Source organism: Ambystoma mexicanum, chromosome 2q (assembly GCF_040938575.1).
Source record: "Ambystoma mexicanum isolate Mex_15411 chromosome 2q, UKY_AmexF1_1, whole genome shotgun sequence".
Lineage (NCBI taxonomy): Eukaryota > Metazoa > Chordata > Amphibia > Caudata > Ambystomatidae > Ambystoma > Ambystoma mexicanum.
Window position 1 is genome coordinate 1,115,493,265 of NC_090924.1, and position 1,153,433 is coordinate 1,116,646,697.

Consider the following 1,153,433-nt stretch of genomic DNA (forward strand, 5'->3'; position numbering starts at 1 on the left):
AACAGAAAGACAGTGTTCTGGCCACACAAGAAATAGGCGGTAAAGCCTTGTTCTGCTATGGTATGCTTTAAACAGTGGCCTGCTACCTGCCCTGTGAAAAAGAAATGGCAGCACTGATTGCCCTGTATTATCCCATTCCAAATACTTCGGCAGTGTTTGTTTTTTCCTCTCCAGACTTTGGCTCTATCGCGAAGGCGGGGGCAGTGCCTGTTTAATTCTTTGAACTTATTGCAACCTATCATCACCGGTATACCGAGCCGGAATCAAGCAGAAACCGAGACAGATCATTATTAAAGGGCAATTAATGAATGGAAAAGACCAGTCTTAAGGTTATAGGGTAAAGCTTGCCACCACCTGAGAGAAGGGATGAACACCAGGTGCGATGGGGGTGCGGCAAAGGAGGAGGCCAAACACAAAGCCTGGATCTCTGAATCCTGGCTTAGCTGGTTGCTTTGTGTGACCTTAGGTGAGCTCACTTTTAGCTTCCTATGAAGCGGGTCCCATATCTTCCAAGAAATGGGAGCGGTTTGAAAGTGTCCTGGTAATATTAGCAGTAAACCTGCCAATCTATTGCCCAATAAATCAAATTGAAACACAAACATGTCCTGCCTTCCAAGGTCAGCAAATGAGACCCCCTTTACTCATACAAGCATGTCTCTATTCCACAATTAAATCAACATAGCAGGCAATACCTTTCATTACCTGAACTCTCCCTATGCGGGAGGACATCGGAGTGTGTAAAACCACATAAAACTCCAATTTCGCCGAACATGATGAATGCCTACAGCATCCTGCAACACTGCTACCGCGACCCGGAACCCATTTGCCCAGGCCTGGAACCTATCCCGACCAACTAACCAAGTTGAAATACAGCCATGGTGCTGCGCCCATAAAATAGATAAAACTTTCACTACCATCAAGAAGAATAAGACTTATCGGCTTGTCCTCTGGAAGCATAAGGCTGCGCCTCGTGTGACGCGCCATCCGCCAACACTAGCAACACACCGCCCCGCGGGTATCTGCAAACCGCAGCTTGTTAGGCAGAATCATATGCAGTACCCTTTGGGAACACCATACACAATTAAGACTACAAGTGACAGTACAAATTCACCTTTGGTACAACCCTGTACTGCACAGTAAAGTGGTAGCGATGGCTGAGCAGCAAGACTTATCTCAAGAGTAGAGTGGGCAGTTTCAATAGTTACACAAAGGACAGCAGTTACTATGGTTCTAACAAACACTGACTCAAGGATTCTGAGTAAAAGAATATTCATTTATTTACGCATCAGTTGTAAAACAATTCACTAAAGTAAAGCAGTAGAAAAATCACACTCTTAATATACTACACACCACCCAATAGATTCTGGACAAGTTAAGCTCAATATGAAATGAGAGCAAAATGGCACTCCAGCAATTTAAAAGGGAGGGAAAGACACGGTAAGGCAAACATTGAGCAGCACCAACAAATAACTAAGCAGGAAAATCTAGAAAAGTCAACCATGGTGAGGAAATCAAATCAAGAGGCCTGTGCCAAAGTCAATGGACCAAAGTCTTTGCAGAGGATCACACAGTTCAGAGTAGTTTGCGGTTAAGTCTTTGCCAAAAGTTCAGAACGAAGTTGGTCAGATGAAAAGTTACTTTAAAGAATAGAGCAGGACAAGCCATCGGATTGGCAAAAGATTTCAAACACTTTCACTGCGGTCGGACGGAACGAACAACCGGGTTTGAACAGTACATTAAATGGAGAAGAAGGCTGTAGCTGAGGCAGACGTTCCTGGCAGGTCCTGCAGGCTCACGGTTCCTGAAGCGACTCTCAGACTGACTCTAAGTAGGAAGACTCGAGGGTCCTGCACTGCCCAGGGAAGAAACCAGCAGCAGAGCAATGCAACAAATAAAAGGTGCGCTACTTACTGTGCACAGCAAATTCGACCAGTCGAGGGAGGCCTGACTTGCAGTTTGGTGAACTGGTTGGTCCCACCAGCTCAAGGGGAGAAGATTCCTTGCAGATCTTCCCTGTCGTCGAAGTTTGGAGATTCGGACCCGCAGCAGGGCTTCACTGGAGGTTCAGTCAAGGTAGAGATCCTCTTTTGTCAGCTTCTCTTCGATTCTCTCGATCCAGTGGTGACTCTGCCTTCTCAGTCCCAGAGACCTGCTTTTTATGCAGTTTACCCCCATTCACACAGCCTGACTGTCAATCACACAGCAGGATGGCTGTCCCGCCGGGACAGTCACCACAGCTAATCATACCAGAGTGCGACATGGGTCTCCAAGGAGACCCTGTGCATGGAGTCTCAAACCCCTTGCTCCCACCAGAACCAAATAAAAGTAAATGGGGTACAGCGGATTTAAGTTTGAGGCTACTAACTTAGCCTAAAACAGTACCAATGCTATTTAAATAGACCGCGGTAGGAAAAGTAGGGTATATACCACTGCCTACCACTGCCACCAGCCAAATCTTAAAGAAAGGGGAACAAAATAATGTTTCATCAGAAAAAGACAAAAAGGGATAACTATCAACCCTTTCCAGAACTCTATGTAAGATAGTTTGCAATGGGTCTGTGAATTTAAAAAGACTAATAAAATCAATGGCAACTTTACATGTTCTGGGAGACAGTAGTCAGTCCCAGAAAATTGAGTTTAAAGTGGGAAGTCCGAAAAAGACAACCCTGTGTCACTGCACTAAAGGTGCTGTGTAACACACAGTAAAAAGATGATGCCTATGGAGTAGGTGAGGCTCCATAGTTTATGAACACAAAAATGTTAAACACACACAGGAAAACGCATGTAAGAGTGGGAAAAAAGGCTCACCAGGTGAAAAAAATAAATCCTAGAAATCCAGCAAAGCTGCTGAGGTACTCAGTAGGTAAGGGAAATTAGCCATTCTGGACAATTCTCCGTAACACAGCCCCTCCAATGTGCCAAAGCACACATACATGCCTCCAGAAAAACACCCGGAACCGCACACAAAGCCGGAGCAGTTACGGGCTCCAGGAATTATAAACACAGTTTATATGGCACAGGAGCCGTGCATCAGTGCAACAAAATCTACTGTCGGACTGGCAGGCTGAGGATTCGCCTTATGTCCCCTACGTTCCACCAGGGAAAATCAGTGTAAGTGGGTGCGTCTGGAAAATAAATCACTAAGTGTCTCCAGCGTAGAAAGTAACACATAACACGTGACATGTGACAGTACTCCTGTTTCGTGAAAACACATTAAAAAAGCCACTTCTGGATCATATCCACATAGTACTGCAGAAATGTACAATTTGTGCATTGGGAATGAGCGTGTGCGCTCCCTTATTTAGGAACTCATTAAAGCACATGGAAAGGCAGAAACACATGGATAAAAAAACAAAGCAAAGCAAATAGGAAAAAAAACAAGGCCAGCCTGGTGCTTCAGCGATTTCACCAGCAAGCATTGGCAAGTTGCCATGCCAACGCCATAGACTGCTGCCGAACTCCACTTCCCCCCTTCTCCTTTATGTTTTACAGTAGCAATGTTTTTTGTCGATTTGTGACAGTGTGCCTGTGCCTTTCTTTCTGACCCGGCCTCTCTGCATGTCCTGCCACAAGTAACAGATTGTGCCATAGAGACTGCACGGGGAATGATCATATAGCAAGGCCTAAAATCTCTAGAATTTCTGGAATCCTCCCCACCCCAACACTCCATTCAACCATACCTTTTTTCCAACAAATTAACAGTAGTCGGGGTATCTACTGTCAAATTGTAGTCTTACGTTTATGTTAGTTGCCTGTCTTTTTGTATTTTCAAAATCTGTTCACCCTAGTTTTTGTCTACTGTGCCTTACCAGAGCAGAAATGCCAATTTTCATACTAGCCTCATCTCACCCACAAGGAAAGTCCAGCACAGAAACAGAGCAGGATATTGGCCAGGTCATTCACAGGAGAGGGACTCCTACATTGTTGCCAAATATTTCACGCTATTCTAGAGTATTGAAATATTGCCTCTCTTATTAAACCAATCTGTTTTTATAAGGTATCGCCTAATGCACATTGAATATGCCAAGGCACCGATATTAAACACATTATAATACATTTTTTTAAAGTACTTACTTATTCTGCTTGTTCTAGGGCAGCTTGGTTCTTTGCAGCATGACCAGCCATTGCTTTTAATTTGATTGAATTTGCTCTAATTAGGAATGGTACACATCCCAAGACTGCTAGAGTTAGTTGCCAACAGTACACAAATGAAATTATAATGGCTGTCAGAAGGGTGCAGGAGGCCAGAGAATATATACTCAAACGGTTTACAGTAGCCTGACAAAAATATACATTGTTATTTAAATGTATGCACCAGATCTAATATTTATATGATGCAAGATTTGTATTTAATCATACCCCTTTGGCCTGAGATGCATCTGTGGCAAGGCGTGTAATCAAAATTACAACATCATTCCTGGGATCATCGAACCATGCAATTTCCTAGAAAATCAGCACACATGCATTTTATACTGAGGTACATTTGAGCAATGTGTTACCAAATCAACAAAAATGCGTGCATGAGCAAAGAAGAGGCTAGGTTTTCATAAATTTATTTTTACTATATTAAATGTTTATTTGTATAGCGCCTCTTCACAAAGCAAGTGTTTCAAAGCGATCAAGGGGGGGGAGGGAACAAGGGCAAAAAACAACAGTCGTTCAGAGCCCTTAAAACTCTGAGACAATGGCATATAAAACACGGAACAGTAAAGGTAACAGCAAATATGTCTGACGACAATTCTGCAGTTTTTCCAAGTGCTTTAAGGCATCACCATGCAGGGAGGGAAGACAGGGGGAAACTAGAGGATCTTCAGGCATGGTATGTTCGGATTCAACCAAGTGCACAGACGGTTAAATGGAGGCGGGGGGACAGGTGCAGGGTGGGTGGGGTACAAGTGCGCCCAGTCGGTAGTGACTAGGGTAAGTGAAGAGAGATGCGACTCTCTAGGTCATTTACCAAGTGCAGTGATGATGAGGCAAAGTGCTAGGCCCGGAGGCAAGTGTAAGAGGAACTTGGGGGGGTGCCAGGGACCTGTGAGACTCTGAGGTACACAAAGTGGCCAGTCAGCAAGCTGTACGCAAAAAAAGGAAGAGAAGGAAAGAGAAGAGCAGAGCAGAGAGATAGGTTAGCAGGGTAGAGGGAGAGAGACAGAAGAGGAGAAGAGGTATGCTTTAAAGAGTTTCCGGAACTTAAGGAGATCCGGCTCAAGACCGAGGGTGGCAGGGAGGCTGTTCCAGAGAGATGCCCCTGCAAAGGATAAAGATATCCCTCCAAATCTCTGCTTGGAGAACCGGCTCACTGAAGAAGGTTGGAGGTAGAGGAGCGGAGGGCTCGGGAAGGATAGTATTAGTTAGAGATTGTTGAAGGTAGGTTGTTCCCAGGCCGCAGAAAGCCTTGTGGACAATGCAGAGGGTCTTGAACTTGATCCTTGCTGCCACGGGGAGCCAGATGATGGATTTCCGTGCTGGAGAGATGCGGTCCCTGGCTTAAGGCCAAGGATAAGTCTTGCAGTTCTATTCTGGATTAGTTGCAGAAGGAGCAGGGCAGAGGCAGGAAAGGCAAGAAAGAGGCTGTTGCAGTAGTCCAGTCTTGAGAGAACCAGGGCTCTGGAGACAGTGAGACACTGGGGGAAAGTGAGAAAAGGAAGAGTACCTCTGAGGTGGTGCAGCTGATATTTTGACTTCTTAGAGATGTCTGAAATATGAGTGGAGTTGCAAAGAGTGGAGACGAAGATGACTCCAAGGTTTTTTGCCTCACAGCGGGTGCGGGCGCAGGGTCAAGGGAGGCCGGCCACAGAGAGAGTGGGAAAGGAGTCCCAAGGCACACAATCTCAGTCTTACTGTCGATGAGGCAGAGGTTGTTAGCAGCACACCAAGACTGAATTGTGGACAGACAGTCAGATATGAGCGAGGTAGAGGAGGTGGCTGAGGGCAGCCTGAAGGAGAGTTTGGTGTCATCCGCATAACACTGGACGTTAGAGATGAAAGTGGCAATCATACGTGTTAAGGCAGCCATGTAGACATTGAAAAACCAGGGGGATAGGATAGAGCCCTGGGGAACTCCACAGGATGAGAGAGTGATAGAGGAGAGAAAGGACCCAATGTCCAGCTGGGATGGGCAGTCGGAGAGGAGGGAGGTTAACCACGCCACGGCCTGACCTGTGATTCCCAGGGTGTCACAGAGACATGCAATCAGGATGTTGTGGTTTACCGTGTCAAAGGCAGAGGAGAGGTCGAGAAGAATGAGGACAGAGGGAGTGTTAGTGTCGAGATTTGGGAGCAGGTCTTCACAGGTGTTCAGGAGAGCAGTTTCCATGCCTCTGGATGCTCTAAAGCCAGACTGGTGATCATGGAGGCAACCAGAAGATTCAGTGTGGAGGGTGAGCTGAGAGATAGCCAGCTTCTCCAGGAGTTTTCCCATGAATGGCTCCAGAGGTGTCGGTGTGTGATGTGGTGTGGAGATGAGAGAGGAAAGGATGTCTTTAGTTTTTGCAGTGAAGTGTACAGCCAGGGCCGAGTCAAGGTCCTGGGTGGGTGTGACAGAGGAGTAGGCAGCAGCAGGATTTGCCAGTTCCTTAGAGACTTAGAAAAGTTTGGCCCTGTTGCTTGATGCCAGGGAGATGCAGGCTTGAATAAAGACTCTTTTCTTGGTGTGGATGCAGAGTCGATATTGCCTTTGAAGTAGGCAGCAGACCAGTTTGTCAGAGGGTACACCTGATGAATTCCATTTCCACTTAGCTGTCCTACACTTTTCAGTCTGACCCTCATGGCAGGGGCAAGAGTGTCAATGGTGTTAGTGCTAGAGAGATTGAAGGTAACGAGGTCTGTGTCAGGGTAAGAGTCAGCCACAGGAGAAGGAGGCAGCAAGTACGTGGAACAAAGGCAGCCAATATCACTCTTTTCATGGGTCTGGTGACTATGAAACCAGCCGGGCCGGGTGTGCTGGTTCAAGAGCAGAGGCGAACTTCACATGTGAAGAGAGAAGGGAGTGGTTTGTCCAAGAGAGAGAGAGGTAGTGAGGGGGTAGAGAGAGGGATGTCGGTGGAGATTGGAGCATCCAGGGTGTCGCCCACTGTGTGAGTAGAGCTAGATGCAAAGATAGAGAGGGCGAGAGTAGGATAGGTTGTGGAAGGGTCTTGAGGAGTCAGGAGAGTCTATGTGGATGTTGAGGTCGCCCAACAGGATGAGTTGAGAGGAGGAGGAGAGTAGAGAGGAGGCCAAGTCAGCCCATTCTGATAGGAAGAGAGTGGACGGTCCTGGTGGCTGATAGAAAGTGGCCATAAGGATTTAGGAGAGAGGAAGAGCTTGCTGACTAGGCACTCAGTGGAGGAGTACGCATGTGTGGAGATGATAGACACTGGTATCCATTCTGGGAAGATCAACGCCACTCCCCCCCCCCTGATTTCTTGGGCCTGGGAATGGAGAGGCTCTTGTAACCTTCAGGTAGGAGTGTGTCAATGCTTGTGACAGAGCTGTCCATGAACCATGTCTCTGTGATGGTGACCATATCAAGATCCATGCCATCAAGGAGATTGCAAAGGTCAGCCGAGTGTTTGACAGCAGAGCGAGTGTTAAGCGTGGCAATATGAAGCAGGTTGTCACCTTTGACGGTCTTCCATGGGGGCAGAGAGGATGGTGGTCCCCCCTGGGAGTGGCAAGAGAGCCAGAGATCCAGAGGGCTAGTAGTGGATGGTGGAGGGGCCAAGGCCAACGAGGGAGCCAGGACAGTGTGGCATGGCAAGGGCACCTGTGCAGAGGTGGAGGAAGACACAGTATGCAAGGGATCCTGAGCAGAGGAGGAGAAAGGCACAGTTGGCAAAGGAGCCTGTGCAGAGAATGAGGAAGGCACAGTAGGCAAGAGAGACTGTGCAGAGGAGGAGGAAGGCAAAGTAGGCAAGGGAGCCTGTGCGGAGGAGGAGGAAGGAACAGTAGGCAAGGGAGCCTGTTCGGAGGAAGATGTAAGGTTGGAGAGGCGACGGAGAATTCTGTATAAGAGAAGAAGGTTGGGTTGAGGACCCTGAACCAAGATGGTTCCATTGCAATAGACATTGATGATGACTCTGGAAATGATAAAGAGGTCAAGGAGAACCTCCCAGTGAGTGGCACCATTAAAGGGAGAAGTGGCAATAGGGTAGAAAAAGCTGACCATGTAGCTAGTCCATAGGTCAGGTGAGTTAACGAAAAAGAGGATGTTTGTGAGAGTCTCTCTGGCGGAAGCCGTGACATAGGTGACTGCAATAGGAAGGCCTTGGTTGGAGCCCAGTAGGTCCTTCTTAATTTTCTTCGGGCCAGTATTAGTGACAGGAGAGGGATAGGAGATAGAGAAGCATTTGGAGAAAATAGGAGAGATAGATAGTGACGTAGCTAGCTGCAGAGGGGAAGGTGAGACACTTACAAGACTGTTTTGCATTATAAACTCTTTTCTGGAAGTTGCAACGCCTTTTTGGATCATATACTTGGCGAACCAAAGAACATGTAACACTGCAAATATTTGCTGGTTACTCCCTTGCACACATCCATAAATGTAGGAACCTTGCACATATTCATGGGCCTCAGTTGGCTACTGAATCACAACACAAGCATTTTAGCATTTTAGGCCTCATTACCATACATTTTGCATTGTAATCTACTTTGTACTGCATGTACAGTAGCACTAATGCAAAGGCCCATGCACAGATGTCAATTTTACTTCTGAAGGTAAATGACAAAATATGCGCATAGGTGGCAATTAAGAGCACATCCAGAACTCACTTCCTTATGATGGATATAGTATTTTTTCTAGGTCTAGGATGGATTGAAGATGTGCCTGGGCTGATCTGTTCACATAATTTCAGCCAACAAAGTGATATTTCAGTTTGATTAGCATCAACCAGAAGTTCAGAGTTTCAATGAAAACATTGACTGAGGACTAGTAAGATGAGTACTATTATAGAACACTATGGGCAGTATGAACTACTATTGTTTCCATCATATTAATCAAGCCTATGCAAATATATTCCTCCCCAATTCCCAAACTGGCTTCTACCATATTTATACCTGCAGTAGATTCAGACATTTTAATTTAATTCAAACTTCTTTTCAAATAATTAATGTGGCTTTAACAATGCTTTGGCCTTCTCCTCTGTTACAAAATAGATTGTGGGGTGCTCAGTGCTTTGGCATTCTCCTCGGAAGTGCAAACACTAAGGTCTCTAAATCCCATTACTATAGTGCCTCATGTAGACATGCAAGCCTATTTGTCCAAAAACAGAGTAAGAAAAGAAGATGTGCATGCCATCCACAAGGAGGTGGTAGGAGTCCCCAAAGGAAGCAATTGGTTGAAACAGGTAGTAGGTGGAGATGGTGAATAGAACATGCCAGGGACAGTTCCTTGAGGTACTTCAATCATGAGAGAGGTTGGATCAGAGGTGCCTGTATTCCATTGGATGGAGAAGTAATGGTTGGAAAGGTAGGAGTTAACCCATTCAAGGGCAATGGCCTGGACTGCTAAGAGGGAGAGGGTTCTGAGAAGTGAGGAGTGGTCCACCATAAAAAAAGAAAGCAAATAGGTACAGTAGGCTTAGGAAAGAGTATTATTTGAAGTGATTAGTCATTCAGGAAGTTTGCAAAGTCATTGCGGGCCAATTCAATAGAACAACAGTTGCAAAATCCTGGAGGTTATTAGTGCCCAGGTAGCAGGAGATCCTATACAATATGTGAGCTTTGATGATTTTATAATAGTAGGGGATCACATATGCAGGCAGATAGTTTGCTAGATTGGGGCTGCCGAAAGCTTCATTTGAATTGGTAGAACAAATGATAACTTGAAACAGGCTGGGAAGATTCTAAGGACAATGTTAGTGGGAGATGTTGGGTGGAATGATTGCAGAAAGGATGTTGAAAAGATAGGGAATTAGGGGAACAACATTATGGGGAAAGAGGATAGGAGGGTTATGAGGGTTCCTTGTTTTTTTCAATTTTCGATCATCAGGGGGCAACAAAGCAAGCAGATAAAGAAGAGACCATGTGGAGCATGGAGAAGAGTTTGTGGTGGTGACATTTGAGAGTGGTAATTAGCTCTGAGACCGAAGATCATTTTGCAGAGTCACAAGCCATGATGAAGGGGAGGATGGTTCTTATAGGCAAGCAGACGATGTGAGGTTCAAGTCTTACATCCTTTCAACAGTTGGTGCTGCATGTCTTTTTTTGTGACAGTGGATTGATGTAATATTCCAGGGATTGGAAAGAGGGATGGAATGGGTAAAGACACAAGAGGATTGATTGATTGATTGATATTTTATTTCTATCGCATTCGTACACAAGTGTTTCAGAGCACGAGGAATAGTTGTGCTGAATGGAGAAGCAGAGAACCAGTTACATTCTGAGAAGGACTGTTCAATAGTAAATGAGGACCAGAGAGAAGGGGCAACCTAACTTTAGCTATGTAGAGAAGAAAGAGTTAGAAATTATGTTTGGAAATGGGTGGCTGGGATGGGTGGAGTGAATGAGTGTGTGGAAAGATAATGAAGTGGATGATGGATAGGTCAGAAGGGGAGTGGAAATAGGGAAATTACATTCAGGGAGTTAGTAGAGGAAGAAGGTCACAAGGGTTCTCTTAGGAATGAGTGGGAAGAGTGAAGTTTAGTGTGAAGTGAGATAATGGAGTGGTCAGGTACAAGTGAGTCAATTTCAATTTGGTGGTTGGGAGGCATATTGGCTAGATTGGCATCTCCTGTGAGTGTTCTTGGGGCTTAAGATGGAATGGACTCAATGACGAGGTCCAGGTCAAAGAAGAATGAGTTGACAGTTAGTATGTTAGATCATCTGGCAACACACTTTAAAGATATCAAATATAACTAAGTCTCCATATACTATTTAAGAACGCCTGGATTTTATCTCAAGCTTCTTTATAATAGCTTGGTACAGAATAGCTTAATGGGTCAGGGTGATTGCTTCTGTCAGCATCTGGTCTTCAGGCAAGCAAACTTAGAACATGCAGGACATGCAGGGTTTCCTTAGAAACATACATCTATCTTACACAAAAGAATGAAGAACAAATGCTTACATAAATGAATTGTGCTCACTGCTAGTAGAATTTCTATAAAGAACCAACAGAGCCCTATTTAATATAATATATCAACTACCCCATGCTTGGGGGCTAAGTGGGCTGGTAACGTTCTGCAATCATGAACCTAAGTAGACCTGAGCAAAGCAAAGGCCTCAGTGAGGTTGTTACCAACCCTGCACTTGTTTTTTATGACTCAAGAAGGACTGTGTGTGTATTGCATGAGCCCAAATCGCCTGTCAAACGAAAAGAAATAGTGAACAGTAAAGGGACCAATTGCTTGTTCATGATAGATGGCCAGGGGAAAAAAACATGCCTTACCCCAGTGTCCCCCAGCACCTCGCAATCACACAATCACATTCATCATTATTGTTATTAGGTCTAACTTCAAGGCACTGGCACACCATGGAGCAGACATGGCATTTTTTTGGTAAAGAAAGCATGATAAGTGTTATTATGAAACAAGACTGGCATTTATTATGCAACCAGTCTAGCCATTTCCTACGGAGGCATGCCATTTTGTATTGGCCATCTTTGACAAAGCAAGATCAGTGGTATTATTCTTACTGTGGCATGACATTTTGTATTAGGCATCTTTGGTAAAACAAGCACAAATGTTACTGTGTATCTAGAATGGCATTTCAATGCAGCCAGTTCAGTCATTTTGTATTGTGGTATGACATTTTTTACTGTGCATCGTTGGTGAAGCAAGCATGATAAGTGTTATTATGAAGCAAGACCATCACTTTTACACACTTACAGGCCGATTCATGGAATAATTAGCGCGGCGCAAGTGGGCAAAAACGTGCGAATCGCAGTGGAATAGCGAAAATCGCAGTGCAATTGCGAAAATCGCACGAAAAGCAGCGCACGTCGATTCATGGAAGGCCGTGCGCGAGAAAACCAGCGGATGTGCGATAAAAAAGTGCGCGGCGCACGTTGGCGCACAGGCCATCTAACAGCGTGCGCCAGGTCACAGCGAAAATCGCACAGGCCACAGCGAAATTCGCACATAGCGCGGCGCACGCAACAAAAGTAGGCGGAACACGGGCGTAACACTCGGAATGGGGAACAACTTGACAAAACGTGGGCGTCACGGGGGAAGTACAGGGCACAAGTGCGTGGAACGCCCACACGCTCGCCTACAACACGTATTCATGGAATAGAATAGGGCAAAAAAGCGCACGCTCAAACCAGCGCACAGGCACAAACACGACCGCCACAAGAAAGCAGGCGGTAGCGTCTCTGCGGCTGTAAGAAATGTGCGCCAAAAGGTGCGCCAACAAATAGCACCTATATACTGCCATGATGAATGTCCCATACTGTGGCCCTCCAGGAAAAATGACGTGCAAAGGGGTACCCACAAACACGGACACCTGCTGACAAAAAATATGTGTGCGTGTATACCGGGGTGCGCGGGAAGTCTAATACGCGATTTCAGCAGGGTACGTGCATCACAGGGGTTCGCGTGAAGTTATTCACGCGATCGGGCCTGGGGGAGCGGGCTACGTGTATTTCAGGGGTTCGCGTGAAGTTTCAAACGCGATCGGGTCTGGTGGAGCGGGCTACGTGTATTACAGGGGTTCGCGTGAAGTTCCTCACGCGATCGGGCCTGGGGGAGCGTGCTACGTGTATATCAGGGGTTCGCGTGAAGTTTCACACGCGAGCGGGCCTGGGGAAGCGGGCTACGTGTATTACAGGGGTTCGCGTGAAGTTCCTCACGCGATCGGCCCTGGGGTAGCGGGCTACGTGTATATCAGGGGTTCGCGTGAAGTTCCTCACGCGATCGGGCCTGGGGGAGCGTGCTACGTGTATATCAGGGGTTCGCGTGAAGTTTCACACGCGATCGGGCCTGGGGGAGCGGGCTACGTGTATTACAGGGGTTCGCGTGAAGTTCCTCACGCGATCGGGCCTGGGGGAGCGGGCTACGTGTATATCAGGGGTTCGCGTGAAGTTTAACACGCGATCGGGCCTGGGGGAGCGGGCTACGTGTATTACAGGGGTTCGCGTGAAGTTCCTCACGCAATCGGGCCTGGGGTAGCGGGCTACGTGTATTACAGGGGTTCGCGTGAAGTTCCTCACGCGATCGGGCCTGGGGGAGCGGGCTACGTGTATTCCAGGGGTGCGCGGGAAGTTCCACACGCGAATAGCCTGGGGGCGCGTGTATTCCAGGGGTGCGCGGGAAGTTCCACACGCGAATAGCCTGGGCGCGTGTATTCCAGGGGTGCGTGGGAAGTTCCACACGCGAATAGCCTGGGCGCGTGTATTTCAGGGGTGCGCGGGAAGTTCCACACGCGAATAGCCTGGGCGCGTGTATTTCAGGGGTGCGCGGGAAGTTCCACACGCGAATAGCCTGGGGGCGCGTGTATTTCAGGGGTGCGCGGGAAGTTCCACACGCGAATAGCCTGTGCGCGTGTATTTAAGGGGTGCGCGGGAAGTTCCACACGCGAATAGCCTGGGCGCGTGTATTTCAGGGGTGCGCGGGAAGTTCCACACGCGAATAGCCTTGGCGCGTGTATATCAGGGGTGCGCGGGAAGTTCCACATGTGATTTGACAGTGTGGGTCCTCCCAGGTGTACCCTGTACACCCTCCACAGCCCCTGCAGGCAGCCCACACCACAGGGGACTACCCTGCATCCCTGGTCATGTCCCGCAGGCAGCCCACCCACCATGGGCATGCCCCCCAGCAAAGGCACATGTCTCCTTGAACTAATGACCACCAACTCATGTCCCCTTGCACCCCCACCCCCCAGCACTGTGGGGCACCTGCCAGCAGGCCCCCACCCATGTCCAACTCATGTCCCCCACCCCCCCACCCCCCAACACTGTGGGGCACCTGCCAGCAGGCCCCCACCCATGTCCAACTCATGTCTCCCACCACCCCCACCCCCCAGCCACCAGGGTCACCCTCCACCAGGCCCCCACTCATGTCTCCCACCACCCCCACCCCCCAGCCACCAGGGGCACCCTCCATCAGGCCCCCACTCATGTCTCCCATCACCCCCACACCCCAGCAGTGCAGGGTGACCCTCCACCAGGCCCCCACTCATGTCTCCCACCACCCCCACCCCCCAGCCACCAGGGGCACCCTCCACCAGGCCCCCACTCATGTCTCCCATCACCCCCACACCCCAGCAGTGCAGGGTGACCCTCCACCAGGCCCCCACTCATGTCTCCCACCACCCCCACACCCCAGCCACCAGGGGCACCCTCCACCAGGCCCCGACTCATGTCTCCCATCACCCCCACACCCCAGCAGTGCAGGGGCACCCTCCACCAGGCCCCCACTCATGTCTCCCACCACCCCCACCCCCCAGCCACCAGGGGCACCCTCCACCAGGCCCCCACTCATGTCTCCCATCACCCCCACACCCCAGCAGTGCAGGGTGACCCTCCACCAGGCCCCCACTCATGTCTCCCACCACCCCCACCCCCCAGCCACCAGGGGCACCCTCCACCAGGCCCCCACTCATGTCTCCCATCACCCCCACACCCCAGCAGTGCAGGGGCACCCTCCACCAGGCCCCCACTCATGTCTCCCACCACCCCCACACCCCAGCCACCAGGGGCACCCTCCACCAGGCCCCCACTCATGTCTCCCATCACCCCACACCCCAGCAGTGCAGGGTGACCCTCCACCAGGCCCCCACTCATGTCTCCCACCACCCCCACCCCCCAGCCACCAGGGTCACCCTCCACCCGGCCCCCACTCATGTCCCCCACCACCCCCACCCCCCAGCCACCAGGGGCACCCTCCACCAGGCCCCCACTCATGTCACCCACCACCCCCACACCCCAGCAGTGCAGGGGCACCCTCCACCAGGCCCCGACTCATGTCTCCCACCACCCCCACACCCCAGCAGTGCAGGGTCACCCTCCACCAGGCCCCCACTCATGTCTCCCACCACCCCCACACCCCAGCAGTGCAGGGTCACCCTCCACCAGGCCCCCACTCATGTCTCCCACCACCCCCACACCCCAGCAGTGCAGGGTCACCCTCCACCAGGCCCCCACTCATGTCTCCCACCACCCCCACCCCCCAGCCACCAGGGGCACCCTCCACCAGGCCCCCACTCATGTCACCCACCACCCCCACCCCCCAGCAGTGCAGGGGCAGCCTCCACCAGGCCCCCACTCATGTCTCCCATCACCCCCACACCCCAGCCACCAGGGTCACCCTCCACCAGGCCCCCACTCATGTCACCCACCACCCCCACACCCCAGCAGTGCAGGGGCACCCTCCACCAGGCCCCCACTCATGTCTCCCACCACCCCCACACCCCAGCAGTGCAGGGTCACCCTCCACCAGGCCCCCACTCATGTCTCCCATCACCCCCACACCCCAGCAGTGCAGGGTCACCCTCCACCAGGCCCCCACTCATGTCTCCCACCACCCCCACCCCCCAGCAGTGCAGGGGCAGCCTCCACCAGGCCCCCACTCATGTCTCCCATCACCCCCACACCCCAGCCACCAGGGTCACCCTCCACCAGGCCCCCACTCATGTCACCCACCACCCCCACACCCCAGCAGTGCAGGGGCACCCTCCACCAGGCCCCCACTCATGTCTCCCACAACCCCCACACCCCAGCAGTGCAGGGTCACCCTCCACCAGGCCCCCACTCATGTCTCCCATCACCCCCACACCCCAGCAGTGCAGGGTCACCCTCCACCAGGCCCCCACTCATGTCTCCCACCACCCCCACACCCCAGCAGTGCAGGGTCACCCTCCACCAGGCCCCCACTCATGTCTCCCACCACCCCCACCCCCCAGCCACCAGGGGCACCCTCCACCAGGCCCCCACTCATGTCACCCACCACCCCCACCCCCCAGCAGTGCAGGGGCAGCCTCCACCAGGCCCCCACTCATGTCTCCCATCACCCCCACACCCCAGCCACCAGGGTCACCCTCCACCAGGCCCCCACTCATGTCTCCCACCACCCCCACCCCCCAGCCACCAGGGGCACCCTCCACCAGGCCCCCACTCATGTCACCCACCACCCCCACACCCCAGCAGTGCAGGGGCACCCTCCACCAGGCCCCGACTCATGTCTCCCACCACCCCCACACCCCAGCAGTGCAGGGTCACCCTCCACCAGGCCCCCACTCATGTCTCCCATCACCCCCACACCCCAGCAGTGCAGGGTGACCCTCCACCAGGCCCCCACTCATGTCTCCCACCACCCCCACCCCCCTAGCACTGTGGGGCACCTGCCAGCAGGCCCCCACCCATGTCCAATCCATGCCCCCCTGCACCTGGGTCCCAACATTCCCCAATCATGTCCGTAATGCCCATCCTCCCCTGCCAAAAGGCCCAACCAACTATCACACCCACCCACATATCAAAGGCAATTACATGTTACAACCCCAATTTAAATAATGCAATTCAACACATGTCTGTCACACACAATGGCTGCAAGTGAATGACAAAACACCCAACATGACATGCCTGAAAGCAATGAGATGATACGACACATTGAAGATTAAAATAATAATATGTATTGAACAGCAAGTAGAATGGAAATGAAATAAGAAAAAACACAAAGCAAATCAAACAAAACAAGATGAATTTCCAAGAAAATAATCTGAAAAATTAAAATAAGCCAATGAAGAACCATGAAGAAGATCATCCTGGGTCCATGGGCCCAACCAAATTAAACTTAACTATGACTACTAACTAAAAACTGAACTATATACAAAAAAGTGGTGCATTGTCCAATCGCAACCAAAAGAAAAATCAAAAAAACAAAGGAAACCTAACCCTAACTATACAACTATATACAAAGGCAGCGGGCTATTCGGACGGCTCACTGGTTGTTGTCATGGGCCAGGGCATCATCGAACTCCTGGTCAATGGCTTGGAGGCGGGCATGTTCCCTGGCCCCGAGGTCCCGCAGGGATAACGCAGTGTCAAGCTCAAACTCCCTGCGAAGACCCTCGAGGCACTCAGCCCGCCTCAGCGCCCTCCGCATGGAGTCCTCCGCCCTGACCATCGTGAGCCGTTCCTCCTCTGCCCGCTGCCGCTCCGCACCTATCCGCTGGCACAACCGCTCCCACACGGAAGCCACTCCCATTCCAGGGTTCTCCTGCCCTCCGGCCGATGCCTGCACCCCTGATGTTGATGGCCCCGAGCCATGATGCCTCCCACGTTGAGCCTGCTGCTGCCTCCGACGCAACTGCCTGTGCCAGCACGACGGCATCCAGGCTGATGGAAACCACCGACGCCGTCGTGCACGTGCCCTGCCCGATGATGCCGTCACATCCTCCATCTGCTGGGGTCCAGTTGCTCTGGTGTCCACCCCTGCTGGATCTCTGACTCCCGACTGTGGCAGGGATGGGATCCCCACCGAGCTGGCTGCATTGGTCGGGGCAGGTCCACAGGGGGCCCTGGTGGCATCTGGGCTGGAAGACGGCAAGGAGAACGACTGGTGGATAGCCTGCACAGAGGAGGAGAGGGCCGCCACATTGGCCAACACATGCAGGAAACCCCCGAACATGGCCGATCCCAATTGGGCCACGTCGGCACGGTGCACTTGGTGATGACGTGCGTGCTCCTCCCGGGAAGCACGCACGGCATCAGGAATCACAGCCGTGCGCATCGCGACCCCAATCAGGACCTTCTCCGCACGGCCAGGGGTTCCCACGTCCGCAGGTGGAGGGGAGTCAGGTGACATGGACATCCCCTCTACCTGCGGACAGGCCTGGGATGGGGCATCCCTGCTGGTGCATGGTGGTGCACTCACAGGGTCAGGGACAGCGACATGCACAGGCCCCTCCACGGTGACCTGTGCTGCCTCCTGCCCCTGGCCCTGGACTGCACCACTTGCACCAGCAGGGATGCCCCCACCAGGCCCCATGTGTGCCCCAGTGGCGGCCTCCTCCTCCTCTGTGCAAACCACCAACCTGGATGGCTCCTCACCGTCTCCCACCGTAGCAGACCCGTGTGGGGGCTCACCCACCCCTTCCGCTGCAGCCGTGGGGGCATCCCCGCCGCCTTGCTCCACAGCGCCGTCTCCGCCCTCTTCTTCACTAGCCGCTGCGTAGAGGGAGACAAAGAACACAAGCATCAGGGCACTGTACAATGGTCCCCTAGACAGGAAGCAATAGCAGATGAGCACCACTGTCAAAGTACACTTCCATCATGTCCCTCCACAACACATGGGTCAGTCCAGGCAAAACACACACAGTAACAGGCATGGTGCATGCCATGGACATTTCCATGCATGTCCAATGGACTCTTGAAACATTCAATGATATGTAACTCACATGCATCATGGCTCATGCCCATCACATGCACACACTTCACCTCAGTCACATCCATCTGGCCCCAAACACACCAAACACAGCAGATACAAGGGTAATTTGGCTGCTTTACTGAATCTGTGCATTGTCACACACATGTGTCATGCATCCATGGCATGCACAAGTCACAGACACGCAGGTCAGGCACACAGACATAGCTACCATATATGTACCTGGCATCAGCACCCATCCCTCACCCCCACCCATGTCCAGGTACAGAGACTGGCATGCTCTCATGTTCAAAATCTGCATAGGGCTCCCCATGCGGCATTTCAACACATGCAACAACCATGTGCATCACACATCACTGGTCGCACATGCATTACCATGATGTCCCTGCACACATACATGCATACATGGCCTATGGCACACATACAGGCAAGTATCATAGAACCAGCACACCGCAACATGCCCTGTCTCACACAGTAATGCATGGACACTTACCGCTCAACTCCAGACGGGCCTCCCTCTCAAGGATCTGGGCATGGAGCGCTGGGCGTACGCGTTCCAGGACCCTCATCTGGATGGAACTCATGCGGCCCCGGCCCCCCTCCAGGAGGCGCCGGGCCTTCACAAGGGTCCTGGACCTCAAGTCCTCCCAGCGCTTCTTGATCTTCAGGACGTCGCGGGTTGCCACCCCTTCCGCGTTGATGGCAACCACACAGTCGGCCCAGATCCTCTGCCGTCCTTCCTTGCTGGCGCGGGACGATCCAAAGAGGGCATCATACTGCCCCAGGACATGCTCCACCAGGACACCAACTTCGGTGACAGTGAAGCTGGTGCCCCTCTGCCCCTCTGGCCTGGGGTTGCCACTGGTGCCAGATGTGGAAGTGCCCGACATGGCAACCCCAGAGGCAGGTGTGGGTGGGCAACTGGGTCCTGGGGCTGGGCTGTGGAGCGATGTAATCCCAGTCGGGAGTCTTCAGTTCCAGCAGGGGTGGACACAGCAACTGGACCCCTGCAGATGGCTGATGTGCAGGCACCAAATGGCAGGGCACGGTGGCAGCAGGCAGGCAGGCAGGCAGGCAGCATCAGATGGCACGTGGGAGGCTGCTCGGGGCACTGGGGGGCAGTAACTCGGCCTTCTGGGCAGGAGCGTGGGCTTCCGTGTGTTTTCACGTGGCCAGCTTGATACGGAGTGATTTGGCACGTGAAAATCCTGCATGTCAGCGTGAAATCCGAGGAAAGGCCCTTAGCGCGTAAGCGCGTCAGCACGCATACGCGATTCTATTGGACCAGAGTCCCTCAGCGCGTAAGCGCGTCTGTGACGTGACCCGCACGGGTGTTCCCCACTCAGCACGTGATGACGGGGCACACGTGGAGATACTGCACGTCAGAGTGTCATCACGTGTAATTGGACAAAAGTGCGCGTACACGCGATTGGCCTATGTACGTGTATTTAATGGGTGCGCGGGCACTTACACACGCAAGTACGTCAGCGAACCTGTATCCCCTGGTGCGTGTGAATTTCCACACGCTATTGGACTGGGAACTGGATTCCAGGGGTGCGCGGGTCACACGCTGTATCCCGTGGTGCGTGTGAATTTCCACACGCTATTGGACTGGGAACTGGATTCCAGGGGTGCGCGGGTCACACGCTTGCCTAGAACACGCGCAAAGCACAAATTTGCAGACTTTAACAATAACAAGCTCAGACGGCAGGATGAACATACCGTTCCTAGCAGCAGTGGCAGTGGGCTACCAAAGGAGGAGGAGGAGGATAGTCAGGGCCAGAATATTCACACCCAGAACCAGCCTTTTCGGGATGCCTGATGACCAGGTGTATGGGAGGTACAGGTTTCCACCACACATCATACTGGACCTGGTGAGTGAGTGGGAGGATGACCTCACATCACCCACCCTGTGCTCCCAAGCACTCAGCCCCCTGGAGAAGGTCCTCAATGTACTGCACTTCTTAGCCACTGGATCATTTCAGCGGACAAGTGCCATAGTGGGTGGGGTGTCACAGGCCACCCAGTCATGCTGCCTACACCAGGTCTTGAACATCATCACTGCACGCCCATCAGTCCGCAGGCACATATACCTGCCCAGAACACCTGCAGAAAGGCATGCTGCCGCCCTGGATTTTTACGCTGTGGCACGATTCCCCAAAGTGCTAGGTGCCATCGACTGCACCCATGTGGCTCTACGTCCCCCCAGGGCATCTGAGCACATCTATAGGAACCGCAAACACTGGCATTCCATCAACGTGCAGGTAGCATGTAATGCCAAGGGAATCATCACCTCAGTATATGCCAACTATCCCGGCTCAACCCACGACAGCTTCATTTACCGAATGTCCACCCTAAGCCGGGACCTAGAAGCTGGGCGGCATGGCGATACATGGCTGCTTGGTGAGTATGTATGCCACTGCACATGCATGCATGTTGGATACTGAGCAAGGTCACAACCCCACCAATGATACCAATCACCACCTCCACAGGGGACAGTGCCTACCCTCTCAGCCCCCACATGATGACGCCAATTCGGAACCCCACCACGCCACCCCAGGTAAGATATAACACAGCCCACATTACAACCAGGGGCATAGTGGAGCGCACATTCGGAGTGCTAAAGTCACGCTTTCGCTCCCTTGACCGTTCTGGCGGGCAGCTGTTATACGCTCCCCCAGTAGTGTGCAGGATCATAGTGGCAGCATGTGTCCTGCACAACGTTGCAACACGCCGGGGCCTGGCCGTGGACATGGTGGTGGCCCCACATCCCCAACCACATGCACAGCCGCTGCGCATGGGAGGGGAAAGGGCACGGGGGGAGGCAGCCCGTACACAGCTAGTGGCTAATTACTTCACATAGAAATCACACCCCTGTGGAGTGCACACTGCCCTGGCACATTCCATCTGACAATCAATGATGACTCAACCTGACACTGATCCTGAATGTCTGGAGAATGAACCGGGAATACCATGTCAGCCTGAGATTGTTCACCTGGAAGTGTCACAATGTGTCACCTGGAAGTGTCACAATGTGTCACAATGTGTGCATCCCTACCCACACAGACACCACCAATGCAGTTTTGTGAAGTTACACATTGAAGCAGCTAAAATGAATACCCACTTGCAAATGCAACAAGAGGACAGTGCCATGTCAGTGCCATGTCAGCCAACCCAACCCCAGCACCGCCACACGACACACCGTGCCATGTCATGCTAATTGCAGGTAAACAAAGTAATCCCCACAACATGACATCAGTCCCACTATGTACAGTGGCACTATTAGAAACCTGCAACACCTGAACTGCTCACAGCAATGCCGGACCAACAACATACTTGAGCACGTAGTACCATTAACATGACATCACAAATGTTACATATTAGTAGTCTCACCACCTGGAAATGCCTGCACTCCCACCACTACCAACTGTGCAGTGTTGTCGCCATGTAGAGTTGTAGGTGCACTGCTGCCAACATGGTCCCCATCTCCAGACTAGAGGTCCTTGTGTGGACATGAGGAAGGGACCTGCAAATTGGGAGGCGGGCACCACACCTGTCTGGGGCAAGGCGAACTGCGCCTTGCTGTGCCGGCACTGCCTGAGGCTGCAGGACTGCATTCCCCCTCTGATCTGCTGGCCCAGGAACAGGATCAGATGTCGCGGTGTGTGACCCTGCATCCGTAACCACCGAAGGCGTAGCTGCCAACACTGACATCCCCATGGAGGGTCCTGACCCTGGTGCAGGTGGGTGAGACAGAACAGAATCCCTCCCTGGAACACTCACCTGCGACGGCACGTAGGTCTCATCCGAATCAACACCTGAGCACAGCTCGGGGGAGGTGCAGCCAGAGACACCCCTTGAGAGCACGACCTGCAGCACTTGTGGGTTCTCCCCCACCACCACACCACGTCCCTCACTGGTGGTTGGTCGGCCCTCGGACCCCTCCTGGGTCTGCACCATCTCCACAAACCCTGCAGTATCAGGTGCGTCTTCCCCTGCAAAGACATGAAAACAAAGAAATGGAAACAGGCATTAGCACCATGGCACACAATGAGGGCTGAGAAGCAAGAGAACCAGTACTTGATTGACACATGTCCCACATGACTAAAACCCTCCCATGCATGCACCCTCACTGCGTATGAAGTGCAGGCAAAAGGCACACACTGATGACACCAAGATGGAAGATGAACACATTTTCTGCATGCTGCCTGGCAGTGGCATCACACATTGGCCTGTGATTGCCAGGTGAAACACACATGCCATCACACAGATGGCATGTACCATTGCAATTGAGTGAAGATGGAGAGGAGGGCAGCACCTATTCATTCAGTCCAGTTCCCGTATGTAATTGCTTTTCTAATTCTAACAGGTCAGATTTTTCACCTGGAGCTGCCAGTCTGAAATGGTCCAATTGCACAGGGACATGTGTGTACAAATGATATCCAGGTAACAAAGTCACTCCACTTTACCATACCCATGTCAGACATGTGACTAGTGGACAGCGACATGCCTAGTGAAAGTGGTGGAATGCAAACAAACTGACTGAATGAACAGTGAAAAATAAGCAAATATGTTGTGGCAAGGTGACACTTCAAGGGCAACTGGCGTGCAGTTGGCCTAGATGTCTACTGTTGGCAGAAGGGATACTGCTATGGCCAAATGCAGCTGCGCAGGAAGGATTGCATGAAGCACATGGCTGACCCATACGACTCAGGCGCACACACTCTCACCTGGCACACAAACAGAAGCCCTCACACACACACCATGCACATGGATGACACACACATGCATGTGCACTCACCGGACAATGCCTCGTAATCAGCCAGATCTCCCACGCCTTGGATCTGTTCCTCCGTGACGTAGGTCCCAGCGACTGACTCATGTGGAGTGAGTTCCATGTCTACTACTGGAGACCCACCTCCAGTCACAGAGTTGCGGCATGACTTGAGGCCAGCTTACTCTTTGCCCTGCGCTTTAGGTCATTCCAGCGCTTATAGCAATCATTGGCTGTGCGCCTCAAAATTCCAAGGGCACTTACGATGTCCGCAACGGTCTGCCAGTGTGCCTGGCATTGTGCAGGTGTGGTCTTGGATCCTGCAACAATGACCATCTCGTTGTCATGTCCGGACACATACTCGACAAGTGCATTCAGTTCATCATCCGTGAAGCTGGGCTTCCTGGACGGACCGGACTGTGTAGCCGTGTCTGGGGCATCAGCCTGTGCCGGACGAGCACTCTTCCTCTTCCGCTTGGAAGGTGGTGGTGATCCTGAGTGTCCTGCGCCGCTCTGGACACTAGGGGCAGGAGCCCTGGTGGACTCTGTATCAGGAGTGTGGGATTGCACACTCAGCATGGGAGTTGGTGCAGGCATTGGGTCTAGTGTGATGGTGTCAGGGGGAATGTCAGCAGCATGGACTAGGACCAACACTGTCCTGGCTGGGTGTGTGAGGGCTGGGGTGGATGGAGCCGCAGCTGCCCCTGCAGCCTCTCCGCCCTGCCTCCTTGGTGCAGCAGATGACCTTGCTGCCCCAGATCCACGTGGCATGATGGCATCAACGTGCACCAGCGCACGTGTCGTAGCCCTGCTGACCTGGAAGTCAGCCATGGAGTCAGCCAGGTCTGGTGCCACAATGGGCTGGTCCAACAAGGGCTGAGCATGTATGGTGTCAGCCACATCAGCCTCAATGGGAGGGGGGAAGGGGGGGGATTATGGGTGCCCGTGACTGGTCCTCCACACATGGGGGGACAGGCTCACCCTGCAAGTTACGACCACGTCCCCTACCGGATCCACCACGGCCACCACTTGTGGCTCTTCCACCTTTGCCACCCTTACGGAATCCTCACCTCCCAGCCATGGCACTGATGTTAATGTGCGTATGGGAGTGGATGTAGACTATTGTCCTGGGCAATTGGGGGTCAAAGGGGTTGGGTACCAGATGGTAATTGTACCCTAGTGCTCTAGCAAGGCTGAATGTAACCCCTGGGGAAAGATGACGGGTCACGCAACGCACAGGAGGCCCAAAAAAGGGAGATGACGTGCACGCAACCCCTCCTAGACCACGTGTGCAGAAAGAAAAACCTGCACTACGCTGTGGCACCCAGAAACACAAGAATGAACGTATGCGTGTCACACGCAGCCTAGAATGACCTCTGAAGGGGTAGGCTACACACGGGGCAAGCACAGATGTTAGATACGTGCGTGACTCACCGTCTGCCTGGTAAACGAGCGTGTAAAAGGAGCACGTTTGGTTGGCAACACCCCCGCCAAAAGAAGATTTGTACGCTGTCTGAGGAGACAGGACAACAGTAGAAGGGAACACTGTTTGAGGGAACAGGCCCAGGTAAACCAGTAAAAGCAAAAGAAGAGAAAAATCTGTCAGAGGTAACAGGGAATACGAACTTGAAACGCCGTGAAGTAAATCGCGTGTGAAACGACAAGAAGTACAGAATTCACCCACTCGCTCTCCACGAAAAGCACGTACAAGGAAGTGGTGTTCTACGCGTACCTTTTATACAGGCCCACACGTCCAGCGTCACTTACGCGGCGTGTACACGCTAGGGCCATTTCCTCCAATTACACGCTTTACACTTCTGCGTGTACGGACATTTCCTCCAATTACACGCTTTGTCACTTCTGCGTGTAGGGACATTTCCTCCAATTACACGCTTTGTCACTTCTGCGTGTAGGGACATTTCCTCCTATTACACGCTTTGTCACTTCTGCGTGTAGGGCCATTTCCACCAATCACACGCGATGAGACTCTGATGTGCAGTCTTTCCACGTGTGCTCTGTCATCACGTGCTGTGTGGGAAACACCCGTGCGGGTCACGTCACAGACGCGCTTACGCGCTGAGGGCCTTTGGTCCAATAGAATCGCGTATGCGTGCTGACGCGCTTACGCGCTAAGGGCCTTTCCTCGATTTTCACGCTGACGTGCAGGATTTTCACGTGCCAAATCACTCCGTACCAAGCTGGCCACGCATAAGCACACGGAAGACCACGCTCCTGCCCAGAAGGCCGAACTACTGCCCCCCAGAGCCCCGAGCACGCTCCCACCTACCATCTGCTGCTGCCTGACTGCCTGCTGCCCACGTGCACTGCCATTTGCTGCCTGCACATCAGCCAGGGGTGCTGTTGCTGTGACCACCCCTGCTGGTACCGAAGACTCCCGACTGGAATTCCATCGCTCCACAGCCCAGCCCCAGGACCCAGTTGCCCACCCACTCCTGCCTCTGGGGTTGTCATGTCGGGGCAAACACCATCTGTGACCACTGACAACCCCCGGCCAGAGAGGCAGAGGGGCACCAGCTTCAGTGCACCGAAGTTGGTGTCCTGGTGGAGCAAGTCCTGGGGCAGTATGATGCCCTCTTCGGAAGTTCCCGCGCCGACAAGGAAGGACGGACTCGGATCTGGACTGACATCGTGACTGCCATCAACGCGGAGGGGGTGGCAGTCCGGGACTTACAACATGTCAGGAAGCGCTGGGAGGACTTCAGGTCCAGGACCCTGAACAAGGCCCGGCGCCTCTTGAAGGCAGCGGATGCCAAGGGGCACCGGGGCCACTTGTCGGAAGAACAGATGGGGTCCTGGAACGCATATCCCCAGCGCTCCACGTCCAGGTCCTGGAGAAGCAGACCCGTCTGGAGTCGAGCGGTGAGTGTACATGCATCCTGATTGTGAGCAGTGCGTGTGGTGATTATTCGGTATTGTGCAGGTTGCACATCTGTTTGTATGGGGTCGAGTATGGGTGGGGGTGTACATGGCCGTGGGGCTGACACATGCGAGGGCTGTAATGTGTGAGACATGGATGGTGCTTGTGTGTGTAGGCTTGCATGGCAAATGCAGTTATGCGTGCACACATGTTTGTATGTATGTGTATGTAAGTAGACATGTCTGTGATGTCACGCATGTATGTTGTATTGGGCTGCATGTATGAGCACTGTGTACATGTGCATGTGTGTGTATTTGACAAGGGTGCAACAGTGATGCAACATGGATGCATGTGACTGCGGTATGTGTAAGCCTGATTGGCAGATGTGACATGGATGCCCGTCTGAACAGTGCGACACTTGGCCGAGGTGTACACATGCATGCAAGTGTGGTGGTGTGTGTACATGTGTGGTGCACTTCCTGTGTTGCATGTGATGTCTGGGTCAACTTTGGCTGCTCATGCTGTTGTATGTGTATGGATGGTGGTGGCAGTTGCGATATGGCTGTGGTATGGCTCATGTGTGCGAGTTGCAATGACATGTGTGTTGGGGATTGTGATGACATGTCTGAGGTTTGGCAATGCCACTCATGTGCAACTGTCATGTGTGTATGTGTCCATTGTACAGTGCCCTGATGCCTGTGTTTTGTTTCTCCCTGTCTGCAGCGTCAACTGATGAAGAGGGCAGAGAAGGTGCTGTGGAGCACAGCGGCGGGGATCCGACCGCCAGCCGGAGACGCAAGGCCCGGCTCCCCTCCCGTGTTGTCATCTCGTCGGGGAGTGAGGAGTCCGGTGCCGCGTCCCAGGCCGCAGCTGCCGGGGGGAGGTCCAAGAGGCGGAGGTTGGAGTTGGACTCCTCGGCAGCAGAAGGGGCAGCTGGGACCCCACAGGGCCCAACAGGGGAAGATGGCACGGAGTCATCCAGGTTGGTGGGGGGTCTGGTGGAGGAGGAGGCCGTGCAAGCACCAGAGACGGGGTCTGGAGGTGGGAATCCCACTGGTGCTAGTGGTGCAGTCCAGGACCAGGGACAGGAGGCAGCACAGGCCGCCGCGGAGGTGCCTGTGTGCAATCCTGTCCCCGATCCTGTCCCTGCATCATCTTGCACCAGCAGGGATGCCTACGTCCAGACCCGTTTCCAGGCAGGGGATGAGCTGACATCAACTGGCCTTCCTCTGCCTGCGGACGTGGCTATCCAGGTCCGGGTTGAGCCTGTCCTGGCTGGTGTGGCGTTGCGTCAACGGGCCATGCGAGGTGACCTGCAGTCTTTTCATGGAGAGACTGCACGTCATCTCGAATGGCTCGTTGACCACGTCAGCCTGCTGGGACAGGTCACCCAGGCCGGATTCCTCCATCTGATGGGGCTTGCTCCGACCCCCTCCTCAACTGGACCCCCTACGCGCCAGTCGTCCTCTGTGCCATCTTCCCACCCATCAGTCACCTGGGTGCCCTGTGGAGCTGCCTCTGACGGTGCGGCCAGGCTGGTGGAGGAGGCATCCCTGCCACAGTCGGGAGTCGGTGGTCCAGCAGGGGTGGCCACATCAACAAGTGCACCCCAGCCGGCGGAGGATGTGCAGGCAGCAGGAGGCAGTGCACGGGCAGAGGCAGAGCAGCAGCAGCAGCAACATGGTGGGAGCCATGAAGGCTCGAGGCTTTCGACATCGGAGGGGCAGGCATCGGCCGGACGCAGGGGGACCCAGGACAGAGAGTGTCTTCCGTGTGGCAGCGGTTGGGCCACGCCATAGGTGCGGAGCGGCGGCGGGCGGAAGAGGCGCGGCTCACAATGGTCAGGGCGGAGAACTCCATGCGGAGGGCCCTGAGGCGGGCCGAGTGCCTCGAGGCAATCCGCAGGGGATTGGAGGAGGAAACAGCGTCGTCCCTGCGGACCCTCGGGGCCATGGAACTGGACCGCTTCCGGGACATCGAACAGGAGTTCGATGATGCCCTGGCCCGGGACACCACAGAGTGAGCCGCTGGACTTGCCCGCCGCCTTTGTATATAGTTCTTTAGTTTTAGGTTTCCTTTCTTTCGTATTATGATTTGGAGTCGACGGACACTGCTCCACTTTTTGTATATAGTTGATTTTTAGGTAGATTTTTTAGTAGGTTTCCTTTGTTCAGTTGGGCTCATGGACCCTTGTTATTTTTGTACATAGTTCTTTATTGCATGGAGATTTTTTTACATTTGACTTTGGACAAAATTTTTTTCTATTTGGATTTCAAGTTTCATTTTTTCATACGGACATGCAGCTTACTTTTTTCTCATTCACGTTGTAGTTAGTTTTCTTTCTTTAGCATTCTTATTTTTTTTCAATACAATTTTGTTTGCATACTTCACTGTGTGGTATCATCTCATTGGTTTCATGCATGTCATGTTGTGTGTTTTCCCATTCAATTGCAACCATTGTGTGTGACGGACATGGCTTCATTAGCTTCATGAACATTGGGGGTGTAACATGTGATTTCCATTTCCATGTGGGTGAATGGGTTACTTGGTAGGGCTTTTTGGCTGTGGAGGCTGACCATTACGCACATGATTGGGGATTGTGAGGACCTGGTGGGGGCTGCCCATGGTGGCAGGGCGGTGGGGGGTGGTGGGAGACATGATTGGGGGCCTGGTGGAGGATGCCCCTGGTGGCTGGGGAGTGGGGGTGGTGGGAGACATGAGTGGGGGCCTGGTGGAGGGTGCCCATGCACTGCTGGGGGGTGGTGGTGCAGGGGGACATGGGTGGGGGCCTGGTAGAGGCTGCCCCTGGTGGCTGGGGGGTGGGGGTGGTGGGAGACATGGGTGGGGGCCTGGTGGAGGGTGCCCCTGGTGGCTGGGGGGTGGGGGTGGTGGGAGACATTAGTGGGGGCCTGGTGGAGGATTCCCCTGGTGGCTGGGGGGTGGGGGTGGTGGGAGACATGAGTGGGGGTCTGGTGGAGGGTGCCCCTGGTGGCTGGGGGGTGGGGGTGGTGGGAGACATGAGTGGGGGCCTGGTGGAGGATGCCCCTGGTGGCTGGGGGGTGGGGGTGGTGGGAGACATGAGTGGGGGTCTGGTGGAGGGTGCCCCTGGTGGCTGGGGGGTGGGGGTGGTGGGAGACATGAGTGGGGGCCTGGTGGAGGGTGCCCCTGGTGGCTGGGGGGTGGGGGTGGTGGGAGACATGAGTGGGGGCCTGGTGGAGGCTGCCCCTGCACTGCTGGGGGGTGGGGGTGGTGGGAGACATGCATTGTTGATCAGTAGTGCAAGGTGACATGTGGGTTGGCTGGGGGGCATGCCCATGGTGGATGGGCTGCCTGCGGGACATGAGCAGGGGTGCAGGGTAGTCCCCCGTGGTGTGGGCTGCCTGCAGGGGCCGTGGAGGTTGTGGAGCATACACCTGGGAGGACCCACACGGCCAATTCACGTGTAGTACTCCCCAGAACCCCTGAAATACACATACCCTGCAGAAATCGCGTGTGGAACTTCCCGCGCACCCCTGGAATACACATACCCTGCTGAAATCGCGTGTGGAACTTCCCGCGCACCCCTGGAATACACGTACCCTGCTTGCACGGGGCCAATCACGTGAGAGACTTCACGCGAACCCCTGAAATACACGTAGCCCGCTCCCCCGGCCCGATCGCGTGAGAAAGTTCACGCGAACCCCTGTAATACACGTAGCCTGCTCCCCCAGGCCCGATCGCGTGAGAAAGTTCACGCGAACCCCTGTAATACACGTAGCCCGCTCCCCCAGGCCCGATCGCGTGTGGAACTTCCCGCGCACCCCTGAAATACACATCCCTTGCTCGCACTGGGCCAATCGCATGTGGAACTTCCCGCGCACCCCTGGAATACACGTACCCTGCTTGCACGGGGCCAATCACGTGAGAGACTTCACGCGAACCCCTGAAATACACGTAGCCCGCTCCCCCAGCCCGATCGCGTGAGAAAGTTCGCGCGAACCCCTGTAATACACGTAGCCCGCTCCCCCAGGCCCGATCGCGTGAGAAAGTTCACGCGAACCCCTGTAATACACGTAGCCCGCTCCCCCAGGCCCGATCGCGTGAGAAAGTTCACGCGAACCCCTGTAATACACGTAGCCCGCTCCCCCAGGCCCGATCGCGTGTGGAACTTCCCGCGCACCCCTGGAATACACGTACCCTGCTTGCACGGGGCCAATCACGTGAGAGACTTCACGCGAACCCCTGAAATACACGTAGCCCGCTCCCCCGGCCCGATCGCGTGAGAAAGTTCACGCGAACCCCTGTGATACACGTAGCCCGCTCCCCCAGGTCTGATCGCGTGAGAAACTTCACGCGAACCCCTGAAATACACGTAGCCCGCTCCCCCAGGCCCGATCGCGTGAGAAACTTCACGCGAACCCCTGAAATACACGTAGCCCGCTCCCCCAGGCCCGATCGCGTGAGAAAGTTCACGCGAACCCCTGTAATACACGTAGCCCGCTCCCCCAGGCCCGATCGCGTGTGGAACTTCCTGCGCACCCCTGAAATACACATACCTTGCTCGCACTGGGCCAATCGCGTGTGGAACTTCCCGCGCACCCCTGAAATACACGTTCCCCGCTTGGCGTTTGCTGTTTGCCAGCCCGGTGAACTGGTCCATTGTTAGCGCAGCCCTTTGCGATGATTTAGCGATTTTGATGGCTTTTCCTTGCGCGAGGGCGTTCTTGGGGGCGTAACTGGCGCTGCTGCAGGGTCGCTGCGATTCTCTGTGCCACGGCTGGTTTGGGAGCCTAAAATCCATGAATACGCTGTGCGCGGAAATCGGTTTTAGCGCACGTGCCTGGCGCAGTCAATCGCACGCGGACACTCTGCGCCAGCCGCTTGCGACACTTTTCTGCGAAATTCTATGAATTACCCTCTTAGTCTAGCCATTTCTGTTTGCGGTATGACATTTTGTATTGGGCATATTTGATAAAGCAAGCATGACAAGTGTTATCATGGAGCTTGATTGGCAGCCTATTTGGAGATGTTTTTATACTTTGCCATGCATTTTTAATGTTTAAGCCAACTGGAGCATGTAATTAATGTGGGGATACTGCCATATAGTGGCAGAACAAACATGGACATGTTTTCTTATAGTATCATTACTGTCATTATGCACAAAGCAAACATGAGTTTGTTCTTATCTGGGAATAATAGGGTATAATGTTGCAGTCAGCATGTAAATGTATGGGCACAGCCAGTGTGAACATGTTTTATACTGCCACATATTGTGGGAAAAGGAATCATGAACAGGTGTTGGAGAAATGCTCCTGTGCACTGTTGGTGACTTGCATCTATTGGATTTTTTTCATGAGTTACCCTACACAACCCAATTGCAATTTTTTTCGCTTTTTACCCACATTTTCTAAAAGGAGTGCTCTAAAATGCACCACTTTCATCCATTATTAAAACAAAGATTCTCAGGCGGAGAACCCCCTCCACCCCCCCGCGAACAGCCCGTGAGTGGAGTGGGCTCCCTGGCTACACTTGGTTGCTCGCCCATAAAAGGGACAAAACCTTCACCAGCCGCCACTGCTAAGCACTGGTTTGCATGCCTGGCTACATGCCTTAGCATTCGGACACTATTTGTTTTTAGTGCATTTGTTATCTGGATAAACAAATAAATAAAAGTAAAAGAAAATAAATCCACTGTTCACAGCAGTCTATTGCATGTTCACAACGATTGAATTAATGTCACGTATTTTACAAATCTCAAGTTGTCTCTCTACGAGTGTAAGCTGTTCAGCTGGTCTTGCTATCAAGTTCACATCACTTTACCATCTGGCAATTGTAGTCTTATTTATTTATGTTATTATAGCCTGCTAGAGCACCTTCCACACTTCCTTAATAAAGTATATTAAGATTACAGTAATTTCATAAAACAATATTTAAAACACAGCAATATTTCAAATACATTTACCATTTCCCATACAAAATTAAAAACATATACTATTACGAAAACAATTATCATAATGGGAGCATATTCAATTATATAATTTGTATTAATGTCTTATCTTTTGCCCAAATCTATCACACATTATAAGAACATCCTTAACAGACCTTCTATTTTAATCTGGAAATGTATTAATGCTATTACAGGAGAGATTTGATTGGCCGTCTTGCATCTCCTCTAGAAGTTCTCTATTTTAGTAGTTTGTCATTATGAGATAACGTCCCTAAATATACTCTATGCAAATGCTCTATACAGCACTGAGTTAGAAGTACGGTTTCCAGAAATGTGATATATGGTTGCGGTTTTACGCTGCCAGTAATTTAATCATTGTAATTGACAAATGATTTTTGTAATCTTAGAATACATGATCGGAACATAACACATAACACTCACGTGCATTGCAGGAATTGAAAATAATAATAAACCAGGATTTGCTGAACATCATTGTAGGCACTATTTTTTTTATTTAATAAAATTGTGAATAATCAATGAGTGACTTAAGGTAAGAAACATCGATACTATCTAGTCAACATTACCAGGACTGTTGGAACCTGTCTTTCCTCCTAAACAGTTACTCCGCAGCAGAAAAGAAAACGTGTTCTACCTCAAATCAAGTAACTGTATCAAAGGGGCCACGTAGACCCCTACTTATTGAAAGTGGATGGCATTTTCCTGCTGTGATGTCACGTCCTCTGACATCACTTCTTTGATGCCACGTCCTTTTGTAGACTAGTTACCCCCCCACTTATGTTAGTTGGGCCCTGTGCCCTGACCGTAAGAGAATATCTGGAAAAGATATGGGAAGAGTAAAAATAATGAGCATCTAGAGACATGTTTTATTTGAAAGAGGGTGAGGCCAGAGAGGGTACTTACTCAGACCTCTCTCTTTCACCAAGGACATTAATCATATTGCTGCCACTGATGCTTTGAATTTTGCCAAACGTTGCCCACAGCGTGGACCAGGTCCATCTGCTCTCTGGCCAACACATTAGCCTGTGTGTGGCAGGCAGACACGCAGTTACAAAAGAGGGCACAATTCAAATCACAATAAGTGCTTTAAATATCTGACAAACAACTGGAAATCTCTTTCCAGAAGAGTTACCTTATTACCTGCTTACACAATTAAAGAATAACGTTCAGGGAGCATGGTTGTTTTCTTAATAAGTCTCCCCCGGCCTCCCCAGTTTAACCTAAATACGTTCTTTGTTATTTGTTTTGAACGAAAGGCAGCTTTCATTTTGTGTTGTATATCCTTCATTGCAGCAGATCACACGAATACTGCCAATGCTTTTCAATCTCTCTCATCTCCAAAATTAGCGATCTGGATTCCATGTAAGAAATTACATATTTCAGTAAATAGAAAAGATATTCTTGTCTGTTCAGACATGTATGCGCATGTAGTCCGTCTGAAACATTCTCTCACAAAACGTATACTAGCTACAGAAATATAATTTCCATTCACGACTGCTACAACTAAAGGTACCTCACCATCAGAACATTCTCACATACGCCATGTGTTTTAGTCATTTAGGTGAATCACTAACTTGCTTCGGTTTGTCTTCTGGAATTTCTGATGTTTCAGCTGTGCTCAGTATACACTTTCCTTTCTTAATTACAGTATTTTATACACCCCTGGCGAAGTAGTGCTTTAAAGGACCAAGACCGCAATCTCGTTGTAAAGTTTTCTCCAGCCTTTCCAACCGTGTATCCCTGACAAATAAATATTATATCATTAATGTGAGAATATCCTTTGCAATTACAATATCTGTATTCAGTTAACTGACGTAAATTCTATGCAAACGTAAAACAAACACTACAGAAGTGTTGAACTAGACATAATTGTGTAAATAATGAATCAGGAGCTCATTTCAATTATGCAGCAAAGGAATAGATTAACCCAGGAGCCCACACAATTATACCTTGTGTATGGCCACCATTTGCTTGTAAGCCTATCCAAACTCTCCCCAAAAGCAGCCTGTGATTTCTTTTGGGTCTCTGAGTAAATGTTCAATTTCCCACAAATGTACTTCACAAGTGTGAATGTTGTTAGTGGTTGACTTGAAATAACTAGCTTGATAATATGTTTGGTGAATGATGCACTTGTTTATGAGTGGTAGTATACTTTTACTACATCCTTCAACATGGTGGCTCATTAGAAAGTGTGCATTTAATGTCCCAATGTAGACATCATTTCATACTTTTAATCTGACCTCCTCCCTCTTCACATCCTGCTCCCTTAGGACAGGCGATTGCAAATCCTGGGTATAATGTGGCTAGTGCCTGATGAAGAGATGGTGCCCACTGCATGCGATTAATGGAAATTGCTCCAAACATTTGAGAAGTATGGTCTTGGTGGTTTTAAATCTGTTTACTACAGAATGTATTCTTATGGGGTTTTCAGGTCATCAAAATTTAGTAACCGCAAAGTGGCATTGAGTACCTCATCATATGATGGTCTAAAAGGGAATATTGTGTAAATACCTGGATATGATGCAAATACGTGGTAAATTATGCTACTATATGGGCATTTGAGAGCACTAGTTGGCAAAAGGTGTGAATACCTGTGCAGATAAGGCAAACAATTATTGAACAATATGTGTATCTAGGCATAAAATGGCTATGCATGGCATATGGTGTGGACACTGTAGGGAAATCTATACAAAAGGGACGGATGCAAATGAAAGTTCCACATTAAAAAATAAATATCTGAACTGCATTCTGCCCAAAGCATTTAAAAGCAACACGTGTGATGAAATGTTGTGATGCCAACAGACCAGGCAATACAAAACTGCATTGTGCATGTCTCGGGAGGATAGCTCAACTGCAACGTGCTTATCTTGGAAACAAGATGACATGGAGCAACACAGTTTCGATTCCCGGGTCCGCGCTTAGAAACCTCTGGGTATTAAGCGTTTTATAAATATCCTATCATATCACAGTAAATGACAACGCAAACATGATTAGTTTCATGGAACTATACAGCAATCTACATCAAATGGAGAACAGTCATTCTAGGATGAAAAGGAACAGCATTTTATAGAAAAGTTAACATTTAATTGAGGCCTATATTATTTCTGCTTTGTTTTTTACAGAACTGAGAAACACATTTCTATAATGAAACCTTCAGAAACCTTGGCAAATAATTATTATGTGGAAAGGGGGAAAAGAAAAGGGACTTCATATGTTACATTTTTATATAAAACCAGCAAACGTGGTTAAAAAGCAAAATGGCACTTTCTCTGACCCCACATCAGTGCTGATGAGAGGTTTTCCCAAAAGAACTGAAACCAATGACTTTAGGCTGAACTATACACTTTATGACAGATTTCCTCCACCTAAGGATCACATGCTCTCTTTGTTTTGAGATGCAGGCCTTGGAAATAAAACTAATGATGCTCATTAACAGTTTCCATCTGTCACTTGGTCTACCCAAGAATTCCTTCAAAATACAGAAATATATTCTGAAACCTCTGTACACATTTGAATTGTCCAAAATATCTGCAACTTTCATCAAAGAGGCCTTCCATTAGGGATGCCATTCAAGCTTGCAGATACATTATGTCTGACGTGTGGCAGCCAGCCGGTATAATCAATTAGGAGGTTGAGGACTTTGTCAACATTTGGGGTCAGAGCAGCCTAATTCCCAATAACTGTCTGACAATAGTGCAGCTGACAATCAGGCTTCTTAGGTGTCATGAATGGCCCAGCACTGAGCCTCACAAGACTGGCACCACTTGGCATGCTGCCAGGCCAGGTAAAAGGAATGCTATTTCACATCATTTTAATAAACACATCAAATGAATAGGAACATATGTGCACATTTATATTTTGCATACGGGATCATATTTTGCTAGTATTCTTTTAATTAAGCAAATAATACGAATATAGAAAGTTGTTGACAGAAAACTTTCTCATCAGTGATTTAAAGATCCTAGTGTCTGTGCCTGCTAGGAATGGAACTAAAATATTTGTGTGTAAGTATCAGAGAATAAAAGCCAAATATCTGTCACAATCACATCACATGTCGCGCAGAAATGAGAGTAGCAACATTTGACTCACCTGAGTGAGATATGGCAAAGTAATTAGTAATTTAATCACATGTGAGGAACATCATGTTTTATACAATCATACTTCTTCAATGTAAAATGTCCAAGATTTGATGAAATGGGGAGGACACTGTTACTCCCATTGGGCCGCCATCTACATGAATATGCCCAATGATTACAAAGGGGATGGTTTAGTGTGATGCCACTTTTGGAACACTAACCAATCACATTGACTGACCAATTTCTATAGAAACATGATACACACTTCTAAAGGGATTGGCCTTCAACCTATATAGGTGCAACCAACAGATTTCAGGAGACTGACTGTCAGACTAATTGGAAGAAGGGAGAGAAAGAAGAACTGACAACAACAGAAAGGATAATATAATAGCTTGCTTTACTTTGGATTCATTTTGGATTGCTGGCAGACCACTGTGAGCGAAGCTTATATAGAGTTCAGATGCAGGCCTTCATCATTGGAAAAGGAACCAGACAGGTCCAATGCAGAAGGAGAAAAAAAACAGGCTGTGCAGGGAAACTGACCAATCTTGCTGGTTGATGCCACTTGTTACTGGAGGGAGAGAGTTGAATTAGTCCTTGCAAGGGTGCCCACCTGTCTGCAAGACAGACAAAAGAAATTCCCATGTGAACGTAATGCCATGGGGAAATATAATTTTGAGAAGAGGTGTACTCTGAAGGGGAATAGATCAAATCTCAGCCCTAATGTGTGATATTATTTAGATGGGGTATATTCATCGGCTGTTCATCCTGGGAAATTAGTAAATATTTCAGAAATGTAAGTGCTTCTGGAACTGTTGGATTGGATACAATAGACTCAATTGGTGTGTATATTGAGGATCCCTTAATCTTTTTCTATACAAATGGGCAAGTACAGACTGGGAGCCAAATAATATCTCACTTTGCACATGCCTGGGAAAAATGTAATTGAAGTCATTCCCTAGTTATTTCACGGAGCAGAGAAGCTACTGCTCTGAACTCAAGAAAAAGGTGAAAGGATTTTTAACTATCACCCATTTTTTCCATTTTAAATTGCCCATTTGAAGAATGACAAATGTGCAATTCCTATACATTAATACAATAGAACCACCATTAAGGGGGAATACAGCAAACATACACATTGAATATACAGTTTTCTTTTTGCAAGTGATTTCCATGCAAGAATGTCAAGTATTCTGTCTTTAAATTGAGTTTTCTAAAGTGCTGTTTGAAACACTGACATATCCATTGGGATAAAATTATGTATTTATTTTTAATAAAGAAAAAGAGGAGAGATTTAGATAGGCAGGGATGTTCTGATTTAATGTTGGTTTCTATAAAATGAAAGCTTTGTGCTGAACCCTCATTCACTTTTCAAACCATGATGAATGCATGCTAAACCAAATATGCATGTGGCGACATGTATGCTTTTAAAAAGACTACATTCAAAGTTAAAAGCAAATTGACAGTTGAATTGACTACTGTGTTTATCATTCGTCATGGTAGTAACCATTGATATTGGGATTTCATAGACAATGATGAAGAAGTATTTCCTGTCCTGAAAGGGGAGGAAGGCTGCAGACAATCAATATTGTAAAACTAGCATGCCCCTGATTCATAAAAACAAAACGTTATTAACTTTATTCAATAATTACAAATTGTCCATGCCTGTTTCAGCGGCGGTGTAAAATGTCCCCGAACTAGATGTCACCTGATTGAATCACCCTACAACACATAACAAAATGATGACAATAAATGGCAAATTGTGTACGTTCTGAGGGAAATGATGTTGAACTTGTGCAAAAGTTGCACATATCTTGCTATTTGATGCCATTATTAGAAAGATGATGGCACAACCTTGATGAACATATGATGGTAATACTTGGCAAACAGTCTCATTACATGGGCATGCAATGTTAACATCTATTAAAAGGTGTGAGCACCATGGCATATGATGGCAATACTTGTCTCATGGTGAATGTATCTAGGTAAATTATGATGGTACTGTGAAGAAGACCGGTGGGGGGTGTCTGTACTTCTGCTCTCTATATGGTAGAGGAGAGGCACAGAAGACCCCAGCCAAGATTCTCTATTACGGTAGCAATGGTCGAGCAATCAAGGCCTAGCGTCTCAGGAGGTGATGCAGGCTGGTTCTTAAGTACAGTGTAGTCCCCAAGCCCCCACAAAGGAATGTCCACGCACTGTATTGGTTAGAACACAGTCTTTATATAATCAATATTCCAGGTTATGTACACTTATCATAATAACTCACTTTGTACTCAGGAAAATCAACAATGGCAAATATATACAATTCTAAAGTGGTACCACCCTTTGTGTTAGATCTCATTAAAGTGCATGGACAATACTGTAACAATGTCACACAGATCAATAGAGTGAAACCAGCAATAGAGAGAGGAGAGAAAATAAGATGGTTGAGCAATAGGCAGAATACTGGCCCCTACCACTAGACACAGTTCTGTGTGGAGATCCCCCCACCTGGGCAACCTGTAAAATAAAGATATAGCACAAGCCCAGTCCATATATTGTTCTGCAAGTCTTATTCCCTCCTATAATGTTTTTACCCCCCCCAATGTACCTGGTGGAGTCGAGTTCTTCGAAGAGGCGTCGACAGATCCTTCTTGAGCGACCCCCTTTCAAGCGGGAGTCACGGATCGTCGAGAAACGTCGAGAAACTCGGCGTTCGGCGACGGGGAATCGACGGCCCTTCTTGAATGCCTTCCCTTTCAAGCGGGAGGCACGGGGCGTCGAACGTCCGTCGACAAACAGGGTAGAGCGGCGTCGATGCGGCAGCAGCTTCGTCCGAGCGGTGCTCGTTGGCGTCAGAGCGTCGGCGTCCTGCAAGGCAGAGGCGTGCGGGGCACCTCGGTGACAATAGTTCTGGACCGCAAAGATTGTGGAGACGGAGGCCCAGCAAGGGCGTCGAGTCGTTTGAGTCTTTGTGATCTTCGGGTGGCGGGAAACCCACCGGCAGGTTTCTCCTCGGCGCATTGGTCGTCCTCGACTTTCTCCGGCAGGATAAAGCGGTCGACGGTGCGGACGAGGGAGTCCTTCGATTTGAATGTTCTTAGGCAAAGGAGCGGACGGCTCCGGTCGGCGGCGGCACGGCGTCAAGTGGTTCCCACGGCGGGGCAACACAACTTCGACGGGCCTCCAGCGGTTACACAAACCTGCGGACTCTGGTCGACGACAATGGACTTCGACGGCGGCGATGTCCGGGTGCTTCACTTCGATCTCCTCGGCGGTCCCGTCTCGGGTCGACAGCCTTTTGAGGGTCTGTCTTCCAGGGCGCTTCGGCGAAGATGGAGCGGTGCTCGATGGTCCCTCGGAGCACGGGAAGAGGGCGCCTTACCAGGTCCTCTCTCGGGTCAGCCTTCGACGATTTCGGCAGCCTTCGGATCGGTCGAAGCAAATGCCACAGCAAGTCTTCTTCTTCCAGCTGGACGTCGAGGATCAGCAGTTCCAGTTACTCTTAGAGTGGAGACTCAGCTCCAGGATGCTTCTGAACGTTCCTGAACGTTCCTGCCCCCCCTACCAGTGGTGAGAGGTCCCCAGATATACTATTCTGCCTCCCATCCACACTGCTGGCACACACTCAGCAGCCAATCATACAGAAGGGCATTCATGCAGTCAGTCAGCCAATCAGGCACACAGTGCATTCAGGCCACACTCCTCCCTTTCAGACACTCACAACAAGGAATGTGGATTGGGACAAGTACCCAGCCATTCAACACTACACACTGCATTCAGGCCAGCTTCGGGCAGGGCTGTCTCAGTCTTTGTCTCTCATACCAGAAACCAGACAACCACAAAAAGGATTGTATATTGGTCACACACTCCATTCACCCAGGTCCCACCCACAGGAGGTACCCACAACATACAGTCACTGGGAAGGCTCCAGTCAGTCTAGCTGGGCCTTCACAACAACACCATATATGGAACTTCCACCCAACAGCCAGTCAGGGGGAAGGGACAGAGTCAGGGCTTCCCAGGACTTTGGGAAAACAAGATAACAGGCAATAGAAAGCAAGAGGCCACAGGGGCCATCTTGTTTTCTATCAGGAATCAACTGATCCCAATGGCAGGGTCTGGGTATCCCAAAATGGAGGACACCCAGAGCACCTGTCAAATTCAGCATGGAGCTGCCACCAGCCCATACCCTGCTCTGGGGCCACCCACAGGTGCCCAAAAACATACACTAGGGGCACAGGGTTGTACCCCTACCCATGGGTGCCATAAGGGTATCCCATGGGTCTGTTCACCAAACCAAAAGAGAGAGCTGCACTGCCAGGAGTCCCACATGGACTCCTGGGCAGAAAACATGACAGAACACACGATAAAAAGCAGTAAAGGACAAGGATTCAGAGGCCCTGTCCCTCTGATGCATTTCCAGCATCACAGTCGCCCCCCCCAGACTGAGGTGGAGGGTGTCTAATCTCCCACGGGATAGACACCCTCATCCAGACGGTCAACATACCTTCTGGAAAGGCCATCTGCATTATCGTGACTCTTCCCTGGTCTATGCTCTATGGTGAAGTCTAGCCCTTGCAGGCTAATGGACCACCTGAGCAATTTCGGATTCTCACCCTTCATCTGCATAAGCCACTTCAGGGGCTTATGATCTGTTTGGACCTTGAAGGTAGACTCCGTAAGGTAGGGCCTAAAACGCCTAAGGCTCCAGACTATGCTAAAACACTCCTTTTCAACAGTAGCCCACCTAAGTTCTCTACCCTTGAGTTGTCTACTGAAGAATATGATAGGATGTTCTCTCCCTTTGTCATCTAACTGGGACAAGACAGCTCCAATTCCGGTGTTGCAGGCATCCGTCTGGACGATAAAGGGTCGGCTGTAGTCAGGCGCACTCAACACAGGTGCCCTACACAGACTTTCTTTTAAGCCATCAAAGGCCCTCTGACAGTCTTCGTTCAAATTAACCTTCCTAGGCTGCTTGGGGGAGGTTAGAGCTGTCAGGGGTGCAGCTATGGTCCCATAGTCTGCCATGAAATTGCGATAGTACCCACTCAGGCCCAAAAAGGCCCTCACCTGGGTTTGAGTAGTGGGAGTCTCCCAGTTCTGTACATCCTGTACTTTACTGGAGAGAGGTTGGATTTGACCCCCTCCTACCTCATGACCAAGATAGGTAACTTTCCCCTGAGCTATCTGGCACTTGGTGGCCTTGATAGTGAGGTTAGCCCTTTTCAAGGCCTGCAACACCTTATCCAGATGTGTCAAATGCTCTTCCCAGGTGGAACTGTAGAGGGCAATGTCATCTAAGTAAGCCACACAAAAGACTTCCATCCCACTGAGCGCATGGTTGACCAATCTCTGGAAGGTGGCAGGGGCATTCTTCAACCCAAAAGGCATGACCCTAAACTGGTAGAGTCCCTCAGGTGTTGAGAAGGCCGTCTTTTCCTTGGCATGGTCCGTCAGAGATATTTGCCAATAGCCTGAGGTAAGGTCAAAGGTGCTCACAAATTTGGCAGCACCTATGGTGTCCACGAGCTCATCAGCCCTGGGCAATGGGTGCGCGTCAGTTTTGGTGACGGCATTGACTCCTCGGTAGTCCACACAGAACCTCCAATCCTTGGTACCCGCCTGGGAACTTGCCTTGGGGACAAGGACCACTGGACTGGACCAGGGGCTGGTTGAGGGCTCAATAACACCCAGATCCAACATCTTGGCGACCTCAGCCTGGATGTGGTTCTTGACGGTATCTGACATACGGTAGCACCTGCTTTTGACAGGCACACTGTCACCAGTGTAAATTTCATGCCTACACCACGGTGTAAGGCCTGGCGTCAGTGAAAACAGAGAGGCATACTGTTGGAGCAAAGCCCTGCAGGCCCTCTGTTGCTCTGTTGTCAAATCTGGAGAGAGTTGTACTCCCTCCACTGAGCCATCCTGAGGGTTGCTATGCAGCAAATCAGGAAGGGGCTCACTCTCATCCTCTTCTTGCCCGGAAGCTAGCAAGAGGCATGAGACTTCTGCTCGCCGGTGGAAAGGCTTGAGCCTGTTGACATGGAATATCTGAGGGGCTACCCCAGAGGCTCCCATGTCAACCAGATAATTGACTTCGCCCATCTTGGAGATGATCCTGAAGGGTCCAATCCACTTGTCTGCCAAAGCTCTAGGCTTGGTAGGCTCCATCATAAGGATTTCCTGTCCCGGAGTCCAATCCACTTGCGAGGCTTTAAGGTCATGCCAGTACTTATTCAATTCCTGGCTGGCCTTGAGATTTGCTGTTGCCTGACCCATCATCTGTGTCATCCTCCATCTGAGGCCTAACACATAGTCCCCCACTTGCTTGGCGGGACCTGGAGGGGTGGCTTCCAAGCCTTCTCTGATCAAGGCGAGGGGCCCCCTCACGGGATGTCCAAAGAGTAACTCAAAGGGGCTGAAACCAACACCCTCTTGAGGTACCTCCCTGTAAGCAAACAGCAGGCATGGCAGGAGGAGATCCCATTTCCTCCTTAGGGGTTCTTCCAAAGCCCCTAGCATGCCCTTGAGAGTTTTATTAAATCTCTCAACCAGCCCATTGGTCTGGGGTGGTAAGAGGTGGAGAACTTGTAGGTTACCCCGCACTCTTTCCACATGGTTTTCATGTAACTAGACATGAAGTTGGATCCTCTGTCAGAGACAACCTCCTTGGGGAATCCAACACGGGTGAAAATGCCCAGGAGAGCCCTGGCAACCACCTTGGCAGTAACAGTCCAAAGGGGTATTGCCTCAGGGTACCTGGTGGCATGATCTACCAAGACCAGGATGAACCGATGTCCACCTGAAGTGGGAGGGTCAAGGGGACCGACGATGTCGATGCCCACCCTCTCAAATCGTGTGCCAACCACTGGCAATGGCTGTAGTGGGGCAATGACCCTGCCTCCAGTCTTGCCAGACAACTGACAAGTGGGGCAGGTCCTGCAGTGGGACTCCACCTCTACTCCCATCCGTGGCCAGTAGAAATGGGCAGAGAGCCTCTGCTTAGTCTTCTTGGTCCCAAGATGACCAGCCAAGGGCACCTCATGCGCCAACTGCAGTAGGAAGGACCTGTAAACCTGGGGTACCACCAACCTCTTGAGGGCACCAGGTTCAGGCTTAGTGGGCTCACTAACAAGGAGGTCACCCTCCCAATAAATCCGGAATGTCCTAGGCACTTCTCCTTGTGCCTGGGACAGGGCCTGTTTCCTCAGTCCCTCGAGAGAGTGGCACTCTCTCTGTCCCTTACAGAAGTCTGCCCGGGAGGGTCCCCCTTCAGCTAACAAGCATTGAAGGTCGGGATGATCCTCCGGGTTGAGAACCTCTCCCACAGGAGAGTCTTCTGTCTCTTCTCCCACAGGAGTTGAGTTTGGGTTTTCCACTGGACCCAGCCCGTCCGGAGCATGGATCCCAATGGGTGCTGTCGGAACAGCAGGAAGAGAAGGTGTTCCCCCCACAGAGGTGGCCTTCTTGGTCTTCCTTCTTCTTGCCTTAGGCCTCGCCTTTGGCTCGGGTACCTGACTCACAGCCAGACCCGGTGTCACCTGTGACCTAGTGACTGCAGCAGCAGTCATGGGAAGACCATCCGAGATCAACCCCAACTCTACTAGATCATTTCCTAACAGAATGTTAGCAGGGACATTGTCCTGAACCAGGACAGGAAGCTTTGCTGTCTTGTCTCCAATCATGAGTGTGACTAAGGCTACAGGTGATAATTTGGGAGGCCCACCAGCTAACCTGGTGGTTCTCAGAGGAGCACCTACATAGTCCTCTGGCTTGAGCAGGGTCCTGTCCACCACTGTCATGCTTGCCCCAGTGTCTCACAAACCAGTAGAAGGCTGGCCATTCAAGAGGACACTTCTCAAGAACCTACGGGTGTTCTGTGGGATAGTCGCCAGTACTTCTGCATACTGGTCCCAGGCCCCAAGGGACACTAAGGAAATCTCTACCGGAGCACCAAATGTGATCCCGGCAGAGGAGGGGAGGACAGTGGCCTCCACCTCAGACACGGGGTAAGGGTAGGTCAGGCTGACAGCCTGTACTCCAAGTGCCTTACCTTTACACTTGGGGTCACCCCTTTTGTGATCCAGAGCCCCACAGTCCCAACAAGCGCCAGGAGTGCGGGGTACGGTACTGGAACCACTGGGAGCCTGCTTTGCAGCAGGTGGACCACTACTCTTATTCCCACCCCCAGATGACTTATCCCCACTAGATTTTTGGGTTTTAGGAGAGGAAGGTTTTGGTTTACCCGACTGGGACTGCTTGGGGGACTCCTCAGCTTTCTGAGAGGCCCCCTTTCTTTGTCCTTGTCCTTCCCACTGGAGTCCTTAGGGGACACCCGGTGGGAGACCCACTTGTCAGCCAACCTAGCCAGTTTAAAGGGGTCCAAAATGTTCTGGTCAGCCACATACTGACGCAGCTCTGGTGAACAGGCTTCAGAGAAATGCTCAAAAAACAAGAGGTGGGACAATTCAACAAAAGTCTTAACCTTGTATCCATCGATCCACCCCATCAAGTTCATGTGCGGAGCACTCACCCAGTCAACCCAAGACACATTCTCTCTTTTCTTAAAATCAATGAACCTTCTAAGGTATTGGGTAGGTGTCTTGCCAAACTTGGCAATCAAAGCAGACTTCATACACTCATACTGACCCCTTTCTTCCACACTCACCTTCAGAATACAGTCATATCCGGTTTGAGGCACTCGGCTTAACAAACACTTAGCCCAATCTCTTTTATCAACATCATGAATCGCACAAGCCATTTCAAACGCTTCGATCCATTGGAGGATATCTGAACCCTCCACGAATACACCAACCAAATCTTTCATAAACTTGGTGGCTGGGGACCTGCCACTCTCACTGGTTTTAGCTGAAGTCTCCACTCTAGCTTTCTCTAGCTGGATTCTCTGATATTCAGTGTCCTGGCTCTTGAGTTCAAGGTCCTTATTTCTGAGTTCAAGATCCCTATTCTTGAGCTCCACTTGTTGAGCCAACTCCTCTTTCTTAAGTTCAGCATCTATTTCCAACTTGCGGTATTCAAAGGCCAATTTCATCCTTAATAACTCAAGCTCCAAGGAATTGCTGGGGTTTGGAACAGAGGCAGCAGGAATGGCGGCATTCCCAGAAACAGATTCAGCAGAAACCCCAGTCCTCATTGGTTGCATTCCCCCCCTCATCAAGAGTTTCACTATCAGTCTGGTAGTCCACCAGGGCAGCTATCAGCTCAGCCCTAGACCACAAAGTGGCTTCACAAGCACTCTGGAGAGCCTCCAAGCTCATCCGAGTCAATTTGCCATTTGCAATAGACTCCATTGTTTGTAATGCAGTTATCTTGTATACAACTAAACCTTAATTTAATAAAGGGCAGATATCCTTTGTAAGTGGCACGGTTATACACTGATTCTTAAAACCATAAGCATCCCACCGCTGCCACCAGTGTGAAGAAGACCGGTGGGGGGTGTCTGTACTTCTGCTCTCTATATGGTAGAGGAGAGGCACAGAAGACCCCAGCCAAGATTCTCTATTACGGTAGCAATGGTCGAGCAATCAAGGCCTAGCTTCTCAGGAGGTGATGCAGGCTGGTTCTTAAGTACAGTGTAGTCCCCAAGCCCCCACAAAGGAATGTCCACGCACTGTATTGGTTAGAACACAGTCTTTATATAATCAGTATTCCAGGTTATGTACATTTATCATAATAACTCACTATGTACTCAGGAAAATCAACAATGGCAAATATATACAATTCTAAAGTGGTACCACCCTTTGTGTTAGATCTCATTAAAGTGCATGAACAATACTGTAACAATGTCACACAGATCAATAGAGTGAAACCAGCAATAGAGAGAGGAGAGAAAATAAGATGGTTGAGCAATAGGCAGAATACTGGCCCCTACCACTAGACACAGTTCTGTGTGGAGATCCCCCCACCTGGGCAACCTGTAAAATAAAGATATAGCACAAGCCCAGTCCATATATTGTTCTGCAAGTCTTATTCCCTCCTATAATGTTTTTACCCCCCCAATGTACCTGGTGGAGTCGAGTTCTTCGAAGAGGCGTCGACAGATCCTTCTTGAGCGACCCCCTTTCAAGCGGGAGTCACGGATCGTCGAGAAACGTCGAGAAACTCGGCGTTCGGCGACGGGGAATCGACGGCCCTTCTTGAATGCCTTCCCTTTCAAGCGGGAGGCACGGGGGGTCGAACGTCCGTCGACAAACAGGGTAGAGCGGCGTCGATGCGGCGGCAGCTTCGTCCGAGCGGTGCTCGTCGGCGTCGGAGCGTCGGCGTCCTGCAAGGCAGAGGCGTGCGGGGCACCTCGGTGACAATAGTTCTGGACCGCATAGATTGTGGAGACGGAGGCCCAGCAAGGGCGTCGAGTCGTTTGAGTCTTTGTGATCTTCGGGTGGCGGGAAACCCACCGGCAGGTTTCTCCTCGGCGCGTTGGTCGTCCTCGACTTTCTCCGGCAGGATAAAGCGGTCGACGGTGCGGACGAGGGAGTCCTTCGATTTGAATGTTCTTAGGCAAAGAAGGGACGGCTCCGGTCGTCGGCGGCACGGCGTCAAGTGGTTCCCACGGCGGGGCAACACAACTTCGACTGGCCTCCAGCGGTTACGCAAACCTGCGGACCCTGGTCGAGGACAATGGACTTCGACGGCGGCGATGTCCGGGTGCTTCACTTCGATCTCCTCGGCGGTCCCGTCTCGGGTCGACAGCCTTTTGAGGGTCTGTCTTCCAGGGCGCTTCCGCGAAGATGGAGCGGTGCTCGATGGTCCCTCGGAGCACGGGAAGAGGGCGCCTTACCAGGTCCTCTCTCGGGTCAGCCTTCGACGATTTCGGCAGCCTTCGGATCGGTCGAAGCAAATGCCACAGCAAGTCTTCTTCTTCCAGCTGGACGTCGAGGATCAGCAGTTCCAGTTACTCTTAGAGTGGAGACTCAGCTCCAGGATGCTTCTGAACGTTCCTGAACATTCCTGCCCCCCCTACCAGTGGTGAGAGGTCCCCAGATATACTATTCTGCCTCCCATCCACACTGCTGGCACACACTCAGCAGCCAATCATACAGAAGGGCATTCATGCAGTCAGTCAGCCAATCAGGCACACAGTGCATTCAGGCCACACTCCTCCCTTTCAGACACTCACAACAAGGAATGTGGATTGGGACAAGTACCCAGCCATTCAACACTACACACTGCATTCAGGCCAGTTTCGGGCAGGGCTGTCTCAGTCTTTGTCTCTCATGCCAGAAACCAGACAACCACAACAAGGAGTGAATATTGGTCACACACTCCATTCACCCAGGTCCCACCCACAGGAGGTACCCACAACATACAGTCACTGGGAAGGCTCCAGTCAGTCTAGCTGGGCCTTCACAACAACACCATATATGGAACTTCCACCCAACAGCCAGTCAGGGGGAAGGGACAGAGTCAGGGCTTCCCAGGACTTTGGGAAAACAATATAACAGGCAATAGAAAGCAAGAGGCCACAGGGGCCATCTTGTTTTCTATCAGGAATCAACTGATCCCAATGGCAGGGTCTGGGTATCCCAAAATGGAGGACACCCAGAGCACCTGTCAAATTCAACATGGAGCTGCCACCAGCCCATACCCTGCTCTGGGGCCACCCACAGGTGCCCAAAAACATACACTAGGGGCACAGGGTTGTACCCCTACCCATGGGTGCCATAAGGGTATCCCATGGGTCTGTTCACCAAACCAAAAGAGAGAGCTGCACTGCCAGGAGTCCCACATGGACTCCTGGGCAGAAAACATGACAGAACACACGATAAAAAGCAGTAAAGGACAAGGATTCAGAGGCCCTATCCCTCTGATGCATTTCCAGCATCACAGGTACCTGTATCATTTTAATCTGAGAGGAAAACCCAAGATCTATTAGATGACAATAGTGGGACACCAGGCGAGGCACTGGCCTAGTGAAGGTCATGAGGATACTATAAGGTGGAAGGTGGTGTGGGTGGTGCTTTTAGGGAGATATGATATATTTGTGTATGTCCACCTTTTCTATTCATGAAATTGAATATGTTATCTTTAATTAAATTATTTCTTCACTTGTGTTTCCATAGGATGTATTTCCTTTGATTTTGTTTTTATTGTGCCACTCAGAAAATAAACATGCTGCTAATGCCCACCACCCTTGATAACCATCTCCAACAATTTTTACAGTAGCAGAGATGTGTTTTCTTTTACCCCAATTCAATTCAACGTCTTATGTTGTGTATGAGAGTGCCTGTTCAATCAAGCTGGCAACATATTTGTTTCCTGTCCTACTGCTGAAGCATGTGGAGAAAACCTTCCGTATGGTCAGTTTCTAAGAATTAGACGGAATTGTACTGACATTGAAGATTTCTATGAGCATGCACAGGACCTAGACAGTAGACTGACTTTGAGAGGATATCCACATCACATAATTTCCAAATCTAAAAAACGAGCTAGATTCTACAATAGGGAGGCTTTACTATCACCTGAGATCAGAACACCTAGCTCTCGGGCTAGGACTAGCTGTGTTATCACACATGGCACCCACTCTCAAAGAATTCACAAACTCATCTCTAAATACTGGCCCCTGACCCGATTATGCCTCCAGGATGAGCCAGTCCCCAGATTTGCTTACAAACGTGGCAAGAACTTAAGAGATTATCTTGTCCATTCCAGATTTGTTAAGCCAGCACCCAGACTTGGCCTTTGGAACCTGAGGAGTACAGTGGGCCATTTTGCATGTGAGAACTGCACGGCCTGTAAATTCACGAGAAAAACTAAAGTCTTTGTGGTAAATGGAAGGCCATGGACTCTCCTCAACTGAACCAACTGCAAGAGTAAGCAAGTGGTGTATGTCATAGAGTTCCCTTGTGGCCTCAGATATGTGGGTCAGACGATGCATGCTGCTCATATCAGAATCTGTGAACAACGTTCCAGAATTTGGTGCAAAACCTTGACCACACCCCTGGTAAGCCACTATGTTGAATTCCACCATTCAGTTGATGACATCACTTGGTGGATTGTAGACATAGTTTGCAATTCCTCGAATGCACTCATGAGTCTTCTATCCAAAGAAGCCCAATGGATCCACCACCTTGACTCTTTTCGTAATGGCCTGAATGAGGAATTTGTACCTCCTATATGACTGTTCCGCTGATTTACCATGCACCTGGGGATACCATGACCAGCAACTCAGCCATGCCCTCAGCTCCATGTGCTCCAAGCCATCATCCCTTGGCCTCACCTGGCTTGTACACTTCAACAATGACATTGGGTATCATCACGTCTGGTATGTGTGTGTTTTTTACTCAATATTTACACCACTTGCTGTGCTCTTTGATATACTTTGCTGTGACCTGCCTTCACTGGCAGCTGCCAGCTCTAGCCACTACTCCCTTCTCCCCTTCTGCAGTCCTGACTGGCCCCCTCCCATTTTTTGGATTTATTTGCCCCTGCCGCTGCAGGGCGGACACGCCGCTTTCTGCAGTTCCGGCTTATTGACTCATCTTCACATTGTGGATTTTACTCCTGCCGTTGCTTTGTGGATATGTTGCTTTCCGCAGCTCCGGCTGGCCTCCACCTCCTCCATTCATTCCCACGATTCATTTCCACATGTACCATCAGCCACATATATTTTATACATGTTTTTACTTTTGCCTTTTTGTGCTGACACGTCGCTCTCGAACAGCTGCCACACGCTGCTCCCCCTACGAGTATTCCGTTGCAACTCCCATTAGTTTGGTTGCTAATTCTTTCCAGGCAGGCGACCAACCTTCTTTTACATTGGTCACTAGCCCCGTTAGATGCTCGAATGAGAGCTCTATGCCTGATCTCGATACCAGACACACCTCCGCTCCTTCTTTGCCCAGAGCCAGTTTGCCACAGCAACCCTCCCGTGACTGGACAGCTAGCGTAATCCCCTGCAGCTGCACTGCACGCTCCGCGCAGGCTTTCCCGGAACGTCTCTTCTAGTATGACGCGGCAGCTCTTCTCACGCTGACCACTCACCTTTTCCAGGATTCACTCAAGAAGAGCAGCCGTCGTCTTGAGCTTCCATATGTAAGCACATTTCTACACGTGCCTCTGCTCTCTTCTAACGATCTAGGGCCACTGTATTCCAGGTTCGGCCACCCACATGGCGAATCTTCTTAAATTTTTTTGCATGCTCGATCTGTGTCCCCTACAGGACCATGAATGCTGCTGTTTTTTGGCTCAAGTAAACTAGACCCATCCCTGACTGCCCCACATTGGTATCAGGTAATATTATCCCCATATATATGGTCGCCGTAAATAATATCGCCGGGAAAAGGTTGCAACGATATTATATGGGTGACCATATATATGGGGACAGGGGCAAAAAAATAAATAAATAAATAAATAAATATATATATTTATATATATATATATATACATATATATATATATATATATATATATATATATATATATATATATATATATATATATATATATATATATAAAAATAAAAGTTTGGGGGTTGCGGGGGTGTCCCCCGCATGTTCCATGCAATAATGTCGCCACAAAAAACGGCCATTTTTTGGCAATATTTTTGCATGCCGAGATTTTTGTGGCAACATTATTACATTGAACCCCCACATCCAGTGAAGTTGCATTTTCAAAACCTGCATTCAGGTATGATGTGCCTTTATTTATTAATTTGTTCATTACACCATTTGTAGGAGTGTGCAGCTTTGTCCAATTTCACTCCCACTAACAACCCTTCACCTCCACCTTTGATTGTGGGTGATGGACTTCCTAGGCCTGCCTCATTTCAGTAATTATGTCCACCGTTTCTCCTCTTTAATCTGATTTATTCATTTTGAATTTGGCCACACTCTTTTGTGTTAATTTTAATCTAGCACACTCACTCATGGCCTGCGCCCACCAGCATACTTACACCCAACATGTTGATGTTATTTTGTAGCACTTTTCTTTGCCGACCATCCTTTTGACCCATTACCTGTTCCTTGCTCCCTCAGTTGTTGCACTCTCTCTACAGCAAGATAGAGCACCGGCACAGGTCATTTGTTCGGCCAAAGAACTGTCCTTGAGACTATCCCTAGCCATCGCTAGAATCCTAATATTCCGGGAAGACAGCATCACGGATTCCCCTGTCCTCAATGTATATACAGGGTGAGTGATCTGTGCTCTTTTGACTTAGACCAGCAGTACTTTACTATACCTTAGAACTTGTCCAATAGAGTACTTTTTGTACAAACTATGTTCCACTCTTCTCTGCCCTCTTTAGGGAGAAGCTAACCCTACTACACCATTCCTGCCCGGAGGAAGGCTTCAACTACCGATGCCCATTTGGCACGCAGAAACGTGTTATCCATGTGTTTTGTTCCCCACTTGTCTAGGAACCTTTTGGGAACATATCTATGATCTCCCCTACATGTTAGCAGATAACTGTAACAATCATTTGATTGACTAATATCTCTCTGTACTTATCAGGGTAATTTTTCATACACCCTGGTATTCCCAACTCTGTAGGAACAATTTGCTTTCTACTGCGATTTTGTCTCACTTAAGTTGTTGAAATCTATCCAAACTGCTTTTAATGATACACTCCATTTTGTGAATTTATGTATATATTGTGAATGCTTTGTTTAATGTTGTTCTCTCTTTTTCAATATTTTCATGTAACTTATGTAAAAAGTGATTTGAATATAAAGTGTGTTTAGTTTATTAAATCTCTGTACTCTAAAGACTTGTTCTTTGGTTCCTTTCATGTGACTTTTGTTAAGCACATCACTTTTGCATTATTCTGGAGATATAACTAAAATAATCGACAGAAATAAGGACTGTCCTCAGCGTGGGTACCTTGTTTGGTTCTGCTTTAGAAGCATGTGGTGTGTTGCATCACACAGCCAATCCACGTATGCCCACTGCATGTGATTATATCCTGAAACAATTTGTGTAGACCACCCACATTCTTTTCTTTTCCACAAACCAATTCTCCAGCTTGTGATGTGTTTGAGTGCACCTGTTGAAGTGGGAAAATGGGAAAATACCCTCCCCCCATTCTCATCCAGACCATAGCCCAAGACATCAAGGCCCAAGTACCCCCCGTGAGAGGAATTCGACCCATTCACCTCATCACCAGACGACAAGACCCCATGTGTCCACGTCCCACACACCCGGGGAGCCTGCCCCCTACCACGTCCTGGTCAAGCCGACGTCAGCCTCATGGACCAACTCGATTAGACAACAGCCTCAAACACCATCATCATTAGAGATTCCATGACGACATAGCCAACAGACAGGAACAAATGTGCCACCATGCACACAGGTCACTCACACACCAACCCACACGAAGAACATACTCAGTGCTATGACGCAGCGGACTGATACACCCACAGATATGCATCATTGTTATTTTCCACATAGGCCTACTACAGCACCGCAGAAACGCAACATGCCTGAAGAGCTTGTGTATACATGCTTGCAGATGCTTTCTCGCTACCTATGCTTATGAAGACACCACATTACATATCCACTGCTGCTTGTGACACTCTGTCTCCCCCGTGACCCCCGTATTATGGATTATGTACCGCCACCCAGAAGCTAGGCCCAAGTAGGCCGCAAAGCAAGAGTTCCCAGGCAGGAGCCTCTCAGATGAAAAATCCTCTCAGACGGGAATGCAAGTGCTGACCGCGGAGAATGAGCCCCAACGAGAGCCCACATCCAAGGCCGCAATGTTGCAACCCATATGCCGCGCTCCCAGTGTCAAGGTTACACCTGCCATCACCAAGTGCCGAAATACAAATCAAATGCTCATAATTCTGCTACAGCCACGGTCTCCCCACATGTGACCAAGCCGAACTGACAAGATGGCAAGCTTACGAGACAGAAAGTCGCTAGAGTCCCACGTCTGGGACATGGGCTGCAACAATGAAGTGACAAATTGGACACCTACAGCGATGGGAAAGACATGCTCGTCAACCACTAGCTAGACCTGTCCATTGTCCGCCACTAACACATAGTTGCACATTGTTGCCAGCATCAGGTACACCGCGAGCTGGGAACGGCGATGGTCCCAGGCTTGGGGGCTCGCGAGGGAACCAATCAGAATACGGGGCTCACCACTGACGCCATTTTAGTTAGCCAATCACCAAGTGTCCCCTCGTAACAAATTCGGTGTAGCAACTGTTAGGGACAACCCAAGTGTACCACCTGACCCATTCTAATCCAATAATCTTTTCTGCTATAGGTAAGCATACTCACCCTACCACTCGGGGAGCCAACCGAAAGTGGCGTTAGGTTTTGTGACAATTTTCCCAGGTGACGCAAGTAGCGCATCATACTACGGTAAAAAGGGCCTACGAGCCCCACTGATGCTGAGAGTCTATCCGATGCATACTGACTGAGAATATCCCTGCTGTTACTATAATAAACAGCAGTTACTACCTTGCTCTTGTGTGTGTCTCATACTCCTTTTGGGGCGCGGGAGGAGTTGGGGCCTCCCCAGCTCCGAAGGTCCGCAGACGGCTCTGCTGGCCCCCGGGAAATCACCCCGACAAGTTGGAGGCACTGCTGAGATCTGTTAGAGGTCTACCTAACCTAAGGGCACCACTACAAGGCCTCTTGCAACGAGGCAACCCGGCAGCGCGGCCCCCTCTGCCGTTGCCCCCTTTTGAGGACTACAGGACCATCACGGAACTGCGAGATGACCGGACAGCGCAATCCGGATATTGGCCGTCGGGAGCCGACTTGAGAAGTATCCCGCCCACAGTTGGCGAGTGTCCAGATGTGGTCCAGATGAGGGGCGGTGGCCAGCAGCTTTGGAGGGGCGCTCGCGGTTAAGCGGCCCCGGCTCACGAGGTCTTGATGTGAGTATGACACACCCAACCAGCAAATTAATGTTGTGTGGGAGGCGGGAGGAATTGTAAAAAGGGATGGCGGGCGGTTGTAACAGGGTGTTCACAAGATTTTGATTAATAAGCAGCGATAGGTGTGTGAGGTGCAGCAGGGCAGGCACAAGGGCCATCCGCTGCAGCATCACAGAGTAAGTTGGGTGGGGCTTCAAGCACCCACGTATGACTGACAGATCGTGCTTTCTGGTCTAGATCACGGGCACCTGTGTAAGGGAGGTGTGGCTTTCCTATGAATTGACATTGTAGATCAATGATTAGATGAGGATCCCTACTAATTGAGCTTTGAAGCTTGCTAGGTAGATGATGTTTTCCTGCAGGAGGAAGCTAGATTGTTTCCCGAGTGCGGAAAATAATTGGCTGGTTAAGCTCCCCTAGGGAGGGGGCGTATCACATGCGAGGGGATGCAGCATGCGCAGTCCGATTGTATTAGGTAATTGATTGTTGTATACTCCACTCCAGACGTAGTGGGAAGACAGCTGTGGGGTTAACGGGGAATAATAGTGTCAGGGATAGCGCGCGTTCATCGGTTATGAAATTGTACGTACTTGTAATATATTGTAGAAGGTGCAGGGGGAGAGGTGGCTGTGCATGGAGAATGCCGGCAGCACTTGAACGGGGAGGGGCAAAGGGGGAGAGGTGGCCATGCACGGAGAACGCTGGCTGCGCTGGACATAGGGAGTTGAACCAGAAGAGGGAGGGGACTGAGCAGACAGTGGGGACAGGAAGGAGGAGGAACTAAGTTGAAGGTGTGCCAAGAATAGGCAGCACAGTAAGGTGGGGCAGCTCAAAGGCACACCACACTGGGCACGCAGATGCAGGGGGCTTCATGCATGCGCCACGGTCAAAGGGGGCCGTAATCCTGATATAGGGAAGGAAGAACATCAAAAGCAAAGCACTGTAAAAATTGAAATCGCCTTCCTTTTCAGCGGACAGTAGGAAGTCCCCAGTTTACAGGGCCAGGTAACAGGTTGACTTTGAGAAAAGTCAAATTGTAACATGGCCACGTACTATGGGTCGGGGGGCAGGCGCGGGGTTGGGGTTCAGAGGAAGCGCTTTAACTACACCACTCCAGCACATCTGTACGACACTGTCACCACACAAAGAGAAAATTATAAAATACAGTATTGAATGGACACAAGGATCAAACAACAAAATAAGGGTACCGTGGCCGGCCAACGGCAGCTTCGACACGTTTACCCAACACTACTTGCTGACATATGTGCATAACACATACAAAGGGAGAAAGTTAGCAAACCATTTAGAGGTTTTTGATCTCTGGAAGATGTTCCAGGGAGGTCCACCAGGAGCCCCGGGAATGTTCGCAGTACAGGGGGTAAAAGAGGAGAAGGGGGTAAGAGAAGAAAAGGAGGTAAAAGAGGAGAAGGTGAAAGGAGGGGCTGGGGGTACGGCGCAGAAAAACTCACCCAGCACTGAAGAAAGTGAGGAGGAGACAGAAGGATCATTTGCGGTAGCAGATGCAAAGGTTAAAAAAGAAGGAGCAGAGGACATGCCAATGGCTAAGGTAGTGAAGAAGGAGGAAGGGGGGTTGAATCCAATAACAGAACTAAGAGAAGCTGCCCGACAGCAACTAGCAGCTGTTGAGGGGTACTCAAACCCTGCAAACAGCCCTCCACCATACGCACCAACAGATAGCTGCCAAAAGGGGATAGGGCGACGGGCACGGCAGACTCAACCAAAACGCAGACAGGAACGGGCGAAAGGAGGTCACTGGGAAGATTTGCAAACATGGGGGCAGATGAATGGATAGCAGTGCAGGTGCTTCTGAAGCTCCGGGGGACACTAACAGGGGAAGAGGAGGAGGCAGTGAGGAAGGTAAGCAAGGAAGAGATGGATCAACACAGACAGGGCACGAGGTAAGTAAAGGGAGAGAAGGGCGACTGTCACAAGAAGAGGAAGAGATGCTGGAGGAGAGGTTGGCAGAAATGAGGGACGTATGAAGCGCACTGAACAGACAGTTCGAGCAGGAAACACGGGAAAGGAAGAAAGTAAAGTAGATAAAGAAGAGAAGGCGAGGATGAAAGAAATAACAGAAAGGGGGAAAAAGGAAGAAGTGCGCATTCGGGCAACTACAGAAAGAGCGACGCGCAGGAGGGAGATGAGAAGGAAGGAGGAGGAGCAGGAAGAAAATGACAGGGAAATGGGACTGTGGAAAAAGAAGATTATATCAGAAAGCACGCGGAAATATGAAGAGGGAAGGGTAATAGAGAGCATACTAAAAATGAAGGGGGAATATGGGGAAGGAAAGAAGAGGAGAGGATATTGGCAAAAGTGAGCGAGGAAGTAATGGAAGAACTTTGCAGGAAACTAGGAGAGTGGAACATGGAGCACCAGGATACGGAGGTGGCAACAACCTCAACACAGGGGGCTGCGGTTAAATGAGGTGAGTACACAGACGTGGACCTAATATATTTAAGGACAGTGACAGTGGGGGGAAATCGCACAGAGTGGGGATTGACATTTCTGATGGATTTTGCAGTGAGGAAGAGGAAGGGTCGTGCAAAAGTGGAAGAGATGGAAATAGGGAGAGTTTAGATAAATTATACATAATGCGCACTAACTGCGAGTCACCATGGGCATGCGAGAACCGGTGAGAAAAAAACACAATTGAAACAAAAAGCAGAGAAGCGAACAGGAAAACACCACGCCCACTAACACCAACACCTGTACACACTCCATATGTTGGCAGACTTAGGAACCTCCCAGGACGCAAGCAGGAAGAGCGAGCAAGCACACCCTTGATGAGGCAAGAGTTTAGCAGGAGGGGAAGGAAGAACATAGGAGGAGATAGAATAAACTATTGTAACATTGATAGCATTGAAGAGTTACCAAATATGGAGGAAGAGGAAGAATATACTAGCATAACCCCACACAAGCAGATGCCGGGGGAGGTGAGGGAATACCACTTAATGCCACTACTAGGGGAGGAGCTAGACCACAATATGTCCCCTGGAAGCATGCCGATAAGGAAAATACAAAATGCAGACTTCCATTTCTAAGTGGAGGAGCTGGGAAGTGGATATATGAGATGGAAAAACAAACTTCGGGGCAAAAATTTGCGGTGGGAGATGTGAAGGGGCTGCTAATTTCCATACTGGGGGATGCTGCTGATGACATTTGGAAGAGGGCAGGATTCCCAGGGGTAACAATAAGCAACATGTCACATGACGGAGCACCATTCGCCAACTGCAGGCATGCGCTCTGGCAGGCATTGAGGGTCCAATACCCAGACACATCAGACATAGAGATGCGTGAGAATGAAGATCCTGTTGATTACATCCAGGAGATTCAGGAGAAGTGGCGCTTGGAAACGCGAGAACCGTGGGACAAAAAACTAGCAATTTTCTACCACATGCTAATACAAGGGCTCCCGGAACAAGTACAGAGGCAGTTGAAGAAGTTAGTAGGGATGGAAGCAAAAGCATGGCTGGAAATACAACTGACAATAGTACACCACTGCAGGATGTGGCAGGAAAAGATGAAACAGAAGGAGGAAGATAGAAAGACAGAGGAAGCGAAATTGGTCCAAATGAAATTATCTAAATATGCCATGGAAGGAGCACTGATAACAGCACCCGCACACACGCGGGTCACAGTGACGCAAGACACAACACAACAACAGGTAGCACCATTATAGCAAGCACAGATAATGACACAACAGATGCCTCCACCCCCACCATAGACAGCGCACGCGGGAGGAGGTTATATGCAAATGGAAAATTGGTACTCAAATAACTACAGAGGGAGGAGTGGCCAAATGAGAGGGAGGGGCAATGGCCCACCGGCACAACAACAAGAGGGAGGGTTCTGGGGGTTACAATCAACAAGGACAGCAGGGGTACCAAGACAACACGGGGGGGTTCCCATGGCAAGCACGGGAACCACCGACATGCTGGATATGTGGGATGGTGGGACACATGTCACACACATGCAGAATGAGACCAGCACAGGCAGCTTGGAGAGAGCAAGGACAGCAAGGGCCTATGGGGGAACAACAAGTTTACCAACAACAGCAAGAGACACAGCAACCACTACCACTACAACAAGCACCAATGCTACAGCCCCAGCTACAACTACAAGCGTACACACAACAACCACAACAACAGGCACTGCAAACACAACAGCAACCGCAACTACACATATAACCATACACGCAACCACAGCAGCAGACAATTGCAAAACAACAACAACAGGTCCAAACAGTGCAGCAGCTCACACAAATACAGGACAATGCAATAACATTGACTGACACACCTGTGACACAGACACAGCTGACACAGCTGGGGAAGGTGACAATATTGGGTCACAACCCTTACACGGGGAATGGACAGTAACTATACCCACAATAGAACAGCCCACAGATGTCTTTGATGTGTCCCATCCTATCAGTAACACCTAACCCTGCGTTGGAACCACGCATACAGGTGGTGATAGGTGACAGCAAATGTTCCTTCCTAGTTGACACATGGGACACTAGGTCATGCATAAGGGAGGGAAAGTTTAAATTGTCAGGCAAAGCTATGAACACTCAAGGATTCTATGGGGCTCGAGGGTTGGTTCCCTTCACTGATAACATCTTCTCATGTGTAGGAGATCACGATATGTCTCTCTCACTGCTGTACTCAAAACAATCACCAGTAAATACCAGAGATATCATGAACAGACTGAATATGACCATCTCCTTTACTGAAAAGGAAATAATATGCTCCACACCAGGCATTAACATGCTCACAGCATGATAAATATTGCAGGCCTTTTGCGGCAAAACAGTGGCCAGGGCAGAACCAGTAGATGGAGAAATCTTCCAATATGGGACAGACATGGTAATAGCATGGCTACCAGGAATTGAAGGGAAAATTTGGAGGAGACCAGCAGCTTACCTTTTCAGACCCGAAACACCAGCTAGTGAGAAGGAAGGTCCAATGATCTCAGTGAGCATTGAGAGCATTGTGACAACACCAGACTACATTGCAGTACATGCCCAGGACCGGGAAGGGAGAGCATGGAGAGCAGTAATAGCACTAGCAGATGGGTGCCGACTAACACAGGTATCCGATGAGAAGCTCTTCTCTGATGATAGTGGAGAGGGGGAGATGGTGTTTGAAATGAGCATTCACATCTGGGTGACCGTGACATACAAAGAAGTAGCACAAAAGATGGCATTGGCGCTAGAGGCACCAGCCACTACAGCTGTGCCATTTTACAAGGAGGATCTGGCCGCAGTACCAGCATCTCTATGGAACACCAGTCCATATGACGTGGGCTGCATAAAAAGCATTGGAGGAGTGAAAATAAAATTGATAATAGGTGCAATGCTGCCAAGAGTAAAGCAATACCCACTATCAAAAGAAGCAGATGAGGGGATATAAGAAACAATAATAGCCCCCATAGAAATAGCCTTGGTGAAGTGTCAGGCCCATACAAACGGGGATGATCCCATTTCCAATGGCTATTGCTGCGTATTTTGGTGAGATCTGGACCCCCCATAAAAAGAAAAAGATAAGGGGATGGCGGGGCAAGACAGATGTTGATGAAGGATGGGTACACACACATCCCTGAAACTCAAATAATGGAATTACAGGCAGCAGCACCTATGGCAGAGAAGGAGTTATAGGTCAAAAGAGGATGCACAATGGCCCCCACAGACACATTATGGCGACAGAACAATACAGGCAAAATATTGATGCCCCTGGCTCTATTGAAAACAGCCTTAGCCCAACTACATCATCCCACACACACATGAAAAGAGGTGATTGCAGCACGAATAAAAGAGGCGTGGTTCTGTCCCGAGCTAAATTCACTCGTTGCAAACTTCATTAGCAATTGCCTCACTTGTCAACAATTCACGGCCGGTCACACGCTGCAAGTGATCAAAGGTACTATAAGGACTTCTTGCACCTACATATTGACTACGTTGACATGATCAATGTATGTCAAGGATACAGATACATGATTGTGGTAGCGTGCCCATTTTCATGGTGGGTCGAGGCCAGTCCATGCTCCCATGCAAATGCCTTCAGAGCAGCGAATTTCCAGGTGGTCAGGGAGGTGTTCCCGAGGTGGGGGGTATGCAAAGTGCTGAGATCTGATAATGGCCCACACTTTGCCAATGAAATGTTCCAACACATCACTGCCCTCCTTGGCATAAAACATACATTTGCATGTGCATACCACCCACAGGCAAATGGCATCTGTGAATGCCTCAATGGCCTCCTAAAAGAAGAGATAGCACAAATTCAGCCAACAACCAAGGAAAGTTGGCTCTACTGTCTCCCCTTAGCCCTATTCGAGTTAAGAAACAGGCCAGGGTTGAACCACCACCTCACACTCCAGGAGGTGGTGACCGGACGCCAAATGCACATTCCACTCACACCACCATCAAGATCTGTAACAGATTGCCATGCCTCGCAGAATATCTTTGGTGAAGAAATGTATGAATATGTCTCTTCCTTGGTTACTAGGGTCGCCTTTATCTCTCAACAGATCGAACGGACGTGGGCGGGTCGAAGAACACCCAACAAGAAGAAAAAACAAACAAAGAACAGGAACAAGCAGCACAGTGGACAGTAAAAGAGTGGGACCACGTCCTCCTGTGAAATTTCAACCGCCAGTGGAACAGCCCCCGGTTCACTGGGCCCCACCAGGTGGAGAAAACAGCTCCTAGAGCTGTGAAGCTCTGAGATAAACATGTCTGGACCCACCTGCATGACATCAAGCCCTGCAAAAATCAGACCCGCCCTTGTGTCAACGACAGGGCCAACGCATCAGCAACAACAACCAACAACAACAGCAACACAGCCCAAAACCCAAAACCCCCTAAGGACACACGTGAACAATCGTCCATAGCCCACCCCATGGTCACGAGATCCCAGAGTAAAACAAACGCTGCCCCAACAAGCCCCGCCCCAGCCACTACCTAAATAAAGAACATTGTCAAATTATCTGCAATTTTACACCACACTGTGTAGACACGTGCATGTTCTCTGCTCTCTTTGTCTCGCACATGCAGGTACCACGCAGTACTGTTTTATATAGAAGGAGTTGAATAAAGGTACTAACGAATAGTCATTGCCCAGAGGTAAAGGCTGCCCACGGATGACAACACCCCAGAAGCATTGTCACATCAATGTGTTTATGTTATAACGAGACCAAAACACTTAAAGAATAGAAGAATATGTGTATCTTATAACATTTTTTTTTTGATCATAGAGCAATCATTCCCACATATCCACAAACACTTACCAGTCTTAAGAGATAGGACAGTGAGGAAAGCGTGGGAACAGCTTTTCACCTGGGCATTGAACGACTATATGATAGGGAGAGATTGAATAAAGAAACTAACAAATTAATGATTATTTTTAGAAATTTTCAGGCAGGCATTTATATCGCCAAAAGTAAAGGTAAAAGCTGCAGGACCGCAGCACAGGTAAGAAGAACCATGCCAGTGATATTATCAATTGTAATAAAGACAATAGGCCTACTTTTTATCACTGGTTTACTGGCTGACACTGCCTGGCAGGGATACTATGCTTCCTATGTCATGGCTGCACCTTCTACTAACCAACCCCCCACCACGGCTGCAACAAGTATGGTGTCAGGTGGTACAAGTAATTCAAGAGAAAACGGGAAGAGGGTTAAGCGCAGTACCTCTATTGATAACAACGGGGTAGACACATATCTTAACGAATCTGCACACGTCTCAAATAACATGTGGTACCAGCACATGTCAAAAAATTGGTAAGGGAACAACTAAGGACAACTGCAATGTGTGCTCATTGATCCCATACGCCATGAGCGCATCCAGAACATTTGTGGCAACTGAGGTACCTGTAACATCAGTGGAGTGCCTACTGTACCTGGCCTTGTTCCAAACAAGAGGACGATTTCAGGGGAAAATCGCAACGCTGAGATGGAAATCAAGGGATACATACCCATATGAAAACAATTTCATCAAAACACTACCCATGTACGACAACTACTGGCTGCATACACAAGGGCTCCAATATGTGACGGATGGACCAGACAAAGGAGAAACAAAGGAAGTAACATTGGACTACCTACCATGTGAGTGGCGAGCAAGAGAAGGTGTCAGGTTACCAGGTTGCTGGGAAAAACCACTGATATTAATATATGTAAAAGTATATACAAAAGAAGGATGGGTGGACGGGGTTATAGGAAGCAATATTGTGATATTAACAAAGGCCACAGTGGTAACAGTAAATGAAGAGAACAATAAATGTTACAACGGATGGACAAGGAGCACAGCCCTAGTGACCTAACTAGAAAAGGACGAGGAACCGATAACCATACTTCCACTAACTGCACCTACACTATGTTATCAGCACGATGGGAATGTCAATGTTGGAAGGAACAGCAATTGCAAAAGAACAATAACCATTGCTGAGGGGGGTGCTGGTACAGCATTTCTGAATGACCACTATTGGACCTGCGGAGCAATGGCATACCACAGCTTGCCACCATCATGGAATGGAATATGCACTATGGTACACATCAGCATACAGTCCCTGGTAGTACCGCAGAAACATGTCAACCTGGGGAACTTCCCTAAGATGGACGAAGGGAACAGAAGAAAGAAAAGATCAGTAAGGATGGGAGGTGGAAGAGAAAAGAATGGGACAGCAATCTTGTCGAGAGTAAAACGACAAGGAGAACCACTGACGGGGAACTACCTGTGGGGAAGATCAGAAACAGCTCTTAGTGACATCCCACCAGAACACAGACTGTTCACCAGAGCGGCAATGTTTTTCTCCTCCATAATACATCCAGGGATTCAGGCATACGCAAATGCGAAGTGGCTCCAGATCACCAAATGGGAACTAATGATGACAATTAACTCCACCGTCAATGGATTCAACGGGAGAAAAGAAGAACTGAGGGCAGTACGAATGGTGGCACTAAAGAACAGATATGTGCTGGATCTCCTAACAGCAATGGAAGGAGGAGTTTGTGCAAAAATTGGGAGCTCATGTTGCACATTAATTCCTGCCAACGACGCAGACAATGGCACGCTTTCTGAGGCAGTATCACAACTTGCCAAGACGAACGCCAAGATAGAAGAAGAAGCAAAAGGAGTGAAGAGAGATGGTAGCTGGTTTTCCTACTTATGGTCATGGATGCCATCATGGCTGTCAGATGGTCTTAAAATCATAGCAGGATGCATAATATTGGGAATGGCCGCCCTTTTTGGAATGAGGTTATGGAAAGCAAGGACAGCTCATACTACTGATGAAATGATAGAAATGATCGGCACGCACGCCCTAATGCCTGCTGAAGACGACAAACACACAGACATCGTCATAAAGGAACAAGAACGATTACGTCAGCAGATAATAGAAGCCGACTTATATCCACCATCAGTGAAGGTAGAAAACCCAAGGAGCCCAAAGAGCTACGTTGGGAAGTGGGTTTATTGCAAGCCTGGCGGTGGATGCGTATACATGTACTGGTCATTTCAAGATCACGTGAACCAGTATGGACACCTGGCAGGAATAACCAAAGTATGGAGAGTACGAGGAGACAAGAGAGCGGATAATTTTGTGGTTGACAAGTCAACCAGAGGGGGGACTGAAGTAGGAAAATGGGAAAATACCCTCCCCCCATTCTCATCCAGACCATGGCCCAGGACATCAAGGCCCAAGCACCCCCCGCAAGAGGAATTTGACCCATTCACCTCATCACCAGATGACAAGACCCCATGTGTCCACGGCCCCCTACCACGTCCTGGTCAATCCGACGTCAGCCTCATGGTCCAACTCAATTAGACAACAGCCTCAAACACCATCATCGTTAGAGATTCCATGACGACATAGCAAACAGACAGGAACACATGTGCCACCATGCATACTGGTCACTCACACAGCAACCCACACGAAGAACATACTCAGTGCTATGACACAGCAGACTGTTACACAAACAGACACGCATTGTTGTTATTTTCCACATAGGCCTACTACATCACTGCAGAAACGCAAGACGCCTGAAGAGCTTGTGTATACATGCTTGCAGATGCTTTCTCGCTACCTATGCTTATTAAGACACCACATTATATATCCACTGCTGCTTGTGGCACTCTGTCGCCCCGGCGACCCCCATATTATGGATTATGTACCACCACCCAGAAGCTAGGCCCAAGTAGGCCGCAAAGCAATAGTCCCCAGGCAGGAGCCTCTCAGACAAAAAATCCTCTCAGACGGGAATGCAAGTGCTGACCACACAGAACGGACCCCAACGAGATCCCACAGCCAAGGCCGCGATGTTGCAACCCACATGCCGCGCTTCCAGTGCCAAGGTTACACCTGCCATCGCCAAGCGCTCCTCAGAGCCGAAATACAAATCAAATGCTCATAATTCTGCTCCAGCCACGGTCTCCCCACACGTGACCAAGCCGAACTGGCAAGATGCCAAGCTTACGAGACAGAAAGTCGCCGGAGTCCCACGTCTGGGACATGGGCTGCAACAATGAAGTGACAAATTGAACACCTACAGCGATGGGAAAGACATGCTCGTCAGCCACTAGCCAGACCTGTCCATTGTCCACCACTAACACATAGTTGCACATTGTTGCCCGCATCAGGTACACCGCGAACTGGGAACGGCGATGGTCCCAGGCTTGGTGGCTCGCGAGGGAACCAATCAGAATACGAGGGGCTCACCACTGCTGCCATTTTAGTTAGCCAATCACCAAGTGTCCCCTTGTAACAAATTCGGTGTAGCAACTGTTAGGGACAACCCAAGTGTACCACCTGACCCGTTCTTATCCAATAATCCTTTCTGCTATAGGTAACCATACTGACCCTACCACTCGGAGAGCCAACCCGAAGTGGCGTTAGGTTTTGTGACAATTTACCCAGGTGATGCAAGTAGTGCGTCATACCATGGTAAAAAGTGCCTGCGAACCCCACTGATGCTGAGAGTCTCTCCGGATGCATACGGGCTGAGAATATCCCTGCCGTTACTTTAATAAACAGCAGTTACTACATTGCTCTTGTGTATGTCTCATACTCCTTTTGGGACGCACGAGGAGTTGGGGCCTCCCCAGCCCCGGAGGTCCATGGACAGTTCTGCCGGCCCCCAGGGAATCACCCCGACACTGTTCAATCCAGCTAGCCAGGGAAAATGTCTCTTACGTTCTATTGCTGGAGCATGTGGTGTGTTGCATCACACAATCAATCAACCTACCCCTAATGGCCGCTGCCTGAGATCACCACCTCCAACAATGTAACAAGCACCCACAAACATGTTTCTTTCCCCCTCAGAATTTTGGCAAATAATACAACTCAAGTGTGTCTGTTTGAGTGTGTGTTCAATCAAGTTGTCCCAAAGTACAGTTAAGGTGCCTAGCAGAGAAAGTAACATTTCTCAGACAAATCCCAAAGGCTGTCCTGTCTTTATGTAAAATGCAGATTTACTTTAGATGGTGTTTGCTAAAATAGAAAATACAATGATATTCTTTTGTGCACTACCTAAAACCATCCAACCCAAGTTTGTGCAGCTAAACTAAAGTTTCATTTCCATTTCCATTTTAATCTCTCAAAAGATCAGGAAGTTTGGGAGATCCCGAATACAGTGAAAATGTGCAAGATACAGGATTACGATTAATAATTGGGCACAGGCTTAACGTACAACAGATGGGGGACCTCATGATTGACTCTTAGTATAACCACTGTTATAGTTCCAGGAATTTGTGTTGGTGGCAGGACCATCAGAAGCTACATAGGATCTTCTGGGAATGCAGGATGAATAAACTGGGGGTTAAAATATATATGACCTCCATTCAATCCATACATTGTTTAAATCAGAGTCAGGCCAATTTAAATAGACCTGATCAAGAGACAAGAGACAATGGAATGAGGAAACATAATTTGTGATTTTTTTGAACAGTTTTTAGGGCGTTGGCACTGCAGTTTGTAAGATGAACAATTTTACCATTAAGACTATCCGTTACAAAATTCTTACGAATGATTATGAATTTGATCAAGTACTCAAAATGCAGAGAGACCACATGGGCATCTATGAAATGAGATTCAACAAAGGTATGGCAAGTAAAATGCTTGTTAATGTTGTGTGCTAAAAGGTGTACTCTGCAGCTATCAAGTTCAAGTCAATTAAGCAGAGAGGTGTTTATATTATGTCAGATATTTTAGCTGCCATGAAATAAATGCTTGGAAGTAGGAACAGGGAAATGTAAATGCTCCTTTTAGCTGACTGGGTGCTATGGCACTGCTATCTGTAACAGTGAACAATAAACTCTACTTGTTTATTTATTTTGAATCCATAATAAAGTAGACAAATGACTACCTAGTGGTAAGTCATGCCATAACTTAGCAGCTGAAAAAACCAAGCACAGGACATAGAACATGGGAGATGTTGGAACTGTATCAGGGTGTGGACAAAGAATGTCACGTCTGGTATGTTTGATACAAATAACTTAACCAGAAAGAAAGATAAGCAGATGCAAGTTTGTGCAACCATTTGGATACCACCCAAAGACAATGATATTCGAATCTGTATGCAATGCGTAAGCCAATGCAAATGCACATAGTATGCTGACATAAGAATGAACTATATAGATTGTAAAATAAGAGGATCATATTTAGGCAGGCAGACATTCAAGGACCAACAATAATTTAGACAAGACAAAACCAATGTCAAAAGTAAGTTTTTAGTTTAGTTATCTCATGCAAAGTTGGACACTAATTATGCACATACGAATTTACATAAGAACCTCTTTAACACATCCTTCAAATTATGAGAGACGGACCAAGAACATAGTGCAAGATACAGAACAGATGAACAGGAGCAAACTCTAGTGGGAAAGTCCATGTGCCCTATCACAGCCCTCAATTTCAGTAATCAACGGGTGGAGCGCGGTGTGGCCAAAGCCCCAATGTCTTTACATCCACTTTAGTTTACAGAGGAGGCTCAGGCCTTTCTGCACTAACTAAAGGAGAAAAACATACTTTGACAGGCAATGAAAGGGGACACAAGAGGTGGGACAAGCAGGAGGCCAGGAGCAGTGATGTTTACATTGCATCCAAAGTAGAGATAGATTCCTCAGGGTAGGGTGTAAGGGTTGGTGAGGGTGGGTGTATGGTGGGAAGTGGATGGAGAAACAGCCAGACGATTCTAAGCGATCTAAGCAGGATACGAGTGTCAAGCATGTTTTTGGCAAATTAAATAAAGGTTATATTTTATGGCTTAGTGATAGAGTCAAAACGTGTAGGTAGGTCATTGATAGATGAAAAGTAAGAATGCTATGTTCGTTGTTAACAGTGTCTGGGGCAAAGATTTGCATTAAGTTAATAATGAACATTTTGGGATTGTTCCACTCCAACTAACCTATTTCATGCAAAAAGAAGTCATGGATTTTCTCTGTGGTTTTATCTCTGATACAGCGATTGTAACTATTCGGTTTTGCAATCTTGGTTAGGGGGTGAGCAACATAAGGTTTAAGAAGTAAATATTTTTATACAGCCGGACGGTGGACCATGGCTCAGATGACTAATGGTGTGGAGAGGTTTAGAGATGGGCCTATGCAGAGTGAAAAATACCATATACTATGAATTAAACAGGGCACTGTTCATTTAAATAGGCAACATCTACTAGTCAAGGAGTAAGCAACTGGCACAACATAAGAAAATATCTTTGAACAAGGTGAGTAATCAGGCATAGCCTTGCCCGAGACCTTGTAAACGCATGTGGTTAGACTGCATATCAACAGCATTGAGGATAATCAAAGCCATTTGCAAGATACAGAAGCAATGTTTGGCAACATGTATGCAGGTGAAGTACAGGCAGAAATATGGGATAGGATACTACTGGAGGAGGTTGAAAAAGCATTAATGAGGGAGAGCAACCTGTTTGGAACTTGCAGAGTCATGGCCTGATTGTCTTCCTATTGAGATTTACAAACATCTGGGGCCTGTTCTGTTGTCTTTCTTGGTGACCCTCTGCAACAGTATTGTCGATGGGAGTCAATGCCCTCATTCTTAGGTGAGGATAGTATATACTTAATAATGACGCCAGACAAGCTACCACTTGAATGTGGGTTATTCCATCCAATTTGTCCTATTCATTCAGATGCATATCGATTTGCATACATATTGGTGAATAGTTTACTTCAGGGGGCCAGGTACATCATACATTTGGATCAACAAAGCTTTATCAGGCAAGAGAATATATCTGCTTTACTGCTGCTTATGCCAATGGATTTATCAAAGTTCAAGCGGATCCTGACGGACAGTGAAAAAGCATTCAGAAGATTATTTTGAATTATTTTATACAATATCAGAGGCAATTGGATTGGGGCAGAGTATTGAATGGGTTACACATGTGTTATATTGAAGTTGGAACTTTAGCATTGAGATGTTCTCATCAACACCATTAAACATGTTTTTGGAACCCCTAAAGCAAACTCTAAGACTCTCAGAACCCCTCACCCCCATTTAATTATAGAGATTGATGTGTACATGTTAAGTTCTATGCATTTAATTTCACATTGCATTCTGGTGACATAATTTCTCATTTGGCAGTCTCTCAGAATATGAAGTTAAGGAGGGTAAAATATATATTCTATTCAATTTCATTCGCTTCTGCTCTGTTCTATTCTGGACCGTACAGATGCATGGGTAACTAGAGAGGCACTACGACCCAGAAGTTTCTCAGTGCTCTGAAAACCATCAACGATTCAAAAAGGATAGCAGTAGAAGTGTAACAGTAGAAACAAATATGTATTTAAGGCTGTGAATTGAAAGTGTTGTGCTCATTTATCAACCTCGCAAAGATGAAAAGGTGATTTTGGCCCTTTCGGCATTTGAACTTGCCTCAGCAAGCTATGCACGGGTATCAAAGTAAGTGCGCTACTCGCTGTGTTATCTGATAAGAGATAAGAAGTTTCTCTGATGGAATATGGGTAGCCTTTCCACAGTTTAGCACCCAAAACAGTGCTAGATCTTTATTTGCTTAGAGGATCTTAAGACTCTTGAGGGCTCCTACTAAACAAAGCATTTCTTTAAATAAGTCGGGGGAGAGCCACAGAATGTTTTATGGATTTAAAAGGAAGCCAGTGAAGACACTTGAAAACTGGGGAAATGTGGTCCTATATGGGGGTCTTAATAATTATATGAGCCACTGAGTTTTGAAGAACCTGAAGTCGTTGGATATCTCATTTAGTTGAGCCAATGTAAATAATATTCCAATAATCATTCTTAGATCCAATTATGACCCTGGCCAACATGGCACACTGTTTTTTTGACAATAATGACCTGTTTTCAAAGGACCATTAGATAATAATTAGTAAAAGTAATGAGGTTACTAATTTGACAGGTCATCAAAAAAGTTGCATCTAGAATCATGCCTAAAATATTAACTTTTTCTGAAACCTTGATAGGACATTTAGCCAACAATAATTCCAAGGCAGGTGAAATGTCTCTCCATCTCATACTCTTGGGTGCAGATCATGCAAAGGTCAGTTTTAGCATGGTTTTTATCTATTCAAAGCCATCCAGTTAAAGATCCTCTGGAAAGTATATTGAATTACCCTAATACTAATATGCGGTGAAATCCTATTTGAATATTATAGATGTGGTTTTGAAAATCCACACATGCATTCAGCTGGAGTTCGTGAAAGGGTTTGTCATAAATGTTGAATAACAGAGGAGAGACGCACAAACTCGGGTTACACCACAAGTCAAGGTCGCCAGATGTGAACTAAAGTCTTTAATCTTCACCATGGAAGTTCTATCCGTTAGGAAGGCTTCAAACCAGCAGCAGGCTGAGTCTGGGACAAAAGCAACCTCTTTTAAATATTTTAATAAGTTCTGATGATCTAGTATGTCAAATTCTGTGGACAAATCCAACAGCATCAACATTCCTACATCGCCCCTTCAGCAGTTCTCCCGGATGGAAACCAGATTGCTTATCTCCTAGTATAAGATGTAGGGCCTCATTACGACCCAGGCGGTAAGTTACCGCCTGGGCCGTGACTTTACCACCATGGCGTAAACTAAGTTTACGCCATGGTGGTTGGCGGACTTACCGCCCCATTCCGACCTTGGCGGGGCGGTAAGTCCCCAATCCCCATTTACCCTTCCCCATTCCCATTTTTGCCCCATAGGGCATAATGGGAGTGGGGAAGGCGTTAATTACGCCACCGTAAATTACGGTGGCGTAATTAACTCCATGGTCCCTTAGCGCCATGGATTTTAACACCTGCTAAAAGCAGGTGTTAAATCCGCCATGGCGCTAAGGGACCTCGTACTCAGGCGGTAAGGGTCGGCGCTGTTTACGCTGCCGTAAACCCCTTACCGCCTGGGTCGTAATGAGGCCCGTAGTCTAAATGTTCTTGGTGCTGTATTTTTGCAGTCATAGTCAGGATTATTAAAAGAAACGTTATATTTTGGAAGTGTATATCATTACTGAAAATGTTTTGGTCCAATTAGGGCTTCTTCTTGAGAGGTGTAATCCATGGGTGATTTAAGCATTTAGGAATAATGACCGCTCTGAAGGAAGCATTGATAATGTGAGGGACTATAATGGACATCAACTTTACACAGTCCTTCACTACTTGAGTGTAGCAACAATCCCACAAATAAATGGAGGGATTTTAACTCAACATTATATTTTGTTTGTATCTGACTGAGATAAATCTTTCAATACAAATTAAGGGAGCAAAGCTTTCTGTATATGCTTACAAGGAATATGTAAAAGGAGATCATGGCGTATCAGGTACTGATTCTTAGGCTGAGCGAGAAAGTCACAAAATTTCATTCTGTATGGTTTTTATTTTATTTATAAAGAAATATTGTAGATTAGTGTTTCTCTAATATTGTGACCAGAGATTTCAAAGAGTTTGTTGCTTGGTCAATTGTATCAACTAAGTATTTTTATTTCGCCCCTGATATTGGTCTTTTGTATTTAGCATATTCACATTTAAGAGAGAGAGGCAGTTATCCAGACAGGGGTTTTGCCTCCATCTATTCTGAAACCAAGACAAGGCATAGAGAAAATGTAGAACTATACAATGTACATGTACAATTATCTTCCCACCTATTTATTTATTTTTATGTATTTATTTATTTGTATAGCACACTTAACCCTGAGGTATCTGGGTGCATTAAATAGGGTTACACATTTAGTTGCATGACAGACAGATAAGATACAGTACAGAAGAAGATGAAAGGCTTAACCGATATATACACATACTTTACAGATACATACAACTAGCTAGGAGAAAAGAGATATTTTAAGTGCCTCCTGCATAAGGAGCCAGGCTTTGACATTTCTCCTGAAACAGTCATAGGATGGTTCAGCTATTAAAGCTACCGGCAAGGAGTTCCATGATTTCGCCGCCAGGACAGCGAAGCTACTACCCCCTGCTTTTACCAGTTTAAATCTGGGAACTTTAAGGCAGTGTGATTGTGTCAACCTAGTAGGTCTGTTGGACAGGTTTCTAGTGAATTTACAAGTCAGATATTTGGGAGCTGTGTTGGAGAGACATTTGTGAGTAAGTGCTAAAGTTTTAAATACAATTCTGTTTTCGACTGATAGCCAGTGGGCATTATGTCTAGTCGCTGAGATGTGATGGATCTCGGGATATTAAGTGCAGTTCTTAGGGCGTTATTGTGAAGTATTTGTAACTTTTTTAGGTTATGTTTGTTTGTTCCTTGATAGAGGGCATTACACTAATCTAATGTTGATAGTATGAGCGCCCTTGCCAAGGACCTGTTGACAGGAAGAGTCTGCATGCTTTAATCAGTTTGCAGGTATAAGCTGTGGCAGATGCTGTTGCATTGACTTGTCTAGTCAGGGTCAACGAGGAGTCGAGATATATGTCAAGTGTTTTCACTTCTTTGCACACATTTATATTAATGCCATCAATATTGAATACTTTGAACTGGCTTTCAAGTTTAATGAGTGTAGCCTGCGATCCAATGAGAAGAAGCTCCATCTTATAATCATTAAGACAGAGGCAGTGAGTGGCCATCCATTCTTGCATGATTAGATATATCTTGTTAAGCATGTTCATGTCAGTGTCGTAGTCCCCCATGATAGGGATGAGGATTTGGGTGCCATCTGCATAGCTAGTGACACCTAAATAGTCAAGTTTGTCGAAAAGAGGCTTTGTAAAGTGTAGAGTGTTGGGGTATACGCAAAAACCCTGTGGCACTCCCCAGGTGACCGGGGCAGGCTCTGCCGATGCGGTTGATGCAAATACCTTCATGGATCTATTGTCCAAGAAAGATTGTATCCATGCGGTAGCTTTAGGTGAGAAGTTGGCTGCTGTCGAAAGATGTTTGAACAAGACTTTATGATTGACTAGATCAAATCTAATAAGAGAAAGACAGCTAGATTACCTTTATCTTTTATGTCATCCATCTGAGTTTTTAGATCTAACAAGGCTGTCTCAGTGCCGTGTCTCGGTCTAACGCCTCATTGCTGCAAGCTAAGAAGATTGTTGTTTTCAAGATGTTGCTGTATCTACAAGTAGGTTGCTCTGTCTAAAATGGTTGGGACCATACTAGTTTCAAATAATGTTTTTTTTAGTGTGGTAATAAATGGGCCAAGGTCCCTCTCTGCCTCTTTGACAATCATTGCAGGGCAGATATCCCCCTGGCATCTTGATGGCTTGAGACTCTTCATTATGCCCTCAACCTCATTGATGGTTAAAGGGGAGAACTTGCATAGATTTCCAGGTTTTACAACAGTGATCTGGGAGGTAAGAGTCAGTTTTTTAGCAGCAATTGTTTCTTGAAGGAGAGCAATTTTGTCAATTAGCACTTTTTGCATGTTAGTACATCAGGTACTGTCTTTGATACAAGTTTCCACCGGAGGCGTGGGAGATTCCAATTCTCTAAGTATGGTAAATAATTCTCTGGTGGCTGAATTGGTTTTATTAATTCTCTCATTGTAGCTATCTCATTTAGTCTGGTGGATAGCCGTTTTGTAACTGTTTGAGACTTTAAGGAACACTTCTTTAAAAGGTGTGAAAGGGTCATTTTTTCATCTAGTTTGGGTACTTCTTTTCTTTTTGCAAAGGGTTTTAAGGTTTGGGGTGAACCAGGAGTTTAATTGAGCACGCAGTTTAGTTTTGCGCATTTTGTGTGGCGCGACTGTGTCAATGGCCTGGTGTAGCGTTTGGTTTTATAGCTAGACTAATGTCGAAGGGTCGTTGTTAGTGTTAGGGTAGTTGATAATCAGTTGAAGTAGAGGTAGTAATTTATCGACTGTGATATTGCATTTATTTCTAGTGAGTGCAGCTGGTGCTAGTGTGTTACAGTGGTTGAGGCAGATGCTAGCCTGAAAGGTAAAATAGATGATATGATGATCGGACCAGGTGCAGGGTATGATAGATAGTATGTTAGTGTGACAGTTAAGGTCCGCAAGCCAGTCTAAGGTTCTTCCTTTGTTTGTTTGTTTGTTTGTTTTATTCACTTTTTATGCGCGCCAGACCCTGGGGTAGCAGGGCGCAGCGATAAGAAAATGCGAAGCTTACATGGTTACAATAATGGCCTGAAATCACAAATAATTACATAATATACAATGTACAAGGAATGGTCAAATTGGAATTGCATAAAATATACAGTGGAGAAAGATACAAATGATTACAGTGGGATGTAGATGACAGTTCAGCTGAGGTCAGTAGAGGTTAGGAGCTGAATAACATTTTTTCTAAACGGAGGTAGGGCAAATCCACTCTTAAGTCTTGTGGCAGTGAATTCCAGGTTTTTGCAGCCTTTACAGAGAAGCTATTTCCTCCGATCGTGGTGAGTCTGAAGTAAGGTATTGTCAAGCAGTTGGCGTTGACAGCTCTGGTTGGTCTGATAGATGTTCGCCTATGGAATTTGTCAATCAAGTATCTTAGGGTGGAGTTGTTAAGGGCTTTGTGGGTCAGAGATAGCATCTTGAGTTGTATTTTATTGTCAGTGGTCAGCCATTTGTGATGGCGTCTAGCGGAGGAGATATGGGTTCTTTTATTTATACCTAGTGCTGCTCTCAGGGCATTATTTTGTAATATTTGTAATCTTTGAATTATTGTTTTATTAGCTCCTGAATATAGTGCATTGCAGTAATCAATTCTGGAGAGTATTAAGGCTCTGGCCAAGATTAAGCAGCTATTATTGGAAAGGAATGGTTTACCAGCTCTTATCAATTTGCAGGTGTAAGCCGTGAGGAGGCCAAGGATTTTACCTGTTTATCAAGTGATAAGGTGGAATCAAGATAGAATCCAAGGGTTTTTGCATCCTTGGACACTTGGATGATATTCCCGTCTATATTGAAGGAGCAGAATTCCTGGCCTAGTTTTTTGATATTGGCTTGGGAGCCCAGGATTATCAACTCAGTCTTATCATCGTTCAGACAGAGGCCATGAGTAGCCATCCATGCTTGGATGATAAGATATACTTTGTTCACCAATTCCGTGTCCTTTTCATGATCCCCAGAAAGCGGGAGGAGGATCTGTGTATCATCTGCATAGTTAGTGTAGGTGATACCGAGATGGTCCAGATCATCAAACAGGGGCTTGGTGAAGATGTTGTATAGAGTTGGGGAGACACAAGAGCCCTGGGGGACACCACATGAGATGGGGGTGGGATCTGCCGCTGCTGAGGGAGAGAAGACTCTCATGGTTTTTTCACTCAAGAATGACTCAATCCATTTAATGGCTTCCGGGGAAAAGTGGGCGTCAGAATCTGTAACGCTCACCTGATTCCCGTAGAGGCGCCGGTCTTGACTGGGCGTATACCGTATCTTCAAAGGTGATGTGTAACACACGGCTGGCTCTTTGGGCTGGACCTCTGTGCACTGTGTGTCTGACTCAAAGGGTAAGATGTCTGCAGATAGAAAATATGGGATTAAGGAACTGGGTTATTCTTCCCTTTCTCTTCTCCTGTAGAACCCCAAAGGTTAACGCTCTCACCTTAGGTAAGTGAACGCCGTGCTCTCCATCTGCCTCGGGGCAGGGTGCTGTAACCAGTTTCTTCACTGGATAAGGGGAGCAGGCCTCTTGACTTCAGAGGACTGCTCTCCATCGTTTACTGCACGAACGGTAAGTTTCGAGTAATTGTAATGTCTTTAAAGTCTTTAGTAATGATGTTTCTTGTTTTGCAGGGTTCCGGCGATGGTGGATGACGGGCTGAAGTGAGTTGAAGATGGAGCCCGTGTGATGAATAGAAGCGCCTGGAAGCACGTAAGTAAGCGCTTGTTGCCTGCTTCACGATGCGCTCTAACTGTCTTTTTATTTTGCAGGCACAAGTTCGGAGCGGCTGCAGGGTGCCGGAATACCCACTGGGTTAGATGTGGAAAGGAGTAATGGCACGTGAGTATTAAAGTTCCCCAATGTCTTTAAACGCACCTTGTTTTGTCTTTCAGATGCGGGATGCAGCGCCGAAGGCCTCCGGAGCGTGCGAAGAGTTGGTAAGCTTTTGTCTTTCAGATGCCGGAATGCAGTGTGAAGATCTCCGGAGCGCACGAAGAGTAGGTAAGCCTTTGTCTTTCAGATGCCGGAATGCAGCGCGAGGCGTTGGTGACAGCTGATGGACCAGGTAAGTGAAGAGCTGTCACTGAAGACCGTAATGCTAACCTGTTCTTTCTTGTCTTTATAGGTGTTGCTGAAGACTGGATTCAGGATGGTAAGCCTTTTTCCTTAGGCCCAGGATCAGATGCAGAAGACACGATGAGCGTTCTGCTGCAGAGGATGCAGAATAACGCAAAGCAAGATTCATCCATCGGGTGTGGTTTAAATAGCCTCCTGTAGTGCTTAGTTGTCTCCTTCCACAGCCACGCCTAGGTAAGAAAAGAGTTCCTGCTTTCCAGAAGAGTTCCAGTATTCTGAATCTAGGGAGTGGCTCCTGCCCCACCCAACAGGAAAAGTAGTTCCAAACAGAAGAGGATCAGAGGCTCAACTGGCAGGCAAGTAAGCAGCATGGTCTGCTGCAGGTAAGTCCACACAAGCATTATGAGCCCGGCGCTTCCAGCGCTGGGACTGGGCATATTTATGAGCCTGGTGCCACTGGCGCCAGGACTGGGTCCAAAAGGTCCCAATTGGGACTGGTTGGCACTCGGAACCTGGGTTATGGATCTGCTTCCAAGGGAGTTGGGAAAACCCTGACCTTTTGGAAGCAGAGATCATGACAGTACCCCCCCTCAAGGCCCCTCCCAAACCGGGCTTCTCCGGGGGTTTTGGCTTGTCAGGAAATGTTCGGTGAAATCTTTTGATTAGGCGAGGAGCGTGGACATATTCAGCAGGTTCCCAGGATCTCTCTTGGGGGCCGTAGCCTTTCCAGTCAATTAGGTAAAATAGTTTAGATTTGGAGATCTTAGAGTCCAGAATGCTTTTGACTTCAAACTCGAGTTCTCCATCAACTAGGATAGGTTTTGGAGATTTAGTTAGTCGGGTTTGAGGTTGCACGGGTTTTAATAGAGAGACGTGGAAGACCGGATGTATCTTCATGTGCGGGGACAAGTCCAACTTGACCGCTACTGGGTTTACTATGGTAGTGATGGAATAGGGACCAAGGTATCTTGGGTTGAATGTGCGTGGCCCTTTTAGAGGTAGATATTTGGTGGATAACCAGACTTGATCCCCTACTTGATATTGAGGGGCTTCCTTCCGATGTTGATCTGCTCCTTTCTTGTATTGTTCTTTAGCCCTTTGAAGGTGAGAAACAGCTTCCTTAAAGGCTTGGGTGATTGTAGAATGCAGGTAGTCTACTGCTGGTGTTTCAAGATCTTGGAGGGGATCCAACTCCGAGGTTCGAGGGTGACTGCCGTACAAAAGAAAAAACGGGGTTTTCCCAGTTCCCGAATGGACAGAGTTATTGTAGGCATATTCGGCTATCCAAAGGATGTCTTTCCAAGTTTTTTCAGTTTGTTGCAGCATGCAGCGTAAATACTGTTCCAGAGTTTGATTGGTCCTCTCGGTTTGTCCGTCGGTCTGAGGGTGGTGACTGGTCGATAGTCTCACATCAATTTGAGCCGACCGACAGCAACTTCGCCAAAAATTAGAAATAAATTGACTACCTCGATCCGAAATTAGAACCGAAGGAAAACCGTGCAGTCGGACGATGTTTTCGAGAAATTCTCGGGCCAGAGTTGCTGCTGTTGGCAAGCCTTTGAGCGGAATGAAATGCGCCATCTTGGAGAATAAGTCCACGATTACTAGAATCGTATTGTATCCGGAGCATGGAGGTAGATCGGTGATGAAGTCCATAGAAAGCGTATGCCAAGGGCGAGGTGGGATGTCAATAGGGCGTAAGAGGCCTGCTGGTCTTTCCTTTTGACTCTTGTTTTGGGCGCATACTCCACAGGACATTATAAAGTCTCTGATATCTTTTTTCCAAGACGGCCACCAGAAGTAGCGCTTGATCTTTTCTGAGGTCTTGGCCATACCGGGGTGTCCTTCCATTAAAGAATCGTGATAACAAGAGATTACTTTTTTCTGTAAATCTGTGCTGGGTAGGTATAATCGTTCTTGGAAATACAATAAGTTGTCCTTTACTGCAAAGTCCTTTCCCTGCAGATGCCAATTCTGTATGTCTGCTGGAGTTACAAGTTGCCTGGCTTTATCCTTAACTTCCTCTATGGATTCTGTGGCGATTACACCCAGAATTCTTTGTTCGGGAATGATTGGTACAGGTTTAGGGTTGATCAAGTGTTCTTCCACTCCCATCCGAGAAAGGGCATCAGCTTTACCGTTCTTTGTACCAGGTCGATAGGTAATTATGAAGTCAAACTCGGCAAAGAATAATGCCCAACGGAGTTGTCTAGAGGATTGGGCTTTTGCGGTTTTCAAATATTGCAGGTTTCGGTGATCCGTAATCACAGTAACGGTGTGTCGGGCCCCCAGCAGATAATGCCGCCAAGCCTTAAAGGCAGACTTGATAGCCAGAAGTTCCTTGTCAGTAATCGTGTAATTGATTTCAGGAGGCGAGAATTTGCGGGACCAAAATGCCACGGGATGCAACTGATTGGTTACCGGGTCCTTTTGTGATAGAACTGCCCCCATGGCAAGGCTTGAAGCATCAGTTTCCACGATATAGGGGAGTTCGGGGCGAGGGTGTTTTAAGATTGGTGCAGAGATAAATTTAGTCTTCAAATCCTGGAAAGCTTGTTCCGCCTCGGTAGACCATTCAAAACGTTTGTTTTTCTTTAACAAGGCAGTGATGGGCTGGACTATTCGAGAGAATTCGGGGATAAACCTGCGGTAAAAGTTAGCGAAGCCTAACATGCTTTGCACACCTTTTACGGAGGATGGTGATGGCCATTTGAGAACTGCATCGACCTTCTTTGAATCCATACGCACTCCGCCAGGTGACAATATGAATCCCAAGAATTCAACTTCAGTCACGTTGAAAACACATTTTTCCAACTTAGCGAAAAGTTTGTGTTGACGCAATCTTTCGAGGACCATTTTCACGTGTTTCCGATGTTCAGATTCCGATGAAGAATAAACGAGGATGTCGTCAATGTAAACAACAACACACACATCTATGAGCTCTCTGAGGACATCGTTCATAAAATATTGAAAGGCGGCCGGGGCATTGCAAAGTCCGAAGGGCATGACCTGATATTCAAATAGCCCATACTTGGTGCGGAAGGCCGTCTTCCATTCATCACCCTCTTTTACTCGTACCAAGTGGTAAGCTCCTCTAAGATCCAGCTTTGTATATATGCATGCTTTTCTGACTTGGTCCAGGAGTTCAGGGATCAAAGGTAACGGATATCTATTCTTAACGGTGATCTGGTTCAGGGAGCGATAATCTATACAAGTTCTAAGGTCTCCTTCCTTTTTTGGAACGAAGAACAAAGCTGAAGAAGCAGGGGACTTGGAAGGACGAATAAACCCATTTGCCAGGTATTGATCCAGGTATTGTCGAAGGTGAAGGTTCTCAGGCTCGGTGAGGGCATAAATTCTACTACAAGGAGGAGTAGATCCAGGTATCATGTCTATCTGGCAGTCATAAGACCTATGAGGAGGTAGAGAGTTAGCCTGATCCTTCCGGAAAACATCTTGGTATTCTAGGTATTCGGGAGGTAACTGGGGAGTCTCTGAAGAAATTGCTGCCAGTGCAACACCAGGTGGAGGGTGACAAGTAGAGACACATTCTGGAAACTGGACCGTTCTTGCTCGCCAATCGATCAGAGGATTGTGTTTCTCTAACCAAGGCATTCCTAGAATAATCTGAAACTGAGGGGCCTTGATCACATCGAACACGATCTTCTCATGGTGTCCATCTTGACTTACTAGCCTCACCTCTTGAGTGGTATGCGTTACTGGCCCGGAGGCTATCTCCGTACCATCCACCGTAGTAATGACGTCCTTTACAGCCTTGGGACAAAGAGTTAGATTCATCCTCAAAACCATTTCATGATCCACATAATTGCCGATGGCACCGCTGTCGACGTAAGCTTCAATTGCATGTAATCGATCCGGATTATCAGGGCTAATGAGGACCATAGGTATCACGAAATGCAAGGTCACGGAACTGGTTTTCACGCTCGGCAAGAGGACCTCTATTCTTGTCGGGCGAGGTTGTTTCCCTGCTCAGAGTTTGTAACTTTGGTAACTGCAGCTCCTACTGCCTTCTTGGCAGGTTTCACCGGACAGTCTCGAAGAAAGGGCCCTGAGTTTCCACAATAGAGGCATAATTGCAACTGTTTTCTCCTTTCCCGCTCCTTTTGTGTTAGAGGACCTTTCAGACCCCCTATTTGCATGGGTTCCCCAGAGTCTACTCCTTTGGAAGGAGTTGGCGGTTTGGAAAATACTCGAGCATCAAACTTGGAACGATCGGCCTTCCTGTTCTGCAGTCTGTGATCTATTTGAACGACTAAGTCTATATAGTCCGAACAATCTTGTGGGGGATTCACTACTTGGGCTAACACATCTTTGAGCTCTCCACGTAGACCTCTATAAAACAGCGTAATCCTTTTGTCCTCAGGCCATTGAGTTTCCACTATCAGTCTGTTGAAAGACGCAATATAAGCCAAAAGGTCTTGATTACCTTGTTGCAACGAAAGAAGCTCATTGTCCAAGGCCTGCCCCTGTGAATGTCTTGCGAACAGTTTTTCCATACTGAGCTGAAAAGCTTGAAAATCATGGAGGACCGGATCATCTTGATTTACTAGAGGGATCGACCAGTCTGCCGCATTGCCACTAAGGTACGAAAGCACGAAAGCTACTTTAGCTTGATCAGTTGGAAAGGCTGCTGGCCGGCATAAGAAATGCAACCGGCACTGATTGATAAATACTGCAAACCTCTTTGGGTCACCAGAAAATCGTTCGGGCGGAGCCAGAGGTACATTCCCAGGTAGGTTGATCTGCACTGGATTCATAGAGGATGTAGAAGGAAGATTTCCCCCAGATGCGGGTAACGGGGTCTGTCTGGCTTGTGACTGTAGCAATTGTCTAGCGAGATCATCTGTTCGCTCCTTGGAAATAATCAGTTCCCTTCTTAGAGCATTCGTTTCCTGACGGGCTGCATGCACTTCTGCCCTTAGTTCCCCAAGTAACTGGGCTAGCTGGTCGGTATCCGAGGTTTCCATAGCGCCTGGACGGGAGTTTTGTGGTAGGCTTTGCGTTCTGTAACGCTCACCTGATTCCCGTAGAGGCGCCGGTCTTGACTGGGCGTATACCGTATCTTCAAAGGTGATGTGTAACACACGGCTGGCTCTTTGGGCTGGACCTCTGTGCACTGTGTGTCTGACTCGAAGGGTAAGATGTCTGCAGATAGAAAATATGGGATTAAGGAACTGGGTTATTGAATGTCTCTCTCTTCTTCCCTTTCTCTTCTCCTGTAGAACCCCAAAGGTTAACGCTCTCACCTTAGGTAAGTGAACGCCGTGCTCTCCATCTGCCTCGGGGCAGGGTGCTGTAACCAGTTTCTTCACTGGATAAGGGGAGCAGGCCTCTTGACTTCAGAGGACTGCTGTCCGTCGTTTACTGCACGAACGGTAAGTTTCGAGTAATTCTAATGTCTTTAAAGTCTTTAGTAATGATGTTTCTTGTTTTGCAGGGTTCCGGCGATGGCGGATGACGGGCTGAAGTGAGTTGAAGATGGAGCCCGTGTGATGAATAGAAGCGCCTGGAAGCACGTAAGTAAGCGCTTGTTGCCTGCTTCACGATGCGCTCTAACTGTCTTTTTATTTTGCAGGTACAAGTTCGGAGCGGCTGCAGGGTGCCGGAATACCCACTGGGTTAGATGTGGAAAGGAGTAATGGCACGTGAGTATTAAAGTTCCCCAATGTCTTTAAACGCACCTTGTTTTGTCTTTCAGATGCGGGATGCAGCGCCGAAGGCCTCCGGAGCGTGCAAAGAGTTGGTAAGCTTTTGTCTTTCAGATGCCGGAATGCAGTGTGAAGACCTCCGGAGCGCACGAAGAGTAGGTAAGCCTTTGTCTTTCAGATGCCGGAATGCAGCGCGAGGCGTTGGTGACAGCCGATGGACCAGGTAAGTGAAGAGCTGTCACTGAAGACCGTAATGCTAACCTGTTCTTTCTTGTCTTTATAGGTGTTGCTGAAGACTGGATTCAGGATGGTAAGCCTTTTTCCTTAGGCCCAGGATCAGATGCAGAAGACACGATGAGCGTTCTGCTGCAGAGGATGCAGAATAACGCAAAGCAAGATTCATCCATCGGGTGTGGTTTAAATAGCCTCCTGTAGTGCTTAGTTGTCTCCTTCCACAGCCACGCCTAGGTAAGAAAAGAGTTCCTGCTTTCCAGAAGAGTTCCAGTGTTCTGAATCTAGGGAGTGGCTCCTGCCCCACCCAACAGGAAAAGTAGTTCCAAACAGAAGAGGATCAGAGGCTCAACTGGCAGGCAAGTAAGCAGCATGGTCTGCTGCAGGTGAATCCACCCAAGCATTATGAGCCCGGCGCTTCCAGCGCTGGGACTGCGCATATTTATGAGCCTGGTGCCACTGGCGCCAGGACTGGGTCCAAAAGGTCCCGATTGGGACTGGTTGGCACTCGGAACCTGGGTTATGGATCTGCTTCCAAGGGAGTTGGGAAAACCCTGACCTTTTGGAAGCAGAGATCATGACAGAATCCTGATCCACTAAATCGAAGGCGGCTGAGAGGTCCAGGAGTAGCAGGAGTACTGCCCTCCCTTTGTCCCTCAGCTCATCGATTTGGGATTTCAAATCAATTAGGGCAGTTTCTGTTCCATGTAATGGACGGAAGCTCGATTGTCTCACTCCTAAAAGGTTATGTAGTTCAAGATGTTTTTGAATTTGGTTATGTGCAGCTTTGTGAAGTATCTTGAGAAGAAACGGTACTGTAGTGATGGGGCGGTAATTAGTAGGGATGAGGGGGTCTAAGGTCTGCTTTTTAAGGAGGGGGAGCACCCAGGACTGTTTAAGGTTGGCCGGGATGGTGCCTGAGGCAAATGAGGAGTTAATCAATTTGGTGATAAAGGGAGATAGTTCTCTGGCAGCGTCCTTTATTAGTTGCGCTGGGCAGATGTCACCTTTACAATTGGAAGGTTTAAGTGAAAGGATAATTTTTTCTACTTCCAAGGTAGTCATTTTAGAGAAGTGGAAGGAATTGCCATGCACCAATAAATTATTGGTGTGAGGCATTTTAGGCGAGTCCTGAATTTTAAGCGTTTCTTTTTTTTGCTGAATTTTATTTTGGAGTGTGATAATTTTATTTGCTAGGGCTAGTTGGATATCTGTGCACCAGGATTTATCCTTGGTGCAGGTATATTGTGTGGCGATAGGGGACTCGAGTTCCTTTAGGATGGAAAAGAGCTCTCTCATGCTAGAATTAGATTTGGCTATACGATCGTCATACGAGTTGCGTTTTGCCTGGCAAACTTCTTTTTTGTATAACGAGGAGAGAGAGGTTAATTTGGCTTTGTTGTCAACTGAAGGGCAGAGCTTCCAAGTGGTTTCGCTTTTTCTTTTCAGGATACGTAGGTCTCTTAGCTGTGGTGTAAACCATTTGTTTAGATGAGCTTTGGGTTTGCTTGATCTAAGTTTAAGAGGTGCCAGTTTATCTAGAGTAGAGAGCACAATATTATTGAATTCTTGCACTAAGGTTCTAGGATCTAGATTTGCTGATAGTACGTTGAGGGTGGGTAATATACCTGGGATGACTTTCTCTGCAGTAATGCATTTTTTATTTCTGTTTAAGCAAGGGGCGCTAGTAGAGGGGCCATGGTGTTGGGTCTGGCGGTGGCTAAGTTAAAGGACACCAATGCGTGATCTGTCCAGGGTAAGGGCATTATGGAAGAAATAGTGACTGAGCAGTAGCAGTCTGCTATCCAATCTAACGTTCTCCCCTTCAGGTGTGTGGGCTTGTCAACTTTTTGAGTTAGGCCTAGTGCGTGAATCATGTTGGCTGTCACTAAGGCATTGGTATCCGTGCTGTCATAGAAACCTAAGTTAAAGCCCCCAAGATGGATTAGTTGAGAGCAAGGTTTGAGATTGTTGGTAAGTAGGTTATGGAGATCCTCTTCAAATGTGCCTAACGGGCCTGGAGGTCTGTCTAGTAGGTGAATAGTGAGTGATTGATTATTATTTATCTGGAATTTGGCAGATACGGTTTCACAAGATTGAAGCGATTGGGTGGGGACTACTCTGAGGGCGAGGCTCGTTTTAGCGATTATGGCGATACCACCACCTCTTGCACCTTCTTGGTCTTGTCTGACTATCGTATAACCATCAGGGATGGCTAACATAAGCGAGGGTCCTGCGGCATTATGTAGCCAGGTCTCAGTAATCGCAAGAAAATCAAGATTACCTTCAGTGATTAGGTCGGCTATGTCAAGGGCATGGGCGACGAGTGATCTCACATTAAGGAGTGCTCCTGCGATGGGAGGGATCTTAGTGATGTCTGTAGCTTGGCTAGATTGAGTGGTAGATGTGTTGGATGGCTTGGGTTTGTTATTATGAATTGGGCAGGCCTTGGAATTAGGTGTGGGAGGTTGCAAAGGTAGCCTAGTATGGCTCGGTTTGCTAGTCTGCTGATAGTTAGTTTTGATGTTGGTAGGGGGGAGAGACCTACGGAGAGGGTTGTGCAGTTTAGTTAGTCTGGCACGAAGTCTGAGGTTTCTGCTGAGTGTAGCACATGGTAGTGATGCCAAGGAGATTGTCTCGGGGGATCCGTAACTGGGATGTAAATATAGGCCAAGGGAATTGCAGTTGAGGCGTGTAGGTGACATCAAGGGAGACAGAGTGTGAGGTAGGTTAATGTCTAGCATGATGAGCAAGTATAGGATAGTCCTCAGTACGACTGTGTAAATAGCTGGCAGATACATAGTTGTATTAGAGTGGGCTATCTAGAAAACTATACTGGGCAGGCGGCGGGAACTGTTGGTGACCAGGTTAATCTAAGTTCAAGGAGTGCAGTGTGAACTAAAGGCACGATATGGAAAGTTGGAGTAATTTAGCAATAGGATTCACCTAAATACAGAACACAATGTATACTGGAAGCACCTAAGTATGAAACACAATGTATAATAAAGTCACCTAAGTGCAGGCACAGTGTATACTAGAGATATCAGCAAGTAGGAGCAGTTTAGCAGCAAAACATCACTTAAATGCAGAACACGATATATGCTAGAGACTGGTTACAAAGCATAATGTATGCTAGAAGTGGATAGGTATAGTCAACCTAGATGCATCTTTGCTTGAGCGAACCTAAATGCGAGTTTGCTAAGGCAATAGTAGGTGGGCATAGGTAAGCTGGTGGCTAGTGGGCAGATGCAAGCAATCTAAAATGCAGCTTTGATATAGCAAGTGACCTAAGTACAATTTTGCTAAGGCAGGCAAAAATAGCTAGGCATAGGTTGGTAGTTCATGGGCATTTGTGTTCAGCTTAAATGCATATTTGTTGAGGCATGCGGGTAGAAGCTAAACATTGGTAGGCATCTGTTAAGTATGCGCAGATGCGAGTTCACTAATGCAAGAATAAGTCGATAGTGCGGATATGCATGTTAGCAGAGTACAACTTAGCTGACTATGCGAGCCAAAGGATAGATCCGTATGATCCGTATGATCTATTGGGTGGCCTGGTTAGTTGCACATACGGTTTTACATATGATTAGGCATAGCAATATGGGCACACGTTATATTGTCAATATAAGATTTGCATACGCATGCGGGCTGAGCAATGCTTAGATACCTGAGGTCCGTAGCGCTATATGAGTGTCCAAACAGGTTGCATTCCTAGCAAAGGTCCGGGTCAAATATGCACAGCGGTGCGGGAATTTAGATGTAGACGTGCAAAGGGGGCTGGCCCCATGGGCGCCACAGTGCGCAAACAGGGGCAAAACAGGCACTTTTCATGCGGCGCTTCTCAGGAAGGCGCTGGCTTCCGCCTGCCGGCGGATGTACGTTGCTAGGCAACCGATATACAACAGCACGGAGCGGCCATTTTAGGCGGCGTGCAATCGTCGGGACTTTGTCGGTGGAGACAGCTGTGGGCCTGCAGTCTAGGCGAGGTGCAGGGTGCCTGAAATGGCACAGGTGCAGCAGCTCCAGGGGAGATCAGAGAGGGAGGGTTGATCGTGGCATGAGCATGAGCATCATATTGTGCTCACCTCTGGAGGAGATCCTTCTGTTGGTGCGCTAGCTGCTATGTGTAGGCATGTTGATACGATGAGTGAAGCCCAATTCTGTAATGGAGTTGAAAAGAGCTATGGCATTGTCATCCTTGGTATCAAAAAGGCCTAGATTGAGGTCTCCCAGCAGTTTAATTTGGGAGCCAGGTTTGGTGTTGGTAGTGAGAAGTAGTGTGATGTCTTCCTCGAAGGTAGATATTGGGTCCGCAGGTCTATACATGAGGTGAATTGTAACTGTTTGTGAAGGCGTAAGTGCTAATTTGATGGTCAGATGTTCACCTGAAGGGAAAGGTTGATTATTTAGGGCCCTTAGGCCAGTCTAGGTTTTGGCAATAAAGGAGACTCTGCCACCTCTAGAGGATTCTCTGTCATGTATAATGATTGTCTAGTTGTCTGATATGTCTAGTGAGAGCACTGGGCCTGCAGCGCCATGCAGCCAGGTCTCAGTTATAGCTAGGAAGTCGAGGTCATTTTGGGTTATGAGGTCGGAAATATCGAGAGCATGCGCTATCAAAGATCTTGCATTTATAAGTGCTCCCTTGATAATTGAAGATTGATTATTAGGAAGGTTTGTTTGGGGTGGTGGTGTTGGCTAGTACGGTGGGATCATTATTCTCTGTGTCGATGTCTAGTTTAGGTATATTTCTTTTTGTGGATAGAGGCTTAGTATTCATTTTATTAGTGCAATGAGTTGGCAGTAAGTAGACTTTTTAAAGTCTGGATATAGTCTAGAATTTCTGATTTTAGTAGGGCAAGGTTGGTTCGGTGTAGATCGAGTAGCATAAATTTGGATCCACTGGAGAGGTATGAGCGGGTATGTATTACTAGCTGAGGTTCTTTCGGTGGTATTATATTTAAAGGGCTGTAGAGGTGGCAGGAATTTAGTTGGTGTTATCTTCTCAGAAGGTGAAAGTGACGTGGGCATTGTTAGTAAGAGCATAGGTTTGCTCAACCTGGAGGCAGGAGACTTGGTATCCTGCTGGATACTGTGACTTTCAGTGTTGGCAGTGACTACTAGGGTATGAGAAATCATATCACTCATAGTGAGTGCACTGAGTGCTAGTAAGGTACATTCTGATATGAAGGTATGCAGGTGCATATCTTAGCAGGTATCGTTTAGACTACTAGTGTTAACAGATTACATCAGTTAATGCAGTGAACTAGGCTAAGTACGTGTGGTCAGTTTATGCTAATATAGGCATGACTGGTGTTAAAGGCTGCCATTTCTTTCAATTTAGGCTAAGTCTTGGCTATAGGGTCCCTAGAACCATTGAGTGGACGGATGGCCTATTGTGATGTCACTACAGGGTTCTGCCTTATTACCATGTTTGATTCATTGTGCAAGGCTGAGACAGAGTAGTGGTGAGTAATATATACTATATAACCCGGTACATATATTACCAGTAAACTAAAGGGCCTTATATATATGATCTTAGGGGATACTGTTGCATTGTTAATTAAATGGCCACATTGCCACTGACAGGAATAGGTAATAGTAATCTAAATGTTCATTAATATTTTCATATCTGCACCAACACACATATGAAAACATCACTTTATGGGTTTAATTAATTCTATGGCGAGACAGGAGGCGAGCATTATGCTTTCTTTCTTTATTACTGCCAATCAGCTTTTTTCAAACGTTTTTTTTTTTTAACAAACTGGTCAAACATTTTGTTCATGCCCCTTTCCTTGAACCAAAAGGGTTGCTAGTTTGTGCTTTCCAAGAAAAAATGTCACTTTATGGACTACAAAATCCCATGAGGCTGTGCTCTCCTGTAGTCCTGCTTGAACAACCTCTTACCCAATCAGACTCTGTCCTCTCTTATATGAGTCCCTTCCTTGAACCAATCCTCCTCTTTCTTTGTTGCTGCTAACGAGATAAGTACCATTTTGTCGCATTTCATTGTATAAATATTTCTGGATTGTTGTAATGATATATGTATTGGGGTGCGCTTTTATACCCGTGTAAACATTTAATCACGCGCGCGCGCAGGTAATAGCTTACACTAACAAAATTAAAAAAGATAATCTCACACAGCCGCGAGCTTTAGACTCGCGTATTTATTTCCTTAGGACTAATGTTAGGGAGCTGGGGCCGGAGCCACAGACGAACGCACCCGTGTTAGGCAGCCGGCCCCACCTCCTCCTCTCCCACAGGGGCCGACTCATTCTGCAGGGCACACTCTTGATGCTCTGATCTCTTCTGACCTTCCCCTCTCTGTCCCTCTCTCCACTCCTCTCTCCTGGAGTATTCACTTTCTCTTATCCTCCCACCTCACCTACCCTACCCCACAGGCAATGCCACCCTCATCACTGCCACCCTCCTTCTCGGTCATCCGACCCATGAAGTACGTGTCAGTTGAGGCTTTTGCTGCCACCTTCTTGGCCCCCCCCTCCTCCTTCGGCTGACTCCCAATCTGACACAGCCCTCTCCACTCTTCACTCTGCTATATATGATACTCTTGATATCCTTGCCCCTGTCATGAGAATCCGCCTGAAGCACAAAGCCAAATGTAACTCCTGGTATGACTCGTATCTCGTCACCCTAAAACGCAAGTGCAGGGTGGCAGAGAGGAAATGGCGTGCCTCATGTGCATCCTCTGACAAACTGGCCTGCCGCCTGCTCCAAAGGCAATACCAGCTCTCCGTTCTCACCAAGAAGAGAGCCCTTATCCAAGCCTGCATCTCTGCGGCATCTAACAATTCGGCCGAATCTGCAAGGAGCTGGCCAACCCTGCTGCAGTCTCTACCGCTCCTGTCCCCTCCCAGGCCCTCTGCACGGCACTGGCCTCTCACTTCATCTCAAAAACTCAGGACATCCTGACCTCACTCTCCTCCTATCACCTCCCCCCTCTATTCCCTGCTCTTCCTCTGGCCCTTCTGAAGCCACCCCTCCTCCCCCCTTCTCTGTCTTTCCCCTTTTTTCTGCTGACGAGGTTTCGAGACAAGTCCGATCTATGAAAGTCTCGTCAAAACAGGTCCACCCATGCTCCTCCAAAACTATCAAGGACGACATCGACTCCTTGGCTCCTGCCCTGGCTGATTTCTGCAATCGCTCCTTCACCTCTGGAGTCTTCCCATCCCCCCTCAAGCACTCCCTTGTGCACCCCCTTCTTAAGAAACCCTCTTCCGACCCCTCTCGCCCGGCTATCGCCCAATCTCTATCACTCCCTTCCTAGGCAAGCTCCTGGAGAAGCTGGCCATCTCCCAGCTTAATCTCCATGCAGAATGAGTTGGTAGTCTTCACGACCATCAGTCTGGCTTCAAAGCCGCCAGAAGCACGGAAACTGCTCTCCTGAACATCCGTGAGGACCTGCTCTCAAACCTTGACTCTAATACTCCATGTGTTCTCATTTTTACTTGATCTCTCTTCTGCCAATCATACCATCCTGCTCAACCGTCTCCGTGATAACCTGGGTATCACTGGTCAGGCTCTGGCGTGGCTGACCTCTTTCCTCTCCAATCGACCCTCCCAGGTCTAACTGGGGTACTTCCTCTCTGACATCTTTTTCTCTACCTGTGGTGTCCCCCAGGGATCTAACCTCTCTCCCTGACTGTTTAACCAGTACCTGGCACTTCTTGCCCACCGCATCGCCGCTCTCTGCCCCAATTTTCAGTGCTATGCGGATGACACCAAGCTCATTTTCAGGCTACCCTCGGCCTCCTCTTCTCCTTCCCTCATCTCTGACTGTCTTTCTGCTATCCAGGAATGGTGTGCCGCCAATGACCTCTGCCTTAATGCCAGTAAGACTGAGATTCTACTCATCGACACACCCAATCCCTCCTTCCCTGCAACTCTCTGGCCGGCCTCTCTTGGCCCTCTTCCTGCTCCTACCTGCAAGGCAAAAAACCTTGGGGTCATCTTCGACTCCACACTCTCCTTCTCTCCTCACATATCTGATGTCTCTAAGAAGTCACACTACCAGATACACCTCCTCAGAGGTATCCTTCCTTTCCTCTCCTTCCCCCAGAAGCTCACTGTCTCTAGAGCCTTGGTTCTCTCGAAGCTGAACTACTGTAACAGCCTCTATCTAAATCTGCCTGCCTCTACTCTCCGCCCTTTACAACTCATCCAGAACAGGACTGCGAGACTTGTCCTTGGCCTCAAGCCCAGGGACCGTATCTCTCCAGGACTGAAATCACTACACTGGCTCCCAGTGGCTGCGAGGATTAAGTTCAAAACCCTCTGCATTGTCCACAAGGCCTTCTGGGGCCTTGGGCCAAAATACCTTCAACTCTCTCTTCCAAAGTATCTTCCTTCTCGAGCTCTCCGCTCATCCGCCTCCAACTCCCTCAGGGTCAGCCGCTTCTCCAAGCAACGAGTTGGGGGTAGATCTCTCTCCGCAGCAGGGGCCTCCCTCTGGAACAGCCTTCCTGCCTCCCTGAAACTTGAGGAGAACCATCTCCGGTTCCGGAAGCACCTCAAAATCTTCCTCTTTGCCTCCGCTTTCTCTCCCCCTCTACCCTGCTAAATTTACTGAAACTACACTGAATCTGCTACTGGGCCACCCACCGAACTCGGTCCTTGGCCCAGCCACTCTCCCCCGCACTGCCTCCCTGGAAACCCCTGCACTGTGGGACTGTTTCTGTATCCCTACAGCCCCCCTTCCCAGCACTTGTCTGCACTTACCTTGCACTTGCCACCGGCTGGCCCTTATTATTTATTTTTTGCTGTTCTACTAACCATATACTGCATTTCCCCTCTCCCTTTCCCCCTTGCACTTTTCCCCTCCCCTCTACCCTTGCACTTGCGCGATATGAATGACACCTGGCCTAGTAGGATCGTTGTCTGTCTCCCCTTGACCCCCCCCCCCCTGCCTCGTCGCACCTTGAAACACTTGTGTGTAGGCACGTTATAAATGCCATATCATATCATATCATATCATCATATCACAGTCAGCATGGTGCGCGGAGGCCTCTAGGACCCCGCGGACACTGGAGCACAGGGAGGTTTTCCCCTCCCATCATGCTCAGTGCGAGGAAGCACCAGATTGGGAATTAGACACCGGTCGACTTCACGAACATCCAGTGGCAACAACCATAATAGATTAACAAAAAAACAAAAAAAAGGAACAATATAGCGTTATCGCTCCGTGTGGCTTTCTCATTGAAGTGAAGTCCCCTCCAACAAGCTACCAGTAGCTTTAAGAATACAATGGCACATTACCACTGCGACACAGCCCCCCAAAGCACTTCCCCTGAGTGGAGTGCTGAGGAATGGGGAGAGCAGCCAGCAGCTGAGGAGGAGGATCTCTCCCTCAGCTTTAAGAGAGTTCTGGGAGACTCTCTTTCTCAAGCAGTAGCAGAGGGCATGATGCCCCTAGCCCAGAGGCTAGATCATTTGCAAGCCATGCTGCATAAGCACAAGGCAGACAAAGAGTTTCCAAAAAGGAAAAGGGCGTTGAGCCCAGGGGAGGGGACATCAGCAAGACAACCGAGGAAGAGGTTGAGCAGGGCTGTAAGAAAGCTCGGAAGAGGACCACCTCTTTGACACCCCCGAGCACCACTGAAGGGGTGGGTTCAACACCCCAAGAGTCAGCCGACCCAGTACGTAGGCTGAAGAAAGCCTTTATGATGAGGGTGGCAGTGCCGGACTCTCGACCCCCTGCCCTGAAGGGGAAGAGGAGGACAAAGGATATTCGCCAGACGATGAGGGTGAGGGAGACATCATGACGAGGAAGAAGAAGGGCTACTAGAGATGTTTTACCCTTAGGCGATTTCACATCCGAGATCCTCTGAGTGGGTGCCTTTTCCCAGAGTGGCTCAATATATGGCACTACACTTACGGAAGCCACTAGATAAGGAACTCAGGGCGAAAATGAGAGCGGAGTGTCCCAGACCGCTTTTACCAGGGAAAGTCACCGAAACTCCAGAGTTGGATCCGAAAATGGGGACATTCGTCACAAAGGCGACAAAGGATATAAGGAAAGGAGTGGATAGAGCATGGCGGGGATGCCAGGACAGAGTGCTGGACATGGCAGGCCCGCTCGCTAAAATAATGGACCTGGCGGAAAAAGCCGCAGACACAGCCGAGCCAGTAGACATCGTGGCACTGGGAAACTGGGCTCAAAGATCAGTTTGTCTTTGGGTAACGCTAACTGCGCCCTCTCTGCAGCGAGGAGATGCAGAGTGTTGCTTAAAATAGATGGAAAGCTGAGTGACCTGGCTTCGTACGAGGCAGGCGGAGAAGCGAAAGGACTGCTATTTGGGGACACCTTTGCAAAAGAAATGTCCCAGTTTGTTGGGACATACTCAGCTCTCGAAAAAGCGCAAAGCTCCATCCGACGGATCTTCCCGTGGTGAATTTTTGCTGGGACCGGACGGCAAAGAGGTCGGGCGTCCGGTCGCTTCGGTCAATTCAGAATGCCTCAAGGACACAGGGCCCAATACTGGGACAACCGACAACTGGAAAATGTCTTTCCAACTAGAACATGGTTCCCCAGAAACCGCAGGAGAGGCTCTTACAGACAAGCGAACGCACCGAGCGGTGAGTACCCTGCGAACTGTTCTCCCTATGGGAGACAGAACTCTATGGTTCTTGAATGCATGGAAAGAATTGTCCAGCGATGCATGGGTATTGCAAGCAGTTTCAGGCATGCAGCTAGAATTTGTAGGCACCCCCACGCAAGCGTGAGAGCCAGCGCAGATACACAAGCCATTAGCAGAGCGGCAGTGGCTATGCAGCGAACTCCTCAGTCTAGCAGACAATAGAGCAATAGAAAGAGAGAGAACACAAGACAAGGGTTTCCTCAGCAACATGTTTTTGGTGCACAGAGGAGAGAAGGTGAGACCAGTCATCAATTTATAGAATTTGAACAAATGGGTATTGTACAGGCATTTCAAGATGGAGGGTATTCACCTCCTGCGAGACCTTCTCAGAACAGGAGACTGGTTAGTAAGGCTAGATCTGAAAGACACCTATCTCACCATTCCGATAGCGACACATCACCGCTGGTATCTCCGTTTCTGATGGGGAGAGGATATTTGGAGGTTCACTTGCCTGCCCTTCGGCCTAGCATCGGCTCCATGGGTGTTGACAAAGATCATGCACCCGGTAGCAGCAGCTATTCGGGAGAGGGGTATCAGGATGATCCTGTATCTGGACAACATCCTCAAACTAGGACAGTGCGCCACCAGCCTCCGAGAACAAGCGTCTTGGGTGTGCAAGCTCATGACATCTCTCGGCTTCGTCATAAACTAAGAAAAATCTGAGCTGGGCCCGTCCCAGAGGATGGACTTTCTAGGCTTCGTGGTGGACACCAAGAAGGTCACATTAGAGATGCCGGCAGCAAAGATAAAAGGAATAAAAAAGGAACTGAGAGCGATAGTAGCAAAGAAAGTAGTGTCTCTTCGCAGCCTAGCTCGAATAGTCGGACTGCTTGCTATAGCTTCCATTCAAGCTATTTTTCCCTGTCCGCTGCACTACAGAGCGCTCCAAAGGTTGAAGATAAGACACCTCAGAGGGGGGCTAGGTTACCATCAGTTAGTAAGTCTGGACCAGGAAGCCACCTCCGAACTTCACTGGTGGTTGCAAAACATGGAAGGCTGGAATGGCAGGGCATTTTCGGAGACACCCCGGACATCGTCATAGAATCAGACGCGAGCAGAGCAGGGTGGGGAGCGCGATTCAGCTCCTTGCAAACAGGAGGGAAATGGTCCTCACAAGAACTATTGCTCCACATAAACTGCCTAGAGCTTCTAGCGTAGCGGGCTCTTTTGCGGTGCAAGCCTTTACCAAAGACCGAGCCAGATGCTGCGTCCTTCTCAAAATGGACAATATATATCGGCAGTCTGATATATCAACAAACTGGGAGGGACCTCCTCCAGAATGTTGGCCGAGTTGGCGAAAGATTTTTGGCACTATTGCCTAGAGCAACAGATATCGGTTTCAGCAGAATACTTGCCAGGAGTTTAGAACACGATAGCGGACTGGAATTTGTGATATTTGGTAGACTCCAGCGACTGGAGTCTCCCAGTGGACGTTTTTCAATGTTTCCAGACCTTATGGGGTCCCCTGGACACTGACCTATTCGCATCCAGGCTGAAAGCTCAGATAACCACATTTTTCAGCTGGAGGTTAGACCCAGCTGCAGCGGCGACAAACGCATTTCTGCAGCACTGGAAGGGAGCAACTCACTATGCCTTTCCCCCGTTTGCAATGATAACAAGAGTTCTAGCGAAAGTGCGCAGAGAACAAGCAGAATTAGTGTTAGTGGTTCCGATCTGGAAATCGCAGCCGTGGTTTCCAGTAGTGATGGAACTTTCTACAGATTTTCCGAGAGTGATTCCTCCCAGAATGGACATCCTTCGGGATCCGAATGGGAAATTCCATCCACTAGTAGTGGGGGACACACTGCGCCTGATGGATTGCAGGGTTTCGGGCAGAGATGGCAACTGCCAGGAATTTCGCAATTTGCTTCCGAGTGTATCAGGGATTCATGGGCACCGTCTACCCTCAGAAGCTATGATGCCGCGTGGAAGCGTTGGAGCTCATTCTGCGCGGGAGTTAATACTAATCCCGTTTCAGCCCCTGTAGTACAGGAGCTGAACTTCCTAGCACAGCGCTTTGCGGAAGGAGTGCCATATAAGACAATTGGGTTGTATAGGTCGGCTATTTGGGCAGGCCACGACAAAGTAGAGGGAAAACTGATAGGAGAGCACCCAACGATTTTACGACTACTAAAGGGTATCAAGATACGCAAACCCCCAGGCTCCAAATACACAGCCCTCTGGGATGTCCAACAAATCTTTAAGTTTTTCCTGGCATGGCCACATAACAAACATCTGTCCCAATCACACCTTTCGGGGAAACTAGCTATGCTTCTCTGCCTCATAGCTTGCAGGAGGGTATCAGATGTGAAAGCCTTGGAAATAGACAGAAAGATATTTTACCCGGAAGGGGTGTCATTTAACATAGCAAATAGAATGAAGTCAGATTCATCGATTATATCATACCCGTATTTCCCCAGTAACAGCAAATTATGCGTAGCGCAATGCATTAAAGATTACAAAGCAGCTACCGCTCAGTGCAGGTCCAGAGGAGTTACCCAGCTTTTGATCGTGCGTAGGAAGCCATTTCAGCCAGTAGCAACAGCCACAATAGCCAGGTGGGACAGAGAGGTTATGCACTGGGCTGGCATTGATTTAGCACAGTTTGGAGCTCATTCTGTGAGGGGAGCGATGATTGGTCTAATGAATCCACATTCAAGACTTTTTATTTCAAGCCTTTCTCCCAGATAGCAAATGCAGTAATTACAGCTTTGAACAAGCATAATGCTCTCCTCCTGTCTTGCCATAGAATGAAGATTACCCATGCTGAGAGCGCTGGACAGTCTTGATTGTATTAAAGACAGGAGACGAGCATTATATCCCCCCGGATATATTTCATATGGAATACGTAATAATGATAAGTCTGGAACTAATTGTTGTTACATAAGGATCATTGAAGAAAGAGAACCCGCCCTTATGATTGTTTGTCTATTCGTTGCAGGAGAAGACCAGAAACAAACATGAGAGGTCTACATCTCCAAGAGCAGGAAGACAAGTCTAGTTCCATTGGAATGTTGTAAGTTCAGAGAATGACTACAGTTCAGTCAGTTGAAGTTGACAATTGGTGTTAAAGTTAATTAGACATTGGTCACCAAAGAAAGAGGAGGATTGGTACAAGGAAGGGACTCATATAAGAGAGGACAGAGCCTGATTGAGCAAGAGGTTGTTCAAGCAGGACTACAGGAGAGCACAGCCTCATGGGATTTTGTAGTCCATAAAGTGACATTTTTTCTTGGAAAGCACAAACGAGCAACCCTTTTGGTTCAAGGAAAGGGGCATGAACGAAATGTTTGACCAGTTTGTTAAAAATAAAATAATAATGTTTGAATTTGAAAATGCTGATTGGCAGTAATAAAGAAAGAAAGCATAATGCTCGTCTCCTTGGCTTTAATAGAATCAAGACTGTCCAGCGCTCTCAGCATGGGCAATCTTCATTATCTGACATTCCTTACATGCGGTTCCTGCAATCTCAGAATTGGCCTTGCACCATTGACCATTCAAATCAGTAAAGGAAAGCTGGGTGTTGCTGATCAATGGAAGTGCTGTTGGAGAATGCAACTTCTGTTATTTTGGAAAATTGTGCCAAGAGATGTGCCTCATTAACACAAGTAACTCTTAATTTATGTTTGATCATTTCCACATTAGAGCATTTGCTTTGAAGTGTGTTCATCCACAGTTCTTAAAAACATGCTACAATTCAAAGAGTCACTCACTATTTGTCACATTTGGTATGATATGTATTGTTCCTTTCATATACCTTTTATCAACTTTACGTTTCTCAGTTCATCCTACTGGAGATTCCCATTTAATTGGGAGTTAATTCATGATAATCTGTTAATTGAAGATGGCCCTTTAATGTCTAGAAAGGAAATCTCAGAGAGGGTTGAAGGGAAGTGTGATCATTTTAAATACACGCAGTTGAATAGTTTTGCAGCGAAGAACACTATTCCTTCACATTCTGAATCGAAGAGGAACCTGAAATTAAAAGTATGGAATGCTATTTACAATCAAAAGCATCCATCCACCTTCTCAGGCAATAGTGGAAGATCTGGGAAAAAGATGTAGATCATTCAGTGGATTAAATGTCTGTGGGATCAGTTTCTGTATTTATTGTATAACATTGTCTCTCCTACTAACCCGATAAAGCATTTTATTTTCACACTATGCACATGGATAGGGGAAATGTCCTCCTGACATGGCTCCCAGTTGCTGACTTTGCTCCCCTAAAAGCAGTACACCACACAGCAGCACGTCTTTTTACAGGTGCATGGAAATTTGACTGTCACCCTGTTCCACTCAAACTACATTGGCTTGCTCTCCAGGCCACGATACTGTTCTAGACTACTTGCATCATCTACAAAGCAGCCATGATTAGCACACCGGCGTACCCGCGGCTAAGCTCCACATATCTGGTAGCACACACTCGTCCGCAAAGAGACGACGCATAAACAGTCATTCTCTTGTTAAGAACCCACCCTCAGGTACTCGATCTCTGTGTCAGCTCGGAATGCCCAACCAATTCTCCATTTTCCCAAATCACTTCACGACAGTACCTGACCAAGGATTAATTCCAATGGACCCACATACTGATTCACAGACATCAACTCACTGTACTGCGCTACTATTAAAACATGCCAGCCCAAATTCTGGGTACCCACACTCTGCAAAGTGCTTTGCTGCTCTCCAGGTAGGTCTGTGCTTTAAACAATAAAAAATAAAAAATAGAAAATATAATAATCTGACTGGATGCCTTAGAGACATGGAGGAGTAGCTGTGGGGGGCTCTGAATTGTAGGGACTCTGAATATTATCATCCCAACAGCTCATCATTTTAGCATGCACATGTAGCTCGTTGTTTTAGCATGCACATGTTAGCATGGGTTTGAACTGCAATAGGAGTTCAGGGGGTGAAACTGATTTTTGACTCAAGAGTGTGAGTCTCAAACAGAATAAAATGGATGCCAATACACAAGGCACGTGATAGAAAATGCACAGAGAACATGCTTAAAATTGCATATTATTTCAGGATGATATTTCAATTGACTGAGCTGCATTGGACCTAATACTAATATACATTAGCAAACAGATCCAACCCCAGTTAACATATAACTGAATCCCTTACTAACTTCTATTGCAAATTAGTCTATGTTGAAATAGCCTGAAGGCATATTGCAAATGCATGAGGCTCTTTAAAATGGAAAGTAAACATGCAGGCTGAGTTTGTGTGGTAAACTGAAAAATGTGAAGATCCGCTCTAATAAAGCAAGTCATTGTTGAAGAAAGAAGCAAGGAGAGATGTATCTTTTGCCATCAAGCAATGAAATCACGTGGCATTTTCAGTGGAATGATCTGTGCAAGGGGAGGTATTTCCCTTGAGTGGCAGAGAGAGGTAATAAGGGTTTGAGAGAGAGTAGCTAGTCAGACACCTTCTGGGACTGGAGAGGACATCAGCAGACTGGCCAGAGACAGAGTTCATAGTGCTAACAGGCTGTATGGTGTTGTAGCAGTCCTTATCTGAGTGACCGCCCTTGGGTGAGGCAGACGGAACGATTGGTGAAGGTTTCTATGCCAAGCTGGAGCAGAAATATTGCCAACCTATCTGGGTAATTATCAGTTTAAGTGAGGAACTTCTGTTGAATGGGATCAGTTAGCTAAGGCTATTTAGAAAATTTTATTAGTAGGTCCTGTCTATTTTTAATTTGCATGTCATTTTACATTTGTGTTAAAAGCCATTGCAGTGTTTTTTTGTTCCTGTTTCTCAAAGTGTATTTCTCTTGCCAAGTTCACGCTACCAAGAACATTTGGTAAAACTGGGCAAAGATAAAAGTAGAAAACTAATGCAATGTATTCACACTGTGAAATTCAATGTGGACATAACTGTTACTCTTTGTAATGCGCACATTTTTACTCTATGCTAAAGAGACAGAAAATATTGCATACAGTTGCGTTTAGTCTTTTTCATTTGACATGCATAAAGAGACAGAAGTGTAACATAGATATCTAAAAATAAAGTAGCCATTGAGGCTAGAGAGTCTGAATGAATGTACAGTATTTCAATTTGCATGCTTTACAACTGTTGAAACTCAGCCACAAGGGCATAGTGTGTATTCTACATACAATACCACAAGGAGGGGGCATAAGCCATCCATCCAGTGTTTGAAGTCCAGTAATTTGTTTGTTAGTGGTAAAAATAATTATTAGTTATTATTCTGAAATTAGTCTCACCACTATAGAAATACCCCAACGAGTTATCACACTGTATTTATAAAAATACCACCCAATACCACCATAATAAAACAAATACCACAATGTTATAGGTATAACCCCAAAATATATCCAACAGACCCTATATATCGACTCTGGGGACTGGGCAAACTGAAGATGTGGAAGTCAGGAGGCTGACAACATGCACATTCTCTAAATGTTTTGCCTTGTAACAGCTGTGGTTGGAGGTGAGATCAGTGCTAACTCCATGGCTAGGCATAGCAGTGGTGGCGAGCCATGGACTGGTCATATTTGCTTTATTAAGAGAGGATGAAGTCACCTGGAAGGAGGATACGTTTATAATTTGTACAGTCCTTGCAGCCAGGATGATCATTGCATGAGAATTATCGAACAAAGAGTCTTTGAATACTATGGAAAAATGAGGTGTCTAGATTCATGATTGTGGGATTTAGCAATGGGGCCAAATGAAGTATTTGCAAGTATACAGAATGATGGCTACCACTTAAGTCTGACCTTTTGTTGTGGTCATATTTCATAGATTATTGCATGTTTTAATGCTTGCCAAACAATGGAGCGGGGGGATTCACCAGATAATCCAAATATAAATCCAGTGTGATAAGAAGTGAAACAGGCAGCCTTGATTGATTTTTCTTGGGCATCTAATGACACACTCTCCCACCTGCACAATTGAATTCTCAGGGTAAAAACGGACAAAATTAAATGTGAAAGATTTAAAACAACATTTTTATGGCAGAATTTTATTGAGGACGAATTAACCCTGCAAACCGTCCTGCAATGGCTGAGAATTTTGATTAACCATAAAGTAAATGTAACCCATTTTATAATCACCTCATTCCTAGCTACCAACAGTGTAATGGCCATACCATGCTTCAAGCATGTGAAAGCACTGCTTACAAATATCAATGCATGGCAGCACTTTAGGACAACCAATATTTTAACAACATTTATGGTGTCCCATATAAGAACCCAACTATGGCTCAATTCAAATGCAGTTATATCCTTCAACACAATACAGATTGTTTTGTGTACTGAGTGCTGAGCTTTAGAGGGAAAGTTTGAGACATGCATGAGTGAGGTCTCAGTGGAGTGTGGAAGTCAGATTGAATTGGAACTCCAAGGTCATTATCCTCATGATACTTAGTGATCTGGTTAAAGATTGAAGGACATTTGAATAATCTGTAGGAGAGGAACTAGACAATAGTTTGCTGGGATGCATGGTTTAGGGTTTACTCAATAGAGGTAAGACAGTTGCAGATTTCAAGGAGGCAGGGAATAGTCCAGCAAAGAGAGAGAGGTTAAAGAAATTAGAGAGCTAAGGGCAAGTGATTGAGACTAAGGGCCTGATTTACAAAAACTGTTTTCCATGGGGAAACCCTTTTGAAAAATGCATTGTAAATCAGGACCTAATTCTTTGACCGATTGGGGAAATGGGTCAATAGGAGTACAAATTGTGTTAGCACTGTGACGGTTGAGTGCTAATTCAACAGGAGAGGTGGGGGAGAAGCAGTTGAAAGTAGAATAGGTGGGGAAAGGTGTTGGGCAGAAGGCAGGTTGGGAAGGAAGAAAGAGGCAGGCTATGACAGTGCCATTAGCAGAAAGGGAGGAGGTGATGATATTGGTATGGGAGGTAAGAGCAACGATTGGAGGGTAGATACATGTTTGTAGGTGTGACAGCGAAGGGAAGAGATTAGGTTTGTGAAATTAGAGGATTTGGCAGAGTGCAGTGCAGAGGTTAGGGCAGCAACAACATTTGTGTAGGCTAGGAGTAGGGTTGACGTCCATAAACTGTGCCAGCATCATAGGTCACAGCACATGTTTGTTTTGGGGGTCTGAATTTCAGGGGCGATCCGAGGTGATCAAAGACTGAGGACAGGGACGAGACAGTGTGAATGTGCGAGCAGGTTAGTGTTGGTCAAATGGAGTCATAAGTGCATAGTGAAAGCCAGCTAAAGCATGACCAATCGAAGAGGCATGAATAGGAGAATGTGATAGGAGAGATGTCCTCACATCATCAAGGTAATGGGCAAGAGAGTCCTGTCTAAAGTTCCTCTTAACCCTGCACAACCTTACTCTGTGTACCTCAGCATGGTATTTGGCTGTGTTTTGGCAGCCATAGGCCACACTTCTTGAATTTGGTGGGCTATGACCATGCCCTGTTGGTAATGCCATAATCTATGGACTTCAAAAATACCTGGACTGTTCACAGGTAATACGCTTGTTCATGGCCTGTGACTCTGCTGCAGTAATGGCAAAATACGTTATAGGCAAAAGGCATGGCCACATGGCATTCTCCTGGGAAATTAGCCGTGGCTGCACTGACCATGTACTCTAGGCTCTGTATCACCCGCACTATCCATAGACCATTATCTGTAGGAACTGTACATCTGATCATATTCTGGGAACCATACTGTTAACAGATGCCTCAAGGTTAGGTGCGCTATACAAATGTCTAAATAAATAAATAAGTAAACTACCCTTCTATGTATGTCTTCTACTATGTACTGGCAGCTCTTCCCCTGTTTGCACTATATGCAGCCCAAAGCTAACTATTGACATATGACATATGCTTCTGTTTTCTTGTTCTATTTTTATTATTCCTTTTTCTTATTTTTCTGAATTTTTACTAAGATAAAACAAGGATTTACACAGAGACCAATGTCTAACCAAATGTCCATGTTTAGAAGGAAAGAGAAACTGTCATAAGCTTCACCTACACATTATTTCTTTTGTCTCCTAGACAGAACATCATGAGACTGTCCATAAAAATTCCAATTAGGTTGCATATTTATTTTGGATGTTTTGTAAAGATTAATCACACTCCAATATAAGTATTAGGAGTATTAGGAGAGCGGAGTGAGGAGAGAGTATTTTGCGTGTTCGTGGGGGCATGGGGGTTTGCGAGGAGAGGCAGAACCTTTACGCCTGGAAACCCTTTAGAAAAGAAGCCGCGGCTCTGGAGAACGCTCCCATAAGCTCAGGAAATCGAAGAATTACGGTATGCAAACTGATACCGACATACTGATACGTAAAAACTCTTTTTCCCCTCCCCTTTTTTCTTATTCCATCTTCCCGAGAACAATTCCAAACGGGACCTAGATTGCAGAACAAACAAAGGGGAGGGTACAAGAAACACGCTAAGAGACGCAACAAACAGAACAGTAAAAGTGAGAAACAAAGGAGTCCACCACGGCGCCTGAAGCCGTTAGGGAACGGAAAGGAGACCGGAGCTATACAAGAAGACAATTTACTCAGACGAGAGACCTAAGGGAAGGCCAATAGGTCCAATACCCCTAACCGTCCCACACGGAAGAAGATCAACGCAATCTTTAAGAGTGTGAAACTAAACATAATATATGACAGATTACAGACTACCAGACTTTGTAAATCATCAAGCCTAATAGAAACCACAAAACGAGAACAAAAACATCAGCCTCAGGTTAACGCAGCGGAATCTATAGTAAGAGGAGAGACAAAGAGGTGGAAAGAAGAGCAACAACAGAAGGATAAAAACTCCATCCTCAAATCAAGTCACTATCTGTCAATCCTCATACAAAATGAAACTGAGGAGTACTGCACATTTGGACTTGACAAGAGCACCAGAGTGGGACGGCTCATATCTGGAGCCAGTGGCATACTCCACCACATTAGGGTCACCTGCCGAAAGGGGGGTGCAGGAGACTACGCCGAATAACCAATTCTCAATTGAAGCCCAAATTCACAGACCAAATCGAATGGCGGAGGAAGAAGCCAATGGTAAAGAAAATCAGAGAGACTGTACAAATCAGTGGAAAAAAGGATTGGAATACACGGTCATTACAAGAACATCCAAAAAAAAATCAAAGAATACTTTGATAAAAGAAGAAGCAGAAGCTTGGATGAACTGGTTTAATACCCAAATAGCAGATAGATGAAAACAAAAGGAGGGTTAATATAAGAGAAGAACAACAGACCTCACAGAAATGTAACAAAAGAGAGATGAAAGTGGCGGGGGAGCTGAAAAGAGACATCACAGAGGCAAACAAAAGGAAAACTCCACCAGATCGCGACAATAATGACAATCCAGGGGAGGGAAGAAAAGAAAATCATGAACAAAGTCAAACCTCAAGTGGTGCAACACTGAGCGCTCTCAACTATGTCTTAAATTCTCTAGTGTCGGTTTTCGAACTATTAAAGGGTGAGGTTCAATCTCAAGCAGGAATAGTTTTGGAACTAACAAACAAAGTGGCAAGATGTGAGACCTCCTTGGTCGGCCTCAGTAACACAATTAATACCACAGTAACCCCACTAATAGAAGAGGTAAAAAATGAATCGTCAAACCACAGAAAAGAAACAGCCCTTCTTTGCATCCTCCTGACGGACATTGGGAAAGCATTAGAGATCGGGAGAGACCACATCTTGATGAATCTGCGAAAGTGGAGGGAAAAGCCAACTCAAAAAGAAGAAGAAAGTCAGACTGGGGAGCGGCAACCCAAAGACCAGGAGGACACCCCACTGTCAGAATCAACCATAGAAGAGCTCTTGAAGACAGCACAGCTGATAGAAGAACAAGAAGCCATTGAAGAAGAGGACAGAAACATACAAGAGGATGATATGGAAGATTCTAAGGATGACTCAATCACAAGTTGGACTGATGCAAGCAACCAAAACTCTAAGAGAAGAAGAAACGCAAAAAAAAGGTGAAAAGGGAAAAATAATGAAAAGGAAATATTTCCTCACCTGACAAAAATACAAGAAAAAAAGTTAAAAAAGAGAGGAAAGAAAACATGCAAGAAGTCCCGGAAAACACAAAGAAACAAAAGGGAAACTAAACCTTAGAAATGGAAAAAGAGAACAGTCCAGAAATAATAGAAGAACATATAGAAAATCAGGCCCAAACTCAGCAAGGCAAGAAAAACACAGACAAAGAAGCCTCAAAGAACGCACCAAAAATAATGGGAGTAAATACAGGCTCACAAACCGAGGCCCAAATCAATCCTGCGGAGGCCTCAATGACTGACAGTAATAAAAAATTTAATCTCGCACCAATTTTTATTAAAAAAAACAAAAATTCAACAGGAGCAGGCGGGCCAAAAACAAAAATAGCCCCTATATTTGAAAAAGTGAAGAAAAACGTGCTGAAATTAGCAAACTTGGATGAGCAGGAGCACCCTACACAAGTGATTATAAACCCTGGACATGGAAAATTTCAGACCATCCCAGAACCTGAGACAAAAGGAATCAGGGAGAAGAACTAATAAAGCCAAGAATGGAAGAAAACCTGTGGAGGAGAAATAGCGATCCGGGCATTCAAGATACATCGCCCACGGGTTTTGAAATTCCCTAACTATGGCTAAAGATGTCATCAAACCGTGTAAAGGCCAAATCTCTCAGCAGAATGGTGATATTGTCCGTATTTTAAAAAAGTGGGAGTCTCTATGTATTTTCTACAGAGGACATAGAATATGTGAAGTTCCCCGATCGATAAAATTTGTACCTGGTAGAAATCGGATTAAGTTCAATAAAATCACAAGTAGCAATCCTAAAGGCTGGCAAAGACCTGGAACAAGAAGGTTTAATAATATATACCTTGAACCCCAATCCACCTCGAACCCAGGCAAATGAACAGGAACAAGATAAGGAGGAGGTGAAGCGGGATGGCAGGGGACCTCGGGGGCCAAATGCAGAAAGAAAAGGAACATCTGCCCAGGAAACATCAACCCAAGAAACAACACTGGCGGCTCTCTCCAACATACTCATGCAAGTTCTGAAAAACATGGGCATAGGAACCCAGTGTCTTTAGGTAAAAAGAACTAAACATGGTCAGCTGGAACACAAGAGGCTCAAGCACGTTTAGGGCAAAATAAACAGAAGATTATCTATTCGGGAAGATGGACATTCTGGCATTCCAGGAAACCTGGTTGGAAAATCCAATAGAAATTGAGGGGTTCACAACCTTTTGTCTACCAGCAAGTCAAAAGGCAAAAAGGAGGCCGGCCAGGGGTCTAACAACAGCCATTAAAAATAGTACATTCAAACACGCCATCCAAATATGGAAAGATGACAGCGGTATCCTGGCATGTAAAGTCCACTCCACCAATGACCCAGAAGCAAACGCCCTAATCGTGATAAATATTTATTGGAACCCAGCATCCACTAAAATCCAGGGCCTCCAGGACAAGTTAGCAGAATTGATGGGAAAGATCAAGACAGAATGGTAAGAACCAAACAGCAGGAAACTTCAACACAGAATGTGTATACCACAAAAGGGGAACGGCAGGTGAAGATAAACATACACTGTCCACCAAAGGCAAGGCCTGCCTGGAATTTACTAAAGCATGGGACCTGAAAATGTTGAATAACGTAAATCAAGAAGACGAAGAGCCTTGCAAGACATGGCAAAGAGGCAAATCAACCTCAGTGCTAGATTACATCTTTGTTAGTGAGGGACTCTTCAACCGTAAATCACAACTAAGAATAAAACATGAAGGAGGTAGTGACCATTCGAGATTGGAACTATCCATCCCAGATGGTCTTGGCTCGACGACTCTAAATCATAACCAAGACATAACGGGAATAAAGGGAAAAATAAGACTGAGAAAATATGGGCAAGGGGGGAGAGATCTAAACAAGAAGCTGCAAAGCATGTCAGAGCAGATGACCCAAGAGCTAAGTCAACTATACAAGTTTGTGAACACACTATGGTCATTGGTTCCCAAAATCGCCATCAAGCAATACAAAACACATACATCTCCATAGTTTTGATGAAGATACGAGACAAAGGAAAAGAACCCTGAGAAAGTCCATCAGAGAATTAAAAAATCAAAATTCAGATCAAGAGCTATATAACCTGCAACTACAAATAATCAGGCAAAACTATAAAGCTTGGGTAAAGAACCATAAGGCCCTTCTCTACCAAAAAGACGGTGAAGAAATGCTAAAGCTAGTCTCGAGTTCATCTTCAAGAAGCTTCTGGTCAGTGATACGAGAGCTAAACTCTGACTCCAGCAGCACACTCTGCAACTTGGTTCCGGAAAACAACTGGGTAGAATACCTTGGAAACAGTTTTAGAAAAGTACTAAAGGAACCAACTTGCCTACCCTTAGATAAGGGATGGGTACTACAAATAGAGGAGAAATAAATTATAGAAATAATATCTAAAGCCTCATTATCAAGAGCTGCAGATCCCAATGGCCTCACATATCAGGTAATCAGGAAAAATCTGATTCTCTGGGCAAAACTGCTAAAGAGACTCTTCATGGAGATATCACAACAAAAGAGCTTCCCACCCTCATGGAAAACTGCATTGATAATACCATTCTTTAAGGAGGGCGATAGGTCAAACCCCTCTAACTATCGGCCTATTGCCCTCCGAGACATTGACCTCAAAATATTCCTGAGACTCCTGTTAAATAAGATCTTGTCCTGGACAGAACAGGAGGTGGTATTATCTAGATGCCAGATAGGGTTCAGAAAAGACCTATCAATGGCCCTAAATGGAGCTATGCTGAGTCTCCTCAGAGAAACATCAACGGTCAGGGGAGGGACACCACTGTATGGAACTTGGATTGACCTCTCCAAGGCCTTCGACCAAACCGATAGAAAAAGGTTGTGGCAAAAACTCAGAAAAAAGGGAATTCCAGAAACATTACTATCAATGCTAATGGAACTACACAGGGAAACAAGTGTAAGGGTGCGCCTAGACAACAGTGGCCACCTCTCTGAATCAGTCTCAGTGGAAGAGGGGTAAGGCAGGGGTGCCTCGGGGCACCAACATTTTTCAATCTCTTCCTGGCAGACAGGCTGAGTTCGTCTGCGTTGGCCAGTCCAGAAATTAACGGAAGAAAATATATTCTGGTTGGCCTACGCGGATGACATTGTTCTGCTTGATAGAACCGCCATTGGTCTGCAAAGACTACTGAACGGAATGAATGAATATGACAAGGAAAATGGACTGTTGATAAACCCCAAGAAATCCAGGATACTAATCTTCAAGCACCCAAGGAAAAAGGTGAATTATAAACACTGGATCCTGGAAGGACAAAGAATCCCCCAATCTCACAAACTTGGGTTATAAGATCTATGCCAGCCCAGCAAGCTACAAAATAGAGAAAGACACGCTCTCTAAAACCCTCTCGTTAATTCTTCACCTGATTAGAATCAGGAATAGATACTGTAAATTCTCAGTAGTCCCAATGATAAAATACTATCAGAGTAAGATTGTTCCAGTCCTGCTATATGGCCTAGAAGCCAAACCTCACCTATGAAACTTTAATTGGGCCAAAATAGAAGGCAGGATTTGGAAGAAAACCTTTACTCTACCCCGGAATACATCAATGGGCCAGCTGCGTTTCAAATTGGGTCTAAAATCTTTGAACTGTCTGGTGGAATAGAAACTGATGTCCTTCTACAGGGAAATTATAAATCCCCAAAAAGGTTCCTTTTATGAGGATATCAATGTACATCACATCAACCTGAAATCTGAAATCATATAGGGTCTTGAACAGAAAATAAAAAAGGCAGTTTCGAGAACAGGCTCAAGTTTGGAAACACTAGAGAACAACCCACTGAAAGTAAAACGGGAGCTGGAAGTATTGGATTGGATAAATACGACAGAAAATACAAGGCTATCAACTCCGAAAAAAACACCTTTCCGATAGTTGAAAAGAAACTGGGAACTCTCCCAAGGTACCTTGAAAAATTCCCAGATGCAAAAATCAGAAACAACTTCCTTAGAGCAAGACTGAATATATTACCAACGGGAGAAATACTAAATACTAGGAAACAATCGGAACGGACAGTGATCTATTGAGAGAGATGTGCAGTCCCAGGAAGTCAATACCTGAGACATCTACTAACAGAATGCATATGAACATGGAACCTACGACTGAAAAAACTAGGAAGATTTGTAGAAAGATCGGACTGGCTAGCATCAGAAAACACATGGCATAGAATAATCTCAGGTCACGAAATCCAATTTACAGCAGCAGTGGTGATATACTTCAATCCCTACACCTGGTATAGGGAAACACTCAAATTCACCTGATAACCCACCTGGATATGAGCTGGAGAAGAGAAAACAGATGGACTTGCTCCCTGTAAAGCTCTAGTCTTCTCTTCCCGACTTTTGAATGGCTGCACTCTCATTTGTTCCCTTTTCCTTCCTCTCCCCTCTTCCTCTCTTCTTTTCTCTTCTTATCTAACCTCCTAAATAATTACAATATCTCGCGCTTTTATTTCTGTTCTTGCTTCTTTCTTCCCTTTTTTCTCCCCTTATTGTCCTCTTCCCTCCCCTTACTATGTTAGAACTGATCTCTTTTCCCCTCCTTAAGAGAGGTAAGAAACTGTTCGTTTTATTAGTTTTATAGAATTAAGTTTTGTAGTTTTTTCTGTATTAAATTGTAAAGGTTTTTTTATTTGTAAAATTCTTCTCCTCGTTTGTGAAAGACAATTTAACCCTAACCACAGAGGCATGTTAGTGCATAGTACTAACAAACCACTTGGCTTAAAAAAGAACATCTACTATAAATGCCAAGATCATAAATCAATGTAGTATTTATTTATGTATGTATTTGCTAGAATTTTAGTTCAGCGCTGGCCCTGCCCAGAGGGACTCAGAGAGCCTTACAAGGTCCGAAGGTTGAAAAGTCGGAGGTGAAACAAAATGTCTTCAGGATAGGATCAGAAGATTAGGATAGACACCCGTTAGCGGGGCAGGGTTATGTGTGGATAAAAAGGCATATTTTGAGGCTCTTTCTGAAAGTGTTGATGGAGGGTGCAATGCAGATGGGAAAAGATATGGTGCACTATATCCTTAGTTTGCAGAGTGGAATATATAGGAGATGCTGTCTTGTCTGGTGGTTGTGGTAGTGATGGGTTTGAGTGTGTCATGAAGGTAAAATGGGGATTTGTGGTGAATGGCTTTGAAAACAATGCAGAGTCCTTTAAAGGCAGTTCTTTGGCATACAGGGAGCAAGTGGAGCTGGACGAAGTTGGGGGTGATGTGTGAATGTGTGGCTAAGTGGAGAATGATTCTGGCTTCTGTGCTTCATATGGCTTGCAGAGGGTCAAGGGTGATGCTGGAGACTCCAGTAAGGAGAGCATTTCAGTAGTTCACCTTGGAGAGATCTAGAGCATGGACAGTCGTGTGGAAGTCATCAAGAGCACGGATGTGTCTGATCTTACGTAGGAGGTGTAGTTGTAGAGTGCATGCATTGATGACAGCAGCTATGTGGTGTGTGAAGCAAAGGTAGGGTTTGATGATGAAGCCACGTTGGAAGTGACTTGTTATTTTCCAAACAGATATGTATGAACAACATGTTGAACAACTAGCGAGATAAACTGAAGGCCATTGAAGATGACAAATGTGTTTCAACAATGTGTTAAACTAGCAAGATAAACGGAGGGATTATGAATGTAAATAAATCACTTCTTATATACAACAGTGGTTGTTTTTGATTCAGAGAAATATTGGTACAGTAAATAGCTTATGAACAGCACTGTGCTAAGTTTTGTTATGTTAAGTTGATTTATAGCACACACCGTTACTATTTGCATGGTCTCCAAGGGCTCATGTGGCTCTGTAAGAAAGTGGGCACAGTATCTTAGTGAGTGAGTGAAGAGCTGCCCCATAAGGTTGTGTGATATATGTGTGAGGTGTGCTGGCTGGTACGGTCATGTGATGTGTGAGTGGGATATGCTGGAGAGGAGCGAGGAGCTGGTGTGGTTAGAAGTGTGGTTTTTTTATTGTTGTTTCTAGGATCTGTACTGTCCCTTGATAGTCTTGGGTCCAAGGTAATTGGTGTGGTAGCTGCTTGTCACAGTGAGTAGACCTGCCAGGTTTTCAGTCATTTACTGAAAGTGATTTGATCTTCCGTCATTCTTATATCCTTTGGGATTGAGTTCCATAGACAGCCTGTTAGACAGGACAACATGCTTCCTCTGAATTTCCTTTTTTCATAGTGTTTCATTTCAATTTGGAGGTTGTTCCTTGATCTAAGGTTTCTTTTTGGTTGGTAGCAGTTGATCTAGGCTTGGAGTAATTCAGCTATTTGTCCATGTAGTGATTTGTGAGCGATACAGAAGGCTTTGAAGTTAATGCATTTTCTTGGTAGCCAGTGTAGGCTTCTCAGGGCTTGTGTAATGTGGTCTCTTCTATTTAGTTTCAGGAGAATCTGTGCTGCATTATTTTGGATTTGTTGGAGTTTTTTAGTCAGTTCTGGCATTCTAAGGTAGAGACTGTTTGAATAGTCAATTCTTGATAATATTAAGGAGATGATAGTGAGGTTCTTGTGTGGGAAGGAGAGGCATGTGAGAATCCCACTAATTAATCATAGGAGGTCAGAGGAGGTCAGAGGAGGTAGAAGAATGTCTTTGCTATTGTTTTGATTTGTGGTTCTAGTGAGAGTGAGTTGTCCATGAGTATTCCCAAGTTTCTATCATGGTATATGCTTTCGGGTTGGGTTTCCATGTCTGGTGACCAGTTCACTTGTGTGTCTGTTGCGTTAACCTATGGGCGGGAGAATATTATTTCTGTTTTGGTCAGGTTTAAATTGAGATTGTTGGTAGTCTCCCAGGTATGTGTCTGTGAGGCTTTTCTGAGGGTGTTGTTGGGGTCTTGGGTTGAGGTTACCTTGAAGATAAGTTGGGCATCATCTGAATAGTTGTAGGAGGTCAGACCATGGGGCCAAATCAGTTTCATTAGGGGGGACAGATATATCTTGATAAGGAGTGGGGAGAGGATAGATACTTGTGGTACGCCACAGAACATGTTTTTGGTGTTAGAAGTAAATGGCAATAGGTAAGTTCTTTTGGTTCGGTTAGTGAGGAAGTGTTTTAGCCATTGTAGAGCAGAGTCTTTTACACCATATTCCTCCTGTCTCTGGATTAGAGTTGTGTGTCAGATTGTGTTGAATGCGGCTGATATGTCCAATAGTATTAGGGCTGATTGGATGCTGTTGTCTGCGTTTATTTCTAGGTAATCCCATATGGATAGAAGTGCTGATTCAGTTCCTCTCATGGGTCTTAAGCCGACTTGGAAGTGGTCGAGTATTCTGTTAGTTTCTACGTGGATGAATATGATTTTGTAGACATGGTTCTCTAATAGTTTTGCCGGGAAGGGTAGGTTCGATATCGGTATTTAGTTGGTAGGATATTCTGCATTTGCTGTTACACATTTTAGGAGGGGATTGATGAATGCTGATTTGAAGGTTTTAGATATTATTCCTGTGCTAAGAGATAGGTTCATCAGAAGACGGAGGTATGATTCTGGGGTTCTTTTGTTCAGGATTTCTTCAAAGATGCTTGGTGAGCATAAGGTGAGGTATGCATCCCCCCCCCATCTCAGCCAGGTGAAGTATGCATCCCCCCCCCATCTCAGCCAGGTGAAGTATACATCCCCCCATCTCAGCCAGGTGAAGTATGCATCTCTCCCCCCATCTCACCCAGGTGAGGTATGCATCTCTCCCCCCAATCACCTACCCACATCGCATTTCCATGAGCCTAACATGCAACTCACTGAGAAGCCAGGATCTCTGCCCTGTATGTCGCTCCATGTAGCGTGGTATCGTGGAGTTTTGCATGATCATTGAATCATGGGTTGATCCGGGGGAAATCGGGCACAACAATGTGTGATGATCTTGTTTGAGTCACATATCATTTGCATGCTGATGGAGTGGTATAACTTACGGTTGCTGTACACTACCTCCATGGCATGTGGGACCACCAATTCCACATGGGTGCAGTCGATGGCGCCAATGCAACCAGGGATGCCGGCCAGTGAATGGAAACCAACTTTGGTGTTGGAGATCTCCTGGGCTATCCGTGGTTGGAAAATGTGGTCGCCTGTGTGCTTCAGGAGGGCATCAAGCACTTGGTTCAGCGTACGTGAGAATAATGGTTGTGATATGCCATGCATGTGCCCCACTGTGTGCTGGTAGGTGCCTGTGGCCAGAAAGTGGAGCACAGACACTACCTTCAGTAGGGGTGGGATGGCGGTGCGTATTTCAATCAGGGTGATAATGTCGTCATGTATCATGTCCACAATGGTGGTGATGGTGTCCCGGTCCAGACGGTACAGGGTGTGGATCTGCTCAGGGGTTAGGTTGAATGGACTGGCTCTGATGCGAGGGATTGGGGGATGCCTGCGTGGTACCACTGGCTGCACTGGTGGGGCATGCTGACCCTGCCTAACACTCATTCTCCACATCAAAACATTCTCAGAATGCCTGTGGTGATAAGTAGCAGACTCAGGCATACAGTATAAAGAAAACACTAAAGGTTAGTGCTGCTACTCATAGAATTGCTTCCTCAGTAGGAGAACAACCTATTAATTATATTGGGGAGCCTATCTACTTAAACTCAAGGACTCAATCACAAAGTTAATTTTTCACAGTCTATTAATATGTTTCACATGTAAGTGTATATAAGGACATTTTAGTTTTTTTGTGTAAATACAGTTAAGCATATTCTAAGCAACAGCCCTCTCTGAGTATGAGTGTTTTTCTTCCTTGACAATTTCATGGGCAATTAACTTTGTGATTGATTCCTTGAGTTTAAGTAGAAACGCTCCCCAATATAATTAAAAGGCTGTTCTCCTACTGAGGAAGCAATTGGGTCGAGTCTACGAGCAGCAGCACTACACTTTAGTGTTTTCTTTAACCCTCATTGTCCTCCTGCGTCTCCTCTGTGCTGTCTGTTATTTGCATGTCCGCCTGACTTGTGATGTTGTCCTGTTTACGCCATGCCGGTATTGCCGGCATGAAGGGTCGCGTGCCCGCACCCAACCCGCTATTAGCGGCACCGTTAATTACGGTGCCGCTAATAGTGGGTTGGCGTGTCATAATCGTACATTACCGGCATCGTTTTTCCCTTACCTCCAACCTCGTAATGACCCCCAATGGGACGACATTAAGTGGTTCTTGGTTACAGTGAACCTTGACATGTTAGTTAGTGGATTGATTCATAGCTAGAAGCAAATTAATGTCTGGTGGTTCCAGGGTTACAGTGAACCTGTTAAATGACAGTTGATAATAGGTACATATTGAGCAAAGGTTACAGTCTCAATGGTCCCAAGGTTACAGGGGTGCCAGCGAAATGTGCGGGACCTTCATAGGGTGACAGTAGGTGTGAGCTCTTTGTGGTGATGTGGGCTATTTGAAGAGTTTGGTTTTGAGTGACTTGCAGAAGGAAAGGTGTGACGTCACATTTCTTAGGGCAGTAGGGAGGGCGTTCCTGTTATGAAGAGGCTGGCACAGACAGGTAAGTGATATTAACGTTTTAATTAGTATTTAATAAAGGAAGAAGACCCCCAACATGTAGAGACTCCTCTCCTTCAGCTCTTTCTCCAACTGACAACATTAGAACACTTAGATAACCCCAACCAGGAACACTGTCATCAACATTCCATGACGTCATACTTGGGATTCAGCACACAGGAGAAAACACCATGGAGGGCATTCTCCACTTACATCTTATGAGTCTACAACACATCTCCCCCTTTTTTTTTTAACTTCACTTATATAATCTAACATCCGATCACACTAAATAACTTAAGGGTGTCATGTAGACGACCACAATAACTCACATAAATTGGTCCAGTTCTCGACACACATACTATATATGCCCTCTCTTGACTGCAGCAATTCTATCTTTATTCCACACTTGCCCTCCAGACACACGTACGGCCCCTTTCATGACCGCTACAACTCTGACTGGATCCGAATAAAGAGACTCTCCTTTCCTCTTCACAATTCCCTTCTTGATCCTAACCCAATCTCCACACTCTACGCGCAACTCTTTCTTACCTCTCTTCAGGTTTTCACGCGCCACCCATTCAGACTTCTTCCTCACCAATGACTTTCTTACTTCATCAATAACCAGATCTGTTTCCCTACTCCTGCCCAGCCACGGTGGACACGCCATGGAATATGGCTTCCTGCCTCTCATAAGCTCAAACGGGCACAGACCTGTCGTAGAATGAGGCGCCATCCTTAGGGCCCATATCCTATTCTGTATCACAGCCAACTTATCCAATCCGCACTCTTCCCCCATGCGAATACTCTCCATCACACACCTATTCATCCTTTCAACTACACCGTTGGATTCGGGATGATATAATGAAGTCCTTTTGTGACGCACACCACATTTCCTTAAATAGCTGGTGAAGTTCCCCCCTACAAATTGGGGACCATTGTCCGTCAACAAACTCTCCGGCAGACCTTCATTGGAAAATATCTTTTGCAAAGTCTTTATCATGCTTTCTCCTGTTACATCTCTCACAATTTTAAAATTCACCCACCTGGAGAACAGATCCACCACCAGTACTATGAATTTTCCACGTCCATACCCCAATTCCACAGGACCAAGGATATCCATGGCGAGATCACTCCATATCCGGGACGGAAGGCCCACATCCACAAACGGTTGCTTCTTAGCTACAGATCCCTTCCCACTCCTGACACAAAATTGACAATTTTCTAAACAATTTTCTATTTCCCTGTCAAAACCCGGCCACCAATAGTCTTCCCTCATTACACCTTTGGTTTTGGTAACTCCTATATGACCACTGTGTGCCAACTCTATCACTCTCTTCCTCAGTCCAACTGGAACCACAGCCCTTCCCCATCTGAACAATACCCCATCGATGACCGACAATTCATCCTTCACTTCCCAATACGGCCTTGCGCCTTCCGCTATTTCCACTTTCTTTGGCCATGTGGCAGAAACAACATACAGAACTATTTTATTTATGTTCTCATCGCTCCTCATCCCTTCCAACCACTCCTGTTTGGACACTATACCATCTGTGTTGACAAACACTAATTCCATTTCTTCATCTTCCACAACACCAGAATCAATTACTCTCACCCTTGACAGATTGTCAGCCAATACGTTGTCCTTCCCGGGAATGACCTCCATCTTGAAACAATGTGTTTGCATTCTGGTGACCCATCCTGCCACCCTGCGGGAAATCTTATCAAGGCCCTTGTTCTCAAATATGGCTTTAAGCGGTTTGTGATCAGTCCGAATTACGAACTCTACACCCCACACGAAGTTTTTGAATCGTTCCACTGCCCAGAAACATGCCAACGCCTCCTTCTCGAGAACAGAATACCTCACTTCCGCTCCCTTGAGACCCCTTGATGCATGAGCTATCACCTCCTCAGACCCATCGTCTTGTTTCTGGGATAAAACCGCACCTAAGCCATATTCACTAGCATCCACTGTGATGATGGATGGCTTTCTTGTGTCAAAGCAACCTAAGGGTTGGGCTAAGTTTATCTCTTCTTTTATACCATTGAATTCCGCCTCGCACTGACTATTCCACACAAACTCAGCACCTTTCCTCAGAATCTTTCTCATCTCATGCACTTTGTCAGCATAATTTACCACAAATTTCTGATAAAACTCCGTCATTCCCAAAAAAGAGCGTAATTCACTCTTATCAATCGGTCTTTCTATCCTCTTTATGGCATTCACCATTTCTTCCTTGGGTCTGATACCATTTCCCGACACTTCATGTCCCAAATAGTCCACTTTTGTCACAGCAAATTTGCATTTCTCTTCCTTAAGTGTGATCCCTCTTTCCTCAAATATCTTCAACACCTTACACAAATTCCTGTCATGCTCCTCCAATGTCACTCCACACACCAACACATCATCCTGAAAACAGAAAACACCCTTCACCCCCTTCAACAAGCGATCCATAATTTTCTGGAACACTGAGGAAGCAGATGCTAACCCGAAGGGCATCCTCCTGAATTGAAACACACCTTCATGTGTCACAAACGCCGTGACTTTCCTACATCCCTCCTCCAACTCGACCTGATGATAGGCTGACGTCATATCCAGTTTGGAGAAGTACTTCCCTCCACCCACCATGGTTAACAATTCACCCATGTTGGGTAGTGGGTGCCTGTCCACCAATACACACTTATTCAACTCGAGCATATCAACGCACAGCCTCAGATCCCCTGAACTTTTCTTCACAACGACGACCGGGGAAACCCACTCGACCCCCCCTGCTCTTTCAATCACACCTGATTTAAGAAGTTTCTCCAACTCCTTCTTTACGCTGTCCCTTAACACAAAAGGGACGGGCCTGAGTTTCGCCACGGTGGGAACACTGCCTCTCTTCAACAATATCTGATGCTGAAATCCCTTCACTCTTCCCAATGTCTCGTCAAATACCTTCCCATGCTCTTTCACATACTTGCTATATGTCGAACACACTTCTGCTACTTGTAAAACTTGATCAGGATGGTTGGGATCTAATCTGATTCCCAAATTCTTTTGCTCTCTCCATCCTAGCAAAGATTGGCCCTTCTTTGTCACATACACTTTCCCTTCACAGCATCGTCCTTTAAATTCAAACTTACTCCAAACATACCCCAGCAAATCAATCTTTTCTTGGTTGTACCCCCCTGGACTTATGTCTGGCACCGATAATGTTGACACTGCCCCTTTCATTTCATCCTCAAATGCGCTTTTGGTTATCAAAGTGATCTTCGACCCTGAATCAGCCATCATCGACACTTTACATCCATTCACAGTCACAACAGTATATGGGCGCTCACAATCATCCGGGATATCATCCCTACCAACAACATTGACAGTGTTCACAATGACATTTTGCAAAGTCATTACGGTGTCATCTTCTGATGACCTCCCTTCTTCCTCCTCATTCACGTATAGGACTTTCCTTTGATTGATTTGGCTAAACTGATAGTTCTTGCAGCACGTCGCAAAGTGTCCTCTCCTCTTGCACTTATTGCAGATCGTCTTCCGCCCTGGACACACCACTGAAGAAGCAAAATGAGTCGCACTGGCGCACCTATAGCACAACCTCTCATCCTTTTTATCTTCTGTTTGCGTTGACTCTTGATTTCTTCTTTCTTCTACATTGCTCCTCTCCTTCTGTTTGTTTCTTCCCTTCCTCTTATACTTCCCTTCATTCACCTTCAATACTTCCGGCTTGGCTTCTTTAGAATCTCCTCCTTCAGCCTTCGATAGCTTGGCAACACATGCCAGCGAATGTTCTACACGTTTGGCTAAGTCCAATACCTCGTCCAAGTTCGGCTCGTCCTTCAGCCACAGTTCCTCGCGTATCTTATTTGACCGACAATGCGTCATGAATTGATCACGAATGTGCTCGTCAAAACCTCCTTGAAACTTACACGTTAGAGTCAGATGACGAAGGGCAGTTACATAGTCTTCAACAGACTCCCCATGGGCTTGTATGCGCATGCGGAAATTGTAACATTCCAAGATCGTGCTTCTTTTTGGGTTGAAATGTTTGTCTAGTCTCATCAAAGCTGACTCGAAATCATTCAATTCATCCCCGCTTCCATCACTTGCTAAATGAGGGAGAGTCTCAAAAATTCTTTGGCCTTCATAACCCAAAAAATGAAGCAATAACGCTAATTTCCTTTCGCTGGAATATGCCGTTCCCCCGGCTGCCTTCATATAATGCATAAAGCCCTTGCGCCATTGGGGCCAAGCAATTTTTGCCGCCCCTGGCGTGGGCATAAATATGGGTGGTCCAGATATGCCAGGTAAAGTTGCCATGTCTTCAAGTCACAATTCTATTTCAGAGATTGAGAGTGCTCTTGTTGGAAAAGAGAAAAAAAAACTCAAATCTGTTGAGTTGTCACTACAGGATTTTTCTTTTTGATGCTGGGATACCTTTGCAGTCACTGGAGCCCCTTTTTGCCGCTACAGTTCAGTTTCCACCCTCTCAAATGACTTGCAGTAGCACTGTACCCAAAACAGTGCTGTATCAGTTGTGATTGACTCTCTATTACATGTGCTACGGTAAAAGCCCCTCCTGATGCAACCTGTCCCTCTATTATGAGGAACACGGTAATTCGGCTCGAACAGTGTTCCTTCCTGCTTGAAGTAAAGAAAACCGTGGGGATGGCCGTGTGGGAATCCGCGGCGGCGTGACACAAAATGTACACTTACTTGGTAGCGGGGTATGATGGCCACTCAACGCCAGGGACCAGCGGAGCAACCTCCCCCCGCGCTGATGGCGCCTGTCCAGCACGTCTCCAGGCGACACTTATAAGGGTAGGCGGCCGCTCGACGGTCGTCTCGTCTTTCGCAATGGGGAAACCGCTCAACGCACGGAAGGTGCGGATCAGCCCACGGCGACCCACGGCTCCTCCTGGCTGGGCCGCTTCTATTCACACGGGCTCTGGGGCATTACCGATTGTGCCTCTGCGGGCCACTCCACGCCGATGGACCTCGACGGTCGTCCTGTCATTCGCACTAGGGGGCCGCTCAACGCACAGATGATGCGGAGCAGCCCACGGCGAACCGCGGCTCCTGCTGACTAGGGTGGGACCGCCGCTCCTCTTCGCCCGGGCTCTGGGGTCACTCAGCGGCCTTCAGGAGCAAAACAGTTACGGCTGGCTGTTGGAGGTCTCCTTTCGCCTGTCCGCTGTGGCCACCTCATCCCATCCTCGTCGCCATTGTTATGAAGAGGCTGGCACAGACAGGTAAGTGATATTAAAGTTTTAATTAGTATTTAATAAAGGAAGAAGACCCCCAACATGTAGAGACTCCTCTCCTTCAGCTCTTTCTCCAACTGACAACATTAGAACACTTAGATAACCCCAACCAGGAACACTGTCATCAACATTCCATGACATCATACTTGGGATTCAGCACACAGGAGAAAACACCATGGAGGGCATTCTCCACTTACATCTTATGAGTCTACAACAGTTCCACTATTTATGAACTACGAATATGAAGCTTGAGTCTCCAGCTTTGGTTCTCTTGTAGGTAGGGACATAGAGCTGATTTGCAAGATGCAAACGCCTGGGTCTGGAGGACATGGCCCAAACTGTTTTTTCTGATAGATAAGATGGGGCTGCAAGTGAGAGGCACTTGTGTGTTATGGCAAGGGTCTTGAATGGTATGCCTTCTTTTACCGGGAGCCAGTGGGCAAGACACCTTGCCTCTGAGATGTGTTCCCTTTTGAGGATGCTCAGAACTGCCGTAAGCGTATTATTCTCAATTGTTTGCAATCTGTTCAGATTTTTGGTTGAAGTGCCGGCAATTAGGACGTTGCAGTAGTCCAATTTGACCCCAATAGTGGCTCTGGCTATAGCGAGACAGTTCTGTGGGGATAGATAGGGTTTGACTGCATTTATTAGTTTGCTCGTGAATGCCGCAGCAGAGGCATTGGTGCTGACTTTGCGCGACATGGAGAGCATGGAGTCGATGTATACTCCTAAGGTTTTGCTTGATGGTGAGACCATGATCTGGGTGTTATCTATGTTAAAGGAACTGTACTGTTTGTCAATTTTATTAAGCCTTTCCTTAGGACATACTAGAAGGATCTCGGTTTTTTCATCATTGAGGCACAGCCCATTTGCTGCCATCCAAGCTTGGATGATGGCATATATTTTACTTAGTGTTTATGCGTCTTTTTCGTAGGAACCCCTGTGTCATCTGAATAGTTTGTGTAAGCAATGCTGAGATTGTCCCGTTTGTTGAAGAGAGGGAGGGTACAAATATTTTATAGCGTTGGTGATGTGCAGGAGCCTTGTGGAACTCCGAAGTGGATGGTGGTTGGCGCCGCGCAGGCCTGTTCTGAAAAAACATTTGTTGATCTCCCTTCCAAGAAGGAGGTGATCCAAGAGGTAGCTTCAGGTGTAAATGGGGCTGAGTTGATGAGTTGTCTGCGCAGACAGGTCGAGGAGGAGGAACAGCTCTGGCTTGCCTTTGTGCATTATTTCCCCTAGTTGATTTTTTAAATCCAGTAGGGCAGATTCTGTCTCATGGCCAGGGCAGAATCCAGATTACTTCTTGCCTAGGATGCTGTTATTTTCCAGGAATTGTTGGATCTGTGTGTAGGCAGCTTTGTCTAGAATTTTTAAGAGAAAAGGCACAGTTGTAATATGTCTGTAGTTATTGGGAGAAGCTGGGTCTAGTGATGGTTTTTTAAAGAGTGGGCGCACACAGGCTTCTTTCAAACACAGTGGGACAATGCCTGTGGCAAAAGAGGCTATGAGGGCTGTTAGGAAAGGTGCTAGGATGTCTGTGCAATCCTTAATGAGGCTGGCCGGGCATGTATCCCCTTTGCAATTGGATGGTTTTAAGTGTTGCAGGAGAGCTAGTACTTCAGTTTCTGACACTTCCCAAAAGGAGACGCGTGTCTTCTCCTTATAGTGGGAGTTTGTTGTGGGGGAGTTAGTGTGGTCAGTTTTAGGCAGGGCATCGAAGTGGGCTTTAATTTTGCTCCGCAGGATATCTATTGCCTTGAGCATGGCCATTTGGATTCTCGAGCACCACAATCGTCTTTCACAAGCTCTTGGGTGATCGGTGCTGGGGTAGCTAATTGTTTGAAAATGGCAAATATTTCTATTTGCATTTGATATTCTGGTGTTGTACGATGAGGATTTTGCTATAGTGATTTTTTTTTATATTGTGTGGAGCACATTTTTTGTAGGTTTCTAGAGTGGAGTGCAGGGGATCAGATTACCATTTGGAAAGCGCAGTCCTCTTGAGGGTGCATAGTTCCTGGAGTTCTTTTGTGTACCAATAGTTTATGTGTTTCTTCCCTTTAGAGTTCTTTTTTTCTAGAGGTGCAATGGAGTCGACTGCTTTCTTGATGGTGAGATTGTATAACTGTACCAAAACAAGGGGGTCTTTGGAGAGTGGTGGCTTGAGGGCTGGGACTTCAAGGAAGGGTAGGATCTTGTCTTTGGTAAGGTTGCGGGTACTTCTGGCTAGTGCTGGTGGTGAGGAATTAATAGGTTTGATGAGTTTCATGGCGGTGGGGATGGAAAAATGAATAAAATGGTGGTCTGTCGAAGGGCGTGGGGAGTTGGAGCTGATGTCAGCTGAGCAGTTGTGGTCTGCTACTCAATATTGAATACGACCTCTAGCATGAGTGGGGTTAGTAACTCTTTGTATGAATCCTAGGTCCAGAAGAGCTTTGGCAAGAGATTTTGCTTGCTTATCTGTAGGATCATTAAGGCCAAGGTTTAGGTTATCCAGCAGGATGGATAAGTTTGTACTTAGAAGATGGAGAAGGTTTTCCTGAAAGTTGAGTAAACGGCCTGGGGGCTGGTAGACAATGTGGATGGTAATGGTGCAGTTAGGGGATAGGGAGAATTTTACAGTCAGGGTGTATGCATTGCTACCTAGTGGCATGTTGATTTGCCTGAGTGATAGTGAATCCTTTATTATGAGTGCTACCCCCACCCCTTTGTTGAGCAATCTGTCTTGTCGGAAAAGGGTGTAGCCTGGTGGAAAGGCTAGGGAGATAGCTGGCCCAACTGCTTCATGCAACCAGGATTCTGTGATGTTGAGAATGGCAAGGTCCAATTTGGTGAGTAGGTCACAGATCTCCTTGGCATGGGCTGGGAGCAAACATGCATTTATGAGAGCACATTGAAGTGAGATGGGAGAAGTGTTTGCCTTTGCATAAGGTGTCCTGGGCTTTTGGTTCGGTTGAATACTGTTGGGCGCAGGCGATGCAGGGAGGGAATTATTACTAGGGAGAGAGGATGGTGTGTCAGGTTTTAGTTTAGATAGGGCTGCAGGGTGTGATGGGTGCATGCCTAGCATTTGATTTCCCTGAAGAGTTGGCCATGGACAGGTTTGGAGCTGTGGGGCTTAGTTTGATGCCTGAGCCTGGATAGTCTGAGAGCTAAGTAATCTCTCATGTGATCATTGGCAAGATGTTTGTGGCTTTGTGGATTGGAGTGGTGACTGAAAAATGGGGGTAGGAAGAGGGTGGGAGGAATGTCTTCAGATATGGGCAGTCCAGGGGCCATGGCTGAATCTAGCCAGTTGCTGGCCTTGTTTGGTTTTCTGCAGTGACATTGAAAGGCAGTAATGGTTGCTTTTGCTTTAGGCTGAAAAAGGCAGCAGAGTAACACTCCTAATGCACTTTCACACACAGATTAGACTGAGTAACCGCTCAGACTAGTGTGGAGGCAAGACTTTTGTTTGAAATCAGTAGGGCGAACTTTGGGCTAAGTCTTGATTCAGTGCAGTAGATAGGTTATGACTCGTGAAATAGAGCTGAAGATAAAAAGCATGCATTTCATAAGGTAACTAGAACTAATGTACGTGGATGGAGGCAGCGAGTTGATATGCATCAAGGGCAGGGGTAGTGAAGCGGCAGTAAACGGCAGGCCACAGAGAGTCAGGCAGTTTAGCGAAGTAAGGGCTCAGCAGGCAGTGTTGCAGTCATGGTAACCGGCATAACGGGAAGCAGGAGGAGTTAGTATTTAGTTATTATGCACTCTGGCTTGACGACCGGCAGTGAATGAGGTAGCCTAATGCAGTGCGAATTAGGGGCAAAAGCGCATGGATCAATGCAGGTATTGCAAAAACTGGCAGACAATAACCCGCAAGTGCATGTATCAGTGCAAATATTAGCAAACACTGGCAGCCAGCCTACAGTAACGTGAGGCATAGCAGTGCAGAATGAAACCAGGAAAGCAAGATGGGTAGGTTGTAGCACAATAGACAGTCTCGAGACAATAGGCAGAATACATGATAGAGTACGTTGTGACAAATATGGCTGAGCATATGGTAATAGCAGTGAAGGAAAAGGCCTTACTTTACGGAGGATAGTTCTGGTACAGTAGAACTGGGGTTGTGCTAACCACAGCGGTACACTCGAGTGGAAGTGTGGCAGCTTGTTGATCGATGTTGAAAGCAGTGTTGGTAGAGGGGGCTATGTGCCCTGGCGAGAAGTGGATAGACGTATATGGAGGAGGCCAGTCAAGCAGAGGAAGGGGACAGAGTGTTTAGGCCGAAGGCTGGCGGCATGGACAGGCACAGACAGGGGGACTTGGGCTAAAGGGCCTTAGGTATGGGGGCTGGCTTCCACCTCCGGTGTGTCCTGAGAGGCTAAAAATGCCTGGTACGGACAGGTTGCTAAGCAACCTGAATAAACAAAATTGCACATATCTTCGGTGCGACAGCCATCTTTTTTTGCGCAAACTCGCTCTAAAAGACCGCAGAGTGCTTGCTCCATGTGGTGTGGGCCAGCTGGTGGGAACACAGCGGCATATTTAGAGGGGGAAACCTGGGCAAGCATGGACAATCAGGCAGATAGTGGCAGCATCAGATTGCTTGTTGTGGTGGCTGAAGTACTGAGCAGAGGTAACGGTGCTCCTGCAGCTGAGGCGGTGATAGTGCTTCGGGATTATAGCTGCACATGCAGCTATTGTGACGGCGATCGGGCTCCTGCCATGGAAAGAGTATTTCGGGACTGAGGGCACAGACTTGTGGGCCTTGTCTAAGGGGCCTTAGGCGAGGGGGGCCGGCTTCCGCCTCTGGTGTGTCCTGATAGGCTAAAGAGGCCTAGTGTGGACAGGTTGCTAAGGACCTGAATAAACGAAATTGCACAGCTCTTCAGTGTGGCGGCCATCTTTTTTTGCACAAACTCGCTCTAAAAGACCACAGAGTGCTTGCTCCATGTGATGTGGGCTAGCTGGTGGGAACACAGCGGCATATTTAGAGGGGGAAACCTGGGCAAGCATGGACAATCAGGCAGATAGTGGCAGCATCAGATTGCTTGTTGTGGTGGCTGAAGTACTGAGCAGAGGTAACGGTGCTCCTGCAGCTGAGGCGGTGATAGTGCTTCGGGATTATAGCTGCACATGCAGCTATTGTGACGGCGATCGGGCTCCTGCCATGGAAAGAGTATTTCGGGACTGAGGGCACAGACTTGTGGGCCTTGTCTAAGGGGCCTTAGGCGAGGGGGGCCGGCTTCCGCCTCTGGTGTGTCCTGATAGGCTAAAGAGGCCTAGTGTGGACAGGTTGCTAAGGACCTGAATAAACGAAATTGCACAGCTCTTCAGTGTGGCGGCCATCTTTTTTTGCACAAACTCGCTCTAAAAGACCACAGAGTGCTTGCTCCATGTGATGTGGGCTAGCTGGTGGGAACGCAGCAGCATATTTGGAGGGGGAGACCTGGACAAGCATGGACAATCAGGCAGATAGTGGCTGCAGCAGATCACTTGTTGCAGTGGCTGAAGTACTGAGCAGAGAGCACGCTGCTCCTGAAGCTGAGGCATTGATTGTGCTCTGGGAGTATAGCTGATCCTGCAGCTATGGTGATGGCGGGGGGTCTCCTGCACTGAAAAGAGAATGTTGGGACTGAGGGCACAGACAGTGGGGCCTTGGGCTAAAGGGGCTTGGGTGTTGGGGCCGGCTTCCACCTCTGGTGTTTCCTGATAGGCTAAAAAGGCCTAGTGTGGACAGGTTGTTAAGCAACCTGAACAAACAAAATTGTACGGCTCTTCGGGGTGGCGGCCATCTTTTGTCACCAGACTTGCGCTGAAAGACCACAGAGTGCACTCTCCACGTGGTGTGGGCCAGCTGGTGGGAACGCAGCTGCAAATTTAGAGGGAGATACCAGGGCAAACACGGATAATCAGGCAGTTAGTGGCAGAAGCAGATTGCTCGTTGTGATGGCTGAAGTACTTAGCAGAGGTAACGCTGCTCTTGCAGCTGAGGCGATGATGGTGCTCCGGGAGTATAGCTGTTCCTGAGGCTATATTGATGGAGGCGGGGCTCCTGCCCTGGAAAGAGAATCTTTGTACTGAGGTAATAAGCATTTAAAGTTGATCTGGAATCAGGCACACAGAAGGCATTCAACTGAAATGAAGGATATGCACATCTCAACAAATGAGTTTTGAGGACCGCACAGAGCTCCATATTAGTTGTTGCAAAACAGAATGGAGGCGGGCATCCCATTCCAAGTACTGGGTTAGCCACGAAAGTGGCCCATGTTGAGAAGCATATAAACTTAAAATGGGGACTCATTCAAAAGGCAGAATTTCAGTACTCCTGGAAGAGCGACAGCCCACAGGAATGTTGATATGGCTTACCTGGAGATAAGCTGGTTTCCCCAACACTACTGCCTTTCTATTGATGCAGGAGTGATGTTTTTGCACTTACGTTCAGCAGACATCAAATGTGTGGCCAGATACAAAACATTCTTCAGAGCGGGAAAAGGTAGAAGAGGGAAGATCCATTAAGATGGCATTTCTGCCATTCAGGCAAGCAAGAACTAAGGTCTGAATGGTGGTGAGAAAGTTCAAAGGAGGAACATTTTCCTAAGAAGAGACAGCTGAACTAACAAGACTGGTCCAAGTGAGAAACATGCAACTTAAGCTAAGATTAAAGTCAAGAGTGAACACCAAAGATTTAGCAGAGGACAAAAGATGATACCAAGCTAAGGCAGTTTTCTTTTTCTTTTTTGTATTGTGTTTTTGGTTAAATGAACCAAAACCTTTCACAATTCCAAATTTCTAAAAATAGCAGGTCCTACATTCAGCATTTGATTACAATTTAACATTAACAAAACAATAATATAAGAATCATGTAATCTTTTCCATAAAAGAAGAAAGAAAAAAGAAAAGGAAAAATAAATCATTAGTATTTTTTAGCAAAGATTATTTTAATAATTCTGATCATTGTATTAGTTAATGAGGTTTCTGAGCCAGCCAGTGGCAAGAATGTCCAGACAATAGTAAGGAATTATCTTGAACACATTTAAATAAGCTATTCTTAGCTGGAATGTGCCGGCACAATTCCCAAGAGTGTTGCTGCCCCACTCAATTGCAGAATCTGCAGGAGTAGGACATGAAGGAGACACATAGCAAATCCCACAGATTTCACTGTTCCGGAGTACATTCAAGAAACATCAAGTATCATGATAAACTGAGCAGGGAAATCTTACTAAATATGTCAGAAGAGTTCCCCACTTCCTATGAATTGTGGATATTTTTATGTAACCTATAATTCAAATTAGAGTATATTGTCATAATCCAACCCGCATCTGGCTATTTATCTTTTGCCATATACAGATTGGCCTTAAAGAAAGAGAATCAAATTGTTCAATACATCAGTGCACTTACTCTCTACTTCATTTAGATGTGCACAAAGATGATTAAGCAGCCATGCATTGAGAACTTCAAACATGGGATTTGCAAGGTGAGATAGAATTTTAGTATACAAAGTAAGCATTTTCCATTGTATCCACTCTCCCAATTAAAAGAGAGCTAGCATGAATCTAATACAAGAAGTCGGAAGGGAATGGGTAGAGAGAGTGCCGTTTTCCTCAAAAGGCCTTCTAATGCAATAGGAGCAGCCTGATCATCCAAAGGCCAAAATTCCAAGCCATACAGAATTGCAGGAGAAGCGTTGGCTTTATATTATTAAATAAACAGAGAGAAGCAACAGAACATTGTTTTATTTTTCACTGTTTCATATGAGCATCATGGAACACAACCCTCTTTTTTGCTAGAAGAGTAAAATTCCTTTTATTAAAGATCTTCAATTTTAAATAACATAGATGGGAAGTTTCCTCCAATTTGGATCCAATGAGGCCTCAATTAAATCTGTGGATCTTTTTAGTTCCCCCGAAAAGTAAATTACCTTCGTTGTTAGCCTATTCATTTCCAATTCATGTATAGACAGGTACACATAAGAGCATGTAGGGCCCTCTGTAAACCAATGGGTGTCTGGTCAAGTAGGATGAGGAAATTTGCATATGCCAGCTAATGAACATGTGAGCAACTAAGGCAAAGAGGAACATAATTGATGTCTGTAAATCTACATCGGATAAATATTAAAATGACAGGAGAACTAATACATTACTGCCAAAGCTCAATGACCCTGTTGGTCAAATTTGGGCTAAAAAGAGCAATGTGTGACAAGTTAATATGCACTGAGGTCAAATTGTGGAGACACTCAAAAGACCAGCATTCAAACCCCACACAGCACACTTCAACCAAAGACAGGAGCAGTTGACATAGTCAAATGCTGCCCAGAGGTCTATGCTGGTCATTTATATATCAGTGTTTTCTTTAGACCAAGCTTGCTTCTGAAGGCAAGTTACTACATAGTCGTCAATTGACAGCTCACATTTTCTTGAACCCAGATTGCTGTCATACCAGTCTACCAGATGCTTTAGCCCAACTAAGTAATCTGTTAAGATTATAAATGTAAAGGTCTTACTAAAATTGTCTAGAAGAGTTATAGGCCAATCATTTAATGGCGATTTATGTTGTAAAGTGCATTCTCTTTATATTGACTTACAAGCAGGTTAATCCTTCCATTCCCGTTTGCCACAGTTGCATTCTTATTTGGAACATGCTTCCTTGGTAATAGATCTGTTATGATTGTAAGGTTGGAGCCTAAACAGAAGAAAGATAGAAAGCCTGGAGAGAAAATGCAGTTATTGTTTTAAGCTTGAGACCACAATAAAGAATTTGCAAGGGCCAGTATTGTCCTGACTGCAGTGGAGAGGTGATAGCCTCACAGAGGAACCAACATTTTGGATAATCCATTAACGGAGTAGCATAAGTTAAAGCTGCATTTGTTTGACTGCTGTGGAGGTACTGTGGAGTTGTGTCAGTTGTGGGAGTTGGATCCTTGGACACTCTATTAGCTCTTCTGTGTCCAATTGGCATTCAATGATGTGTGGTTGTGCCTGCGACGTCTCAAAGGACCCCAGGTGTCTTTGTATGCCCCGGTTGATGTCGGGATCACTTTGAGTTTGGGGCTCCGTGAGGATCTTGAATATTGTGGCATGTGAGGCACAAATTAAATGTATTTGAGGTAGACACACGGAGTACAAACAGACATTTTACATTGCATTTGTCACTGTGAGTTGGAAATTACAAGACAATTGCAAGACAACACCATTCCCATAGCGGATATTCCTGGACCAGCATTGTTTCTTTCACATGTCACTGACAATTAACAGGGCAGACCTTCCCGCCAATATATTTCTTCCAAAAATGTTATTACATTGTTATTAAATTGGTCGAAGTGATTTAATAAATAATTCCTACCTTGGGACACTTAGACAGCATGTCTATAGCAACAATTACGCACATGTCACTTGCTCCAGAAACATTTAGCAGACCTAGTTTATTCACTGCCAAAGCTTCAACTGCCATCTTGGGTGCCTCAGGAATGATTTTTAACACGTTATCACTATTCTGACAAAGCTCACAATCCTTCCTTGTTACTGAATGAAAACATTCATTTCTGGCCACCAAAAATCAGTTTTGATTATGGACTTGGTTCTGGATACACCCATGTGATCTTCATGACCTAACATGACCACCACCACTTTCATTTCCTTCCGTACCAATAAGCGCTCCCCTCTAAGTACATATCCAGATTGTATACTTAATTCTTATTTAACTCTTTTTCGATTCTCGGCTTTATGGGCAGTTATTGAAGAGATCTGCAAAGGAACCATATTGCTACAGCTTTAGAGTCTTTAAAAATAAGTCATATTGCTGTGTTCTGTGCTTTCTGAAGATGGGTCAATTGTCTATCACCGATACCTGCAAGGGGGCTGTTACCATAATCAATTCTGGAATTGATCAGTTCTCTGACCACAAGCGCATGATCTTTCTGGGTGACAAATGGGAGAATCAGCCACGGTAAATGGAGAGAATGGAACACCAATTGTACCTTGGCTCCGTTCTGTTGTTCACTGCCAAGATTAGCCTGCTATGTACACACCAGGTTTTGTATTAGGGGCAAAAACCAACTGGGCACCTAGGCTACAGAGTGTTGGGGCAATATGCCAAATAATTGAGAAAAATTATTATACCAAACGTCTCTGCTTTTGGGATGCATGGAACGCTGATGGACAGTCCTTATTTAGCAATGGGCAGAAATCACTGCCCTGCCTACACAGTAGGATTTCCAAAATAGGTTATAATTATTCAACATCTGATGACTATGATATTTCAGACAGTTTGTATACTGCAATTTAAGTCGAGAGACAGATTGCGTATGCTCTATCAGCCTGATAGTGAAGAACTACTCGAAGAGCCAGTGTTGGCTTGGAGCTCTTTTTTTTTCTCATCAACGAGGGGTTCATAGCAGTGCTTCTTAGTAACTGAAGTGGAAGCTGTTACAGATTTAGAAAAACAGCAGGTGCTTCCCAAATAAACCTATTACAGTTGTGTGTTGAAAATAGAACTAACAATTCACCAGTATCCAAAGCACAAAGGATCTCATTAAGATTTGAATTATAATGTTGTATGCTCTTTGGTTGTCACATTAAATGATTAGCACTAAATGTCACTGTGCATTCAAGGCTATCTTAGACTCTCTGTGGAGCTAATTCATTGATAAAGGAATCATTTAACCAGTTATGATCACTTTGGTCTGTGTAGATAACCTGAACGTCCTTACAACAATGATATACAGGATAAGACACTAAGGGCCTGTTTTACAAACATGGTTTAACATGGGAAGGTCCCATTGAAAGCATTTTTGCATATCAGGCCCTAAGATGTATCACAATAATAATTATAGAAGCCATTATGTGCATGGGCATGACAATTAGCTGAGGTAGCTGTGGTGTGTGATGAGTCCTGCAGTATCTAAGATTATTGCTTGATGTTCATTCAGACGGTGTGCAAGGCAGAAACCTGTGCAGTTCCCTTAGGGACCACTGCAAAAGATTTAAGACTACAGGTGTTGGCAGTAAACCCACTTGGTAGCAGTCTGCACCACCCAGATTTACCTGGTAGCTGTGGCTGAGCAGTCAGACTTCCCTCAAGAAGAGTTAGGCAGTATGCAAAGTATACTCAATAGGCACTCAGATACAATAATACAAGCAAACACTGACCAGAGCTTTGGTGTCAAAGTATATAATTATTTATTTAAAAACACACAGTTGAAACACTCCAGCACTCTTATTGTAAAATATTCTAAACACAGTTACTATTATGATATATACACCCCTTTTTCCCTATTAGAAAATCACAGTAAAACACCACTTATTGTCATACAGAGGTGAGTGCTTAACTAGATTGCACTCTAATAAGTTTGTGAAAAAGGGAGGGAAAAAAGACAGAATAAGCAGAGGTACACCACTCTACGATTCCAGAACACTGTTAGCAAGGCAGAGAGCAAAAAGTCACTGGTGAGCCAAAGTCCAAAGGCTGGGCCCACTCTTAGAGAGAGCAGAGCACAAATGCGCCCAAGATCACCAAGTTACACTAGGCTTAGAAAGTCTTGCAGAGGGTTCAGCAAAGCGTTTAGAGAGGCTTAGAAAAGTTTAGCCAAGGTGTCCCAGGCTAACCCAGGTTCGAAAGCCGGGGACTAAATCTACCCCGTACAGTCGGTAGCAAGGGAAGCCAGGCGGGAAACGGTACCTTAAGTGGGAAGGATCCTCCAGTGGTGGCAGTTGTTCCTGGTAGTGGGTGCAAGTTGCGTTGTTGTCCAGGGGAAGAGAAGATCTCGACTTGGTGGAAAGATGAAGGTCGTTGCACTACCATGGCAGAGACCAGCTGCAGAGTTTTCCGGTTAAAGGTGGTACCTTGGTTTCGCGGTCGTGGTAAAATGTGGTATCCCGGTTGCCGGGGTGCTTGGCACGGGCAAGGCGGCCACGAGATACGTCGGGAAAGCGAAAAGACGGTGAAACTGGTTATCCCCACCAGTTAAAGGAAGAAGACTCTCCGGCGGGAGATCTCCTCTGTCGTTGGGAAAAAGTGGTGAGACGGTCCAGCAGGGCTCCACTGGTCGTGGTGTCGTGGCATGTCGGCTCAGCTTCTCCCTCGTCGGATTCTTAGGTCCTGTGCCGACTTCTGAAGTTCCAGTCCCCAAAGCCCTGCTTTTATGCAGCAAACCCCCATTCACTCAGCCTAGCTGTCACTCAAACATGCTAAGTGGTGAGCCGGTCGGCTCACCACTTGGGCCAATCAGGATGGAGTGCGACTTGAGTTGCCTAGGCAACTCAGTCCAGGGTGCCTAAATTTCCCTCCACCCCTCCTAAGTACCCCAGACATAGTGGCACCACTTTGGAGGGCTTCTGTGGAGAAGCCCGCCAAAAAGTGGAACAAAGGGCTCGACTTGGGTTGGAGTCACAGAAGAGAACACAAACGCCATTTTAGAATCAAGTTTTGGCAAAAAATACCAACCGGAGAATTAATATTAATTAAATAAACTGGCGGTATGTTCGAGGCTACCGTAAATAATTAAATAAAGATAGTAGCCTAAAACAATGGGAAATCCCATAGGAAATATTCGCGATTGAATATAAAAAGTAGTATCCACTGCCACCAGCCAAAACTCGATATGGGGGGACGGAAACGTGCCCCCTCGACTAACAGACCCCGGGGCAATTGAATTGCCCCAGCCAGTACGTCCACAATATGATGGTTTGTACTGGTTCTGTTCAGAATTTAAGACTAGTAAAGTCAATGGTGACTTTACATGCCCTGGGAGACAGTAGTCAGTCCCAGGGTATGGAGTCTATACTGGGGGGTCACTATGACACCCCTGTGTCACTGCACTGAGGGTGCTGTGTAACACACATCACAAAAACACATGAAGCCCTATGGAGTAAAAAGACCCCATAGCCCATTAAACACATCTAGATTCAAAGAAACACACTCAAATCATGCCCAAGAGTGAGGGTAAAAGAGTCTCACTCTTGGCAGGAGAAAAAAATAAACCCCAAAAATCCAGCAAAGCTGCTGGGGGACTCACTAGGTTAGGAAATTCAGCCTAAACAGAGAATTCTCCCTAACACGGTGTAAGGACGCTGAAAAATACTGTCCCTCTGCTGTTTGTACAGTCTAAGAGTTTCTGTACTTCAGCACCACTTGAGCACTTCACTATTATGAGAGCCTACATTGTATTGGCCACCATATTAATTACTATAACACTGTCAAAGGGTTTTACCAAAGGCGGGGCACATTTTTCAACAAAGCCCATCACTACCTAAGTAGTGGTTAGACAACCATACTTTCGCTCCAACTTCATGCTCAAGGGCTGGTGTTTCTTTCCTTATTGGCACAATTCTTGATTGGAGCCATTATGCCACATAAAAGCTCAGAGACATCCCCCGGAAATTACAATTGAGTTTATTAACCAAATAAGCCCAACCAATGCCCCAGGACTCCTTACTAGATAGAGATCCTTTAAAACATCCTGACCAATGCTTGCCCTATTACTACAGTTCCTTTCTTACTTAAAAATCTCGATCGCACAGCCTATCTGCAGATCCAAAAACATTTGGAAGACAATCATCTACAAGGCTTAAGACAATCATGTTTCAGGCCAAGCCAAGGCACTGAAACAGCCTTACTCGACCTGAAAATGCAAATTGACCAATATAAAGACAAAGGAGAACTATGCATCCTCTTTCTGCTTGATCTTTCAGCAGCGTTCGATCTGGTCAAACATGACATACTATGCCAACACCTACAGACTGCTGCCCAATTCTCCCAAGAGTCTATCAAATTGATCAAATAATTTCTGTATAACAGGACCATGAGGGTCTTCTCGAACACAGCAGCAGCCAATCCTGTCACAGTGACCTGTTGTGTCCCGCAAAGCTTGTGTGTTTCACACACACTCTGTAATGTATTCACTAAGCTCTTGTTCGATAAACTTGATAATATGGGTATCTCGCATACAAATTATGCGGATGACACTCAAATATTAATACCTATCACTGGCTGCTATATTACAGACTCCAATAATCTCAACAAAATATACCATGCAGTCCAAACGTGGATGGCCATCAACAAACTATGCCTCAATGATGACAAGACCAAACTTAGCATCATTGGAAACAAAAAGAAACTTAGTAATCTCCCCCAGCTCTACAAATCTTTCATTATCAATGGCAATAGTATACTGGTGTTCAGCGAAAAAAATGACGTGATACCACCACATTAGATCTGGCGCTCTCAGTTGGCCCCAAATGGAGCTGTAATGATTAGTTGATCATTTAATTTTAGATACTCTATTCTTAATTAGAACACAATCCAATGAAGCTTATGAAAAGTGCAGGAACTGTTTAATGCACATTCCTGTGTTGATATTTCTTCAAATGGCAAGTAATGAGACAGATGTCCAATACAGGGGACTATCCAATGTACGTCAGTCAATCCATTTCGGTGCCTATTTGCACCATCTTCAGGGCTGTACAATTAACTGCATTACAATCATGAGTTATCAAAGTATATTCAATGAGTATTGATTCCAAATTTTGATTTCAAGATAGGTCCAACAAATGAACATCCATTTACAAAAAGAATGATAAAACATACCACTGCGCGCCAACAATATGCAAATTTGGTGTCATCAAAGTTGCACGATAGGAGAAAGAAAAGGAAATTATAATCATTCTCAATGTCCGGAAAATATAATTCTAGTATTTACGCACACTGATGTGTAAGCATCTATGGAAATCCTACCTCTGTCTGTTTGTTTGCCGTCATTTGCCACGTGGAGTGCGTGTCTTCGAATGCCGACAAGTGTCTTGCATTCATAATAGAAGCGGCACCTATATAACTAGATTTGTATTTCATGGATTATCTACTGCTAATCATGTGTCTGTGTGCGCTGCAATATCTTACCTTGCAAGTTCTCAACTGTACTTCTGTAAGTGAAGCTGCTGGGACGCGCAGCTTTGCTTTCTTTTTGAGCATTGTCATGGAGACACTACGGGCCGTCATGAACTGGAGAATGAACAAACAGAAAGAACAGATGACTCCGGCTTTAGAGAATTCAGAAGCAAAAGCAATTTCATTCCACCAATTACAGTTCCGTCAGTGGATATTTTTCAAAATCAGGTTACAAGGGATCTAGAGAAGATACAATTTAAGCAAACAGGACATTGAAACATGAAACCGCATGAACTGCAACTTATCAAGAATGTGTACAGCGATGGATCAGTTACAATAACATTGCTATTACTCAACAGTGTTGACTATGAGCAGGAATGTGAAAGACAATTTAACAACACTAACACGTATGCCAAACTGGACCTAGACCCAACGAGCCAGATTAAAACCAACCTTGAAGAAATATTGGAAAAAGCAGAAAATCTGAAATTGATTAATCATAATACAAGAAAGTTTCTGACAAACAACCATCCACGAATACCCCACTTCTACACACTCCCTAAAGTTCATAAAGACCTGTGCAGACCACCAGGAAGACCAATAGTGGCGGGCATTAACAGCATTCTTGAACCATTAGGAAAGTATATAGACTTCTTTCTTCAGCCTTTGATTAAAAAACAAGCACATATATAAAAGACTCAACGCACTTTCTGCAACTTCTAAGCAGAACGCAATCCGATGCCAACTACATCCTGTTTACGATAGATGTTAAAAGCCTCTATACATCAATCCCCCATAATTTGGGGAGAGAGGCAGTGGAATGAATACTGTTACAGGAAGCAGAGATACCAGCACAAAAAGAATGTATTCTAGCACTACTGGAATTCATAGAAGAAAATTCATACATACGCTTTAAAGAACAATATTTTCAACAAGTTGCAGGCACCGCCATGGGGGCAACCATGGCTCCTCCCTATGCAAATGCTTTCATGCATACATTTGAAACAGAACACGTCCTACAACACCCAATTTGGAAGCAAGATCTGGCTATTTGGATAAGATACATAGACAACATTTTCGGGGTCTGAATGAACACAGAAACTAAACTGCAATAATTTCTAGGATATCTCAATGAAGTAGATCCAAGGATACAATTCACACACGAATATTCACAGAAAACAATACATTTTTTGGATGTCAAAATCTTCACCACAGGGGGGTTGTGCGCTGAGCAAGATGCCCGCCTAGTCCCTGAGCTCAGTGGCTAGCAATATCCTGATCCAACAAATCCTGCGGAATACTGGTACTGTTGTGCACTATGAGAGTATAGAAAGCTGGCTGAACATTCCAGGAACAAGCAGTACAAATCCTGGGAAAAACGGGACCTCTGACCCCGGACAAGACCGTCTGCACTGCTGGGTCCCCTTCCCCAACGGCTGAGCAGCAGTGCGCCAAAACAACACCCTGAGAGGCGACCTCACATTGGAGTGGAGAACGAGTGTGACCGGCCCTGCTACCAACAACACACTGACGGTGTAGCTCTGCATTAACCCAAATGCCCACGTACTCACCAGTGGGACTGTGGGGAGTGGCAGAGGCTGCTGCTGGAGCAGAGGGCCCCCCGCCAGTTGCGAGAGCATGACACCTCCCAGATCGCCGGGGTGGGCTGTGCCGGACCTCCGGGGGCGGGCAGTAGATCTGGATTCTAACCCATGAGAGCCCATTGAATACAGCACTGATCTGGATAAGAGTGGAGGCGCAGCACAGGGGACCAAGAAGTATGCGCCCGCGCTGCCTCGTCCCCTGGCACTGGAGAACAGCCAGGGCACAGAACCACACCGCCAGGAGCAGTGGACAGAGGAGCACTCTGGAGGCCAACTGGTGGTGGCCTCCCCCACAGCACTGTCTTCTGTGCAAGGACAGGCGGGGGCAGCGGAGACACACCCCCCCACCATCAGGACATGGCTGCACCCCACGATCCGCCCTCCCCTGGCTGGCCCTCTGCTAAGGCCTAAGAACCGAGGTCCCTCTCTGGGTGGCTGCGGGGGCACGGCACAGTGAGGTGTGGATGCTGCCCCAGCGCTGACCTGCTCCCCGGCGGCAGTGAGAAGTCGAAGAAGACCGCAGGGCATGCCAGGCAATATCGAGGTACGTGTGGGGGAGGTGGGGGACAGGAGGCCACCGGTGTACTGCAGGGCTCACCCACTTAACATAACCCTATGGACTGTCACAGCAATGTGGACCCCACATACCACCTGCCTAACTGGTAGGCTAACCATCATCCAGGCAGGCACCAGGCTGTGGCCAGGAGAAAAAGGGGGGCACAATACAACCCCATGCATTAAGGGCTCCAATAACACCACACAGCCAATTACCTGAAACCGGCTGCGGAACACTAAGGTACAGCACCAGTAACCACTTACAGCCATCAGTGGTCACACACCCGGACATTTCCAACTGCTTCGCTGCCGAACTGACGAGACACAGACCATAGGTCCTTAGTGCCAACCAATCACTGGGAACACTCCTGGGCACGGGAACCTCAGGTCTCCACTGTAAGAAATCATTTCCATCCCGCTGGGCAGGATCGCCCCTCACACTGTCATCAATTGAAACACACACAGTGACAAAAACCTTAGATCCTCTACCTTGCGCTCCATAACCACTCCCCCCCCCCGTGGTACGGAGGACCAGAGGACCAGCACACAGGCATGATTGGAGGATCAATAAATAAGAAGTGGGGGCCCATGGACGCGTTCGCTAATACAACCAGATTCCGAAAGAGCACAGATTTTCTCCATAAAAATTTACCATACATTCAAATGCTATGGGTGAAAAGGATTGTGAGCGACACATCTAATTACCAAAACGAGGTTGCAGAGATGGGAAATAACACCACCGCTAGTATATGTATCAAAATATTCAAGACAAAGCAACAGAATAAAAGAAATCATCAAGAGAAAATGGAAGACAGTCACATGTGACCAGAGAGAAGAACATCTTTTCAAAGACCTTCCCACATTTGCGTACCAACATAGCCAGAATCTGTTACGCTCACCTGGCTACCACAGGGGCATCAGTCGGACCCGGACAGCTGCGGTCTCCACCCACGTGATGCGTAGTGCAGCGATGACTGACTGGATCTGCCCTCCTAATCTTGTCTGCTTAACCCGTAGAAATATTCTCCTGTAAGTGGAGAGATGGATTTAGCCACTTGTGGATTCAAGTCATGGCACCCCACAGTCCTCCCCAACTAATCACCTCCGAAATGCCATCACAGCAATCTCACTTTATATTCTTGAAAGATGAGCTCTCCATCCTGCATGGATTTGCAGGGGCGCGTCGATTCCAGTTACTTCACTGGTTTGAAGGCTCGGGAGAGTTCCGGAGTGTATTGACTCTGAGGTTCCTGGTGAGGACCAGTAAGTATTAAGTTCATAGAGTTCAATATGTCCGATGTTCACTCTTGTTCCCCCCTTTCTTTCTTGTCTTGCAGCTGGCTCGTGAAAAGATGCTCTTGTGGCAGCTGGTGGCGCTCAGGAAAGAGTCTGTATTACCCGGCGCTGTCCGGTAAATGTTGCACATGGAAAACGTGTTGTTTTGTCTCTCTTTACAGATGCGGAACGTGAAAATATGGAGAGTCACAAAAGGATGCCTCCGGTGGTAAATCAGGTAAGTCTATGGTGGTAAGAATTATATTTGTTGGTTCCCTCGGCTCACCTTGTGGTTTTCTTTTGTCTCCTAGGTGATGAAGTTCGGCGAAGAAATGATGGAGGCAGCGCCGACCCGAAGGATGCTGTGAAGACTGGTGAGTATGGCGCGACGCAGCAGCTGGAGGTGCGGCGCGTGCAGAAATGAAGTTCTTTACAGGTCCGGGGACGAGATGGATCCAGAATAAGGTGTGGAATAGAAATAAGTTCGTTTTCTAACCTTGTCCCTTTCTTTACTCTTTGTTTTAGGAGCTCCGGATTTGAGGCGGGCGTGGCAGAAGACTGGATGCAGGCTGCAGGCACGGTGAGCGTTAAAAAACACAACCTATCACAAATCAGATTTATAATTTTGGAAGTTGTAAAGAAAAGAGGTCCACATGAGAATATCCAGAAAGGACTGGACCCAAGGGAAACATTCTGGATAGACAGAATGAATTCACTGATCCCTAAAAGACTGAATGAGGAGATCAACTATATGTGCCATCTATAAAAAAAATCAATCGCCTTAAAACGGACTGTCATTGACCCAAAATAAACAGTGTGATGGAGGGCTTTTATATATATAATAAGAGAGTGTGAGACTGGAGTTGGAAGATAATTGGAAAGAGAATATTTGTAAGAGGTTAAATTTGCAGAATGCTAACTATGTAAGCAAAGAAATACTTAGGCCTTGCTCATCCTACACCGGACTGTAACACGTGAATGATACAATATGGAAATTGAAAAAATACAGAATGACTGAAGGCCCCTGAGCAGTTCACTAAGAATGAAGGCCCCTTAGCAGTTCCCGAGTGATCTGTTAACACCATGTAACATCTGTTCTATTGTCACTCACTGTTATTGTTATTTTCATTTTGAATTTCGGATGTATGTTCAATCTCCAACTTACTTAGTTTGTAGAATACTGTAAATATGAAATGCATGGACACATGACATTCTTTGGCAGATTGTTCGAGCGGATACATATTAATTACCATACGATTCTCTACACAGACATCAGCGCATGTCCATAACCCGTAGTCATTTCTATGCACAATCCTTAACACAGACGTTGCCAGGGGGACAATTCCCGCCCTCCAGTTTCCAAGGAGAGGCGGGACGTGAGGCGTACGTGCTCCTGCAGTTCAGTACGTACGTTGAGAACTTGCAAGGTAAGATATTGCAGCGCACTCGGACACATTGAATAGCAGTAGATAATCCATAGATTAACATACACATCTATTTATGTAAGTGCCGATTCTATTCTGAATGCAAGACACTTGTCGGCATTCAGAGACACAAACTCCACGTCGCAAATGATGGCAAACAAACAGACAGAGGTATGATTTCCATAGATGCTTACACATCAGTGTGTGTAAATACTGAGATTGATTATAATTTCCCTATCTTTCTCCTATCGTGCAACCTTGATGACACCAAATTTGCATATTGTTGGCAGCAGTGGTATGTTTTATCATTCTTTTTGTAAAGGGATGTTCATTTGTTGTACCTTTCTTGAAATCAAAACTTGGAATGAATACTCATTGAATATACTTTGATAACTCATGATTGTAATGCAGTTAATTGTACAGCCCTGAAGATGGTGCAAATAGGCACGAAATGCATTGGCTGACGTACATTGGATAGTCCCCTGTATTGGACATCTGTCTCATTACTTGCCATTTGAAGAAATATCAACACAGGAATGTGCAGTAAACAGTTACTGCACTTTTCATAAGCTTCATTGGATTTTGTTCTAATTAAGAATAGAGTATTTGTTTTTTTTAAAATGTTGTACAAAAGGAAAAAAAAACATGCAAAGGAATTCTAAAATTAAATGATCAACTAATTATTACAGCTCCATTTGGAGCCAACTGAGAGCGCAAGATCTATTGAGGTGGTTTCACGTCATTTTTTTCGCTGAACATTTATGTGGTCCTTGTGTCACAGGACCATTCTTTTTCTGACAGCTCCAGGCTAATACCGCAAACAAGAAGAAAAAATATCTGAATCAACCAATAGAATAAGAGAATTTGAATGATGCACGTTGTTCCCAGCCCTTCCTTGCCTTAATACTATACCGGTGGTCAACAAAACAAAAACCCTCTGGGTCTACATCGATGCTTATCTCACAATAAAAAGACAGGTTAATGCTGTCATCTCTTCAGCAGCCAACACTGCCAACTGATAAGAGCCTGCCGTACCTTGCTTACCACCGAAAATACTATCACCCCAGCCAGGGCATTAATACTGTCCAGGATTGACTATTGAAATTCTCTTTATGCCGGAACCAGTACTAGAAATATAAAACAAATTGCAAACAGTACAAAATAATGCTATAAGAGCGGCACTTAACATCCCAAGACACAACCATATTTCTACAGTCAGAAGAAACATCCATTGGCTCCCTGTCCGTGACAGGATCAGATTCAAAATGCTGATGATTATGCATAAATGCATTGTGAACAAGGCACCAAAATACCTCAGCGACCTCATCTACAAAGTCAAGGCCAATAGACCAGCTCGCTCTCCCTACACTAACTTACTCATCACCCCTAGGTTTACAAGGCAAAACGCCAGAGGCTTTAGCTTTCCTGGACTAGCTCCCAAATTGTGGAATGCTGTCCCTCATCAACTGAGAAACGATACATTCTTTTGGGCTTTCAGAAAAAATCTAAAAACCCTACTCTTTAGATCCGACCTCCTGCTCTAACCACCTAACCGTTAGTCCAGTGTACGGCAGATTGAGGAGTTGAAACAACATGTAAATAATATGTAAAATTGTGTGAGTCTTTTTGAAACTGATGTAAATATTTTTGTCAAGGTGTAATATGTAATGAAACGATTGTCTTCTATGTTTTGTAAATTCCAACCATATCCTTAAGTATTTCACATCGCCTAGCTGCCTCTGGGCTTTTGTGAAAACATAAAAATTGATATGAGGCTGGGAAGCCCGAAGGAAACACACCAACACAGGTTACAAAGGACATACAAGTGCTTCATTAAAAAGCTACAACAGTTACCAAAGTCAATTGACAAACGGATAGCTATTCGGCTCTCAGAGTAACGTAACAAACTTCAACGAGGGTTCGATGCATTAGTAGAGAGACCGTACATTGGAATACTTGGCCTTTATATCCTTTATCCAGCCCTTGGCCAACCCCCTCGCGGGTTAACCATTCTTGGGATCAGGCCTAAGGTTCCTTGCCAGGTCAATCCTATAATGTATGCATTTTTGATCAGTTCCGCTGATACAGTTGTTCATTTACACATAGGTCAGGGATAGGACAAGGTCTCAGTTCGCGACCTCGACAAGTGGCCTGCAGGCATATTAATTATTTGTGTGTGCGGAGGTCACAACGGCCAGAATCTCACTCAGAATGTCATTCGGCCTCCATTTTGATGTTCAGGGTGACTTCCACTTTACAAGAGAACCTAAAATGGCGGCTAAATCCAAGATGGCGACTTACATAACTTTTCGTTAAGGTCAAGAACTTGCCGCGGAGTCTATTTACATGATATTTTAGACAACTTGGCGTAGGCCAATACACATTCAAATACTGCGATAGGAGGCATAACATCATTTCAATTCCAACAGACCCTCCTTTTGGCCTATGCCAAGTGCTAATATCATTTCTAATACTTTTGCAAATAACTCCACGTGTTGTCATCCATACATCCCGAATCATTGTCTGTTATATCTATAGCCATTAGGTCGTTCATCAGAACCTCTTGTAACACAAACTCTTTAGATGCTGTATCTGGGGCATATATTCTATGCCCTATTGTGCTCACTGCTTGGGCACAACATTCCCCTAGCATTCCACATATACTCGGAAGACATTGAAAACAGCAACAAAGGAATAGCAGGATCCCCAAAATAACCAGAATGACAGAAAGCACCTTCCAACCTCAAGATCGTAAAGAATCCCAGAACCAGGTACTAAGATACCAATCTCCTACAGGGATATGTACTTCAGAACTAAGAGTATGCAAGTTCTGTATTGCTTTAAAAATTGTCGGCGAGGAATCTGGTACGAAAACACAGCAAGCGGACCCCACTAATTTGCATACTCCACCTCGTTCTGCCAGAATGACATCTAATGCCATCCGATTTTGGAGTGCTACCAATCTTATTGCTTTTTGTTCTAATGTCATATTGTACAGTATGTCCGTGGTCTGGTTGATCGTTCTCTCCAGTACCCTTGCTAATCCCCTAATGTTCTCAGAGTTTGTTATTTGTCCCCAAAATGGCACAACTGATTTTGCTATATCTCCCAATACTTGCCCAGGGGTATCTCCATTCTTGTCCCGCCGTGGGCGAGCCTTAGAAACCTCCAATGTACTAGCTACAAATACCCCGGGTAACAGGATTCCTAAATAACAGGTTCCCTGCCAATCCTTGGGCAACCAGGGAAATGCTAAACTACCACAAACAAAATAAACAGGCCCCCCTACATACAGAGGCTTGTTTTCTCCAGTCAAATTTACAATGTTCATACAACCTTCAAAATCTCCCATTGGCCGAGTGCCATTTCTTTGTACACAAAAGGGGACCGAGTCAGGGCTATGAAGAAGGAGGCACGGCGTCCTTATTGCCTATTGGAGCCATTTTAAAGGAAATTAAAGTTTGAAAAGGAAGAGACAGTTTATCAGACGGCCTAATAGAAGCGGCATTAGGTTTACTTCTATTTGCGAAAAGCGAGCATCCCAAGGGAGTTAATTCACGTTTCTCGAAATCATTCAAATTAGTTCCATCAAAGTTCCCTAAGATGCTATCATTCCAACGGCCAAAGAATAGTGCTCTAAGAAAGGCATAGCAAGCAGTCGTTAAAGGTAAAGGGTGAATATACCATCCCAGTCCCTTGTTCCCATGTTGCGGTAAATGAGTGCAAATCCAACAACTACTCTTATTAAAAATGGCATGCGTTGCATTCATTACTATCATTAGAGTGTTATTATGATACTTTTGTCTATGTTGGGAGTCTCTAGGGGACAGAGTGTGAAGGTGTACAGAGGGAGTCAAAGCAGTCGGTACAATTTCGGTCGGTAGTAAAGGTTTTAGAGGATAGATTTCTTCAAAGTACCCAAGTCCTACAGCAGTAATTTCAAAAATAACAATTATCATTATCAAAACACAGCCGTACGTTTTCGGGGCCCAGGCATATTGTTCATTGTCCAAGTTGGTCACCCCCTTATTCACAAGTCCAGTGGGGGGAACAGCAGTGGAGGTGGCAGGCATTGTAGTTCCTGATGCACGACCCCAATGTTCGTTGCTGGCGACGCTACGGTTGCGCGATTTCTTAGTCCTTCCCAACCCTAGCCAGCAGAATCCCTTTTTTTTCCTTTTGTTCAACAGAAACTTTCTTATACAAAGGAAATCTTTCGATCACTTCTCTTTTCTCAAATGCATGGAAAAACCTGTGCCGTAGTTCTATTTTCTTTGTCGAAGGTTGTACCTGGTGGTACCCAAGATTGTTTGGTCCGAAAATAAGGTGTCGTCACTTCATGAGGGAAGCGACGTATCGGAGGCGACGGAAGTCGCAGGGCTTGAAACAGTATTTTCCGGAAGTGATTTTTCAAGAGAGTGCAGAGACGAAATGGACTGTTCCCCAAGCTCCACGGGCTCAGAGAAATTCTCTGACGCACTCACAGCGCTGTTTGCTACTCCAAGATCAGAGACAGCGAGGGGTTCTGCTTCTTCTGTAACGTGTGGCGTCGGGTGAGGAAGTTTCTTGACATGCGTCGCGTGGATCCAGTGTTTTTTCCCAGCCACCCGTACTGCTGTCCGAGTGACCAACAGCACCTGGTAGGGTCCCTTCCAACGAGGAGCGTTTCTTAGGCCTTCACTAGGACCCAACTTCCAGGCTGTATATTGTGTCCTGGGCCCGTGAACCCTACAGGTAAAGCTGAATGCACCTGGTGATAAATGAAATACAGGTTTTTAGTTAACTGGTTACAGTAGTCTAGAAGCAATACATTTTCTACCTCTCTCAGGGCTTTAGGTTTTGGAAGACCCCAAACGTTAGCAGGTCTCCCCATCACTACCTCAAATGGAGAAAGCCCAGTCTTAGTTTGAGGTGTGGTACGCATAGCCAATAATACAATAGGTACGGCATCTGGCCATTTCAGTTTGGTATCGGCACATGTTTTTGCAAGCTTATTTTTTAAGATACCATTGTGTCTTTCCACCAACCCAGCACTCTGAGGATGTCTAGCTGAGTGAAATCGTTTCTCAATATGTAAAGCTGTGCATATCTGCAAAATTACTGCTGCAACAAAATGAGGACCATTGTCCGACCAAATTACCCTTGGGAGCCCAAATCGAGGAAAGAATTATTTTACCATAATCTTTGCAGTGGTCATGGCGGTAGCATCTTTAACGGGGAAAGCCTCGACCCATTTACTGAAGGCACACATAATTACAAGAACATATTTCAGATTGTTACACCGTTCCATCTCAATAAAATCAAAGTAAATGACCTCGAAGGGAACAGAAGGGGGCCCAAAGCTTCCCCTTGGAGTTACTGTCCCCTTATCCACATTGTGCTGTAAGCAGATCATGCAATTCCGAACATGGTGCTATGCAGTCTTCGGAATCTTATTATTCACCCAAACTTGTTTTAACATTTTCGTGATCTGCTGAGCACACACATGTGTAGGACCGTGTGCCATCGTAACCATTGCCAGTACATATGAATCAGGGAGCAACCATTTTCCTTCAGATGTATCCACGCAACACCCATCATCATCTAGTCTCCCCATTCCTTCGGCCCACCTTTTAGATTCTTCTACTGTAGCATCAGTTTGAATATCCCGCACAGACCCAATACCTTCATCCATTACATAGGCATCTTTTGTTTCCCTTAGCGCATACATGACTGTGCTAAGGTCTGTGGCCGTTTACCTGGCTATCAGGTCCGCAAAAGCGTTCCATTTTCCCACATCATCTATGACCTTACGATGTGCTGCACATTTCATGATCGCTAACTGCCTAGGGAGTGAGAGTGCCGAGAGCAATTGCACTATCAATGGGCCATGCTGAATCTTGGTCCCATGTGAGGTCAGGAACCCTCTTTCCGACCAGAGCCTCCCAATGTTGTGAGCCACCCCAAAGGCGTACTGGCTATCAGTATATATATTTACTATACGCCCTTCGGAGAGTTCACAAGTTCGGGTCAATGCTATAATCTCTGCGGCCTGTGCGGAGTTATGCGAAATTCTCTTAGTTTCAACAACTTTACTCAATGTAGTAACTGCGTAAGCAGCTGTAGATGTACCATCTGAGAGTTTGAAGCAGGAGCCATCACAAAACAGCTCCCCTTCTGCATTGTCCAAAGGAGTATCTGTAAGATCTATCCTGCCCTTCGTTTCTTGTTCAGTGGTATACAGGCAGTCGTGTAATTCTTCGTCACCGCAAACAGTGTTTTGCGGGAAAGGTAAGAGTTCAGCCGGATTAAGAACACAACACCTTTTAATTTGAATGTGCGGGGCAAACAGAATTAATTCATACCTTGTTAACCATGCAGAGGTGAGGTGTTGCGTTTGGGGTTTGTTCAATAGGATATCTACAGAGTGAGGTACCATCAAAATCAAATCATGGCCTAGGAACATTCCCTCACTCTGTTTTACAGACGCGGCAGCAGCAGCGACAGCTCGCAAACATCTTGGCAAAGCGCATGCGACAGGATCAAGGGCGGAGGAGTAGTAGCCGCACGGCCTATTCTTCCCTCCGTGTTCCTGTGTTAACACAGCCAAAGCACATCCATCACATTCATGCACAAACAACACAAAGGCCTTGTCATAATTTGGAGTACCCAGAACCGGTGCAGAGCATAATGTGGTTTTGAGAAGCTCAAATGATCGTTGATGTTCCGATTTCCATGGCAGTGGCAGAGAAATGCCCTTCTTCGTCAAAGCCAACATCGGTTTTATCACTAGCGAAAAGTTCGGGATCCACAACCTACAGTAAGAAGCCATACCTATTAAGGCTCTGACTTCCTTCTGTGTATTTGGAACAGACATGCCGGAAATGTGTTTTATTCTTTCAGGTGTCAATCTTCTCCCCTCATTTGACAGGAGGTAGCCTAAACAGGCGACCTCCTGACAACAATATTGAAATTTTTTGTGCAAAGCTTTATGACCATTTTTGGCTAGATGAACAAGCAACAGTATAGTGCCTTCTTTACAAGCACTTTCAGAGTCTGCAGCCAAAAGCAAATCATCGACATATTGAAGCAGTGTACAAGTAGGTGGCAATTCAAGGGTGTTGAGCTGCTCTTTCAAAGCTGTACTATAAATGCTTGGACTTTCAGTATACACTTGAGGTGCCCTAGTAAATATAAATGAGCGTCCCCCCAAGGTGAACGCAAACAAATATCTACTTTCCTTATGTATAGGGATGCTAAAGAAAGCATTTTTTAAATCCACAACGCTGAAGTGCGTAGCCGTAGCAGGGATCATTGTCAATATCGTCGTCACATCAGGCACAATTGGAAATTGTGGGCGACAACTCTGTTAATAGCACGAAGATCAATTATGAACCGGTATGGGATTGCATTGTCGCCTTTCTTATATACAGGCAAGATCGGACTATTACACAAACTACCTGTAATCTCCTCGATCACCCCACGATGCACAAAATCGGAGACAATGCATTTCAAAGCACGCTCGCCCTCAACCAATATTTTATACTGCGGAATGCGTGGTAGTTTCACTCCATGTTTCAAAACTATTTTAACGGGCTCAATCTGTAGTACCCCGACATCATTGTCGTCAACCGCCCATAAACATTCCGGGACAATGCTAAACTTGGGAGGTAAAGGTCGAATCAGAAACTGAGAATCAGGAAGTTGCTGTGGTGAAACCGTCAGCCGTACTCCATCAGAGGAACAATGGATTACTGCATTCAATTTCTTTAACAAGTTCAACCCCAGCAAATTCTCTCCACAGTTCGAAGTGAGAAGAAAAGGGCAATGGTCCGTAAAGGGACCCAAAGAAACAGACACCGGTGAAGAAACCGGACAGACAATTGGTATACCAGAAAACCCTACGGAAACATTGGTTTGCCCTGACAGTGGAATGTTTGGAACCCGAGAATGATCAGTGGAGCACTTCTGTGCTCCAGTGTCTATCAAAAACTGGTGTTTCCTATTCCCTACTAATAATTCAACGTAGGGGCCTTTCTGATTAACGGGAATAGGTGAAGTTTCCAAACCCTGCTTCGGGCAGTCCTAATGAAACAGAGTATCGTCAGAAGGAAGCTCTTCAGAGAGGTAGGCAGCAGAAGGGTGATCAAATATGTTCCTCGAGTCCACACTCGAGGTCTGATTTTCCCGTGAAAAAGGTTGCCGAGGATCTTGCAAAAACTGACCTCTATCAGGGCCCCCCGCTCCAGGGCGGCCCCTAGGTCGTCTACCCATACTCCCAAACGCGCTGTTTGGCCTTTGTCGAAGGATGGGGCACTGTGCTCGCCAATGACCTTCCTGGCGGCAATAAGCACATTGATTAATATTCACAGAACCCAAAGGAGCATTTCCTTTTGGGACATACTGACCTCTGGTCTGTGTCGTGCCTCCTCTGGGGTTTCTAACAATTTGTTGAAATAATACTTTGGTTTTCAAATCTCCTTTCCTCTTTTCTATTTTCTCCTTCTCATTATTAACACGGTTCTCATAATACTGAGCCATGTGCAAAACCTCAGATTGAGATTTTGCCTGCCAAGCGCTCTCAGAGGACATAATCTGTGACTGGATGTCGGGCAACAATCCACGTAAAAATTGTCCACAAACAACCTTTTCCCAGACTCTGTACCCAAATCCTACCCACTGAAGTCAGAAAATACCTGCTCGAATCTGTTAAAGAATTTGGTGGCGCCTTCAGTTTTCCCTTGAACACAGGCCGTAAGATTGTCCCAAATAATTCTTTTCTCTGGAATTATAGTTTTTAATTTTGCGACAATTCTATCAGGCAAAGTAAGTATTACCTGTGGTGGTTTCTCACCTGCTGGTCTTTCCCCATCAGTCCTAATCATATTATCCCACGTATCTCCCAATCCTGGCACATCGTCTATTGTCCGAACCTGCTTCCATACATCTACGTGTAGGAGTACAGGGAATAGCAAATCAATATCACTTAAGGTGAACACAGAGGACTGCAAGACGGACTCTATCTCTTTGTAAAACCCCGTCGGGTTTTTCCTGATATCGGGAACTGATTGTCTAATAGTGCTCACTTCCTGTCGTGAAAACGGGACGTGAACAAATTGTGATACATAATGTGCAGGGATATCCACAGCAGGGGCACCAGTCCCAGCGTTGGCGGGAATCTCAACTTTTGGGACAAACGTCGGAGGAACCTCTCTCATAGGCAACTGAGATATAGGTACCTCCGGCCGCTTACTAAGCAACAGAGCCAGGTCGGGCGCTAAGGCAGCCGAAGAAGTGTCGGGCGAAAAAGCCCTTTTACAAATCCCCAACAATTCTATGGGGCAAGTAACCTTCTTTCTTACACATTCTTCTTGCAGGTACTGTACCATTACCTGAATTACCTTTCTTTGCATTTCTACTGTATACTGACTATACGTGTCATATACTTCATCTGGCGGAATCGATGAATCCGAGATCCATCGAATCGCATCTTTGGTACAAATTCGTACTTCCTCAGGTGCCGATCTACGACACGGAAGGAACCGTTTCTGTACGTACATACTATCGTCTTTGTCATCCTCATCTCGTGACTTTTCAAAGTCCTTCCTATACTCAAGCAATTTTTCAACATGACCATATACTTTCTGCTCTGTGTCCCTCGAAAGTGCCAAAGCATTTAGATCTCTCACCCCTTGTGGAAGATCCGAATTTCGTAATCTACCCCACATCACACATAAATGAGTCCCCAAACCTTCGATAAAAACATTTTTCTTGGGAAAACTGTTCAAATTAGATAATGTGGAAAAAACATTAACTTCATCACCTTTCTCCATACAGTGCTTAGCCCATGCAAACAATTCATTTTTCTTATCTGCAGAAACAGTATTACGAGTGACGATCTTTGATCCTGCACCTTGATCAACTTTAGTCAATACGGGACCACTCGGGAGCGAAGGTGCAGGTAAATTTAATAAAGGTGCAACTATCGGCACAGAAGGAAGGGGCGGTGCGATAGGTGGAGGAACAACAACTAGAGGAATAGGAACAATAGGTTGTACAGGGGGAACAGGAATAACAGCAGGAGCAACAGTAGGAATGGGCAGAGCGCCCAAGAAAGAATCATACAGAGGTGGCGCAGAGGCACCAGGCCTGTGTTCGTTTAACAATTTTTCAATACATTCTTCAGAAACATGAAAATCTTTAGAGGGGTACATTTTCTGGATTCCAAGTGAAAAAGCCCTATCCATATTTTTAACTGATTCCGAATGTTTTTCTTTATCATATAACAACGCTTTTTCGGCATTTGTTTTATGACGGCGTGCATGTTTATCCCTACTTTTAAGCTGCTGTAACGCTTCTTTTTTCCAATTCTGTAAAACATCAAAGGCTGTAGGTCTAGCCTTCTTTTTTAGCAAGACTGATTCTAGGTAGGGATCTCAAAACTGCCATTGATTGGCCACTGAAATTCGGAGGCATGTTTGGTCTGTCTGTGCCAAATCTCATTAAATACTATACTACCAATGCCATACTTACAGTACATAGTACAAAACCTCCCTAGATCGTTGTCGCTCCCTCGCTACGCTCGGTCGCCCCCACTATTTCAGAGAAATATCAACACATACACAATGGAAGAAATCACAATAAACTAACCTTTGATCACTGCCCCTGACACCAAAAGCTATCTTTGAGAATGCATGGCGATGCCTGTGATGCTATTGTGTCAAAGGTCACACACCATCGCTTTTGAATATACTGCTTTGGGTGAGGGTGTTCACTTTTGGCTAGCCGGCCCACCGGGTGACGAAAAGTTAATGCTTCGGCCCCACATTCAAAAAGGTTGAACATGCCTGCTTTAAAAGATAAAACGGTGTATTGCTTGCAGACTTGCTTGCAGACTCCCGGTCAATTTATCCCACTGTTTACTGCCATAATCAGACATTGTGTCGCAATTGAATGCTCTTTTACCGTCTTCTCTTACTCATGCATGTCATTCTACTGATATAAAAGCGCACACACTTTAGTATGCCTGACATGCACACCATTCTATAACATTAGAATTACCTCTCTGATTAATGTCTTTAAAAGGTAAAATGATGAATCTCTGGTAGGCCCCCAGATGACTCTATGTCACACGTTCTGCCTAATCTCGCTCACCTGCATTCTCTAAACTGCTTACTTTGTATTCTGAATAGTTAATACTCATAATGCCCACCTAGCCATTGTTCTCCATAAATGTTTAAATACCAACTCATCAATCCCTAATCTGTTGATTCATTTCTTCCAAGACTGTTTCCTTTGTTACTCTTCAAGCCACTTGCTACTCCCTATTGCCCTCCTTTCTACCCAGACCCCCTGCCTATCAATTCACACTTTTCCACCTACCCTCCCACCGCTCACCCTACCAATGTCTTTGCCCACATCTCCAACCACCCACACTGCCAGCTCTTCCCTCTCCTCCCTTCACACTCTCTGCAACCATAATCTGCTATAATCCCCCCTCACTCTCTGTCATATTTTCCCTGCAGGCTACCTCCGCTTTTTCCTTTTTGCCCTCTCATACCCATTCACCTCACTACTTCCCTACACTATGCCCACTCCTCCTCTTACTCCCACAGGATCATTTAGTACACCCTGGCCAATCACACCTGCATTCCCTATCCTATTACTTCTGCCCAATAACCTGAATTTCTCTCTCTGGTAAAAAATTTGGCATCTAAAAATATGGCATCTCTATCAACAGTTCCTGGGAGAGACCCACATCAGCATGTGACTGGTAATTCATATTTATTTTCACACTTTAAAATAGGCTAATAGTTCCATATTAAGTGGTCATTAGAAATTCTACTCACCACATGCTTAGATATCAACCCTACCCGGCCACTCATTCTTCACCTCCCACCCTCCAAGAGACTATCCACTTCACACACTTCCCCATCATCAGCCTCCCTGACTGCTCTCACTCTCTTCTCTTTCAAATTTTTCCTCTTCCTAACCTTACTACCCATCACAACTTCTGCCCCACCTTCACTCTAAATAACCAGATCCCTTCCTACTTCACTCTTCTAACATTCACAGTATATCTCACATGTCATCTATGTTCCCCCTTGACACCCCTGCTAGCCAATTTCCACAGACACCCCTTCATACTCACACCATGTGCATTTCACCTCCCTTCCCTTTTCATCCCCGATCACTCCCACTCCTGCCCGTTCCATTCACTCAATCTACCATCATTCATTTACTTAACCCCTCCATGTATCTGCTTTTTACAAACCCTTTGCTCCGTTCTCATCTCGCCCTCAAAGTCAGGCCCCTCTCTCTGTTCTGCCTCACCTACTCCCTTTCCCCATTGTGTCAGACTGTTACAGTGGTGCCCCTCTAGATACATGCTCCATCCTTTCTCATTGTTGCCTTGTAACCCTCCCATACAATTGCCCCCCCTCTCTCATCATCCCAATCAATAATTAATGTTCCTGCCACTTTCTTTCCCGGCACTGCAGACTGACATTTCCAATACTTCAACCATGTAATTTGCATCCCACCTCATTTAACAGGACTCATCTTATTATCTTTACCGTGACCCATAGGCCCTCATCACGACTTGGGCGGTAACGGTAACGCTATTAGCGTGGGCGGTATTAGCCCTACCGCCGAACTCCCCGGCGCTAATAGCGCCGGATCACGAGTTCGGCGGTAATGTCAATCCCCATTCCCCATTGAGCCCATTCGGGAATGCCCCATTCCCCATTGGGCTCAATGGGGAAATTTCGCGCTAATACCGCCGGCGGATTTCCCGCCGGCGGTAATAGCGCGAATTTTCGGCGGGTTTCCCCCCAGCTCGGAGCTGGGGAGAAATCCGCCGAAGTCCTGCTTTGGCGGACCCTTAAATCCGGCGGTAATAGCGCTACCGCCGGATTTAAGGGTTACCGCCGAAGTCGTGATGAGGCCCATAGTCTTCAATTTCACCCCCCCAAATCTTGCTACCCTCTCTTCCATCCCATCACCCCTTCACACATTTTTAAAGATTTATCTCCATCCATTTCCATGTTCACCATTGTTTCCCCTAGTTGCCCACCCCATCTTTCTACTTTAACCCCCACTCACACCATCCCCATCCATACCTCTCTCCCTCATGTCTCACTCATCTGGCTTCAACACTCTAAACCATTGACATCACTGACCCATCTTACTGGCTGGTTTGCGCTGAGTAATAGCTTCAACCCCCAATACACCTACTGGCCCTCATATCCCCCTGTCACTCTCAAAAAGTATTGTCATACGACCCCTTTTCCTCTTGTCACCCATGAACGTTGCTGCCTCCCATTGAAAAGAAACCCTCTAACCACTCAACCAATACTCCTTCACTACAGCCCTCAAAACACTGAAGTCTTGAACAGCTCCTCCCCTCTTTATCTTCTGATCTCTCACGCCCACACAAAAAGATAACTCCTCCTTGGACTCGCTGAATTCCCTGTCAGCTTCAGAATCTTGAAATACCACCCTCAAACCTTCCATTATCTGTCCACGTGCCTCCCATTGGTGCACCAGTCTCTCCACAATTTGAGATCTGCCACCTACTCGTTATTACCTGCTCTATCAACTCTCCAACCCATCTTTGTTAAAGTTATCTTTCCCACTGTAGCCCCCTCCCTTCACACATGCAATGCTCCACTCTATGACCCTCTTCACCACCGAGCTATACCATCTACACAGCACCTCATAGTTAATTGCAACACCCACAACCTTCCAAAGCATAACAATATAGTCTTCAAATGCATACTCATCAAGGTCAGATGTCCTCCAAGAATCAGAATAATTTGCATGACCTAATCAACGTTGAGTGCCCTGACATGTTCTTCATCATTGAAACATGGTTTTCCAACAATTACTGTTGATCACACACAAAGTGTTCCCATGTGGATAAAAACTCATAATCTACAATCACGCTAAAAGTGCTGGAGGGACTGCCATACTACAGAATGTTCTCTCCAAATACCAGACTGTGACCCACTCCTGGTCATGTTCAAGCTCTCCTCTTCCACATGTCTCTCCTTCCTGCAGTGCTGCAGTACCCAGGACATGGGACATTTGAAGAGTCTTTCACTGACTCCATCGCCTCCATATTTGATATCCCCTGAGGTAACAGTCTTTACATAACCCTTCACTCCATAAACATCTCCTTATTGGCTAAAATCAAATCCATGCAACTTAATCAGCTAGTATTAGACGCCACTCATTCTGCTGGACATAACTTAGATGCAATCTCTGCATCATCTTGCAACTTCACGCCCTCCCTGCCACACCAACGTATAAGGTCAGCCCATTCTGCCATCTGTTTTGACACTCCTCAAGCAGCACACTCATCCACAGCACTCTTGACCAAAAACTTGATCTTGCAATTGGAAAAACATAAGAAGTGCTTCTTGACCTTTTAGAGTTAATATTAGATTTCCTGCCTTCCTTGCTTTCTCTACCCTTAACCAGATTCCTATCTTTAACGTCAATACCGGTCTCTCCAGAGCTTTCAGTGCCCTAGCTCCCCTTTGATCCTTGTCAAAGAGCAGGAAAAAACAAATTGGCCAGACAGTTCACTTCATTACTGAAAACCCCTAAACAAATTTCTGTTTGCAGGTTCCAGTCAAACCAACCAACATCTTATATAATTGCCTATGGAAGTCATCCTAAGCACTTCAGGTCTGAAGTCCGCAAAGACAACCAATCTTAATGCAGAGACAGAATCTCTAAAGCTCATCTTCCAACAAAAGACATTTCCAAATTCATCATCACTACTTCTTTTACTAATCACCACTTCACTCTCAATTCCTGTGCAATTTACTCTTGGAAAACCTCTACAACAAATCCATTTAGAGGTACATTTCCATCCTATCAAAGGCATTTGTCCACCCTCTCCCTCCTTTCTTGTTTCAACTTTGAAAACAGACCAAATTCCAACTCAACCTCTTTTCATCCTTCTCTCAGCTTTCCTCTACCACTGACCTCAGCATTCTAGCAACTCAATATCAGGCTACTACAGCATCCCCTCATCCCTGCTAAAAGAATGTATTTCTATTCAATTTGTGCTCATTTTCACATAAATACCTCACTCAACTCAAGACGTTTCCAGAAGAACTTTAGACCTCCAACATCAAGCCTTGATGTGGTCGACTGGTGACCTATTTCAAATAACCACTTCATAGCAAAACTGGCTGAATTCAAGAGATACTCACAACTATATCTCTTCTCAAATAAACAACAATCTAGCTTTCAGATCCCTACGAGAAACAGAATCAACCTTAACTCCTGCGGAATTAGGCGTAAAGAAAACAAAGCTAGGAGATAAGGAAACAAGAACTCCAATAGTTGTAAAGAAAAAAATATATATATGCAAGCAGTTAAAATTCATAGCCATAACTCCTGGAAGTACTGCAAGCACACTGTTAACTGTTGAGAACGTCGCTGGGAATGTTCAAGCTGCATTAAGGCCTGTTTTATGCTGGCAGACGTGGAGCTGACTCGCCGCGGAGCAAACATCAAAGGAGGAGGACATCTCACGCGGCAACACGGAGGTTGCCTGACCTAAGTAATTGCACCTTTTTTGTTATTCAGAACGAGTGTTCTGATTTGACTCTGCAAAGGCAGAGTCGCTCTATTGGCGTGTAAACGTTTGGACACCAGTATTGTACCCAACCTCAGGCTTACACTCCTCCTCTCTCTTACCTCCTAGAATCACTGTCATTGGATCTGACACCCAGCCCCTCACTCATATCCTCGCAAGGAAGCTATATTTACCCAGAGTGCAGCGCACCTGCGCGCGCACCTGGAAGTACCGCAAGTACACTGGTTTTTTTAGAATACTTCTTTTAACTGAATACATATATTGTCTGCCTAGTGTCTAGCTAATTTTAAAGCATGAAGAAAACAATGGAACTACGTTCCACTAAAAATTCCCACGAAAAATGGTATGACCCTGCGCACCACAAAATGAAGCAAGCAAATATTGGTAATCACAATAATATGTTAGAACCTAGAACTAACCGGGCATGTAAACGAAAGATAATTTCCCAACCTGGGCTGCTAACTAAGTGCAGATTAGCAAAAATGACTACGTTTTTTAGCAAAATTGAGTAACCTAAAGTGACCCAAGTTCCTATACCGTCGATGACATTTAAAGAAATTTAATGTATACAATGGAAATTATGAATTAATTAACTACGGCCTTCTCCTGTATCAGTAGTAAACTACTGTCACAAGTGATAAGCACTACTCCATCTAATCAAGAGCTGACTAATTATTCAACAGTCAGTTTAGGTACACCTGAGAGCATGAATCCTGTAACTCAACCTGAGTCCATATTTGAAGATACTGACTGTGAAAACACTGAATTCCTAAATCCTGGAGAACGGTTTGAAATAGACCCTAGTTCTGGGCTAATTGTTATTTGCAAAACACGTTTGTCCATTAACAACAAAACAATAGAGAAACAACAGGAAAGCCTTAAGGAAAAGAAAACCAATGACAGTAAAATAGAGATTTTAGATGAGACAAGTTTCATGAACATGAATACAGAAGAACTATTCCAAGCACTGGAAAATGTTTTAGCTATGCTTGTTGAAAAATGGGACTTAATAGAAAGTAAATTGGCAATACACTCCTTACTATTATATGATATTATTACAAGAAAGCAATATAAGGTCTGTGATCAAAGTACAAACACTACTGCTGAAATGGGAGAAGTTGAAGCAAATGTAGATACTGGTATCCGTGATTTGACCAAAACTAATATGTCTGATGGGTACAATGTTATTGTACCAAAAAAGAAAAGAAGAGCAAATAAAGAGAAATGTGAACATCAAAGTGCTAAAAGACAAGGTAAATTGAAGATTATGGACAAGCAGCCATGTGTGGTACTTCTAAAGTTAAACAGGTCAATAATGGATGTATAGTTGAGATAGATGAAAACACTGAAATTAATGAATATAGATAATACTGTGAATAATCAGAAGATCAAAAAGATTGAGCCGAAATCATTATCAATATATAAAGAAGCCAACTTTGTTGGTGAACATAAAGTTACTATACATGAACATCAGGTGAAAACTACCATCAAAGACAAAATTATAAAACCAAAAAAGGCAAATGATAGTGATATTAGGGAATTTTTTACCAACCCTCCTAAGATACAACAGAATAAGGCTGAAAGCGAGATGCCAGGCGTACCAAGAAGGTGGGACTTAAGAAGAATAAAAAACAAAAAAAGGTAGAAACTATGGATGAAATGATCACAGATGTCGATACATTATATGAGAATACAACATGTCCACAGGAGGAAGACAGAAGAACGAGAAATATGAAAAAGACAAGTTTTGATAAGAATAAGGTAGTAAATAATGGTAAATCTCAGCAATCTAAACAAGTTGCTGAAAAGATTAATAAAATAAATACACATGAAGGTGATGAGCTTAGTGAGACAACACGGGTACTGCAAGTAGAAAAAATGGACATATCTGAGTTTGTTGTCCTTAACAGACAGCAAATCTTGAAACTATGTTCTTTGATTGTCCACCTGCGGATGGTTGTGTCAGATGATTTTAAGATAGTAGATCAGTTGGTGAGCTCTAATCGAATTGTGACTAATGTGTGATGTAGGGAATGGTCAATTCATGATTTTATTCTGAGCCAAGCCAAATTGTTTGAGACATTAGGATATACTTGCATTGAAAGCTGTATGTCAAAAGTAAAATATGAAGAAATAACCAGTAAACATAAATATAACATGAATAACCAAGAGGGTAAAGAAAATAACGTAAATATTATAAAGCAAAAGATGTCAAGTGAAGAAACAACTACTAGACCGATTGACAAAACAATCCCTGATGGATATTGGCAGTGGCTTCCTGTAGCATTTAAAAGTCATTTTGATACGTGCCCCTGATGAATATGAAATTGTATTATCCTGGAACACTCGCAGAAATGCACATTATACAGAAGATGATGGGCTTTTAGACAACATAAATATGTTCAGAATTATTGCACTACAAGAGACATGGATTGTCAATGATTGCGAATTTGATGGACATAGTAATTTCACATGCAATGCCTCACAAGGCCCTAGAGGCCGACCCAAGGGAGGACTCATGATATCGATTAAACAGCCATGGAGTGGAATTAAACATAAAGAATCTACTAGCATGGTATTAATAGTAACAGTAGTCTGTACTTCTTCAGCTACTCATACAATTGTATTAGTCAACATATACAATCCACCTGGCGTAAAATATAACAAAGAGAACATATTAACAATCTCTAAAATTCTTGAAGAATTTAGCAATAAGACCCTACTTATGATAGTGGGTGATCTAAATACAACGCTTAATTGCGAATCTAAGGTTATAACTGAACAAAGTAATTGTGAACCTTTTGTAATACAAAATAACTCCAGAGAAAGTAAGGTATGGATATCCTTATTTAATAAATACCACCTGACTGTGTTAAATGGTAATACCCCTGGAGATTCTATGAAAAAAGTTACTCGGATATGTGGGAGAAGTATGAGTACTCTTGACTATATGATTGTGAATAGAAGTGCCCAGGAGTTAGTATGTGACATGGCTGTTGGATGTAGAGAAGAAAGTGATCACTTGCCTCTATATCTGCTGCTCAGAGAAAAAGTAAAAAACAGAAGTATATATCAAATGAATGGTGAGATTGGAATAAATACAGCAGGCAATCGTATTAAATGGAATCCAACGAACATTCAAAAAGGCAATGTAGTGGCTATTCAACTGATGGACACTTTTATTCTAAACCATGAACTGACTCCTATAAAAATCGGAGAGTAAGATCTTTGATGACTTTGAGGATGCAACTAACAAATTAAGGCAAAAATCATGGCTAAACGTAAATATAGATCAGTTAATGAAAAATGGAATCTGACCCACCATAAGAAATGTAACAACGATATACATTTAAGAAAAAAAAATTGCTAAGGTCAAATATTTGTGTATGTATTAATAAGAATAAAATAAGCGGAACTGGAAAGATACGTGAACTTAAAAGTCAGTATAAGAGTTGGAAAAAATCTCATCTGAAAAAGAAACAAGGTGATATTTGGCTTACCCTGGCAAATGCAGCAAAAAATAAAAATGATCGAGAAATGTAGGACTACACATGTTAAAAACACCCTGGGGAGTATGCTAGGTGACGTACCAAGCTACAACAAGGATGTGATGATCTGGAAGGGAACATATTCCGTAGCTTCTTTGATATTATTGATAAAATCACTGCCTAACTCAAGAGCTGCAGGACCTGATAGGTATCTGTAATGCTCTCCTGAATAAATCTCCACAACGGTGGGCTAAGGTCCTATATACCCTATATCAGTGGATCGGAAAATTTGGAAAGGTCCCGGATTCCTGGAAAAAGAGCATCATACTCCCTATATATAAAAACGGTGCACACAAAGATCCGTCAAACTATAGAATGCTAGCCATGCTAGACATCCCTGCTAAAATCTTCGTGAAAATATTACTAACAGAGCTTAATCAATGGATATCTAGATGCGCAATGCTACCAGAGAATCAATCTTGATTTAGAGCAAGGTCTTCCACTTCTCATAACCTAAGTATTCTAGTTAGTACAGGTGAATATTCATGGAAGACACGTAGATTGCCTGTCTACGTTGCTTATATCGACTTTGCAATGGCCTTTGATACGGTCTCTCGCACAAAATTATGGGCCAAACTGGAAAAAATGGGGGATTCTGCATGCATTGCTTAATATGATACAATTACTTTATCAGGATACTTCGGTTAGAGTGTGTTTAGAACTTGAAGGGAAGCTGTCAGATGATATACCCACAACACATGGTATTAAGCAAGGATGCACCTTAGCAGCAACGCTTTTCAATTTATATCTGACAGATTTCCTAAGAGAGGTAGGACAAGCCCAAATGAATGACATCAAATTGGGTATAGCGAGGCTTGGATGGCTGGGATACGCCGACGACCTGCTTCTGTTAGATTATACCCCAAAATGACTCCAAGGAAAACTGAATGAACTTAAAAGATTTGCCAAAGCGAATGATCTAGTTATTAATATTGATAAAACAAAAATTATGAAGTTTAAATGTAACAATGAGAAGACTAACACAAATCCAATATGGCAGATAGACAAGAGAAGGATTGAAGTCGTAAATGAATATAAATATCTGGGTATCATCATTGATAACAAACTTAAATGGGAAACACATTGGAATGAAACTAAAAGAAAGTGTATGATTGCTACTATGACTTTAAGCAAATGTATTGGCTGCCAAGGAAATATCTCCATATGTACTGTGTTGAAACTCTACTCTACAAAAATTGTTTCTTGTATGGTGCATGGTGCTGAAATATGGGGATGCTATTTTAAAAATGAATTTGAGAAATTTGAAGCAACATTTTTAAAAGTTTTACTGAGAATGCCTAAAAATGTGTCATATGAATATATACTTTTAGAATGCAAAGTGAATAGTGTTAATAGCCGAATTCAAGTTATGACTACGATGTTATATGCCAAATTGACAAGACTCAATAATGATACATTTGTATTGAAGTTAATGGAACAATTTAGATGTGGAGAGAACAATGTGAATTTTATAACATTATATAGATGGAGGGGGATGTATCATAAATGGTCAGAGAATTATACTTTTAGCTGGTTGATATTGAGTATTGCACAGATAAAAAGAAAATTGAAAAAGAAGATATACAAATTGGACTGTGATCAAAGGGTAGTCAATTTGGCGATTAAAGTAAATAGTAGGTTTTTTCTAAAGCATTTGACAATAAGAGACAGTAAACCCTCTTACCAGAATGCATACCCAGAAAGTAATGGTACCTGAAGTTTAAATTCAATATATGTAATGTAATGACTATACTTGGAGCTAAAATAGGTATCCTGAAAGATCGGAGATACTGTAGATTGTGTGGGATTAATATATTAGAAACTGCCTACCATATTTTATGTGAGTGCGAAAGTCGGACCTGGGTACGTAATCTGTATCTCTTGAAATATAATATTAAGCATATATGTAATGGTTTAGACATGTAGCAAAGACTACTTGGTGGACATGAAATGAATTTAATATTTTATATGATGATATTAGACATTTTAACTGACTATCAAATACAATTATGTGTTTTAGAACAAAATGTAGTTTATCTATGATTATTTGACGAATTCTACATGGCTATATGCAAAGCATTTTATGTTTTAAGCATATTATTAAATAAATAAATAAATAAATAGCCTACGTGACTTGTCTATGGAGAATGTGATCATTGATCTGAATACTTTGGGCAATGTGTTAGAAAATGGGAATGATGTGCAGAGCGTGTCTAGGGGGATATCTTCTGAGTCAAGGGTTTGCAGTTCTATTGAAAAACGATCTGGGAAAGAGGAGGAAAGTTCAACTGTGTGTTCTTTCACTTCAGGCGAGATTGTCTCGTCAACCAAACCCAAGGTCTTTCAAGCTGACTCAATGGTCCTGCCGTCTCAGTTTATTCATGTGGGCATGGGAACCAAAGAGAGTAAGTTGTCCACTTTTTTCCAATTATGGGTAAAAAAAGGAACAGGGTGCCATTAGAATTGGTTGTTTAACTACCACATCTACTATTGCTCATAAGCAGGAGAAAACTGCTAATGCTTTGGTGTCATCATCCGTGCCAAAGTTGTCCCCTGCAGCTGATCCCTTTGTTGGACCTCAAACTCAACCAACACATGAGAATTATTCTTCAAAGATCATGGGATCGACGAGTGATCCGAAATGAACGGTACATGTAGAATAAACAGATTGTGGTTGTTGGACATTTTCAAACAAATACCAGCAATAAGATCACTAACTTCATATGACATTGAGGGGGTAATTCATAGAATTTTGCACACAAGTGGTGCACGCGGCTGGCGCACAGTGTGCGCGTGCGAATCTCTGCGGCAGCCGCGTGTGCTAAAATCCATTTCCACGCACAGCGTATTCATGGATTTTAGCTACCAAAACCAGCCGTGGCGCACAGTGGCGCAGCGACCCTGCAGCAACGCCAGTTACACCCCCAAGAACGCCATCAAAATAATGAATCCAGCGCAAAGGGCTGTGCTAACCCTGTACCAGTATACATGGCCACCACACAGCACACGGCAAGCGGGGAATGTGTATTACTGGGGTTCGCGGGAAGTTTCACACGCGATTGGCCCTGTGCGAGTGGGGTACGTGTATTACTGGGGTTCGGGGAAGTTTCACATGTGATAGGCCCTGTGCGAGTGGGGTATGTATATTACTGGGGTTCACTGGAAGTTTCACACGCGATAGGCCCTGTGCGAGTGGTCTATGTGTATTTCTGGGGTTCGCAGGAAGTTTCACATGCAAAAGGGCCTGTGCGAGTGGGGTACGTGTATTACTGGGATTCGCAGGAAGTTTCACACGCGAAAGGGCCTGTGTGAGTGGGATACGTGTATTACTGGGGTTCGCGGGAAGTTTCACACGTGATTGGCCCTGTGCGAGTGGGGTACGCGTATTACTGGGGTTCGCGGGAAGTTTCACAGGCAATTGGCCCTGTGCGAGTGGGGTACGTGTATTACTGGGGTTCGCGGGAAGTTTCACACGTGATAGGCCCTGTGCGAGTGGGGTACTTGTATTACTGGGGTTCGTGGGAAGTTTCACACGCGATAGGCACTGTGCGAGTGGTGTACGTGTATTACTGGGGTTCACGGGAAGTTTAACACGCGAAAGGGCCTGTGCGAGGCGAGTGGGGCACATGTATTACTGGGGTTTGCGGGAAGTTTCACACGCGATTGGCCATGTGCGAGTGGCGTACGTGCATTACTGGGGTTCGCGGGAAGTTTCACACGCGATTGGCCTTGTGCGAGTGGTGTACGTGTATTACTGGGGTTCGCTGGAAGTTTCAAACGCGAAAGGGCCTGTGCGAGTGGGGTACATGTATTACTGGGATTTGCGGGAAGTTTCACACGCGATTGGCCCTGTGCGAGTGGGGTACGTGTATTACTGGGGTTCGCAGGAAGTTTCACACGCGACTGGCCCTGTGCGAGTGGGGTACGTGTATTACTGGGGTTCGCAGGAAGTTTCACACACGATTGGCCCTGTGCGAGTGGGGTATGTGTATTACTGGGGTTCGCGGGAAGTTTCACACGCGATTGGCCCTGTGCGAGTGGGGTACGTGTATTACTGGGGTTCGCGGGAAGTTTCACACGCGATTGGCCCTGTGTGAGTGGGGTACGTGTATTACTGGGGTTCGCAGGAAGTTTCACACGCAATTTCGCTGTCAGAGCGGGTGCGTGTATCTAGTGGGGTGCACGGGGAGTCCCACACGTGAATCGGCAGTGTGGGCCCTCACAGGTGTGCCCTCCACCCCATCCACGGCCCCTGCAGGGAACCCACAACACAGGGGACTACCCTGCACCCCTGGGCATGCCCCCCAGCCAGAACACATGTTACTTTCCACTAGTGATCACCAACTCATGTCCCCCAGCACCCCCACCCCCCAGCAGTGACAGGCACCTGCCAGCAGGCCCCCACTCATGTCCCCCTGCACGCCCACCCCCAGCAGTGACAGGCACCTGCCAGCAGGCCCCCACTCATGTCCCACTCATGTCCCCCGGCACCCCCAGCAGTGAGGAGCACCTGCCAGCATGCCCCCACTCATGTCCCCCTGCACCCCCACCCCCAGCAGTGAGGGGCACCTGCCAGCAGGCCCCCACTCATGTGCCCCTGCCCCCCGACCCCCCAGCAGTGAGGGGCACCTCCCAGCAAGCCCCCACTCATGTCCCCCCTACACAAAATAAAGAAGCACAATCATGGGCCACTTCTACACCAAAAAACCACATCACGCCACCCCATTCTTGAGACGCAATGATTTCCAAATCCACCCCACACTGACATGCCTATCTCAAGACACAAACCAAAAGTCAACTATGTACATCAACACATGTCCGTCACACAGATACACCGGTTGGCATTGATTGTGTAAACCCACATTTTCACATGCATCAACCCAATGAGCGAATCCCACACTGGAAATAAAATATGAATATGTATTATGTACAAAAATAAATAAATGAAATGAAATCACACAAAAATAGCAAACATGAAATGAAAAGCATGTGCAAAAGATGAGTGAGTGAAAATTATAACCAATCCAAAAAAATTTGAAAGAAAAACAGTCCAAACTCTCCCTCCACCAACGCAAATCCAAAGGAAAGGTAAAAAAAAAAATCCATTGCTTCATGTTCATAATGAAAAAAAAATATCAAATTATTCCATAGTCCAACTACTTAAAATACATTGTACCAAAAAAAAATCCATTACTCCATGTCCATAATGAAAAAAAATATTCTAATTAATCCATGATCAAACTATTCACAATCCATTGTCCAAAAGAAAAATCCATGAATCCATGTGCAAAATCCAAAAAATAAATATGTAAAGGGTCCATCAGCCCAAACAAACAAATGAAACCTACCTAAGAAACTACATAAAAATAAAACTATATACAAATGTGTGTGGCATTGTCCTTTGACCACAAATAAAAGGAAAAGGAAAAGGAAACCTATTTACAATGGCAGCGGGCTAGTCCGACGGCTCACTTCCTGATTTCCTGGGCCAGGGCATCATCGAACTCCTGCTCGATGTCCCAGAGGCGGTCCTCTTCCATGGCCCGAGGGTTCGCAGGGAAGATGACATGTGGACCTCCAGGTCCCTGCGAATTGCCTCGAGGCACTCGGCTCGCCTCAGAGCCCTACGCATGGAGTTCTCCGCCCTGACCATTGTGAGCCGTGCCTCTTCTGCCCGCTGCCGCTCTGCATCTATAGCATGGCCTAACCGCTGCCACATGGAAGAAACTTCCAGTCCTGGGTCCTCCTGCCCTCTGGCCGATGCCTGCCCCTCCGATGTTGAAGTCACGAGCCATCATGGCTCCCACCTTGTTGCTGGTGCTGCTGTGCCTCTGCCTGTGCCCTGGCTCTTGCTTCCTGCACATTCTCCTCCGGCTGGGGTGCAGTTGTTGAGGTGGCCACCCCTGCTGGATGTCCGACTCCCAACTGTGGCAGGGATGTGTCCTCCAACAGCCTGGCCGCAGGGTCAGAGGCAGCTCCACAGGGTACCCAGGTGATACATGGGTGGGAAGATGGCATGGAGGACGACTGGCGCATAGGGGGTTCAGGTGACGAGGGGGTCGGAACAAGGTCCAGCAAATGGAGGAATCCGGCCCTGGTGACCTGTCCCAGTAGGTCAACGCGGTCAACGAGCCATTCGAGATGACGTGCAGTCTCCTCATGAAAAGACTGCAAGTCACCTCGCATGGTCCGTTGACGCAACGCCACCCCACCCAGGACAGGCTCAACCTGGTCCTGGATAGCCACGTCCGCAGGGAGAGGAAGGCCAGTTGTTGCAAGCGGATCCCCTCCCTGCAAACGGGTTTGGACGTAGGCATCCCTGCTGGTGCGGGATGATGCAGTCACAGTATCAGGGACAGGATTACACACAGGCACCTCCGCGGTGAAGCATATTGGATACATATCTCGCTGAATGGGAGCTTTTACAATTGGAGATGTGTGAAGAGAATCACCTTCCTACCTATACTTGGCATAGAGGTGGCTCTTATTCAAGGATAGATTATTTATATGTGTCATCAAATATCAATATGAATATGTGGGTATGTGAATATTAAAGATCCTGGCTTGGGAGATTATATGATGTTGGAATTTGATTATCTAAAGTATACCCATGTGTTCAAAATAAGTCCATCACTTACGTTTCTTGATTTTGACAATTAGACCATGAATAAAATGTGTGTAACACGACATCCTTTTGGTCCACCATGAACCAAACCATTACAATTGTAGGGCCAATATGGAATCTCACATTTCAGAGAAAATGTAGGTCAAACTGTTTATGTACAAGTACAAATTGCTGCAGCCTTTTCTTGGTGTGAGGGATCCTTGTGAAGGTTTTTGTTTACAGGGCTCCTACACCTGGGATGAGGAAGACATTAATTGGGGCAATTAGCAAACTAAATACACCGAGAGCAGACAGCCCAGACAGTATTCTGTCATTTGTATTGAAAATAGACCATTTTCTTTGGGCATCCATACTAAAAATTAAACTTGCAATGCTATTTGTCACAAACTCTATTCCAAATTCGTGGTCTCAGTCTCGTGTAATTCCAATGTTCAAAAAAGGTGATCCCTCTGTTGCCTCAAAAGGCAGCCCTATAGCTCTTACTGATGCCAGGAGTCTAAGAAATAAAATTGTATTATGGATCATGGGCTGGAGGTTTTCCTGTTGGCCTCGTAAGGCTGGGTGCTGGGGAGAGAAACTGGATAGTTTTTCGGATTATCTTGTCTCAGAGAACATTTTGGTTTGTCTGGTGGTTGGACGCGTTAGCCAATTCTTGTGTTCAAACGGGTGATTATACCTATTATTATGGGTGTGTCATTTTGCTGAATTCTGTATTAGTGTATGTGTCAGTTAATATCATGCGTGCACTGGAATAATGTAGTCTGGAGCCCATTCTCGCTGTATCCTGTATCATTAAATTATATTTTCATCCTTTGTGCCTGGCAGTCTGACTGCGTGAGGTTAGTGCTATAGGGAGAGCTGCAGCATTTTCATCGGTGTGGCCCAATTATATAAACAATGATATATGTAAATAATTTTAAATAGGCACTCCCAGCCATGTGGTTGGTTCATTATGTCATTTGATAATGGGCAGTAGATATGAGAAAATGGGATCTATTGTGAAAGACTGATCGGTCTTATTTCAGGATACAAACCGCATGGTAAACTGATTGTGCCATGAGATTATGAGCAGTAGTTGTTACAAAAGGTGACAAATTGTAACAATTTGGTCAGTTCTGCAAATAATAAATCACAGTGCTTGATGAACATTTGAAGGGCAGTAGTTGTTACAAATTGTGAACAAAAGTAATACATAGCACTAACCTCTCGCACTCAGACTACCAGGCACAACTGATGCAAATATATTTTGATGATACAGGAAACAGCGAGAATGGGCCCCTGACAATATAGTCCAGTGCATGCATGACATTAACTGGCAAAGCTTCCAGCCCATGATCCATAAGACGGGCAATTTTATTACTAAGACTCTCGGTCAGAGCATATCAATACTATAAACCAGCACATACTCAAAACTGCTGGAATTAGCCCACCCCTAGACTACCAAGGAACTCACACCCTCACATGTCTCTCTTTTTCTCTCCTTGCTTCCTTTCCTTCCAATGGGGCTGTTTCAACTTGAATAACATTTCCTTGACAACAACTGATCAATGCATATGCTCACTATGTTTATATATTATGCTCAATATACGATTCATACACATGTCAAATACGTAACAAAAATGACTATGGGCCTCATTACGAGTTTGGCGGAAGCCATGGAGCTATTTGCTCCATGGCTGCCGCCAAACCGGGCTCCTTTACCGGGTTCCCTGAATGGTGAATTACCGGACCATTCCAAGTTCTGAGGGCCCGGTAATTCCTCCCTCAAGGAACCCGGTCCCGGACCTACCCATTCCCATTTGAGCCCCCATAGGGCTCAATGGGAATGGGAGAGGGAGCTAACAACGGGCCAATTACGACCAGCCTGTATTTAGCTCCCTTTTACCAGGCATCCTTACCGGGTCTCGCAAGGGCACCTCGTAATTTCGCGGAATGGGTTTAACGGGTCCGCCTCCATTAGTGGAGCCCGTTAACCCGTTACGCGAAGGTTAAAATGAGGCCCTATGTATCGAATGTATCACTTTAATAACCACTCATGTCACATTCACCTTATGTCACAACAATCAGTTATACACATGCATATAAATGTAACAGCCTTGTCTAACACCAATAAAATCACATTGGGTTTAAATAAGCTTTTATGGCCGTTTGTGGCTTGTGTGTTAGGCAGCGTGGGCATGAGAGGCTGAGCATTGGAATCCTTGGAGCAGCAGTCTTTCATCCATTTCCCTTGCCGGAGGAAGAGTTTTCCTACACACATAATCACTGTGACTGCACAGAGCACGGCGCAGTGTGTGGCTTATGTGTGGCTTGTGTGTTAGGTGTTTTGCGGATGGTGTCTGGAGTCGGGGGAAAGTAAGGTACTCTGCTGCGTTTGGCATGCTCCCCCCCTTCTTGGATATTGTTGCCCTATTATACGTTGGTCACTGCTACATTACAAAGTACACTTTCCTTGAGTGATTGTATTTCTCTGACTGGTTGTTGACATGTAGCAAAAAACTCTGCTACAGGCTCCATAGTGCAGTCTCCACTAGAGGGAAATGTGCACGCAGTGCTTCCCTTGGAAGAGAAACAACCTGTGACTAATACTGCAAACAAGGGGAAAAAAAGGGAAAAAAGGGCAAAGAGGTTTGGTGTTGCACAGTGCAAAGTGAAATCTCTCGCTTTTTTGCAAACCAGTGTCAAATGGCGTGATACATCCCTTGATCCAGGACAATCCTGCTTGTAATAGAATTCAAGGTGGTGGGAATACTGATCAAGCAGTTTGCCTTGGAACTTGTAACACTATTGACAATAACAAGTACGTTCTGAACCTCTGGCTCTCTCTAAAAAGAAACTCTTTGGAACGATCTTGTAATGTGGCAAGCTCTGATCTGCTTACTAATCTCTCGGCCTCTTCAGACTTGGATAAATATCTATCTTCCTCAGAATGCACTAAGACGGACAGTGAAGATGGAGAGCCTACCTCGCCCGTTGCTGCGGGGGGGCCACATGTCTTTACCCTCCAGTACAGCCGGCGTCATGCAGTACATAGAAGTTAAGATCGAATTCCTGCTGCAATTATGTTCTAGCTTAGCAATGGGACAGTCTGACATTAAAAACAGTGTGGGCCAGTTGACTGTGCATGTGATTAGGCACACCATGTGTGATGATCAATTAAATCAAGGGTTGCCTGAGCGAATCCATGGTGATCAGGGGGGGCGAACAAATGAAAAGATTGATCTTTCTCCTCAGGGTCAGCCTCTGAATCAGTTTGAATCAGTTTGATACTTCCACTGAGGACCAAGCTCTGGATGCATTGTGTGTGCAATTATCTATGTTGGATAGTCCCTTGTCTCTGTCTGAAGTGACTACAAAAGAACCCAGAGCGAACCAGACACTCCCACGAAATAAAGAAAATACGAGGCTAAGTTGAAAGAAACCTCTTAGGGTTAAGAGGAAAGAACTGCCCTCCAAACATAGAGAGCAGGTCATCCCCCATCTTCCCCTACCCCAGTAGGTCATTATACCATCACAAATAAGGTGGGAGATGGTACTGTACGGCAAATGCTTCTGCATGGCTGGGAATACATTCTACAAAGAAGGGCAAGCTAAAACACTTAGTGAGTCCAGAAGTGCCTGCCTCCAGTCAACATCAAAGATGCAGGGATTACGCAGTCTTACCTGTTGCTACCTCACAGAGGGATGAATGTGAAGAACAAATGGAATATTTGGCACCGGGACCTAAGATATTGGAGGATATTGAATCTATGGGGCGGCAATATAACACAGAGGTCCTTACTCACGCTAACTGGCTCGCCCATGTGAAGGCAGCAAGGGTTGCCAGATCAACATTTGTCACATCACTGCCAGACCCTGTGTGTTTTGTAGGGTTGAAATACATAAAACTCGTTGAAAGATTCCCTAAGGGCGACAGCCCTTTTCTAAATCAGACCTGGCTGCTTACGTTAATGTACCAAATCCCAGACCTTACCACCATTACTTCAAAGGAGATAGTGGGGCTGGAATTACCCACTTTTAATAGTGTGTCAAACTGGGTCTTAGCTGGGTTAGCTTCACCCTTGGTGGTGGAATCCATCTGCCAACACTCTAGGGCATTCTCTCATATGGGCTTTGATATTTATGTTTTTGCCCAAACCAGAATGTAGTCTCTGTGCCTGTTGGGTATTTTGTGGATATTTGGGGCTTTGCGGTATTTTCTTACCGCCAAAATACCTTTAGCAATAATCACTCTCTGTATTCATATTGGATCACACATAACAATAACACATTGCATTATTTCAGAATTCAGACCTGTTTAGATAATGTGCGCGATAATTTGCGTGGTTGGTTGGTATAGTGGTTGGTTTATTTGTGGCCCCAATATCCAACATCCCTTGTTTTTTATCTAGATTGTTCTTGATCACTAGAGAGACCTCAGGCCTACATTTTAGGGATACCACATTTTCAGTGTTAGTGTTGTGTGCCACCATGGGCTATTGTGGTATTTTTGTGGTAATTTCCACTACCTTATATACGGTATGGAACTATGTCCAGAGAGTCTCTCTTCCCGTTGGCTCATGTACCTCCAACAAGCTATGCTACAAACAGTCACTCACAACTGTCCATACTGAATATAATCATGCACACATCTGTTTTAAAATGACAATTGCACTGTTTAAAAATCTACCCACGTTTAAACCTTTTCCCATGCAAAATGAAAGAGAGAAATAATACACACTAGCTATCTGTTTTCAGATATTTTTGTATTATAGAAATTTCCTTTAAACACAGTTTAACCCTTTTTTACAGAAATAAATGAAATGGTACAACATTATTTGTGATAAAATGAACAGAGAACTGCGAGAATATATTCAATTGGTAACATTAAATATGCTGATAAGGGACTGGGACTCCCTCGAATACACTGACTGAACAGTTTCGCACACTTTCGCACAGCTCCCACACTTCTGTAATTACCTTATCTGTTCAGCATGAGTTTTCTCCGGCTATTCTCTTTCTGAATTTGGCTCCGTTGAATATTAACCCCAGTGAAAAAAAGCGTCTGCCGTTCTCAAACCGGGGTTATTGCCTGGAATTCTCAGCTTTTGCAGCAGGAATGCTTCAGCCAGGAAACAGGTCCTTCTCCCAGCTCTGCAAGATCTCGATTGTTCTCCCCCTCTCCTCAAGCTTCCCCAGCAAAACTCTAATCACAGCCTCTAGCATGATACTTGCTATGACGCTGCTCCAATCAGAATCAATCATGTCATATCCTCCCTCACTACACAATGGCTCATTTCTACAGTAAAAATTGTAACAAACTGATTTCCTGTTCCTTCGAGCTCTTTGCTTCCTGTAGTTATGTGGACAGGGCAGCAGAGAAAAAAAAATGAATGTGCGTTTAAAAGTTCACTTTCAGAGTAGGCCTAATTCTGCAGTGGAGACACATTTTTATTAGTGGGTTATGTTAAATGAAGTTTTATTAGTCAGGTTAGCTATTAATAAGGTTAGTTATTAATTTTCAAATGTGTCTCTTGCAACATAGGCATTTCAGGTGAAAAATAGTGTGCATTTTTGAATGTGCACATGTGTGCTTTTAACTGTAAAAATAGATTTGCATCTTATATGTAAAAATTGTTTTTGACTGAATAGCCTGTCTTTACTTATATGTCCATGTTACTCTGGCAACACATATAGCAATGCACCACACCCACGTGGTGGTGCTGCATCAAAAAAAAATTGCTACCTGTGCAGTAGTGCTGTACTCTGTGCTGTAACACGCCAAATATCCTTACATACCCTCCTTTTGTTTTTAGAACTTGGCTACGATCCAAGCCAATTCCTAAAAACAACTTGTTCTTTTTTTTCTTTTAAAATGCATGTGTATTGGGATATCTTTCTCTTCCTGACGTAGCTACTAAAATCAGTAACATTTTCATTTTTACTGATAGCACAATCAACCATCAACCCATGATTAGCACCAGGACAGCCAAACCCACTATTGAGCGTTCCCCCCAGGTTCCCCAATTAAATCTTTCCACTTCTATTATCCCCAGATTACTAATTGTAATATTGTTTTTTCTCAAATTCATTTTTATAACATGTCTTTCTTTGTGATTCAATAAATATTCCACATCCGGATCTATTGGAAAAGTATCCCTTTGAAAAAAATCGATATTTTCCACTTGGCTTTCCCAAACATCATTTGTTACATGAAACAATGTTAACCCCCCAATTGACACAATTGTATCCTTTGGAACCTGTAAATAAAAAACATTATATTTCACCTGTTTAACCACGTATGTTCCATGGTTTAAATGTACTACCGTCATGTTCTTTAAACAGGTGCTGACCAACCATTTACCTCTGACCATCTTAGCCTGTGCCAGTTCTTCACTCCCAATATTGCTAATAATCACTTCACATCCTTCTGATATACTTGGGTCAGATTTCAAACCACAAATAGCATCTGTGGCATCAGGGACAAACGGTTTACCTGGACACATATAATTTTGTTCTTTAAATTTGACACATGTTTCCAGGTTTGGTATTAAATAAACTTCAGGTTCCCATGACTGAAATGCCACCACTTCTGGAGTCTTAATCTTAATAAATGTGTCCTCTTGCCAAAATCCCACGTTGTGTACCCACTTCGTTTGATAAATAAGTTCAGGGGCTACATATGGGATGCATAGCAAAAATCCGATCTCTAGTCTTTCCAAGTCCACATATAACGGCATTGCATTACCCATTTCCAATGCAATTTTTACCTGTATTATATCAATTTCCCTCCTGGTCAATCTTTCTATCATTTGACGAATAATATCCTGCGAAACAAAATACAAGGGGATATATCCTTGAATCAATTGTGAAACTGCAGTTTGAACTTCTCTCATATAATTTGTTAATAGTCTATCAACAGCCCTCATTATGTTCAATATTTCATTTAAAGTTCTGTCATGCTTAAGTATTATTTTAGTCGCCCGTTGCATTACATCCGCTTGTTCGTTTAGAATGATTGCAGTTTCATTTATGAATCTTACTTGTTCATCCAGTCCCCCTCTAATTCCATCTAATGTTTTTTGTATTATTTCTAGCTCAATACTCAGTTGTTGCGCTTTAGCACTCAGTGTTCCTACCGAAATAGAATTAGCTGTTGATATTGTGGTACCTATTATGGCTCCAACTATAGACATTACCAATGATATCACGAGCATCACCGCACCTCTCTTTCCTCTCCTCTTCTTAATGTCTGCTGAATTCATGAATGTTTTTTCCAACTGCATTAATATATCTCTTATTGACTGCTTAGTGTCCTCTTTTCTTATTTACAGCCACTCTTTAGTCTGTTCAATCTTAATTCCGGTATTGTTCAAATGTTTTTCAATCAAAATCTCAGGATTCAATGGTATGTATATATTTTGGAAAATCATCCTTCTATCACTCATGATGAATCCTGGTGCCTCTTCCACCGCGATACCAGATGCTGGTCCAGGTTCAATGACAACCTGTGCTTCTGAATTCTTGAAGATCCCTCCAAATATCATCATCATTAACCATATCATCGGTATCATCTTCAATGCTGATCGCTTTGCAGCCTTGGTCTTCACCCCTCTTTGGGGCTTTCCCGGAATCCGTCCACGTGGGCTCCAGGACTCCATTGTCTCCCGTGGGCTCTGATCCCGGAACCTCCGACCAAATAATGTTAATTTTCTAAATCAAATAGAAAAGAAACAAATTAAGTACATAGCACAATACTAACTTCACCCTTTTGCCAAAAATAAAACATGCTTGGTAAAAACATTTCGTTTTTTTTTTTTTTTTTTTCTGAAATTAAACACAAGTTAAAAAGAAAACAAGCATATATAAAACAGCATTCAATATTTAATACATTTTCTCTCTGCACAAAAGCAAATGCATGTTGCAAATGCCTCCTCAGTTCATCAATATATTCATGAACTGTGGATGCACTCACAAGTGTCTGCTCATGTGTTCTGTATAGTAGGCGTTGTGGTAACACCATTTTCCTACCTGTCAAGACCTCATGGGGGCTAACACCTGTTGCTTTGGCAGGAGTTGATCTGATTGCTATCAAAACCAACGGTAAACGTAAATCCCAGCTGGAACCTGCTTCTGCCACAAATTTCTTTAAAATATCCACAACAGACCTATTGCTCCTCTCAACTGTACCTGAAGACGCTGCCCGATATGCGATATGTAGTTTCCTTGTCACACTTAGTATTTGCCATACCTTACTCATTAGAGTACTTGTGAAATGACTTCCTCTGTCTGACTGAATTCTTTGTGGCAACCCAAACCTTGAGAACACATGGTTCACCAGCAATGTGGCTGCTGTTTGCGCACTACAATCTGGTGCAGGAATGCATTCAATCCACTTCGACATCAAACATACCACACTTAAAATATAACGGTTTCCCCTGCTCGACCTTTTTAAAGGACCTACATAGTCTATTTGCAAATCTGACCATGGGAGAGTTAGGCCTCTTTTCATCAATGGTGCTCTATGCATTGGCGAAGCAGGTTTAAATTGGGCGCATACTAGACATCCTCTAGTATATAATTCCACATCTTGGGACATATGTGGCCAGTAAGCATAATCTTTTAGTATTTCTAATATTTTTTGTGAACCTCTATGGCCTGCAGTTATGGCATCATGTGCATGGTGTAGCATTAGCCCTCTGAATGAAAGGGGTACTACCCACTGTATTTGTCCTGTTATGGACTCTCTAATCATGAGTCCATCCTGTAATCTAATTCGTGTTTTGTTCTTTAATAGCACCCTCAACTCTTCTTTTCCCATAGAATCATTTTCTGTTAAAGAATGTTGTTCAGGATCTATCAAATGATTATAATAGATTCCCAAAATTCAATCATTCTTTTGTGCCTCAATCAAATCTTGGTCTGGCGTGTCATGACTCCACTGCACCACCGGTTGATCTACCTCCTTTGGTGCTTTAGAACGTGTCACTGCATCAATTTGTATTTCACCCATTAAATAATCAATAGGTAGCAATTCTCCCATCACAGCCCCAATCTTAGCCAGGTGGTCTGCCTTATCATTTCCCTCCTTATCCTCTCCTGGTGTTTTTAAATGCCCACACATTTTTCTCCAGTATATTGTTAAATTATTCTCTGACACCAATTTGTCTATGGCTTGTATCATTTTTCCATGTTTAAGTGGCTTTTTGTTGTATGTAACCATGCCTCTTGCTTTCCAACCAGGCAAATACTCCACAAAGCTATTCCGTGCATAGTCAGAATCAGTCACCAGGACAATTTCACTGAACTTTTTATCAACTGCAGTAGCAATTGCTTTATGAATGGCTGCCAATTCCGCCACCTGACTGCTCCTATCTCCAATCCTCATCCCTATACTGGGGACGCCTTCACATTTCAACCAGACATTTCCTATTCCTGCCACTAATTGTTTATTACTGTCATTTTCAATGTGAAAAGCACAACCATCCACATATACAGTTGGCAAATCCTTGCATGTTTTTTCATCAAAAGCTTTGTGTGGTGATTGTTCAAATTCCTGCAAACTAGTTTCCGCTTCCATTTCATTTGGTATTTGTTCAGCTGCGCAGTCATGTAAGTCAGCAAACCCTTGAGCAATTGGGTTCTTTTTATTTTGTCCATATCTCACTTCTACGGGAAAACCTTGTAATGCCAGCGTCCATGAAGTGATTCTGGACTGCGCTAGATTACCTGATCTAATTCTTTTACTCTCTAAAAATTGCAAAGGTTGATGATTTGTTTCAATAATCACCTTTTCTCCCTGAACAATGGGGCGGAAATGTTGTAGCGCCCACACAGTGGTTAATAGGGCCTTTTCACATTCATTAAATTTCATTTCAACTTGGGAAAATGCCTTACTTGCATAGGCAATGGTTTTGTGATTCAAATCGTGTTTTTGTGATAACACTGCTGACATACAATGTTCAGAAAAACCTATTTCTATAAAGAAATCCCTGTCCTTTATGGGGTATGCTAAACATGGTGCCTTTACAAGACATTCCTTTAATTTAGCCACTGCATCAGACTGCTCTTTTTCCCATTTCCAGGGAGTATTCAGTTTAAGCAGTTTAGTCAATGGTTGAGTGATTTCTGCATAATGAACTTTCTGTTATAGCCTGTCATCCCTAATAAAATGTTTACTCCTTTCACATTTTTAGGATCTTTTAATCTTTGTATGGCCTCTATTTTCTTCTTTTGTGGATTTAGCCCATGTTCAGTCACTTCATGCCCTAGAAAGTTCACTTTTTTCTTGCACCATTGTGCTTTTTGCAAAGATACTTTGGCGCCTGCTTTCTGCAATTGGCCAAGCACATGTCTTATTTCATCAAAATGGCTTTTCAGGCTTTCATTTTTTATTAGGACATCGTCCACGTAAACTATTGTTCCTCTTTCCGCTGCATCCGGCATGGCCTTTCTCAAAAATATGCCAAATTCACTCCCACTATTGGTGTACCCGAACGGAGCTCTAAGCCAGGCGTATTGAGTCCTGTCAAATGTAAAGGAAAATAAATGTTGTATCTCCTCTGCCAATGGCACGCACCAATATCCAGAGGTGAGATCTAATGTGGTAAATACATTTGAACCATGTACCTGAGCTAGGCCCTGATCAATGAATGGCAGTGGCCATCTAGATACTGGTACTCTTTTATTTAACTCTCTCAAGTCTGCACATAGCTGCCATTGACCATTTGGCTTTAACACACCTAAAATAGGTGTATTGAATGTGCTATGAATGGGCCTGATGATTCCCCGCAATTCCAAATTTTTAATAATCTCTGCCAATGATTCTAAACATGCCAGCGGTAGTCTATACTGGCGTACAAACACTGGATTTCTGCTACACCCTTCTGGTAGTGTGACCACATGTAAATCAGTTAAACCACAATCATAAGCATCTTTTGCAAATACATCCTTAAACTCCATAAATATCTCCCTCAGATTGTCCCTATCCTCATTGCTTTCACACGCATCCGCTAAGGAGATCTGCTCTTCTACCATTTTGGAAAATTCTGGAAAATCTTCTGGTAAGGGAATCTCGGCGCTTTCCTCTAACTGTGTGGCTGTGTCTTTTTGTAAAGCTGCCACTTTTAAATATTTTGGCATATCAGCTTCCACTTCAATGGGCTGATTTTCTGTTTCATTTTCATTTAAATTAAATATTATGCAATCCTCTTGATGGCAGCACACTGTCTCATTTGAATCATAAGGATACACAGAATTAATTTTAAATATTCCTTTGGGCTGAGAATCCAGGTGTTCTGGCAACTCACTCTTGGCATCTACATACTTTTCAGGGATATTTCCAATCACCATGTTATTTAAATCTGCCGTATAATGTGATTTTTGTATGGCCATTCCTAATGGGGAGTTTGCCTCTAAATGAATATCCTGACAACCCTTATTATTTACCATAATTTTTACAGATCCTTCACCAATGTCTACCAATGGAATGTATTCATAATACAGGCCTTGCTGTTTTATGGATTCATTCAGGCATACAAATGCATCAGAGCCTTTCATCTGCTGTCCATTTTTGCATTTCAGTGTTATTGCAAACTGTTTTGTAAATGCAGGAATAATAGTATCTTTCCTCATTTGTAATTCTATTGCATAAGGAACCAGTTGTGCACAATGATAAGCCCTTCTTTTGTCTTCAAATTCAGGTGCCGGACCACCTAGGCGTGACCATATTTTTTGATTAAGGAAATCTAACACCATACACATTCTGTGCATGATGTCATTGCCCATGTAAAATTCATTTTGTGCACCACTCACTATCCATACATTATGGTAAATTGTTTTCTGCCCAATGCTAATTTTAAGCATGCATCTGCCTGCAATTCGGTTTTCAAAGTCTGGACTGTCCAACCCAGAAACATATTGGTTTTTAATCCTAAATTTTGGGATTTCTTCCCTCTCCATTATTTTTTGCAACAATTTCTCAATAATGAAACTCCTTTCATGTCCAAGCACTAAAGTGGCTTTTATTGTTTTAAAATAGTCATTTATACCAACATGAACCCATGGTTGCTCATCTTCCATGTGTATTTCTGCCAGAGTGGTAATGTGTTTTTCTGAATCTGTTTTAGGAGCAATATTCTGTTTGCATGTTTTCTCTTTTAAATAAAAACGTAATGTGTGCTCATCTATGGCAGTCTGCCAATTTTTCCTTGGGTCCAAGTATATTTGTACAGGTAGTTTTTCATTGTCGCTCTGCATTTTGTCTTGACACATTAATATAACAGTGACACTAGGTATGCAGCTATTCTGGAGATATACCTCCACAGCATCATTTGTTTTGGCAACGGTCTGACATTCATTTATATTGCTGTTTTGTGATTTTAGTTTCTTAGGCCTCAATGGTTTTTTGGTTAAGGACCACAGCACTCCATTCACCCCATCTATGAGAGGAGACAATCTTTTCAGGCAATCTGTCCCCATCGGAAATGGAATTTCACAAATAGATGTGATCAATACCTCTTATTTCATTCTGTGCTTTCCTATTTTTATGTCAACCTCAGTTACACCTATGATGGGCACCTCCTCCCCATTAAGGTTATGCACTGGACCTTGATTTTCCTTCACTGTGATCTGACTCTGTGGGGGTCTCCCTTCATTGATACTCTTTACCAGCTCCTTGGACATAATTGTGGCCTGTGCGCCAGTGTCAATCATAGCAAAGGTGTGGCATTTTTCTTCTACAGTGATGGGTGCATAATATCTGTCCTCAACATCCTCTAATACACATAAGAAGTGTGAATTCTTACTGATTTCAGGGCTCACCTTTCTCAGGTCTTTTTCACTTTTGGCTAAGCACATTGGTAAATGGAAAGACATTTTTCCCTCCTTTTTACCCATTTCTGCGCGAGAGACTTTATTCATTTCTCCATGATCAGAGGTTTTTTGGAGTGTGGCCACTGTTCGCCCATCCATCTGGGTAACATCAGAGACCACATTACAACCTTCCAACTGAACATGTGTAACAACATCATTCAGCAATTTGTCATTTTTTAATTCTGTGCATTTGTGATCATTTAGTGTGATACCAACCCTTTCAGCCTCTTCAAAAATATGTGGCTCAAAGAATTCTTCAGGTGATTGACTTGTACCCTCCTTTTGAGTATTTCCTTTTTCTGTCTGTGTTTGGTCATTGTTTTGCTTGCCCAGGGAAGGAGCTATAGCATCCCCACTTACTCCCTGTTCACTGGTATTCCCCATGCATGAGTCATTTTTCTTAAATCTGTCCCTTTGTTCTTTTGGAATTCCTAATGTTTGTGCAAATCTTTACTGTTTTATTTAGCTCTAGGTTAAACCGTACCTCTTTTTTAGAAGTATTTGCACTTTCTGTCACAAGTTCATTTACTGGCACTTTCATTTTTAATCCATTAGGCATCTCAGAGTCGTTATGCAAAATTATATCAGAGCAATCTGTCATTTTGGCACTGCAGTTATCATGAGTACTTAGTCACTTTTCGGAAGCCCCCCGGTCATTGCTATGGCCATCAGCCCCCTCTTTGGAAGGTTGTTTTTGCGCTGTATAGAGCTTTCCTATTTGCTCAGCTAACATTTTCACTTGGGCCTGAAGGCACTGGAACCTTTCCATCTCTCTAGGATCCTCTTTCTGTGGCCTAGGTCGATATTGGTTGTTTTCCCCCTGATTGGATCTATTCTGATACCTCTCACGTGATTGATGTCGGTTGGGATGGTTTCTGAACTCTTGATTCATTTGTGGAGGGGAGCGGGTTGCACCCATCCTTTGATTATAGTCCCCTGGTGGGGAATCATTGTACTGACGTGGATTGTAGTTCACGTTTTGCCTCATGTCCTGTCTCTCAGATTGTGGGTACTGGCCCCTATGTTGATTTCCATTATCAGTAAATCGATCCACATATCGGGGTCTAACCTAATTACTATATATCATGTTGTTGGGATCAAATCTGCTCTGTGTCCCCAATGACTGGTAGGGACCATCATTTCTTTGATCTTGATTTTGTCTCTGGTTATTGTTCATACCTGCCATATCAGGCCGATATCCTACCCGGGGTCTGTCCCCTAAATACCTAGGGCTGATGTAGCTCTCTCTATTACTAGGATCATGTGATTGGAACATTGGTACAGGAAATGGCGATCTTTGTTGATTACCCCTTTGTTCATGTGTCACATTATTTTTACCTTGGCTTTGAGCAGACTCAAGGGACATTTTGGCTGACCTGATTTCCATTACTGTGGCTGAGGGTTCTTTAGATTTAGGTCTAGTATCTTTCATTTTATCACTTTCTCTACCCTGACAATAGAGTACCTCATATAGTTTTGTGCTTTGATGTACAATCCATTCAAGGGACTTGTCACGGTCAAATTCACGGACCAATTGGGATATGATGTCTTTCTGTAGCCCATAGAAGTATGCAGTTTTAAACTCATTGGAATTTGGGTCAAAAGATACATCAAAGCGAGAAAATGCTCTTTTTAAGTCTTGTAAAAATTGGCGAGGGGATGTATTAGGTCCAGCAGTAATTGTGTAAGCGACTTTCTTTGCCTCCTGCAATGACTGAAAAGGAGAAAAATGACGCCTAATTTCTTTTTCAAACTCCAACCAGGTCATATTCTGCTGTTCATTTAATCCCCTTATGATGCTGGCCATCGGGGCATCTAAAGTTAAATGAAAATATTGTCTGTACTGTTCCTTAGGTATCTGGAGTGCTTTAAAAATGTCATGCACCGCTTCTAAGTGATCCTCAATGCAGCATTCACCTCCCTTTTTAAATGGTTTGATCAGGGCTTTAATGGATTTCATTATTTTTATGGGGCTACTTGTTGCAATGCATGGAATTGCACTATTTTGTGATTCAATCCTGTTTTCAGGTGTATGAGATTGGTGGCTGCCCCCAATGGGAGTATCAAATCCCCCAAGGGCGCTGCAACCAAGTTCAGTCACCGGCCCAGTCACTGGAGAACTAGCTCTTTGGGCAGAGCTAGAATTCACCTCCACTCCATTGAATGTGGTACCCTGCCGCCTCACCTGGGACCTGGGAATGCACATTTGCTGTTCTAAGTCCTTACACTTTTTAAGGAGTCTGTTTGCTTCATTTTGCAAATAGTTGTTTTCATCACTCATCTTATTAATCACCTCCTGCATGTCGCACATTTGCATTTGGCGTTCATTGAACTCTTTATTTCTCTTGTCTCTTTCTTGAATCATTTTAATCATTTCTTGTTCTGCACTCTGGAGATCACATTCTTTTTCACAATGTTCTTTTTGTAAAATCTGCATTTCTGAAACAACCTCATCTTTATCCTGTCTAATGTGGTCCACTAAGGCTTTTAAGTGTACCAATTCTTGCTCACTATCCTCAAATTGTTTCTTGCTTTTGGATAACTGAGCATCAAAGTCTCTGCATTTTAATTGCATGTCTTTTTGGCATACATCCAATTCTGCTCTTAACATTTCCTGATTTTTACTTGCCGCATCTAATTCAGTCTTTAACCTGTTAATTAGCTGGGTATCATTCTCCTGCATTCGCAGGGACTTATTCAAAATAAACCATATTTTGCTGCATAGCCGTATTAAACAGTCTTTCTCTGCACTTTTATCGGCTGCATTCAATAATCTTGTAAGGCAGACCTGAATTATGCTGCCTTCTGCAAAAATATTGTCTAGTTTTTCTTTCTGCACCTCACCCTGAATGCGGTCACGCCATTCTAAGGTGCTGTTCGACGACCACGTCCCATGTGCAAACAACTTTGCCTCTAAATATTGCACTAGGTCTGAAAATGTGGTTGCCCTTTGTGACATTCTGAAATTCGTTTTTAGTGGCACACTGCTATTATAAAATGGGTTCCCTTTAATGTGCAAATGGCAGTGTGAGACACGCTTGCCACGCCCAGTAGGTACTCTATGATCACTTTCCCGGCCTGCAACGCACCATATATATGTTGGGTATTTTGTCGATATTTGGGGCTTTGCGTTATTTTCTTACCGCCAAAATACCTTTAGCAATAATCACTCTCTGTATTCATATTGGATCACACATAACAATAATACATTGCATTATTTCAGAATTCAGACCTATTTAGATAATGTGCGCGATAATTTGCGTGGTTGGTTGGTATAGTGGTTGGTTTATTTGTGGCCCCAATATCCAACATCCCTTGTTTTTTATCTAGATTGTTCTTGATCACTAGAGAGACCTCAGGCCTACATTTTAGGGATACCACATTTTCAGTGTTAGTGTTGTGTGCCACCATGGGCTATTGTGGTATTTTTGTGGTAATTTCCACTACCTTATATACGGTATGGAACTATGTCCAGAGAGTCTCTCTTCCCGTTGGCTCATGTACCTCCAACAAGCTATGCTACAAACAGTCACTCACAACTGTCCATACTGAATATAATCATGCACACATCTGTTTTAAAATGACAATTGCACTGTTTAAAAATCTACCCACGTTTAAACCTTTTCCCATGCAAAATGAAAGAGAGAAATAATACACACTAGCTATCTGTTTTCAGATATTTTTGTATTATAGAAATTTCCTTTAAACACAGTTTAACCCTTTTTTACAGAAATAAATGAAATGGTACAACATTATTTGTGATAAAATGAACAGAGAACTGCGAGAATATATTCAATTGGTAACATTAAATATGCTGATAAGGGACTGGGACTCCCTCGAATACACTGACTGAACAGTTTCGCACACTTTCGTTCAGCATGAGTTTTCTCCGGCTATTCTCTTTCTGAATTTGGCTCCCTTGAAGATTAACCCCAGTGAAAACAAGCGTCTGCCGTTCTCAAACCGGGGTTATTGCCTGGAATTCTCAGCTTTTGCAGCAGGAATGCTTCAGCCAGGAAACAGGTCCTTCTCCCAGCTCTGCAAGATCTCGATTGTTCTCCCCCTCTCCTCAAGCTTCCCCAGCAAAACTCTAATCACAGCCTCTAGCATGATACTTGCTATGACGCTGCTCCAATCAGAATCAATCATGTCATATCCTCCCTCACTACACAATGGCTCATTTCTACAGTAAAAATTGTAACAAACTGATTTCCTGTTCCTTCGAGCTCTTTGCTTCCTGTAGTTATGTGGACAGGGCAGCAGAGAAAAAAAAATGAATGTGCGTTTAAAAGTTCACTTTCAGAGTAGGCCTAATTCTGCAGTGGAGACACATTTTTATTAGTGGGTTATGTTAAATGAAGTTTTATTAGTCAGGTTAGCTATTAATAAGGTTAGTTATTAATTTTCAAATGTGTCTCTTGCAACATAGGCATTTCAGGTGAAAAATAGTGTGCATTTTTGAATGTGCACATGTGTGCTTTTAACTGTAAAAATAGATTTGCATCTTATATGTAAAAATCGTTTTTGACTGAATAGCCTGTCTTTACTTATATGTCCATGTTACTCTGGCAACACATATAGCAATGCACCACACCCATGTGGTGGTGCTGCATCAAAAAAAAATTGCTACCTGTGCAGTAGTGCTGTACTCTGTGCTGTAACACGCCAAATATCCTTACAGCCTGAAGTTTCCGGTAAGATACTTTGGGTCGGGGAGGGAGCACATGTACTGTACTCTGATTATGGGCATCTGGAGGAGAGGAAGGAGGGTATATGGTTTGCACCCCTTCAGATTCCACGATGAAATCTGGATACTGGTAGAAATGTTAGTTTTAAGGTCATGTCCTGGAACTCAAGGGGCCACTCGTCATTTATGAACACTACGGCTGTATTACAGTATATGGGGGCAAACTACATGTTTATATTACAAGAGACTTGGCTCACCTCCTGTTTTATAGGATTCTTTGTTCCCTCCCCAAAGCTAGGTGTCCGGTGGGAGGTTTATGTATGGGTTTTAAAAATTCTTATTCAGCTAAAGAGATTATTACGGATGGCCTTAAAGAATATTTACTTTGTGTGGACGTCACTGGGCTGTCTGTTGGGGGTGGGAACCTGTTGGTGATCACCTTGTATGATCCACCTGGAGGTACACAGACCACCAGGTCGAAGAAGACTCTCATTAATATCCCCCATCGCTGGAAATTGTTGCATTATAGGGAAGGTATTATGGTGGCAGGGGTTTTTAATGTGGATTGCTATGAGTATGGGTCGCCAACGCCCACAGGAAATGTATTAATCAAAATGCAACACCACCATCATGCTCGGAAATGGAGGGATCTCTTGGGCAAATTTGATTTACAGATACAACATCCTCAAATGAATGATCTAGCCTATACATGGACTAATGGCAGACATTATAGTTGCCTTGATTTTATGTTTGTAAATGGTCCTTTATGTAAACATTCCCCCTTGCTGAATATCATGCAAGTGCCAATAAGTGACCATGTCATTTTGAATCTGACTTTACAGGTCACAAATACCGACATTTCTCAGCAAATAGTATACAATCCAACAGTAAATGTCATGGGGGAATATACTCTGTTGGACGCTGGGACATATACAAGAATTAAATGTTATGGTGATTAGGACGGAAGCTAGGGGGGTCTCGACAGTACAGTCTTGCTGCTGGAAGTTAGATGCTGTGGTTGCTAGGTATGCACCACAATATGACCGACCTATCATTGCCAGGAGTGGGACTAAAAAGCTGGGAACTTACTATGATGCAATTATTGCTTGTAGGAAGAGAGAGCGGCCATTCGCTGGGTTAAAAGGCAGCATCATGCTAGCCTTGAAGTGAGAAACCAAGAAGTCTCTGCCCTCAGAGGCATATATAAACGCTGGCTTAAAAATCATCAGTCCAATAGCCGACAAAGTGGTCGCTACAAATGAAATTGAAATTTTTTTACAAAAAATGAAATAATTAACACGGACAGATCTACATGGTCAGTTCATGTTGCAGTATTTGAAGTCTGGCATTATTCAAGAGTGCCTGCAGGTCTAGAACATCCCGAGGATATTTGTTGACAACCCTAAATTCCAAAAGAATTTTAGTGGGGTTGGCAACAAGTGTTCTCGGGATTGGATTAAGGGGAGGAGTTGGAGACTTTGGAAAAGGCTTTCCTTGATAGAGCACCACGCTTAATGATGTAAAGAAACAACTTGAAGGATTAGAAGAGGAAATTAAAAAATTAAAAGATTTGAATTTAGAAAGAAAAATTAACAAGTTGAAAAAAGATATTGCAAACTATAATGAAGAAAGAACTTACCCCTACTTAAGAAAGGGATTCTTCACTGATCCCCCAATAGGGGGTTACAACTACCGTAAAAACAACCGCTACTCTAATTTCTCCAACACCTCAGGATCCTCCAGTGGATCAGACCCTACCCTCAATGTGCAAACCAGTACTAGCACAGGAACAGGTGGGAGGGGTCAAAACCAACAACAGGTTTTTTTCAGAGGGGGACAGCGAGGCAGGCCCAGACAGCGACAACCCCAGTATGGGCAGGGGCAAGGGATGAGAACCAGACAGTGGTACTCCAACCAATGACCCAGGGCACCCCTGATCAGATGCCTATCTTCAATCTATCTCAATACCATCTTGCGAAATCAGATCTAGATCTTCTATCGAAAGAGCTCTCCTATGTCCCTACTATGAGAGCGGATGTTTTTAACATGGAACTGGAATTGCACAGATTCTTTAGAAACATAAGGCTCAAACACTTTTTTGAGGTCTATCTCCCGGCCCATCCATATGAAAAAAGATCCCCCCCCGGACAAAGTACCCAACATTAGTGGGCTTAAAATAAAATCTAGCTTTATTCCACCCCCACACACCTGCACACCTGAAATTATGGCCTTCGAGAATATCGTTACTCAGGAACTACTCGAGGTCATAAAGTCTAAGAACCATAAGCCTGATAACCTGACAAAAGAAGAGAGGCAAAGTCTTATCAGACTGTGCAGTGAAGAATCTATTACTATAAAACCTGCCGATAAGGGGGGTGGTATTGTTGTACTAGATACAGCCATGTATGAAGCAGAATGTATGCGATTGCTGGGTGACAGAAAGTTTTATTAAAAGCTTGAGAGGGATCCTACAGCACGATTACAAGATGAAATAAAGAGTCTAACTGACCATGCAGTAAATGAACAGTGGATCAGTATTGAAGAAGGTCGTTTTCTGAATAAAACTGGATCTAAGAGAGCGGCCTTTTACATACTTCCGAAAATTCATAAGAATTCCATTTGTGCAGGAGATGCCGTCATATGTGAAAGATTCGACCCACATGATTAATATCATTAATGATATTGAAATTGAAGAAGGGGATATCCTTGTTACCATGGATGTCGAGTCGCTATACACGGCGATTCCACAGATGGAATTCCTGCATATGTTAGGTCATTATCTGAACAAGAGAACCAGACCACACTTACCCCCACTGAGCTTGTCCAAGAGTGCATAAGGTTAGCTATGACTGAACATTTATTTTTGTTTAAAAAACAACTTTATAAACAGGAGAAAGGGGTCAGTATGGGGGCCACTTTTACCCCAATGTCGCAAATTTATATGTGGCTGACTATGAAGATAAGTTTATCCTGGGACAACAGAACCTGCTTATGAACCATCCTAGTCTCAAGGCACATTTGAAACTTTGGCATCAGTATATCGATGACGTTTTCCTAATTTGGAGGGGATCTATTACATCTCTCACTGAATTCCATGAATGGCTAAATCAATGTGACACGAAAATAAAATTCACTATTGAATATAGTCACCGTCAGGTTAGCTTCCTTGATCTCTTGATTAAAAAGACTGCGAATTAATTAACAACTACTCTTTTCAAAAAACCAACCAATCAGAACTCCCTACTACATTTTAACAGCTTTCACCCTGCTAGCTCACGCCAGAACTTACCGTACGGTCAGTTCTTACGTATTAAGAGAAATTGTTCCGAGAAGGATGAGTTTAAGCTCCACGCAGAACAACTAAAGGAGAGATTGGTAAATAGGGGGTATCCAAGAAGGTTGGTAAAAGACCAAATGAAAAGAGCCGAAAACACTAGTCGTGAGACTTGTTTGACCACACGAGAAAGACACAAGAATGAACGTCTTGTATGTGTAACTACATTCAATCCAGTCAGCGGGGATGTAAAAAGAATCATTAACAAACATTGGAATTTAGTCAAACAACCTGGATCACTAATGAAAAAACCCATGTTTGCGTTTAAACGCAACCAAAATTCAAGACAAAGATTGGTCCATACTTATAGGGAGCCAACAAGGGAGCCTACTATCAATGACCAATGGGGTCTGCCGCCCATTGTCGGACACTTTAAATGTGACAAATGTGTTGCGTGCCCCCTAACTGAAACTAAACGAGAATTTCAATATGGTCAAAGAATCTGGAAGATGAACTGCCATACCAATTGTCTGACCAAAAATGTGGTGTACATTATCATTTGTCCCTGTCAACTTCTATATGTGGGGAAGACCACACGTGAAGTTAGACAGCGTATATCAGAGCATAGGAGCTGTATACGAAATAAAGTGGCGGATAAGCCGTTAGTTGAACATTTTGTTAGAATGCAGCATAAGGACACAGACATGAGGTGGTTTGTACTCCAACACATTAAGAGCAACACGAGAGGGGGCGATATCGGTACAACATTACATCGCACTGAACAGAAATGGATTCACACTCTTAATACAGTCCGGAAGGGACTGAATGTTTCAGTAGAATGGAACAACTTGGTTATAAAAAACTGATCTGGAACATGAGACGATGGGTCAGAATGGACACACAGCAATGGGGATACTGTGCAGTTAACAACTACTGTGATCGCTATATACCCATTATGTTATACACAACCTAGGCCCATTTTGCTTGTTATACAATTGGTTTTCTATCTATATGCATACTATTGGTTGACTCAAGTTTCAAGACAGTATTTATCTACATGATGTATATATAAATATACAATGAAGCCAGTAGTAGATATATGTCCATTCGAGCCTAATGATATAATCTATTGGCATTTTTATGTCTATATTTATGAAGGGTGCTATACGACATCTGGGTTCGTCCCATATTATCTGCAAAAGACCCTATTAACGATTACCAGATGTATCTAATCCCATTGCGATGTATAAAACAAATTGCTGTGTGTGTCCGTATTGTTATACTGGTCCGTGGATCCAGTTCCTTAAATCAGGGAGTAAAGCTAAACAGTTCTAATTTCAAGGCCCTTAATATGCAGCTTTTTGACAAGCGATTGTGTTTTTGGTCTTTCTTCCATTTATTCATCTCTCTGGCACCTTCAGTATGTTTTTTGAATGGCTGCGCATTAATTCATGTCCCAAGCTCCGGCTCATGTTATTTTATTCCATATGAACGACGCACGGGTGTTTGTCCCGCCTTGTGCCTTTAAGGCACTGTGTTTTCTGTTGATTCCATTGCTCTAGTTACTAGTCCTTTTTTGGTGTTTCCAGCACCTTTTAAAAGATAGTCCTTTGACTATGTTTAGTCCGCATTGACTTTTTGCTATGTTAGTGCTGGTGTCGAGTGAGTGAACACGGTACCGGCTGTGCATTTTTTCCACGAAGGGGGTTGCACATTTTCCATTCAAGATAAGCGTTCCCCCCCTGTGAGAGCGGGAACTAGAGACACGCTAGAGGTTTTTGTAGTGTGGCATAAGGATTGCTCTGAGGAGCGCCGCATATTACTTAGCGACGTTCCTTTTTTATAAAATGTATTTTGTTACATTTATTACTATTTTCTCTAATGCGGCACGATACTTGGATAAAGAGGCCGGTTGTTATACGCGCATATTTGCGTTACCTGCGTACATGGTGTAGTGGGCATCATGTGAGTGGTGCCTTCGGTATCACTGGTTTTATATATGTCATACATATAGTCTACACAATATGGGTGTTCATTTGGTGAAGAGTTGGCTATGGCGAGATTTTGCACTGCCTGATTAGTTTTACAGGTGTACATTTCCTAATGCGAAGGCATTTGCACACACGGCTTGAGTGGTCATGTGTTTTTTAATTGCCACATATGTGCTGTAATTGTGACATGAGGTGAAAAATCCTCACACAGTTGTTATTGTGTGTTTCTTTTGTAGCCTCGTGAATGGCCTAGTGACCAATAGACATTGGGAAGATCCAGCTAACATTACACGGGCCCTAGGGGGATCCTTTGGTGGCCGCATCCTTTGAAAGATCTCCAAGCTGTACCATGGGTGCCTGTAAGTGGTCTAAGCCCTATTTTTGTAGTATATTATGTATGGCTATAGATATGCACACTGATTATTCGGTTTTTCCAAGAATGCTAAGTGGTGTTTTTGTTGGTTCCACAGGTGTAGTGTACACACTGATGCCAGTGGAGGATTAATTTCCGCTGTCCCGTTCACCTTCCCTTAAGTTGAAATTTGGTGGTGAGTAGGGGCCTATGTGTTTATTGAATTTGAACACATTGTGACATTATGAGTCACCGACTCTAAGAAATAAGGATGACACTATGGTTTTTATCATTACTTTTTTAGATTTACTACTGGCCCATACACGTTGAGAACAGGGTGGAGCATTTACTCCAAGCCCTACGTCCTGAAGAAGGTCTCCGACCGAAACACGTGTCAACGCTTTTCTGTGAGAGATATCTGGTCAAATTTGGCATCAGATACACAACGACACCTGATATTATGGACTGGGTCACTGTTTGATGTGATAACTGAAAAGATTTGGTGTAACAATATTTTCAATGATTATTGATGTACTAAACACTTGGGTGTTTTTAGATTTGAATGTCTGAATGAGTCCTGTATGTGGTTATGATTGATGGTATGAATTGATTGCTCTTTTATCGATGTTTATGATATTAAGATGAATTTTCCTTGTGATGAGTTTACTGAATAAAATGTGATATGTATTGAAATTTAGTTAGTGTCATCCCATTATACTGATCCAATTTTGGATATCTGTATAGTATACCTGAAGGATCAGGGACTTGAGTGCAGGCCTACCCCTTTATTTACCCTTTAAAAATCATCGGTACAGCAACGCCAGCACTGCCTGGATGATTATGAATTGACTTGTTCAAGAAAGAGACTCTAAGAAATGTTGGTACTTTATTCAATCTAACCTGACAGAGGTTGGGACACGCAAAGTATGTGCAGTAGAAGGTTCCCATTGGGAAATCTACATCAGAAAAAAATACTGGGTGGAACAGGTTTCTCTCCCGACTTCACCTTCCAAGTCAGTGGTTAATACCAAGGTGGGAAGGTTGGTCGAGGAAGCTGAGCTGCACTTGACCATCGGTAAATTGGCAGCAACTTGGTCAGCTGGCCCAGATGGTCTTTGTAATATACATTTTAAGAGTGCACTTGAATATCGGCAGTGGCTTTGTGTCAACAATTCCTAAATATTTGTAAAACAGGTACTATTCCTAGTACCTGGCAATACTCAGTCTTAATCCCGATCTATAAGAAGGGTCCTCAGCATTTGCCTGAGAAATACAGATTACTGGAAATGCTGGACAGTGGATCCAAGATATTTGCTAAATTGTTATTAGAGACACTGTCAAATTGGGCCAAAAATGGTGCTCTTCTAAATCTCACCCAGACGGGATTTAGGAAAAATTGCTTAACGGGTCACCCTTTGTGGGTTTTACTCACTTTAATTTTGGATACTTTATTAACCCCGGATCAAGCACTGTATTATATTCTTTGTTGATTATAGCTCAGCATTTGACAGTTTTTATTGGGGGAAACTCTGGTTTAAACTGGAGAGTTGGGGTATAGACGACTCTGGCCTGTGGTTTTTGAAGCAGATATATACTGATACTGAGGTTCAGATTTGCCTTAGACAAGCAGGTAACCTGGGAAAACCTATTTCTACCAAAAGAGGGTTGAAGCAGGGCTGTGTGCTTGCCCCTACCCTGTATAATCTTTATGTATCCGATTTTGAATGATATTTAAGATCAGTGAACAATCATCCCCCCAAATGTGGCTCTGCGGCTATTCATTGTCTTACTTATGCCGATGATGCTGTCATCTTTGATCGAACAGCTATTGGGCTACAGGGTTCTTTTCATGCACTAACCGGCCATGTAAGGGAAAATTGCCTCATGGTAAATGTCACCAAGACAAAAACTATGACAATCGAGAAGCGAGCGTATGGTGCCCCGATTCTTGTCTGGAAAATAGATGGCCATCCCCTGGGACAAGTTGCTGAATATAAATACTTGGGCATGACAGTTAAGGCATTGAAAGACCAGTCCCATGTGGGAGAGAATGCTTGCTGCAAGGCTTGGTCCAAAAGGCTTGCTCTTAGAAGTATTGTCAACAGACTGGGCGGGGAGTCCATTGAGGCTAAACTGAATGTCTATACGTAGTCAATTATTCCTGGGATAATGTATGCCCTGGAGGTACACCCAGAAAGATCTGTGGGCTGACTGGAGTGGCTAGAGGGGAAAATACTTTGCTCTTTGTTGCACTTACCTTGTTCGGTCACAGTTCAGGCAGTAAGGCTTGAACTTGGACTACAGTCATTGACCTCTCTGTGGAAACTTGCTGTTTGCAGGCTGTGGGATATGATCACTCTGGAAGTTCCTCAAGAGCCAAACCTCTTAAACCTTACAATAAAACACGCACAGAGGGTGACCAGGAGTGTGTGGTTTTGTGTGATGGAAAAAACTGCATTGTCCCATTTTCTGTCCATTGGACTGAGTGTAGTCCCTAAGTCAATGATCAAATGTCATCTAGCTAAAATTAAGGACAAGAAACAACATTATGATTCTGCACTGGCAACTGATCAATTGGCCTTATGACCTAGCTACATGGAATATATCCACCAGGTCTCCCTGGGGATAGTCCTTGATAGACCTTACCAAGTATTATGCCCCTAGACTGACACACGTTTTACTTTACTTAAGGTTTGACATTCTACCAGTCCTGGCTTATACTGGGGCTTGATCAGGAATGCCTTGAGAGATGAGAATGTGTAGGTTATGTGAGGAAAACATTGAGACTGCTTGGCATGCCTTGACTCAAGGTTCTAGTTTGCAACCCAAGTACGAGCAGGGATATGCTAAATATTGAAAAATAAGATCTGGTCAATTCTGGAGCCTATTGTATGGGGCTGAATCCCTTGTGCTTACTGCTGGGTTGAACCATATTTGGAAAAAGGTAAAAACAAGATTATATGATTGAGCATTCATGCTATTGCCGACTCTCTTTTTACGTATAATGTATATGATGAATTTCTTTTTATGTAAAATGTACATTTTATATGTGGAATATGTACTTATAAGTTTCCTTATTTTAATGTGCATATGTAGTGTGAAGGGTTAATTAATTAACCATATGCACTTAAATAAAAAAAAATAAAAGAAAACGTTAAGTAGATAGCAATCAATCTAAATAATCAATGCACGGTATCCAAGTTCAGAATAGCTTCTGATTAAAAAAAAAAGAGGTGTGGGAAGTGCCTATCCTTTAACTAAAGCAAGTAAACAATGGAGTGAAGCGCAAGAGGAGTTTTAGACCTACTGCCCAATTGTTCTGCCTCATCTAAAGTGTTTGCATACTGGGTTCTCAGGGAGTTGGAACGTATCATGCAACAATCAGCAGTCCTACCACGCTTTCACATGGTTTTTCGCGAAAGGCTGGGGACTCCCCTGAATGTTATATTGGCACATCTTCTTGAGACCTGTAAGCAAAATAATTCTGGTTCCATTTTCTTGGCTTCATTAGATATGACATCTGCCTTTGACTGTGTAATAAGACCAATCTTATGGAATAATCTCTTGAGATGTGCAATTCCTATGAGTTTGGTACAGTTGGGGGTGTGCTGCATCGTGATACCACCTATAGAATTTAAGATTCACAGGAAAGTGCTCTGGCTTGAGCAATTCTAACCTACACAGGGGCTAGGCAGGGTTGTTGCGTGGCTTCTACTCTATTTAAACTTTATCTTAGTGATATCAATGACATTTGGAATAATGATAAAATAAATACCATGAGATTGGGCAGGTTAAGATCATTTTTGTTGATAGGATACCTATGGGGTTTCAAGCGAAACCAAAATGATTCACGCAATATGGCATAGTAAACAATCTTCAGGTTAATGACCTTAAATAGAATATTGTTGTTTTCAAATATCCCCGAAGTTAAGAACAATAGGGTGGACTATGGATTCAGAGAAAATAGAGCACGTTTTAAACAACGATATTTAGGGTATAATCTGTGCAACTCCTTCTATTTGTATGTGGAAGGAGTCTTTAGTAGCCAAACTACGACCCCTGCTGTCACAAATGAAATGTCTTTTTTCCAGGGTTTGCAAGTTCTCATTGTTGCCAATTATTTATTATTATGTGCTGAAGATTGAACAGATTTTACATTATGGTTTGGATATGTGCCTACTGGATTTATGTGAATAGTTGAACTCGTTTCAGGCATGGATATGAAAAGAGCTCTTAGTTTTTTCCAACTCCTTGACAAATGCAATCATGAGGCATGAGCTGGGTTTAGACTCCTTATCCTCAAGACACCACTGTAGTCAACTTTCAAAGAACTCAAAAATCTTAGATCCACCCTCAAATTCATTATATGAGGATCTAGGTTTAATGTTGAAGGAAACGACCTCTAAATCTGTGAATCTGTATGGGCATAGAATGCAATCTCTACTCTGTATTATTAATTCAAGTGAGGAGAAATTAGTTCACCGCCCAGTGACAGTTCAAAAGAAGCTCTATAACCATGATTGGTTGACTACTAATGAGTCTATGGGAACCTATCGCCTTCATAAAGAGTATGCTTGTTTTCCTAGGAAGAGGGGCCAGGTATGTGTATATATATGAAGCGATTTCCTTATAATAAAGCATGTGCACTTTAAATGTGCTTTTGGTTCAATCACTTCTTAACCAGGGAATGTAAAAGGCAATGGATTGCTTTTAAAACATTAAATCAGAACACGTGTTGCCGCTTGAACATTTCTGCAGACTTGGGAAGGCTAAAATGGACCCCACTTTGGTCCCCTTAGATCAAAGCTATTTGGCCTTGGCATGTCAATGAAAACTGAATGTTCTATTCATCTTTTTTAGTGAAGGCTTATGTGGGGTGCAAATTTTGTTCTTATTATAGCCCTAACTCAGTTCATAGCTGTTATGAAATATCAAGTGTAGGGTTGTGTATTTTAGAACAAATGAATAGGTTGTTTGATGGCTGTAAATCGTTTTTTATAAGATCTGTCACAATGTCAAATAGAAAAATAAAAAGTGAAATCCAATGATCTTAGTTCTGGCCATTGTTAAATTCTTGGGGGCCATTGAATGTTAGGCTGATTAGAGTTTAAATGAGAATGTTTTAGATGCTGAACAATGTGTAGCCTACGTGCTTTATTGTTGCTCTTTAATTTCCAGGATGAAGATTGAATACTGGTTTTTACTGTGTAATGAAATGTTCATGAAATGTTAATATTATGTAATTTGTGGTCCTAATTTATTTATTTATTTTTGTATTTATTTTTACATTTGTTTAGCGCACATACAGCCCAGGGGAATCGCGGCACTGTTACTTATGGGTAGCGTAGTTACAGATGGATAACATTTGCATGTAAGTCATATATACATAACATACAATTGAGCATAACATACATTTGAACATTTGAACATTCTAATCTTGCAGGACTCGATCTGAGGTTAGCTGGGGAATGGTCAGTGCTTATGGAAAGAGCATTGTTTTCACCGCTTTGTGGAATTCCAGATTAGACTTTTCTCCTCGAAGGGGTGGTTGGTAGGGCGTTCCATGCAGAGCTGCTATGTATGAGAAGCTGGCGCCTCCTGCTCGTGTCAGTCTAGAAATCTAATTTGAGACCGCAAACGCATTTTGGTGGCCGTGGGCCAACCTTCTCATGCACGATACGAAAGAATATAGGTTTTCGAGTTTTCTAATGAACAGCCACTTGATGTAACAAGAATCGCCATTTTGTTTTCTAACCATTGCTCATTGCTTTCTGTTCCTATTGCTTCGCAGTATATTTTCCGCTTACACTGCTTGACTGTGGAACGTTGTTGTCTGTATATGAAAAGGACAAGACCACAGGGCCGAGAGGATAACAAGACTTTCGCTGAAACACAAACGTAGGCAGCGCCAGGAAGAATGCCCGGCTCCCTCCTTAATGTAGCCTTGAAGTAGAGCCGCAGGGCATTAAATCATTTCACAGCTGCCAGCCAGTCTCGTTATATGGTAGAATATGTCAGAATAATACCGCTAAAGGCTTGAATTATGCTTTTCTAACGGCCCCCCTTTCCGAGCCTGCTATAGCATGTCGGCTCCCAGGACGTGAATAGCACCTGATAGATAGCAAGGTCCGGAATCCAACCCCCTCTGTATGTAGTTCGCTTCCAAGAATAGAAGCACCATGTTCTATTCAATAACCGAAAGATGCCTACGCACTCACAAATTGCAAATTGTTACTAGAATAGATGTTTGAAGGTGTCATAGTGGTCGGAGATGTCCATCATCACACCAAGTTCAAAGAAACCTAATGAAGAGGGGTGTTAACCATGTCATAGCTGATTGTTTTATATACATTTTGTATATATGTAACTGATGTACATAATTCTCTCTCTTGCGTCCCTCGAGGTCTAGAGATACACGTTGCGGGGCGTGAGACCGAGTTGGCCAACTGCGACTTTTGCTTTGCAATAAAACCCTAGCTTTGGGAATACAACCTCGTGTCTGGCGTCTCTATCGTGTGTGGTGACCCGCCTTCTTTCCATAGACGTCAGGGTCCCCTAGGGGCCCCTTTCACTCGGGCTCTCTTGATTTTAGGTACAGTAAGCATGTATTTATAGGCTGTTCTGGTCGGTCTTGTGGAGGAGGTGGGGTGAATTCTCTCGGAGAGGTAGGGAGGGGCAGTTTGGTGGATACACTTATGAGTGAGGGCAAAGGCTTTAAAAATAAATCTCTCTTTAACTGGGAGCCAGTGCACCTGTTTCCTGGTGGCTATGACGTGTTCTTTTTTTCGGAATACCGATGGCTGGGCGCAGAGCATTGTTTCGGATGACTTGTATTTTTGTCATGTTTTTTGTAGACGTACCCAGGAAGAGGGCATTGCAGTAATCCAGTCTCGATCATGTAATAGCTCTTACAATGGTAATGCAATTCTCCTATGGTGATATTACATATTTTTGTTAAGGTTGAATAATTCAGCGAGATACAATTGGGGTGACCATAAAAGACACAGAGATTTATAAGGAACAGTGACTTTCATACTGCTCAAGCACTTGGCAGCTTGAAATACCATATAACATTTCAAAATTACCAAACCACTATTGGTTCGACATTCTATAGCTAGCTCTGAACTTGATCTCGTCATTTCTCTCCAATAGATCACACGTTTCATAAATGCCTTTCTTCTCTTCAGCTCTAATCACTTCTGTTTTTCCTTCACTGCAGCACCTTAGCTCTCCTCACTTCTGTTTTTCCTTCACTTCAGCACCCCTACCTGTCCTAATATGCTAACAGGGGCTATTCTGCTACAATTACACTCAGCTTATTTTCACAATGTCAAATCATCAGTCCTCCGTCACATCTAACCTTCCTCTTTAAAATCAAATGCTCATTAAACCTTTCATCCCATGATGAAGGCTCTGTCTGTGGGCCCTCCACTTTCTATGTCTAGTAAAGTAAAAAATCTTGACCCCAACTTGTTCTGGACTCCACATATCAATTTGAGTGTAAACGTTTGATCCATCGCATCTGGAAACCACCAGCACATTTTTTCATTTCCTACCGAATGAGTTCAGCTATTGTTGCTATCCTATCAGGCCAAGTGATGTGCAAGAACAGCGAGAGCAGGAGACATGAAGGTAGGAATCACAGAATAGTAGCAAGCATTCATTTGCAGAGTGCAGCAGGTGTGTTTCTCAGTGTTGGTGTTGGCAGACTTTCTTCGCTGTTACCTGCGAGGGGAGGTGCTGACTGATAAAACCTCATCTCCCCCACAGAGTGCCGCAGAGTGCCGCAAGAGTGTTTCTCAGTGTTCCTCGCGGCTCAGAGGAGTACAGCGCCCTGCAACAAATCGCTATTTGTCACATCCAAAGTAGGTGGTCCTGCTAATTCCATCAAGGCACCAGTGCACACAAGTAAGGTAAAAACGTGCACTGTGATTGCCAGGTGGTTCAGGAGTGATTGTGGTCACAGGTAAGCTAACTATAAAAGTAATCTACTTACCACATTTTTTAAAAGTGAAATTCACATCATATCTTTTCATTAAGCCAGGCAAATTGGGCGCAACAATGAACAATTATAACATGAGGAACCCTTCCCCCCTATATAAAAAGGATCAGGCGTCCATCACCACACGCACACTATTAAAGGGAATACATCTAGCATGCATGTGAATAGCGCCACTCGGAAAGTTGGGGAAGAAAGGGGTCTGATACCATTACAGCCTACTTTACAATTGAACCTGCTGCCCAGCCTACAACTTCCTCTGGAGCGGATTGTTCGAATTTACCTCAGAAAATACCATAATTTACTTGTCAGACCCCTCGTTCTCAGCAACTGACAATAACAACTCACTGTTGGCTTATGTTACACCTTGCCTGCCACACGCACTGCAGAAAATAACTTGAATGAGGAGGTTTTAATAAATGTGCAAAGTATAACAGACAACGAATCTACAGAGCCTATAATAGTTCCCCCAGAGCCTGATGGTAGTGTGCAAAGATTATGTACCATGACTAATCTGTGCCCAGTGGAAGCTAATACTGGCTCACTGATTGGCGTGCCAGCCGCTGAGGTAACCTATGGGGAAATTCAAGCACAATTATCAGCGCTTCAATTCGCCATGAAAGTTCTTCTATAATTGAATGGAAAAATCCTGGACGAAGTAGTAGGAGGAACAAACATCAAAAGGACTACTATGCTTGAAAATGGTGATACAGCACTAGATGAACTCATTGCTGCGGCTGAACACATACTGAGAGCCCAGCACAGCAACAAGATAAATCACCTGAAATGAGTGTAATAAATGAGGCCACAAATGTGGAAATTTTGGAACACGTGGATGCAGGAGATGCAGTGAGAGAAACTTCTATAATTTATTTAACCAGGGGACAACCTAGGCAACAGAAAGGACAGAGAGCCCTTGCGCAAGTAAAACCACAGGCTCAAGACATGGGGCCTACTAAAAGGAAAGTACAACGGGTTGATATCGAGCAGCAAAAAAGGAAAAAGAAATAGGTAAATAAAAAAAGAAAATGAATGGAATATTAAAAGGTACTCTAACACGCTGGTTGGTGAGTGACCAAAGCCTAAACAAGAATGTGGATAGTGAGTCAATTGATAACAGTGTCTCTTCGGACTTTGACCAAGTGATGAACAGAGCGCAGGGTCCGCTGCAAGAGCCTGCTATTCTAGTTAACAGCGGTGAACAGTTGTATTTAAATGCCCCCGCTACTGCCAGTATTTAAAATCCTGCCCTTGAAGAAAAAGTGGCTAGCAATGATCCTGTGGTCATTATAAAGAGTATTAAGCAAAGCACTACTGGATCAAAACCGCACATTAACAGATGTGACTTTCTAAGTCTGACTCGAAAAATCTCGCCTTTAAGTATCTTGGACACAAAGGATTTTGATTATTTTGAAACAATCAAAAGTTCCGGTATTAATGTAGCAGAGTCCATTGTTCAACAATTGAAACAGCTAACTTGGTGAGATCTTACAAATCCCGATATTATGATCTCGGATATGAACTGGATGCTGCGGTGGAACTTACATCCCCTGCAGACTCCAAGTGCTCAACTGTGGTGAACCTATAAGATACTTCAAAGGCATCTAGTAACAACATCGGACCAAAAAGTAACATGACCTCAATACAAGAAAATATATTGAGTGTATTGAATTGGGTAGTACAGAGTAGCACCCAAAAAAAAGCATTAAACAATTGAAATTGATGGTCTTTTGGTACTTGGAACACACATGGTTTTGCACGCTTGTTCGACAAGGAAGGCTCCTTAAAACTGCTTATATAACAGTATATATTTCTTTTACAGGAATGTTGGTTTCTCTCCCAACTAAGCATGAACAGCTATCATTTTTTTTTTTAAAGGCAGAAAAGAGATCTAGAGGTCGCCTTTATGGCAGCCTTATTGGTGTAAGAAATTGTATACAGGCCACAAGAGTCAATATTAAGAAGTGTTGCCCCTATGTGATAGCTGTGAGAGTACACCTTCCAAACGCGTGTACTAATACCACTGATGTGAATATATATGACCCACCTGGTCTTTCAAATTTGACTACTATCATGGAATCGGTAGTGGAAATTATTTGCAAAATTACCTCGTTGCATGAACAAGATTTGTTTATACTGGGTGGAGAATTGAATGCACGCTTTTACTGTAAATCTGTGTTATTGGAAACTGATTTTATGAATTGTATTCCAGAAAAGGAAAATAACTCTATTACCCCAAAGGGGAATTTATGGTCTGGGACATTGTTGGACCGGGATTGCTTTATGCTAAATGGTCGAGTGACGGGAAACAGACCTGCCAAAAATACCTGGAAAATTGATCTAAATTTGCTAGGCTGAATTATTTCTTTTGTAATGTTGAGATTTTACATTTGGTTAGGAAGCTAGATGTGATTGAAAATAAGTTAAGTGATCATGCTATGATTACGCTCAGATTGGATGGCCGATCTCCAATGGAAGAAGCTGGCATTGTTGGTGATATAGCAATAAATAACGCTGGGAATAGAATTACCTGGTCTGAGAAAAACCTAGAGAAAGTCAATAAATTGCTAGTGCAAATCTAATCACAATGCCAGCTCAAATTAAATTCCTAAGAGAGGAAGAAATTGAGGCATGGCTAGGAGAAAATATGACAAAACTGACTTTCCAGAAAAGATATTTTCCTCTTCTATCCAGATCAGGAACTAGATAACATTATGATAAAGCCATACAATAAAGAAAAAAGGGAAATGAGAGCAGAAATTCAACGTAGAAGTAGGACAGCCTTGAGCCTATCTGATGTAGGGCAGGAAAGGCAAAAAGGCAGGCGAAAAACAAATATAGTAGTTGGGTGAGAGGTCGGCTGTCTGCTCATAGAAATATTTGCTTTCGGTGGTTAAGAATAAAAACACAAGAAAGACGTGGAAATTGTTAAGATCATTAAACTCACCTAAAGCGAAACAAGAGATTAGAAGGATACCAGTCAACTACAGGCTTTGACCTCGTTTTTGACCAGGAAGATATTGTAGCAAAAATTCATTGCTTAAAGGAATCTTGAGCACCGGGACCTAATGGTCTTTAAAATGCCGTACTGAAGGCGGAGCCAGAATTCTGAGCAAAACTCTTGAACATACTATATTTAAAAGTGTGTAAAGAAGGGGTAATCCATCCTCTTGGCACAACTCTATATTGATTCATATTTAAGCAATAAGCCCCAAGCAGGGAGGCCATTACCAATTCAGGTAATGCCTCGGGCCCAGGCCCGAGCGATGCCATGGGGCATTACCTGAAGTGGTAATATCCCCCTGCGAGAGGCTTATTGCTATTAGCAACCCAGCCTTCCAAAATGCTCCACACACAATTAGGACTACAGGTGTAAGCCAAACCAACCTTCGGTATAAGTCTGTACCACACAGTTTTTGGTAGCAAGCTGAGCAGCCAAGCCTATCTCAAGAGTGAAAGTAAGTCATTACATAGGGGACTGTCAATCACAGTGGTTCAAGTGCACACTTATACTCAAGGTGTCTTGGTAAAACACTTATTAATTTATTACAAAATCATTTAGAAAACATTTCACTAGGAGGAGGCAACTTAATATTATATACCAATACACTTCAATACCAACCTCTAAGATTTTGAAATAGGAGCCAAATGACAGTTCAGTTACTTAGAAGTGAGAAAAAAAGGCTTAAGGTTAGTAGAATAGATCACATATATGTGTTAGACAGTGAAAATAGTTTCAGTTCACCGGAAGAGTTAAATTTAAGTCAATGGGCCTAGGCCAAAGTCAATAGGCTACTGTTCTGGATAGGAAAGAGCAGTTGTGGTATCAAAAGGTAAAGTCTTTGCAAAAGTTCTCACAAGTAGTTTAGGCGAAAAGGAATCATTTTTTGCATCACAAGCTGATTAGGTCTACAAGTTGGGAAAGTTTCACAAATTTTCACTGCAAGAGGGGTGTTCTCTCAATCGGGTTGACACAGTACCTTAGTCTGAAGAAACAAATGCAGCTGAAGTTGTTGGTTCCTTGCAGTTCCTGAAGATCTCACTGTTACTGAGCCTCAGCTGGTGTCCTTCCCCCTGGTTAATCCTAACCAGCTTCGAGAATGGTATCCAGGTGGCTTACCAGCTGATTGGTCCCACCAACTCAAAGGAAGAAGTCGTCCTTGAAGGAGCTTCTCTGTTGAGATAAACTTGGCAATTCGGACCGTCAGCAGGGCTTCACTGGGCAAACCAACGGTCCAGGAGTTGTAGCAGCCACCCTCTTCCAGATCTTCTCGGTTCTTTCATTCCAGTGGTCGACTCTGCTCTCCAGTCGGAGAGACCCGTCTTTTAAACAGTTCTCTCCCTTTCATTCCAGCCTAGCTGTCATTTACCCAGCAGGGTGGCTGTCCTTGCCCGACAGTCAGCCATCCCATCATGCCAGAGTACATTTGGGTCTTCTAGGAGACTAAGCACAGGGAGTTTCGGGCACCTCCCTCACTTCCTGCCCACCCCAGACACTCAGACACCAGAGGCGATCTTCAGTCCTGAAGCCCGCCAAAGGCATACAAACAAAGGGAACAAACCTGGTTTAGTGCACAGGGACAAACACTAGAATGACCTTTCCAAAAAGAAACAGCAAAAAAAGAAGACCGGGACCTGTTTAAACAAAGGGGCTTAAGGCGCCTTCTTGAAAAACATGGCTTTGGTGATTTTTAGCTACCGGTGTTCGAAGTCGGGAAACATCATGGTAGTTTGTTGTAAAACCACTGCCACCAGCCTTTTCAATAGGAAAGGGTAGCATTTGACTGCTACATGACATGACTATTTAGACACAGGGGATACTATGTTACCCCTCCAGATCTCCATTGGAAGATGGTGTGTGCTGGGTCTAGGAATTTGGAAAGACAAGTAAAGTCAATTTCACTTTACATTCTCTGGGAAAAAGTAATTTATTCCAGAGAAGGTATTTAAACCTTTGGGAAGTCTAAAAAACATCCCTCTGTCACTGCATTGAGGGTGCTGTGTAACACACATGAAAAGATGATGCCTATGGAGTTATCTAAAATTCCATAATCAAAGAACACAAGTGTAAAACACACATCAAAATACATGAAAGAGTGGGAAAAAAGGCTCACCCTTTTTCCAGGTAAAAAATCAAGTTCTCAAAATCCAGCAAAGTTGCAGGGGTCTCTAAAGTGAAGGGAATTAGCACTTTTATGAGAATTCACCCTGACAATAAACAAAATAAAAAAATGAATGTAGGGGAAGGGAAAACTAAGTACGGCTGAAGGTTAAAGTCTTCCAGTGGTTAATGGTTTAAGTGACTCAAGGAGAAGGTCAGAGAAGAAGTAGTTTGGAGGAAAAAGGGTTGATATCGAGCCAGAATAGTGAGAGGAGTAGTACGGGGTAGGGAGCTTTGTTGGGGACCTTATTTATCAGGAATTACAATCCACCACCCTTCCTAACAGGTTGGGGAGAGGGAGAGAGGATAGCGGAGTCAGCATGATGAGCTGATAATGGAGCAGGTTCATGAGGGGAGATCCAGATTTCTGTGATAGCAACACGTGAAACGTGAGAATGATATGATAAGTATTGAAGGGGTCAGTGATGTAGGAAGACTTGTTGCAAATAGATTTGTATGCTTCTCAGAGGCCAAGTGAAAGAGTGCTAGAAGGAGGAGGAGAGGAGCAGGTGTTGTGTAGTGGTGGAGGCATAGATGAAGTTGGATATCCTGAGAGAAAGTAAGCATCAGCTTTGAGGGATGCAGGACTGTCGTCTATGACAGAAAACAGCTCATTAGACGGGTATACTGCACAATTGCGAAAAACATTGAATGATTCTTTTGTCCAATTGGCACCACTAAAAAGAGATGCTAAAAATCAGCCAGACAATTGAAAAGGTCAGCTGAGAGAGATTGGAGGACATCTCCGACAGATGATACTATGTCACTCTATAAGGAAGTAATTAAGTATTACAAAACCATCATCACCATCATTATTATTTTCTCGGCAAAAAAAGCCAAATTCGAGGAGCGTATTTTGGAGGCCAAATCGAGTACCAAGGAACTGTTCCACATCCTTGAAGAACTGAAGGGAGAAGCTAAGGAACTTCACCTTGATGTTGATGATGCTTGGTGCCAGTGGATTCATAATTGTTTTCAGCAAAAAGTTAAACAACATCAAGGCACTAGCCAGATTAACACAACTCGACGCCTCGAGGCTGCTTTGGAAATTAGTATGGTGGATAGGGAAGTTGAAAGTACTTGTGACACCTCGTTTCGGCAGGTCATAGTGAACAGACTATCTATTATCATAGAAATCATTAAACCTACTACCTGCAGTGGTGACATCTTTACTGCATACCTTTAAAAAAAAAAATTCTCCAGTATTTCCGCTCCTGTCACATAATTTACCCATCTTTATTTTCAGCAGGGAACCGTTCCTGAGTATATTAGAGAAACGTGGATTCCTCCTCTGTTAAAAAAGGACGGGCTGGATCTTCATGAGCCATTGATCTACCACCCCATTACTAATGTGCCCTTTCTCCTCAAGATCATCAACAAAGTAGCATGTATTCAATATGATGCCGTTGTTGAGGAGAAATGTTTATTGTTAGCTAAACAATCTGGTTTCAGGAAACATCATGGCACATAAACAGCACTGGCTGATGTAAAGTCCCTGCTATCTGGTATAGTCGACAAAGGGAAAGTGGCTATGATAATGTTATTAGACCTAATGGAAGTGGGAAGATGTTCTAGATCAGCTGTGCCCTGGTTTCGATCATTCCTGGGCCCCAGGATATGTAGGGTTGTTTGTGGGGATTTTAAGTCTAGGGAATCTATTATCGACTGTGAAGTCCCTCAGGTCTCCAGTACTTCCCCCTGCTCTACAACCTGTACTAAAAGCTCTGCTTTGATGTGCTGGACGATCTGGGTGTCAGTTTTGCTTACTACACGGATGACACCCAGATTGTCCTGGAATTTACGGGCTCATATGAGGCAGATGCACTCCTGGTCACTAAAGTTTTTGACTCCATAAAAATCTGGATGGAGGACAATTTCCAGGCCCTTAATGATAAAAAAAAATAGAGATCTTGCATGTTGGCAGCACAGTTAAACTTAAGGCTCTCTGGCCACAATATGAGTCCTTTGTAGTGGGGGGAGCCACTATTCTGGTTGCTAGCTCTGTTAAAACCGTGGGTGTGTTTTTTGACACGTATTTATACTTTGATAAACAGGTTGCCAGTATAAGTGCAAGTTGTAATTATAATACGCATCTCCTCTGGCAAATCCGTCCTTATCTTTCGGAAGAAAGCAGAGCTATGCTAGCGACAATGACCATCAGTTAAAAATTGACTATTGTAATAGTCTATTGGTTGGTACCACAGCAGCTAATATAAAAAAGCTCCAGACTGGTGCAGTTTGTGCAGTGTGCGGTCTGAGACACAGAGAGCTTGTTACGCTTGCATGGCAAAAGCTGCATTGGCTCCCCAACTGTGAGAGGATTGAGTTTAAGGCCTCATGCAGGTATTGCCCCAAGATACATTGCATCTCGAATTTTGAAACAACCACAAAGATGCACTCTACGATCTAAAAATAAGGAGCTGTTACATCAACCTTATTTCAAACTAAAGACATATGCCTTTGCCCATTCTGTCCTATGCTGTATGTCTAGCACTCTGAGGCCTGTGGGTTAGTTGGCGCTCTATAAAAATAAATTAGAATAGAATAGAGGGAGAAAAGAAAGAAGGGGATAGTGCCATTGAAGTTAGACAGAGTTGTGGCTGAAAGCTACAACAGAAGGAGATGGGAAAAGTGGACACACAGAAGAATGGAGTGAAGTTGAGGTGCATTGTGGAGGATAGAATAAATAAGCAAGTGAAGACAGTGAAGAAAGGGTGCAGACCAAGGGGGAGAGTGCAGTGGGTGAGCATAAAGGGAGTGACCAAATACTTGCTAGGTAGGATTAGATGTACATTCTGAGTTTAGCTAGAATAGGGCTATACATAACCAAAAGACAGTTACCAGAACCAAAACAGGATCTTAGAGGTAACAGCATCTCCCCGGTGAAGTAAGTGTCACTGAGTGACCACAATGAAAGCATGGCATGAGCAGGGACTCTATCCATGTTCCCTTTCTGGTCCTCACCTGCCCCAATAGACACATGATGCATATGGCAATAGCTTTAGATGCCCAATCTAGCAACACATGGCAGACCCAGCAACAAAGTGAGACAGTATGTCACATAACACACTTTAGTAACCCTGAGTGGGACCAGTATGCCCATACATGGGTCTTGAGACTGCTGGCCCTAAAGACACAAACTATTGCTCACTGAGTATTCCCAACAAGGAAAAAACATGCCTGGGGATGGTTGTGGTCTCGTGCAGAAGGGATGTGACCAAGCAGTTTGGGCCAGACTGCCTCATTTGGGATGGGTTCAAGCCGGACATGCATATGGTCATTCCACTTCTGTAATGGCTTGACAGGCTGAAAACAATGGGTTTGTGGGTTGTCCAGGGCTGTGGCTGTAGTTATGATTTATTCAAAATCTTCCAGCCATCAACATTTACTTTGCTTTAGTCACCTCATGGGGACGTGTATGCCCAGATGTGGCTCCCAAGCCTGCTAGGCCTAGAGACTCAAGCTACTCCTCACTGATGACACCCAAAAAGATTGAAACGTGTCTGGAGATGCTTGTAGTCTTGTGCAGAAGGAATGTGAACCATTAGTTCAGACTGGACTTCCCCTTTTCGATTGGGACCAAGTCTGATTTGCATATGGCCTTTCTTCTTCTGCAATGGCTTCAAAGGCTGAAAAAATAATGGTCTGGATGGTTTCACATTGGTTATGATCATGGTTGTGGTTATTATTTATGCGAAACCTTCCATACATCAACCTTTAGTTTCACATGACACACTCCAACCAGAGTGCTACAGGTAGCATTCAGACTTGCTGGCAGGATGCAGGCAGGTTTCTGGGTATGCCCAGGAAGAATCAACTTGGAGGTAGGGCCCTGAGATCACCTTCAGGATCCCCTGTGAATCAGGTTGTGGTCAATCAAATGACATTAAAAGCTAATTAAAGTCAAATGGTGTCATCACATGTTCCCCAGGGATCCAATCAGAGTGATAAATATGTCTTCCAGACTTGCAGTCAGGATCCTGGGTGTTATCAGCCGGGGTTTTATAGGCTTTCATTTCTGAAGCAGGGAACTCAGATGGTTCAAATAACACTCTGGGAATCAAGATTCTACTTGTGCTGCCATCCTGTGTAGATATTTCAATGGTATTCTGACTTCTGATATATGCCTAATTGTGACCAGGCTTAATGGTAGTAAAGATTGGTGTACCAGTGCCATGATGCATGTTCGTATGCTATTAGTAGGTACACTATGTTCTCTTTAAGGTGTGGCTAGTGTAAGTAATGATTGTTTTACTTAGTGTGCTGAAAGTGATAGGTGGTGGATGTGTGTAGTCTGGGCATGCTCTACAGTTTTAAGTGACTGAAACTGTTTGGTTAGAGTTCATAACCAACATGTTAACTACTCCCAGAGTGCAGAGCTAGGCAAAAAAGAAATGGCTACCATGCCGTGTATATACATTCCCAAAGCTCACTGAGGGCCCTTTCATTGTCATTCATGTTACAATATCATCTCCAAATAAAATGTGTGGTCGTTAACAGGTAATAGAATAGTGTGCAGCTTAGAGATTGCCTTGAGAGAAATGGCATGTCTTCACAAATGTCGTATTATAGACATACCGCGGGAGCCATGTGCATCATTGGTGTAGTTCGTTCTTGAAGAGTGGCAGGCACCAGTTACATAGGATCACTGAGCCATGAAATGACATTTGGAAGTATGCAGTGCAGACACGTGTGAAAAGCAGATCTTTGTTTTACATGCTAATATGGTTCTTTATGTGTATGCTACATGTGTCTGTTGTTGCCCCATGGCATAGCCATTTAGCATACTTGCTCCTGAAGTAGAAAAGGAGGATGTTTATGCTCTATCTCTGGTAACTTGGGGGGGGCAAGGACCATGTATGCATTACAGAGTCTTAAATGCATTAGGGGCACCCATCAATGATAGTAAATGTAGGTTTCATGTTACTTAGAGCAGGTCCTTGGGGAACATGCAGTGTTCTGTGTGCCATATCATGGTGCCTAGTACAAATGGAAGGGTCTGAGAAACAAGACTGTGCTATTTCAGGCAAGATTAATTGTATTGTGGACATGTCCAGCTGGTAGGCGGCAAGTCCCTGCTGGTTGCAAATCTAAGAGGGAACCAAACTGGGCCAATACAGTCTTGAAGTGTAGATACTCCCAGTCACCTCCTCCTCTTAGGTTGGTTCTGTTGCAGGGCTGACAGTTGTGGGGCTGTGTTCCTGCCGGGGGAAGCTAGACTGCGTATGGAGTATTGGTAAGACTGCCTTTGGAGAGCTGTTCCTCTTGCTGCTTCTAATCCACCGGTGGTTGCTACACATAGGGATATTTGCCTCAGCACAATGACATAGACTGCTGCTCCCTCCATGGTTCTCCATTATAGCAAATATGGAATATGGCATGATTTATATTGACCTCACCACTTTTTTAAAATGGTTTGTGGTTTCTGCCAGGGGTATTGCTAGGCCTGTAAAAGATCCGGGGCTACGCTAATGTTGGAACTGACGTGACTCATAGCTTGCAGGCCTTTCGGTTGTAGCCTCTGAGCTTCTATCTGGGGCTACAACCTAAAGACCCAGTGCTATTGCCCCTCAGCCCCTGCCTTCCCCCAGGAACACCTCTGGTTCCCGCTGTACAATGATCTGTAGGGACTTGACTCCGTTTCAGTAGTGTGGATTCGTGGCTCCCCGTCCCTTGTTAGCACTGAGTTTGAATTGGTGCTAAAGTGATATTTCACTGCAAAGCATGCTTTAGTCATGAATCACTTTTCTTATGTGTGGTTGTTCTTGTGGTATATCCATGTCTAAAACCTGACCTTTTCTAATTGAATAACCATTCCCAGTATCCGTAAATTTACATTGGCTCTGTTTAGTCTGATTTTCTCTATGGATATTTGGAAAAACCTGAAGAAACGAGTATTGTGTATATTTTTACCTCTTTTGCACAGGCCCACTGAGCTTGTAATTTTTCCAAACGATGCGTCTCCCATAATACAGACAATATAACTTTAATCCGGACGTAATTTACTTTCAAGAAGAGTACATATAAACAGGGCGATCCAGACGTGGACCCCTTGCTCACTGTTCTTAGAGAGGCAACAGTTTCACCTCACTGATGATGCCCAACAAGGCTGAAACACGTGTATGGGGTTACTGATGGTACTCTTGTTCAGAGGAGAATTGCCTAGCATTTCGGCGCTGGACTGCCCCTGGGCAGGACAAAGGCTGATATGCGGGGAAATTTCTTCTCTGTGAAAGGGACAGTGAGCTAAAGACTTGGTAGAGTCTCTCCCAGGGGTTATTCACCCAAGAACTAGGTCATTGGGCTGTGTTCGTGCTGGTAGAGAGATTCCCAGACCCCCCTTTGTTTTGCATAAATTAACTTTGGGTTTCACCCTAAGTTAACAGGGCGATCCAGACGTGGACCCCTTGCTCACTGTTCTTAGAGAGGCAATAGTTTCACCTCACTGTTGATGCCCAACAAGGCTGAAACACGTGTATGGGGTTACTGATGGTATTCTTGTTCAGAGGAGAATTGCCTAGCATTTCGGCGCTGGACTGCCCCTGGGCAGGACAAAGGCTGATATGCGGGGACATTTCTTCTCTGTGAAAGGGACAGTGAGCTAAAGACTTGGTAGAGTCTCTCCCAGGGGTTATTCACCCAAGAACAGGTCATTGGGCTGTGTTCGTGCTGGTAGAGAGATTCCCAGACCCCCCGTTGTTTTACATATAAATACTTCCCTCAACATCAAAATAATTGTATGCTGTAATTTTCATTGAGCAATTTAAGACCACAAATAAAGAAGGGACTTTATGTTAAGCATGAAAATAAACCACACCACTCGCAGATATCTTTTCCTGTGAAGTATGCAGTAAATAATATGGCTCTAACTTTGCAATAAGGAACAAAGCTTTGATGTTTTAAAATAAGTGTACACAGATTTTTTTTATTTTTAATATAAACTTTACTAGGAATAATTGAACATTCAGAGTGTGCAATAAGGCACTGACCTCTTTACACTTTAAGATTTAACCAACTTTAATTAACATATATATTCTACTGCAATAATACTCTGAGCAATGTCTACACAATACTCAAATCATAAACAACCCAGATAAAAAAATCAAGGCCTTCATGTATGTAACATTCCTTTTGAAATACAACTTTTTCTTATATCCCTTTGTGCCTGGAAGGATTCCACAGTTTGGAATATGCCACAGATAAGAAAATCTGTATGGGTAAAGACATTTTGATTTGCTACATTGGTAGATCACATCTGTTGTTTGCATCGCTATTTTCAAAGCATGAATCATGTTTGTTAATGAAAATAGGCCCACTTAGTGAAACCATTCCTTGAAAATAAACACTTCGTGTACTGGGACAAAATCACTTCATGGTCATCTGTAGTTCAAGGGAGAGTGAGGGCTTCTAATCACTATACTGCACTTTGTTTTATAGCGGAGTTAAGCAGATACCCAACCAGAAACATTCAACATGTAGACAATGACTTCTGCACTTCCTTCACTATTTTTGGTAATGTGGACTTGGGGAAGGCTATATTCTTCAAGAGATGTGTGAGCCAACTCAGAAGAAACCAAACAACAATAGGTGAACATTTTCCAAACAAGGTGATATAGGAATAGGTACTTTGCTTGAAAATATACAAATTCTCACATTAACAAGGCACCGCTGTAAAGCACATATATAGGCACTGCAGACTGACTCTGTATTAAATGACAAGAGGGAAAATGTTGTCAGGAATGGAAAACTATTAACTGCAATTTGATTTCTTTTAAATGCTTAGGTTAGATAGGAAAGGGTGTGTTAACCGTTTCTATGTCCCAATCTACAAGGCCAGGGTGATAGAACTTAGCACAGGCTTCTTAGAGGCATCTAGTCCATTACAACTCTACCTTATTCTTTTTTAGGATTGGTGAAAGCATCTAGACTGTCTTCTAGGTACCTTTCCAGTTAAGATTTATTGCAGTGAGCTGGCTGAACAGGAATCCAACACAAAAATGTAATTCAGATTATGGAGATGGTAGGAGGTCTCTACTGCATTCTCATACAGGTAGGTGATGTTCAAGTTGGCACAGCTTCATGGTTCAGTGAGTTTCTTAAATTGAAGGAAGTGGCCAATTTGCTTCCGAACCATGGAGGCCGCAAGCCAGTTTCAAAGTGCTCGAATCTCAAGGAATTCCTTTGACCAACTGTTTTGATTGGTATTCGGGGTGGCTTGATGTAGCAATTCAAGTTCAGGGCTGAGGGAGTGGATTGGTGCCGGAAGCCTCAATGCCTCAACATCAGTTTGGATCTGACTTGACATGGCTTGAAGGCATCTCAAATTAGAAGAATGCTGGTCCTGGCATACACATTCCTAAAGGCAGCATATTTGAATCTTCATGTCCTTTTTCTAGTCCCTTGAAAAAATGTAACCTCTTCTCGTTTATCCAGCTTGGGAAGTATGCTAAAGTCACTTGCAGCTAGCTTAGCACAAAGAGCAAGACAGAGGCTCCCAGCAGACCTATGCTTCTTTACAGAAGACAGGCTTTTTTTCCAGTAGATTGTCTCTCATGCTTCTTAGTGGTGGCTCAACAAAAGTGGTTTGTATTCTTCTGGAATTCCCGTCTTCTAACTATGGAAGAGATGTAAAGAAGCTGCAGCCTCATCAAGGTTCTGTTTAAGATTTTTCTTAGCTTTCCCAAAATGATTCCCAAGATGGTTCAACAGAATACTTCCTAAAAGGGATTGGTTTATTTTCAAGCCTCCAGTCAGGAGCCTATCAATGTTCATTTTACACGTGTTTTCTTCTTTGCTATGCTATTCCCAGAGTTCTACATCTACAGAAAACTAGGCGGGGTCACAGTCACATGTGAATGGTGTATTTTTTCAAAATGTCAGATTTTTTCTTTTATAAGTGTTTTGCCTTATTTCTACATTTAACATACTGTCTCCTTCTGTCTCCCTCAATGAACTATTCTCTTTCATAATTAGTTTCAAAAGCCTGGTCTAACCCCTGCTGTCATGGGCCTTTGAAGTGACAAGGCTTAGATCCTCAGAGCAAAATATAGTCCTCCCAAGATTTGATAAGTAAAGATTTGCATTTGAGGCATACAGTGGGCCTCATTCCGAGTATGGAGGTAATCATGTCGCTATTTGCGCCATGATTACCTCCTATACCGGTACTGAGTCCGACCAGGTTCAATGGGGACTTACCGGTCCATTCACACCTTGGAGGGACCGGTAAGTCCCCATTGAAAAAACCATTCCCCATTCCCATTTCAGCCCCCGTAGGGCTCAATGGGAATGGGGAAGTAGCTAATAACGGTACTGCAATTTGCGGTACCGTTATTAGCTCTAAAGTCCCTTAAAGGGTCCCTTCCTTAACGCCTGGTCAGACCAGCTAAGGGAAATCAGAATAGGGCGCAAAGATATTACCGGCACCGGTGTCCTTGCGCCTAACTCGAAATGAGGCCCAGTGTTTCCTAGGGGACCGTTCCACTGGGGGAAAGAAACTGCATTAGTTTTGCCAATGATTGAAAAGATAAACTAGATTAATTTTGCGGAACAAATTGCATTTTGTAATACCTAACTTCCCTAATATACAACTATATTAACCATTGCTGAAGATATAGCCTACCTTTACATAAATACAACTTCACGATGATTGCCTGCCAACCGGTACACCGAAACATGGAATTTACTGCTTTTGAAAAACTTTTTCTATCGTTCGATGTTTCTTTTTCGAAACGTCTAATGCAATTTTGTTTATAACTTAGTTTCTGTGCATACTACAGATAAATAATGTCTGATGTCAATATGTCAAGAATGTACCTCTAATAGTGAGGCTCCTAGAACACTTCTAGTGATTATGGCAAAGAAAAAGAACATGCCTCCTGTAATATATGTTCTATTATTATACAGTTTGTTCATGTGCACTTTTGAAGCACCTGCTTTTGTCTGCGAAGTGGATAATTAACATGTGGCCTACTGGAGTTGTGTAGAGAGTGCACAGCAGAAGTATATATGTATCCACTGTATGAATAACAATGATTGTGTTACATATTCATATGCAGAAAGCATGAAATCAGCATTGGCTTCATCATTGACATTATGATTTTAACAACACAGAATATGTCAACAGAATCTATGAATGACAACATTCATTTTTTGCAGAGAAACCACCTTCCCATTGCATGGCAAAAGCAAAATAAAATAAAGCTCAGGAGAGTAGCCCCTGGTAGAATGCATGCTAGCACAGTCAGAACTAGAATGTAACACATTAGAAACAGTGTTACAAAAATACTTATAACTTCATATCTGTGTACCACACAATGGCACTCACATTGAATGATTACACTGAAACCTGTGCATTCACAAGGTTATAATATAAGCCTTGCTTTGCGAGTAATTCACTATGCGTGCCTTGCTCCACTACTTTTCCATGGTGTATCACCGCTATTATATCAGCATTCTTCACAGTCGACAAGCGGTGAGCAATAACAATGCACGTTCGTCCCAGTCTAGCATCATCCAAGGCTCTCTGGACTATCTGCAATTATAATGAAAAATACACCATTAATTTTTGGCACAATTTTGTGAGGCGGGTGCTTGCAAATTAGAAACCTGAGCTTCCGGAAATGTACTTGTTGAACCATATTCCATATTACGTTTTTATATTCTACTGTGTACTGTGCCTAAACCAACTCCAAGTGGGTCAGTCCACACAATCCTGACAGACATGCACACTCTACTCATAACAAGAACCAGGTTTATAAATGATTGAACTACTATGTTTAGTTTAAATATATAACCACAACAATGTTGATGGGCCTGGACTCTAGGCCCTAGAGACTCAAGCTGTACTTCTCTGAACGATATGCAAGAGTTTTGCTGTGTTAAAAAGGCATCCTTGGACAAGAAATCTATCCATCTATTCCAACTGCTACTCTATCACCTATCTCACTCTTCAAGCCTGGAAGAAATGTTTTAAGAAAAGCTCTCCTGTCCTCTAATCCTGACCTATCTATTGCTGACACCTATGTAAATGCTTCCAACTTGGTCCTATGGACTCCCAATTTGGCCTCAACCCTTTCCCCTTTTTCCTCTTTACCTGTTAACAGTGGTACTAGATGGGAAGTACTCTTGACACACTTCTCATCCTCTAAGGGGCATCTTTCGTAATGGCACTGTCATGGCACACGGTTCTCAGCCTAATCTTCTCCTTCTTGACCAGTGCCTGCCGTCTCTCATTAATGTCCTCCTTTCTCCTGCTACTCCTCCTTCTTCCTCCCCTCTAACCTCCTCACCACCACCGACGGGAGTACCATGCCCCTGAACCCCCTAACAACTTTTAAAGGTGGTAACCAGCTCATTTAGCACCTTTGAATGCTTGCTCTGCTGTTAAACACTCCTCTGACATCTGTCTCCTTCTTGAAGACGTTGACCTTGACGTACTTGCCCTTACTGAGACGTGGTTCAATGCCAGCTCTGTCACTGCTCTTGACTCTCTCTTTCCCGAGGGCTACAAGCTCTTCTCCAAACCCAGGCCTAACCAGTCTGCAGGTAGAGTGGCCCTGATTTTCCATGAGTGTGACCATGCTTCTATCATACCTACTCAATCCTGCTCCTCTTCTAAATGCCTTGTCTGTAAGCTTGCTGTCTCTCCTACTCTCTCACTTTCCCTCTACAGACCCCATGGCCTTATCTCCGTCTTCCTCTCTGAATGGGCTGACCTCACCTCTTATCGCTTGACCTCTACTTCTATTCTCCTCCTCCTCGGAGACTTCAATATCCACATTGACTCTCCTGAATCAGGTACATCACTGGTCCATGACCTTTGTGACTCCTTCTCGCTTACCATTGTTCCTTCTGGTAGACCCAGTCAGCCAGACACACTCGGAATGAATTCAACTCTGCAGACATTCCTATCTCTAAACCACTCGCTACCCCTCTCTCCCGGTCTGACCATTCCCTCCTATCCTCCTGCTTAGGGCCCCTCGGCCCTCTGTCTTAGTCACCTCCTGCAATGCCAGCCTCATTCACCGTCATTCCACCAATGAACCGAGTGTCAGTTGCTGCTTTTGCTTTCACTTTCATCACCCCTTCCACCCCTACTTTTGACACTCCCATTGACTCTGTCCAAGCTAACCATCACCTTTCCATCTATAATACCCTTGGCATCCTTGCCCCTGTCATGAGGATCCACCTGAAACCTGCCTCCAAGCATACTGGCTGATGTGATTCTGATCTAGCTTCTCTGAAACATAAGTGCAGAGCTGCTGAACGGAAGTGGCAGACCTCGTGTACATCCGCTCCCAAACTGGCCTGTCACTTTCTCCAAAGGCAATATTGTTTCTCTATCTAACATGGCGGAACGTTTCAAAATCTCTGGAACTTGCCAATCCAACTGCAGTCTCCACCTCTCCCCTTTCCTTCCCAGGCTCTCTGCACTGCTCTGTGCTCCCATTTTACATCTAAAACATAGGACATCATGTCATCACTCTCCTCCACCACTAGATCTACTCCCCCTCCTGCTCTCCTGTGTCCCTTGCCCCCCATGATCTCCCATCCAGACTCTCTTCCTTCTTGCCCATAGCACCTACTGAGGTCTCTAAAGCTTTCTGCTCTATGAAGGTCTCATCCAAACAGGTGCTCCCCTGCTCTTCCAGACCTATTAAGGACAACATCTCATCTCTTGCCCCGGCTCCAGTCAATTTCTGTAACCACTCCTTCACCACTGGCTCTTTCCCCTCTATCCCTCAAGCACTCCCTTGTGCACGTCTCCTAAAAAAAAGCCATCTGCTGACCCTTACTGCCTGGCTATCACCCTATCTCTAGCACCCCCTTCCTGGGTAAACTCATGGAGAAGTTGGTCTCCCCCCACTGATCCATCACACTGAACTTGCTGGTTGTCTCTATGACCACAAATCTGGATTTTCGGGCATCCAGAGGCATGGAAACTGCTCTCCTGAACACCTGTGAAGGTCTGCTTGCTAATCTTGATTCCATCTTTCCAGGCATCCTCCTTCTCCATGATCTCTCCTCAGCCCTTCACACAGTCAACGATTATATCATCATAAAATGGCTCTGAGAAACCCTCGGCATCATCGACCAGGCACTGGACTGGCTGACCTTCCTAACTAACCATCCACCCCAGGTGAAACTGGGCCTTTTCTCCTCCACCACCTCATACTCTACTTGCGGTATTCCCCAGGGCTCTATCTTATCACTGTGGCTAACCTTCACCTTTCCATCTATAATCCCCTTGACATCCTTGCCCCTGTCATGAGGATCCACCTGAAACTTGCATCCGAGCATGCTGGCTGGTATTATTCAGATCCAGCTTCTCTGAAATGTAAGTGCAGAGCTGCTGAACGGAAGTGGCAGACCTCATGTACATCCCCTGACAAACTGGCCTGTCACTTTCTCCAAAGGCATTATCGTTTCTCTATCCACTCCAAGAAGAGGGCTCACATTCAAACCTACATCTCTGGAGCCACTAACAACACAGCTGAACGTTTCAAAATCTCTGGAACTTGCCAATTCAACTGCAGTCTCCATTTCTCCCCTTCCTTCCCAGGCTCTCTGCACTGCTCTGCCCTCCCATTTTACATCTAAAACATAAGACATCCTGTCGTCACTCTCCTCCACCTCTAGCTCTACTCTCCCTCCTGCTCTCCTGTGTCCCTTTCCTCCCTCGATCCCCCACCCAGACTCTCTTCCTTCTTGCCCATAGCACCTGATGAGGTCTCTAAAGCGGTCTGCTCTATGAAGGTCTCATCCAATCAGGTGCTCCCCTGCTCTTCCAGAACTATTAAGGACAACAACTCCTTTCTTGTCCCACCTCTAGTTGATTTCTGTAACAACTCCTTCACCACTGGTTCTTTCCCGCTATTCCTCAAGCACTCCCTTTTGCACTGTCTCCTGAAAAAGCCATCTGCTGACCCTTACTGCCTGGATAACTATCACCCTATCTCTTTCACCCCCTTCCTGGGTAAATTCATGGAGAAGTTGGTCTTTGTCCAACTGATCCATCACACTGAATTTTCTGGTTGTCTCCATGACCACAAATCTGGATTTCGGGTATCCAGACGCACAGAAACTGCTCTCCTGAACACCTGTGAAGATCTGTTTGCTAATCTTGATTCCAACTTCCAGGTGTCCTCCTTCTCCTTGATCTCTCCTCAGCCTTTGACACGGTCAACAATTCTTTCCTCATAAAATGGCTCTGAGAAACCCTCAGCATCATGGACCAGGCACTGGACTGGCTGACCTTCCTAATTAACCATCCATCCCAGGTGCAACTGGGCCCTTTCTCCTCCACCACCTAAATCTCTACCTGTGGCGTTCCCCATGGCTCTATCCTATCATCGTGGTTTTTCAATATTTACCTCTTGCCCACCTGATCTCCTCCATCTCTACTCATTTCCAGTGTGGTACATCTTTCCTTCAATCTTCTCTCCACTACCTCCTCTTCGTCCACTCTCATTCCTGATAGTCTGGACGCTATTCAGTCATAGTGCATGATCTCTGTCTTAATCCCAGTAAGGCTGAGATCCTTCTTATTGAGACACCTGCACTCTGTTTACCTCCTGCACTCCCCTTTTATCCTCACCACCTAGTGAGGCCCAAAATATTGGGGCCATCTTCAATTCCTCTCTCTCCTTCACCCCTCACATCTTATACCTTGCCAAGGCGACCCACTTTCAGCTTCACATGCTTCGAAGCATTCTCCCTTTTCTCACCTTCCCCCAGAAGCTCAGTATGTCTCCAGAGCTCTGGTCCTCTCTAGGCTGGACTACTGCAACAGCCTCTTCCTCAATCTTCCCCTTTCTTCACTTTGCCCCCTTCAACTGGCTCCAATGGCTTTGTGGATCAAACTCATGATCCTCTGCATTATACACAAGTCTTTCGGGGTCCTCCTCCCTGCTAGAGCCCTCCTCTCTTCTTGGTCCAACTCTATGCTGATCAAACCCTTCTCCAAGCAGAGCGTGGGAGGTAGGTCATTCTCTTCAGCTGGTGCTGCCTTTGGAACAACCTCCCTGCCCTTCTCAGAATAGAGCCTCCTTACTTCCCGGAAACTTCTTAAAACTCATCTTTTCTCCTACGTATTTCCCTCTATCCCTCACCCTGCTAACCCCCACACCTATCAGCACTGCCCTATGGGCACCCAGCCGAGCCTCAATGCATCCCCCTCTTTGGGACACCTACACCCTAGCACCTAGCCAATGGCATCATCCCCTGACACTTCCTGGCACTTCCCCTCCTGGGCTCCCACTAGCACGTGCCCATACCTCTGCCTCTCTTCTGCACTTCTTGTCACTGCACTTGCACGTTCCGACTGTCACAAGGCCGTGTAAGACCGCAATTGTTTTTTATTTATTGCTTTTGTTTATTTACTCGCCTGTTCCCTCCCCTCTTTTGTTATGTTGTGCCTGGAAACAATATTTTTTGTATAGGCACCTTACAAATACTTACTAAATAAAATAAAATAATAAAGTTATTGTTTATCTAATAGAGCAATATACATTACAAACTTATTGGGTGAACCTTCCTACTATGCATTAGTTCTGGGGGTCAGCAAAGGCGAGATGAGCTGTGGAATTCTGTTGTCGGGAATCAGCACTGAAGGCAGTTGGAGTTGTGCACAAGCACTTGACATCCACAATTTGAAATGGGATCAGCAGGATGTGTCCTTTCAGTTTTGATTAATGTGCCAATTCAAGTTTTTTATTGTCACTAACAATCACATTGACATACTCTCATTACCACACACAAAGGGATGCCAAATAAACATGGAGCTTCTATTTGCACCCTAAGTAAATGCTGCAAATTAATTGACACAGATTTCCTCAAGTAATATTGCATGCTTTTTCTAGTAGAGACAGAGCTATTTATAGAGTAAGAAGATTATCTGAGAGAAAATGGATCTTCTAAAAATGACACCTGTAGTGCATTTGTAAAATATGCATCCCAGGGAAGTGACATGGCGTTTCCCCATTGGCCAATTTCTAGGCTATATGAGCTGGTATGGCTTCGAAAACCAGTATAGCAGAGAAATTTTCAAATGAGAAGGAACACCATCACCATTCACCCGGGCTCACTGGTGGCGTGACTGTCAGCATAGCACTCCCATGATGAGAAGGAGCAACGCAAGAGCAGCAGGACTATCATCACAGGATCGGCATGCTGAAAGCCATGTGGCCATGGCTGCCAGCATGGCACTCCGCCTATTTATGTGAGTTCCCTGCTGACAGCATGCCACTCTCCACCATGCCCAGGCTGCACCTGAAGGATGCAGCCCGGGCACAAAAAATGAACGGCCCTCTGAACCACCGCCTTAACTTCTTAGGTTGGAGGACCCCATTCCTGCACAGCACTCAGCCTGCTTGGGCTGCACCTCACACACGTGGCCCGGGCACATGAATTCTTCACCCCCTACCCAACTCCTTACATTGTTGAGGGGTGGTGACTATCCCCCCCTCTTGTTGCATGCCATCTTTGCCATGCCGCACCTGGCAGTTGCTGCCCATCTGCTGATGAGCCCATGCACTTCCCTCCTCATTACGTTTGGACATGGTTGCTCAGAATAAGACTGTTCCCAGCAACCACTTCAGGCAGATTTTTTATTGTTGTTAAAAATGTATTCATTTTGATTTTGTCTGGCCTTTAATTTGGCCCTTTAACTTGGCCTAATGGCCCATAACTCCTGGTACTACCCGAGTGCGGTATATAAATGTGGCCAAACAATTTAAGAGCATTTATGAATCCAGCAATTATAATTATCTTGTGCCATAGTCTGAATTTGCATTTGTTGTTCTATTGTCCACACAAACATATTAATAATTAATTTTCATTTTTTTTTTTATTATTAATTATTAGTTGTTTTTCTATACAAGTATCTTTACAACATTTTCTTAATATTAATTCATTAGTTACAAAACTTAAAATAAGGCATTGATATTATACATTACAATGCAGTGTACCTAAAAGTTACAAAGTAAAAACTCTAATACATTGTCATAACTTTAATATTTAAAGCCGACATGACAAAGCAGCACCTATTCACAATCGAAACGCGTAAATATAACATTGTGATAACTCAATACCACCAGATTTTAATTTAAAATACCTTAAGAGCCTGAGTTAAACACAATTATTTACATCATTACACACTTCTCCTTTAAAAAAGATAGCCATCTATTGTATGCCCTAATCATAATTTGGCTGGAAAATCACGAAACTCAATCCCCACTCCAAATTCACATGAGTTTTTGAGCACTAAACTCTTCTCAATTATAAACAACAACTGTGTTAAGTCAATAATCATTGACATACGATAGCCCCACATACATTGCGACCACAGTAATTCACTTTGGTATTCAGATATTAGACTTTGATTTTTTAACAAGCTATTTTGTCGTGTTTTTTCAAAATACAAGCACTGCAAGACAAGATGCTTCAGCGTTTCTTTTTGGGAATTAACGCAAAATCTGCAACTCCTATTTACCAAGGCAGCACAAATTGGCCAATTCTTAATACGCTCTAATGTCGGAATTAGATTAAATTTGAATCTCATGTACATAGTGCGCATTTTATGGCTAGGACACAATTTCAGATATATAGGTAAACATGACTGTTTGTGCCGATATTTTGCATACTCCCTATATAAAAGATATTCCTCAATTTTATCTGAATTGACAGCCCAATCAAATTGTATGAGCTTGAACTTTACAATCTGAGGACGATTTATAAGGTCGTCCCTTACCATTTCTATTTTTTCAAGCTCTCTGACGCACCTTATACCTTCAGTCGCCACTGACACAGGCTTGCCCTTTTTTAGCATGTTTAGAAGATCTTCATATAGTGAATTCGGTAAGGGCTCCAAGATTTTAGCATAGGACGTAAGCTTTCTCCATAGGTGTTTAGTAGCCAAGGAAGATAGACCTAGTTCATGAATAATGATAGAGTTTGGAAATGACATAGGCAACTGTAAGACCTTCTTCCAAATTTTCCCTTGTATTTTATTTAATATTGGGCCAATTTCCGCAAAGCACAAGTCTAAGCCATATAAAATAATTGCTTCAACTTTGAGCTTATAGAAATCTAATAATGGAATTATGGAGCAATTACAGATTCTTAGATAGATTAGTTTCATTTGTGCGATCAAAGGCATTACTTTAATAGAAATTTCTCTATTCCATTTGTCACATGAGTCGGAATTATTCAAATTATAGCCCAAATAAATCATACCTAAGGCACGTGGAATCAAAGAGCCATTTATTTTCCACTGGTATTTTACCAGTTTTCTTTTATTTGAAAATATCAGGATGTGAGATTTGTTCGGGTTTAATTGTAAATTACGCTTCTCACAGAAATCGACAAGACACTCTAATTTATGTTGAAGCCCAAAGGGAGTAGAATCAAACATTACCAAGTCGTCTGCGAACGCTAACCAATCTAAGCAAAGGTCCCCTATTTTAAGCGCAAAAGAGTTACACGTCGACCATATTGAAGCTATTTCAGACAAATATAGGTTAAACAGGGTTGCTGCGAGGTTACAACCCTGCTTCACCCCTATATATGTACTGATTGGTGGCGTCAAAGATCCTTCTTTATCCAGCTTGATCCTATAGCTTGTGTTAGTATGAAGCAAGATGATCAGTGCTATCAGGTGCAACGGAATTTGCATATCCTGCATCCTTTGCCACAACACTTGTCTAATCACAGAGTCAAAAGCTCCTGATATATCTACTAATGCCATATATACTGGACCATGATCCTTCACCTTAGAGATTTTCAATATGTGAGCTAACAGGGTTGCATTTAGCTGTGTACCCATACCTTTGCGAAAACCAGTCTGATACCTCGAAAGAATTTTCTGTTTCGAGATAAACTCATTTAGGTCCTTCAAAATTAAAGCTGAGACAATTTTTGCAAAGGTATCAATGAGGGCTATGGGTCTAAAGTTAGCTGGGTCATTTAACGGACCTTTTTTATGTAATGGAATAACGATCGCAGATATCCATGACTCTGGAATTTTCTTTATTTTAAATACACAATCCAACCTCTTTAGAATGATTTTTGCCCATAAGTTGGGGTCGTCCTTGATAACGCATGGAGGAATACCATCAGGACCAGCAGCTTTGGAAGGTTTTAATTTTGCAATTATAGCAATGATATCGCTCAAACCCCAAGGACATATAGAGGGAATATTGCTAGCCAGATCAGGGGAACTTAAGCTACAGAATTTCACAGGCATGGCATATTTTGCTTCATAAATCTTACACCCGACTTCTCCACTTACTGCGGAACACAGATCTGGTTTGCCTTGCAGTAAGGGATCCTTCAAAGTAGCCCAAATTTCCCTCGAGTTCTTGCCAACCAGATTTTGGATCATCCTTTGATTAGTTTCAATAGAGGCATGAATTTTAATATATTTAACATCATTTCTATAATTAACCAGAATTCTCTTTTTCTCAATCGTATAATCCACTGTATTAACAGATTCTTTCAGCAATTTGCGAAGTACGCTATTCTTTTGTGTTTTCCTTAATGCGATTTCGACATTAAATCTTTTCATATGGTCATATTTGCTAGCTGCTGTACGATTTTTTGCTAAGGTATTCAGGTGACCACGTATCATTCTGACATTTTTCCTTTCCCAAATCAGAAGATCGTCATTAGACAAAGATTCAACATTAGCCTTTATCAAATCTCTGTTAACTAAATAATTTAGCTTCCTATATAAATTAACATTCCACCTGATAGAAAGTGCCTTACGATCAATCTCCAATACTCCCAATGCTGGCATAGTTTCATACATTGGGGTGCTTCTCACTAACAGACACTCCAAAATACAATGATCACTTAGATGTGTTTCAATGATCTTACAACTTGAAGTCAATTCAGCCAAGGAATTTGAGATTAGTAAGTAATCTATTGCAGTACATTTTGTGCCACGTGCCCAGGTATGTACTTCAGTTTTTTGTTCAAAAGGAACAACCTGCAGATCCCATTCTGATATATATTTGCGCCAAAGTATCCCTCTTTCAAATGCCAGTATTTCATATGATGAGACTATGTCAGATTTGAACATTGTTTCATTAAGATTTGAGTTAAAGTCCACACCCAGGATGATCTGTGCATGTGGAGCGTCTGTTGCCACTAATAACAAAACATGATTAACTTTTACAATAATTTCCTCTAATGAAGAATTTTCATTTTACTAAGCACATTTTGTTCTTGACAAAGTAGTAACTGTACACTGTAACAACTGCTACTACACCTCCTGACAGCATCACTAAAATCTTAAAACACGCAAAAGCAAAACAACTGTTGAAACTAAACACTTCATGGCCTAACTGAGAACATTGCAGACTTGAAAAGTCTCTATTTGCACCAGTCACTTCCCTTGAGTATAATTGTCATTTTGGCAAATGCATTGAAAATGGATCGCAGTCTCAATTTATGGCTCCTTGCAAGAACAAAGGTATCCTGAGCTCCCAGGATTCCTACAGTGACCAATTACTTATCACAAAGTGAACAAATTGAGGCAAAACTTGAGGTACATGAGATACAACAGACCTATACAGGGAGTGGTCATCACATCTAGGTATACTTTGAAATCGAAGATCCTCTTACTCTCCAAGCAGAAAGACAGGGTCAGGGTAGCTAAATGATCCTGTTCCGTACAATTTAAGAGCAGATTTTTCTGCTTTACAAATATCTGAAAATGTTGGTTGGATCATTCCATTGAGGGGCCATTCCTAGAGTCATGAAGTCATTTCAATGCGTAAAATCAGTGGCAATTGAGTAGTACCTGTTACTTTAATATCATCAAGCAAATGCTGCTTATAAATTGTGGTTACCCTTGCCACTGACAACCTGAGCCAAAACAAGGTCATCTTCAAATTCACCTGTTGGTAAATGGCCCTTACCTCTAGTTTTCTCCAACAACCTGGGGACAATTATTCGGTCCCTATAACTCACTTCCAAAGAGAGCCCTGGCACAGCTATGATCTGAAAGTCTACCATTATGGTGTTAAGACGTTAATATTAATTATTATTAAAAAATTATTAATTATTACAAAAAATAATTAGAGCACACTTTAGGTTAAATTGTGTCACCTCACCTGCAGTCTCTTTGTGCTATATAGTGCTCCTGTTAATTTGGGTGAACGAAGATCCAGAAGATTAAAAAAACCCTATCCGCAAATGATTGAAGTTTTAAATAACCTGCGGTTTCTACAACTATGTAGACCCTATTTCTAAGCTTTTTTGATCTGGTCCATTATCATAACCTTTAACCAAGAGCCATTCATTTACAGTGCTTATGTTCATAATAACACTAATAATAATAATAATAATAATAATAATAATAATAATAATAATAATAATAATAATAATAATAATATAATAATAACACTAAATAATAATAGTTATATTATTACTTAACACAATAACAATAATAGTATTAATAACAGAGATAATAATGATATCAATGTTTAAATGAGTGATGGTAGCTAGTAAAAACTTCACGTTACATATTACAAACCTTTTCACTTTCAGTGTCAAGGGCAGAGGTAGCTTCATCGAGAAGCAGCACTTTGGGCTTCCGAACAAGAGCTCTGGCAATGGCAATTCTTTGCTTCTGTCCTCCTGACAGCTGTGCCCCTTTATCTCCGACTCGTGTCTTGTATTTCTAGAGATATATATAGAGAGAGAGAGAGAGAGAGAGAGAGAGAAAGAGAGAGAGAGAGAGAGAGAGAGACACAAAGAGGTTTCAGTATGCATTTTTGTTTGCCAACTTATGCTACTATGCAAGAACTCTGTCATTTAAGGTACTGTGTTATGCATTTGGCAACACATCTCTACCCCCTCAATCATCCTATATTGATTGGTCCCATATTTAACATTAATTAAAATAAATAAGAAACAGAAATTACTTTAAAAAAATAAAATACATTAAATAAAAAACGTATTTTAACTAACCTGTTTGTTCCTAAAACATCAAATAGCACAATGTTCAATTTACAGTAACAGCTGTGCATTGAATGCTGGTGTCATGAAATAAACCCTCCCTGTAATAAAGTCTCACTGGGGAGATTTTATTCTGAAATGGAATCTCCCCCAGTGAAATAAATTCTCCTCCATGACAAGAAATGGGTTTTTGAAAAATCCAGTCAGGCGAGTCTCTGTTGAAATATTCTTGAGCCGTCACCTTGCTGGTAAGAGACTCTGTAGCAGAATAAACATTCCCCCTTGAAAGGGGAGACTCTGTATCAGAAAAAAACTCTGCCCTTTGAAGGGGAGACGCTGTGTCAGAATAAACTCTCCCCATTGAAGGAGGGACTCTGTAGCAGAATAAACTCTGCCTTGACGGGGGAGACTCTTTAGAAGAATAAACTCTTCCCCATGAAAGGTGAGACTATGTACTAGAATAAACTCTGACCCTTGAACGGGAGACACTGTGTCAGTACAGACACTCCCCATTGAAAGGGAAGACTCTCTAGCAGAAAAAACTCTCTCCCTTTATGGGGGACATTTTGTAGCAGACTAAACTCTCCCCCTTCATGGGGGAGACTCTATAGAAGAATAAACTATCCCCCTTGAAAGGGGAGAGTCTGTACCAGAATAAACTCTGCTCCTTGAAGGGGAGATTCTGAAGCAGAATAAACTTTCCCCCTTGATTGGGGAGACTCTGTAGAAGAATACACTCTCCCCCTTGAAAGGGGAAACTCTGTACCAGAATAAACTCTGACCCTTGAATGGGAGACACTGTGTCAGCACAAACACTCCCCATTGAAGGGGCAGACTCTGTAGAAGAATAAACTCTCCCCCTTGAAAGGGGAGACTCTGTACCAGAATAAACTCTGACCCTTGAATGGGAGACACTCTGTCATTACAAACACACTCCATTGAAGGGGCAGACTCTGTGGCAGAATAAACTCTAACCCTTTATGGGGGAGACTCTGTAGCAGAATAATCTCTCCCCCTTGGAAGGGGAGACTCTGTACCAGAAGAATCTTCCCCCTTGAAGGGACTCTGTATCAGAATCCATTCTCCCGCTTAAAGCGAAGACTCTGTATCAGAATAAATTCTCCCACTGAAAGTAGGAGACTCTGTCACAGAATAAACTCTCCCCCTTGAAAGGGAGACTCTGTATCAGAAACTGTTTTCTATATCAGAATAAACTCTCCCACTTAAAAGGGAGACTGGTATCAGAATAAACTCTGCCCCTTGAAGGGGAGACGCTGTGTCAGAGTAACCTCTACCAATTGAAGGGGAGACTCTGTAGCAGAAAAAACTCTCCCCCTTGAAAAAGGAGTCTCTGTATCAGAATAAACTCTCCCCTTGTTGGGGGAGATTCTGTAGCAGAATAAACTCTCCCCCTTGCTGGGGGAGACTCTGTAGAAGAATAAACTCTCGCCCTTGAAAGGGGAGGCTCTGTACCAGAATAAACTCGGCCCCTTGAAGGGGAGATGCCCTGTCAGAGTAAACTCTCCCCATTAAAGCGGGAGACTCTGTAGCAGAATAAACTTTCCCCCTTGAAAAAGGAGACTCTGCATCAAAATTTACTCTCCCTTTGTTGGGGGAGATTCTGTAGCAGAATAAACTCTCCCCCTTGATGGGGGAGAATCTGTAGCAGAATAAACTCTTCCCCTTAAAGCAAAGACTCTGTATCAGAATAAGCTCTCTCCCTGAAAGGGCGGGACTTTATATCATAATAAACTTACTCCATTGACAGGGGATGCTCGATATCAGAATATTCTCTCCTGTTTCAATGGTAGACACTGTAGAAGAATAAACCCAACCCTTTTTGGGGTGATTATGTTGCAGAATAAACTTTCCCTTTTGATGGGGGTAGCCTACGTATCAGAATCAACGCTACCCCTTGAATGGGAGACTCTTTTGCAGAAGAAGCTCCCCCCTTGATGGGGAAGGCTCTATATCAGAATAACCTCTCCCCTTTCAAGGGTAGACACTGTAGCAGAATATAATCCCCCCTTGATTGGGGATACTCTATAGCAGAATAAACGCTCCCCCTTGAATGGGAGACTACGTACCAGAATAAACTCTCGACCTTGAAGGGGAGACTCAGTACCAGAATAAACTCTCCCCCTTGAGGGGGGAGACTCTGTATCAGAATAAACTCTCCCCTTGATTGGGGAGATTCTGTATAAGAATAAACTCTCCCCCTAGATTGGGGAGACTCTGCAGCAGAATAAACTCTCCCCCTTATGGGGGGAGACTCTGTAGCAGACTAAACTTCCCCCCTTGAAAAGGGACACTCTGTTTCAGCATAAACTCTCCCCTTGTTGGGGGAGATTATATGTAGCAGAATACACTATCCCCCATGATGAGTGAGACTCTGTATAAGAATAAACTCTCACCCTTAAAGGGTAGACTCTGTATCAGAATAAACTCTCCCCCTTGAAGGGGGAGACTCTGTATCAGAATAAACTCTCCCCATTGATGGGGGAGATTCCGTAGCAGAATTAACTCTCCCACTTGATGGGGAGACTCAGTAACAGAATAATCTCTCCGTCTTGAAGTGGAAGACTCTGTATCAGAATAAACTCTCTCCTTGATGTGGGGGATTCTGTAGCAGAATAAACTCTCCCCCTTGATGGGGCAGACTCTGCAGAGGAATAAACTCTCACCCTTGAAAGGGGAGACTCTGTACCAGAATAAACTCGGCCCCTTGAAGGGGAGACGCTCTGTCAGAGTAAACTCTCCCCATTAAAGGGGGAGACTCTGTAGCAGAATAAACTTCCCCCCTTGAAAAAGGAGACTCTGCATCAAAACCAACTCTCCCCTTGTTGGGGGAGATTCTGTAGCAGAATAAACTCTCCCCCTTGATGGGGGAGAATCTGTAGCAGAATAAACTCTTCCCCTTAAAGCAAAGACTCTGTATCAGAATAAACTCTCACCCTGAAAGGGTGGGAATGTGTATCATAATAAACTTACCACATTGACAGGGCAGGCTCGATATCAGAATATTCTCTCCCCTTTCAATGGTAGACACTGTAGAAGAATAAACCCTACCCATGTTGGGGGGGATTATGTTGCAGAATAAACTTTCCCATTTGATGGGGGTAAACTCTGTATCAGAATCAATGCTACCCCTTGAATGGGAGACTCTTTTGCAGAAGAAGTTCTCCCCCTTGATGGGGAAGGCTCTATATCAGAATAACTTCTCCCCTTTCAAGGGTAGACACTGTAGCAGAATATACTCCCCGCTTGATTGGGGATACTCTATAGCAGGATACTCTATAGCAGAATAAACGCTCCCCATTGAATGGGAGACTATGTACCAGAATAAACCTTTGCCCTTGAAGGGGGAGACTCAGTATCAGAATAAACTCTCCCCCTTGAAGGGGGAGACTCTGTATCAGAATAAACTCTCCCCTTGTTTGGGGTGATTCTGTATCAGAATAAACTCTCCCCTAGGTGGGGGAGACTCTGCAGCAGAATAAACTCCCCCCCCTTATGGGGGGAGACTCTGTAGCAGAATAAACATTGCCCCTTGAAAAAGGACACTCTGTCTTAGATTCTGTAGCAGAATACACTCTCCCCCTTGATGGGGGAGACTCTGTAAAAGAATACACTCTCCCCCTTGATGAGGGAGACTCTGTAGAAGAATAAACTCTCAAACTTAAAGGGTAGACTCTGTATCAGAATAAACTCTCCCCATTGATGGGGGAGATTCTGTAGCAGAATTAACTCTCCCACTTGATGGGGAGACTCAGTAACAGAATAAACTCTCTGTCTTGAAGTGGAAGACTCTGTATCAGAATAAACTCTCTCCTTGATGTGGGGGATACTGTAGCAGAATAAACTCTCCCTCTTGATGGGGCAGACTCTGCAGAAGAATAATCTCTCCCCCTTGAAAGGGGAGACACTGTACCAGAATAAACTCACCGCCTTGTAGGGGAGACTCTGTATCTGAATAAACTGTTTTCTATGTCAGAATGAACTCTCCCTTTTGAAGGGAGACTGTACCAGAATAAACTCTCTCCCTTGAAGGGGAGACTCAGTATCAGAACAAACTGTGCCCCTTTAAGGGGAGACGCTGTGTCAAAGTAAACTCTCCCCATTGAAGGGGGGACTCTGTAGCAGAATAAACTCTCTCCCTTGAAAAAGGAGACTATGTATCAAAATAAATTCTCCCCTTGTTGGGGGAGATTCTGTAGCAGAAAAAACGCTCCCCTTGATGGGGGAGACTCTTTAGCAGAATAACCTCTCCCCCTTAAAGCAAAGACTCTGTATCAGAATAAACTCTATCCCTGAAAGGGGGAGACTGTGTATCAGAATAAACTCAACCCGTTGACGGGGAGGCTCTATATCAGAATAATCTCTCCCCTTTCCAGTGTAGACACTGTAGCAGAATGAACTCTCCCCTTGTTGGGGGGGATTCTGTAGCAGAATAAACATTCCCTTTTGATGGGGTAGGCTCTGTATCAGAATCAACGCTACCCCTTGAATGGGAGACTCTTTTGCAGAAGAAGGTCCCGCCCTTGATGGGAAAGGCTCTATATCAGAATAATCTCTCCCCTTTCAAGGGTAGACACTGTAGCAGAATATGCTACCCCCTTTATTGGGGATACCCTGTAGAAGAATAAACTCTCTCCCTTGAATGGGAGACTCTGTACCAGAATAAAGTCTCCCACTTGAAGCGGGAGACTCTGTATCAGAATAAACCCTACCCTTGATGGGGGAGATTCTGTAGCAGAATAAATTCTCCCCATTGATGGGGAGACTCAGTACCAGAATAAATTCTACCCCTTAAGGTGGAGACTATGTATCAGAACAAAGTCTCCCCTTGTGTGATTGGTTTTGTGCAGTTGCAATGACCATGGCTAGGGTAGGTCGATGTAACTGTAAAATGGCTTTTTGCAAAAAAGGGCACAAGAAATTGGTGAACTATTCTAGGGGGATTATCTCTAGGGCTACAGTGTTTTTGACACATTCAATTTCTAGGGTTTAATCTAATGGCCCTCAATTTCTGCTGATCAAAATTGCAAGTTTGCCCGACTCTTTTCTACAATCCTTTTATGGATAGAAAGGTGGCTCCCTGGGCAAGATTAAGAAGTTCATAGGCAGTTTATAGTTCACCTTTCAAGACAGTTGCCAAATAGCACCTTTTAAGGTTCTCGTCCCATCCTAGTTCTTCGGCTAGGCATATGAAATTCAAGAAATAATTCCCTAGATCTTTGCCTTCTAGGTATGGTTCAAGTATTGCCTTTGGTTGTAGGCATCTAGTTTGCAACTGAACCAATTTTGGTAGATTTGCATGGATTCTAGCTTCAGCCTGTATTTGATGGGCCGCCAACTGGGCTGTGACATTAGCCAGGTCTGCCATTTTTTCTGGTGGGGTAAGGGTTAATTCTGTGTTTTTTTTCTGAATCAGCAAGTAAAGCAAGACAGACACAAGTGTCACAAGATGATCCCTTCCAGGAGGGATATTCTGTAAGGCAGCCCAGCCAGAGCTCCATGATGGGTGGGGTGATGTCCCTGGCATTGGGTGTCTGTCCCTCATGTGGTTTGACTGTCCACAAGCCCAGCAGCAGTTCCAGGGAGCCTCGGCAGAGTCAACAGCCTTTCCCAGAGGGAGAATCTATAACACAACCCAGCCAGACTTCCAGGATGGTGGGGGGGTCATGTCCCTGGCTTTGTGCCTCCGTGAAGTGATGGGGACCCTCTGGCCTCCAGGAAGTGATGGGGAACCTGCCGGGGTTCCCTGGAACCAGGGCTGGACTTGGGATGATATGTCCACATGAGAGACAGGTGCCCATGGCCGGGACATTACCTCTGGCCATTGTGGAGCTGTAGCTGTGCTGCATCAGAGCTATTAACTCCGGATAGGGATGGGGACCCTGCCGGGGCTCCCTGAGACTTCCGTTGGACTTGTGGATGGTTGACACTCTTTCTTTTCCACCAAAGTAGGTGCACCCGAACATGTAAGGTACCATTTTCGTCGGGACACCTGTGGGAATGCCGGAAGGGAGGATGTTTTGTTGGTGGCGTGTTTCAGCGGTTTCCTGTTGGCAAATGTCTGAAAATTGCATTTTTCCCCTACTTTCCCGGGCCTTGTGGGTGATACATTCTAGGGAGATTCGTGCAAGTCAAAGCTCTTAGGATTCCCACAGGTGTCTTCTTTTCAGAAATGCATGAGGTACCCGGTTTTACTTGGTGGCTGTGACACCCTAAGCCCAAATCTGTGGGTTGTCCACAAATCCAAATCCAGTCTTCCCCAGGGCATTTGATGTACCAGGCTGAGCCTTCTCCCTTTGCGCCCAGGTAGATGCACCCACACATGTGAGGTACCATTTTCATTGGGACACATATGGCAATGTGGGAAGGTACGACATGTGTTGTTTTCTCTTGGTTTTGGTAACATTTTTGTACATTTGCTACTGCACTTTGTTACACAACCCTTTCATTTCCCAAAATGTAAACTACATTTAGTCACTACTTTAGGCACTGTATACTTGTGTAACCTGCACAAGTCACATTTTCTTCAAAAGGTCTGCCTGTGCTGTTTCAAAAAATGTATGCTTCCCTTTCCTTTTGTTGTAGTTTCTTGCAGATAATTAAGAATGTATTCTTTATTCTGCACGTACAGTTGTAGACGGAGAAACATTTCCCACCCAACTACGAGAGTGGAACCATCAACTGGTAAATGTTCCTCTCATTTGAAAGAGGAGCTCATGTGGCATTGTGAAGAAGACCGAATGGGCAGTGTTTGATTTTAACTTTGGTTTTATCTTTTAGTTGTTGATTTTGGTATCACCAAGAGACATTATGAGATGGTGAGAACAGTAGTACGAGAGGATATCATTTAAAACGCCATTCTCAAATACACAAACAACTTACCACTTCTTCAAGTCCTGAGGAAGACGGTCATTAGCTCCCCCTTTTCTTGGACCTAGATGACACCTCCGTCAAAACTATTGATACGGGAGATTCATGAATTAAAGATAGAGTGGTTTGCCCAGCTTTCATACTCCTCTCAATTACCTTTAGTTGACCGGTACTTGAATGATTCATATTTGAACCTTGCCTAATGGTGAAAAAGTTGATCTACATTATTTTAGCTTTTCTTAGTTTAGAGTTGTCACATTTTTTCTAAAACGTAATCACTGTATTAGATTGTTCATATGCAATCAGTGATATTATGCATCAACTCTTCAGTGAGTTTTCTTATTATTATGTGTTTTTGCACATGTTAACTTTACAACTTAAGTGGAGAATTGTTTTGCATATCTCAATGAGCAAAAGTTTTATGGCATATGCATAAAATTACTCTCAGAAACTGTGATTGTTTCAAAAGAAAACGTAGGTTTATGTATCAGCCTTTAAAATTGGTTTTTATAAAATATGTATATTTCTAAATAAAGAACATGGATTTTATTATGATCTAACTGGTTTACATTGACCCTTTGTCGTTCTGTCTGCAGCCCTCAAAAATGAAGAGATTTAATATACTTCTATGTTCCATGAGGCATCACACTTAGTTGTTTACATTATAGTTGCTTCGCCGATGCCCATGGAAAAAAATCTTGTTTTATGCACATCACGTTGCTGAGTGGGTGTTAGCTTTAACCTGTAACAACCTGTGGTGAATAGTAGAGCATACTCTTCAGTGACACAGTATAGATCACTAACCTTTCAGAATGGCAGCTTCAGATACAGTGTCCTTCAGCGAGGAACAATTGGCAGAGGCCATTAATGCTCCCTCTTTCTTGGATTGTGTACAACCCAAAAGTACAACTGACGATCATCTTAATATTACAAGTGACGGTATACTTAAACTCAAGAAAAAGAAATTTAAGACTGAGATCAATGGTCATTTATGACAGAATATTTAAGAACAATACTATCCCTATAGACTTATTGGTTCAAAATGAACCCTGTCTATTTTTGGATGATGATGAGTATAAAGATTCTTTTTCAGGAGTTGCTACAAAATGTAGCAGAGTTTGTATGCTCTTGACAATTAATACCGCATTAAGAAAAAGCATCAAAATAGGAGAGGAAATAGAATGAGCAGATTATACTTGGCCACTGATAATACGATATTAAATACGAAAGGAAAGCTAGAGCTAATAGTAAAAAAAAAAACACATGAATTCATCTAAAGTACTACAAAAAAGAAAATTGAAAAATTGTTGAAGGATATTCAAAATTTCACTAAACAAACTGCATATCCATATGTTAATACTGATTATCAAGGTCCGACTTATTGGAATTATACAGACAAACAAAAACAAGGGCAGTCCTCACACAGAAAAAGAGTCACCTTCTCGGCTACATCTTCAGATGATGGTGACATGTGCAATCATAGAGGAATGAGAGGACATCAATCTAACCGTAGGTCCTGGAACAGAGGCCACTCTAGAGGGCGCAGAGGTAGACAATATGTTCAATAACAGAATTATTCTCAATTTGGCTACCCAATGCCCCCTAATTTCCTACCTCTTGGGCATTCTATGCTATATCTTCCACACGAACTACATTTTCCACCACAAAAAAAAATACCCTCCTCCACTGTCCAATTTCTTTGAAACCAGGAAACAGGCGTAGGAATGGTAGAAAAACCATCTGCTATCTATAACATCTCGGATAAATCATTGACCAAACAAGAGGTGGCAGTTTTGGAAAAAGGGTTCTCTTTTATACCAATGAAAAATCCAATTAGAATGGATGCAGAAATAGAATCACGTACCTTTTTTCAAAAAATATGGTTAAACAACTATTTTGGTCCAGATAATACAGAGAGACATGAGACTGAGGAGAGAACTCATTCAAACCTAAATCATCTTGTATACCATCATTACAAATGGTCTCCAAAGAAACAGCCATTTTTGAAAATGTTGTACTAAGAGAATTCTATTCTATTTATGATTCTCAAGAAAAGGGAAAACATAATCCTAGTTTAAATTTTTTGAAAACAGAATGGGCTGGCCTCTTGAAATTACAAGACGATCAGTCGCTCATGATTAAAAAGGCAGATAAAGGTGGAGGTATAGTGGTGTGGGATGAAAAGAAATATGATTTGGAGGTTAAGAGACAATTAAGCAACATAGACTGTTACCTGAAACTTAGAGGAGACCCTAAAGACAGCATTAAAAAAGAAAATTTTCAGATCTCTAGTAGAGGTCTAGAAGAAGGTCATTTGACAAAAAGTAATTACATTTCCTGACCCCAGATAACACTAGAAACCCACTTTTTTATATATTACCAAAAGTACATAAAGATCCCTTGAATCCCCCTGGAAACCCAATCGTGTCTCTATGTGGATCAATATTGAGCAGTTCTTAGAATGTGGGCCTCATCATGAGTTGGGCGGTATCCCCGGCGGTATTACCAATGAGGCTATTAGCATTACCGCCAACCCCCCTGTGCTATTTGCACCAGATCACGGGTTTGGCCAAACGGTAAGTCCCCATTCCCCATTGGGCCTGTTCAGGAACTCCCAATTTTCGGCGCTACTGCAGTCTGCGGTATTAGTGCATGGTAATAGCGCAGAAAATCAGCAAAATCTCTGTGCATTTGCCCCCAGCAAAGAGCCGGGGTAAAACCTGCCAAACCTGTGATTTGGCGGACCCTTAAATGCAGCGGTAATAGCGTTACCACCGTAGTTAAGGGTTACCACCAAACTCGTGATGAGGCCCACCCTTGGCAGTGACATCTTATACATATCTGTCGGACTACACAGGAGTGATTAATCAAATAGAGAACCTACCGTTCCACACTAACACCAATGTCTTAATCACCTTAGATGTGGAAATCCCTTTATTCTAGTATTCCCCAAATTGAATCTTTAGGCATTATGAAAGATTATTTGGAAGAAAGGGAAGAACCACAGGCCATTTCTAGTGATTTTTTGATAGAAGCTTTGGAGCTATCATTGACCAAAAACTATTTTGATTCAAATCTTCATATTATATGCGAATCAAAGGAACAGTGATGGAGTGGGTTTTGCCCCTCATTATGCCACCCCTTTATAGGTGGAAATTTGAACAACTATTCATTCTGAATGATACTAATACCTACAGATCTGCGCTTAAGTTCTATAAGCGCTAAATTGATGATATCCTTATCATCTGGGATAGCTACGGTTTACTATGCCGTCAGATAAAAAACACATAGCGTTCCTAGATTTGTCGATCAAAGAGAAATGCAGACAAATAATAGTCTATTTGTATCGAAAAGAATCTGACCGAAATATTATCTTACATTACGATAGCTTTCACTCACAAGCATTACATAATAATATACCCTATGGTCAATTCCTGAGGGCAAGACCAAATTATTCCAAAATAGAAAATGTGTTGACACAATCGAATATAATACAAGCTAGACTTCTAGAAAGAGGGTACCCATCTAAATTACTTTGACAACCTAAAAAAAGAGCTAGACATCAACATAGGGACAATTTTCTGACCAAGAAGAAAACCAGAGAAAATATGAATCCCTATCTAGTGTGTGCCATGAAATACAATACCCATCACAATGAAATTAAAAAAAAGCAATATCCAAACATCAGCATTTATTACGATGAAATAACTCTACATTACACTGTTCAATGTATGCTTTTAAATAAGGAAACATTTAAAAGAATGGATTTCCAGAGCCGACAGAGATTTCATAGATGAAAGAAAAAAACAGCATCACCTCAGCATGGGAATTAGCATCCGTTAAGGGTCACTTCCCATGTGGGGATGCTGTCATTGCAATTCTACTTCAGCATGTATCTCTCTGACTATCAATCATAAGACCTGGCTTTTGCAATAACAAAAACATAATTTATGCCATACTGTGCCCATGTAACAAAACACACATAGGTAAAACTTCCAGAGCCATTGAACTAAGAATTGCGGAACACAAGTCAAAAATCTGCAATAAAAATATCACATCAGCCTTGGTGGCCCACTATATTGAAGAAAATCATAATTGCAGTGAATTAAAATGGTGGGCCACTGACAAAATCAGGGGAATGGATGGACAAAATACAGCCTCAAAGTGAACAATGGTGGCATTATAATACGCAAAGCTACATTAATGGCCTTAATCAACAAGAATGGACACAATGCCTGTAAAATAAAATAGTATGAAAGTCAGCAGAAGACCTTCCTCCTTATTCAACTTTGGTAGAATTACTACTGTAGTTTTTCTTCGATGAGTTAACACCGATCCAAATTATAGAAAACATGAGCATTCTGGTGAAATTCTCTGCAATTGATGACAATTGATGGATGACTAAATATGATGTCCTCACAGCATTTTAATTTAGTTTTTGAAGAAATAGGAGTGCCTTTAGGCCACATGTTATGAGCAGTTGGGGAATATTTTTAGAATCCCCATGCCACATTATGAACAGCCACCAGTCCTCTTTCTATGATTATACTTAGTAATGTATGCTGTGATTTAGAAATCGTGAGACCTAAGGGCATCACTGATAATTTTAGACATTGTGCAAAAAATTCTCCCAATGGCATCCTATGGATCTTCTCAAGTCCTCTCTCTATGACTATGCTTAGTTATTTTTTGAATGAGAAAATACGAGACTGAATGGTTACATCTAAACCTACGGCAGTGAGTGGAGAGGTGTTGATCGTTCGCCCCCTTTTCTCCATCATTACCAAGCAGGAATGCTTGAGGATGAATGACGGCTCCTAATTAGATTTGGAAAAGAAATCCAACGGTAAGCAATGCTGCGGCTGCTTTTCTGTACATGTATCGTGAGTAGACAGGCTTAGCTTAGCCACTCGAAAGTGTATACAGACCACACAAAGGTTTAACAGAGTAACACTATCTAATTAAATTTCGCTAGAGACATTTTTGGAGTACTGTAAAGAAGACAATGGAAGGAAGATTGATTGAACTTCTCCCTCGTTTACCTTGCTCAAATCGCGACATATTTTGTGAGCATTTAGTGACTGAACTGGTTGTTACTGGGATGTTGTGTCAATTCTTACTCCACAGTAAAGGAATGAGATGGTTATCCCAATTCCTTTTGTTATCGTTTCTTGCAGATTATTAAGGATGTATCCTGCACATACAGTTGTAGACGGAGAAAAATGTCCCGCCCAACTACGAGATTTGTACCATCAATTGGTAACTGTTCCTCTCATTTGAAATAAGAGCACATGTGGCATTGTGAAGATGAACAAATGGGCAGTGTTTGATTTTAACTTTAGTTTTATCATATTTTGTTTTTAGTATCATCAAGATACATTATGAGATGCTGAGAACAGCAGTAAGAGAGGATAAAATGTAAAACAACCTTCTCAAAAACACAAACAACTTACCACTTCTTCAAGTCCTGAGGAAGACGGACATCAGCTCCCCATTTTGTTGGAAATTTGCTATTATTTGGCACAGCATTGCATCCCGCAAACCACTAATGCTTGCTACCAATCAGTTTTTATGTACTGATGTTCGTACTTACTCATCTTGATATCAGGAAATTTGTCTCTAAATCTTGATTCCTTAGCACATAAAAGCATAGTGAAATGTAACTATCCTTTGTGAACCTGGGCCTGGTTTTGTATTCTAGTGCACATCATCATGAAGGTTTTAAGTAAAACAATGAAAATATTATCAGCAGTATTTTGACATGTTCCCAGTGAGTGGCAACTTTCCCCAGCAAATTACTTTCCTTTCCTGAAAAGCATTTTACACTCATGCACTAACTGCACTCAGGACCAGTGGACACTGCTGGGCCTAATTTCTGGGCATATCTCAAGCACCTTCTAATGTGTCTGTTAAGACTGATTTACTATCCTCTGGCCTGGTGGGCAGATGTATAGAAGGCCAACCTATATTGTGACAGGGGCAACTCTGGGAAGCTGTAGCCAAACCAGTTTAAGGTAGCAGTGACAAGTGGTCTAGGCTAAGATCTTCAGAGGGGTGAGATTGTAAAGGGTCCACAATGAGGTCACACAATGGGAGTCACAAATTACCTTTAGACAGGATGTATAAAAATACAGTTATTTAATTATGGCCAAATACACTATAAGAAAAATGAACACAAGCAAGTAGACTTGTCAACCAATACCATCAAACTAAAATACATATATACAGTCACAGGTTCAAGTGCATAATACAACTCAAGATACTCCTGCAAGGGAATCAACAGGTGAGTATTACACACAAAAAGCTCCACAGAGAATGTACCCCTAACTAATATTGTCCAACCCTACGTCGCCTGGGGCCTTGTGCCCTATTGTTCAGGATACCAAGATACAGCACTCAGGAAGCAGGAGAAAATGTAGGTAGGGTCTCTGGGGTCCAGTTATGGATTCTTAGAGCCACGGTTCAAGGTAGACAGTGTCCAAAATTCCCCCCAACAGTTACAAGTCTTGCCAAGGCAAGTGTGGCAAAGCCAATAGGTTTAAGATAACGAGTATTATAAGTCCATTGACTTACAATGGGAGTGTAGGGGTATGTTAAAAGCTCAATAACTTACCCCCCTCACTCTGAATCTTCCCAAGACTTTCCAGAACAAATGAAGGGTTTCCAGGCTTGCTTTTCCCGCTGAATTCCGCGGTCCACGATTTTCACGGGTTGCAAGTTCGAATGATTCTCCGGTTAGGATCTTTTTCTGGTGCAAGGACTCTGGATGAAGAAATGCAGAAACAAATGATGTAGCGCCCTTCTCGGGACTGGAGGCGGGTCAGAAAAGCAGCTTTAGGATGTGCACACCACGCACAGCTATGCAGCAGGACTCAGAAGCCGCGTTTGGACTTTCCGCTATTTCTCAGGTACCCTTGGTGCTAGGATGCCGAAATTTCGCAGAGGGTGTCGTTGCCATGGTAGCTGAAGGTGTGCTAGGTTTCAGGTGGAAACACGGAATGGAAACAAAGAGTAGCCCAAAAACAAAGCTGGTCAGCCACAGGACGATTCCCAGGCACTTCCGAAGGCAGTTTTTGTGCTGGGCACTGAGTAGGCTTCGGGAATGGATGGTCCCTGCAATCCAGGGGTAGTAGCACCTTCGCAGGCCTACTGGAGATCAAGAGACAGACAGGGCTCCACCAGGACTGCAGCAGAAGTTGGTTGCCAGGCCTCCTTCATACAGGTTACAGGTTTCTTTGCGGGTCTTCTCAGCTGGGCAGAAATTTGGCTCCTTCAGGTACTTCCAGAATCTCTGAGAATTGCATGCAGGGGCCCTCTTCTTACCCTAAAAGCCAAGTAGGAGTCGAAACTCCCACTAGCCAATGGCAGAACCAGCCCACACACACACCCTACAGTGGTCCAATCAGGACCACTGGTGGGAACACTCATGCATACCACTCAGACACACAGAAACCAGGATGTGTATTGAGGTCAGACTGACCCAGCCCACATCCTGCCTGCAAACACACAAAGCCCTCCAGTATCCCGCCAAAAGATCCTGCTTTCCCGGGCACTAGAAGTCCTTATAAGGATCTTTCTGACCTCTTAGTCCAGGAAGAAGGCTAAACAACAACATGCAAAAACAATGGACGAAAAACCTCGTGGCACGGCCATGTTTGGCCAGTAGCCACAGTAAGTAGCCAAACGCGGTAAACGCGGTTAAGCTAACATGAAATTCCCCAAAAAGTGGGGAAAAGTTACTGCTGCCACCAGCCCATCTTTTAAGCACCTCAGATTAACCAAACAATCCTTTGAGTGTTAGTCTAGGGAAAAACAAAAATGAACCCCATTGCTCTGCAGTGCAAGCGCTGTGTGCAATGATAAAAAGTTACCTCATGTGATACAAAAGTAACCACAAGTAGCAACACAGTCACAAGACTAAGGGAAACACTGTTTCCCAGTACTGATAGCCTTACGGACATATCAGTTTCCCCATAACATGTGAGCAAAGGCCAGTACAGTGAAGCTTAGGGCTTCACTGTACTGCAAAAAGTACAGGTCAGATTGAAAAATAAAAGCAAAAAGTTTAGGGGTTCCATAAAGATGGAAGGAAAGGTGCAGTAAAGAGAATCTTTCCTAACAGTGCCCCAATTACTTAATGTACCCATTGCAGTTCCAACATGCCCCTGTCACATGTAAGAAGATATCTATTGTGTCGCTGTGGCACCAAGCTCCTCCAAGAAAATCCCATGCACCAGACCCTCTTCTCTGAAATCCACTTACTCTCGCCACAGGAATGGCCTGCAACTATGCCACTCTTAAAATGCATCACATTTACTACCCGAAGCATTTTACCTTGGATGTGCCCATTAGCCATGGACCGGGTACACCCAAGCCAGTGCTATGTTTATTGGTCATGGCCTGTCTATGGTTGTGGCCCTGCTTCTGGCCTGACAAAAGATGATGAAGTAGTCAATGGGTGCACTACCCCAGGTATGGCCTTTTGATATGCCCTGGTTTCTCCAAAGCCATGTGGTGTGGGTAATGGCTATGGTTTCCTGCAATGCCCAGCAACCAATTCACCTGAGGCCTTGGCAATGGCTATGTACCAGTCCTTGCAAGCCACCTAAAGTGGCCCATAGCCATCATCTGCAGCCATGCCCAGTGAAAACATGGGTAAGCGAATAGCCACCTCAACAAGTCACCGGCCCATTTGACCATTTAATGCCCTCTGCCTATGCCCTTTGCCCCCTAATCTACTTTGCATGAGACATGGAATTTTCTTTTCTTATTTGCAGCATATTCCACTTCTCTGGTGCATCCTTTCACCTGCTTTGATATGGGGGCAACACCTAGATTACTGCAGTATGCCCCATATTGTTGAGTTTTCCGGGTGGGTTCAACTGACCCCCAGTGAAACGCCACGGACAACAATGGTGGTTCTTCAGAATCATTTTGCTTCCTCAACAATCAACCAGACTGAATGCTTCCAGATTAGTGAATCTGTTAGCCCCTTACTCTGTTCATGTTATGGTATGTTATGTTATGTTATCTTATACAGATTTGTAAAGTGCACACCTACAAGAACAAAGGCATCATGGCACTCAAAAGGACTAGGATTAGACACAGCTGAACAAAAAAAACAGACAGAGAAATCAAAAAAGAATAGTCTTAAGTTGTCGTCAAATAACAAATGATTTTTATTTGCACAAAGGGCATCTGGCAAGTTGTTCTAAAGGACTGCCACCGCAGAAAACGCTTGCCCTCCCACCCGCGAGTATTTGTACCTAGGTACCCAAATAAGGCATGCATTCTCTGATCTTAAAAGATGTGCAGGGGTATAAGGACGAAATGTATCCTGAAAGTACTCTACACCCACGCCATACAAAGCATGGTGAACGATGCAGAGGGCCTTGAACTCAATACGGCAAGCAACCGGTAGCCAATGCAGAAATGAAGGACAGAAGAGATGGAGGGACACAGAGGGGTGCCTGTGGCATCTCTAGCTGCAGCACCTGCAACCTATTAAGGAGATAAAGATGCTGAGCTAAATGCAAAGAGTTACAATAGTCAATCATTCCAAGGATAGAGGATATCACCACGGTACTGTGAGGATGAGCTGGTAAGAAAGGAAGAACCTTTCTGTAGGATCCTAAGTTTAAAGTAACAATTTTTACAGACCATGCTGACCTGGGCTTCCGCAGAAAGAGACGCAGAGATCTTACAGCCCAGGTCCTTCACCAACGCAAGTGTGGTTGGAAGCAGACCCAAAGAGGTCAACCAAAAGGCCTGTGTCCAGAGAGACGTAGATGAGTGGGGGGGGGGAACCACCAGAACTTCTGTTTTAACAGCATTCAGCTTCATCCAGTTAAAATTCATCAATCTACCCACAGACTACAGTCACCCATGCAGGCGAGCCGCCCTCAGCTGCCGCTAGATCGAGATGCAATTTGAGAATTGTCGATGTATGTATAGCAGCAGATGCCACAGGACTGGATGAACCTGCCCAAAGGCTGAATGTAGACATTAAACAGAATGGGGTAAAGAGCAGAGCCCATGGGAACCCCACAAGTGATTGAGATAAGAACCAAAGAAAAGGACGAAGAGAGAGTGATTGTGAGCGATTACCAAGAAAGAACCCAAACCAGGACAGTACTGAGCCAGAAATACCAGCACTTGCAGCTATAGAAGCGGGGTTGGGTGGTCAAAGGTGTCAAAGGTAGCCTATAGATTTAATAAAATCAGTGCCCCCCCCACCCTCGAAGGACTGTTATGCTAGGTCATCCATGACTGAAAAAAGCACCAATTCGGTTCTTCTCCCCAGTCCGAAACCAGATTAGAAGGGGTAAAAAAAAGAGGACTATTCCAAGAAGGAGGAAAGTAAAGGAAAAACAAGTGACTCCTAAAGCTTCATAAGAAAAGGTAAGAGAGAAATGGGATGGTAATTAGCAGAAAGAGTTATATCCAAGGAAGCCTTTTTTAAAGGTGGTACCACCAATGTATGTTTAAGAATAGAAGGAATACGAGTAGAGACAAAAGACTGTTTGCTGCACCAGTTAAAATAATAGATTAATTAGAGGAATAGGTTGATCGCATCTTCTGGGTGGCATTGATAATGTCTAATGATGAAAAATATTGGAAAACTGACTGGGAAGTCCGCTCAGCTCCGTTTGGTAAAAGTTCAATATCAGTAGAGGTAGGCAGAAGAGAAGAAGCAATCATCTGGTGAATAGCCTGAATTTTATCCTAGAAATATGTGAAGAGAGAGTCACATAATGCTTGGGAAGGGACAACAGGAGCCTCTTCAATGCTCAATGAGGACAGTGACTTGACTATCTGGAAGAGCTCCTTTGGCTGATTTAAAGCAGCCTCCACCCGATTAGTAAAATGGGAGCATTTTGCCTCAAAAATAGCGTTGTGATAAATCACAGGAGAAATACAAAAAACGGTTCTCATATTTGGACAGAAGCTGACTCTCCATTTCCGCTCTGACTGTCTGCAGCAGAGCCCGAGTTCAACAACTGTGGAGTGAACCAATGTTCTGCAGGATGAGAGCGTGGATGGCAGGGTCTCAAGGGAGCTAAACAATTAGCAATAGCAGTGAAAATCTGAGAAAAGCCTTCAAGATCCGTGTTGGCAGATGACATGCATACATTGACAATCTTAGCAGAAATATTGTCAGAATGTGTCAAATCCCATGTATACCGAGGTGGGCTGTGAGCTTGTTTGATAACACGCGCAACTGGTACATGAATAGTAAAAGGTACGATAAAAAGTTCTGTCTAAAGCACAGGCACGGCACAATACACAGTAGCAATTTTTACAGGTGAAAATTAAGGTCAAGTGTATTGCCAAACTTGTGAGTAGACTGATTAACCAGCAGGGGGAGGTTTAAGTCCTACATTGCTGCTATAAAACTAGTTGTGGAGTGATTGGTAAGGTCATTAGGATGTAGGTTAAAATCAACAGTGATATAAATATTGGCACGAAGCCGGCATGTGAAAAGGGTGAGTGCTTTGTGTGGTGCTGTTTTGCTGTGTCTTGCTGTGCTTAATTAACTGAACTAAACTGAATTGAATCTGCACTCTAACTGATTTACGTGCACTAATCCGAACCGCTATTTGCAGTGCTCATTTCCACACCGACTATTGCCTCTTTAACAAATCTCCAGGTGGAGAGGCACGCCCACCAGGAGGTGTGGTATTTAACCCAGATAGACAGCCCTTCCGGCGAGAAGCCGGGCAGGTGAAAAGGGTGAGCGCTTCGTGTGGCGCTGTTTTGCTGTTGTGCTGGTGGTGTGGGGAGTGGGGGCTCTATCTATAATATCACTGCAGCAGAGAGACCGGATCTAGACATCGAAGGAGAAAGGAGGACAAAGGAAAAGTGTCTGTGTCCCGGACATTGTGAGTGACAAATTGAAATCCAATAAGATGCTGGGAGAAATCAATCTTGTTTTGGGAGGCCATTCGAACATTTTGACCTTCCCACAACCGCCTTTCACCAGCTTATTGAGACATTTGGTGGGGGTAGTCATGACGGGTGAGGATGCCCCACCTTTGGGAGAGAGTGACACCCGGCAATTATGCCCGACCAGGGGTCAGCACCCAATAGTAATGAACATACAGCCTATACAAATGCAAGAAGAAACAAAAAAGCTAGACTTACACCTTATAACCAACACTGATCAGTCCTTAAGTGGTGTCGCTCAGGTGGCGAAATCACTTGACTTCCCACATGAAAAAGATATACAGGAGTTAGTAATGGAAACCTCAAATCCCTGTATAGAACCTCATCTAAATAAATTAACTTGACTGGAGAAAAAGCAGGCGACCAACGCAACTCCAATAAACGCAAATAAAGTGGAGGAGAAGAGAGACACTAACAACTCTGGCCTCAACCCTATAATAACTACCTTGATCAGTGAACATTTAGACCTTGTGGCAAGCACCCCGAAAAGGTCTCAAGAGGTGGTGAACCTTCCCTTTGAATTGAAAGATGTGGTGGATATCCCCCTTGAACTGAGGGAACTACCGCCGGAAAAAAAACAGCGAACAGGGCAACTAGCCCGACCGAACGATATATTTTGAAAGGACGCCCTCAAATAGGTGCTCAATTATCAACAGCCAGACATTCCCATTATGGAAAGAGCAACCTAATAATGGAGTAAGGGGAAGCCTGAAACCAATAAAACAACAATTTATAAGGTATCTTGGCCGTGACAAAAACATTTGGAGACCTCAAAAATTACCACTAACAGATGGCCAGGTTGTTCCTAATTTTTATGGCAAAAAACACTTCCAAACCCACTTAATGGTGGGTTAGGCCACCAGGATAACGGGGACCGTAAGCAAAGTCTGCAGACTATTGAAATTCCAGATGCAATATTGTTGGAAAAATAAATAATGATGGAACAAAATTGCCAGACTGTGGAAACATCTACACAATGTTTCCTGAGAAAACAAAAAAACAAATGTCACAAACCATGCAATCAGGGGGAATACAGGACATAAATTTGCCTGTACAACTGCCATCAACAAACATAAACTCTCCGTCAAAGAACATTGATATCCCTAGGAGTGACGGACAGCGGAAAACATGATCTGAAAAGGACAACTTTCATATGGTAAAAACATTGGTAGCAATTCTAGCCCCTTTTATGAAGTTGCACGAAGACGCAACTGACACATTGAAAGATCATACCATGCTCCTGGCTATGCTACACTCGAAGATAATCTTTAGTGAGGGTTTCATCACAGCATTACAAAGCAACATGGATAACTTCGAACACAAAATCGCCCAACTCTTGCAGACCATCTTGGAACCAATCATGGAGGAAAGGAGAAACAGATGGAAGAGTTTAAGAAGAAAATCGGTAGGGGGGGTTATCCAACCCTGTGATCCCAAATACAGACACGGAGGGCACACCCTAATAAGGATATAATGATTCATCTACCCTTCAGAGGGGAGAATATACCAATGGCAACACAGGAGTTGTCAAAAGAGGGAACCCAAAATAACCCTGAAAAACCTAATTGCTCAATAAGCGAGGAGATGGACAAGGGCAATGACAGAAATCAGGAAATACAAGCAGACCAAATAATCCCGGCACATTTCTGCCCCACCAGAAACCAAAATGTGCCCCTAGCAAAAGAAATCGTCCAACTAAAAAGCCCACTACAGACAAAGAGACAAGTATTGACGGACAGCCCGTAACAAAGGGAACCAGCGAACCAAAAATATGATAAATATTTACCAAAAAAGCTAAGATTGTCTCGAATAAAACAACAATGCTGGGGAGGCAGAAGACAGCAAGGAGGGTCGAATGGAAACTAAAACCGACCCGGGCTCCAAAGCTGACAAAAAAAATCAAAAAATCAAACCCAGCAAAGGGTACACATATCAAATAAAAGCAAAGCTTTCATCAAAAGCCTGACAATGCCTCAAGAAAGCAGTTGTGCAAAACCTGTTAATACACATTGAAGTGAGAACAACATAAGTGCCCCCGAAAAAATAAACTCAGACCCTGTCGAACCACATCTGAAGGACAACTCGAAGATAGACTTAATGGAGATGTCAACATACTCAATATCAGAAGAAGAGAGTTGTACACCAGAACGTGGTCAGGTACGTATGGATTCCTATGAGACTGAAAGTGAGCAATCAGAAGAGGACGATTTGGGGCAGACGAGGAAAAATGATTGAATCAACGGACAAACAAAAGAGTAAGTCCTAAACATAATCCAAAACCTAACAAGACCTTGATGCATAAAGCAAATAGAACGGCCAAAACAAAAACAAGGGAAAGTAAACAAGGTGAAGAACTGGACACCAACTCTGGAATGGGTCGAATTAAGCCAATTGTAATACCAGCACATAATCTTGGGGCCAAACAGATCACGGCGGTGCCGAATTTAGAAGATTCAAACAACAGAAAAGCCCAACACAGCGAAGGTCGCCAAGATAACCAGAAACCGGAAAAGGATTTAAATAACGGACTGGAAGACCAACCGCCTATCCCGCTTAGGCCTGCTAGTTCTATGCAGACCAGTGCAGAGAAAGGCAGACTGCTATCCCTTGAAAGAATTTTACACCTAGACGATGGGCTGATTATAAACCATCCCAAGGTGTAAAGACTATTCCCACAGGTCACGGCACTTAGCTTAATTAGTTCAACTGATGTTGCACTAATAGAATTTCCTGATAAAATGCACATGGACAGAGTACAAATCCATATTGTATCACAAGCAGTCTATCAACTCCTGGTGGAGTTGCAGAGTCTGAGGTTCATGGGCGTTGTCTTAAATGAAAAAATAATCGAACAACGTGAAGTGGTGGAAAAAGAACTTGGAAATCAAACAAGGAAATCCAACTTTCAAGAAGCCTATGAGTCCCACAAAAAGAAATGTATCAACACCAGGTGACCCAGACCTTGGACGAAGAACAGGCAAAATGGAAATGGCTGGCCAAACTGGCTGCGTAAAAAATGAAAAACCAATAATGTTTAAAGGAAATTGAAACAAAAGAATCAGCACTTATAACTTGGAATACCAGGGGATTTAGCCCCTTATTAACTAAGAAAGAACTTGCAAATGAAGACCCAAAAGTATTATGTTTTCAAGAAACATGGCTAAGAGAGACCCCAACAATGGAAGGATACTGTGTCTTTGTAAACTAAGCCGTGAAAGGGCTAAAAGGAAGACCAATGGCAGGGCTACTTGAAGGACGATTTAAAATGGACGGTGCTGAGCTCTGTCAATCCGTCACCCTACATACAGATGCTGGGGATACAGAGACCAACAGCCCAGGCGATAACTCAAGACAAGATCTTAATATTAATAAACATATATTGGACTCCAGGGAGCAGTAAAAATAGTTCCCTAGCAAGGGATATCTTGAGCCTAATTGATCAACAAAGCGAAAAATGGCCGGATCCCATAATAATAATTGTTGGAGACCTCAACAATTACCTAGATAAAAGTAACAACACAATCAGGGATGAATCAGTGGCAGCTACACCTAAACAAAAATGAGGCTTATCATGGAGAATGGCAATGCAATCATGGGACTGCTTAGTCCTAAATGGGATTAAAAACGTGGACATTCCAGGAAAGTCTGATGCAATATTGGATTATTTTACTGTCTCATCTAATATGTCAAGGTTCATTGATAAACTAAAAGTAATAACTACGGAATCAAGTGACCATAATCCGGTGAAGCTTACATGTACTAATCTGACCCACAAAAACACGCAACAATTTTATGGTCACAACCTGATAATCAATCCAGGAAGAAATAGTTTAAAAATTCAACCTATAAAGATTCTGGCTCTGACTAACAACTTAATGACTATGATTACACAAATGCAACAAAATCCTCTACCGACTATTAATTATGAACTTTTGCTTAACATCGTCCAGACTACTGCCAACCCTGGATCAACTAAACCAACAATGTCTCATCGACATCTATATAACAGGACAATTGTCTTAAAGAAAAGAGTTTTAAGAAAAAATCTCAAACAATCAAACAAAAGTAAACTGATGACTAGATCAGCTGAGATAGAAAAATCAAGAAAAAAAACCATCATTAGTTAAAAATACACAAGAAGACAATGCTAAACCATGACTCACAATGTATGCTATCATTCATCTGCAAAAGAAACACGAAGGGCACCTGGGCATTATTAGGCGAAAAGGAAACATCACAAGGCGCGTTAACAGCTAACCCGATCTCAGAAAGCCAATGGCGCATTTACTATAATCAACTGCAAGAGCCAGCTCTCTTGACACCCAACATCTTGGCCAAGAGAAGAGAAGATCAAAGCCTGTTAGACATAGATACAGTAACATTGGAAATTATCATCAGAAAACTAAAGAATTCGAGACCTCCGGGCCCTGACTGGCTGACTAACGTGGGGTTAAAAAGTGACCCAGAAGAATGGGCAACATTTTTACATAACCTGTTCAAGTATGTTCTTAAATCTGGTAATGTCCCGAAGTCATGGAAGGAAAGTGTAGTGGTGCCAATCTTTAAAGAAGGACTGAGAACTATCCCAGAAAACTACAGGCCGATAGCTGTATTGGACATGGCAGGAAAGATCTTTGCCTCCATACTGCTAAATGCACTAATAAAATAAGTGGAATCATCAGGACATAGAGACCAATGGCAGGCAGGTTTTGTAAAGGGTAGGGGAACTCCCTTGAACATCTTCATATTAAACTTTCTTAAAGCCAAAACATTAAGAAACAATGGAGTGAAATTCTATGTGGCCTTCATTGACCTATAAAAGGCTTTTGACATGATTAAAAGACCAGAGCTTTGGGAAAAACTAACAAAGTGAAATTGCCCGGAAGTTATTCTTGACAACATTAAAGAGCTATACAATGATACATCAATGAAAGTGAGACTAAATAAAAAATGCTTGCTGTCTGAGAAGATAGTCACCAACATTGTGCTAAAACAAGGGTGCCTGTTGGCCCCCGAAACATACAATCTCTTTACATCTGATATTCAAGACACCTTTGCAGAATTAAGAATCTTCCCGCCAAACATAGCAGGAGTTCTGGTAGGAAGATTAATTAATGCGGACGACATAGTTTTGATTGATCAGAACCTGATAGGCCTCCAACACCAACTGACAGCAGTACAGAACCATGTCAACAGTAATAGCATGATTATCAACCTGGAGAAATCAAGAATTTTAACATATGGCAAACCAACAAGGGGAATAAACAGAAGAAAAAAAAAAGGATGGACGCTAAATAACAAGAAAATCTTACAAGTCTCCTCACTAATATATTTGGGCATCTGTCTTAACAACAACAGAAATGAGGAACCAAGAATTTCTGACCTCAAAAGCAAGGTAAAAAATCTGGCAGCGCAAGCAAAAATCTTCTCAAAACGATTCTGTAGATTCTCGCTTGCGCCGGTAGTGGCTTTCTATAGAGCTAAAGTCATTCTGATTTTAGTCTATGGGGCGGAAATCTCTTTCCTCCTACCTGTCAAAACATGGTCATTATTAGAAGGAATATTCTGGAGGAGCCCACTTCAACTGCTCAAAACTTATCCGATTCAAATTATCCGAAGAGAATTGGCTTTAACATCATTAAAAGCAATATCACAGTGGAAAATAATCCTTTTTTACCGAAAATGTATAGATGAAACTTCAACTGGGGGATTTAAAGTTCTGAAGAAAGCCTTGGAAAATCATAATGAATCCATATTAATGGAATGGGCCACAATTTGCCAAGTGATCTTAGGAAACATGAATGAATCAGAAGAATCCTTATTAAAGAATCCTGACAGAGTGAAGAAAATTATTATTTGAACATGACTGGATTCAGACGCAGGAAGAAGTACAGAGCTACCATGGTCATGAAGATTTTTGGTCCAATCTCCGCAAACTGAACAAATTGCCAAATTACCTGTTAATTTTCCCTAACTGGTTCCTGCGAACATCCTATTTAAGATTCTGCCTCAATCTGTGGCCCTGCAGAGATTACAACTACAGGAAAAGGGGCAACAGGATTCTAAGCACTGTACACTATGCCAGAATATGAAGGTCTTAGAGACCCTCAAACATGTAATACTTCAATGTCCAACTCTTCGTCGTTAAAGACATCTTTATCTTGGAGAGATGTGGGACAAATACTGTCAGACTGACATTTGGTAGAGAATTCTCCTTGAAGGGGAAAAAACACCTATCAACTTAGCAATGACTACATTTATGTTGAAAATCTTTGAGAAAATTGCAAATATAACGACGGAAAGTGCAATGGAAACAAGAACAGTAGACTCCTAAAATGGCAAATCTGGAAATCAGGGTGCACATGTATTTACTATTGGGACGTTGTGAGAAAGAACCATGGACCAACTAATAGAATGGCAGTTTGTTCGGCCCTTGCAGAGACTTTTACTTATGTCATTTTGCTGTTCTGTGCATGACAAAGCATCTGTCAGATACGTGTCTGTATGCCATGACTTGTCAGTTTGAAAAATTGAATAGCCAAACTTTTTTTTTCCTTTCTTTTTTTTATTTGGATATACCAAAGTGCTCATAAAAATAAAAAAATAAAAAATTAAATAAAATATTGGCAACCCGTCATTTTAAATTTGCAGACAACTCCTTAAAGGCCAGGGAGAAGGTGGAGTGGAATGGAGGTGGACGGTAAACTATAAGAAAATAAAGGGTCTGAGAGGCTGAAAGAGATAAGCAAATCAGCATTGCCTCCATTTTCAAAGAATTCACAAAGGGAATTTTTATTTATGTATTTAATGGGTATGCATAATGCGCCTATACAGCAAAAAGTGTTTCAAGGTGCAATAAGACAGAAGCACAGGTGTGGGGAACAGATGACGATAAACAAAAACGGTCCGACTAGGCCTTGTGACATTCGGACTATCACACAATTGAGTGTAGCAAGATAGATAACTGCAAGCCCACCTGTGGGCCTTGCTGAACCTCTGTGCTGACAGAGTATTTTATAATTAACTGGTAAAGACTGAAAAGATCTGGGCCAGATGTCTTGTTCAACCAGGTTTCAGACAAAAGCCAGATCAGGCTGGTGTTCATGAAGTGTCTCATGACATTCATTCCGATGGGCAACCAGGGAGCTCACATTAGCCAACAAACAATTAAGCTGATGAGATGGCCATCTAATTGGTTGCCACGCAATTTGCTAAACCCATAGCAACATTTTTAGGAAAAGTAGTGGTCATGGGTGCAAAAGACAGTGGGGGTCATTACGAGTACGGCGGTAGGGGGTTAACGGCACCGGTAAGGATGCCGATGCCGTTAACCCCCTACCGCCGCATTCCGAGGTCCATTACTGGGTCCTCCAAGGTTGGAATGACCTGGTAAATCCCCATTCAAAGAATCCGGACACAAGTTTGGAGGCAGCCATGGCACTAATAGCACCATGGCTACCTCCAAACTCGTAATGACCCCCAGTAACTCCAAGTGGGAATAGTATTTACCATGGTTTTTGTGGACAGCAGAAGCATTAGTCCAGGGTCCATCCGAGGACCGGACGAGCAGAGGCAGGCTTACCTTTTGCATGCCTTGAGCACGCACAAGGCATGCCCGCTGCGCTCACCCGTTGTGCTGTCTGTCTTGATTGCTGTCACGTAAATGCCGGCAGGCAAGTCACATGACAGCCTGGGTAGCGGCAATGAAGAACAGACTCCTGCCTTAAGCAGGAAGTATGCCCTGGTAGCGTTGCAATACACAGAATATCAATATTCAAATCAAGGGAAGTTTGGGGAATGGGGAAGTTTAAAACAAAGAAAAACGCATCGTATTAAATTAACAGCACTGAGCAGCAAGCACAAGTAGCCTCCTCCAAGTGAACCCGTGTGAGCTCTGCAGATACAAAGAAGCCTAGCAACTCTCTGAAGATGAGCATCTAGATGTGTAGATTGCTCCTGGCAAACATAGGTATCCGTAACAGGTTTTGAACAATTTTGGCCACGTTTAAAATAAACAGCAAAACGGATTTGTGCTAAATAAGTGATAGGAACAATTTGGGATCAGGCGCCTAATCAACATTGAATTTTGACACAACTCAGACCAGAATCTCCTCAAAGTTATAAGCATCCCAGTAATTGCTTATCTACAGTGTAATTGCTGAACCCATTGTATGCTACAGAGTGTCAGTTGTATTTCTGTGGTTATGATTAAGTTGCTGTTTCCATAAGAAGAGACTATTTTTTCAGGTCAGGTCAAACAACTTTATTCGGCCAAAAGAAATGACCATCAAAGTACATCCTACAAAAACATTTCTAAGAATAGAAATACGGTTTTTATACAGAGTTAAATAAAATCAACCACAGAGAAGACTACAGGGCAGTGCGAGCAATCCACCCCCTCCAATGGGATCCATTAACAGATCTTTAGGCCCAAAATCAAGTCCCACCATCCCCATGCCTCCTCCAACACCCATGACGCCTTGGGCCTAAGACAGTCAAATTAGCACCTGAAAGGAGGCTGTTACTAGGAAAGCCCCCAGACTTTACTGTGGCAGATCTGGCAGGGGTAACAGGGTTGAGGAAAGGGGGCATACTGATTGAAATCCCACTCTTCGATGACTTGCCAGCCCGACCACCACCTCCCCAAACCCTGTGTGCTATACTATGGTCCCAAAAAGTCAATTTGATGCTGTCCAGAGAGTTTTTGCCCATGCTGGTAATTCTGCTGCACCCCGCCAAAGCCTCTCTACGTACAAACGGGCAGCCTCCAGTAGTATTTAGCCAGAATAGGCATTTGTTAAGTAAAGCGTCCCTTGGCTCTCGCTTGTCTGGTGCCAGTTTGGGCACCCCCTGAAGAAAGACTGTTGTATGATTGGGGTTTCCTGATTCCAGCAACTTAGGTTGATCCCCCGACTTCCATGGACTCTGGGCTTTGGGTTCGGTACAGTCGGGGGCCATGAGGGCAGAGGCCTGTGCCTGTATTAGGTCAACGGCAGTCCCGTTGGAGGTGGACAAAACCAGAGGGACCTCTGCAGGTAGACAATTTGAGGGGCTTTCCAGGGGTGGGCACATGTGCCCTTCGTCAGCTGGGGTGTTGATCATGGGCTCCTCCAATTGAGCGGTTCCAACTCCATTCCTTAGAGCCTCTAGCAAAGCGTATAACAGATCCTTGATGATGGCCAGTTCCGCCAATACTTGGGTACACCCACACCCTCTAGGCAAGGGCGCTTCCTCTGTAGGTAAGTCAGAGGTCAATTTGGGCTCATGGTTACTCCCACCAGATGTATTGTTTTGGATAGTGTCCTTGACCGACCGGGAAGGGGACACGCCAAGGGGGGAGCTACCCTCTAAACTTGTAGATGAGAGTATATCGCTCCACGAACTATTGTGGGAGCTTGAGGAGGATATGCCCCTTTGGGCAGTTTCGGCCGGTAGTGACAATCTGTCGCCCGCAGCCAAAACAGCCAAAACAGATGAAATGGGAGAGTCCAGCCGGAGCCCAGAGGGTAAGGCAACCAGACTCTGTGCCGGTATGGGGAAGGGCTCTACCCCTGGACTATCCAAAAGATGACGGATCTCATTGAGCAGGAAATGGGTATCCCCAAGATTAGCGGGTACTGTGGCCTCATGGGTGGTTCCTGGTGCACAATGTGTTGTCAAGGCAGCTAAGGGACCCGCTATCCGATTCCTCTTTAGCAGTCTGATTTTCCTCTTGGCGCCGGGAGGGGGACCCGGGCCAAGCTCAGGTCCAAAAAACACAAGGGGTACAGGGGCTGGGATCCCCCCGGTGGCATGAGCATGGTGGTCCGGCATAAGGACCCAGAGAGTAGACTCAGGAATAGGGCAAAAAAAAAAAAGGCGCCAGTGAGAGAATGACACCTAGGTTACCTCCTTGACAGACAGCAAACGGCAGCAGCTTCCATACGGTGAGCAGCGGCTTCAAACTCCAACCTCCCTCTGATCAGTGTTGGAGTGACATCTCTGCGGGCAAACCAGGAGTGCAACGCTCACCCTCAGCGTTCCGCGAACACCCCTGCGGGACGCAAACACCCCGCGCCCTTTCCCCGCGGGCTTCACCCGGCGGGCTCACAAATCCAGGCGTTAGTAGTGGGGGGGGCGTGGCCAAAGTTCGAAGGCCCTCCTGGGCCAAGCAAAAGTCCCCCTGCGGGACGCAAACACCCCGCGCCCTTTCCCCGCAGGCTTCACCCGGCGGGCTCACAAATCCAGGCGTTAGTAGTGGGGGGGGCGTGGCCAAAGTTCGAAGGCCCTCCTGGGCCAAGCAAAAGTCCCCCTGCGGGACGCAAACACCCCGCGCCCTTTCCCCGCGGGCTTCACCCGGCGGGCTCACAAATCCAGGCGTTAGTAGTGGGGGGGCGTGGCCAAAGTTCGAAGGCCCTCCTGGGCCAAGCAAAAGTCCCCCTGCGGGACGCAAACACCCCGCGCCCTTTCCCCGCGGGCTTCACCCGGCGGGCTCACAAATCCAGGCGTTAGTAGTGGGGGGGGGCGTGGCCAAGGTTCGAAGGCCCTCCTGGGCCAAGCAAAAGTCCCCCTGCGGGACGCAAACACCCCGCGCCCTTTCCCCGCGGGCTTCACCCGGCGGGCTCACAAATCCAGGCGTTAGTAGTGGGGGGGCGTGGCCAAAGTTCGAAGGCCCTCCTGGGCCAAGCAAAAGTCCCCCTGCGGGACGCAAACACCCCGCGCCCTTTCCCCGCGGGCTTCACCCGGCGGGCTCACAAATCCAGGCGTTAGTAGTGGGGGGGGCGTGGCCAAAGTTCGAAGGCCCTCCTGGGCCAAGCAAAAGTCCCCCTGCGGGACGCATACACCCCGCGCCCTTTCCCCGCGGGCTTCACCCGGCGGGCTCACAAATCCAGGCGTTAGTAGTGGGGGGGGGCCTGGCCAAAGTTCGAAGGCCCTCCTGGGCCAAGCAAAAGTCCCCCTGCGGGACGCAAACACCCCGCGCCCTTTCCCCGCGGGCTTCACCCGGCGGGCTCACAAATCCAGGCGTTAGTCGTGGGGGGGGCATGGCCAAAGTTCGAAGGCCCTCCTGGGCCAAGCAAAAGTCCCCCTGTGGGACGCAAACACCCCGCGCCCTTTCCCCGCGGGCTTGACATGCTTATAACTTAAGCACGGTTTGACAGGTTTTGCAGGAAAAATGGAAAACTAATATGTATGTATTCCAAAATGTGCTTGAATCTTTGATTCAGTGGGTACCAACTTGCATTTCCCATTCATTTTCCCCCCAGGGGATTTAGGCTTTCACCAGCAGAAAACCCCCCACTGTTCTGAGCTGTACCAAACCTTCACGAGCGGTGTTTAACTGGTCCTAAAAGCATGCATTTACAAATTGGGTGATAATCCGTCTGATGCGTGTTAAGAAACACCTTTTTAATGCATGCATCGTTAATTCCTAGATCCGCTTTCTAAAGGTCAAAAGCATTTGCTCGGTTAAAACAAATAATAATAATAAGATTTGACTGACGGCGTGATCAATAAGGAAATCCATGGATATTCTAAGATTCCCACATAGCAAATGGAAACCACAGATCTGATGCAGTAACACTGCACTGATAAACTGCAAGAAAAGAGCATAACGTTGCCATCTGGGGCATGTTTTCACATCAGTTGTGTGAGGACATGTCCCCCCTCCCCCCCCCGTAAGGGTAGAGCATTGTCTTTTCGGCAACAACAAAACGTTAGGCGTAAGTGGTATTTGTAAAATAAATGCATTTAAATAGGTTACCTTCAATGTAGGATTATTGTGAAGCACCTACAGTTATAATTCAACTTGGAAATTCAGTGAAAAAAAAAATGTTATGTTATGAACATAAAATCTAAATCCATAGAAATATGAGTTTGGTAAGCTGCATAACCGTAACGTGTGCCCCCATGATGGAGTGCTGCTACCAATTGCTGTGATATCACAGATGACATTACAGTTGGCATCATTGATGACATTACAGGTGACATCAGATATTACATCATCAAACTGAACACATCCTGAAAGAATGTGCCTAAAGGGGGTTGCGTTTAAAGCTTGGCCAGAGCCATCTGCAGAATGACAGCTAGGCCTCTGTCATGTAATCTCAGCCATGCTGTACAAAATTAAATTTTCCTAAAACAACATGACATTTTATGGCAAATATAAATAGATTACTGGAGTTCATAGCTATATCATGGACCTTGGTAGTAGAGCATACTTCCTGTCGTGAAGTTGGGCAGTAGGATTACATGTCCAGGCCTGCCAGAACAATGAGTATATGTAAACCTTTAGACAGGTCTTAGTATAAATCAATTTGTAGGATTGTTTCTGAAGGTAGAGAGCAAAATATGAAGCTCAGTGAGGCAACCTCAACGAACGTGGAACAAACTACAATGAGCAGAATACGAACCTAGGATTAGAGTCTGTTAAAATGAAAACAAGGTATATAAAGGACATATTCTGTCTGTGTCCTTCTTATCCATTCAGTGCATGTACACCATGAGCCCAAGCCACATCCTAAAGACACTGACATATAGAGAAGTAGTCCTATCTCTAAGGTTAAGCCTGGCAGATATTAAAGTTCAAGTACATGTTTAAGCTATCATTTCGGTGCACATGCTACATGGCAAGGCCTCTGCTTACTGTCACTAGAACAAAAATAACTTCACAGGACACAGACCTTGTGGGCCGACTTTATTGTGAAACCTCTTGTGAAACCTCTTTTCAGAGGATTTTTAAAGTAGCACCATGTGCACATGACATAGTTGTTCATGTCATATGTGATGTCATGTATTATGCCCTTTGCGATGTCATGCATGTCAGTATGAGTAGTGCTATATATGTGTACATCTATATATATGTAGATATGCAGGTTTCACTGATTGTGTTTGACATTACTGTAACTTTCGCAATAAACGAATCATTTATACGCACCTCAGGGAGATTTTCAATGAAACTATGAATATTGGCTGCTTTTGCTGCTTCTTCAACTTCCTCCTGACTGACAATTCGGCTGTTGTCCCCGTACTGAATATTTTCAGCAATGCTGTAGTCAAATAGCATTGGCTCTTGGGACACAATGCCCAATTGAGTTCTGAACCACTGCAAGTTTAGTGATTTCGTGTCAATCCCATCCGCAAGCTAGGGAAAAAAATAGATAAATAACCAACAGTTATCTAGATAAGCTTCTAATTTCAGAACATAGGAATACATTCCTGAACAGGTAACCTGTTCATTCTGGATGGGCTGTAATTGTACTTCTCTTTCGGCTCATTCTGCTCACAAAGCGAACATTCTCTCCAATCTAGGGCCCTTTGATGCAGAATGAATGGACTTTGGTAGCATTGCCTGCTGGCAAACAATATCTCAGATTTATCACCCAAGACCTAAAGCTATTCCTGAACAGGTGGTAAATGGAAATAGTCTGAAAACAAGACCATATGCAAATTTCTGTTCTAACGGGAGAAGACCGAGAGTGAGCGGCCACCCCAAGTAGGAGTGGGAGGCTTTAATTATATTGACACTGAACAATACAACGGCCTTTAAATGAGAGAAAACCAAAAAATGGCTGTAGACATTTGGGGCGTTTTTTAGAGATTTTGTGAATGAGACGTCTTGTCAGCGCTGTTTTGTAAGTAGGGCAAGGGGTGTGGGGATGTGGAGGTTTACGGTCTGTGTTAGTATATATATATATATTCTGTTTTTATGTTAAGTTGCAATTTTTAATAAGTACTTGAATCCAAATGTTGACACTAGCGGGCCACAATGTCCAGACGAGGACTCTAAAGACCAAATGTCTTACTTCAAAATGGAAGGGCGGATTGTTAGATATTACGATTGGTGATTGAATGAACCCAATTAAGAATGCAGAAAACTGCTTAAATGAAAAAAAAAAAAAAACACATCATAATCAATTTTACTGGGATTGTATGTGCTTCTTAGTATATAAAGTTACACCAAAATATAGCACATTTACCTGTCCAAACATGAAGCTTCCAGGACAGAATCCATTGAGGCAAAATGCTCAGGATAGAGCAATGTTCTCAAAAGGAGTTTGAAAAACAACATACTACATATATAGGGGTTTAATTGAAAGCATTGCATTTAGAATCCCAGGTTGTGACCACAGGAATGTGGGCAGTCATTTGGCGGGCATACATTATTCTCCTTTCCTAAGCGTTTGTCAATTCTTTCCCATTCAGACTTTGATATCAGTTATACAACTTTCACAAGTTTGGTCCTGAAAGATGCCACACTAATACTGAAATCACCAGTCGGGTGGCCCAAACCATGACCCCTATGGACCCCATAGAGATGGGTTGAGCATTCAGTGCTTGCTCGCCATTGTTTCTCATAATTTTGACCAATCAGCACACAACTCTGGCGAATCCCCGTCACATTTTTGCCATGCAAAATGTGTAAGGCATTTTTATTTTTTAAAATTTTTTTTATTTAAAATGTATAAAGCGCAAACTGTGGCTCAAAGGCATCAAGGCGCTAAGGCAGAGCAGTTTTACACAACAAGAACCACAGCCTAAGAAAGAAGTGAGGAAACTTGGTCTGAGCTTTCAAATGGAATGGCAAGACATTCCATAGCGTGGATCGACCACCCAGACACTAGCAACAACATTTTGGAATTTTCAGCAAGATTTGTGTTTTCGACCGAACTTCTAGCAGGATAATACCTTGCCAGTTTCTTTCTCAAAAAATGAGGCCCAACATTATAAAGAGCTCGATGCACCATACACAAAATCTTGAACTCAATCCTCGCTCCCACCGGCAACCAGTGAAGCCGGAGAAGCAGAGCAGTGGAAGAAGTCAGTTGGGGAACTTGGAGAGCAAGTCGGGCTGTTGCATTCTGAAGAACTTGAAGTCTCTGAATCTGATGCTTCTTTTGTCCTAAGAAGATACCATTACAGTAATCTAAGGACCTACATATGCATGCAGAAGTTGAACAAAGACCATTGCAATCCTTATAGACTTCATTTGCCCAGTGCAATTGTTGAAATGTGCCTTGGGTTTACTGGTGCAATTCTATTGACACAACCCTCCTTATTGCATGTATGCCATAGATATTTGTATACAAACACATCATCACGTCAAGGGCTAACTCGTATCTGTGTGTGTGTTTGTGTGTGGTGTGTGTGAAGAATGTTTGCATAAGTGGGGGCCTCCTCTGTGCCAGTATGTATAATATACGTGGTATAATAACCTAATTAAAAAGTCGTTTTACTAAGCTATTTTTCAATACTGTGAGTCTCGAAATTAGCCTTTTATTAGAAAACGACCATTCTGATTGAAGTCAATATAGCACAGCTTTGAAAATCCTTTTTGTGCCTTATAAAATAATTATTTTATTAAAAGTGAACACATCTTTATAGTTTGTTAAATAATTGTTGGTGAGTCCCAGGTTCTGCACACCAGGTCCTGCATTATAAAAGTAATAACATAATACACTTCCTGCATGAGTGCACTGTAATTACACTTCATTCTATGAGGGCAGTGACGGAAAAATCATTACGCCCCATGTTCAGCTTTAGCACCCAGTAGATTTCAGGTCGGTGATATAGCAGTGTTCACAGGTCAGTTGGCAAATGATTAGTGAGGACATGAGCAATACGTGAAGGTGACATGGCACATGTTCAGAGCAGACAAAAGAGGCAAACCTGTCTCAAAGAAATAGGACCCTGATACGATATGTAACAGTTTCCATGAAATACAAGTAGTGGGTCCCAACTCCATCTGTAAAGTAGGGCAACTAGAAGACCAGCAATTTAAATTGAAACAATTTAAAGTCTTTTGATGTGCAGTGGCAATGCTGATATAAAACCTTAGGATATCACATGCTAGAACACTTGAAAAATATCGATAATTTCTTTAACTTTGGATGGTGCTAATTTAAATGCTCAGAGAGGATTTAAAAACGTGCATTTAAAATAGGAGTAAAGGAGACCATGAAGCAACTTCACAGATATGCAAGGGCAGACATCCAGGGACAAAATCCCATCAAATTCTACATATGCCTCACCTGACATACACATAGCCTGCTTCACAGATGGGACATTGGTGCAGCGAAAGGGATTACTTGTGGGACCATTGTGTCCCTTCTATGCGTGAAACTCACAAATGTGTTGAATACCCGTAGTTGTGTTGTTTGGGTAAGTGGTCAGCTCCTATTCATGTGGGTACAGCATGTGCATTGTAGTGCCAGAGTGTAAAGATCCCGTCACTGACGACATGCATTTTTTAAAATTCTGGAGTTGTGGATTTCAGAAACATGGGTATCCAGATGCCTGCAAGCAATACACATGTGTGGCAGGAAACAATAGGCACAGAGGAAAAGGCCACATGGACTGATGCCTCTCAGAGTACACCCTAACATCACCGTAGCTATGGTCTGGACAGCAACTCCATCAGCACGTAGCACCTGGTGCAAATTAGGTAGGTCGAATACCTTGCACTAGCAGACTCACTTTTCAGAGTCCCCATAGAAACCAAATGCAGGATTTTTCTTGGGCACAATAAACATGTTTGTGAATTTACAACTTACCACACACCCTTGAAAGGGGTCGTAAAATCTCTCAAGGAGCTGAACCGTAGTGCTCTTCCCACAGCCGCTGCTTCCTACCAGGGCAAGAGTTTGTCCTTTTGCAACACGCAGGTTTAGACCCTGCAGAACCTGGACCTTTGGTCTTGTTGGATACGCAAATCTGGCTTCTCTAAATTCGATATTGCCATCAAAGTTATCCTAGGAACAAAAAAAACACAATTATACATATGTATGAAGCACACAATGCAGGAGGGACTGAGCATTGATTAACTCTATTGTGCTGTTTTATGGGGAGAATAAACAACAACATATTTTCTAAGTTGGTATCTGTTTGATTAGAACTATTTTACCAGTTCAGGAAGCATGATTTACTGGGATGAGTTATTATCAGTTTTCATCTACTTTTTGAGATTGACAGAATCTGCTGCCAGAGTCAAGTCACTCTTTATCTATTACATTTTCTGTTATGTGTCACTGATTATGTCCCTCTGCCAGAACATTCTGCGGCGTTACTAGATGTCTCCAAGATCTTTGTTTTTCAAATACAATGGGCCTCATTACGAGGTAGGTGGTAAGGGATTACCGGCACTGGTAAGGAGACTGGTGCCGGTAATCCCTTACCACCCTATTCCGAGGTCCCTTAGCGGGTCCCAAATTGCGGTACCGTTATTAGCTCCATCTCCATTGAGCCCTATGGGGGCTCGAATGGGAATGGGGAATGGTTCCCGGAATGGTTACTTACCGGGTCCTCCAAGGTTGGAATGACCCGGCAAGTCCCTATTTCGGGAACCCGCACCCGAAATGCGGTAAGGGGGTAGCCATGTTGCTAATAGCACCATGGCTACCTCCTACTTCGTAATGAGGCCCAATGTCTACTGTGCCCCTGTCCTTCTATTTCAGCTGCACTTTCTATGGCTGCTAATCTGCTGTTTGAGACCCGCCTCTTGTTTCATTCTCTTTCAATCGTATTTAAATGTGTTCACAGCCTGGCCCCTCCTTACCTTCCATCTCTGGTTTACTTCTACTAATCTCCTCGAGCTGTGTGCTCCCAGTCACAATATCGCTTAGCTGTTCCCAAACCCCCTTATGTTTCTTCTCGTCTTCGTTATTTTTTTCTTCTCATTCCATTTTACTGGAATTCTCTTCCTCTTTCAATCTGTTCTTCTACTTAATGTTTGGTCTGTACTCGTTTGAAGACTCATTTATTTATCTATGCAATCTGCTTAATTGTTAAACCTCCTCACATTGTCACATTGATTATTGTACTGTAGTTGTACTTTTAAGTGTAAGGGCGCTTTGGCGAATGCGCAGTATAAATAAGAATAAAAAACAAATACAAAATACCATGAAATATAACAGCATACAATTAAAGGCAGATTGGAAAAGGACTTAACGTTAGAAGGGTTTCTAGGATAAACAGAAGCCCTCTTAATGAGTGTTGGGACAGACATCCAGGTATGCCAAAGTGATGCTGGAAGTCCACAGACTTACGAAAGCCAAACTATCTCCCCAGTATACATGGAAGACTCATTCAACGGCAAGTTCAAACTGCAGTTTATTACAAAAAAAAAAAAAGGAATCAGCACAGGAACACAGAAATATTCATGCACATCTCAGCTTCCGCTGCCTCGCAGGCCAGTTATACCCAAAAAACACATCACCACTTTGTCATAACGTGGGCCTCTCTCCAGAAACCTATTGTGATCGTGGATTAGGTGCTGAGGCTTCAATAACCTATATGGGTACCTATAGGTGTTATTCTACAGCTCTTACATATCAGATGGCTGGTCTGTTCCATCCCCAATTTACTAATTATAACATTGTTTCACAGTTATGGACTTACAATTGGTGTGTGCCCGTTGCTACTCTCCCCATGGGTACTAAACTGTGATTGGCTAGAGTTGACATCCCCAGGCCTGGGACCCGAAACCCTTCTCAGCTCACTCTGCACCTTCTCAAGGCAATGTGAACGATTATGTGTCTGTATTGTAACTTGTGTACAACACGTTTGCCTTATGAGACCATGTCCTCCTTGCCACAACACTTGTTGATTATTGTTGCATACTAATTGCAGTCCGTGTCTGGCTGCCTGGGATCCACCCTACTTTATCATCACCTATCACTGTCCATTGTCTGCTTCAGCTTCATCAAGTGTCCAGAGACCATAAAAATGAGCTCTGTAGCAGCAAATTATGAGGATTTATTCCTGTTTTCTGTTGCTCGTCCCCTTGTCGTCTGGGGATTGGAATGTCTTTCCGTATCTCTTGACCTTGGCTGTGGGGCCTGTCTCACACGTCTTGCTCTCTGTTCAGCCTGAATCGGCTCAGCTTGTCCCTTTCTCAGAGATCTGAGGACTGCTGTCATTTTCCTAAACCTTATACTGTGGTTCCTACATTGTCCACGCTATACTACATTCTTCATAGGTTAGTCACACTTGGCTCTGCCAGGTCCTATATGTGCTCCTGCAGTTCCATAGAGTTATTCACGTTAAGAATCTGCAAGCTTTGCTCAGGATATCTTGTGCCTTGTGGTTTCTGTGTTGCTGCATTTGGCTAATGGCAACAATAATAAAAGCAATGACAGTGTGTATATGTATCCGTCCTCTAACTATAGAACTGTATCCTCATGTTCTTCATTTATTCGAGTGTATGTTTTTGTCACGCAATGTGGATTGAACATGTGCTTCATGTCTAACGCTGCTTTGTTGTGATGGCTTCTTGATGCTTAGTCCAGGCTGTCCATATAGGTGTCTCTGACCATGGCCTGTGGGTCTTCATTTAGGCATGGGTAGATTTGTACTGTACATGGTCTGTGTTAGGGAGATTTCTCACACACATGCTAAATTCCCTCCACCTTAGAGCCCTCCACCTCTTTTGCTATATTTTGGGGCTTTGAAATTTTCATTTTCCATGTGTTTCCTTTTGTGTTCTTTTGTTATGGAGTTTTAAAACAACTCCATAGGCATCATCTTTTTCTGTGTGTCACACAGCACCTTCACTGCAGTGACACAGGGATGTCTTTCAGACTTCCCAAAGGTTTAAATACCTTCTCTGGGACTGACTACCATCTCCCAGAGCATGTAAAGTTAAATTGGCTTTACTAGTCTTTTTAAATGTATTGACCCAGCACACCCTATCTTACTATAGAATGCTGGAGGGGTTGCCTAGCTTCCCCTGAGTCAAAACACTCATTTAACAGTCAAATGATACCCTTTCCTACTTTAAATGGCTGGTGGCAGTGGTTTAGATCAACTACCATGATTTCTACCGACCGCTAAGAACGGTAGCTAAAAATCGGGTCATGTTTTTCAATATGGCGGCCAAGACCTGTCTGTAAAAACAGACTCCGGTCATCTTTTTTTGCCATTTCTTTTAGGAAGGTCTTTCTTGTGTTTGTCTCTGCGTGCCAAACCAGTCTCTTTGTTCGTTGGCCTTTGGCAGGCTTCAGTGCTGAAGCCGTCCTGTGGTGCCTGAGTGTCTGGGGTGGACATGATGTGAGGGAGGTGCCCGAAACTCCCTGTGCTTAGTCTCTTAGGAGACCTGAAAGCACTCTGTCGTGATTGGCCAGCTGGCTGTATCGCAAGGACAGCCACCCTGTGTGAGTGACAGCCAGGCTGGAATGAATGGGGTAAAACTGTTTAAAAGCAGGTCTCTGGGACTTGAAAGGAGAGTCGACCACTGGAATGAAAGAACCGAAGACGAGCTGAAGGAAGAGGACTGCTGCAACTACTGGATGACTTGTGAAGCCCTGCTGCAGGTCCGAATTGCCTGAAACTCCAATTGACAGAGAAGCCCCTCAAGTTTAACTTCTTCCCTTGAGTTTGGTGGGAACAACCAACTCGCAAGCCACCTGGACACTGTCCCCATCTGGTCGAATTTTCATCACAGTGCTGTTGAAAACCGGATAGCCAGAGGGAAGGAAACCAGCTTGTGGATTTTAAGGCACTCACACCTTAAACAGATGTGTTGCTAAGCTTTTGGCTTCATCCCTGGGCAGTACAGGAACCTCCCTACGTCCAGCTTCTTGTCCCCATGATTGAAGCTCAGGAAATGCGAGATCTGCTCGAACTGCCAGGAACAACTGCCTCAGCTACAGCTCTTATTCAATACCAAGGTACTGTGCAAACCGGGTCCGGAAATCTTTTCGGCCATTGCGAGAGTTCGGGGAAACTTTCTCAACTCTGAAGGCTAGTCCTTCCCTAAACATTCATCAAACCTTTCGCCTAGCCAAAATCTTCTAAACTCTGTGGCAAAGACTTGACCGTTATCTACCAGAACTGTGCTATCCTACACAAAGACTCTGAACCATTGACTTTGGGCCAGGCCTATTGAGAAGAATTGGTGGTTGTAGCTAACTGAAACTCTTTGCCCTGCCTATGAATGCGTTTTGGCTGTCTGTTCTTATAACCTTGTCTTTTTACCCCTTTATTAAGTATCTGAAGTGCCATTTTGCTCCCACTTCAGGGGAACTAAACTTGTTCAGTTACTTACCGGTTGTATTTTTGTGGTTTATTAGTGTGTGATATTGAGCTGATTATGCTAGTGTAATGTTTTAGAACTGACTGAGTAAATACGTGTATATTCTTTCACCAAGAAACCTTGAGTAAATGTTTGTTTGAATCACTGTATTAGTTGGTCCTTTGTGTAACTTGTTCTACTGCTCACTTAAACTCTTGAGATAAGTCTGGTTGCTCAGCCATCGCTACCACTTTGCTGTGTAGTAGAGGCTTGTAACAAAGGTGAAATTGTGCTTACACTTGTAGTCTTGATTGCATTTAGTGTTCCCAAAGGGTACTGCAGGTGATTCTATCTAACAGTCTGTATGCCTGATTGAGAGGATACCTCTCAGTGTATGTATCTATCATTGGTGCATATGGGATTTGTCTGAAATGGAATGGGTGATTTCAGTGTTTTCTGGCCTTCCGTCTCGTCATGAACTTGATGCGAGGGGGGGTCCTAGTATACCGACCCCCTCTTCAAGAAGATGGACATTTCAACACATTTCTGTTCAGTTGGAAGGCCTCACAGCAGCAAACAGAAATGAAAACAGTGACAAAACTGTGAGCCCATTTGTGCTTTTGAAGCTATTTTCTTCTGTCACAGAGTATTTGCAACAACATGATATTAAGGGGGTAATTCATAGAATTAAGCGCACAAGTGGCACACGCGGCTGACGCACGGTGTGCGCGTGCGAATCCCTGCGCCAGCCGCGTGCGCTAAAATCCATTTCCGCGCACAGCGTATTAATGGATTCCAGCCACCAAAACCAGCCGTGGCGCACAGTGGCGCAGCGACCCTGCAGCAGCGCCAGTTACGCCCCCAAGAACGCCTCTCGCGCAGGGAAAAGCCATCAATATACCAAATCCAGCGCAAAGGGCTGCGCTAACCCTGTACCAGCACGGCAAGCGGGCTACGTGTATCACTGGGGTGCGCGGGAAGTACCTCATGCGATTGGCCCCGTGCGAGCAGGGTACGCGTATTTCAGGGGTGCGCGGGAAGTTCCACACACGATTTCCGCAGCGTACGCGTATCTCAGGGGTGCGCGGGAAGTGCCACACGCGATTTCAGCAGGGTACGTGTATCTCATGGGTGCGCAGGAATTTCCACATGCGATTGGGCCCGTGCAAGCAGGGTACGCATATCTCAGGGGTGCGCAGGAAGGGCCACACGCGATTTCAGCAGGGTACGTGTATTTCAGGGGTGCGCGGGAATTTCCACACGCGATTGGGGGTATGCGTATCTCAGGGGTGCACGGGAAGTGCCACACGCGATTTCAGCAGGGTACGTGTATTTCAGGGGTGCGCAGGAATTTCCACACGCGATTGGGGGTACGTGTATCTCAGGGGTGCGCGGGAAGTGCCACATGCGATTTCAGCACGGTACGTGTATTCCCTGGTGCGGGGGAAGTTTCACACGCGATTGGGCCCATGCGAGCAGGGTACGCGCATTTCAGGGTTGCGCGGGAAGTTCCACACGCGATTCCATAAGGGTACAGGTATTACAGGGGTGCGCGGGGAGCACCACACGTGAATTGCATGTGTGGGTCCTCCCAGGTGTTCCCTCTACACCCTCCACGGCCCCTGCAGGTGGCTCACACCACAGGGGCCTACCCTGCACATGTCCTGCAGGCACACCATCCACCATGGCCATGACCCCCAGCCAACCCACATGTCAACTTGCACTACTGCCCACCAACGCACGTCCCCCTGCACCCCCAGCCACCAGGGGCACCCTCCACCAGGCCCCCACCCATGTCTCCCACCACCCCCACCCCCCAGCCACCAGGGGCAGCCTCCACCAGGCCCCCACCCATGTCTCCCACCACCCCACCCCCCCAGTCACCAGGGGCAGCCTCCACCCACCCCCACCCATGTCTCCCAGCACCCCCACCCCCCAGCCACCAGGGGCAGCCTCCACCAGGCCCCCACCCATGTCCCCCAGCACCCCCACCCCCCAGCACTGTGGGGCACCTACCAGCAGGCCCCCACCCATGTCCAACTCATGTTCCCCACCACCCCCATCCCCCAGCACTGTGGGGCACCTGCCAGCAGGCCCCCACCCATGTCCAACTCATGTTCCCCAGCACCCCCACCACCCAGCACTGTGGGGCACCTGCCAGCAGGCCCCCACCCATGTCCAACTCATGTCTCCCACCACCCCCACCCCCCAGCACTGTGGGGTACCTGCCAGCAGGCCCCCACCCATGTCCAACTCATGTTCCCCACCACCCCCACCCCCCAGCACTGTGGGGCACCCACCACCAGGCCCCCACCCATGTCTCCCACCACCCCCACCCCCCAGCAGTGCAGGGGCACCCAACACCAGGCCCCCACCCATGTCTCCCAGCACCCCCACCCCCCAGCCACCAGGGGCACCCACCACCAGGCCCCCACCCATGTCTCCCACCACCCCCACCCCCCAGCAGTGCAGGGGCAGCCTCCACCAGGCCCCCACCCATGTCTCCCAGCACCCCCACCCCCCAGCACTGTGGGGCACCTGCCAGCAGGCCCCCACCCATGTCCAACTCATGTTCCCCACCACCCCCACCCCCCAACACTGTGGGGCACCTGCCAGCAGGCCCCCACCCATGTCCAACTCATGTTCCCCACCACCCCCACCCCCAGCAGTGCAGGGGCAGCCTCCACCAGGCCCCCACCCATGTCTCCCACCACCCCCACCCCCCAGCACTGTGGCCCACCTGCCAGCAGGCCCCCACCCATGTGAAACTCATGTCTCCCACCACCCCCACCCCCCAGCACTGTGGGGCACCTGCCAGCAGGCCCCCACCCATGTCCAACTCATGTTCCCCACCACCCCCACTCCCCAGCACTGTGGGGCACCTGCCAGCAGGCCCCCACCCATGTCCAACTCATGTTCCCCACCACCCCCACCCCCCAGCACTATGGTGCACCTGCCAGCAGGCCCCCACCCATGTCCAACTCATGTTCCCCACCACCCCCACCCCCCAGCACTGTGGGGCACCTGCCAGCAGGCCCCCACCCATGTCCAACTCATGTCTCCCACCACCCCCACCCCCCAGCACTGTGGGGCACCTGCCAGCAGGCCCCCACCCATGTGAAACTCATGTTCCCCACCACCCCCATCCCACAGCACTGTGGGGCACCTGCCAGCAGGCCCCCACCCATGTCCAACTCATGTTCCCCACCACCCCCACCCCCCAGCAGTGCAGGGGCAGCCTCCACCAGGCCCCCACCCATGTCTCCCACCACCCCCACCCCCCAGCAGTGCAGGGGCAGCCTCCACCAGGCCCCCACCCATGTCCAACACATGTCTCCCACCACCCCCACCCCCCAGCACTGTGGCCCACCTGCCAGCAGGCCCCCACCCATGTCAAACTCATGTCTCCCACCCCCCCCCACCCCCCAGCACTGTGGCCCACCTGCCAGCAGGCCCCCACCCATGTCCAACTCATGTCTCCCACCACCCCCATCCCCCCAGCACTGTGGGGCACCTGCCAGCAGGCCCCCACCCATGTGAAACTCATGTTCCCCACCACCCCCACCCCCCAGCAGTGCAGGGGCAGCCTCCACCAGGCCCCCACCCATGTCTACCACCACCCCCACCCCCCAGCCACCAGGGACAGCCTCCACCAGGACCCCACTCATGTCTCCCACCACCCCCACCCCCCAGCAGTGCAGGGGCAGCCTCCACCAGGCCCCCACCCATGTCCAACTCATGTCTCCCACCACCCCCACCCCCCAGCACTGTGGGGCACCTGCCAGCAGGCCCCCACCCATGTCCAACTCATGTTCCCCAGCCAACATGTCATCACAATCTAGATCCCTGGTCCCTATGGTCAGCCTCCAAATGCAAAACACCCACCCGATTATTGCATCCACCCACTCATAATTAGCAATTACATCACAGAACACCAATTGCAAGTTCCGAAACAAACACATGTCCCTCACATACACCCAATGGGTGTCAGTGAATCTCAAAACACATATCATGAAACCAATGAGATACCACACATTGAAGATCACCTAAAAAAATATGTATTAAAGGAAACATAAATAGAATAAAAAATGAAGAAACAGAAATGTGAATGTACAAAAATGAAAAGAAGCATGTCCGTTAAAAAAAAGAAAAACCAAAAATAAAAATCCAAAGTAATGTTGTCCAAAGTCAATGTCCACAAAACAAAATCCAATGGGAAATAAAAAAGAAAGCCATTGCTCCATGGTTAAAAAGTGAAAAAAAAATACAATCCAACTGTGAACTATGTACATGGCAACAAGCCAGGGTCCATAATCCCTACAAAAAAAAAGAAAACCTATCTAACTACACTAACTAATAAAAATAACTATATACAAAAATGTGGCCAATGTCCGAAAGGTCCAAATGAAATAAAAACGAAAATGAAACCTAACACTACCTACATAACTATGTACAAGGGCAGCGGGCTAGTTTCACGGCTCACTTGTGGATGTCCCGGGCCAGGGCATCATCAAACTCCTCCTCAATGTCCCGGAGGCGGTCCTCCTCCATGGCCCTGAGGGTTCGCAGGGCCGTCGACGTCTCCACCTCCAAACCACTGCGGATTGCCTCGAGGCACTCGGCCCGCCTCAGGGCCCTCCACATGGAGTTCTCCGCCCTGACCATTGTAAGCCGTGCCTCTTCCGCCCGCTGCCGCTCCGCATCTATGGCGTGGCCCAACCGCTGCCACACGGAAGACACTCTCTGTCCTGGGTGCTCCTGCCCTCCGGCCGATGCCTGCCCCTCCGATGTTGAAGGCCTCGAGCCTTCATGGCTCCCACCACGTTGCTGCTGCTGCTGTGCCTCTGCCCGTGCACTGCCTCCTGCTGCCTGCACATCCTCCGCCGGCTGGGGTGCAGTCGTAGATGTGGCCACCCCTGCTGGACGTCCGACTCCCGACTGTGGCAGGGGTGCCTCCTCCACCAGCCTGGCCGCACCGTCAGAGGCAGCTCCACAGCAGGGCACCCAGGTGACTGATGGGTGGGAAGATGGCACAGAGGACGACTGGCGCGTAGGGGGTCCAGCTGAGGAGGGGGTCGTACCAAGCCCCATCAGACGGAGCAATCCGGCCTGGGTGACCTGTCCCAGCAGGCTGACGTAGTCAACGAGCCATTCGAGATGACGTGCAGTCTCTTCATGAAAAGACTGCAGGTCACCTCGCATGGCCCGTTGACGCAACGCCACACCAGCCAGGACAGGCTCAACCCGGACCTGGATAGCCACGTCCGCAGGCAGAGGAAGGCCAGTTAACGTCAGCTGATCCCCTGCCTGAAAACCGGTCTGGACGTAGGCATCCCTGCTGGTGCAAGATGATGCAGGGACAGGATCAGGGACAGGATTGCACACAGGCACCTCCGCGGCGGCCTGTGCTGCCTCCTGTCCCAGGTTCTGCACTGCACCACTAGCACCAGTGGGATTCCCACCTCCAGACCCCGTCTCTGGTGCTTGCACGGCCTCCTCCTCCACCAAACCCCCCACCAACCTGGATGACTCCGTGCCATCTTCCCCTGTTGGGCCCTGTGGGGTCCCAGCTGCCCCTTCTGCTGCCGAGGAGTCCAACTCCAACCTCCGCCTCTTGGACCTCCCCCCGGCAGCTGCGGCCTGGGACGCGGCACCGGACTCCTCACTCCCCGACGAGATGACAACATGGGAGGGGAGCCGGGCCTTGCGTCTCCGGCTGGCGGTGGGATCCCCGCCGCTGTGCTCCACAGCACCTTCTCCGCCCTCTTCATCAGTTGACGCTGCAGACAGGGAGAAACAAAACACAGGCATCAGGGCACTGTACAATGGACACATACACACATGACAGTTGTACATGAGTGGCATTGGCAAACCCCAGACATGTCATCACAATCCCCAACACACATGTCATTACAACTCGCACACATGAGACATACCACAGCCATATCGCAACTGCCACCACCATCCATACACATACAACAGCCTGAGCAGCCAAAGGTGATCCAGACATCACATGCAACACAGGAAGTGCACCACACATGTACACACACCACCACACTTGCATGCATGTGTACACCTCTGCCAAGTGTCGCGGTGTTCAGACGGGCATCCATGTCACATCTGCCCATCAGGCTTCCACATACCGCTGTCACATGCATCCATGTTGCATCACTGTTGCACCCTTGTCAAATACACACACATGCACATGTACACAGCGCTGATACATGCAGCCGAAAACAACATACATGCGTGACATCACGGACATGTCTACTCACATACACATTCATCCAAACATGTGTGCCCACACAACTGCATTTGACATGCAAGCCCACACACACAAGCACCATCCATGTCTCACACATTACAGCCCTCGCATGTGTCAGACCCACGGCCCTGTACACCCCCACCCATACTCGACCCCATACAAACAGATGTGCAACCTGCACACTACTGAACAATCACCACACGCACTGCTCACAATCAGGATGCATGTGCACTCACCGCTCGACTCCAGACGGGTCTGCTTCTCAAGGACCTGGATGTGGAGCGCTGGTGATATGCGTTCCTGGACCCTCATCTGTTCTTCCGACAAGTGGCCCCGGCGCCCCTTCTCATCCGCTGCCTTCAAGAGGCGCCGGGCCTTGTTCAGGGTCCTGGACCTGAAGTCCTCCCAGCGCTTCCCGACATGTTGTAAGTCGCAGACTGCCACCCCCTCCGCGTTGATGGCAGTCACGATGTCAGTCCAGATCCGAGTCCGTCCTTCCTTGTCGGCGTGGGAACTTCCGAAGAGGGCATCATACTGCCCCAGGACTTGCTCCACCAGGACACCAACTTCGGTGGCACTGAATCTGGTGCCCCTCTGCCTCTCTGGCCGGGGGTTGTCAGTGGTCACAGATGGTGTTTGCCCCGACATGACAACCCCAGAGGCAGGAGTGGGTGGGCAACTGGGTCCTGGGGCTGGGCTGTCGAGCGATGGAATCCCAGTCGGGAGTCTTCGGTTCCAACAGGGGTGGTCACACCAACAGCACCCCTGGCTGATGTGCAGGCAGCAAATGGCAGGGCACGTGGGCAGCAGGCAGTCAGGCAGCAGCAGATGGCAGGTGGGAGCTTGCTCGGGGCTCTGGGGGGCAGTAGTTCGGCCTTCTGGGCAGGAGCATGGTCTTCCGTGTGCTTACACGTGGCCAGCTTGATACGGAGTGATTTGGCACGTGAAAAATCTGCACGTCAGCGTGTAATTCGAGGAAAGGCCCTTAGCGCGTAAGTGCGTCTGCACGCATATGCATTTTCATTGGACAGAAGGCCCCTCAAGCGCAAGCGCCCCTTTGACGTGACGCGTACAGACGTGCATGGGCATTACAGCGTGCGTGAAAAAATGCACGTCCGCGTGTAATACGAGGAAAGGGCCCATGCGTAAGCACGCGTGAAAAACTGCATGTCCGAGTGTAATACAAGGAAAGGGCCCATGCGCGTAATCGCGCGTGAAAAAGTGCACGTCCGCGTGTAATACAAGGAAAGGGCCCATGCGCGTAATCGAGAGTGAAAAAGTGCACGTCCGTTTGTGACGTGACGCGCGCGTGCGTTTCCCTCAGCACAGGTTAAAGGTGAGCAGGCCCAGCAGTTCGCTGTACGTGCCTTTCGTGGAGACCGACGTGTGTTGCTGCTAACTGTTGTTTCGCGCGCCATCACAACTTCACAAGGATGTATCTCTTCTTTTGGCGGGGGTATTGGCTACGTGTGTTTTTCTGCATCGCGCTAGTCAGACGGTGAGTCGCACACGCTCTTTTTCCCACTGCGGGTGCCCCTGTGTATCGCACCCATTTTCGATGTCATAGTAGCCTGCGTGTCCCACGCCTACGCGTTATTCGTGTTACTGGGTGCCACCGCGTACTGGGGGAGGTTTAATCCACACACGTAGACTGCAGGGTTGCGTGCACGGTTTTACTGCAGTTTTGGGGTGCCTGAGCATTGCGTGACCCGTCACCACATCACCGGGGTCACATACAGCCTTGCAGGTGCAGGGGGGCTGTTAACATCTTGCTTCCCACCCCCTTCGCCCCAATTGCCCAGGTCAATTGTGCTGTACACCTCCCATTGGCACCACTCCATCTGTGCCAGCACTACTACATCTGTGCCAGGGTTGGGAGGCCACCAAAGGTGAGGGGCGCCTCAGCTGGGTGTACTCCTCATGGCGGGCGTGGTCGGGGATGTGGCCGTGGTGACCAGGGAGTAGGGGGACTCCAGGGTGTCCAGGGCAGCCACAGAGGGGGAAGAGGCAGGGGTGCGCCACTTGAGCACAATGTTGTGCCATGTGTAGGTGCAGCCATGCCACCACCCCCTGTGGTTCCGGGGGATGCAACTCCTGCATCTGGCACTGGCACCCGTATGACCCGGCAGTCTGTTCCATCGACTGCCACGGGCCCAAGGGTGGTGGTAGCTGCAGGTGCAGCTGTGGACACCGCCACCCAGGCTCAGGGTCTGCCAGCGCAGGCTGCGTTGGCACTTGAAGAGCCCTTGGTAGATCTCCAACAGGCCAGGGTGGAAACCATAGGGGCAGGCCGGGCTGCTCAGACCAAGACACGTGTCCCTGGGGCAGTCATGTCATCTGCTGCCCCGAACAGCCGGGTGTTGGCAAGTGCAGGGGCAGATGCACCCTACAGCACCCCGGTTGTGAGTCTGCCAACCAGGACCGTTGCGGTCAATGACCCTGCCACAGCTGATGTTGCTGCGCAGGGTCCATTAGTGGGCACCCAGCTGCCACTGACACAAGTCAGGCCTTTGGTCATCCCTCCACCTGCCACTCCCTCGGCTCAATCCACCAAACCCACTGGCCATACTGGTCAGGGCAGCATTAGCCAGCAAGGGTCTGCGCCACAGTCCAAGAGGAGGAAGGTTGCACCTGCAGCACAGGCTGGGACCCCACACACAGCCACGACCTCCTGCACGTCGAGGAAGAATCCTTTCTGTAAGCAGGAACTGGACTTCCTCGTGGACTACGTGCGGGGCCACAGCCGTGACATGCTAGTGGGTGCCAATAGTCAGACTACGGCTGCCCAACGTGACACCCACTGGAAGCATGTTGCGGAACATGTCAGTTCATTCGGCCATGAGGTGCGCACGGCGCAGGAGTGCAAAAAGCGCTGGAATGACATCAAGCGCAGCACTAAGGCTAAGCGTGCCTCAAATTACAACTTGACTCTGGTGACTGGCGGTGGGCCTGCACCAGAGGAGGAAGAACTCACTCCACATGAGGCTCTCGTTGCGGAGTTCATACCACCAGAATTGGTCGATGGAGTGGGAGAGATGCTGGACGTTGATGCCCAGTCCAGTGAGTGTTGATGCGTGTTTGTTGAGGACGTGTGTGTTTCACTTGTGGGATGTGTTGTGCATGATTGCTGCTACATGTGACGTGTACATGGTTCTGATGTGTAAGTAATGCAATGCTACCGTCATGCATGTCTCCTCTGCCTGCATGCGGGACTCCATGTGGGCATGCTCCCTTGCCCCTCCTCCGCCACTCTGCACCCCAGTTCCACCTTTGCACTGGTCTGCTTCATTCTTGCCAATGTGTAGTTTCTTGCTCATGTGTCCTGTGTAGATGCTAACTTCCAGCGTAGAAACTGCCAGACATATGCCGTTTGGTACAGCCTTAGTACTCGATGCAGGGTATCCCACTTCTACTGTGCATGGGTCAGATGTCCCGCAGGGACATGAGTGCCCATTCATGCTCCATGTGCATTGCACGCATGCCCCTATGTGTCCTTGACTGGATGATCACTGTAATATGAGTCCTTGGTTACATACATTGCCTGCCATATTATCGGCCTCCCCATGTCAACTGTGGCTCAGTCCTGCGTTGCACACATGTTTAGGCTCTGACAATCTGTGTGGCTCACAGGCCTCAGCCTGTTCAATGGCCTATGACTCTGTCCAACTCTTGTCGTGTCTTCTTCACACGTCATGTGTCCTGCCCACTGTCCCAGCATCATTTGCAGTGTTGTAATTTCAATCACATTAAGCTGTTGATGCCAGTCAACACTTCCTGTCAATACACAGGTGTATGGTCAGCCTTTTGATACCATGCTAGGCATCCCTGCTTTGCTACTGGGGTGGAGGGGTGCTTGGCTTCTAGACATGGTACACATTGAATGCACAATGCACGTGATGTCTGAATTTGAAATTGCACTGCCTTCACATTTCCTGGCACACACCATGGAGTGCTTGTACATGTAGGTAGTGAGTGGCGTACACATTTTCTGCACTGCATAGACCCACTTCCATGGAAACTGCCACCTTTCAACAGGTCTGATCACAGAAGCTATTCAAAGTAGACCCAGCATGCATGCCAGGTCATATGTTGTGTGTCACATGTCTGCCGGATGCCTTTGCTGTCGGTGTGTGTGTGTGTCGTGTGCTTCTGACATGTGTAGTGACCTTTTCCTCTCTATTTTTCAGGTGATGACGCAATGGATGCAGAGGATGGTGTTGTCATGCCAGACACAGGGTTGGTAAGACCACATCAACCCAGCACTAGTGGGGGTCGTGGGGTGGTAGGCCACGAAAACCCCCAAGTGCTGCAGTCCATCCTGTCTCTGGCTGCCTATGAGTCCAGCCTGGATGACGACTCTGACGTCCATGTTGAGTTGGATGAGCATCAAGTCCATGTGTCAGGGGTGAGTGATTCTGATGTGGACACTCCTCTGTCTGCGACACCTGCACTGAGGGATCAGACAGTCTTGGTTCCTCCGCCCATGGTGGATCGGGACGCAGGGTCACCCTCCACACCAGTCACTGATGTGCCTGGGACATCACGTCGACGGGGGCATGTAGTCGTGCAGCCGCAGGTGGTGCCAACACAGCGAGGACCCCCGGTCCTTGGGTCCCGCAGGGGTCAAGCCCGGCAACGCGGTCACCGCGCGCAACCGCTGTATACTGAGTGGGAGCAAGACATGACTGCCAATTCCGAACGGCAGGGGGCAGCAATGGAGAACATCGCTGACAGCATGGAGCGTGTGGCCCGATCTGTGCTCCCCCCTGCTAGGCAGGTGCTTCTCCAGCAGCAGGCGGCACGGTCCACGGCCCACTCGCTCAGGCTGGGCATGGCGGCCTCAGACAGGGCACGCCAGGCTGAAATGTCGTCTCTGCGTCAAGCAATTGCTGCTCACGCAGAGGCGCACATGGATGCCCTGAGGGAGGAGTATGCTTCCCTCAGATCCACTCTGGGTGTCCTTATGATGTCCCAGAGGCAGCAGGCAGAGGAGAGGTTTGCACAGCTTGAGCGTACCATCTCGGCTGAGCTACAGGCTTGCCGGGAGGTGCAGCGGTTGTCCAGCCAGGCCTTGCAGGAGGAACTCCGTGTTACACGTGCTACCTTGCAAGAGGAAGCACGTGTATCACGTGAGGTTCTGCATGTAGACCTATGTAACATCGCCACACAGAACCAGGCTCACCCGTCCGGCAGACTTGCTGCCGACGAGGGGCAAGCTACGGCTAGGCGTGGCCAGGCTACTGTGCCACGTCCTCCTTTACAGGATGAGCCAGACTCGGACGACCATCTATCTCCCACATAGGTCGTGCTGTGCAGGCGTTGAGCCCATGGAGGTTTTTTTTTTGGCTCAGCATCATCGCATGTGGGTGTTGAGCAGCACCCTGTACCTCCCCCCTCCTGGGTGCCTCCCCTCCCCCCCCGGGTCGTATGTGGCCATTTTTGATTTTTCTTTTAGTTTAGTTAGTTAAGTTTCTGTTTGATAGTTAGTTTAAATAGCTAATGTAGGTTTTCCATAGTTAGTGTAATTAGTTAATAGTTGAGTTAGTTTAAAATTGCTAGTCTATTGTGCTTTCATGTGACGGTGCGGTGCCTTGTGGCTTTTGAAGGCACCCACTGTCTGTTCCAGCTGGGCCCTTCATGGTTGTCTTGTGTATGTGTTTGCTGCTTGGGGTCCTTGACTCACATATGCCACTCCTGCCTCCCTTATCCATGGGCTCGCAAGGATGGTTCGGTGTTACAGAACATTACACAAGGGCTTTGGACTGTCATATCTGTGGCATGTCTGGTGCTGTGTGACTTGTGTTGACACCCCTAGTGGGGATGATTTAGGTGTCATTGTCCACTGTTCAGCTTTTGCTAGATGGGGTGTTTCATGATTAATGTGGACATTGATTGCTATGCATTGTGTAGTATATTTCATATCTTTCCTGTACACGTGCTTGTTGAAATTCATGCTGTAGATAGTGTTCCACACTTTGGAGGTGAAAGACGGACTGATGGTGTGATTTGCGATGTATCTCTCTGACATGGTCAAGTAATGAGATGCCTGATGAGACACACACAGATCACTTTGAAGCATTAATCATGTGTTTCATGCCCTTTCTGCAGGGGGATGAGCCTCCAGAGCACCTTTGCCAGCAGACATGGCCCATTGGACGACGGAATTCCTGACCCGTTTGTTGGTGCCCACATGCACATGTGTGCACAAGCAGAGGCACAGTGATTGCAGACCCACATCCTAGAACTGCTGACATGTTCCAAGGAACTCCAGGCAAGGTGAGCATCACAGGGGGGCCACGACACAGCAAAGCTTGCACCAGGTGAGTTGCACATGCAGGCTTAGTCACAGCACTGAGGGTGAGCTTAGACGAATATTGGTGTTGAAGCACACAATGCAGCTCAGATGTGTTTGTGGACTGATGGCTGTTGATAGTAGGGTTGTCTGCAGGGGCAGTGGCACATACCCTTCGGTACACCAAGGTTCATTGAGGCACTTGTATCAACCATGTAGCCTTCCGAGACATGGAAAGGGGCAGCTCACAGGGACATACAGCAAGGGACATACTCGGGTGCAGTGCATGTCTTTTCCACGTACTTCATGATAAATGCACTGCCAACTTTGTTTTGGTCATGGTGGTACGCAACTTGCTCTGTAGTCATGGCTTGCTATATGGGTCTGTCTGCTTACCCAGGGAACATTGCATGTTGTGTGAATTGTGACACATTGGTGTTCCATTTGCCACGCACCCACCAGCGGCTGACTTACTGCATTGACTGTGTATGACCCGTCACAGGGGTGATGTTATATATGGGTACGAAGCATCGAGCACAGATTGTCTGTTTGTAGAGTAGTTTGTTGCTATGGGGCATGTTTGGTGTTGTGTTTTTGTGTAATTGGCACATACAGGTTGTTGACTGTGGCTCTATTTGCAGCATTGCAGTGCTCCTGTAACCGGACCGAGAGTGCGCATGCAGGAGGCCAGCACTCAAAACCAGAGCTAAGTGTCTTGTTGTTTTTCTTTCGAACTGCTCTGCATAGGCTTGCTGGGGAGTGTACTGATGCATGGATGTATGTGTGGTTCAATTTGCTATGTTTTTTTTCCCTAATCACCCGTGATCCTATGCAATTTTGAAACCTGTACCCTCTACCCGGTGTTCCTGCTTCCCGTGCCTATCCAAGCAACGTTCCCTGACCCTCTTTCCCCACTGGGGTTGCGGATGCCTGTGTAAGCCCCGAACTTGCAGGCGCCAAAACCCTAGAGGGGGTGGTTGGTTCGTACCACTCCTGAGCCTGGACTACAGAAGGCCATGACAATGATGTCCAAGTTTGTTTGGATTGTGTATGTGTTCATGCAGGTTGTACATTTTCGTGCATTCCCTAGTTTCATGTGTCATTCCTCCTCCCCTCTCCTGCCACTCAATCCAGTCATCCAGTGTGTCTACACCTGTCCAGACTGCATATCCCTGAACCTCATTCCCCACCAGGGTCTCAGGGGCCTGTGTGAGTTTGACCTTGCAGGCACCCGGGACATGGTGTGGGTGGTTGTTTCATGACACTCCCGCGCCTGTACAGGGGACCTGTGACAGTACACATCCATTCATGGTGCATCATCCTATGTCATGTACCACACATGTCTCACATCCTGTCGTGACATTTTTTGCTGTGCTACCTTGGTTGTTGCATCATTGTGGTAGTACTTGGCGTTTGTGAGGTACTGCTACGTCAAGTCATCTACTGGAGGGTGTTCGGGTTCGTTTTCATGCCTTGGATTTCGTGATTTTGGAAATGAGTGTGGATTCTGAGGGTTCAAGCATCTTTTTACACACAAGGTGGGAGATGGCCACAAAGGGTAAAGGTGATCCTGTGGCCAGGTGGAAATGAGGGTTGGAGGCTCCATGACCCAGGTGCAGTTGTTCAGTGGGTCAATGTCATTTGTGAGGGAGGGGGGGGTTGTTGATAGTTGCGTTGCCCTGCAGTGTGATGGGAACTCTGACATAGTAATGTTGTTATCCTATGTACATGTTGTGTTCTGCTGATCAATGCCTGTTCATGTGTTGTGTTTTCCTTTCAGGTGCGAGGGGATAGTTGTGGTTTGACATGCTGGGGTGTACACATGGTGGATGTTCACATGTGATGTGTAGGCAACACTGATGGTCACTTGAGTACACATGCATATGTGGAGTGCATGTCCTTGCAGAACCACACCCTTGCACTCGGATGCACTCCATGTACTCCCACCCTTGAATATCCATGTGTACACTGTTTGCCTTCTGGTGCCCACTGTGTCCCGGCAGCACATGTTCTGTGACCGATTATGGTTCCAGTACATGCCTAATTTGATGTTTGATGTGGTCTGTCACTTAGATGTGATGCTCAGGGTGTGCATCACACACAATGGCTGTTCACTGTGCTGTGTGCTGAGCAGTGTGATGCAGGAGTAGGACGCTGCACACATGAGCTGCAGTGTTGATTTTGCAATGCATAATGTGCATGTAGACAGGCATTCATTGTGATGTTACGTCTACGACTGTTGTAATGCAATTGGAAACGACTTATTTTGGGTGGGACATTTTGTTGGTCTGTCATTTCATCTGATTCCGGGTCAGGCATCATTGTCCGATGCCACTGTACATTTAGGACATGGCAATGTGTACCTTATCGTTACTGCGTTGGTGTATGGGTATTGCTTGCCATGTCATGTTGATGTTTGGGAGGGTTTGACTGACATGACAGTGATGGCCATGGCCTGTTTTTGCAGGTGTGTGTGATGCACACCTTGCATGTCCGGGTCATCCGCTTCTCAGAGCAACTAGCTGGGGGTAGGTTTCTCTCCGCAGCAGGGCCCTCCCCCTGGAACAGACTTCCTGCCTGACTTGAACTTGAGGCGAACCATCTCCAGTTCTGGAAGCACCTCAAGACCTTCCTCTTTGCTTCTGCTTACTCTCTGCCTCTCCCTTGCAGAATTCTTCACTGGAACTGCACAGGAGCTGCAACTGGGACAATCTCACCAACCTCGGTCCCTGGCTCAGCCACTCTCCACTTGCACTGCCTCCCTGGCAACCCCTGCACTGCAGTACTGTCTCTCTATCCCTACAGCCCTCCCTTCCCAGCACTTGTCTGCACTTACCTTTGCAGTTGCCACCAGGCGACCTATGTATTATTTTTTTGGCCTACTTCCCCTGTACTGGACTCCCCCCCCACCCTTCCCCTTGCACTTTTCCCTTCCCCCTACCCCTGCACTTGCACAATCTCAATGACACCTGGCCTAGTAGTACCGTTCTCTGTGTTCCCTTGTTCCCCCCTCCCTGCCTCATTGTGCCTTGGAATACTTGTGTATGGCCCATATCATGTCACATGTCATATGTGTGCATTTTGGTCAGACAGGATAGCTTGTGTTTAAGTAGCTAGGGATGCAGACGATGTGGCACTTCCATGGCAACTATCTCAGGGTGGTAGGGTTGTGACAGTTGACTGTCTCTTTGTCATCATCGATTGTCACCTGGTATGTGCCAGGCCTGTGTGCACTCCGCAGGGGTGGGAGTTTAGGTGAAAAATGTGGCCACAAGCTGGGTCCGGGCTTCCTCGCCACGTGCCCTGTCCCCTCCCATGGGCAGCGCCTGTGCCTGGGGATGTGGGGGCACCACCATGTCCACCGGGACGCCCTGCCGTGTTGCAACATTGTGCAGGACACATGCTGCCACAATGATCCTGCACACTACTGGTGGTGCATAGAGTAGTTGCCCACCAGAGCGGTCAAGGGAGTGGAAACGTGACTTGAGCACTCCGAATGTGCGCTCCACTATGCCCCTGGTTGCAATATGGGCGGCGTTGTATCTTACCTGGGGTGATGTGGTGGGGTTCCGGATTGGCGTCATCATGTGGTTGCTCAGAGGGTAGGCACTGTCCCCTGGGGAGGTGATAATAGTTGAGATTATTAGGGTTTGGATATTTGTCTGTGTGTGACTTGCATGCATGTGCAAGGGCATTTGTACTGACCTAGGAGCCATGTGTCGCCATGCTGCCCAGCTTCCAGGGCCCGGCTCAGGGCGGACATTCTGTATATGAAACTGTCATGGGTGGAGCCAGGGTAGTTTGCATAGACAGAGGTGTTGATTCCCTTTGCATCGCATACCACCTGTACATTGATGGAATGCCAGTGCTTGCGGTTTCGGTAGATGTGCTCAGTGGCCCTAGGTGGACGTAGGGCCACATGGGTGCAATCTATGGCACCGAGCACTTTGGGGAAGTGTGCCACACTGAAAAAATCCAGGACAACGGCCTGCCTTTCTGCGGGTGTTCTGGGCATGTATATGTGCCTGCGGACTGAGGGGCGTGCTGTCATGATTGCCAGTACCTGGTGTAGGCAGTGTGACTGCGTGGCCTGTGAGACCCCCCCCCACTATGGCAGTGGTCCGCTAAAACGACCCAGTGGCCAAAAAATGCAGGACATTGAGCAGCTTCTCCAAGGGGCTCAATGCTTGGGAGCAAAGGGTGGGGGATGTGAGGTCAACTTCCCACTCCCTGACCAGGTCTAGGATGATATTGGGTGGAAACCTATACCTGCCGTAGACCTGGTCGTCAGGCATCCCAAAAAGGCTTGTCCGTGGTGCAAAAATGCGTGCCCTGGCTATTCTCCTCCTCCTGCGGTGTCCCACGATCAGTGCAGCGACAAATGGGGCATTCATCGAAGCTGTATATACGCGTTTGTTGTTTGCACGCACTTTTATGCTGTGCGCGGGACGCCTCCGCCTGCCTTCATGTGGGCGGACTCGTTGACGCCTGTGCACGTCTTTTGCCATGCGCGGGTTTCCCGTATTCGGGTGTCATCGCGTGTGATCGGAGGGGAGTGAGCGTACATGCAATTGGCCTGGGTACGTGTGTTCCGGGGTGCGCGGGTAGTTCCAGACGCGAATAGCCTGGGTACGTGTGTTCCGGGGTGCCGGGAACTTTCACACGCGATTGGTTGAAATCCACGTGTGTTCTGTCATCACGTGCAATGAGGGATACACCCGTGCACGTCACGTCACAGACGCGCTCACGCGCTGAGGGCCTTTGGTCCAATGAAATCGCATATGCGTGCTGCCGTGCATACGCGCTAAGGGCCTTTCCTCGTATTACACGCGGACGTGCATTTTTTCACGCGCGCTTACGCGCATGGGCCTTTCCTCGTATTACACGCGGACGTGCATTTTTTCACGCGCGCTGAAATGCCCATGCACGTCTGTACGCGTCACGTCACAGGGGCGCTTGCGCTTGAGGGGCCTTCTGTCCAATGAAAATGCGTATGCGTGCAGACGCGCTTACGAGCTAAGGGCCTTTCCTCGAATTACACGCTGACGTGCAGATTTTTCACGTGCCAAATCACTCCGTATCAAGCTGGCCACGCGTAAGCACACGGAAGACCACGTTCCTGCCCAGAAGGCCGAACTACTGCCCCCCAGAGCCCCGAGCACGCTCCCACCTGGCATCTGCTGCTGCCTGACTGCCTGCTGCCCACGTGCCCTGCCATTTGCTGCCTGCACATCAGCCAGGGGTGCTGTTGGTGTGACCACCCCTGCTGGAACCGAAGACTCCCGACTGGGATTCCATCGCTCCATAGCCCAGCCCCAGGACCCAGTTTCCCACCCACTCCTGCCTCTGGGGTTGTCATGTCGGGGCAAACACCATCTGTGACCACTGACAACCCCCGGCCAGAGAGGCAGAGGGGCACCAGCTTCAGTGCCACCGAAGTTGGTGTCCTGGTGGAGCAAGTCCTGGGGCAGTATGATGCCCTCTTCAGAGGTTCCCGCGCCGACAAGGAAGTACGGACTCGGATCTGGACTGACATCGTGACTGCCATCAACGCGGAGAGGGTGGCAGTCCGCGACTTACAACATGTCAAGAGGCGCTGGGAGGACTTCAGGTCCAGGACCCTGAACAAGGCCCGGCGCCTCTTGAAGGCAGCGGATGCCAAGGGGCGCCGGGGCCACTTGTTGGAAGAACAGATGAGGGTCCTGGAACGCATATCCCCAGCGCTCCACGTCCAGGTCCTTGAGAAGCAGACCCGTCTGGAGTCGAGCGGTGAGTGTACATGCATCCTGATTGTGAGCAGTGCGTGTGGTGATTGTTCAGTAGTGTGCAGGTTGCACATCTGTTTGTATGGGGTCGAGTATGGGTGGGGGTGTACAGGGCCGTGGGGCTGACACATGCGAGGGCTGTAATGTGTGAGACATGGATGGTGCTTGTGTGTGTGGGCTTGCATGCCAAATGCAGTTGTGTGGGCACACATGTTTGGATGAATGTGTATGTGAGTAGACATGTCCGTGATGTCACACATGTATGTTGTTTTCGGCTGCATGTATCAGCGCTGTGTACATGTGCATGTGTGTGTATTTGACAAGGGTGCAACAGTGATGCAACATGGATGCATGTGACAGCGGTATGTGGAAGCCTGACGGGCAGATGTGACATGGATGCCCGTCTGAACACTGCGACACTTGGCAGAGGTGTACACATGCATGCAAGTGTGGTGGTGTGTGTACATGTGTGGTGCACTTCCTGTGTTGCATGTAATGTCTGGCTCACCTTTGGCTGCTCAGGCTGTTGTATGTGTATGGATGGTGGTGGCAGTTGCGATATGGCTGTGGTATGTCTCATATGTGCGAGTTGTAATGGCATGTGTGTTGGGGATTGTGATGACATGTCTGGGGTTTGCCAATGCCACTCATGTACAACTGTCATGTGTGTATGTGTCCATTGTACAGTGCCCTGATGCCTGTGTTTTGTTTCTCCCTGTCTGCAGAGTCAACTGATGAAGAGGGCGGAGAAGGTGCTGTGGAGCACAGCGGCGGGGATCCCACCGCCAGCCGGAGACGCAAGGCCCGGCTCCCCTCCCATGTTGCCATCTCGTCGGGGAGTGAGGAGTCCGGTGCCACGTCCCAGGCCGCAGCTGCCGGGGGGAGGTCCAAGAGGCGGAGGTTGGAGTTGGACTCCTCGGCAGCAGAAGGGGCAGCTGGGACCCCACAGGGCCCAACAGGGGAAGATGGCACGGAGTCATCCAGGTTGGTGGGGGGTTTGGTGGAGGAGGAGGCCGTGCAAACACCAGAGACGGGGTCTGGAGGTGGGGATCCCACTGGTGCTAGTAGTGCAGTGCAGGACCTGGGACAGGAGGCAGCACAGGCCGCCGCAGAGGTGCCTGTGTGCAATCCTGTCCCTGATCCTGTCCCTGCATCATCTTGCACCAGCAGGGATGCCGACGTCCAGACCGGTTTTCAGGCAGGGGATGAGCTGACGTCAACTGGCCTACCTCTGCCTGCGGACGTGGCTATCCAGGTCCGGGTTGAGCCTGTCCTGGCTGGTGTGGGGTTGCGTCAACGGGCCATGCGAGGTGACCTGCAGTCTTTTCATGAAGAGACTGCACGTCATCTCGAATGGCTCGTTGACCACGTCAGCCTGCTGGGAAAGGTCACCCAGGCCGGATTCCTCCGTCTGATGGGTCTTGCTACGACCCCCTCCTCAACTGGACCCCCTACGCGCCAGTCGTCCTCTGTGCCATCTTCCCACCCATCAGTAACCTGGGTGCCCTGTGGAGCTGCCTCTGACGGTGCGGCCAGGCTGGTGGAGGAGGCATCCCTGCCACAGTAGGGAGTCGGACGTCCAGCAGGGGTGGCCACGTCAACGACTGCACCCCAGCCGGCGGAGGATGTGCAGGCAGCCGGAGGCAGTGCACGGGCAGAGGCACAGCAGCAGCAGCAATGTGGTGGGAGCCATGAAGGCCCAGGGCCTTCAACATCGGAGGGGCAGGCATCGGCCGGAGGGAAGGAGGACCCAGGACAGAGAGTGTCTTCCGTGTGGCAGCGGTTGGGCCACGCCATAGATGCGTAGCGGCAGCGGGCGGAAGAGGCACGGCTCACAATGGTCAGGGCGGAGAACTCCATGCGGAGGGCCCTGAGGCGGGCCGAGTGCCTCGAGGCAATCCGCAGGGGTTTGTAGGTGGAGACGTCGACGGCCCTGCGGACCCTCGGGGCCATGGAGGAGGACCGCCCCCGGGACATTGAGGAGGAGTTCGATGATGCCCTGGCCCGGGACATCCACAAGTGAGCCGTGAAACTAGCCCGCTGCCCTTGTACATAGTTATGTAGGTAGTGTTAGGTTTCATTTTCGTTTTTATTTCATTTGGACCTTTCGGGCATTGGCCACATTTTTGTATATAGTTTTTTTCATTAGTTAGTGTAATTAGATAGGTTTCCTTTATTTTGTTGGGATAATGAACCCTGGCTTGTTGCCATGTACATAGTTCACAGTTGGATTGTATTATTTTTTTCACTTTTTCACCATGGAGCAATGGCTTTCTTTTTTTTTCCCATTGGATTTTGTTTTGTGGACATTGACTTTGGACAACATTACTTTGGATTTTAATTTTTGGTTTTGCTTTTTTTTACGGACATGCTTCTTTTCATTTTTGTACATTCATATTTCTGTTTCTTCATTTTTGATTCTATTTATGTTTCCTTTAATACATATTTTTTTTGGTGAACTTCAATGTGTGGTATCTCATTGGTTTCATGCATTTCATGATATGTGTTTTGAGATTCACTGACACCCATTGGGTGTATGTGAGGGAAATGTGTTTGTTTCGGAACTTGCAATTGGTGTTCTGTGATGTAATTGCATATTATGAGTGGGTGGATGCAATACTCGGGTGGGTGTTTTGCATTTGGAGGCTGACCATAGGGACCAGGGATCTAGATTGTGATGACATGTTGGCTGGGGAACATGAGTTGGACATGGGTGGGGGCCTGGTGGAGGCTGCCCCTGCACTGCTGGGGTGTGGGGGTGGTGGGGAACATGAGTTTGACATGGGTGGGGGCCTGCTGGCAGGTGGGCCACAGTGCTGGGGGGTGGGGGTGGTGGGAGACATGAGTTGGACATGGGTGGGGGCCTGCTGGCAGGTGCCCCACAGTGCTGGGGGGTGGGGGTTGTGGGAGACATGGGTGGGGGCCTGGTGGTGGGTGCCCCACAGTGCTGGGGGGTGGGGGTGCTGGGGGACATGGGTGGGGGCCTGGTGGAGGCTGCCCCTGGTGGCTGGGGGGTGGGGGTGCTGGGAGACATGGGTGGGGGCCTGGTGGAGGCTGCCCCTGCACTGCTGGGGGGTGGGGGTGGTGGGGAACATGAGTTGGACATGGGTGGGGGCCTGCTGGCAGGTGCCCCACAGTGCTGGGGGGTGGGGGTGGTGGGGAACATGAGTTGAACATGGGTGGGGGCCTGCTGGCAGGTGCCCCACAGAGCTGGGGGGTGGGGGTGGTGGGAGACATGAGTTGGACATGGGTGGGGGCCTGCTGGCAGGTGCCCCACAGTGCTGGGGGGTGGGGGTGGTGGGGAACATGAGTTGGACATGGGTGGGGGCCTGGTGGAGGCTGCCCCTGCACTGCTGGGGGGTGGGGGTGGTGGGAGACATGGATGGGGGCCTGGTGGAGGCTGCCCCTGCACTGCTGGGGGGTGGGGGTGGTGGGGAACATGAGTTGGACATGGGTGGGGGCCTGCTGGCAGGTGCCCCACAGTGCTGGGGAGTGGGGGTGGTGGGGAACATGAGTTGGACATGGGTGGGGGCCTGGTGGAGGCTGCCCCTGCACTGCTGGGGGGTGGGGGTGGTGGGGAACATGAGTTTGACATGAGTGGGGGCCTGCTGGCAGGTGGGCCACAGTGCTGGGGGGTGGGGGTGGTGGGAGACATGAGCTGGACATGGGTGGGGGCCTGCTGGCAGGTGCCCCACAGTGCTGGGGGGTGGGGGTGGTGGGAGACATGGGTGGGGGCCTGGTGGTGGGTGCCCCACAGTGCTGGGGGGTGGGGGTGCTGGGGGACATGGGTGGGGGCCTGGTGGAGGCTGCCCCTGGTGGCTGGGGGGTGGGGTTGCTGGGAGACATGGGTGGGGGCCTGGTGGAGGCTGCCCCTGCACTGCTGGGGGGCGGGGGTGGTGGGGAACATGAGTTGGACATGGGTGGGGGCCGGCTGGCAGGTGCCCCACAGTGCTGGGGGGTGGGGGTGGTGGGGAACATGAGTTGGACATGGGTGGGGGCCTGCTGGCAGGTGCCCCACAGTGCTGGGGGGTGGGGGTGGTGGGAGACATGAGTTGGACATGGGTGGGGGCCTGCTGGCAGGTGCCCCACAGTGCTGGGGGGTGGGGGTGGTGGGAAACATGAGTTGGACATGGGTGGGGGCCTGGTGGAGGCTGCTCCTGCACTGCTGGGGGGTGGGGGTGGTGGGAGACATGGGTGGGGGCCTGGTGGAGGCTGCCCCTGCTCTGCTGGGGGGTGGGGGTGGTGGGGAACAAGAGTTGGACATGGGTGGGGGCCTGCTGGCAGGTGCCCCACAGTGCTGGGGGGCGGGGGTTGTGGGGAACATGAGTTGGACATGGGTGGGGGCCTGCTGGCAGGTGCCCCACAGTGCTGGGGGGTGGGGGTGCTGGGAGACATGAGTTGGACATGGGTGGGGGCCTGCTGGCAGGTGCCCCACAGTGCTGGGGGGTGGGGGTGGTGGGGAACATGAGTTGTACATGGGTGGGGGCCTGCTGGCAGGTGCCCCACAGTGCTGGGGGGTGGGGGTGGTGGGGAACATGAGTTGGACATGGGTGGGGGCCTGCTGGCAGGTGCCCCACAGTGCTGGGGGCTGGGGGTGGTGGGAGACATGAGTTTCACATGGGTGGGGGCCTGCTGGCAGGTGGGCCACAGTGCTGGCGGGTGGGGGTGGTGGGAGACATGAGTTGGACATGGGTGGGGGCCTGGTGGAGGCTGCCCCTGCACTGCTGGGGAGTGGGGGTGGTGGGAGACATGAGTTGGACATGGGTGGGGGCCTGGTGGAGGCTACCCCTGCACTGCTGGGGGGTGGGGGTGGTGTGGAACATGAATTTGACATGGGTGGGGGCCTGGTGGTGGGTGCCCCTGGTCGCTGGGGGGTCGGGGTGGTGGGACACATGAGTTGGACATGGGTGGGGGCCTGCTGGCAGGTGCCCCACAATGCTGGGGGGTGGGGGTCGTGGGAGACATGGGTGGCGGCCTGGTGGTGGGTGCCCCACAGTGCTGGGGGGTGGGGGTGCTGGGGGACATGGGTGGGGGCCTGGTGGTGGGTGCCCCTGGTGGCTGAGGGGTGGGGGTGCTGGGAGACATGGATGGGGGCCTGGTGGAGGCTGCCCCTGCACTGCTGGGGGGTGGGGGTGGTGGGGAACATGAGTTGGACATGGGTGGGGGCCTGGTGGCGGGTGCCCCACAGTGCTGGGGGGTGGGGGTGCTGGGGGACATGGGTGGGGGCCTGGTGGAGGCTGCCCCTGGTGGCTGGGTGGTGGGGGTGGTGGGAGACATGGGTGGGGGCCTGGTGGAGGCTGCCCCTGCACTGCTGGGGGGTGGGGGTGGTGGGGAACATGAGTTGGACATGGGTGGGGGCCTGCTGGTAGGTGCCCCACAGTGCTGGGGGGTGGGGGTGGTGGGAGACATGAGTTGGACATGGATGGGGGCCTGCTTGCAGGTGCCCCACAGTGCTGGGCAGTGGGGGTGGTGGGAGACATGGGTGGGGGCCTGGTGGTGGGTGCCCCACAGTGCTGGGGGGTGGGGGTGCTGGGGGACATGGGTGGGGGCCTGGTGGAGGCTGCCCCTGGTGGCTGGGGGGTGGGGGTGCTGGGAGACATGGGTGGGGGCCTGGTGGAGGCTGCCCCTGCACTGCTGGGGGGTGGGGGTGGTGGGGAACATGAGTTTGACATGGGTGGGGGCCTGGTGGTGGGTGCCCCTGGTGGCTGGGGGGTGGGGGTGCTGGGAGACATGGGTGGGGGCCTGGTGGAGGCTGCCCCTGCACTGCTGGGGGGTGTGGGTGGTGGGGATCATGAGCTGGACATGGGTGGGGGCCTGGTGGCAGGTGCCCCACAGTACTGGGGGGTGGGGGTGCTGGGGGACATGGGTGGGGGCCTGGTGGAGGGTGCCCCTGGTGGCTGGGGGGTGGGGGTGGTGGGAGACATGGGTGGGGGCCTGGTGGAGGCTGCCCCTGGTGACTGGGGGGTGGGGGTGGTGGGAGACATGGGTGGCGGCCTGGTGGTGGGTGCCCCACAGTGCTGGGGGGTGGGGGTGCTGGGAGACATGGGTGGGGGCCTGGTGGAGGCTGCCCCTGCACTGCTGGGGGGTGGGGGTGGTGGGGAACATGAGTTTGACATGGGTGGGGGCCTGGTGGTGGGTGCCCCTGGTGGCTGGGGGGTGGGGGTTCTGGGAGACATGGGTGGGGGCCTGGTGGAGGCTGCCCCTGCACTGCTGGGGGGTGTGGGTGGTGGGGAACATGAGCTGGACATGGGTGGGGGCCTGGTGGCAGGTGCCCCACAGTGCTGGGGGGTGGGGGTGCTGGGGGACATGGGTGGGGGCCTGGTGGAGGGTGCACCTGGTGGCTGGGGGGTGGGGGTGGTGGGAGACATGGGTGGGGGCCTGGTGGAGGCTGCCCCTGGTGACTGGGGGGTGGGGGTGGTGGGAGACATGGGTGGGGGCCTGGTGGAGGCTGCCCCTGGTGGCTGTGGGGTGGGGGTGGTGGGAGACATGGGTGGGGGCCTGGTGGAGGTTGCCCCTGCACCGCTAGGGGGTGGGGGTGGTGGGAGACATGGGTGGGGGCCTGGTGGAGGCTGCCCCTGCACTGCTGGGCGGTGGGGGTGGTGGGGAACATGAGTTGGACATGGGTGGGGGCCTGCTGGCAGGTGCCCCACAGTGCTGGGGGGTGGGGGTGGGGGGAGACATGAGTTGGACATGGGTGGGGGCCTTCTGGCAGGTGGGCCACAGTGCTGGGGGGTGGGGGTGGTGGGAGACATGAGTTTGACATGGGTGGGGGCCTGGTGGAGGCTGCCCCTGCACTGCTGGGCGGTGGGGGTGGTGGGGAACATGAGTTGGACATGGGTGGGGGCCTGCTGGCAGGTGCCCCACAGTGCTGGGGGGTGGGGGTGCGGGGAGACATGAGTTGGACATGGGTGGGGGCCTGCTGGCAGGTGGGCCACAGTGCTGGGGGGTGGGGGTGGTGGGAGACATGAGTTTGACATGGGTGGGGGCCTGCTGGCAGGTGGGCCACAGTGCTGGGGGGTGGGGGTGGTGGGAGACATGAGTTGGACATGGGTGGGGGCCTGGTGGAGGCTGCCCCTGCACTGCTGGGGGGTGGGGGTGGTGGGAGACATGGGTGGGGGCCTGGTGGAGGCTGCCCCTGCACTGCTGGGGGGTGGGGGTGGTGGGGAACATGAATTGGACATGGGTGTGTGCCTGCTGGCAGGTGCCCCACAGTGCTGGGGGTGGGGGTGGTGGGAGACATGGGTGGGGGCCTGGTGGAGGCTGCCCCTGGTGACTGGGGGGGTGGGGGTGGTGGGAGACATGGGTGGGGGCCTGGTGGAGGCTGCCCCTGGTGACTGGGGGGGTGGGGGTGGTGGGAGACATGGGTGTGGGCCTGGTGGAGGCTGCCCCTGGTGACTGGGGGGGGTGGGGGTGGTGGGATACATGAGTGGGGGCCTGGTGGAGGGTGCCCCTGGTGGCTGGGGGTGCAGGGGGACATGCGTTGGTGGGCAGTAGTGCTAGTTGACATGTGGGTTGGCTGGTGGGCATGGCCATGGTGGATGGGGTGCCTGCAGGACATGTGCTGGGTAGGCCCCTGTGGTGTGAGCCACCTGCAGGGGCCGTGGAGGGTGTAGAGGGTACACCTGGGAGGACCCATACGTGCAATTCACGTGTGCTGCTCCCCGCGCACCCCCGTAATACACGTACCCTGATGATGTCGCGTGTGTAACTTCCCGCGCACCCCCGAAATACACGTACCCCGCTCAATCGCGTGTGTAACTTCCCGCGCACCCCCAAAATACACGTACCCCGCTCAATCGCGTGTGTAACTTCCCGCGCACCCCCGTAATACAAGTACCCCGCTCAATCGCGTGTGTAACTTCCCGCGCACCCCCGAAATACACGTACCCCGCTCAATCGCGTGTGTAACTTCCCGCGCACCCCCGAAATACACGTACCCCGCTCAATCGCGTGTGTAACTTCCCGCGCACCCCCGAAATACACGTACCCCGCTCAATCGCGTGTGTAACTTCCCCCGCACCCCCGAAATACACTTACCCCGCTCAATCGCGTATTTAACTTCCCGCGCACCCCCGAAATACACGTACCCCGCTCAATCGCGTGTGTAACTTCCCGCGAACCCCGAAATACACGTACCCAGCTCAATCGTGTGTGTAACTTCCCGCGCATCCCCGAAATACACGTACCCCGCTCAATCACGTGTGTAACTTCCCGCGCACCCCGAAATACACGTACCCCGCTCAATCGCGTGTGTAACTTCCCGCGCACCCCCGAAATACACGTACCCCGCTCAATCGCGTATTTAACTTCCCGCGCACCCCCGAAATACACGTACCCCGCTCAATCGCGTATTTAACTTCCCGCGCACCCCCAAAATACACGTACCCCGCTCAATCGCGTGTGTAACTTCAAGAGTTAGGCAGTATGTAAAGTATACACAATATGTACCAAAACACAATAGCACAAGCAAACACTGACCAGAGCTTGGTTTCAAAAGTATATAGTTATTTATTTAAAATACACATAAGTTAAAAACACTCTAGCAAAAATATAGTAAAAGCACTTCAACACAGTTATAATGAAAGTAGATTCAATCCTTTCTCCTATCTAGACAACTCTAAGTAAACACCACTTAATTAAAACAGAGGTGAGTGCTTAACGTTAGATGACACTCTAGTAGTTTCCAAGAAAGGGAGAGAAAAAGCAGAAATGGGTTAGACACACCACTCTAAGGTCCAGAGCACTTGCAATAGGCTTAAAGAAGAATAAAGTCACAGGTGAGCAAAAGTCACTAGGCAGGGCCCACTCTTAGAGTAGCCGGAGCGAAAATGTGCCCAAGATCACACTGTTAGTTAGAGATTCGAAGTCTTGCAAAGAGTCAAAAAGAGGTTAGAGTGGCTCAGAAAGTTTAGCCAAAGTGTCCCAGGCACTCCCAGGTTCGAAAGCCGGGGACTAAATCTACCCCGTACAGTCGGTAGCAAGGGAAGCCAGGCAGAACACAGTACCTTAAGCGGAAAGGATCCTCCAGCGGTGGCAGTTGTTCCAGGCAGTGGCAGCAGGGCTCGACGTCGGTCAGGGGAGAAGAAGTTCTCGCTGAAGAGCAGAAGAAGAGGGTCGTTGCACTGCCCGGGAAGAAACCAGCCGCGGAGTCCTCCGGTTAAAGGGTTGGTGCCGACTTTCGCGGTATGGGGGTAAAGTGTGGTATTCCGGTTGCCGGGGTGCTTGGCACAGGCAAGGCGGCCACGAGATACCTCAAAGAACGGAAAGAAGGCGAAAACTGGTTGTCCCCACCAGTCAAGGGAAGGAGCCACTCCGTTAAGAGTTCTCCTCGGTCGTCGGGAAAAAGTGGTGAGACGGTTCAGCAGGGCTCCACCGGGTGGTGTCGTCGAAGCAGGTCGGCTCAGCTCTTCCCTCGTCGGATTCTTGGTCCTGTGGCGACTTCTGAAGTCCCAGTCCCCAAAGCCCTGCTTTTATGCAGCAAACCCCCATTCACCCAGCCTAGCTGTCACTCAACCATGCTAAGTGGTGAGCCGGGCGGCTCACCACTTGGGCCAATCAGGACGGAGTGCGACTTGAGTTACCAAGGTAACTCAGTCCAGGGTGCCTAAATCCCCCTCCACCCCTCCTAAGTACCCCAGACAGAGTGGCACCACTTTGGAGGGCTTCTGTGGAGAAGCCCGCCAAAAGTGGAACAAAGGGCTCCACTTTGGGTCAGAGTTACAGAGGCGAACACCAACGCCATTTTAGAATCAAGTTTTGGCAAAAAGTCCCAACCGGAGTTATAAAAATAAATATATAAACCGGCGGTATGTTTAAGGCTACCGTAAATAAATAATTAAATGTGTTAGCCTAAAACAATGGGAAATCCCATAGGGAAATATTCGCGGTCGAATATAAAAAGTAGTTTCCACTGCCACCAGCCAAAACTCGATCAGGGGGGACGGAGACGTGCCCCCTCGACTAACAGACCCTGGGGCAATCTAATTGCCCCAGCCAGTACGTCCACAATATGATGGTTTGTACTGGTTCTGTTCAGGATTCAAGACTAGCAAAGTCTTTGGTGACTTTACATGCCCTGGGAGACAGTAGTCAGTCCCAGGGTATGGAGTCTATGTTGGGGAGTCCCTAGGACACCCCTGGGTCACGGCACAGAGGGTGCTGTGTGACCCACATCACAAACATACATGAGGCCCTATGGAGTAAGAGACCCCATAGCCCATTCAACACAAGGTTTAACCAAGAAAACACACTTCAACATGTCCAAGAGTGAGGGTAAAAGAGTCTCACTCTTGGCAGGAGAAAAAAATTAAACCCCAGAAATCCAGCAAAGCTGCTGGGGGACTCACTAGGTAGGGAAATTCAGCCTAAACAGAGAATTCTCCCTAACACCTGCGCGCCACTTTTTTGATGCGCTGGGACTCTACCGCCTGCCTTCGTGTGGCGGACGTGTTTCAGCTTGTGCGTGTCTTTGGCTGTGCGTGGCTTTGCCCTATTTGATTCCATGAATACGTGTGGTTTCAGTGCGTCTGGGCGTTCCGTCTGCTTCTCTGCAGTACATCCCCAGTTACGCCCTTGTTTTCGCGCGTTGTTCCCCATTCCGCGCGTTACGCCCCGTGTCCCGCCCACTTTCTGTTGTGTGCGCTGAGGTTGTGCGCTTTCACTGTGCGCGTCGCGCACGCCTTTCGCAATGTTGCAGTGACTTGTGCGCCATGCACGGGTTTGGCGCACATCCCGCGGTGAACACGCGCAGGGACTTCCATGAATCGCACGCCTGTTTTTTTCCGCTTGCGCATGCTTGCGCATGCTTGCGCGAAGATTTTCGGCGCACGTTTGTTCCATGAATCGGCCCCTTAAAGTTTTGTGCTAATCTGGTCTAATACTAGTCCAAAATGGACTACAATTCATTAATAGTGTATACTTAAACTAATATTTATTGCACGTGCAGACACGCATTTTCTGTGAGCCACTTAAATCAATGTTCAAAATAACAAGCAAATAAAGGTGCAAACATAAAATATGTTTGCTGGATTTGTGGTGCCTGATTAAAGTTTAGATCAGGGTAATTCTCCACTTTGAGCCTAAGGGAAGAAAACCGATCACATCCAAGGATACATTGGTTCTGGAGGAATTTAAATGACTTTCCATGTACACTTAATCCTCATTCCAGATCTGGAAGACTACAGAGATAAACTGCATAGCTTGCTATACCTGACATTTTGGCAAATCCCAAGGATGTCTAAACTGGGCAAAGTGTTGGGCAGTGGTAGTAGATGTCAGGCTGTAGTGACATCCTTACAACAACCTATATGCTTTCTGAGCCCATGTGTAAATATGGCAGGTGGGTCTCTGTTCACAGGTCAGAGTTGGCGTGAGTTGGCATGAGGGGACATGACAGAGACAGAAAGCTAGTTAGGAAGAGGCTGCAGCTTCCATTTTCATGGTCTCTCAAAAGTTATTATACAACTTAATTTCCATCCGTTTGCACTCCCTACCATATTATTTCATAAAGTTAGGGTTTATTTACTTCATAACAATTTGCATTTGCATTACACAGAATTGCATGAGTACCCCTATGTGTAATATATTTTGTTTTCATTTAATATATCTCCATGCTTAAATCTGAAATGCATTAAAGCATTTGAAGATCATATAGGGACATGTTTTTGTCAGGCAGATATTTCAAGCTCCCCACACTTGCCTCAGGAATAGAACGACTGCCGGATGACATGGGGTTTGTGCCCAGGTAGGAACAGTACAGTGAATGAGTAGATAATAATAGTGAAACTGATGGATTTCTAGAATCTGGCATGGTGGACAGATTTTAGGAGGCCACCCTAGTTATAGTGAACAGGGAAACTCTGAAAGGTAGTTATGGAGATCAGAGAATGTTATTCTCAGGAGAGGGACCAGGGTTCCACAATGAGTCCACACAGTGCAGCACATATTAATTGGTGCCTTCCTGTTTGTCTGTCCTTTTTGCCTACTTAAGCAGCGCTTCAGCCTCTTTTCCTTTGCAGTAGGTGAACAGATGCAAGTGGATCTAGGTCACGTGGCCTAAGCCCCACCCAACTGTCAATCACTGCTAACCTGTTGGTGCCTTCGTGTTGTTACTTTTTCGTTACTTACGTAGCCCTCCAACATCTTTCCTTTGCAGTTGGTGTGCAGGTGCAAGTGGACCTAAGCTCCACCCACCTTATTAGCCCTGCCTCTTCCTTTTTGCTCTTAACTCTTAGATCAAGGGTGTCTCTCGCCCAGGTGTCCGAAGTGAAGTGCAGGCAAAGAAAAGCGAAGTTCCTGTATATACCTGTTTGGACCGGGAGCATCCAGGGCCCGAACACATACTCAGACAACAGGTTAGCAAGTGTGAACATGTGTTTTTTCCCTCTGTCCCCAATGGCCATCCCCACCATCACCATGCAGTGCCAAGGTCAATGACATTGTCCCTCCTCTAAGGCATGTACTCCATAATTCAGCAACTTCACCAACATGAGCCTCAAGCCCATCAGCATGCCCTCACCATCCACAAAGTGGAAGTTGATGCTTACCAATGTCTGCTCAGCTGTCACCCATGCAACAGACATTGCCTACCTCATCAGTACACACAAACTTGACATCATCTTCTTCCCCAAAGCATGGCTAACACCCACCTCCACTCACATCCTAGATGTCCTTGTCCACGACGGCTACAGCATCCAACAAAGAGACTGTCCAAACAAGCCAGGCAGAGGCCTCACAGTCATCCACAAGACCTTGTGGCCCTACACTAGACTTGACAACGACAATATTGGCTCCTTAAAAGTCCTCTCCTGCCATATCTCACTCACCCCAACAGACACAGTCATCTTCTATCACATCTACAGCTCACCCAAACCCAACATCACATTCATCAGAGACTTCACTGACCTGGGCACCACCATGTCCCTCACAGATGCCAACAATATCTTCCTAGGTGACTTCAACCTCCCAGGCTACAAGGCGACCAAACCAATGAAGGAAGCTCTCCTCAGCCTTCTCAACACTTTCAGCCTCCCACAGCACACAAGAGACCAAATACGTGAGAAAGGTAACATCCTCAACGTAATCATCACTGCACTGCTTTCCCTCCAATACAGCTCTCCTCTCCTGCTTGACTGATCTGACCACCGGGCCATGCATTTCAATATCCTGCACACCACACAAGTCAAGCATTCCCAGCAGAAACCAGTCTGACACAACTTCAGTTCCTTCAAGAACTTCCCAGTACAAGCCCTCATGGAAGATCTCGCCAACCTCCACCTCACATGGACCGAATACACCCAACTAAACTGTGACTCTTTACTGGAAGCACTCAATGCCACCTTCTCAGCCTCCATAGAACAATATGCACCTCTGAAACAATGCACCTGCAAAGTGAAACCATCAGCACCATGGTACACGAAGAACTCAACCTCAGCAAAAGAGTCATCAGGAAGCAAGAGATAACCTGGCACTACTGCAGGACTACATCCGACCTGCCACTCCTCAAGGAATGCCAAGCAACCCGCCGACAACTAGTCAGCACAGCCAAGGCATCCTACTATCTGAACACCATGGTAGAAGCTGAAAACAAAAGTAGAGCCCTCTTCAAAGAAGTGAAGCACTGCATCGACCCGCTACCCAACAAAATCTGCAAGATTCGCCAGCACATAGACAACATCTCTGCATCCCCCGACCCACTTCACATCCCTCCTCATGAAAACTACACACCCTGATGACAAACAAGGGACTCTCTACAGAGGACTTGGTAGAAATCCTGGCCACCCTCAAAAGTCCTCAAAAGCTACATCATATGCAGATGTCATCCTCCCAGCATCCACCCTCAAGACCCTCCCTGCCAAATCTCTCCTACCCTACCTGGAGATCATCAACAGCTCCCTAACTCAAGGAACCTTCTAATTGACCCTAAAGATAGGACACATCCTCCCTTTACTTAAGAAACCCACTCTGGATTTGGACAACCTAGGTAACTAATGCCCCATCACCCATATTCCCTTCCTAGATAAGATCCTCAAGAAAGTGGTAGCTGTGCAACTGCAGCAACACATCAACACCAACAATCTCCTCCATAACATAACAATCTGGTTTCAGAACCAGATGCAGCACAGAGACGGTGACCATACAGGTGGTCTATGATGCCTTCAAAATCCTCAATGGTGGCCACCATTGCCTCTAGGTTCCACTCAACCTCTCGGCTGCTTTTAACACAGTAGACCACCAGGCACTCACAGACACTCGACATCATCGCAATGGGATCAGCAACCTTGTCCTATGCTGGTCCAAGTGCTTCCTCGTCAACCACTAGCAGTTTGTTCAGATGGACTCTTCTATATCACCAATGCAACCCATCACCTTTGGAGTCCCGTAGGGTTCTATCCTCTCCCTAGTGATCTTCATATACACATGAAGTGGAGGGGATTGCTCCTAGCCACACACAACATCAACATCCACCAATACGCTGACGACGCACAGCAATACCTCAAGATCAACTTCATCAAGGACATCCACAGGCTCAAAACCTGCCTCTCTCTGATGCATTCTTGGATGTCCGGTGCATACCTGAAGCTCAACCCCTCAAATAACAAATTCCTACTCCTCACCAACAACACTGAAAACCCAGACATAAAGACCTGGCTGTCAACCAGGAACCCTGCAGGCTTCATACCTGAGCTCACCTACCGCACCAAGTCCCTCAGGTTCCACATCGACAAACACCTCTCCTTCAAGACACACATAGCTAAGAAAACTTGATGTTAGCTCTCCCTCCTGTGAAAAGTCAAGCCCTTCGTCCATCTGGACAGCTTCAGATCCACCGTTCATATCCCACCTGGATGGGGCCAATTCCCTCTACAAAGTCCTCCTTTCACCCTCCCTTGTACCCCTGAGAATTGTCCTAAATGCAGGAATCAGCTTCAAATCTCGCTGCATTATCTATGAGGAAGTAACCCTCTAGTCACCCAGCTACCTCGCTGAGAAGCTCATCATCTCCGGCAGACAGCACACCACCAGAATCCAGGACAAGCTCAGACTTGTATTCCATCGCTGCAAAAAGGAAGGAACAAGAAAACAAGCTTTCTGTGTCTCTGCCCCAAGACTATGGAACATCCTCCACATCAGCATCAGACATGACCCCATGCTCCTACAATTCAGAAAATAATTCAAGACCCACCTCTTCAGGGAGTCTCTCCTCCTCAACACCTAGGCCATCAAATTGCCAACCATGCCTGCTGAGTTGCTAAATTTCATTCACCCATCTCCTCCCTGCCACCCAGTACAGCTGTACCCCTCCTCTGTGCCCCTCTGTATCATACCCCCTCTACATAGCTGTTCTGTTGTTATTTCTGAAAAATGCTCCAATATGCATCTATACTGTTGTATGCCTCTGTAAAGCACCCTTTTGCTTCTCAAAGCGATGTCCACACTCATTAATAATAATAATAATAATAATAATAATAATAATACAATTCAATTTAGACAGGCATATTCAAAAGTACTATTTTGTTCTAAGCCCAAAAAACACACAAAAAATTAAACAAGCAGGTGATAATATTGTACACTCAAAAATAAACATATATACAGTTGCGATAGGTTCTTAAAATGCATTCAATATCTTGAATCAATAAAATAAGATAAGAAAGTGATTCAGTAAGATGGAACCAAGTCACAAGTAATATGCCCTGGCTTCAGAAGCCCAATCCCTATTAAGAGTTGGGTCTTGTGCCCAAAAGTAAAAATTCTTCCACTCAGAATGCACCTGATGCAGGTAAAGTATGTGTGTTGGTGATTGTTGAATAGAAGAGATGTTCCAAAGTTACTGGTAAGAAGAAATGTGTTCTTATCTTTGAGGTTACACTGCTCAGTTGCGCTGAACAAAAGGCAATGGAATGGAATGCTACAAAGAGACTTGTTGTCATTGTTATTCTATACAGGACAGGGGGAGGCAAATGCTTTGCATTTACTTACACCCTTAACTCCGATCTCCAGAGGTCAGGATGGGTTGACTTGGTGTCGCTGGCGGAAGGAGTTCCTGCCATTGGTTCCAGCGAGTGGAGCACAAGAGTTGCGGGTGCAAGGATTCTACCTGTCGGTTCCAGTAGCCGAGTGGCAATTGGGAAATTAAGAAAACACTCATGCAGATCCCTTTAGGACACTTTACAGGACTGGGGAAGCCACGTTCCAGTGATGGCCACATGGCTGGTGTCCTTTCAGTTGAAGTTGAAGAAGGCCTTCCAGAGCTGGATCCTTTGAGGCTGGGAGGCTGAAATTAGGCAGGAAGGTGACATATGCTAAAAGATGGCAGCCACTGAAGTTCTGACTGCAAAAGCAGATCAGCCTTTGTTCTATTGAGTTAATCCACTAGAGAGCTGGTCAGCCCACCAGATGGTCCAGGGACACTTACGAAGGCTCAGGACAGCTGGATCATTGACAACACATCAAGTCTGGTTGGTCCCACCAGTCTAGGCTTTGAAGCACTGCATAGGGCCTTCACAGATCAGGTAGTCAACAGAGCTTCAGCAGGCCAGGCATAGGAAGGTATTCCAGGCCTCTTCAGGGGTCTTCTTCAGATATTCAGTCAGGGGTACTTTGACACAGGATTCTGTGTCCAATGCTGGTCTCTCAAAATGGCTGCTGCAGTCCTCTTCATATCCAAAATCTTGCCCCGAAGCAAGTCCAAACCCACCAATGGTAAGGGTGTGCACCATTCAAACAGACGACAGTAGTCCAATCATGCCCCACACCCAGACTTTCAGGCACCAGGGATGTGGAGTGCAACCAGACAGCCACACCTCCTTCCCAAGCTACACACACATATATAGTAACACTATAATTGCTGCTACCAGTTTGTCTTTAGGCACATATATAAGTAACAAAAAATCCCAAGTGTAAAAGAATTGGGTGATACACGTGTATCCCGTTGCACTGCATTGTAAGATGCCGTGTGCAAGGTTAAAAAGTTACAAAAGTGTAAAGGTCAAAAGGGAAACATAGTTTCAGAGTACTGATATTTTAAAGGACTGGTCAGTTTCCCCATAACAAAATTAGAAAAAGGCAAGGGGAGTGAAGCTGAAGGATTCCCTGCAAAAATCCAGAACACCCTCAAAACACAACATTTGGGGGTGCACAGAACTATGGAGGGAACGTTACCAAGGAGACAGCTTTCCTAACATACAGCAATTTTAAACTAAAAGAATCTGAAAAGGCAGCTTGCAATATCTGTGTGAAAGCCTGGAGATAATTTTATTTTTACAGGCTAGTTGTGACACCCAACTGACCCGTAATAAGAAAGTTACATCACAATGGTCTGTAATCAGTTATTACATTGAATTGAATTGAATTGAATTGATTTATTATTTATATTGCGCTCGTACACATGTGTGTTAATTGTGTTTCAATTGTGACCTAACAATTCCTGCAGCATGAGCCAGCAGAATAGTTTTCTGTTTAACTTCAAATTCATTAATTGACAGCACACATTTTATGGTGGAAAGTTGAAAAGGTGTACTGCTGGAGCTTACCAAATGTGAGCAAGAGCCTGCAGGTATGGTTATTTTACAAAATGAAAACTTTTTCAGTGACTTTTAAAGGAATTCACCTTCGGCATTGGTCCTCTATTTGGTCACAAAACACTTCAGTGACTTGTAATATCCTTATAACATATGCTAGGGAGTACTTAATCCCATATCAAAATGGCAATGTATTATTATTATTATTATTATTATTATTATTATTATTATTATTATTATTATTATTATTATTATTATTATTATGTCATGACATACAAAGTTGGCTATCTTATTGAATTGTGTTTATAAAATAGTGAGCATTGCACATATAGTTTAGTATATTTTTGTATCGAAACTGTAATTTACTATATTTACATTAAAAGTGGTGAACATTGATTGATCATCGATTGATAGCGCACAACATTTCCAGGCCAGATTGCTTTAATAAAATTCAACATACATTTTATTATAATTCGATTTATTTGGGCAAAGGGAATCCCAGGACCCCCTACTCCTTCTACAAACTCAAAATATTACTGGACAGCACTAACAGACCCTTCAAAGAGAGTAACATAACCTATTCAGAAATGCAAAATTAAGTAAATTGGAAATTAAAATATATTTTCACCATCAGAAGTAGCTGATTAAACTTTGGTTTTGTCCACACTTTTTACGATTTCAAATGTTATTAAAATAATAAGTACAAAATGGATAAGTATTCTTTCCATAAATATTTGAATGTCCCCAAATTTAGAATCTACAATCTATGGAATAAGGAGTACATATGAGAAACGTTTCAGAAGAATGAACCATAAATTGAACAATTAAACAAATGGATATTCTCTCAAGTATCTGTTTACCTTTATGAGGAACATTATACAACACCAATAACTCTTTATATGAGCATATCAAGTTTTAAATATATACATTTCATGTAATGTGTGCCTTCTCATCATTAAAAACAATCATTACTTTTGTTCAGATTGACATAGTTACTAACTACATACATACAGCATTAATGAAGTCCATACAATTTTTGAATGTGTATCAGTATTATAAATAGTTGTAATTATAAGTGTTTGCAAATAGTTATTTAAATGCTTTACCGCTATACTTTATGCAATAAATAGTCTAAAAACACATATTTCTTTCCATTGCCAATATGTCACGACCCACAGAAAATGTGTATGCAAATATTAGCAATTATATACAAACATTCACAGTAATCTAGGTAATAAAAAACTTCCTCAGATAAAGATGTTCGCAAGACAGACCATTTGGTTGAAATGATTTGGTGGGAAAGGGAATCACATAGACTTCTTATTGTGCTTTGATCAGTAATTAATAAGGCAGATTAATATGTAATACTAGTAAGCATGAGGGCAATGTGAAAGTCACGTCAATCAGTATTTGTCATCATATAGTACACGCAAAAATGCATCAAACTAATTAACAATGGCATAATGTGCATATCTTTAAACTGTGCAATCTATAGTTGTCAATGCCTGCTGCAGTTGCTGTCTGTTTTATTTAAATTGCTAGAATATCCATAAAAATCCATGTCCCTGAAGTCAGTAGAATGGTCCAAGATGTCTTCTTTAGTTTTCCCTCAAACAATTCTATTCAAGTGATTATCGTTTCACAGTGACACAACAAATAATAAAAGAAATGTAGATTTGTGAAGCATGCCGATATGTATCCACATAGTGATTGCTAAAGTAGATGCAACCAATAATTTGCAAAATGATTTGGTTTATGATTAGGTGCATAGATGTCTTTCTGGCTTTATCAACTTTTTTCATGTGCTTTATTACATCTGAACTCACACTACATTTCATGCTACCTCATGTCATAAAGAAACAAAACCATCTGAGTGACCTCAGCGTGTGAAGGACCATGCGTACAGTGGACGTCACACTTGGGATAGTATTGACATGCCCAGTGTTAGGAAAGATTCTCTTTACTGCACCTTTCCTTCCATCTTCATGGAAACCCAAAACTGTTTGCTTTTATTCTTGAATCTGACCTGCACTTTCTGCAGCACAGTGAATCCTTAAGCTTCATTGTTCTGGCCTTTGCTCACATGTTATGGGGAAACTGATATGTCCTTAAGGCTAGCAGTACTGGGAAACAGTGTTTCCCTTAGTTGTGTTGCTATGTTGCAACTTGTGGTTACTTTTTGTGTCACATGTGGTAACTTTTTATCATTGCACAAAGCAGCTTACACTGCAGTGCAATAGGGTGCATTTTTGTTATGCCCTAGACTAACACTCAAAGAATGTTTTGGTTACTCTAGATGTGCTTAAAAGATGTGCTGGTAGCAGCAGTGACTTTTCCCCACTTTTTGGGGAATTTCGTTTTAGCTTTACCGTGTTTACTGTGTTTGGCTACTGACTGTGGCTACTGGTCAAACATGTCTGAGCCACAACTTTTTTCACCCATTCTTTTTGCATCTTGTTGTTAAGCCTTCGTCCTGGCCTCAGAGTCCAGGAAAATCCTTATAAGGACTTCCAGTGCCTGGGAAAGCAGCAGCTTTTGGCAGGCTACTGAAGGGCTTTGTGTGTTTGTAGGCAGGATGTGGGCTGGGCCAGTCTGGCCCCAATCCAAATACTGGTTTCTGTGTGTCTGAATGATATGCATGAGTGTTCCCGCCAGCGGTCCTGATTGGACGACTTTGCTGTGTGTGTGTGTGGGCTAGTCCTGCTATTGGCTAGTGGGAGTTTCGACTCCTACCTGGCTTTTAGAATAAGAAGAGGACCCTGCATGCATTCTTCAGAGACCCTGGAGAAAACTGAAAGAACCAAGTATCCTGTCCAGCTGAGAAGACATGCAAAGAAACCTGAAACCTGATTGAAGGATGCCTGGCAACCGACTTCTGCTGCAGCTCTGGTGGAGCCCTGTCTGCCTCGTGATCTTTAGTTGCCCTGCGAAGGTGCTACGTACCCTGGAGTGGAGGGACCATCCATTCCTGGCTTCTAATCGGTGCCCAGCACAAAAACCACCTTCTTAAGTGCCCGGCAATTGTCCTGTGGCTGACAAGCTTTGTTTTTGGGGTACCGGGTCACTGTTCTGAGTTCCCACCTGAAACTTTGCACCCCATCAGCTGCCACTGCACTGACACCCTCTTTGTCATTTCGGCGTCCAAGGGGACCCGAGAAAGACCAGAAAGTCTGACCATGGATACTGAATACTGTTGCATCGCTGTGCATGGCGTGCACCATCCAAAACCTGCTATTCCGACACGAGTCCAGTCCCTAGAGGGGTGCTGCATTGTTTGTTTTTGCATTTTTTGACCGAGAGTCCTTGCACCAGCAAAAGATCCCAACCGGAGTCATTCTCGAACCTGAAACCCCTGGAAATCGAGGACCACAGATTTTTTCAGAAAAGCAAGCCAAGACACCCTTCCTTTGTTCTACAAAGATGTGGTAAGATTTAGAGTAAGGGGGTAAGTTACAGAGCTTTTAACATACCCCTATACTCCCATTATAGGTCAAAGGGCTTATAATGATCCTATTTTGTATACTATAGGCTTTGACATTACTTGTCTTGGCAAAACGTCTAACTGTTGGTGGTAATTTTGTGCACTGGTCTACATTAAACAATAACTCTAAGAATCCATCACTAGACCCCAGAGACCCTACCTACATTGTTTCTTGCCTCCTAAATTATGTGGAACTGTATCCTGAACAATAGGGCACAATGCCCCAGACAATTTAGGGTTGGACAATTTTAGCTAGGGATAATCTCTGTTGACCTTTTTGTGTATGATACTTACCTATTCATTCCTTTGCAGGAGTATTTTGATTTGTATTGTGCATTTGAACCTGTGAATGTATATATGTATTTAGTTTGATTGTATTGGTCTACCTGAAAGTATTCATTTTCCTTTAGTGTGTTTTGGCCATAATTAAATAACTGTATTTTTATACATCCTGTCTAAGTGCAATTTGTGATTCCCATTGTGTGACCTCATAGTGGACCCTTTACACTCTGACCCCTCTGAAGAACTTAGCCTAGACCGTCTGTCACTGCTACCTAAACTGGTTTGGCTACAGCTTCCCAGAGTTGTCCCTGTCACAATATAGGTTGGCCTTCTATACATCTGTCCATCAGGCCTTAGTATAAAAAATCAGTTCTAACACCCAGTCGACGTCCCTTTCTAAATTCCAAAAACAAATAATGTAATACTCCGACTACCACATATCATGTGAATCTAGGCAGATACAAGCATCAGAAACCTGCTGGACCGGAGCTTTGTGCTCTGGTCCCGGCGCGCTTCCTGCCTCGCGACTGCCATCTGAAAAAAGGGACTCAGCACCTTGTCCAGCATGCATATCCCCCCTAGATCCCACTCAGATCCCACTCAGGAGGTTGGCAGCGCTAGCGACGCCAATCTCCCGAAGGAGGTGGGGTTCGGGACCATACACACCCCAGATAATCCCCAGGGTACGAATGGCTTTCACCACCACTGTGGGGGCCAGACATAGCCTTTAACGGCTCACAGCCCTTGTCGAGGCACATACTTTGCTCGGGCCCACCTGGGATTATGCCGGCAATCCGTTAAAGGCCATGTCTGCCCCCACACCGGGGGTGAAAGCATAATGTACACAAATACCATCTTGCATGGTCTGAATGTGTATATATGCATGTCCATGTGGAGTCCCAATGCACAGGGTTCTCTTAATTTGGACAGTTTATTTGTAGGGCTGCCATTTTACAGGTGCCAATGTAGATGGTTGCCAGTTTCTTTGCATGATATTCTAATGGTCTGGCACCCTGTTTTAGGAACTGTGCGTGACAGAGAGAGACTCTCTACATCGGAGTCTAACTGGATTTGCACGTATGGATGAACCCATCTTTTCAGAGTGGCAGCATTTCTGACACATGAGGATAAGGTTTCCGCTTTGAAATGGCCTGCAGCCTCATCCAGCAAGTGTTCCTGTTGGGATGCCATTCACCACTGAATAAAAGGGGACCTAAAAAGGCAGATTACTCTACCAATAGTGTAAGGTAGTTAATTTGCTGATACTTGGGCTATTCCTGTATTGTGTGAAAGTGATAAGTGCAGCATGGGTGTGCATGCAATTAAAGAGTGAAGATTCCATATGTGAAGCCTGCTACTGCAGTTCTCTGTGAAATAAACTGATAAAGGTAACCTGTTTTTTAGACCATATGACCCTCCAGAACAGTCCTGTTTCTGGTGCGTCAGAACTTGCAAACATACATTTATTTATTTACATTTATAAAGCGCTCACACAGCCCGCAGGCATCGAGGCACTGTTTGGAATTGTTTGTTTTTCTTAGTTGCGTAAGTGTGTTTGTTTGTCTTAGTTACGTATTTATAACGCGCTTAAACACCGGGAGGTTTCTAAGCGCGGACCCGGGGATCGAACCTGTTGCTGCTTCGTGTCGTCTTGCTTCCAAGACGCGCACGCTGCCGCTGAGCTATCCTCCCGGGTCATCGATTGTTATCAATTACACAAACATTACACAGTCGGTGCGCAAACATTCAGTGGCCCCCTAAATACCTGACCCCTCCTACTCTCTAAGCATTTGCCTCCGCTAAGTCAATAGTGCTCAGCTGGCTTTGATCCAGTGCTTCACAGGCACTTCCGTTAAGGGCAGGGAGCATTCTGTGCACCGTGGACTTTATTTTAAACCACCCCACTGGTCTCTTCACAAATTAAGATTCGGGGCCTAACCAATCTGATGTTTGTAATTGTCATCGTACTGATTTGTCTTCTGCAGGTCAATCCACTGTCTGCTGCCATCTAATGGGCATTTAAAAAAGTGAAACCACAATCCGGCTCGTGGAACGCTCGTCAAATAACTGTATTAAGTATTCCGTTTCCTGGGCAGGGTGCACTAGGTTAGTGCATACAAAAGCAAGCGGGGATGTGTCCTGTTACATCATGGGGCATGTCTCCAAGGCTGCCTGCCCTAATAGAGGTTCTTCGCCTGGACACAAGGGAAGCATTGGGATCTCTTCCAACCCCAGCACCCCTCCCCCCTCCGCCCCTCTCCTCCTCCTTTAAAGGCTCAGTGGCCCTTGCAGAGTGGTTCGACTTGGATCCTGTGCTGCATAAATGGTTTTGGCGTAGTCTGATATTTATAGTAAAAGACCTATGGCGTGAGTTTGGCAGTTCTTAATCGAAACGTGCAGTTTCTAAACAGTGATGTGATTTCTGGTCCCAGGGTACAGGAGCTGGCAATATGAATGCAGTGTGGTAACTGGTTTATTTGCAATTGTTCTCTTTTTCTTCTGTCTTGCTGGACTGAGGGAAGTCTCCTATCTTTTCTGACCAATGGATTGTGGTGAAGAATTTTTCTTTGACGCTGTCAGGACTGAGTTTTGATCCATTTTATCTTTCAGGTGTCCGTTTTTGCAAGGACCACTTTGAGTGAGCTTTGTTTGAAGGAAATGCGGCTTCTTGTGCATTTTGCAAGTGTGCAAATTTCCATTAGCAGCCATGTACTGTTACGCTGTTCCATTTGGATGAGGTTTGTCCGCACTGTTCTTTAAATTGTAACAGAGAGCAAACGAAGCTTTGGTCACCTTGTGGCATAAATCCTCCATCATTCAGGTCTGTAGGGTGTTCAACTCCACATGGCCCAGTAGTTGAGCAAAGTTGAACAGGGTACGAAATGTTGGGTGAAGTAGCTGGAAGGGTCTGCTGTGATGGCAGCTAGAATAATTTCTGTTGATCAAAGCAGCTGGCTTGTGAGCGAGTTGTGCACTATTGTTTGGTACATGTGTTTATTCTGCTGGCCATACGCATTCCTACTCCGGGCATGGAATCCCATAAACATGGCAGTGTCTTACGGCTTGGCATCCTGGGAAATCCCGCACACTTTAACGAACCCCAGAGCAACCCGGACAACTGTGAAAGGGTCATGTGGGTTAGTATGTTTGCATAGGGCCAGTCCCCTGCGCTTGCTGCCCCACTAGCTTTTAATAGCTCCTCACATGCAGACACTACCCATGAACACCTCATCACTCTAAAAAAAAAAAAAAAAACGATATTCCATGACAAACTGGCCTGGCTGCAAACATAAGCGTCCTACAAGCCTATCGCAGCCAGAACCCTGTCTGAATGTCCACCCACCAGACTGCAGACATGCACATGATATCTTCACCACCACTTACAAGGAGAGGAAACCCGGTATACTACTGTCTAATCACAATTAGCAGTGTATACTTTGTCTATATCCGGGAGGATAGTGATAGGAGTATAGGGAGACAAAGTTATAAAGCCGATACTAGAGGAGTGTGGTGTGAACACTCTCAGTAAAACATTAGGAGAGACCAATGAGGGTTAAAAAAACCAATATCAAATTTTAATAATCAACAGTCCGTTAAGATTAAAACATCAATTAAATAAATAGGTCAGAAATACAGACATTGTCAAGTCCCATGTAGAAAGCAGCAATAGGGAATACGTAACAGGCTCTGAGGGCCAGTTGAAAGTAGTGTTATAGCAACAATACGACCACTAGGGGTACTTTTCAACCTAAATAGCAAGGTACCCATCCAGGTATGGATAAATGTGTCATAAATTAAACTCTCTGTTTAAAGTTCAGAGATATGTCTCGACATGTTTCTGTTCCTAGAGAGCAAGGTGTGGAACATTCATCAGGAGGGAGTACATTACAGTATAGCCTATTTGACAATTGGGATGGAGAGCAATAATGCCACTACAGTATCATAGCACCTGCAAGAGATAAAAACAGCAAACAACAAAGGTTAACTATTAAATAGTTATATACTTTGGGAGGTTCAGAGCATGAACTGGGCAACTTATAAAGGGAAATAATTACCTTATAGTGTGCCTGTGGGGGCTCTCTACTAGCATTAGTAGGAATTCGGGTGGTCAAAATCACGGCCCTAAAAAAGAGGGGGATAATAGCCAAAATCAGCTATTACAAAGCCTAGTAGTACAGAAAACACAACAGCAGACAGTGTGGAAGAAGACACCCAATATGCGAATAAGCGTGAAAGCGTATCAGCGTTGACAGGGGGAACTTTCACTGGTGATTCCCACATGCAAAAAGGGGGCCGTATACAGAACGGTGGTGGATAAGCGGGACGTGTTACACAGCAGTGTAGGTGGTGTCAAAGTCCAGATTGCGTAAGGTCGCCCGGGCTCGGCATATTAGAGATAACATACCACTATGTCACAGTGCATCAGGAGGAGAAGCATGGAACCGGTGTTTTATTAACAAGTAGAGCTAACACCAACATGGGGCAGGGAAACCCTGCAGTGAGAGCCGTGATCGTGATAATGGTCGGGTGTGCCCATAACACCATCAATGTCCAGAGGCATCCTACCTTGGTGAGACCATAGGGGTGTCATCAGGGGCAGATCCCCGCTATCCGCACTGTGGATACAGTAAATACAACAAAGTAGTGCAATCATGTTAAGGGAAATACGATCAATTCGCAACAACGGTCGCTGGAGAAGAATCGATGAGAGAGCAGCAAAATGCTGATCGTTAATCAGCAAGGTGACTTACCCAGTGCGGGGGAGTAAGCGGCCAGAAGGTGTCTCGCCCTCGAGGATCTTTACAGAGTATCCACAAGCAGCGCGATGCGGCCGATGCAGGTTAGTTGTCAAGGGAACCACGAGTTAGTCCTACTATTATGTTCGTGTCTCTTGAGACGGGTGCCATAAGTGTGTGAAACCAGGCGGCGATCTTTCAAGGGAGTAGAAGAGAAAGAAAGTGCCGGAGGTAGAGGTGCAGCCAACACCGGGTCTGTAAAGGGTGCCTTAATCAGATGGAGGAACAACACAGACTCGAGGGGGTCTAAGAACATCAACAGGGGCAAGAGTATTGTGGACAAACTTAAGGAACAAAAAAATCTAAACCTTAGAGTTACAGGGTAGAATTGCCAACATTGACATCAAAGAATTGGTAATTAAATTGTAGCAATGAATAAACAGATTTTTACAAGACCGTTATATATTGTGCCAATCAATCGACTCGTTGAGTCCAGTAACATCACTGTGTAAGGTGAAAATCATCTTTTGTTCCATTTTCAACAGTTTCCTTTCACGTGCCGTGTTATTTGGTCCTTTCAAAACCAGTAGGACTGTCCAGGTAAAATCTTCATATTTGTGTTTCAAAAGGTTGAAGTGCTTCACAACTGGGGCATTCTCAGTTCTATTCCTCAGACAGCTCCGATGTTCCATTATGCGGGTTTTTACTTTTCTGATAGTCTTCCCGACATAGTGCAATCCACATCTACAGGTAATCATGTATACAACAAAGTCAGTGTTGCAATTAGTTAGGTTCTTTTGGGTCCAGGGTTTTGAAAGGCCAACATCAACTTCTTTAGTTCTCGTAGTTAGTTTGCAAACGCCACATGAGCCACAAGGATAGTGTCCCGTGGCTTCTGGAAGACCCCAACTCTAAGGTTTAGATTTTTTTGTTACTTAAGTTTGTCCACAATACTCTTGCCCCTGTTGATGTTCTTAGACCCCCTCGAGTCTGTGTTGTTCCTCCATCTGATTAAGGCACCCTTTACAGACCCGGTGTTGGCTGCACCTCTACCTCCAGCACTTTCTTTCTCTTCTACTCCCTTGAAAGATGGCCGCCGGGTTTCACACACTTACGGCACCCGTCTCAAGAGACACGAACATAATAGTAGGACTAACTCGTGTTTCCCTTGACAACTAACCTGCATCGGCCGCATCGCGCTGCTTGTGGATACTCTGTAAAGATCCTCGAGGGTGAGACACCCTCTGGCCGCTTACTCCCCCGCACTGGGTAAGTCACCTTGCTGATTAACGATCAGCATTTTGCTGCTCTCTCATCGATTCTTCTCCAGCGACCGTTGTTGCGAATTGATCATATTTCCCCTAACCTGATCGCACTACTTTGTTGTATTTACTGTATCCACAGTGCGGATAGCGGGGATCTGCCCCTGATGACACCCCTGTGGTCTCACCAAGGTAGGATGCCTCTGGACATTGATGGTGTTATGGGCACACCCGACCATTATCCCGATCACGGCTCTCACTGCAAGGTTTCCCTGCCCCATGTTGGTGTTAGCTCTACTTGTTAATAAAACACCGGTTCCATGCTTCTCCTCCTGATGCACTGTGACATAGTGGTATGTTATCTCTAATATGCCGAGCCCGGGTGACCTTATGCAATATGGACTTTGACACCACCTACACTGTTGTGTAACACGTCCCGCTTATCCACCACTGTTCTGTATATGGCCCCTTTTTGCATGTGGGATTCACCAGTGAAAGTTCCCCCTGTCAACGCTGATACGCTTTCACGCTTATTCGCATATTGGGTGTCTTCTTCCACACTGTCTGCTGTTGTGTTTTCTGTACTACTAGGCTTTGTAATAGCTGATTTTGGCTATTATCCCCCTCTCTTTTAAGGCCGTGATTTTGACCACCCGAATTCCTACTAATGCTAGTAGAGAGCCCCCACAGGCACACTATAAGGTAATTATTTCCCTTTATAAGTTGCCCAGTTCATGCTCTGAACTTCCCAAAGTATATAACTATTTAATAGTTAACCTTTGATGTTTGCTGTTTTTATCTCTTGCAGGTGCTATGATACTGTAGTGGCATTATTGCTCTCCATCCCAATTGTCAAATAGGCTATACTGTAATGTACTCCCTCCGGATGAATGTTCCACACCTTGCTCTCTAGGAACAGAAACATGTCGAGACATATCTCTGAACTTTAAACAGAGAGTATAATTTATGACACATTTATCCATACCTTGCTATTTAGGTTGAAAAGTACCCCTAGTGGTCGTATTGTTGCTATAACACTACTTTCAAATGGCCCTCAGAGCCTGTTAAGTATTCCCTATTGCTGCTTTCTACATGGGACTTGACAATGTCTGTATTTCTGACCTATTTATTAAATTGATGTTTTAATCTTAACGGACTGTTGATTATTAAAATTTGATATTGGTTTTTTTAACCCTCCTTGGTCTCTCCTAATGTTTTACTGAGAGTGTTCACACCTGTAAGGATATTTGGCACGTTACAGCACAGAGTACAGCACTACAGCACAAGTAGCATTACAGCACTACTGCACAAGTAGCATTACAGCACTACTGCACAAGTAGCATTTTTTTTTCAGCACTACTGCACAAGTAGCATTACAGCACTACTGCACAAGTAGCATTTTTTTTTTTTGCAGCACCACCACAAGGGTGCGGTGCATTGCTATATGGGTTAGCAGATTAACAAGGAAAGACAGGCTATTCAGTCAAAAAACGATTTTAACATATAAGATGCAAAGCTATTTTTACAGTTAAAAGCACACGTGTTCATTTAAAAATGCACACTATTTTTCACCTGAAATGCCTATATTGCTAGAGACACATTTGAAAATTAACAGCTAACATATTAACCATTAACCTGACTAATAAAACCTTATTTTATTATAACTCACTAATAAAATGTGTTCTCTACTGCAGAATTAGGCATATTTTGAAAACCAGTTAAATGAGTGTGCAGATTTTTCCTCTCTTCTCTGCATGATTATCCGTGTTGTTGTGCACAGTAACTGCAGGAGGAAGGAAGTCAGATTTGCAACAATTGCAAATGTATAAGCGAAGCTATTGTTTAAAAGTAGGAGGATGAGAGATGATGGATTTCATTGGAACACGTCATAAAGAGGGCTGAGAGGAAAGTTTTAGTGGGCAGTAGCAGGGAAAAAGAGAGGCAGACATCTTTCTGCACTACTGGGGAGAAGACCTGGCTGTGGGGGTGTCCTGCTGCAGTCGAGACTGGGGAAAGCTGAAAGAATTACCTTTCCACTGGCAGAGGCAGTCCTATCTGAAAAAGCTGAGAATTCCAGGCAATGACCCCGGCTTGAGAAGGCAAGCGTTCCTTTTTATTGGAGTTACGCCAAGAGAGCCACATTCACAGAGAGAAGAATCTGAACAGATAAGGTAATTACCTAACTGGGGGAGCTGTGTGTGTGCACGAAAGTATGCAGTCAGTTTAGAAAAATGAAAGTCCCGTGCGTGTCTTTATCAAGTGCTAATGTTGCAATTTAAGTTCTGTTCTCCGCCACTATAATTGCAGTGTGTCATTGAAAATGCTTTGATTGTTCCCTTTTATTGCTGTAAAAAATGAGATCATGCCTAAATGTAAATTTTATAATACAGAAAATATTTGAAAACAGACGGGTGGTTTATTTTCTATTTACCATTACAATGCCAATGATGTGGGGAGATTTTTAAACAGTGCAATGGTCATTTTAAGACAGATGTGTGTATGTCAGAATCAGTATGAATAATTGTGAATGACTGTAGTATAACTTGTTGGAGGTACATGAGCCAACGGGAAGAGAGACTCTCTGAACATAGCTCCCTACCGTATATAAGGTAGTGGAAATTACCACAAGACTACCACATATAGCTCTCTGTCGTAAATAAGTCAGTGAGTTTGCCCATGGTGGCGCACCAACACTATCCCTGGAAATTGTGGTTTCCCTAGAATGCAGGTCTGAGGTCTCTCTAGTGATCACACGAAAAATCTAAGCGAAGATAAGGGATTCTGGACATTGGGGCCACAAATAAAACAAGGGAATTATGCTCACCAAAATACCACCAACCACGTATACCAAATATGCAGGTCTGGGTGCTGAAATAATGCATGTCCATTGTATTATTGTTGCACATGGCCAAATCTGAATACAAAGAGTGATTATTGCTAAGTTATTTCTCGGCGGTAATAAAATACCGTCAGGCCCCAAATCTCCACAAAATACCCTACATATTTATGGTGCGTTGCAGGCCGGGAAAGTGATCATAGAGTACCTACTGGGCGTGGCAAGCGTGTCTCACACTGCCATTTGCACATTAAAGGGAACCCATTTTATAATAGCAGTGTGCCACTAAAAACGAATTTCAGAATGTCACAAAGGGAAACCACATTCTCAGATCTAGTGCAATATTTAGAGGCAAAGTTATTTGCACATGGGAATTGGTCTTCGAACAGTACCTTAGAATGGAGTAACCGCATTCAGGGTGAGGTGCAGAAAGAAAAACTAGACAATATTTTTGCAGAAGGCAGCATAATTCAGGTCTGCCTTACGAGATTATTGAATGCAGCCGATAAAAGTGCAGAGAAAGACTGTTTAATACGTCTATGCGGCAAAATATGGTTTATTTTAAACAAGTCACTGCGAATGCAAGAGAATGATACTCAGCTAATTAACAGGTTAAAGACTGAAATAGATGGGGCAAGTAAAAATCAGGAAATGTTGAGAGCAGAATTGGATGTATGCCAAAAAGACATGCAATTAAAATGCAGAGACTTTGATACTCAGTTATCCAAAAGCAAGAAACAATTTGAAGATAGTGAGCAAGAATTGACACACTTAAAAGCCTTAGTGGATCACATTAGGCAGGATAAAGATGAGGTTGTTTCAGAAATGCAGATTTTACAAAAAGAACATTGTGAAAAAGAAGGTGATCTCCAGAGTGTAGAACAAGAAATGATTAAAATGATTCAAGAAAGAGACAAAAGAAATAAAGAGTTCAATGAATGCCAAATTCAAATGTGTGACATGCAGGAGGCAATTAATAAAATGAGTGATGAAAATAATTATTTGCATGATGAAGCCAACAGACTCCTTAAAAAGTGTAAGGACTTAGAACAGCAAATGTGCATTCCCAGGTCACAGGAGAGGCGGCAGGGTACCACATTCAATGGAGTGGAGGTGAATTCTAGCTCTGCCCAAAGAGCTAGTGCCCCAGTGACTGGGCCGGTGACTGAACTTGGTTGCAGCGCCCTTGGGGGATTTGATACTCCCATTGGGGGCAGCCACCAATCTCATACACCTGAAAACAGGATTGAATCACAAAATAGTGCAATTCCATGCATTGCAACAAGTAGCCCCATAAAAATAATGAAATCCATTAAAGCCCTGATCAAACCATTTAAAAAGGGAGGTGAATGCTGCATTGAGGATCACTTAGAAGCGGTGCATGACATTTTTAAAGCGCTCCAGATACCTAAGGAACAGTACAGACAATATTTTCATTTAACTTTAGATGCCCCGACGGCCAGCATCATAAGGGGATTAAATGAACAGCAGAATATGACATGGCTGGAGTTTGAAAAAGAAATTAGGCGTCATTTTTCTCCTTTTCAGTCATTGCAAGAGGCAAAGAAAGTTGCGTACACTATTACTGCTGGACCTAATACATCACCTCGCCAATTTTTACAAGACTTAAAAAGAGCATTCTCTCGCTTTGATGTATCTTTTGACTCAAATTCCAATGAGTTTAAAACCGCATACTTCTATGGGCTACAGAAAGACATCATATCCCAATTGGTCCGTGAATTTGACCGTGACAAGTCCCTTGAATGGATTGTACATCAAAGCACCAAGCTATATGAGGTACTCTATTGTCAGGGTAGAGAAAGTGATAAAATGAAAGATACTAGGCCTAAATCTAAAGAACCCTCAGCCACAGTAATGGAAATCAGGTCAGCCAAAATGTCCCTTGAGTCTGCTCAAAGCCAAGGTAAAAATAATGTGACACCTGAACCAAGGGGTAATCAACAAAGATCGCCATTGCCTGTACCAATGTTCCAATCACATGATCCTAGTAATAGAGAGAGCTACATCAGCCCTAGATATTTAGGAGATAGACCCCGGGTAAGATACCGGTCTGATATGGCAGGTATGAACAATAACCAGAGACAAAATCAAGATCAAAGAAATGATGGTCCCTACCAGTCATTGGGGACACAGAGCAGATTTGATCCCAGCACCATGATATATGGTAATCAGGATAGGCCCCGATATGTGGATCGATTTACTGATAATGGAAATCAATATAGGGGCCAGTACCCACAATCTGAGAGACAGGACATGAGGCAAAACGTGAACTACAGTCCACGCCAGTACAATGATTCCCCACCAGGGGACTATAATCAAAGGATGGGTGCAAACCGCTCCCCTCCACAAATGAATCAAGAATTCAGAAACCATCCCAACCGGTATCAATCACCTGAGAGGTATCAGAATAGATCCAATCAGGGGGAAAACAACCAATATCGACCTAGGCCACAGAAAGAGGATCCTAGAGAGGTGGAAAGGTTCCAATGCCTTGAGGCCCAAGTGAAAATGTTAGCTGAGCAAATAGGAAAGCTCTATACAGCGCAAAAACAACCTTCCAAAGAGGGGGCTGATGGCCATAGCAATGACCGGGGGGCTTCCGAAAAGTGACTAAGTACTCATGATAACTGCAGTGCCAAAATGACAGATTGCTCTGATATAACTTTGCATAACGACTCTGAGATGACTAATGGATTAAAAATGAAAGTACCAGTAAATGAAATTGTGACAGAAAGTGCAAATACTTCTAAAAAAGAGGTACGGTTTAACTTAGAGCTAAATAAAACAGTAAAGATTTGCACAAATGAAAAAGAAACATTAGGAATTCCAAAAGAACAAAGGGACAGATTTAAGAAAAATGACTCATGCATGGGGAATACCAGTGAACAGGGAGTAAATGGGGATGCCATAGCTCCTTCCCTGGGCAAGCAAAACAATTACCAAACACAGACAGAAAAAGGAAATACTCACAAGGAGGGTACAAGTCAATCACCTGAAAAATTCTTTGAGCCACATATTTTTGAAGAGGCTGAAAGGGCTGGTATTACACTAAATGATCACAAATGCACAGAATTAAAAAATGACAAATTGCTGAATGATGTTGTGACACATGTTCAGTTGGAAGGTTGTAATGTGGTCTCTGATGTTACCCAGATGGATGGGCGAACGGTGGCCACACTCCAAAAAACCTCTGAACATGGAGAAATGAATAAAATATCTCGCACAGAAATGGGTAAAAAGGAGGGAAAAATGTCTTTTCATTTACCAATGTGCTTAGCCAAAAGTGAAAAAGGCCTGAGAAAGGTGAGCCCTGAAATCAGTAAGAATTCACATTTCTTATGTGTATTAGAGGAAGTTGAGGACAGATATTATGCACCCATCACTGTAGAAGAAAAATGCCACACCTTTGCTATGATTGACACTGGCGCACAGGCCACAATTATGTCCAAGGAGCTGGTAAAGAGTATCAATGAAGGGAGGCCTCCACAGAGTCAGATCACAGTGAAGGCAAATCAAGGCCCAGTGCATAACTTTAATGGGGAGGAGGTGCCCATCATAGGTGTAACTGAGGTTGACATAAAAATAGGAAAGCACAGAATGAAACAAGAGGTATTGATCACATCTATTTGTGAAATTCCATTTCTGATGGGGACAGATTGCCTGAAAAGATTGTCTCCTCTCATAGATGGGGTGAATGGAGTGCTGTGGTCCTTAACCAAAAAACCATTGAGGCCTAAGAAACTAAAATCACAAAACAGCAATATAAAAGAATGTCACACCGTTGCCAAAACAAAGGATGCTGTGGAGGTATATCTACAGAATAGCTGCATACCTAGTGTCACTGTTATATTAAGGTGTCAAGACAAAGATCAGAGCGACAATGAAAAACTACCTGTACAAATATACTTGGACCCAAGGAAAGATTGGCAGACTGCCATAGACGAACACACATTACGTTTCTATTTAAAAGAGAATACATGCAAACAGAATATTGTTCCTAAAACAGATTCAGAAAAACACATTACCACTCTGGCAGAGATACACATGGAAGATGAGCAACCATGGGTTCACGCTGGTATAAATGATTATCTTAAAACAATAAAAGCCACTTTAGCGCTTGAACATGAAAGGAGTTTCATTAATGAGAAATTGTTGCAAAAAATTATGGAGAGGGAAGAAATCCCGAAATTTAGGATTAAAAACCAATATGTTTCTGGGTTGGACAGTCCAAACTTTGAAAACCGAATTACAGGCAGATGCATGCTTAAAATTAGCATTGGGCAGAAAGCAATTTACCATAATGTATGGATAGTGAGTGGAGCACAAAATGAATTTTACATGGGCAATGACATCATGCACAGAATGTGTATGGTGTTAGATTTCCTTAATCAAAAAATATGGTCGCGCCTAGGTGGGCCGGCGCCTGAATTTGAAGACAAAAGAAGGGCTTATCATTGTGCACAACTAGTTCCTTATGCAGTCGAATTACAGATGAGGAAAAATACTATTATTCCTGCATTTACAAAACAGTTTGCAATAACACTGAAATGCAAAAATGGACAGCAGATGAAAGGCTCTGATGCATTTGTATGCCTGAATGAATCCATAAAACAACAAGGCCTGGATTATGAATACATTCCATTGGTAGACATTGGTGAGGGATCTGTAAAAATCATGGTGAATAATAAAGGTTGTCAGGATATTCATTTAGAGGAAAACTCCCCATTAGGAATGGCCATACAAAAATCACATTATACGGCAGATTTAAATAACATGGTGATTGGGAATATTCCTGAAAAATATGTAGATGCCAAGGGCGAGTTGCCAGAACACCTGGACTCTCAGCCCAAAGGAATGTTTAAAATTCATTCTGTGTATCCTTATGATTCAAATGAGACAGTGTGCTGCCATCAAGAGGATTGCATAATATTTAATTTAAATGAAAATGAAACAGGAAATCAGCCCATTGAAGTGGAAGCTGATATGCCAAAATATTTGAAAGTGGCAGCTCTACAAAAAGACACAGCCACACAGTTAGAGGAAAGCGCTGAGATTCCTTTACCAGAAGAGTTTCCAGAATTTTCCAGAATGGTAGAAGAGCAGATCTCCTTAGCGGATGCATGTAACAGCGATGAGGATCGACGCACTCTGAGGGAAATATTTATGGAGTTCAAGGATGTATTTGCAAAAGATGCTTATGATTGTGGTTTAACTGATTTACATGTGGCCACACTACCAGAAGGTTGTAGCAGAAATCCAGTGTTTGTACGCCAGTATAGACTACCGCTGGCATGTTTAGAATCATTGGCAGAGATTATTAAAAATTTGGAATCACGGGGAATAATTAGGCCCATTCATAGCACATCCAATACGCCTATTTTAGGTGTGTTAAAGCCAAATGGTCAATGGCGGCTGTGTGCAGACTTAAGAGAGTTAAATAAAAGAGTACCAGTATCTAGATGGCCACTACCATTCATTGATCAGGGCCTAGCTCAGATACATGGTTCAAATGTATTTACCACGTTAGATCTCACATCTGGATATTGGTGTGTGCCATTGGCAGAGGAGATACAACACCTATTTTCCTTTACATTTGACAGGACTCAATATGCCTGGCTTAGAGCTCCGTTCGGGTACATCAATAGTGGGAGTGAATTTGGCATATTTTTGAGAAAGGCCATGCCGGATGCAGCGGAAAGAGGGACAATAGTTTATGTGGATGATGTCTTGATAAAAAATGAAAACCTTAAAAGCCATTTTGATGAAATAAGACATGTGCTTGGCCAATTGCAGAAAGCAGGCGCCAAAGTATCTTTGCAAAAAGCACAATGGTGCAAGAAAAAAGTGAACTTTCTAGGGCATGAAGTGACTGAACATGGGCTAAATCCACAAAGGAAGAAAATAGAGGCCATACAAAGATTAAAAGATCCTAAAAATGTGAAAGGAGTAAAAAGTTTATTAGGGATGACAGGCTATAACAGAAAGTTCATTGAGAATTATGCAGAAATCACTCAACCATTGACTAAACTGCTTAAACTAAATACTCCCTGGAGATGGGAAAGAGAGCAATCTGATGCAGTGGCTAGATTGAAGGAATGTCTTGTAAAGGCACCATGTTTAGCATACCCCATAAAGGATAGGGATTTCTTTATAGAAATAGGCTTTTCTGAACATTGTATGTCAGCAGTGTTATCACAAAAACACGATTTGAATCACAAAACCATTGCATATGCAAGTAAGGCATTTTCCCAAGTTGAAATGAAATTTAATGAATGTGAGAAGGCCCTATTAACCACTGTGTGGGCGCTACAACATTTTCGCCCCATTGTTCAGGGAGAAAAGGTGATTATTGAAACAAATCATCAACCTTTGCAATTTTTAGAAAGTAAAAGAATTAGATCAGGCAATCTAGCGCAATCCAGAATCACTTCATGGACGCTGGCATTACAAGGTTTTCCCGTAGAAGTAAGATATGGACAAAATAAAAAGAGCCCAATTGCTCAAGGGTTAGCTGACTTACATGACTGTGCAGCTGAACAAATAACAAATGAAATGGATGTGGAAGCTAGTTTACAGGAATTTGAACAATCACCACACAAAGCTTTTGATGAAAAAACATGCAAGGATTTGCCAACTGTATATGTGGATGGTTGTGCTTTTCACATTGAAAATGACAGTAATAAACAATTAGTGGCAGGAATAGGAAATGTCTGGTTGAAATGTGAAGGCGTTCCTAGTATAGGGATGAGGATTGGAGATAGGAGCAGTCAGGTGGCGGAATTGGCAGCCATCTATAAAGCAATTGCGACTGCAGTTGATAAAAAGTTCAGTGAAATTGTCCTGGTGACTGATTCTGACTATGCACGGAATAGCTTTGTGGAATATTTGCCTGGTTGGAAAGCAAGAGGCATGGTTACATACAACAAAAAGCCACTTAAACATGGAAAAATGATACAAGCCATAGACAAATTGGTGTCAGAAAATAATTTAACAAGGATATTTGGCACGTTACAGCACAGAGTACAGCACTACAGCACAAGTAGCATTACAGCACTACTGCACAAGTAGCATTACAGCACTACTGCACAAGTAGCATTTTTTTTTCAGCACTACTGCACAAGTAGCATTACAGCACTACTGCACAAGTAGCATTTTTTTTTTTTGCAGCACCACCACAAGGGTGCGGTGCATTGCTATATGGGTTAGCAGATTAACAAGGAAAGACAGGCTATTCAGTCAAAAAACGATTTTAACATATAAGATGCAAAGCTATTTTTACAGTTAAAAGCACACGTGTTCATTTAAAAATGCACACTATTTTTCACCTGAAATGCCTATATTGCTAGAGACACATTTGAAAATTAACAGCTAACATATTAACCATTAACCTGACTAATAAAACCTTATTTTATTATAACTCACTAATAAAATGTGTTCTCTACTGCAGAATTAGGCATATTTTGAAAACCAGTTAAATGAGTGTGCAGATTTTTCCTCTCTTCTCTGCATGATTATCCGTGTTGTTGTGCACAGTAACTGCAGGAGGAAGGAAGTCAGATTTGCAACAATTGCAAATGTATAAGCGAAGCTATTGTTTAAAAGTAGGAGGATGAGAGATGATGGATTTCATTGGAACACGTCATAAAGAGGGCTGAGAGGAAAGTTTTAGTGGGCAGTAGCAGGGAAAAAGAGAGGCAGACATCTTTCTGCACTACTGGGGAGAAGACCTGGCTGTGGGGGTGTCCTGCTGCAGTCGAGACTGGGGAAAGCTGAAAGAATTACCTTTCCACTGGCAGAGGCAGTCCTATCTGAAAAAGCTGAGAATTCCAGGCAATGACCCCGGCTTGAGAAGGCAAGCGTTCCTTTTTATTGGAGTTACGCCAAGAGAGCCACATTCACAGAGAGAAGAATCTGAACAGATAAGGTAATTACCTAACTGGGGGAGCTGTGTGTGTGCACGAAAGTATGCAGTCAGTTTAGAAAAATGAAAGTCCCGTGCGTGTCTTTATCAAGTGCTAATGTTGCAATTTAAGTTCTGTTCTCCGCCACTATAATTGCAGTGTGTCATTGAAAATGCTTTGATTGTTCCCTTTTATTGCTGTAAAAAATGAGATCATGCCTAAATGTAAATTTTATAATACAGAAAATATTTGAAAACAGACGGGTGGTTTATTTTCTATTTACCATTACAATGCCAATGATGTGGGGAGATTTTTAAACAGTGCAATGGTCATTTTAAGACAGATGTGTGTATGTCAGAATCAGTATGAATAATTGTGAATGACTGTAGTATAACTTGTTGGAGGTACATGAGCCAACGGGAAGAGAGACTCTCTGAACATAGCTCCCTACCGTATATAAGGTAGTGGAAATTACCACAAGACTACCACATATAGCTCTCTGTCGTAAATAAGTCAGTGAGTTTGCCCATGGTGGCGCACCAACACTATCCCTGGAAATTGTGGTTTCCCTAGAATGCAGGTCTGAGGTCTCTCTAGTGATCACACGAAAAATCTAAGCGAAGATAAGGGATTCTGGACATTGGGGCCACAAATAAAACAAGGGAATTATGCTCACCAAAATACCACCAACCACGTATACCAAATATGCAGGTCTGGGTGCTGAAATAATGCATGTCCATTGTATTATTGTTGCACATGGCCAAATCTGAATACAAAGAGTGATTATTGCTAAGTTATTTCTCGGCGGTAATAAAATACCGTCAGGCCCCAAATCTCCACAAAATACCCTACACACCACACTCCTCTAGTATCGGCTTTATAACTTTGTCTCCCTATACTCCTATCTTCACCACCACACCAAATGCTAGGATGCAGCTACCATCAGGCTATTACATCAGCTGCACACATAACTGGTGCACCCACACACCCTACGACACTAACTCCCTCTACTCTCTCTACTGACCTGGACTGTGGTCCCTGAGGGCATTCAACCTATCAGCGCTTTGAGGTCATACCAATGATATATAGCACGCTACATAAATGCCAAATAACATAACATAACATATTTGCATGGTTGTCTGTGTTCAGTAAATGTCATATTTCCGTGTCTTCTTTTTGTGTGTGAAATCTGGGGTTGCCACAGTGTTTGGTTAGGCCCAGGTCAAATGATTTGGTTCGTCCAACTTACTATTTTTTTGTACTGGCCAGCAAAAGTGTGGTGCCACCAACAGGAGATCCAGTAATTCTTTTTTTGAGTTTATATGTGGGAGAACCTTACATTGGTTTGTTATTATGGCTGAAAATGCAAGAAAACAAAGCCATGTGAAAGTCATTAATGAAGTGCAGGGTCCTAGTAAACCAGAACTTAGGTGGACTTGAAGTCAAATTGTGAAACACTGGCACTAGCAATTTGCTTATATACACTGATAAAGACCAGTTGTATCCAATGGTGCTTAGGCTGTATTTTCAAAGTCGTGATGCAATGTTAATATTGCAGTTCAAAGAATATACTCACCAGTACTTTCCCATCCTCACTGTAGCTGTCTATTAGTGGTTGTCGGTCCAGAAGTTTGGCAATTCTCTGAACAGAAGCCGTTGCTTTGCTAAAGTCTGGAGCAATAGAACTGGACTGTCCAATTGACATGGCAGAAAATACGATAGCCGAAAATACACTACAATAATAAATACACATCATTTAGTGGCACACATTTCACTTAACATATCAAAGTATAAAAACGTTTTAAAAACAGTGTTTCATTTCTCTGCAGTGGATGAATGTTATTTCCTCAGTTCTACAAAAATAACCCTTTAGAACATGTAATATAGCTGAAGGCATACTCCAGTGTATAGTACAACAAAAAACAAGAAAAAATCAGGCACGCTCGGAATCAGACGCCATTAACTCCCATGCAGCAATGGTCAGCCAATCAGTGGGCCCATCATAATCCAAGCATCACGCTGTTGTTATGGCCCACGTTCCAATGGATTAGCTCAGCTCCATGTCCGGCCAGCCTTTTTAGCCTCCCTTGCCCACTGCAGCTGTCCCAAACACCCCATTGCGTGTCCCCTACCACCCACCAAGATCACTTGACTCAGCCGGTCTGAAAGCACATTGATTTTGCCGGGTTTGCAGAGCTCTAGAAGGCCACAAATAGGAAGGTGGTTCCGATGCCTTTCCCAAGGCGCACAATTTGATTTTTTTAATGTTTTTGTTATTTAATGAAAAAACGTCTAGTGCTCTCTCGGAGCCACATTTATTAAGTTAAAGAAAAACACAAATTGATCACCAAAGCATTATTATGGAATGCTAATGGCCACAGTGCCCTTGCAATGTATCGGGCATTGGCTAGATCAAGCAAGGTCCCCACCTCATTTTAACCCTTAGTAAAGCCCTCCAGCAATGCTTTATTTTTTTTGCTTATGTTTTGCGATCTTTAAAGTTTACATAACAGATTCTAGTGTTGATAAGAGCTTTCACTGTCATAGACAATTACAATACCAGGCCATATCTTAAGGGGAATCAAAAGATGAAGCTACTTAAACCAGTAACTCTTCTGGGAAATTATATTAAAATGTGAAACAATTGAGAACCCTTGGAAGTTAAAATTCTGCATATCACATAATATTACCATACCAGTAGCGCCAGTTACACAGGATTTAGTTAAAGTTACACTTATAAGCACGAAATAATGCACATATGTGTCTCCTAAATACATTGTGCACATGCATGTGCCATTTAACATCCAGTTAACCCTGTGTACACAACCATATTACAAAGTATTATGTTCTAATCCTTTGCTACTCAACATTGATTTGTGTGTGTACTCCCAGGGCAATGCAGACACTTGTGACATCCAACACTAACTTCATTTTCAAAAGAAAATACTCTCTGCTGGAATTTCACCAAAAGGTGAATTTGGTGGGAAAAAAAAAACAACGTTAGTCCTTTTTATACTGCACAGTTGTAATAGACTACATGTATGTCTATAAATTAAACAGGAAAACAACAAAAAGATACATAACTAGTATTAAGTGGGGCAGCACAGTTTTTATTGGACCTCAAGAGATAGTAGCGAACTGGTAAACCACCATTAAACATCCAGACAATAAAACTCTGCTGCACTCTGCCAGGAATTAAGAATTTGATGCACGTTTCCAGAAGGCTTGCAATCCTTACTGCAGCGATCTGGGATGACCTAGCAAAAGCACTGAGGCGAATGGAAGGTACATCACGTGCTAGCAGGTAGAAACAAAAGAAGGCTATCCACACCAGCTAAGAGAGGCAACTCTAACCCAGTGCCCTTGAATGGATCTGATTCCACTCTGAAATTGACTTTAATGTGATGGATAAGGAAACGCAACGTGGCAATATTTTGCTGTAAACGTTGTCGCATACATCTTTGTCCCCATTAGGTAAAGGCCTCCTCATTCCCTCCTTCTTGCTATGACCCCCGGCACCTCCCTTCTTAGCACCCTAAATGGAGAAGGCTAATATAAAGCGAAAAATCAGTACTATACAATACAAATATGTAGTTGTTTTTATATGGTTAATAACTTCACTTGCTGTTTTACCATTTGAGCATTAGACTGCCTTTTGGATTGTGATCTTGGTTTGCCAAAAGTACATACATATGTCTCAATTTGAGGGGTGCAGTAGTAAGTCCTCTGCTGTCGTCAGGTCCTTTGGACATCCGAGCATTTTATTTGTCGTGCACTTTTGGAAATTATCGAGTTCAATGCTCATTCAAAATACAGCGTGTCGTTGCAATGCATTCACTAATCTCCACCTTGTATTGTGGATTCCCACTAAAATTGGTTGCAAGTTTTATATTGCAAGCCAAATGTGTTCAGGGATGAGTAGGTGGATGTTAGCAAGTGTGCTTATCAACGATTCCAGTTCTGAAGCCAATATTAAAGCAAAATGAAGGGTCAGATTAACAGAGGGTTCAATAAAAAATAGTATCCAGGACATATGTTTTTCAAAATGGAATTCAGGCCAAATTAATGATCTCACACTTAGTGCCCGCCCTACCCCTCTACTTCCTCTGTTCTTCAGACATGTTTGTATCTTTTTTCAGAAAGGCTGCAGTGGTTTCTCTGGCTGAAGGTACATGTTTTGTTAATGTGATTGTCGGTGTTCTTAAAATCTTTCAGATAGATACATGCACTGAATCAGGAAGTGAACATTCTTCCAATATGTCATTAATAGCTTTGCCGATCAGAGAAGCTCAAATGATTGTTTGCATTTCATCTCCACCTACAAATAAAAAGGAAGAAAAACCTGACTATGCTGAAGAACATCCACCTGGCTTTGCAGAACAGAGAATGTGAATACATCCATTCGCACGGGGAAAGGCACATTGACCGATCTCAATCTGCATTTCCCGGGCGCAAATGTGTATATAAGGTTTTAAATAAATGGCTGCCACCTTTAAAATAGAAAAAGGACAAATGACGCTAGCCAATTTTGAACATGTTTTCCATGGCCGCCGTCACCCGAAAAGGGATATAGTCCATTTACGCCCATTTTTTCTGTCGTTTGTTTTCTCCAACTGGAGATGGGTAAATCCTGGGATGCAAATAGCTTTTACTCCCTGTCAGGGTAGCAGACATGATGTTTAATGGCATGCAGCCCGAGTGGAGGGACTCGCTTTGCTCCCCCGTGAAATGTGCTGTCTTGCAGTATATACTGAGTAATGTTGTCTTCAAAGGAAATGGATCAACATCCTCTTTTATCACTTGCAAGGTAGCTGTTGGGATTTTGTGTCCCACAGAAGTAGGTTGTGTGTTTACAGTATTGGTTGAGGAAGATGAGGTGAAGGAAAGCAATCTACTGCTTGCTAAGAAAGGAACATCCGTTCTGAGAGCATTGCAGTGGTTGGATTTGGTGTGGTGGCGCATGAAGGTGGTCCCGTAGGTGTGCTGTACAGGTAGTCTGCAACTGAGTACAACTCACTGCATTCTATTTTTATAGCTTTAGCCTTTGGTAGATTCCCGACAGTGGTAAGGAACTGCTACACCCATGATTCTCTCAGGGTGCTAGGGGTAGGCACTTCCTCTACCTCATCTTCTTGGTCCTCTTCATTGTATTTGGAAGTACTGGACTTTTTCTGTTGTGTAGGTTCTCCAGCTGTTGGTGGTGGTGACTCTTTGGGAGGAGGGAATGTAAAAGCTGATTCCATTTTTAAGATGCATAGCAGTTTTACTAATATTCACCAAATATGTGCTTTTGTGTTAGATTGTTAATGGATAATGAGTAAGAATAATTGTAGGAGCTGTGCAAGGGTACATTTTGAGATTGAAAGCTCCCAGATCAGTAGAAAATGCAGTTCTGAGCCGTTCGCATAGCACAGACCCGTTCGCGAAGTGCGGACATGTTTGTGAACATGTCCTCATGCCACACACATGCACAAGGTCATGTGACACTGTCCAAAAAATCCATGATGAAGTTAGACATTTGCGGATGTCGATTCACACAAAACAGTAGAAAAGTTGCAAAAAGTGTATAGAAGTTTTAAAAGGTGGGGAATGGTAGAGTTCTAAGGTGAAACTTTGTAAATTAGAGAAAAATGTTGCTATATTGGGTTAAGTATGATATTAGCAAGTTGCAGGATATAGATGTGCACTGGTAAAAACCCATGTAATTCACTGAGAAAAAAAACGTTGTTAAAGGGACGTTATGGTTAAGTTGCACTAATGAAAACCTATACAATTGACTAAAAAAACTTTGTTAAAGGAACTTTATGGTTAAGTTGCACTAATAAAAACCTATTAAATGTAATGAAACAACATTGTTAAAGGGACGTAATGGTTACAAGTAAAACTGAAAAACCTCAGAAATTCACCAGTTATGGTGAGCAAAGCAACCATAACTCGCACCACCACTGTGCACTGGTAAGACTAACACCCAGGACATGAAAGATGACATCACAAATGTAATTGATGACATCACTGATAACATCACATATTACATTATTGTTAACAAACAATCCCTACCAGGAGTTTAGTTTATAATTTTGGAAACAAGATGTTAGGGGTGATTAGAAGGACTATCATGAACTACTTAATGTATCAAAGATTGTTCTCATGTAAACAAATCATTATATTCAACTGTTGTTGTTAGTAGAGGGACCTAATCATACATACATACATATAGGCAATGGTTGCAGCATGCACCATAGAAGTAAAATATTTTTCATCTGGTAATTTACAATATTAAAATAATTAATACTACCTTATGAAAGTGTTGAGTAATGTTAAACATGGAATAAATAGGTAACAATTGAAAACTTACCATACACTTGTTTTAATGGAAAAAATACATAGAAAAATGCACAGTCCATACATATTAGAGGCATGTGCAGGGAAACAAAAGTAAGGAAGAAAGAAACAAAAGCACCAAAAAAATGACAATAACATTAGAGTTAATCATCATGTATACAAATTAATTGTGTGTTTGAGTGGCATTTATTGCCCCATGTTGTAAGCGGATTCAATTCAACACTACAGCTAAGTCAATGCCTAGTCTGGGATGCTGAGGGAAACCCTTATTGATATATTTTTATGTCCAGTTTGTTTACTCTGGATGACAACCCTTATATAACACCCCTCTCTTAGAATCCCCCTGACCCCACTGAGCCAAGAAGTAGGTTTGTTTTGCAAATTAAAAGGTTTATTTGAAAATGAAACAATATATATCTATCACACTTTTATAGTAAATTAATATTTGATAGCACACTTGTGAGGATGATAGTGATCAACAATGGATAATGTTACAGTGATACACTCTTTTTGATGGCTTAGAAGTGATATAGAGAGGATAAAGTAGCTGAGAATGATTTTAGGGCTTCAAGGACAATGCAATGATGAATGAAAATGCAGTACAGAAAATAAACTTGATATGACTTCAACAAAAGACAATGTTATCACTTTTCTTTGACAATTCAACCCCCCTCCTCTATTCAAGGTAAAGAGATGGGAGGAAAGCACACAGTTCTCAGGAATGCAATCAAATATAATTCAGTTCCCCCCTAGCAAGCTTAGAGGAAAACAGGTAGGAGTTTTAAACACAGGCAAAATACTTTGATGTGGTTGCAATTAAGTGAAAAATATGCTAAAAGGCTTTTAATTCCCTATAGGAGGTTCAGGGTGAGTGAGAGATACTTAAATTAATTCAGGATCACTTGAGCAATGCTCTATGAATGATTGTCAGGTTGCACACGAATTTCAGCAAGGAAAGCAAGGACAAATATTTTTACACGTGGCTGAAATTAAGCAAAATGTCAAATCGCTGCAAATATAGTCACGTGCGTCGAGCACAATTACAGAGGCACTGTAAGGAGTAGAAAGTTCTAGGCTGGTTGGAAAGCTTAGCATTAAGATGACAGTTCAAACTCGCTCCTAGCACAAACGGTTCCGGAGATACTGCCGATTTAGTAAAGGTAGTTTTTCGGATTTGAAATTTTAAAGCTCAGAATGACAGATGAGAGTTTTCAGTTTTAAAGATGACAGAATGACACGATTCTAGGAGGCAGTTCTAATAGGCTAAAATAGTTTGGATTAGATTATTTTAAACTAAGAGATTGGTTTTGGCACAGTGCAAGCTGGGTACTCACAATAGATTTTGGACAGGAATGCGACTTCGTCACCGATCGGGTCAGGATTGGCTGGACTTCTGCTAGAAGTTCTTCACAGCGATCTGGTCTCTGGTTCTCTCTGGTTCCGGATACAGACTGCTTTCTGGATACTGCTACAAGTTCTTGCAAAAGTTCTTGGCAAAGAATTCAAACAGCTCGCCCGGCTGTTGAATAGTTTGGCTGGTTTTGAGGCCTGCTGAAGAGGATTCAGCTTGTGGATTCAGGCCTCTCTGCTACAAATTCTGGAGTTAATTTCTGGTCTCTGGAGATTGATGGATTTGAAGTCTGGATCTCTGGATGTGAAGTCCTAAGTCTCCCGGCAAAGCGTCCCGAAAGAAAGTGGAAAGTGAATGTCCCTCCCTGGGTTTCAATGTTCCTTTTTATGTGTTTTGAAAATGGGTGTGTGCCTGGGCCTAGCTAAGCCTGCCCCTCTCACTTATCATTGGCCAAGCTTTCCTCTCTCCGTTGATTGGGGGAAAGAAATGGAGTGTCAGAGTGATGCTGTAGGTTTTATGGTCAGAGGAACCTCCCCTTGTCTAATTTCACACAAATCTATTTCTGACCCAAATACATATTTATCTATGTACCATTTTTCTAATATTATAGTTCTAGTTAACATATTTTCTGTAGCACCAAACCATCTGATCCCTGTCTTTGTACGATGTTGTGTCCACTTATGACAGAATTCTCCCCTTTTCATCCATATAACAACCTCTAAACCTTTCCAGATTTTACACAAATGTGCACCAGGGATATGGGTTTCAGATGATAAAGTTTCAGATTTTTAATTTGCATACATTTGGAGTAACAACCTTTTTTCCGCTACTATCCCCAAGAACATAGCACAGGGTCCTAACACCTCTTAAAATGTGCACAGAAAAATCACAAGAATGATGATGTTATTTATATAATTTTTACAAGTCCGCACTATGAATTATCCATCTTTTTAAAATCATGCTCTGGCCACAAAGGGGTGTGGTTTTCCAGAGCACATGGTGGAATTTCTGGCTTATCCACTTCCCCCAAGCTCAGCTTGCTCTCCCAGATACTGCCCCTTCCAGTTTCTCCCAAGAGGAAGCCATTTTACGACCCCCCCAATATAACATTTGCCTGAGACAGGGACAGTGCTTTGTTTAGTTTCCTGTAGTCCCCAGGTGCTCCCCAGGTGCTCCTCCCCTACTCCAATCAGAGAGGTGTCTCTCCTTTTGGCAGTTTTCTACATTCAAATCCAACTTACAATTTTTGCACATGCAGCTAGAATGCTGATTCTAAGTTCAAAACTATGACATTTAAACAATTGCAACCTATGTGACACTCACAAGTAGGTCACTCATTTATTCTAAACATTTCGATTTTAGTGGCTTTAAATCCAAATTCACTTAAGCTGCTGACATCCCCAGCTATTTTTTATATATACATTAAATAATTACTTCCTTCAAGTCATTTCAGAATATAGTTTTACATTGTATCCACCTCTTAGCAAGTCTTTCCTTGGCCTTGTTTGGGTTCATTTGTTCAGTTTTACACAAAAGTCTGGTGGTTTAAAACACCGGCTTTCTGATAGTGGTGAGCACCAGTATTGCATCCATTTTTGACATTAAGAAAATGAATTCCCCACAGTTCTGGGTTGCTTTTGGCAATCAGCATTGCCATTCCCAGTGGTTTCAGGCTACTGTGTGTGTAGCCCAATGGTGGTTTTAGGCAGTGCCCTCCTGTGCTCACAACATAGGCAACAATGGGTGGCAGCCTATTCTTCATGTTTTCCCTGTGCACTCTCTGGGAAGTTCTGGCCATCATGATGTTTTCAATGCCAGTAATGCACAGTTTTATGGTTGGGCTTGGATGCATGGGTAAAAACATCCCACAAGCCTCCCCTGTTGTGATGGCCATTCTGATCTTTCACTGATGGAACTCGCAAGATCTGGGATGTTCGCCTCATCTTCTTCCAATTCCGTAGATGGCACAGTTCAGCATCTTTTCCTCCCTCCAGTCGATCAATCAGTTCTCCTTGCTGGTCCTGATGGGAGGATTGGGCGGTACCCCGGGCCCCTCGGATCTTCGCTCCCGGTCCCCAGGTCGCCTTCCGTGGTCAGTCTCCAGGTTTTCTTTCTCCTAGGACGACAAAGCAAAGCGGCAATACACATTCCTAGACATTTTTCCACCACTATTGATATAGTGGGGAGGCATATACATTTTATACATCAGAATATATTTTGCAGTCTTATTTTAAAACAAGATATAACATGAAACATTTTTTTTTCAAATCATAATATTTTAGAGACTATATGTGGGATATTTTAGGATGGGGACTGAATTAATCTGGAGCGGTCCCCTCTGGTATTGCAGAGGACTCCTCCAGTTGCTGCAGTGTGTGCCTGGGATGGCAACACTTTAGCTGATTTATATGTACCCACTTGTCTTCCCCTTCCGCCAGACTACCTTTGGAGATGCGGATCTTACACGCTACTGGGGAGACCTTGTCTATAATTTCAAACGGTCACTTCCATGTAGGCAAACATTTTCGCTGTTTGTCCTGGTTCCTTTGGAAATTGTATAGATAGACCCAGTCTCCCACAGTATATTCCTTCCTGGTGGACTTCAGGTCGTAGTGGGTTTTCATGCTATCAGCTGATCTTTCTAGATTCCGCTGAGCATAGGCAAAAGCATGTTGAAGGTGTTTCCTTAAATTCTCCACAAACTCATGAGTTGTGGAGGCATTTATCAACGCCTGCTCTTGGGTCCTGTAGAGCAAATGCTGGGGAAGCACCATCTTGCGTCCGGTCATCAACTCAAATGGTGACATTTTAGTTGCAGATGAAGGGGTATATCTGATGGCCATTAGGACCAGAGGTAATCGGATATCCCAACTTGGCCCAGAATCTGCCACAAACTTTTGTAATATGCTCACAATGGTTCGGTTGTATCTCTCTACTGCTCCAGAAGAAGCTGGCCGGTAAGCAATATGTAACTTCCTTTTGACCCCCAGTATCTCCCACATCTTTGTCATTACCTCACTGGTGAAGTGGCTACCTCTGTCTGACTCAATCCTTTTAGGTAGACCAAAACGGGAAAAGATGTGGTTAATCATCAGGGCCACTGCTGTTTCTGCCTTGCAGTTTGGGGCCAGGAGACATTCCACCCACTTGGTAAACAAGCATGTGACGGTAAACATGTACTTGTTTCCTCTAGATGAGTGAATTACAGGGCCTACGAAGTCGATTTGCAAATCTGACCATGGCAGTGTCATCCCCCTCTTTTGGAGAGGTGCCCGGTGTGTGAGGGATGTTGGCTGAAATTGTGCACGCACCAGACACCCCTTCAAGTATTGGTCGAGGTCCTGCCCCATGTGTGGCCAGTATGCAACCTCTCTTAAGATCTCAAGTGTTGTGTGAATCCCCCTATGACCTGTGGTAGCCCCATCATGGGCGTGACTTAACATCAGGCTTCGGAATGAGGTAGGGACCACCCACTGATCATGACCAGCTTGGATTTCCTTACCAACAAACCGTCTTGAATTCAGAACCTTTTTGGACATTTCATCAACACTCTTAGGTCCTCTTTCCCAATGTAATCCGTATCCGTCAGGGGAAAGTTCTCAGGGTCCTCAATGTGTTGGTAAAACTTACCAATTATTGGATCCCCCTTCGGAGCTGTAATCAAATCAGCATCAGGGGTCTCCTTACTCCATTGTGCAGTTGAAAGATCATTGTGAGCATTTGTCTGGGATCTAGTGATAGCAGTGACCTGGATTTCCCCCAACAGGGACTCTATTTCGATTCGATCCCCTTGGATGGCCCCGGTTTTGGCCAACTGATCAGCTAAGTCATTTCCAGTTTTGTCTGGTCCCTCTACTTTGGAATGACCCTTGATCTTTTTCCAGTAGATGGTCATCCCATTCGAGGTGACCAGATCATCAATGTTTTGGATTAACTTCCCCTGTTTCAAGGGTTTGTTATTAGCACATAACATGCCTCTGGTTTTCCAATTGACAAGGTGCTCCACGAACCCGTTCCGTACATAATCCGAATCTGTGATTATGACCAGTTTGTGGATTTGATGTTGGACAGCAGTGAGGATGGCTTGTTGTACAGCCATCAATTCTGCCACCTGACTACTTCGTTGACCAATTTTGTACCCAGCAGAGGGTTCTGGAAACTCCTTCACCCATGCATTTCCTATGCCGGCTACCAGTTCTTTCTCTCCGTTGTTGTCAACATGGTAAGAGCATCCATCCACATAGACAGTGGGCATCCCCTCACACTTCTTCAAAGACTTTGTGTGGGGAATTAAGGTATGCTTCCATGTTGTCCTTGATTTTTAGACTTTCGTCCTCGAGACAGTTTTCTCTGGGACAATCATGCAAGTCAGCCAGACCTTGCGCGACGGGACTCTTCTTGTTTTGGCCATATCTGACCTCTAGAGGAAAGCCTTGCATTGACAGAATCCAGGAAGTAATTCGGGAATTACTTACATTTCCGGCCCGGGTTCTGTCACTTTGGAGATATTGCAGAGGCTGGTGTGGAGTCTCCACTCTGATGTGTTCCCCCTGGATAAACGGGTGGTAATTCTTCAATGCCCACACCGTTGCCAGGAGTGCCTTCTCACAATCGTTGAATTTTTCCTCCACAGAGGATAAAGTTTTGCTCGCATAGGAGATTACTTTATTGACCTTGTCATGCTTTTGGTATAATACTGTCGTCAAGAACTCCTTGTTTCTGACAGGGTAAGCTAGGCAAGGCGCTTGTGAGAGGCTTCTTTTGAGTTGTCTTACTGCCTCGGCTTGTTCTGGACCCCATTCCCACTTGACCCCCCTTTCAGGAGATGAATCAGGGGTCTAGTGATCTGTGCGTAGCCCTCAATGAACTTTCTGCTGTAATTAGTCAGTCCAAGGAGGCTCCTTAGTTCCCGCAGAGTTGTGGGGTCTTTCAGTTTCTGAAGTGCTTCCACTTTCTTTTCCCTGGGACAGAGACACTGAGGAGTAATCTCATGCCCCAAGAAATTAACACGGGTTCTACACCACTGTGCTTTCTGAAAGGAAAGTTTTGCTCTGGCGGCCCTCAACTGTGTCAGAACATAAGGGATCTCCGCTATGTGTTCTTCCACAGATGAACTTTTGATGAGGACATCCTCTACATAAGCCAGGTTACCCCTTGCACCCAGGTCGGGCATGGCCTTATGTAGGAAAATGTTGAATTCATTGCCGGAGTTGAGGTATCCGAAGGGAGTCCGGGTCCATGTGTACTGCTGGCCCCAAAAGGTAAAAGCCAGTTTGTATTGGTCCTCACTACTGACAGGCACGGTCCAGTATCCATTGGTCAGGTCTATTGTGGTGAATACCTGTGACCCCTGGATCTGGGCCAGCCCTTGGTCAATGTAGGGCAGAGGCCATCGGGAAGTATGGACCCGTTTGTTGAGCTCCCTAAGGTCGGCGCAGAGTCTCCACTGGCCGTTTGGCTTCAATATTCCCAGCACCGGCTTATTGAAAGTGCTGTGGACTGGACAGATTATTCTCCGGGACTCAAGGTTCTTAATTATTTCAGTAAGGGACTCCATGGATGCAAGAGGCAAACGATATTGCTTCACAAACACTGGAGTCATTCCAGGGTCCGTGGGAATTGTTATTGTGTGGATGTCGGTGCAACCACTGTCATATGAGTCTACCGCAAAGAGATCTTGGAACTCCAAGAAAACTTGTTTCAACTTTTGCTTCTGTTCCAGAGTCACACAGGCATCAGCTAGGTTGACTCTCTCTTCCACCATCTGCCTGAAGCCTGGAAAGACTTCTGGTTTTGCTATCTCAGCGGCCTCCTCCAGCTGGGTGGAAAAGTCCCTGGTCAGAGTGCTGATTTGGACCGGAGGCTTCAGGTGGGAAAGGCAGCCCTCATGGATGTGAAAAATCATCTCGTCCCCTCTGAAGTCACAAGTCACATCTTCTTTGCCATAAGGGCAAGAAGTGTACACCAGGAAGTTCCCCCCATGCCGGGAGAAAATCCTGCCTGGTTTTGTATTGTCCTCACTGTCACTGTCAAAACAGTCCTTGGGGATTGGTCCTAACAGTTCATTTCCTAAATCAATGGAGAAATGTCGGTCATCAACCGCCATTCCAATAATGGTGCCTGCGGCTAGAGTAATACTCTTTAAGTCGCTGTTATCCACCTCTATTGGAATGGTGTCATGTTCTATGTTGACTAATGGTGTTGGGTTTACCCCTAACCCTTGCTGTTGGAGAGAAGCATTTAGATGAATATAAGCATCATGGTTTTTCAATGTTTGTCCTCTTTTAACTTTCCCTTCCAAGGAGAATTGTCGGGTCCTTTCTGGGATGGTGACTTCCTCTTTAATTTGAATTTCAACTGCATAAGGTAGCAATTGAGCTGACCTAAATGCTTTTTCCGGATCATCAAAGCCCATGGGATTATCGGCTAATCGGGACCAAGCTTTGAAGTTTATTAGGTCCAAACTAATGGCGAAGCGATTTAGAATGTCACTGCCTAAGTAAAAGGCGGCAGTGACGTCTCGCACAACCTAACAATTATTGACTATGCTCTTGTTGCCAATGGAGATTTTGAGCATACACCTGCTTGGCAGGAGATGTTTGGAATTGGGTGTTTCCAGATCCATTTCCCATTTGTCTATCGGTTTGAATGTGGAAATGGCTGGATCTTTTGCGAGTTTACAGAACATGGCTTCGCTGATGAAGCTCTTAACGTTGTTCACACACACTCGGGCGAGAACAGAGTCATTCCTATCATTTAACTGAACAGGGATGAACAACTGCTCTCCAATTTGCTGAATATCAGCCAGGCTCTGAGCTGATTTCACATCTTTCTGGACTATAGGAGTGGGAGTGTCTGATTGTTGATTGGTAAAGAATTTCAGAGTGTTTCCTTCCAGTGTGGAATACCACCTTAAACTGGAAGGAAGGTTGATTTTCAGAAATAGAGAGGACCCCCCATCACCAGTCTGTTGTCCTACTGCTATTACTGTCACGTCTGGAATTTGGTTGTTCTGTAAGTGAAATTCTACTTGGTCCGATTTTTGTTCAAACATGTGGAAGGTGCCATTTAAACTAACATGGTTGACACTCTTTTAATTTTATTGGTCGGCTAGTCTGGGTCCAGCGGACCTTGTTCACGCAATCTATTAGGGGTGACAACCTTCTCAGGAGGTCATTCCCTAGTAAACAAGGGGTGCCCTATGGAGTCACTACTATGACCGGGTGTTTCACCTTGTGTCGCCCAATTTTGATGTCCAAATCTGCAGTCTCCTTGACAGGAATTTCCTTCCCGTCAAAGTTCTGCAGTTGTCCAGGAAGAGAGGTGAGAGGAATAGGGTAATTCTTCCCCCTTCCTACATTTAGTTCATCAAAGGCCCTTTTGGACAGAAGGGTAGCTTGGGATCCAGTGTCCACCAGTGCCAAAATTGTACCCTGCCCCTGTACTTGTACCGGGGCATAGTATCTTCCCTCCTTCTCCTCAAGGGGGCACAGATGATGCACATTTTTGGACAACTGCTGGGCTAATTTTCTGGTTTTGTACTTGGCAAGAGAAGAGATTTTGGCAGAATTCTGTGGAGAGCCTGGGGAATCTGAAAGAAAAAGTTGGCAACTGGAAATGGTTTCGGGTTCTGGGCTGCCCCCCCCCTTTTTGGAGGCAGTCATCAGGATAGGTTTGACCCATGGGATTTTGGTATTGTTGGTTCTGGGATAGAATGATGGGCGGTGACAGCTCAATCCCCCCATCTACCCAGTCTGGGTTGAAATCCCTTGGGACCCATTTTTCCTTGGGAGGAGTTCCCCCATCTCTGAAGGAGAAGATCCTTTCCCAAGGATCCTCTGAGGATCCCTCTCCCTCAAATTGGAAGACCTGTACCTCCTCCACAAAATGGGTCTGTTTGCGTACTTTGTTTCTCCTACCTCCCCTCTGTTCCTTGGGTGGCAGACTTTCAGGGGTAGGAGATTTTGTTTCCGGTTCCTGGTTTTCCAGGGGCTGTTTACAATTTGGGAAGGAAGCTTCCTCCAAGGCTTTACACCCTCCTCCCCCTTGTACCTCCTGCCTGGGAACCAGTGGGTTATCAGGGTGCTGCCCCCGTCATTGTTCTGGAGCACTAGGTCCAGAGTTTGGGGCATTCTGTGCCAGCATGCCCATCTGAGGGTTCTGTTGGGCCCTCAGCATGCGGCCCAAATCCTGTGCCAAAATTGTACATGCCGCTCAAGTTGTGAAACCCGCTCAGGCTGATACGGGGCTCTATTTTCTCCCCTGGGCTGATCCCGGGAAGGGTAGCTATCCCTTCTCTGGTAATACCCCGGGTTGGGAAGATTTGGGTACCCCTCCACTCTTGGCCTCCCCTCTCCTGGATTAGGTTGTCTGGGCTCAGGGAATTGGGGAAAGAAGGATGGATGGTTTTGGGGTTGGGAATTGGGTGGATACCTGGGGAAAAAGTTCTGCCCAGGATTTGGTGAATTTCTGCCCTCCTGGGGGAAGTTTGGAGGGAAGTTCTCTGGGTTAGCTGCTTGACTGGACCCCCCCTTGGGCTGGAGGAGTCCACACATAACCCAGGATGGGTCGGTTTCCCTTGTAGCGGGGACTTACATAATCAGGGGAGCGAGGGACCCCATTTGTGGGACTGCCTCCTGGACTCCCTGTCTGTGACTGGCCCAAGGGCCTTCTGGGCTGTGTACTATTTGGTGCAGGCAGGTTTTTAGGTTCCCCCATCTCCAAATCTAAAACAGGGGCAACCTTTACCTCCGCCACCTTGGCAGCAGCAGGGGTGCTGTTGGTTTTGGGGTTTTTCTGCGCATTACTTTTATTTTCTATGGGCTTCTGCACCTCATAGATCCGGGTGGCTTGCTCAATGACCCAGTCTAAAGATATTTTCTCGTGAAAATCTCTCACGAGCTGGGTCATTATGTACTTGGGAGGATCATGGAAAAATGTGTTGATGAATTCTCTGCTGTCCGTGCGCACCCTTCTGGTAGTCTGCGCAAAGGCACGCTTCAATTCTTACACAAATTCTTGTGGGGCCTGATCCTCCCCACATTGCAAATTGTAGGCTGCCTTGCGAGCCTCTTGGGGATTTCTATATACAGAAAATGTTTTCAAGATGGCCTCCCTATATATGGACCATCTTGAATGGTTTTGGTCCTCCAGCCCCGCAAAGAAACTGGAGTATTCAGGGGAGAATGTCCATTTGACGTACTGGATGCAGCTACTGCTGTTCTTCAAATGGAAAGTCTCCATCATTTGCTCATAGAGCTCCAAGTGTTCCCAAACAGAATACTTGGCGTTCTTATGATAAGGCGTGATGACACTCCGGATTGCCTTAATCTGTTTTAAGGGGTCCTTAAGCAAGGCCCTTTTCACCTTATTGGCCTTTTTGGTTCGGGTAACCCTGGTCTATTCATCCTCTGATTCAGAAGCACTGCTCCCATCTGATCTTCCAGGTTTTCCCGGATTCTGCGAGCCTGGGAATAGCTGGCAGAATGTGGGGACCTGGTCTCCTGTGTCCTGTGACACTCAGAGGAGTCTTCAGATCCCTCCTTGCTACCAGGATTTGATGGGTACCCGCCCCAGTGACCTAACTGGGCAGAGGTTTTTAGGATGTCCTTAGGAGGCCTAATTTCCTGGGGTTCCCCACTAAATTGCACTGTACTTAGGTGCCCATACCCGGGTGCCCGCCCATCCATTCCTGGGTGGAACTGGCCTATGAGCCCCATACTTTTGGCTGGATAGTAATCTGCCATTCCTGTGGCCCTGTGCTCATGCGCGCCAGGGGACATGGGGGTGGCAGAGTCCAGGGACTGAGAAAGATGAAGGCCTCTGGTACTAGGGCTTCTGAGGTTATGCTCAGGTGTTTCCCTTTCCCAGCAAACTTCATCTCTGTCAGCCCCTGCTCCCTGTTGCAATGCAAGAGCCTGCGCTTTCAGTTCCTCAGTTAAGGCCTTACTAGACTCTATCAGTCTCTCCTGCATGGCCTATCATTGTGCTGACAGAGAGCCTAATTTTCTCTCTGTGCCTCCTGATTGGTCCTAGAGTACTGGGCCAGTCTCTGCTGCAGGAGAGTTACCTCCTGAGTCCCATTTCTACTGGCCTGCTCCTTTCTTGCCAGAGCCTCCTCCACCCTCCTGGTGTGATCTAGCAAGCCCTGATGCTCTTTTTGGAGGTCACCCAGCCCCTGGAGGGCCCGAGTGATTTTCTTCAATTTTTCTTTTTAAATGGCAGACTTCCTGGCCTAAGGTATCCCTTTCCTGACCAAGAGCCTGCATTTGTGACGCCAATTCATCCCTCTGCCTTTGAAAGGCACCAGCTTTCTGGCGTTCTTCATCAAACTCTGCCTGGGTATCCAGGTCTTTCAAAATCATTTTATTGCTTTCCTCTTTCTCTCTGTCTAGTTGGATTTGCAGGGTGGCTACCTGCTCTGTGCATGCCCTGTTGAAATTGATCTGTTGCTCCAGCTTTTTCTGGCTCTGCAGTAAGGAGTCCAAACTGTCTTGGTGCCCCTTCTGCAAAGCCAGAATTCTGGTATCCTGGTCTCTCTTTTCCTGTTGCAGTATATACATGTCCTCTTTTATTTTAATGATATACTGCCTACTATCATTTTCTGACTCCTGGCTCCTCTGCAGCCTCTGCTCAGAAGAGACCAGGTCAGATTGGGCCTTCTCTAATGCCAACAGTTGCCTACTTGCCAGATCTTGGCCTTCAGCACATTTGTCCTGCCTGGCTCCCATATATAGATACAAATATGCTGCTATCCTAACCATCTTGTCGTGTTCATCTTTATCTTTAGGAGCCATGTATAGTTTGCTCTGGGCCACATGTAAGGGACCCTGATCTCTCCAGTTATCTAACCCAGTTGCCGTGACCTTTTGTGTGATTGCCTGCAACCACACATCCTGGCCCTGTTCAGTCCATTCACCTCTCACAAATAGTTTATATAAGAAGTGCTCTCTGGCTATTTCGATGTCTACCAGTGTCATCATTCTGGAATTTTAGTTCCTTCCTGACTTACAGAAGTTTGTATTTTATTTTGCAAAACAGACCGGTTCCTTAGAGCGTTCCTTTGAGGAGTGCTTTCACAGTGTAAAACAGCGTGGTGATCTAACCGGATATGTGTATCCGGTCAATTGGCACACTGTATTAAGCTGCACAAGTGGTAATTCTAATCCAGAATCTCCGGCTACGAGCCCCCACTTTGTAAGCGGATTCAATTCAACACTACAGCTAAGTCAATGCCTAGTCTGGGATGCTGAGGGAAATCCTTATTGATATATTTTTATGTCCAGTTTGTTTACTCTGGATGACAACCCTTATATAACACCCCTCTCTTAGAATCCCCCTGACCCCACTGAGCCAAGAAGTAGGTTTGTTTTGCAAATTAAAAGGTTTATTTGAAAATGAAACAATATATATCTATCACACTTTTATAGTAAATTAATATTTGATAGCACACTTGTGAGGATGATAGTGATCAACAATGGATAATGTTACAGTGATACACTCTTTTTGATGGCTTAGAAGTGATATAGAGAGGATAAAGTAGCTGAGAATGCTTTTAGGGCTTCAAGGACAATGCAATGATGAATGAAAATTGTAGTACAGAAAATAAACTTGATATGACTTCAACAAAAGACAATGTAATCACTTTTCTTTGACAATTCACCCCCCCTCCTCTATTCAAGGTAAAGAGATGGGAGGAAAGCACACAGTTCTCAAGAATGCAATCAAATATAATTCAGTTCCTCCCTAGCAAGCTTAGAGGAAAACAGATAAGAGTTTTAAACACAGGCAAAATACTTTGATGTGGTTGCAATTAAGTGAAAAATATGCTAAAAAGGCTTTTAATTCCCTATAGGAGGTTCAGGGTGAGTGAGAGATACTTAAATTAATTCAGGATCACTTGAGCAATGCTCTATGAATGATTGTCAGGTTGCACACGAATTTCAGCAAGGAAAGCAAGGACAAATATTTTTACACGTGGCTGAAATTAAGCAAAATGTCAAATTGCTGCAAATTTAGTCACGTGCGTCGAGCGCAATTACAGAGGCACTGTAAGGATTAGAAAGTTGATTGAAAGCTTAGCATATTAGCTTTAAGATGACAGTTAAAACTCGCTCCTAGCACAAACGGTTCCGGAGATACGGCCGATTTAGTAAAGGTAGTTTTTCGGATTTGAAATTTTAAAGCACAGAATGACAGATGACAGTTTTCAGTTTTAAAGATTACAGAATGACACGATTCTAGGAGGCAGTTCTAATAGGCTAAAATAGTTTGGATTAGATTATTTTATACTAAGAGAATGGTTTTGGCACAGTGCTAGCTGGGTACTCACTAGATTTTGGACAGGGATGCGACTTTGTCACTGATCGGGTCAGGATTGGCTGGACTTCTGCTAGCAGTTCTTCACAGCAATCTGGTCTCTGGTTCTCTCTGGTTCCGTATACAGCACTGATTTCTGGATACTGCTACATGTTCTTGCAAAAGTTCTTGGCAAAGAATTCAAACAGCTCGCCCGGCTGTTGAATAGTTTGGCTGGTTTTGAGGCCTGCTGAAGAGGATTCAGCTTGTGGATTCAGGCCTCTCTGCTACAAATTCTGGAGTTAATTTCTGGTCTCTGGAGATTGATGGATTTGAAGTCTGGATCACTGGATGTGAAGTGTGAAGTCTCCCGGCAAAGCATCCCGCAAGAAAGTGGAAAGTGAATTTCCCTCCCTGGGTTTCAATGTTCCTTTTTATGTGTTTTGAAAATGGGTGTGTGCCTGGGCCTAGCTAAGCCTGCCCCTCTCACTTATCATTGGCCAAGCTTTCCTCTCTCCCTTGATTGGGGGAAAGAAATGGAGTGTCAGAGTGATGCCGTTTTATGGTCAGAGGAACCTCCCCTTGTCAAATTGCACACAAATCTATTTCTGACCCAAATACATATTTATCTATGTACCATTTTTCTAATATTATAGGTCTAGTTAACATATTTTCTGTAGCACCAAACCATCCGATCCCTGTCTTTGTACGATGTCGTGTCCACTTATGACAAAATTCTCCCCTTTTCATCCAGATAACAACCTCTAAACCTTTCCAGATTTTACACAAATGTGCACCAGGGATATGGGTTTCAGATGATAACGTTTCAGATTTTTTACATGCATACATTTGGAGTAACAACCTTTTTTTCTGCTACTATCCCCAAGAACATACCACAGGGTCCTAACACCTCTTAAAATGTGCACAGAAAGATCACAAGAATGATGATGTTATTTATATAATTTTTACAAGTCCGCACTATGAATTATCCATCTTTTTAAAATCATGCTCTGGCCCCAAAGGGGTGTGGTTTTCCAAAGCATATGGTGGAATTTCTGGTTTATCCACTTCCCCCAAGCTCAGCTTGCTCTCACAGGCACTGCCCCTCCCAGTTTCTCCCAAGAGGAAGCCATATTACGACCCCCCCCAATATAACATTTGCCTGAGCCAGGGACAGTGCTTTGTTTAGTTTCCTGTAGTCCCCAGGTGCTCCTCCCCTAATCCAATCAGAGAGGTGTCGTCTCCTTTTGGCAGGGGCAGCAGAATGCAGCCAGACCTGGGAAGAGTTGTTGAGACAGTTCAACTCCTGTCGGGGGTAGTTGTCAGGCAGAATTCAGCTAAATGTCACTTTAGTTCCCAGTTTTCTACATTCAAAACCAATTTACAATGTTTGCACATGCAGCTAGAATGCTGATTGTAAATTCAAAACTATGACATTTAAACAATTGCAACCTATGTGACACTCACAAGTAGGTCACTCATTTATTCTAAACATTTCGATTTTAGTGGCTTTAAATCCAAATTCACTTAAGCTGCTGACATCCCCAGCTATTTTTTATATATACATTAAATAATTACTTACTTCAAGTCATTTCAGAATATAGTTTTACATTTTATCCACCTCTTAGCAAGTCTTTCCTTGGCCTTGTTTGGGTTCATTTGTTCAGTTTTACACAAAAGTCTGGTGGTTTTAAAATGCCGGCTTTCTGATAGTGGTGAGCACCAGTATTGCATCCATTTTTGACATTAAGAAAATGAATTCCCCACAGTTCTGGGTTGCTTTTGGCAATCAGCATTGCCATTCCCAATGGTTTCAGGCTACTTTGTGTGTAGCCCAATGGTGGTTTTAGGCAGTGCCCTCCTGTGCTCACAGCATAGGCAAAAATGGGTGCAGCCTATTCTTCATGTTTTCCCTGTGCACTCTCTGGGGAGTTCTGGCCATCATGATGTTTTCAATGCCAGTAATGCACAGTTTTATGGTAGGGCTTGGATGCGTGGGTAAAAACATCCCACAACCCCCTCTCTTGCGATGGCCATTCTGACCTTTCACTGATGGAACTTGCAAGATCTGGGATGTTCGCCTCATCTTCTTCCAATTCCGTAGATGGCACAGTTCAGCATCTTTTACTCCCTCCAGTCGATCAATCAGTTCTCCTTGCTGGTCCTGATGGGAGGATTGGGCGGTACCCCGGTCCCCTCGGATCTTCGCTCCCAGTCCCCAGGTCGCCTTCCGTGGTCAGTCTCCAGGTTTTCTTTCTCCTAGGACGACAAAGCAAAGCGGCAATACACATCCCTAGACATTTTTCCACCACTATTGATATAGTGGGGCGGCATATACATTTTATACATCAGAATACATTTTGCAGTCTTATTTTAAAACAAGATATAACATGAAACATTTTTATTTTCAAATCATAATATTTTAGAGACTATATGTGGGATATTTTAGGATGGGGACTGAATTAATCTGGAGCGGTCCCCTCTGGTATTGCGGAGGACTCCTCCAGTTGCTGCAGTGTGTGCCTGGGATGGCAACACTTTAGCTGATTTATATGTACCCACTTGTCTTCCCCTTCCGCCAGACTACCTTTGGGGATGCGGATCTTATACGCTACTGGGGAGACCTTGCCTATAATTTCAAACGGTCCCTTCCATGTAGGCAAACATTTTCGCTGTTTGGCCTGGTTCCTTTGGAAATTGTATAGATAGACCCGGTCTCCCACAGTATATTCCTTCCTGGTGGTCTTCAGGTCGTAGTGGGTTTTCATGCTATCAGCTGATCTTTCTAGATTCCGCTGAGCATAGGCAAAAGCATGTTGAAGGTGTTTCCTTAAATTTTCCACATACTCATGAGTTGTGGAGGCATTTATCAACGTCTGCTCTTGGGTCCTGTAGAGCAAATGCTGGGGAAGCACCATCTTGCGTCCTGTCATCAACTCAAATGGTGACATTTTAGTTGCAGATGAAGGGGAAGATCTGATGGCCATTAGGACCAGAGGTAATCGGATAACCCAACTTGGCCCAGAATCTGCCACAGACTTTTGTAATATGCTCACAATGGTTCGGTTGTATCTCTCTACTGCTCCAGAAGAAGCTGGCCGGTAAGCAATATGTAACTTCCTTTTGACCCCCAGTATCTCCCACATCTTTGTCATTACCTCACCGGTGAAGTGGCTACCTCTGTCTGACTCAATCCTTTGAGGTAGACCAAAACGGGAAAAGATGTGGTTAATCATCAGGGCAGCTGCTGTTTCTGCCTTGCAGTTTGGGGCCGGGAGACATTCCACCCACTTGGGAAAACAAGCATGTGACGGTAAACATGTACTTGTTTCCTCTAGACGAGCAAATTACAGGGCCTATGAAGTCAATTTGCAAATCTGACCATGGCAATGTCATCCCCCTCTTTTGGAGTGGCGCCCGGTGTGTGAGGGATGTTGGCTGAAATTGTGCACACACCAGACACCTCTTCAAGTATTGGTCGAGGTCCTGCCCCATGTGTGGCCAGTATGCAACCTCTCTTAAGATCTCAAGTGTTGTGTGAAACCCCCTATGACCGGCAGTGGCCGCATCATGGGCGTGACTGAACATCAGGCTTCGGAATGAGGTAGGGACCACCCACTGATCATGGCCAGCTTGGGATTTCCTTACCAACAAACCGTCTTGAATTCAGAACCTTTTTGGACATTTCATCAATACTCTTAGGTCCTCTTTCCCAATGTAATCGGTATCCGTCAGGGGAAAGTTCTCATAGTCCTCAATGTGTTGGTAAAACTTACCAATTATTGGATCCCCCTTCTGAGCTGTAATAATCAGCATCAGGGGTCTCCTTACTCCATTGTGCAGTTGAAAGATCATTGTGAGCATTGTCTGGGATCTAGTGATAGCAGTGACCTGGATTTCCCCCAACAGGGACTCTATTTTGATTCGATCCCCTTGGATGGCCCCGGTTTTGACCAGCTGATAACCTAAGTAATTTCCAGTTTTGTCTGGTCCCTCTAATTTGGAATGACCCTTGATCTTTTTCCAGTAGATGGTCATCCCATTCGAGGTGACCAGATCATCAATGTTTTGGATTAACTTCCCCTGTTTCAAGGGTTTGTTATTAACACATAACATGCCTCTGGTTTTCCATTTGACCAGGTGCTCCACGAACCCGTTCCGTACATAATCCGAATCTGTGATTATGACCAGTTCGTGGAGTTGATGTTGGACAGCAGTGAGGATGGCTTGATGCACAGCCATCAATTCTGTCACCTGACTACTTCGGGGACCAATTTTGTACCCAGCGGAGGGTTCTGGAAACTCCTTCACCCATGCATTCCCTATGCCGGCCACCATTTCTTTCTCTCTGTTGTTGTCAACATGGTAAGAGCATCCATCCCCATAGACAGTGGGCATCCCCTCACACTTGTCTTCTTCAAAGACTTTGTGTGGGGAATTAAGGTATGCTTCCATGTTGTCCTTGATTTTTAGACTTTCGTCCTCGACACAGTTTTCTCTGGCACAATCATACAAGTCAGCCAGATTTTGTGCGAAGGGACTCTTCTTGTTTTGGCCATATCTGACCTCTACAGGAAAGCCTTGCATTGACCGAATCCAGGAAGTAATTCGGGAATTACTCACATTTCCGGTCCGGATTCTGTCACTTTGGAGATATTGCAGAGGCTGGTGTGGAGTCTCCACTATGATGTGTTCCCCCTGGATAAACAGGCGATAATTCTTCAATGCCCACACCGTTGCCAGGAGTGCCTTCTCACAATCGTTGAATTTTTCCTCCACAGAGGATAAAGTTTTGCTCGCATAGGAGATTACTTTATTGTCCTTGTCATGCTTTTGGTATAATACTGCCGTCAAGCACGTATTAGGAAACCCTGCTCCAGGAAGAACTCCTTGTTTCTGACAGGGTAAGCTAGGCAAGGCGCTTGTGAGAGGCTTCTTTTGAGTTGTCTTACTGCCTCGGCTTGTTCTGGACCCCATTCCCACTTGACCCCCCCTTCAGGAGATGAATCAGGGGTCTAGTGATCTCTGCATAGCCCTCAATGAACTTTCTGCTGTAATTAGTCAGTCCAAGTAGGCTCCTTAGTTTCCGCAGAGTTGTAGGGTCTTTCAGTTTCTGAAGTGCTTCCACTCTCTTTTCCTGGGGACAGAGACCCTGAGGAGTAATCAATGCCCCAAGAAATTAACACGGGTTCTACACCACTGTGCTTTCTGAAAGAAAAGTTTTTCTCCGGGAGCCCTCAACTGTGTCAGAACATAACGGACCTCCGCTATGTGTTCTTCCACAGATGAAATTTTGATGAGGACATCATCTACATAAGCCAGGTTATCCCTCGCACCCAGGTCGGGCATGGCCTTATGTAGGAAAATGTTGAATTCATTGCCGGAGTTGAGGTATCCGAAGGGAGTCTGGGTCCATGTGTACTGCTGGCCCCCAAAGGTAAAAGCCAGTTTGTATTGGTCCTCCCTACTGACAGGCACGGTCCAGTATCCATTGGTCAGGTCTATTGCAGTGAATACCTGTGACCCATGGATCTGCTCCAGCTCTTGGTCAATGTAGGGCAGAGGCCATCGGGAAGTATGGACCCGTTTGTTGAGCTCCATAAGGTCAGCGCAGAGTCTCCACTGGCCGTTTGGCTTCAATATTCCCAGCATCAGATTATTGAAAGTGCTGTGGACTGGACGGACTATTCCCCGGGACTTAAGGTTCTTAATTATTTCAGTAAGGGACTCCATGGATGCGAGAGGCAAACGATATTGCTTCACAAACACTGGAGTCATTCCAGGGTGTGTGGGAATTGTTGTTGTGTGGATGTCGGTGCGACCACAGTCATATGAGTCTACCGCAAAGAGATCTTGGAACTCCAAGAAAACATGTTTCAACTTTTGCTTCTGTTCCAGAGTCACACAGGCATCAGCTAGGTTGACTCTCTCTTCCACCATCTGCCTGAAGCCTGGAAAGACTTCTGGTTTTGCTATCTCAGCGGCCTCCTCCAGCTGGGTGAAAAAGTCCCTGGTCAGAGTGCTGATTTGGACCGGAGGCTTCTGGTGGGAAAGGCAGCCCTCATGGACCTGGAACGTCACCTCATCCCCTCTGAAGTCACAAGTCACATCTTCCTTATCATAAGGCCAAGAAGTGTACACCAGGAAGTTCCCCCCATGCCGGGTGAAAATCCTGTCTGGTGTTGTATTGTCCTCGCTGTCACTGTTAAAACAGTCCTTGGTGATTGGTCCTAACAGTTCATTTCCTAAATCAATGGAGAAATGTTGGTCATCAACCGCCATTCCAATAATGGTGCCTGTGGCTAGAGTAATACTCTTTAAGTCGCTGTTATCCACCTCTATTGGAATGGTGTCATGTTCTATGTTGGCAAATGGTGTTGGGTTTACCCCTAACCCTTGCTGTTGGAGAGAAGCATTTAGATGAATATAAGCATCAGGGTTTTTCAATGTTTGTCCTCTTTTAACTTTCACTTCCAGGGAGAATTGTCGGGTCCTTTCTGGGATGGTGACTTCCTCTTTAATCTGAATTTCAACTGCATAAGGTAGCAATTGAGCTGACCTAAATGTGTTTTCTGGATCATCAAAGCCCATGGGATTATCCGCTAATCGGGACCAAGCTTTGAAGTTTATTAGGTCCAAACCAATGGCGAAGCGATTTAGAATGTCACTGCCTAAGTAAAAGGCGGCAGTGACGTCTCGCACGACCCAACAATTATGGACTATGCTCTTGTTGCCAATGGAGATTTTGAGCATACACCTGCTTGGCAGGCGATGTTTGGAATTGGGTGTTTCCAGATCCATTTACCATTTGTCTATCAGTTTGAATGTGGGAATGGCTGGATCTTTTGGGAGTTGGCGGAACATGGCTTCGCTGATGAAACTCTTACCGTTGTTCACACACACTCGGGCGAGAACAGAGTCCTTCCTATCATTTAACTGAACAGGGATGAACAACTGCTCTCCAATTTGCTGAATATCAGCCAGGCTCTGAGCTGATTTCACATCTTTCTGGAGTATAGGAGTGGGAGTGTCTGATTGTGGATTGGTAAAGAATTTCAGAGTGTTTCCTTCCAGTGTGGAATACCACCTTAAACTGGAAGGAAGGTTGATTTTCAGAAATAGAGAGGACCCCCCATCACCAGTCTGTTGTCCTACTGCTATTACTGTCACGTCTGGAATTTGGTTGTTCTGGAAGTGAAATTCTACTTGGTCAGATTTTTGTTCAACCATGTGGCAGGTGCCATTTAAACTAACATGGTTGACACTCTGTTTTAATTTTATTGGTCGGCTAGACTGGGTCCAGAGGACCTTGTTTACGCAATCTATTAGGGGTGACAACCTTCTCTGGAGGTCATTCCCTAGTAAACAAGGGGTGCTCTCTGGAGTCACTACTATGACCGGGTGTTTCGCCTTGTGTCGCCCAATTTTGATGTCCAAATCTGCAGTCCCCTCGACGGGAATTTCCTTCCCGTCAAAGTTCTGCAGTTGTCCAGGAAGAGAGGTGAGAGGAATACGGTAATTCTCCCCCCTTCCTGCATTTAGTTAATCAAAGGCCCTTTTGGACAGAAGGGTAGCTTGGGATCCAGTGTCCACCAGTGCCAAAATTGTACCCTGCCGCTGTACTTGTACCGGGCCATAGTATCTTCCCTCCTTCGCCTCAAGGGGGCACAGATAATGCACATTTGTGGACAACTGCTGGGCTAATTTTCTGGTTTTAGACATGGCGAGCGAAGAGATTTGGGCAGAATTCTGTGGAGAGCCTGTGGAATCTGAAAGAAAAAGTTGGCAACTGGAAATGGTTTCGGGTTCTGGGCTCCCCCCCCCCTTTTTGGAGGCAGTCATCAGGATAGGTTTGACCCATGGGATTTTGGTATTGTTGGTTCTGGGATAGAATGATGGGCGGTGACAGCTCAATCCCCCCATCTACCCAGTCTGGGTTGAAATCCCTTGGGACCCATTTTTCCTTGGGAGGAGTTCCCCCATCTCTGAAGGAGAAGATCCTTTCCCCAGGATCCTCTGAGGATCCCTCTCCCTCAAAAAAGACCTGTACCTCCTCCACAAAATGGGTCTGTTTGGGTACTTTATTTTTCCTACCTCCCCTCTGTTCCTTGGGTGGCAGACTTTTAGGGGTAGGAGATTTTGTTTTCGGTTCCTGGTTTTTGGGGCTGTTTACAAGTTGGAAAGGAAGCTTCCTCCAAGGCTTTACACCCCCCTTCCCCTTGTGCCTCCTGCCTGGGAACCGGTGGGTTATCTGGGTGCTACCCCCGTCATTGTTCTGGAGCACTAGGCCCAGAGTTTGGGGCATTCTGTGCCGGCATGCCCATCTGAGGGTTCTGTTGGTACCTTTGTACCTGCCGCTCATGTTGTGAAACCCGCTCAGGCTGATACAGGGTTCTATTTTCTCCCCTGGGCTGATCCCAGGAAGGGTAGCTATCCCTTCTCTGGTAATACCCCGGGTTGGGAAGATTTGGGTACCCCTCCACCCTTGGCCTCCCCACTCCCGGATTAGGTTGTCTGGGCTCAGGGAATTGGGGAAAGAAGGATGGATGGTTTTGGGGTTGGAAATTGGGTGGATACCTGGGGAAAAGGTTCTGCCCAGGATTTGGTGAATTTCTGCCCTCCTGGGGGAAGTTTGGAGGGAAGTTCTCTGGGCTAAGTGCTTGACTGGATACCCCCCCTTCGGCTGGAGGAGTCCACACATAACCCAGGATGGGTCGGTTTCCCTTGTAGCGGGGACTTACATAATCAGGGGAGCGAGGGACCCCATTTGTGGGACTACCTTCTTGACTCCCTGTCTGTGACTGGCCCGAGGGACTTCTAGGCTGTGAACTATTTGGTGCAAGCAGGTTTTTAGGTTCCCCCCATCTCCAAATCTAAAACGGGGGCAACCTTTACCTCTGCCACCTTGGCAGCAGCAGGGGTGCTGTTGGTTTTGGGGTTTTTCTGCGCATTACTTTTATTTTCTATGGGCTTCTGAACCTCATAGATCCGGGTGGCTTGCTCAAAGACCCAGTCTAAAGATATTTTGTTGTGAAAATCTCTCACGAGCTGGGTCATTATGTACTTGGGAAGAGCGTGGAAAAATGTGTTGATGAATTCTCTGCTGTCCGTGCGCACCCTTCTGGTGGTCTGCGCAAAGGCACGCTTCAATTCTTGCACAAATTCTTGTGGGGCCTGATCCTCCCCACATTGCAAATTGTAGGCTGCCTTGCAAGCCTCTTTGGGATTTCTATGTACAGAAAAATGTTTCAAGATGGCCGCCCTATATGTGGACCATCTTGAATGGTTTTGGTCCTCCAGCCCCGCAAAGAAACTGGAGTATTCAGGGGAGAATGTCCATTTGACGTACTGGATGCAGCTACTGCTGTCCTTCAAATGGAAAGTCTCCATCATTTGCTCATAGAGCTCCAAGTGTTCCCAAACAGAATACTTGGCGTTCTTATGATAAGGCGTGATGACACTCCTGATTGCCTTAATCTGTTTTAAGGGGTCCTTAAGCAAGGCCCTTTTCACCTTATTGGCCTTTTTGGTTCGGGTAACCCTGGTCCATTCATTCTCTGATTCAGAAGCACTGCTCCCAGAGGTGCCCATCTCATCTTCCAGGTTTTCCCGGATTCTGCGAGCCTGGGAATAGCTGGCAGAATGTGGGGACCTGGTCTCCTGTGTCCTGTGACGCTCAGAGGAGTCTTCAGATCCCTCCTTGCTACCAGGATTTGATGGGTACCGCCCCAGTGACCTAACTGGGCAGAGGTTTTTAGGCTGCCCTTAGGGGGCCTAATTTCCTGGGGTTCCCCACTAAATTGCACTGTACTTAGGTGCCCATAACCGGGTGCCCGCCCATCCATTCCTGGGTGGAACTGGCTTATGAGCCCCATACTTTTGGCTGGATAGTAATCTGCATTCCTGTGGCCCTGTGCTCATGCGCGCTAGGGGACATGGGGGTGGCAGAGTCCAGGGACTGAGAGAGATGAAGGCCTCTGGTACTAGGCTTCTGAGGTTATGCTCAGGTGTTTCCCAGCAAACTTCATCTCTGTCAGCCCCTGCTCCCTGTTGCAATGCAAGAGCCTGAGCTTTCAGTTCCTCAGTTAAGGCCTTACTAGACTCTATCAGTCTCTCCTGCATGGCTACCTGTTGTTGGAGCCTATCATTGTACTGACAGAGAGCCTCATTTTCTCTCTGTGCCTCCTGATTTGTCCTGGAGTACTGGGCCAGTCTTTGCTGCAGGAGGGTTACCTCCTTAGTGCCATCCCTACTGGCCTTCTCCTTTCTTGCCAGAGCCTCCTCCACCCTCCTGGTGTGATCTAGCAAGACCTGATGCTCTTTTTGGAGGTCACCCAGCCCCTGGAGGGCCAAGTGATTTTCTTCAATTTTTCTTTTTAAATGGCAGATTTCCTGGCCTAAGGTATCAATTTCCTGACCAAGAGCCTGCATTTGTGACGCCAGGTCTTCCGTCTGCCTTTGAAAGGCACCAGCTTTCTGGCGTTCTTCATCAAACTCTGCCTGGGTATCCAGGTCTTTCAAAATCAATTTATTGCTTTCCTCTTTCTCTCTGTCTAGTTGGATTTGCAGGGTGGCTACCTGCTCTGTGCATGCCCTGTTGAAATTGATCTGTTGCTCCAGCTTTTTCTGGCTCTGCAGTAAGGAGTCCAAACTGTCTTGGTGCTCCTTCTGCAAAGCCAGAATTCTGGTATCCTGGTCTCTCTTTTCCAGTTGCAGTATATCCATGTCCTCTTTTATTTTAATGATATACTGCCTACTATCATTTTCTGACTCCTGGCTCCTCTGCAGCCTCTGCTCATAAGAGACCAGGTCAGATTGGGCCTTCTCTAATGCCAACAGTTGCCTACTTGCCAGATCTTGGCCTTCAGCACATTTGTCCTGCATGGCTCCCATATATAGATACAAATATGCCGCTATCCTAACCATCTTGTCGTGTTCATCTTTAGCTTTAGGAGCCATGTATAGTTTGCTCTGGGCCACATGTAAGGGACCCTGATCTCTCCAGTTATCTAACCCAGTTGCCGTAACCTGTTGTGTGATTGCCTGCAACCACACATCCTGGCCCTGCTCAGTCCATTCACCTCTCACAAATAGCTTGGGTAAGAAGTGCTCTCTGGGTATTTCGATGTCTACCAGTGTCGTCATTCTGGAATTTGAGTTCCTTCCTGACTTACAGAGGTTTGTATTTTATTTTGCAAAACAGACCATTTCCTTAGAGCGTTCCTTTGAGGAGTGCTTTCACGGTGTAAAGCAGCGTGGTGATCTAACCGGATATGTGTATCCGGTCAGTTGGCACGCTGTATTAAGCTGCACAAGTGGTAATTCTAATCCAGAATCTCCGGCTACGAGCCCCCACTTTGTAAGCGGATTCAATTCAACACTACAGCTAAGTCAATGCCTAGTCTGGGATGCTGAGGGAAACCCTTATTGATATATTTTTAGGTCCAGTTTGTTTACTCTGGATGACAACCCTTATATAACACCCCTCTCTTAGAACCCCCCTGACCCCACTGAGCCAAGAAGTAGGTTTGTTTTGCAAATTAAAAGGTTTATTTGAAAATGAAACAATATATATCTATCACACTTGTATAGTAAATTAATATTTGATAGCACACTTGTGAGGATGATAGTGATCAACAATGGATAATGTTACAGTGATACACTCTTTTTAATGGCTTAGAAGTGATATAGAGAGGATGAAGTAGCTGAGAATGCTTTTAGGGCTTCAAGGACAATGCAATGATGAATGAAAATGCAGTACAGAAAATAAACTTGATATGACTTCAACAAAAGACAATGTAATCACTTTTCTTTGACAATTCACCCCCCCCTCCTCTATGCAAGTTAAAGAGATGGGAGGAAAGCACACAGTTCTCAGGAATGCAATCAAATATAATTCAGTTCCCCCCTAGCAAGCTTAGAGGAAAACAGGTAGGAGTTTAAAACAGAGGCAAAATACTTTGATGTGGTTGCAATTAAATGAAAAATATGCTAAAACGGCTTTTAATTCCTTATAGGAGCTTCAGGGTGAGTGAGAGATACTTAAATTAATTCAGGATCACTTGAGCAATGCTCTATGAATGATTGTCAGGTTGCACACGAATTTCAGCAAGGAAAGCAATGACAAATATTTTTACACGTGGCTGAAATTAAGCAAAATGTCAAATCGCGGCAAATTTAGACACGTGTGTCGAGCGCAATTACGGAGGCACTGTAAGTCGATTCTAGTCTCGTTGGAAATCTTATAATCTTAGCTTTAAGATGACAGTTAAATCTCGCTACTAGCACAAACAGTTCCAGAGATACTGCCGATTTAGTAAAGGTAGTTTTTCGGATTTGAAATTTTAAAGCTCTGAATGACAGATGACAGTTTTCAGTTTTAAAGATGACAGAATGACACAATTCTAGGAGGCAGTTCTAATAAGCTAAAATAGTTTGGATTAGATTATTTTAAAATAAGAGATTGGTTTTGGCACAGTGCTAGCTGGGTACTCACACTAGATTTTGGACAGGAATGCGACTTTGTCACCGATCGGGTCAGGATTGGCTGGACTTCTGCTAGCAGTTCTTCACAGCGATCTGGTCTCTGATTCTCTCTGGTTCCGGATACAGCACTGCTTTCTGGATACTGCTACAGGTTCTTGCAAAAGTTCTTGGCAAAGAATTCAAACAGCTCGCCCGGCTGTTGAATAGTTTGGCTGGTTTTGAGGCCTGCTGAAGAGGATTCAGATTGTGGATTCAGGCCTCTCTGCTATAAATTCTGGAGTTAATTTCTGGCCTCTGCAGATTGATGTATTTGAAGTCTGGATCTCTGGATGTGAAGCCTGAAGTCTCCCGGCAAAGCGTCCCGCAAGAAAGTGGAAAGTGACTGTCCCTACCTGGGTTTCAATGTTCCTTTTTATGTGTTTTGAAAATGGGTGTGTGCCTGGGCCTAGCTAAGCCTGCCCCTCTCACTTATCATTGGCCAAGCTTTCCTCTATCCCTTGATTGGGGGAAAGAAGTGGAGTGTCAGAGTGATGCTGTAGGTTTTATGGTCAGAGGAACCTCCCATTGTCAAATGGCACACAAATCTATTTCTGACCCAAATACATATTTATCTATGTATCATTTTTCTAATATTAATGGTCCAGTTAACATATTTTCTGTAGCACCAAACCATCCGATACCTGTCTTTGTATGATGTCGTGTCCACTTATGACAGAATTCTCCCCTTTTCATCCAGATAACAACCTCTAAACCTTTCCAGATTTTACACAAATCTGCACCAGGGATATGGGTTTCTGATGATAAAGTGTCAGATTTTTAACATGTATACATTCGGAGTTACAACCTTTTTTTCCGCCACTATCCCCAAGAACATACCACAGGGTCCTAACACCTCTTAAAATGTGCACAGAAAAATCACAAGAATGATGATGTTATTTATATAATTTTTACAAGTCCACACTATGAATTATCCATCTTTTTAAAATCATGCTCTGGCCCCAAAGGGGTGTGGTTTTCCAAAGCACATGGTGGAATTTCTGGCTTATTCACTTCCCCCAAGCTCAGCTTGCTCTCACAGGCACTGCCCCTTCCAGTTTCTCCCAAGAGGAAGCCATTTTACGACCCCCCCAATATAACATTTGCCTGAGACATGGACAGTGCTTTGTTTAGTTTCCTGTAGTCCTCAGGTGCTCCTCCCCTACTCCAATCAGAGAGGTGTCATCTCCTTTTGGCAGGGGCAGCAGAATGCAGCCAGGCCTGGGAAGAGTTGTTGAGCCAGTTCAACTCCTGTCGGGGGTAGTTGTCAGGCAGAATTCAGCTAAATGTCACTTTAGTTCCCAGTTTTCTACATTCAAATCCAACTTACAATGTTTGCACATGCAGCTAGAATGCTGATTCTAAGTTCAAAACTATGACATTTAAACAATTGCAACTTATGTGACACTCACAAGTAGGTCACTCATTTATTCTAAACATTCCGATTTTAGTGGCTTTAAACCCAAATTCACTTAAGCTGCTGACATCCCCAGCTATTTTTTATATATACATTAAATAATTACTTACTTCAAGTCATTTCAGAATATAGTTTTACATTGTATCCACCTCTTAGCAAGTCTTTCCTTGGCCTGGATTGGGTTCATTTGTTCAGTTTTACACAAAGGTCTGGGGGTTTTAAAACGCCAGCTTTCTGATAGTGGTGAGCACCAGTATTGCATCCATTTTTGACATTAAGAAAATGAATTCCCCACAGTTCTGGGTTGCTTTTGGCAATTAGCATTGCCATTCCCAATGGTTTCAGGCTACTGTGTGTGTAGCCCAATGGTGGTTTTAGGCAGTGCCCTCCTGTGCTCACAATATAGGCAAAAATGGGTGGCAGCCTATTATTCATGTTTTCGCTGTGCACTCTCTGGGGATTTCTGGCCATCATGATGTTTTCAATGCCAGTAATGCACAGTTTTATGGTAGGGCTTGGATGCATGGGTAAAAACATTCCACAATGTATGTGCACTATGAGCTGAGATTAAACTTTTATGTTCTTAAAGTACTTTCCTTAGGGGTGGTCTCAGCTCATGGTGCACATATAAGGGGCAATAAGCAGGCCTCAAACACACAATTCATTTGTATACATGATGATGAACTTTAATGTTATTGACATTTCCTGGTGATGTTGTTTCTTTCTTCCTTACTTTAGTTTCCTCGTATGTGTCCCTTATTTGTATGCATTGTGGGTCTTCATGTGTATTGTTTGTACTAACACAAGTATGTAGTAAGTCTTGAATTCATTATCATACTATCCAAAATTACCAGATTAAAATATTGTACTTCTATGGTGCATGCTGCAGCCATTGCCTATGTGTATGTAGATTAGGTTCCTGTATAAGCAACAACACTCTAATGTAATGTTTTGCTTAGATGAGCATGTTCTTTAGTACATTAAGTAGCTCAAGATAGGTTTCCCCATCACCCTTGACATCTTGTTACCAACATTATAAACACACCTTGTAGGGACTTTTCCTAAAAAATAATTTGATATGTCCTGTCATCAGTGATGTCATCAATTACATTTGTGATGTAATCGTTGATGTCCTGGGTGTAAGTGTTAGTGCATTTTGGTGGTGCGAGTTATGAATGCGTAGCTTCCCATAACTGGTGAATTTCTGGGGTTTTTCATTCATTTTTTTCAGTGATATTCATAGGTTTTTATTAGTGCAACATAACCATAACATCCCTTAAAAGTTTTTTCTGTGAATTTCCTCTTTTAACATATATGAAAGAACTGTAAACCTCCTTTAACACACGTATTTTTTGCAACACTTACTGATGTGTGTCATTATCAACAGAACATGCTGCGGGATACGAGTCATGGTTGAGTTGCCTAGTGCTTGAGGCTCAATCATGACCCCAGCTCCACCAAACCACCCCCGTTATCCACTGCACCTACCCTGCATCCTAGTTCAGTGTCCACTATACCCTCATAATGTGAGGATATAGTGGTCAAGGCTTGCTTGGCCAGTCTCCTCAATCAATGGGGCGCCCATGCCGCATTCCCCAATAGGCAAATCAAAGTACACATTTACCCGTGCCGAAGGCCAGGCCCACTGCCCAGGGAGCAACGTTACATCACTATATTTTGTACTTACCTTTTGACACTTCCAAAAAAGTAAAACACAGGATGCTCCTCGGGCAAATTTGCTGCTAGCCCATCCAGCACTCGGGGCTGCAGCCGTAAGCATAATTGTTTCCCCATTTAAACCTAAACCTTCGGCCATGCTGCATACCCAAATAAGTAAATCAGAGTAGGCATTTGTCCTTGCCGAGCGGCAGGCCCACTGTCAATACATCAAAGTTATATCACTATTGTGTGTACCTACGTTTGACACTTTCAAAATAGTAAACCACAGGATGCTCTTCAGGCAAGTTTGCTGCAAGCCCATTCAGCACTCTGTTATATCACTATTTTGTGTACTTACATTATGACACTTTTCAAAAAATAAAATACAGACACCTTTGCAGAAGCATGCTTTCATGTCCTTGCCGCATCCTTCTCAAGGTGTGCGGGTTGTGGGCTAGTTATTGCTGCGAGGTTGTGGAAATGAGTCCAGGTTGCAATCCTAATATCTTGTCCCAGTATAGTCGCAAATAAGGATGGTTGATTGATTGATTGATTGATTGATATTTTATTTCTATCGCTCTCGTACACAAGTGTTTCAGGGCGCGACAAGGCAAGGGAGGGGAGCAGGGGAGAACAAAACAGTGCTCTTACTAGGCCCAGTGACAATGAGAACGCGCAAGTGCATGGGAGAGGGGGATGGGAGAAGTGCATGGAAGGGGGGAGAAGTGGAAAGTGCGAAGCAGAGGAGAAATAAATAACAATAAATAAATAATAAAGGCAACAAACAGTGGTAATGCAGCCAGCAATTTGCAAGTGCTAGGTTTAAGGCAGCAGGCAGGGTAGGTCTGATAAGTGCAGGAAGAAAAAGGGGGGCTGTATGGGTACAGATACAGACCCCAGTGCAAGGAGAGGCCCGGAGGCAGTGAGGGAGGGTGGCAGGGTGAGCAGATACCTGGGCCCGAAGGACAGAGGGTGGCAAGTTGCACGGTGCCAAGAGAGAACAGATCAGCAGGGGAGAGGGGGAGCGAAGGCAGAAGAAAAGAAGAAGGTCTTGAGGTGCTTCAGGAACCAGAGATGGTTCTCCTCAAGTTTTAGAGTGGCAGGGAGGCTATTCCAGGCCCCAACCGAAGACAGAGATCTACCCCCAGCTCGTTTCTTTGAAAAATGGCTGACCCTGAGGGAGTTGGAGGTAGAGGAGCGAAGATCTCGACAGGGGAGGTATTTGCGGAGGGATAGCTGAAGGTATTTTGGACCCAGGCCCCAGAAAGCAATGTGGACAATGCAGAGGGTTTTGAATGTAATACTTGCATCCCCTGGGAGCCAGTGGAGAGATTTCAGAGCTGTAGAGATATGATCCCAGGGCTTGAGGCCAAGGACAAGTCTCACAGTCCTGTTCTGGATTAGCAGCAGAGGGGGGAGAGTAGAGGCGGATAGATTTAGAAAAAGGATGTCACAATAGTCCAAGCTAGAGAGAATCAGAGCTTGGGAAGTCATGAGCTTCTGGGGGAAGGAGAGGAAAGGCAGAGTACCTCTGAGGAGGTGCAGTTGGAAATTTGAGATTTTAGAGACCTCAGAGATGTGGGTGGAGAAGGAAAGGGTGGGATCAAAGATGAACACAAGGTTCTTAGCCTCGCAGGTGGGGGTAGGAGGAGGGCCAAGGGAGGCTGGCCAGAGAGTGAGGGGAAAGTATGGTGAAGGTGTGCCGATGAGGAGGATCTCCGTCTTGCTGGCATTCAGACAAAGATCATTGGCGGCACACCAATCTTGAATGGCAGTTAGGCAATCAGAGATGAGAGAGGGAGAAGAGGTGGCAGAGGGCATCCTGAAAATGAGTTCAGTGTCGTCAGCGTAGCACTGGAAATTTGATTAGAAAGTGGCAATGCAGTGGGCGAGCATTGCCAGGTATTGGTTGAAAAGCCAGGGCGAGAGCTTATACCCCTGGGGAACACCACAGGTAAAGAAGAAGATAGATGAAAGGAAGGACCCAAGTTGGACCTGGGAGGGTCAATTTGAGAGGAAAGAGGTCAGCCAGGCCAGAGCCTGATCAGTGATACCCAGGTTTTCATGGAGACTGTTGAGCAGGATGGTATGGTTGACCGTGTCGAAGGCAGAAGAGAGATCGAGGAGGATGAGGACAGAGGGAATGTTAGAGTCAAGGTTGGAGAGCAGATCTTCACAGATGTTCAGGAGAGCAGTTTCCATGCTCTGGCAGCTCTGAAGCCAGACTGGTGGTCATGGAGACAGCCAACAGAATTGGAATGAAGGTTAAGCTGAGTGATGGCCAACTTTTCCAGGAGTTTGCCAAGAAAGGCAGTAATGGAAATTGGGCGATAGTTAGCTGGACAAGAAGGATCAGCTGTGGGTTTCTTGAGAAGAGGATGCACAAAGGAGTGCTTCAGCGGGAGGGGAAGGATCCAGAGGCAAAGGAGTGGTTGCAAAAATCAGCAAGGGCCGGAGCTAGGTCAATGTGGTCCTTGATGGTTTTAGAGGAACAGGGATGAACCTGTTTTGAAGAGGCTTTCGTAGATCGGACTTGTGTAGCAACCTCGTCAGGGGTGAAAAGAGGAAAGGACGAGAAGGATGGTGGGAGGGTGGCTAAAGGAGGGTCAGCAAGCACAGATGGAGAGGGAAGAGAAGGGGTGTGGGTGGAGAGGGTGGACAGGATGTCCTGGGTATTTGAAATGAAGTGAGAGGCAAGGGCATTGCAAAGTGCCTGGGAGGCAACAGGTGGGATAGAGATTGCAGTAGGGTTTGGCCAGCTCCTTGCAGATTTTAAAGAGTTCTGCCGAGTTGTTAGATGCCGCAGAGACAAAAGCTTGAATGTGGACTCTCTTCTTGGTGAGGACAGAGAGTCGGTATTGCCTTTGCAGCAGGCGACAGGCCAGTTTGTCAGAGGATGAACAGGAAGTCCTCCATTTCCTCTGAGCTGCCCTACACTTATGTTTAAGTGTAGCTAGGTCACAGTCATACCAGGAATTGCACTGGGCTTTGGACTTCAAACGGATCCTCATGACAGGGGCAAGAGCATCAAGCGTATCACAAATCGAAGAGTAGAGCATAGACAGGGCTGTGTCAGGATGTGAGACAGCCAAAGGTGGAGGGGGGGAGAGAAAGTTGCGGCAAAAGCTTGAACTAACAGATGCTTCATGGGCCGGATGTCCGAGAAGGTAGGCGGCAGTGTTGGGGTAGGCTTGGCTTTGGGGAAAGAGAGGGAGAGATGAGATGAGAGGAGAGAGGAGTGGTCAGAGGGCTGGAGAAGGGGAGGTCAGAGGAGATCAAGACATCGAGTGTGTGCCCTGCAGAGTGAGTCGGGCCAGGGGGGAGGATGGACAGGGAGAGGGTGTCGCAGAGGTCACGGAAGAGTAGAGAGGAGGAGCAAAGAGAGTCTAAATGTATATTTAGGTCACTGAGGAGGAGGAGTTGAGTGGTAGAGGCCAGGAGGGAGGAGGAGAGGTCTGCCCACTCGGAGAGAAATGAGGTGATTTGACCAGGAGGCCGGTAGATGGTAACCACAGTAAGAGAATGGGTAGGCGAGAGAGAAAGCCTACAGACAGGACATTCAAAAGAGGAGTAGGTCCACTCAGGAAAGATCAAGGCTATCCCCCCACCGGACCGGGAGGATCTGGGTACTGAGAGGATCTTGTAGCCATCAAGAAGGAGAGTGTCAAAGCTCCTGACAGAGCTGGCCGTGAACCATGTCTCAGTAAGACAAAGGACATCAAGGTGATTTGGACGGGTGTACCAGTGATCACGTGGGCTCCTGGTTCGGTGTGCTCAGTAATTATTTGCTAATTAGCATTTGTCTCGAAGCCCATTGGGGCTTGCAGTCTTTGCAGCAGTAGTCACATCGATCTGTTGATGCAATCCTGTCTGGCACTTCGGGTTGTAGCCGAGAGCAGAATTTTTTTCACATTCAAACCTATCCAGATTTCGAAAAACTTTACCACATAGCCATTCCCTTGTGGCCATGCCACTTTAACCCCATTGCCGGTCCCTCGTAGTCATGGGCAGTAGCCAGATTGTCGGATTCAAGCCTTTGGCCATGACTTGAACAATCTGTCCACTCCCCATGGCCACAGGCTATACCTCAGTCACCAAAGGTATATCACCATTTTTTGTACCTTTTCAAAAAATCAAACACAGACACATTTTCAAAACCATGTTTTCTGGTGGTTGCCAATGCTCTATGCCATGATCTTGCTGCAAATACGTCCATGTTTTATTTTTTGAAAAGTGTCAAAATGTACGTACATGAAATAATCATATAATTTAGCCCCTATATGCCAAAATCGATTCAGACTTTTCACAAACATTCAAGGTGGGTCTACAATCTTTCTGAAATCTTTTGTGCACATTTGTCAAATGGCAACAAAGTTATAAGCCATGTAAAAATGTTGAGACCCCCCTCTAATTTCACCCCCTCTTGACAAAATCCCACCAAACTTTGCAACAACATTGCTATCTAGGTCTAAAATTGTTTTGCAAACAACTGTGCAGATTTGTAAAACAGAACTAAATGGATAAGCCTTTCAAATATTTTGGGACCCTCCTCTAATTTTGCTCTCTCTTGGTGACACAGCACCAAACTTTCCAGAACCATTCAGGGTCCGGTCCACCATGATACTGCAGAATGTCATGCTCTTTCATTGAGTGGCGCCAAAGTTATAAGCCATCCAAAAACTTCTTTTCACCAAACCTGTAATGCAGAAATATGTATGGATGTCCCTGAACATCTGAAATGTTCGCGAACATCTCAGAGATGAAAAAAACACCTTTTTATGGCCATATCCCATGCCACCCTCATCACCCCACACCTCCCCACACCTCCCCAGATATTGGTTTATTAGTTTGAAGAGTGACATTTTGCATTTTTTAACATGTTTTACCGCAACGTTCGCAGACAACAGCAGCAATCCCCAAATACAACATGGCTACTGTTTCAAAAGTTTTGACGCACCTCATGTTTTTTATGAACCAAGCATCAGGCACGTTTGAAGTCCATGGACATCACAATGGCCCCTAGACCTAGACCAATCAGGGTCCTGTCCGCAGTCCAAACAGGGAAGTGAGTCCACGGCCCGAACCCAGATATCACTAATTCTTTTTTACCTACTTTTTTGCCGTTTAAAAAAAAAAAAAAAAACTACAGATTTACACCAAATTTACAAAAGCATGCTTTTGGGACCAAGACTGCAGATTTGGTGAGAATCCATTCAGTGGTTGGCTGTAGGCATAAGCGTATTTTTTTTCCATTGCACCTGTGAAGAAAACCACACATTTTGGGACAACCCTAGAACTTGTCCCCCCTGGATGAAACCTCACCAAACTTTGCAGGATCAATCCGAGGGGACCATATACATTTTTTTGCAAAGTTTGATGAGGAGTCATCCAGGGAGGGCAAAGTTAAAAGCCGCCCAAAAAGTGGTCTGGCTATGGGTTGAGCAACTTAACCATAACTACAGGGCCGCTACTAGAGACCCTCCAATATATATATATTTATATGTATAAATCTATATTACATGGCCTGCGGTAGTGGGCATGTTATTATGGTTAAGTTGCTAAACTCATAGGAAGAGCACTTTTTCTGCGGCTATAACTTCGCTCCCCCTCGAAGAATCCTCACCAAACTTACAAAAAAGGTATATGGCCTGCTCTGAATTTTTCACCAATTTGGTTGAGGTTTCGTGCCAAGGGGGCAAAGTTATAGGGGGGACCCAAATATTTTTTTTTCATAGAATAAATGGGGAAAAACTTTGCACTCGGCCTGAACTGCTGGATGGATTATCACCAAATTTGCGGCGGGAATGGAAATCTGATCAGCAATGTTTTTGCAAAATACTGAAATGTATGTCCCAAAAAATATGTGATATCTGGATCCGCTCCGTGGACCAATTACCCTGTTAATCCCGTGGACCAAAGTGTCATTGGCCTGCAGTACACCGTGCTGTTGGCGAACAGTGGATGCGGCCGGTGGTTGGCTGAAGGGAAGTGTGCTGTGCGTCAAAGGTTTTGGGAAACACCACCATGGTGTATTGGAGGATAGTGGCATGCCGAAGGGCTTTGGAAAACATGTTTTGCAGGATTGGCTGAGTGAAAGAGGGTGAAGAAAGATATTTTTAATGTTTTGTGCTGTAGGCTACGGCTGCCAGTGGTTGTGTTGACTTAGTGCATTTGCGTGGTTTTACGGCGGTGTGTTTGCGGGGAATTGTTCCCATGCTTGTCTGACTTGGCTTGTAGTGGTTGTGGGTAAGGTGTAGCCTTTTTTTCTGCATGCCATGTATAAAGAGCCTAGGGCTTGGGCACCACCCCCGAAATGTAATGCCTCCATGCATGGGAGAACGGTGAGGTACTTAGCGGTTACGTATGCGTCAACGTTTGGTCACACCGTTGCTGCAAGGGAGGACATAACAACATGGATAAATGGAAGGCTTGTGTGGCAGCACACTAAACCTCATTCCGAGGTTGGTGCTAGTCAAGGCGCTATTAGCGCCATGACTGGCACCAATGCCGGTACCGCCACTGACTTGGTGGTATGGGGACTTACTGATCTATTCCGACCATTGTGGGACCGGTAAATCCCCATTTGAAAAGCCATTCCCCATTCCCATTCGAGCCCCCATAGCGCTCAACGGGAAGGCGGCAATAATGGTACCGTAAATTACGGTACCGTTATTGACCCCGGTATCCCTTTGCGGGTCCCTTCCTTTCCGCCTGCTAAAACCAGGCAGTAAGGAAGGACCTGCAAAGGGACCTCGGAATAGGGCGCAAAGGGATTGCCGGCACCGGTGTCATTACCAGTGCCAGGTATCCCTTTGCACCCAGCTTGCAATGAGGGCCACTGTGTCGATATGGACCATTCCCACAGGTACTGACCTACACTGCATTGGTGGTTAGGTGCACAGGGGACTATCATATGTTGGTCAGTGTAGGCAGATTATATAGGGGATGGGGAGTGCATTGGAGATAATATGGGGATATTTGCAGTCAGTTTACTATGTTGTGTTGTGCCTGCAAGGGCCCTACTGCCTTGTGTGCATGGTTATGGCCCTTGGCTGTAACAGTGTGGGCACTGGTTCTAAGTAGGTGTGAGAATGTTGCTTTGTTCGGGTCCGTTAGTGTAGCTATACGTACATGTAGGCAGGAAAGCACCGTGGGAAATGTTATCATGCATGTCTCTATTACCTTCCAGTGGGTGTGTACTACGACTAGGCAATTGGGTGCATAGGCGGAGACCATAGGACTCTGCCTATGTACCCAAGAGCCTTGGGCTTGCATACAGCCTTTCTTTAGGGAGGGAAGTCAGACATTGGCACATGGAAGGAATGTGTACGCAGGTACTCACATATACATTATTGGTGGGCAGTTGTAGAGGTGACTATCATTTTTTTGAGAGTGCAGGCAAACTCCATTGGGGATGGGGAGTGCATTGGAGACAATATGAGGATATTTGCAGGTGGAGTGCTATGTTGTGCTGTGCCTGAAAAACCCATACTGGCTTGTGTGCATGGCTGGGGCCCTTGAACTTAACAGGGTGGGCACTGGCTGGAAGTAGGTAACAGAAAAATGCCTTGATTGGGTTCATTACTGTACCAATATGTACTTGTGGACAGAAAAGATAAGTGGTCACATGTTTCCATGCTGGCCACTGGTTGGAAGTAGGTGGGAGAATGTAATCTTGTGTGAGTTTGTTAGTGTACCGGTAGTCAGCACAGGTACGTGGCCACATGGTACCATGCATATCTCTATTGCATTTTACTGGGTGTGTTGAAGGAGTAGGCTATTGGTTGCATGGGTGGAGGCTGTAGGCCTCCACCTATGTACCCAAGAGCCTAGGCCTTGGGCACAGCCCTGCTTCAGGGAGGGCAGTCACACATTGGCACATGGAAGTTATTTGTACGGAGGTACTTACACTTTATCGGTGGGCAGTTGCAGAGGCGACTATAATTTTTTGGCGAGCGCAGGCAGACTCCATTGGGGATGGGGAGTGCATTGGAGACAATATGAGGATATTTGCAGTTGGAGTGCTTTGTTGTGCTGTGCCTGCAAAACCCGTAATGGCTTGTGTGCATGGCTGGGGCCCTTGGACATAACAGGGTATCCACTGGTTGGAAGTAGGTTATAGACTGTTGCCTTGATTGGTTTCATTACTTTACCAATATGTACCTGTGGACAAGAAAGGTAAGTGGTCACATTTTTCCTTGAATGGCTCCATTTCTTTGCATTGGGTGTGGCGAAGGATTAGACTGTTGGAAAAAAAACAGAACAAAATGCTGCCATGTATGGGAGTACTGTGATATTGGTGTGTGAATTGCACACGTACGTAGAAAGAGTGCATGGAGTCCAGGTAGAGTGCTTTCGGGATGGGGCGTGAATTGGAGGTAATATGAGGGTATTTGCAGTTGATGTATTATGGTGTGTTTTGCCTGGAAAGGTGTTCTGGATTGTGTGCATGGCTAGGGCTCTTGGATGTAACAGTTTGGCCACTGGTTGGAAGTAGGTTGGAGAATGTAGCGTTCTGTGAGCTAGTTAGTGTACCCATACGTACCAGTAGTCAGGAAAGGTATGTGGCCACATGGTAGCATGCATGCCTCTACTGCATTTTAGTGGGTGTTTTGAAGGAGTAGGCTATTGGGTGCCATAGGCCTCCACCTTTGTACCCAAGAGTGTAGGGCTTGGCCACAGCCTTGTTTTAGGATGGGCAGTCAGACATTGGCCCATGGAAGCAATTTAAATGCAGGTACTCACATATAATGTATCGTTGAGTAGTTGTAGAGGAGACTATAATTTTTTGGTGAGTGCAGGCAGACTCCATTGGGGATGGGGAGTGCATTGGAGACAATACGAGGATATTTGTAGGTGGAGTGCTATGTTGTATTGTGCCTGCCAAACCCATACTGGCTTGTGTGCATGGATGGGGCCCTTGGACATAACAGGGTGGGCACTGGTTGGAAGTAGGTAACTGAAAGTTGTCTTGATTGGGTTAATTACTGTACCGATATGTACCTGTGGACAGAAAAGGTAAGTGGTCACATGGTTCCATGCATGGGGCTACTGCTTTGTAGTGGGTGTGGCGAAGGAGTAGGCTGTTGCTAACAAACCCGCAACGCAATGCTGCTCTGTATGGGAGTACTGTGATATTGGTATGTGAATTGCACACATATGTGCAAAGAGTACTTTCACTTTGCCTTAGGTCATTTGCATAAGTTATTATAAGCATACCGTGTGCCATACAAGACACTTGTAAATATGTAAGTGTCCTAAGGTCCGCGCCTTTGCAGAATCACTGTGGAGGACACAGTGTAGTTTGTGAAGGAGCATTGGTGAGAGAAGACACCATTTGCATTAGGAGTGGTGTGGTCGTGAACAGAGCCTCTCTTCAGGGAGTGTAGTACGAAAGTGGGACATGAAAGGATTGTTTTACTGTGTAATGTTTGCAACATGGCCCATGTACGCAGATAGTAATATATAAAGCAATGTGGGGTAGGTGCGCAGGCGACAACCTTCAGTGGCTATTGGGGACGGGGAGTGTATTGCAGATGATATAGGGGTTTTTGTAATCAGTGTACCATGTTGTGTTGGGAGTGACAAGCGCCTACTGCCGTGCATAAATAGCTATGGGCCTTTGACGTAACAATGTGGACATTGTCCGAAAGTAGGTTTCAGAATGTTCCATCTTTGGGTTAGGTGTTATACTGATATGTAACTCCAGCGTACACGGTTAGAAATATGTATGTCTCCTGTGGGTGCTCACTGTCACAGCATGGTTGTGGAGGAAATTTTGCAGTTGGCACACCAGTAGAGGTGGCGTGACGTGACTGCACTTGAATATGGTGTACGTCATTGGCCTTGTTGCCATTGTGACTGAGATGCCACAATTAATGTACAGTATGGTATACCTCTCATAATACCCTGTACTTTGAGAGTGAAGGAAGGTAGTGCAACTTGACATGAGTTAATAAGCATTACACATGTAATGCATGGATAATGTACAGTCCAACACACATACATTTGCAGCCGACAAAATAATGAACGCCGTTAAATCCAGCCATATACAGGATGGCAGGCCATCTCACTGTTACCTTTGTTTGGCGTACTTGTTGAGATGGGTTAGCTATGCCTGTGTGCTACATACACCATTGCAGCAGTCACTGGCATCAGTGACTTTTCTTGTGGACAGTCGTTCTTCACGGCGTGCACTCCAGGTATTTATTTTATGTGCATGCCAAGCGTAGCACACTCTGTTATGTGAGCACCTAGCTCTGGAAAGGAACAACAGAAACAAAAGCAAAAGCGGATATGTGCACACAGAGTATACGGTTCCAGAACATTCCCTACTTTAGTGAGTGGTTGGAAGTGCTTTATTTTGCCACAGAATCTAAATGACAACGTGCCAGTTGGTGCATTCATCGCTCTTTTATTTCACAAACAAAATCTAGCGACCAATGCTGTCTGTGCAATTCTGTACTTCTGTTCTCGTCTAGCAAAGTGGGAAAAGGAGTACACAGTGGTGCTTGGTGGCCCGTGTGGAAGAATACATTTTCTTTTAAAGGTAGAGAAGGTAGTATCTGGTGCCTCTGGGATGCCTTACAAAATAAAGGTTTTCAGGTTGGTTCATATAGCAGGAACCGCAAGTGGACATACCGTGCAATATTGGTCGGCCCAGATAATAACGATGGAAAAAGAATTGCTTATGCTAATGTTCCAATGGTTGGTCCACCAGCCATCTATTGGAAAGTGAAAGGTGTGACATGCGCAGTGAGGTGCAAGATATCTGAGTAGAAAGAGGAAGAAGAGTAGATGTAAGTAGCGGGTATTAGTTGCAGCGTACAGGACAAAACTTTGCCGGAAGGATAATGTAGTAATAGCTGCCTGCCTGATGGGCCATGAACTGTGTGTTAGTGCATAGCGCCATATGTTAACCCACTGCCTTTTTCTCTGGTTTGTAGGTAATACTGTGCATGTACGGCTGCACACAAGAAAATGTCTTGGAACTGTTTGGGACTAGATGCTGTTTTTATGTGTTTCCTTTTTTCAAAAGTTGATAGTGGCAGCAAGTGTAGTTGGACCCACAGCACAATGTGTGTGTGTGTCTGCAAAGAAAGTAACACAACAAGAAACCTAATGGGGGTCACCTCGGATTACTGGAGAATGAAGGAGTGGCTTGGTAAGAAGTGCGTCAATGAAATGTGAGCTGTAGATGTTTGTGTGCCCGTTGACTGGTGCGTGCACCTCTGGCCGTTATAATGTTCAATACACTGAGGGTGCGTAGAGGTAGTAATTGTGTGAAAGGGCAGAACAGGGAATGCAGCAGTGTACGAATGCGCCAAAGGTGTGGTGCTTTAGTGTACGACTTGCGTTCCATGTTCATCTTGCCTTGTATGTCTGCATTTGGAGGGGGTGGGGAAGAATGGCAGCAACAGAAAGTACAATGACAGTTGCAATATACTGGGAATGGTAGAGGCATGGCAGTGAAACAGCGTTTTCTTTTTTTTACTGCCGTCACAAAGGTATGTGTAATGTACAGAGAGAAAGTGAGTGGTAGAGTACATTTTTAAATATGCATACTTAGGACCACATTATTAATGGTTAATTGTAATAAACATGTTATGTAAAAGTGTACTCTTGAAGTAGGAGGAAATGTAATGGGGTACAATATCTGGACTATAAATGTTGGTAGGATGGGTGGCGTTATGTAGCAGGTGGTGATTTATTAATGTTTACCTGTTTCCTTTTTGTACCACTGTTTATTTATGTGTTTGGTTGCTGCTGGTTTGCAAGTATTATGACATTGTTCTGTGCTAGTGCAGAATTCTGATGGTAGTTATGTACCTGTTGGTGTACTGTAACTGCTCATACTTTGGAAGTGTTTGACACTATGTTTGTAGCACAGTACTTGTTGAAGGTTGAGTTGGGTAGTTGTGATGCTGCAAATAACATTGTCATATTCAGGTTGCAGTTTGATACCATGAGGCATATTCTAACTGTTTACAGTTTCCTGTTTGTTGAAGTGGTACTGTCCAATTGCGAATTTACGTGGTGATACATCCATATGTGTTGGAGATCTATGACTATTCTTGGAGAGCTGGTGACTGATTTGCATAAGTGGTGATTTTAGAGGTTACTGAGGATAGTTTTGAATCCTCCTTTGTTTGTTGTTTGTTTATTTCGTATAGCGCAGGCCAAAAACCTGGGCACAAACAGTACGAGGATACTTAAGAATACTTAAGAAGCTTAGTTACAGAGCATACAAGATACATAGGAGACTTGGTTACATCATTAGGTAGGTACATACAATGTGTTAAAGCAGTTATAAACAGTAATAGCTAGAAAGCAACCATAAGATTAGCAGTGACTAAGTTTCCCAATAGAAGAACCCAAGATACAGACAGTGGGGTGCCAGAGATTCTACGGTTGGCCAGCATAGCAATCCTTACGAGGTACTTCAAGAGAGGGTAAAGCAGGGGTAGGAGAGGTCGGAGGTGGCTGGCAGGTCAGAAGGGCAGTCAGGTTAAGTGTCGTTAGTCCCTAGCCAGGTGAGGAGTTTCTGTCTGATTGTGGAGTAAGGTTGGTCAATTCTGAGATCTAGGGGGAGTCCATTCCAGGATTGAACAGCTAGAACCGGGAAGCTAGAGCCGCCAGCTGTAATCCATTTGTATCTAGGAACCTCTAGAGTGAAGGCGTAAGATATTCTCGTGGGCCGGTCAGACATTCTCTTGTTTACTCTTTCTACAAGGTAGTGAGGCACTATGTTATTAAGGCATTTGGATGTGAGAGAGAGTGTTTTGAGGGATATTCTGTCCTTAATTTTAAGCCAATGGACATTTCTTCTGAATTCAGAGATATGCTCTCTGTTCGGGATGTTTAATGCTGCTCTGAGGGCATTATTTTGGAGTCTTTGCAGTTTATCAATAATGTACTTATTAGATCCCGCATATAGAGCATTGCAATAATCCAGTCTGGATAGAATGAGTACATTGGCTAGTGCGATGTAACTCATGTCAGAAAGGAATGATCTGCAGGCTCAGAACAGTTTACATGTCTAAGCTGTAGAAGAAGTTAGAGAGTTGATTTTCTTCTGGTGAGTGCCGAGTCAAGGTAGAAGCCGAGAGTTTTAACAGCAGGCATCACTTAGATTACATTGTTATCGATGTTGAATGATGTGTAGCAAGGGTTAAGTTTTTTTTATGGCCGTCTCTGAGCCAAGGATCAGTAACTCTGTTTTCTTGTCGTTAAGGCAGAAGCCATCGATGCCTGAATGAGGTGAAATATCTTATTTACTAAGGCCGAGTCCTCCAGGAAGTTGCCCGAAAGGGGAATGAGGATTTGAGTGTAATCAGCGTAATTAGTGTAGGTGACACCCAATCTGTCCAACTTGTCAAACAAGGGTTTAGTAAAAATATTTTGCTTGGTAGGAGATACACATGATCCTTGAGGAACACTGCAAGAGATGTGTATGGGGTCAGCAGCTGCTAGAGGGGAGAAGACTCTCATTGTCCGATTCGCAAGGAAGGATTGTACCCAGGTTATGGCATCACTTGAGAAATGGCCAGCTGACCTAAGATGATTGCATAAGACTGTATGATCTACTAGGTCAAAGGCTGCCGATAGGTCAAGGAGGAGTAGCATAGCTGGTTTACCATTGTCCTTCATCTCGTCAATTTGGGTCTTGAGGTCGATCAAGGCTGTTTCTGTGCCATGAAGTGGTGGAAGCCAGATTGACATGAGCCTAGTAAGTTATTTGTTTCTAAGTAGTCTGGAATTTTCAGGTAGGCTACTCTGTCGATAATTTTAAGTAGGAGCGGGACTGTTTTAATAGGTATATAGTTAGTAGGGATGGATGGGTCTAAGGTTTGTTTTTTGAGCAAAGGTAACACCCAGGAATGTTTAAGGTTGTCAGGCACAAGATTCGTCTTAAAGGATGAATTTATGAGCTTCGAGATGAAAGGGGCTAAGTCTCTAGCTGCATCCTTTATAATTTGGGCTGGACAGTTGTCTCCTTTGCAATTGGTGGGTTTGAGTGAATGTATACATTTTTCTGTCTCGACGATGGATATTTTTCTAAAGGTGAATGGTGGTGGGGAGTTGTTGAGTGAGTTTGGAGGTGGTTGCTGCTGAGGTGAAGATTCAGCCTGTAGGGGCAGGGAAGCTTTCTTTTTTGAAATTTTAATTTGAAGAGAGCTAATTTTGTCAGAAAGGGCATTTTGAATAGTAGTGCACCAAGGCTTATCTTTGAGAGTATTATCAACCTGCGGTATGGGTGATTCCATTTCGCGGAAGATAGAGAATAATTCCTTGGTATCTGATTTGGCCTTGGAGATTCTATTGTTGAAAGTATTCTTTTAGTACTGATAATTTCCTTTTTGTACAGTTTGGAAAGATTAGATAGCTTAATGTTATTTTCCTCAGTAGGCGAAAGGCGCCAGATTGATTGCAACTTTCTTTTCAGAATCCTTAGTTCTTTCAGATGTGGTGCGAACCAATTATTTAGGTGAGATGTCTGTCTACCTTTGCGAGTTTTAAGCGGAACGATGGTTTCAAGTGCCTTTGTCATAGCACTACTGAAAACTTCCACAAGTAGAGTGGGGTCCGTATTGTTAACTGGCTTGTCAAGATTAGGGAGAAGTTGGGCAGAAGATTTTCCACAGTGATGTCTTTTTTCCTCCTTGTAGGGAGTGGCGGGGCCATAACTATAGGTTTAGGACGGATGAGGTCAAGTAAGGCAGAGAAGGTGATAAAGTGGTGTTTGGTCCATGATTGTGGGGTTATATTAGTAATGCTAATGTTGCAATTGAGGTCAGCAACCCAATCTAGGGTTCTTCCTTTAGCATGTGTAGGGGTAGAGACTGTTTGAGTCATCCCATAATACTTCAGTAAAGAGGTGACAGATAGGGCATATTTATCATTACTGTCGTTGAAACCCAGATTAAAATCTCCCAGCAGCAGAATTTGCGAATGGTCTTTGATATTATTGGTCAGGATACTGTTTAAATCCTCCTCAAATGAACATAACAGTCCAGGTGGTCTATAGATTGCATAGATGGTGAGGGTACGGTTACTATAGAGGTGAAGATTAGCTGTGAGAGTCTCACAGGAGTGGAACAATGAGGTAGTAGTGAGTCTGATAGAGAGGTTGGATTTGTGGATGATAGCTATACCACCGCCTTTGGCGTTTGGTCTGTCAGCTCTTAGTAGTTGGTAGCCCTCTGGTACTACTAGCATAATAGCAGGGCCTGTGGCCTCGTGGAGACAGGTCTCGTGATGACCAGAAGGTCTAAATTCTCATTGGTTAGGGTGTCCACGACATCAGCAGCATGGGCCACCATAGATCTGGCATTAATGAGTGACCCTGATAATTGTAGAGAGCTTGTGAGTTTAGTAATGGGAGGTTGTTTGGCTTTGGTTTGGACAGTTCTGTGGGTGTTTATTTGAGTAGTAGCCAAGGGGACAGAAGATCGGTGACTATGGTTATGGTAATGTGTCCGTTTATTAGCTAGTCCTGTAGGTTGGGCAGCCTTACAGGAGAAGCCTCTAGTGAAATAATTAGTTAAGGGCTCATAGAGGTGGGAGTGTCTATATCTCAGTCTCAAATTTCTATCCTTTGGTGGGTAAGAGGTCAGTGAGACGGCGGCCATAGTGGCAGCTAGTATCAGATATATTATCTGAGTTCTTGTAATTATCCTCATGATCAAGGGAAGAAGAAAAGACGTTATAAACAGTTGTAGGTTTGGACTATGACATAGTTATGCGTAATCCGATGCAACACTCAACTGTCAGGCAGAAGTGGACTAAATGCAGTGTTCAAGTTGTGCGGTCGATATAGGCTGGTACAGCATCAAAGTGGCAAGGAAGGCAAATACTAGATGCAACATTCAGGTAATAGGCAGATGAGGGCTACTACAGCATCAAAGTGGTGTAGCAGGCAAATACTGGATGCAACATTCAAGTAGTAGGCAGATATGGGCTAGTACAGCATCAAAGTGGCAAGGCAGGCAAATACTAGATGCAACATTTGAGTAGTAGGCAGATATGGGATAGTACAACATCAAAGTGGCAAGGCAGGCAAATACTAGATGCAGCAATAGAGTAGTAGGCAGATATGGGCTAGTACAACATCAAAGTGGCAACGTAGGCAAATACTAGATGCAACATTCAAGTACTAGGCAAATACAGGCTAATGCAGGATCTAAGTGGCAAGGTGGTGATAAGCTAGGTAGGACATTCAAATAGTGAGATCAAGGTAGGCTAGTGCTGCACATGGGTAGCGCGGCATAAGCTGGTGCAATGATAGGTTGGCACGGCAAGCATGCATGGGCCATATGCAGTGTTCAAGTGTTGTGGCAGGTGAAGCTGAATACAGCATTGAAGATGCTGGATGTGTAGAGGCTAAAGAAAAGGATTACAGAGCTAAACAATCAGCTAGATTCAGAAATCACAGCATAGGTAAGTGCAACAGTATACGTACTGGGACATGCGTCACAAGTGATTAGCAGCACAGTGGATGTCAGTATGCATATATGCCTGAACATATTTGCAGAGCATATGACCGTGGCAGCTCAAAGCAGTATCGGCTACTTAGCACTTTACCTTCCATGTATCCAGTGGAAAATACTATTACTGTGCTTTGTGTACATGTACTGTTTGTGTGACTGTACTAGTTGAGTTCATTGGGGGTAAAAGTGTCCAACGCACACTCTAGTGCATTTCGTCAATGCTTCAGTATGGTACGTTGCTTTAGGTCGATAGTGTGGAAGAAAGTAAAATGTTGTCCTCTTACAAAGGTACTGGTTGGTGCTGGCGAGTAAGGTATAGTAAGTTTGTACATCAATGAGTAAATTTTGGCTTCAAAAATATTGAGAAGGCAATGTCATATTTGATGTCATGGGTGTCAGTCCTTGCAGTGCACAGTGGTAGCATGGGTTATGTTTGCATACCTTACCATAACTTGCTAATTTCTGGGGTTTTCAGGTTTTGCCTGTAACCACAATGTCCCTATAGCAACGTTTTTCCATTGAATTTCATAGGTTTTTTAGTAGTGCAACTTAACCATAACGTCCCTTTAACAAGCTTTTTTGTTAGTGAATATATATATAGAGGGCACTTAAAAACCCACCCTGAACAAATAACACAGGATATGGAAATGAGCAAGATACAGCATTCTGTGGAAACCACAGGTTTGTAAGGCATTTAATAACCAAATAAAAGGATAAAGTAAATACATGTGACCTAACCAGTCTCCAAAATTAACCAAGGGGGCAGTTAGCAGTCAATAATACCATTCTCCGTTCATGGTGGTCCGGCAGCATCTGGCTGGTAACACTATCCTTAGAGAGACGACACTTTAAAAACACGGTTAATCTAATCACACTTCAAAAACACACTTTAGAAACAGACCACCTTCCATTCATTCATACAGTCATTAAAAAGATAGTAACCAAAAACAGCACATTGTACTAACCAATACGAGCTGCTCAGTTCATTAGGCAGCACAGAAACTATCAACAACCCTGGCATTGGTTAATGTTTTTGAAATCATGCATGAAGGAGACTGCTGCCTCTGGGTTATGCTTGAACTTTGTTTTGTTTACCACAGTTGAACACCTCATACTTATAAGTGTAGTAAAAGATATAATAGGGTTTAAAGACAAAGTTATCAACTTCTTTGCCTCTGATCTTTTGGAGAGATAACAAGCCTAGCCAACAGTCACCGTCTCACCTGAACTTCCTGGGTCATTTCTAAATTACCCCAATAGCTAAATAACCAATATGCTGAAGATAATCGGTTATACCTTGAAGTGAATTGTTCTCAACATATTTCATGTCACCACCGTCCAAGTTTGGATGATAAGCATCTGCCTGAAAAACAATCTGATGACATCAGAATGTGTCCTATTTGGTCATCCAGGGAAACAGGAGAGTATCAAAGAGTTGCTGAATGATGTACACCTTGGAGGATTCACACCCCATATATACAATCACTCATGTTCATTATTAACAACAATCTCTCCTCCTTGCAGCAGATAACAAATCCCAAACTGCCTGATATTAACTAGCACTCTTCCAGTGGATAAAATGTTCATAGCAAGACCTAAGAAATGTAACCACATCTCCCCCATCCTAAAATAATTACACAGGTTGTAAATCACAGCCAGGGTACTTTTCAAAACTGCCTGTATCACATATAAGGTACTAATGCCTGAACACAACCTTACTGAGCCACACAATGTGTGGGCTGAGGTAGGATACACTGTCTAGAAGTCAGACAACTGAGAGTCTTGAGACTAAACTGGCATGAACAGAGAAGACTAGGAGACAGACATATTATTGCTATGCCCCAACCTACAGACACACTGGACTACTCCAATGCTCATTCAATTCAGAAAGGAACATGAAACTCTGTTCTTCAGGGAATACTCAGAGGTCACGGAGAGCCTACTACACCTATCTATATACCATTGCTGTAGCATGGGATATAAAAACTACTATAACCTGTACCCTCTCATTCCTCCATCATCTGTTAACTCCAAGAGCCTGATTCACAGAAGTGTTTTATAATGGTGCAATCCCATTGGAAACACTCTGTGAATCAGGCCCCAAATTACCTCTACAGAGGTGTGTTGCTTCCTAATTAGGTTCATGCTAAATAAACCCGAATTCAAAAAAAAAAGATTAAATAGCAATTAGAGTTAACAATGTAGTACCCATACAGAATGTCATGCCATATTCCTCCAGCTTCTGTGCACTTTAGTGACAGGTATTATCATTACCCCAAGTAAGGGTACTCAAATGATCACACTCATGAAGATAAAACTGTGTTACTCAGGCCTATCTAAGGATTTGTCTATTCCATGCGAGCGGCCAATACTTCATTCATATCCACCAAGACACGATCAAATGTAAACAACCATGAATGATTAATGCTCTGCTAACGTGTGCTTACACGTTTATACCTCATAAAATATGTTTTCTCTATAATTAAAATAGCGTATTAAATGCAGTCCAAAGTTTGGCGTCTAAGACAATGCTGTTAACTTGAAAGAAGTAATTTCCCGTGGCATTACATGTATTAACACCTATAATGTCTAACCCTCCTCAGCTGTTATCCTCACCCTACTAGGAATCATTTTTGGCAGGTAATTCTGAAACGCCAAACAAGCATTGACAGTCTCGCAGCTCATTTCCATTGAACGTTTGGAGTAGTATCTTAACATGCGAATTCGACATTCATAATACATTTGCACTGGCCTCTTAAATACTTACATAAACATGCTCTCAAAATCTGTGTAGCAGTGCACAATAAGCCAGGCCCCAAATCTGAAAACAGCTGCATTAACAAAGTACTGAATGCAGCTGGACATTCCATAGACAAATCCGTAAACAGGGCCGGCTTTCAAAGCATCCCTGCATAAAATGAGACATGAGAGAAAAACAGAAATTAGACTATCGATCTTCTAATAACGTGTGACTAAAGATGCGTGCCAATGCCTGCTGTTACAATAGACCTTTAAAACGCCATGCATTTTGTGACAATTGTCATTGTGTGTCTGATTCATGGAACGTTTAGCCTGGGGAAAAGTAACTTTGCACTCATGGAAAGTGACTTTGCACTGCCAACAAACACCCGGATTCACAGAGCAGTGCAAAGTGTATTTTTGCAGTGTAAAGTCACTTTGCACTGCAAAACTACTCTTTGCACTGTGAATTAGGCCCCTTTAGCATGGTGCAAAGAGTACTTTTGCAGTGCAAAGTGACTTTACACTGCAAAAATACACTTTGCACTGCTCTGTGAATCCGGGTGTTTGTTGGCAGTGCAAATTTACTTCACACTGTGCTAAAAAATCCATGAATCACGTCCTGTATATTTGTAAAACACATATAACAGTATATTGCCTAAAATATGTAAAATATCCACAAAATATTCAACATTGGCCTGTGTCTGAAAAGAGTGGTATATTTTTAATTGCAAAGATGTGTCACTTGGAGGTGGGTGTCAAATCAGTTCTTTGAATTTACCAATGTATGATCATATGAGATGCAGTTTTGAAACCTTTTATAGCACTAACTGAACATACTATGCAGAGATGGAACAAAGCATTACCTTATGAAGTCCCACAGATTTATTTGCCTCATGATGTAGTGTGAAAAAACATACAATACAAAAAAGCGAATTAAGCGCTATTATGATAATAGAAATGTTTCAACACCACCTCTGCCATCAGTCATTGCAAAGCGCTCCAATCTCTCTCTCAAAAAAAGAAAATAAATCTCTGATTGTCGGTGGACAAAACCTTCTGGAACATATTATGTCCAGGAATCAGGCTCACCTGAAACTCAGGTTACCCAAGGATAGTGGTGATGAGTATAAGCTCCTCCAGACCAGGATTCTGTGTGGGTAGAGATTTCCCAAATCCATCATCAGTGTGATCTTGAGGTGGGCCTGAATTTCCATAAGAGCATACATCAGACCAAACCTGCCATGTCCCTTCTCACCACTACCTCGGAATGCCAGATTGTTGTTTCGAAGTGGGCAGCGACTACAGGAAAATAGAGAATCGGATCAGCCTTTTGTTGTTCTAATTATTTTCCTAGAGGGCACCAGTGATCATGCTGTGATATGAGCCAAGTCATAGTGGGAAGGGGAACCCATTGGTCTATTAACTCCTTGGTATCATTATAGAGAGGCCATAGTTCCATGCTTGAAGGAGGACCCCACTAACGACCAGGGATGGACTGGCCTACAGGGAACTCTGAAGATTTGCTGGTAGGCCTCTGCACCTTGGGCCTCTTGTGTGTGGTATTTCCAAATGCCCCCATAGGAAAAATGTTGGACTTGATGAAAATGTATGATAGGGGGTCGCTTTGAAAATTATTTCCAGGGCCTCTTTTGGTTGCCAGTCCACCCATGACTACCTCTCCGCCCAGTAGATACATTTCCAAGAGTGTATCAAGAGAGTGTCAATTTGGCTGATGGGCAGATTTATTTTATTTTATTTTATTTAGCATTTGTTAGCCACATATACAACTGAATAGTGTTTCAAAGTTCCACAAGGCTAAATGGGAAGGAAACAGGGGAAACTAACAATGGCAAAAACAGCAAAATTGCTTTTGGCTTCTGTGGTAATGACATGTAGGGATACATGGTAGTGACTTTAAAAAGCAACCAGCAAAATAGGTGCAAATGCAGATGATAATGTTTTCAAAAGAAGCAGTCATTTTAAAAGTAAAAGGGGTGCAAAAATTTTAGTGGGATTAGTCTAAATGCAGAAAAGTGATGGGAAATGAGTTGAAGCAAGTGAGATGCCACATTGGCTCATTATAACATTGTCTTCCATGTCAAAGCAGAATGCAGAAAAAAGACAGTGGGTTCAAAGTTAATTGTACATGTGAAATCACAGGATTCACATTTTTGTAAAATTGCTTTAAAGGAGATAACCCATGCTAACATACTAACTTCCCTATTAATAACACCCCAATAACTAATTAGTTTTCCTGATTAACGTTGCAATGCAATGGTAGTGAACAGGAATGGAAATTATGTTTAGTTTTTCTACATGGAAGAGATATTTTCACTAAAAAAGAAACTAAATGAGAAATGCACAAGCTGTTTTCTTTTTGTGTGCATTGTGAGAGTCCTGTGTGTGTGCGAAGGAAGTAGGAAAGCCCGTTGATACATATACCAACTCCTACAGAGGATTGGTCAGTGGAGTCAGGAGTCTAGGAGGTGTTCAGAAACGTCAGGGGGGAGGCAGCTCTGTTTTTGATTGACAGGCAGATTGATTAAATAGTCAGTTGAACCGAAGGGCTGGGCTTTTTCTCTTTTTTCCTGTGCTTCTGCTGGGTGTTGGAGTTTTGCAGCCGGCTGCAGAGGGGCCGCAGCCCTGTCTGCCTGGTAGCTCAAGGGCTTTCCTCTGTTGTGCCAGTGATCGTGTGGCTTGGGAAGGCTTCAGTGCAGGCAGAGATAAGGAGGGGTCGCACAGATAAAACACAGCTACTTCAAGTCATTATGTAAGTATTGTGGAATTGAGGAGAGTGCTGGGTGACTGCTAATTTTCTCTGGGACTGTTTAGACAAGAATCGGTCATTGTGGTATTTCGCACACGGGGAACTGAAATAACAAATGTTTGTAATGCATTTATATGTTGTCTATTAGAGAAGCGCAGCTCTGCCAATCTGTTGGTAAGAGATCATAACTGTGTTATGATAAAATGTTATGTTTTGTTCCTTGTTTTATAAATAGATGCTTCACAAAAAATAATAACTGCAATAGCAGAAGCAAAATTGGTGTCCATTGTATTCTTTTTCCTTTCTCATATTTCTGATGATCACTGTTTCAGTGGGGAAAAGCAACTGGGACATAACTTGGGGGTTACATCACAGTGGTAAAAATGTTTACCACCAGATGTAAAAAATAAGAAACAAAAGAGACAATACAAAGGCAGCTAGAACGTTGGTGTGTTGTATGAATGTTTTCAGCCATGCATGTCGGGCTGAATAGAGCTCTCCAAGGGTATAAGCTGGTGATGTAGATAAGTCATTGGCACAATCTATATGCAATTCTAGACATTATTTATGATCTTACTGGGTTCCCTATAAAAGTGCTGAGTCTGTGTACATGCTTACAGTCAGCCCGAAGTGTATCATAGTTATAAAAGGGAGATGGTTTGTCTTATCAAATGGGGTAGTGTAACCTCACCACTAGATTACCACCAAAATGAGGTAATGCCAATTTACTGCCAGAATACCACAATACTAAATTACCACCAAATTAGGTAATAGCCCCAAAGACAAAACCTCCTATAGGAAACAGTGGAAAATAACAATGGCAAAAACAGCAAAATACAGTAATGGTCCTACTAGGCCTTGGGACATTCAGACGTGCAAGTGCAGTGAGGAGAAATGCGGGAGAAAGGGATGGAGGGATGGTAGCAAAGGAGCAGGCATGTGCTGGTGAAGCGCCACGGATGGATGTGCTAAGCTGAGCCAAGGAGGGGACCTCAGGCTAAGTGCCAGTGCAGGTGACTCCCAAGGGTGGGATACAAATCTGCCAAGCAGGTGCAGTGCAGTGGGGGTGCTGGTATGGACTGGAAAGAAGGACCTAGATTCCTGTAAGATTCCTGAGTATCAGGCCACCAGTTAAAGCAGCAGTGACATGATTAGCAGGGAAGGAAAAGAGGGAAAGAGGTAGCTAACAACAGAGGTTTGAGCAGTTTCCAGAACTTGAGGAGATATGGCTCAAGTCTGAGAGGGGCAGTAAGGCTGTTCCAAAGGGAGGCGCCAGCTGAGGAGAGAGACCTGCCCCCCAGTCTCTGCTTGGAGAAGCGTTTGACAGTCAAAGAGTTGGAGTTAGAGGAGCATAGGTTTCTAGCAGGGGAGTATTTAGGGAAGGAAAGTTGGAGGTAGCATGGTTCCAGGCCCCAGAATACCTTGTGGATGATGCAGAGGGTCTTGAATTAGATACTTGCACCCACCGGGAGCCAGTGAGAGATTTTAGCGCTGGAGAGGTACGATTCTTGGGCTTGAGGCCACGGATAAGTCTCCTAGCTCTATTCTGGATTAGCTTGAGGGGGCATAGGGAGTAAAGAGGGAGATTGAGAAAGAGGATGTTGCAGTAGTTCAGACTGAAGAGGACCAGAGCTCTGGAAATATTGAGCTTCTGGGTTAAGGTGGGGAAATAAAACATTCTTCTGAGGATAATGGAAAATGTGTTGTCTTGTATTGTAGTCATCATTTATATGGTGCAATTTTCCCATGTGTATGGCCTCAATGCGCTTTGTGGTTGGAACGCCCTCAAGGACCGAAGTCCAGGTATGAGAAATGTAATAACACTTAATTTTAAGATGTGTATGTGCATTTGGCTGAGATCACGACTTAGGAGGACTGGCTAGGCTCCATTAAGCAACAAAAAAGTTTGGTTATGGTAGTGGGTGCTGTGGGTGGTCATGACATAGTGCTAGTGCAGTGGACTCAATTTGTATCCAGCTACACCTAATTTGTGATAGGTTGTATCTGTATGCTAATGGCAGAGGTATTGCAGCAATTCTGGGGATTCAGTGCATTAATTTATGTGACCAGTCAGACCACATTAGTCATAGCCATAGCTGTATTCTAGAGTGTGTGTATGGAGAACTGTGCCTGCGGCAGATGTCCACAGAAGTGGTGCATTTACACATACCTTAAACTCGATTGGCGTTTATCTTCGATGTCACTGTGACAGAGAATTCTGGCACTATGGGCCGGCTACCCCTAAGTCTCAAAAGGGGATAGGCTGGTAGTCAGAGAGCATTTTCTAGTAGGGGTAGAATGCTACCATAGAAAAGGAGCAGGATATTGGGATTCTTTGAGTGCAATAGGCCAATAAATTAAATAAACATAGCAACTACATGTCTTCCACATTCTAAAGAGGCTAACCAATTAATCTAATAAGCGGGATATCAAGGGACACTTGCATGTAACCACAATGAGTTTAATTGGGTGACCTAAGCAGTGATAATTGCGAAGTGGGTTCCTAGCAAGTAACTAAGAGCATCAGGGGTGGGCTAAAACCTTGAAGGCGTAATGCTCTGAGTGGAGCGGCGTCTGCTCATTAGATGCAGTGCCGGGCCACTCACATGCCTTGGTCCAGCCCTTTGCCCCCTAGAGTCATTTTAGTGCATCACCATTCCTACCCCCAATATCCATCTAAGTACATGCCATGTCCTATATCCAAATTACACTAGGCACACTGCATTTCTACCTCCAGTGAACCTATGGGTCGAGTGTTTTTTAGTGCTTTGGCAGGCCCCTTTGATTATTAATTGGGGAAATACATCTAAGTGCATAACATATCCTATCCCCAGAATTCAACTGGGTGCACTTCAATTGCTACCTCTAGTGATCAATCTAATCCAGCATTCTGCATGTTTTGAGTAAGCCCCCTTGGATATTTGATAAGACAGAGACCGCCAGGGCAGGGCCTCTAGGTGTTCGACCGAGGCGTCACTTTGGATGAGACCCCGATTGCCTATATCATGGCATGATCCGCTGTCCCCCCACTTTTCAGTTGTAACATACATGATACTAGCAGCGTGCTTCAGGCATTGTCTGGAAACCAGAGTGCAGGAAACACCCTGGGGCTGATGTGTAATCATGTGCAGGAGTGGAATGGGCTAGGTTTAGCAGGGAGGGTGACCGCGAAAGCAGCAGCATCTGCTGTAACGTAAACTGTTCATATTTCGATGAGTCCGTGCCAGTGCTTGTGTGCGAGGACCATCATGGGCATGCATAGGCATGGGGGTTCAGGAAGAGGAAGGGAAAAGCCACGTTTTGTAAGGCGTTTCTGAATGTGTGGTGGTTGTCAATGCAGCAGATGTGGACAGGTCGCTATTGTTTACCTCTGCCTGCACATAGTCAGGCTACTTGCAGGAGCATGCCCTTCTCCTTTAGCTTATAGTATGCATATATTTCAGTTACTTTTGTCATTATCAACAATTTACGACATGGCTACTGAATCTTTCCTGGACATCTGCTAAATCTATGCATCCTCTCATTTGTTTGTTCCATTTTTATTTCATTGTATGAGCTACCACAATTGTTCAATTAAAAAAATAAAGCACATTACTGGCCTTCCTGTTAATAACACGCACAACTTCATCATGCTCAATTTATGGACCCAAAGAAAGATGGGTTTAGTCCTCTGGGGTTTGAACCAATGCCCTATAGAGGGCACACGCAGAGGGGGCCACCTCACTATTGAGCTACAAACCTACGCTTTATGATGTGTGTAAACTCTGCCTACAATGAAAGATATTCACTTTGTTAGGTAGTCAGTCTTTGACATTTCTTTTTCTTTGAAACTGCTGAAATATCTTGGAATGCAACACTACGGTGTGTGGCCTTGCCTGGAGTGCTAAAATGTGACAAAACAGGTGGCTACAGTGCAGGCCTGCGCTTGTAAATTATTTGTGAGGTTCACTGAACTCCAAACATATACTCTTACAATTCGGTTGATTCAGCGTTCACACAAACGTACTCAGCCCGACTTACTCTGAAGATCTTACCAATCGCTTGCTATCAGCCCGACTTACTCTGAAGATCTTACCGATCGCTTGCTATCAGCCCGACTTACTCTGAAGATCTTACCAATTGCTTGCTATCAGCCCGACTGAAGATCTTACCAATCGCTTGCTATCTGTGCATTAGCTGCTAGATAGTCACCTTTGTAATGCAGGAACTAATTGGTTGTGCAAGTGACTTACTAATGTTTGACAGTTCCTTAGGGCAAACCATTTGAGTGCAATCAAGTTAAACTGTTCAGGCTTGCAAAGCAAAAGGATAGCTATTGATGACTCAGAGGATGGCATAGATGAATGGAAACCAGCAACATCTTTGAAAGGTCTCACCTGTAGGGTTGCTGTAAACTTGAAGTATATCGTTCATAAAAAGCAGCTTCTTTGGTTAACGAAGCAACAGTTCTTATGTTTTCCACAGCCTCTGTCGATATCTAATGAGGTATAAACAAGAGGCAAAATGCATGAATCCGTACGTGTGTTGATTGTGCCATCTATTATTTTTTATCAGCTATTAGCGTGCATCAACAAACTTTTAGCTTCATACACAATCAAGCAAATGTTTATATTAAATTTCATAAAAAAGAAAAAGATAAACCTTTAGATTAAAATTCTACTAACATTATTACTGAAGCACTATTGCACATGTACATTTTTCAAAACTCGCCCAATTCTCACAGTAAAAATGACCTCTTACGGGTTTACATTAAAACAAATTCTAAAAAGGTTGCTACTGCAATGGAAATGCCCAGGTGCTGGCCACTAAATATTTCGCCCACCAAGCATCCAATGTTAATGGTTTGGGATATTTTGCAAATGTATCTAAAATCAAGCCCCCCTTTTCCCACTAAATCCTTGCAAGCAATGAGTTTATGTCTTGCTATTTCCACTTCATCAACCTTCTTACAGAAAGGGCAGCATTGCAGATTCATTTCCCATTTCCCTCTTGCTCAGAGAACTTCTCGTGTCAATTTTAAATGTAAGCGCATGTTCATAACATTCCTTCTGAGGCACCATTTGGGAAATGTCATTAAGTAAGAAGGTAAGTCATTAAAAGGCTCAGATTCGTTTTTTTTAAATTATCAAAGGCTTTACAATGATTACATTCCTCCCAAGTAGCTATCCAATCATGTCTCCATAGTCTTTTCTTTACATCTTGGGGATTCACAATTAGAGTCTCCACTTCCATTCCCAGCTCACCCAGTAATTACAGAGTCTCTTCTTTCCAATTTGAAAGTAGTTGATCTTTACCCATCATTAGACCCTAGCTATAATGATCAAGAGAGAAGTGTAATTCGCCATCAAACATTTCCTAAATAAAAGACAAACTTTTCCAAAGAATCATAGAATTTAAGCATAGCAGGCACACTTCATAACGAATCATCTGTACAGGAGTACTTTTTGGCAGGCCCAACACCCTTTTCCAAAACCGGCCAGTTGTTTCCAGTGGAATAGGGTACTTGACATATTTGTTTCTGCCCCATATACCAATATGGGGACCACATTCAAATGACAAAAGTCGTCATATTTAGTACACAGGTCTCACTGGGCATTCATGCATCAACGCAAGATGAGAAGTACTGCATAGTTTAGAAAATAAAGAGGTTGTGCATGTAAACCATAACATGCACAGAATGCAGTGAACAAACTGCTCATCCCATATCGTGACCTGCAGGGAATGTACCTAGTGCCCCTTATTCATTCACACATGGTATCTGAATTTCACAATGGTGTGCGCCTGCTTGAGTATCAGGGACAGGCTTCATACCCAGAAATCTTCTGCCATACCACCCTGCTCAATCGTCTTCGTGACAACCTCGGTTTCACTGATCATGCTCTGGCCTGGCTGACCTCTTTTCTCTCTGATCGACCCTCCCAGGTACAACTTGGGTCCTTCCTATCTTCTATCTCCCTCTCCACATGTGATGTTCCCCAGGGGTGTATCCTCTCACCTTGGCTTTTCAACCAATACCTGGCAACTCTTGTTTACTGCATCTCAATGTTCTGCTCAACTTTCCAGTGCTATGCTGACGACACTCAACTCATTTTCAGGATTCCCTCAGCCTCCTCCTCTCCTTCCCTCATCTCAGATTGTCTAATCGCCATTCAAAATTGGTGCGCCGCCAATGATCTATGTCTAAATGCCAAAACGACTGAGATCCTCCTTATTGGTACACCATCTCCATCCTTTCCTCTCACTCTCTGGCCGGCCTCCCTTGGCCCTCCTCCCACCCCCACTTGCGCGGCTAAGAACCTTGGGGTTATCTTTGACTCTAAACTTTCCTTCTCCGCACACATCTCTGATGTCTCCAAAAAATCTAACTTTTTACTTCACCTCCTTAGAGGTACTCTACCTTTCCTCTCCTTCCCTCAAAAGCTCACAGTCTCCCAAGCTCTGGTTCTTTCCAAACTGGATTACTGTAACAGCCTCTTCCTAAATCTACCTGCCTCCAATCTCTGCCCTCTAGACCTAATCCAGAACAGGACTGCAAGACTTGTCCTTGGCCTCAAGCCCTGGGATCGTATCTCTCCAGCCTTGAAATCCCTTCATTGGCTCCCAGTGGATGCAAGGATTAAATTTAAAACCCTCTGCATTGTCCACAAGGCTTTCTGGGGCCTGGGTCCAATATACCTTCAACTATCCCTCCGTAAATACCTCCCCTCTCTAGCCCTTCACTCCTCTACTTCTAACTTCCTCAGGGTTAGTCGTTTTGCAAAAAAACGAGCTGGGGGTAGATCCCTGTCTTCGGCTGGTGCCTCCCTTTGGAACAGCCTCCCGGCCACTTGAGGAAAAACATCTTCAGTTCCGGAAACTTCTCAAGACCTTCCTCTTTGCCTCTGCCTTTGCCCCCCTTCTCCTCTGTTGATCTGTTTCTTCTCATGGCATTGTGCACCTGGCCACCCTCTGTTCTTTCGGGCCCAGGTATCTGCTCACCCTGCCACCCTCCTGCAAGGCCACCATCTGCACTAGGGTTCTGTATCTGTACCCATACAGTCCCCCTCCCACGTTTCATCTGCACTTACAGATATACCTTTCTGACTAACTTTCACCTGCCACTTGCTGGGTGCACTACAATGGTTTAAAGCCCTTGTTTATTATGTATTCTATTTAATATTTATTTGTTTTTCTCTCCTCTGCTTCGCACTTTTCCCCCATTTTCCTTTCCCATGCACTTGCGCTTTCTTAAATGTCACTGGGCCTAGTAAGATCGTTGTTTTTTTCTGTTTTTTCTCTCCCTTGTTTCCCCCCCCCTTTTCAATAAAACATTTGGAGCAACATAGCGTGCCACCATAATAATTGTTTTGCATTGCTTTACAGAGACAAAGCAATTTAACATATGCACCTAGAAAAGGCAGATGATGTGATATAAAGCAAGGGTGACTTGGCATGTGCTGGACACTTCTCCCGCTGGTTTGGAACGGAATGACGTTCCAGAAGATAAGACCTTGCGTGTTGCTATGCTTTGTAATGCATGGTATGGATGAATCAAAGAGACGAGTTTGAGTTCATGAGTATTCATATTTTTCTGTTGCACTCTGAAGGGCAGCTACAACGAGTTAGATTGGATTGGAAACAGTGAAAACCTGTCTAGAGCATGTTAATGAACCGAAGAGCACTTTGTTTAGCTACTCAAAATTGCTAATTTTAATATATGGTTCTGCCTAATGTGTTTTGCCTAATCTAGCCCTGTTTATGTATAGCTGATTTTGGCAAATGTATGGATCTCGCCCATGTATGACTAGTGCTAGGAACTTAAAGAGTTAAGGATGTTCAGAAACTAGCAATGGCAGTGCAAGGAAACCACATTGAACACCAGTGGTGGTTTTCCGTGATGAAGGTGGTCAGCATTGTGAAAATGCATTTTGTTTTTTGCCCTGTAGCCAGCTTTATTTTTAGCACTTCATAGTTTTTTCCTTTCTGGACTTTATTGCCATTTGTACTCTTTCAAGTGTTCAGTTACTCTTTCTTTCTCTTTATTGGAGATAACACCATATCCCCTTTTGTTCTTTGCTATTTCACACTCCATTCTCCATTCTCCTTTTTGCTTCCTCTTTCATTCACAACCCCCTCGCTTTATAATGTTTTCTCCATTCCCATCTCATCTACACATCTCTTCAAATTCACCCTTTCCACTTCATCATTCTAACCCATTTCTCTTATCTACATTATCTTCTTGCTTATGTTTCCTCCTAAACCTCTTCTATCTTTCCTCACCTCAACCAATCACACTTGTCCACCACACGCACAATAGATTGTTATCACGTCAGTTACCTGTACACTTACACACCTGTACTGACAGATAATTCTGCCAACTTGCATCATCCTGTACACCTAAAGTTCCATCTACCATGATCCACCTTCAACTTGAATTGGTAAGCACACCTACATTTCCCTGAGATACCAACATCTCTTGGCGTACCTACATTGCCTAGATAATTGGTGGGACTCCACAAACTAGCAGCACCTTGGCCACATGCAGCAGTATGAGCAACCACATAACACTGAACACTCATATTTAGCCTTCCAGTAAATCCTCAACCATTCAGACACCCACTCCCACACCCATCTGTGGATGGAGGATCTTGCCCATATATGACTAGAGCTGGGAGCTTTAAGAGTTAAGGATGTTCAGAAACTAGCAATGGCATAGCAAAGAAGCCACAGTGAACACCAGTGGTCGGTTTCCATGATAAAGGTGGTCAGCATTGTGAAAATCGAATCCTGCCAGCCTCACGCCATGGGATGATAGAGGGATATTGGCTCCACTTTGCAAATGTTAAGCATAAAAGCAAGGTGGATTTCGGTATCAATTATTAGTCGATTGCAACCTTCATCCAATGCTTCCATCACTAATCAATGGCACACACTCTGATTTCAATCAACTTCGAGATCCACTGTTGTCATCTGGTTGACTCATCCTAAATCTCATCCGTGATGTGGTCATGCTCCTTTCGATTGACTTAATGAAACAACTACTATGTTAAGAATGTGTCATAGTCATTCTTTTATTTCCGAAAAGAAAAATAAACCTCTGTCTCTGTCAGTTGCCCAGTGACATATGGTTCTGTGATACTTAAAATGGGTACCTGCCATATGCAAGGTTATCTTGTTTTATTAAATCGTAAGCCATAACATACTATGTCATTTTTACAGTTGATTACAATATATTCATTGTTATATGATGCATGCAGTGTCATACTATATTGGTGACTTTATTCAGTGACTAAGATCTCACACACTACATCCTGCCCTAACCGACACTCATGTGACTTTATAATAGTCCTCTCCATCTGCCTTGCACCATAAAACCTTTTAAATTCAGTGAAAAAAAACTTGGTTAAGAGAGAGGTATGGTGATCAGATTGAATGCAGCAAAACCCCTGAAATTCAGCAATCATATGTTGAGCAAATACACATTAATGGTGTGCCCCCTGTTGTGCAGCGCATGACAACAATGATGACACCACCAATGACATCACTGGTGACATCACTAATTACATCATACATGACACCACTGGTATCACTACTTTAGTTAATTACATTTTGAAATATGAGAACTCTGTCTTGTTATGTAACAAATATGAACATACTTCATATTTACGCAGTACATTGCATTTGGATCTTGTTTCTTTATATGTAATGCACAGTGTACAATTTTAAGTACATACAGACACTGTTACAATGAAGAATAGTATATACGCATTTGGAAACTTTGGACAGTGACCTGTTATGTTGGAATGAAAATATATATTTTCTTTTTGAAATAAATGACTAAAATATTATTAATACAATTGCCATGTCTGCAATTAAAGATTTACTTTCTAATCTTCATATATCGTTTCTATAAATGTAGGTATGTAGTATAAGTAACTGATTTTATTTTTGTATATCGACCAAACTGTGAATTCTTAGATCTGACAATATCACAATGCAAAAAGGTACATACTTTCTATTAAATGTTATTTTTTTCTAAATAAAATGTAATTTAGAAAAGATTGTGTTCAATTAATATTATTAAAGTCAGAAGAATTGTAGATTTAAATGTGCGCTTTTACTATTTTCATAACACTTACTAAACATGTTTCTACTTCTATTGATTCCTTTGTTTTGTACTACTACACATACTTTATATATATATATAGCATTTCCAATACCTGAAATATATTTACCTCAATCATAACACTTACAAAACATGCTTCTACTTCTATTGATTCCTTTGTTTTGTACTACTACACATACTGTACATATAGCATTTGCAATACCTGAAATAGATTTACCTGAATCAGCTACTTCTCCTGCAACAAATGGGACTTCTCATGCTGCACCGGCTTCTGTATCCCCTTATGAAAGATGTGCCGTGATCAATGATGTCCCCATCCTCGATGTCGCCCACTATGTTACCCTCAACTTTACCACGTTACTTGTGCCATTGGTACATGTGTCTCTCTTGGTAGTGTTGAACCTGGACATTTACAACATTCCCCCCTTCAATTGATCTACTGATTGACACATTTTGGTCCAGCAACTCTGTGCTCTTTTCCTTTGTTATCCATATGCTTGTTACCCTATGCAAACTCTCCCCTTAGGCCTCATACTCCTCCGGTGAGTAACCCATTATCATACAAACTTCCCCATCAGCTGAACGGTCTACCAAAAAGGTCTCATAGTTATCTACATCCTGGGTTGGCATTGTGAGCATTCTGGTGGGACCATATTCAGACATATCTATGTGTGTTTGTGTGTCTTGTCCCCTGGTCCTGTCAAGATTCAGGGGCATCATATATTTCCCAAGTCCCCTTTAACCCTTACAAATCCTTAATCGTAATTGACATGCACAAAAGGATGAGTGAAACAAAGAGGTTTGGGACAGTTATCTTAAAAATGTTTGTCAACCACATGGGGACCCAAGCAAGTCTGTTGTAAGGTACTGTTGGGCTTGATTCATTTGTCATAGTCTCATGGAGCGTGTGCAGTTCCTCAATAGACTCCATCAAACGTCCGTTGGCTGCATCATTTGCAGGCACAAAAGTACATCAGCTACTTCCAATCTTCTTACACATTCCGCCCTCCATTGCTGTTAAAAAATACAAAATATATATGTTTTGGAGGGCAACTAAACTTACCATCCGTAGCTCTTCCCTCACTGTGTTTAAGCTGTTCTCTGTTGAATTCACCAATTGTAATACTTCATAGCGGGTGATTTTCACCCATTTGGCATTGGCCGCTGCCTAGACACCTGGAACTAACAATGATGCAAAGAAGGTGGATGCTTTGAAAAATAAACAATATTAAGGTTGAATAGCAGCCAGTCTGTCCAATGATCTTTGAGAACAATAATTGCTGTCCCTGCGAATTCTCTTGAAGTACAATGATCAGGCTGGTCATGTATACACCCCCAGCCACACTAAACTCATTATTATTGTGTTAATCTTATTTCAATAATGCAGGATGATTGGTAAACACATTGAGTTCTGAACAGCGCACCGCCAGGGCAGGGCTGTGTAGGGTGACGAGGGAGCAAGTTCCTCCCCAATCTGAAAGAAGCTGGACATATGCCAGGGTCCTGCATGCGCACCATCTATCTGCAGTGCCTACCCTCCTGTATAGGTTGCCTTTTTTTCATTTTTTTTAAATTTCTTTTATTCATACCACGCACAAGACAAAACTTGTAGGCATGGGGCGCCAACAGTATATGAAACACACAAAAGACAGAGTCAACAGAGAAGCGTGGAGGTGATGGAAAGCACAAGATTAGATGAGTTTATTCAAATAAGCCTCTATTCAGTCTGTTTTTGAAGAGCTGTAAATTAGTGCAGGATCTAAGGTCTGATGGAAGGGTGTTCCAAATCTGTGGGGCAGCGTGTGGAAAGGATCTCTGCTCAATAGAGGAACGATGCGCTCTTGGCATTTCTAGCAGGCCATTGTTGTTAGATCTCAGCACTCTGCGGTGCACGGATAAAGGCGAGATACGGCTGGCCAGATACTTGGGGGCTTGCCCAGAGATACAGTTTTGCGTAATGCACATTACGCTATAGATAATGCAGCTGCGTATGGGAATCCAATGTAAAACTCTCCTGGCCTCCATGACGTGTTCTCTCCTTTGCAGACCTGCAACAATTCACACTGCGTTGTTCTGAATCACCTGCAACCGTGTCATGTCTTGTTTAGAGATTCCTAACAGTAGGCTAGAGCATTAGTCCACTTTCACTCTATAATGACTCACGCCACTATGGCATGATTGGCTGATGACAAAAGGGCTGTAATTGAGTTACGCTCTTCAGATGGCAGCATGCACCGGCAACAAGAGCATTCACCTGGTTTTTCATGGACAATTCTTGGTCAAGTATCACACCAAGAGTCTTAACCTTGAGCTCATTGTCGATATTACAGTCTGCGATTTTGAATCCATCCATCAATCCATGTCACAGCATGACCATGTTTGTTCCAAACTAGTAGACTGCTGTCACGCATTTTTCTAACCACATTTTCGTCAAACCCCACCAATCCTTCTGCCCTACATTGCATCATTCACAGAATACTGTGCCCAACGGTGTTGTGACACCTTTGGGTTGTGAACAGTTGCTCCCCCCTTTTCACCGCTTCTGTCACATATTTTAATACAGGCCTCTTTGTTCACCATTCTTGTAAGTTTCATGTAATAGTTGACATATGCTTCCTCTCCCTCATCTATCCACTGGACAGTAACCGGGTGACCCAGAAACAAACACAATGTTTTACATAAGGACACAAGCATCACAACTCCCCCTCTTCAACTGACACTCCTTGAGGTATAAAGAGTTTGAGCACCTCTGTAATGTATGGGATAATAGAGCACACAAAACAATTGTCATATGCCATCTCTCGCCCCGCCCGTCTCATGTTATTATACCAGATGTTGCCAGACATAGTTCCATTACTGTCCTTGATGCCATATTTGAACAATTCAGAATTTTAAACATCTTGCTTATGGCATACTCCTTCATTATTAATCCTAATAGGGACAAGCTGTTCCCATTCAACTAAAAATTAAATAAACCTAAAACCAAAAAAACAAAAACACTACACTACAACAACACAGCTTATACCATGTCCATCTTCCTGCCATTTCTGCTTGCTGTAACTCCCTCAGCTCGGTCACATGTTTTCTCTGCAGGTGGAAGGAAGAAAAAATGTTATGGATAGTTGGTGTATACTTCCAAACATTTGCCCCCCTCCTCTTTTAGTCTGTGAGGGGAGTGCCGGCCTTGTCCCAATGGACCTCTGCATGATGGATCCATGGGCACCACTCCCCTACCTTCGCTGCTGTTGGGGAGCATTACATTGCAATGAAGAGACCGGCAAAGTATGTTTCTTCTTACATTGTATGAAGATGCATATTAGAACCATGTCACCTGGATAAAGAGGAGGCTTTGCTGTAAACGTCTTCTTGTGCTGATGGAGTGTTTGTGCTTGATGCTGGGTCAGTAGGCCTGCCTTGACATGGTTTCACCTGGCGTGAGATGCATTTGAGAGATTTGGTGAACTCAGTTAAATATACTTTAAATTCATCTCCCAGGAGTGGGCAGAGCTGTAAGCATTTGACATTTTACATGCAGGAGTGAGAGGCACATTTATTCTCCTGCAAGTGACAATTTTAGTGCACAGTTAAATGGTGATCTGTGCTAGGGGAATTGTGCATTGCAAATAAAGCGAACGGAAGGCAATAGAGCCAATTCTTGGCAAGTGTCACAGCTTGACAAAACGCTCTTTAAGCAGGCCATTGAGGCACTCAACAAGTTTGTTTGCCTGAGCATGATACGCAGACCAAGGTTTGGGTTTAATACCTAGTAAGGAGGTTACCTCGTTAGAAAGATTGTTGGCAAAGTGTTGTCTGTTGTCGGATCTCAGCACGTCATAAATCCCCCACCCTGGGAAAAATTCACAGCCTGAAGCCAATATGAAAAAGGACATGCAACAATGATCATGTACCTATAAGAGATACATCAATCATTCATATTGACATAGTCAATATACAAATGCTGGAAAAAAAATCTTTGGGCATGGTAAAGTTGCCTTAAAATGTTTTAGTGTGTGCCCTGCTGTAAATTTCTGCCATGTTACAGAGTTATTTACAAATTAATTTGCGAATTCTTGCAAATTCAGCATGAACTGCGAGTGTGGGCTGCTGCCTTTGCAACAATGCCATCAAAGGCACTTGACCATTTTTAGAAGGGATGAACAGTGTTGTGTTTAATGGTAAATATGCTTCTTCTTTTGTCTCTATCTTTACATTGTGAAATTGTGTTTGTGACGTTGGTATGGGTGGCACATTTTATTATCGGCAATTCTGCTGGGAGGGGAAGTATGTCTAATAGCTTGGACAATAACTGTATATGTTTTACGGGGGAGTCAGCACTCTTCCAGTACTCAGCAGGCCAATCCTGAACACACTGTGGATGTGATGTAGCCAGAATCTGAAACAATGTAGATGGCATGCCCCTCTGCCATATTCACGGCCATTATCAGAGCTGTCATCTCAGCTGCCTGTGCTAAATAGCGTAGTGGCAACCTCACCTGAGCCCAAAACTTAAATTCCCCTCCCTGGTAACAAACCACCATTGTACCCGTATGTCAGCAACCCATGCTTGAATCTATCATTGATGACACATCAATAAAGAACATCTCTTCTCTTTCTATGGGCTCCCCAATACTGTCTGTATATGATGCACAGTCGTACACATACTGCCGTACCTCCACCGGCTGTGCTATTAATGTCACTCGTCTGACAACCCAATACCTCACTAACTCTGTTCTGGATTGGACAAAATAACTTTGTTAACGTGACTTTGATTTTTCTAATATCACAAAAAGGGAATGCTCCACATAAAGTGTGAATGCACAGCCCATTGTTGTTGTTGCTGATTTCTCAATGGTAAATGGTGTGGCGAGTGCCTGTTCACACGGGAAGTGGTGTTGCATTACTGGGTCTAAGAGACCACTGTACTAGGGCAGGGTATTGTGTCCTTGAGGCTCCACATATTGGATGACTATGCTATGCATTTGCAAAATTCCATCTGTATGACCCTATTGAACACACTGGGTGATTCACAATACCCTTGCTATTTTGTGGTACATGAGTATGTTGGAACCACGTCACATGATTTGGGAATTGTAGGATTATATAGCGTGTTTTTGGAGTGCAACACCACTGCATGGGATCAATGTATTGCTATAATGCGGTACAGCAAGCCATGTGTTGCCGGTGTAACATATGGATATGTAAATGAAGACATGCTACTCAGTCAAAAACACATCATTTGTTTTTTCACATTTAAAAACGAACCATTTTTTCTCACCTGAAATGCCTCTGTTGCAGGAGACACATTAGAGGATTAATGAACTAATATAATTATAAGTACTAACATGATTCTAACTTATTAATATCATAATGTGTTCTCTAAGTGCAAAATGAGGCAGGCTGAAACTCATTTTAAACGGACATTCAGAATTTCTTTTTTTTCTTTCGCTTTCTCTGTGCTTTTCACGGTCCTTGCTAAGGAAACAAAACTCAAATAAGCAGGAAATTATTGGATACAGTTTCTTACTGAAAAGTGAGCTATTGTTTGAAGAAGGAGTGTATGACATGATAGATATTTCTTGGATGCACGTCACATTAGGGGCTGTAACAGAGGTCTCTTGGTGCATCTTGGGGAGGAAGAAAGGCAGTGGACATTTTGCACAGCTTAGGTGAGGACTTGGCGGGAGTTGCTGTGGGGTTGCCTGATTGAGGGGCGTCATTCCAGTGCACTGCTGACCTTCACAGGCTGGAGATTCCAGTCAATTAGCACCGGCTTGAGGACCAAAGAGTGCAGATTGGTACTGCATGTCCTCGCCGGGTGCTCTAAAAGGAAGCCCTGAGCCATTTAAAGAAAGCGACCAGCCAGAGAGTTCGCGTGCTGAACAGCTCCAATTTGCTGGTAATTATCTTACACAAAGGGAGAGTGCGGTGTGTGAATGAAATCTATTTCAGTCAGGCAGCGTAGCGATAGCTGCATTCTAATGTTGCCATTCAGAAATGCAAGACAACTGATGCACTGTGCTTTTTATTGTTGCAAAGAATCTAATAAAATGCCATGTATTTTGCAATTGTTTCTCTTATGTTTATTCTAGATAAGACTGCCTCGCAAAACTGGTAATGTATGATTTTTTAAATGAAACTGATGTAAATCACAATCTGTGTAAAGGCTTCTATTTGCTTCTGTTTTTCTCTGGTGCAGTTAGCCCATACCACCTGATAAAAGGGGAGGTTATTAGGTAATATATTCCAAGCATCCCATGTGGAAAAAGTGATGTTATGAGTAATTATAAATAGCTGTGTGTGTGGTCCACTCAGTGTATATGTGTGTTTTACTTCTGAGTGGAACACAATCTGATAGTCTGCTGGACGTACATGAGTCAGCAGAGAGAGAGCCCTCTTGAAATAGTTTCTCTAATGTAAATAAATTAGTGATTATACCACATGTTGTTGTGAATACTTTATGGAAGCATAGCTCACTGGTGTAGATAAATCAGTGATAACAGCCATAAGTGGCACTCCATATGAAAATGTGGTGTTATTGAATAATGTAGAAGCCTGAGGCCTCTAGAGATAACAAGAACAGTCTAAACAAAAGAAAGGTGTTTTGTATGTTGGGGCCACAAATAAAACAAATAAATTATGCTCATCACTATACCACAACAAAATGCATACCAACTAAATGTATCTGTGTACTGAAATAATGCATAGCCATGATACCACTATAATACCAAACCCAATCTGAATGCAAGGAGTGATTATTGCTAAATTACTTTATTTTTGGTGGTAAGAAAATACAACTAGGCCCCAAATCTACACAAAATACCCAACATATTTATGGTGTGTTGCAGGCTGGGAAAGTGGTCATAGAGCACCTACTGGGCGTGGCAAGTGTTTCTCACACCGCCATCTGTACATTAAAGGGAACCCATTTCATAATAGCAGCGAATTTCAGAATGTCTCAAAGGGAAACCACATTCTCAGACCTAGTACAATATTTAGAGTTAAAGTTATTTGCACATGGGACGTGGTCATCGAATAGTACCTCAGAATGGCATGACCGCATTCAGGGTGAGGTGCAGAAAGAAAAACTAGACAATATTTTTGCAGAAGGCAGCATAATTCAGGTCTGCCTTCTAAGGTTATTGAATGCAGCTGATAAAAATGCAGAGAAAGACTGTTTGATACGGCTATGCGCCAAAATCTGGTTTATTTTTAATAGGTCCCTGCGAATGCAAGAAAATGACACCCAGCTAATTAACAGGTTAAAGACTGACTTAGATGGGGCAAGTACAAAAGAGGAAATGTTAAGAGCAGAATTGGATGTATGCCAAAAAGACATGCAGTTAAAATGCAGAGATTTTGATGTTCAATTGTCCAAAAGCAAGAAACAATTTGAGGACAGTGAACAAGAATTGGTACACTGAAAAGCATTGGTAGATCACATTAGACAAGATAAGGATGAGGTTGTGTCAGAGATGCAGATTTTACAAAAAGAACATTATGAGAAAGAAAGTGACCTCCAAAATGCGGAACAAGAAATGGTTAAAATGCTTCAAGAAAGAGACAAGAGGAATAAAGAATTTAATGAGTGCCAAATGCAAATGTGCGACATGCAGGAGGTAATTAATAAAATGAGTGATGAAAACAACTATTTGCAAAACGAAGCAAACAGGCTCCTTAAAAAGTGTAAGGACTTAGAACAGCAAATGTGCATTCCCAAGTCCCAGGGGAGGCGGCAGGGTACCACATTCAATGGAGTTGAGGTGAATTCTATTTCTACCCAAAGGGCTAGTGCCCCAGTGACTGAACTTGGTTGCAGCGCCCTTGGGGGATTTGATACTCGCATTGGGGGCTGCCACCAATCCCATACACCTGGAACAAGGGTTGAGTCACCAAGTAGTGCAATTCCATGCATTGCAACAAGTAGCCCCATAAAGATAATGAAATCCATTAAAGCCCTGATCAAACCATTTAAAAAAGGAGGGGAATCCTGCATAGAGGATCACTTAGAAGTGGTTCATGACATTTTTAAAGCCCTCCAGATACCTAAGGAACAGTACAGGCAATATTTTCATTTAACTTTAGATGCCTCGACGGCCAGTATTATAAGAGGATTGAATGAACAGTAGAATATGACATGGGCGGAGTTAGAAAAAGAGATTAGGCGTCATTTTCTCCTTTCCAGTCATTGCAGGAGGCAAAGAAAGTCGCTTACACAATCACTGCTGGGCCTAATACATCCCCTCGCCAGTTTTTACCAGACTTAAAAAGAGCATTTTCTCGCTTTGATTTATCTTTTGACCCCAATTCCAATGAGTTTAAAACTGCCTACTTCTATGGGCTGCAGAAAGACATCATATCGCAATTGGTCTGTGAATTTGACCGTGACAAGTCCCTGGAATGGATTGTACACCAAAGCACAAAACTATATGAGGTACTCTATTGTCAGGGTAGAGAAAGTGATAAAATGAAAGATACTAAACCTAAATCTAAAGGACCCTCAGCAACAGTGATGGAAATCAGGTCAGCCAAAATGTCCCTTGAGTCTGCTCAAAGTCCAAGTAAAAATAATTTGCCACCTGAACAGAGGGGTAATCAACAAAGGTCATCACACACTGCACCAATGTTCCAATTACATGATCCTAGTAATAGGGAGAGCTACATCAGCCCAGGTACTTAGGAGATAGGCCCTGGGCAGGCTATCAACCTGATATGTCAGGTATGAACAATAACCAGAGACAAAATCTGGATCAAAGAAATGATGGTCCCTATCAGACATTGGGGACACAAAGCAGATTTGATCCCAATACCATGATATATGGTAATCAGGATAGACCCCATATGTGGATCGATTTGCTGATAATGGGAATCAACATAGGGGCCAGTACCCATCACATGAGAGACAGGACATGAGACAGAATATGAACTACACGTCACGTCAGTACAATGATTCACCCACCAGGGGACTACAACCAAAGGATGGGTGCACCCCACTCCCCTCCACAAATGAATCAAGAGTTCAGGAGCAATCCCAATAGAATTCATTCTCCTGAGAGGTATCAGAATAGATCCAATCAGGGAGAAAACAACCAATATCGATCTAGACCACAGAGAGAGGATTCTAGAGAGATGGAAATATTCCAGTGCCTCGAGGCCCAAGTGAAAATGTTGGCTAAGCAAATTGGAAAGCTCTGTTCAGCACAAAAACAGTCATTAAAGGAGAGGGCAGAAGGCCATAGCAATGATCAGGGGGCTTCTGAAAAGTGAAAACTTATGATACCTGCAGCGCCAAAAAGACAGTTTGCTCTGATGTAATTTTGCATAATGACTATGAGATGCCTAATGATTTAAAAGTGAAAATACCAGTACATGAACATGTAACAGAAAATGCAAATACCTCTAAAAGAGAGGTACGGTTTAACCTAGAACTAAATCAAACATTGGCGATATGTACAAATGAAATATGAAAACCTGAAAATCCAAAAGAACAAAGAGACAGGTTTAAGAAAAATGACTCATGCATGGGGAACACCAGTGAACCGGGAGTAAGTGGCGATGCTATAACTCCTTCCCTGGGCAATCAAAACAATGACCAAACACAGGCAGGAAAAATAAATGCTCAAAAGGAGGGTACAGGTCAATCACCTGAAGAATTCTTTGAACCACATATTTTTGAAGAGGTTAAAAGGGCTGGTACCATACTGAATAATCACAAATGCACATAATTAGACAATGACAAATTGCCAAGTGATGTTGTTACACATGCTCAGTTGGAGGGTTGTAGTGTGACCTCTGATGATACCTGGATGGATGGGCGAATGGTGGTCACACTCCAAAAAACCTCTGAACATGGGGAAATGAATAAAGTCTCTCACACAGGAATGAGCAAAAAGGAAGGAAAAATGTCTTTCCATTTACCAATGTGCTTAGCCAAAAGTGAAAAAGGCCTGAGAAAGGTGAGCTCTGAAATCAGTAAGAATTCACATTTCTTATGTGTGTTAGAGGAAGTTGAAGACAGGTATTATGCTCCCATCACTGTAAAAGAAAAATGCCAAACATTTGCAATGACTGACACTGGCACACAGGCCACAATTATTTCTAAAGAACTGGTAAAGAGTATCAATGAAGGGAGATCCCCGCAGAATCAGATCACAGTAAAGGAGAATCAAGGTCCAGTGCATAATTTTAACGGGGAGGAGGTGCCTATTATAGGCGTCACCGAGGTTGACATAAAGATAGGTAAACACAGAATGAAACAGGAGGTATTGGTCACATCCATTTGTGATATCCCATTTCTGATGGGAACAGATTGCCTGAAAAGATTATCTCCGCTCATAGATGAGGTGAATGGAGTACTGTGGACCTTAACCAAAAAACCATTGAAACCTAAGAAACTAAAATCACAAAACAGCAATATAAATGAATGTCACACCGTTGCAAAAACAAATGATGCAGTGGAGGTGTATCTCCAGAATAGTTGCAAACCTAGCGTCACTGTTATATTAATGTCTCAAGACAAGATGCAGAGTGAAAATAAAATAAATACCTGTACAAATATACTTAGACCCAAGGAAAGAATGGCAAACCTCCATAGATGAGCACACCTTACGTTTTTATTTAAAAGGGAAGACATGCAAACAGAATACTGCTCCTAGAGCTGGTTCAGAAAAACACATTACGACTCTTGCTGAAATACACATGGAAGATGAACAACCATGGGTTCATGTTGGGATAAATGACTATTCTAAAACAATAAAAGCCACTTTTGCGCTTGAACAGGAAAGGAGCTTCATTAATGAGAAATTGTTGCAAAAAATAATGGAAAGGGAGGAGATCCTGAAATTTAGGATTAAAAACCAGTATGTCTCTGGTTTGGACGGTCCAGACTTTGAAAACCGAATTGCAGGTAGATGCATGCTGAAAATTAGCATTGGACAAAAAACAATTTGCCATAATGTTTGGATAGTGTGTGGAACACAAAATGACTTTTACATGGGCAATGACATCATGCACAGAATGTGTATGGTGCTAGATTTCCTTAATCAAAAGATATGGTCACGCATAGGTGGGCCGGCACCTGAATTTGAAGACAAAAGAAGGGCTTATCATTGCGCACAGATGGTCCCTTATGCAATTGAATTACAAATGAGGAAAGATACTGTTATCCATGCATTCACAAAGCAGTTTGCAATAACACTGAAATGCAAAAATGGACAGCAGATGAAATATTCTGATGCATTTGTGTGTCTGAATGAATCCATAAAACAGCAAGGCCTGGATTATGAATACATTCCATTGGTAGATGTGGGTGAAGGGTCTGTAAAAAATATAGTGAATAATAAAGTTTGTCAGAATATTAATTTAGAGGAAAACTCCCCAGTAGGAATGGCCATACAAAAATCACATTACACAGCAGATCTAAATAACATGGTGATTGGAAATATCCCTGAAAAGTATGTAGATGCTAAGGGTGAATTGCCAGAATACCTGGACTCTCAGCCCAAATGGATATTTAAAATTAATTCTGTGTACCCTTATGATTCAAGCGAGACAGTGTGCTGTCATCAAGAGGATTGCATAACATTTAACTTAAATTAAAATGAAATAGAAAATCAGCCCATTGAAGTGGAAGCTGATATGCCAAAACATTAATAAGTGGCAGCTTTACAAAGAGACACAGCCACACAATTAGAGGAAAGCGCCGAGATTCCCATGCCAGAACATTTTCCAGAATTCTCCAAAATGGTAGAGGAGCAGATTTTGTTAGCGGATGCATGTGACAACAAGGAGGATAGAAATGCTGTCATCAAGAGGATTGCATAACATTTAACTTAAATTAAAATGAAATAGAAAATCAGCCCATTGAAGTGGAAGCTGATATGCCAAAACATTAATAAGTGGCAGCTTTACAAAGAGACACAGCCACACAATTAGAGGAAAGCACCGAGATTCCCATGCCAGAACATTTTCCAGGATTCTCCAAAATGGTAGAGGAGCAGATTTTGTTAGCGGATGCAAGTGACAACAAGGAGGATAGAAATGAATTGAGGAAGATATTTATGGAGTTTAAATATGTTTTTGCAAAAGATGCTTATGATTGCGGGCTATCTAACTTACATGTGGCCACACTTCCGGAAGGGTGTAGCAGAAGCCTAGTATTTGTACGCCAGTATAGACTACCGCTGGCATGTTTAGAATCATTGGCAGAGATTATTAAAAATTTGGAGTCGCAGGGAATCATCAGGCCCATTCATTGCAAATCCAATACACCTATTTTAGGTGTGTTAAAACCAAACAGTCAATGGCGACTGTGTGCAGATTTGAGAGAGTTAAATAAAAGAGTGCCAGTATCCAGATGGCCACTGCCATTCATTGATCAGGGATTAGCTCAGGTACATGGTTCAAAAGTGTTCACCACATTAGATCTCACCTCTGGATATTGGTGTGTGCCATTGGCAGAGGAGATACAGAATTTATTTTCCTTTTCATTTGATAAGACTCAATACGCATGGGTTAGAACTCCATTCGGGTACGTCAATAGTGGGAGTGAATTTGGCATATTTTTGATGCAGCAGAAAGAGGAACCATAATTTATGTGGATGATATCCTGATAAAAATGATAGCTTGAAAAGCCATTTTGATGAAATAAGACATGTTCTTGGCCAATTGCAGAAAGCAATTGCAGAAAGCAGGCGCCAAAGTATCTTTACAAAAAGCACAATGGTGCAAGAAAAAGGTGAAAGGTGAATTTTCTAGGCCATGAAGTGACTGAACATAGACTAAATCCACAAAAGAAGAAAATAGTGGCCATGCAGAAACTAAAAGATCCTAAAATGTGAAAGGGGTAAAAAGTTTATTAGGAATGACAGGCTATAACAGAAAGGTCATTGAAAATTATGCTGAAATCACTCAACCATTGACTAAACTGCTTAAACTGAATACACCCTGGAAATGGGAAAAAGAGCAGTCTGAGGCAGTGGCTAAATTAAAGGAATGTCTTGTAAAGGTACCATGTTTAGCATACCCTATAAAGGATAGTTATTTCTTTATAGAAATAGGTTTCTCTGAACATTGTATGTCAGCAATGTTATCACAAAAAACATGATTTGAATCACAAAACCATTGCATATCCAAGTAAGGCATTTTCCCAAGTTGAAATGAAATTCAATGAATGTGAAAAGGCCCTATTAACCACTGTCTGGGCGCTACAACATTTCCGCCCCATTGTTCAGGGAGAAAAGTTGATTATTGAGACAAATTATCAACCTTTGCATTTTTTAGAGAGTAAAAGAATTAGGTCAGGTAATCCAGCACAATCCAGAATCACTTCATGGACGCTGGCATTACAAGGTTTTCCTATAGAAGTGAGATATGGCCAAAATAAAAAAAGCGGTATTGCTCAAGGTTTAGCAGATTTACATGACTGTGCAGTTGAACCAGTGTCAAATGAAATAGAAGTGGAACCTAATTTGCAGGAATTTGAACAATCACCTCACAAAGCTTTTGATGAAAAAACATGCAAGGACTTGCCAACTGTATATGTTGATAGTTGTGCTTTCACATTGAAAATGACAATGATAAACAATTAGTGTCAGGAATAGGACATGTCTGGTTGAAGTGTGAAGGTATCCCGAGTATAGGGATGAGAATTGGTGCTAGGAGCAGTCAGGTAGCGGAATTGGCAGCCATTTATAAAGCAATTGCTACTGCAGTTGATAATAAATTCAGTGAAATTTTCCTGATGACTGATTCTGATTCCGCAAGAAATAGCTTTGTGGAATACGTACCTGGCTGGAAAGCGAGAGGCATGATTACATACAACAAAAAGCCACTTAAACATGGAAAAATGATACAAGCCATAGACAAATTGGTGTCAGAAAATTATTTAACAATATACTGGAGGAAAATTTGTGGGCATGTAAAACCTCCAGGAGAGGATAAGGAGGGAAATGATAAGGCAGATTACCTGGCTAAAATTGCAGTTGTGATGGGAGAATTACTATCTATTGAACATTTACTCGGTGAAATACAAATTGATGCAGATCTGATTGAGGCACAAAAGAATGATCGAATTTTGGGAATCTATTATAATCATTTGATAGATCCTGAACAAAACCCTTTAACGGAAAATGATTGCATGGGAAAAGAAGAGTTGAGGGTGCTATTAAAGAATAAAAAACGAATAAGACTACAAGATGGACTCATGATTAGAGAGTCCATAACAGGACAGATACAGTGGGTGGTGCCCCTTTCATTCAGAGGGTTAATGCTACACCATGCACATGATGCTATAACTGCAGGCCACAGAGGCTCACAGAAAACAATGGAAATACTAAAAGATTATGCTTATTGGCCACATATGTCCCAAGATGTAGAATTATATACTAGAGGATGTGTAGTATGTGCCCAATTTAAACCTGCTTCACCAATGCATAGAGCTCCATTAATGAAAAGAGGCCTAACTCTTCCATGGTCAGATTTGCAAATAGACTATGTAGGGCCTGTAAAGAGGTCGAGCAGGGGGAACCGTTATATTTTAAGTGTGGTGTGTTTGATGTCGAAGTGGATTGAGTGTATTCCTGCACCAGATTGTAGTGCGCAAACAGCAGTCACATTGCCGGTGAATCATGTGTTTTCAAGGTTTGGGTTGCCACAAAGAATAGAATCAGACAGAGGAAGTCATTTTACAAGTGCGCTAATGAGTAAGGTATGGCAAATACTGGGTGTGAAGAGAAAGCTACATATCGCGTATCGGGCGGCTTCTTCGGGGGGAATTGAACGCAGCAATAGGTCTGTTGTGGACATTTTAAAGAAATTCGTGGCAGAAGCAGGTTCCAGCTGGGATTTACGCTTACCTTTGGTTTTGATGGCAATCAGATCAACTCCTGCCAAATCAACAGGTATTAGCCCTCATGATTTTTTAACAGGTATGAAAATGGTGTTACCACAACACCTGCTATAGAGGACACATGAGCAAACACGTGTGAGCGCATCCACAGTTCATGAATACATTGATGAACTGAGGAAGCATTTACAACATGCATTTCCTTTTGTACAGAAAAATTTAGAAAGAGCTGCTGACAGTGCAAAGTCATATTATGATAAAAAGACGTCAGTAAAGGAATATTGTGTGGGCGATCAGGTGTATAAATTTCATTTTGGAAAAGGTAAACAGAAACATTCCAAATTTCTAGCAGCCTGGCAGGGGCCATTTCGAATTATAGATAAGGTCTCTCCTGTGGTCTATAAAATTTTGAAGACTGAAGGTCAAACAGCAACAGAACAGTTTGTTCACATGAATCAAATTAAACCATGTCACCCCAGACATGAGATTAAACAACTTGAGCGTGTAGAAACAGATAAAGTCCCTTGAACATAAAAAGGTAAAGTAAATGGGTCTAGTCAATAGTAGTGGCAGAGAAGTTAAATGAAGATGGTTGATTATAATAATGGCACATAAACACTGTAACATATGTAAATATATATATATATAAAAAAAATGGAAGCTAAAATTTATGGAGTTGGTGTGCAAAATGAAAATGTATTAAATATTGAATGCTGTTTTATGTGTGTTTGTTTTCTCTTTAACCTGTACTTAATTTCAGAAGGCGAGAGAAAAGGGGCGAAATGTTTTACAAAGCACGTTTTATTTTTGGCAAAAGGGTGAAGTTAGTATTGTGCTATATACTTAATTTGTTTCTTTTCTATTTGATTTAGAATATTAACATATTTGTACTTGGAGTTCATGGGACCTGAGGACACGGGAGATGAGGGAGTCTTGGAGTGCCCTGGAAGAAGATCAAATGATGCCTGACTCCGAGTGGAGGTGAAGACAAAATAACCGGAATGCCAAAGAAAAGATAACTTCTATGGAAAAAGGATCCAAGAGTGCCAAGATGGAAGAGCACCCAAATGAACCAAATGATGTGACATCGCCGGTCGGGACATATCAGAGGCAGACAAGTGTCCCGGAGAATGTAGTTCCACGTATTTATTATTTTAATTAATTATTTTGATCTTTTATGTTAATTATTTATTTTACCTATTTGTTTTATTTTATTGTTTTATGATTAACTTCAAGTATAACATTGAAACACTGGACTATGGACACTTCCATTGGGAAGAAAAATGTAAAATATTTTATAAGAACTGATGGACTCAAAGATTAATTTTGATATTATGATGATTGAACAGTGACTTTTCAGTTTCATTTCTTCACATATGAGTATTGATTTTGTTGGATTGCTACATTTTAAAAAGAAGAAAGGGAGCAAGTTGGATTTCTTCCAATTGTGGCTTGGACCATGGCCAAAATTCTCAGAAACAGGAGGGGATATGTAGGATTATTTAGCGTGTTTTTGGAGTGCAGCGCCACTACATGGGATCAATATATAGCGTGTTTTTGGAGTGCAGCACCACTGCATGGGATGAATCTATTGCTATAATGAGGTACAGCAAGCCATGTGTTTCCGGTGTAACATATGGATATGTAAATGAAGACAGGCTACTCAGTCAAAAACACATCATTTTTTTTTTCACATTTAAAAAGGCACCATTTTTTTTTTCTCACCTGAAATGCCTCTGTTGAAGGAGACACATTAGAGGATTAATGAACTAATATAACTAACAGTACTAACATGATTCTAACTTATTAATATCATAATGTGTTCTCCAAGTGCAAAATGAGGCAGGCTGAAACTCATTTTAAACGGACGTTCAGAATTGTTTTTTTCCTTTCGCTTTCTCTGTGCTTTTCACGGTCCTTGCTAAGGAAACAAAACTCGAATAAGCAGGAAATTAGTGGATACAGTTTCTTACTGAAAAGTGAGCTATTGTTTGAAGAAGGAGTGTATGACATGATAGATTTTTATTGGATGCACGTCACATTAGGGGCTGTAACAGAGGTCTCTTGGTGCATCTCGGGGAGGAAGAAAGGCAGTGGACATTTTGCACAGCTTCGGTGAGGGCTTGGCGGGAGTTGCTGTGGGGTAGCCTGATTGAGGGGCGTCGTTCCAGTGCACTGCTGACCTTCACAGGCTGGAGATTCCCGTCAATTAGCACCGGCTTGAGGACCAACGAGTGCAGATTGGAACTGCATGTCCTCGCCGGGTGCTCTAAAAGGAAGCCCTGAGCCATTTAAAGAAAGCTACCAGCCAGAGAGTTCGCGTGCTGAACAGCTCCAATTTGCTGGTAATTATCTTACACAAAGGGAGAGTGCGGTGTGTGAATGAAATCTATTTCAGTCAGGCAGCGTAGCGATAGCTGCATTCTAATGTTGCCATTCAGAAATGCAAGTCAACTGATGCACTGTGCTTTTTATTGTTCCAAAGAATCTAATGAAATGCCATTTATTTTGCAATTGTTTCTCTTATGTTTATTCTAGAAAAGACTGCCTCGCAAAACTGGTAATGTATGATTTTTTAAATGAAACTGATGTAAATCACAATCTGTGTAAAGGCTTCTATTTGCTTCTGTTTTTCTCTGGTGCAGTTAGCCCATACCACCTGATAAAAGGGGAGGTTATTAGGTAATATATGCCAAGCATCCCATGTGGAAAAAGTTATGTTATGAGTAATTATAAATCGCTGTGTGCGTGGTTCCACTCAGAGTATATGTGTGTGTGACTTCTGAGTGAACACAATCTGATAGTCTGCTGGACGTACATGAGTCAGCAGACAGAGAGGCCTCTGGAAATAGTTTCACTAATGTAAATAAATTAGTGATTATACCACATTGTTGTGAATACTTTATGGAAGCATAGCTCACTGGTGTAGATAAATCAGCGATAACAGCCATAAGTGGCACTCCATATGAAAATGTGGTGTTATTGAATAATATAGAAGCCTGAGGCCTCTAGAGATCACAAGAACAGTCTAAACAAAAGAAAGGGATTTTGTATGTTGGGGCCACAAATAAAACAAATAAATTATGCTCATCACTATACCACAACAAAATGCATACCAACTAAATGTATCTCTGTACTGAAATAATGCATAGCCACGCTACCACTATAACACCAAACCCAATCTAAATGGAAGGAGTGATTATTGCTAAATTACTTTATTTTTGGTGGTAAGAAAACACCGCTAGGCCCCAAATCTACACAAATACCCAACAGAATGCAGTGAGATACTGTGACTCCGGGTGCAAAAAGATGGAAAAGAATGCATTCTTTAAATCAATAACTGTGAAACATGTACTTCTGTGGATATGTTACATAATATTATGGCTGGGTTTGGTATGAGTGGGCATTCTACTTCCACTATGTTATCCTATGGTATTCTATGATCCATAATGAATCTCCAGGTCCCACCTTTCAATTTCTTTACAGGGTAAATGGCCATGTTACATGGGGATTTTGATGTTTTTATTATGCCCTGTCGCCATAGTGCATATATATATATATATATATATATATATATATATATATATATATATATATATATATATATATATATATATATATATATATATATATATACCATCATGTGCTTCATCTGGTAGTGGGTATTGTTTAAACTGGTGTAACAATGCCCCTTCCTTCACTTTAATGCAGACTGCATCCTACTCCCTTCAACAACCCTACATCATGGGCCCACTGGTCCATAGTTCCTCTGGTACTTTTTTCAAATAATCTCTCAACTGAACTGATATCATGCTCACTATCTGCATCCTCTGCGTGATCTTTCTCTCTTCAATTTTAACCTGACATGGGATGCATATCTGAAATACCATTTCCCCCGTCCCTTTGTCCTCTGATAACAGCTGTTCATCAGTGAAGTTAGTCTTATGTCACGTAAATGCAGACGACTGCACACCACTCCATACCCTCCTCGTCCACTCCGAATAATACTACCATATCCTTCCTTGTGAGTGCTGCTTCTAAATGTATTCTAAGTGTTTTTCCTGGTATTACATTATTGTGCACGGCAGGTCTGAACAGGCATTCTGTGGCCAATGAGAATACCTTGTCTTTCATTCTGGGTACACATCCTAACAATACTTGTACCCCATAGAGGAATATCTCAGGGTGGCATGGTGACCTGCATAAATTGCTGTGTGCGCAATATGCTTGTATGAAAGCTGCAACCTGCTCATGAAAGATACTGGGTGTCGAGCATGCTATGCCCTTTTCTGAAAATGGTATTGTCACTTTTATTTTGTTCATGATGTCTCTTCCTAATATGTTGATGGGGGTGTATTTTGAGTATAACAGGGCACTACTATTTGCTGTGTAGCTATCATTAGTGGTAAATCTTCTGTAATAAGAACCATGGCTCCAGAAAATCCATGTATGTCCATTACTTTGTCCGTCAGGAGAACGACACCCACATTAATGCAGTGATTTGGTGGGTCCAGTGCTGACCAAAAATGAGAAATAGCTTTGTCCAATCTTCACCGCTACCTAAGGTTCTTCCTCAGGGTCTTCAGTTGCTGAAACGATTGGGCACACACATGTCTTCTGTGGGCTGTCCTATTGGGCATTTGGGCCTTGTCCTGGAAATGGGAATGGGTTACCTTCGAGACCGGTAACACCTGTGTAGTGTGGTACTGTTTTTAAGCCAGGAATGTGCTGTCCACCTGCAGGTATATTTGTGCTTCAGCCTGTAATGCCTACTGTGGTACTGTCGTCTGTTGCTCTGTGTTTACGTGTGGTGAATGGGCAACTGCAGGCACTATAGGTTGTATTGTCCACATAAAGGGCACTTGTGCTTGAACTGGCTGTAATTGTGGATGTCTGGGCTGCAGCTCTGGCTGCATGGGTTGGAAATATACCTGGGCCCCCCATGGACATAATGCTGCTTTTGTCCATGTGGGCAGATCTGTGCAAAGTGCCCCCTCTGCCGATATAATAAACATGGTCCTCCAAATCTGGGTCCCACTCCTCTATATCAAAACCCTCTCTTTCTCTTTGAGTATCGGTTAGGGAGATTTCTCCCCCAAGTGCTAAATTCCCTCTACCTTAGAGCTCTCCAGCTCTTTTGCTATATTTTGGGACTTTGAACTTTTCATTTTCAATGTGTTTTACTTTTGTGTTCTTTGGATATGGAGTTTTAAAACAACTACATAGGCATCATCTTTTTCATTTCTCCTCTGCTTTCTCCTGCTCTGTTCCCTGCTAATCATACAGTAGCATGAGTGATGTGCAGGGCCCTTAGATTCCTCAGGGTTCTGACCACCCACATCTTTCATCCAAGCCACTGTCTATATACTGCACTTGTTCAGGTTCAGTCACACCATGAGAGGTTGGACTTATGTTTTTCATTTCTTTTCTTAGCCCTTCACCCCATGCACTTCCCCTTGTGAACCTCAGCAGCTTTTTACTTACCCTCCTCCCCTCTACACTTGCACATTCTGAACACTCACAAAGCATGGGATGTTTGTCTCCCCTCCCAGGTATTCTCATGATTTGTTTATACTATTAATTCAATTATTTATCTTGATTGTAATTCATTGTCTAACTTCCCCTGTCCCCACGTTGCTGCCCTATAGGCATTTTGAAACAGTTTTGATAATTGTATATGTGCCTAACAAGTGACCATAAATAGATGAATTGATAAATGTGCTCCAATGACTGTGTTGAGTGCACTTTCACAATACTACGCAGGTGATGGCATGCCTTGTCATGTCATTGTTAGTCTTCAAGTGTTGGCCATGCGTTTGTGTGTACTCATTTATCTGCATATTTATTTTATTAGTTTTATTTGATTTATTTCCACTTGTAGAGCACGCCTAACCCAGAGGTATGTGGGTGCTTGTTACAGTACATAATGTGAAACTGTCAGCTGGCATATTGCATGATATGGATGAGTAGGCATAATTCAATATAACAATGACCGAGATGACACAGCTTGATTGAGTGAAGCTACAGGTCTTGTGCAAAGAGCCAGGTTTTCAAATGTTTTGCAGAAGGGCTATAGATAATGTTCATATCTGAGTGAGATGGGTAAGGCATTCCATTGAGTGGACGCCAGGCCTGGGAAGCTGTGTCCGCCTGCTTTAGCTCGTTTGAGTTTAGGTGTGGTCAGGAGGTGGGAGATGATGGCTCAGGTAGGTTTCTCTGAGTGGTGTTTGGTAATTTTGTTGGTGAGGTATTTCGGGGCTGTCTTAGCGATGGACTTGTGTGTGATGGAGAGGGTGGGCAAATATATCCTAATTGACCTTCTAAATTAGGTCAATTCTCCCGATGTCAATTCTCCCGAGGTCAATTGTGAAAAAGTCAATTAGTATACAACCCTTAGATTTGATGGAGAGAGTCTTAAATTTGATGTGGTTGATGATGGGTAGCCAATGGGCAGGGCGTCTACCATCTGAGATATTTACATTTTTGGAGATATTTAGTGCTGCTCTCAGGGTGTTGTTCTGAATGATTAGTATTTTTGGTGGTGTGATATGTGCTGTCTACTCAAGTTCATGCAGCATGTTGACAGATGCGTGTGTTGTGTATGTGCCATCGGCTAGTGAATGAAGATATGTGACATGCACATTTGCTGCATGTCATTGAGGGGGACAGGCAGTGTGGGGGATGTTGTTGTTTGTCAGTGTGTGTTTTGTGTGTTTGATTTGCATGCAGTGTGCAGGTTTTGCTGCATGTGTTCTGGGACACATGCTGATGTTTGTCTAGTGAGTTGCTGTTTGCATGTGTTGTATGTCACTGAGGGGTGCCCGTGGCTCTTGAATTTGTGGGTGCAGGGATGTGTTATCAGCACTCAGTTTCATTTTGTTCATTGTCTGCAGATCCTTCCATCTGGGAATGAGGGCTATTTCCTGTGATGAATTTGAATAGCGAGTGCATGCCAAGGGGACAGGTAAGATTTGCATTTATCTTGATCGTTATGGAATGGCTACTTTTGTTGCTGCATGTGGTAATTCGGGAGGGACGCACTCTTTGTCAAAATTGTCTATTGACTCTTGTTAATATTTATTTTGTGGATGAGGTTTGTGGTCATGTTGACATGTTGAGTAACTTGTGTGTCAATGCTGCACTGCTTTTCTACACCACAAAATAGGGACTTGTTTGTGTGCATCATGCACATTGTGGGACATTTTTGTATTTTGTGTCCACGTAAATTGTTGAGGACATGTATGGCTTGCAGCTCAGACATGATGTTTCAGGATTCATCGATGCTTACAAATTTTACAGGTATGTTAGTTAGTCAGATCCACCAGAGCACTAGGGGACCACTACAGTGGGGATAGTGGACAGTATCAATAACCAAAGAGTTGATTTAATTAAATGGTTGGCATGGCGGGAGTGGTATCAATGTGTTTCTTTTGGGAACACTAAAAGAAATGTCTTTTTAGTTCTAAGGGAGGAACACAAATGTGCACTTCGAATGGCACTTTTTCAGGGTGGTTTTGTGGGCACAGTGGATTGGCCCATTGTCATCACTGAATGGCACCTGGGATTTGGCGGGATTGTGTGCACTCCACAGGGGAACGCTTTTATGTGAAATAAGATTGCACAAGCTGGGTATGTGCAGCCTCTCCATGTGCATTTTGCCCAGCCATACGCAAGCAGTGTATCTGTGGGTGTTGATTGGGTGCCATCACCATGTCGACCAGGACGCCACACTGTGTTGCAACATTGTGCAGGACATATGCTGTCCCAATGATCCTGCAGACTACTGGTGGTGCATATAGCAACACACCACCAGAGAGGTCAAGGGAGCAGAAACGTGACTTGAGCACTCTGAATGTGTACTCCACCATGCCCCAAGTTGCAATATGGGCAGTGTTGTACCTTACCTGGGCACGTGTGTTAAGGTTGCGTATGGGCATCATCATGTATGCGCTCAGAGGGTAGGCACTGTCCCCTGTAGAGGTGAGAATGGTTGTGATTGTCATTTGTTGACAGTATGCATTGCTCTGTGTGCAACATGAATGCATGTGCATGTCCATTCATACTCACCAACGAGCCATGTGTTGCCATGCTTCCCAGCTTCCAGGGCCCGGTGTAGCAGGGACATCCTGAAGATGTAACTATCATGGGTGCTGCCAGGATAGTTGGCAAACCCTTCAGTAATGATGTTCTTGGCATTACACACAACCTGAAGATTGATGGAGTGCCAATGTTTCCGGTTGCGGTAGATGTGCTCTGTTGCTCGAGGTGGATGTAGACCAACATGTGTTCAATCAATGGCACCTAGCACTTTTGGGAAGTGCGCCACCCCATAAAAATCCTGGGCCACTGCTTGCCTTTCTGCCAGTGTTCTAGACATATAGATATTCCCGCGGACAGAAGGATGTGCAGATATGATAGCCAACACCTGGCGTAAGCAGTGCGACTGTGTGGCCTGGGAGATGCCGCTGACTATGGCGATGGCCGGCTGGAATGAGCCAGTAGCCAAAAAATGCAGAACAGTGAGCACCTTTTGCAAGGGTCTCAGTGGTTGGGAGAACCTGGTGGGTGAGGTGAGGTCAACTTCCCACTCTTTGACCAGGTCTAGGATAGTATCATATGATATGCCATTTATAACGCACCTATACGCAAGTGTTTCAAGGCGCGAAGAGGCAAGGGAGGGGAAACAGAGGGAAGACAGACAGCAATCCCAGTAGGCCCGGTGACAATGAGATTTCACAAGTGCAGGGGGGAGGGGAAGGGGAAAAGTGCAGCTTGTATTGGATGACTTCTCACCCTCTGCATACATAAGGCTGTGCATAACCTCCATTGTTTATGAGCCATGTGGCCTCCATCTTGGTTGGACAATCAATAATCTCCAATGCACCACTTGCTACCTCCCCTGCATCAGATGAGCCCTGGTTTAAACAGTAAGAAATAGTTTATATATTCGTCTGGTTTCCACCACAATAACAACCTACCACCCAAATGCAAGCCAATAGTCCACTGAACAAAAGTAACTCAAGGAACGTGTTTCTGCCTTGCCAGGTGTTATGAGTTTGGTATGTGCAGCTGAGATGCAGTATCTTTATAGGCATACAGAGAAACTAGTGTACATTTGGATTAAATGTACTAATACTAATTTAAGGTATAACTACACACATTTCAACATTTTCTCAAAAATATAAGACTTCCTCCTCTGACTGCTCCATGTGGTAGTGTCCACTGAGGACGGTCTTCAATCACATTTTAGCTCAAAAGTGCCTTGCCAAAGGAGAAATATACATTTCAATATCGGTCTGGCCCTACCCACAAGGACAGTCCAGCAGAGAAACAGCCGGTTATTTGGCCTTTTTCTTTCACAATAGAGGGGCATGCAATGTTTTCAAATGTTTCTTCCACACCACTCTAAAATACTGCAATATATACATTCCTGTTGAGCCGTTCTGAATGTATTGTGTCCAGCCTAATAATGCACATTGAATATTTCAATGGAAATATGTTAAGAACATTGCAATAATAACAAAAAGGTACTTACTCTTCCAGCTTCTTCCAGGGCATCTTGGTCTTTTGCAGCATGGCCAGCCATCGCTTTTCCTTTGATAGCATAGCAACCAATCAGGAATGGTATACAGGCCAAGATCATTAGAGTCAGTTGCCAACAATACACAAATGAAATGATAATGGCTGTCAGAAGGGTGCAGCAGGCCAGAGTAAATATATTCAAACGGCTTCCAGTAGCCTGCAAAAAAATATAGTTTACGTGTATTAATCAAATGCATTCATCAGATTTCTTTTTGGAAATCATATGTACGATTCGTATGTATTCATACCCCTTTGGCCTGGGAGGCATCTGTGGCAAGACGTGTAATCAGAACTCCAACTGCATTTCTGTGATCATCAAACCATCCAATCTCCTACAAAATCAGTATATTGCATTTCATGAGATAGTATATTTGAGAAATGTGTTACCATATAAAATACAATAAGAAGAGTGAAGACGTTCATGCATTTGTGACTGTATAAACAAGCATGAACTATAAACTCTACTCTGGAAATGCTTTTTTTTCGATCAGACTTCCACACTTAATTAAAAAAGGTGTCCTTTAAATATTTACCTGTTACCTCCTTACCCCACATCAGTGCATTTGTGAAATGTCATTTTGGGCTATTGAATCCGAGCAAGCTCATCCGAAATCTCATCACAAAGCTGTGCAGAATGTTTTTGGTGCATGTGAAAACAGCGTTTACACAAGTGCAATTACATAGGCATGATTGGAAATGCCTATCTCAAATGCCGCAGATGCATGAACATATTGTCACTGGTGTGAATAAAGTGTCCGTTCAGAGCTCAACTGTTCACAGTGGATTTAGTAACCATATTAGGCCTTTGCAAATATTTCAATATCGAGTCAACCAAAATTATTCTTGTTAAGTGAAACTTGCATCAAACAGAAATTCCAGTGATTTGGCTTGCTCTCCCTGAAAAGTATGGCCTACGATTACTGTTCTGCAAAGTGTGGGTACACATTAATTATTGTGGTTCTCTCGTATGAATCAGGCGTGTTCTTCACTTTGCCTCATGTATTTCACACAGATGCTTTGCCTTGAACCTGTTGAAGACACATTATTGCATTCCAAATTTGTTCTGACTACTAGACCCATATTTACATAATCACGTCAAAGCATGGGGAATAAACACTTCTATCCTTTACATATTGCATTTCTCATCTTTTGTCTTTAACCTGTGCACAAAAACCTTAATTTCAAATCTAGCATATAGTACAAGACTAATGGACATGTTATGTTTATTAGGTAAACAAGAAATGGAGGTTTCCCAATCCCCCGTGGTAAAACAAATACTAGGGTGTGAGCTGTCCTAGCTACCCGCACTGTAAGCGTCCATGTGATTCAAAGTGGATGGGTACATAAAGTCTACCAGTTTCAAGGACCAAATAAATTAAAAGGAAAAAAGGAAAATAAGGAGAATCACAAAATGCTGTTTCAAAGATTGGTGACACTGATGTCATATACAATGTGACTTTATTTTCAACAATGGCATGTGTTGTTACAATACACAAGGAAAAACAAGGTAAATCAAGTCGAAAGCTTGGAACAAAGTGGCAAAACAATCCAAACCAATGTGAGTCAATATAAAAACATGAGCAATGTAGTAACCTATGATTAAAATAAAGTATCTACCTCACCGGCTTCCTAGCATGGGTCATCAGATATCACAGGCAGGAAAGGTGGGAAACGAAAAAGAAAAGGAAAGACTGAGTTATAAAAAGTTATCATTTCATATAAGACATTGCTTCTGTGGTTCTGCTAATGTTGAGTTCCTAATTCCTTCTAAATGTGAAAACAAAACGTGATTCTGATCAGGTGGACACTATTTATGCTGTCCTAAACATACATTTGCGTGAAATTTTCAATCAAGATGATACATTTAAACAAACATTTGTGTGAGATTTCCATCGATAGCCGAGGGGGTTTCTTTTTAGTGAGTTCCAATGGTCTATTTGCACTCAATGCTATCTCCCTGACCCCTTGCGATATGTGCCATGGGGGGGTAACGTTTTTTAAGGGTCTGTCATGTGCCGACGGGGACACATCCAGTTGTGTGTGTGGAGCTGGTGGCTCCTGATCGTGTAGTCCCCAATGAGGTCACATTTCGGCGGTACATAACCGGCTTAATCACTGCACTGCAATTTCAACTATGGAGGTATTTACAACCCAATCCTGGGACGCAGACCCACTGATCCTTCATGCCCCACCTAATTACAGAGCAGTACACGCTTTTGGGTGTCTGGTCCTTCGGGCAGCATCACACATTGACATTGAGTGCCTTACACCATGGAAGTACTGGGTTGAGTCATACACCTGACTTTGTTCCTTTCTTTTCTTTTCTCTGCCACTGTAGGAATGAAAACTACAAGACCGATCAAATCCTTACTTACACAGACCCACAGAAGCCAGGACCAGCCCCCAACTGGCCCTTTTAGGGAGAATCCCCCTCACCACCACACTGAGGCTAAACTACAATCTGCAACTCCTCTCTCCTTAGTGATCCCAAGGAATGGGTTGCGCAATGGGAGAGTAAGTGACCCACCAGCCTTTAGAGGTCACATAGATTGTTGTGCTGAGCATTCCCAGCACTATCCACACTGTCATAACTCGATATATCTATAAATGTTCCCTAAAGGGTCATTCAACTTAAGCCCCGACGAAGACAGCACACACAGCTTAAGTACCACTGAAATGTGACTCAACGGGGACTACATGCTCAGGAGCCACTAGCTCCACCAACACAACTGGATGTGTCCCAATCCTGGATGGCCAAGAAATCCTATTGGATCTTTCGCAGGGCTCTCAAAACACACCTTTTCTCATAACATACCACTCTCACCCTTGTACTGTTAATATACTCAGCATTCTTATCATCTACATGATTGTTACTTTTCTTCTCTATTGCCCCTTTGTTTTTTGCTGGATCCTGTCTTGTTACCTGCTATGCTTGTAAGTTGCTATCTGTATGGCGTGTATGCTTCCTGATTTGTAACGGCAACAGCACCTCAATGCCTCTTTTATGCACTTTACAAATGAAATAAATAAAATAAATAAACACATCCCTCATTTTGGCAGACAACAGACGCTTAAAAAACTTTACCCCCACTGGTACATATCCCAGGGGGTGAGGGTGATAGCGATGAGTGCAAATATACCTTTTGAACCTATAAAAAGAAAATCCCCTTTGTTTTCGATTGAAATCTCACGCAAATGTATGTTTAAATGCATCATCTTGATTGAAAATTTCATGCAAATTTATGTTTAGGACAGCGAAAATAGTGTCCACCTGAACAGAATCACGTTGTGTTTTCACATTTAGAAGGAATTTGGAACTCAACATTAGCAGGACCACGAAAGCAATGTCTTATATGAAATGATTACTTTTTCTACCTCAGTCTTCTTCTTCTTTTCATTTCCCTACCTTTCCTGCCCGTGATATCTGATGACTCATGCTAGGAAGCCAATTAGGTAGATTCTTTATTTTAATCATAGGTTACTACTTTGCACATGTTTTATATTGACTCACATTGGTTTAGATTGTTTTGTCACTTTGTTTCAAGTTTTCCACTTAATTTACCTTTTTTTTCCTTGTGTATTATAACAACACATGTCATTGTTGAAAATAAAGTCACATTTTATATGACATCAGTACCACCATTCTTGAAACAGCATTTTCTGATTCCCCCTATTTTCCTTTTTATACTTTTCATTTATGTGGTCCTTGAAATTGGTACTCTTTATGTACGCATCCTTCTTCGAGTTGTATGGATGCTTACAGTGCGGCTAGATAGGACAGCTCACACCCTAGTATCTGTCTTACTACTTTAGATATATTTATTTTCCAAAGGGGTACACCTACTTGTTGTTTCTTAATGTTATGTTTCCTACCCTATTTTTTGTTACATTGTCTATATACTCAGCTCGGTATATGTTATTATTACAGCACACCAAGAGACATAATCAGAGAAGCAGGAGTATATCAGATCAGGAAAAACCCTGTAAATCCAAAAGTTGTAATCCATTCACGCAATATTTCACTGTTCCAAAATCTATAGAGAGTTCAAGAATGATACAATAGATCTTGCAGATTGTTTCTCAATATTTTGCTTTGGGCAGGGTGGTAATGCATAAACAGAAGAGTCGTTTCCAGAGAAAGTGTTGGGGAAAACGGATGAGAGTAAAAGAACACATAATGAATTCAAAGATAAGTGGTATACTGGCAATTAACAATCCATTCAAGAATGTGTAGGGACAACATCAAATTACTGAAATAGGATGATATCAGTAAGAGCAGAGACTTGTTGTTATATTTTATTTTATTTGTTTCATACCGGTGCCAGATCGCATGAGTGCTTCAAGGCGCCAGCATCATCGAGTTGCAGTCAGGAAGTAAAAGTATCTACAAACCATTTACATTTAATTAGGGTTAGTAAGTAAATCCTTTCAAGCGACTAGAGAATATGTTCCCAAATTACTAAGGAGACAGTGAGAGGAGTGGCTGGGCAGGAGAGTAGTGATGAAGGGAGGGTAAAGTTGGAATGAAAGTAAGTGTCATTTATTGAAGCAGTCAACATGATATAGGCTCTAAAAGTGCATATCAGGTAGGTGCTATTGTTATAAAAGGGTGATGGACTGAAGGATATTCTGGTTTGCTGATAAAGGAGAGAGCATAGTATTTTGGGTGAAGTGATAGTTATTTAAAGTTTGAATCACTTGGTATGTTAGGTTTGTGATTTAAGGTAGGTTGGCTAGTACCAGTATTTGGATAGTTTTTTGAAGGTGTTGAATTTGGGTTCCTGAGAGACCTAGTCTGGTAGTATGTTCCATATGGTGGCGGGAAGAAAATGATTTTCCTCAGTTGTTTGCACCAACATGTGAGAGTTTTCAGTTTAGTCTTATTTGATCACACAAAGTATCTATACAGGATGACAAGCATAAGGAATACATAGAGGCACAAGTGGCTGGAAGAGTGGGTGGTCTTGGGGAAAATGTCTAGTATTTTGAGCTCTATTTTAGTTTTGAGTGGTAACCATTTGAGATTTTTTTTTGTACTGGAGTGATATGGCTGAGATAAGAAACAAATCTGTTATAAAGGAAGTCAGAAATATGGCATAAGAATGAGAGGAGTTAAACACTGCATTAAACTTGCTCGGTCTCCCGTCAAGAGAGAACAGTACAGTGAAGGTAGACATTTCTGAATGAGGGAAAAAGTCAAAGAAGAAAATGAAGGCAGTTGCAGTTGAATGGAACGAGGGAGAAAAGCACACAGACAAGATGAAAGAAAGGTATTTTTCTTCATAAGGCAGCATGCAGCAAATAGAAAATGCCATATGAAGAAGAGGAATGATTACTGAGTGGGAGAGAGATGGCAGCTATACAAACCTGAGGCATGTAGGTTGACAGAAGGGGCAGAGGCAAACCTGGTTGATTGTTCACATTTATGTTTCTGTCAGAATACATTAGGAATTTCAAGAATGATACTGTAGGCATTTTAAATGGAAAGGGGATCTACTGGACAAAAGGTGATGTAAGGGGTAGAAGAATTCACAGTGAGAGGACAGGGGGAAGAACATCTTGCAAAATAGACGGCAGAGTTAATAAAAAGAACATTTGAGAAACTACTAGAGAGGATATGATCTGGCTGTATGCACAGCATCTTTTAAAAGAAAGTGCAGCCTAAAATGGGAAACAGCGACCAACAACATAAACATGGAGAGCTGATTCTTGATTGTCCTTGGAATTATTGAAGGCAGATATGTGTGGATATTTCATACAATTGTCAGCGGGAAGGAATTTTTAGTAGAAGGGAAATTTCTCAGCAGCCCATCAACAATACACTTTTTTGAATTTCAGATTGGGTGCAAGGACCAAGTATTCAGAATTTGATTTTCTCATTCAGTTTACCACATTTACTCCATGGTAGAATCACCACTATGGAACTACATCAGAGAGGAAAAATCCCTCTGCCAATAACTTAATGTGTTTTGAATATATTGCTTGAATGTTCTAGGTAGAAGAATATATTTGTAAGCGCCATCCTGATTCACTTCATCCCTCACATCAATGACCTATTACGGCTCTTTCAATAAGTAGACATCTTGGATAGTTTGTGCTTGTTTATATTTATTGTGAGGCCTCTGGAGCCCCTCTTTATCTAAAAGTCTGTTTTCTTCATGAACTTGAGTTATATTGTTATTTTCTAAGAGCTGCTCTTTTCAATCTAGTACTTCAGTCAGTTATGTGTGTATAATTAATTAATTAGTGTTAATTCTCTATCAATGCTATATCCTTTCATATTTGTGTGTCTTTTGTCTTGTATAGTGTATGATTTACTCTGGGTAATAGAAGAATGATTCCATCATGTCAATAGGTGCATCTGGAATGTTTGACAGGCCTGAAGGGAGCTGAATGGTATGTCAAGAGTGCTACTTGGGTTAGTGTTCATTTACCGTCTAGAAGCATTAAGTGTGCTTGGTGTATTCTTTCTGTGCATTTTATTAGTTATCCTCAACTTGCAACCTGATTTACATGTCAACTACTAATATGACATCTATAAGAAATCACACTTGAAGAAGAGCCTGAGGCTCTGAGTTATTTGTACACACTCGGATCCCTACATTATTGTGATGACCTTGAAAATAAGCCAGGAGTGCTACCTGAGCTGTGTAAGGTGGCAGCCAATGAGACACACTATTCCCTAATGATACACACCATCAATGACCATCGATAACGTAATATCAGTTTTGCAAAGCAGTTATCGACTACAGCATTAAATAATGTGTGGTCAGGTTTTAGTTAATGTTGCAGAGCTGCTTTCTCACAAGGGTCAACAGAACAGTCCACCCAAAACACAGTGAGTTGGCCACCAGGAGAAGAGGAACAGGGTAGATGGCACCCCAATCATAGTTAGTGAGTCCACCTAGCAATGTTAGGGAAGTTTCTCTGGTGCTGCAGGGAGAACCCTCAGGAAGCTTCAGGGACAGGTGAGTAAACTCACATTGCTCTGTATGAGAAACTGGGGACAACCACCCCACATCAAAAGGGGCACTGCTTTATTTGCAGGGGAAAAGGGAAAGTCCACCCTATTTCAAAATGGAGATGAGGTGCACTTTCAAAGTCATGGGGCTCAAACAAAAGACAAATAATCCTCTAGGTTGTGAGGAACATGAGACGATGTACAGTGGATGAATTAACCATCCATCTGTGAGGATTGGGTGTAAGAAATTGCTACCTGGCAACGGTACAAAAAAATCGCTTGTTTGATGTGTATTAGCAAATAGAATGATCAGGCTATTTCTATCTCCAAAAGGGGTAATTGGCCAACCGAATTCCATTTTTCCATTGACTCCATGCCAAACGCATAGTAATTTTATGCTCTGCCGAATCAGTACCCAGATCCACAGTGCTTGCATTACTCGTGTCACAGAGCAGGCTCAAATGTCACATGTTTCCCATTTCAAAGCGGCAGAGACAGCCAGATCCCAGAGGCCAGCGGCATCATTTAAGATATGCCAATCTGTAAAAAAAACTATGATGATCATAGATTGCCCAAGATGGTGGCAAGGTAAACTCTAAATAAAAGCCTTGCCTGTCTTTAGGAATAGTGCACAGTGATACTTATTATCACAACAGCCACATAACAATTGATATAGCATATGTGTCAGCTCCTGTTAGTCAGCTCCGCTGTGGAAGGTGATGTGTATTCTGGTCAGCTGCGTGAGTCCACCAAATGATAGGACAGGAACCTGCAGGGCTGGGCCCCCTTTTTGATCTTTTTGTGAGAGCAGGTAATACTCTAAGACCCAAGACAGCCACACAGCAGGCAACTGTTCTGGGCCCGGGCATCAAGGGAGCACACCCATTCAGAAGGAGTAGCTTCACACCAGGGTGCTGCATGTCTAAATGCCTTTGTTCTCATTGAGAAGGGAAGGGGTGTGATCATGATAGGCAGGAGGGCACTGGTCAAGGGAAGGATACTTCCACCATCTTGATTTTGACTTTCTGTCTCTCTTTCTTACCTGTCCCCTCCAATTCATCAGGAGTAAAGCACTTTAGGCATGAAATTAGAAGGGCAAAGTCCACTCCATTCAAGAGCAGGGATTGGACCCCTAAGGCAAGCTAGCTTTAGCCCAATCACCTGAGGACCTTTGCCAATAAAAGAAGGGGCCTTCCACCCCTCCAGCAGATTCGTTTTTTTTCCCTCTCAGATTCTTTAGGGCCATATATTTGTTCTGGAGATCTTACAGGACTTTGTTTGGGAGGGTTGTACTCCACTCAGCTTGAGGTGAAGGATCATTCGAAGCAGAAGTAATATCTGCCCCCTACCACTCACAGGGCACATTGGGAGTAACCTCTGCTGTGGATCAGTACCTACCAGTCTGCAGTGGGATCTCTTAAGCTGGGAGAGCAGACCCTGAACAGGAATCATCCTATCCTCAAGTCCAACTGAAAGGGCCTCACAGCAACTGGAAGGCCAGACCATTCGAAGCTCCCTGTTCATTGCAGTGAACTGGTTACTCCGTGTTTACTGCACCTGGCACAAGAGGGAAGTCGCTGGCGCTGGTTTCTGTGCTCCTCCACCAATTGAACATTTGCTTGCACTTTTGACCAGTTTGACACAGCATCGTGCCGCAGCCAAATCTCATGACCTGGTAGGTCCAAAGCAACAGCTTCATGCCGGGCCCTGAACTGAATCACTGGAGAGTCACTGGCCAAATCTAACTGGGGATTACAACCACAGCTCAGCCGAGCTAGCCCGTGCACTGTTGCCTCATTGATTGCACATTGACGCACCCAATATTACCACTTTGACAAACGGCCACCAACTTGAGCTGCTGGAGTGTCGCTAATCAACCCCTCCCAACAGCGAAAGCCCCACTCGGCCTAGACAAGTGCAAAGCATTCCTAGGACTGCCTGGACTTGCATCTTTGAAGAGCCACCATTTTACCTTACATAGCAACTGCATCCACCCCTCTTTGATGCCCGATTTCTGCCGGAGCCTCCACGAGCCTACATGCCTGAAGTGAGCCTGATCAGCTCGCATTGATGTTCGAACCTGGGTCTGAATGTGTCATCCCATCAAAACTGAATACAGGTACTGTTGACTTCGACTTGCCACTTCAGTCCATTTGCACCATAGAGAGTGATTAGGTCAAGATTGCTCCTGTTTTATACAAGATATCCTTTATACCGCCCCCTGGAACTTTGCTTAAAGTGCTACCTCATCCAGTATGTTGAACCTTTTCTGTTCTTCCTTTCGGGTGGGTTTTTATGTATTAGTTTTTTTCTGCTCTATGTACAGATGGTGTCTTTTTAGATGAAAGTGTTTTTATTTTTTATAGAACCTTGATTGAACATTCCATTGATTTTGGTCTGTGATTCTGTTTTTGGATTATTAAGTGTTCACCTTCACAAGTCTCTTAAGTATAGCCTTGCCTCGGCCCACGTTACCAAAAAAGGCAAAGGGGGCATATATCTTAACAGTCCCTGTTTATCTTTACAATTATGTTGTGTTTTGGTTTTTAGAAGTGTGAGGGTTGAATAGGCAATTTTACCCCAACTCATCGTTGTATTTTTGTGAGAAAGAATCCATTTTTTCTCATTGATTGATATTTTTTATTTGATTGATTGATTGATATTTTATTTCTATCGCACTCCTACACAAGTGTTTCCGAGCGCGACACATTGGGAAAACGCATCTTCTTCTAAATGCCTGCAATGAGGAATCAGTTGTATCTGTCTGTTTTTGAAACACAATTAATCCAGCAGCACGTTATTTGCTTAAGGAACAATCCATTGCTACTGCTGAGATCAAGACTGTGCCTTATTGTGAGTTGCTCTGCTGGACCTACTTGGTAAGGCTACAAAAGATAAGACACCAGGTAAGAATGGAAGCTGGGGGGTTCGCCGACACTGTTCCTGCTCCACTTGCCCCACTTCTCTAGCATCCACACCAGGGGAGTGATGCAATCTGAGTGCTGGTTATCCTGGCAGTCTTCACCACCGTCTACCTGCTGGCCTCTTTTTTAGGCTCACTGCGCCTATGCAGCTACTATCTCACACCCTACTGGTAACTTCATGTCCTTCAAGCAATTATCAGGGGTCTGTAGCGAACAGCACATTTTTGGGAAAAGAGGCTGTGTGAGGGAAGACCTCTTTCTCGAATGAGCACACAAGGTGTGCGACATCTGTCACCTCGTTCATTGATTGAACTTTGCTCTCAAGTGAGAGAGCAACTGCAGGCCATTGGAGTGTGATTGCACTTTTCCAACAGGTCAGGAAGAGGAAGAATACTGACAATGCTCCACAAGTCTTTTCTTTCATATATTTAGGGTTGTGTTGTCTCAGACATCTGTCCCCTAGCAACGGAGACACACAGGATAGAGGAATGTTCACTGTGTGGAACAGTGACCCTCCGCAGCACTGTTTCTTTTCCGGACCATTGCATGCACATTCACAGCTTCCCATTTGTTATGCATACTCTTGTATTCTCACAAGGATGGGTGGTGCTGTTTTTAATTTCATGACCATATCAGTCCTATTGCAAGTTAGAGCAACAATAGTGCAATGGGGCACATTGAAGTTGACAGCTGGAGGGGGATAGGAAGGTAATGAGAGAGTCTCACATTTGTTCAATTGTAGATGATAAGCACTGGGCAAAGATGTAAGTGGATTGGAAAGAAGAGATAGTGTGAGGGCAAGGAAGAGCCATGAAAGGATAGAGTCTGGAGAAGTATTTGTGGGGGTGAGATTGGAGAATAGTAATTCAATTGGGGAAGTAGGATGATTAGGAAGATTGTCGAGTAGTGTAGGGTGTAGGGTATACTCATAGGGAAGTATCACTTGATACTGGTGCATATACTTTTCGGTTACTGTGTGCAAGGTGTATGCTTTAGTTAAAAACTGCGTGCATAAGTGGGTGAATTTATTTTCTCACACCATTGTTTCTGTTACCAGAGCTCCATAACTGCATCAGTGAGCCCAGCTAGATTGGAATGATGCATTTTGATTGTTGTACTCAGCTAAATTCGTTTGTTGCACTCAAAGCTATTTTCAGCCAATTGCGCAATTTCAGTAGTTTTTAAAAACTACATTTCCCAAGCTGCTTAGCAGCAACTCATTTTCATCTGCGTCACATCAGCTCTGGTGCATTGGCAAGGCCGGTTTTCATCGGTTTGTGCCGTGGCGTTCGGTGGGAAACCCTTTCCCCCTGTGTTTGCAGAAGGATATAGGCAGGCATCATGGCCATAATGAGACCAAACACATATCGAGGAATGCCAAAGAAGAGGAGCCCAACCTTCCAAGACCAGGTAACCCCCATAGAGTAGAACCCCAACGTTCCCCCACGCAGAGGAGTAGCCAGCTGAAAGTGCTAAGCCTTGACTTGCTAACACACTTAGCCCGGTATGTACAGCTGATAAAAATCAGTGGGGTAGCCCTACTGTACCACAACTCATTTCAAATCAGAAAAATTAACACTATCCGCTTAGCAGACTGCAAACAACTAATGGCCAAGCAATATCTGAACGCAAATGAGACAGTAAACATCTTTCTAATTTTCAGACCACCTCAGAACATGCCAGACTTCTTACTTAATCTCAATGACCTAATCACTGTGAGCCTTAAACCTAAATCAAAAATATTGATCTTGGGTGATTTCAATCTGGGCTATTATGACATAACAGATTCGCAAACTACATTAGTCACTAAAACAATTTGTGATCTGGGTTTCACGCAACATGCTAAGACACCTACCAATATTAAGGGAAGAATCCTGGATTAGTTTCTTACCCAAAACCTTCTAATTTTCAATCTGAGGTGCAACCGCTGTCTTTGGTCTTATCATTATATACTAGACTGGAACATGTCTCTTCCAAGCCGTATGAGAACTAAACTCCAAAAGAGCTGGGTAACATGCAGGAAATTGTGTAAACTGACACTGGACACCATGGCCCCCTTTATAGCGGCCCCTATCAAGAATTTAGACTCTCTGAATTTTGCTGAAGAGCTGGGCAAGGCCAATGGCAATACTCTCAAAAGGGCCATCAGTGACCTGGCTCCATTGAAAACACAGCTATCTAAAGACAGGCCAAACAAAAAATGTCTCTCTCCTGAAATCCAACTGCTATGCGCAGCTAAACTCAAGGCATTGAAACAATGGAAAAAACGAATTTAGCAGAAGACAAAACCATTTTTGCTAATACATCAAAAACATACAAAAAGGCTGAGTCGAGTGCAAAAGGAACCTATTACGACAATAGAATCTCAGGAGCAACCTCAAGCTCAGGTGAACTATTTAGGATTCTTAAGGAGCTGGAAGACCCTTGCCTAGTTCCAGTGCAGGTGTTAAAGGATGCCAGCTGGTGCACATCCCTCCAACAAGCCATGAGAAATAAAATAGAGAATATACAGAAAAATCTAGAAAAAAAGATCAACTCTAGTACCAAAGTCAATGTGACCCTGCCATCAGTTTGCCCCAATGTACACACTGTTAAATTTGATTTCCAGCCCATCTCTGAGCAAAAGGTACTCAGCCACCTTAAACCAACAAGCTGTAAAGGGGATGTCTGTCCTGCCTCAATAATTAAAGAATGCAGTAACTAACTTGCCCCTCTCCTTACTAAATGTATAAACTTTTCTTTTAAAGAGAGTGGTGCCCCTATCAGTATAAAAAAAAACCTGGATATCACCCCTTATTAAGAAACCTACTCTTGACCAGAATGTACAGAGTAACTACCGGCCTATTACAAACGTGCCATACTTGCTGAAGATTCTGGACAAAGTGGCAAAGCTACAGGGGGGACAGCAATATGAAGTGGCAGATTCAGTGGTCACAAGTTGGAGGGGTCCCTAGTGAGAGTAGATGTGGGGAGAGAGAAGGAGAGGAAGGTGAATAGCGTTCCCTTGGAAATTAATGGGTAGATTGCAAAGTAAGATAAGAGAGGGGTCAGAGAGGAGGGTGACAAGTAGTTTGGTGGAATATACTTTGGTGAGGTTGAGATCTCTCCCAAGTGCTATCTGGGCTTCATAAGGGATGGAATCCAGGTCAGAGAAAATGTTTATATATTTTTAACAGAAGATCTCGTGGGAGAAAACTTTGAACATATAGTTCTCTAAGGAGATGAGGGCCGTGTCTGTGCCCAGGAATCACTTTAGTTGTGTCATAATACAGCAATTAAGTAGATCTAGATTTTATTTAACCTCATTTGTAATGGCTTAGTACTGGCATTTTGTGTCAGGTTATTGGCCCAGTTAAGCGTTAAGTCTACAGCTACGCAGTCATGGGACATGCAGGGCACGAAGGCTTCTTTAGAATCATACCAGTTGCCCAACTGAAATGCTGGATGGAAAGTTCATGAAGAATGCAGAACAAATACACACTATATTGAAATGTCATCACACCTAGTAGGAACATTCTGGGTAGAACAAATATAACACTGATAGAATTATAGGTAAAGGCTGAAAACCTCAGCAAGTGTTCTTACAGGGTTGTTTGTTGATTACTATGCAATTCCCCTCAACACACTCTCCCACTAACATGTTGTGACTGCCCCGGTTACGTTTTCATGTAAGGAACAAGAAGCTTGACCTGTAGACAGTGTCCAGGACCCATGCTAAGGAGCCTACAATCCATCCTGTTGTCAAAGTGTGGCCTGATAACTTGGAACAACTGACTCCCAGCTTCCTAGGATGAAATCAGGACCAGTGCTCATGTTCCTACAATACCTGCCTGTCCTCTGCTGATCAGTGTCAGAAATTACATAGCAACCAAACTGTCCTGCAGCTGCTAGATCTTCCTTCCTTCCTTCCTTCCTTCCTTCCTTCCTTCCTTCCTTCCTTCCTTCCTTCCTTCCTTCCTTCCTTCCTTCCTTCCTTCCTTCCTTCCTTCCTTCCTTCCTTCCTTCCTTCCTTCCTTCCTTCCTTCCTTCCTTCCTTCCTTCCTTCCTTCCTTCCTTCCTTCCTTCCTTCCTATGTAAAACAGTATATTTTGGTAAAAACTCTGTATTCTGGACTGTGTAGTCTTAACAGGCATGCCTTTGATCCATGTGGCTTCCTTCATGGAAATGTTCACCCAATCACTGATTTTAAGATGGTCTTTTGAGCTGCACTACCAATGGGTTAGTATTAGTCATGTGTCTTTGATTGCACATGAGAAGACTTTCTTTGCAGCTCAAGGGAGGGTCATTTCAGACAGTTACTTTATTCCCTAAATATATTTCGCTAGTTTTAGACTTTGAAAACACGTGGGGCCAAGTACACACCACTCCTCTCCAATCCCTTATTCGCATTTTCCCCAGCTGACAGAAAGTATATTTTACTTAGCGTCCCCCTCCTCTGATTCTACACTACATACCTCCTCTTTCAACAATTTACAGATCCCCTACTGCCATTTGACCCAAACAAATAGAGGTGCAGGAGAAATCATGAATATAGCCAAGTTACATGTGTTGTATATATTGTTATATGCCACACTGTAAAGCTCACCTGGTTCCCACGGGGGCGCTGGTCTAGTCTGGATTGCTGTGGCCTCTTCTAGCGTGATGCGCAGGACCCGGAACACCGATTGGACAGGACCTCCAAATCGTGCTTGCCTGGCCCGTAGGAATATCCTTCTGCAGATGAGAAAGGGGATTAACAGTCTGCAGAATAGTGTGCTAGCTCCCCCCTTTCCCCCTTCGTTCCTCTCTAACTTCCTCCAAACCCCGGTTTAAGCTCACCTTATGGTTTGGAAGGATAAACTCTCCATCCTGCTTCTGGTGCAGGGGCGCGCGTTCGTCGAGTTACTTCACTGGTTTTCAGAATGGCGCTGGCAAAATCCACTTGACTTTCCTGAGCGATGCGCCGTAAGTATGAAAGTTCAAAGTTCAAGTGAGGCCCCCTTTATGTTGTCTTTCTAACCTGTGATCTGTCCTTTATTTCAGGTGCAGAATGAAGGCGATGCATCGAGGGGTTAAACTGCCGAGGTGAGTAGTGATGAGGGCGATCCCTCTAAATGTCCTTATCATTCCCCAGAAATGTCTCTTGTCCTTTCCCCATAGGTGCCGGGGTACGGTACCTGCCAACGGGGCGGCGCCGACCCGAAATGTGGAAGAAAAGCCGGTAAGTATTATGGCTGTTAATCAGGCTTTCCTTCTGTGTTCCTTCTGCTCACCTTTTGTTTCTTCCTCTCTCCCCTAGGTGCAGAGATGTGGCGTCCGATGCTGACAGCCGGGATGGACCCGGGAGAAGTCTCGAGGACAGGTGAGTGAAGCGTGGCACTGCAGCGAGCAACGCAATGCTTTTAAATGGAAGTCTTTCTTCAGGGATGCTGGCGAGAAGATTCCGGATGCAGGTAAGAAATTTGAAATAGTCCTTGGTTTTCACCTTTCTCTTCTCTTCCTTCCTTGCAGGTCTTCCAGGTTTGAGGCGGGCGTGGCTGGAGTCCAGGTGCAGGAGCAGACATGGTGAGCATTAAGCTACAGGAAGCAGAACAACGCGATGCATGAGCTGCTGTCTGGGCGTGGCTTAAATAGCCTCCAAAGAAGTCCCAGGTATGTATCCTTCCCTGGCCACGCCCGAGTGAAAAAATAGTCCCTATGAAAAAATAGTCCCTTTCAGGTCTCAGGGAGGCCTGAAGCGTGCAGCATGGTCTGCATCAGGTAAGTGCACAAAACACCTCCCAAAATCAGCCTGGCGCCTATGGCGCCAGGACTGATGTCCAACATGAGCCTGGCGCCAAAGGCGCCAGGACTGAGCCCAAAGAGCCCCTATAAGGGGCCGCTGGGCTTTTACCCGAGGGCATGATGCCTGCTTCCGGGGGTGCTGGGCCTGGCCTGGTGCTCCGGGGGTAGGCATCATGACAGCACTCCCCCCCAAGGCCCCTCCCAAGGTCGTTCCTTCTGAAGATTTCGGTTTGTTTGTGAAATTCCGATGGAACCTTTTTACCAGCCGAGGTGCATGTACGTGATCACTGGGTTCCCAAGACCTTTCCTGAGGCCCGTACCCTTTCCAATCAATTAGATAGAAAAGTTTTGATTTTGAGATCTTAGAATCCAAAATGTTCTTCACCTCGAATTCAGGCTCCCCATCTATCTGAATCGGTTCTGGTGGCTTTGTTAATCTGGTTCCTGGGTGCACTGGTTTCAAAAGTGACACATGAAAAACGGGGTGAATCCGCATGTTAGCTGGTAGATCGAGCTTGACTGCCACTGGGTTGATTATAGCTTTGATCGAGTAAGGGCCTAAATACCTTGGATTAAAAGTTCGAGGCCCCTTGAGTGATAGGTGTTTGGTAGCCAACCATACTTGATCCCCTATTTGGTATGGAGGCGCCTCTCTTCGATGCAGATCCGCATTCTTTTTGTATTTCCCTTTCGCATGTTGCAAATGTGCAGTTGCATCCTTGAAGGCTTGAGTAATCGTAGAATGCAAATGGTCCACTGCGGGCATTTCAAGGCTCAGAGGTGGGTCCAAGTCTGAAGTATGAGGGTGATGTCCATATAGGGTATAAAAGGGGCTCTGACCAGTTCCAGAGTGTATCGAGTTATTGTATGCATATTCAGCCACCCATAAAATGTCCTTCCAATTACCCTCCGATTGGTGCAACATACATCGTAGATATTGTTCAAGGGTCTGGTTCGTTCTCTCCGTCTGACCATCGGTCTGTGGGTGGTGGCTGGTCGAGAGTCTTACGTCGATTTGTGCCAGTTGACAACACTTTTTCCAAAAATGAGAAATAAACTGGCTTCCCCGATCGGAGACTAGTATTGACGGGAATCCATGCAAACGGATGATATTTTCGAGGAATTCCTTGGCAAGAACAAAGGCTGAAGGTAATCCTTTCAACGGAATAAAGTGGGCCATTTTGGAAAATAAATCCACCACGACCAGAATAGTATTGTAACCATTACAAGAGGGCAGGTCCGTGATAAAATCTAGTGACAGGGTGTGCCAAGGTGCTGGTGGAATGTCTAAGGGCTGAAGAAGACCGGCGGGTCTTGTCTTTTGACCTTTGTTTTGGGCACAAACTCCACAGGACATCACAAAAGATTTAATATCCTTTTGCCATGAAGGCCACCAGAATTGTCGTTTAACCTTTTCCTCTGTTTTGGCAATGCCAGGATGTCCTTCTATCAGGGTATCATGATGACGGGAAATAACCAGTTCTTGCAATTCCTTTTCTGGCAAAAATAAGCATCCTTGGAAGTAAGGTAAGCCATCCTTGTCTGACAAGTTAGACCCCCTTTTGATCCAATCCTGCAAGGCTGAAGAGTCCAGGAATTGTTTCACTCATGCTTGAATGTCTTCAAGGGTTTGTAAAGTGGTTATCCCCAAAATTCTTTGTTCGGGAATTATCGGCACAGGTTCTGAGTTTGTGTCTATTTCTTCCATTCCAATTCGGGATAGAGCATCCGCCTTAACATTCTTATAGCCGGGGCGGTACGTGATTACAAAATCGAACTCAGCAAAGAACAAAGCCCATCGGAGCTGTCGAGACGATTGAGCCTTGGCAGTTTTTAAATATTGTAAATTTCGGTGATCAGTGATCACGGTGATGGTATGCCGGGCGCCGAGGAGATAATGCCGCCAAGCCTTAAAGGCGGACTTAATGGCTAATAGTTCCTTATCGGTGATCGCATAATTTATCTCCGGTGGCGAGAACTTTCTGGACCAAAATGCTACGGGGTGTAGTTGGTTGGTTTCAGGGTCTCTCTGAGACAGGACAGCTCCCATGGCTAAGCTGGACGCGTCGGTTTCGACTATATATGGGATATCGGGACGCGGGTGCTTCAAAATAGGTGCGGACGTGAACTTAGCTTTCAACTCCTGAAAGGCCTGTTCGGCTTCCTCGGTCCATTCAAAACGTTTATTTTTTCGCAAGAGTGCAGTGATGGGTTGCACCACACGTGAAAACTCCGGGATAAACCTGCGATGAAAGTTGGCAAAACCAAGCATGCTTTGGACACCTTTCACCGAACTAGGTGATGGCCATTTGAGGATGGCATCCACTTTCCGTGAATCCATTCGGACCCCTTTAGCTGTCAGGATGAATCCGAGAAACTCAACCTCGGTGGTATGGAAAACACATTTTTCCAGCTTGGCAAACAGTTTGTGCTGGCGCAGTTTCTCTAGGACGGCCCTGACATGCTTTCTGTGATCACATTCCGAAGAGGAGTACACAAGAATGTCATCGATATACACAACAACACAGACATCGATGAGTTCCCGAAGGACATCGTTCATGAAGAATTGGAAGGCTGCAGGCGCGTTGCACAACCCCGAAAGGCATCACCTGGTATTTGAATAGTCCATATTTTGTACGGAAGGCCGTTTTCCATTCGTCGCCTTCTTTTACTCGTACCAGATGATAAGCCCTCCGGAGATCTAACTTGGTGTATATGCAAGCATCCTTCACCTGGTCAAGGAGTTCACGGATCAGAGGCAGAGGGTAACGATTTTTAACAGTTATCTGGTTCAATGCGCGTTAATCGATACAAGTTCTAAGGTCACCTTCTTTTTTAGGCACGAAGAACAAAGCTGAGGATGCCGGGGACTTTGACGGGCGAATGAAACCATTGGCGAGGTATTGATCTAAATATTGTCTCAAATGCAGATTCTCTGGTTCAGTAAGGGCGTAAATCCTGCTACAAGGGGGTTGTGCACCGGGCACCAGATCGATTTGGCAATCGTACAATCTGTGGGGAGGTAACGTGTTGGCCTGTTCCTTTTGGAAGACGTCCTGAAAGTCTTGGTACTCTGGAGGTAGTTGCACAGGGACAGAGGTTACTGATGCTAGATTAATCTTTGGATTTTCTGGGTAGCAGGTTTGTGCACAATCCGGGAAGGTTATTCTCTTCGCTCGCCAATCAATTCGAGGATTATGTGTCTCTAACCAAGGGATTCCGAGAATAAGCTGAAACTGTGGAGCCTTGATTACATCAAACACAACTGCCTCCCGATGGCCATCCGGACCTACAAGTGTCACCTCAGCTGTGGAATGTGTTACCGGTCCAGAGGCAATTTTCGGTTCCATCTACTGTGGTGATGACATCTTTGTTGGTTTTAGGACGCAGAGGGAGGTTTATCCTAGAGACCAATTCTCGATCCACATAGTTTCCTATAGCCCCGCTATCGATGTATGCCTTTATAGCATGCAACCGCTTAGGCTGTTCCGGATCTAAGAGGACCATTGGCACAATGAAATGCGACGTCTGAGAGTTAGTTTTCAAGCTCGGCAAGCGGACCCCTACGCTTGCCGGGCGTGGTCGTTTCCCGATACAGAGTTTCCATGGATTTAATCAGCGGCTCCTACCACCTTCTTGGGCAACTTAACCGGGCAATCTCGTAGAAAGTGTCCAGAGGACCCACAATAAAGGCATAATTGCATATGTCGTCTTCTTTCCCGTTCTTTTTGAGTTAGGGGTCCTTTAACCCCTCCGATTTGCATAGGCTCCGAGCCATCAGCCCCGTTGGGGTTAGCGTGGGTCTTGGCCAACACCCGGCTTTCAAACTTGGACCGATCTGCTTTTCTGTTTAGCAGCCTGTGATCCAATTGGACCACTAAGTCTATATATTCAGTGCATTCTTGGGGTGGATTTACAACTTGTGCCAGGACATCTTTAAGTTCTCTGCGTAGACCTCAATAGAATAACGTGATTCTTTTATCCTCTGGCCAGCCAGTTTCCACAATTAGTCTATTGAAGGTTGCAATGTAGGCTAGAAGGTCTTGATTGCCCTGTCGCAGAGATAGAAGTTCGTCATCCAGAGCCTGTCCCTGGGAGTGTCGAGCAAATAACCTTTCCATGCTTGTTTGAAATCCTTGAAAATCACGAAGAATCGGGTCATCTTGAGTTACCAGTGGGACTGACCAATCGGCAGCACAGCCTCTGAGATATGACAACACAAAGGCTACCTTGGTCTGATCATTAGGGAAGGCCCCAGGTCTGCATAGGAAGTGCAAACGACACTGATTCATGAATACGGCAAATCGTTTGGGGTCCCCAGTAAAGCGTTCAGGTGGGGCCAGCGGCATGTTTCCAGGTAGATTAATCTGCACCGGGTTACTGGAAACCACAGGAGCGGGGTTCCCCCCGGAACCGGGTAAAGGAGTTTGTCCAGCTTGACCTTGCAAAAGCTGTCTAGCCAGGTCATCAGCTCTATCCTTTATTACACTCACTTCCCTCCTGAGGGGAATAGTCTCTTGACGAGCGGCGTGTACTTCGGCCCGTAATTCCCCAAGTAATTGGGCCAACTGGTCAGTTTCGGAAGTTTCCATAGCGCCTGGGTGGGAATTTGTAGGAAGGCTTCGCGTTCTGTAACGCTCACCTGGTTCCCACGGGGGCGCTGGTCTAGTCTGGATTGCTGTGGCCTCTTCTAGCGTGATGCGCAGGACCCGGAACACCGATTGGACAGGACCTCCAAATCGTGCTTGCCTGGCCCGTAGGAATATCCTTCTGCAGATGAGAAAGGGGATTAACAGTCTGCAGAATAGTGTGCTAGCTCCCCCCTTTCCCCCTTCGTTCCTCTCTAACTTCCTCCAAACCCCGGTTTAAGCTCACCTTATGGTTTGGAAGGATGAACTCTCCATCCTGCTTCTGGTGCAGGGGCGCGCGTTCGTCCAGTTACTTCACTGGTTTTCAGAATGGCGCTGGCAAAATCCACTTGACTTTCCTGAGCGATGCGCCGTAAGTATGAAAGTTCAAAGTTCAAGTGAGGCCCCCTTTATGTTGTCTTTCTAACCTGTGATCTGTCCTTTATTTCAGGTGCAGAATGAAGGCGATGCGTCGAGGGGTTAAACTGCCGAGGTGAGTAGTGATGAGGGCGATCCCTCTAAATGTCCTTATCATTCCCCAGAAATGTCTCTTGTCCTTTCCCCATAGGGGCCGGGGTACGGTACCTGCCAACGGGGCGGCGCCGACCCGAAATGTGGAAGAAAAGCCGGTAAGTATTATGGCTGTTAATCAGGCTTTCCTTCTGTGTTCCTTCTGCTCACCTTTTGTTTCTTCCTCTCTCGCCTAGGTGCAGAGATGTGGCGTCCGATGCTGACAGCCGCGATGGAGCCGGGAGATGTCTCGAGGACAGGTGAGTGAAGCGTGGCGCTGCAGCGAGCAACGCAATGCTTTTAAATGGAAGTCTTTCTTCAGGGATGCTGGCGAGAAGATTCCGGATGCAGGTAAGAAGTTTGAAATAGTCCTTGGTTTTCACCTTTCTCTTCTCTTCCTTCCTTGCAGGTCTTTCAGGTTCGAGGCGGGCGTGGCTGGAGTCCAGGTGCAGGAGCAGACACGGTGAGCGTTAAGCTGCAGGAAGCAGAACAACGCGAAGCATGAGCTGCTGTCTGGGCGTGGCTTAAATAGCCTCCAAAGAAGTCCCAGGTATGTATCCTTCCCCAACTAGGTATGTATCCTTCCCTGGCCACGCCTGAGTGAAAAAATAGTCCCTATGAAAAAATAGTCCCTTTCAGGTCTCAGGGAGGCCTGAAGCATGCAGCATGGTCTGCATCAGGTAAGTGCACAAAACACCTCCCTTTATGAGCCTGGCGCCTATGGCGCCAGGACTGATGTCCAACATGAGCCTGGCGCCAAAGGCGCCAGGACTGAGTCCAAAGAGCCCCTATAAGGGGCCGCTGGACTTTTACCCGAGGGCATGATGCCTGCTTCCGGGGGTGCTGGGCCTGGCCTGGTGCTCCGGGGGTAGGCATCATGACACACACGTCCCTTGTTATTTGAAAGATGATCATTCAGATGTCCTTTTTTTACGTTGCATTTTGGGACTTGTAGTATTGGTTACTTGATGGACAAAACAAAACTACAAGTCACAATATGCAACAAAAGAAAACAAGGACTGGGTGGGTATCTTCCGAATTACATGGAGACACACACACACACACACACACACAACACACACACACACACACACACACACACACACACAACAAGCGCTCGCCATCACGGAACAAATGCACACTACATGCATAATCCCTCACACACACCTTCACTCCATGTACTCACAAAAACACTCACTTTACTTTACTTTACACCATTTATATAGCGCAGCCATGAACCAAAAGGCGTTAGGGCGCAAACAGTACGAACAGCATACAACAGAAATAGGCCCAATCTAACAGCGAGGAAGCATAACCAGCATAGCAGCATAACCACATCAATCACACACACATTGCATGCACAGTCTCAGATGACATGTACACCCTCACACCACACATTCCCCTTACACTATTTATATTTTTTTGGATTTGTTACAGTGCACAAAACCCTCGGGTATCTAGGCGCTAGATAAATTAAGGTAAAAAGAGAAAAAGGGAAGGAGGGTGGGACGATGCAGTAGTAGGATGGAAGAGTCTTAGGAGGAGCACATTTTGTTGAAAAGGCAAGTGTTTCAGTTTCTAGGAAAGGTTCAGTAGGCCTGTTGTTTTCAGAGTGCTGGTGATCGATTATTCTTGAGCTTGGCAGCAACGACAAAGGAGCTCTTGCCCCCTACAGAGAGGTGATTGAGGTTGGGGTCTTGAGAAAGTGAGAGTTCGATGATCTAAGAAGTCGGGCGGGGGCGTATTTTTCCTGGCAGCATGAGAGGTAGGTCAGGGCAGTGTTCGCAAGACACCGGTGGGCAAGGAACAATGTTTTGATCTTAATCCTTTCCTGGATGGGCAACCAGTGTGCATCTCTCCTGGCTTTGGAGATATGGTCAGATCTGAAGAGACCAATGGCTGCTCGGAGGGCATTGTTTTGAATTGAATTGTCTGGAGTTTGTTCAGGTTGCATTCTGAAGTGCTGGTAAACAGGGTGTTAAAGTAGGTGAGCTTGGCTCCTGTTATAGCTCTTGCAATTGGTAGGCGGTTAGGAGAGGAGAGGAGGGGCCTGCTGGCATGAAGCAGTTTGGCTGTGTAAGCTGCCGCTGAGGTAATCAAGTTCACTTGATGTGAGAGGTTGAGGTTGGCATCCAGGTAGAAGCCAAGATTTTTGGCAGTGGCAGAAGTAATGATATGATTACCATCGATGATAAACTCCTTGTATGCTGGGTCAATGTTGTAAAGTGTGGAGTTGGAGCCGACGATGAGGTTTTCGGTTTTGTCTTCGTCGTGGCAGAGGAGATGAGAAGCCATCCAATTTTGTATGACCTTGTGTACAAAGTTTATGGTGTCTGAGTCCTGGGCCTGTGAGCCGTGGAGGGGGATAAGGATATGCGTGTTGTCAGCGTACTTCTTGTAGGATCTGTCTAGTAGGTCAAGGTGGTCGAATAGGGGTTTTGTATAAATGTTGCAGATGGTGAAGGAGAGGCAGGAACCTTGGAGGCCCCCCAGGTGACAGGAGTAGGTTCAGTGGAAAACTCATCAATGAACACTTATGATGATCTGTCAGTTAGGGAGGACCTAATCCAAATGGGGGCTAATGGAGAGAAGTTTGCTGATGGGAGCAAAGGATCTGGTGGTCTTCCAAATCGAATGCTGTGGATAGGTCAGCATCATCAGGATGGTCAGGTTTGCCAGTGTCTTTGATGGCATTGATTTGGATTATCAGATCAAGTAGGGCAGTTTTGGTTCAATGTTTGGGGCAGAATCCTGATTGGCGTGTGCCCAAGATGTTGTTTTCCTCAAGGTACTGTTGAACTCAGATATAAGCAACAAGGTTCAGGATCTTCAAGAGTTAGGGTACCGTAGTAATGGGGCAGTAGTTTGTCAGAATGGAAGGGTCAAGGAAGGGTTTCTTGAGGATGCTTCCTGTTAGGCAGAATTACATGCAGTACCCTTTGGGAACACTACAAACAATTAAGACTACAGGTGTAAGCACAATCTCACCTTTGGTATGAGACTGTACTACACAGTTTTGTGGTAGCAGGGCTGAGTAGCCAGGCTTATCTCAAGAGGGATGTGAGCAGTACAATGTGTTACACAAAGGACTTGCAATCACAGTGGTTCTAACAAACACTTACTCAAGGTCTCTTGTTAAAACAATACTAATATATTCACACAGTCATTTAGAAAACATTACACTAGCAATAAGCAGCTCAATATCACACCATAATACACACCAGTACCAAAGCAATACGCTTCTGAACAAGTTAGGCTCCCAGAGGTGAGAGCAAAATGGCACTTCAGTAACTTTAAAAGGGAGTAAAAGACACAAGTTATAAGAATTAAACACACATACTTTCTTAGGCAGGGCAAATTGTACAGTCCACTATTAGAGGCAGTTCAATTCAATAGGCCTGGGCCAAAGACAATTTACCAGTGTCTTGGATAGGATAGCACAGTTCTGGTAGTAAACGGTTAAGTCTTTGCCAATGTTCTACGAAGTAGTTTGCACGAAAAAGAGTTATATGTCAGATTAGGAGCTAACAAGGCTCCAAAGTTGGGAAAGTTTCACAAACTTTCTCTACGGCAGAGAGGATTTCTCAACCGCATTTGCACAGTACCTTGGTAATGAAGAAAAGCTGCAGCTGAGGCAATTGTTCCTGGCAGTTCCTGCAGATCTCGCTGTTCCTGGGCCTCAATTGTGGGGACAAGAGGGAGGGCGTCGGGAGGTGCCTGCACTGCACGGGGATGGATCCACAAGCTTGGCAAAACATTGGTTTAAGGTTGAGTGCCTTAAAGTCCACAAGCTGGTATCCTCACTGGCTATCCGGTTTTCTACAGCACTCAGAAGAAATTTCAACCAGTATAGAGATGGTTTCCAGGTGGCTTGCGAGTTGGTTGTTCCCACCAACTCAAGGGAAGAAGTTGTCCTTTAAGGGGCTTCTCTGTCGAGGGAGATTCAGGTGATTCAGACCTGCAGCAGGGCTTCACTGGGCAAACCAACGGTCCAGGAGTTGCAGCATCATCTTCCTTCAGCTCGGCTTCGGTTTTTTCATTCCAGTGGTCGACTCTGCCTTCCAAGTCCAAGAGACCTGCCTTTTAAACAGTTTTCTCCCTTTCATTCCAGCCTAGCTGCCACTTACCCAGCAGGGTGGCTGTCCTTGACAGACAGTCAGCCAGCCAATCATGCCAAAGTGCATTCAGGTCTCCAAGGAGACTAAGCACAGGGAGTTTCGGGCACCACCCTCACTTCCTGCCCACCCCAGACACTCAGTTACCAGAGGCGGTCTTCAGTACTGAAGCCCGCCAAAGGCAAATGAACAAAGGGAACAAACCATGGTTTGGCATGCAGAGACAAACAATAGAAGGACCTTTCCAAAATGAAATGGCAAATAACGTTGATCGGAACCTGTGTTTACAGAGGGGGCTCAGACGCCATCTTGAAACACATAGCTCTGGTGGATTTTAGCTACCACAGTGTTTAAATGTGTTGCGGTCAGGAAAATCATGGTAATACTACTGCCACCAGTCATTCTGAGAGGAGAGGGTAGCATTTGAGTGCTACATGAGTTTTCTAGGCATAGGGAATACTAGTAAGGCAGTGTCTGTTGGGTCTAGCAATTTAAAAAGACTAGCAAAGCCAATTTAACTTTACATTCACTGGGAGATAGAAGTCAGTCCCAGAGAAGGTATTTAAACCTTGGGAAGTCTGAAAGCCATCCCTGTGCCACTGCACTGAGGGTACTGTTTGACACATAAGAAAAGATGATGTCTATGGAGTTGTCTAAAACTCCATATCCAAAGAACCCAAAAGTAAAACACATATCAAAATACATGATAGAGTGGAAAAAAAAGGCTCACACTCTTTCCAGGTAAAAAAATCAAGTCCTCAAAATCCAGCAAAGTTGCAGGGGGTCTCTAAGGTAAGGGCAATTAGCACATTTATGAGAATTCTCCCTAACACTTCCGTGAAAGATGTTGGCAACGAGCTGGTGGAGAAGGATGCATTGATGTTGGCTGTCAAGAAGGGAATAAGTGACTCTGCACAGTATTTGATGATTGGAGCTGGGAAAGTGTCACCTTTGAAGCATGACGGTTTGAGGCTCTTGATGATCTTGGTGACGTCCATGTCTGAGACATGATGACAGTTGAACTGGATGCCTGTGTGGTCTAGTGGCTGGGTGCTGTAGGCAATATAGGTTTGGTTAGCATAGCAAGTTGCTTGGAGTGTATTTTTCCTTTGAAGGAGTTGATCTTTCCAGTAAGTGGGCCTCATTACAACTCAGGCGGTAAGGGGTTTACAGCGCCGTAAACATCGCCGACCCTTACCGCCTGAGTACGAGGTCCCTTAGCGCCATGGAGGTTTTAACACCTGCTTTTAGCAGGTGTTAAAATCCATGGCGCTAAGGGACCATGGAGTTAATTACGCCACCGTAATTTACGGTGGCGTAATTAACGCCTTCCCCACTCCCATTATGCCCTATGGGGCAAAATGGGAATGGGGAAGGGTAAATGGGAAAATGGGGATTTACCGCCCCGCCAAGGTTGGAATGGGGCGGTAAATCCGCCAACCACCATGGCATAAACGTAGTTTACGCCATGGTGGTAAAGTCACGGCCCAGGCGGTAACTTACCGCCTGGGTCGTAATGAGGCCCAGTGTGTTTTGGAGTTGTTCGTACCAGGTACTGTTTACTGTCAGGTCTGGCTGAGGGAGTGGGTGGGGGGGTCTCTAGCTCCCGGAGAATTGTGGAAAGTTCTCAGAAGTTGGATGAGGCGTTACTGATTCTGGAGTTGTAGCTGTTGGCTTTGGAAGCGTGGATTTCTCTTCTATAGTTGTTGGCAAGAGAGGAGAAGAGGGCTTTGAAGGTGGGGGATTTTTTTGGTTTTTCAAGCAATTTCAGAGGCATGCTTATTGGCACAGACTTCTAGGAGTTCTGGAGTAAACCAAGAGTTTTTTTAGTGAGGGTTTGGCTTTCGTACATTTGAGAGGTGCAAGTAGGGCTCAACCAGTGCTGCTGGCTCTGTTACTGAGGATGGGGTGTGTGGTAGGGTGTAAAGTAGCAGTGCGAGGTTGGTAGGGTTGAGGTTTATGTGCACCGGGCCATACATTCAAGTTTGGCAGGGTGAGCTGGTCTGGGGCATTCTGAATGGGGGATTTTAAAGGCAATGGTGTGATGGTCAGACCATGGGTCAGGGGAGGTGACGGGGTGTGAATGTTACAATTGAGGTCACTTAACCAGTCTAGGGTGCGGCCTGGTTCATGGGTGGGCTCGAGAGAATGTTGTGTAAAGCTGGCCTGGTTAAGTGCCATGGCTACACTGGTGGCCAATGAGTCTGCTCGATTGCTGAGGCCTAGGTTGAGGTCCCCAAGGATTGCAACTTTTGAGTTGGGGTTGATGGACGAGAAGATGTTTTGCATTAAGTTATCTTCGAAGGTAAGCTGGGGCCAGGTGGGCGGTAGATGAGGAGGACGGCAAGAGACTCAGTCATAGACATGGAGATCTTGCCGAGGAGGGATTCCCAGTTGGGGATGACAATGGTTTGCGTGACTGTAATAGTGAGGGTGTTTTTAAAGATGAGGGCGACGCTGCCTCCTATTTTAGAGGATTTGTCATATCTTAACATGGCAAAGCCAGGGGGAATGACAGTGTAGAGGGCTGGGCCTGCAGCAGGATGGAGGCAGGTTTCAGTGACACTGCACATATATCCAAGAAGAGGACTACGTCGTCTCTGGGCAGAAAAATTAATTAAAAAGAAAAATCACCTTTATGCTGAACACTGTGATTGAAGAACCCTGGCCTGCAAGAGATCGAGATGCAGCACTTAGCCATTATGCTACAATGATGTTATTGTTTGGATTCTCATACCTAGCCTTTTATAAATGAACATATTAAATTATAGGCCAATTATGAAAGGTATGCCCTGTGGAACAGCAAGCCATTGTGGCCCAGTGGTTAAATGATGGGCCTTGAACTCTGGCAAACATAGTGTTCAGACGTGGCTGTAATGTCAGCCATGTTCCAAACATCTCTTGCAGCAAAATAATGGTGCCAGAAAGGTGTATGCACCATAAAGGGTGCATTGAAATGGGTGCTACGGCAGAATGGTGCACCAAATCGCGGTGCAGCAAAATGACAGCACCGAAAAGGGGTGTACTGCTTTGAACACGCTTCTTAACCAAAGTGTGTGGTCCATGGCAAAATATTTAGTCTCACTGCACATTGCCTTAAAACATTGTGAGTTCTCAAAGCCTGCAATCCAAAGGCCATGGTTAGTGGTCTGGTAGCATTTTAACATGGACAGTGGGCACCACTGACCATCGCCAAAGTCTATGCTAGTGGTCTGGAAGCATTCTAAAAGTCTATGGAATAACAATACACTTGAAATTAAAGGAAAACATTTACTTTGCGGTGACGTTAAGGTGAGCAATGTATTGTAACAAAACCTTTGACATTCAAGGAAAAAACTTCAGTTGCAGGGATGTAAGGTGAGAACGTAATGCAACAACACCCCTGAAATTCAGCTAAAGCCACCTTAACTTCGCACCCCGTGACCACAATGACGACATCCCAGATCACATCACTGATTACATCACTAATTACATCTTCTATGAGAACACTGATGACATTCCAAATCACATCCCAGATGTCATCACTACTGGCATCACACATGACATTGGATATAACTGATAAAATCAATGATGGAATTATACATAACATCATTTATAAGTTAGCTCACAAACAGTTTGATTACCCTAATAACAAATTAGGCTGTGGACTTGGCCATGACAAAGGCTGGGGACACTAGCCAATACCAAAGGCCATAGCTTGTGGCCGGTTAGTGTTCGAAAATACCAATGTGCATGGTTAAAAGCTTACTTAGGTGTGTTTTTCTATGGTATTTAAATTGCATTGAGAAAGTATTTAAAAATTGCATTGCGAAACATAGGCCTTTTCCCGACTATACAGGAATCCCAGACTTAGGTGTGTTTCTCTCTGGTATTTATATTGCATTCTCCAAGCAAAGCATTCATCTAGCACGTTGTTCTACCTTTATCTAAGCTCCTGTCGTCTGGTCCAATTGTCTACTTGTCTCGTCTCTCTCTCTCTCGTCTGCTTGTGCCCGACCCTTTGTCCTTCCCTATTGTTCCCCCTGCCCCTTTCCCACTCTGTTCCTCTTCTCTCATCCCCTACCTACTCTAGGGTGCTCTCTGTCTCGCCTATCTTTTCCAACTGCTTCTCTATCGACTATTCTGCTATCCTCTCTAAATCTGGTAGGAAGAAGTTTAAAAAGGACATCCTGGTCTCCAACCCAGGCCTCCCTATCACTGACACCCATACCACAGCCTCCTAGAGGCAAACCCTCTCCGATATCCTCTTTGTCATTCCTTTGCAAGACCTCTGGACTCTACATATGGTCTCTGTGCTCTCTGCTTTCGCTTCTTCTCCCATTAATGATGGCACCCTGTGGAGGCCCTCCTGGCCTCCTTCCACTCCTCTAAGGTCATTATTAATGATTACATTAATGGTACTGTCTTGATCCAAGGCCCTCACGCCAACCTTCTCCTCTTTGTTAGATGCTTGCAACACCTTATCAATTTACTTTCTACTCCTGCTGTCCCCTCTCTCCCCTCCATGGCTTCCTCGCCTCCTCCTGCTGTCTCCTCCTTGGCTACCTGCCTTCTCCTCCTTCCTCTTCTGCCCCCCCTCGGCCTTCTTCTACACCTGCGCAGGGCGTACCTCTGATTTGTACCCCTCCCCGGAAGTCTTTCAAGGACGGTAACCTTCTCCATATTACCACTCTTAACTATCACTCAGCTGTCAAACACTCTCTGACAGCTGCCGCCTCCTGGAGGAACTTGACATCAATGTCCTCAGTCTTACTGATACATGGTTCAAGGCCAGCTCTGTCACAAGCTTCCACACTCTCCTCTGTGATGGCTACAAGATCCTCTCTGTACCCGCATCCAAACCGTTCTGGAGGGGGTGTAGCTCTGATCTTCCCAGAGTACATGCCTGCCTCTGTCATTCCTATGCAGGCCTACTCATCTTTTGAATGCCTCATCTGCAGGCTCTCTCTCTCCCCTGGCCAGTCCCTTACTGTGGCTACCATCTATCAGCCACATGGTGAGATCTACTCCTTCCTCTCTGAGTGGGCAGATGTCTCCTCTTCCCTCCTGGTCCCAACCACTCAACTCCTCCTTCTTGGAGATTTCAACATCCACCTGGATGCTTCCTGCCCTTCCTCTGGACTCTTTCACAACCTCTGCTACTCTCTCTCTCACTCTCTATTTTCCCTTCTGGCCTGACTCACTCTGCAGGGAATACTCTGGATGTTTGGATCTCTTGAGACCTTCCCCTTTCGATGCCTCTCACCACACCTCTCTCCTGGAGTGATCACTTTCTCCTTTACTCCCAGCTCACCCTCTCTACCCCTCAGGACAATCCAACTCCAGCACTGCCACCTACCTTCTCGGTTATCTGACCCATGAAGCGTGTGTCAGTAGAGGCTTTCGCTGCCACTTTCTCGACCCCCCCTTGGCTGACTCACACCCTGACACAGCCCTTTCCGTGCTCCACTCTGCCATATCTGATAATCTCGATGTTCTTGCCCCTGTCATGAGGATCCACCTGAAGCCCAAAGCCAAGTGCAACTCTTGGTATGACTCAGAATTTGTCGCCCTTAAACACAAGTGCAGGGTGTTTTAGAGGAAATGGCGTGCTTAAAGTACATCCTCTGACAACCTGGCCTGCTGCCTGCTCCAAAGGCAATACTGGTTCTCTGTCCATTCCAAGAAGATAACCCACATCCAAGCCTGCATCTCTGTGGCATCTAATAACTCAGCCGAACCCTTTATAATCTGCAGGTGCCGGCCAATCCTGCTGCAATCTCTACTGCTCCTGTCCCCTCCCAGGCTCTCTGCACGGCCCTAGCCTCTCATTTCATCTCTAAAACTCAGGACATCCTGTCCACTCTCTCTTCTCCCCCTATCCCTTCTAATCCCTACCCTTCCCCGGGCCCTTCTTCAGCCAGCTCTCCTCCTTCCTTCTCTGGCTTTCCCTTGTTCTCCCCAGACAATGTTTCTAGACAAGTCTGATCTATGAAAGTCTCATCAAATCAGGTTCACCCCTGTTCATCCAAAATCATCCACATTAACACCCTGGCTCCTGCTCTGGCTGACTTCTGCAACCACTCCATCACCACTGGAATCTTCCCTTCCCCTCTGAAGCACTCCCTTGTGCACCCTCTTCTTAAGAAACCCTCTGCCGACCTGTCCTGCCCGGCTAACTATCGCCCGAGCTCCATCACTCCTTTCCTGGGCAAACTCATGGAAAAGCTGACCATCTCCCAGCTCAATCTTCACACTGAATCTGTTGTTGTTTCCATGACCATCATTTTGGCTTCAGAGCCACCAGAATCACAAAAACTTCTCTCCTGAACATCCGTGAAGAACTGCTCTCCAACCTTGATTACAACACCTGTGTATCCTTATCTTACTTGATATCTCTTCTGCCTTTGACACGGTCAACCATGCCATCCTGCTCAACCGGCTCTGTGATAACCTGGGTATCACTGATTAGGCCCTGGCTTGGCTGACTTCTTTCCTCTCAACCCTCACTGATCCAACTTGGGTCCTTCCTCTCCTCTGTCTCTATCTCTGTTGTGGTGTTCCCCAGGGGTCCAACCTCTCTCCCTGGCTGTTCAACCAATACCTGGCCCTTCTTGCCCACCTCATTGCCGCTCTCTGCCCCAGCTTTCAGTGCTATGCGGATGACACTCAACTCTTTTTCAGGCTCCCTTCCACCACGTCTTCTCCTTCTCTCATCTCTGACTGTCTGTCTGCTATCCAGGATTGGTGTGCCACCAATGAGCTCTGTCTTAATGCCAGTAAGACTCCTCATCGGCACACCTGCTCCCTCCTTTCCTGTCACTCTCTGGCTGGCCTCCCTTGGCCCTGTTCCTGCTCCCGCTTGTGAAGCTAAACACCTTGGGGTCATCTTCGACTCCACAGTTTCCTTCTCTCCTCAAATCTCTGACGTCTCTAAGAAGTCACACTACCAGCTGCACCACCTCAGAGGTATTATCCCTTTCCTCTCCATCCCCCAGAAGCTCACTGTCACCAGAGCTCTGGTTCTCTCTAGGCTGGACTACTGCAACAACCTCTTTTCAAATCTGCCTGCTTCTACCCTCCGCCCTCTGCAACTCTTCCAAAACAGAACTGTGAGACTTGTCCTTGGCCTCAAGCCAGGGATCGCATCTTTCCATGACTGAAATCTCTTCACTGGCTCCCAATGGCAGCGAGGATTAAGTTCAAAACCCTCTGCATTGTCCACAAGGCCTTCTGGGGCTTGGGGCCTCAATAGCTTCAACACTATCTTTCTTCTCGAGCTCTTCGCTCATCCGCCTCCAACTCCCTCAGGGTCAGTCACTTCTCCAAGCAAAGCGTTGGTGGTAGATCTCTTTCTTCTGCTGGGGCCTCCATCTGGAACAGCCTCCCTGCCTCTCTGAAACTTGAGAAGAACCATCTCTGTTTCCAGAAGCACCTCAAGACATTCCTCTTTGCTTCTGCCTTCTTGCCTCCTCTCCCCTGCTGATCTCCTAAACTGAAATTGCACTGGTTACCTGGCTACCCTCTGATCTCTGGCTCAGGTCCCCTCCCCACCAGCTGCACTCCTGCACTTCCCCCTGGCAAATCTTTCACCTCGGGACTGTTTCTGGATCCCTACAACGTCCCTCCTGCACTTGACACCTGATGTCTGCACTTAACCTTGCACTTGCCACCAGCTGGCCGCACTTTTATTTATTGTCTTATTTATTTTACTGTTATCCTATATGCTGCACTGCCTCTACCCCTTTCCCCACACTTTTCCCTTTCCCCCTTCCCCTGAACTTGCATGATCTCAATGTCACCTGGCCTAGTATGATCGTTGTCTCTGTCTTCCCTCTGTCCCCCCTCCCTTGCCTCGTTTAGACTTGAAACACTTGTCTATAGGCACGCTATAAATGCCATTTCATATTCATCATAAAGCTGTAGTCAGTGGCCTTGGCTAAAGGCCATAGCTAGTGCCCATACTTATTTTAGAATATAAAGTCGGCACAGCCAAAGGCCGTGGCCACTGGCTAGTATTGTGTTGAAGACCATGGATAGTGGCTTGTTAGTGTATATAATATACAGTAGGCACATCCGACATCTATCGTTTTTTGGATTTTATTATTTTAAAATATACAGTGGACCTGGCCAAAAGATGTACAAACTAATCAAGGTCAAACACCATGGCTAGTGCCTCATTTATATGTTCAAATATATAGTGGCCACAGCCAAAGATTGAGGCCACTGGCCAGTATTGTACTAAATTCCATGGCTAGTGCCTAACCAGTGTTTATAATATACAGTTTACATGGTTGAAAGCTGTATCCACAGGTAAAGGACACAATCTATGGTTGGTAGTCTATTAGTGTTCAGTGCACATTGGTGAAGGATGGGACCACTGTCTATAACTGAAGGCCATTAGTAGTACCCATTCATGTGTTAAAATATAGTTGGCCATGCACACTGACCATGGTAGAGGCCATCCTTAATGCCAGATACTTTTGTAATGTAATTATTGATGTCATCAGTGATGTGATCTTTGATGTCATCATTGTGGTCTAAGGCTGTGAAACAGGGGGCCTGAAGTTAAGGTGGCTTTAGCTGAATATCAGGGATTTTGTTGTATTAAGTTCTCACCTTAACGTCCCTGCAACTAAAGATTTGTCCTTGAAATACACATAGATCAGTTTGTGTGTACCTTGTTAGCCAAGGGTTGAATAGAATGTTGCTCCAGGAGAAAACAACAAGTCAATACCTTAATTAGGCTAACAAATTCATTTATTTTGCATATTTGTGAGCTTTCATGGAATGTCTCCAATTAGGTAGAGATGAAATGAAACATTTGAAAAATATCAGACCCTCCTGCAGATACCCCGTTATCTGTGCCTGTCTGTACCTGATTTGTAGTTTTGCTCTGAAAAGCATGTGGATGTTCAAGTCCCCCACACATTTAAAATCTTCAAGGCATAAATCGTACACTGTGTTAAATAGGGCAAGGGTCAGTGAAAGTGGAGAGCAGGGAACGTAAATGAAAACCAGCCTACTCCGTTAGTGTACTCTCAGGAAGGCAGGAGGGGTTGGCTAGGTGTCAGTCATTGTATGTGCAATCCAGCTGATGCTCAATATGTCAAGCCAGTCCCTTTACAAGATCAGTGGTAGCATAATCATCAACATATCAGGCCTGTGCCTCTAGAGGTCTGAAAGAGGGGATATACAATGAGTGTATGTGTTAGGTATGTGACCCATGGAGCCCAGTGTGGTAACTGTGTGTCAAATACCATATCAGGATTGTGTTACATCCCAATCAAGAGAAAAGGGTGGGGTTTGACTAGGGGCAAGGACCATTACAAGTTTCTGGAAAGCTTTTGGCAGATGGGGCTGGGTTGGATAGAGTTTGACAACAATTCATTACCTTAGAGAAGAGGGCATTTTGCAAAACTATGAAAACAATGCTCTTTTCCTGATCACCTCCCCTTCACAAATCTGACTGCATAAATGTATACATTTATAATCTGTAAATGGATATCTAACCTGTACTCTGCCCATGTAACTAAGTTCCCCACAAGTAACAGTGCCCCGATGCCCTAGGGCTGTTTGTGCGCTAAACAAATGTAAACACTAAATGGTGGGGCTGGTGCAGTGCCAGTTGCATGTCTGGGAATGGCCTTTAAAAAAATGGAAAGTGTCAGGTCTGGATGCTGTGACCCCTGTATCTCTATGAGAGGAAAAAGTGAAAGTCTGTTAGTTGGGATAGTGACTCATGAAACCACAATGTCTGTTCAGGCACCCTGCCATTGTATTGAAAATGTGCATGCATTTGAATGAATTCATAGGTCTTTCTGCCTTTGTCAGTCCTGAATTAATCCGGATTACAGAAATTTTGAGGTCATCAAGGGTATGATTAGCTTATGAAAAATGCTCACCCACTGCACTCTCGTTAGTACATCGCTTCACAATTTGGCGATGGAGTTTCATGTGTTTATGTAGAGGTTGACTAGTTACCCCAACATAGTAGCCATGTCTGGGACATGTCATGCATATAATCAAGTAAACAATATTGCTGCATGCACAAGTAAACCGTCACAAAATTTTGTAATCCTGTCCCATGTGAGGTGTCTTGATTGTTTCTGAAATGTTGATATTTGGGCAGGTTAGGCATCTTTTGTTTCTGCAAGGTACATTTGCTTAATCTGTACTATTTGTGTGTAGCTTGCTTCTGATCATCATTCCCTTCAGATTGGCTGGTTGTCTGTAAGCAAGGAGGGGCATCTCAGGAAAAACTTCTCTCAGACGTTCATCTTGTTGCAGGATGGGTTGGTTTTAACCGCTGAAAGTTTGTCAAAGTGGATGTTGACAAACTGAATGCTGTTGTCACGTGGGTATGTCTGGAAGCCAACAACTATACCAAGTGCTCCATTAACTAAACCTTGCTCCATGTCAAGGTTATGCTTTAGCATTACTCTACAGCTTAAACACAGATAGAGTTTTCTAAGCTATTTAGTTGTGCAGTCGCTTGTTGACACATAGGTACTGTCATACTGTGCACGTCCAGTTTGTCTGCGGAGTAAATTTGCACTATCGGCTGCATTTCTTTTTTCAACATTGTTTCATTGAATTGTGCACAGCTTGTTATAGTTGGCATTAAGGGCATGCATTTTACAATTGTGTGTGCTAATTGTTCCATGAAATCAGTAGCAGATGTGTTGTGCCTGTATAGCTCATGGATGTGTTTGCTATTTAAGATAAACTGTGCTTCCTTAGAAAGCACACCAAACATTATGCTTTTCAAAATGTGAGCATAGGTGAGGTCTGCAGACTGACACATGTTTTCAGTTAGTCTGGATTGGAAATGTTTCCAGAGATTAACATTTCTTTTGCTGCCAATATGTTACCGCACAATTTGTGTCCTAAGGTTTTAAAAATAGGTTCACCTTTCACTGGTGTTAATTGAAGATCTCCAAAAACAATAACTTGTTTTCCTCCAAAGAGTTCTTCATAATTCTTTTTTCAGGACCGCTTGCAATCTGAGGTGAATCAAAGCCAACATTATGTTAGAGACCATGCTCACCTCATCTGTTAGGAGCATTTTCATTTGTTTCAAAACTCAGCGTAGCTCAATATCAGCTTCTGCTGAAAGTTTGCAGTAGTCTTATTTGTTTTAGTGTTCTACTGGAAGCAGTAGCAATTGGTGTAACATAACACCACCTATGTTGTAGACAGCTAAATCTGTGGGGGCAGTTACAACAGCTGAAAACATGTTGTTTGTCAATTGTTTAAGGAACTTGCTGAAGGTTTTTATTAACAATGTTTTGCTTGAACCAGCTTGACCACTTACACTTAGTTTCATGCTGCACACCATGTTCAATGTACTTCTAGGAAAATGCTACATTGCTCATTATTCAGTTGTGATTTCAGTAGAGCAAAGTTTTCTTCAGATTGTTCATACAGACACACAGTGTTTTCAACTTCAGTTTTATCTAATTCTGCCTCATTTACTATGAGTAGCTCTCCAAGTGGTTCTTGGCTTCCTCTAAGAGAATGTTGATCAGTGCTTGAAGTTTTTCTTCTTGATGGCATTCATTGTCCAACATGTTTTTGAATGGTTTAAAGTTTATATCGGTTAGAGTACTTTCACTTGCATTGAGCATCGTCATAGGAGGCACAGGTGTCCAATACATCCTCTTCTTTAATCCATGGTTTAAAAGTTGCAGTAGGGACATGTAGTAAAGTATGTTAAGGAGTTTTTAATGATAGCATCACATGATTAATCAGGCTGCATTTAGACAGTTTAACCATGCTGCCACTTTTAACTATGTATTTACCACTTTTCTCATCTGGTTTAATATTATTTTTTGTACGAGAAGTGTTGGGCTATGTGGTATAGACACATGGTTTCCAAAGCAGTACTCCTATGTGGGTAGTATGTGTCCAATACATTGATTTTCAAAATGTCCAGGCTGTTGGAATCATTTTTGGCTATTGTTTCTATGTCTTGGTACAATTTGAGAACTCTTTTTTTTTTCTGGATGCAGCAGGACCAAGGCTGTGCCGGTTAAACGGTCTGCGGCTTTGTGGCAGCCACATTCTCTATGGGAGAGTATTTTTATGCCAAAGCTGTATAATATTTGTGATAGTGTTTTGTCAGATGATATGTCATCCCAGAGGTCTTTCAGCTCTATTTTCTCAGTTTTAGTTAAGTAGGATGTGACATATCGTGCAACCGTAGTTGAATTGTCTGCAATTTACTGCACAGCTATGTTTGCATTCCATAGGAGGGCAATGATTGCCTTGTAATCATTGATGTACTTTAATGCTTCGGTTCCTTTTATGCAGTATGTTAGTAGGTGGTTTGCCTTTCACACTGTGCCTAACAAAACACATGAAGCGGTTTACTTGTCCTCTTGCTGAAACTGGCCTAAGGAAACCAAAGCGGCATTTGGTGTAGTATTTGACTTTGTTTTTATATTTGTGCCGACAATACTTGCCACACGTGTGTCTTTGAAACTGCAAGATTTGTGCATGTAGGTCACCATGTGTGCTTTCTGAAGGGATTGAAGTGACATATTTCTGAATGAATTGCAAAACAGTGGCATCACTGTACTGACCAAATTTAAGAGCATCTTTAATCCACAAAAGCATGTGGAAGTCTGGTGCTCGTCTGGATTGATATTCATATCTCCAAAAGAAATGTTGCACTTCTCCAAGGGGAGGCATTGTTTTTTAGTACAGATGAAGTGCACCATGTCAATAAAGCGATGATGGAAGTACCTTGACACATTTGCAGGGTCAAGAGAGCAGAGTTCTCCTGGTGTTTTCATGTCTATCCCTGCTTTGTTTTCATTTGCTATGCGTAGGCAATCGTGCAAGTCTTCCCATGCATACTCTGCACAACTTAAAGTGACAAACCATGTGGGTGTTCCAAGTTTGCATAGCATACACCGGACATCTGTGTGATGTCAGAAACAGTATTCTTTCGTACCACGCATGTTTGTCAAGAGATTTGTAATACTTGACTGTAAAACTTCACCTTTCTCTTGTACCTTTCGAAGTAGCTGCATAGCAGACATGTTTAAAAAATTGGAAACTGTTTTCAATGTGTGTGCAACTCTGTAACATAGAGTTGCTAGTTCACTTTCAAAGAGGATGTGGAATATGTATTCAACATTTTGTTTGAATCTGAGATCTTCAGAATATATTCGTAAAGAGCGGTATTCTAATGCTGTATTTGTGTGAATCTTTCATCATACTTTCCAACTTTTCCAGTAGGAAAGGAAAGGCTTGTGCTTCGCCACATTTTTCCCATTAGCTGATTGGAGATCCTTTATGATATGATATGATTGTTTATTTATATAGCGCCTATACACAGAAGTGTTTCAAAGCGCTTCAAGGAGGGAGGGAACATAGGAAATACAGTGCATTCAGTAAAGTCCTTGAGCAATGTAGAATGTGGAAAATAACTACCATAATAGGCCTGATGACATTTCTGATAGTGCAAGTGCCAAAAAGAACAAGTAGGGTAGGAGGGAATGGAGAAGGAGAACAAAGCAAGCAGTAACATTACTATGTCTGTCGACAATTTACGCAGTGCAGGAGGAATACAAGAGGAGGAGGGTTGGGAGGGGGGGCAGGGATAGAGGGGGTGAGGAGGAACAAGACAACTGCTGAGCCAAATTCATCAGATAAATTTAGAAGCAGGGGAGGAGGAATGGAGAACAAAGGGTAAGAGGGGGACCAAGGAACAGATGATAGGAGTAAGTGCAAGGAGGGAAGACCTCGAGGAAGAGTTTAGGTCCCCAGAGGAGGGGGAGATGCAGGCAAGTGAGAGTAGGAAGTAGAGTGGGATGTAGAAGAAGGTGGGTTTGAGGTGCATAGAACAGCGTAGGCACCTCAAGAGCGTGCGTAGGGACAGCGCAGAGCAGGGGTAAGGAGGTCATGAAGGTCCGGAGGCAGGGGCAAGAAGTGGACAGGCAAATGGCTTTGTCAGGCCATAACGGGAACAAGTCTCGACAGAGGCGGGCACGCTTAGGCATTTAAGGAATGGGAAGAGAGAGGGAGGGAGACGACCAGAGGGAGAGGGAATGGGGCAGGGGGCAGGGGGGGAAGAGGGGGAGGGGGAGAGAGGTAGAAGGGTCAGAGCAGGTGTACAAGGCACACGTATGCAGAAGTAGGCATTCAAGGTAAGTTAAAAACAGTGAATGCAACACAGGAACATGCATAGATAATGGATCAAGCATATGCAGTGCGTTTGTTTAGAGGAAGGGTGAAACATGAATGAGGTTCGCGTAATCCCCCAAAGCAATGGACGGCAGATGTGTGGTATACAAAATTAGTGCAAAGACCACTACAAGCAGTATTACAGTGTTAAGTTACAATATTCCACTGCGGTGGAATTAGAGACTGTAGATGATGGCATGCAAAATAAGATGTGCCCAAAACGCGAATGATTGTAGTGGCACTGAGGGTTAGGGTCCACTGACAGGTAGAGAGGTCGCAACAAAAGTCAACTGGTGATGGAGGGCAGTGAAGAGTCACGTTGGTGCTGCAAAGAAGAGTCACGTTGGCTTGCCGCATTTGTCATGTTCCTAGTGCATCATCTATGGTGTCTTTGGAGTTCAGTGGGTGAATTGTATACTGGTCTAAAATATTGGAGGCTGTAGTAGGATCTAAAAGTTCAAATTGGCCAGTTGATGAGGAATCCTGAAGTATTTTGGTGTGTTCTCTCATGTTTTCTTCAATGTTTATTTCTTTGTAGTAGTCATTGTTCTCTTTAAGATATTGCAGGACTTCTCTAACTTTTCTTAAGTCTACAAGTTGCTGCCACATTTTTTGTCTTTTTTATGTACACCATTAACTACAATAATCAAAGATTGATCTATTGACCTCTTTACTCCCAGATCAACCCTCCCAGGTCCAACTTGGGTCCTTCCTTTCATCTATCTTAATCTCTACCTGTGGTGTTCCCCAGGGGTCTAACCTCTCGCCCTGGTTTTTCAACCAATACCTGGCAACTCTCGCCCACTACATTGCCACTTTCTGCTCAAATTTCCAGTGTTACGCTGACGACACTCAACTCATTTTCAGGCTGCCCTCTGTCACCTCCTCTCCCTCTCTCATCTCTGATTGCCTAACTGCCATTCAAGATTGGTGTTCCGCCAATGATCTTTGTCTGAATGCCAGCAAGACAGAAATCCTCCTCATCGGCACACCTTCACCATCCTTTCCCCTCACTCTCTGGCCGGCCTCCCTTGGCCTTCCTCCTACCCCCACCTGCGAGGCTAAGAACCTCTGGGTCATCTGTGACTCCACCCTTTCCTTCTCCGCCCACATCTCTGAGGTCTCTAAAAAGAAAAATTTCTGACTGCACCTCCTCAGAGGTACTCTGCCTTTCCTCTCCTTCCCCCAGAAACTCATGGCATCCCAAGCTCTGGTTCTCTCTAGCTTGGACTGTTGTAACACCCTCCTTCTAAATCTACCTGTCTCTACTCTCCGCCCTCTGCAACTAATCCAGAACAGGACTGCGAGACTTGTCCTTGGCCTCAAGCCCTGGGATCGTATCTCTCCAGCTCTGAAATCTCTCCACTGGCTCCCAGTGGATGCAAGGATTAAATTCATAACCATCTGCATTGTCCACAAGGCTTTCTGGGGCCTGGGTCCTAAATACCTTCAGCCATCTCTCCGCAAATACCTCCCCTCTCGAGCTCTTCTCTCCTCTACCTCCAACTCCCTTAGGGTCAGTCGTTTTTCAAAGAAACAAGCTGGGAGTAGATCTCTGTCTTTGGCTGGGGCCTGCCTCTGGAACAGCCTCCCTGCCACTCTAAAACCTGAGGCGAACCATCTCCGGTTCCAGAATCACATCAACACCTTCCTCATTTCTTCTGCCTTCGCTCCCCCTCTCCCCTGCTGATCTGTTCTCTCTTGGCACTGTGCGCCTGGCCACCCTCTGTCCTTCGGGCCCAGGTACCTGCTCACCCTGCCAGCCTCCCACACTGCCTCCGGGCCACCCCTTGCACTGGGGTCTGTATCTGTACCCATAGATCCCCCCTTTTTCTTCCTGCACTTATCAGACCTACCCTGTCTGCTGCCTTAAACCTATCACTTGCAAATTGCTTGCTGCATTACCACTGTTTTTTGCCTTTATTATTTATGTATTGTTATTTATCTGTTTCTCCTCTGCCTCGCACTTTCCACTTCTCCCTCCTTCCATGCACTTTTCCCCTCCCCCTCTCCCATGCAATTGCGCATTCTCAGTTTCACTGGGCCTAGTAAGATCGTTGTTTTGTTCTCCCCTGTTCCCCTCCCTTGCCTTGTCGCGCTCTGAAACACTTGTGTACAAGCGCGAGGGAAATAAAATAGGAAATCAACCAATCAATATTGGCCGTTGCACTTTCTTCAAGATCTAATGGAAAATGAACTAATTTGCCACAAATGCCTTTCAGTAATTCATAAGGAGGCAACTTGACTGTTTTCGGTTGAAGGGGTATTATCACTCGAAAAGGGTGCCCTGTTTCGATTACAATTCTCTCATACAAATTAAGTTGTTGGAGTGGTTTTGGCAGTGGGCATATTTCCAAGTTATTAGTGATAGCATGTGAAGGCATTTGGTTATTGACAAGTTTTCCAGTGCTTTATGTGCATTACACGGAAGGCGGTAAACCAAGGTGCTATTAGCACCTTGGTCCATGCCGGTAAATTACCGGCACCGCCTTGGAGGAAAGGGGAATTACCACCCTATTCCAAGGTTGGCGGGGCGGTAATTCCCCCTTCCACCATTGCCCTTCCCCATTCCCATTTCTGCCCCATAGGGCATAATGGGAATGGGGAAGGTGCTAATTACGGTACCGCAAATTTGCGGTGCCGTAATTAGCACCAAGGTCCCTTTGCGGGTTGGTTTTTAACGCCTGCAAAAAGCAGGCGTTAAAATACCAACCCACAAAGGGACCTCTTAGTAAGGCGGTAAGGGTTAAGGGTCACCGGTACCATTACAGGTGACCGTTAACCCTTACCGCTTTCCGTGTAATGAGGCCCATAGTATTGAGGGGTTAGTATTTTTGTATTTCTTTCCTGATTTAAGATACAGAGCTAATTGGAACCATTGGGATTCCTCATTGTCTTCCATTTTATGTATACAGGTTTGGTGATCTTTGTATAAAAAGTTCGGCGACAACACACACATACTTGGTTTGGTACTTCAGCAGATGTGCTTTTAAACTTTGCTATTTCTTTTTTTGTCCGTGTGTAATAGAAGGTTGACATCTGCAAGTTTGTCTCTACTCTCTTCTAAAGGTGCTGGATTTTGTAAATGCTCTTCACTTCTAAAATATTTGTTTTGGATGTCGTCTATTTCTTCCAGCAGTTCTTTGGCTTTACCATGTAAGAGATTTAAATGCTCCAGTGCTAAAGAATGACTTTTTGTATAGTTCAGTCCCTGAATGAGATTTCGTACAGTAGAATAGTGTGTTGCTAACAATTTGATGTGGTGGAAGGTGCTTTTGCAAGCAGGCCTGGAAATGCAGGCTAATGAATGTCTTCATAGTCCTGTGTATTTGCGCACTGGACAGGAGTCCATGGTTTGCAATATTTTAATTTCTAATTTGTCTTTGGCTTTAACATACTGATTGAGGAACTGCCGCAAATATTTGAAGGATTGTTTTCGTATGTTACACATTGAGGTGCATGGCCATTTCTAGACAGGACGGATTTGTTTGGTGGAATGGAAAGTTGATTGTAAGTTTATTGAGGATATTCTTGCAATCAGCGTTTCTTCTGCCATAATGGTACTGTCTACCTTTTCATACGCTCTCTCACTGCTATGTATGTCAATTGGGTTTGTTTGCTCTTGTTTGTATGCCTCTACATTGAAATATGGCTCTGTGCTGGTAGTGTGAATCCACTCACCTGCACAGACATTTGCAAAGGCATCTATGTTGATATTGTGTATGTTGAAATGTACTTTTTGTAGTTTATTAATTGATTTTGTTAGTGAGTTCATTCTGTCTAAAGAGCTTCCAGGATCAGTTTTCTGTAGTAAGTTTTAAGGGTGGAGCATGATTGCTCCTCTGTTTTTATAAGTTTCTGAAGGATTCCATAGCGGAACGTTTTTTATAAAATACATTTTTTGGAATGCTTACTTGTGGCTATGTTATTGTTGGTAGATGTAGTGTTAGCACTACTAGAAGATACATTCTTTTTAATGCACTTAGTTTTATTTTCATATTTTGGAAGAGAAGACACACTTTTTTTCCTGCTACCTGGTGCCTTTTTGCCAGTGAGTATACAGCTTTTTTTTTTTTTACTTTGTGTACAAAGTCTGCTAGAGGTGAATGGCTATTTTGCATGGTTTGAGTTTTATCTGCTCTATTTCTGCTTTGTTTTCTACGGAGTTGTTTTTTGGAAACATTGTCTTGTGTTTGTTGGAGAAAAATGAAAGTGTGGGTTTGGAAGTTGTACAATGTATTTGTGTGTACTGTGCATGAGTGTCTGAGTATGATGGTAGGTATACATAGGGGAGTATGAGTTTGCAAAGGGCTGTTAACTTTGGTTGAGAGGGTTCTTGTCTGTTAGTGAAGAAAACCACCTGGCCTAGATATGTCAGTGAACAAAAAAGAGGGATCCAGATATGTGATGGCATCAATGGTACTAGTCTTAGCAGTGCACTGTGGCGGCACACTTTATGGTTGCTTAGCTTACCATAACTGGCAAATTTCTGGGGTTTTTTCGGTTTTACTTGTAACCATAATATGGATAGGTTTTTATTAGTGCAACTTAACCATAATGTCCCTTTAACAAAGTTTTTTTCATTGAATTTGATAGTTTTTTATTAGCGCAACTTAACCATAACGTCCCTTTATACAAAGTTTGTTCACTATTATATATATATATATATATATATATATATATATATATATATATATATATATATATATATATATGTTATGCTCCTGCTATTTACCCTGTCATAGCTTCTCAATAGCACAGGGGCAACAGGAAAATGAGGAAGATATGATAAAAGGTCAGCACAAATTAGTGTATCAAAATATTGCTTTTTAAGAATGTATTCTAAAGTCCCCAGATTCAGACAAAATGTCAAATACATTTTCCACCTCCTCTTAGAAAGTGAACCAGCAACTATATCCCTTAAAGACTCCTTAAACCTCAATTTTGCAGAGGAAAGGACAGATACAGTGACTTTGGTGGTTGTTGATCTAAATGTCCATATTGAACTTCTGGGAGCATATGATGGTATCTGGGAGGATTAGAACATGGCCTGGGACATTCCGGATATAGTGGCCACCCCCCCTTCCAGGATGTATACACCAACAAGCAATTGAATCTTCTTGTATAATTTTTTAACCAAAATCTAAGAGCATGTAATGAGCGTGTTCAAAAAAGACAAGCTGACTAAAAAAACATTTATCAGCCACAATGGGTCATCACTCATAGATTACATTTTAATTTCAGCTGCAGATTGGGCAAGGGTCGACGACTTCGAAGTGCCGGCCAGAACAGAACTCTTGTATGTAAGTGGTGAAGCTGGTTCTGGTAAAACATTCTTAATTAAAATAAACTGCAAATTTATACAAGACTTAACAAACAACATTTCAGCGGTTGTAATGGTGACAAAGAATTAGTGGCTGGCATTGGAGATTGGTTGATTTTACTCACAATCTATCTGCTAGTTACAGAACAGGAGTAGTCAAGTGGCAGTACTGATGGGAATTCATCAATCTGTTCTCATTGGCAAAAACCATCCTCCCCTGTGACCAATCATTATTACAGATTCCGTTTTTTTAGAAAATAGATATTTTGACTGTCTGTTAAATTAAAAAGCTAAGGGTATGTATAGGGCATACAACACACGCTCAAAACATGGTGCACTGATTCAATCTTGATTAATGATTTGATGACTTCCACTAATATTGCAATATATTTGAAGAAAATCAAGGGTAATTCCAGAGTTAATGGTCCCAATAAAAAAGGAAATGATGTGGCAGATCAACGTTCCAAAGCTGAATCATGGGTATATCACGGGATTTCATTGGTATGAGAGATCATGTGATAGACTAGATCACAGTCATGTACTGATATTGAACCCTCTGTAGCACAGTGGGTTAAACCAGATGCAGATGTAATCACTGCTCATAAAGAGATACACGTTTTGGAAAATATTATGGATACTTGCAAGACCCATTCAACTTTCCCTTACTGAATAGAATTATCATGGGAAGGAACATTTGTGAGAGTTGATGACATTTCAAAATATGTTTCTATTTCAAGATGGAATTCTGGTTAGTAAACCCTAATCTGGGCATGACCAATGGATAGGTGCTTCTTCTTAAGCATAATATTAAATGAACCTCATGATCTGGCAATAGCCGGCCATAGCGGATTTAAAAAAAAAAAACGCTAGAGATCCTATGTGACATTGCTCATTGGCCACACATGGGTCAAAATAGGAATACCTTTTATAAGGGCTGTTTAACATGTTCACAATTATAGCCAAACTCTTCTACGCACTGGGCTACATACCCTACACCAAAGAGGAATGGCATTAATTTGGTCAAATCTACAGATCTATTATTGTATCAGGGTGGTAATCAGTTTTGCCAGAGGAAATAAGTACATGCTGACCCTGCCATGCCGATTTACCAATTGGATTGAATGAGTCCTAGCCCCTAATTGTAAGTCAGAGATGATGGGCACTTTGATGATCTATGATATCTTTTCTAATTCCAGCATTCCACAAAGAGGTTTGTGGTTCAGACAAGGCCTATATAGAGCTTTAAATTACCTCTGGTTCTGATAGCACTGAGATCTACTTCTTCTTCCACACGCTTGATATGCTCATTTAAACTTGTGACTGGTAGACAGATAGTGGTGCCACAACATCTTTTTACTGCATACCTGAACATACATATATTATTGCCTCTACTAGCCAAAACTCAGAAGGCCGAGGAGTCCAAGAACAGCCACATCCAAATAAACCTGCACATTCTCCCTCTAAGGTCCAAACATCTAGTGGGGTTAAGTCTTATGAGGGTGGGAGTAAGAGTAATGGTTATCCTGCCGCAAAGCAGGCTGCCCATGGATCCAGTTCAATTCCTCGAATTCCTGTCACCTGTTGGGACTGTGGGGCCTTGGACCACAAAAAGGGTGACCCCAAGTATAAAGGTAAGGCACTTGGTGTCCATGCTGTCAGCCTCATCAATCCTTCCTATGTACCTGAGGTGGAGTCCACTGTCCTCCCCTCCTCTGCAGGAATCACCCGTGGTGCTCCTCTAGAAATGTCCTTAGTGTCGCTAGGGGCCCGGGACCAGTACTCAGAAATACTGGCTACTATCCACAGAACATTAGAATAGTTTTGAGAAGTGTCCTTATAAATGGCCAGCCTTCCACTGGTTTGAGAGATGCTGGGGCTAGCCTGACAGTGGTGGACAGGACCCTGCTCAGGCCAGAGGACTATGTAGGTGCTCCTCTGAGAACCACTAGGTTAGCTGGCAGGCCTCCCAAATTATTGCCTGTAGCCCTAGTCATCATTCAGATTGATGAAAAGACAGACAAACTTCCTGTCCTGGTTCAGGACAATGTACCTGCCAACATTATGTTGGGAATGACTTGGTAGAGATGAGGTTAATTTCAGATAGGTTACCCCTGACTGCTGCTGCAGTTACTATGTCACAGGTCACACAGGGTCTAACTGGCAGTCAGTTATCCAAGACAAAGGGGAGACCCACGTCTAAGAGTAAGGGTAAGAATAAGAGCTCTGTGAAGGGGGTTCCTTCTCTTCCTGCAGTTTCTACAGCACCCACTGTGGTCCCAGCTCCTGAAGGACTAGGCCCAGTGGTGACCCTTGACTTAACTCCTGAGGGTGAGGAGCCAGAGGACCCTCCTCAGGGAGAGGTATTCACCCCAGCGGATCATCTAGACCTTGAAAGGGGGTACAACTCTCTTAAGGGTCTAAGAAAACTGGCCTAGGCCCAGGCACAAGGTGAAGTGCCCAGGACCTATAAAATGCTTTGGGAGGGTGAGCTCCATGACAGTGAGCCCACTCAGCCTGAACCTGGTGCAGTCAAGAGTTTGGTTGTTTCCCAGGTATACAGGCCCTTCCTGTTGCAGTTGTATATTGTATAATTGGTTATTTATAACACGCTTAATACCCAGAGGTTTCTAAGCATGGACCCAGGGATCGAACCTGTGTTGCTCTGCATCGGCTTGCTTTCAAGGCGAGCGCGTTGTCCCTGAGCTATCCTCTTGGAACCAAGAAGACTAAGCAGAGGCTCTCAGCCTACTTTTTTTTGGCCCAGAAGGGGAGTAGAGGTCAAATCCCACTGAAAGACCTGTCCCACTTGTCAGTTGTCTAGCAAGACTGGAAGCAGTATCATTTCCCCACTGCAGCCTTTGCCAGTGGTTGGCACACCTTTTGAGAGGGTGGGCATCAACATTGTTGGTCCCCCTGACCCTTACATATCAGGTGGACGCATGTTCATTCTGGTACTGGTAGATTATGCCACCATGTACCCTGAGGCTAAACCCCTTCGGACCATAACAGCACATGAGGTTGCCATGGCTCTCTTGGGCATTTAATACCAGAGTTGGATTTCCTAAAGAGGTGATCTCTGTCAGAGAAACCAGCTTCATGTCTAGTTACATGCAAGCTATGTGGAAGGAATGTGGTGTAACCTATACATCCTTGACCTCCTACCATCATCAGACCAATGGTCTAGCTGAGAGATTTAACACAACTCTCCATGTTGGGTGCTTTGGAAGAGCCCCTAAGGTGGAAATGGGATCTCCTCCTACCATGCCTGCTATTCGCTCATAGAGAAGTGCCTCAAGAGGGTGTAGTTTTCAGCTCCTTTTCACTCTTCTTTAGACCTTCAGTAAAGGGGACTTAGAATGAGGATGACAAAGATAATGGGCCATGCAACAGCAAATCTTAAGGCAAGCCAAGAATTTAACAAGTACTGGCATGACCTTAAGGTCTCACAATTGGATTAGACACCTGGCCATGAGATCCTTGTGATTGAGCCTACCAACCTTGAGCTTTGGCAGATAAGTGGACTGGACTCTTCAGGATAATCTCCAAGATGGGGAAAGGTAACTGTCTGGTAGACATGGGTGTTCCTGGTATACAATGTACCCATGAAACATCACAAGATGTAATAACTTTCTAGTTGTTGCAATCAAGGCAGGGGAGAATGGGTTCACTACCAACATCTACCGCAAACAAACTGATCACAACAATTTACTGCATAGACTTAGCTTCAACCAAATAAGTCTCATTAAAAGTCTGCCTTACAGCCAAATGCTGCGAGTAAAACGAATTGTGAGTAATCCAGAAGACTACACTCATGAGATAAGCAAAATGGGGAGAAAATGCATTGCTCATGGATATAAGACACAAGAGGTTTAGGAAGCCACCACTAAGGCTATTAGGATACAACGTAACAATTTACTCTCACAGACTAAAGAGAAAACAAGCACATCTCCACTAGTGTATGTATCCAAATTTTCTATTCAAAGCAACAGGATCAAATCAATCATCAAAAGAAGTTGGAGGGCACTTGCCTTCAACCTTAGGGTTGAACATCTCTTCAAAGAACCACTCGTGTTTGCATACCAAAGAATTAAGAATCTCAGAGACCAACTAGTTACCACCAAACTACCATCATAGATGCAGAGCATGACATGCATTGGCACATTTCCATGCCTATACTGCACTAATCCCGCCAATCATTTCACCATATGCAAACTACTGATGCATCGACTACAGGTCCTGCCTCCATCCCAGCCTCTCTGCACCTGCAGAGAGAATGGGACCTGAGGCACCGATGACTACATCACCCTCCCCTGTGCTTGAAGTCATGACGTCCACGTCTCCAGGGCAACATAACAAATGACAAACTAGCTGGTGTCCGCACGAGAGGTTCCTTCTCCTGCGATGTGCGCGTAATCTAAACTAGGTGAGTATAACCTACCATTGGATGACAATAACACACTGCGTTGGCCTATTATTTACAGACTAGTTTTACATAAAGACTTAATTGTTTATAGATTCGGAATCTTGCAGAACTCACCAGAGGACCGCATTTAACATAGCCCAGATACACAGAGTTATCAATTAAGGCATTTTGACCATTACCTTCTTCTAACGATCACCTTCATGCCTGTCATTCATCCCATCACTAATATTTCCCCCTTTTCTTCCCCTCTCTCTTATTGCAATTACCTATATTGTGGTATGTATATCTATTTGTATTGTATGATATGATATGATATGATATGGCATTTATAATGTGCCTATACACAAGTGTTTCAATGTGCGAAGATGTACCTATCCATATGTCATACATATCATGCATGTTATTTTGTACATGTGCACACATTTTGTAAATTTACGTGCCGTTATCAAAACAAGCACAGCCCTGAAGATGGAATCCTTTTCCGAAATGCATTAGCTAATGAGCTAACCATCTCCCTGCTAAAGCATTGCATGTTTTGCACCACAATCACACCCTATTTGACACACCACAAGGTCTAGCCTACACATTTCAGACTCTGTCCCTTCCCTGCTGCGTTCAACAATCCACTCACACCACATCCATTACAGCTCCATCTACCCTGAGGACCCTTATGAATAACCTGCCCATTATCTTTTCTCCCATGAAAACAGAGAATCCCTACTACCACATGGGTAATGGTTCTGACCTGCACTCATCAAAACAAACATTTTCTGAATCTCCCTCATTCGCTAACAGAGGGACAGACCCTGTTGCCCATCTTTGTTTACAGAGTCACAACTAGTGGGGCCAACATCATTGGCAGAAGAGAGCTTTACAAGACTCCTTACATGTCCTTACCTTATCTACCTGGCCTAACACCACCTTCCCTTACATCTACAATCTCCAAAGGAACTGTTTGAGGTGACCTCAGAATGGTGATCAAGAAGAAACCATTAAGGAAGAATGTATTAGAACTATTTTATATACTAAGTAGGAATGTTTAAATGGAAGGATGGGGAGAAAGTAGGATGTTCAGTAAAATCGATGTTTGCTTTCTTACCCTGTTTCACAGTAACTATTAGATAGTCTTGCAGATGCGTGACATTATAACTAAGTCCATCAACAATGTACAGTCCAGAAGTTGCCAGAATGGAAGACGATAAAGACAAAGACCAACCAAAGATATTAATGACAGACTACATTGGTATTTAGACTACATTGGTATTTAAATAATAGAGAATTGAAAAGTGACATCATTTAAATATCCAGATTTCTTTTGGATGAGAAGCTAAATTGGTGCCCAGATGATAGCGCAGGGGCAATGCAATGACAACCCAGAGCAGCAAACTTTCAATTCCAGACCCGCCCTTAGAGACTGGTCTCCGGATTAAGTATGTTACAAAAGATGAATTAATTTTTAATTTACTAAAAAATTATAATATTGAACATACAGATAATATGTGATAAAAAAGGTGAGGATACTCAGACGTCCCAACTTTGAAATTAGTGAAAGGGAATATGATACCAACAATCATGTTTGGCAGTAAAAGTATAATTACAATTAAAATGTTCTATGTTTCAACGATATTGTATTTGAACGGTATACTGGTCCAGAACTGATGGTATTCCAAGAAATGGAAATTGAATATGTGACAAAATCAGGGGTGAAAGCACTGATGAGAAGTGTAGTTTGGGACTATAGGACAAACAGGAGCAAGGAACAAAGGAGCATGCCACGGCTTGCAATGTAATCGATTGACTCTGTTTCTTGCTCTATTTACTATGCAGCACAAAAGAGGATACAATCAGCCGGTAAAAAGTAGCTTATTTTTCAAGAATACATTATATAGTATAGGACATGTGGTCTGTGTCCCAACAACCAAATAGAAACCCCAAAGTATGTATATACTATTTGACGAAATAAGGTTTTATATATTTTGAAGATTTGTCAGAAATTAGACAAACATAATTAGTTAGGGTAATATCTGAATGTTTGATGACAGCAAAAGATAAACATGTGATGTTTGCTATTTTGTATAGATGAACAATGATTAATGTCTAATCGTACATGATCAAATATTAAACGGTATGACTTATGACACATGCATGTTTGTATGCCTTGTTTTGTAGTCTTAAACGTTCATTTAATTTGTTCAGACTAAGTAACACTTATATTTTAAACAATATATGTGTGTGTGTATATATATATATGTTTAGTTTATAAGTGCTCAAGCTGTCAATTGTAAGCTGTTGTTCAGTTGTTCCTGGATGTCAATCTCACATAACTTTGCATTCTGGATGTTGCAGTCTTAAAATGTATGATTAAAAAAGGGTAGCAAGCGCTCCTCTCCAGAAAGAACATGGCATGATAACCTGTTCTGAACATGGCGTAATAACCTGTTCTGAGATGCGAGTTTGCAGCACACACATTTTGCTCACTGTACCTTTCACAGATGGGGAGTCCAGCACCGAAATGCTATGGCAATTCCTTTCTGAACAAGAGTACCAAGAGCAACCCCATACACGTGTTTCAGCCTACAGTGAGCAAAAATCGTGTGCTGCAAACTCTCATCTCAGAACAAGTTATCATGCCATGTTCTTTCTGGAGAGGAGCGCCTGCTACCTTTTTTGAAATATTTGAAAGGAACTTGGGGTTGGTCACCCTGAGTTACCTGGGGGCAACCAGACGTGGACTCCCTGCTCACGGTGCTCAGAGAGACAAAGCTTCACCCCACTGATGAGGCCCAACAAGGCTGAAACACGTGTATGGGGTTGCTTTTGGTATTCTTGTTCAGAGAGGAATTGCCATAGCATTTCGGTGCTGGACTGCCCATGTGGGCAGGACAAAGACTGATATGCAAATGGATATTTCCCATCTGTGAAAGGTACAGTGAGCAAAAAGCGTGTGCTGCAAACTCTCATCTCGGAACAGGTTATCATGCCATGTTCCTTCTGGAGAGGAGCGCCTGCTACCTTTTTTGAAATATTTAAAATGTATGATGGGAACATAACACACATTCAAAATGATAGGAGGATTACCTGTACCTGGAGGATACCACAGAGGCAACAAGCTGGTCATGGAAACAAGACCACACAGAGCAACAGAGGTTTGAATCCCAGATCATTTCTTACAAACCAAATTCAGGTATGGTATGAGGGCGTGTTTTGAAATTAAAAAAAAAAAAAAACAACAGCACTAGGACAAACTTTGTCCTGGTCCAAAAATGCATTGAAAGAGTATTTCTTTCTTCAGTAGGGCAATTTTTGATCCAGTGCTTGTACTATGAAAAATGGCACTTGTCACAGTGAAAATGTTTTACGAGTATGTCCCCATTTTTTCATTTTTTTGCACTAGGCTACAGAGCAACTTTGCACTCGCAAAGTTGTTGTCGTCTGTGCACTAAAAATTTGATAAATGACTGAAAATCACTTCAACAAAGAGTTACACAAAACTTGACTCCAAAATCAACGATTTTTCTTTTGGGAGAATGCATATTTTCTTTATTCAAATCTCACTTCAAGCCAAACCCATTCTTCGTTACTTGTTTCTTCATTTTGTCATCAATAGCCTAAGAATTGTAGTCCACACCCACACCTTCATGGTAGCAGTTAGCTTGTTCACCTTTGTTATCTTTTTATAAAGATTGCCACTGTTCCTAAATTTGTGGTAGCTCCAAAATGATGAACTGTAAGATTCAATGTAAACAATTGAGTATATCAGAAAATGAAAAAAAGAAAGCCATCGTCGCCCGATTGCACGTGTGTGCAAAGGTAGTCCTGTTTCCAAAACCACTCAAAACACGTCTACTAGCTAGAGAAAATAGAATCGTTAACAGACACATTATAAATAACTCATTACAATTACAATTTGCAGCGGTTCGTGTTGTGCATTTTCTGATGTTTCAGCTGTGTTGCACCTACATTTTATCACATGGATTATGTTATGTGTATACACACCTGACGTAGCAGTGCTTTAAAGGACCAGGATCGCAATCTCATTGTCAGATTTTCTCCAGCTTTTCCAATTGTGTATCCCTGACAAAGAATGATTTTATCATTAATCTTTAGAGTGTATTTTGCTACTTTCAAAACATGTTTGATTTGATTAACCTGGTTCAATTCTACCCAAAACGTAATACACATAATGGAACAGTTTTGAACTCAAAATAATTGTAAACATTGCAGCTCATTTAAATATCAGATCAGTAGAACAGATTGGCCCTGTAGCACACACAATTTCTAATTCCCACAAATATGTATCACATGTCGGGGTAAGTGCTTAGTTTGTAAACAAATATCCGCACCCTCCATTGTTGGTGTCCATGCTGTGTACTCTCCCACTATCAAGAGGTCAGAAAGGGTTTGTGTTTTCTTTAGGACTGTTTTGCAACATGCTCATCCTTCATAAAAAAAACATGACAAATGAAACAAAATGGTGCAAATAAAACGCATTTTGGCTCAGTTATTTTTATTGGGATATTTATTGAACTGGACCTAGCTTCGGGAAGCCATGGAGCACTTTACAATCATAGGGGGAAGTGATGGTGAGGGAAGTAGAGAAACAATGGATCAGGGAGCTCATGACGGGAAGGAGTGGGTGGTTAGTTTGGCAGCAAGGGATTGATTATTGATTATTATGTAGGATGTGGAATGGTGGGTGTGTGGACTAGGTGTTAGGGACAAGACGTTCCTTGAAGAGGAGGGTCGCAAGCTCCATTTGCAGAAGCAAGGGTGGAAGTCTGATGGTGATGGGGAGGAGGTTTCAGAGTATTTGGGCGTACACAGAGTACTCCTGTCTTCTGGTTCTTTCCTTCCTACACCAACCAAGTTCTAATCTGCATTTGTCCTTACTTCTGGTGGATCATAGCCCTCTGAAGATGCTAGGTTCTCAGTGAGGTTGCTTGTGGACATCATGGTGACAGTGTTGTAGATGATGTATCCTGGTTTGATGATACATTTGCTAGCAGGGCACAGGTGCACACTATACTTTTGGCATGTAGTTGGTTGAGACGGAGGTCTGGTTAGGGTAGCACCCTTACTGACAGAGAATGACTTGCATCATTTAATATTTGATGCAAATCAAAAAATGTAAGGGCGTATAAACCCTTACCAGGTGGCCATCCTGCAAACTCACCCGATTATGGTATGAAATGGTGAATAATGTAAATATCTGTTTAAGAACATAATCATATGGCAGCACTACCATGAAAAAGTTGTGAGTTTCTTAGTAAATAAGCAAAGCATCAGGTACATGGTTGGAATGTCTAGGCATAGCACACACATTAACAGGGATCGACAATAAGACTGGATAAGAAGGAGCTAAGCGCAGCTCCTAGGTATCAACCACTAAACAGTGACCAGGAACTACCATTGGGGAATGAGGAGCTAGTACACAGAGTTCAGTGAATCTAACTTTGAATACAAAGGAAAGATGTGATTTGTGTCCATTATTTATGACTCCTCATGCTTTAAATGTTGCACACGTGTTTGAATCTTTATTTAAAGATTATCCCAAATTTGTTAAATTCACATATGTTTGTTTATCATCAGTTGGCCTCGTGAGGTAAAAGTAGCTCCTGGTTGCAGTTGGTGTCAAGCTAACCATGCACTTCTAGGCCATAATCCGAGTGCTAAATAGCTCCCAGATCACCGCAATTTCTAACTGTGCATTAAGGAATGTAAAATAATGGGGCAAATAAATGAAGCCCATGGAAAGTCAAATGACAAATTCAGGGAGAGAAGAATAAATGATCCAAGGTGAAAGACATAGAATGCCAGTGCCACCTCTCCTGCTGCTAGAGTGAGGGTACTAGGATAAGACAGAACAAGAAAATGAAAGCGTGCCAGCAGCTGATGTGAGAGACTTCAAGGACTAGGTCAAAAATAAGAACTTTAAGTTTATCCAAACAGGCAATGGACTACATAAAGACATGCAGAAGACAGGTTTGTTACAGATTGCTAGTTGGACAATAAGAGTAGATTGGATATGTTACAAATTCAGGAAGTACTGGTAACAATGCAAGAAGAGCATTGGACTGGGATGGGTCCAGGCTTGTTGAGGACATAAAGAAAAAAAATATGTAGGCAAAAATCAGAAAAGAACATTGTAGATAGGAATGGCAGTTGCTGATGCCAGACTGATGGTTAGTAACACACTCTTCAGAAAGAGAATGAGAGACAGTCAATTAAGTCTTACATTCCTTTTAATGCATCATCCTTCTCTCTCTCACACCTGCTTCCTGAAACCCAGATCTCTCCCTCTGACTCTGCAACCCTTGTTGCCCGTCATGACCTTATCTACACTGTCACTCGCTCTCCCCGCCCCAGTGGTAGGGGCGTTAGTGTTAGTGTATGACTGTTTTCATCCTCCAATCTTCTGCATCAAATACACTTACTCCACAATCACTGCTCACCAAGGCATACATATGATCTCTCTTTAACAGCCACATCTCCTAAATAAATGACCTTCCCCAATCATCACCTCATTGTCACTGGTGACTTCAACCTCCCCTCTCTTTCTGATTCTCTATCCACGGACTTTAACTCACTTTTATTTAACCACCCACTCTCTTCTGTCCAGTATCTTCCCACCAATTCAAATGGAAAAACCTGTTACCCTTTTCTCATCTCTTTGCAACTCTCCTCCTTTAATATCTGTACTGCGCCTTCTCCCTCTGATGACTATTGTCTTTGCTTCAATCTCCGCTCCTGCTTTTTCCTCACTCTGTCCATCTGCTACAACTATTACTAAAAGCAGGTTTCCCTCCTCCAAACCTCCTGACTACCTCTCTGATCTACACCACTTTCTCTTCTTCTAAGCTGAACTCACCTTTTCATTCCCTGAAGAAGCCTTTACTAACTTTAACAATGATTTGCATGCTCCCTTCCTTTCCAACTATCCTTTTACTACTCTCACTCCTAAATCCTCCCCTCCATCGCTCTTGTTTACACCCTTCAGCTGCACCCTGAAAACAACAATGCAGTAAAAGCTTTGTTCTTGGCAAAGGTCAAGACACTCCTCTGATCTCCAAATCTATCTCACTGCTCTTCATAACTATTCCTCTACTCTTGACTGTCCCCACAAAGCCTGAGGAGATTCTTCCCCTACATCTCAAGGCTAAACCTTTCTGTGCCCCAAATGACAAAATGCCCCTGAACATTGTGCAGCACATAGTTCCCCGTGTTGCTCCACATTTTCTCTTCCCTCTTTACCTCTTCTCTTGACAATGCCCCTTTTCCCTCATCGCATAGGACAGCTACTGTCATCCCTCTCCTTAACAAACCTGGTATAGATCCTAACTGTTCTGACGACTTTCTCCCTGTCTCTCTTCTTTCAAACTATGCCAAAATCCTATAGTGAGTAGTATTCAATTGACTCTGTGAGTTTCCTTGATACTCATAATCTTCGGGACCCTCTTCAATCTGGCTTCCAACCTCTGCAAATCTTTCATTTATTTGTATTCTTGTCAACCTCTCGGCTTCCTTCAAAACTTCTTCATACCTTCGCCTCAGACACGTTGAGGTGCCATGGACAGCCGGACCACCTCACCTCTTTACTGTTGGAGTTCGCCAAGGGTCTGCCCTTGGTCCCCTTCTCTTCTTTCTTCAGACTTCAGCTCTTGGTACCTGATCTCATCTTACAGTTTCTCCCATCAACTCTTCGCTGATGACACTCATATCTTCTTCTCCTTTCACCCCCTTTCCAATTAACTGTTATACACATTTTAAACTGTCTCTCTGCATCATCTGGTCATCAAGTAACATTCTCTCACTGCATTGTAACGGACCCATGTCCTCTGCTCTGTTATCAATTTTAAATCCTGTATGCATTTCTGTGCCAACAATGCATTGCTTTCCTGTGATTTTTATGAATAAATAAAACAAGTGCTCCTATAATTCTACTAAGTGACTTAAATCTTCATCTCACATCAGTTTATAGTTCTAACCAATTTCCTCCGATTCTTTTCTCTAATCACTTCCATCAAATAATGGTAACACAATGTATTTCTCTGGCTCCTCACTTGACCTAATATTCTCTACTACCTCCTTATTTTCATCTGCCCCTGGTATGACTTTATATTCCTCTGATCATGTAATATGTTTTTTCTCTTTCACTGTCCCTATTTTGGTTTCCCGGCATATATTTATCTCTCCATTTGTCTGCCACATTATACAAGATGCTTACTCCTCAACCTTTGTTTCCACAATTTGACCCTCATTTCTACGACTTACACTTACATCACTAACAGAGATTTCACATCTTATAAACATATTTGTTTCATTTTAAACAACGAAACATCCAGTATCAATTGAGTTCATTGCACGAAGAAAGGAAGAAAGAGAAAAAATACAGAAATACGAGGAAAGAAAAACACCTGATATAATATCCTTGAAGCCTATTGACCAATGTACACTGTATCTGTAGAAGTCATTAAATGTATCCCATTTTCTTCCATAGTCATCCACTTTGTCTTTATTTTGATTTTTTTAAACTTTCCCTTGCAGACAATAAAATCCAACGATTCACCACATCATCATGGGATGGATTTTTCCATATTGTTTCACAATCTAAATATCTTTTTTTCACAACAATAAGAGCTCTGTATACCCACATTTTCTTAAGAAAGTTAAGCCCGGAACTATAGGCAGTAACCCCAAAACACATGAAATGGGAGTACTAGAAAAGGGGAGTCTAAAAATAATATCCATTGTATCTTACAAATCCTTCCAAAAATGTACCACCTTTTTGTAAAACCAAAGCATATGAACAGTGGTATGCTCCAAATATTTATCTTTCTGTTGATGCTGCATCCTTATCTCTTAACGCTGGCCTTTGTTTATCTCTTAACTGCCTATTTCATCTATTGGAATGGCGGTGGACTTCCAATATTTTTCTATTGACTTAGAAAATGAATTATAGGTCTGATACCTACAAATGTTTAGGATACAACTGATAGTATCCAACCAGAGAAGATCAACACCTGACATGGGGGATATTTCTTGGTGTATTCGTCATGCCCTTATGGGGTAGAAGAGGTTACTTGTGAAATCTTGGAAGATGAAGTAATATTTAGAGTTCATAATAACTATGTCAAAACCTTTGATCATCCTGCCCAGGTATATACCATGAAAATAGATATATCCACCTAATTGCAGAACACTTGGGAAATATCGACATCAGAGGTATTTCTAGTTATCCAGCTGATGGCCGAGGAACAGATACATCTGGGCGATGCCAGTCAGATCAATGAACAGCAACAAAAAATATACAGGTATTAATGGATTTCCAGAGTATCTTCCAGGTTGAATCCTATGATTTTGGGCATACAACTTTACATCCTCAGACAATTCCAATGGACCTTGAAATGACTCACCGGTTTTCACTCACGTCCATGGAATCACTTTGGGAGATCATAAGAAATCTGGAATCTCAAAGCATATTTCGTTCTATACACAGTACCTTTATGAAGCCACTACTTGGGATCCTAAAACAAAATGGACAATAGAGACTTTTTGCTGGCTTGAGGGAGTTGAATAAAGTGGTCCACATGTCAATGTGGCCACTTCCCTATATCGACCAAGGACTGGCACAGATCCAAGGATCAAAAGTGTATTTAGCCCTAGACTTGACAAATGATCATTGCCTTCACCTTCTCGGGGCAACAATTTACTTCAAACCGTACTCCCTTCAAGTGCATAAATTCAAGAAATGAGTTCAAATTTTTCTTCCCAAGGCCATGCATGATCTGAGGCCATCTTAGTTGATACTGGTTTTTGCCTAAAACATCGGAGATACTGCCAGTCCCTTTTCATAAGAAGGTAGTGCCATTTGCTTCTGCACCTGACCTCAATTCAACTACAGAGAGTAGATGATATGTTCACATATGTTAAACCATGTTCCTCTTGAATCCTACTTCTTTAAAGCGGGCTATCCATTGCGTGACACAGCCAATTAACCTGGCCACTAATGTCCACGAATGTCCACCTCCTGTGATGAACACCACCCCAACAAGGCCAAAAAACAAATATATGGAGTTGCTGTTGGTACTCTTGTTCAAAAGAGAATTGCCTGGCATTTCGGTATTGGACTGCCTTTGTGGGTGGGACCAGACTGATATGGAAATGGTTATTTTTTCTCTATGAAAGGTCTAGTGAGCTAAAATGTAGTTGTAGACCTGCCTGAATGGGAAACCTCCAATGGAACAGGATATTTGAACCATGTTCTTTCTCAGCAGAGGGGCTCCCACAATTTTGTATAACCGCCTCCAACAATGTTTGCTGCTACATGTTTTTCTGTTCCTCAGAAATAATGTAACTGCTTGTTCTGTGTGTAAGAGAGGCAGTAGCCCATTTTCCTTCTCCATCCTACTACTCACCTGATTGCTAAAAAATGTGGTATGTTGCATCAGACATCCAACCTGCCACTAATGGTCTCCACCTGTGACCAGCACCACCTCCAACAATGTATGTTTCCCTGCACCCCAAATTGTGTCTGTTCTGTGTGTGTTAGTAGTCATTCTAACAAGCTGGCTCAGCACAAATTACTCCTTTGTCCTACTGCTCATTCAGTGTGCTAAAGAGGGTGGTGTATTGCTTCATACAGGCAATCAACCTGCCACTGATGCCCAATGTCTTTATTGTGTGTGTTACTGCGTTTATTCAAACAAGCTGGCCCAGGACAAATTCAACCACTGTCCTACTGATTGGTCAGTGTGCTCAAGAAGGCGGTGTGTTGCATCAGACTGCCAATAAACCTGCCACAAATACTCACCCCTGCATTCATCACATCCTGTCACAATTTCCCCAGCACCCACAAGTTGTTTTTTTCTGTTTCTCAAACCAATTCAACTGCTTGTTTTGTGTGTGTGTGCACCTGACCATAGCAGGTGGCTTAGCACAAATTCCTTCTTCATCCTCCTGTTCACTCAGTGAGGTCAAGCATGTGGTGCATTCTGTCAAATCACTAATCAACCTCCTACTAATGCCCACCACCTGTGATGAGCACCACATCCAAAAATTTGACTAGCACTCACAATGATATTGAGTCCCTCAAAATAATGTAACTGCTTAGTTCGTGTATGAGTGGGGCCATTCAAAGAAGCCGGCCCGGTTCAAATTCCTCCTCCATGTTATTTCTCACTCAAGCAGGCAGGTTGCGAGTTGCCACTCACAGCCAATCAACATGCCACTAATGCCCAACACCTATCACCACTTCAACTGCTGTTCTACAGCACCCCCACTTTTTATGTGCTAACTAAGTTGTGGCAAACAAATTCAATTCCGCAGCTTGTGCATAAGTGTGTGGTCAACCAGGCAGCCCTGGCCAGTGCATATACACAAAGCAAAATGATTGCAGTGCCTGACAGAGAAAGCACAATCTCTCACTGCTCCCACAGTATGCTCAAGCAGTTGGGGAGTTCTATCATGCCCACCATCTGTGATCAGAACCACCTCCACCGAATATTTCCAGCAAGCTCATTCTTTCTGTTCCCTGAAAACAAATGTTCTGCTTCTTTTGTGTGTGAGTGTGCATATTCAAGCTGGCACTTCATAAATTCCTCCTCGGCCATACTACTTACTCAATGTGTTCAAGCGTGTGGAATCACCCTGTCATCCAAAATGACCGAGAATAAAAGAGTCAATAGAAGATTTGGCCACATTTCGGCTGTTCAAAAATGCCAAACAGCAGAACATTTCAACCAAATCCCCATTCGGTGGCGGGGGCTACCGGGGTGTCCCCCGCACCCTTGTTCACTATATTGTGAGCATTGGTTTTGGGGGTGTGCCCTGCAGCTGATTCCAAAAAGTAAAAACAAAATAATGGAATGGACCCTGGCGTGCCGTTCACGATCACAGAAGTGAAAGGAAACAGGGATTGCAGGGACACAACGCATTGGCGTCAAACAGCAAAGTGTGCCATCTCAAGGTAAGTAGGGGGGTGCGGGTGGAGGCCAAGTCATAAATGTTTAGGGGAGAAAAGGCTGAAGGTTATTTTTGAAAAATAATCTTCTATCTTTTCTTCCTTGACATTTACGAAACAGGCTTTTAACCCAGATCTGTGTCTTGTGTCACCCTAAAATGTAACAAGCCACTAATGACCATTACCTGTGACCAGCACCACCTCCAACAATTTCCCCAATTTAACAATTCAAATGTTTGTTCTGTATGTGAGTGTGCCCATTCATACAAATTGACCCACTGCAAATTCCTCCTCTATCATACTGCTCATTCAGTGTGCTCAAGTTAGCATGTGGTTTGTTTTGCCAGAGAGCTAAACCCTCATTTATTGCCCACCACCTATCACCACACCCAGCAACCTTTACAGCACGACCACAATGTTTTCTGCTCCCCTTGTGGCAAATACATTCAATTCAAACGCCTGTGTGTCGTCTTTTATCCAATTAAGCAACCCTGGCCTGTGCATTTATGCAAAGTAAATTTCTGAGTGAAAACTCTCAAATACAATTGCAAAAGCTAGGCTGACTTTCTGTAAAAAGAGGAATGCTTTTAAATGATGCTTGCAAATAAGATACATATATTCTGTTCAGCACTGCCTAAATCGCCCAACCCACAGTATGTCCTAGAAAATTAAATGCACACAATGCAAGTATGTTTTGTTTCAAAGTCCACAGGCACAGGCAATATAAACATACTTTTGCAGACGAAATGGTGACATGGTTTACAGGCAGCCAGTATGAAACTAGATTGTTACAGCCTCAATATAGGCATATATCTGGCACAGCCAGAATAAGTGTGTCCTCATAATGGGTATTCTGGGATATTATGGTCACAACCAGCATGGAAATGGTGTCTTAAGGTGGCAATGCAGGCATATGTTGTGGACACAGGCATCATGGCATATATTTATCAGTGGTTACTGCTTGCATTATAAATTGGGGGTACAGGCACATTAACATGTGTTATACAGTGGCAGAAAGTGCTGGTATATACGGTGACAAAAGGTCCCATAAAGATGTGCTTTAAAAGACCTTTCAGGTATATAGTGTGAGCAGAGGTTTCATGTACATGTTCTATACGCTGGTGGTCTGGCCTACATTGTGGCACAGACACATTGAAATCGTTTTACTTTAACAATGCTGGAATACATTGTGAGCACATGCATCATGTATTTTAGAGGGACAATCCTGGCATATAACTATGGTGCATGCATCATTAATGTGTGATGTAAAATTATCCTGTTTCCATTTGTGACCTAGCATCTGTTGGATTCTTTCATGATTTATCCTCCGGACCAATTGCAATCACACATGATTCTTTCCTAAAATAGTGCTTCTAAGCGTACAAATACAAACTTTTTAGAATTCTTTTTCTCAGGGGGGAACCCAACTACTGCACTGTCCTACGGTGTTTGCCAATTGTAGGGGAATATTAACACCAGTCCATTCAGCCACCACCACACATTTGGGCTAATCAGGCAAGGTGGCTGCACCTCTGATGGCCAAGCAGTTGCAGTGGTTACACCTCTGATGGCCACACTGCTTCGGTGAGCAACACATTACCGTTTATTGAATGTATTCAATTGGTTGCATTCCCCAGGCAGCTGCGCTGCATGGTTTTGCAGTGTGGACACATTGAAGTAATAACTGTGAGATAGGGCTTCAGAAACAACATCAAACCTTGAATTCTGACTGCATTTGAGGAGTATAACACATTTCTGTGTGTGCTGAAGGAGAAATAAAACATGGCCACACTTCTCAATATTAGGGCTGTGTGTTCTGTCTCGTACAGAGGGGTTCATGGGTGTCTACAGTTTATCTTAAAGTACAGTTCATGTTTGTTCATGTTTTGAAATTAATCAAGAAAAGCAAATCTGTAGTCATGGAATGCTTTTACATTTCAAATATACATAGGCAATAGCCTGAATCGGCAGTTCATACATTTAGTGTACTCACTTATCATAGTAACTTTATAGGTTTCATAATGAGGGAATATATATTGCTTAGGCAGTAACATTATTAAACGTACACAATGGTATCACCTGCTGAGGCAGCACCTGTGTTGTTTGCTGTGAAAGCAATGAAATGTTCACTGCTTTCGTTCTAGCACATTCACGTCCTATAGTAAGTCACAAATATGCCATTTTCATGAGTCACACGAGGATCTCACCCGCTCTCCTCCGCTTCCCCTCATCTATTGAGTTAGACCATGTTGACAACGATATTTATCAAATCCAGCACCTGTCACCTTTTCAGTGAGAGGGCCAATGGCATTCATTTCCTATTGCATAACACAGGTTATCCCTCTGTGCATTTAGGTATAATGCTCCAGGCGTATCCAACATACAGTATCTGTGCTGGAAATGCATATATTCCCTGCCTCTTAGCACACTTATACTGACCTCAGCTCTCCCATTCTTTTCGGTCCACTCTTCTGCATGTGAATGTGCCAATGAATGTGCTGTGTGGCATTGTGGTACATGCCCTCCATCTCTTGAGAAACAGCGCAAATAATAATAATTTAGCATTTATATAGCGCTACAAATGCACAGGTAATTTGAGAGGTGCTTATTATTACCCACAGTATGTGGTGCTCATTTATCGACCTCCGAAAGATGAAAGGCTCCGTTTGGCCCTGCCAGGATTCGCCCTGCGTCGGCAGGCTCTGCACGGATGTCAAAGCGAGCGCTCTACTCGCTGTGCTATCTGAGCGGCTGCCCCCCACTTTCAACATCAGGAATCAGAAAAGGTGAGCTACATGTTTGTGTGATGGCATTGACAAGGCGTGTGCTGTTACTGCATATGAATGCACTGTGATGGAAACCAGTGATTTATGTATTGGTGTCAAAGTCATACAGTGGTGCTTTAACAACACCTTTTTGTGTATATGTATAGTATGTACACAGGGTGAAAACAAAATCGCGAATACAAATACAAACTATGCTAACACCAATAAGACCATTCACAGAACATCTGCAGTATAATGGGTATCATGGCTATGAAGCAAAACCTAACATCGACATTACGAACAGCAGCTGGAATTGGTTAAATCCAAGAAACCCATTTATGAAAGGAATAGCTCGTTGATTATGTCTAGCTGGGTTCACACTCTGGTATATAAATTGTAACTACTCAGAAGTGTAAATGCAGAGGGATTGCAGGTTTGGTTGGGTGCATGCCAAACAATGGTAAAGAACTAAGAAAGTACTTTATGGAAAATATTTTTGGAAGATACTTCTACAGACTGTTGGATTATTAAATTGATGGACACACTGCAGCTGACAATAATATGCGAGTCCATCTAGTGAAAATACATGTGCAAATACGGAAACATCGTTTTGTGGGTTTAACAAAGAAAGGGACATTATTTAGATTTGAATCAGGCCCGTTTTCTCTTACCATTAACAGCCCGCTCGATGGCATTCCATGAACATAACACACAGTACTGACACATGAATGATGTCAAATTATTGTGGCTGCTATAATTATGGGCAATGGTAGTCACCATATCCTAAACTCAGGCATGGCTTATATTTAAAGTATGCCACTTCTGGCAATATAGAAACTCTCGTAATTGTGTAGTTTGGTAACATAGCTGCATATCTTAAATGCCGCCCCTGTGCTGTAAAGACTTCCCACAGGGCACCTGTGATATCTGAGTCTGCTCTGTGCCACTGGAGAGCAGGTGCTGCAGAGCAGGCTAGTGGGTCACATGTGAAAGGATGACGAAAAAAGCAGGGTTTTCAGAACAAAGAGCCGCACATTGACCATACATTAAATAAACATTTCTAAAGGTAATGTTCATGATTCAACTCTTGTCAGACAATACATCTATTCACTTACGATAATTATGTATACTACTAGACTAATTAGTCCCAGGACGAAGAACATTAGAGAAATCAAATTTGTTTTTTCTTCTCTTTTTCTGCCATCAGTGTCCTTGAACGCCTATTAATGAAAACAAGTAATGATTAATACTGGGAGATTATTTTTCATACTGCAGTTACATACACATTAATGGTCTCTGATTATTTTATTTTTTTAAAAGCAGTGTATAGAACGATGTCAAGGTACCATATATAATACTCATTTAATGGCATTTACAACACAAAAAATAGCCATATTTATTTATCAATATTAGATTTCCTATGCAAAAAAAGGAAGAAAATTGGTTTGCCTTCCCATTTTTCTGGCGTAGTCTTTAGGCAGACTTTTCAACAATGACCTGGCAACATTTTGCATAACCTCCGCTTACCGAAACGGTGATGTGCTCCTTCACTCATTTGCATAAAGAAATAGTGCGGCACCCAAGAATCGTACATACTGAAATTCAGAATTACTTTCGATGTGGCAAAACTTAAAACATGGAGGTTATTAATAATTTGGCCAAATAAGACTGTAGGCACTTTAATTTAAATATCGTTCTAACAAATCACATAAAGAGGAAAGATATGCATACTTATGTATTTGTATTTTGTTTTTTAGTTTTCTTTACATATATCGCATTATGCCAAATCGCTGTACAGTAAAAACGGTACATCAAAAGTCAGCATGGGAAAATACCAATAAAGTCATCATGAGAAAATAAAGTGTTCTTTAAAGGCGGATTAGAAACAAAGAAAGAGAGCAAAGGGCCAGTGAGAGGGCATTCCAACGGAGTGGGGCTAAGAGAACAAAGGAACGGAAGCAAGTCTGGGCACAGATGGCGAGAGACGGTAGGAAGAAAGAGAGATGGTGAGCTCAGAGAGCAAGACATAGACTAGAACGAGAGCAGCAAAGAAAGATAAGGAGGAGAAAGTTCATGGAGAGATTTAAAAACCCGCCATAGCAATTTAAACTTAAGACAGGTATGGAAAGGGATCCAGCGCAGAGAGGAATGGGCAGGTGAGATAGAGTCGCGGGCGGAAAAAGAAAATAGGAGAAGGGTCGAGAATTATAGATCATTTGTTAGATCATTCGGAAACTTCCAGGCCTAAGAATGACTACTCTATTCCCTTGTTTTCTTCCTGCCTTAAAGCACTTTGAAGCACTCCACTTGTCTATCAGTGCTGTACAAATAAACAAACAATTACAATAGAGTTGAGTGGGGAAGCATGGGAGACAGGAAGACCAAAGATCGGAGAGGAACAGCAGAAGAGCAGAGGGAAAATAAGAGGGGAAATTAGAGGTTTGGTAGCATTGAAGGTAAGAAACGGGCACACTTTGCAAATAATAAAGAGGTGGTCTCTACAGTAGCGAGAAAGAGAGGAAATGGAAAAAGAAAAAGAAAGAGAAGAGTCAAAGTGGACGGAAAATAAATAGATGCTGAGGGAAGAGAGGTTTGTAGAGGAGGCGGGAGAAAATAGAACGTCAGATTTGGAGGAGTTAAGTGCCAAGTAGTGTTCAGCCATCCAAGATGTTATGTTTGGGGATCATGTCATTCTCTGGAGAGGAGTGGCATGCATTCATATTGATACTGTGCATCTCAGTTTTACAATAGCACGTTTATATTGCATTTCATCATCCGTTGGTTCTAGGTCTCACACATGCAGAACACATGTCTACTGAAGAACGAGGGTGAATCCAACAAACCACCAGATGCACTGTTACTTTAAGTTGGGATTTCAAAGACAGATGATACATAGATTTCTACTTACCCCAATGATCTTTCCAAACAGTACAGAAAAGCAAGCCCAAATGCCCCCAGCGATTGCAGAAGCGATCACCACCAAAAAAAGGAAAAACCATTCAGGCCTGTTCCAACGCAGAACCTTTGTGAAAGGAACATTGGGAAGTTCTTCAATCTCCTGTAATAGAAACAGATACAAAAACCATCTTTAAAATAGAAAACAAAAAATAAAGTAGGCAAACAACATTTTTTAAAGTTTGTGATCAATCAATAGCGCCACGATGCCTCTGGGCTGCATGTGCGCTAAACAAATGCGAATAAATAAATAAATAAATAAATAATCAACTCTCTTAGTATTAGAGAAGAGATGCATGCCCATGATACAGAATGGAAACCCGGTAACTTGGCAGTCAGACATTCATGAATGGGCCATTTCATCATTTGCTCCAAGTCATGCCTCACACCAACAAAGAAAACTGATTAGGCAAACTTCTGGTGTTCAGATGCCGGTGCACCACTGCCCAAGGGAGCAGAGGTACCGCATGAGGATGATCATCTAGTAGGGCATCAGGGCCACAGAGAGTGGTGTAAAGATTATGTATCGCTGGAGCAGTAGCATGGCTCATGAGTGCAGACCTGGCTTATATTTTTTATTTAACATAGACAGGGAAAGCATTTAGCTTTTTCTCAAGCCACGGGGCACTTAACATAGCACTGCCCACATGCACTCCACTTCATAGGGAGGGTGCAGCACATTATTTTGTATACACCGCAATGCTCCACACTCAAACACAACTCAGAACAAACATGGTGACACTATATTTTTTAACCCCTCGGTTGCACAACAAGATAGCAGAAAAGACTTGACACCACATACCTGCATGCATCACACTTCATAAAGAATACACATCACCATGAGTGTCAAACTTGCCCGGAGTCCAGCGCATGGCACCGGGCTAAAAAGCTGCGCAATGCAACTAGTACATTCTCATTATCTGGCACAGCAGCACATACACGCATATACACACAGCTCACCACTTTTCCCTTTTTTTTGCACAACACTGCAGCTCACTATGTTTTAATATTTTACACCAGATGAGCATGTGCATTTTTTATAGGTTTAGAACACAAAGTGTGAAACATATGGCGGCATATTATAAAGTCTTGTGTGTGTAGGGATGCTAGCTGTTAGGAGCGGAAGCTCTGCCATTTTTAAATAAGCCTTAAGTAGAGGCAAAAGCTGCCATTGTAGTGCATTAGGTCACAGTTGTCAGAAGGAAGCACAGGATTGAATTTTGTCTCTCCATGCAAACAGACTGAGTGTCCAAGGGCAGGCAAGGAGGGGTGTGAAGTAATTGACAGCTCTTTATTGAAAGGGAAGAATTTTTCATGGGAAGAATGCATGATCCCAGACAACAAGTACGGCCTGATCTGATATTGAAGGAATACTTGATATTTGTTAAGGCACCAGCGCGCGTTACAATGTGGGCACAGTAATTAATATACTGAATAATTTGCAGAAATTAACTGACATTTTGGTCCAAGAACAGTGATCAGCAGTAGACCTGTCATGTTTTTCTAGGAGACCATTCATCGCAGGAAGAGTGCTAGAAGGCAGTGTACCAGGGATGGCATCATGTAACAATATAGGGAGCTACACAGCAAATAGAAGCAGGCGGTGGGAACAAGGAATCAATAGAGGATGTGTTTGCTATGTTGCTTCGATGCCTCTTGACCCATTTCGTTAGTGCATTGTAGCCTAATGGTACAATAGAAATGAAGCACTTTATTGAATTGTTTTCCTGAAATAGGATTGGTGCATATTTTGGGCTAATCAATGGGGGTGGATGACTATGTGGGGGGAGGGTGGCCATCTTTTCATGACGAGATGGAAACCGCCAGTAGTTTTTCAACAATTTGTAGAGATGTTTAGGAGGCTGGTGACGACCAGCCAATCACCTTGCTCAGATGATATTTTTGTTACACTTACATTAACATATGCCAATGTTCTTATTGTGGTTATAAAATGTTGGGCCCACAAGGGCGGTTCGAAATTGACTTGTTTTATGCATCTTCCCAGCGGCAGTGTACCAATACATTTTGTGTTTTTCCTGCATGGGGTGCATTCTTTCTTGAGTTTTTTGTGGATTGCTTGTTTCCTTGTTTGTGTTCCCGAGTTGGGAGCACGTAGCTATACAGTGGTTTTGACAAATAAACCATGCATGCGTAAGCACTCGTAATGAATCACTGTGCTTGTATGCGCCACGCCCAATTTGGCACACACAACATGCACCATCAATGCACAAATTTAAAGGATGTCAGGAGGATCGAATGGCTGCTGACTGTACCCTCCCCTAGGGGAAGAACCTGGGCCACTTTAATGTGTGTGAAGAGGGCAGAGGCTAAATGGTGATAGGGTCTTCCTGGCATGGTGTAGTCTGTGCCACGGCATATAGTGCAACAAAAATAATTTAGATGCAATTTCAAAAAATGTCATCAAGGGATTGACAATGATTACAAAGTCATGACTTTCCAATTTGTTTTTGTAATGTGCCATCATTATCATGTACACTAAGGTAGACTTGCTGGTATTGATGTTTGGATAGCACTCACATCCCACTGAGCCAACACATTTTACTATGCTATGTATTACAATGTTTTTCACTGGTTTTTCCAATTTGACTATTTATATGCGTATCTCTTGTGTCTTCCTTCTAAAAACTATAACCCAGTGAACATTGCAAAATGTTGCATCACAAATGGTCCTGGTTTGACATTAAAACATGTACAATATATTGTATCGATAGCAACTATGTAATGATAGAGAATTTCAAACATAAACTTTGTGAAGTCAAATATTTCACCAATTCAGAAAGAATATTTCAACCTGACAAGGATCATGAAATGTATTGCTACAAATGCTTATTGTGAATATTTCCCCCACCGTTGCTGTTACACTTTAGTTCCGTGATTGATTTTGCATCTCTACCAACTTAGAGTGTTTACCAATTGTGAGTAGTCGTTGCTAAAGCAATATAACAATGCACATCATTAGGTTTGACATAACTTTATTATAGTGATATTTAGATGATGAAGAGAATGTTTGGATTGGCTCCCAATCTCCATGGTAAACACTTTCAGAAAATATGTGTTTAGGCCAGAATGAAGATTAGTGAATTTAGTGCATGTTTGTTTTAAGACCAGAAAGTACAAATCTGCATGGTTGCATAGTAATGGAGATTCTTGTATGTTTTTGCACCTTTGACAACATGTGTCCCTGAGTGCTGATGGAATTGATGCAAAGAGCGAAATTCAATTGGCGTTTCCTGTGAAAATAATGCATTCTCAAAGTATTGGCTTTTGCAGCACCAGGCTGCTGGAAAAATGAGATGCTGCATATCATGATGGCATGCAGCAGTGGCTTATGATATGTCTGCTGGTGTAAAGCAGTACCAAATCATTCCCAAAGCGAAAGGGATATTACAGATGTGTGCTTTGTGAGAAGATATGTTAGGCTCAAATGAGAAGATAATTTTCCACTTGGATTCATGGATTGATATCCTAGTTCCTAATCCACAAAGGGGGGGCTGTTAAACTGATTTGACCACTGTCCCCAAACACATCAAAACATATGCTGGCAGTTGTTAATCGCAAACCACTTAAGCAGAAAAGCAACCAACATATACTGTTATAGTAATAATACTGTGGTGTTTTAGGTAGTACACTGTCATCAGAAATCCAGAGCACCTGGAAACTGATGCCACTTATTGGCAACATTATTACTGACAATGTGGTACTTGACTTTGCCAGCTAGACGTTTGGGGGAGTGAAGGTCTGTGCGGGACCAACTGGAGTATTGAACCCTTACAGCTCCCTAGGTGAGCAGGTTGGACTTGAGCTACCTTCCAGACTGCTTTGCCACAACTTTGCTACAATAGCTTTATGTTTACTGTTAAATGCACAATGTACACCTACATAGAGGTTGTAAAGATAGTGCTATAATCACATGTCCGATGCCTTATTTCAATGAATAGTTTATTTATTTGGTAGCATGATAAATAATACACTAAAATATGTGTGTCTGACTTCCGCTGGTGTCACACTCGAAATCTAATGACACCCTTGCATGGCCTACCAATAGATTCAGGTGTGTGGAATGAACAATTAAATCAAATGAGGTTATGCTCATTACTAAACAATTAGACATATTGAGATCAGAGCACATATTATTGGTTAAGTCCTATTTATTAGAGTTTCTATATGAAGTTGCAAGATGCGGCTCAGTTATATTGAGCCTCCTCCCTTATAACTAAGCCACATGTTCAATCTAAGTGTATGAAATGTATCACAGTAATTATGAGTGCATCCTTTAGCATCACTAGTATATGTCTCTCATTAGAGAACCATTTAATTTCTCTGTACCCTTCACACTACTTTTTATGTTCGTAGAACCTAAATAAGTTTTGTCATTCATCTTTGTGATTTGTGCTTACATACTTAAATAGATTTGTATTAACCCTGTGGTACCATCTTTTAACAGCCCCAGCAGGTCTGCAACGTAAATCAGGCAAGTGAATGACTATGGTGCCAAGCGATCACAGTGATGAACACACTGGAACAGTGCACTATGATTTATAAAGAAGGCTTTTTTTGCATTTGATCTGGAGTTTACACATGTATGCAGGTGTGTGTGAGCAACATTCAAATATGTAAGATTACTATTTCGATGTTCACTCCAGACACAAATTAAATGTTGGTTCTAAGACATTTCTCGAAGGGGCTATCATGCTTTTGAGTCTTCTTGACATAACTGCCAGTATCAAGTCAGGTTTACTTTATTGCGACATAGCGACTGTAGAGAATAATCCATCCCAGCAGTGACCTTACGTGATTATATATATAGTCAAAGAAAAACACTTTATTTGAGTTTCAGTTACGGTAAGAAACCTACTGCAATTAAAACCCTGAAATTCAACGCATTCAGTAACTCAGGACTGGCTTAACTCGGCATGTTCCAGATGATCTCCCGTATGACAATATATCCCCCATAAAGCAATATTTTTATGGCATTGTGAATCCCTTCTCTTAGAATAAATCTGTCCTCTTGGGCTTTGCAACAGGAAAGCACTGAGTTAAACCAGTCCTGAGTTCCCCAATGATTTGAATTTCATTTTTTTTTAATGATAAGTTTCTTACCTTAACTGATCATTAACTAAAGCTTTTTCATTGAATGTCAAGGGTTTTGTTAATCCAAAGATTTTTTTCCAAACCACTGTCCATGTCCTTCGTTCATGTCCACCGTCCATGACCACCGTCCATTTCAAAACACTACCAGACCACTAGACATGGCATTTGGCCATGGCCAGTTCATGTCCACCGTCCATGACCACCGTCCATTTCAAAACACTACCAGACCACTAGACATGGCATTTGGCCATGGCCAGTGTGCATGGCCTTTGGACGCACACCCACTTTATTTTTTAAATTACTACCTGGTCACTAGATATGGCCTTCAGCCATGCCCACGCTGTATTTTAGAACACTACCAGACCACTAGCCATGGCCTTCAGCCATGCCCACTTTTGGAACACTACCAGACAACTGGTTCATTACCTGGTCACTAACCATGGCCTCTGGCCATGGGGAGTAGAACACTACCAGACAACAAGCCGTGCCTTCTAATAAATATGTCCTCTTCGGCATTGCAACGGGAATGCACCGAATTAAGCCAGTCCTGAGTTTGCCAATGCGTTGAATTTCAGGGGTTTTGTTGCAATACGTTTCTTACCTTAACTGATAATTAACTAAAGTTTGTTCATTGAATTTCAAGGGTTTTGTTATTCCATAGATTGTTCCTGAACCACTGGCCATAGCCTTCGGCCATGCCCACTGTCCATTTTTAAACACTACCAGACCACTAGACATTGCTTTGATTCCATTGGCCAGAGCACATACCTTATTGGAAATACATTATTGGTCTGGGTCCTTATAAGGCCTGGGGAATATATTCAAACTTATTTAAAAACTGAAACTCTTTGATCTATAATGTCAACCCTTCCTTAACATTCTAATAATAATGCTAGAATAGGATATTTAGGGACACTCAAACTGTGGGAACACACATATCAAACTTTGATGTGATCTGTACGTAAGTTCAGGGAAAGCCTCTACGCTTCCCCATCTTGCAAATGTAGTGCTTTGAAAACATATAAAAGACTACAGGAAGGCAAATAAGTCTTAGACCATGGCCATTACCAGACAACACTCCTTAGCAACCCAGGAGCATACATCTCAGCTGCCTTCAAAATTCCCATTGTCCATCATAATGTCTGAATAACTGCTCAATTCACTATAGGCATCCCTCCCACCCACTGACCATTTACAGTCATTGTATTATAGACCTGGGAAATAGGGTTGTAATTCGCCCAAAGTCTCCTTTAATGAGGCTTATCAATCACGTCTGCATTTTTAAGATAGTTCAACAAGTCCTGTTTTGCAGAATTTTTTTCATCAAACTATCCCTTACTAACCAAATTGTACTTTCTAATTTTACTTGGTGGTTTTAGGAAGTAGGACGATAGCATCTTCACCATATTGCAATGTAATTCTCCTGTATTGGGAGACAAAGAATCAACCAGACAAATGCCGCAAATGATGGTCTATACTTGCATACATATTCGGCTTCATCACGTTCTGTCCATTGATGACCATTTAACAGCCTGTTTTGAATTACCAGTAACAGTGATCAAACCTCCACCCCTTTGGCCACCAAATACATTTCTCCCACTCCACTCAAGACATAAAACACAGCTTAATGGATGATGGTCACTGTCAGTCCGCTTTATGACTTTCATACAGGAGACCACATCCCAGTTAGTCACATTAATCAAAATGTAATCTATCTGTGAACTACCAGGGTACTTCATGAGTGACTGCTCCTGGCTTGTCCAGGGGAACCCTCCCATTGCAGGAATTCAGGCGCGCCTCACATGTTAGCCTAGTGACCTAAGTAGCACCGGGCTGGAGCCTAGTAGGTTTCACAGACTCCAATTTAGGATCCCGAACAATACATCCTGGTCATCCCAAAGACCATCTAACACATCTATTTCTCTTTCATGTTGGTCGGCTCAAGACACTGAAGATTATCTGAACCTATTGACAACACTTTAATTGACAGATCCAGTTCTGGATTGATCAGGACTGCCAGTCCTCCCTTAGGTCTTCTACCTCTGCAACCTTTTTTTCCACCTTAACTAAAGGAGCTAAACACCTACAACTCGATGTTATCCATTGTCCATATTTCCTGAACGCAGACAAGGTAAAACTGATGGATAAATCGGACCCACTCTGAGTCCAGCATGAGTTTGTGTACCCCTGCAACATTCCACAAGAGCACCTTCAATTCCTTAGTGGTGACTATCTCTATCTCCTCTAAAGGTTGCTGGGGTTCCTGGTCAAAACAAAGAAGGATTGTATTATTGATCCCAGTAAGTCAATCAACTTTGCCTAATCCATCACTGGTTGCAGTCCTAACTCCCAACTGTGTATTCAGCTTTGTTGGGGATACTAGGTGCAAGATGACTGTATGTTGGCATTATGGGTCATAAGGAAATGTTGATGTGAACTGAGGGGCATGGTCTAAATTCAATTGACAAGAGTCCTTCAACCAGGTCTATGTTAACCAGGGTAATCTGAATAAAGTATTGATTTCCTGAGGTCATCCTACCTCTAACACAATAAACAATATCTTCCCGGAATACAGACTTACATCCTCTAATATAACGCAACCAGTCTATAACTTTATTCAGCAATGATGACTGATCTTCAGTACAACCTGCCCTCAATTGTGAAACGTCATACATAAACACATCCCTTCTTCTTCCCCGCACTGAGCACCTCCAGACATCAGTTAGATTTATAACTCTTTCTTCAGGTGAGGCAAATGCCTATAGGCACCCCTTAGATTGTCGGGGTACCAACCAGTGCTTCTGTTCCTATAAACATTGTCAGATGGAATTGCCAGCGTAGGCTGCAGGACTCGAGCAATTAAGCTCTTATTACTGGTACTCTCAACCCCTCTAGTCTGGTGGCAAAAGCCCCTAACGGGCATCTCATTGCAGGATGCTTCCTTCACTGTTACAGTTTTGGTGTGGGCAACCTTGGGACCAGATAGCTCTATGCTTCCCATCACTGTAGGCAGTTTTACCAAGTTAATTATCAAGGTTACAATGCCCTTGTCAGAATATGTGGCAGCAATCCAAGCTGCCCCCTGTTCAGTGGCCTTAAGCAGTTTTGCCATATCCCTTTTAGAGTTACCAATTCCTTGGTAATATTACCCAAGACAAACATTATTCCACTAAAAGCCCCACAAGCACTGACTGTAAAGCATGACAAACCCAGGGGCTGATTTTCTTCCCCATCCTCATTTTGCTTCCCTTTACCACCCACCCCACCTCCTCCTCTTGATCCAGGGCCACCTAATTCAATATTTCAAAACTATTTGATACAGTGATAGTGGGTTCAAAAGATTTGCTCGGGTCTCTCATAGAAGGCTGTCCCATGACCCTATATGGGTTTGCACTGGGTACACATGATGAATGAACATGACCCACTCGGATAGACAGAACTGCAGAAGTGATATCTTCCCTGCCATATGGGAGGGGGGGGCACTTCTGTTTGAGAGACTGGGAGGCATTGGTTTGCCCTGGGCTACCCCGAAGGGGTGGGGGAGAGTTGCATTCAATGGGTACCCTTCCTGGGCAATTATCCAAGACAGAAAAAGGGATCTCATTATTATTTCCACTACTCTGATCAGGGGGTTCATCACCTTACAGGTCTTCATCCTGACTGTTGCTTTTTTAAGCTTATCTACATTAAACCCACACACTGGAGTGGCTAACACATGACCCCTGGGCTCAATAGGGCCTGAAGATATGGACATTAGGTAGGGGAAAATTAAAATGTACCCTGCGATTGGAATTCAAGGTACATTTTCCAGGCACCACAACAGCACCATTTCTAACATCAGCAGTGTCAAAGGCTTTCAAGTTTCGTAAGAGGTCTTTGATCTCTGTAATAAGTATGTTGACATCATCAATGAGTTTAGTAGTTTAAATAGTCTTTATGGCCCTCTGCAGGGGAGATGGAATTGGCCGCTTTTCATTTGCCCATAGTGACAGGTTCCACACAGGCTCCAGACAGCGCACACCAAAATAAACCACAATGGTATTAAAGTTCTACAAAATGTGCAAGCAAAGAAGTTTGTGCAAAGCAATTTGTGCAACCGGGCAAACTGTGCAAAATAAAGCAGTATGTGTAAAAGAGGAATAGTGCAAGTTTCTGATTTCTGGTTAAAGTTAATAATTAGTAGTTACTAGTTAAAAGTTAGCGAGGTACTGATAAAACAGAGCTTTTAAAACCGCTCTCCTCCACACCAGGCCAAGTCCTCTGATTGGAAAAGAGCAGCAAAAGGCACCAAAACAAACAACAATACCTGCAACTCCAGGGTGATGGTATAAGGCAGCAGCAGGTCTCTAAACTCCCCTCTCTAGTAGAGGCAATCATCAGGCCGTCCTAGCATAGGGCACAGGTCATTTGGCACAAATGCTGGTGTGTTCATGCACAGCCCCCCCATGGTTCCCAGACCAGCCATGAACAGCCACGGACAGCAGCGCCCTTCACAGCGGGCTTACGCCGCAAGGGCAAACCTCCTTGAATGTTATCCCCAGCAGCTTCCTTCCACTCAGTGCATTCAGCAGGGGCTCACTTCAGGTTACTCACCAGAGCCGGGGCAGCCGACAGCCACGGACAGCAGCGCCCTTCACAGCGGGCTTACGCCGCAAGGGCAAACCTCGTAGAATGTTATCCCCAGCAGCTTCCTTCCACTCAGTGCATTCAGCAGGGGCTCACTTCAGGTTACTCACCAGAGCCGGGGCAGCCGACAGCCACGGACAGCAGCACCCTTTGCAGCGGGCTTATATATAGTTCAGGGGTTTGTATTGCACTTCATGAAGCACCTGATTCAGCCATTTAAAGGTTAACAAATTAACATAAAACCCAACATGAAATATAATTGTTCATGTTTTGCATAGCACTGCAGAAAATAAGTTTAAAAGATATGAGCAGTTACCAAGTTGAGTCTGGGGCTCAGTGGGCCGATGCATTGACTACAGTGATTTTGGTTTGATCTCGGGGTCATTTGTTAAAATCCTTGCAGTTTCACTTTGCCCATTATCACTCTGAGGTCAATGAAATGAATAACATTGAGTTGGTAAGACAAACCGTCTTTTGACATTGCCTAAATGTCCCTTGATGGTGAAACGATACTCTATACATGCTCCTGATCAGTAATATGAAAAGGGACAACAAACAGCTTTACTAAAACAGTATATTTTATGTATATTATGTTTGGGTAAGTCAACTTTTAGCCTGTAAAGTGAAAAGGGGAGAGCCTGCACTTGAATCTGCTTCTGCCCATTCTGTGAAATGAGCATTACGGTTCTGCCACAACTGACTGGTTCAACTGGTTTTGTGTGGTTTTGTGCCGGGCGTGCAGTTCCGTTCCCATGTCAGATTTGTGAAGTGTGACTTGAAACTTTGCACAGGTATTTTTTTTCAATCTCTTCTTTTTTTGTGCAGAGAAACGAAAACCGTGTGCTGCTCTGTTCGATTTGTGCTAGGTTCACACAATCACATGAGACATTAAGTGCTGCTCTTTTTGATTCATGCTAGGTCGCGCAGCGGCACGAAAATCTTCATGCCCTTCTTTTCGATCTGTGATATGTTATTGCAGTGGCCGAAGAAACTTTGTGTGGCTCGTTTCGATATGCAGGGATGGGAGAATTAAAATCTTACAGATTTTGCTTCTGCGACTGGTGGAAACGTAATTTAACAATTTTTCCCCAGAATTAATAATTTGTCTAAAGCTGTCACCGAAACATTGGGTCTGATCTACAAAGCCTTTTTTCAGTGTGATTTCACATTTAACAACTTTGTTAATCAAGATGAATGAGTCACTATGACGTTTTTGAAGACCCACCATATCTTGGCGATGATGTTAGTGATTCAATTACTTCTGTTGTTCAGGAGTATAGGGGTGAGTAGTAAATAAACCACCCACTAAGCCCTCACACTTCTACAAAGCAACAGTGAACCCAAACATAAAAGTAAAACAGGCACATTCAAAAGATATACCTCACTCGCATTTTGTGTTAACCTTGGTTGAGGGATGGCTAGGCACATGAGAGGGGTGTGAATGTGATTCAGTAGTGAGACAATCAGAAAAGTATTGCAACTCAAAATGAAGGGGGTGTAGCAATAATAAAGAAAATGGAGTCAGGCCTGTTTTCTGATCCCATTGTTTGCCAAGACTGTGAGATACTATTAGCCAAAATGACTCCTGATCCCAACAGTTGCCTTAACATCGTTCTAATTTATAGACCACCCACTATAATGCCCAATTTTAATGAGGGATTAATTCACATCCTGAGCCCTCTAGAAGGCACAAATCAAGCCACACTTTTTCTTGGCCACTTCAATCGATGGGAAGGGGATAAAATTGATAAAGAGGCCATACATTTGGAAAGGGACCTAAACAATACCCAATATAAAGTTACCATCTAAGTAACCACCAATGACAAAAATCACATTGTCAATTGGGTGTGCACCAAAAATCTAGCCGCCCAAAATGTTCCAAATCTACTATGCATGTGGTCGGTTCACCATTCAATAGAGTGGTATCTTCAACTGCCCAAAGAACATACAAAATATCCCAAACCTTCTAAATCTGTCTATGGTAGGAATTACAAAAACCTAGACTCCGTACAATCATCCTGCCTCAATGATGGAAACAACAGATGCCAACTCAGTGGAACATCTTTTGACAGAATATCCCAAAGGATTTACCATATTAGTTTACAGGGTTGCACCCTTAAAAAAATTGGTCCAAGAAATCCATGAGCACCAAAAATGGTTCAATTGTGCATTGATTGTTCTAAAACAAGAGAAATGTAGATTAGAATCAACTTGGATTAAACATCCATTCAAAATAAATAAGGATGACTGGAAACAAGCCGACAAAACATATAAAAACAAAGTGACAGAGAGCAAGAGGAACTTCTACAATGTAGAAATTGAACAAGTTACAAATAGCTCTAGAAAACTGTTTGAAATAGTAAAATCACTAGAGAAACCCAATGCCCTCCAAGTACCTTTTGTGCATACCACAGAGGATACCATAACAGTACAGGCTGCATTCGAGGAGAAAATAATCATGTCACGAAAGAAGATCAAAGACAAATTACTGTCTAAGACCACCCTAGGCGATCTTGCTTATCACAAAGACTACCAAGTCACAAATCAACTCTGTTCCACTTTTTCATTCGCCAAAATAGAGTCAGGTGATATGGAAAACATACTCAAATCTATGAGCCCCACAGCATGATCTGAGAACATTATTCCTTCTAAAATCATACTGAACCATCAAAAAATATTTTCACCCTTTCTCTTTAGGTTCGTCAACGACTCCTTTAGGGAAGGAAGAGTTCCCAAGGACATCACCACTTTAGAAATCACCCCAATTCAAATAAAGCCCAACCTGGACCCCAAAGACCCAATGGGCCTCATTACGACCCAGGCGGTAAGTTACCGCCTGGGCCGTGACTTTACCACCATGGCGTAAACTACGTTTACGCCATGGTGGTTGGCGGACTTACCGCCCCATTCCGAGTTTGGCGGGGCGGTAAGTCCCCAATCCCCATTTACCCTTCCCCATTCCCATTTTTGCCCCATAGGGCATAATGGGAGTGGGGAAGGCGTTAATTACTCCACCGTAAATTACGGTGGCGTAATTAACTCCATGGTCCCTTAGCGCCATGGATTTTAACACCTGCTAAAAGCAGGTGTTAAATCCGCCATGGCGCTAAGGGACCTCGTACTCAGGCGGTAAGGGTCGGCGCTGTTTACGGCGCCGTAAACCCCTTACCGCCTGAGTTGTAATGAGGCCCAATGAATCTTAGACCCATTACCAATTGCTATGTTCTTCTCAAAATATTGCACAAAGCAGAATACAAACAATATCAATCTTTCATCAAAGTAGAAAAGATCTTACACTTAAAACAGTCAGGCTTCAGTCCGACTACAGTACTGAGGCTGCCCGCATAGTCCTTCAGTCACATATGCTGCAAATCATCGAGGAAGGTAAAGTGGAAATTCTGACCCTGTTGGATTTGTCTGCAGCTTTTGACCTGGTGGACCATGGCATTCTTAAACAAATGCTAGGCCACTCAGGTCAATGCTCTGACCAGGCGGTAGAATGGTACCTCTCATTTCTATCTGACAGGGAAGCAAAAAGGTCTCCTGTCTGATGTGGTGCACCACAAGGGGCAAGTCTTTCAACACTGCTTTTCAATTTTTACATCAGATGCCTCAGTTCGCTCCTGGACAATCTGGGCGTGTTTTTCACAAATTACACTGATGAAACTCATCTAGTCATCATAATCCCAGGAGTGTATAATAAAGATGTAACAACTCTATCAATGGTATACTATCTTGTAGAGAACTGGATGACAACAAATTGGTAATGCATTAATGGGGAAAAGACTGAGCTAACAATTTTTGGCTCATCAGCCCTATGTGCCAAATTGGGCATTGGATATTCCAAATTCTAAATAGGTACAAACTGCATACCGGTCCTTGACAAATTGAAGACACTGAACATCCAATTGGAGGCCTCTTTCAACTCCGACGCATAAGTTAACCAGATGACTAAAAGCTGTAATTACTCCCTCCACCCTTTGAAAAACATCCGTCCGAGCTACGGTATTGTCCAAATTGGACTACTGTAACTCCATTTTGATTGGTGCCTCAAGTACTAATGTGGGGAAGTGTAAGGTGATACAAAACAATGCTATTCGTATTGTGAACAAACTCGCAAAACGCAAATACATCACGCAACACAGGAGGAACCTACATTGGTTATCCATCCAAGATGGAATACATTTCAAAGTAGGATCAACTGTCCATAAATGTGTAAGTGGAACCACCCCAACCTACCAAAAAACTCTGATACCATAGTACCACCCCACCAGAGTATTACATTGAGCAGGAAAGAAACAGTTCAAATGCCCAAGATATAAGCATGAACAAGACCTAGGAAAAACTTCTGCAATTGAAGCAGCCAAACTTTGGAACCTTATGCCCACTACTCTTACAGGGGATAACAATCTGAAAGCCTTTTAAGAAAGGCTTGCAAACTCATTTATACAGGTAAATCCCCTGCACCGTCTGCTCAACCGTCTACAGTAACTGCTTTGTCTTGTCATTTATGGACTGTCCTTGTGTATTTATTTCAGCACCCCGATGCCTACGGGCTTTCAGCACTTTATAAATAAATAAATACATACACAAATAAATAAAATAAAATAAAGTCACTGTCCAATCAATTTTCTATAACAAATATAAATACTTTAATTAAACCCACCATCTGCAAGAAAATAAAATAGAAAAACTATACACAAACCTACCACTGGGGAAAGAGCTGTGAATATGTGGAAAAGAGAGAATGCAGCACTCTGGATGAGAATACATGGATAAACAAGCAATTTTGACAGCCAAAATGTTCTCATATGGAGAGACTTTCTAAAAAAAAAAGAAACAGAAAAAAATAAAAAGCTTTTGCGATCTCTTTCAGTGGTCCTTTTAAATTAAACTCTCAAGCCCCTACCACACACAAGTTTGTGTAGGGGCAGACAGGTGCAGCCAGACTAGGGAAGTCGGGGGAGTGAAGTACGTGTATTGTCAGTGTTGTATTGTGTTGTGTGTATCTTTGTGAGAGATAGAGAGTTCATGTGCGTCTGTGTGGGATAGGAGGGGCAATGTTTGTGGTGGGGAAGGGAGGTGTGGGGATAAATGTGTGTTTGCATGACTGTGTGGGTGATAAGCGGAAATGTGTTGCGTTGGGAAGGGAGTGCTGGGTGATCAAAGGTGGTGTTCAGGAGTAAAACCCCTGATTTGCTATAAATCCATCTGGAGGGGTGAGGTGGGGTGAGATCACATTCCTGGAGGATGGGGGTTCAGAATGTCATATTTCAGCATATTAAAGGCCACACAAATTGGCCTTTTATGTTCGCCTTTTAAAATGCAGAAATATCACATAGAACCAATGTTCATTTTATCAGGATATGTCTTGCAAAAAAGGTGCACAAGCAACCTAACTAGTCTCAATGGCCGAAAATGAACCAAGCTAGTCATTATGGGCCAATAGTACCTATTTTGCATTTGACTATGGTGAACCAAGCTTTACAGTGCTGTTCATGAGGGTCGAGACTGTTTGAGTGGTGCATTTGTGGTGTCCTAGACTAGGAGCCTTGTTGAGTAGGGGATGAAAGGAGCTTTTGCTGTTGGAAGTCAATGCTTGGGGATGAGCAGATCATGATGGCCACCAGAGTCATTCTGACAGTCAGCTGGAGGAGACTGGTGTCCAATGTTCCCTCTAAGCTGTGCGCATGTGCGCTTGCCCAGCTTTCTTCTGGGTGCCGCTAAGAAGAATTTTAGGAGCACACACAGGCAATTCCCATCTATTCCCTCAAGCTCTGATCATCAGATCTCACATGGGTCTGCTCAAACCAAACCTGTGCATTCGAGTTCCCATAGTAATTTATTCGACCATCGTCCCAATCTTGATGAGCCTCAAGATCTGCAGCTTGTGGAGCACATCAACAAACTGATCCCACCAGCAAGTGCAACTAGTCACCAGCAATGTTCTCTCTAAGATGTGCACATGTGCGCTTGCCGAGATTCCTTCTGGGTGCCGCTAAGAGGAATTTTAGCAGTGCACCCAGGCAATTCCCATCTATTAAAAAAGATTTAATAAGGCACAAGCCACAGCAGGTACATAATATTTGCTTTCTCTCAAAATTACGCTAACTAGTCTTGATATTATGGTCCTCCAGACAATTTACATTGTCCTACTATGCAAGCTTGACCTTAAAAACCCTAAAACCCTTAAAGTATAATACACCCATAATAGGTTAGAAACTAACATGAACAAGTAACTCAATGAACAGAAGATATAACTAAGAGATGCTTGCATACAATAACCAAATTATCACCCCTCCCCACCCATGACTCCTATACTTGACTACCACACTTATACTATATGACTAGAACATCCGCCACAGGCCTCATGCAGATATTACCAGACAACCTTGACTCTGCCTACCTTGGCTCTGGAAAAGGTTAACCGACTTGTACCTAAATAGACTTTTTTATGCTTCTTATAATATGAATGTTTAAGTACAAGAATTATCCACGCCCAAGAAGACTCAGGGAAAAGACCCCTGTCCTCCCAACTTTGAGTCGTTCCGCACTGCAGCTAAAACCTTCGAAAAAACACCCTCATCTCAAACAAAGCCAACTCCTTCAACACAAGGATCACCGAAGCAAGTTACAGCTCCTGAGAACTATTCTCCATTCTCAAAGACCTCGAGACCCCAGCCCCCACCACCTCTCTTGTCCAAGCTGACAAAGCTTGGTGCTCCAGCATTCAAGCAGCACTCTCCAATAAAATGGACAAGCTACAAGACAAAATCTAATCTAAACAAGAATCTCTTCTCGCCATACCCTCCCCCACTACACAGCTACCTCCCACCCCCCAAAAACACCAGCTCATCAATTCCACTTCTCAGCCATCTCTGTGTAGGACATCACTGCCACAGTCCAAAACCTCATCCGTTGCCTCCAATCACATTCCGTCCTGCCACAAAACAGCATGGGTCTCCCCCCTCATCAAAAATCCCTCTCTCGACCCCCACCATCTCCATCAACCACTGCCACATCACCACCATCCCCTTCCTTCTCAAAATCTTTGACCACATGGCATACTCCCAAATTCAAAACTACCTTGAACAACACCAACTTATAGCTGCCAGACAATCCAGTTTCAGACCCAATCACAGCACCGAAACAGCACTCCTGGACCTAAAAATCCAACTTGACCTCACCTGAGACCCGGGCAACCTCGCCATTCTCCTCTTCCTAGACCCATCAGCGGCATTCAACCTTGTAGGCCACGATGTTGTTTGCCAACACCTGCTTACAAACTTCCACTTGTCCAACGAAGCAGTGCACTGGATCAAATCCTTCCTGAGTGAACGCACAACCAAAGTCTTCATAGGTGACCACTCTGCCGACACCATCCGAGTCCCATGTGGCGTTTGCATCTCACATGCTCTGTAGATTTAGAATACTTACACCAAACCCCTCAATGCCCTGGGGATCACATACACTAACTTTGCGGATGACTCGCAAGTCCTGCTGTCAATCACAGGCAACTGCACCCATGATGTTGATCTGATTGACCAAACATACAGTGTCATTCAGAACTGGATGGCAACCCACATTCTCTGCCTAAATGGTGAGAAGACTCCCTTGACTCTTTATACTCATTCTTCCCCATTGACTGAACCACCAATCAGGTATCCAAACACATCAAGACACTGGGTGTTTACCTCGATGGAGAACTCAACATGCCCCGCCGCATTAATGCGCTAGCCTCCTCCACAGCCTACACGGCTAAGCTCATCACTATGAGCAGGAAATTCATCTCTCCCTCAAACTGCCTGACCCCAGCTCGAGCCATCATCGTTAGTAAGCTTGACTACTGTAATATCTTGTTCTCCAGGAAACCTTTTCAAAGAACCTTGCTAAGCTTCAACTCCTCCAAAACAAGGCACTAAGGCCTCACTAGGACTTAAACATTTCAACCACATCACAGCAGCAAGAAAGGATGCTCACTGGCTTCCCATAAAAGCTAGAATCGTCTTCAAAACACTTATCTTAGCTGTAGTAATATATATAGCGCTTTATAATATGTATAACGCTTTAGAATAATATATAGCACTTCACTAAATGTGATGGCAAAATGTTTGTTGCCAGCAATAATGTAGCACACACATATAGTTATTTTATATTGCCAGTATAACATGTTACTATATTGCTGGTGGCACGCAAGGTACAGAATTCATTTTTTTTTCACAGCAAAAGCCCAATGTGAAACTGCAGAGAGTAAAGTGCACAATTTTTTTTTTCTGCTCTTGAATACCTCATACAAAGAAGACTACATTATTTATCTCTAACTGAATAACCTAATTAACATTTACTAAACACTAGCTCTAACCCTTAACATTATAATGTAGTCCCATGTACAAAATGAGGTTAAAATACATATTTTGAAATTCGTTTTTAAAAGTGCACTGGCATTTTTTTCTTCTGCATTTCTCTTTCTGTGTTGAATGCAGAAGGCAGAAAGGAAGGCAACAGGAAACCAAAAAGATACAGTTATTATTCTCTGAAGCTCATTGTTTGGAACATGAGGGTGTTAATGAAATACATTTTCTGCTAATATGATTGGAAGAAAGTGTCTGAAGATATGCCACTTCAGATGTGGGGAGGTTCTGAGTTTTTTTTTAATGGGAAGATTACAGGGAGAGTTTAGTTCAGGTTGACTGGGCTCTGAGGACAGAAGTGCCTGGTCACTGAGCGCTGGCTGGAGAGTTACTCGCCGCGCATTCAAAGCACCCAAGATTACAGGAGCAGTTCGTGGACTGGGCCTGTTTTTCTGAGGCGAGCAAAGCAAGGTTGTGTGGGGCAGCTTCAAAAAGATACTTCTGGTAAGCAGACAAGTTTAAGTGAGGTCACTGTGTGCAGTCGGATGGATGACCGAATTAATAATGTCATGTAAGCAGAATAGCAAAGGAAATCCGATGCATTTTAATTCGTCATGTTTAGAATGTTAAAAAGTAACTCATATTGTTAAAAAGGCTTGTTTGGTCTGTTTCTGTTTCTTTTATTGTGTTACAGATAATGGTGAAATGTACATGGTAAGCATTGAATTGTGAATTGTACTTGTTTGCAATATAATCAGAGTACAAAAACGAATTGTTTAGAGTTATTATTGCATTTGGGGTTTTATATGTGGACATAGGGGAGATTCATTCCCTTTGGTAATACATTTGTCAATTTGCGCATGCAGAGAGAATAACAACCAGAATAAGCAGTGATAAAATAGGTGGGTGTGTGTGTCCTCCTTGCATGCTGTTTGGAGGGAATCTAAAATAACATATAGATTACTGGAGGTCTATGAACCAGTAATGCCCATGGGTGCATAGATCACTGGTGTAGATAAGCCAGTGATACCGGCCACTGACTGTAGGTGGCACTCTATATAAAAGTGTTAGGTATTCTTGTGTGTATAGGTCCAAAGCCCTCTATGGATCACTAGGAGGTATTCTAATAGAAAGGAAGGTTTTGTTTATGATGGCGTTATAATGTATGGAAGGAAACTATACTCACCACTAAATACTGTAAACAACATAATACTGCAAAATACCACAAGTAATACATATTACTAGATTCTCCAATTTAATATAACAAGGTATAGTCACTAGAATGATGTGAGGCCAAACCCAATCTAAATGTAAAGATCATTTACCACCAGACTACCACACAAAGTTTGGCAGTAATAAAAAGTACAGCCAAACCCCAAATTTACACTAAATATCCTACATAGCCCACCAATGTCTCCACCAAAATGCCTGCATCATACCCAAACCAGTGACCCGATGCCTCCGAAGGGAGTACAAGCATATCAGAGCCCTCCTTGTAACCCTGATATAGGAAGTGATATGACAGGGTACATCATACAGCTCATAGTTTTGCGCACCCTTCCTCACCACAGTCTGGACAAAATTCTACAAGATTCTTACTGAGGTTTTGTCTGGAGCACTGTTGATGAAAATCACATATTTGCCTTTTAAGTCAATAGCAGCAATGTGAATAGGTACAGCAGATTGAGTGCTTTCTTCTTTAACTAGGAACCCCTCTTCTGAAATTCACTTTTATCAGTTGAACAAGATGCATGGGGATGTTAGAGGCAATAAACACAAACTAATGATTTTATTGAAAAGCCCTCAGAAGCTGAGCATAGAAAGAAACAGAAGGCACAGTTTCTTAGACTGTTACTAGAGTTCCTTATCCTTTAGAAAACAAACACATTTCCTTAACAGTACTGCACAGCCAAAACATCTGATTTGGTTGTTGAATGTTGCTCTTCACCTCGAAGGAGTGCTCTCCTGTGCCCTTCCATCTGCACCCCACCCTGGCTCCTGTGCCAGCCTCCAGTACTAGTTGACAGGGCTCTGTAAAAAGTGAGTAATTGTAGCAGTAAAACACAAACTGGGATATTTGCATACCCAAATTACTTTGCAAGCAAAATATCTTTTAAACCTCATCATATTTGTGAAGTTTAAGAAAAGGCCAGAATCTTTATGTGCACAATTACTATGAAGTGCATACAAGATTGTTTGTAAAATACCCCACATTTAAATCGTTGGGTCGGATTATAAAGAATTCTCAGTAAAACCGTTTTCGTATAACAGCGAGTAAGCATATCATTTGTTGTGGTCTATACCCCCATGGAACTCTGAACATTTGTAAAGGCTGCAGATTGTGTGAAAAGCATTCCAATTTCTGAATATCTAATACAAATAATGCCAGGCATAGTCCATACCCATTATCCCTTGCAGCCCAAGTACATGATATTGCAATGTTGCTCTCCACTTACAGGGTAATGTTAGCAACACTAAAGTAGGCGATGCTGAGCATATTTGCCTACTCAAAATCCTTCTAGGGCAAATTCATATTTGAGTTTTATAATTTAACTTGCAAGGGGGGGGGCACTTCAAAGTGTTTGTGTGGCATATGTATAAAACAATAGGAAGCATAGGAGGAGGTTACACTTCCAAGTAGCTTGATTACTCACACTCAGTATCTGATATTTGAGCTGACATTTGGGTTACATAGTCTGGGTGATGCTTTTGCTAAGGCACCATACGTAACAGAAATGTATTTATTTAAATGTTATTTTTACATTTATATAGTGCCCAGGTATCGCAGCGCTTGTAATACAGTGGAAACATTGAAGAGCAAACATTGTCATGAAGAGTCTAATACATTGCCATCAAGAGTCTAATATATTGCCATCAAGAGTCAGGTGAACATATTTGTCGAAAAGCCAGGTTATTTGAATTTTAATAGCAAGGGTTAATTTCTGATGTGGTCAGGGAGAGTGTTCCAAAGGTGGGGGCAATAACACAGAAACTGCCCCCAACTGCACGTTTGAAGTTGAATCTGGGTGTGAAAAGAGATTGACTGGATGACGACCGGAGGCATCGGGTCACTGGTTTTGTAAGAGGATTCAATCCAGCACTACAGCTAAGTCAATGCCTAGTCTGGGATACTGAACGGAAACCCTTATTGATATATCTTTATGTCCAGTTCATGAGTTCTGGATGACTACCCCTATGTAACACCCCTCTCTTGGAATCCCCCTGACCCCACTGAGCCAAGAAGTAGTTCTGTTTTGCAAGTTTAAAAGGTTTATTTGAGAAAAATTAAACAATATATATATATATATCACACTTTTATGATAAATTAATAATTAATATCACACTTCAGAACATGAGCAGTTAACAACAATGGGTAATGTTCTACTAACAAACTGATTTGATTACCCAGGAGTAGTATAAAGGATGAGGTAGCACACTTGGGAATAGCAACAGAAGAATAAGGTGGTAGAGAATGCTCTATCTAGTTTCAGATGGATGCAATCTTGAATGAAAATGCAATACAGAAAATACTCAATATGATTTCAACAAAACAATGTAATCACTTTTCTCTGGCAATCCACTCCCCCCCCCCTTATGCAATGTAAGTAAATGAAGGGGAGAGCACACAGTTCTTAGAGATGCAATCAAATGTAATTCAGTTCACCCCAGCAAGCTTAGACTACAGAAGTTTGAAACACAGGCAAAAGGCTTTGAATATGATGACAATGCAGTGAGAAATATGCTGAAAATGCTTTTAATTCCCTTCAGGAGGTTCAGGGTGAGTGGTATCTAGTTAATATGAGTTCAGGCTCACTCTAGCAATGATTCAGGAATGGTTCTTAAGAGGCAGACGAAATTTAGCAGTTCAGGCCAAAGCAGCTATCTTTTTACAAGTAAAGAAATCGGGCCAAATCGCAAATCGCGGCAAAATTCGCTTCCAGAGATACGGACGATTAAATAAAGGTAGTTTTTCGGATTTGAAATTTTAAAAGTTCAAAGCGACAGGTTACAGCTTGCAGCTAAAAAATGACAGGTGACAGCTTTGCAAATGACAGGTGACAGTTAGGAGGCAGTTCTGGTTAGATTAAAATAGATGGAATTATATTATTTTAACTAAGAGATTGGTTCTGCACAGTTCTGCTAGGTACTCACAATATATTTTGAAATAGGCCTCCCCACGGATCTGGTCAGGTTTTGGACTGGACTCCGGTTCTGGTCTCGGCACTTCACAGTGATCTGGGTCAGCTCTCTGGTTCTGCTAACAGTGGTCTGGGTCACTCTGGATCTCTGGTTCTGGATACTGCTCTGCTTTCTCTGGGTACAGCACTGCTTCTGGATCTTTCTGCACAGCTTTCTCTGGACCCAGCGCTGATCTGCACGGCTCCTGGATGCTGCTACCGCTGTTAGGTTTGCTGGATGCTGAGGCCTACTGAGAAGAGTTCTCAGTTTGTGGGTTTAGGCCCTTGCTTTGAGTTCTGAATCAAGTTCTTTGGAGTTTTAAAGTCTAAGTGTTGAATCTGGTATCTTCTGGATGTTGTATGGTCCGGCAGAGCGCGTTGCAGCAACTGGATTTGAATCTCCTCTCTAGCTTCCAGTGGCTCTTTTTATGTCTTTTGAAAGTGGGTGTGTGTGCAGCATCACTAGCCAGCCCCTCTTTCAACTGCCCATTGGTCAAGCTTTCAGCACTGCTTTGATTGGGGGAAGGAAATGTGTGTCATGGTGTTGCTGTAGGTTTTATGGGTCAGAGGATCCTCCCCTGGTCAGTTTGCCCACAAATCTATATTTGACCTAAAGACATATTTCATAGATACACAGTGGTTTGAAATTACATTCACCCATCACGTATCACATGAGGTATACTCTGTTCAAACTCTGATGTTTCTAAGAGCTTGCATTCAGAAACGGCAACATTTTGCGTTTTTTAACTGGTTTGGCAATATTGGTTTTTCATTAAAAATTATACACATATACACGGCCTGTCCATACATACTCCAGTAAATTCCCATGTATCTAGCTTAAACACAGAGTCTGTAGTATACATAAATAGCAGGGTTTTGCACCAGAACATCACACAAATTGGAGTTTGGGCTTGAATCGAAGGTACATTTTTTAAATGAAGGCTCTCAACGTTATACATTCCTGTCATTTGATTACAAAGAGTTATCAGTGTTTCTGTAAAATATATATTTTGCTTTCAATTCAGTTCTCAGAGTGTTGGAGTCCGCCTCCAAGACTTGGGTTGGTCAGTGATCACATGTGTCTTCTGGCCGGCAGGCCTTTGTTGACAGGAAACTGTCAAAATCAACATATTCTATTCAAGTGCAAGAGCCTATTGTGTGGTCTCCAGGAGGCTCCCAGCCAGTCTGCTTCTATCAATCAAGAGGTCATGTGATATTCTAACTCCTGGTGTGAATCTCTGGAGGTGAGAGGTTTCCCAGCCTTTGGCCTGTTAATTAAATCAGATTGTCTTCTGGGAACAGCATGTGGTTAAGATTTTAATTAACTCCCAGCCTTTGATGTAAAGGCCTCTCCTGCAACTCCTGACATGCAGTTTCCCTGTCAGAGTTTAGACCGCTAGCACCGCCCTTAGTCAAAAGCGGGTACTGCATGCAATTTTTTTGGATCAGTCTTGAATTCAAGCATTTCAAACAAGAGATATTACATGGAAGTATATTGTCCAGGTTCAACAAATGGCATTGGTGTAGTTCTGCAGTAAAATAATTTTGTGCCCATAAATTAGCCATGTTTGACCTGAAGAAAACGAATTCCCACCAGTTATGGGTTGCTTTTGGCAATCAGCATTGCCCCTTTTACAATGGTTTTAGGCTCTGTGCCCTTCTGTACTCACAACATAGGCAAAAATGGGTGGCAGCCTATTCGTCATGCATTTCCCTGTGCATTTTCTGGGAAGTTCTGGCCATCATGATGTTTTCTATGCCAGTACTGCACAGTTTTTGTGGTAGGGCTCGGATGCATGGGTAAAAACATCCCACATTTTGGGTATGATGCGGGTGGTGAGATAGGAGGGGGCGTTTTGGTGGAGACATCGGTGGGCTAAGATAAGTGTTTTGAAGATGATTCTAGCTTTTATGGGAAGCCAGTGAGCATTATTTCTTGTTGCTGTGATGTGGTTGGAATGTTTAAGTCCTAGTGCGGCTCTTAGTGCCTTGTTTTGGAGGAGTTGAAGCTTAGCAATGTTCTTTGAAAAGGTTTCCCGGAGAACAAGATATTACAGTAGTCAAGCTTACTAACGATGATGGCTCGAGCTAGGGTCAGGCAGTTGGAGGGAGAGAAGAATTTCCTGCTCATAGTGATCAGCTTAGCCGTGTAGGCTGTGGAGGAGACTAGCGCATTTATGTGGCGGGACATGTTGAGTTCTCCATCAAGGTAAACACCCAGTGTCTTGACGTGTTTGGATACCTGATTGGTGGTTCAGTCAATGGGGAAAGATGAGTATAAAGGGGCAAGGAAGCTTAGACTGTGAGGTGAGCCTACAATGAGAAGCTCGGGTTTCTCGTCATGTAGGCAGAAAATATGGGTTGCCATCCAGTTCTGAATGACACTGTATGTTTGGTCAATCAGATCAACATCATTGGTGTAGTTGCCTTTGATTGACAGCAGGACTTGCAAGTCATCCGCAAAGTTAGTGTATGGGATTGCCAGGGCATTGAGGGGTTTGGTGTAAGTATTCTACAGAGCAGGTGAGATGCAAACTCCACATGGGACTCAGATGCTGGCGGCAGAGTGGTCACCTATGAAGACTTTGGATGTGCGTTCACTCAGGTAGGATTTGATCCAGTGCACTGTTTCGTTGGAGAAGTAGAAGTTTGTAAGCAGATGTTGCCAAACGACATTGTGGCCTACAAGGTCGAATGACACCGATGGGTCTAGGAAGAGGAAAATGGCGAGGTTGCCTGAGTCTCAGTTGAGGTCAAGTTGGATATTTAGGTCGAGGAGTGTTGTTTCGTTGCTGTGATTGGGTCTGAAACCGGAATGTCTGGTGGCTAGAAGTTGGTGTTGTTCAAGGTAGTTTTGAATTTGGGAGTATGCCATGTGGTCAAGGATTTTGAGAAGGAAGGGGGCGGTGGTGATGTGGCAGTGGTTGATAGAGATGGTGGGGGTCGAGAGAGGGATTTTTGATGAGGGGGCGGCCCATGCCGTTTTGAGGCAGGGCGGAACGTGATTGGAGGCGACGGATGCATGGGATGCATTGATAAAGCCTGCTAGGGTCGGGCGAGAGTGGCTGCACAAGCTTGAGGTGTGTTGGGCTGGTGTCACTTTCCAGTTGGAGGGTTTGAGGTTTTGGACTGTGGCAGTGATGTCCTACACAGAGATGGCTGAGAAGTGGAATTGATGAGCTGGTGTTTTTGGGGGTGGGGGGTAGCTGTGTAGTGGGAGAGAGTTTGGCGAGAAGAAATTCTTGTTTAGATTAGATTTTGCCTTGTAGCTTGTCCATTTTATTAAAGAGTGCTGCTTGAATGGTGGAGCACCAAGCTTTGTCAGCTTGGACAAGAGAGGTGGTGGGTGCTCGAGTTCTTTGAGAAAGGAGAATAGTTCTCGGGAGCTGGAACTTGCTTCGGTGATCCTTGTGTTGAATCAGTTGGCTTTGTTTGAGATGAGGGTGTTTTTGAAAGTTTTAGCTGCAGTGCGGAACGACTCAAAGGTGTGAGGATAGGGGTCTTTTCTCTGAGTGTTCTTGGGCGTGGATATTTCTTGTGCTTAAACGTTCATATTATAAGAAGCATAACAAAGTGTATTTAGGTACAAGTCGGTTAACCTTTTCCGGAGCCAAGGTAGGCAGAGTCAAGGTTGTCTGGTAATATATGCATGAGGCCTGTGGCGGATGTTCTAGTCATATGGTATAAATGTGGTTGTCACGTATAGGAGCCATGGGTGGGGATGGTTGATAATTTGGTTATTGTGTGCAAGCATCTCTTAGTTATATCTTCTGTTCATTGAGTTACTTGTTCATGTCAGTTTTTAACCTATTATGGATGTATTATACTTTAAGGGTTTTAGGGTTTTTAAGGTCAAGCTTGCATAGTAGGACAATGTAAATAATCTGCAGGACCATAATATCAAGACTAGTTAGTGTAATTTTGAGAGAAAGCAAATATTAGGTACCTGCTGTGGCTTGTGCCTTATTAAATCTTTTCGAATAGATGGGAATTGCCTGTGTGCGCTGCTAAAATTCTTCTGAGCGGCACCCAGAAGGAATCTGGGCAAGCGCTTATGTGCACATCTTAGAGAGAACATTGCTGGTGACTAGTTGCACTTGTTGGTGGGATCCGTTTGTTGATGTGCTCCACAAGCTGCAGATCTTGAGGCTAATCAAGATTGGGACAATGGTCGAATAAATTAGTATGGGAACTTGAATGCACAGGTTTGGTTTGAGCAGTCCCATGTGATATCTGATGATCAGAGCTTGAGGGTCCACCAAGGTCCGTTTGACTAGCGATGATGTAGTTTGAGCCTATGGCACAACATGCTCAGCTAGCAAGTTGCAACAGCGTACAGGTTCGTGCATACAGTTTGAGTACAAATAGGTAGGTGAGTGACAAAGTCAACTCCGGAGGGTCCTGCTTTTTCAGGGGTGCAGTGAACTCAGTTCAATGATAATTCAACTGGTTTTAAATGATGAAACACAGGGCTCTGGGCTGGCTCAGTATGCTGATTCATATTCTGTTGTTTCAGGGACACAATCAATTCTTCTCCAGCTCCCAGCAACGGGTGATGGTGCACACCTTCACGGGACCTTCACCAAATGCAGGTCCTGACAGCAGTGTGACTGGCAGAGATGCAGGTCTTGTTCCAGCATCAGGCAGATTCACTCCCATTGTGCTCTGATGTTGGGTAGAGAACAGAGCTCACCTCTAGCCTAGTCTCTCAATCTTCACCTCCCTGGTGGAGGGCTCTGGAAAGTAAACTCTCCCAACAGAGGTCAAATGAAATGCCTTTTAGATGTTTGTTCCAAAGTGAACCTGAGAAGTGATGGGAGACCCCTTATTCTTTTTCTAAAAAAACACCCAGGTGAGGAAACTGAAGCTAGCCTGCCTTAGGGGTCCAATCTCTGTACTTGGAACCAATGGACATTGCCTTCTGACATCACACCCAAATTGTTTTGCGAAACAGGAAGTGAGGGGTACAGGACAGAATGATAGAGGCAGGGATAAAAAGATGGGGATCCTTACTCCATTTCTCAAGAGCTCCACATGTCTACACTAACTACTTCCCATCTCAATACAACCAAAGGCCTTTTGATATGCAGCTCCCTACTGAAAGGCTACTCCTGTGTAATTGGGTGTGCTTCTTTGATTCCTTTTCCTAGGCGAGATTCCTGTGTACTGGCTGTCTTAAGGGGAAGGTGTTACATGTCCTCAAAAAGGGAACACAGAGAGGCAATCCCACAAGTCTACCAGAAACACCCTTGTCTGGGGAGAATACGCATAGTCCTTTGAAGGCCAGATGTATGCTTGAGTATATTCGGACTACTTGAACAGGGTGGCATGTGCTATCAGTTAAATTACTTACCATCAGAACCATCATAAAACAAGATAGGGCTTGAGCAACAATTCAGCAGTGCATCTGACCTTGCACTGCTTAAAGAGCTCTTTGCAACATGCAGATGACTGATCACAACTGTCAAGACAAGCTACTACCAAAACACCAACGCTAATGCCAACTATGAAAGCAGTGCCATCTTCAAACCCATCAAGCACTGCATCAACCCTCTGCCTGATTCTCCCATACCAGGCTCAGTCAAAGAATGCACTGCCATAAATTATTTCTTCATCAACAAGATCAGCATGACCTGACAACCCATAGACACAAAAGCAACAACTGACCTTACATTGCATCTTGCAAAACCACAACTACATGGACAACTTTCAATGCACTCACTATGGAAGACATCACTGCCACCCTAGCATCCCTAAAGGCATCATCATACTCAGATGACATCATCCCTGCCACTATACTCAAGACCCTTTCGACTAAAGCACTCCTCTGTTACCTGACATTAATCAACAGCTCCCTAAATCAAGTCACCTTCCCCCAACCCTCAAGAAGGGATGAATCCTCAAGCTTCACAAGAAACCAACAGTGGACCCTGACAATCTCAGCAGCTACCTCCCCATCTACCAACTTCTCTTTATAGGTAAGATCATCCAGAAAGCAGTAGCCACGCCACTCCTCCAACACATCAGAGCCAACAGCCATATTCACTTCTATAAATGTGGCTTCAGACCCAGATGCAGCATAGAAACAGCTATCATAAAGGTGATCAATGATGCGCTTAGAATCCTCGATGATGGCCATCCTTGCCTCGTGGTTCTCCTTGACCTCTCAGCAGAATTTTAAACAGTAGATCATCTGAAACTGCATAGCTGCATGGGGATCCGCATGCACCTTACCATTTGTACAAATTGATTAGTCTGGCTCTCAAACCCTGTCCCCTGTGGAGTCCCACAGGGATCCATCCTCTCCCCTGTAATCATCAATTTTTATATGGAACTGTGTGGAACCCTTCTCTGGACAGCATCCTCATTAACCAATGCACAGACAATTCTAGCTCTATCTCAAGATATCCTACATAAAAGACATCCATAGGCTCAAAACCTGCCTCACATTGAACCAGTCATGAATGTCCAGTGCTTACCTGAGACCCAACCCCTTCAAGACTGAATTCCTACTGCTGACCAACAACACGAAGATCCTGTCATCCAACTGGTCTCTGTGTTATGAACTTCAAGGACGTCACAACTCAGCTGATCACCTGGGTTTGACATTGACAAACACCTCTCCTTCAAACATCCCATAGCAAGAAAGACACAAACAACTTGGTATTGACTTTCTTTCTTGTGGAAACTCAAGCCCTTCTTTCCAGAAAACAACTTTAGATCTGCAGTCCAAGCCTTGGTCGTCTCCCATCTGGATGGTGGCTATGCCCTTTTGGAAGGCATTCCAGCAACTACCTTGGCACCCCTGAGATGTGTTGTGCATGCAGCAGCACAACTCACCAAAGGACTCATCAAACTGCACTGGGTCCAGCCGCAAGTGTTTATCATGTTTAAATACTGTGTATCATCCACACGGCTGTCATCCTGAAGCTACCTCACTGAGAAAGTCAGAACCTCCTGAGGTCTATGATCCGCCAGAATTAAGGACATGTGCAGACATGATCTCATATATTTAACAAAGGAATGAACCAGAAGACAGGCCTTCTTTGTCTATGCCCCAAGACTCTTGAACTTTCTCCCAGTCAACATCAGGCTCGGCCACTTTCTTCTACAGTTCAGGAAGGAACTGAAGACCCTCCTCTTCAATGAATGGCTCCTCCTTAACTCAAAGGCTCACACAGTGTTCACTCCCTATCTAACCTGAAACTGGATGATCTGCTCTCAACAGTTTCCACCCTTGGTTGCTCATATTTCCTGTGCTGCTAAATTACCAACCCTACCTCTCCCATGTGATTGACTCCACACTCCCTTCTTTCTCTGCTTTCCTCGCCATTTTCTCCACTCACAATTGCAAAGCACACCATTTCTTCCTGAAGCAAGGTCCAGGCTCAATAATACCCTTATATTATTATTATTATTATTATTATTATTATTATTATTATTATTATGATTATTATGATTATTATTATTATTATTATTACTAATAATAATAATAAAACTAATAATCATAATAATAATAATAATAATAATAATAATAATAATAATAATAATAATAATAATGCTAATACTTACCGTAAGTTACTCTTTCTTAGCATTTTACTGGTAATGTCATGTGTTATGTTATTGTGATTTGTACCACGCACCGCAGCCATTTTCATGGTCTCCAGGCGCTCAGACAGATCTGTAAAGGATGGTTGGTTAGTGTAGTTGAGAGGGAAAGTGCAAGAGAGCGTTGATGTCCTGTTGGTTGCTTCAGTTCGGAAAAATGGTCACTGGGTGTTGGCATGATTTTAGTTGATGTAATTTGTATAATGTGGGTGGTTGTATGCAGGTGCTCTATGTGCTTCATGGGTGTTGTAGAGAGTTGGTAGAGCGCCTGTATCTTGGGTGTTTTGTGGCAAAGGACTGCGTTTTGTTACTTCTGTGCTGTGTGGTGTGTATGCAGAGAGGTTTTAGCGGTTATTTGACATTTGACTGTGTAGTTATTTTGTGTTTGGTTAACCATTTGTGTTAGTCTTGTTTCTAACGAGTTTGGGGTCGGATTTGTCTTTGCTGGTCTAGTTTTGTTGATTTTTCTTGCATTCGGAAGCCGAATTTCTCTACCCGGTGCGCTTTCTTCAGCTTGGTGTGTTAAGGAGACATGTTTTTAAACGTTTCCTGATTTTTAGGTGATTGTTTTTTGTTTGTATTTCCTTTGGGAGCAAGTTTGAGAGTTTCACTTCTATGCATGAGAATGCTGATCCCCCAAAGGTTTGTTTTGCCTATTGTTTCGGTTCAAGGCTATGTCGTCTTCTGGACCATAGTGTTCATGTTGGTTTGTTTGGGGACCAGGGAGGAAGGATCACATTTATATCTGGTAATTGCCCATTCTCTGTTTATAAAGAAACACGCCACTGCACCTTGCGTTCATGGACGTAAGCACCATCTTTGACAAAGTCAACAGAGAGAAGTTATGGCAGGTGCTTGGGGCCTTTGGATGTCCAGAGAATATCCTGTGTGTTCTTAGAAGTGAACCTCAAAATAATGAGGCGTGTGTCTGATCCAGTAGGGACGGGCATTGTACACCCTGGTTCCCTATTAGCAGTGGAGTTTGTCAAGGGTGTGTTTTTGCCCCATTTTTAATTTCCTTCTATATTAATGACTTGCAAAAAAAGCTAATAGTGTGTGCTGCTGTTATCCCAAAGATAGGTGGGATGTGGCTAACAGCTCTAATATATGCATATGATTCTGTACTGATTGCATGAACTCCAAGGGCCTTGCAGACTTTAACTAAAAAATATGCATCCCTGATCAATGCTTTAGACCTTCAATTAAATTCACTTAAATCTGTAGTCTTGGTATTCAGCCAAAAGAACAGAAAGATGAATTTCTCTTCTATGGGGTGCAATCCAGACTTTGATTTTCTTAGAATTTTTCAGTGGATCCTCATTGCTCCAAACAAGTGCTGTGAATGAAGCAATCCATTGGGGGCATTGTTCATTACCCAACATATGATATGATATGCTAAATCATTTATAATGCGCTTCTACACTAGTGTTTCTAGGCACAACAAGACAAGGAAGCGGAAGACAAAGGGGGGCAAATCAAACAATCTTCATAGGCCTTGTGTCATTCAGATCGTGAAAGTGCAAGGGAGAGGAGAAATGCCAGGGGGAGGAAAAGGGAGAGTGCAATAAGCAAATCTCGAGTAAGTGCTGCAGGGGTGGCTAGTTCTAAGTAAGTGCAAAGATGCAGGGGACTGTAGGGTTGCAGATACAGTCCCTAGTGCACAGTAGGCCCAGATGCAGTGCATGGGACTACTGGTCGGGAAGGAGTCTGGTCCCCATAAGATTGAGAGGGAGGCCAGGAACCCGTTAGTGTAGCAGACAGAAATATCAGCAGTGGAGGAGAGAGAGAGAGAGAGAGAGAGAGAGAGAGAGAGAGAGAGAGAGAGAGAGGAGAGAGAGGGAGAGAGAGAGAGAGAGAGAGAGAGAGAGAGAGAGAGAGAGAGAGAGAACCTGAAGTGGTCCTGCTCACGTTTGAGAGAGGCAGGAAGGCTGTTCCAGAGGGTGGCACCAGCGTAGGATAGAGATCTATCCCCCACTCTCTGCCTGGAGAAGCGTCTGTCCCTCACACAGTTGGAGGTGGATGACCAGAGGGCTTGAGAAGGAAAATGCTTAGGAAGAGAGAGTTGGATGTATTGTGGTCCTTGGCCCCAGAAAGCTTTGTGGATAATGCAGAGGGTCTTGAACTTTATCCCTGAAGCCACCGGGAATCAATGGAGAGATTTCAGGGCTGGAGAGATACAATCCCCGGGCTTGATGCCAAGGACAAGTTTTGCATAGACACCAGCCACTCAAGATCATTAAGATAATTTGCTCTGCATGCATACTTGGGGCAGTGAAATATGGGGGAGCTATTTGGGGATTCTCAGAGAGCTCAGAACTACAGACTGTTGAAAATAAGTCATTTTAAGTCTCTATTGGCTCTCCCTAGCTCAGCCCTGAATTTCGCAACACAGAACGAGATTGGCTCTGGTTTTATTCAGCGCAAGCTGGACTTGGAAGCAATTCTTTTGTGGATTGGGATTTGGTCCAATCCCAAGGCTTCACTCACCCAACACATTTTGAAATCGTTACTCCACAAAAAAGGGACAGAGAATATTAAATGGTTAAACCATATAAGGAAAAAGCTAGACAGTATACATGCAATTCCGTATTTTGTGGTCCTGATTCCTTTAGGAGACGTGTTTATATAGAGAGGTTGAAATTCATGGCCAGAGTGTCAAGGCAGTCAATGGAAATCATGAAACCAGCGAATAGGCATTTTATAATTCTTGCTACAGATTCCATAAAGGATTACTTCGTTTGGAGTAATTTCAAAGCTCAAATGTGCCAAATAACAAGAGCTTGTTTTTATTGTCTTCTCTTAAGAGATGTCGTAGCTGGAACACTAGGGTATACTATAGAGGTATGGTGCCCTATGTGCCATGCAGAGGTGGAGGACATTCCTCACATCTTCTTTTGCCCAGCATATGCTTCACTGAGAAGTTTGTTTGGTGTCTGCGCTAAAGTGAAATAATTTCAAACAATATTGCCTTACACTTAACTTTTTATTGAAGGTGGAGACTCCCCTTACTGCCTGGGCTTTGTCCCTTTATATACGGAAAGCTTGGCTTCAAGGGGGAAATATCTCAGGTTTAACGCCTATTTGGGCAGATGTGTTATGTATATGTGTGATACATTTACCTTTTTCGCTGTTATCTCCTTTAAATCACAAATGTTTTAACTTTTTAAAAGCCAGACGAAACTTATTTGTGTGTTGCACTATCAAACAAATTGTAAGCACACATTTTAGGGCATTGTCTGCATGTTTGTATGAATTATTATTTGTAATGTATTCTTAACCCTTGGTAGTGGGGTTTAATTTGTTGCCTGGTCATGTTGTTTACATGTTGATTTTTCCCTTGCTTTCACTTGGTTACCCTTGGTTACTCACGCAGGCCAGAATCACCCCACTGCTGAGTTCAATTTCCCACCCACGTGTACCTTGGTGGGGATGTCAAAAGTCTTGATTTCCAATCTGGAAGACATTACTAACAACTTGGTCCCTGAGAAACACAGAAAAGTCAGATCCATGGTCAAAAACAAACCATGGTTCTCTCTAGACCTGCAAAAGATAAAATTGAATATGCTAAAACTTATCTATGGCTGGAAATGTAATCCTGCTCCAGGACATCTCGCGGTGTACGAAGGCTCAGCTAGAGCATATAAATTTGCTATTCTGGGTGCAAAAAATACATTTTTAATGACTGGATCATGAATGCAAAATCTGAGAAAAGATTACTTTTTACAATTTTAAAAGAGCAGCAGTCTACCACTTCTCCTGAGTCCGGATTAGTAGTGAAAGACACTACATAGTGTCAGAGCATCCAGGATGCCATGGTTAAGAAACTGCAGGACATGAAGGCAAATATATCAATTAAGAAAGATGCCGCCCTATTGGATGCTAGCAAGCTGAGCTCTAAAAAATGTCCCTCTATTCCCCAATTTAACTTTTCCCTGTCTCCCTGGAGGAATTGGCAGAGTTAGTGGCTCACCTCAAGACCACTAGTTGCAAAGGATACCCTTTCTCAGCCGTCATCTTAAAACCTTGTCCCCCGACCCTACTCGCAGCCATATGCAAATTTGTGAACACTTCGCTTATGGAGGGTCTTGTGTCAGAATATCTCAAACAATCGTGTGACCCCCCCATATTGAAAAAAACGGGTCTTCCTTTGGGAGATCCCTTAAATTATAGACCTATCACAAACAAAGCTTTCCTTTTAAAGACTCTGGATTGTGTAGCATATAGGCAAGTGATCCAACATCCCAATAACTTCTCTGTCCTTGATTGCCAACGATCTGGATTCAGAGCAGGTCATAGCACAGAGACAGCTCTATTTGAGCTAAAAATCTAGGCTGCATGAGCGTATGGATAAGGGACTCTTCCTGCATGCTCATGCTGCTGGATCTCACAGCCACGTTTGACCTGTTAGACCATTAATTAATGGTCTCCGGGGTCGAGGAGGTGGGTAATTTTTCCCCAGCTGCGACTCTTTGGGTTGTTTTTTTTCTTAACAATAGAAAAAGAAGAGTCTGCTCCGAGACAGCTGAGGCCGCTACAATACCGATTGGATTTGGCATCACACAAGGGGCAAGCATTTCCCCCTGCTTATACAATATTTTTATGGCCCCTTTTTTTGCAATCCTGGAACAGGAAGGGATTTGGTTTACCAACTTTGCTGACAACACGCAGGGCGTCTTCCCTCTGGCTGGCTCTCAAAAACTAGGCGAAGAAAACTTGAATGAAGTCTTTGCCAGCATCGATAATTGGATGGTCTTGAATGGCCTGGCACTTAACAAGTCTAAGACCGAGCTCCTCATCATTGGCACACAAAACTGAGCCGTGAGGGTTATTAAGGGGCTTTCTAAACATGATCATGTCACTGAGGCCAGAAGAGCCTTGCACTGGCTGCCTGTGGAGACGCAAATATGTTTCTGCCTCCTCACGATCACATATAAGTGTACACTGGGTACTATGCCATCTTATCTCAAGGAACTTGTTGTGAACAAGGTCGTCAGCAGAGCCTTTAGAGCTCATAACCAAAATCTATTAGTGATCCCCAGATACAGATCCAGGAAGACAGAAAAGGGGGTTTTCTCAGTGGCTGCCCCCTCGGCGAGGAATGATCTCCTGCTCGATCTTAGGTTTCAGACCAAGCTTGAGCCATTCAAGAAGAAATTGAAGACCTGGCTGTTTGCCTAATCTTACCTCCTGGCCCACCCTGCTGAATTACCCCTTTTATTCTATGTGCTGGTTTTGGTGTCCGCTCTCTTTCATGTTTGTCAGCGCCCTTATGCCTACGGGTCCATTGCAGCGCTGTACAAATAATGAAAGTAAAGTAAAGTCAAGTTAAACCCAACAGTAGATGTTAATGAATGATTATCGTCTACCCTATGTTCTATATCTTAAAGAGGATATATTTGGACATTTTATTATAATGGAGATTTTGATGGATTTTTATAGATCTGTATAGGGCTTATGTGTACTTTTTTTTTCTTTTTATGGCTAAATTGTTATTCGAATACAGTATTTTCAGACTACTGATTTCGAGTGGTATATGGAGATTTTTTCCTGTATCAATACCGCTCCTAGACCATCACTCTTTGTGTTATGCAGAGAGTTTTGAAGGAAAGTGACTGGTAATCAATGCAGTGTTCTTAGTGCTGTAGTGATATGTTCTCTTATATTGAGTCGAAGTCTTGCTTCTGCATTCTGTATTCATTGAAGCTTCCTCATAAGGTATTCTGGCATTCAGAGATAGATGCTGTTAGCGTAATCTATTCTTGACATGATGAGTGACATGATGAGTGAGATGACTGCGAGTGTTCTGTCTGTGCTCTGTCTGTAAAGGAGAAGAAGTGTAGTCCTTGTGATTCTGTGTAGGTGGAAAACCCATTTCCTAGCTACTGTATTGACCTGTGGCTATTGTGCTAGTTTATTATCCATTAGAATTCCAAGACAGTATACCTATTGGGATGGGTTTGGGGGTGTTCCCAGCTGGGTGAGCCAAGGAATGTGATGGTTGTCCAATGGGTAGTTGGGTGTGATCATGATTACAGTGTTGTCCAGGTTGAACTTAAAGCTGTTTGTGCTCAACCACTGGTTTAGTTGAGTGAGGCAGTTGGCGAGTGGTGAGTTTTGGTCTTCGTTAGTGTTGATTTTATAGATGATTTGAGGGTCGTCTGTGTAGTTGTAGCAGGTGAGGCTATGTTTTCTGATGATGTTAGATGGGGGGTCATGCAGATATAAGAGTAGCAGGGACAGTGATGTGCCCTGTGGGACTACACATGTTGTTTTCTGAGGTACTCACTTGAACGGCACTATCCAAGTTGTTTCTGTTCTTTCTGTCAAGAAGGAATTTAGCCGGAGGAGAGCGGTGTTGCCAATTCCAGTATGTTCTAGTCTTTTGATGAGTGTGTCGTGAATGACTGTGTAGAAGGCTGCTGAGAGATTGAGTAGTATTAATGCTGAATTAGGCGATTGAGTCTGCATTGTCCTTTACATCGTCTCATTTAGACAGTAGTGCAGTTTCCGTTCCTCTCATGGGTCTGAAGCCTACTTGTGCCCTGTACAATAATCTATTGTTTCCTACATGTTCCAAGATTTGTTCATAGATGTAGCTTTCTAATAGTTTTGTCGGGTATGGGATATTTGAAATTGATCAGTAGTTGGTTATGTCTTCCTTGTTTCCCAATCAATCTTTAATGAATCACTTGCTGTAGGTCAATTTGAAGGTTTGTGTCACATCTCCTGTTCCTAATGAGTGGTTGAGGAGGTTGAGGTAATATTGTGCTGGTGTTCTCTGGGTGAGGACGATCTTGTCGATTCCTCGTGGGCAGGGGTCTTTTGAAGTCCGCTCTCTTGCTTTTGCTCAAACTGTGATTGAATTTGTCTGGAGAGATCAGCAGGAGGAGGTTTAGTCTAGTGGGTGGATCTGGTGTTGGCTGGTTGAGGTGGTCGGTGGTGTGTTTTGGCTTGCTTTCAATGATTTGCTGGATGTTAGTGATTTTGTCCTTGAAGTGGTCAGCAAGATCATTGCACAGTTTTTGCGTGGGGGTTGGTGCATTATTGCACATTGATGGGGTTCTTAGCTTGTTTATTATATTGAATATCTCTTTCTGGGTGTTACCTGATTTTGTGATTTGTTTGTTGTAGTGTTTTCTTTTGCTGTGAGTATTTCAGCTTTGCATTATCTAATCTGTTTTTGGTATGTCTTTTTTTGTGTTGGTCATAGTTTTTACTCCATTCTTGTTCTAGTTTTCTGTTGTTTTTTTCAGTGCTTTGGGGTGTGAATCATCTTGACATTGTTTTCTTTAGTGAGTGGGTGAATGTTTGTTCTGATGCCATGTCATCTAGTGTTTTTATGATCCATTTTTGGATTGTGTCTGTTCTTTCTATGCTGGCTGAGTCTAGGGTGGTGATTGATAGTTTTGTAACTTCCAGTCTCACATTTAGGTCCATGCTGTTTATGGCTCTCCAGTTTCTTTTAAGAATTGGAGGAGCTTTATGGAGGTTGTCAGGTAGCCTCACTGGTGGTTGGATCACAAAGGGTGTAATGAAGTGGTTGCTCCAGAGAATTTGCATTGGAGGTGCAGTTGTGACCAGGTTTTTGTTGCGGATATTGCATCTAGATGCATTGTCGCTAGATGATTATTTAATGTTTTGGGTGAGTTGATGTTCTCTTTTTCAAACCAGAAGTCTGATCAGGTGATCATGTTTAATGGTGATGTTGGTGATGGTGTTCACACAGGTGTCTAAGAAGGTCTGGTTGTAGGTTGGTGGCCTGTAGATGATTGGAAAGGCTAGGTTGGTTTGAGGATCTAGAGTTAGGTGTAGGATCAGTGATTCACAGTTTGGTATGTTTAACGGTGGTGGTGTTGTTATTTTTATCTGGTTTTTGTATGCTATGGTGAGTCATCCTCCTCTTTTTCCTTCGCTGTTGACTTGCTTAATTTTAAATTTGTTGGGTAGTGTGAGAAACCAGAAGGTGTCTCATCCACTAGTCCCTTGGACTTTACCTCTCAGGTGTTTAGGGCATGTCCATCACCTTTGGATCCAGGCCCTGTGGGTGGACCAGTGAGGGAGGATCACCTGGGTGAGGGGTTTTCAGGGAGTGGGACACCTGATGATGATATGTGGTGTCCCCCTCCCTGTAACACCTTTACCCCATCCTACCCAGTAGGATATTTTGGAGCTTTACCCCCCACTTTCCCTTCACAAACACTTTCACATGGACAGCTCGCTCTGGGAAAAAAAACAGACTTACATCCCAGCATTGTACCTGACATGTCCCACTACTATGGTCAGGCAAGATCAGGCAATTACTGGTAACCACTCACACCTGATTTCCATTAAGCTTCCCCACAAGGATAAAAGGCGGAGCCGGAGAGCACACTCTGAGTGAGGCAAAGCATTCTAAAGAACAGCATTTTCCAGATGGCAGCTGAACAAGGGAAGAAAGAAACTATTATTGTCCAGAATCCTTCAGATTAAAAAGCATAAGGCCAGGAAACCAGACTGAATAATCTTGCATTGTGTGTGAGAGACACCAGGGGCCCTCCTGCATGGCTGACTGAGTTGGGGAGGAGCAGCAGCTGCTGTGGTACCATCCTTGGCTCCAGGATCAAAGCAGTGCCAGAGAGATCAACACAGCCAGTGAGTTGGGTAGACTGATGCAAGACCAGTCTGTGCTGACGTCAAGGTTGCAAGCAGTAACATTGCATAAAGAGCACAAGAATGAAGATTAGTAGCGTGTGTGATGAAAGATGTGAAGAAAGCTTAATTGCTTATGGATGTTTGAACTTGAAACAGAGAAAGATACAATACCAGTGACAGAGTGGATCAGTACTGCAAGTGTGCTCAATCGAAGGTCTCTGTGAGATATCCAGCCAAGCAGTGGCAGAAGAGAAAGTAAAAGATGTGAATGAGAAAAGAAGTGAATCGAAGTGGTCCTGCGACTGTTTAAGCAAAATCCATCGCAAAATGGAAAGTCTTCGATTTTTGATACAAAGAGGAAAACTTAGAAAGTGAGATTACATGGTCCGTGCCCGAACGAGGGAGACCAATTGTGAACATTGTGCTTAAGGGGTCCGAGTCCGAATGAGGGAGACCAAATGTGAACATTGTGTTAAAAGGGAGTCGGAGCCTGGAGGAAGGAGACCCATGGTACACAGTGGACCTGAGAATTTATGAATGTGAAAATCCTTCTAAGAAAATAACTTTGGTGCTTGTTTGTTACATCAGGCCCTCTGCAATACAAGACTTTTATTGGTAAAAAGACTTTGGCGCAGAAGGCCCTGATACCTACGCTTTGAACTATATCCTTGCGGCAGAGAAGCCAGAGTGTTGCCGCCTTGTCCCGTACTGAAAATGTGTGTACGGGAAGCCAACTGTTCAACTATCCAGATATATCATTTCTTGAAAACTTTAATTTTTGTAAACATTGTTGTCCCACATGATTTGTATTTAGAAGTAAGGATTGGCCATAGGTTTATTAGTATAGGCCCTTTCATTTCATTTTGACAGAGACTCCACTAGGACTGCATTATTATTATTTAATGGTTGTAGCTTTCTCCCATCCTTAGATTTAGAATTGAGTAGGCATTCAACCAACCCATTGAAGTTCAATAAATACCCTTGAACTGTGATCACTTGTGTCTGTCTTCACTGTTTGATACTATGCCTTCCTTATAGTAGAGAGTCATGCTTTTACCTTGTAGTTTTCAGTTACCCAGGTTTCTGTGACAAATAGAATACCTAACTTTCCATTGCTTAGCAGTTCCTATATTACTGTTGTTCATTGTTCTGGCGTTGAATAGGTTGCAGTGTATCTCTTTGTTTCATGCGGTTTGTTTGTTCTTTGGCTGTGTCATTTGGTGGTTGTGTTGATAGTGTTAGTTTTTTCCACTGGATTGTGTGTTCAGGTCCGTTGATGCTGCTTCTTCATTGAGTAATTCTGCCAAGTTTCATATTGGATGGATATCTTCTTCATGGTTGTCTCTCTGATGATGCTGATAATACGCTTTATCATGCCAATTGTTTGTGATGAATGGTGTGCTGATGTTGTTTCCTTCCGGTTTGATACTGTGTGTTTACCATCTTTCCCTTTGGTTTCTAGTTATCCTGCTAATTTGCGTATGGTTCTTGTGGGTGGAGGGTTGTCCAAGTTGGTGGTGGGTTGATAGGTAGGGTATTAGGTAGAGCGATTTTGGTCTTGTTGTGGTGGATGGAACTGTTCCTATTGGGTTTGTCGGTGTGTCATTCCTTGGTATGTGTCTGTTCTCTAGTGTGGTTTTCTGAGATTGCTATACTTCATGTGTTCTGTTTTGGTTGTCCCTTGTGCATCGTTCTTTCTTGATGCAGGGCATTTTCGTTATGGGAGTCTGTTCCGGGAGTGGCTCTATCCCGGCACAAGGACTATCACAGGTCTGGCTGTTGCAGGGGATGGGATATCCCAGGGGTTGAGGGTATCCCAGGGGCTGTGAGCTATACCTAGCAGTCAGCGAATGACCCTGGTAGTCAGGGATTAACCCTCGCTGACTAAAACTAATCCTGATTAGCAGGGACTAACTCTGGCAGTCGAAAGACTAACCCTGGCGGTCAGGGAGTGAATTTGGGTGGTTAGTTATGTTGTGTGCACAATGGTGAGAGGATCTCTGAGCTGATCTGTTGTGATCTGTTTTTAGGTCTTCCCTTGAAGGTTCCTGTGTGGCTGTCTCTCCTTGTGAGGTACCATAGTTTTTGTAGTGGTATTTGTATCATGTTTGCCGCAGTGAAAGCCTCCATGTGCTAGCCTACTTGATCTTCCCTTGTGGGGTCCTGTATGGCTGTTTCCTTTTGTGGGCTCTTGTAGTTTTGTAGTTGTTTTTGTGTTGGGTTCACAACTGCGAGAGCCTCTCTGTGATGCCCTTTGGTAGTGTTTCCATTGTGAGGCCCTGTACTTGCTGTATTTATTTATTTATTTACTTCTATAGTGATGAAAACCCTCAGGCATCAGGGCACTTACATAAACATGAAAGAGACCAACATAGTGACTGGACTGTACTTTAATAGTTGTAGTTGTAGCTGGTTCACTGTCAAAAGCCTCCCTGTGGTGACACTTGGTTGAGCTTCCATTGTGGTGTCCGGTAATGTTGTAAGTGACTTCAATCCAGCAATTCAACTAAGTCAATGCTAAGGATGGGATGTCCAATGGAAGCCCTTATTTATATATTTTTATGTCAAAGTTCGTTAAATCTGGATGATGAACCCTTGTATAACGCCCCTCTCTTTGAATCCCCCTGACCTCACTGAGCCAAGAAGTAGGTTTGTTTTGCAAATTAAAATATTTATTTGAAGAATTAAACAATATATATATCACACATTTATGAACAAAATAATATCTGAATAGCACACTTATGAATATGGACGTAATCAACAATGGGTAATATTACAAAATTGACACTCTCTTTAATCACTTAGGTGTATGAATATGAAGGATACTGTAGCAGAGAATACTTTATATGATTCAAGGAAATGCAATGATGGGAAAGAATGCAACACAGAAATAACTTGATATGATTTCAATCAAAAGATAATATGATCACTTTTTCCCCTGTGACTACTCACTTCCCCCACTATGCAATAAGAAGATATGGAAATGAGGGCACACAGGTTTCAGGAATACAATCAAGAATGCAGTTCAATTCCAGTTTCCCCAGCAAGCTTAGAGAGACACAGGAATGATTTTAAAACGCAGGTCAAAATGCTTTTGTATGTGATTGCAATGGATGGGAAAATATGCTAAATTGATTTTAATTCACTAAAGAGATTCAGGATGAGTGATAGTTACAATAGATTGGTTTAGGTCAACACTAGCAATGATTCATGAATGATTATCAAATTGGAAACGAAATTCATCAGTGGAAAGCAAGAAGCAGCTATTTTTACAAGTGGTGAAATGGAGCTAAATTGCAATTTGCTGCAATTTTTCTGCCTGCGTAAATCGCGATCACGGAAAAACTATAATGAATTGGAATGACAGTTAAATCTCGCTTCTAGGACATGCGGTTCAAAAGTTACGGATGTTTTTAGGAAGGTAGATTTTCAGAAATAAAGTCAAGATTTCAGAATGACAGATGGCACTTTACAGATTTGGAATCCACAGGATGAACACAGGATTCTATAATGCAGTTCTGGATAGGTTGAAATGAATGGAAGAGGATTACTTTAAACTAAGAGATTGGTTCTGTACAGTTCTAGACTAGATACTCACTCCTAGTTTTGGAATGGAATGCGCCATGTCAAAGATCTGGTCAATGGTTTGGCTTCACTCTCGCCACCGGACAGGGTTCTGCTCTCAGCACTGCATGGCGGTCTGGGTCTCTTGAACTGGATATGACGGGTCTGGATACAGCACTGCTCTCTCTGGGTCTGGATCTGGGTTCTAGCACAGGGTTCTTAGCTAGAAGCAAACAGCACAGCCCGGCTGTTGAATGGTTTGGTTAGGCCCCGTGGAAGTTTAGGGGATAGAATCAGGTTGCAAAAGATTCTGAAGGCCTGCTGAGAAGTATTCAGCTTGTGAATTAGGCCTTTGCTTCAGGGTTCTAGAGCTTGGTTCTAGAGTCTGGATTCTAAGTTCTGGTCTGTGGATCTAGATCTGGAGTCTCTATCTGGATATTGTCTGGATCTGGTCCGGCAGAGTGCTTCGCAGGAATCGCTGAGTAGTGGAAAAAAAATGAATGTTCTATCTGGGTCTCGGCAGTCCCTTTTTATGTGTTTTCAAAGTGGGTGTGTAGGCTGATTCTACATACCCAACCCCCTAAGGATTTGATAGGTTAGAGAATTTCCTGCTGCCTGACTGGAGAAGGGAGTAGTGTGTCATCCTGTGTCATCAGGTGTCATGTTTATGGCTTAAGGAAAGAACACTCCCCTTTGCTTTTACTTAGAAAATCAATTTTTCCCAAGATCATATTTCCCAGATACACAAGTTGTTCATAATACATACACATTTCACAAATTAATCAAGGCATGTCTCTGTTCAAGTCCCATGTTCCTATGTGCTTGGGTTCAGAAATGACAACTTATTTGAGCTTTTGGTGGGTTTCGCAATATTGGTTCTGCACCAAATGTGATACATGCATGCAGATCCTCCCTGGGCATATTACTGTAAGTTCTTATGTTCATAGCAACAACACTGCAGCTACAATATTCATAAATAACAGGGTTTGGTCTGAGAACATCACATGGCGTCCAGCTTAGTCTTGAACTGTGAGTGAATTTGTAATTTTAAGAATCCCAAAGATTTATATTTTTGTCAGTTTGTTACAATATTTTAGAACCATTTTCCTTAAACATGTATTTGGTGCAATGTTAAATCCACATCCCAGTCTGGTCCGCCCCCAGAGCTGGGTGAGTCAGATGGTCACATGGCCTGCCTTCCTGCTAGAGCAGTTGTTGACTAGGCACACCCAAATCCACATATTCTATTCAGTTGAAAGAGTCTATTGTCTCTTTCCTCCTGCCAGCAGGGGAAATCTCCTCTCACAACAGTTCTAATTAACATGTCCATGCGATATCCTCTCCTGTGGCAGGAAGGCCAGGTGTGAAGGTTTCCCATGGACAGAAGGCATCTTGAAGTTTTAATTAAATCAGACTACCTTCTGATCAATTGCACAGAGTTCCTTGTGAAAAAAAAACATACATTTATAAACTTAAAATAAGCAATATTTATTTAAATCAAGTCTTTTTCAGAACAAAATCACTGTGTGGCACTTTATATGGCCTTTTGATGGAATTCTCTTCTTTGGCATATTTAGCTTCTGGCACACAGCTCTCCTGTTAGTATTTAGAGATTGCCAGCACCTGTCGGAGGCAAGCAACGGTACTGCACCCATTTTTTACAATTGTCTTTCCATCAATATCTTTAAAAAGGGGATTTTACTTTGATAGCATAGGATTCTTGCTGATATTGTACTGATGTGTATTCTTGCAGTAGAATAATGTGGAACACACAACAAGAAGGTTGGATCTTTTTGGTGATTTGGGTGCCATGATTTTAGCACATTTTGACAATCAAGAAAACGGATTCCCAACCAGCTCTGTATTTCTTTTGGCAATCAGTATTGCTATTTCCAAGTGGTTTCAGGCTGCTTTGTGGATGGCCCAATGGTGGTTTTAGGCAGTGATCTCCTGTGCTCACTAAGATAGGCAAAAGTGGATGGCAGCCTATCTTTCAGATTTTTACTGCGCATTTTTGGCTGGTTTTGAGCGAGCAGCATGCTTTCCAGTGGCCATTCTGATGTTTCTGCTGCCAGCAATGCCTAATAATGTTGCAGGGCTTGGATGAGTGGGTTAAGACATCCCACAATGCTGTCTCCCTTTGTGGGCTCTTGTGGTTTTGTAGTTGTTGTGTCGGGTTCACAGTGGCAAAAGCCTCACTGTGGTGATCTGTTGTTTGATCTTCCTCTTCCCTTGTGAGGTACTGTATATGTGTCCCCTTCTTTGGGGCCTTGTAGTTTTGTAGCTGTGTTTGTATCGGGTTCACCGTTGTGAAAGCCTCCCTGTTTTGATTTGGTTTGATCTTCCCTTGTTAGAACCTGCAATTTTGTAATTGTAGTAATATCCTTTTTGCAGTGGGGAAGGCCTCCCTATGGTGACATGTGGTTTGATTTTACCTTGTGGGGTCCTATATTTGTGTCTCCCTTTTTGGGCTTTTGTGGTTTTGTAGTTATGTTTGTATCGGGTTCGAAGTATCAAGAGCCTCCCTGTGATGCTCTTATGTTTGATCTTCCCTCGTGGGAACCTGTAGTTTTGTAGTTGTTGTATCCAGCTCACAGTGGAGGAATCCTCCATGAGGTTGCTGGGTGCTTGGTAGTTGACAGATGTAGCTAATCTTACCCCAGAGCTGTGATGTGGTGGGAAATGCTGTGGGAGGAAACTCTGTGCAATGTGGTGTGACCCATCTCTATTAGAGTCAGTTGTACCCGATCATGATGTAGGGAATTGCTGTGGACGAAGGGTGTAATGTGGTGGCACCCAATATTATCTAGATTCAGAATGCAACTATACCACTGTGCCATAATCCCTTACCTGTATGTTGTTGCATAGGGCTGCAAATTTGCAGCTGGTTCAATAAAGACTAACTTCAGAGCATAGTGATTCTGAGCAGTAGCCAACACAATGGCTAATTTCATATATATGGCCTAAAAAAGTAGCTACATGAATTATGTTAAATTTATTTGATGGCAAACAAAAATGCCTTTGGAGGAGGTGCCAACACAAATCACTTGGCAATGGACTATGGATGTGCATGTTTCAGAGAAATGGAGATTAGCAGTAAATAATCTAGGTACTGACAATAACCAACATATGTGTATGTGGCTTTTAGCTGGCACTGCACATTTCCTTGGCATTCCATAGTCAGAAAAAATGCAAAAGATGTTTTGATCTGTGCTCAGAAGATCAAAGGGACAACATGCAGAAGGATGGACTGGGATGCATTGTGAGCTAGACCATATTTGAACAAAGAAGAAACACAGGAAGTCCTGCTTCAACGTAATGTTTAAGAGTGTGCATAATGGAGTCTAAAAGAAAAAAATGTTAGAGCATCCTTTGGGTGATGTAAGGTACTACTCAGAATCTGAACTGGGTGTTAGGTTTCAACATTATCTGTATAAATTATTGCTTTTCCAAGAAAAACTTACTTCTTTAATGTTTCGTGATTTTTTCTTTGATTTCCTTTTCTTGGTTGACGACTTGCGGGAGAGCGCACTCAGTACACTGACGATGCTGTTTCTTCTGTTTTCATCTGAAGTGACTTCTGGCACACTCTCATAAAAGTCTCCTATTTCATCATCAGTTATGTCTTCTGTGCTATCCTCTTCCTCTTCAGGATGTTGACTCTAAGCAACAAAAAAAAAACATGATGAATACACATTTGAAAGAACCTTAATACATTCATTGGTTCCCTGTTCCTCTATACTGATGTGGTCAATGTCAGACGTTTTTCCTTGTATAACACTCAATGGATTTTAAGATATACCTTAAAATAAAAAGTGTCATCATTCAGGATACATATTTTTTTAACGGTCGATAATGTATCCGTCTTCCCACAAACTGGGCCACAAAGAATTGGGGCATAAATCAGGGCAAATGAAATAATAAAAACAAAGGTTGATTTGATTGGTTGCAGTTGAAGTCTGAAGATTCAGTCGTGTATATCCAAATAAAATATTACCATACCAAAATAGTCGCTGACCTTTTCTTTGCTGATACCAGCTAATTGTGTATTGTTATGTTTGAATTATGAACACATGTAAAAGTTCATTGCAACTTTGCAGAGGGGTATGTTGACACGGTCGAAGTCTTCGTCGACCCACGACATTTGAATTTTATTGATTGGGAGTCTAGTAAAGAATCATATAACTTTCATAACTGGTCTTTCCGCTCTTTTAAAATCTTGATCATTATACAATGAGCTTTTAGGGGCATCAACAGGCCATATTGCATTTTATAGACAGGCAACAATGTTTGAAGAACATTAAGCTCAATCATTGCAAAGTTATCTAAATGAATCAGGTAAAAACACTAAGAAAAAGGATGCAATGCTGGAACAGGTGGTTTGGACCAGTCAGAAGCAGCCTGGGTGGGCAAAGCAACTAATCGGAATGCCAGGGTCAATTGTAACATCTTCTTAGACAAGACCATGTTCCCCATGTTCGGTAACCTTGCTTCTTCCACCGATTGTTTCCCTAGACAGCCCACCGCCCAGCAACTGCACTCGTACTTCCGTCGGGCACCTTTGCCTTCTGCAAATTTCCCTCTTGTCCCACTCCTAGCCACCCACATTGCCTCCCTGTCAGCGATACAAAATACAGAGAACAACACATTTATTGTGCTGGCCAGCACCCTTATTTCTTTCATATATAATGCTTCCCTCCCTTGCCATTTTCTTTTACAAAAATAAAGAAGGGTTCTAATTGCATTAATACCTCTTGGGGCGGGATGAGCCATGTGGCAGTGGCTCCTCATTCATCAGTAATTCCGTCAATTCACTCAGCCCATTACCTCGAGATAGTGGGCTGTACCATTATACAACATTGTACAGCCTCCCTCAAATAGCATTATCACGTAAATATTGCATTGGTATGTGAGAGGTTCCATTCTGAGCAATTCTTCAGGAGTGTAGTACAATATCCGCTCTTTGGTCCCCCTCCCTAACACTTTTAATGAACTGCAACTGCCTTTCTGGCTCTGAGATGGAGCATGGGGTTAGAGATAAGGGAGCCATAGATAAATCTAGAGTCCATGGCGTTTCAAAATCCTGGGTGATTCAGAAGAAGTGTTCCCCTAAATCCAGGTATCCTCCTGCACTTGCCAAATCCTGGAGTCATCATTATTTTTGTTTTGCGAACTCATGAAGCTATTCTCTCGACAGATGCATGCTGCTGAAAAGTGACCAATTGGGAGTACCCATAGAAGAGCCTATGTGGCGAGAGCAGTGGGTGGGGAGATAACCAAAAAGTGACCTCTTATTGATATTTGTCAGTTTTGACATCTGTGTAATTTACTTTTCCGAATGCTGAACATTGTTTTTCTTAAATTGAGAAAAACCCACTTTAGCTCTTTCCCCAAAAATCTATTTTTTCCCAAGAATCTGAAGCTATAAACGTCCTTGAAATAAAACTAACCAAAGCCAAGTAAAGTTTCAGGTGCTTTTTTAAGCAATATGCAGCAGCAGTGGGGGAGTGCTTCAATGATCAGATAACACTGTGAGTGGTAGGGATTAATTGATCTGTCCTGACATTATCAGTACATTAAGACAAATCACATACCATTGTAGAGGAAGATCCAAGTACCCCCACCTCAACTACCTCACCCGTATTGCCCATATGTTGGGAGCCAGAGTGTGAAAACCATGCAGTACTGTTGGGAATACTGATACCTAGGAGAATACCAGAGGCAAGGTTCCCATTGAGAAAACCATAACTACATACAAGAAAATATGATGGCCGTTCAAATGAGATTCCAGAAGAAGCAGAGCAAATGAATGACAAAGATGAATGGTGATGTCACAACTGCGTTGAGCTGACTTATAAAGAGGATGCAGACACAAGAGAATGAAGATATTCTATAAGGCATCAAGAAAGCATTAAGGATAAGTGCCATCTTGGGATCGAGATGAAGAAGCATATGCCACAAAAATGATGAAGACATCAAGTCATTTTACACGTGTACAGATGAAAAAGAAACACAAGCAGACAAAGTAATTTTGAGGCTAGCTTTATAGTGAATAGATTGCGGCAAGCGCCAACATATATATATATGTATATGGACAAGTTAAGAATGGATGTTTCCATCACGTATTATAGCAGTTCTGGACTTTAGAAAGATGGCCTCATTTCCTAGTGTGTCGCAGTTAAAAGCAACTTGAATTACAAAATTAATCTCAGAAAGGCTAGGTTGGTTGAGACAAAGAAGACAAGGTCTCATCAGACTGGAGTAAACTGACATTAGATACAAATCATGTAAAAGAACAAAACTCCTGTTCAGAAGGCATGGGCAAAACAAAGAAGACGTCAGAGGGCTATTAAAAAATAGTATTTAAAGACACTAGAAGCTCGATTCCATGGTCTATAGTCACTTGGAACGATGAAGTTGGACGAACAAGATGATCATACCTACGCTTGAGAGCAGAGCGTGCCTTCACTCCCTGAATTCTCCACAGCACAGAATAAACTCAAGGCCAATCTTCAAATCCTAATTGACAGCAGACCACTGCCACTGAGGTGATGATGGATGAATAGGCTAATTGGTGGGAAGCTACGGTTAAGACGAACTCACCAGCACCTAGATGGCCAGCCTGCGTGCTGCTAGACGTAGGTGGAAAAGTACTGACGGAGGTTAAAGTGCCAACCAGTTGTAGGGGCCTGCAAAATTAGGGGTCCTATTGTTTATGTGTAACCAATGGGACATCTTACATTTAGTGACGTTCATAGTGGTGATTTTTAAGGGGAGGGCTTAGTTGCCCCACCTGATGTTAAGTAACTAATCATATACTCACACTCTTTTAGACTAGAAATGATTGTATACTTAGATGTTCACTGAGACCCTATCACTTTCTTCACTAGGTTTTTGTAGTTTGCCACGTAGAATGAAGTCATTAGTTATGTAGGTCAACGTCAATGATGACAAGTTTTTAGTACATGAGCTCAATTTTTTATGAGATGCATTGAATAAGAGGATCAAGCAAGTTTGATGATGTTCATTGTACTCCCTGTTTTAGATAATTGAAAATAAAACCGTTATCTTTTTTGCCAACTACCTGAGTCGATTCGATTATTGATGTATGAATAAAATCAGCATCCCCATCCATCTCCAGGGTAATTGCTACTCATCTTAAAGGGCTGGGTTATCCAGTTCACCGGCTTCAATTTGGTGGGCAACAGTACAAGGTCATGCTTACTAGTAGATGTGTTTAGAGGAAATGGGCAATTGATTAATTATTTTAAAGGTCCCAATGTATCACCTTTGAAAGGATGATGGCTTAATCGACACTGTTGAGTTACAGGGGGTCATTACAACTCAGTGCGGAATTGCAGTGGTATTACCATATATGGCCACATTTCCACATCACCCAACTATAGGCTGGGAAGAAAGTTGGAGGATTCACCTCCAGCCATGAGCTGGAGGTAAATCCGCCATCTTTTTGCCCATTTTTGGAGGGATAACCATGGCGGAATTACAGCTACAATAAATCTGTCGAAATTGCCCCATTGAGTCCTGTAAACTGAAAAAAAAATGGGACTTTCACTGCAACCACCACTTGTAATTTGGTGGTAATACCGCCAGATCAAGTGGTAGTAACGGTAATTCTGTTGGCCGCCCAACTAGTAATGATCCCCACAATTTTTCTGAACAAACATCACATGAGTAAGTGCTTAACCTGTTGAGCCATCTAACTGAGAGAAGGCCCATATGTTTAACAATTTTTTACATTTTCGGTAAGCAAACAACATTTTATTGCTAAAGTAATTTGATTACCTGTTGCATTACTAGAGAATAGTAGACACCTTTCTTCTCCATGAGCTCACTATGGGAGCCCTGCTCAACAATGACACCATTCTCAAATCCAGCAATAACATCAGCAGTCCTGACTGTGGAGAGGCGATGAGCAATCAAAATGGTGGTACGTCCTGCTCTAGCCTAGAAAAAATATAACAAATTTCAAAACTCTAATACGTTTAAAAGGACAATAATGAATATGGTTAACTGACAATCATTCAAACCTCAAATATTGATAAATGTTGGCATGAACCATGCAGCTACTTAATCAGACTAGTTGTAAGAATTGTTTTAGGAAATCATGTATTGATATTGATATTTTATTTCTACCGTGCTCGTACACAAGTGTTTCAGGGCACAAAATAAAAAATAAAAACAAATGTTTCTATTTAATATTCTGCAAACCAATAAACTACATTCTTGCATTATTCAGACACTGGGGAATCTGCAGGAATTGTACAGGAAATAATACATCATCCCAGCAAGTTAGTAATAAACATATCACTGGAGTGGCTCATGAACAACAAACTACATTGCATTATTCGAGTGTTTTCACTAAGGGAGTTATTTTTCTCATTAAATTCAGGTGTAAAAGTGAAGTGAAATGCCTGTATGCCTCCATGTATTGCTCTGTCCCATTTTCGTGCAGTCCCTAGGCATAAGAGGGCTGCAAAACAAAGTTTGCAGCTCAGCTATGCTTCCCTCCTCTGTCTTGGAAGAGCACCTGGTTTTATGCCTGCATGAGCTTTGTGAACATCCAACAAAATAAACGACATGAAAGAGAAATACACACGTCAAAGAATTGTTCATTTATGATGGTCGTCGGTTGAATAGTGAAAGGCTCTTCAAATTCCCTTAACTGAGTAATAATTTGGATATTAAAGAGGAACAGTAGAGCTACATTTTGTAGCAAATGCTAATTACTTGTAAGGGACTACCAACGTTTGTACTGACATGTCGTTTTTACTTTTGCAAGACCGAGGGCAAAAATAATGAGTAAAACAAGTCAACATTTACTTTGAGGGGGTCATCTTCATTAAAATGCAAATTGCATGCTAAGGACAAGTTTTCAATTGCATACTGTGTGATCCCCTGCATGCAATGTTCAACTTTTGCAAGATGGTGTACAAAAGAAAAAAGTGAAAACAAAGTGCTCACATAAGAGGAGAAAAGCATGGACAATATTTTATCTCCACTCCATGCCCCTCCACCACCGTGGACAATGTACGACAGGGTGGTTTCACATGAGGACTTATGGACATGCAAAGAGAAGGGGTAATGGATGCACACCCTATTTACATACAAAAGTTAAATTTTATATAGTCCAGCACAGTTGGCTTCAAGGATTTACAGATGCAGGGGAGGAAAAGAGAGCTTGGCACAAGGCCTAACTATACATAAGAGAAGGGAAAAGGATCCAAAACAGGAATCCTCCCGTCCCCTGAACACTATCTACACTATCCTGTTTTGTAGATAGTGTGCAGGGGACGGGATGATTCCTGTTTTGGGTCCTTTTCTCTTTATTTATTTATTTATCTATTTATTTATTTATTTATTTATATGTTTATATAGCGCTGCAGCCCACGGGCCTCAGAGCGCATTACAAATAGACAGACACAGGAGTTCAGGAAACAGGACAAAGCATATGCCACATAGAACATTGCATATTAATAATGAAGCATTAAGATTACTGGTGTATCTAGGTGTTGAGATCTTATTTGAGCAGGAGTGTCTTTAGTTGTTTTCTGAAGCTTAAATGATTGGTTTCCAATCTCAGTGCGGGAGGAGGTTTGTTCCATTTTAGGACGGCTTTAGTTGTGAAAGCCCTGCCTAATCCCTTGGCTTGTTTAACTGGTACAAGTTGGAGAAGGCCAGTGTTGTTTCATCTTAGGTTACGACATGATTCATGCCACTTGAACTTTTTTTTAGGTATATTGGCGCTTTACCAAATAAACATTGATGTACCAGCGTGATAGTTTTAAATGTGATACGTTCCTCGATCGCAAGCCAGTGTAGATCCTTTCTGTCATTTGTGACATGCTCTCTTTTAGGTTTGCCGGAGATTGTTCTTATAGCGTTGTTCTGGATCACTTGGCATTGTTTAAGGCATTTGCTGCTGGCGCCCAGTAATAGGGAGTTTCCATACTCTAACCGGGAGAGGATTGGGGCTCTAGCTATGATTGTGCTGTTTTGTTGACTCAGCAGAGGTCTGATTTTTTTCAGTAATTTCTGATGATATTGGCAGTTCCTTTTAAGGTAGGCTGTGTGGGCTTCTGCTCCCAAAGATGCCTGTAAATATATGCCTAGTGTTTTACTTTTTCTGCTGTTTTAATTTGTGTCTCTTTGATGTTGAATGTAGTGTATATTGGGCTTAGTTTTTTATCTGGCATAAGGTGATCCGAAGATCATGAGCTCTGTTTTGGTGGCATTTAGATACATCCAATTATCCTTCATTCAGCTTTCGATGGTGTTGTATATTCTCGAGAGTTTTTCGGTGTCCTGTTCATAGTTTCCACTTAGTTCGAACACCAATTGGGTGTCATCGGCAAAGTTAGTAAAAAATATACCAAGTTGGGACGGCTGTGTGCATAGGCAACGCATGTATAGATTGAACAATAGGGGGGAAAAGCTAGCGCCTTGTGGGACTCCAAAGTCCACTGGTTTTATTTGTGAGGAGTGTTTACCCCAGATGATCTTGGATTGTCTATCCTGTAAAAAGGAGGCCACCCAATCAATCTCTTGACTTATGGACATGCCCCAATTTCTCAAAATCACATTGGTAAAGCCACCAGTCAAATTCCTAATCCAATAATGTACCCACTTGAAGAACATAGAGGGCCTCATCACGACTTTGGCGGTAACCCTTAAATCCGGCGGTAGCGCTATTACCACCGGATTTAAGGGTCCGCCAAATCAGGACTTCGGCGGATTTCGCCCCAGCTCTGAGCTGGGGGAAATCCGCCAACAATTCGCGCTCATACCGCCGGCGGGGAATCCGCCAGCGGTATTAGCGCAATATTTCCCCATTGAGCCCAATGGGGAATGGGGCTTAATAATACCTCTGAACTCGTGATCCGGAGCTATCAGCTCCGGGGAGTTCAGCGGTAGGGCATATAGCGCCGGCGCTAATAGCACCGGCGTTACCGCCCAAGTCGTGATGAGGTCCAGAGTCTGAAAAAACATACCACCACTCATTTATTAAATATTATTTATTGACTATTTTTACAACACCGTTTATTGATATAAAGTGCATATGTGCTAATAACTTCACAATTTCACTCATACTCTTATGTTCACATATAACATTGCAGTCATTCATTCAAATTCAATCATGCTTATAATCACTCCTAAAAAAAGTGCTAGTGCTATCTACAAAATAGAAAAATGTAAAGTGCAAAAGATACATCAAACTTTGATTAAGACAGTACGTGGATTACTTATTGAAACCACATACACTTATCAACACATGTGGTCACTCTCTTGCTCCACATATATTGATCCGAAATGTGGTCGACTAGCAGAGGCCATCAACTATCGTTGTCAAAATACACTTATATGTATAGACCTTCCCATGATAGTTTCAACTTTATCAATGAGCAAATCATTATAATTGACAGTCTTCTTTAGAACCCAACCTATGATGATTCAAACCTACATCACCAACAAAGACAAAAATAAAAACAATATATAACTCATAAATGTCCAACATTATAGACTCCATGTCTCAGAGTGACTAGAGGAAAGGGGGAGAAAGGAAATAAGCACAACCATAAACATTCTTCTGGGACAAAATCGTGCTGTATGTTTTCTTAGGGAATGGAATCACACAATGTATCAAATGTCCAGGCGTAGTATATGTTATGTTATGTTACTTGACATTTATATAGCGCCTTATGTATCATTGGTATAATCTCAAAGCGCTGGTAGGTTGAACGCCCTCGAGAACCGCAGTCCAAATTAGTAGAGAGAGAGAGTCGTATGGTGCATGGGCGCACTAGATATGTGTGCATCTGGTGTGGTTATTGCATGCTAGTTGCTTCTTAGCGGTTGGTGTGGCGCTGAGGAAATCAGTTGGATGTGTTCAGTCTGAGGAGACACCTAAACCAGCCGGAATGTGCTCAGCTAGCTGTGTTTTATTAGGATGATGAGGTGTTCAATGGGTCATGTGAGTATGAGAACATCTAGGCTGAATGTGTCATAGCATAGCTGTGGTCTAGTTGAATGATGGAGTATAGGAGAGAGTAAGCGTAGTAGTGTGATATGGTGGTTATGAGCAAAGCGCCTTCGACCAAGCACGAGAGCAGGACAGGGGCCATACATAGTACACACGTATATAAAGTGCATAGGGTAGACATGTGATACAGATCACATGATGATACAGGTACAAAGCATATATGTATAGCATAAATAGGAGATACAGAGATATTTTATTTTTTTTATTTATTTTTGGATTTGTAAAGCGCACTGCAGCCCTCTAGTCAACGAGGCGCTCTAAGTATACTTAACGAGGCTTGCTTGTGGGTTACAATAAGCGGCCCAATGTGTGAAGCTTAACAACATGCTGTTACTTATACAGTTAAATTACAGAGTACAATGTTCTACAGTACAGAGTGTGTCGAGTGCAGATTATAACAGTGGTAGAAACATTATGTAAAAAGCAGAAAGGCTCTTTAGACAAAGAGCCTTGTCTTTAGGGCCTTGCGGAAGGCAGCATGGGACTGGTTGGATCTAATCAGGTCTGGGAGTTTGTTCCAAAGAGTGGCGTGATATAAAGAGATATATCCACTCCATCCACTACATTCACTCTGTCCGTTCCATTCTTTCTATCTACTCCATCCTTTCCATCTGCACCATCCACCTTTTCCATCTACTCCATCCTTTCCATCTGCACCATCCATCCTTTCTATCTACTCCATCCATTCCATCTGCACGTTCCATCCGTTCCATCTGCATTTTCCATCCGTTCAGTCCACTCTATCCACTCTGCCCATTCCGTCCACTCTGTCCGTTCCATCCACTCCGTCCGTTCGGTCCACTGTGTGCGTTCCGTCCACTCTGTGCGTTCCGACCAATCCGTCCGTTCCATCCACTTCGTCTGTTCCATCCACTTCATCCGTTCCATCCACTTTGTCCGTTCCATCCATTTCATCTGTTCATCCACTTCATTCGCTCCATTCACTCCATCCGTTCAGTTCACTTCACTTCACTTCACCCATTCAGTCCATTCTATTTGTTCCATCTACTCTGTCCTTTCATCCACTTCATCTGATTCATCACTTCATCCGTTCAATTTTCTTCATCTATTCTATTTACACCACCCATTTCATTCATTCATTTCGTCCAATCTGTCCATTCTATTTGTTCCGTTTACTCGATCTTTTCCATCCATTTTGTCTGATTAGTCCACTTCATCCGTTCCTCTGTCTTCATCTATTCCATCCCCTCATATCCGTTCTATCACCTTGTATCCGTTCCATCCCCTCGTATCTGTTCCGTCCCCTGGTATCATCTGGAAGGCATGATATATGTACAAATGCTGAATGTAATTGTATCTATGAGTATGCCCATCTCACAAAACGTGACCCCGGACTCATGCCAAATTTTCCTTAAAATGTTTGTGTGCATCTGTATTTTGCCAAAGAAAAACATATATATATATATATATATAGTATGCAACATGTATCAAATCAATCTGGTTTTGAATAGAAGTGTACTTATTTTGGCAACAATGTTTTTATACATCTAAAACAGCATCCAGTCCCAATTGTGTCAGTTGGGAAAACACAAAAGCAAACAGAACAACACTTTAGGGTCCTTTCAGAGCGTTCCAGTGCATGAACTGCATATCTAATAAATATACCAAGCAGCTGAGGCTGTAGTCTCAATGATGTTAGGAAGTCCGGGCTAAGGGCAAAGGGTATAAGTATACCCCTTCTGAGAATACAGAATACTACATATTTCGCTTGACTTCAACGGGCGGCTCAATTCAACATGCATTGCTGCATTGGGGAGTGCGATCTCATACAAACGTAAGGGCATTTAAAGTTGAACAAGCACCATATTCGTACTACTTGTTATCAAAGAGAGAAGGCTGTCAAAGGAGCTCACCCGACGTATGCGCCGACAAGCAAATACTGCCTCACAGCAGTCAGCCTATAACCTCTTGATCTCATACCACACAGTCTTGACTAGATTCAACAAACATTGCAGTGCAGGAACGCACTGTCTAGCACAGACATACATGCGTACATCATGTACTTGGTAAAGCTGTAAGACGCATTCTCAATTAGAGCGTCTTTCCCGGCTAAAACTGAGACTTTTTAAAATGACGTGCTCGAAAACAAGCGTCACATGCATATAATTGCTCGCTTACCAGACGTAAAACATCTGAGAGTGAGTGCATACAAGTAGCCATGGCAACATCGACCTACGTGAGGGCCTGACCGAACGTGCAATCGCAACGTGCACGTTATTAAACAGACGCGTTGTCAGCCACAACAGAGAGCTATACTAATTAGAAAGGCACACCTGAATAACTATAAATGAGCATAGATCGTGCAACAAACCACCTCAAGTCGAGGTCAAGGACAACAGGCAGTTCAGGGATGGGGTAGACGTGCCCATCAAGACACACGGGCTCAGAAGCTCAAGTCAGCTGCAGCACAAATAATACCATACACAGAGCTTGTATAACACATTCTGCTACAATAGGGAAAAGACTATGCACCTCTTTCACTTATAACCAACTCTTCCCACTATTCCTGTAAATTAAGACCGTCTGTGCGGCTTTGCAGATGGTACATCCAGAACTGTTCTTGATTTAAAAAGCGAGATTAAAACCATTTCTGAGTTCAAGTTGGTTACTTTTTCTAATGCCCACCATATGTCTTCTGGGTTGTGTCCTGCTGACATTTCTTCAAAAATTGGAGCAGTGCCGGTTTGTGGCCTAATACAGGAGCGATGCTCCATGGCACATATTTTAACTGACCTGCTTGTTGTGCACACATATATCGTTTTGCAGCAACATTGTATTCAATATACACTGTTAGAACTGTTACATGTGCTATGAATTGTAAGCGTCCATGTAAGTGATCTTCCCACACAATTCTTCAGCCAGTGTAGGAAGAATTACCGCCTGCAGGCCCCAATCCCCATATCTGACTTAAAGTTTCAGGAAGCTTACTTTTCTATCAGCTGTAATCAACATCGGTTTCAAGTTGTTTTCCTTTTTTAAAGGCAAAACGAGGTGATTGTAAAATCGAATCCTCCAGTTGTTATAAATTCCAGTGTTTGAGAATCATACTCCCGATAGCATTTCTGCAAGTGCTGAACGTAGTGGCACGTACCAACCTATCAGATTGTGTTTTGTTTCTTGGGACTAATAAGTTATCTCTGCTTTGGAAACCTGCTTGTTTAGCCGATTGCCTTAGTAGCCTTTTCAGATAACCACTTTTACTCAATCTCTGTGTGAGGATTTTTGATTGAATATGATAATCCTCTGTGTTTGAACAATTACGTCTCACTCTGAGATATTGGCCCTCATTACGATACTGGCGCTAAACCATGGCGCTATTAGCACCATGGTTGGTGCCGGTATCGTAACAAGTCCGCAATGTTCGATGGGGAATTACCACCCCATTCCAAGGTTGGCGGGGCGGTAATTCCCCATTGAACATTGGCCCTTCCCCATTCCCATTTTTGCCCCATAGGGCTCAATGGGACTGGGGAAGGCGCTAAGTACGGTACTGCAAATTGCGGTACCGTACTTAGCACCAAGGTCCCTTTGTGGGTCCCTACTTTAACGGCTGGTCTAGACCAGCCATTCAGGTCGGGTCCCGCAAAGGGACCTCGTAGTAAGGCGCTAATGGGTTAACGGCGCTGCAGCCTTTTACGGCGCCGTTAACCCATTAGCGCCAGGGTCGTAATGAGGCCCATTGTCCATAACGGATGTTATTCCTCAATGCATGTGCTGTCACATGGTGTTCCTGTCTGTTTACTCATGGAACAGATCTGTCACCAAAACACCATTGCAAGCTTTAATGGTTAGGTCCAAAAATGCAATTTCGCATGGATGGCTGTTGAGCGTAAACCACAAATGTTCATTCCACCCATTAATCCATGGCAAGGACATTTTTTCTCAGAACAGGTTGTAACAAATCTATCAAAAATCCACTGGGTATATTGTGCAGTATTTCTCGTACATCTAGAAAAGAGTCCTACACCTTGGGCCTGCAGGAGAATCGGTTGGAGTGAAAAATGAAGGTGTAAACGCATTGCCTTTGCAAGTTAACATTTGAAAATGACCCCCTCTTTATAACATATGCACTGGTATTTAAACACTGATATACTGTTCAATGCCAATGACCCCATCTTTATAACATATGCACTGGTATTTAAACACTGATACACTGTTCAATGCCTCATCTAAACACTGCATGGAAATTATGGCTTACAATTTTGGTAAACAGGATGCAAACCTATGCAAACTATATGTTTACAAAGGTTTGCACCTTTTTGAAACCTTTGTGTAAACTGTGTTCTTTTTACACATCATTGATGCTGATTCTATCCAAATCATTGTTTTATTATTATGTATATGTATTATCTGTTAAGATAGCATAATGCATAACATGGAAAAGAACCATGTAAATAAGTATCAATTAAGTATCAATAAAAATAAATGTGAATGTTCATATTATTTGCAAAGATTCACTTTGGGCCATGTGGCGGGTCAGAAGAAAGACACAGACACTCTGAGAACATGCTGACCATATATTTATTAACGAATCAAAATAAGGCCTATCTTTCCCTATCTTTCCCTATCACTAAGGGGTGTTCCCTACCTACTTTACTAACTAATGTGCTGGTCAGTTATGAATAAATGTCCAAAGGAATCATTCTGCTGCCCAAAACGAACCTAAATGATCCTACCACTATTAACATCAACTAAGGCCAGGAGAATGACTCCCTTCTCCTGGTGGGTCTGCAATATGAAAAGAAAGTCCTTGAGGGATTGAAGGCACTCTGGTATGTTGGTCTTGCACCAGCATTTCTCAAGAGCTCTAATGGACCTTTTGTTGGTTGCGAGTTCTTGAGTATAACAAGGGATCAATGGTTTAGTTCTGGAGCAGCCCAATTGTTCCAGATCAAAAATCCTTGCCAACTCAGGTGAGATTTTGCTAAAGGTTCCTAACAGTGAGATGAGATTAGCAAAGGTGAAGTTGTAGAAACTGCTATCTAATGGATCTGCTGTAAAGATTTGTAGGACAGATATGGCAACATTGGGAATTTTCGTGCGCTGTCAGGGAGTGTGATCATGTGAATGGGATGATCATGATCTGCACAGTTTAGGAGGAGGGAAGAGGAAAGGGTGAGATCTATGGAATTACCACTAATGTATTTGGGGCTAGTACATTTTGGGTTGTGTTCATGAATTTGCAAGAGGCAAGAATGTGTCTCAGATATTTTTGTTTGCTGGGTCCAATGAAGGTTGAAGTCTCCAGACCAACATCTTGGTCACGAGTGAGACTGAAGCTGCAGAAAGTAAGTGCATAATCTCAAGTAGAAAGGTTTCACACATGTGCATTCATGAGTAGGTGAGGTGTCAAGTTGGTTAGTCCTTAAATGATAGAGGGGCTTGGCAAGTGAGAGTTTCAATTGAATATTATGATGATTGATTCTGTACCAGTTCATTTTGTGGTTGACTGCCATTCCTGCCTCTGTTTTCCCTGACTGGTCAACATGCTGGATATTATATCTGGACGGGTGAGGACATCAAAAAAGTGGGAAGGAGGTTAGTATAAGTCAAATATTCGGTAATGAAGGTAGCATTGTGTTTATCGGCAGTGATCTAGTTCAAAATGTCTGCTGTGTGTCGGACAGATGAATGGGTGTTAATCAGAATTAAAGAGTGTGTATGCACAAGGGTGAAGGATGGACCGCAGTGAAAGGGATTTGGAGAAGGTTGGCCTAGTTAGATGTACAGCAAGCATGTATGTGCTTGCCCAGATGCCCTGGAGAGTGTAGGAATGACCTGTGGCACGTGTTTATTTCTTATTTGTAGCAAGGTGTAGAGGGTCTACCCGTTGACACTGCCTGGCCCATGCACAAACAAGTGTCTCCTGGTCTTTTTATGTCCTTTGCTAAGGCCCGCCTTAGATGAAGATGCCTTGGGGTGGGTGTTGTCAACATTGGAAGGTGGCAGATGGCAGGAAGAACAAGGTCATGTGAAAAAGCTCTGGTCATGTCTGCTGCTGCAGTCTGGATCAGTTTATGCCACTCGTTTACCTTAAATGAATCCCAAGGTGGGAATGTTCATTAGTGGATGGTGGGCAGAAGACGGGAAGAGCTAGTTCATGTGACTTGCTCTCACTGAATCTGCTGCTAGAGGCTGGATTGGCTTATGTCACTGGTGTGAAGCAATGCGTGTCAGGGGAAGAAGTGAAGCCTGAGTTGAGAGTGGTCATAAGTGGAAGTGGAAGGTAGGCAGAATACAGTAAGAGTGAGGTCATGTGACCTGACCTCACTGTGTCTGCTGGTGGATCAGTTATTATGCTGATGGTGACCCTTAAGTGAATCCTAAGGTCGGCGTGGTAAACAGTGAATGCTACACAGAAGGTGGGAAGACTGAGGTCATGTGAGCTGCCCATTTTGCGTCTGCTGCTGGAGGATGGATCAGCTTATGCCAGAAGAGTCCCTAAAGTGAATACTGAAATGGAAGTCATCATCATTGGGTGGCAGTCATGAGGGAGAATGAGTGAGGTTCCATAACTTGCTCTAACTGCGTCTGCGGCTAAAGACTTGATCATCATACTTACCTGTTTTTCCTTAAGTGAAGCCATAGAAGGGTGTGGTCATCAGTGAATAGCAGCAAGAAGGTGGAAAGACCAAAGTCACGTGACCTGCTTTCACAGCATCTGCTTTGGGGAGGCTGCATCAGCTTACACCACTGGGGCCCCTTAAATGAAGCCTGAGGGATGAGTCGCTTAAGTAAAGCACGAGGTGGGCATGGCCATCAGTGGATGGTGTGCAGAAGGCCGGAAGTGTGAGGTCTCGTGACCTGCTCTCACTTTGTATGCTGCAGGTTGCTGGATTTGCTTATACTTGTGATGTCCCTAGGGTGAAGCCAGAGCTGGTCTTTATCTTCAGTGGATGGTGGGAAGAAGGAGGGAATAGTGAGGTCACATGATCTGCCCTCACTGCTTCTGTTGCAGCAGTCTGGATTGGCTTACACCACTTGTGTCCCTTAGGTGAAGCCCAAGGTAGTCATGGTCAGCAGCGTATGGTAGGCAGAAGGAGAGTCGAGTGAGGTCAAGTGATCTGCTCTCACTGTGCCTGCCTATGTGAGACTGGAAATGATATGCTTGATGTCTGCTTGTTTCTTTAGTAATGCATCATGTGAAAAGAAACAGGAGTGAGGCAGCCTTTGAAGTTGCTTTGTTTATTAGAAAATGTTGTGAACCTAACATATCAGCAATGAGAAACACTCCATTTCTGCTTTATATTTGAACACTGGACCATGCAAAGGATACACCATTACTGTTCCCCAAGACACGATAGGAATGCAGGTGAATAAAACACTGAGGATCATGCACTTCCGTTTGTTTCAGAAATGTGCAGGCAACCTTATTCTCAAAGGCACATTTCAGGTGTGGAAAGACAGCTGAGCAAATTACATGGTACCCACCCTGCTTGCCCCTTTATTGTTGGGGAAGCACTCCCAACACTAATGTAGGAATGGCTCCAAGCAACCAGATGGTCGTTGGAAGTCTATTGAATGGCCTGTCAATGTGAAATGTGAGAAAAAGAAAAAGAAACACGGCCAGCCCTGTTTCTGGAATCAAACCGCAAGTGTTATAGCAGCAGGAACCTAGCATCAGGGCTTTAAGTGGGCCGGGGCCTGCCAGGCTCCGAAATTTCGTTTTGAGGTGGGGCCCTGCGGGGGCCCACTAATCTCCCCTTGCAGCCCCAGCCACTACACGAAAAGGCTTTTTTTCTACAGCCTGAAGCTCTCGCTCCTGTGCTTCAGGCTTCAGAAAAAAATGCCTTTCAGCCATAATGGTGGCGCCGCACCTGCGAGGCATCCCTTTAATGAAGGGATGCCTGTGGGCCGGCGCCACCATTATAGAGAAAACGTGAGGCCTCTGGAAGCAGAGGCCTTGCTTTCTAAATACTGAAGCTCCCGCGGATTCGCCGGAGTTTCAGTATTTAGGAAAAAGGCCTCTGCTTCCAGCAGCCTCACCCTTTCAAGCTTAATGGTGACGCTGCCCCTCCCCAGCTGGCGAAGGGCAGCGCCACCATTAAGGCTGTCCCCTGCCAGGCAAGCCTATAGAAAACAAATGCAGAGATCAGCACCCTCTCCCCCATGGGGAGAGGGTGCTGATCTCTACAAAAGGCTGCCTGGCAGGGGTGCCAGTAGCCCATTGAGCCGAGGCTTGTCAAGGGGGCGTGGCCTCACGGGCCAGCAGGACCCCCGCTGTTAGGCCACGCCCCCTTCATGAGCCCCGGCTCGATTTGTAGTGCCAGTTAAGGCACTGCCTACCATGGCTGTCAAATTAAAACCGATTGTCTGACAGAGTTGGAAGAATTACCTTTCAGGTTATGTGCAGCCCCCTGCATCTGTTCATAACAGCATCATGGATGTGTCTTAGATTTCTGTGCATTTTAAAGTGCATCCCGTTTGTAGATTTGTATACGAAAAGCGGTGAAAAAGGCAGCGGAATCTGAAGACCGTGCACATTCAGATGCCCTTTGGGTATCGGGCAGCTCCTTTTTTTGGTGTAGGTGATGAGAGGCATACGTTCTTCTCATCATTTACACAAACTTTCTATGTGAGAACCTGCCCTTTATATTTATACTCACATCATTCACTAAATGTAAACACTCAAGGTTTATACTTCCAAACGTATTCAGATGTAAAATCGCCAGAGCTCATTTAAGAGGATACATGTCATGTTTCATCATTTGTATGGTGGAGTGCAAAGGTGCAGGGCAAAAGGTGGTGTAAAAACGTGACACCACCTTTTGCCATTCACTTTTGCACGCCTCCATGCAAAATGAATAAATGCTGCTTGCCAGGCAGTGCTTAAAATTAAATGCTGCCTGACATGCATGCGTGGTAAGGAGTGTGTGTTTGTAATTGTAAATGCTGCCTGTCATACACGCATGCCAGGTATCATTTATAATGGATCCCTATTCTGACACATAAAGTCGGTGGGCTCCACTGGGATCCATATCATTTGTGTCGGCATAAAACTGCATGGGCACCCTAATGCTGGGGAACTTGTATGGCAGACTGGAAAGGAGGTGTTCCGCTCCTCCCAGGGGAGACCCATAAAATCTGGGGGGGACAGAGAACACCTTGGGGACTTTGCTTTTTTATTTATTTATTGTGTTTTAGTCAAAGAACTCGACTTTTCACAAAATGAAAATAGCAGTACGTATTAAATTACATATATCATCACTGTATAAAACAAGAGAAAAGACGAAAAGAAAACAGAAGAAAATTAAGAAAAAGAAAAGGAGTTCAGGATATAAAATCCTTCAATTTGGCGTCTCACTTCAGAAGGCTCAGTTCATGTAAAAATGTTACCACTTCTCAAGTCAAAAGGCTTTCATGGCCTGGGCATAGCTCGTCCCAGAAAGGTTGGGTGTCCACCCACCATTCCTGCTTTGTCCACAAATCTCACAAACTTTACAACCCTCTTAACGGGGCATTTGCTGTAGACACAAACCACAGAGTAAAATGATCTGTCAATTATTTTGTAGCGGGTGATGATCATGAGCCTAGGTGGGTGGGGGGAGGGACTGGGGCACTACAACCTTTGGCTCTCCGGATGTTTTGGACTTCAAATCGCACCAGGCCCAGCCAGTATAGTCCATGGGGAAGTACAGTCCATGGGGAGCGATCATGGGAGTGGTAGTCCAAAACACCTGGCCAGCCGAAAGGTTGCACCATTGACCACATAATTCCAATTCCTACCCCCTGTCTTGCGCGCCTGGAGTTGGTTCTTTCATCCCTTCTGCTTATGCGCGTCTCTCCTTATTTGTCTCAACTTAAATATATAAATATATGGTGCTCCCTGTGAGCCTATGCTGTGATGTATTGTGCGAATGGGTACGCATGCCTTTTCTATAGCGCTATAGCCTTGTACACCAATTATTTAAACCCCTCTGCCGATCTCCCCTTCTCCAGTGCTAAATCCGGATTTCCAGTCTCCAAATAGACTCTGAGCTTAGGTCCCTGATCCTTCTAAACGTTCCCTTCTTTGCGTCTGGATACTGTCACCCAACGTACAACCCCCCCAGCCCTACCCCCTTATTTGCTGAGCTCACTTGGAGCTCTTACCCAAACTTTGCCTACAAGAATTAGCAGCAGCTACATTCCACAAAGTGTGCTCGATATTTGCCACAATGGGTTTCAGTTACCCAGAAAGTGTAACCGTCCGACTGTGGGCTTGCATGGCTTTTTTATTCCCAGAACACACAGGTGATGGGCAGTTCTCTGACCCACCTCACACTGCACTTATAGTTCCTAATCCGAATTCGAGCTCTGCAGAGCAGAGCCTAAACAAGCTCCCCCGGGCCAACCCCTCCCTGCAACGCACACCTTCCCTCAGCCACAGCCGCCCACTGTCTTTTCCTCTTAACAGAAATAAAACGACGGTTCGCCCCTCAGGTTTTTCAATTCATGAAAGTCTGCCAAGTGATGACAGGCATGGTCAGACAAATGGCCCATGTTATTATTGAACTGAATTAGCCGGCACTGGACTATTGAAAACGCCCCATGTCTCCTGAAACACCTAATAGATAACGAAGATGAAAATACCACAGCAATGGACTCACACCCAATGTTTTGAAAATAACCTCAATGTGCACTGTTAGAGACAATCCCAGTACGGTCTGCAAAATTATCCAACTATGAGTACTGGATCGAAAATAGACAGTGTCTCCTGCTAGTGGTGACAGCATCTGAAAAGGCCCAAACAGGCTGCCCTCATATCACTCGAGTCATACATATATGTACTGATAATGTACTTCTGTTAAAATGCTAACACTGCTATAGTCCCAGAGCATTGCAAGAGTACTTCCGAGGATAACTCCTACGTTTGGAATTGTATATCAATGATAGGGTACTTCTGGGAGAGGTTACATCATTACCTTCCACTTGACTGCAGAACAAATATTGCAGTATGATTTATGTCAGCGTTCTGCACACAGAGATCAATGGCACACAACTGACTTTGCCACGGGTGGGATAAGAGACATTCAATATGTGATATCTGCTATATAAATGGTGTATGGAAGTGACCTTGCGGTCATCTTCACAAAGACGTGTTATGCCGAGGTACCCATTAATACCATGAGAACCCCCCCTTGCCCACCGAGGTCCCCAAACACAGCTGCCACCCTTAAAACCATTTCTCCAAGCCAAGCCTGCATGTCCCATGGCCAAGTTACATGGTCCCTGAGGGCAAATGAAACACAGAAGGACTTCATCTCCCATAATTCTCTTCTCTTGCACACAGAAGTCCTGGAACAGATCTGAGAAATGCAGTTACAGATCCAGGCATAGAAAGATGATGTGCAGTGCAAAGCCAACCTACAGGAGAGGCAGTCATGGAAGGTCTACACACCCCTCCCATTTAACACATAGCGAGTTGGGAAGAAGTGCACTCCTTTTCAGTACAACAACCAGACACACAGAAATGACTCCACCACTTTCCCCAAACCAAAAGGAGCTTTGAATGAAGGAAAATTAATGTTTCCCACACAGATGCTACTTTGAGGGTAACAGTGTCTCCAGCACCCAAACCCATTATTGACGTCAATGGTAGAAACACCCACTTAATACAGAGGGCATTAGAAAAGTTTGTACGACCTTACCACCCCCAAAAGGGGTTCACAACATGCGCGCACGCGCACACACACACATACACACACACACACCCCTGTTGGTATATGAGATAGCAAAATCATAAGTCAACGAGAAGAAACCCTCCACAAAGAGCAGATGTGTCAGCAACAGTTCTATCCCACACCTAACCTGAAATCACAAGAAATGGTTTCAAAATGGCAGCCAACCTATTTAAAGACATCCCTAATGGAACCTAACCAAGAAGCACAAAGAATCCTTTGCACTGCACTGTGCACTACCAGAAAAGTGCACTACCCCTCTAACTAACCCGACAGAAACTATTCAGTACAAACACTACACAAGGGCTGCCTTCCCAGTGGCCCTTCGCGAGAGCAGGGCTGGTGAATTGAAGTGTTGTAGAGAAGGAAGGAGTCTAGGACTGTGGAGAGGAGGTGATCATCACCAGAGGAGTGAGGAGGATGCATGTAATGTGGGGATGCGTATCTGACCACCAGAGAGTGAGGACTGGAGCACAGCCCCAAAATAATGCAAAGGGACTGCTCCACATTGATATGAGTTACCTTTTGTAGATCATGTTGATAAGTACTTTTGATTGTAATGTATGTCTTATGTTAACATATGCCACATTTTGGATGTATTGTATTGCATTTGATTGCTGTATTATCACATTTACTGTTGCTAGCATGGTAAATTGAATAAAAGAGTGGGTCATGCCTTATCCATATATATATATTCACTAAAAAAAAACTTTTTTAAGGGGACGTTATGGTTAAGTTGCCCTACCAAAAACCTGTGCCCTCCAACCATAACTGGCCGCACCATTGTGCACTGCTAACACTAACACCCAGGACATCAAAGATGACATCACAATGTCATTGATGGCATCACTGATGACATGGCATGTGTAGCCCCTTCGTTGTTGCTCACTGCCACATCTAGGCTAGGTGGTTTTCTTTACTGACAGTCGGAAAGGTAACTTCCAAAAGTTAGTACATTGTAGATATTGCTATTTCCACATAATCTTCCAAAAGTTTCCTTACATTTTAATCTCATCATTTAATGTACATATGTAGGGGAAGAAGCAGGCCTGAAAAAAAGCTGTCAATTTTTTTGTGTGAATACAATCATGTACATTATACACAGTTGCTAATGATACTGGCTCTTGTTTGCTTACTGTACTCTCCATATGTAAGCCCCTTATTTGTTTACATTGTGGTCTATTTATGTTTTGTGTGCATTACCAGAAATACGAAGTAAGTGATGCATTATTAGCAACTTAGTACATGTTTCTCACACCTGAAAAGTCTGGTACAGAAGTATTCACCGTTTTCTTGTAGAACTTTGGAAAGTGCAAATATTGAACCTCTATGGTGTATGCTGCAGGCTGTACCTACATTTCTGTATGAGTAGGTTCAGGTATTAGAAAGAATACTGCAATGGAATTTTCTTTAGAACCCTATATTGCGTGATGGAGTATGTAGTTTATTACACATGTCCCGATAACCCCTGATATTTTTTTCCCAACATGACATGTGATGTCATCAATGGCATTTATGATGTCATCTTTGATGTCCTGGGTGTTAGTGTTAGCAGTGCACACTGGCTTGGCCAGTTATGGTTGCTTAGCCTACCATAACTGGCGAATTTCAGGGGGTTTTCGGTTTTACTTTGAACCATAATGGCACATTTGAATAGGTTTTGTAGTGGAGGGCACAGGTTTTTGGTAGGGCAATTTAACCATAATGTCCCCTTAACAAAGTTATTTTTTTAGTGAATTGTACGGGTTTTTAGTCCATAACGTCCCTTTAACAAAATTTTTATTGTAACTGAATTTCACAGATTTACTGAAGAGGAACCAAATCATAACAGCGTGTTAATGAAGTGTTTATGCTGAATATACACTATCAGCATGTGATCTTGCAGATATGTATTATAGTTTGATTACTTTACAAACATATAACGTAGACCATACAGAACCTCCTCGCTATCGATATTGTGAAGGCACGGACAGAGTGCCTGTCTGCGGATTGACGCGGACGAGGTCATCACTACCAAAACTGTCAGGGCCCATCTGAAATTGTACTAATGTGTCACACAAAAAATGTTCAACTTTGAGAAAAGACAAAGAAAGACATTATAATTACTAGTAAATAAATAGAGAAACCTAAACGTCTGAAACAAAAACCATGCATTTAATGACCATGTAGAATGAAATGGATTGTACCATAAAAAAAAAGGATGACTCCAACCTAAGTACCTCACAGAAACTCTGTAGGCAGGACCGACAGTAGATGCACGCACTTCAAGGAAGACAAATTACAGCAAAAAAGTATGTAAACTTAATTTTTCTTATATAAGTGTGTACTTTTTTTGGTATAAGGGGCAGAAGAAATCATTTCTTTCTGTTCTTTTCGTACAGAAATATGCAGTACTTTGGAGGGGCTGGAGGAGAATTTTCTACATGGGGAAATGTCCGAAGATAGTGACAGTAATGGTACACAGTGCTCTGCATAAGCAAAATAATGTTCACTATTTTATGGCCATTTAACATATATATATATATTTATTTGCAGCAGACCAGGAGAAAAAAGAAGAGAGGCCATCAAAGGACACAGAGGAAGACATGATGAAAAGGATGGAACGTAAATTGGAGACACTGAATGACAACTGTAATAGTTTAAGGGAATTTGTGGAAGAATTTGTTAGAGGAAAAGTACGTTACCACTTTCCCACCTGTACCTGCCCTCCTTCTCCATTCCACAGTCAACCGTCCCCAAACCTTCAAGAAGAAAATAGATGAAACATCCATCCCTTCTTCCCCACACAAATCATCTCCTCACAATCAGCCCGTGTTGAACCCTAATTCCCCTATATTCGTGTCAGTGTCCGCATCCCCCTGTGTTTCTGTTGATTAAAGTGTGTGTAATTTTTAAGAAAGTTTTTGTATAGTTGTTGTTGAATACGAGTTACAGAAAACATTTTTTTATTTAAAAAGACTTAAAATGTTCATGTTCTGTTCGAGTTAGCCATAAGCGATACAATGTGGATGTTCTAATGGCAATACACCTACCCGTACCAAAAGACAATCAAGATGGAACTGATCTTAGAAGGCTCCATCTGTGCATGTTGTGTGTAAAGTAACAGAATGGGGCGTGCTAAGGACATTATACCTCTCTGTACGGCTCAAAAACGAGATAAAACATGTTCCTGGAATATCGTAGGTAGGCAGGATGTATATAAATTAGGCAAATTGGAAGTTTTTTTAAGGACACTATATTTGTTCGTATCGTCCGTAGCAAGATGGAACCGTCCGTAGAACAGGCACGGTGGCCGGCATGTTCATTATCAAACAAAATGGAGGTGTCTTAAGGAGACTGGACCTGTCCTTACAGTCATCAGATCAGGTACGTACATGCGCAGTACACTCATAAGTACTGCGAACATCCCGCCCATACAATAGCTGCACCTGTGAATGTGTCGTTTGCAATTTTTGGAGCGTTTTACAGCGAGCAATGTGGTCACGAGCCGCATCCTTCGACCACTATAATTGGCCACACCCCGAGGTCATCTTCATTGTGCTTCTGGCTATAGCAGTTAGAGTTGTGCTGCCTTAAGTACTGTAGCGATCATTTGGCAAAAAATCCTTATGGCATCCATGGTTGCTACTGCTGTATTACCCTCAGCACCACCCCCAAACCCTCCACCGCCACCACCTCCCCAAGGGCCTGCAGAGGGATATACGGGCGAGGATGTAGAGATCGAGGAAGAAGAGGAAGAAGAGAATGAGGTGGAAGAACTTCGCACTACAAACACTCGGCGGGAGTCGTGGGTGTGGCGGTTGTTTTCCGTTTATGGGAACGTACCGAAAGCACGTGCAAATCTTTTTAAGTGCAACCAGTGCCAGTTGGTGCTGAATCGCTGCAGACCTAGTGCATACAGCTTTAGTACAACAACCATGAAGTGACACCTAATGTCGTTCCACAGTGCGGACATTCGCAAGGTGGTGCCATGTGAAGAATGTAGTAGATTGAGTTCCTCCACAGCATCCTCCGTGTCCAATCCACTCACCACAAGAGACACTCCTCTGGGGGAGCGCATTCCTCCAGCTGCGTCACAAGCCATTTGCGATTCTGTTGACCCTTACCTTTCGAGGTTCACAATATTGTGCATGTACTGTGATGCAGTACTCTGCAGGGGGGAGAGTCTTCGAAGTGCCCTCCTCTCCTAGTGTATCATGTCCATAAAAGCAGTGAACTGAAAAGTTATAACATTTTTTAAAAAGGCTCTTTTCAGAGCCGCCTTTCTCAGTTTAACAATAGAGCTTTGAAGTGACCGTTGTAGGCCCCCTCGGTTTTTTGATAAGTCTGCTGACAGTCATGGGACACACAAAAATGGAAGCAAAGCAAAACCAATGTACATTTTGCTGGGAGCAAGTGGTGGATCTGAAAAGAGCCTTTCGGTGGTGTTGAGTATGCTTCAAAAACTGTAGGGTGGAAAAAATGGATTGCCAAATAGGTGATTATGATTCCAAAATAAATTGCAATGCATGTTGTACATTAAGAAGAAAAATTTGATTGCCAGCATATGTGAGATAGACTCCATCTCGGAGAAATATGAAAGAGCTGCGAAACAAAATGTTTTCATTGTTTTCATTGTGGAAAGATGACATGCCAACATCTCTTAGAAATGCACAAACAGCCTTATTCACATTGCGCCGCGCTTTCTCCATCTGTGGGCCAAATGCAGATGAATGCAGCCACTTTTGTCTTTGAGCGATACGGGAAAAATCTATTTGGTAATTTGGAAACATGTCCATGACTTGTGCAAATCCTTCCTTCATTGCAAATTGCAAAGAAATGCCAGAAACATAGCCTAAACTAAACAATCAGCCTGTGTTGAACCCTAAACTCTGCAATGAATGATAAGTATATCAGGATGACGCTCTGTCTGTAAAGTAATGCAGAGAGGTACCAAGTCCAACCACCTCAATCCGCTCACGCCATGCCAGTGCACTTCCACATGAGGAAATCCCAGATCTGCAGATAGACCGCAACTTTCCGCATGCACCTTCAGCCAATGTATCCACGAGTCTCCCAAAATCCAGATAATCTGTTTTTGAGCACACAGAGCCACAGCTGTCTGGTCTCCTGTCAGGGAAAAGACGTTCTGCCTAAATATCTCCGTACAGAACACACCCGCTGACCTTTAGTACCCAATCCCTACCTTTGCACATTCTCATTTGCATACGTCTCCACCCCAAATTCCCCTTTGGTAAAAGGCGGCACCTGCAAACTACCGCCATGTTCACGGACACGTACAGGAGCAGAGCATGACGACTGTACATTTAAATATTATTTCCCCTTGAAGGTGGGCTCTGAAAAGAGCCATTTTTTTTTCTTTTTTTGTTTTTTTTGGGCAGATCCCTTACAGACACCTGCAATTTTTTTTTTTTTTGATATTTTTTGTTCTTACTTTACTCCTACAACATTACAGAACCTTCTCCAAAGCAAGCCTCACATTCCAAAAGAACATGGCATTTCCCAAAGAAGATAACGCAACACCATCTGCTTCGAAATAAACCGCATTACTGGGAACAATGTTCTCGTGGCTGCAGAAAAACATACCAGCATGTAACATAAAAGCACACATGCTGTAAGCAATTAATGTTACACCTCCCAATACGTTGATCGGGACAGAAAGCAGAACTATTTTCCCATTTTCCTCTAGGCAGTAACCAAGAAAAAATTATTTTTGCAGTTGGAAAGATGTTCATGACTGCCTCAACCAACTCAACCAACTGTTCCAAATCTTTCAACTAAGTACATGAACTCACGTACCCCAAATGGCAAGCACCGTAGTGCAAAAGTATCACATGAGGAGTGGTCATCGTTCGCATCTCGGTGCAAACTTGGAGAAGTGCCGCAACATTGCGATCAGTCTCAGCGCTCCACACCACCTCCACTCCTCTCACATAAAAATGATGTGCCACATGCCTACTTTCGGCATACAGCTGTAAACCTTGGACAAAAATATCTCCAAGGACCAAAAACCTCTGCCATCTTCCGTATGCGCACCGTCTTTCGCCACAAAGAAACAATGTGAACATCTGATTGGCTGATGCCCACAGTCCCCTTTCCATAAACAATTTGCTGTAGATACCCGTATGTGACACGCCCTACCCACAGACAAGCGGTGCCTACGTGCGTCATGTAACTCTTAGCCAGTCCTTCTACCCTTTCCACATCATGTGCGATTCCATTTCCTCATTGGGCACAGCTAAGCAGTCACACAACCATCCACCAATCACATAAACCAGCCGTACATCTAAGTCCGTCATCAAAATTTTGCACTTCAAATGTGCTATTGATCACTGTGAATGCAAGTCGCCTATCATTCCAAAGCACCAACTTCAAAAACTACTGTGCTTGTGTTGCGGATTTCTATGTACAGCTCCATCCATGCGCATATACATGTGTATAAACTACAGGTATGCAAATTATACTCAGAGAACTCTTAAGATTTCATTTAAAGAAATTATTACCACTAAATCTGCATAGGCAATACATACCAACGGTCGTCCTTTAAGTACAAGATGTCTTATTTTTCATTAACAAACCACACTACTTCTTACTGTCTCCCGCATAACTTATACATACGTAAGAACCCTCCCTGTTTAGTCAGAAACTCGATTTTCCATAAAAAAATGGCACAATTTTTTACTGTGTAGCGTCTACATAAATTCTACTTCCAATGCGATCGTATGACAAAAAGTGAACACTCCCGATTGCTGTGGTGACATCTCCCTTCGAGGTTCTCCCGATATTTTTGAAATCGTACTTATAATGTGAAAGTACAGATTTTTTCCCCATTTACTATACTGACCTATCGCTTACAAACCTCTGTGCCATAGATAACACAGCTTAAAAGAAACAAGACATTTTCGTAACCTAAAGCAATGAAAAGCACACATGCACTGTGTTCAAATGTCAAAGAAGAATACTGCGACGAAAAATACAACATTAACGCGTATTGTAACATCACAGCTTTAAACACACACAGTTACTAACTTCTTCTTTCTACAATCGCAGTGAAGAATACTCTCTTGAAATCAACAGCATCTACACTGCAAACGACATATCTGAGGAAACCTGGTCATTCTGCAGATGCAGCACTTTTTTGGGAGAAAAGAATACCAAGCGAGAGGAGCACCACATATTCACATGCTTTTATGAATCAAAGGTGCACATAAATTTGGTCAGTACACTGATTCCACTGTTTTGCAGTTCATCCAAAAATATGTCACTTGTTCAATCCCTTCACAATGGACACAAAGTGACCTGCATGGGAAGATTTTACATTTTCAAAGACACAAATGTGGCAAATATTGTCGCCGCAAATACAAAACCAAAGCCGGTTTGATTTCCCTAGACCAGTTACAGAAACAGGCCAAGTGAACAACTTTGTGTCTTCAGTTCGACATAGTGTGAAAAGTAAATCACCTAAGAACACATACTACATAAAAAGAACCGAAGAATGTAAATATATCAATGATTACAATGCAATCAGTGCCCTCTTATGGAATGCTAACATAGATGTGCAGTACATTGCAGACAATTCCACTGCTGTTGCACAAGATGTTACAGCCAACTTAACAAAAGCTGAAAAAACAGAGCTTCAAGACCTCTGGGATGACTTACCGTCAGACAAAACACTATCTCAGAAATTGTACAGCCTAGGCATAAAAATGCTCTCTCAGAGAATATGGTGCCTATGAAGTGGCAGATCGTTTAACTGGTACTGCTTTGTATGGAAAATCAGACAACATAGTATGGCTAAGTCTTGGTCCTTCTAAATCCAGAAAAGGAGTTCAGAAATCATATGAGGACATAGAAACAATTGCCAGAAATGATCCCAACAGCCAAGACATTTTAAAAAACAATTTACTGGACACATACTATCCAACCAGGAGTAGCACTTTGGAGATATTGTGTCTATACCACATGGCTCAAAACTTTGCATACAAAAATAATATAAAACCTGATGAAAGCAAAGGCAAATATACAGTCACAGATTGTGAAGGCAGCTTAGTGAAACTTACAAAACAAAGCTTAATTAATCATATTAAATTTTCATTAAAAAGTTCTCAACAGAAAGAATTGTATTACATGTCTCTACTACAACTTCTTAAACCATGGAGAAAAGAGGAAGAGATACTAGATAACTATGACTGCTATGAAGATGCTTTCAAAGAAAATGAAAGTACTATCACCGTTGTGAACTTCACGCAGTACAAAGCAATGTTGCACAATGAACAGCAACACGAAGAAGAACTTCAGGCCCAACTAGATAAGGACTCTTCCGACAGTAGTCAACCTTCTGTAACAGGAAGTGAAGAACCACTAGGACAGCCACTAATAGCAAATGAGGCAGAATTATCTATGAAAGAAGTGGAAAACACCATGTGTCACTATCAAGAAAATATAGAAGACTTAACTGTACAACAAGCAAAACTTAACAAAGAGCAGCGCACCATTTTTGACGACGTAACAAAACAGATTGCACATAGTGTACAACACGAAAGTAAAGAATGTACCTGCCAAAATTACAAACCAATACTGCTGTACATCAGTGGTGAAGCTGGGTCAGGAAAAACATTCTTAATCAAAATCATCAGCAAGTTCCTTCAGCAATTGACAAACAACAAACTATCAGCTGTTGTAACTGCCCCCACAGGTTTAGCTGCCTACACCAGAGGTGGTGTCACTTTCCACCGATTACTACTTCTTCCAGTAGAAACCCAATACAAATCAGACTACTACAAACTTTCTGCAGAAGCTGCAATGGAACGATGCAGAGAATTAAAGCAAATGAAAATGCTACTAATAGATGAAGTGAGCATGGTCTCCAACCTAATGTTGGCTTTGATTCACCTCTGATTGCAAGAAGTACTTGAAACAAACTACGAAGAACTCTTTGCAGGGAAACACTTTCGAATACAGAGAATTAACAGAAATCATGCAGCAATCTGCAGATCTCACTTATGCCAACATCCTAAAAAGTATTAGAGTTGGTGTACTATCTCAGGAAGCACAAGCAATATTGAAAAAGTGGCACATTCATGCACTTTACTGCGATACTCCATGTGCTTCTGAATTTATGGAACTATTAGTGGACAACAATGTCAACTGTATGGCCTTAATGCCAACTCTTGCAAACTGTGTCAAATTCAATGAAACAATGTTAAATAAAGAAATGCAACCAATAATTGAAATTTGCACCACAGACAAACTCGACATACATGGTATGACACTACCCATGTGTGAGAAAGCCACAACAAGACTAAGTAGTTTAGAAAATTCAATATCCAACACAGTTGGGTTGGAAAAAATATTAAAATTATCCTTAAATTGTAGAGTAATGCTGAAACGTAACCTTGACGTGGAGCAAGGGCTAGTTAATGCGGCACTGAGTACAGTTGTTGGCTTTCAATCATATCCACTTGACAGAAACATTCAGTTTGTCAATATTCGCTTTGACAAACTTTCAGAAGTGAATAGGATAGGGCGCTCAACTGCTCGATTCCTTCTGTTCAAAGACATGAATGTACGTAGAGAACACTTTTCTCTAACTCTTGTATATGCAGTCACCATTCATAAATGCCAAGGTCTTACCCTAGACAAAGCATTAATAGATATAGGAAACACAGTCTTTAAAGAAGGCATGAGCTACATAGCACTATCAGGCTTCCGTACAATTGACGGTCTATTTCTAATCAACTTTGATGCAAATAAATTGACCGCTGATATTCCTTGCATCTTGGAATACAATAGACTGTGGTCACTGTACACCCCCCATCTGAAACAATATCCTGTTGCAGAAAAAATAAAACGTGGTAAAAGAAAAGTAATTCTATCAGAAATGCAACAGAATCTGATTGCAAATCCTTCAAAGAAAAGAAAAGAAGGAAAAGGTTAATCCATTACCACAAGCAAAGAAGAACCTATTAGAGAATGTAAACCAGGTACTTCTTCAAAGAAGGAAGAGAAACTCAGAAAAAAGCACTCTGAAACGGAACTAGCTGGTCCATTCAAATTTCCAAATGAAAGTGGTGTAAGTTACTATGCAAATGTAGCAATGAATATTCTATTTCAATTGCCACCAATGGTTAACAATATTTGCTTACACAGTACAGACCAATTGTGTTTGCAAATGTTAGTCCTTCATAGAAACGCAACAAACAATCCTGACAACACGTATAGTGTTCATGGAATAGGACAAGAATTGGACTACTGTGCTGGAATGGTGAGATTCACTATAAACACACAGGAAGATCCACAAGAATTTCTAATGTACTTACTACATGTACTGGAAAACAAAAGCATACCTATAAATGAAATCTTCCAGATTGCATGCATGTGGAAACATACATGCACTCTCTGTAGCAATGTCAAACAGGAACACATCCCAAATGGGTGATTTGTGTATGTATCCATAACTAATTGCGAATCCATTCCATTTCAGCAACTAGTACAGAATGTAAACCATGCCAGATTATGTACTATGTGCAATTCAGACAATAGCTCCACCTTAGTGATACAAACTCATAGTAAGTACTTAATACTTATGCTGCTATGTTATAATGCAGATGGTACCAAAAACAACTGAAAGCTCACCCGATTCACACACAGTCAAGTGTCACTGGGAAAGAAAACCTTTACAACAGTAGGTATAATCTACCATACAGGGGCTAAGACCAATGCAGGTCACTACACTGCATACATTAAGAAGAAATGTGGATGGATGGAATGTAATGATAGCACCATTACTCTGAAGCAGAGATTGCGGGCTAATTTTACAAATGCGTATTTAATATTCTTAAAGCCAAAATTTAATGACTAATGTCTACTTCAACATTACCAAAAAATCAAGTGAAAGCCTACAATCAGTTAGAATACGCCAACAGGTATCTAACTGCCCAAGAATGTAGAACAACAACACAGATAAATGAATACCAAAGAAGCATAACAACAAATGCACAGTTAGAATACGCCAACAGGTATCTAACTGCTGTTAAAAATAGCAACACGGGTACAAGCATAACATAAATCAGAAAGAACAAAGAAACACTCAAAGAAAGCAAAGAAATAGTTTGTAGTATAGCAGATGAAGGGTTTTATTAATCCGACAAGGATTCTTTTCTCCCAGACCCAAGGATTTCAAAAACAAACACAGAAACTGAGCACAATGCACAATACACTGGTTTGTAAACTAAGTATGAGGGCAAATAAAAACAAAAAAAACGACTATTATACAATGTAAGAAGTCTTCATAAAGTGCAAACACTAACATGCGTTTTTCTTTTATCACAGAAATTAAAAAAGGCTAGGTGCACCAAGTACTCCAGTCATGTAAAACATATGTGGATTCTGCACAAATTAATCAGTAAGTATAATTATAGTCATTTCATACATATGCGAATCAACACGGCTAATCTATAGCAGTAATATGGTACAGTGACTATAAGCAGGACCTAGATTATTTGATGTATAACCCAGCTCCTACACCCTATGGGCAAGCAACCCACACTATAGGTCCTAACCACAAACATTGCTACATATCAAAACCATGGTGCTTCTAATTTCAGTACCTTTAAGGTTAGTTTTGTGTCTGTGGTTTGCAGCCATGCAACCAAGACACTAGAACATGCACACAAACACAACAGCACACCACGGCCATGTTCACTTATACCCTCACTCCTTCTCACTGCAGGCTTGGGTGCATAGCTTGTGGCCATGCACCCAAGACTCAAGGTCCTGCCAGAAACAATAAAGCATATTGCAACCATTGTGGCTTCTAATTTCACTAGTTATAAAGTTGTTTTTGGGAGCATGGCCTTCGGCCATGCTCCCAAAATACTACGTCATCCCCACAACCACCTGACTGATGTTTCATAGTATGAGTGTACCTATGCCTGTTATATGCTGCAGTAGTTGTGGCCACAAGCTACAGACTTGGGTGTAAACCCATAGATTTTTTAATGTTTGGGTATGCAGTAAATGAAATCCATAGTGGCTTACAACTGCAGTGCTTACAACTTTGTTTTTGGGTGCATGGCCTTTGGACATGCACCAAACACTGTAAAACCTCGCCACAACTACCACACCACATCAGGGCCATTGTGGCTTGTAACAACACTCAGCCATGCAGCCAAGTATCTACACACTCTCCACAACCATTTGGCCTATAAGCAATACTACAATTGTATCAATTTCTGTAATATGCTGCAGTGGTTGTGGCCAGGGCCTAGCGTCTTAAAGTATGGCCTACGGCCTACGGCCATGCATCGAAGACTACTCCCTGGCCACAGTCACTGCAGCATATTAAACCCATGATGGCTTACACAGGAGTGACACACTCATACAATGAAACATTATAAGTGTAGCATGTACTCAATTTGTACCCAGGACTCTAGACCTGCCCACACCTGCCAGATAGATAATGGAATGTGTGGCTGAGATGTATGACTGTGATATTCTCTCACTCTTCGGTGTATGGCCTACAGCCTGCAGCCATGCACCCAAAACTGAACGTCCTACCCCCAACTACCGCACTATGTTAAATTAATGTTGGCTTATAATTTTAGTGTTGACAAGTGTGTTCTCAGGTGGATGGCCTACGGCTATGCATCCAAGACTCTAGGCCCTGGCCACAACCACCGCAGCATGTCACACCCATGGTGGCGTACTAATCAATAGCACACCCATAGGAGCAAATAATGTAATAACGATATATACTCAATTGCAATTTCCGCTAACACCACGTGAGTCCTTACAACAGTTTCAAGGTGCTTGGGCGCAGCACGGACTGAAATAATACCCCTATTAAAACCCTCATTTTCTGTACGCACAAACATTCCAAACAAGGCGTGCATAGAGAATACAATATTAACACCTACCGCCTGAACAAGTACATTTTTTCACCCATCTCTTACAGTGTGAACCACCCCAAGCACTATGACACAGCAAAATAGGTTTCGAAATAGCATGTTGCCGCTGGTCGCCGCTGCGCTGTCGGCGGATCCAAGATGTCGGGCGCATCCAAACAATCTGATGCACAAGACATCTCCCTGCAGCCAATCGACAGAGACGTTGCGTGTCCGCGGTCATGACGCCAGCCCCTTAGCGAATTGGTATCTTGTCCGCGGAGCGAACAGGGAATTGTGACCGCGGAGCGGACATAGATATCACTAACTTTGTGAGACCTACTTTTTGGTTGTTTTAAAGAAAAGTACTGCATGGATTGTCACCAAATTTACAAAAGCACGCTTTCGGGACCAAGGCCCTGCCCCTGCCGCAAATTTGGTGAAAATCCATCCAGCGGTTTGGCCTATAGCCGTGCGCAAAGTTTTTCCCCCATTCAGTCTATGGGAAAAAAAGATGTTTTGGGACCCCCCCCCAATCCCCCTATAACTTTTCCCCCCCTGGACTAAACATCACCAAACGTTGTAAAACAATTCAGAGTGGCCCATATACTTTTTTTGCAAAGTTTGGTGAGGATTCGTCTAGAGGGAGCGGAGTTATAGGCCACCAAAAAAGTGCTCTTCCTATGCAAACAGCAACTTAACCATAACTAAACGGCCACTACTGAAATATGTACTCTCAGCATATAAAGACCAATGTAGAGTTAATAAATATACAGAATAAATAATAAAGACAAACAAATGTTTACTTTTATTGTATGTCTGGGAGCAGACTGTGCTTCTCTTCAGCACTGGTTTCTTTACACAGCATATTTTTCTTAGAGAAGAGTGACTGGTGAATTATGTTTTAATGTTTCTTTTGAATTCTAATCACTTGCTCGTTCATTATAAAGTATTGTTCTAAGCGCCTATGATTTAATAGAAAGCATTACACTCAATCAGATAAAGCATTACATTCAATGAGCCCTCATTCCGAGTTTGGAGGTAAGGGAAAAACGATGCTGGTAAAGGATTACCGGCATCGCTTACCGCTACGGGCTATTTTGACCAACCAGACCGCTATTTACGGCTTTGTAAAGTATGATGTCATAAATAGCAGTCTGGGCGCGCACGCGCGATACACCATGCCGGCATTAGCGGCATGCCGTAAACTGGAGAACATCAAAAGTGATGCGGACATGCAAGTAACAGCCTCCTGAAGGCTCAAAAAGTGCATATCGGCATTGCCGGTCAGGCGTTAAGAACCCTGAGCAGTGTTTCCAAGTGCCACAGGTTCACACAATCAGCACAGGTGGAGGCAATGCAGTCAGGGCCAGTACAAAAGGAGCACACTCACACACCACACCCCCTCCCACACCAGGATGATACCAATAGTAGTAGCATTACTGGAGCTGGAGGCCCTGCTTGCAATGCCTCAACAACAACAACAGCCGCCACCACATAGGTGACGCAGGAGGAGAAGGAGGGTGAGACAGGCCCAGCATGCCCCACCAGTGCAGCCACCATTACCACGCCAGCAGCCCCCAATCCCTTGCATCAGAGCCACTCCCTTCAACCTAACACCTGAGCAGATCCACACACTATACCGGCTTGACCGTGACACCATCACCACCATAGTGGACCTGATACACAATGACATAGTGAGCCCCATAGAAATACGCACCACCATCCCGCCTCTACTGAAGGTAGTGTCTGTGCTCCACTTCCTTGCCAAAGGCACCTACCAGCACACAGTGGGGCACATGCATGTCATATCACAACCCTTATTTTCACAGATACTGAACCAAGTGATGGATGCCCTCCTCAAGCACACAAGGGACTACATATCCCTACCACGAACTCCCCAGGAGATATTCGATACAAAAGTTGCCTTCCATGCACTGGCAGGCATGCAAATTGTGTAGGTGCCCTCAACTGCACCCACGTGGTGTTGTTGGTCCTGCATGCCATGGAGGTGGTGTATCGCAACCGCAAGCAATACCACTCCATCAATGTGCAGATGGTATGCAACGCCAGCAAGATCATCACACATTGCTGTGCCCGATATCCCGGATCAACTCATGACTCTTTGGTACTGCGGAACTTGATGCTACCACACTACATGGAGCGACATGCTGGACGACGTGCCTGGCTGCTTGGTGAGTTGCCTGAATGGGCCATGGCAGTGCATCAGGGTTGTGAGGTGGGTGGCTGCATACTCCACCTTGCTGGGAAGGGGGGGGTGCATACTCCACTAGGCTGGGAAGGGGGGGTGCATACTCCACCTGGCTGGGAAGGGGAGGATGCATACTCCACCTGGCTGGGAAGGGGGGATGCATACTCCACCTGGCTGGGAAGGGGGGTGCATACTCCACCTGGCTGGGAAGGGGGGGGTGCATACTCCACCTGGCTGGGAAGGGGGGGTGCATACTCCACCTGGCTGGGAAGGGGGATGCATACTCCACCTGGCTGGGAAGGGGGGGATGCATACTCCACCTGGCTGGGAAGGGGGGAATGCATACTCTACCTGGCTGGGAAGGGGGGTGCTTACTCCACATGGCTGGGAAGGGGGGTTGCATACTCCACCTGGCTGGGAAGGGGGGATGCCTACTCCACCTGGCTGGGAATGGGGGGATGCCTACTCCACCTGGCTGGAAAGGGGGGAATGCATACTCCACCTGGCTGTGAATGTTGACGTCAGTGCACGATGTGCACATCACCGAACACTGTGCCCCAAAGCAACTGAAACGGTACATGACAACCAAATCCCATAGTGATTAAGTAAGGCCGACACCTATCACTACATGACTAACAGGTAACCAGCCCACATCCCACAACACATGCACCACTCATCAGCAGCCCTCACACACTGTAAGGTCATCCTGCACTATGCACTGCATATGCACTATGTTGCTGTCTCCAGCATATCACCACACAGGACAGTCATCCCTGGTTGAAGTGAGTCAACCAGGGATTTCACTGGTTCGGCACACCCATAGGAGTGCTGCATGTCACCATGGAACTGATCAGTGCAGAATGCCCAATATAGAACTGACCACAGTCCACGCTCCCTACTACCAAATCCTACATAACACAACTCATCACTGATTTTACACCAACACTGCTGTATGCATATACGATGCACGTGCACCAAGATGTCAGTGCACACCATGACCCATCTTGAAGATGCAACCCACACCATTAGTCCATTGCACAGGACACATAGAAATGGGGTCAATGCATCCAGGGACATGTGCACGTGGGCACAAATTACCTGCAGCCATGTGAGACTAGTACAGTTGCCCAACATGAATGTGCGAACATTTACCTTCATTCCCCTCTCATGCAGGTGATGGTGGCTATCCCTTGAAGCCGTGGCTCATGACCCCTGTCTGAAACCCATACCTGTACATGTGTGGTGATTGAGCATACCTTTGGCCTTCTCATGGCCCTCCCTTTAACTAATTTGTGGGATGTGAGGTGATGGTCAGAGCCTGGTTGATTCCTCAGTTCATATCATTTAAGCGGCAGGCAATGTAGCCATCCTTTTTTCAGCATTAGTTTCAACTAGGCTATTCTCTCTTTGTGCAGGCCGCCGAGCCTTTCACAGATACTGTTCACTTGCGGGTGATAAGTAGAAGAAAACATATATTTTATACTGAGAAACAGACTGATTTGCTCAAATACCTGATTCTCAAAATGGGGGCCATTATCTGATCTCAACACCTCACATATTCCCCATCTAGGAAATACTTCTCAGACTACAAACTTCAGAGCACAAGTGGCATCAGGGTGTGTGAATGGACCGGTCTCGATCCACCTAGAGAAGGGGCACAGCACAACAATCATATACCTATAAACACTACAAACTTGCAACATATTAACATAGTCCATTTGTAAATGCTGAAATTGACCATTTGGTCGAGGTATAACTCCTCTGACTATTTGCAGCATGTGCCCAGCAGAAAATGTCTGACATACAATTTACTACATAAAAAGCAACATGTTCTACCAGATTTGGTAAGAACCAGTCCTCAGCAATATTTGCTACAAGGCTTTCCCTACCCTGACATGTGCTGGGTAGTGTCGCTGCTCTAATGCCACCCTTAATAAGGCTACAGGCATCACCAGTTTACCAGTGCTGTTTTGTCACCACAGTGCCTCAGTGGCAGATAAAGAACACCCCCTCTGTGTCCACAGGTCTTTCTCATCCAGTGGGGCTCCACCTTGAATTTCAATCAGTTGTGACTTCGATAAGTTATTAAAGCTTTCCTTTACAATCATCATTACCACCATTCTTTCATTCACATCAGGTGTATTAAAACTTGTTATGTCAACGGTATATGCAACTCTTTTTGCTTCATCTCTGCTGCTTGGTTTCTGCGTGACATAAAGTCTGCTCTCTTAGTGTGTGTTGTGCTGTGCAATTAACTATTGTGATGGCTCTTGGGATTTGTAGTGCTTTATTAAGCCTGTAGAATAAGGCGGTATGTTGCACTGGAGTGCCGTCCGCTCAGAGGTAGCCCCCTCCTTTTCCAACGTGATTTCATGTGTTTACCGTTGATGTCACATAGGCAGAGTCACTGTACAATTTTACTTCCTGGTCTGCGTTTTTCCGAGTGCGACAATCAGTGCTGCTGATTCTACAGCCTATGCTGAAAAGTGAGACGGTAGTTGTGAAATTATCATTACTTCTAATTCCCTGTTAGACCTGTGCCTCACCACAGCGGCCCCTGAATGTCTTTGCCCATCAGTTTGATCTATCGTTGAAGATCCATCAATAAAGAGAATCTCCCCAGCTTCTAAAGCACTTTCTTCATAATTTAAGCAATCATGAGCTTGCTCGTCCTCTGCCAGTGGCTCAGCTATAAACATGGCAGGGTTCATTGTCTTACATCTGACTATTTTTAATCACTGGATTTGATATAAATACCTCATAGGCAGAAGCTCTTTGAGATGTCAGTGTACCTTTATGTTTCTCCAGAGCAGCAAATAATGCATGCTTAGCAAATAACGTCATGGACCACCCCATCATCGCTATGCTGGCAAACTTCTCAATAGCAAACTCGGCGGCTGACAATGAATGTTCGCTAGAGAAGTGACCACTAATTACTGGGTCCAGAACCCCACTGTAATATGCTAAAGGCTTGTGCCCCAACGTAGTTTTCTGCGTAAGCACTGCTGTCATAACTGTACCATTTGTGTGTGAAAAGAATTCCTCAGAATAATTGGGAATCCCGAAGACTGGAGCTGTGCATTTTGCCTTTTTAAACTCGTTAAACCCTTCCTCCATTTCCTCAGTCCATTCAATCTTTTCCTGATTTACCAGTGCTTTTTTCGGAGCCTTTAAAAAGGGTCTCGTATATGAACTATAATGAAATACCCATGCTTGGACATAGTTGCATAATCCTAAATATTGTTGCATTTGCTTTATCGTGTGCGGTTTTGAGGTTTTCAGAATTGCCTCAGCCCTTCAGGTGTAACTTTCTTTCCTTCATGTAAAATTAACTGTCCTATGTATAAGACTTCTGTCTGAGAATATTGTAGTTTTTCTTTATCCACTTTATATCCTTTCCTGCTAGAATAATCTTTAACTGAATTGAGTCACATCTGCACTCATCTTCTGACATGCTACAGATCAAAATATCATCCACATATTGCCACACAACACTCTAAAAATCAATATTGCTTAAGTCCATCTGCAGGACTCTATTGAAAATCTATGGAGAGGCACAGTACACTTGGGGCAACCTTGTGTTTTTTCGTTTAGTCTGTCTAAAGGTAAATTACACCAGATCTTGAGACTCTTTATGCAACAGGATTGATATAAATGCAATGTTCAAGTCAATCACCATAAAATATCGTACTTCTGGAGGAATACTACACAACATCGTCGCCGGGTTAGGAACTAGAGGAAACTCGGCTTCTACTATTTAGTTAATCGTGCACATATCTTGAATTAAAAACCACACCCCCATTAGATTCTTTGATAGGATACACTGTGGTATTGCATGGTGACTCTGACGCCACTAGAATGCCCTGATGCTTCATGGTGGATATCGTCTTGAAAATACCCTTGTCTGCCTCTCGAGAAATGGGATATTGTCTGACTCAAGGTAAAATTGCTCCTGACATCAGCTTAATCTTAACTTCTCCAACCCCTTTTAATAGGCCTACGTCATAAGGGCCTGTGTCTATAAAGAAACAGCCACATTTGACATATCTTTATCAGAGAATATGAGACGATGCTGCACTTTCACCATTTTCTGTGTAACCTCAGGTTTTACTGCCCTTATCCAATATGTAATGCTCATCCCAAACATAACCTTGTCATCTGATGGGTCATCTCTAAACAGGTCTTCATCATTAATGTAAGTCGATCTATAACCTTTCCCAATAGCGATCACTGTACTCCATGATCTACCATTATTGTCAAATCCTATGAGAATGGCCAATTCTCCTTGTACTACAGCTGCTTGTAATTCTAGAGGAAACCCCCCGTCTATCCCCCTTTGTCCATAAGAATCTCTGGCCTGAATAGAAATGCATCAGGTATTCTTATAGTCTTACCCACTAAACTAGGCAGCCATGTTAACAAAATTCATACCCCAAAATGAAAAACCTCCGGTTCTAACGACATCTCATGAATGGCTATTTTCCATGTAAATTCCATAATTAATTCATTTACATTCAAATAATGTATTCCTGATGTAGGACACACAATGCCTTCATCAGAAAGAAATCGTCATGTTTAGTTTTGTCATTAAATCTCTGCCCAGTATATTAACTGGTGCCTGTTATAAATACAACAATGGGACAGACATATCACATTCTCCTATAGAGACTGGCAGTTTCTCAGTAAAAGGAACTCTACTTGTAGCTCGTGAGAATCCTTGAGCATTCATGGCATTTCCTGACATTAAACATTTTCCCTCTCGTATACATAAGCGAGTCGTCTCAGTGTCTACTAAAAAAAGAAAAGGATTTGCCTCCTATCGTACCATCAACCCTTGGTTCCTCTTGAGGACTAGGCATCTCAGACTTTACTGAACACATAAAGTCACTCAGTGAGCTGTCCTATTGTGGGCACATGCTTATCCCTGTACCTGTGAAAGGATTCCCACCATTGACAGTGAAACCCCCTACTCTAGGAGTTAATAACTGTCATGTGTTTGCATTCTGCTGTATCTGCATAGGGTGCATGCTCTGACTACCCTTGTGGCAGATTCATTGGTGCTTGCTGTGATTGCAAAGCCAGTTGAGTTTGTGGTGCTTGTGTCTGATACACCGTCTGATCTTGGGCAAACCCATCCCTACATTGTGAGCCATATATAGGTGGGTAGGTAGGGTAGTCCCCCTCTTAAGAACTGTCCATTCTGTACATACCCTTGGCTCCCACATGTTCATGCAATGTGACCTGTCATTCCACAAGTCCAACACACAGGAGGGAATCTTGTAACCTGCCCTCCCTGCATGCTTTGAGCATCATTCTGTACACTCTGAATCCACCCTTGGTTAGTCTCAAAATGTCCCAGGTTATTCAGGAAGCATCCTCTTCCACAGGGTTTTCCCCTACCTTGTGGTATAAATCCATGTCCTCCTTGATCGAAGTGTTGTTGGTTATTCAACTGTGGCATACCTTTTGCCTGCTGTATTACTGGCCCTTATCCACTGGTAACATTTCCCCTTCTATGGCATACTTTGATAGCTTCTTCTGCACTAGTCTAGCTTCCTCAATCTTCTTGGTGCCCTCTTTATTCTGATTTTTCTCTTGCAACAATCCGCAGTGATGCGCAATGGTCATATTTATTTCTGGCCATGGCTTTGCCTCCATACCCAGCAGCTTTTTGAGCTGTCTCTGTACTTGGTCTGGCAATCCTTAACATAATATATGATAGAACAACAGTATAGATTTTCCCCATGGCTCTCGAGTTTCCAAGGACCACCGCTCTTGAAAATATTGAATGTGAGCAAGTGGATCTTCGCTGTCCTGATTTTGCGTTCCATTATAGCTCCCATATCCGACGTATCACGATACTTTACTCTAAGCGCTTTCCAGACTACCGGTCTACAATTATTAAATGGTGCTCTATCATGCACTGTGTTCTGTGCAGTGACACCTGCGTATCCTGCCCATGACCAAATGTCATCAGCTCTTTGTATTTGTATTTGTATTTAACAGTAGAAGCAATTTACAATTATGAATCAAACCAACAACAGTAAGTAGAGCAATTAAACTGTGAGGGAAGAGGGAAGGGTGAGGATGGGACGGAGGAGGAAGACAGAAGGGGTATAAGGTTTCAAAAGAAAAATCAGATGATTATTGTCCTCTCAAAGCAATAGATATATACAGGGTTCAATCCCGAATTTATTTAACAGAGCAAGTAATGCTCTAAAAGCCCACTTGTACACACGTCTATTGGGACTACTCACTTGAGTGACATCATAATATTCTTGAAGCGGGACACACTGGTCACTGAGATTCATGCTCACAAATTTCTTTTTTGTGCCTTGATAACGACCAAGCGGGTCGAACCATGTGTTGGCTGTTCTGCTGAACACTAAGAGATTAAATACAATACTTTACAAATATTTTTCAACTTAAGATGCTGCTCATTTCAAGACTGTGTGCAGTTACTTCAACTATTATGTCTTCACCCATACTTGATTTGTATAGACTAGTATTTGTACAAGGAAAATAGTTTATACCAAGCGTGAATATTGTCTCATAACTTTCAGGTGAACATATTTATTTAATTTTGAACCTCTGTGGGTGGTTCACAGTCATCGAGATTTTCGCTGATTGTCCTCTTGTAGAGTTAACTGAGTTTGGAGAATAGCGCACAGTTATTGGTATCTAACCCACAATCATGTTTGTCTATTATTATACTTTCTCTGCTCCTCTGCTCTCTCTTGTTTTTTCAAATAATGATACAGATGTTCCCATCTTTGTCTACTCTTTCTTTTAGCCTCATCTTCCTTCAATTGTTTCTCTCGTTCCTCTTTTTTATCTTGTTCATCCTGATCTTCCTTTTGCCTCACCTCCTTGATGCTCTTTCCATCAAGTTTGAGCAATATCTGACCGCCCATCCATTTGTTCTTTATGAGCCCCACCTCATCAGCTTTGTCTTTCTCTCCTTTCCATCTCTTTAATTCTCTTTCTATCTCTAAAGAAATACCTGGCTGGTCACTTCTCTCCTTGTCCCGTGGGACTTTAAAGATTACATTCCTTTCTGGAGTCTTCTCTGGACTCTTGTTGCTTCCATACACAGGCGGCTCATGTATCGGATTGCTATTCCGTGTTGTTGCCTTAAGCTCTCTTAAGGGATATACTCCATCTTTTGAACTATAGCCATTTACTTCTGGTGTGGTAGGGTGAGCAGAAAGCTCAGCACTCCCCTCTTTACACTGGTTAAGCATCCAGTCATCAGGAGGCGGGTCTTCCCTTTCCTCCTGATATATCTTCCAAAGCTAGTTAACCTCTTTTCTCACGTTTTCCCCAATATGCTGCATGCAAATATGTCGTCATGTGTTGTAAAACTGCTTTAGAAACGTATCCCCCTTGTGGCCACGGCATGAACATTTTACTTGCTGTACCCTTAACTCATTTTGCACTATACTGCTTGTGCTTGGGTGCATGTTTTGGCAGCTGTCTACACAAGTGTGTAAGCAAAGTAATCCTCGATTATGACTGGTCAGACTTGACTGTCAATACTATCCATTATTTCACACAAATAAATGCTTTTCAGAAAAATAATACAATATGAGCATGCACCAATCGCCACAGCTCAAAACCTCTATGTTTCACTTTACTTCAATCTACCTGTACAATAAACACCATCAGTCAATTAAATAAGTAAATAATCACATTTCAGCTTTTTCACCACAATCTATTGCCTTCTCGTTCTTCAATATTTCATCATCTCTTTACCATATACAACATATACAATATACAAATAGACAAACTCAGATGTAATGGCCGGTCCCAACATAAATCCTTGCCTGCGCTCTTTGTGCTTACTCTGCCCCTAAATGACTCTGATTGGAGTGTAAATTGTATTCTTTAGCGACCCTTGCTCTGCTTGTATCCTATTTATTTCCTCTTGAACTTTAAAACAACTTCTTCTTAAACGTCCCTTGACGAAGGATTATAGGTTATCTTTGTGCATCGCTCTTCGTCCACAACTTAACTATGACATTCTTTGTCCTTAACTTAAACTATGATGCTCTTTGTCTTTATACCAATAATTAATAATACTCCACCAACCCTATGTTTCTCTTTCCCCGTTATCACTTTGCCTACTCAATGCTCATTCATTCTTTGCCATGTCTCTCAATCTACTCACCATTCACGTTTTCAGCTCTTGACCCTCAAAATCATCTCCTCCTCAACCAGCCACTTCAGCCTTCAGTTTGATCAGCTTCCTGTAGAAATCGGCAGGGGATTCCGCCTGAAAAGGAGGACCCATGACACCTGTACTTGGGAGGTTTTTACTTTAACTAGTGACCGCTATCCACAGGGTGCTTTACGTTTATTCAGCTGAATGGCAGAGGACATCCGATATTTGCAGGACTCTAAGGCTTACTAGGTCGATGTGTCTTTCTCTGCTACCACGTGAACCTGCGTACCCAACACAAAGCCCTTTAAGATGAGGTAGCAATACTCTGAGATAGATGGGAATGCAGAATATACTCAAACATCAAAAATCAGACCGCCTCAGGAAGTTGGCAAAGTAAATATGTTTTGGTTTCAATTGTCTAAAACAGGCAGTACATTGAACATCAACGAAAACGCTCAATCTTCTCACTTTGCAGGTTTCATAAAAACACAGATTATATAGTAAAAACTCGTCATCATTCATGTCAACCTACGTGGCAAACTACAAAAACCTACTTGGAAAAGTGATAGGTTTAACGGGAACATGTAGGTATATGTTCCATACTAGTCAGGAAAGTGATTGGGTTTCTAACATCAGGTGGGCAACTAAGCCCTCCTCTAGTGCAAGTTACTATGAATGTCATCAAATACATGACGTCCTATTGATTATACAACTATAGCGCTTTCTATTATGTGGCTCTCTATAATTGGTGGGCACGCTAGTACCCCTTAGTAATATTCCACACACGATACCAGCCTGCAGGCTGCCACCCAGGTGCTGGAGGGCTGGTCTTGACCATAGCTAATTAGCCTGCAATCTATCATCACTCTTGCCATCTGCCAGTCAATTAGTCTTTGAACACTGGCCTTAGGAATGTTCTCTGTGCCTGGAAATAAAAGGGAGTATAGGACGTCTTGTCTCTTGGTTTCGATACCGCTGAACCCAGTATCTATTTTCTTCCGACCATGTGACTGGAGACCATGTTTCAGAGCCTTTTGCTGTATTAAACCCTATTAAATGAAAACCCTCTGATGTCTTCAGTGTTCTTGCCCCTCATTTCAAGCAGGAGTTTGTGCTTTTCACACAATTTGTAGCTTCTTCATGAACATCCAGGCTCACAGTGACCTTGACTTCCTGGTACTGGGCCAGCCAAGCCTTTCTTGAATTCACCATCGTTCATTAGCTATTTTCATACTGCGCCACACTGAAAAAGCATTCCTGTTCATGGGGTCCAGACTCTGCTAAAGTACGTGTGTGGAATATCCATAGTCCATACATTCCTGTACATATACATTGACGCATTGCTGCGCCAGCCTCAAGAATACTTTGTCTGTTTGCGTTACTGCATCTGTACAATTGTAGATTGATTTAATATCTTCTTCATTATTTCTGTACCATGAGCATCTTCATCTCGAGCCCAAAATGTTGCTCATCTTCTATAGTTCCTTGTGTCTATAGAATATCTATACTTGTCAGCTTCTTCTGGGTGCATCAGCTCCGCACCGCACAATGTCACCAGTCTTCTTCCTTGTTCGCTTTTTCCACTTCCTCCGGGATTTTATTGAAATTGCCACCATATATTTGCGTATGCATATATGCTTTTCTCAATTTGAACCTTGCTTCCATTACTCTTTGCGGTATTGGTATATTCACTGGCACTGAACATGTTTCACACTCTGGCTCCAAACATATAGGCAGCATGGGGCGAAGCTTTGAGTGGGGGTACTTGGCTCCACCTCTACAATGTCAATCATTACTTTCATCCCAATATATTTCTTGGCACCGTCCTGGGGTGATCCTTATAAAAGAAAATCCTAGCAACACCAACACTAGTATTGCTCCAAGTATTTGGAAACCATTTGCCAGCCAGGTTGGAATACACAACAACAAAGATGATAACCAATCATCTGCTGGTGTCTCATTAACTTCATCCTCCAATTTCGTGTGCTGGGTCATTAGCAAACCGATTGCCTCGATCAGGGTGCAAGGTCCTCCATCATGAGCAGGTGGAATGTACAGCAAGAAGGTCCAATCTTGGCGCACACACCTCCTTCCATTGATGTAATTAAGTCCAGGTAAAACCTGTTCTAGAGGGACAACAACCTGATGGCTCTCAATTATGCTCTGATTGGATTGAATCCTTTTATTGTTTCATTAATCGTCTGCAGCAGCTCCAATCTGGTGATCTGAAGCCATCACTGCAGTCTGGAGTCCTGCAAGAATATAGATTTCATTATCATTGCTATCTTACTGAACAGTTTATGCTCATCTGGAATATTGTTATATGCCTCCATGGATTTTCTTCTGAGAAATAGTGATTTATCTTCTTGTGATAGAGGTTGAGCAACCTCTTCTTCCTCCTATTGAAGGCAAGCCCCTTTGTATACATACTCCAGAATAAAGACAACCCACAAGGGAAATAGGCCAGGAGATAGCATTGTAAGGATAAAAAGAATTAATTTGTACAGAATACAAATATTAATTTATTTTATATTGCATATTTTAAGTGCTCACACAGCCCCCAGGCATCGAGGCACTGTTACAGGAATTGTTTGTTTTTTAGTTGTGTAATTGTTTTTTGTCTTAGTTGCATATTTATAACATGCTTAAATACCCAGAAGTTTCTAAGTGTGCACCTGGGGTTCGAACCTGTGTTGCTTCATGTCGTCTTTCTTCCAAGGCAGGCATGTTGCCTCTGAGCTATCCTCCTGGGACAATCAGCAAAGTACTCTACTGCTTGAGAGTGCTCTGATCTATTCAGTTGCAAATATGGGCTTAAATCCCAAATGGGACACATATTTAAGTACAAATGGGTGCCACTGATTGGAGGCACCCTACACAAGAGCCTGCTCCATAGGGGATGCCAGGAAGTAATTGGTTAGTTCTTTCCCATCGACCTGGATCCACATGGGTCAGCTGGGCTCATCCCCGCAGTGAAGGTTGGGTCACACATTAATACATTTTTCCTATCTACACTAGACATGCTAAGCCTGAATATTAACTCATTGGGGAAAGCACCTGGGTGGCACAGGAAATGGATCAGGGGAAGGGAGGATAAAATACAGTCATGTTGACCCACGCATTTGGGCTTCATTAAAACATTAATTCCCACACTTAAGGTCTCCACCTGGGGATTTGATCTTTAATTTATCCCTCCTTGTACCTTGTGTTACAAGGGATGTGTTTTCATGCTGGAAAGAAATACAGCTGCACATGCTTAGATCCTCTGTGGACACTTGATTTGTGTTGGGGTCTGGGGGTCGCTGGTTTATCAGGAAATGCAAAAGGTGTGGGGGGGTTGAGCCAGTGGTGTTGGACTGGCTCTGGCATGGCTGGGTGGGGGTTAGAGGCCTAATGACAGTTTGGTCGAGATTAATGGGTGCAGCGTGGAGCATGTTGTTGTCTCACACTCTTGCAGGGTGCATTCCTTTGGAAGATACTAAATATTCACAACACCTAAGGAGCAAGGGAGAAGTGGTCTTCCATGGTAACAGGTCTCGGCAGAGTCAGTCTGTTTGTGTAGAAATTAGGCTTTGCGAACCAAGAATGCGAACAGCATAGGCCTGCAGCTTGTCCCTTCTGGGCCTAATACAAAATGGGATCATGGGCTATGGATTTCTAGTGCCTGTGCATCTGCCTATAAGTGCTACAGTGCCTCTACATGTTGCGTGATGGTGCAGATTACTCCCCCTTGTACGTTATATCACGGCATATGGTGTTCGCCTTACTTGGAAGCACCTAGGGGGTGGGATAGACTCATTTCCATCCCAAAATTCCCCCCTTTCGTTACTTCTACAGTAACAAATTCTCCCTCATGTGTATGCTCATTGGCATGCAGTTCTGCTTGGTGCCATACTGATGTTCCCGTTATGGGTATCCATGCTCTGCCCACATGTCTCAAACTCAACCCATGCTGCTCATACTGCTCAGGTATACAAATCATGTATATGCACCCCCCATCACCCGCCAAATCTACCCACACGTCTTTATAGTTTTCAAGATCTGGGGGATGTACAATGGTCGTGTGGTACAATTTACCAACTACATCACCAATGGGGATGGGGACCATGTGGTGTGTGGGGCCGTCATTTTTGCTCTGTTTGGATTTCTACTTCATTTGTATTACAAGGTACTTTATTATTCCCAAAAACCACCATCATCATTGCACTATTAGGCACAGCTTTTGCACAACATTGGAGACCCAATTGGTACCTGAAAAAGATCAACAGGATAACCACGATGATAGGGACTAGCATTTTCACCAATGTTCCAAGCCATGATGGGAACTAGTTGAAGGCCCAGATGAACCAGTCCTCTTCTTTGATTTACACTTCTTTCTTCATGTTTACCCCTAGCTCGTGAACAGCTGTGATCACGTGTGACAATGTCCCATTTTCAGCATCTTCAGAAGATACAAATGTGCAACATGAACTCCCAATCTTTTTGCAAACACGGGCCTCCATAGCCGTCAGGAGGTACAACACATACTTTTTTTGCATTGTCATTAGTCCTAGGGCCCTTAATTCCACCTTGATGATGTTAAACCCCTATTCAGTATTGTTTTCCAGCTGAATTAATTCCTATCAAACTATCTGGAGCCACTTGGCATTGGCCCTTGTATGGATACTGGGTACTAAGGATGCAAAAAATGTCTCTGCGAATTGTAGAGCTTATATTCTTCCGGTACTTGGGTCAGCAGCTCAGATGAGTCATTGGAGATGTAATTTGACACTCTTTTTCTTCTGTGAAAGTTTGGTGATGGTTGTGAGCATTGGATTTCTATGGGGAAGGCACAGTGGGAGCTTCGAGTAGGAGTCCCCCCTCTAGGTGGTCTTCTGGCATGACCAGCAAGGCAGAATGCAGACTTTCTAGCAAACAGTAGCCCCTCCAAGAAGGTGTAGCTGTGACCTTCTTGAGGTTGGGCACTTTGACAGTTTGATTGCATTGTTCATTTGACCCAACAGCCACTGTCCATTCACTGGAAAAACAAAGTTTGTATGATTTCTGTGGGTGTACCTTCACTGGTTTCTCAAGAGCCACAACCCATGTTAGCTTTGTGACGTATTCTGCCCATGTTTGCTCACATGTCTGCTCCACTAGTATTGCAATTTCCTCTGACAGTCCCAGAAGTCCTTCAATCCTGCAAACATATGTTGTGTCTTGCCATTCATTGTTGACATATCTTCTTCCCTCCATCGTTAGGTGTGTTTCTTTGAGACAGTTAGGGTAGCTGGAACTTGTTTTGTCCTTTTGGGGATCAGGATCGATGAGTTCTAAATAGATGTGTGTCTGGAAAGTCTCCCACTACATCTAATCTTAGGCCATGATATGCATCATATTTACGTTGGTGCGTTTGCCTTCTCTTTCTGTCACTATGCAATGGGAGCCTTTTCCTTATTCCCCTGGTTTCTATAGTACTGCTAACCTTAAATAGTATTTGTTTTACCCCTGGCATCAAGAGTTTGAACATTATACTATTGCATATTGTGGTTTGGTAGCTGCTACTATTCAACAAGGCTATTATTATCATAATCTGTATCATTTGTTGGTATTATAAAAACCTTAGCTGTTTCTGCCGACATACATTCCTTCTTTTTGCTGAGATCAGGAAAGGGGGTAGGGTTGATTTCGGCTTTTGTATAGCACATAAAAATAGAGCTGCGGATACTGGGTGGCATTGCAGTTACATTGAAGGGAGATGCAGTAATGCTTGAAAGCATTTTTTTAATTTTAATATACGCTTCTAATGTTCAAGGGTGTACTCCCATTCCAGATCCATTTGTTCCCATTCCATGTCCATCTGACCACCTCCACCCCTTCTGTTAAATGGCTAGCCCAGATAATAGATGCCCCCCAATAAATACCCAAAACAAACATACATATTGTGAACACAATTGCTGTACAGTGGAGGGGACAGTCATAGCTGTCAGCCCTAGTAATACTAATTCTATTTCTACTACTATCTACATTTGATGAGTCTCTTAGTCATGCCATCTCCATCATCATTGCACCTGCGGAAATTGGAATAAATGGCGAGGGTAGGGGATGGGTAGTGAGGAGAAGATGAGCAAGGGAGAGAGAGAGAGAGAGATAGAGCTAGAGAGAGGAAGTTTTAATTTCTGTAGCTCGTGCTCTAGCAGCAATGAATGTACAGTAATTGTTTTCACATGCACAAATATGGTCAGCGTACAGGTACTAATTTGAGGCAGTGTTGTTGCTTTCTGTCTGGGCTTCTGGTGTGGAGTCATGTAGATCCCTGCATGCATCAGAAAGGTATCCAATATCTCAGCCCCTTCACCTTTACTACAAGAGTGGTGGACATTACTACTTCATAAGGCCCATGGAACCTAGGGGTGTTCCATTTTTGGACAAAGCTTCTGACATAGATCCATTCCCCTGGTAACAATGGTTTGGTGGGGGTGGTGTCTGCCAGTGGGGTAGTCATAGTCACTCTTTCTTCTGTGTGGCAGGGTGGCATTTGCTTTGAGTTGCATCTCATTGAACATGTGAGCTGGGTTAGATAGTGTTTGAACTCCTCACCCAGAATTGTAGCTGCACTTTGAGCATCTGATGCTCTCCTTACTGGCAATAGGGGTATTTGCCTGCGTTGTCCAGTCACTATTTCGTGGGGGGATAGGTGGTGGTCCTTACTGGGCTGTGTGCGCGTATGGAACAGTACTAGAAGCAGGCAATAGACCCAATTATTTTTCAGGGTGTTGCTTAGTTTGGAAAGTTTACTTTTGAGGAGGAAGTTGATTCTCTCCACAACACCATTTGCTTGTAGGTGGTAAATGGAACACATACGATGTTTAATGCCCAACAGAGCAGTCACCTCCTTCATTGAAAAATTGTGTCCCATTGTCTGATCATAGGATATTACACACTCCCCAAAGGGGGAAAACCTCTCTAACAAGAAATTTAGCAGCACACTTGGTGCCTGGGTGAGCACATGGGCCAGCATCAAGCCACCAGGTAAATGGACACATCACCACAATTAGATATTGTCCCCATTGCACCTTTCACCCTTGTCTGCATAGTCAATGTGCAGCTCCCGGAAGGGACCCACAGGGTGGGGCAATGTCCCTTTCAAGATTCTCAGTGTTATTCCTGTGTTGAACACTTGACAAGTGGTGCATTGGACCACCATCTTTGCCTTGTGCTCCTGTACATTTGGGATAAACCAATCTTCCTGAAGGTCTGCTGCATATTGTTGCTTAGAGCTGTGAGATGGGAAATGTAACACAGTGTATAGTAAGTCCAGGGGCATCACTACATTTCCTGTGGCCTGCTGTCTCCACAAGAGATCCTTGGGTGTTTGGATGCACCCACGTTTGAGCCATAGATCCTGTTCTTCTGCAAGTGCCCTGCACTGTACTTCGATGATCTGTGCAATAGGGAGGAGTGTGTCTGCATCTGTGTGTTGCTATGCATTGGATGTGGCGATGGGTACTGGGAGGTATGCCAACTCATTCGCTGCTGCAACTGCAGCTGCGTTTTCCAGTGATATTGTGTATGTGTAATGGGTGTGTGCTACACATTTAACGACTGCCATCACAGAGGGCTTTGCGAGGGCAGAGATCAATACATTAAGTAAAGCAGCGTGTTGTAGTGGTGAGCTTTCATTCTCCAGTGCGACAGAGCTGCATGCGGGGGGTGACATAAGCAGAGTCAGAGTAAATTGTTACATAGCACCATTTTGATGCTTGCAGGGCATCTATGAGTATGACAAGCTCTGTTGCTTTTGCGGAATAATGCCTGGGTAGTATTTTCATTATCAGTATTTCGTATTCTCCCTCTTTTAGGCACAGTATTGCTGTCCCAACATGTTTTTGACCTGTGTCTTGGTATTTTGATGCTGACCCATCAATGAAAAATACTTCTCTTTCCTCTAAGGGGCTGTCTTTGGCTTTGGGGATATGATCACCTTCACCCTCATATGATGCACAATCATGTTGTAGTATGTCTTCAGCTGTGCATAGTTCAGTGAGAAATGTGGTGGGATTTACTGTTCTGCAAAGTACTACATGAAATGGGGGCTAGACAGTATTATTTCTTATGCTGATTCTCTTTGTGTGGTGAGCATGGACTTGGATCGATCTAATATAGCAAAAAGTGAGTGCTCGACCTATAGTGTTACTGAGCATCCCATGATAATTGGGGACATTTTTTCAATGGTGAATGCTACGGCACTGTGTGCCCCTTTTTCGCTAACAACTGCAGTAGTGCAATCAAATCCCTTTGACAGCTCTGTTTGCTGTCACTGCAGACCAGTAGTTTGTCTACATATTGAATGGTTATGCAAGGCACCTGAATGTTCCCTAGATATTCATGCAGTATGCTATTAAAAATTTGGGGGCTTTCACAGTACCCTGGGGCAAGGGGCGGAGTTCATGTGAGTCTGGATGGAGGGGCACTGAGAGTTCTGTAGTTGTGAGCAACATTTCTTTTCAATGTATGTCTATCCGGATTTCAAACGTTTTTAGACCCCCGCTATAACTTTGACCCCCCTTGACAAAAGCACATGAAACTTTGTAAAATCATTCATATCATTTTTTTTTAAAGTTTCATGCAAATTCGTTGAAAGGCAACAATTGTACAACCCCCATAAAATGCTCTTACTATGGGTTGAGCTACTTTACGATAACTACAGGCCCACTACTGCATGCCCTGTAATGAACAGCTAGACAGCATCAAATTATGCAGCATCAATTAGGTTACATGTGATGTTACTGAATTTTAAAATAACAAAAACTTTTAAAACTAAATTTTACTGAATAAAGCCCCTCCCCACACATTTATACCCATTACTCCACTCCATATATATATACTTAGAAAACATATTGGTACTTATTTCACCAAAAATGTAGATAAATATGTTATTTGTTATTTTTAATTAGGTAACATCACTGCATACCCATCAATTAACAAATCACCTTTGGTTTGCTACACTGTCCCAATCAATCAACTGCAAAATATCTGCTTTTGGTACAATCTTAACTTTAGAACAAATATCCAATTTTGTGTACCCATAAAGTCTTGAAAATAAAGCTGTGCAAGATCGCCATGCTTTTAAAGCATGTATAGATGGCACATAGGCTTAAATCCAGGTTAATTCCAGATAAAGTCTACAGGGCTGTGATACTTTTTTCACATATTTTGTTGATTGAACAGGGCATGCTCCATTATTAACACATCAATCATTATTGACCTCCTCTCAGCCTATCAGGGTATTGACTGCATTCTGAACATTTCGACTTCAAAAGCAGACAAGGAGACAATAATCAAATTTCCAGGCAAGATGTCTTTAAAAAAAAAACACTTCTCTGAGCAATCTTTTTTTTCACTGCAACATCCTATGTAGCACACCAGCGAGAAAGCTAAACCATGGGAAAATGCTTTCACGTTCTTATGAGAAAGAAGGTACTTTTAAATGACCACTAACCCTCTTCAGTTTAACAAAGTTTTCAATTGGAATGATTAAAGTAGGAAGACAAGATTGGTATTCAAATATTTCAATATAAAACTGCATTTAATTAACTTAGTTTATCAATTTACACTCTCATTATTATACTAAAGATTTTTATTTCAGCGCAAGAGCTCCAAAACGAGCATTGCTATTAACATTATGTGCTTATAGCCTTATAAAGCTCAGAAGGGGTCATTATCGCTTGGTTTAATGTCCCTTCTGCAATGTATTGTCCTCTGCTTTGCTTGGGCCATACCATTTTGGCGATGGCCCTTCCCTCAGTCTATAAGGCTAGTATTGCCATACTAGCGCATATAGATATTCATGAATTCCTGTTCCTCATTTTTGTTAGCATATTTCTGACAAGATAAATTCACATTTTCCCTGTTGATCCAAACATTTACACTGAAGCTTTATTTTTTGGTGTTCTGAACATAAAGCCTCGAATAAGGTGATATGAAGAACTAACAACATAGCTCTCCATAAGTGTCCCTTCCAGTAAGATTCAAACCTCAAACTGGGGCCGCATATGACATTAAGGACTGAAACGTTCTCTTGTCTTTTTTTTAATTGTGCTTTAGTTTAATTTAAAAAAAAACTTTAACACATTAGAGTTTTCCAACACTTCACATTTGTTAATCGTCGAATGTCTCTTGGATTCCATAATATGTCAGTCTTAATCCAAACATTTCAGAATATTCTTTCTGTTACAGTTTTTGATTTCCATTTGATTCATTAGGGTACCATTCCTACTGAGTGGTATTTTCTATTGTTCTGCTTTGATCTTTCATTAATTTGTCTGTCAGGTTTATTCCTGCACATAACAATTGTGAGTTTCTTCCTTGTAGGAAATCACTCACCACTATTCATTCGCCTTTTTCATAAATTGTTCTAGATACCTGTTTAAGAATCATGCCCTGTCTGCTGTCCCAGCTGTGCAGTCTGATAACAGGTGCCTTACAGTTTCCAGGCTTCTCTGAGTTTTACAGAATCTACATTGCCCATTGTTCAGACGTCATAGTCCTATGGTATGTCAGTAATCATATGTCGGATAAACATCTAGACTTATTTGCAGCATCTTCTACCGGTGATGCTTACTGGGAAATGTCATAAAATATTGCACATGACTATCTCTTTTCCTGTGTTTTTTTGCCAATGTTCTTTGCGTTTTATAGGCTAGCTTTGTCGCACGTGTGTTTATCCAGTCTTTCTTTTTTAATTTTTCCTTTACTTTCTTTGGGTTTGCAATTAGTTCTTCTATTAATGAGTCCAGTTTATCTAGGTGTACACTTCACTTGTCCTTCCAACTGTTTGGTATCACACTGCTCTTTCCTATTTCATTTGTTGTTAGAATTGTATAGCCAATCACCGGCTCGGTCAATGTTATTTTCCTGAATAATGCAAGTGATTCCAACTTATTACCGAATATAATGATTGTAAGCCTAGCTCGGATCTTAACGCGGCTATAGGGAGACATCTTGGACATTTTAAAACTGGTTTCCAGAATCTGCATTCTAGCCTTGTCCAAGTCCTCCATGACAGTTGAGACCTGCTTCTCCTCCATACGTAATGATAGGTGTCACTCTCTGGATAAAGAAGTATCGTAGTGGGATTAATGAGAATTTCCCAGATCGTCCATAAAATAACACTGATATCTCGTTGTTAATTTTTGGAGGGTAATGTTTTGTTTGTTCCAGTGCACCTGGCAGGTCTGCAATATATAGCTAAAGTGGGAAACCTTGCTTGACACCTCTTTTGGTGGTAATCACAGCAGTCAAGGCTCCTTCGTTGTTCATTCTTACTCGCGTTGTTGTATTCCCATGGAGGACTTTGATGGGTTGCAGGATCTCTTTGGGGCAGTTACAGTTCTGTAGTTTCAGCCATGTTTTTTGTCGGTTCACTGCATCAAAATCTTATTTTCGGTCTATTAAGTCTAGATGTAATTTGCCTTTTGCTCGAATGGAATTCAGATTCAATATTGATAGGATGAAGAAGTTTAGCTTGGTCCCTGTCCCCTTCATAAACCCAGTCTGTCTGGGGTCAATGATTTGGTTGGTTTCTGCCCACTTTACGAGGTTAATCTGCAGAAATGAAGCAAACAATTTTCGAATTACATTAAGTAACACTATTGGCCGATAGTTAGATGGATCTTATTTTTTGCCTTTTTTAAAAATAGGTACTGTGATACTTGATGTCCAAGATGCTGGTATTAGTCTGTGCTCCTCAATATTCTTGAAGAATATTGGGATAAGTGATGCCCAATTTTCTGGATCTTTATTTAGTTCCAGATGTGTTACCCTTCTGGTCCTGCTGCAGAAGAGTCAACCCTTTTATCATTCTTTCAAGTTGTCCCTTGTTTATATTCTTGGTCCATTTGTGACTTGTGCTGTTTTTTTAGTCTGTTGTTGCCTTGTCTGTACTACCAAAGTAATGATTGATCCATTTTATTTCATACACTCTGCTATTTAAGTGACTCTACTGATTCAGAGTCAGGTTGTTTATGAGCGTCCATATGTCTCTTGTTGCTTGTCTCATTGCTCTCAACATCATTTCCCCGTGTTCTTGATCTTGTTGTTGTTTAAACCTGGTCAAACAGTCTTTGCAATAGTGCTTCTTTGTTTTGAATCGTCGTAATTGATCTTCACTGTTTCCAATTCTTCTTCTTATTTATGTTATTTCCTGTTTTAGTTGCTTCCTTCTGTTAACAACCATTTTACTATACTGGTGTTTTGACTCTAATAGGGGCAATTTCATTCACGTTTTCTTTACTTTATAAACCATTTATAGGGAGTCATAGGAGGTGTTGATGATTCCTCTCCTTATTTGTTCCCTATATTTGTTTGCTATTGTTGAAATATCTGTTTTTCTTATCCTCAGTCGGTTTTCTCCATGGTTTAATTCTAGGAGTTCTGTTTTGCCACCTACTTTTTTTTTTCTTTTCCCAAGTCCATGTTAACCTCATTATATTGTGGTCACTTGCACATTGGGGTAGTACATTGAGGCGTATAACCTTGTGCAGATGGTTCTTGGAAATCCATATATAGTCGATCATTGACTCCTGGATTCCATTTGTGTAGGTTTTCTTGCCTGGGATGTTTACTTTTATTGGCCCATTCAGCATATATAGGTTATGGGCATCTGTAATCTGCACCCACCTTGAGTCATCTTTCTCACCTCTTCTTAGAGATTACACTCAGCAACTTTGTCTTGTTAATTTTTTTCGGGTACCAATAGGTGTTTATTAGGATTATTTGTGATTCTGTCTGTAGATCGTAATCTTTTACTTGTATTAACGGCCACTGTACATATGGGTTTCAATGTCCATGTTTAATTAGCGTTACATCTGTTGTTTGCTGTATCCGGATCATAAGCCCGGTGTATGGTCTTCCACTGACTCATTATTTTGCTGCGTTTATTAAGACTTCATTGCTGTCACATCTCAATGTTTCCTCTAGCCATGTTTCTTGCAGGCAGATTATATTTTGCTCTCTTCAATTGTCGTTCTGTTCGATTAAACAAATGCCTGAAACCTCTTGTATTACATGAGATTAATGTGTCACTTTGGTCATCCCCTTTTCATATCCTTTTTCGGATTATTTAATGCTTTTGCCAGCAAGGACCAGTCATGCACTTTCCATGGTTGTGCTATTTTGTCACTCGTATGTTTAGGATTACGATATTCATTCCTTCTATTGTTGAATGTCACTTTTATTGACTTCCTTCTCTGTGTTTATCTTTCACTAAGATCATACTTTTGTTCCAGCTCCTTTGTCTTTTAGTTTATTGTGTTTTTTGGTGCACTGATTTTGTCATTTCTGCACTTCTCAAATATTGTTTGTTCACTTTAAATCCGAGCTGAAATAGTTCTCTGAGATTCCAACCATCAGTTGATCTTTCACTTTCTGTGATTTTAAGTGCAAAATCATTCTGTCTACTCTTTTTTCATCAATATATTCTACGATGGCAATGCCAACTGATGACATTTTCTTTAAAGATGATACACAATGCAGCAAGTGTATGCCATTTTTCCAATTTAAGTTTGTATCATTCCTTTCCAAAAATATGTTTTCCAACCTCATTTTTCTTGTTTTCTTAGTACTTTCTTTCACAGGGTAATTTTTCAACAGCGTTTTATTTTCCTCTTGTGATCTTTCTGCCAGTCGTGTTGGATTCCAATTTAATTAATTTTTAAACTGTTTTGTTGAATGGTCAGGACTAAATTCCTTTTCTTTGTATCTATTTGCTCTCCGTTTTTGTGACATCGTTAGAAATTGTGTTTCGCCAACTCTTTCTTCCTCCTGACTGGGGGTTTGTGGACGGGGGTCTTTTCTCTCTTGGCTTGTAGATCGGTGCCTCTTGCTCATCCTGCGTCTCTTTGGCTTTTTCCATGTCAGCCCGAGATTCTTTTACCTCGATGTAATATGATGCGTCATCACTCAAGTTGTGTGTGCTTTCATGGTCTTCTACATCTAAGTCTAGCTTACTCGCCTCAGATGTTGAGGCTAGTTTTATTACTGCTTTCCGTGGTTTTATATTTTTAACTCCCAGTTCCCATGCCTAGCACTTTCTGTTTAGCGTAGAATTTCTTTCACAATTATTTCTACTTTGTTGTGTTGCCCCCCTTTTTATAGTATGATTATCTTGCATTCAATTTATTGTGGTAAGTCTCTTCCTCTCGTTTGTGTATGCCACCTAGGATATTCTCCTAGCTTGTTGTTCCCTAAATGATTAAAATCTTCCAATTAGGTTCCTTTTGTCATGTTGTCATTGCTTTCTGCATTTTTCCCTTGTCTATTTTGTGCATAGTCCTCGGAGCAAACTTTCCCACTATGCTTCCTTCATTCAGTTCCATGATGTCATTTGTCTCACTTTGGTCCTTTGTGCAAGTTTCTTCCGATGCTCTTATATCGTTTCTTATATTTGTGTTAGAAGCAAAGTGTGAGCATGCTGGTCTTTCACGTTTGTGCTGCTCAATTTGCTTGTTGGAGCATTACGCATTTTTTATGGCAGCCATGTCCGGTCTAATTTCTGACACGCCATTTGTAGCATTATGATCAACTGCACTTCTTTGATCTATGTGCTACTCTTCATTCCGTTCACAGTCTGCGAAGTTAAATGTATCCGTAACTGTTGTGCTCACGTTTGTACTTGACTTCTCGTTGTGTGTATATGCTGTTGCTACATTTTGACATTTTGTAGCGTGTCCATTGGAACTTGTTTTTTGTCTGATGCAGGATTTCTGGAAGACGGGTTGATAAAACACCCTGCTTTGAGCAGCTCTGAATTGGTTATATCTATGTTCACTGCTTTCGAGTTTAGAGGACTAAGCGTTTCCAGCCTGTCAGCTGTACACAAGGTTGCACACAGCCTCACTGCATCACTCATATTCTCATGGCTCTCACTTACCTGGTGTGTGACTAGCCTGTTTTTGTTTTCTTCCTCATGCTCATTGCTATGTTGGTCGCTGGTATCTCAGCTGGCGTCTCGACTCAACCCCGAGCGCAACTTGGCTATTGAGTTCGGCTGACAGATTGAATTGCGTGAGTCTATGGCCTCCATACTCCCAGTCAAGCCTGGACTGTGAATGGAATAAGACTGGACTCCTGCTAGACTCTCATACGGCACTACGCACCTGTGATGAGCTTTTAAAGGTGGTGGTTCTGGTTAAAGGCACAGTCAATCCCACAACACACACGGGTCTGACCATCTTCTCTCTGCAGCACATGCTCGCCACTGGAGTAAGACTGGACTACTGCTCGGACTCACGCATGGAGCGATGCGCCTGTGATGAGCTTTTAAAGGAGGTGCTTCTGGTTAAAGGCACAGTCAATCCCACAACAAACACAAGTCTGACGATCTGCACTTTGCAGCACACTCTCACCACTGGACTCCTGCTCAGACTCATGCACAGCGCTAAGTGCCTGTGATGAGCTTTTAAAGGAGGTGTTTCTGGTTAAAGGCACAGTCAATCCCACAACACACACGGGTCTGACCATCTTTTCTCTGCAGCACATGCTCGCCACTGGAGTAAGACTGGACTACTGCTCGGACTCACGCATGGAGCGATGCGCCTGTGATGAGCTTTTAAAGGAGGTGCTTCTGGTTAAAGGCACAGTCAATCCCACAACAAACACAAGTCTGACGATCTGCTCTCTGCAGCACACTCTCACCACTGGACCCCTGCTCAGACTCATGCACAGCGCTAAGTGCCTGTGATGAGCTTTTAAAGGAGGTGTTTCTGGTTAAAGGCACAGTCAATCCCACAACAAACACAGATCCAACATTCTGCTCTCTGCAGCACACTCTCGCCACTGGAGTAAGACTGGACTCCTTCTCGGATTCATGCACAGATGTTCTCTTATACTCAGATTGAACTCAGAAGGGAGTTAAAACTTCTTTGCAATGCCCCGGTAGGTAATGATACCAGGAATTACTTGCTACAAAGGTCAGTCACATATATATTTATATTCTCACACCTTTGATACTCCTCTTTTGTCATCCAAATGTCATTTATCAAGATATATCATTGAACAGTAGGATTTTGTATGTGTTTCGTGACACAAAGAGGACTAGACATGATTAATTCTGCTTGGGCACACAAAGAACAGTCTTTTAAGGTAAATCTGAAGGCTCTTCAGCCTTTTCTGGTTCTTTAACAATTTGGGGAATGGTATTTTGGCTGGCGAGATGGGGAGTGAAAATATGAATATTCAGCTTTTTCTGTGGATAAATCTGAAAAGTGTGGCAGGCACCCTGATTCATATTATGTTTTGTAAAATGGGTCTAATCAGACCACAATTAATATGTGTATGTTTTAAGCAGTACATTGGCCCAGAGATTGTGATTGCTGTGGAAATCTGAAAGTCGCAGCTGAGGCATTTAATTATTTGTTGCATATAGATTTTGGCATTGGGCCACATTACAAGTGTGCCGGTCCGCTAAAAATGGTGCCGGTAAGCACTGTTGATACGAGACCCGCACATAACGAGTCTGCAAGCGGGTGCTGTCCCTCCTGCCAGGTCAGACCTGGCGGGCGGGACGGCACCCTCTCGCAGGCTTTTTTGGAAGCACTGGCACTGTTATTAACGGTGCCTGTTCGTCCATCATCCCCAATCCCATCGAGTCTTATGGGACTGAAATGGGAATGGGTAGTTACATTTTCCTGGTGCCTGACTTCACAGACCGCAGGGGCTGTAATGCCCCGGTGGTTCTGTGAAGTCAAGCCCGAAGAAGTCACAACCCGGCGGCATTCTGCAATTTTTTACCAGCATGGCTACTGCAAGAGTTGTAATGAGGCCCATTGTTTTGTTAAGGTGGTCTCATAATCCCAAATAGGCCCAGAGGAATCAGAGTCAATCCAGACCAGACTCAATGATTAAGTAGACAAATTTCAGTGCAAAGCCATCTTATTCATATCGAAACAAAGCCAGGACAGCATACAAGCATTCACGTCTCACTGCTCTCAACATGTCAATCAGAAACAATTCCTTAAGTACCACAAACATGTCATCAATTTTGTCATAACATAATAGCAGTTTACAAAACCTTAGAGGAATGGGCACAAGTTAGTGGGTGTGGCTGCATATAGTGGCTATAGGGGTTAAACATTTCATTGGGTTACAAGAATATTAACGGACAAAATGTATCACTTCTACGACAAGTGACTGGTTGGAATACTACTTCATGGGCAGCATGACACTAAGGATTCTGATAGGTTCACTCTCTGTTAACCAACCTTGGACACTTGACAAGTTGTCAAGATATGAAGCAGACACAGAGTATGGGGCGAGAGTCCCATGGGCTGTTCATATTCCACCATCCCTCATTCTCAGGCCATGAGACCAGACAATCCCTTTGCATTTGGTCTTTTGTGGTGTTTGAAGTCCATGTGTGCATATAGGGAGTGTGGCAGGTATCTTATCTGTGTTTGCTTCAAATGAATAGCTGGAGTTCTCTTTGTATGGGTCATATGCTATGAGACCATGTATAACAACATTGAATGGCCTCCTATTTATTGAAATGTTAGCTAATATTAATGCGTACATCATAATTTCTGTCACCACTGTGGACACTCTTGGGTTATGCTTATTAGCATGTTTGGCTCACTGCACCTGACCATCAACAGTTGCTTTTGCCCTTCTGAAACTTCACTTAATCTGGGAGTGTACGGCTTGCATCTTGTGAATTGCTATTGTGTGCCTTTGTACGCTGTCCCCATCCTCCCTTATTTAACTCTCAGCTTGGCACTAGTTCACAGCTACTGTCTGAGCTTTGCTTGGATTTGTGTTTTTGTGGATTCAGCCTTTTAAGCTTTGCGATTTCTGTGAAATGCTGTGGTGTCCAGCTTTAAGTAGATGGCTCCCAAATGACTCACTTGTTTCCATGTTAATGAGCTACATTCAGATGCTGCTGTGCTGCATTCACCTTATACATTGGTCATGTTAGTGTTCTTCATGTCTCTAGATGCTATGTTAGTATTCGTTATGTCTAAATTCATATATCACCTATTGTACATGTTCTTCATGTGTAATGCATGTTTGCTTTGTGTCTAATGTATGCTCTTTTACTGTTATATTAGTTTGAAAGCGTTTGCCATCTTCAGCTCACACTGTTCTCAAGCCCTGCTGTACCTGTAGGGGATAAGGCAGAACTGTTGTCTCAGTGAGGAAGGTCTCTCACCTTTACGGTATTGGTGCAGGGGAAGGGCAGAAGCTACGGATGACGTATTTATCTGTCCCCCAACAGTCCTTTTAGGCTAGCTGTCCTGAGCCATACATCCATCATTGATTTGAACACTTAAATCTGAAATAAATATTGATTCATGTACCGTAACATTTTCCTTGACGTTTTTGGTGATTATTTCAACAATGCATCTTACTCTTTAGCACCCTTTATTCTTGACCGATTCAAGTGATGAAGGGCAACACTAATATGTACCACCTTGCTACACTTATGAACATTTTCTAAACATGTCTATGTACCTACTTATTCACTGATGTTATTGGGTCTACTGGCGATGTGTGCTGGTATATTTACCTGCCTGTGTAAGGAGTTTCAACACTTCTGTTCTTTTATGCTAAGGTTTTTTTTTTAGTTGTTATGAGAAAACGATGTGTCGTTCATTCCCATATTTCAAAATACAACAAAGAAATACAGAGATGTATGTAAGTGTAGAGGTAAAAGGGAACCATACCTTATCCAGAGCTGCCTGCACTATAGACTCACTCTCCGTGTCCAGGGCAGAGGTGGCTTCATCCAGAAGCAGAATCTTTGGGTTCCTCACCAGGGCACGAGCGATAGCAATTCTCTGTTTCTGCCCACCACTCAGCTGCGCTCCACGTTGGCCCACCATTGTTTTAAATTTCTGTTTGTTAGATTCAGAGAAATAATTAATTAAAGGTGAAAATGTATACACGGTGCTCAAACATACAACATGGCACAACATTTGTAGACATCATGAGCAATCACTCTAGGAATACATCTAATTTTTGTACTTTCCCCGATGCAGACAGCAAATGTATGCATTACCCTAGAGCAGCACATATGTGTGTGGGCCCCCCCACCCCAGCGCAACCAAAGCTAGTGAGTTTCCTCCAGCAGCAGATAATAAACAATGCTACAGCACGAGTGCTTACCAGGCTCTTGCATTGACGTAGGTGAAAGGAAATGTGTCAGCATGAATGCTAGTGGGAAATGAGGCAAGAGATGCCTCTAGAAATTGGGGGATGTTGGAATGGCCTCTTCTTAAACCTGACATGACACTCTCATGACTTCCAGAGCCATCAGTCTCAAACCACCTGCAAGGCCTCAGCAATATTAGCTTTTAGATGTCGAAATGGAGCTGGGCGGGATTGACCGATCAATACATAAATGTACTCTCTAGTCACCCTTCATATCCCTGTTTTCTCTGCCAGATTTAAGTGCAGAAATGTTCTCACATAATATCAAACATAAATGCAGACTGCTGTGTTGCACTCACATTTTCAAACTTCAAAAAAAATCTGCTACTAGCACAATGTGTGTGTGTGTGTGTGTAGATGTTGTGACCAGAGACATCAGATCAAAGAACGCAGCTTGTGAATTTCTGTCTACATTTATAGCAAGGTTGTGGTGTAGCTTAAGAAAGCTGACAGATTCAGAAGAGTTGTTAGATATGATTAAAATGGTACACTACAACACATAATGGAGTGCGAGTGATTTTCCAATAGTATGGGAATATGCTCCGAATATGCTTTGAATTTTAAAGTGATGGGTGGAATATATCCAGGATATGAACTGGCACCCTTCCTTTTTAGTTGTACACCAACTCGCTCCATGAGGAGTTGGTGTGGCAATGTCTAGATGAACAATAGTGGAGAGTGTGCCAGAACCCTTCCCCAGTAACACCGATGGTACTTTCCTGTTAACAAGGGCATGATTACTGTTATCTGTGTGACAATAATCTCCCATTAAAACCAATATGATTGATTGCTGGTCTGGGTATTGTTATGGATATACGTTACAGTATGAGTTATATTTTGTAAGTATACGTCGGTTTAAGAATAAGGATTGTGGGAGCTAAGATGAAGTTATTTCTGACTTTATTTTTTTAACAAAGAGCCACCTGAATGGGATAAACCTTTTACCTCTTTGGAGGTCACCTTTTTCAAAAAACCTGAGCAGCTGTAGCAAATGAATTAGCAACTTACATCTACGAGGCAGGTCAGTGGCACTTTTCTGCAGAATACCATGTATTTAGGAAAGCAGTCATTATGAACAGTTCTCTGGATTTATAAGGATAAGCCGGGAGATGTCAGAGCCGTAGACATTTGCATTCCTCAACAGTCAACTAATATCAAAGTAGGTAAAGATTCACTACCTTTTCTAAAAAAGAACCTGTTTCAATAAGAATGTTGTTAGAAGACACCCAGGTGTCCTATATACCACTACATATGTAACACCTTATCGGAAACCTTTGACTTACTGTCAAGCAGTAACATAAGGCAATAAGATGTGAGGGTGAATTTGTCTCTTTTCTTAAAGAGAGGCACACTGAGCACCACATGCCACAAACATGGAATTGCAATGGCAGTAAACACATTTTTCAGAATTGGGAATCATACTTCTGACCGGCAATAGGTCAATTGGAAAAGCAACCAGTCCACACTTCTATTTGCGGATCCGATTGTTAAAACATTCTTAACCTCGCCCAATCAAATAAGGATCCGTTTCTAGTACAGCTGCCAATGAAGGTGCCACCAGACATCCAGCAAATGGGAAACAGTTATACATATTAGAACAATGATCAACCCATTGCGAGGGAGACAATCGATGCACTTTGGTCTTTGGATTTAGCCGCTTCCTTTAAATCTAACCATCCTTTGAAATCCTAATCCAATTAGCTTTGGTGCACGTTGCCGCAAACACAGTTTTGCAAGAGTCAACAAGCTCTGCATTTTTTAGGTGACTTTCGGGGGGTTCAATGAATCTTCTTGGCAGATGTTCAGTGCACATTTATGTATTTCAATTCTTAGAAATGCTACATGACCATAGGTCTCAGAGCGCACAAAAGGGCAGGATGAGAAGAAGCGGACAAGAGAGGTTTGAAGACAAAAACACGAGGTCAGTAATTAGTCAGCAAGGTTGAACAGCAAGGTTTTTTACATTTCTCTTAAACATTGACAGTGATTCAGATGTTTTTAAAGCAAGAGGCAGGGCATTTCATTCACGTCGAGAATTGAAGTCAAAACTGCCATCCCCAATTATTTTTTAAACGGGATTAGTACAGGGTCTGGTGTTAGTTGCTAAGGAGGAATTCCTGCGAATAGTGTATGATACATATTTACCTAAACATTAAGATCAATGGAGTGATGGAAATGTTTTTAAGGGGGAGGGCTTAGATAACGGAAATCCCATCATCGTACAATGTAAAATTGATGCCCAGGGATGGAGGCACATGTTCGTCCCGCATCATTCCCTATCCCCCAGTTGTGAATGGGGGTGACTACACAATACCCTCCCTAGTTTTAGGGGAGCATGCCCTTGATTTTATCACTCTATGTTTGTCGCTCGAGAGTTGGAATACTAGAGGTTTTAAGAGTTTCAGCAATTTTGAAATTTAGGATGATTTTAGAGTGTTTGATCTCCTGGCTTTCCAAAAACATGGCAAGTACAGGCACAGGTGTTAGATGGATTTACTACATTTATAAAGAAGGCTATAAAAGGGCTATAAAAGGGGTGAATCCATCTGGTGAGCTCTTAGTGGCAATAAATAATTCTTCCAATTGGGAACCCGCACTGTGGAAATCCAACTCTGACTCAATCCAGGCAGTGTTATCATCAAATACTAAGGACGTTGTCAAGAAAAGTTGTATATTAATCAATGTTTATATTAACCCTACTAAAGGAAACGAAGAGGATACAATACCAGAGCTAGAGAAAGTATTGTTATGGAGGTTATCCTTAATTCCACACTCCATAGTGTATTGCGTTGGTGATTTTAACTGTGTTTGTCATGATCCAGTAACTTCAGAGGATGTGTTAGATGACCTCTATGACACTGCAGATAGGAAAAGTTGCAGTGTGTCCAGTGTAGTGGTCCAGATTTATGAAGAAATGGTACATGGCTATAATTTATGGGAACGCTAATGGTGACCGAAAATGACAGCCCACTTAGTTTGGCTCCTTTTCTCGCTCCACAATGAATGTTATGCTCATTATGGATACTATGATGAACATAGTATAGTCACTGGAGGTAAGGCAAAATTTCGAAAGTGACCATGCGATATTGGTGCTGAATCTAAAGGGGAGTGGATGAGTTTCACCTCTTTTCGTAAACATCTTTAGGTTAACAATCAAGGGACTAGGCTTACTTAAGTTGGTTCTAACATTCGTATGTTTAATCAGAGAGTTCAGGAAGTCTGGGAATCATAGACACAACAGACAGAATGTGCAAATTGTGGTCTAGTGGAATTGTCATGGACATTAAGAAACTGAGTGGGTTGAGTTGTTTTGAATAAGAGCAGGATGCAACAGTCTATTAACTCTACCTGTGCGCACTTGTTCAACATTGAGGTAAGAGTCTGAAAGAGACTGATGAGACGGGACATTAGGGGAATTGGATGTGACACAGTTCTGGAGGATGCTGAGAAGGTTAGGGAGTGTAGGAGAGTAAAACAGTATTTTTCAAAAATTGGCAGAAATCTCATGAATTCAAATGTATATCTTTAACAATCAAAATATGATGAAAGTGCTTATTTCACAGGATAGTCAGAAGATATGCAGTATATTAAATAGTAATAAATGCTGACACAAGCAAACCTTTTAAGTGAAGATGAATGGATGGCACATTTTTCTAAACTGTTTGATAAGCAAGTAGGTGAAGTCTAACCATCCAAATGCCCTGGTAATTAAAGTGCGATCTTGACAACTTGGAATTGGCCTTTGGGAAGCTAAAGAATTTTAGGGCTAGTGGCCTGGATAGTATTTTGAATCTGGGACAATATCATCCAATGCCTTTTCAACAAAACAACACAGAACCCTATCCTTCCCATATCAATAATAGTGCCTATTTACGAAATGGGCCCTAGACAAGATCTGAAGATTTATTACCCAATATATCTTATTGATTCTATGATTCTACGAGTAATATCTAAGCTGGACTCATTTTGTGGAGTGGATGCAGGGCTCCAACAGACCTAGGGCCTGATTCATGGAAATGTTAACAGAAATCTTGCAAAGTTTGCGTGCTGAGAATGCCACTTTGTGAGCCAGAACGCAAAGGTTTTTCTGCATGCTCTGCATATTCATGGAACTGTTGATGCAATGTAACCGTATATGCAAGTCACAGCCGGAACACCACTGACACGCCCCAATGCAAAAACAGCCAGAAACAGCTACCTTTGCATGCTCCCTGGGCACAAAAACATGCACCCTCAAAACAGTGCCTGTGGTCCCCCACAAGAAGGCCTGCATCTAAGGGACCTGGCGTGGAGTCCCTCGTAACTGATACTGGCACCGTGACAACATGCGTATAATTTATCGTAACTTAGGTAAAACTCTGAAAATCTGCGTGCAAGCCCTCGTAAACGATTCCTGCACCCCGCTACACTGCGTATGCCCACCCATAAGTCAGATGAGAAGCCTGGCTGCATATTAGCACCGCTAAATCCGTCACCCAATCTTACCTCTGCGCAGTGAATCCTATTTGCAAGTGTATGTATGCCTGCCTTCCGGTGGCAGATAGTATGAGGGCTTTGCTTGGACATTTCACTGCCTATAAGTTGCGTGGTCATATCCATGAATATGTATCGTTCCGCACAATAGTGGAAGTGCGATGGACTGCCTGCGGGCCATCCCTGTTACGCCCACATTTTCCCTTGTACTTCTTCATTTTATGAGTTCCGTCCCCTTTCCTGTTCTCTGTGCAAGCCACGCCCACACTCTGTGTGGTTTCTCAAGCAAGGGACTTGCCCACTCGTAAAGACGTACTGAGCCTGCGAAAAGTCCCTACAAAGCAGGAAAATGTGCTGCGCAGTCGATTCCATGAATCGACAAATCAAATAGAATTTTGCACGCAGTTTGGTGCGCAAAGTCCCTATTTACTGGGCAAATAATTCCATGAATCGAGCCCTTGGTATTTTTCAAACTGCCATTAGAAAAGGAATGGACACAACCTTGAATGGACTTGTTTTTACTTTATATCAGTGCAAGGCAGTAGATGAGATAACACAATTGCTTTATTCAGCAAGTTTAGATATGACAGCAGCTTTCAATAGAGTTGATATAGGTCAAAATCTAGCGGATTGGGAAATAACTCCTGTCCTCTTAAATATGCTATTGCTTTTTTATTCAAATAACACTGTAAAGACCTGATTTACAAAAAGGTTTTAACATGCTAAAGTCCCAAATAATTTTGTTTTTGTAATTCAAGCCCTAAGAGCTTGTTTAAACAAAGAATGGGCCTTGGTAAGGGAGATTAGGGTAGAAACAGGTTTAAGGCGGGGTTGTGTACTGGCCCTGACCCTGTTTAACATATATATTTCTGATATACTCCTTGTATTACAGAAAGCAGCAATCTTCCCTCCAAGAATTGCCACCCTGTGGGTAGGAGGTAGGATGACCTAATGTTGTTGGAGAGGATACCTATTGGATTAAAAAGGGCTCCAAACATGGTCGGCCTATACGCAAAGGAGAATAATCATCTGATCAACCCGGAAAAATTTCATATTTGAATCTACAATAAAATGGCTAAGTTTAAATCATTTACATGGAATATAAATGGTAGAATAATCGATGAGGTCCAGGTGTTGGTCTGGTTTTATATTTGCCACATGTAAATGTTTTTGCTACGATAAAAGGATCAAAGCTGCTAGGATCAATATTTTTATCACTCAAATGAAAATCATTCACCCAAAGCACTTTGTTTAATTCTCTTTTAGCCCTGATCAAATTGGTTGTCTAAAGTGACTCCATCCATTATGTATGGTCAGGAATTCCTAACTCCAACGATTAGAAAATGGTTTGGGGTTCTTAAAGGAAAAATTTGGCCATCAGTCGAGGGCCTCCCTCCATCTGTGCACATTGTAGTTACATGACTGGAATTAGGCCTGAGTTCCTAGTGGTTAACGTTGGTTGTAATTTCAAATCATGGGAGGCAAAGAGAATAGACTTTTGCATAAAAAGAATGTGGTCTATAATGAAGATGATGACCACACCCTGAAGATCTTTATGGAAATCTGTAGCCAATTAATAACTGAGGCAGCTATTAACGTTTACATAGAGAAATTGATCATAGAAAGAAAAGCTGAGAGATTGGGAGAGGATGGAGAATTGGGACACCATACAACATTTCAAACTCCATAGAGAGTACCTGAATATTTTATCAGGTTTTGTTGGCCCATTGTCATATGTTATAAAGTCCCCTTCACAATCCTTTAGTATGGGGAGTCTTAAATTTAGGTTGAATTGTTTCCATATTCTAGAAGTGATTGTTACCTGTACTGGTTTATTGTATGCAAAAAGGACATGTCATCTGTGTAAAACAGATCAGCTCGAAACTTTACATCATTCAACTCTGGAGTGTTTAAGCTTCTTACACTGCAGTCCTATTGCAGTAAGGTCACAAATGATAATATAAACAGCGTAGGCCGTGTACTGCAGGAGTCCAGGACCAGTTGTGGGGGATTGTTGTAGACATTAATAAAAGCTGATCCAATATCATAGATATAAAAATGTAATAAAAAGGGGGCTAAAATGTCCCAGGAGGATAGCTTAGCGGCAACGTGTGCGCCTTGGAAGCCAGACGACATGAAGCAACACAGGTTCGATCCCCGGGTCTGCGCTTAGAAACCTCTGGGTGTTTAAGCGCATTGTAAATACGCAAAAAAAAAAAAAAAAAAGAACAATTCCTGTAAAAGCACCTCGATGCCAATGGGCTGTGTGAGCGCTTTAAAAATGCAAAACAAATAAATAAAATAAATAAAATAAAATGCAAACTTGATTCAACTACTAAAATGTCCCAGCAGGTCGAGCCTTACCCGAATATGAGTGTTTGTGTGCAGTGCAATAAAAATATGTGAGGCAATTACAATCCAACATTTTCTTCCACAAATTCCCCCTACAAACACAATCAAAAGCACGGGAAAGATTCAGGATGGTGATTTATACAGCCTTCCCCTGCAGCCTTAGCTGATTTGATAAAAGCTGTAGTAATAAACAATTTTGGACGTTTCCCAACCCCTTCCTAAATCCCGCTTGACACACATCCAGCACATTTTCCCTCATGGCCAAGGATTCTAGTTCTCTCAATAGTAGATTAGAGAGTAATTTGCTGCTTGCATGCAACAGGAAAATTGAGCAATTGTTCCTGTGGTCTGAACTATTGCCCTTTATATTATATTCCTCCACGAACTTCAACCACCAATAACCAATGTCAACACAAGTGGACACAGCAACCACATGCTTATCATCATATAGCTCCATAAATTGGATTGGACTGTAGTGCAACCTGAGTCTGTGGCGACTTAATGTCCAAAACAAACTGGGGTACTTATTAGTAGCACTCTAACCAATGATTCTCAGTCACGTTGCACCACTGGTTCTTGTGAAATTGTAACACATTGTTGAATGCTTGCATTATAGTTCGTGCCTCAGCCTCATTGTTCAGTGGAGAAAATTTCTCAAACATTCTCAGAACTTCTTGTGATTTTTTTTTATTTATTGCACTTGTTTATCGAAAGCATGGTATCATTCTGAATGATGGTGTTGATGTTTTCAAAATCCTCAAGAAGCAGGATAACAACCTTGAACCGTATGGACATACTTTTGGGGATCGGTTGAGTCCGGATCATTCGCCTGCATAAGTGAGGCCACACCCCTGTTAAACCTACAGTCATGGATGGGTTTCTAAATCACAGCAGAGTCTCTCTCATGGATCTCCAGACACTCAACCCTTGATCTCCCAAACCAACAGGGTCCACTCATATCACAAACTCCAGTGAGAGGAGACTGTGATCACTTGCCACTTCCGACACCACAGACAGCTGAGCGCAATGCTTGAAAATCTCTTGAGATACAAAAATATAATCCAATGTGGAAAGACCCCCCTTTATTATTACTGGGGACTTTGAATACCAAGAAGCGCGCCCCCTGCTACTTAGGTCGCGTGCATTCCATCGCAATTTAGGATGCAAGTGCTCCCTCACAACTTAGGCTGCATGTGATTCTTAGCATTTCCTCTACTTCTAGATTTCCATGGACTGCCTGTGGTTGTGTATTGTGCTTTGTTGGGTCACTACTGTTACCCCACACTTGTTGTATTCCCTTACATCTTTAATGTAGGTTATCTTAGACTACCAGTGGTTGTATTTTGTTCTTTGTTTGATTACTACCATTTGTCCACTTGTGTTGTATTGCCTGCTTTCTTTTCTTTCCATTGATGGCCCCTCCGATCACCAGCAGGTTCTGTACTGTCCGTTGATATGATATGATATGATATGATAAGTCATTTATAATGCACCTATACACAAGTGTTGACACTGTTGCTTGCATTGGCCCTCCATCCTCGTTAGGACCTTGCTAGGTCCCAGTATTTCCTGTTCTGTGTACCACCCACTCCCCCCTCTGTGTGTCCCCCTGCATGCCTCCCTCCTGTCTGTCCATTATGTATGACCACCCCCTCTCCCTGGGCTCCCCACCCACCCCTCTCTGCATGGGCTCTGCCCACTTTTTACCCTGCACCCTCTATGGTGCTCTCTGTCTCCCATATATTTCTCTAGCTGCTATTCTATCGACTATCCTATCCCTCTTACTAAGTGTGTCAGGAAGAAGCTCAAAAGGGACATCTTGATCTCCAACTCAGGCCTCCCTATTGTTGATACCAACACCAGTGCTTCCTCCAGACAGACCCTTACCCACATCCTCTTTGTCGTTCCCTCTCCAGGCCTTTGGACTCGCCAGATGGTCTCTGTTCTCTGCTTTTTCCTCCTCTCCCATTAATGCTGGCCCACCTTACACTCCTCTAAAACCATCATTCATATCTACTTAAACGGTACTGTCTTGGTCCACGGCCCTCAGGCCAATCTCCTCCTTTTTGATAGCGGTTTTCTACGACTTATCAACTTCCTTTCTTCTCCTGCTATCCCTACTTACCCCTCTCTGCCTCCTCTGTTTCCTCTTTCCTCTGCCTCCTCTCCGGCACCCTCCGCTGCTTCTTTGGAAACCCTGTTGCCTCCTTCCTCAGCCACCTATCTGGCACCCTCTGCTTCTTCTTCAGCCACCCTGATGCCTCCTCCCTCAGCCACCTCTCCGGCACTCTCTTCTTCCTCTCTGACTACGCTGCCACCTCTTCCTTCCTCCTCTGCCCATTCTCAGGCACCTCTAACACTTCCACAGGGCGTACCTCAAGCCTGTAACCCAACCTCTGAAGTCCTTCAAAGGTGGCAATCTGTTCCAAACCACTCCTCTTAACTCTTGCTCTGCTGTCAAACATTGCTCTGAAATCTGCCGTCTCCTGGAAGAGCTTGGTCTGGATGTACTCGGTCTCACCAACAATTGGTTCACAGTCAGCCCTGTCACAAGCTTTGACACTCTCCTTCCTGATGGCTAGAAGATCCTCCGCGAACCCAGAACCAACTGTCACAGCGGGGGTGTAGCCCTGATTTTCCTGGAGTGGATCGTTGCTTCTGTCATTCAAACGCAGGACTATTCCTCCTTTGAATGCCTGGTCTGCAGGCTCTCTATCTCTCCTGGCCTTTCTCTCACTGTGGCCACTATCTACAGGCTAAGAGGAGAATAGGACCCATAGGCACACCCTAGTAACAGGAGTGGTAAATTTGAGAAGATGGGGTAGGTTTCAAGTTTGTTAGGAAACTAAGTAAAAAGAGGTAAGAGGTGCAGAGGAGAGAAAGGCAACCTTGACACCTAGGTTGCACTAATAATAGGACAAAAATAAGTTCCCAACATAGGAACTTACGTCCCCTGCACACTATCTAGTATCTGGATGACCAGACCAACATTTATAGAAAGAGTAGTAAAGTAACTCTATGAAATAAAGTCTTAATAAAGGACGTGTTGGTATGAAAAAAATACAAATTCTTAAAAAAGGACAACATTCAATCGTTTAAGGTCACAAGAAACAATCTTCATTATTTATTCTTGATAGTGCAGCTGTGGTAGGCCCAACGCGTTTCGAGTGAAACAGACACTCTTCATCAGGGGCAAAAACAATGATTCTAGGAAAAAATATGCACAATATTTAGTATAGAATAATGTATAAATCCAAGTGAAAACTTTTTACCAAATGTCTTTTCTGACTCGACAAAGCAAGTGGTCCCATGATTTTGTACAGTAATTAAAACCCTAGAACATTCAACATGTATGAGATTTGCTGGATACAGAAGAGTAACTGACAACAAGTAAATACTTATTCATATATTTTGGAAAAAACAGACATTAATTGTTTAGATAATAGATAATATAGTGTTAATGTGGATCACAAAACAGATAAGTCACAAAAGCATGAAGAAAAAAAAGGGGGAAAGAGAAAAATCTAACCTTGTATGTTTTATATAAAAAAGGGGGACTGGACGGGGACTGTAACAGGAAACCCAGTCATTCGTGTATGCAAGGAACCCTTTATCTGAAAAAGTAGAGCATAACAGAACTCAGTTCAGTCAGAAGTGAGTTAGAGGTCTGAAACAAGTCAAAACATGGAGATACACTTACATGCTTAATTGTTCATCCGGATGGGGGAAACCATCAATTGAAAAAATAAGCGGATAAGAAAGCAGAGGGTCTTGTAGTAGTGCAAGGGCTTGAACACTATGGATAAAAGTCCAAAGACAGAAAGTCAGGGTGAGGAAAACTATATGGAAGGAAAAAAAGCGGGTTCAGCAGAACCCAAAGGTAATATAACTTACCTAACTTACTACAGCGTTGCAGACAGAGGGCAGGAGACCGGCAGGTAATCCGATTCCACCTACAACTCCGCCGCCATTTATGTACTATTCGTTAGTATGACGTCACCATGCGCATGCGCGTGATCCGTCATTATTAGAGCTGCTGTGAAAGCGCAATAAAATTATGCGAAAATAGATGGCATTGCCCCGTATACGGAACGGATAGTGCCTTTGTCTAGAAAAAGCGAAAAATAGGTATAGATGTGTGACTACCAGTTTGGGAGTGTTGATACTCTGACGTCATCACGCAGACGCGTGCATGACGCCACTTGTAAACAACCAGTTGGTATAGGAAAAAACAGTTTAGAGAAGGAGGTGCTATGTTCAACAAGGCCTAGAAGTTGTCCAGGAAGTAGCATGAAACGATCAAATGTCAAAATACTAAGTTCAAGGAATCGCTAAAGATAAGGTATGAATAGAGCAGTACCTAAGGAAGGGCAAAAGCCGAAGGAGGCGTAGAAGTGTACGTCGGGGAATTAAAGAGGAGCTCACTGCAATCTGATGACTTAGTAGAGACAGTTAATATTAGATGGTATAATAAAGGTGTTTCACAGGATTGACAAAGTCCAGAACTGCAGAAGGACATTAATTCAAAGAAGCATGGAAATGATGACAATAGAAGTATTAATCAAAAAATACAATTGTTATAAGGTGCCTAAATACATGTTCCATTAGGTAACATCTTAACAACATGTCTCAACATGTTAACATCTTACATTAGGTCACTTTTTAAAAGAGTGTCTCAAGCCCAAAAAGGCAATCTGAATGCACCACCAGCGCTATTGTCTAACTTTCTATGTAGTCAAAACATAGAAAAAAACACTGCCCACAAATGTGGTTCACATACTTATGATTAAGTTATAATCTATTTAACAGAGAAACCACATATATGGAAATGTCAGATGTGTCTACATGAAATCTTTAAACTGATAGACATTTTGGACAAGTGTACCCTACAGATGACTGCCAACAAGCTGCCCCTTGGAATGGTTCACAGTCTTTAGGTTAGGATCTGGTCTTCTCAACTATCATTAGTTGTGGAAGAATGTGCCTAATATTCACATGGAATAATCCAGGTAAAAGGAAGAGTAAGGAATAATATATGCTCAGATAAATGGGCCTAGGTAGTAGTCCTCATTGAGCCCAAGAGGGGCCATTGCATCTAGCCTATGTATCCAATACAGTTCCCTTTGTGCCAGTAGTTTTGGTAAGTCACCACCTCGTTGGAGGGGATGTACCACTTCTAGTACTGCAAATCTCAACTGTGAGATGTTGTGTTTATGGTCTCTAAAATGCCTGAAAACCGGTGATTTGACATTTTTAGTTCTGATTTGGGATTTATGTTCAGTCCACCTTTCCTTCGCTTTTCTACTGGTTTTCCCAACATAATATTTCCCACAGGGGCATCTGATGGTGTAGATGACATTTTTGGAATCGCAAGTAGCAAAGCTTTTTAAAGGGATCTTGTTGCCATTATTCGGGTGCCTAATATAATTGCCTTTAATGATGTTTGAGCAATGCTGACAATTTAAGCATGGAAAAGTGCCATTTTTTAATTTTGTCAATACCCTTTGGGTGGATTTTTTAGGTCTTTCTGCTCTGATTAACGTATCTCTGAAGTTTCTTCCCCTTTTATACGCTAACATTGGAGGATTTGGAAAAAGGCGGTTGAGATTGGGATCTGATTTGATCAGGTCCCAATTCTTCATAATGATTTTTTTGACTTGATAACTCTGTGCAGAGTATTTCAATGTATAGATCAAATTCGATTTCTTCTGTGTGGGTTGTTTGTTAAGAAGTTGATCACGAGGATATGATTCAGTCCTCGTAATTGCTTGTGTCAACACTTCCTCCTGGAAGCCTCTTTCCAGGAATCTTGATCTCATAGTGTCAAATTCTGTCTGAAGTCTCTGTGTGTTGGAAGTAATCCTTTTCGCACGTAGCAGTTGACTGAATGGTAAATTTTCTTTTAAGTGTCTCGGATGGAAGCTATTGAAGTGTAGGGAGCTATTAACATCAGTCGGTTTTCTAAACATAGATGTAATCAAGACCGTGTCTTGCCATTCTACAGTTACATCCAAAAAATTCACACATGGTGAACCGATTTCCATAGTGAATTTGATCCGGGGGTTACACTGGTTGAGATATTGCCAAAAATCGGTCAGCTCTTGTTTTGTGCCTTTCCAAATCCCGAAGACATCATCAATGTATCTTAGCCAACAGTGTATTTTATCTTTCCAATGTGGGTGGTCTAGGACATGCGTCATCTCGAAATGGAACATAAAAATGTTCGCATATGAGGGGGCTACTGCTGAGCCCATAGAGGTGCCTGCGATTTGAAGGTAGTACTGTTCATTAAATCTGAAGTAGTTGTTATAGAGTATCAGATTAATAAGTTCAATGGCGAAGTTTTTTTGGATCTGGATTTCGTCATGTCTTAGAATGAACCATTCCAGGGCTGCTATGCCCTCATCGTGGGGGATTGAAGTGTAAAGACTACTAACATCCATGGAGAATATTAATGGATCATCAAAATTGATCTGAAGGTTCTTGATACTTTGAAGGAAATGTGTAGTGTCTTTCAAATATGTAGGTATTTTTTGTACCAGTGGTTGTAGAGCCGTATCAAGGTAGACAGCCAAGGGTTGGAATATGCTGTCAGTGCCAGCAACAATCGGTCTAAATGGGGGGTCTTTGGAGTTTTTATGAATTTTGGGTAATCCATAGAACACAGGAATTATTGGATTGCTTTTAATCAAGAATTCTTCGGTTTTATCTGAAATCCAATCCATAGTACTAGCTTTCTCTACTGCTTGTTTGATAATAATGCTGATGTCATTTGTGGGGTCATGGTCCAATGGTAAGTAGGTCTGTCTGTCTTCTAAAAGTTTGAGACACCCAGTGTTGTAAAACATTGTGTCCATAAGTACAAGTGCACCCCCCTTGTCAGCTTGTTTAATCGTCAGGGAGGCGTCATCAGCAAGCTCCTTGATAATTTTTAGTTGATGTTGCCGAATATTGTGTTGGGTAGATGTGTCGTATTTAATTTTCCTCAGATCACGAGTAGTTTTAGTTTTGAATAGATTGATGAGTGGGTTGTTAATTTGTGGATGGAACGTGCTCGGATTCTTCATCTCTAGAAAGTCATGTTCTTTAGCTGGAGGTAATTGCCCCAGGTTATCAAAGAAGATCTTGAGTTCCATTTTGCGTATTAATTTGAACAGATTGACTTCTTCTTCGAATAGATTCGTTGAATTTGTAGGGATGAATGAAATCCCTAAACTCAGAGTGTCAATTTGAGCTTTAGAGAGTTGTCTAGAGGAAATATTGATAATCAGAGGAGAATCTACTTGTTCTTTTGGCGTGGTTTTCTTTTTCCCTCTTCTGGTCGGGCGTCTCCTAAAAAAGGCTGAACAGGAGTTGCAGGAATCAATATATCAGTTAACCTTGGAGTGGGTATGTCACTTTCTGTTGTTATGGGTGTGGCAGTAGGATTAGATGAGCTTGTACTAGGTCGTTCTTCTAGTTCCCCACTTGTAATGTCACTGCTGTCAGTATTATTATTCAAGGATGGTTTCTTTAATACTCCAGATGGTCCAGGTCTTTTTTTTTTTTTTTTTTTTTTTTTTTTTCCCTTCCATATAGTTTTCCTCACCCTGACTTTCTGTCTTTGGACTTTTATCCATAGTGTTCAAGCCCTTGCACTACTACAAGACCCTCTGCTTTCTTATCCGCTTATTTTTTCAATTGATGGTTTCCCCCATCCGGATGAACAATTAAGCATGTAAGTGTATCTCCATGTTTTGACTTGTTTCAGACCTCTAACTCACTTCTGACTGAACTGAGTTCTGTTATGCTCTACTTTTTCAGATAAAGGGTTCCTTGCATACACGAATGACTGGGTTTCCTGTCACAGTCCCCGTCCAGTCCCCCTTTTTTATATAAAACATACAAGGTTAGATTTTTCTCTTTCCCCCTTTTTTTTCTTCATGCTTTTGTGACTTATCTGTTTTGTGATCCACATTAACACTATATTATTTATTATCTAAACAATTAATGTCTGTTTTTTCCAAAATATATGAATAAGTATTTACTTGTTGTCAGTTACTCTTCTGTATCCAGCAAATCTCATACATGTTGAATGTTCTAGGGTTTTAATTACTGTACAAAATCATGGGACCACTTGCTTTGTCGAGTCAGAAAAGACATTTGGTAAAAAGTTTTCACTTGGATTTATACATTATTCTATACTAAATATTGTGCATATTTTTTCCTAGAATCATTGTTTTTGCCCCTGATGAAGAGTGTCTGTTTCACTCGAAACGCGTTGGGCCTACCACAGCTGCACTATCAAGAATAAATAATGAAGATTGTTTCTTGTGACCTTAAACGATTGAATGTTGTCCTTTTTTAAGAATTTGTATTTTTTTCATACCAACACGTCCTTTATTAAGACTTTATTTCATAGAGTTACTTTACTACTCTTTCTATAAATGTTGGTCTGGTCATCCAGATACTAGATAGTGTGCAGGGGACGTAAGTTCCTATGTTGGGAACTTATTTTTGCACTATCTACAGGCTGCCTGGTCAGGGTGCCCTCTTCCTCTCTGATTGGGCTGATCTCTCTGACTCCCTCCTCACCTCTACCTCTCAACTTCTCCTCGCCAAAGAGCTGATCATCCACCTGGATGCTACTAGCCCCTCTTCAGGGCTGTTTCGTAACCTCTGTGACTCTCTCTCTGTCTCTCTCTCTCTACTCTTCCCTCTGGCCCAACTCACTCTGCAGGGAACACCCTGGATGTTCTGATCTCCTCAGACCTCACTTCTCTAATTCTCTTCCCTTAGCTGGGGCCTCTCTCTGGAGTAGCCTTCCTGCCTCTCTCAATCTTGAGCAGTAGCACCTCCAATTCCGGAAGCAACTCAAGACCTTCTTTTCCACTTCCACTTTCTCTCTCCCGCTCCCTTGCTGATTCCTTGACTGCTCTGCAAACTGGTCACCTGGCCACCCACTGAACTTTTGGTCCAGGCTGCTGCATGTCCAGTTGCCCCTGCACTGCCTCCGAGCCTCCCTGCACTTACAGGCCTGTATCTGCAACCCTAAAATCTGATTATCTGCACTTATGAGCCACTCACCGGCAGCACTTATGAGCTACCTGCACTCCCCCCCCCCTGGCACTTCTTCTCCTCCCTCCACCCTGCACTTGCACAATATGAATGATTCAAGGCCTAGTAAGATCATTGTTTAATCCTCCCTCTCTCATCACTTCCTTGTCTGGTCGCGCCTAGAAACACTTTTGTACAGGCGCGTTATAAATGACTTATCATATCATATCCAGGCATTCGCTATTAGATTGCCCCAGGCCCATCAAGTGTGATTCATCTTCCATTGACCAATGAGCCAAAAGATCAACTAGGGTTGCTGGTAAGGTCTCTACGGTGGATTTTTCCGGGATTGAAAGATGCATTAAATAGTATACAGGACTTGCTCATCCCCCTATTCAACTCTGTCCAGGCTAACCTCACAATCAGTATATCAGAGGAACCGGATTCCAATTTCGAAATTTTGAGGCCCATGTTATTTTTGACTGCACAGAGCAGATCACCAAATGGTCTACCCATCAACCCTCTACGTGCCTACACAACAAATATGGAGTAACCCTCTACTGCAGGAATAGTCTGCAGCCAGGTTTCTTGAAAGCAGATTGCTCCATAATCCTCGCCTCAAACGCAGAAAACAATAGATCTGACTTACCCCTTGCATTCCAACAGGCCAATTTCAAGGACTGACTTCAGTTTTTTCAAACCCCTTGTGCAGAGTGCAAGTAATTCAGTATAGTGAGCCAATCCCGACTCCATATTTCCTTACCTACTCCTTGGCTTCCACTCATGTTATACACAGAACAGGTTGCATTTACCCCATGGGTGACACTGATTTTTAAGCGGGACCTATTGGCTACATCACAAGCTTCCTCAAAACTATTAGTGTGTGGCACACTCCTGGTCCCGTCGGAGGGCCCCCAATGTTCAAACACATCATATCCAAAAGCAAAGAGCATATGGGCATCTTCAAACACTACTGTTCTTACCATGTTGGAGGTGAAATGCAGCCTTAAAAATGGACCTGGTTGTACTCACCGAAGTCCGCTTGCATTATACTGATGATCGTATCAGCCTTAGGTACTTCATTACGCATGGCCAACACATGCTATCGATTAAGCGGGAACCCCTCCACATTAAATAGCCATTCAGTATACAAAGAATGGGAGTCTGGCACATTTGGGTAACAAAGTGCCTGGCTTAGTGAAATGATTATCGGAAGTTGGCACCCCTCAACAGGTGTGAGCCCCCTCCAGTTCCCAAAACCTTTTTTCGTGTACCACCCACCTGTGACCTCTCAATATGATGATCTGGCTGATTTTTAAATTCCGAAACCTGTTTTTTCTTGTTCACACTTAATGGTCCCAAAATCTTTGAGTGCTGTTGTTCTAATGTCAGAAAAGGAGGGGGTCCAGACGTAGCCCCCTCACAACTGGCTCTGATCCTACCACACTGTCCATTGGGGCCTCAATGTCAGCACCCCCCGGACAGACGGAAGAAGCCCCCCTCAACCATGAATTTCAAACAAATACATGTTTTTATTTCGTTTTCATGTTTTTGTTATTGATACTCTTGTCAACCAAGAATAATTGCTGGGAGTTGTTCTACCACATCCACAGCACATACATCCACTAACACAGAGGGCCCTGTCTCCACAACCACAACCACAAGCACATCACTCACAATTTCACTGATACGGCTCAGATCCACAAGTTTGTTTTTTTTTAAAACATTTTTAATGGCGTAAAAACTTCCTTGAGCCTTTGTTCTTGGTTTTCGGAATGTTCTTAATATATTAAGACTTGACCCCAGCTAGTTGCCCCGATAGGTGGCCATTCACTGCCACAGACCCCTTGATTGACAATTAAAGAAACCCCCTCAAGTAATATCTGTATTTCTTCTGACACTGAACCGGGCATTATGATTAGGGATTGGGGTTGTGGCCAATCGGCTAACGTTCACCTCATTTGAACACAATCCTAGATGGTTCATGCTCGGCATTCTGAGTGGATTTCTATGGAATCTATTTCCAGTTTTCAGGTGTAAAATTCAGGCAGATTCCAAGGGAATTTGTTGGTATAAAGTCAGTATAGACGTATTTGCTGGTTTTGAAATTAATTGTTGTTTTGAGGTAGAGTGGCAATAAATTAGTTATGTGGTTAGTCAATTTAGAGTCTCACTCCATCTCAAAACAAAAAGAAAATCCCCCATGTCTAAGAAAAGTGTAAAAATAGATGTTAATGTGTTATTCCTCTCACTACATCTGTGTTTCTCATATGGGAGACTTTCCCTACTCTTTTAAAGCCGTATTTCCACTCTACACCTTTTAGATCAACTGTGCAGGAAAGAAGTCTGTCCCATATTAAAGGGGGTATTCACTTTATATGGGGTTTTCACAATCTGCCTTTCCCCCCAACATTTAGCATCTGCCTTTCGTGCTGCTTCTAAGCTGGTAGTTGGTGACAAAAGGGGTTTGACAATATTTCCACAATTCTATCTAGATCCCTGCAGCTAAATAAAGTGTGGAATCACAGTCAAGCTTTTTTCCTTGCAGTTCCATGTGTTTGGAATTTCTTTCACCCTTCCTTCTGACTTGCCCCATACTTGCCCCATACCTGTTGATTTTCTGTAAACATTTGAACATGTTTCTTTTTTCCAAAACATTGAATTTTCCTTTATATGTTACTTTTTCGGACCTGTTTTTTTATTTTATTAGGGACACCTCTACCCTTGCATTCATTGCAAATTCCTAACTGTAATGGTCAGATCTATATACGTATTTTATTCAGCATTGCAATCAATATCTGCTTTAAATAAATGTCAAATGTGCATAGTGTCTTCTACCTGAGGGCTGCCTGATTTGCTTGGTGTCTCTTTGTCAGAAATTAAGAACACAACTCCCCAATACATGCCTGAAAACCATGTTGCTGTGGATGTCGCATGGACAAATGCATCTAAAACCGTTAACCCTTAGAAAAACCATGAGTAGTGGACAAGAGCCCGTCCTGAAGGAGCTGAGGATTGTAATCTGGCATGTTACTCTTCTTAGCCAAAGCCAAAGCCAACATAATCAATCACTCTTCTTAGACCTTTTCCAAACACCACACCAAAGAATTATCCCTAATACTTGCCGGAAGCATATCCGATCCAATGAACCATCCACACCCTATAGCCCACTCATGAGCCCTCAAATCTCAAAGTACAACCCTTCTCTTCCAAACCCCAGCCCTTCCAACCTCCATCCCCATCGAATGTCCATCCTTGGGCAAGGCCAATCTCTGCTTTGTGGCCCATCTCTGTCCCTAGGTCCATCCACACAAGTCAGTCCTCACCTCAGGGCCTTTCCAAGCCTTGAGGCCCCTTTCCTACTCTCATGGCCATCCAGTACCCAATACAAAAATAATGTATACTGCTTATTAGTAACCCGGCGAGAGCGAAGCAGAATGCAACAAGCATTCTGATTGGCTCTCGCCAGGTCCCTACCCGGCTGGGAATCCCTCCGTCGGGATTCCATGGCCTTTGTCCCCAGCGGGGAGGTGTGGCAGCCCTCAGCCAATGAGGAGGCTCGAAGTGGGCCATCCCCGCTCCGAGCCTCCCCGCGGCTGAGAGGCTGCCTTCGCCCCCCGCCGGGGACTTGGGTAAGTCTTTTTTTTTTTTTTAAATCCCTTCCCTCCCAGCCACCCACCCAACTTACCTTCTTGGTCCTCCCCGCTCTGCGCCTCCACACGGCTGGAGGCTTCCCTCGTCCACCGCCAGCGACGCAGGTATGTTTTTTTTACCTGAGACGATAATGCCCCTGAGGCTCCGGTTCTATTGCTTAAGTATTTGTTTCAACATATATAACCTGCATGTCGGTTTTTGCTTTATTCAGATAAACTTATTATACATTCATTATATGTAACACTAACTGGAACATATCTTTCACAAGAACAAGCACAATGTCAAATATTTACATTGTTGACAGTGTGACTATGTATTATAAGGAGTACACTACTCCTCGCTGCACATATACAGGATACGTAAAGTGACCTTGATGCTTCTTGACCTCCTAATGGAATTCAGACATCTTTTTCAATCACAGATGTGGTTAGAGAACTTGTAGTAGACTTGTATCATCTAATATTCATAAGTTGTGCAGTAGCTTACCTCTGGGAGTTTACTTATGAAGTCATATGCATTAGCTTCTCTGGCTGCTAGTTCAATTTCATGGTCAGTCACATCTTCTCGGCCATAGCGAATGTTCTCTGCAATTGTGGTGCCAAACAATATGGGTTCTTGGCTCACAACCCCAATGTGTTCCCTTAGCCATTTCACATTGAGGGTCCGAACATCGTGGCCATCCAGCATAACCTAGGAATGAACAGAAATGACCAGTTTGAACTGCTCTGACCAACAACAAACACATGTTCTGTCTTAAATAGACAACACAATAGTACAACCGATTGAAATCGTTAGTTGTGAGTCAGTCCACATATCCTGGTAGTTCTTTTCAGTATGCATTGAAACCATGCAGCACTACATGGCTATAATAGGCTGGTCAGAAACAATGGAGCCCTTTCTTTTTTTTAAATTCTTAAACTTAAATTACATGTTCGTAAAAGAGGCTTGGTCTCACTTAATCGGAAAATATTGCATAAGAATATTTGCTGCATTTGTTTTCTTGAGTTTGGTGCACTAAGTCATTTGGCCTCATTACGAGGTGGGTGGAATGGGTTTAACAGCACTGGTAATGGTGCCGGTGCCGTTAAACCCACTCCGCCCTATTACGAGGTTCCCTCGCAGGACCCGGAAAAGACATCTGGTAAAAGCAGGCCCGCTGTTAGCTCCCTCCCCATTCCCATTGAGCCCTACAGGGCTACAGGGCTCAATGGGAATGGGGATTTATTTTTACCGAGCCCATGGAATGGGCAATTACGAGGTCCGCCAAGGTCAGCATGACCCGCTAATTGCCCATTCCATGAGCCCGGTAAAAAATCATCACCGGCGGCAGCCGTGCCCTTAATAAGGGCACGGCTACTGCCGGCCTCGTAATGAGGCCCATTATCTGCTTACCATCTAAAGAAATAGTCTGTGGACATTTAAATACGTTGCTGCGTATTGACTTGTGGCTTCCGATGGTATACAGTGATGGGGGGAGGGGAATGCTTATTGTTTTTGTCATCTCATCATTTTGAACAACATATAACTTTTGCCAAATCAAGCAATATTTACTTAGGATAAGTTCCGAAATCATTGTCTTTGCAGTATTGACATACTGCCAGGTAGCGCTACAGTACTACAGTATGGCAATGTTACCATATTGGAAAGAGAGGATTGGTTTAGACTTATTTTACAAAAAATGCTAATTGCATCCAGATGACCCCCCAATGTTAGCACTTATCTGCTGTTGATTTTAACTGCATGCAATTTTAAAAGTTCAAAAGTCGAATGGGAACAGCAAAGAGTAAAAGCAAGGCAAAGTCGTTTTCACTCTTTCGTTTTCCTCTACGTCTTCTGAAAATGTAAACACCACCTGAAAATTGCACTTTGCAGACAGTGCTTACTAATGGATTCAGATGGAATCCTCATGGTCTTTGGCAAGCAGTTACTAAGCCATGGAGGATTTCAAAGGAAGCCATTAGTTGCATGCCTGGAGGGCCGGCACAAGGGGTGGCAGGAGAGGAAAACTGCCCCAGGCCTCTCGCTTTCAGGGGGCCTCGCGGCCCCCTCTCCTAAGTGAAAGGCAGCACAGTCCACCGGTGTCCATTAATCACACTGGGGAATGTGCTGTCTCCTGTCTGCCCCTTCAATTGTTTTGCTGTTTGTTGCGAAGCCGTTTTGATCTGCAACAAACATCAAAATAATGGGAGACAGTAGGGCTCAGAAGTGAGCTCCGCAGCCTCCCGTTATTCAGCTGACAACGTGGACATGCTGAATGACAAGAGAGGACTCCTCTCCTGTCAGTCAGTGGGCCTCATTACGACCCTGGTGGAATGGATTTAACGGCACCGGTAGAGCTGCCGGTGCTGTTAAAACCATTCCGCCCTATTACGAGGTTCCCTTGTGGGACCCGTTCTGGACATCTGGTCCTGTTAAAAACAAACATTGGTAAAGCCAACAGTTTTGGCTTGTGCATAAGTATTTGGCATTTGCCAGGCACTGCTATTAGATGCTCAGGTACGCAAACCCGTTTGCACTTGCTACCATCAACGGCCAGTTAATACCAATACAGCAGTGCCTTTACCATGCCCACATGAAAGCCCAAACTGTTAGGATTGCCAATGCTTGTTTTGTTTTTCCCATGTTGCACAGAACTAAAGCAAACATACTACTTGGCTAAATTGGCCCACATTGAATTTACGTCAATCGGGCCAGTAATAACACTTATGGTGCACAGTCAGCCTGGACATGCTTTCTGTGGCATGGCATGTTTACTGGCTGGGAGTGTGTACATGGTAATAATGGCATATATTGGGGCAGCCGGCATGGACCACATGGGAACAACCAGCATGAATATATCTTTATGCTAGCATATGTTGTGTGGGTACAACCAACACGTTGTGTGCAACAGGGCCATGAAATGTATTGGAAAATGTTCCTGTGTATGTTGGTGAGTTGCAACTATTGGGTTTTTCCATGTGCTTCCATACAAAACCAATTGCAAACTGTATGGATTTCTACCCATTTTTACAAAGAAAGTGTTGTAAAATGCATAATTGTAACCCAATGTTTCAAACATTTTCTTGGGAGAGAGAAACCCCTTCAAATAACCCTTGTTTGGTTTGGGCACCCTCACTGTGCTCTTTCGATCCTGCATAATTGGCACACTCATTTAAGCCTCTTCAGTTCAGCAGCTTCCACTCTACATCATCCATCTGTCACTTTGTATGATGTGTGTTTTAATGCGCACAAAGGGGCAGGGTGCTCCTTAATGCTAGCATCATGCAACACATGCCGTCATGTCATCCTATATATGTGCATGCCTATGATTCAAAAGTTAGTCTGGCATAAACCTTTCTTCAGTAGAGAAATCTAACTTTGCTGTAATTGATTTGTAGTTGTAGTAATAAAGCATATTTGGGTTCCTTCACACAAACTCAAGGGGAGGTTTCTCGAGTCCCCTGTGTAACATCAAAAGGGAGCCTCACCAAATGCTTTGCCCCGGGCCTCACCACATCTTGTGACAGCCCTGCATGCCTGCATGATAACGACTTATGAAGGCGTGAAATAAAAGTCACAGACAGGAAGTAGGAATCCAAGTCAGAGACCTCATCTCCCCTCCATATCCCTCTTCCATCGTGTCACTGCATCAACATTGGATGGAGAGGTATATAAAGGTGTACGCGCATTATGACATGCTTTTACACCGTGATTACGGCCTCCACACGATTTAAAATGAGTCTTTTGGTCTAACATATTGGAGGAAATATGGAATATCTCACACAAGCAGTCACACGCATAGTGAAACAAAACACACATTTCACAATAGGTAACCAACAATGACCCACATTAAAAACTCATTTTAATCGCCCCTTTGAAGATTTATAAGATTGTTTCAGTTTTATTGCACAAAGATGATAACTGACCACCAATGGTAGGACAGATGTGCTGTGGGATGCCCTGCAGGCAATTTTAAAAGTCCATGAGGCGACTGGGAAAAGCATACCTTGAAAGCAAGGCAACATCTGTTTACTCTTTCATGTTCCTCTGTTTCTCCTGAAAAAGTCAACACCACCTGCAAATTACTCTTTCTGGTCCGTCTTTACCAATGGATTCTGATGGAATCCTCTTGGTTTCTAACAAGGAGTTGCTAAAGCAGGGCAGATTTTATAGGATTAGTTTAATGCCTGCATGAAAACAACATGCACGCGTGAAATAAAACTCACAGAAAAGGTGTAGAAGTCCAAGCCAGGTGCCGTATCTCTCTACTCGTACCCCTCCACTATGTTGACACTGCCTCAACATTGCTTCGAGAGGTAAATGAAAGCATACACTTGTACGCCCTGATGTACAACTACACTCCATTTAAAAAGAGGCTTTTGGTCTAATATGTTGGAGAAAATATGTACTGGCTAATGTAGTCAACAGTGATGCCAAATTAAAAGTGAATTTTAACCTCCTCTTTGGAATATTCTGTTGCCAACATGTTACACAAAGTGATTAGGAGCATCTTCAAGTCTAGCCAGAGCACAATGCTCTTTAGTTCTTGCACTGGTTTACAGGTAGGCGGAAAATTAAATGTGAGTAGGGGCAGACAACCTGTGGGCATTGTTGTATCATGTACCCACCCCACTGAAAGTCCATGGGCATGCTAATCCGTATGCCCATTTTCACCCACTACCTTCCTATCTCCGCCCTCCTGGAATCTCTTTGAAGTAGATTTTTCACTCATTAACATCAAACTATGTGCTGCATACGGCCTTCCAGTGTTACTTCTAAGCGGTCTTGTGAGAGTAAATGCCCTAATTCATGTTGTCAATGGTCTCTGGTGTTATACACATGTCTTAATCAAGTGTTCTTGCAATCACTTGATCCATAAGCAATTTGTGGATCTACACATCGCTTCCGTGCACCAAATTCCCATTAGAATTCGCAAAACCAACTGTTTTAACATGTTTACAGTTATTAGGCACTTCCATGCCACTGACATCACAAGTCCGGGTATTTACACCATTTTCAGCTGTTGCCATCTGATGGCCAGGAAGCAGCATTAAAGCAGTGTCCATTAAATGCTTATCCCATGCCTCCAGAAAAACCAACACAATTGGCATTGCCAATGTTTCTTCTGGGAAGTTACCCAATTGGAGATGGCAGTGACGTTGTTCTCTTATTGCATTGATAAAACACTCTATGGGTTCAGAAATATTTTACTTCATATCAGAAGATGTTACAGTACCAATACCGCTAGGTGTTAGTCTATGGTAATTGACTGTGAAAATGGCACAGCAGCATATTATGTTTTTTCATGGCTATGTTTACTTTAGGATATAAAACCATAACTTAGCATTCAATATACATTCCACTTATTGTATGGTTTCAGTTTTGTCATTAAATGTAATAAACTTTGCAGATTGCCACAAAAGACATAAGGATGCACTCATATACATTCTTCATGACATCTTTCTATTGATTATTACTGCCATCACCTGCATTGATGCTTTGCTATATATTTTTAACAAAGGTCAAGAAAGGTAATCTGGTATCACAGCATGATCTGCGTGGAAAATAAAGAATGGTCGAGTCCAGGGGTATTCTCTCTGAACGGAATTTCGCTGGGATACGACTGCCTGTGTTCCCTGCTCATATTTATTTAGAAAATGGCACCGGCATAGGCAGAATGATGTCATCATCGTTGTGATGACATTACTGCATGCTTGCAGCCATTTTAAGTTGGTTTCAGTTTGTTTTGACCCATTAAAGCACAGAAAAAAAGTAACAGGCAATTGAGAAAGAATTAAACAGGATCTCATTTGTGAAAGTAAAGCACATAAGGGGAATTATGGGATTTGTCATTTGAAAAAAATCAGAAACTTTTCTCCTGGAAACGAAATATATGGTGGTAAGTTTGTTATTAAAATACTAGTCTCAGAAGACCACCAGGGGGCATGGAACATGTCGGACGTGTAAGACTCGCGCTCCTCCAGCACCGCAGCGCCTAGTGTGCCATTCTAATCCCCGGCTGGAGTTTTGTGTGGCGCCGGCGAGGACCCGAGCCCCGCAGGGGCGGCCCAGCTGATTGAGGGCCCCCAGAGATCCAGCACGGCCCAGGAGCTACCTAGGAAAGCCAAACTGTCTTATGAAAACGATTGCAAATCAATCAAATCCCATATCCTGCAACGAGATGCTGAAATGATGTTGGGGATTCTGATTAACCCCAAGGTCAGTGCCTTTTGGCACTTGGTAAATGGGCAAGATCTGAACTATGGAATCTCTCAACAGATTTCGATCTCTGATATTTAATGGGTACAGTTTTATGAAGAAAGGTTTGGGCCCCCTAAGAATTATATTGCTTTAACAGGAGGGGCACTTTGGGATCCTCACTTAGACATTGCTGCTATCCAACATCTGATCACGAAATGTAAAGATCTCGTGCCCCGGGGCCTAATGGCCTCACAAATAACACCTTCAAGGATAATCAAAATATTTGGACTCACCTTATGTATCTGGGGTTTAGGGACATTCTCTCCACAGGCGTAACACCGACCGCCTGGAACACCACCCACATGGTGCCCATTTTCAAGTGTGGTAGCAGGACTGATCCATCTAATTATCATCCCTTCTCGCTTATTGACTGTGAGAACTTTTCGGCGTACCTGCTCTCACACTTTGAAGATTGGGCCTGTATCTTCAAACCGCTGGACCAATTTCAGGCTGGCTTTAGAAAAGGCCATTCCACCAATATCAACAACCTCACTCTCAAATCCGTGCAGGACGAGGCCTGGATTACAACCGGGAGATCTACCTACATGGCTTCGATCAATCTAACTGCCGCATTTGACTGTGTTGACCGGGGTAGATTATGGGACAAATTGGCAAAAAGGGGCATGCCTGATGGGCTCCTAAGACTTATCAGTGGTGTCTATGAAAATTGTGGCATCAAAGCCCGCCTTAGCCAAAAGAGGGACCACTTGAAGAGAATTTGCTCTTACAGGGGGGTGAGACAAGGTTGTACCCTAGCCCCTCACTCTTCGACTAATATTTCTCAGATGTCGCACTCTCGCTTATGAAGGAAGGGCTTGTTGCACCAAAGATAGGCAAGGAAAAAAAATATAGTATGGCTTGCCTATGAAGATGACCTCCTGATTTTTGATCTTACTAAGGTGGGGTTATATAGGTCTCTTAATAACTTTGAGTAATATGCTAACGATAATGGGTTTGCCATCAATCCTATTAAAAAAGATCCTTTCCCTCAGAAAAGCGAGGACGAAGACCATCGGGCCTGTTGGCAAAGTTGGTGGTATCTCCCTGCAGCTCTCAGAGTCTGTTCGATATCTGAGCTTCAATTGTTTGGCTTACAAAGGCTCTGAGGTAGTCATTGAGCCTCTCCTACAAAGGCAAAATTGCTGGAAGCACAGATTGTTAGGATTGATAGAAATGTTGGCAAATTTTCTCTCAAACCTGCAGTTAAGATTTTTGAAGGTAAAATTGTCCCCAAACTGATCTACGGCCTAGAACTAAAGTCTGACAAAGTATGTAAAACTGTCAATAGAATTGAGGGACATATTTGGTGGAGAATACTGGGGATTCCGAATACGGTACCCATATCGGCTATACGCTTTGAATTGGGGATTGTTTCCTTATGAGCACGGGGACAATGGGCTTGTCTCTCCCTTTATTCAAAAATCAATGCTCCAATCCTGAATACCCTGCACCATTTAATGGGAAGAAATGTGAACTTCTCTCGGGTACTTATTTCTATACGGGATAGATCAGAACGGGTCAATGATGAGATTGGTGTGACTCTGGAGACGTTGAAAGAGAATCCTATGAAGGCCAAACAAACCCTATTTGACTTTGATTGGACTCAGTCAATCAGGGACTTCCATTTTTACCCCTCCCTGAGCCATTTGAAGCATGAGCACAGATGTAGAGGCTCTTTAACGAAGATTCTGCTCCAATTCCCAAACAGACTCTATCGAGGCATTCTACTCAGGGCAAGGTGGAACGTGCTTCCCACCAGGTAAATTCAAGTGAGGTGGTCATTAATTACAGTGGAAGCAGTGCACTGTAGGTTTTGTACTAGGAAACTGGAGACCTTAAGGCACTTAGTTCTTGAGTGTGTGCCACTAGAGAGCCTACGAGTAACATTTCTTGTGCCCTTGCATGGGATTTGTACAATCTATAATGAAGAGTGGGTATGGAAGCATTGCCTTTACACTAATAATATTCATGAGGGATTGGCCCTCTTGGGTTGCATCAAAAGTATGAATTAGTAGAGCCGAAGCGTCAAACTTTGTTTGCTCTTGATTCTATTGGCCGTGGCTCCTGTTTCATGCGATGCTAATGTATCTTATTCTAAACATTGAGTGTTTTGCTTGGTACTTTTTGTATATGTCTCAGTGTTCTAATTTCTTAAAGTTTACTTTTTTCTTACCACCAAATGTAAATAACACCGATTGTATTAGCTTTGTTCATTATTTATTAATCTATGGTCCGATTTACTTATGTTTGCATTTGCTCTTCTTGTTGTTCTTTTGTAATGTTTTAATCAACCAATTGCATTAAAAAACACAATTGTTGTGCTAGAGCCAATCTTTATCATATCAAATGTAGTGTGTCTGTATGGCATAAACAGATGAAAAATATAGCAACAAAAGCAACTTTTTCAAAGATGTTCTATAATGAAAATCTTACCTCCCCTTGAAGAGGATCATAAAATCGCTGTAGCAGCTGAATTGTTGTACTTTTTCCACATCCACTGGACCCAACAAGAGCAACGGTCTGCCCCGTTCTAATCTTCATGCTTAAACCCTTAAGAATCTGTAAAATGTAATGTGAGTTTAGTCATTGCTTATTCCTAAAAGCAAACATGAAGTCAGAAGTGAAAATTAAACTGAATATTATTTTTTAATTTGTGCTGTAACCTGCTTTGACACTTTCATCATCAAATTATTCTAGGCATTTTCACAAAACACAATGCATTTTTTTGGTTTAAAAGTGCACAAATCAACATTATCAAATAGTAAAAGCACATTATAGGATCACCGAATATCCATTGTGATGCCCAATAATAGAAAGCAAGCACATTTTAGCAGTCTGGTATTTAGTCTGCCCCAATCTATGCCACCTCTTATCACAGGGCAACCCAAACCCTTCACCTGAATGTCTTCAGACAGCTTGTGGTACAAAACATTTCTCTCGATCCCTCCATGCGGGGCACTGATACCCCACTACCCTCGCAGTGACTTAGCTGGGAATTTTCAGCAGGGTGGGCCTGCAATGTGCACACAAAGGACAATGGCAGGGTTTCCTGCCAAACCAAGGGAAAGAGATATTATCTTATAAGCCTGTTGTTCTTTATTTTGTGCATTTGCCCATGAACCTGACCTGCACAAAGTTGAGCCTTTATCGTACGTCTTTATTTCATAATTAATAACAGATAAATGGTTCCTGTTTAATTAACTGCATAAGTGAGATAGGCAGAAAGGTACTAGCCGAAATGGACATATGCATGCTGGTTATATTGTAACTTGAATTTTGGATTTGGATGTATACGAAATAATACTTGCTAGGGAGAAAACCGAGGACTGTGCAAGTAATATGGAGGCAGTGGAAGGTGGAGTTTTCAAGTTAAAGTAGCTTCAATGTCACATACTACAGGGGTGTCAGATACCTAGCAGAACTAGGTCATACCTGAACTCTAGGTAGTCCCTTAAGAGCAAGTCTTATTTCTTAAGAGTCTTAATAGCAACCCTGATTTGAACGGGATGGTATTCCAGTTAGATGAGGCTTCTTTCCTTGTTGTCCCTTTGCGTGCCAGTTCAGTCTCAAGCCTCACAATGATCTGGTTTCTACAGTAGCCCATCCCACCTTGGCCCATGAGCTTTGCAGGTAGGAAGACAGGTGTGCGGTAGTGGTGGCCCTATGTGTGATACTCAACGTTTTAAGAGTATCTTAAAAATAAATTGAAACAGTGCTCTCCATTCCATTAAATGAGTACAATATATCTGCTGTGAACTATGCGATAAACACAACATACAGGATTTTACAATTTTAGGTCATGTCTTTTGGATTCCTGGAGATGTTACATCCAGAGGCCTATAAGTGCCAAATGCAATCTGGTGTGCCCCTAAATGGCAGGACTTGTTGATTATTTCACATCCCACACTGGACAACTTGAGATCTGGTCCTATTGGTTTTTACTACTTTCAAGACGTATACACACACTCCACAGAAGAGCCTGTGCGATTGGAGGATTTCATAGTGGTTGCTTTACCTTTCTATTTAACAGGGCTTCCTGTAGATACAAAACAAATAAATCATAGATCTCTTTCACCATAAGGTGTGGGCACAATTCGGACAGCCAGTTTCACAGAGTGCAAGAGTAAAGTGGGACAGACAACGAGGTATCTAAGAAAACTGTAAGACAGGTGGATAAAGAGATTTAGAGAGAACAAATGAGGGAGAGAGAAAAAGAGGGAAAGTTAAATAGGGCAGATATTTGCCAAGATAGAATTACATAGTTAAAATGAAAAAAGAAAGGGATTGCCAAAAGAAAGTGTGTACATGAGAGAGAAAGAGAAGAACAACCAAGTGGCAATTTAAGGATATGTGTGAGAGAAAAACACAGAGTAGAGTAGTACGCGAGACTTGCATAAGTGCAAGAGGGGAAATAAAACAGGGAGAAACATCAAGGTCATTGTCAAGCGCATGGGGCAGAGACCCTGCATCACTCTTGCTGAGGAATGCAAATGATAATGAGTAGGTTGGCTCTTTAATCTGCAAGGCTGCTGGGCATCTCTGTGTAACAACAGCTAAACCTTTGTTTCAGGCAGAGGCGTTGCTAGGGGGGGCGCTGAGGTGGCTATAGCCCCTTGTCTTTTGGTTGTAGGCCCGGATGGAAGCTCTGGTGTACAAGAAAAAGACTAGCTAGCCCCAAGTCTCAACAGTCCCGACATTAGTGTAGCCCTGGTTCCTTTCCAGACCTAGCAACACCCCTGGTTTCAGGCCATGCCTCCCTTAATGCACTCTCTGAACTGATTCCTGAAGGCACATGTTTACAGAACTGTGATCAGTAAGGATGTAGTGACCTGCCATTTGTGAGGAAAGGAAGAGCAGTTGGGCTTGGGAAAAGTGAGGGTGGGCCTTCCTCTCAGCGCACTCCTATGTTGTTTTGTGTAGGCCTCTAGAGGCGTATATAGATGTACACACAACTCAACCAATCCTCACCTCAAAATTGCCATTGCAGAAGTACCAAGGGACACGGTTGCTATGAATAGCATGCCCCCCTCCACATAACCCCGTTTGCATGAGGGATACTAAGATTAGTGCAATAGGAAGCTTTACTTTATAGACAAAAAACTAAAGTTGAGAGGACTATTTCAATGTTAACAGTATTTATTTATTTATTTATTTATTACATTTTTGAAATGCCCAGACCTGGAGGCATCACAGCGTCCTGACAAGTGTTTTAAAGGTAAAGATTGATTGCTCATTTCTGATATATGGTGGGAGGATGTTCCAGAAGGCAGGTGCTTTAACAAAGACATTCACTCCAACTGCTTTTTTTGTTTTGAAGCAGGGGGTGTGCAGAGAAATGCTGGAGCTGGATCTTAGGGCACGACCATAGGCCGTTTTGGAGATGCAATTGTTAAGGTATTGTGGCACCATATGTAAACACAGTGGTAGGTGAGGGAAAGGGTTTTAAACTCAACCTGAGCTTTGGTAGGGAGCCAGCGTACCGCACGTCTGGAAGCTGAGATATGATCAGAGCGTTTAAGGCCAAGGGTAGAGTGGAGTGCTTTGTTTTGAAGCAGTTGTAAATTTAATAGATTTGCAGTAGAGGTATCCATCAGCAGAATGTTGCAGTAGTCAAGTTTGGATAGGATTAGTGCACAAGCGAGATTGAGACAGTTGCTGGGGGAGAGGAACTGTCTGCAAAGTGAGATAAGTCTTGCTGTGTAGGCAGGGACGTGGCTAGGGCATCCACATGTCTAGAAATAGAGAGGTCAGCTTCAAGGTGTACTCTTAGTGTTTTTATATTCTTCAGAACCGGGATGGGCGTGCCATCAATCCAAAAGGATGAGAACGAGGCATCCAAATGCTTAAGGTAGTGCAGTGGGCCTATGATGAGGAGCTCAGTCTTTTCATCATGAAGCATAAATTATGCGTGGCCATCCAGCTCTGGATTGTGCTGTAGACCTCATTGATAGTTATAGAGTCCGAATTATGGTCACCCGAGAGGGGGATAGGGATGTGCGTATAATCAGCAAAATTAGTTTAATAATTATAATTATTATTGATAGATAGATGTGTAGATGATATCTATGGCATCAAGGAGATCAACAAGGGGTTTAGTAGAGGTGTTATAGAGAGTAGGAGAAAGGCAGTAGCCCTGAGGGACACAGAGAGGTGCAGGGATAGCGTCTGCAACTGAATCTCCTATGAATGATAATGATGTGTTATTTATATAGCGCCTTAATCCAAAGCGCTTTACAGAGCACATATTTACATACACACTTATCGACCTCGGAAGGATGAAAGACTGAGTTGGCCTTTGCAGGATTCGAACCTGCGACCTGCAGATCACGCTCAGATCGCAGCAGCAAGCGCTCAACCCTCTGAAGACTCATGTAGGACGGCAGCTAAGGAATTAGTTGATCCATAGCGTGACTACCTGGGAGAAACGGAAGTGTAGGAGGAGCTGTTGGCATAGGATATTATGATGACCAGGTCAAAGGTCACTGAGAGATCTAACAGGCGCAGGATTGATAGTTTGCCGGAGTCACAGATGGCATCCATTTGGATTTTTAAGTCCAATAGGGCTGTTTTTGTGATGTGTTTGTGGTGTAACCCAGATTGCCTTATGCCAAGTAGCTAGTTGGTCTCCAAAAATTGCTGAACTTGGGTATAGGCTAGGCGGTCTAGTATTTTGAGAAGGAAAGGGACAATAGTGATGGGGTGGTAGATAGTGGTGGTGGAGGGGTCAAGGGAGTATTTTTTTTAATACAGGTGAGACCCAGGCTGTTTCAATAGAGGGCACAGTGCTAGAGGAGAAGGAGGCATTGGCAACATCTGTGATGATAGGAGGGAGTGAGGAGGCACAGAGTTTAAATATGTGGGCAGGACATTCATCCTCTTTGCAATTAGAAGGTTTAAGCATCCTGATAGTGTCTGCTACTACCTCTTGGGAGACTTCAGAAAAGGTGAAGCGGGGGGGTATTGGTGGTGTGAGTCCTACTAGTATGTCAAGCAAGGGTGCTTTGTTGGTATGTGTTTTTGTGTTATTGTTTGTAAGAAGGGAGTCCATTTCTGGTATCATTGGCATCATTAAAGCCAAAATTGAGGTCTCCTAAAACAATGCATTTGGTAAGCGGTTTCTGAGGTGACATAATAAGCAGTGGGATGTCTACATAAGGAAGGCTATGGCCATTGGGTTGCCTATAGATCAGGAGCAAGTTCACAGATGTTTGAGGGTTGTTGTCAGCTTTATTAACAACATTTTATATGGGGGGGGACTGATAGGGAAGATTGTGAAATTCAAGGACGATTTGTCCATGAGGGCAACTCTGACTCCTATATTGTCAAGACGGCCAGACCTGTAGATAGAAAAATCTGGTGGGATGGCCATGGTGAGCAGGGGGCCGGAGATGTCATGGAGCCATGACCTGGTGATGGCAAGTTTTTCTAGGTTCAGCTCAAGGATAAGGTTGTAACTTTCCATGGCATGCACACCAAGAGATCTCACGTTAACACAAGCATATTTGAGAGACTCTATTTGCTGGGGTATGTTTACTGGGTTAGTGGGTGGAGCAGAATACAATGTGGTAGCAGATAGAGTTGTGGTAGGGGAGTTAGGGCTTGAGGCAGTAATGGGGCCCCCAGGAGAGGTGCAGCATGTTAATGAGGCCAGCGGTTCTTGATCTAAGTCTCTGTAAGAGTGCTGTGCCTCAACATGGTACAATGTGTGCATGGGAGAGGCAAAAACGATTTGGGGCTCCAGGGGAGGAAAGGTGCAAGGGTTTGGTGGAGTCAGCTGTTCTTGATATGAGTCTGTGTAAGCATACTGTGCCAAGACAAGCGATAGTAGGCACATCGATGGCACCAGGTGGTGATATGACCAGATTGCTGTTGGAGACTGGTAAGGATGAGATTAGAGAAGGAGTGTTAGTGGTTAAGAGTGCACAGGGAGGCAGAGTGAGATGGGTGAGGCCATGACTGTGTTGGGATGATTGGATGCCAAGTTGTCATCTGAGAGTCACGTCAGAGGACTCTGGGGGTGCTTTGGGGCAGACACCAGGCTTACCAGATATGCAGATGTGCCAATCCAGATAAGGGCGAGCAAGAAAGGGGATGGAGGAGGGAGGGGGTGCTTCAAAGAATAACTTCAGAACATGGTGGAGGATGTTACTGTATTGTTTACAGAAACATCAGATGTGGAGTTAGAACAAGAGACGCAAGCTTGAGGTAAGCATGGTGTAGGCTCATAAAGGTGTCAAGGTTGTGTACGTTGAATAAATGAGATATTAGGAGGGGAGTGTCAGTTCTGTCACTCTAATGCGGGTCGTATCTGATGCCACAAGGTCCCTTTTTTTTTTTTTTTTTTTTAGGGTCCCCCACTTCAATGTCAAGGAAGTGGGGGGACATGCTCAATCCCTGAAACCCATATATTTTTTTTATTTGATATGGTTAAATGATATCAACCACTCAAAATGTTATGAATAGGAAAGTTGAAAACATTAATATAAAGGTTAGAACTATTTTTACAGTGGTAAAATGAACATGGGGAGTGTGAGACACCCCCACAACCCCATCCTTCTCATGTTTGGTCATTTGGGCTTTGACTTGTTTGTACCGGACAAATTCGGCCAAATGGTCCACAATATTTTAGCTGAAGTACAAATGAATGAGGGGTTGTAAGAAGCTTACATTGACCTGACCATGGCCTGACCATGGCCATGTATGGGCGTGTTGCAAGGAGGTGAGTGAAGAGTGGGAAGACAGGCGGGAAACAGATTAGATACACAATGAATGCTGAAAGTGTATGGCTATGTGGATACAGCTGAACAGTCACTGGAAGAAACATTTGTGAGTGGATTCACAGTGGCAGACAAAGGCAGCTTATTTGCATCATGCATGCAAAACTCAGCAATGCCTGGTTGGTGGCGGAAATGCAACCGGGGGAGAGAGGCTGATATGTTGACCTGCAGGGTAGAGCAGCAATAGTAAGAGGTGTTGGTAGGCCTCTCGATTTAGTTAGCAGAGTTGGCACCAATCTCCTTGGTGATGGAAGGGAGTAGAAGGCAAGGTAACGTGTTGTCGGCAGGCAAGAGGAGGACTCAGGGTGAGCAAGAACAGGGGCAAAGATGTAAAGGGGAGATGCCAGACTGCATTGGCAATTGAACACCAGGAGGCAGACCACATGGAATATCAAAGTATAATGAGGAGCAGTGGCTCCTCTTTCCTGTGGCGGGTGGCAAGCTCCACAATTCTGGTAAACTCGATGGGTGGTGGAAGGGGCAGGCAGCCTCCCCTGGATGGTTACAAATGTCAGCAGGAGAAGGCAGATTGGCACCCATGGGCTAAAAGGGAAAGACAGGGGCATTAGACACGGTCCTTTGGTCTGGGCCTTGCTTCACCTACCGGCTCAGCTGAGCCTCTCCATTTGCTCCAGGTGACATCCAATTAGCTTCCAGGATGCAATAGTGTGCTTCTTCTGTTTGTTGAATGAGGGCAGGCAGGGAACAGGGGAGTCTATCTTTAGAGTGGATTTATATCCACTGTTGGTTAATGCTGGTATTATGGCATTGGTGGGTGCCTTGTTGATAGAAGGCACAACATGCTCACTCATGCACTGCTAGGGAAAGACAGGGGCCTTGATTCATGCCTTTGGTCTGGGCCCGACTTCGCCTCCCAGGTCAGCTGAGCCTCTCCATTTGTTCTAGTGGACATCCAATTGGATTCCACGAAGCAGCTGGATGCTTCTTCTGTATGTTGAATGAGGGCAGCAACGGTCATTTTAAGAGTGGATTTATATGCACTGTTGGTTAATGCTACTATTATGGCATAGGGAGAATAGCTCAGGGGCAACGTGCTCGACTTGGAAGCAAGATGATACAGAGCAACACGGGATTGATCTCCGGGTCTGCACTTAGTAACCTCTGAGTATTAAGTGTGTTATAAATAACCAATTTTATATTAACATATATATAATATATATATATATATATATATATATATATATGTATATATATATATATATATATATATATATATATATATATATATATATATATATATATATATATATATATATATATGTATATATATATATATAAAACAGGGCCTGCAGTAGCAGCCCTGTAGTTATGGTTAAGTTGCTCAACCCATAGGAAGAACACTTTCTGGTATTATAAATTAACCCTCACTGGCGGAATCCTCACAAAACTTTGCAAAGAAAGTATATGGCCCCGTCAGATTGATTCTACGAAGTCTGGTGAGGTTTTGTCCAGGGAGGGGAAAGTTGTAGGAGGGTCTCCAAATGTGTGGTTTTTCCCAGAGACGCAATGGAAAAAAATGTTTGCTCACGCCTACGGCCCAAACCACTCAACAGATTTTCACAAAATGTGACCAGCGGTGGCTTGGTCCCAATAGCATGCTTTTGTAAATATGGTGTAAATCCATTCAGTTGTTTTTTTTAAAAAAGGAAAAAAAAGTAGTTAACAAATAATTATCTGGGTTTGGTCCTGTGGCTTACTTCCCTGTTGGGTTTGTGGATGGGCCTCTGATTAGTCCAGAGGGTGGCGTGATGTCAGCGGACATCGGACGCGCCTGCTGATTGGATGGTGAAGAGTGTGAAAAGCGTGAATTGCGTCATATTTTTGAGAAATGGCCACCATGTTGGATTCGCAGACAGCGCCTTTTGTCTGCGAACGTCGCAGTAAATAAATATTCAAAAACATAACATTGATCTTGTCAAACTAATGAAACAATCTAAGGGGAGGTGAGGGGTGATAACTATGGGAAGGGATATGGACGTAAAAAGCAAAAAAACAGGCGTTTTTTAATCTCTGATGTCCGCAAACAATTCGGGTACAGCCCTGTGATATTCACGAACATTTCAAATATTTTCGAACATCCATACATATTATTGCATTACAGGGTTGGTGAAAAACAGTTTTTGGATGGCCTATCACTTTGGCACCACTCAAAGAAAATGTATGACATTTTGTGATATTCTACACATGACCTTGAATGGTTCTACAATGTTTGGTGCTGTTTCACCAAGAGGGAACAAAATTAGAGGGGGGCCCAAAATATTTGAAAGGCTTATATATTTGGTGCTGTTTCACAAATCTGCACAAAAGATTGCAAAAGACCCAGATTTGAATGTTTTTGCAAATTTTGGTGGGATTTTGTGAAGAGGGGTAAAATTAGAGGGGGGTTTCAACATTTTTAGATGGTTTATAACTTTGTTGATGTTGTACAAATGTGCACAAATGATTTTAGAATAATTATAGTCCAAACCTTCTGCCTGATTAGCGTAAGTATCAATCAGTGTATTATCAATCAGTGTAAGTATATCAGCTAATATAGTAATACCCCAACTACAATCTCCACGGCTGGCAAATAGCACTGGGGATAAACCTGGGGGAAGGCGTGATATGACAGGTCCCAACAAGGGTATCATAGAACACACTGGTATTAGTTCCAGGACCTCAATCGCTTAGGTCCCTCGTCAGTAAGTCTGATGGCTTTAAATGAACTTGGGTGGGGGCAAGAGTAGGGGAGGATTAGCTAGGCGAGCAAAGAAATTGAAATCAGGAAGAAAGTTACAAGTGAGAAGCAAGTGACACTCCAAGGGAAGATATGAATATCTCAGTGAAGGGGGACATCGAAGGACAGGACGTGCCAGCATCCATCCCCGAGAAGGATGGTGCCACCAGCACCGATATCCCCGGGAATTCTGACATCTCAGTTGAGGAGAGTAGGGTGAATCCCCAGGCTGTGTTCCAAGTAATGTCATGGAATATAACTGAGGTCCTGAAGCATATGGATGATGAGGGTTGGGCACTTTTCAGGCGAAAGTACCCCATTATTGGTTTACAGGATAGCTGGGCCCTGTTAGCCCCAAACCTTCAGGGACATGCTACTTTTTCAATAGCTGCCCGACCTAGTGGGGGTTTGCTCATCTGGGTTAGCACTGATATTTTCTTGTAAAGCCTATGTGCCAAATGGTAGTTCTAAATACTTTTTTGTATGTGCACCTTAGGTGTCTACATGGCTACAAACTATTTCTAGTTAATTTGTAAAACCTGCAGGAGGCCCATGTTGGGTCTGGCTTGTTCTCCCTTTTGGAAGAATAAATTAGACCCTGGCAGAAGGATCACCCAGGAATATCAAAAATCATAATAATGTGTGAATTTAACTTTTATTTGGAACCTTTCAAAATAATGATGGGACTTGCTGATGGAGAAGATAAACTTTGAGGTATTGATGATTTGGTTGCTGAGGGTCCAAAGCTGAAATGCAAAAATAGAGAATTTGCTGCCAGCTCAATAATGGCTGCAGGCTTAAGAGCAGATAATGGTAGGGTGACAGTCTGGTGAGAAAGACCTTAGGACTAATGGAAAAGGTTGTTTGATTGATTACATCCTCATAAATGTTGAAGTATGGAAGTGGGTTTCTGACTTTGCAGTAATTGAATGACCAGAAAGCGACCATCATCAAATTATTCTATATGTATTGGGAATCTTGATAGGAGTGAGATCTGAACCTATCGTCAGTGATTAAGTCCCAATTAGTATCATAGGTGGAGCGAGGCTCATAATAAAGTGGAGGGCTCTTGATTTGGGGATAGCATTACAGGAGATCTACTCTAATATCATGACAAAGTTGGAATATGTTTTCCTGGTGAATCAAACAAATGGCACTTAGATATTGTCCTTCATTGAAGAACTTGTTATCCCGCTTGGAGACTGGTTTAATAAACCTCCCTCGCTTGTTAAAAAAACATGCAACTCGAAAAACTGTATGATACAACATGGAATGCCATGAGACGAAACATTCTTTAATCAAGCAAGCAAAGGTTATACTAGAGGGGCCTGCGTGCTCCAGGAGGCCAGACAATGATATAGTTATTTAATCAATTCAAATAAAATTGAATATTCAGCCAGTCTCTGAGAGGTATTGTTTTCATCAGCGAGATTACATGAACCAGGCACTTTTGAGAAACCCCTGGGGGCTGGGATTCATCATGGCCCCAATCTCATTCAGGATGATATCCCAGAAGAGCTATGGATATCACATTTCGAAAGCTGTACTGTGAAACAAGGCTACTATTTTTAAGGGAATTGGATACACAGCTGATGATTCCTAGTAGAAATAGTGATCACTTGATCCTCACCCTGGGAGAGGTCAGGGGTGCCCTTCAATAACAAAAAGGTGGCAAGGACCCTGGGCCTGGCATGGACCCCTGTAAACATATTCCACAATGAAGTGGAGGTATGGGTAGCATACTTTTTAAAATTATTCAGGTACCAAATAAGGTACCAGCCCTGTTGAACCAGGCCATCCTTGTAACAATATTCAAGAAGGGGATAGGGCATCACCCTCCAACTATAGACCCAGTTCCCTTCTGGGTGCATGGGGAAAAATCTTTACTAGAGCGGTTCTGGTCCATTTGGAAGCCTGGGTGTTGGAGGTGGGTGCAATTAACCATAGGCAGGCTGGGTTTCAACAAAATATTATCACCATGGACCAGTGTGTAAGATTATATTTGATCATGAGAAGTATGTGACCCAAAGAAACATGAATATCTTTGATAGCTTTTGTTGATCTAAGGACAGCATTTAATAGTGTTCCAAGAAGGCAATTGTGTGATATGAAAAACTATCTGTGAGGAATTTGACCATCCACCCGGGGAGTGTGAACTCGCCTGTTTTTTAAAAAAAAATTGTTTTGAAAATGAATGATGGGAGATCAACCTCAGAAAATGTGTGGTGCAAATCCACACACATTTTAATCTGCTCACCGCACAACAAACACATAGTCATGTGTACTCTGGGAGGAAACAGCCTACAGGCGTAGTCCTACCTGTCACATTTAGCTGGAAAGTGACAGCCACAGGTCCATCAAAGCATCTGACGAAGGGGGAAGGCAACACCTTCCTCTGGCCATGGCCAGCCTAATTAAAATATCAAAGACTCCATGGATTCATTCTCTCTATTTTCTAAGTTCTGCTGGTGTCGGAACATACTGGTGAGAGTTAATTGAAGCAGGCCTGCGAAGGTGCTTGTTCGCAGAATTGAGAAAAGGGGACAGGAAACCTCTTTGATATGCTATGTTTCCGCTTGAAGCTAGCTCCCACCCCTCTCTATGAAGGGCAGTACATTACATGTCTGGAAAAACTGTTTACAGTAGCCAACCCCTGCAGGGAGACACCCTTTCAGAGGGAAGAAGTATGCGATTTAATGGAGACAGAAAGTTTGTTCTCGTCAGAAACTTCAAGGGAGACCTACACTTTGATCAATAGTCACAGAGAGCTCAATTAACCAGAGAGACACTTTGATCCACAACAGACAGGAAGATGGGTGGGACTTAGTAGTACTTTTTGTCACTCCTTACCTTACCTGTTGCAAAGCACTCTGGTTATGACCGCACACATAACAGAAGATCGTTGGTGGGGACTCAGGATTAGTTCTTTAATTTAGGCTTAGCCTGCACCAATCACTGGCGCCCATTTGGCTTTAAAAGAGGATTGAGCCCCTCTTTTGGCAGATCATCTGATGACTTCAAAAGCAGTAAGAAGAATGACTCATTTTGACCCTGGCTGAAGGCACAGTCTGCCTTACAGGTCCGCCAGTGAAGAAAGGCCAGGATTTCCAAGAGGGAAGCAAGATCCCTCCCCTAAATATCTCCCAACAGAGGGAGATACCGGACTCAGAGGACACATCCAGCAGCTCCAGAACTGGTATGCTGCCAGCACACAGAGTGCCCTGCTAGGTTCTGCCAGCAAGCTTCCTAAGTGGGAAGTGCCAGAGAATCCCTGAACAAAGAGCAAAGCAGTTGTCTTCAAACACCTTAAAGACTGACACTAGCCCTGCAAAGAAGCTGGGAGGAGTGCCACTACAAGCATCAACCAGCATTCATCTTTTTATGGATAGTTTTGAGATAGTCGAGCCCTCAAACTACAACCGGTTGCACCACTGACTGTTGTCATGCTGCAGTCGCTAAGGCCGTCCGAGACACCTTGACCAGCATTCCAGATCCACCAACCAGTGTAGACACAAAGATTATTGTCCCTGAGCCACCATGTAGGCCATCCTGCAGCTGTCAATCCAGCCTCGCTTGTCGACCTGCCTGCCGTCTGATACCCACAGCTGTCTCCTTGAACTCTGTTGCAGGAGCTGCAAAGCATTCTGAAACCGACTCGACACTGTCGAGCATCAAGATCACCTCAAGCAACAGGTTCATGTCTCCTTGGTCCTTCTGTGAAGGCCCCTAGAGACATGTATGACCCCTTGCTCCCTTGGTGCTGAAACCAAATAATCTTAAACAGTTAAGACTGATTGCTTTGCAGACTACCCTCCTGTCAGTATCCAGAGTGCATCCCGTTCTTTCGTGAAACTGTCTGTCCTCTGTGTTCCTTTACAGGTTGGGTTGTGTTTTGTAGTGTGCTAGAACTGTCTGTTTTCATAAGAATAAAACAGATATTTGTATACAACCTTGAATGGACAGTTCCTTTTATCATTGGGTAATAAATGTACTTTTGCTGTGTTGCAACTAACCAAAGATCCACAACCTTGTATGTTTGTGTCCTTTTAATAGTGCATTTTAACCTTCATAGGATTCCATTTTATTGTATGTTTTATTGCATGTGCCTGTTTATTGTATGTAATTTTATGGCACTCGATGTAGTGAAATAAAGTAATAATGAATGCATTTAAAAACAGGCATTTTTTTCATCTACCTATAAACTGTTTTCTGAATGGCTGGTTACATTTTGTTTAACCATCTAATACAATATTCTAATTTTCCTACAGTCAATATTTAAGTGGTAATACTTATCAAAGCCCAGAGCTCTTACTGTCTGTAACCTGAGATGTTGAAAGGATGCCTTTGACTGAAAGAAATAAAGAAAAACGCCCAAGAAAGAGCAACATTTGACTAGCCAAGGTATGGCACTTTAGTTATGTAAGCTGGATATGATATGATATGATATTGCATTTATAACGTGCCTATACACAAGTGTTTCAAGGTGCGACGAGGCAAGGGAGGGGAAACAGAGGGAAGAAAGAGACAGCGATCCTACTAGGCCAGGAGACATTCAGATTGCGCAAGTGCAGGGGACGGGGAAGTGGAATAGTGTGGGGGGAAAGGGGAGGGGCTAGTGCAGTACATGGGATAACAGTAAAATAAAATAAAGACAATAAATAATAAATACAAGTGCAGCCAGCTGGTGGCAAGTGCAAGGGCAAGTGCAAACATCAGGTGTCAAGTGCTAGTAGGGGCTGTAGGGATACAGAAACAGTCCCCGAATGCAAGGGCTGCCAGGGGGGAAGAGCAGGTGTGCAACTGGCGGGGAGGGAACCTGGGCCAGAGATCAGAGGATAGCCAGGTAACCAGTGCAGTTTCAGAATCAGCCAGCAGATCAGCAGGGGAGAGGAGCAGAGAAAGCAGAAGCAAAGAGGAAGGTCTTGAGATGCTTCCGGAACCAGAGATGGTTCTCCTCAAGTTTCAGAGAGGCAGGGAGGCTGTTGCAGAGGGAGGCCCCCGCAGAAGAAAGAGATCTACCACCAACTCGCTGCTTGGAGAAACGACTAACCCTGAGGGAGTTGGAGGTGGATGAGCAAAGAGCTCGAGAAGGAAGATATTTAGTAAGAGAGAGTTGAAGGTATTGAGGCCCCAGGCCCCAGAAGTCCTTGTGGACAATGCAGAGGGTTTTGAACTTAATCCTCACTGCCAATGGGAGCCAGTGCAGAGATTTCAGTCATCGAGAGATAAGATCCCTGGGCTAGAGGCCAAGGACAAGTCTTGCAGTCGTGAGTTGGATGAGTTGCAGAGGGCGGAGAGTAGAGGCAGGCAGATTTAGAAAGAGGCTGTTGCAGTAGTGCAGCCTAAAGAGAACCAGAGCTCTGGAGACAGTGAGCTTCTGGGGGAAGGAGAGGAAAGGAAGAATACCTCTGAGGAGGTGCAGCTGGTAGTGTGACTTCTTAGAAATGTCAGAGATATGAGGAGAGAAGGAAAGTGTGCAGTTGAAGATGACCCGAAGGTTTTTTAGCCTCACAGGTTAGAGCGGGAAGAGGGCCAAGAGAGGCCGGCCAGAGAGTAACAGGAAAGGAGGGAGCAGGTGTGCCGATGAGGAGAATCTCTCTCTTACTGGCATTAAGTCAGAGATCATTGGCAGCACCCCACTCCTGGGCTCTAATGCCAGACTGATGATCATGGAGACAGCCAATAGATTCAGAGTGAAGATTGAGCTGAGTGATGGCCAACTTTTCCAGGTGTTTGCCTGGGAAAGGAGTGATGGAGATTGGATGATAGTTAGCCGGGCAGGAAGGGTCAACAGAGGATTTCTTAAGAAGAAGGTGCACAAGGGAGTGCTTCAGGGGGGAGGTGAAGGCCCCAGTATCGAAGGAGTGATTGCAGAAATCAGCCAGAGCAGGAGCCAGGGTGTCGATGTGGTCCGTGATGGTGGGAAGGTAGAGGAGGAGGGAGGAGAGGTGGCCAAAGAAGGGCAGGAGGAAGAGCATGGAGTAGAGGGAGGAGGGGGGTGGAAGAGAGAGATGACAGGATGTCTTTGCATCAACTTACATGAATGACAATTTACCCTCTGACAGGTGGGCATAGTGCACACAAGCTTGGTTGTTCCTTTGCGTTATGTTATTTGTAGTCCCTCGATTATAATGGGATATGTTGAACTCTAACAAGTCTAAAATCAGGAATGGTTGAAAAATTCATAAATGGCAAAGTATTTGCCATTATGTGGCACATAGCAAAACGTTCTCATATATCTTTATGATAAGCCCAATTACATCTGAGCTCTAAGTGATGAATGAAATTTGAAGCCGGCTCTGAATTAACTGGATGCTAAATTAATACAATAGTCTCAGCAACAGTGACTTCATCATCCCTCTGCAGATGATTTAACTAATCGTTGCACGATTACAAACACAAGTGTAACATAAGATATGTCACCATATACACTGAGCTGGCTTTGACTGGAAACACATTGCACGTTGGCGGTAAACGATAACTGGGAGCTAAATGAAAAAGCAGGAAATTACATGGATCACCAAGTGCAGGTGTTGCAAGCTGACAAACACAAATATTGACATAAATGAATCAATGCCTGGTCAATCTGCTGACCTACAATATTGAAGCTTTAATAAACAATACAGAATTGCCAGCTCCCCCCGATAAATATCCATCTTTGATTTTGCTGACCGCAATGTAAATATAGCCAAAAGCTCATAGTATGCCACGTGGGGCGTACGGATGTTTCAATCCCTCCATGTATGATCAGCATGCATAGTGCGAACCTCAAGATAAATATATCAATAGCTTAGAACGGGTGAGTGGTTTAAAAGGCACACATAGGTCAGCAGCAAATGCATTCTCCCACTGAGATATTAAATCCACAATCATGATTTTATTGTACCCCATGTCACACCCTGTAACCTGGGCATTTGTCCATATTTGTACCAACACGCTTGCTTATTCTGACCAAGTCTACTGTAGGCCAAAGCTCCCCCAACCATTCTTGTCTGAGACCCGCCTGCCCTTGCAGGTGTTCCTGGGCCGGGGGAATGCAGTTTTGTCGGGGGAAGCCGAGACCTCATCGATACCTCAAACACTCCTACCGCTTAGGCCACCAAGGGCCACTGGTTGCAAGAAGGGAGAAAACCCTTCCCGCTGTTGGGTGTCCTGACCCACGTTTGAGCGATCATGCTGCAACATTTGGTGCAGTGGGCTTAGAAAATCCAAGATGGCCAAAAAGCCCACAAGTGCGCCAGAATCCAGGAGAACCACGCAGTTTGTGCGCACACCAAAATGGTTACCTCACTTGCCACCCACCAGTGTAAAGAAAGATCTTTGTTAACAAAATCCACTGTTACTGATGTCAAAAGGTTGCTGAAATCGTGGCTCACCAGACCACTTTAAAGATTCAACCCTTTTGTGGGCTTCCACATAACCATTTTACTGTAAGGAGCCCCATCAAAACAATGTTAAGCAAGGATTTACTACCATGTAAGAACCATTCCTGTTTGGAATGCATTAATCCAAGAAAGATCCCAAAAATGGTTGCATTACCAGTACTCACCACTATCAGAAAGCCGGCGTTTTAAAACAACACCAGACATTTGTGTAAAACTGAATAAATGAACCCAAAGCAGGCCAAAGAAATACTTACTGAGAGGTGGATACAATGTAAAGTTATATTCTGAAGTGACCTGAATGTTCATAACAAGACTGGCTGAGCTCTGCAGGTCTGCAGCAGCCTAACTGAAACTGGATGTAAAACCACCAAAAATCGAAAATGTTTAAATTAACTGAGTGACCTACTTTTGAGTGTCACATAGGTTGCAATTGTTTAAATGTCATAGTTTTGAACTTAGAATCAGCATTCTAGCTGCATATGTAAAAATTGTCTTGACTTAAACTGGGGAACAAAAAGTGAAATTTTATCTGAAACCTGGCTTAATGAAACTGAATTTAGCCCACCAGCTACCCCCGACAGGAGTTGAGACTTGCACAACAGCTGTGTTCCCAGGCCTAGCTGCCTTTTGCTGCTCCCACCAAAAGGGATATGACACTTCTCTGATTGAATTACCTGGGCTCTGCAGGAAATTGAACAAAGCCCTGTCCTGACTCAGGCAGATGGTTTATTAGGGGGTCGTAAAAGTGGCTTCCTCCTGGAAGGAAAGGGGAGGAGCACTGCCTGTGAGAGCAAGCTGGCTTGGCAGAACTGGAAAAACCAGAAATTCAAGCTTGTGCTGGGGGGAAACCACACCCCTTTGGGGCCAGAACATAAATCTAAAAAGATGGATCATTCATAGAGCGGATTTGTGAAAATTTTATAAGTGATATCATTATTCTTGTGATTTTTCTGTGCACATTTGAAGATGTGGTAGGACCCGGTGGTATGTTCAGGGGGGTTTTAGCAGAAAAGAGGATATTACTGTAAATGTATGTATTTTAAAAATCTGACACTCCACCACCTAATGCCCACATGCTTTGCGAACATTTGTGTAAATTCGGGGACAAATTCAATATTGGTAACCCGACCAAAAAGTGAAATATGTGCCATTTTTGAACCCAAGCCCCCAGGAAGAGCAGAGTTTGAACAGGGGACACCTCATGTGATATGTGATGGGTGCATGTAATTTTAAACAAATGTGTACCTGTGCAAATATGCATTTGGGTCAAATATAGATTGTGTGTAAGTTGACAGGGGAGTGTCCTCTCTGCAAACCTGTTGACACAGCATCACTCTGACTCACAGTTCCTTCCCCAATCATGGGAGAGGGGAGAATTGGGCCAATGGGCAGTTGAGAGAGGGGCTGGCTAGTGATGCTGCACACACACCCACTTTCAAAACACATAAAAGCAGACAGTCAGGACAGATAGGGACATTCAATTCCATTTGCTGCAACGCGCTCTGCCGGACCACACAACATCCAGAAGATACTAGATTCAACACTTAGACTTTAAAACTCCAAAGAACTTGATTCAGAACTCAAAGCAAGGGCCTAAACCCACAAACTGAGAACTCTTCTCAGTGGGCCTCAGCATCCAGCAAACCTAACAGCGATAGCAGCATCCAGGAGCCGTGCAGATCAGCGCTGGGTCCAGAGAAAGCTGTGCAGAAAGATCCAGAAGCAGTGCTGTACCCAGAGAAAGCAGAGCAGTATCCAGAACCAGAGGCAGAGCAGAGCTGACCCAGACCGCTGTTCGCAGAACCAGAGAGCTGACCCAGACCGCTGTGCGCAGAGACCGTCCGTGGCGAGTGAAGAAAACCTGACCAGATCTGTGGCGAGGCCCATTCTATTTCTAAATATATTGTGAGTACCTAGCAGAACTGTGCAGAACCAATCTCTTAGTTAAAATAATATAATTCAATCTATTTTAATCTAACCAGAACTGTCTCCTAACTGTCACCTGTCATTTGCAAAGCTGTCACCTGTCATTTTCTAGTTGCAAGCTGTAACTTGTCACTTTGAACTTTAAAATTTCAAATCTGAAAAACGACCTTTACCATATCGCTCATATCTCCGTGACCGTTTGTCTTAGAGACTTGCAGTAACTTTCCTCTGAAAGCTGGGAATCTTGGCTTTTCAACAAACCTAGAACCGCATTCCTACTCCCTATACATTTGCCGCAATCGCGAAATACGCACTCGCGAATTTGCCGCGATTTGCAAATTTCTCCACGTGTGAAAACAGCAGCTTCCTTGCTTTCATTTGCCAAAAATTCGTTGAACCTGCCAATCATTCCTAGAACATTGCTAAAGTAAGCCTGAACTAATTTAAACCAACTAATCCTCAACCTGAACCTCCTGAAGGGAATTAAAAGCATTTTCAGCATATTTCACTTCATCGCCAGCACATATAAAAGCATTTTGGGCCTGTGTTTAAAACTCCGACCTGTTTTCCTCTAAGCTTGCTGGGGTGAACTGAATTACATTTGATTGCATTTCTGAGAACTGTGTGCTTTCCTTCCATTTCCTTGCATTGCATAAAGGGGGGGAGTGCATTGCCAGAGAAAAGTGATTACATTGTTTTGTTGAAATCATATTGAGTATTTTCGGTATTGCATTTCATTCAACATTGCATCCATCTGAACTTATATAAAGCATTCTCTACCACCTTATTCTTCTGTTCCTATTCACAAGTGTGCTAGTGCCAGACTATCCATTATTGATTACTGATCAGATTAAGTGTGATATTCAATTATTAATTTATTATCAAAGTGTGATATATCTATACATTGTTTAATTTTTTTCAAATAAATCTTTTAAATTTGCAAAACAAACCTACTTCTTGGCTCAGTGGGGTCAGGGGGATTCTAAGAGAGGGGTGTTATATAGGGGTAGTCATCCAGAACGCATGAACTGGACATAAAGATATATCAATAAGGGTTTCCATTCAGTATCCCAGACTAGGCATTGACTTAGCTGTAGTGTTGAATTGAATCCTCTTACAAATTGGGGGCTCGTGCCGGACGTTTGGGTTAGATCTATCACTTGTGCAGATTAATACAGCGTGCCAGCTGACCAGATACACATTTCCGGTCGGATCACCACGCTGTGTTACGCTGTAAAGCACTCCTCAAAGGAACGCTCTAAGGAAAAGGTCTGTTTTGCAAAAATAAAATACAAACTTCTGTAAGTCAGGACAGAGACCAATCTCTAGAATGACTACCTTGGTAGATATGAAAATAGCCAGAGAACACTTCTTACATAAGCTATTTGTGAGAGGTGAGTGGACTCATCAGGACCAAACGGTCTGGTTGCAGGCAATCGCGCAACAGGTCACTGAAACAGGGTCAGATATATGGGGAGATCAAGGTCCCCTACATGTGGCCCTGAGCGAACTATACATGGCCCCGAAGGCCAAGGATGAGCACCACAAGATTGCCAGGGTAGCGGCATATTTATATTTACATATGGGAGCCATGCAGGACAAATGTGCTGAAGGCCAAGATCTGGCGAGTAGGCAACTGCTGGCATTACAGAAGGCCCAATCTGATCTGGACTCTTCTGAGCAGAGGCTGCTCAGGAGCCAGGAGTCAGAAAATGACAGCAGACGGTACATCACTAAAATAAAGGAGGATATGGATGTGCTGCAACAGGAAAAGGCGGACCAGGATACCAGATTTCTGGCCTTACAGAAGGAGTACCAAGAAGGTTTGGACTCCCTACTGCAGAGCCAGAAAAAGCTGTAGCAACAGTTAGACTTCAATAGGGCATGTGCTGAGCAGGTAGTCACCCTGCAAAGCCACCTAGATAGAGTGAAGGCAGAGAGCAACAAGCTGATTTTGAAAGACCTGGATACCCAGGCAGAGTTTGATGAAGAACGCCAGAAAGCTGGTGCCTTTCAAAGGCAGAGGGACGACCTGGCGGCACAAATGCAGGCTCTTAGTCAGGAAAGAGACGCCTTAGGCCAGGAAGTCTGCCATTTAAAAAGAAAAACAGAAGAAAATCACTTGGTGTTAGGAAAGATTTCGTAATTGTAGGGAATTTTCCTTCCATGTGGCAACCCCTAAACTTTTTGCTATTGTTTTTAACCTTGTTCTTGACTTTGCCAGAGAAGTACAGCCTTCTGCCGCACTCCTCTGGGCTTTCGCTCCTTTCTTAACGGGAAACTGACATGCCCTTAAGACAGTCAGTACCGGGGAACGCTGTTTCCCGTAGTTTCTTTTATCATGTTGCGGCTTTAGTGCAACATGACGCAAGAGGGCACTGTAATCTAAATTACAGCTCTCTTGGGTCTCTAGCCTTCTACAGACCCTAGATACTCTTTTAGGATGGTATTTGATTGGTGCAAGTCATTCAGGGACTCGAATGGTGGCAGCGATCGTTTTGTTTATTTTGAGCTCCTTTTGGCGTTCTGAGCACGTTTTTCGCACTGAACCCAAAATGGTGGCCTGGCTCCCAAAATGGCCAGACCACGAGGCTCCTTTGTCTTGTCCACTGACCGTCTTGCTCCCTTCACCTTCCCCAGGTCGGGCGACCCGGGGCCTTCCTTATTTGGGCATGTACTTTCCCGCGAAACGTGGTTGCTTTCGCGGGCTCCTACATGTCGTTTGTGTGCCTCCAGGGTGTGGGCTGGGATGTCTGGTCCCAATACACATCCTGGGTGCCAGAGAGTCTGGGGTGGTGTGAATGCCTGGGACCACCGTGGTCCGTGATTGGTCCACGTATGGTATGTGTGTTGATGAGCGGATCTCCCATTGGCTCCCCTCCGTTTTGGCGCGAAGGGAACCGTGGATAAGAGGGAGCTGGAAACACCACTACCATGTCGATCTCCTGAGTTCTCACGAACGAAGGAATACAGGAGCCAAGTATCCTGCAACCAAGAGGCTGGACCGAGGAATCGCTGGTGACCCGCTGAAGGAATCCTCCTTTGCACTGCTGTCGTCCTGTGAAGCCCTTTCCTCCTTGGATCGAACCAGAAGGCCTGTACTGGTGCTTCGACCTTTGGAATAGCAGGAACAGCTATTCCCGGCGACTTCATCATCTCCTGCCAAGTAAGCCTTCGGAAGTGTCTCTGGGCCATCCAGTTGACTGACCAGCTTACAAGGGAGTCCTGCTCTGTAACTGCCGCCAGGTTGTGTTGTATTTCGAGTCCTTGTCACTCTCCCACGCTTCGTACACTTGGCGTTCCCAAGTCTGAAGGGAGGAGTGTACATTTGGCTTGAATACACACGGCCGCTCCGTTGTCCTGCTGCGGCAACAAAACTGTGCTGGTTTCGTCGATTGGGACGTCTTTTTGCTCTACACGACTACGAGGCGTTCCCTGCTCTTCTGAACCTACCAGCTGCTGAAACTAACGTGGAGAAGCCTGGGTCTGCTTGCTTCGGGGACCGGTGAGTAGTTTAGCTAGGATCTGGTCGCCCTCCTGCAGTATCCCATTGCTTTTCCCTGCTGTGTAAAAACAGCACCCTTTTGCCGTACTCGCACTCTGCTTCTGCTCGCTGTGGAGGCTGCGCTTGAGTTGCGGAACCCGTTCTCCTTCTGCTGTGCACTAACCCGAACTGCCTGACGTCCTCCGAAGAGCTTCCCCTTTTGCCCGTTGGCACCGGCGTGGCAGGTACTTTGAGCACAAGGCTCCACTCTTCGCAGGGCTCGGACTTCCATCTAGTTAGGTGCCTCTAAAGGCGAACTGAGTCAAAAGCGTTATCGCACTGCCTGTTTTCCTTTCCTTTCAGGTGGACTACATATTTCGTGCTTTAAATGCTTGCGACTGTGTATTTGTATATATATTGTGTTGATATGGTATGTGTTGGTTTAATATTGTGATATTGTGATTTTCTCGCTACGGTCATTATTTTAAAGGCCTTAAAATAAATGTGTATCTATTTTTGATATAACAACTGTTTGGAGTAGTTTGTAAGCGCTCTTGCTTTGTGTGCTCATTGCAGGCTTTCAGTCACCCTCACCCCTCTTGAGACCTAGTCTTGACCGCCGCGATCGCTACCTTGATTGGTCTGGCTTGTCCAGAGGTTACCCTGTTCCAAGTAATTAGGTTGGCCTTCTGAACTTCTGCGCCACCAGGACAGAGTTCAGAAATCCGTCTTAACAAATTGGTGTACAGCGGTGGGATACGACTGAAGGTATCCAGTGTTGCGCTCGAACTAAGGCATTTCAGGTTATTCCAAACAGTACACGTAGTGAATTGTTGTAATATAACTTTAAAAAGGCCATAGTCCTATCAAACAGTATGGAAACAAATACCTTGTTAACTTTAAATGCTTCCAAATCAGAAACGCTGAAAAAGATGTGTGCGGAGAGAGGTGTTTCCTCTCAAGGCACAAAATTGGAAATGATCCAGAGAATCGTGGCGTGGCAAGAAGCGCAGCTTGACGCTATAACTTCCGAGGACAGTGCAGAAGGTGGTGGGGCTGCTCTCACTGGCAGAACCGACGGTTCTGCCGCTGCACTGATCCATCGCAACCACGAGGACAGGGAGGATGTAATGTCTAATGTTTCCTCTGCCAGTGTTGATGGGGAGGCTATGCTTGAATTCAAGAAGCAAGAGCTGCGGTTTAGGCAGCAGAAGCTTGAATTCAGCATAGCCAAACTAAAAATCGAACAGGCAGAAAAACAGAAAGACAGGGATCACCAGTTGGAACTGGCCAAGCTTCAGGTTGCAAATGGATCCAAGGGTCCTAGACATGGGTCTGGGGCTTCCTCTCATCCACGGTTTCCGAAAGATCTGCTCAGTGTGTATGAAGAAAGGAATGACATTATGGACTGGCTGAATGCGTTTGAGTATGCATGCGAGGTCCAGGAAGTTGACAATGCTGATAAGATTGCGTGGTTGCTCAGTAGACTGCCCCATTCTGGCTGCAGTGCCATTATGGAAATGTCGAAGGCTGAGCGGGCTGATTTCGCAATGTTAAAGCAAACTCTCATTTTAAAGTTTGGGAAGACTCCGGCCCAATATTTAAAGCGTTTTCGAGAGTATAAGAAAAAGGAAGGTGGTACTTGGGTATCTTATGTCGCTGAATCTTTGAAAAACTTAACTGGCTGGGTCGAAGGTTATAAGGTTTCTACCTTCGAAGGCATGATCAATCTGGTCATGCTGGAACACATTTTTGCTTCTTCTCCCCCGGAGCTTAAGCAGCATTTGGCCGATTCGAAGGAGATAGATCCTAAGAAGCTGGCCATTGCAGCAGACTTATGGGTGTCACATCGAGTGTCCCATAAGGACAAAACTCATCCTGGTAAGCAGGAGGAAGGGAAAAAGTCCAAAGATATGGAGGGTGGGGAATCTGCTAAATCTTCTTCCCATAAGGGCCACAAAAAGAAAAACAAGGGTAAGACACATGAGAACTCACAGGGTAGTGGAGGTCAGCCTCCGAAACAGAACTCTGGTTATAATAAGCCTCCCTACGTAAACAGACCCACGGGGGCTTGTTTTTCTTGTGGAGCAACTGACCATGTGAAGGGGGATCCCCGGTGTAAGGTTAGACCTTTGGGGGTCCACTCCGCTAATCTGGCCTTCTCCTCCTACGAGGAAGAAGAGATTACAGGAGCATCCTTCTCCTCAGACTCATTTCCCAGCGGAATCGAGGCTGAGGTAGTTTTAGTGTCCCTGGGTTCCTGGGAGCCTAAAGTCGCAGAGGCTTATGCTAGGATTCCGGATAATACCAAGCACTACTTTAAAGACAGTGTGCTGATCAATGGAGTGGATACTCCAGCTCTTAGGGATGTTGGGTGCAGTCGAACTGTAGTGGATTCTACCTTGGTAGACTCAGAGGAAGTTGCCAGAGCTACTCTGATGCCCACTAAGTTGGCTGACGGCCCCCTCCGTATGTTTCCCGTGATCCCTGTAAATCTTACTTTAAATGGTACAGCAGTCAGGATTCCAGTGAGCATTCAGAGAAACGTCCCGGGAAAGGTCTTGTTGGGCAATGATCTCAGAGCTTTAGGGCTCGTAGGAGACACTGCCGAAAGACCCTACACACGGTCTCAAGCACGGGCAGCATTGGCCAAGCCCAATACGCCGCCCCAGCCAAAGGGGAAACCCAAGGCGAAAGGAGTCTACAAGTCAAGACGAGGGAAAGAGAATATTCCCCCGAGCTCGCCTACCACTGCGGTGGAGGAAGTTGGTCAATCGCCCGGGCCTGACGAGGAGGTGGCGATGCCTGAAGTATTCGACCCCAACGATCATCCTGAACTAAAAGACTTGTTAGTTGAAGGAGGTCCTGATAGGGACGAATTCAGTAAAGGCCAACAAGAGTGCCCATCTCTGGAAGGCCTAAGGAGACAGGCCTGCTCCCAGCTTGAGGGTGAACCTCCTGGGAAGCATAGGATTTATTGGGAAGGTGGACTCCTGTATAGTGAGCCCACAGAGTCTACAGAAGGAGACCATAGGAGGTTGGTGGTTCCCCTTGCTGTTAGGCCCTTCCTCCTGCAGTTGGCGCATGAAGTTCCCCTTGCTGGTCACCTTGGTGTGAAGAGGACCAAGCAAAGGTTATCCATGCACTTCTACTGGCCCAAGATGGGGGTGCAAGTAGAAAGTCACTGCAGGAGTTGTGCCTCCTGCCAGTTGTCTGGTAAGGTTGGCGCGACAATCCAAGCTCCGTTGGTACCACTCCCAGTTGTGGGGGTACCATTTGAAAGGGTAGGGATCGACATCGTTGGTCCCCTTGACCCGCAAACATCCTCGGGCAATAGGTTTATCCTGGTGCTGGTCGACCATGCAACCAGGTATCCTGAGGCCATCCCATTGAAAACTGTAACTGCCAAGTCAGTTGCAAAAGCTTTACTCGGCATATTTACTAGGGTTGGCTTCCCTAAAGAAGATGTGTCAGATCGTGGCAGCAACTGTATGTCGAAGTATATGCAGGCTATGTGGAAAGAATGTGGGGTCACCTACAAGTTCTCTTCTGCATACCACCCCCAGACCAATGGTCTGGTGGAACGTTTCAACAGAACGTTAAAGAGCATGATTGGGGCTCTGGAGGAGCCCCAGAGAAGAAAATGGGATCTTCTTTTACCATGCCTACTGTTTGCCTACCGAGAGGTACCACAGGAGGGTGTTGGCTTCAGCCCCTTCGAACTTCTGTTCGGTCATCCCGTACGGGGACCCTTAGCCATCGTCAAAGAGGGATGGGAGATGCCCACTCCCCCTGTTACTACCAATGTAGTTGACTATGTGCTAGGGCTCAGAAAACGGATGGTACTTCTGATGGGCTTGGCTAGTGATAAATTGAAGGCAGGGCAAGCGCTGGTGAAACATTGGTACGACCAGAAAGCTTCCCTCATCAACTTTACACCTGGTCAGCAAGTCCTAATCATGAATCCAATAAGGCCTCGAGCTTTACAGGACAAATGGTCAGGCCCTTACACAGTGGTGGAGCCCCTGGGTGAGGTGAACTATTTAGTGGACCTTGGAAGGCCTGGACAGGCTCCAAAAGTGTTCCACGTGAATAGGCTGAAGGCTTTCGTCCCAAGAGTCAAAATCGCAGCACTGCTACTGGCTTCAGATGTTGAGGAAGAGGAGTCAGAACCTCTCCCCGACCTGTTCCAGAGCGGTCCTTCAGATAGCTCCGTTGAGGGTGTCCGAGTGGCCCCTCACCTGACTTCTGATCAGCAGGCTGAGGTGAAAAGTTTGCTTAGGCAGTTTTCCCCCCTGTTTTCACAGTCGCCTGGTTTGACACCTTGGTGCAAACATAACATTGACACAGGAGACAGTGTACCTACCAAAAGTAGGGGATACAGGATGTCGGATAAAGTACGGTCTTATATTAAGACCGAGGTCAACAAGATGTTAGACCTTGGGGTGATTGAACCCTCTAGTAGTCCTTGGTCCAGCCCAGTGGTGTTGGTTCCAAAAGCAGGCACTTCTGAATTGAGGTTCTGTGTGGATTACAGGGCTCTGAATGCTGTCACCAAGACAGATGCACACCCCTTGCCTCGAACAGATGAGCTGGTGGATACATTGGGTGCCTCCAAGTACCTCAGCACGTTTGACCTCACTGCTGGCTATTGGCAAATAGCTTTAGCAGAACATGCCAAGGAGAAGACAGCATTTTCTACTCCAGACGGCCTTTACCAATTCCGGGTAATGCCGTTCGGGTTGAAGAATGCACCTGCCACTTTCCAGAGGCTTGTGAATCATGTGTTGAATGGGTTGGACGAATTCTGTCTTGCATATCTAGACGATATAGCAGTTTTCAGTGCCACCTGGGAAGACCATGTGAAACACCTCAGGATTGTGCTCCAGGCTCTTCAGAAAGCCCACTTGACCATAAAGGCTAGTAAATGCCAGATTGGACAAGGCTCAGTGGTTTACCTTGGACATGAAGTAGGAGGAGGGAGGATACAGCCTCTACCCAGTAAAGTACAAGCAGTACAAGACTGGCCTACCCCCACTACGCAAACCCAAGTGAGAGCCTTTTTAGGACTCACGGGGTATTATCGCAATTTTGTGGCAGACTATGGCACCATAGCTGCTCCTCTGACTGCCCTCACAACTCCGAAGAAACCCAAGAAGGTAACTTGGACCGACGAGTGTGAGAAGGCCTTCAATGGCTTAAAAGACTCCTTGTGCCAGGCGCCTGTGCTTAGGGCCCCTGATTATCAAAGACCTTTTATCGTGCAGACGGATGCCTCTGACACTGGGATAGGAGCTGTACTATCACAAGTAGATGAGAAGGGTAAGGAACACCCTATCGGTTTTATTAGTCGCCAGCTTAAGGACAGAGAGCTCAGATGGTCCACGGTAGAGAAAGAATGTTTCTCTGTTGTGTGGGCCCTAAGGAAGCTGAGGCCCTACCTCTATGGGACTCACTTCACTGTGCAGACTGACCATAAGCCGTTAAAGTGGCTAATGAACATGAAGGGGGAGAATCCAAAGTTGCTTAGGTGGTCCATAAGTCTACAAGGCTTCGACTTCACTATTGAGCATAGGCCAGGTGTCCAATATAGCAATGCTGATGGGTTGTCCAGAATGTTTTACCGACCTGAACAAGAGACTCATCCAGGGGTGGATTAGTTACCCCTGTCCATAGTCTGGGAGGGGCGAGTGTTAGGAAAGATTTCGTAATTGTAGGGAATTTTCCTTCCATGTGGCAACCCCTAAACTTTTTGCTATTGTTTTTAACCTTGTTCTTGACTTTGCCAGAGAAGTACAGCCTTCTGCCGCACTCCTCTGGGCTTTCGCTCCTTTCTTACGGGGAAACTGACATGCCCTTAAGACAGTCAGTACCGGGGAACGCTGTTTCCCATAGTTTCTTTTATCATGTTGCGGCTTTAGTGCAACATGACACAAGAGGGCACTGTAAGCTAAGTTACAGCTCTCTTGGGTCTCTAGCCTTCTACAGACCCTAGATACTCTTTTAGGATGGTATTTGATCGGTGCAAGTCATTCAGGTACTCGAATGGTGGCAGCGATCGTTTTGTTTATTTTGAGCTCCTTTTGGCGTTCTGAGCACGTTTTTCGCACTGAACCCAAAATGGTGGCCTGGCTCCCAAAATGGCCAGACCACGAGGCTCCTTTGTCTTGTCCACTGACCGTCTTGCTCCCTTCACCTTCCCCAGGTCGGGCGACCCGGGGCCTTCCTTATTTGGGCATGTACTTTCCCGCGAAACGTGGTTGCTTTCGCGGGCTCCTACATGTCGTTTGTGTGCCTCCAGGGTGTGGGCTGGGATGTCTGGTCCCAATACACATCCTGGGTGCCAGAGAGTCTGGGGTGGTGTGAATGCCTGGGACCACCGTGGTCCGTGATTGGTCCACGTATGGTATGTGTGTTGATGAGCGGATCTCCCATTGGCTCCCCTCCGTTTTGGCACGAAGGGAACCGTGGATAAGATGGAGCTGGAAACACCACTACCATGTCGATCTCCTGAGTTCTCACGAACGAAGGAATACAGGAGCCAAGTATCCTGCAACCAAGAGGCTGGACCGAGGAATCGCTGGTGACCCGCTGAAGGAATCCTCCTTTGCACTGCTGTCGTCCTGTGAAGCCCTTTCCTCCTTGGATCGAACCAGAAGGCCTGTACTGGTGCTTCGACCTTTGGAATAGCAGGAACAGCTATTCCCGGCGACTTCATCATCTCCTGCCAAGTAAGCCTTCGGAAGTGTCTCTGGGCCATCCAGTTGACTGACCAGCTTACAAGGGAGTCCTGCTCTGTAACTGCCGCCAGGTTGTGTTGTATTTCGAGTCCTTGTCACTCTCCCACGCTTCGTACACTTGGCGTTCCCAAGTCTGAAGGGAGGAGTGTACATTTGGCTTGAATACACACGGCCGCTCCGTTGTCCTGCTGCGGCAACAAAACTGTGCTGGTTTCGTCGATTGGGACGTCTTTTTGCTCTACACGACTACGAGGCGTTCCCTGCTCTTCTGAACCTGCCAGCTGCTGAAACTAACGTGGAGAAGCCTGGGTCTGCTTGCTTCGGGGACCGGTGAGTAGTTTAGCTAGGATCTGGTCGCCCTCCTGCAGTATCCCATTGCTTTTCCCTGCTGTGTAAAAACAGCACCCTTTTGCCGTACTCGCACTCTGCTTCTGCTCGCTGTGGAGGCTGCGCTTGAGTTGCGGAACCCGTTCTCCTTCTGCTGTGCACTAACCCAAACTGCCTGACTTCCTCCGAAGAGCTTCCCCTTTTGCCCGTTGGCACCGGCGTGGCAGGTACTTTGAGCACAAGGCTCCACTCTTCGCAGGGCTCGGACTTCCATCTAGTTAGGTGCCTCTAAAGGCGAACTGAGTCAAAAGCGTTATCGCACTGCCTGTTTTCCTTTCCTTTCAGGTGGACTACATATTTCGTGCTTTAAACGCTTGCAACTGTGTATTTGTATATATATTGTGTTAATATGGTATGTGTTGGTTTAATATTGTGATATTGTGATTTTCTCGCTAGGGTCATTATTTTAAAGGCCTTAAAATAAATGTGTATCTATTTTTGATATAACAACTGTTTGGAGTAGTTTGTAAGCGCTCTTGCTTTGTGTGCTCATTGCGGGCTTTCAGTCACCCTCACCCCTCTTGAGACCTAGTCTTGACCGCCGCGATCGCTACCTTGATTGGTCTGGCTTGTCCAGAGGTTACCCTGTTCCAAGTAATTAGGTTGGCCTTCTGAACTTCTGCGCCACCAGGACAGAGTTCAGAAATCCGTCTTAACACTTGGCCCTCCAGGGGCTGGGTGACCTCCAAAAAGAACACCAGAACTTGTTAGAGCACACCAGGAAGGTGGAGGATGCTCTGGCAAGAAAGGAGCAGGCCAATAGGGACACAGCTCAGGAGGTAACCCTCCTGCAGCAAAGACTGGCCCAGTGCTCCAGGACCAATCAGGAAACGCAGAGAGAGAATGAGGCTCTCTGCCAGCACAATGATAGGCTCCAACAACAGGTAGTGATGCAGGGGAGACTGATAAAGTCTAGTAAGGCCTTAACTGAGGAACTGAAGGCGCAGGCTCTTGCATTGCAACAGGGAGCAGGGGCGGATAGAGACCAGGTTCGCTGGGAAAGGGAAACTCCTGAGCATAACCTCAGGAGCCCTAGTACCAGAGGCCTTTATATCTCTCAGTCCCTGGACTCTGCCACCCCCCTGTCCCCTGGCGCACATGAGCACTGGGCCACAGGGATGGCAGATTACTATCCAGCCAGAAGCATGGGGCTCATAGGCCAGTACCACCCAGGAATGGAGGGGCGGGCATCCGGGTATGGGCACCCAAGCACAGTGCAATTTAATGGGGAACCCCAGGAGAGTAGGCCCATTAAGGGCATCCTGAAAACCTCTGCCCAGTTAGGTCAGTGGGGGGTACCCATCAAATCCTGGCAGCAAGGAGGGATCTGAAGACTCATCTGAGCGGTACAGGACACAGGAGACCAGGTCCCCACAGTCTGCCAGCCATTCCCAGGCTCGCAGAATCCGGGAAAACCTGGAAGAACAGACGGGAACCTCTGGGAGCAGTGCCTCTGAGTCAGAAGATGAATGGACCAGGGTTACCTGGACCAAAAGGGCCAATAAGACAAAAAGGGCCTTGCTTAAGGACCCCTTAAAGCAGATTACGGCAATCAGGAGCGTCATCACGCCTTATCATAAGAACGCCAAGTATTCTGTTTGGGAGCACTTAGAGTTGTTTGAGCAAATGATGGAGACTTTCCATTTGAAGGACAGCCAAAGCTGTATTCAATATGTAAAGTGGACCTTCTCCTCGGAATACTCCAGTTTCTTTGCGGGGCTGGAGGACCAAAATCATTTAAGATGGTCCACCTATAAGGCGGCCATCTTGAAACATTTTTCTACTCATAGAAATCCTCAAGAGGCTCGCAAGGCAGCCTACAATTTACAATGTGGGGAGGATCAGGCCCCACAAGAATTTGTGCAGGAGTTAAAGCGTGCTTTTGCACAGACCACAAGAAGGGTGCGCACAGATAGCAGAGAATTTATTAATACGTTTTTCCATGCCTTGACCAAATACATAATGACCCAGCTCGTGAGGGATTTTCACGAGAAAAGATCTTTAGACTGGGTCATTGAACAGGCAACCCGGATCTATGAGGTGCAGAAGACAATAGAAAATAAAAATAATGCGCCCAAAAACCCCAATGCCAACAACACCCCTGCTGCTGCCAAGGTGGCAGAGGTAAAGGTCACCCCCGTTTTAGATTTGGAGATGGGGGGCCTAGAAACCTACCTGCACCTAATAATGCTAAGCCCAGAAGGTCCTCGGGCCAGTCACAGACAGGGAGCCAGGGAGGCAGCCCCACAAATGGGGTCCCTCGCTCTCCTGATTATGTAAGCCCCCGTTACAAGGGAAACAGACCCATCCTGGGTTATGTGTGGACTCCTCCAGCCCAAGGGGGGGGATCCAGCCAAGCACCTAACCCAGAGAACTTCCCTCCCAACTTCTCACAGGAGGGCAGAAACTCACCAAACCCTGGGCAGAACTTCTTCCCCAGGTATCCACCCAACTTCAAGCCCCAAAATCCTCCACCCTTCTTTCCCCAATTCCCTGAGCCCAGACAACCGAATCCGGGAGAGGGGAGGCCAAGGGTGGAGGGGTATCCAAATCTTCCCAACCAGGGGTACTACCAAAGAAGGGATAGCTACCCTTCCCGGGATCAGCCCAGGGGAGAAAACAGGGCCCTGTATCAGCCTGAGCGGGTTTCCCAGTTAGAGCGCCAGGTTCAAAACATGGCGCGGGATCTGGGTCACATACTGAGGGCTCAGCAGAACCCTCAGATCGGCATGCCGGCGCAGAACGCACCCAACTCTGGACCTGGTGCCCCAGAACAATGACGGGGGCAGCACCCCGATAACTCACCGGTTCCCAGGGAGGAGGCACAAAGGGAAGGGGGGTGTAAAGCCTTGGAGGAAGCTTCCTTCCTCACTTGTAAACTGCCCCTGGAAACCCAGGAACCGGAAACAAAATCTCCTGCCCCTGAAAGCCCGCCTCCCAAGGAGCAGAGGGGGGGTAGGAGAAACAAAAGACCCAAACAGACTCAGTTTGATGAGGAGGTACAGATCTTCCAATTTGAGGGAGAGGGATCCTCAGAGGATCCTGGGAAAAGGATCTTCTCCTTCAGAGAGGGGGGAACTCCTCCCAAAGAAAAATGGGTCCCTAGGGATGCAAATCCAGACTGGGGAGATGTGGAGACTAAGCTACCGCCGCCCACCATCTCATCCCAGAACCAACAGCAAGAAAATCCCCTGGTTCAAACCCATCCTGGTGACTGCCTCCAAAAAGGGGGGGGCGGCCCGGAACCGGAGCCAGGGGAACCCACAATGGCTCTGATCTCCAGTTTCCAATTTTTTCTTTCAGATTCCCAAGGCTCTCCACAGAATTCTGCCCAAATCTCTTCGCTAGCGATGTCCAAAACAAGAAAGTTAGCCCACCAGTTGTCCAAAAATGTGCATTATCTGTGCCCCCTTGAGGAGAAGGAGGGAAGATACTATGCCCCGGTACAAGTACAGGGGCAGAGTACAATTTTGGCACTGGTGGACACTGGATCTCAAGCTACCCTTCTGTCCAGAAGGGCCTTTGATGAACTGAATGCAGGAAGGGGAGGGAATTACCAAATTCCTCTCACCTCACTTCCTGGACAACTCCAGAACTTTGACGGGAAGGAAATTCCCGTCGAGGGGACGGCAGACTTGGACATTAAAATTGGGCGACACAAGTTGAAACACCTGGTCATAGTTGTGACTCCAGAGGGCACCCCTTGTTTACTAGGGAATGACCTCCTGAGAAGGTTGTCACCCCTAATAGATTGCGTAAACAAGGTCCTCTGGACCCAGACTAGCCGACCCATAAAATTAAAACAGAGTGTCAACCATGTTAGTTTAAACGGCACCTGCCACATGGTTGAACAAAAATCTGACCAAGTAGAATTTCACTTCCAGAACAACCAGATTCCAGACTGACAGTAATAGCAGTAGGACAACAGACTGGTGATGGGGGGTCCTCTCTATTTCTGAAAATCAACCTCCCTTCCAGTTTAAGGTGGTATTCCACACTGGAAGGAAACACCCTGAAATTCTTTACTAATCCACAATCAGAAACTCCCACTCCTATAGTCCAGAAAGATGTGAAATCAGCTCAGAGCCTGGCTGATATTCAGCAAATTGGAGAGCAGTTGTTCATCCCTGTTCAGTTAAATGATGGGAAGGACTCTGTTCTCGCTCGAGTGTGTGTGAACAACGGTAAGAGCTTCATCAGCGAAGCCATGTTTCGCCAACTCCCAAAAGATCCAGCCATTCCCACCTTCAAACTCATAGACAAATGGGAAATGGACCTGGAAGCACCTAATTCCAAACATCTCCTGCCAAGCAGGTGTATGCTCAAAATCTCCATTGGCAACAAGAGCATAGTCCACAATTGTTGGGTCGTGCGAGACGTCCCTGCCGCCTTTTACTTAGGCAGTGACATTCTCAATCGCTTTGCCATTAGTTTGGACCCAATAAACTTCAAAGCTTGGTCCCGATTAGCGGATAATCCCATGGGCTTTGATGATCCAGAAAAAGCATTTAGGTCAGCTCAATTGCTACCTTATGCAGTTGAAATTCAGATTAAAGAGGAAGTCACCATCCCAGAAGGACCCGACAATTCTCCCTGGAAGTGAAAGTTAAAAGAGGACAATATTTGCAAAACCCTGATGCTTATATACATCTAAATGCTTCTCTCCAACAGCAAGGGTTGGGGGTAAACCCAACTCCATTAGTCAACATAGAACATGACACCATTCTAATAGAGGTGGATAACAGCGACTTAAAGAGTATTACTCTAGCCGCAGGCACCATTATTGGAATGGCGGTTGATGACCGACATTTTTCCATCGATTTAGGAAATGAACTGTTAGGACCAATCCCCAAGGACTGTTTTGACGGTGACAGTGAGGACAATATCACACCAGACAGGATTTTTACCCGGCATGGGGGGAACTTCCTGGTGTACACTTCCTGCCCCTATGGTAAGGAAGATGTGACTTGTGACTTCAGGAGGGATGAGGTGATTTTCCAGGTCCATGAGGGCTGCCTGTCCCACCTGAAGCCTCCGGTCCAAATCAGCACGCTGACCAAGGACTTCTCCACCCAGCTGGAGGAGGCCGCGGAGATAGCCAAACCAGAAGTCTTTCCAGGCTTCAGGCAGATGGTGGAAGAGAGAGTCAACCTAGCTGATGCCTGTGTGACTCTGGAACAAAAGCAAAAGTTGAAACAAGTTTTCTTGGATTTCCAAGATCTCTTTGCGGTAGACTCATATGACTATGGTCGCACTGACATCCACACAACAACAATCCCCACGGACCCTGGCATGACTCCTGTGTTTGTGAAGCAATATAGCTTGCCTCTCGCATCAATGGAGTCCCTTACTGAAATAATTAGGAACCTTGAGTCCCGGGGAATAATCCGTCCAGTCCACAGCACCTTCAATAATCTGGTGATGGGAATATTGAAGCCAAACGGCCAGTGGAGACTCTGCGCCGTCCTCAGGGAGCTCAACAAACGGGTCCATACTTCCCGATGGCCTCTGCCCTACATTGACCAAGGGCTGGCCCAGATCCAGGGGTCACAGGTATTCACTGCAATAGACCTGACCAATGGATACTGGACCGTGCCGGTCAGTAGGGAGGACCAATACAAGCTGGCTTTTACCTTTGGGGGCCAGCAGTATACATGGACCCGGACTCCCTTCGGATACCTTAACTCCGGTAATGAGTTCAACATTTTCCTACATAAGGCCATGCCCGACCTGGGTGCAAGGGGTAACCTGGCTTATGTAGATGATGTCCTCATCAAAAGTTCATCTGTGGAGGAACCTTAGCAGAGATCCGTTATGTTCTGACCCAGTTGAGGGCCGCCAGAGCAAAACTTTCCTTTCAGAAAGCACAGTGGTGTAGAACCCGTGTTAATTTCTTGGGGCATGAGATTACTCCTCAGGGCCTCTGTCCCCAGGAAAAGAAAGTGGAAGCCCTCCAAAAACTGAAAGACCCCACAACTCTGCGGGAACTAAGGAGCCTCTGGGACTGACTAATTACAGCAGAAAGTTTATTGAGGGCTACGCAGAGATCACCAGACCCCTGATTCATCTCTTGAAGGGGGGGGTCAAGTGGGAATGGGGTCCAGAACAGTCCGAGGCAATAAGCCAGCTCAAAAGAAGCCTCTCACAAGCGCCTTGCCTAGCTTACCCTGTCAGAAACAAGGAGTTCTTCCTGGAGACAGGGTTCTCTAATACGTGCTTGACGGCAGTATTATACCAAAAGCATGATAAGGTCAACAAAGTAATCTCCTATGCAAGCAAAACTTTATCCTCTGTAGAGGAAAAATTCACCGATTGCGAGAAGGCACTCCTGGCAACTGTGTGGGCATTGAAGAATTACCGCCCGTTCATCCAGGGGGAACAAATCATAGTGGAGACTCCACACCAGCCTCTGCAATATCTCCAAAGTGACAGAATCCGGGCCGGAAATGTGAGTAATTCCCCAATTACTTCCTGGATTCTGTCAATGCAAGGCTTTCCTGTGGAGGTCAGATATGGCCAAAACAAGAAGAGTCCCCTCGTGCAAGGTCTGGCTGACTGGCATGATTGTTCCAGAGAAAACTGTCTCGAGGACGAAAGTCTAAAAATCAAGGACAACATGGAGGCATACCTTAATTCCCCACACAAAGTCTTTGAAGAGGACAAGTGTGAGGGAATGTCCACTGTCTATGTGGATGGATGCTCTTACCATGTTGACAACAACGGGGAGAAAGAACTGGTGGCCGGCGTAGGGAATGCATGGGTGAATGAGTCCCCAGAACCCTCCGCTGGATACAAAATTGGTCCCCGAAGTAGTCAGGTGGCAGAGTTGATGGCTGTGCATCAGGCCATCCTCACTGCTGTCCAGCATCAACTCCACAAACTGGTCATAATCACAGATTCGGATTATGTACAGAACGGGTTCGTGGAGCACCTGGTTAATTGGAAAGCCAGAGGCATGTTATGTGCTAACAACAAACCCTTGAAACATGGGAAGTTGATCCAAAACATTGATGATCTGGTCACCTCGAATGAGATGACCATCTATTGGAAAAAGATCAAGGGTCATTCCAAAGTAGAGGGACCAGACAAAACTGGAAATGACAGCTGATCAGCTGGCCAAAACCGGGGCCATCCAAGGGGATCTAATTGAGATTGAGTCCCTTTTGGGGGAAATCCAGGTCACTGCTATCACTAGGTCCCAGACAAATGCTCACAACGACCTTTCAATTGCACAATGGAGTAAGGAGACCCCTGATGCTGATTTGATTACCGCTCAGAAGGGGGATCCAATAATTGGTAAATTTTACCAGCACTTTGAGGACCCTGAGAACTTTCCCCTGACGGATACCGATTACACTGGGAAAGAGGACCTTAGGGTGTTGATGAAATGTCCAAAAATGTTCCGGATCCAAGACGGTTTGTTGGTAAGGAAATCCAAAGCTGGCCACGATCAGTGGGTGGTTCCTACCTCATTCCGAAGCCTGATGTTAAATCACGCCCATGATGCGGCCACCGCCGGTCATAGGGGGTTTCACACAACATTGGAAATCTTAAGAGAGGTTGCATACTGGCCACACATGGGGCAGGACCTTGACCAATACTTGAAGGGGTGTCTTGTGTGTGCACAATTTCAGCCATCATCCCTCACGCACCGTGCGCCTCTCCAAAAGAGGGGGATGACACTGCCATGGTCATATTTGCAAATCAACTTTGTAGGCCCTGTGATTCGCTCGACTAGAGGAAACAAGTACATGTTGACCGTTACATGCTTGTTTACCAAGTGGGTGGAATGTCTCCCAGCCCCAAACTGCAAGGCAGAAACCGCAGCTGCCCTGATGATTAACCACATCTTTTCCCGTTTTGATCTACCTCAAAGGATTGAGTCAGACAGAGGTAGCCACTTCACCAGTGAAGTAATGACAAAGATGTGGGAGATACTGGGGGTCAAAAGGAAGTTGCATATTGCTTACCGGCCAGCTTCTTCTGGGGCAGTAGAGAGATATAACCGAACCATTGTGAGCATATTAAAGAAGTTTGTGGCAGATTCTGGGCCAAGTTGGGATATCCGATTACCTCTGGTCCTAATGGCCATCAGATCTACCCCTTCATCTGCAACCAAAATGTCACCATTCGAGTTGATGACTGGACGCAAGATGTGCTTCCTCAGCATTTGCTCTACAGGACCCAAGAGCAGACACTGATAAATGCCTCCACAACTCATGAGTATGTGGAGAATTTAAGGAAACACCTCCAACAGGCTTTTGCTTATGCTCAGCGGAATCTAGAAAGATCAGCTGATAGCATGAAGACCCACTATGACCTGAAGACTTCCAGGAAGGAATATCAGGTGGGGGACCGGGTCTATCTATACAATTTCCAAAGGAACCAGGCCAAACAGCGAAAATTTTTGCCTACATGGAAGGGACCCTTTGAGATTATAGACAAAATCTCCCCTGCGGCCTACAAGATCCGCATCCCCAAAGGCGGTTTGGCAGAGGGGGAAGACAAGTGGGTCCACATTAACCAGTTGAAGTGTTGCCATCCCAGGCACACTCTGCAACAACTGGAGGAATCCTCTGGAATCCTAGAGGGTACTGTCTCGGATTAATTCAGTTCTAACTTAAAATATCCTACATATTGCCTATCAAATTCTGAGTTTCTCAATGTGGGTGTTTTGGTTTTTAAATGCAATAAGAAATGTGCATGTTCATATGTTTTGACTATAAATTTATATGCCACCCCGCTATATCAATGGTGGGGGAAAAATGTTTATGAATAGGTATTGCCGCTCTTCCTTTGTCGTCCTAGGAGAAAGAAAACCTGTAGACTGGCCAAGGAGGATGATCCGGAGACCGGGAGCAGAGACGCGAGGGGCCCAGGGTACCGCCCAATATTCCCATCAGGACCAGCGAGGAGAACCGATCGATCAGTACCGGATGGAGGAAAAGATGCTGAACTGTTCCATTTGAAGAATTGGAAGAAGATTATGCGGACAGACCAGTGCGTTGGTCAAAACCCTTGTGCACCCGACTCCCCATCGACTCAAATTCAAAGGGCAGTCACGTGGGGGGATTTGTTGGGTGTCCTGACCCACGTTTGAGCTATCATGCTGCAACATTTGGTGCTATGGGCTTAGAAAATCCAAGATGGCCAAAAAGCCCACAAGTGCGCCAGAATCCAGGAGAACCATGCAGTTTGTGGGCACACCAAAATGGTTACCTCACTTGCCACCCACCAGTGTAAAGAAAGATCTTTGTTAACAAAATCCACTGTTACTGAAAGTTGCTGAAATCGTGGCTCACCAGACCACTTTAAAGATTCAACCCTTTTGTGGGGTTCCACATAACCATTTTACTGTAAGGAGCCCCATCAAAACAATGTTAAGCAAGGATTTACTACCATGTAAGAACCATTCCTGTTTGGAATGCATTAATCCAAGAAAGATCCCAAAAATGGTTGCATTACCAGTACTCACCACTATCAGAAAGCCGGCGTTTTAAAACAACACCAGACATTTGTGTAAAACTGAATAAATGAACCCAAAGCAGGCCAAAGAAAGACTTACTGAGAGGTGGATACAATGTAAAGTTATATTCTGAAGTGACCTGAATGTTCATAACAAGACTCGCTGAGCTCTGCAGGTCTGCAGCAGCCTAACTGAAACTGGATGTAAAACTACCAAAAATCGAAAATGTTTAAATTAACTGAGTGACCTACTTTTGAGTGTCACATAGGTTGCAATTGTTTAAATGTCATAGTTTTGAATCAGCATTCTAGCTGCATATGTAAAAATTGTCTTGACTTAAACTGGGGAACAAAAAGTGAAATTTTATCTGAAACCTGGCTTAATGAAACTGAATTTAGCCCACCAGCTACCCCCGACAGGAGTTGAGACTTGCACAACAGCTGTGTTCCCAGGCCTAGCTGCCTTTTGCTGCTCCCACCAAAAGGGATATGACACTTCTCTGATTGAATTACCTGGGCTCTGCAGGAAATTGAACAAAGCCCTGTCCTGACTCAGGCAGATGGTTTATTAGGGGGTCGTAAAAGTGGCTTCCTCCTGGAAGGAAAGGGGAGGAGCACTGCCTGTGAGAGAAAGCTGGCTTGGCAGAACTGGAAAAACCAGAAATTCAAGCTTGTGCTGGGGGGAAACCACACCCCTTTGGGGCCAGAACATAAATCTAAAAAGATGGATCATTCATAGAGCGGATTTGTGAAAATTTTATAAGTGATATCATTATTCTTGTGATTTTTCTGTGCACATTTGAAGACGTGGTAGGACCCGGTGGTATGTTCAGGGGGGTTTTAGCGGAAAAGAGGATATTACTCTAAATGTATGTATGTTAAAAATCTGACACTCCACCACCTAATGCCCACATGCTTTGCGAACATTTGTGTAAATTCGGGGACAAATTCAATATTGGTAACCCGACCAAAAAGTGAAATATGTGCCATTTTTTAACCCAAGCCCCCAGGAAGAGCAGAGTTTGAACAGGGGACACCTCATGTGATATGTGATGGGTGCATGTAATTTTAAACAAATGTGTACCTGTGCAAATATGCATTTGGGTCAAATATAGATTGTGTGTAAGTTGACAGGGGAGTGTCCTCTCTGCAAACCTGTTGACACAGCATCACTCTGACTCACAGTTCCTTCCCCAATCATGGGAGAGGGGAGAATTGGGCCAATGGGCAGTTGAGAGAGGGGCTGGCTAGTGATGCTGCACACACACCCACTTTCAAAACACATAAAAGCAGACAGTCAGGACAGATAGGGACATTCAATTCCATTTGCTGCAACGCGCTCTGCCGGACCACACAACATCCAGAAGATACTAGATTCAACACTTAGACTTTAAAACTCCAAAGAACTTGATTCAGAACTCGAAGCAAGGGCCTAAACCCACAAACTGAGAACTCTTCTCAGTGGGCCTCAGCATCCAGCAAACCTAACAGCGATAGCAGCATCCAGGAGCCGTGCAGATCAGCGCTGGGTCCAGAGAAAGCTGTGCAGAAAGATCCAGAAGCAGTGCTGTACCCAGAGAAAGCAGAGCAGTATCCAGAACCAGAGGCAGAGCAGAGCTGACCCAGACCGCTGTTCGCAGAACCAGAGAGCTGACCCAGACCGCTGTGCGCAGAGACCGTCCGTGGCGAGTGAAGAAAACCTGACCAGATCCGTGGCGAGGCCCATTCTATTTCTAAATATATTGTGAGTACCTAGCAGAACTGTGCAGAACCAATCTCTTAGTTAAAATAATATAATTCAATCTATTTTAATCTAACCAGAACTGTCTCCTAACTGTCACCTGTCATTTGCAAAGCTGTCACCTGTAATTTTCTAGTTGCAAGCTGTAACTTGTCACTTTGAACTTTAAAATTTCAAATCTGAAAAACGACCTTTACCATATCGCTCATATCTCCGTGACTGTTTGTCTTAGAGACTTGCAGTAACTTTCCTCTGAAAGCTGGAAATCTTGGCTTTTCAACGAATCTAGAAGCGCATTCCTACTCCCTATACTTTTGCCGCAATCGCGAAAAACGCACTCGCGAATTTGCCGCGATTTGCAAATTTCTCCACGTGTGAAAACAGCAGCTTCCTTGCTTTCATTTGCCAAAAATTTGTTTAACCTGCCAATCATTCCTAGAACATTGCTAAAGTAAGCCTGAACTAATTTAAACCAACTCATCCTCAACCTGAACCTCCTGAAGGGAATTAAAAGCATTTTCAGCATATTTCACTTCATCGCCAGCACATATAAAAGCATTTTGGGCCTGTGTTTAAAACTCCGACCTGTTTTCCTCTAAGCTTGCTGGGGTGAACTGAATTACATTTGATTGCATTTCTGAGAACTGTGTGCTTTCCTTCCATTTCCTTGCATTGCATAAAGGGGGGGGAGTGGATTGCCAGAGAAAAGTGATTACATTGTTTTGTTGAAATCATATTGAGTATTTTCGGTATTGCATTTCATTCAACATTGCATCCATCTGAACTTATATAAAGCATTCCCTACCACCTTATTCTTCTGTTCCTATTCACAAGTGTGCTAGTGCCAGACTATCCATTATTGATTACTGATCAGATTAAGTGTGATATTCAATTATTAATTTATTATCAACGTGTGATATATCTATGCATTGTTTAATTTTTTTCAAATAAATCTTTTAAATTTGCAAAACAAACCTACTTCTTGGCTCAGTGGGGTCAGGGGGATTCTAAGAGAGGGGTGTTATATAGGGGTAGTCATCCAGAACGCATGAACTGGACATAAAGATATATCAATAAGGGTTTCCATTCAGTATCCCAGACTAGGCATTGACTTAGCTGTAGTGTTGAATTGAATCCTCTTACAACGCTTTTCCATGGCTCGTTAGTAGTTTGTATTTTGCCACTGGTCGCCAAAACACTGCCTCACCAAAGGTGGGTCCACACCTACTGTGGCTCCCCCCGTTCCTTCTCTAAGAATTCCAGCAGCTTTCTGCATACATTCCAAAAGAACAGATCTATGCCTTCTGATGCCAGATGCACTCCGTCCTTCACATAGTATTCCAGGGATTTTAAAATGATCAGACCATGCCTGACCTGTGGGAAACCTCTGCCCATGCAGAAATTAGCCATTACCCGTTTAATTTCCTCCTCGATTTCTCCACTGCAGAGTGGCTTTCCGCACCCCTCCATTCCTTTATCGTAATGATCTCGGGTCAGATGATCTCTGTTTAGGCCAACTGTGAGGACAGCTCCTGTAAAGTGAACATCATTTCCCTCATCAAAGGCCCCCTACCCAAGCTTGTCAGGTCATTGCCACCTAGATGGATGATCAAAACATCGGGCCTGTGCTGCTTTCCCGACAGCTTGTCAATAAGCCCCTGCATCTTTGCCCATCTCATCCCAGGCACCCCATGCCACCATTTCCGGTACTCGCCGGCGGTCATTCTCTCCCTTTGCGCCGTCCAGCTGGCCTCGTCCCTAGATACAAAAGAATGCCCCACTACCCAAATGGACCGTCTCCTCCTTCCAACTGCTGTTAATTAGAAGGAGATTAGAAGGTGGTCATTAATACTACATTTTGTCTGACCTTATGTACCTCCTGAAACAACCTGACTTCCAACCCCCAATTCTCATGATTGTCTCCAGCCCCACACCCAGTTTGGCCGCTGATGTGGCCGCCCCTATTCTAAAGGAGTGTGTACCAAACACTCCTCCTCTTGCTCCCATCCCTTTCAAAGCTATATACTTCACACTCCTGAACAGGAACAGGCACCTGCTCAGGGCCGACCCATCCCTGTGCAAGAACCCGCCTGTCGCCTTTCCTGTAAGTAAGTCGTCAGCCCGGCTACTGGGCACACTATGCTCCCCTGGATGCTATAAAGGGTGGCTGTCCTCCCCTTCCCCTTCTGGTCAGTCTTGGACTTTGTTAGATAAATGCACACCTGCTCCTTTGTTAATTGCACATCCTCCAACCTTAAAAAACTAGAGCCCCGTTCCTCTCTATTCTCAGGAACCAGCTTGCCTACTCTGAAGACTCCAAAGAAGGCCAATGAAAAGGCCGCCGTGAACAAAACCCTTTCCCCCTCGCTGTGGCAAACGGTATGAAGTGTTTCAATTAAACTGTGCAATTTTACAATATCAATGAGCTGCCTTTCGTCAGGCTTTCACTCTGTTTGCTTGGCCCAACCCTTCATTGCCATTGCAATGTAGTGCTCCTTTGTAGGGTCGGGTTTCCCCCTGAGCTTGAAGTAATGAGCTATTGCAGCCAAATGATAAGACATCCATGATCTGGTCTTCCCAGACCACCATTCTCATCTGACAAAGGCGCGTACTGGCGCTCCCCCTTGCCCTTCCATCAACATTTCTTTTGGAAAGGCCAGGAATAACTCACAGCACCCCATGGACTTGCTGTGCCTGGGGGCCATGGCAGAGTGGATTAGAGAGCTCAGATGACCACAATCATGCCCCACCACTGCACCTTGAATGGGGACATCCTTTTCCTTGCCTATGGACAGTTCCCCCGAAATGTCTCCCGCTGCTAACGAGAGAGAGCCAGTTGCCATGTTATTTACTCCCAGAATGTGTTGTTTAATTTGAGCAAGCTTGTTGTCAGCTCTCTCAGTAACCACAGTACCCTCACTTTGCTGGACACCCCTGATTAATGATTTGGACAACTGCCAGGTTATCTGATCACAGAACCACCCTCCTATGTGCTAATGACTTTCCCCAAAGCTTGAAGCAACCACGACAGGAAACAGCTTCAGCAGGATGATGTCCCTGGTAATTCCCTCCTGATGCCACGCTGACAGCCAGCCGTGCCCTCACCAGTCACTCCCCAGAATGGCCCAGAATCTGTGTGAGCGTGAAGAGTCAGTAAAAAAGCTTGTGTTTCTTGCTAGTGGCCCACTGCTCACGCCATTGAAATCATCCAGGAAACCATCCTACATTTTGAGATCTTCTTTCATCTCCACCCCAGCTGCACATGCTGGGAAGCTTGTTGCAGCCCTACTGTCTTGAGTTCAAATCTTCTGGTGAACACCTTCCCTGCCAAGATAACTTTACCCGCAAAGTTCAAGTTCCCTGCCAATTATTGCAGCTACCTCAGGGTGGCCTTACTACTGCCCCTTAATTCCCTGATTGTTTCTTTAACCTTCACAACCGTCTCCTTTGGCAATCTACTCTTCCCTTCCACTGAGTCTATCTCTATTCCCAGGAATGTAAGCCTCATGAGTGGGCCCACTGTCTTCCCCTTGGCCAAGGGGACCCCCATCTCCTCCATCAATGCCTGGAACCTGCTCATGAGCGCCCCATATTTATCTGTCCCTTCTTTCAAATGAACAAGAAATCATTGAGGTAATGCATTACCACCCCACCATGAGCCCTCTGCTTCAATGCATACTCCAAAAAGGTACTAAACCTATAAGTGCAAGAAATAGCGCAATCCATCGGTAAGCACCTGTTGTAGAAGTAAGAGTCCTTTGCTTTGAAACCCGGCAAATGGTAGCTCTCCTTTTGAATTGGCAGTAGCCTGAAGGCAGACTCAATGTCGGCCTTCCCCATCAATGAGCTCTATTGCATCGTCAAATGAAGAATAATGTACCTGGCAACTCTTTTTGTCTATGCCATTGTTCACTGATGCACGTTCGCGGAAGGAAAGGTGCTGTATGAGGTGAAACTGCCCCTCCTCCCTCTTTGGTACCAAGCCCAGAGGTGACACTACAGAATTCTCCAATGGCAGGGCCGTGAACTAGCCCGCCACCCTACCCTGCTTGATCTCTTTAGCAACCTTCTGTGCCACAACCTCAGGCATTCGCATTGCTGACTTTGAATTGTCCACTCGGAGGCACCGCTTTCTACCACTTAGCCGCGAAAACCTGGAACAACATCCCAAAAGTAATAAAGAACACTAAAGATCACCTTAAATTCAGAAAATTACTAAAAACCTGGCTCTTCAACACCAGAGACTAAAACCGAAACAACAATAAGACAAATGACTCAACAGAAAAAGACATTGACAAGCCCCTAGAACCTACAGAAGTACTCTGAGCACCAGTAGGGCTGACGCTGGACACAGGGGTCCACCTGCGAGACCCAGGGAGACGGAGGCAACAACTCCAGCCAACCCTTACCATCCCCCACCGCCTGTACAGCCACAACTAGACACCACGGGGTTGTGGAACAGACGAGATACCACCAATCACCACACAATCGGAAGTATAGACACTAGCAGGTGCGCTAGTCAGGTGGGTGGGGGTGAGGAGCATGCAAAGTTATTAAGGGAGCGGGCGGAGGGGACAGCTAAATCCTCAAACGGCCTTGAATGCAAAAACTGGCACGCACCTCCTGAGGCACAGGGTGCACAAGCATCCCGTCGTGTAAGATTACACGAGCCCAACCGATTCAATCCAGGATAGAGATACCAACTAACCAATACCACTAACAATTTCCTTCTCTGCATACACCTCTCAAACTCCAAACCAAACACAACCACAAACCTCCAGCACAGCAAACCGCACGAACTTCACTACACTGCAACAACAAAACAAAAAACACACATAGACTCACACATCAGCACACTACGACTACCGGCCGCATACACCCCAGGCCCAGCCGACAGAACCACCGGGCTGAGGCTGCCAACAGCACATCACTGCAATCTTGCACTTTTCCAGCCTCCACCCACTAACCCACATCTCCCTCCCTCTTTCAGGGCCGCCAGAACGCCAGGGGACCACTCTGGTGGTGATAGTGCGCGGTACAAATGACCTTTAACATTAACATTAACATTAACACTTCCATGCTCCTCACTGTCCCGTTGTAAGGGATCCTAAACACCCACCTGAAAGCTTCTGAAAGCAATTTAGTGTCAGCGCTATTATGATATGCATTCAGGAATGGAATCAATGTATGCAGGAGTACGGGCATGGGCAAGTGAGTTTCAAATATGCTTTGCCTTCTCTTTGGGTTTTGCACCACCCCTCTCCTTATCCTGACCGGAAGATGTGCTGCAGTCAATAACCCTCCTAAAACTTCCAGCAAACTGCCTGCTCCCCCTGCTGATAATTGGGTCGACTGTTCCAGTTGGAGCGCCCACTAAAGGACCCCCTCCTCCTGTCCCCATAAGACCATATCTCTCTTTTATAATGTGGCTTCTCTCCCTGCGCCTTGTCCCCAGTCTCCCTTGATGGTACCATTTTCTCAATGTAACCCGTGACATCCACCTCATCCCAAGACATTGCAGGCCAGATATGCATTTTAAGCCTAAAACCCCTATCATACTTTAACTAAGCATCACTGTGATAGGTCAGGTATACGCTATGGACGTACTGCTCATATGCAAATAACGCCTCCGCATCATGTAGGAACTTTTCTATCGTGATGGATGCCAGCATCCTTAAAGCTGCCAACCAATTGTGGATGTTCTCCTCTACCTTGGCCTGCTCCCTGTCCTCCTTCTCCCTCTCCTTCTCTGATGATTTGCGTAGGCCCAACCCCACAGACTCCATATCTAACAGGGAAAAGAGCTAAATAACTCCTTCTGCCAAATCCTCTCCTTGTAGGCCAAAGGAATGTGCCATACTAAAGAGTTCCCAGCTGTCCGTACTGGAGCAAAACCCGGCATCGCCCTCCTGTACTGCGTGGCATTACCGCCACACAATACCCTGCCCTTGGCTGCCTGCCGGTGTTGCAATTGCCTGCTGCAGCTGGCTCCCCTCCCCAAGAGGGGTTTCCCTGGGCAGTGAAAAGGCTTGACTCATGAACATGGGGCTCAAAGCCCCACCCAAACCACCCAGTCTCTGAACCTCAACTTGCTCATGCACTGCCTCAGCATTCCTCCCCACTTGATTAAATGCAGTTACATTTCCGCACAACATTTGACCATTCCTCCCATTTCCCCATGCTTGCACTTACTGCATAAACATACATTTAACCTGTTCCAAGGATGCTGGTCCCTCCGCTGCCACCGCCGCCTAGCTGGCCACAGGCGTGCTGGGTGCACTGCTACTATACCTTGGAACCTCCACAGGCAAGGCTGCTGGATTGGCTACTGGCCCCTGCTCTCTCCCCCTGACTCCTGCCCCTGCTGCCTTCTGCTTCTTTGCAGCCTCTGTCTGCTGCCGCATGCCACACACTGCAGGGTATCGCCTTTTGGAGCGGCCACCGGGAACACACAGTGCGAGATTTAGCTGGTGGCAGCGGCCTCCAGGCACACGTACTGCGTTAAAATGCTGCTTAACTTCTTGAATTGCCAGCGGATTTCACCCGCTGGGTCTTGCAGCGGCCCTTGGGGCACACGCCCTGCTATAAGGAACTGACTGTCCCATTGGTGGCCTCTCAAAACACTGTGTGTTGATCCATGAAAGTTTGGTAACATATCCTTTCCCTTCTCTGGCTCTATCAAGGGCCATGCCTTGCCCTTTTGGAAGTTGGCCCATGGATTCCCAAGGCACACGCACTGCTTAGCTGGCAATAGGCAACACTTCAATCAATTTAAATGCACCACAGTATTTTTCTCCTTGAAACATGTTGCTTCACTTTTGTTTGCTTACTCGTGTCCGTGGTGCACCCTTAAGGAAACATGTCTTTCACCCATTCGTGGCCCGAGTTAGTCCTGCTCACCCCGAGAACCCTTAATTGTAAATGTTTACCCCCGCCTGGATTGCACAAGATTCAAACAATTTCAGCCATTATCACACGTAGTTTCACCCTTCCGCGGCCCGGACTGCACAAGATGCAACAATATTATCACCCACAGAAAGTCTTTCCCCCTTAAGCGCCCCAGGTTGCAGCCCTATTACTTATAACAGCACTCATCTTCCGGTCTAGCGGCCACCCTCCCGCGATGTAGCATTGCTGTGGTGAAGGGCCAGGCAGTCAGGCACGCACTCCTCCCTCCTGCTCACTTGCTCACCTCTCAATGCGTCGCACCAGTTGGCCTCCGTGCTGTGCTGTCCTCTGCGCCACCGACCGCTCCTCCTTGAGCAGCTCCTCCCCAACAGTGCAGCTGCCCCAGTACCCCATTCACCAGCTTCTGTGGCTCTTCTTTGCTTGCCTCACAGTTATTATTCAGCACTGCAACTCTGATACCTTGCACACACACAGCGGCTCCTCCGAAAAAAGAAAAAGAAAACGAAACTGGTCCTCCTTCACGCACAGCATCCTTCTGCTGTGCTGCAATGTCCCTCGAGGCAAAATCCAGGTGGCTTATAAGCTTCCTGACCCTCCCCTTTTTTTTGTCCCATTTAGCGGGCATTTTGCCCGCTTTGGTGGGCTTCCCGCCCCTCGATCTTACCGCGCTTGCCAGCACACCTACCCCTTAAGCAGGGAGGAGGGAGGAGAGGACGCTCCTCCGTTATTAGGGAGCCTCCACCATTTTTTTACGTCAATACCTCCAGAGACATCTCACTGAGCATCACATTTGTTTAGTAAACTTTGTTTTAGCCTATGCAGTTTCAGCTGAATGGCAGTATGATAGCCCAGCTTTTGTGTGTTCTTTGCTTTATGACTGAGGTGCAAGGGCGAGTGCACTGCAAGACTTTTTGTAGCTCTTTCATGTCTAGATGGTTCATAGCAATTTTCTTCATTAATTCATTTTGAATATTCTGACACCAGATGTCACTTTTTATGTGATTGGAATTAGAAGTCTTTTGTCCTTCTAGTTCCATTAGTGTAGAAAAGGGTTACCATGAATTTGGTTTGGCAGCTGCAATTCTGGTGTTATAATCATCCTGTTTAGCCGAAAGAATGGCTCTCCTGTAACCTGACACTGCCTTTTCATAGGCAATTTCAGTTTCAGGGCACTGGTCCCTGTGCCAGTTCCTTTCACAAGTTCGCTTGATATTCCTATGATGGATCATGGTAACCTTAACTCGCCCTGTTTTCGTTTTGCAATATTTTGTTTTTTGCTCTAAAATGCTTATAGTGACAGTAATGTCATTTGTTGTGTGGATATTTGCTTGTTTTTAAATAAACATGTTAAACTGTTTCCATGTATTTATGTTTTTAATGTGCATTATATTTGTGCTGCTTTTGTTAGCATTTACAGTTTGCATTATTTACTAAATGTAATTTAGCACACATATTACATCATTTTGTGTGTGCAGTGTAATGATTATGAATGTTGTTCATTTATTAAGTAAATGTAGTAAGCTTTTACTGAATATTATATTATTTATACTGTTTAAGTTTATATTTTCTTTTCATAATGTTATGTTTATATTTAAATACACTAAAGTTGATGACATGTACCTTGTTAATTGATATTATTGTATATGTAAAGTATGACAATGTTGGTTTCTTGCAATTTTTGGAGGAATTATGCATGTGTATATCATTATTAAAGTTTGGTAATAAGTAGCAATTTTGCATTACTTTCTTTTAATGTGTATTATAGGTCTACATTTAATATACTTTTGAAATACTTGTTTTTATGTGTGAAATTGATATAGCAATATTGTATGATTTTAAGTGTGTGGTTGAGTTATGGTTACCTACCAGGAGTTTTGATTTTAATATATTTTTTAAAATGTATTGATAAAGTGTATTATGATGTTGGCTTAACTTTATTATTTCTGATGTTTTTACACCATATGTTTTTGATGGTTTAACCTTGACTCTTTTGTAAAATATCTTTTTCAAATAATTACAACTTTTTATGGGTACATGATTGTTGATTGAGACTGTTTTTGTAATACTAGTATGAGTTGTAAGAGCAGGTATTATACATGTGTGGGTTTATATGGCATAAGAGCAGCATAACATCACTTTCATTGTTGTTTTGTAAGAGCATGTGCCATAACATTGTGTGTTGTTTGTGTGGTAGTGGCATGTGCTGTACGAGCATGTGTTATAGGACTATGTGTTATAGGGGCATGTCTCATAACAGTGTTATAAGAGTGTGTGTCATTAGATCCCGTGTTATGGCAGAATGTGCAGTAGAAGCTAGTGTAAAGGAGCATGTGAGTAAAGCGTGTGTATGCTTGGAGGGTTTGTGATAGGATTATCTTTCGTAGAAGTGTGTGTCTTGAGAGTGTGTGTCATTAGGCTCTGAGTTGTAAGGAGAATAAGTGATTGGTGTACAAGTGTTTGGCATTTGTTTGTATGGTGTATAAGTAGTGCATGAATTTTTGGTACTAAGTCATAAAATGCACATATCCTTTATTCATTTTATATGCATGAAAACTTACTTTTAATATACGGTTTGTACATGTCCTATCAACCAACATCAGAGATAGTTCTGAATTTTATGTGAAGTTTTTAGAGATATGTTAGTGTACATATATTCATTATTTCCCACGTGCACATGTAGAATTTCTGTATAAAATGTACATTTCTTCGGATAATGCATTGTATGCCTCCTATACATATGAAAGTTCAAATTAAAATCAACTTTAACTGGGATGTGCATTTGTAATGCATATGAGAGGTGCATATGACTTCTCCAATTAGTATCTATATGTAAATTATAGCTACTGAAAACTTACATCAAAGTAAGACTTGACTTTCCTGTCAGTTTTCAAAACATGTACATTGTGCAATCTATGAACTGTAAAAATTAATCACCCTTTGGCACAGTCTGTATTAAAAAAAAACAGATGTATTACATTCTCTGAAAACTAACATCAACATTATCCCTTTCTTTAAAGTGAGTTTTCCAATGTAAACTGTGAAATTAAACCCTCGAAATCTAACATTAAAGTCAACATAAAATGTGCATTTTCATACATATGAGTTGTGAATTTGACTTGTACAATTAGTATTCATATGTAATGTATAGCTCCTGAAAACTTGCATCAAAGTAACCTATGACTTTCCTGTCATTTTTCAAAAGGTGTAAATTGCATAATTTATGAATTTTGAAACTCATATGCTGTTTGGAACAGTTTGTATGAAACATGTACATTCATTACATCCCCTGAAAACTAATACCAAAATCATCCCTGATTTTGATGTCAGTTTTCAGATGTTAACTGCATAATTAATAAGTTGTGAAACTCATACACATCTTAGTATAGTTTGTATGGAAAGTGTATATTTGTTCCATCACCTTTAAACTGACATCCAATCTTGTCCTGACCTGCCTTTAATGTGAGTTTTTAGGAGATGTTAATTTTGGAATATAGGAACTGTAAAACTCATACACTCAGTGTATGTCATTGCAGCGGATGTGCAGGCGCCCATGTGGTAGCAGCAATTGTTGTAAGAGCGCGTGTAGTAGGACCATCTGTTGTAGGAACATATGTTGTGGGAGCATGTGTCATAGAATTGTGTGTGTGTGGTAGAAGCACTGGTAGTTACTGCACATTTCCTAAAAGCACATGTTTTAGTAGTGTGTGTCATAAGATTGTGGGTCGTAACAATGTGTGGTAAACGTTCATCATAAGAGTGTGTGTCATAACAGTGTTTGTTGTATGAGTTTGTGTGGTTGTAGCATGTGTTGTAGGAGCAAGTGCCATATGTACACATGTCATGTATAGTAGGTAGTGTGCAGTAGGTGTGTGTTTTATTTAGGGGCATTTATTGTAGAAGTGTGAGATATAGGAGCATGTGTCATAGCCGCACGTGTTGGAGGAGTATGCATTATAGGAGTGTGTGTCATTAGAGTTTCTCACAACTGTTTTGTTGTAGGAACATATCCCATAGGTGTACGTGTAATAAGAGCATATGTCAGGACCATGTGTCATAAAAGTTTGTGTCGTAAGAGTGTAGGTCATTGCTGCACATGCTGCAATTCATAGAAGCATGTGTCACAGTTTGTGTGTGTAGTAGGAGCATGCGTAGTAGCTGCACATGTCTAAGGATAACATGTTGTAGCAGTCTGAGCAATAACAGTGCCTGTGGTAAACGTGTGTGATAAGTGTGCATCATAAGAGTGCACGTTGTAAGAGTGTGTGTGATAGGAGCATGTGCTGTAGGAGCATTTGTCCTATGTTCACAGGTTGTAGGTGCAGATGAGATATGTGCACTTGTCATAGGTGCTCATGTTGTAGGTGCATATATGACTTCTCCAATTCAAACATGCATGTAATGTATAGCTTCTGAAATCTTACATCTAAGAAAGACTTTTCTGTCAGTTTTCAAAAGATGTCAACTGTGTGAAAATCTTAAACCCCTTGGAACAGTTTGTTTGAAAAATTGACGTTTTTTACATCCCCTGAAAAATAACATGAAAATCACCCCTGGTTTTTATGTGACTTTTCAGATGTCCAGCATGTGGTATATATGACTTGTACAGTACGTTCTTTACAACTACTGAAAACTTACATTAATGTAAGCACTGACTTTCATGTGTCAAACTGTGAAACCAAAACAATCCAGATGAAATCTAGGTGCATGCAAAATAATTGGAAAATCGAAGCTGCCAATTTTGATATATTTGACCTGAGTTTGTTCCTATTGGAAAAGCCCATTTTAAAAGGTTTTCAAAATGCAAAGTAAACATTTTTCAAACTATGAAGCCAGTATTGGACAATTATGAGATGTTGCATGCACAAGCACCTGCCTCGAAATCTTGCTTTGGAATATTTTCAGAATTGTGCATGAAAGGGTTCGGAAGTTATTGTGAGAAGTTATTTTCTGAAACTCCATAAGATTAGATTTTAACCTTAACTATGGCATATGCTTGCAGGAAGGCATAACATCAATTCCTGTAGATAGAGCTGCTTTCAATGAGTGGTCAGCCTTACACGTGTTTCGAGCAAAAACCGGCTCTTCATCTGAGGCTTGTTGAGGCTTGTCAGGCTGACCACTTCGTATCAATAAATACATCACTGTACTTTGTCAAATGTCATTTGCATCCTTTGGCGCAGTGTGTCAGGCTGACCACTTCATATCAATAAATACATCACTGTACTTTGTCAAATTTCATTTGCATCCTTTGGCGCAGTGTGTCTTGGTACCCCTCAATCTGTATCTATTCAACGTGGTAGTGTACTGGCAGTTCACCCACACTCCTTGACACCCGCTGCCTTTTTGCTAATCATAAGTTACTGTACAAGCGCTGAGGATACCCCTGACTTTTTCTGCCAATTGTTACTTGTTCTGCTCTCAATGAGTTCAACACAACCCAACCTTCCACCAAACAACATGAGTTGTTTTGCTAACCAATTCCCATCCTAGTGGGCCTGGGTTCAGAGAGGTGCAGAAGTTGCTGATAACAAGAATGTTTGCATCCATTCCCACACAAGCCATTTGTTTCTCCAGGGAGCAGGCCAATAATATTTAATAACGCACTAACAATATCCCATGGTTGTATTTCACTGGTGCTCCAATTACTTTTCCCTAGGGAAGCGTAAAAGGGCAAGCTTAGAGTTACATACAATGAATGGTCAACAGGGAGTAGTGAGGAACGAAGATGGTAAGGTAGCTTAGTGGGAGAAGTGGTGCTTGCTGAGATATAACCAGGAACTGCAGGTACATTTTATGTTTAATGTATTGATAGAGAGAAGGGTCTGGCTGCCCCATAAGAACTGTAATTAAGGGCAGCAGAAAGTCTTCCGTCATGTCTATGGTCTATTTAAGACAGGGCAGTAGGGAGCTTTGGAGCACTTGCTAAGAAATGCATAGGACACTGTATCTGAAATGCACCTGTTATCCCACATTTGTCACCATTAGCTATTTTAGTCCAAAGACTGTAGTCCTGTCCTGGTTTTAACTTTGCCTTCTGATACTCTTAGTCCACGGATTTTAATGGGTAAATCCAGGACTGCACGTCCCAGGATGAAAAGTCAAAATCAGGACTGGGCTATTGTCTCCTGAATGGAACGGACGGTGTTGGCATGTATGTTTTCAGCCTCTATATGCGCTGAGAAAAAAAAATAGTTTCATGAGTTTAACACTGCCAATAAAAAATGTATGTGATCATGCTGCTCGGAAACCACGCAACATCTCTTCAGGTGGCATGAGTAAATACAACATGGACAATACATAGATATATAAATGAATGAAATAATGAATGAGGAAGTTAGAATGACAGATCAACGACAGCATCTAATCTTCATTGGATCGATGCAAGAACAAATTTGTTACAAGTAAATGTGCAAGGAAAAGCAAGCATTCTAGTAATGCTAGGTATTATTTGACAGTTTATAACAACCGCTCTAGGATCAACGATTGGATTTAAGGGATGAATACGCCACACATTTAAAGTAGTAGCTTATTATTGTGGGAGTAGAATTTCAAGTTTCTCATAGTTGTAGCAACAGGTGTTAATATTGTCTCAGTTAATGTCCTGATTATTTACTGGTAATTATATTACACTTAGTCATTCACTTCCTTGTCACAATCGTTATCTCACAAGGCATCTTGGCTCTGGGACAAGAAACTCTCTGAAACAAATATATAAAAAAAGAACTCTGAGGTCAGGGGATGGAGTATACATCCAGCCAAACTACCAGTACTTCTTTTCAATCCAAGCCATAGTCCTCTCAATACCATTCAGGGAAGGTAGGGTGGGTTGCAGGACTGTTATGAGTAAGAAAAGTGTAATGGGATTACATGAATTTGATCAGTGCATTACCTCTTTGTCCCTCTTCCTTGTCCCAGTCCTTAGGTTTTCAGAGCTCTAAAGTAGTATCCTGGATATTGAACAGGAGCAATGCTATTTAATATTGAAAATCAATAATGCATGCAAGACTGAACAGCAGAACCAAAGGAGGGATGAGGGAACAATGAGATAATTCGAAGACCACTTGGCTGTCCTACAGATGTCATCTTTAAAGACCTCTGTGACAGCTGCCCATGAGGCAGCCATAGCCCTTTAGAGCACCCTACCACCCTGCATGCAGGAGAAGTCAGGCCAGTAGTGCTCCAGATCCAACCAACTCAGGGGAGCAGTGAAATGATTCTTCCCCACATGACCAGGGCCAAAGGACACAAAGAGAAGCACATTCAGCCATTCAGTTCAGGTACACCCAGATCACCCCCCCACCCTACATTGAAGGTATGTGGGAAGGACCGCCAGGCAAAACTGGACCCAAAGTGGGAAGGAACAGATCCTGAAGGGGGAAAAAATCAGACAGAACCTTAGGGCAGAGCAGTTGAGGGGTCCACAAGACATGTCCCTCAGATACAAACCTAAGGAAGAAAGGATGCCAGGTGAGAGCCCCACATTTCCCCAGGTGCCTGGCCCAAGAAAAATGAACCAGACAAGTAATTTGTGGAAAAGAAAGCAATTTGGATCAACTGCAGTAGCTTGAATTGAGTAATTGAGAGTGCCTAAGAAAAACTCCCCTAAGCAATTGGGTCGCCAGATCCTCAACATCAAATAAGGGGGCCAAGAATCTGTGTGCTATCCAGATGACCACTAGCTGCACTCTTTGGAAGAAGATTGCCAAACCCAACATGAAACCTTTCCTAAGGGACTTAAGCGCATGGATATGGTCACAGACCAGGGCGTCAAGTTGGGACCAGAGACACCATTTAAAGAAGGACTTCCTATGCCCGGCTTCGGCAGACAGATTGGAGGACCTCTTGGGCGCCTTGACAGCGACTACATGCTCAGAGGAAAGCCCCACACCCCTTCTTCAGACCTAACTGTTGAATAGTCAGGCTGTTAGATGAAGACACCTGAGTATCCGGTGGTACTTGCAGGGCTGAGGACTGAGATGGAGGGAAACTCTGACCACAAAGAGCTGAAGAAGGAATTGGCCAGCATGAGTGATCCATGCCATCTCTCTCCTTATGTGCAGCAGGACATCTAGAGCGCAGAGGGATTGGAGGGAAGGCATAGAGATTGGACTGGGGACAAATTGCTGACATGGCATTCAGCCCTATGGCTGCCGGATCCCAAGGTAGGGAGAAAAAACAGGAGAAGAGTATCTCTTTGTGAAACAAGAACTTCCGCAGATGGCAATGACAGAAAATGTCAGACCAAGTGGAAGGTTTGGACAGCCAGTAAATGCTCAACTGATGCAGGAAACTGGTGGCTGAGGGCATCCACTTTAGTGTTCAGGATTCCTGGAAGGTAGGCCTCCTTCAAGGAGAGAAGGTTCTGCTCAGCCCAATCCATAATACAGAAAGCTAGGGACTGGGATTGAGTACCGCTATGCCTGATGCTGTAAAACATTGCAGCTTGGCTGTCCTTGCCTACCAACAGAGAGTTTACTCCAGTTGGAGGGACTGGAACTGTTCATTGAGGGCCCCCTGCCTTAGAGGTCAGCGGGTCACAGTTGGCCCCCCATCCCCTCTGGATTGCATCCACCATGGGATTGACCAGCAGAAGTGGAGCAAGGTGATACCCCTACAAGGAGACTGAAGTCTGACAGCCACCAAATGATAAAACGGTCGAGCTCTGCAGACATTTGCAACCAAATGTTATTGTCCTGGGAAGATGCCTGCCATTGACCTGGAAGGTGATTCACCAGAGGCCTGATATGGTGTTGTGTCCAGGGGATGACAAACAGTGTTGCCACTAAATGAACCAAAATAGTCAGGCCCTGTAGAGCAGAGTCCTCAAGAGAGTTGCAAGTCAGTACTGGAGCGTTCATGTCCTGGCCGGGGATAGAGAAACCAATTACCTCAGGGTATTGAACAGGCCTTCCACAAACTCCAGCTTCTATGAGGAAGAGGGAACACTTTGTTGGAGTTCAGGAGCCATCAAAAGTAGGTCAAGTTTGAGCTGACCAACTCTCTAAACCTCGGACAGAGGACCATGGATAGATCATGTATTGACTGATTGTCCAGGTATGGATAGAGTGCAATAGCACTCTGGTATAGGAGACAATCAAGAGGGGCCAGGACGTGGGTGCAGAGTTAAGCCAGAATGACAGCATCTGAAATTGAAGCTGAGATCCTCTACAGCAAAGCCAGCAAAACTTTGGTGCCCAGAATGGATCAGCACATGAAAATATGTGTCTTCTAGATCTACTGATGTCAGAAACTATCCCAAGGCTACAAGGAAAATGATGGCCCGAAAAGTGCCCATTTGGAATGGAATGTCCTCGACAAAGCATTCACCTTCTTGAGATCTATAATGATCTCCAGTCCCCCTGCGGCTTTTGTACAAGAAATCAATTTGAAAAGAATGCAGTTTACTTTCCTTGTGCAGGACTGGAATCACAGCTCCCTTGTCCAGAAAATACCAGACACCTTAGTTCAAAACCAATTTCTGTACAGTGTCCGTGGTCCATGAATAATTACTAACCCTTAGTTGGGGTTGAGGGGGTGAAAGAAACTATGTTCAGTAACCCACTTGCACAATATCCAGGACCCAGGCATCAGAGACTTCTGTTACCCAATTGGGGGAAAAAGTGTAGTAGGCAACCTTCTACTCCTTTCTGAGGCAACCAGACACCCATGGAGGAGATGAATGGTAGGCTAGCCTGCAGCCAAGACAGCAGAGGGGCAGAAGCCATTTTAGCATTGGTGGGGATAGCCTTAAAGGTACTCCTACCCTGAAAGTGCCCTCTCAGTGGAAGTCAGCTGAAAGGTCATTTGATATTGGTACTTGCAGCCCCCGCAATGAAAAGCAAACAACTTTGATTGAGGAATACATATATTCTCATCCGGGCTCCTTAACCAGTTTCTTCAACAGGTGGCCAAACAAGAGGTGACCAAGTAAAGTTAGGCAAAGCAAGATGTCTCTTTGTGAGGCATCCATCTTCCAAATATGGAGGTGAAACCGTCTTCTAGCCATAACTTCTGACATGATCTGGAAGGTCATCGTTCTGAAGAGCCCCTGGGAAAAGTACAAACAAAACAGGATTTCCTTCTCAAGGATCTCTAGCATGTCAGTGCAATATGCCCCTTCCTCCAAAACCAGCAGTTGACAATTCTTATAGGAGGGACTGGAGTAAATGTTTATTCACAGGGCAACATCAGAGGTCCCATACGCTCTCTTTAGGGCACTGTCAACTTCATAACTATGGGGTTACCCGGTACAATTTGTTTAGTGGACACCAACGTGTCTCCTGCAAAACAAGGAATTAGGGAATCAACGTTTAGCATATCCAGAAATTCAGTACCAAACCCTTGGAGGGTATCAAATCTAGACCAAATTGCAGGTCTGGCTGCCCTCTCAGGTTCACTCCATTCACAGAAAATAATGTTCTGCATACTCTGTAAGATTGGCAGCCCAGTCGTAGGAGAAGTAAAGTAACTAAAGCAGATGTCCTGCGTGGATTTTCCCATCAGAAGAGCCTTTGAATCCTCAAGGTCTAGGTTCAGCGACAGTTGGGCCATGAGCTTCTCCACCACTTAATTCCTCAGAAATGTTCCAGAAATGTCTCACTCAGTTTTGTTTGGAACCAGGGCTGGGGATTTTGTGCGAGGACAAGGAAGGCTTAGCCAGCCAAAAATGGCATCATTCACGATTTCAGTAAAAACGTCCTTTACCTCCGTGGCTGACAAATTGATGGACACTGAGGGTGGTGCAGGGGCCACTGGACCAAGAGGATCTTTAGGCACCAACCTGGGGTGAGGAGGAGGAAAGATGTGTCTTAGAGTGGGAACTTGATCTTCTCTTACTGTCACACTGTACTCCTTGTAGTAATAGCACAGAAACATCCAGCTCCACTAGAATTTGCAGGATGAGAATTTGAAAGCACTATGTAGCTTTGGGTAGCCCCTGCCCCACGACATAAATTCAATCAGCCCCTTATTAGCTTCCTGGTAATGTAAAGCCAGTGAGGGTGAGACCTGCTGAGGCTTCCTGGTAACATCACACAGGAAGGCCCACAGCAGCAGAGGAAGCTGTGCATTGGTTGCTATGTGTTAACTCTGCACACTAAACTACTCCAGAAGCAGGGGCCTAGCTAAACTAGCAAAATCAAGTTGCTTCGTCCACTTGTTGACAAGCAGGGCCTGCACAAGGCGGAGCCAACTGGGCTCTCATTCTCACCTCTTCAAGGTGAAAATCACAGAGTTGTTTGAAAATAGGAAGTGCTGGTGATTCGGTCTGGCTGATTATCGCACCATCAGACGGTGTGGGGATAACTAACCGTCAGATATAGTTAAGGTGAGTGACATGAGCCATAGGAATTCCAAATATTCTATTGCTAGAATCATTTGACTTGGTAGACGGATTTGCTGGTATTTTCCAAACAAAACGTTTAAAGTTTTGCAGCAGGGGGGCTTTTCAGAAATGAAAAGTCAGCCATTTTTCTTTTTTTTTGCTCAATGCAAGCGATTTCCACAGTAATGCTGGGGAAATGCAAAAATGAAAAATACCAAAAATGCAATTTGGAGAAGGAAAAATAAGGACATTGCATCAGGTTAGAGGTGGGAAGGGGGAAAGAGGACATGCTGTAAAGTTCGAGAGTTGGTGTGGTCTGTGGAGCCAGTTACAGTTCAGAGATTACTGCAGTAATAACGCAAGGCACACTCATAAACAAAAATGCATAACATTAATCAAAGAGAGAAAGTGAGTAATGGGAGGGGACGGGAAGGTCAAAATCAATGGGTGTGGCTGGCAGTAAATTAAGTAGCAAGAGATTACCACAATATTCCCACTGTAATTATCGGAGTAATGAAAACTGAGGGAAAAAAAATCAGTGGACATCGGGTGTGATCACATCTACTAGGCAGGTGTAATGTTGTCTTTGTGCCAGTAGGCCTTGTCAGTGGGACCCAAAGCAACCTATTGGTATAACATGTGCAGCGGTCACTGCCGAAGGCCATCACAAGCAGGCTTGAAAGAAATCTAGTGTTTTAAAATATAGAGTTGGCACGACCAATGCCTGTGTTCACTGGCCAGGACAGAAGGACATAGCTAGTAGGCCCTAAGGAAACCTATTGGTGCAACATCTAAAGTGTCCACGGCCAAAGGACATGGCTATTGGCCCTTGAATACACTATTGGATATAGCAAAACACTTGAAATTCACTTAAATAAACTTAGTTAAGGGACTGTTAATGTGATCAGATTTAGCGCACCAAAATCATTGAAATTCAGCAGATGTGGGAAGAGATGATCATCTTAACTCAGTGTCCCCCGATGCGAAGTCCATGAGCACATACATATCAAATGGTATTCACAATGACAAACTAAATTAGAGGTTGGCAAGGTTGCAGGTTTGAATCCTGGAAAGGCAAACTCAGCCTTCAAGGTCAATAAATGAGTACCAACTCCGGTTGCATGATATTGTATGTATATATGTTCTATTTAAAGCACTTAATTGCAAGCGCTATATGAATAACACATCATTAGATTCTAGAGGTCATCAACGGGGCGGATATCAAGTGATGATGGCAATCACTTCCTACATCCGCTGAATTTCAAGGTTTTTGTTGCATTACATCTGATCACCTTAATAGTCCCTTCACTAAAGTTTTTTCAGTGAATATTACAGGGCCAAAGGTAGCGGCCCTGTAGTTATGGTAAAGTTGCTCAACCCATAGGAAGAGCACTTTTTGGTGGCTTATAATTTCGTGCCCCCCGGATGAATGCTCGCAAGACTGTGCAAAAAAGATTGATTCTGTGAAATTTGGTGTTTTTTTTTCAAGGGGGTGCAATGTTATCTAAACCGCTGGACAGATTTTCCCAAAATTGTGGCAGGAGCGGCGGCTTGGTCCCGAAAGCATGCTTTTGTAAATTGGTGTAAATCCTTGGAGTATTTTTTACCAAAAAGTATGCAAAAAAAAGTGTGATATCTGGGTTCAGTCTGCGAACTAACTTCCCTGTTCGGTCCGTGGAAGGCCCACCAATTGGTCCAGGGGCTGACATGAGGTTCACGAACATTGGACGCACATGCTGATTGGATGGTAAAAATTGTGACGCACGTCATATTTTGGGAAACGCCCGCCATGTTGGATCCACGGACAGCAGCCGGTGTACGTGGACTGCACGCTGGGAAAAAGTTTGAAAAACACATTTTGGGTTATTTTGTGTTGGAAAGAGGCATTGGGAAAGGTGGGGGAGTGGAAAAAATATGATATGGGGCTATTTTTGAAGATTGAAAGAGGTTGGGCAGGTGTCATAGCAATCTGCGCACAGCACAGTAGTTCGCAGACAGCTCCATGAATGGACAGCTTGGGAAAGACATTTGACGTTATTTTATGGTTGAAAGAGGGCATAGAAATGACAGGGAAGTGGAATGAAGGTAATGTGCAGCTGTTTTTATAGGTGAAAATAGGGTTTGGAAATGACGCTGAGTCCGCAGTCAATTTCAGTGTCCACAACATCATATCAATTGCAGGGAGTCAGGGTGAGATTTATTAGTTTATTGTGTATGGTACATTCTTGTTATATAGTTAAGAATATTGTGGAGGGTGAGGCCAGTGGCCAGATTGTGGGAGGCATGGCCACAGGCCATGGCCCCAAGAATATGAGCACTGGGCACAACCACCACAGCAGTAATATGTGTATAGTAATTATAGGTAATGTAGTAGAAGTATGGCCAGAATCACCATAGTAGTAATATGTGTATAGTAATTAAAGGTAATGTAGTGAGAGTACAAAATATTTTCAATATGGAGGAATTATGTAATTCAAATGTATACAGTGCTTTTGAATGTAGTACAATTGAGGATAGTGCTCATAGAATATGTATTTGATTATAAAAACTATTATAATAACTATGCGTTATAGATATTGTGATGTGACAGCAATAGTGACATTGGGGGTGAAAAGTGACACCATTTCTTCCATGTTCCCCATCCATGCAGTAACCAGGACAGACCCTGATTAACTTCAAAGTGAGGAAGGGGCCATCCTGCTCAGGTCATGTTGCCTGATAAATAAGATAAACTTACAAGACCACTTTGAGAAATGGGGCTGTCCTTTCCTTGCTTTGAATCTAAGCAAGTTCAGTCCTGCTTTAAAGCTAAGCAGAGTCAGTCATGACTACTGCATGGATGGGCGACCGAATGGAAATCCAAGTTATTATTATTTTAAACCGTGCTACGGTCAGTCTTTGAAAGTTTTGCACTCAAATATAATTTTTGCCTTTTGCTGAATTGCATTCTGGTATTTGTAGTCTCCCAGTCAACAATAAAAGAAAACTAGATTTTGTTTCAGCAACAGTGGGTGTCTCATCCCGGCAGTAACTGAGGCAAACCCTGGTTAGCTTCAAAGCGAGAAAGGGGTCAGCCCCCTAAGGCCATGTTACCTAATAAATAAGCCCACATTACAAGACCACTTAGAGAAACATGACCTTATTCACTTCAAAACCAAGCATGGTCGATCACGGTTACTGCATGGATAGGAGACAGTCCACAATCCTGAATGTCGTGTGTTTTCTTACTTTTAAATATCTCAAAACACACAGTATCTACCTATTTTTTTTTAAAACTGTGCTACTGTCATACGTTGAAAGTTTAGCACTCATTCACCATTTGTTTGCCTTTTGCTGAGTTGCATTCTGGTAGTTGTGTCACAGTCAAGATGGGGGGAATGATGCCATAATTGGACACCTTTTTGCCTAACATAGTTCTATAAGGATTTATATATTTCATTAACACTATGGTATCTGTACTTTCCAAGCTAGCTTTATAAAACAGCTTTTTTTTTAAAATCCAGACATTGGGGTGAGCAGGGTAAAAGATGAGAGAGCAAGTAAATCATGAATATTTGCCCATGGTGTGGCAACAGAGTTTTCAATCCTGGACACTGGTGCAGTTATTTTTCCCCTGATTGTGGCTGCTTTTTAGGGTCCCAGGAAAGGACACATGTGGGTGGACAGTATAACTTTTCTTCAGAGGACGGAGCCAACCCCTTTGGTTTTTTTGAGGTTGGCAACCTTGCTCAAGTATTTGTCTACCAGAATTATACTAAGGTTCTCATGTTCCCAGTGCAGACGCTTACTCCCTAGGCCACAAGCACTTGCTTCATACTGGGATTTAGTTTTCCAGGGAATGTTTAACAACAGATTGATGGGTTTAAACGTTGAGTACCTGTTATACATTGACAGCATAGTTATTGGAACATTTCCTCTCTCAGGTTATTTTAATGGTGTTCATTTGTTTTTTTTAAAGTCCAATGCTATTTTGTCTTGTGCACTTTCGTCGAATGAGTACGTCTATTGTACTACATTTGTATATTTCACTTTAGTATATATTTTCACTTACTGTTCATATATTCATGGTTGCCAGCTTTTGATTTTCGCTATGGGTTCAAATGTACCTGGGCATATGTTATTTTTGCAGCTGGTCATTTGTTTCCCCTTTGCGTGCTGTATAAATGCGGTTATGTGGGGTTGTGCATTGTATGACAAACAAAAGACCGTCCATAAAACAAGGGCCTTGTAGCACGCTGCTTAACCAAAGTGACTTATGCTTGGAAAATAATGTAATCACACAGAGCATTAACTAAAAACATTGGAAGTTCTCAATGCCTGCAATCTTTTATACATAATAACAAAAACAGATATGTGTATAGCTACTGTGACATTGGGGGTGAAAAATCACTGGTGACGCTGGTCTCTTATCCATGCAGTAACCAGGACCGGCCCTGCTGAGCTTCAAAATGAGGAAACGGCCAGCTCTCGCAGGCCATGGAGCCTGTTACGTGAGGTGAAGTTACAAGACCACTTAGAGCAACATGGCCTGAGGGGGTTGGCCCCTTCCTCACTTTGAAGCTAAGCAGTACTGTGCATATAATCATGGGTGCCAGCTTTTGATTTAAGCTTTGGGTGCAGAAAGTACCTGGGCATATGTTATGCTTGTAGCCGGTAATGATTTCCCATTTCTGTGCTGCTTAATTGTGATTTGTTGTGGATGTGCGATGTATCACAACAGTCACCAAGAGACAGGCCATAAAACAAGGGTGTTGGAGCACGGGGCAGGACATTTCTGAATTCCCAATTAGATGATTTTGCCACAGGTCCCGTTTGGCCGTGCCTAGTTAGATGCAGCCAGTTGGGTGCGGGGTCCTCTCGACGCAAGGATATTTTGGCGTTCAATTTTGCAATTGGCACAGCATGAACTTGCAGGCCCTTTGCATTGTGTACCTCTTGGCGCAAGGATGTTTTGGTGTGAGAGGTCACAATTGGCATGAACCTGCATGCACTTTGCATTTTGTTATATGGATTGAACGTGAACAACATTTATTTACTGCAGCATTATAAAACAGGATGGAACATGTATTACACCATCTCTGGGGAACATTATAAAACTGAAAAAAAACTCATTTGTGCTGAACGCTGCCTTCGAGAACCCTGGCCTGCAGGAGTTTGAGATGCAGCATTTAACTATTAGGCTACAATTATATTATTGTATGGATTTTCACAAGTTACTTATCCTTCTACTATTGGACATATTAAATTGTAGGCTGAAATGTATGAACTGTGAAGCACTAAGCCATTGTGGCGTAGTGGTTGAATGCTGGTCCTTGAACTGTGACAGAACAGGGATCAAGAAAAATGTAAAACAGTATATTTTGGTAAACACTATGTATTCTGGACTATGTAGTCTTAACAGGCATGCCTTTGATCCATGTGGCCTCATTCATGGAATTGTTCACCCAATTACTGCATGATTTTAAGAAGGCCTTTTTAGCTGCATTATCAATGGGTTATTAATACTTGTGCATCTTCCATTGCATGTGAGCCAGCACAAACAAAACTTTCTTTCCAGTTCAAGGAAGGGGCTTGCCAAACAGTCCTATTATTCTCTAAATATATTGCACTACTTTGAGAAAACGCCAAGGTGGGGGAGTCAAAGAATTATGATATGGGGCTATTTTTGTAGTTTGAAAAAGGTTGGGTAGGTGTCATAGCAATCTGAGCACAGCACAGTAGTTCGCAGACAGAACCATGAACGGACAGCTTGGGAAAGACATTTGTGGTTATTTTATGGTTGAAAGAGGGCATATAAATGACAGGGAAGTGGATTGACGGTAATGTGGAGCTGTTTGGTTTGGAAATTGTTGTGATGTGCTTGGTTAGTCTGATGTGGTTTGTCATGTGATTTATGATGTCACCTGAGTGCCTGTGGAATGTTGACGCCTGAGTGGGAGAATGCTGTGGTGAGTGTTCTAGATTGGGTCAGTTGAGCCCTCCCTCCCTGGGTGATGGGTGCCGGTGTCTTTCTCTCTCTTTATTGCTTATGTCTTAAGCCTGTAACTGTAACTGTAACATAAGAATTGAAGTAAACTTATCAAGTAACATAAAGCTGCATGGACTGACCATTATAACAATGGCGGCGAGGATGTCTTTAAAAAAAAAAAACAAAGGAACCCATGTGCAAAGGAAGATGAAGAGAAACTAAGTGAAGTGATGAAGAAGCTAATGATTCAAGTCGCCTGCTGCGGGGGGGTGCAGGAAGAATCATGTCCAGAAGAAAACAGAAGACACCGCCCCCAAGGATCAAGTAAGCGAACCCATCACCCAGGGTGTATAAGGGAGGAGGTTTAATGGATCACTATAAAAGGGGTCAGCAGCCCGCAGAGATTGGGAGTGCTCCATCCCTGGGAATAAGTTGTTAATATGTGATCCATTATGTTTAAACGCTTGAACATCAGCTGCAACTTTAATAGGGGCACTGTGTTGGTGGGCCATAAGTGACTTCCTGGGACAGCGGGAGTTAAGAGAGGCTTGCCCTTAAGTTGTATGTGTCACGTAAGAAAGATGAAGTAAAGGAAACCGGGTGAAAAGTTGTTTTTGACTGGTTTGCGCTCGGATGATTAAAAGTAGCAAAATAAACGCATGTGCGAAAATAAATGCACAACGTGCGAAGCGAAGTTCAAGTGACATTATATCCGACATTGAAAGATGGAAATCCTAATGAGAGGTGAATAATTAATGAAAATACAGGACTCTGCGCCAACAAATAAAGTTGAGTTTAGATCATAAATTATGATTTATTGATCATCAATGACCGTTGAGCCCATAAATGATAACATGTTTCGGCTCCACTGAGCCTTTTTCAAATCCGGGCAGAAATTTGATGTAACCAGTTCTTATGACTTTTGTCCATGTAGTAGTAACGGGGTGAAATCCCCAATAACAATCAGTTCCTGGAGCACAAACAGGCCTGCCGACGCGTGTCCGGATTTGAAAAAGGCTCAGTGGAGCCGAAACATGTTATCATTTATGGGCTCAACGGTCATTGATGATCAATAAATCATAATTTATGATCTAAACTCAACTTTATTTGTTGGCGCAGAGTCCTGTATTTTCATTAATTATTTTCTTCAGTGTATGGGACGGTTAGGCTTTTTACCGTCCTTTTACAGTTGACCTGCGACTTCATTGACCGGATTTTGAAACTGTGTTTGTATAATCATAGGGATTGTAAGGAGTCGCCCTTGTGGAGCAAGGTTCTTCAAAGCCACAGTTTTTCAAAACCTAATGAGAGGTGGTCCGTTTATAAAAGTTGTGTGATATTGGCATGGAGGATCCAGTAATGGCATTAAACAAGTGTCTGTGCAAATAACCGTGCCTGGCAAGCGACCGTTGGTCATGGGTCAGCGCAGGAGTACCTTCGTCTTCTGTGGCAAGTTCAGGTCTGATGACGTCATGTGTCAACTGAAGGATTCGGCGATCCTTTGGAACTTAGAGTCATAAAGATTCTTACTGTCAGAGAAATGTACCGGTGCTCGGGAGTCCGTGGCTATCTTGTGAGCTGCGTCAGGGTTTCGAATAACGGACCCTGCAACGTCGTTCAGCGTGTCCAGGAAGTGATTTTCCTTTCCGTGTTACGGGTTCCTATATTAGTTGCGTCGTAGTTGGAGACTGGCACATAAAGTGACTAGCATTGTTTTCAGAGCGATGGAAAAAGTGCTTCTTGAAATGATGGGGCAGTGTTGCGTGTATGCCTCTGCTAGAGTGGCATTAAGTCGAACTTGGACTCGATGCAAGTAAGGTCTCATCGTAATGCAGCTGAGTCTGGTCTGGCTGTGGGAATCCGGAAGAGACGAAATGAACACTCGTGGAAGGAAGCTACACTGTCACATGAGGAGATTTATGTTGTGGCAATGAAGATGGAACCCCGTTCTTTTGTGAACAGAGAGTCTTATAGGATATAAATAGAGGCAGCCAACGAGGTGCATGAAGAAGCAGGGATTAGCCCAGCTGATGCCGCTCCGTCTCAAATAGTGAGGCGTTGTAGTGGCCAACATATAAGGTGACTGTTATAGGTCAAGAAAGTATTATGAGCATCGTGCTACGTGTTAAGAGTCTAAAGTCGCCAGGTTTATTAATGCATTGCCTGTTTTGGGACATTCGCCAAAGTAGGAAGTAATATGGATTTTATGTGAAGTTATACTTCTACAACAATGTCGGAAGTATAAGCTAGGGCCAGTAAGCACTCTTAAGTTGAACGCAGTAGTTTCTGTGTTCATTAGAACATGCCCCGTGCATATGCATATTTTCTAATTGTTGAGATTGGTTATGTAGTTCAGTGCTAATAGGTTTTGAGGATTTGCAGGCCCTATGGACTTATGCTCATATGTGAAGATTCATATGTGAATGCAGAAGTTAGATGTGGAGTTCATTTCGGTGTGAGTGGTTAATAAATTAGCAATTATGTTAGGGACCTAACATATTTCAAGTATTTGCAGGAATTTGGACTTCTGAAGTTAAATTGGGCATAGCTGAATGCAATGCAAGGTGATGTATGTGAGGTGAAGCCTGTGTGGATTGATCTATTTAACGTTTTGAGGATTTTTAGGAGTAAGTTGTTACACAACAACATGGACTTTTAGGCATATGCAACAATCAAATCTAGAAGTGAAGGAAAGTTTCATATGCTAGGTATAATATGTTGGAGTTTAAAAAAGAAAATGTTAAATGGTGATTTGAGAATGTCAAGTATATCCATGCAATTGAGAAGTATGGAAGTGAAGGTATGTTGCTAGTATGACATATCTAGTTAATAAGTATGGATTTATAAAAGAATGAGTGGGTGCAACATTCATTTTTTTTAGATATTAGCGAGGTAGCGCCTCCGTTGGTATTAACAGTAGGTAGTTTCAATGTTTGGGTGAGTTTGGTTAGGTGGTAGCGCCACTTAACAGTGCTCTCTTTTAGTGCTTTTGGTTGCACTGTTTAGGTCATGGAGATTGCGTATGTGATGCGATTAAGGTGAGGTAGCGCCTCTGTAGGTTTTATGTGTGAGTAAGGTGAATCCTGGGGGTAGCGCCTTTTCAGGAATTTTAATGAGTGGTTAGTTAGAGTTGCACTAATAAGAAGGGTTCTGCTGTGTCTTGGCTATAGCGGTAGTCTAGTGTCTTGATGTTATGGCGGCAGTGTACTCTTTGGAGAATATGATTCTTAACCTAAGGGACAGCTAGTAGAAGTCAGATTAAGCGGGTTGCTGGTAGGGGACGCCCTCTAGTTAATACTGTGTCACAGTGAAGATGCTGTTCAAGGTGAAGAATCGCATGGTGATGTGTTTATTTTTATGTGTTATGTGTTGATCCTGGCTATTTTGATATGGTCAGGGTTTTGATTATGGGACTGGATTGTACTGCCATTGAGAACAGAGTTAGAGTCAACCATATGTTTTGTAGATGATCTTGGAGTTGACTGGCCAGCATCTCCAAGCTGTTTGAGGAGCTTCACACCATGGTATGGTTAGGTTTGTTGGATTGGCTTGGTCTATCCATATATATATGTATGTGCTTGTGTGTTTCTGAGGCATGCCTGTTGCTGGTTTTGTGTGTTAGTGAGCTGTAGAGTTTTACTGAACCTCTTATCTGTCTATGGTGATTTCGTTGTCATCCTGATGACTAGCATTGCGTCGGGGTGACAAGTTGGTGCTTATGGGTGGCAGCCTGAAGGCTCGCCTGTGGCAGGGGTGAGCAGGAGGACCAAAGTTGTTTTGTGTTGGTTATGGTATTGTGGGTTAGGTATAGCCTTGGATCTGGGCTGGTTTGTGTCTAGTGTGGGAGACTAGAATCTGCTCGTTGCAGGGGTGGATGGGAGGTGATTAGTGTTGTTATATATGGTGTTTAAGAATGATAGGTGGAGCTCTGGAATTGCGTAGTTGTGGGTTTTTCATGTAAAACTTCCATTGCCCTCTGGTTTGGATGTGATGTGTGTCGTGTGAACATGTCTGGTAATGTTGTGAAGCTCTTGTTGCAAGTGTGTTTAGTAAGGAGGGAGATGTGTTGTGATGTGCTTGGTTAGTCTGATGTGGTTTGTCATGTGATTTATGATGTCACCTGAGTGCCTGTGGAATGTTGACGCATGAGTGGGAGAATGCTGTGGTGAGTGTTCTAGATTGGGTCAGTTGAGCCCTCCCTCCCTGGGTGATGGGTGCCGGTGTCTTTCTCTCTCTTTATTGCTTATGTCTTAAGCCTGTAACTGTAACTGTAACATAAGAATTGAAGTAAACTTATCAAGTAACATAAAGCTGCATGGACTGAACATTATAACAGGAATTATGCTGAATCCGCAGTCAATTTCAATTGCAGGGAGTCCGGGTGAGTTTTATTAGTTGATGGTGTATGGTACATTCTTGTTATATAGTTAAGTATATTGTGGTGGGTGAGGCCAGTGGCCAGATTGTGGGAGGCATGGCCACAGGCCATGGCCCCAAGAATATGGGCACTGGGCACAACCACCACAGCAGTAATATGTGTTTAGTAATTATAGGTAATGTAGTAGAAGTATGGCCAGAATCACCATAGTAGTAATGTGTGTTTAGTAATTATAGGTAATGTAGTGGGAGTACAAAATGTTTGTAATATGGAGGAATTATGTAATTCAAATGTATATGGTGCTTTTGATTGTAGTACAATTGAGGATAGTGCTCATAGAATATGTATTTGATTATAAAAACTATGCGTTATAGATATTCTGATGAGACAGCAATAGTCACCTTGGGGTGAAAAGTGACACCATTTCTTCCATGCCCCCATCCATGCAGTAACCAGGACAGACCCTGATTAACTTCAAAGTGAGGAAGGGGCCATGCTGCTCAGGTCATGTTGCCTGATAAATAAGCTAAACTTACTAGACCACTTTGAGAAACGGGGCTGCCCTTTCCTTTCTTTGAATCTAAGCAAGGTCAGTCCTGCTTTAAAGCTAAGCAGAGTCAGTCATGACTACTGCATGGATGGGTGACCGAATGGAAATCCAAGTTATTATTATTTTAAACCCTGCTACGGTCAGTCTTTGAACGTTTTGCACTCAAATATAATGTGTGCCTTTTGCTGAATTGCATTCTGGTATATGTAGTCTCCCAGTCAACAATAAAAGAAAAATAGATTTTTTTTCAGCAACAGTGGGTTTCCCATCCCGGCAGTAACTGAGACAAACCCTGTTTAGCTTCAAAGCTAGAAAGGGGTCAGCCCCCTAAGGCCATGTTACCTAATAAATACGCCCACATTACAAGACCACTTAGAGAAACATGACCTTACTGACTTCAAAACCAAGCATGGTCGATCAGGGTTACTGCATGGATAGGAGACAGTCCACAATCCTGAATGTCATGTGTTTTCTTAATTTTAAATATCTCAGAACGCACGGTATCTGCCTATTCTTTTTAAAAACTGTGCTACTGTCATACGTTGAAAGTTTAGCACTCATTCACCATTTGTTTGCCTTTTGCTGAGTTGCATTCTGGTAGTTGTGTCACAGTCAAGATGGGGGGAATGATGCCATAATTGGAAACTTTTTTGCCTAACATAGTTCTATAAGGATTTATATATTTGAGTAACACTATGGTATCTGTTCTTTCCAAGCTAGCTTTATAAAACAGCGTTTTTTTGAAATCCAGACATGGGGGTGAGCAGGGTAAAAGATGAGAGAGCAAGTAAGTCATGAGTATTTGCCCATGGTGTGGCAAAAGAGTTTTCAATTCTGGAAACTGGTGCAGTTACTTTTCCCTTGATTGTGGCTTCTTTTTAGGGTCCCAGTAGAGGACACATGTGGGTGGACAGTATAACTTTTCTTCAGAGGGTGGACGCAAACCCTTTGTTTTTTTTGAGGTTGGCAAGCTTGCTCAAGTATTTGTCTACCAGGATTATACTAAGGTTCTCATGTTCCCAGTGCAGACGCTTACTCCCTAGGCCACAAGCACTTGCTTCATATTGGGATTTAGTTTTCCAGGGAATGTTTCACAACAGATTGATGGTTTTAAATGTTGAGTACCTGTTATACATTGACAGCATAGTTATTGGAACATTTCCTCTCTCAGGTTATTTTTCTGGTGTTCATTTGTTTTTTTTAAAGTCCAATGCTATTTTGTCTTGTGCACTTTCGTCTAATGAGTAAGTCTGTTGTACTACATTTGTATATTTCACTTTAGTATATATGTTAACTTACTGTGCATATATTCATGGTTGCCAGCTTTTGATTTTCGCTATGGGTTCAAATGTACCTGGGCATATGTTATTTTTGCAGCTGGTCATTTGTTTCCCTTTTGCGTGCTGCATAAATGTGGCTATGTGGGGTTGTGCGATGTATGACAACCAAAAGACTGTCCATAAAACAAGGGCCTTGTAGCACGCTGCTTAACCAAAGTGACTTATGCTTGGAAAATAATGTAATCACACAGAGCATTAACTAAAAACATTGGGAGTTCTCAATGCCTGCAATCTTTTATACATAATAACAAAAACAGATATTTGTATAGCTACAGTGACATCGGGGGTGAAAAATCACTGGTGACATTGGTCTCTTATCCATGCGGTAACCAGGACCGGCCCTGCTGAGCTTCAAAGTGAGGAAACGGCCAGCCCTCGCAGGCCATGGAGCCTAATACGTGAGGTGAAGTTACAAGACTACTTAGAGCAACATGGCCTGAGGGGGTTTGCCCCTTCCTCACTTTGAAGCTACAGAGTATTGTGCATATAATCATGGGCGCCAGCTTTTGATTTAAGCCTTGGGTGCAGAAAGTACCTGGGCATATGTTATGCTTGCAGCCGGTCATTTTTTCCCATTTCTGTGCTGCTTAAATGTGATTTTTTGGGGCTCTGCGATGTATCACAACAGTCACCAAGAGACAGGCCATAAAACAAGGGTGTTGGAGCACGGTGCAGGACATTTCTGAATGGCCAATTAGATGATTTTGCCACAGGTCCCGTTTGGGCGTGCCTAGTTAGATGCAGCCAGATGGGTTCTGGGGTCCTCTCGACGCAACGATATTTTGGCGTGCAAAGTTGCAATTGGCACAGCATGAACCTGCCGGCCCCTTGCACTGTGTACCTCTTGGTGCAATGATGTTTTGGTGTGAGAGGTCACAATTGGCATGAACCTGCATGCACTTTACATTTTATTATATGGATTGAACGTGAACAACATTTATTTACTGCAGCATTATAAAACAGGATGGAACATGTATTACGCCATCTCTGGGCAACAATATTAAACTGAAAAAAACTCATTTGTGCTGAACGCTGCCTTCGAGAACCCTGGCCTGCAGGAGTTTGAGATGTAGCATTTAACTATTATGCTACAATTATATTATTGTATGGATTTTCACAAGTTACTTATCCTTCTACTATTGGACATATTAAATTGTAGGCTGAAATGTATGAACTGTGAAGCACTAAGCCATTGTGGAGTAGTGGTTGAATGCTGGTCCTTGAACTGTGACAGAACAGGGATCAAGAAAAATGTAAAACAGTATATTTTGGTAAACACTATGTATTCTGGACTATGTAGTCTTAACAAGCATGCCTTTGATCCATGTGGCCTCCTTCATGGAAACGTTCACCCAATTACTGCATGATTTTAAGAAGGCCTTTTTAGCTGCATTATCAATGGGTTAATAATACTTGTGCATCTTCCATTGCATGTGAACCAGCACAAACAAAACTTCTTTCCAATTCAAGGGAGGGGCTTGCCACACAGTCCTATTATTCTCTAAATATACTGCACTACTTTTAGAAAACGGTAAGGGCAAGTAAACACCACTCATCTCTAGCCTCTTATTCTCACTTTCCCCAGATCCTCTACTGACATTCAACTGCCATTCAACCCAAACAAACAGAGGTGCAGGAGAAATCATGAATATAGTCAATTTGCATGTCTTGTATATATTGTTATACGTCACACTTGCCTTGTTATTTGATCATTCAGATTTCCTTTTTACTTTGCATGTTGGGAACTGGATGGGAATCCTCTGAACTAATTGGAGCATGCAGAAACACACACATACACACCCACACACACATGCACACTGACACTGAAAGCTCACACTTGACATGTCACAATGCTCACATACACACACCGATTCACAAGCATGCACACACATGAACATTCACCTTAACGCAGCACATGCACACTGTATGGGCAATCCCTCACACACATCTTCACCCCATGTACAAAAACACATGCTCACATCAAATACACATTGCATGCACATTCTCTCAGATGACATGCACACCTTCACTCGAACCATTCCCCCATGCATCCCCCATGCACTGCACATATATTCTAAAAGTGGACTACATCGTCGCTGAGCAACATATAAAAGAGAATATATTACATTTTTAAAATTCACATTTATGCTGAACGATGCCATCAGAACACCCTGACCTGCATGAGTTTGAGACACAGCACTTAACCATTATGCTACAATTATGTTTTTGTTTGGATTCTCACAAGTTTGCTACCTAGCGTTTTATCATTAAACATATTAAATTACAGGCTCAGTATGAAATTTGTGCCCGATGATGCACAAAATCATTGTGGTCTAGTGGTTAAATTCTGGGCCTTGAACTCTGATAGACCATGGGTCAAGGATGTATGTTTTTCTTTTTTTATTGAACTCATTTAATTTCATTAAAAGAAAAGCAACACAATTATGAGGTGGCAAGGTTTGTTGCAGTGCATTCCTGTGATCTTATTTGGCATGAAGTTGTTTAGACGTGGCTCCAATGTCAGTCCCGTCCAAACATCAGCCGTGTCAAAAATCCAGCACCGGAATGGCTTTCGCCGTGAAAGGGCACGCCAACATGGGCGCTGCGGTGGAATGGGTGTGCCAAATGAGCCTGTGCCAAAATGACAGCGCCGAAAATGTGTGTACTGCTTGCAGCATGCTTGCTAAACCAAAGCGTGTAGTCCATGGCAAATAATGTCATCTCACTGCGCATTGCCTAAAAACATTGTGAGTTCTCAAAGCCTGCAATTCGAAGGCTATGGCTAAGGGCCTGCTAGCGTTTTAAAATGGACATTAGGAAGACCATGCTAGTGGTCTCGAAGCATTTTAAAAATCTATAGACTAACAAAACCCTTGAAATTCAAGGGAAAAAACAATTAGTTGCAGCAATGTTATGGTGAGTAATATATTGTAACACAACCTTTGAAATTCAAGGAAAAAAACTTTAGTTGCAGGGATGTTAAGGTGAGAACTTAATGCAGCAAAACCCCTGTAATTCAGCTAAAGCCAACTTAACTTTGCACCCTCTGTTGTGCAGGCTATGCCACAGTGATGACACCACAGATCACATCACATGTTGTGTGAGAACACTGATAACATTTCAAATCACATCACTGATTGCATCACTGGTAACAACACTAATTACATTGTGTATAACTGTTTACATCAATAATGAAATCAGACATAACATAATTTATAAGTGTGTTCATGAAAATGTTGATTACCTTAATAACTTAGGCCACAGACTTGGCCATGACAGAAGCTGGGGTCTCTGGCCAGCACCAAAGGCGATAGCTAGTGGTCGGTTAGTGTTAAAAAATACCAATGTGCATGGTTAAAAGCCATGCCTAGTAGCCCATCACTGTTTTAAAGTATACAATGGGCAACATTGTAAGCTCTAGTCAGTGTCCATGGATAAAGGCCATAGCTAGTCGCATGAGTCAAAAGTTATTAGTAATTAACCTTTTTAGGTTTCATATTGGAGCAATCCCCCTGGGCAGTTGAGGGGGGGGGTCACACGCGTTATAGGTAGTGTGTTTGTTAAACGCGCGGCCAAACACAGAGCAGCCAGTAGGATCTGCAGCTGAAAAATGTGCGCCAGGTGTCTACAATGTAACATTGTGCAAGACACTGTATAATGTGCAAAGACTTATTGAAGGAGTGAGCTAAGTTCTACGGCCATACGGTTATTCCATTAACAGAACAGTTTAGTTGATGGCAGCTAAGAATACTCATTTGTGGAGGATGCAAGGGGTTGATGGTGATGTATGTCCAGAGGTACCTTTATCTTTCTAAAGTTGGGGCAGTAAGCCATGTAAACAGCAGTTATGCCTGAACTATCTCCTATATCAGTTGCCTCTCTCCGAAAAGGTGCAAAGTAATACATGACTCATTTCCGGCCACTGTGATCAATATTCTACCGCCTGCCTTGTCAGTATCACAATAACGCCCTAAAACAAGAAAGAACTACAGTTGCATAACATGTGGCAGCCCAGAGCAGACTAGCAAAGCGTGACAGATATATTGCAAGGTGTGATTTGCTAATAAGCTTCAGCAGGTGCTGCCATTGCCTGGGGTTTGGGAGTTGTGTACAGGTGAGTTAGGAGAAGCAAAGCTTCCGTAGAATTAATGAATGCTTTCTTTTTGCCAAGTCCTGGGGAATTGATTTAAAGGGTGTTTAAAGTTGCTCTGTACACACAATAGGCTTCTCCGACATGTCCCATGTATGAGTTGGGATGATAAAGTGCGTCTATATTCCGTGAAGCGTTGCTATCCTGAATTACCAAGTGATATAGAAATATGAGCGAACTATCATTTTTTGAATAAGTGCACCTTCAAGTCGAATATACATTCTGGCATTGACATGTGACAACAAACGCCGCTCGGGGGAGCAGGAATACGTTTGGGATAATGCCCGCTAACGAGTAGGCGTCTGCATAAAACAAGAAATCAGTGACTGTTAATAGGATAGGCACTATCCAAGCGGACTGTTTATTACAGGGGCCTTCTTTAAAGTTTGGTACAAAGTGATGGAGTAGATCAGATTTAGATCAAATGTTTCGCCGGAGGAATGCAATGTGACAACATATTGTTTCACTCTGGCCCTCGGGAATTAAGAGTTTAGTTAACTCACAGAAAATTATGATTACAGATTAATGTGGGTTGTGAAAAAACGTATTTGGCAGTACTGGGAGAAGCATCCTAGTACAACTCGTCCACAATGGTGCATGTTAAATTACCTTAGGTCAGTAACACTTGCCTATTAACTTGGGCGCTGGGACATTACCACCTCGGGCCACGGTACATTGCACTGTCCTCTTCATTCATATAAAATACTTAACTATGATGGCCACGGTGGAGCTGGAATACGGGGTTTCAAGCAGAGCACATGGCAGCACAGGAGGCTGGAGCGGCTGCAGTTGAGCCACCACCCAAAAAATAAGTTGAGTTGGGTAGGAGGGTCGGGAGGGGAGGGAACGGTGACCGAAGGAAGAGGAGGGTGAGGGGAAGATGGCGGGGTGGGGGAACAGCCATCAGGTTGCTTGGAACATGGGCTTGGATCATGGGATTCCGCCCACAATCCAAGCAACCTCTCCCCCGCTGTGGGTGCTAATAGTACAAATACCTGTTGTACAGTGAATTCAGAGATTATTAGGGGTTCAATAAACCAGCATAATGGGCCCACAAATTAATCCCCTCTGACAGGTTGTTGTATTACCATGATTATCTGAAAATCCGACCTCCAAATTTGAACTCGCCTTAGGCGAGTGATGATTGACTCTTGGTGATCAGGGGATAGTGTGTTTTGTTCAGGTGCAGAACTGAGGAAGAGAGTGACATTTTCTGTCTTCCAAGTAGCTTGCAACTTATTTGTTGGAATTCTGAGCATGGCTCACATGCGTATATGTCATCAGCAAGGTTTGGACATATTAGTGTGTGAGGAACTTTCTGAAATTCTCCTGTATCAGGGTGATGACCACCAGTGACGACCATGTAGCAAGTTCTTCCAAACCTTTAAACATTCAGTAAAGTTGGGTCTCAGGTTCTAGGTCAAGCAGAGCTGATTGCACCTTTGCTCACCTGAGGGGAACATAGCGCGTACAAGTGAAATTGATAGCAGATTTAATAGCACTGCCGTTGAAAAAGGGAACATGTTTACATTGGTCAACAAAAGGAAGGTAGCTCCCGTTATACGGAGTGAGCTGTCTAATCATAATGCAAATCATTAAAACAAAGAAATCGAAATGGCAAGTCAGAATGAAAAGGTGAATAAATATAACGTTATCGCCCAACCCTCCGGCGATAGTATTATTATTATTATTGGGCAGTAACTATAATTCCCCATTCCCCACTGGTTCCATTGGACCCAATGGGGAATTTTCGGCACAATTAGCGTGCTAATAGCGCTGCGCCAGTTGCACAAGAAAATGGGCTTTAAGTCAGCACTTTTATCCCCAGCTTGGAGCTCGGGGTAAATGCTGCCAAACTCATGTTTTGGCAGACCCTTAAATGCAGCGGTAACAGCGTTACTGCCACATTTAAGGTCTACCGCCAAACTCGTCACTCAGTGATTTCTTGATTTTGTAACATTACAAATCCTCCTTCAGTTAATGTTGTGTTACTGAGTTTCAGTGCTATCTAAAAGAATGTTGTAACCCTTTTTGTGGAAATAAAGTGTCGTGACCTGCTGCCCCAATGAAAAAGTGATACGGGCTGCAGAACACAGCAGTTCTGCTAAACACAGCATAGATTAGGCACACATTCTCATAAACTGACCAGACGGGTAGAGGAGGGGCTACTCTCACTCACAGACATTTGTGCAATGAAGTCTTTGACATGAGCCCTGTGTAAAGATGATCTGATACTCATAGATTTGAAATGAATATATAAATGCCAATGAAAACATTTTAAAATAAAATAAGGGTTATTTGTGCAGAGGGTCTGGTCAATGCTATAGAGCAATTATTGGAGCACATGATAAGCAGAACTATCTTCCGGAAGTGGGCATTTCACTTTCAAGTAATTCTGGCAAGGGAGTGCTACCCAGAAATAATTCCTGGGAGAACAGCATTAAGCAGAAGTAAATGTAGGTTAATGTGATGAGTGAGATGCTGATCGCTGGTGTAAAGACTGAAGGAGGTATCTGTACTTCTGCCCTCAATATGGCAGGATAAAGGCACAGAACACCCCAGCCAAGGTCTCAATTTGGTAGCTATAGACGAGCAGCCAGGCGTAAGCTTTCAGGAGGTGATGCATGCTGGCTCTTAAGTACAGTGAGTCCCAAAAGCCCCCACAAATAAATGTCCACACACTATGTTAGGTGATACCACAGCTTCTTTAAATAAAATAAGGTTGCTACCAAAGTATATACATATAAATAATAATAGAGCAAAGGTTGTATTCACACTGCGCACAAATCACAAAAGTTGCATGTATTTAATTGATTGTAGGTCAGCTGTGTTTCGAGCTATGTGCTCTTCGTCCGAGGCTTGTGTAGTCTTGGTATCAATCAATTGTCGAGTGACCATGGGGGCACTTATTGTGCAAACTGTCATCTATATAAACCGCTGTTGCATGATTCCATTCAAAAGATAATGGTAATTACCAGCTATTCGGCATGTGATCCCTTCTGAAGGGATCCCTTCTGAACAATTACCGGTTTATATAGATGACAGCTTGCACAATAAGTGCGCCCATGGTATCCCATGGGTGTTGTTCACCAAAAGATAAAATGAAGAGCTGCAGTGCCAGAGGTCCAGGCTGACCTCAGTGGCAGAACACATAGAGAAATCACACACAGAGAAGTGGTAGGACAAATAAAAGGAGGCCCTGTCCCTTCATAAGGCATTTCCAGCATTACATATGCCCCACCCCCAGACTTAGGTTAGGGCAAGTGATCTCCAACGAGATTGTTACCCTCATCCAGATTGTGAACATACCTTCTGGAAATGCTATCTGCATTGTCATGACTCTTCCCTGGCCTATGCTCATTGGCGAAGTCTATCCCTTGCAGGCTAATGGACCACCTGACCAGTTTGGGGTTTTCACCCCTCACATGCATAAGCCACCGTAAGGGCTTATTGTCAGTTTGGACCTTAAAAGCAAAACTTGTAAGGTAAGGTCTAAAATGCCTAAGTGCCCAAATTATACTGAAACATTCCTTTTCAACAGGGGCCCACCTAAGTTCCCTACCCTTGAGTTGCCTGCTGATGACAATTATGGGGTGTTCTCTCCCTTTGTTGTCTAACTGACACAAGACAGCTCCAATTTCAGTGTCACCGGCATCAGTTTGCTCAACAAAGAGTTTGCTGTAGTCAGGGGCATACAAGACAGGCTCCCTGCATAGACTTTCCTTCAAGCCATCAAAGGGCCTTTGATAGTCTTCACTCCAAGGAACCTTCTTAGGGTGCTTGGGAAACATCAGAGCTGCTGGAGGGGCAGCTATTGTGCCGTAGTCTGCCATGAAGATTCTGTAGTATCCAGTGAGGCCCAAAAAGGCTCTGACTTGGGTTTGAGTAGAGGGAGTATCCCAGTCCTTTACACCTTGTACTTTACCAGGGAGAGGTTGGATTTCACCCCATCCTACCTCATGACCGAAATAGGTAACCTTCCCCAGTGCTGTCGGGCACTTGGTTGCCTTGATAGTGAGATTGACCCTTTTCATGGCCTGTAACACCCTATCCATGTATGTCAAATGCTCTTCCCAGTTGGCAGTGTCTGTCATCCAGGTAGGCCACACAAAATGCCTCCAGCCCACTGAGAGAATGATTGAGTAATGTATGGAATATGGAAGGAGCATTCTTCTACCCAAAATGCATAACCCTAAACTGGTAAAGCCCTTCTGGTGTTGAGAAAGTCATTTTCCCTGGCCTGGTCATTCAGAGCTATTTGCCAATAGCCTGATGTGAGGTCAAACAAACCTGGCAACACCTATCTTGTCCACAAGCTAATCAGCCCTCTGTAATGGGTGTGCATCAGTCTTTCAGTCTGCATTGACACCTCTGTAGTCCACACAAACACGTCAATCCTTGGTACCTTCCTAGGAACTTGTCTTGGGAACAAGGACCACTGGGCTGGACCAAGGCCTGGTTGAGGGTTCATTAACACTGAAGTAGAACATCTTCGCAACCTCTGTCTGGGTGTTGTTCTTAGGTCCTTTGCTGCTCTGGTGTCAGATCTGGAGACAGTTGCACTCCCTCCACTGGGCCATCCTGAGGTTTACTATTCAGCAAATCAGAAAGGGGCTCACTCTCATCCTCTTATTGCTCTGAAGCCATCAAGAAGCATGAAACTTCTCCTTTCCAGTGGAAAGGCTTGAGCCTGTTGATGTGGAAGACCTGAGGAAAAACTCCACGAACACCCATGTCAGTCAGATTGTTGACCTCATCCATCCTGCAGATTATAGTGAAGGGACCAGTCCACTTATCTGGAAAAGCTCAAGGCTTGGTAGGCTCCATCACAATCTCATGACCTGTAGTCCAATCCACTTGTGAGGCCTTAAGGCATGTCAGTACTTGTTCAATTCTTGGCTTGGCATAAGATTTGCTGTTTCCTGGCCCATCATCTGTGGCATCCTCTTCGGATGCCTAACACATAGTCCCCAACTTGCTAGGCCGGACCTGGAGGGGTGACTTCCAAACCTTCTTGTAATAAGGCAGTGGGCCCCCTCACTAGATGTCCAAAGAGGAGCGCAAAGGGGCTGAAACCAACACCCTCTTGAGGAACTTCTCTGTAAGCAAATAGCAGCCATGGTATGAGGAGATCCCATTTCCTCCTTAGGGGCTCTTCCACAGCATCCAACATGCCCTTGTTAAATCTCTCAACCAGACCATTGGTCTCCCGATGGTAGGAGGTGGAGTACTTATAAGTTACACCACATTCCTTTGATATAGCTTGCATATAACTAGACATGAAGTTGGTCCCTCTGTTAGAAATCACCTCTTTAGGAACTCCAACTCTGATACAAATACCCAGGAGAGACATGGTAACCACATTGGCTGTTATGGTCTGTAGGGGTATAGCATCAGAGTACCTGGTGGCCTGATCTACCAGAACAGGATGGTCCTGTGTCCATCTGATGTTGGAGGGTCAAGAGGACCCACAATGCTGATGTCCACTCTCTCAAATGGTGTACCAACAACTGGCAAAGGCCGCAGTGGGACAATGACAAAGCTTCCAGTCTTGCCAGACAATTGACAAGTAGGGCAGGTCTTGCAGTGAGCTTCTGCTTCTACTCCCATTCTTGGCCAATAAAAGTGGTCTGAGAGCCTTTGCTTGGTCTTATTGGTGCCAAGATGACCAGCTAAGGGCACCTCATGGGCCAACTGCAAAAGTAAGGGCCTGGATACTTGGGTACAACCAACCTCTTGACTGAACCAGGTGCAGGCTGAGTGGGCTCACTGTAAAGGAGCTCACCCTCCCAACAAATCTCAAAAGACCAAGGCACTTCACTTGGTGCCTGGGCCTGTTTTCTTAGAACCTCAAGAGAGTGTCACTCTCTTTGACCCTTACAGAAATCCACCCTAGAGGGCTCACCTTGAGCTAACAAGCGCTGGAGGCTTGGGTGATCCTGTGGGGTGAGTACATATCCCTGAGGAGGGTCCTCTGGCTCTTCTCCCTCAAGTGTTGCATCAAGGGTCACCCCTGGGCCTAGTGCCTCAGGAGCTTGCAGAGGTGGCCTTCTTACTCTTCCTGTTAGCCTTGAGTCTCCCCTTTGGCTTGGACAACTGTCAGTCAGACCTTGTGTGACCTGTGACTTAGTGACTCCAGCAGCAGTCAGGGGTAACCCATCTAAGATCAACTCCATCTCTACTAAGTAATTCTCCAACGCAATGTTGGCAGGTACATTGTCCTGAACCAGGACAGGAAGCTGTGCTGTCTTGTCATCAATCTGAATGGTGAATAGGGCTACAGGAGAAAGTTTAGAAGGCCCACCAGCTAACCTGGTGGTACTCAGAGGAGCACCTACATAGTCCTCTAGCCTGAGCAGGGTACTGTCCACCACTGTCATGCTAGCCCCAGTGTCTCTCAAACCAGTGGAAGACTGGCCATTTATGAGGACACTTCTTATAAATCTTCTATTGTTTTGTGGGGTAGTAGCCAGGGGACACTAAGGAATACTCTACAGAAGCACCAAATGGTGAGATCTGCAGAGGAGGGAAAGACAGTGGCCTTAACCTCAGGCATAGAGTGTGGGTAGGTCAGGCTGAAAGCCTGGACACCAAGTGCCTTACCTTCACACTTGGGGTCACCCTTTCAGTGGTCCAAGGCCCACAGTCCAAACAGGTACCAGGAATGCAAGTAACTGAACTGGATCCACTGGGAGCCTGCTTTGTAGAAGGAGCACACTACTCTTACTCCCACCCCCATGATTCTTATCCCCACTAGATTTGTGGACCTTAGAGGAAAATGTTTAGGTTTCTTCAAATGTGGCTGCTTCTTGGACTCCTCAGCCTTCCGAGGGGTCCCTTTCTCTTTGTCCTCATCCTTCCCACTGGAATCCTTAGGGGACACCCTGTGGGAGACCGACTTGTCAGCCAACTTGGCCAACTTAAAGGGGTCCAAGATATTCTGGTCAGCAATGTACTGACACAACTTGTGATCAAGCCTCAGAAAAATGTTCAAAAACAGGAGGTGTGACAATTCAACCAAAGACGTGGCTTTGAACCATCAAGCTATCCCATCATATTTGTATGTGCAGCACTCATCCAATCAACCCAATACATATTCCCTCTCTTCTTATAATCCATGAACCATTAAAGGTACTGGGCAGGTGTCTTGCCAAACTTGGCAACCACAGTAGCTTTCATGTACTCATACAGGCTTCTTTCTTCCACACTGAGTTTCAGAATACAGTCATAACCAGTCTAAGGTACTCTACTTAACAAACACTTAGCCCAAACTCTCTGGTCAACATCATGGATAGGGCAAGCATCTCAAATGCTTCTATCCATTGGAGGATATCAGAACCCTCCACATACACACCAACCACATTTTTCATAAACTTTGGTTCAGAAGACCCAACACTCTCAACTTGTTTGGCTGATGTTTCCATCTTAGCTTTCACTAGCTGGATCCATTGACATTCAGTGGCTCTGTCTTTGAGTCCTACTTGTTGTGCCGGCTCCTCCTTCTTCAACTCAGCTACAGTCTCTGACTTTTTTTATTCAAAGGCTAAGCTCAAGTTCCAGTGCACTCCCCTGAGAAACAATGATGGGTTTTGGAATGGAATTACAGGATAGGTGGCAATCCCATTGGCGACATCTGTGACTTCACCAGGGGTAATGACCCCATCAGAGCCCCCCACATTTTCATCATGAGTATCACAATCTGTCTGGAAATCCATACAGTCAGCTATAATCTCTGCTCTAGACTTATCTGAAAAATCAATTTCTCTCAGTTCACAAGCACTCCAGAGAGCCTCTAAGCTTGTCCTCGTCAGACAGACCCTCACTGACATCCTCTTTGTCATTTCCTCGCCAGACCTATGGACTCCTCATATGGTCTCTGTGCTCTCTCCTTTCTCCTCTTCTCCCATTAATGGTGGCAGCCGGTGGGAGGACCTCTTGGCACCCTTTCACCCCTCTAAAGTCATCATTAATGTTTACCTGAAGGGCACTGTCTTGGTCCAAGGCCCTCAAGCCAACCTTCTCCTCTTTGATAGATGCTTCTCGCGCCTCATCAGTTTCCTTTGTTCTCCTGCTGTCCCTTCTCTCTCTTCTTTGGCTTCCTTGCCTCCCCCCTCTGCATCCTCCATGGGTACCTTGCCCTCTCCTCCTTCCTCTTCTGCCCCCCCTCGGGCTCCTTGTACACCTCCGCAGGGTATACCTCTGATTTGTACCCCTCCCCGGAAGTCTTTCATGGTTGGCAGCCTTCTCCACGTTGCACTCTCCACACTCGCTCAGCTGTCAAACATTCCTCTGACATCTGCTACCTTCTGGAAGAACTTGATCTCAATGTCCAAGGTCTCACTATGAGATGGTTCACAGCCAGCTATGTCACAAGCTTTGACACTCTCCTCCATATTGCCACTCTCAACTCTCGCTCAGCTGTCAAACATTCCTCTGACATCTGCTGCCTATTGCAGGAACTTGATCTCAATGTCCTCGGTCTCACTGAGACATGGTTCACGGCCAGCCCTGTCACGAGATTTGACACTCTCCTCCCTGATGGCTACAAGATCCTCTCCGTGCCCAGATCCAACCATTCCAGACGGGGTGTAGCCTTGATCTTCCCAGAGTGGATTCCTGCCTCCTCTTTCCAATGATGCCTTGTCTGCAGGCTCTTTCTCTCTCCTGGCCACTCTCTTAGCATGGTTACTATCTATTGGCCACCTGGTCAGATCACTTCCTTCCTCTCTGAGTGGGCAGAACTCTCCTCTTCCTCCTGGCCTTGACCATTCAACTCCTCCTTCTTGGAGACTTTAACATCCACATGGATGCTTCCTGTCACTCCTCTGGACTCTTTTGTGACCTCTGCAACTTTACCACTCTCTTTCTATTATCCCCTCTGGCTCGACTCACTCTGCAGGGCAGACTCTGGATGTTCTGATCTCCTCAGACATCCTCCTCTCTATCCCCCACAGCTCTCCTCTCTCCTGGAGTGATCAATTTCTCCTTTTCTCCCATCTCTCCCTCTCTACCCCACAGGCCAAGTCAACTCCAGCACTACCACCTACCATCTCGGTCATCTGACCCATGAAGCGTGTGTCAGTTGAGGCTTTTTCACTGCCACTTTCTATTCCCCTCCTCCTCCTCTGGCTGACTCACATCCTGACACAGCCCTTTCCATGCTCCACTTTCTATCTCTGATACTCTTGATGTTCTTGCCACTGTAATGAGGATCCACTTGAAGCCCAAAGCCAACTGCAACTCCTGGTATGATTTTGACCTTGTCACCCTTAAATACAAGTACAGGGTGGCCGAAATGAAATGGCTAGCTTCTTGTGCATCCTCTGACAAACTGGTTGGCTGCCTACTCCAAAGGCAATACCGGCTCTCTGTCCACACTAAGAGAGCCCAGATCCAAGCCTGCGTCTCTGCGGCATCTAAAAACTCAGCTGAACTCTTTAAAATCTGCAAGGAGCTGGCCAATCCTGTTGCAGTCTCTAGCTCTCCTGTCCCTTCCTATGCCCTCTACACAGCCCTGGCTTCTCATTTCATCTCTAAAACCCAGTACATCCTGTCCACCCTCTCGCCCTCTCCTCCTCCTCCTCCTCCGCCCTCTATTTGCTCTTCTACCTCCAGCCCCCTGCAGCCACCTCTCCTCCCTCTTTCTCTTCCTTTCCTCTCTTCTCCCCTGCCAAGGTTTCTAGACAAGTTAAATCTATGAAAGTCACATCAAAACAGGTTCTTCCCTGTTCTTACAAAACCATCAAGGACCACATCGACACCCTCGCTCCTGCCCTGGCTGACTTCTGCAACCACTCCTTCACCAATGTAGCCTTCCCTTCCCCCCTGAAGCAACTTCTTGTGCACCCTCTTCTCAAGAAACTCTCATCCGACCCCTCCTGCACGGCTAAATATTGCCTCATCTCGATCACTCCTTTACTGGGCAAAGTCCTGGAAAAGTCGTCCATCTCCCAGCTTAATCTTCACACTGAATGTGTTGCTTGTCTCCATGACCATCAGTCTGGCTTCAGAACAGCCAGAAGCAGGGAAACTGATCTCCTGAACATCTGTGAAGACCTGCTCACTAACCTTGATTCTAATCTTCTGTCTGTCCTCATCTTACTCGATCCCTCTTCTGCCTTTGACATGGTCAACCATGCCATCCTGCTCAATCCTCTCTGTGATAACCTGGGTATCACCGATCAGGCCCTGGCCTGTCTGACCTTGTTCCTCTCTGATCAACCTTCCCAGGTCCAACATGGGTCCTTCCTTTCCTCTATCTCACTCTCTACCTGTGTTGTTCCCCATGGGTCTAACCTCTCTCCCTGGCTGTTCAACCAATACCTGGCACCTCAAGCCCACCGCATTGCTACTCTCTGCTCCAACTTTCAGTGCTATGCGGATGACACTTTGCTTGTTTTCAGGCACCCCTCTGCCACCTCTTCTCCTTCACTCATCTCTAACTGTCTGTCTGCTATACAGGAGTGGTGTGCCTCCAACTATCTCTGCCTTATTGCCAGTAAGATTGAGATTCTCCTCATCAGAACACCTGCACCCTCCTTTCCTGTCACTCTCTGGCCAGCATCCCTTGGCCCTCTTCCTGCTCTGCTCCCACCTATGAGGCTAGGAACCTAAGGGTCATCTTAGACTTCACACTCTCCTTTTATCCTCACATCTCTGTCTTCTCTAAGAAGTCAAACTACCAACTGCACCTCCTCAGAGGCATTATTCCTTTCCTCTTCTTCCCCCAGAAGCTCACTGTCTCTAGAGCTCTGGTTATCTCTAGGCTGGACTACTGCAATAGCCTCTTTCTAAATCTACCTGCTTCTACTCTCCGCCCTCTGCAACTCATCCAGAACATGACTGCAAGACTTTTCCTTGGCGTCAAGACCAGGGATCGTATCTCTCCAGCACTGAAATGTCTGCATTGGTTCCCAGTGGTTGCAAGGATTAAGTTCAAGACCCTCTGCATTGTCCCCAAGGCCTTCTGGGGCCTGGGTCCTCAATACCTCCAACTCTTTCTTCCTAAATACCTTCTGACTCGAGCTCTTCACTCCTCCACCTCCAACTCCCTCAGGATCAGTCGCTTCTACAAGCAACGAGTTGGTGGTAGATATCTTTCTTCGGCTGGGGCCTCCCTCTGGAACAGCCTCCCTGCCTCTCTGAAACCTGAGGAGAACCATCTCCAGGTCCTCTTTGCTTCTGCCTTCTCTCTTCCACTCCCCTGCTGATTTCCTGTCTGATTTTGCACTGGTCACCTGGCTACTCTTTGATTTCAGACCCAGGTCCATGCCTGCCCAGTTGCGCACCCGCACTGCCTCCTGGCAACCCTTGCACTTGGGCCTGTATCTGTCCCCCTACAATCCCCCTACCTGCACTTTTGGACACCTGCTATCTGCACTTACCCTTGCACCTGCCACCTGCTGGCCGCACATCTTGTTATTGATTTGATACCATGTACAGCACTGCCCCCTCCCCTTTCCACTGGCACTTTTCCCCTTCCCCCTCCCCTGCACTTCTTACGATCTCACTTGGCCTAGTAAGATCATTGTTTCTGTCCTCCATCTGTTCCCCCTTCATTGCCTCATCACGCCTTGAAACACTTGTACAGGCGCGTTACAAATGCCATATCATTTCATATCATTATCCTATCAAAGTCAATTTACCATTTGCAATAGTTTCCATTGTTTGCAGAATAGTTATCATATACACTGCTAAAACTCTAAATTCATAAAGGAGTGTGGATATTTTGTAGTAGCTGGGTTAAACAATAAGTCTTAAAACCAGTGTTGCCACTGCTGTACCACAAGTGTCAAGACTGAAGAGGGGTATATGTAGCTCTGCCCTCTGTATGGTAGGGTAACAGCACAGAACAGCCCAGCCAAAGCTCTCAATTTTGTAGCAACGGACAGGCAGCCAGGCTTAGGCTTTTAGGGTGTGATGGTGTATGGGTCTTAAGTACAGTGAAATGCTCAAGCCACAACAATGGAATGTCCACACACTATGTTAGGTGATAGCACAGCGTCTTAATGGGGATGCTACCAAAGTATATACATATACATAACAACACTTTGTACTTGGAAATATTTTTTCAAAGAATGGAAAATATATACACTCTATGTGGAACAACACAATACTTAAATTCAGAAATAAATGCACTAACTGCAGACAGTTTTAAATAGGCATGTGAATTCTTAAGTGGGATGTATAAGCATGGAATATGGAAGAAAGGCAAGTTAGTTGTGAACAGTGGCAGAATGCTTCCTTTAGACTAGATATGCAATTGTGTGTGAAGATACCCCACCTGGGCAACCTGTAATGGAAAAGTTAGGGAGTAACTTAACTTGTCTTTTACATCCCAGTCCAATAATGTTCAGTAACCTTCTGCTTTCTTTAAAAGGTTCTATCAGCCCAAAATACCTGAGAGGCCATAGGAGAACCGGACCCAAGATGAATAGAGGCTAAAAGATGCTCTTCCTCATCAAAGTACCTTTGTTGTCCTGGCAGGCGAAGTGGCAGAGTTTCTCGGTTTCACTCGACGATTCGCTCCAAGGATGGACCCCCCTTGGAAGAAGGAGCCACTGGGATGCTAAGTCCACAAGAAAAATTGAGCCACAGTCTATCTGAAGTGCAGAAATTATATTCTCTGCAGTGCTCTCCTTTGTCCAGTGATTTCTCTCACTGTAGAAGTTGTGAAAATTAAACTTTCTGTGGGTTCCTTAAAGGCTTGGCAGATGAGAGTAAGACCCCTGTGACCCATAAATGACTTCTGGCGGCGACAGGTGCATAGGTCACCTTTGGTGTCGGGTTTCAGATTTACGCTGTTGTCCGACTTTCGGATCTTTGGGGCTGCAGCTTGGACCTCTGGATGGCTGCTGGCTGGTGTCCTTGGCACGACCACTGGAGTGGACCTTGGACCCTTATCAAGTCTGGACCCTTGGGATGTCTTTGTTGGCTTCTAATTATAGGAAACCCACCAACAAACCTTCCATCACACTCAGCAACTCTGGACTCTCTCTGGCGGGAAAAAGTGATCAGTGATGATGGCAACAATGTCCCTTTAGATATTCTTAGGCAGATCGGAACTTTTGCAGCTCCGGGGGTCCAGCAGCTCTATGCCATGGTGCCCCTTCTTCTATCCAGAATACAGCAAAGGTTTCCAGTGATCATGAAACGCACCTCTGGACCATAGGTGACATCATTGGACTTCTTAGACTCAAGATATCTAGGCACTCCTCTTCAGGACATACAAAGACCTTTTCTTCAGATGGCAGGCGCACAGGACTGGCTTCCAGGATATTTTGATAAAGAGTAGTATTATGGTCCCTCGTAGCTTGGGGAGAGGTCTCCTTTGCTGGTCCTCTCTGGATCAGTCCTTGGAAGAACATGGCAGCTTTTGTATTACACAAAGAAAATGCAGCAGCAGACTTCTTCTCCAGCTGGGTTTCAAGGAAAGAGCTTCTTCTTGTTTCTGCTTCAATTTCATCTTATGAACAAATTGGTAAGCAAGAGGTCCCCAGATATACACATCAATTCCCCATTCACTCGGGATGAGCCAGGCTCAGTCAGCCAATCATGCAGAATGGCGTTCATGCAGGCAGGAAGCCAATCAGGCTTACAGGCATTCAGGCCATTCACTCCACCCAGACACCCATAACAAAGAATGTGGATTGGAGTAAGCACCCAGCCTTTCAGCACTCTACACTGCATTCATGCCAGTTTCAATCAGGGCTGTCTCAGTCATTGTGTCACGCACAGAAGCCAGACTCCCACAACACAGAATGTGAGTTCACTTCAACCTACATTCACACAGGGCCCACCCCTACGGCATACGCACAACACACAGCCCCTGGTAAGGATCCAATCAGTCTGACAGGAGGCAGCCCCAGAGCCGTATATGGTATTTCCACCCAACAGCCGCTCATGAGGAAAGGGAACACAGACATATATGATGTTTCCACCCAAAAGCCACTGAGGAGGAAGGGAAAGAGTCAGGGCTTCACAGCACTTTGGTAAACACAGTAAAAGGCACTAGAAACCAAGAGGCCACAGTGGCTATTTTGCCTTTGTATAGGAATCCATTGATTCCTATTGCAGGGCCTTGGTATCCCAAAAGGAGGATACTCAGAGCCTATGCCAAATCAGCATGTAGCTGCCACCATCCTGTACCCTGCTCTGTGGGCAACACACACGTGCAAAAAAACACACATAAGGGGTGCAAAGGTGTTCCCCCACACATGGGTGCCATAAGGGTATCCCATGGGTGTTGTCCACCAAAAGATAAAATGAATAGCTGCACTGCCAGACATCCAGACTGGACCTCAGTGGCAGAAAAATAGAGAAAACACACACAGAGAAGTGGTAGGACAAGGACTAGGAGGTCATGTCCCTCCGTAAGGCATTTCCAGCATCACAGCTGGCTATTGGGATTCCCAATAAACCAATTTGTATACATACATTGTGGCCTACTATTTTCCAAACACAATCTTGCCTGGTCTACATTAGTGGTACGAATGACTGGTGTATGCATTCCAGCCTTCTCCTAGCTTCACTAATGAGTTCTATGGTTTTAAGTTTTGGGCTATTATGTATCGCAAGAGTGTGACTTGGGTTTCCAAGGGAACCCTGTGCAGGGGTCCTAAAATCCCTCGCTCACTTCCTGTCTACCTAGACTCTCAGGCGCCTAAGGAGGGCTTCTGTGCAGAAGCCCGCCAAAGGACAGTGAACAAAGGAACCAAACCTGGTTTGGCACGCATCGTAAAACACGAGAAAGACCTTTACAAAAAGAAATGGCGAGTAAACCCAGCAGGAACCAAATAAAAGTAAATGGGGTCCAGTGGATTAAAGTTTGAGGCTACTAACAGCCTAAATCAGTACCAAGGCTATTTTCATAGACCGCGGTAGGAACAATATGGTAGATACCACTGCCACCAGCCAAATCTTAAAGAAAGGGGAACAAAATAATGTTCCATGAGAGACAGACAAAAAGGGATAACTATTAACCCTTTCCAGTACTCTATGTAAGATAGTTTGTACTGGGTATGTGAATTTCAGTGAAGTCAATGGCAACTTTACATGTTCTGGGAGACAGTAGTCAGTCCCAGAAAATGGAGTTTAAAGTGGGAAGTCTGAAAAAAGACAACCCTTTGTCACCGCACTATAGGTGCTGTGTGAGACACAGTAAATCGATGATGCCTATGGAGTAGGTGAGGCTTCACAGTCCATGAACATAAAAATGTTAAACACACAGCAAAACAAATGTAAGAGTGGAAAAAACACTCACACTCTTACCAGGTGAAAAAAATACATCCTAGAAATCCAGCAAAGCTGCTGAGAGACTCACTAGGTAAGGGACACTAGCCATTCTGGAGAATTCTCCCTATCACTCCGGAAGTGAGCTTGCATTCACTTTCACCTGCCCTCCCCCGGGTTTGCCGAAGTGCGGGGTATGCAAGATCATGGGTGCATACATGTAAGCTTCCACGGCAGTCGTGAAAAAGATCAGTTGGTGTACAAACAACACAATGATGATGGTGGCATACAGAGCAGAGTCATCCAGACATATCTTTTTTAATGTGCCTCATGATTACAGCAGCAGATCATCAAGTACTCTGTGTGCATGGGAGGTGTGAACAACAAAGAAATATTTACATTTATTTTTGTTTTTACCCGTTTCAATATAATGATTGGTGCCACATGCTTTCTCTGTGCCCAGTTGTTCTCATTTGCTGGACTTTGAAAAATAAAAGGCTGGATTTTCCTGCAATCATTCAAGTGGTGTAACTACTGGATATACACAGGTCCCTTTCATTAGTGCTGCAATATCTTAACATCGTTTTACTAATCAGATGGCCGTCATTGTAAGACATTGGGCCTCATTCCGAGTACGGCGCTAACCAATGGCGCTATTAACGCCTTGGTTGACGCCGTACCCGGACCGGCAGCGCCTTGGTGGTTGGCGGAATTACCGCCCCATTCCAAGGTTGGCGGGGCGGTAATTCCCCAATCCCCATTTACCCTTCCCCATTCCCATTCTTGCCCCATAGGGCATAATGGGAGTGGGGAAGGCGTCAATTACGCCACCGTAAATTACGGTGGCGTAATTAACATCAAGGTCCCTTAGCGCCATGGTATTTAACGCCTGCTAAAAGCAGGTGTTAAAAGCACCATGGCGCTAAGGGAACTCGGAGTATGGCGGTAAGGGATTACCGCCACCGCTCTCGTTAGCGGTGGCTGCTATCCCTTACCGCCATACTCGGAATGAGGCCCATTAAACAATAAGGTCACAGAGGGCAGTACTGCCTTTTTGCAATATGATAAAGAAGTGCAGTTTTGGAAAAGTGTGTAATTCATGATACTTTGCATGAATTTAATTTGCTGGAAAATGCATATACATATCTTCTTGTTTGCTGAGTGGCTGTGCAAACACTGTGTGTTGTATAGTGGATTTATATGTTGTACATCATACATTCTAACCTGCACCCTTTTATTTTGAAAAAAAAAACATCCAGTACCATTTTCCTCCTCGACCTGATACCTTCTCTCTCATTGCAATGCTGATGCAAACCCTCTCAAAAGTAACTTCCACCACCGGGAGAGGCACCAAGGGTGCCACATTCTTGGCTCCACTCTTGCCAGAGGTTTGGCAAGTGTGACAGCTCCTACGGAATTTCTCAACTTCTGGAGCCATCTTAGGCCAGTAGAAGTATAAAAAGAGCTTTTCCTTGGTCTTTTTAAAACTCAAATGACCAGCCAAAGGTATCTCATGGGCCAACTGTAGGAAATGGAGTCTGTTTTCTAGGGGCACTACAAGTCTTTTGCAGTCCCCAGGGATAGACTCAGTCGGTTCACTGTAGAAGAGGCCATCTTCCCAGTGCAACCTATGCTTCCCAGCTTCTTGCTCATCAAGCTGAGAAGCTGCCTGTTGTCAAAGACCTTCAAGTGTAGGACACTCTCTTTGTCCTCTGCTGAAGTCTGCCATGCTGGTTCCACCTTCTGTCAGTAAAGACTGCATCTCAGGATGGTCTGCAGGATCGAGATATCCAACTAGAGTTATGTCTTCTTCCAGATCTGACTCTTCAGAAGCTGGCACAACCACACAAGGTTGTACCTCACACTCAGCCACAGCAGGTGAAGGAGTCGCAAGTATGAATTTGGACAATTTTGGGGATGTCCTTGTTGGTAGCACAGGGGTGCTATCTGCTTTCTTCTTGGAGGTCTTATTTTTCCCCTTTGCCTCTTTCTTTCCCGAAATAGAAGTGAGCAATTCCTGTGGACTGGGGGTGATAGATTTCTCTATCAATTCCCCTGGAAAGCCTCTCATGGTCCTATCCCTTGCAGTGAGCTCCTGTTTCCTTTTACTGTGAGGCCTGGGGGTACTAGACACAACTCAGGTCAAGTTTTCAGGTCATTACCCAACAGGACTCTTCTATGCACTTCACTCTGCATACTAACAAGTATCTTTGCAGTCATGTCATTGCACTGGATGAGAGCTGGGAACTGGGCAAGCATTTGCACAGGGCCCCCAGTTAACTTGGTTAGGTGTTTGGGTGCCTTAGCAACATCCTCCACCCTGAAAAATGATTCATCAACCCCAGTTATGCTGACTCCAGTGTCTCTGACGGCAGGAGTCTCATGGCCATTCCCAAGAACACTATCTTTATAATAATCTTTAGTATTATCTGGGATGGAATTATAGATATCTAAATGCTGTTGTTCCCATAAAACCCAGGGACACTAAAGAAACACTAGCTGAGACTCTCATGGGTTCATCAGCCAATAGGTGAAAGCTTACACTTGCCATAGGTACTTCTTCCTCTGGGGAGAAGGCTAAGTAGACAGTGTTGATCCCTGAAGGTTTACCCTTGCATCTGGGATCCCCTTTCACATGGTAAGTTGACCCACAAATATAACATTTCCCAAATGTTTTGATGAATGGGGGTTTGTTCTGACCATCATCTGGTTTGGGTCCAGATGGTGCACTAGCCTGATTCATTTTCCCTTGTGGCTTACCCTTAATGTTTTGTTTGGGGCCCTATTTTGGGTTGTAGGTATTAGAATTCTCCTTGTTATCTTATTTGGCTGCTTTCCCCCATCCTTCTTCTGAGTTTCCCCAGAATCCTTGTGAGTAGCCATGTTGGCAACCCACAAGTCAGCAGCCTTATCTAACTTCTTTGGATCTATTTCTTTAGAATCAGCCAAGTGCTGTCTGAGCTCAGGAGAGCAGGCATCATCAATTGACTCCAACATACCAAGATTGTTCATACATTCATAAGTGTTTACTCTGTAACCCTTAACCCAACCATCTAAGTGTTTCAAACATTCACATACCCAGGTAGCCCAAGGGGTACCATCATGCTTTTTGAGGATCCTAAACATCTTAAGGTACTGGTAAGGGGTCTTCCAAAATCTAGCAATTAAAGATAGCTTCACACACTCTTAAGCCATTCTAGCCACCTCCAACTCCATCATAGCATCAGATGCAACAGTGGGTAGCCTAGAGAAGAGCCAAGGAAGCAACTAATTCCCTGTAATGTCTTGAATCCCATGGTTATACTCAAACATTGCTAACCAACCCAAAAAATCAAGCTTAGCCTCAGCCTCATATATACCAACAATTTATTCAGTCATATGGGGTCTCTTAGGATTGGAAGACCTAGAAGACTCTGGTGGCGAAGCATTTTCAATAGACAATTTCTTCATTTCTAGTGCATGTTTCAACTCAATTTCTCTGAGCTTAAGTTCCTGATGCTTTTGTTCAGTTTGAGCATTAATACGTTTGAATTCCAATTCAAGCCTCATCTTTTCTGGAGCAATGAATTCAGGACTGAGTGTAGGACCTGATGGGGTCCCAGTGGACAAAGGTTCAGGTTGCTGAGCAGGTAGAGGAGCAGTAAGGCCTACATTGTGAGACACATCTGCCTCATCTAACTCATCCATAATAACTGACACATTATCATCCTCATCATTTTCCATATTTTCTGGAGGGTCAGGTATTTCAGACCCACTCCCCAGACTTTGTTTCTCTAACAACCTTTCAATAAATTCTGACTTTTTTCCTTTAACAGAGAGATTCCTTTCTCTACACAGATTTTTCAGATCATCCACAGTGTAACTAAGGAGGGTATCCTGATTGTAGCTTTCCATATCAGACATGATTAACATTGCTTTTTAGTGATGTTCAGCCTTGTGGTTAGTTGATCCAAGGTAATAACAGCACTCTAAGTGTAATTACTATACTTGATCCTGTACACCAGTGTTAGGCAAAATCATATACAGTACCCTTTGGGAACACCACACACAATTAAGACTACAAGTGCAAGTACAAATTCACCTTTGGTACAAGCCTGTACTACACAGTTAAGTGGTATCGATGGCTGAGCAGCCAGACTTATCTGAAGAGTAAAGCGAGCAGTATCAGAAGTTATACAAGGGACAGCTATTTCTATGGTTCAAACAAACACTGACTCCAGGTTTTTGAGTAAAAGAATATACATTTATTTACACACTCATTTGTAAAACAATTCACTAAGTAAGCAGCAGAAAAATCACAATCTTAATATACTACACAACATCCAATCAATTCTGGACAAGTTAAGCTCAAAATGAAGTGTGAGCAAAATGGCACTCCAGCAATTTAAAAAGGGAGGGAAAGACAAGGTTATACAAAATTAAGCAGCACCAACAAGTAAGTAGGCAGGGCAATATAGAAAAGGCTTACTACAATGAGGATTCAAATCAATAGGCCTAGGCCAATGTTAATGGTTCAGAGTCTTTGCAGAGGATCACACAGTTCAGAGTAGTTTGCGGTTAAGTCTTTGCCAATAGTTCGAAACAAAGTTGGCCGGAAGAAAAGTGACTTAAAAGAGTAGAGAAGGACAAGCCCTTAGATTGGAAAAAGATTTAAAACACTTTCCCCGCGGTCGGACGGAACGAACAACTGGGTTTGAACAGTACCTTAGAAGAAGAAGAATGTTGTAGCTGAGACAGAAGTTCCTGGCAGATCCTGCAGGCTCACGGTTCCTGAAGCGACTGTCGGACTGACACGAAGAAGGAAGGCTGGAGGGTCCTACACTGCCCAGGGAAGAAAACCAGCAGCAGAGCAAAACAACAAATAACAGTTGTGCTCCTTAAAACCCAAACAGGGTCCGTTCATCCTGGCTATCCGGTTCACTGCAGCTGTGCACAGCAAATTCGACCAGGGGAGGGAGGCCTTGCTTGAAATATGGTGTACTGGTTGGTCCCACCAGCTCAAGGGAAGATGATTCCTTGCAGATCTTCTCTGTCATCGAAGTTTGGAGATTCTGACCCGCAGCAGGGCTTCACCAGGAGGTTCAGTCATGGTAGTGGTCCTCTTCCTTCAGCTTCGATTCAGTGGCGACTCTGCTTTCCAAGTCCCAGAGACCTGTTTATTATGCAGTTTTCCCCCATTCACACATCCTGGCTGTCAATCACACAGCAGGTTGGCTGTCCTGGCAGGACAGTCACCTAGCCAATCAAACAAGAGTGTGACTTGGGTTTCCAAGGGAACCCTGTGCAGGGGTCCTAAAATCCCTCGCTCACTTCCTGTCTACCTAGACTCTCAGGCGCCTAAGGAGGGCTTCTGTGCAGAAGCCCGCCAAAGGACAGTGAACAAAGGAACCAAACCTGGTTTGGCACGCATCGTAAAACACGAGAAAGACCTTTACAAAAAGAAATGGCGAGTAAACCCAGCAGGAACCAAATAAAAGTAAATGGGGTCCAGTGGATTAAAGTTTGAGGCTACTAACAGCCTAAATAAGTACCAAGGCTATTTTCATAGACCGCGGTAGGAACAATATGGTAGATACCACTGCCACCAGCCAAATCTTAAAGAAAGGGGAACAAAATAATGTTCCATGAGAGACAGACAAAAAGGGATAACTATTAACCCTTTCCAGTACTCTATGTAAAATAGTTTGTACTGGGTATGTGAATTTCAGTGAAGTCAATGGCAACTTTACATGTTCTGGGAGACAGTAGTCAGTCCCAGAAAATGGAGTTTAAAGTGGGAAGTCTGAAAAAAGACAACCCTTTGTCACTGCACTATAGGTGCTGTGTGAGACACAGTAAATCGATGATGCCTATGGAGTAGGTGAGGCTTCACAGTCCATGAACACAAAAATGTTAAACACACAGCAAAACACATGTAAGAGTGGAAAAAAACGCTCACACTCTTACCAGGTGAAAAAAATACATCCAAGAAATCCAGCAAAGCTGCTGAGAGACTCACTAGGTAAGGGACACTAGCCATTCTGGAGAATTCTCCCTATCACTCCGGAAGTGAGCTTGCATTCACTTTCACCTGCCCTCCCCCGGGTTTGCCGAAGTGCGGGGTATGCAAGATCATGGGTGCATACATGTAAGCTTCCACGGCAGTCGTGAAAAAGATCAGTTGGTGTACAAACAACACAATGATGATGGTGGCATACAGAGCAGAGTCATCCAGACATATCTTTTTTAATGTGCCTCATGATTACAGCAGCAGATCATCAAGTACTCTGTGTGCATGGGAGGTGTGAACAACAAAGAAATATTTACATTTATTTTTGTTTTTACCCGTTTCAATATATAATGATTGGTGCCACATGCTTTCTCTGTGCCCAGTTGTTCTCATTTGCTGGACTTTGAAAAATAAAAGGCTGGATTTTCCTGCAATCATTCAAGTGGTGTAACTACTGGATATACACAGGTCCCTTTCATTAGTGCTGCAATATCTTAACATCGTTTTACTAATCAGATGGCCGTCATTGTAAGACATTAAACAATAAGGTCACAGAGGGCAGTACTGCCTTTTTGCAATATGATAAAGAAGTGCAGTTTTGGAAAAGTGTGTAATTCATGATACTTTGCATGAATTTAATTTGCTGGAAAATGCATATACATATCTTCTTGTTTGCTGAGTGGCTGTGCAAACACTGTGTGTTGTATAGTGGATTTATATGTTGTACATCATACATTCTAACCTGCACCCTTTTATTTTGAAAAAAAAAACCATCCAGTACCATTTTCCTCCTCGACCTGATACCTTCTCTCTCATTGCACCATTGCTCCTCCGCTTTGGGTATGCTCTCTCTGCCACGCCCACTTCCATATTGTACCCCTTTTCCTCTCATTGCTCCCTGCTTTCCTCCAGTCTACTCCTCCCTACCTGCACCACCTCCTTCTCCTCCTTGTGTTCCACCACCTACTTAAAAACTCCAAACTCCTTGCTGCATGAAATAACTTGGTACCTGAAGTAACACCCCGACCAGCAGGTAAGTTATTAGTTGGTTTATTTGTAAGTTAGTTGCCAGGAAGACACCGGCACGTCCCTTCATGCCAGCTTAGATCTCAAACTGTAAAACATAGAACCTGCATTCAAACATTACATCCCAACACGCCACACTCACTGACATCACCAAATTCCACCATCAGTGATGTCACCCACACCAGATACACATTACAACACTTCTCCCTCCTTACAATTTCTTGAACAAGAAGGAATTCAAGCAAAACTATCACCCAAAACAATCCCCCACATGTACGTGTGACCAGCACATAAATGCATCAACGAAACAGACCCCAGATAAGTACCACAAAAACTGGCCACATGGAGCTCGCTCACACCCCCAACACTCACAATAATAGACCGAATGCCAACCAACTGAAACCAACACTAACGGAAAACTGCACGTCAATTGGCTCTATAACCACAGCACCCTTAACCTACGTGGCACCCCAATAATATGCACCCTAACTGTGCCTAACAATGGACCACAAATAACGATAACCATGACAACAAAGAATACAACAAAGAATACATCCAACTCCACTCCTTCCCCACAAAACACAAACAATGAGGAACCCACCGAAGTAGAAAAAGGGCTAACTCCTCCCTTATACCTGACTGGAAAGCACTCAAGAAACAAAAATAATAAACTACGCACTCTGGCTGTTTCAAGCTGCTCCTTGAAACCTAGAGCCTGCCACGCTCTAGCGTTCCCAAAATACACTACCTAGCACGCCAAACCACCCGTGCACCAACAACCTTCCACCCTAGTCTGCACCCTAGTGCACCAGGGCTGCCACCCCAGGGCACAATCCCAGCTCACCAAGAGCAACAACAAGCACACCATCCCAACATCAGTCGACAACAGCACCCATACAGAGCACACTTAACATAACAAGAACACCTAAGAAAACACAGTCCAAATAAACTGCACCAAAACACACTCCTTAAGCCACCACAATACAAGACCCAAGTCCCAACCAGCTGCCCATGACAGTACACCAACACACACACCTAGGACCCCTAGTCCAGCCAAATTGCACCACCGCAGCACATCTACACTACAACTCAAGACCTCAGGACCCCAGATCCAGCCAAACTACACCACCACAGCACACCATCAATACAACCCTGGACTCCTAGTCCCTGCCTAAATATAAACATTAAAGGGATGGTCTAGTAAAAAATTTTATTTAAAAAATAGATAGGCCACATAAAAAAAATACCACCATCCTCCATTTTAAAACTTCCTATGTAAAATGTTGAGCTATTCAAGCTCAAAATTCGAAAAAGCAAGCACAGGGGCGCAGCCATTTTGTGAAATGGAGGCCCTCCTGTGCTGGCTTTTGCTTTTGCGGCACTAATGAAGGAAAAGCCAGCCAGCTGTAGTAAACAAAGTCTACCGCTGGGTGGCTTTCCCTTCATTAGTGCCGGGACTCGGAGGACGCGGACCGCAGACCAGAGCAGGAAAGCTGCAGCTGAATCTCGGTAAGTGCTATTTATTTTTTTTACAAAAAATAAGCACTAGCTGCGTTTTTTTTTAAAAGTTTTCTGGGCTGGAGCAGCCCGGAAAACTTAGAAATAAAACCGCAGCTTTAAAAACGTTGTTTTTATGTTTGCGGTCGCTTTTGAAGCGACCGCAAACATAAATACAACGTTATTGTGTAGGAAAACGCTGTGGTTTTTCTTTCCAAGTTTCTCAGGCTCCTCCGGCTCGGCTCCTCCAGCCTGGAAAACTTAGAAAAAAAAACGCAGCTAGTGCTTATTTTTTGTAAAAAAAATAAATAGCACTTACCGAGATTCAGCTGCAGTTTTCCTGCTCTGGTCTCCGGTCCGCATCCTCCGAGTCCCGGCACTAATGAAGGGAAAGCCACCCAGCGGTAGACTTTGTTTACTACAGCTGGCTGGCTTTTCCTTCATTAGTGCCGCAAAAGCAAAAGCCAGCACAGGAGGGCCTCCATTTCACAAAATGGCTGCGCCCCTGTGCCAGCTTTTTCGAATTTTGAGCTTGAATAGCTCAAAATTTTACATAGGAAGTTTTAAAACGGAGGATGCTAGTATTTTTTTTTTATGTGGCCTATCTATTTTTTAAATACATTTTTTTACTAGACCATCCCTTTAACGCATCACCACAGGACCGACTATGCCCCTAAAGAAACAACCACAAGAGGGAACTAGTAAATATGGAAATGGAACCCCCCGCATCAGCCAGGCTACCATAACTAGCAAACACATCTCTCACCATTTCAGATTACGTCTGCGTCCCAACAACACACTACACCACCTCAGTGCCGTGACCCAAACGCTCTCTACACCACCTTAGGGCCCAGAGCCCTTGCTAGATTGCACCACATGCAGTACAAAGCCTAAATAATTATCAACACTGCACTCCACCTCCTCATCACACCACGCACAACTCATGCCACGCACAAGACAGATGACACGGAATGAGCATAGTATTAAACTCTAACATTATAATGCAATTGCACTCGTTAATGAATGTACAATCATAAGTGCGATCTCAACAAATTAGTCCAGTTCTACTTGTCGGAAAACTCATCTTCATGGTCAACACAAGGAAATGCACTAGCTGGGCAACAACTAAAACAACAATGTAACGACCCACGCGTCCAACACCCACCACGAGTCCAGGTCACAGATCAATACGACCCCACCTGTAAAGGAAAATAATGTTTGAATATTTAAAATCATACAGTACACAATACTAAAGGAAAATCATGTTTGAATGTTTAAAATCATACAGTACACAATAATAGAACCTGCAACACAATACTAGAACCCGCAACCCACAAGTCCAGGTACCCCACAAATTCAGCCCACCTGCAAGAAAAACAAGTTACTCACAAAATTGCAATACGAATGGTATACACTACTGAAAACAAACCTTGGGCTACGACAAAAACATGCACACCCATACCGGCCCGTAAGACAGATATAATGCAAAAAGGCCAAAACACAAACACGAGATATGCTACAAACTGGCCTTCACATGACTGCTGCTTCCTAATGCTCCACGCAGCAACGAGTAGTATTCCTCACGTATCCAGCCTTATACGTATGTCTGCCAAACTAATGGAGCACCCTGTCCTCCCATCTGACACTCTGCTTGTCTCGAGGGCCAGACGAAAATCCATATTTCTGCTCTGCAACATCTTAAGGCTACACAAACACACCATACCGGCCTCAACACGACTCTCTTCCGGCATGTACATAGGCACCATCCACAGCCGCGGACCCCAGACAGCAGTGGCAACCACATGGGCCCCAGGCCTGCCACATCTCCAGGCCCCAGGTTGCAGAAATATCAGCTGCCTCTCCATGACAGCAACTGCACAGGGTCCCTGACGCCGAGGGACTGCCTCACCGGCGCCACACAGCTCACATGTCCTGCGCCCCTCCAATGGGCTAACAGTTCAGGGCCCGCAACGCCTGACAAGGGTTGCACTGGTAGCCTACCAGCACCCTGGGGCCAGACCCTGCCAGCGAATTTCTCCACCTACACTGCTTCCAACGCTATCATCACCGACTGGACCACCCGGCTTCCAATCTTAACAATGAGGAATAATCAAAAGTCCTCAGCTGCTCAAGGCTTCACAATTTGATGTGCCTCTTCCTCACTGGTTTCACCTCCGGCTACGGGTCTGTTCTACCTGCAAGGCACCTTGCCCTTCTTCTGCGCTGCCAACATGCACCAGCCCTACAGCAACAGGAGGTTGGCGCCTTGCATGCTCAGAGCAGGGCCTGAGAGCTCATGTGACACCTGACCATCAGCTGTACAACTTGCGACACAGCACCCACCACCGCCGGCCTGCTGGAAACACACCCAGCACCCAGATGGAACAACTGGGGCTACAAGTTGCTGGCAGAATCAACCGGACGTGAACTTAACAAAGGGCGATGTTCCTGGCTCTGCACTGTCCTCTCCATGACAGGATCCCATCCTCGTTGCCAGTGAAAAAAATTGGTACCTGAAGTAACACCCAGACCAGCAGGTAAATTATTAGTAGGTTTATTAAGTTAGTTGCCAGGAAGACACCGGCACGTCCCTTCATGCCAGTTTAGATCTCAAACTGTAAAACTTACAACCTGCAGTCAGAACATAACATCCCAACACTCCACACTCACTGACATCACCACATTCCACCATCAGTGATGTCACCCACACTCAAAGGCACATTACAACACTGCACTTCTCTGCAATCTCTGACTCCCTAAGCATCACATTACTGACTCCTACACCTCATCTTTTGAACTGAGATCTTTTATACACCAGCAAGATATCCTCTGAAAAACTGTGTGGCCCATGAGAGTGACATCAGCTAGCCATCCTGACTACACGGGAGCTACTAACTCGAGAGCGGCTCCATTTGGCTTCCTTGCCTGAGCAGGCCTGACATTTTTTGTGACTGCTGTTTGCAGCTCTACTGCATTCAGTCCATGGTGTTGTTGATCTCCTGTGAGATGCAGTAGAGAGTAGCTGTGTTTTTCTTTCTCCTCAGCAGCCTCAAATCCCAGCAATTTTGGTTTGCGGGTGTTTTAATGAGCAGGATCTGTCTCTATGTGCTGTCTTTGTAAAAGCCAAATTGGTGAGAGGCTTAACAGCTTGTTCATGGGGACTAGCAGCCGTGCTCCCTAACAGAGGTTCGCATTTTCTTCTCAATTCAAGCTGCCAAAGGTAGTGGTTTTACAGATTAACATTTTCTGCATTCGTCACTTACATGGGATTGATTGCATGGAAGACCTATGTAATGCCTTGATGAAGCTTTTAGTGAGGTTGGGGGGGCTCTCTACTTGAACAGGTAGAGAAATTCCTTCTGCAAAAGGTCTACTTAAGCATACACAGTTGGGGATAGGCTTGAGGACATGGGTGAATAACATTTTCTCCACCCAGTCTTTACTTCAGGTATGTGATGGACCCCAACCCTAAGGATCCCCCAGTTCCATCCTCGAACCTAAAACATGCTACTTCATCAAAAATATACTCTCACACCGGACTGGCAAACTAGCATTGCACACTCATGCTGAACATAGTAACTCACTGTGCAGATTCCTGCACCCAACACATACACACTGACCTTGAACCTACACACTGCGCACATATCCACACATTGTGCATGCATGCTCACACTGTGCGTATTTCCCCAATCCACCCATGTTCCCACACACTTCACTATGCCTGCAGACTTTCGTATGTCCACACTTCACATTCACACGAACAATGGAAATGCACAATTCACATGTGCATGTAAAACACATCAGATTAATGGAAAGAGAGAGCTGAGGGTACTAACGAGGGACAAGCACCAGCTACTCTTTCAAATGCATTCATATGTTTATGCAAAGGGGTAAATGCAAAGACCATTGTTATCATGTCACTCTCCAACATCTGATGAAAAAGTCTGTGTGACATCTCTGCATAGTATTTTCACTTAATCCAATACAAGGTATCAAAACATGCATCTTGTGTTGATATAAAAAGGGACAAAGAGGAAACATGCATATACACATTAATATGTAGATAGTATACCTGACCAACTGATGACAATCTCTAGCAAATTAATGAGTACGTGAGTATTTGATGCCAATTGCTGGTGCTGCAATGAATTGTAGGGCATGTCATAACAATGCACAGCAATGCTGGGAGTCCTGGACATTTGAAGACAATACATGGACAGATAGCGAGTACTTTGGCAGATAGGGGAGTGTGCTTGGGCTTTTAATGGCTGTGTCTAGCAATGGTGTGTTTATCCAGACATTTTATGTCAATCCTTGGAGATGATGATGCAAGTACTTGGACATACACTATGTTCCCAGACCTGCCAAAATGTGTGAGTGTGCATATGAGAGGAATGCCTGACAAATGTTTATAAAGTGTCTTTACAAAGCCACAACTTTGGCTCTACTAATGCATGTGTCTCTTAAATGTCAGCCAGTGCTACTTCATTGACCCTGCAGCGCCTAATGTGAAAGAAGGACCAATGGATTGACAGGCTATCTTCATCATTTAACTTACAGTTTTGGGGTACCTGTTAGTTTGACTGATTTCCCAATACCATAATGTTATGTTATGTTATGCTAGACATATTTATATAGCGCACAAACACCAGAAGGCACCCTGGCACTAGGATAAGTACAGAGCTACCAGATAACAATTTAAAACACAAATGTTTTGAGCATACGACGAAAGGTGAGGTGATCAAATGTCATCCGCAATACCAGGGGAGTAGCATTCCAGGCCTTGACGGCAGCCACCGAAAAGGCACGGCCTCTGGTACGGGTCAGTCTAAAACAGGGGACCCTGACCAGAAAAGCCGAGTGTGAGCGGAGACACCGCGTTGGTACGTAATGGGGGAACTTTTCTTGGATATATTCCCGGCCAAGGCCGTTAAAAACCTGATGTACCATGTACAAGGATTTGAACAATATCCTCTTGTCCACTGGAAGGCAGTGGAGCTGCCTCAGCAGAGGGGTAATGTGGGCTCCAGTAGGGGCCGAAGGATAGCTCTGACAACAGCATTCTGTAGTAACCGTAACCGATGAATCACATAGAGGAGCTGGGCAAGATACAGTGAGTTGCAGTAGTCTCAAGATGAGTGCTGCTACAATTGGAGCACAACATTTTTCCGGCACAAAAGGGAGGACTTTCCTCAGTATGCCCAACTTAAAATTTCCGCTCTTGCATACAGCCGCTACCTGGGTGTACATCGCAAGCGAGAAGGAAATAACAACTCCCAAGTTCTTTACGGATGCCACAGGGACCGGAAGAGGGCCAAGGGAGGCTGGCCAGCAATCATTGGGCCAATGAAGAAGAGGCGAGGTGGTACCAACCACCAATACTTCATCTTGCTACCATTTAATTTGAGCCAATTGGATGACATTCATTCCCCGACCTCCTGAAGGCACAAACTAAACTGACTGGCTGTATTGGCATGATTAAGGTCAAGACAGACCAAAATTTGGGTGTCGTCGACGTAGGAATAATAGCGGAAACCATGGGAGTGAATGAGAGCCAGAATATGCCTAATATACAAGTTGAATAGCATTGGGGAGAGGGCAGACCCCTGCGGGACACCACAGGATAATAGGACTGGGCTGGAGTGAAAAGGAGGGAGTGAAACTGATTGTGAGCGGTCAGCCAGAAGGAGACAAACCAGTCCAGGAATCTGCCAGAGAGCCCGGCAGTAGAAAGCCGGGAGATCAGGGTGGGATGCTTGACGGTATCAAACGCAGCCGACAGATCTAAAAGAACAACTGCGCCAACACCCCCTGGTCCACCAAGCGAGCTGGGTCTTCGAGCACCGAGTTCAGGACTGATTCAGTTCCCCTACCAGGCCAGAACCCAGACTGAAATAAATCAAAGTAAGACAGATTCCAAGAAAGTGGAAAGCAGAGCGGAAACCAGGGCTTCCAACAATTTCATAAGGAATGGTAGTAAAGAAATAGAACAATAGTTCGCTACACCTCTGAATCAAGTGAGGGTTATTTTAATAAAGGGATGACAAGGCCGTGTTTAAGTGTGGATGGGATCACACCCTCCCTAAAGGAGGCATTTAAGGCTGCAGTAATCTGAGCGATAATAGCCCTCAAGTTTTCCTTCAGCACCGTCAGCGGAATAGGGTCAGTGGGAGACATTGATTTCAACCCTACATGGCATCAATAATATCTGATTCTAGGAAAATGGGGAATGAGGACCATGTCCTATCGGTACAACGTCCTTTCATTGCAGGATGTTTTTTTCACAGGGTTTTTACCGCAAACTTTTTAGGGGGGTTAGTAAATTATATAAATGGGGTGTGAGTGTTTGGGAATAAATACAAATTAAAGAAAATGGGGGTGTGGGGGAAACCCCCCAAAATAATAAAAAAAAATGTGATGGGGTTTTTCGTAAAAATAATTGCGGTAAAAAACCCAGCAAAAATCCTGTGATGCAATGACATGGAACTGTCCTATCGTCACGAGAGGGCTCAGTCAATGTTTGTGTGACTGGAAGGCACGCTGCATCATTGTTAATATTATCCCGAATAGCGGCAATCTTAGATACAAAGAAGGACCACACGAAGTCACATAAAGCTTGAGAAGGAGTTACCTGCGTGCTAGTCATCGCAGAGGAAGAAAGGGAATGAACAAGCTGGAAAAGGGCCCTAGGTTGATTAAGAGCTCCTTCAACCTTGAGGGCAAAATACCCCTTCTTAGCATTTGCCACAGATTTATGGTAGGCAGTGAGTTGCTAGCGGAATACAGATTTAGATTCCGGCAAGCAGTCAGCATGCCACTTTCTCTCAGCCTGTCTGCACAAAAGCCTTTCAGCTCGTAGCTGATCAGTATATCATGGCTCTGACAGAAATGCTTTTTGCTTGCACATCCTAAGAGGAGCCAATTGGTCAGCAGTAGTGGAGAAGGCAGATTCCAAACTAGACAGGGAGCACGACATGGGCTGACCACAGTGAGTGGCCAAAGCGGATGATATGGACGAGCCTAAAACCCTGTGCCAGCTATCTTTCAAAATGGCTGGTTTAGGTTGCGCGGCAATCAGAACAGATAGAGGAATGAAGAAAGGAACCAAATAATGGTCAGACCAGATAATAGGGGAAGGAGAGGACAGAGTAATAGATTGCTCCAGAGCGAAGACTAGATCAAGAGTGTTACCCTATAAGTGGGTAGGTTTAGTCACACACTGGTGACTATAATGAGTATATGAACTGAAGTAATAAAGTTTGCCCTTGGCAAACTACGCCACAAGTGACCCGCACATATCTGCAGATCTTTGCAGGCAACATTTCTTTGGCATGAACTTATTAGCGGGTCCCATTGGCTCTGGCTTCTTACTAAATATATATTGTGCCGGTCGGGAAACTGCCCTCCCATCTGATCCACGATAAAAAAAATAAAAAAAAATTGGGCATATTAGCAGAGATCGGCGATTTCATGTTTATTCTAAAACCATGGTAAGTTACTCCTAAACATTGTGGTAGCTTACTACTGTGCATGGTATTCACAAAGAATTGTGTCTAAGACATAGTAATATATGTGAAATGGGTCTCATGCACAATGAAAATATGGCGACATAACTTAAAAGGTGGCCTTATGCCTGTGTAATGTAGAATAACTTTAGTTTATGCATTGCATACATGTAAAAAGTAACACATATGCACATTGTTTAATTACCTTTTTTTAATCCTTTGGTTCTCTTGACTACAAACAGTCTTCACATAACTGTTGTTAGTTCAGAAACACATGCTGCTAGTTTAACAATAATCGATGCAATATTGTACAGCTTACACCTAGCAACACCTATCATGCTGAGGGGAAAGTTATTTGTGCGGATAGGTTTCGGAAATAATTTTGCAAATGTTCTCACATTTTCCGTCTCTAACACATCGATTGGAACAGCCACATTTGGAGATTTGGAAGTAATGAGTACATGTGTCACATGCCCAATCATACCCATGTTATACAGACATCACTTGATTCATGAATGTGTGTGACTTGCTTTCTGAAGACTGTTTAACTAAGAAAGAAGTTAATGACCAAAATGTGTTCTCTTGGTAATTCAGGTCAATGGCTTCCCATCATTCCCAACCTGTAGGTAAGACATTCTACCGAAGCAGGTTGGATGGAAAACTGCTCTAAGATACCACATAAATCAGCAACACAGTTTAGATTACGGTTCACACACTCTCTGTTACCATTCTGGGCACCTATGCTCCCCTATATAACTGCGCTTTAGGACTCTGCAGCTTTTTACCAACCATATGAATAGCAGCACTGTCATATACATGAGTGAATGGCTAGGTGGACGTTTTGAAGGATGGAGAGCTAGGGGCAAAGCTGAATTGGGTACACAGCACGTTCTGACCGAAAGGAGCATCCAGCGGGTAGAAATATTTGGGGAGTAGCAAATTGCACTGTCCCAAAAAGCTCAGAAATGAGCCCATTCTTTGTAAAGCTTCTGATACTGCCATCTCAGGAGCACTCTAGCAATAACTACATTTCTTGATTCGGACGAAAGTCATACAGGACTTTGGAGATAAAGGAAGACAATAACATAAGAACCCCGTTGTCAGCATGACAAAGCGGTAAGGGCCCCTTGCGGGAAAGGTCTTTCTCACACTCACTCTCCTGGCTGATGCAGCACATCTAAGAAGGCAGTGATCTTTGAGAGGAGCTGAAGGCCACAGGAAGTCATAGACTAAACACCTGTACACATCAAGGAATCCAAAACCAAATATAAGTCTCACTATGGTGGAGGGTTCTTAAATGGGTGGAAACGATGAAGGAGGCTGTCAAATTGATGTCTTATTGCCACAGTCTGAAGCGAAAAGGGAGTCTTGTCCACGGTACCGTTATTAGCACTAAAGTCCCTTTGCGGGTCCCGTCCTTAACGCCTGCTGAAAGCAGGCGTTAAGGAAGGACCCGCAAAGGGAACTCCTAGTAGGGCGGTAAGGGTTTAACGGCACTGGTCTCGTTACCGGTGACCGTTAACCCTTACCGCCCTACTCGAAATGAGGCCCATTGTTTCTCTTCCTAATGCGTGGAATGCAACATCATGTTGTTTGTCCTCTGTGTTTTGGCACTAGCAAGAGAAAAGATCTTGAACATGTTGAGAAGTTCATTGGATGAGGACTGGCCGGACAGAGTGCCTCATTACGACCCAGGCGGTAAGTTACCGCCTGGGCCGTGACTTTACCACCATGGCGTAAACTACGTTTACGCCATGGTGGTTGGCGGACTTACCGCCCCATTCCGACCTTGGCGGGGCGGTAAGTCCCCAATCCCCATTTACCCTTCCCCATTCCCATTTTTGCCCCATAGGGCGTAATTCGAGTGGGGAAGGCGTTAATTACGCCACCGTAAATTACGGTGGCGTAATTAACTCCATGGTCCCTTAGCGCCATGGACTTTAACACCTGCTAAAAGCAGGTGTTAAAAGCTCCATGGCGCTAAGGGACCTCGTAATCAGGCGGTAAGGGTCGGCGCTGTTTACGCTGCCGTAAACCCCTTACCGCCTGGGTCGTAATGAGAGTGTTTTAAAGACAGAAACCAGTTCCACTATGCGGAGAATAAAACGAGAAAATGGAAAATAAATAGAAAAAGAAATGAATACAAATATTGCATTTTAATCTGGCTGTTAGCCTGAACATGTTAACTTGGGAAATCGTAAACATAAACCACATGTCTTGACTATGGAATAAATAGTCACCAAAGACTGCCTGGAGGTATGACCTGTGCTGCTTCAAAAATCTCATTGGTTCTGAAGTTCTGAGATTTTTCTTGTACATCCCATGTTAAGCCAGACACCTTCATATGGGGGAAGAAAGGAACAATCCTCCCTCTCATACTACTGAGACAGCGGCTTCGTAAATTTGTGGAATTCATATCCAGAATGTGTGTGGAATAGCGCGATACAACGGATAAAAGCCAAGAAATCTTTTTCCTTAAACATCTCAAGCCTTTCTCTCCAATTCTAAGCATTGATATACTGAAAGGCAGTGACTACACCTTTCCCAGTGCTGTGACGGTCACAGCCAGTTAGGCTGACAAACTGTACTATATGTGGACCGGTCTTCTTTGGATGACCTAACTGTGCTATCTAGGCTGTTAGAAAGAGCTAGCTCTGTAAGGTCTCTTTCATGGATCAGTCGCATATTCAATGATGACACAGAATAAATAATAGTAGATGACTCCTTGAGTATGGTTTTAGCAAAAAGAGTCACCTCACGTTTATAGGCCAAGTCCATAAGGGCTTTTGCCATCACTCACCTAAACTGCGTATTAGTCCCTGAAGGAGGAGATGGTGTCCACTATGTCAACCCCATGGACCTAGCCTTACACATTTGAAACCAAAGCTGCGGTTCAAAGAAGTTTCCCTGGTGACGGGCTCCTGAAGCAGGACTGTCACAGGAAGAACTTGTCCCTTACAATTCTGAGTAGGAGGATGTGAAATCACCCACCCCTTTTTCAAACAAACCCCGGAAGGATATGAGATAGGATACAGAGTCAACCAAAAATTAGATGAGTTACCACAGATGCCAAAGGCACTGGCTGCTCTCGTTCAATGATGAAAATCACTGGCTGGGACACTGAGGTGTGCATGTTGTAATAGGCAGTGTGAACAATGGAGGCATAAAAGAAAAGCATACTGCTTGTATGCCTCCATTTACTGTTTCAGCGCATTTTCCTCTGCTTCCAAGGTAGAAAAGAGGCACAACCTGGAGTTTACTTCTCTAACGGTTTGAGTACTTGTCAGAACTGGGCTGGTATATTAGGATGATGGGATATGTCAGGCTACTCTTTCCTGGTCTTCTCCCTGCATGCTGGCTTTATTGAAAGCCTTACAATGGTCTGGCTTTTGGAGGTGTGTTCATGCCACCAGTTGTGGTATGTTTGGCAGCAAGGTGGACCGGTATTTGAGTGGTATTTGCCTTGTAAGTGATAGAGATGACTTTTAAAATAAAAATTCTGGTGCGTTAGGTAGCTAGTGTATGTCATGAAAAATGGGGATAATGAGATTTAATTTCTTTGAAATTGTTATGTGGCGTGATTCAGCATGATGGGTGGCCTAGTGAGTAGCCAGCTGTATGGCTGTGACAAATTGGATTCTGCCTCGCAGGAGTACAAGGGTGAGCAGGGACAAAATGGCTCGCTCAGCCCTCACACTTCTACAAACCAAAACACAATGCAATCATAAAGGTAAAACAGGGAGAGTTAAGAGATATACCTAATTTGCCTTTTGTGGTAATTTGGGCCGTGGGCAGGCTATACTTCTAAGAGGGGTGTGAATGTCAACCAGTAGTGAACAAAACAACACATTATCACAGTCCAAAATAAAGCATATGTCCAATTAAAATATAAACACTTTAATTAAAACACACCATCTGCAAGTAGCGGAAAAGCAGTGACTTCCCCAGAGGAAAGAAGATGTGACAGACTGGAGAAAGTAACACTTTGAGCATAGTTAAGGTACTACCAAAAGGAAATCTTGGTGAAAAGAGGGATGATCATGACCTAACCAGTCTCTATGACCAAAGTGTACCAGAGTGGCAGTTCAGTGTCACAGTACCTCAGTTTGGTTATGGTGGGCTGATGCATCAGACCCGGTTTGAATGTTGATGCAAGCTGATCAGGCACAGTCCAATGTTGGATTGTGGAGTTCATTGAAGCAAGCAGGCATAGGACAGGGGTGAATGTGTGTGCTTAATGAAGTTGAACAGCGGTCGTTGAAGTGCTGCAGGTTGGGGTGGTCCCAAGAATGCTTGAACGTTGGCCTGCCCGTGTCGGCTTTAGACGCTAGCAGTGGAAAGTGGGTGATGCTCCAACGGGTCGGGTTGGCAGGTGGCGATTGTGAAGTGGTGATCAAGGGGGAGTCCAGTTGCAAGCAATTTGGTGGTGGTTCTCGGGCTAGCTGGCCCAAACTGTATTGTCGCCTCTGGTTAGGACCAGCTAGTGACCCTCCAGAGATTTGGCTCAGTTTCTGCATTTTGCATTTGCATTTTTTGATTATTATTTTTTAAAGCACTCACACAGCACGCGGGCATCGAGGCACTGTTACAGGAATTGTTGTTTTTTTTAGTTGCGTAATAGTTTTCTTTTTTGTATTTATGACGCGCTTAAACACCCAGAGGTTTCTTAGCGCGCACCCGGAGATCGAACCTGTGTTGCTTCGTGTCGCCTTGCTTCCAAGGTGCGCACGTTGCCATTAAGCTATCCTCCCAGGACTCCTTTCTGGCACTGAGCAGATGAATTAGGCCTGGGAGTTGACGGTCTCTGCTAGGACACGATTCTGTGTTGGGCTGATGGAGATGCAGTGCAATTGTTTGGCTGGATAGAGGAACGCAGATACCGACACCTGTGCCCTCTCTCTAATTCAGGATGCATGGAACACAGTGCGACCAGTTTGGTGCGGGTGTACAGGGAGCTTCGGCTGGTAGGGTCCTCTAGGTTGCTGTGAGGCCTTCGCAAAGGGCTTCAGGACAGGATACTTCACTTCAGTGTCTGCTCTTCTGGTAGTTTGGGTACAATGGGCATATCTTATATGTTCCCCTTTGCTGCAGTGACTTTGCTGCTTACTGCAAGGTTCGAGAGAACATCTTCAACCTCTGAACCTGCTCTGTGCCACAAGCATATTGGGTGTTGCGGATCAGGCTACTGATGCATCAGGTCACAATTTCAATATGCTTTTGGCATGCAGTTGTGACAAAGGGGGATCTGGTTAGTAGATAACCCCATTGGAGAAGGTATCACCCACATCATTTTAGGTACTAAGGTACTAAAAATCAAAAAAGCCGGGGCTTTGCACCCTTGCCAATTTGTGCAATCACAAGGCCCTTCATCATGATCTGGAGGTCCTCTGTTGGGCGAAAGGACTTAATCCTGGGAAACACTGTAAGCTGATACCAAGCATCAGCATACTTTTGTTGATATGCTTCCAAAAGGATATGTTACAGTTTACGATGAACCCAAGGGATTTGGTGGAGGGGTTGAGTTGAGCAGTGGATCCATCAAAGTGCATGTCATTCAGCCATTGTTTCATTATTTCCTATTTGGATGGTTGACAGAGGTGAACACATTGCATTTTGGATATGTAGAGCTTTATTTATGCATTTGTCATCCACATTAGCTTGATGACAAGGTATGTCTGGAGATGTTTAATATTGTGGAAACAGATCACTTTGAGTTACAGCAGGGTTTTGATATTGTAGGAGCAGTTCACTGTGATTTACAGCTTGGTTTCGTCCGTATATCGGTGAAGAAAAATATTTGTGTCATTGAGGAGTGAGCCTAGCAGTTCCATGAACAGGATGAAAGTCACAATGGTGAATACTGAGCCCTGTAGAACTCTGCAGATAACTAGGTGGTGGTCAGATCTGAAGGTACCCATCTGGACAGCTTGAGAAGTCTATTCTTTGTGCAAGGAGGCTGATCAGAATGCGATGGTTGACCATATTGAATGCAGTGCAAAGGTCAATGAGGGAAGGTTGCCTTTGCTCAGGATCAGGGGAAGATCACTGAATGGGAAACTGGTGATTTGCTGGTAGTTGGTGAGATACCCAAGTTCCAGAGTGTTCTTCTTTTTTGTAGAGTTGTTTAGGCAGTGTGGGAAGATTCAATAACATAGGGAAACATTCACTATTTTATTGAGATCAGTAAGGGGGTATAAGTCCATTGTTGCGCCTTCAAGAATTCCAAATGTGACAATGGCAAACCTTTTTGGGGGGATTTGGCTGCAATTATATGTGAGGGTGGTATAGGGCAATTAGTTAGTTAAGGGGAGTATTCAGGGGGTTTGCGGGGTGTCTCCCCCGCAGAGGAATGTATGAAAAGAAAAAAGAAAATCTGACATTTATGCATTCTGAAATGTTTGTTTTGTTATAATCACATAGATCCCTGTAGGTCCTGTGATCTTTTCAAACATAGCAGAAAGTAGGATGTCTTTACTTTAACAGGTGAGCAAGCTTAAGTGAGGCAACAGTTTTGGAAAGAGTCTTGAGAGTGTGGGGGTAAAGGTAGGACAGGGTTGTGATATACAAGGTGGATTTTTTACCAATGGCACGACTGATTTAGATGCATTGATGTTCTGTCTAATAGAGTCAATGTTAGTGGTAAAGAAACTATTGATGAAATTGCCTCTTTCCAGGGATGCTAGTATTTCTAGTCTGGCAAAGATTTGGAGCAGTGTTTGATTGTAGTAAAGAGGGTGTTACTCAGGTAAGAGGCTGCCCTAATTGTTCTGGAGCAATGGATTTATTTGGCTTCAGCGATTAGTACCTGAACCATAGTACATAGAGCCTTAAGAGTGAAGAGATCCTCAGGCATGCCAGATCTGTGCTAGCATTTTACATGTGATCTATGTGATATTATACTTTAAACCCCCAACATATACATATGGTGTAAGGGGAGTTAAAAAAAAGGAAAAAAAGTCAGCATTTTCGGCCGTCGCAATTCCCAGGTTGACATTTTTGTATGATTTCATTTACAATGCACACAGATGGTGCATGTTTTGTCAAACAACTGCTGGGCATACCACAGGTCAGAGGGTATGACATAGATTTAAAGGGGCATGTGTATCGACCAACCCCTTTTAATTTATTTATGCATTTATTGTATTCATTTATAAAGCACGCTAAACCTAGGGCATCAAGGCGCTGTTACAACCAGTTATGCAATTGCTTGGGAAGGGGGGAGAAATCAGGGAGCGGAACCAAGTACTTGAATTTCAGATTAGGCAGTGAGATTGTTCCGCTCTTAAGGCTGGTGGAAATGAATTTGTTGGTGTAGGCAGATCTTAGTGAGATGAGGGTTTCCACTAGAGTGTCAAGGTTAATGGATGCTGTTCCTGAGAGGTTGATCAAATTGTTTTTGAGTGTTTCATTGGAATGTTTTTAATGTAGCGAAGGGTATCCATGATGCTCTGGCATTGTTTTCTTTGTGAAGTCAAGACTTCTTTATGTAATGCTGCAATGAGATGTTTCAACTTGTTGTTTGGTGATGAATTCATAGCGAACTTTAGATTTAAGTTTTGTCCGAATACCAAATAATTGGACAAGTATTCGTCCAAAGCCGAATACAGTCCTGAATAGTTACCTTTTTAATAAATAAAGCTATGAAGACAAGAAAAACCCTTTGTAAATAAAAAAAAATCACTTTACAATGTGTATTTCCATTCTTAATTGCATTTCTTTTCTTTGTTGTCTACGGAAGATGTTTGTGTAAACCTTGAAAGGAATACATAATCAGAAAATAAACTGTTCAATAATGGCAGATTGTATTTTTTTGCATTCATAGGTGTGGCATTTTGGGCAGGGCCCAGGTATCTACGACTAACCCAAAAGTATAGTATGTGTTAGGCAGAATCATATGCAGTACCCTTTGGGAGCACCACACACAATGAAGACTACAAGTGACAGTACACATTCACCTTTGGTACAAGCCTGTAGTACACAGTAAAGTGGTAGAGATGGTTGAGCAGCCAGAGTTATCTCAAGAGTAAAGTGAGCAGTACCAATAGTTACACAAAGGACAGCAATTACTATGGTTCAAACAAACACTGACTCAAGGTTTCTCATTAAAAGAATATACATTTATTTATACACCAGTTGTAAAACAATTCACCAAAGTAAAGCAGTAGAAAAATGACACCCTGAATATACTCCACCCTACCCAATAGATTCTGGACAAGTTAAGCTCAAAATGAAGTGTGAGCAAAATGGCACTCCAGCAATTTAAAATGGGGGGAAAGACAAGGTTAGACAAAAGTTGAGCAGCACCAACAAGTAAGTAAGCAGGGCAATCTAGAAAAAAGTAACTACAGTGAGGAAATCAAATCAAGAGGCCTGGACCAAAGTCAATGGACCACAGTCTTTGCAGATGATCACACAATTCAGTGTAGTTTGCGGGTTAAGTCTTTGCCAAGAGTTCAGAATGAAGTTGGTCAGACGAAAAGTTACTTTAAAGAATAGAGAAGGAAAAGCCTTTGGCTTGGCAAAGGTTTGAAGAAGAAGGCTGTAGCTGAGGCACACATTCCTGGCAAGTCCTGCAGGCTCACGGTTCCTGAAGTGACTGTCGGACTGACACGAAGTAGGAAGAATGGAGGGTCCTGCACTGCCCAGGGAAGAAACTAGCAGCAGAGCAAAACAATGAAATAAAAGGTGTGCTCCTTAAAACCCAAGTAGGTTCTGGTCCTCCTGGATATACGCTTCACTGTAGCTGTGCACAGTAAATTCGACCAGAGGAGGGAGGCCTGGCTTCTAGTCTGGCAAACTGGTTCGTCCCACCAGTTCAAGGGGAGAAGATTCCTTGCAGATCTTCCCTGTCATCAAAGTTTGGAGATTCGGACAGCAGGGCTTCATCGGGAGGTTCAGTCGTGGAAGAGGTCCTCTTCTGTCAGCTTCTCTTTGGTTCTCTCGATCCAGTGGCGACTCTGCCTTCTCAGTCCCAGATACCTGTTTTTTATGCAGTTTTCCCCCATTCATACAGCCTGGCTGTCAATCACACAGCAGGGTGGTTGTCCCAGCGGGACAGTCACCAGAGCCAATCATACAGAGTGTGACATGGATTTCCAAGGAGACCCTGTGCAGGGAGTCTCAAACCCCTCCCTCACATCCTATCCCCCTCAGACATTCAGGCACCTAAGGAGGGCTTCTGTGCAGACGCCCGCCACAGGACAGTGAACAAAGGAACCAAACCTGGTTTGGCGCGCAGAGTAAAACATGAGAAAGTCCTTTACAAAAAGAAATGGTGAATAAACCCAGCAGGAACCAAATAAAAGTAAATGGGGTCCTGCGGGTTTAAATTCGAGGCTACTAACTTAGCCTACAACAGTGCCAAGGCTATTTAAATATACTGTGGTAGAAAAAATAGGGTAGATACCACTGCCACCAGCCAAATCGTAAAGAAAGGGGAATTAAATAATCTTCCACGAGAAACAGACAAAAAGGGATAACTATTAACCCTTTCCAGAACTCTATGTAAGATAATTTGCACTGGGTCTGTGAATTTAAAAGGACTAATAAAGCCAATGGCAAATTTACATGTTCTGGGAGACAGCAGTCAGTCCCAGAAAATGGAGTCTGAGTTGGGAAGTCTAAAAGGACCACCCTGGGTCACTGCACTAAAGGTGCTGTGTGACACAAAGTACACAGATGATGCCTTTGGAGTAGGTGAGGCTCCACAGTCAGTCCATGAACACATAAAAATGTTAAACACACACAGCAAATCACACGGAAGGGTGGGAAAAAAGGCTCACACTCTTACCAGGTAAAAAAAAAATGAATCCTAGAAATCCAGCAAAGCTGCTGAGGCACTCAGTAGCTAAGGGAAATTAGCCATTCTGGAAAATTCTCCCTAACAGTATGCATGTATGCAATCACTGTGATGGAGACTGGGATGGGTCTACTTTTACTTAATTGTCCTTTTGGACCTGCCCATCGTTAGTCTTCTGGCTCCAGAAATGCACTTAAACACAAAAGAAGTGATTACATAAATAGCACCCATCTGGCTGCTGAAGTGCTACTGAATACAAACATCTGGATGCTAAAGCCATATTTTCTACCAGTGGTACTGAATGTGGATTAGTCACCTCAGCAATGTCCTATTATTAGTAGATAGTATTTGTCTTTCTATTTAGGATGGCATATGTTTGTAATGTTTTGGAGCATTTCAAAAGACACATGACAAACATATATAGGGAATGCAGGGTCCTCCATGTCTCTCGGCTCACCGTACAGGGAAGGGACAATGCTGATTTTCAGTTCTTTAATTGGCATGTGTGTGTTTATTTAATTTAACTTGTACATCCTTTTGTCCCAATGTTTCTAATTTGTAAACTTTATTTCCTTTTCTTTATTACACAAATCTTCCTTTTTTAACCCTAATGTTAGGAGGAATTTATGCCACAGAGTGGGGCATTTTGGTTTAAAAAAATACAATCATGTCACCTGTACTCAATTGAAAGGACTCATTTTCAGGGATATCATTTAGGGGTTGTCAGTCTCCTTTGCTACCCCTGCAGTCTCCCTTGCTAGTCTCCCCTGCTACCTCTACAAAAAGTGTTAAAACACATTTCTTTTCTTTATTTCTTTATTTTTTTTTTACAAATTGAAGCTTTTGGGCTCTGGCCAATGCCATGTGGCTCTTTGTTTCTAGAGTGGCTGGCTTTCCTGATCAGGCTACTTTAAAAAAACAGGTGGTTCCACATGTGTGAGCAGTGACCCTAAATACGAAAAAATATGAATAACATATAATTTGTCTTTCTGGAACTCTATGCAATAATTGCTAGACTCATTAAAGGTTTTTTTCAGGCATACTTCAGGGGGTGAGTCACTGATTTAGTCTGTTCTTAACACCTCAAATTCACAATGCATATACAATCCTCCAAAAAGCATTTAGAGTAGATAAGCATCCTTTTCAGACTATGCATTTTCCTTTTCGCAAGTTGCATTCATAGCATGTTTTTTTTTTATGGTGATCCATTCTTGTATGAAATGTATGTATCACATTACAGGGATATTGTAACCATATTTTTCATAGTGTAATAGTGTACTTACGAACAATGCTATGTGATGCCACTTCCTGTTTGGTCAAGGGGTAAAAGGTTGTGTTCCATCGCTTCCCGTGATGTCACTTCGGGGTGGAGTCAACTAACATCACTTCCTGTGATGTCATCAGAGGTCAAGGGTCATGCGATGTCACTTCTGCTACCCATGGCATTTTGATGAAATGATGGCCCTGCTCATTTTGTCAACATGAGATAGTTGGAGGGCAGGAATTGTAATTTATGTTTTTATATGACAAGCACATCTCTGCCACAGGCACACTTCCCACTGAGCGGTCATACTTGCTTTATAATCTCGGCCTACAGGCTTAACACAGTTCTTTGCTGCAGGCATGCTACCTCCTGAGCTATTTAACTCAGGCTTTCGAATTTACTGGGATCTCTGCCACAACTACATTAATCCACTTAATTACATTATGGGGGTTTGGAATTGATGGCCTTGGAACATGTAACTTTCAGATCTCTCAAACATGTCCTCAGAGATTCAATAAGCACCATGTTCCAAGATTGATTTCATAAAATATTGTTCCAGCTCAATAATTTTCAATTGAAAAATACAGAGGAGACCAGAGATACATAAAAAATATTGAGAGTTTTGCATCACCTCTCCACTCCCCAGAAAACCACTGTCCAACACATGACGGGTAGGGATTTTGTTTGCATTTTAAAAGTTCTGCTCTGCCTGTACTCAATCAAAAAAGTGACAGCATCATTTGCCTAATGATACTTTTAAAGGATAAACATGACATTCTTGAAATTTTCAGGCACATGGTCAAAGCAGCACTTAATAGATTTTGTAGGTGAAACTGTTTGGCTTACTTGAAGACGAATTTCGGTACACCCCTAACTGTAACACACAATAAATACATCTATATTTATACAAGTGAAAATGTGTGAGTGTCTGGGTTTGTGGAACAACCTTGTTCCTTATACAATTCCACACTGTTTCACCAATCTGCACCAAAGTTTGCATAGTTACCTTTTTGAACCCTTCGGACATTACGTGCTACAGGACATTTGGACACTCCACCACTTTCCCCAGATTCCAGCACCTTCAAACATAACACAGTGTCCTGAAATCGGCTAAACATCAATGTGGTTGTAGAAGTACTGGTCCTGACATGAGGAACAAAACTCGGGACCTCAAACACCATGGCCCTCATTACGACCCTGGCGGAAAGTAACTGACATGACCGCCATAGCGTAAATAGCGTTTCCGCCATTGCACGATGGAGCAAAGTGCGGCCAATTCCGACCCATCGGGCACGAGCACCACGCCATGGCGGAAGTGCAAAGTCCGCGATGGCGGAAATGACCCCAAAACGGCCCATTCCGCCGTCGTACGGCGCCCTAGGTGCAATTCCGCCACCCATCTTAGCGGTCACCGTAATGAGCGGTCAGCGCAAATTACGGTCACCGTAAATATAAGGAAACGGAAGTAAAAACATGGGGCCGGAACGGGAAACAGGACGCCGTACACCTATAAAATCAGAATCCCAACACAACCATAAAAAACCGACCCTGAGACACATCCCAACCGGTTAGCCAAAATGGGAAAAGTTGCTAAAAAAGCGTGCGATCGCAAGCGGCAGGTCCACTTCTCCCATGAGGAACTCACCGTGCTCACAGAGACCCTGCAGGAGAACGCTGCCGTCGTCTTCTCGACGCAAATGACCAGGACGGCACTTGCGAACAAGAGGGACATATGGGCCCTGGTGGCACAGCGGGTAAGTGCGGTGGGGACCGCACCCCCCAACCCACAGCAATGCAGGAAGCGATGGGACGACTTGCGGATACGCGTCCGGAGCATACTTTCAGCCAACCGCAACATTGCCACAGCTACCGGGGGAGGATCTGATTCACCCATCAAGTTGACCCCCTGGGAAGAAATCTGTGCCTCCACCATTGGAATGGAGAGCATAGAGGGAGTAGGAGGGATGGAGAAAGGAGTGCAGACATCCGAAGAATCAGGTAGGTGGGCCAAATTAAACAACGCTAAATCCACAAAGTCCAATCATGTGAAGCACCATGTGTCCCCATAGTGCAATAGAAACACATGTCCAGGAGAACGTCCACATACATTGCCATGATAGCGCCCTGTAAAAGTCAGATTAAATACATAAATAAGTAAAAATCCTAAAAACACCCTCTGCATGTGCAGCATGCACACCCTAACTGCAGGCTGCAAAATAACTGCACCCTCAATCCACACGAAAATGAGACCTCCCCCAAGGCCCTGACCCAAATCACCCTCAGGTACCACCCCAATGCATGTGATACATTGCCATTCCAATTACAACAGACCCATAAATAACGCTTGCCCTCCTTTACTCCACCACAGGGTCCGAATCAAACAACGAGCTTCAGGACACCCCTACCAGCACACCTGCAAAGAGGGCCAAGACCAACGGCCAAAGACCCTCCACCTCAGCTGCACGGATCAAGACACGTCAGCAGCACGAATCGAGTGGCAGCACACTGGAGGGGACATCAACAGGCACCCCAGCAGCCAGCATGTCCAGAACAGCAGCACCACAGGTCCCCCCAATGGATGCCACAGAAGGCACTGCTTCTGGTGGGAGCAGCACCATAGGTGACACTGCTTTCATGCCAGCATGCTCCGACACAGAAAACGGTGCTGTAGATGTAGGATCCATCCATGACCTGTCCCAATCCCCCTGTATGTTTCATCCCGTACACCATGAGGACACCACGCAGGGGCACACACAAGACGACGACTGGCCAACCCCCACAAGGCCTGTGGCAAGGCAACATGAGGTGATCAGCCCCTCTGTGACACCACCGGAAATGGGCATGGCCCAGCAGAGGCAACAGTCCCTCGAGCAGATGATAGTGCAACAGCAGCAACTGGCCACGCTCCTCAAGGAGCATGCTGATGAATGTGGGGGTTCTAAGGCAGCCATTGAAACATCTACTGTGACACTTAGGGCAGAAATGGAGCGAAGTACAGAGACACTAAAGGCACAAATTGAGGGAAGCACCGAGAGCCTGAGGGGACAAATGGAGAGAAGCACCGAGAGCCTGAGGGTGGAACTGCATGCGACTTCCAAAGATGTATGTGTTGAACTTGCCGCTGTGCGCCGTGTGCTCACTGAGCTCTCACAAACCCTTAGGGACATGCATGGACGTGAGCAGGCAGAGACATCATCCGTTGCAAGTTCCGTCCAGGGCAGCCCCCAACGCAGATCTGGGAGGAACCTGCGCTCCACAGGCAGGGGTGCCCCTGATACCCGGAGAGGGGGCTTGCAATAGCGTCTGACCAATGACAATGAGCATCTCTGGACACTGGTGTTCTGGGGGGAGGTAGGAGGGTGGAGGGGGTGTGTAGGGTTCTTCCGGGTGGCGGGTCGATTGGGTGTGTAATACCATTTCACATTTGCAATACATATATACACATTAATCCAATGAGATGTGTGGACATTGATCTTTGGCGTACAGGCCACATTGTGCATGTTCCCGACACACACAGTGCCACAAGTCCCGTGTCCATGTAACAGCCACCAGGCGTGAGTACTAGAAGCATGCATCTATGATATTCTGACGAATCTCACGGGCCTCCTGTGCCTCGCGGACTCCTTGAGGTGCTGCCACATCCCCACCCTCATCATGACCATCTTCAGGTGCTTGCAGTTCTGCGTCAGGGGGCATGGCCACATTTCTACGTACGCACATGTTGTGTAGCATTACACATGCCATGACCATCTTTGCAACGTTCTCATGGCGGTACAGGAGTGCCCCGCCAGACCTGCTGAGGCAGCGGAAACGAGCCTTCAGTAGGCCGAATGCCTGTTCTATGACTACACGGGTACGTGAGTGGGCATGGTTGTAGTCCTCCTCATGCTGGTTCTGTGGGTTCCGGATTGGTGCAAGGAGCCATCTCTTCAGTGGATACCCGGCATCACCTGTATGTGGACAAAGAAGGATGTTTGTGGAATAACATTGCTACGTACGCATCCCCCCCCTTCTGCCACGTCATTGACGCATCACCTACCCCACATTCACATGCATTAAATGAGACTCACCGAGTAGCCAGGATCGGTGCCCTGCGTGTCGCTCCATGTAGCGTGGTACTGTAGAGTTCCTCAAGACCATAGAGTCATGGGTTGATCCTGGAAATCGGGCACAACAATGTGTAAAGATCCTGTTGGAGTCACACACCATTTGTACATTGATAGAATGATATTGTTTCCGGTTGCGGTACTGGACCTCCATGGCATGTGGGACAACCAATTCCACATGGGTGCAGTCGATGGCACCAATGCAACCCGGTATGCCGCCAAGTGCATGGAATCCCACTTTTGCGTTTGTGAGCTCCTGCTCCGAGCGTGGTAAACAGATGTAGTCGTCTGCGTGCTTCAGGAGGGCATCAAGCACTTGGAATAGTGTCCGTGACAATAGTGGCTGTGAAATGCCATGCAACTGTCTGACTGTGTGCTGGTAGGTGCCAGTGGCCAGGAAGTGGAGTACAGACACCACCTTCAGTAGGGGTGGGATGGCGGTTGGGCTATCTATCATGCTGACAAGGTCAGCGTGTGTCATGTCGACAATGGCGGATATGGTGTCCCGGTCCAAACGGTAGAGGGTGTGGATCTGCTCAGCAGTGAGGTTGAACGGATTGGCACGGAGGCGTGGGATTGCGGGCTGCCTGCGTGGTGGTAGTGGCTGTGCTGGTGGGCCTTGCTGCCCCTGCCTTGCCCTCCTCCTCCTCCTCCTCCTGCGTCTCCTCTGTGCGGCCGGTTGTTGCAGTCGTTGTTGTTCGTCTTCTTCTTGAAGTTGGAGTACTTGCAGTGCTATCAGGTCCCCCAGGCCCAACATCGCTAGTCCTGTCGGTAGCATTTGGGAGTGGGTGTGGTTGTGGGAGGGGTTTGGGTATGCAATTTATGTGTTTTCAGGCTGTATAGCCTCCACCTGTGGTGATTCATTTCACCTGTGCCAGCTGCAATTACTTTTGGGCGAGCACGTCCCGCACACAACGCTGCTATTTGACGCATGGCATCTTGCAATTACAATCATGTATGTGATCCCGATGGCAGTGAAATATTGGTTAATATGTTGATTCTGCTATAGTCCCATTGTTTCACATACTATTTTTGCAGTCGCGGACAAACTTGTGAAGGGTCAGTGGAATGTAGTACTCGATCAACGGTGGACCCTCATGCAGCACTGTACCGACGTTCACCGACGGGCGGGGAGTCCCATTAGTGATTGAAGCCAGTTGCCATTTTCACACACAGCCGCACTACATAGATGTATTTGTGAATCCAAGCGTTCACAGATGCCTTTTGGACGTGATGTTGCAAATGAGGAATTCGAAGGACAGCGCTTTTGCTTTTCAACTAGCGGCGAGGAGACGCCCACAGGTCTGACTGGAAATGTAACGTTCTATTGTTGAATGTCCTTGGGACAGGGCCCATGACGAGAATGCAATGATTGATGTGAATTGAATGGGATGCGCAATAGCGTAGTGGACGATGAGGCAGGACGTCCCCAAATACATGTTACTTCACTACACTAGTGAACCGGGCAGGAGCACAGTGGATTTTGCAGACTGCATTCCGCACAGACTCAATGGAAATTTCAAATGTAATCTGAGTAAATATTCAGGCGTTTCTATTCCGGGATGAGGGAATGATGAATGGATGCATGGACAGATGATTTAATTGAGGGTTTGTCATGTGCATGGCTTTTTGATATCTATCCCCTTCCCCTGCGCTATGTGATGCAAAGCTGCCATAGTGGGTCCATCATCTGTCTGCCCTTGTTGAACCCTCCCTGTCTCGACGCGCCTTCAAACACTTGTGTCTGTGCACGTTACTAATCACATCTAATGGATTCTGTTTTGACAGACGCATGCACACATACACTCGTTAGTAATAGTGTATTGAGCTCGATTTATGTCGTTATGATTCGCAAGTGATTTTTTGGTGACATTAATCCTTTTGAGTGTGCTAGCATGCATATGGTTGTATATTTAGTGTGTTGAATGAACTGAGTAATTCATATGAAGTTCGGATGCCCATGCTATTATTTTTTTGGGTGACAGGTATCTCCTCCCCTTTTGCCGCTGCCATCTGTACGCCACTCCTGCAGATGGCTTTTACACTCGACACCTGCAGCTTCGAGTTAATCAATGGAGCACCATTACGATCTTATGGGACGATCGCCAATGGGCCACATGCCCTTACGCAGTACTAGTGGCTAGGAGCAACATATGTACCTTTCAGCTGGACTAGTGCCTACTTCATGGGACTGCCCTGCAGTTCTAGGCGCTTCCGTGTTGCCTTTTTGGTCGTAAATGTAGGCCCTGTGTACCATGAAGGAACAGGGCGTCACACAAGTAGAAGCTGGTCATTCATTGCGGATGCAGCCCACAGTGATGGAAATCATTTGGGAGTTAGTTTGCGAATAGCTGTATGGCCTTGGTGATTTGGATGTGCATTAAAATTATGTTCAGATAATTGACCGTGTGGCCTTATTCTTTACTAGTGATGTTGCATATTCCGATTTGTGGCGCGATGTATTGTGAGATGATCTGCATTGGGTTCCGGCTTCTGAGTGGAGTTGTGTGGTACTGTACTGGCCGCTTTTGCCTACGAGGAGTTGTGCAATGTGGGCAGGGAGTGGAGTACAGGCACTCAGTAGGGCCATGTACGGTTGGTTCGCGATGCCGTAATTCTCACCATGGTGGAAAGGTACTTTCCGCCATGCTTGATGGAGTTGAGTACATGTCCGCTAGGGTCAGAATTCGCGTACCGCTGCGCCATGGCGGAAATTACAGTTTTGCAAGGCGCGCGTGCGCGTGCTTGGTGCAGTTAGCGTTGGCGTTCACTACGGTGTCGCTAATGGCATCGTACTTTACGGTGACGGGTCATGATCGCAACGAGCGGTATTCGATGGCGGTATTTCATTTCCGCCTTCGTTTTTGGAATTCCGCCAGGGTCGTAATGAGGGCCCATGTTTCAATGTACTAGGATGCATGGTTTCTGAGATATTTGCACCACAGTCTCTGAGGAAGATATTAGTTGAGTGTGTGACAGAGTCTGTCAAGAAATCTCATTGATATTATCAATACATGTGACAGAAGCCCTTTGCATATCGACTCCCAAGGAGGGGATCATATATTGAGTACATGCTTTAAAGCCTCTGGCATACAGCATAACCCACTGTTGGTAAGAGAAAGTAACATTTGAAACCATTTCAACAAAAGAAATTAAAAAAAGTCAATCGAACAAGAATGATTTCTTGTTTCAAACCAGCGACATCAAAAAGCAAGGCCTCTTGCCTCAAAAAGCAACAAAAGGGAAAACCTTTTCTTTAAAAAGAATAAAATGACTGGCATTATGAATGAAGAATGAAAACTCAATCCAAAAATAGAGAACAATTGAAACTGGTATGAGGGGCGCATAGCGCGGTTACACAGTGGAGCTTAGCTACCTGGCTTCATAATGGAGGGCTTGTGCACTAGGTTTTTGCAATGCAAATTCTATTTCTGCTTTAAGCAGCACCTTCAGAGAAGTGTCTGTTGCAGAAGAGGTCCTCCCCAATAGGTTGGGAAGAAAGGACAGCAAATGGACAAAATAGTAACACATTTTTTCAGTCATACGTCATACGTCTGTAAAAATCTTGGGAAGTTATTCTGTTATGTTAAAATATTAGACGGTGGGAGGATGTAAAACAATAACTACAATGCAACAGGACCTTTCATGCAAAAAATGCAGGCTTTCTCCTCTATTGCACTTTTTGAAACTTTTTCAACATAAATTAAGATTATTTTGGCAGAGAGCAGCCCGAAGCAAGGCAGTGAACATGTTATAAACCCTCACTGACATGCACTGGAAATGTGTCAAATAAATAGCTGAAAACAGAACAACCTGTGTAATGGTTTATGCATTGGTCGCTTTTGCTGTATCACAATAATATGTGTGCTTTTAACCCCAAGTGGAGTGTTATGTAGGTGATAAAATATGGAATCTCCAGCACTGAGTTCTCTTCCTCCTGGTTGCATACGGACAAACTGTATTCCAACCATCTGACCTGCATTCTCCCTATTGGACCACCTGAAAGAGAAGCCACAATGTCAAAGAGACCAGACCCCCACATCAATCACAGGATTACTTTCTAATCCTGAGTATGGGACCTGGTGTAAGCCAAACAATGCACTCAAATTCTCGTTGTTTGTAGGGATATATCTCCATTTAGCTAGGACTTTCTATGAGGACTTGATCTACCTACCTTGTGGAAAGCAATGTGGCTCACACCCTAAGGGATGAAAGAATTAAAAAAGCAGAATCATGGGAAAACAGAATTGGAACAATCCTACATCAGCAACTGCTGTTTTGAGGATACAGATATTGAGAACACTGTTGACCCGCAGATGTCCTTATTGATTGGAGCAGTGACACAATTGAGGAGAACACTTTACTTCCAAGAGGGCCAGGATTTCCAATTCATATTTTGAAACTGGGGAAGCTAGAAGGACAGTCGTGAGAGCTAACTGAATGTTCAGATTTAAAGTTATCCACAAAGAAATAACCTTCTCATTGCCTAAGTCTCAGTCTTCCTTATCTCAATGGTGTTGGCTTTTCAAAATGTTGTTTGAACACATTCAGCGCATGAGAGATAATGGTAAAAATCACAACACAACCGGAATGCCATCTCGGTTCAATTTTTCTATGAGATAGAGCTTTGGGAAATCAAACCATCAACTCCCTCCTTTTAATATTCTTTTCATGGTTGGTTGGTCATTGGTGCTAAAGCCCCTTAGACCTTTCATTATTCACTGCCCCAGGGTCCACATTATGAATTATTTAGAATGCAAATCGCAATTGCAACTTTCAAAATGCTATTGTGTATAATTTTCTGGATGTCACATTGATTTGTGGATGAGGCACTAGCCAGGGTTGAATATTTTCCAGGATCCCCACTGCTTCTTCTACAGAACCACTGAATACTTTATGGTCATGTTAGCTTTACAAGACATTCTAAAGAGCTAATGCTATTCTCCAGCTGTGGGCTGTTCCCCTGTCTACCTGGTCAGCACAACGATTTACAGTTTCATTTTCCCAAAGTGTTTTGCTAAACATTTTTAAACATTTGCAAGGATAAGATGTCCCCCTCATTTCTAAACCCGAAAAAAGGTATCTGCCAAACAGTTTACTGTTATACTTATACAGCTCACATTATTGCAATTCTATTGTTGACTTACAGGAATGTCAGGCCTTGTCGGGTATGAAAAACTGATATTTTTAAACTCAACATTTCCTATTAATGTGTCAGGTTTGTGTCCTTCCTTGGAGCTGCTGTCAATAAGACGGTGCTGAAAAAAAGAAATATATATTGTTATTTCAATAAATGTTATGAGAGGTTTAACAATAATGTGCATACAATTGGCATAATGTGATTGGATTTCATTGGATCTCAATCGAATCTGATTTGTGTGTCAAAATAAGATATTGGGATACATTTGATTGAACACCATTTCAAAATCTTCCCTTGTGCAGTTTTATTTTTTTTATTTTATTAATGTGTTTTTAGTGCAAAAGCACCTTTACAAATTATGACAAATTAATACATTCCTTTCAGAAAAGTCATTACAAAACAGTAAAATTATACAGTATAATACACATCATTCCTACATACAGCTTAAAAATTTCAGAATTCAATCATACAGTCGCGTTAAAAACAGAACATATTCCATCACTTTTAAAATGTTCAAACTTTACAGTGGTAAAACTTCAAGTGGTAATTTACAAAATGTACAGTCGCAAGTATTACTGTGTTGTTAGAGCCCCACATACAGTTCAACCATATGCAGTTTCTTGCACAGATTGTGTTTGCTAATGCAAATTCTTTCAACATCTTTACACAGGTGTTTTCAAATTGGGAGCAAAACAGAAACAAATGTTTAAGTGATTCTTGTGTCTCATTACAGAATCTACAGATATCATCAAATGGAATATCATGATTCTTCGCCCAAAGTTTAATTCACATTTTTGTACGGATAAGATCAAGTCTGAATAACATATATGTTCTACGGACCTCTTTGCCTGGACATAGAGTCAAATAAGACAGCCGTGGAATTTGAGGATGGATAAATTCTGCATACTGAGTAAATGAGGGGTATGTATGAAGTTGGTCTATACATTCTCCCCAATCATTTATAAAAAGCTTGTTTTTTTAACCTTATTCATATGCAGTTGAAGATTGCATGGTAACATTGATTTTTATCTAATAGCGTATTCATTTTGCTTTTGAATTGAGCAACAGATAATGGCTGATCATTCAATAGCATCTTAAAGAATTCTATGTAAATCGAATTCTTTGGAGGAAAGAGCATTTTAGAATAGTTCACAGGCAGCCGCCAATGGTATCATGCTGCTAGAGAAGTTAGATCTAATTCATGTTTCAGGACTGCATTTGGAAGCGATAAAGGAAGTCCTAAGGCATTTTTCCATAGAATGCCCTGCAGGCGGTCAAGAAGGGGTCCCAAATCACATAAACATAATTCCACACCATAAAGAAGTATAGCTTCTACTTTTTTACTGTAGAATTCAAAAAGAGGAGTAAGCGAAAAGCAACAAAATTTGTGAAAAATGTGTTTTATTTGCCCTTTTAAGGGTAAGAGTTTTTCCATGAGTAAATCCTTTACTCTTTTAAACGAGATGTTATTCGAAAGATTAAAGCCCAGATAGTATAGATTTTGAGCATTATTTATCTGCTTGGCATCAATGAACCATGTAAAATGACATACTATTTTACAATTTGAAAAAATAATAATGTTTGATTTTTGCGGATTAACCGTGAGGTTATTTGAATTACAATAAGATTGGAAACTCTCCAGTTTAGCTTGAAGGTGGCTTGACTTCTATCAAAGAGGAGAACGTCATAGGCATAGGCAAGCCAGGATAACTTAAACGTTCCCAATTGTGCTGCAAAAGATTTCTCTCCTTTCCAAATGTTAACTATGTTAGCCATATATTAATTAAACAATATGGCTGCCAGGTTAGCCTTGTTTTACGCCTATCCAACTAGGAATGGCTTCAGTGAGAATACCTTCCCGGTTAATCCGTACTTTAAAGTGTGAGTTTTAGTGAAGCGTGGCAATCAAAGTAACCAAAGTAAGGAGGAAAGTTTGCATTCAGCCAGGACAGCCACCCTGCTTTGTGATTGACAGCGAGGCTGTGTGAATGGGGGAAAACTGCATAAAAAGCAGGACTCTGGGACCTGCAAGGCAGAGTCACCACTGGATTGAGAGAACCAAAGAGAAGCTGAAGGAAGAGGAATGCTGCAACTACTGAACCTCCCGGTGAACCCCTGCTGCGTGTCCGAATTTCCTAAACTTCGACGACAGAGAAGATCTGGAAGGAATCATCTTCCCTTAAGCTGGTAGGACCAACCAGTTTGAGAAACACCAAGCAAGGCCTCCCTTCCCTGATCGAATTTGCTGTGCATCGCTGCAGTGAACCGGATAGCCAGGAGGACCGGGGCCTGTTTGTGTTTTAAGGAACTTTTATTTGTTGATTTGCTCTGGTGCTGGTTTCTTCCCTTGGCAGTGCAGGACCCTCCAGTCTTCCTCTTTCATGTCAGTCCGACAGTCACTTCAGAAACCATGAGCCTGCAGGATCTGCCAGGAATTTCTGCCTCAGCTACAGAATTCTTCTTCTTCTAAGGTATTGTTCAAACCCCGTTGTTCGTTCAGTCTGACCGCGGTGAAAGTGTTTTAAATCTTTGGCCAATCTGAGGGCTTGTCGTTCTCTACTCTTTTAAGTAACTTTTCTTCCGGCCAACTTTGTTTCGAACTATTGGCAAAGACTTAACCGTGAACTACTCTGAACTGTGTGATCCTCTGCAAAGACTCGGAACCATTAACCATTAACATTGGCCTAGGCTTATTGATTTGAATCCTCATTGTAGTAAGCCTTTTCTATATTGCCCTGCCTACTTACTTGTTGGTGCTGCTTAATTTTGTATAACCTTGTTTTTCCCTCCCTTTTTAAATTGCTGGAGTGCCATTTTGCTAATACTTCATTTTGAGCTTAACTTGTCCAGAATTGATTGGGTGTTGTGTAGTATATTAAGATTGTGATTTTCTACTGCTCTACTTAGTGAACTGTTTTACAAATGAGTGTGTAAATAAATGTATATTCTTTTACTCAGAAACCTTGAGTCAGTGTTTGTTTGAACCATAGTAATTGCTGTCCTTTGTGCAACTTCTGATACTGCTCACTTTACTCTTGAGATAAATCTGGCTGCTCTGCCATTGCTACCTCTTTACTGTGTAGTACAGGCTTGTACCAAAGGTGAATTTGTACTATCACTTGTAGTCTTAATTGTGTGTGGTGTTCCCAAAGGGTACAGCATATGATTCTGCCTAACACAGGGTGCTGCATCTCCAAAGGACTTAGTTCTAAGAGAGAAGGGTAGGGGTTTGGACCATTATCGGCAGGAGGGCTCTGGTCAGAAGACTCCCACCATCCTAAAGTTCAGTGTCCCTCTCTCTCTTTTCTGTCCCCTCCACTTCCTGTGGAGCAAAGCACTTTCGGTGAGACATGAGAAGGGCAAAGTCCACTCTGTTCAAGAGCTGGAATTGGACCACTAAAGCAGGGTAACTGAGGACTTTTGACTTTAAATGAAGGGGCCTCCCCCTTCATCAGATTCACGCAGATTCTCTCAGATTCTGTTAGGCCACAGATTTACTCTGACGATCTCTCTGGACTTACTTTGGGAAAGTTGCACTTTGCAAAGCTCTCAGCCTCACGTGAAGAAGGAATCATTTAATACAGAAGAAATATCTGTTTCCTACCCATTCCCAGGGCACGTTGAGATTGGCCTCTGCTGTGGATCAGGACCTTCCCCTCTGCACTGGAATCTCCTGAGCTGGGATAGCAGCCACTGAATGGAACAATCTTATCTTGAAGTCTCCCTGAGTGGGCTTCACAAGAACCAGAGGGCCAGACCAGCCGAAAACTCCATGTTCTACAGCACCATACCAGTTGCTCCATGTTTAACACACCTGGAACTAGAGGAAAGTCATCAGCACTGGTTGCTGCACTCAATCCACCATTTCGAACTTGCTTGCATTTTGAACCAGCACAACACCTGATCAAGTCCCAGCTAAGGCTTGTCACCTGCTAGGCCCAAAGTGACTGCTCAATACCGGAATCCAAACCAAATCACTGGAGAGTCAGGCATAGATTCTAACCGGGGCCACAAGCATGGCTAGATCCATCCAGCTCTTGATCTGTTGCCATCACTGACTGCACATCGATGCACCCAAGATCACCGCTTTGACAACCTACTGTTGACTGGAACCGCTGGAGCGTCACTGATCGTCCCCTCCCTCTGTTTAAAGCCTGCTGCAGCCTGGCCAACTGTGAAGCATTCCTGGGACCACCCCAACCTCAATCCTTGAGAGGTTCCCTTCTAACACGCAAAGCATCCACATACACCGCTACTCGACGCCCACTTGCTGCTTGGGAGAATGTTCAGTTTCTGTGCTAATTCCCTTTAAACGTAGAGGCCCTCAGCTCTTTTACTAGAATCTGGGAACTTTAAAATGTTTAATCTCCTGAGTGAGTGGTACTTTTTACCACTCACCCGTGTGTTTTTCGCTGACTAGGATTTTTAACTGTTTAATAAAGTCTGGTAAACTCCATAGGCCTCTGCTTTGGCTGTCCTAGAAGATGACTCCCCCTGTGTGATTGAAAGCTGTAGAGGTATGAATGAATGGGACATCACATAAAAGGCAGGGTTTTGGGACTACAGGCAGAGTCGACCACTGGAACATCATATCCGAGGAAGAGGATGAGCAGAGATGCCAGCAGCACCTTCCAGGACTGCAGAGTCACTGGTGAATGCTTGCAGCTGTGTTGACCCCATATTAATTTTGACAGAGAAGAACTGTGCTGGCCAACTTCCTCCATTGGGATGATAGGACCAACTAGACTCAAGACCTGCTTAGTTTTGGCTCATCCCCCAACTTGCTTGCGACTCTCCTAGTCTGCAGAATCCCAATGCCTGGGGAACCATGACCATTATTGAGTGCATCACCTGCCCGACATTGAATCCAGCCAAAACCTTGTGGGCACCTTCAAGGACCCCCAAGAGCAGGAATTCTTTGCCCAGAGTCGCCTCACCTGAGTCCAGAACCAAGAGTCCAAGGAAAGTCCAACACAAGCTGTTTCTTTCTTTTTGTCACTGAGAAAAAGGTGCCAAAATGACAGAGATGCTGAATTGCGTGGAATCCATTGCTGTCGAGTCCCTCTCCAGAGTGCTGCCAGAAAAGTCTGCTAGATGTCTTCCTTTCATCACCATGACCAAGGACCAGGAAGAAGGGTCTACATCACTGCATCAGGAAGGCATCCAGCTGGAACCTCTTCTTCAATTCTAAACTACTGTGGGGCTTGGGTTATAACTACATTTTGCCTTTTGTAGGGCTCCCTGGCTTGGGAAGTACTATTTGTACCCATTTGGAGTTGGCCTCAACTCACCTGCACATGCCTTCCAGCTTGTGCTCCAACAATTTGGCTCCCCTTGACCTCCTGTGATTTTTCAAAGAAGTCCTAACTGTTTGATAACATTTTTCTAAGAAAAGCTGCATCAGAACTGGAACTGTCCCACTGACTTTTGCTGTGTTGGTTTCCTAAAGGGTATCTCTACATATTATCCCCATCAAAAATATCGCCGTATATTTGGTAGTCTGGAAAGGCATAGGCAATATTTTTTGGGGGGATCATTTGTGGGAGCGGTGGTTGCAGGGGTGACCCCGAACATTTAAAAATAATGCAGGGTTGCAGGGATGTCCACCCCAGAGGCCATGCCTCAATATTGGCACAAAAATGTGGCAATATTTTTGTATCACAACATTTTTGCAGGTATTAACACATGGAACCTCCTAAAGGCTCCTCTTCTTAACACTATTGGCTTTGGCAAGGCGTGTTCCCTTACAGATTTTAATTGTTGCTGGGATGAAATACCACCTACTACCCTCTGAGAGAAAGTCACAATTGAACCAGTTTAAAGTGTGTTCTACTTTAACTCTAACCGTTTTCCCTACTCAACCCAATTTTGTAATGGTGAATAAAAATAAGTGCTAATATTGACCTTGATTGATGTCACTCTGTGTGCTGGAACATGGTTAGCATAGAAAAGAATTACTCACCTGCATTAGTGGTTCTTGTTTAAATGAATTCTATCTATCTTCCATTGAATGTTATTATTAGTGACTGTTTGTTTTAAAGAATGCTTAAATTATGTTGCGTATATAAATTAATAATGTAATATAACCTTAAGTGTGTACGTTTTTACCTGGTGCCTTGGGGTTACTGATTTCATTGTGCTACTCTACAGCTTGCATTACCCTTCTTACGATAAGCCTGGCTGCTCAGTCAATCTACCAACTTGTGTAGTACAGGCCTATATTAAGAGTTGGGTATGCCTAATACCAAGAGATAAGTCTTGCGAAGTCCCACACCAGTTGGACTTTTCTAAATCTTAACTAACAAGGTCAACTTAATCCAATGTGCCTGGAATGTTCATGAATTGCTTGCATCTAAGTGTGACACAGGGTGTGACTTTGTCAGCCGACCAAGAACTGAATCCAGGTACTGTTGAATGTGAACTGCCTCCTTGGTGCATTTGGACCTTAGAGAATGGTTAGTTCATGATCAACCTGGTTTTCAATATCCTTTTTGTAGCTAGTGAGTTACCTACAACCCCAGGAAATGTGTGATGTCATTGTTGATGTCCTGGGTGTTAGTCTCAGCCGTGCACGGTGGTGGTGCTAATAATGGTTGCTTAGCTTACCATAACTGGCAAATTTCTGAGGTTTTTCAGTTTTACTTGTAACGATAACGTCCCTTTAACAGTGCTTTTCACTGAATTCGATACGTTTTTAATAGTGAAACTTAACCATAGCATTCCTTTAACAAAGATTTTTCACTGAATTTCATGGGTTTTTGTTAGTGCAACTTACCCATAAGTCCCTTTAACAATGTCTTTTCAGTGAATTTCATAGGTTATTGCCAGTGCACCTTTCCTCTGCTACAAGTCCCTTATATTGTACTCCCCCCCAATGTGACAACAATGGAGGCCACAAACATTGTGGTAGTCCGCGGACGGTGGACGACATTTGCAAGCCTTGCAATCATAGGAAAAAAAATGTAACAATTAACCAACAAACAGATGTACTTAAAATCACAAATAATGTTTGCAACATGTAAGTATACCTTTTTGTACAAATACTCACGTTCAAAAATACTATTTTTTTTAGGTAAGGCACATTGCAATGGAATGCCCCAATCACAAACACAACTGTACACTTCATATTTCGTCTGGCACGGATCGTGCTTTGCAGCATCCAGCCTTGCTCTCAACACCATCAGGAAGGTAAAACCCATTCATATGGGCAGAAAAATCGCTGTGCATGTCTCCTGTTTGCTAAATTGTTTTAAACGTGCATTTTTGATCAAAATTGCTGCATGCATGCTGCGGATCACAGAAGAGAGCTCATTGGAGGTGAAGGGGCCTGATCATCTATCCTACCTTGAGGTGCAGCACGGTTGCAATGGCATAATTCGAATTTAATTTAAAAAAAAGTTCTTTCTTTGTTTGGACTGGGACCTCGGTAGCATCTCCAAGATGACTTCCCACAAATAGGGCCTGGAGCCATCCTCTTGCCTGGGCCTTTGACACCAGCTGATTGGCTGACTGCTCAATCATAGTCCAATCACCTGGACCAGGAGGTGGGAGCTGGCCCAGCCAACCAAAGGTTAAATTTTTTTGAAAGTGCCTGATTTGAAAGTGCCTGTTTGCCTGAACATTGTTTTTAGCTATGCCTCCTACCTGTTTTGAAAGTGCCTGTCTTCCTGAAAATCGTTTTTAGCTGTGCCTCCATACTACTGTTTGACATTACACCTATTACCATTGGCCGACTGTGCCAAGTGGATAGGCCCAGAACTGTGTTTTCTCAAACTTGGCTATGTGCACTTTCTGCATTGTGTTTCCTTATGCCTTAGCTAGGATGGAACTTGACTGAGTGCACATACTTCACTGGGTTTCTTTCTGCCTTTGCTAAAATTGAACTTTGCGGTGTCCTTGCTGATACTTACTACCTTTTTACAAACATCGGTCCTGCATGCCCTACCTTGTCCTCAGTGCCCCCTCGTACCCTCTTGTCCCCCAACTCCCTGTGTTGTTTGCACCGCACCCCCATGTGCCTCAGTACATCAGAGTCCTCCTCACCATTGCAGCTAGCTATGTCACTATCTATCTCTCCTATATTCTCTAACTGCTTCTCTATTTCCTATCCCTCTCCTATCACTAAATCTGTCCGGAAGAAACTTAGAAGGACATACTGGGCTCCATCCCAGGTCTTCCTATTGCAGACACCTAAATCACGACTTCCACCAGAGAGACTCTCATAGACATCCTCTTTGTCGTTATCTCACCCAAACTATGGACCCCGCACATGGTGGCCTTTCTCTCTCCTGTCACCTCTTCTCCCATTAATGGTGGCACCCGCTGGGAGGTCCTCCTTGACCTTGTCATTTCCAGGGTCATCATTAATGTCTAGCTGAATGGAACCATCATGGTTCTGGGACCTCACCCAATCTTCTTCTCTTTGACAGGCTCCTACCTCTCCTTTCAGACCATACCTCTCCCCCTGGTCAGGCTCCCATGCCTGCTGTGCCTTCCTCCTCCTCTGGGCAAGCTCCCTTGCCTGCTGTGCCTTACTCCTCCTCTGCGTAGGTTCCCTTGCCTGTTGTGCCTTCCTCCACTCTGCTCAGGCTCCTTTGCCTGCTGTGCCTTCCTCCTCCTCTTCCTCCTCCTCTGCACAGGATCCCTTGCCTGCTGTGCCCTTCTCCACCACTACACAGGCACCCTTGCCCTGCCTCAATGTCCCGGCTCCCTTGTCGGCCTTGGCCCCTCTACCATCTTCCACTATCCCGCTTGCACTCTTGCCATCCTCGGGGGGGGGGAACTCCGTCCCCTCCACCCCCGGCGGAAGACCTTCAAAGATGGCAAACTGCTCCATATTGCCATGCTTAAATCTTGCTCTACTGTCTTTCTGCAACCTGTGCGATTCTCTCTCCCTCTCTATCTTACCTTCTAAGATACACAGCGGGCAACACTTTGGATGCTATCATCTCTACCGACATCCCTCTCTCTATCCCTCTCACTACCTCTCTTTCTTGGACTGAACACTCTCTTCTCTCTTCACACTTGAAGCTCTCCTCTCCCCTTGCATCGGCACACCGGCACGGCCAATCTGTTTCAGAGTCACCAGACCCATGAAAGGAGTGACAGCGGCTGCCTTTGCATCTACCTGCTCTCCACCTCCTACTCCTGCAGCTGACTCCCACCCTGACATAGCCCTCGCTAACTTTAATCTCTCAATTTCTAACACCGTTGATACTCTTGCCCCTGTCATTAGGGCCCGACTGAAGCCTTCCAAAAAGTGCAACACTTGGTACAAGTCTGATCTGGCTGCCCTTAACCACAAGTGTAGGGCAGCTGATCGGAAATGGAATGCGTCAGGTCGACCCTCTGACAGACTGGCCTGACGCCTCCTTCAAAGGAAATATCAACTCTGCATCCACGCCAAGAAAGAGTCTTTATTCAAGCCTGCACCTCTGCGTCATCAAACAACTCGGCCAAACTTTTCAAAGTCTGTAAGGAACTGGCCAATCCTGCAGCAGCCTCCTCTTCTGTCACACTCACCCAGGAACTTGCTCAGCCCTGGCTGCACACTTCACCACAAAAACCCAAGACATCCTTTCCTCTCTCACTTCCACACCACTTCATACACCAACAACTCTGGAGCCTCCCTTGGCCCCTCCACCACTTCTCCTCTCTTCTCTCACTCCAATCAAACCTGATGAGGTCGCCAGACAAGTCCGGTCGATGAAGCCCTCATCAAAACAGGTTGACCCCTGCCGCTCCAAAACCCTTAAAGACAACATTGGCTCTCTTGCTCCAGCATTGGCTGATCTCTGCAATCTCTCTTTTGCCACTGGGTGTTTTCCCTACATCTCTTAAGCACTCTTAAGAACTCTTAAGCACTCTTAAGCACTCCATTGTGCAACCTCTGCTTAAGAAACCCTATGCCGACCCCTCCATTCTGGCAAAATACCACCCCATTTCTATCACCCCTTTCCTGGGTAAACTCCTGGAGACGCTGGGTATCTCTCAGCTGACCCTCCAAACTGAATCTGCTGGTTACCTCCAACAATCTGGCTTTAGAGTATCCAGAGGCACGGAAATGGCTCTTCTGAACATCAGTGAAGATCTGCTCTCAAATCTTGACACTAACACTCCCTCTGTCCTCATTCCTCTTTACCTCTCTTCTGCCTTTGACACAGTAAACCACAACATCCTGATTGCATGGCTCTGTGACACCCTGAGATTCACAGGTCAGGCTCTGGTGTGGATAACCTCCTTCTTTTCTGACCACCCTTCCCAGGTAGAACTTGGCTCGTTTCTCTCTACTATCACTCCTTCAGCCTGCAGAGTTCACCAGGGTTCTAACCTATCCCTGTGGTTCTAAAATGTCTGCATGGCTGCCCTGGCATGTGTGATTGCCACTTTCATCTCTAACCTCCCGTGTTATGCAGATGACACACAACTATTCTTCAGGCTACGCTCAGCCACCTCCTTTACTTCACTCATATCTGACTGTGTGTCCGCAATTCAGTCATGGTGTGCTGCAAACAATCCACCTCAAAGCCAGAAATACCTATATCGTTCGCAGTGGGATTCCTGCTCCTGCTTTCCCACTCTCACTCTGGCCGGCCTCCCTTGGTCCTGGACCCGCACCCACCTGGGAGGAAAAATACCTTGGGGTCATCTTTGACTCCACTCTCTCCTTCTTCACTCACATTTTGGACATCTCTAAAAAGTCCAAATACATGCTTCAACTCCTCAGAGGTAGTCTTCCTTTTCTCACCTTCCCCCAGTAGCTCGCTCTCTCCAGAGCCCTGATGCTCTCTAAGCTGGACTACTGCAACAGCCTCTTTCTAAACCTTTGAACCCTCTGGAACTCATCCAGATCAGAACCGCAAGATTTATCCCTGGCCTCAAGCCTAGGGACTGCATCGCTCTGGCACTTAAATCCCTCCACTGGTTCCCTGTGGTTGCAAGGATCACGTTCAGGACTCTCTGCATTGTCCACAAGGCTTCTGGGGCCTGGGACCTACCTATCTGCAACAATGCCTACCTAAATACTGTCCCTCCCAAGCCTACCTACAACCTTCTGCGAGTGAGCGGGTTCTCCAAGCAGAGATTTGGAGGGTGAGCTTTATCCTCAGCAGGGGCCTCCCTCTGAAATAACCCTCCATCTTGAGCCTGATCTCCCTAATTTCCGGAAACTCCTTAAGACATTCCTCTTTTCCTCTTCCTTCTCTCTCTCCCTCTACCCTGCTAACCTCTCTCTCTTCTCTATCCTTTTCTCCCCCCTTTTCCACTCAGCTTGCTGACTGGCCACTGGGTGTACCTCAGACTCTCACAGGTCCCTGGCACCCTTGCCAGTCCTCTCGGGCTTGCCTCCGGGCCTGCACTTGTCTCATTGCTACTGCACTGGTCGATGACCCATGAGAATGGCATTCTCTCAGCACTTACCCGGTTTCTGACTAACTGGGCACACTTGGACCCCCCTCTCCTGTACCGTCTGTGCACTTGCACGATCTGAGTGTCCCTTGCCTTGAAGATTGTCTACCTATCTTCCCTGTCTCCTCTCCATGCATGGTGGCACCTCAATGCACTTGGAAAAACTGCAGAATCGTTGTCAGACCAATTTGCTGTTATCTACACTGTTAATTGTATTGTATGCACTTACTCTGTCTGTGCAGACTTGTCTCATTCAGAAACTCAAGGGCTCTGAATGACTGTTGTTTTTTCCTCTTGTTCTCTCCCTCCTTGAGCACTTTAAAACACATGCCTTGTGTATAGGTAAATACACATTACCATACCATACCATACCATATGATCTCCCCAGTACAACTCTGGATACAGATTATAAACAGCAGCTGCTTACTGGACAACACATTCTTATTAAATAGTAAGTGATTGCATTTATTTTTCTTTTATTAGCTTTCATTACATAAACTTGCGTTGTGAAACAGAAGCCCTTTTCTTTCTCACAGAAATGACAAGCACACTAGAATGATTGGAAGAGAATTTCCCAAGAGATGGAATGAGCGATGATAACATCTCCAATGGTATGCAGTACATATTTTACGGTTAACAAATAATGTACTTTGTACACACTGTACTAAAATCATTATTGTTTTTATTTCCCTTACAGTACATAGTGTTCATGATGAAAGCATGCCCCAGGTTCATCATTTTCAGTTCCCACAATCAGAAACTGAAGTCGCATGCTCAAAAGTAAATAGTCAAATCAAGAATTACATGAAAAACCACCTGATTAAAAATGTTCCTTTTTACTGTCCCACTTGTACCTGCACCCCATGTCCCCAGCAGTCAGCGCCAGCCAATTCTGAACGTTTTCATCAAAGAAGATTTGATGAAACCTCAGTCTCTTCCTCCCCTCATGATTATTCTACACAAATGCCTCATCCTCCAATGTATGGTTGCTATTCCGATACCCCATCCCTTTCTTAAATAAATATATTTGTGTACTTCCATTACTGTTTTGATGTATTCCCTTATGTTTTAAAAAAGTCCCATTATGAGTCCACGGACCATGCGAATGTTGGAGGTGCCCCCAAACACGCATGTCCAGACATGTCTGTTTCCACATTACGCACTTTTAATTAGTCCGCGGACAACCTGCCCATTCTACAGATCCCCGACACATGCATTCTAAAATCCCCCACCTGCAGGGTGTCCAGGGACGGACATGGGGGCCACGGGCGTCCGGGTAACATCATCATGTGACCACGCCTGTGCTGCGTGATGGTGGTGTCCGCGAATGGTTTCTGAGACTGCAGACAATTCACAAGGGCTTTTCCAGCCAATCTAGGGTGTTTCAAGCATACAATTTACCTTTGCACAGCTTGCAGGCCCAGTCTACTGGATATGGCAGCTTTTTACAACTTTCAAATGCCTAATTCTTACTCAGTAGTCCCCAAACAACATGACTGTCTGCAGACGGTTCCTCTAGAGGGGCCCACCCATTACCTTTCCTCATTCTCAATCTGGCTGTCCAGGAGAGAACATATGGAGAACATCGGCATTGCAAATCCCTAAAAAACCTGCTGCAATGTCATCTCCTATGGCCATCTTTGCTTCCCAACCACCCCCACCACCACACCAACAACGTGAAGGGCCTCAAGAGGGGAACAGGCATGGTAATACAGAAAAGAATCAAGAAGAAGAAGAGGATGAAGTGGAGGAAGTCCCTGTCACCAGTACTTGGAGTGAGTCCTGGGTGTGTCAACTTTTCACCACTGTTGCAAATGTCCCAAAGGCACATGCATGCAAAGTTTGATGCACTGAGTGCAAAGTTGTAAACCTGGCTTGTATTCCTAAGGGACTACTTCAATTAGGCGCCAAATCGGTCCACCGGAGTGCTCTGAGAAGGGCCATCATTTTCTCAGGTAAGAGCAGGTTGACTTCCTCCTCCCCAACATCTTCATTTGCTCCTGTCATCACAAAGGATACTTCTTTGGGCCAGAGGATCTGAACGGCGGTTGTGCAGGCCAAAATGATGTGGACCCTTACCTTTCAAGGGTCACAGTACTATGCATGTACTGTGAAGCACCGATCTGTAGAGGGGAGCAGTTTCAGAGAATTTTGGCGGCTGCAGTCAAGGACACTGAGGAACACTGCCACCTACCTGAGTAAGGCCCACCCAATATCTTCCTCTCTCCACCTGTCTCTTCGGCTCCGTGCTTGGTGCCCATTCCCCCCTTACCTCCATTACCTTCCCTTTCCTGAGAAAGAATTAAAATAAAACACAAAAAAAATCTATAAATAAATAAACGCTTCCTTTAGGAGCCACCTTTCACAGTTAAAAAATAGAAGTGATGAAAAAAGCACAGGCCAGTGCGCAACCCACATAGGGCCTGATCACGATTTTGGCAGTAATGCCGGCGGTATTACCACCGGCAGTATTAGCCAAACTCCCTGGCGCTAATAGCATCAGATCACGAGTTCGGCGGTAATGTAATTCCCCATTCCCCATTGAGCCCATTCGGGAATGCACCATTCCCCATTGGGCTTAATGGGGAAAATTCACACTCTAACTGCCGGCGGATTTCCCGCCAGCGGTAATAGCGCACATTTTTGGCGGATTTCCCCCCAGCTCAGAGCTGGGGTGAAATCCGCCGAAGTCCTGATTTGGCGGACCCTTAAATCTGGCGGTAGGGCTATCGCCGGATTTAAGGGTTACTGCCAAAGTCGTGATCAGGCCCATAGTCTGCGGCAAGCTGACTAGTCCAAGGACATGTACACATTTCCAGCCGTGGGAAAATTGCGTTCATTAACTGCTTTTGTGCTCAAAACAGGTGGCTCTTAACCTTTTTTGGGGTTTTTATATATATTTTTTACATTTTTTCTCTTACAAACTGAAGTAATAAAACCTTTCTCTGATTTTCAATATTTCTTCTCACTTTCACCGAAATTGCTTCAAAACATTTTGAATGTTTTCCACAAAAATCTGATTACATACATCTTTTAGATGGACTCCATCTTGGCCCTATCAAATTTAATATTCTCATCATGGAACAATGTCGTTGCAACATCGCAAACAAAAGCACACACAGCTTTATTGACATTTAACCTCGCTTTTTCAATTTGCTCACCAAATGAACTGGAACGGATCCACATCTGTCTCTGGGCATTTCGAGAAAAAATTATTTTGGAATTAGGGAACATTTCCTTCAAGTTTTCCAATGTCTCCTTCATTGCAAACTACAATGATATTCCAGTCACTTTCCCCAAACTGTTCCACCACAATCAATGATAATAATGTCCGGATACTTCAATTGAAACATTGAAGATTGGGCAGGGGTATTCTTTGGGATTATCTGACTATTGTGCATGCCAATTGAAAGATGTGACCAATCAAAAAGTGTGGCCTAAGCATGGGAATATTGCACACGCCAGAACACACACGGAATAGGAGTTGACTCTGCAAGCTGCAGGGAAGGAAAACACCTGTTCCAAAGGGATGAGTTCTGAAATGAATGGAATCATATCAGGGATTGTGCATGAGGGAGCCTGAACCAAATTAAACTTGAGGCACAGTGGGGTTTTTTTCAGAAAAAGAAAGAAGGGACTAGGGACACAAATTAGCTGAGAATTATGTGAGAAAATGTTAGGGTGTCTGCTGGTTCCTTGCCTTAAATAAATATACAAAATAAGTATGAAAACTCCTGAATTGTAATTAGATAACCCCCTAGAATAATTGCCTTTCTAAGTCCCTGAAGTGCAAGGGATTTGGGGAGGACATTTCAACTAGTGAGAGAGGATTCCAAATTGAAAATATTGACATGTTTGTGTAACATGCAAATGTGCATCCAATTATATTTAAACTTCATTGGGATTTGACTGGTTGCAGAAAACATAGCATTTTCGGAGCACAAAGCACATGGAGCTTTCACATTGTTATTCATAGAAAGACATTAGGATTGAAGTTTGCTAGTTTGAGTCATATCCTGTTTTCACTGTAATAAAACTGAGGGAGATTACATTTAAATAAGAATTTTTTTCCTGAGGTGTGTGTGCAATGAAAAACTGATAGCATGTATGTGCAAATTAAGCACAGTTCTTTGTAAATAAAAACAGCCAACTATAGGGTACCCCTAGTGTGTTTATAGATATAGTTATCATTGGGCAGTAGTTTGAAAGTGGCCCGAACTATATCCTGATTAAAGATTGCTTGATAATGTGTGATCTGTGAAAGCTATAGAACATGTTAAATAATTGGAGAAGTTTAGTGGTGTCAATTTCAATCCCCAGGACATTACGTTTTTATAAATTTCATTCACCCCCCACTCTTCCCACTCTTGACCTTGCACAGTAAGATGTGGTTTGTTAAGTGAAAGGGGAGGTGTACTCATCCCAGCATTAGGAAATCCCCAAAACATTCTCCTTGGTTGGATGGCTGAACAAAGATGTTTGCATTGTAAATGGATAGCGCTGCATTTCAGACCAAAACCTGCAGAATTCTGATGCAATACATTTCATCCAATATTTAAATTGCATGCACATAGATTAGAAATCCACAAACTCACTTTCACACTGGGGGAAAGTGTACCAAATAGGTATATGCTAATGTCACTTTTCTATGCAACCTTTCGGTGGTACCAATACTTGTTTTTGATACTCGATCTAATAAACCATGCTGGATTTGCTATTCATTGGCAGAAGTTAATTTAATTGAAGTGAGCTTTAATGCACTGGCCCACAAGCAGCGTTATGGACATAGATTTAAATGCAACTTAGAGGTGGTCTCGTATTATTTATGATCAGAATTATTAGAAACATTACTAATAGTGTGACAGAATGTGTATATTATATTTAAAAATATTGTCACAGACAAGCCAAGTCTAATTTGGTAAATAATCCCATGTAGCATATATCTTTTGTCTTGTGGTTACTTCCCTTTCCTAATGTAAATATGAGTTGTAATTAAACAGCTTATCTTTTGTCCCAGAATTGTGGGGTGGGACTGTATATCAGACAGTGTTTTGTCAGAAGTTGCCATTTAGTGAGAGTAATGACATATCAACTAATGCATCTCTATAGGGGCATGAAGCAGAATTGATTTCCTCCTTATCTTCAAAATGCATCTTGTGTTGCGCCTGCATGAGATTGTTTTGCTTGCAAAAAGTGAATAGATTCGTATGGAATGCACCTTCAATTAGCACCTGGCAAAAGTAGGCAGATTACACAAGAGTTACTTGGGAATCGCAACTGCAAAGCATATTTTGCAGGCAGAAATTAGAATGTTACAACATGTTGCATAAAACAAACAGTTACAATTTCATCTGTTTGCATGTCACATTCATACCCGTTTTGCATACATTTGAAAATGCATGTAGGGAACATAACTGTGCATTTTAGGTTGGCAGTTCTTTGCATGCAATGGACATTTTTCTTAAAATAACCCCTTCTCTGACTAATGGTCACAGCTTTGAATTATGACAGGTCAACTGAGCACTCAGCATGAGGCTAATAAAAACAGCCATCGGTTTGGGTAACAATTAATATGTTATCTGGTTAAATTAACCTGTTATGTAATTGTTACAGAGGTCCATCTGATAGCAGGAATCTAACACATGTTTTGAAATGTTAAGATCTCTAGTAAATAGATTTTTCCATGAAAGTTACACTCACTTTCAAACATTGCTTTTTGTGTCCATATGAGCCTGCTGGCATTGGGTGGATAATTGAATTTACCATATGTAAGGAATTCCCTGTATATGTTCTACTGGGCAGCAGTAATTGACATGACAGCAGTATGCTAGCAGTAATGGGTATCCACTTTTAGAAAGATCATCAGACGATTTATTAACAGAAATGGCCACAACACGTCCGTAATTACTCCAGAAAGGCGCAGTCAAAAGGAATTCTTGCTGTCATTGCTAGAACCAAAGGTGTTCTAAATTACTTATTGGCCTCTTTTGAAACTAAAAAAGAGAATCTATTTGAAAGTCAACAAACAGTTTTTAATTATTTACACTGTATCCAAGGCCTGGTGACCGTTAATTTGATTAATGATATTAGGCTACATATTGTTTGATATTGTGCCAAATGAGGAGAAGAAGTTATTTCCAAAACGCATCTGTCATTTTGTTGTTACACCTGTTTCTAGTGACTTAATTAACTGTCAGAGTTTTGAATAGCACTTTCTGGAGCTGGGTTTCACCCAAACAGAATTGTTGTGTTTAGCCCTGGAAGCTCTGCTGTTCTATGATAGGAATGCATGCCACCTTCCTAACAGAAAAGGATTTTGGGTTAAGTAGAGGACCAGTGTTTCAAAGACAACTCTGCCAATACAATTGGGAAGTCATGCCGGGTAGGTGATTACTGGAGTCATTGTGATCTAAGGCAGTCATAAATGAATCAGCTTGGGACTACAGAAATATACAATTTTTCTTGAAACCGTAAAGTCTGCCCAAAGTCTTCAGCCACTGAAATAAAGAAAGAGCTTCACAAGAACTAAGCAAAATCTTTCCACAGGTCACTTCAGGGGTACGTTTTGAGTGACATCCTGTTTTTATTATTATTATTTAGGTATTTATTGAGGACCAAACTAGCACCAGGAAGCAATGGAGCACTTTACAAATCATGGCGAGAAGGAAATGGTGAGGGAAGCAGAGATACAATGGAGTGGGGAGCTAACAGCGGTAGAGGGTGTTCAGTTTGGCAGCAAGGGATCTATAAGCAGCCAGGGGAGGATACATTGGGGTGCAGATTCCCAATCTCAGGTAGGGTGGGAGTAAATGGTGTGTGGACTTAGGTGTAATGGAGAAGCAATGCCTTGTAGAGGATGGTTGTGGGCTCCTTCCAGAGAAGTAGAATTGAGGGGGAGAGTCTGGTGTTGATGGGTAGGAAGTTCCAGAGTCTTGGGGCAAAGACCGAGAATATATGTTTTCTGGTTCGTTCATTCCTGCAACAGCAGAATTTAAGTCTGAACATGTCCTTACTTCTGGTGGATCATAGGCCTTCGGACATAGAGCTCTGTGTCACCTGTTTATCGGTGGATTGAGATGCTGTGGGGTGCCAGGAGGAAATCCAAGGGGTTCCAACTAAATATTGAAGATCACAGGGGAGAGTATGGATCCTTTTGGGACTCCGCAGGTGATGGGTCAAGTTGGTGATCTGGAGCAATACATTTTTTGAACTTGTGGTGATTAGCAAGATAGTATTTTGACCAGTTTAAGACTTTCTTGCTGATCCCCATTCACCTAGGTAGATGGAGAGTGTCTGGTGGTCTACTGTGTCAATAGCTGCTGAAGATCAAGGAGAACCAGGAGGCAAGGATAGCCATCATTGAGGATTTTAATGCTACCACCAAGCACCTTGATTGTAGCCATTTCTATGCTGCACCTGATTCTGAAACTATATTGGTTCGACTGAAGTGTCTTGTTTGGACAAGGACTACCTTCTCTCTGGACACTGCTAGCCAGGACTCTGCTTACTGGAAGTGGCGTCTCCAGAAAATGCTCGCTGGCAGTTTTCCCTGCTGGGAAGGGCCAGTGAAGGGCTTACCCTGGAAATTGCTGCAAAGCAGACCATGGACTTGCTGCTGGAACATACATGCCTTCTGACTGGACACTGGTACCCATGGCACTGCCTGCTGCCGTGCAGCCGTCCACGTGTGCCTGGTAATCTTCCTGGCTAGGAAGGGTACAAGATGGACTCACCTTTCCCCAGAGTCCCAAAAAAGAGTCTCAGAACACTTCAGGGAAGACACTTTATTTGACAGTTGTTCACTCTTCCTCGACTTCTCCCATGGGTTTTAGTCATAATGCCCCACTCCTGACCTTTTTAAAAGAAAAAAAGCTTCAACATTGCGGGAAGGGCATTTGTCTGCATACCCTTGTCTTCATAGAGAGAGAAGCCATTTCATAACACGAATGTGCCCATGAGATTTCTGAGTTTGTTTGACAATGCTTTAATGAAGGGGGTCTATTAATTTCTGAGTGTCTTTCTTGCACAAATCGGAAGCACTGAAACAAACTGCATTGAATTAGTATTTTCTTAGGCACCACCCCGAATTTAAGTTTGGCATTTTATTGTTGGCTGCAGTGGGCTTTTCGCCACGAGAATGCAGCTTAATTATTTCAAAAACAAATCCAGACTAACACCTTCCTTACTTTCGAGTTCCTTGACTGTACCTGAGTCAGGGATGCAATGGTATAAAGCGTTCAGTATTACGGAAACATTTATAATCAATAATATATGGCATATGTCCGACAGCATGTGTGTGTATGTAAAAGGTTACACATAACACATATAACACAAATAATATGTAACATGTCCAGGGATCCATGAACATAGAGTCCGTTCTCTGCTTGCTATGCGATTCGCAGACATGCTTAATTCAACAATTCCAAAAATAAATGACAAATAAAAAACAAGGGCAATGTAAATGTATACACTGAGAAAGGTAAAGATGTAAACACTCACCTTCCAAAAATAATTTCCTCTAATCAATAGCTCTAGAAATTATGCCATCCAACAAGCAAACATCTAAAAGGGTATATTGATGTACTTTTGAATGACAAAATACCCTTTTTGAATGTGATGATTCATTTTCCTGGAACCGAACCATCCTAAGCGTTAAGAGCCTCAGACCACCCTATTTTGGCTACAGAGTTATAACTATTAGACACATGTCCTGGGTGGAACTAAAAGCTTACTGAAATGGTATATTTGCTATATGGGCATACGTTGTGCATTGATATATAATTCAATGGGTCAATTGTAATCTGAGAGAAACACAGCCTTAAACTGTATTACCCCCTGGTTAAATGCATGGCTAATACATGCTTGACTACATTAATCACATTAATGGATAAATACATGGAAGACTGGTCTAGATCAATGTAACCTGTTTCATGGTGCATCAGGCTCGGAAGTGAAGTAGCCTAGCGTATTAGGTTCTTAGCTTCTTTCCATCATATGCCTTACACATTTGATACGACAATCAACAACTCATAGTACAGACACAGATGTGGGAGATAGGTTTGGTTTCTGACCTTTTTGATAACTTGGAAAACTTGGTAGGCAGCCACACGTGAAGTAGCCACACTTTCCAAGTTAGGAGCTGTTTGCCCAAGAGTGAAAGATCCCATCATCACAGAAAAGAAAATCTATAGGGCAGAGACAAAGACAGGCTGTTATTATTTCGCATCAATAACATACTTCAATCCAACATTCAACATTGCTATGCTTTGAAGAAGGCATCAAGAATACTGCAATCATTACTTTGGCGTTGGGATTTGGTGTTCAATAAAACATGTGGTACTGTCTTTAAGATTTATACAAATCATTGAGTGTCACAAAGAGAATGATCTTCATGTTTTGCACTAATTCATTCCTAGTCTGCACTGATGTGCTCAAGGACACCACCAACAAAAACCTCATTCTTACTTCTGATTCTCCAGGCTCTTCTTCCTCCCTTGCAAATGTTATGCAAATAACTTGATAACCCATATATTTTACATAGTGTCCATACGTTCTCAACGTTTTGTCTCCTTCCCAGCCTAGGTTGACTCTTCAATTTGCTATAATTATTGCAAAAACCCAACCACTGTTCCTCCATCCGGCCTTTATCATACACCCAGTTTAAATCACGTTTAAGAACATTTATGTCCTGCTTCGCCATCAACACTATGGGCGTCATTACCAGTTTGGAGGCATGGCTGCCTCCAAACTCGGGTCCGGGTTCATTGAATGAGGAATTACTGGGCCATTCCAACCTTGGAGGACCTGGTAATGCCTCATTCAATGTATCCATCCCCATTTGAGCCCCCATACGACTCAATGGGAATGGGGAGGGAACTAACAACGGGCCCGTTAATAACGGGCCCGTTGTTAGCTCTCTGGTCTCCACGCGGGACCCGCAAAGGACGTCCGATCCGACCAGACTTCCAGAGCAGGTCCCGCAAGGGTACCTCGTAATAGGGCACAAAGGGTTTAACGGCTCCGGCACCTTTACTGGCGCTGTTAAACCCATTCCACAAGGGTCCTAATGAGGCCCTAAATATTGTAATCATTCTTCCTTTGTATTACTCCTCTGCACCACCCCATGCCTGCATTGTCATAAACCATCTGCAGTATATACTACCCAGCCATAGACATCGTCCTATGCCTAAAACGAGGTCAATGACCCCGTTGCACTAGTCAGTGATTACTAATGTCATGCATGAAAGGCAATAAGCCATTGCAGAGGTTGCTGTGCTCTGTCACCTAGCAGTTGGAATGTTGTCTAAGGTACATTATAGTTACAAATTAAGTCCAACATATATATGTACCAATTTAACAATATTAACGCAGGTTTAACGCATGTTTATCATACCTACTGCGCCGAGGAGTAAATGCTATATTCTTAGTAATTCTTGGAAAATTGCCTTGTAGTGATTATGCTAGGGAGCTTCAAACACTCCCTCCTACTTTTTTTTAAAAAAACGAGGAAGCGAAGCCTGTTCCTACTGCTTTCACAGATGTGTCTAATTATCCCAGTATCGTGCAAAGAAAAAAACAGGTTTTATGCATCTTGTGAGATTTCTTTTTTCATACACCAAAATATTAAATATGATGTATTGCACTTTAGCTCTTTAGTGATGTGGCAAAAAGCCACTTTAATTGTTGAAGATTATTAAGGTTTGTTATACAATGTATAGTGTGCTTCTTTAATTATATACTATGCATCCATTTTACATATAACGTTCTTGGTACCAGGCCTGCATATCACACCACTGTACTCTCCATGGTATTGGCACATGTATATTCATTTTATTTTCATTTGAGACAGCATTATATGTGCCCTGCTACAAAAGACAGAGTTGTATGCTCCTCTACTTACAATTATTACGTTTCCAATGGTATAATGGTCCTTTTCGTCTACAGTTAATTTTGTTCCATACCAAAGACCAAGTCCATAGGTTGAAAAAGTAAGAAACTGAGAGATGCCCATTGCCAGGTTTGTTGTAAGTGATTTCTTAATGCCAGCATTTTTTGCATCATGTAAGTTAACCTCGTATCTGAAAACAGAAAATATGGTAGTATGTGTTTAGATTCACAAACTAACAGTTGACTAATCTTGAAAATGCATTGCTTTACGCTAAACATTCCCAAAACATGCCAAAATCATTGTATCACATGGTCCAAACATGGCCCACCTGGCTTGGGGTTACAGCCTGCACTAGTAACACTCCTCTGCAGGAAGACAAATACAGACACAAACACAGAGCTAGAATGGATAGATTGCATGTATTTAAAGTGTAATATGAAGGGAGGTATTGTGTTTGTTTTCTGTATTACTAAACCTCCAGGACAGAAGCAGGAGTTCGTATTGCAGGAGATAATTGGAATTGTGGTGTTACAGGAAACAATGGACAGGTCACCCCTGTAGTGACCCGATGAGTGAATTGTGCCTCTTGGCAGAGGGAGGTGGGAAAATCATTTTGATGGATGGGAGAAGGAGTGAGCAAGGTAACCCGGAAACTTGGTGATTACCGTCGGGCTGCAGACTCCTGCAGCACCTGTGGCTTTTGGAGCGGTGTGAGGTGGACTGATAGGCCACCTCTAGGATATGTGGTGGTGGCACCAGTAAACAGTGGCTATAGCAGCTGTCAGCAGTCAGGACACAGGTGCAGTGTGCATGCATGTCATGGAGGAAGCATCACTCATCCACCTGTGATGAAATGACTTCGGATCTGCAGGAGTACAAGGATGATTAGAGGCTTAACCTCCTAGTCAGCCCCCACATGTCTACAAACCAACAGTTATCCCAATCATGAAGGAGACCATGGTTGAAGGAAGGCTATACCATCTGAAGGGGCGTGAATGTGATCCATTAGCAATCCCAAAAGCAAAGTAAAACTGTTCCAAAATGAAAGGGTGCCCACTCAAAATTCTATAAAATATACATACTTTACTAAACAAATCAATTATACAAATAACTCACTACATATCGCTCTGCAAAGGAAGACAGAGAAATGAAGAATGTAAGAGAGGCAATCACTCTGGATATTTTGCAGTGGGACAACAGCCAATATAGTAGTTCAGAAGATTTTTCTTCTTGGTGAAAAATTTGCAAAACGTGGTTTAGCCAGTCCATAGGGTCCCAATACATGGAACCGGGGTGGCTGGATCATTCCAACAGTTCCTTATTCTGATCATGGCTGTTCAGTGGCATCTAACCAGGCTATCTATCATTCTGCAAGCAGACCAAAGCTGAAGAGAGTGTCAGAAGCAACACTGTCAGATCCTGTTTGCTCAACAGTTATGAAGCATGGTTCAAAGATGGCTTGAAGTCGGTTATGGCGTAACACAGGAATTCTGGCTGTTCTGGTCTCAGAGTGCTGTGAGCCTCTATCCAAGGGCTCAAGTAGAAGATAAGCCATTGTTCTCTTTCTTCCAACATGGGGAGGCTGGCAAAAACCTTCAGGATTCCTTCATCCCCAGTGAGATCCTGTGTAATGGTATAAATGGCAGAGAGGCAGGTCTAGTTCCATCAGCAGGTCACCTCCACCATGCCCTATCTGTATTTAGGATGCGCACATGGCCTCTGCTTTGGAACGCTCAATCTTCACCTCACTGATGGAGGGCTTTGGAAAAGTAAAATGTCCCAAAAATAGTTCCAAATGAGTTATTTCTTTGTACGTGGATGGTCCAGAAGTGAACACCAAAAGGAGTGTAGACTCGCTCATTCACAGGCAATGACTAGGAGTCACATCTAAATTATGATTTCTGAGTTCCTGTAATGGGTTGACATGGTATTTGGAGTGTGGAATGTGGCAGGGTAGAATAGGGAGCACTCCTACCTTATCCAGTTGTTCTCTAATGATTCTGTAGACATATACCACAATTCCCTCACATATTACCCAGTGCAATATGCTCACAGCACAGTGAGTGGAACTTAGCTCTTCCCATCATGTATTACATCTTCTAATAACAAATAGGACATGCGTCTAACTCATTGTGTAACTATTAATTTGCTTCATAATACACCACATGGATTGACACAGACCATCTCGATAATGAACTTGACATCACCCGACCTACAGTGGGATATATTTGATGTGGCTTTAAGAATTCAGTCGTCCAAATGGAACACATTTTTGCCCTTCACACAATAAAATCAACATGTTCCAACTGGGACACGTTCCAACTATATACTTTTAAATCAATGCATCCGTACCCCAACAAAGAGCTTTTGGCATATGGTTGCAGTAGTATGAGGCAAGATGTGCACCATGAAAATTATAATTAAAGTACATAACATGCTTGGTGGTGTTGCATACTTGCACTTGAGAAATGTTGCATTCTAAAAAAGGGGGCTGGGGGCTGTGTGTGAACATCTTCTAGCTGACCAACCATCTCTATATTAGGATTGCATGGACACCCAACACCATGATATTCACAAGGATATGCATAGGCACCACGCATCCCTGTGGATTTAGGGCTGAGGCCATCCCATCACACACATTGGTGCAGGGGGGGAAATTGCAATTGGCAGATTTTAGATGGTGTGATACTTGAATTTCATGTTTCATATGTTTGCATTACTCAGATGGAGATTAAAAAGGAACGGAGGGTGCCATGCAGTGCACAGGCATTTCCATTCTAGCCACAGCAATGGCATCACTGGTTTGAGAGGGTGCCTGACTGATTTGCACTTGTTCCGAGACATGGCCATATATAGGGGAACAGGCAACAGTGGGAGCCCATCTTTTGAAACATGCTTCGTCAAATATACGGACACTCCACAGTTTACCCTGCATAGGCATATTGCATGTGTGGTCAAAACTGGCATGCATACCAGCATGTAGTTTTCTTGCTTGTATTCAAATAAATCTGAGTATTTTATCAACGTGCATGTGCCCTTGTGCATACACGGTGAATACATTAATCATAGACTATGCTGTCTTTACTCAAATGATGAATGCAGAAAAATACAGGTGGCCAGATTCTCAAATCTTTTTAGGGCGCATGTGAGGAAATGTGCCAGTGTATCTCCTGCACTCATTCATATGACCTTTTATTCTCCTTTGCTCATTTGCACAAATATGGGGGCATTTTAAAGTGCATCCCAAATACACACACAGTATGAGCTGCAAAATGCCCAAAAACGAGGATCATCCCCCTACCCATGCTCATAACGATTGCATAACGATTGCATGGGAGGCGCAAATCATTGCAGGGCATATCTGACCTTGTCATGATTTTCTGTTAAAGTGTTCCATCCGTGGGTTAAACTGCTGCTGTCAACCTAGCATTTCCACCCCCCAAACAATGATGGAAATGTTTTCTTTTTGTCATTTCACCGAGACAGGCCCTTTAACGACCCGTCTCGTTGAAATGTGCTTGCTGGGAGCCTCTCATCCATTAGTGCCAGAATTATGTAAGGGGGCTGAACATCACATTTTTGTACTATTGCCCATACCCCACTGAATAGCCCAGGTCACCTTTGTGAATATGGTGACCTGGGCATTTATGAAAATAGCACAAAAGAAGCAATCACTTTCTCTGTGTTCCTTTCATTTGCGCTATGTTTTGAGACTCTGGTCCAGTGTGATATCAAGTAATATATGCTTTCTTTAAAAAAAAGCTTACCTTGTATTGTTGACTATTTGGAAGTGTGTTAATTGGAGCATACATAGGGCCTCATTACAAGTATGGCACTAGGCCAAATTATGACCTACAGAAAATGTGGTGGTAATTCCCCCGGCGTAATTACCTCCGCTGAAATTACCTCCAGCGGTAACTCCTCTAAGAATTGGCATCGGGGTTAATTCTGTTGGCGGAATTACCTCCAAAAAACAAATTCCCATTTCTGAAACAATACAAATCCGAAATCAGTGGAATTACCTCCAAAAATCACCAGTAATTCAGCAAAAAACACAGCACAGGTACCTCAACAGCAAAAGGTGCAGGTTAATACATACAGGTGTCACAAATCAAGGCACAGGTGCACCAGACCACTCAGAAGGAGTATAAAAGGACGTTCCCCAAACACATTACCCAACACCCTCCTGCCAGTTGCTGCTACAAACTGAGACAGGCAGCTGCCCCGCCCCCCACTGAGTTGCACAGCAATGAACATCAGAGCAGGGTACATGGTGCATAGAGGAGGAAGAGGCGGAGCAGCAGTAGTAGGAGGAGGTGAAGCCATGCAATGCGAGCACCCATCCCCCGGGTCATGCCCCACCCTCTAACCCAACTGACAAACAGCTGATCAGCCTGCACTTCCTGCACACTTTGAGAGCCAAAAAGGGCAACAGACCTGGATACTGGGTGAGTAGAAGTGCCATCACACTGAATGATACTGCAGCACCACTGGAATGCAATGTGAAGGCGGGGACAATACAACAACCGTACAATGCATGGCCGATAAAGGGACTGTACATGCAGGACCTGCCCTCCCAACCTACACGTTTCCGCCACTGACACAATGGACCAGTACATGCCAGGCAATGCAATAGTATGTCTGTGATGCATGTTGCACAATATCTTTCTCAGGTGAAAGGATCCCTGTCCTCTGATGAGGACATGCCACCACCAGAAACAAAAAACACCCAATGCCCCCAGGCAGAGTGCTGATATGCAGTGAACGGGAGTATGGAAGGGATGGACGGCTTGTGTGACAAAATCTCTAACACGACCATTGATTGTAACATTGATGTACACATGCTGCTCACCATAGTGCATTTGCAGGTATAGTAGGAATCATGTGCACGCAAAAAAATGGACATACACGCATAGCTCCAAGCCCACTGCCTTTTATTGCACAAGTGTCAAACATCCACAACATGATACACACCCCCGCCCTCATCCACAACATGATAACCCTGTATTCAGTGTGACACGGGTCCGTTACCGCCTCCTCTTGCGACTGACTGATGTGGGAGTACCATCACGTGAGGTGCAGCGCTGAGACCACCTTGGTGGCATGCTCACCACGGATCCCACTGTAGGGGTTTCTGAAATGGAACTGCCCAGTTCACTGCCCCGGACATGCTGCAGGGTGAGGGTGATGTTTTTGTTGGTGGCCAACATTTGGGCACACCATTCAAGTACCCTTCTGCTCATGAGGGAGGTCCTCACAGACCCCACAGAAGCACGCTGACAATGTCAGTCCAGGGCACTGGACACCCTCCTGGCGGCATTGAGCACCACCTCAGGCAGTGCACGTGCATCAATCTGTTGGCGAATGACCAGTCGCTGAATTGTGTTCTGACACCGCTCCATCACCCTGATCCCCTCTCAAATGTCATCCATGGCTGGTTGTTGTATTGGCCTTGGTGGTGCATGGTGGTGCTTTTCCTGGTGGCTCGACGCCTCGCATGTCACCATCATCCGCCCAGGGATCATTGCCCTCAATGTTTGGCCAATTGAGGCCACGGCAAGAAGACAAAGAGGAGGGAGAGGACTGCATGGGCGATTGACCGGATGGGGGGATGTCCTCTGGGACATCTCATTCGCAGGGGTGGCTGGGGAGAAGGAGCAAGGGGCACCAGTGTGACATGCTGATGTAACAGCGGGTGTGGTGCATGTGTCCACTGTGGATTGCCCTTCCACTGTGGCTGCTGTACCGGTATCCCCGGAGGTGTGAGCTGCATGGCCCTTGGATTGGGCCAACCTGGAAATTTCCTTCTGGGGTATCTCTTCCATGGGTGTGGCATGCCTTGCAACATTCCCTGCACTTGGTTCTCCATGTGTGCCACCCCCACTGGTGTCCTCAATGGGGTCCTCGGTTTTTTGAATGATTGTCAGGAGACAGTAAACAGTGCATCAATTGGGCTTGTTGGTTGGTTGTAGGCTCTGCTCACCTGCAGTGTACACCTATTGTGCATGTGGGACATTATCCACTTACTCATATACTCACCAGGATCTTCAGGGTAGCTGGCTACCAAATCTGCAGTGCCCACAGCCTTCTGGCCCTCCATGTGGAGGATGCTTTTCACCCTTTTCTCCCATGGCATGAGCTGTAATGTGGTCGCATTTCCTCTGACAGTGGCCGCTGTGTCCCTGCAGTGGGTGTTGACAAGCATTCGCATCCTGCTCCTCAAGTCGTTCCACCACTTACGTATCTCTCCCATGTCCAGTGAGTGGTTTCCGATGGCGGCCACATTGTCCTTTATCCCGGTCCATAAGAGCCATCTTGAGCTGGTGGGACATCTTTCTGTGGCCTGGCCCATACAGCTTGTCAACATTGGCACCACCTCCTCGGCCAGGACAGTGAGCTCGTGCTCACTGAATTTTGCCTTTCTTTTCACATTTCTATCACTTTTACTGCCTGAGGACATGTTCAGGGTTTGTTGTAGGCTTGGATTGCAATCCCTTCTGGTGAGTATGAGTGGATGGCGTTGTTTGAAAATGGCCGCCGCCATGCTTTCTTTTCCAGCAATGGTGAATTTCGACTGGCGATAATTCCGCCAGCAGTAATTCCGCCAGCGGATTTTCTGCTGAATGTTTGCACGGTAACAGCAATTATACCAATTATTGGCAGATATTCATCGTCACCTGGATTGATCAGCGGTAACTCCTCTGGGTGGAATTACCGTTACTGCCAATGGTGTGTGTTTGTGCACCCGACAGGTTCTAATGTGGTGGTAATTCCGCTGTTACACAAGGCAGTAACGCTAATTCCACCACAGCAGAATTACTGCCAATTTAGGGTCAAACTCGTAATGAGCCCCATAGTATGTAAGCGGTTTTCACCACCCTTTATAGCAGATTGCAACATAAGAAATATTTGCACATAATTCACAGACAAACTAATCCAGAAGATGTGCAAATGTACATCATTTGTGCAAAATGAGGGTTCAAGGTGCACATAGTTAGCAGAAAGAAGGTAAAGCAGACACATTAGGAAAGTAAGAGGTGAGTATTCTTCAAAAGTGGGACTTTATTTTCTCCAAAAACTCGAACACAAAGGTACATCTATTTGTTCAATAAAATGCTCAACACAGTTTGCTCCAATCACAAACTGGTGCAAGTAGGCCTGCAAATGACAACCAAATGAAGCAGCACATCTCACAACAATCAGACCACTCTACACAAAAAACAATAGCCCCACACAGTTGGTAGACATTTCCAAAACGGCTGATCTGATGGGCATCATACTGCTGTGTTGACTCATGAAGAGGAATATGAAAAGAGAAAACGTGTGCAGGACGAGCGTGTCTACCTTTGCATTGACAGATGAGGTGGTCAAGTTGAGGTACTTCTTGTTCCAGGAAAAACTGAACATGCTATCATAGTAGAAAGAGGCATTTAGTGCACTTACCTTACACTGTCCAAAGCTCCACTGTCTTGCACGGGCTGCAAAACCCTCCACCTCAAATACTCCCCTACCCCCACCAAATGCGTTAATTTCATTGTAATATATAGGCCTCCATCCTTGGTATCAGACTTCAATAGCGAGGTCACTCAGCAGTTGAACCTATTGAAATCTACCAATTCCTCCTCTGCAGGTATCTTTCAAACATAATTTTATAGTGGTCAGACCAGATGCAAGGCTGGGTTGTTATGTTCTGGGAGGTAATATTGTGTGTTAGAACCCAGTCTATACACTTATAGCAGGATATATAGCAGGAGACATCACATGTGACACTCTGCTTCACAGATGACAGTGGTTAAGCCTTCTGGATACATTTATAAAGCCCTTTCTGGAAACCACTAGGAAGAGGGCAGCAATGTTGCAACACTGCACACATATGCTCCTGGAATACCATAGAGAATGTTGCACCCAGACATGGCTTGCAAATGCCCCTCTCTCATATGCTGTGCTCACAGCCACCCATCACACATACTGCAATATATAAATAATAATACTAATACTAATAATAATAAATAATAATAATAATAATAATAATAAAAATAATAATAATAATAATAATAATAATTTAGCATTTATATAGCGGTATCTGAGCGCTACTTATTGTCATAGTGGGAAAAAAACACAGAACACCCGCAAAATATTTGCAAGGAACTTGGGGTTGGTCACCATAAGTTACCTGTAGGAACACAGATGTGGACTCCCTGCTTACTGTGCTCAGAAAGGCACAGCTCCACCTCACTGATGAGGCCCAACAAGGCTGAAACACGTGCATGGGGTTGTTCTAGGTACTCTTTCGGTGCTGGACTGCCCTTGTGGGAGGGACAAAGACTAATATGCAAATGAATATTTCCCATCTGTGAAAGGTACAGTGAGCAAAAAGCGATGGCAGATGGCTGCGGACTCTCATTGTGGGAACAAACCAAAGAACAGATTATCATGCCATGTTCTTTCTAGAGAGGGGCACCTGCTACCTTTTAAAAAAAATATTTGCAATGAACTTGGGGTTGGTCACCTAATTTACCTTGGGGAACCCAGACGTGGACACCTTGCTCACTGTGCTCAGAGAGGAACAGCTCAACCTCACTGATGAGGCCCAACAATGCTAAAACACGTGCATGGAGTTGCTGTAGGTACTCTTGTTCGGAAGCGTATTGCCATAGCATTTCGGTGCTGGACTGCCCATGTGGGCGGGACAAAGACTGATATACAAATTAATATTTCCCATCTGTGAAAGGTACAGGGAGCAAAAAGCGAAGGCTGTGGACTCTCATTGTGGGATCAAACCAAAAAACAGGTTATCATGCCATGTTCTTTCTAGAGAGGGGGGTCTGCTACCTTTTAAAAACAAAATAATTGCTATGGACTTGGGGTTGGTCACCCTAAATTAACTCTGGGATCCCAGAAAGGACTCCCTGCTCACTGTGCTCAGAGAGGCACATCTCCACCTCATTGATGAGGCCCAGCAAGGCTGACACACGTGCATGGGGTTGCTGTAGGTACTATTGTTCAGACGGGAATTGCCATGGAATTTTGGTGCTGGGCTGACCATGTGGGTGGGACAAAATCTGATATGCAAATTAATTTTTCCCATCTGTGAAAGGTACAGTGGCAAAAAGCATCGGCTGACTCTCAAAGTGGGAACAAATCAAAGAACAGGTTATCATGTTCCTTCTAGAGAGGGGCGCCTGCTACCTTTTTTAAAAAATATTTGCAAGAACTTGGGGTTGGTCACCCTAAGTTACCTGGGGGAACCCAGACATGGACTCCCTGCTCACTGTGCTCAGAGAGGCACAGCTCCAGCTCAATGATGAGGCCCAGCAAAGCTAAAACACATGCACAGGGTTGCTGTAGGTACTCTTGTTCAGAAGGGAATTGCCATAGCATGTCGGTGCTGGACTGCCCATGTGGGCGGGACAAAGACTGATATGCAAAAGAATATTTCCCATTTGTGAAAGGTACAGTGAGCAAAAAGCAATGGCTGCATACTCTCAAAGTGGGAACAAACCAAAGAACAGGTTATCATGCCATGTTCTTTCTAGAGGGGGGCGTCTGCTACCTTTTTTTTAAATATTTGCAAGAACTTGGGTTTGGTCACCCTAAGTTACCTGTGGAAACCCAGATGTGGACTCCCTGCTCACTGTTCTCAGAGAGGCACAGCTCCACCTCAATGATGAGGCCCAACAATGCTGAAACACGTGTATGGGGTTGTTGTAGGTACTCTTGTTCAGAAGGGAATTGACGTAGCATGTCGGTGCTGGACTGCCCATGTGGGCGGGGCAATGACTGATATGCAAATGATTATTATTTTCCATCTGTGAAAGGAACAGTGAACAAAATGTGATAGCTGTTGACTCGCATAGTGGAAGAAAAAAAACACAGAACAGGATATCATGCCATGTTCTTTCAAAGAGGGGCACCTGCTACCTTTTAAAAAAAATATTTACAAGGAACTTGGGTTTAGTCACCCTAAGTTGCCTGGGGGAACCCAGACGTGGACTCCCTTCTAACTGTGCTCAGAGAGGCACGGCTCCACCTCAATGATGAGGCCCCAAAAGGCTGAAACACGTCTATGAGGATGCCATATGTACTCTTGTTCAGAGGGAAATTGCCATAGCATTTTGGTGCTGGACTGCTCATTTGGGCGGAACAAACACTGATATGCAAATTAATATTTCCCATCTGTGAAAGGTATAGTGAGCAAAAAGCGATGGCTGCAGACTCTCATAGTGGGAAAAAAACACAGAACAGGTTATAATGCTATGTTCTTTCTAGAGAGGGTGCCTGCTACCTTTTAAAAAAATATTTGAAAGGAACTTGGATTTGATCACCCTAAGTTACCTGGGGGAACCCAGACATGGACTCCCGGCTAACTGTGTTCAGTGAGGCACAGCTCCACCTCACTGATGAGGCCCAACAAGGCTGAAACACGTCTATGAGGATGCTATTCAGAAGGGAATTGCCATTGCATTTTGGTGCTGGACTGCCCATGTGGGTGGGACAAAGACTGATATGCAAATGAATATTTCCCATCTTTGAAAGGTACAGTGAGCAAAAAGCGATGGCTGCAGACTCTCATAGTGGGAAAAAACCACAGAACAGGTGATCATGCTATGTTCTTTCTAGAGAGGGGCGCCTGCTACCTTTTTTAAAAAATATTTGCAAGAACTTGGGGTTGGTCACCCTAAGTTACCTGGGGGAACCCAGACATGGACTCCCTGCTCACTGTGCTCAGAGAGGCACAGCTCCAGCTCAATGATGAGGCCCAGCAAAGCTAAAACACATGCACAGGGTTGCTGTAGGTACTCTTGTTCAGAAGGGAATTGCCATAGCATGTCGGTGCTGGACTGCCCATGTGGGCGGGACAAAGACTGATATGCAAAAGAATATTTCCCATTTGTGAAAGGTACAGTGAGCAAAAAGCAATGGCTGCATACTCTCAAAGTGGGAACAAACCAAAGAACAGGTTATCATGCCATGTTCTTTCTAGAGGGGGGCGTCTGCTACCTTTTTTTTTAAATATTTGCAAGAACTTGGGTTTGGTCACCCTAAGTTACCTGTGGAAACCCAGATGTGGACTCCCTGCTCACTGTTCTCAGAGAGGCACAGCTCCACCTCAATGATGAGGCCCAACAATGCTGAAACACGTGTATGGGGTTGTTGTAGGTACTCTTGTTCAGAAGGGAATTGACGTAGCATGTCGGTGCTGGACTGCCCATGTGGGCGGGGCAATGACTGATATGCAAATGATTATTATTTTCCATCTGTGAAAGGAACAGTGAACAAAATGTGATAGCTGTTGACTCGCATAGTGGAAGAAAAAAAACACAGAACAGGATATCATGCCATGTTCTTTCAAAGAGGGGCACCTGCTACCTTTTAAAAAAAATATTTACAAGGAACTTGGGTTTAGTCACCCTAAGTTGCCTGGGGGAACCCAGACGTGGACTCCCTTCTAACTGTGCTCAGAGAGGCACGGCTCCACCTCAATGATGAGGCCCCAAAAGGCTGAAACACGTCTATGAGGATGCCATATGTACTCTTGTTCAGAGGGAAATTGCCATAGCATTTTGGTGCTGGACTGCTCATTTGGGCGGAACAAACACTGATATGCAAATTAATATTTCCCATCTGTGAAAGGTATAGTGAGCAAAAAGCAATGGCTGCAGACTCTCATAGTGGGAAAAAAACACAGAACAGGTTATAATGCTATGTTCTTTCTAGAGAGGGTGCCTGCTACCTTTTAAAAAAATATTTGAAAGGAACTTGGATTTGATCACCCTAAGTTACCTGGGGGAACCCAGACATGGACTCCCGGCTAACTGTGTTCAGTGAGGCACAGCTCCACCTCACTGATGAGGCCCAACAAGGCTGAAACACGTCTATGAGGATGCTCTTCAGAAGGGAATTGCCATTGCATTTTGGTGCTGGACTGCCCATGTGGGTGGGACAAAGACTGATATGCAAATGAATATTTCCCATCTTTGAAAGGTACAGTGAGCAAAAAGCGATGGCTGCAGACTCTCATAGTGGGAAAAAACCACAGAACAGGTGATCATGCTATGTTCTTTCTAGAGAGGGGCGCCTGCTACATTTTCTTTAAAATATTTGTAAGAAACTTGGGCTTGGTCACCCTAAGTTACCTAGGGGAACCAAGACGTGGACTCCCTGCTCACTGTGCTCAGAGAGGCACAGCTCCACCTCACTGATGAGGCCCCAACAGGCTGAAACACGTCTATGAGGATGCTATACGTACTCTTGTTCAGAAGGGAATTGCCATAGCATTTTGGTGCTGGACTGCCCATGTGGGTGGGACAAAGACTGATATGCAAATGAATATTTCCCATCTGTGAAAGGTACAGTGAGCAAAAAGCGATGGCTGCAGACTCTCAAAGTGGGAACAAACCAAAGAACAGGTTATCATGCCATTTTCTTTCTAGAGAGGGGCGCCTGCTACCTTTTAAAAAACATATTTGCAAGAAATTTGGTTTGGCACCCTAAGTTACCTGTGGGAACCCAGACGTGGACTCCCTGCTCACTGTGCTCAGAGAGGCACAGCTTCACCTCGTTGATGAGGCCCAGCAAGGCTGAAACACATGCATGGGGTTGCTGTAGGTACTATTGTTCAGAAGGGAATTGACATAGCATGTCGGTGCTGGGCTGCCCATGTGGGTGGGACAAAGACTGATATGCAAATGAATTTTTCCCATCTGTGAAAGTTACAGTGAGCAATAAGCAATGGCTGTGGACTCTCAAAGTGGGAAAAAAACACATAACAGGATATCATGCCATGTTCTTTCAAGAGAGAGGAACCTGCTACCCTTTTAAAAAATATTTACAAGGAACTTGGGTTTGGTCACCATAAGTTGCCTGGGGGAACCCAGACATGGACTCCCTTCTAACTGTGCTCAGAGAGGCACGGCTCCACCTCACTGATGAGGCCCAACAGGGCTGAAACATGTGTAAGGGGTTGCTGTAGGTACTCTTGTTCAGAAGGGTACTCTTGTTCAGAAGGGAATTGCCGTAGCATTTTGTTGCTGGACTGCTCATTTGGGCGGAGCAAAGACTGATATGCAAATTAATATTTCCCATTTGTGAAAGGTACAGTGAGCAAAAAGCAATGGCTGCATACTCTCAAAGTGGGAACAAACCAAAGAACAGGTTATCATGCCATGTTCTTTCTAGAGGGGGGCGTCTGCTACCTTTTTTTTAAATATTTGCAAGAACTTGGGTTTGGTCACCCTAAGTTACCTGTGGAAACCCAGATGTGGACTCCCTGCTCACTGTTCTCAGAGAGGCACAGCTCCACCTCAATGATGAGGCCCAACAATGCTGAAACACGTGTATGGGGTTGTTGTAGGTACTCTTGTTCAGAAGGGAATTGACGTAGCATGTCGGTGCTGGACTGCCCATGTGGGCGGGGCAATGACTGATATGCAAATGATTATTATTTTCCATCTGTGAAAGGAACAGTGAACAAAATGTGATAGCTGTTGACTCGCATAGTGGAAGAAAAAAAACACAGAACAGGATATCATGCCATGTTCTTTCAAAGAGGGGCACCTGCTACCTTTTAAAAAAAATATTTACAAGGAACTTGGGTTTAGTCACCCTAAGTTGCCTGGGGGAACCCAGACGTGGACTCCCTTCTAACTGTGCTCAGAGAGGCACGGCTCCACCTCAATGATGAGGCCCCAAAAGGCTGAAACACGTCTATGAGGATGCCATATGTACTCTTGTTCAGAGGGAAATTGCCATAGCATTTTGGTGCTGGACTGCTCATTTGGGCGGAACAAACACTGATATGCAAATTAATATTTCCCATCTGTGAAAGGTATAGTGAGCAAAAAGCGATGGCTGCAGACTCTCATAGTGGGAAAAAAACACAGAACAGGTTATAATGCTATGTTCTTTCTAGAGAGGGTGCCTGCTACCTTTTAAAAAAATATTTGAAAGGAACTTGGATTTGATCACCCTAAGTTACCTGGGGGAACCCAGACATGGACTCCCGGCTAACTGTGTTCAGTGAGGCACAGCTCCACCTCACTGATGAGGCCCAACAAGGCTGAAACACGTCTATGAGGATGCTATACGTACTCTTGTTCAGAAGGGAATTGCCATTGCATTTTGGTGCTGGACTGCCCATGTGGGTGGGACAAAGACTGATATGCAAATGAATATTTCCCATCTTTGAAAGGTACAGTGAGCAAAAAGCGATGGCTGCAGACTCTCATAGTGGGAAAAAACCACAGAACAGGTGATCATGCTATGTTCTTTCTAGAGAGGGGCGCCTGCTACATTTTCTTTAAAATATTTGTAAGAAACTTGGGCTTGGTCACCCTAAGTTACCTAGGGGAACCAAGACGTGGACTCCCTGCTCACTGTGCTCAGAGAGGCACAGCTCCACCTCACTGATGAGGCCCCAACAGGCTGAAACACGTCTATGAGGATGCTATACGTACTCTTGTTCAGAAGGGAATTGCCATAGCATTTTGGTGCTGGACTGCCCATGTGGGTGGGACAAAGACTGATATGCAAATGAATATTTCCCATCTGTGAAAGGTACAGTGAGCAAAAAGCGATGGCTGCAGACTCTCAAAGTGGGAACAAACCAAAGAACAGGTTATCATGCCATTTTCTTTCTAGAGAGGGGCGCCTGCTACCTTTTAAAAAACATATTTGCAAGAAATTTGGTTTGGCACCCTAAGTTACCTGTGGGAACCCAGACGTGGACTCCCTGCTCACTGTGCTCAGAGAGGCACAGCTTCACCTCGTTGATGAGGCCCAGCAAGGCTGAAACACATGCATGGGGTTGCTGTAGGTACTATTGTTCAGAAGGGAATTGACATAGCATGTCGGTGCTGGGCTGCCCATGTGGGTGGGACAAAGACTGATATGCAAATGAATTTTTCCCATCTGTGAAAGTTACAGTGAGCAATAAGCAATGGCTGTGGACTCTCAAAGTGGGAAAAAAACACATAACAGGATATCATGCCATGTTCTTTCAAGAGAGAGGAACCTGCTACCCTTTTAAAAAATATTTACAAGGAACTTGGGTTTGGTCACCATAAGTTGCCTGGGGGAACCCAGACATGGACTCCCTTCTAACTGTGCTCAGAGAGGCACGGCTCCACCTCACTGATGAGGCCCAACAGGGCTGAAACATGTGTAAGGGGTTGCTGTAGGTACTCTTGTTCAGAAGGGTACTCTTGTTCAGAAGGGAATTGCCGTAGCATTTTGTTGCTGGACTGCTCATTTGGGCGGAGCAAAGACTGATATGCAAATTAATATTTCCCATCTGTGAAAGGTACAGTGAGCAAAAAGCAATGGCTGCAGACTCTCATAGTGGGAAAAAACCACAAGACAGGTGATCATGCTATGTTCTTTCTAGAGAGGGGCGCCAGCTAATTTTTCTTTCAAATATTTGCAAAAAACTTAGGCTTGGTCACCCTAAGTTACCTAGGGGAACCTAGACGTGGACTCCCTGCTCTCTGTGTTCAGAGAGGCACAGCTCCACCTCACTGATGAGGCCCCAAAAGGCTGAAACACGTCTATGAGGATGCTATACGTACTCTTGTTCAGAGGAAAATTGCCATATCATTTCGGTGCTGTACTGCCCATGTGGGGGGATAAAGACTGATGTGCAAAAGAATATTTCCCATCTGTGAAAGGTACAGTGAGCAAAAAGCAATGGCTGAGTACTCTCATAGTGGGGAAAAACCACAGAACAGGTTATTATGCCATGTCTTTCTAGAGAGGGGCACCTGGTACCTTTTTTTAAAATATTTGAAATGAACTTGGGTTTGGTCACCCTAAGTTACCTAGGGGAACCTAGACATTGACTCCCTGCTCACTGTGCTCAGAGAGGCACAGCTCCACCTCACTGATGAGGCCCCAAAAGGCTGAAACACGTCTATGAGGATGCTATACGTACTCTTGTTCAGAGGAAAATTGCCATATCATTTCGGTGCTGTACTGCCCATGTGGGGGGATAAAGACTGATATGCAAAAAGATATTTCCCATCTGTGAAAGGTACAGTGAGCAAAAAGCGATGGCTGAGGACTCTCATAGTGGGGAAAAACCACAGAATAGGTTATCATACCATGTTCATTCTAGAGAGGGGCACCTGGTACCTTTTTTTAAAATATTTGAAATGAACTTGGGTTTGGTCACCCTAAGTTACCTGGAGGAACCCAGACGTGGACTCTCTGCTCACTGTGCTGTGAGAGGCACGGCTTCAACTTACTGATGAGGCGCAACAAGGCTGAAACACGTGTATGGGGTTGCTGTAGGTACTCTTGTTCAGAAAGGAATTGCCATAGCATTTTGGTGCTGGACTGCTCATGTGGGCGGGACAAAGACTGATAGGCAAATGAATATTTCCCATCTGTGAAAGGTATAGTGAGCAAAAAGCGATGGCTGCAGACTCTCATAGTGGGAAAAAAAACACAGAACAGGTTATAATGCTATGTTCTTTCTAGAGAGGGCGTCTGCTACCTTTTAAAACAATATTTGCAAGGATCTTGGGGTTGGTCAACCTAAGTTACCTGGGAGAACCCAGGCGTGGACTCCCTGCTCACTGTGCTCAGAGAGGCACAGCTCTGCCTCATCAACAAGGCTGAAACAGATGAATGGGGTTGCTGTAGGTACTCTTGCTCAGACAGAAATTGCCATAACATTTCCATGCTGGGCTGCCCATGTGGGTGGGACAAAGACTGATATGCAAATGGATATTTCAAATCTGTGAAAGGTACAGTGAGCAAAAAGCAATGGCTTCAGCCTCACATAGTGGGAGAAAAACACAGAACAGGTTATCATGCCATGTTCTTTCTATAGAGGGGCGCTTGCTACCTTTTAAAAAAATATTTGCAAGGATCTTGGGGTTGGTCACCCTAAGTTACCTGGGGGAACCCAGACGTGAACTGTGCTCCAAGTATCACAGCTCCTCCTCACTGATGATTCCCGAAAAGGTTGAAATACATGTATGGGGTTGCTGTAGGTACTCTTGTTCAGAAGGGAATGGCCATATCATGTTGGTGCTTGACTGCCCATGGGGGGGGTGGGGGGGGGACAAAGACTGATATGCAAATTAATATTTCCCATCTGTGAAAGGTACAGTGAGCAAAATGTGATGGCTGTGGACTCTCATAGTGGGAAAAAAAAACCACAGAAGTTGTTATCATGCCATGTTCTTTCTAGAGAGGTGTGCTGGCTACCTTTATTAAAAATATTTGCAAGGAACTTGGGGTTGGTCACCCTGAGTTACCTGGGAGAACCCAGATGTGGACTCTCTCCTCACTGTGCTCAGAGAGGCAAAGCTCTACCTCGCTGATGAGGCCCAACAAGGCTGAAACACGTGCATGGGTTGCTGTATTTACTCTTGTTCAGAAGGGAACTGTCATAGCATGTCGGTGCTGGACTGCCAATGTGAGCAGGACAAAGACTGATATGCAAATTAATATTTCCCATCTGTGAAAGGTACAGTGAGCAAAATGTGATGGCTGTGGACTCTCATAGTGGGAAAAAAAACCCACAGAAGTTGTTATCATGCCATGTTCTTTCTAGAGAGGTGTGCTGGCTACCTTTATTAAAAATATTTGCAAGGAACTTGGGGTTGGTCACCCTGAGTTACCTGGGAGAACCCAGATGTGGACTCTCTCCTCACTGTGCTCAGAGAGGCACAGCTCTACCTCGCTGATGAGGCCCAACAAGGCTGAAACACGTGCATGGGTTGCTGTATTTACTCTTGTTCAGAAGGGAACTGTCATAGCATGTCGGTGCTGGACTGCCAATGTGAGCAGGACAAAGACTGATATGCAAATGGTTATTTCCCATCTGTGAAAGGTACAGTGAGCAAAATGTGATGGCTGTGGACTCTCATAGTGGGAAAAAAACCCACAGAAGTTGTTATCATGCCATGTTCTTTCTAGAGAGTTGCGCTTGCTACCTTTTAAAAAAACTATTTGCTAGGAACTTGTTGTTGGTCACCGTAATATACCTGGGTGAACCCATATGTGGACTCCCTCCTCACTGTGCTCAGAGAGGCACAGTTCCACCTCACTGATGATGCTTTAGGTACACTTGTTCAGAAGGGAATTGCCATAGCATTTTAGTGTTGGACTGCCCATGTGGGCGGGACAAAGACTGATATGCAAAAGGATATTTCCCATCTGTGAAAGGTACAGTGAGCAAAAAGCGATGGCTGAGGCCTCTCATAGTGGGGAAAAACCACAGAACAGGTTATCATGCCATGTTTTTTCTAGAGAGGGGCGCCTGGTACGTTTTTTAAAAATATTTGAAAGGAACTTGGGTTTGGTCACCCTAAGTTATGTAAGAGGATTCAATTCAACACTACAGCTAAGTCAATGCCTAGTCTGGGATACTGAATGGAAACCCTTATTGATATATCTTTATGTCCAGTTCATGCGTTCTGGATGACTACCCCTATATAACACCCCTCTCTTCGAATCCCCCTGACCCCACTGAGCCAAGAAGTAGTTCTGTTTTGCAAGTTAAAAGGTTTATTTGAGAATTTAAACAATATAGATATATATCACACTTTATAATAAATTAATAATTGGATATCACACTTAATCTGATATGTAATCAATAATGGATAGTCTGGCACTAGCACACTTCTTTATAATCAATGATGAGTGGTTATAGGATGGATAAGATAGCAACAATACTTTATGGTTTCAAATGGATGCAAGGTGGAATGAAAATGCAGTACAGAAAATACTCAATATGATTTCAACAAAACAATGTAATAACTTTTCTCTGGCAATTCCCTCCCCCCTTAATGCAATGCAAGGAAATGGAAGGAAAGCACACAGTTCTCAGAAAGGCAATCAACTGTAATTCAGTTCACCCCAGCAAGCTTACACTACAGAAGTTGGAAACACAGGCCCAACATGCTTTTATATGTGCTGGCAATGAAGTGAAAAATATGCTAAAATGCTTTTAATTCCCTCTTGGAGGTTCAGGGTGAGTGGTATATGCTTTGAATAAGTTCAGGATCACTTTAGCAATGCTCTATAATGGTTGTCAGGTTGCAAACGAATTTTTTCTTTAACGGAAGGCAAGCAGCAGCAGATTTTTACACGTGGAGAAACTTGCAAATCGTGGCAAAATGTCAAATCGCGGCAGATTTTTCCGAGTGCGCCGGGCGCGATTACAGAGGAACTACAAGGACTATCAGTATCGTTTTGGGGTCCTAGGACAGCCTAGTATCTCAGCTTCCAGATGAAAGTTACTGCAAGTCTCTAGCACAAACGGTTACGGAGATATGAGCGATTAAATAAAGGTCGTTTTTCAGATTTGAAATTTTAAAGTTCAAAAAGACAAGTGCAGCTTGCAACTAGAAAATGACAGGTGACAGCTTTACAAATGACAGGTGACAGTTAGGAGGCAGTTCTACTTAGATCAAAATAGCTGGGATTATATTATTTTAACTAAGAGATTGGTTCTGCACAGTTCTACTAGGTACTCACACTATATTCTTGAATTAAATGGGCCTCGCCACGGATCTGGTCAGGTTTTAGACTGGACTCTGGTCTCTGCACTTCACAGTGATCTGGGTCAGCTCTCTCTGGTTCTGCTAACAGCGGTCTGGTCTGGGTCTGCTCTCTCTCTAGCCTCTCTGGATTCTGGAGATTGATGGATTTAAAGTCTGGATCTTTCTGCACAGCTTTCTCTAGAGATTGATGGAGGTAAAGTATGGATTTTCCGGGCAGAGCGTCCCGCTGCAAATGGATTTGAAGTTCCCTATCTGTCCTGTCTGTCTGCTTTTATCTGTTTTTAAAATGGGTGTGTGTGCAGCATCACTAGGCTCTACCCCTCTCCACTTATCATTGGCCCAATTCTCCCCTCTCCCATGATTGGGGAAGGAACTGTGAGTCAGAGTGATGCTGTAGGTTTTATGGGTCAAAGGATCCTCCCCTGTCAAATTGCACACAATCTATATTTGCTCAAAAAACATATTTGCACAGGTACACATTTGTTTAAAATTACATGCACCCTTCACATATCACAGGAGGTATACCCTGTTCAAACTCTGCTCTTCCTGGGGGCTTGCATTCAAAAATGGCACATATTTCACTTTTTAACTGATTTTGCAATATCGGACATTAACCCAAATTTACACACATGTGCGCAAGGAGTATGGACATTAATTGATGAAGTGTCAGATTTTTAACATGCATACATTTAGAGTAATATCCTCTTTTCCGCTAAAACCCCCCTGAACATACCACCGGGTCCTAACACGTCTTAAACTGTGGGCAGAAAAATCACAAGAATTATGGTGTCATTTAAATAATTTTCACAAGTCCGTACTATGAGTTATTCATCTTTTTAGAGTTATGTTCTGGCCTCAAAGGGGTGTGGTTTCCCCCCAGCACAAGGTTGAATTTCTGGTTTTTCCAGTTCTGCCAAGCCAGCTTGCTCTCACAGGCAGTGCCCCTCCCCTGTCCTTCCAGGAGGAAGCTGTTTTACGACATCTGCAATAAACCATCTGCCTGGGTGAAGGGGTTTGCATTGTTCAGAGCTCCTGTATTCTGTGGGGGCTCCCCTTAATTCAATTATCAGAGAGATGGCATATCCTTAGTGTGGCCAGCAAAAGGCAGATAGGCCTGGGAACACAGCTGTGACTCAAGTTTCACTCCTGATGGGGGGTAGTTGCCAGGCAAAATTGGAATCTCTTTAAGCCAGTTTTTAGCTACATGTCATTTCTGTTCCCCAGTTTCTGCATTCAAATAAAACTAAACATGTTTACATATGCAGCTAGAATGCTGATTCTAAGTTTAAAACTATGACATTTAAACAATTGCAACCTATGTGACACTCAAAAGTAGGTCACTCATTTCTTTTAAACATTTAGATTTTTAGTGTCTTTCAGTCCAAATTTACTTAAACTGCTGAAATCCACAGCTCAGCCAGTCTTGTTATAAACCTTCAAGTCACTTCAGAATATAACTTTACATTGTATCCACCTCTCAGTAAGTCTTTCTTTGGCTTGCCTTGGGTTCATTTATTCAGTTTTACACAAAAGTAAAATCTGGTTTTGTTTTAAAACGCCGGCTTTTTGATAGTGGTGAGTACTGGTACTGCACCCCTTTTTGGGATTTAAGAAAATGAATTCCCAACAGTTATGGGTTTGCTTTTGGCAATCAGCATTGCCATTCCCAATGGTTTCAGACTACTGTGTGGGTAGTCCACTGGTGGTTTTAGGCAGTGTCCTTCTGTGCCCATAACATCGGCAAAAATGAGTGGCAGCCTATTCTTCATGCATTTCCCTGAGCATTTTCTGGGAAGCTCTGGCCATCATGATGTTTTCCATGTCAATACTGCACAGTTTTGAGGTAGGGCTCGGATGCATGGGTAAATACATCCCACAGTTACCTGGGGAAACCCAGACGTGGACTCCCTGCTAACTGTGTTAAGAGAGGCACAACTTCACCTCATTGATGAGGCCCAACAAGGCTGAAACACGTGTATGGGGTTGCCATAGGTAATGTTGTTCAGAGGGGAATTGCCATAGCATTTCGGTGCTGAACTGCCCATGTGGGCGGGACAAAGACTGATATGCAAATGGCTATTTCACATCTGTGAAAGGTACAGTGAGCAAAAAAGTGATGGCTGCAGCCTCGAATAGTTGGCAAAAAACACAGAACAGGTTATCATGCCATGTTCTTTCTATAGAGGGGCGCTTGCTAATTTAAAAAATAAATATTTGCAAGGATCTTGGAGTTGGTCACCCTAAGTTACCTGGGGAACCAGATGTGGACTGTGCTCAGAGAGGCACAGCTCCTCCTCACTGATGAGGCCCAACAGGTTGAAATATGTGTATGGGCTGCTGTAGGTACTCTTGTTCAGAAGGGAAATGCCATATCATTTTGGTGCTGGACTGCCCATGTGGGTGGGGCAAAGGCTGATATGCAAATGCATATTTCCCTTCTGTGAAAGGTACAGTGAGCAAAAAGCAATGGCTGCGGACTCTCATAGTGGGAACAAACCAAAGAACAGGTTATCCCACCATGTTCTTTCTAGAAAGGGGCGCCGGCTACCTTTTAAAAAAATATTTGCAAGAACTTGCTGTTGGTCACCCTAAGTTACCTGGGGGAACCCAGATGTGGACTCTCTGCTCACTGTGCTCAGAGAGGCACATCTCTGCCTCACCAACAAGGCTGAAACAGGTGAATGGGGTTGCTGTAGGTACTCTTGTTCAGACGGGAATTGCCATAGCATTTCCAGGCTGGACTGCCCATGTGGGTGGGACAAAGACTGATATGCAAATGGTTATTTCACATATGTGAAAGGTACAGTGAGCAAAAGGCGATGGCATCAGCCTCGCATAGTGTGAAAAAAACACAGAACATTTTATCATGCCAGAGGGGCGCTTGCTACCTTTTAAACAAATATATGCAAGGATCTTGGGGTTGGTCACCCTAAGTTACCTGGGGGAACCCAGACGTGGACTTTGCTCCGAGAGGCACAGCCCCTCCTCAATGATGATGCCCAACAAAGTTGAAATACGTGTATGGGGTGGCTGTATGTACTGTTGTTCAGAAGGGAATTGCCATAGCATTTCGGTGCTGGACTGCCCATGTGGGGGGGACAAAGACTGATATGCAAATTAATATTTCGCATCTGTAAAAGGTACAGTGAGCAAGAAGCGATGGCTGCGGACTTTCATAGTGGGAAAAAACCACAGAACTGGTTATCATGCCATGTTTTTTCTAGAGAGGGGCGCCTGCTACCTTTCTCAAAAATATTTGCAAGGATCTTGGGGTTGGTCACCCTAAGTTACCTGGCGGAACCCAGACGTGGACTTGCTGCTCACTGTGCTCAGCGAGGCACAGCTCCACCTCACTGATGAGGCCCTACATGGCTGAAGCAAGTGTATGGGGTTGCTGTATTTACTCTTGTTCAGAAGGTAATTGTCATAGCATTTTGGTGCTGGACTGCCCATGTGAGCAGGACAAAGACGGATATGCAAATGCATATTTCCCATCTGTGAAAGGTACAGTGAGCAAAAAGCGATGATTGCAGGCTCTCATTGTGGGACAAAAACACACAACAGGTTATCATGCCATGTTCTTGCTAGGGAGGGGCGCCAGCTGCCTTTTTAAAAAATATTTGCAAGGAACTTGGGGTTGGTCACCCTAAGTTACATGGGGGAACCCAGACGTGGACTCCCTGCTCACTTTGCTCAGCGAGGCACAGCTCCACCTCACTGAAGAGTGCCCAACATGGCTGAAGTACTTGTATGAGGTTGCTGTAGGTATTCTTGTTCAGAAGGGAATTACCATATCATTTCGGTGCTGGACTGCCCATGTGGCCAGGATAAAGACTGATATGCAAAAAGATGTTTCCGATCTGTGAAAGGTACAGTGAACAAAAAGTGATGGCTGAGGACACTCATAGTGAGAAAAAAAACCCACAGAACTTGTTATCATGCCATGTTCTTTCTAGAGAGGTGTGCTGGCTACCTTTTAAAAAATGATTTGCAAGGAACTTGGTGTTGGTCACCCTAAATTACCTGGGTGAACCCAGGCGTGGACTCCCTGTGCTTAGAGAGGCACAGCTCTACCTCACTGATAAGGCTCAACAAGGCTGAAACACGTGCATGGGGTTACTGTAAGTACACTTGTTCAGAAGGGAATTGCCATAGTATTTTGGTGCTAGACTGCCCATGTGGGCGGACAAAGACTGATATGCAAAAGTGTATTTCCCATCTGTGAAAGGTACAGTGAGCAAAAAGCGATGGTTGAGGACGCTCATACTGGGGAAAAAGCACAGAACAGGTTATCATGCCATGTTCTTTCTATAGAGGGGCGCTTGCTACCTTTTAAAAATATATTTGCAAGGATCTTGGGGTTGGTCACCCTAAGTTACCTGGGGGAACCCAGACGTGGACTCGCTGCTCACTGTGCTCAGCGAGGCACAGCTCCCCCTCACTGATGAGGCCCAACATGGCTGAAGCACGTGTATGGGGTTGCTGTATTTACTCTTGTTCAGAAGGGAATTGTCATAGCATTTCGGTGCTGGACTGCCCATGTGAGCATGACAAAGACTGATATGCAAATGGATATTTCCCATCTGTGGAAGGTACAGTGAGCAAAAAGCGATGGTTGCAGACTCTCATTGTGGGAACAAAAAACACACTACAGGTTATCATGCCATGTTCTTGCTAGCGAGGGGCACCTGCTACCTTTTTAAAAATTATTTGCAAGGAACTTGGGGTTGGTCAGCCTAAGTTACATGGGGGAACCCAGACGTGGACTCCCTGCTCACTTTGTTCAGCGAGGCACAGCTCCACCTCACTGATGAGGCCCAACATGGCTGAAGTACCTGTATGAGGTTGCTGTAGGTACTCTTGTTCAGAAGGGAATTACCATATCATTTTGGTGCTGGAATGTCCATGTGGGCGGACAAAGACTGATATACAAAAGGATTTTCCCATCTGTGAAAGGTACAGTGAGCAAAAAGTGATGGCTGAGGACTCTCATAGTGGGGAAAATCACAGAACAGGTTATCATGCCATGTTCTTGCTAGGGAGGGGCGCCTGCGACCTTTATTAAAAATATTTGCAAGGAACTTGGGGGTGGTCACCCTGAGTTACCTGGGAGAACCCAGATGTGGACTCCCTGCTCACTTTGCTCAGCGAGGCACAGCTCCACCTCACTGATGAGGCTCAACATGGCTGAAACACGTGTATGGGGTTGCTGTAGGTACACTTGTTCAGAAGGGAATTGCCATAGTATTTTGGTGCTGGACTGCCCATGTGGGCGGACAAAGACTGATATACAAAAAGATTTTCCCATCTGTGAAAGGTACAGTGAGCAAAAAGTGATGGCTGAGGACTCTCATAATGGGGAAAACCACAGAACAGGTTATCATGCCATGTTCTTGCTAGGGAGGGGCGCCTGCGACCTTTATTAAAAATATTTGCAAGGAACTTGGGGGTTACCTGGGAGAACCCAAATGTGGACTCTCTGCTCACTGTGCTCAGAGAGGCACAGCTCTACCTCGCTGATGAGGCCCAACAAGGCTGAAACATGTGCATGGGTTTGCTGTATTTACTCTTGTTCTGAAGGAAATTGCCATAGCATTTCGGTGCTGGACTGCACATGTGGGCGGTACAAAGACTGATATGCAAAAAGATTTTTCCAATCTGTGAAAGGTACAGTGAGCAAAATGTCATGGCTGTGGACTCTCATTGTGGGAAAAAAACCCACAGAAGTTGTTATCATGCCATGTTCTTTCTAGAGAGGTGCGCTGGCTACCTTTTAAAAAACTATTTGCTAGGAACTTGTAGTTGGTCACCGTAAGTTACCTGGGTGAACCCATATGTGGACTCCCTGCTCACTGTGCTCAGAGAGGCACAGCTCCATCTCACTGATGTTGCTTTAGGTACACTTGTTCAGAAGGCAATTGCCGTAGCATTTTAGTGTTGGACTGCCCATGTGGGCGGGACAAAGACTGATATGCAAAAGGATATTTCCCATCTGTGAAAGGTACAGTGAGCAAAAAGCGATGGCTGAGGACTCTCATAGTGGGGAAAAACCACAGAACAGGTTATCATGCCATGTTCTTTCTAGAGAGGGGCGCCTGGTACGTTTTTAAAAAATATTTGAAAGGAACTTGGATTTGGTCACTCTAAGTTACCTGGGGGAACCCAGACGTGGACTCCCTGCTAACTGTGTTAAGAGAGGCAAAGCTTCACCTCACTAATGAGGCCCAACAAGGCTGAAATATGTGTTGCTGTATTTACTCTTGTTCAGAAGGGAATTGTCATAGCATTTTGGTGCTGAACTGCCCATGTGGGCGGGACAAAGACTGATATGCAAACGGATATTTCCCATCTGCGAAAGGTACAGTGAGCATGATTTGCACATAAGGCAAGCACTATCTCTCAGCTGGAACATTACTCATGAGACCCCGTCACCTTTCCCAATCATGTATGATTGCAATACGACAAAGCATACAGTTCAAATGTAAACATGGTTTAATGAATCTTAACATTAGATCAAATGTGTCCAATAATAGGAGCATCCTAAACCAAACTTAAAAAGTGCTTCTCTGTAGTGTTAACTATTTATAAAAATCAAACAAAATTCTACAGTTTCACTTGTTGTTGCTTATTGTTGTGGTGCAGTGTTTAGCCATCTTACAAACGCCTTCTCAACATTTTTGCCAGCGTGCCTGGATTGGGTGGGCCTGGCCAATCGGTTGCAGTGATTTGGGGCCTCATTAAACGTGAGGCGGTAACCATGGCGCTATGAGCGCCATGGTTGCCGCCGGTATTTTACCGTGTCTGCCTTGGTGGATGGCGGAATTACCACCCTACTCCAAGGTGAGCGGGGTGGTAATTCCCCTTTCACCAAGGCACTTCCCCATTCCCATTTTTCCCCCATAGGGCATAATGGGAATGGGGAAGGAGCTAATTATGTTACCACAACGGTACCAGCCATTAAGGTCGGATCCCGCAAAGGGAACTCGTAGTACGGCGGTAAGGGTTTACCGGTACCGGTGCCCTTACCGGTACCGGTAAACCCTTACCGCCTAACGTGTAATGAGGTCCTTGATCTAGATTCAGAGCTTGAGATTGGATCTGCATTGTTGTTGGGCACAACTGTGGTCTTCAAAGGCTGTCACATCAACAGTCTCACCTGTTTTGCGCAGTCTGAATCTGTGCATTTCTCACTTAGCTCCTCCTCTATGCGTGTGAGAGAGAGAGAACGGTCATTGGTATGTGGACGTTCGTGTATGTGTATGATGCAATCAACTACAGTTTAAAACATGGGCACACCATTATTGATCCTGGGTAGATGAGACACATTATCACAGCACCAAAATGGAATATTTGAACCTGAAATACAAAATCTATCCTGTCACCATGGCATCCTTTTTCTCCGGCCTCAGCTACCTGGGCCAGCTTGCAGTGTTAGCAGAAACCTCTTTGAAGATAGCAATGAAAGATGACAAATAGTATGGCAATATATCCAGTTTGTATAATATAATCGTTTATAACATGCTTAATACCAAAGAGGTTTCTCAGCGCGAACACAGGATTCAAACCTGTGTTGCTCTGTGTCATCTTGCTTCCAAGACAGGTGCGTTGCCACTGAGTTATACTACCCATCCTACCCATAGTTTAAAGAGCTGCGTGCTGTGAGGGGTCAGAAATATGAATACCTGGCAGGGGAATTGGTGTGCATACAAAATGAAGGCTGGGGAGATATCTATAGGCCGAACTATTTCCAACAAACACATTTGAGTATTCCATTGAAATCAAACAAGAGATTCCTCTTTGGTCTGGCATGAGTGGATAACTTTGTGTTAGAGAACAATATGAGTAATGGAACTGTGCTATTGATTCAAACTGTAAGGTATGTAGAGCAGAGGATGAGACTTTCATTCATTTCCTGGTTCGAAGTCCAGGTTATAATTCTTTGATGTTCTCTTCTCACCATGCTCCTCCAGAAGGGCACTTCTTATTTTTTGGCCTTAGTTACCAGGGCCAAACTGGAAGAAGCAACCTCATTGAAGATACCCTGCTAATCCTCAACTAAACTTACCCAAGCATAGATGAGCTGGTACAGACAGAGAGCTGGTGTGTTTAATCTCCTATTTTGAGACATTGGGCCTCATTATAAGTTTGTCTGTCTAGTAGTAACGTTGCTAGTAAGCTACTGGCCCATTACTACCGCACCGGCAAACTACATGTTCTGCTCCCGGGTGCCTTCCTGTCAGGCAGGTCTGACCTGGTGGGTGGAATGGCACCCATGAGCAGACCACGTCGGATGCACCAGCAACATTCACGAATGGTGCCAGTGCATCCGGGCTCCCCATTCCCATTGAGCCCTATGGGGCTCGAATAGGAATGGGGAGCATTCTTTTTCCGGTGCTCGCAAATTGGCAATTACCAGGTCCGTAATGACCCGGTAATTGGCCATTCGCGGGCCCCAGGAAAAAAATTATACCTGCTGCAACCGCCGATCTCATAATGAGGCCTATTGTACATATATGTGCTAGGCCAATTAGTGCATACTCATATGGGAACATGTCTTGTTTACTCTGAGTCTGAAGTGAGAACTTAACGGTGGTAGGTCGTGGGACTCCGGCTTTAACAGTAATGCTTGCTTTTGTATTTAAAGCAAGCGTAGCTGGTGCTCTGGGGTTGCTGCTCATCCATCAGGAACTTTAAACCATTTGTCAAGCGTGCCAGTAGCGGGAGCAGCTGGAACTGAACGGGGAAACGGACCAGCAGCTTCAGTACTCCTCAATAATAATTTGTAGCAAGACTGCACATTAACAGAAGTTTTGTCCAGGTTACGCGTCTCAGCCAAGACCCGCACATTTCTGTTGGGCTTCGCGTTGGGGGGAGACAAAAATTTTTTCAAAGCTTTTCGCTTTGACTTGCGTTTTTTCCGTTTATTGTTTATCAGGTTACAGATGCGGTGTTGCTGGTTGCAGAATTGTCTACAGTGCCAGGGAGCATCCTGCGATCTTCAATCCTTCTTGCTTCTGGCCTTGCAAGTGGTGGAGTTGGAAGAGTAGCCATCATACTCTCATTCACCTCTTATATTAAGTTTCACAACCCATCATTGGCTGAAAAATGTGGCCGGGTGCAGCACTATAGGCTAAGATAACATGAACTACGCCGCAAGCATGGCACAGAGGCCGAAAATAGCATCCACTATGACCACATTGGTTTTTATACTGGGAGTAAACAGCACATCTCCATGGGTAGAATTATCAGGATTAAAAGTGGAATCAGTCTTCACTGCAGATTTCCAATTCCACGCTGACATAGCAACACTACGCTCCAGGTTGGGACTAACCGACAAATTAGTGTCGGGGATAGTGACACTACCAGGCTCACCATTCCTCAGTCAATCGCACAATGCACATCCCTGAGACGCTTGCTGCAGGGTTAAACAATGATTCAAAAGTGAGTTTTTGTTATCTGTACCAGTCGACTTGGTTGGGTAGCTATCAATGGGTAGAACAATTGCAGAGCCAGAAGAGGAAGAGGATGCACCATTAGTAGGCGCAATACAACCTGCAATTTTAGAACAAACTGTATTAGTGGGGTGGACTGATACACCTTGTTTTAGTATGGCCTTGAGGAGCAGAATCAACTTTGGCAGGGTGTACTACACATTTAGATATACTAAGACCCACAGTTGATTTTGAATGCCCTTGAAGCGCATGGTTGCATGACACAGCCAGGTGATGGATAAATCTACTCCGTAATGCATAAGGTCAGGGTAGTGGAAGTTTCACCAGGTTCCCAATGCGCGTTCTTGTAGCCAATACCATCATGTTAGTTAAATTGAATGTCAATAACCACTGGTAAATAACCAGTGAGAAGTAAGATGGTTGTGTATGGCCAATAACAGTCACAGTGCCTTCTATAATGCAATATGGTCAGCCCCAATGGGCATGTGTTGCAGGCAGTATCCATCACAAAAGGTACAATTGTCAAAGGACATGTACAGACTTTCTTTGCATTCCCATTACTTCTCAATTGTTCAGCACTAATCCCTTGCAGAGAGACTAATTTCTAAAACTCCTTTAAAGGTTTTTTGGTTCAATGTATTCTTATTTTATTCATACTTTCTTTATTCTCTTATGAACATCATCATCTTCATATATATAGAAAAACAGTGTACAAAAAGTGACAATAATTGGTGAACAATCTTTAAAAAATACCTTACTACAGAATTCAATAAAAAATCAACTCATGCAATTCCATTATATCATCATCACACACCATACTGTAATCACAAATACCTATTCATCCACCTCAATCACATTTATCCTCATCCAACACAACCCAATCATACTGTGCAAAAAACGCTATTGAAAACCTTTGTTTCAGAAAGCATAAGGACTATCTATCGGACCTTTAATGCAAATTCATATATATCATCTAACATTGCATCAATAATTTGATATCATGTTGGCACATATTTCCAAATTATTCTAATATGTACAATTCACCATATGCATTAATATAGACCAAGAAAAACCAAACTGTTGAAATCCTAAAGAGGAACTAGAATGATATTGCTGTCGACTCGAGTTTCAGGGCTAGTTGATAGTGAAGTATTCCAACCAACACCCTCATCAGGACATAAGAACAGTCTTCTTTTTGATCACATAGGTATGTGTTCAATTTGATAGAGTCAAATAATTGTCTCTGCATTTGCCACGTCAGTGTTCAAATTGAAAAACATTCATCACCCAAATTGGACCATAGAATAACAGTTTCTCTGCACGGGGGAAGAATACCAGAACTGTACTGAAATGTCTGTGCTACTTCTGTTCATGCTTACTTGATCACATGAATGACTCTTTACAATGAAGGTCTAAGCCGTAGGGTATGAAGCACCGCTATATTTGACCAATTTGGTAGAGAGTACACGCACGGTTATCAGCTCCTTGGCTATTGGCAGATTAGCCAAAACACTCTCCCCATAGGATATTTATGTGAGGACGCCCGTTGTTCATTAATGCTGGTCACTCATCCACAACATGCCACTTAGGCATACATTGCAGTGCAGAACTAACCGCTCTACAAAAGCTCAAACTAGGCAGTATCCACCATTTCAAATATCAAGCACAAGGCAGGCCGATGTTTGCACAAATGATTCAATTAAGGACCGGCTATAATATAATTTACAGCCTGTCGATCGGCATGCAAGTAGTACAAAAATGTACTAATACAGCTCACCTTTCATTCCCGCACAGACTGCTCCAAACTTCATCTCTGCACTTTGCTCAAATGCATATGCTCATGCACACGCAGGGTGTTCTTAAGCTCAGTTTCAGTCCATGTAGAAGACCGCCAAAAATCCTTAGGGGAAACCAAGCAATCAGCACAATGCACAGACTCACAACTGCAAAGACTGCTCCAAACTTTTCTCCACACTTCTTTCAAATACAGTTCAAGAATAGAACTAAAAATAAAAATCAAAGGACCTTTTGCAGACTACATAATCCATGGACCGTACAAAAGTCTGCGGACACCTGGAAAATGCCAGGCATGGGGTGGGGGAATAAAAATCAATTTACTTGTGGCTCTTAAAAGAACTTTTTTTTTTCTTTTTGGTAGTTTTATATACTGAACTAACAAATGTTCTACTGAACTTAATTATTTTGTATAACTTTCACAAAAATTGCTTCAAATTAGTTTTCTGTTTTTGTGTTTTATGTACTGCAAATACTAAAAAATACTTTACAACATATTTTACGACTTCACAAATACTGTTCCAATGCATTTTGGATATTCAAAAGAAAAATCCAATTTCCGACATCAGTCAAATGCACTCAATCGCCTTGAAAAATATTTACGCCATTCAACTTGATATTTTCATTGTCAAAAGATGCCATTCCTACAGCACATAAAAAAGCGCATACACCTTTATTGACATTTTGTCTAGCTTCATCCATTTGGATGTCTCTATATTTGTCTTTGATTCAATATAAGAAAAACATATCTTTGCAGCTGGAAACAGTTCCATTAACATTCTGACCATGTTCTTCATGGCAAACTGCAAAGATCCTGCAGCACATCGCCCAAACTGTTGCCTCCACAATGCGCAATAATACAATCCAGAAGTTTAAAGTGAGCCATACTCTCACCAAATGGTAAAAAAAGTTACCCAGTTTAAGCCACAATCTGTATACCACAAAACTTCCACTTCCCCAATCCAATAGGAGCAGAGATGCCATGGGATTCAGTATAAACCTTTAATGAATGGATCCAAGATTCTCGCACCATCCATAAAGTCTGCTACGTCATAGCCATAGCCATCTTTACTACACACAACAAAAAAAAAACCCTCCTACCCGGTACTCATGTACACTCCATCTTCTACTCCAGACCCACAAAACCTGGTTGGCTAGTCCCTAAATGACCTCTTTCCATGACAGACATCCTTAAAAGACCAGGATGGCACATGTGGATCTGCGTACTACCGCAGTGTCTTCGGAAACCGTTGCACAGGGCAGCATTTCTACCTACATTGGCCATAACACCCAAAATACAATTAAGCCATATAACAAATACATAAAATACACCTTCAAATACACCTTCAAATAACAAGGCTCATCCTGAACCACCCCACTCCCAATGTAGTCCACGGACATTAAAGATGACGGTGGACCTGGTGGCACCTCAATGCTTTTATTCACCAACAAAAACAGCTCCATATCAACATTTTTCTTCTCCCTCATCCTTTCAAGATGCTCTTTTGGCCACAAAATAACCGTAAATATGTTTTTTCCAGACTTTTTGCTCACTGCGCTGTCCACAGACTATGGCGGCTGACCTCGAATTCAACATGGTGACCGTTTAAAAAAATCAGACGCAGCTCACCCCATGATTGGTCCAGAGGCGTCCGCAGATTCCGAATCAGGAAATTAGTCTGCTTGGCCATTCCCTAGTTAACACTAATTTTATTTACTTACTTTTTTCCAATTTTTTTAAAAACCACGGTGTGTATTTTCACCAAATTTGCAAAAGTTTGCTTTCGGGACCAAGCAGCTGCTCATCGTGCAAGTTTGGTGTTGATCTGTCCGGCGGTTGGGGCTGTTGGGATAGTCCTATAACTTTGTCCATATACTTTTTTGCAATGGTTGGTGAGGATTCGTTGAGGGGGGGCACAATGATAAGCTGCCAAAAAAGTGCTCTTTCTATGAGTTGAACAACTTAACCATAACTGAACGGCTGCGTAATAAAAATGAACATTTCTTTGTTTGTGGTGGGATTTGTGGTGATGCGTTGTTCCTTATAGAACTCTGCACCGTTTCACCAATCTGCACCAAATTTTGCATAGTTGCCTGTTAGGACTCTCTGGACATTAATGGCTACATGACATTTAGATACTCTGCACCTTTTCCAGGATCTCAGCAAAAGTAAAAATGTGTTTGTTGGTTTGTGGGGTTGTGGCAAAGTGTTGTTCCTCATACAATTCCACACTGTTTCACTAATATGCACCAGATTTTGTATAGTTACCTGTTTGGACCCTGTGGACATTACTGGCTACATAACATTTGGACACCCCACCCTGTTCCCGCGTCTTCAACACAAGTCAAAATATGTTTGTGGGTTTCTGACTTGGCAAAGTGTTGTTCCTTATACAATTCCACACTGTTTCACCAATCTGTACCAAACTCTGCATGATTACCTGTTAGGACCCTCCGGACATTACTGGCTCTTTGACATTTGGACACCCCACCCCGTTCCCCAGATTTCAGCACTAGTCATAATTTGTTTGTGGGTTTGTGCCTCACACAAAGCATTTATTTTATATGTATTTATTTTAATTTGTATAGCGCACAGCGACCCAGGGGCATCATGGCACTCTTGCAGAATACTTGCTTGGTACAGGCTTGAATCAGAATAACAACAAATATATGACACATGTGAGAGAGTATTTGTTCCACGGTTACAGTGGAACAGCAGTAAGACATAAAAAATGTTGCATGTTACATAGCATTGACATTTTTAGTTGAACAATTTAGTTTTCAGCATTTTGCGAAAGACTGTGTAGGACTTTTCATCTCTGAGTGCAGTGGGGAGGGCATTCCAGTTTTCAGGTTCTAGGTGTTTAAAACTGTGCCTCCTGCTTTGGCTCTATTGAAGGTGGGGACATAGATTTAGTTCATGAGATGAGATCTTGTGGGTCTGGTTGATGAGCTGAGGTCTATCCTTTCCGATAGATAGGGGGGTGCGTTGTGTGAAAGGCATTTTTGTGTAATGGCCATGGATTTAAAGAGAATGCGCTCTTTGAGCGGCAGCCAGTGTACGTCCTTCCTTGCCTTCGAGATGTGTTCCCTTTTAGGAATACTCAGTGCTGCTCTGAGGGCATTGTTTTGTGTTACTTGTAGCTTGCGAAGGTTATTGGCAGAGGTGCCCAGGAAGAGGGCATTACAATAGTCAAGCTTAGTGCCGACTGTGGCTCTGGCAATTGATAGGCAGTTTTTAGTTGAGAGGAAAGGCTTTGCCACGTTGATCATTTTAGTGGTAAGTGCAACTGAGGAGGCTATGGCACAAACCTGGAGTGTCATGGACAGGGAGGAATCAAGGTACACTCCTAATGTTTTTGCTGATGAGGAGACAGGGATGATGGTATTGTCAATATTGAAGGTGCTATATTCTGGAGAGAGTTTATTCAGCATTTCTTTAGTTCCTACCAGAAGTATCTCAGTTTTATCTCAATTGAGACAAAGGCCGTTGGCTGCCATCCATGTTTGTATGGCTGAGTAAATATAGGATAAAGCCGCACCTCCTGTTCGTAGATGCCGGTTAGTGGGAGTAAGACCTGCGTGTCATCAGCATAGTTTGTGTAAGCTATGTCACGACTGTCTATGTCGTTGAAGAGAGGGAGGGTAAATATGTTGTAGAGGGTGAGTGCAGTAAATGATCCTTGCGGGACTCCACAGTGTATGTGGGATAAGCACACGCAGAGTCTTCAGAAGACTCTCATGAGTCTCCCATTGAGGAAGGATGCAATCCAAGATATGGCTTGAGGGGAGAAGTGGGTGGTTTTTTTTTGTTGCTTACCAAGTATACTGTGGTTGACGAGATCAAAGGCAGCCGACAGATCTAGCAGGAGGAGAAGTGCCGGTTTGCCTTTAGCCATAATGTCACCAAGTTGTATTTTGAGATTGAGTAAAGCAGATTCTGTCCCATGGCCTGGGTGGAATCCATATTGTCTTTTGCCTAAGATCTTGTTTTCTTCCAGAAATTGTTGGATTTGCGTATAGGCCACCTTATCCAGGATTTTGAGCAGGAAGGGGACTGTGGTGATAGGCCTGAAATTGTTAGCTAGTTCTAGCTCTAGCAAGGGTTTTTTGAGAAGTGGGTGAACCCATGCTTCTTTTAAGCTGTTGGGAACAATATTGGAGTTGAAGGAGGCATTGATGAAGGTTTTTAGAAAAGGGTCTAGGGTTTTTACGCAGTCCTTGACTAGTTTGGCTGGGCAGGCATCTCCTTTGCAGTTAAATGGCCTGATTTTAGTGACTATGTCTACTACTTCGGCTTCAGAAACTTCCCTGAAGGAGAAGGGTTTAATTTTGTCTTGATTGACTTTGTCTTTGGTGACCATACTATATGGGGATGGATCTGACATGATGTGTTTGAAGAGGTTTTTGTGATGTTCATGGATCTTTTTCTGCAGGAGCTCAATTTTGTTTATAAGGGCAGTTTGAACACTGGTACACCAAGCTTTGTCTTTTACGATCTCTTGAGGGTTGGTGGCTGGGGTGGATAATTCTTTGTAGATGGCAAAGAGCTCTTTTGCTTCAGAGGTGGCATTGGTGATTCTGTCATTGTAGGAGAAGGATGTGGCTGTGATAATGGCTTTCTTGTATTGAGTGGCCAGGGATTTGAAGGTGGCTAGTGTAGGTTCCTGTGGGAACCTAGCCATTTGTTCCAGGCTTTGCGTTTTAGGGTACGTAATAATTTCAGTTCTGCAGAGAACCACGTGTTGGAGTGTTTTATTTCTTTTTTGCTGTTTTGTTCTGTAATGGAGCAATGGTGTAAATGTCTGCTTTCAGTGTATTGTTGTAGATATCCACCAGTACCAATGGGTCTGAGGAAGTTTGGAGGTTCAGCATTAGAGTTTCTAGGTGGGGGAGGATCCTTTCTTTGGTGAGGTTCCGAGCACTCCTAGCTAGCACAGGTGTGGTGGTGTTGGGGTTTTTAGGTGTGGTGAAGTGGATAGTAATGAAGAAGTGTATAAGGTGATGTCAGACCACGGGGTGGGTGTGTTGGAGCTGATATCTATATAGCAGCTATGGTCTGCAACCCAATCAAGGGTGCGCCCTTTGTAGTGGGTGGGTGTGGTGACTTTCTGGTGTAACCCAAGTTCTAATAGAGCTTGTGCCAAGGCTTTGGAAGGTCTATCTTTCTGGTCATTAAGACCTAGATTGAAGTCACCTAGGAGAAGTGTTTTTATGGGCGTTTTAAGGTTTTCACCTAGGAGATGGATGAGAGTATCATGGAAATCCGCTCTTGGACCTGGTGGGCGGTAGGCTAGGTGGATGGTCAAAGTGGTATTGGAGAGATGGCGATCTTGACTATGAGGGAATCGGTATTCTCTCTGAGGTGTGAGGAGGTTTGTCTGACCGCTAGAGAGTCTTTGACTATGAGGGCTACACCCTCACCTTTGGCTGTTTGTCTATCTTGCTTAAAGAGAGTGTGTCCTTGTGGCAGGGCAAGTGAAAGGGCTGGTCTTTCTGCTTCATGGAGCCATGTCTCTGTGATGGCTAAGATGTCAAGGTCGAGATTGGTGATGAGGTCATACATTTCTGTGGCATGATCAGGAAGGGATCTGGTGTTAATCAGTGCACATTGCAGAGACGAGGGTGTGGCGTTTTGTGTGGTTACGTTTTTGCCTGAGTAGGTGGTGGTGGAGGTTTATGTAGCCATTGGCACGGCCGGAGCTGCTGAATTTATAGCAGTCTTCGGTGAGGGTTTTGTCTTTGGATCAAGGTGGTGTACCCTTGGTGGGTTAGGATTCTGAATCGGGGCTTGACGGGAGCGTAGACCAAGGAGTTTGTTTCTGGAGTCAATAGATCTGGAGCGTTTCCCTTATACAATTCCACACTGTTTCCCCAATCTGCACCATATTTTGTATAGTTACCTGTTAGGACCCTCCAGAAATTGCTAGCTACATGACATTTGGACACCCCACCTATTTCCCCGGATTTCAGCACCTTCACCCATGAAACAGTTGCCTGAAATTGGCAAAACCCTCAGATTCTTTTACTACCAAATTATTTTGGTATTAAGCATTGGATACATGCTGAACCACCAGCCTATTCTCTAGACTCTTTAGTTTCTTATTACCCACAAAGGGACAATGCATGTTTACAAGCTATTCATTAAGTAATAGGACTCTTATACTCCTGTTTCTGTGAAACTTAGATTCAGTCCAAGCACAGAATAAAGTGCTTTACAGGTATATTGTTTGGACTGCTGCATCTGTTGGGTGGCCACTTTGCCCTTTTCACTCTGCACTGTGTGCACTCCATACAGTATTTATAACAATTGAATACCAAGTAAATTCAACTCATTTGAACTTTTGTTTCCTCTCTTCTGATCTTCCTGTGAAATCCCATTTACTTCGGAACCAAACTATGTGGTATGTTTACATTTTGTTTTCTTTCAAACTGTCTGTTTATTTTATTGCTTCTAATGTTCGTTACCATTTATTTTGCTTTGCTATCTGCTGGGATGACAAATGTTCATTTCATGTCTGTTATTTTGGTTATTACTTTAAAAAGAATGTTTTGTTTGGGGATGAGTTTGTCAGCCTTGAAAACGACGCATGTGGATACACGTGTCGGCTGACATCCTATTTGGAATAAAGATATTCCTGACTCATCAAATATTACTGTTATTGTAACTTTTTAGGATTTCTAGCTATTGTTCAATCACCAAATATTTAAGGACACAAGCGCGATTCGCCGGCCACAAATTTATTGCGATAGTCTAACTTGTAGGTGGTTTTTGGTACACCTATTATGTGACTGTGGCGACGCAGCTGGCACCTATTAAAAGCATTTAGGATAGGACATAGTGCACACCACTTGGTCCGTTACCCATACACGTTATTTAGTGCCCTTGAATTGGTACTTGTTTATTATTCTCTTTCCAGCACAGATGAAGAGGGTCAGAGGATTTCAAGGGAGTCCCCAAAGTTTATTTTAATGGCTATCAGAGCAACATCTTAAGAAATAGGTTGTAATTGTGGCAACGGAACTGACGTGGGCCCAACCAGAGAGTCATGGGTCCTTTCACTAGTTTTGGTTCAGGGGGATCCCAAAGTTGTTTGTGCACCTGGACCAAAAATACAATAAGGTGGTCCTGACTTAAAATGGCCAAACACAATATCACGGGAACAGAAGATAGCAAACGGGAGAGATAAACCGACCAGAACTTCATCAGCATCAAGGCATTCTTTGCTGTTTGGGTTAATCCATTTGATAAAATACAATCATGTTTCCAATGTCTGTTTCTTCCAAGGATACAAATGGAGCCAGGCTGCAGGAGTAAGCAAGCATTGTGTTTGGAAATATTTCCCTTCTCTAACTACAGGGTGTTTGATGTGCACGCTACAATGTGCAGGTGTGCAGAGGAGCTGCAAATCCATCTTAAGAGAGTGTTCCCATGATGAGTGCTCTGCTATAAGGGACACCGCTGGGAGCATTTTTAAAGAAGGTACCTCTTGCTAAAACAAACACAACTAAGATCCACTAATACATGAATTATTCCCACCTTCTACACAATTTGGAAGCTTTACTTGCCATCTCTTGCAATAGACTTGACATCTTTAATTCTAGATTTACGAATGCCATACATATCATGCATGATAACACGATATTTGCATGTGTCAATCAATGACCACAAGCAGGTGAATATCACACTTTCACTTATTGATTGTCTGAAAGAAGTACAGTCAAAGGTAAGGTACTTTGAAGAAATCAAATGTTGGACTATGTTACGTGTGAAATATTTAACCAGTTCTGGCTTTTAGGTTCACTTCATATTGCATTCTATTGCAAGACGTCCTGTATTTATAATATGAAAAGATATACAAACTGACATGGTGGACAACTGCCAGGATTTATAGAAAATGATTTGAGAGCCCTGTTTTGGGATATTTCTTTAATAAACAGCAATGGACTTGAACACATGTGGAAAGTGAATTATGTTTGTGATGCATTTTTACCTTTAGCAGGCTTATGAGTTTTCATATTCAACAGTTACTTTGCATGCATTTGACTGTGCTGCAGCAAAAGAGAAAAAGTGCACATGCTTAGATTCTACTAGGACTAACTCTTACTTTTATCTTAACCCAGGCAATACAATGAATACTGTTTGGTTGGGTAATAACAACATATGTTATTTGAGATTTGTGAAGCTACTTGCACTCACTGTGATGCAGTGTATTTCACCCCTTTGCGTAATTGTTTCTGGTAAGTGTGAATGTGTGAGTTATTTACACTCAATTCATGCATCTGGTCTCAAATCCCTGAAATCTCCCATTTAGCAAGCTAATCCCCAAAACAATTAATTAAATCATAAAAAAACCTTCTTCCCTTTTGTAATTCACTTTACATTTTTCATTACATCACACACAGCAATGATATGCACGCTTGTGGCAAACCATGGCTATGCACAAGTATCCTTATCACAGTTCATTTGTTGTTTGTCTTGAAAGTAAAGTGGTAAAACTCAGAGGAGATGCATTTTTCGTCGCACACTACTTTGTGTTCAATGAAATCAGAAAAGGGAATTTGGTTGAATAGTATTTTTTAACTAGTTACACGTATTAAATGGCCTAGAATAGTTTCAACTTTGGCATAGTCCATGGGAGTATGCCAAAGTAAAAAGCCCAATAAATAAATATATTTCCTCTAATTGCAGGGGTCCTTCTCTGGGCCAACGTGCAGGCCCTTCAAGGCAAGATGGTACTATTGTTGTTATGTGTTCACCAGATGATAATTGTTTACGTGGAATGGAAACTGAACAAAATATACAGGTATCCCTGACGTCATATTCCTTATTTTACTTGCAATGCCCTCTTTATTTTTATTTTTTATTAAACGTTTTTATTGAATTTTCAAATATTCCAACAAAAATGAATGTTTTTTATTTTTTTTATTTTGATACACAGTAAATTCCCATGTACCTTGTTCTTGGATATTCCCAGCAATGTTTCTCCCTTAAACCCCATAATCACGCCCCCTGAGTCCTATCTCCTCCATATCTTCTGCTATTTCTCTTTGTGTCCCATGTTCCTGTACGTGATCTCTCCCATCCTGTGAAAGTATTCCATACCAGTCTTCCAAGCTCCCAATGAGGGAGTTTCCGGGGCACCCCATTTTGCTTCTATGTCCTTTTTTGCCACCATCCATGGCACCTTTGTCCTTTGTCTCTCCTCTATTACCCTTTAATTCCCATATTATGCGCAATATCTCTAACTTCAGGTCCCTCAGTATTGTGTACGCCAATATACTTGACATCACATCAGTGACTTTTACCCAGAATGCTCTAATTTTCGGGATGCCCCATAGTAGGTGGTGAAAGGTCCCCACCTCCCCACTGCATTTAAGACATCAATTATCCACTGCTCTGCCCATTGTATGTAACCTATCCCTGGGGTAGTATATTCTATGCAGGATCTTATATTGTATCAGTCTCATCCTGGAGGATACGTTCACCTCTCTGATAGCTATTAATGCCTCTATCCAGTCTTCCTCCTCCATTGGTCCCACGTCTCTCTCCTATTTCCCTTTCAAACTGCTCTGGGGGTCCGGGGGAGTGTTATTTATAACTTGCTAGAGCGTTGGGATCACCTTTCCTTCCATGCAATGGCCTCGTTAATAATAACCACAATGTCTAAATGGCTGCATAAAACACTGTCTAAGCTATCTTAGAACATATTTTAAACGTGTCTGCCACCCCTAATCCTACAAGGGACTCATGATAAATGTGATCTGAGTTATATTCAAAATCACACTGAATTTGTTGTATTTTCCAAATGGTATCACTTGCATTTTGCAGATACATTGGCAAGTGCTTCTTCCATCCAGTGAGAAGGAAGGTAACCAGACTGGAGTCCTCATTCGCAGACAGCAGGTCAGGTTGCACAGTAAGTGCCCGACAGCTCAGTTTACTTTGTCTATCTGTGTGCCAGCAGCACTCCAAACAATTAGATATGTAAAAGTCCACCTTGCCTTCAGCAGTGCAGAGCTGGGGTTAGTCTTCCACCCACAAGGTTGCAGGATGTGCTTTGCAGAACCCATCAACTCCAATGCCTTTTTTAGATGTCCGCGTCCAATCCATGTGTGGAAGTGTAGAAACAAGCATGCAGATTGTGTGCTATTCAAAGTAGAACGAGGTATGAAAAGATGCCTGTCTCCTTTGTGCATTTGGCTGCACGTGCCTTGAGACATGGCACACAAAACACAGGGGAATGGTGTCTCAGAGTGAGAGCAGTTCATTCCTACTTGAATAATGGATACACTTTAAGGGATATCACGTTCTATGGCCACCTAGGCTACTGTAGTGTGTAAATCTGGGCATTGCCACCTCAGGGTTCTCTACATGGTGTTCCCATTTTTGCCTAGTGGTCTACGACCTTTGGTTGTTTCATCTTTGGTGCTTAGTCGCATTGACTATTGTCCTGTTATAAATCCTGTTTTTAGCCCAGGTCACTATCTATTTCACTGTCTGCAGCTACTCCAAATCCTCACTGCTCATATAGCTACAAACAGTCCCTATGGGGCTCATATCACGCCGATGCTCCAGTCTTTGCACTGGCAGAAGAAGAAGAAGAAGAAGAAGAAGAAGAAGAAGAAGAAGAAGAAGAAGAAGAAGAAGAAGAAGAAGAAGAAGAAGAAGAAGAAGAAGAAGAAGAAGAAGAAGAAGAAGAAGGAGAAGGAGAAGAAGAAGAAGAAGGAGAAGAAGAAGGAGAAGGAGAAGAAGAAGGAGAAGAAGAAGAAGAAGGAGAAGAAGAAGGAGAAGGAGAAGAAGAAGGAGAAGAAGAAGAAGAAGAGGAAGAGGAAGAAGAAGAAGAAGAAGAAGAAGAAGAAGAAGAAGAAGAAGAAGAAGCATACACGCTGTGATGTGATTTCTTTCACCACCATCATGGTCACAAACCACAGGGTACCCCTATGTGAAAAAACATAGCGTTTGATATTATTTTGCAAATGCTACATTGAGGGACACAGACAGATTAGACGTTAGTTTATACAAAATAAAACAGATTAACCGTTTTTGGAACATATGTTAAACATATAAACAGCTATAAATTGCATGTCCTATATTTTAAGAACGTAGCATAAAAGTTCACAAATATTTTAAATAAGAGCAATAGATCCAATACCTTTCCACTGCTTTCTTCTGCCCATTAAAGGCAACTACTGTCCTTATTGCAGACAGGATTTCTTCTGCAATAGCCCCTGCCCTTGAATACGCCATCATTTCTTTCGAGGCCAGTGATGCCATGAGCTGGAAAATAATCAATATGTGCAACTTAGTCACAACAAGGCTTCAGGCCACAATATCGGTTAGTAATTATTTCTGCGTACCTCACCTAAAGTATTCTATTCTGAAGTATTTGAAAATGCAATTTGACCTCAGGGTGTAGAATCGATTTAAAGTTCATGTAGAAAGATGATGCATTATACTGATGATATAGACATAGAAATTGAAATAAAAAAGCATCCAGCCCAGCTCAAGGCAGAGAGCATTGAGGAGGCTGCTGGTCATGTGACCAGGTCTGGCAAATCAGTTGCTCCACCGACCACCAGGCTTTGCACCTTATAGGAAGACCGATTTGAGCAGACTGCTGGTAACCTGACCAGGTGCTCCTACTCAGTTGCTCTGCATGCCACCAGTTGTCAGGCCTTCAAGGCATCTACTTGAGGACTCTAGGCCAGCCCCAGGCAAACAGCATTGAACAGTATGTTGATCAGAAGGCCAGGTCCTGATATTCAGTTGCTCCACCCACCACCAGGTTTTATGCCTTCCAGGAAGACTCTATTGAGGAGCCCGTTGGTCACGTGACCAGGTTATGCCAATTAGTTGCTCTACCCAGCTCTACCCACCACCAGGTATTTTGCCTTCCAGGCAACTACTTAAGGTATCCAGGCAAGCTCCAGGTAGACAGCATTGAGGAGGCTGCTGGTCACGTGACCATGTCCTGCCTCTATGTTGCTACGCCCACCACCAGGATTTTTGCATTCTAGGAGCTAACAACACCAGGCCAACTCCAGCAGACCAGCCTTGAGGAGGCTGCTGGTTAATTGACCATTTTTTGCCACACAGTTGGTCACCCACCACCAGATTTCGCACCTTCCAAGCATCTTCTTATCAACAGCAGACCAGCTTCAGTTAGACAGCATTGAGGAGGATGCTAGGTCCTGCCACTCAGTTGCTTGGTCTAACACCAGGTCTCGTGCCTTCCAGGCAGTTACTTCATGGCACCAGGCCAGCATTAGGCAGACAGCGTTGTGGAGGGTCTATTCACATGATCAGGTGCTGCCACTTTGTTTCTCCACCACCATTAGGTTCCAAGCATTCCGGGCAGCTACTTAGTGACTCCAGGTTAGCTCCAGGCAGACAGCATTGAGGAGGATGTTTGTAAGGTGACCAAGTCCAGGCACACAGTTGCTCCACCATCAGGTATCACACCTTTCAGGTAGCTACTTATGGATTCCAAGCACGCTTCAAGAAGACAGCATTGAGGAGGCTGCTGGTCACATGATCAGGTCCTGCCATTAAGTTGCTCTGGCTTGTTCCATTTTACCATCATTTCAGGCTTATAGTCATGTCTTCACACATTTTTCCTCTATTTTTGCAAAAATGACCAAGAGAAATTTTGTTATCGCCAGATTAACTGAGATCGTTTCCCCTTCCAACAGACGTATCCACCAAAAATCAATCTCTTTGGTCCAATAGTCCTTCCAAATGAGGCCCAAGTAAGTCTGTCTTTCATCTCTGAGAGTCGGACATTCCAATGACAGATGTTTCAGGGATTCGATCACTGTTATGTCTTGACATAATCTACAATGCTTTGGTTCATCTTTGGTTCTATTCCTATAGTTGTTAGCTCTACATAGCCATAAATTAAGGCAAAATCTTAGGTAACCAGATTTCAAGAACCAATTAGGAAATAACAACAGATATTTTGGTAGTCTGTTCAGCTTTCGAGGAATAGCCCAGAAGTCTTCATATCCTTGGTATTTATAAAGATCTTCATTTGTTTCAATCCAGTCAAGCCTGTACATTTTTTTCTTTACCTGGTCTGGATTGTTTAGTAATGATTCTTCAGATTCATTCAGATTTAGATGCCAGCAACTCAGGAAAAATGTGTCGGAATCAACAAATTATTTTTTATTGAAAAAATAGAATATGGCAAATCATCAAATCAACCTCACACAGCAGCATCCCCCCTTCACTCCAGCACTTACAAGCACCTCTGGGTCGAATGTTCTCCCCTTCCACTCATTGCAGTCTGTGCACAGGCACACACCCACCCACCCAGAACATTAAAAAACACAAACTACATCACTTACCATTCACCCACTAGTCACTCACACCTTCTATTACATCCACTCATTGCATTCTCTACACAGGCAAACATCCACCCAGAACATTCAAAAACACATATCAAATCACATCACTTCTTATTCACCCACCAGTCACTCACAACTTCTCTTACATCCACTCATTGCATTCTCTACACGTGAACACACCCACCAACCCAGAACATTAAAAAACACACATCACATCCCTTCTCATTCACCCACCAGTCATTCACACCTTTGCTTACATCCACTCATTGCATTGTCTACAAAGGCACACGCCCACCCACCCAGAACATTCAAAAACACACATCACATCACTCATCATTCACTGACGAGTCACTCACACCTTCTCTTACATTCACTCATTGCATTCTCTACACAGGCACACACCCACCCACCCAGAACATTCAAAAACTCACATCACATCACTTCTCATTCACTCACCAGTCACTCATACCTTCTCTCACAAAAATACCGGAAAGGACAGAAGCAATTAAAAACTGCTGCATGATTTTCAATCACTACATTGATTGTACTGCAGTAGTTGAATTTAAATCTTAAAACGTGTAACGTTACCAAATGCAAAACACTTTGGGGATATTTCATAAAATTCGGCGCACAAGTGGCGCACGCTTCTGGCGCACAGAGAGCGCGTGCGGCAGTCTGCGCCTGCCGCGTGACCAAAACCCATTTCAGGGCACAGTGTATTCATGGATTTCAACATCCATAACCAGCCGTGGTGCAGAGCATTGCAGCGACCCTGCAGCAGCGACAGAAATGCCCCCAACCCCGCCCCGTGCGTGCGGCAAAAACATTCACAAATCCGCTACATGGCGCAAAGGCCAGTGGACCAGCATACAGCCCCCCAACCACGAAAACGCGTGGAAAACTCCCTGCGCACCCCTCGGAATAAACGCACCATGCTGGCGCTAGCGAAAACGTGTGTAAAAGTCCACACGCATCCCGCGGAATCCACGTACCCCACTCGCGCTATCGAAAACGCATGTAAAAATCAACGTGCACCCCTCAGAATACACGTACCCCACCCGCGCCAGTGAAAACGCATGTAAAAGTCCATGCGCACCCCTTGGAATACACGACCCCGCTCGCACTAGCAAAAACACGTGTAAAAGTCCACGTGCACCCCCAGAATACACGCAGGCAGCCCATCCACCCTTCCCATGCCCCACAGGCAGTCCATCCACCCTCCCAATGCCCCACAGGCAGCCTGCACCACAGGGGGGACTTTTTCCATGCATTTTACCTAATGCCAACGGGGTACGTGTATTCCGGGGGTGCGCGTGGACTTTTACACGCATTTTCGCTAGTGTGGGCGGGGTATGTGTATTCCGGGGTGCATGTGGACTTTTACATGCGATTTGGGGACTAGCCTACACCCCTGGGCATACCCTGCAGGCAGCCCCCACCACAGGGGACTAGCCTACACCCCTGGGCATGCCCCGCAGGCAGCCCACACCACAGGAGACTAGCCTACACCCCTGGGCATGTCCCACAGGCAGCCCTGACCACAGGGGACTACCCTACACCCTTGGTCATGCCCCGTGGGCAGCCCACATGGCACCATGCACTCGGGAGCACCGACACATGTCCCCAACCAACCCCCATTGACGGGCACCTGCCAGCAGGCCCCGCTCATGTCCCCCTGCACCACCACCCACCCAGCAGTGATGGGCACCTGCCAGAAGGCCCCAACTCATGTCCCCCTGCACCCCCACCCACCCTCATGGACAGGCACCTGCCAGCAGGCCCGACACATGGCCCACCAAAAAACATGTCCTAACAAAACACACCCATGTGCCTAATGCCAACCCAAATCCCCCTTTCCCCCCAGTACAGGCATGCAACCATCCATAGCACCCATTCCCAAATTACCCATGCCATGACAGTCTTAAAAGAACTACCATGCCCATGCATAAATGCTCAACAGAGCCACACATTGGCAACACATGACTGAGGCAATGTTCATTGAGACATGCACAAAACCAATGATAGAATACAATACTGATCATGAAGTTAGAAAAAATGTATTAAAAACATAATGAAGTAACATGGAGGAAATCAAACTCGAAAATCAATATACAATGACAGATATAACCAAAAATAAATGGTAATCCAATGAAACATAAATGAACGTCACGTTGAATAAAAAAGTGGTCCATTACCAATATCAATAAGAAAAAAATAATACAAACAAAAGAAAACCATTGATCCATGGGAAAATTGAAAAAGTTTGTACAAGTCTGCAACTATATACAATGGAAGTCCAAATGGTCCATGTTCCACAAACAAAAGGAAACCTACAAAAAAGTCCAATGAATAAAAAACTATATACACAAAGTGGAGCAATGTCCATTAAACCCAAAAGAAAAGAAAAAACAAAGGAAACCTAACACTAATGAACTTTGTACAATGGCGACGGGCAAGTCCAACGGCTCACTTGTTGATGTTCCCGGCCAGGGCATCATCGAACTCCATGTCGATGTCCCAGAGACTGGCCTCTTCCCTGGCCTCGAGGTTTTGCAGGGATGCAGTCATGGCCTGTTCCATCTCCCTGTGAGTTGCTTCGAGGCACTCAGCCCACCTCACTGCCCTGCGCATGGAGTTCTCTGCCCTGACCATAGTGAGCCTTGCCTCCTCCACCCACCGCCGCTCTGCATCTATCCGCTGGCCCAACTGCTGCCACACAGAAGACACTCCCAATCCAAGGTCCTCTTGCCCTCCGGCATATGTCTGCCCCTGTGATGTTGAAGGCCTCGAGCCATCATGGCTCCCACCCTGAGCCTGCTGCTGCCGTGCATGTGCCCTGCTGGTCGATGCCTGCACGTCCTCCTCTTATTGGGGTCCAGTTGTTGGGGTGGCCACCCCTGCTGGACCTCCGACTCCCGACTGTGGCAGGGATGTGTCCTCCACCAGCCTGGCCGCTGGTTCAAGGGCAGCTCCACAGGGTGCCCAGGTAATACTTTGGCAGGAAGATGGCACAGTGGATGACTGGTGCATATGGGGTTCGGTTGAGGAGGGGGTCGCTAGAAGATCCAGCACACGGAGGAACCCAGCCTGGGTGACCTGTCCTAGTAGGCTGACGTGGTCAATGAGGTATTCGAAATGACATGCATTGTCCTCACGAGAACCATGCATGTCATCCCGAATACCACGTTGACGCAACGCCACCCCAGTAAGACAGGCTCAACTTGGTCCCGGATTGCAACGTTCGCAGGGAGAGGAAGGCCAGTTGTTGTTTGCGCATCCCCTCCCTGAAGAGGGGTCTGGAAGAAGGCATCCCTGCTGGTGCAGAATGATGCAGTCACAGGATCGGGGACAGGATTACACACAGGCACCTCCGCGGTGGCCTGTGCTGCCTCCTTTCCCTGCCCCTGGACTGCACCACTAGGACCAGTGGAATGCTTCCCTCCAGGCCCCGTGCGTGGGCCTTCCACTGCCTCCTCCTCAACCAAACTCCCCACCAACCTGGATGACTCCGTGCCATCTTCCTCCAATGGCCCCTGTGGGGGCTCAGCTGCCCCTACTGCTGCCAAGGAGTCCACCTCCAACCTCTGCCTCTTGGACCTTCCCTCAGCAGCTGTGACCAGGGACGCGGCACCAGGCTCCTCACTCCTGGAAGAGATGACAACATGGGAGAAGAGCTGGGTCTTGCGTCTCCGGCTGGCGGTGTGATGCCTGCCTCTGTGCTCCACAGCACCGTCTCGGCCCTCTTCATCAGTCGACGCTACAGACAGGGAGAGACAGAACACAGGCATCAGGGCATTGTACAATGGTTGGATACACATGTCAAAGTTGCACATGAGTGGCAGTGTCAACCTTCACAGATGCCATCACACTCCCCAACACTCATATCATTTGAACCCACACACATGCAGAATTTGACAGGAATGGTGCAGCAGGCAGCAGCATCCATACACACACAACAGCATGAACATCCGAAGGTTGGCATGATGTCACAAGCAACATGGGGAGTGCCGAACACATGAAAACGCGCCAACAGACAGACATGCATCGGTACATATCCACCACCTTTCACAGTGCAATCATCGGCAACTATGTCACATCTGCCAATGGGGTTCCTACATATCTGTGTCACATGCATCCATGGCATATCACATTTGCACACATGTCAAACACACACAGGCACATGTATGCGTGCATGTTCATGAAGGTGGAACCAGCATCCATGTGTCACACCCCAGCCATGCCATAGTACATACACAGTAATACTAACATGTGTGCATCCCCACATGCATTCGTGCATCATGCATTTGAACGCATATACCATTGATGTGCCTCACACATGACTGCACTCACATGCGGCAGGCTCATGTCTCTGCACATACAGATCAACACATGGGCTTTTCAAGACATATATCCAAGCTGCACATACCTGGCACACCTCAACATGCACTGGGTCCAATCAGTATACATGGACACTTACCGCTCGACTCCGGACGGGTATGCCTCTCAAGGACCTGGAGGTGAAGCGCTGGGCGTATACGTTCCAGGACCCTCATCTGGTCTTTGGTAAGGCGGACCCGGCACCCCTCTGCATCCGCTGCCTCCAAGAGGCGCCGGGCCTTCCTTAGGGTCCTGGACCTGAAGTCCTCCCAGCAATTCTGGACGTGTCGTGTGTCGCGGGATGCCACCCACTCCACGTGGATGGCAGACATGATGTCCTTGCAGATCGTCTTCCATCCATCATTGTCGGCGCGTGGTCTTCCGAAGAGGGCATCATAATGCACCAGGACTTGCTCCATCAGGATACCAACTTCTGCGGCACTGAAGCTGGAAGCCCTTTGCCTCTCTGGCTGGGGGTTGCCAGTAGTCTCTGATGGTGTTTGCCCCGACATGGAAACCCCTGAGGCAGGTGTGGGTGGGCAACTGGGTCCTGGTGCTGGGCTGTGGAGTGATGGAACTTCAGTTGGGAGTCTTCTGTTCCAGCAGGGGTGGTCACAGCAACTGGACCCCTGCAGATGGCTGACGTGCAGGCACCAAATAGCATGGCACGTTGCCAGCAGGCAGGCAGGCAGCAGCAGATGGCTGGTGGGAGTCAGCTCGGGGCTCAGGGGGGCAGCAATTCGACCTTCTGGGCAGGAGTATGGTCTTCCGTGTGTTGTCGCATGGCCAGCTTGATACGGAGTGATTTGGAAGTTGTAAAAACATCACGGCAGCGTGTAATTCAAGGAAAGGCCCTTAGCACGTAAGCGCGTCCGAGACGTAACGTGTGCACTGGTGTTTCCCTGACACGGGTTGAAGATCCCACGTGGGTTTCCATCGCTCTGTACGTACTTTTCGTGGAAAGTGGTGTGTGTGTTTTCCAGACGTTGGTGTTCACACGCGATTACTTCACAGCAGCTACAGTGTGTAATTCTTCTTTTGGCGTGGCTGTTAGCTATGCGTTCTTCTTCTACACGCAAGGCAGACGGTGAGTCGCACACGCTATTTTTCTTACTGCGGGTGTCCCTGTTTGTAGCGTACCCCTATTTTTCCGGCATATTACCCTGTGTGTTGATCACATACACATTTTTTGTGTTCCTGGCTGCCTCAGCGTACTGTGTGTGTTTTTTTACACGCACGTGGTCTACAGGGATCGCGTATCTCTTTTTCTTGCTTTTTTGGGATGCCTGAGTGTTGGTGACATGTCATTGTCCTACACCCCTGGGCATGCCCCGCAGGCAGCCCGCACCACAGGAGACTAGCCTACACCCATGGGCATGTGCCACAGGCAGCCCTGACCACAGGGGACTACCCTACACCCTTGGTCATGCCCCGTGGGCAGCCCACATGGCACCATGCACTCGGGAGCACCGACACATGTCCTCGACCAACCCCCATTGACGGGCACCTGCCAGCAGGCCCCGCTCATGTCCCCCTGCACCACCACCCACCCAGCAGTAGGGGGCCACAGAATGGGACATTCATCGTAGCTGTATATACGTGTTTGCGCTCACTTTTGTAATGCGCAGGGACGCTACCACCTGCCTTTGTGTGGCGGATGTGTTTAGGCCAATCCGTGTCTTTGGCCATCTGCGGGTTTCCCCTATTCGATTCCATGAATACATGTAGTTTGTGTGCGTGTGGGCGTTCCGTGTATTTCCCTGCAGTACTTCCCAGTTACGCCTTCTTTTTCATGCGTTGTTCCCAATTCCGCATGTTCCCTCCCTTTTTGGTGTGTGCGCTGACTTTGTGCGCTTTGGCTGTGCACGTCGCGCACGGTGTTCTGGATGTTGCAATGACGTGTGCACCAATGTGCGCCATGCGTGGATTTGGTGCACCTCCCGGGGAAAACACGCGCAGGGCCTTCCATGAATCGCATGCTTTTGCTTTTTCATGCTTGCGCCATCTTGCACCACGATTTTCGGCGCACATTTGTTCTATGAATCGGCGCCTTTAATTGATTCAGCCATCCTCAAAGAAGCGTGAAGTGGATTGGCTCAGATATTAGGGGCCCGATTAATGGAAATGTGCAGAGAAATCCCGCAAGGGGCTGATTGATGAAAATTCAGGCAAAAATCGTGCAAGGGTTGTGAGCCGATAAGGTCACTGGGTGCGCCTGAACGCAGAAAAAAAATGCATGCTCCGCATATTCATGGATTTGTTCGAGGAAAGCAACCGTATTCGCAAGTCACCGCCGGAACACCCCTGACACGCCCACACGCAAAGCATAAACAGCCATATCAGCTACCTTTGCGCGCTCCACCAGGTGCGCATACACGCACTCTTCAAACAGTACGTGGGGTCCCCCGCAAGCAGACTGTCATCTCTGGGACCCTGCGCAGTGTGATGCTGGAAATGCATTGGAGGGACAGGGCCTCCATGTCCTTGTCCTGTACTCCCTTATCATGTGTGTCCTGTGTTGTTTTCTGCACAGGAGTCCATGTGGAACTCCTGGCAGTGCAGCCCTTCCTCTTTATGGTTGTGGTGAACAGAGACCAGTGGGATACCCTTATGGCACCCATTGGTGGGGGCACAACCATGTACCCCAGTGTATGTTTTTGGGCACCTGTGTGTGGCCCATAGAGCAGGGTATGGGCTGGTGGCAGCTATGCACTTCATGTTATGGGTGTCTGGTATCTGTGTGTGTGAGACACAAAGAATGAGACAGCCCTGCTTAAAACTGACATGAATGCAGTGTGGTGTGCTGAAAGGCTGGGTGCTTGTCCAAATCCACATTCCTTGTTATGGGTGTTTGGGTGGAAGTGTATGGCCTGAATGCACTGTGAGCTGATTGGCTTACTGCCTGCATGAATGCCCTTTTTTCTGATTAGCTGACTGAGATTGGCTCAGCAGTGTGAATGAGGGACAGATGTGTATATCTGGGGACCTCTCATTTCCCAATGTGTTCAGAATCTGAAGTTGAAACTTGAAGCTGCTTATCCTTGAAGCCCAGGTGGAAGAAGATTTGCTGCTGCTTTCCATCAACAAAATCTAAAAGCTGTCGAGCCTTTTAAGGACTGATCCAAGAGAGGACCTGGCTAGGCGACCTTTCCCCAAGCTACGATGCAACATTGTGCAAAAGCTGATCTTCGTCGAGGCACCATGGAAGCCAGTCCAGAAAGGCTGTCGATTGGAGACGGACCCCGCCGAGAAAACTTGAAGTAAAGCACCCGGACATCGAGGCTGTCGACGTCCACCATTTTTGACCGGAGTTCGGAGGATTTCCGTGACCGCAGGAAGCATGTCGAGTCGTGTTACCAAGAAGCGGGAACAGCTTGACGTCATGCTGCTCAATGACCAGAGCTGCAACACTCCACCTTGCTTAAGAACATTTAAACGAAGGGATCCCTTGCCATCACCGTCAACCGCTTTGTCTCACTGGAGAAAGTCGAGTTTGTCAACGACCGCGGAAGGTCCGCTGGTGGGTTTCCCACCACCTGAAGTCCACAAAGAAGCAGACAAGTGAAGATCTGCAGACAAGTGAAGAAGTGAAGATCTAAAGGCCAGCTGTGGTCGAGTCCCGATCGTCGATGTCGACACCCGACACCCATTGCCGGGCCTACGTTCTTCACCGACTCTGCTTTACGGAAACAAACTCTTTACAGCGAGGTGCACCTCATGCCTCGTCTTCGCAGGATGTCCACGATGGATCATCGATGAGCACTGCGAAAGTCGAAGCTGCTGTCTCAACGATAGTGTTCACATTTTCTTCGAGGAATCTCAACTCCCGTGGCTCCTGCTTTAAAGGGAGTCTACCGTCGAGGGATCCGTCGACAAACTGATCAGGAAACAAGACCTCCACCAGTCTTTACATACAGGGACCCCCATAACTGATCCCGGCACCCCTACAGCCTGCGTATGAAAAATCATAACTCGGTCTAAACTCTGCGTGCGAACCCCAGTTAACTGTTCCTGCACCACGCTACACTGCTTACGCACACCCCTAAATTACATCGGAAACCTGATTGAGTACACACACCCCGAAATCTGACATGCAACCCCACCTCGAGCTGAAAATCCTGTTCTTATGCCTGGCTACGGATGGCAGATCGCATGAAGAACTTGCATGGCCATTTCCAGGCCAAGATGTTGCGTGATCAAATCCATGAATACGTCTTGTGCCGCAGAGTTGTGGCCGTGCCAGGGACTGCCCGCAGGTCATCCCTTGGAATACCCACTTTTTCGCAAGTTCTTTTCCATTTCTGGTGTTCCACCCCCTTCCCAGCCTTCTGCGCAAGCCACGCCCACGCTCTGCCTGGAGTCTTGCGCAAGGCCTTGAACAGCTCGCACAGACGTGCCGAGCCAGCGCGAACTCCATGCAAGTCCAGGAAAAGTACTGTGCATTCGATTCCATGAATCGACAAAGGTGGATTTGCGCGCCGTTGCGTGCACAAGTAACCTATTTTCCCTGCAGATAATTCCATGAATCAGGCCCTATGACCAGTAGTGTATAATGTTCCTAATTAAGCTTCAGCTTAAGTCTGGTGTAAAGAGCCCTCTATCAGCAGAGAGCACAGTCATTTTATAAGATGGAATACCTTTGTGGTGACTTGCAAGATTTTAGTTTTTTTACACATGGTAGACTCATTTTAATACAACTTAGTACATCTGGCATGGCAGAAAGCTCCTACGTGTCTCTCTGTCAGTTCATGACTGAGGCCCATGCTATTTATTCTCAGAAGATGCTTTTAGCACTCTGTTCCATTCCCTGGGTCAATACGATCACACTTTCACTTAGTGGTGTGAAAAATATATATTCTGCTATCCAGAAATGGTGAAATGTGTGCATTGTTTTCAAATTATGACATTTAAAAATTACGGATTTATTTTCCAATTTCTGAAACATTTTCCAATTATTGTCCAATAGAAATCTGTGAATAAATATCCACAATTAACAGTCCTATTGCTGACAGGTTTTCTATAACGTTTCATGTTTTGGATACTTGACAACCTATTTCTGTTAGCTTAATTCTCTGCGTCTTGTATTTCTCCAGATTTCACCAGTTTCATCAAATTATGTAAAGAGAGTGCAACTTCTCATGAAATTGATTACATGCTTCAATTTTGTGTGATAGTTTAATGTGATTGTGTGGCACGATAGCATCTATTTATGCAGCAAAATAACAGTATTTAGTGGAGCTACTTGTGTATGTAGTCCTTTGCGGGACAGAAGAAGTATGGCACTGAGAAGGGAGAGCATGCTCCCTTGTTTCTTTATCATCCACAGTTTATTGAAGCAGCCATGTCTGACAATAGAGGGTGCATTGCTCTTGTGGAAGCAGTGACATAACAGAAAATGTGGGGGCCTCCCTGCAAGACATGCTGAGGACCCCCATCCAAGCTCAGCAACAAAGCACAAGCTGTTCCACACTCAGGGCTTGCCCGGACCACCACGCATGTACAATGTGCATGATGATCATGCTGCGGCAGGGAAATGCTATGCACAGCACTAGGCAAAAGATGGAAGTATGAGTTTTAATCAAACCTTAAATCTTTCACCTAGTGTAGAAACAAGTGGGCTGCTCCTGGCGCCTGAGTCCTGCCACCCAAATGTACCAGCCAAAAGTGTGCGTGGATAGAATTGTATGCACAGTTATGAAACCACAAGAAAATATGTTCATGTTTGCTCTGCTAGTATCCCAGTGTATGAACAGTCTCTTGTTGGCTTTGCCCTTAATGCCAGTAAAACTCTGCAGCCACAAGAAGAAAACATTTTTACTGCTGCTGCACAAATTGCCTGCCCGACCCCTGCACCACCATGTGAGAATACTCATTTCATTTTGCCCTAAATGTCAGTAAAACATGCAATGCTACAGTAAGGAACCATTTCCTTGCCTCCACCGTATATGCAGGGACACTCACCATGTTGAATTTGCTTTTAACACCAGTAAATATTACAATGCCACAGCAAGAACACATTTACTTGCTGACTGCACAATTGCACCCAACCTCCCCATGTAAGAGCACGCATCATGTTGGCCTTGCCCACTATGTGAGAAATAAATGTAATTCCAAAGAAAGACATTGTCCAGTCTGCCTGCCCTATTGTGCTATAAACTTCTGCCCCTCCTCCATGTTATAACATTCATAAAGTTGGCTTTCTCCAAAAATACCAGCAAAACATGTAAGAAAACATCTATGATACAATGCTCCTTGCCTGGAGCCCACATTCATAACCATTCACCAACCATCTACTCACCCATCGATGGCTGGTGATTAAGTTAATTGGAGCGATGTAAAGATTTACAACAAATATGCCAAAGCATGTGAGCATAGCAAGTCAGTTCAATCCAACCAGTCGTTCTGTGTGGGGCAGGGTCCCTTCTTCCCAGAGAAATATTTTTGAATACTAGGTTGTATAACACACCTTCTATTGACAAATGGTTAAAAAGCCAGAATAATTGGTTTTAACCCAAAAGTCCAACAGAGGCAATTCACCAACTGTGCTCAGGAGCATTTCCATAATGCCTTCGCCCACAATATAAGTCAGTATTAAAATATGTCCGCGCTGGCTGTGCCCATACATGTCCAGTTTGGCAGCACCTATATATATGCCAGTACACTCATATTTACTTTGTGCATAACGCCGTAATGCTACTATAAGAATGCTGGCTCATCCAATATATGCCTGTATCCCTACAGAAGACATACTCCTGTTGGCTTCTCCATTCAAAACGCTATCCCATATTAAGAAAACATGTCCAAACTTGCTGCATAAAAATGACAGTCTACTCTTGTAGAAAGACTTATCATGTAATAGCATGTCATGCTTGCTTAATGATGGATCCTGTCCATTTAAGAAAAGGATAGACTGACAGCACCCACATGCCAGTCTAGCCAAGTAATTACACTTATCATGCTTGCCTTATCATACATGTCCAGTAAAAAATGTCATGCCACAGTAATAAATGTCTAGGCTGCCTGCACCCAAATTCCACTCTAGCCAGGTAATAACTTATCATGTTTGAAGTTTTCTTTATCATGGATGGATGCCCCGAAAATGCACAAACCACCCGACATCTACCAAACCCTTTCTTCCCTTTCCCAGTACCAAATCCAACCCCTAGCCCCAACCCGCAAATATCAGCTGTGCTTTGGTAAAAATTGCCTTGCCAGATCACCATTCAGTGTACACCCGTGGCCCAAGCCACCCCAGGTTGAGGAAGCTCTCTGCCCCTGACTACTATGAGTCTCCTGAATGCTGTGTGTTTGGAGTCCCAATGCGTGCAGCGATATCACCTTCACAAACTGTATCTGAAAGCCATCCTTTGCTCACAGGATATCCCAAACTCAAACATTCAAATAGTACAAAGTTGTATATATGTCTCATGCTTTGTACACATGCTACTGTCATGATCACTATTCTGACAGATCAAATAGCATTTTACCAAGTGCACATTGCATGCTCAGAAGGAATGCAGATTTTAATTACTATCACAGACATGTTCGATAAATTAGTGATCATTCTTATGTTCCCAAAGCACTTTGTTTTTATGCAAATCAGATTGCATCCTTTATTTGGGGCACCCACATTATTCGACATCTAGCTCCACCCCTCAATCCCAGCCGCACCACTGACAATCTTCCTCTGCCACCTGATCTCCCCCATGTCAATTTCCAGCACTACACACAACACACAGGGACACACAACATTCACACAACATTGTCTCACATTTACTCCATTCAAACTTGCAACCATACACCAAACACTTGCTCAGTAACACGAATGCACCGAGCCACCATACAGCACACACTCATTCAATCACTCATTCAATCTTCCCGAGCCTCTCTATCTTTAAACGAAAGCTGAAAACTGTCTGTTTTTAATACCTTGTGGGATGATGACCCATCTCAGTTCCTAGTTCTACCCCTGATACTCTCTGCTATTTCTTGTTGTACGTTATTTGTTGTCTCTCATGTTGCAGCGCTCTCATGACTCAGGACCTTTTGTTTACAGTGCTTTAGAAATAAATTAAATAAATAAATACATACATTGCACGATTCACCCTTACATGCATGCATACAAACATACACACATCCATCACACACATGAAAACACCCTTGCTTGCTTGCACACACACATCGCCGGCCAATCCAAAGGCCATTCTAAGGCCTGTTGTGTGCCCAGGTCCCCCACTCCCAACTTCCACCTAGAGGGGTGAGGGCAGGAGCCCTCCCAGCCCCCCAGCCCAGCAGAGGACCCGAGGAGGATCCGAGGAGGAAAGAGGATCCAGGAAGCGAGCGTGCCATCGGAACAGGGCCTGCCTGACCCCGTCCCCACAAGTGCCTGACTCGCCTATGCCGGGCGCATCGCGGCACGAAATCGAGGCTAAACCTCGATTTCACTCGAAGGAACCGCCGGCAGGCGGATCGCCGGCCAATCCAAAGGCCATTCTAAGGCCTGTTGTGTGCCCAGGTCCCCCACTCCCAACTTCCACCTAGAGGGGTGAGGGCAGGAGCCCTCCCAGCCCCCCAGCCCAGCAGAGGACCCGAGGAGGATCCGAGGAGGAAAGAGGATCCAGGAAGCGAGCGTGCCATCGGAACAGGGCCTGCCTGACCCCGTCCCCACAAGTGCCTGACTCGCCTATGCCGGGCGCATCGCGGCACGAAATCGAGGCTAAACCTCGATTTCACTCGAAGGAACCGCCGGCAGGCGGATCGCCGGCCAATCCAAAGGCCATTCTAAGGCCTGTTGTGTGCCCAGGTCCCCCACTCCCAACTTCCACCTAGAGGGGTGAGGGCAGGAGCCCTCCCAGCCCCCCAGCCCAGCAGAGGACCCGAGGAGGATCCGAGGAGGAAAGAGGATCCAGGAAGCGAGCGTGCCATCGGAACAGGGCCTGCTGACCCCGTCCCCACAAGTGCCTGACTCGCCTATGCCGGGCGCATCGAGGCACGAAATCGAGGCTAAACCTCGATTTCACTCGAAGGAACCGCCGGCAGGCGGATCGCCGGCCAATCCAAAGGCCATTCTAAGGCCTGTTGTGTGCCTGTTAGGAGCCAGGGGCCACAAACTCTGCCCGTGCTGCTCCAGACGCCTGAGAGGGCAGGAGCCCCTCACTGTGCACCCGATGCACCTCTGCTATCCTGCCGACCTACATCAACACGGTCTGCTGGAGCAGCCGTGCATCATCTGTAGCCCTCCTTCTGCCCATTGCAGGTGAGCCTGAAGCCCACCGGCGGTGCGCTCCACCCCGCGCATCCGCCTAGCAGGCACCCGATCCTAAGATGGCCGCCGCCATCATTATTTATCGCGTTGCCTAGCAACACGTTCATTTGGCCCAGAAGGCTCGAGGAAGGCCCCTTCCTGTTTGACCCTGTTCGCCTCTGGAGCCGTGGAACCAGTACTCTTTACCTGCATTGTCTGGACTCAACCCACTGTGAGTGCATTGTCTGGACTCAACCCACTGTGAGTAAAGCATAATACCCTTAGTCGCCTAGTCTACCCACGGTCCTCATGGGAATGTCTACTGCTTATTGCTAGCATAAACACACAAATTTGGCGAATTCACTCTTGCTAACTTTTTGTTGCTCATGTGTATGGTGCGATTGCTACCGCTCTTATGCGCCATATCGCGCTGCACTTCATTAATGCCGTTGCAACCGTGTTGTGCCCTTTGGTCGCTCATAGACCACAGCAATTGTGTTGTGCCCTTTGGTCGCTCTTAGACCACAGCAATTGTGTTGTGCCCTTTGGTCGCTCTTAGACCACAGTAATTGTGTTGTGCCCTTTGGTCGCTCATAGACCACAGTAATTGTGTTGTGCCCTTTGGTCGCTCATAGACCACAGTAATTGTGCTGTGCCCTTTGGTCGCTCATAGACCACAGTAATTGTGCTGTACCCTTGGTCGCTCATAGACCACAGTAATTGTGCTGTGCCCTCTGGTCGCTCACAGACCACAGTAATTGTGTTGTGCCCTCTGGTCGCTTTTAGACCACAGTAATTGTGTTGTGCCCTTTGGTCGCTCATAGCCCACAGTAATTGTGTTGTGCCCTTTGGTCGCTCATAGACCACAGTAATTGTGTTGTGCCCTTTGGTCGCTCATAGACCACAGTAATTGTATTGTGCCCTTTGGTCGCTCATAGACCACAGTAATTGTGTCGTGCCCTTTGGTCGCTCATAGACCACAGTAATTTTGTTGTGCCCTCTGGTCGCTCATAGACCACAGTAATTGTGTTGTGCCCTTTGGTCGCTCATAGACCACAGTAATTGTGTTGTGCCCTCTGGTCGCTCATAGACCACAGTAATTGTGCTGTGCCCTTTGGTCGCTCATAGACCACAGTAATTGTGTTGTGCCCTTTGGTCGCTCATAGACCACAGTAATTGTGTTGTGCCCTCTGGTCGCTCATAGACCACAGTAATTGTGTTGTGCCCTCTGGTCACTCTTAGACCACAGTAATTGTGTTGTGCCCTTTGGTCGCTCAACACAGCAGACTTAGCAGCTACTCTGCCTGCACACTACCCAAAACTAGAACTCTAGCCATCCATCTAGATACAGGACTCTCACACATTATACAATGCTCCTTATACTATCCTATCTAGTATACCTGGCCTCCTCACTCGCCCTACTGGAACGACTCATCATGTCGCCTCTTATAGCAACCACAATACAACAATCCACCATACAATGTAACATAGCCGACAGAAACCTAAGACTACGAGCAAGACTACCCAGAATCTTTGATCCGCTCATCAAATACAAAACTAACCCCTTTCGAGCCAAAAAGGAACCCGCTCGCAAACCTTTCACCCACAACTACATTAAGCACAACAATTACCAAACAAACAAAGAAACAAATGCCACTCCTAATGCAGCAATAAATACTGTTACACACCCTAACCGCACACCTAAACTTAAAGGAGCCTTAATAAACGCTAGATCCTTAGTCGCCCATGCCATAGAAATATCTGAAGTCATCTCGACAGAAGACTACGACTTCCTAGCCATTACAGAAACTTGGCTGCATGAGGCATCAGGCCCAGCACTATCCCTAGCTGTGCCCAACAATTATACTATCCTCAGAACGGATAGGTGCGGAGCTCGAGGTGGCGGACTAGCCATCATCGTCAAAACTATACTTGGGATGAGACTCACCCCCTCACCAACCATTGAATCTTGTGAGATAATGTCCACCAAGACATCAACAGCTAACTCTCAAACTCTTAACCTTCACTTGATATACAGACCTCCAGGTCCTATCAATAATTTCATAGAAGACTTAACTACCATCCTATCAGAAAACCTCAAAGATACTACTCAATCAATACTACTAGGTGACCTCAATATTGGCTTCAATGACATCAACGACTCACAAGCCACAGCAGCATCCAACACCCTAACAGAACTGGGATACACCCAAAGAGTGTTTGAGCCCACCCATATCAAAGGGAGAACCCTTGATTGGATTGCTGACCACAACTGCAATATATCTACTCTCACCATCTCACCCCAAATCTGGTCAGATCACCATCTTATCTCATTCTCCTTGGACACCGTCACCCCTAAACTGCAACAACTGTGTGCACCACCCGCACTTACCAGAAACAAAAAAACATGACACTAGACAAACTACTCCCTGGCATCATGCCCACCTTGGACGCTTTACCTGATAACCTTAACCCTAACAGCCTAGTGGAAGAATTTAACAACATCATGAACAAAACCCTTGATGACATCGCACCACTCAAGCTCAGAAACAGCAAACCACAGAGCCACCTGAACAACTGGTTCACCCCTCTCCTAAAAAATCTGAGATTAGAAAAAAGGAAATGGGAAAATACGTGGAAAATTAGCCCCACTCCAGAAAATAAACTAAAACTAGTTAATATCTCCTCTCATTATAAAAAAGAAATCATCTTAGCTAAACAAGAGACCTACAATAACAGAATTACACAAGCTAAATCAAGCACAAAAGAACTGTTCGCCATACTCAGAGGACTGGAAAACCCAATAACACCTCAAGATAACTGTCTTAAAGACAAAAAGTGGTGCTCTGAAATCCAGCAAGCTCTCTCTAACAAAGTCCGAAACCTTCAAAAGAAAATAGAACTAAAACGCGAGACCTTAGCATCCAATATATTACCGCCTACTAAGACACTTGCTAACTTCAAACCCACTACGCAATTCCACTTCTCCAAAGTCTCCATACTAGAAGTAGAAAAAGTAATACTCGGCCTAAAACCGTCCAACTGCAAAGGAGACCCATGTCCAGCACAACTCATCAAAGATGCCGCACGAGATCTAGCACCATTTATCACTAAGTTAATTAATGCCTCCTTTACCACAGGCATTATCCCCAGTAACTTAAAAGAGTCTTGGGTGCTCCCACTCTTAAAAAAGGCTACTTTAGACCCCACTATACCCACCAATTATAGACCCATCACTACGGTACCGTTCCTTTTGAAGATACTGGACAAGGTGGCATATATCCAAATCCAGAATTTCCTGGAACAAAACCAACTATTAGGCTCCCGACAATCTGGCTTCCGCCCTCTTCACGGCACAGAAACTGCACTGATTGACCTTAAAGCCCAAATAGACAAAGTACGAGATTCTGGAAAACCAGCACTCCTCCTGCTACTAGACCTATCGGCCGCTTTTGATTTAGTGGACCATAAAGTCCTATGTAACCACCTAGATTCAGCAGCACACTTCTCCACTGAGGCCATAGCATGGATACAATCCTTCCTTAGTGACCGCACCATGAGGGTTTTCTCACCTACAGCAGCTGCAGACCCCATCCCTATTACCTGCGGTGTGCCACAGGGATCGTGCGTTTCACCAACGCTATATAACATATTCACTAAGCCCCTGTTTGATGATTTGGACCATCTGGGTATCACGTATACTAACTACGCTGACGATACCCAGATCCTCCTCCCACTCACGGGGGTTTACGAAAAAGATCTAGCACTGGTGAACAAAATATACAGCATCGTTCAGGCATGGATGGCAACCCACGGCTTATGCCTGAACGATGATAAAACTGAGCTTCTCATCCTAGGCACCACACCCCTCATCAATAAACTAAGCACAAATTACTCTTCCTTTATCATAGATGGGAACTGCATACAAGTTGCTAAAGAAGTTAAAACATTAGGGATCTACCTTGATTCTACCTTATCATTTTCCAAACAGGTAAATTCCCTAGCTTCCTCAACAGCCTACACATGTAAGCTCATTAGAGCAGGAAAACAATTCCTATCCCAGCACAGTTGTTTAACACTAGCCAGAGCCCTTATCATCTCTAAACTAGATTATTGTAACGCACTGTACATAGGAGCCACTAAATCCATCATCAACAAAATCCAGATACAGCAAAACAAGGCCCTCCGAGCGGCTTTGGACATCCCCAGGAGAGAACACATTACAGAAACAAGAAGGAAACACAAATGGCTCTCCACCCATGAGAAAATCAAACTTAAAACTGCATCTCTCACATACAAATCTCTACACAACAAAGCCCCTCAATACCTTAAGGACAGATTCACCAGATCACACTCCACAAGACAAACCAGACTTGCCTACACCAATCGCCTCCAAGTACCTCGCTTTAAACTGACCACCATAGGCGGAGCTAGCTTCCCAGTCAAAGCTGCTCAATTGTGGAACGAATTACCCACTACCGCGAGGCTAGAACATTCTCCTTCCAAATTCAGGCAAATTGTAATTAACTGGCTGACGACAGCTATTGCTAATTGAAATTATGATAATGCTCACGCCTGTTTTGCTACACAGCATCTATACCATATGATTGTAAACTTGTATTGTAAACCTGCATCTGTAACTTGTAATTATCTGTAACATGTAACTGTAACCTGTAATTTATGCTCTAAGCTGTACATCTTCTTACTTCCTGCGCACTTATACCCCAGGGTCCGGTGCGCATAATAAATACCAAACAAACAAACAAACAAACAAACACAACTCCACTTTAAAAAAGTATTTGTTTTCTTACCTGCTGCTATCATGAGGGACTCCTATGTCAGTAAGCATCCGGCAGAGCTCCCTGAGTGTTTGTCATGCTGACAGGAACAAGGAAGCAGTGGCTCTTCCTGCTTTCTTGTTCCTGACATGCGCAGAGGAGGTGGGCGCCTCTATTATAAATAAAGGTTTCCGGTTGCGTAGCGGGAATGGATGCTTCATCCTGCTGTGGAACCAGAACCTTTCTTTCTGAAAGAAATCCACTCTTTCAGAAGTAGAGCTCTGAACCTCATTATGAGTTTGTCCGATTGGTAAAAAGTGGAGGTATTTCTATTACCTCAATTTTTCCTGCACTGCCAAATTACAAGTTTTTGCAGAATTACCACTGATGGGATTACAAACTGTAATTCAGTGAATTTTGGGATGCTGGAGGTGAATCCTCGACTTTTTCCTGCAAAACATTTGCAGAATTACCACTCGTAATTCAAAAAGTGGTAATTCCACCAGAAATCCCCAATGGAGTCCTATGGGATCCAGAAAATAGGGATTTACAGTGCCTACGACCACTTGTAATCATGTAGTAAATCCAAAGGACCAAGTGGTGGTAACTGTAAATCGTTTGGTGGTATCTCAGAGGATTTACCTCCGAAATACCTTCAAACTCATAATGAGTCCCAGTTATGTCTTTGAGAAGCTTCTGGAGGCTGTACCCTCCCCCAGGACATTGCACATGTCTAGTGTACCAATTGGAAATTAGAAGCGTTGGAGTTCAACATATTTTAGACTGCTGCTATTGTCGAGGAGTAAAGAGAATTGAGTGATTAAAGCTGTCCCATAAGCAGATCTGCATTGATTAATAACATGCATGCATTTAAAAAGCAGTTATGCTCATTTTAGCAAACTTCTTACCTTTGACCAAACTGCTGCTGAGGCTGCAAGGAGTGGGCAGACTGATAAAATCACCAACGTCAGTTTCCAACCATATACAAATCCTATGATCATGCCAGCCACAAAAGTGGAAAGATATTGTGCAAAAACAGATATTTTGTCTCCCAGACCATCACGAATGGTGTTGATGTCACTAAAGGGAGACAGAAAGAGAGTGAGCGGTGAGTGAGAGGCTCTGAGAAGGATATTGGAATGGAAGAAGACAATTGAGAGAGATTGTGAGGGAAAGGCTAAGAGGGAGAGATAGAGACAACTAGGGAGGGATGCAATGAGTTTCACCAACAATGACTTATCACCCCCATACTCAAGAGTTAAATACACACATATGTGCTCTATCCTGTGATTGGTCATGGTGTTTATGAAATCATTCGCTCACATATAACTTTGCAGTGTTTGGTAATTTGTTCAAGCCTCTTCGGACAATTTGAATTTTGTGTAATGTGTATATGGTAAGTGGGATAGTGAGCGATTGTGTGAAATGAGTCAGTAAGTGGCTGAGTGAAAGAGTGAGGAACGAGATTTGACCTATCTGTGACGAGATAGATGGATGGATGTTCCATGACATTGATGTTTGAAATGAGAGCAGACTGACTTCAGTCTGTTAATGTGTGTGAGATACGACCATTCACCTAGTGTTTATTGAATGAAGTGCCAATGGAAGGCGGAGAACCTTTAAGTAATACATATTGCCATAAGCATTCATTGTAAGCATTTCTGGGTGATTAAGTTTGGCCAAACACTAAGTTGCATGAATTTCCTCTGTGGTAGCGATCTGCCAGAGTTCAGGCTGTCTGGTTTACTTGTTAATAGGCTAGCTCTCTAGCGCTTTGATTTTTTGTTTGAGATTGTTCTACCAGGCCTACCACCTACTGGCTTGCATATGTTTTGGTAGGACACCTCAATTAATTGCGCATTCACATGCTCTCACATGCTCACTCACACACCTTGGTTTGGCAAATAGCTTACATGAGTATGCACATTTAATTATCACTGCCTCTTTGAGGGACGAACAACGGAGAATGGGGCATGCTTGGAAACATTAGTGGCAGTGAGATTGGATGTTTAATGCAAGGTGCGAGGAAGGCATTAACGTGTTGCATGGTTTGTTGCAGCAGCTGCAACTGATGCATTTGTGGGGATGCATGAATCATCAGTGGCATGCAATGGATTTCAACCTGGTTCACATTTTCATTGCCTCCAAACTTTGAAGTAAGTGGACTTCCCCGCCACTAAATCAGTGGATACTTACGTAACCAAAGCTGTCATCAGCTTAGGTTTGGATTGTCATGGTATGCTCATTAATGAGATCCACAAAACGGCAAAGAAACACTTTGAATCAAAACAGGGAACAATGTCAAGCCTTGTTTTGTCCAATTGGTGATTCAGCATGGCCAAGGTTCAAAATGCTCCACGAGCACCATTCAGACATGGGCACTTAGAAATTACTAAATAAAGTTTAGCACCTCACTAGTGATGCCTGCCTGACTTCAGATGGGCAAGAGGCTTGCTCAACGGTCCAAAAATACCAATGCCTCAACGCCACTGGCATCCTGGTGATGTGATCCAGCATGATAGTAGAATGAACCACACTGAGGCTCATCGTCTAAGTGCTTGTAAATTATGGATCGGGGACCTGTTATGTGTGTGCTTCTGCACAAACATTTTGCATCTGCATAATTTTCAACATTTGCACTTCGGAGTGCAAAAGCAAGCATAAAGTGTAGGCAAAATCACTGTGAAATCCCCATTTTGCACTCCATAACTTAACTCCGAAGAATAATGTACATACTCTGTCCCAGTTTTGTTCAGATGTTTTGGACTACATCGCCCATCAGCCCTAACCAGTATATCCAATGGACAGGGGTCCTGGGAGTTGTAGTCCCAAACATCTGGCGATCTGCTGGTTGCAGATCTGTGCACTAGAAAATACCCGTAGTCACATTAAGCAAATAACAACTCTTCCACAGTTTTTGACAAATCGATTGATTAAAGTGAAGTGCTCCAAAGTTCTTACTCTGTCAGTCTGGTGTTCAGTGTTCCAATCTGAGCTCTGTCAAACCAAGACATCTCCTGATGAAGGATGGCATAGAAGAACTTGCGTCGTATTCTGGCTGTCTGCCTTGTTGCAGCGAGGAAAAAGGTCCAGACTTGAAAGAAACTGGTTACGAATACACCAATTGCAACTCCAACATAATACAAAGCATACCTGTTGGAAAGAAAAAGAGTAGATACAATTGTGCACTATCTATATGGAGGTCAATGTTGTGTGCAGCATGTGTTAAGTCATGTTTGTTACCATTTCGACAGTCATAGGTAGGACATGCAGGACATCACAATCAAAATCAAAATATGAAAACATAAGGTAAAAACAGCAAACATCATGCATTAAAACAATATCCAGTTGATTCGCATGGGTAAACATGACTAAAATACAATAATCAAAAAATACTAATCTGGCTGCACTAATCGATATGGCACAAGTTCAAGCATGCAAAGTAGCATTGCATCAACTGACCGTCTGTTATGTTTTTCTAAAAAATGTTGGACTGTTGAAAGCCAAATTAGGTAGTGGGATAAACATCCCTAAAAAACAGCACGCTTCATCACTATCAGCTGGCGGAAAAGTTGGTAGCCATCCCTTTACGCCCGCCGCTAGGTTTATTAAGTAAAGGCTTCTCAGCCATGCTCTGTGGAGAAATGTTGGTACCATATTAACCAAGGTTTTGTCACCTGTTTTGCAGCACAAAGTTAATATTTCTAAGCTTCCTTGTACCCTAGAGGTAACAAACTTAAATATACACGACATATTAAAATGAGATATATTTCATCCTCCCTACTGTCTTGACAATTGTAAGATTTGTCAGATACTTGAGTATCCCAGTTATACCACCTACGTGCCAACAGAACCATTGCAGTCCTGAACTTGATGTACATGACCTCGCAAATCTTGCTTTCATAACCTACTCCCATTTATATAGCCCAGCAATTACTCAGTAGGCTTGAGCCCTGTGTCCTTGACATGTCATTTGTGTCTTCATTTTAAACACAGCTTCTATTGTCACATTTTTGACGCCTTAGTCAACAGATCCAGTGTGGCCCAAAATTCCATGTCATTGATTTTGGAACATAGCTTTTTCACATGTTGCCACCATGGAGAGTGTGTTCCCTCTTCGTGGGCGAGTATAGATTTCAAGGCATTTCTATCATTACCTAGCTCCGGCGACCTCCGTACTGTTACAGCAAACGTCTCGTGCTGGCCATAGTACCAATACAGTGTAAATTAAGCTGAATGAGCAAAGAGATTTTAGGGGTGCACTTTGGGAGCCCTATGATGTTTTAAAAAATATATATGTTCAGCTGTTGACAGCAATTTAGCTTTCATAAAGCCCCCACATTCTGAACCATATAGTGCCACCTGTCGAGCTTGGCGTATGTGGGCTTCCAAAGTGACTCTTTAAGTACCGTTCCCTTTTGTCCATGTAAAACTTGCTACTGCTCCGCTATATTTAGTCTATACGTCCTGACTGTTCCACCTGTTTTACTCCAATACCATATGAAGTGACCCTCAGACCCATGTAGTCATAGGTTTCTACCTGTTCTGTCTGCCCACATATGTTGAATGATATAATGATTGGTGTACTCCTCTTTTTACTTAAACACCATCCTTTTTGATTTAGTGTAATTAATGGCAAGGCCATTGTCACCTACACACTGCTTAAAGATGGTAAATTGTTTGTGGAGGCTAGCAGGGGCAAGGGATATCAAAATGCCATAATCTGCAAACATTTAGATGGGACATTTTGTTTTACCCAGGGCAGGCACATCTGTGTCTTTACTCATTAATTTAGTGATTGACTGATTTATAAATATGCAAAAAGGTTTGGGTGCGAACACACAGCCCTTTTGTACATACACCCTGCTGGATTGGGAAGGGTCACCTAAGATCTCTGACAGCCCCCAACAAACCATGGCCATTTTTCCAAATGATCAGAAGTGCTGAAAGATGAGCTGGAGGATCCCACAGTGTCCTAGGTGTGACCAAAGCTTTTGACGAAGGACACAGTCAAACACTGTGCTCCGGTCGATGAACATTAAATATAAGTTTCCTTAAAGAGAGATATGTAGCAGTTAATAGTTGTGATGGTGTAAGCAAATACACTGAGCCATTTTGTTTTGTTCTCCAAATGAATGAGAAGTAAAACAGTGCACAGTACTCTTTTGGACTGAGGAAGTGTAAGGAGTGATGAACAATCAGTATTTAAGATCACATCCTGAGTTCAAATGTAGCATTGATCATTCCCTCTAATTGGCTTGGCTCTCTACTCAACGTGTCAATGTATTGCCTTCTTCCCATTCTTTATTAATTGGCCAACTTTGTTTGAAGTCATGATTGAAAGTATTCATCTGTCCTCCCCTTCCCACTTTCGAACGTGAATCATTATGTAAATGAAATGGGTTGCTACTCTTGAGGCAAGCACTCCCCTACAATGGCGCTAAACTCGCACTTATCTTGTTTAATTAAGGCTCTCACTTGGCAAAAAGGAGCAAATAGAAGCGTCGCCTTCATTGTTTGGTTTCTACCTAACTGTCTTGCCTGCAGCCATACATTTTATTTCGAACTGTACTCTTTGTTGTGGTCTGGTCTTGTTGTCTTATTATTATTACAAAAGCCAAATACAGTATTGTATATGAAGTAGGGTTAAACAGGGGACTACTGGTTAGGTAGATCAGAGATACGTATTTACTTTGGATATCTGTGTTTGGCATTCAGGCACATGTTTAAATCCCAGCCCGGTCAATGCAACCATCCATACTCCCATGGCTGATAGGTGTATCACTGTGACATTGCATCGCAATAACAGCCATTATAACAGTACTTAGAGTTGGGAGGAACCTGGCATGAAGTCCTATATGAAACATATTATTATGTCTGGTGTTGTGGTGCTTTGGAAACCTTTGACAGAGGTTGACTGTGGTTGGCATGGATGGTATCCACCAGCACCTTGGATATGGATGTCAGCAGCCACATCTCATAATGGTGGGTTGCGTTTGCAAAGAGAGACAAGATGCTTATTCTTGCTACTTTGCACATGTACAGTGTGGGGATTTTGCTGACCACAAAACTATGCAGTTAATATTTTAGCTTAATTGATGGGGGGTGTATCAGTTTTGGTTTGATCTAAGTGATAAATCCACACTTGTGAAAATGTGGAGTTAGAGTGGCTTTGGAGCCACAATGGTGGCCCGCTCCATGATGTCTTCACGTAGGTGGGATATGTACGGTCCACAGGGCTTCTTTGTCAATCCCAACTGTATAACTTAGAACACCAACATTTACTCTGACATTGTTTGGATAAGGGACTTGAACGCTGAAAGTTACAAGCAGCAAACAGAATGCGAAAGCCTGGACTGCAAACACATGACACATTTATTTCATATCTACTTCATACCTAACCTTTGTGTTATGAAGTGAATATATTTGTTTGTTTGGAAACGTTTGCACTCTCTAATCATCTGTTGATCTCTCACAGCTTGCAACATTACACAATGAGCTATCAAGTAATTCAACATAAATGTGAAGATAGAAGGAGCTAAACTGACTCTCAAAAATAGCCAAAGTGTATTCACATCCTCATGCAATGCCTACCAGACATAAAACATACCATCTTCTTTATTTTTCAGAACACAATATGGAGATGTGCCCAGATACAGTGATTGATGCAGATTTTCTGCATTTGTGCACTTTAGTAGGAGGTGCCACTTTTACCCAATGTAACAGTGCTCAAATAACTAAGCTCACGGGGGTTGAGGCCTGAGTAAGCCTGTCTTGCAGATTCACACCTGAAAAGGGAAATCTAACACATGTTAGTTGTGAGCATCTCACATACAAGCTTGAAGAGTTAAATGGGAATAACGCATACAGAATAAATAGTTTAAATGCAAATACATCGGTATCTGCCATCATTGCTCATGAGGTTGCAATGAGGTAGAACTACAAAGTATGGACAAATACTATGTCCTTCTTTCCGATATCCTACTCTCTTGCTTCTACTATGTTTTTTTATAGTAGAACATTGAAAGAGATCCATAGGAGAGATTGTTTCGTAAGTAAAGAATACAATATGCTCAAGGTGCTTGACAACCTATGTGCACATTTGGGATTCCTTTAGTAAAGTCACTGGAAATGTCTAGGACTTGACCTTTATTACAAATATCAATATCCCAGCAACCCCAACATGGTCTGGAAAGTTATGCTGAATTTGTGGATGGAATTTGAGAAAATGTCTTTAACATGTTTTCTGACCAGAAGCTACACAGTGGGGTGTGCTGAAACCAAGTAACCAGAACCACTTTAGATTGACACAATGATTGCAGATAAGGCCTCATTAGCTCTTGATAATGAGGTCCCGTTCATTTTATGGTGGAAACACCAAAGAATAATCTTGTGTTTCCATGAGAGCAGAAACATATTTTACTAATCATTGCAGCTACTCTTTGCCATCTGGGAAATCACTGTTGAGCTTTTCAATAGACAACTATATGATGAGGTCTTTCTAAGGGAGTCCAAACTACTTGTGTAGTTTGCGTTGTTGCCTACAACATAGTACAACATAGTGTTGAAGACAGCTCTGATGAGAGAAGTCATTATGGTTCTAATATTTGTCTGCTTAGCTACACATTCAAGTATAATATTGGGGATTCTAACTCAATTTTGTTTCTATCTATGAAGCTCACATGTGGTGTACAGACATTTATAGCATTAAGAAAAATGTCAGCTACATTCCCACAGATTTCATTTTGGAATGTGTCAGAATCGCCATGACATAACATTTCTTCCTTTTCAAAGACCAACTTTACAAACAAACCAAGGGCGTGAGTATGGGTGCTACTTTTGCACCCGATGTGGCCATCCTGAACATGGCACAATATGAGTCAGATCACTTCTATTTAGACACTAATCCCTACAAGGGCATCATTCCCATGTGGTGATGATACATCAACAATGTCCTCTTGATCTGGACAGGTTCCGAGAAAAATCTGTATCTGTTTCACCACTGGTTGAACTCCTGTAACATGCATATCAAGTTCCTTGATCTACACATTTATAGGTCCGACACTACACTAAAAACCAAACTTTTTCACAAGAAAACTGATCGGAACAGCCTCCTGCATTTCTCTAGTTACCACCCGGCAGGCTTAAAGTACAATCTCCCATAAGGACAGATCCTGAGTATCAGGCTAAACTGTACCGACAAGACAAAATGTATACAGCATGAAGATCATCTCCAATAAAGACTCATATATAGAGGGTATCCAAGGAAAGCAATAAGGATGTCCAAAAAGAGGTCAGCAAATGCATGTAAAGAAACATGTCTCACACCTAAGACACGAGGACTTCTGGACAGATTGGTGTGTGTTACCACATACAGCCCGCTGAGTATCTTGATCAAGAGCACAAACAACAAACACTAGCATATGATCAGGAACAAAGGAACCCTGTCAAAAAAACCTTTTTTGCCCTCAAGAAGAATCATGACCTGAAGTAAAGACTGGTACACACCTGCATTGAACCGACCAAACCTTCAAGCACTGACACCTATGGGGTTTACCACCCGCAACAGGCCACCATAAGTGCGACTGATGTGTGGCTTGCAATATCACTGATACTAAGAAGGTGTTCAAATACAATAACATCCGATGGGATTTGCTAGCCCACACCAACAGCAACAGAAAAATGGTCATGTATGTAACAGAGTGCCCTTGTGGCCTACTATACGTTGGTAAAACTATCCGGGCGGTGAAGCAACGTATTTCTGAGTACCGGTCTTGTATCCGGAATGAGGTGGCAGATAAACCCTTGATTGAACGCTATGCCATCAAGAAACACACCAATTCAGAAGTAAAATGGTTTTTCCTTCAAAAGATCTTCCCACAAAAAAGAGGAGGAGACATCAATAAATTGTTGACCAAATTGAAACAAAGATGGATACATCATCTAGACATTGTCAAGAACAGTCTAAACCTTGTGATCAAGTGGAACCATTTCCTAGGGACCTAATAGTACAGTGCTATGTCCCTTCTGATTAGGGCAGGTTCTACAGTCATCATTTGTGTCAATATATGTACCCCTTACCACATTATGAAACCCCCTGATTACCAGTAACTTCCAGGTGTCGCTCTATGTTAAGACAAACTTTGGGTTTTCTCCCTGTTTTGCCTTTCTCAATGTCGATAATGATCTTTGAGGAATAACATGATGTAGAGGATAAGAGATTATGTGTTTCTTGGGCGATTGACGGTGGTGTTCTTCTACAAATGTGTCTCACCACACACTGGTACCTACTCTCACTCTAGCACTCGTCCCTCTACATCCTACTTGTATTTTCACATATCTTCAATTCTTTGACCTGGATTCACACAATTTGGTCTTGTCACGTGGAACATTTTTCAATAATGCCTTCCGTTTACCCATGTGGTTATGATACCAGCATCGATGATGGTTTCTATACCACTGAATTGTAATTATTACAGATTGACAGCCTTTTTCCCACTCCATCATGTCTGCCACACTTGCAATTACACCTAGTCTTTATGCGTATGGTTCAACTACCACAGTCTGTCACACAGATACCATTGGCCAATGAGTGCGCATTCATATTGTATCCTTGATCAGTTCTAAGGTTACGAGCTGATATATTTTGTCCTCCGTGCCACATTATCAGCAGGCCCAAACAATCTCATTAAGGGACCAGCTATTGCATGGAGTGGTCACCAAGCGGGTCACTGCCGCATTCCGGAGTTAATGACGAGTCCTTCGCCATTCATCTTGCACCGCTATAAGGATTCCATTTGTGCCTATGTGCACACTTCTTTTCAGCCATGATGTACACAAGCAGTTTACGAACCGTCATTACTTTCATCCTGCCCTTGAAACCATGGGGCGACACATGGGGATCCACACGGTGCTAGCTTTCAAGTGACAGATATGGCACCCTGCATGAACCGCATGGGATGTGACTTCTCGCATGTACATTCAACTGCATGTCACGATAGATACTAACAGAATGCCACAATTTCGGCACTCAGTGGCTATATGCACAAGTAATCTGCCCATTACGATACACTTAGAGAACACTCATTGAAAACATACTAATCATGGTCTGTGTTCACACAGTGTAATCACTTTGCTAGGTGATTCCTATTCCTATTAACTTCTATGTTTTAGTGTACCGTCATCCTTAAGGTCTTTGTGCTAGGAGTTTCCTCCCCAGCCTGACCTGGACCCCCGATACCCAATGTTAGTGGTGTGCCATGCACACCATGTCCACCAAGGCACAACAATACACCCCATAGGGGTTCCCTTATTTAATAAAGCATTAACAGCTCATTTAATAATCAATGATTTACCCAAACAGCAAGCTAGTGTTCACATACACCACCGTTTTTACAGAGTAACACAGGATTCTGCATTCAATGATTCTCCATTGTTTTTCTTCCGTCCTAATGAAGGCCACCCAATCCTAAGCACACCAGATTTACTACAAGTGGCCGAAAAACACCTGTGTCAACTTTTTTTCAACAGTGTCAAACGTCTATACTGCAATTTTAAAGCTGTTGTTTAAATCACAATAGATTGTATGGGACCGATTTGTTTTGTATAATATGTCTTGTCAATAATGTGCTCACTGTTTTTCCTACACATGCATTTGTCTGCTAACCTTACCAGATCAAATACATGCTATGTTTCTGTTTCCTTCCCTGTGTAACTAAGATGATTGTTTGCACTAGGCAATCCGTTTTATGTTAAATAAAATTCTTTTGGCAGCTTGATATGAGTGAAACATTGTGTAAGAGTTTTTGAGTCACTAGAGTTTGTCGTCCATTCCAGATGCACTGATCAATTGTGGACTTTATCAGCTAGTCTCTGAAGACAGTGCATTTTGACACAAACACATTTTAAAATATGATCCCCTGTTGCCACCAAATAAATGAATCTTTAAACTTTGGGACATTTACTTCCACATTCCTATTCCTTAATTGTGCAGTTCATGTTTCTCAATTCCAAGGGATGTGTCCAAATAGCTGTGTTCTGTAATGCTATTTAGAATTATACTGTTTACTCCTGCTCACAGGCAAACTACAAAGGTCCCTTGTAGAGTTATTGCAAGAATACTAATTCATGGCTTCCCACTGAATCCCACACACAACTAATGGAAAGTCTGTAATATTTTGCTGCCAAATGTCAGTCATATCAGGGAATTAAGTCTCTTTCACAAGCCATAGCAAAACACTTGAGGCTCAACCTGGCTACATACCTACACCATGAACCAGCATTGGTAAAGTTTGGTAGAGGGGTGTTTTGGGGAACAGTGTTGTGTCTATTTATATTTCTGTGGCACAGATATTACATTAGCTGCTAGACTACTACTTCATTATTGGTAAAGGTAGATGGGTTTTAGCTAAGTTAGTAATTGCATCCCAGACTGTCTCTATTCCTAATGTATATGGGCCTACCACTCCTGATTCCAAACTCTGGTGAGATCTGAAATGTGTGATACTGCAAATGGACCTTGTCAATTTGATAATGTGGTGACTTCAATAATGTTATTGCCCCTTTCTGGGATAGAAGATCTCCTTGTCAATATAAAAGTAGTAAAGCACAAACAGAATTCACAAGTTACCTATCAGAAACCAGTGTTATCGACTCGTCGAGATTGGCACACTGTACAGATATAGATTTGACTTTTCATTCCCTTCCTCATAACTAATTTTCCCATATCGATTATATCTGTGTTGCCAAAACATTAGAAGCTTCAATAATTGACTCCACTATTGCATGCTCTGCAAACTCAGACAACTCTCCCGTGATAACTAATATTGAACTGGGGGGTGTATTACAAACCTTACTAATAGATGAGGATTCCATAACTTCAAGATACCAATTTTGTGAAATCTTTCCTTGATTTCAATAATTTTGTCTTCCAAGTCAATAAAGATGTTGACACCTCTCCTGCCAATTACAGGGATGCATAAAAAACAGCCTTACAAAGCCATATAATTTGTTTTACTGCCAAGAGGAAAAGAGACGCAAGAAAGGGATAAGATAACCTTCATGCCCAATTACGTAATTTACAGAAACAGTTATTTTCTACGTCTAGTGACACTCTCCATTGAACAATTCTTACCATTCATTTTTCTATTAATAAACAATGAATGGAGCTTGTCTCTGGTGTCCTGTTAAAATGCAAGTCCGAAATATATCAATCATCCAATAAATCATCAAGATATTTGGGAAATGTTATGTTTGTGGGTCAACTGACCATGTGGAAGGGGATCCCAGATGTAAGGGTAAACCTTCAGGGGTCCACACTGTCTCCTTAGCCTTCTGCCCAGAGGAAGAAGTCCCTGTGGTAAGTGGAAACGTTCACCTACTGGCTGATGAACCCATGAGAGTCTCATCTAGTGTTTCATTAGTGTCCCTGGGCTTGTGGGGACAACAGAATTTAGATGTCTATAATTCCATCCCATATAATACTAAAGAGCATTATAAAGATAGTGTTTGTGTGAATTGCCAGGAGACTCCTGCCATCAGAGACACTGTGGTGGATTAATCATTTGTCAAGGTGGAGGATGTTGCTAAGGCACCCAAATGCCTCACCAAGTTAGCTGGAGGCCCTGTGCAAATGCTTCCCCAGTTACCAGCTCTCATCCAGTGTAATGATATGACTATCAAAATACCTGTTAGTGTGCAGAGTGAAGTGCCTTTGAGAGTTCCGTTGGGTAATGACCTGAAAACTCTTGGAGTTGTGTCAAGCACCCCCAGACCTCCCAGTAAAAGAAAAAAGGATCTCACTAGATCTACAAGAGAGAGGACCTTGAGAGGCTCTCTAGAGGAGTTGATAGAGGACAATACCAGTCACAGAGGAAGGAGCAGTCTGTTCAGTCACTACCCTCTGTGAGCTCCTGAATCCAGAGACTTTTAGTCTGTCTACCAGGTTCATTGTTTGACGTTGGGAGGACCTCTTCAAGAACCACCCGAGGCCGTGGAGCAGCCACCGAGCTAGTCGCAGAGGTACGAGCAGTCTGTGCAGTCTGTGTCAGGACAGCAGGACTATCATAAATGTCTCCTCCTCCTCTCACAACCAACACCCCTGCTAACCTACTAAGTGAAGAAGATGGTGACAAAAGGCGCCTAAGGAGTGCAAAGCCCCTTCTCTAAAAGAAAGATTTGCAAGTGAGCCTAAACGCTTGCAGTCGGCTCCAGCAAAGTTATGCAAACAAAAGTCGGCACACAAAGACACCGGAATGGATGCTCCGCACCCTCTCCTTCATCCAGTGACCTGCAAAAAGTTGAATCGCAGAAGACAAATCACGCTCTGCCAGACGGGGCCGATGAAGCAGCCCAAACAAGCCAGACAAAGGGCCAAATCAATGAGAAAGCCACCCCCACAACAAACGACTATGGGCTGTGTATGGCTGTCAACCTACCTTCCTCGCCGGTGGCCGGAGGGCCGCTGGGGGAGAGCCCAGTCCCAGCCGCACTGCTGGCCGCCTCCTCATGGAGTGGGGAGGTGAGTGGCAAGAACAGCGAAAGCGTTGCTTCAGATCGGGGCTCCACCCAGACCGCGTAGCCCGTTTCGATCTCCATGGAGACTGACACAGGCGCTGAAGTTTTCCTCTGACAACCAGCAAGCACTAAGGAAACCGCTTTGCCCGCAGACCCACTGGCAGGCCCACTGCTCCTCGCCGGCCTTCCTCCCCAGGTTGCCAAGGTGCGGAAGGATGCCTCCAATGCCGAGCCGCTACCAGCAAGCTCCGTGCAGACCTGTGACGATCCCAAAGGGGGCGGGGCACTAGCTGGCAGCCGGGCTTCCAGGAACTGTTGTGCACACTACAAGGACATGAGAATTGTGCAAGATGTCCCTCTCCCGACAGTATTATCCAAAGTCTCGACGACCAGCACCAAACGCTTGCCTGTGGGCAATGCAGCGGACCCGCCAGATGGTCCAGGATTAAGGGAGGGAGAGGTTGAAGCAGTAATGGAGTCTCATACTCCAAACGAGGAGACAAGTGTACATCCTCCAAAAGAAACCCAGTACCAACACCAGCAATGCACAAACCTGCCAGCAGCCAGAAAAAGGACTCTGGTGCCCAGGAGGGGGAGACACTGCAGAAAACCACAAATCATCACACAAAAAAGACCTTCGCTAAACTAACGCAACTAAACTCCCTGAAAGATTTTTTAAAAAAACAGGAGAAAAGAAACCCTGACCACCTACACGAAATTTTGGACGCAGAAATTTCAGAGGCAGTCATGGAGCCAGCGCAAGCCATAAAAATACGGAAACCGGTAATCCCAGCGAGTCTGCCCCAGCATCTCCACTTAAGTTGACAATTTTGGTGGAGCATCCCCATAAGGCCCTGTTAAACCCTGGCACAAAGGATAGTCCTCCTGTAGAGCCTACTTCTCCTACAGCTCTCAACACTGGGGACAGCACTCAGCCAAAGAAATTATCGAGCAAGTGCCTAGCAAAAGCTAATAAGCCAGACGATTTCAACACAGATCAGGAGAACTCCTCGCCAGAAAGTTTATTGAGAAAGGAGCCTACAGTGGTGGAAGGAACAGCGGAGCGGCAAGATGCAGATGAAAGATCCTCACGACCAATCTCAAGCGACTCCAACCCCCAATATCAGATAAAGAACCTCGTAAAATTGAACAACATCTTCAACCTACATCCCCATGAAGGGATCAGAATCCTCGGAGAAATTGTGGCACCATCCCGCAGGAGCAGCAGAAATCCTCCTATCCAGCCATCACCCTCACGGGGAGCCAACCAGGTTACCCCGCCAAGTACGTCACATAGGTGACAGAGCCTTGGCAATCACTGGCCTCCGGTACAAAAAGATACCCTGACGAAAAAACCTGACATGGTAACTATCATGTCAGCTATCACAGCTATCACCATCGCACTGGCCCCCTTTTGCAAGCTACATGAGGCCATAAATGATAATCTGAAAGATCACTCTACGTTGACTGCAATGATGCACTCCAAACTAATATACCTAGAAGGGTATATCCAAGCGGTGGAAAAAAGATTCTTACTGACAATAAGACTACTGACCCCCCTTCACCTCCCAAAAATGAATCAGTGAACCGAAGTAGATCCAGGCTACAACAAAGACACCCCAACAACAACAACTCACACAGCTCAAAGCACCCAAACAGATAACAAAATCCTGCAATCAGCGACAAAGGGCCTACACAGGGACAACTTCACCATCTTCAACTCTGAGAACGGCAACAACTCGACCAGACGCTCCACTCTACAAGAGGTCTTCTTCTTCAAAGTACGTTTGCTGAGGCCAAGCAGCACAGATACAAAGGCCAGGAAAGAGGATCCCTGTAAGATGCGAAGTACTGACACACCTAATACTCTGAGGTGAGAACATACAAAGGACAGGGAAATTACCACTGTCAGGAAATCAAACAGTTCTAAAACTGAACGATACGACAGGTTCCAAACAGCAGAAAGCAGGAAAAAATAATGCAAGAGAAACGCCAGACAGCATACCCAAATCAGGGAGTAGTAAAGAAATGCAGCCCCCAGACCTGACCCAAAAAGACTTCCATCCGAAAAACGCACTATAAATCATGAGGTAAAATCCCCAAGAACTATCAGAGAATTCCTTGACGACAGGGCATCAATGACCATCTCACAGCATCTAATCGAAGTTCCGGACGAAGCTGAAGAGAGAATTGCAAGAGCATATTCTCCCAAGAGAGACTCCCATTTGTCCCAGATTCCGAAAATACAACTGGAGAACACTCACTGCGTCCAGAGACATAGAAACCTTCAGGATCACGGCAGTTTGAGCAGAGGGAGTCATAGAGCACTCCAGAGAAATAGAGGCCGGAGTGCCTCAGGGCCAGACTCGCCCTGCGGTCACCTCCAAAGCAATAAAGAAAACAAACAAAAACAGGAAAAGCCCAAGACGGGAACAGATAAGAAAGCCCACAAAGGGGAGCCGGCTAGAAACAGCCCTTCCGGTCGACCCGAAAGGGGCAGAATCGACTCAAGGCAAAGGTCCACAAACCCAAAAGATCAGAACAGACGACACAGACAGAAAACAGAATCAAGGGCTGAGATATTGACACTGAAACTGGAACAAGCCTCGAGTAATCATGACAATTTGATGCTCAATAGAGGAACCGTGAGAAACATCTTCAGCAAAATCTCCTCTCTGAAATGAACCCTATCAGAGAGGCACAACCGCCAAAGCCTACATACACATAAGAGCGGCTGCCTTGCCCCCTTCAATCAAAAAAGCATTAGACGAACTGGCTCTACGCGGTTTCCACCTATTGACATTGTCAAAACCCAGCCCAGTTCTGACCGCACAGGAATATAGGCCGGCGGAAAAGCCGTGAAACAGCCACTATCATTCCAAAACTGAAGACTTGTATAACACCGCGAGAATGTCTCAACACAGAGCCAAGCCTGAAGAGCAGAAATTGGAGGATTATCAAACAACACTCCCCTCTACCAAGTTGGACACCAAGAGGAACGGAACCGTAGAAACTGAGCTACGAAGAGAAACAAAGATCTCGACACTACCACACAAGATCCACCTGAAAGAGGCTCAGAGGGAATCAGCTGATTCACCTAAGGCGATCATCCCGACATCTCGGACATCTAATCAAGCATTTCCATTAAGCCGGCAATAAACAAAAGGCTGATTTCGCCAATTAAGCAACTGTGGGCCTGGCTGCCAAAGACACTGGCTTCTCAGAATATAAAATAGCAATTTGCTACTGACGGTACCGAGGCACAACTGTCGGGGACGCGAGAAAACCCTCCACTGCAAACGACAACTCTACACCTGGGCTCCTGGAACACGCGTGGCCACAAGCATTTAATGCAGAAAGGAGATGTCAACTTAAATGACTTTGACATCTTGGCCCTTCAAGAAACCTGGCTCTCTGAAATGCCACATCTTGACAGCTTCAATATAGTAATCTTGCTAGCTAAATAAAATACTCTGGGCCATCCTTCTGCAGAAATCCTATTGGCGGTCCAATCTGGAAGAGGAATAACCATCCAAACGACACTGTCAGCTTCCTTGAACCACCTGGCAGTGCTGACAAGTTGGTCCATGCTGGACCCCAAAGACAATCATGAGAACAAGTTACTGGTCGCAATTATCATCGTATATTGGAACCCCCAAGCCATAACCAATGACTGCTTCTTGAACACCATCGTAAATACAGTGGACTCGATTTATGCAGAGAACGACGTGACTCACATCATTATCTGTAGCGATCTGAATGCTGGGTGTCCATCATCGGACACTTTGAAATCTGAAATTACGCCGGTGGAAAAAAGAGGAGCACAATGACAAGATCTGATGGAATCTCGGGGCTGTTTCAACTTCGATCAAGCCTTTCCAAACTCCAATCGCAGGCCGACATGGGAAAGAGACTGCTCAAGCGCAACTATTGACTACATATTCACGTCTGAAAATCTTTTAAAGCTGGAAATCACTTTCGAAGTAGTAAAAACCACGGCAAGTGATCACAATCTGCTCAAAGCGACTTGGATGATGGCAAGGAGAAAAGCAATGAGGAGCGAACGACAAATAGAGTGCAACATTCAAGGGTCTTGCTTAAAACTTACAGAGTCCAGAATAAACAAATTAACACTCAATTATTCCAAGCAGCTGGCGGGAAACAAACTGCTAAATGAGACAGAACCAGATTATCAACCGCTATTGAGTCCATATAAGTTCAAGAGTGTGAAAAAACCTGAACAGAGGGACACCTGTTGCATCACTATGACAAGCTGCCTGTAGAGAAAAGGGCCATTTTAAGACGCTTAAGAAGGAAGATCAAAGGTTCAAACTCACCAGCAACACAAATTGAATTGAATAAAGAAACTAAGTCCTACAAAGGTTGGCTAAGACACCGGAGGATCACCCTCTATCAAAGAGACTCAGAGGAAATGCAGAATAAAATGGAGGGCAAGAATGTCAGAGCCTTCTGGACACTGATTAAATCTTCGGGAGCACATCCTGAGCCTTCACAATTGAACAGTGTGAGTAAAGCCAGTTAGATAGCCCATTTCTCAGCACTGTTCAGCGGCCCGGTTGTGAGGGAAGAAGCAAACAGCAATGAGCCCAAAGGTAGATGGTTAGATATAGCAAACAAAGAGGACATCCAAGCAGTCATTTGAAAACTAAAAGCTTTGCGGGCCCTGGGTCCAGACGGGTGACGAATATCGACCTGAAAACCTTCCCTGAAGAATGGTCAATTTTCATCAGCATGGTCTTTAAAAAATGCTCAACCGACCGATTGCTACCAAGATCCTGGACTACGGCGGCGGAAGTCCAAATTTTCAAGAAGGGAGACAGGACAAATCCACAAAATTACAGACCAATTGTACTGCTCGATGCAATCGGAAAAGTGTTTGCCTCGCTCTTATTGAAGAACTTTCAAACTTGGCTCAAAAAAAGCTACTCTGAACGATCGTTTTCAAGCAGGATTCCGTAAAAACTCTGGGACGATCGTCAATATCATGATCCTGAGCACCCTCAAAAGCAAAATCCAAGAGGGGTCGGCAAAGCTGTATTTAGCATTCATAGACCTCACCCAAGCATTTGACATGGTAGACAGACCACTACTATGGGCCAAACTTCGGACGGCAAATTGCTCCAAGAACATACTGGAGCCAATAAAAGCCCTCTTTACCCGAAGATCTAAGAGGGTGAAGCTGAACAAGAACGGCACGCTGTCAGACGAAATCCCGACAAGAAGAGGGGTGAGCCAGGGATGCCCCCTTGCACCGGCAATGTTTATAGCCTTTTTAGGTGATTACAAAGAACCAACTACAGCTTTAAAAGGATTTGTACCAAAGATCGGAGGGACCCCGGTCCAAAGAACACTATATGCGGACGACATCACATTGGTGGATCAAACACTGATTGGCCTCCAGCACCAATTAACCATCTTAGCTTACTGCATAGAGTCCAACAAGCTGAAAATTAACAACAAGAACACCAAGATTATGGTTCTAGAAAGGAAAAAAAAGAAAAACAACCAGACCAAGCATACCGCACGGCAAATAGAAAATGGCAAAATAGAAGTGGTGTCAGAATTCAAATATCTAGGGGTTATGCTGGACAGTTTGTGCTCCGAAGTGAGCATGTAAAGCTACATCTGGTCCAAAGCGAGAACTTTGACGATCAAAGCGCACATGCTGGACAACAAATTTGGCCGCTTTTCTATAATACCCCTCATCAAACACTGAAAAGCAAAAGTGGTTCTGTGCCTGCTATATAGTTCGGAAGCAATGCCAAAGATTCTGGAGGAGATTTGGGAGAGGATAGAAGGATTTTTCTGGAGGTAGATGCTGTCCCTCCCCAAATCAACCTCAATGCCAGCAATCAGAAGAGAGTTAGGGCTCATCTGTCTAAAAACCAGAGTGGAAAACAGCAGCATTGCACTCTACAGCAACATCTTACTACCGGAGGCATCGCCCCTACACAATCTGCTAAATTCGAAAATCAAGGCAGGCAGATTGAAAATGCTAGCATCCTGGGTAGCCAAAAAAATAGGCTCAACTGAAAGTAATTGCCTGCACAGACGAAATACTTCAAAACCATCTCAGAATAAAAAAAAAAAACATGAAGAACTGGATCAACGCCTCAGAGAAAGTGGAAACTAATAAACTGTTAAGACATCTTCCATTGCTGCCTAGAAAAGTAACTGACCTGGTAGAGATCTACAGAAAATTCCCCAACAAACCGTTCTGTCACTTCTTTATGAGAGCAAGACTGAATTTACTACTGACCAATGAGATCCTGCATATTAGAGGACTGTCCATCACAAACTTCTGCAGGGTATGCAAAAAGACAGAAGAAGTAGAATCAGTTCCCACCTCCTGACGTCTTTTCTGGCAACGCTAAACATCAGAATGAACTACTTTTCTTCGATTTTGGAGTCGCACTCGGATTGTGAGGAAACAACCTGGTGGCCACACCTGATAAGTGGACAAAAAACTTCATGATATGATATGATATGATATGGCATTTGTAACGCGCCTATACACAAGTGTTTCAAGGCGCGACGAGGCAGGGAGGGGGGAAAGAAGGGGAAGACAGACAGCGATCCTACTAGGCCAGGTGTCATTCAGATCGCGCAAGTGCAGTGGTAGGGGGAAGGGAAAAGTGCAAGGGGAAGGGGAGGGGGGAAGTGCAGTACAAGTAAGTAGAATAAAACAAATAAATAAATAGGGCCAGCTGGTGGCAAGTGCAAAGTAAGGGAAGACAAGTGCTGGGAAGGGGGGCTGTAGGGATACAGCGACAGTCCCGCAGTTCAGAGGTTGCCAGGGAGGCAGTGCAAGTGGAGAGTGGCTGGGCCCAGGACTGAGGTCGGTGAGAGTGGCCCAGTTGCAGATTCAGTGCAGTTTCAGTGAAGGATTTAGCAGGGGGGCGGGAGAGAGAAAGCAGAGGCAAAGAGGAAGGTTTTGAGGTGCTTCTGGAACCGGAGATGGTTCTCCTCAAGTTTCAGGGAGGCAGGAAGGCAGTTCCAGAGGGAGGCCCCTGCCGCGGAGAAAGATCTACCCCCAGCTCGTTGCTTCGAGAAGCGGCTAACCCTGAGGGAGTTGGAGACGGATGAGCGAAGGGCTCGGGAAGGAAGATATTTAGGAAGAGAGAGTTGAAGGTATTTAGGCCCCAGGCCCCAGAAGGCCTTGTGGACAATGCAGAGGGTTTTGAACTTAATCCTCACAGCCACTGGGATCCAGTGTAAAGATTTCAGTCCTGGAGAGATACGGTCCTTGGGATTTTTTGCCAAGGACAAGTCTCGCAGTTCTGTTCTGGAAGAGTTTCAGAGGGCGGAGAGTGGAAGCAGGCAGATTAAGACAGAGGCTGTTACAGTAGTCCAGCTTCGAGAGAACCAGGGCTCGGGAGACAGTGAGCTTCTGGGGGAAGGAGAGGAAAGGAAGATACCTCTGAGGAGGTGCAGCTGGTAGTGTGACTTCTTAGAGACGTCAGATATATGAGGAGAGAAGGAGAGTGTGGAGTCGAAGATGACCCTGAGATTTTTTGCCTTGCAGGTAGGAGGAGGAAGAGGGCCAAGAGAGGCCGGCCAGAGAGCTGCAGGGAAGGAGGGAGTGGGTGTGCCGATGAGTAGAATCTCAGTCTTACTGGCATTAAGGCAGAAGTCATTGGCGGCACACCATTCCTGGATAGCAGACAGACAGTCAAAGATGAGGGAAGGAGAGGAGGAGGCCGAGGGTAGCCTGAAATAGCCATGGGCTATTGCCATAATAAAAAATCAGCAAACTGCCTTACTGAAAATAGAAACAGAACACAAAATAATAATTGAAGAACACATGACACAAAGGAACAATAACAGAGAACACTGCCGTCTTTATAAAACCAATACATTCTGGTAAAAATATTTAAATAATATATATATCACTCTCACTCCACAGGAGTTGCTCTCTGCTATTTCTGGAAAAAAAGAGGCAAAGGGGAATCCCAAGACCTCAAAGAAAAAGTCCGACAGCACCCCTGTGCTACCAACAAGGACCTCCCCAAGATTGTCCAAGATCACACCTGTGATCCCTCCACCTGCTAGGCAGAGTGTGAGGTGCAAACTTGTGTGGTTGAGCCAGTATCTGAAGAGTCAGATCTGGAAGAAGACACTGTTTTAGTTGGAGATCTCGACCCTGATGACCATCCTGAGCTGCAGTCTTTACTGACAGAAGGTGGACTCAACAGGGCAGACTTCAGTAGAGGACAAAGAGAGTGTCCTACTCTCGAGGGTCTTCGACAACAGGCTGCTAACCAACTTGATGGGCAAGAAGTTGGAAAGCACAGGTTAAGCTGGGAAGATGGCCTCTTCTACAGTGAACCGACTGAGTCTATCCCTGGAGACTGCAAAAGATGTGTAGTGCCTCTTGCTAACAGATGCCAGTTCCAACAGTTGGCCCAAGAGATACATTTGGCTGGTCATTTGAGTTTAAAAAAAGACCAAGGAAAGGCTCTCTTTATACTTCTACTGGCCTAAAATGGGTTAAGAAATTGACAAATTCTGTAGGAGCTGTCACACTTGACAAACCTCTGGCAAGTGTGGAGCTAAGAATGTGGCAGCTCTGGTGCCTCTCCCAGTGGTTGGAGTTCCTATTGAGAGGGTGGGCATTGACATTGTCGGTCCACTTGACCCTCCCACATCTTCAGGAAAAAGGTTTATCCTGGTTGTAGTAGACCATGCTACTAGGTATCCTGAAGCAATACCTATTAGGACTGGTACGGCTCAGGCTGTGGCTCAGGCTCTACTTGGTATTTTTACCAGAGTAGGGTTTCCTAAGGAAGTGATATCCGAAAGGAGATCCATTTGTATGTCCCATTACATGCAAGCCATGTGGAAAAACTGTGGTGTCACTTAAAATTAAGTGGGACCTTCTACTGCCATGCTGTCTCTTTGCATATAGAGAAGTCCCTCAGGAGGGAGTTGGTTACAGTCCCTTTGAGCTTCTCTATGGCCATCCAGTCAGAGGTCCGCTGGCTCTGATTAAGGAGAGGTTGGAGAGTGCTCCTTCCCCCAAGCCAGTCAGAGTGACTTACTATGTGATAGGGGTCCGGAGGAGAATGTCAGACATGATGGCAGAAGCAAGTGATAGCTTAAAAGCAGGTCAGGCTCTGATCAAATATTGGCATGACCAGAAGGGCAGCATGGTTGAGTTTCCTCAAGACCAGCTTGTATTAGTTATGGTGCCAACAAGGCAGAGGGCCTTGCAGGACAAATGGTTAGGACCCTTCAAGTTTGTGGGCAAACCTGGAGAGGGGAACTATTTGGTGGATTTAGGCAGACCTAAGGAGGCTCCCAGAGTCTTTCACACCAACTGTTTGAAGGCATATGTCTCGAGAACAGAAGTGGGAGCTTTGCTTCTAGCTTCAGTTCAAGAGGAGGAGGAGAGTGAACCACTACCTGACCTGCTCAGGAGCCATACTTTGGATGAGAAAATAGAAGGAGTTAATCTCTCTTCTCAACTGAGTTCTGAACAACAGGAGTAGTGCAAAGTTCTGCTAAACCAGTTTGCCTCCCTGTTTTCACTATCACTAGGCTTGACCCCTTGGGGCCAGCATGATATTCTCTTTGGTGACTGTCTACCTGTAAAAAGCAGAGGTTACACAATGTCAGAACATGTGAGATCTCACATCAAAGGAGAGGTCAACAAGATGCTTGATCCCGGGGTTATAGAGCCCTCTATATGTCCATGGTCTAGTCCAGTTGTTCTAGTATCAAAGGCAGGATCCAAGGAGTTGAGATTCTGTGTGGACTATAGAGCTCTAAATGCAGTCACTAAGACAGATGCCCATCCCTTTCCAAGGACAGATGAACTGGTGGATAGACTTGGTTCAGCCAAGTACCTCAGTACATTTGATCTAACCTCAGGCTAATGGCAAATAGCCCTGACAGACCATGCCAAGGAGAAAACTGCATTTTCAACACTAGCAGGCCTCTAACAGTTTAAGGATATGCCTTTTGGATTAAAGAATGCCCCTGCTTCATTCCAAAGGATGGTCAATCAAGTTCTAAATGGGATGGAGGACTTTTGCATGGCATACTTGGATGACATTGCATTGTTCAGCCCTATATGAAAAGAACATATTGATCACTTAGGTCATGTTTTGCAGGCTCTTGAGCAGGCCCATTTGACCATAAAGGCAAGGAAATATCAAATTGGTCAGAGCAAAGTGGTCTACCTTGGTCATGAGATAGGAGGAGGTGAAATAAGGCTATTGCATAGCAAAGTACAAGCTATAAAAAACGGGGCCACCCCTAATACTCAAACCCAAGTGAGAGCTTTTCTAGGTCTCACTGGGTACTACAGGAATTTCATAGAGAACTACGGGACCATAGCTTCTCCCTTGAATGTAGTCTCCTCTACAAAATTCCCTAAAAAGGTTAGATGGAATGAGGAGTGCACAGGAGTGCACTCAAGCCTTTGAAAACCTGAAGAAACCCTTTGTCAACTTCCAGTCTTAAGAGGTCCTGATTATCACCAACCCTTCACTGTGCAGACAGATGCATCCAATACAGGTATCGGTGCAGCCCTTAGTCAACTGGATGAAGAAGGTAGGGAGCACCCCATTTGCTTCATCAATAGGAAACTGAAGGAACCAAAAACAAGGTGGGCAACCATAGAGTGTGAATGTGTTGCCATTGTGGTGTTTGAAGAAGTTTAGACCATACTTGTATGGATCTACTTTTGTGATTCAAACTGCCCATCAACCCTTGAGAAGGTTAATGCAAATAAAAGGGGAGAACCCAAAACTTCTGAAATGGTCAATCTGCATGCAAGGGTTTGATTTCACCATTGAGCACAGAGCAGGATGTCACCACCAAAATGCTGATGGTCTCTCTAGGATTTTTTTTAATCGACTAGAGGTAGAGATTCATCCAGGAGTGGATTCAATCCTCCTGTCCCTTAGTCGGGGATGGGGGGTGAGTGTTAGGGAGAATTCTCCAGAATGGCTAATTTCCCTTAGCTACTGAGTCCCTCAGCAGCTTTGCTGGATTTCTAGGATTTATTTATTTCACCTGGTAAGAGTGTGAGCCCTTTTTCCCACTCTTACATGTGTTTTGCTGTGTGTGTTCTTGGACTGTGGAGCCTCACCTACTGCACAGGCATCATCTTTTTGCACCCTCAGTGCAGTGACACAGGGTTGTCTTTTAGACTTCCCAACTCGGACTCCATTTTCTGGGACTGACTACTGGCTCCCAGAACAGGTAAAGTTGCCATTCACTTTATTTAGTCTCTTAAATCCACAGACCCTATACACCCTATGTTACATGGAGCATTGGAAAGGGTTAATACTTATCCCTTTTTGTCTGTATCTCTTGGAGCACTGTTTCGCTCCCTTTTCATCAAGACTTGGCTGGTGGCAGTGTTAATTACCCTATTTTTCCTACTGTGGTTATCTTAAATAACCACAGTAGTGTTTTAGGCTATCTTGGTAGTCTCAAACTTAAACCCGCTAGACCATATATGTTTTTATACGGTTCCAGCTGGGTTTAGTCACTGTTTCTTTTTGAAAATGGTTTTCTTGTGTTTTACTCTGTGTGCCAAACCAAGTTTGGTTTCTTTGTTCGCGGTCCTTTCGCAGGCTTCTACACAGAAGCCCTCCTTAAGGTGCCTGAAAGTCTGGAAAGGCAGGATGTGAGGGAGGGGGTTTAGGACCCCTGCCATGGGTTCCCTTGGTAACCCAAGTCACACTCCTGTTTGATTGGCTAGGTGACTGTCCCGCCAGGACAGTCACCCTGCTGTCTGATTGACAGCCAGGCTGTGTGAATGGGGGAAAACTGCATAAAAAACAAGGTCTCTGGGACTGGAAAGGCAGAGTCGCCAATGGAACGAAAGAACTGATGAGGAGCTGACAGAAGAGGACCCCTACAACGAATGAACTGCCCGATGAAGCCCTGCTGGAGGTCCGAATCTTCAGACTCCAATGACAAGAGAAGATCCCCCAGGAATCGTCTTCCCCTGAGTTGGTGGGGCCAACCAGTTCGCCTATACTTCAAGCCAGGACTCCCGCCTCTGGTCGAATTCGTTGTACAGAGCTACAGTGGGCCGGATAGCCAGGAAGGTTGGACCCTGCTCGGGTTTTAAGGCGCGCACCTTTATTTGTTGCTTTGCTCTGCTGCTGGTTTCTTCCCTGGGCAGTGCAGTACCCTCCAGTCTTCCTACTTCATGTCAGTCCGACAGTCGCTTCAGGAACCGTGAGCCTGCAGGAACTGCCAGGAACGGCCGCCTCAGCTACAGCTTCTTCTTCATTTAAAGGTAGTGTGCAAATCTGGTTGTTCATTTCGTTCAGCCGCAGTGAAGGTGTGTGAAGCCTTTCACGAATCCGAGAGCTTGTCCTTCTCTTCTCTTTAAACTAAGTTTTCTGCCGCCCAACTTCGTCCGGAACTCTCGGCAAAGACTTAACCGCAAACTCCTCTGAACTATGTGATATTGAGCAAAAAGACTTTTGCCCTTTTGACTTTGGCCCTAAGCCTTTTCGATTTGATTCTATCATTGTAGTTCCTCTTTCTAGATTGTGGAAACAAAGAGGCGGCGCCCTACCACATATATTTCAGTTTCTTTACTAACCAAATTATTGTAAAGTTTTCAACATTTTTCATGCTAAGTATAAGTAGATCTTTATAGTTTGGCTCACTAACATTAAAAGAGATGGGAGCAAAAAACACATGTTGAGTAAATTTCAGGCTTTTTAATTTAGCCAATATCAAAGGGAAGTGCGGGCTCACTCCCACATTATGTTTTTAGAAAAGCAATACAGTCTGCATATAATTTTACAAAAATGTTAAACAAACAAAACAAAAAAAGGAAAGAAATGAGCACAGGTATATTCAAAGTATTAATGACTGAACATTGACATTTAGATGTGGACACACAAGTGCTACTTAGTTATAAACCAGTGAAAACTGTAGCGATTGCCCAATATGTACAACACATGTGAGTACTTTGCATGTTTTTATGGGGTAACCAACAAGTCATATGATATCAGTGATGTTCAAGCTGTAGGAATCTGATTCAGAGAGTCATCACGGGTGCAGCCTTCTTGCGTTTCTAGAGGTGCACTAAGTTTTAGAGAGTGACCTAGCCGTTGGTCACTTTCTCTTACAAGATTGCCCTGCTTACCTACCTGTTGGTGCTGCTCAATTTTAGTCTAACTTTGTTTTTCCCTCCCTTTTTAAATTGCTAAAGTGCCAGTTTGCTCTTACTTCATTTTGATTTTAAACTTGTCCAGAATCTATTGGGAGTAGTGTGGTAATTGGTAACATACATTTTCAACTGTTTTTACTTAGTGAAATGTTTTATAACTGATGTGCAAATAAATGTACATTCTTTTACTCAGAAACCTTGAGTCAGTGTTTGTTTGAATCATAGTAATTGTTGTCCTTGTGTAAATATTGATACGGCTCACTTACTCTTGAGATACGTCTGGCTGCTCAGCCATCACTAAAACTTTACTGCATAGTACAGGCTTGTACCAAAGGTGAATATGTACTGTCACTTGTAGTCTTAATTGTGTGTGGTGTTCCCAAAGGGTACTGCATATAATTCTGCCTACCAGATCCCAAAGCCTTTTTGGAATACCCCTCTGCCTGCCCTGCAAACATAGGTGATGAGAATGGTACCTTTGAAGATACATCTCTCTTGGAAGTCATTCCCAAACAAAACCTTGCCAAAGTCATGTTCCTGGACACTTGCAGGGAGAATTAATTTCCTATTAGTTCTGACAAGGGAAAGCTTAATAATAGGGGAAATCTTAAGGGGCATCAAACAATGTACTAGAACCTCTGGCCCAGTCGTCAGGGACTTGCACCCTGAGTCAATGAAAGCCCAAGATGGTAAATAAGAACAAACAGCCTTCCCTTGATGACAATCTTCAAACCAGTTTTGAAGAATGCAGCAATAAAGACTCTTGGAATGTGAGGGAACCTGGGAAGATGAATTAAGGTGACTCTGTGGACAGGAAAGGATGTCAGCCCCAAATGGAGACATTAAAAGGGGCCGCCCGAGGACCACCAAAGAAGAAGATAAAATGTGATGTCGGTGTCCAAGCACTCTTCCTTGTAGCAGCAACTTCCAGCATCAAGTAAAAGACCCAGGAAAAGTCAAAGACCCAGGAAAAGATTGGAAAAAAAATGGGTTGTGCCCATTTGTTGGGCTCAACCCAACAAATGAGTGGAGGCAGCCTGAGAACTCCAAAGCGGAAAACCCTGGCTGGGATATTTTTAAACCACTATACCCAGCCAGTATGGTTCTGTGAGGTTTAATAATGGTGAACACAATAGGGCATCCATCCAACCACTCATTTAGCAAATCAGCAGACCTGTTTTATTCACGTTTCAGAACATATATCCAAGTGAGAGAACAGAGAGCTATCAGATCTTTAATAACCATTGCAAAAGGTGGCTCACCAAAGCCCAACCCACTAAATATTAGAGGGGGATTGGGGTAAATGGCCAGATGGCCAACCATACAGGCTAGTCAGTAGGACTGCCACAACGGCTATACCAGGCAGTGCACCGAGACTCACCTGGTCTAAACCAAATAGATACCATGTGGAGACTGTCAAATGGGCTCACAACACATCAATTTGGTCATAACAAACAATTTAATATGCAATGGAGCACTAACATAAAGAATGGCAGAGAGGAGGATTACAATAGAGAAACCCATTCGTACCCCACTGGCTACAAAGAGATTACATTGGACTACCAGTGTGGTAAATGGCTTTCACCCCTGGTGAATTTAAAACTAAATAAACGATACACAAGCGCACTCCCTAAAATCCATTTAGTGTGATGACACGACTCTAGATCAAGCATGGGATGCCTACTAAGCACCCCTGAAACTGGGTTCCTTATACCTGAAATAAGGCGACATGAACTGGAATGTCAGGGAGACTTTAGGAGAAATCTCTCTAGCCATCAGAAATAGGTAAGTGATTAAAAAAAACAGAGGGGGGGGTGAGCAAAGCTTAGGGGCACTGGAATGTGGCAATAGGAACCCCAAAAACAGGAATTGGATTGTAATGCTGTCCCTTTTGGCTGTATCAGTCTCCTATTGGCTAATGCAGTGTTAGGTGAGGAAGAAGGTCGGGGTCTCTTCTTCCCATCTCACCATATCTCTAGAAGGCGGATGACTCAGAGCAAGCTGGAAAAGGAGAGAGTTGTATACGAAAAGTAGAACCACTGTAGAACCACTGTCTAAAAGCCTTTCTCTGCATAGGGCACCCTGCACCTGACATAGCTGTAACCTGTGAATCATCAACCTGGGTTTCCCAGTGCCAATGGATGATTGCATTGTGCGTGACAGTCGAACTCATGATCTCTCTCTTTGAGATGAAGATGCCTGTGTTTTGTTGTGATCACTAGGTTCTTTCCCAGCATGCCCCCTGAGGTGTTAAGAATATGGAATATAGGGGGGGCCTTAAGGTAGGAACAATTAGCGAAGGAAAGTGGTCATGATGTCAGTACCTGTATGCGTGAGACTGTACCATAGAAAAGAGGGCCATACCAGCCTTTTCATGGTTTGTCTGACACATGATGGCAGTATTTCATCATTTGATACTGCACTTGGTAAAAGAAGGTAGCAACTAAGCCTGTTACCTACTTATGGAGTCTATCCCAGGCCTATGAGGAATTAGACGGTCTCAGAGGTAATTACTGTAGTACTTGGCAATTGTTGGAAGGACATGGAAATGTTAAGCTGTAGTTAAACTTTGGTGATGACATACGACATATAAATTATTGTTTGGTAAAATAAGGCATTACTGTGGCATTTAACACTTCTGTTGGCTCATAAAGTCAGCAGATCAATAAGTGAAGTTGTATCTTACATATAGGCATGGAAGGCATTGAGATGGTACACTCACAAATTTGAACAAATGGTAGATTTGACAGAATTCGGTCACTACCATTAGTGTGAATATGTGTGTTCAATTTGAATCTGAAAATACTGAACATGAAGAGCGGAGGTTGTGGGTGTGTCCCCCGCTTCCTCAATTTTAGAAGCAAGGGTCGGCCAAACATTTGTTTTTTTCTAAAACGGTATCCTGCGGCGTCAGATCCTACCCGCGTTAGAGGGATGGAACTGACGCTACATGGGTATAGGAGGAGCGCGGCCAGCAAAAAGGTAAGTAAGGGGTTTTTGGAGGTTTGGTTGACTGCTAAATTTGGGTTGTTTGACCCAAGTACAAATTGAATTGTGGTGAAATCAACTACAGTCAATTCTGCCACAATTCTTTATACTTCAGTCAAACAACCCAGATCCGGTACAAGAATTAATTTCAGGAGAATATGGTGCAGAATATGACACCTGATGACAGCACCTGGGCATGCAAAGCTGGTCCTTTCAAATGTTGTTTATATCAGGTATATGACGCATTGCCTGGTATATGACACCAATAGAGGTGCAATTGGGTCAGCACTCGGTAAATGGTGTCAGTAGTTGTCCATGACATACTGTAACTTATAATGACAATACTAGGTATAGGAGATCTGCGCTGTCCTAAGGTGCCATTGTAGGGACATTTGCAGCTCCAATTATAGTATGATGACAACACCTAGGCATAGGAGGCTTAGCATTTCCTTGGATGCTCCACCTGGCATAGAGTGAGACTGTCCTTGTCAGAATAGGCAGCAGCTGGCCATATGAAGCTGTACTGGCAAATAAAGAGATTGGCACATGCCTACAATGGATCTACTGAGTGTGCCCTTTCCATGTAAAGACTGCATCCATAGCTAATCAAGGCAACTCCTTAGTAAATATATATTAGTAACTATAATATTTTTTTTTGCTTTAGTAACTTTAATCAATGGAGGTTATTTTCAGATGTTAATGTTAGTGATGTCACTTCTCAATATGTCATCTGGTATATTATCAACTACATGCATCAATTTTCCTCTCCTTTTGGTAAAGTTATGACCTTGCAGCATTACAACATATGTTTAGATGTACTGGTTGTAGGTTTAATGAAGAACAAAAAAAGACAACCACTAGCACAGTTTGGTAAATGAAAATCTGAATAAATGTTTTCCTTACCTTGACATTTCTTTTTCTAAGTCCAACCCTGGAGAAGCATAGCATTCTGAACTGTTTGTTGTTACTGTAATTGAGCCATAATAGAAAAGCATGTTGAATTTTAAAATAACAAGTAAAGACATTGTATTGCAGACGTATCTTCCTGTGACTTGACCGGTTTTTATATTTAGAGTGCCCACATCCGCGTTCTTGTCTTAACCTATTTGGATTCTATTATGACAGTTCTGTGTACATCATCCTTTATATACAATACAAAATGCTAAAGCATTAGAGCCTGCACCAGTGGGCTGTATTGTGTAATTGCGAACTGCATCCCAGGTGTGTAGTCCTGATCTGAAAGATGGAAACTATAAGGGTGAAGGCCACATAAACACACTAGCCACCTCTGGTGTGGTATTTAATGTAATTTAAGGTTGTGCACCTAGTTCATATTTATAGACACATTTCCTAGTAAAAAATGGCCTCCTAATCATCATCCATGTGGTTTTCTAGTGTATGAAAAAAAGCAGTGGAACTATGTTCCCTGCTGGCCTGCCCCACTCCTCACAATCCCCATCGCCACAACCCCTTCCACGCGCAATACAAACCCACAAACAAATGCACCTTTTGTTTAAGGGAACGTTTCAACTGCCTCCTACACTTTTATTTATAACAAAACCATTCCAGAACAGTTTCATTTTAAAGTAAAAGCATAGGAACAGTACAACTTAATTCAAAAAAAGTACAGAAGAACCGCTCCCAAAAGCTCCAGCCCCCTCCCATCACTGATTCCAAGCATTGAACAGCAGCTGAGCCAGCCATTACCTCCACAGGTTAATCTTGCTCTAAAGGTGCTAACTGTATTTTCGGTATTACCCAATTTGATCTATTTTAATTGCTTGAATGATACATCTGGCCTAATTAGGCCAGTACCATGTGCTCGATTAAAAGTGATCAAATTGGGTAATCACTACTGAAAATGGGGAGCGGGGGGTTATAGGGGTCTCCCCGCTCCCCATGTTCGGTATTGATGGCCTTGAAAGGGAGCAGGGGTTTTACCCACTTCCTGTGGATTGGAGGCAGGGGACGGAAAAAAAAGACAAAAGGGGACCGTGCGACATCAGATCTGACCCACGTGAGAGGGACTGAACTGACGCTGCAGGGTTAGAAGGAAGTGGATGTGCGAAAGGTAAGTGGGGGGACTGTGGGGGTGTATTTGGAGGGTGGTGGGGGCATATTTTGTGGAGTTTGGCCCTGACAAAATTGGTTTTGCAAAGAAATTGACTACAGTCAATTCCACAGCGAACAATTCTGCCACGACCAAACCACACACTTCTGTATTTTCTCTTATGGTCACCCCTAAACCGGTCCAAACTGATCTCTGAGAACTGCCCACTTGGCTGCTGTGCACACATCTTAATGGCATATTCCTTGCATGATCCTAGTCAGCTTTCAAATATAGCTGTGACAAAAATTAACGGCACAAGATAACACAGTGCAATCTTACAGTAAAAAGAACAAAAGGGAAGCCTGCAACGTTGGCTAGTTTTGGCAGTTAGAACCAGCATTCCAAAAGCGCTGATTGAACATAATAAAAAGACATGTTCTAATGAGTTCATAACTTTCTTACTGACTTTTAGGAGGTGTGCTTGTAGTCTATTATTCCTGATAACAATGTTATGGTGAAATCATTCCTGCAAGAGTCTGGTCTGCATCAGGCTGAATGCCTGCTCTTTGATTCTCCCACCTGCCAGAAACCACCTGCTAACCCACACCAGCTGGGCATCTCTCCCAAGAACCCGCAAAATCAATTCAGTGATGCCCTCATCAAGGCCAGCGCTCTTTGTCCTTAGCGGGCAATGACCCCATCCCCATTTTTACTGTTTCTCACCACAATCCACAAACCAACCCTCTTCCCATGTTTTCTAAGATTGTTCCCCCTCCCAACCACTCTTGTCCCTATCTCAACCTGCACTGACCACCTTAGATGCCATCTGTGTCCCGTCACTCATGTGCTGCTGTCTGTCTATACTGTGGTATAACGGTGGGCCACCCTAATTCTTCCAACACATGATGGTGCAATAATGGGAGCTCCCTATGTCCCCCCTGCCTCCACTCCAGTAACCACACTGACCATGCTGACTTTACCTTGCTGCCCCACATACACTGGTCCACACTGGAAATTGAAAGACAATGATGTATCCAGTAGTGATGTTGGGGAGAGGTACTGGCAGTGACACACAAGTGGCCCGTCAATTTATCATCTACGAGGGAATGGTTTGACCAATGGGTGTAATTGGGTGATGAAGATGCTGAAGAAGACAGTGCAATTTGGCTTACAGTCTGGTTTAAGGATGCGATGCAGAAGTGTATGAAATGATATGGAGCTATCACAGTGTATTTGTCACTGAATTGTAATGCACAGCTACAAAGGAATCATTGACTCCTGTGTTTTCAAATATGTTTACTCAACACTAACTCCATGAATGAGAATGATCGCCCATGGTGGTAGGGAGCAACTGCCACCAGACGCCACCTGGACATTCTGACAGAATATAAATATGTATTTACAGCAGGTGACCAGCAACAAAGGAAATAGCAAAAAGGCAAAGAAAACGATGTAAATCCATTATTTTCTCTAGCTGATTCAGAAAAAGGTCAAAGGACAAGTACATGATACGAAATAGAATGGTATAATGTCTATATAGGTAGGAAAAACGAGTGTGAACCACCAGGCCTGTTGCACGGATTTGTGCTGTTCCAGGCGAATTGACATGGTGGCACCCAGACTCTCTTGCAATGGTTTCGGGATGTATGTTTTTAGAGGCAGAATGTCACTCATCTTTGGGCCAGTCTACTGTTCATGTCCTATGTAGATGCCTAGATTATACCATGATGTGTATTATTATGTCAAACTGGTGTGTGTTATTGTGACTTTGAGATCTAAGGATGATTTTCTTAACTTCATCTCTATCGTCATTCAAGCGGTCTTCTATTTCTGAAGCTCTGCAAGGCCTGTCATTTCAAAAACTCCCCAATAAAAAAACCCCTAAAGCAACCATTTTACTCTCTGCTGAAAGGTCAAGCTCAAAATCGCCAGGAGAATGAGTGAGTCTCTATTAATCTAAACAAAAGAACTGAAATGTCCAAACAATGCTTGAACTTGGACCATCTTTTCAAGCTGAACAATTTGCGTTAGTATGCATTTGACAAACCTTATTAAAACAATCATGATAAGGGACAAAGAAAAATAAATCATTAGAAACGAACATGATTTGGAGCAGAATGTTTTCCTGGACCCAACGTTTAGGAGCTCGGAAGCTTCCAAATGTCCGTGAGGTAGGCTTTTCTATTCACGTATTAGGATCAGTAGTCAAACATTGTAGACCAGGTGCTAATACATAGGGTAAGATAATTGTAATTTGTGGAAAACACACACACACACACACACACACACTTTATATACTCCACATCTCGTTACTGTAGGCACATTCATTATGTCCTAAATAATTGTCGGTGTATAATTCTGAAGTATGAAGGTAGAAGTGTGTATTTGTCACAAACCATTAGGCTTACCATCAGTTGCTGGTTGAAGGACCCATTAGTGCACAAACCTATCTGTATATGATGGAGGTGTGTCCTGAGGGGGCAAAGCACTACTCCCCGCTCAACTCAGATGCAATGCTGCCTTATGATAATGCCACAAAGCACAGTGGTGGCTGATTGTCTGTGTGGAAGATTAACCTGATGCTGAGCTTGTTAACATTTAGGGGGTATAATATTGTATTGTGTTTTAACAAAATGTATAGAGTGCAAACTAAAGCCCAACAGCATCTAGGCGCTAGAGCTCCAAACAAGAACTGCGGAAGCCAGGGGAGATTAAGAGTACACCAGTGCCTAGTTAGAAAAGATATGTTTTAAGTGTCTTTTGAAATGGGAGGTATTCTTTTTTACATGCAGTGAGAGTGGAAGCCGGTTCCATAGATTCGGAATAAGGACCAAAAAAGAGCAGCCGCCAGCTTGAACACGCTGGTACCTAGGCACTTTAAGGAGAACCAGAGCAGACGAGCGAAGAGCTCTGGTAGGGCAATATCTTTCGATCTTGCTTCTTAGGTAACTCGCTCCTCCCCCATGAAGAGCCCAGTGAGTGACGCAGAGAGTCTTAAACTCGACTCTGCCAACAACCGGCAGTCAATGAAGTCGTTGCAGTAGCCCTGCAGGAGGGGTCATCCTGGGGGCATTCAGGGCCAGTCTGGCTGCCATATTCTAAAGTATTTGAAGCTGATGTAAAAGGTGCTTAGGTTGCCTTAGGTACATTCCATTACAGTAGTCAAGTGAACCCACTTTTGCAGAGGTGACTATCTGAGTATGATTAGTAGATGGCAACCACAGGAGGGTCTTTTGTTTTCTCTGGAGCCATTGGGCAGGAGCCTCACACCTAGGCTTTTTACCGATGCACTAGGTGCTAATTTGAGCCAGTTGGCTACCATCAACTTGCCAATAGCAGAGAGACAATTTCTGAGCTTAGTGGAGGGATTGGTAAATGGAGAATCAAGCCGAAACACCAACTGGGTGTCATTGCCATAGGTGTAGAAAAGAACACCAAACTTTGCAATAAGATCTGCCAGTGGTCGCAGGTAGATATTGAACAAAAGAGGGGACACATCTGATCCTTGGGGGACGCCATAGGGGAGAGTGTGAGGAGAGGAGTGGCAGGTTTGAAATGAAACCAATTGTATCGACCAGCAAAAAACGACTTAAATCATGGCAATAATGCACCCCTAACCCAAGCCTGTTCCAGACGGGACACCAGAATACAGTGATCTATAGTATCTATATTTTGCAGTTTTCTTGCTACAGCTTAGTTCCTGGGTGTCAGTAATCTTACAGTTTGATTCTCAAAGTATTCCAGTCAAAATGTGCTGCCCATAGTCAGATATCTGTCCTCAAAAGGAGCAGCATTTGGGTCAACAAACATCGTATGATGTAGATGGGTCAGTTGTAGATCAATATCCTGCCCATTGGCGACCACTCCCAAAAGACTGCCTTATCTGATTACCTTTGAATGACCTTCAACAATAAGGATTATGTATCCATTGGGCAGTTTCACCCCCTGCCGTGTCATGCCCAGCTCTCCCATTTTCAAAATTGTATATTGTCCTCTTCACCACCCCACCACAATCTGGCATATTATAAATTCACGCCACTCCCCTCCATATCAGCCCCCCTACCCTGACCCATCCAGCTCAATGAGCATCTTGCCTGTTCTGTCACCCTGTACTTCCTTCGTCCGTGCCCGACACAGACTCTATGACCTCTTCTGTTTTTGTCTTCCGAGGGTGGTGTTTCCTGGGTGGCCTCTTTTATGGGCTATCTGAGAAACATGGCGGAAGACCTGAAACAGATGGTTAATCTGTATCAATTGTAAAGATCTTTCAATGACTTGGCATCTTGCTGGTCAGGATGTTTCACTGGTTCCAAACAGACCTATACAATTCTCAAATCTATTGAGTGCTAGTCATAGCAGGAATTGCGTTCTGTGGCGGTCTCTGTGTTTCTGTAGCATCAAGGTCAACTGCAGTTATTCTTCAAGATGATTAATTAGCAGGGAATGACAAAGATAGTTAACTAAAGCTGGTGTACTTTGCAGAATGGTGGGCTGGGATGTAAGTGCACTCCAGTGACATGATGAGGAGACAACAACTACAGTTCAGTTATCCTGTGAAGTTAATAACCTTTCCCAGAGGAAGGCCTGGAACATATGTGATTTGGGATAGGTGGAGCAGAGGTGAGGCCAATACATTTAGTGCAAGGTCGGGAAGGCAGCTTGTGTGCACCATGACATCTGGTATAATGAGAAGGCCTATTGTTTTATCAAAGTCGAGTTGGCCTCACCAGTTTACTTTCATCCTGCCTGGATCAGAAGGGTGTGCATCACGTGGCAGTCTCAATTCATTAATATGTCAATAAGTTTAAACCACTAATCCTGTGCATGTAATCAATAGTGGCAATATCATAGATCACGTGTTTAGGTGAATGGGTTTAGGTAAGGTGTGGCCAATAGGTCTAGGAACTATAGAGGGGTATTAGCATGTTCTATAGGCATTATCCAATGAGGGTGGGGGGATAACATTGTAACCTATGTATTCAAATTGTGCAGTTTACTGCTATAAAACCTGTAACTATTTGGGAAGTGACGATCTCCATGTCAGTTCGGTTCTACGGGACCGTCTGAGACCTTTTGCATGTAATATACCTTGTTTTCACTTGTAAAGAGGTGCAGATATTATTTGGCATGTTGGATTACTTTTATAGGTTTGGTTTTGGTTGCTATTTTATTTGCACATGTTTATGTAACTCTATAGTTTATGTGTATAATACCAGGGATACACAGCCTACGATATCCCAAATGCATCCCTACTGGGATCCTTTCTACAAAATTCAGCAATGTGTCCAACAACTACCGTTTGTTCTCATGAGAGTGAAGATGACTTAGGTACTCTGGGATCACAATTTTCCATTTGTGATTAAACACATACACTTAGCTCTGTGGGCTTTACAGCTTGGTGTCTGTCCATGGTTCATGCGTATGACTCTATTTTGGAGCACCCTACCGAGTCCCAAATACATCACTACCAGGATCCTCTGCAAAAAATGCAGTGATGTGCCCAACAACTACAGTTTGATCCTTTGAGAGTGAAGGTGACACAGATATGGACAAATATGGACATGGCTTCTCTAGGTCTCACATGAGTGAGGGAATCAAATCCAAGTCTAAAAATGTGGCAGGATACTTCAATTGTGTCCTGAATACTGGCCAGAATTCACATTTGAGTCAAGGACTTGGAGGATCAACTCAAAAGATTGAATGTGCTGATCCCCAGCCATGTGATGGCCACCAGAGGTGTGGATGGATTTGGCCTTGAGATTAGAAGATGAGTGTTTACTGATATTCCAATGTTCCTATTTAACCAAATGAGCATGCAGCCATACTTTGTTAAACAGCAGAAGTTGAGCTGGGAAACAAGTCCATATGAGGAGGATCTGAAGAGGGCCCCGAGTTGAAGCTCTTCTCGCTACATATTGCTGAGGTGAATCTAATGAAAAGGGTCTACCAGTGCTTGTAGAGCCTGGACTTCTCAATGACCAGTGGGAACAGAAGGACAAGCTCTTGCTCCCCTTACTCGAGTGGGCACAGAAATGTTGAATTATTAAAGGACACTCTTCTGCAACCAAATGTTTGCTGCTAAATTATAATTGGTTATTTATAACGCACATAATACACAGATGTTTCTAAGCGCAGACCCAGGGATTGAATCTATGTTGCTCCTTGTCATTTTGCTTTCTAGGCTAGTGTGATGCCCCTGAGCTATCCTCGCAGACCAGAACAAACCCAACACGAAGTGGTGGGGTCACCGGGTAACCAGAGCAATGGTAACATGCAGTGCCCAGGGAAAGTCAAAAAGCAACAGAAATGCAAGAAATGTGAATTAATTCAAGGGACTCTGAACAGTGCCAAGATCAATTTGACTGTAACCAGTGGGCAGTGGCTGCACTTTCCAGTCATCAGAACTGCAAATTCTGCATGAGCAAATGTATTTATGTATTTATTTGCTTGCTTGCTTGTTTATTTATTTATTTATTTATGGTTGACTTATAAGGTACCGGCTTTCAACTGCAGTCACTTCATGGCACAACAGATAAAAGGGATGTGTGGGGTGCACACAAGGACCAGTCAGAACCACAGTGGGGTACCACAGCAAAAAAGTTAAGTGCACAGAATGGGCACATTGCAAGCGTATCAATTCAACGTTAGTCATACTTAACATGCTTTTTCCAGAGGCACCTCAACATAGGGCCAATCTGACCCTTAAGGTTGGAAAAATTAACGATACCCATTAGAAATTCTGAATTAAGCATAATAGCAGTAGTTCAAGTGGTACAATGTTGATTTTTGCTCCCTAGATAGTTTAAGACAGCAGTAACAGTTTCACCTGAAGAAGGGGGTTCTAGCCCCGAAACGTTTAGTGAAGTGTGGAATTTGGCCATAACATTATGCAAGACTTTGTATTGAAAGTGTGGCAATAAGAACAAGCTGACACACAACAGTTACTGCAATTTGTTGAACAAGTTTAAAGTGTAATAGTAAACATTGTAAAATTGAGATTACTGTAATTTACTCTTCTGTGTAATCTAATATAAGAGAACATTAAGATCCCAGATTTTGGATTCTGTGATATACTTTGCTTTATGTAATTTTGTTAATGTAATTTGGAATCATAAACAGAAATGAATTATACTGACCACCACAAGTTCTTGATTTAACTTATTATAAGTAATACGCATAATGCTTAGAGTTCATTCTCTTAAATCTTATTGAAGAGGCGTGTTCTCTGAGTGACCAGGTTTTTCATCAGTGGTTCTGATGAATATTTAATTATATAGTTTCAGCCCTTTTTAGTAGCAAGAGCTTCAACCTGGAGCACCATAACAATTTAGTAATAATTGAGTAATCTATTGAATTAATCATTACTAGACATAAACACATTTACCAGTAGTTCACCCGTACTCCGATACACCTTTTATACATTGCCAGAACATTTATTGGAACATTTTGTCTACCAGGTTAATTTTCTGGTGTTCATAAGTTTTTTGTCTTGCAGACTTTCCTCTAAGGAGTAAGTCTATTGAACTACATTTCTATATTTCACTTTAAGATATATGTTCACTTACTGTGCATATGTTCATGGGTGCCAGCTTTTTTGATCTTTGCAATGGGGGCAAAAATATCTGGGCATATGTTGTTATTGCAGCTGGTCATTTTTCCCCTTATATGTGTTGCTTAAATTAAATACAGTTAGTTGGGGTTTGCGATGTATCACAATAGCCACCAAGAGACTGGCCATAAAACAAGGGGCTTTTAGCACGCTGCTCAACCAAACTGTAGGATCCTTAGCAAATTATTTAATCACACAGGGCATTAACTAAAAACATTGGGATTGCTCACAATCTTTTATACATAATTTAAAACATTTATATTTTTACAGCTGCACTGACATTGGGGGTAAAATATCACTGGTGACCGAATTCTCCCATCCATGCTATAACCAGTACTGACTCTACTCAGCATTAAAGTGATGAAACTGTCAGCCTCCTCAGGCTATAAAGCCTAACAAGTGAGGCAAAGTTACAAGACCACTTAGTACAGCATGGCCTGAAGGTGCTGTGCCTGTCTTCACTTTGAAGCTAAGCTGGGTTGCTCCCGGTTACTGCCTTAATGGGAGACAGTTCACATTCTGGTGTTGTGTGTTTTCTTTGTTTTAAATATCTCATAATACACTAAGAAAATACACATAATCCATTGGTTTTCAAACTGTGCTACTGTTTGAAAGTATTGCACTCAGAGACCATTGTTTGCCTTTTGCTGAATATCATTGTCATATTTGTACTCTGCCAGTCAAGAGGGGTGGGGGTGTTAGGGAGAATTCTCATTTCTGTGCTAATTCCTTTCAACCTTAGAGACCCCATCTCTTTTGCTGGACGTAGGACTTTTTAATTTTAACCGCGGAGAGAGTGAGACCTTTTTCTCACTCTCTCATTTGTTTTTACCTGATTTGGATTGTGTGTTTTCAGTTTTCTTGGAGTCGGACAAACTCCATAGGCATCTACTTTTTGTATGGTGACACACACACCTTCAGTGCGGTGTCACTGAGAAGCCCTTTGGGTTTCTCTTAAGGTTTAAATACCTTTCATTGTGTGAACTACAGCTCCCAAGAAGAGTGAAGTGAAATTTACTTTACTTACCATTTCTCTTTGTAGGTTTGGTACAAACCATCTTATGTGGAGTGCTGGGGGGTTACCTAGTAGGCCCTTATCCTACTTTTTCATGTAACATTTCTATGTTACCCTCCTTACCTTAAATGGCTGGTGGCAGTGGTTTAATGTTTCCTACCATTGTGCTTTTCTACCGCAGGCTGAATCCTCAGCTGCAGTACAGCACCCATGGGGGACAATTTTGTAAAAATGGCCCCTGTCGTCTTTTTTCACCAACTTCAGTTTGTAAGGTCTTTTTTGGGTTTTACTCTGTGTGCTGAGACATATTTGAGCCCTTGGCCCGCCTCTGGCTCCAGTTTGTCTGGAAGGACAGGATGTGTGGGTGGGTCATGAAACTCCAGTGCCCTTTGTCTCTAAGAATGCCTGAATGGAACTAGTCCTGATTGGCTGTATAGCTATCTCTTCAGGACAGCCACCCTGCACTGTGATTGACAGCCATGGCTGTGCATGAATGGAAGAAACCTGCTTAAAAGGAGAGAGTTTTGGTACTAGTGGCAGAGTCCTGGGAGAGTTACCCGATGAAGAAACCATGAACGAAGCGTGCTGTAAACTCCTGGACCTTTGAATAGCACGGTGAAGCCCTGCTGCTGTGCTGAAACTCCTCTTTGACTTTGACAGAGAAGCTCCAGAAAGAACAACCTTGGGTTAGTGGGACCAACTAACTCCTAGACAAACTCCACTGGGCCAGCCTCCCCGACTTGCTGTGCCTCTCTGTTGTTTCCAAAGCCCAATGCCAGAGTCGAGTGTCCGTAGTGGAGTGAAACATCTGAAGCATTAACAAATCTGTCTAGATTACAGTGGTCTTCAAACTTTTTTGGCTTGGGCCCCCCTGAGCAAGGTTTGGGCAGGCTGCCCCCCCCCAGAGGTGCCAGATGGACAGTATGTAGAAATCGCTATGAACCTTTGTGTGCCGTCACCGCACCCTACTCCCAGTACAGACCCTGGGCTCTCCCCACCTTACTCACACCACTATCCCAGTGCTGCCACCCATCCTGCTCCCACCACAGTCCCATAACACAAGCATACACACATCCATACACATTTAAATAAAAAATAAATTGCCATAAACATACCTCGCGTGGTTGCTAAAATGCCCGGCTCCAGGTTGCTCTGCCCGAATGTGCGAGGAGGCGCAGGAGCACCCCCTCGCACATACATACATGCAGTGCCCGAGCCAGCATTTCCAATGAGCTATGTAAGGCTGGTGAATCAAAACACCTTCAGCATTGCATGGCTCAGTGATCATGTGCGGCTGGGAAAATAAACTGTCAAAGGCAGAGTTTCCCTTTGACAGCCCCGTAGCACTCCCTCAGCTGGAAAAAGCAGCTGAGGGAGTGCTCAGTGTTTCACTGGGCTGCCTCCTCGGCTCCTCCATAATGGGTGAGGTCTCCAGTGAGTGGACGCCCCCTGACCCATTATGGATGAGCCGGCAGGCTTGGACTGGCCTATAGCAATAGGGAGATGACCGTACCAAAAATGCAAAATGCTAGTGTAGGCCAGTAAAAATGGGCCAATTTTTTGGCCAATGTGGGCCAGTTTGAGGAGTTACTTCTCTATGCAGCTAGTAGTTTTAACCATTGTTGCTGAATAAATATTTGTTAAATATCACCATTTGTTTACATTTGAACAAAAAACAACCCCTTGGGTACTATTCAAACAGTCTGTGACTAAACACTGAATATATATCCATTTGCAACTGCTGGCCATTTTTTCATTGGTGCCTAAGACCGTTTTATGGCCCAGTATGACCATGTGAGCTGCCCCCTCCCATTTCCTCCAATCTAAAAAAAAGAAGAAAAACAAGACTTTTTTTATTTTTTTTTAATTTATTTTTTTACATTTCATGCTTGGCTCTGGTCCCCCCCCCCCCTTGGATGCGGCTGCGCCCCCCTGGGGCAACAGTGCTGTTTGCTAAGCATTGAAACCGTGAAGTGCCGCTGAACAGAAAAGAACCCGTAGCTGCCAATGACCTCCTAAGTACCGCCACAGAAGCCCTCCACGGGTCCTCCCTCTGGTCCCCACAACTGAGGCTCAAGAACAAGTGTCTGCACTGCTTTAGCAAGACAAAATCCAGATGGAACACTCTTCTTCAAACCAGAGGTTTTGTTTAGGGTTGGGGTACTTAACTTATTGCCTTTTAGCCATGCTTTTCCCTTTGGGGAATGGCATTGGCTTACGTTTTAGTGTTGATTCCATAGACTGTGTTACAATTGACTTTGCCTGACCTGGCTCCCTGAAGACTCTTCTAGTCCATTGACTTTGATACTGTTTGTCCCTCATAGTTGGTAGCCTGTTTTAAACTGTTACTGCTGGGAAAGGCTTATCTAGATTTCATTGGAAGATATAGTCCTCCTCACATATACTGATTAACTGTCTATAATGTTTCCTTCCTTAAACCTTTCGTTTGTACAATCGCAGAAGCTGCAAAGTATAACTAGTTTGATATATAAATGCTATTACTGTCCTTGTGATTGAACTCACCTCACGGTGTAGGAAGTGTGTACGAAGCATATCCAAAGATTGTCCACTAACTTGTTTGATTCTGAAAAGTATTTGAAAGTATATTTACATTGTTACAGCAAACTGCCTTTTTAAAGAATGCTTTTTTTTAAAGTAATGTTAATTAAATAAATAAATATTTATAACTGAAAACTTGAGTGCAAGTGTTACTTGGCTACTTGTATTTACAGATTTCATTTGTACACCTCTACAGCTCAAATTTACCCCTCTTGATTTAGGCATGGCTGCTCAGTCACACTGCCAACTTGCGTAGTACAGACTTATAACAAAAGGTGGGTTACCTAATAACAAGCAGATAAGTGTTGCATACTCTCACACAGTGTGACTGCACCAATTGTTACCTAACACTAATGGCAGGCGGTGGGATTGGCGTAGAGTGGTTACATTGACTATTTGTTGTACCTGCCACAAGGCTAAGCTCAACCAAAAGAATAAGCAACTGTAACATGCAAAATATGGATAACTTTAATGAGTCAGCCCTGACTTGCCTGACAGTGGAACAACTGAAATATATGTGTACAACTAGGGGTCTGGCTCTGAAAGGAAAATAAATGTGAATTGATTGTAAGGTTGTTAAATCACCAAAGTTTGGTTAGTAGGCCTGTAACACCTACTAACCCAAATAATGTGGAGGATAAAGATGAGGATGCTAGTGTAGAATTAAACTCCAATCAACAAGAGGAGTGAGAGGAGGGAGAGGAGTCTCCCACAACCTGCCCCTGTACCTCAGTCACTTCCCATTATGACCCCACCAGGTTCAAATCTAAGCCTGGAGTATGTTTTGCTTAATAGACTAAGATTCGAGTTGGAGTTCAAGAAACTGGATGTGTAATCTGAAAACAAACATCAAGAGGTGAAACTATGACAAAGAGAAATGCAGCATGAAATGATAAGGAGAAAATTGCCCCTTGATTCTGCTTCCCTTTCAGGGTCTTCTAGGTCTACTAGTCCCAAGAGGCCTTGCCTGCCTAAAGAAGCAGTGAGTATGTATGAACCTAAACTTGATGTGTTGGATTGGCTAGGTACATTTGAATACACTTGCAAAACCACAAATGTCTGTGTGAGCGAGCACTCCTTTCTCCCAAAAATGGCAGTTTTAATGACATCAATGCTCAAATACAAAACTCGCTACCTGTAGATGCAAAATGCTACAAGTCAATTGACACAGTGATCGAAGCAACTCAAGCTGTCTTTCACACAACAGAGTTTTTTAATTCATTGGAGCCACCAGGTATCCCTTCCCACAACCTGCTCTTGAAGTGTGGGGCACTCATAATGCTCATCAGAAACTTGCACCCACTAAAGCTGTGCAATGGCACTCAGCTCTGCACCAAAAACCTCTTCCCTCACATCATTGAAGCCACCATTCTAACAGAATTTTCAAAGGGAGAAGACAATTCCTCTAATCCAAACTGAATTACCATTTAACTTCAAATGTCTTCAATTCCCAGTTTGATTTGCCTTTGCAATGTCAATCAACAAAGCCCAAGGACAGTCATTTAAGGTTGCTGGGATCAACTTGAAGGCCCCATGCTTTGCTCACGGACAACTTTATGTTGCTTGCTCCAGAGTTGGAACACCAAATGAGCTGTTCATCTTTTCTCCAGATGGAAGAACCAAAAACATTGTCTACCAAAAAGCACTTTGTGACAAATTTCCATTCAAGTGTCAGTGATGTTTTTCAGAATTTGAAATGTTTTTATTTGTGAAATGAGAAAATACAATTTTTACAATAATCTATCATGCTATTTTTGGCATTTATTTTCTTTTAATCTGAAAGGCAGGGGGTGAAACATTACTGTTCTTCCATTAGTTGATAATTCTTTGGAAAAGACACGAACAACACTGGGTACCCCAGCTAGTATAATATACAGCGTGCTCGGCTGAAGGCTACCGCTTAGTGCATTTTAATATTTTAAAATATACAGTGAACATGGCCAAAAGATGTCCAAACTGATGAAGGTCAAAGTCCATGTCTAGTGGCCCATTTATATGTACGAATATATAGTTGGCAGATCCAAAGATTGTGGCCTCTGGCCATTATTGTACTAAAGTCAATGACTATTGCCTGACCAGTGTATATAATATACAGTGGACATGGTTGACAGCTGTATCCACTGGTAAAGCCCAAAATATATGGTTGATAGCATATTAGTGTTTTAAAATATTCAGTGCACGTGGGTTAAGGTTGTGACCACTGTCCAGAACTGAAGGCCATGACTAGTACCCATTTGTGTGTTAAAATATATTTGGCAATGCATACTGAACATGGTGGAAGGCCATGCTTAATGCCAGTTACTGTTGTGATGTAATTAGTGATTGGATCTGTGATGTCATCATTGTGGTCATATGCTGCGCAACAGGGGTGCGAAGTTAAGTTGACTTTAGCTGAAGTTCAGGGGTTTGGTTGCATTAAGTTCTCGCCTTAATGCCCCTGCTACTACATTTTTTCCTTGAATACATTTATATATTCAGTGAAAAAACTTTGTTAAAGGGACGTTATGGTTAAGTTGCAATGATGTAATTGGTGATGTCATCTTTGATTTGCTGGGTGTTAGTGTTAGCAGTGCATGGCAGTGGCATGAGTTATGGTTGCATAGCTTTTTCCCCTGAATTGTATAGGTTTTTATTAGTGTAACTTAACCATAACGTCCCTTTAACAATGTTTTTTGTTACTGAATTTCAGAGGTTTTTATGAGTGAACATTTTTCATGATGTTACATCACTGCTTATAAGTTGTTATTAATTCCTCTTTTAACATATATGAAAGAGCTATAAACCTCCTTTAACAAACTTATTTTATGCAACATATATTGATGTGTGTTGTTATCAGCAGCGCATGTTGGGGATGCAAGTCATGTTTGAATTGCCTAGGGCATGAGGCTCGACCATGATACCAGTCCCATCAAACCACCTAACCACCTATGTTATCCATTGCACCTACCTATGCATCCTAGTGCAGTGTCCACTATACCTTCATAATGTGAACAATGTCCAGTGCCATGGCCAGTCTTCACAATCCATGGGCCATGGGATTCAGTGATGCTGTATTCCCCAATAGGCAAATCAGAGTAGACATTCGTCCTTGCTGAGGGCCAGGCACAATGCCCAGGCAGCAAAGTTATATCACTATTTTGTGTACTTACATTTTGACACTTTCAAAACAGAAAAAAAAGTACAGATTTGCATGCTTTCAGGTCCTTGCTGATGCCCCATGCACAGTTTTTCTGCAATCCCGTCCAGAACTGGGCTGCAGTCGCAAACAGACACATTTCTTTTCCCATTTAAACCTAGGGCTTCGGCTGTGCCGGATGCCCCAATAAGTAAATCACAGTAGGCTTTCGTCCTTTCCGGGGGCCAGGGACACTGTCCATGCACCAGAGTTGTGTCGCTAGTTTTGTACTTGCATTCTGATACTTTGGAAAAAATAAAGCACGAGTCAGATTTGCAAAAGCATGCTTTCAGGTCCTTGCTGATGCTCCTCACGCACGTTTGTTGAAATCCCCTCCAGCACTTCGGGCTATAGCCACAAGCCAATTTCTTTTTCCTATTCAAACCTATCTCAATTTCGATTTTTTTTACCATATAGCCTGATGGCCATGCCCACTTTAAACCCATTTCGGGTCAATCATGGTCATGGTCAGTGGCCAGATTGTCTGGGTCACATGCCCCGTACAATCTGGCCACTGGCCATGGCCACAGGCTATACCTCAGTCCCCATAGGCCAATTACTACAGTGCCCTTCCTTCTAAAAATTCTGGACGAGGTGGCCTATATGCAAATCCAAAAGCATCTGGAATTACACCACCTATTAGGAACCAGACAATCAGGCTTCCGTCCTCAACATGGAACGGAGGCAGCCCTAATCGATCTCAAGACCCAAGTCAATGAGTTTAGGGATAATGGTAAATCAGCCCTACTCCTCCTCCTAGATCTCTCGGCTGCGTTCAACTTGGTCGACCACACTATCCTATGCAACCACCTTGACACAGAAGCACACTTCTCTGACGCCGCTTTAACTTGGATCAGATCCTTCTTAAATGACAGAACAATGAGGGTCTTCTCGCCTCTAGCAGCTGCTGACCCCATACCTATCACCTGCGGGGTGCCTCAGGGGTCTTGCGTCTCGCCCACACTGTACAACATTTTTACCAAGCCCATTTTCGATGATCTGGATCATCTCAGTATCACCTACACTAACTATGCAGATGATACCCAGATCCTCATCCCGCTTTCAGGGGATTATGACAAGGATTTGGCCTTGGTGAATAGAGTGTAAATCATCATCCAGGCATGGATGGCCACGCATGGCCTATGCCTGAATGAGGATAAAACAAAACTCATCATCCTGGGCACCACTTCTAACCTAAATAAACAAGGATCTGACTATTCCTCATTCATAATTGATGGCAATAGCATTAAAGTAGAACACAAGGTAATAACACTAGGTGTTTATCTTGACTCAACTCTCTCCTTTGCCAAACAGGTCAACTCACTAGTGTCTTCTACGGCTTATACGTGTAAACTTATCCCTACCGGTAAGCCATTTCTTTCTGACAGTAGCTGCACCATCCTGGCCAGAGCCCTCATCCTGTCCCGCCTGGACTATTGCAATGCCCTCTATCTAGGATCGACTAAAGCTACTATCAGATGAAATAATCTCCACAAAACAACACCCTCAGAGCGACATTAGGCATTTCCAGAAGAGATCACATCTCCGAGAGCAGCCGACAGAATAACTGGCTCCCAACCAATGACAAAATCCTTCTAAAAACCTTGTCACTCACCCACAAATCTCTCAACAATGCTGCCCCCATCTACCTGGCTGAGAGATTCCACAAACAGACCTCCCTGAGACCACCCAGATCAGCTAACAGAGATTGCCTCTCCATACCCAGATTCAAACGATCCACAATTGGTGGCAACAGCTTCCCAGTGAAAGTGGCCAAATTTTGGAACTTCCTGCCTCCTACACTGAGAATAGACCAATCTTACCAAAACTTCAGAGCCAACATCATTATGTGGCTGAAATCCATTGACCAGTAAATGATATTGAACTCCTGTTTAGCAATCAGCTAGGACTCATTGCTACGGTAACTTTCGTCATTTTATGCCTGTATGTAATGCATCCCTCCTTGCTCCTCCCGACCGGTTAGCCCCCTTGTTGTACCCCCTACAAAGGACAACTCTCCTACACATTGCCTGTAATATTTGGATTTATCTATGCCCACCCGGAAATATCTATAAACATATGTAAATTCTTCTGTAAGCTGTCTGTATCATTTGTATATACCCTTCTTGTAATTAATGCCTTGTAAGTAGGTATCGTATACCTTACTCTGTTGTAACTAAGCCTTGCATATACTTGTAACTTCTGCGCCCTGTTACCCCCGGGTATAATACGCATTATAAATAATAAAACAAACAAACAAACCAAAGGTATATCTCTATTATTTGTACCAACATTATGACAAAAATAAAACAAAGACACATTTGCGAAACCATGCTTTTGGGTCTTTGTCAATACTGCTTGCTCAAGTTTGCTGCAACTCTGTCCATGTTATATTTTTTGAAAAGTGACAAAATGTATGCACAAAAAAAGTCATATGGCTCAGCCCCCACTTTACAAAATCCATTCAAGCTTTGCACACACATTGAAGGTCGGGTCTATAATCTATCTGCAAACCTGTGCATATTTGTCAAATGGAACCACAGTTATAAGCCATCAAAAAATGTTGAGACCCCCCTCTTATTTTGCCCCCTCATGACAAAAACCCACCAAACTTCGCACAGAAATGTAAATGTGGGTCTAAAATTGTTTTACAAACTTGTGTACAGATTCATCAAATGGCACCAGATTTATAAGAATTTCAATTATTGTGGTATCCCCTCTAATCGTGCCCCCTCTTACCAAAACAGCACCACAATTTGTAGAACTATTTGTATTCGGGTCTAAAATGATATTGCAGATTAGATGCAGTTTCATTGAGTAGCGCCAAAGTTATAAGCCATCCAAAAACTGCTTCTCACCGACCCTATAATGCAGACATATGCATGTATGTCCCCGAACATTTGGGATGTGGATATGGGTGCAGACCGTAAACCCGACATGGTGACGGTTTCAAAAGTTTTGGCACACCTCATGTTTTTAATTGAGCAATCAGTGAGCGTGCATGATGTCCTCAAACTTCACAAAGCTCTCCGATTGGTCCAGAGGCATCCCCAGACTCTGAATCAGGAAATGAGTCTGCGGACCAGACCCAGATAGCACTAGTTTTGTTTGACCCACTTTTTGGACAATTAAAAAAAAAACTACAGGACAGATTTACACCAAATTTGCAAAAGCACATTTTGAGGACCAAGTCGCTGCTCCTCGTGCAAGTTTGTTGAAAATCCATACAGCGGTTTGGGCTGTAGGCGCGAGCAGCATCTTTTTTCCATTGTGTTTATGAGGATTTCAAAAATGTTGCGACCCACTATATCTTTGCACCCCCTTGACAAAAACGCACCAAAATCATTCCGAGTTGGCCATGTACATTTTTTGCAGTTTGGTGAGGATCTGTCAAACAGCGCCAAAGTTATAAGCCACCCAAAAAGTGCTCTATCAGTTGAGCAACTCAACCATAACTACAGGGACACTACCAAAGACCCTGTAATATATATGTTTGATGCAGTGGTCGCACTATAGGTAAGGTGAGTATCAAGTTCCCTAGGAAAACTGAACAATTAATTGCTAATAACTTTTGACTGGAGTGATGGATTTGGTTGAAAGTTTGCAAACAGATTGGTACTTTTGGGAACGATCTTTTAAAAAATAAAAACGTTATTAAGAAAGTAAACAAACGCTGTGTTGGTCTCATCCACATTCAGTTTCCCATAGAGAAAAATGACACATTTTTGCTCCAGCGCACGGCCCAAACCGCTGGATGTAATTGAACCAGGTACAAAACAACCTGGGCATGAAGCTTGCACTCGATTTTTAGGGGATGACGGGTGGACCTGGGGTTATTCCATTCAGCAGTTGTTAAGATATTTGGCAGATATGTGCCCCCTTCTTCCAAAATTAGAGCTATATCTTCCATGGTGCCTTGCAGCAAAGAGGCTGACAGGAATGAAAAAGCAGCCAGTTTTCCCCAAAATTCTATTGCTAATAACATTTGACTTGCCGGTTGGATTTTGATGAAATTCTCAAATCTAAAAAAGTTTGTCAAGAACCCCACCACCCCCCAAACTGAAAATTTTGGGAACAATATGTTTTAAAATGAAAAAGTTATAATAATACTAAAACCACAGTTTCACTGTTTTCTGCCCTTTTCTCATGGACAGCCGTTGCATGAAAACAGCCGGGCAGATTTGGACCAAAAAAAATAAATAACTTGGGCACAAAGTATTGACTTAATTATCTTGACTGGATTGGGCAAACCTATACAGTAGTTCTTAAAATATTCACGTGAGAATGGGGTGCCCCCTGCTCCTTAAAACCTTTATAAAGGTATTGGTGCTTTGCAGAAGAAAGACTTAGAGAGGCTAATAAAATGTCTGCGAGGGTCTGGGGTTATTCAATGCAGTACTTGTTCAAATATCTTCTCTCAAAACTATAGCTATTAATGCGTCACATAAATTATTTGATTCAAGAGATAACGGTGGCTAAAACAGGTATAACTGGGGGTAGCCGAAAAGAATCATGGAATGAAATCCATTTGGAAGAGGTAAAATGATGAAAGGGCATCATGGTGAGGAGGGGGAAAGATGACACCATGTGAAATTGGTGGGGTCTTGGGACTAAGTAAGGAGCTCAAACCTTTTTAAAAAAAAATAATTGTTATTTTATAACACACTTAATACCGGAAGCCAGTTTCTAAGCACAAGACTGGGATTTGAACCTGTGTTGTTATGTGTTGTCTTGCTTCCAAGACAAACGCATTGACCCTGATGTGTCCTCCCAGCCCAGAATATTTTCGTTCGGGGTTATCCGGTGGGATAACAGCAATTATGATAGAAAACTAGATCGGGAATGAACATGCATCAGATGAAAGAATGAGTGTTGGAGAGATGGGAAGGGCTAGGGAGGGAAAGAGGAACTTAGGGGAGTGGGGGGCATGCCAAAAGGAGGGGGGCACTTGTTGAGGGCAGGGAAGAGTTTTGGATTGTGCATGCTTTTTGCAAATACCCGTGGTTATTTGTGGGCGCTTATAGAAAGCCACAATCATTTTTAGTACATTGCTACTATAAAAGTGGTTATGAGTGAAACGTTTTAAAAAAGAAAGAGTTAAAAGAATTGGAGTAACACAAAAAAAATGAATTTTACAGCTACAGTGAGGTGACATAGCTAGTGGCCTGGTAGTGTTTTAAAATATACAGTGGGCACAACCAAAGGCCCTACTCATAGGCTTTCACTTTCGGCCCCGGCTAGTGGGCCCAAAAGACATGTGGCCACTTAATGGGTCTATAAGCAACAGATTGGGGGAGCATGTATGGTGGCCACGGCCGAAGGGCATGGCTAGTGGCCCGGTAGTGTTTTGAAATATACACTGGGCACAGATGAAGGCCATGCTCACTGGCCAGGGACAAATGCCCTGGCTAGTGGGCCCAAAAGACATGTAGTATTGGCTGTTGCCTCCTAGATCGTCAAAAATAAACATATTGGGAAACCTGTACAGTTGATAAGGCTGATGGCTGTGGCCACTGACCATGGCTAGGGGTCTGGTAGTGTTTTAAAACATACAGTGGGCATGCTCACTGCCCAGGGCTAAAGACACTGGCTGATGGGTCCAAAAGCCATGTATAGTGGCCACAGGCCCTGGCTAGGCTAGTGGGCTCAAAAGACATGTATCGCAGCCACAGTCGAAGGCCATGGCTACCTACTGGGTCCAGAAAAAAATATTTTGCAAGAACATGTACAGTGGGCACGGCTGAAGGCAACAGGTAGTGGCCCGGTAGTATTTTAAAATATACAGTGTGCATGGCCCAAAAGACATGTATAGTGGCCAGTGCCAAAGGCCATGGCCACTGACCATAGTCGGAAGCCATGGCTTGTGGCCTGTGAAAGAAACTATGCTGAGTTAAGCTGCTCGTTACTTCCCAATAACACCAATAACAATGCTTCAATTTTGCCATTTTATTTCTCTCCCTGACACTCTCGAAACTCTCTTTCATCCTCAAAAAAACCCCAAATGTATTTCTCACAGAGATTTTGTACTGTGCAGTCCGCGGATGGAGGTGGTGTTCACGGATCAAATATAGGGACTATTTGAAACGTGTTCGCATTTTCATAAACCAATCAGCATCTGCATAGGATATCCTCAAAATGTTGCACGGCTCCCTGATTGGCTCAGAGGCTTCTACGGACACCTAAACAGGAAGTGAGTCCACAGACCAGAGGGTTTGGCCAGCTTGTAAAAAAATGTACTGGCCAGTTTAACACCAAAAAGCATGCTTTCGGGACAAGGCCACCACTCCTAAAGCACGTTTGGTACAAACCTGTCCATTTTTTGGGCTGTAGGCGATAGCAAAATGTTTTCCCACTCATATATGTCCAAATTTCAAATGTTTTGGCACCCCCTTATTTATTTTCATTTATTTTATTACATTTGTTACTCGCCCTGACCCTTGGGTATCACGGCGAGGTTACAGACAGCTTGATATAGAATTAAATAGCAAAACATCACAAGGTACAGTGGTAGTTGATCATATACAGACAGAGTAAGGAATGGGTAGGTTATAATGCAACATATTATGGCAAACAGTATAAATGCAGAATAAGGTATATTTACAGTTAGAAGACAAAGAGAGACTAGTTCAATCAATGGTCTTGATTAAACACCAGGTTTTCAGTTGAAGCCCGTGAGTGTTATTTCTTGTTTAATAAATGCTGGCAGGGTGTTCCACTGTTTGGGGGCTAGATATTGAAAGCCAGCGCCTCCTGCTCTAGTCTTTTTAATATGAGGGATGGCAAGTAGTGAGAGGTTATCAGATCGTAAGGATCTAGTGCTCACCTTTTTTGTTATTACATTATTTAAGTATATTGGTGCATTTTCATGAAGCCATAACTTCCCCCCTTGATGAAATTGCACAAAACTTCCCAAATTCAAATGTGGCTCTGAACTTTTTTGCATAGTTTTGTGAGGATTCATTGAACAGAGCCAAAGCTATAAGCCACCCAAAAACTGCTAATTGTTTGGTTTGAGCAACTTAACCTTAACTACAGGGTCTACCACAGACCTAGTAATGTGGCAATAAGACCCGAGGCGGTGGGCCAATACCGCCCCAGGTAATGCCCCCGGGGCCGTTGTTACCGAAGCCCCGGGGGCATTACCGTGGGCGGTATTGGCCGCCGCCGAGGTTCTTATTGCCATCAGCACCCCGGCCCGTTATACCGGGGTGCTAATGGCATTTTTTTTCTCTTTTGCTTGTTTTGAAACAGAAAAAAAAATAAAAAAATAATGAAAAAAATGGCCACCGGGAAAGGGAAAACGTAGTCCGTTTTCCCTGTCCATGGCGGCCATCGGGAGCGGACGCGCTGGGAACACAAGTGTTCCCAGTGCGTTCGCTCCCAAGACCAGAAGAAAAAAGAAGGTAAGTGGGGTTGGGAGGGCGGAAAGGAGGGGGACGGGAAAAGGAAAAAAATGAAGAAGTACCGCAGTCTCCAGCAGGGGATGATGGAAGTCTTCAGCCGTGTGGAGCTTAGAGCGGGGATGGCCCCGCTCTGAGTCTCCACATGGCTGGAGGTTTCCATCGTCCCCCGCCGGAGATCGCAGGATAGAAGGTAAGTCGGGTGGGGTGGGAGGTGGGAGGAGGGAGGAAAAAAAAAAATTCTTACCTGAGTCACCGGCGGGGGGCGAAGGAAGCCTTCAGCCATTGGGAAAGCTCGGAGTGGGGATTGCCCCGTTTCGAGCCTCCTCTTTGGCTGAGGGGCTGCCACGCCCCTCGCCGGGAACAGAGTAGCCGGCACGCACACACACGGCGTAAAAAGGGAATACTGTGTGGTATGGCTCGCAAAAGAGCCAATCACCACGCAGTATTCCCGTTGCGCCACGCGTGCCGGGTGCTAATGTGTGGTAACCAGCCTATTTTCAAAACATTTAATGGTGCAAGATGTTAGATGTGCTAGTCATCCTTTGTAAAAAGTGTTTTTTAAATGTTTTACACATTTCGCAATGACAGGCCCATTAAGGGCCCATAATACTGAAATGCATTTCTAGCATCCATGTTGGTGTAGGCACCATCAATTTTCCCCTACACTAATATATTCCAGGGAGCTTGTCAGTGCATCATTTTTCCTGAGGCACAGCCACAGGGAAATGCACAGGCCACCTTTGAGAATACACTGACCTGTGCATTTCTCAAAGAAATACAGATAAAGCAATACATCCTCTGTACATTTTTTATTGCAATGCAGTTTGTGAGTTTTAAAGGAAGAGCCATGTGCAAGCCCTTAGTTGTTCAAACAATGTGCTATCTCTGAGCATACCTAGCTGGAAATGGTATGACATATTCCATTAACTTTATGCTTTGAACATGTACCAGCAGAGAAATATGTGGCTTCTTCAACTCAATGTTTAAAGTAACACTTCATCAGCGTGAAATTGCCATGAGCTTAATCAAAATATGTAACCCGAATCACTAACATAAATTGAACATATGGGTGACTCAGGTTTTTGCCAAATCTATAAGTCCAGGGTTATCATGATTGGGATACATGATTGTGCTGTGTGATGCAAATTAATATTGGTTTAATCAATTTAATTCCTGCGATATTTTGCTTTTGTGTTGTTAAATAGTATGGGTTAAATTATATTTCGCACAGTGAACTGGGCGGGAGGAAGTTCAATTAGTCATGTGTGTTTCTTTTTTAAAATCTGTAGCCGATGTATCCTCACATTAAGTGCACATTAAAAAAAAAAACAGAACTCTCATGAAAAGTGGGACATATACCAATGAACCATTAACTTCCACAATGTGAAATGTACATCTGTTGGATTTAGCACAGTAAGAGCAATACAACCAGGATTGTCTTGTGTATTTTGCAGTATAATGTTCTTAAACATATATTTACCGTCAGTTGAATTTGTCGTAGCACTGTTGACAAAAACGTTCGTCATGTCACCAAAGATAATGATAATAAGGGGTAGTCCAAGACCATTGGCCAGTGCACAGATCAAACCCACAATCATCAAAAAGATATCGAAGCCATCCGCAAAACTGAACTAAAATAAAGGTAAATGAAAAAACAAGGTGTTACATTACTCTGATTATATCGCGCAAAGCACAACAAGCGTCATCTATTTTGACAAGTACATACATCCTGGATACATTTCTTGTATCCAGTCCCGGTGACTACTTGCTTACATGTTGGGCATTCTGAAAAAACAATGAATTTCGTTGCCTGCGACTAAAAAAAAACACAAACCAGATGTTCATCGACATCACATGGTATCCTACCACTGGCTTCTGAAACATGGCACAGAATATGGCTCAGTTGATAATACTAAATGCTCATAACAGTTTTTCATGATCGATTAAACAGGCTAACCATGAATCTTCTATTAATTGATCTCTTGATGTGGATGTGCTCCACTGAACTGTGGCCTTTCTTTATGACATGGGAAAAATAAAAACATAATACGGGATGAAAACGAATTTAGTACTATACTTATCACCCAGAAGATATTTGCAATACACGCTCTTGTTCTGGAAACTGCTGAGGGCAAATGTGGGTTAACAGCAACAATGCTCCACCACCATTTACACAGTAAATGACAGGTAAGTATGAATGCAAATGTCTGGTATTTTAAATCTCTGGAGATGAATGCTGATCGTTAGCATCTATAACCTTAAATGGAATTTCTCCAGGGCAGTGTTAACAAAATACGTTTTCCACTCAACCCAAACCTACCTCCACCATCATTGCCAAATCACATATTTATCTGAGATTGAGTAATTCCACCGCTGACAAGATAACCCTTTTGCTTGACTTATTTTTAGCTGTGTAGGCCTTACTACTCTGCACATCTGCTGGAGGATGGGGACCAGCACATGTGATACACTTGTGATACCACAACAGTAATAGAAGAGAGGGCCAGAAGAGCACTGCTGCTACTACGTGCTACAGTAGTAAAGCACACCTCCTTGAACATTTTTCCAGCTGATGGTGGTAGAACTCTTGTAGAATTCTCTATACCATCGAAAGTCTTTGACCAGCAAATGATTTTGAAAGCTAAGGTTGGTGAATCCTGCATGGTGGTGGCGTGAATTATAGTTGCTTAGCTTACAATAACTGGTAAATTTCTGGGGGTTTTCAGTTTTACTTGTAACCATAACTTCCCCAAAGATTTTCTAATGAATTTCATAACTTTTTATTTTGTATTTTTTATTTTTATTTTATTGTTGTTTTGGCTGAAGAAAAAAATGTTTCCCAACCTTTCAACATTTTACATAGTATATACGTACAAACAATTTATTATTTCTTATTTACACCATAAATTAAAGAACATTACATATCATTCTTTTTCATCACAACAGACTTCAAACTATTTGAAAAAAGGTTCATAAATAATTCTATAGTAAAATTGTAACTTTCATAGTTATAAAACTTAATAAAATTATGATTCCTAATATAAAAAGCAGTACATATTGAATTATATCATAATTGCGGTGTTTGTCGTGCCCTCCTGATTAAAATTCTGCAGTTTCAATGCATTCAAGTAATTGATTGCTGCATAAAGCATGATGGATTTCTTGTTCATGTGAAATACGGTAAGCCATATCTGGTCATGCGTGGCATTTACATATCCTTCAAAGAAAGGTTTAAAATATTTACATCTCAGTGGTAGCAACTTAACAGAGTCAACTAGTAAAAGTCTCAGTGTCTCAATTTCCATGTGACAGAAACAACAGTATATTTTATCTTGAGACAGTAAATTGTGCTTGCATAATAAATCTGCAGTTAAACAGAGATGAAGCCTGAAGCGCAGAAATTCTGAACGATGCTGTGGGCTAGTTGATATTAGTAAATAACGTGCTGGTTGACCATATTTTTTTAGTTCGAAAGGATTTACTCTAAATTTCTTATATCATGAGCACTGAGTATGTGTTAGATTCCAATCATACTCCCACAAGTTCTGTTTCGCCTTGTTTGGCTTATCAAGTAGCAATTTTATCGTTATATCTGCACCATGCAGCAATTTTAGCGCTCTCAGGCTCCATGTTTTGATAAACTCATCATGCATTTCTTGAGACATGTATGTTGCTATTCATCGAATTAAGCCATTTTTATGGTCACCCATCAACAGTTTCCGATACAGTTTGCACCATTTCCATTTATACATGCCATGTAGCGAAATTAGGCCTAATTCATGCCGAATTAATGGAAGAGGCTCCGCCATGGGTAATTGTAAGATCTTTTTCCAATATGCACCCTCAATCTTGGCCCAATAGGTGTGAGAGCGCCATCTTTTGGTCTCTGTGCCATAGAATAGAATAGGTGTCATCTTACTATTAGAGGATGTATGGAGAACTTACAAAATTTGGCTCTGATGATCCTGGCTTGAGGTATAGCTGCGTGTAATTTGATATGTTTACATTCTTCATAGGGTATATCAGAGGGTTGGTTACGTATTATGACTCCCAAATAGAGGTAACTTGTGCCCACACTCAAGTTGCTATTCTGCAATATCCACGAGTATGTACGACATCTCTGTTTCGGGTTGGCAAATTTCATCATCTGGGTCTTGGTCACATTGATGGATATACAGTTTCTTTGTGCATAATCATCAAGTGCACTCAGCATTGTTTTAAGACCTTGCAGTGTTTTTGACAAAAGGACCATGTCATTAGCATATAGCAACCAATTGATAGGAGTTCCCATGAGTCTCGGTGCATCAGTAATCAACCTTTTGAAGTTACGTCCTATATCTGAGATAAAAAAATTGAATACTGCGGATGCTAACAAGCACCCTTGTTTCAAGCCACGCTCTTTTTTTATATCTTTAGATAACAGACTATCTCTCCTTAGATGAATTTGGATGCTTGTATCGGTATGAAACTGCACTAGCCACTTCAAAACTGACCAGGAACAACCCTTGTTCAGCAGTTATTTGTACAGTAATTCACGTGGTACAGCATCAAACACAGTCCGAAATTCTATGAACACTGCAAAGATCAGCTGTTTGCGTTGTTTGCTCAATTCCATAACTGCATTGAGAGTGATCAAATTAATTGTTGTAGCTAGTTCCGCTATAAATCCAGTATGGAATTCATCCCTTAAGTTTATTTCTGTTAGCTAGGTGTTAAATGCAGCTAATAGAAGTTGTGCAAAGATCTTACCCGGGCAATCTAATAATGCAATGGGTCGGTATGACCTTGGATCAGTTCTAGCCCCTTTTTTTATAAATCAGTACTATTATGGATTTCTTTCAAGACAACGGGATTGATCCTATTTGTAACACGTGTGACCATTTTATAAAGAATGGAGGCCCATGCTCATGGGTTCTGCTTCAGCATAAGGTTGTGCAGGCCATCCGGGCCAGGTGCTCTGGATCGACTAAGCTTCGATATGCAATGAATTACATCATCTTTGTCAAAGTCGAAGTAATGATTCATTTTTAAAGCTGACCAATCAAATTCAATTTGGGGGAATGGGGTCCGATAGACATCATCATAATATTCAGCCCACTTTTCTTCTGATATTGGGTTTGCTTGTAGTGCCATTTGCATCGAGGAGGTGGCCTCGTGGAGTAAGTACCAGATGCCACCTGATGACTTTGATATAATCTGGCTCATGGATTCTATATAACAACCTCCCTATTTGGTATTCAGGCCTCCTAAATCACTTTCTAGTGCACATTCGAAAATCAGCAATTTATGATTCGTCCATTTTATGCGGTTTCCTGCTTGATTAACTTCAATATGTTTTCATTCAAGCTGAATGCCCAATACATTAGGGTCAGAAAGGCGCAGCCATTTTCATGATAAGCATAGTTGACAATGAACACTCAGTTTTGTTTCTTGCACGACCAGTGATGTGACCATGTTAAAAAAAAAAATGTAGGTGTGCAAAGGATGATTCCCTATGCAAGGTTGCCTTAGCCGGAATGTCCTCCTTAATGGATCCATTTAATATGGCATAATTTCTTTCCCTCATCATCTTTATTCAGTGCAATTCATCATACGAGTGTCCATTGGGCTTATATGAGAGTAAATGAAGGATAAGATCACCCATTAATATCGCATGACTTATGGTTTTATCTACAATCACGGAAAATTTGTCAGATGCTAATTGTTGTCTTCCCCAATATAGGTTAATTATGGCAATCATAAGTGAGGTTTTAAGTATCTTTATCACTTGGATGTAAGGGGAAGGAGAGACACATGGAGTTATTTTGAGGTTCATGGATTTTTGAACAGCTATCAGGAGGCCTGCCATAGGGTAAGCAAATAAATTCTTGATAGCTGGTGCTATGAAGATATAATATGTTTCCCATATAGGTTCATTAATGAGCCATGTCGCCTGGAGCACTATTATGTCAAAAGCATTACGTTACTTGTTTTTCGTATTTATAAAATGTCTATGACCTTGCATGTTGCAGGAGAGTAATTTCACATTTTCATCTGTCTCGTATTGTTATTAATTATTTGCATATGATTTCCATTCACCAAGCGAATCCTTGTTCAATCGATTGCTCTGATATATATCCGTCATGTTTGGATATATTTGTGAGGCATTGAAATTGTGGCCGGGGGGATCCCTATTGCTATATCCTGTGCAATAATGAAACCCAAATTGAAAAATTCCGATCTTGCTTGCCAGAGAGCATTCAGCGTGATCTCAGATGTCATAAATAATCTTACTCTAGACAGATCACTATGATCAGTGAACTCAACTAAGTTAATATATGAGCTTGTCAGATCCTGGAGGGTTGAGATTTCGGCGCATATATTTAAAATGCTCATGCGGTTTATATCGTATTTTTGAAATGGGTGATCTCGGAATGTCATTATTAATCGATGGCAATGTTTGTATTCGCCACAATCATAAACTTGTCTGTCTTGCCCCATTATGTCTTTGCTACTAGATGCATTTGCAATATTCGACTTTGCCAGCGATGGTACAGAACAATTATGGTCACCAGTGGGCCCTTTTAACAGAATGGACAATTTTGGTATCGATAGTGGAGATTTCTGAGATGTTACTACAGTTCGCAGTGCATCTTTAGATTGTGTGATGTATTGGGCTATGGACTCTCTTATCTCATCTCGTAGTTCTTGTATGGTGGGGAGCATTATTCTGCCCATCTCTTGTTGTTTGCCGTCTGTTTGTTGTGGTTGATCTTTCTCTTGTATCGCAGTGGACATTTTTGCTTCTGTAATATATTGGACTATAGAGCCCCTGATTTCATTTCGATGTTCCTCAATTGCGGGGCAAGTTTGCTTGCTTACTTCTTGTTGGGCTAGATGTTGGATCTGGTTACCTTTTTCTATCACAACCTTTAGATATGTTGGATTCGAAATCATAGCTACCAGACTATTTAATGGTTCATGCTCTTGAGGGGAGGTATAGTCTGTATGTGCTCTTTACTGGGTTGATTGAGTTGTACTGAATTTAAGTATTTCATTTTCGAAATGTTTAGGTTTTTTTAACTGCCAGTTTCTTTGTCTGTGAACTTTTAGGGGCTCTCTGCTTGATTGTCATCATCGGCTTATGTCTTTGTGACTGATGACAAGTTGTTGTTTTCCCCAAGAAAGAGAATGGATTGGTCAATTTTGGGCTATTGCATTTCCCAACCACTTGTGAATTTTCACTATCAGAGCCAACCACCTTCTTCAACAAATTTAAACCAGGGATTTCCATAACTTCTCCCGTGTTGATAGGCATTGACAGTGCTTTGGCTTGTGTCTTATTGTTGACAACCCTATCACTTTCCAAGCTGGTTGGGTTTGAACGTGCCTTTTCTTGTATTTTCTGCTGCTGACAGCACAGCGTTCACTTGATATATCTCTGCCATTAGGAACCGCTTGATGTTCTTTATTTTATTGAAGTTCTATTGGATACATTTTCGCCAATCTTTGGTGAATTAGTTTGAGTTTCAGGATGAATTAGGAGAGGTGACAAATAAGGTCCGACTAGGACCTTAGCAAGTGAGGCAGTGAGATGCCTCACTGGAGGTGAGGCATCTGAAAATAATGTGGATCTATCAGTAGTTTTAGCACTCTCTCTTATCAGTTGTTCTAGCATTTTCGTATTCATTTTGCTTTCAAATACTTCATACAGTCTCACTATGGACATCAAGGCAGTGTTCGTAGCGCTTAAAGTATTATTTAACGCTGGTGCCTCAGGAAAAGAAGGACGACCAGATCGTTGTCCATTAATGAAAAAATTATGCTCTAAGTCCAGCTCATCAAATCGAGTGCCTCGTGGTGTTGGTGCTATAAACAAGCCCAACTTATTTAGTGAGTGATCTGGCGATTTATCAAACATAATCGTAGATTTAGATAACTCATGTCATGTCATTTTTGTGTCATTTTTCCATATGAGTTGCCTAGAAGGTGTTATTTGCCTGAAATATTTTTTTTTGTATTTCTGATGATGTGTTCCTATGACTCGACTGAGTTAAGTCACCTTTATTGGGACATATGTACATCACATCACCAGTGTCAATACAAGTGGTGTTAGTTGTATTCATGAAACTTATCATGTCTCCATCGACCTCACCCGCAATTATCAGTGCCTCATGTACTGCATGCAGCTTCTGTTGTGCTAGAACTGTGCAATGTTGAGGGGGTAAGTCAAGCAATAGAATCTTTTGTAAAGGGTGCAAAGTGTATGGCATTGTGGTGGGCTGCTTGGCCATCAATTCACCACTATTATATGGAGTGAGCATTGTAGAGTCAGATGTTTCTGGGGCCTGCGGTGAATTAAAGCCATTCTGATCATTCATGTCAGTGCCAACTTGCCTTACAGGATCAGTAAGTATGGTAGCAGCTGTATTCAGAAGTATCCTACCCATCATTTCCGGTGGGGATTCTAGTGTGGAGCTTATTATCTCCACTCGTGATTTCTCGGGTTCAGATGTTACATTGCAGGTTTGTTCTGGTCGATTTACAAGTATGTGTATGCTATCGACTGCTGTCAATGGGCCTGGTATCTCTACTGGTGTTTGCGTGGTAAGATCTTGTTCACGTGGATCCGATACTTTTGGATCTAATGGTTTTAAATCACTGATGCAAAATTGACGAATGTCAGATGCCAGGGATACTGAATGTTGAATTCTATTTTTTTAAACCTCCTATTTTGCCATTTGTCGGGAGTTGGCTTTTTTTTCCAAAAATGGTACTAGATGCCTGATTGCCATCAAGTATGTCGGGTTCACATGGCATACCTGTTTTCAAAGTATATACACCTGTGTCCATTTCTAAGTGTTACAGAAAATCTGCTATTTTAAAGGTCACACCAATGGCTTACTATGATACACCAAAGGCTCGCTGTTTGTTACGACTGTCGTGGCCTACTGCCCAGTTATACAGCCTACTATATTAGCAGCCCCTCACTTGAACGCATGAAAAAATCCTCTGTTAGGCTCCTACCTTTTGTCCGCACACTTGAGCAAATAAATCATCCGTTATTTATGCTCCCAACAATAGTGTTTCGCCAGCGCACCCAGCACCGTGCATAGTGAACAGTTAAGAGGACCTCAGTGTACTTCCACAGTGTGCGCACAAGGTGCGCTGTGGGAACATCAAACAGAAGAAGGGACTTAGAATCTATACTTACATTCACAACATTTCACAACAAACAGACCGTTCAATCCACACAATGATTGACTTTTCTTAAACGGCCAGTTACACTCCATTGTTGCAGTGAATGATGTCTTCCCGGTTTAAAGCCGGCAACGTAGCTCTGTCAATGTCCAACAGAAAAGGCTACGTAATGTTCGCAAAGTCCTTTCCAACAGTTAACAGTACTTCAGTGTACATCCACAGTACGCGCGCAAGGTGCGCTGCCTTGTGGGTATTTGATGGGATGTGACGGGATTTAGCGGGCGGAGTCACCTTCTTTTCTTAAACGGCCAATTACACTCCAGTTTTGCCGTGAATGCAGTCCTCCCGGTGGAAAGCCGGCAACGTAGCTCTGTCAGTGTCCAACAGAAAGCGCAAGGTAACGTTCGTAAAGTCCTTTCCAACAGTTAACAGTACTTCAGTGTACTTCCACAGTGCGCTTCCATAGCCTTTTATTTGTGCAACTTAACCATAACGTCCATTTAACAACGTTTTTTTAATGAATTTGATAGGTTTTTACCAGTGCAACTTAATGCCCTACAACTTCCTAATATCATTTGTACCCCCAATATACCAGCATTTTCAGCCAATCAAGAAACTTTCAAGTAAAAACTGTGCCAAGCCCCACCTCATAGCAACATTTTTAACACTTCTATGAACTTTATTCAACTTTTTAGCACCGTTTCCAGTACGCCGATGTTCGTGGAGGTCTGGCGTCACCGCCGACCTACGGACAGTGTCACTTGACTACGGGCGTGCAGTATGATGACGTGTCTGTGAAAAGCTCAGTGCTTTTGAACTAGTCTGTGCTTTGCCAACAGTTTGAAACTGCATTTTCAGCTGATTTAGGAAGTTTCAAGTTAAAAATTTACCCTTGCACAGCTCCTACACCTATTCGTACTGATTTTCCATCTGCAATCCAGGAGAGAGCACATGCTTGGAACAATATTAGTGCAACTGCTATTTAACTTAAAAAATAGCATCAGCCATGGCCATCCCTACTCCCCAGGAGCTAATACCACCACCTGCAGGGCCTCCACAATGGAAAAAGCACAATGATGCAGAAAACAATAAAGAGGACTAGAAAGATGATATAGAGGAAATGCCTACCTCCAGCACTCAGACAGAATCATGGGTGTTGCGGTTCTTTACCACCCTTGGGGTTGTACTGAAGGCTAAGGGTACAAGGATAAATGCACTGAGTGCAACATTGTACTCAGTTCCGGACAACCTGGTCAGTACTCCTACGGGACCAGCACCATGCAACGCCACACCAAATCCAACCACCGGGATGCTCTGAGAAAGGCTGTTCCTTGTTCAGGAAGCAATAGGCTGTATTCCTCTACCTCATCTTTCTCAACCAATACTGCCACCATACAGGTTACTCCTGTGGGGCAGAAAATCCCAACATCTACCTTACAAGCCATAAAAAAGGTTATTGATCCATATCTTTCCAAGACAACAGTACTCTGTATATACTGCAACACACCACTCTGCAGGCGGGAGCAGTTTTGAAGTGCTTTTGAGGCTGCAATCAAGGACAATGATAAACACTGCCCCTTACCTTAGATTTAAGGCACACACAACATCTTTCCCTGTTCACCTCCCCCAGTATCTTTCAATGGTTCCCCTTCCCACGTTTCCCTCCCACACATTACTTCCTGGTCTCTCCTGCAAAAAACACCAAAAAAGGTTCCTTTAGGAACCAGCTTTCACAGTTAAAAAGAAAAAATAATCTTATAGATTCCATCTACATCCTCAGTAAAGTAGTTAGACTCAATAAGATTCTCCAACATTTCCATTAGCATTTTATATTATGCTAATGGAAATAATGTTCAATTATATACTAAAGAAACACATTAAAAGACATAAACAATTTTCTGTCCCAAATACTTTTCTCTAGGATACAATAAGGACCAGAATTCATGCACCTTTATGACTATCCACGGTCCCTGCAGTCCGCTCTCCAGGCCATGCATTATTAAAAGACCCAGATTGTACATGCACACCATTGCACAGGACAGCCATTCTACTCTTTTTACTTTTATATTTGTAACACTCCCCCATTGCATGCTTTTGAACAGTGTCACATCCATCCATGTTTTTACAGCAATATCTGCGGACTACGGGCCCTGTTTGCGAATATAACATGGCGACCATTTCAAAAATGTTGATGCAGCTCACGTTTTTCACCATCCAATCAGCGGGTGTGTCCAATATCTGTGGACATCACGCCGCCCTCCGGACCAATCAGAGGCACGCCCGCGGACCGAACAGGAAAGTTAGCCCACGGACCGAACCGAGATATCATTAATTTGTGTTTACCTATTTTTTGGGTGTTTTAAAGAAACCTACTAAATGGATTTACACCAAATTTACAAAAGAACACTTTCGGAACCAAGCCATTGCTCCTGGCACACATTTGATGAAAGTCAATCCATTGGTTTGGCGTGTAGGGGTGAGAAAATTATATTTTTGCATTGCATCTATCAGAAAAAACATACATTTTAGGACCACCCACATAACTTTGCCCCCCTGCACAAAACCTCACCAGACTTCATAGAATCAATCTGACAGCACCACAAACTTTTTCTGCAATGTTTCGTGCAGATTCGTCAAGGGGTGCGAAGTTATAAGCCACCCAAAATGTGCTCTTCCTATCGGTTGAGCAACTTAACCATAGCTACATGGCCACTAACTCAGACCCTGATATATATATATATATATATATATATATATATATATATATATATATATATATATATATATATATATATATATATATATATATTACACAGCCACACTAGTGGCTGTGCAGTTATGGTTAAGTTGCTAATCCCATAGGAAGAGCACTTTTTTGGGTGGCTTATAACTTCGCTCTCCCTTGGACGAATCCTCACCAAACTTTTTATAGGGGGGTCCCAAAATGTATTTTTTTCCCATAGACTGAATGGGGAAAATCTTTGTGCATGCCTACAGCCCAAACCGCTGGACGGATTGTCACCATATTTGCGGCAGGAGCATGGTACCGAAAGTTTGCTTTTGTAAATTTGGTGAAAATACATCCAGTAGTTTTTTTTTAAACAATCAAAAAGTAGGTCTCAAAAAATTAGTGATATCTATGTCCGCTCTGTGGACAAACTTCCCTGTTCGCTCTGCGGAAAGGAAACCGATTGGTTGATCAGCTCGCGTCATGTCCGCGGACATGTGACGTGTTCGCTGATTGGATGGTGAAGAGCGTGAAGTGCGTCAGATTGTTCTGATGCACCTGCCATCTTGGATCCACCGACTGTGTGGGCGGCGAACAGAGGCAAAATGCAATTTTGGGGAGTGTTTTGGTGTGCAAGAGTGCTTGGGGAGATTTGGGGAGTAAGAGATGGTTCAAATACTGTATTTCTTTAGGTGACAGGTGCCCCTGATGTGGTCGCCATGCCCGCGCTGTCTGGATGTCCGTAATTAGTCAAAATGAGGGGTGTCCTAAGGGCACTATTCCCGTCCATGTTGTCCACAGACAAGTTGAAACTGTTCTAGGGACACGCGCATTGTCCACGGACATAAAAATGTCCATATGGCATACTTAAAATGTTTGATTCTATGGGAGTGATCTATGGGTGTGATATGCTGCGTGGTTGTGGCAAGGGCCTAGAGTCTTCGATGCATGGCCAAGCAGAGAGTGCATGTATTTTTCCACGTGTATGAAATCTGGAAGATTTCATTTATAGGTATGTTTTTGTTTTCCAGTACTTGTAGTAAGTACACTAGAAATTCTTGTGGATCTTCTTGTGAGATTATAGTGAATTTCATCATTCGAGCACAGTAGTCCAATTTTTGTCTTATTCCATGAACACTATATATGTTGTCAGGATTGTTGGTTGCGTTTCTATGAAGGACTAACATTTGCAAACACAATTGGTCTGTACTGTGTAAGTAAATGTTATCAACAATTGGTGGCAATTGAAATAGAATATTGATTGATACATTTGCGTAGCAATTTACACCAGTTATATTTGAAAATTTGAATGGACCAGATAGTTCTGTGCCCAAGTCATTTTTTCGGAGTGTGAGTTACTTTGAGTAATAGATTCTTCTTTGTTTGTGGTAATTGATGAAGTATTAGCTTCTTTTAATCTCTTTGGAGGATTTGCAGTGAGATCCTGTTTCAATTCTGTTTGAATTAGTTTTCTTTTACAACGTTTTCCTTTTTATGGAACAGGATATGTTTTAAAATGGGCGTGTATAGTGAACGTAGTCTATTGTATTCTAAAATGCAAAGAATATCAGCGTTTACTTTACTTGCATCAAAGTTGATTAGAAATAGACTGTCAATTGTATGTAAGCATGATAGTTCTACGTAGCTCATGCCTTCTTTAAAGACGGTGTTCCCAACATCTATCAATGCTTTATCTAGGGTAAAACCTTGTGATTTGTGAATGGTGACTAGGTATGCTAGAGTTAGAGAAAATTGTTATCTGCGTACATACATGTCTTTGAAAAGAAGGAATCGAGCAGTTGAGCGCCCTATCCTTTTTACTTCTGAAAGTTTGTCAAAGAGAATATTGACAAACTGAATGCTGGTGTCACGTGGGTATGTGTAAGGAATCTCTATGTACTTCGCGGCAGTCACGCGCGCTCTATGTCCATGTATAGAGTGGGAGCCGCGTGACCGCGACGACGGTTAGAGAGTGGAAGAGGAAACGGTCAGCACCGTGTAAGGCTCTGGGGAGCTCCCCTTTATTTAATAAAGAGACCTACCTGAATATTAGTAGTCCGCAGCTTCATTTCAATTGGCGACGAGGATCGGATGAAGGGGAGCTTGCCGCGGAGCCTCAGAGGGACGTCCGAGCCTGCCCGCGATTGCCGCAGAGCCTCAGAGGGACGTCCGAGCCTGCCCGCGATTCCAAGGGCGGGCACAAACGGTGGACAAGGCGAGTCGCGTAAGGCAAGCGGCGGCAGAGAGAGGGACGGTCTCCGCAGCGGCTGGAAGGAGCGGCGCTGCGGGGAGAAGGCGGCGTGAATCCGAGAACGACAAAAGGAGAGGTGTGGGGCCGCACAGGGACTGTCTCCGCGGCGGCCTGGAGGCATGGCGCTGCAGGGAGGCGGTCTTGGCGGCTCTGCAGAGGGACGTTCCTCCGCCTCCAATCAGCGGTGAAAAGACAGCTGTTCTATGTTGATGCCGCCCACCCTGTCTCTTATCCACAGGAAGAGGTGAGGAGCAAGGGGGTGGGAGGGGCGAAGCACAACCAAGGAGGGAAGCTGGCACAGGAGATTTCTGAAAAAAAAAAAAATAATAATTTTGGAAAAGAAAACTGGGTTACATTAAGTAGCCATTTGAGACACAAACAGACAGTGGAATACTAAGGGAAGTCTCGCCACAATTAAGAAGAGTATCAGGGGAACAGTGACAGTGCACAGGTGCTGTTGGGTGTGAATATACACCAGCATAATAAACAAAACATGGCTGCAGCAAGTATGTCACCGCCGCCACCGTTTCTAGCAGAACCTGGAGCTCCACCAATAAGATGGGATAGGTGGAAGAAGTTATTTGATACTTACATCATAGCTATAGGAGGGGATAAATTTGCATCAGCGAGAAAAGAAGCGATTTTACTACACAATTTAGGAATGGAGGGCAGGAGTGTGTATGACGGTTTGCCTGATCCTCCCCAACAGGGTCAAGGGGAGGTGGATCAATATTCAATGGCGGAAAGAAAGCTAGAAGCGCATTTTGAAGCTAAAAAAAATATAACCTTTGAGAGACACAAGTTTTTCCAAAGAATACAAGATCCGCAGGAACCAGTGGAAAACTTTATTGCAGCTTTGAGGTCTCTCAGCCATACATGCGAATTTGAACTACTAACTGACTCTCTAATAAGGGACCAATTGGTTTGGTGTACAAATAATGTAAAGATACAAGAGAGGCTGTTGTCCAAGGATGCATCACTAGAGGTAGCTATAGATATGGCAAGAAGCATGGAACAGACACATAAGTACATGACTACTATGAAGGGAGAAAAATCGGAAGGAGAAGTAACCGCGGTGAGAGGATTCCGTAAAGGGATCCTGAACAAGGAGATAAGGTTCTACAAGTGTGGGAGTAATCGCCACATTTCAACAAGTATGTTCTGTCCAGCCAGGAAAATATCCTGCTTAAAATGCAAGAAAAAGGGTCATTTTGCAAGAGTTTGCCGCAAATCTGGAGTGGTGCAAAATATTGAGGCAGGAGGAAGAATACAGGAACAAGAAGAAGATCATGCAATGAGCATGAGTAGCCAGACAAAGCATGTACTGGAAATATCGGAAGTATCCAACAAAGGAGGAGCCCCAACAGATGTGTTCATGATCAATGGAAGAGTAGTAACAATGAAGGTAGACAGTTGTTCTCCGTGGACCTTGATGTCGAAAACAACATTCTTGAGTTGCATGCAAGGAGATGTAAGGCAGTTGAAAGAACGCAATATTGAACCCTATGCATATGGGAATGTGAGAATTGAAGTTGTAGGGATGCTCCAGGCTTCCATAAAGTGCAAAGGGAGAAGCTGTGAATCTGAGATTTACGTCACTAAAGAGGGCTCATCGCTCCTGGGATGGGGTGAACAATGGAAACTGGGAATCAGAATTCAAGCGAATGCGGAAAGGCCTATTGACGTGGCGGAAGTGAAGGATAAGTGGGAAAAAGAATATCCTGAAGTATTTCAAGATGAATTGGGAGTGTTAAAGGGATTTGAGCACCACATTCGACTAAAGGCAGGAGCCAATCCAAAAGTGCACAGGGTGAGGCCTGTACCTTATGAATTAAATGAGAAGCTAAAAGTGGAATCCCTACTTCAAAGAGGAATAATTGAAAGATGTGAGAGCTCGGAATGGCTGTCGCCGGTGGTAGTGGCAGCTAAAGCTAATGGAGACATTAGACTGTGTGTAGACCTGCGGGACTTGAACAGAAATATTTTGATAGATAGGCATCCCCTACCTATAATTTGGGACAAGTTGTCTGTGTTGAACAACGCCAAGGTATTTTCAGTCATCGATCTTTCTCAGGCATACCATCAAGTTCCACTGAAGGAAGATTGTCAACATTTAACGGCATTCATCACTGTGTTTGGAACTTTTAAGTACTGCAGAATGCCGTTTGGACTAGCTTCAGCAGCAAGCGTATTCCAAAGGGTGATGGAGACAGAGTGGAGACAGTAAAGAACATTATCGTGTTCCAGGATGATGTGTTAATATATGCGAGCTCCCAGGAAGAACATGAGGAAGTGTTGAGACAAGTGTTGAAGAGATTGGGGGAGGCGGGGTTGACAGTGAAAAGGAACAAGTGTAAGATTGCAGTACACAAGGTAGAATATCTGGGACATGAAATAGATGAAAAAGGGGTAAGGCCCAAGAGAAGTTTGGTGGAGGCAGTGAAGGTGGCACCGGTGCCAGAGAACAAAGAGCAAATTAAATCATTTTTAGGATTGGCTGAATATTATCACAAGTTTGTGAAAGATTTTGCCAAAGTGTCTATTCCTATTAGAAATTTGCTCAAAAAGGGTGCGAAATTTGAATGGACAGCAGAATGTGAGGAGGCTTTTGAGAATATCAAACAAGCAGTGTGTGAAGCACCGTCCATAGGTAGATTCGATCCAAATGACAAGATTGTTTTGGTAGTGGATGCGAGCATGCTTGGGCTGGGAGCAACATTAGTACAGTATGACAAAGACAACACGGAGAGAGTTATTGCGTTTGCGTCTAGAATGCTGAGAGGTGCAGAATGCAAATATTCAGTTATAGAGAGAGAAACTTTGGCCATGTTTTGGGCAGTAAACCACTTCAAGTATTTTTTATGGGGAAGAAAGTTTGTAGTCAGGTCCGACCACAAGCCCATGGTTCAACTTTTCGAAAGTGGAAGATGGGCGTTGGGTTCCCCAAGAATTAGCAGGTGGGTTTTGGGACTCCAAAGTTTTAATTTTGAGGTGAGTTATTTGCCTGGAAAAAGAAATGTGGTGGCAGATTGTCTGTCAAGACTACCAGTGAATACAAATATTGTAGAGGGTGGAGAGGAAGAGCAAGAATCTGTAGTGGCTGAAATACAGGGTGCCATTAGTGAAGAGGTGTGGAAACGAGAAGAAAGCACAGATGAGGACCTAAAACTTGTAAAGGTATGGACAGTGAGGGGGTGGCCAGCTAAAGGAGAATTGGATAGAAAATTTAATACATGGTGGGAGATAAGAGATGAAATAAATTTGTGGGGTGACAGATTAAGAAGAGGAAAGTGCATTATTGCTCCAGAAACTCTCAGGTCGGTGTTGGTTAGGCTGGCTCATCAGGGACATCCGGGAGAAGCTGCAATGAAAAGGAAGTTGAGACAAAATTATTGGTGGCCGGGAATTGATAGGTGTGCAGAAAAGTGTGTCAAGGAATGCATGATGTGTCAAACTAGTGATAAGTGCAGGGTGGTAAGAGAAGCTCCACTAATACCTAATGCAATACCAGACCAACCTTGGAGAAAGTTGGCGGTGGACATAATGGGTCCAGTAGCAGGTCTGGAAGATGGTTTGAAGTTTCTGTTTGTTCTAGTTGACTTTCATTCGAAATGGTTTGAGTGGGAAGCGGTGAAAGAAGTCACGGCCAATGAGTTAATTAAGTTCTTGGAGAAAGTTTTCCTGAAAGAAGGAGTACCGGTTGAAATTGTGTCTGACAATGGGGTACAATTTGTATCTGTGGCTATGAAAACATTTCTGGAAAGCTATAGCATAAAACACACGAGAACTGCATTGTATAACCCCAAGGCGAATGGTCTTGTTGAAAAGGTCAACAGATACATAAAAGGGGGTCTGCAGTTGGCCATGAAATCGGGACAACCATGGAGGGAGATGTTAAAGATGTTAACGTGGAATTATGTCACTACACCACACTCTGTAACTGGTGTGTCTCCATTTGTATCCATGAAAGGTAGAGAACCTGGGACAAGACTTTGTCCAGGATGGCTTGGAATGACCAAGGTGGTAAATGTTGATCGGGATCGCATTATGAAACTTATTAAGTTGAGTCAAGAAAAGAATAAGAAAGGGTTTGATGACAGAATGAGGGTGAAAGATCAAGAATGGAAGATTGGAGAGATGGTGTATGTTAAAAATCCTAGACTGGTAAACAAATGTGTAGAGAGTAAGTTCTTGGGACCGAAGAAAATATGTGCTGTAAAAAGTAATGTGGTCATTATGGAAGGAGGAGAGGTTTGGTCTAAAGGTAGATTGGCAAGAGTGGGGGACGTGAAAGTGAGTAGAATGGATGAGCAAGTGAAAGAAAGGAGTGTCAGTGGGAGTAATAAGAAAGAAAAGGAAAGGAAGGGAGGAGAAGCAGTAAATGGAAAAGAGAAAATAGATGACGGAGGAGAAATGGATGAAGAATGTTCACATAGGTCTAGATCAAAGCCGGTGTGGATGAGAGACTATGAAACTTGAGAAATGTGAAATCTTTAAAGACTATAAATATTAAGTTGTTGTGAACCAAATACAAAGAGACATGTTGGATCTAAGTTTTGTTAGTATAAGAATATTGAGATTTTAATTTTTGATGTGAGAAATTTTCCACTATATAAATTGTTATTTTCATTAGTTAGAGTATCTTTTAAATAATTCTCTATAAGTAATGTGTTACTTGTTCTGTTATGGGGAAAAGATGTGTAAGGAATCTCTATGTACCTCGCGGCAGTCACGCGCGCTCTATGTCCATGTATAGAGTAGGAGCCGCGTGACCGCGACGACGGTTAGAGAGTGGAAGAGGAAACGGTCAGTACCGTGTAAGGCTCTGGGGTGCTCCCCTTTATTTAATAAAGAGACCTACCTGAATATTAGTAGTCCGCAGCTTCATTTCAGTATGCTTGAAAGCCAACAACTCTACCCAGTGCTCCATTAACTAGTCCTTGCTCCACGTCAAAGTTACATTTAAGCATTACTCTACAGTTTAAGGATAATTTCAATATTTTCTCCAAACCATCTGTGTTGGAGATAGAATTTTCTAAGGTATTTAGTATTTTTGTGGCTTGTTGACACATGGGTGGTGTCATACCATGTACGTCCAGTTTGTCTGTGGAGCAAATTTCAGTTATTAGTTGCATTTCATTTTTCCACATTGTTTCATTGAATTTGCAACAGCTTGCAGGAGTTGGCATTTAGGACATACAATTGACATTTTTGTGTGCTAATTGTTCCATGACATCAGTAGCACATGAGTTATGGCCATAAAGTGCATGGATGTGCCGGGATTTTAATATTGCTTGTGCTTCTTGAGATAGTACACTAACTCTAATACTTTTTTTAAATGTTGGCGTAAGTGAGGTCTGCAGATTGGTGCATGCTTTCTGTTAATTCTTTGTATTGGAAATGTTGCCAAAGAAATAGGTTCAACTTTCACTGGTGTCAATTGAAGAAGATCTCCGAAAACAATAATGTGTTTTCCTCCAAAGAGTTCTTCGTAGTTTGTTTTAAGTACTTCTTGCAATCTGAGGTGAATCAAAGCCAACATTAGGTTGGAGACCATGCTCAGTTCATCTATTAGTAGCATTTTCGTTTGTTTTATCACTCTGCGTAGTTCCATTGCAGCTTATGTAGAAAGTTTTTAATATTCTATTTTGTTTTGGTTTTCTACTGGAAGGAGTAGTAATCGGTGTAAAGTGACAACGCCTATGTTGTAGGCAGCAAAACCGGTGGGGGCAGTTACAAAGCTGACAGTTTGTTGTTTGTCAATTGTTGAAGGAACTTGCTGATGATTTTGATTAAGAATGTTTTGCCTGAACCAGGTTCACCACTGACGTGTTAGTAGTATAGGTTTGTAATTTTGGCAGGTACATTCTTTATTTTCATGTTGTACACCATGTGCAATTTGTTTTGTTACTTCTAGAAAAATGGTACGCTGCTCTTTGTTCAATTTTGATTGTAGTACAGTTAAGTCTTCTGTATCTTCTTCATAGTGACACATGGTGTTCTCTACTTCTGTCATAGCTAATTCTGCCTCATTTTCTTTAATGGCTGCCCCAGTGTTTCTTGGCCTCCTATTACAGAAGATTGACCACTGTCAGGAGTGTCCTTATCTAGTTGGGCCTTGAGTTCTTCTTCATGTTGCTGTTCATTGTGCAACATTGTTTTGTACCTTGTAAAGTTTACATCGGTGATAGTGCTTTGATTTTCTTTGAAAGCGTCTTCATAGGAGTCATAGTTTTCTAGTATCTCTTCTTCTTTTCTCCATGGTTTAAAAAGTTGTAGTAGGGACATGTAATATAGTTCTTTATGTTGAGGAGTTTTTAATGACAATTTAATATGATTAATTAAGCTTGGTTTGGTATGTTTCACTAAGCTGCCTTCACAATTTGTCACTCTATATCTACCTTTTATTTCATCGGGTTTTATATTATTTTTGTATGTGAAGTTTTGGGCTATGTGGTATAGACACATGGTTTCCAAAGTGGTACTCCTGTTAGGGTAGTGTGTGTCCAGTAAATTGTTTTTCAAAATGTATTGGCTGTCGGGATCATTTTTGGCTATTGTTTCTATGTCACCGTATGATTTGAGAACTTGTTTTCTAGATTTAGCAGGACCAAGACTTAGACATTCTATATTTTCAGATTTTCCATGCAAAGCAGTACCGGTTAAACGATCTGCAGGTTCATAGGAGCCACATTCTCTATGAGAGAGCATTTTTATGCCTAAGCTGTACAATTTCTGAAATAGTGTTTTGTCGCATGATAGGTTATTCCAGAGTTCTTGAAGCTCTGTTTTCCTGCTTTTGTTAAGTAGGTTGTAACATATTGTACAACTGCCTTGGAATTGTCTTCAATGTACCACACATCCATGTTTGCATTCCATAAGAGGGCAATGATTGCATTGTAATCATTGATATATTTTTCTACTTCTGTTCTTTTTATGTAATATGTGTTCTTAGGTGATTTACCTTTAACACTATGTCTAACTGTATTTCTTGTTGCATTATGGTATTATTACATTTTTCATAACCTTGTCCAATGCTATGTATGGCAATTGTGTTTGTTTGGTTTTGTTTGTATGCTTCTTCATTAAAATATGGTTCTGTGCTCGTGGTGTGACTCCATTCACCTCCACAGATATTTAAGAAGTTATTTTTGTTGACATTCCGTTTATTGAGAAGTCTTTTTTATAATTTAGTAGGTAGTTTTGTTAGTGGTTTCACTCTGTTTAACACTACAATACATAACTTTCTTTTGAGAAGGATTGCACTGTCTATCAAAGCTTCTAAGATTAATTTTCTACGGTAGGTTTTAAGGGTTGTGCATGATTTGTCTCCTGTTTTTATAAGATTCTGAAGGACTCTGTGGCAGTACATTTTTGCTAAAATACTTTTTTTGGTATGGTTACTTGCTAGTATATCAAGATTTATAGGAGCAGTTTTAGCAGTAGTGGTAGCTGAATTCTTGTTAATCATTTTCTGTTTCGTTTTACATTTTGATAGAGAAGGCAAAGTTTCTGTACTGGAAGCTTGTTTTGTTTTGCTAAATGACTGTATTAGCTGTTTTGTTTGAACTTTTTGTACAAACTCTGCTAGAGATGGATGCTTATTTTAGACACATTTATTTTCATTTGCTTTATTTCTGCGTTGCTTTCAAAGGACTTGCTTTTTGGTAGGCATTCTTTGGGGTCTGTTGAAAAAAGAACGAAGGTATGGGTTGGACCGTTCTGCAATATATGTGTGCTGTGTGCATGAGTGTCTGAGTATGATGGTAAAGATGTATGTGGTGGTGTGTGATTGTGCATTGGGCAGCTACAATTAGTTGGGAAGGCTATTCTTCTATTTGTGTGTTACTATACTGCGGTTCAGATGACAGTAGAAACTGAGCTAGTGGTGAGGGGAAGCACTAATAGTAAATCTAATGGTATAAAATGAAAACAGTTCTTTCTTTTGTAATACTAACATTCTAGGGGTTGAGTTATGGTATTGTATTCCAAAAAACAGGGATTTGTGTGCCATTCTGCCTGCTAATCCCTGTTTAATAAATGGGATGTGCGGGCAGAATGGTTCAGAAATCTCAGCTTTTTTGATGCGCAAATTACATGAATGAACTGCAGAGTGTGTTTGAGTAACAGTAAGAATATTAAGGTAGTATTGTACTTACTCTTTTTTTGTGGAATGAGCAGGTTTATTCGGATATGTTGTTTGTAATTAAGATGCTGCTGATTTTCAGGAGTGTGGTCTTCACTGCAATTGTAAAAGAGAGAAGTTAGTAATTTTATGTTTTTATAGCAATGATGTTAATTTAGACATTTATTTTTCTGTTTTTGTAGTAGTATTCTTGTTTGATATCTGAACATAGTGTATGCATGCATTTCATTTGACTATGTGCAGTCTTTATATTTTATTTACAATATGTTAGTTCAACATGGTTTGTAAATGAGTAGAATTTTCAGTGCATGAAATTCACTTCATTTTTTAAAGCTGTGTTGTAGATAGCAGACAGGTTTGGAAGTGACAGTTGATTATAGTAGATGGGAAAAATCACAATAAGTTCATTTTATAGGTTATGCAGGTTTAGTGACATTACTCTGTTTATATGCATTCATGAGAGTGGTACATGTAATGTGAATAACATGTGCATACCTGTAGTTCGTATTCATGCATGTGGATATGCATGCAGCTGAAAGTAGAAATCTTGGAGACTTGTAGAGTAGTTTTTGTAGTAGGTGCTTTCCAATGATATGAGGCTTGTACCGAGAGTGATCAACAGTACATTTGAAGTGCGGCACTCTAATTATGGAGTTAGATGTACAGGTCTTGGATGTGACTGGTGGATGGTTGCCGGACTGCTTAGCTGTATCCAATGAGGGAATGGCACCGAGAGTTATGTGGAAAGGGCAGAAGGGCTGGCTAAGAGTTACGTGCTCTGCGGACACTGCAGCTGTCCGCGGGCCGGGCGTGCCACATCTGGGGTTTTCCAGCAAATCCAGCATGGAAATTGGACTGTAGGGATCAGCCAATCAGATGTTGAGGATGTGGATTTGTGTTGAAAGAGACTGTGTGTAGTGAAGATGGCAGAAGTGGAGAAAGTCAGGGTGTTGGTGCTTGGAGATATGTTTGTGCATGCTTTACAGCAGTATGCTCAATGCAGGCATGTGGCAAACAATTTCAATGTTAAAGGAGTGGAGGTGGTGTGGAGAACTGTGCCTGATTGCAATGTACAGGGAATTGTACATGTTTGTGAAGATATGGGCAGGATGAACAGTCCGCATCTGGTAGTTTTGCACTATGGTGCTTTCCATTTGGGCTACGTTAGTGCCCCTACTTTGTCGGTAGATTTGGAACACTTGGTTCAAGAAGTAATGAACATCCTTCCACATGCCAAAGTAATTTATTCTGGATTGCTACCTAGGGCAATATGGGACAATAGTTCTGTTTTTTGTCCTCAGCAAAACATTTTTAGGTGTGCAATCAACCGAGGCATGTGTGCTTTCATGCTTAGAGCTGGTTTGTTTTTCTGTAATAATGAGAATATTGATACCAGTAATGCTGTTTATTTCAAAGAAGATGGCATTGTTTATCTTTTTTGGGAAAGGCTATGCTGTTTTGGAATATAAGGGTTGCTTTGGAGAAGGTTGTGTGCAGATTTTAGTAGTAAAATAAGAAGAAAAAAAACACAAAAAAAATACAAAATAACACGTGTCTGTCAAGCATCTGCAAAAAAAACAAAAAGAAAAAGGCTCTTTTCAGAGCCAACCTCAAAGGGGAAATGGGGCACACTATTTAATGTTACATTCACCACGCTCAGGTTTTTGATATGTCCATGGACATGGCTGTAGTCCGCGGACAATGCGTATCACATACAGGGGTTTTGGGGTGGAGAGGCATGCAAATGAGAATGAGCAGAGCTAGGGATTGGTCAGTAAAGTTTACTGGGTGTGTTGTGTAAGGAAAGAGTTTGCCAGAACGTCTTTTTCCTGAGAGAAGAACAGATAGCTATGGCTCTGTGTTTCCGAAAACATATTATCTGGATTTTGGGAGACTCATAGATACATTGGTTGGAGGTCCATGCAGGGCGCTGCGGAGTAGCTGCAGATCTTGGATTCCCTCATGTGGAAGTGCACTGGCATGGAGTGCGTGGGATGAAGTGGCTGGACTTGGTACCTCTCTGTGCTACTTTAGAGACAGAGCATCATCCAGACATAATTACAATTCATTGCGGAGGGAACAGTTTAGGACATGTGACTGGAATTCCTTTGCAATTTGCAAAGAAAGAAGGACTTGGGAAGGTCATGGACATGTTTCCAAATTCCCAAGTAACTTTTTTCTCGTATTGCGCAAAGACACATGTGGCTGCGTTCTTCTTCATTTGGTCTGCAAATGGAGAAAGCGAGGCACAATGTCAATAAGGCTGTTTGCGCCTTTCTAAGAGATGTTGGCATGTCTGTTTGTTTGTTTATTTATTTTATATAGCGCTCCTGACCCAGGGGTATATGCGCGCTTAAACATCAAGTTAAAGGCAAAGGTGAGGAACATTTGTACATGTCCTCTTTTCACAATGAAAATATTATGTTTCGTAGCACATACATTTTTCGCAGAGATGGAGTCCATCTTACTTCTGCTGGAAATAAGATTTTTTTGAGAAAAGTACAAAATGCACTGCAACCTTTTTTGGAATTACAGTCATCTATTTTGCAGTAGATGTTAACGATTTCAAGTTTTTCAAACACACAAAACCACCAAAAGGCTCTTTTCAGAGCCACCACTTCCTCCCAGAGAAAGGTGATTTGGTTTTGCTAGGAGAGCACCCTAAAACTTTATATGTCCTAGAACTGTCCGCTGACTTCTAAAAAATGCACAGGGCCATGCACTGTTTATTTGCCACTTCTATTTTTAAACTGTGAAAGGCGGCTCTGAAAAGAGCCTTTTTTTATTTTTGTTCTTTTATATTTTTTTTGTTTTTTTACACACGGCACACTAGGAGAGGAGGGGAAAGGAGGGTAATGAAGGTGCACCAACCACGGGGATAAGAAAGGGCAGGTGGAGAGAGGAAGATGTAGGGTGGGCCTTACATACGTAGGTAGCAGGTCTTCTGTTGCTCTGTGACCGCAGTCTTGAAAGTACTTTGAAGACTCTCCCCCTGCAGAGTACTCTGTCGCAGTACATACACAATATTGTGACCCTCGAAAGATAAGGGTCAACAGCATCGTGAATGGCCAGTGAGGCAGCTGGAGGGATGCGCTCTCCCACAGGAGTGTGGCGAGAGGAGTGGAAATGGAGCATGTGGTAGAGGAACTCAACCTACTACATTCATCACAAGGTACAATCTTGTGAACAGCCCCACCGTGGAACAAACGACTTCAGGTGTCGCTTCATGGATGTCATACTAAAGCTGTATGAACCATGTCTCCCACGACTCAGCACCATTTTGCACTGGTTGCAGGTGACCTTGTTCGCAGCTGCTTTTGGTATATTACCATGAATGGTAAACAACCGCCACACCCAAGACTCCCGGCGAGTGCTGGTAGTAGTGCGTTCCTCTACCTCATCCTCCTCATCCTCTTCATCCTCGTCCTCTACATCCTCATGCCTGTTCCCCTCTGCAGGTCCTTGGGGAGGTGGTGGTGGTGGAGGGTTTGGGGTGGTGCTGAGGCAGATGTAGCAACAGCAGCCATGCATGCCATCAGGGTTGATGAGATAATCTCAGCAAGAAGAGCAAGGGCAGCAAAGGTCAACCTGCAATAGCCAGAAACAGAATGAAGATCAGCTCTGGGGTGTGGCCTTTTATAGGGGTGGATGGATGTGCTTCGCAGACAGATCAAACACACCCAAAAAGGTTCAAAAAGTTCCAAAAAGTATGTGGAAAGCCAGGGTCATTGTCTGGGACATGTGCAATGGTGAATTTTTACTGTAAAATAATTTGGATTATCTGAAAAAGTTGGGGAACCGGACAGTGTCTGCAAATCTGGACACACGCTCAGCGTGGGTGTGGTTACATGATGACATCGGGAACACGTCCACGAAGGGACAGACTGTACGGACAGGTATCGTGTCCTTAGGACACCTCCATTTTGTTTAATTACAGACATCCTGAACAGCGCACGTGTGTTCTAAGAACAGTTCCATCTTGCTTGCGAACGGTACGGACAGGTATAGTGTCCTTACGACACCCCCATTTTGGCTGATTACGAACATTCCGGACAGGCACGCTGTCCGCGGACATCCCAACTGACTTTTAAAAAAAAATAAAAGACAAAGGATTGAATTAAAACACACATAATATTTTTTTTATTATATACATATACACAATTTATGAAAGAGAGGGAGAAGCAGAAACTGATAGAAATATAGGGGAATTAGGGATTTGGAGAGGATGGTTGGGAGGAGATGAAGGGATTGAAGTCTCATCAAAACGTTTTTCTTGGTGTTGAGGGTTTGCGGATAGTTGACTGGGACATGGAGAGGGGGAACAGGTACATGTGGGACAATGTTATTTAGTTTTGTCTTTTATGTGGTCCTCCACAAAATGTTTCAAAAGATTGAAATGTTCCATGAGCATGTCCAATTTTTGTTCCATGCGCCGCAGAGTATTTTCCAATGTGTCTTTTGGTGTATTATTTTCAATGTTTGTATGGTCTGTTAAAGAAAATATATATTTGTGATGTCATCTTTGATGTCCTGGGTGTTAGTCTTAGAAGTGCACGGTGGTGGCACAAGTTATGGTTGCTTAGTTTACCATAACTGGCGAATTTCAGGGGTTTTTCGGTTTTACTTGGAACCATAAAGTACCTTTAACAAAGTTTTTTTTACTGAATTTCATAGGTTTTTAGTAGCGCAACTTAACCATAACGTCCCCTTAACAAAGATTTTTTACTGACTATATATATATATATATATTCAGTGAAAACACCTTGTTAAAGGGACCTATGGTTAAGTTCCACTAATAAAAGCCTATACATTTCAATGAAAAAAAGCTGTTAAAGGGATGTTATGGTTACAAGTAAGACCAAAATCCCCCAGAAATGTATCTGTTATGGTCAGCTAAGCAACCATAGTTTGCACCACCACATGCACTGCTAAAACAAACACCCAGGACATCAAAGATGACATCATAAAAGTCATTGATAACATCACTGATGACATCATATATGTGGGCCACTTGTTTTTGTTCACTGACATATCTAGACCAGGTGGTTTTGTTCACTGAAATACTTTCCTTAGGGTTTGGTCTCAGCTCATGGTGCACATATGTGAGGCAATAAGCAGTCCTAAAACACACAAAACACTTGAATACAAGATAATGAACTTTAATGTTATAAACATTTTCTAGTGATGTTGTTTCTTTCTTCCTTACTTTAGTTTCCCAGTATATGCCTCTGATGTGTATGTATTGTGGGTCAGCATATGTATTGTTTGTACTGACACAAGTGTGTACTGAATCTTGTATTGCTAGCTATTAATTCCAAGTTTAATGTTAGTCAACATTCTGATAGGTTTGCATTCATTATTTTACTGGCCAATATCCCCAGTTAAAAATACTGTACTTCTATGGTGCATGCTGCACCCATTGCCTATGTTTATGTATTGTTAGGTTTCTATATTAACAACGACACTCAAATATAATGTTTTGTTTAGATGAGTACATTATTTAATACATGAAGTAGTTCATGAAAGGTCTCCCGATCACCCCTGACATCTGCTACCAACATGGTAAGCACAACCCCTTGTAGGGATTTTTGATATAAATTAATTTCATTTGAGATGTCATCTTTGATGTCCTGGGTGTTAATCTTAGCAGAGCGCAGTGGTGGCGCAAGTTATGGTTGCTTAGATGACCATAACAGGCACATTTCTGGGGAGGTTCGGTTTTACTTATCATAAAGTCCCTTTAACAACATTTTTTTTACTGAATTTGATAGTTTTTTTATTAGTGCAACTTAAACATGACATCCATTTAACAGTGTTTTTTCACTGAATTTCATAGTTTTCTACCAGTGCACCCTTAAATTACTGCAGGTTCCTTATATTATACTCACTCCCAATGTAGCAGCTCTGTAGTCTGCGGACAGCACGAAGGACCACAGACAGCTGGTAGCATTCACAAAGCCCAGAAGCACAGGGGACAAAAGAACATGTTGTACACTTCAACCAACAAACACATATACATAAAACAACATTACTTATATTTACTAAACCTAAATATATACGTTTTTGTAGAAATCCTCATTTGAAAATGTATAAATGATTGCTTCAATTAGCACACAATATAATGGAATGCACCAAGCACAAGCCATAACTGCACTCATCATATTACCACTTCTGTCCAACTCTACACACAGACTCACATACACCATGCCCTCCTTCCAAAACAGCCTCTCATCAAATAGTAATAAACTTGTGTGCCCAACACAAAGGGCCTCATTCCGAGTACGGCGCTAACCAATGGCGCTATTAACGCCTTGGTTGACGCCGTACCCGGACCGGCAGCGCCTTGATTGATGGCGGAATCAGCGCCCCATTCCAAGGTTGGCGGGGCGGTAATTCCCCATTCACCAAGGCTCTTCCCCATTCCCAAATGAGCCCCCATAGGGCTCAATGGGAATGGGGAAGATGCAAATAACGGTGACCGTTCATTACAGTCACTGTTATTGGCTTGGAGGCCCCTTTGCGCCCTCGACTTTAACACCTGCTCAAAGCAGGCGTTAAGGGCGAGGGCGCAGAGGGAACTTGGAGTATGGCGGTAAGGGATTACCGCCACCGGTCTCGTTACCGGTGGCCGCTATCCCTTACCGCCATACTCGGAATGAGGCCCAAACCCTTTAAGATGGTATAGCAATACTTTGAGATAGATGGCGATGCAGAATATACTCAAACATCAATAATCAGACTGACTCCAGAAGTTGGCAAAGTAAGTCTGTTTTAATATCAATTATCTAAAACAGGGAGTACAACAAACATCATTGAACACGCTTGATCTTCTTAATGCATTTCATAATAAAAGTAGTTTATATACTAAAATCTCATCATCATTGATGTCAATCTATGTGGCAAACTACAAAAACCTATTTAGGAAAATGATAGGCTGAAAGGGAACATCTAGGTATACGTTCCATACTGGTCAGGGAAGGTGATTGGGTATCTAACATCAGGTGGGCAGATAAGCCCTCCTCTAGTGCAGGTCACTACGAACGTCATCAAATACACAACATCCTCTTGGTTATACAAAATATAGGGCTCTCTATTACGTGACCCTCTATAATTGGTTGGCACCCCTTGTACCCCTCTGTAATATTCCACACACGCAAGCGGAACACAGGTTGGCACCCAGGTTCTGGTAGGCTGGTCATAACCATAGCTTCCCACCTCATTAGCTTGTCCTCTATCATCACTCTGCAGTCTGCCTGTCAATTAGCCTTTTGAAGATTGGCCTTGCAGATGTTCTCTGAGCTTAAGAAGAAAAGGGAGTACAGGCATACTCTGTCCTTTAGTTTCGATGCAGTTCATCCCTATGTCTATTTACATTCGACCATGTGACTGGAGACAATGTTTCAGAGCATTTTGCTGTATTAACCATCTTCAACGTTCTTGCACCTCACCTCAAACAGGAGTTTGTTCTCTTCACACATTGTGTAGCTTCTGCAAGAACATCCAGGCTCACGGTGGCCTTGACTTCCTGGTGCTGGGCCAACCAAACCTTTCTTCGATTCACCTCCGTTAGTTTATTTTTATAACTACGCCATACTGGAAAAGCTTTTCTGTCTACTGGGTCCAGACTCTGCTAAAGTGAGTTGTGGAATATCTGTAGTCCATACATTCCTATGCGTATACATTGGTGCATCGCCAAAATCTATTCACTATGTAGCCAGCATTAAGAATTCTTTGTTTGCTTGCGTTGCTGCGACTGGAGAATTGTAATATGACTTGATATCTTCTTCATTATTTTGTAGCATGAGCATCTTCATCTCGAGTACGAAATGTTGCTCACCTTTAATGCCTCCTTCTTTGCATCTATAGAATGCTTATACTCTTCAATCTCTTCTTATTAGTGTGTCATCTTGGCTCTGTATGACATCACCAGTCTGCTTTCTTGCTCATTTTTCCCACTTCTGCCGGGATTTCATTCAAATGGCCATCATATATTCATGAGTGCATGTATGGTTTTCTTAATGGGAACCTTACTTTCAAGATCCTTTTCGGTATAGGTATTTTCACCGGTACTCTACGTATCTCACACTCCGGATCCCAACATATAGGCAACATGGGAGAGGAGCTTTCAGTGGGGGTTCTTGGCTCCACCTCTACAGTAAGCACACTGTGTTTATTTCTCTATTGTTACCATTCACAATGTAAACATTTCTAATAATTGAAGGGCACTATTATTTTTTATTTTAACCGAAATGGCAAACACATTTGAGTGGTTGGAAGAAAACTTCCCAAAAGAAGAAATGATTGATGATAACATCTCTAATGGTAAACAGTGCATCTTTCAAACTAAACAAATAATGTAATGTATACAGGGATCATTGAAATTAAGAATATCCTTCTTTTCTTATAGCACATACTTTACATGAAGAATCAACACCTCAATTTAATTATGGAGAATACCAAATATCACAAAGGCAATCTCTATCCCAACATCATATTTTCAAAAACATTATTAAATCTTTAATACATCCAAAATACAAGTTAAAAACAATCTGATAAAAACCATCATACAAAGTGGCAAGTGTCTAATAAAGTGTCCCGTGCCTATCACCTGTCAGGTGATTACAAAGTGCAAATATAGTACAATACAATTATATAATCAAAAGTGTAAATGTACAATAATGACAAAGAATTTATAAGGAGCACACATTTTGTAAAACAAAGACCACAATTGATATCCACACTAAAAGAGTGCCAAATTGATGTGTCACTTTAATGTCTATGTAAGGGACACTTTATTAGACATTTGCTACTTTGCGTGATGGTTTTTATCAGACTGTTTTATCTTGTCTTTTGGATGTATTAAAGATATAATAATGTTTATTTAACGGTGCACTGGTAGAAAATAAATGATGTTGGGTTGTACAGTGTCTGGTTGAATACTCCATGCGCATTGTGTTATCATAGATCTGGTGGAATCAAACGAGAGGTACATTTCCGATACCCTAAAAATTGACATAACCATACCTTTAAGCAACAGGGAGCTCTTCCTTTTTTGTTGTAATCCTATGGGACCACCTCCATGCACCACCCGACCTGATCCAACCACTTTGGAGCTCTGAGAAAGGCTATTTGTTTCTCAAGAAGAAGCAGGTTGATTGCCGCTACCCCATCTTCATCGACCGCTCCTGCCACCACACAGGCTACTCCAGTGGGGCAGAGGATTCCAGTGGCCGCCTCGCAGGCCATACAGAATGCTGTTGACCCTTACCTTTCAAGGGTCACAGTGCTATGTTTGTACTGCGAGGAACAGATCTTCCAGGGGAACAATTTCATTGAAGACTACAAAAGGTGTTTAGCAAGTTCCAGAGAAAACAGATGAAGACTGCACAGGTCACTTTATCTGGATAAATACTGAGGAGCGGGGCAAGACGCCCCTCCTTTTATAGTCTACCATCAGATGCACAAGAGATAGGTAGGAATGAAATTGTTCTATTGTCATCATCCAGTCATATTGATAAAGCAGTACTTTCACCTTACTAGGGTGTTCTAACAGATCCTGTGTGGTACAACATATCTTTATTCCGGTATTGAACTACATAATTCCATTATGGCTCTCATTCTAGTGAAGCACTGTTTAGTGTAGAAGTAATTAAAATCTTCAAATAAGGAATTCTCTGCCAGGGTTAAGATTTTAGGGAGAATAGATAGTATTTTCCAATATGCTCAAGGATTTAGAGAAACAATACCCAGCTCATAATGCACAGCCACTCCTGGGATGCTCATTTGTATTTTTAATATAGGTTTACAGATTCTTCCCTCCACGAGGGACAGGTGTTCCAAAAGAGCAAATGGATGGGTCTCAATATCATAAAAGAGCTTTGGGACAACTTTGTCCTCATAATATCGAATCACCAGTTTAAGTGAAAACTTACATCAATAATTTTAATTTTGATGATCAGTGTTGCAGTTCGTTCATTCAGCCAGACTAGGCTATTGTTCAAAGAGGATTTTGCAAACACTGGAAAATGCAAATAATTCAGAGATTCCATGTTAGGGAGAATGTTAACTTCTGTGCAAACAACCTCCAACCTTACAGACCCCCAGCTCTTTTGCTGGACATAGGACTTTTTTAATTTTAACCCTGGTGTGAGAGAGACCTTTTTCCCACTCTCTCATGGTGTCTTACATAATTTGGATTTTGTGTTTTCACAGTTTTTGGAGTCTGACAAACTCCTTAGGCATATACGTTGTGTATGGTGACACACAGCACCTTCAGTGCAGTGTCACAGAGAAATCCCTTTAGATTTCTCATAAGGTTTAAATACCCTTTCTTGTTTAAACTACAGATCCCAAGAAAAGTAAAGTGAAATTGACTTTTTTCTTTGTAGGTCCAGCACACACCATCTTATGTTGAGTGCCAGGGGAGTTACCGAGTAGCCGCTTATCCTTCATTCCCCTGTAACATTTTCATGTTATCCTGACTACTTTAAATGGCTGGTGGCAGTGGTTTAAATTTTCCTACCATTGTGCTTTTCTACAGCAGGCTGAATCCTCATCTGCATTACAGCACCCTGTCTTCTTTTTTTACCACTTTCAGTTTGTGAGGTCTTTCTTGGGTTTTACTCTGTGCGTTGAGACAGGTTTGAGCACTTTGTTTGATTTGCCTTTGGCAGGCTTCATCCCTGACTCCCACCCCTGGCTCCAACGTGTTTGGAAGGACAGGATGTGAGGGAGGGTCCCCAAACTCCCCTGCCCTTTGCCTTTAGCAATGCCTGAATGCAACTAGTCCTGATTGGTTGGCTGATTGTCCTTTCAGGACAGCCGCCCTGCTGTGTGATTGACAGCCTAGGCTGTGCATGAATGGAAGAAACCTGCTTAAAAGGTGAGGGTTTTGGGACTGGAGGCAGAGTCGACCACTGGGAGTAACACCAGATAAATAACCATGAACAAAGCTTGCTGCAACCTCCTGGAACTTTGAATTGCCTGTTGAAGCCCTGCTGTTGTGCTGAACCTCCTCTTTGACTTCAACAGAGCAGCTCCAGATGGAACACCCTCTCCCCTTGCAGTAGTCGTGTCAGTCTAAAAAAGTAGACAACCCTCCAACAGAAGGCTTATGCAGGATAATTGGTTGGCCGAAGACCAACCGCCTCATTTAAAGTATAAAGAATATATGCTCATTACTCATTACGTAGCTATTAGTTTAACTAGAGTGCAGCCATTTTAAGGTAACCAGAATCGCCGTTTTTATTTTCTCTATGTTTCTCTTTAACATCGCCACTTTTGCCTCATGTAACACTGCTTTGCTCTAGATATTATTTCGCTTCAATGGTCCAAGGTTATTAAAGACATGTTGAAACATTGCGCGAAGAGCCAGACAGAAAAGGCCGTTTCCCTCCTTCACATATCCTTGGAAGCGGGGAGCAATGCATTCTTATCAGTACACCGATGCCAGTAAGTCTCCTTAAAAGAATAGCAATGTACGAAACTAATATTAAAGGGTTTGAATTATGCTCTTCTTAACGGCCCCCCTTCTGAGTGCTGTTAGCCTCTGGAGAGCAAATTGACTTCTAGAGCGTCAATCGAAACCAGGCGATAGTAAGGCCTAGAATGTGCCAGTCCCCCTACGTGCAGCTTGTCCATAGAAACAGAAGAGCTGTGTTCTCACAAATAAAGAATAGTGTCTGTAAATTCGAGATTGCAAACTGTTACTAAATATGGTGATCTAAAATGTCATATTTGTCGCCATGGTCACTCATTGTCTCCACTTCAAAGGGAATGAATTAGGGGCAGCAAATGTGTCATTACTGATTGCAAGATGCTCATTTTGTATATATGTAACTGATGTACGATTTTCGCTCTCTTGCATCCCCCGAGGTATGTTAGACACACATCATGGGGCGTGGGACCATTTGGCCAACTGGGACTATTGTTTTTGCAATAAACCCTAGAATTTGGGAATACAACCTTGTGTCTGGCGTATCAGTTCGTGTGTGGTGCCTTGTTTCCACATCCCTCAGGGGCCCCTTCAGTGGGACAAACTAACCCTGAGACGAATTCCACTAGACCACCATCCCGACTTTCTGTGCTTCTCCATTGCCTCAGAAGCCCAATGCCACGAGTCGAGTGTCCGTAGTCGAGTGAAACATCTGAAGCGGCTATAAGCTCCAGAAGTCTCCTAAGGACCCTCCAGAAGCAGGGCAACCAGAGCCGGAGTGCCCTCACCAGAATGCCAGACCCAATGAGTGAAGGAAGCCCAACCCTTATCGGAGATAAGCAATGGTGCTGTTTGCTAAGCGCTGAAACTGCGAAATGCTGCTGAACCGAAAAAAGCCTGTAGCTGCCGACGACTTCCCAAGTACCGGCGCAGGAGCCCTCCAGACAACCTCCCTCTTTTCCCCACGACTGAGCCTCAGGTCAAGGACTGCTGTAGCAAGTCAGAATCCAGCTGGACCCCTTCTTCCTCAAACTAGAGGTACTGTTTAGGCTTGGGGTACTTACCTTATTGCGTTTTAGCTGTGCGTTTCTCAGATGGGAATTACATAGGCTTACCTTTTAGAGTTGATTCCAACTCTCTGTTCACAGGCTTAACAGCTTGTGACCCTACAAGTGATTTTTTTCTACAAACTCTAACTTTGTGGAAGACTTTGATTTAAGAAGTGCCTCAGATCCATAGACTGTGTTCCAATTGACTTTGGCTGTCCTGGCTCCCTGAAGACTCTTCTAGTCCATTTATGTTGATACTGTTTGTCCCTCATAGGTGGTAGCTTGTTGTAAACTGTTACTGCTGGGAAAGGCTTATCTCTATTTCATTGGAGGATTTAGTTGTCCTCACATATACTGAGAAACTGTCTAACCTTTTAATTTCCCTAACCTTACCCTTCTGCAACGCCAGAATCTGCAAAGTATAACTTGTGTGATATATAAATGCCATTACTGTCCTTGTGATTGAAGTCACCTGAGGGTGTGGGAATTGTGTAAGAAGCATATCCAAACATTATCCTCTAACTCGTTTTGATTCTGAAAAGGAATTTTAAAGTGTATTTAAATTGTTACACAAATTGCCTTTTTAAAGAATGCTTATTTAAAAATTGATGTTAATTTAATAAATAACTATATATAACTGAAACCTTGAGTTTTAAGTGTTACTTGGCTACTTGTATTTACAGATTTCATTTGTACAGCTCTACAGCTCACATTTACCTCTATTGAGAGCTCAGTCACACTACCAACTTGGGTAGTACAGACCTATAACAAAAGGTCTGTTACCTAATACCAAGCAGATAAGTGTTATGTACTCTCAGACAGCATGACTGCACCAATTGTTACCTAACACTAATGGCAGGCGATGGGATTGGCGTAGAGTGGTTACATTGACAATTTGTTGTACTTGTGCCCAACTAAACCAGCCACAAGTCTAAGCTAAAAGATAAGCAACTGTAACATTCCAAATATGGACAACTTTAATGAGTCAGCACTGACTTGCCTGACAGCAGAACAGCTTAAAGATATGTATAAACCTAGGGGTCTGACTCTGAAAGGAAAACAATGTGAATTGATTTTAAGGTTGTTAGATCACCAAAGCTTGGGTAGTGGGCCTGTAACACCTACTAACCTAAATACTGTGGACGATAATGATGAGGAGGCTAGTTTAGAGTCAAACTTCAAAATGCAAAAAGAGTCAGAAGAGGGAGAGGAGTCACCAGAAGGGAGCCACCCTCTTCCACAACCTGTCCCTGTACCTCAGTCACTTCCCATTGTGAACCCACAAGGTCCAAATCGAAGCCCATAGTATGTTTCACTTGAGAGACTAAGATTGGAGATGGAGTTCATGAAATTGGATGTGCAATCTGAAAGCAAACATCAAGAGGTGAAACTAAGAAAAGAGAAATGCAGCATGAAATGGAAATGAGAAAGGTGTCCCTTGATTCTGCTTCCCTTTCAGGGTCTTCTAGATCTACCAGTTTCAAGAGGCCTTGTCTGCCTAAAGAAGCAGTGAGTATGTATGAACCTAAACTTGATGTGTTAGATTGGCTGAGTACCTTTGAATTCACCTATGCTCTTCAAGGAAGAAGTGGGAATGATTTGAATCCATGGCTCATGCCTAAGCTCCCCCTGAATGGATCTGATGCTGTTATGGAGTTGAGTACCAGTGGCAGAAAGGGTTTTGAGTCAGTCAAGCTGGCATTAATAGCCAGATTTGGGAAGACTCCTTCCCAGTACCTCAAGAGGCTTAGGACTCTCAAAAAGACTGATGGTACCCCTTGGGCTACCTGGGTATGTGAATGTTTGAAGAACTTAGATGGTTGGGTTGAGGGGTACAGAGTACACACCTTTGAAGGAATGAGAACTCTTTTTCTTTTTGCTTGAATCTATTTCTGATGCCTGCTCCCTGAGCTGAGACAGCACTTGGCTGACTCTAAGGAAATTGATCCTAACATTCTAGCTGTTGACTTGGCCACTCATAAGGATTCTGGGGCTACTCACAGAAAGGAGGAGGGTAAGCAGCACACAAATGAGAATAAAGAGACTTCTAACTCCAACCACCAAGAATAGGTTCACAAACAAAATAAGGGTAGATCTCATGGGAAACCTGGTATGTCTAGTGAACCCTCTGGTGACTAACGAGAGGGCATTTGGGAAATGTTTTGTCTCTGTGTCTTTAGACCATGTGAAATGGGAACCTAGATGCAAGGTAAAACAGCCTCTGTAGCCTTCATCCCTGAGGGAGAAGTTCAAATGGCTAGTGCACAATTTCACCTACTGCCTGAATAACACTTTGGTGTTCAACCCAGTGTATTTTTAGTGTCCCTGGGTCTGTGTGAAAAAAAAGGAATGTGGATGTGTATGACACCATTCCAGATAACACCAAATTGTATTATTTGTACAGTGTTCTTCTGAATGGCCAGAAGACTACTGCCATGAGAGACACTGGGGCCAGCAGAAAAGTAGTGGATGCAGGTTTTTTCAAACCTTGGGGTGTGGCTAAGGCACTCAAAGGTTCAACTAGAATTGCTGGAGGCCCTGTCCAAATGGTTCCAATTTTTCCTTCTCTCATTCAGTGCACCCATATGACAGTACCCCTGAGTGGACAAGGAGCCCCAAGATGCAACCAAAAACACCTCGATAGTATTGATTAAAGTACCAAGTAGCCATGTTGCTGATGTCATTAGAAACACCCCGATTTAGCCACGTTAGACATGAAGCACACAGGCCATACACACTCCACACCCACAAATACATGAAGAACACAAGTGTACAGTTCTATAGTTAGAGGATATACACATATACACAGTGTCATTGCTTTATTATTTTTATTATTAGCCAAAAACAGCAACGCAGAAACCACAAGAAGCTAGTGATCCTGACCAAAGATTGCAGATGCTTACATGCAAATAACCTTATGGAACTATAGGAACACCTATGGGACCTGACAGAACAGAGAGTGATTGACCAATGGAGAATGTGGTATGGCACAAAAATGGTAGAAACCGCATTATAATGTTTTTGGAAAATTACAGCAGGCCACAGGCCTCTCAGCCAGAGCCAAGCTGAGTTAGATTTAGGCTGGACAAAGAGCAAAATGTGTGAGAAAGCACCTGCTGCCAAGGCCACAAGATACAGATTAAATTCCATCCCCTGAATGACAGTAGCACCAGCTGTAGAAAATAAGAATAATTTCTCATAATTCAGAGTTGCACAGCTCCAAATCATGGTCTTTGATCACGTGACTCGGCCGACGCAGACAATGGACTGCGACCGGCACTGGTAAAGGGAGCCAATCTCATGCTATCAGAGAGAAGACCGCAACACAGATGTTACAATGTGAGACAAGTGTTGCTCTGAGCTAAAAAACACTCTCATAGACTAACACAAGTTACAATGTAGACACATATTCATTCTTATTACCTTGAAAGGGTACACCGAGAGCTGGGAACCTCCAAGGCCTGGGGACATCAGCTCTAGCCAACCAGAGTTCCGTATCCTAGGGGTGAATAGCAACGGGCAAGAACCAATGGCAAGGCCCTCACACTGCAACATTTGCATAGATAGTGACTTGGGGATGGTCCAGACCAGCCATCTGAAGCGAGGGCCAGTAGAATAACATGTATAATGTCCACTATAGGTGGAATATTACTCAGTACCCAATCCAATGGTCCGATAGGTTTCCTGGAGAAGGACCCAGGTTGTGATGTCACTCTGATGTAATTAGGTTACAGAACTAGTCTGCGAGCCAGGAGAAGTTGAGATGTCCAAGTATTTCTTCTCACTGTGTTGATCCCTGTTGGTTTTATTTGTAATAATATGCAGTTTAAACTTAACATTTGACTGAGTCCTCCTATTGTCCAGTGGAAGGTTTTGGGCCTTCTGAGAGTCCGCAAACTCCTAGTGCCCCTCTGGCAGGCCTGGGAGTTTCTCCCAACAAGTTGGTAGCAGAGGTATGATTAGCTGTGCCAGCCCAGCACCATGTTGTCTCCTTCACCGCCGAACCTGAGAGGCTGCGGGACCCTCGCATATTTCGTGAAGAAGGGACAACGCATGCCTCTGTACAGGTAATAGGACCCCCTTGTGAATGATCATGCCCGATTCAGCGAGTTGTTCAGGCAGACCAAGGTGGGGAGATGAGCGCCTTATCAGGGAGCCAGCAGCCGAGCAGCGCTAGCACACCACGGAGTGTAAGTATTGACACAGTCTAACATCAACTGTGGGTGTGAGGGAGGGTATTGAGTATTGTGGAGTATTGTTTAGTATTGTTGAGTATTGTTAAAGTATTGTCTAGTATTGCCAAAAGTGAGTAGGGACAGGAGCAGAGGAAGAAGTCAATTTTTCATGTTTAGGGCACATTCAGTCTTAAAGGTAAAAGGTTCTGGTGAAGAACCTAGACTATTGACCTGAGGGCTTGGATGACCAAAGATATGTAATTAGCGGTATTCCTGTGGTTTGGGTGTTTAAGCTCGGATCATAGATGATGTTATCCCCGTAAGGGTTAGCAAGGGAGCTGGGGTAGATTGCGGAAGGTGAGTCGACTGATTAAGTCTCCTGGAGTGAGGTGTTGAGCATGCTAGGCGACGCAGTGGGTGCAGTTCGATCACAAGGAGTGTGTGAATCCAGCTGTGGGGTTTTGTGTGGTTTGGGAGCAAAGGGCTATTACAGTGTGCATGCGATATTTGATTTTTCTATGCAGCTCTGGTAGCTTGGTGACGTCACCCATAGGCTCGCATATATGACACAGTGAGCTTAAGATGGTGAGGAGCTAGTATTGGAACCATGGGATTGACAGACAAGTGAACCAGTTGTGCAGTGCTCGGAAGGTGCACACGCAAGATTGTGAGTGTGCCTGAGGAGGCAGAGGTTGTGAAGCAGGGGCAGTGCACAGTGCGTGCCTGTTCAGTTGTAGAGCCATTTTCTTCCTAAACAGTGGACTATCGAAACCCTCGACTTGAGGTCAGGTAAAAGTTATTGAGATGTATCAAGGCAAACGTGGGGGGGGTCCGCCCCTGCAATGCCTGTGTAAGACGTTTCCACCCTACAGAGAAAAGATCTGTAAATATAGCATAGAATGATGTAAAAGTACTGAGGGTAAATTAACCAATTCATGGCCACCTTGTGGAAGTTTCTCCAAGCACGTGCAGTTATCACTATTGACACATATACAGAGTACGTATAAGGGAAGAAATTGACAAAGCGCATGGCAATGTTCAAGTTGTGGCACATGTTCCAGGAGGGTGAAGGGGATGCCTCGAGGCATCGGTGGATGCTAATCCAGCAGGAGGTGGAGGACCCAGGGACCCATCCCTCCACACCTCCCCCTACCTCTCTAAGTATAGCATCCGATGATACAGATGATTTACAGGAGATGGGAACTAAGGGCAGCAGAGGCGTACTCAAATCTGACATGTAATCCACCACCATACACAAAGGAGGAGAAAGTGAAAGGTGCAGGGCAGAACGTTAGTGACCCAGAGGCGAAGAGAGCGGCGCAACAGAGCGCAATGGAGGGGCTCCAGGGCATTAACTGCAAATGAGTGGATAGCAGCAAAGGTACTCCTGAAACTGATTGGATTGCAGTAGACAGGATGGATGACACAGGGAGGGCATGGAGAGTGATAATTGCAGTTGCAGAGGGTTGCAGGCTGACCACAGTGACAGATGATGAACCATTCAAGGAAGAGAGACAGTAACTGGAGGTGGTGTTCAAAATGTTTGTAACCTATTGGTTACAGATACGCTACAGAGAGGTGCCACAGAGAATGGTAATGCCATCATTTTGGGAGGAGGACATGGCCAAAGTACCCATATATCACATACAGGGGTAGCCGACTGACAATAGTTAGAGTATACTCTTGGTACTGTATGCCTTTATTCAGAAAGGAGGTTGTGGTGTTTGCAAAGGTCACCACTAATCTAAACTTGTGTCAAAGTCTAAAGGACCCCAAGGGGGTAAAAGCTACACGCACATTAATTCGTACATGTGAGCACAAAAGTTATACAAGATGTAAATTTATTACAACAAGCTCATCGACCAACAACAATCAAGGTATGGCAAATTGATGCTTTCGAGAACAATCAGGTAGCATTTTAGAGACATGGATCCTAAAGACCTTCTGCAGCAGAAAGTTTACAGAAGTGTAGGTTGTTCGCATGTACTTGTACTTCATCAAGAAAACACATTAGTTATAGACTGATAAGTATGAAGGCAAAAATAATAAATGCAAAAAAAAAAAAACATAAAATTAATTCACAACAATTTAGTGCAGGGAAGCATGGTGATAGACTGTAGTGAGGCATAAGCATGTCTAGTAGGCACTATTTTCTAGTGCAAACGCAAATGTATAGACAAGGTGCTTGTCCTTATAGAGTCAAAACAAGACCTATATGTATTAGACATTAGTCTGTTAACTATAGGTGACCAACCCTTGGCCAAAGTACCCAGCAGTCTATGGACTACAAGTCCTTATGACGTGGGCTGTATAAAGACCATAGGGGAGTGAAGATCAAGCTGAAGCCAGGAGCGATTTTGGCAAAAGTAAAACAAAGGAACAAAGGAACAAAGGAAGCTGGTGAAGGCATTTATGAGACAATCACATCTCTGATTGAGAGAGGCATTCTGGTACCATCTGAACCCCGAAGTAACACCACAGTGTACCCTGTACGCAAGGCAAATGGTAAAGCAAATGCGGGGTCATGGTGTTTTATTCAGGATTTAAGACCTCTTAGCCATATTATAGAAGCAGAGAATCCTCTGGTTTCAAACCCCGAGACTTTTTTGTGCAGCATTCCGGCAGAAGCTGCCTGTTTCATGTTAAATGATTTGAAGAACACATTCTTCTCAGTGCCACTACAACCAGACTCACAAGACCTGACCAGCATCATGTATAGAAATCAGAAGTGGAAATACACTTGTTTACCACATGGGTACTGTGGTTCACCATCTATCTTTAACTAAGTGATAAAATGGACCTGAGCAAAATACAGACAAAAAGCACAGTTTTACAGTATGTAGACAACATTTTGATTTGCAGTGAGACAGAAGATAAGTGTAGGAGGGACTCAGTGCACATGCTGACATTGTTAGCTGACAAAGGGTACAAGGCAGACAAGGCCAAGTTACAGTACTGTCAGAAAGTGGTGCTATACATTGGACATACGATATCCAAGGACAGCTGAAAGATCACCCCACAGAGAGCAGAGACAATATGCAAAACACCTCAGCCAACCACAGTGAGGGAGATGCAACAGTTATTGGGGTTATGCAATTATTGCAGAGCATGTGTCTTTGACTACAGCACATACACAAGGCCAATACTGTGCACTCTGAAAGAGGCACAGGGGGGAACGATAACACTGACATGAACCTCAGAAATGATTTATGCCTTTGAAGAACTGAAGGAAGCAATAAGCACTGCCCAGTGATTGGGATCCCAGACTACAAAAAGGAAGTCTTCATAATTTCACACACTGATGGTGTAGTGATGAAGGTCGTACTGACACAGAAGACAAGCATGGGTCTTAAGCCAATAGCTTACTACAGTGGGCAACTTAACCCAGTGATGAGAGTAATTATCCGTGAGAACAAGCTTTGGCAGCTGCAGCCTTCACAGTGGAAAAGTCAGCAGCAGTAACAATGGGGTGCACCACCACTCTTTACATGGAGCATGCCCTCTTTGCGATACTGCACAAGCCAAAGAGCACACTGAGCACACAGAGAGCATCATGGTACGAGGATTGAAGATAGAAAGATGCAATACTGTAAACCCAGCAACTTTTTTGGCAGAAGTTCTCCAGGCAGGAGACTATGCACATGACCGCAAAAAGAACATAGATGTTCAGTGAGACACGCAAGGTAGAGGAGGACGCACTTGATTGGAGAGACATGCTCTACATTGACGGTTCTTCGAACAAACTGATCAGCTCAGACGTACTGGGACTGCAGTGGTAAGGCTGAAGGAGGATGGGACAAGTGAAGTGGTTGCAAGTTTGTGGTTACAATCCCATTATTCAGCACAAGCAGCAGAACTAGTGGCTCTCATATTAGCACTGGAAAGCAGAGTGAGAAGGAGTGATGTCAACAGTACAATCAGAACTGACACAAGGGACATGTGCATGGCGACATAAAATATCTGCAAGCATGATATTCCAAACAACATGTGACATGGTGTATATCAGCCTATATCATCAAACATTGTCCTACATGTATTTGGTCACATCACCTGCCACACACCTCATGGTCCCTCTCAATCCATCTGGGTGAGTGGTGAGTCTGATGTCAAGTCCCCTAGTCCTGTATGTCACACAGGCCTATACCCATGGTTTGGCAAGCTGTGAACAGGCCAGATAGTTGTGCATATGTGTAGTCATTGGCTGCCATCGGAAATATCCTGCATATGAACATGAACAATGTACAGGCTGAGCACAAATGGAATTGAATAATTACCCTCACACATACCTTATTGTGCTCCCACACAGGTGATGCAAGCTATTCCCTGAAGCCGTGGCTCTGCACCCCTGTCAGAAATCCATAGAACAGGCACAAAGAGTACTTCAATCAGGCTCATACACGTACCCGTGCCGTGATCGAGCAGACCTTCGGCCTGTTGAAGCACGGTTTTGCTGCCTCAGAAGGTCGGGTGGGTCTCTCCTGTACGGGCCTGAGAAGGTGGGCAGGATCATCATGGTATGTGCCATGCTGCACAACATGTGCCTCCAACAGAACGTAGCTCTGCCGCCTGACATTGGCCAGCAACCACCGGGTGAGCATGAGGATGATGAAGGAGAAGGTGTTGGACATCAGCCAGGTGGCGTGCACTTGACGGACGGACTGTGTGCCAGTCTGTGATAGACCAATTTTTCAAATGCACATGGATGCAGAGGGTGCCAAGGATGTGGGACTCTGAGCACTGGGTGTGGGAGTAGATGGACACTGTGCACTGTTATGCAATACATTGACACACACCCAATAAGCAATGTCCAGTTATGTGTTTGTTTTTTTACACAACGGGTGTATTTAACAGGTGATGATTAAAATGTGCATAGACCCTCCACCTCACACACACACCCTCAATCCTCCCTTCTCCCCTCCAACACCCCCACACACCCCCTCTCCCTTACCCACTCCCTCCAACATTCCCACACATGAAGTGCACAGAATGTTTCATGATGCATGTGCAGTCAACACATGCAGGGTTCCCCTGCTACTGCCATCACCTCTTCAGGGAAGGGCGTTGCTTTTCAGTGCGCTGCATGCTGCGCAGGGACCTGTGCACTAAGCTGGTCTGTGTAGAGCTGGCAGGTGTGGCAGATGATGGGGCGGATGGTTGCAGGTCGGTTGGCACTGGACGCCGCTGCTCCATGTTGTCAGCTATTCTGGCCAGGATCTGGGCCACTGCTGCAAAACCATCATGGACCCGCTTGCTGTTCCTGTTTACGCACTTGATGATGGCCACAGTGTTGGCACGCATTTCACGCCTTGTAGCCTCCCCATCTGCAATATATTGTTTGACGAGTTCATGCATCGCCTGTTGCCGGCCCTCCATCCGTGTCATGTGCCCCTCAATGTCCTGTATCGCGGCGGAGGTGGATGGTTCATTTGCACATGTGGCCAATACAGGGCTGTTCTCAGATAGGGGGCACTCCGCATGTATGCTCTCAATTCCAGACTCAGGATGAGGGGTGCCCTGTGGGGTGACATGGGGGCTTGGGGCTTGCACGGCATCCTCAGACAGGGTGCCTCCCTTGTGAGTGTGCTCCTCATCATGGGCCTCTTCCTCATCACCACTATGGGGCACAGATGCAGCTGCCTCCCCGTCAGAACTCGTGGCAACCGACTGTGTTCCGTCATGCTCGGATTCAACGGTTGTGGCCATGTCTTGTGTGACGGTTGACTCCTGGGTTGTGGCGGCAGGTGTTTGTTTGTCCTGTACTGGGGGCTCTGAAGATGGTGGTGCACTGGTGTGTGCCTTGTGTGGCACTGGGACCATCTGACTGCCCTTGGACGTCGATGGCCTGGTGGCAGGTGTCCTGGCCTGGGCACCTGCTTCATGGTCATCATTGTCTGCATCCGAGCCTGTGGGGGATAGAGAGAGGCAGGGCATCAGTGATGGTAGTGCTTACATCATGCATGCATTGGTGTCTGTGCAGTTTGTGCCATGTAGATCATTGCATGCTTGTTTTTGTGGCAGACAGGGTGCGTGCAATATTAGGGGGGTGAAATTGGCATCCCTCAGATTTTGATATGTTTGCGGTGGTGTCTGCTGTGGGGTCTACAGGTGTGTTGTGGCCTGCGTGCAGTGTGACACATGCTGTTTATCGGTGTGTCGGGTGTGTTTTGGGTATGGGTGCAGCAAGCAGCATGCTTGTTGATGTGACAGTGGTGGGGCAAGCATCTAGACAGGGATATGTGTATGTGTGAATGATGGGCCATGTATTGGCTTGCATCACTATCACATTTGTTGGCCGACATTGTACTTTGGATGTCAGATGTTTGTGGGGACACTCACCTTCATCAGCCGATGATGGTACTCCGGACTCCGCTACACCAACTCCTTCAATACCCTCCATGTCTATTGTGGAGCTGCAGGTCTCTTCCCACCTTGCAAGCTTTATGGGGGAGTGGGCCCCACTGCCTGTTGCCTGCCCCTGGCTGCGATTTGCCGACAGGCTGTTTCTTACTTGTAGGTGTTGATCGTTCCACCGCTTTTACAGTCCTTCACAGTGCGTGTGGTGGTGCCAACCGCGCTTACCTTCCACGCCACATCCTCCCAAATCTGCTTCTTCCAGAGCTGTGCCGGATGCCTCAGGTCTGCGCAGAATACCATGTCCGCCTGCTCCACTAAAGTGTCAGCCAACATATTTAGTTCGTTGTCACTGAATCTTGCCTTGCGCTGGCAGGGAGTGCCTTTCTGGGTGGCTTTAGACATCTTCTTCCTTCAATGTGTGTATGTTATACTGCCAGAACGGATCCTGTCTATCAAGGATTGCAATGGATTGTGTTTTTGAAGATGGCCGTCAGAGCATTTCCCTTTCCTGCACAATGACACAATGACGTTACTTCCGGTTCAGGTAATTACGGACCCTGTAATAACACTGATGTTATTAGCGGTACCATTATTTAGGGGATGATGATGGAGGAGGAGGTATCAGTGGGTTTCATGGTGCCGCTATCAGGGGGTTTGTGGGTCCTTCCCGGCATGCCGGTACATCCGTTACCGGCATGCCCGTACGCGCATGCATGAGGACTCATAATGACCCACAGATTGCGGCATCCAGGCTACCCAGACACTTTCACATCGGCAGGCCGGTAATGCCAGATTTTTAGCTCCAAACTCGTAATGAGGCCCAATGGCTCAGGAGAGGGTTCAGGAGAGCAGTCAGGACCCCACTGAAGCATGCACTATTATTAGACAGAATGATTGAGGTGATTACTTATCCAGAAAAGGTAGCAATAGTGAAGTGCCAAGCCCACACAAAAGGGGAAGACCCTATCTCAAGTGGAAATGAAGCAGCAGATTTTGAGGCAAAATGTGCAGTGAACTTTGGGCAATTGTGGGTACTGCAAGAGAGAGAAAAGGCTCGGGGAGGGGTGAGGAACATGGTCATGAAGGAGGAGTACAATGTATTACCAAAGAAACAGATTATGGAACTGCAGGGAGATGCACCCAAGGAAGAGAAAGGGCTATGGGTGAAGTGAAGGTGCTCAATGTCTCTGACAGATGCCTTATGGAAACAGAACAACACATTGAAAATGGTTATTATACTGGCATAATTGAAGACAGAATTAGCACAATTGCACTATCCAACACAGACAGGGAAGGAGGTCATTGCTACACGCATTGGAGAAACGTGGGTCTGTCCAAATTTAAATGAACATGTAGCTGAGTTTGTGAGTCGTGAGTGGAGCCATACCAAAACCTGTAGGCCCATTTCAACATCTCCAAGTGGACTATGTGGATATGATCCAAGTTTGCCAAGGATACTGCTACATGATAGTGGTTGTCTGCTCATTCTATAGATGGATCGAGGCAGGTCCCTGTTCACATGCTCATGCCCTAAGAGCGGCCAAATTTCTGGTCAGGGAGGTTTTCCCAAGATGGGGCATGTGTGAGGTCCTGCGGTCTGACAACGGCCCGAACTTCGCCAATGAACTGTTTCAGCACGTCAACACCCTGATAGGGATCCAGCACACATTCTCCTGTGCGTACCACCCACAAGCAAATGGAATGTGTGAATGCCTGAATGGACTCCTAAAGGAGTACATAGACAAGATTCAGGAAAGCACCAAGAAAAATTGGTTCCAGTTTTTACCCCCTTAGCTTGTTTTCATTGCGCAATAAGCCAGGGTCCGACTACCATTTAATGCCCCATGAGGTGGTGATAAATTGGTGCATGCATCTTCCCCTGGGTCCTCCCACACAAGCACTGAAAGACTGTGAGAAAAGTGTAGATGTGTTAAGGCAGGAGATGTATGAGTACATCACTTCTCTGGTTGCTAGCGCTTCTTTTATCTCTCGCCAGATACAGCAAATCCAGGGAGGCCCAGGAGATGGCAAAGAGATTGACTGCAATGACGCACCACAAGACTGTGAACTGAAACACCCTGTGAAAGTGGGCAACATAGTCTTGTTAAGAAATGTTATTCGGCGCAGGAACGCGCCTAGGTTCACTGGACCACATGTGGTTGAGGATGTGCAGACTGTGATGTCGAGCTAGTTGGTAAAACTGTTTGGAACCACCTACATGACATCAAGCCCTACGAAGCAATGGTCTGGCCTGGCAACAAAGTCTCCATGACCGACAGGGCCAACGATCAGCACCTAGATGAACTACAAGTGCATGTGGACCTTACCCGATTACAGAAACACGGACATCCCATGGTCACACAAACCCAAGCAGCAGAAGCAGTGACTGGAATACTTGTAAAAAGCGACTAAGGATACACTGTCTGTTATTTTTCCTGTCCGCGCACGCATGGTCTACGTGAATGTCGTGAGGATTGCACGCCCATGTTACCTTCCACCTGTCACCCAGACACTTTTTCTAACCAATTTGTCCACGCTGTGAGGAGACACAACCGATTCTGAGCACAATCCCCTGCAGTATATTACCTTGTCTTTGTAGAGTATTTGGCCCAAACATACCCACAACTTGAGCACAGTGAGCCCCCAGTGCTGACCATATTAAGAGAACCATCAGTAAGAAAGGTTTGAGAGGAGGTATTTGACTTTGCAATATGTGATTATTTGGTCCACAGGGGTTAAGGGCTATGACAATACTAACACAGTAATGCCTTTTCTGCGCATTTCAGGCAGGCAAATGTATCACCAGGCTGCAAGGATCAAGCAGCATAAGTGGAAATTAAGGGAGCAATAAAGAACATTATGGTTATGTTGTGTCTATTAATTTCCAGTGGATTGATGGGATTTATATTTTGGCAATTACATGTTGTTGTTACTGCTGCTGCTGTACCCTCGACTAACAGTCCCCCGACCTAAGCAGGTGGGACTACCATTTCAGGTGGACGAGAGAACACTGCTGATAAGGTAAGAAGAGGTAAGCGCAGTGTTGGCACAAACATAAAGGGAGTAGACATTTATCTCACCAACACTGCTCGAGTATCTACCAACATGTGGTACAAACACATGACAAAATTAGGTAAGGAAATCGGGGAGATCTGTTATGTCAGCTCTTCAATCCTCTATGCCATGCGTGCCTCTAGAATGTTCATAGCAACTGAAATACCAGCAGCAACAGCATAATGCCTGATGTATCTCATGATGGTGCAAACACAAGGAAGATTCTAAGGGAAGTCAACAACATTGAGATGGATTTCAAAAGTAACATTCCCATACAAAGATAATTACATGAAGACAATACACATGATGAATAATTATTGGCAGCTAGATGAAGTCATACAGTACATAACTAACAGACCTGAGAAGGGAGAAATAAAAACTATCACACTGAAGGGACTACCATGTCCCTGGACAAGAGTGAAGGAGATAAGAGGAGAGCCTGGCTGCTGGGAAAGACCACAGATCCTAGTGTACGGACGAGTGTATACAAATGAGAGATGGCAGGATGGAGTGGTGGGAACAAGGCACTGACATTAGCCCAGTCGTTAGTGAACAATGTGCAGTAAGAAAACGACAATTGCCTGAAGGAATGGGACATGAGTGCAAAAGTGAAAGACATGGGTAGAACATGAAGCTGGACCGATGCTGATAATCCCTCTGAAGACGCCAGTGCCATGCTATCAGAACATTGGCAAAGTTGATATTGGTGAGCAGGTTGGGTGCAAAACAATTGAACAACTTTAAGCCATGAAGGTTGGAACAGCAGTACTGATGGATCACTATTGAGCTTCTGGATCGAAAGCATATGAGAAGCTGCCACCTGAATTGGGAAATGTTTGCTCGCTGGTACATATCAGCATGCTCTCATTGGTTGTATCAAGGAAGGATGTAAAGCTTGATGAATTCCTGAAAATAAAAAACGAGCGAAGGAAGAGATTGGTCGTGGCAGCACCAACGGCCAAGGCAGAGAAGATGGAGAAATGGGTGGGATTGAGCAGAGTGAATAGAGGGGGGAATTACTTCTCGGAAGCATCAGAAATGGCACTGGGCGAGATTTCAGCAGAGCGCAGGCTGTTCAGCAGGACACAGATGTTCTTTGCATGAATAATACCATTGGTGCAGACATACATGAATGCCAAGTGGTTACAGATCACTCGTTGGGAGCTGATTGTAACAATTTACTCTATGTTGAATGGGTTTAACACCATAAAGGAAGAGCTCAGAGCAATACTTTTGGTGGTGCTCTAGAATAAATATGTTCTGGATCTCCTCACATCTATGTAAGGAGGAGTTTACGCAAAGATCGGAAGTTCCTTTTGCACATTCATACCAGCTAACGACAAAGTTTACAGAACTCTATCGGATGCAGTGGTGCAACTAGCACAGATGCATGCCAAAATGGAAGATGAAGCATGTGGAACGGGGAAGGACAAGAGCTGGTTGGTGTTTATATGCTCATGCGTGACATCATTGTTGTCAGACAGACTGAAGGTGATAGCAGGAGTTCTCGTGTTGGGAGCACCATCCCTGTGTGGGATCAGAATCTGCATGGTGAGATACAAGAATACAGCATAGAGACTATCGGAATGCAGATCCTGATGGATGTAAACATAGGGGGAACAAAAGCTGAGATTGTTGCAGAATGGAACAAGCTCAGATCAAAAATTGCACAGTGTGAACTATTCCCCACTGAACCCATGAAGCTGGACAACCCACACGATCCGAAGTACTATAAAAGAAGGTGGTTCTGGAGTAGTGCTGCTACATGCACTGGTCATTCAACGACCACACAAACTATTATGGACACCTTGGAGGAAAAACGAAGATATGGCAGCCCACTGCAATATGGCTGACATGTAAGGATGTGGTCAACAGGTCAACCAGAGGGGAGACTGAAGAGAGATAGGGTATGCTACCACCTCCTCCCCTCCTACAAAATTAATGACCTGGAAGAAGAATGCCAGTAAACATCACAATCACCCATTCTATTTTGGACGAATCCCCAACGGGCCGATGGTTTACAAGTATGTCATGAGGTATGCCCCTCAGCCAGCTCTGCAGACCAGGGCCAGTACACATTTTCCCTAGAGCGGAAGAGGAGACCCAAGCTGCAACCAAAGACACCTCAATCGACAGTATCAATTAAAGCACCAAAAAGCCATGTTGCTGACGTTGTTAGAGACGCCACAATTTAATCGCATTAGATATGAAGCACACGTACCATCTGCACTCAGGGACATAAACACACACATGAATACATGAAGAACATGAGCATACATTTCTATAGTTAGAGAACAGACACATATATACAATGTCATTGCTATATATTTTTCATCATTAGCCAAATGCAGCAAAGTAGAAACCGCAAGAAGTAAGAGATCTTGAAAAATGCTTGCAGATTCTTGGATGCAAATAACCTTATGGAACTACAGAAGCACCTATGGGACCTGACAGAACCAAGTTTGACTAATCTATGGAGAATGTAGTATAGCACGAACATCATAGAAACTGCGCTATAATGGTTTAGGAAAATTACAGCAGGTCACAGGCCTCTCAGCCAGAGCCGAGCTGATCTGGATTCAGGCTGGACAAAGAGATAGGACCCACTGCCAATGCCACAACATACAGATGGCATTCCATTCCCCGAACAACAGTAGCACCAACTGCAGTAAATACAAATAATTCCTCATAATTCAGAGCTGCAGAGCTCCAAATTCTGGTCTCCGAACACATAACCCGGCAGCCGAAGACAATGGACAATGACCAGCGCTGGGAAAGGGAGCCCATCTCACGCGACTAGAAAGAAGACCGAAACAAAGATGTTACAATGTGAGACAAGTGTTGCAATGAGCAAAAAGAGCACTCTCATAGACTACGGAGGTACACACAAGTTACAATTGAGACACTTAGTCATTTTTAATACCTTGAAAATGTACACCGAGAGCTGAGAACCTTTGCAGATCCCAAGCCTGGGGACGTCAGCTCTAGCCAACCACAGTTCAGTATCCTAGGAGTAGGTAGCAATGGGCAAAAACCAATGGCAAGACCCTCACACTGCAACATTGGTATAGTTAGTGACTTGGGGATGGGCCAGGCCAGTAACCTGACATTGGAGGGCCAGTAAAATAACAATGTAATGTCCACTATAAGTGGTATATTACTCAGTATACAATCCAGTGGTTCGATAGGTTTCCTGGAGAAGGGCCCAGGTTGTGACATCACTCTGACGTAATTAGGGTTCAAAACTGGCCTGCGAGCCAGGAGAATTTGAGATGTCCATGGATTTCTTCTGTCCCTGTGCAGATCCCTGTCGGTTTTCTTCATATTAAACCGCATGCTTGAACTTGCCATTTGAATGAGTCCTCCATTTTTCCTGTAGAAGGTGTTGGACCTTCCGAGAGTCTGCAAACTCCTAGTGGCCCTCTGGCATACCTGAGAGTTTGTCCCAACCATAGTGTCCAGTACCCCCAGGCCTCCCAATAAGAGGAAACAGGAACAAACCAAGTTGGCTAGAGAAGCAACCTTAAGAGACCCCTCTGAGCCTGAGGGACTGTCTACAAAGGACCAAACTGTAGGCCCTTTTGTTAGTAAGGTGACCTCTGGCCCAGGAAACCCAGAAACTAGAATATTAGGGAAATGGGAGCCCCAACCATGATCCATTTTTTCCAGACCAATTGTAAAGTCTTTTACCCACATTGATTCTGATGAAGGGGTGGATAACCGAATTGGACCTCTATTTAGGCCCGTGAGAACTGGTAATTATCAAAACTGGTGGGATGCCAGGAAAGACAAGTCTAAGGCTAAACTCCTTAAGACTGTTGGATCTTCTGCTGAAGACTCCAGTGTAAATCCTAGTGTTAGGAGGGACACTTCTAACCAAGGTAAAGTGAGATCAAAGAGAAAGTGGAAACATGAACCTTGCTTGACCACAACCCCTCCAACCAAGATAACTACAACCCAACCTGCTCAGGTGAGAGAGGTGGTGAGGAATCATGGGGGCCAATCTAGCTGTAAGGGATTACTTTCTAAGGTCCCCTTGAAAAATCCTATTGTAGTTGTTGTCACAACTTCTGAGGGACTGTTAACTCAGATCCCCTATACATTAAATACGAGAGATGTACCCAAAAGTATTTGTAGGTCATATAGCTTACAAATGAAAACCAATGTTAAAAAGTGCCATAGCAAGGGGTACAAAAGATTGCTTGTGGACTCAGCAAACAATTTAACTGGCTGGAAACAGGAGATCCATCATGGTGAGGATTAGATCCTCCTTTCCTTTGGTCTGGGGTGACGGGTGTTCGGGAGACTTTTCATTTCTGTTCAAAAATCCTACACCTTAGAGACCCCCAGCACTTGCTGAATTTAGGACTTGTTAATTTTAACCCTGGAGTGAGTGAGACCTTTTAATCACTCTTGCATGTGTTTTTACAAACTCCATAGGCATATACTTTTTGAATGGTGACACACCGCAGCTTCAGTGTAGTGTCAAAGATAAATCCCTTTAGATTTCTCCTAAGGTTTGAATACCTTTTCTTGTCTGAACTACAGTTCCAAAGAATAGTAAAGTGAAATTGACATTACTTAACGTTTTCCTTTGTAGGTCCAGCACACACCATCTTATGTGGAGTGCTGGGGAGTTACCTAGTAGCCCATTATCCTACATTCTCCTGTAACATTGTTATGTTACCCTCACTACTTTAAATGGCTGGTGGCAGTGGTTTAATTTTCCCTACCATTGTGGTTTTCTACCGCAGGCTCAATCCTCAGCTGCAGTACAACACGCATGGGGGGGGGGGGGCATTCTGTCAAAATGGCCCCTGTCTTCTTTTTTTGCCATTTTCAGTTTGTGGGGTCTTTCTTGGATTTTACTCTGTGCGGTGAAACAGGTTTGAGCACTTTGTTTGCCTTGCCTTTGGTGGGCTTCAGTCCTAAAGCCCGCCCCTGACTCCAGTGTGTCTGGAAGGACAGGATTTGAGGGAGGGTACCAAAACTTCCCTGTCCTTTGTCTCTAGGAAGCCGTGAATGCAACTAGTACTGATTGGCTGTCTGTCCTTTCAGGACAGCTACACTGATGTTTGACAGCCTATGCTGTGCATGAATCGAAGAAACCTGCTTAAAAGGCAAGGGTTTTGGGACTAGAGGCAGAGTCGACCAGTGGGAGAAACACCAAATGAAGAAACCATGAAAGAAGCTTTTTGCAACCTCCTGGAACTTTAAATTGCCCGGTAAAGGCCTGCTGCTGTGCTGAAACTCCTCTTTCACCTCTACAGAGAAGCTCCTGAACAAACAACTTCTCCACTTGGGTTAGTGGGACCAACTAACCCAGAGACAAGTGCCACTGGACCACCATCCCCGACTTGCTGTGCCTCTCCATTGCTTTGGAAGCCCAATGCCAGGGGTCAAGTGTCCGTAGTCGAGTGAAATGTCTGAAGCGGTAACAAATCTGGCTAGACACTCCAGGAGTCTCCTAAGGGCCCTTTACAAGCAGGACGACCAGATCCAGAGTCCCCTCACCAGAGTGGCGGACCCAAGGAGTGAAAAGGCCCAACCGGTATCCGAGATCCGCAACTCTTCTGTTTGCTAAGCCCTGAAACCGCAAAGTGCTGGTGAACCAAAAAGAGTCTGTAGCTGCCGATGACATCCCAAATGCCACCAACGGAGCCCTCCAGACCTCCTCCCTCGTGTCCCCACGACTGCGGCTCAGGAACAAGTGCCTGTACTGCTATTCAAGACAGAATCCAGCTGGACCACTCTTCTTCAGACGATAGGTACTGTTTAGGTTTGGGGTACTTACCTTATTACCTTTTAGCTGCACTGTCCTCAGTTGGGAATTGCATTGACTTGCCTTTTAGAGTTGATTACAACTCTCTTTTCACAAGCTCAACAGCTAGTGACCCTACAAGTGTTTTATCTACAAACTCTCTACCTTTTCTGAAAGACTTTTATTCAAGAATTGCCTCAGATCAATAGACTGTGTTCCAATTGACTTTGGCTGTCCTGGCTCCCTGAAGCCTCTTCTTGTCCATTAACTGCGATACTGCTTGTTCCTCATAGATGGTAGCTTGTTGTAAACTGTTACTGCTGACAAAGGCTTATCTAGATTTAATTGGAAGATTTAGTTGTCCTCACATTTACTGAGAATCTGTCTAACCTTTTTCCTTCCCTAACCTTTCCTTTTTGCAACCTCAGAATCTGCAAAGTATAACTAGTGTGATATATAAATGCCATTAGTGCCCTTGTGATTGAAGTGACCTCAGGGTGTAGGAATTTTGTAAGAAGCATATCCAAAGATTATCCACTAACTCATTTTGATTCTGAAAAGTCATTTTAAAGTATATTTACATATATTACACAAAATTGCCTTTTTAAAGAATGCTTATTTAAAAATTAATGTTAATTAAATAAATAACTATGCATAAATGAAACCTTGAGTGTAAGTGTTACTTGGCTACTTCTATTGATGGCTTTCATTTTTACAACTCTACAGCTCACATTTACCTCTCTTGAGATAGGCCTGGCTGCTCAGTCGCACTTCCAACTTGTGTTGTACCGACCTATACCAAAATATGGGTTACCTAATACCAACCAAATAAGTGTTGTGTAGTCTCACACAGTGTGACTGCAACAATTCCTACCTAACAGTCCACACATGGAATCGATGATTTGCCTATATAGCAGTTAAAATTGCCTTTAATTCTATTGTTTGAAAATCTGATCATTTTTGATTTTGTGGGATTGACAGTGCTTGAATGATCATTCATTCATAAAATGTATGAAAGAAGAGATCAGGCACTGGAGACCAATTTTAATGACAACAAACAGAAAAATATTATCAGCATATGAAAGCCATTGAAAGCATAGGATTAGTAATTTTGGGGCAATTAGCGATGCCTGGCAGAGGGTCTCCATGATGTCGGCCTGGTATAACTTTAATAGAGAATAGGAAGTGCCCGAGTATTCAGATTGTAATTTCCTACTCTTTTAACACATCTTTTGGTGCTTCAGGTACCTAGTTTTTTGGTCCTCTTGGGAAAAAAGGATGTTATTAGGTTGTTCCCAGGGGCTTGAAACTGGGGAGGACCCATAGATGTTCCCAGGAGGGTTGACTCTCTCCCTTATACCCCTATCATCGTTGACGTAATAACATTAACATCCTCCCCAACAGCTTTCAGTGTGCTTGTATCCTTTGATGAAGGTGGCAGGGGGAGAATAACCGCCTTCAACATTTCTGCATCTGTGATCTACGTTGGGATACAAATCTTATTCATAAGTGGTCTGCCACTCCTCAGATGCATCCAAATGTTTCAATCTGTGGCCACTTGCAGGCAGAATCACTTGCAATCACTGCAATACATGTAAAATCACTCCATTCAATCACTATGTTATTTTTCCTAAAACAGGATGTCACTGAGTCTCACTAAGGGCCAACTACCCAGTCACACTCCTGGGGGTGAAAGGGTACCCAGAATTCAAAGGTACACAGTTTATGGTTAATCAGCTGGGTGGCTCAAAGGCACATGGTCTGCAGTTGCCGCCCTCAAAAAATGAGCAAGAGTGAGAACCAAGACTAGGGAGCTCACAGCCAGATGATGTTATACAGGGTGGCTCAAAGGCAAAATGCCTGCAGTCACCGCTCACACGATCCAAAGTGGCTAGAGATGCCCTGTGTTTAAGATGCACACGTTGTATAAAAAGTTTAAAATGAGCGGCTCACAGGCGAAATGCCTGCAGTCACCGCCCACATGATCCTAGTGGCTAGAGATGCCCTGTGTTTAGGAAACACACGTTGTATAAAAGGTTTAAACTGAGCGGCTCAAAGGCACGATTCCCGCAGTCACTACCCAAAACAATCGAGGAACCCAAACGTTTCATCAGATCACTAACAGTTAATTAATTCAGAGCATTAGTGCTGCACCATACACTCCTCTGCTCCACCATGTTGAAAACAGTATACTGCTGGATAAATCAAATATGGAAACACATTCTGCAGATATTTACAAGAAATTAAAAATAGAAAATGCTGTGTGTTTAAAAAACGTTTCGTGTGTGTAACTTCTTTGTATGAAAAGAAGAAGCAAATTAAAAAGATGTGTACAACATTTTTAAGTGCCACTTACTATGCAAGTTTAATAACTTGGCAGTACATGCCTACTTGCTAACATTAACCATTCCAATCTTTATGTGCTTATCCAGTCCTACTTTTTTCTCTTGATTTTTTTTAATTGAAAAAGTAAAACTACAACTACCACAATACAAAGACACAGACCAAGACATGATAAGTGCCTACATAGTGGAATATATCATATTGGCAAGTGAACATGTGCTTCCAACATATTAAACTTCCAAACAAGTGCCACTTAAAAATGTTCTATACATCTTTTCCACCTGTTTTTTTTTTTTTTTTTAAAAATGTTACACACAGTACTGCTATGCATCCACATATCCATTTTTTTTAACTTTCATGAAAATGGTCCTAAAAAGAAACATTTTTAAATGCTCAGCATTTTCCATTTTTCATTCCATATAAATCACACACTTTCCAACCACTCATTACATCCATTACACTGCCTCAATTCTGCACCTGCTCACACATATGTGTGCACCACCAAAGTATCTATATACAACATTTCACTTTACATATAAAGTACTCTTCTTTCTCAAACGCTACTATAAAACACCAAACACTGTTGCAACAACAATCCACCACGGCATTACCAGTAGGCACCAGTTTCCCTATTCTTTAAAAACACTGAAACACATTGCAAATGCATTGCACCAGAAGCACGGCACTTCTTTCATTAAAATCAGCAGCACTAAAATAACCTAGACATGCACCTTTTTCTTACACCCATTTTTACCTGTTCCTACTAATGTCCCAAACAGCACTAGTCATACTTCAATTGTTCTAACAACATAGTTAACACATGTTAGTACACCACCCATAACACAACTTTGTTAACTATTTTCTCCATCAACTCCTCCTACCTTCATAAATAACAACCTTTCTTACTAAAGGTAACCACATATACCCACTAACTTTCATTTACAATTACAGGAAATAAGAAGATTGCCAAAGACAGCTAATGAAAAAAGAACACACTTCACATCCTACAAAGTAAGTGCATGAATATACCAAGTACCTCTCTCGAATTGTAACAATGTACTTTCACTATATATTAGCCTAGAATATTCTTTTTTCTTTTGAAATCAACATTTATTTCACTCTTACTCATTATATTACAACATTCACACTCTTTGTATTCTCATCTAAACACCAACATTATAGCACCTACTGTTTTCCTAAACATATCATAACGTCCCTACTTATTCAATCAAACTGCCACTCCCTTACTCACTAACACATCTCCATCAGACCTGTACAGGCTCTTACTCTTACAACCTTCCCACCCACACCTATCAACCCACTATGCAATCACCCAGTACTCTATTCATTTCTACAATCACACCCACACACTCATGCACAATACATGCATATACTTTCCACATGTTTCAAACAAAACCTTCTTTTTTCCAACAGACAACAGAATGCCTACTAAAAAGCAACTGCTTTCAAAAACAAAGAAAAATATACCAGATAAGAATAAAAGAAAGCCAAATAGTCAGCCACCTCTAAAACAAGCATAGAAAACTTTAAAACAAAACAGCTAGTAACCTCACTCAACAAAGCAAAATCAGTCACCACTAAAAAAGTAAAGCCCCTCCTGCAAGAATTAAAAGTAAAAAAATACAAACAAAAGCAGGCCTACTAATGATCCAAACACTATATCTACCAATGTTAACATAGCCACAGTAAAGCATTCCAAGAAATTAATTTTATAAAAACATGTTCCAACGTAGGGTTCTTCACAATCACATAAAACAGCTGAAAAGTCACTATCTACACTTAACAAGTACTACAGAAGACTATGCCTTGAAGCTCTAATTGACAGTTCATTTCTACTAAAGAGAAAGTTGTTTATATTGATTTCAAACAGAATAAAACCAGTAACTAAATTAATCAATACATTACAAAAAGTACTTCTAAACTTGTGCAATGCCCTTTAAAACGTATGGGAAGTTGAATTGATTCACACAAGTGTCACAGAAACATATTTCAATGAAGAGGGTAATAAAAAAGAACAAAAAACATCAATTGCCATAGACAGTAATGGCAGAGGTATGAAATGGTAGTAGACACCATTATGGCAAAAGAAACCTTTATAGAGAAAACCTCCCCAACAAACTTTCAACCAAATGTTCCTTTCGCCTGAACAAACTGTCCAGTGTACAATGGACATACAGTTCAATGTGCAATGTACGCCACCAATCCTTCAAATCTTTACAACAGTTTCTCAATCACTATGTGAAACTACAAGACAAAAGTAGAAAGAAAACTTTACAAACCATGCACTCCTGTCCAGTGTGCAGCCACACTGGACTGCAAGGACATTCACTAGCCTGCATTTTAGGAACTGCTTGCAAAAGCACCTTCCACCACATCAAAATGTTAGGAACACACCACTCCGCTATATGGAATCTTGTGCATAGACTATACTATGCAAAAAGTCCTGCTCTAGAACTGCAAAATTTAAATAACATTCTCCTACATGGAACAGCCAAAGAACTCCTTGGAGAAATAGAGCACATCCAAAGTAAATATTTGGAACTGAAGATGACTTAGAAAATTCAGTAACTTCAGAAAATATTAGTGAAAGCCTCACACACGCCAACCTCCTAACAAGCACATGAAAAAGAAATAGCTTAGTTTCAAAACTCATCTGTTGAACTACCAGATTAACAAACATCTTGTCGAACAACCTTAAAAACTCCTCTCAGAGAATCATACTAGGAGACTTCAACCTTCAGCGACCCTTTAGATCCCAATGCCACTCAAATCAACAACTCTTTAGAGGAACTAGGCTTCACCCAAAAGATCTCAGGTACCACCCACACTAAAGGTAGAACCCTTGACTGGATTGCCGAGCACAACTGCCCAATTACGGTCACCTCCATAATGCCTCAGACCTGGTCAGACCACCATCTGATTATGTTCACACTAGAGGCCCCACCTCCTGTGCATACCAACAGTATAGCCCCAGCTGTCCCTACTAGGAACCAAAGAAACATTACTCCCTTAAACCTCATTCCCTTGATATTATCTTCCTTTAACTCCACTCCAGACCACACAGATGCCTTTAATATGGTAGATACGTATAACAAAGTGATGCTCTCTTCCCTTAACATTATAGCACTATTGAAAATGAGAAAGAGCAAACCTCACAAACATGTGAACACTTGGTTCTCTCCACACTTAAAAGTAATTAGACAAGGGAAATGCTGATATGAAAAAATATGGAGACTAGACCCCTCAGAGACCAACAAGAATAACTTGAATAAACAAGCGTCCCTCTACAAAAAAGAAATCATCCTTGCTAAACAAATCTCCTACAACCTCCGAATCTCACAAGCTAAATCTAATACTAAAGAGCTTTTCGCTATACTAAAAGAGGTAGAATCCCCCATCCAAACTCCAGACTCCTGCCTCAAGGACAAAAACTGGTGCTCCGGTATACAAAATGCTCTGGCTAATAAAATTACAACCCTGCAAACTAAAATTAATAATAAAAAAATACTCTTCTTTCCTCCTCTAAACCTAGCAATCCTAACGTGACAGTGCCACAATCTAGCCTGACTCCACCCTATGCAGCCATTCCCCACTTTAACTTTTGCAAAGTATCCACCAAAGAGGTTGAAAAAGTCATCCTTACTCTCAAACCCTCGAACTGCCATGGTGACTTATGCCCAGCACAACTCATAAAAGATGCAGCTCGGAAACTCTCCCCTTTTATCACTAAACTTATAAATGCATCCTTCACTTCAGGCACCATATCCAATTACTACAATCCTGGGTCCTCGCTCTCCTCAAAAAACAAAATCTAGACCCATCCATCCCCACTAATTACTGCCCCATTATCAGAGTCCCATTCCTACTTAAAATCCTTGATAAAATAGCATGCCTACAAATCCAACACTATCTTGAACATAACCACCTCTTAGGAGTTCGACAGTCAGGTTTCAGACCCCAACATGGTACCAAGACCGCTCGGCTCAAATAGATGAGCTGAGAGACAAGGGTAAGATGGCACTACTGTTGCTCCTTGATCTTTCAGCTGAATTTGATCTGCTTGAACGCGAGATCCTTTGCAATCACTTAGAATCGGCAGCCCACTTCTCCCAAGAGGCAATCAATTGGATTCAGTCCTTTCTCAATAACAGAATAATGCGAGTCTTCTCCCCATTAGAAGCTGCTGACCCAATGCCTATTACCTGTGGTGTGCCACAGGACTCTTGTGTCTCTCCCAATCTGTACAACATCTTTACAAAGCCCCTTTTCGATGATCTTGATGGTCTGGGTATCACCTACACGAATTACGGCGATGATACTCAGATCCTCATCCCGCTGACGGGGGATTATGACAAGGATTTGGCCTTTGTAAACAGAGTATACCTCATCATCCAGGCATGGATAGCCTCACATGCTCTATGCCTGAATGATGACAAACGCCTCATCCTAGGCACTACAGCTAATCTCAACAAACTTGGCCAGAATTACTCCTCGTTTGAAATTGACAACAACATTATTGCCGTGGCTAAGGAGGTCAAAACCCTTGGCTTTTATCTAGATTCCACACTAACATTCAAAAAACAGGTAAACACTATGGCTTCCGCTACCTCCTATACCTGCAAACTCATCAGAGCAGCCAAACCCTTCCTTTATTCTAATAACTGCATCACCTTAGCCAGAGCCTTGATTTTGTCCAAGTTGGCCTATTGCAACGCCCTTTACGTAGGTAGCAATAAATACATCATAGACAAGAGTCAAATCTTGTAAAACAATGCATTAAGAGCAGCCTTAAGTCTCCCGAAGAAAGCCCATATTTCTGATACTAAAAGATCTGTCAACATGCTCTCCACGAAAGATAAGATCCTCCTCAAATCTGTCTCTCTGACTCACAAATTTCTCCATCAATCTGCCCCTCAATACCTCATAACGAGATTCACCAGACAAGTATCCTGCCGCCCCTCCAGAAAGGCGAACTCCAACCTCCTACTGGTGCCAAGATTCAAACGCACTACCACTGGGGGAAGTAGCTTCCCTGTCAAAGCAGCACAACAGTGGAACTCTCTACCGCCATCCCTAAGAGAAGATCTGCCTTACTTACAATTCAGATCTAATCGTATTCATTGGATTAAGGAACATAATAACTAATGTATTGGTACCTTACTGACCCTTTAGCTATACATTTGTAAATTATGTATATTATATTCTTTATGTAAATATGAACTATCGTATTTGTTCTCAATACTGCTGTTGTGTCTAGCACTGTGACCACAGCTGGACTCCACAGTACCACATGTAACCTAAGCTATACAATCCTCTTGTTGCTCCTGCACCCTGCTACCTTTGGGTTAGGTGCGCATTACAAATAATAAAAACAAACAAAAACAAACAAACAAACGAGATCCAGTATGTGTCTGTTGTCGCAGAACTTTTTTTTATAAAAAGAGCACAAAAATAGTAGATATTGCCTATAAAATAGAGGACAATGGGGAATCCCAATGGTTCCAATAAGCTTTATATCTAACAACAGAAAAAAAAAAAAAACTGACCCAATGGTTCCAATAAGCTTTATATCTAACAACAGAAAAAAAACTGACCCCTAAGTAGTTTGCACATACTGCAATACGAAGCTTCACAATAACCAAATGCCATCACATTCTGTCACTAACAATTTCAAAATATTCCCACTGTCCAGCAACTTAACTTGTATGAGAGCATTATAATACAAACAGTACACCCATTTCAAGCTATAATACGGCTTCAACCGAAAATGGGCCGATTGCCTCCATATGAGTTACGAAAAGGCATCTGTGTTGAAGTAGTATATTTGCCATTAGATCTTAAAGAAAATGTAGAAACCCTAGGAGTACAACGGCCAATAGATCAATCTTTGATTGTACTAGTTAATGGTATACCAACAAAAGACAAAAGAATTTGGCAACAACTCGTCGACTTAAACAAAGTAAGACAAGCCCTACAATATCTGAAAGAAAACAATGGAAACTACAAAAATACAAATATAGACAAATCTTAAGATAAACCACCCAAATAATTGAAGATTTAGCAGCAAATGACCAATTTGAACGTGTTGATCCTGTTACTGTGGCCAACATTTTAGACCAGTATACAATTCACCCACTACACTCCAAAGACACCATTGACGATGCATTAGAAACATATCAAATGTGTCAATCCAAAGTATCCCCAATGAGCATATGAGAAAAAAGTGAAGAAGCACGTTCTTTTCCTCTACTCTTTCCTACAAGAAAGGAGGAAGATATGATGAAGGATCCACGCAAATTACTGCATCAGAATATCGCTCTTTACAAATTAGACAAAATGTTGAATACATTTCTACGTCTCCTGTTCCAAAGTGAACTAGCAACTCTATGTCATGTAGTTGCACACACATTAAAAACAGGCTGTGATTTTTTAAACATGTTCGCTACCCAACAGCTTCAAAAGATAAAAGACAAAGATTACGTTTTGCAGTGAAGTATCTCAAATCTCTTGGCAAACATGTGTGGTACAAAAGAATACTGGTTCCGATGCCACGCTGATGTACGTATCATGTGAAGGAACCTAGGCCCTCCCACATGGCTTGTTACTTTAAGTTGTGCAGAATATGCATGCAACGACTTGCACAACTTCTTACGGATTGCAAACCAAAAATAAAGAGGGAATATATATAAAAACATGAGGAGAAATCTGTTCTCTTGAGCATGCCAATGTATCAAGGTACTTTCAACATCGCCTCTTTGACATGCTGCACTTCATCTGCAATAAAACTACCCCTCTGCTCGGAGAAAATAATATAAATCCAGAGGAGCACCAAGCACACATGCTTTTGTCGATAAAAGATGCTCCCAAATTTGACCATGACAGAACCCCCGGCCATTCAAATGATGTCCGCAGACACAAAAATTGACAGCATACTCACCACCACCTGCAAACTATTTTTTCACCTATCAAAACAGCTCATATCAACTTTATTCCACTCCCCCACCTTTTCCAGGTCCTCTTTCGGCCACCAAATAACCCTCAATGTGTTTTCCTGACTTTATGCTCACTGTGCTGTCCATGGATCCAATATGGCAACCTTTTCAAAATATCTGACACAGCTTGCGTTTTCCAACAACCAATCAGTGGGTGTGTGCGGTGTCCGCAAACAGCATGCTGCTCTCTGTTTGGTGCAGGGGTGTCCATGGACCCAGAATCAGGAAATGACTACGGATTTGTAGAAATCCTCATAGACTCAACGGGTAGACAAATTTACTCACACCTACAGCCCAAACCACTTTTTTAAAATAAATTCACACCTTCGGGCCCAATCCATCGCTCCAGGCAGAGATTTGGTGAAAATCCATCCATGTTTAGGCTGTAAAACTTGTTTCCAAACATTTTGGGACCTCGATATAATTTTTCCATCCTGAACGAAACCACAGCAGACTTTGCAAAATCATTCTGAGGGGGTCATATACTTTTTTTGCAAAGTTTGGCAAAGGTTCGTCGTATGGCGCTAATGGTATAAGGCACCCAAAAAGTGTTCTTTCTATGAGTTGAGCAACTTATCCAAACTACAGGGCTGCAATGCCTGTCTGAGAATGAATTATTGAATTTTACTGATGAAGAGACACATTGAAATGTGAAACAATTAAGAAATGTGTACAGTAAGTCACGATCAAAAGTTCCAAAAGAAGATCATGTGTCCCTTGAACAATTTAAGATTTTGGGGGATTCAATGTTATTTGATTTAAAGGGTATTATAAGTCAACGTGTTGGTCATAGTAACCTATTATGGCAGCTCGCTGGGTTAGCAGACCTACTCCAGGTGTATGTGTGTAAACCATAATGTACAGTGTTGAATGAAGACAGGAGATCACGGCCTCTTAAACTTCAGAAATGAACAAAATGTGTACAACTGATGTACGAAAGACTTCTGGGCTAAATTACCGAAGAGCAATAGGGAGGCCGTTTATAATGATATTGCTCAAATAATAACATCCCATTATTTCACTTCTGTCAATGTTTGTGCTTGATACTAGTACAATGAAGAATCAATACAAATTAAAGTATGAGCTCTCTACCTATAATCAATTTGAGTTCTGAACCCAAATAGCTTGTTGATATTTGTCTTAATTGTACATATCTAAGCTCCTAAATCAAGAACGGTTAATTATAGGGAATTCTGTTTACATTGTTCACTAAGCTACACACAGTTACTTTACTGCTTGAGTGGACACTGGCTAGGCCACAAAGACTGCAATTCAATTCATCATTCAGTCACAGGCTAATTAGAGTAAGGTTCTCTCTTTTGAATTATGTTAAGACCATTCAATGTTTTTTAGATAAACTTCAATATGTATATTATTCAGCCAAACGTTGAATATGTCTGAGAGGAGCACACAACATATTGACATGCCCATGAAGTATAATCAGAATCAAATGACTGTGGGAAATATTGTGAGCTCTCTAGGTGATACATATACAGTGGTGCACTATCACAGGCTGCATACTCTGTGCCTCTAAATGAACTAAGGGGAGTCTGCGGGTTTTCCTTGGTACATTTCAGTGATATACACACCACATCTCAGTCATGTATGAAATACATAAGGATTAATGTCTCCTATTCATTATACATCAGTAATCATTTGTTGGGGTCGCGGAGCTTCACTTGCTGGTAATGGCCTGATACCAACATTCTATGTCAAGAGTGGAGGCAAGCATTATGCTTCAACTTCTTTAGTACCACTCTTCAGCAGTTTCAACAAACTATAACAAACTAACAACTTTTGAAATGTCCAAAGTGACTTTTCTCTCTTCAAACTACAAGTCCCATAATCTATGTAGTCCTTAACTCTCCAGGGGAGTGCAGATATAAATTACTGCGATACGCATAGCAATAATTTGATTTATAAGAGTACCTGAGGTTCTGAGTTACAGGTTAGCATCGCGCCCATAGGTAGGAATTACTGTCCCTCTTAAAACTCCTGCGGTGCTACAACCCTGTGCCGTATTACCGGCAAGGCAGGGGTTTTCAGAGCGACCGAGGAGCTGTCAGGGCCCTCAGACGGGGAGGAGGTGTGGCCGGAGGTCAGTGCGTGTTTGCCGCAAAGCAGCAGAGCCCTCAGCAAGGGAGAAAAGTACCAAGGTGCTCGGGCACCCACCTTTGGGTGGGCGTGGCTAGAGTCGGGCGCACGTGCGCTTCCACGCCGCATTTCAAATGTGACGCGGAAAGAGAAAGGAGTGAACCGAACATCGAACGCTAAAACGCTAAGAAAAATAGCAGAGCGAGTGTGAGAACGCTTTCCCAACCCTTCTGCCCACCACCATGAGCAACGTGTCAGGAAGGACACAGACACATTACACGGGAAGCAAGCAGAAGGCTTCCATGAGATCATAAACCTCCGAAGGCAAAAGGAAAAATTGATCTCAAGCCACCACAGGCATAAAGATATTAAATAATCCCGGTACAGCCACAGAGAAAAAAAAAAAAAATAAAATAAAAAGGGAATTATAAACAATATAACAAAGACATTTGAGGATTATCTCAAGTAAGGTCATCTACTAGCAAGCTGGCTGTGGAATTACACCTGTTTCAGGTATTCCAGGCACACAGCACTCTCTTAAGGATTTCGGAGTTCGAATGGAGTGAAGAGGAGAAGTCTTTGGACATAGCTGCCAGCTTTAAAGAGGTGCTGAGGAATTCGCTAGTAGATGTTATGGCTCTAGGGCTGAGGCCCCTACTAGAAAGGCTGGAGAACTTGGAAGCAATACTTCATCAGCCTAAAGATAGCACCACAAGGACAGATCACACGCCCACTGGACCTGCTGGAGCAGGGTCGAAGGGGAGTACTAAGGCCCAGAAGAGGAAAGCCTCTGTTGACCCCCAGGGCCCTTCGGATGGGGCAATAAATAAGGCAACGGAGGTTGCCGACGCCTTCGTAAAGCTCAAAGAAGCCTACCTACAGCGTCAGGCAGTGCCAGACCTCACGACCCCCACTCCTGGGGAAGACAATGAAGGAGATTTAGACCCAGGCTCGGAAGAGGAGCTAGCAGAGTGGGACCTCTCCACACAAGAGACAGAGGAGTCAGTCGAGGAAGAATGGGTACAGCCAAGCGGGGGTAAGAGAGCCCGCAAGGAGAAACACCTCGAGGAGGAACAGGATGATATGTTTGATCCAGAAAGCATCCGTAACCCGAGATTATCCGACTGGCAGCCGTCACCAAGGCTAGCACAATACATGATGGTGAGGCTGAGGAAAGCCTTAGGCAAGGAGATTAGACAACGCCTCCAAGCGGAATGCCCACGTCCGGACCTACCCGGAAAGGTGGCAGAGACCTCAGAGCTGGAACCTAAAATGCTTACCTTTGTATCCAAGACCAGCAAGTATCCCCGTAAAGGTATAAACAGATCATGGAATAGTTGCCAGGAGAGTGTGCTAGACCTGCATGCCCTCTCGCTAAGATAATGGATCTAGCTGAAAGAGCGAGAGACAGAGGAGAGGAAGTAGACCCGGAGGTCTTCCAGGTTGGGCGCAAAGAGCTTTTTGCTTTCTGGGGAACACTAACTGCGCCATCGCATCGGAGAGAAGGAGAGGCTTATTCCTCAAGATGGACCCGAAGCTCAGCATTCAAGCGTCCTATGAAGCTGGAGAATCAGCACAGGGGGCCTCATTACGACCCAGGCGGTAAGTTACCGCCTGGGCCGTGACTTTACCACCATGGCGTAAACTACGTTTACGCCATGGTGGTTGGCGGACTTACCGCCCCATTCCGACCTTGGCGGGGCGGTAAGTCCCCAATCCCCATTTACCCTTCCCCATTCCCATTTTTGCCCCATAGGGCATAATGGGAGTGGGGAAGGCGTTAATTACGCCACCGTAAATTACGGTGGCGTAATTAACTCCATGGTCCCTTAGCGCCATGGATTTTAACACCTGCTAAAAGCAGGTGTTAAAAGCGCCATGGCGCTAAGGGACCTCGTACTCAGGCGGTAAGGGTCGGCGTTGTTAACGCTGCCGTTAACCCCTTACCGCCTGGGTCGTAATGAGGCCCAGGGTCTCTTCTTCGGAGAAACTTTCGGATAGGAGATAGGCCATTTTGTTGGCACATACACTTCATTGGAGAAAACTCAGGCATCCATCCGGAATATATATTCCTGCATAGAGTTTTTGCCGGGACCGGTTGTTTTCAGGGGTCGTACAAACGGTTGCCAACAAGGAGGGAGAAGACCCCCCAACCATAGAGCACAATCCTGGGAGAACAGACAGCAGGATGCATTCTTCCCAGCCAGAGGCTGTACCCCCAGGGGATGCAGAGGCAGAGGCTTCAGTCGAGGGCAAGGATTTACACCAGGTAAGAACAATTACCTAACCCCCACTGGGAGGGAGAACCAGTGTATTCTGGGAAAACTGGCGCATGCTTTCCAGCGGTGTCTGGATTTTGCAAACCGTCAGAGGTCTGCAGATAGAATTTATACAGCCACCAGTACAGGCTCACACCCCCCATCAGCAGCATCTAGCAGTAGCAGAAGAGGAATCTCTACACCACAATCTATCTCTGCTAGCACAGAAGGAGCCCATAGAGAGGTGCCCGGATACCCCAGTTTCATAAGCAACATGTTTCTCGTACACAGGAAGGAGAAAGTGGGGCCAGTAATAAATCTGAAAGAGCTGAATAGATGGATTGTCTACCACCATTTGAAGCTGGAAGGGATCCACCAGCTCAGAGATTGCCTGAGAGAAGGAGACTGGTTGACGAGATTAGATTTGAAAGATGCTTATCTGACGATTCCAGTACAGAAGCGATTCAGGACATTCCTGGCTTTCTGCTGGAAAAAGCAGCCCTGACAATTCAAGACGATGCCCTTCGGACTTGCGTCAGCGCCCTGGACTTTCACCAAGCTGAGGAAACCAGTGGCAGCGGAAATTCGGGAGGAAGGTATAAGGTTAATAATATATCTAGATGACCTTCTTCTCCTCGCAGAGGAGCGAGAAGCGCTAGAGTACCAGACGCTTTGGGTTTTAGATCTACTCCAGTCTTTAGGATTCTAAGTGAACACAGAGACCAAGCCAGCCCAGAGGCTGGATTTTCTAGGGTTCGTATTAGACACGAGAAAAGCTACGCTGGAGCTTCCAGCAAAGAATATTCGAGATATCAAGAGAGAGATCAGAGCATGTCTGAAGAAGCGAGTGATCTCCCTGATAGTCCTCTCAAGAATTGTGGGCTTGTTAGCAGCCTCCATTCAAGCCATATTTCCAGATCCCTTAGATTATCGAGCATTACAAAGATTGAAAATAAGATGCCTTCAACAGGGATTGAAGTATCACCAATTGATACCTTTAGACCAGGAATCCATCACAGAACTGGAATGGTGGTTGCAGAATATGGACGCCTGGAATGGGCGTGCCATTTTCAGAGACTGACCAGACCTGATCATAGAGTCAAACGCCAGCAGCTTAGGCTGTGGAGCAAGATGGGGAGAGTTCCAGACAGAGGGCAAGTGGAGCGAAGAAGAACTGCGCCTGCACATAAACTGCCTCGAGCTTGTACCGGGCTCCTTTGCAATCAAAACATTTACGAGAGACAAGGTGAAGTCTTGCGTACTGTTGAAGATGGACAACATCTCAGCAGTTTGTTACATAAATCACTTAGGCGGAACAAGATCCAAGATGCTGGTGGAGTTAGCGAAGGACTTTTGGAATTTTTGTCTGTAGACGGGGACTTCAGTGACAGCACAATACCTGCCCGGAGCACTGAATGTAGTAGCAGACTGGAACTTCCATTACCTCACAGAATCCAGCGATTGGAAGCTGGATCACACAGTGTTTCAGATACTAGATTGGAGTTGGGGTCTAGTGCACACGGATCTGTTTGTGTCTCACCTCAACACTCAGACAGCCAGTTATTTCAGCTGGAAATTAAACCCGGACACTCAGGGGATGGACGCGTTCCAGCAAGACGGGTTGGGCGACATCCATTATGTATTCCCACCTTTCATGCTGTTGAGCAGAGTTCTAGCGAAATTTCGGAGGGAGAAGTCAGAGCTGGTGGTAGTAGCACCATTGTGGAAGTCTCAAGTGTGGTTCCCGACACTGATGGAGCTCTCAATAGACCTGCCAAGAATCCTCCCTGAAGGAAAGCGACTATTCATGGACCCAGCTGGACGGTGTTATCCTCTGAGAGTGAGAGGAACACTCCCGCTCATCGCGTGCAGGAAATCAGGAAACAATGGGAACTGCCAGACATTTCTGCAAGCGGCGGAACTCATTGCAGAATACTGGGCTCCATCCACTAGGAGGATCTACGACACAGCTTGGGCCAAGTGGACTGGCTAGTGTAGAGGAAGACATCTTCATCCCATTTCAGCTCCTGTAGTGGCTATACTGAATTGTCTGCTCAGCTCCTACAAGATGGAAAGGCACAAATGTACAGGTCAGCGATCTCAGTGGAACACTTACCGATCGAGGGAGCTCTGGCAGGAGAACATCCAGCAGTAGTTAGACTCATCAGAGGAGCTAAGTTCAAAGTATCGCAGGGAAACCAAATACATGGTGCTATGGGATGTGTCCATGGTTCTACAGCTGATAGAGAGCTGGTAAGCAACCAGGTATCTATCTCTCAAGCAGTTGTGTTGTCAGGGAAACTGGCGAAGCTGCTTTGCCTCATATCCTGTAAGCGAGTGTCAGACAACAGAGCTCTAGAGATTAACAGAAGGACATTTGGGCCAGACGGAGTGACCATCGCGAAAGTGCGAACTAAGACTGGCACTTCGACAATTCACTACCTGTATTTCCCAAATAATATTAAATGGTGTGTAGCAAGCTGCATCACAGAGTATGAAGCTAGGACAGCAGAGAACAGAGCAGCGAGCACCACTCAATTGCTAATAGTGCGTAGGAAGCCTTTTCACACAGTAAAGACCACCACAATTGCGAGATGAGTCAGAGATGTGATGCAGGCAGCAGGGATTGATTTACGAAAGTATGGAGCACACTCCGTAAGAGGGGCTATGGCATCTAAAGCATATACAGCAGGAGCACCTTTACAAGAGATTATGCTAGCAGCAGACTGGGAGAATGATCGTTCCTTTAGATCGTTTTACTTTAAGCCATCTGAGAATATTGCAGTTACAGTGTTGGGGAAGCTTTGAACAAGCATAATGCACGCCTCCAGTCTTGCCATAGCATAAAGATTACCCATGCTATCTGTTCAGGGAGTATTAATTATATTAAAGACTAGGAGGCGAGCATTATTTTCCCACCCACAGATATATTTGTTAATCATATGGACTGTTGAGTATAACGTATAATGATATGATAACAAAGCTGGACACCACCCTTATGTCCTGTTTTGTATCTTTCCTAGGAGTAAAACAGAAGAATAGTTGAGTGAGATGGCTAGTAATGAAAATGTGAGCGAACAGCCGGAAGGATTTCGGCTGCGAGTTGGAGTGGATAAAGTCTTTGCACTGTTGGCGCGACAAAGTTTAGTGGATTAGTGACAATCAGAGTAAGTAAAAGAGAGGAGGAGCCCAGGGACAGGATGTGGTCATAACTGAGCTGGAGAGTTAAGGACTACAGAGACTATGGGACTTGTAGTTTGAAGAGAGCAAAGTCACTTTGGACATTTCAAAAGTTGTTAGTTTGTTATAGTTTATTGAAACTGCTGAAGAGTGGTAATAAAGAAGTTGAAGGATAATGCTCACCTCCTAGTCTTTAATAGAATTAATACTCCCTGCGCAGATTGCAGGGGTAATCTTTATTGTAAACCTCAGTTAAGCACCACCACCTAACGGGTGTTTATTGCTAATGGCAACCAGAGGCAAACCCGCAGGGTGCTTAAAGCATTTAAAGAAAACGAAAACCCAGGATGCTAAAAACACGTGGCCAATGGAGAGAGGACTAAGTGACTTGTTGCCATTCAAATGGAAGGTGGGGTTCCTTATGGAGTCTGTCACCCATTTCAATGGCAGATTAGGGAAGCAGCAGCACTGGTGGCTGAGGAGAGTCTAGGAAATGCAAGGAGGCAGTGGATTGGGGTATAGGGGCTGATCATGGGGGCAGAGGTTGAAATCAATGGTCACGGAAGTGACAGGTGGGCTGTGCCCACCAATGTGCTCATTGAAGGTATGCTACCCTAGCCTTCTTTGATTAATTAACTAATTAGGAAGTTGGAAAATAGTAAAAAGTAGAACTGCTGCTGACGAAAAGATCACCCATTGAATATACATATTACGGCCCGATTCACAGTCGCCTTTTATAATAGGGCGATGCCATCAAAACATGCTCTGTGAATCAGGCCCTAAGCATTATTGTCCTCTGTGTCTCTAATAGAAAAAAAGTATTTTTCTGGCATAAGTGTCTTCATTGTGTGAGCATTCAGTTTTGGAACAAAGCATCTAAACTTTCTTCAATGTAACAGGAAACCTGATCTGTCTTGCAGGCATAATTCATTTGGAGGGCTCCCAAGGTATTTAACATATTGGCTTAGAATGGGATAAGATTTCTTGAACATGCATACCCTTCCATTAATTTCTTGCTAATTATTTTGGGGTCATTTATTTTTGTACAGTATAATACACAGAGTGTAATGTCCTGGCCTGCGGGCACACAGGGCTGGCGGACCAAGGCCGGGGAACCCAGCCAACATACTTTGACAAGGGACCCCCTGCCAGCCTATGAGCACACAAGTTCTTCTATGGCCTGGGAGCACCCAGGCCAACACTAAAGACATTGCCGAGGTTGCCCAACAGAAGCACCGGCGCCTACAAGCAGAGTTGCCCAGCAGGGGCTCTGCTGGGCACACAGCTGGGCACACAGGTAGAGTTTGCGGCAGGGGCTCTAAAAATATGAGGGACAGCCATTGAGGACAGCGTTGCCCAGCAAGGGCATTGTCCTGATGGAGGGCCCTGCAGGGCAGGCCCTCAGCCAGCTACGCAGCGCCAGCGTGGCACTGGAAACAAAGACACAGCACACCGGAGTCAGTTGGTTTCAAGACTGACGAGCGGGAAGCCACTCATTACTTTTATTAGATCAGTCACATGGTCACTGACACATGACCTCACAGGAGCCCTGGGAGATACCACGCTCCCAGGAGGGGTGACACACCTCACTCCTCCTTTTCCATAAGGAACAAAAAAAAAGACAAGCATCACTGGACACGAAAACAAATTAAATCACGAACAGCAACACTTGTGATTATGGGTGCAAACAAAACCTACATACATGTACATATTTGAGGGTGATAGTCAGGGTTTGTGGCATGTTGGTGGTTTCACCACATTATCAAAGGACCCTTTATTAACCTGGGTGAGTGAAACCTAAAGCCACCAACAGACACCAATGGCAGCTCCTGGCACCATATAAAGCATGTCCACAATATGCATGTTCACAGCTTTACATAGCCCATTGACTGGGCCATTTTAAGCAGGTCCAGGCTCTGCAGGCTCCCAGCCTTCATGGGGATGTCTACCGAGTCGATCTTACGCACTCGTGGAGTTGCTAAAAATCAGTTCATACTTTCACTGCCAGTATCTATTCAGGACAGTCACACTGAAGTTCAGGGCTGGAAAGCTGCGTCTTAGAGCACCAGGGGCCACATCGACAGTCCATGGATGGTGGGGGCAGGAAAGCAACCTTGACGGCCGGGTGATGGCCACTCACCTCTTATGTGGCTCCTCTTGGCAGTAGCACTATTGGCATAGGAGAGCGCACATGCACTCAGTAAGAGCTGCAACCCTCATTGTCGTCTCCTTTCGCCCACACGGAGTACCGCCATTTACCGGGAACTTCAGCAGGCCATACAGTTCCCACAGACTGCTTCCTTTTACACTGCCGATGCAGCAGTGGCATTGTTTCTGCTTTTGGCCATTTAAATTGTCAACATTCACCCTCACTGCCTATGGGCCCAAGATCTTTATCAGGCATCGGGGCCTCTACTTGCTGAGGTCTGACACCGGAACACCCTCCTCTCAGTTGCTCCGACCTCAAGCAAGTCAAAAACCACCTCACAACTCACCACCGGAGGGGCCCGGGGTCTGTAGCGGGCCCATACATTTTTATTCTCACTGTGCCAGCACGCAGCGCTTCCTTTCTTTCACGATCGGGCTGCCCGGGGACACATGGGGTGACTCCACATTCATTGCAAGGAGCTCCAACAGGGAGCATTTCCATTTTCCTCCCGCCTGGCTCAGGATACTATTTCTATGACCAGGCTTCTTCCTTTTCCCCTCTGATGTCGGGAGCACCGGGCCCATGGTGCTGGTTGTCCTGGAAGTACTCCGGGGGCCCCGGCACCATGGTAGGATACCTGCTGATGGTGTTGCTTGCGGGGGCAGAGGCTCACCGGAATGTCTGCCTCCTCTGCTGTTAGCTCACTCATGGAGCGAGTGAGCACCTTCTTTTCCTTCCTCCCCGGGGCAAATTCACTGCAGCGCAGCTGACCGCACTGCTCTCCATAACGTGGCTCATGCCGCTTAGCTTTTTTCATTTCCTTTTACCACATGCTCCGATCGCTTAGCCCATTACATATTCACTGCCAGGCCGCCTGGTCCTCCCCAGGCCACACCCACTCTATTTGTAGGTGACGCCTCCTCCTCACACTTGCGGCCGATGCCGCAGCTCCTCCCGGGCCCCGTCCCTCTACTGCTCCTCAGGGGCACAGACAATCAGCAACAAAACAAAAGGACACCACCCAGACCCCTCACATGGCTCAGCAAAAATACGTTGAACAGCGGATGCCGCATCCTGTACAGGGAACAGGGGCCCAACATCCTCATTGCGAATGTTATGTCCTGGCCTGCGGGCACGCAGTCCAGGTGGACCAAGGCTGGGGACACCCAGCTGACATGCTGGGGGCACCCAGCAGACATACTTTGACAAGGGGCACCCTGGCAGCCCATGAGCACATGGGCTCTTCCATGGCCTGGGAGCACCCGGGCCAACACTAAATACAGCGCTAGTGTTGCCCAGCAGGGGCACTGGCCCCTACAAGCAGAATTGCTCAGCAGGGGCTCTGCTGGGCACACAGGTAGAGTTGCCCGGCAGGAGCTCTACAAACATGGGTGACAGCCGTTGAGGACAGAGTTGCCCGGCAGGGGCACTGTCTTGATGGAGGGCCCTGCAGGGCCGACCCTCAGCCAGCTATGCAGTGCCGGCATGGCGCTGGTGATAAAGATACAGCACACTGGAGTCAGTTGGTTCCAAGACTGACGAGTGGGAAGCCGCTCATTACTTTTATTAGTTCAGTCACATGGTCACTGACACATGACCTCAGCACGAGCCCTGGGAGATACCATGCTCCCAGGAGGGGTGAAACACCACACAGAGGAGAACCTCAGAATTGTGGATTAAAATAAATATATCTTCTCTGTAAAACAATTAATGCTTTAATATTTAGTTGTAATCATGCATGGAATGGTGGCCAGTCCTGGGTTTCCTACATGTTCACACATAAACATGAAAACAATGTATAAATGCCTCCCACCAAGTCCGTGCATGGCAACAGGCATTTACATGTATAAATCCTACAAGCCATGAGTATGGTCCCCTTTTATTTTAGGAAAATAAAACCATACAAACTCTTGTTTTCCAAAGCCACAGATGAAGATGTTGTCTTTCAACTGCTCAACGGATTTGTAGTTCTTGCAGAAATAACGAGCCGAAAAAAATATGTTTGTGTTGTCTTTGTTAGGCACCCTTTGTGTGAGAGTTGCAGAAACTTTAAACATTATTGGCATAGTTTGTGAGCAAATCTTTTTCATGAAATTCCATTGGTGGGAACAGTGTTTCATGTACAGTGCATATTTCCTTTGTGAAAGGTTTCACCTGCGCAACCTGGTGGGAACATTCATAGGTACATTATGTCGACGGTGCTTAAAAGGAACTAACCAATTCCATGAATCCAACCATTTTTGTTGACTCTTTAATGTTGTCATTTTCGTCTCTAGAAAACAAATAAGACAAAAAGTTGAAACTCCTTGGTTGTAACTAGAGCACCTGCTACATATCCTAAGTGAAAGATGCACATACCTATACTTGAGTTTCTTTGATTTGCCTTCCTTTGCATGTTCCTCGTTATTTTGATAACTTGGGTTATCAGAACCTTTCATTGGGAATTCAGCTGTGGATAATAAAATAAAATAAAACATCAGCGGGTTTAGAACATTGATATGTTCAGCTCTTACTACACATTGATTTCAATTACTGTACATGGTCTGAGAGAACTTTGCTACATTGTATTCTTTTGAACGCCACCAATCAGGAACATTCTTTGGTCGTTTTTCCTGTACGCCCTGACAGGGATGTCATTTCGGGGACGTCAGGGGTTGCAGCTGCGACCCCTGAGGTCTCCCTTGCTACCCATGTGTTCTCCCTTGCTACCCTTAAACAATTTCTTTTTTCTTTTTTCTTTTTTAAATAAAAGACTGTGGCCAGCACCATGTGGCTCTTTGTTTCTGGAATTGCTGGATTTCTTGTTCAGGCCTCGTAACAAAAAACAGGGGAGTCTACAAGTGTCACACTTTGATCAGGGCCCCTAAATAAGAAAGAATAGGAATAACAAATAATTTGTCTTTCTGGAATTCTATACAATAATTGCATTAAACGTTTATTTCAGGCACACTTCTGGAGGTGATTCACGGATTTAGTCTGTTCTTAAACACCTCAACTCTGCGTTTCATCCTTCTGAGGTCGATAAATGAGTACCAACACATGTTCGATGATATTGTATGTATATCTGTTCTTTATAAAGTGCTTAGGTGTAAGTGCTATATAATAACACATCATTATCATCTACCCTTGGACGTCTGCTTGCATTCATAGTAATTTGGTAATAAGGGCCTACACATGCTGATATTAACGATACATATCATGATCCATTCCTGTATGAAATGTATATCACATTATAGTACTATCATATCTATATTTTTCGCAGTGTACTTGCTATGTAATGTTACTTCCTGTTTTGTCAAGGGTTGAAAGGTCATGTGCCATTGCTTCCTGTGATGTCACTTCGGGTGGGGTCAAATGAGAAGGGGTTTTCCAAAGAGCATATATTTTTTGGATGTAATCCCACTAAGACTGTCCATCTAACAAGGTAAGAGTAGGCATCAACTAGGGTTTGTTATCATAAAATAGGAGCAGGGAAAAGAGGGAATGTTTTTTTAAAAGACTAAATCAATTGCTTGTAACTGCACTCATTTGTTGGGTGGCAGACATGTCTTTCTCAAATGTGAAACCTATGTTTTTTACTTTGATGGTAAGGCAGATAGATTTGGCCAGATGTCTTTGATGATGCAGCAAAGATGGTAGCAGCCTTTGCAACCAAACCAATTCTTTCGATTTGTTGCTCTTCTGTTGGATGGAGTTTTCACAAATCCACATTTGAACCCTTCAGAAGCAGATGCACACATTTTCTTCAATACGCCCTTCAATAGTTAACTTATTGTAAACTTGTGTATTGTCATAAAAAAACTCATCTACGAAGATTGCTAGGTCTGAGACGGTGGGGAACAACGGGGCCAGGATTGCAAGATAAGCATAGGAAACAGCAGTAAGCTCAGTGGGCCTCTAAAAGAAGGGGATGCTAGATTGGACAAGCCTGGGCCAAGTCTGCTGTGGCCTTCCCTTCCTTCTAATAAAGGCACAGGGGTTTTCAGAGTTTTGGCCTTTTCCTCCACATGCTAAAAGCACATGTATTTCTCATTTCTTGGTCTTCTTCTGTGCCTACTTATTCCACATGGGATTCTCAGTGCTTCGTTCTTCTCCTGCACCTAATAAATGCACGTGGGGATATCAGTGCTTTTTTTCTGTGATTAGTAAATTCATTTGCCCTTCAACTCGGCTGCTAAAGGGACATGGATTTTAGTGCTGTGGCCTGCTCCTCTACATACTAAATGTGCATTGTTTTTCAATGCTTTGGTTTCCTCCTCCACCTACTAAATGGATTTAGGCTTTTCAGAGCTTTGACTTTTTATTATGCTTACAAAGTTCTAATGGTGTCCTCACTGATCTGGTCTCTCTGGCAACACCTAGTGCATTCACATGGGGTTTTAATGCTTTAGTGATCTTAACATACACCTCAAAAATGTATGTGGGTTGTGCTAACCTGCACTCACAATTCACACGTGCATCCACCCATAACGTGTGTGCTCCAAATTCCCACTAAACAAATTCCAATCTAGTTTTCTAATTCATCCCTTATTCAAATGCACTATTCCACCTATGCTTAATAATAATAATAATAATAATAATAATAATAATAATAATAATAATAATAATAATAATAATAATAATAATAATGCATTTCTTACATAGCGCTACACACCCATAGGACTCAGAGAGATGAAATAACAGAAGACATTATTAGCCCACAGAGTGGTACTCAATGGATAAAGATGGTTTAAGATTCTGCTTAGTAATGTTCCTGGGGTATCTGTTTATCAGTAGTGTAACACATTACCTCTCATTGGCATTGACTCCCTTTCTATGAGCCTAAGAACATGAGCAGCAACCCAGACACATGCCATTTCCTGTTTCCCTCATTCTGTACACGTTTATATTTATGACATTTTGCTTTTGGTCTCTCCAATGCAGACTTACCAGAAGGAGCAGACTGGTAGGTCTTATGAAGAAGCAAGTGCCCATAGAACAGGAGAGATATAGACATTCTGGAACCATCCTTAAGGGGTGGGCCTTCAAGCAAGACCTCTATACTGCCTTCTAGGGGCTTATTCATTTGCTATAAAAATAACAGTCTAATAAACTCAAACTGACTACATATTATTGATAACCCGTCCCTCAAAGGAAACAACACAGAGTAATACAGGATGAATATACAATATACGCAAACAAGTAAAACTGGAATTGCACTGCAGAAGGGAAAACATAATTAGGCAAATAGATGAATGGAAAGGAAAACACAAAACGTGAATGGTTTATTCAAAATGTCTTTGGATAAGGTAGGGCACAGAGAGAGACATGACCAGTCATTATTTTAATAATTGTATTTGTATTGTTTGGGTAAGCAATACAATCATAATATGATCGCTAATTGATGGGGATGTACAGGTGGAAGAAGGGTAACCGTTGCAGACAGGCATAACTGGAAATGTTGAGAAAATAGAGTAGCTTGCATCACCTAACTCAATGTCAGCGAGGGCGTCTGCTGATTCATACATGCATTGAATAAGGCAGTGGGCATTCATTCCTGACCGCTTCATCTCCTCCAGTAAGGAAACAAGCAGGGGCATCAACAGTGAGGAGGGACTGAAAAAGGGAGAGACTGAGTGATGAAGTGGCAGGGGATCAGAGGAAATTGAGGGGGAATTGAATGGGCACGAAATAAAAGGACCATGGAGGATGAGATCTAGTGGAGGAGGTGGGAACACTGAGATGGAGGAGGAGATGGGGGCACAAATTGCTCAATGTGGAGAGGCAGAAGTGTGTCTCGTGGTCATCAGAACAATAAACAGTAACTATCCAATCCAGTTGTATTGCATAGCTGTACAATTCAATGCACTTCTTCACAATTATTTCAAACTGTATGGCAGGCACTATCTGGGATCTTGAAAGGAATGTGTTAGACCTATGCTTCTTTACAGCTCCCAATGCTCTTACCAACCACGTGTGTTCACCCTAGTCTAATTGGGAAACTGTATCTAGATCACTGATTAAGATTTAGTGGGGCTCAAAATATATGATGATCTTGCGCCAAGAAATGCAGCCCAAATGTTCATGTGCCTCACCGCAAAGTCCACATGCTTAGGGAAAGTCCAGAAACATGTGTTTCAGCATAGCTGCTGGAGCAATACACCCCCAGCATATTTCCATGTCTTGGAGGCCCAGCAGTGGCCAGAATAAGCTGAGGCACAGATTCTGGTCCATGTAGATGTCCAGTCTAATATAACCACCTTTTCTATAATTTTCCATCTGTTTCCTAGTCCATATGCTGCTTTTCCAAATATGTTGCCAAATATGTGGTCAGAGAGTAGATCATCAATTTCTCTGTATTTTGACACCACTGTATATTTCATATAGTGTACCAAATGAAGATATTTCCATTCAAGAGTTTACAGTTGATTAGGTATATCTGGAAGGTAGCAGCACCCGATTGTTGCCCACACATCGCCAGGTGCCTGAGTTATTCCTGGTATCCATAATGCCACCCAGACTCTGTTTTAGCAACCAGAATCCATCACATATCCATATTCATGTCATGGAAGGGCTCAGATTGCGGAAGATCTGTTGAAGAGTCCTGGCAAAGCAAACAGATTTTTAGGCAGATCCCTGCAGTCCCAGAACAAAAGGTGGCTGATCGGGAACAACTGAACACTATAAGTATGCAAGTGTATTGTCGATGAAGTACAACCTCTGTCTAAATTCTATCAAAATGGTTACACTGCTTTATTGCAACTGGTACACATTGCTTGCATCAGTCTGATGCTCACTAACATTTATGATGAAACCTCACAAGATCATGAGTTTCATTAAAGAAAGAAGAGCAGGTTTTTACTGCAGGTTCCTGCATAATAATGTACTTCTTCTCTTGGTACTTATTTATCTGCAATTAACTGCACTACACATATAATTAAAGGTAATGCAAAAAGATCCCAGAAAATCAAGATTCAGAACAAAACTGTCTTTGCCTAAGGCTCTGAAGCTAAAATGATGACCGAATTGAAATATCTTGCGGACAGTTCATCTTGCACATCTCAGCTTACAAATATACTATTAGAAATTGGAAACATTAGCAAGTGGTTTGGCCGTATTTCAATACAAATTGGAGAAAAACGTTATGGAAGAATCATTGCACATGTATCAAATGTTTGATGTTGTTTAACTTATGAAATTGGAATCCGAGGGCGTGCATTAAAATGTTTTATGGAGACCATTAGCAGCTTTGAAACAACCTGTTACAAGTACATTTTGAGGCCCACTCAGTACTTTCTCACAATCATGATATGAATCGTGGTATTGACTCAACAACAGGGGCAATCAAGATAGACCCTTCCTTTGAAGTGATTCCAGATAAAACCAAACCCCTTATTGACCTATGGTAGTCGATTTTAAGTTGATACCTGTTTCCTGGTGGGGGGCTGAGATAGTACCTATTTTCAAAAAAGGGAGAAGGATGTGCCCTGGCAACTACTGCACAATCTCACTGTTAGATGCAGCCGGAAAACCTTTCGACAAGGTAATACTTAAGCATCTCCAGGGGTGGGCAGAATCAAGCAAGATCATAAATCACTTCCAGGCTGGGCTGCAGACAGGTAAAAGCACCCTTGACCAAAGTTTTGGCCTTTTAAATAACCTCTACTCAGTTTTTGTAGATTTAAAGATAGCTTTTGAATCTAGGAATCTCCTATGGCAGATACTTATTGAGAAGAGTATACCTAGCGAATTGCTGGCAGTAATTCAATAAGACTGAGATTTTACTAATTGGCACACCCACTCCCTCCTTCCCTGCAGCTCTCTGGCCATCCTCCCTTGGCCCTCTTCCTGCTCCCACCTGCAAGGCTAAAAACTTCGGAGTCATCTTCGACTCCACACTCTTCTTCTCTTCTCACATCTCTGATGTCTCTAAGAAGTCACACTACCCTCTGCACCTCCTCAGAGGTATTCTTCCTTTCCTCACCTTCCACCAGAAGCTCACCATCTCCAGAGCCAAGGTTCTCTCTAAGCTGGACTATTGCAACAGCCTCTATCTAAATCTGCCTGCCTCAACTCTTCGCCCTCTGCAATTTATCCGGAACAGGACTGCAAGACTTGTCCTTGGCCTCAAGCCCAGGGATTGTATCTCTCCAGGACTGAAATCTTTGCACTGGCTCCCAGTGGCTGCAAGGATTAAGTTCAAAACCCTCTGCATTGTCCACAAGGCCTTCTGGGGCATGGGGCCGCAATACCTTCAACTCTCTCTTCCCAAATATCTTCCTTCTCAAGCTCTTTGCTCATCCGCCTCCAACTCCCGCAGGGTCTGTCGCTTCTCCAAGCAACAAGTTGGTGGTATATCTCTCTCCTCGGCAGGGGCCTCCCTCTGGAACAGCCTTCCTGCCTCCCTGAAACCTGAGGAGAACCATCTCCGGTTCCAGAAGCACCTCAAAACCTTCCTCTTTTCTTCTGCTTTCTCTTCCCCTCTCCCCTGCTGAATTCCTGACTGAAACTGCACTGGCTACCTGGCCACCCTTTGTGATCTTGGGCCCAGGCGCCACCATTTGCACACCTGCACTGCCTCCCTGGCAACCCCCGCACCTGGGCACTGTATTCTGTATCCCTACAGTCCCCCACCAGCACTTATGTCTGCTCTTACCTTGCACTTGCCAGCATCTGGCCGTTTATTTATCTTATTTATTCTACTATCCCATGTACTGCACTTTCCCCTCTCCCATGTACTGCACTTTCCCCTTTCCCTTCCCCCTCGCACCTTTCCCTTTCCCCCTTCCCATGCACTTGCGCGATCTGAATGACACCTGACCTAGTAAGATTGTTGTTTGTCTTCCCTCTGTTCCCCCTCCCTTGCCTCGTCGCGCCTCAAAACAGTTGTGTATAGGCACGTTATAAATGCCATATCATATCATATCATATCATATCATATCATATCAATTCAGCATCTGTATACAGACAACAAGGCGATTGTGTGATGGGACCTTGCAGGTGTAGGGGGGATAACAGAGACATTTGATGTAGCAAAAGGAGAGAGGTAGAGGTGTGTCCTCGCTCTGCTCCTATTCTACATTTATATAAATGAGGTCATTGAAGATCTGGTTGAGCCATAGCCTCGTCCCTTCCCAGGTTAGGCAGTGAAATAATCCCTGCCTAGTTTTTTGCCAATGATGCTGTTATGCTTGCCTCTTTGCCTCTGGTCCTGAAGCACTCCGTAGGCAGTTTTATAAGTACATGCAATAAGGTGAGTTCAGAAATCAGCAAAGGAAATCCAAGGTAATGGTATTTAGACCTAAATGTTCTAAACATTGTTAGGGAGAATTCTCCAGAATGGCTAATTTCCCTTACCTACTGAGTCCCTCAGCTGCTTTGCTGGATTTCTAGAATCTTTTTTTACACCTGGTAAGAGTGTGAGCCTTTTTTCTCAATCTAACATGTGTTTTTAGCTATGTGTTGTACATGTTGTGCTCATGGACTATGGAGTATCACCTACTCCATAGACATCATCTTTTTCCTGGGTGTCACACAGCACCTTTAGTGCAGTGACACAGGGTTGTCCTTTCAGATTTCCCACTTTAAACCTCCATTTTCTGGGACTGACTACTGTCTCCCAGAACATGTAAAGTTGCCATTGACTTTACTAGTCTTTCTAAATGTACAGACCCAGTACAAACTATCTTCCATAGAGTACTGGAAAGGGTTAATCGTTATCCCTTTTTGTCTGTTTCTCATGGAAAATTATTTAATTCCCCTTTCCCTAAGATTTGGCTGGTGGCAGTGGTATCTACCATTTTTATTTTACCGCAAGCTATGAAAATAGCCTTGGTACTGTTAGAGGCTATGGTGGTAGCCTCGATCTTTAAATCTGCTGGACCCCTTTTAATTTTATTTGGTTCCGGCTGGGTTTATTTGCCAATTCTTTTTGCAAAGGTCTTTCTCGTGTTTTACTCTGTGCGCCAAACCAGGTTTGGTACCTTTGTTCGCCGTCCTTTGGCCGTCTTCTGCACAAAAGCCCTCCTTATGCGCCTGAGTGTCTGGGTGGACAGGATGTGAGGGAGGGCTTTTAGGCCACCTGCACAGTGTCTCCTTGGAGACCCAAATCACACTCTAGTTTGATTGGCTAGGTGACTGTCCTGCCAGGACAGCCACCCAGCTGTGTGATTGACGGCCAGGCTGTGTGAAAAAGGGAAAACTGCTTAAAACAGGTCTCTGGGACTTGGAAGGCTGAGTCACCACTGGATCGAGAGAGCCAATGAGAAGCTGAAGGAAGACGACTGCTGCAACTACTGGACATCCCGATGAAGCCCTGCTGCAGGTCTGAATCTCCTGAACTTCGTCAACAGAGGAGATCCGCAAGGAGTCTTCTCCCCTTGAGCCTGGTGGGACTAACCAGCCCACAAAGCCCCTGGACCTCTCACTTTAACCTGGTCGAATTTTCTGTGCTACAGGAAACCGGATAGCCAGCTTGAGAGAGTCCCTTCGTGCTTTTAGGGAGCGCACCTTTTATTCATCATTTTGCTCTGCTGCTGGCTTCTTCCCTGTGCAGCGCAGGACCCTCCAGTCTTCCTCCTTCTTGTGAGTCTGACAGTCGCTTCAGGAACGGTGAGCCTGCAGGAATTTCCAGGAACTACCGCCTCAGCCACAGCATTCTTCTTCATCTAAGGTACTGTTCAAATCAGGTCGTTCGTTGCGTCCGACCGCGGTGAAAGTGTTTTAAATCTTTCGCCTCTCCAAAGGCTTGTCCTTCTCTACTATTTTGAATAACTTTTCCTCCGACCAATTTCATTTTGAACTCTTGTCAAAGACTTTAACGCAAACTACTCTGAACTGTGTGATCCTCTGCAAAGACTCTGAACCATTAACATTGGCCCAGGCCTATTGATTTGAATCCTAGTTGTAGTAAGCCTTTTCTAGATTGCCCTGCCTATCACTTGTTGGTGTTGTTGATTTTTGATAACCTTGTTCTTTCTCTCCCTTTTTAAATTGCTGGAGTGCCATTTTGCTCACACTTCATTTTGAGCTTAACTTGTCCAGAATTGATCGGGTGTGGTGTAATGTATTAAGATTGTGATTTTCTGCTGCTTTATATTAGTGAACTGTTTTATAACTGGTGAAAATAAATGTATATTCTTTTACTCAGAAACCTTGAGTCAGTGTTTGTTTGAACCATAGTAATAACTGTCCTTTGTGTAACTTCTAATACTGCTCACTTTACTCTAGAGATAAGTCTGGCTGCTCAGCCATCGCTGCCAATTTACTGTGTAGTACAGGCATGTACCAAAGGTGAATTTGTACTTACACTTGTGGCCTTAATTGTGTGTGGTGTTCCCAGAGGGTACTGCATATGATTCTGCCTAGCAAACATTGCAGTCTGAATCTTGAGATAGTTGGCTGCAAAGTGTACTAAGTTCCCTTTTACAATTACCCAGGTATCAGATTCACAGACAATGGCCTTCGGTCAACCCAACTGGTTAAAGCAAGTGCAGCTTTAGATACACATTGCAGGGTTGTAAGGACAGTTTCAGCGAGCCACGCAGGAGAGGCTGTAACCCCTGCTGTTGAGATCTATACATTGCAAGTTATCTTCTCTGCTCTTCATGGAGACAAGATCGGGGGATTTGTCAATACACAGTCACTAACAGTAATAGAAAATAAGTTCATAAAAACCCTGCTCATGCTCCCCAAAAGCTCCCAAATGCATGGATCAGCATGGAGAGTGATCTACAGCCAATAATAAATATCTCAAACTTAAAGCCACGGTTATACTGTGCCAGGATTTGGGGAACTCCAGGGCTACTGAAGTACAGAGAGGCACGTATGCATATATTGGTAATCGATGGAGGTCGAGCTCGTCATTGGTTTATGCATGTAAAGCAATGTGCCTTGAATTTAAGTGGCCTTTGGCTTAACTCGGCTGAGATCAATAGAGAGCAAAAACATGGTAAACAATGCTGCCATAGTGCTGTCAAGTACAAGAATGGCACAGGCACTTCTGTAAAAAGTCTAAGTTTGGGTTTGAGAAGTATCTAGACACAATCTTCCCATCATATGCATGGGCACTTTACATCGAATTTAGGATGAACACATTGAGGGTGGCTAGGTTACTAGAAGCTGGCATGCGTATAACACTGTCACCTGCGTGGTTTGTGGTATTGGTGAAGAGTCTATTTTGCACTTCATGTTCTTTTGTGATGAATTGATGATGTTAAGGACTAACTACCTTCTCCCACTATTTAAAGCTTCTAATATCTGACATACAGAGAGTCTTGCAAACCCAACAGTAGTCCGAATGTTGTGCATTGTGTATCAAAATGCATCCATACATCTGGCAAGGACAGCTACCCTGTTGAGTGAGTGACAGCCAGGCTGGAATGAATAGGGGAAAACTTTTTAAAAGTAGGCCTCTGGGACTTGGAAAGCATAGTCGACCACTGGAACGAAAGAACCGAAGACGAGCTGGAAGAAGACGACTACTGCAACTCCCGGTCCACCGGTGAAGCCCTGCTGCAGGTCCAAATTGTCTAAAACTCCATTGACAGAGAAGCCCTTCAAGGTTAACTTCTTCCATTAAGTTTGGTGGGAACAACCAACTCACAAGCCACCTGGACACCGTCCCTATACTGGGCACATTTTCTTCAGAGTGCTGTTGAAAACCAGATAGCCAGTGGGAAGGATACCAGTTTGTGGTCTTTAAGGCACTCACACCTTAAACCAACGTTGTTCCAAGCTTGTGGCCTCCTCCCTGGGTGGTGCAGGAACCTCCCAATGTCTTCCTTCTTGTCCCCACGACTGAAGCTCTAGAACAGTAAGATCTGCAAGACCTGCCAGGAACAACTGCCTCAGCTACAGCTGTTCTTCATTTAAAAGGTACTGTTCAAGTCCGGTCCAGAACTCAGTTTGGCTGTGGTGAAAGTTTGTGAAATGTTCTGGGCTTTGATGGCTTGTCCTTCCCTAAACCAGCATCTAACTTTTCATCTGACCAACTACTTCTAAAAACCGGGGCAAAGACTTAACCGTTTACTACCAGAACTGTGCTATCCTATCCAAGACTCTAAACTATTGACTTTGACCCAGGCCTACTGAATTGAATTGCTGGTTGTAGTGAACTGAAACTATTTGCCCTACCTCTGAAAGAATTTTTGCTGTTGATTCTTATAACCATGTCTCCTTACCCATTTCTAAAGTAACTGAAGTGCCATTTTGCTCCCACTGCAGGGGAGCTGAACTTGTTCAGAAACTGATTGGGTGCGTATTGTAGTATATTAGATTGTGATATTGAGCTGCTCTTGCTAGTGGAATGTTTTCCAAATGACTGTGTAAATAAATGTATATTCTTTTACCAGGAAACCGTGAGTAAGTGTTTGTTTGAATCACTGTGATTGCTAGTCCTTTGTGTAACTGCTCATTTTACTCTTGAGATAAGTCTGGCTGCTCAGCCACTGCTACCACATTACTGTGTAGTACAGACTTGTACCAAAGGTGAAATTGTATTGACACTTGTAGTCTTAATTGTGTGTAGTGTTCCCAAAGGGTACTGCATGTGATTCTGACTAACACTTGGCACGTCACTGCGAGAGGACGAGTGCCTTGTGTGAGAAACCACACAGAAGGTGGGTGTGGCTTTCACAGAGGTCAGGCTAGGGGACAGAACTGAGAAAATGAGGAAGAACAAGGCAAAATGTGGGCATTAGAGGAGATGACCATCAGGCAGTCCATCGCACGCCTACTTTTGCGTGGAACGATACGTATTTATGGATCCGAACGTGAAAGCTCTTGATGGGTAAATGGCGACAGAAAGCCCTCATACTATCCACCACCAGAAGTCAGGCATACAGACACTTGAGCACAGGTTTCACTGCGCAGAAGTAAGATTGGGTGTTGGGTACATGTATGCAGATGTGGTTCTGAACTGACTTAGGGGTGCGTGTATGCAGTATATCAGGGTGCAGCAATGGTTTACAGGGGTTTGTATGCAGATTTTCCGAGGTTTGCCCAAGTTATGATAAATTAGTCTCCTAGTAGACCTGAATGCACACTGGCGTGATTGGCTGGCTGACTTTCTGGCAAGGACAGCCACCCTGTTGAGTGACAGCTAGGCTGGAATGAATGGGAAAAAACTGTTTAAACGCAGGTCTCTGGGACTTGGAAGGCAGAGTCGACCGCTAGAATGAAAGAACCAAAGACAAGCTGAAGAAAGACGACTGCTGAAACTCCTGGACCGTTGGTTTGCCCAGTGAGCCCTGCTGCCAGTCTGAATTGCCTGAAACTCCATCAATAGAGAAGCTCCTTCAAGGAATACTTCTTCCCTTGAGCTGGTGGGAACAACCAACTCGTAAGCCACCTGAACACTGTCACCATACTGGTCGTATTTTCATCAGAGTGCTGTTGAAAACCGGATAGCCAGTGAGAAGCATACCAGTGTATGGACTTTAAGGGCCTCACACCTTAAATGCAACGCTTAGCCAAGCTTGTGGCCTCTTCCCTGGGCATTGCAGGAACCTCCCGATGTCCTCCTTCTTGTCCCCATGACATAAGCACAGGAACTGCAAGATCTGCAGTAACTGCCAGGAACAACTGCCTCAGCTACAGCTTTTTTCATACCTAAGGTACTGTGCAAACGAGGTGTGGAAATCCATTCTGCAGCGCTGAAACTTTGTGAAACTTTCCCAACTTTGGAGTCTTATTCGCTCCTAATCTGACATATAACTGTTTTTCTGGCAAACTACTTCTAAGAACATTGGCAAAGGCTTAACCGTTTACTACCAGAACTGTGCTATCCTATCCAAGCCACTGAACCATTGATTTTGGCCCAGGCATATTGAATTTAATTGCCTGTTGTAGTGAACTGAAACTATTTTACCTGCCTATGAAAGTAATTGCGCTTTAATTCTTTTAACCTTTGTCTTTCTACCCCTTTTGAAAGTTACTGAAGTGCCATTTTGCTCCCACTTCAGGGGAGCCTAACTTGTTCAGAAACGTATTGGTTGTGTACTGTAGTGTATTATAGTGTGATATCGAGCTGCTTCTTACTAGTGGAATGTTTTTCAACTGACTGTGTAAATAAATGTATATTCTTTTACCAAGCAACTTTGAATAGTGTTTGTTTGAACTACTGTGATGGCAAGTCCTTTGTGTAACATCTTGAACTGCTCAGATCCCTCTTGAGATAAGTCTGGCTGATCAGCCACTGCTAACAAACAACTGTGTAGTACAGGCTTGTACCAAAGGTGAGATTGTGTTTACACCTGTAGTCTTAATTGTGTGTAGTGTTCCCAAAGGGTACGGCATGTAATTCTGCCTAACACTAAACATAGGTCTATGCTGCCCACATATCTGAATACATTTCCTGATCCAGTGATGAGAGGTGATTTCTTGCGTGTAAGGTTAACTCTCTTACCGACCTTGGAGATTAAGAATATTAGAGACCCTATAGGTAGTCAAAGTTTGGTTTGCCAAAAATGCAGGGGTATAGTTACTCAGACTTTGAGGCACCTGCTGAGTGAATGTCACGGGGCTTGGGAGTTGAGAGTGTTAAGGTTGCAGAGATTTACCCATCAGGGCTGGAGGTTGGAAGTAGCTTTGTCCTGGAATAGAATGGTCTCGAAGTTTTCTTAATGTCAGAGAGAGTGGAATTTGTTGACACCGCCCAACCGATTGATTTACTTCTGTTTTTATCTTCCATTGTATTTCTTGGGTAAGAGATATTTTTCAATTTTATTATGCTTATTATCTTTGTGTGTGTATGTTTTCTCGTAAAATCACATTGTATGATGAAATTCTTAATGGTTGTTGTTGTGGAGAAAAAAAACTTCGAGAGGTCTTGTGAAAAGTCAAATTTAAATTTTATATATTGACTAAATTACAATACATAAAAAATAAAAAATACAATTAAAAAATTAAGTTGCCAAAATCCTGAATCATAAAAAAACAAAGTCTGAGACAGTAGGTGCTAGGGCTTAAAACGCATGCCAGCGGTGAGCCCAGACACATTTCCCCCATGGATTACACACTGTTTGTAACACTGCTAAAGTACAGTATAATGTAATCATAACATTTGAAATTGAGCTCACACAGACACTACATAGAAAGGGAAATAAAACCAATATCAAATAGATATCCCTTTAACTTACTAGCAGATGACTAATGATTGGGTGAAAGGAACAGGGAGCCATTTTCCATAGGCTAACTTGGGTGACAGGCATTCAATGTAGGGCCAACTATCCCCGAATGTCCATTATAATTGTCATAAGAGAGATTTCAATGTAAAAAAGTAACAATATCTGTATGTAAACACATGTTGACTAGTGTATTGATACAAATATTTGCAGTTTATTTGGGGAGAACAAAGTAGGATGGTTGGTCTCCATCTGGCCATGTTGTCAGTAAAGAGGGAGCTCGGTTATTACTTCAAAGGAATTGCAGGCAATTCTAGAATATTCTTTTAAATCAGGTCATTTGGTATTTTGAGTCGGACAAACCAGAATTAGTGTCCAGCCAGCGAGGTGATTCCCTCAGATTGATAATGAAAATGGAGGTTGGAAGTCAATTCAGAAATCATTAGTTGTGGTAGGCCAATGGGCACCAAAGAGAGGAATAAATCAATACTAAAATGCACATGTTTGTAGATGATTCATGACAGCTTTGGAATTGCCATGAGTGTTAGGGAGAATTCTCCAGAGTGGCTAATTTCCCTCATCTACTGAGTCCCTCAGCAGCTTTGCTGGATTTCTAGGATTTATTTTTTTTCACCTGGTAAGAGTGAGAGCCTTTTTTCCCACTTTTACATGTGTTTTGCTGTGTGTGTTTAACATTTTCTTGTGTTCATAGACTGTGGAGCCTCACCTACTCCATAGGCATCATCTTGTTACTGTGTGTTACACAGCACCTTCAGTGTCGTGACACAGGGTTGTCTTTTAGACTTCCCAACTCAGACTCCATTTTCTGAAACTGACTACTGTCTCCCAGAACATGTAAAGTTCCATTAACTGTATTAGTCTTTTAAATCCACAGGACCAGTACAAACTATCTTACATAGAGTACTGGAAAGGGTTAATACTTATCCCTTTTTATCTGTTTCCCCTGGAGCATTGTTTCGCTCCCTTTCCATCAAGACTTGGCTAGTGGCAGCGGTAACTACCCTGTACTGGAGGGCGGCGCGACCTCTGAACGGGCCCATGAAATTCAGAGCTCGCCCTCCGGCACCTTAAGTCGAGAAAGCTGCACCTAGAGGAGGATGGGGTGCAGGATTCTCTTACTCCAACACCAATCAATAAGGACAAGTCAATGGTTTGGCAAAGGGAAGTCTGTTTAATGACAAGTACAAACAACGGGGAAACACATGGAAATCATCAGAGCTGTGATCGCCTGTCTCCCTTCAACTTCCAAATTCTTCATGCAAACAGTAACTTTTATAGCAAATTCTCGTCATCACTGAGGTATAAAACTCATAAATTTGGCATACAATTCTATTGGTCGGGAAGGGTAACTTAAGTATAGGTACTATATCTGTATATGGTAACAGAGCATGAGGATTGGATAACTCTTATTGGGTGGGCGTCTACGCCCATCCCTCTATATCACTCAAGATAGACGTCACTGCAAGTACGACATCTCATTGGTTTTACTAGATATAGGACACTAGAATAATTGGTCCATTGTGATTGGGTAGGTTATACCCCTAGACATAAATCACCACTTTAATTAGCAGCATGCAGAATGGACACCCAGATGTGGGGTGCCCCAAGATTCACCCTGCCCCCCTTCCATCAATCAGTACCTTAGAGCTCTGTGTCAATTAGTTGGCTGAGGATGGCCTCGAAGCTGTAGCTTCTTATCAGGAAAAGTTATGGCATCCTCGGGTTCTGGGTGACATCAGAAATTGGTACCTCTTCGCACTTGGCTGGTCACGTGTCAGTACACTGTGAAGCTGCTTCATTTTCCATCTATTTGCGTATTTGATTCTTTGTTCGACCTCACCACCTGCATGGGCCTCCTTATCACGATCTTCATGGGGCAGGCTTCTATGCTCTTGAGTTTCAATTCTTCGACGATGCCGCTCTCCTCCCTTCCTGGAGTTGACCTCAAATTCCTAGGCATGAGCTGCATCTTGCTAAATTTTGATTCCACTCTTTCGTCTGGCTTTGTGCTGGTATATGAATCCTGGCCTGTTTGTCCCTATCATCCTGGGATAATTCTGCTTTCATAAAATCGAGTCGCACTTGTATAATGTGCTTCTTGAGGTAGACATATATATCTATGTAGTTGGCGCTTGCCGCTCTATTCTTCTACTAAGCATTGCAAGCCGTACTGTTTTCTTAGCTTCTTGCATTACAAGCCTATTTACAGGCGTTAACTGGTTGCATGTTTTCATCTTTCTCTATGGTTATTCGTCTTTAAATTTTCATATTGTCTCTGCTTCTATGTCTGTGATATCTTTATCCATAGTGTTTTCGTCTTAGAGTGTGATCTTTTGGTTGTTGTTCGTTCATCTGTATGTCTGTCCGGGCCCTCATGACATCACCATTCGCCTTCCATTAAGGCCCTTTGTATCTCTTCAGGGACAGTTTGTAGGTACTCTTAATTTCGTGTCATCTGTTGGTATGGTTGTCTCAATGGGTACCTTGCTGCCTATGGTTGTCTGGTTATAGGCACTTCAACAGGTATTGCTCTTCTGATGGGCACTGTGCAGAGCCGTAGCACGGCTCTCTGCTGTTTTATTTGCTCATCATATGTAACATATCTTGGCGCGTATGTTCCTGGTATCTCAAACTGGGTGGCTGGAGTGCAGGCATATCTGGGACCTCCTCTACACACCCCCCTCTGGTCTGTTTATCAACCACTTTTGCTTCCTCCTTTGGATTATTCTTACTTGGTTCTTCTGCATCCAATTCTTCATTTTCTGGGTTTGTACATGATGGTGTAAACGTGTGTTTCCTTGGAGTCCATATTTGTATCACTCCTTTCAGGTTTCCTGCTGTTTTTACATGTTCGTCTTTGTTCCAGGTCATTAGCTCGCATTGTCCATTTGGGCTACAATAAATCAATTTTTCTTTGTACTTTCTTCATTTCCTGGGATACACAAATTTTGTTCCTTCTCGCTCAAATTCGCTGGCCTTCACAAAGTTTCTTATTTCTTCATCTGTCAGGTCTCTTGGCTTCCATCCTGGTTTGACATCGGTTAAGCTCTTCATCCCAATGGCTTTCTTCGCAGTTTTCTGGCATTGTATGATGATTATCTTGATAACACAAAATCCTAGTAGTATCATCAATAGCAGGGCTCCCAGAAACTTCAATATGTCTGCCATCCATTGTGGGACCCATGAGAAAAGTGTTCCAAACCAGCTGTTGTCATCAACTTCGTCGGTTTCATCGATCATCTGGTTCTGTAGCTTTGTTAGCATCTCTATGGCCTCTGTCAAGATTCCGTTTTCTTCATAATGGGATGTATAAATGTGCAACATGATTCTCCGATTTTTGCACAAACTCCTCCATCCATTGCTGTGATCATGTCAAGTACATATCTGTTCTGGACGGTCATTAATCGTATTGCTCTTAGTTCTTCTTTAATCGCGTTGAACCCTTTTATGGTAGTGATGATGGTCTGCAATAACTCCCATCTGGTTATCTGCAACCATTTCGTATTTGCTCCAGCCTGGAATCTTGGAATGATGATTGTTGTGAATCCTGACAATGTGAGGCTGAACAGCCTGTGTTCATACAGGATTGCATGAAATGCTTCTTCTGATTTGTCAGAAAAGTTATTCTCTCTCTTTCTTCGGCATACCAGTTCCACAAATCTCCTTTTCCTCAGGTAAGCATCTGCTTTCAGGAAACTGTCAATATTCAGGTCACTCTTCGGGATCACTAGTGCAGGAACGTGGACGTTCACTATTGTGCATATATATGCCTCCCCAGTTGTTCGGCAGTCTTATGTAGGCTTTGGATCCACACGCCCAGTAATGATCCATAATTACTGCAGTTCTGTGAGTCATTCCTGGAGCTTCAAAGATCTGTCCACAGTTCTGATTCTCTCCAATCTTCCTTGTGCCATTGTTCCTGAAGCACAATTTCGGGCTTTCCAGTGGCACTATCTGCAAGGGTCCTCCTCTGCACTTCGACCCATGTCAGTAATCTTGTGAGTTTCGGCCATAAAGGTTTGCACAACCTCTGTGAGTTCTCTATTGCTTCCTTATATGCTCCATAGACCATACATGCTCGGCAGATCACTACTCCATCTTCCCATCCGTTTGGTGAAAGCACTGTTCTCCAAATCTGCATTTGTCCTCTGTTCTTCCAATTTTCGCCTCTTCTGGAATGTTTCCATGGACATTTAGCTTTGGGTTCACTTTCCATCTGATTGTTGTTCCTTTAACTCCAGGCTTCTCGTACCTGATCACATGATTCCTTGTATGGGATCTGTTTCTCGTCTTAATGTCCTGTATATAATCATCTTCATCGGGGTAATTTTTCTCGGTTGCCCATATCAATGAGGCATCCCTTCCAATGAACTGTCCTCTGGTGTTGCACATTGCTTTGTGTGAAAGACAGTGTGCTGTCGGGATGCCAATTTCTACAGCCACAAAGATTTTGGATTTCCTCATGCTGTACGGTAGAAATGCACAAACGAAGCATTCTCCTTATGATTTTCTTCTTCCAACTTCTTTCATGTGCTGGTACCAAATGTTGTTTCCTAGATGTGCTGTGCTATCTAGGTAGTCGTTCAGATCACTGTTATCTTCATGTAGGCTCCTCTTGATTCTTAGTGTCTTCCTGTAGTTCGCAATGACTACATCTCTAAAATAAACTATGTGAATCTTTCTTGCTGGAGGACTCTCGGTCATTCTGGTCGATGGAGTAGGTTTCCTTTTATGCATCGATGTGGTAGGTGAAGGTTTTGCAACGCTCTCCTTCTCTTCTTGCATCCTTTTCCTGCCCTTTGCAAGTGTCTTTATTATCCACCAGCCTGTCGTCGGCCCCATGTATGGCTGCATCATGGGCTTGGTACTTGTTCCTTGTGTTGGAACTTGTGTGAATGTCAGTACAGTCTCTGCAGGTTTATTTTCCAGTTCCTCATGTAGCTTCTTCGCTCTGGCTATGAACGGGAATAAATGATCTATCAACATTTTTGTCCTTGCAGTGAATTCTCCTACAGCTGCTTCTGTCCTTTTAAGGGCTCTTGTTACGTCTCCTTTCGTTGGCGTTTCTCTTGATTCATCTCGGTTTCTCTCCTTGTTTTCTGGGGATGATTGCTCAGTAAGCAGTCTCGTGCTCTCTGCTGCCTTTTCTTGAGGTTCTGCAGCCATTGACACTTTCACTAATTCGTGTGCATTCAGTGTGTGTGTGTGCGTGTAGTAGTTAGTGCTATGTTTTCATTCATTCCGTGCTGAACCTGTCTCCAGCTTTTCTCTTCATTCTTGACCTCAAGTGTGTGTGTATCACTGCTAATTATGTTCAATTTCAGTTCATTTACCTTACCATCTGATTTTTTTGGGACTGGAATAACTATATATGGTCTGGGTGCTTTTGTGGGACCTATGTGTACATTATCCGGTGGGTGCACTGCAATTGGATTGTTTCGTGCACCAATAAAGAATGCAGTTCTGATTGTTGACAGAAAGACAATTATAATCACTATGCATATGCACATAATCGTGCGGTACGAAAGTTGGCAGCATTTCCTTCCAGGGAAGCGGGGGCACCCCTCTGCTGATGGGATGACCAGGTTACTGTTCTGGACCCCCATTTCTATCATAATAAAAATGTCAATGTTTATTCTTTTCCCCCAATTCACTTGTTCTCAAACAGTTTGTATCATAAAGTGTCTGGTGCTTCACACGTGTTCCCACTCTCGCGGGTGACGATTGTCTCTTGAAACAGAATTCAGTATCCCTGCTAGACTATATAGAATAGGTTTGACTAATACTTAGATAAGTCACTTTTACTGTATATACTCAAAATATGTAAGATCACAGTCCACCCCCCCCCCGAATCTGCTTCAGTCCTGAGGACATGCTGGAACCTGTTCAATGTGAAAAATAGAAATTGTGGAAAAATCAAAAATTAACAGGTGACGTTCTTGTCTCCGCTCCCCCGAACGGTCCCACGGCAGAAAGATGAAGTGCTTTGACTCTGTCTCCTGGATCTTTCCCACGGCGGACGGTTTCACTGGAATCTCCTTATGTAGTCTCTCTGAAAGTTGGACAGCTCCACTTGCAGCATGATACTGTGGAGGAGCGTTCCCATCTGTGTGACGTTAGCTGGATCTCTGATGAAAGTGAGGACATCAACCTCGACAGGTCTCCCCACCATTTCTGGAAAATCAGTGACTAGTCGAAACAGGACGTTGTGTGCCAGTCGGCTGTCCTCGGGTGACAGGGACATTTGTCTTGCTTTGTTGGGTTCAAGATTACATGCCCTTCTTTTGACGTGCACAGTCCTTGCACTTTCCTGCCACGTGGATTGCGACCATGTAGTTCAGTTTGGCCCACAGTTGGTTCAAATGTTCAGTGCTTGTTGGATCTCTGATGAATGTAAGAGTGACTGTGGTTCTCCCGATAAGAGCTGGGCACTCTTTCATTATGCGAAAGAAAAGTGTATACGTGAGCTTCCGCGATGACAGTGAGCAGTTGCCAAATTACTTTCTTGTTGGCAGGATCTTGGATGAAGTCTGTGACACTGGTGGCTCCCACTACAAGTGATGGATATGTCTCTAGCACTAATTGGAAACAGGACAGCACATCCCTCGTGATATTTCTAGTAGGTGACATAAATGCTGAACAACAAAGTCTTGATTTCGGATGATTCAGGATACTGTGTTTAGCTCTTAAGGTAAAAGTCCTCGATCTCAGTCTATTAGAGTCTTTCTTTTCTCAACAATGCTTTAGTGTGATTTGACCTACAAGTTTGTGTCAACATACGTGTTGTAGCTTAGATGCGCAATTGTCTTCTTCACCCTACAACTGAGATGCATAGAGTGTCCGTTATGTCCTTATCTCCTTTTTTGCTTAGAGGAACTGTCCAGTTTAAGCCACGACTTGCAAAAGAGTTCTTTGTCTTGTCTTTGCTGCTCATGCGTCCTTCTTCCTCATCATGGATCTCGTCTGCACGTGCTGCGGTTCGTCCCCGTTGTCTGTAATTTCTTTGCAGTGGGGTGCAGCTTGAGGGCTTTCTCCGATGTAGGGCTTAATGTCATTGAGAAAAATCCATGCTCTCCTGCCCTTCAATTTTACAGCTGAAGGAGTGCAGTCCTCTACGAGGAAGGGACCATTGCATCTTGGCTCGTCCCACCTTTTCCTTGTGTGGTTTTTTACTACCACCACATCTTCAGGACAGACGAGTGGAACACAAAGACATTGAGCTGGGTCTGTTGCAGCGTCTTCTGCAATGCTTTGTGCTATGCTGCACCTTTTTTATCATCGCTGCAGTTGGTCTGAAATTACAGTAAGGCTGGATGTTATGCAGTTCAGGTATTCTTGTAAATTGGTTCCTAGGGCCTCTTGGGTTGGCTGGGCATCACATCTAGCTCTATTTCATGGGTAAGTAGGGTATTCATTCTACTTCCTGTGACTATCTCATACGGCGTAAGATAATGGTCAGAGCCTGGTTGGTTCCGAAGAGCATACAATGCCAATGGAAGGCAGTGCAACCATCCCCTCTTTAGAGTAAGCTTCAACTTGGCTATCCTTTCCTTTAACAAGCCGTTGAGCCCCTCGCAAATACCATTACCTTCCGGATGATACGCCAACGAGAACTTGTGCTTTATACCAAGCAACAAGCTGATCTGCTCGAAAACTGCGTTAACAAAATGAGCCCCATTGTCTGATCTCATCACCTCACACGCCCCCCATCTAGGGAACACTTCCCTCACCAGGAATTTGGCCACACAGGTAGAGTCTGGGTGTGTACATGGACCTGCTTCTATCCATCTAGAGAATGGACACACCACTACAATTAAGTACTTGTACCCGTTACACACTTGAATCATGTCGACATAGTCGATATGTAAGTTCTGAAAAGGCCCATTTGGCCTGGGGATGACTCCTCTCACTACCTTTAATGTGTGCCCAGCGGTGAATTGCTGGCAGATTATACAGTTCAGCATAAAGAATGCAACATGCTCAGCTAAATTCGGTATAAACCAGTCTTCCGTGAGCGTTGCTGCTAAGTTTTCCTTTGACATATGTATGGGGTAATGTAATTGCTCCAATGCTATTTTCAGTAGGGCTACAGGTATTACTGGTTTACCAGTGCTGTTTTGCCTCCACAATCCGTCAGAGGGGTATAAAGAACACCCTCGACGTTTCCAAAGGTTCTTTTCACCTTGCGGTGCCTCTGCTTGAAGTTCCATTAGTTGCGTCTCTATGCCCACTGGGAGCTGTAGTGCCTTAATTAGCCTGTCTAATAAGGCTGCGTTCTGTACTGGCCTGCCGTCTGCTCAGAGGTAGCCCCTCCTTTTCCAGCACGCTAGGCCTGCGTGTACTGTGGATGTCACATAGGCAGAGTCACTGTACACCGTTACTTCCTGGTCTGCATGATTCTCAATGGCGAGTATCAATGCCAATAACTCTGCAGTCTGTGTTGAGTAATGAGTTGGTATTCGTGCACTGACAAGTACTTGAAATTCTCCGTTTGCTGGGTGTTTCATCACAGCGACGCCTGTGTATCTGTGTCTGTCTTCTTGGTCGATTCTCAAAGAACCGTCAATGAGAACGATCTCTCCTCCTGCAAGGGCATTTTCTTTCACCCTGGAGATTTCGTCATAGAGTTCCTCATAGTTTGCACAGTAATGTATCGGTTCTCCTTCAGTGACTGGCTTGGCTATGAGCGTAGCTGGGTTCACTGTTTTACATCAAACTATTTTGATTGATGATTAGACATCATCACCTCATAGGCAGAAGCTCTTCGAGATGTCAGCGTACCCTTTGGTTTTTCTACGATGGCAAACAATGAGTGCTCGACGTATAACGTCATGGAACATCCCATTACAATGGTTGTTGCCTTCTCTATGGCGAACGCTGCAGCAGCTAAGCTTTGTTCACATGGGAATTGGCCTCTCATTACAGGGTCCAGATTCCCTCTGTAATACACCAGGGGCTTGTACCCCAACGAGGTTCTCTGAGCGAGCACTACCGTCATAACGCTGCCATCTGTGTGCGAGAACAGGTAGAATTCCTCTGCATAATTAGGAATTCCAAGAACTGGAGCCGTACAAATTGTTCTCTTGAGTTCTGTAAACCCCTTTTCCATTATCTCAGTCCATTCAATCCTTTCCTGTGTCACCCGGGCCTTCTTTAGGGCCTGGAGCAAGGGCTTGGTATATGAGCTGTAATCGAAGACCCGTGCTCTTGCATAATTGCAAAGGCCTAAAAAGCTCTGCATTTGCTTTACCGTGAGTGGCCTTGCCATATTCATGATTTCTCAGCCCTTTCTGGGGTTACCTTTTTCCCCTCATGTGAAATTAACTGGCCTATGTACAGCACCTCTTGTTGACAATATTGCTGTTTTTCCTTGTCAATCTTATAACCTTTCTCAGCCAGTATTGTCAGTAGCTGACCTGAATCGCACCTGCATTGTTCTTCTGTTGTGCTGCAGATTAGAATGTCATCCACATACTGCAAGACAATGCTTTCTACTGCAATATTGTTCAGGTCCATCTGGAGGACTCTGTTAAAGATGGACGGGGATTCACAGTACCCCTGTGGCAACCTTGTGCTTTTCAGACGCATTTGTCTGAATGTGAACGATATCAGATGCTGTGAGTCACGGTGAAACAGGATGAGAAAAGGCATTTTTCAAGTCAATCACTGTGAAATACTTTGCCTCGACTGGTAAATTACATAAAATTGTAGATGGATTAGGGACTAGAGGGAACTCGTTCAACAATATTGTTTAATGCTCTTAAATCTTGGATTAGACGCCAAGACCCTCCCTTTGATTTTTTGACAGGATAAATCACTGTATTACATGGTGACTCTGACATCACTAGGATGCCCTGTTGCATCATTGCATAAATAGTCTTCGCGATCCCTTCATCATCCTCTCTGGACATAGGATATTGTGGTGCTCTTGGTAAAATTGCTCCTGGTTTCAATTTAATTTTCACTTCTCTCACCCCCTTCAGGAGGCCTATGTCACATGGTCCTGTAGTCCATACTGAGACAGGCACTTGGGCCATGTCATCATCAAAGTATTCAGGACGTAACAGTGCCAACATCATTCTCTGAGGCACGTCCTTTTAATAATTTTTACCCAAAATACAAGACTCACTTCCACCCTTGTCTCCTCTGAGTCTGGTTGTTCTTCAAACAGATCGTCATCAGCGATGTCAGTCACTCGATACCCTTCTTCAATGCTGATAATCACACACCATTGTCTGCCTTTGTCGTCGTAGCCTTCAACTAGTGCTATCCTACCTCGCACTGCTGCAGCATGTATCATCAAGGGAAATATTTGTCCCTCCTCTTCATGCATTGGTATTCTCCGCCTGAATAGAAATGTGTCAGGGGTTCTCCTGACCTTGTCTGCAAGGCCGGGTAATCCTGCTAAAAGTACACGTATGCCATATGCCAAAACCTCAGGTTCCAGAGGTATAGCTCTCATGGCTCTGTGTCCTGAATAGGTTCAGATCATATCGCACACGTTTGAATAATGCATTCCCGGAGTAGAGCACACTATGCCCTCTTCTGTAAACGAGATGGTCATATTCAATTTTGTCATTAAATCTCAACCCAAAATGTTTACTGGGGTCTGACGCGAATACAACAAAGGTACATTAATTTCGCATTCCCCTGTGGAGACTGGGAGTGTGTCTGTAAAGGGAACTTGACTGTGAGCTCCTGTAAAACTCTGAGCATCTATAGCCTCGCCGGACAAGGAAAACTTGTCTTCTCGTATGCACGAGCGTGTTGCCCCCGTGTCAACTAAGAAGGAATATTCTTTACCCCCTATGGCGACATTCACCCTTGGTTCCCTATTAGGGTCTGGTACCACTCATAGGATAGAGCACATCAGGGTTCCCAGTGAGCTGTCCTAGTTCACATATAAGTCCGGTCCACTGTATACTTGTGTATTCTCTCCATTTCCAGGGTTGCCTCCCCGTCCGGAGTTTGTGCCTTGAGACATTTGCAGTGGTGCCTGTTGGAATTGCCCTTGCGGAAAGTTCCCCATGCTCAGGGGTTGAACCCCCTGCTACGCACCCTGCTGCATGCTTGGTGCCTGCTGCTGCACTGTGTGATTCTGTGCACCGCGCTGTTGGGAGATTGCAGGCGGATTCACTGTGCCTGCTCCCATTCCTTGGCTATTTTTCCATGCGCCTTGGCTTCTATACGAGCGCGCCAGATGCCCCGTCATTCCACACAGCCAGCACACCGGCGGTGGTCGGGCTATTTGTCCTTTCGCCATATCTATGTTGCCCATTTGCACATTTTGAAAACCTCCTTGATTCCCTTGTAAACCTCCCTGATTGCTCTGCCACCCACTTCCTCTAAATCCCCTTCCCCTCGGGTACAATCCTACGTTACCCTGGTTGTTCTGCTGTGGGTTAGTCACCTGTTGTATGTTCTGTTCAGCTGGGCTAGCCAGCATGGCTCCTTCCAGAGCATACTTTGATAATTTCTTTTGCACCAGCTTTGCTTCCTCACCTTTCCGCGTTGCCTCCTTTTTCCAATTCTTTTCTTGCAACAATCTACAGTAATGTGCAGTAGTTAGTTGTATTTCAGCCCACGGTTTGGCCTCAACTCCTACCAATTTCTTAAATTGTTTCTGCACTGGTTCTGGCAATCCTTGGCATAAAATGTGGTAAAACACTGGTATGGATTTTGTCCAAGATTCATGCGTTTTGAGCACCCACTCGTCTTGGTAATTCTGGATATAAATTACCGGATCTTCTGACTCCTTCATTTTGCGAGTCATTATAGCTCCCATATTGGAAGTGTCTGGGTAAAGCACTTGTAGTGCTTTCCATACTGCTGCTCTACAATTGTTGAATGGTGCTCCGTCGTGAGCAGTGTTAATTATGGTAACACCAGGGTACCCAGAATGTGTCCATACATCGTCTGCTTTCTCACAGATTATAGCAATCAAGAGACCTTTAATGTCCCCTATAGCTAAAGTCACACCTCCTTCTAACTCATGTATCCATTTCCCAGCTCCCGATGTCAGCATTGGAAGCTTGTTTTTTCAGATTCTCCCGATCCATGTGTGGCCATGGAATATATTGCGGTCTTGCTCCCCCTTTTTCTAGCAGCAGAAATTGGAATGCACAGCCTTCTTTCTCCTTCCCCATAGGTCTTATGTATATCGCTGGGGTATCATTCCCGCATCGCCGTCTACCTGGCAATGTCCTCAACCTGTCTGCATAGGTGGGCGCTGGCACCCGCCTCCGACCATGCAGTGTTCCTTCGTGTCGGTCAGATAGTGATGTAGATTCCGATGCCCTTGGCGCGGATTCGCTAGCGTTTGACCATCGTACCCCTTTATCCCTTGGGAGCCACTTTTAACGCTGTCTCCCTTTTTCATTTGTCTGGCGCTCCATCTCTTCTCCGAAGTCGGACAGTGATTGTTCCCAATTCATGCAACTCCTTGCGTCATCATCATTTTTACTGATTTCCAGTCTGTCCAGAGACAGTCTCCTGCTCCCACTAATTCGGGTGACATTCTCAGTGTCATACAGCTGAGTGCCTTCTAAGTGCTTGTCTTACCTTTTCCCTTGGGATACTCGTTCCAACTCCATTTTATTATATATTTTATCGATCGTTTCCCTGATGCTTCTGGTGTCGAAGTCATCCTCAATATTCGTACCGCTATTGCCTGGTGCTGAATCGTATGCAGGGAAAAATTCTTCAATGTCTTCCCATTCTACTGCAGGATTGGGTTTTTTAACTTCCCGCTCCAGATATTCGAGATTGAGTGCCCTCTGTCTATGCTTACGTTCAATATCATCCTCAAATTCTTTGCGCTTCCTCGCCTCTTCTCTGCCCTTATCTTCTTCCCTTCTCCTTTCTTTTCTACGTTCATTTGCCCTTCTAACTTCCTCATCTTCTCGTCTCTTTATTCTTCTTTCATGTACTCTTTGCTCTTCTTCCAACATTTGCAGGTTCTGCCTGTACTTGTCATAGGCTGCACTCTGCTTGCGACTGAGCGGCTTTCCTTGCTCTTCGCGATATAGCTGTTCTTGCCTCAGCCTTTCTTTCCTCTTTATTCTTTCATCCCCTACTTCCTTTTCCTTCTCTTTCTCCCTTCTCTGCGCCTCATCAGACCTCTCTTTCAGTCTCGCATCATCACTTCCTTTACCATCGAGTTTCAACAATATCTGTCGTCCCATCCATTCGTCTTTCATCTCATTAGTTCTGTCTTCACTTCCTTTCCGTTTCATTCGTTCTCGCTCCTTATTGAGAGGTGCACTTGTCTGTGACTGATCCTTCCTCTCATCATCGCGTCTCTCCTTGTCCCTCGGAACTGCAGAGGTGAGATTCTTATCCTGATCCTTCCCTTTATTTTCGTCACTATTGTACGTAGGTGACTCATATGCGGGGTTGCTGTACCCTGCAGCTGCTTTGAGCTCTCTTAATGGGTAGAGTCCCTCTGACTTACTTCCCTCGGTTTCTGTTTCAGGCGCGACTGGTGGCGCGGTAGGCGTCTCACCCCCTCCGTGCATACATTTAATATCCAGTCTGACGGTGGCTCTTCATCCTTCGACTGTTCAAACATTTTCCAAAGTTCTAGAACAGCGAGGCGTTTCTCTAGTTTCTTGCCTGTATATGTGGCATGCAAATAAGTCGTCATATGTTGCAAGACGGCTTTAGATAAGGACCCGTTATGTGGCCATGGCATAAACATCTTGTGGGCGGTACCCTTAACCCACTCTGTACTGTATTTCTTAAGCTTAGGTGCATGTTTAGGCAATTGTTTATATAAGTGTGCTAGCAGAGTAATATCTTCCATGCTTAAATCTGTTCTAGCAAAACTTTCATGCAATTTCACCACACCCACAATATGAGCGAGCACCAAATATCGCAAGCTCCAATCCAATCTTTTCCTGACAAATTTTATATCACCAATTTACTACAAAAACATCAATTCATGTGCGATTCCCTCTCAACTATAGAATCGTGTAAAAACCCTATTTGATTTCAACCAGTACAACACAAAATTTCTTACATGTGACATACAACACAACAGGTACAACGGACATTTGATGGACTAGACAGACACCAGATGGACACAAATATCTCTGCCTTCTAATTAATAGCCCGACATGGAGTTTAGACAAACACCTTTTACAACGTCTTTAATCATCGTAGTAGCCTAATCTTTCCCTATTATGTGGGACTATGAGTTTCACGTTTCTTCTGACCGCTATATTAAAGTGCAGGAACAAGGCATATCCTTTACCTCGGGTGTCCTCCCGGTATCCTCTCTCTTTATCATGGTTGTCCTCCCCCTGTATCCTCTCTCTTTATCTTGGGTGTCTTCCCTGGTATCCTCTCACTTCATCTCAGGTGTCTTCCCCAGTATCCTCTCTCTTTATCTCGGGTGTCTTCCTTGGTATCCTCTCTCTTTATCTCAGGTGTCCCCCGGTATCCTCTCTCTTTGTTTATTCAGTTATTCTCGAGTCATTATCCCCCTTTATATACAGTATTCTCTACTTCTGACTATTTTGTTTTCTCCACCTCCCTCTGTTACCTTTCCCCTTAGTTGTTCTATTGCTTAAGGACATTAGCCAAAGCATCAATTTTCATTTCACTCACCGCTAGCATCATTCCTCTCTGTGTCTTTGGGATCACTGCCTTCTTTACTGCCTTCTTTTGGTCTTTCGTCTGATTCACTGCCCATAGGAATGGAAGGGTTTATGTTTTTAAAACGGGTGCCTTTAACCCACTGCAGTTTTTTGGACAGTATTACGCGATCTTTTGCATATGAGGAGCAGGTGAGTGCGCCCCCCATCCGCGACCCCATTTGTGTTTTTTTGTGGTTAATTTGCCCCCCCAGTCCCCGTGTTGCGCCGTGCTTCCCTGCTTCCCCTTCCTGGTGTATCCCTCAACCGCCCGCCTCCCAGCCCGCCCCCCACCCGTGATTGGCCACTTGCTATCAGTCGCCTGAGTCTGGCGACCCGTGTCGGTGCACCCACTCCTCTTTTGCATCTGAGGAGCAGGTGAGTGCGCCCCCATCCGTGACCCCATCTGTGTTTTTTGTGGTTAATTTGCCCCCCCAGGCCCCGCGTTGCCCCGTGCTTCCCTGCTTCCCTGCTTCCCCTTCCTGGTGTATCCCTCGCCCGCCGGCCTCCCAGCCCTCCCCCCACCCATGATTGGTCACTTGCTAACAGTCGCCTGGGTCTAGCGACCCGTGTCGGTGCAACCACTCCTCTTTTGCATCTGAGGAGCAGGTGAGTGCGCCCCCCATCCGCGACCCCATCTGTGTTTTTATTTGGTTAATTTGCCCCCTCAGGCCCCGCGTTGCCCCGTGCTTCCCTGCTTCCCTGCTTCCCTGCTTCCCCTCCCTGGTGTATCCCTCGCCTGCCCGCCTCCCAGGCCATCCCTCCACCCATGATTGGTCACTTGTTAACAGTCACCTGGGTCTAGCGACCCGTGTCGGTGCACCCAGTCCTCTTTTGCATCTGAGGAGCAGGTGAGTGTGCCCCCCATCCGCGACCCCATCTGTGTTTTTTTGTGGTTAATTTGCCCCCCCCTGGCCCTGCGTTGCCCCATGCTTCCCTGCTTCCCTGCTTCCCCTTCCTGGTGTATCCCTCGCCCGCCCGCCTCCCAGCCGGCCTCCCACCCGTGATTGGTCACTTGCTAACAGTCGCCTGGGTCTAGCGACCCGTGTCGGTGCACCCACTCCTCTTTTGCATCTGAGGAGCAGGTGAGTGCGCCCCCCATCCGTGACCCCATCTGTGTTTTTTTGTAGTTAATTTGCCCCCCCAGGCCCTGCGTTGCCCCGTGCTTCCCCTCTTCCCTGCTTCCCCTTCCTGGTGTATCCCTCGCCCGCCGGCCTCCCAGCCCGCCCCCCACACGCCTTCCGCCCTTCATCACTGGTCCTCTCAGGGCAGCCCTCTGCCCGGCAGCCCCCAGCGGCTAAGGGCCCCGAGGCCAAGAGCGGCTCCAACAGAGGCGGCTCCAGAAAGTGTCTGCAGGTGTCTGCAGGGGACGCCAAGGAAGCCAGCAACCAACAGACATCAACAAAAACCGTGAGTGTGGCATGGGTGGGGAGTAGAGCAATCACTCTACTCCAGAAAGATCCTGCCAATCTAATTTACCTATCAATGGCCTAGACTGCCACAGACCTGCACCATGCATTATTAGAGTGATATGTGACCACCAGCCCAAACCTATTCGTGGCGGGACAGCAAACACTGCCTGCAGTATAATGCTAACCATACCACAAGTGAACCACAAAGACTAGCCTGCACCAAATCTAGACAGAAATATGATTGTTAGCATATGCCACATTTAGATGGATTCTCAAGTTTTATGAATCTTAGCATGTCCACACTTAGATAGAATTGTGAATGTTAGCATGTCCACTCTTAGATGGAATTGTGAATGTTAGCATGTCCACACTTAGATAGAATTGTGAATGTTAGCATGTCCACTCTTAGATAGAATTGTGAATGTTAGCATGTCCACTCTTAGATAGAATTGTGAATGTTAGCATGTCCACTCTTAGATGGAACTGTGAATGTTATCATGTCCACACTTAGATGGAGTTGTGAATATTGGCCTGCATCGCATCTAGATGGAATTGTGAATGTTAACATGTGAAAGATGCATTAAGAAAGCGTGCCCTATAGCCTCTCCATGAATTTAGAAGTGTGCCCAAGATCCTCTGTGACAGTTGCATTTAGAAGTGTGCCCAATAGACACTCTGGAATGTTGCATCTAGAAGTGTGCCCAATAACCTTGCTGTGAATTTAGTAGGGTTCCCAATAGACACTCTGTGAAAGTTGCATTTAGAAGTATGTCCAATATCCCCTCAGTGAAATTTAGAAGTGTGCCCAATAGTATCTCTAGTAAATTGAATGTAGAAGTGTTCCCAACAGCCTCTCTGGAAAAAGCCTCTCTGAAAAATTGACTTAATAGTGCGCCCAGTAGCCTCTCCGTAGAAAATGGAATTTAGAATTGCGCCCAATAGCATCGCTGTGAAGGTTGCATTTAGAAGGGTAACCAATACCCTCTGTGAAAGTTGATTATAGAAGCGTATCCAATAGACGCTCTGTAAAGTTGAATTTAGAAGTGTTCCCAATAGACGCTCTGTAAAGTTGAATTTAGAAGCATCTGTGAAAGTTGACTATAGACATGTATCCTATAGACACTCTGGAATGTTGCATTTAGAACGGTGCCCAATAGCCTCTAGTAAACTGAATCTAGAAGTGTGCCCAATAGCCTCTCTGTGGAAAACTGTATTTAGAAGTGCGCCCAGTATCCTCTCTGGGAAAGTTGCATTTAGAAGTGTTCTCACTGAAAGAGCATATAACTGATCATACCACACCACCATGCTTACTCTCTCCTTACATCACCACTCAACTAGAACACAGAGATACTATGACACCATTCGGTATAACTGTTCTCATACCAACATTCCGCCGCTTACTCCACATCATTCTATGTAATCACCGCTGGTTCCACACCCCAGCCAGGCGTTTTCCTCAGGCCTAACGCAGCCACATCCGTTCTGGAAAAAATCCTGCCAGAACGAACACATTCTCATGATCTCTCAACCACCACACCTACCGCTAAGAAGCAGCTATTACACGAGTACTGCACGAGCTGCACACATACCTGGTGCTCACACGCACCTTTTGACTCTCCCTACTCTCTCTACTGATCTGAACTTCGGTTCCCAAGGGCGTTCAACCTACAAGCGCCTTCAGACCATACCAATGGTATATAAGGCGCTATATAAGTGCAAAATAACATAACATAACATATCATTGTCCACGGGAAGCTTCGCAGTCTACTCGGCCAAAATGGCGAAGGACTCGTGATATTGCCAAAGACTTAAAGTTACTTCGTGTCGACGGTCAATAGGTGTCTTATCAATAATCAAAATTCAATAGTTGATCGTCAAAACCATCCTCTCCGCTACCAAGTGTAATGGAGGGCGGAGCGACCTCTGAACGGGCCCATGAGATTCAGAGATCGCCCTCCGGCACCTTAAGTCGAGATAGCTGCACCTAGAGGAGGATGGGGTGCAGGATTCTCTTACTTCAACACCAATCAATAAGGACAATTCAATGGTTTGGCAAAGGGAAGTCCATTTAATGACAAGTACAAAAAACGGGGAAACACATGGAAATGATCAGAGCTGCGATCATCTGTCTCGCTTCAACTTCCAAATTCTTCACGCAAACAGTAACTTTTATAGCAAATTCTCATCATCACTGACGTGTAAAACTCATAAGTTTGGCATACAAATCTATTGGTCGGGAAAGGTAACTTAAGTATAGGTACTATATCTGTATATGGTAACAGAGCGTGAGGATTGGATAATTCTTATTGGGTGGGCGTCTACACCCATCCCTCTACATCACTCATGATAGATGGACACCCAGATGTGGCGTGCCCCAAGATTCACCCTGCCTCCCTTCCATCAATCAGTACCTTAGGGCTATGTGTCAATAGTTGGCTGAGGATGGCCTTGAAGCTGTAGCTTCTTATCAGGAAAATGTAGGGCATCCTCGGGTTCTTGGTGACAACAGAAATTGGCCCCTCTTTGTGCTTGGCTGGTCACGTGTCAGTACACTGCGAAGCTGCTTCACTTTCCATCTATTTGCGTATTTGATTCTTTGTTCGGCCTCGCCACCTGCATGGGTCGCCTTATCACGATCTTCACGGGGCAGGCTTCTATGCTCTTGAGTTTAAATTCTTCGACGATGCCGCTCTCCTCCCTTCCTGGAGTTGACCTCATCTTCCTAGGCATGAGCTGCGTCTTGCTAAGTTTTGATTACGCTTTTTCGTCTGGCTTTGTGCTGGTATATGAATCCTGGCCTGTTTGGCCCTACCATCCTGGGCTAATTCTACTTTCGTAAAACGGAGTCACACTTGTATAATGTGCTTCTTGAGGTAGACATATATATGTATGTAGTTGGTGCTTGCCGCTCTATTCTTCTACTTAGCATTGCAAGCCATACTGTTAATAGCTTCTTGCGTTACAAGCCTATTTACAGGCGTTAACTGGTTGCATGTTTTCATCTTGCTCTATGGTTATGTTTCTTTATATTTTCACATCGTCTCTTCTTCTATGTCTGTGATATCTTTATCCATAGTGTTTTCGTCTTAGAGTGTTATCTTTTGGTTGTTGTTCGTTCATCTGTATGTCTGTCCGGGCCCTCGTGACGTCACCATTCGCCTTCCATTTAGGCCCTTTGGATCTCTTCAGGGACAGTTTGCAGGTACTCTTCATTTTGTGTCAGCTGTTGGTATGGTTGTCTCAATGGGTACCTTGCTGCCTATGGTTGTCTGGTTAAAGGCACATCAACAGGTATTGCTCTTCTGATCGGCAATGGGCAGAGCCCCAGCGCGGCTCTCTGCTGGTTTATTTGCTCATCATACGTCACATATCTTGGCGCATATGTTCCTGGTATCTCAAACTAGGTGGCTGGAGTACAGGCCATATCTAGGACCACCTCTGCAACCCTATTTTTCCTACCAAGGTTATCTTAAATAACCTTGGTAATGTTTTAGGCTATCTTGGTAGCCTCGAACTTAAACCCGCTAGACCATATACGTTTTTATATGGTTCTGGCTGGGTTTATTCGAAATTTCTTTTTGAAAATGTCTTTCTCATGTTTTACTCCGTGCGCCAAACCAGATTTGGTTCCTTGTACACCGTCTTTTTGTGGGCTTCCACATAGAAGCCCCCTTTAGGTGCCTGAAAGTCTGGGTAGGCAGGATGAGAGGGAGGGGTTTGAGACTCTCTGCACAGGGTCTCTTTGGAGACCTATATCGCACTCTGAACTGATTGGCTATGTGACGGTCCCGCCAGGACAGCCAAACTGCTGTGTGTTGACAGCCAGGCTGTGTGAATGGGAGAAAACTGCATAAAAAGCAGGTCTCTTGGTCTGGAAAGGCAGAGTCGCCACTGGAACGAAAGAACCAACGAGGCGCTTACAGAAGAGGACCCCTACAAAGACTGAACCACCCAGTGAAGCCCTGCTGCAGGTCCAAATCTTCAGACTCCAATGACAGAGGAGATCTACACGGAATCTTCTTCCCCTGAGCTGGTGGGACCAAGCAGTTCACCCAAAGTGCAAGCCAGGACTCGCTCCTCTGGTCGAATTTTCTGTACAGAGCTACAGTGAACTGGATAGCCAGGAAGGTCGGACCCTGCTTGGGTTTTAAGGAGCTCACCTATTATTCGTTGCTTTGCTCTGTTGCTGGTTTCTTACCTGGCAGTGCAGGACCCTCCAGTCTCCCTACTTCATGTCAGTCCGATAGTCGCTTTGGGAACCGTGAGCCTGCAGGAACTGCCAGGAACGTCCGCCTCAGCTACAGCTTCTTCTCCATTTAAAGGTACTGTGCAAATCCGGTTGCTCGTTTCGTCCAGCCACGGTGAAGGTGTGTGAAACCTTTTGCCAATCCAAGGGCTTGTCCTTCTCTACTCTTTAAACTAACTTTTCTGCCGACCAGCTTCGTCCGGCACTCTTGGCAAAACCCTAACCGGGAACTACCCTGAACTGTGTGATCTTGAGCAAAAGACTTTTGTCCTATTGACTTTGGCCCTAAGCCTTTTCGATTTGATTCCATCACTGTAGTTTCTCTTTCTAGATTGCCCTGCTTACTTACTTGTTGGTGCTGCTCAATTTTTACCTAACTTTGTCTTTCCCTCCCTTTTTAAATTACTGGAGTGCCATTTTCCTCATACTTCATTTTGAGTTTAACTTGTCCAGAATCTATTGGGAGTAGTGTGGTGTATTAAGAGTGTGAGTTTTCAACTGCTTTACTTTAGTGAAAGGTTTTACAACTGATGTGTAAATAAATGTATATTCTTTTACTCAGAAACCTTGAATCAGTGCTTGTTTGAATCTTAGTAATTGCTGTCCTTTGTGTAACTATTGATACTGCTCACTTTACTCTTGAGATAAGTGTGGCTGCTCAGCCATCTCTACCACTTTACTGTGTAGTACAGGCTTGTACCAAAGGTGAATTTGTACTGTCACTTGTAGTCTTAATTGAAGTGGTGTTCCCAAAGGGTACTGCATATAATTCTGCCTAACAATGATCTAATTTTCTACAAATTAAGCTAAGTTTATAAGCACATGAGTTAGCTCCCTGGAAATTGTCACTGGGGTCCAGTGGATTTCTAGCAGGCAGGAAGTCTCTAATGCTCTCATTGCTACTCTGTTAACTTTCTATTTAACACAACAATGCCACCATCATGTTCTGGCTCCTACTTACCTCATGAATATTGTTTTCTTTTATTTGATTTTGTTTGATGATTTTGTTTAATTCAAACATTTCGACATGATCATTGTGCACTTTTCAAAGTGGCCCTGAGTGTATGCAGTTTGTTGAGGCATATTCTTCAAATTCACTAAAATGTATCCCATCGAACATTGTGCTGAGTTCTCCCACTTTTATCTCAAATAGCTGAATGCTTGTTTTGTATGTGCTTAGTATTAATGTGTTGAATTGATCTTGGTGATGTGGAAGATTGGTCTTTTTATCTGTTGGAGAGATCATTCATGGGGAGTTGTCGGTGATGATCACATGCAACAGACCTATATATATTCTTATTTCCTGGCTCCTCTCCATCCCTCCTGGAAGCTGCTATATGTAATGTGTTTTTTTCTTGCAGGGGGCGACCATGACTACATCTTGATTATTTCAAGGGTTTTAGGTCTAGTCACCCTAAGTTTCCCAGGGTCATCCAGACATGGACCCCTTGCTCACTGAGTTCAGAGAGGCACAGCTCCACCTCACTGATGAAGCCCAACAAGGCTGAAACACGTGTCTGGGGTTGCTGTTGGTACTCTTGTTCAGAAGGGAATTGCCATAACATTTTGGTGCTGGACTGCCAATGTGAGCGTTATAAAGACAGATATGCAAATGGATATTTCCCATCTGTGAAAGGTACAGTGAGCTAAAATGTGGCTGCGGACTCTTGATTAGGGACCTTAAAAAAGAACAGATCTTTGGGCTGTGTTTGTTCTAGCAGAGGGGCAGCCATGATGACATTTTGATTATTTCATGGGCCTTAGGTCTAGACACCCTAAGTTTCCCAGGGTCATGCAGACGTGGACCCATTGGTCGCTGTGCTCAGAGAGGCACAGCTCCTCCTCACTGATGAGGCCCAACAAGGCTGAAACACGTGTCTGGGGTTGCTGTTGGTACTGTTGTTCAGATGGGAATTGCCATAGGATTTCAGTGCTGGACTGCCAATGTGGGCGTTAAAAAGACAGATATGAAAATGGATATTTCCCGTCTGTGAAAGGTACAGTGAGCCAAAGTGTGGCTGAGGTCTCTCAAGTGGGTACCTTGCAAAAGAACAGGTCAATGGGCTGTGTTCTTTCTCGCAAAGGGGCACCCATGACTAAATGTAATTATTTAATGGGCCGTTGGTCTAGTCACCCTATGTTTCCCAGGGTCAACCAGATGTGGACCCCTTGCTCACTGTGCTCACAGTGACACAGCTGCACCTCACTGATGAAGCCCAAAAATGCTGAAACACGTGTCTGCGGTTGCTTTTCGTACTGTTGGGTATTTTGTATAGATTTGGGGCCTAGCGGTATTTTCTTACCGCCAAAATGAAAATAATTCAGTAATAATCACTCTTTGCATTCAGATTAGATTTGGTATATAGTACTATAGTATACATACATTATTTCAGCACACTGATACATTTAGTGGTATACATTATGTTGGTATGCGTTATTGGTGGTATTTCTGGTGAGCATAATTCCTTTGTTTTATATATGGCCCCAATATCCAGAACCCCTTATTTTTGCTTAGTTTGTTCGTGTGATCACTAGAGAGACCTCAGGCTTGCATTTCAGAAACACCACATTTCCAATTGGGCCACCATGGGCTGTTCTCACTGACTTATCTACGACAGCAAGCTATATGTGGTATTCATCACCAACTTATTTACGTTTGGTGAGCTATGTCCAGGGCCTCTCTTTCTGTCGACTCATAGACCTTCGGCAGCAGGCTATTTCATTTTGTTATTATTATGTTCCATTCAGAAAACACACACACTCATACACTGAATGGATTCATGCACACAGCTACCGCCATGTCTTATCTTTTAGCAACTTTTAAAAATGACAATTGCACTGTGCAAAGATCTTCCCATTTACCAGTGTTATCATGATAGATGCACAAAGGACAAGATAAAAATGAAACACACTTCCCGCCTGCTTTCAGATAATTTTTTTTGTATTATAAAACTTGCATTTCAACACAAGCTTACTCTTTTTTTACAGAAATAAATGGAAAACTCACAGTAACAACATTATCTGTAACAAAATGAAAAGAGAGTGGCAAGGAACAAGAATTCAATTTGCAACATTATACATGTGGTTAAAACACAGGAATCTCCTCTCCTACTCTGACTGAATATTTTCGCACACATACACACAGCCCCCACACTTCAGCGAGATAATTACCAGGCTTGTTCAGCATGTAACTTCTTTGACTGGTTGCCTTCTGGAGGGGTTCACCCAGCAAGGACAAGCATTTGCTGTCGCTCAAACTGGGACTTGTCGACTGGAAATCCCAGTCTCTGTAGCAGTATTGAATCTGCTTTAGGAATCAGGCATCCCCAGCTATCAACCCAGTCCTTCCCCAAGCTGTGTCAAGATGTCCTCTCTTTTCTCCCTCCCCGAGATTCTACAGGAAACCTCTCATTTCAGCCCCCAGGGTGACGTGCACCCAATAGAAATCCATCATGTCCTATCCTCCTTCTTGACACAATGGCTCACTTTTACAGTCGCAACTGTAACAAAACTGATTTCCTGCTATTCGAATCCTTGCTTCCTGCATGCAAATACTGTGGACAGAGCACAGAGAAACAAGAAGAAAAAAAAAATCTGCACACAGTCTGAAATGAGTTTCAGCCTGCCTCATTTTGCAGTGGAGAACACATTATATTATTAAGAAGTTAGAATCATGTTAGTATCGTTAATTATATTAGTTCATTAATCTTCAAATGTTTCTCTTGCAACATAGGCATTTCAGAGTCAGTATGCAAAATTATATTAGGGCAATCTGTCTTTTCGGCGCTGTAGGTATCATGAGTACTTAGTCACTTTTCAGAAGAAGCCGCTCGGTCATTGCTATGGCCATCAGCCCCCTCTTTGGATGGTTGTTTTTGCACTTTATAGAGCTTCCCTATTTGCTCAGCTAACATTTTCACTTGGGCCTCGAGGCACTGGAACCTCTCCATCTCTCTAGAATCCTCTTTCTGTGGCCTCAGTCGATATTGGTTGTTTTCCCCCTGATTGGATCTATTCTGATACCTCTCAGGTGAGTGATTTCTATTGGGATGGTTCCTGAACTCTTGATTCATTTGTGGAGGGGAGCGGGGTGCACCCATCCTTTGGTTGTAGTCCCCTGGTGGGGAATCATTGTACTGACGTGGAGTATAATTCATGTTCTGTCGCATGTCCTGTCTCTCATGTTGTGGGTACTGACCCCTATGTTGATTCCCATTATCAGCAAATCGATCCACATATCGGGGTCTATCCTGATTACCATATATCATGGTGTTGGGATCAAATCTGCTCTGTGTCCCCAATGTCTGGAAGGGACCATCATTTCTTTGATCTTGATTTTGTCTTTGGTTATTATTCATACCTAACATATCAGCCGGATATCCTGCCTGGGGTCTATCCCCTAAATACCTAGGGCTGATGTAGCTCTCCCTATTACTAGGATCATGTGATTGGAACATTGGTGCAGAGTGTGATGACCTTTGTTGATTAACCCTTTGTTCAGGTGCCGAATTATTTGGACTGGACTTTGAGCAGACTCAAGGGACATTTTGGCTGACCTGATTTCCATCACTGTGGCTGAGGGTTCTTTAGATTTAGGTCTAATATCTTTCGTTTTATCACTTTCTCTACCCTGACAATAGAGTACCTCATATAGTTTTGTGCTTTGATGTACAATCCATTCAAGGGACTTGTCACGTTCAAATTCACGGATTGTGATATGATGTCTTTCTGTAGCCCATAGAAGTAGACAGTTTTAAACTCACTGGAATTGGGGTCAAAAGATACATAAAAGTGAGAAAATGCCATTTTTAAATCCTGTAAAAATTGGCGAGGGGATGTGTGTAAGCGACTTTCTTTGCCTCCTGCAATGACTGAAAAGGAGAAAAATGACGCCTAATTTCTTTTTCAAACTCCACCCATGTCATATTCTTCTGTTCATTTAATCCCCTTATGATGCTGGCCGTCGGGGCATCTAAAGTTAAATGAAAATATTGTCTGTACTGTTCCTTAGGTATCTGGAGTGCTTTAAAAATGTCATGAACCGCTTCTAAGTGATCCTCAATGCAGCATTCCCCTCCTTTTTTAAATGGTTTGATCAGGGCTTTAATGGATTTCATTATCTTTATGGGGCTACTTGTTGCAATACATGGAATTGCACCACTTTGTGATTCAATCCTGGTTTCAGGTGTATGGGATTGGTGGCTGCCCCCAATGGGTGTATCAAATTGCCCAAGGGCGCTGCAACCAAGTTCAGTCACCGGCCCAGTCACTGGAGCACTAGCTCTTTGGGCAGAACTAGAATTCACCTCCACTCCATTGAATGTAGTACCCTGCCGCCTCTCCTGGGACCTGAGAATGCACATTTGTTGTTCTAAGTCTTTGCACTTTTTAAGGAGCCTGCATGCTTCATTTTGCAGATAGTTGTTTTCATCATTCATTTTATTTATTACCTCCTGCATGTCGCACATTTGCATTTGGCATTCATTGAATTCTTTGTTTCTCTTGTCTTTTTCTTGAATCATTTTAACCATTTCTTGCTCTGCACCTTGGAGATCACTTTCTTTTTCAAAATTTTCTTTTTGTAAAATCTGCATTTCTGTAACAATCTCATCTTTATCCTGTCTAATGTGGTCCACTAAGGCTTTTAAGTGTACCAATTCTTGCTCACTGTCCTCAAATTGTTTCTTGCTTTTGGACAACTGAGCATCAAAATCTCTGCATTTTAATTGCATGTCTTTTTGGCATACATCCAATTCTGCTCTTAACATCTCCTCTTTTTTGCTTGCCCCATCTAAATCAGTCTTTTACCTGTTAATTAGCTGGTTATCATTTTCTTGCATTCGCAGGGACCTATTCAAAATAAACCACATCTTGGAGCATAGCCATATTAAACAGTCTTTATCTGCAGTTTTATCGGCTGCATTCAATAACCTTGTAAGGCAGACCTGAATTATGCTGCCTTCTGCAAAAATATTGTCTAGTTTTTCTTTCTGCACCTCACCCTGAATGCGGTCATGCCATTCTAAGGTACTGTTCGATGACCACGTCCCATGTGCAAACAACTTTGCCTCTAAATATTGCACTACGTCTGAGAATGTGGTTTCCTTTTGTGACATTCTGAAATTCATTTTTAGTAACACACTGTTATTATAAAATATGTTCCCTTAATGTACAGATGGCAGTGTGAGACACACTTGCCACGCCCAGTAGGTGCTCTGTGATCACTTTCCCGGCCTGCAACGCACCATAAATATGTTGGGTATTTTGTATAGATCTGGGGCCTAGCGGTATTTTCTTACCGCCAAAATGAAAATAATTCAGTAATAATCACTCTTTACATTCAGATTAGATTTGATATATAGTACTATAGTATACCACTAAATGTATCAGTGTGCTGAAATAATGTATGTATACTATAGTACTATATACCAAACGAAGAGCTGTTTTGTCAGTATCATAATTTATTGAACCTGCAATTAGTAAGTATGTTGTTGTTCTATGTGTGGTCCTTAATAATGTCTTAGCAAGGTGCTAAGGCCTGTCCCTCGCTCTCTCATCTAGCAGAAACAGTGTCCTCCCTAACCCAGGCAGTCCTAATCCCCAGATTAGTATATGGTGCTTGTTTAACTCCACGGTCTAAATTCTGCCACACTGTCAGTGAGGCCCTAAAGATTTCAAGTGGTACTGTTTTTATGCATTAAGGCATGTGGTGAGAGGACACAAATGATCCCTTACAACTGCCATCTTTCCCTTCTGGATATAGGAATGCCTCTGGCTTCCACCCTGGTAGGCCTCCCACCCCAGGCTGGGAGGGGATAGCATCCCCTCTTGACAAGGTTAGATTACTGACCTTTTCACAGCTCTCAGCATTTGGTCCTTCTGTGCAGTAACCCTGGGCAAACCTAATCTGAGGGCTCCCATTAATCTTCAAGGTAGATGTGGGTAGGATGGTCGATTCACGTGGATTATTCATTCGTCCCAAATATGCCTGAATCTCCATTAAGAGCCATGTATCTTCAGGAAATTTCAAAAGATGTTTAGGAGAGTTGGGGTGATTTGTAGGAATGAAACATGCACAAAATAACTTTAACTATGTCAGGATGGGAGAGGAAGGATTGGGGAAAAGTAAGCGTCAGGTAAAACGGGGAATGATCAAGGGGTTAGAAAGAGGAAATGTAGTCCAGTGCATCTATGAATATTATCCAAGTAGTACATCACACTAAACCTGAGATATCTAGGACGGTTGATGCACCTACTACAGAGATATATGCGCCACCTGAATGTCTCAGGAATGTGGCGAAGAAGAATCTAGCATTTCATCCTTCTGACTGTGATCCAATTACATTGAAATGGGGAATTGTATGATTGCCAGTCAAAACAGCAGATTCACTCACATGGCAGGCATTCCTGGATCTGCTTTTCATCATTTATTATTGAACACATTGAGTATTCTGGAGGTTTATAATATTACAATTTAGGGAATTCGTAACAGGCAAGGACCCATGAAAATACTTAATAGATGTGAAAGAGGCAGCCATGCATTTGGAGTAAGTGAACTTTCACCTTGCTGACTTCTGAACAATGAAAGTCAGACCCAGTTATACCATGTCCATGACTGGCACTGCCTTTGTCATGCCCCAGGCTATTCCAGGCTACCCAAAATAGACCTAGACTATGGCAGAGCCCAGTGGTCACCTTGCCCCAACAGTGGATCCTTGGGCCACTTGCCTATTCAGACCACCCCCCACCCCTCCGAAGTAGCCGCTGGGCCTTGCCTGTGGGCAAACCTAGTTGTCACTTTACACCCATTACAGTTCCACTTGTATATTACATCTCCATTAGCATGCACAGTGCATACACCTGTACAATATGTTTGCCATATGCCCTTGAAATAGACAAAGAGAACAAGAAAACCGTTTACTCTAACTATTCATTTCCTGTTGTACATTTTGTGATGTCATCATGATGCCATCAGGGTGATCTACTTTTCAGTGATGTAAAAAGACATGTCATCTATGATGTCGTCGAATTGGCATCAGCTATTTCATCAATGCGCTCATGGGAGGCACAACTGAGTGCCTAAGAGTTAAGGTGCTTGGTATAGCTTTTAATACTTGTCGATTTTCCATTGTTTTGTTGCATTAATCCTTCACCTTATTGTCATTCCAACTCAAGTCCTATACTTGCTTTCAACGGCGTTGTTGCATTGTACTGGTTCAGCCTAACTCTCCCTAAATTTCATTTTGTCACTGAATTGTAATGGTTTTGTTAAGGTGTATCTAACACCACCTGTAGTACTAACGAGTTTTTTCATTTTATATCATCATAGATATCAGGTGCAATGCGATCAGTATGTTTATATATAGGAAATGGCACTGGACCTGCAAAACTGAGCATGGAATCCTATTTTACTGGGGGTGCATCAACACTTCATAATTTTTAGAGACGGGGAGCTCATACATTTTTGATTGTGCAATACCAATATTTAATTGGAAGGCTTCATGCAAACGATAACAAATAACTTTCCTTTCTGCTTCCGAATATGAAAGACAGCATGACGTGCAAAAAAACAGGTGCACCAAATTTACATACATTTAAGCTTAGAGTGAAAGCTCGTTTAGAAATGTAAAAGTAATTTTACTTTAGTAATCATAGGAGTAGTTTGTCATTTATATAGCACCATTATCCCATTAGTATGACCTCAATGTGCTTGTGGTGGGTGAACACCCTCGGGGGATCACAGTCCAATGCATGGGAAATTGTCAGAAAGTGTAGCATGCATTTGAGCATTAAGCTGAGCTAGGAAGTTGACGGGCTGGCCGTGCCCCAGAAAGCTACCAATGATGGTCAGGCATGTGGATGGTTCTGGGAGGTGGTCAAGAGAGAATGTGAGTGCAAGAGACTTGGTATGTGTCTAACTAGATTGAATGTTTGTCGTGGGTCATAGCTTCTTTCTGATGCAGGAAAACACATACAGGCCGATTCATGGAATAATTAGCGCGGCGCAAGTGGCCAAAAACGTGTGAATCGCAGTGGAATAGCGAAAATCGCAGTGCAATTGCGAAAATCGCACGAAAAGCAGCGCACGTCGATTCATGGAAGGCCGTGCGCGAGAAAACCAGCGGATGTGCGATAAAAAAGTGCGCGGCGCACGTTGGCGCACAGGCCATCTAACAGCGTGCGCCAGGTCACAGCGAAAAACGCACAGGCCACAGCGAAATTGGCACATAGCGCGGCGCACGCAACAAAAGTAGGCGGAACACGGCGTAACACTCGGAATGGGGAATAACTTGCCAAAACGTGGGCGTTACGGGGAAAGTACAGGGCACAAGTGCGCGGAATGCCCACACGCTCGCCTACAACACGTATTCATGGAATAGAATAGGGCAAAAAAGCGCACGCTCAAACCAGCGCACAGGCACAAACACGACCGCCACAAGAAAGCAGGCGGTAGCGTCTCTGCGGCTGTAAGAAATGTGCGCCAAAAGGTGCGCCAACAAATAGCACCTATATACTGCCATGATGAATGTCCCATACTGTGGCCCTCCAGGAAAAATGACGTGCAAAGGGGTACCCACAAACACGGACACCCGCTGACAAAAAATACGTGTGCGTGTATACCGGGGTGCGCGGGAAGTCTAACACGCGATTTCAGCAGGGTACGTGCATCACAGGGGTTCGCGTGAAGTTATTCACGCGATCGGGCCTGGGGGAGCGGGCTACGTGTATTTCAGGGGTTCGCGTGAAGTTTCACACGCGATCGGGTCTGGTGGAGCGGGCTACGTGTATTACAGGGGTTCGCGTGAAGTTCCTCACGCGATCGGGCCTGGGGGAGCGTGCTACGTGTATATCAGGGGTTCGCGTGAAGTTTCACACGCGATCGGGCCTGGGGGAGCGGGCTACGTGTATTACAGGGGTTCGCGTGAAGTTCCTCACTCGATCGGCCCTGGGGTAGCGGGCTACGTGTATATCAGGGGTTCGCGTGAAGTTCCTCACGCGATCAGGCCTGGGGGAGCGTGCTACGTGTATACCAGGGGTTCGCGTGAAGTTTCACACGCGATCGGGCCTGGGGGAGCGGGCTACGTGTATTACAGGGGTTCGCGTGAAGTTCCTCACGCGATCGGGCCTGGGGGAGCGGGCTACGTGTATATCAGGGGTTCGCGTGAAGTTTCACACGCGATCGGGCCTGGGGGAGCGGGCTACGTGTATTGCAGGGGTTCGCGTGAAGTTCCTCACGCGATCGGGCCTGGGGGAGCGGGCTACGTGTATTCCAGGGGTGCGCGGGAAGTTCCACACGCGAATAGCCTGGGGGCGCGTGTATTCCAGGGGTGCGCGGGAAGTTCCACACGCGAATAGCCTGGGCGCGTGTATTTCAGGGGTGCGCGGGAAGTTCCACACGCGAATAGGCTGGGCGCGTGTATTTCAGGGGTGCGCGGGAAGTTCCACACGCGAATAGCCTGGGGGCGCGTGTATTCCAGGGGTGCGCGGGAAGTTCCACACGCAAATAGCCTGGGCGCGTATATTTCAGGGGTGCGCGGGAAGTTCCACACGTGAATAGCCTGGGCGTGTGTATTTCAGGGGTGCGCGGGAAGTTCCACACGCGAATAGCCTGGGCGCGTGTATTTCAGGGGTGCGCGGGAAGTTCCACACGCGAATAGCCTGGGCGCGTGTATTTCAGGGGTGCGCGGGAAGGTCCACACGCGAATAGCCTGGGGGCGCGTGTATTTCAGGGGTGCGCGGGAAGTTCCACACGCGAATAGCCTGGGCGCGTGTATATCAGGGGTGCGCGGGAAGTTCCACATGTGATTTGACAGTGTGGGTCCTCCCAGGTGTACCCTGTACACCCTCCACGGCCCCTGCAGGCAGCCCACACCACAGGGGACTACCCTGCATCCCTGGTCATGTCCCGCAGGCAGCCCACCCACCATGGGCATGCCCCCCAGCAAAGGCACATGTCTCCTTGAACTAATGACCACCAACTCATGTCCCCTTGCACCCCCACCCCCCAGCACTGTGGGGCACCTGCCAGCAGGCCCCCACCCATGTCCAACTCATGTCCCCCACCACCCCCACCCCCCAGCACTGTGGGGCACCTGCCAGCAGGCCCCCACCCATGTCCAACTCATGTCTCCCACCACCCCCACCCCCCAGCCACCAGGGTCACCCTCCACCAGGCCCCCAATCATGTCTCCCACCACCCCCACCCCCCAGCCACCAGGGGCACCCTCCACCAGGCCCCCACTCATGTCTCCCATCACCCCCACACCCGAGCAGTGCAGGGGCACCCTCCACCAGGCCCCCACTCATGTCTCCCACCACCCCCACCCCCCAGCCACCAGGGGCACCCTCCACCAGGCCCCCACTCATGTCTCTCATCACCCCCACACCCCAGCAGTGCAGGGTGACCCTCCACCAGGCCCCCACTCATGTCTCCCACCACCCCCACACCCCAGCCACCAGGGTCACCCTCCACCAGGCCCCCACTCATGTCTCCCACCACCCCCACCCCCAGCCACCAGGGGCACCCTCCACCAGGCCCCCACTCATGTCACCCACCACCCCCACCCCCCAGCCACCAGGGGCACCCTCCACCAGGCCCCCACTCATGTCTCCCACCACCCCCACCCCCCAGCCACCAGGGGCACCCTCCACCAGGCCCCCACTCATGTCACCCACCACCCCCACACCCCAGCAGTGCAGGGGCACCCTCCACCAGGCCCCCACTCATGTCACCCACCACCCCCACACCCCAGCAGTGCAGGGGCACCCTCCACCAGGCCCCGACTCATGTCTCCCACCACCACCACACCCCAGCAGTGCAGGGTCACCCTCCACCAGGCCCCCACTCATGTCTCCCACCACCCCCACACCCCAGCAGTGCAGGGTCACCCTCCACCAGGCCCCCACTCATGTCTCCCACCACCCCCACACCCCAGCAGTGCAGGGGCAGCCTCCACCAGGCCCCCACTCATGTCTCCCATCACCCCCACACCCCAGCCACCAGGGTCACCCTCCACCAGGCCCCCACTCATGTCACCCACCACCCCCACCCCCCCAGCACTGTGGGGCACCTGCCAGCAGGCCCCCACCCATGTCCAATCCATGCCCCCCTGCACCTGGGTCCCAACATTCCCCAATCATGTCCGTAATGCCCATCCTCCCCTGCCAAAAGGCCCAACCAACTATCACACCCACCCACATATCAAAGGCAATTACATGTTACAACCCCAATTTAAATAATGCAATTGAACACATGTCTGTCACACACAATGGCTGCAAGTGAATGACAAAACACCCAACATAACATGCCTGAAAGCAATGAGATGATACGACACATTGAAGATTAAAAAAATAATATGTATTGAACAGCAAGTAGAATGGAAATGAAATAAGAAAAAACACAAAGCAAATCAAACAAAACAAGATGAATGTCCAAGAAAATAATCTGAAAAATTAAAATAAGCCAATGAAGAACCATGAAGAAGATCATCCTGGGTCCATGAGCCCAACCAAATTAAACCTAACTATGACTACTAACCAAAAACTGAACTATATACAAAAAAGTGGTGCATTGTCCAATCGCAACCAAAAGAAAAATCAAAAAAACAAAGGAAACCTAACCCTAACTATACAACTATATACAAAGGCAGCAGGCTATTCGGACGGCTCACTGGTTGTTGTCATGGGCCAGGGCATCATCGAACTCCTGGTCAATGGCTTGGAGGCGGGCATGTTCCCTGGCCCCGAGGTCCCGCAGGGATAACGCAGTGTCAAGCTCAAACTCCCTGCGAAGACCCTCGAGGCACTCAGCCCGCCTCAGCGCCCTCCGCATGGAGTCCTCCGCCCTGACCATCGTGAGCCGTTCCTCCTCTGCCCGCTGCCGCTTCGCACCTATCCGCTGGCACAACCGCTCCCACACGGAAGCCACTCCCATTCCAGGGTTCTCCTGCCCTCCGGCCGATGCCTGCACCTTGATGTTGATGGCCCCGAGCCATGATGCCTCCCACGTTGAGCCTGCTGCTGCCTCCGACGCAACTGCCTGTGCCAGCACGACGGCATCCAGGCTGATGGAAACCACTGACGCCGTCGTGCACGTGCCCTGCCCGATGATGCCGTCACATCCTCCATCTGCTGGGGTCCAGTTGCTCTGGTGTCCACCCCTGCTGGATCTCTGACTCCCGACTGTGGCAGGGATGGGATCCCCACCGAGCTGGCTGCATTGGTCGGGGCAGGTCCACAGGGGGCCCTGGTGGCATCTGGGCTGGAAGACGGCAAGGAGAACGACTGGTGGATAGCCTGCACAGAGGAGGAGAGGGCCGCCACATTGGCCAACACATGCAGGAAACCCCTGAACATGGCCGATCCCAATTGGGCCACGTCGGCACGGTGCACTTCGTGATGACGTGCGTGCTCCTCCCGGGAAGCACGCACGGCATCACGAATCACAGCAGTGCGCATCGCGACCCCAATCAGGATCTTCTCCGCACGGCCAGGGGTTCCCACGTCCGCAGGTGGAGGGGAGTCAGGTGACATGGACATCCCCTCTACCTGCGGACAGGCCTGGGACGGGGCATCCCTGCTGGTGCATGGTGGTGCACTCACAGGGTCAGGGACAGCGACATGCACAGGCCCCTCCACGGTGACCTGTGCTGCCTCCTGCCCCTGGCCCTGGACTGCACCACTTGCACCAGCAGGGATGCCCCCACCAGGCCCCATGTGTGCCCCAGTGGCGGCCTCCTCCTCCTCTGTGCAAACCACCAACCTGGATGGCTCCTCACCGTCTCCCACCGTAGCAGGCCCCTGTGGGGGCTCACCCACCCCTTCCGCTGCAGCCGTGGGGGCATCCCCGCCGCCTTGCTCCACAGCGCCGTCTCCGCCCTCTTCTTCACTAGCCGCTGCGTAGAGGGAGACAAAGAACACAAGCATCAGGGCACTGTACAATGGTCCCCTAGACAGGAAGCAATAGCAGATGAGCACCACTGTCAAAGTACACTTCCATCATGTCCCTCCACAACACATGGATCAGTCCAGGCAAAACACACACAGTAACAGGCATGGTGCATGCCATGGACATTTCCATGCATGTCCAATGGACTCTTGAAACATTCAATGATATGTAACTCACATGCATCATGGCTCATGCCCATCACATGCACACACTTCACCTCAGTCACATCCATCTGGCCCCAAACACACCAAACACAGCGGATACAAGGGTAATTTGGCTGCTTTACTGAATCTCTGCATTGTCACACACATGTGTCATGCATCCATGGCATGCACAAGTCACAGACACGCAGGTCAGGCACACAGACATGGCTACCATATATGTACCTGGCATCAGCACCCATCCCTCACCCCCACCCATGTCCAGGTACAGAGACTGGCCGCACATGCATTACCATGATGTCCCTGCACACATACATGCATACATGGCCTATGGCACACATACAGGCAAGTATCATAGAACCAGCACACCGCAACATGCCCTGTCTCACACAGTAATGCATGGACACTTACCGCTCAACTCCAGACGGGTCTCCCTCTCAAGGACCTGGGCGTGGAGCGCTGGGCGTACGCGTTCCAGGACCCTCATCTGGATGGAGCTCATGCGGCCCCGGCCCCCCTCCACGAGGCGCCGGGCCTTCACAAGGGTCCTGGACCTCAAGTCCTCCCAGCGCTTCTTGATCTTCAGGACGTCGCGGGTTGCCACCCCCTCCGCGTTGATGGCAACCACACAGTCGGCCCAGATCCTCTGCCGTCCTTCCTTGCTGGCGCGGGACGATCCAAAGAGGGCATCATACTGCCCCAGGACATGCTCCACCAGGACACCAACTTCGGTGACAGTGAAGCTGGTGCCCCTCTGCCCCTCTGGCCTGGGGTTGCCACTGGTGCCAGATGTGGAAGTGCCCGACATGGCAACCCCAGAGGCAGGTGTGGGTGGGCAACTGGGTCCTGGGGCTGGGCTGTGGAGTGATGTAATCCCAGTCGGGAGTCTTCAGTTCCAGCAGGGGTGGACACAGCAACTGGACCCCTGCAGATGGCTGATGTGCAGGCACCAAATGGCAGGGCACGGTGGCAGCAGGCAGGCAGGCAGGCAGGCAGGCAGCAGCAGATGGCACGTGGGAGGCTGCTCGGGGCACTGGGGGGCAGTAACTCGGCCTTCTGGGCAGGAGCGTGGGCTTCCGTGTGTTTTCGCGTGGCCAGCTTGATACGGAGTGATTTGGCACGTGAAAATCCTGCACGTCAGCGTGAAATCCGAGGAAAGGCCCTTAGCGCGTAAGCGCGTCAGCACGCATACGCAATTCTATTGGACCAGAGTCCCTCAGCGCGTAAGCGCGTCTGTGACGTGACCCGCACGGGTGTTCCCCACTCAGCACGTGATGACGGGGCACACGTGGAGATACTGCACGTCAGAGTGTCATCGCGTGTAATTGGACAAAAGTGCGCGTACACGCGATTGGCCTATGTACGTGTATTTAATGGGTGCGCGGGCACTTACACACGCAAGTACGTCAGCGAACCTGTATCCCGTGGTGCGTGTGAATTTCCACATGCTATTGGACTGGGAACTGGATTCCAGGGGTGCGCGGGTCACACGCTGTATCCCGTGGTGCGTGTGAATTTCCACACGCTATTGGACTGGGAACTGGATTCCAGGGGTGCGCGGGTCACACGCTCGCCTAGAACATGCGCAAAGCATAAATTTGCGGACTTTAACAATAACAAGCTCAGACGGCAGGATGAACATACCGTTCCTAGCAGCAGTGGCAGTGGGCTACCAAAGGAGGAGGAGGAGGATAGTCAGGGCCAGAATATTCACACCCAGAACCAGCCTTTTCGGGATGCCTGATGACCAGGTGTATGGGAGGTACAGGTTTCCACCACACATCATACTGGACCTGGTGAGTGAGTGGGAGGATGACCTCACATCACCCACCCTGTGCTCCCAAGCACTCAGCCCCCTGGAGAAGGTCCTCAATGTACTGCACTTCTTAGCCACTGGATCATTTCAGCGGACAAGTGCCATAGTGGGTGGGGTGTCACAGGCCACCCAGTCACGCTGCCTACACCAGGTCTTGAACATCATCACTGCATGCCCATCAGTCCGCAGGCACATATACCTGCCCAGAACACCTGCAGAAAGGCATGCTGCCGCCCTGGATTTTTACGCTGTGGCACGATTCCCCAAAGTGCTAGGTGCCATCGACTGCACCCATGTAGCTCTACGTCCCCCCAGGGCATCTGAGCACATCTATAGGAACCGCAAGCACTGGCATTCCATCAACGTGCAGGTAGCATGTAATGCCAAGGGAATCATCACCTCAGTATATGCCAACTATCCCGGCTCCACCCACGACAGCTTCATTTACCGAATGTCCACCCTAAGCCGGGACCTAGAAGCTGGGCGGCATGGCGATACATGGCTGCTTGGTGAGTATGTATGCCACTGCACATGCATGCATGTTGGATACTGAGCAAGGTCACAACCCCACCAAGGATACCAATCACCACCTCCACAGGGGACAGTGCCTACCCTCTCAGCCCCCACATGATGACGCCAATTCGGAACCCCACCACGCCACCCCAGGTAAGATATAACACAGCCCACATTACAACCAGGGGCATAGTGGAGCGCACATTCGGAGTGCTAAAGTCACGCTTTCGCTCCCTTGACCGTTCTGGCGGGCAGCTGTTATACGCTCCCCCAGTAGTGTGCAGGATCATAGTGGCAGCATGTGTCCTGCACAACGTTGCAACACGCCGGGGCCTGGCCGTGGACATGGTGGTGGCCCCACATCCCCAACCACATGCACAGCCGCTGCGCATGGGAGGGGAAAGGGCACGGGGGGAGGCAGCCCGTACACAGCTAGTGGCTAATTACTTCACATAGAAATCACACCCCTGTGGAGTGCACACTGCCCTGGCACATTCCATCTGACAATCAATGATGACTCAACCTGACACTGATCCTGAATGTCTGGAGAATGAACCGGGAATACCATGTCAGCCTGAGATTGTTCACCTGGAAGTGTCACAATGTGTGCATCCCTACCCACACAGACACCACCAATGCAGTTTTGTGAAGTTACACATTGAAGCAGCTAAAATGAATACCCACTTGCAAAATGCAACAAGAGGACAGTGCCATGTCAGCCAACCCAACCCCAGCACCGCCACACGACACACCGTGCCATGTCATGCTAATTGCAGGTAAACAAAGTAATCCCCACAACATGACATCAGTCTCACTATGTACAGTGGCACTATTAGAAACCTGCAACACCTGAAATGCTCACAGCAATGCCGGACCAACAACATACTTGAGCACGTAGTACCATTAACATGACATCACAAATGTTACATATTAGTAGTCTCACCCCCTGGAAATGCCTGCACGCCCACCACTACCAACTGTGCAGTGTTGTCGCCATGTAGAGTTGTAGGTGCACTGCTGCCAACATGGTCCCCATCTCCAGACTAGAGGTCCTTGTGTGGACATGAGGAAGGGACCTGCAAATTGGGAGGTAGACACAGAAGAAGAGTTACACATCAATGCAACATGCAGTGTACAACACAACAGCAATATGCACTATGAATGTATACACAGTATTGACTACAGACTGGCCTCACAGCTCATGGGAGTCCAACGTCACTGTGTAATTCACTTTCACTTGGGCACACCCTTTGCAAGCCCATGGAATCGGGAAGCAGGAGGGGTGTGTGTGACTCAAACCCAAGCATCTGAACCAAATACATTACAAGCCTGCATGTGCCCAGCCACAATGCAGCGTATGCCCACAGGAACCACGGAAGCCAACAGATCATCCCAAAAAAATTGGGAATAAAAGAAATCAAAATAAAAATAAAAATAAGAAACAATCAAAAATGGCCATTGATGGGCCCGGGGGGGTTGGGGAGGCCACCCAGGAGGTCCGAGGACAGGATGCACACCAGAACCCACCTGCGTGGATCCTGGGAAGATAAAACACCTCCATGGGCTCATGGCCCACACGGCTACCCTATTGTGGGAGTATCACTGCTGTCGCTATTATCACCCTGTGCAGCTGCATCCGGAGGTGGTTGCACTATGGGAGGCAGCCCACGCAAGGCCCTAGTCTGCTCCTCCATGGCTGCAAGCATGCGGGTGTGGTAGGTCTGGTTCTGGAGGATGAGTGTGCGGAGGTCCCCATGCAACAACTCACGGGATGCCCGGACCTCCGCCCTCGTTGCCTGCATCTCAGCTGAGAGCGTACGGGTGAGATGCTCCAGCTGCTGTTCTGTCCTTTGTGTTGAAGCCTCAAGCTCAACAAGAGTCGTCCTGAGGTGAAGGAGCTCCTGCCTCAGGGCTTCCCTGTGGCCCTAGGACTCAATGGAAATGGCCTCCTGCAGAGTCGCCAGTGCCGCCCGCCTGTCCCTGTTGGACCCCAACATGTCCTCCCTGTGTGACTGGCAGATGGAGTCGGTTGCCTGCTCTAGTCGCTCCATCAGCCTTTCTGGGGGGACAATGGAAGTGGCCACCCTATCCATGGCCTGAGCCATCATCTCAGATGATGCAGCCTGTTGGGTTGCCATACCGTAAATGGATTGCTCCCATGCGGTATTGCCGGGTGGCGTACGGCCACCACGTCGGCGGGCACCACACCTGTCTGGGGCAAGGCGAACTGCGCCTTGCTGTGCCGGCACTGCCTGAGGCTGCAGGACTGCATTCCCCCTCTGATCTGCTGGCCCAGGAACAGGATCAGATGTCGCGGAGTGTGACCCTGCATCCGTAACCACCGAAGGCGTAGCTGCCAACACTGACATCCCCATGGAGGGTCCTGACCCTGGTGCAGGTGGGTGAGACAGAACAGAATCCCTCCCTGGAACACTCACCTGCGACGGCACGTAGGTCTCATCCGAATCAACACCTGAGTACAGCTCGGGGGAGGTGCAGCCAGAGACACCCCTTGAGAGCACGACCTGCAGCACTTGTGGGTTCTCCCCCACCACCACACCACGTCCCTCACTGGTGGTTGGTCGGCCCTCGGACCCCTCCTGGGTCTGCACCATCTCCACAACCCCAGCAGTATCAGGTGCGTCTTCCCCTGCAAAGACATGAAAACAAAGAAATGGAAACAGGCATTAGCACCATGGCACACAATGAGGGCTGAGAAGCAAGAGAACCAGTACTTGATTGACACATGTCCCACATGACTAAAACCCTCCCATGCATGCACCCTCACTGCGTATGAAGTGCAGGCAAAAGGCACACACTGATGACACCAAGATGGAAGATGAACAAATTTTCTGCATGCTGCCTGGCAGTGGCATCACACATTGGCCTGTGATTGCCAGGTGAAACACACATGCCATCACACAGATGGCATGTACCATTGCAATTGAGTGAAGATGGAGAGGAGGGCAGCACCTATTCATTCAGTCCAGTTCCCGCATGTAATTGCTTTTCTAATTCTAACAGGTCAGATTTTTCACCTGGAGCTGCCAGTCTGAAATGGTCCAATTGCACAGGGACATGTGTGTACAAATGATATCCAGGTAACAAAGTCACTCCACTTTACCATACCCATGTCAGACATGTGACTAGTGGACAGCGACATGCCTAGTGAAAGTGGTGGAATGCAAACAAACTGACTGAATGAACAGTGAAAAATAAGCAAATATGTTGTGGCAAGGTGACACTTCAAGGGCAACTGGCGTGCAGTTGGGCTAGATGTCTACTGTTGGCAGAAGGGATACTGCTATGGCCAAATGCAGCTGCGCAGGAAGGATTGCATGAAGCACATGGCTGACCCATACGACTCAGGCGCACACACTCTCACCTGGCACACAAACAGAAGCCCTCACACACACACCATGCACATGGATGACACACACATGCATGTGCACTCACCGGACAATGCCTCGTAATCAGCCAGATCTCCCACGCCTTGGATCTGTTCCTCCGTGACGTAGGTCCCAGCGACTGACTCATGTGGAGTGAGTTCCATGTCTACTACTGGAGACCCACCTCCAGTCACTAGAGTTGCGGCATGACTTGAGGCCAGCTTACTCTTTGCCCTGCGCTTTAGGTCATTCCAGCGCTTATAGCAATCATTGGCTGTGCGCCTCACAATTCCAAGGGCACTTACGATGTCCGCAACGGTCTGCCAGTGTGCCTGGCGTTGTGCAGGTGTGGTCTTGGATCCTGCAACAATGACCATCTCGTTGTCATGTCCGGACACATACTCGACAAGTGCATTCAGTTCGTCATCCGTGAAGCTGGGCTTCCTGGACGGGCCGGACTGTGTAGCCGTGTCTGGGGCATCAGCCTGTTCCGGACGAGCACTCTTCCTCTTCCGCTTGGAAGGTGGTGGTGATCCTGAGTGTCCTGCGCCGCTCTGGACACTAGGGGCAGGAGCCCTGGTGGACTCTGTATCAGGAGTGTGGGATTGCACACTCAGCATGGGAGTTGGTGCAGGCATTGGCTCTAGTGTGATGGTGTCAGGGGGAATGTCAGCAGCATGGACTAGGACCGACAGTGTCCTGGCTGGGTGTGTGAGGGCTGGGGTGGATGGAGCCGCAGCTGCCCCTGCAGCCTCTCCGCCCTGCCTCCTTGGTGCAGCAGATGACCTTGCTGCCCCAGATCCACGTGGCATGATGGCATCAACGTGCACCAGCGCACGTGTCGTAGCCCTGCTGACCTGGAAGTCAGCCATGGAGTCAGCCAGGTCTGGTGCCACAATGGGCTGGTCCAACAAGGGCTGAGCATGGATGGTGTCAGCCACATCAGCCTCAATGGGAGGGGGGGAGGGGGGAGGGATTATGGGTGCCTGTGACTGGCCCTCCACACATGGGGGGACAGGCTCACCCTGCAAGTTACGACCACGTCCCCTACCGGATCCACCACGGCCACCACTTGTGGCTCTTCCACCTTTGCCACCCTTACGGAATCCTCGCCTCCCAGCCATGGCACTGATGTTAATGTGCGTATGGGAGTGGATGTAGACTATTGTCCTGGGCAATTGAGGGTCAAAGGGGTTGGGTACCAGATGGTAATTGTACCCTAGTGCTCTAGCAAGGCTGAATGTAACCCCTGGGGAAAGATGACGGGTCACGCAACGCACAGGAGGCCCAAAAAAGGGAGATGACGTGCACGCAACCCCTCCTAGACCACGTGTGCAGAAAGAAAAACCTGCACTACGCTGTGGCACCCAGAAACACAAGAATGAACTTATGCGTGTCACACGCAGCCTAGAATGACCTCTGAAGGGGTAGGCTACACACGGGGCAAGCACAGATGTTAGATACGTGCGTGACTCACCGTCTGCCTGGTAAACGAGCGTGTAAAAGGAGCACGTTTGGTTGGCAACACCCCCGCCAAAAGAAGATTTGTACGCTGTCTGAGGAGACAGGACAACAGTAGAAGGGAACACTGTTTGAGGGAACAGGCCCAGGTAAACCAGTAAAAGCGAAAGAAGAGAAAAATCTGTCAGAGGTAACAGGGAATACGAACTTGAAACGCCGTGAAGTAAATCGCGTGTGAAACGACAAGAAGTACAGAATTCACCCACTCGCTCTCCACGAAAAGCACGTACAAGGAAGTGGTGTTCTACGCGTACCTTTTATACAGGCCCACACGTCCAGCGTCACTTACGCGGCGTGTACGCGCTAGGGCCATTTCCACCAATTACACGCTTTGTCACTTCTGCGTGTACGGACATTTCCTCCAATTACACGCTTTGTCACTTCTGCGTGTAGGGACATTTCCTCCAATTACACGCTTTGTCACTTCTGCGTGTAGGGACATTTCCTCCTATTACACGCTTTGTCACTTCTGCGTGTAGGGCCATTTCCACCAATCACACGCGATGGGACTCTGACTTGCAGTCTTTCCACGTGTGCTCTGTCATCACGTGCTGTGTGGGAAACACCCGTGCGGGTCACGTCACAGACGCGCTTACGCGCTGAGGGCCTTTGGTCCAATAGAATCGCGTATGCGTGCTGACGCGCTTACGCGCTAAGGGCCTTTCCTCGATTTTCACGCTGACGTGCAGGATTTTCACGTGCCAAATCACTCCGTACCAAGCTGGCCACGCGTAAGCACACGGAAGACCACGCTCCTGCCCAGAAGGCCGAACTACTGCCCCCCAGAGCCCCGAGCACGCTCCCACCTACCATCTGCTGCTGCCTGACTGCCTGCTGCCCACGTGCACTGCCATTTGCTGCCTGCACATCAGCCAGGGGTGCTGTTGCTGTGACCACCCCTGCTGGTACCGAAGACTCCCGACTGGAATTCCATCGCTCCACAGCCCAGCCCCAGGACCCAGTTGCCCACCCACTCCTGCCTCTGGGGTTGTCATGTCGGGGCAAACACCATCTGTGACCACTGACAACCCCCGGCCAGAGAGCCAGAGGGGCACAAGCTTCAGTGCCACCGAAGTTGGTGTCCTGGTGGAGCAAGTCCTGGGGCAGTATGATGCCCTCTTCGGAAGTTCCCGCGCCGACAAGGAAGGACGGACTCGGATCTGGACTGACATCGTGACTGCCATCAACGCGGAGGGGGTGGCAGTCCGGGACTTACAACATGTCAGGAAGCGCTGGGAGGACTTCAGGTCCAGGACCCTGAACAAGGCCCGGCGCCTCTTGAAGGCAGCGGATGCCAAGGGGCGCCGGGGCCACTTGTCGGAAGAAGAGATGGGGGTCCTGGAACGCATATCCCCAGCGCTCCACGTCCAGGTCCTGGAGAAGCAGACCCGTCTGGAGTCGAGCGGTGAGTGTACATGCATCCTGATTGTGAGCAGTGCGTGTGGTGATTATTCGGTATTGTGCAGGTTGCACATCTGTTTGTATGGGGTCGAGTATGGGTGGGGGTGTACATGGCCGTGGGGCTGACACATGCGAGGGCTGTAATGTGTGAGACATGGATGGTGCTTGTGTGTGTAGGCTTGCATGGCAAATGCAGTTGTGCATGCACACATGTTTGTATGTATGTGTATGTAAGTAGACATGTCCGTGATGTCACGCATGTATGTTGTATTGGGCTGCATGTATGAGCACTGTGTACATGTGCATGTGTGTGTATTTGATAAAGGTGCAACAGTGATGCAACATGGATGCATGTGACTGCGGTATGTGTAAGCCTGATTGGCAGATGTGACATGGATGCCCGTCTGAGGTGTACACATGCATGCAAGTGTGGTGGTGTGTGTACATGTGTGGTGCACTTCCTGTGTTGCATGTGATGTCTGGGTCACCTTTGGCTGCTCATGCTGTTGTATGTGTATGGATGGTGGTGGCAGTTGCGATATGGCTGTGGTATGGCTCATGTGTGCGAGTTGCAATGACATGTGTGTTGGGGATTGTGATGACATGTCTGAGGTTTGCCAATGCCACTCATGTGCAACTGTCATGTGTGTATGTGTCCATTGTACAGTGCCCTGATGCCTGTGTTTTGTTTCTCCCTGTGTGCAGCGTCAACTGATGAAGAGGGCGGAGAAGGTGCTGTGGAGCACAGCGGCGGGGATCCGACCGCCAGCCGGAGACGCAAGGCCCTGCTCCCCTCCCGTGTTGTCATCTCGTCGGGGAGTGAGGAGTCCGGTGCCGCGTCCCAGGCCGCAGCTGCCGGGGGGAGGTCCAAGAGGCGGAGGTTGGAGTTGGACTCCTCGGCAGCAGAAGGGGCAGCTGGGACCCCACAGGGCCCAACAGGGGAAGATGGCACGGAGTCATCCAGGTTGGTGGGGGGTCTGGTGGAGGAGGAGGCCGTGCAAGCACCAGAGACGGGGTCTGGAGGTGGGGATCCCACTGGTGCTAGTGGTGCAGTCCAGGACCAGGGACAGGAGGCAGCGCAGGCCGCCGCGGAGGTGCCTGTGTGCAATCCTGTCCCCAATCCTGTCCCTGCATCATCTTGCACCAGCAGGGATGCCTACGTCCAGACCCGTTTCCAGGCAGGGGATGAGCTGAAGTCAACTGGCCTTCCTCTGCCTGCGGACGTGGCTATCCAGGTCTGGGTTGAGCCTGTCCTGGCTGGTGTGGCGTTGCGTCAACGGGCCATGCGAGGTGACCTGCAGTCTTTTCATGGAGAGACTGCACGTCATCTCGAATGGCTCGTTGACCACGTCAGCCTGCTGGGACAGGTCACCCAGGCCGGATTCCTCCGTCTGATGGGGCTTGCTCCGACCCCCTCCTCAACTGGACCCCCTACGTGCCAGTCGTCCTCTGTGCCATCTTCCCACCCATCAGTCACCTGGGTGCCCTGTGGAGCTGCCTCTGACGGTGCGGCCAGGCTGGTGGAGGAGGCATCCCTGCCACAGTCGGGAGTCGGTGGTCCAGCAGGGGTGGCCACATCAACAAGTGCACCCCAGCCGGCAGAGGATGTGCATGCAGCAGGAGGCAGTGCACAGGCAGAGGCAGAGCAGCAGCAACATGGTGGGAGCCATGAAGGCTCGGGGCTTTCGACATCGGAGGGGCAGGCATCGGCCGGAGGGCAGGGGGACCCAGGACAGAGAGTGTCTTCCGTGTGGCAGCGGTTGGGCCACGCCATAGGTGCGGAGCGGCGGCGGGCGGAAGAGGCGCGGCTCACAATGGTCAGGGCGGAGAACTCCATGCGGAGGGCCCTGAGGCGGGCCGAGTGCCTCGAGCCAATCCGCAGGGGGTTGGAGGAGGACACAGCGTCGTCCCTGCGGACCCTCGGGGCCATGGAACTGGACCGCCTCCGGGACATCGAACAGGAGTTCGATGATGCCCTGGCCCGGGACACCACAGAGTGAGCCGCTGGACTTGCCCGCCGCCTTTGTATATAGTTCTTTAGTTTTAGGTTTCCTTTCTTTCGTATTATGATTTGGAGTCGACGGACACTGCTCCACTTTTTGTATATAGTTGATTTTTAGGTAGATTTTTTAGTAGGTTTCCTTTGTTCAGTTGGGCTCATGGACCCTTGTTATTTTTGTACATAGTTCTTTATTGCATGGATATTTTTTTACATTTGACTTTGGACAAAAATTTTTTCTATTTGGATTTCAAGTTTCATTTTTTCATACGGACATGCAGCTTACTTTTTTCTCATTCACATTGTAGTTAGTTTTCTTTCTTTAGCATTCTTATTTTTTTTCAATACAATTTTGTTTGCATACTTCACTGTGTGGTATCATCTCATTGGTTTCATGCATGTCATGTTGTGTGTTTTCCCATTCAATTGCAACCATTGTGTGTGACGGACATGGCTTCATTAGCTTCATGAACATTGGGGGTGTAACATGTGATTTCCATTTCCATGTGAGTGAATGGGTTACTTGGTAGGGCTTTTTGGCTGTGGAGGCTGACCATTACGCACATGATTGGGGATTGTGAGGACCTGGTGGGGGCTGCCCATGGTGGCAGGGCGGTGGGGGGTGGTGGGAGACATGATTGGGGGCCTGGTGGAGGGTGCCCATGCACTGCTGGGGGGGTGGGGGTGCAGGGGGACATGAGTGGGGGCCTGGTGGAGGATGCCCCTGGTGGCTGGGGGGTGGGGGTGGTGGGAGACATGAGTGGGGGCCTGGTGGAGGGTGCCCATGCACTGCTGGGGGGGTGGGGGTGCAGGGGGACATGAGTGGGGGCCTGGTGGAGGGTGCCCCTGGTGGCTGGGGGGTGGGGGTGGTGGGAGACATGAGTGGGGGCCTGGTGGAGGGTCCCCATTTACTGCTGGGGGGTGGGGGTGCAGGGGGACATGAGTGGGGGCCTGGTGGAGGGTGCCCCTGCACTGCTGGGGGGTGGGGGTGCAGGGGACATGAGTGGGGGCCTGGTGGAGGGTGCCCCTGGTGGCTGGGGGGTGGGGGTGCAGGGGGACATGAGTGGGGGCCTGGTGGAGGGTGGCCCTGGTGGCTGGGGGGTGGGGGTGGTGGGACACATGAGTGGGGGCCTGGTGGAGGGTGCCCCTGGTGGCTGGGGGGTGGGGGTGGTGGGAGACATGAGTGGGGGCCTGGTGGAGGGTGCCCCTGCACTGCTGGGGGGTGGGGGTGCAGGGGGACATGAGTGGGGGCCTGGTGGAGGGTGACTCTGGATGCTGGGGGGTGGGGGTGGTGGGAGACATGAGTGGGGGCCTGGTGGAGGGTGCCCCTGGTGGCTGGGGGGTGGGGGTGGTGGGAGACATGAGTGGGGGCCTGGTGGAGTGTGCCCCTGGTGGCTGGGGGGTGGGGGTGGTGGGAGACATGAGTGGGGGCCTGGTGGAGGGTGCCCCTGCACTGCTGGGGGGTGGGGGTGCAGGGGGACATGAGTGGGGGCCTGGTGGAGGGTGACCCTGGATGCTGGGGGGTGGGGGTGGTGGGAGACATGATTGGGGGCCTGGTGGAGGGTGCCCCTGCACTGCTTGGGGGTGGGGTGGTGGGAGACATGAGTGGGGGCCTGGTGGAGGGTGCCCCTGCACTGCTGGGGGGTGGGGGTGCAGGGGGACATGAGTGGGGGCCTGGTGGAGGGTGACCCTGGATGCTGGGGGGTGGGGGTGGTGGGAGACATGATTGGGGGCCTGGTGGAGGATGCCCCTGGTGGCTGGGGGGTGGGGGTGGTGGGAGACATGAGTGGGGGGCTGGTGGAGGGTGCCCCTGGTGGCTGGGGGGTGGGGTGGTGGGAGACATGAGTGGGGGCCTGGTGGAGGGTGCCCATGCACTGCTGGGGGGTGGGGGTGTAGGGGGACATGAGTGGGGGCCTGGTGGAGGGTGCCCCTGGTGGCTGGGGGGTGGGGGTGGTGGGAGACATGAGTGGGGGCCTGGTGGAGGGTGCCCCTGGTGGCTGGGGGGTGGGGGTGGTGGGAGACATGAGTGGGGGCCTGGTGGAGGGTGCCCCTGCACTGCTGGGGGGTGGGGATGCAGGGGGACATGAGTGGGGGCCTGGTGGAGGGTGACCCTGGATGCTGGGGGGTGGGGGTGGTGGGAGACATGATTGGGGGCCTGGTGGAGGGTGCCCCTGCACTGCTTGGGGGTGGGGTGGTGGGAGACATGAGTGGGGGCCTGGTGGAGGGTGCCCCTGCACTGCTGGGGGGTGGGGGTGCAGGGGGACATGAGTGGGGGCCTGGTGGAGGGTGACCCTGGATGCTGGGGGGTGGGGGTGGTGGGAGACATGATTGGGGGCCTGGTGGAGGATGCCCCTGGTGGCTGGGGGGTGGGGGTGGTGGGAGACATGAGTGGGGGCCTGGTGGAGGGTGTCCCTGGTGGCTGGGGGGTGGGGGTGGTGGGAGACATGAGTGGGGGCCTGGTGGAGGGTGCCCATGCACTGCTGGGGGGTGGGGGTGCAGGGGGACATGAGTGGGGGCCTGGTGGAGGGTGCCCCTGGTGGCTGGGGGGTGGGGGTGGTGGGAGACATGAGTGGGGGCCTGGTGGAGGGTGCCCCTGCACTGCTTGGGGGTGGGGTGGTGGGAGACATGAGTGGGGGCCTGGTGGAGGGTGCCCCTGCACTGCTGGGGGGTGGTGGGAGACATGAGTGGGGGCCTGGTGGAGGGTGCCCCTGGTGGCTGGGGGGTGGGGGTGGTGTGAGACATGAGTGGGGGCCTGGTGGAGGCTGCCCCTGCACTGCTGGGGGGTGGGGGTGGTGGGAGACATGCATTGTTGATCAGTAGTGCAAGGTGACATGTGGGTTGGCTGGGGGGCATGCCCATGGTGGATGGGCTGCCTGCGGGACATGAGCCGGGGTGCAGGGTAGTCCCCCGTGGTGTGGGTTGCCTGCAGGGGCCGTGGAGGTTGTGGAGCATACACCTGGGAGGACCCACACGGCCAATTCACGTGTAGTACTCCCCAGAACCCCTGAAATACACATACCCTGCAGAAATCGCGTGTGGAACTTCCCGCGCACCCCTGGAATACACATACCCTGCTGAAATCGCGTGTGGAACTTCCCGCGCACCCCTGGAATACACGTACCCTGCTTGCACGGGGCCAATCACGTGAGAGACTTCACGCGAACCCCTGAAATACACGTAGCCCACTCCCCCGGCCCGATCGCGTGAGAAAGTTCACGCGAACCCCTGAAATACACGTAGCCCGCTCCCCCGTCCCGATCGCGTGAGAAAGTTCACGCGAACCCCTGTAATACACGTAGCCCGCTCCCCCAGGCCCGATCGCGTGAGAAACTTCACGCGAACCCCTGAAATACACGTAGCTCGCTCCCCCAGGCCCGATCGCGTGAGAAACTTCACGCGAACCCCTGAAATACACGTAGCCCGCTCCCCCAGGCCCGATCGCGTGAGAAACTTCACGCGAACCCCTGTAATACACGTAGCCCGCTCCCCCAGGCCCGATCGCGTGAGAAACTTCACGCGAACCCCTGAAATACACGTAGCCCGCTCCCCCAGGCCCGATCGCGTGTGGAACTTCCCGCGCACCTCTGAAATAGACATACCTTGCTCGCACTGGGCCAATCGCGTGTGGAACTTCCCGCGCATCCCTGAAATACACGTTCCCCGCTTGGCGTTTGCTGTTTGCCAGCCCGGTGAACTGGTCCAGGGTTAGCGCAGCCCTTTGCGATGATTTAGCGATTTTGATGGCTTTTCCTTGCGCGAGGGCGTTCTTGGGGGCGTAACAGGCGCTGCTGCAGGGTCGCTGCGATTCTCTGCGCCACGGCTGGTTTGGGAGCCTAAAATCCATGAATACGCTGTGCGCGGAAATCGGTTTTAGCGCACGTGCCTGGCGCAGTCAATCGCACGCGGACACTCTGCGCCAGCCGCTTGCGACACTTTTCTGCAAAATTCTATGAATTACCCTCATAATGTGTCCAGCTAGACTGATTTTTTTGTTGTAGTTTGTAGCTGCATTCTGATGGCAGAGATGTTGTGCTTCATGTATTGGTCTGGTGTATGGAGGTGAAAGTGTGCGAGTGGGGGGCCATGCCTGAGGCTGGTGTCCACCAAAGTGGTGCTTGACTATGTACCTCGAGGTTCAGTAGGAACTTTGCCTTTGGTGTTCCTGAGAGATTTGAGTCGTCTAGTCTGGTCCAATAATTGTACATTACCTTGTTCTGTAGAATATACTAAGGAAGGGCAGACTGTGATAAGGTCTAGGTGTCATAAGGTAAGTCTGGGAAAGGGAAGATCTTCAAGTTGCTGGAGGGAATAAACACGTTTTGAGGGCCTTTCTGAAGGAGATGTATTTGTATTTGTATTTATGAACATGTATATAGTGCATTACAACAAAGCGCTTTACAAAAGGACAAGGAGAATAACAATTAGCAAAACATAGTAACATTTGAATCAAGTACCAGAAAACAGTATAAGGAACAATGTACATGATTGAAGAGGTAGAGCATGTGAGGAGGACCATGTTGAGAGGCAGGAGGATAACAAGAATTACAATAAGCAAGACATAACATTAGGATCAAGTGCTAGGAACAGTGTAAAGAACAATTTACATGAGTGATATAGTTATGCATGAGGGGAGAAGACCAAAGGTAAGAGCAATAGGAGTAAAGGGTAAGGAGAGAGTGGTGTGAGGAAGGAAGAGTAGGAGTTAGGGGGGTGAGTGGAGCAGGTAGGGTTTTAGGGACATGCGGAAGGTGGGATAGGAGGAAATAGATCGGATGTGGAGAGGGAGACGGTTCCAGTGGAAAGGAGCAAGTAGTATAAGGGAGTGGAAGCGAGAAGGGGCACAGGGGGGAGGGGGAGAAGAGAGAAGTAACAGATCAGCAGAGTGGAGCAGGCGAGAAGGAGTGTAGAAAGTGAGAAGGGACAATAGAGGGATTTGAAAATGAGTCAGAGGAAATTGAATTTAAGATGGGAGTGAAAAGAGAGCCAACCAAGTGAGGAGAGGGAAGAGGAGATGAAGTCCTCATTGCTGTGGATTTTCAGTGGAAAGGAGTTCCATAAGGTGGGAGCTTCGACAGAGAAGGAGGATCCTCCAATTCTGGTGGAGTTCAAAGGGGGATAACAAGGAGGAGGGCAGAGAAAGTGCTAAGGTTTCTGATGGGTTTGTAGCATGTAAGCTTGTCTTGGAGTAATTCTGTGCTAGTCTTGAGAAGGGTGTGGTGTGTGATGCACATGTGCTTAAAAATTGACTGGCTGATAGGAAGCTATGTAATACTTTAAGGGCAGGGTTGATGTATTGTCTGGGTGAGAGGGCAAGGAGGAGTCTAGCTGCAGAGTTTGGGATTTGCTGGACTTTTCAGAGGTGATAGGCAGGAGCACCCAGATAAAAGGAGTTGGAGTAGTCTAAGCAGGACAAGGTGATAGTGGGGATTGCTGAGACTCTGTGAGTGTAGGGGAGATAAGGGAATATTCACCTCAGGATATGTAGGTGGAAATGACAAGTTCTGGACACAGTGTAAACGCGATGAGAGAGTGATAGGTGATAGTCTAAGGTGCATCCCAAGTTCTTTACAGAGGTGGATGCTGTATGCGGGGCTTCTATGGAGAGATGCCATGGGGTTAGTTGGGGAAAGAGAGATGTTTAGGTTTTCAGTTTTACCAGGATTGAGGAGGAGGTGGTTAGCCGTCATACAGTGGTCGATTTCAGAGAGACAGGAAGCAAGGTCACTTGGGAATCTTGAAAATGATCTGGGTGTCATCTGCATAGTTGAAGCAGGTTAGGTATAAAAATGCATTCATACAGTTGCAAGTGATGGGATGAAGAAGAATGCTGAGAGTTTCCCACAATCCCTTTGTCTATGGGAAAGTAGGTTCCTGACATATGCTATAAAAGATCTACTTAGATTACCGCTGTGAATTAATGGGGTCCTTCTTGTAATGTACCACGTCAGAGGTCACAGGTAAGATGGTAAGTATGTTTGTTCCATACAGGTCACTGGCAAAACCATTCCAGCCAGCCTTCAGTTCCAACTGCCACATTTGGAACAGACGGACCCAGTCACACACCAACACTCCAATATGACATCACAACATTCTTCTCACCTTCTCATCCATGACATAATGCACCCATAACCCAGGCTACAATACACTGCTTAACTTTTAGTAGTAAAGTTGAAGCCGTCCATACCAGGCTCTTAAGAGGGCAGTGAAGAGGAGCTACCACTTTAAATAAATGAACAGTCGGCACAGTGCTATAGGTATTATACTTTCAATTTCCTTAACATATTATAAGGAGGAACAACCTCCCCCTTCCTCTTGAACCAGATCTCCTCGAATTCCAGAAGACTTTACTCTTCATTTCCTCCTTTTTTTCCTCCCTCCTCTGTTAACCTCACAGTTCCTGTGATTGTTGACGAGGGCTCTTATGTGTCCTCTGGTCCCTGGCCTCCCACACCTGATCACCTCAGCCTCTGCCTTTAAACAGCAAATGCCTCTGCAACGAGTGGCCTAGGCCACTGTAGGCCTGCACTTACCACCATATTGCAGCCCAATTGCTCGCTAGCACTTACTTTTCTTGGCACTTACATCTGCTGCTCACCCACGAGCATGGATACTCCAGCACTTCCCCCCACTGCCCTCCCCTTCTCTCTTTGCACTTGCACTTCTAAACACTCACAAGGCCTAGTAAGTTTGTCTTTATCCTTCAGTTTATATGTGGTTTTTACAGTTATTCTCATTGTAATGCATCAATCTATAATGCCAAACCCCTCCTAGTTACATTGTTCAAACCCTACTCTGAAGGTCAGCAGTTGAAGTTGGGTCTTTACCGCCAAGCAGCGTTTGGGAAATGTGTACAGGCAACTATGTTGATAGTCTTTTCTAAACTACATTATATATTTTTGCATGATAGTGGTAAACCTCTGGGACCTTTCGGCTGCTTCTTACCATGAATGTATGGAAGTTAGCTCTGGTTATGTCTATGGTCAATAGTGCAGGTCTACAGCTTCCTGGATGCCTGTGGTGTGCTGCAGGTCGTGCTTCAAATGGAGATGCAACTGGTTGCCACAGAAGCTGGTTCACTGAAGCTGTGGTATATTGCAGACTTTTCCCATTCATGGATGCCACAGTTCTGTAGGCAGAATGGTGAACTTGGGGGGTAGTAATCAGATTAGTAGGTATTCCCCAACATTTAAGCTCCAGAGAAGGGTGGTATGGCTTAGTGCCATGTTTGGTTGAACCTTTGAGGTTAACATATTCAGGTTTCTAAGTTAATCAATGCACCTCATTCATATTTATGCTATCTGCTTTTAGTAGCCTACACAGGCTCTGTATTCCTGGGCCGGCACAGTGATGTCACGCAAATACTACTATCAGAATACTGGCTTTAGGACTTTCCACTGGTTTCTGAAAAGAAGTAGGGAGTATTTTTCCCCTTTATCACAGTATGAAATTGAAAATAAAGCTGCAATCTATCAAAAAAGCACCTTGCAGGACGCCAGACAAGTAGCTGGTTGGCCTTTATTGATGGCATTATACATGCCAGTGTAATGAAGAGCTTCAAGGAGAAAGAAGTATTCCCCGTATTACACATTGTAAATGATTCTTTACATCAGGGTTTCATCTGGATGACACATGGAGTCATTACAGAACAATTTTCTCATTTGCACGTTGTGTGTAAGATTATAAAAAAATAAAATAAAATAAAACTGCAGCAATAGAGTTACAGGGGTCAGTTTTCCGTGTTCTGCCTAATTATGCAGCTGTGAACTGTTACCTTTATTCTTTTGTATACACATTTAACTGTTGTGTAATTTTCCTCAATTGCGCATCATAGTGCAAAAAGGGGTGTGTAAATGTGGCATTCTCCACTCTTTTGCACTCTGACGTCCAAGTGGAGTAAACATTACCTGCCATTACTCCTACGGGATCCACCTGCATTTTGCTGGTTCGAAAAGCAAGTGGATTCCTTGGGAATCATTCCATATGACTCCACAGCATTTGGACCAGCATGAAAATGCATGCTGACACAAATGCAGGAGTATTTGCATGGCACAGAGGAAAAGGTAGGTGGAATCGTAACTTATCATTCACCCTTCATCTCCTTCAGACAAATTAATGAAAATGAGTTGCCACATAATTGAAATGCATAACAGCATTAGGTAGGCTTTTCATGCATTTCATTTACGTTATGCAATGGAGCAAAGTGGGATCCACAAAGCCACCTAGATCACGCACATCTACAGCAACCTTTTCATTTAGGATTTCGTCCTGATCAGTATCGAAACAGACAAATTCTAGATGGTTGACAATGGGTGGAGTCTGACCATAGGGCACTCATAAATGTCTCTGTACAGCGGATGGGGCAGGGCAGGATAAGGTTCTTTAACAGTTCACATCTTTTGTTTCTGGGATAAGACAGTTCGTCCGTCCAGATTCTATTCCTTCCCAGCTTCCTGTGTCCTGTGGGGTGCTCTTGGCATCGAGACTTTGCCTAATCCGTTTTGACATGTACATGGAATCACTCGGAGATCGTTCCTTTGGCACATTGGGGCATCGTTCAATTAATATGCTGATCATACGCGGCTGTATCAGAAGGGATTTTCCCTGGCTAACTTCTGCCCTTCTGCGACTTCTTGATCTGTATCGAGGCCTGAATGGATCAAGGCTAATTGAAACTCAATACCCTGAAAAAAATATTTTCTTCTTATTTGAACAGGAAATGATGAATAGAAGATAAAACATCGCTTCAATCCATTGGGCCTGATTTACAAACCTGTTTCAACATGGGAAAGTCCCATTTAAAACATTTTTGTAAATCAGGCCTGTTATCTTTTAGCTCTTTTGACGCAATACTGTCTTCAATTGAGAAATCACAAGGATTTCCCTCGGTTTATCAATTTCATGTTAAATTACATGTTGAGAAAAAGGTACAGATGACTGGTACTTGATACAGCAGCACCCAAATACGATTTGGTTCGTCAGGTGTGCGATATAAATTACTTCAAAATTCAAATAAAAAAATACATAACCTACTATCAGCTAATTCTGTCAGATCATTACAGTGTCAGTCTGTTGTGCAGGCAATGGTGTTGGCACATAAAGATGGAGGAAGTGCTCTATTGATTGATCACCAAAGGCATGCATATCCCTCTTCATACTGTTTTCCACTCAGCAGCAACATCGATGATAGGTAATAAGATAATTTATTCCAATTGCTGTTCCTCCTTCATTGCATAGCAACTTTAAAATGAATACAGTCTTGTTGGTATCCCTGTAAACCTGGCAAATACATGATGTATCTATGTTGGAACATGGAATACATTGGGCCGGATTCATCGAATTATCTGCGCCAAAAATCGGGACTTTGCGTGCCAAACTGCGTGCAAAATCCTGTTCGTCGAGTCATGTGTGGCTCTTTTACATACTTTGTGGGGACTTTGCACAGACTCGACATGTCACTGCGAGAGTCCGAGTGCCTTGTGCGAGACACCACGCAGAGGGTGGGTGTGGCTTGCACAGAGGTCAGGCTAGGGGATCAGAACTGAGAAAATGAGGAAGAACAAGGCAAAATGTGGGCATTACGGGGGATGGCTCTCAGGCAGTCCATCGCAGGCCTACTTTTGTGTGGAACGATGCGTATTCATGGATCTGAGCGAGAAAGCTCTCGACGGGTAAATGGCAATGCAAAGCCATCGTACTATCCACCACCAGAAGGCAGGCATACAGACACTTGTGCATAGGTTTTACTGCGCAGAAGTAAGATTGGGTGTTGGATTTAGGGGTACATGTACGCAGCCGCAGTGTATCAGGGTGCAGCAACAACGGTTTACAGGGGTTTGTATGCAGATTTTCAGAGGTTTACCAAAGTTATGATAAATTGTATGCAAATTGTCGGGGTGCTGGTAACTGTTACGGGGATACCGGCAGTGACTTGCGTATATGGTCACTTTGTGCAAACAATTCCATGAATACACAGAGCGTGCAGATTTAATTCTGCGCACGGTGTTGTTCCCAGTGTGTGGCCTTTATGGGATAAATGCACACTTTTCCATAAATCAGGTGTTCTGATAAACAGATGCTGAAACTCCCCAGAGTTAAGAAGCAAAGGATATGAAACCGGGGATTTCTTATTATGTTCCTTGTGTTGAATTCCTTGCCAGGTGCACGTCATCTGAGCCCTTCTTTATTTGGCTTCTCTCTCACTCTGTATCTCTTTTTCTCTCTTACTCTCTCTTACTCTCTCTCTTTCTTTCGTGCTCTCCTTTTCCTGTCTCTTTATCTTTCTCTTAGTCTCTTTCATATTTAAATTAAAATGTACAAAGTGAAAAATCCTTTCGCTTTCTGAATATCCATATGTCCAACTCAGTGTTCTTTCACAATTAAATGGGTACAATGAATAGCCTGCTAACTTTATATAGGTTTTCTGATGTTGTGCCATAGACTTTGCAGTAGCTGAAGCCTATGCAGAACCGAAAGCCCAGGGAGAAAAAGGAATATATCTGCACGGTTTTATCAAAGTTCCAAAAGCTGATGGACTCAAAGCTTTATTGAAAACACAACGGTATTTAAATTACTGTTTCCAAAGGAAGACATACCAAGTTCATTTATAGTCACCGCTTCATCTCTCATTTTGGGAATGTTGGTGTCTTCAGCAGTCACTCAAATCATATAACGCTGGATCGCTGCATAAATACAAACAGAACTTGAACTAGAATAATAGAACTGGTGACGTGTGTTCAATATTAATATACCAATTGTACATCCCCTGTAAGACTGTCTCACTATTTCGTCCTGTCCATAGTTTTTGGGGTTATTTTTTGCTAATCTCATACATATTCAGAAACATCTTTTATCATTGCTAAACCAAATGTTTCTTTCATTTTAACCAATGTTTATTCTGATCCATATACATTGCAATAAATCTTCATGCATCAAGAAACAATGCAAAGCAATGGCCCAATGAAGTATGTGATTAAAACAAACATGAACAGTTCATACAGTTGATTTTTAACGCCTACACACATTTCTATGAAAGAAAGCATGTCAGTTATTTATGATGAACTAAGTAGGCCTCAGCAAAAAAATGCATTCATACATTTGTTGTGTTTCAACCGTGTGTTTGGTTGACAAGGTATCCACAGGCGACTCTGCATTCCTGGTTGTTTTCCTGTCCCAGAAAGTCTGTTTTCATTGGCTACTCTCTGGAGGTGGAGCTCCTATACAAAATGTTTACACTGGTGGGGAGCGCGCGAGTGTAAAGATGCCGGAGGGGGGGTGTCTGTACTTCCGCTCTCCATATGGTAGAGGAGAGGCACAGAGGACCCCAGCCAAGATTCTCTATTATTGGTACGTGGTCGAGCAATCAAGGCCTAGCTTCTCAGGAGGTGATGCAGGCTGGTTCTTAAGTACAGTGTATTCCCCAAGCACCCACAAATGAATGTCCGCACACTGTATTGGTTAAAACACAGTCAGTCTTTATATAATTAATATTCAAAGTTTATATACAATATCACGATAACGCACTTTGTGCTCAGGAAATCAACAATGGTAAATATATACAGTTCTAAAGTGGTACCACAACGATTATTAGATCTCATTAAAGTGCATCAACTATACGGTCATAATGTCACACAGATCAATAAAGAGGAAACCAGCAGTAGAGAAAGGAAGGAAAGCAAGATGGTTGAACAATTGGGAGAATGCTGGTCACTACTGTTAAACACAGCTCTGTGTGGAGATCCCCCCACCTGGGCAACATGTAGAATAAAGATACAAGCCCAGTCCATATATTGTTCACACTAGACTTCCCAATAGTTCTGCAACCCCAAAGTACCTGGCGTTGTAGCATTCCTCGTGGGGGAATCAACGGCCCTTCTTGAGTGCTCTCCCTTTAAGGCAGGAGTCAAGGGTCGTCGAACGTCCGACGGAGAATAGGTTGAGCTATGATGGTGAAGTGGCAGCTTAGTTCCTAGCTGTGCTCGTTGACAGGGAAGCGTAAACGTCCTGCAAGGAAGAGGCGTGCTGGGCGTCGGTAGTTCTGGACCGCAAAGAGTTTGAAGAACTGTGGCCCAGCAAGGGCATCGAGTCATCGGTGTCTCTGTGGTCTTTGGGTGGCGGGAAACCCACCAGCAGATGCTCTTCGGCACGTCGACGGTCAGGCCTTCTCCAGCAGGATACAGCGGTGATGATGCGGACGAAAGCGTCCTTGGATTCAAAAGTTCTTATGCAAACGGGAGCATGGTGGCTCCAGTCGGCGACAGCAGTCGTCGACAGTGGCGGACAACAGTCTGGGCGCTTCTCTTTGGGATTCCTCGTCAGTCCCCTCTCCGGTCGGCAGCCTGTCATAGGTCTGTCTACCAGGGAGCTTTGGCAAAGATCAGCTGGTGCACGATGGTCCCTCGTAGCTTGGGAAGAGGGTGCCTTACCAGGTCCTCTCTGGGTCAGTCCTTGGAGGCACAGCAACTTTCAGATTGTGAAGGAGATCAACAGCAATTCTTCTCGTCCAGCAGGGCTTCAAGGTCAAGCTTCAGTTACTCCAGGTACTCGTTGTAGTGGACTTCAGCTTCTGAACACAATTTCTAGCAGTGAGAGGTCCCCAGATATACTATTGATCTCCCATTCATTCCGCTGGGTCACACTCAAGCATCCAATCATGACTAAGGGCATTCAGGCAGGCAGGCAGGCAGTCAGGCAGCCAATCAGGCACACAGTGCATTCAGGCCATTTACTTCTCTCCAGACACTGACAACAATTTATGTGTATTGGGACAAGTACCAAGCCATTCAACACTCCACACTGCATTCATACCGGTTTCGGCAGGGCTGTTTCAGTCATTATGTCAAACACCAGATACTCGACACCCACAACAAAGAATGCATATTCGTCACACACTCCATTCACCCATGTCCCACCCACAGGTGTACCCACAACATACAGTGGTTGGGAAGGCTCCAGCCAGTCTGGTCAGCACTTCCCCACACTACCATATAAGGAACTTCCACCCAACAGCCAGTCAGGGGGAAGGGACAGAGTCAGGGCTTCCCAGGACTTCGGGAAGATCAAGGTAACAGGCGATGGAAGGCAAGAGGCCATGGGGGCCATTTTGTCTCCATCAGGAATCTACCGATTCCAATGACAGGGCCTGGGATTCCCTAAATGGAGGATGCCCAGGGCACCAGCCAATTCAGCACAGAAATGCCACCAGCCCGTACCCTGCTCTGTGGGTCACACACAGGTGCCCAAAAACATACATTAGGGGCAGAGGGTTGCACCCCTACTCATGGGCGCCATGAGGGTATCCATTGGTTCTGTTCACCAAACCAAGAGAGAGAGATGCACCAACAGGAGTCCCATATGAACTCCTGCGTGGAAAACACGACAGAACACACGATAAAAAGCAATAAAGGACAAGGATACGGGGGCCTTGTCCCTCCGATGCATTTCCAGCATCACAACAAGGTATGTGACCTGTTTGTTTGGTTGACACAGTATATACAGGAGCCTCTGCGTTCCTGGTTGTTTGCCCGTCCTGGAAAGTCTGTTTTCATTCCCTACTCTCTGGAGGTGGAGCTCCTATACAAAATCTTTACACGTGCGCAGTGTGTTTGGTGTTTGGGAGTTGGCCCGTGGTCAGCAGTTCTGAGTACCTCGCATCTGCTCTGCGACAACTCTATCAGCACATACCCATGAGACAGTGAAGCATTGACTGGTGAGTTAATACAGTCTTACTAACTTCTTTGAAAATCTAAAAGCATGAGAGAAACTGCATATGGCCTACTTAGCAGAAGGGATGTTGATATAGTGAATGTCCACTCTCTAACTGACGAGGAGATGTTGGTTGCGGAAGGAATCCCTCTCTCTTAGAAAATGCTGCTGTGTTGGATGCCCAATCCGACGTGGCCCCGGCAAAAAGCCAATTGAGGCCAGAAGAAAATAACTAATTACAACCTTTTTCGCCTTCTCATCAACTGAGATTGATTCAGTAAAAGAAGTGACATATGCCATACAAAATACACATATTGAGTATCCCGAGGCTATGACTTGAAATAACTCTTGTCAAGTTGAAATTGCAGCAGAGCCAAAATAAATCAGCGCTAAACGGTGTTGAACCCTCACCAATTGAGCCCCTTGAGGCTACAGTATGTAACAACTGTTATCAAGAGCAAACAATGGTGATGCTGATTGCCCCAGAGCCTTATGGGATACGTATTGCTACCTCAAGCTTTTCCATGGCTAATTCTCTGCCGGACTTAATGGAGAGACCGGCATACGAGCAAGCAAAAGTCCAGTCTGTTAATGGCACTACTTTCTTTGCCTCATCTCCGGCATCATCACCAACCCCCCTTCCACCAATGCGTTTATCAGCAGTACTGAGGAGAGTGGAAAATGGGACGGAAGTGCCTAACGAGGAGCTGTTTTCAGAAACCAACCAAGTGCAGTGCATTTAGTATCCCTCTATGATGGATTTCAGAGAGATACTAAGGCAAATACATTGCTTTTGGAATCTCTCTTGTTTAAATGTGATCATTTTAATATACACGAGGCTGTAAGATAAAAAAAAATTCTCTGAAAGGCAGCCATTCTGAAAATTCATCAAGGGATGAGCGAGAGGTTGAATCGCCTTCCCCCCATACGTGTAGGACCAGCCTTATTTGACTTGTCAGGTGTATTGACCCACGTTTGAGTCATTAAGCTGCAACATTTGGTGCTGTGGGCTTAGAAAATCCAAGATGGCCAATAAGCCCACATGTGCGCCAGAATCCAGGAGAACCGTGCAGTTTGTGCACACACCAAAATGGTCGCCTAACCTTCCACCCACCAGTGCGAGCGTGATGGGCCAGGGGTGCCATGAGTGGAATGTGTGCCAAAGGAAAAACAGCAGTGCCTGTTAGCTTAAAAAGCGCTTTGAAATCACCTTGGTTTCTTTGAATGCAAGCTCAAAATGCCTTTTTGAAACATTGCAGGATATTAAAAAATCTCACTGAACACCAGCAGACATTTGGCAGAATGAAGTTTTGTGTGCATACAAAATCTGGAAAGAAAAAGAGCCCAAAACAATGTTCATAACAAAACTGGCAGAGCTGTGGAAGTCAGCAGCTTAAGTTAAACTGAACTGAAAACCACTAAAATCGAAAGGTTTAAATTAAATGAGGGACCTACTTTTGAGTGTCACATAGTTTGTAACTGTTGAAATGTCATAGTTTTGAACTTGGAATCAGCACTCTAGCTGCATGTGTAAAAATTGTCAGTTTGATTTGAATGTAGAAAACTGGGAACAAAAAGTGACATTTAGCTGAAACCTGGCTTAATGAAACTGGATTCTGCCTGACAACTACCCCCGACAGGAGTTGAAACTGGATCAACAGCTGTGTTCCCAGGCCTGGCTGCATTCTGCTGCCCCCACAAAAAGGGGGTGACACCTCTCTGATTGAATTACCTGGGGACTGCAGGAGACTGAACAATGGACTCAGGCAAATGTTATATTGGGGGGGCCGTAAAGTGGCTTCCTCTTGGGAGAAGTGGGAGGAGAAGTGCCTGTGAGAGCCAGCTGAGCTTGGGGGAAGTGGATAAACCAGTTCTTCCACCATGTGATGTGGGAAGCCACACCCCTTTTTGACCAGGGCATAAGTTAAAAAGATAAATAACTCATAGTGCGGACTGGTCAAAATTATATAAGTAATATCATTATTCTTGTGATTTTTCTGTGCACGTTTTAAGAGGCGTTAGGACCCTGTGGTGTATTCTGGGGGGTTGCTAGCGGAAAATAGGGTCTCACTCCAAATGTCTGCATGTTAAAAATCTGACACTTCATCAATCAATGTCCATACTCCTTGCGCACATGTGTGTAATTTTTGGTAAATGTCCGATATTGGTAAACCAGTCAAAAAGTGCAAAATGTTGTCATTTTTGAATGCAAGCCCCCAGGAAGATCAGAGGCGGACAAGCATGGACCATAAGGAATATATAATGTGTACATGTAATTTCAATAAATTGTGTATCTGGGAAATATGTATTTGAATCAAATATAGATTTGTGGGCAAATTGACCAGGGGAGGATCCTCTGACCCATAAACAGACCTCATCATGATGACAAGCCATTTCCTTCCCCCAATCATGGGAGAGGGGAGAATTGGGCCAATGACAAGTAGAGAGGGGCAGGCTCAGTTATGCCATGCACACACCCACTTCCAAAACACATAAAAAGAGACTGCTGGGACAGGTAGAGACATTCAATTCCATTTTCTGCAGGACGCTCTGCCGGGAGACTCCAGACTTCACATCCATCAATCTCCAAAGACCAGAACTTTACTTCAGAACTTAAAGCAAGGGCCTAAACCCACAAACTGAGAACTCTTCTCAGCAGGCCTCAGCATCCTTAAAATCATCTGCAAACTATTCCACAGCCGGGCGAGCTGTTTGAATTCTGTGCCAAGAACTTTTGCCGGAACCGCAGACCAGACCCAGACCGCTGTGAGCAGAACCAGAGATCCGGATAGCTGTGAGCAGAACCGGTGCCTGATTGACCCGCCGAGCAGAGAGAACCGCCGCTGGACGTGTTGACCAGATCCGTGACGAGGCCTATTTCAAATTTATATTGTGAGTACCTAGCAGAACTGTGCAGAACCAATCTCTTAGTTAAAATAATCTAATCCAAACTATTTTAACCTAAGTAGAACTGCCTCCTAGTAATCCTGTCATCTGTCATTCTAAAGCTGCAAACTGTCACCTGTCATTTTGAGTTTTACTTTAAATCCGAATATCTACCTTTATTAAATCGTCCGTATCTCTTGAACCATTTTCATTTTAAAGCTGTGATTCTAGGCTTTCCAACGAACCTAGAACCGACTTCCTACTACCTATACTTTTTCCGCAATCGCGATTTACGCACTCGCGAAATTTACCGCGATTTGCGATTTTGGCTCAATTTCTCCACTTGTCAAAATAGCAGCTCCATTCTTTCCTTTGTTAAAATCCGTTTGCAACCTGGTAATAACTCATAGAGCATTGCTAAAGTGAGCCTGAACTAATACCAATAAGCATCTCTCACTCACCCTGAATCTCTAGAGGGAATTAATATCAGTTAGCACATTTTCCCATCCGTTGCCATCATGTTTAAAAGCATTTTGGGCATGTGTTTCAAACTTCTACCTGTTTCCTCTAAGCTTGCTGGGGGGGAACTGAATTTCGTATTGTATTTGATTGCATTCCTGAGAACTGTGTGCTCCTCTTTCCATCTCCTTCCATTTCTTACATTGCATAGGGGGGGGGTGAATTGCCAGAGAAAAAGTGATTACATTGTTGTTGGTTGAATTCATATCAAGTTTATTTTCTGTACTGCATTTATTCCACCTTGCATTTCCTTGAAACCATGAAGCATTTCAGCTACCTCATCCTCTATACTACTCCTAAGTAATCAAGTGTATCACTGTAACATTACCCATTGTGGATCCACATCATTTGTCTAAGTGTACTATCAGATATTAATTTGTTATAAAAGTGTGACACATATATTGTTTAATTTTTCAAATAAACCTTTTAATTTGCAAAACAAACCTACTTCTTGGCTCAGTGGGGTCAGGGGGATTCAAAGAGGGGGGTGTTATACAAGGGTTGTCATCCAGAGTACTGAACTGGACATAAAAATACATCAATAAGGGTTTTCCTCAGCATCCCAGACAAGGCATTGACTTAGCTGTAGTGTTGATTGAATATCACTTACAGATACAACACTGACATGCCGTTGGAGCCAATTTTAGACAAATATTATCTAAGTGAGAACCTGCCTCTACAGACCAAAAGATCTGCGGAGATGGAGAGGCTGAGGGCGGTCCCCCGATTGTTGTAGAGAGCCCCACAGTCTTATCATCACAAAACATAAATCACCCTTAAGTTCCACCGACAATAATCGAGGTTGACTGCGTGGAGAACTCTGTGGTGGAGATAATGACTATGGGCCCATTAATGACCACAAACAAATTAGTAGAGAAGTCGTTACCCAATATATGTGAACCAGTACCTATGAAAGTCATTCCTAAGGTGTTCACTGCAACGTGCTTCAATCCAAAGTCCTCTGTATCGCAGAACACAATGATACAGAAGTAGACCAAAGAGCAGGATGGAATACTGTTTGGTTCTGCTATATTGAATTCCTTGGAAGATACAAACAAGTGGCACGCAGAACACAATGATACAGAAGCACACCAAAGAGCAGGCTGGGATACTGTTTAGATCTGTTATATTGAATTCCTTGGAAGATAGAAACAAGTGGCATGCAGGACAGATGACCACTTTGCATATGGGGTGCATCTAACCCACAGTGTACAAAGCAGCAAACCCTGAAGGAAAACACACTGAGCATGGGACTGGAAAGTGTGATCCCTGAAGCACATATATATATGTACTTGATCGCACCAATGTTCTATCTCTCCTTCAAGAAGTTCCAGCACTTGGAGGTGTTACAACAGATGACATTGTAAGAAAGAATCTTGTATCGAGATATAACCAGACCTGGCCAACTGGTGATTCAACTGAAGTCAAAACTGGTTATGGACACCTTGCTTAAAGAGAGAGACAACACAAGAAGGCTGGCTTATGATTTGGCTCCCCTAAAATCTAAGGACAGTCGATTCAACATTCATTCTGGTAGAGCTATTAAGAACATGGGCTGAACAAGTACATTACGAGGGGATCCAAGACAAGTAATGGAGGACCCAGTCCTGTATTTAAAAAGGATGATACTGGCTTCAGAGGAAGCTAAGGACTGCTCATGGCTCCTTTCTATACCTGCAAATTAGAGTGAGGGGGTGAATCACTATGGAAAAGGAAGCCCTGAGTCCCTAAGAAAGGGTACTGTGGCTATTCTCTCAGTGGCATAAGTTAACTCCTGAGGACATGCTCATTTACTAATACATTTTGTACTGGCATGTGACCTGAGGGAGTTCACTCTTGTTAACCTCCAAGAAACCAGGCTTAAAACACAGCCAGGGTTTGACGAGTATTTCAGGCAGCTTGACAAGGAGCAATCGGCCGTCCATCTGCGGGGGGTAATTAGATGGTGAAAAACTTGACAAAGATTGTATCCTCATCTGATGTTCAATTTGGCATATTGGCTACCCATTTTAGTTTACGACTTCTGGAGGTGATAAATGTTCTAATTAAGCAATATGACCCTCACGGCGGGGGCATTACCGACTCAGGTAATGCCCCGGGGCCCATAGTTCGCTCGGGCCTTAACGAAGGCCCCGGGGCATTACCTGAGTCGGTAATGCCCCCGCCGTGAGGGTCATATTGCTATTAGTACCCCGGCTCGCATTATATGCGTGACCGGGGCACTAAAAGCATTTTTTTCTGTCCCGAAAAGCCGCAGCGTTTCGGGACAGAAAAAAAAAAAAAAGAATGACCAAGAAAATGGCTGCCGGGAAAGGGAAAACTGAAGTCTGTTTTCTCTTTCCATGGCGGCCTTCGGGAACAGACGCGCTGGGAACAAGTGTTCCTAGCGCGTCCGCTCCCGAAAAATAAAGAAGCAGAAGGTAAGTGTGGTTGGGAGGGCGGGAGGGAGGGGAAAGGGGGAGAAAAAAAACAAACAAACGTACCTTCGTCCCTGCCAGGGGACGATGGAAGCCTCCAGCTGTGTGGAGGCGCGGAGACTCCACACTGCTGGAGGCTGCCATCGTCCCCCACCAGGGACGCTGGAACAAGAAAGTAAGTGGGGTGGGGTAGGGAGGAGGAAGGGAAGGAAAAAAAAAAAGAAAAAAAAAAAGCTTACCCGATGCCCCAGCGGGTGGCCGAGGCAGCCTGTCAGCCGTGGGGAGGCTCGGAGCGGGGATGGCCCCGCTTCGAGCCTCCTCATTGGCTGAGGGGCTGCCACGCCCCCCCGCCGAGGACAAGCTGGAGTCCCGGCTGAGAATCGAAGGATTCTCGGCCGGGTAAGGACCCGGCGAGAGCCAATCAGAATGCGTGTTGCATTCTGCTTGACTCTCGCCGGGTACTAATTATTAATATCTACTGGCATCCTGGTATGAGCCCACTTGTGGAGGTTCTGAATTCTATTACTCTCTATATTTGTGAGTGGCACAACAAGGTGCCATCTGGGCATGTTTTTCTGGTGGGAGATCTGAAATGTTTAGTTGATGCAAGTCGGTCTGAAATGTGGGTGATGAATGAAAGTATGAAAATTATGAACGCTCAAGTCTGGGTAAAGGGCCTATCAGAGTTGGGTCTTTCTCCATAAAATGCTACAACCATTGATGACTCCTCCCGCAGACGACCTGGTCAAATGGGCAGAGCTCATCGATCATTGACTACATTTCTGTGGGTCCATGGTTGATGGAACATTTCATTCAATTGATATTGATCTTTTATTTGAAGTACAGAGGATGGAGTCTAGCTACCATTACCTGCTTGCGGGCCATATTTGGGCTACTGGCTACCCTTACAGGGATCCCAAATGTGATTCAGGGATGGTGGATGGTCAGGAAACCCCCCGAGATGAACACTGCATATGCTAAAGAAGGTAAACTGTGCGCTTACTAAGACACTCTTAACGATGACCAGTCAAGAAATGGAACATTCATTTTCTGTAGAAAATGTTGAATGTTTTGTTGCAAATCCAATTGATTCCAATACTTTGGGAAAGCATTCTCGCAGGCCACAACAGCTTTCCTATAAACACACTTACAATCACGAGTGTAGAATGTAGAAGAGAAAAGCAGCTACAGACAAGGCATTTAAAGAACAATATCGCTTTAAGTCCTCTGGAGAAGGAGATTCAGATAAAGAATGAACATGCCTACAAAAACTTGCTCTGCAACTTGAGAGCAATGCAAATACAATTGGAAGCTGAAAAATGTTGGACTCGCATAGAGTGACACAAGAGCCTTTTGGTCTTTAATTAATATCTTTGGAAAGGCCGATGTCAGTAGAATGGTCAACACTGTCCCTGAGTATGCATGGATCAGACATTATGACAAAGTATACTCCCCCCATTGTCAGTATTGTTATTAATAGAGGTTCTGTCTCCTGTCAATACTACGCCGAACAATGTTGATTTGTCACCTACCAAGATACAAATCTTAATTTGAAAATCTAGTAATTTGCATGCCACTGGCCTTAACGACCTGTCAAATTTGCTACTTAAAGCCAACCGTCATGAAGGGAGGGGTTTATAGTGAAAATGTCCAAAACAAAAATGTAAAAAAAAATTATGTTGAAAAAAATGTTTGAATGTTTTTTTTTTTTTTTTTAATGGGGGTTTCACCCAATCCCCCGTTTATTTTTAATAGCTAAACCCAAAAAAATACAAATAAAAAAAACAGATTCGATTATTTTTCACATTTTTTTTCCACATTATTGTTTTCGACTTTTTGCAGTCGACATTATAACTGCACACCATTGGGAGGTTGTTTTATCCATGCTCTTCTCTGACATTATTAGACTCAACCAATATTCGGATACCTCGAATAGTGCACATGCAATACCAATATATAAATGTGGGGACATATCACAACCATGTAACTATCAACCAATAGCCATTTTGGATGTGTAGCCCAAAATCTTCTCAAGCCTATTATTATAACATTGAGAGTCCTGGACCTATATCCAAAATCTAATTTCTAAGTGGCAAACATGCATCAGAAAGTGAATGGACACCCACATAAATGGAACACTTTTAAAGTGTATCCAAAAACATGCGTGGATGAAGGGAAATAATTCCGTGTACATGGCCTCAATTGACATTGCTGTCGATAGGTCCATGCTTTGGGGAAACTATGTAAATGGGGTATTCCAGAGGGCCAGCTAAGACTTATAATTGGTTTACATTTGCATGCATATATTCAAGTTAGCCTCAATAACCAGGGAGCCCTAATGCGTCCAATTAAAATATACAGTCGTGAGGCAGGGTTCATTCTCACACCTTGCCTGTACAACCGGTATTTGGTGGATCTGGACAAGGAAAAACAGAATGATGCATTTGCAACCCCAAAGATCTCTACTCTTATGCCAATCTGGACAGGCTATGCAGATGACTTCCTGGTTTTTGATATTACTCCGATTGGCGTGCAATGCCTGCTCAATACCTTTGTTGCTTTTGTGGATGCTAATTCTGTGTCCATAAATCCTGCAAAGACAAAGGTTATGCAGTTCACATGTGCTCATAAAAAGACTGCATATTGGTGGCATGTACAGTCAGATGAAATTGATAGAATCAATTATTTTGTTGATCTGGGTTTCAGAATTAACACTAAAGCATTGGCTTCATCTATCTGTGAATGGCTATATATGAAGGCGGTCAAACTGGCAAGCCAATTAAATAGGGTACATTCGAAGTTTGGTAAATTTTCTCTCCTCCCAAGCCGCAGATTCTTTGAGGACAAAGTTGTCCCAAAGCTACTCTACGGCATTGAGATCTATGATCCGGCAGTAATTGACTATTTGCCTAGGTTAGAAAAATTGATCTAGAGAAAGGTACTATGCTTACCATTTTCTACTCCTCACTCTCTTCTCTGAAATGAATTGTGTACCACCTCTTTGAATGCCAGAGCACTTTGGCAATATCTGTCACTATACATGAAGATGCTGGATTCCCCAGCGCATTCCCTGATGACTGATCTAGGAATAGCCTGTCAAACTGGTGGTTCTCGAGCATTGGCGGAAATAAAGGCATTGCCTTGGCGTACTTGTCGGAGACTGAGGGTCCAATTGCAGAAAAGGCGCAAGTGCCTTGAGACGAGAAGGAGTCTGCGCTACCCGTGGCATAGTGAAATGTTTGCAAGGCATGCATATTCATGGATTTCCAGAGGCATCAGTAGCTGTGGCGCAAGGAACAGCAAGCTGCGCGAGTAATGCCCCCAACACTCCCCCACGTGCAGTAAAAAGCAAGTGAAATGCCTAACACGGCGCAAGCCTCTGCAGAATCCCTAGGCCAGGCCAGCACACAGCCCCCCTAGCGAAATCGCATGAAAATACCTTGTGATCCCCGGCCGCACCCCAACGTAATTGCCTGTAAGCACTTCGCAATTACGGCCTGCACCCCAGTGTAATCGCGAGAAAACACCTTGCGATACCCGGCCACACCCCAGCGTATTCACGAATAAACACCTCACAATTCCAGGGCGCCCCCCAGCGTGATTGTGGGAAAATACCCAGCATTCCCCAGCCACACCCCAGCGTAGTTACGCATAAACAGCTCATTATTCCAGGGCGCCCCCCAGCCTAATCACACAAAAGACATCGCAATTCCGGTTTGCACCCCAGCGTAATCGTGCAAAAACACTCTGGAATTCCCGGCTGCTGCCCAGCGTAATCGTACATGAACACCTTGCAATTCCAGCCCGCACCCCAGCGTAATTGCGTGAAAACACCCAGTGATCCCTGGCCGCACCCAAGCAAAATTGCACAAAAACACCCTGTGATCCCCCACCGCACCCCAGCGTAATCACATGAAATGACATCCCCAACCAAATTGTGCGAAAAAACCTCACAACCGCAAGCCACACCCCAACCAAATTGTGCATCTGCACCTCGCAATCTGTCGCAAGCAGCCCCCCCAGACGGGACACCCACACCCCAGACCCCATCACCCGTGACCCCACCCTGTAGGCAGCACCCTCCACATGGGACACCCCCACCACAGCCCCCATCACCCGTGCCCTCACCCTGCAGGCAGGCCCCTCCACATGGGATACCCCAGACCACATCACCCATGATCCCACCCTGCAGGCAGCCCCCTCCACATGGGACACCCCCACCCCAGCCCCCATCGCCCGTGCCCTCACCCTGCAGGCAGCCCCCTCCACATGGGACACCCCCACCCCAGCCCCTATCACCCGTGCCCTCACCCTGCAGGAAGCCCCCTCCACATGGGATACCCCAGACCACATCACCCATGATCCCACCCTGCAGGCAGCCCCCTCCACATGGGCATCACCACCCCATCCGCCATCACCTGTGACCCCAACTTCCAGGCAAACCCCTCCACATGGGACACCCCCACACCAGCCCTCATTACCTGTGACCCACCCTACAGGCAGCCCCCTCCACATGGGATACCCCAGACCAAATCACCCGTGACCCCACCATGCAAGCAGCCCCCTCCACATGTCACACCCCCACTGCAGCCCCCATCACCTGTGACCACACCCTACAGGCAGACCCCTCCACATGGCATACCCCAGACCAAATCACCTGTGACCCTACCCTGCAGGCAGCCACCTCCAAATGGGATACCCCAGCCCCCATCACCCGTGCCCCCACCCTGCAGGCAGCCCCCTCCACAGGGAACACCCCAGCCCCAGCCCCCATCACCCATGACCCCACACTGCAGGCATCCCCTTCAACATGGGATACCCTAGACCCCATCACCAGTGCCCCCACTCTGCAGACAGCCACTTCCACATGGGACAACCCCACCCCAGCCCCATCACCCGTGACCCCACCCTGAAGGCATCCCAGCCACATGGGATACCCCAGCCCCCATCACCCGTGACCCCACCTTGAAGGCAACCCCCTCCACATGGGATACCCCAGCCCCCATCACCCGTGATCCCACCCTGCAGGCAGCCCCCTCCACATGGGAAACCCCCAATCCCAGCCCCCATCAACTGTGACCCCACCCTGCAGGCAGCCACCTCCACATGGGATACCACCACCCCAGGCCCCACCACCTGTGACCCCACCCTGCAGGCAGCCCCCTCCACATAGGACACCCCAACCCCAGCCCCCATCACCTGGGACCCCACCCTGCAGGCAGCCCGCTCCATATGGGATACCCCAGCCCCCATCACCCGTGACCCCACCCTGCAGGCAGCCACCTTCACATGGGACACCCCCACCCTAGCAGGCAGTCACCCCCACATGGGACACCCCCAACCCAGACCCCATCACCCATGACCCCACCCTGCAGGCAGCCCCCTCCACATGGTACACCCCAGCTGCCATCACCCATGACCCCCACCCTGCAGGTAGCCCCCTCCACATGGGATACCCCCAACCCCAGCACCCATTAACTGTGACCCCACACTGCAGGCAGCCACCTCCATATGGGACACCTCACCCCAGGCCCCATCACCCGTGACTCCAGCCTGCAGGCAGCCCCCTCCACATGGGACACCCCCACCCCAGCCCACATCATCCATGCTCCCACCCTGCAGGCAACCCCCTCCATGTGGGAGAACCCAACCCCAGCCCCCATCACCCATGACCCCACCCTATAGACAGCCCCCTCCACATGGGATATCCCAGACCCCACCACCCGCAACCGCACCCTTCAGGCAGCCCTCTCCACATGGAACACCCCCACACTAGACCAATTCACCCATGACCCCACCCTGCAGACAGCACCCTGCACATGTGATACCCAGCCCCCATCACCCATGACCCCACCCTGCAGGCAGCCCCATCCACATGGGATACCCCATCCCCCGTGCCCCCAATCAGCAGGCAGCCCCCTCCACATGGGATACCCCAGACCCCATCATCCATGACCCCACCCTGCAGGAAGCCCCCTCCACATGGGACACCCCCACCCCAGCCCACATCACCTGTGCCCCCACCCTGCAGATAGCCATCTCTACATGGGACATCCCAATCCCAGCCCCCATCACCCATGACCTCACCCTGCAGGCAGCTCCCTCCACATGGGTTACCTCAGACCCCATCACCCGCGACCCCACCCTGCAGACAGCCCCCTCCACATGGGACTCCCCACCCTAGCCCGATTCACCCATGACCCCACCCTGCAGGCAGCACCCTCCACATGTGATACCAAGCCCCCATCACCCATGACCCCACCCTGCAGACAGCCCCCTCCACATGGGATACCCCATCCCCATGCCCCCAACCTGCAGGTAGCCCCCTCCACATGGGATTCCCCAGACCCCATCATCCATGACCCCACCCTGCAGGAAGCCCCCTCCACATGGGACACCCACACCCCAGTCCACATCACCCGTCCCCCACCCTGCAGGTAGTCATCTCCACATGGGACATCCCAATCCCAGCCCCCATCACCCATGACCCCACCCTGCAGGCAGCCCCCTCCACATGTGATACCCCAGCCCCCATCACCCATGACCCCATCCTGCAGGCAGCCCCCTCCACATGGGAAACCCCAGTCCCCATCACTCATGCCCCCACCCTGCAGGCAGCCCCCTCCACATGGGGCACCCCATCACCTGTGCCCCCACCCTGCAGGCAGCCCCCTCCACATGGGACACCTCCACCCCAACCCCCATCACCCATGCCCCCACCCTGCAGGCAGCCCCCTCCACATGGGACCACCAGCCCCATCACCTGTGCCCCCACTCTGCAGGCAGCCCCCTGCACATTGGACACGTCCACCCCAGACACCAACACCCATGCCCCCACCCTGCAGGCAGCCCCCTCCACATGGCACACCCCCACCCCAGCCCACATCACTCGTGCCCCCAACCTGCAGGTATCCATCTCCACAAGGGACACCCCAACCCCAGCCCTCATCACCCGTGACCCCACCCTGCAAGCAGCTCCCTCCACATGGGATACCTCAGCCCCCATCACCCATGACGCCACCTGCAGGCAGCCCCCTCCACATGGGAAACCCCGCCCCCATCACCTGTGCCCCCACCCTGCAGGCAGCCCCCTCCACATGGGACACCCAATCCCCCATCACCTGTGCCCCCACCCTGCAGGCAGCCGCCTCCACATGGCACACCTCCACCCCAACTCCCATCACCCGTGCCCCCACCCTGCAGGCAGCCCCCTCCACATGGGACCCCCCAGCCCCATCACCTGTGCCTCCACCCTGCAGGCAGCCCCCTGCACATTGGACACACCCACCCCAGACCCCATTTCCTGTGCCCCCACGAAGCAGGCAGCCCCCTCCACATGGGACACCTCCACCCCAGCCCCCATCACTCATGACATCACCCTGCAGGCAGCCCCCTCCACATGGGATTCCCCAGCCTCCATCACCCGTGCCCCCACTGTGCAGACAGCCCCCTCCACTTGGGACACCCCAGCCCCCATCTCCTGTTCCCCCACCCTGCAGGCAGCCCCCTCCACATGGGACACCCTAGTCCCCATCACCCATGATCCCACCCTGCAGGCAGCACCCTCCATATGGGACATTACCTGCATGATAAACCCTGACATAGTGACACATTATCACTCCATCCATTGTGCATTGAGCACCTTCACTGCCGTGTAGTGACACCAGCCAGAATATCCACCGTAACATGTATCCTGCAAAGAAAAATTAATGCATACACCCGGGCCACATCCATGAGTGTGTCAGCTGGGCAAACAGAATAGCTGTCTGCATCAATCTCCAAACATACACATGTAACAGCTGAATGTAAAAGTGAGTGCCTGCTGGCCGGTTCCATGTAATAATGGTGAAATTATTGCATGGAACATGCAGGGCACACCCCCACAACCCCCAAATTTTTTTTTAATTTTTTATTTTTTAATTTTTTTTTTTGTGCCCCTATCGCCACATATATGGTCACCCAAATAATATCACTGCTATGCCCATGTGTGAAGGATATGGCAATCAGACAGTGCACCACGCACAGAGACAGCTGCAATGGGCAGCCAATGTTTAAATACCATAAAATACCAATAGTATATCCCAGTGCAAGAGGTTGACCAACACCAGAGACGATGATAACTGCAAAAACATATACTGGTGAAGGTGAAAGCACCACCTGTGTGTTACACGGCATCAAGCAATCATTTGCAAATGTCCTGAACAGGAAACACCCCCACAGTCACTCCACCCAACCCCCACGCACAAATACAGTGAGGGAAAATACACAGACATGCTGCACATGTGAAAGGAAATGCCATTTGCCTGTGCACACACAAAATCCCTCCTCACACACCACCACCGGTCGCCCCTTGAGAGTTTTATTAAATCTCTCGACCAGCCCATTGGTCTGGGGATGGTAAGAGATGGAGAACTTTTAGGTTACCCCGCACTCTTTCAACATGGTTTTCATGTAACTCAACATGAAGTTGGATCCTCTGTCAGGGACAACCTCCTTACAGAATCCAACCTGGGTGAAAATGCCCAGGAGGGCCCTGGCAACTACCTTGACAGTAATAGTCCGAAGGTGTATAGCCTCAGGGTACCTGGTGGCATGATCAACCAAGACCAGGATGAACCGATGTCCATCTGGAGTGGTATGGTCAAGGGGACCAACAAAGTCGATGCCCACCCTCTGAAATGGTGTGCCAACCACTGGCAAAGGCTGCAGTGGGGCAATGACACTGCCTCCAGTCTTGCCAGACAACTAACAAGTGGGGCAGGTCCTGCAGTGGGAATTCACTTCTACTTGCATCCGGAGCCAGTAGAAATGGACAGAGAGCCTTTGCTTAGTCCTCTTGGTCCCAAGATGACCAACTAAGGGCTCCTCATGTGCCAGCTGCAATAGAAAGGGCCTGTAAACCTGGGGTACCACCAACCTCTTGAGGGCACCAGGTTCGGGTTTAGTGGGCTCACTAACAAGGAGCTAACCCTCCAAAATTATCCGCAATGTCCTAGGTACTTTTCCCTGTGCTTGGGACAGGGCCTGTTTCCCCAGACCCTCAAGAGAGCGGCACTCTCTCTGTCACTTACAGAAGTCCACTCGGGAGGGTCCCCCTTCAGCCAGCAGGCATTGAAGGTCGGGGTGGTCCTCCGGGTTGAGCAACTCTCCCGCAGGAGGGTCTTCTGCGTCTTCTCCCTCAAGAGTTGAGCTGGGTTTTCCCAGCCCCACCAGAGCATGAATCCCAGTGGGTGCTGCAGGAGCAGCAGGAAGAGAAGGGTCCCTTTCGCAGAGGCAGCCTTTTTGCTCTTTCACCTTCATGGCCTGGCTTTCCCTGTCGGCGAGGGTACCAGACACGCAGCTGGACCCGGTGTGACCTGTGATCGGGTGACAGCCGCAGCAGCCATGGGTAGACCATCCAAGATGACCCCATTTGTACCAAATCATGTCCTAACAAAATGTTAGCAGGCATGTTGTCCTGAACCAGGACAGGAAGCTTTGCTGTCTTGTCTCCAATTGTAATGTTGACTAAGGCTACAGATGATAATTTGGGAGGCCCACTAGCTAACCTGGTAATTCTCAGAGGAGCACCTACATAGTCCTCTGGCTTGAGCAGGGTCCTGTCCACCACTGTGATGCTCGCCCCAGTGTCTCTCAAACCAGTAGAAGGCTGGGCATTCAAGAGGACACTTCTCAAAAACCTACAGGTGTTCTGTGGGATTGTCACCAGTATTTCTGCGTACTGGTCCCAGGCCCCAGGGGACACTGGGGAAATCTCTACTGGGGCACCAAATGTGATTCCTTTATTGGAGGGGAGGACAGTGGCCTCCACCTCAGGCATGGGGTAAGGGTAGGTCAGGCTGACAACCTGGACTCCAAGTGCCTTACCTTTATACTTGGGGTCACCCTTCTTGTGATCCAGAACCCCACAGTCCCAACAAGTGCCAGGAATGTGTGGTACAGTACTGGAACCACTGGGATACTGCAGCAGGTCGAGCACTACTCTTACTCCCACCTACATAGGACTTATCCCCACTAGGTTTTTGCATCTTAGGAGAGGAAGGTTTTGGTTTACTCGACTGTGACTGCTTTTGGGACTCCTCAGCCTTCTGAGAGGTTGTTTCTTTGTCTTTGTCCTTCCCACTGGAGTCCTTAGGGAACACCCGGTGGGAGGTCCACTTGTCAGCCAGCCTGGCCAGCTTAAATGGATCTAAAATGTTCTGGTGAGCATCATACTGACGCATCTTTTGGTAAACAGGCTTCCAAAAAATGCTCAAAAACAAAAGGTGTGACAATTCAACAAACGTTTTCACTTTGTAACCGTCAATACACCCCATCATGTTCATATGTGCAGCACTCAACCAGTCAATCCAAGACACATTCTCACTTTTCTTAAATTCCCTGAACCTATTAACGTATTGGGTAGGTGTCTTTCCAAACTTGGCAGTCAAAGCAGACTTTGCGCACTCATACTGACCCCTTTCTTCGAAACTCAGTTTCAGAATACAGTCATACCCAGTCTGAGGCACTCTGCTTGACCAACACTTAGCCCAATCTCTCTTATCAACATCATGGATTCTACAGGCCATCTCAAATGGTTCAATCCATTGGAGGATATCAGAACCCTCCACATGCACACCAACCAAACATTTCATAAACTTGGTGGCTGGGGACCTGACACTCTCAATTGGTTTCGCTGAGGTCTCCACTCTAGCTTTCTCAAGCTGGATTTTCTGACATTCACTTTCCTTGTTTTTAAGTTCAAAGTCCTTATCCTTTTTTAAAACACTTTTTATTTGCATTTTCATTACTACAATAGATAACAAATAACCAACGTTTCCCTCCCACCTCCCCTCATCTCTACTAGGTAGTATGGACCGGTGTGATATTGAGCTCTTTCTCTGTGCACAGTTGGACAGCGGTTCCAATCTTCCCTTTGGGGCGTCCCCCCAGCAGAGTCGTGACTTCCCATCTTTTCCCCAGTCTGCCCTTCCAATCTCCCCCGGTTACAAATAGTTCATGGAGGTCTCAGATCATTAGCTTTAGATAGATCGTTAAATAATTGGCTCCAGTGTATAGTAACCTCTAATCCCCCTGTGTCAGTATCCATCCTCTGTAGTGTCATCAATTCGGCAATCCCCAATCTGTGGATATCCTCCAACCAGTTGGGTATTGCCGGGCCCTGCAGGCGTTTCCTTGCAATGGCCACTCAGCGCTTCGCCAACAGTAGTAGGAACCTTATCATTTTGTTATGGGTTTTGTGTTTCCTCCCTCCTGGGAGGAGCCGCCAGATACGTATTTTCGGGTTGCAGTCCAGTTTTGACCTCATTAGCCTGTTGACCTCTGCCATAACCCTTTCCCAGTAGGTTGTGATGACCCACAATCCCTGATCATATGCCAAAAACCAGCTGGGCCCACCCCTTATCTGGGGCATACATCTGTTAGGGTGTTATTCATTGCCTTCAGTGTGGTCAGGGTTATATATGCCCTGTGTATTATATTAAAGTGGATCAGTTAGAACTGAGCATTTCGCGCGGATGGAATCCCATACTGCCTCCCACTCCTTATCCGGGATCTGGTGCCCCATGGCGTTTTCCCATCTTTCCTTCACCTTCAGTACTGTTGCAGGATCCTCACCCTGCAATGATTTATAAATGTGTGAGACCCTGGCTGTGCCCACGGTTGTTCCAACAGAATCCGTAATAGTGGACTTGTTTCCGGTTCACCCGGATTCCCATTCCATAATTCTGCTACTCTCCGGACTATTGCCCCATACGCCAGAAACACGCACTTGGGGAGATCGAATTTTGTTGCCCATTCTACAAAACTTCACAGCTTGTCCCCTTCAAAATGGTCCCCTACCTTCTCACAACCTTTCTCTTGAAGTCTCTGTGTTCCCACCCTCGTTATTGCCAATTGCTGTTTCTGATCTCTCCCCCATGTCCATGATAGAGCCCTCCTGGCCCTGTCTTCCAAACAAATTTCCTCCACGAGTCCCTAATCGCCTCAAACACAATTGCCAAGCCCTTATTCCCCACTGAGTTCCACAACAGTTCAATCCCCTTCCTATGCAGCAGTAGTTTCTCCATTAGATCCTGCGAGGTGCCCCCCTCTGGTTGTCACCAATCCAGCACCGCCTGTAGCTGCCCTGCTTCGAAGTATTTTTCATTGTATGGCAGAACTAACCTGCCTTCTGTTCTAGGCCTCCGCAGCATCGAAAGGGACACCCTCCGCCTTCCCGTGTTCCATAGTAGTTCACTCACTCTATCATATAGCATTTAAAAAAACATCTTTTTCACTATATACGGTATATTGGTAAAATAATAGAGGAATCTTGGCAGGATCACCATTTTACATTACGCTACTCTGCCTATCAAGGATAGGGGTAGATTCTTCCAAAACTGTATTGAGTCTCCTATTCTCGAGAGTGCCCTGCCGGTATTGTACATGAAGGTGTTTTCCATGTCATGAAAGATCTGTATACCGAGATATTTGAATGACTCTGTCTACCATTTTATACCTACCATTGGGAGGCCTTGTGTAGTGACTTTCCAAAGTCCTCCCAGGGGGAACAAGACAGATATCCCCTCATTGATGCGGAAGCCTGACATATGTCGAAGGTTCTTTAGAACTTCCAGCAAAGCCGGCAAGTTCTCCTGTGTGTCAGAGACATACAGCAGAAGGTCATCTGCATACAGTGACACTATATGCTGGACCCCCCCAACCCCTAACCCCACCTCTGCCATCTTCTGCCACAAAAACTGTGCTAACGGCTCCAAAGCAAAGGCAAAGAGTATCAGAGATGCTGTGCAACCCTGCTGAGTCCCCCTGCCTAGTTTACACTTCCCAGAAACCCAATCATCAGTCCTCACCATTGCCATTAGTTTCTTGTATAGTAGGGCCAGCCATCTCCACATATTTTCCCCAAACCCAAATCTCCTCAACACTCGAAATAGCCATCTCCACTCCAGAGAATCAAACACTTTAATGTTGTCAAAAGAGGCTAAGGCTAAAGGCTGTTCTTGAGTTTTGACCTGGTCCATAATGTGGTGTAGACGAGTCAGGTTAACCATCGTATTTCTACCCTAGATAAACCCACTTTGATCCGAGTGGACCAGTTTAGGAGCTACTCTCGCTAATCTGGCTGCCAGAATCTTATCCAGGATTTTCTCTTCTACATTTAGTAAAGATATAGCAGTATAACATGTATTCTAGTGTGTACTTCGCTTCTTTCAAGATCACTGTTATTATCGCCTCCCTCATGGAGTCCGGGAGAATACCCTTTTCAAATGCCTCATCGTACACTTTTTTGAGTAGCGGGGCGAGGAGGTCCATAAATTCAGAGTAAAATTCAATTGCAAGACCATCACTGCCAGGGGACGTTCCCCTCCTCATCGTATGTACTGCACATTTTATTTCAGTCTCTTCTATTGGGGCCTCTAGTTCTTCCATCAATTCCCCCTCTAACCTTGGCAATTGGACTGTGTCCATCAAATCCTCCACATCCACATCCACATAACCATTTTCGCAGGAATACAAGACCTCGTAGAACTCCCTAAACACCCTTTTAATTCCTTCCTGGGTGCTTTCCATACCCCCGATCCGTTTCTGATTTCGGTTATTCCCCTTGCTGGACCCTCCCAGCTAATCAACCAGGCCTGGAGCTTCCCTGCCTTATCCCCCTCTCCGTGTAGGCGCGTGTCCCATTTACTGTTGTTTAAGTTTGCCAGATAAGTTAATGTTTCTGGTGAGGCTACAGGCAAGATGCCAATCTATCTCCTATCTAGGTCCGCCACTTGCCTTTTCAATTGGCACAGTGTGTCCTGCAGCCTTTTCCTCATCCCCACTGTGATAGATAGACACAACCCCCTTATGTTTGCTTTAAACGCATCCCAGAGCATTCCTATTGTGTCTACCGACCCTTTGTTAAGTTCAAAGTATGTTTCGATCCCTGTACGTAACTCACTAGTGAATGCCCCACCTTGCAGTGCATCTTTCTGCATTTGCCACTGCTGCCGCGGAGGCCCTTCCCCTCTCCCACTAATCTGACCACCGGGGTGAGTGATCCGAAAGGGTCCTTGAGTTCAAGAACCCTATTCTTGATCTCCACTTGTTGAGCCAACTCCTCTTTCTTAATCTCAGTTTATATTTCCAATTTATTGTATTCAAAGGCTAACTTCATCCTTCATAACTCAAGTTCCAAGGCATTCCCTGAAGTAACATTGCGGGAGGTCGGAACAGAAGCAGCAGGAATGGCGGCGTTCCCGGAATCAGATTCAACAATACTCCTAGGGGTAGGGCCCTCGTTGGTTACATACCCCCCTTCAAGAGCTTCACAATCAGTCTGGTAGTCCACCAGGGCAGCTAGCAGCTTAGCCCTAGACTTAGCCTCAAAGTCTAATTCCCTTGCTTCACAAGCACTCTGGAGAGCATCTAACCTCATCCGAGTCAATTTACCATTTGCAATAGATTCCATTGCTTGTAATGTAGTTATCTTGTACACAACTAAACCTCAATTCAACAAAGTGTAGATATGTTGTAAGTGGCAAGGTTACACACTGATTCTTAAAACCATAAGCATCCCACCACTGCCAACAGTGTATAGACTGGAGGAGGGTGTCTGTACTCCTGCTCTCTATATGGCAGAGGAGAGGCACAGAGGACCCCAGCCAAGATTCTCTATATTTGTAAACATGGCGAGCAATAAAGGCCTAGCTTCTCTGGAGGTGATGTGGGCTGGTTCTTAAGTACAGTGTAGTCCATAAGCACCCATAAAGGAATGTCCACACAATATGTTAGTGAAAACACAGCTTTTTATATAAATAAGGTCCACGTTATATACACAATCACAATAACACACTGAGCTCCAACAATTCTAAAATGGTAAATATATACAGTTTCTAGGTGGTAGCACTATCACTCTGATTCCATTAAAATGCATGAACTGTACTCAGTTCAAATAGCATACGAATCAACATAGTAAAACAATATTAACCACAGACTTAGGAGGCAGACAAGTTGGTTAGACAATTGGGAGAATACTGGCCCCGATACCTAGAAACAGTTCTGTATGAGGAGTCCCCCACCTGGGCAACCTGTAAATGAAGTTGTGTTACAAGCCCAGTCCATAATTTGTCTATTGGAGTCTTATATCCTTCTACAAAAGTTCTACTGCCACAAAGTACCTGGTTTTTTAGAGTTCTTCAGTGAGGCCCTTCTTGAGAGCACCCCCTTTAGGCAAGAGCCACGGGTCGTCGAGATTCAGTGAAGAAAGAGGTGAATGTTGTCGTGGAAGGTGCTGCTTCGATCGTCGCAGTGCTTGTTGATGAAAGCTTGGGAACGTCCTGTGAAGAAGAGGTGTGCAGTGCACCACGACGACGAGTGTTCGTTGCTGCAAAGAGTAAATGAAGAACTTTGGCCCAGCAAGGTCGTCGGGTCATCAGCGTCTGGCGTCGGCGAACGGGACGTGAAGGGAAACCCACCAGCGGATTCTCCTCGCTCGTCAGCGGCCTTTACTTTCTCCAGCAGGTCAAAAGCAGTCACCGAGGGTGAACAAGGGAGTCCTTGGATCAAATGTTCTTAGGAAAAGGAGCACTGCGGCTCAGGTTGGTGACAGCGGTCATCAACGATATGAACTTTAATGTCCGGGTGCTTCTCTTCATCATTCCACGGCGTCCCGGTCTCCGGTCGGCAGCCTTTCGTAGGCCGGTCTACCAGGGAGCTTTGGCAAAGGTCAGCTGGTGCACAATGGTCCCTCATAACTCGGGAAGAGGTCTCCTATCCAGGTCCTCTATTGGATCAGTCCTTGAAGGCACAGCAGCTTTCACATTAGTGAAGGACAGCAACAGCAGTTTTTCTTCTTCCAGTGGGCTTCAAAGTTAAGCATCAGTTTCAACTGCTGCTGACCGGCGTCAGTTTCTACTAAGAGCTTCTGAACATTTTCTAGCAGTGAGAGGCCCCCGAATATACTGTTGTTCTCCCATTCACTCTGCTGGCTCACACTCAGGCAACCAATCACTCAGAAGGGCATTCAGGCAGTCAAGCAGCCAATCAGGCGCACAGTGCATTCATGCCATTCTTCTCCATCCAGACACTCACAACACAGAATGTGGATTCAGACAAGCACTCTGCCATTCATACCAGTTTTCGGGCAGGGCTGTCTCAGTCATTGTGTCAACCACTAGATACTAGACACCCATAACACAGAATGCGTATTCGTCCCACGCGCCATTCACCCAGGTCCCACCCCTCAGGCGTACCCACAACATACAGTAATTGGGAAGGCTCCAACCAGTCTGGCCTGGACTTCCCTACAACACCATATATGGAACTTCCACCCAACAGCCATTCAGGGGGAAGGGACAGAGTTAGGGCTTCCTGGGACTTTGGGAAAAGTAAGGTAACAGGTGATAGAAAGCAAGAGGCCACGGGGGCCACCTTCAGGAATCCACTGATTCCAATGACAGGGTCTGGGCATCCCAAAATGTCAATTCACCACAGAGCTGCCATCAGCCCATACCCTGCTCTGTGGGCCACACACATGTGGCCTAAAACATACACTAGGAATACAGGGTCATACTCCCACCCATGGGTGCCATAAGGGTATCCCAAGGGTCTGTTCACCAAACCAAATACAGGAAGAGCCGCACCACCATGAGTCCCACATGAATTTCTCAGCGGAAAACAAGTCAGAACACATGATAAGTCAATAAAGGACAAGGATTTGGAGGCCATGTCCCTCTGATGCATTTCCAGCATCACAGGCCCTAACCCCCCTTGCACCCTGTGATGGCTGTGTGTGTTGCCCCTGTTAGGGAGAATTCTCAAGAATGTGCTAATGTCCCTTACCTTTTTAGACCCGTAGCAACTTTGCTGGATTTCTAGGTTTTGATTTTTTTTTTACCTGGGAAGAGTGTGAGCCTTTTTCCCACTCTTCCGAGTATTTTGATGTGTGTTTTACTTTTGTGTTCTTTGGCTATGGAGATTTAAGACAACTCCATAGGCATCATCTTTTTCTGTGTGTCACACAGCACCTTTAGTGCAGTGGCACAGGGATGTCTTTCAGACTTCCCAAGGTTTAAATACCTTCTCTGGGACTGACTACTGTCTCCCAGAGCATGTAAAGTTAAATTGACTTTACTAGTCGCTTTAAATTTACAGACCCAGCACACACTATCTTCCTATAGAGTGCTGGAGGGGTTGCCTGGCATCCCCTGAGTCAAAAACCCATGTAACAGTCAAATGTTACCCTCTCCTACTTTAAAAGGCTGGTGGCAGTGGTTTAGATCAAACTACCATGATTTTTCCTGACCGCGAGAACCGGTATTTAAAAATCAGGTCATCCATGTTTTTCAATATGGCACCCAAGACCTATCTGTAAAAACACACTCCAGTCAACTTTTTTCACCATTTCTTTTAGGAAAGTCCTTCTTGTGTTTGTATCTGCGCGCCAAACCAGGTTTGGTCCCTTTGTTCGGTGGCCTTTGGCGGACTTCAGTGCTGAAGCCCTCCTCTGGCACCTGAGTGTCTGGGGCGGAAAGGATGTGAGGGAGGTGCCCATAACTCCCTGTGCGTAGTCTCCTAGGAGACCTCAATGCACTCTGGCACGATTGGCCGGCTGGCTATCCGGCAAGGACAGCCACCCTGCTGTGTGAGTGACAGCCAGGCTGGAATGAATGGGGAATGTTAGGTAGAATTCTCCAAATGTGCTAATTTCCCTTGCCTTTTGAGACCTCCAGCAACTTTGCTGGATTTCTGGTATTTCATTTTTTACCTAGGAAGAGTGTGAGCCTTTTTTCCCACTCTTCCATGTATTTCGTGTGTGTTTTACTTTTGTGTTCTTTGGTTATGGAATTTTAAACAACTCCAGTGGCATCATATTTCTCTGTTTGTCACACAGCACATTCAGTGTAGTGGCACAGCGGTGTCTTTTTAGATTCCCCAAAGGTTTAAATACCTTCCCTGAGAATGACTTCTGTCTCTCAGGACATGTAAAGTTAAATTGACTTTACTAGTCTCCCGAAATTTACTGACACAGCACGCCCTATCTTACTATAGAATGCTGGAGGGGTTGCTTAGCTTCCCCGAGTCAAAAGACTCATGTAACAGTAAAATGTTACTGTGTCCTACGTTAAATGGCTGGTGGCAGTGGTTTAGATCAACTACAGTGATTTTTCGTGACTACTAACAACGGTAGCTCAAAATCAAGGGTAGCCATGTTTTTCAATATGGTGCCCTGACCTATCTGTTTAAACAGACTCCGGTCTACTTTTTTCGAATTTCTTTTTAGGAAAAGTCCTTCTTGTGTTGAACTCTGCGTGCCAAACCAGGTTTGGTCCCTTTGTTCGTGCCCTTTGGTGGGCTTCTGTGCGGAAGCCCTGCTCTGGTGCCAGAGTGTCTGGGTGGACAGGATGTCAGGCAGGTGCCCGAAACTCACTGTGCTTAGTCTCCTAGGAGACCTGAATGCACTATGGTGTGATTGGCTAGCTGACTGTCTGGCAAAGACAGCCACCCTGCTGGGTGGGTGACAGCCAGGCTGAATGAATGGAGGAAAACTGTTTAAAATCAGGTCTCTGGGACTTGGAAAGCAGAGTCGACCACTGGAACGAAAGAACCGAAGACGAGCTGAAAGAAAAGGGCTGCTGAAACTCCTGGACGCCCGGTGAAGCCCTGCTGCAGGTCTGAATTGCCTGAAGCTCCAATCGACAGAGAAGCCCTTCAAGGTTAAATTCTTCCCTTGAGTTTGGTGGGAACAACCAACTCGCAAGCCACCTGGACACCGTCCTATTCTGGTCGAATTTTCAACAGAGTGCTGGGGAAAACCAGATAGCCAGTGGGAAGAATACCAGTTTGTGGGCTTTAAGGCACTCACACCTTCCTTAAACCAACGTTTTGCCAAGCTTGTGGCCTCTTCCCTGGGCAGTGCAGGTACCTCCCGACGTCCTCCTTCTTGTCCCCATGACTGAAGCTCAAGAACCGCGAGATCTGCTCGAACTGCCAGGAACAACTGCCTCAGCTGCCGCTCTTCTTGTAAACGCGGTCCAGAAATATTTTCGGCCACGGTGAAAGTTTGTGAAACTTTCCCGACTTCGAAGGCTTGTCCTTCACTAAACCAACATCTAACTTTTCGACTGGCCACATTAGTATGTCAACCTGCCCCCAGGGTGCCCAAAACCTATTGCCCCAACCACTGGGGGGCCTGTCCCACGTTTTGTGGTGGCCCTCTCTCTCCAACCCCAAATATGAGGGGGCAGTCCTTCCTAGGAGCCCCAAGGAGGGCTGCATGAGGTGCCCCCCCATCCATTTGGGGTGGGAGGAGAGGGCCACCATAAAACGTGGGACAGGCCCCCCAGTAGGTGGACCAGTAGGTTTGGGCAAACAAAGAAAGAAATTGCAGATATCTTCTCCTAGGAAGGGACATCTGACCCCAGGGATGGCTGCATGAGATGCCCCCCCTTATGTGCCCCCAGGGAGGGCTGCATGAGATGGCTCCCCCTCCATTCAGGGTGGAGGGGAGAGTGCCACCCCCCTTTACATCACAAAATTCCCCAGGCAGTTTAAGGTGACCCTCAGCCTCCCCTAAAATGCAGCCTACCATTTTGTTTTTGCTTACCCAACTTCCCTTGGCGCAGATGGGCACATTAGTGTGCCAATCTGCCCCCAGGGTGCCCAAAACCTACTACCCCACCCACTGGGGGGCCTGTCCCACTTTTGTGGTGGCCCTCTCCCCCACACCCCAAATGGAGGGGGGGCATCTCATTCAGCAGTCGGATGTCCCTTCTAGGAGCAGATATCTGCCCCCAGGGAGGGTTACATTGTGTACCTGCCCCCATCCACTTAGGGTGGGGGGGAAGGCCACCCCCCTTTCTTTTGACAAAATTGCCTGGTGGTCCAGTGGCTCCCCCCACCACCCACTCCGATTGCATCACATATATATCCTTTTTTAGGGGTTTGGGCACTTACCTGTTGGGCAGATGACCCCCAGGGGGCCCAAACCTACAGCCTCATCCTTGGGGGCCCTGCTCTCAGATGTCTGGTGGCCCTCCACCCCCAGCCCAAATGGATAAGGTGGATCTCATGTAGCACTCCCTGGGGGCAGATTCCCCTTCCTAGGGGCAGAAATCTGCCCCCAGGGAGGGCTACATGATGTGCCCCCCATCCACTTAGGGTGAGGCGGAGAGGACCACCCCCTTTCTTTTGACAAAATTTCCTGGTGGTCCAGTGGTCCCCTTGCCCCCACCCCAATTGCATGACATATATATATATATATTACATGGCCACGGTAGTGGCCATGTAGTTATGCTTAAGTTGGTGTTTCCATAGGAAGAGCACTTTTTGGGCGGCTTATAACTTCGCTCTCCCTGGACGAATCCTCACCATACTTTGCAAAAAAAGTATTTGGGTCACTCTGATTTTTTTGCAAAGTTTGGTGAGGATTCGTCCAGGGAGGGCAAAGTTATAGGGGGGGGTCCCAAAACTTTTTTTTCCCCATAGACATAATGGGAAAAAACTTTGCGCACGGCCACAGGCCAAACCACTGGACGGATTTATACCAAATTTGCGGCAGGAGCGGGGGCTTGGTCCCGAAAGCGTTGCTTTTGCAAATTTGGTGTAAATCCGTCCAGTAGTTTTTTATAAAATGGCCAAAACCTAAGGCAAAAAAATTAGTGATATCTGTGTTCGCTTCGCGGACAGACTTCCCTGTTCGCTCCGCGGACAGCACCCCGATTGGCCCATGGCCTTGCGTCATGTCCGCGGACATGCGATGTGTTCGCTGATTGGACGGCGAGGGGCGTGGAGCGTGTCAGATTTTCTGTGGCGCCCGCCATCTTGTATTCGCCGTCGACCGCGTACAGCGCGGTGAAACGTGGATAAAAAATTGTATTTAGTGCTGTGTGTTGGTGTGTAAGAGTGTTTGGGGAGGGTGGGGGAGTATGACATTTTGTAAATAAACTAAATGGTGGGGTGTTTAGAGGACGGAGTATGTGTCATTTTTGTTCGCAAGGAAGGTAAAAATGAGCTATGAACACTCAAGGTGTACTTAATTGTTCGTAAATACACAAACTGGGGGTGTCCTCAGGATGCTGTCTGTATTGTAATCTTTCTAGTTGAATGAGTTCTAAGAACACTTGCGGTTTCCGGAAATGGTTGCAATTACACAAAATGGGGGTGTTCTGAGAACGTTGTTTGTGTTGTTCGTTGTCAGGGTGAAAGTGTTTTAAGACCACTCCTTTTGTCCGCTAATAGTACAATTTCCTATCGGCGTCAACTGACTTTTTGTCCACTAAAGAAATGATAAATCCGGCTGGTATGCGCCGACATTATGTGATAATCCTATGACTGGCGCTATTGACCTGGCTGACTTGCTTTTTCGTCACTAAATCATATCTCCCGCGCCTAAGCCTGATATTATCAAAGCACTCATATTCCCCGCCTCTCTCCGTGACGTTACAGGGTGCGTCATCAAACGCGCCCAGTCCTCTGCAGTCCTAAGTGACTTTACATAGAACCCGGAAGACAACACATATTATGTCACAAAACAGCGCGCCACAATTCGGAATATGAAACAGTGATTTAAAAGCAAACAGCAAGATTGTAAATTTGTTGTCGATCCGCAAAAGTTCATGTTGAGGCATGCGATGTTCCTTTGCGGTACAGAGGGTGTTAGATCAGCTTACAACTCAGTGCGCCACAATTCGGAATATGAAACTGTGGTTTAAAAGTAAACAGCAGGATTGTACATTTGGTAAAGTACATTTATTTCACATGAAATGTTTAGTGAATATTCAGCGATTTGCTATTGTCTCTGCTGTCGATCAGCAAAAGTTTATTTTGAGCCACGCGTTGTTCCTTTGCGGTAGATAGGCTGTTGGTTTATGATAAAAGCAGTAAATGGTCGCTCTGATAATCGGAAGGTTGCTCCAACAATGAGCCATTAGACCACCCTATTGGTTGGTATGTTGTTTGTAGCTGCTAGTACTGCGTAAGGGCATATTGGTCCTTGGCGATTGTCCCATAAAATGGTGAGGGTCCTGAAGTTGCATATTTGGACCTGCACCTGGCAGTTGAAGACCCCATCCGCTGGAGTCTGTAAATCGTGACATAGGCAAAATGGGGCCACATACCTGTTTTAAAAAACATAAATTAGTCTCACCAGCCGATCTTCATTAAAAATCATCATTTTATTTATTAGGGTGTGAAACTATTTGCTAGTGCAACCGAGTATGTTAATAATAAAATAATAATATTTTCCCATTCATATAGCGCTAAGAACCATGAGGTATCTAAGCGGTGCTTATTATTAACCACGGTGTGTGGTGCTCATTTAGCGACCACAGAAGGATGAAAGGCTGAGTTTGGCCTTGCCGGGATTCGAACTTGCGTTAGCATGCTGTGCACGGATGTCAAAGCGAGCGTTGTACTCGCTGTGCCACTTGACAGGCTACAGTGAAGTGGCACAGCGAGTAGAGCGCTTGACCGCCTATAGACCGGTTAAATTATTTCTATTAACCCACCCTGTGTCGTCTGCCTTTTTCAGAGCCCTCTAAATGACAGGGGATCAATTCAGCGGTGATAGTGCGCGGTAGAAAACATTATGCCACTTTCAACTAACAAGTTCAACTTGAGCGGTCTTTAATGCTACGCTATTGAAATTATATTTGGTACAAAATAATCTAAAGGGTTACTTACAGTACAATTGCAATTTCCATTGTCTACGAGTAGTGCAGTCCCAAAATACGACTCCGCGTGTGCGAACGATCTTTCGCATAGTGATATAATATATAAAAGTGGTTTCGTTTCAGAAATTTCATCTTTATCTTCTCTTACGTTTTAGCAACACTCCTTCAAGAGAAGTCTCTCATCACAATCTCTGTCTGTCAAGGTCAAAACACAATACAACCTTATAGTCCGCTTTGTGAGCCTCTCAGGGGCCAGAGAAAAAAATGGAAGCAGCTGACCTTCACTGTGAACGAGCATAAATTCTTACTTTGCAACATTCTGTGTAAAGCTATCTGTGAGAAGTTGGTTTTTGCACGCCATGTTTGTATATTGTTTGCGTGATATTAAAAAAAGTTTGTTTAAGGGACGTTATGGTTCTAAGTACCGCCGAAAGACCCCTGAAAATCGCAAGTTATGGTAAGCTATAAAAAATAACTCGCGCCACCACTGTGCACTGCTAAGACTAACACCCAGGACATCAAAGATGACATCGCAAATGTCATTGATGAAATCACTGATGACATCACATGTGTATGTACTTTTCATGGAATTTGTGTACTAGGGATTTTTATTATAATGTTGCGAAAAAAGAGTCAAGGATATTGCAATAAATATCATACCGTTATTAGTGCTTTGAATGATGCATTGATATAAATAGCATTGTATTATGGGATTCTATTTAGTATACTGAGCTACTAATGGAGAAACATAGCATTGTGTGCAGAGTACAAGATGAAAGTATAATATTTGTAATGTTAATATGTTGAATAATGAAATGATAATTGTCCTGAAATGTTCGGAAATTCACAAAATGGGGGTGTTCTGAGGACGTTATTCGTATTGTGTGATTGCTTAGCTGTATGCAATGAGGGAATGGCACAGAGAGTAAAGTGGACGCCGTCCGCAGACACCGCGGCTGTTCGTGGACAGGGTGTGCTACATCCGGGTTTTTCCAGGAAATCCAACATGGAAAGAAGACTGTACGGATCAGCCAATCAGATGTTGAGGTTGTGGATTTGTGTTGAAAGAGACTGTGTGTGGTGAAGATGGCAGAAGTAGAGAACGTCACGGTGTTGGTGCTTGGAGATATGTTTGTGTATGGTTTACAACAGTACGCTCAATACAGGCATGTTGCAAAGAACTTTGATGTGAAAGGAGTGGAGGTGGTGTGGAGCACTGTGCCTGATTGCAATGTACAGGGAATTGTACAAGTTTGTGCGGATATGGCCACGATGAACAGTCCGCATGTGGTAGTTTTGCACTATGGTGCTTTCCATTTGGGCAACGTCAGTGCCCCTACTTTGTTGGCTGATTTGGAACACTTAGTTCAAGCCGTAATGAAGATCCTTCCAAATGCGAAAGTAATTTTTTCTGGATTACTACCTAGGGCAATATGGGACAATACTTCAGTTTTTTGTCCTCAGCAAAACATTGCTAGGTGTGTCATCAACCGAGGCATGTGTGCCTTCATGCTTAGAGCCGGTATGTTCTTCTCTAACAATGAGAATATTGATGCCAGTAATGCTGTTAATTTTAAAGAAGATGGCATTTCTTTATCTTTTACGGGAAATGCCTTTCTATTTTGGAATGTAAGGGTTGCTTTGGAGAAGGTTATGTGAAGATTTTAGGAGTAAAAAAAAAAAACAAGAAAAAAAATTTTAGGAGTAAAAAAAAAAAACAAGAAAAAAAATACAAAATAACAGGTGTCGGTCAAGCATCTGTAAAAAAAAACCAAGAAAAAACGGCTCTTTTCAGAGCCAACTTCAAAGGGGAAATGGGGCAGACTATTTAAATTTACATTCACCATGCTCAGATTTTCAATATGTCCGCGGACATTGCGGTAGTCCGCGGACATGAAAATCACTACGAGGGGGTTAGTATGTTCTATGTTACATGTATATGAAGTCAGGGATATTATGGTTAAGTTGTGCTACTAAAAACCTATGAAATTCAGTGAAAACACTTTGTTAAAGGGACGTTATGGTTAAGTTGCGCTACTAAAAACCTATGAAATTCAGTAAAAAAACTTTGTTATAGGGACGTTATGTTTAAGTTGCGCTACTAAAAACCTATGAAATTCAGTGAAAAAACTTTGTTAAAGGGACGTTATGGTTCAAAGTAAAACTGAAAAACCCCTGAAATTCGGCAGTTATGGTAACATAAGCAACCATAACTCGTGCCACCGTGCACTGCTAACACTAACACCCAGGACATCAAAGATGACATCACAAATGTCATTGATGACATCACTGATGACATCACATGTGCATTTACTGCAGGGTTTCAGATACAGACTCGTAAGTGCTGGGGAGCCTAGAGGCAGGGCAAGGGCAACTGGACATGCAGGAGCCTTGGCCCGAGTTCAGAGGGTGACCAGGTGACCAGTGCGCAGAGCAGTCAGGTGAATCAGCAGGGGAGAGGAATAGAGAAAGCGGACGAGAAAAGGACGGTCTTGAGTTGGCTCCGAAACCGGACGTGGTTTTGCTCAAGTTTGAGGGAGGCAGGGAGGATGTTCCAGAGGGAGGCCCCAGCAGAGGAGATAGATCTGCCCCAACTCTCTGCTTGGAGAAGCGTCTGACCCTCAGAGAGTTGGAGGTGGATGAGTGGAGAGCTCGAGAAGGAAGATGTTTTGGAAGAGAATGTTGGAGGTAGAGCTGTCACAGGCCCCAGAAAGCCTTATGGACAATGCAGAGGGTCTTGAATTTGATCCTTGCAGTTACGGGAGCCACTGAAGAGATTGTCACAACTCGCCTGCCGTGGAGACTATACCTAAGATGGAGACTGAAAAGGAGGTAGAAGAAGGACTCCTTCCCTGGACTCGCTGTGCGCATTCTAGTCTTTTTGACTTTATATTCCCGGAAGTTGCTAACGCACTCGCGTTGCAACTTCCAGTACTTTGGAAAGTGTTTCCCAGCGCTCGCGTGTAATTTTCCTTGTTTTCTCCTGGCCGCTTTCCGAACGGCTTCCCCTTTCTGTTTCTGCCGTTCTCGGACGGCTGTTCCTCTGTATGCTGTCTACTGCTTACCTTCTTGGAAACTCCCTCTTTCCTTGCTCGCAGTTCTTGTGAGGTACCTGCTACTCTTCTGCAACCTAGTCCCTCCGGACTCCCTGCATCCTGCTGCTGCCCTCTTGAGTATTTATTTGGAGCTATTGTGTACTTTGCCTACTCCTTCAGTTTCTCAGTGCATTCTGGGATCAGTAGTCCCAGCAAGATATCACCACCTAACAGGGTTTTTTCGGCAAGGCTTTTTCCCTGGTCTGGGGTGGGCTCCCTGGGGTCCCCACTGCCAGGCAAATTGCATCTCAGGCAAAGTGGCCTCTAGTGGAGCCCATACCCATCGCTCCAAACCAGGGGTTAGGACGCACAAGAAGCCCAGCGACTTTTGGAGACAGAGAAGAAAGGAGATACCAACGGATGAATCCTGGGACTCTGATTCAGACGGTACCTTAGCCATAAAGACTTCAGGTGAGGAGGGGGTTGGTGGAGATAACAAGGATCAGACTTAATCTGAGAGAGATTTCAGAGCTGGAGAGATACAATCCCTGCACTTGAGGCCAAGGACAAGTCTTGCAGTCCTGTTTTGGATAAGTTGTAAAGGTCAAAGAGTAGAGGCAAGAGGATTTAGAAAGAGGCTGTTGCAATAGTCCTGTCATGAATGTGCAGGTTCGACCTTTCTGGACTTCAGGTTCCTTGATGCACCGTGACATTAACGCTGCAACCCATCCAAAATGGCCACCGACACAGAACTGCGGCGGTCTAGCCTTTGTGTGCACTCGCCAGCTTCCTAGAAAACCGGCACGCCCCCGCGGCTGTGCGCGTCTCAACTCTACCCCTACGAGTTACTAGACGTGTTCGAGTTCGCTCTCTGTTTATCGTGCATTCTACCTTCCTTCACTCCTGGAACCTCCCCCTTCTATTCCTTACCTTTCATTATCTGCCTTCCTGGATTAATTGACATTGTTCCTGGATATTCAAACGCTACCGGCTTGGCAGCCGGCTTCCACGCTGGAACCCGAGGACTCACGTTCCAGCTTATACAAGTCACGGTCGGTAAAAAAGAAAGAAGCCATATCCCGGAAGAACTCCAACAAGGCTAAAAAGGTGAGAAAGAAGGGAGCTTCTGACAGATTAAGATGCCATGAACCTGATACGGAAACTGATATGGAAGCGGCAGTCCAAGACTTCATGAGAGGTATGCAAGAATTAACTACCGAGGTTCAAAATCTTAAAGCCGAAAATGCAGCCTTAAAACAGCTGGTCCTATCCCGGGATTCCGCAGTCAAGGAAAGCGTTCTGCTTGGCAGAGTTGTGGATAAGTGTGATGGATCTTCTAGATCCCTACGTTCCTTCCTTGATTCATGCTTAGTGCACTGCACTTTCAAACCCTACTATTTTTCTACACCACGAGCAAAGGTTGGATTCATGATATCCCACTTAACGGGTAAAGCATTAACCTGGGCTACTCGCTTGGTTAATTCTGGAGTTCAGCTTTTGGATGACTACGAAGGATTTGTGGATGCCCTAAAAGCCATGTTCGATCGACCTGAGCTTGTCTATAGCGCACAAGAAAGACTTCTTGAATTTAAACAAGGGAGTCAGGACATGCTCTCTTACGTCACTCGCTTCAAGCAACTAGCCAAAGAAGCAGATTGGTCGCAAGAAGCCAGTTTCACCCTCTTCAGAAGAGGTTTAAACGATGAAGTTAAGGATGAGCTAGCCAGAGTGGCTTGTCCAGGAACCTTCCAGGCCCTTATGGATCCTTCCTTGCAGATAGATTTCAGGATCCAGGAGAGAAAGGCTGAGAAAAGAAAGGCGAAAACCTCCCCAAAGACAGCTACTGAATACTAAACTACCAAAGAGCCTGTTGCTCCACAAACCCCTGATCCGGAACCCATGCAACTAGGTGCCTTTAGGGGGCCAATTTCTCTACAAGAAAGGCTCCGCAGAATCGATACTGGTCTCTGCATGTACTGTGCGTCTGACAAACATTTGGTTAGATAATGTCCTGTAGCACCACCACAGCGTTCGGGACTCCCAGCTCCCGATCCTAAACGGAGCACAGCTTCGGGAGTGAAAAATGCCTGCTCCGCATCCATTCCTTCCTTGAATACTCCTGGACAGAACACCTTAGTATTTCTACAAACTGTACTGACAACTACAGACAATGAATCCTTTCCAATCCTGGCTCTCGTGGACTGTGGTGCCATGGGGATCTTATTGATCATGAATGGGCCACCGCTCATGGGATTCCGAGAGAGCTCAAAGAAGTGATACAACCCGTGGAGGGAATCGACGGAAGACCTTTGTCTTCAGGTCCTGTTACTCACCAACTAAGGGAACTACAATTGTCAATAAACAACCACCATGAAAAAATACGGTTTGACATCATAAAGGCTGCCCACTATCCCATGGTACTAGGCATGCCCTGGTTACAGAAGCACAACCCTTACATCAATTGGACAGCAGGTTCCTTGTTCCTTGGCTCTGAGTTTTGTATGTCACACTGTTTGTGTCAGGACACATCCCGGCTCCCTCTAGTAAACTCACAGACCCATGAACCATCCTCCTTGAGCGTGTCCAACATTATCCAAGTACCAGAAACTTACCAGGCATTTTCTGATGTGTTTTCAACAGACATTGTTCAAGCTCTTCCGCCCCACAGACCTGAGGATTGCGCCATTGAAATGGACTCTTCCGCTGTGATTCCATTTGGGAGAATGTTTATATTATCCGAGCCTGAAAAGAAGGCCCTACGTAAGTACCTGGATACCAACTTAGCAAATGGAACCATCCAGACTTCAAAGACTCCCGCAGGCGCGTCCTTGTTTTTTGTTCCAAAAAAAAACACAAGGGAGTTACGACCTTGTTTGGATTACCGTGGTCTTATTCAATGTTCCCTCAAGGACCGTTATCCATTACCGTTCGAGGAGCTGTTATATTCACCAAACTCAACCTTAGGGGTGCTTACCATCTCATTAGAATTAATGATGGTGATGAATGGAAGACGGCCTTTAGAACTCCCTTCGGCCACTTCGAGTATTTGGTCATGCCCTTCGGTCTGGCCAACGCTCCTGCGGTATTCCAACGATTCATTGACAGAGTGTTCTCGGATATGTTGTTCCTTTTTGTTATCGTATACCTGGATGACATATTGATTTATTCTAAAGACCCTCAGATTCATGAAGAGCATGTTAAGGCAGTTCTACAGCGATTACGAGAAAATAAACTCCTGGCCAAACCTGAAAAATGTTTATTCCATACTCAAACCGTTCACTACCTGGGTTTTGTGCTCAGTCCTAAAGGAATTGGAATGGACCCTGGCAAGATAGATTCCATACTCTCGTGGCCGGCGCCTACCACTATGAAGCAAATACAATCCTTCTTGGGACTTGCAAACTTTTACAGAAAATTCATTCCTACATTTTCTGCAATTGTACAACCCATCGTGGCTCTTTTAAAGAAGGATACACCGTTTGTTTGGTCTACAGAACAAGAGAAGGCCTTCCAACATCTAAAAAGAAAGTTCACTGAAGGTCCTATCCTAGCCCAACCCGACATAGATCGAATCTTTCTGGTGGAAACCGATGCTTCTGACTATGCTATTGGGGCAGTCCTAAAACAAGAATTTGAGGACAAGATGGAACATCCAATTGCCTATCTATCCCGTGCTTTGACCCCAAGTGAATGTCATTACTCAGTCCTGGAGAAAGAGCTTTTGGCCATCCGACAAGCATTCACTGATTGGCGTCATTTACTCCTTGGAGCTAAATATCCAGTGCAAGTACGAACAGATCATCGGAACTTACAAGTATTACAATCCCTGGAGTGCAGAAACAGTCGCCAGGCCTGTTGGGCCTGCTTTTTTGCGCAGTACCAGTTTCAGATCAACCACCTTCCTGGAATCAATAACATTGTTGCTGACGCCTTGTCCAGACGCCCTGACTACGAATCTGTGGAGGTCAGGGCATTTCCCAAGATGTTTCCAGAAACTGTGTTTGTGGCACAAGCTAATTGCCTCCTGGAAGCCATCCATGCCCATACTCTTTCCTCAGATCTCTGGAAGGAATACACCCAGAATAATCATTGGAACTTGAATACTAAGGATGGTTATCTCTTCAAGGATCAACGACTGGTCATCCCTACACAAGGACTGAGAAATAAAGTCATGAATCTCTGTCATGATACCTTTCATTCAGGACATCGAGGCATCACTACTACACTTTAGCTCATACAGAGACAACTTTGGTGGCCACGAATGATCACTGACATAAAGGCCTACATTCAATCCTGTGCTGTGTGCAATCAAAACAAACACGACAATAGAAAACCTGACGGTCTTCTGCATCAACTTACATTACCAACACGTCCTTGGGAGTTCATCGCTACAGATTTTATTGTGGAATTACCACCATCCCAGGGATATACAACCATAGTGGTTACAATTGACTTGTTTACCCCTACAGCTCATTTCACACCACTGTTCAAATTGCCCTCTTCACTTGAACCTGCCGGGATATTTATTGAACACATATTCAGACTTCAGGGATTACCATCCAAGATCATCTCTGACAGAGGTCCCCAGTACATATCCCAGTTCTGGAAACACCTCTGTCAAATACTAGGTATTCAGTGAGCATTGTCTCCATGATATCATCCCCAAACCAACGGGATCACAGAAAGAACCAACCAGACTTTAGAGCAATATCTCTGCTGTTTTGCTGGCAAGGTCCAGGATGATTGGTCACTATTGATTCTGGTAGCTGAATTTGCTTACAACAATTCAGATCATTCGGCCATCAAGAAAAGTCCTTTTTTCTGCAGTCAAGGATTCCATCCTTCGGTTTTACCATCAATTTTGCCACATCATACCCCCGTACCTGCAGTTGATTCCTGGATTGAAAAATTGGTAAACGGCCACAAGGATGCTAAAGAACACTTGGAAAAGGCCAGGATAGCTGTTAAACGATATGCAGATGCTAAGCAAAGACCTAGCCTTTCTTATTCAATAGGGGACGAAGTCTGGCTATCCTCCAAACTCCTTCCTCGATATCTACGGCCTAACAAACTGGCTCCCAAGTATTACGGACCCTTCACCATCAAAGAAATCATTAACCCAGTGGCATATCGACTTCAGCTCCCAGACTCCTGGAAACGAATTCATCCGGTCTTTCACACCTCCTTATTGAAGCCATATGTACAGTCCAATCAGACAGTTCCTAGACCTAATCCTGTGCTCATCAATGATCAGGTCGAATTTGAGGTCTCCAGGATATGTGATTCCAGGTATAGATGAGGCCAACTTCAATACTTGGTGGAGTGGAAAGGCTATCCCCCTAGTGAGCATACATGGGAACCAGTTTTTAACATGAATGCTCCTCGTCTACTACAAAGGTTTCATCGAATACACCCAGGCAAACCAGGTGGGTCCGGGCTCAGGAGGAGGCATGCTATCATGAATGGCCGGGCTCGACCTTTCTGAGCTTCATGGTCCTTGATGCACCACGGCATTAACTCTGCAACCCATCCAAAATGGCCACCGACACAGAACATTGGCGGTCTAGCCTTTTCGTGCACTCGCCAGCTTCCTAGAAAACCGGCATGCCCCGCGGCTCTGCGTGTCTCAACTCTACCCCTACGAGTTACTAGACGTGTTTGAGTTCATTCTCTGTTTATCGTGCATTCTACCTTCCTTCACTCCTGGAACCCCCCCTTCTATTCCTTACCTTTTCGTTATCTGCCTTCCGGAATTAATTGACATTGTTCCTGGATATTCGAATGCTACTGGCTTGGCAGCGGCGTTCCAGCTTATACAAGTCAGGATAGGTGAAAAAGAAAGAAGCCATATCCCGGAAGAACGTCAACAAGGATAAAAAGGTGAGAAAGAAGGGAGCTTTTGACAAGTACAGCCTAGAGAGTACCAGAGCTCTGGAGACAGTGAGCTTCTGGGAAAAAGTGAGAAAAGGAAGAATACCTCTAAGGAGGTGCAGCTGATAGTTTGACTTCTTAGAGACATCAGAGATGTGAGGAGAGAAGGAGAGGGTGGAGTCGAAGATGACACCAATGTTCTTAGCCTCACAGGAAGGAGCAGTAAGAGGGCCCAGAGTGCACGGCCAGAGAGAGATAGAGGAAAGGAGGGAGCGGGTGTCCCAATGAGAAGGATATCAGTCTTACTGGCATTAAAGCAGAAATCATTGGCGGCACACCATTCCTGAATTGCGGCCAGACAGTCTACTATGCGAGAAGAAGCAGAGGTGGCTGATGGGAGCCTGAAAGAGAGCTCAGTGTCATCCGCTTAACATTGAAAATAGGAGCAGAAAGTAGTCATGAAGTGGGCAAGAGGTTCCAGGTAGTGGTTGAAGTGCCAGTGAGAGATGTTAGACCCCTCGGGATCACCACAAGTAGCGAGAGATATAGAAGGGAGAAAAGACCCCAGTTGGACCTGAGAGGGTTGGTCGGTGAGAAGGGAGGTCAACCAGGCTAGGGCCTGATCAGTAGTTCCAAGGTTTTCCCTGAGACGATTGATAAGGATGGCATGGTTGACCATGTCAAAAGCTGAGGATAGTTCAATGAGAATAGAATGGAGATTAGAGTCGAGATTGGAGAGCAAGTCTTCACGGGTGTTCACGAGAGCAGTTTCCATGCTTCTGGCAGATATGAAGCCAGACTGGTGGTCATGGAGGAGGCCACCAACATATTCAGTATGTAGTAATCTACTACATGTAGTATGTAGTAAGCTGGAAATGGCCAGCTTTTCTAAGAGTTTGCCCAGGAAAGGAGTGATGGCGATAGTTAATCAGACAGGAAAGATTGGCCGAGGGCTTCTTTAGAAGGGGGTGCATCAGAGAGTGCTAAAGGTGGAGGGGAATGTTCCAGCAGCAAATTAGTGATTGAACAAATTGACCAAGGTTGGAGCAAGGGTGTCGATGTGGTCCTTGTTAGTTTTGGATGAGCAGGGGAGAACCTGCATTGATGAGAATTTCATAGATCAGACTTGTCTAGAAACATTGTCAGGGGTTACCAGAGGAAAATAGGAGAAAGTAGCAGGAAATATGGCCGCAGACAGGCCAGGAGTGGTAGAGGAGGAGGAAGAGGAGGTAGAGGAAGAGAGGGTGGACAGGATGTCCTGAGTTTTAGTAGTGAAATGAGAGGCCAAGGCCGTGCAGAGGGCCTGGGAGGGAACAGGAGAGGTTGAAATGGCAGCAGGATTGGCCAGCCCCTTGCAGAGAGTCAGTACTGCCTTTGGAGCAGGCGGCAGGCCAGTTTGTCAGGGTGTGTGCCCGAGGCCCATCACTTCCTTTCCATTGCCCTACACTTGCAGTTAAGGGCAGCAAGGTCAGAATTGTACCAAGAGTTGCACTTGGATTTGAGCTTCAAGCAGATCCTCATGACAGAGGCAGGGACATCCAGAGTGTTAAATATAGAGAGATGAAGGTTAAATAGGGCTGTGCCAGGGTGTGAGTCAGCCAAAGGTGGAGGAGGAGGAGAGAAAGTAGCAGAAAAAGCCTCAACTGACACACGCTTCATGGATCGGATGACCCAGAAGGTAGGTGGCAGTGCTGGAGTCCGATCGACCTGCAGGGAAGAGAGAGAGAGAGGTGTGCACAAAGGAGAAAGTGATCACTCCAAGGCAGAGGAGTGGTGAGAGGGTTAGAGAAGGGGAGGTTTGAAGAGAACAGAACATCCAGGGTGTGCCCTGCACAGTGAGTTGGGTCCGAGAGAAGAGAGAGGGACAGAGAATTGCAGAGGTTGCGAAATAGTCCTAAGGAAGGGCTGGTAGCATACAAGTGGATGTTCAAGTCCCTGAGGAGAAGTTGGAAGGTAGAGGCAAGGAGCGAGGAGGAGAGTTCTGATATATCACAGAATGTCAGATGATTACAAAAAATGCCAATCCAATTAAGAGCTGAAAGTTATATTCAAGCCAATTCACAATAATTCTAGCAAGGTGCTTGTATTTGCAATAGAAACATAATCTGTTGCAAGAATTGCATTCCATTGAGTTGCCTGATTGCACTTAACTAAATCGGTCATTTACTTGGGAAACTGTGACACAGGAAGTCCCTAACATGTATTGTGTTTTAGGTTTCTAGGATGTGTTGGTATCATTCTGATCTACTGCACCAGTGGGTAAGATCCACACAGCCTCTTTTAGCGCCAACTTCTATGTACTTCCTTACTTATTACAGATGTAAATTAGGATCTGCAGTCAAACTCTTCCAATGGCATGGGAAAGTCACTGCACCAAAGGATGTTTGTATGGGTGCAGTGTTCTAGGAATTGTCCTTAAGAAGAGACAGCGGTCTACAGTGTCCCCTGCACAACTACCACTAATGCAAACATGCAGGCCTGCCGCCATTGCCATTAAACAAAAATTGGTGGCCCATGTGTGTTTCGTTAAACAAGCAACTTATTATGGTTGTTAATAAAATTTGCTTTAGATACTTACACTTTTTATACACCAACTCCCTAATAAACTAGTCATATCTCAGTTGAATCATCTTTTTTGGATTTTAATTTGGGACAAATGAATATCGGCCCATAGCTGATTCACACATACATTTATAAATCTGGATTAAGGCCAGTTGGCTATGGGGCTGTAGTAGTGGTGCAAGTTGGACTCTTCTTTGAATCTTGAATGCTGGCATTTCCCATATGTGTTGTGAGTAACATTCACTTTCCATTTCTGTACAACGTCACTAAGTACCTTAAATTAAATACTTAATTTTGGGCAATGCACAATGTCATCTCCTATATAAATTTGAAACAAACATATAGTCAAAGGATTTGAATATAGTACATAGCTGTTCAAAGAAGAGTATGTGAGTGCTGAAATATTCCTGTTAAAGGACGCCATGCACTCAACCAAAGGTAGTTGGCATTCTTATATGCAAAAAAGGTAGCAGGCGCCTCTCTTTCGAAAGAACATGGAATGGTAGCCTGTTCTATGGTATTTACCCACTGTGAGAGTCTGCAGCCATTGTTTTTAGCTCACTGTACTTTTCACAAAGGAGGAATATCCATTTGCATATCAGTCTTTGTTCCGCCCACAAGGGCAGTCCAGCACTGAAATTCCAGGCAAACCTCCTTTGAACAAAAGTACCAACAGCAACCCCATACACATGTTTTAGCCCTGTTGGGCCTCATCAGTGATGTGGGGCTGTGTCTTTCTGAGCACAGAATGCAAGGGGTCCAAGTCTGGGGTCCCCCAAGTAATTTAGGGTGACCAAAACCAAGTTCCTTTAAAAAAAAAAAGGAAAAAAGGTAGCAGGCGCCCCTCTCTCGTAAGAACATGGCATGATAACCTGTTCTGTGGTATTTACCCAGTGTGAGAGTCTGCAGCCATTGCTTTTAGCTCACTGTATTTTTCACAAAGGAGGAATATCCATTTGCATATCAGTCTTTGTCCCACCCATAAGCGCATTCCAGCACTGAAATGCCAGGCAAACCTCCTTGGAACAAGAGTACCAACAGCAACCCCATATATGTGTTTCAGCCTTCTTGGGCTTCATCAGTGGGGTGGACCTGTGTCTCTCTGAGCACAGTATGCAAGGGGTCCAAGTTTGGGTTCCCCCAGGTAACTTAGGGTGACCAACCCCAAGTTCCTTACAAAAATGTAAAAAAGTTAGCAGGCACCCTTCTCTCGTAACAACATGGCATGATAACCTGTTCTGTGGTATTTACCCACTGTGAGAGTCTGCACCCATCGCTTTTAGGCCACTATACTTTTCACAAAGGAGGAATATCCATTTGCATATCAGTCTTTGACCTGCCCACAAGGGCAGTCCAGCACTGAAATGCCCTTGCTCACCTATCAAGCCAGAAATAGTTGCATTAATTCGGCAATGAAATACAAAATATTCCATGCAAAATCCATGACACCAGACCTTACCATTCGTAAGGACTTACGTCCCCAAACAATGCCACATAGAAACCCACAAACCCACAAACAAACACGACTTTGTTTTATCTATGTAGAGATTATACATGTGTAGATATGAACTATGAATCATGGGGATATATTTCACAGAGCTTCAAAGTGACATCTGAATGATGAGAGCAAAGTTGTTCACGATGTCAATCGAAACCTAATGTTCCTCCTCTACTCACACCTAGAGCATTCCAAAAAGGAGAAATAAAATATCTGGCAAAGAAAATGCTGTATTGCCATGTTCTTTTGTGATAGCGGGTGATTTTGAGTTCCTTAATCCCCATGTCATTACAATAGGAGAATGCAGCATTCAGAAAGTATTACACTTGCTAATTGCTTACTATGGAATCCATATGCAATAACACATGCATGTCTTCAGAATGATCGTGGGGTGCCAAGGACCTGAATTACAAAGCATTATTCAATATGATTTTGAAAAATCAGGCCCCAGGAGACTTTCTGTCTATCAGATCCCATATGAACAAGATTAGGGTGCTTAAATATAGTTTAAGAATATGCATAGAAGATAATAATATGAGGAGTTTATTTTCTACAAAGTTAGGATTAGATTTGTTACAACATTTAGGATACACGGGTCAATGTACGAAGATTCAAAGACAAAAGTGATTGTTCAGGTGGTGTAAAGGGCATGTAGAGTCAAAAGGGCATTATATTCTCGGATACTTTGCTTTTATTCTCTTGCAAACAGAGGAATCTTTGAAGATAACAGGAAGGAAGATTAAGATGCATTTATATAATGTATGAAGAAACAATGAATGTTCAAAAAGGTCTGGGAGCTCCTCTACCATGAACAAACATGGCCAAATAACCCGTTCTATGGGAAGGTGCCCACTCAGGGGGTCTACAGCCACAATTTAGCCCACTGTACCTTTTACAGAGTAGACATATACATTTTCATATCTGTCTGGTCCCAACCACTTAGGCAGTCCATCGCGGAAATGCTAGGCAAATCTCCTCTGAACAAGAGTACCAACAGCAACACCAAACACGTGTTTTGCCCTAGTCGGGCCTCATCACTGATATCCAAATGAATAGTTCTTCTCTGTTAAGGGTGCAGTAAGGTAAAATATGCTTATAGATCCTCCTCTGTGGGAGAAATCCCATAGAACAGAGCACTTGATCCATGTTCATTCTCAGTACAGGGGCTCCCAAATCCTTGTTTAATTCATCAATTAATCCAATAGCACAAGATGGTGTTTGATGGATTGAAAATATACTGTTCCTCAAGCCTTCATATATATAGATCGAATTGGATGAATTCATTACAGTAATAACTTGGAATGTCAATGTTTTAAGAAAACGTTTTTACTGAGGAAATAAAACATAAATATGCGGGTAATATACTTGTTGATTTAAATGACTCATACATCAATGCTTTAGAAATCGTGGCACAGACACAATGCATATTGGCAGGCTAGCGAAGAGTATGTGTGTAGTAGCAAGGGGTTGGACATAGAAGCCAGTTTGATGCCATAATGCAGACAGGAAAGTATTACCTACTTGCATTAGCAAAGCATATTTGTCAATGAGAAATTAAAACTTTACTTGTGAGAGTTGTAACAATAGCAAATAACCTGATCATTCAAGCCATCAAAATACAAATATGGTAAATAAAATAAAACACAATGTACTCTGGAAACGCCAACAAAAGATTTGGTTTTTTACCAATACAACATATGTTGATATACATGAACTCATGTATTCTTGGAGAATGGTGGGTAACGAGGAGAGAATATCCCAAGGAAGTAGAGAGCCACTGTTTGTAATTTTCTGTGAAGAGGAGCTTCTGGAATAGATACTATTTTGGAATAGAGTTTGAAAATTCCATCATTGAAGCAAGTAGGCTGGCATTGCTAACAGGTGCAATCCCTTCTCACTCACTCTGCACGGGTCTTCTAAGTAGGTACATCAAGTATGTATGCATTTTTTTTGTGAATGAATTGTTCATGTGTCCTTTTTGTTGATATAAATGTGACTTTTTCTCTTGGAAAAAGAAACAAGTGCCATAAACAGATTAAGCTCCGACTATCTGCTTTCGAAAATGAACACAAGGTCACATCATTACGGTGTTCATCACATTGGTAGATTCTAAATGTTTTCCTTCACTCAGGTAACATTTGCACAGTCAATTTTACAAATATATCCACGTACTTATAGAAACACATTCCACTTTGCCAAATTCTTTGTAAAGAACATATTGCTACAGCGAAGCTCACGGTATTTTAAAGAGGATGTAAAACAATATGTTAACATTGTTTACGTTTACAATATAGTTCTAGGCGGGGCAACTCCCTTTCATTTAACTTTGAATATGGCAGACCATGTAGCGATGCATGAGGATTAGAAAGAGGATTATCGAGTGCAGAAAGTCACTTCAGGTTTGTTGTGCTCTACATAGCTAGTGCATGTCATTGTTAAACCTGTTCCCCACATTTCACAGCTGTCCACATTAAAACAAAAGACATATGTCGATGTTGATACCTAAACAAATGCTTCCGCTTGATAAAGTGTCGATTTTGTCCCGACCCTTCCACACTCCTCATGGTTTACCCAAATTCTTTTTGAGCAATTAGTAATTTTTTAGATAGCGTGTTTAAATGTCGTACACATTGTTGATTCACAGAGCATTTTCCTATGGGAGTACACTATTATAAAACGCTTCCATGATTCAGGCACGCAGCTTTCATACATTGAAACAGTGTTTTAATTTCAGATCATTATCAATAATTCTAAGTGCAAAGCAATCATATAGCCTTACAGAACTTGGGAAGGGTCATTATCACAGGATAATGCCCCTCTGACAAGCGCCATATGTTAGGGAAAAGTCATTATCCCAAGTGCTAGTGACACCTCCTGAGGTCTAAAGTCTATTAGCATATGGTGGCAGTAGCAACGCATGTTTTGCTATTTTGGTGGTGAAGAAAATATGTAACAGATGCAGGTGAAGTAAATAGTCAAACAGAATTAATAAATTAAATGTGGTTTCGTGTTGTAGTATTTAGATAACAGGTTGTTTTTATAAGTTAACTTAATTACACACTTGCTCAAACTGAAAAAGGTTTACCATGAGCATACATTAGGTGTCATTGAAAAGTAAATAGTTACTCTATAAGAAAGTGAAAACATTTTCTCAAGTTTTACGTTTGCCATTTGTGGGTAAATATGATGTTGCAGCAAAAACAAAGGTCTGTCTAGAAAGGAAGTGAATTGTTGAAGGAATGATTGCCTATACATTGCACTGTTGTTTCCCTGTCGGATTTTAAACGCAGAATGTTCAGCGTGCAGTCAATACCAGCAGTTATTGACTGCACTCTCAACATACTGATTGACTCAGGGAAAGTCAATCATGATCTCCACGTTCTAATGTCGATTGATCACCCCTGGAATTGTGGCCGAGAAAGTGTGTTTGCTTTTTTATGAAAACGTTGCCTTCTCTGTAATAAACAATACGCCACCATCAATATCCAATTTCCCCAGTTGACTGATGCACATATTAAACTGACAGACACTTTTTACATGAAAGCGTATGCCTGTAACAGGAATAGAAAACACAGGGCCTGATTTACGAAGCGTTTTTCAAAGGGTCTTCCCCACTGAAATATGCTTTCGTAAACTAGTCCAACAATTTCGCCATCTCACCTGCCAGTTGAGCCACATCCCAGCCTGATTGAGTTGCTGTATAGGCGTTTTGCTGTCTGCGGGTTGTTTCTTCTTCGACACCGTTCTTTCATGGGAGTAAGGGAGGTTTTAAGTGGAGCGAGATGCAAATTCTGACACCTAGTCATTGCTCAGCCCACTTTCACCTCAGAGCTTTCATCGGATTGTACAGCCTGCCAAATGTTATTGCCACGTACACTAATCTTCATTATGTCAATGCATACTCGACTGAATTCCGTTTAGCCATGACTTTTTTTTTTCTCACCAAACTTGTTAAACAGAGAATAGGAACATCATTCGGATGGGTAAGTGCAACTCTGCTATTTTACGCATCATCGCGGCACTTAGCCAAAACAGGATGCCCCACCTGTCGTAAAATATGGTCTATTGTAGGCGTCTACTCTTGATTGTGTTTACAGTGCGTCAACGTTGGGATTTTATGCTGCAATAATAATCTTATATAGAGGGAATTTACTGAAATTCAAGATGGTTGTTTGGCAATCGTGTGATTTGTATTTTGGTGACGTAATTCGAAGTTTGGACAATCACAGAAACAGATGTTTGGTGAAATCCCAGAAACCGATCAATTCCTAAAGTAAAAATAAAAATAAAAAATTCTGAAAAAGAATGTCAACATACGAAAAAGCAGTTAAAGAAAAATGAGCAATCATTGGCCATGCCACTAGTTTTGCTATTTCTATGATATGTTAAAGGTAAATTGGTATATACATGTGTAGGTGTTTGATAGGGTTTGCATCCCATACAACCTCCAGATTGCTGACTATTGTGACCAAAGCATAATTATATGTATCGGATAGTGATGCTATGCTCTGGTATGGCCATAATTTGGCAAGCGTTCATGTCCGTCACCACGTATTTCCATTACAAACTAGGGTCTTCACATCATTGACACGTTTGCCATACAAATATCAGTTTCTGGCAGCATAGAAAACAAAAAGGATGCTACCCACAACCTTTCCATGTTCCAGGGACTCACATCATGTATTTGTATTTATTAGGTTTACATAGCCCTTTACACCAAAGCGCTTTACATTATAACAACAAGAATACATAGAATACAATAAACAAGAAGCATAATTACAAACATATGTATGTAGAACAATTTACCTAGGTCAATAAACGAATAGAGGGAGGAGGAGTAAGGGGGAGAGGTGAGGGGAGTCAGGGCGGGGAATAAAATGAAGTTTCAAGGGGGGAGCAAAGGAAGCATAAGATGGAAGTGAGAGAGAAGTAGAAGGGAAGTGATGAAGAAAGTCAGGACGGGAAAAGGAGATGACGAAATTTCAAGGAGGCGCGGAAGGAGGAGTAGGTGGTAATGGAGCAGATAGAGAGAGGTAGAGAGTTCCAGTGTAGGGAGGCAAGGAGTTGAAAGGAACAGAAACGAGAAGAGGCACAAGGGGACGGAGGAACAGTAAGTAGGAAGAGATTGGCAGAACAGATGGAGCGGGAGGAAGTGTAAAAAGAGCGGAGAGAGGAAAGATAGGGGGGAGCGAGGCCATGAAGAGATTTAAAAACAAGACAGAGGATGTGAAATTTAAGTTGGGAGTGAAAGGAAAGCCAGCCAAGGTAAGCAAGCGAAGAGGAAATGGAGTCATGAGGAGCAAGAAGACAAAGGGTACGGATGGCAGAGTGGTAGAGGGATTTTAAGGGAGCCAGATTAGAGGCAGGGAGTCCAAAGAGGAGAGAATAGCAATAGAAAAGACGAGAGAATATGAGGGAAGAGACTAAGGGGCTGATTCATGGAATCTGTGCACCGAAAAACCGGGATTTGTGCGTCATTCTGCCCGCAAATCCCTGTTTAACAAATGGGGATTTGCCGGCAGAATGACGCAAAAATCCCCATTTTTCGGCGCACAGATTCCATGAATCAGCCCCTAAGAGTTTAATGGCATGAAAGGTGAGGGAGGAACAGATTTTATGAATATTGAAAAGGTGGTAGCGACATGCGCGAGAGGTAAGAGAAGTATGGTGGTTAAGGAGAGGGAGGAGTCAAGGTGGAGGCCTAGATTGCGAGTGTGGGCTGAGATGGGGAGATTAGAAGGGGGAAAGTGAATGAAAGGAGGGGGAGATGGAGTTGGGAGCTTGTTAGAGAGAAATAATAAGACTTCAGTCTTATCAGTGTTGAGGGAGAGAACGTGGGATGACATCCAGTTTTTGATAGCAATAAGACAGGAAGAGAGGTTATGGTGGAGGTCAGGAGTGAAGGAATAGAAGGAGAGGAAAATCTGGGTGTCATCAGCGTAGAAATGGTGAGAAATACCAAAGGAAGAGATGATGGAGGCAAGAAGGGAGGTGTAAAGTGAGAAAAGGAAAGGGCCGAGTACAGAGCCTTGGGGAACACCGGAGTCCAAGGGGAGAGTAGAGGAGGTGCGACTGCCCCAAGAAACAGTGAAAGAACGAGTGGTGAGGTAGGAGCAGAGCCAGTTGATAACAGAGCCTTTGAAGCCAAAGGAAGAAAGAGTATTGAGGAGCAAGGGGTGATCAATGGTATCAAAGGCCGCAGAGAAGTCAAGGAGGATGAGGACAGAGGATTGCTTAGAGTAGCGGGCAGTGAGGAGGGAGTTGAGAACATATGTGAGAGCAGTTTCGGTGGACTGTTTTGGGTGGAATCCAGATTGAGAAGGGGGAAGAAGAGAGAAATTGGCTACAAAAACTGAGAGGTGGAAATAGACTAGGCGTTCAAAAAGCTTAGAGTTGAATGGAAGAAGCGAGCTGGATGAAAGTTGGATGCGCGAAGGGGGTTGGCAGAGGGTTTCTTCAAAATGGGAATGATAGTAGCGTGCTTGATGGCTGAAGGGAATGAGGCAGAGGAGAGACAGATATTAAAGAAGGAGGTTAAGTAGGGAATAAGTAGAGGGTATATCTTTGAAATACGGGGGGTGGGAATGGGATCAGAGAGGGCAGCAGTAGGGTGAGTTTTGGACAGAAGGAGGGAAACCTTGGAAGGAGTAACAGGAGCGAAGTCAGACATGCAAGCAGAGGGGGACGTCAGAGGAGGGGGAGGAGGGGAATAGGAAGGGGAGCGAAGAATGTTTTGGTGTAGAGAGAGTATTTTAGAAGAGAAAAAGTCAACGCAGTCTGAAGGAGAGAGGGAAGAGGTGGTTTAGAGGTCAGGAGTGGGTGGGAAGAGAAAACGAGAAAGGGTCTGAAAGATGCAAAGAGGGTGAGAGGCTTGTGAATGGAGTATGTTAGAGAAGGTTAGAGAAGGTTAGAGAAGTAGGAACATTTAGCAGAGCTGAGGCAAGAGTCATAGAGAGAGTGGTATGAGAAGTAGGAGGTTTGATTAGCAAGAGAGCAGAGTTTGAGCCAGCATCGCTCAAGGTGACGGAGGAGACGTCGCATGGGCAGAAGGTGAGGGGAAAGCCAGGTTTGAGAAGGTTTGCGGGTAGGGCGGAAAGAGGAGGGGGGGTCAAGTTGATCGAGGCTGGAAGAGATAGAGGAGGAGAGAGAGGATCAAGCTTCATTAGCCGAGAGAGATGAGAAGTTATAAAGAGGGGGGAGGGAGGAAGAGCAGGTATCAAAAAAGAGAGAGGGGCTAAAGTTACAGAGATCCTGTTGAGAGAAGAAAATGGGAGAAGATGAGGGAGTGGACGGAGGGAGAGGGGGAGTGAGGGAGAAGGAGAGTAAAGCATGATCAGAGAGATAGTTTGGAAGGGTAGAGACTGGGGAAGTGGAGTAAGCTGAGATAAAGATAAGGTCAATAGTGAAGTCAGATGAGTGGGTAGGAGAAGTAGGGAGGGGAGAGAGGAGGTAGAAGTCAAGGATGGAACAAAGAGGGGAAGGTTGATGGGATGTGGGGAGGTGAAGGTTGAAGTCGCCAAGTACAGTGAGGGGAGTGGGAGAGGGGGAGATAAGAGGGAGGAGGTGGTCAAGGTCATCGTAGAAGGAGGAGAGGGGGCCATGGGGTCTGTAGATATTTAGAAAGGAGATAGCATGGGGGAAGTAAAGGATTTGTGGAGGTATTCAAAAGAAGAGAAGCTAGGGAGAGGCGTGGTAGGGGGGAGGAGAGACATTTAGGATGGTAAATGAGACCAATGCCATGACCAGAAGGACCGGACACATGAGAGAAGGAGGAGGAGAAGGTAGTGAGGGAAGCAGGTAAAGTAGAGTTGTGAAGGGGATCCAAGTTTCGATAATACAGAGAAAATGAAGGTTAAGCCGGAAGAACATGTCCAGAACAGCTGCGGTTTTATTGCAGAGGGATCTAGCATTCCAGAGGGCAATATTGATGAAGCTGGAGGGATTGATGATAGGGGGGTAGATGACGTTAGGTCGAAGAGGGAGAGAAGGAGGTAGAAGGGGTGAACAGGGGAAGAGGTTGCACATGGGGATGGTCATGTGGATAAGGGGGAGGGATAGAAGAAGGGGAAGGAAGCAGGGGTGAAGAGAGGAGCAAGGAGAAGGGTGGGCAAGGGGAGTGGAGTCCAGTAATGCTCATGACAAGGGGGGATAAGATGTGCTGAGCAGGGGAGAATGGTGTGAGGTGGTATAAGATGCTAAAGAGGGAGGGAGAGTAGAGAGAAAGAGCACTAGGAGGAAGGGGAAGAAGGGAGAGTGGGATTGAGGAGAGGGTCTGGAGGGTCCAAGTCAGAAGGTAACTGGTGCATAGCAGCAGATTTGGCAGGTAACTGGAGAGTAGAGGCCCAGGTCGGGGGAACATCAAGATGTAGGGGAGCGCGAAGGGAGGAGCAATGTAAAAGTCCAGGCAGGCACAAATGCAAAACAGAGTCCCAAGCAGGAGAAGCAGATCTTGAGAAGAGGGCCTGAGGATGTCCAGACCCCAGGAGCCTGCAATGGAGGGAAGGAGCAGTCAGGAAGGCAGACCAGGGTGGAGAGGGTCTTCAGAGGCCATACATCTGCAGGCATGTAGGTGCGTGGCAACTGACCCGGACCCCAGGAGCCAGCAATGGAGGAAAGGATCAGTCAGGAAGGCTGATCAGGGTGGAGAGTGTCTGCAGAGGCCAGAACGCTGCAGGCAAGCAGGTGCACAGCAACTGAGAAGGCAGAGGCTGAAGGTAGTGGAGCAGCCCTGATGAACATAGCTCAAAACAGCAAGACCGGAGGGGTTGTAGAGTTAGCATACCAGGTGGAGAGGGTCTCCGGAGGCCAGCATGCTGCAGGTAAACAGGTGTGTGGTAACAGAAGAGGTAGGGATGAAGGTAGTGGAGCAGCACAAGTGAGAACAGCTCCAAACAGCAATTCTGGAGGAGTCGTGGAGTCAGCACATAAGAAGACCGTAGCAGGAGAAGACTCCAGGGGAAGGGGGACAGCCACGTCTTACACGTGTCTTGGAGAAGCTGAAGAGGCAGGGCACAGTCTGAATGTCCGAGTAGCGAATCGCCAGGAGGAGCAGAGCGGAGGCGGACTCTGGGAGGAAGGGACCAAACACAACGGCTACACCTCAAAGAAGGCCGATGTTGAGTGGACCAGCGCAGGCCAGTGGAGGATTCTGGAGGACGTCCGGCCACAGCAGTCACACGTCCACAGAGGCCGAAGACGTGTGGTCCTGTGCAGGCCAGAGGAGGGTCCAGGAGGCGACAAGAGGCCCAGACATGTGCAGGCCAGTGGAGGGTCCAGGTGGTGACAAGAGGCCTGTGACCAGAATGGAGCAGCCAGTCAGCGTCACACATCCTTGGAGGCTTGGAGGCTGAAGATGTGAGGGCCGGTCCTGGACAGTGGAGGGCCCAGGAGGTTACAGGTGGCCCATGATCAGGAGGGGTGGGCAGCCACGGCAGCTACACGCACTTGGGCTGAAGACAAGAGGACCGAAGCTGGTCAATGGAGGGCCCAAGTATTAGGGAGAATTCTCTTATAAGGCTAATTTCCCAAACCTAGTGAGTCCCCCAGCAGCTTTGCTGGATTTTTGGGGTTTGTTTTTTTCTCCTGCTAAGAGTGAGACTCTTTTCCTCCCACTCTTAGGCATGATTTGAGGTATGTCTTTGACTGTTTGTGTGCTTATGGGCTATGGTTTTTTTCTTTACTCCATAGGGTATCATCTGTTTTTGTGTGTGTGTTACACAGCACCATCAGTGCAGTAACACAGGGGTGTCATAGTGACCCCCAAACATAGACTCCATACCCTGGGACTGACTAATGTCTAACAGGGCATGTAAAGTCACCATTGACTTTACTAATCGAAAATTGTGAACAGAACCAGTACAAACCATCATATTGTGGAAGTACTGGAAGGGGTTAATTTGATTGCCCCATGGTCTGTTTTCAAGGGGGCACTGTCCAGTCCCCCCTTCTCGAGTTGCTGGCTGGTGGCAGTGGTTACCACGCAAAATATTCCACTGGAATATTTCCTATGGGATTTTCCCATTGATTTGAAACGCACCACTTTTTGGTGCAATGTTAAAGATACCGCTGGTTTATTTATTTAATATTAAATCACTGGTTGGGTCTTTTTGCCATAACTCTTTTCTAAAATGGCGTTTGTGTCCGTCTCTTAACTCCAACCAAGGTCGGGCCCTTTGTTCCACTTTTTGGCGGGCTTCTCCACAGAAGCCCTCCAACTGGTGCCACTCTGTCTGGGTTCCACAGGATGGGTGGGTGGGGGAATTGGCACCCTGGACTGCATTGCCTTAGCAACCCAAGTCACACTCTCTCTGATTCGGCCAGTGGTGAGCCGCCCGGCTCACCACTTAGCATGTTTGAGTGACAGCTAGTCTGTTGAATGGGGGGTTTTCTGCATAAAAGCAGGGCTTTTGGGACTGGAACTTGAGAAGTCATCACAGGACCTAAAAAATCCGAAGAGGGGAGAAGCTGAGCCATCTGCACCGACGACACCACTGGGGGAGCCCTGCTGCAACAACCTCACCACTTTCCCGACGACAAGAGAAGATCTTCTGCTGAAAGAGTCTTCTTCCTCTGAGCTGGTGGGAACAACCAGTTCGCCATTTTGCCTTCCAGGACGTCTCTTGGTCGAATCGCCCGTGCCAAGTACCCCGGCGGCCGGATAGCCAATCTTCACCACTGTGACAGCGAATACCAGGAATGCACCTTTTCACTGACAAACTCCACGGCTGGTTTCTTCCCTGGGCAGTGCAACGACTGGCCTCCTTTTCTTCAGTTTGCCCAAGGTGACCCTTAAATACTTGGCTTTCCAACTGGGTTGGCCCCCAGACCCTCTAACTTCATCTTATGAACCACCCCAACCTCTTTTGAACATTTCTACAAAGACTTGAATGCATTTCGCAACTGTGTGATCTTGGGCACATTTCGCCTTGCTCATTTAAAGTGGACCTGGCCTATGAACTTTGGCTCTACAGTATACCCTGCCTTCAGTAACTTGATTTTGTCTCTTAAAAGTGTTGGGAACTGTTTTATTTTTATGACCTGCCTTTTTCTCTCCCTTTAACCTAATTATTGGAGTGCCATCTAAGTTACGTGCTCACCTCTGTTTTGACAAAAAGTGGTGTCTTAACTTAGACTTGTCTAGTAATTGCTAAGGGAGGTGTAAATACTTTTCTGATTGTGTGTTGAACTTGCTTTGATTAATAGTGCTAGAGTATTTCCTAAAGTGTGTGTTAAATAAATAATTATATACTTTTGATACAAAGCTCTGGTCAGTGTTTGCTTGTTCTACTGTGTTTTTGGCCCTATTGTGTATCCTCTGTATACTGCCTAACTCTTCTTGAGAGAAGTCTGACTGCTCAGCCACAGTTACCAGGTAAATCTGGGTGGTACAGACTGCTACCAATTGGGTTTACTGCTTACTCCTGTAGTCTTAATCTTCTTGCAGTGGTCCCCAATGGAACTGCACTGGATTCTGCCTAACAGCAAGCAGTGACAGGCGGCCCACAGTCAGGAAGGAGCAGGCAGCCAAAGAAAGCAAAAAGTCCAAGAGGCTGATGATGAGGTTACTAGTGCAGTCAAGCGGAGGCCCCAGGTGGTGACAGGAGGTCCGCAGTTAAAATGGAGCTGGAGGCCACAGCAGCTTGATGTCTATGAGGATGATGTGAGAGTCAGTGATGGCCTGAAAGGGCCCTGGCGGAGACGGGCAGCCTGCGTTCAGGGTGGTGCGGGCAGGGAGGCCAATCCAGGTGCAGTGGGAGCAGGAGCTGCCACGACCGCTATACTTCCACAAGGCCGAAGGTGAGGGGGCAGAAGTAGAGAGAGGGGCTCCGGTGGAGACAGGTGGCCACAGACAGGAGAGAGAGATTGGGTGGGATTATCCAGCCGCAGCAGGAGAAGTAAGGTTTGAATCTACCTGATGTAGGGACATGCCGGATCAGGCGACTGAGCTTCTGTGCCCCATGCAAGGTACTCACAAATATGGCATATCTTACCATCACATACCCATCTACTTAACTTAAATCAGCATATTATCCTGCATTACATCGCAGACCATCAATGTATTTCAGCAAAAATATAGATGTGGGTTGTGTTGGGATCTCCCACAACTTTTGTTTTCGCTGAAATGTATTATAGAAAATTTGATTTAATCGCATTCGCACTGATGGGTGCGATGTCATCACGTAGATTCATCTGCATACACCCAGTTAACACATCATGGCATTGTCCATTTTGCCTTACTAGCGCATCATGGCCATATGCCAATCTGTACTGCTTTCACTTTATGTCCCTTTTCCATTCAGCCCAGTTAGCACAGCATGTCCAGAATCCAAAAAGTTTGTGATCATTTTTTAAAGTAAGAAAATGATACGGGTAATTTTATCTCGGAGAGAATAATCTGCCAATCAGAGTCCCTTTTCATAAACTCCAAGGCAAAAGCATAGTCTACACCTGTGACCAGCTGCCTCAGTAGCCTGATCTGCAGCACCTGCTCTCCAGTGACACCGAGCAGGTTCAGAGGTCACGGGTGCCCATTTGACAGTGGCAGCGTCAGCCAAGTCTCTGCAGCACAGGTGCTGCATTTCGGATATGCACCACTCCTCCAAAAACTTCATAACCTTGAATATGTTGTCCTGGTGTCACATACACCTTTAATTACAAGCCATACCTGAGTTTAAATGTATCAGACAACATCTCTCATAGTTATCCCACCCATATCAATTTGATATTCTCTTCTAGACAGGCTGTCTCAGCTGCTGTTAGCAAGACAGTAGTATTGGGGGTTTCCTCTTTTTGTACCTTTGTTTTTCAGGTAATACCCTACTCAGAGATACAGCCAATCTACAGGACGCTGACCTCGTAACAGGAATTAAGGGTACACTCATTCACAAAAGGTTTAGGTGCATTTAAAACAAGGATTTGCGTGCCATTCTGCCCGCAAATCCATGTTTGACGAATCAGGGCCTGAGCCTCACACTAAGGTGCTACACACCAATTGACCTTTGATCCTATTGATAAGGAAAGGGGGTGGGATTAGTGTAGACAGAGGGAGCTCTTTACAGCTGTAGGAAGGTTCAAGCATCTTATCTCTCTTTGCCTCTGTCTTTCCTTCCTTAAACAGGTGATGTCAGAAGGCAAAGTCCTCTTGTTTTAAGAACATTAATTGGATCCCTAAAGTAAGCTAGGTTTAGGCTAATAGCTGTGGCCTACTGCCTTTAAGGGAAGGGTTCTCCTACTCCATCTTGGATTCATTTTTGAAAAAATACAAAGGGATAATTCATTGTACCTCTGTTGGGAGAGTTGATCACACCAAGATCATCTGCCAGTGAGGTGAAGACTCAGTGCCCAAGGCAGAAGCAAGCTTTATACCCTAACCATTCCCATGGACCATTGGGGGTGAGTGGATGTTGGGGCAAGATCTGCCTCTTTGCCAGCCAAAATGATAATCAGGTCCTCACCATGTTGAGAGACACCTGCATTTGCAGGTCAGCCTATCCTATGTGTAGGAGTGCAGGAACAAGGACTGACACATTTCCTTGAGTCAGGGATTTTGAATCAAAGCAACCGAGAATCAAGATATCCAGGATCCGTGTGTTTTGCCATCAAACCAATACGATCCATGAAGTGAGCCTGTGTGACAGCATCAAACCATCAGGACCCTGTGGAGCTGCCTTTGGCACTCACCCGCTCCCTTTTCAAACCTTTGAATTGCATGTTCAAACCAGGGGTAGATTGGGAACTAAAAGAGGCCCTGGAAATAAATACTGGGGACCTAAAGAGGCCCTGGAAATAATTTTCAAAGTGGCCCCACTTGAAACATTTTCAGCAAGCCCAATGATTTTCTTATGAGAACATTTGGAAATACCACTCAAAAGAGGCCCAGGTTGCAGAGGCCCACCGGGAAATTTCCAGAGGTCCCTATAGACCAGTCCACCACTGGTTCAAACTTACTTGTGGCACTTTGCGTTAGCTGAGAATGTCATTGTTTTAGCTCATGCTGGAAGCTCATCATTGCACCGGCCACCTTTGAAATGCATCTTCAAACTGACAAAATGTTTATTGCTGATCTTCATCGATAGACTACCAGACTCTGGGGGATCCTTCAACGCATGACCTTCCGACTCCACACCAGAGCACCTCAACTGGAACAGCCTACTCATTCACCTGCCTCTTTGCCGTCGAACTGACAGTCGAACCGACATTTATGGCCCTCATGAGCTGCTTGTCTTCAAGCCTTGTCTTCGAACTGCACCAGCCCCTGATCAACATTTGCGCTACATCCACTCCCTGTCCAGAACAATGTGACTGCTGTACCTGAACTGCTGAAATGCATACTTGAACCTGTTCACAACTGCCTCCATGCTAGATGAGCCTGTCATTGACTCTGCTCGAACTATGAGCTCTGAATTGTTTCTGCCACCTTTCAACCGCCACTCAACCCAACAGCATCTTTGCTACCTATCCTAATGAGCATTCCCACAGACTGTGGTTATTCATCAAGATCCGCCATCGGACGTGGAATGACACCGCTCAAACTGAACTGAACATCCAGTCTCCAACCTCTTTGTCATCAAATCAGCCATCAAACCAACCCTTTTGGCCCTCTGGATCTACAGCCCCTCGAATGTTTCAATGAAACCAATCCATAAAAACATACACCCAGTCACCAGCAACTTTGTAGTTGTAAAAACTGTTCAACCAAGCTCTGTGGACTGATATGATATGATTTGATATGATATGGGATTTGTTACGCACCTACACACACGTGTTTCAAGGCGTGATGAGGGGAAACAGAGACAGCGATCCTACTAGGCCAGGTGACATTGAGATTGCGCAAGTGCAGGGTATGGGGGAAGGGGAAAAGTGCAGGGGCAAGGGGATGGGACAGTGCAGTACATAGGATAACAGTAAGATAAATAAATACAATAAATAAGAGTGTGGCCAGCTGGTGGCAGGTGCACGGGTAATTGCAGAATCAGGTGTCAAGTGCTAGTAGGGGCTGATAGGATACAGAAACAGTCCCTGAGTGCAAGGGTTGCCAGGGGGGCAGTGCAGGTGTGCACCTGGTGGAGAGGGGACCTGGGCCCAAGATCAGAGGGTAGTCAGGTAACCAGTGCAGTTTCAGCTAGGTGATCAGCAGGGGAGAGGAGGAGAGAGGAAGCAGAAGTAAAGAGGAAGGTCTTGAGGTGCTTCCGAACTGGAGATGGTTATCCTCAAGTTTCGGAGATGCAGGGAGGCTGTTCCAGAGGAAGGCCCCAGCAGAAGAAAGAGATCTACCACCAAAAAGTGACTGACCCTGAGGGAGTTGGAGGTGGATGAGCAAAGAGCTCGAGGGGGAAGATATTTCGGAACAGAGAGTTGAAGGTATTGAGGTCCAAGGCCCCAGAAGGCAGTTCTTCGAAGATCACCTTCAAATGCAATGACCTACTGTTCGACCCCTGCTTAGTACAGTTCCCCATCTAAAACAACGTAAACGCTGCCCTCAAACTTTCTTGAATCTCAGAAACAGCATAATGAAGCATGGTTCAACACTGCTGAACAGTCAAGAACTGCAGAATGTGCTATTGACTGCTATTTGCCCCCTTCGTCCAACATTGGGCCCTAGAAACTTGTTATGTCACTTTTACACATATTGTGGTGCTTACTTTCCTTGCACCCCTATTTCATGACCCAGAGTGCTATATCTTCCTGCCTAAAAAAGAAAGTATTATGTGCTCTTTCCTCAGGCATGGTTTTGTATAGTGTTTTCTCATGTTGTTATATTTGCAGAGGTGTGTTTCATCAAAATATATCTTTTTTTAAAGAACCTTCATTGGACATTCCCTTTACTATGGACTATTTTGATTTCGCTGTTTAGGTTGTTACGTAATCACATTCAGATGCCTTTTGAGAGTATAACCTTTTCTCTGCCCACGCTATCACAAAAGGCAACAGAGGTATATCTCTTAACTGTGCCTATTTCATCTTTACAATTGGGATAACTCTTGGTTTGTAGACCTTTGAGGGCGGAGTTGGCATGTAAGCCACTACTTCCCTTTTACTCCTGCAGGGAAGAAGTCATTTTGTCACAAAAACATATTCATGTTCCATTATGGCCAGTGATACATGCTAGCCAGATCAATTTATGCCCAGATAGTATAGCTAAGTATAGCTTCAGCAGACTCAATCATGCCTCTATAGCATAGCAATATCAGATTCTGTAATGCTCAGTGTTGTATATGTTGTATATATTTTGCCCAGTATGCACAGCCTGGCCATAGTGTATTATGCCCAGATATCAAAGAGTTAACAGATTGTATTAAAACCAGGTAGCAGAGCATGGAAAGATTTAATTATGCATAATTAGCAGAGCAATACCTTATTCTATAATGACTAGCTAGCACAACAAGAGAATTTAACAGTAACAAAACCCCTGGACCAGACTGTTTACCTATAGATCTTTTTAAAAGTTAAACAATGATCGGGGTCTCGTTTCTGGCTAGGCTTAAATCTGGAAATCCGCTTAAAATCGCTCCAAAGGATACTCAAATTGTAACACGTGTAATCCACCAGAAAATACAGGAGGGTGTTATTACCAGGGTGCCCCCCTATCTGGCCTGTATTGGGACTTCATTGTCCAAAGTACATCATCACAAGGAGATTCTTCCTAAGACCCTTCTTTAACATGATTCAAGTTCGTAGCACCCCAGCTGCCTTGCTGACTTGCAGAAGAACAAAAAATGTGGACTTTAACTTTGCTTTTATAAATGATATGTATATGTTCTGGCATACCAGGAAAAGGGCAATGCAATAGCATAGTATGCTTAGATTATGCATTGGATATGTTCTTATTGCTATCACCCGTTAATAAGCATGTATATCCGGCCACAAAAAAGCACAAGAAACTTTATATATTTGAAATGTTAAATGATTTTACGGCTAACTGGGTTACTGGTACGCTTAGGTATGTACACTTTAACAAACTATATTATTGGTAAGAACTTGATAGCTACAAACTCCTGGTTGCAGAGACGGAGCCCCCTATTTCTTCAAAGTCAGTAGAAATGATTCCTTCCCAGAGTGTTGTGCTTATCTTAAATTTCGAATATTAAACACAATTCACTGAGGGACTTTCAACATATATTAACTCTGTCATCAGACATCAAGTAGTGATTTAACCCTCATACATTAGAGACTCGACTCATGTTCTGAAGATTTGTGCAAACATCAATTGGCAACCAGAATTCGTGTTAGCAACATTAGATGTTAAGGAGGTAATTCATAGAATTCAGCGCAGAAGTAACGCACGTGGCTGGCGCAGAGAGGGCGTGTGCCCCGACTCATGTCCCCCACCCACCCCCATTGACGGCAACCTGCCAGCAGGCCCCGACTCATGTCCCCCACCCCACCCCCAGTGATGGGCACCTGCCAGCAGGCCCCGACTCATGTCCCTCACCTCCATTGACGGCAACCTGCCAGCAGGCCCCGAATCAAATCCCCCACCCCACCCCAGTGATGGGCACCTGCAATAAGGCCCTGACTCATGTCCCCCACCCCACCTCCATTGATGGCAACCTGCCAGCAGGGCCTGACTCATGTCCCCCCACCCAACACGTCTATACAATCCAGAGCCATGGCCCTTATGGCCACCCAAATCCCATCCCACGCCACCCCAGACCAAACACCCAACCAAGCATTCAATCCACTCCACATTGAATTCCCCATGTCATGATAAAAAACAAATAACCAGAATGCCCATGAATACATGTCCCTCAGACCCACACAATGGTGACACAAAACTGAGAAAACCCACATTGTGACATGCACAAAACGAATGAGAGAAAACCACACAAGTAAAGTAGAGAAAAAAATGGTATTAAATCATAAAGCAAATGAATAAAACAAAAGCACATAATAAGAAAAAAAATGAATCCAAGTCCGGAAGTCCAAAAATGATTCAAAAAATGAATGCTGTAACCAATAAAATCCAAAGTAAAATGGCTCCAATGGGTCCGTCCATTAAACAAAATCCAAAGTAAAAATAAAAGCATAGCATTCCACCATGGGTCAAAAAATAAAGTAACTCCAGGTTCATAACTATTTACAAATGAATATCCAAGGGTCCATGAGCCCAACAATCCAAAGGAAACCTAACAAAAATCCTACCTAATAAATAACTATATACAAAAACGCAGTGTATAGTCCATGCGCCCCAAATAAAAAAACTAAAAAAAGGAGACCTACACCTACATAACTATTGACAAAGGCGTGGGCTAGTCCGATGGCGCAGTCATTGATGTCCCGGCCCAGGGCATCTTCGAATATCACTTCAATGTCCCGGAGGTGGGCCTCTTCCCTGGCCTCAAGGTCTCGCAGGGATGCAGCCATGGCCTCCTCCAACTCCCTACAAGTTGCTTCGAGGCACGCAGCCTCCATGCCCGGTACATGGAGTTCTACGCCCTGACCATTGTGAGCCGTGCCCTCTCTGCCCACCGCCGCTCCGCATCTATTTGCTGGCCCAACCGCTGCCACACGGAAGACACTCCCAAACCTGCCTAAAGGCCGATGCCTGCCCCTGGGATGTTGATGGCCCCGAGCCATGATCGCTCCCACCTTGAGCCTGCTGCTGCCCTGCATGTGCCCTGCCTGTTGATGCCTCCACGTCCTCCTCTTGCTGGGGTCCAGTTGTTGGGGTGGCCACCCCTGCTGGACCTCCAACTCCCGACTGTGGCAGGGATGTGTCCTCCACCAGCCTGGCCGCTGGCTCAGGGGCAGCTCCACAGGGGGCCCAGGTGATACTTGGGCCGGAAGATGGCACGGAGGACGACTGGTGCATAGGTGGCTCAATTGAGGTGGGGGTCGCAAGAAGTTCCAGAACATGGGTGAACCCAGTGCCAACAACCTGTCGTAGTAGGTCGACGCAGCCAAAGAGGTATTCGAAATGATGTGCATTGTCCAGACGAGACCCCGGCACGTCATCACAAATACCACGTTGGTGCAATGCCACCCCAGCTAGGACAGGCTCATTACGGTCACGGATAGCAACGTCCGCAGGGAGAGGAAGGCCAATTGTTGTATGCGCATCCCCTCCCTGAAAACGGGTCTGGACGGAGGCATCCCTGCTGGTAACGGATGATGCAGTCACAGGAATCGGGGACAGGATTACACAGAGCCACATTCGTGGCAGCCTGTGCTGCCTCCTGTCCCTGCCCCCGGACTGCACTACTAGCACCAGTGGAAACACCTCTCCAGGCCCCGTTCGTGGGCCTTCCACGGCCTCCTCCTCAACCAAACCCCCCACCAACCTGGATGACTCATACCATCTTCATCTATAGGCCCCTGTGGGGGCTCAGCTGCCCCTACTGCTGCCAAGGAATCCACCTCCAAAACTCTGCCTCTTGGACCTTCCCTCAGCAGCTGCAGCCATGGACGCGGCACCAGACTCCTCACTCCCCAAAGAGATGACTACCCAGGAGGGGAGCTGGGCCTTGGGTCTCCGGCTGGTGGCGGGATCCCTGCCGCTGTGCTCCACAGCACCGTCTCTGCCCTCTTCATCAGTCGACGCTGCAGACAGGGAGAGACAGAACACAGGCATCAGGGCACTGTACAATGGTCTGATACACACATGACAGTTGCACGTGAGTGGCAGTGTCAAACATCACAGATGGCATCACACTCTCCAACACACATATCATTTGAACCCACACACATGCACAAATTAACAGGAATGGTGCAGCAGGCAGCAGCATCCATACATACACAACAGCATGAACATCCGAAAGTTAACCTGACATCACAAGCAACATGAGGAGTGCCAAACACATGCAAATATGTCACCAGACAGACATGGATCTGTACATCTCCACCACCTGTCACAGTGCAATCATCGGCAACTATGCCACATCTGCCAATCGGCTTCCTACATGTCTGTGTAACATGCACCCATGGCATATCACAGTCGTACACATGTCAAACACACACACACGCACATGTGCACTCTGCACGTACATGAAGGTGGAACCAGCATCCATGTGCCACACCCCAACCATGGCATAGTACATACACAGATATGCTAACATGCATGCTTCTCCACATGCATTTGTGCATCATGCTTTGGAACACATACACCATTGATGTGCATCACACATGACTGGACTCACATGCAGCAGGCTCATGTCCCTGCAAATACACATCCTTACATGGGCCTTTCCAGACATATGTCCAAGCTGCACACTCCTGGCACACCTCAACATGCACTGCGCCTAATCAGCACGCATGGACAGTTACCGCTTGACTCCAGACGGGTCTGCCTCTCGAGGACCAGGAGGTGAAATGCTGGGCGTATGCGTTCCAGGACCCTCATCTGGTCGTTGGTAAGGCAGACCCGGTGCCCCACTGCATCCGCTGCATCCAAGAGGCACCGGGCCTTCCTGAGGGTCCTGGACCTAAAGTCCTCCCAGCGCTTATGGATGTGTGGTAGGTCACGGGTTGCCACCCCATCCATGTTGATGGCAACCACAATGTCGATCCAGATCCTCCTCCGCCGATCATTGTGGATGTTTGTCCTTCCGAAGAGGGCATCTTAATGCACCAGGACTTGCTCCACCAGGATGCCAACCTCTCCTGCTGTGAAGCTGGCAGCCCTCTGCCTCTCTGGCGGGGGGTTGCCAGTGGTCCCAGATGGTGTTTCCCCCGACATGGCAACCTCTGAGGCAGGTGTGGGTGGGCAACTGGGTCCTGGTGCTGGGCTGTGGAGTGATGGAACTGCAGTCGGGAGTCTTCTGTTCCAGCAGGCGTGTTCACAGCAATTGGACCCCTGCAGATGAGTGACGTGCAGGCACCAAGTAGCAGGGCATGTGGCCAGCAGGCAGGCAGCCAGCAGCAGATGGCTGTTGGGAGTCGGCTTGGGGCTCTGGGGGGCAGGAAAGTGGCCTTCTGGGCAGGAGCATAGTCTTCCATGTGTTGTCGCGTGGCCAGTTTGATACGGAGTCATTTGGCACGTGAAAAAACAGCATGTCAGCGTGTAATTCGAGGAAAGGCCCTTAATGCGTAACGTGTAAGTGACGTGACGTGCGGAGGCGTTTCCCTCGGCACGGGTGCATAGTGAATCCGCACATGCAAAAACAGCATGTCCTCGTGTTAATGCATGTAATTCGAGGAAAGGGCCTAAGCAAGTAAGTGACGTGACACGCGCGGGGATTTCCTGGCACAGGTTAAAGGTGAGCAGGGTCAGCAGTTCGATGTACGTGTTTTTCGTGGAGACCGACGCATGTGTTGCTACTTCTAGTTGTTTCACGCGTCATCACTACTTCACAGAGGATCAAGGATGTATCCCTTCTTTTGGCGGGGTATTGGCTACCCATGTTTTTCATTACCAAGCTAGTCAGACGGTGAGTCGCTCACACTATTTTTCCCACTGTGGCTCCCCCTGTGTATCGCATAACCGTTTTCAAGGTCATAGTAGCCTGCGTGTCCCACACGTACATGTTTTTCGTGTCCCTGGGTGCCACCGCATACTGTGGGAGGTTAATTCCACACTTGTGGGCTACCGGGGGTTGCGTGCAAGGTTTTACTGCAGTTTTGGGGTGCCTGAGCCTTGTGTGACCCGTCACATTATCACTGGGGTCACATACAGCCTTGCAGGTGCATAGGGGTGCTGTTTACATCTAGTACCCCACCCCCTTCACCCCAATTGCCCAGGACAGTTAGCGTGTACACCTCCCATTGGCACTACTACATCTGTGCCATGGTTGGGAGGCCACGAAAAGGTGAGGGGCATCTCTGCTGGGCATCCTCCACATGGTGGGCGTGATCAGGGATGTGGCTGGGGTGACCAGGGAGTAGGGGGACTCCAGGGTGTCCAGGGGGGTTGCAGAGGGGGAAGAGGCAAGGGTGCGCCACTTTGGCAGGATGTTCTGCCATGTGTTGGTGCAGTCATGCCACCACCCCCTGTGGTTCCGGGAGATACAGATCTTGCATCTGACACTGGTGCCCATGTGAACCTGCAGTCAGTTTCATCGACTGCCAAGGGCCCAAGGGTAGTGATAGCTGCAGGTGCAGCGGTGACCACCACCACCCAGGCTTAGGGTCGGCCAGCGCATGCTGCATTGGCAACTGAAGAGTCCCAGGATGATTTGCAGGTGGTCAGGAGGCACATGGTAAGTGCACACAGGGCTGCTCTGACCGAGGCACATGTCCCTGGGGCAGTGTTGTCATCTGCTGCCTCAAGCAGCCGGGTGTGAGTTTGCCAGCCAGGACAGTCTTGGTCAATGACCTTGGCACAGCGGCTGTTGCTGCTCTGGGTCCAGTAAAGAGCACCCAGCAGCCACTGATGCAAGTCAGGGCTTCCGTCCTAGTTCCGCCTGCCACTACCTTGGTTCAATCCACCAGCGCCACTGCCCCTACTTAGCAGTGCAAAAAGCGTTGGGATGACCTCCGACGCTGTGCTAAGCTAAAGCATGCCTCCAATTATGCCATGACTCGGGTGACTGGCAGTGGGCCTCACCTGAGGAGGAAGAACTCACTCCACACGAGGTGATCACTGCAGAGTTCATCCCGGCAGAATTGGTGGAAGGAGTGGGAGAGATGCTGGATTTTGATAACCCATCCAGTGAGTGTTGTTGCGTGTTTTTTCAGGCCATGTGTGGTTTGCTTATGCTATGTGTTGTGCTTGACTGCCAATACATGCTATGTGTACATGGTTCACGTGTGCGAGTCATGCAATGCTTCACTAATGCGTGCCTGCTGTGCAGCATGCTGGACATGTAGCGCAGATAGGGACTGTTCTCATCACCACACTTGCACCCTAGTCACATGCTAGTCACCCAGCTGTGCCTCCGGTCCATGTTTCAGCTCATTGGCCTTTCTACATGTAGCTTGGGGTGTCTTTCCACTCAGCACTCAGACTATGTCATTGCATGACTGACGTGCATGGGTGTTCTGTCTGCATGCAGGTACGCCACATAGGCATGCTCCCTTGCCCCTTCTTGCCCCTGCACCCCAATTTCATTATGGCACTGGTGGGTAACATGTTGAACTACTGCAATGGCCTGTTCAACGCTCCTGTGTATATGCACACTTCCCCCTGCCAACCTGACAGACACATACTGTGGGGTACTTCCTTTGTCCTTGATGCAGGGTGTCTCACTCAGACTGTGCAGATGGCAGATGCTCCGCAAGACCTAAGTGCCCATTCATGCTCCATGTGCATTCCATGCATGCCCCTATGTGTCCTTGGCAGGATGATCATAGTAGTATGTGTCCATGATGACATACATTTAATGGCTTTTGATCATCCATTCCATGCCCACTCTGACTCAGTCCTGCATCACGCACATGTTTAGGGTGTCATGGTCTGTGTGGGGCACAGGCCTCCCCCGGTTTCATCATGTGTCCTGCTTACTGTCCCATTCTCATTATCTGTGTTGTCAGTTGACTCAGATGATGCAATTGACGCTACTCAACACTGTCTGCCAATACACAGTTCTCTGGTCAACCTTTCACTGCCATGCTATGCCTCTCTGCATATCTGCATTTTCAGTAAGGGAGGGGTTGCCTGCAGCCATGCAACCCATTGCATGCACACAGTACGTGATGCCTGACCTTGCCCTTACACTGCCTTAATGTTTATTGATTGACATCATAATGTACTTGTTGATGTAGACAGTCTGTAACGTACACATGTTCTGCAGTGCACCAACCCACTTCTGAGCCATGTTACACTGTTCTACATGCCTAGTCACTGCTGCAATGTCAAAGTGACCTGGCATTCATGGTCAGATTGTCATCCCTTCACTGTCATGAAAGGCATCCTGTGACACATGTACTCAGTATTGGAACACCCTAACGGGTGTTTAGCAAAGTTGATTGGTCAATCTGCGGCCTATACTAACTGGTATAGGCCGCAGATTGGCTATAGCCTGCAAATCGGGTTGGAATGACGGTGGAGTGTAAGCGATTTCAATCCAGCACTCCAACTAAGTCAATGCCTAGTATGGGATGCCAATGGAAACCCTTATTTATATATATTTATGTCAAAAGTTCTTTTAATTCTGGATGATGTACCCTTATATAACGCCCCTCTCTTTGAATCCCCCCGGCCTCGCTGAACCAAAAAGTAGGTTTGTTTTGCAAATTAAAAGATTTATTTGAGGAATTGAACAACATATATATATATATATATATATATATATATATATATATATATATATATATATATATATATATATATCACACTTGTATAGATATGAACAATATCTGAATATCACACTTATGAATATGAACAGTGATCAGCAATGGGTAATATTACAATATCAACAATCTCTTTAATCAATTAGGCATAGGAATAGGAAGAATAATGTGGCAGAGAATACTTTGTATGGTTCAAGGAAATGCAATGCTAGGAAAGAATGCAAGACAGAAATAAACTTGATATTAATTCAACCAAAGACAATGTAATCACTCTTTCCCTCTGTTACTACTCACACCCCAAAATATGCAATATGAAGAGATGGAATGAGGGCACATAGGTATCAGGAATAACCATCAACAATTGCAATTTCAATCCTGATTCCCCTCAGCAAGCTTAGAGAGAACAGAAATGCTTTTAAAACAGGTCAATTGCTTTTAATGTGGTTTGGATGAATGGGAAAATGCTAAAAATGATTTATATTCGCTAAATGAGATTCAGAACTAGTGAGAGTGGCTTTGGATTGGTTCAGGTAGACACTAGAAATGATTTATGAATGATTAGCAGATGGAAAAACAAAATTCAAAAGTTGAAATCAAGAAATAGCTATTTTATATGGAGTGAAATTGAGCCAAATGCAAATTTGCTGCAACTTTTCCGCATGAGAGAAAGGCGATTACGGAAGAACTATAAGGAATTGGAATGTCATTTTGGGTTTGTTTCTAGGACGTACGGTTCAAAAGTTACAGAGGTTTTAGTGAAGGTAGATTTTTCTCAAAAGAGTCAAAATTTCAATATGAAAAATGCGCTTTAAAGTTTAGGAACCAAGATGGACTTATACTAAGGGGCTATGAAAGTGCAAGGTACCCAACGGGACAGCCACCAGAACAGGGCGCTTTCCGCTCTGACTTCTGTCCTCCAGGACACTTGACTTTCTTCAGAAAAATATCAGCGCACAGATGATTATCACTACAATTATCACAGACTATATAATGAGAAGGATTCAGGATGGAAACAAGATTCTATAATGCAGTTCTGGATAGGTTGAAATGGATTGAATAGGATTACTTTAAACTAAGAGATGACTATGGACAGTTCTATACTATATACTCACTACTATGGCTTTGGAATGGAATGGGCCCGTCAAAGATCTGGTCAAGGGTTTGGCTGGGATTCGCTCACCACCGGACAGGTCCCAGGCGCTGGGTTCTGCTCTCAGCAAGGCACTCTGGTCTGCACGGCCTCTTGGACGGGATCTGACGGGTTCTGGGTTACAGCTCTGCTGGACTGGTCTGGATTTTGGGTTCTAGCACGGGTTCTTGGCCAGAAGCAGCAAAACAGCTCAGCCAGGCTGTTGAATGGTTTCGGCCCTGTGGAAGTTTAGGGATTAAAATCAGGTTGCTAGATTTTAAAGGCCTGCTGAAAAGGTTCAGCTTTTTGGGTTAGGCCTCTGCTTCAGGGTTCTGGAGTCTGGTTCTGGAGTCTGGATCTTCCTGCAGGGTGCTTCGCCAGTGGATCAGTTGACGAGTGAATGTGTGTCCTTTGCCTGTCCTCAGCAGTCCGTATTTATCCATTTTCAAAGTGGGTGGGGAGGCTGATTGTCTATGCCCAACCCTCTAAGGATCTGATAGGTCAAAGAATTCCCCCTCTCCTGATTTGAGAAAGGAACAGTGTGTCATGATGTATCATGATGTGTCATGTTTATGGTTTAGGGAGAAAACTCTGTACAGTATATCTTATTTTTCAAAAAAACATATTTACAATACGCACAACTTGTGCATAATACATATTTACATGATAGATTGACTAAGGTACGTTTCTGTCAAAGTCTCATGTTCCTACGAGTTTTGGTTCACAAATGACAGTAATTTGCACTTTTGGTTGGTTACACATTTTCGGATCTGTACAATTTTTTACACATACATGCACATACCATCTGGGCATACTTCTGTAAATGTTCATCTTCATAGCAAATCACAATAACTACAATATTAACATTTTCATGGTTCAGTCTCAGAACATCGCACAGATTCCAGATTAGTTTTAAACTGTGAGCGATCTTTTCATTTTAATAATCTCTAAGTTTCATATTTTTGTCAGTTCGGTAGAATAGTCTTTTCCTTAAACATATATTTACTCCAGTTTCAAATCCACATTTTCAGTCTAGCCCGCCTCCAAGGTCTTGGCTGATCCTGAGAGTAACTTGAGCTCCTTCCTGCCAGGGCTGGTTTCTATTGATGCCCCAAATTAGCATTTCCATTCAGTTCAAGGGAGTCTTTTGTATGCTAGCAGGACAACAGGTCAAAAGTCCCCCTCCCAGTTCCTTTCACACCAGCCTGCCGGTTTCTTAGCAGAGCAGGGGGGAATGTTCTTTTGTTGGGTAGAAGGTGTGGAATGTCTTTGAAACTCAGTGTGGGAATCCTCTTGGAGTTTAGCTGAATCAGGTTATCTTACAGTAAATTGTAACATTGTTATTTTGTGGAAATTAAAGTTACACATTTTAAAATAAGCAAACATATCTTCAATTCCAGCCTTTTTCAACATGAAAATCAATGTGTGGCACCCCATATTGCATTTGATGGAAGTCCCTTCTTTGGCATATTTAGTTTTTGAGACACAAGTTTCACTTGTCAGATTTAGAGATCGCCTGCGCCTGACAGAGGCGAGTAACGGTATTGCACCCATTTTTGACATATTTCTTTCCAGCAAGCAATCTTCAATGTGGATTTTCTTCTGATAAGTGTATTTCTGTGGACATTGTATTTATGAGGATTCTTGAAGTAGAATGATGTTTAACACCCAACAAGGAGGTTGGATCTTTTGGGTGGTTTGTGAGCTATGATTTTTGCAAATTTGACAACCAAGAAAAACAGATTTTCACACAGCTGTATGTTTCTTTTGCAATCAGCCTTGCTCTGTGGGCAGCCAAATGATGGGTGTTGGCAGTGGTCTCCTGTGTTACCACTGAGGTAGGCAAAAGTGGATGGCGGCCTATTTTTCAGATTTTTTCTGCGCACTTTTGGGTGATTTTTAGCGAGCAGCATGCTTTCCGGCGGCCATTCTGATGTTCCTGATGCAAGCAATGCACAGTAATGTTGCAGGGCCTGGACTAGTGGGTTGAAACATCCCACAAGAACCCCTCTTGCAATTTGGCATTGATCTTCCATCAATGGGAATTCGTAAGACTGGGATGTCAGTTTCAACTCTTCTGATTCCACAAATTACAAAGTTCATCGTCTTTTCCTCCATTAAAGGTGGTTCGATCGGTTCTCCTCGCCAGTCCTGATGTGAGTATTGAACGATACTCCGGGCCTCTCGGATCTTTCTTCCCGGTCCCCGGGTAGTCCTCCTTGGTTAGTCTCCATGGATTCCAATCAACTATGATGACCTAGGATCACAAAGCAAAAACATATTTGTAGACATTTCCCCACCACTATTAATGTAGTGGGGCAGACACATACATTTTGATAAATCAGGACACATTTTTATTATTGTATTTTATAGACTTTATATGGAATATTTTAGAGTTGTAATTTTATTGAGCTGGAGTGGCCCCCTCTGGGGTTCCAGAAGACTCCTCCAGTTGCTGCAGAGTGTGCCTAGGATGGCAGCACTTTAGTTGATTTATATGGACCCACTTATCTTCCAATTCGTCCAAACTGCCTTTGGGGATGCAGATTTTGTAGGCGACTGGTGAGATTTTGTCTACAATTTCAAAAGGACCCCTCCAGGTAGGCAAATATTTGCGCTGTTTGGCCTAGTTCCTTTGGAAATTGTATAAGTAGACCCGGTCTCCTACATTGTATTCTTTTCTAGTAGTCTTTAAGTCATAGTGGGTCTTCATACTGTCTGCAGATCTCTCTAGATTTCGCTGAGCATAGGCAAAAGCATGTTGAAGGTGTTTTCTTAGATTTTCAACATACTCATGAGTTGTGGAGGCATTGATCAATGTCTGCTATTGGGTCCTGTAGAGCAGATGCGCGGGAACCACGATCCTGCATCCAGTCATCAGCTCAAACTATGACATTCAGGTTGCAGATGAAGGGGTAGATCTGATGGCCATTAGGACAAGAGGTAATCGAATATCCCAACTTGGCCCAGAATATGCCACAAACCTTTTTAATATGCTCACAATGGTTTTGCTGTATATCTCCACTGCACCACTAGAGGCTATTCGGTAAGCAATGTATAGCTTCCTTTTAACCCTACGTATCTCCCACATCTTTTTCATTACTTCGCTGGTAAAATGGCTGACTCGATCCTTTGGGGTAGTCCAAAACGTGAAAATATGTGGTTGATCATCAGGGCAGCTGCTGTTTCTGTCTTGCAGTTTGGGGCCGGGAGACATTCCACCCATTTAGTAAACAAGCATGTCACGGTCAACATGTACTTGTTTCCCCTAGAGGAGTGAATCACAGGCCCGATAAAATCGACTTGTAAATCTGACCATGGCAGTGTCATCCCCCTCTTTTGGAGAGGTGTGTGAGGGATGTTGGCTGAAATTGTGCACACACATGACACCCCTTCAAGTATTGTTGAGGTCCTGCCCCATGTGTGGCCGGTATGCAACCTCTCTTAAGATTTCAAGTGTTGTATGAAACCCCCTATGACCGGCTGTGGCCGCATCATGGGCGTGACTTAACATCAGGCTTCGGAATGAGGTAGGAACCACCCACTGATCATGGCCAGCTAGGGATTTCCTCAACAACAAACCGTCTTGGATTCAGAACATTTTTGGACATTTCATCAACACTCTGAGGTCCTCTTTCCCTATGTAATTGGTATCCATAAGGGGAAAGTTCTCAGGGTCCTCAATGTGTTGATAAAACTTACCAATTATTGGATCCCACTTCTGAGCCGTAATCAAATCAGCATCTGGGGTCTCCTTACTCCATTGTGCAGTTGAAAGCTTATTGTGAGCATTTGTCTGGGACCTAGTGACAGCAGTGACCTGGATTTTCCCCAACAATGACTCGATCTCAATTAGATCCCCTTGGATGGCCCCGGTTTTGGCCAGCTGATCAGCTAAGTCATTTCCAGGTTTGTCTGGTCCCTCTACTTTGGAATGACCATTGATCTTTTTCCAGTAGATGGTCATCCCATTCAAGGTGACCAGATCATCAATATTGTGAATTAACTTCCCATGTTTCAAGGGTTTATTATTATCACATAACATGCCTCTGGTTTTCCAGTTAACCAGGTGCTCCACAAACCCGTTCCGTACATAATCCGAATCTGTGATTATGACCAATTTGTGGAGTTGATGTTGGACAGCAGTGAGGATGGCTTGATGCACAGCCATCAACTCTGCCATTTGACTACTTTGGGGACCAATCTTGTACCCAGCGGAGGGTTCTGGGGTCTCATTCACCCATGCATTCCCTACGCCTGCCACAAGTTCTTTTTCCCTGTTGTTGTCAACATGGTAAGAGCATCCATCCACATAGACAGTGGGCATTCCCTCACACTTGTCTTCTTCAAAGACTTTGTGTGGGGAATTGAGGTATGCCTCCATGCTGTCCTTGATTTTTAGGCACTTGTCCTTGAGACAGTTTTCTCTGGCACAATCATGCATGTCAGCTAGAGCTTGCGTGAGGGGACTCGTCTTGTTTTGGCCATATCTGAACTCCACAGGAAAGCCTTGCATTGACAGAATCCAGGAAGTAATTTGGGAATTACTCACATTTCCGGCCCGGATTCTGTCACTTTGGAGATATTGCAGAGGCTGGTGTGGAGTCTCCACTATGATGTGTTCCCCCTGGATAAACGGGTGGTAATTCTTCAATGCCCACACCGTTGCCAGGAGTGCCTTCTCACAATTGTTGAATTTTTCCACCACAGAGGATAAAGTTTTGCTCACATAGAAGATTACTTTATGGACCTTGTCATGCTTTTGGTATAATACTGCAGTCAAGCATGTATTAGAGGACCCTGTCTCCAAGAAGTATCCTTGTTTCTGACCGGGTAAGCTAGGCAAGGCGCTTGTGAGAGGCTTCTTTTGAGTTGTCTTACTGCCTTGGCTTGTTCAGGACCCCACTCCCACTTGATCCCCCCTTTCAAAAGATGAATCAGGGGTCTTGTGATTTCTGCGTAGCCCTCAATGAACTTTCTACGGTAATAAGTCAGTCCAAGGAGGCTCCTTAGTTCCCACAGAGTTGTTGGGTCTTTTAATTTCTGGAGTGCTTCCACTTTCTTTTCCTGGGGACAGAGACCCTGAGGAGTAATCTCATGCCCCAAGAAATTGACACGGTTCTACACCACTGTGCCTTTTGAAAGGAAAGTTTTGCTCCGGCAGCCCTCAACTGTGTCAGAACATAACGGATCTCTGCTATGTGTTCCTCCACAATTGAGCTTTTGATGAGTACATCATCTACATAGGCCAGGTTACCCCTTTCAACCAGGTCGGGCATGGCCTTATGTAGGAAAATGTTGAATTCATTGCCGGAGTTGATGTATCCGAAGGGAGTCCGGGTCCATGTGCACTGCTGCCCCCCAAAGGTAAAGGCCAGCTTATTGGTCTTCCCTACTGACAGATACAGTCTGGTATCCAGTCAATACCTGTGACCCCTGGATCTGGGCCAGCCCTTGGTCAATGTAGGGAAGAGGCCATCGGGAAGTATGGACCCATTTGTTGAGCTCCCTAAGGTCAGCACAGAGTGTCCACTGGCCGTTTGGCTTCAATGTCCCCAGCTCCAGATTATTGAAGGTGCTGTGGACTGGACGGATTATCCCACGGGACTCAAGGTTCTTAATTATTTCAGTAAGGGACTCCATTGATGCGAGAGGCAAGCGATATTGCTTCACAAACACTGGAGTCATGCCAGGGTCTGTGGGAATTGTTGTTGTGTGGATGTCAGTGCGACCACAGTCATATGAGTCCACTGCAAAGAGATCTTGAAAGTCCAAGAAAACTTGTTTCAACTTTTGCTTCTGCTCCAGAGTCTCACAGGCATCAGCTTGGTTGACTCTCTCTTCAACCATCTGCCTGAAGCCTGGAAAGACTTCTGCTTTCGCTATCTCAGCGGCCTCCTCCAGCTGGGTGGAGAAGTCCCTGGTCAAAATGCTGATTTGGACTGGTGGCTTCAGGTGGGAAAGGCAGCCCTCACGGACCTGGAAAATCACCTCATCCCTCCTGAAGTCACAAGCCACATCTTCCTTACTATAAGGGCAGGAAGTGTACACCAGGAAGTTCCCCCCATGCCGGGTAAAGATCCTGTCTGGTGTTGTGTTGTCATCACTGTCACTGTCAAAACAGTCCTTGGGGATTGATCCTAACGGTTCATTTCCTAAATCAATGGAAAAATGTTGGTCATCAACCGCCATTCCAATAATGGTGCCTGTGGCTAGATTGATACTCTTTAAGTCGCTGTTATCCACCTCTACTGGAATGGTGTCATGTTCTATATTGACTAATGGTTTTGGGTTTACCCCCAACCCTTGCTGTTGGAGAGAAGCATTTAGATGAAGATAGGCATCAGGGTTTTTCAATTTCTGTCCTCTTTTAACTTTCACATCCAGGGATAATTGTCGGGTCCCTTCTGAGATGGTGACTTCCTCTCCAATCTGAATTTCAACTGCATAAGGCGGCAGTTGAGCTAACCTAAATGATTTCTCTGGGTCATCAAAGCCCATGTGATTAGTCGCTAATCGGGACCAAGCTTTGAAGTTTATTAGGTCCAAACTAATGGCAAAGCGATTGAGAATGTCACTGCCTAAGTAAAAGGCGGCAGCAACGTCTCGCATGACCCAACAATTATAGGCTCTTGTTGCCTATGGAGATTTTGAGCATACACCTGCTTGGCAGGAGATGTTTGGAATTGGGTGCTTCCAGATCCATTTCCCATTTGTCTATCAGTTTGAATGTGGGAATGGCAGGATCTTTTGGGAGTTGGTCGAACATGGCTTTGCTGATGAAGCTCTTACTGTTGTTCACACACACTCGGGCGAGAACAGGGTCCTTCCCTTCATTTAACTGAACAGGGATGAACAACTGCTCTCCAATTTTCTGAATATCAGCCACACTCTGAGCTGATTTCTCATCTACTTGGACTATAGGAGTAGGAATGTCTGATTGTGGATTGGTAAAGAATTTCAGAGTGTTTCCTTCCAGTGTGGAATACCACCTTAAACTGGAAGGAAGATTGATTTTCAGAAATATAGAGGCCCCCCCATCAGCAGTCTGTTGTCCTACTGCTATTACTGTCACGTATGGAATTTGATTGTTCTGGAAGTGAAATTCTACTTGGTCAGATTTTTGTTCAACCATGTGGCATGTGCCGTTTAAACTAACATGCTTGACACTCTGTTTGAATTTTATTGGTCGGCTAGTCTGGGTCCAGAGGACCTTCTTTACGCAATGTGTTAGGGGTGACAACGTTCGCAGGAGGTCATTCCCTAGTAAACAAGGGGTGTCCTCCGGAGTCACAACTATGACCGGGAGTTTCACCTTGTGTCACCCAATTTTAATGTCCAAATCTGCAGTTCCCATGACAGGAATTTCCTTCCCGTCAAAGTTCTGAAGTTGTCCAGGAAGAGAGGTGAGAGGAATTTGGTAATTCTACCCCCTTCCTGAATTCAGTTCATCAAAGGATTTTTCGGACAGAAGGGTAGCTCGGGATCCAGTGTCCACCAGTGCCAAAATTGTACCCTGCCCCTGTATTTGTACCGGGCATAGTATCTTCCCTTCTTCTCCGCCAGGGGGCACAGATAATGCACATTTTTGGACAACCGGTGGGTTAGTTTTCTAGTTTTGGAAATAGAGAGAGAAGAGATTTGGGCAGAATTCTGTGGGAAGTCTTGGGAATCTGCAAAGAAAAGGTTGCAACTCGAGGTGGGTGATGTTTTGAGTTCCCCTGGTCCTGGTTCTGGGCCGCCCCCTCCTTTTTGGAGGCAGTCACCAGGATGGGTTTGAACCAGGGGATTTTCATGTTGTTGGTTCTGGGGTTGGATGATGGATGGCGCTAGCTCATTCCCCACATCTACCCAGTCTGGATTTGAATCCTTTGGGACCTATTTTTCCTTGGGAGGAGTCCCCTCATCTCTTTTTTGGGTTCTTTGTTTCTCCTACCCCCTCTCTGCTCCTTGGGTGGCAGACTATCGGGGGTAGGAGATTATGGTTCCGGTTCCTGGGTTTCCAGGGTCTTTTTACAAGTGGGGAAGGAAGCTTCCTCCAAGGCTTTACTCCCCGTCTTCCCCTTGTGCCTCCTCCCTGGGAACCAGTGGGTTGTCGGGGTGCTGCCCCTGTCATTGTTCTGGAGCACCAGGTCCAGGGTTTGGGGCATTCTGTGCCGGCATGCTCATCTGAGGGTTCTGCTGAGCCCTCAGCATGGGACCCAGATCCTGTGCCATGTTTTGGAACTGGCGCTCTAGCTGTGAAACCCGCTCAGGGTGATACAGGGTGCTCATTTCTCCCCTGGGCTGATCCTAGGAAGGGTAGCTATTCCTTCTCTGGTAATACCCCGGGTTGGTAAGATTTGGGTACCCCTCCACCCTTGGCCTCCCCTCTCCCGGATTAGGTTGTCTGGGCTCAGGAAAGTGGGGAAAGATGGATGGATTGTTCTGGGGTTGGACGTTTTGTGGATACCTGGGGAAAAAGTTCTGCCCAGGATTTGGGGAATTTCTGCCTTCCTGGGGGAAGTGAGGAGGGAAGTTCCCTGGGTTAGTGCTGCTTGGTTGGATCCCCCCCCCTTGGGCTGGAGGAGTCCACACATAACCCAGGATGTGTCTGTTCCCCTTGTAGCGGGGACTAATATAGTCAGGGGAGTGAGGGATCCCATTTGTGGGACTACCATACTGGCTCCCTGTCTGTGACTGGCCTGAGGGCCTTCTGGGCTTGGAATTATTCTGCTGTGCAGGCAAGTTTTTAGGCCCCCCATCTCCAAATCCAAAATGGGGGCAACCTTTACCTCTGCCACCTTAGCAGCAGCAAGCGTGTTGGTTGGTTTGGGGCTTTTCTGAGTATTCTTGTTTTCTATGGGCTTTTGCACCTCATAGATTCGGGTGACCTGTTCAATGATCCTGTCTAGTGATCTTTTCTCATGAAAATCCCTCACTAGCTGGGTCATGATGTATTTTGGTAGATCCTGGAAAAAAGTATTAACACATTCTTTGCTGTCCGTGTGCACCCTTCTGGTAGTCTGCGCAAAGGCACGCTTTAACTCCTGCACAAACTCTTGTGGGGCCTGATCCTCCCCACACTGCAAGTTGTAGGCTGCCTTGCAAGCCTCTTGGGGATTACTGTGAACAGAAAAATGCTTTAAGATGGCCGCCCTATATGTGGACCATGTTGAATGATTTTGGTCCTCCAGCCCCGCAAAGAAACTGGGGTATTCTGGTGAGAATGTCCATTTCAAATGGAAAGTTTCCATCATCTGTTCAAAGAGCTCTAAATGTTCCCACACAGAATACTTAGCGTTCTTATGATAAGGCGTGATGACGCTCCTTATTACCTTGATTTTTTTTAAGGGGTTCTTAAGCAAGGCCCTTTTTGCCTTATTGGCCTTCTTGGTTCAGTAACCGGCTCTGCTGGTCAAGTGGCACAGCGAGTAGAGCGCTCGCTTTGACATCCGTGCAGAGCCTGCTAACACAGGTTCAAATCCCGGCAGGGCCAAACTCAGCCTTTCATCCTTCTGAGGTCGATAAATGAGCACCACACACTGTGGGTAATAATAAGCAGCGCTCAGATACCTGAGGGTTCGCAGCGCTCAGATACCTGAGGGTTTGCAGCGCTATATAAATGTGAAATTATTATTATTATTATTAACCCTGGTCCATTCATCCTCTGATTCAGAGGCACTGCTCCCAGAGGTGCCCCTCGGGTCTTCTAGGTTTTCCCAGATTCTGCAGCCTGGGAATGGCTGGCAGAATGTGGGGACATAGTCACCTGTGTCCTGGGGCGCTCAGAGGAGTCTTCTGATTCCTCCTTGCTCCCAGGATTTGATGGGTACCCCCCCCCCACTGTCCTAACTGGGCAGAGGTTTTCAAGATGCCCTTAGTGGGCCTACTCTCATGGGGTTCCCCACTAAACTTCACAGTGCTTGGGTACCCATACCCAGATGCCCGCCCATCCATTCCTGGGAGGTGCTGGTCTATGAGCCCCAAACTTCTGACTGGATAGTAATTTGCCATCCCCGTGGACCTGGGCTCATGTGCGCCAGTGGACATGGGGGTGGCAGAGTCCAGGGACTGGGAGAGATGAAAGCCTCTGGTACTAGGGTTCCTGAGGTTATGCTCAGGTGTTTCCCTTTCCCAGCGAACCTCATCTCTATCAGCCCCTTCTCAATGTTGCCAAGCAATAACCTGAGCTTTCTTTTCCTCAATCAAGGCCTTACTAGTGTCTATCAGTCTCTCTTGCATGGCTCCCTGCCTGTGGAGCCTATCATTCTTCTGACAGAGAGCCTCATTTTCTCTCTATGCTTCCTGGTTTGGCTTTGAGTACTGGGCCAGTCTTTGCTGCAGGAGGGTTACCTCCTGTGTCCTGTCCATACTGGCCTGCTCCTTCCTTGCCAGAGTATCTTCCACCCTCCTGGTGTGCTCTAACAATCTATCATGCTCTTTTTGGAGGTCAACCAGTCCCTGGAGGGCCTAGTGATTTTTTCCAGTTTCCCTTTTAAGCGACAGACTTCCTGGCCTAAGGTGTCCCTTTCCTGAGCAAGAACCTGCCTCTGTGCCGCCAGGTCATCCCTCTGCCATTGAAGGGCACCAGCTTTCTGGCACTCTTCAGCAAACTGTGCCTGGGTATCCAGGTCTTTCAAATACAATTTATTGGTCTCCTCTTTTTCTCTATCTAATTGGCTTTGCAGGGTGGCTACCTGCTTTGTGCATGCCCTGTTGAAATTCACCTGTCAGATTTAGAGATCGCCAGCGTCTGACAGAGGCGAGTAACGGTATTGCACCCATTTTTGACATATTCTAAGTGTACTTCTGTGGACATTGTATTTATGTGGATTCTTGAAGTAGAATGATGTTTAACGCCCAACAAGGAGGTTGGATCTTTTAGGTGGTTTGTGCGCTATGATTTTTGCAAATTTGACAACCAAGAAAAACGGATTTTCACACAGCTCTGTGTTTCTTTTGCAATCAACCTTGCTCTGTGGGCAGCCAAATGATGGGTTTTGGCAGTGGTCTCCTGTGTTACCACTGAGATAGGCAAAAGTGGATGGCAGCCGATTTTTCAGATTTTTACTTCACACTTTTGGGTGCTTTTAGCGAGCAGCATGCTTTCCGGCGGCCATTCTGATGTTCCTGATGAAAGCAATGCACAGTAATGTTGCAGGGCCTGGACTAGTGGATTGAAACATCCCACAGGAGCTGCCTGCATGTGTGTATGTGTACACTTTCACATACATCTAAGCAAGAAGCTTTGTAGCTGCTTGCTTTGCTGTATAGGATGCTGTTCATTATCACCATATGGCTGTATATGGACACAGGTTTTTTTCAACACTTTCACATGTACATATACAAGCGGCTGCAACATTGTGTAGTGCAATATTGGGGCTACCCACTTATTTGTGTGTGATAGTGTTCATTTACACATGTGTCCTCTGCTGCTTTTTTGTTGAATTACTAATATGTAGTTGATTAACGTTAAATGCTGCTGAGATTTCAGCATTGCGCCCGTTATGTTCAACGGGTACAATCCTGAAGGTGCACTGTCGTGCAGTATGTGTACGCCCAGGCCCACTAAGCTATTCTGGTGGGGCATGGCCGTGATGATTTGACACACTGAATAATGGTTTAGGGCACAATCAATGCACAATGTGCTCAATCAGGCCCTGCGGGGGTGTTCTGGAGGCTTTGTGGCCGGCAGCTCACACCATACTTGCTGTTATGGTCCCTCATGCCTGGTTGCAGGCCCTCGCTTTGCTCAGGACATTTACTATGTCTACATGGCCCATGACACATTTCTGCCTGTGACATGTGTCTGACAGAGGTGGTGTGTGATGGAGGTGATTTACTACATTTAGTACATGTGTAGGATTTGTTGTTTACACACATCAATTTCTGCTTCGGGATGTGTTTGCACATCAATGCCACAGGATGCATGCAGGAATTTCATTTGTGTGTGACATATCTGCTTCATGTGTTGGCTGTCGATGTGATGTCTATGTGTGTGTGTGTGTTATGTGCCTCCGACATGTGTACTCATGTTTGTTTTTTACACTTTACAGATGATGACGCAATGGAGCCAGAGGATGGTGATGTCATTCCTGACACAGGGTTGCTATTACATCAGCATCCCGGCACAAGTGGGGGTCGTGGGGTAGTAGGCCACGAGAACCCACTTGTGCTCCAGACCATCAGGTCCAGGGCTGGCAATCAGTCTAGCTCGAATGATCACTCTGACAATGAAGTTGATTTGGATGCGCGTCATGTCCATTCGTCGATGGTGAGTGATTCTCATGTGGACAATCTTCTGTCCACGACACCTGCACTGAGGGGCCAGACGGTGTTGGAACCTCTGCCTGTGGTGGATCAGGACACACGGTCACACTCCACACCAGTTGCTGATCACGTCAACGGCGGGATGTACTCCTGCAGCCGCGGACGGTGCCAATCCAGCAAGGACCACGGCTCCTTGGGCCCCACGGGGGTCGAGTCCAGCAATGCAGTGGTCATGCACCACCGGGGTATACTGAGTGGGAGCAATGCATGTATGCCAATTCAGAACAACAGGAGGCAGCTATTGATAAGATCGCTCAGAGCATGGAACGTGGGGCCCAATCCGTGCTCCCCCCTGCTAGGCAGGTGGATCTCCAGCAGCGGGCAGCACAGTCCACGGCCTGCTCACTCAGGCTGGACATGGCGGCCTCAGACAGGGCACACCGGGGTGAAATGGTGTCTCTGCGTCAAGCACGTGTTGCTCACGCAGAGGCACACAAGAAGGCCCTGATGGATAATCATCAATCCCTCAGATCTACTCTGGGTGTGCTCAACGTATCCCAGAGGAAGCGGTCAGAGGAGAGGTTGGAGCAGCTTGAGAATACCATCTCGGCTGAGCTACGTGCATGCCGGGAGGTGCTCCAGATGTCATGCGAGGCCATGCAGGCAGAACTCCATGTTACACGTGCTACCTTGCAAGAGGAAGCACGCGTATCACGTGAGGTGCTACATTCTGACCTACGTGTCATCGCTGCACAGGACCGGGCTTACCAGTCCCGCAGACTTACTGCCGTCGAGGGGCAAGCTGTGCATAGGCGTGGTCAGGGTACTGTGCCACATCGACCTTCTGATTTACATCCATAGGGTGAGCAGTACGACAACTTATCTCCCACACAGGTTGGGCCGTGCAGGCGTTGAGCCCATGGAGGTTTTTTTTGTATCTCAACATCATTGCATGTGGGTGTTGAGGTGCACCCAGCACCTCCCCCCTTCTGGGTGCCTCCCCCCGGGTTGTATGAGACCATTTTTTATTTTATTAGTTTAATTAGTTGAATTAGTTTTAAATTGTTTGTCTATAGTGCATTCATGTGACGGTGTGGTGCTTTGTGGCTTTTGAAAGCATCCACTGTCTGTTCCAGCTGGGCCCATTCAAGCTTGTCTCATGTATGTGTTTGTTGCTTGGGGTCCTGACACATATGCCACTCCTGCTTTCCCTTTCCATGGACTTGCAAGGACGGTTCGCTGTGACTACCATTTACACAGGGCATTGGACTTTCGTAATATCTGTGGCCTGTCTACTGCTGTACTACCCCCCCTAGTGGGGATTATGGATGTTTTCTCCACGGCATGTATGCAATCAATTTTGGTGAATACATTTTTGAACTGTCCATTTATTGATGTTGATTGTGATGTATGTTCATTTCTTGCCTGTATACGTGCTTGATGCATTTCATGCTGTATACGTTAGCCTGCACCCTTTAGCTGTCAAAGTCACACTGATGGTGGGAGGTGGTCGGGTGTTGACAATGTCAAGTTGGTACTTGTTGAGTTCAGCCCCTGGGGATTGTGGCAAAGGAGGATGCATTAGGAATGTGACCCAGAGGCACAACTCACAGTCCAGTCCTCAGCTGAGATGTCCGCCTATACTACTACAATGCCCGTTCCGTTTTGATGGCACATTATATCTTTCTTCCCTCTTGGACTTTGATGCTACCTGACGGCGCAGTTTCCTACTAGACTACAACTCTTTTTTTTAATTAATAATTTTTTATTAATTTCACACACAACATATAACAGCTCCCGACATTTCCAATTACATGTGTTTTACAGTATACCGTACATGTTTGTTTCTTTATTGTCTTACCCTCTCCCTCCCCCAAAAACTTGAGCACGACTCCTTGTATAGCCGATATTGGTTGCTCAGGGTAAGTCCTCCTCAGGGTTCTCAGGCAAGTCCTCGTCACTGGGGTCACTACGGGTGCACCCATGTAGCTAGGCTATCATGTGTCTCCATTCCATTAGTGGTCCCACTTCTTCTCCCTCTCCTTTGCTAGCCACCTCATACCATGCCATTGTCTCTGCATCGGCCCACTTGAGGAGGTCCTCCCACCATCCCTCCACTTTAGGTCTGTGAGCGGCTTTCCAGCTCATGCCGATTGTCCTCTTGCCCAGAATGTATGCTAAGTCTTTGAGTTTGCATACATGTTTCAGTTTTCGTGGCCTGGTAAATCCCCCAGCATGCATGTCCAAATACATTCTACGTCTAATTCAATCCCCTTCTCTGGTAGTTTGAGTTTAATCTCCCCCCAGAATTTCCCAACCTCTGGGCATGCCCAAAACATGTGGATCATCCCGGCGTTCTCTTCGCCACACTTGGGGCACCTTTGTGCCTCTGCATTTCCAAATGTTGCTATCATACGGGGGTCATGTATGCTCTATGAGTGACATATAGTTGGATTTGTTGTAACCTGGCATTTCTGGAAACCTTCTTGTGATATTTTTGGGCCCTTTCCCATTGTCCGTCTTGCATGGCCTCTCCTGCCTCCTCCTCCCATTCCCTCCTTAGGTCGGTGGGCTCTTTCCCCACTCTTAGCATGTCTAATTCATAAATCCTGGATATTTCGTGCCCCCCCTCCGAGATGTCATACATAGTTTCAATGGCCATAACCGGGAGCTCCGCCAACTCCAGCTCAGACCATGTTTCTTTCACTTTTTTGACAATTCTGTTATACGTGATGTACTGTCCTGGCTGCACCCCAGTCTCATCCACTATTGTTTGGAACTCTAAGACCCCTCCCTCCTGCCAGATATCCCCCAGGGTGGGTAGTCCCACAGGCTCCCAGTATCTTCAGATCATTCTTCTGAGTTGGACATCTGTTACGCACAGCACCACCAGTGGCGCCTGCGGGGAGCACAGGGCCAGGCCCCTCATGGACCGGCACGCCCTGTGCCAGACCTCCCAGCCCAATCCGAGTAATCTTGGTCTCCTTCGCATCTCCGGTTTGGGAAGCCATATTAGTTCTCGTAAAACATAAGCAGCACTTTCCTCCTTTAATAGCCTGGATTCAACCGTTTCATTTTCCACTAGCCACCTGGCTACATTTTGTAGTTGTGCCGCTAAGTATTATATCTCAAAGTTTAGTAACTTAATCCTCCCTTTATCATATGCGTTCTGGAGCTTCCACAGGGCCACCCTGTTTCTAGTGTTATGCCACAGGAAGCCCCTACACAAGCTGTGTAGTTTAGTGAAATAATGCTTGGGCACCATGTATGGGATATTTGCAAAGTAGTGCAGTAGCCTGGGCAGAACCACCATCTTCAACAGGTCCGCCCAACCTACCATAGCCAGGGGAAGCTTGGCTCAAAATGCCATGCTATTTTTAACACCTTCCACCATTTTCTCTGTATCTAAATGTTTCGGTCTGCCATGCTACTTGTAGGGAGGGCAGGTTTGTCTGTGGGGTGTCTCTGTATCTGCCCAGGGGAAACATGGTTCATTTATCGAGATTGACCTTGATCCTGGAGAAGGCCGCATATCGTTCCATCACTTCTAAGATAAATTGCAGGTTCTCCTCTGGGTAGCGCAAGTATAAAAGCATGTCGTCTGCATAAAGCGATATTAGGTTCAGACCCGCTTTTGTGCTCACCCCTATCTCACCGTATTGTTGTCTAAGGTAGATGGCCTGGGGCTCGAGTGCTAATATATACAACTTAGGTGACCATGGACAGCCCTGCCTTGTGCACCTGCCCAGCTGCCAGCTCTCCGATATGATCTTCCCCGTTCTTACTATGGCTGTGGGGGAGCTATAAAGCATTTTCACCCACCACAGGTACCCAGGTCCCATCCCAAATCCCTTTAAGGCCGCCATCAGCCATGGCCATCGGACCAAGTCAAATGCCTTGACTGCATCCAGTGAGACCACTGCCATTTCATCTGGATCGCCCTCTGCCTGCTCTATGATGTGATGAAGCCTCCTGTGGTTGTCGGATATGATCCTACCCGGGACATATCCTGTTTGGTCAGGGTGTATTAGTTTATTTATCATAGGCTTAAGTCTATTAGCGAGTACTGTAGGAAGGATCTTACTGTCTTGATTTAGCATGGACAGTGGTCTGTATGACCAGCAGTCTGCACTGGGCTTGCCTGGCTTGAGAAGAGGGATGTCATCGCCTCCCTCAGGGACACCAGCAGTCTTCCTGTCTCGTATGCCTCATTCAACATGGCCAGCAGAGGGTGTAGGATCTCTTGTCTATATGTTTTGTAAAACTCGCTGGGGAGCCCGTCCATGTCAGGGGCCTTGCACGTGGGTAGGTGCGTCACCACTGCCTCTAGTTCCTCCAGCGAGCGTGATCGGGGCTTCTAAATTCTCGCTATCTTCTGTGCTTAGTTGGGGCAATCCTATGTCCTCTAGGACCTCGTGAGTTTCGCTTTCCATGTCTTCCCCCACTTCTGCGTAGAGGTGTTTGTAAAATTTGAGAAATCTCTCATTCACCGTTTCCTGGGTATTACAGATCTGTCCCGCCTCCCCCATTACCTCCCTAATCACAGGCTTTTGTTCCTCGTTTTTATATAGCCACGCTAGCAGCCGCCCAAGTTTGTCCCCGCTCGCATGTTGCCGTTCAATGTATTTCTTGTAATATAGGTTGCTGAGCCTGTCCCATAGCTCTCCTCCCGCAAGCTGTAGCTGGCTCACCCTCTCAGAGTGTTCTTGCGGGGACCCCTCCTTCTTCATTATTGTTTCCAATCTCTTTTATACATCCTGCAACTCCCGCTCTATGTCTCTTTGGAGCCCTTTGGATTTGGCGATGGCCGCCCCTCTGATTACCACCTTAAAGGCCTCCCACAGGGTCCCCCCTGATTCCACACTTCCAGTGTTGAGTTCAAAGTAGTAAAGTATCTCCTCCCAAAGGTCCTCACGGAATGTAGCATCTTTCAGGGCCTCGGCTCTGAGCCTCCAAGTGGGGACTCTGGCTCTTGGGGGCTGATGTTTCCACTCCAGGACCATAGGGGAGTGGTCTGCCAGAATCCTGGCTTTGTATTCTGAGCCCGCCACCTCCCAGATATTCTGGGGGTGGCGAACATGTAATCCAACCTTGTGTATAGATTATGTGGGGCTGCGTAGTGGGAATAGGGACTCACTGTTGGGTGCTGCTGCCTCCATATGTCTTCGAGCCCAAAATCCCCCAGGATGGCTCTAAGTGCTCTCGCTGCGGGTGTGGGTTTATCATATTTTGTGTCCGATCTGTTTAGTACAGGGTCTAATGTACAGTTAAAACCCCCGGCCCCCCAAATGACCAACTCGCCTATGAGGGGGCTAATCTCCCTTTATAGCGATTTATAGTATGACACAGTATCCTGATTGGGAGCGTATGTATTTATGATGCTTATTTCCCTGTTTTCCAGGAGGCCTGGAATTGCCACCATCCTCCCATCAGGCTCCACCACAGTTTGTAATATCTGAAGAGGCACCTGAGGTGCAACCCATATAATCACCCCCTTGGCATATGCTGAGTAAGTGGCCCCCACAGTGGTGCCCTTCCATTTTTTTTTAATTACCTCCTGTTTCTCCTTTGTAAGGTGGGTCTATTGCAACAGGGCTACATCTATTTTTTGCCTCTTCAAGTACATCATCACTTTATTCCTCTTCAGATAAGTATTGAGCCCCCTGATATTCCAGGTTATCATTCTGAGGTCACCCATCCCCTTTACAGTCTCTCCTCTTTTCTCTTGTTCCGGGGTTCCCGGCCCGGGGATGCTCATTTTGGATTTCGTGCGGAGGTGTGCGGGTACATGCTTGTTCTCTAACCACTACCCCAACACACTCCCCAACATCCCCCCTCCCTCCTCCCTTCCCCACCCCAACAGTTGCCCAGCTCCATCCCTGGATCTCAGGCGATCCCGCATTTGGTTCCGTCCAGCTACACCGGTACCGGACACCCAGCAGGAGGTTACCATACTACTGGTAACCAAACTAACCTATCTAAGGGGATTGAGGTTGGGTGCTCTTATGCTCCCGGTCATGCATCATCATATTCTACCTTCCTGTTATTTAGTGCAACTATAATCAAGTCTGTATCATCATATTCTACCTTCCCATTATTTAATGCAACTATATTCAAGTCCCCTTGGCGCATCTTTATACAGCACCTCGCTCGTAGAAACACTGCATCATTTCTCCGCGCTGCTTCCCTTCCTTCAGGGCAATTTTGTGCATCCAGCCAGTCCGGCGCCTCCTCTGGGGTGTCGAAAAAGTGTTCTGTTCTTGTGAAATATCTTCATTCTCGCTGGATACATCAACATGTACTTGTGTCCCGAGTCCCGTAGCCTCCTTTTAACTGCACCAAAATGTAGTCTCTTACGTTGCACCTGAAGAGTGTAGTCAGGGTATGCTGTTATTTAGACGGATGCCCTCCGGATTGTGCCTCCCTTGCGGAAGTATTCCAGTATGCGTTCCCTGTTGCGGTAGTTCAGTATTTTAGCAATGATGGGTCTCGGATGGACTCCCGGGGGGGGTCTTCTTGCCAGGGCTCTGTGGGCCATCTCCACCACAAATCCCTGAGACAGAGTGCCCCCTTTGATCTCTTGAAGGAGCAAGGATTCCACGTACTCCGTGGGGTTCGCTCCCTCCTCTCCTTCAGGAAGCGCCACAATGTGTATGTTGTTCTTCACGCTCTTCCCTCCGCTTCCCTCTGCTTCCTCAGCTCTGCCCGCAGGTTGCCCACCTGCTGCTGCAATGCTTGGATCTCTTGGGCGTGCGAAGCACATGCCGCTGTATTGGCCTCCACTCCCTTTTTCAATTCTCCAGTGCGGTCAGCTATCAGCTGCACATCTTGTCGAAGGAGGTTCAGGTCTATTTGCACTGCGTCTATTTTTGATTTCAGCGCCACCTTCAGTGTAGACATGGCGGCCTCCAATTTTGTCTCCCATGAGGCTTTCAGGTCTGCAATAGCCTCCAGGATATGCCGGTCGTCCCTTACTGGGGAGACTGCTTGCCGGGTGCTACTGTCCTTGCTTCTGGCGCCTTCCGTAGGTTGCGGGGTCATGGTGTATCTTCCATTGTGGGCTGTTTTCCTTTGGTTTTAATGAGCTTGGTCACCATACCTATCGCTCCGCTAGGCAAGCCGGCTGCCTGCCTCGGACGTTACAATGCAGTGCCACCGTCAGGGGCCAAGCTTCGTGATCATGGGTGGCCACGTAACCCGCCCCCAGGGCATGGATCTTCTCCACTTGCTATTCTCTCTAGCAGGGTTATTTTGTGAGGCAATCCCGTGCAAATCGCATGTGATCTGCTTATATTTAGACCTTGCCCTACCGTGTTAGGGCCCAGGATCTGTCCACTGGCCCCGGCTCTTCTGCCCCCGATTGTGCCCCTTGGGCGTGCTTCAGAGCTGCAGTTCCAACCACCTCATGGCCTCTCAGGCTGCTGTAGCTTCACAGCTCTTATAACCTAATGGGCCTCACAGTTCCAGCTTATGCGCACTCAGGGCCAGTGCATCAGCGTCCCCCGGCCAGTCTCCCTTGGCTCGAGTTACTTGGGCAAATATGGCTCCCCGGCCCCGAAAACCAGCAGGGCCTCCTTATGTCGTCTCCTGTGTGCTGGTTGCCAAATAATATTACATCCTTGTGTTTTATGCCCTGCAGCAGGCTTCCATGGGATAGCCTAGTCCTCTGTGGCGAGGAGGGGTGTTTCTCCCCATATATGTTGCCTACAGCTTGTCCCAGCTAATGGAGTAGTGGGGGTAACCCCACTGTGGTGCTAGGGCCATGCCGGAGGCCGGGCGATGCATGCCCTGCCTCCCGCAGGGCTCCCCAGGTCACACACACCCCCGGCGAGCAACAGCTTCTCCTGCGGGGGGAAGGGGGTTGCTCCCGAGCCCCGCGCGATGCCACCAGCCGGAGCCCAGAGTCTCGTGCTGCGCCGGCGGTCCCCAGCCCCCCTTCAGCAGTGCAGGGGTGGGGCCGTTCTTCGTACCTGGCAGGCGGGGTCCCGAAGTGCTTGGCTCACTGGCGCCGGGGCCAGCGCAATGAAGCACCAGCGTCCAACAATGTCGTAGGCTGCACGTCCCCCGTCGGGTCACCGGGGGACAAGCCGTCTCAGCCGCTCCAGATAGCTGCTCTGCCCGACACCATCACCCTAATCACCTCGACATCCTTCTGGGCTCGGGAGTGTCCAGGCACCGGATCAGTGCCAACGATGCGCAATCTTGCTCTAGCGCTGTGCAGTCCCCGTGCCGGGTCCCTCTCAAACGGGTCCAAGGTTTGCTGCCTCAGGGCGCCTCCGCGCTTACCGCCAGTCTCCCCTGACGGATCCTTTGTTCCGGGGCACCGCTGCCATTTTGGGCAGCGCTCCACAGATCAGTGCCACGAGTTCCGACGTCGATTTAAATTATTATGCAGGGAGCGAATTCCACTTCCAATGTGCTCAATGCACGCCGCTCGCCTTCCACTGCACAATCCTTTCTTCTGGGCAAGGATTTCGTGGCAGGGAAGTCAGGTATCTGCCGAAAGTAAAAAAGATCATCAGGAGCTCTGGAATCCTCCAGCCTCTTACATGGCCGGCTAGCCACGCCCCCTGGACTACAGATCTTTTACTTGTTTTTCACACTCTGGTGCCTTTAGTCCCTGTTTTTGTTCCTGCTACTGTCCTTGTTGCAGATCTGTGTGCCCGTCTCTCGGGCAGTTATTTCCACGTACTCTTACACTGCCTCGGTTTGCCTCAGTACACTTCTGTTCAACAGCATCTCTCTGTTGCTCCTCCTGTCTTTCATCTATTACATCCATGCCTTTATGTTGACTTTTGGCTTTTCCCAATGTTATTCAACTGTTGTGGCTCTTAACTTGCTGTCAGCTGTTTCGGGCTATCTCGCATTCACTGTGCCCTTCCAGACTTGTGCTGTCTCTGCCTTTCTTTGTTCGCTGTATCAAGGATTGATTGGGTTTCAGCTCAACCATCCAGTTCTGCCAGCCTCCTTGGTTATTTTCTACTCAAGTTCCAGCTCTCCCTGTCAGGGTACAGACCCTGGGGTTGTGTGGGAGGAGGTCAGATGTAGGTCTCAGACATGGCCCAGTAACAAGCAACATTAAGACACACACACGGAAAAGATTCCTGCCTTATTAAAAGCTTTTATGCCCTTTCTGCAGGAAAAGGAGACTCCAGAATACCTTTCCCAGCAGACACCGGGCCAAGAACTACAAAACCCTGACCACGTTGGGTGTGGCACACGTGCACATGCGCATGCGCACGCAAGCAGAAGCATGGGGCTTGTGCTCAGACGTCTAACAGAAGCAGACGTGTTTCCAGGAGCTCCGAGCAAGGGGAGCAGCATGAGGGGCCACGCCCCAGCCAACCTTCCTCCAGGCCCCTCACACATGCAAGTTAAGTAGCGCCAGAACTGGGGAGCTTAGCCAGGCATTGGGGAAGACGCGCATAGTACAGCAAAGCCGCACTGAGGAGCAAATGCCAAGAAGCTGTCCAAGTTGTCAGGGGCACACGCATAGGGCGTTGCACATATCCTCGAGTCCCCCCTGCTCCAGAGAAGCTAAGTTATTAGTGCAGTAGCATTCATAGCCACAAACTAATACAGCGGAAGGGGGGCACCCAGTGACGCACAGACTCAAGTGCAGTGCATATCATTAGCATATGTAATTAGCCACGTGCAGTGCCTATAGAAAGCCGCGGCTGGCAGAACTAGACTTGTACTGAAGTTGCACCTCGCCACACGCGGCTAGCAGCACATCCACGGCCCATTCTATCATGTGTCATTCTTAACAGATGGTCTTCCGTTTACCGCGGGGCCACGTGCAGCTACCTTACCGCATTAAGTGTATAAACCATCACAGGGGCAAACAAAACTATACGAACGAAGCAGCAGACAAGACTGCTTGTTTGGGGGGGAAGTAACTAAGTTTGATGTATGAATGGTGTCATGTGTGTGTGGGGAAAACACACACAGAATAGTAACTCACGCTCTCTTTGCAGCATTGAACTGCTCCTGTTACCGGACCTGAGAGTGTGCAGGCAGGAGGCCAGCACTCACCCCGGAGATAAGTCTCTCTTTGGCTCGCCTTTGAGCCATTTTGTACAATGTGAATGAAGAACATGGTTTCTCTGATTGAGTATGTGTAATTGTTAATTGTTGTATTTTGTATTTTCCCTACTTTCCCTTGCCCATTCACCTCCCCTTTCCTGACCCTCTTTACGGTTATCCTAAATACCGATACCTATCCAACCAACGGATTCCTAACCCTCTTTCCCCGCCGGGGTCCCGGAGGCCTGTGTAAATTTTACCTTGCAGGTGCCCAGACCGCTGAAGGGGTGGTTGGTTCATGCCACTCCTGCACCTGGAGACCGGAGCTGTGACACTACCCATCATTTGTGGCCTCCTCATTGATTATTGTGTACTGAAATTGCAACCCATCCTGTTGAACCATTGTTCAACTTTGCTACCTTGGTAGTTATTCTATCATTCTGCTTGGACATGTGCTTGGCCATATTCAGTGACTTCAAGTCATCTACTGGAGACTCTTCCGGGGTTTTATGGTGACTACAGGCTTTTTCGCTGGTTTGGGGGTTTGGCTCCTTGGAGTTCTCTGCAATTTGGCATTTTTACCAGTCAAGGTGGCCTCTGAGGGGGCTGGACCCTATTTACATGAAAGGAAGAACAAGGAAACCAAGGGGAAGGGGGATCCTGAAGCCAGGTAGACTAGAAGGAAGAAGCCAACTGACCCCAGACACAGTCCTTCTGAAGGTCATGGTGATAAGTAAATGAGGGAGGGGCTTTTGTTGTCAGACAGTATGCTAGGGTTCCAGTGTTTGGGCACTCTCTGACATTCTCATTGTAGGGTACTATGTACATGATGTGTTCTGCTAGTCAATGGCTGTTCCTGTGTTGGGTTTACTTTTCAGGTGTCAGGGGATTGTTGTGGTTTGACATGCTGGGGTGTACACATGGGCAATGTTCACATGTGATATGTACAGGACACTGAGGGTCACTTGATTTCACATGCATGTATTCAGTGCATGTCCTTACTGACACACACACTTACACAATTCTCCACCACACATATAACCACACTTGCATGCCCACACGTGCACAAAGATTGCCTTCTCTGGCATGCTGTGTCCGTGCAGCGCATGATCACTTACCATTTGGGGATCGTGTACATGCGTCACTGGGTTATTTTTGTTGCTTGTCCTTTTTATATGATGCTCAAGGTGTATCCCAAACACAATGGCTGCTCACTGTGCTGTGTGCTGAGAGTGTGTTGCAGGAGACACACACAGCACACAGGTTTGGGATTTGCAGATTTGGATTGGCCAATGTGCATGCCAACAGGCATTCTGTCTTTTGTTGATGGTACTGCTAGTGGCATGCATTTGTGTATGACTTTGTATGTGTGGGAGGTTGTTGGTCAGTCATTTCATCTGACTCCATGTCAGGTGTGATTGTCTCAGGTCTCTTTCCATTTATCAAGTGCCACTTCATATCTAATTGGTCATGTGTTGTGCTTTTGGTTTGCTCTTTTGCTGTTGCATGCCATGTAATGGTTTGGCCGACAAGGGTGATTTGGGTTTGGAGGGTTTGGGTGACATACCAGTGATTGGCATGAGCTGTTTTGCAGGGGGGTGGTGTGATATGCACCTTGCATGTGTTCCTTTTGGTCACACAGGATTGGTATGTTTAAGTAGCTAGGGATGCACACAATGTAGCACTTCCGTGGCAACATTCTCAGGGTGGTAAGGTTGTGACAGTTGACTGTCTCTTTGTCATCATCGATTGTCACCTGGTATGTGCCAGGCCTGTGTGCACTCCGCAAAGGTGGGAGTTTAGGTGAAAAATGTGGCCACAAGCTGGGTCTGGGCTGCCTCGCCACGTGCCCTTTCCCCTCCCATGAGCAGCGCCTGTGGTTGGGGATGTGGGGGCACCACTATGTCCACCGGTATGCACCGCTGTGTTACAACATTGTGCAGGACACATGATGACACAATGATCCTGCACACTACTGGGGTTGCATATAGTAGCTGCCCGCCAGAGCGGTTAAGGGAGCGGAAGCGTGACTTGAGCACTCTGAATGTGTGCTCCACTATGCCCCTGGTTGCAATATGGGCAGCGTTGTATCTTAACTGGGGTGGTGTGGTGGGGTTCCGTATTGGTGTCCTCATGTGGTTGCTCAGAGGGTAGGCACTGTCCCCTGGTGAGGTGATGATGGTTGTCATTAGTTGGGTTTGTGTATTTGTCTGTGTGTGACATGCATGCATGTGCACAGACATGTGTACTCACCAATGAGCCATGTATTGCCATGCTTCCCAGCTTTCAGGTCCCGGCTCAGGGCAGACATTCTGTATATGAAACTATCATGGGTAGGGGTTCCGTGTATGTCCCAGCAGTACTTCCCCAGTTATGCCCTCATTTTCGCGCAGTGTTCCCCATTCCACGTGTTGCGCCCCCTTTTTGGTGTGTGCGCTACACATAGTGCACTTTCACTGTGCACGTTGCGCGCAGCGTGTAGGATGTTGCAGTGACTTGTGCGCCAGTGAGCGCCACCCGTGGATTTGGCACACATCCCAGGAAATCCACACGCAGGGCCTTCCATGAATTGCACGCATGCGCTTGAGCTTGCTTTTTCACGCTTGCGCCAGCTTGCGCAACAAATTTCGGCGCACATTTGTTCCATAAATCGGCCTCTAAATCTTTATATAATTTGAATGATCATAAACTGGCAATTCAGTCAATTGATTATGCATACACAGAATGTTTAGCTTCTAACAGACAACACATTCAAATGATAAAGGAATGTGTAAGATTTACCTTGAATAACAACAATTTCCTATTTAATAAGGACTATTATTTGCATGCTAAGGGGGTAGCGATGGGCCCGAAGTACGCCCAATAGCTAGCTAACCTACTCATTGGACAATTTAAACAAAGTCATGCATTGACTAATATGGAATTTTCTGATAAGATTATTATCTGGAAATGATGTATTGATTGCAACGGAACTACAGATACATTTCAACGTTTTGTTGATTATCTTAATCACAATGATTTTGGTATTGATCTGATAAGTCATGGTGACGAAAAAGCATTTATTTTCTCGATCTGCACATATATATTGAGAATGATACCATTAAATGTAAAACATATAGAAGCCAACAGAGGTTAACTCCACCCTATTCGCCTCCAGTTGTCACAAGAAGTCTCCTATTTTGAATATCCCAGTAGGTGAATTTTATCATGCACAGAGGTATTGTAGCACCGATAATGACGTCTTTCAATAATGTGAGTTACTAACTAATATATTCTGTGAAAAGGCTATTCAAGGGAGTGTGTATCTGAAGCTTGTACTAAGATGAAGGGCATAACAAGGCAAAGCATGTTGAACCCAACTGTAAAAGAGAAAACTAAACACTATCAAAGGGTGAGCCTCATCACCAAATATATTAAGGATACTAATGCTTTATTCAGAATGGTAAACAAACATTGGCATATCCTGCGGATAGACATGGATTTGACTTAATATATAGATGACAAACAAACCTTCACATATACACGAGCACCAACGATTAGAAATGTGTTAAATCTGTCTTTTCTTAGACCTAAAGATCAAACTGTAAGGAGTGGATGTGATTAGATGAGAACACTTAATCATGGTTTCTTCAAATGTGGGAGATGCAGCATGTGCGAATATGCACATCCTGATAGCAACAAGTTCACATGTAATGATGGTATGGTTACAACAATGCAAGATTACATAAATTATCAATGTTAATGTGTGGTTTATGCAGTCATTTGTGCATGCTGCAAAATGTATGTAGGGGGCACGATACGAGAACTGTGTATTTATATATGTGATCACTTGTCCATTCTAAACAGCCAGGATCTGAGATTGCTGTTAGCCAACCATTGTCAAGAAGAACACCAATTGGACAATACCAATGAAATCAGGCTTACAAAAGGTGAAATGTGGACCCAGGGGAGGGGGAAGTGACCAGAAACTTTTATTGAGACAGATGGATGTCATGTCCTGCATGACAGTTAACTCGGTGTGACGAGGAGGCTCGTCACAACCGGGGGAACCAGTGAGATGTGCGCATGCTTGCGCATGTGCACAGGGAATTTGCTGCAATTTTGCAGCAGTGTGAAAGAAAGTAAAGAGCTGTTATAACCTGTTAATTGAGGCTCCAAATACCTAATTTCCAGAGTGGCGCATGCAGGGCCCTAGACGCTCATTTTGAGATATTGCACACAGCAGGACAGGATAACTGGCAACGAGGATGGGATTCCTGCACCCCATTTGAAAAAATAACAAAAGGAAAAGAGAGAACACTCAGGCATCAAAATACAAGAAGGCCTAAACCCTCATTTACACCTTGCCCACTTAAACAATAGTGAGTAGTAGAGACGCGCCTGCCTGCAGCACGATGCCTGGGGATGGAGAGAGAGACAGTCAGGGGAAGGCAAGTGACCCATCTCAGGACGAAGGGTCCACCAGTGCCGCTGCCTTCTAGGGACCAGGCCCATTTGACATGGGAGATAAACAAACCCTAGGACAAGGATGAGAGAGATGGATATGAAGGTTTGGAAACGACATGGCTGCATATGATGAAAACCCCCCCAACAAGTTTACCAGAAGATTACTCATTAATCTTGTTGGGGAAGAAGAATGAAGGACTTAATGAGGCACTGTGCATGTACTTCGACCCCGAGCTCAACATAGATCACGAGAGACACACGTTCAACGTGGCCTGTCAAGTCATGGGTGAGTCCATGGATGCCTATGCAACTCAACTGCGCAAGTTGGTGGCCTACTAAGACTTTCACAAATTCTGGAATGAGGAAGCTGGAACTAAGGATCATCGGAGGGTGTTTGTTGTCTGCCTTCAGAAAAAAACTACTTTGTGAACAGCTCCCTCTGGCCCCCATTCTTCATGTCATGGATGGAAGGGAGAGCAGACTCACAAGCTATGCAGATAGAGACTGGAAAAGGACAGGTGAAAGAGCATGCATACTACATCAGTCAAGACGGGAGAAGACGGGAGAAGTGGCAGCAGTAGATAAGATGATATGGCACTGCTGGAAAGTGTTACATGTGTGGTATGCCTTTTCCCCATGAAGAAGGAACACCAATGAAGAAGGAACATGGTGCCCTGAATTTGGACAGAGGTACACCAATTGTGGATGTGAAAACCACACAGCAAGGGTTTGCAACGTGCCACCTAACAGGGAGCAAGGAAATAGTCTGGGTGGGGAGAGACAGGAGTGTCATTTGCACACCTCAGGCCCCAGAAGAGACACCAATGCAAGAAGAGACCTGGTCATTCACATTTGGCAAATTACTGGATATTGCAATCTCCTCTGCCAGAGCAAGACATAGACCCAAATAAATATGCATGCATGATGAGTGACATAGTGACTGCCCCAGAAGGAGATGTCGACATCCAAGTATGTGAGCACCCCACCCAGTTCGTCATCGATATGAGGGCCATGCTAAACATCATGTACATCTCTGAGTTTCACAAGATGACACAGCCACCAGAGTTAGAACTATCCAAGCTGAAGATATTCCAGTGGGCCGCTGGAGGTCCAGTTCGGAATCACGGGAAGTCTGCGATGATCCTGAACTGCAAGGGGAGAAGATCCATGGCAGAATTGCATGTTCTTCAAGGGGAAGAGCCTGGAAGTCATCTATCAGGTCGACCAATGGCCCTTGAAATGAAGATTGCAGTCATGACATACTCCATGCAGCACACATAGACGAGTTGATAACTCCTGTGGTGCAACACCCCTGTCGGATACCCATCCACCTGCAGCTGCAAGTAGAGAAAGAGATTCAGTCTGCTGCAGGAAGACATCATAGAACAATCTCAGGAGCCCACCCCATGGGTCTCACATGTGGTCGTGGTACCTAAGCAAGGGTATTTTGATAAGATCAGGCTCTATGTAGACATGCGCCATACTAACGAGGAGGCTCTACACACCTGGGGTAACCAATGAGATGTGCGATGCAAGACCTGCATGCAGACAGTTAACTCGGTGTTTCTTGCATTTCTTCCCCCTATTTATTTTTCTTCATTTACTTTTATTTTTTTATCATTAATTTATGTTATTGTTTATTATATCAATTTCTTCTTTTGATATGTCATATGTTCAGCAATATGCTTGGACAAAACACTAATGTAATGCCTTGCAATATGGTAATGTCATTATGATGGGAATCAAATATGAACAAATAAATGTTGTTTTTTTGGTCCTGGCTTGACTACTAAAGATTTCTCCTCGTGTTTAAACTATTATGTAAAACTGTGTTCAGTGGTTTTGTGGAATTATTGATTTGGTTGTTATGGAACTGAATTGATCCATATGTTTTTGTTAACAACATTGATATATTAGGAATCTTGAATACATGTATGAGGTATTTTAAATACTCTGGGAAGAAATGATTTATACATGTTATATGTTGGATCAACTGCTGACATTGACATTTGATGTTCAAGAGCTAAGCATTACATTGTATCCTTCCTGACTCCTATATATTTCGGACAATTTAATATTGTTTTCTTTGTCTATAAGTGGTCTGATTATTATGCTAGGCACATCTAGGCCCTAGACGTTAGTGGTCTAGCCATTAGGCCTATAATGTTTTTTAATGATTGCCTTTATTAATTGTTTTCCTGACCATTTATGTGTTTCTGTTTTTAAATCGTTTTACCGTGGAGGAATTATTGTAACTATTCTGTATTCTGATTGCCTACAAATATGTGTTTATCTTAAACGTAATGGCAACTGCTCTTTAAAGCAAAGTATGCTTTTACTTTTGCTAGATGGTTAGTAGCTGGCCCAGATAGACATGGTGTGATTTTGCTTATTTGTTTGTATTGTATTAATTACTTTGACTGGCGTTATTTACTGGCTTTCTTTATGTCCAATGCTACATTTTTCTCCATATATTGTACTGTTGTGTGGTGTTTATGGCTGATGGAATTGATTGGTATGTATTATTGTGCTTTGATGGTATTTTATACCGCAATAAAGTGAGACTGATTGATAGAAGAGGATTTATGCAGAAAATTGTTTTGCATTGAACAAAATATGGTTTAAATATTCAATTATTTTAAAAGTAAAAGCATAATTTTATTTAAATAATTCCACACTTATTGACATCCTCACACATACAACCACATTCATAACGGCAAAATCTGTCAATAATCTATACATTCCATGTATAATCATAATACGTTGCAATTATCAGCATCACTAATAGGCTAACGTTTCGGTGTGGGGGAGTCTAACCCTACACATGTTGGGAGAGGGGCTAAATACAAAGACTGGGGAAGGGGCAAACAAATTTATGTGGGGCCATCTAACCCCTGTACACATTCTAATGAGGCTATTTGGATGCAGCTTCAATGATAAAAGCAGTTAACCCTCTCTACTAAATAAGTATGCATACAAATGCAGGTGCTAACAATGGCATGCTTTACACTCGTAATTGCCGGTCCACAGCACTGTTTATTGTTAGTGTCCTGTCCTGCCACAGCTCTGTAGGTCAGCACTATGAACAACACTAAATATACAACGTCTAATTGGCTACACAACTATAGGACCCTTGATCATACGGTCCTCAGGCATTGGTTACTTTCTAACCCCCGCCAGTACCCTCCCAACCTACATTGGAGGTACACAGGCTGAAAGTCCAGGTGCAGAAGAGCTCGTAATAACCATAGCTTCCCACCAATTAGCATATCCATCCATCATCACCTCATTGGTCCACTGTCAATTAGGTCTTTGAACTCGGCCTCAAACATGTTCTTTGCTCCGGGGAATTCAGCGGAGCGAAGGCACACTCTGCCCTTGTGCATAGGTGTGACCATCATGCTCGTCCAACGTCTCCTCCCCACGTGACTAGAGACCACGAAATTGAGCTCTGACGTCTTCTTGTTTTTGTCCATACCTTCTGAACAGGAGCTTTGTTCCTTCACACAATTTGTATCTAATGTCAGCTCACACCTGTCTGATATGGCCTTGGCTTCTTGGCTCATCCAATCTTGCCTTTCTCAGTTTCACCCGTGTTAATCCACTTGTTTTCTAACTGCATCATACTTGGAAAATGGCAAAAGCAGCCTTCCTTCTTTTGCTCAGCACTGCTACTGTACGTAGTGGAAACATCCATCTTCTAATGACTCCAATATATAACACGGCCACGCTAGTGGCCGTGTAGTTATGGTTAAATTGCTGTTTCCAGAGGAAGAGCACTTTTCGGGCAGCCTATAACTCCGCTCCCCCTGGACGAATCCTCACTAAACTTTGCAAAAAAAGTATATGGGCCACTCTGAATTATTTATTTTCAAAGTTTGGTGATGTTTGGTCCAGGTGGGGAAAAGTTATAGGGGGGATCCCAAAACGTCTTTCTTTCCCATAGACTGAATGGGGGAAAAACTTTGCGCATGCCTACAGGCCAAACCGCTGGACGGATTTTCACCAAATTTGCGGCAGGGGCTTGGTCCCGAAAGCGTGCTTTTGTAAATTTGGTGCCTATCCGTCCAGTACTTTTCTTTAAAACGACCAAAATGTAGGTCTAAAAAAATTACTAAAATAAACTACAGCCATGCATCCAAGACTCTAGGCCCTGGCCACAACCACCGCAGCATGTCACACCCATGGATAAACCTGCAGTATTGATTATCGATTAGATGATTGTGGGGAGTGTGTACAGTGTTGGGTGCATGGCCAAAGGCCATGCACCCAAGAACAAAGTTATAAACACTGGAGGTATAAGCCAATGCACACCCATACATTGTAATATCTATGGGCATACAGGTAGGAGTCTAGCCTCTGCCTAGAACCACTAAAGCATACTACAACTATCGATACACCCGTACTACTGCGCATCACTCAGGTGGTTGTGGGGAAGATCTGCAGTTTTCGATGCATGGCTGAAGCCCATGCAGCTGAGAACACAATTGTGAACTCTAAAGTTATAAGGCAACATGGATTTTACATATTGTGGTGCTTGTTGGCAGAACGTCCAGTGTTGGATGCATGGCTGCAGGCTGTAGGCCATACACCAAAGAGTGTAGACCGTGCCCACAAGCAGTGCAGGATATCACAATCATACATCTTAGCCACACATTCGATTATGTATCTGGTAGGTGTGGTCAGGGCCTAGAGTCTTGGGTATAAATTGAGTGCATGCTACAGTTATAATGTTTCATTGTATGGGTGTGTCACACTCATGTGTAAGCGACCATGGGTGTAATATGCTGTGATCATTGTGGCCAGGGCCTAGAGTCTTGGGTGTCTGTCTGTAGGCTATAGGCCATACTTCCAAGACTCTAGGCCCTGGCTACAACCACCGCAGCATATTACAGAAATGGATACAATTGTATTGCTTATGGGTGAAATGGTTGTGGAGAGTGTGTAGAGACTTGACTGCATGGCCGAAGTGTTGTTACAAGCCACAATGGGTGTGATATGTTGTGGTAGTTGTGGCAAGGACTTTAAGTGTTTGGTGCATGCGCAAAGGTCATGCACCCAAGAACAAAGTTATAAGCACTGCAGTTGTAAGCCACTATGGATTTCATACACTACATACCCATACATTCTAAAATCTATGGCCTTACACCCAAGTCTGTAGCTTGTGGCCACAACTACTGCAGCATATAACAGGGATAGGTACACTCATACTATGAAACATCAGTCAGGTGGTCGTGGGGAGGGCATAGCATTTTGGGAGCATGGCCAAAGGCCATGCTCCCAAAACCAACTTTATAAGTAGTGAAATTAGAAGCCACAATGGTTGCAATATGCTTTGATGTTTCTGGCCTGGACCCAGAGTCTTGGATGCATGGCCAGAGGCCATGCACCCAATACTGAAGTGATAACGAGTAGTGTTATAAGTGAACATGGGCGTGGTGTGGTGCTGTGCGTGTGCGCATGTTCTAGTGTCTTGGTTGCATGGCTGCAGACCACGCAAGCAAAACTAAACTTAAAAGTACTGAAATTAGAAGCACCATGGTTTTGATATGTAGCAATGTTTGTGGGTAGGACCTATAGTGTGGGTTGCTTGCCCGTAGGGCGTAGGTGGTGGGTTATACATCAAAGATGCTAGGTCTAGCCTACAGTCACTGGACAATATTACTGCTATAGATTAGCTGTGTTGATTCATATATGTATGAAATGACTGTAATTATACTTACTGTTTAATTTGTGCAGAATCCACATATGATTTACATGGCTGGAGTACTTGGCACTCCTAGCCTTTTTTAATTTCTGTGATAAAAGAAAAAAGCATGTTAGTGTTTGCATTTTATGAAGATTTCTTACATTGTATAATAGACAGTTTAGCTTTTTTTTTGACCCTCATACTTAGTTTACAAACCAGTGTACTGTGCATTGTGCTCAGTTTCTGTGTTTGTTTTTTAAATCCTTGGGTCTGGGAGAAAAAATTCCTTGTCGGATTATAAAAAAAAACCTTCATTTGCTATGCTACAAACTATTTCTTTGCTTTCTTTGAGTGTTTCCTTGTTCTTTCTGATTTATGTTATGCTTGTAGCCGTGTTGCTATTTTTCACAGCAGTTAGATACTTGTTGACGTATTCTAACTGTGCATTTGTTGTTATGCTTCTGTGGTATTCATGTATCTGTGTTGTTGTTATACACTCTTGGGCAGTTAGACACCTGTTGGTGTGTTCTAACTGTATGTAGGCTTTCACTTCATTTTTTGGTAATGTTGAAGTACACATTAGTCATTCAATTTTGGCTTTAAGAAGATTAAATACGCATGTGTAAGATTAGCTGGCAATCGCTGCTTCAGAGAAATGGTGCTATCATTACATTCCACCCATCCACATTTCTTTTCAATGTATGCAGTGTAGTGACCTGCATTGGTTGTAGCTCCTGCATGGTAGATTATACCTACTGTTGTAAAGGTTTTCTTTCCCAGTGACACTTGACCGTGTGTGAATCCGGTCAGCTTGCAGTTGTTTTTCGCACCATCTGCAATATAACATAGCAGCATAAGTATTATGTACTTACTCTGAGTTTGTATCAGTAAGGTGGAGCGATTGTCTGAATTGTACATAGTACATAATCTGCCATGGTTTGCATTCTGTACCAGTTGCTGAAATGGAATGGATTCACAATTAGGTATGGATACATACAAAAATTGTTCATTTGGGACTTGTTCCTGTATGACATTGCTACAGAGAGTGCATGTATGTTTCCACATGTATGAAATCTGGAAGATTTCATTTATAGGTATGCTTTTGTTTTCCAGTACTTGTAGTAAGTACATTAGAAATTCTTGTGGACCTTCCTGTGTGTTTATAGTGAATCTCACCATTCCAGCACAGTAGTCCAATTCTTGTCTTATTCCGTAAACACTGTACGTGTTGTCAGGATTGTTTGTTGCATTTCTATGAAGGACTAACAACTTGTGTCACCCAATTTTAATGTCCAAATCTGCAGTTCCCATGACAGGAATTTCCTTCCCGTCAAAGTTCTGAAGTTGTCCAGGAAGAGAGGTGAGAGGAATTTGGTAATTCTACCCCCTTCCTGAATTCAGTTCATCAAAGGCCTTTTTGGACAGAAGGGTAGCTTGGGATACAGTGTCCACCAGTGCCAAAATTGTACCCTGCCCCTGTATTTGTACCGGGCATAGTATCTTCCCTCCTTCTCCGCCAGGGGGCACAGATAATGCACATTTTTGGACAATCGGTGGGTTAGTTTTCTAGTTTTGGAAAGAGAGAGAGAAGAGATTTGGGCAGAATTCTGTGGGAAGTCTTGGGAATCTGCAAAGAAAAGGTTGCAACTCGAGGTGGGTGATGTTTTGAGTTCCCCTGGTCCTGCTTCTGGGCCGCCCCCTCCTTTTTGGAGGCAGTCACCAGGATGGGTTTGAACCAGGGGATTTTCATGTTGTTGGTTCTGGGGTTGGATGATGGATGGCGCTAGCTCATTCCCCACATCTACCCACTCTGGATTTGAATCCTTTGGGACCTATTTTTCCTTGGGAGGAGTCCCCTCATCTCTTTTTTGGGTTCTTTGTTTCTCCTACCCCATCTCTGCTCCTTGGGTGGCAGACTATCGGGGGTAGGAGATTATGGTTCCGGTTCCTGGGTTTCCAGGGTCTTTTTACAAGTGGGGAAGGAAGCTTCCTCCAAGGCTTTACTCCCTGTCTTCCCCTTGTGCCTCCTCCCTGGGAACCAGTGGGTTGTCGGGGTGCTGCCCCCGTCATTGTTCTGGAGCACGAGGTCCAGGGTTTGGGGCATTCTGTGCCGGCATGCTCATCTGAGGGTTCTGCTGAGCCCTCAGCATGGGACCCAGATCCTGTGCCATGTTTTGGAACTGGCGCTCTAGCTGTGAAACCCGCTCAGGGTGATACAGGGTGCTCATTTCTCCCCTGGGCTGATCCTAGGAAGGGTAGCTATTCCTTCTCTGGTAATACCCCGGGTTGGGAAGATTTGGGTACCCCTCCACCCTTGGCCTCCCCTCTCCCGGATTAGGTTGTCTGGGCTCAGGAAAGTGGGGAAAGATGGATGGATTGTTCTGGGGTTGGAAGTTTTGTGGATACCTGGGGAAAAAGTTCTGCCCAGGATTTGGGGAATTTCTGCCTTCCTGGGGGAAGTGAGGAGGGAAGTTCCCTGGGTTAGTGCTGCTTGGTTGGATCCCCCCCCTTGGGCTGGAGGAGTCCACACATAACCCAGGATGTGTCTGTTCCCCTTGTAGCGGGGACTAATATAGTCAGGGGAGTGAGGGATCCCATTTGTGGGACTACCTCCCTGGCTCCCTGTCTGTGACTGGCCTGAGGGCCTTCTGGGCTTGGAATTATTGTGCTGTGCAGGCAAGTTTTTAGGCCCCCCATCTCCAAATCCAAAATGGGGGCAACCTTTACCTCTGCCACCTTAGCAGCAGCAAGCGTGTTGGTTGGTTTGGGGCTTTTCTGAGTATTCTTGTTATCTATGGGCTTTTGCACCTCATAGATTCGGGTGACCTGTTCAATGATCCTGTCTAGTGATCTTTTCTCATGAAAATCCCTCACTAGCTGGGTCATGATGTATTTTGGTAGATCATGGAAAAAAGTATTAACACATTCTTTGCTGTCCGTGCGCACCCTTCTGGTAGTCTGCGCAAAGGCAGGCTTTAACTCCTGCACAAACTCTTGTGGGGCCTGATCCTCCCCACACTGCAAGTTGTAGGCTGCCTTGCAAGCCTCTTGGGGATTACTGTGAACAGAAAAATGCGTTAAGATGGCCGCCCTATATGTGGACCATGTTGAATGATTTTGGTCCTCCAGCCCCGCAAAGAAACTGGGGTATTCTGGTGAGAATGTCCATTTCAAATGGAAAGTTTCCATCATCTGTTCAAAGAGCTCTAAATGTTCCCACACAGAATACTTAGCGTTCTTATGATAAGGCGTGATGACGCTCCTTATTACCTTGATTTTTTTTAAGGGGTCCTTAAGCAAGGCCCTTTTTGCATTATTGGCCTTCTTGGTTCAGTAACCGGCTCTGCCGGTCAAGTGGCACAGCGAGTAGAGCGCTCACTTTGACATCCGTGCAGAGCCTGCTAACACAGGTTCAAATCCCGGCAGGGCCAAACTCAGCCTTTCATCCTTCCGAGGTCAATAAATGAGCACCACACACTGTGGGTAATAATAAGCAGCATTCAGATACCTTAGGGTTCGCAGCGCTCAGATACCTGAGGGTTTGCAGCGCTATATAAATGCAAAATTATTATTATTATTAACCCTGGTCCATTCATCCTCTGATTCAGAGGCACTGCTCCCAGAGGTGCCCCTCAGGTCTTCTAGGTTTTCCCAGATTCTGCGAGCCTGGGAATGGCTGGCAGAATGTGGGGACATAGTCTCCTGTGTCCTGGGGCGCTCAGAGGAGTCTTCTGATTCCTCCTTGCTCCCAGGATTTGATGGGTACCCCCCCACTGTCCTAACTGGGCAGAGGTTTTCAAGATGCCCTTAGTGGGCCTACTCTCATGGGGTTCCCCACTAAACTTCACAGTGCTTGGGTACCCATACCCAGATGCCCGCCCATCCATTCCTGGGAGGTGCTGGTCTATGAGCCCCAAACTTCTGACTGGATAGTAATTTGCCATCCCCGTGGCCTTGGGCTCATGTGCGCCAGTGGACATGGGGGTGGCGGAGTCCAGGGACTGGGAGAGTTGAAAGCCTCTGGTACTAGGGTTCCTGAGGTTATGCTCAGGTGTTTCCCTTTCCCAGCAAACCTCATCTCTATCAGCCCCTTCTCAATGTTGCCAAGCAAGAACCTGAGCTTTCTGTTCCTCAATCAAGGCCTTACTAGTCTCTATCAGTCTCTCTTGCATGGCTACCTGCCTGTGGAGCCTATCATTCTTCTGACAGAGAGCCTCATTTTCTCTCTATGCTTCCTGGTTTGGCTTTGAGTACTGGGCCAGTCTTTGCTGCAGGAGGGTTACCTCCTGAGTCCTGTCCATACTGGCCTGCTCCTTCCTTGCCAGAGTATCTTCCACCCTCCTGGTGTGCTCTAACAATCTATCATGCTCTTTTTGGAGGTCAACCAGTCCCTGGAGGGCCTAGTGATTTTTTTCCAGTTTCCCTTTTAAGTGACAGACTTCCTGGCCTAAGGAGTCCCTTTCCTGAGCAAGAACCTGCCTCTGTGCCGCCAGGTCATCCCTCTGCCATTGAAGGGCACCAGCTTTCTGGCACTCTTCAGCAAACTCTGCCTGGGTATCCAGGTCTTTCAAATACAATTTATTGGTCTCCTCTTTTTCTCTATCTAATTGGCTTTGCCGGGTGGCAACCTGCTTTGTGCATGCCCTGTTGAAATTCACCTGTCAGATTTAGAGATCGCCAGCGTCTGACAGAGGCGAGTAACGGTATTGCACCCATTTTTGACATATTCTAAGTCTACTTCTGTGGACATTGTATTTATGTGGATTCTTGAAGTAGAATGATGTTTAACACCCAACAAGGAGGTTGGATCTTTTAGGTGGTTTGTGCGGTATGATTTTTGCAAATTTGACAACCAAGAAAAACGGATTTTCACACAGCTCTGTGTTTCTTTTGCAATCCACCTTGCTCTGTGGGCAGCCAAATGATGGGTTTTGGCAGTGGTCTCCTGTGTTACCACTGAGATAGGCAAAAGTGGATGGCAGCCTATTTTTCAGATTTTTACTTCACACTTTTGGGTGATTTTTAGCGAGCAGCATGCTTTCCGGCGGCCATTCTGATGTTCCTGATGAAAGCAATGCACAGTAATGTTGCAGGGCCTGGACTAGTGGGTTGAAACATCCCACAGGAGCTGCCTGCATGTGTGTATGTGTACAACGGATTTTCACACAGCTCTGTGTTTCTTTTGCAATCAACCTTGCTCTGTGGGCAGCCAAATGATGGGTTTTGGCAGTGGTCTCCTGTGTTACCACTGAGATAGGCAAAAGTTGATGGCAGCCGATTTTTCAGATTTTTACTTCACACTTTTGGGTGATTTTTAGCGAGCAGCATGCTTTCCGGCGGCCATTCTGATGTTCCTGATGAAAGCAATGCACAGTAATGTTGCAGGGCCTGGACTAGTGGGTTGAAACATCCCACAGGAGCTGCCTGCATGTGTGTATGTGTACACTTTCACATACATCTAAGCAAGAAGCTTTGTAGCTGCTTGCTTTGCTGTATAGGATGCTGTTCATTATCACCATATGGCTGTATATGGACACAGGTGTTTTTCAACACTTTCACATGTACATATGCAAGCGGCTGCAACATTGTGTAGTGCAATATTGGGGCTACCCACTTATTTGTGTGTGATAGTGTTCATTTACACATGTGTCCTCTGCTGCTATTTTGTTGAATTACTAATATGTAGTTGATTAACGTTAAATGCTGCTGAGATTTCAGCATTCCGCCCTTTATGTTCAACGGGTACAATCCTGAAGGTGCACTGTCGTGCAGTATGTGTACGCCCAGGCCCACTAAGCTATTCTGGTGGGGCATGGCCGTGATGATTTGACACACTGAATAATGGTTTAGGGCACAATCAATGCACAATGTGCTCAATCAGGCCCTGCGGGGGTGTTCTGGAGGCTTTGTGGCCGGCAGCTCAGACCATACTTGCTATTATGGTCCCTCATGCCTGGTTGCAGGCCCTCGCTTTGCTCAGGACATTTACTATGTCTACATGGCCCATGACACATTTCTGCCTGTGACATGTGTCTGACAGAGGTGGTGTGTGATGGAGGTGATTTACTACATTTAGTACATGTGTAGGATTTGTTGTTTACACACATCCATTTCTGCTTTGGGATGTGTTTGCATAACAATGCCGCAGGATGCATGCAGGAATTTCATTTGTGTGTGACATATCTTCTTCATGTGTTGGCTGTCGATGTGATGTCTATGTGTGTGTGTGTGTTATGTGCCTCTGACATGTGTACTCATGTTTGTTTTTTCCACTTTACAGATGATGACGCAATGGAGCCAGAGGATGGTGATGTCATTCCTGACACAGGGTTGCTATTACATAAGCATCCCGGCACAAGTGGGGGTCGTGGGGTAGTAGGCCACGAGAACCCACTTGTGCTCCAGACCATCAGGTCCAGGGCTGGCAATCAGTCTAGCTCGAATGATCACTCTGACAATGAAGTTGAGTTGGATGCGCGTCATGTCCATTCGTCGATGGTGAGTGATTCTCATGTGGACAATCTTCTGTCCACGACACCTGCACTGAGGGACCAGACGGTGTTGGAACCTCTGCCTGTGGTGGATCAGGACACACGGTCACACTCCACACCAGTTGCTGATCACGTCAACGGTGGGATGTACTCCTGCAGCCGTGGACGGTGCCAATCCAGCAAGGACCACGGCTCCTTGGGCCCCACAGGGGTCGAGTCCAGCAATGCAGTGGTCATGCACCACCGGGGTATACTGAGTGGGAGCAATGCATGTATGCCAATTCAGAACAACAGGAGGCAGCTATTGATAAGATCGCTCAGAGCATGGAACGTGGGGCCCAATCCGTGCTCCCCCCTGCTAGGCACGTGGATCTCCAGCAGCGGGCAGCACAGTCCACGGCCTGCTCACTCAGGCTGGACATGGCGGCCTCAGACAGGGCACACTGGGGTGAAATGGTGTCTCTGCGTCAAGCACGTGTTGCTCACGCAGAGGCACACAAGAATGCCCTGATGGATAATCATCAATCCCTCAGATCTACTCTGGGTGTGCTCAACATATCCCAGAGGAAGCGGTCAGAGGAGAGGTTGGAGCAGTTTGAGAATACCATCTCGGCTGAGCTACGTGCATGCCGGGAGGTGCTCCAGATGTCATGCGAGGCCATGCAGGCAGAACTCTATGTTACACGTGCTACCTTGCAAGAGGAAGCACGCGTATCACGTGAGGTGCTACATTCTGACCTACGTGTCATCGCTGCACAGGACCGGGGTTACCAGTCCCGCAGACTTACTGCCGTCGAGGGGCAAGCTGTGCATAGGCGTGGTCAGGGTACTGTGCCACATCGACCTTCTGATTTACATCCATGGGGTGAGCAGGACGACAACTTATCTCCCACACAGGTTGGGCCGTGCAGGCGTTGAGCCCATGGAGGTTTTTTTTGTATCTCAACATCATTGCATGTGGGTGTTGAGGTGCACCCAGCACCTCCCCCCTTCTGGGTGCCTCCCCCCGGGTTGTATGAAGCCATTTTTTATTTTATTAGTTTAATTAGTTGAATTAGTTTTAAATTGTTTGTCTATAGTGCATTCATGTGACGGTGTGGTGCTTTGTGGCTTTTGAAAGCATCCACTGTCTGTTCCAGCTGGGCCCATTCAAGCTTGTCTCATGTATGTGTTTGTGGCTTGGGGTCCTGACACATATGCCACTCCTGCTTTCCCTTTCCATGGACTTGCAAGGATGGTTCGTTGTGACAACCATTTACACAAGGGCATTGGACTTTCGTAATATCTGTGGCCTGTCTGCTGCTGTACTAACCCCCCTAGTGGGGATTATGGATGTTTTCTCCACGACATGTATGCAATCAATTTTGGTGAATACATTTTTGAACTGTCCATTTATTGATGTTGATTGTGATGTATGTTCATTTCTTGCCGGTATACGTGCTTGATGCATTTCATGCTGTATACGGTAGCCTGCACCCTTTAGCTGTCAAAGTCACACTGATGGTGGGAGGTGGTCGGGTGTTGACAATGTCAAGTTGGTACTTGTTGAGTTCAGCCCCTGGGGATTGTGGCAAAGGAGGATGCATTAGGAATGTGACCCAGAGGCACAAGTCACAGTCCAGTCCTCACCTGTGATGTCCGCCTATACTACTACAATGCCCGTTCCGTTTTGATGGCACATTATATCTGTCTTCCCTCTTGGACTTTGATGCTACCTGACGGCGCAGTTTCCTACTAGACTACAGCTCTTTTTTTTAATTAATAATTTTTTATTAATTTCACACACAACATATAACAGCTCCCGACATTTCCAATTACATGTGTTTTACAGTATACCGTACATGTTTGTTTCTTTATTGTCTTCCCCTCTCCCTCCCCCAAAAACTTGAGCACGACTCCTTGTACTGCCGATATTGGTTGCTCAGGGTAAGTCCTCCTCAGGGTTCTCAGGCAAGTCCTCGTCACTGGGGTCACTACGGGTGCACCCATGTAGCGAGGCTATCATGTGTCTCCATTCCATTAGTGGTCCCACTTCTTCTCCCTCTCCTTTGCTAGCCACCTCATACCATGCCATTGTCTCTGCATCGGCCCACTTGAGGAGGTCCTCCCACCATCCCTCCACTTTAGGTCTGTGAGCGGCTTTCCAGCTCATGGCGATTGTCCTCTTGCCCAGAATGTATGCTAAGTCTTTGAGTTTGCATACATGTTTCAGTTTTCGTGGCCTGGTAAATCCCCCAGCATGCATGCCCAAATACATTCTACGTCTAATTCAATCCCCTTCTCTGGTAGTTTGAGTTTAATCTCCCCCCAGAATTTCCCAACCTCTGGGCATGCCCAAAACATGTGGATCATCCCGGCGTTCTCTTCGCCACACTTGGGGCACCTTTGTGCCTCTGCATTTCCAAATGTTGCTATCATACGGGGTCATGTATGCTCTATGAGTGACATATAGTTGGATTTGTTGTAACCTGGCATTTCTGGAAACCTTCTTGTGATATTTTTGGGCCCTCTCCCATTGTCCGTATTGCATGGCCTCTCCTGCCTCCTCCTCCCATTCCCTCCTTAGGTCGTGGGCTCTTTCCCCACTCTTAGCATAGCTAATTCATAAATCGTGGATATTTCGTGCCCCCCCTCCGAGATGTCATACATAGTTTCAATGGCCATAACCGGGAGCTCCGCCAACTCCAGCTCAGACCATGTTTCTTTCACTTTTTTGACAATTCTGTTATACGTGATGTACTGTCCTGGCTGTACCCCGGTCTCATCCACTATTCTTTGGAACTCTAAGACCCCTCCCTCCTGCCAGATATCCCCCAGGGTGGCTAGTCCCACAGGCTCCCAGTATCTTCAGATCATTCTTCTGAGTTGGACATCTGTTACGCACAGCACCACCAGTGGCGCCTGCGGGGAGCACGGGGCCATACCCCCCATGGACCGGCACGCCCTGTGCCAGACCTCCCAGCCCAATCTGAGTAATCTTGGTCTCCCTCGCATCACCGGTTTGGGAAGCCATATTAGTTCTCGTAAAACATAAGGGGCACTTTCCTCCTTTAATAGCCTGGATTCAGCCGTTTCATTTTCCACTAGCCACCTGGCTACATTTTGTAGTTGTGCCGCTTAGTATTATATCTCAAAATTTAGTAACTTAATCCTCCCTTTATCATATGCGTTCTGGAGCTTCCACAGGGCCACCCTGTTTCTAGTGTTATGCCACAGGAAGCCCCTACACAAGCTGTATAGTTTAGTGAAATAGTGCTTGGGCACCATGTATGGGATATTTGCAAAGTAGTGCAGTAGCCTGGGCAGAACCACCATCTTCAACAGTTCCGCCCAACTTACCATAGCCAGGGGAAGCTTGGCCCAAAATTCCATGCTATTTTTAATGCCTTCCACCATTTTCTCTGTATCTAAACGTTTCGGTCTGCCATGCTACTTGTAGGGAGGGCAGGTTTTTCTGTGGGGTGTCTCTGTATCTGCCCTGGGGAAACATGGTTCATTTATCGGGGTTGACCTTGATCCTGGAGAAGGCCGCATATCGTTCCATCACTTCTAAGATATATTGCAGGTTCTCCTCTGGGTAGCGCAAGTATAAAAGCATGTTGTCTGCATGAAGCGATATTAGGTGCAGACCCGCTTTTGTGCGCACCCCTATCTCACCGTATTGTTGTCTAAGGTAGATGGCCTGGGGCTCGAGTGCTAATATATACAACTTAGGTGACCATGGACAGCCCTGCCTTGTGCACCTGCCCAGCTGCCAGCTCTCCGATATGATCTTCCCCGTTCTTACTCTGGCTGTGGGGGAGCTATAAAGCATTTTCACCCACCACAGGTACCCAGGTCCCATCCCAAATCCCTTTAAGGCCGCCATCAGCCATGGCCATCGGACCAAGTCAAATGCCTTGACTGCATCCAGTGAGACCACTGCCATTTCATCTGGGTCGCCCTCTGCCTGCTCTATGATGTGATGAAGCCTCCTGTGGTTGTCGGATATGATCCTACCCGGGACATATCCTGTTTGGTCAGGGTATATTAGTTTATTTATCATAGGCTTAAGTCTATTAGCGAGTACTGTAGGAAGGATCTTACTGTCTTGATTTAGCATGGACAGTGGTCTGTATGACCCGCAGTCTGCACTGGGCTTGCCTGGCTTGAGAAGAGGGATGTCATTGCCTCCCTCAGGGACACCAGCAGTCTTCCTGTCTCATATGCCTCATTCAACATGGCCAGCAGAGGGTGTAGGTTCTCTTGTCTATATGTTTTGTAAAACTCGCTGGGGAGCCCGTCCATGTCAGGGGCCTTGCACGTGGGTAGGTGCGTCACCACTGCCTCTAGTTCCTCCAGCGAGCGTGATCGGGGCTTCTAAATTCTCTCTATCGTCTGTGCTTAGTTGGGGCAATCCTATGTCCTCTAGGACCTCGCGAGTTTCACTTTCCATGTCTTCCCCCACTTCTGCGTAGAGGTGTTTGTAAAATTTGAGAAATCTCTCATTCACCGTTTCCTGGGTATTACAGATCTGTCCCGCCTCCCCCATTACCTCCCTAATCACAGGCTTTTGTTCCTCATTTTTATATAGCCACGCTAGCAGCCACCCAAGTTTGTCCCCGCTCGCATGTTGCCGTTCAATGTATTTCTTGTAATATAGGTTGCTGAGCCTGTCCCATAGCTCTCCTCCCGCAAGCTGTAGCTGGCTCACCCTCTCAGAGTGTTCTTGCGGGGAACCCTCCTTCTTCATTATTGTTTCCAATCTCTTTTATACATCCTGCAACTCCCGCCCTATGTCTCTTTGGAGCCCTTTGGATTTGGCGATGGCCGCACCTCTGATTACCACCTTAATTTGCACTGCTCCTCTTTTATTTTTGGGGCCATGTACAGTTCGCTAAACGCTTGATGTAATGGACCCTTGTCCTGCCATGTATTCAGGTCTATTGCAATGACATGTTCTTTTATTTCCTGCAGCCATACCTGTTCATCCTGTTCTGGCCACTCAGCCTTGACAAATAGTTTGTGCAGGAAGTTTTCCCTAGCAATATTAATTTCGACTAGCATCGCCATCTCAGAAATATCAATTTCATTATGGCTTACTTTAGGGTTAATTTACCTTTGCAAACAGGACCAATTTTTGGAGTATTTCTTTTGAGGGGTGCTATTACAGTGTAGCACAGTACGCCAACCCAGCAAGGTGTCTGTACCCTGCAGGCTAGTATGTTGTGCTAGACTGTCACGGGTGGTATTTCAATTTATAATCGCGGCACAAGCCCCCAAGCTGTAAGGGATTTCAATCAGGCACCCACCCAAGTCTCGCCTAGCATGTAGTGCCAAAGGAAACCCTTATTTTATTTTTGTCTATGGGCCTCATTACGAGTAGGGTGGTAAGGGATACTGGGCACCGGTAAAGAGACCGATGCCGGTAATCCCTTACCGCCCTACTACAAGTTCCCATAGTGGGTCCCTCTTTTAACACCTGGTCTGGCCAGGCGTTATGGACGGGACCCATTAAGGGAAATCAGAGCCAATAACGGTACCGCAAATTGCAGTACCGTTATTAGCTACTTCCCCATTCCCATTGAGCCCTATGAGGGCTCAAATGGGAATGCGGAATGGTGTTTTCAATGGGAATTTACCGGTCCCACAAAGGACGGACTACACCGGTAAGTCTCCAATGAACGAGACCGGTGCCGGTACCTTTATTGGAGGCAGTCATGGCGCAAATAGCGCCATGTCTACCTCCAATCTCGGAATGAGGCCCTATAAATTCAATATTCTAAATGATATACCACTCGTATCACACCCTTCTCAAAATACCCCCCAGGTCACACTGAAACAGGAATCAGGCTAGTTTGTAAGGGTAAACATTTATTTATTTATTTAATATTAAAATCCCACATAGTTTTACTATACATAAAAATATGAGGCAGCAATCGCCCAAAGGGTGACAATACAATTCAGAAATAAGCAAAGCAATTGAATTCACTTATAAGGAGGCAAAATAGAAAACACAGGGAAAAAGAACAGTGTTGTTTAGTGCACAGATAGTGTTTAGGTTAATATTCCCCTTGCAAAGTTTTGTTTAAAGAGCAATCCTACACCAATGTGAATAATCAGCAGGTATTCAGGAGTAAAAGACAAGGTCTAAAGTTTATAGGCAATCCTCCCTCGCAAAGAAGAGAGAAAACCTTATTTTGGGAAATTACACTTTGAAAATGACAAGTGAAAATGGCTTTGTGAAATACTGCAAAGGGTGCAAAATGCTTAAGTAGAACTGCTCTAAGAAAAGCAACAATAATCAGGTCCTAACATACATGAGCTATAAATATAAACAAGAATACACACTTTTGATCAGCATGGGATGGAAGAAGCACTTTGAAATGGGGAATTGTCACAGCAAACATTTACTATGCGATATTGAAGAAAAACGTGTCAAATACACTGGTCAGCAATGCAGTTTGTGGATGTAGCTACAGATGTTAGGTATCAGTGAGAGTTGAAATTTCGTTTCTATCTTTAAAACTGAAGGAGTTATAGAGGTTGTAATGAGAGGCGTTTTTGCAAAATAAGCGCGAAAATTAAAACAGAAATGTGCTTTGGAAAATGAGAGATGGTTTTGATTAAACTATATTATGACTATGAAAAAGAGAATGCCATATATGGATCTTAAAGTCACGTGATCAGCGTAACCCGTCCCGCTGTGGATACTCTACTTCTTCCTGGGATTTACTTTAGTTAATCAGAATCACTAGGGAGTTATGGTTTCGGAACACAGGTGAGGCAATCAGCGCAAGAAGGATTCTAACAAAACTGGAGTTCTGAATGAAAGATGGGGTGGGTTTGAGATAGGGATAATATAATGCAAATATATTATGGGTCACTGTACTTCCTATTAATACTTACAGAATAGTTATTGAATTGGACCGTCAACTCTGGTAATTGAATTTGGTCTAGTCTACCGGCAGCAGGGCACCTCTAGCGTGATTGTATCAGCAAGGCAGATCTGGTCAATTTGGATTGCACCTCAGACTGGATTTCGATTCGCCCCTTCTTGTTACTGGACACGGTAGATAGCAGGAGGCAAGTTTTCAGCAGGCAAGACTTAATGGTAGCTAGCCAAGATGAATCAAAATTAAATCCCTTCAAGTTTGTGATGTTTGCAATTGGGTCAGACTAGCAATAATTTTGCAATGCTAGAGTCTGGGTTCTGCAAAAGAAATCTGGATCTTTCAAAGAATTAAGTTCTGCAATAAGGAGCTGCGCGGACATCTGGATGGGTTCTGGGTGGGTTCTAAAAGCAGTGTTCTGGAAGCAGTGTGTTCTGGAAGCAGTGTGTCCTATGTGTAGTGAAACTCCTATATTTATCCATTACAAAGTTTATGGCATGGGCAGAACTTCGAAATACCCCCCTCCCCTATGGTTGTGAGTGGCTACAGGCATGTGCCTGGTTTTGGTTGGCAGCCTGAACAGAGCTGTTATATTATAACAGGATTTAGGAACTCCCACCTGGATTTCTACCCAACACATACTTTTGCACAAATGTACATTTCTACCATTATGTACCCTCATAAAATTGAGCACATATACTTTATATTTGATTGTCTACATTTACATTCACTCTCCATCTCTGTGAGAGCTGTATTGGTCGTTTTATGGATTTGTATCTATTTTACCCATAACACTTTGGATTAATAATTTCTAATTTGATACATCTCTGTGCGTTTATCAGTGGATCGTGTACATAGAATTGTAAGTTTGCAACATTAATAGTTTTGCCACAATCAGACATTTTTCATAACTTTGGTTCCTTAAATGGTATGAGTTTCCTCAATGTCTTCAAATTACAAGCTGAAATTAGTTTAATGTCTACCAAGTTTCAGATGTATCCCTTTTTAGGTTGCTCAGTTAAAGAGTTTTAAACTTTAATCAAAAATAGGGATTTCACACCAAAGTCCTCCTCTGTGTAACCTCCCCTTTTCAGGCAGCAGCTGTCCAGTCCTTTGAAGTTCACTGAGAAACCTCCTCCACATCCTGCCCCTCCTGGCAGAGGTCAATGCTCAGCCAGTTCTTTGTCCTTTGGTCAGCCAGCAGACAAATGTCTACTGCGGTCCCATTGTGTGGCTTGTTGGTGTTATGCGGGAACCATTAACAGCCATTAGCCTTCCTGTTCTCAAGGGAGTGTCAAGCGGAGATCTCGATTTTCCCAGGCCAAGCTGCCAGATCACAATTACATAGTGGATTGGCCCCAGGCTGGGATCCTTGACATTAAAGACTTTTCATTTCAAATATAAGATATAAGCACAGTTTATAAAGGATTTAAACATTTTAAAAGAATTAGCCCTTCACAAACATGCTTGAAATAGTGGATTTTGCAATTTCTTCCAGAAAAGAAACACCTGTAAATGGGTTTGATAGCTAGTTTCCTTTAGCAGCTGTCAGGCAGGGAGGCCTGGATTCCTTTGACTGCTTGGAGAATCCATGGTTTCAGCACACTTTCCTTTCCATAATTCTCTGTGAAAATTCCTGAATTTTTAAGGGCATTTTCAGATTAGGCCCTTCTGTGGCCTGGTTTCAGGTGACAGATGACAGATAACAGATGACAGCAATGATTCCTGCTTTTACACCACTTTGCCGGTGTATGTGGCAGGGCGTGCAGCTCTTTTGGTGGTTTATGAACTCTGCGCAATTTTGCAGATTTAGTGTGCACAGGGGTTATTGCCTCCATTTTTGGCAGTTTTCTTTCCCTATTGGCAAAGGGGTACAGTGTGGGGAATTGGCGTGGATAAAAATACGCCACATACCCCCCCCCGACCCCATCGTGACATCTAGTCATGGAGGAGTTGGGCAAGTTGTATTATTTTTCTTTCAGTCCATTTGAAAAAATCTGGTTGCTTCTCCCATCAGCGATAGATGCGACAAGCTCTCCTTGCTGGTTCTGGTTGGGAATGTGGAACGACACTCCGGGCTCTTGGTTCTTTTTCCTTTCCAGCCCCTGAGATGCCCTCCTTGTGATTAGGTGGTTTTTAATTCCAATACTAGAAAACAGAACATGGCATGGTTATGGAAATTTCCCCACTACTGTTCCCCGAGGGGTGTAGCGGGGCAGATGCATGCATTGAACACATTTTACCATACCCCCCGCCTACATTTAATAATGGTCTTAACACTCTCCTCGCCAAACATGATGAATTTTGGATAATTCTTTTTATGTCTCCGGATTTTCCCCTTCTGGGTTTCCGGTCAGCTCCTCTATTTGCTGCAAAGTATTCAAGAGATGGCAACTCCTTAGCTGGTGGAGGGAAATTCACTTGTCTTTCAGCCAGCAAGTTACCTCGGGGAAGATGGATTCTGTAGGTGAGGCCTGGGATGGTGACCTCTCCTCCATTTCTGAAATTCCATTTCCTACCGTAGCACTATTTCTGACCGGAAGGCTTTCTCTAGGTCTGCCAGGAACCTGAGATTTACTCTCCAGTTGGGACGGGGCTTGGCAATAACTGGGTTCCAAATTAGTCTCCAGTTGGTTGAGGAGGTAACTGCTCATATAAAAGGCGGAAGGAACACCTCGCACAACCCAACAAGTATGGACTATGCTTTTGGCATGCCTAGAAATTTTGATCATTCAACTGCTAAGCAGAGGATGTTTGGAGGGGGGCGTTTCCAGGCCCCATACCCATGGCTGCACTGACTCTACGGCAGGTAGGGTCTGGTCTTTTGGGAGTTTTTTTAATAATACTTCGCTGATGAAGCTTTCTTCGCTATTCAAGTCAACTTGGGCAAGGACAAACTCCTTCCCGTCATTTAACTGAATTGGGAGGAAGAGCTGTGCACCCTTCTTCAGAATGCCAGCTAAGTTTTGTGCTGGTTTGATGTCAATTTTGGCTATGGACTTGGGATTTTCTGATTGTACATTAGTATAAAATGTTAATGTATCCCCTTCCTGGGTGGAATGCCTCTCAAGACTGGAAGGGAGGCTGATTTGCAAAAATGGAGAGGACTTCCCATCACCAGTTTGTTGTCCTACTGCAATTACTGTCACGTCAGGGATTTGGTTGTTTTGAAAATGGAATTCAATTTGGTCAGGTTTTTGTTCAACCATGTGGCATGTGCCATTTTAACTAACATGGTTGATGCTATGTTTTAATTGTATTGGTCAGTTAGTCTGGGTCCAGAGGACCTTGTTTACACAATCTATTAGGGGAGACAATCTATGCAGGATGTCATTCCCTAGTAAACATATGGTACACTATGGAGTCACAACTATGACCGGGTGTTTCACCTTGTGCTGCCCAATTTTAATGTCTAAATCCGCAGTCCCCTCAACAGGAATTTAATTCCCATCGAAGTTCTGAAGTTGTCCAGGAAGAGGGGTGAGAGGGATCTGGTATCTCTAACCCCTTCCTGAATTCAGCTGATCAAAGGCCCTTTTTGATAGAAGGGTGGCTTAGGATCCAGTGTCCACCAATGGCAAATATGTACATTACCCCTGTATTTGGACCGGGACATAACATCTTCCCTCCTTTTCCTCAAGGGGGCAAATATAATGCACATTTTGGCCAATTGGTGGGTTATTTTCTTTACTCTTGATTCTGACAGGGGGTAATTTGGGCAGGGTACTGTTTGGGAGCTTGGGAACTGTTAGGGAGAATTCTCATACATGGTTGATTTCCCTTACCTAATGAGTCCCTCAGCAGCTTTGCTGGATGTCTAGGGTTTCTTTTTTTCACCTGGTATGAGTTTGAGCCTTTTTTCCCACTCTTACGTGTGTTTTGCTATGTATATTTCTACTTTCTGTGTGATCTTGGGCACTGGAGCCTCACCTACTCCATGTGCACCAGTTTTTGTGTGTGTTACACAGCAACTTCAGTCCAGTGACACAGGGTTGTCTTTGAGACTTCCCACTGATTCCATTTTTGGGGGCTGACTACTGTCCCCCAGAAACAGGTAAAGTTGCCATTAACTTTATATAGTCACTTTAAACCACAGACCCAGTACACCCCATCTTACATGGAGTATTGGAAAGGGTTAACTCTTATCCCTTTTTGTCTGTGCCTCTTGGAGCCTTGTTTCACTCCCTTAACATTAAGACTTGGCTGGTGGCAGTGGTATCTACCCTAATTTTTCTACCACAATTATCTTACATAAATGTGGTAATGTTTTAGGCTATTATATTAGCCTCAAACATAAACCCGCCTGACCAAATACATTTTATTTTGGTTCCGGCTGGGTTTATTCACCATTTCTTTTTGTTAAAGTCTTTCTCACGTTTTTCTCTGCTCGCCAAACTGGGGATGACTACTTTGTTTGCTGTCTTTTCGCGGGCATCTGCACAGAAGCCCTCCTTAAGGCGCCTGATAATCTTGGTAGGCAGGATGTAAGGGAGGGATCTTTGGACCCCTGCCATGGGTTCCCTTGGTAACCCAAGTTGCACTCTTGTCTGATTGGCTAAGGGGACTGGCCTTGCCAGGCCAGCCTTCCTGCTGTGTGATTGACAGCCAGGCTGTATGTATAGGGGAAAACTGCAAAAAAAGCAGGTCTCTGGGACTGGAAGAGCAGAGTCGTCACTGAAACGAATGAACCAATGAGGAACTGGAAGAAGAGGACCCCTACAATGACTGAACCGCCCAGTGAAGCTCCTCTGCACGTCCGAATCGCCAGAATCCGACGACAGAGAAGATCCTCCAGGAAACTTCTTCCTTTGAGTTGGTGGTACCAACCAGTTTGCCCAAACTACAAGCCAGGGCATCTCCTCTGGTTGAATTCGCTGTACAGAGCTTTCGTGGGCCAGATAGCCAGGAAGGTCGGACCCTGCTTGGGTTTTAAGGAGCACACCTTTTATTCGTTGTTTTGCTCTGCTACTGGTTTCTTCCCTGGGTGGCGCAGGACCCTCCAGTCCTCCTACTTTGTGTCAGTCCGACAGTCGCTTCAGGAACCGTGAGCCTGCAGGAACCACCAGGAACCTCCGCCTCAGCTACAGGTCCCTCTCTGTTTTAAGGTACTGTGCAAATCCGGTTGTCTGTTTCGTTCAACCCCAGTGAAAGTGTATGAAATCTTTCTCCAAACCGAGGGCTTGTCCTTCTCTTCTCTTTGAACTAACTTTTCTCCCAACCAACCTCGTCAAGAATCTGTGCCATGAACTTTACCACTAACTACCCTGAACTGTGTGATCTTGAGCAAAAGAATTTTGACCCATTGACTTTGGCCCTAATCCTTTTCTTGCTGATCTCCTCACGCTAGCCTCTCTTGTTCAATTGCCCTGACTACTTACCTGTTGGTTTTGACTAATTTCTAATAATTTGTCTTTCCCTCCATTTTAAAATTGCTGGAGTGCCATTTTGCTTCCATTTCATTTTGTGACCTTAACTTGTCTGAAATTTAAGGGAAGTGGCGTGGTGTATTTATGATTGTGATTTTTAACTTGCTTAGAATAGTGAAATGTTATACAACTGTTGAGTAAATACATATATATTCTTTTACTTAGAAACCTTGAGTCAATGTTTGCCTGAATTATAGTAATTGTTGTCCTTTGTGTATTTTTACTGCTCACTTACTCTTGAGATAAATCTGGCTTCTCCGCTACTGCTAGCACTATAACTGTGGAGTACAGGCTTGTACCAAAGGTTAAATTGTCCTGTCAATTGTAGTCTTAATTGTGTGTAGTGTTGACAAAGGCTACTGCATATAATTCTGCCTAACACTGGTGTACAGCAGTGAGGATAAACGTATAGTAATTACACTTAGAGTGCTGCTATTACCATGGATGAACTAACCACAAGGCTAACATCACAAAATAAAGCTACATTAATCATGTCTGATATGGAAAGCCACAGTCAGGAGACCCTCGTGAGTTACACTGCTGATTATTTAAGAAACATGTGTAAAGAATGGAAACGCTCTGCCAAAGGCAAAAAGATTGAATTAGTTGAAAAGTTGTTAAAAAACAAAGTCTAGGGAGTGGTTCTGAAATACCTGACTCTCTAGCAAATGTGGAAAGTATTGAGGATGATACTATGTCTATTAATGATGAGTTGGAAGATGAAGATGAGTTTCTTAACGTAGGCCTGCCTGGCCCCTTGCCTGCTCAGCAAACTCAACCCTTATCCACTGGGACCCCCACAGGCCCTACACTCGGTCCTGCATTCATTGCTCTAGAGAAAATGAGGCTTGAACTATAATTCAATCGTTTAAATGTTCAAACTGAACACAAAAACCAAGAACTTAAGCTCAGAGAAATGGAGTTGAATCATGAACTTGAAATGAAAAGATTGTTTCTTGAAAATGCTTCTCTCCCAGAGTCTTCTAGGTCTTCCAGTCCTAAGATACCCCGTATGCCTAAAGAAATTGTGGGTATGTATGAGGTTAAGCTTGATATTTTAGATTGGTTGGCAATGTTTGAATATACCCATGGTATTCAAGATCTCACAGGGAATCAATTGCTTCCCTGGCTCTTCTCTAGGCTACCCACTTTTGCATCTGATGTTGTGATGGAGCTGGGGGGGGGGGGGGTAGGATGGATTATGAGTGTGTAGAGCTAGCTTTAATTGCTAGATATGGGAACACCCCTTCCCAGTACCTTAAGAGGTGTAGGACCCTCAGAAAGCATGATGGTACCACTTGGGATACCTGGGTATGTGAGTGTTTGAAAAACTTAGATCGTTGGATTAAGGGTTACAGAGTAAACACTTATGACGGAATGAGAAATCATGTTATGTTGGAGTCTATTTTTGATGTCTGCTCTCCTAAGATCAGACATCACTTGGCTGATTTTAAGGAGATAGATCCAAAGAAGCTAGCTAAGGCTGCTGACTTGTGGGTTGACAACAGCGCTACTCACAAAGATTCTGGGGGTACTCAGAAAAAGAAAGACAACACAGAGAATTCTAATACCTCCAATCCAAAAGACGGCCACAAACAACAACATAAGGGTAAACCACAAGGGAAACCAAATCAGGCTAGTGCACCATCTGGACCCAAACCAGATGGAGGCCAGAACAAGCCCCCATTCATCAAAACATTTGGGAAATGTTATGTTGGTGGATCAACTAACCATGTGAAAGGGGATCCCATATGTAAGGGTAAACCTTCAGGGTTCCACACTGTCTCCTTAGCCTCCTCCCCAGAGGAAGAAGTACCTATGGCAAGTGGAAACATTCACCTACTAGCTGAAGAACCCATGAGAGTCTCAGCCAGTGGTTCTTCAGTGTCCGTAGGCTTGTGGGAACAACAGAATTTAGATGTCTATAATTCCATCCCAGATAATACTACAGTATTATAAAGATAGTGTTCTTGTGAATGGGCACGAAACCGCTGCCATCCGAGACACTGGAGCCAGCATAACTGTGGTGGACGAATCATTTTTCAAGGTGGAGGATGTTGGTAAGGCACCCAAACACCTCACCAAGTTAGCTGGAGGCCCTGTGAAAATGCTTCCCCAGTTACCATCTCTCATCCAGTGTAATAATATGACTGTCGAGATACCTGTTAGTGTGTAGAGTGAAGTGCCTGGGAGAGTGCCGTTGGGTAATGACCTTAAAACTCTTGGAGTTGTGTCAAGCATGCCCAGGCCTCCCAGTAAAAGGAAACAGGAGCTCACAAGGTCTGCAAGGGAGAGAACCTTGAGAGGCTCTCCAGAGGAGATGATAGAGGAAACTATCACTCCCACTCCACAGGAGTTGCTCACTGCCATTTCTAGAAAAACAGAGGCAAAGGGGAAACCCAAGACCTCCAGGAAAAAGTGAGACAGCACCCCTTTGCTACCTACAAGGACATCCCCAAGATTGTCCAAAGTCACTCCTGTGACTACTCCACCTGCAGAGGCAGAGTGTGAGGTGCAACCTTGTGTGGTTGAACCAGCATCTGAAGAGTCAGATCTGGAAGAAGACACTGTCTTAGTTGGAGATCTTGACCCTGTTGAACATCCTGAGCTGCATTCATTACTGGCAGAAGATGGACCCAACAGGGCAGACTTTAGCAAAGGACAGAGAGAGTGTCCTACAGCAGGCTGCTAACCAAGATGGGCAAGAAGTTGGGAAGCACAGGTTAAGCTGGGAAGATGGCCTCTTCTATAGTGAACCAACAGAGTCTACTCCTGGGGACTTCAAAAGACTTGTAGTGCCCCTTGCCAACAGACTCCAGTTCCTACAGTTAGCCCACGAGATACCTTTGGCTGGTCACTTAAGTTTCAAGAAGACCAAGGAAAGGCTCTCTCTCTACTTAGATTGGCTATCTGCCTCTACTTCCAAGCCAACCACAAGCCGACTGGCGTGGAGCCGGCCCACTAACCAAGGCACACAACAAAGTCTCAAGCCTGTATTTCATCTGGACCCTCGAGCCTGGAGGAGCAGGAGCTCCCTCCATCTACTGCTGGAGCAGTACCCAGCCAAAGATGCCCTGCATGATTTAAGGTAGGCCATAAGTCCCCTTTAGCTGCAATTGCAAACGGCAGCGCGAATGTGATTTTTCGGCAGCCCGTGGCGGAATTAATTAATAATATCCGCGCTTCATCTGGAATACCTCACTGGCCCCACTTTGACCAGGATTTGTCGTCTTCTCATCGGAGTGCCCCTTTCCTCCATTGGCACCCACAAGGCTTTTTCACCTTCCAAGATGGCCGACCGCTACCTCTACAACATCCTATCTGGCCCCACAGCACTACGAGCCGTCTGATTGGCTACCTGCCTCTACTCCCAAGCCAACCGCAAGCCGGCAGGCTTGGAGCCGGCCCACTAACCAAGGTGCACAACAAAGTCACCTTTGCCTGTCTCAAGCCTGTCTAAACTGTCGAGCCTAGGGCCAGGACCCCTGCCGCTTTCTGTAGCCCATCTACCTAACAGGATAAGCGTGCTGCTACTTGATCACTCAGCCCTTCCTGGCAGTTGCAAATACGATCTCTCTTCTGGCTCCTACTGCACCTCGCACCACTAAGACTAAGTTTTTGTTATACTCGAACTTGCTTCTCACCTATTGCTTGAACTCCCATCTCATCAACTGCCACAGCTACCTGACCTCTATAGCCATATATGTACGCAAGCTTTGTATTACAAGCGGGACATTTGCTCTAGAGGAAACAATTCATTGCACTGCACCTTACTGCATTAAGTCAAACACTACACACTCTACTCTACCTTGTTAAACTTAGACAAAGTAGACTCTGCCTATATTACATGCCATTATCAAAATTCGAATCTGCCTATCTTTTGTTGGCCATTAGTAAATTGAATCTGCCCATTTTGTACGCCAGTAGCTAACATCGAATTTGCTTATTCTTGCTTACCATTAGCAAATTGTATCTTCCCACTTTGTATGCCATTACCTCAATTCGAATTTGCTTATTCTTGTTTGCCATTAGCAAATTGAATCTGCCCATTTTATATGCACAAGCAAAATTCGAATCTGCCTATTCCTGTTTGCCATTTGCAAATTGAGTTTGCCCATCTTGTATGCCACTAGCAAAATTGAAACTGACTTTCTGCCAAACACAGTCCAGTTGAATCTGCTACCTGTGCCCACTGTATATGCCTAGCCCAACAGCCTTGCCTATCACAGATCTACAATTCAGCTCATCTTCGCAGCTATAACTATGCTCATCTGGCTCACGGTCTTCATGTTCCCTTATTGCGTTATGCACAATAACGTACCATGTAGCAGCAATAATTTCATCCTCTTCAGTAATGGATTAGCCAAACTCGGATGCCAAAGACATTACCCCATCCCCTGCCCCACACCCTTCCTGCCCACCCTGCCACCCTTCCCTCACAGCTGCCTCTCACACCACACTTCTAAAGATAGTGACCACTCAGTTGACACCCTACCTAACAACTTCCCTGACAGACTTCTGAGCCAACATAGACCTAGCGCTACACACTCAACAGAGGATGTCTACACTTACATTAATCCCAATCTCTCCCAACACAACATACTACCTAGCTGCCCTCTCTCAGTCAACCCTAATGTCACTACCCGCAATAGTAGAGTAGGCACTAAACCCCACGATAGTGGCCAGTAAGCCACCTGAAACTCCTAAAACTAAGGCTAACAACAAGGACACTGCCGCAAATAAATGTAAGCCCCCCCCCTTTAAAAGGAGCTCTACTCAATGTCAGATCCCTTGTTGCTCATCCCACAGAAGTCGTTGACATCATCCTTTCAGAAGATCTCGACTTCCATACCATAACAGAAACTTGGCTTCATGAGGCAGCAGGACCCTACCTAACCCTAGCTATTCCTGACAAATATTCCATCCTCAGAGCGGACAGACCTAACGCTCGCGTAGGAGGTGTAGCCATCATATTTAAATCCTCACTAAACCTCATATCAGTCACCTCCTCTCGACTTAAATCATGCGAGTACCTCACTATCAAACTTCAAACCGCCCCCAAGAGTACGATTACCTTTCACTTAATATACAGACCCCAAGGTCCTCCTGGAACCTTGGAGGAAGACATCACCACTCTAATAGCCGAGAACTCTAAACCCTCAGCACAAACTATCATTCTTGGTGATTTTAGCCGAGCACGACTTCACCCAACTTAGCTCTCTAACTACCCATCAGAAGGGTAGAATCATTGACTGGGTTGCCACCCTTAACTGCAATATCACCTGCAAAGCCCCCCAACCTCTCGCATTGACTGACCACTACCTCATACCACTTGATATTAATACTAACTACTCCAATCCCAAACAGTGCACCCTCGCACCAGCCTGCCCGACCAGAAATAAGCGCAAAATTACCACAGAAACCCTTATAACCTTGGTCCTCCCTACTCTAAATACGCTCCCAGCCACTGGTGACCTCAACCTACTGGCCAACACTTACAATGATGCCATGACCAATGCCATTGACACTATCGCCCCACTAAAGTTGTGGAAAGGCAAACCTAGAGCTCACCTGAACTCTTGGTACACACCTGAACTCAAAATATTTCAAAAAAAGAAAGCCAAGATCGAAACTCTCTGGAAAACTTCTCCATCGGCTGAAAATAAAACCAATCTCACGATTGCCTCCTCCCTTTACAAAAAGGAGATAATCTGTACTAAGAAGGAAGCCTATAATGCCAGAATAACCCAGGCAGGCTCTTGCACTAAAGAACTTTTCACTATTCTAAAAGAACTAGAAAATCCCAAACCACCGATGGACACTTGCGTGAAAGACAAATCCTGGTGCAACAGCATCCAAAACGCCCTCGCCAACAAAATCACAGGGCTCCAAACCAAAATTGAGAACAAACAACAACAACTCTTTAGTAGTAATCCCACCAGCCTAAGCATTCCACTTCCTACAAACTCTAACAATGACTTCACGTTCAAAAAGGTAACCATACCTGATGGGTTCAGAAGTGGACAAATTCTGTAGGAGCTGACACACTTGCCAAACCTCTGGCAAGAGTGGAGCCAACAATGTGACACCCCTAGTGTCTCTCCCAGTGGTGGGAGTTCCTTTTGAGAGGGTGGACATTGACATTGTCTGTCCCCTTGACCCTCCCACATCTTCAGGGAACAGGTTTATCCTGGTTGTAATAGACCATGCTACAAGATACCTGTGATGCTGGAAATGCATCGGAGGGACAGGGCCTCCTTATCCTTGTCCCTTACTGCTTTTTATTGTGTTCTGTCATGTTTTCCGCACAGGAGTTCATGTGGGACTCCTGGCGGTATAGCTCTCTCTCTTGGTTTGGTGAACAGACCCATGGGATACCCTTATGGCACCCAAGGGTAGGGGTGCAACCCTGTGCCCCTAGTGTATGTTTTTGGGCACCTGCGTGTGGCCAACAGAGCAGGGTACGGGCTAGTGGCAGCTACATGCTGAATTGACTGGTGCCCTGAGCGTCCTCCATTTTGGGATGCCCAGGCCCTGTCATTGGAATCGGTAGATTCCTGATAGAGGCAAAATGGCCCCCACGGCCTCTTGCCTTCCATCGCCTGTTACCTTGATCTTCCTGAAGTCCCGGGAAGCCCGGACTCTGTCCCTTCCCCCAGACTTGCTGTTGGGTGGAAGTTCCATATATGGTAGTGTGGGGAAGTGCTGACCAGACTGGCTAGAGCCTTCCCAACAACCGTATGTTGTGGGTACGCCTGTGGGTGGGACCTGGGTGAATGGAGTGTGTGATGAATATGCATTCTATGTTGTGGGTGTCTTGTATCTGGTGGTTGACACAATGACTGAGACAGCCCTGCCCGAAACCGGTATGAATGCAGTATGCAGTGTTGAATGGCTTGGTACTTGTCCCAATACACATAAATTGTTGTGAGTGTCTGGGGAGAAGTAAATGGCCTGAATGCACTGTGTGCCTGATTGGTTGCCTGCCTGCAGGAATGCCCTTTTAGTGATTGGATGCTTAAGTGTGACCCAGCAGAATGAATGGGAAATCAACAGTATATCTGGGGACCTCTCACTGCTAGGAATCGTGTTCAGAAGTGTTCAGAGCTGAACTCCAAACTACTGTCATGATGCCTACCCCCGGACATCCAGACCAAGTCCATCAGTCCAGGGAGCAGGCATCCAGACACCTATTGAAAACCCAGCCACACCGGCTAGGGGCTATCTGGGTTCAGTCCTGGCGCCTTAGGCGCCAGGCTCATATATGGGATCAGTTATGGCGCCATAGGCGCCAGGCTCATATGAAGAAACTTACCTCATGCAGACTATGCTGAAAAGAATCCAAGCCAACGTGACGCCTGGAAGGAACTACTTTGTTTCAGGGACTATTTTTTACTCGGGTGTGGTCTTGGGGAACTTCTTACCTGGGACTACTTTGGAGGCTATTTAAACCATGCCCGATGAGCAGCACACGCTTCGTGTTATTCTGCATCCTGCAGCGTAACGCTCACTGTGCCTGTCAGTCCAGCATCCAGTCTTCTGCCACGCCCGCCTCGAATCCGGAGCTCCTACAAAGAAGGAAAATAAGAAGAAAAGGTTAGAGCAAGAACATTACCTTCATTCTTCATCTGATCCTGGACAAAGAAAAATACTTTATTTTGTGCGCGTCGCACCGCCAGCTGCAGTGCCGCGCTATACTTACCAGTCTTCACAGCACCTCCTCGACCCAGCGCTGCTCCATCATTCATCGCCGAACTCCCGGCACCTAAGGGGACAAAGAAAGACAATAAGATGAGCCGAGAAAACCAACAAAGAGAATTTCTATTATCACTATAGACTTCCCAAGTTACCGCCAGAGATATTATTCTTCTACACGCCACGTCGTTGTACGCTGCACCTGTAAGGAGAGAAAAAGCAACAGGTTAAACACTGGTATTTTCTACCAGACAGTGTTGGGTAACACAGACTCTTACCTAAACGCAATCAGCTGCTACGGGACAACCTCCTCTCGAATCAAGCTGCAAGACAAAGGAAGTCATCGGACAAGAGTGAATAACAGACATTTTGAACTCTTAAGAACCAAATACTTAAGGCTCCTCTCCACTTACCTCGGAGTCAATATTCATCTGGAACTCACCCAATTCCTTCGGACCAGTGAAGTAACTGGTTATCTACGCGCCCCTGCACTCCACGCAGGATGGAGATCTCATCATTGAAAACCATAAGGTGAGACTGGTGAAAGGGATTATCGGAGGTGATTAGTGGGAAAACGGTGATGGTGTGCTCGCTCAATCCACGGGTGGCTAATTCCTTTTCTCCGCTTTCAGGAGAATACCCTACGGGTCAAGCAGACGAAATTGAGCAGGCCAGTCCAGTCAGTCTTCCCTGCACTACAATTCACGTTGGTGGAGGCCGCAGCTATCCATTTCAGACCGTCGCCCCTGTGGGAGCCAGGTGAGCGTAACAACTACAAAGAGTAACTGGAGTGAAACTGACGCTTGACCTTGAAGCCCTGCTGGAAGAGAAGAATTGCTGTTGCTCTCCTTCACAGTCTGAAATCTGCTGTGTCTCCAAGGACTGACCCAGAGAGGACCTGGTAAGGCACCCTCTTCCTGAGCTATGAGAGACCATCGTGCACCAGCTGACCTATGCCAAAGCTCCCTGGTAGACAGACCTTCGACAGGCTGCCGATCCGATAGGGGGACTGCTGCGGAACTCCAAGAGAGGAACCCGGACTGTTGCCCGCCACTGTCGACGACCGCCGTCGCCGACCGGAGCCACCGTGCTCCCATTTGCCTAAGAACTTCATTGATCCAAGGACTATCTCTTCCGCATCGTCGCCGCTGTATCCTGCTGGAGAAGGCCTGACTGTCGACGCGCCGAGGTGCATCGGCCGGTGGGTTTCCCGCCACCCAAAGACCACAGAGACGCCGAGGACTCGACGCCCTTGCTGGGCCACAGTTCTTCAAACTCTTTGCGGTCCAGAACTATCGACACTGAGGTGCCCAGCAAACATCTTCCTTGCAGGACGTTTATGCTTCCCCGTCAATGAGCACCGCTAGGAATGATGCGCCCACTTCACCGTCGTAGCTCAACCTGTTCTCCGTCAGACGTTTGACGACTTGTGACTCCTGCCTTAAAGGGAGTGTACTCAAGAAGCGCCGTCGATTCCCCGACGAGGAACGCTACAACGCCAAGGTACTTTGGGGTTGCAGAACTATTGGAAAGTCTAGTGTGAACAATATATGGACTGGGCTTGTGATACATCTTTGCTTTACAGGTTGCCCAGGTGGGGGGATCTCCACACAGATCTGTGTCTAGGTAGCGGGACCAGTATTCTGCCAATTGTTCAACCATCTTGCTTTCCTTCTTCTCTCTACTGCTGGTTTCCTCCTTATTCTGATCTGTGTGTCATTCTAACCGTATGCACTTTAATGAGATCCAATAACGTTAGTGGTACCACTTTAGAACTGTATATATTTACCATTGCTGATTTTCGGAGTACAAAGTGAGTTATCGTGATATTGTATATACCTTTGAATATTAATTATATAAAGACTGTGTTGTAACCGATACAGTGTGTGGCCATTCCTTTGTGGGTGCTTGGGGACTACACTGTACTTAAGAACCAGCCCGCATCACCTCCTGAGAAGCTAGGTCTTGATTGCTCGACAACGTTTACCAATAATAGAGAATCTTGGTAGGGGCCCTCTGTGCCTCTCCTCTACCATATAGAGAGCGGAAGTACAGACACCCCCCTCCGGCGTCCTACACTGATGGCAGGGTGAGATGCTTATGGTTTTAAGAATAAGTGTATAACCGTGCCACTTATGAAGGATATCTACACTTAAATTAAGATTTAGTTGTGTACAAGATAACTGCATTACAAGCAATGGAATCTATTGCAAATGGTAAATTGACTCAGATGAGCTTAGAGGATCTCCAGAGTGCTTGTGAAGACAGGGAGTTAGACTTTGTGGATAAGTCTAGGGCTGAGCTGATAGCTGCCCTGGTGCACTACCAGATTGATTGTGAAACTCTT

The 1,153,433-nt window shown here is 44.8% G+C and overlaps 1 protein-coding gene across 1 annotated transcript; it reads right to left on the reverse strand.

Annotated features, from left to right (window-relative positions):
- Positions 1-209,872: 209,872 nt before the first annotated feature.
- On the reverse strand, positions 209,873-824,998 carry LOC138568836 (ATP-dependent translocase ABCB1-like). Its single transcript, XM_069646608.1, has 23 exons — positions 824,837-824,998; positions 803,336-803,460; positions 761,432-761,609; positions 759,603-759,716; positions 739,133-739,243; positions 612,742-612,867; positions 604,555-604,758; positions 584,067-584,237; positions 526,173-526,334; positions 521,834-522,031; positions 476,253-476,402; positions 474,460-474,564; positions 462,617-462,694; positions 410,047-410,130; positions 409,752-409,955; positions 379,646-379,746; positions 372,528-372,668; positions 319,265-319,415; positions 299,775-299,780; positions 256,866-257,063; positions 253,250-253,456; positions 221,078-221,224; positions 209,873-210,070 (listed from the first exon to the last, which is right to left on the reverse strand). The coding sequence occupies exons 1-23, from the start codon at positions 824,927-824,929 to the stop codon at positions 209,873-209,875; spliced, it is 3,252 nt and encodes a 1,083-aa protein (XP_069502709.1). The 5' UTR covers positions 824,930-824,998.
- Between the last annotated feature and the right edge of the window lie 328,435 nt (positions 824,999-1,153,433).

Coding starts and splice junctions, on each gene's coding strand:
- LOC138568836 (XM_069646608.1), bottom strand. CDS start 824,929: ATGATCATAGGATTTGTATATGGTTGGAAACTGACGTTGGTGATTTTA. Junction 409,956..410,046: donor ATGCCTCCCAGGCCAAAGGG/GTATGAATACAT, acceptor ATTTTTTTGCAG/GCTACTGGAAGCCGTTTGAA. Junction 379,747..409,751: donor CCCTGGAAGAAGCTGGAAGA/GTAAGTACCTTT, acceptor ATACCTCATTAG/ATATCGACAGAGGCTGTGGA.